This window comes from Typopeltis vanoorti, chromosome 11 (assembly GCF_054136105.1).
Source record: "Typopeltis vanoorti isolate ZY-2024b chromosome 11, IOZ_Tvanoo_1.0, whole genome shotgun sequence".
NCBI lineage: Eukaryota > Metazoa > Arthropoda > Arachnida > Uropygi > Thelyphonidae > Typopeltis > Typopeltis vanoorti.
Window position 1 is genome coordinate 79,751,750 of NC_143559.1, and position 1,153,433 is coordinate 80,905,182.

The 1,153,433-nt window shown below is 36.3% G+C and overlaps 4 protein-coding genes and 4 non-coding genes across 12 annotated transcripts in view; 4 read left to right on the forward strand and 4 right to left on the reverse strand.

Annotated features, from left to right (window-relative positions):
• The window catches only part of tctn (tectonic), a 367,511-nt gene extending 352,341 nt beyond the window's left edge, over window positions 1–15,170 (forward strand). For both annotated transcript variants that reach the window (XM_090400596.1, XM_090400595.1), the window contains exons 11-14: window positions 3,831–3,935; window positions 5,886–6,074; window positions 14,165–14,302; window positions 14,958–15,170. In XM_090400596.1, the coding sequence (XP_090256722.1) occupies window positions 3,831–3,935; window positions 5,886–6,074; window positions 14,165–14,302; window positions 14,958–15,132 (607 nt within the window). In that variant the 3' untranslated portion in view covers window positions 15,133–15,170. The remainder of the gene's footprint in view (window positions 1–3,830; window positions 3,936–5,885; window positions 6,075–14,164; window positions 14,303–14,957) is intronic.
• Window positions 15,171–187,978: 172,808 nt separating this feature from the next.
• Window positions 187,979–188,052, reverse strand: TRNAI-AAU (transfer RNA isoleucine (anticodon AAU)). Its single transcript has one exon. It is a non-coding gene; the product is annotated as a tRNA-Ile (tRNA).
• Window positions 188,053–195,887: 7,835 nt separating this feature from the next.
• On the forward strand, window positions 195,888–772,324 carry LOC150101779 (dipeptidyl peptidase 4-like). Of its 2 annotated transcripts, none has more exons than XM_090400235.1 (21): window positions 195,888–196,132; window positions 431,425–431,539; window positions 485,419–485,517; window positions 501,580–501,674; window positions 525,274–525,348; window positions 538,138–538,190; window positions 548,591–548,669; window positions 553,843–553,969; window positions 558,732–558,901; window positions 581,562–581,659; window positions 585,150–585,276; window positions 609,961–610,110; window positions 633,719–633,798; window positions 664,485–664,711; window positions 671,441–671,539; window positions 679,393–679,468; window positions 717,074–717,268; window positions 718,207–718,364; window positions 749,524–749,661; window positions 761,205–761,278; window positions 770,584–772,324. In XM_090400235.1, exons 1-21 carry the CDS (start codon window positions 196,016–196,018, stop codon window positions 770,734–770,736), a joined length of 2,505 nt encoding a protein of 834 aa, XP_090256361.1. In that variant the 5' UTR covers window positions 195,888–196,015; the 3' UTR covers window positions 770,737–772,324. The 2 variants fall into 2 exon arrangements, with proteins under 2 accessions (XP_090256361.1, XP_090256362.1); XM_090400236.1 differs by lacking the exon at window positions 195,888–196,132 and adding an exon at window positions 356,025–356,162.
• Window positions 772,325–828,795: 56,471 nt separating this feature from the next.
• Window positions 828,796–828,869, forward strand: TRNAN-GUU (transfer RNA asparagine (anticodon GUU)). Its single transcript has one exon. It is a non-coding gene; the product is annotated as a tRNA-Asn (tRNA).
• Window positions 828,870–869,609: 40,740 nt separating this feature from the next.
• TRNAN-GUU (transfer RNA asparagine (anticodon GUU)) lies at window positions 869,610–869,683 on the reverse strand. The gene has a single exon. It is a non-coding gene; the product is annotated as a tRNA-Asn (tRNA).
• Window positions 869,684–907,903: 38,220 nt separating this feature from the next.
• Window positions 907,904–1,032,630, forward strand: LOC150101782 (rhomboid-related protein 2-like). The gene is made up of 7 exons (XM_090399907.1): window positions 907,904–907,981; window positions 908,468–908,656; window positions 970,822–970,992; window positions 979,192–979,334; window positions 994,500–994,612; window positions 1,000,954–1,001,054; window positions 1,032,196–1,032,630. Exons 1-7 carry the CDS (start codon window positions 907,904–907,906, stop codon window positions 1,032,505–1,032,507), a joined length of 1,107 nt encoding a protein of 368 aa, XP_090256033.1. The 3' UTR covers window positions 1,032,508–1,032,630.
• A 43,301-nt stretch (window positions 1,032,631–1,075,931) lies between these two features.
• LOC150101783 (uncharacterized) lies at window positions 1,075,932–1,130,043 on the reverse strand. 3 transcript variants are annotated; one of them, XM_090400283.1, is made up of 3 exons: window positions 1,129,844–1,130,043; window positions 1,126,702–1,126,782; window positions 1,075,932–1,079,320 (listed from the first exon to the last, which is right to left on the reverse strand). In XM_090400283.1, exons 1-3 carry the CDS (start codon window positions 1,129,857–1,129,859, stop codon window positions 1,078,257–1,078,259), a joined length of 1,161 nt encoding a protein of 386 aa, XP_090256409.1. In that variant the 5' UTR covers window positions 1,129,860–1,130,043; the 3' UTR covers window positions 1,075,932–1,078,256. The 3 variants fall into 3 exon arrangements, with proteins under 3 accessions (XP_090256409.1, XP_090256411.1, XP_090256412.1); XM_090400285.1 differs by lacking the exons at window positions 1,126,702–1,126,782; window positions 1,129,844–1,130,043 and adding an exon at window positions 1,119,893–1,120,263; XM_090400286.1 differs by lacking the exons at window positions 1,126,702–1,126,782; window positions 1,129,844–1,130,043 and adding an exon at window positions 1,093,703–1,093,815.
• Window positions 1,130,044–1,143,226: 13,183 nt separating this feature from the next.
• On the reverse strand, window positions 1,143,227–1,143,300 carry TRNAT-AGU (transfer RNA threonine (anticodon AGU)). Its single transcript has one exon. It is a non-coding gene; the product is annotated as a tRNA-Thr (tRNA).
• Between the last annotated feature and the right edge of the window lie 10,133 nt (window positions 1,143,301–1,153,433).

Here is a 1,153,433-nt window from a genome sequence, read left to right on the forward strand (position 1 = left end):
ACTTGCATTTATATGAAATTTGTTATCTATCAATGCAATGATGTAACCAGGCATTGCATATGGAAGGTGGGTGTTATAAAAGTAGTTATTCTGACGCTTTGTGTGTGTGTGTGTGTGCGCGCGCGCGCTTGACAAGACATTGTTGCTGAATGTTGAATTAATTAAAAATGATGAAAAAATTAAATTAAATTAGCGATTTATGGATCGTTGTGAATTAACATTGGAGCTATTACTGTTTTTTTTTTTTTTCCGGTACCACTCATGGCACCAAAAATTCGTTCGATCCATCAGGTACGCTTTTATTGAAATTTTCATGTAGTCTCAGCATTGTTAAATGACCATAAAGCTTAGAATGGCCCGAACTCTTCTGAACTTCCTGAAAAGAAAAGACGTCTTCTAATATATTTTTAACGGATCGAATCCATAATATTAAACCGAGAAATATGGTTTTCGTCACTAGCACGCCAGTCTGGTGATTTATCAGAATGATAATTTGGCATTCTAGTTGATAACAATTGATTCGTTTTTTTCTCTCGTTTTTTTCTTCTTTTCATTTCTTCTGTGTATAATTATGAAGGAAAGAAATATAAAAAGCAGTTTCCATTACGTTCACTTAAATATTCAACTGAAAGTATTGGGAAAATTAACTGTGCTCATTAAGTTTGGAGATTCCTTCTTTATATTCGTCTGTGCTTTTAATCGCTTTGCTTATTGCCCAGTCATGTTTTCTTCAAGTCATTCCATATTTCAAAGTCTGATATATTGACTTAATTTAGTTATGTTTTTGTTCCCTCGAGTTCCCGACATTTTCAATTTTCTGTTTAATCCTACCTTCGAGAGACTTATTCGTTTACTGCCAGTTCTTCGGTCTTATTCTTTCGGTACAAACATTGGGAAATATTGAAGTAATGGCCAATTATTTAAAGGAGAGGTTGTATATCTTTCTAAATTAGTTGTGACAGTTTATAGGTTGGTAGTACATTCTCCGCTTTTAACAGCTCCTTTGGGGGACGAGAGTATTACCAGTAAATACACGCGCGACTTTACTTGTAGAAAGACAGATGGAGCCATGAGTAAATGAACTTTGGGATGCGATAAAAATTCGACGTAAATTCAATAAAATATTGACCTTATTTTGTTAGAGAGGATGATGAATGTTGTTTGGAGATATTTCTCATGTTTATAGCAAGAACGTGGCGAATGTGTATGCGCGCGCGCACATTGCTTCCCTTATAAAGTCAGGAGTACACTGTGTTTGATAAACCTTCGCGATTCTAGACCGTCCAAGTTTTATCATTATATTTCGATGGGATTTGTCTTTTGGGACTTCACTTCGAACTAGCCTTTTACTGCGCCACGGCGTTTGTGTATATGTATGTGTTTCTTTTCTCCGAGGGATGTCACGTTTCTTTGCCTTAACTTTGACCTTTTGGTTTGCTGTAAAATGGCTCGGAAACGCCTACCTCAAAGGATAACTTTAAAAAAAAAAAGCTTTATTATGAATTTATTATTGGATGGATAGAAAAGTGAGAGTTCCACATCATCAATTTTTCTAGCAGAGTCAGAGGACCAAAAAGTAAATTTGAGCAATTTTATTATTCAGTTTTATGACATAAAGAATTTATAATTAGGATGTTACCTACGTTTTTAAGATTAAAAAATAATAATAAAAGTAAAACGCGAGGTTGTTCTCGGATAATTTAGTGCTGATGTCTACGTGCAGATGGGATTATGAGACTGGAAAACTATAACCTTTTTTTCTTGTAGAATATAATAAGAAGAATTCGCGTGCTTTGTTATTGTTGTTGTTTTAATTTTTAATGATCAACCTCTAACAAGGGAGGCTGCATAACCCAGAACCCATCATCATTATCTGTAGGCAAGAGGTTCAGGAAAAAGTAAAAACCCGTTGATGTGTGTCTCTTGAACAACTGAGGTTGTAGTCTTTGCGGAACCACTTCTAGAAGGCGGTTCCAAATAGCAGAGGTCAAGGGAATGGAAGAAGAGAAGTTAGTTCGGTGTTTGAAGCTGGACAGTAAATGAACATTGGCTAGCAGCTGATGGTGTTCTTGCAGGTTTAAAAGAATGTGGAGGAATAATGATGGCTGCTATTGGAAAAAAACACTTTTTGTGGAGACTTAGAAGACTACGTTTGTTCCAAAAAAGCCAGCTTAAGGAGAAAAATCGGATTTTCTCTTGAGAGCTGGTTATTATCAGAGACAAGGATTAGTAAAATGAGTCTAGAGAAATAAGAGAACTACATTTTAGTAGGTTGCATCAAAAATGAGTAGCAGGAGGAGGAGGAAGAACTTAGATGAAAGTACAGAATCTTGGAGTACTCTGGCCTTGGTGATGAAACTAACTATATAGTCTCACAAAGAGCTAAGGCCATACCATAAGATGATAGTTTGATTTAGTAGGTTTATGGTAGTTAGCGATAAAGATGACCAAGTCCTTATTAAAGGTTCGCATCCTATGCGGAATTTGAACCTAGATCTTTCCAACCAGTAGTCTTCGCCGATACATGCCCACCAAGGAGCGGAGATGGAATTATTATTTGGCTAAAAATCCTCTTGAAGTTGTTGGGAAAATATATGCTGGATTAGCTTGATCATTTAATGTTGACGATTGGTATATTTTTGAAGTTTGGTGTGGTCCACATTTTGATTTTTATTCATGTATACTTATGAAATCACACGTATACCATAGTAAAAATTATTTATTATACAAATATTTCGTCTTATTTACTTAAAGATATCATCAGTGCAAGTGAAAAACAACAGTAATGAAATCTGAGCAAAAGAAACAATAGAGCGCATGCGTTAGTTTAGAATCCCCCTATGCGTGCAAGCGCCTGTTAGGATAAAAACGCTGCTGAGCTATTCAAAAATAAAAACAGTATAAAGATAATAAATAAAATATAAAGATAATAAATAAAAGGAAAATAAAAATAAAATAACAAAATATATATATTTTATACAGTTCAGGATAATGTCACAAACTTGAGATATAGATAGGCAATCATGATGATTAAGATCGGTCGAAGTAGAGGTTCTGCACTTTCCATGAAAGTGTGGTGGATGGTGAGCATGTGCATTGCATCTGCTCACCATCCATCTCAAAAGTATAACGTTGTAAAATCTTTAGCGTCTAGAGCGCACCAAATTTGTACCTCCGAAGGTTTCTCTCCAACAAGAACTGGAAACTGTGATTCAAGCAGCTCTATTCATTCGAGCAAAATTTATTTTAACTTATTTAAATCATTGATTAATATGAACACTATACTCACATTTGTTCTGAATTTGTATAATACCTACAAGTACTCACTGTTCTCTTCTCGGTGCGTATTGTTAAAAATAAAAAATAAAATAAAAATGTTGCAAAGACAATGTAACATTTTTCCTTTGTTCGGAAAAACTCTACCATCTAGAATTCTACGAGCCATTCGGCTGAAGCTGAATTAGCCAGAGAACACTCAGTTAATAAACATAATATGCTGGCAATGTGGACTCAATTACCTCTTTCATAAACTAGCATTAATCTTGCTATTCTCTCTCTCTCTCTCTCTCTCTCTCTATATATATATATATATATATATATATGGATTTATGATCGGATTTATGATCGTAAATCGTCGATCATAAATCGTCGAAATGGATTTATGATCGTAGAGCCTCCTTCTGTAGCTGTTGTTTACCACAAAGGCAGTGGATTCGAATCTTGCTTAAGACATGGATATTTGTAAAAGCCTACTGTGGAGTTTGTATAGCTTTCTTTTCTTTTTTTTTTTTTTTTTTGTCTTATTTTATAATCTTTTTCTCTCATTTCAGATCCCAGACTTGGTCGCTGTTATCATCTTTGGTATCGGTTAATTATGTAAGTGTGGGAGGAGACCCAGATCCACTGAATTTGGATGATTTCGTTCCTATACTGAGGTAAAAAATAAATAACTTTTTTTGTGCAGTTATCATTATTTTATGTACGGATTTAAATCAATATTTTTGTTGCTTTTATTAAGAACAAAAAAGATTTCCTTTTCATATATGTTGTATTTTGTTTTAGCAATTTGCTCATATTTTATAACAATGTTACGGCCGAGTTGTATAAAGGGAATGGATAGACTACGATAATGATGGATTTTTCTAAGGCATTTGATAGGATGCCACACGAAAGGCTGTTGCATAAACTGGAGAATATGGGGCTGGAATGTAAACTCTTGACTTTGATCAGGGAATGGTTGACAGACAGATATCAAAAATTGGTATACAGTGAGTGTGAATATGCCAGATTTAAGGTGACCAGTGGTGTGTGTCTCAGGGATCTGTCCTTGGGCCATTGTTGTTTGATCTATACATTAATGACATCGGTTAGGGTCTATCTAACATCAGATGTGCAATTGTTCGCCAATGATGCTAAGATAGGCAGGGCAATCAGGGATGCTACTGATATTCAGCAATTACAAAATGATTTGAATAGACTGGAAATTTGGTTAAACGAAAATTACTCTCAGTTTAATGTTAGTAAGTATAAAGCTATGCACTTTGGCGTGTTGAGATTTCCAGTGACATAGTATATTAGCGGGGTTATGCTACAAGAAACTGATCAGGCTAGAGATTTTGGCATAAGGTAGACAGGAATTTGAAGTTCAAATTTCCATAGCAAAAGTTGAAATGCAACTCAGAGGATAATGACAATGGTGAAACGAACCTTAACATATAAGGATAAGGAAGTGATTTTGCCTCTATAAGACTGATAAGACCACACCTGGATTATTGTGCACAGATTTGGTCTCCCAGGTTCCAAAGGGATAAAGAAGCTGTGGAAAGGGTGCAAAGAAGGGTCACGAAGATTATGTCCGGATTATGCGACTTAGATTATGAGGACAGATTGCGAGTTTGTGGATTACAGACTCTAGTTAACAGGAGAAAGAGGGGTGATATGAGAGAAGTCTATAAAATTTTGAATGGGTGTTATAGGATTTCAACTGATGAAATTTTTCGTTATATGGAAGGTGGGGAAAGAACACTGGAGGCATCAATGAAGTTGAGTTTGTTCTTCGCAGTCAAGAAATGGATGAGAGCTAGGTTTTTCTCCCAGAGAGCAGTGAGTGAGTGGAATAATTTACCCTTACGCGTAGTGAGTGCATCTAGTGTGAATGAATTCAACGGTAGGTATGATAACTGGATTGGGTAGTTTATGCCTCCCTCGATGAGTCCTTGACTCCCTGGAGGTCTCAGATAATAATAATAATAATACAATGCTTATTATAACCGACTTCGAAAATATTATGCAAAATAACATTTGGATTGTCAATAGAATTTAAAATCTACTGTCGCAATTAGCAAAATGCAACTAAAGTTATTCCGAGACTAACTGGATGAAGTTTACTCAAATTTGATATTTGGAACGCTTATAAAAATTTGAATTTCAAATTTTGTTTCAGTCAAATCATTTACAGGAACACGAACAGGAAAAATGGGTCGAAAGTATATATCCCAATAGTTCTCATTCTGCCTTTAATGAAATTTGGGATTTACGATATATACGCCAGAATATACTCATGTGATGCAATTTTGATTTCAGTGGGCTCATTTTATTTGCGAAAAAATTCAAAGTGATATTAATAATGCATTCGACTAGTGGTAAATTGAAGGAAATTTGGAATTTTATGTCTAGAAATATAAGTGGAAAGCCGGTTGACGGGTGTCTCATAAAGGTGCTATCCCTATTAAAATTCATCTGTTCATTTCAGTTGGATTATTGTAATAATGGTAAAGTGTGTGTGTGTGTGTGTGTGTGTGTGTGCGTGTGCGTGTGCGTGCGTGCGTGCGTGCGTGCGTGTCAAGCATTACCACATTAAATTGTTTTTATATTGCTGTTTCCAGGGACGATCTCGACTCCGTCAATTTCACTGATGACGCGAGTGATGCAACATTACCATGGAAACAGCGGCCGGAGCGCTTCGTACTGAAATGTACAAAGGTTCCTCATCACCTTCAGATTTCTATAATGTATACGGAAAACGGACGAATTGGGGATCACTCTGTGCTTACTGTAATTGGAGCAGAAGTAAGGTAGGGCTTTAGAATTAGTTCTTTTCGTCTCATATCTGTGCACGCACCATTTTGGTTTTATTGTCCGAACGGTAATCGTACTTATAAAAGAAAAAAATAAATAAAATATTTCTCTTTTGCCCAAACTTAAATTATTTTAAGATAAACTTTAAAAATTGAAAAAAAAAAAAATAATTAGGAACGCCAATAGTTCGTGTTTGAAAAAAAAAAAAAAAAAGCTTTCTTACAAGGAATAGATGAAAAATCTTATCAAACTCGGCAGACTCCATTGTATGGTATGGTATGAATAATAATGATAAGAATTCTGACGAAACTTAAGTGGAGTTAATTTCTTACGTACGTATTTGCACTTTTCATACTTGTGTTCCACTGGTGTGTGTATTATAAATGAGCACCTTGGCGCCCCTTATTGATTATAAATTTAATTTGAGTTTCGTATGAATCTTATATGAATAATCAACCGTTTCTCTGTATCTAATATTTCACTAATATTTACTTTTATAAAAAAAAATTACAGATATGCTTAGCACTTTTTGTGCTCTTACAATTAGTCGTAAGGAACTATTCTTCACAATATAATTTAACACTAAGGCAAACCCTTATATATTTTGAAGCAATTTAATATCTCCTGATGAAGGAATTAATTTTAAAATGCTTTCATAATGGATGCATAATTTTAAACATTTTAAAACTGTATTAAAATTAAAGTCATTTTTTCTCTATGGAATACTTTCTCAAAAAACTATCCCTGGCTAATCCGAATTCGGTTTCGAAACAAAGTTATGACAGACGTAAGATATGATGCTTTATATTTCATCAGTTTTTTGCTTCTCTACTGTGGTTTTACACTCGCATTTTATTTCATCCCTTTTATCTATTCGCAAATACTGTGAAATACCTCTTACATATGTTACCACCCTGTTTATAAACGTCGGCAACAATGGTAAGAAGTATATGAAGACCACCCTCCAAGTCTCTTTCTTTGCGTCTTAGGTCAGTTTTGTGGAGCGGACAAATAACTTAGTTTGTATAAATCTAATTATATGCCGTGAAGATCGCGTGTCTTCAGTCACTTAAAGTCCGATTTTCAAGAGGAAAAATTCCAAGATCCCAGCTGAAGAATGCTGCTGTTATAGTATGAAACCAAATAAGTCATCTTCAGTTCAAAAAAACACTTGTAATTATTTTTGCGTCCCCAGAATTCGAATCCAGGTCTTTTTCGATGTCATATATCTGAGTCAGTGTAGTGTCGTTTGTATATAAATACACAGTATATGCATTATTCACACCGCTGTTCTAAATTAACTCTCAGTTCCACACCAGAGGCGTAAAAGTCCGCTTCAAGGCTCCATTGTCGGAGGCCAAAATTCGGAAAACCCGCGACGAAACAGTATTTCACTTTATAAATATTTCATTGTAATAAATTTGTTTCCATTGCTATAGTTGTACATTTTCGATTCGAAAATTTCGAATGAAGGAATAACAGGAAAAATGTATGAATTATGGAACAGATACAAAATTAAACAATTCTAGAATCCTGTTAGAAGACAACACATAATTTTTTTATTTTATTTTTAATGTCATTTCAGGCCTTAAGCATAGTGTAGAATGGAGCGATGTTCAGGATGAAAGTATAAAATGCTTGAAAACTTTAGTAATACGAATTTACGTGTTCTTGGATATTGTCTATCTATCCTTCATTTAGAAACGAGGGTTGTTTAAGTGTGGTTATCCGAATGGTAGCCAGTCTGAACACGATCAATAAATGAAATGATGACTAAAGTATGCCTCTTATGTGGAAGAACGAAAGCCATACAGCGGATTTATAAGATTTTTTTTTTTGAATATTTATAAAATTATTTTCAAGGCGTAAACGAATTTCCAAAGAACCATTGGTTGACTTTATATTCTCGTAAGGAACACGTTCCACGCAAAAATAAAAACAGAACGAAAACTTTATTTATTATTTTTTTGAATTGTGCAACACATTTTAATAGTTTGGGATAAGAATGAAGAACTTTTTACACAGCGAGTGTCTAAACACAAAGTTCTTAGTTTGCGTGGCGCTAGTTTGACGTATTTCTAACAACAACAACAAAACAACAAAAAAAATCTTTCCATCAAATATTTGAAGTAGAAGTAGAATATTTATACTGTATATATATTAATTATAATATCGGGTGATCACTCTTTCTTCTTTTTTTTACCTGTTTGGTTAACGATAGAATTAATTTTCACAAGCCAACAATTTCTTTTCTTTTTTTAAAATTTTGTTCCTGTCATCTGGAATGCACGCAAATACCACAGATTCACCATTCCTTGTCTATAATGATGAAAAATATTTCACGTGAAGTCGCGAGAGCGAGGTGGGAACACTGAGTAGATTTTCCAGTCGAAAATAAAACATAATATTTGACTAAAACAAGAATTAAATGGATAAATACGATATTTATCACTTTCATATATCCAAAACAGTTTTCGTTTGCTGTGGAGCGTTTTTCTTTGATATTTTTGTTTTCAAACCAGTAATTTTAATTTTTACTTGTTAATGTCTCATTTTTTTGTCCGTAAATCTAATTGACAGAATTTGCTATGAAATGGCAATTTTGATTTGATACAATTATTGTTAATTTCATTCTTAATTGAAAAAAAAAAAAAAGATAAATGATTTTTTTTTCTCTTGTAATATTATGGCTTTTTCGTCTGCTATTCTCTGGGAAAGAGATTAAAAAATACCGTCCTGTCATTCGACTTAGATAAACAGACTTAGAATGAATTAGAATGCGTTATTTGAACAGCTCTGACAGCTTCTTTCATACAATCTAGACAGCGATCGAATACATATTCCCAACACTTAATTACAATTTTTAGTTCGCTTTACTTTCAAAGGTTTCGATTTAAATAATCGGAGTTTAGCATGCGTTCACTATTGACAGTCTCTAGTGTTGAATATTTTACTCTGCCTAGCTTTTTTCATGCGATCGACGCCTACATTATTTTTGTTTAATTCAAAATAGACAACTTATTTAATGAAAAATCTCCATTACACACCACACATGACGGCTGCTTGCAAAATAAATACGAAGAAAAGTCTTAGTCTTATGTTATATTAATGAAGATAGAAAGATAGTACTAAAATCAGCGGTTTCTGCGGTACTTTTCTTTGATCTTTGGGGGGTGTTTTTGTTGCGTGCTTACGGAGATTTGACTTCTTAAGTTGTGTTTACAATAAATTAGCTACTGGATCTATTTGCATTGTATATCAGGCCTTATGGGATTAAAGGGATTATTGCATTTCGTCAGCCTTATCGCTGTTTTTACACGCGGATCACCCATCACGGGTTTACTGTTTATCGTCTGTTGCTTGCTACAACTAAAAATTTTTTTTTTTTTTTCTGAAATTGTTTTTAATGTTGGGAAAAGTTTCTTTTAATCTTGCTGTGTCACGTCTTCTTCCAGCTTATAGTATTATCTTAATGTACTTTTTTTCCCTCTCCCTATAGCTTTCCGATTTTTTATTTTCTTTCGTGCTTATCTGGCTTAACTCCTGCCTTGGCCTTCTATTCGTAGGAGCTCAATGGGAGATTATTTCGCTGTTTTCAGTTTTTTTCCCTATTTTTAATTCTTTTTTTAAACTTAGCATTTTATGTGATTCGGTTTATCCTAGCTGTAAAACGCTGCCAGAGTTATTCTCTCTTTTCGTCTCTAACTATTGAATATTTAATAACCCCAACTAATGCCATGAAACGTGCTGTAGCACCACATTTTCTTATTTATGAGCATTTCTGAAATAAAGAAATTTTCGAATTTTCTTATTTTTCTACCTCTAACCTTTTCTACGGCAGATCAGAGGATTGTCCAGAAGTGTTGACGCATATAATTTGTGGTTTGGATATACTGTAACGGACATAAAAAAATTAAAAACACTTTATGGATTTTAGTTTGTATATAAACGCATTCGCTGTATGCCTCTCCACTTAAAAATAGGATGCTTGTCGAGTTGCATATGTTCGACAAAACTTCCACATTCTCCCGCATAATGCATTTTCTGTTCATTTTATTTCGTGTTTTTTTTTTTAATGAATTGCACATTTTCTTCATAATGAGTTTCTCTAATTTGCATTTGTTATAATTGTCATGAAAAATCCAACTGAAATGATTCCTTTAGATCTCTGGTAAGAACGCTGGTGTGAGTCTCAGTACTCACACCAGTGTTCTCTTGTAAACGAACTTCACTTTTTTTTTTCTTAAAAAAATAAATGTGCATTTAATATGAGTTCGACTCTGCCAGCTGTAACGTAACGAACTTTGTCACTAGTTTCAAATCTAGGCTTTCAGGCCTGTATCTCAAATTGATAGTCTATAATAATAATAAGCTAACGCCTTTTATTCCATTATAGGGAGTAGCCGAGGTCTTTTAACTCTGTCTAGCTTTTTGGAGACTGAGGGGGCAGTTCAATCTCCACTGATATGATCAGAAATAGCTAGCCCATGACTATCATTAATTATTGGCGGCAACCGATGAAAAGACAACAAGAAAAGAAGTGCTGCCATCTCTTGGTACCTAATCCTAACAGGATATGCTACTCTCCGAAATAATGTAGGTTCTACGGTCGATTTTATTGAGTTTACAGGGCGAAAAAAAGTTTCCAGCAGAAAAAAACCCGCTTCCCAGTGCGAGAGATTGCCTAACTCGAGAATTGGTCGAAGAAAGGCTTAGAAAAAATATTCCTCTAGTCAGCAACTAGACATGAACTATAGGTCTATATTCGGGTGTCCTAGCGCAGAGGATGCAAGCACCATTTCCACTGAGCTACACAAGCCTATTCATAGTTTAAATACTGCATATCAGTAAATTAATATTATTAGTCTAAATCGGTATATTCTGATAGCAAGTAAAATTTGAGAAATACAATGAAATACAAGATGTAATTGCAATAAATAGAGAGAGACAAATACTGACATATACTTAAATGTTCTTTGAAATGCATTAAATATAGGAAAGTTATAGGGCATATGTCGCCACCTGTATGGCTTAAAAATCACACGAGGTTTCTTAAAAACAAATCCAAAAATATTGCTGCTTTAATGTAAAAAAAAAAAAAAAATAGTAGTAATTATTTTTAAGGAATTAAAAATAATTCCAAGAAAATGAAGATATCATAATAGCATCATCAGGATGAACTTGTAATTTTGATTAATTTGATTCTACTTTTCCAGCATGCGATTTTCATCGGGTGACTATTTAATCACTGTATGGACAGATTAATGTTTTAAAAGCCTAAATATATTAAAATAAAACACTAATATTAATTATATTATATAAAAAATATTGGTACAAATGATGTCCTTTGGTTGGAAAGACCTGGATTCAAATTTCATCTAGGTCGAAGAACTTTATTTTTCAACTGAGGGTTGGTTTTCCTCTGAAGATAGGAGTTAGCCGGTCTCATACGAAGGGGGCAGGATTTTTTTCATCTCCGCAAACCGGCCAAAAAAATAATATCTGTCTAAATCTAGTTCCTTAAAATCAGCCTTTTTTGTGAAACGTGTATGCTGTCAGATGAGAGTGCCTATTTTTAGGTACTTTTTGTTATTTATGACACGACAGAATGAAGGATTCAAAGCGTTGAGTTTTGGCTTTCTTTAATGGACTTTCTCCTCCTGCTTTATATATCAGCCTTTCTCTCGTCGATATCTTATGTTAGTTGTAATTATTTAGATTACTATCGAGCAGCTAAAACTGTGAGGTATCTGCCTGTATCCAGGAGCTAGTTTGTCTTCGAGAATAAATAATAATAATTCGCGAGTAGTATGACCTTATCTCTGTCTAATATCGCATATTTATCAATTAATTTTTATTTATTTTATGATATTTGGTTTGCAGGTATCGCTACATTAGTTTGCCGCTATCGTGGATTTTTTTTTTTTTAATCAGAAACGGACATTTTTTTATAAATCAGTTTTAGTTCCTTAAAAATGTAATTGATTTGAAGGGAAAAAAATAAAACTGTGATAAATAACAAATAAATTTATTAGTTACGTCAGGTAAGTAATCAGCTATCGTTACTTTGCCATATCCTGATTTTTAGTGAATTTCTTTCATTTTTCACAGCCGTTCCTGTGAGTGAGGTGGCGCTTTCATCGTTTGCTAACAACCAAACGATTTGCGATTTATTATTTGACCAAATTTTCTCTTATGGGTTAAGTTGTTCGGTAAATGATTTCAGTTGAATTATAAAGATCTCTAATAAGTGTCGTAACGCAGTCCGAAATTCTAGCTTACCGATTTTTGTGTCATAAAAAAAATATTCAGACCTAAGTTATTTCTATGCGAAATGAAATATAGTTTAGATTAAAAAATATATAATTAATACTATAATTTTCTTTTAACAAAAGAAACAATTCGTTATACTTATGAGGATTATGTTTTTGTTAACTGGGGTATATTAAAATACAATTTTCCAACCCACTTTGCTAATATTTCTTGTGAATCCCACCCACAAAATATTGTAAATCTTTTATGGACGAGATTCACATAAAACAATAATAAATAAATGACTTGGCCACTCCTATAATTATTCAAAATATAATCGCATTCATATCTTACAAGTATTTAAAATGCTAAGGGGCACCATACATTGACACTGTTGTTCACTGAGGGACAGTCTGAATTAGGAAATTTGCGATTCATTTCATGCCAGCTGTAATGAAATTTCACTTTCTCAGAATTATTTCTGTACAACTTCTGTAAACTCCGTTAGTAGCACGCTACAGTGTCCCACGTGACACTTTTGCTATCATAATTCTAAGTGCACAACTGTTTATTCCAAAACTCGTTAGATACATTACATATAACACAGTTAATATGCATATATGAAAATTTTAATATGTAATGATATCCCCATTATATTTACGTAAACGATTTAGATGTAGTTATGCATATACGGAAAGCTATTTGCATATATTGTGTTGAAATAAAATTTAAAAAAATTGCTAATATTTATTTCAACGTGGTGTTGAAATAAGTATTAACAAATTTTTCATTCCCCAAAAAAGAAGTAGACGGTGCCCTTTTATCCCAAACTTAAAAGAAAGAAAATAAAAAATGCAGCTAATTTCCACCTTTCATCATCATCTGCAGCTGAGTGTGTGCATCTGTGGGCAGATGAAAAGTGACGTTCCCGATTGAAGTAGCGTATATTGCACATGCTTCCTGTGTTCGTCCGTTGTATTGAGTTGCGGGATTAAAAAACAATTTTGTAGTGAGAAAAACCCTGCCTACCGTATCAAAGATAAGTTAATTCTAGAATCGATGAACAAGATCACAGGTTCTTTTATTCTCTCACGCGGAATGCACATATTCTACCTTCTTGTACATTTAATATGCATAGCTTGGTACAAATTTGGGTATGTTTATAGAGTAGAACTTGGTCTGTTTTCTCTTGGTTAATTATGAACTTATTTGCAAAAAATAAACTAACAGAGACATGGCTTTGTCATTTTGTTTAGTTCCGATAATTATTTTCTGCTTCAGTAAGATCTTCGTTAATGAAATTAAGTAAAGAATTGCGTATTTTATTTATTTGTTTTGTTTTGTTTACCTCTACTTTACCAGTAGTTGGTAGCAATTTCGTGGCATTATGATGTTACCCTTAAGCAAATGTTTGATCTAAGGTGATGACAATAAATTTTCGGTATACTCTAGCATAACGTGAATCATTGTATTTTTTTTTTCTACGTGTACAAGATTATAAACAGTATTTAGGTGAAACACCTAAATAGTGTTTATAGTCTTGTACACGTAAAAATTGTATCTTCACTAATTTAAAATATAAAGTAAACTTTTCCCAATGATTGTGGATTTGAGTCGAAGTTTATCTTTCTTGAATAATGAGAACGAAATATTTTGCATTATAAATCATGCTACTAGGAAAGACGTGTGCTGCAATGTCCCACTGTTGCCATCAATTTATCTGACTTTCTCAGGATACGAAAGGGTCTGGAGGTTAGCCTCTTATAACTTACTTTCAATATTTTAGTATTTATTTTAATAGTAGTGTTATTAATATATTGATTTGTTTCATTAGCTACAAGACCACCACTTGGCTTCCTCAAGGTAGGACCGAATATCAGGAGGGTCGTGACAACATTAGCCACACATTTTCCTTGACTGCTGGAGTGAATTACATCTATGTTTCGAGCGAACCACAAGAAATACTCAGCAGGTGAGTACATAATATGGAATTGAGAGAGAGAGAGGGGGGGGGTTTAAATAATCTTTTCGTGTCACTCAATCCTCCAGTAGCAAGCTGGCGATGTCTCAAATGATCTCAGCATCAGGGTTTAAAAATATTAAAATGATATACCTGAAACTACGTTTAACTGAGGTTTTCTTCATATAGCCTTTTTTCCCTTTAATAAATTTCTGCGGTTATCCAGTTAACTATTTATTTAAATCTTCATTTTAGATGTTGAGCTGCCCAACTGCAATGCGATAAGTGATTTTGTTAACAAAATCACACCACTTTCACAACAATGACTGGAAGTTGTTCTTTTGTAGCAGACGAACACTCGTGTGGCAGACGATAGTCATACGTTTTAAAAGATTCATTTAAATAACTCATAAAAGTAGGGCAACCTTCAACTTTCTTGGATATTCTGGTGATAAATCAGCGGATCTAACGGAAATTACTATCGATCCGTGAAACGAACGATTTTATTTAGAGAAATGTCTGAAGTTCGTATACTGGCGTGACAATACAAACAAAAAGAGCTTTTCCAACTGCGTCTCCTGACAGTCACATCTATTAGAATTTATCAATGTAATAAAGGTTAAAAATGTGATTTTTGTTTATTTGAGTATTTTCATTTTATTTGTAGGTACTGGAGTCAAGAGAAATTTCGCTACTGCACAGGAGAAGCTTGCTGGAGTCAAATGCTGTATCCACTGACCTCGGCATTTCAAGAAGATCCCTTACCACAACTTCTAGCTTGGACTCTGATGTTCGTGCTGTTTCTTGTCCCATTTTTATGGTTTTCAAGACGGTCTTTGTGAAATAGCATGAATTTTAATAACAGTGAAATATATCGTAATATTTTCTAAAAATAATTCTTTTTTTTTTTATTATTTATTGATTACCGTCCTCGAATTAAAAATTCTTCAGACAACAAAAATTATTTTTCTATTTAGTTGTCTTTGAAAAATGCTGTCGTTCTACTGAACATATGAAATGAAACCACGGGCACATACAAAAGGTAGGATAATCAACATATCAAGAGAACTCCTAAAAGTGCGGTTGGGATTACAAATAATGTGTAACAATCAGTTTTCTCATTGCAAGTAATGAATAAGAAAAAGTGCGGTTAAACAGTTCCAAATCCGAAATCGAACCCCACTTAGATTCTCGAATTATGTTATCCAAGACGTTGAACAACGAGTCTGTAATGTTGGCTCTAAAATTACTGGCTGTAGTAGCATCGTATGTCCTGAAGTGTAGTTGGGACTTGTCATTTCGTGACTTTTTCGCAAAGTGCTATTCCACAGTGAAAGAGAACTTGGAATTTCCGAAAACATTTTATTCAACATACCAAACGTCCAATACTAAGTATACTGCTGTTGCAATTATTTAAAATGTAATTTATGTAATCTTGTTTTGAGGTTTTGGTAAATCTTTCTTACTTATAAACCTGATTACGATGACAACCTGGGTATAAATGCTATTTAGTTCCCCCTAGGCTTCTGTAAGAATGTATTATCACTCTTACAAAACCAGATTTAATATATATATATATATATATTTCTGAATGTTTCCAATACGGTTTTTTTTTAAAATTTCAATCTATCTCTGATTCAAGCCCAGGGATTTCTGTGATAAATCGAATTACTTTATTTGCATTGTTGATCGAGTATTACAGCTGAAGCAACTAAGTAAAACGAAGAAATAAAACGTAATCTATGAGTAATTTCATTATGTTAAAAGTGCGTGCTCTGGTGGCTTTGCCTCTTTTGTAGGAGTGAAAACTCCGATTTCGGAGAGAAGAACTCTACCACTTCCGTATAAGCCCATTAATTCAATTGAAAATCTCCTAAAAATGTACCTCCGGCCAAGATGGTATTGGAATCCGTGTCTTTCCAACTGAAAGACAAATGTAGCAAGTGAACTAGACGCTCCAGTTACATCATACACTGCTATTAGACCGAGTTTATTAGCATGTTGGGTCCCGTTTTATATTACTTCGAACGTCTCATGCCATTTTTAAAGATTTGAGAGAGTGCATAAGCACCTATTACAGTTCTGGAAGTGCTTATTTCATCCTACAGGAATAGTGCAGCTGAAGTTTAATGACTGTTATCATCCCCTTTCAATATAGATTCCAGTCCTTCCTCGCAACGAACTCAGAAATACGGGTTTAATATTGAGACCGAAATAAGTGACTCGACAATGGAGCACACAATCCTTAATGTTATCCAAACGGCCTTGTTAATGAAGAGGTAGACCTACTATTTTCGAATGTGTGTCGAAATCTTCAACCATCAACAATAATTCCAACTTTCTTTTGTAAATATTTTTGTGCGAACCACAGCCTCCGAAACAGAATGCTTTCTAAAAGCAAACGCTACTTAACTATTCTTACAGATGAAGCCACAAAATTAGCATTAAAAGAGCAAACAAAAATGACAAAATGCATAAATATACGTTTTTAGAAATGCTAATATTTTTAAAAAAACAAAGTATTTGCGACAGAAAGCGGCAAAAACTTGCTGAAGTAGCCGAAGATCTTTGATCCATTAAGGGACGTCGCAGTAATCACTCTTAAGGGAAACAGGGACTTAATGTCATGTTTGCAACGAGCATCAAAATCAAAAGCCAATAAAAGCAAAAATATTTTAAAATCTCAGTCTTTTAAAGAGCTGTCAACTACCATAACACGATCGATAAACCAAATTCGATTAGTTTCTCAGCGTTGTATAACTTGTATGAGAAGTGGAATAAGGGACCAAGCTCGGTCACCATAATAATGTTGTCCGTCTGATTGCTTAATCTTACAAAAATATTGCAAAATTTCACCGAAGAAATAAAACATAATCTATAAGTGATTTTAGGCTATGAAAGTATCCAAAAAAGATTTGACATCGCATCTCCATATATGTGAATATGAATGAAATAACAAAAAAGTCGTTTTCGTCTCTGGAGAAATTCACAAATTACCATGTTCAAGGTAAAATTGAAAAACAGAAGCGTTTCCGATTCGGCAAACCATTCTTTTTTGTGATAAATCCCACCTGAATAAATATTGTATTTGTCATTTAAAAAAAAAATTGTCATGAAGTGTTTGTGCTGTGACAAATCTGAATTTATAGAATTTGAATACCAGGGAAATACACTGCTCAAAACAATTAGGGGATATTTTAGTTTCTGTCGGATAATTATAAATTTATGCAAATAATTATAACTATTGATTACTTTATACATGAATAAATATTTCTTACTTATGAACAGGGTGTAATTCATGAGATATTTAAATAATCGATATTTATTACAAATTTAAAAAATTGTACATTTTAGCGTGAAATAATTTTAACTAGCCAAAAACGCTTTTGTTAATTTTTAATAGGGCGTATAGTCTCCATTAACAGCCAAAACAGCAATACATCTTGATTGCATGGACCGGATAAGATGATCAAACAGTTCTTGTGGGGTATTTCCCCGCTCTTCTGTGAGAGCAATTCCGAGCTCTTGAAGCGATCATGGTGGCACCAGGCGACCAGAAACGCGCCTACCTAAAGCTTCCCAGGCATGTTCTTCTGGCAAGTAATGACAAATAATGATCGTTTCTTGGAGTTGTTGAAGGGCGACCTTGACATTGTCTTCGGCAAACATTTTCTGTCTCCAGAAAGCGATTCCAAAGTCGCGAAATTACTATTTGAGATACCCGACACGTTTGAGCGACAACTTACTGCGTTTATCCAGCTTCTAATCGACCAGTGGGTCTCCAAACCATGGATTCCGGGATATCATGTTGCTCTGCCACTTTTAACAAAATAATGGATGGTAGATGACACAGGTTTACAATTGAAGTGATTCATTCATTCATTTCCTATGCTGATTCAACGGCCGTGAGCCCCTTTTACGGGGAGGTGCGGCACCACCTCAATTCCCCCTATTTTTATCCGGGCTCGGGACCGGCATAGCTGACAATTCAGACCTGTGGCTGGAGAGATTGTCTTAAGTATTCCTGACTGTATCCGTGTGTGTTCACGGGGCCGGTTTGCCTGTTTGCGTGATTTAAAACCCCATATAAACTTGGGGGAAATCCGTGCTGTCCACGCCCAAGACCGGCTAACTTGGCTATGGCTGAGGAAGATTCATAAGCTCCTCACGTCGTAGACGGGAATCGAACCTAAGACACTCCTTCCCCAGGCATATGGTTGCGAAGCTCATAGCCACTAGGCTACTGAATAAGTAAAGCCATCTCTAAAAATTAGGCGATTCCCCGGAGCACTCCCTACGAGTGACCGAAAGGCCGTCCAATTCAGCGTTGGTTCCACTCAGTGACGGGCACCCTCACCACTGAGCAGAACCGCTCATATTCCAGGGAAAAGCATCCACCGACAGGGCCCCCTCACGGGCCGCGCCGGAGAACACCCTCCCCAGAGACTCAAAATGCTCTATCAGAGCACCCCCCCCGAAATCTAAGCCCTCCCCCCCCCCTTCACTAGGAGCAAAATTTCGGAAGAAACCTAAGAGAGCGAAACTCTACGTCCCGGGGTAACGGCAATAGCCGAGCCTCAGTTAAAAGTTCATTGGCTACAGCATCGCCATCCGTTACCCTGGATCAGATTAAGCTAATCGCGCGGATATTGAAGTGATAATTATGCACTGTGGAAATGAGTGCAACAAGCCACGCTTTTATACCTCATACTCAAAGGCGCGCCGGCCATATGTGCAATGTGTTCGACGCACACAGGCGTCAAAGAGGAGGAAATACTTTAAAAAAAAAAAAGTTTTTTTTAAAGTGATTTTTTATTGCAGGGGGGAATAGGGGCACCAACTAAAGTTTTTCACGCAGGTGCCGGACACTACTGGCGCGTCCCTGCACATACTAATACGGCTAAGACACGTTTCGACAACTCTTAACATGCTTTTGTACGCAGTTGCGTGTTCTACACTATTGTGTATTAAGAATATTTTAAAATAAATGTGCTACATTTGTAAATTATTTTTATAACTTTATAATTTACAAGAAAACCAAAATATTCCCTAATTGTTTTGAGCAGTATGTTGTACTTGTTCTAGCTGATTAACCTCTTCTGCAGGATGAAAAAAACTCAAGTTTTCGTGAGGAAACCTTTCCATCATCACAATATAACACGGAAGCTGTTTTTTAGTTCATTCGGTATCGAAGATGCTCTTTGGTTCAAAAAAAAAAAAAAACACTTGGGCTCGACTCACTTCGGCCATAATTCCAAACAACCGATGACCATCCAACTGTCATCTTCAATTAAAAAGCCCTTAGAAAGGTTTCTGTTGACCCGTGGTATTCGAACCAGGGTCTGTTCAGCTGAAGGATAAATGTCGTGATTGTCGGTGGAAGTACTGGGAGAGGGCGTGATACTGGTTTCCAAAGTAATTATTCCACTATGATTGCTCTTCGCCCAAAAGAGATTTTATCGAAATAAAAAAATAATAATAATTTGAAGTCTACTTTATTTTCATAAACTGTCTCAACATAATCTCCTTTGCTTTCAATACCTTTTCTCCACCTCGGGACATTTTTTTTTTTTAAACAGTTCTACTAAAATTCATCAGGCCGTTTGCGGAACTATTTTCTCACTTCAGCCGTTCGTCATTTTCAAAACGAATGCCTTTGAGATGTGGGTTCAATTTAAGAAATAACCGGAAGTCCGATGAAGCCAAATCCTGGCTGTAGGGAGGATGTTCCGCAACTTCAACTCCGATATCTTCGATAGCTGTTAAAATGAACGAAGCTGTGAGTGTAACGGCTATCGAAGAAAAAAAGAAGAGAAACTTAAATCTTCAATTGAAAATAAAAACATATTTTATTCACTTTAAAAAAAATGTTATTTTTATAAAAGCAACGTTGTTAAATATAGTGAAAATTTCTATTCAGATATACCTGCGGATTTCATTAAACAGTTTGATTAGAATTTCTCTTTATTGAATGTGCATCATCAGGGTTCAACTAATACACTTAGTTGAACACAAGCTAAAAATGAAGGATCGAAACATAATATTTTAATTGTAGGAAAAAAAAACTTATACGTTATGTATACAACAAATCAAAATTTTAAAAAAGTGATTTTAAGTGCATATTAAAAAAATTTAAAACTTCCTGCGGTAAAATGCGATTAAAATAATTTTAAAACAGTGTTTAATTCATATTCAGAAAGGCTTTCCACTGAATAATTAATGTATGAGTATTAAATTTACCTTCTTCGAGCATCTGTTTTTTGTCAACTGCAGAGTCATTTATCATTATTAATTTGCTTCAAGGCTGTGTGTTACGTCATGAAGAAAAATAAATGATGAATATTGTTTACTCGTCAATTCAGAGACCTGTGCTCAGAGTATTATAAGGGTGAAAGGATTAAAAAGAAAAAAATCTGAAAAATGGTTAGTTTGAAAACTAATATCGATTATTATCGATATATTTTTTCCGTGGAATTTTTGTCGAAATTTAAAATGTCAGAGACATCTCCAAAAATAATTTATTTCTTGTGTTTGTTACTATTTATTTAGACATATTTGAGTTGTATAATGAGTGAAATAACCATGCTATAAAATTTAAAAAAAATTTATGAGGCTTAATTTAATATCACAAATTAGCAGAAGAAACACAACTAGTCAGCAGGACTATTCTCTGCATTAAATGTAGAGAATTAGCATTGAATAATCACATATAACGCCTTCACTTGCTATTGTCTAAGCCATAGGTTCCCAAAGTGGGCGGTACCTCCCACCCCCTCCCCAGTGGGCGCTCAAGCCTTCTAGGGGGGGGGGGAGGCTATAGTGGAATCAGAAGCATTTGGGGGCGTTCAGGCGGTTTAGGGGTCGGTGGCTCTTTATAGAAGAAATTAATAATATATATTTAAAAATTAATTATTTTCGTGATTTTGCGATTAGATAATCATTTAAAATATAAATATTGCATTTTAATTCATCTTATGTCCGTCTCACACGATCAATTTTCTATTTCAATTATTTAATCATTTGAAAATTTACCATGTCAGATAGAAATAGATGCAATTTTCTATGTCAATGAGAAAATTGAACGTGTCCTACAGGATATTTTAACTTCTATTTTTTATATACTTAAAAAATTTATTCATTTTTTGCTATTGTAAAAATTGATCGTGCTATACAGGCTTTAGTCTATCCACGGCAGACGAATTTTAACTAGTAGGATGTCGGTCAACTGTTACGTAGGTAATTCACTCAATTCAGCATGTTTTGACAGGAATACGGGTGCTTGCAGTGACTTGTTCAAAGCACGAGTACGATGGTATTGCAAACAAGTCAATGCATGCAAAGTCGATTCGGGCTAGATTTCAAATCTATAAATACCAGTGGTTTAGGAATAAGCTTCATTATTTTTTGTGCTTTGCCAACAATCATCAGTCGAAAGTGTGACAGATAAGTGGAGTCATACGAAGTGTAAATTAAATCTTTTATTTTGTGAATATTTTTGCAAATTTTATTACTTCATTATGTCTGAATATAAGAAGAAATGTCGACAGTACAGTATTGAGTATTTGAAATATGGTTTTATTCAGTCTCAAATATTTGAAATATGGTTTAATTCAAACTGTTATAATGGGGGGGGGCGTTACAAAATTTATGTCTTGCAAAGTGGGCGGTGGCCCGAAAAAGTTTGGCAACCTATGGTCTAAGCTTACAGTAACAAAAAACGTACTGACTCAACTAGATATGCACAGTACTTCGATGACTTTCTTTGCGGACATAAAGCTGGTTGCTTTTAAGTGATATATTAATTAATTCGATCCATTCAGACATATCTTAAATATTTTTTTCGCAATGCATTTTATTGTTTCCAAATATCAAATTTCATCAAAATCTGATAATTTAACTCCTACTCTATTAGCATTTAGACTTTTTTTTCTTGTAATTACTTCGTAAACAACCGCAAAGTTGTTCAAATTCGTATAGTTTTACTGATGCATATTCCATCTATGATTTAAACAGATCGGGTTATCGGTGTTTCTTTACTTTTCAGTTTATATCGTAAAGGTATTGAAAATTGATAGCACTTTTTCATAATAAATTTTTAGAAAGGATGTTTATAGTAGGGGAAACATCCATCTTTCGAGTATATACTCAAGATATATATAGAATTATTCAATTTCAACGTTGCTAAAGAGACTGTATACACCACACCATTGGAGATTAGTATTCCCTAAAGATAATTTACTGCAAAAAGATTTTTTTTTTTCTTTCCTGCATTCCATTGGTGAATATCCTAACACAGTCCTGGACGAAAAAAGCTTCCTGCCCATCTCGATGCATTATGAATCCTGCTATTTCCATTTACACGGCAAGCACTATCTCCTACCTGCTCTACTTGTTTTCCTTTTCAGGAGAAAAGAGTGCAAACAGAATTTTTAGCAGCTTTCCGCGTCTCCCTCATTCCCCTACCTGCTGACAAGAATCTCGAATGGAAAAGTGATGTGAGATTAGAATTTAAAATATGCGAAAAACCGAAGAGCCCCAAGCAAATCTTGCGGGGTTTTTTTACTCTGAAAAATAGGCTTTCCGAGATTTTTTTTGTGTGTGATCTCATATAATAATGCAACTTTGGTTTTCCGGTCTTTTGTAATGAGTGACAGATTTATTTCACGTGTTTCAGTTTGTTTGTTTCACTTTTCTAATAGAGTTTTTTTCTTCCTTTCCCAAACTTTATAATCTCTTTTTTGCCTATATATACTATTCTTCCTATTTTCATTTATCTTCAAACTAACAGCGCATTTTATATTTTATTAATAATTCATCATTTCGAGTGCTTTAAAGTATTTTCTAAAATATGTAAATATACCTTTTTTAAAAGTTCCTTTTCAAATATTAAAATTTATCTTTATTATTTCATAATATGGCTTTATTATGAAAAAGAGCGATTATGCCCTGATGAAGGATTAAGTACCTTTTATTGTTGCTTCGTGTAAGTGATGCGTAGTTTTGAGAGTCTCAAGTTGCACCTCTCATCATTAGAGGGAATAAAAAATGAAGGTCTTTCTTATTAAAGATCATTAAACCACTTTTGATTTTGCTTAACTATAATGGATAAAGTAGTTTCAAGTTACATATCATTATATATTGGCTAGTGGGGTCTTCTCCATGAAAGCCAACAGCTGGCCTACGGCTGTATCATCTTCCCAAGACCGATTGCAGGTATAGATTGCCAATTCCGAATGAGAAAAATCCACAACCACACTCGCAAATAAATAGAGGAAGAAGGGGTGTAATAAAATAACATTAACGCCGTCACAACGTTAAACACATCTTTCAACAACAACAACAACGCTGCCCAACCATGTACTATGTCCTAATGCTTATTATTATACTTCTGGCACCGATCTTACCTGAAGCTTCCCTGAAAAAGGATCTGCGTTCATTTTAATATTCGGAGTCCAGTCTACTAGAGGCTTATTTTACGCCCTTCTGTTAAAATACAGTGACCCCTGACCATCATTCCTTACACCACCTCAATCTGAGTTGATGTTTATCTAGATGAATCCAAACCTTCCGATATACAATGACTTTAACAGGTTTTTTTCCTACATTAAAGTAGGCTAAATCAACCAAGAAGGCTACCATCGTGTGACGCCTGTTAATTTCATGTGTTCTGTTGAAAAAACCCACGATCTGAGAGCGAAAATCCGGTTACCTCTGTATGAGACCGACTAACTTAACTTTACCAATGTATAATTTTGATCTTTCTGCAATTGCAGTGTCGATGGCACACAGCTACTGTATGCCATCAGTGACATTTTTCCTGTACGAAGTTTGGGTTAAATCCCTTCTTCTTGTCCACAAATGTTCAGCGAAAGAAAGAACTGTTCCATTGAATTGGACAGCCAAGGAATTCAACATTTCCAGTTTACGTTGGCCTCTGTCTAGTTTTTTATTATTTTTTCCAGTTCCATTGCTGCACAATACGTATAGGCAACTGCTTTCGGCGTCAAATGCCTTCAAATAGTGTATAATTTTTAAATGTAAATATAATTTATATTTAATATGATAAATTTTGAAATCTATAAGCATTTTAATGATTATGCTATACAATTGAGCCATCCATAGCCCAGTCGGTATAGATGAAGCCCTTTAGTCAGAAAGACCTGAGTTCGATTTCCGTCAGTGACGTGAAGAACCTTAATCTGGTATCTTTCGGCGGGAGGTGAGTTAGTCATACATCCCACCCATATGCCGGTCCCGAGCCCTGATAAAATTGGGAGGGATGGGGAAATCAATGGTGAACTACCCTGTAAAAATTTCACCAAGAACACCTAGAGTCAGAAACGACTGAAAGGGAACCACCACCACCACCCACTGTACAATTAGCTAATGCCAAAATAATAAATTTTATTTAATATTGCATTTCTTTGTGCGACGAACCCACTAAATCATGCGAACCTATGATTATTTCCATAGTTAGGCTAAAGGTTAGATAGTCCGGAAAGACTGCTCTAAAGACCAAATCCGCTGTTTTAAATCCCTTTAGACCTACGTTAGGGGGATAGTGTATGAAAATCTTATAAAAACTAACATTCACAAATTCCATGCAAATACTGTACATTCACAAAATAACTATCCCCTTGGTTAACCAGGCCTACAAAAGGTGTACGGAACATCAGCGTCTGAGAAGCGCAAAAAATAAAAAAAGTTCTAGTGATTAGTCGATTTCATTTTATGATATGAATGATGCATCTTATTTTTTTATTTTAAAATTCTCATCGTGGTTCAGATTTTGTGCTTTCAGTGAAGTCTAGCTAAAACACAATCTCATAGCAAGTTAGAGACTTCTTTGGTATTGGTATTGCTTGGATTGATTGCTCTTAACCATTTTGAGAAAGAAAGAGGGACCACACTCAAGATTTGTAATATTCAAATGAATACGTTGTTTTAATTTGAGAGCAAGTGGTAAGACAACAGCAGTTTTACGAAGTCGTAAGTAGCGATTGTCAGACAAGTCTACATTTCAACCAAAATGATTACAGCCGTTCGAATGCTTGAGTTTATTCGATGAATAATAATATTTCAAGACATAACTCACAGGTCATAATTTTGCATTATTATGAGCACATAGCAATAAGATTTTATTACCTACAAAAATAAATAAATCCACGTACTTTTTAAGCCCAAAACTTGGCACCTTCTCCGCAAGAACTAGCATTCAGCATAGAATTGCATCTCAGATTTTATGAACGTAAGAGGTGAAAAGTTATTACATTCGTTCATAAAATTGATTTATTGCAGTTTCTAGATTTATGGAAGTTTACTTTAGAAAACGACTAAGTACTTATGATGGAAATTTTCTTGAGAATTCATTCCACAAGAATTTTATTTGACGAATCAGATTAATAACAAAAAATAGACATTATTATAGTATAGCACTTGCTCCTAAATTTACTTCATACTTTGTGTTGATTACAAACTTCAACTGAAAATAACAAATCTTTGTGACTACCTGCACATTTCCTTTTTAACAAAAATAAAAGTTTAACAAAAATCACATTAAAACAAACTTCGTTTGAAATCTATTTGGGAATTTCAGGCAACTTATTTCTTTGAAATTTCTACTTAATTTCGTGTTTTAATTAGCATATGCCATTCACCTTAGTGTTGGATATTATTCCTCATGGAAATGCAAGTAATTGATTTTCGTTGTCTCTCAAGTTATGTTCTTTTTTTTATCTTTCTTTCCTTCGCTTTATCTTCTTTTCACTAATTAAAACATTCATTGAAGAATGGGCATTCAACGGTGTCTACTTATATCTGATAGTTTGGTTTTCTTAATTTGTTTGCGGGCTCTAAGAGCATCTAGAGGTCCATCACTTCAGTCTCAAGGCAATTATTTTTCCAAACTTAACCTCACCTTCTGTAATATTCTTTTCTTTATCAGAACAAAGAACTGATGCACCGATCCATTTTGTGTTTTGCTGAGATAATTACTTCGGGTTTTCAGACGTGTTATGAATGCATCAGTTATTAAAGTTATCGCCCAAACAATCTATGGTAGATTCTGCAGTTGTTTGCTGGAAATACCATAAAGTAATGTCTTCAATTGATTAAAATGTACTCTCGAAATCCCATTTGACACATCTGCTGTATTCATTTTTATTCCATTGATTCATTTTGAATCGAAATTTTTACGTACCTAAACCTATTTGTTTAGACAAAAAAAAAGGAATTGATGTGAAAAACGGAAACATACTCTTTCTTTGAACCAAAATAGATGCTTAATTTATTAAAAATAAGGGGGAAATCGAATGTTTTGTGAGTATCTTTTTTCTTTTTAATTTCAGATAGAGAAATAAATAAATGTTAACAAGTAAAGTATACATGTTACTGTAAAATTCCGAAAATTGTTAAATCCTAAGATTTACTGCTAAATCCTAGCATTTACCATAGTGAGGTGATAAAAGTCTGAAAAAGGCTTGTAAACGCTTTCATTTCAGGCTTTTGCCAAACTATTTCGGTAAATGCCAGGATTTACCAACATTGGTAAAAGCCAGTTTTGTTTACATTATAATAATTTACCTTTGTTAATTTAAATTTGAAACATGATGTCCAGAATAACATTAAACATAACTGCTTTATTATTTTATTTTTATTTTTTTATTTTATTGTAATTAATTAATGTATTATAAGAAGATGTTCATGAAATAAAAAAAATTCACAGTTTACTTCAACATCATCAAATCATAATTAAATTTATTTGTTACAGCAAGAATGACTGTTGTGACATTTGGAGTTACAAAGTAAATTGGCTGATTTGCACAAACACATCTTCGTGGTACAATTCTTTGAACAGTTGCATTTTTGGAATCCTTGTCCACCAACTAAAGAAAGCTTTTTTTTTACCACTTCACGTACACTTATTTCTTCCTTTCCGACTTCTTCGATGCTTAAAATTTTCTTTGCACAAGGTAAATTGGTTAGGTTAGGTTAGGCTAGGTTTCTAACCTAACCTAACCTAACCTTCCGATTCATCGTGTCTTCATTTTTATGAAAGAAATAAAAAAAAAAACGTAAAATATATTAGCAAAAAAACAAACTGATTCTAAATCGTAGCCACTCATACCCGTCTATACTTGCACTATACTCGGGCTTTTACCAATTAGTGTAAATAAATGCCAGCATTTACCGAAATGATTTGGTAAAAGCCCGAAATGGAAGCGTTTACAAGTACTTTTTGACTTTTTACCACCTCACTATGGTAAATGTTATGATTTACCAATTTTCGGGCTTTTACAGTAACATATATAACTGTAGCAACGCAAAATACAAAACATAGAATGGAAAGCAGTGAAATCCTTAAACTATTTATCAACGTAATCCCCAGGATTTGTTGAGATATTTGTCCCATCGTTCGGCAAGGTTTTTTATGGCAATGTCTAGAGTGTCACTGCTTGTAAATGTTGGCCAGCAAGATCAACATAACTGATCCTTCTGTGGGCGAAACTTTCAGCAGGCAAAAATAGATGGAAGTCTCTCTTGGAGCTAAGTCAAGACTAAAGAGAGTAGAAAAGAATATTAAGGTGAAGGAAAGACCAATTAAGATCTGCAACTAGAGGTGGGTAGATAGTACGTTATAGAAGATAGCATAGCTTTATTTAAGGTAGGTCTTGCTTTAGCATTCTGCTCGCGTTTTATAATACTTGAGCGCTTGCAGAAATGGATATAGCCGCAATACTTATGGATTTTGCTAAGACATTTGACAGGTTTCCATAGAAAGGTTGGTATTCAAACTCAAGAATGGGTATGCAAAATAGATTATCACTACATGTGCCTGCTCATGGAAAAGGAGAGTAACTAATGGAATGCCACAGGGTTCTCTAGGCTATTATTGCTTAACTTAATTAATGGCATTAAGGATGGTCTATAAGAAGGTAATATCGAGTTATTTGCTGATAATGAAAAGTTGGAAAGAGTCATAAGCGACATTTCCGATACAGAATCTTTGCAGGGTGATCTGAACAAATTGGTTCTTATGAGTAAATCACAATGAATATCAGTTCGATATTGATAAGTGCAAGTTTATGCATTCAGGATTGAAGACATTTGCAAGCGAAAGTGTTTTGTTAATGGTAATTTGATATAAGTGGTCGTTGATGCTAGAAACCTGGGGAAGATGGTAGAGAGTTGAAGTTTAGGAACTAGCCACTTTGCTAAATTGCTTAAATCATCACATTGGATAACCGTAATTGTGAAGAGAGCACTGACTTGTTGGAATAAGGAAAATACTGTTCGACCACAGATGAGAGAACTCTCGACATTTCTGCGCATGTCAGAAGAAGGCAAATCCATTCCGATAATAGGGTAATCAATCCGTCTTGTGGGATGAGTTTGTTTATTATTACACGTCGTAAAATTAGCTTTTCTTTTATGAACATTATAGTTTTTTAAAGTGATAAACACATGAAAGCACGTGATGGATTTTGCGTGTTATGACGAATTCATACATCCCTTATTCCTTTCTCCCCTTCAACATAAATTGACTCTTCTTGGTACTCTGCCAGATGCGGTTCTCTCAACTGTGCTTACACTATATTTTCTCCCTGTATAAGGTTTTGCTAAGACTATATATTGACTAATAGGTTCAGCGGATATGAAGACACAACTGAAAAGATCCAACGGCAGGTAACCGAGATGATATCGGACCAATGAAATTGTGCATATAAGGTTAGACTGAGTGAACGTGCCATTCAAAGTTTGAGTAATGGACAAAAGTAAGAAGATATGATAGAAACATACAGTAGCGAACAAATTAATCAGAACACTCACATTTTAAATACAAATTTTAATTTCGCAAGAAAATAAATACAAAAATTAAACTCCAACTTTACTTAATAATTTATATGTGCTGCTCTGTTCCAAATAAGTTCATTATTTGGAACAGATTCAATTAAGCATGGACTTTACCAACATAGAACACATTTTTCTTATTTCTGCATCTCGAAACCATACTTTTACAATAGATTGTATTAAGTTATCCTTTCTATTACAATTTAATTTTCATAGTCTCTTTTTCACTATGGCCCGTGAATTTTCTCTTGGGTTAATGTCACACTGAAGCAATTGGATGTTGTGATTTTTTAAGAACTCTTTCACTTTTTTTAGTGTGGTATGGAGCGAGATCCTGTTGAAAAATGAGTTCTTTGTCTTTCTGGATCTGTGGGACCACTCTCTTCTCCAATATTTTGATGCATTGCTCACTTTTCATCATACCGTCAACATGCACAAGCTGGACAATTCTGGATTACACATCCTGGACCATCATGTGTAAAACATCCCAAAACATCTTTTTAGTTGGATGCTTAGGAGCTTGTTGAAGGTGGATGGGAGAGGTCTTCTCACCCACTGATTTGCGTGGACAAAGAAATGGCTCTAATCTGAGATTATGACCTTCCCTTTCTCAAAGTCCAATCTTTGTACACTTTTGTCCACTAGAACCTCTTTTTCTGCATCGCCTTCGTCAACTGTTGTTTCTGTGGACAGCCCTCCCTACTTCCAACAATCTTCGACGGGCTGTCAAAAACATTAATCTCACCAGCTATCAAGTCTCTATTTACGTATACACTAGGCAATCTTGGATTCATTTTGCTTTTCCTAACTGGTAAGTGTTGTTTTCTCTTTTCGTCCACATTTTCCTTCTATCAGGAGAAAAGGTGCCTGACTCCCTAAACCTCTTTAAAATTGCATTAGCAGAACCAGAACGAACTCCACACTCATTGGCAATTTGTCTTTGAGTCATGGATGTGTGCTGAGAAAGAGTACATATTTTTGAATACTTTCTTGGAGATGTATCCATTTCACAGGGGAAAAAATGAATAAAACACTACAAATGTCAGCACTACTAAAATTGCACAACACTATTAATAAACATCATAGAGACAGTTAAATCACGCAGCAATCAACCAAAATAATGAAATAAAACCCGAAACCAGAACTGAAACAAAAACTTGACGAAAATTCGGCTTGTTCGGATTAATTTATTCGCTACTGTAGTCAATAAGGAGACATCTTGTAGTATAGACAGAAGTGATATATATCAGCTCATTCCAGGTTGGGGAGAGCTTCAGGTCAGCCCTGAAAGATGTGGGTGTGGTCAGGATCTTCTCATGATTTGGAAAGTGAATCCCGTGAAATGGGCTGTCTGTGGATGTTGTATTTTCAGAGAATTTCATCATCAAAAAGAGATATGATAAGAATTTAAACATGTGCAATCCGAAGGAGGCCCTCTACTCCTTGGAACACCTGCATAATAATAATAATATCATCGGCAGAGATCGAGGTATTTTCAAACCGCATGAATTGCGTAGGATTCGGTCTTGTTACGAAACAAGAATACCGCGTTATAATGACCATAGAGTACTATAGATTTCGTCAACCGAAACTTTCCGTTATATGACTTCAGTCTGTTCTTGCTTAAACTACTCGAACCACCACAATATCGTCCGCGTCACAAACATTCCTCAGTATACACAAGTCGCTCGCTGATAAATGTTCCTTGTAGCATTCTGGGCACAAAAACCCTTTATTGTTCGTCAGGTGTGTGTGTGGGGGGGGGGGTGCGTGCGTGTAAATATATATATATACAGAGAAGATGTTTGCAATGCTGTCACTTTAGTGTTGCTACCTTCCGTGGAAAAAATAATGAACCAGACATTATCGATTAATCCCTTATTTGTATATTCCGAGTTCATTACAGTACAGTATTGCACATAAAAATCTCAGTTTAATGTTGTATACTATTATATTGATTGGATTAAATTTCATCATACAGAAAACATTTTTGATAATCTTGCTTAATTATCTGATTTATATTGGGCATTAGTGGAATCTACCCATTTATTATATCTAAACAATAAAAATATGGCAACAGATTTTCTTCATATCTGCACTGTATTTCAAAAGCGAAGTCAACGCAATCAGATTGCATTTGCATATTATTATCGAAAAACAGTTCCGTATTACAATAAGAAAATGACATAATGTTTTTCAAATGAAAAATCTAATGATTTTCAGAAGACTATTATATCTTTTTAATTAGAACGAGTACGAATAAATAGTTTTATTTTCCTTTACTTTAGAATGTCTAAAATCCATAGAAATAAGAAGGATATCTGGATAACACTACAAATAAATGTAATCAACTTAACTTAGTTTTTAATATCGTCTGTACTGGCCATTATTCTTTGTTCTTAAATATCTTTTCTTTTTTAAGTGTTAATTTAAATATTCAAAGTTCACATAGGAGTTTTTCGTTAACATCTAGTTTCAATTTTACGTCCGTATTTTGTCTTGGAATTAAATGGAATTATCAATTGGTTTGTTTTTCTTTCTTTTTTTATGAGATTCTTGAGAATAAAAATTTCCAAACGTCATTATTTGCCCGTAATTTCAAATATTAATTGCCAGAGTTCATTTTATAACTTTTATGCTAATTATTCCTTTAATGATGTAAATAAACTAGTATTAATAAACATGGTCTCTTACTTTCTTTTTATGCAGTCCATAGTCAATGTAGCCAATATATCGTCTGCTCCTGAGCGTACTTAGCGCCCTCTCAGGATTGTTATCTTTTTTATGAGAAAAATTATGTAACTTTCTTCTGTTAATACCGAACTGGTTTAAATAATATTGTGCGTAATATATATTTTTAATAAACTTGTCGTTGATACTGTTAACGGCACTATTACAAGTAATAATTTTTCTCGAAACATTGATAACTATTATAATTATTAATCTTTCGAGAAAAATTATTCTATCTAATAGCTATTCTAATTATTAAAGTATTTTGTAGTTTCTTTCTTTTTTCATTCTTCGTGTTTTTTTTTTTACTTTTCGAAGCTTGAGATTATAATTAAAATTATTAAAATAAAAAAATGCAGATAAAAATGCACTAATTTTAACCACGATTGCTTATAATGCACTGTAAAATTTCTACAAACACCAATAGGCATTATACTGTATTTTTTATGCGTGTTTTTTTTAATATAATATGCCGACAGAGCGTTGCTAACAGAATTATCGAAAAGTCTGGTGCTGTGCTAACCTTTAGCCTTTTCAGCTTCGCTATAAAACCATGGAGTTGAATAAGACCGTGGAGTGGTACTCTATGACAGCATGCTCGGCACTAACGTTACATTAAGATAATGAGAGGCTAAGAAGAATGGGCACTTTACCGCGTTCTTCGAACTAATCTTATTAAATCACTACTACAGGGTAGCTATACTTTCCGAAAGTCGATAAAGCCTCGCTTCCAACATTTATTGTTTATTATCTCGATAGAGAACTGCTAACTGGTGCATCCTTAGGTGATTGAATAAAATAGACATAATGATTATAACTTCTCCTACGTGTCAGCTTTTTTTTAGCGTTCTTTCTATCTCATTTTTTTCGTTTTTTTTTTTTTTTTTTTTTACATTTTTATGAAAATTCTAAATTTAATTGAGTGGCTTGAATTTCTTTTTTTTTTTTTTTTGTAATTTGCGGTGGTTTGTAAGTACTGTAGGTGGAGCTAGTGAAGCATAAGACCCTATTAAATTAAACCATACCTTTCGCTAAATTCGAGTGATTATTTTGGTCGGTAGTTTAAGATTAAATACTCCGAGAAAAGTGTATTTTGAATGCATTTTCCATTTGCGTCGGTAATAGTTTTGATAAGAAGACTTTTTCAATAAAGTACAAGACAGCTTGCGTCATTAATAAATGGAAATGAATACAAAAGGATTTTTGAAGTTGATTTTGAGGCCGATTCATTTTCTTTTTATCTCAATTATTAGACCACGAAGAAGCAAATAACCAGAGATAAAGTTTAGAAAAAGTAGAATGTGGGAATCTGCGTTGCTCTGCTTCAAAAATTTTATTTGCTTGCTGTTATAAAAACTTCTAAGATATTACCTGAAATCCCATAAGAAAAGCATCCCCGTCCCTTTATATATTACGATTTAAACATGTGCTTCAAATCTAACTAAATGCTTCAATGGACATCGCATTAATATGCAACATTAACTGGTGCGCATATCGCGCTAAAATCCTCAGCATGTGTAGCTTATTCTTGATGATCAAATTTATTTTTAAAAAAATTTAATTATCAGTGATATTATTCAGGGGATTGCGGAAGCATGCACTGATTACTATGCGCATACAGAACTCTCTGTTACCATAGTAACATGACTGGCGTGATTTATCAGTAAATTTAATAGTAATTGATATATTTTAATAATTTTTAATTGGTTGAGTTATAAAACCTTTTTTCATCCATTTAAAAATGTCTAAACTACATGCTCACTGAGCTCAACTAATGCTATATTAAACTGGAGAGTGCTATCCTGATCAGTCAATTAGTTAAGTTGTATTTGGTTTAAATAAAAAGAATAGCAAAGTAGATTGGTTGCATTAATACAGATACAATTAATTGATTAATTATTAAATTAATTAATACATTGCAATTAATACTTTCATATATATATATATCTGGGCTCCCACGGAGTACCGAGCGCGTCCCCTAGGTGGCAGATGGGGTAAACCCTGACTACCATTCGTTGGATATCAGAGCAGCTCTGAATGTATTGAATAAAGACCGTGGACCAGTGGTTTTGGGACTGGCGATCCCATGTGAAAATATTGCCATTCACCAATCCCCACTTGGCCAGCGTGGTGAATTTATGGCCTAACCTTCCAACATGAATCCGACAGAAATGAAATGGCCTCATTCCCTGGAGGACGGATTGTTACCACCTATGGCAGCAGGCAATTAAACATGAAGACATAGGGTGCTAAGAATCCCCGGGTAACCAGATCAGACCTTGGAACATTAAACTGTAGGACACTGAGCAGTGAAGCAGGGCTAACTGAACTAACTGAAGAGCTAAAGCGACTAAAATAGAACATTCTTGGACTATGCGAAGTTAGATGTAATGATGAAGAAATTCTTCGATAAAAAATGGAGACATTATATTATATTATATTACATTATATTATAGAGGCCAAAATAAGGAAAGAATCAGTAAAGTTGGATTCTTGATAATCAAAAAACTGAAGAACAACATAAGAGAATTTGACAGTATATCCGATCGAATAGTAAGTATTGTTGTTCAAATCTCGAAAAAATACACTCTTAAGATCATCCAAGTCTATGCACCAACAATAAGTCATACTGACGAAGAATTTGAAGCCTTCTATCATGATGTATCCTAACTCTACAATAAAGGAAAACATCATTCCAGAATTGTAATGGGAGACTTTAATGCTAGAATTGGTATTCAACATTCAGATGAAAGCTCAATAGGAAATTTTGGATATGGCATGAGAAACGATAGAGGAGCAAGGTTAATAGAATTTGCAGAAAAAGAAAACCTGTATATCATGAATTCCTTTTTCAAGAAAAAAACACATAGAAAGGTGCATGGAAAAGTCCAAATGGAGGAACTATTGAAATTGACTTTATCCTCAGCAATAAGAAAAACATCTTTCAAGACTGCTCTGTTATAAACACCTTCAATGTTGGAAGCGACCATCGTATGGTACGCAGTAAAATCCAAATAAACTGCCAAAAAGAAAGAAGAAAAATGTTTCTGTGATCAAAGCAAAACATAGATGTACACGAACTCAACACTAAAAAAGATATATTCCAACACGAACTAAACAATAAATTTAAAAATCTTATTATAGATGACAATGCTGATCTATCAGAAAGTAATGACATTATTACCCGAAACCTTTTACAATGCTCACTTGAAATAGCTGGTACCACAGAACAGAAAGAAGACATCTCGGAAGAAACAAAACAGCTTTTGAAGAAACGAAGAGAAATGAAACAATAATTAACCTACAGAATAAGATTGAATACACTGAATTGTACAAAACGATCAGAAAACGTATCATAGAAGAAATAAGAAAATTCAATTGTAAATTCATATAACAAACAATTTTAAACAACGGTAATCTCAAAAAAGCCAAACAGTAATTGATGAACAGCAACAAACAAATGGTTGCAGTCAAACTACAAGGCGGGACCATCACCGGAGACAGATATGCTATAGCACAAAGAGTTGAATAATTCTACTCAATATTATATCAGAATGATGAATTAAATGAAGAAGACAACTACGACAGCTGAAGTACAACAGATTCTACCAGAAGAAGTTATGTGGAGCATCCAAAGCTTCCAAAATGGGAAAGTTGCAGGTGAAGATGGAGTTAAAGCTGAAATTCTAAAAACAGGTAGAGAAATAATCTACAAACTCTTAGCAAAACTATTTACTTTATGCCTGAAGAAAAAAATGATGTACCAAGAACATGGAAGAAGGCTACCCTAATTCTGATACATAAAACAAGGTGAGATAGAAGACTTGACGAACTACCGACCTATCAGTCTACTATCAGCAGGTTACAAAGTGTTTACAAAAGTCTTAGCTCATAGGCTTTGTGCGACTCTAGACCTAGCACAACCAAAAGAACAGGCAGGCTTTCGAAGGGGGCTTTAGTTCAATGGACCATATTCAAGTTGTACAGCGGATTATTGAACAGTGTAATGAATAACAGTTACCACAATATTGATTATGAGAAAGCCTTTGATTCAGTAAAACATTGTGCAATACTTAAAGCATTACGAAATCAACAAGTGGAGGAGCCATACGTCAGAACCACCAAATCAGCATACACCAATTCCACAGCAGCAATTCATTTCAATGGAAACATCTCTACTGTAGGAATACAGAAGTTCCTAGAAGAAATATTCAAACTTCTTGATTGGGAAGGGAAAGGTCTGAAGATAAATGGAAGATAGTTAAGCCATTTATTCTTTTCAGATGACATAGTTATCTGCACTTCAACTGTGCGTGAGTTACAGACTCGTATCCATGAGCTCCAAATTGGTAGCAAAACAGTTGGCCTAAAGATAAACCTAAAGAAGACCAAGTTATGTTCAATAGCTATATCCAACCAGAAATAATAAAAATCAATAATGATGAAATTAAACGAGTACATCATTACATATACTTAGGACAACAGATATCACTGGAATAAAATATCATGGACAAAATTAAAAGGCGCACGATTACTGGGTGGAAAGCACTTGGAAAATTACATTCAATATTCAAAAGCCAACTACCATTATGTCTGAAGAGAAAAGTTTTAAACCAGTGTATTCTTCCTATATTGACGGATGGCCGTGAAATATGGACACTGAATGCAAAGGAAATTTAAAAATTAAGAACAACAGAATTTAGTATGAAGAAGTATGCTTGGTATCGCAAGACTGGATCACAAAAGGAATATATGAATAAGAAATCAAACCAAAGTCTCTAACATCTAAGGAAAAGTGAAATATCTGAAGTGGCAATGGGCTGGGCATATTGCTCGAAGGCAAGATCAACAATGGATAAAAGAAATACTGGATTGGATTCCACGAGAGGAAAAACAACCACGACGCCGACCTAAATCACGGTGGAATGATGATATCATCAGAGTTAAAGGAGTGACATGGAAAAGGAGAGCCATGAACAGACAGTTTTGGAGTATGATGCAACAGATTTATTCATATTAGCTATAGCTATACATATCCTTAGCTATAACATATCTGATTGTCACCCTTTAACTATTCAGCTTTGACGTTTACGTGATCATGTCCACATGAACGTTCCCAACAATACTAGGGACCCAGAACGCCTTCAAATGTCAGCAATACGTTCGCAAGTTAATTTATAGCTGCCTCTTGTAATGTATATATATATATATATATATATATATATATATATATATGTATATATATATATATATTTGTATTTCTTTTTTCATGTTGTGCACCCAATTACGTCTTCAAAGAAGACAAAACTAGTTTTGCGATGAAATAATGAATAGTATTTTTCTACTTATTTATTACGCCGTGGAAATCCACTGAACATGGACCATAATGAGATATAAAAACTAATTGTCTCTCGATTTCCAAAACTTTTGTACTAAAACAACACTGCCTACTCCTAAGGAATGAAAGGCATGGTTGATTTATTTTATTTATTTTAACACATCGCATAGAATAATTAATCTAGCAACCCAACTGAGAGGAATATCTTCATATGCTCTTTTTTCAATCGAAGGTGAGTTAGCCGATCTCATACGGTGGCAGCAGGGTTTTTTTTCTTCCTGAAACTGATTTTTCATCCGGCATACAGGCAAATCAGCTATGAGAACACACGCAATTTACAGACAAATTATACTATTGGTGGTGAGCAGTAGTCCTTGGACCCATCATGGGTCCAAGGAATCCTTGAAGGGTCACGTAATAGTAATAATAATATTGATAAGAGTATGAATTATCAGGATATTTCAAATAGTCTTAAAACGCATGTACCGGAACTCATATTATGATTACTGAAGATGTTATTTTCGTGTATGTTTTCAAATAGAAGTTTGACAAAGAGTTGGAGAGAAGGCTGATATCGAGGAGGTGCGGTGCGTATGTTTCTTCTCTCTCTGTTGTAAACCTCACTTTGAATTTTTACCTTGTCATCATTAGCATAAAAATAAATGTATTTAATGAGGTTATAGAGCTAGCAACAGAATTGAATACCCACACTTGCATCTAAAAACATATGCTAATAACAGAGAAATATCCATATTACAGTTACGAGCATGATTCACAAAACCTTTCTGGAGTTTATAATTAAATTTTTATTGTCATTACTATTCATATTCATATTCAATTCGTATTGATACAATTTTATAACTTTCAATTTACGAATTGAAATTGCGAAATTTCCAATATTGAAACAACTTTTAAATTTCGCTAAAGTTGGAAATTGCGAGATTTTAAACTGTACATGAAAAGATGACCCACCACAACAACAGTTATAATTCTGCCCTTTAACAATCAAGCTATAAGATTTTATCAATGCAAATAGAGTTGCACTGACCAAAAACCAACAGTCTAAAAGGAAGAATAATGATATTTTAATCGCTACAATTATTCCTCTCTTAGTTACTGTGTGTTCGTACATTTCATTTTTATCCTCCTCAGGTTTATTTAAACTTTAGATTACACCCAACATTTTTATATCAGGTCGAGAAGTTGGGCAATTCATAGCATTCTTGTATCGTGTACAGACAACAGGTAAGAGAGAAGAAATCTGTTGCTTGCATTTTAACAGGCCCAGGAAAATGAAAAGGAATGAGAAGCGTCTATTCAGTCAAGCAGCATCAGCGCATATAAGGTAATCCTCATTCCATCAAGAATGTCATGAAGATTTCTATTTAAGGCACTGGCGGAGAAGTTCCTGATACTCGAGGTATGTTTGGATATTGAAAGATTTGTAAATTAAGTAGGAAAATTCAACGTATCATTAGCAAAACTATACTTGTGATTATTGATCAGTGAGAGAAGATCATTGATATATAAAAAAGAGAGCAGATGATTGCACAAAACCGTAGGATGCTTTCAATTGATGAGGAAGAGAGCAGCCATCCACTACGAAACTGTTTCCCAAACTTTTAGTACCGCGTACTCCTTTTAAAGTAACATTGACGTATTCCCTTTCAGGCAAAGACAGTTTGGGAGAAGTTATAATAATATTTCATTCAAAACCCAATAAAGGTATTTATTAAATAAATATTTTAATATTAATTATTATTGGACTGACCTTCAAGATTTATTAATATCTAACAGCATAACAACTAAACAAAGTAAGAATATCATCCGCGTGTGTATAACACGATTCAATCTTTATTATTAAAATATTTTATAAAACTGTTACAATTTAAAATACGAATGGTTTAGACAGCGTAGTTCGAACGACTTGCATTTAAACTTTTAACACAAACATTTCGAACCATGCGGTTGGAACCCGATCGTGACGTCAACTACACGATGCCCTAACGGAGGTCAGTTGCTACTTGCCAAGAGACACGTTTGTTTAAAGTATTTTTCATATTTTTAGTTATTGAAAAATTAAAGATGGATCTGGACTTATCTACAACAATATGACGACAAAATATAAGAGTAAAGAAAAAAGTAATCAAAATAAAAGAAAGTGCCGCATACTCCTTGAAGACCTGTCATGTATCCCTGGTGTTCCACAATTTGGTAACTCCGCGATTGGCCAAAAAGAGATATCACAGGTTACGCTAAACCTTTCCATACATGCGTCCAAAATAGACGATATTGCTACAAGATCCTATGTGAAACAATAGTGGCATTACTCATACTGGTGGACATTGCATTAATTTTTAAGCCTTGGTTGATGATCTCTATTATTTTAGAGAGGATACTGAAGTGAGAGCAATTACTTAATGTTTGTTTTCCTTTTTTTTTTCTTTGAGAAAAGCCAATATCGGAGTCATTAGTTCAGAAGCACAACTGTTAGGTACTGTTAGTGAGATATCATCAGGACTTGAAACGTTTTAGCATCCAAGTTATTTAATATGTTTCTGATGTTTTTCTAAAGAATGATTACTAAAAGCTTAGTTTGACTCGGTCGTTTATACAGAAATCAGAGAAAAAGAACGGTACAAGAAGCGGAGGATTCAGTTTAGTAGAGGTTGTGTCCGATGGCCTTTGCAAGGGATCTGAAAGCATGAGTGCCATTTGTTTACACAGGAGGCGATTTTGTTACACTTCGTCCTTTTCAGAGTCGGAATGTAATTCAACGATGGTTGTTTTGCATGTATGAAACTGGAATTCGTTTCCTATTCTAATTGCAGAATGCTGAATTTTTCTCTTGTACTACCTTGTCACAACTTTTATTAAGTGATGGTTTGGAAACAGCACACAGATATTGGGAATAAAGTGGAGAATGAAGTCCCTCACTACAATGAGGATAATGGAAGTAACTCGCCAAGAGCAGTGTCTGTATTAGGAGAGTGGAAGCAGCAGTCAGATCATAGAAAGAAAGAATAAAAGTCCCGGAAATCATCTTACTTGGTTCTGATGCAGAGTCAAAAGACGTATGGTGGAAAATGACGCAATGAAAATCGTTCTGTCGAAAACTTGCATAAGATTACGGTGTGAGTTGAAAGGAGAGGTGACATCTACGGTGTATTTGGAAAGAAAACCAGTTTGGATAAGATAAGAGGTATTAGGAAAGCATAGAGGGTTATTCTGAATTCTGATTGGTAATGACAATTTCAGGGTGTCTTTAAGAATTAGGAGAGAGCAGGCAATTCGATCGCGCAGACACAAGCGCAGTTCTTGCGGCATTGGGGGTCGTATACAAAGTGTAGTTGGGTCAATTGAAATGTAAAGCAGTAATTTAGACTGATGTTTTGTAACTTAACCAGCCAGAAACAGGAGGTCAGGTATGAAGAGACCTAAATGATGATGTACATCATTTAATCCCCCCCACACACACACGCATGCACAAATGGTGTAGATGTGAAAATGAATTTTTGATAGGATTTTTTGCTTTCTTGTAACTTTTTTTGACTTTATATTTTGAGGGAGATTTTTAACCACAGACATGCTATGGGATCGTTATTTTGTTCATTTTGATGAATATTTGAAAAAAGTACAGGGAATACTCTTCAAAAAAAAAAAAAAAATATATATATATATATATATATAGTACTGGGGGGTTTCTCTCCCCCCCCCCGAGTTCCGGATTGGTAGGCCGGTTCTCAGGGTAGTCCCTGAGTTTCAAAACATTTCAAAAAACGTGACATACAAATGTGACATACAAACGTGGCATAAAAAGGCTTTTCATTTTATATATATAGGGTAGGTATATGAAAAAAATCTGAAGAGAGTGGACGAAAAACAATAGGAATTAAAATAAGAAAAAGAATTAACCACCCTTTTGTATGCTGACGATCACTGAAAATGAAGACCAATTACAGAAAAACGTATTGAACAAAACCATAGAACAGTGTGACATGAAAATCTCAATAAATAAAACGAAATGAATAGCATTTCAAGGTAAAGAAATTAAAAGATGCAAACTAGTCATTCACAACAAACTAATAGAAGAAGTGAACAAATTTAAATATCTAGGAAATTGCTTAAGCCCCAATGGAGAAATTGACTTTGCATGTAAAAAGCAAAAATTCTTAGCGTCCATTGGAACTTTGAATTAACACTTCAATAAACAGATGTCTAGAACAACCTAAATAAAACCATATAAAATATTAATCAAACAATTCTGAAATATGGCAATGAAACATGGACTTGGGGAGAACAAGATAATAGACAAGTGGAAGCTGCAGAAATGACGTTCCTATAACCGCCGCAGGCTATAAAAGAATAGACAAGATAAGAAATAAAGAAATAAGAAAATTATCCATAATTAACATAACAGAAGACATCACAAACTATAGAAATAACTTGATACGTAGAAAGAATGAACGAGGACAGATGGCCAATTATTGCTTGGAAATATTAACCAAAGGACACCGATCAGGAGGAGGACCAAGAGGATATAGGCAAAACACTTTTTAAACCCTTGTAAATATTACAGGCAAACAATTGCCTAATATGCGAAGCCAAGAAGAAGAAGAAGAAGATCATGTAACCCATACAGAGAACAACTTTACCTTCTTGGAACATCATTGGTTTGACATTGCTGCCAATATATCAGTACGCGGACCTTCCAAGCACGATCTGGAAGAATAAGTGATAACAGATTTATACACCGGTTGGTTTATAACAGATGTTTATATACACCTGATGAGTTACCACCTGATTTGGTGTCATGTATGATGCATCCGGTGGCCTGCTTGCGGAACCACTTTGCTGCAATACCCGCTAATGGAGGAAGTTTGGGGTTTCCACAGTATATTTTGGCATTCTCTTGAATAATATCACTCTCATGGCATGAAAAAGGGAGAGGGGGGGATAGAAACAAGATCTATGTTCTGCTAATCAAACGTGTATCAGCTATTTCAGATTTCGAAGTAGGTTTTTCTAATGAAGATCATCGCCCACGTGATAATTCTCTTTTACCGTTTACAGCATCTGTTCTCGCTGCACTGAGAGTTCCTTTCGTGGAAATTAATCACATCAAGAGAAGGTGGGTTTGATAATTGACAGATGAAGAGATTTTTCCTTTCGCTTATCCATTAGTGGGCATAACTGGAAAGCTTAATTACAGTTTCCTCAAGTTATTATGATTGTGCACGAGAAAATATGTCATTAAAATGCATGATCAGAATGACTATCCGCGAAGTCCTTTTTTTAAAGTATTTTAATCATGTTTTCATCATCACCAAGTATTTCAAGGAGTTAGGCCTATTATGGCCTCAGAAGACACAGTAAGTTTCTTGAAAGGACCATCTGGTCTTCTATTTCGCCTGATAATTTATAATAAACAACTTGTTTGGGTAGTCTCTGTTTGCGTTCTTTTAACGTGCTCCATCCAAATGCATTTATGTTTATTTTATTTTCTCTAGGTCTGCGCGGTTAGCCTAGTGGCTTTGCGCAACCATATGCTTGGGGAAGGCGTGTCCTATGTTCGATTCCCGTCGACGACGTGAGGAGCTTAAGGATTTTCCTCAACCATAGCCAGGCTAGCCGGTCTTGGGCGTGGACAGCAGGGTTTTTACCCCGGTTTATCCTGGGGCTTTTCATCCCGCAAGCAGGCAAACCGAACCCGTGAACACACACGGATACCGTCATGAATGTCGTCCTTAAGGGATGCAACAGAGAAGTGGCGAACCGGCCGCATTAATACACCAGCAATTCCTCATTAGGAGGGGACTCAACCCGTCCTAGAGGGATAGGATATTTTCTCTATTACTTGTTTCTGGTTTAACTATTTCACTGTTTCTTCATTTCTTTTATGATCGAATAGGGGTACGTTTTGCTGTTTTCCTCATAAATTTCATTTCGGCTGCTATTAATCTTTGCTTTCGTTTTATCGTACAAGTTTCTCTTTCTTATAACAGCGATAGTAAAGCTAGTGTAGTATAAACTGTTAGCCAAGTCTGTCTCTTTTTGTACCAGGTTAGGTTGAACACAGAATTGATTAAATTTGTTGTAATTTTCATGCTTATGTCCTTTTCATCTTCACATGAAATCACTCATCCTTACCTGTCTTTTTATGGAAAATAAATTTTATAATGCATTTATAACGTAAAATGTGAGCGTTTAAAGCAAAACGATGGAGACTGGTTTCCCAAAGAGTGGGCAGCCAATCGCTATCCATCATCCTTCATTCACAGCGAAAGTGAGCTCAAGCTATCAATGAGCCAAAGCTTTTGACGAGAGAGAGAGAGAGAGAGAGAGAGAATAGTACGACAGATAACTGCCACTTTCTCGTTGCATTATCTGAAATAGCATGAGTTTGACAATCGATTATTAGTTGTTGTTGTTGTTTTTTTTGGGGGAGGGGGTCAGAAATTTTTTCTTTGTTAAAAAACTGAATTTCCTGGAGGAAAATTCCTACGTGTCCTTTCCTAATATCGATTAACTCTGCAACCTACCGAAAAAAAGGCTTAGGAAAAGTTTCTCTACTGAAACTTTTTCCTAAGCCTTAAAGACCATTATTAGAATTGCTAATAATAGTCTTTCTTTAGACAGCCTAGCACTATGGTAGCAAACGCCATTGCAATAGGACTACACAAGCACCCTTCTTCTTTCTGTTCAATATTTATGAAGCGATAATTCCAAGCACATCTCGTGCTCTTTTAATGATCTCTGAAAAATGCTGATAATTATTATATTTGAAGTCTTCACAAGGTCGTTCAATTTCATATCGTGCTGCCCTCTATTAGTGTTCTGTGTTACCCACTGGCTTGAAACCGGCAAAGGATGCTGTATGAAGATTATTGGAGAGGAAAAAATAATCATTATTATGTATCACCATTTAATTTTTTTTAATTTATTCGTTTCCCCTCCCCCCGATCCTCAACTGTCCCTTTGGACTGGTTGAGCCCTCATAGTGAAGGATTAAATATGTATTTATGACTGTAAATCCGTGTGTGTATGTTCACGTGGCCATTTTCCTCTTCTGACCGGCTAACTCACCTTTAGTCGAAAGAGACCAGATAAAGGTTCCTCACCTCATGGACGGGAATCGAACCCTCCGACTGAGCTATGGAGGCTCTATCATCATCTAATGACGGGGTTATCAATTAAAGAGAGCATTTGTGTATTCATTTAATTTTAGTATTGAATGCTAATTCATTAATGGTTCCTTACTTTCACTGTGTTAGGAGTTACACGTCGTGGTGCTTGGAGAAATAACTTTATAACCCTGAGATTACCGAAGCAAGTAGTATGAGGATTTTCTATCCGAACGTGTGTTAATGACAACAAGAAAATATTCGCCGGACTTTCTCGTTAATGTGGAACTCACGTAAACACTTAACCTAATTCTTAGCAAGCGGCAAAGACTTGGAAAAGAGTTTGCGAGGAGGATTTGTCCAACAGAAAAAAGATCTCGTGGAAGGTAAAAGATTTGACCACTTCTATTCTACAATACGCGGGATCAATCTTTCCATTCGCACATAGAAATAACCCATAAAATATTTCTTTTTCTCATCCATCCGTTGAAGCCTTAGCAGTGAGCTTCACTTAGCAAATCTTCATGATGCAATTGCCTTACGAATTAAAGCTTTTCTAATCCAGATATCTCGTTTTCAGAGCACGTTTAAATGTAAATTTGATGCTAAGCCTACTTTAATGCAAACAGAAATTACCTGTGATTTTATTAAGCTATTTGTTTGCTTTTGTACGCAGCCGCAGTAAATATGCGCACTTCAACTAATCTGATAACTTGAATGAAAACAATTCATTATGTTGGTAAAACAAATAGAGCCAGATTTCTTTTTATAGGACTCATATATTACAAACTATTTGGATTCATGTAAAAAATAATCTCATAAAGCATTTCATGAAAAAGAGGAGCCAAATATTGAAAAATAAAGCAGAAATTTGGTTTTAATGTAAAAGTAGATACTTATTATTTGTATTATTATTGCGTTGGTTATGGTATTGTTCGATTTGCATTATTAACAGTTAAAACAATAACGTTAGCCAAAATGACATGGTTTTTTTTTTGTGATTTATTCTTAAATTGCACATCCTTCAGCAGTGTATAGGCTATTTTGGGATGACATTGGTGTCTAGAGAAAGATTTCGAGATTTTTTAATCCTCTCATCCACGCCACTAATAACCTGTAAGGTTTCGTGTGTGGTATTCGCATTAAAAAATAGAACGCATAACAAATATACCTCTCAATGAATTACAACTTTTTTTTTTGTAACTGAAATTAATTGAGATGATTCCAACGTATCATACTTTGGGATGTTAAATTCCAATCTGCAGTCCAAAAATAAAAAAATAAAAATAAATAAATAAATAAAAAATTAGCTCGTATAGAATTTTTTTACAGATGGATACGCTTTTCATAGATGTTTGCCATATTATATTATGAATGAGTCATTCATAATATTACAATTTTAAATTATTATCACTACATTTGTAGCTCTAAAACCACAGAACAGTAGTTAGAAAAATGTCGGCATATTTTATATATTACTCAATCTGAAGTTATTCATTCTGAAGTTACTCAATGGATTCAGAGAACACAACCTAATCTATGATTTTTTGAATTGCTAATGATTTGGAGAGAACCAAAAGATCACTTAAATGAACGAACATTTGATATCATTATCCAATTTCACAATCTTCCATAAGACCAGCGTTTGACTCTTTATTACCGTCCATTATTGGATCCGCTATTTGCAGAACATTGTGCTACTAACGTTTCGTGAATGGTTTCGTCAACGAGACGTCATCAACAATTAATGAAGATTCTAATCGTAGTTCATCTGATTGATCAAAAAAGAATTAAGCGATATTTTTTTATTCGTTTGAATTCAAATGAAACAACGATGTGATCTCCATGAAGGAAAATTTCTGTGTTTAGAAATAGACACAAAATTCTACTTTTTATTATGAGACAAAGAATGGAATTGGTTAATGGCACGTCATAATGGGATTTTTATACAAATGAATGAAGTTCGTGAACCCAATGACTGGCATACTTGTTTGCTGATCCAAAATAAGCTTAAAATAGAATGTTTTTCTTCATTGCATAATAGTATTGAGAATCTTTTTCATTACTCTCATAGCAATAAATATAAAGGAGAATTTTTAAAATACACTGCTTGGAAAGAAGTCAACGTACACCTCCGTGAGTAAGGTGCATCATGCCATGTAATGAGTGACGTGTTTGTAGCCGGTATAAATTGGAAGAATACGATGCTCTCAAGTGCATGCAACGGTGGTCGGGCGTTGTGATAGGATGCCATGTTGCAAGCCTATCTGTTCGGCAAATTGTTGACAAATTGAGCCATCCCTGGTCAACACCACAGGTAACAAGCGCCACAGTAGGGTGCTACGAAGTAAAATATGTAAAAACCATCATTCGTCAGCCGACACGTTGAACACGGAGTAGACCTGAACACGAATATGCACGAAAACGTTCAGAACCGAGGCTCACAACATGGGTTTCCATGGTAGGACCGCAAAAATGCAAGCTCCACATTATCCGAACCAACATGCAGCGTCGTCTTCAGTGGTGCAAAGAGCGTGTACGGTGAGACGTGGAAGCCTGGAAGCAGTGGCGGCTTGTGCATAAGTATTGCCACACTGCAGCTAAAAAGGATAAAAAAACGAAAAAAATAATTTTGTTTGTGTTTATAAATAATAGCAATGCTTACAACGTTATATAAATGCAATACAGCATGTTAAAGGTCACAACTTATGTTTCGACATTGATTGAATAGTTAATAATTGGAATTGTTCGATTAACGCTTTAGATTACGAAACAAACGCACTGTGATCAAACGCAGTGTCACAATTATCACGTTCGGTCAGTTGCGGCTAGACTCGCGGATATTCGTTTGCACTTGTCACTGTATTCAGGTAACAAGTGAATCCGACACTGCTCGTTGAGCAGTGTCGCTACAGATAAATTGTATGCTTACGCGCAAAAATATTATTAAAATGTTATTAATATTAAATTTAATACATAATATTAAAATATTAAAAATATTATTTTCAAATAATATTTTTAATAAAGCAATTTTTTAAGATGTAAATTTACTTATTAATAAATTGATTAGTGATTAGGAAAAAAATGAATTATTTTTCTTATTTTGTATATGCCTCTCAGGGGACCCTGAAACCCATAGAGAGCGCGTCCCCTGGGTGGCGGATAGGGGAGCCCACCATGTGTGTGTGTGTGTACATGCACGTGCGTGTGTGTATATATATATATATATATATATATATATATATATATATATATATATATATATATATGGTGTGGTGGTCCGAATATACTGAATAAGGACTCGTGGACCAACAGGGCCATAAGGGGCAATCATCTTGATTGTAAGGTAAGCGGCACTCCCATGGACCCTTAGCTGGATCTATCCTCTCCTTCTACTTTGAGGAAGATCCACTTACTTTAATCTTTCCTATAAGGCCTTATCAGCCAACTCTTCTTACTTCATGACCCTTATGCTATTAGAGTACTCGAGGGCCAGGTCTTTTCATTTCTGGCCTTACAACTATGCCCTCTCTATAGACCTTACTATATTTCTTCTATAATCAAGTCTTTCCCCTTCAATATACCCTATTCCTCCTATGGGTTTCAATTCGGAAGAAGGCTAGTTCAGAAGCCTTAAGGTAGCAGCCCTACCACTGAACTATTCCATCGTCAGGCTAGTCCTCTGACATGGAGAACATAATCCTACTTATAAGCTGACAGAAAAAGATAATCGGATTGAATCTATGGGAAACGACCCTGGAATGGAAAAGGGAAAACGAAAATGGAAACGACAAAATATAATACACATAGCAAACTGGAATGTAAGAGGAATAGCATATAAAGAAATAGAATTAGACCAGTTATTAAATGAAAGAAATTTTAAAATAGCAGTAATCACTGAAACAAAAAAGAAATTAAAAGGAACTCTGAGAACTGAAAATTTTAATGTGATATACAGTGGAGTCAACAGAGACCAAAGAGCACAAGCAGGAGTCATGATTTGGATTCATAACTCCCTTTCAAAACAGTTAAAACATTATAAATTATGGAATGAAAGAGTAATAGAAGCTAGAATAAAAATAGATAGAGGCTATTTAACAATAATTGGTTTATATGCTCCAGAAGAAGGAAGAGAACAGGATAATATTGATTTTTATAATCAGCTACAAAACATATATAATAAAATAAATAAAAATGATTACATAATTTTAGCAGGAGACTTAAATGCAAGAATTGGAAACACGAAAATTAATAATAATATAGGAATACATGGAGAACACACTCTAAACAGAAATGGTAAAAAATTGATTGACTTTGTAGTTTATAATAACCTAAAAATAATGAATTCCTTCTATAAACATAAAGACATACATAAATATACTTGGGCAGCAAGAGGATGGAAATCAATATTAGATTACTTCATATTAAATGAAAAGACATCACAATTTTCACTAGATGTTAGAGTTCACAGAGGATATGAAATAAGCAGTGACCACTTCCTTGTTAAAATAAAATTAAGATTACCACCTAAATGGCTACAAGTAACAAGAACAGAAAGAAAAATTGAAACATTTGCTTATAAAACTAGACTATTGAATGACACAAATGTACAATGGCTATATGAACAAAGAATTAACCAATATCTAGATAAAATAAAACAAAATGAAGAAATGGAAATAGAATGGCTTAATATAAAAACGATACTAAACGCAGCAGCAAATGAAAGCTTCGAAAAGACCAAAAAATTCAATAAAACAAAAAAAAACTGAAGATCTGGGATGATACAATCAAAGAAATAATCAAAAAGAAAAAAGAAGCCTATCACAAATGGTTAAGCAGTAAAAGATTAGAAGATGAAATAGAATATAAAAGAATAAGAGCCATAGCTAAAAGAGAAGTCAGAAAAAGACATAGAGAATCATGGAACAAATTTGTTTCTAATTTAGAACATGATTTATATGAAATAAGACCCAATGTATATAAGATTTTGAAACACTTAAATGCAGATACAAAAGAAAACATAAAATTAAACACCGAATTGAAATTAGAAGAATTTCTAAATTACTACACAGAACTGTGGACAGACAAATATTTTAAAAAAGACAACTGGCAAACAGTTAACGAAAATGAAAATGAAATAACTGAAGAAGAATTAGAAATCAGCCTGAAAGAAACAAGAAACGGAAAATCACCTGGAGAAGATAAGCTAGGTTCAGAACTATATAAATACGCAGGAACAAGATTCAAAAAAAGAATCTGGTTATTTTTAAATAAAATTTACTCAACTGGTATCCCCCAATAGAATGGAAAAAAGCAATTGTGATTCCTATCTTTAAGAAAGGTAATAGAGATGACCCTAAAAACTATAGAGGTATCAGTATACTAAATTCCTGTTACAAAATATATAGCAGAATCTTAAATAACAAACTAATGAAATATTCCGAAAACTTTATTCTAGAGGTACAGAATGGATTTAGAAAAGGACGATCATGTATAGACCCAGCCTTTTGCCTAAAATTAATAATAGAGAAAAGAAGAGAATTCAATTCAGAAACACATATTGCATTTATTGACTTTGAAAAAGCATTTGAAAGTTAAAAGAAACATATTATTTAACATATTAAAAGAAAGACAAATACCAAATAATATCCTAAAAGCTATTACAAGTATATATGAAAATAATCAAATACAAATAAGATTAAATCACGAGCTATCATATACGAGAAAGATAAACCAAGGGGTCCGACAGGGATGTCCCCTCTCAGCAACTCTTTTTAATATCTACTGAAATGAAATAAATAATAAAATGGAGTAAAAATTTACATCAAGGAATTAAACTTTCATCTACAGTTAACTTAAACACTCTCATCTTTGCAGACGACCAAATAATAATTACAAATTCTGAAGATGACTTACAGAAAGCTATTTTAAATCTAAATGAGATATCCAAAGATTATGGTATGATAATATCAACGGAAAAATCAAAAACTATGGCCTTTAAAGGACAAGAACTAAAATAGTAAAGATAACAAGATCTTAGAACAGGTGAATTCATTTAACTACTTAGGATGTATGATCACATATGAAAATGAAAAAGATATAAAAGTAAAAATTGCAAAATATTTAAAAATAACAGGTATAATTAACTCTATATTTAATCCAAACCTAGTTCAAAAACAAACCAGGCTAAAAGTATACAATACATTAGCCCTACCGGTCTTAATGTATGGAAGCGAAATCTGGACAATAAAACAAAAAGACAAACAAAGATTAACAACAGCAGAAATGAAGTTTATGAGAAAAACTGCAAAGTATACCCTATTTGATCACAAAAGAAACGAAGATATTATGAAAGAATTAAACCAAGAACCAGTAATAGAAAAAATTAAAAAATATAAACATAGATGGATGGAACACGTTCAAAGAATGAAAACAGAAAGATTACCAAAACAAGCCTTAAAGTACAAGCCATTACGAAAAAGAAAACCAGGACATCCTCTTAAACGATTCAAATGACTTCTAAGGCCGGAACAGGCCACTAGGCCTAAATCCTTGATACGTATGATGATGATAATGATTTTGTATATGCAGCACCCCTAGTTAAAATTTTCGCCGGCCGCCGCTGTCTGGAAGGTTCTGTAATTGAACGACGAATCATGATACACCCTCTACCGAGACGACTGGTGTGTGGGGGGAAGGGGGGCGGATTCCCCATAAACGTCATTTACCAGAGTGCGTGAACCCAACTATGAAATTTGTAGGTGGCGGTGTGATAGTATGGACCTGTTTTTCCTCGGATCATCTCTACCTGTGGTGCCACAAATATTAAACTCCGAGAGGTATCTGAATATTCTGGACAATGCGATGCTTCCTACTTTGTGGCGTTTCTATGGAAGTCATTGTCTCTTTCAGCACAACAATGCACTTTGTTATAAGGCTGTTGCTGTAACTAAATGGTTTGTGGACACGAATGTGATCACACTCGACTGGACTCCGTCAAGGAACATCACCCCATAACAGTCCAGGATCTCATTATATGCCTACAGGAAGACGTACTCTTCTGGAAAGTATGCCCCTTAGGATTGCTGCAGTCATCGCAGAAAAGGTGGTCCTACATCTTATTAAGGTGGGTGCCATGGCTGTTTGTTCCCCACATTATGGTGTCCGTTGACTTCTTTCCAAGTTGCAGAAATGTTGGCCTCATCAGCCGTATCTTCACTATATTATGTTCGTAATTAGTGCTAGTCTTGGGTCAGCTATGTCTGATGCTACCGGGAGACTGAATTCCCCCCCCCCCCACACACACACACGTCTCCAAATGTTTAGATAGTGCTAAAACGGCCTTGCCCACTCCCTATAAAAAGAGGAATAAAAAGCGTTAGTGGATTTATCTATTTATTATAACATTTGTTTAAAATATTTTTATGAGACTGCCACCCATGAAAGATTATAAAACTGTAATACCATGTAAAACCTTAGATGGTGTGAACTTTTTTATAATTTCATGTTTTTTATATTTCCTTTATTTTTTATATAATCCGCAAATCCTACAGCAGAGAACCAAATACGGAATTTTTCAGGCCACTACAGGCTGGACTTAGGTGGCTGTCTCACATTTTGAGGGACGAAAAACCCGAATTTCCAGTTGAAAAGCCCTCTACCTCGTATGAGCCTGGCTAACTGAGTCGAAAGAGACCAGATAAAGGTCCTTCACGTCAGGAATCGAGCCTAGGTCTTTCCAATCAAAGAGCTTCGTGGATACCAACCATACAGGAAAACCTCGCTTAACGGGAATTCGATATAAGCGACAATCAGTTAGCACGATTGAGTGGAATGATACTATTTCCCGCTTAAAGCGAGTGATTAATCAGTTAACGAGATTTTTTTACGTTATGTGAAATTTTAAGTCTCCAATCTGCAGCGAGCGGAAAAGCTTTAAGTCATTAAGAGACATGAAAGTAGTGCCAGTAATACAATGATTTCTAGACCTGGGATACAGCAAGTTTACAGTTCAGACTATATTAAATAAGAGCAAAGAATACAAAGAACAAGGAAAGGTTGCTAGTGCTTCTTTAACCATGCAGATCACCCGAAATAGAAGCCATTTAATGATCGATATGGAGCGTCTTCCATCACTCTGGCTCAGGGGTCGGGAACGGGCGATTCCGGAACCGCATGATGCTCTTGGCTGAACAAAGTGCGGCTCTTTTATATCGAATTAAAAGATACATAATTAATACAAACAACTAAATATTGTTTTTTGATACGGTCTGGTCGTGGCGCTAGATAGTATACATGTGACGTGTGTTACACATGCCTAAGGTAACTAGCGCCACGGTGAAAATTTGAACTAATTGATCATCTGTCCTGTCAAACACCACAGTTTTTAGATACATACGGATTTTAACTGTCAAAATAAATATTCTGTTAGTTAACTTATTTATTGTGGTACTAAACTGGCGTTTAATTTAGGTAATGTCAGGTAATGTTATGCACAAATTAATTTTTAATATGCTATTATGTTGAATTTGTGTTTTAACTTGCAGGTAAATTTGTGATAATAACCCTTTTAATATGAGTTCAAGAAAAAGAAAAATAATCGAAGAAAACAGAGGATTCAATAAAATGTGGATCGAAATATTTGCATTTATAGAAGTAAATGGAAATCCGCAATGTTTGATTTGCCATCTACGACTTCAAAATAACAAATCAAGTAACGTCGAACGACATTTTCGAGGAAAACATTTAGACTCCAGTAAAAAATATCCTGAGGGTGATAATAGAAAAAAGCTATTGAAGAATTACAAAAGAAAACATTGCTTCAGCAAAGAAATTTGTCAACTTGGACGAAATCTTCATCCTAGATGAGTCTTTGACTCCATGAGGTCTTGTTTAATAATAATAATAATACTACTGAAGCAAGTTTTTTGCTATCCCTTGAAATAGCAAAAGCGGGAAAACCTTTTACCGATGGTGAATTTCTAAAAAATTGCATGTATAATGTCTCTGAAATTCTATTAAAGATATGAAAAATAAGGAAACGATACGTAAATAAATTAAAGATTTACCTCTTTCGGCTAGAACTGTCAAGGAACGGATTGTAACAATTTCTAAAGAAGTTTCAAATATGCAAATTATGGATATTAATTCTGCCCATTTTATATCTATTGCGGTTGATGAATCAAATGATATTTCCGATAGGGCACAATACTGCGTGATGGTTAAATATATCACATCTTCCGGTATTCGAGAAGAATTTCTTGATCTGCTAACACTTAAATGACACACTACAGGTCAAGATATTTCAGAAAACCTTCTAACAGTACGGAGTACGGAGGCTTTAGTACAAATAGTAATAATAAGCAAAGTAGAATTCAATAATACTCAATTTTAGCTGTTTATATTCACTTTATAAAGTACGTATTTTTTTCTCATTGACAAAGGTTTCTTTAATATTTTATCATCGAACAATACTTGATCAAGTTTAATATTTGTCACACTTGTAACAAAGAATCCAGTTGTGCTTAACAAAAAATTTCCAATCTTAAAATGCTCTGGACATTTTAAAAATATTATTTAAATAATAAATAATTTTGATATCCTTTCTTCTAAATTCGCTAGCAATTCACTGTGCTAAAGTACTATAACTTCAATCTTTTTTTTTTTAATTTCGATTGGTTATTATATAAAACTGTAATCTCTCTATATATACAATTTTGCTTATTCTAAAATATTTCAGCGAAAGTAACGTTTTGTTAGAAAGTAACGTAATGGTGAACTGGACAAGTGCAGGAAATTGTTGCATTTCCTATTTATAAAGAAAATTCTCAACAGCACTTAATTGCGCCATAATTTTTTAATAATAAAAAACCTTGTTATTGTGCCTTCTATTAGAGAGGGTAAAAATCCTCAATTTTCTGAATACGTTCTATCCTTAAACACTTTCAGGTATTTAAGGATAAAATGTTCGCTCTTGGCTATTAATTTTTTTCCTGGCCTTTATAGTTATATTTTTACTTTCTTAATTAGAGATTTTTTAAGACTAATAATTTTTTTTCACCCAGGGAAATAAGTTGCTTTCTTTATTTGTAATACTTAATAATTCCTCATTATTTAGATCGTAATAGATTATTTATTAAACATACATTAAGCAATTTGCTTTCGAATATGATATTTAAATCACAAAATATAACGCGTAACACTGTAAATTATTTTACATAAATAGCGAATTTATTGAACGTAATTGTTCCTAGTGTTTTGTTTTTAAAGTAATGCTGCGAGGGCGCTAGTGCGGGCAATACTGTTGCCAGTGGCAACAAAAAAGTACCTATGCGATATGAGTAATTTAACAGCATTTTATAATTATGTAAATTACAAAAGAAAGGAACATTAAGTAACAGTACCTTTAAATATATATATATTTATTTATTTAATTTTAGTTTCTATTTATTTAACTGCTACAGCTATAAAATAATCTAATGCAAATTGTCGTTTCATTATTTAATTTTGGATATCTGCTAAATTACATCATAATTGAAATAAAATCTCCGTGGTGAATAGGTAATCCGATTAATGATTTATTTCAGAAATTTATTTATTATTTTTATTTATTTGTTACTTTTTATTTCTTTATAATTTTTCGCATTTGACTATTTTATGCACTTATTTATCATTATTATTATCATTATTATTTAATTATTTTTACATATTTGATCATAGTAAATAGGTTTTTCATCCTTATTATTATTTTTTTTTTATTAGCGAACACTTTCTTTTTTTTTTTTTTTTAAATTGGAATATTCAAAATTGTCCATTATACTTGCGCAGGCTTTTGGCAATCCTGTATAATTAAGATCAGCACGTAATTAAAAGTAGTTCAGAGAAAGTTACAAGTTTTAATTAACGTTCATCTTAATAAGGGCAAGAGAGCTTCTCGGGGTTAATGACCAACGCTGGCGATGTTCACACTCTTTTTGTTTCAACGCCACAATGAATTGGGTTTGAAAATTTACTGGCATAGCAAAAAGAAAAGATGAAAAAAAAAAAAAAAACTACGTTGTTGTGGTCTACATCCGAGCATTATTAAACTATGAAATTCTTATGAAAGCCAGAAGTAGAATATAATTGCACATCGTAATTCTTCCTAAAGCCTTTGTGACTTTTACACTGTTGAAGGGGCTAATAATTTAAATTGCCTTAATTCAGGGATAATAATTTAAAGGAGATAATGTACGAGATGCAGTTGCGAGTCATAATTTAAAGAAAATATCTGTGTAGCTTTTCATTTGAGGTCATGCTAAGTTGTATGAAAGTCAACCCATTCTCAACGAGTATTCTCGACATCATTGCGGTGGATTTCGTCAATTATTTCATGAATTAAGGAATTGATAAACGTATAAAAATAGTCTTAAAAATTTTTAACACTATCTTGTCCAGGACAGGCTTAGCACTAAAGATCCTGAGCCTCAAAAAAAAAAAAAAGTCTATAATAATCTATTATCATCATATAATCTATTACCATCACTCCTTCTAATTACCTGGGTAACTGATAAAGTTTGTGAACTTGAATTAAGCAGAATGCTATAGAATTGCTGCACTGTTTATTACTGTTATACAGGGTGCAAGACTGTACAACTACTATGATAACTAATTATGCCACTATATGATTGCTCTTGCGTTGTTATCCAATAAACTGCGACCAGATATTGCAAGGTGTGATACTAGACTATGAGTCTTCTACATGTTATCTCTGTTCTTTGTCAGTTTTGTGGTTTCCATTCAGGCCTTTAAAGTTTAGCTTTAGTGACTAGGCTATGGCATATTAACTGGTGTGAGACCTAACACAGAGAGTCAGAGAGAAACAAAATTATAAAGGGAGGAGTGAATGTGAGAGTGTAAGAGCGAAAATATATAATTGCGTTAATGATGGGAATGGGATTTGTCATGGGAATGTTGACGAGGTGAGAACGATTTCTGGTTTGTGTTCATCCAGTTCGGACCAATCATATGTGGGCAAAGATGTCTAGATGTGTGAAGCATTAGAGAAGAAAAGAGATCTGCAAGTTGTCCAATTGAGTCAGGCAGACTGCAAACAAGAGTATACAAAAGAACATGCAGGTAGATTATTATGTCTGTACACGAACGAATGCTAGGAGTATCAGAAACAAAGGGGTAGAGTTTGTTGCCTTAGTCAACATGTTGCGACCTCAGATTGTAGGAATTAGTGAGACCTGGCTCACTCATTCAGAATCAGACAGATTAACTGGTATCGAGTGTCAAGGGTACAGTATTTTTAGGAAGGATAGAGCGGATAGGAGAGGAGGGGCGTGCTGCTTTCACGTGGCAGTGAGTTTGAAGTCATCTGGTGTGAGGTGGAATCTAATAAGACAAATTACACAGTGGGGTGTGGTTACAGACCTGGTGGATCGGTTGCTGGTGAAGAAGAAACGCATCACCAAATAGAAAAGGTAAGCGCGAAAAGAGTAATCATAATGGGAGACTTTAATTATACAAATATTGATGGGTAGCAGTAGAATCTCATGAGAAGAATGAAAATGCATTTATTGAGCTATTGCGGGACAACTTCCTCACGCAGCATGTGACAGAAGGAACTCGAGGTCAAAGAGTGCTAGATTTCATTATAGTGTCAGAGGGTATTTCAGTTAAAGATGTAACTATTCTGCCTCCAGAATTGGTGACAGTGATCATGCGGTATTCACTTGGGAAGTGACTAAGTTTATGAATGTTCCATTCAGAAAAGGTTACATGTTGAACTACAAAGCAAGAAATTATAACCAACTGAGGAGTATACTGAGTTCAGTGGAATGGGATCGGTTTCTGGACGGAAAGAATGTCGACAGTGCATGGGAAGCATTTAAACAATATTGAAATGATGCGATATCAGAATGTGTCCCAAGACTTCGAAGAATAAATAGAGTAGGAGTCAAATGGATGTGTAATCTTATTAAGCAAGAGATTCGTAAGAAAAGGGCGATGTGGAAGGAATACCGTTTGCATAAGGATGACGTCCGTTATGAATGTTATGAGCAGCAGGTTGGAATAGTCACAACTGTTGTACGGAAAGCAAAGTCTGATCATGAAAAGAAACTGGCTCTGCGTGCGAAACATAACCCACAATAATTCTATCGATATGCTGCAAGTAAAAGAAAGAATGAATATGAAAGCATAACCCTTTTAAATCCAGATGGAGTGAGGGTTACTGATGCAGAAGAGGTTGTTCAGTTAATGAGTGCCCATTTCGTTAAAAGCTATCAACCTAGTGAACGCAACATTGAGCTCACTGTTACCGTTTCACTAGATAATGAAACGCAGGTGTGTGAGGCCGAGGTATTAGAGCTGTTGCACAAACTGAATAAGAATTCAGCAATAGGGACTGATGGAATATCAGCATGTGTGCTAAAAGAGTGTTCAGCTGAATTGATCATTCCTTTGACCTGGATGTTTAATATGAGTCTCAGAACAGGGAAGATTCCGCAGGAATGGAAGGAATGTATGGTAATTCCATTGCACGAGGGTGGTGGTGCAAAGACCGATGTATCCAACTATCGACCAATTAGTATCTCAGGAGTGGTGGTGGTGAAGATTTTGGAAAAATTGGTTAGGTCCCGCATTCAGAAATGGGTTGACAGTGAATCTCTACTTTGCAATGAACAACATGGGTTTTCTAAGGGAAGGTCATGTTTTAGTAACTTGCTCACATTCTATGGCAATGCTACCGTTGAACTAGACAAGGGGAATGGACACTCCATGATACTTTTGGATTTTGCTGACTTTTGTCAGAATACAACATGACAGACTGCTGCATAAATTGGAGAAAACGGGTTTGAGTTATACAACGTTAGCATGGATAAGAGGATGGCTGACTGACAGATATCAAAATGTGATATACGGGGATCTGAGTCTGCAGGGTTTAAGGTAACAAGTGATGTACCACAAGGATCAGTGCTTAGTCCACTGTTATGACATCTGCACATTAATGATATTGGGAAGGATTTGACAAGCGACATATAGTTATTTGCTAATGATGCAAAGATAGGCAGGGTAATTATGAATGCTGCTGATATACAGTCCTTGCAGAATGATTTCAATAAGCTGGAATTGTGGGCATGGGAAAATGGGTGTCAGTTCAATGTCAGAAAATGTAAAGTAATTCACTTCGGCATGATTACCTATCCAATGTCGTATTATATTGGTGGGTTTAGGCTAGAAGAAACTGATGAGGTTAGGGATCTTGGAGTGTTAATAGATAGGAAGTTGAAGTTCATGGGCCATGTGGCAAAGATTGCAAATACAACTCAAAAGATAATTACAATGCTCAAACGAACGTTCACATGTAAAGATAAGGATGTTATTTTGATTCTTTACAGATCCTTGATAATACCTCACTTGGACTATTGTTCGTAGGTCTGGTCTTCTGGTTTCCGATGTGATTCTGATATATTGGAGAGAGGACAAAGGAGAGTGTTAAAAATGATATCAGGATTGTGGAATACTGATTATGAAGACAGGTTAAGAATTTGTGGATTGCAGACACTAGCAAATAGGAGAAAGAGGGGATGATATCATTGAGACTTATAAACTGCTGAAAGGGTCATACAAGATTTCAATTGATGGGATGATTTTTCACTTTATGGAGGATGTTGAAATGACGAGAGGACATCCTTGGAAGCTGAGAATGAAGGCTGCCAAGAAGGGTGTAGGGGCCAGATTTTTCTCTTAGAGGGTGGTGCGTGATTGGAATGGATTGCCATTGGATGTTGTGAGTGCAAGCAGTGTGAATGAATTCAAGAATAAGTATGATAGCTGGTGTGTGTAGTATGTGGCCTCCCACGATGAGTCTCTGACTCCCTGGAGGTCTCTCTCTTAATAATAATAATAATAATAATTATTATAATATATATATATATATATATTTTTTTTTTTTAACATTTTTATTATTTCTCAGATAAATTACATACATTATATGAACACAATCATGCATAATAAATACTTTCTCGTACATAAAGTTTTTAAAATAATAATAATAACAATAACTGTTCACAACGTATATTATTATAATATTCATAATGATGATTATTACAGATGTTTCTTTGAATTTTACACTCTATATATACAATATCAATGGATATAATCACTCTATATTGCATAATTTTGTTACAGTTATTACATACATACATTATATACATTTGATTACATATAATACATACATGACATACATTGGTTTACATGTGATACATCTTGGATGAGAACTAATTTCTCTGCTTTCATCCTCGAAGCTTATATGTAAGTTTATCTGAGAATGACACCAGTTGGTTATTATTTATTGTTTTTTTGCTGTGTTGGGAAGCTACGAAATCTATGATTGAGAAGTTCGCACGCACGCACGCACGCACGCACACGCACACACACACACACACACACACACACACACACACACACACACACACACACACACACACACACACACACACACACACACACACACACACACACACACACACACACACACACACACACACACACACACACACACACACACACACACACACACACACACACACACACACACACACAATAACTTGGAATGTATTGATGCGTCGCTGAATTGGAAGCCTGAACGAATATATTGTTTCATTAAGTTTGTATGGTATTTTGGGTGCGTGTTTCTTGTTCATAGTATGTCCTTAGAGCTCTTTTCAGGCTATTGTAGTTTGTAAGGTTTCTGTATTCAAAAGGTAATTTGTTTATCATGTCTGGGATGTAGAAGTTTCGCGTGACCTTGCCGTAGTGATTATTGTATTTATATGTGATATAAGGAGTTGTCTGGGGTTCTTGTTATACGCTATGTATTTCTGACTGTCCTGTAGTTGGCATGGAAATAATGTTTTAGCAAAGCTGCATAATGACATAAATGTTTTGCTGTCAGTATTTTGTGTTCTGACATTGCAATGTATATAAGGTCGTTATTTTTTCTTTGTTCATAAAATATCAGTTTTATCATTTTGTACTGTAGCGACATTAATCTATTTAATTTGTAGGGTGCACAGAAAGCATACTTTGTTATAGCGTATCTTAGTATATTTTGCATAGTGCTTTGTATATTAGTATTTTTAGGCGTATGGGAACTATATCTTTTAACGTGTAGAGTTTGCCACTTATTGTTCGGAGTTTGTTGTGTAGATATTATGTGGCTATTCCACATAAACTATTATGTGGAATAGCCACATAATAGTTTATGTGGCTATTCCAGTTCATATCTGCATCGAAGTAAATTCCAAGGTATCGTATTGTTTCAACCTGAGTAGTTGTAGTGGTTTTGCTGTTCTGTGTGTTTTTTATGTTGGAAAGTGGATATTGGATGGTTACGTATTTGTTATCAACTGGTCGAGTCAGTGGATTTCTGAATATCATTAATTTTGTCTTTTCTGAGTTTAGGTGTATGGAATTTTTCGTGAGCCAGTCTATGATCAGATTTATGTCAAGTTGCATATATGTTTGGGCTATGCTTGCGTTATTGTGGATGGATATTATTGCTGTATCGTCTGCGTATTGGAATATCTCACCTTTGAGTGGTAGCTGATTAATATCGTGCGTGTAAATGTTGAATAGAGTTGGTGAGAGTACAGCTCCCTGTGGTACTCCACAGGTTACTGGTAGCTCTCTGCTTCGGTTTGATCCGATACGTGTGATATGTTTTCTATTTTGAAAGTAGTTTGTAAACCACCTGTGAAGAGGCCCGTCTATTCCAACATGCCTCAGCTTTTCTAACAAGGTTTGATGTGTGAGTGTATCGAATGCTTCAGTTAGATCAATAAAGACTACCATGGCAATTTTGTTTTTGTCTAAGGCGGTATTAATTACGTCTGTAAAGTCTTCCAAGAGAGATGTTGTTCCCTTATTTTTCTGAAAACCATATTGTGTTTTGGAGGTAATATGAAAGGTCTTTGTGTATGCTGTGAGTTTCTTCAGTATGATCCGTTCCATAATTTGATTGATAATTGGTAATGTTGCTATGGGTCTGTAATTGCTGATTAAATTTCTTTTTCCATGTTTGTATATGGGTGTGATTATGGCGGTATTTAGCATACTTGGTATCTGTCCTGTTTTAAATATTTTATTTATTAATTTTAGTAGGATAGGACTTAAACTAGTTGCAAATTGCTTTATATCTTTAGGTCTTATACCATCAATTTCTGGGCCTTTTTTTGGTTTGATTTGATGTATTGCAGAGAGAAGTTCTGCTTCTTTTATGGTTGGGAACCATAATGTCTGTTTTGATTGTGGTCCAAGTGGATGGTCACGTTTTATGATTGGGGGAATATTTCTGTGCAATTCTTGGATGGAGTCTGCAAAGTATTGGTTAAAGTCATTTGCTAGTTGTTGGATAGCTTTTGCGTCTTTCATGAAGCTGTGTTCTATGGTTTCGGAGGTGGTGGTGTTGCTAACACAATCTAGCATCTCATTGACCAGATGGCAGGTTTGTTTCATGTTGTTTTGTGCAGAGGTTATTTTGTCTCTGTAGTAACTTCTTTTTGCATTTCTGATTTGTGTTGTAAGACGATTCTTGTTATCTTATATTAAGTTTTTAAAGCTGTGTTATTTGGATATCGCTTTAATTCTTTCCATAAAGCGTCCTTTCTGTGTATTTCTAGCATTAAGTTTTGTGTTATCCAAGGATTTTGTGTTGTTTTTGAACGAATTCTGACTTTCTTTGTAGCTTTCTTATATATTTCCTCCAGTGTGAGTTTAATGTTGTTGTATAAGATATCTGCTGAATCTGATGCCAGGTGTTCCCAGTCTGTTTTTTCTTATTTCGTGGTTGACTATTTCTTCGTCTATTATTGTTTTCTGTGGCTTTTCTTCTGTGGGACATTGCATGGATATTGTCTTGGTGTGCAGGTTTAGAGTGGTGAAGTAATGGTCTGCTACTTTTCACTTTATGACTGATGCAGTGTAACTGTTTGGTGGTGCTCGGACATTTATATGTTCTAGACAGGAGGCAGTGATAGTATTTCCGAATATTTCTTCTCTAGTACATGATGTTATTGTTAGTATTAGATTATACATGGATAGCATGTCTAGATATTGTACAGTGTTGTTCTGGTTTTCGTTTGCAATATTTATGTTTACATCGCCAATTATCATTAGCTATTCGGTTGAGCATATTTCTTGGCGTGAAAGAGCAATTGAGTTCGTGCAAGAATTTTATCATGTTTAGGTTTCGTGGCCTGTAAATAGCATTTAGTATTTTGGGGTGCTGTCTATTGGTGGTATTAGTGATTTCGAGGCAAAGGGTTTCAGCTTGCTCAAACTGATAGGCGGTTTCTTTTGCTATTAATTTTTGTTTGATAAATATTAATATTCCACCCCCTCTTTTTGTTTGGCGGCATGATCTACGTTGTTGGAAGCCTGGAATTTGGAAAGCAGTCGCTTCGTCATTTGTTATGGATACTTCTGTTAGAATTAATATATCAATAATATCAGTGTAATTCCTCAGATAAGCCTGTAACAATAACCAGTGTTTTCGGATGCTTCTGATGTTAATATGCAAGATTGAGAGACCTCTCGCTTGTACTGTGTGTTGTTTCCATGCATCAAGCGATTCGAAAGTACAATTACTGATGTATTCTGGTGTAATTACATCTATCTGATGGTTCACATTCATTTTTGTTGTGTTGAGATCTTCTTATTGAACTAAGTTGGAGTCTTTTGTTTCACGCTGGCAACCTATGTATATCTTCCGAGTTTTTTATTTGTATAGACTTTGAAGTCTGTGACTTTCTCAAGAATATTTTGCCGTCTTTGATCCATAAAAATTGATACTTTTTTCCTGTTTTTTTAATTTCTTGTTTGGTTCAAAAGATTCTGATTGAAAGGTGTTAAATACTCAGAGAGAAAGATTGGCGTATTGTCTTACGATGCATTTAAATCCTTGACAACTGTCTTTTTTTCAGTCTGCTGGCTTTTACGAGATTGTCTCTTGTAGCCTTGCTTGTCAGACGAGCTATGACTGGTGCGGGTCGTGTTTTTTGTTCTTCCTGGGAATCCGATTTATGGTCTAAATATCATTTATGCATGCTGTAGGGGGATGTCAGTTGCATGGCCTAACTTTAAAACTGAATCTCTGAGATTTTCTGTGGATTCAGTTTCTGGAAGACCGTTTATGACAAGGTCTTCTTTATGTTGTTGTGTTGGTTTAAAACTTCGTATTATAGTTTCAGGAATTAAATTCTTGACGGAGTTCTGATGTGTCTTTTATCAATTTGTGCTGCCTGTCAGTTAGTGCATTAATGCTGGTTTTAATGTCTTTTACCGTTTGTAAGACTTCTTCGACTTTTGAATTATTAAATTTAACAAACTCTTCATATTCGCTAATTTTTTTGGTTATTTGTTTCTTCTGTTTATCAAATAGTTCTTGGACAAGATCTACCAAGCTGGCTTTTATATTTTCCAAACCTTTTTCTAGTAATAAATTTCGGAACTCAAATTATAAGACTCACTGGTATTTTTTTTGTCTGTTCAGTTCATCGTCCGATTCTGCCTCCGACGTAATCAGTTGCATCGTTGGTGGCGGCGTTTCTTTGTTCCCTCTGCAGTATAGGCATTTCCATTCCTCTCGCTTGGCATTGGATTTGCGTTGTGAGGTTCCGGAACATGTAAAGTGAAGATTCCTAAGGCATTTCCTGCAGGTTATATGACTTCCATCGGACGATAATTCCTTCAGGCACTTATTGCACTTCATGGCTCACCTTTCTTCCCTTGGACAACTGTAAAGATGGCGACGTCCTTTGTTCTATGCTCGTTAGTGACCACGGTGAACTCTGCTCAACCCTCAGCACACTCAAAATTTGGGTTTAACTTGTCCGATTTCGATGATTTATATATCACTGTCTTCAGCGTGACAAGAAGAGTCACTTTGTGACACTTTTAAATTAACAACAGGAGTTTGAACGACATTAAAGTATAAAAACTGGACAGCGATACAACCATGCAACCGTTCGTATGCCTACACAGCGCCCTCCTGTTTAGGGCGCTATGTATTTATTAATCATCATCATCATCATCATCATCATCATCATGCGTATCAAGGATTTAGGCCTAGCATGGCCTGTTGCGGCCTTAGAAGTCATCGTTGAATCGTTTAAGAGGACGTCCTGGTTTTCTTTTTCCTAATGGCTTGTACTTTAAGGCTTGTTTTGGTAATCTTTCTGTTTTCATTCTTTGAACGTGTTCCATCCATTTATGTTTATATTTTTTATTTTAATTTTTTCTATTACTGGTTCTTGATTTAATTCTTTCATAATTTTCTTCGTTTCTTTTGTGATCAAATAGGGTATACTTTGCAGTTTTTCTCATAAACTTCATTTCTGCTGTTGTTAATCTTTGTTTGTCCTTTTGTTTTATTGTCCAGATTTCGCTTCCATAGATTAAGACTGGTAGGGCTAATGTATTGTATACTTTTAGCCTGGTTTGTTTTTGAACTAGGTTTGGTTTAAATATAGAGTTAATTACACCTGTTATTTTTAAATCTTTTGCAATTTTTACGTTTATATCTTTTTCATTTTCACATGTGATACATCCTAGGTAGTTAAATGAATAACAAGATACTAAGATCTTGTTATCTATTACTGTTTTAGTTCTTGCTGGATCTTGTCCATTAAAGGCCATAGTTTTTGATTTTTCTGTTGACATTATCACACCATAATCTTTGGATATCTCATTTAGATCTAAAATAGCTTTCTGTAAGTTATCTTCAGAATTTGTAATTATTATTTGGTCGTCGGCAAAGAGGAGACTGTTTAAATTTACTATAGGAGAAAGTTTAATTCCTGGATGTAAGTTTTTATTCCATTTTATTATTATTTAATTTAAGTAGATATTAAAAAGAGTTGCTGAGAGGGGACATCCCTGTCGGACCCCTTGGTTTATCTCTCTCGTATATGATAGCTCGTGATTTAATCTTATTTGTATTTGATTATTTTCATATATACTTGTGATAGCTTTTAGGATATTATTTGGTATTTGTCTTTCTTTTAATATGTTAAATAATATGTTTCTTTTAACTTTGTCAAATGTTTTTTCAAAGTCAATAAATGCAATATGTGTTTCTAAATTATATTCTCTTCTTTTCTCTATTATTAATTTTAGGCAGAAGGCTGGGTCTATACATGATCGTCCTTTTCTAAATCCATTCTGTACTTCTAAAATAAAGTTTTCGGAATATTTCATTAGTTTGCTATTTAAGATTCTGCATATTTTGTAACAGGAATTTAGTATACTGATAGCTCTATAGTTTTTAGGGTCTTCTCTATCACCTTTTTTTAAAGATTGGAATCACAATTGCTTTTTTCCATTCTATTGGGGGGATACCAGTTGAGTAAATTTTATTTAAAAATAATAAGAGTCTTTCTTTGAATCTTGTTCCTGCGTATTTATATGGTTCTGAACTTAGCTTATCTTCTCCAGGTAATAATAATAATAATAATAATAATAATAATAATAATAATAATAATAATAATAATAATAATAATAATAATAATAATAATAATAATATTCATGAAGACCAAAAACAGAATTAACATCCCCCATCATACGTATTTCTTTTATAATTTCTGCTTATCATTCATATACTTTTAAATAAAAATGAATTTTTCAAACACCTTTGCAGTATTTGAATACTGAAGACAGCTGCCGCCATCTCCCTTTCCTATTCCTAACAAATTTTATATATTTTATTTTATATAATATATCGAGTGTGTTCTATAATCGTTATTTCTGTGATTAATTTGTTCCACATTTGCTTACATTAAAACTTTGCGAACAGCATCTTTTTTAATTTGTTAACTGTGAAGAACTTCCCACTCTCCTCACCTCCTGTCACACTGACAATGATTCTTTTATGTAGTTGATGAATTTTTGATAGCATAAGATAATGGAATTTGGGACCATTTTTCCTGCAAAATATGTCCCAACTGTACCAATGATGTTGCCGGCGGAAAATGTGCTCGACCCTTGGAGAACCGATTGGAGACAACGCCTTGTCCTTGCCCAACAGTCACAGAGACAACATCATCCGCGATGTGCCGGTGTAGTATGATATCGGCTATCACACAGCAGGGTCATAGTCGATGTCGAATTAGCTGTTGTGCATTTAGTGGGCACAATGTCAGACCTCAGTGACCTCACAAAAAAGTATGATCATTGGAGTGCGGCTTGCAGGAACTGTCGTAACCAACCTGGCAGAAATCGTAGGCGTGTCACGAGCCACAGTATCGAAGATTGTGACAAGGTATAGAAAAGGGGGAGGCATTGCTTCCAATTGCTTCCACAAATTCCATTATCTGATGTACGTGACTTGTATCAGTCTATTCCACGTCGAATTCATGGTGTTCTAAAGCCCGAGGTGGGCTTACAGCTTATTTACAAGGGAAGATTAAGCCAGATGGGGTGGAGGCCTTGTGGTAAAATTTACGGGGCCCCAAAAAGCATTCTACATTTGAAAAAGTTGATCTTTCTCTTACCTGGTATACTCGTGTGGTGTGGCAGTATTGAATTTGAAAACAGTAAAAACTGTTCCAATTCATCATTAAAATGCATAATATCTATATCGTTCTTGTAGATGATCTCTTTTAATTTCTTTTTTTCACATGGCTTGGGTCCCTGGTGGCTGCTATGTCACTTGATCTGCCTTATTAATAAAAAAAATTCTCCAAAAATTGTAGATGTTTCCATTATTTTTTGATAACCCCGTGTAGAAAGAGCTTAAAAATACATTTCATTTCCGGGGTCTGTAAATAAGGGCCCTATGGAAATAACGTCGCCAACCTTTTGTCGCATTACTTATATTGTAGTCACGGTAATGATTATTTTTTGTAACTTGATACAACTCACCTCATTAGGAACACTACACCACTAGCGTAGGTTGCAGTATTCCTAACTATAAATAAATTTCAATTTTCTTTTCCCTAGAATGGATATATTAGTTCTTATAATGAATTGTGGTGGTCAAATTTAATGACTTAAATCGGTCACTTTTACCTAGTGAACAACTGCCATCTATCGGAGAAAATAAGAAGTTTTCTTGCATAATAAAATTTTCCTAAAAAATGGAACAAGTTTTAGGAAAAGGTATGTATTCCACTTTTTCTTTGGAAGAAGTGGAATCTATCCTGTTTACACGTGGAAAATATTTTCTCAGGCATAAAGGGATGATCTCATCGAGGGAGGCTGTAAATTATCCAATCCAGCTATCATACCTACCCTTGAATTCATTCACACTAGATGCACTCACACCCGTAAGGGTAAATTATTCCACTCACTCACTGCTCTCTGGGAGAAAAACCTAGCTCTTATCCCTTTCTTGACTGAGAACAACTTTAACTTCCATGGATGCCCCCGTGTTCTCTCCCAACCTTCCACATAACGAAAAATTTCATCATTTGAAATGCTATAGCACCTATTCAAAGTTTATAGACCTCTATCATATCAGCCCTCTTTCTCCTGTTAACCAGATTCTGTAATCCACATACTCGCAATCTGTTCTCATAATCTAAATCCCCTAATCCGGATATAATCTTTGTAACTCTTCTTTGCACCCTTTCCACAACTTCTTTATCCCCTTGGAACCCGGAAGACCAAATCTGCGCACAGTAATCCAAGTTTGGTCTTATCAAAGCCTTATAAAGAAGCAAAATTACTTCCTTATCCTTACATGTCAAGGTTCGCTTCGAAATAGCAATTATCCTATGAGTTGTATTTGCAACGTTTGCTATGTGACCTTTGAATTTTAAATTCTTATCCACCAATACACCAAGATCCCTTGCCTCTTCAGTTTCTTGTAGCATAACCCCGCTAATATAATATGCCGCTGGATCTCTAATCATGCCAAAGTGCATAACTTTACACTTACTAACATTAAACTGACAGCCATTTTCGTTTGCCCAGATTTCCAGTCTATTCAAATCATTTTGTAATTGCTGAATATTAGTAGCATCCCTGATTGCCCTGCCTATCTTCGCATCATCAGCAAACAATTGCAAATCTGATGCTAGACCCTGCTTGATGTCATTAAGGTATAGATTGAACAATAATGGCCCAAGGACTGAACTCTGAGAGTTCAGTCCTTAGGCCATTATTGTTCAATCTATACCACTGGTTACCTTAAATCTGGCAGATTCACACCCACTGTATACCACTTTTTGATATCTGTCTGTCATCCATCCCCTGATCCAAGTCAATAGATTATGTTCTAATCCCATATTCTCCAGTTTACACAACAGCCAATCGTGTGGTATCCTAACAAATGCCTTGGAAAAATCCAACATTGTGTATCCATTCCCTTTATCCAAATCGGCCGTAACATTGTTATAAAATATGAGCAAATTGCTAAAACATGACCTTCCTTTAGTAAACCCGTGCTGTTCCCTGCAGAGTATAGAATGTTTGTGTACCCATTTCTGTATGCGAATTCTTACCAACTTCTCTAAAATCTTCACTACCACACCAGAGATGTTAATAGGTCGGTAGTTAGACACATCAGTGTTTGCACCACCCTTGTGCAATGGAACTAACATACATTCCTTCCATTCCTGTGGTATGATTCCTTAGCTGAGACTCAAGTTATACAAATGCATGAGAGGCCTAGCCAATTCAGCTGAACATTCCTTTAACAAACGGGCAGATATTCCATCTGTCCCTATAGACAAATTCTTATCCAGGTTATGCAAGAGCTCTTCAACCTCATTTTCATGCACCTCTAAACTCTTCATCCAAATGTAGCAGTAGCACTGTGCACCATGTTATATACACCTGTTGATACATCTTAGCAAAGTGAGCACTTAGTAACTGAACAATCTCCTTAGCTTCCGACACTCGTGTACCATCTGCATTCAATAAAGTTATTCTTCCACATTCATTCTTTCTTTTGCTTGCGGCATAACGATAAAATTATTTTGGATTGCCTTTAGCTTGCATGGCCAATTTGTTTTTATATTCCGTTTTAGCTTTCCTCACAATACTCGTTACTTTTCTGGCCTGAGCTTTATATACTTCATAACTCCTCTCACTCTTATTCTCATGATATTCTTTCCACATCATCTTCTTCTTGTGGATCTCTAGCTTAATAAAGCTGCACATCCATTTCACTCCCAACCTATGTATTCTTCGAACACTAGGTATACATTCAGATACCGGGCTCATTCAAGCACTTTTTCAAAGAATCCCATACATTGCTGACATGTTTTTCATTCAGTAACTGATCCCATGGGACCAAAGATAGTATTCTTCTAAGTTGATCATAATTTCCAGCTTTGTTATTCATCATGTAGCCTGATTTAATCGGAGCTTCGATACAAGTAGATACTTCCCAAGAAAAAACAGCATGATCACTGTCACCAATTGGTGGTAAAATAGCCATATTCTTGACAAAGATCACTTCTGATGCTATGAGCAAATCCAACACTCTTTGACCTCGAGTTCCTTCTTTCACATGCTGCTTGAGAAAGTTATCTCGCAACAATTCAATAAATTCCTGTTCTTTCAGAACATGAGATTTCTCTTCTACGCAATCAATGTTTGGAAAATTAAAGTCACCCATAATGATCATTCGATTGGTACCCATAAGGCTAAATTGACGATGCATTTCTTGATCCCCTGCAACTGAACCACCAGGTCTGTAGCAACACCCCACCATATATTTCATTCTGTTAACCTCCACTTCACACCAAATAGACTCATTTTATACTGATTTAATTATGAAATAATATTTTATCTGAACTAAATCAGCAGATGATTACTAATCGTTTTTGGGTTATTAGAATGGAATATGCATACATAAATATTCGTAAATTAGCTCGCTTTGTCCAAATATAAGAGATGTTTGTTCTTTTTTATGAATACTTTAAAAATAAGCGCGAATACTTCATCTTCTTCCTTTCACGATATTAGGCATGCTGTCCTGTTTCCGAGCTCACACTCTGTCTTTGGGGGTGTTTCTTTGTTTCTCTTTTCCCTTTTTCGTTTATACTTTAGTATTCTTATTGGTATTCGGTCACATTCTGTTCGCATGTTGAATCTATTTATTCCTATAATTCTGTATTGTTGGTAACACGTAGGTGATTGTGGTAGTTCTTTTAAATGTGTAATTTTTAAAATTTCTTTTTAATTTATCTATTTTCGTGTGACTGGATGTTCATAAAAATTTTATTCTTGCTAATGTTATTCTTCGTTGATCCACTTTTTCATTGTCCATCGTTCACTTCCATATAATGTAACTGATTTAGTTAAAACAATGAATAATCTTAATCTTGTATTTCTCCGCACTAAATCTAGTTTAAAGATATTATTAATCATGACTGTCATTTTGAATTTATTACTTTTATATTTCGGAATTGTTTCTTCAATATAGCTTATATTACAGCCAAGAGATTTAAAATTAATGAGTTATTTAAATGGTTTGTTATTTAGAACAATTTTGTTTCTCATTGGTTCTCTTCCTTTAAATGAGGATTACTGAAGTGCAAAATAAAGCGTCTCCCAACCAAATGTCAACCCCACCTGCACGTGGTATATCCAGCTTTAAAATCAGCCTCAGTTGAATGGCTGATGCAGTCTTCGGACGAACTGAGTATTGCTCAACTGTCCGGCGAATTTCATTAATTTGTAATCTAAACACGTTTTATATTAACTCTGACATTATATTTAAAGTTCTTAATCCTACAAATTCTCATTGATGTACGCTCTTAAATTGTAATATTTCGTCATTTCCTGTCAGTATAATCTTACAAGTAAATTTCTATGTTGGTTTTAAGGGATGTTATATTTATTTTCGACACTTGATGGCAGCACAGTTCTGTACATGTAGAAACATCGTTTACAGAAATTCAATGGTTATCTGTCTATGTTATCAAGAAAGCGAATTTTTTTTTTTTAAATATATGTTTAATATAATTATTTGTTATTCAGTTAAATCGTGTATGGTTAACAACGCTGTAAATATTAGTATACAGCGTTATTTACTTAATACGGAGTGGAAAGCTAACCTCTAGTAAACCGACTTTCAATTTCATTTTATTATTTAGATATCGAAAGGTTAATCCGTTAAAAAAAAAAAGGAATTAATAATGCATGTCTAACAATTTAGATAATGAGTGTCTTGACCAAAACAAATTTTCATTCAGCCTAACACGCAATTTAAAGAACAAAACATATTCGCCTTCACAGATTTAGTTACTTCAGCCATAATTCCAAACAACAGCCGAAGCAAAAGGTGATTTTTCTTATCACTGAGGACAAATTTCTACGCCAAGGTGTCGCCATCTGTTGTAGCTAAATACAATCAACGACAATTGATGTTTATTTAACCACCCACCACTTATATTACAATACAATCAATTTATTATTATTATTATTATTAAAAACATGTGTAGGTAAATATTATTAATTCACATTTCGAGGCCTCCATGAATACGAAATCCATATTAATGTAATTGGATCTGTCATTATTGTCAATAACAAACTTTTGTGTTGTTTTCAACTCATAACTCGTAATCATATTTTTTTGAAATGTCAAAGATAATCTGCTAAATATTTTTTAATCGGAAAACACAAGCGATAATTTGCAGAAAACTAATACTGCATACTAGTAATGTGCAAAACGGGAATGTATTGCTACAGTTTCATCAGTTTTTATGTTTTGTTTTGTAGAAAATGAACAAACATTTCTGGACCATGAGCTATTCTTCACATTCTCGTGGTGCTCCTCTTGGTTATTAGATATCCACCTGGGTACTAAACGGAAAAATAGGGCTTAGCTATTTGGAACTTAGCCAACCAAACTGAATTCTACATTCACCATGCCAGCTGGAAGAGAACATTTTTACCAGAAATTTGGAAAACTTTTATCAGATCATTAAACATCAAAGAAATGAACTTTCATAACAATTACGTCATGAGTCATCACGAATAAATCACGTTAACGAGACACGCACATTGTCACACACAATACCAATTTTTTGTATGATTTAGAACCATCGGTTATAACCTAGTCTGTAACCTTCATTTTGTGCTTACTGATTTGTATTCCCTGAGGATGCCAATAGAAACAGATTGGCGAAACATGTAGGAGGATAAAAATAAAGCTACTTGATAAAGATTTTATAAAAAAGTGTAATAGTCTTATGAATAATTGTCAAGAAAAAATTCAACATAACAACATATAGAAATGTTCTGGGAAAATTTAGAGAAAATAAAAGTTAATAATAATTAAAAGTACCTGCTGGATTTTTGTTTAGGAAAGGGACTGGTTATTACTATTACCATGTTCTAACAGAAAGATATATGTAAATTCACACGGAGAGAAGATGCAAGAAATAAGAAAAGTCTCATTGACTATGTTACAGTTGATAGTGATATTTTCTCACTGGTTCAGGACAAAAGAGTATACAGAGAATTTTAAATTGGATCACCATCTAGTCTTGAGCAGGATAAAATTGAATTTCATATTGAAAAGAAAACTGCGTTTGAAAGTTTTAAAAAATTAGACTCGAGCTCAAGCTTAAGTGATAGACTGAAATATAAATATATGATTTCCAGAGGGAAGGAGGGAAATGGAAGAGTTTTGAAATTAAGAAGCAAACGTTGGAGACTGAGTGTAAACATGTGAATTAAACATTGGTGGATTAATTTCAGAGCTGGAGTTCTAAGGGGAAGTTGACTGCAAAGATAAAAAAAATCAGAACATTGATTCAAAGAGAAGAGATAAAGAGAAAGGAGTTACACCGATAGTCGTGACGTTCTTCGCGAGAGAAAAATGTTAGATAGCTAATTTGCATGTAAAAGTAGCTAAATGCAGCTCACCGGAGACTTTCGTAATCACACAGAAGAAACATTTAGAAGATAAACATCACCACGGCGATAAAATGTTGCTGACTCTCTTCAAAAAGTTTAGGGAAGAATTCTGTTAAAAGAATTAGAGATGACTGGGATACAAAAAGTGACGGTGAGGATATTGTCGATGTCTAGAAAAATTACTTTACAAGATTTATTTAAAGAAATCAAAAGTCGCTGAACAGTGGTACGAATTATATTCCATAAGGGTGCAGTAAAGAGTACATATCGATACTTGAGGTGGTTAAAAACCGTCAACAACCTGAAATATGAAAGGACAGCTTTCCACATTTCTCTTTTATTTCCCGTTTTGTAGATGGGAACTGTGAAAGTTCAATGATCCGAAATTGAATCCTCCGACTAGGTCCTCTGAATGATGCTCTGTAAAACTTTTACACCTCCATATTTGAATATTTCTGGGTATGACAATTACAGAGGAATTTCCCTGCTGTTTGAGTTTAAGGCAAGATTCATGCAAGTATACTTGAGAAGATGCCAAGAAAAAATATAGTCGAGAAGCCTGAAGAACAATCTGCATTCGCAATAGAAGTTGTGAGGATCACGTTTTCGTTTTAAGACAAATAGTTGGGAAATAAGCACTTAAGTTCTGTAGATCTGGAAAAGGCATATGATAAGAGAAAACTTATTCAAACCTCCTTCAATTATTTGGTGTAAATGGGACATTTAGAATTGGACGTTGGAATTGAATGAGATACAGGAAAATGATTTCTGACTTAAAATCAGGTATAAAAGGAAGGCGAATCCTATCTCTACTGTTATTCACTATCTGTATGGATCACGTTATGAAGAGAAGTGGTGTTAATTCTTCATGTTAGCTGTTCAATTTATTCAAATGATGTTAAATGGATCCAGCAGAAGTCTTCAGGACTCCTTTACTAAACGGAATAATTACTGTGTAGCAAATCTGGTATGAAATTTAGCAATAAAAAAACGAAATCTGCAAAAGTGGACTGACACTGAAATGGAGAACATGAACTGCAAATTCAATATAAATCTTAATAGAACCAGGGAAAAAAATTCAGCTATTTTGGTGAAATTTTAACAAAGATAGCAATTAAAGATGAACGTAGAATAAGTAATGCTAGTATGGTTGAATAAATATATTAAATCCGAGAAAAATTAGTCTAAATGCTAAATTCACGGAATGCAAGACATATTCAAACCAATTTTAAGTTATGTTTAATCAGAGAGGTGATTTAGAAGTAAAGCACTTCATCATGTATATATATATATATATATCCTACTCACAGTACTAATGTAATATGAGTTTACAACTTTTCATGGATGGAAGATATACGTCTGTGGTCTCCAGTCAAAGGACTGGAGATCACAGATGATGGCATCGATGGCAGAAGAATCGTTTTAAAATGAAGATATCTTTAAGGAACTTGGTGTCATTAGAGTTTAGGAATATGTGAGCAGAGGTAGGTAGTCTAAGGTGGTAGGTCAATTTGATATATACATAATCACCTCACAGACAAAAGGTCACATGTCCTATGACAAAACAGTACGGTGTGGGAGTTTGTGGTTAAGGCTTGAAAATATTAACAAGTTTCTTAGCTAGAAGTCATGTAATGAATATACCTTCCTCATACTGAGGTGGAAATATACGGAAAGGACTGTTCCAAAGAGCAGAAGTAGATGGAATGATAGAAAAAGATTAGAAGTTGGATCGATACGTTTAGAGTTGAATTGTTTAAGGATTGACCAGTGGCTGCCCATGTACTTACGTGATAAAAAGGGGAGGAATTATAATAGCCACTTCGGTAACCACTGCCTATGAAATGACCTATAAAAAAGGCGTAATGCTGAAACAGGCTGTAAGAAAGTGAGTAGTAGGAGGCCGAGACAGAGAGAGAGAAAGAGATTTATTAAACAGTTTTCTCTCTTCTATATACCGTCAGTAGTCCCAACGGAGGATTTAGGTGCATCATACATCCTTAAATGTGGGAGCAATATTGTTAAATTTTGGGTTTTATAAAGTGCTCGAAGTTGAGCAGAAAGAAGCAACGTTTTGAACTAAAAACAAATTGTTTTTTAAGGCTGAGATAGCTATATTTGTGATGTGTCCACCAATAATCTCGATGTGAATTTCAATCCAAAAAGGGAAAACTGATCATTACTTGAAATTGGAAAATTATCAAAAGTAAGTGGAAGTGCAGTGAGACTTTTCTTTCGAAAAATTAGGCATGATTGTGTTTTGGTAGGATCGAAATTCACTAGATTATCTTTACCTCACTTGAGAGTAGTGAGTAGATCAGTTTTAAGACATTGTTTATGGAAAACGTTTGAAGTCTGAATCGTTCTTGAGTAGTACTATAGGAGTTTTCTGGAATGAAGAAGAAGAATGGAGAGTACTGGCATCGACAAAACTAAGAATAGATTTAAAGTTAGTGAAAGAGAGAGAGAGAGAGAAGGCCATTGATATATATATATATATATATATATATATATATATATATATATATATATATATATATATATATATATATATATATATATATATATATATATATATATATATATATATATATATATATATATATATATATATGACGAAGAGCGTTGGTGAGTGTATAAACCCCTAGGTCATTTCAGCGCTGATAAAAAAAATATTGATTAGATGAAGCTATCCACCATGACAAGCAATGAATAACCAGAGAGGAAGCTGGCCAATTACCAAGGGAATGAGGGTGACTATTAGATGGTACGTTTGAGAAGGTCTCGATGCCAGACATGAGGAAATATCTTTTATATATTAAGAGCAATCACGTGAATGTCTTCAATTCTTTCCATGGGAAAAATATTTTCGCTGAGAAGGCTTCGATGTCAGATACAATCCAACACCTTGAAAATATCAACAGTCACCACATGAGCGGAAGCAATGTGATGATAGCGATGACTGACTTTTATCTCTCTCTTGTGTTAGCGATGGCTAGATAAGATCTACTTCCATGCTATTGAATACACGTCAAATGAATATGACAAGTTATACAGGATGAGTGCTAATTCTGGAGCACAAGTTTTAACCACAACTGAAGGCATACCATCTATATCAGCATATTATTAATATCCAAGCTATTGAGTAATTTTAATACACCCTTCTCTCGAAAGAATAGAGGAGATGTGAGTAGTACATGGTAGTGTAAGAAACTTCCTACGCTACCTTAGAGATCTGCCTTATCTTTCATGATGTTACCATAATATCATAAGGATGATATTATGGAGAAAGGTGAACAAGCAGGGAGCAGAACGTTTGCCTGACAGCCTTGAAAACCGACCAGAAGACTCGATTGTCGGTTGATCAGGAGAGAGAAGCTTATTGCACTTGGCATTTATGAAATCTGATTTGAATTTGTTGGTGATCTTCTTACACTTGTTTCTGGTTTAGTGTAGACTGCGTGAAAAGGTGAAGGTTTCAACTCTAGCTTTTTATTACTGACCGCAAAGGCACATTTTGGAGAACCATGCTTGGATAGAGGTCGGGATTTGCTGTGGAGTGGGGAAGGAAGACCCCCCAATTCGAATAAGGAATAAAAACCTTTCAGAGCAGATGTTTGGATGGGACGAATGGAAATAATCAAAAACATAGAAAAAAGAAGTAGAAATCAATCGCGAAAATCATCCCATTTGGCACTTTCCTGGTATCATGGCGAATGACGCTGAGATAGGTTGGAATAGATCGATCTATAGAAAAGGAGATATGAATAAGGTTATGGTCAGAGTTACCCAGAGGAGGGCAAATATCCATTGTATTATTTGGTGATGAGGACTGTCTGTTGTGTTCGGGTTGGTAGATTAACTATTTGTGTTAAATCATGACTGAGAGTAAATGAAGCGGCTTCCATTTGGTTTCTTCTTTGAAGTTAGAGAAGAGGTGTCAATTTAATATGAATTAGGAAAATTAAATTTTCTAAGGAAGATAATCTTACACTTTGGACAATTCGATTGTTTATAATCAATCTGTGGAGAAACGCGGCCAAAGAGAACTGTCTGAATGAGGAGGGCAATAAAAACAAAAATGAAAGCTATAAAGTAAGGTAAGGAAATCTTGGCTGGCTTCACAAAAGCGCATGTTCCTCCCTTCTCACGGAAGGCCTCATCCAAGTAGTTTGGGTAGCCGACTCGGGGATGCCATTTGGATTTCTGTTAATAATTGCAGGTCGGGTTTACAGAAAGCGGCGATGTATTTCATCAGTGATATTACCACCATTGGTGAAAAAGAGGCGAATTGGTAAAATACACGTAGAAGTGCTTTTGGTGGATGAGATTTTGATGTTATTTTGTCTATTGAAATATATATATTTTTCCAATTTTTATTATGTTTTTCATAATAGACGAAGAGAAAGGCTATCAAAAGAGGGCGATTCCTACTTGGTTGGCAGGAAATAGACCCAAAGGATGACTGAGATTTATGCAGATTGATGCCGTTCGTGATATTGCCTTAGAAGAGACGAATATTAGATCTTGATGAATAACAGATTCATTTGAAATAAAATTATCGATAGGAGCAATTAATATTGTAAACTTACTTAATCAATTCAAACAATTATAATATTCTGCAAACTTCTTGAGGATTCATATCAGTAATTGTTGATGATCACGATGATGGATCTTATTTTATAGAAAACACAGTGTTGTTACAATATTCCACAGGCTATGAGGGTATGAATTTCCTACATTCCTCACAGATAATCGCGGAAGGCAAGGCTAGATCGATAGAAGACTTTCACTTCGTAAGCTTCTTACTGAAACATGTAACGATCTACGGTCTAAGCACAATGGTGACAGCCAACGTAACTGATATTACCTCATTAACTGAAGTCAGTTCGGAATCTGCTTTAGAATATAACGAGTCTATTTTGAAGCGAAGCTTTATTATTCTCTTTTGTGTTCGTTTTAAAAAAAAAGTGGGAAGTCATAAGAGAATTATTGCTTGATAATTGACTGAAAACAGATGGGAAGTTTTTTCCGGTATTTCAAATTGAATAATTTTTTTTTTAGAGCGGAAAAGATTATTTTTATTTCTATTTCGTATGCGTCTGAATTGTGATTGGTCGTTAGTAATTCGAGTGGCATTGAAAAACAACTTTCGTTATGCTAACCCCAATATTTGTTACTAAATTAGTGTGTAATCACTTCCGTTAATGATATTATTATTATTATTATTATTATTATTATTATTATTATTATTTGACACCTCCAGGGAGTCCAAAGACTCATCGAGGGAGGGTACCTACTCTAAAACTCTCTCCACCACTCAGTCTACCAACCACAACGAACTGCAACCACACCAACGCCATCTACTGCCCACCACTAATATTTTCACAGACAATCCATGCCCACGGCGGGATTCGAACCTGCAGTCTTTTGGCTGGAGAGCGGATACGCTGACCACTCGGCCAACCAGGACGGATAAATATGTATGAATTTCATCCGACGCAGGGAATCGAACCCGGGTCTCCTGGGTGAGAGCCAGGTATCCTCAAATAAGTTTAACCAAAATAAAAATGCTGTTTATAGAGAATTTCTTTGGAAAAAAATTCCATATTTCAGTTATTTGTCGTGGTGTTTTTAATTTTTTTTTCACTTGTTTCATGCATCTACCAGCTGATCTTCACTCATCAAACCAGAAATATGAATAATAGTTCAGTTCCTGATTCATAAATGGCGTGTTTACTTTTATCTGGAGCAATTTACCTCATTTTTTATTCACATAAGAATAAAAATGTTTAGGAAAATGTTTAGTAGTTTGCCTCCTGATTTATAGATGGCGTTGTAGTTCTGGTGTTTATCCGAAGTGATTGATCGTTTAATTATAGAGAAAAGTAAAGGATAGTTTTGCTCCGTAGAGTAGTTAATTATTTTTTAAAAAAAAGCACATTGCTTTTACCTTTTTTTTATTTTGGGATCATAGTGATGGTCTCTGAAATATTTCTGATGCATGTACTTGTTGGCAATAGAATCAATTTTTTTTTTTTTTCCATTTCAAATCCGGTTACCTCTTTCCATTCAAAGACTTGAATGAAATCTGAAATATCTTCGGTTGCAATGAAGAGAATAAAAAAAGAGATAACAGCTTTTCATTCGGTGAAAAATTCACACAGAACAGCTAGATGTTTGTCCAACATCTAAAAGGAAAAAAAAAAGAATACGATTTGAATCATCATACATTTCAATGAAATGATGTAAGGCAGATAACAATGACACCCGATCGTGTTGTACTAGCTTCGAGAAATCGTTTTTCCACTGGATTTCAGAAAGTCGCCAAACTTTTTCCGGATATTGACTGAATGTCAATAGAAAATCTATCCTCAGTAGCCGCACTGCATAATATACACCACCAGACAAACACCGATTATCTTTCTTTTAAACTTTTCTTAAAGAAGTTTTGTCGAAGCGTTATTTCTGCCTTTCCGAAGCGAGTATTGGTGTTGTCAGCAAAATAGTTTATTTTATTCACAAGATTGGGGTTTCTCTTGACAAGTATAAAGCTGCCAAAGAACGAAGTTTAGTCTGAAATATTGACAACTTCAAAAATAGGAATACTGAACACTTTTATATGAACTAGGATATCACAGTTAAGAAATATATTTTAGTCGATGTAAGTTCTGCGTTTTATCTATTTATTATTAGTAGTATTATTTTAATTCTATATGTGCTACCAGTCGGCCAGGTTGGCCGAATGATTAGTGTACCGGCTCTTCAACCAACAGGCTACAGGTTTGAATCCCACCGTGGGCATTGATATTTGCGACTGTTTTCAAACGAAATCAAATTCATCGCCCTGTTTGAGACCACCGCCACGCTTATTGAACTCCTTAAGTGGTCAAACAGTTCAAGTGATCCAAACAGTCCAATGGACAACTGCTTTTCAGTGAAGTCCAACAAATGACTTTGTTTGTCAGACTTCATTAAAATTCGTAAATGTTTACGCAGTGCAATCATTTCCATTAAAATTACGAACTGTATACAATTCTATTTCATTTTATTTATGTCTTGTCACTCATAAAACTCCGAAGCATGCAATGCGATAGTGAGTACTCAGCAGTTCCTAGCAAACAGTGATGTTGGGACATTTGAAAACGACCAACAAAACTAAAGTTGTCTTCCTGGGAAACGGGACAGACATGATGACTTGCACCAACTGATGTTTGAATATAAAAAAAAAAAAAGAGAGTTAAATCCGTCATACTATTCCATGAACAAAATCAAGAACAATATGAAGGACTCGATTCATAAGCGTGTTTTTAAAAAGGAATCGATGATTACGAACTGGTTTTGGAGCGCTCACAAAAAATGAAGCATTGAAGCATTAATATCACAGAGTTACGAATAGTGAATAACTCGTAGGACCAACTTAGTGCAGAGCATTCGGAATTTTTTCATCAAGGAGATGCACGCCTCTTATTCCAACTCACGATACGCTAGAAAATGCCACCCTTTTCTGATGGAAATCTCCATGAGGTGGTCTGAACTAAGTGATGTTATTTTAAAAGCCTTTCTTTCGAATCTAACAAATATTTGTAAGACATTATGTTGCTGTCAGTCACGATGGCTTCAACTTTGTACAGAACTGTTAACACGATTGCAACTAAAACAAAACAGCCAGAGAGATATAATTTACATTTAGGCCTATATTTAAGAGAAAATATTTTACCTTAGACGTTTTGTTTTAGAACTTGGTAAGTTGCGCGCATCGTTTGTTGAGAGAATTTTAGAATCTTAAGAGATACTGCAAGCAAATAGTATTTGAAAAATTTCGTAAGCGATTCTTCATTAAAAGAAAAGTTTTGGAATTCTTCCGATGTATGCGAATTCATAAATATGCGACAGACTAGTAATTAGTGTGCGCTTGTATCAGAACAAAGTTAGTTTAGAGTGTTGCCAAAAAGATTTTTTCGTATTTAACGACTGGTTAGGTAGATCTAAAAGAGGTCATCTTGTTATCGAAGTGCTTTTCGGAGCTCTTCCGTAAAAAGATGTGTCGAAACTGTACATTTTTCAACGCTACCCATGAACGTAGACCATTTTATATACAATCCCATAAAAAATTTGAAATAACTGCAGTGGATGTGCTAGTCCCGTATGATAATATGAACCTTTCTGTTCTTTCGATGGAAGTTTTAAGCAAGGATGTTATCATTGATCGTATTACTAGCTGTTTAAAATGGAAATTGCTTTAATTAGATTGTTCGAACTGCAAGTTTCTTTTGCTCTATCTAAGATTTCGTCTTCCGAAAATCCTCACTTAAATCCTTCACATTCTGCACAAGCCAAGGTAAGTCTTACAGAGGATAAAGTGAACCTTCTTAAAGTAATGGCGTACTGCTGATCTCTTCGCATAGTTAGAGGTTTGAAAAGTAGGCCAAGTGATTACATCACTTCGCACTAGGGAGAAAAAAAAAGAAGAGGAGATTGCTAAATCAAAATGATGCGTGACGTTTGATTCGGTCGTTGTGCGAAAAGAAAATTATAAGTGCTTTTCAGTCAAAGGTGAATTAGCCAGGTGTAAGGAGGCCGACGGATTATTCCTCAAATAAACCCAATTTCTTCCCCCCATCTCTAACGAAACAAACAAATCACCCAGAGAAATGTAATTAGTGGAGACCTAACACGTAATTCATGGACTTGGTGATCTTGTTTAAAATAAAGCAATCACACGCAGTCACTGGAAAATGTTTGAGAGTCCAAAAGATGTTCATACATCATTAGTATTAACGGTAGTAGCTCTTAAGCTAAGCTGTAAAATATTAATGTTACTGACTATTCTTTATATAATAATCAATCATTAGGGCAAGGATTTAACCATCTGTAACTGCGGTTCTAAGTTGAATATTGTTGGACCTCCAAGATAATAATTCAATGCTGGTATTCAACAGAATACTACCTGCGATTGAAATGTGGAGTCCTACTAACGAAATAAGAACCTTGAAAATGGAGAATTTGCCTCAAAAATTCTCCTTCTCTTCTTCCACGTCGTTTCAACCTTCAACAAAATTCGAAATATATTTGTATCTTACACTGCTGAAGATCTCTTGACAGTTGCGTAATAACAGAAAAGAAACAGCGATTGTAATACAGGGAAGAATGTTTTTGGCAAATCTAAATTCTGCTTTTACTTTCCTACGCTGCTAATATGAGGTTTTAAAATTTGGGAAGTGAAGATAGGATGCCGAGTATGCAATTGGTAGGAATATCTTGAGCAAGTGGTGGAGATGAGGAATCTGAAAGTGATTGTAGACAAGAATCTTAAATTTCAGGGACACGATGATAGAATTGTGAGGACATCACAGCGGATAATGGGAATGATGCGGAGGGCACTGACTTGTAGAAGTAAGGATGTTACTGTTGCCTTATAAGGTTTGGATCAGGCCACATATGGACTATTGTGCACAGATTTGGATACCTGGTTTGCAAAAAGATGAAGATGTACTGGAAAAGGTCTAGACACGACTGATTAAGGTGGTTTCTGATCTCCGAAATGTTGAGTATGAAGACAGATTGAGGAAATGCAATTTGCAGAAATTGGTGGATAGAAGGAGGACAAGGGATATGATCGAGATATGTAAGCTGTTAAGAGATTATTACCAGATTAATGAGAGGGAGGTTTTGCTTAGAATGGAGAAGAACAAAGGGAAAAACAAGAGGTCATTCGTTCTCCCACCCCTCCTTATTATTATATAAGGAGAGTGGGAGCACGTTAATGATTAGCCGGATTTTTGCATGGAGAGTGGTGGGTGATTGGGATGATATGACGAGCTGTGTGTGTGTGCAGGGCCGGCGGAAGGGGGCATTCAGAGCATGCGGTGCATGCTCTGACAGTAGCGCAGTACGCACTGCGCTACTGTCAGTCTACTGACAGTAGCGCAGTGCGTACTATTATTTCATCTCTGTGTCGTGTTGTTTAATAATTTCTTGTGGGTATAAAATAGAAATGGAATCAAAAATTTAAAAATAGTTATCCGGTGCACAAAATCGTAAGCGTCATGCTGCGAAAGAAGCAGATGTTAAGAAACAAACTGGGGCTCTTAATAAATTTGTTAAAATATTAAAATATTCTGATGCAAATTGTAACCAACTCGATACATCAGAAATTAGAGTTGAAGAACCGTGCACATCATCCAGTTTTCATGAAATTACTATTGCAACTATTTGAACAAGATAACAAGACGCTTGATTTAAGTGAAAAACAGTTGGAAGAAGATTTAGTTGTAGTTGACCACGAAACTAACACATTGTTAGTCTCTGTAAATTTAGAAGATCCAGGTGAATGGGGAAATATCGATGAAAAATTACGAGTTGTTTTAATTGAAATGGGGCCTGTTCGAAAGAAAAATATAATATATCCCAGAGATACATATGGTCATAAATTTGGCGACACGTATTATAATAGAAAAATGAAAAACAGGGAGCTCGTGCCAAGAACATGGCTCGTTTATCCCGGAACTTCAAATTCTGTTTTTTGCTTTTGTTGCAAACTTTTCGCACCTACTGAATCAAGTAGTCTTGTAGAAGGTTATAACGATTGGAGAAATGTAAGTACAACTTTGCATAGACATGAGACTAGTTTAACTCACATAAAAAATTTCTTAAAATGGAAGGAACTTGATAAAAATTTAATAATCAAAACTACTATTGATTGCCAGACTCAAAGCATGTATGAAATGGAAAATGAACATTGGATGAGTGTTTTAGAATGCTTGATTAAAATTATAAAATTCCTTGGTAGCCAAAATTTAGCTTTTCGCGGATCATCTGATAAATTATATGAAAGGAATAACGGCAATTTTTTAAAATTAGTCGATTACAATAAAGTACACTATTTGAGTAAAGACAGTCAAAATGAAATATTGGAAACTGTAAGTAACTCAATCAGGGATACAATTTTATTATCAATTCGAAAATGTAAATATTATTCCATAATTTTAGACTGCACACCTGATGCAAGTAAAACAGAACAAATGACCATTATAATTCGCTTTGTTTCCTGTGACAATGGAATTGTCAAGATCAGGGAAAACGTTTTAGGTTTTGCAGATATATCAGATTCCATAGGACGTGGTTTATGTGCAACAATAATGGAAAACTGGAAAAATGGAACATTCCCATTGAAGACATGCCAGGTCAAGGGTATGACAATGGGGCAAATATGAAAGGGAAAAAATATGGGCTTCAAAATTGGCTTTTGAACAAAACTCCTAGAGCTTTTTACTTGCCATGTGCTGCTCATACTCTAAATTTAATCATTAACTATGCAGCCAAAGTGAATGCAGATACAATTAGTTTCTTTGCAATTATTCAAGAAATATACAATTTCTTTTCATTCTCTCACAAACGTTGGGCAATCCTTTTAAAGTTCGTAAAAAATTTGACATTGAAACAGCCATCAGAAACGCGATGAGAAAGTAAAATTAATGCAATCCACCCTCTACGATATCAGTTAGGATAAATTTACGATGCACTTTTTGAAATTTTAAATAATGAAAGTTTTAATGAAGAAACTCAGCATGAAGCACAAACATTATGTGCTAATATAAAGGACTACAAATTTATTTGCTCTCTTATAACTGGGCATGATTTACTTAACAGAATAAACCCTGTGAGTAAAATGCTTCAAGACAAAAATATGAACATTACACTTGCTTTAGAATCTATCGAAAACTTAAAAATATTCTTACAAGAGTATCGATCTGATACAAATTTTAAAGAAGTTCTAAAAACGGCAAAAGAACTGAGTGAAGAGGTGGATAGAGAACAAGAATTTAAAACTCGTACGGAAGTTCGATCACGAAAGTAGACACAACAATTTGACTACGAGCATCATGACGAAACGCCACAATCGCCAGAAGATAAATTTATAGTGAATGTGTTTTATACACTTCTAGACGCTGCAATGTGTTCGCTAATAGAACGTTTTGAACAACTAAAAACATATTATGATAATTTCAATTTCTTGTATAGATTGCTACAATTTAATAACGAAGATTTACGAAAAAATTGTGACGATTTAGAGATTCTCTTGAAGGACGGCGACAGCAAAGACGTAAATGCAATAGAACTATATGACGAGTTACGTGCTTTCCGGGATATTTTTCGGAAGGATAATTTAAATATTCACAATCCCTTTCGATATTCGTAATTTTATTGTGTCCAATAATTTATCTTTCCCTAACTTTTCAATTGCTTTAAGAATACTATTAACCTTACCTGTTAGTGTAGCGAGCGGTGAACGTTCCTTTTCCAAGTTGAAATTGATTAAAACCTACTTAAGAACAAGTATGTCACAAAAAAGTTTGTTAGTTTGGGTTAATAGCTATTGAAAATGATATATGTGCAGAATTAGACGTTAAGACTATTATTTCTAATTCTGTGAATATGAAATCAAGAACCCTAAAATTTTAATTTAAAAAATTCCAAGTATATTTATGTAATTTAATTTATTTTCTGTTAATTCTGTAAAGATTGTATTTTTTTAATACTTATATTAAATGTTCTAATTATTTCTAAATTCTTTTCTTATTTTCTCATCTATCTTGAGTTTCTTTTATTTTCCTAAAAGATAGTTCCACTTATAATAAAAATTATTAAGAAATTTTTACAAGTTACTAAATTCTTAGTAACTTGTAAAATGCAAGAATTTTTTAAACTTTAGTTCGAATAAATTTTAATTTTATTTATTAGCGATTCGGGTCGGTGAGAAGGCTATAATCCCTGTATCATTATTCAACGAATATTCAACGATTAAAGTGAAGTGGCTTTATCAAAATGTGCTTTAACTTTTGAGAATTTTTTGAATATTCGGGTTTTTAACGATTATCCTGCCCTAGTCAATACCCCCGGTTCGTTACATTTAGCGAACCAACGTGTGGCTGTTCTGTCAAAATTTATTTAAGAAATTTCAAGTAATTTAAATTTTTATTGTCGTAAAAGAACCACACACGCCCGGGTCGTTACAGGGGCGCTTAGATAGAAATGACAAAGACCCTAGCGTCGGCACTGCGCGTACGTGTGTGTGTGTGTGTGTGTGTGTGTGTGTGTGTGTGTGCCGCGATGAGTCTTTGGACTCCACGGAGGTCTGATAATAAAAAGTGATTTTGTTCACGTTCAGCGAGTTTATTTTTTAAATTGATTTTGTTCACGTTCAGCGAGTTTATTTTTTAGTGCCTATAATTCATTTTCCATGCATCTCAGCCAGGGAGAAAATTCCTTCCCCTTGTGTGCTAAATATTGACCATTTATATTCTACTCCGGCAAACACTTCATTTGCTAAACCAAATTCCACACTTTCCAGAAATTTCCCAATTTAGTCCATCAAAATATTACTAAGAAATAAGATATTAAAACATCATTATAAAATTAATGGTATTCATTAAGATATCCAGAGCAGTATTATATTGCATGCGCTGTATTATTCTAGATATTCTATTGTCTTCATTTAAGCAGCAAATTATTATAATCCTTCCAAGAAAGAGAGTCCCCTAAGTAGATGTTTTAGGCAATTTAATGATGCAGACAGCTTGCCATTCTCTCTCTCTCTCTCTCTCTCTGCTACATTCCCTTTAAGGGTATTTTATATCCGTAGATATGTCTGCAGTCATGGGACCGGAGGGCCTGTTTTGGGGATGAAAAACCCGAGTGTCCTGGAGAAAAACCCTGCCACCACCGTATGAGACCGGCTACCTTGGGAGGTGGGGGATTTAGGTTTTTTCCAACCAAAGGACTTCGGTATAGACGATTGAGCTGCTGAAACTGAAATTATTATATAAATGATGACTAATCATCGGATATATACGATCTTTAACTGCACATTAATACTTTTATTTTTATTGTGGAATGTTGTTACAAGCTGTCATCGAAATGTATTTAAAAAAAATTACGTGTATTTTGTCATCTGCTGCTACTCTTGAATCACAATAATTCCATGGACTTCCGAGCACGCTTTCTACCTTCATGACCTCTTTCAAACTTTTTTAAAATATTTCTTTATTTGCAGTGAATTATATTTCGTCTTCTTTTAAGGCTGTCATATTCTTTCATTCTCTTTAACTTGGTCTCTCTCTCTCTCTCTCTCTCTCTCTCATTTGTTTTCGATGAGTGGCAGAAAACAAATCGTTTCTCTTTTATCTAAAAACAAAAAAGAAATAACTATGTTTGTTTAGATCGTTTCGCTGTGGACGTCTCTACCTGAGTGATATTTATGCTTGGCGATCGCAGCGCCATCATTTTTCGCCGACAGATTCTCCAAGTTCCATTCGAAGTTCTTCCTGTCTTTTTTGAAACGCCACTAACAGCTGTCTCTGTGAGCGTGTGCCGGAAGCGTTGTCAGCATTTCACTGCCTATCCACCCACGAAATGAGCTGCTATGATGACGTCATATTTTAAAAGAAAAACGACGTGTCACACTACACTTCTCAGCTAATGATGCATCGCTATACAAATAAACCAACACCGTAGCTCCGCTTTTAGAACTTTGAAGTTTACCCTAACTCAGTGGTCTCTAATTGGGTCAGTTTGAAATGTATGTAAACAGAAAAGTTTTGATTAATTTGAATAATGAAAACATTATTCAAAGTTTTGAATAATGTTTCAATAGTTGGCTTAATGAAACGAAGGAAGCAAAAGAAGAAAGCAGAATAAAGCATAAGCAGGGCAGATTAGAGTTTAAAATGACGGATTGTGCAGTGAATGGGCTCAATTTCAATACGCTGCGGGCCTGCATCAATAATTAAACTGTTAACAAGAAGGTGATAAAAATAATGGCGTGGGGGAGAAAGAAAAATGTTCCAAATATTCTTAAGACGCGTCAAGAATTAGTTTTCAAACAGCCTCTAGTAAAGCCGCTTCTAACACACACGCTCTCTCTTTTCAACTTTTAAGACACGCCGATAGAGGGGGTGACATTTTTAAATCGAGACCTCCTTAATGAGAAACAATCATCAGAAAAGGTTAGCAAATGTAACTATGTGTTTAGATAAGTTCGATGGCCTGCGTATCACGTGATAGATAATGCTGTGGTCTTGTTTCAAGATTGTATCAATGACCTAATATGGAAGCCGTAATTGAAAAAATATATATATTAAAAGTTTTATAATGGCTTCATAATCCATGTTACATTTATGAAATGTGATCAAAAATTTTCAGAACCGGCCACGATATAATACTGTTGTAGTTAGTACAAACATCCTTCGCTAGGTGTCGATAGAATCGAATCTGCTGCATCTTTTGTCGTTCATTTCAGTGTTGTAGCATACGAGATTGGACGTAATACTTTTATGAGCTGTGATTTATTAACTTGATACGTTTTCCCTTCGTTTATTGTTTGCTAATTTCTACTCGATCAGAAAATAAGAGAACTTAGACCAGTGCATTAACTTCCGCTTCAAATGGAAAGAAATGTTGTTTCATAGTTGCTATCGAGCGTAAAACGTGGTGGGAAATGAAATTTTTGATTGCATTTTTAATTTCAACGTTGAGTGACGTCTTTTAGCGATGTTGAACATCGAGGATGTTCATCGTAAGTAAAAGGTAAAAATGTGACACGCCAACCAATCTATCCACGAAAACAGACCCTTCATAATAGTCTGTGAACAAGCTAATCAGATGGAATCTGATTTGGACCACGCCAAAGCGTTTGGCCACAACAACTGAACACACATAATGCTGCGTAGAACGTGCTCCTTGCAATGTTTGTGAGAATCAACACAGGACGAGTGACGTTGTTTGTTGTTGTATTTTACTTCCTCAGCCTGTTTTCACGTAACTGTATGGCGCAAGATGTTCAACTCAGAGCTTCCGACATTTAAACATAAAACTATTAATTAATTAAAAACTAATCTACATTAGTTATTTTATTTAATTAATCGCCTTAATCTTAATTGTATGTCATTTTCCTAGAATACTTGGGGACATCGCAAAAAAAATAAGTTCAGTTTGATCAGACACCACTGGAAAAATAAATAAATAAAAATCAAAATACGTAGTCCCTCCTATCCGAAAATATTAAATAGAAAAACAGTAATGAATAACTAATTTATAATTACAGAGGCAAAGTGGATATTAGATCCAACATTATTTCAAAGCCGAATGTTTGTAGAAATTATAAAAGTTTCGTAAGTTGACCTGAGAGCTTACGAGAATACAATCCTCAGCATCCCCGAATTGCCTTAGCTACTAAGTCAAGTAGTGCAAGCTTAGGCAACTCGCGATACTGAGGATTGTATTATAGTAAGCTCTCAGGTCAACTAAAGAAACTTTTATAGTTTCTACAAACATTCGGCTTTGAAATAATGTTGGATCTAATATGTACTTTGCTTATGTAATTTCACATCGCAGGAATGAAGCCTAATTTATAAATTAAACTTCATCATAGATATATATGTATAGGAAAAAGCATACTATATACGGGGTTCGGTATACACAGTTTCAGTTATCTACGAGGTATCTTGGAACGTATATCCCTCGGATAAGGGGGGGGGGGCTACTGTATGACAGAAAACAAACAAAAGAAAAGTTATGACAATTGCTAGGAGACCTGTAAGATGTAAATTAGAAATCAAATGAAAAATAAAGAGAAAATGTTAATAAGGTAAACAAATATGCAGAAATAGAAAACAATAAACACAGTCAATCATCGACTTATGATAGAGTTCCGTTCCGACGATCCCGTCAGAAGTCGGAAATCACTATATGGAGCATAAGGATAGATTAGCAATTAACATGTCCGAATCTAAAAGGTGTAGTTTTGTTTGTTATATTTTTTAATTCATTTTGCTCTTTCTATTAGAGTGAAATAATACGATGTACAAATTAGAACATAAAATTTCAGTGTACAGTACTGTACTGCTGTAATAAATAATGAAGCATGAGTGTACAGTACTTCTGTGCACTTACTGGTAAATTAATCAACTGGAAAGCAAAGAGGGATCCTTCAAAGCTGCTGCTTTATTAATTGGACAGTTCATCAGAAGAGGGGACTTATTAATCAATAACAAATTCTTCGAAGTCAACAGTGATCTGAGCAGTGGCGCACCCAGAGGGGGTGGGTGGGAAGGGGACCCTGCACTCAAAGAAAAAGGGAAAAAAAACTAGAAAATTTTCCAAAAATCTTTTCTTAATTAAATTTCATTTTTTTAAATTTATGTTGTGTAGTGTGTCTTCTATTTCTATACTACTTATGAATTAGCGATCATTGGAGATGCTCAGTCATAGGTCGTATGCGATGCGTAGTGTGTATTCTCAAATCGTCTACTCAACTCATCCCCCCCACCCACCCAAAGATTAATTTCTGAGTGCGCTACTGAATCTGAGGATGATTCGACAGATGCAAAACTAGCGGAAGGTGTAGGCTGCTCATTTCATAGGTTGACGTGATAGCAAGAGCGGGCTTCTTTAAAAATGTATCCATGATGATTCTGCAAAGGCTTGATTTTTTTTCTACATTTTCTTTACATCATTCTTTTAATCTGCTAAATCTCTCTCTGCGTTGAGGTCTATTCCTTCAAGCAGCCAAACTGTATTAACAGAAGTAAGCAGCTGCCACTTTCTTCACTGTAATTTTTTTTGAGGGGGGAGGCGGGGGTGGGAGAAGAAGTTGGAATTAGGTTCTTCATTTTTTCTGCTTTTTTTCTATCTTCTTCTGTAACCTTATGTGCTTTTAAATTTATGAAGTCTTTGTCAATTTCTAACATTGATTATTTTTCTAGCAACATTATTTCGTGACCCGTCTCTTGTAAGGGTTGTCATTGTCGAATCCTGGGAATGTATGAATATATATGTTCAGTAGTTTCTTCCAAACACCATTCATACACTCTGCTGTCACCTCACTCCATGCTGCATCTGTAAGATATTATATTACTTTCAAAAATCTCTACATGCTTTCTCACCTTCAGTAGCAGTGATAGCCAAAGCAATACGATTTCCTAAATAATACTTTGAAAATGGGCGACATGTTGAAGAGTCTATTTTCTTCCACTGCATGTTCCTCTTTTCATTTTCTCATTTTGTAACATTAAACACTACTTATTTAGTCATCCTTTCATTAAACATGAACGTACGCTCAAATAAGTAGTGTCTGCAGTTCGAAAAAATAAAACTAAACTAAAAAATAAACTTATCTCTAAAATTCCAACAAAAAATTTAAACTCAAAAATCACACAAAAATATTTTATATTCACTTTACCAACATCAGTGGAATCAACAGTAACTTAAATAGCTTGCATCGTCTTCAATAATTCAAACGTGATGGTCTGTTTATGACTGAACTTAAAAATGTCCACTAAAGCAACCAGCCCGTCTTAACTGTCCAATTACCTCTTGTGTAATTCCTTTCGCCATAAAGGAGATGCTTGTGCCGTTATGCGTTCTGATATTTCTTACCAAATTTTTAACCTAGAATCTTACCTTTTTGCCCTCCTGTGGCTAATTTGTCTCATTCATCTGCTTCCTTCACCGTTCTCCCAATTCTGAAAATCATTTTGACTTCTTATTTTCAAAACTCAATTTCATTCAGTCAAAATTTCCAAACAGTGAAGTCATCCTTCTTAGTAATTTTGATGTCCATAATTCTAACTGGCTCCCTTTTTTCGAATTTTATTCAAACGTGCTGGATGAGAGGCAGGGATTTTTTCTGTAAGCTATGACTTAAATCAGGTCATGCATCTACCTACCAGAATTACCGACAACCCTCTTCACTCACCAAACACTTTGGATCTCTTCTTAACTAGTTCTCCTTACATGTACTCTGTTCAGGTGACTGCTCCTCTTGGTAACTCAGACCGCAATCTCAACCCAGTTTCGTGTTAGATGAACGTCCTTCAGCCATTCAAAAGTATCGTGTTCTGCCATTGTAACAATGCCAAGTGGGAGGATTTACGTGACTTTTACTCCTCCTTTCCCTGGTCAGACTATTGTTTTCATTCTTCCAATTCAGATACCTGTTATTATCTTGTTACAGAAATAATCCATGATGGAATGGAACTTTAATTCCTCACTCTGTTTAAATTCCCAAAAAATATTTAAACCACGGTTCTCCAAAAAAATGTGTCAGGGCTGTTCAAAAAAAGCAATCAACCTTTCACAAGTGAATTAAGACAAAAACGCTTGAACAATCATCATCAAAAGGCAAAGTCTACATTCAACAAGGATAAATACAGAAAACTAGCTGTTTATGCCTTCTGGTCCCTCGCCAAAGCTGTTGGGCACAACTTTTGTCCATCTGTGAACCCTCAACTGTCATCCTAACAGTAGACATGAAGCCAGGAATGAAGCCAAGGCTGATGTCTTGGCTTCATTCTTCTCTACCAACTCCTGCATAAATGACTATGGCAAATTACCACCTTGTTTTCCTAGAACATTGCATTTCGTGCCTCCTGTGACTTTTTTACAGAAAGACACTAGAGAAATATTGAATAACTTACATACTATAAAGGCAGCTGGTCCTGATGGAATTCCATTTATTGTGCTCAAAAGATTTGCTTCTGAACTAACACCTGTTTTCTATCATCTATTCACTAAATTGTATACTTTGGAATCCATCCTTCAAGCATGGAAGACAGCTCATATACAACCAATTCCCAAAAAAGAAAATAAATGTTTGCCACCACACTGTGGTCCTATTTCTTTCAATCTGCCTAAAGTGATAGATAAGGTTATCAACAGTCAACTTCTTCAACAACACCTTGAAAACTTCTGTCTAGTTAGTGACCACCAGTATGGATTTCGCTAATATAGATCCACAGGAGATCTCCTGGCCTACATCACTCACTTTTTAACCCATTCTATGGAAGGGTTTTGAGAACCTGTGTCGCTGCTCTTGACATCTATAAGACTTTTAATAGGGTCTGGCATCGAGGACTTTTCAACAAGTTACCATCATTTGGACTGCCCTTGTCCTTGTAAATGGATCGCCAGTTTTCTCTCAGATCGATCCCAATGTAATACCAATGCCGGTGTCCCTGAGGGCTCTGTCATTTCTCCCACCTCTTCCTTATTTATATAAAAGAACTGCTGTCATTCACTACAAACCCTATTCATAGTTTTGCTGATGATAGCACACTCCACTCGTCCTACTCATATGACAAGCCTTGTAGTGCTTAAACATCACAGGTGTTCTTGATTGGGATGAAAGCAACCTAGTCAACTTCAATGCTTCCAAAAAACACAGTTTTGTTTGTTTTTCCGTAAAAAAGACTTCGGATCTTCTACGCTTATTTTTGATAATTCTGAGCTCAACAGTCAAGACCAAATCTCTTTTTTCGGACTAACTCTTACTCCAAACCTTTCCTGGCACAATCATAATCACTTCCAGCAACACCATTCTTCCAAAAATCTTGGCATTCTTTTTCGCTCAAGGCGGTACTTCTCTGCCAAACGGTTATTGACTCTGTATAAATCATAAATCTGACCAAAAAAGAATACTGCTCTCATGTATGGGGTAGTGCACTACATGGGACTTCCCTAAAAATTCTTGACTGTTCAGAAAAGGGCAGTCCGGCTGATAAATAACACTTCACTTACAGACTCACTTCAACCACTTTCCGATAAAAGATCAGTTTCTGCATTGTGTGCCTCCTCTACAGATATTTCCAGGGCCATCGTTCAGCAAAACTAGCATCCATTTTGTCTCCCGTTTCTACAAGGAAGTCGTGCTACAGCTGCTCATCATCCTTTTACTCACCGCATACTCGAACTGCATTATTCGCCAAACCTGCTACCCCCAGTCATTTTTCATTCCTTCAACCTGAATTCTGTGGAACAATCTTCCTCATGAAGCATTTCCAAAGGATAGCAATCACCAAGAGTTCGCGAAGAATATTACCGGCATCTGGCTGGGCCGTATTCATGATTGTAATCCATGTGTGTTCACGGGGCCGGTTTGTCTGTTCTGGGGGACAAAAAACCCGAGTTTCCTGGAGAAAAAACCTTTACCTCCGAAAGGGGTTTTTCGACCAGCTAACTCACCTTTAGTCGAAAGAGACCAGATAAAAGTTCCTCACGTCACGGACGGGAGTCGAACGCATGTCTTTCCGACTAAATCCCTTCGTCTATACTGACTGAGCTACGGAGCTCTAATGATTAGATAAATAACTTTAAAATGTCTGTTCTTGGAATAGTGTACTATAGCATTCTATTTCCTACAGTATTACCCATCATACTGAATATATTTTCTTCTTCTGGCATCTCTTCAACAAAAGACTATTTTCATAGAGTTTGAACTTTCCCCATCACTAACGGATCTCGTAGAGATTGCAAAATCTATCACTCTTTTCAGAATGTCTGGGAGAGGACGAAATGCTTACACAGTCGTGGAAATAAATCACAGTAGACAAGGATGTTTTGATCGTCTGTTTTCAGAAAAAAAAAGTTAACGTTCATAACACCCGTGAGTCAATCAGCGTTATCTGCAAACAATGTTTCCACCCCTCTAGTCTATGGATGATTCTAGTTAAGGAAATAAAGAGTAGCCGCTTGATGAGATCGCATAAGTTAAAATTTGTGTTTACAAATCGAAAATTTAAATAACAAATACATATTTTAATGTCTCTTCTTAGTTTATGTTCTTTTGGATGATAAAAACCTTGGTTCCTGAAAAAGAATATTAGTTTATTATGTCTGAAACATATATTATAATCTTAATAGATTCTAAGAGATTTCCTACAGCGTATCATCCAAAAAGTAATATCCACGAATAAATTCCACTTACCCTTAGAAACTATATCAGTATGCATTGGAGTTGATTGCGGTACAGTAAATTATGCATTCTGGACACCACACGACTCACAACACTTCCTGATTAGTCTAGGGTAGTTTAGACGTTGGATTACTTTGGTTTAAGCAAACGAACGACTTAACAACTTGGGAATTTTATTCAATTTCTACTACAATACATTTCTACCAAGGTAAGACAATTATTTATTGCTTTATTTACTGAATAAAATAATAAATAAAGGTTCCCATAAGAGCTATTTGGCACCTAGAATTGTCTTGCTTCAAAACATATATGAAGACTATATATCACATGTCTTTTATACAGGATGTAAAGGAGTATCATGGAATGGAAGTAAATAGAATTGATAGACAGGTGAGAAGCTCGATGGAAAAGTTCCAACAAAAAATAATAATAAATATATTAAATAAAAAAGAAATTAAATACTATTTTATAGTGACATTCATATTTATAAATATTAACATTTATATATTTAAAAGGAAAAAAATTCTGATTTCTGGAATGATTTTTTGTTAAAACATTGCCTATTTTGTTTCTGTGCAGTTCTGTGTATAGTTCGCCCACCGATAAGAGATCCTTCGACACTTCTGCGCATCTCAGAAAAAGGAGACTCCATTCCGATAATAGGGTAATCATTCCGTATAGTGGGATGAGTTGTTTATTATTACCGGTCGGAAAATTAACTTCTCTTTTATGATTATTGTAGTTAACTATGTTGCTTGTATAACAGTTGGAAAAATTTACCTAAAAAGCACGTGATTTCGCGTGTTGGCGACCAATTCGGACGTCCTTCATTTCTTTCTCCCCTTCAGCATGAATCGACTATTCTTGGAAAGACGCGAGGCAGGGACCTACAAACGGTGGGCGAAGTATAATGACAGTAAACATATGACGTCATATTGTCACGTGTACGCTTTAACTATCTTTCTCGATGCGAGATTAGTTATACTTCTATTATAAAACTGTTTTTCGTTTCTGTTTGTCTAAATCTTACTGCATCGTTCTTAATCCCGTTGGGATACAAATCCCTTAATCTGTAAGTAAGTTTCATTTCACTATTCTTAGATGCAGTCTTAGAGATAAACACATCGATCTGTAAAATCAACTCACGTCTTGTGACGGCTTTATTTTATTTTTATTTTTCGATCAACTATGTTTACGTATTTTAGAAAGCTCTAGTATGGTATTATTTCTCGATAGGGGGCAGCACCAGCAAATTGTAACAGCAACAAGTAGTCACTGAAAATGTGCATACTTCCACACAGAATTCTTTTCGTTCGGATCTCACGCAAGTAATTTTTACTCTTAAAGCACTTCCTTGGTAGGGGTGAAGAAACTAAACATGTACTGTTTACTGTTTACAACACTATTCGTTATCGTCAGTATTTAATTTGATTTACTTTTTTTAAATAAAAAAATATCCTACTCATTAGTTGATTATATTCACTGTATTTATAATTTATTTCTCGCATATATTACGAGAGTAGAACATTACTGTAATGCACTTACTTAATATATATTTCAATGGATAGCACATAAATATTCTAACAATGGGCGGAACATTGGAACAATTATTACAACGCTCGCGATGTACTTGCAAATATTCCAAGTATTGAATTCAAATATAATTTGTAAATCACTTAAAAAATGCAAAAACAGGAACTATTAGAATTAAATGATATTGGAAAAATGGAAGATAAATAATTAGAAAAATAAAAATAAATTCAGTTGAGAACGTCTAGTAATGACTTCTTCAATTAGTATTCTACCTAATAAGATAAGTTGTGTAGTGGACAAACAAATACTAATTTTGGTCTAAAAATAGGTAAACGTTAGTAAATATTCATAACAAACTGAATGTTGCTAGGAGCTGATCGCCTAATGCATATATTTTATTTAAATGTGTGCCTTATTTTTGTTTTAATCATTTGAAACGACTTTTGTTTTAGTCTGTTGATGTCTGAAGTATGAAATATAATTTTGGAGAATACAAAATATTGTAGGTTATTTTTATGAGATTGTATTTCAAAGAAAACAAAGTTTGCGCGTATTTATTATTATTTGATATACAATAAAAGAAACATAAATCAGCAAAATAAATAAAATAAATGCCTGCTTATTTCTGATATGAAATCATGTCATTGCCAATTAATTTGGTTTCTTAGCAACCTGATTACTACTTATTATAGGGTCAGTTAATCGTATCAGTATTGTTTGATACGCATGTAAATCATATATATTTTTCTGGCCGATTTTCGGGATGAAAATTACGCTACCGTCGTATGAGACCAACTAACCACCATCAGTTGAAAATCTCTGATAAAAGCTCTTCGCATTATAGAGAGGATTCGGAACTGAGTCTTTGCATCCAAAGGGTTTCGGCTATGCTGGCTGAGCTACGGAGGTGCTTATGAAATTATTAGCTTAAATAATTGAATCGCAGTTCCTCCTGGTCACTTCTAGAAATTATTTTGTGTCTTCTCATTTCGAAGGTTATTGTCTTGTATTTGGGGGTTGGGGAGGATTATTTACTGATAGTTTAAAGAAATAAAAATCTGCTGTGAACTTTCAAAAGCGCGACAGATGAATAAGGAAGATATTAGCAATAACCTTCGAATTGGTAGGAAGGCCACAAACTTCCCTTTCCTATTCCGAAGCTGTTTAATCTTCTTGTAGGAAAAAAAGGGAATGTTCCGAACGTGATTAAACGCACGGTCTATTTTTAAAAGCCCATGAAATTTCACCGTTCACTTTGAATAGGTCCCTCATGTCGAGATAGCCCACTGCAAATCTCCCTCCCCCCCCCTTTTTTTTTTTGAATTACAGCGAAAGTCAGATTAAACCATCCGCGTAGTCCCTCCCTCTCTTCAGATCCTTCCAATCGTCAACAGTTTCTCAGGGGGCATTCTTAGAAAACCAGATTTAACCTCTTCCCACCATTTCCCCCCCCTTCCCCCACCCGCCGGCCTCGCTCTTATCATCATCAGTCAGCAAACGGCCGTCCGTCTCCGACCGCATCTTTTACATCTCCTCGCCTTGGCAGTAATTAGATTTATCTCCGTCGGCGTTCATCATATTTTACCCGACCATCACCACGACAACCGGATCACGTGGAGAACGCCTGCAGCACGTGCGCGCTAAACCGACCTGGAGGGTCGCTCTCGGAACACAGGGCCTGTCACTTAAGGTTACCGACAAGGGAAGTGCTCCGATGTGATGCGGCTTCAAAGTGATTTGCTCGCCCAGTGAGAAACGACACGTTCACGAGGGGGCGTGAAGGCGGAGTTCGGTTAAAGGGGGTGATAGTTTCATCGATGTGCCCGGCGCGTGTTGACACAGCATCCCGAGACATGCGTGTGCTGAACAATCGTTCGATGACATCACCTATCACCAATTATTGAATGGATGACAGCACCTCGGGTGAGAGTGACAAGACTGGAGGTGAGTTCGTGACAATTTCTCACCAAATTTTGCTCCTCTCTCTATTCGTTCTCTTTGTATATGTAGTGATCATTATTTTCGTGCTTTTTTCCTTTTCTCAGAAAGTTGATTGAATATTTGTTAGTGTAAAAGAGAAATAACTGAAATATACTTAGTTTAATTAATGATAAAACAATCTAGAAAGATTTAACTTAAAAGAATAACATAAAAGTTCTTCTTATAAAGTATGAAAAATGTACATACTTTTGCTATTCTGTGCCTGTGTCCTTATAAGGACTAGCTTTAAGGGGTGAAGCAAGAATGCTTTTTATCTTCCCCGTTAGCCTCAGTGTAGGGATAAGGTGTTATTGAGCAATTAAAGCTCTGATCATGGCAGGAGGGTAACAGCAATAGCCGAGCCTCAGTTACAACTTCATTAGCTACAGCATTGACATCCATTACCCTCCAAGGGTATTGGATTGAATGAATCAATCACCGCATCTCACGGTCGATTGATCACCTGCTTCAATCTTGTCTCTGTACCTGTCCTTATAGTCCTTATAAGGACTGGCTTAAAGGGGCGAAGCAAAAATGCGTTTTATCTTCCTCGTTATCTGTAGAAGACAGTGTAGGGATAAGGTGTTATTGAGCTATTAAAGCTCTGATCATGGCAGGAGGGTAACAGCAATTGCCGAGCCTCAGTTAGAACTTCATTGACTACAGCATTGCTATACATTACCCTCCAAGGGTATTCATAAATCTCCACCAGTCCTCTGTACCTGTGACAATTGACAATTGACATTTATGTCTTTAGGGGTGAAGCAAGATGCTTTTCATATTCTCCGCTGTCTGTTGTGGTTACAGTGAGGGTAAAATTTATGAGCAGTTTGCTTGCCCTGAGTGGGCATGGAGATTATGCATCGCTATGGGATGCTAATATAGCTTTTGGTCTTCTATATTTGAATATGTCCGTTGCCTCGTATGCTGCAGCTTGCTGAACCAAATCGTTGGGGTGTGTGGACGTCTTTAGGAAAACCTTGGATGCTAAGGATTGTAGATAAGAGAGAATATAGGGAATATTTGTGTCTCTGTGGAGTTGGCTGTTTCTAACATACCACGGGGCGTTCAAAATCATTCTCAAGCACTTGTTCTGCACTCGCTGTCTCTTGATAATGCTAGTATTAGAGGTGTGGCTCCAGGCTGGAGAGGCATAGGTGATTATAGGACGAATCGTCATCTGGTATAGCTGCAATTTGATTCTGTTGCTGAGCTTGCTATTTCTATTAATTAGCGGGTAGATCTGTGCTATGGCTTTAGATGCCTTTGTGCATGCAGACTTGGTGTGCTGATTGAAAGATAGTTTTTTGTCGAGAATTACACCCAGGTATTTTGTTTCTGTCTGCCAGGGAATTTTAGTATTGAATAGTAACACATCTCCTACAGGAGACATTGGCCTTTTTGAGAAAAAAAACGGCTGAGCTTTTCTGGGAGTTGTCTTCCAATCTCCACTTGGAGAACCAACCCTCCAGCTTTAGGATGTTTTCTTGACGCTTTCTGGTAATGAAATGGGATCTGAGAGATCTGGTTGGTATTGCCGTATCGTCCATATACAGGGACAAAATGGAAGTCATTGGATTGTGCGAAATGTCTGACATGTATACAGAGAACAGCAATGGAGCCAGTAGAGATCCCTGTGGCACTCCAGCAAAGATGTGGCGCTGGGAGGATGTAGAACCGTTGATTTTTCCTTGCATTGATCTATTCTGAAGATATGAATGGATTAAATGAAGCATTTTAGTGAGGTGCCGGCTGAGATAAGTTTGTGTAGGAGTCCAAAATGCCAGATTTTATCAAGTCCTTTGGATAAGTCTAGGAAAACAGCTCCTGTGTACTGGCGCCAGTTGTAGCTAGTGGTGATGTATTCGACAATTCTGTGGATTTGCTGGGTAGGACTATGGTGTTGCCTAAAACCAAACTGCTCTTTAGGGAGGATGTTTAGGTCATTTACTGAGGTTTGGAGTCGTGAGAGGATGACCTTCTCTGCAACCTTACCCAGATTGGAGATGAGACTGATTGGACGATAATTTTGCGGTAGGTGTGGGTGTTTGCCTAGCTTATGTATAGGAATTACGCCAGCCAGTTTCCAGGTGGAAGGAAAATAGTGAAATCTTAAAATTGCATTTATTATATTGGTCAGGTGCGCTACTGCTTTTCGGGGCAGAAGTTTGATCACCCGATTAGTAATGCCGTCTGGCCCAAAAGCTTTTTTGTTCTTTAATTTTTTTAATAATGTATATATCTCAGCAGGTGATGTTGGTGCAATATGGTCAGTGCTGGTGATCGGAAGTTTGAGTGAGTGTCTGACCTTGCTGTGAATTATATATGTGGTCAAAGTCATGGTTTCCATACGAAGGCCTGCATTGCTCCTCTAAATTGTATGCTATAACTTCAGTTTTGGCTATAACACAGATTTGTCTACATCTGTGTGAGCAAGGTCCTGGTCAGAGAATATTGGGGAAGGGATCTGTCTTTGTTTTTGATATTTTTCAGTAGTCCCCAGATGGAGTGATCAGTAGGTGAAATGGAGGATAACTTTTCATCCCATACTTGGTCTCTATGAGCTTTGAGTGCATCTCTTACTGCCCCATTTAATCTGTTTAGATTTATTTTATCTTGTGGTGCACACGGAATCTTTTCCTAGCTCTGTTTTTGTCTCTGATCAAGTTCATGATTTCATCAGGCAAACGATCTGGCTTGCGGACAGATTTGTAGGAGGAAGCTACCTTTATAGGAGAATTAATTTGTTGTGTGAGATTTTTAACTGCAGTTTCTACTTCTTCGTTTGTGCGTATGTGAGGAGCAGGTCCAATATAATCCTTCAGTGCTGTTGACAGTCTTTCCCATGCTATGTAGGAGTGAGAAGGAGGATACAGGCATTCTTGTTTTCCCAGCTGTAGTAGAATTGGGTTGTGATCGGATGATAGTTCATCCATGGATATAATGCTGTATTGAAGTTTGATATCCTGCAGGATAGCTATATCCAGGATGTCAATAGTGCCAAACGTACTGAGATGAGTTGGTTCGGTGGGGCCTGCACAACAGCACTGCTTGATCCTATGTAATTGGAAAGGATGCAACCATTCTTGTTGGTGGTTGAGCAATTCCATGCAGAGTGCTTGGAGTTCAGATTCCCGGCTATAATGGTCGGCTCTCTGACGTATAAGATGGCATTTAGGTCAGAGTGAAGTAGAGATTTTTGGGGAGGGTTGTAAGCTGAGTAGATTTTTAGTTTGCAGTGGAGCTGGTGACTACTTCCACGCCAGTGATCTCAAGGTTAGTTGTTGAAGGGTTGCTCACAGAGTGGCGCTTAATGTAGTTTTTAATGAAGATGGCAGTGTCGCCGCCTCTGTAGAGTAATCTGTCATTTCTGTATAGGCGATAACCCCTTATTTTAGGATTGTCTGAGGGTCTTAAATGAGTTTCACTAATTAATATAACAGCTGGTTGATATCTATATGTGAAATCTCGGAGTTCCAGAATTTTATTTTTGAGGCCATTTGCATTCCAAGCAACTATCTGAAAAGATGCTGGAGTGAGTTTGTTACTGTTCATTTATGAGAGCTGTGAGGATGACCTGCGTTTCACGAAGAAATCTTTTAGTGGAGGTTTCAGTAGGGTTTGATAGGCTGAAATTTTGTAGCATGTTTGCTAGTGAGGCCGTAATAACAGCTGTTAGGTTTTTAGGTGCTGTTGGTTGATTTTGTTCTGGAATTGGTCTAATTGTACGGGTCACATCGGCATAACTTCTTGTTTGCTTTCGGGTGTCTCTATTATTGGAGGTCTCCGACTGTGGCCGCTGAGTCTCCGGTTTTGATGCCTAAGCTTCTGGTGTTCTTGTACTGTAGGAGGAGGGCTGATTGACTGCCTCCATCCGTCTGTTCTTTGGGTACTGAGTACATCCTTTGTAGTTCGCAGGATGAGGGCCACTGCAGTTGGTACATTTGGCCGAGGTGGTCCTCGGCTTTGTGCAGGTATTGGTTGGGTGACTGTCTCCACATTTTAAACATCTATATTCCACTCTGCATAGATTCTGGGCATGGCCAAACTTCTGGCACCTGAGGCACTGCACAGAAGATGATCTTTTCCGGAGTGGTTCTGGTGTGATGATGAGACCACAGACTGTTTTTAAGTTGTAGATATCCTTGTATATTTTATGAATCTCAACAAGGACTAATGGCATGGGAGTCTTGTCTGCTTTGTACATTCTGCTAGCCTTGACTGGAGGCAGATCCTGATAATTTAGGTCAGCAGCTATTTCTGCTGTGTCAATGTCTTCACAGACACCATGAAGGACCACTTTTAAGTTTTTTTTTCGGAGCTGAGTGCAAAGGTATGATACTGGATGCCTCTGTCGTCCAGTTCTTTGGTCAACCTTCTATAGTCTGTCACTGTTGCCTAGCTGAATATTTATGCCTTCATCCATGTTTTTGGCCTTAATGAAGCCAATATGCAGATTGGACATTGTGGATCTTAAAGCTTCCCACGTCTGCTTTTCTCTAAGGATGATCGGAGGCACATTTTCTTTGGTCAACCTTCAGAAATAGCGGCGTCCGAACCCTGTTCCATTTCAGTATTGTCATTGTGCAATTCTTCTGTTGTTCTTCGCCTTTTGCGTGCGCGCACTTCTACAAAGTCTGAAGGCGTAGAAGGCACTGAATCTAAATGATCTTCAGCGACAACGTCTGAGACACATTCGGGGGGAAACGTGCCATACAATTTCACTTTTCCCGGCCAATTATCACTCAGCAGCTTTCCTAGTCTGAGGAATTCCATGTATACTTCCTCGAATTTGTTCTCATTCAGAAGTTTTGCCAGTTCAATAATTTAAAATGTGTTAAGACACAGATGGAGAAAGAGTTGAGATTTCTCAGGTGTCCCGAGCAAGTAAAGATAATCCTGTGGACTTTTGAGGGTCCACTAGCAAATTCCGTAGACACTCTTAGGTGTCTACCAGCAGTAAAATGTCATATAAGAAACAATGGCGATACTAGCGGCAGTAGGCCTAGCGTATCGCCCTTGTAATTACAAATGACTTATCTGGATAAAGCACTATGGGAAATAAAGTGACTGTTTATGGTAGCAAGCAATTAACTACTATTACTAAGAATTCTTTTCATCTTCCCCGTTATCTGTAGAGATAAGGTGTTATTGAGCTATTAAAGCTCTGATCATGGCAGGAGGGTAACAGCAATAGCCGAGCCTCAGTTAGAACTTCATTGGCTACAGCATTGCCATCCATTACCCTCCAAGGGTTTTAATTACCGCATCTCACGGTCGATTTTCCATATCTCTGTACCTGTTCTTAAAAGAACTGGGCGATGGACTGTGTCCTTGACTCTTTATCCCGTCATCTGAATGAAGAAAATCTGTGTGAAAAGGGTGTTATTGAGATAAAAGCTCTAGTCATGGTAACGGCAATAGCAGAGCCTCAGTTAAAACTTCATTGGCTAAAGCATTGCCATTTGTTACCCTGGAAGTCCTGAAAATGACTTAGTTTTCCCATACCTGTCCTTATATAAGGACTGGCTTAAAGGGGCGAAGCAAGAATGCTTTTCATCTTCCCCGTTATCTGTAGAGGACAGTGTAGGGATAAGGTGTTATTGAGCTATTAAATTAAGGCTCTGATCATGGCAGAAGGGTAACAGCAATAGCCGAGCCTCAGTTGGGACGTCATTGGTTACAGCATAGCCATTCATTACCCTCCAAGGGTATTAATCACCGCATCTCACGGTCAATCCATAATATTTCATCCTAATCCCATACCTGTTCTAAAGTTCTAAAAAGAACTGGGTGATGGATTGAGTCCTTGACTCTTTATCCCGTCATCTGAATGAATAAAATCTGTGTGGATGGGATGTTATTGAGCTAAGCTCTAGTCATGGCTGAGTAGTGGCATTAGCCGAGCCTCAGTTAAAGCTTCATTGGCTACAGCATTGCTATTCGCTACCCTGAAAGTCCTAAAAAGAACTGAGATGTACTTCATCATCCTCTCTTTGTCCTTATCCTTATAAGGACTGGCTTAAAGGGGCGAAGCAAGAATGCTTTTAATCTTCCCCGTTATCTGTAGAGGACAGTGTAGGGATAAGGTGTTATTGAGCTATTAAAGCTCTGATCATGGCAGGAGGGTAACAGCAATAGCCGAGCCTCAGTTAGAACTTCATTGGCTACAGCATTGCCATCCATTACCCTCCAAGGGTATTTGATTGAATGAATCAATCACCGTATGTGTAAGTAAAGGTGATAATCTCAAAAATATCGGACGATCTCTAGGCCACTCATTTGTGGGCGAAAGACCGTCCAAATCTCAGCGTTGGTTCTACTCAGTGAAACTCGAGTACCGAGCAGAACCGCTCATTCCGAAGAAAATAATTCACCGGCACGTACCCCTCAGCGGGCCGTGCCGGAGAACACTTTCCCCGGTAACTCAATTGCTCCCTTAGGGCAAAACCTAAGAGAGCGAACTCATTTACCCAGGATAACAGCAACAGCCGAACCTCAGTTAAACTTCATTGGTTCAGCATTGCCATCCGTTACCCTATATGGGCATCTCATATAAAATCAATCACCGTAATGTGTAAGTAAAGGTGATATCTCAAAAATATCGGACGATCTCTAGGCCACTCATTCGTGGGCGAAAGACCGTCCAAATCTCAGCGTTGGTTCTACTCAGTGAAACTCGAGTACCGAGCAGAACCGCTCATTCCGAAGAAAATAATTCACCGGCACGTACCCCTCAGCGGGCCGCGACGGAGAACACTTTCCCCGGTAACTCAATTGCTCCCTTAGGGCAAAACCTAAGAGAGCGAACTCATTTACCCAGGATAACAGCAGCAGCCGAACCTCAGTTAAACTTCATTGGTTCAGCATTGCCATCCGTTACCCTATATGGGCATCTCATATAAAATCAATCACCGTAATGTGTAAGTAAAGGTGATATCTCAAAAATATCGAACGATCTCTAGGCCACTCATTCGTGGGCGAAAGACCGTCCAAATCTCAGCGTTGGTTCTACTCAGTGAAACTCGAGTACCGAGCAGAACCGCTCATTCCGAAGAAAATAATTCACCGGCACGTACCCCTCAGCGGGCCGCGACGGAGAACACTTTCCCCGGTAACTCAAAGTGCTCCCTTAGGTCAAAACCTAAGAGAGTGAACTCATTTACCCAGGATAACAGCAACAGCCGAACCTCAGTTAAACTTCATTGGTTCAGCATTGCCATCCGTTACCCTATATGGGCATCTCATATAAAATCAATCACCGTAATGTGTAAGTAAAGGTGATATCTCAAAAATATCGGACGATCTCTAGGCCACTCATTCGTGGGCGAAAGACCGTCCAAATCTCAGCGTTGGTTCTACTCAGTGACACTCGAGTACCGAGCAGAACCGCTCATTCCGAAGAAAATAATTCACTGGCAAGTACCCCTCAGCGGGCCGTGCCGGAGAACACTTTCCCCGGTAACTCAAAGTGCTCCCTTAGGGCAAAACCTAAGAGAGCGAACTCATTAACCCAGGATAACAGCAACAGCCGAACCTCAGTTAAACTTCATTGGTTCAGCATTGCCATCCGTTACCCTATATGGGCATCTCATATAAAATCAATCGACTATGTAAGTAAAGGTGATATCTCAAAAATATCGGACGATCTCTAGGCCACTCATTCGTGGGCGAAAGACCGTCCAAATCTCAGCGTTGGTTCTACTCAGTGAAACTCGATTACCGAGCAGAACCGCTCAAATTCCGAGGAAAATAATTCACCGACAAAGCCCCTCAGCGGGCCGTGCCGGAGAACACCTTCCCCGGAGACTCAAATTGCTCCCTTAAGGCAAAAACCTTAAGAGAGCGAACTCAAAAACTCATCGCCCAAGGGGGTAACAGCAACAGCCGAACCTCAGTTAAACTTCATTGGTACAGCTTTGCGTTGCTATCCATCACCCCCAAGGGCATTAATGAACCAATCGACTATGTAAGTAAAGGTTCAATCTCAAAAATATGGACGATCTCTAGGCCACTCATTCGTGGGCGAAAGACCGTCCAAATCTCCGCGTTGGTTCTACTCAGTGAAACTCGAGTACCGAGCAGAACCGCTCATATTCCGAGGAAAAGATAATTCACCGACAAAGCCCCTCAGCGGGCCGTGCCAGAGAACACTTTCCCCGGAGACTCAAAGTGCTCCCTTAAGGCAAAAACCCCAAGAGAGCGAACTCAAAAACTCATCGCCCAAGTGGGTAACAGCAACAGCCGAACCTCAGTTAAACTTCATTGGTACAGCTTTGCGTTGCTATCCATCACCCCCAAGGGCATTAATGAACCAATCGACTATGTAAGTAAAGGTTCGATCTCAAAAATATCGGACGATCTCTAGGCCACTCATTCGTGGGCGAAAGACCGTCCAAATCTCAGCGTTGGTTCTACTCAGTGAAACTCGATTACCGAGCAGAACCGCTCAAATTCCGAGGAAAATAATTCACCGACAAAGCCCCTCAGCGGGCCGTGCCGGAGAACACCTTCCCCGGAGACTCAAAGTGCTCCCTTAAGGCAAAAACCTTAAGAGAGCGAACTCAAAAACTCGTCGCCCAAGGGGATAAGAGCAACAGCCGAACCTCAGTTAAACTTCATTGGTACAGCTTTGCGTTGCTATCCATCACCCCCAAGGGCATTAATGAACCAATCGACCGCATCTCACGGTCGATTGATCTTGCCAATCCCATCCTCTCTTTGAAAAATACAAACATTTTATATATTTATTATAACTACAATATTAATTGGTGTTTAAATTTTAATTAAAAGAAAAAAAGAAAAAATTTCATTTCATTCGATTAGAAAATAAATTTCTAATGATAATAAAATATTATACTTTTTTATATTAAATATTTAAACATTTCAATAATAATAGTTTAATTAATAGCGAATGTGTTGGAAATAAGTGTACAATATTTATACATTTAAATAAGAGTTACTTGCCCAGGTTATTAATCAACTTGTTGGATTACTTGTGTATTTCGTGTCTCATTCATTTCTAAATAACTAAATTACGTGAAGAAAAGTTAGGATAAACCGGATATTCAGACACATAACACACCCGTTTGGTGGGTATTGCTGAAGATAATAATTTATTTACAAGTTTATGGAAAATAAGAACTCAACATTAATTTTCCCACAGTTGGAATTAACAATCACGAGTTAACTAAATTGTGGGAGGGACAGATGCACGTTGATTGGATGCGAGAATGCAATCATTCTCGCATCCATAAAAGTTATTAGAAAAGTCAAACTTTATAAAAGTGAACATTTTATTTATTCCGAGATTCAAATATTTATTAAAATAGTGACATACAGAACCAGTTTGCGTTATATTAGCATTTTGTTTTAGATTTTTTTTTATCAAGTGCGATTCAACGACATATTTTGTAAGTGTATTTTAATTTCCTACAAAACTATCTGTCGTGTTTTATTATATCGACAAAGTGGATACTAGATCCAACATTATTTGAAAGCCGAATGTTTGTAGAAACTATGAAAGAACATTCGGGTTTCAAATAATGTTGGATCTAGTATCCACTTTGCCTATGTAATTTTACATCGCAGAAATAAAGTCTTTTGGCTCTTTCTTTAGTAATATCATGTTTTATTTTAAAATTCTTTTTAATTTTTTCCTCCCTCTATCCCAACTTCGATGCCTACTGTTTAGTTCAACGTCATACTCAACTATATGCAAGTCGTGTTTCAACTTTTGCAATGCCTTCATATCCATGCAAGAAATAGAAGAAAGTATCCTTAAACCTTCGTCAATGTTGTTGATGTATTTGCATAAAATGCACAACAGGCGACGGATTAGCTTTCTTATTCTAAATTTCTTATCTTTTCAATACAGAGTTTATACGAACTGTATTTTGATATATGAACCATTCAGACGAAACTTTGAAAACAATATGATAAACTGCACTGATTACAAAACACAGTCCTGTCTTATTTATCATACAAAATTACGAAATGATGGAAAATCCCTCATTCAAACCTGTGGGTGTGTGATGATGGAGAAAGAATGAACTAGTTGAACAGCTGGAGGTGCCTCCTAGAGGTTTTTCCATGAAGGACATTCCAAAGAACAGGAAGATGTAATGGAAGAGGAGAAAGAGAAATTAGTTCGGTTGTTTGAAGCTGAACAGGGAATGTATGCTGACCAGTAAATGCTTGTGTTCTTCTATTATTAGAACAATATGTATGAATGTGGTGATCAGTTGGGTGCAACAACGCCTATGACAGTACCTATAACAAAAGGCAATGCAGAAACGTAGTGTCTTCGAGGAAGCGATTGGAAAGAGTCATCTATTAAATGGACTTACTTTTCTGAAAGAACATCAAGCATTCTAAAGGAGGCTTTCGGTGCACAACCGCAATGGCAGAACAGCAGCCGTTTAGAGCGAAAAAGGTATACGGTAAGTTTCTGGAGACTGGAGAGGTTCTGGATGGGATGTGGCTGTAGCAGAAAAAGGCTAAGGTTAAAGTGTAAGTCAATCCAACAAGAAACATATGGTCATCTCTGAAAATCTGGATATTACGAGTATTTGAAATGAGATCTTTCCTATGAGACATTCATAAATTTCGTTTTATGGAAAAAACGAAGCATGTATCGTTACAGCAATACCACCAGGAGCGAATGCTGGTCTTGAAATTCATGCTTGCTCTCGTTATCATTCAGGGAGTGAGAGGTGTGATTGAAGTCTGATTAGCGGAATAATGAATTACTGACCATTTAAAACTATATATTTAGAAATTTATGTACATTTAATCATACGAATACAACATTTATTTTACAAATGATATTCTATCTTTTTACATTTAGCTACTTGAATACAAATTCTACTCTACGGTTCTTCTTTATGAATGGCCAATAACATCGTCATAAAAAGTTGGTTGTAACTTAATTTTGCAACACACTTGTAAAGGCTGCTGAAGCTCACTGGCTAGAGCTACTTTGACTGTGTATGGCCTTTGTGTTGAAGACGACGTGAAGGGAGCGCAAATGGCTATGCGCTCGCATGAAATCACAGTGCTGCTGCGAGAACCCGGAAGCTCCGACAATCGAGCAAGCCAAGGTAGCTTTGACTAGATGAGCAAGCATTGGCCTTCGATACACAACGCAAAGCTCAATTGTTGCCGCGCAAGTTTGAGACGTCTTCTGTCTACAAAAATAAAAGCCTAAATGAAATGCTTATAAATGCATGCATTTATTAACAAATAAATATTACTTCTTTCTCAATTAATGAGCTTGCGCAGCAAGCATAGCAAGCATGGAGAATTCTCCCCTGAATATCACGTTTCTTGAATGAAGAAAAGGGACTTACTGTGCATCATCCTGCAAAACTATAGATAGGATTTGAGATTCGTAAGAGGAAGAAAGTGAGTGAAAAAACAGACGGCTGAAGTACCTCATCACTGATAGGGAATCCGAAGAGAGGAAATCACCCACCATGGCACATAATTAGAACAAACATGAAGAAGTTGGTAACCCACATGCACAGAGCGGCAGGCAAATCCTCCAGACTCGATCGAAGTTCTGGAAACACACATCTTTGTTGCTTGCTACATCAACATACTTGAAAGGAAACATATCCTAAACGTGTCTTCTATGTGCATTAAATAATACAAGTAATATTCTGAATGCTTGTATGTCAGATTCTCGTATGTGATTCTTCAGAAATGGAAATGAACAAAATGTTGGAATTGTCAGATTCTCTTAGCAAAACTAAGAGAATCTGACGATGAAAATACAACAGACATCGTGTTTCCAAAATCACATGTGTGGTTTATTGTTAAGATGGTTCACATATCGTAAAGGTCTTCTAAGAGAGGACCATATGTTCAGAATAAGACTACGATTCATTTACCTCCTGCTGGCCACCGAATCATCACCAAGGCTTTAACATGACTTTAACTTAAATGTGTTGCACATTTTTGTTTACTGTCAAACAACTTCATGTTCTTCACTTATGAAAGGTCAGACCCAACTTGTATGTGCTCATTTTTCCTCACGTCCTTTAAGTGTTGATTTAAATTCTATCATGCAGATCTCCCTTCTGTGGCCTTCTTGTTCTACATTAACAAATAGGATATTCTTATCCTGCACGAACAGAAAATGCTACAGACACCTGTTTCCTATGTGTGTTGTTTCACGAGCCTTTAGAATATCTTACTTGATCGCCATTACTATGATTGATGATATCGTAAATTCTAAAACTACGATATTATTATTATTATTATTATTAAGAGAGACCTCCACGGAGTCAGGGATAGGGGAGGCCACACACTACATCGACAAGCTATCATACTTATTCTTGAATTCATTCACACTGCTTGCACTCACAACATCCAATGGCAATCCATTCCAATTACGCATCACCCTATGAGAGAAAAATCTAGCCCTCCCCCCTTCTTAGCGGCCTTCATTCTCATATTCCAAGGATGCCCTCTTCTCCTTTCCCCACACTCCATAAATTGAAAACTTCCATCAACTGAAATTCTGTATGACTCTTTCTGAAGTTTGGATGTCTCAATCATTTTAACCTTCTTTCTGCTGTTTGCTGGTGTCTGCAGTCTACAAATTCTCATTCTGTCTTCATAATCAGTATTGCACAATCCTGATATCATTTTTAACACTCTCCTTTGCAATCTCTCTCTCTCTCTCTCTCTCTCTCTCTCGCTCCACAGTATCAGAATCATCAAGTAAAACCAGGAGACCTAACCTTCTCACAGTAGTCCAAGTGAAGTCTTATCAAGCCCTTGTAAAGAGGCAAAATAACATCCTTATCTTCTTTACATGTGAACGTTCATTTCAGCATTGCAATTATCTTTTGAGTTGTATTTGCAATCTTTGCTATGTGGCCCTGAACTTCAACTTCCTTTCTACTAACACTCCAAGATCTCTAGCCTGATCAGTTTCTTCTAGTATAATCTCATCAATATAATACGACATTGGATATCATTTCATGTCAAAGTGCATGACCTTACATGTATTAACATTGAACTGATTTTAACCGCGATTTTAGCATGTCTAAAATTCCAGCCTATTCAAATCATTCTGCAAGTACTAAATACCAGCAGCATTCCTGATTACCCTACCTATCTTTGCATCATCAGCAAATAGCTGTATCTCGTCTGTCAAATCCTTCCCAACATTATTAATTTACATATCGAATAACAGTGGACCAAGCACTGATTCTTGTGGTACACCACCGGTTACATTAAATCTTGCAGACTTACATCCCCTGTATGCCACTTTTTGATATCTGTCAGTCAGCTATCCTCTTATTCACGCTAATATTGAATAACCCAAACCCATTTTCTCCACTTTATGCAACAGTCTATCATTCTGTATTCTGTCAAAAGCTTTAGCAAAATCCAAATGTGTCATGGTGTATCCATTCCCCTTATCTAGTTCAATGGTAACATTGTTATAGAATGTGAGAAAGTTGCTAAAACATGACTTTCCCTTAATAAACCCATGCTGTTCATTGCAAAGTAGATATTCATTGTCAACCCATTTCTGAATGCGGGTCCTAACCAATTTTTTCAAAATCTTCACCACCAATCCTGAGATACTGATTGGTCGATAGTTCAATACATCGGTCTTTGCACCACTCTTATGCAATGGAATTACCATGCATTCTTTCCTCTCCAGTGGAATCTTTGTTCTAAGACTCAAATTATATATCGGTTAAAGAATTAAAGGATTAGCCAGTTCAGCTGAGCATTCTTTTAGCACACGTGTTGATATCCCATCAGTCCCTATTGCTGAATTCTTATTCAGTTTGTGCAACTGCTCTAATACCTCCTCCTCATACACTTGAGCTTCTTCATCCAGTGAAGAGGTAGCAGTGAGCTCAATGTCGCGTACACAAGGTTGATAACTTTTAACAAAATGGGCAATCATTAGTTGAACAACCGCTTCTGCATCTGTAATCCTCATGCCATCTGCATTTAGAATTTAGAAAGTTATTCTTTCATATCCAAATGTGCTAAAGACAACCCACGAGAATTCTATCGATATGCTGCAAGTAAAAGATAGAATTCTCGTGGGTTGTCTTCAGCACGCAGAGCTTCTAACACTATAATCAAATCTAACACAAAGTCTTTGACCTTGAGTTCCTTCTGTCACATGCTGCTTGAGGAAGTTGTCCCGGAACAGCTCAGTTAATGCATTTTCATTCTTCTCATGGAGATTTTACTGCTACCAATCAATATTTGGATAACTAAAGTCTCCCATTATGATTACTCTTTTCGCGCCAATCGTCTCTATTCAGTAATACATTTCTTCATCAGTAGCAACTGATCCACCAGGTACGTTGTTACAGATCTGGTGGATCGGTTATATATAAGGGATTTCCTCCTGCATATGTTCTAAGAGATTCAAATCCAACAAATTCCGGGGCAATAGTAACAACGCAAAGTCACCGTGTTTGTCGTGTGTGTCAAATCCCTCTGGAATGATACTAGAAAGGGGGCAAATTGTTTTATCATGCTGGAACCTGCACATACCATGTGGGAAGATTCCATTAATTAATAGATGTAGCTGTCCAGGCACAGTGGGGAGTACCTCATAGTATTCATAGTACTCTCTACGATTTTCAGGAGATTCTCAGAAAAATAAAATATTAGTAAATGGAATGTTTTTAGTTATCCAATAACGTCTCCTCAGAAAACTGTAAGCTTAGTCGTCGACGATTAAGTGTAATCGTAGACACTTGACTGTTGGCCTACTTTGGAGAGTCATTCGGTAGACGGAGTGGGTTAGATTATCGTCTGAGAATCACTGCCATTCGTCCCCTGATGGTAATGGTAACTTCCATGATCAGCTATTAAACACAGTTTTTTTTTTTGTCTACGGGCTTGCATAAGGTGGGATATCCTGCATTCAGCATGAACTCAGATGAGGAGTGGACGCCCACTATTGGCCAGCAACTGCTGTTTTGTCCACTGTCCTTCCCCTATTGAAACACCTTCACCACATCATCTTCGAAAGCTTATAATACATTAACCAATGCACTGCTGCTCTTCAGTCCGGTACTCTGCAATCATACCATTTTCGTAGTTCGTAAGATCATGTCCCTTGCCCACCTCGATCAGCGACTTTGATTGAACTATACGAATATCATCTGGTCAGATAGAAAACGGTTTTCTGAAATAACAGTGGTGATCATAATGTTTCGACTGTACTGTGTATGTCTTCTTTATTGTTATTAGACTGGCAGTTTTCTTATGGAAAATTCAATTTTTGTGTATAAAATCCCATAACTGGGTAGAGAATTATATTCTGAGCCAAAGGGATTCTGCTTGTTTTCCGACTCGAGCGAACATTTTGAAACAGCTGCCAGAACAGTGAAACAGTTTTTTTTTTAAAAAAAAGGTGAATATACTAGTTCTTGGGTGGCTTGGTTACATAACAAAAAGAGAAACCAAATGCTATCGATGAATAACACTTAATGCTTTTAAATATTAAAGCACGTGATTACTGAAATGAAAGAATCCTTGCATTTATAAACCGTGATGTTAGATCGAAAAGCATTTTAAGATTATTCCACAGATCTCTGTTGCCAGAATGTAATAGATCAGCACTTTAATAATGTGAGATATTTTACAGATGGCTCTGACGTTAAAAAAATCGAAACTGTAAAAGACGAAATGTCTATTACATACTCCATCGCATTCACCAAGATGATGATTTAAAAAAAAAATTCAGTAATTTAATTTTTTCCGATAGCGGCGTTCCTTGTTGCATTCCAAGAATCTCGTTTACTATATGAATAACCTGTATTAGGACGATTGGACTAAAGATGAGTTAACTGGCTTCATACCAAGATGGTTGGGTTTTCCCCTCTCGGAAACTTGTGTTTTTCATTGCAAAATGGGTAAACACACTAACAGACAGTGGATTTGCAGGAAAAGAGTCGCACTCTCCTAGATATCCTTATTGATGACGGACGCATCCAATAGCCTGAAAAATGAACTGTTTTTAACAAACATGTATTTCTCCACGGTAAGAGGAGCAATTATAAACGAAATTGTAATATGGAAAAGGTCGACAATTGCTGATCTCAGAAGAGGGGAGAGGTTGCTTTGGTTGATTAGTAAAAATATCGAGGCAACGAAAGGAGTACGCCATCATGTCTGCCTTTGCATCTTTCCATGGATTGAAAAACTTTGAAAAACGTTAAGAAAATGCTCATCATCCGTCTTTCTAATCAAAGGACTCGTGTCGTTCTTCCAACCAGATCATGGAAGTATCGGTCTGGATCGAATCGAGTCAGGTGTGTTCTGCGAAAAACAAATAATTGCTGAAAGATAAAATAATAATAAATAGAGTAATAGAAAGATAGCCGCAATAAGGGCACAAATTGAAAGAGAGAGAGAGAGAGAGAGAGAGAGAGAGAGAGAAATAATGGACTTCCATATAAGCAACAAAAACTAAAAAAAAAAAAACAAGATAAAACAGAGAGGAAGAAGAGGAAGACGTAAATCGTAGAATTCAGATTTAGCAAGATGAAGAGGAAGAGAAAGACACACGCCCAAGACTATATCTGAGCAAGGCGATCTGTTAGCCTTAATCTCTTGTAACCTCAAAGTGTGGTACACGACGTAGAACTACAGCTTAAATAAATAAAAACAAAAGTTGCATCACTGGCCTGTCTTCAAGTACAACATCAAGAGGTACCCGGATCACGGGTGAATGACGTCATTCTATCCACGTAGTCGTGTGGATTTGCAACCCGTATTTTTAATAATCACCATTCTCTTAATCAACTACGACAATTTCTACCAAGAATATGCAGCTCCTCTAAAATGCTTTGTAAACTTTTAGAAGGTTTTTTTTTAAATTCTAGTTCTCCTTTCCTCGCTGTTTTGGAAAAATAAAACCGGAATGATTAAACTGCATACCTCTTTACCATATCCTTTCATAATTCCTTGCATGAGCTGAAGAGTAACCATAGAAACTAGGATTAAACTCTTGTGTAGTGGGAGTGAAAGAAGACGTTCATGTAAGACTTGTGATGGTATACAGCTGTGGCAAAAGACACGTTCGGACACAAAAATTCTCGATATTTTTGTAACGTGTGAAAGATTATTATTGAAAATGGTGGATTCTAAGAGTGTTCTTAAGGAAAAAACAAGACAGTCATAGCACTTAACACACTGAGAAAAGACTTAATTGTGATCTCTCTCTCTCTCTCTCTCTCTCCTATGTGTGTGTGTGTGTGTTTCAGAGGGAAGTGTAGGAATAATCAGAATTCCGTTTCTGCAGCAAATTCTTCGATTTTACCGTATAAAAAGTAACCATAGAAACTAAGATTGAACTTCGTTCTTAGAAAATCGTCCTCACCGAGATTACTTTTTTTGAGCTCAGCAGCTGTGGAAGTGTATTTCGGTCAGACTGAAGTGGAATCCTCCCGCAAAAAACGAACACTTTAGAAATTTTAAAGCTTAAGAAATTTCTAGACTTTTATTAACCCTCAGCAGAAATATGTTATTGAAAGAGAGAAAAAAAAAGTCGGTTGTTCATTAAAGAAACGTAAATAAAAAATACACAATTTTTATTCGTATATTTGAATTTTTTCTAAAAATTTCCAGAAATGTTTAAGTGTATATATGTGTGTGTGTGTGTGTGTGTGTGTGTGTGTGTGCGCGCGCGCGCGTGAGGGGCGGGCGAGCAGGCGTTTAATTGCTTCTTATTAATTGGTTCGCTTAAATATCCTTCATTCATCATAAGAAAAATGTAAGAACTACGATTCATCTACTTAATTTCGTTTTAAAACTAATTATTCATAATAATTAATAAATTAATATTAAATTAATAAATAATGACACCAAAACAGGTACATGAATATTATTCTCTAAAGACAGTTTGTTACAACTAAGAATTACGTGGTGATTCAGAAGAAGAGTCCTTTTTAGGACTTCAGGGTAACGAATGGCAATGCTGTAGCCAATGAAGTTTTAACTGAGGCTCAGCAGTAGTAGAGATGGAACTTTGAACCGGATCAAGATAAGATAAGGAATCGTGACGTCATTGGTTGATAAGAAAATGACGTCATTGTGTGTGACGTCACGTGTTTGGAATGTTTGGAATTTCCCTGGGGGAATATGTGTCAGTGACGTGAGTTCTTGTGTCTTGGTTCGCGCATGGAATTATGGGTGATGGTAGAGATAAGGATTCGTATTGTGGTTGGTGGTGCACTTTTAACCAGATCAAGATCAAGATAAGATAAGATAAGGAATCGTATCGTGTGTTGTTTTCAGATGTAAATAAGTGACGTCATTTGTTGTTGTCAATAAGTGACGTTATTGTTTTGTATGGAAAGGGAGATATATTAGTAGATAAGGAATCGTGTCGTGATTGGTGGGACACTTTGAACCAGATCAAGATCAAGATAAGATAAGAAATCGTGACGTGAATGTTTGTTGTTATCAGATGTAGATAAATGACGTCATCTGTTACTTGTAAATAAGTGACGTTGTTGTTTTGAATGGAAAGGGAGATATATTAGTGGATAAGGAATCATGTCGTGATTGGTGGAACACTTTTAACTAGATCAAGATAAAATAAGGAATCGTGACGTGGATGTGTGCGTATTGTTATAGAGTTTGGAATGTTTGGAATTTTGCTGGGCCCTCGTCTGTCAGGGACATCACGTGGTGTATTTGGTTCACTTAATGTATTGTGGGGGAATTTTAGAAATAAGAATCGTGACGTGGATGTGTGTTGTTATAGAGTTTGGAATTTCGCTGGGGTCCTCGTCTATCTGGGACATCATGTGGTGTGTTTGGTTCTTTTGTTGCCTTGTGGGTGATATTTAGAGATAAGAATCGTGACGTTATGTGTTTGGAAATTTCTGGGGAACATATGTCTCTCTGTGTTATCACATGGTGTTTTGGTTTGGCTATGGAATTGTGGGCGATGTTTTTGAGATAAGATATCTTGGAATTTATCCAGGATGACACACAGCTGTCATTTACGTCATGTTTTGTCTTTGGTTGTCTATTGATGGCTGTACTAATTTTCCAATACATTTTGGGGTATTTCTTTCCTGTTAAAGGTGGGAATTCTTAAAGTAGGTCGTGATGGCCGCAGTGTTTCGAGCTTTTCTGAATAATTTAATTATATGCTGATGTCACTCAAAAATACACTTTTTTCCCCATACCTCATCCGTATTTTCTTCTATATTCATATTCTAAATCATATTTTATTCATAACTCATCCGAATATATTGATTTGTCTAAATTTAAGATCTTAAAATTCATTAAATAAATAAATTGTGTGTGAATTCACTGTGATTTCAAAAGTGATCTTAAACATATATACATAACACATCAACGACACTGTTTGTTCTTTTAAGTTTACATATTTATTTCATGGATATTATTTACAATGCAATATGCAGAAATAGGAATTTACAGATATCACCACTGTCTGTGGTGTTTTTGTTGTCGTAACATTTCTTTGATGAGGCATGTTTGATTGCCTGATTTTGATACTGCTTCCCAGATGATTATGGCAATTTCCACGTACACTAATATTAGCAGTACTGCTATAAAAGCAAGTATCTGCCACTTTTGCAATGGTTCTTGATTTTCACCTGCAAAGAAAAAACTTATTGTTGGTAATAGAAAAGTTAGCAGATTGCTATAATCCTAATACAGTAGTTAGTTTAGTTAATTTTGTAAGTATCAAAGCTTTACAGAAACATACAAATTTGCCACATGAAACCGAGAAAAGTTGGTTACCAACACAGCCTACTTATGTGAGACTATATAAACCCATTAGAAGAAAGTTTAAAAGCAATCAAATTAAAGTCCCGACACTTTTACACACTTTTCAATGTGATTTGGCAGATATGTCATCCCATGCAAAAGAGAATGGGTGTGTGTGTTTCCTTCTTTTATGCATTGATTGTTTTTTCCGATTTGCGTGGGTTCGAACACTGAAGAAGAAATCAGCAGAGGATGTTGTTAATGCTTTCGAGTCTATTTTTAAAGAGGAAATGCCATGTTATATAAACACTGATCAAGGAAAAGAGTTTTCCAATAAGAAAGTTCGTGCATTGTTTAAAAACCATAATATTCATTTCTACACGACCAGGAGCAAAATGAAACCACTCATTGCAGAAATATTTATCCGAACATTGAAAACAAAGATCTACAAATGGATGACGTATACTAAAAGTAAAAGTTATACGAAAGTGTTGCCGACCCTTGTACATACTTATAACCTCACACCGCACCGCACTATCGGTATGGCTCCTTCGGAAGTTAACCTACACAACAAGGATCGTGTTTGGAAATATTTGTACGGAACCCAAGAGGAGGCTACCAAACCAAAATTTCAAGAAGGTGATAGTGTGGTTTTAAGTGATGATACCCATAAATTTAGAAAAGGGTATTGGGGTAACTGGACACGATAATTGTTCACTATTGCTCAGGTTATTAATAGAAACTCTGTAGTATATAGAGTTCGCAGTCGGGACGGAGAGATAGTGGAGGGAACTTTCTATGAACCTCAACTGCAAAAGGCTGATATACCCAATGAACTTCCGGAAGACGTGTATCTAATCGAACAAGTACTTAAGCAGCGCAAACAGAAAGGAAAGCTTCAGTATTTTGTTAAGTGGCTCGGTTATCCCTCATCGTATAATCCTTGGGTTCGTAGCGAAGATGTTTTACTTAACCCTTCCCAGTAACGCCAGTATGAAAATGTTTCCTACAAACACGCAAACGAAATTTCAAGTGGAATTACCACACGAGATCAGACTTAAAGGTAAATTGGAAGTTGCTCTTGCCGAAATTCATCTTCCGGGAGAATTTAATAACATCGATTCCGGTTACGACGAGTTTCATATGATACGTGCAGTTGGAGGAGGAGTCAACACTATCGACAACAAAAACAACATCACAGGAAATAAAGTTTTCGAAAAGTCTAAAGAAGGATTTTACAAAGTGTACAAGATTCCCCATGGGAGTTACAATTTACCCTCTGAACTTCTTCAAGCAGTGTTTGATGTGAGTTCTGTGATTACTGGAAAAAAGAACCCAAACAACACCATTTCTCTGACAGTCCCAAAAGATTATAACCTGTTGTTTCCCAAGAAGGCCTCGGGTTTGGGCCTTCTACTGGGTTTTAATCATATTGGTGTTAAACTGAAAGGTACAATCACAGGGAAATATCCAGTTGATATAAAGAGGGGTGTAGCCGCATATTTTGTTTATTCCGATTTAATCCAAGAACGGATAGTTGGTGATGCATGTGCACCATTGTTACGATTTGTTCAGTGCAGCACCAAGTGTTCCTTTGTTTTCTCAACTTGATTATTATCCGTTACGAAAACAAACATTTCAGTCAAGTAGCATTGAAATTCGTTCTAACAGCTGCGAGTTGTACCAATTTCGTGGGGGCAAGACAATAGTTAAATTACAGTTCCGACAAGTGAAGGATAACTGATTATCTCAGATATTACACAATGCAGGCAGGTGGGGTTCAAATGTTTACATGGTCCCCAATACAGCGTGGGTACGGATTAGGTAGCATTTTCAGAAGTGCCTTCTCCTTTCTATGTCCACTTTTAAAACCTGCAGCTCAATTTGTCGGTCGTCAAGCCTTAAAAGCCGGTAGCATATGATAGGAGATGTATTGGAAGGGGTACCTGTACGTCGATCCTTTTTAAACAGAGCATCAGAAGCTGGGAAAACCATTGCTGAAAAGGCTCAGAGCCGATTACTTCAGAGAGGTCAAGGAAGCAAGAAGAACAAAACGAATACTAAAAAGCGCAAATGAGATTACATCTTTTGCTGAGGATATGATGTCAGAGCTAGATCTTTTTTCCCACCCTCGTATCAACGTGTGTGTAGAAAGAAGTTCTTATGTCACCTACCAACCAATATCCAGTACTGACAGTGGAGATCCTGTGGAGTTTTGCATACCAGGTACATCTGAAGAATATTTAGATTTGGGGAAATCATATCTACGTGTTCGTGTGCGCATCACTGACAATGATAATAAACCTATCGAAGATTCTTCAGTTGGTGTTGTGAATAATTTTTTCCATTCCCTGTTCAGTCAAATTGACTTTTTTCTCCAAGATAAACTAGTGAATGTGGCATGAGATACGTATCCTTATAGGGCTTATATTGAAAACCTAGTAAATTATAACAGAGATGCTAAAAACAGTCAGCTGACAAATGAACTATTTATTAAAGATGATGTGGTTAATGTTAGTGATATGTTTACCAAAAGTGAATGTGGGATGCGTAGACGACAAGCTCGAATTAACCAATCGAAAAGTGTCGAGATGCTTGGGCGAATACACGCTGACATCATGCATCAAGACCGGTACTTGATCAACAACGTTACTGTTCGTGTTCGTATGGTTCGCAGTTCTCCCGAATTTTGTTTACTGACTGCAAATGCTGATTCTAAGGCTAAAGTGCAAATTGAAGAGGCTACACGTTTTGCCCTCAAAGTCAAAATAAATCCAAAGATTAAGCTTGCTCACCTGTCTGTGTTAGACAAGTCAAACATGGTATATCCCATCGATCGTGTGCAAGTGTCTTATTTTTCGATTCCCAAGGATATGTCAGATGCCACACGAGACAATCTGTATATCTAGGTGAAATACCATCTAGATTAATTATTGCACTGGTCGCTAGTGATGGATTTAATGGCACTTTCAACAGAAATCCATTTAATTTTCATCATTTCAATCTGAATTTTCTTGTGGTGACAGCTGACGGCATTCAGTATCCCTCACAACCTTTGACTCCGAACTTCAAAGAAAGGCATTACTGCAAATGTTATATGTCACTGTTCACATCACTAGGCAAGTGGAACAGAGACTGTGGTAATGACATTTCTTATGATAGAATACGTAAAGGGAAACGTTCTCTATGGATTTGACTTATCGCCAGATCAAAATGTCGTTGCCCCCCCCCCATGTCAGCCTGTTAAGAAGAGGAAGTGTGCGACTCGAAGTTAAATTTGCTCAACCTCTTCCTGAAAACATCACAGTGGTTCTTTATGCAGAATTTGATTGTACGTTATCCGTAACAAAGGATCGTTCTGTGTTACTGGACAATGAACACCGAACAATTAGTAAGCATACTAGAGTTAGAACCCACCACGAGAAAAGTGGGTTTAGGAGTTTGTGCTCGTGATGAATTGCCACAACATCCGATCAGAAAACAACAGTCGATGTTCGTCGTGAACACAAATCCGACCTGGTTGCCAGGACAACATTGGCAAGCTATCTATTAAAGACAAACATGGTGATTTTTTCGATAGCTTCGGTCGTCCACCCGAAAACGATATTGTTAACTTTCTGAATATCAACACTAATAAATGACATTATAATTCTGTAGCTGTACAAGTTAAGGAATCTGTCGCGTGTGGTTTGCACTGTGTATATTTTTTAATATTGAGATGTCGTCGTCTTTCTATGCAAAATATTATTACCAAATATATTCTAAGGATTTGTGGTTAAATGATATTGTAGTAACTTATGCTGTTACAGATCATTTACTGAAAATAAAAAATAATTAAAAAAAAATTTTAACCATTTTTTCCACATCAGTTTCTTATTCCCACGCAGCTTTCGGGGAGATAAAGAGATGAATTTGGCACTCCTTCTTCGAGCTCTCTTGCAGGCAGGGATTGGAGTGGAAGCAATTTCCTCACTGGGACTGGCTGACGTTGATGGTAATGGTTCTGGGTATTCAGTTTGTTCAGTGAAGGTTCTGGATGTGGCAGTCTATGTTCCTGTTGCTCTCCTTCTGTGTGAGCCAATTGGGTTTTCAAACCTAAATACTTTTGCAGAACATTTAAATATGCTTTTACTATTTCATCTGCATGTTTATTTCTTATTTTTGAAATGGCACGCATTTCATCATCTAATGTGTACAGTTCACGCTCCTCTGGTGAATGGAGTAGCGTAAATTTTTTAAACACATGATTCATTTCCTAATAAGTGAAGTCAATAAAGGAACAATGATACTGCCTAATAATGGGAACAGTGCTCCCCCGTGCTGTAAAACCAGTTTTCTTCTAGTAATGAAGGGAAGCGATTTGTTATTTAGTGCTCTTATAATTTTTTTCCGTTTCATAGGTGTTACTTCTGGTTGTTTTTTAGTGGAATATTTCCACATAAAACATTTTTGCAGATTTCACAGAGTGTGGTGATTTGGCTGGAAGTGCAGTGTTTTAAAGCATCGTTCGCTTGTTTGGGAGAGGAATGAGATAAGTACTTGATGAGATATTCATAGCGTTTGAGTCTATCAGCCAGTACAGAAACAGTATTTAATGAAATACTGTTTCAGAAACCCAATACAGTGTTTATCAGGGATAAACACTGTATTGGGTTCTTCTCCTGGCAAAATCCGTGACCTTAAGCGTAAATATCAGGTGTTTCCTGTCTAAAGTCTAAAACTAAATATGAGTGGGGTTCGCGTGTTGCATCTTTATAAATCTGAACTAACACGTTCGTTTGTCCTGGAAATACTTGGGAAGCTAAATGAGAAAACTGTAAAGAGTCTCGGGGATTTTTAAAAGCAATAACATAATGACTATTGAGAGAAATTGTACGAAAATGTGTACCTTTACAGAATAAATTTTGTGTCAGTAGAATGACACTGAGGTTACGGTGATGTGAACCTTTTATGAAAACATCAGCTATTTCCGTGCTGTCCTTAGCCCTGTGAACCAAATCATCGATTATGAGTAAATTTCTCACATTAGAATCAAACTCAGTAACTTCAAACCATTCACGAATTCTATATTGGTAAATTTTTTAAATTTATCTTTATTTTCACTGTAACAGTCAACGATTCGCTCCGGTGGTGGTTTGATTAGTTGATTACAATGTTCTATGAGAGACAACACGAATGTTGTTTTTCCTGACTGAGTAGCTCCCGAAATAATGCATTTAAATGGATGTATGAACATATCGAAAATGATAACATAATTAGACTGTGATTATTTTTATATAATCAGAGATCATGTAAAAACAAATAGATACTTGTTTTTAATATCAAAAAATCTCCCCATCAAGGATTTTTTTTTATCACAGTCACCACGTAATGATGCCAAGACGAATTTTTTCTTTTTAAATTCTAAGAAAGAAAAAAAAGCTACCGTGGAATAATAGTAACAATAACAGTGATGTGAAAACTGTGCAAGAGAAGGGCGACACTGCAAATTATCGTGTTGGGAAACAACCATGGATTTTTAACCTACCAGGTAGAATGTTGTTTAGTTTTCTGTCCCATGGATGGCATCTTTTGCTTATGGGGTATGTGAGTGTAAGGAATTATCCTTTAAAATACCCATAGGGAAAAGTGGATGTGTCTGTTGACACCAAGTGCTTCGCAAAAGTGTATCCAAATCTTTTTCCTTACGGAGGTCGTTTTGAGTTGACAGCTCCATTTGTCTTTATGGACAGAAAATGGTACAGGAATTTGGATGTTTTGTGGCTCACCCCTTACTGCTGCTATCATAGATTCCAGATTAATCTCAGTGGCCGCGCGAGAATTTAAAGTAATGCTTTTGCATTTGGTCACAATCTTACCCCCCCCCGCATTCTGTAGGAATAAGATTTGGGGCCTGTGGTAACAAACTCAACTATAAAGTCATCATCGAGTTCATCGCCCTAGCTCCCCAAGGTGGGCGCCTATCTCACCAGTGGGCGCCTATCTCACCAGTGGGCGGTGAGTAATCACCCGGTTTTTCACTGAAAATGACAGAATCAGTATCTGTGTATAAAAGCCGTCTTTGCAAAGGTTCTATGACCTCATATAACTTTATCCTACCGTAGGCAGCTACAAATGAGGAGATGACAGCATTTCCTTTTTAATTTTCAGGCTCAGTGCCTTAAATGGGAGAGTAGGCAACCATCATCTGCTCTTCTGAAACTAACCTGGCATCTTTGATAACTTTACTGTTATCTGAAAAAAGTTCTATGAGGTCTTCATAAGAGGAAATCACCTGGGTCTGAGTTCTTAACATTCTCATGCCAAGCCTTCCCCATAGAATATTCAAACAAAGCTTAGCAACGTTTACCAGGGTTTTTACTAATGCGTTCACTAGAAATACAATTTTATTAATACAGACCAGTTTACAATAAAAACATTTATTAAAACCTACCAGTTTCTCCAGCAAGCTGTCTGGCTTTTTCAAGGGGCGTTACGGAGATATGAAAGCTAGTAAATGCAAATTAAAAGGAACATAAAAAACGTTGTAAACCAAACTAGTAGCTATGGTTACACGTTTCGCGTGACAGAGATGACTTATTGTTCTTATTCACTATCACGCATGCGTGTTTGTTGTAGACTTGTAATGTGATTACTGGCTAGCTGTAGTTCAGATTGATTGAGAGAGAGGATCAAGTTTTTCCACGAACTATTTAGAATTGCACCCTGATTTCTGTTGAGGTTTCCGCCGGTTATTAATACTATTGTGGCTTCCTTAAATACACGATGCCTGTAGTCGTCATCGAGATATGGCATGGAGCTGTTTTGCCAATCTATCGTGTGGTTAGACGTGCATAAATGATGTGCTAAGCCAGAAGAGATGCTTCTGTTGGTTTACATCACCAGTATGTTCTTTTTGTCTAATTTCTAAACTTCGTGAAGTTTGTCCGATGTAGGCAAGACCACAGGAGCAGGGAATGTAATATACTCCTGGATATTTGTAGAACGGAACTTTATCTTTTGGAGATCCTAAAACTTGTCTGATGTTGGTGGTTGGTTTGAAGACCACTCTGATGTTGTGGGCTCTTATTATTCTTACTATTTGAAAAGAAATTGACTTGATGAAAGGTATCACTACTGTAGAAATGTGCTGACAGTGGGATTCTTCTTGTCGGGGGTTGTCATTGTATAGATATTTTTTGATGATGTTTTGAGGATATCCATTTTGTGATAATGTGTTGGCTATTAGTGAGAGTTCATTCTGTGTATTTTGTTATTTACAATCTAATCGCACTTGTCTGTATGTTTGGGCATCATCAATTTGTGCAGAAACATCTAGAACAAGTGCTCGAGCTATGCAAAGATTGTCTTTGTTAGAAATTTCCACAATAGGTTTTTTATTTTCACAAATTCATCCAGGCTAAGCAACGTTCTTCTTTTAACATTGCTTCTTCCATCACCATTGCGAATTATATTGATAAGTATGACATCTATAGAAAGATCATTTGCCAAAAGAAACTCACATTTCGATTGGGCGACAGCATAAAATGCATCAACTATCCTTTGGATAGTTAGTTCAGAAAGCAACTTGAATGGGAGATTAATATTGCTTTCCAAACTGGATGCATTAACGCCCAGCCGAACGTGATAAAAAGTTCCTAAACTCAATAAACGCTGAATGATCTCATTAAGCATATCTGGAAACATTTGAAAAAAACACTCTGGTGGGTGGAGTTCAAGATCACGAAATCTAACTTGGTACTCCATTTGATGAGTTTGATATTTTAGAGAAAACCGTGACCGGCCCACCGAAATAGTATAAAAATCCCTGTAGAGTGAGGGGTCAATAGTAGAAGTAGAGACTTTAGTTTGACATCCAGAAACTGAATGTAAATTATATAAATTTTGGGTGGGGGTCGCGACTTCCTCCAGCTACACCATCGATTGTTACATGAGGATTAACACAATGTCCTGTGCTTTGTTCATTTTCTCCAGCATTTTCTCCTGTCAAATCAACCTCTTCAAAAATGGGATGATGATTATAAATATTCCCATCACCATCAACAAAACGAATAATGGATGATCGCTATTAAAAAAAAAATTACTTTCTAGATTTCAGAAATATCGATTAGAAATAAAAATCTTAAGGTGATGACTTTGCAATTTCGACTCTACATCATGATGATTTTACTAATACTATTTTACTAAACATTAGCCCTCAGTATCTTTCCCTCATCACTAACAGGCAAAACAAAAAAAAAAATTAAAATAATTTTAAGTCCATTGCAAAACCACTTACAAACTTCTATTATAAACATAGAACTTAAAATTACTTTCTAGATTTCAGATAAATGTTACTCAGCATAATGTGATTTGCAATTGCAATACTATGTAATCTTTTCACTAACACAGTTTTAGTAAACATCAGCCCTCAAAAATTTTTCCACACAAACCCTAACAAGCAAAAAATAAATAAAAAATAAAAAATACCTTATGGACATTTCACAAAACACAAAACGGTTTGGAGTATTTTCATGAAATGTTACTTATCATAATGTGCTTTGCAATTTCGCCACTAGGCGATGGTTTCCCTAACACAATATTACTAAATAACTACACTCAATATATTTTCCCAATCAAAAAAAAAAAAAAAAAAAATATATATATATATATTATATTAATTAATTTTATATAATAAATTAATTTATTATATAAAATTTTATATAAATTAATTAATATAAATTCTTTTAAATTAATTAATATAATTAATTTCGTATATATATTTATGTATATATATATTTATATTTTTTTATTTCTTTTTTTATTTAAAAAAGTATATATATTATATATATATATATATATATATATATATATTTTTTTTTTATTGCGAAAATATATTCAGTGTGGTTATTTAGTAATATTGTGTTAGTGAAACCATCGCATAGCGGCGAAATTGCAAAACACATTATGATGAGTAACATTTATCTGAAATCTAGAAAGTAATGTTTATAATAGAAGTTTGTAAGTGGTTTTGCAATGGACTTAAAATTATTTTAATTTTATTTTTTTGTTTTGCTTGTTAGTGATGAGGGAAAAATATTGAGGGCTAATGTTTAGTAAAATAGTATTAGTAAAATCATCATGATGTAGAGTCGAAATTGCAAAGTCATCACCTTAAGATTTTTATTTCTAATCGATATTTCTGAAATCTAGAAAGTAATTTTTTTTTTAATAGCGATCATCCATTATTCGTTTTGTTGATGGTGATGGGAATATTTATAATCATCATCCCATTTTTGAAGAGGTTGATTTGACAGGAGAAAATGCTGGAGAAAATGAACAAAGCACAGGACATTGTGTTAATCCTCATGTAACAATCGATGGTGTAGCTGGAGGAAGTTTCAATCCCCCCAAAATTTATATAATTTAGATTCAGTTTCTGGATGTGAAACTAAAGTCTCTACTTCTACTATTGACCCCTCACTCTACAGGGATTTTTATACTATTTCGGTGGGCCGGTCACGGTTTTCTCTAAAATATCAAACTCATCAAATGGAGTACCAAGTTAGATTTCGTGATCTTGAACTCCACCCACCAGAGTGTATTTTTCAAATGTTTCCAGATATATGGGATTTCACTTAACACAAAACAGATCGAAAATCATGAACATGATTTTTAATTTTCCATTGCAAAAACCACCTTATAACTTTATAGACAAAAATTCGCTAATGTAGCCACTAAAAATTCAACTAATGTTAAGTTTTCAAATGACATTGCTATAAAAATGACATAAAATTAACTTAATTTTCTCCCAGAAAAAGTAATTTTGGAACAATTAATCTTCTGAATGCATACAAATATTGCCATTACTAGAAAGACAAATGGAAGCAGCGAGCCCATTAGTCTATTTATAAAAAATCAGAACCAATGGAAAACCAATAACAACAACATGTGACATTGAATAACTTCGTTCTCATCGATCACACAAGGTCAAATTTCAAACCATTGCTACCCAACAGTAATCAATTCCTGTATTGATTACTGTTGGGTAATCAATACAGGAATTAACAATGAACACATCGAAACAATTAGTCACAACAGAAAGCTTGAGTAATACATAATCCTGGGAAAATTTTCCTTTGAAGAAACCGCAATACGTCTATGAAAGGAAGTGAGTCGAATAACTTAGTTCTCATCATCACATGAGGTCAATTGCAAATCTTTGCTACCCAAAACTAGTGTAAACATTTAGTACAACAGAAAGTTTGAGTAATACATAATCCTGGGAAATTTACCTTTGAAGAAACCGTGATGATAATTTATTTGACAAACGTTTACCTAATATATATATATATATATATATATATATATATATATATATTTCAAAATGCTAGAATGAATTTGTAGATAAGCCAGTTCAGAAATTCTGAATAATTAATTTATCTTCAAGAGCGGCGCTATTAGTATGAGACCTAAAAGGTAATGAGAAAGAATTTTCTGCTCCGGAGAATTCCTTTCTTAATCCTGCTCCCCCCTCCCCCATGAACTTCTTTTTCTTTTGCTGGGTAAAAGAAAAATTCGCTTTTATCATTAAAGCAGTGCGAACTACGAGGACAAAGTTATGTGTGTGTGGGGGGGGGGGGGGGGGAAGCAGTCGCCGAAACAAAACTCCGAGCATGAAGTTTAATAAAAGGAAGAAAAAAAAATATCCTGAGAACTCGTCTAAGTTTGTTGAAGGGACAACTTTATCGATTCTGTAAGATGGAAAAGAAAGTAGAGAAATAGAAAAATTTTAATATACCTCCTAAGTGGGGTATTTCAACGATATTATAATGAAATTAATTCCTGATTTAGATTACCGCCAGGGATGCAGATATCATGTGGCATGGCGTATTGGACGTAAAAAATAGTTAATTCAACTGTGTTCTTTTTCTCGTTTATTTGTAGACTGACACCGTACCATGGAAGCATTCGAAACTAGATCCAACAGAATAGGTGTGGTGTGGCTGGAGGAAGGAATTACGTATGTCACATAGGTACTTCTGGCAGTTTTTGCCTGTTTTCATGGGAGAAAAACCCTAACCGCCTCTGCCTGTGATTGGCCAATCCACCTTCAGATGCAAACCCCGAAAAGTTCTTCGTGTCATATAGGATTCAAACCTAGAACTTGCTAACCGAAGGGAATCGATCGTAGAAATCAACTGAGCGATGAATTTTTTGCATATAAAAATAAATTTCATTTAGGATGATAATGTTTATTGCTCAGTGTGACACCACAATGCGTCTTCTTGGTGACTTTGAAACCTTAGCTCACCATCTGTGTTAATGCGTGACAGACACGTAATTTCTCTCTCTCTCTCTGTCTCTCTCCCTCCCTCCAAGAGACTGATTTAACGTCTTAGGCAACGGTAAGGTCAATTTTTCGCATTCGTAATCCTATTTTTTTCCGTCACGTCAAAACACTCCTTACACATGTATTCTAAGCGTAATAAATGTCCTTTATTGCTTGAATACTAGTAAAAAATAATCCCCTACAGTTTTACGATCAGTGGATCATCTTCCAAATTTCAAAATTCCATTAAAATCATTAAACTTCGCATCAATGCATTCTCTACTAATCCCACAATCAAAGATGCAATAGATCCTGATGACGTCACGGAATAGTTTCAAGACAGTTGATTTGCAGAAATGGTCTTCTGGCACAAACGAAAGTCAGGAAGAAGAAAATCCTGCATAGAATGACAGAATGCATCATTCTTGAGTACGTGCAGAGACCTTGGCTTAGAACCATTGGAACTTATCACCTTTACTCGTCCTTGAAGAGATTAACTCTGTTTAAGGGGATCGCCGCTAAAATGAAATTCGCGTTTCTATCTGAAAGTGAAAAAAAAAGGGGGAAGGAATAGGGGTGGTTAGAAGAAGAAGCGTAAATCGTGACCTTGACGATGACCTGCATCTTCACAAACCCACAAAAGGAAACGGCCAAGAATTTCTCTCAAAGAGAGATAAACTATTCGAGCCCTTGACGACTGACGGCAGGATGTTGACATATCGTGTTAAACGTAAAGGTTACCAAGGAGACCGGACTTCGTTGTGATGGATCGGCAAGTATATCTCCTTTTGCTACTCTCACGACTTTTCTTTACCTTACGAGAAAGCACTTGGGAAGCAGCGACTACTCTTTTAATCCCCAATGCGAGGGGGTTTGGGATGGTTTTGCGAGGGGGGAGAGGAAGTCACTCAAGGAAAGTTGAAGGGAATTATTTTCAGTGTTGATCGGCAAACGACCAAGGTTATACGGTAATGACGGAGCCCTTAGTCTAGCTTAACCGCATGGCCACTTCTAATGATAGTCATGTGACTCGAGTCTATCCTGTGCTCTAGCGTGCAAAAGCAGCACAATATTACTGATGCGGGTTTGTCTGTCAGTCTCCATGACCTCGTTAGGGCCTGTTGGAGACGTCACTAAGCTTCAAATAATCTCCGTGACTTGTAGAGATCTCCTAGCAACACGCTCGCTCATGAACCAATACCCATACACGCAATAACGACCCGTGCCGAACATTTTATACGGAATAGTTATTTGAATTTGTTGCGCCTTAATAATATTGGGGGGGGGGGATTGTCACCAGAGAATGCAAGTGAGATAGGGAATATGTGGTTCGTATATTCACGAACAGCCCAAAATAATATGATTCTTATTTCGTAAGCGTTCAAGCATCCCTATGTGGATCTCTGCTTTCTTTCTCCCCTATTGGCCGGGCCTAACACACGTTTGGCTGTCCTAATGATCAAAAAAGTAATCTGAACTCCTCAACATATTATATTTCCCTCTATAATAATACTCATGCTTGTTGTTTGCCGAGTAAGAGAAGACCTGAAGTGATGCTGTCAAGTTTCCATGGCAACAACAGGTTCTAGTGACCTGGCAAAGTAGTTTGTGTGTGTTGCTCGGATGTTGGAACACCGTCGAAAGATGAGAGCTGTTGCATTCAAATGTTCTGCGTTTAACTCTAATTACTCCAATATTGTTATTAAATAAGTGTAATTCTGTAAGTTTACATCATTTAGAGAATAGGTATAAAATTTCTTCACCCATCAGAATGGGCTCATCAAAGTGCAAAGAATTCCATACGATCTGTTCCATCAAACTTCTCAGAGTGAATTATTATGAATATTTCAACTTATTTGAACTATTTATGTAACTTCCCTTTGGGTATAGTCTGGGATTTCAACCATCACTGTTCCTATTGGTTATCGAGAAAAGACGTATTCTCTGATTATGAAAACAACTGTATTGCAACAATCAAAAGTGACCAAAAAAGACAGGGATTAAATAGTGTGTGACAGAGAAGTCGTATTCATTGTTTAAATGAAATATCTTTTAGTTTAATGGTGAATTTCGTAAGGTAATGTTGATAATTTCAATCATCATATTACCTTTTATAAAAGCCAGTTATCCCTCAAAGAATCTTACCCTTTAGTCAGTAAATACGTTATAAGAACAACATAGTGCACGGGTCAACATTTGAAAAAATGTAAGTATCCTATGCATTCTAATCTCCATTTATTTATTCTGTATATCGCTCAACTGAAAATCTGTTTTGTTAGGCATCGTATTTGTATGCACTGGAGCTATCGTCTGAATTTCCCTTAAATATTCCAACAGGTTTTTGAAAACACTCAGAAATCCACAAGGGTATTCAAATAATGGGTAGATTACTGAGATTATTACAGTGTAAAGCAATTCGTTTTAGCTTTTACGAAACCTTCATCTTAATAGTGTCTTCATTATGTGAATCTCTATGGAATACATTTTCCATTTAGGCATCGCTTGGATCCAAGGATGTTATTAATGGTGTACAATAATACATTTGTACTCGCGGATTACGGCGAAGGTGTTTTCGTATTCCGAATGCAAATATAATAATGAGGAAATAGGAACATAACATTAAGAGGAGTTGTAGATCTTCGACGGTCTGACTTCAATGGGTAGGGGAACAGTTTCTCCCACTTTTGAGGGTTGGTGAATTAATCCCAACCTCATTGTTTTTACACGTCAGTTATACTTTGTACTGTTTTGTTGTAGATTAAAACGTGTGCGTTGGTTGAGACATTTTATTACCAATTCCGCTTTTCTAAACCCCCCCCCCCCCGAAAGAACTTTTCAAGTAATGTAGAAAGGGAAAAAAAGCTGAAAAAGCAACTATTCTAACAGTTTGCTGACACCACAATAACCGCTAGTTTTAATATCGACAGAAAAACTAAACTAGAAAAAAAAAAGTACCGGACTGTGCCTAAAGAATGGAAGATGCGCAGTAATTAAAAAAAAAAAAGCAAATATATTCAGGAATATTAATATGAAGTGTCCTTGCTGCCACCTATCGGCAAAAGGGAAAACTACAATCGATTGATTTAAATTTTATAAGTAGGTTGTGATTGCTAAAAATACAAATGAAATAATGGTCTAACCGCATGATACGTGTGCTGTTCTTGGCAGGTTATAGGGTGTCAATTCCAGATGTTCCTCTTAAAACTGTCGTGTCTAAGATTAATTTCGTCCTAAACTTCACCTTTATCTTACTCCTCAATAGTCGCACATGCTTTGATCACGCCGCAATGAGTTCCACTAAGATCGTTTAAATCCCTTTTGTCGGAGACAAATTACCGAGAACGCTCGAGACAAAACTCATCATTTACAAGATCCGCGGTGCATTCAGGACGCATTGAAAACATCGGATGGAATTTAATTGCTCGGTTTTACTATTCTTCGATAGGTTGGATGCAATCTGCAGTTTAACTCACCGTCAACAATCCGTTGATTATATTTTTAAGTAAACTAACGAATGAAACGATAGGTTAAGCTGGAAACACAACGATTCTAAACTCGCTAAGTAAATAGCGAACATGTCTGTTCGTACTAGATGTGATCAATGAATTTCTCGATTCTAAGATTACGGCATTTATATGCTATTGTAGGTTGTCTGAAGTGGTTTTCGTTCCATGGGATACTACTGCGAACTGCCCCCCCCCCCTTCTCTCATTTGCACTATTATTCAAAACATATATTAAATCAGTAGCTCCTCGGAACCAGAAAAAGAAAAGAACTAAAAGCTATAAAATCTGTTAACTAATACACATTGAATGTATTAAACTGGTATAGAAAAAGAAAGAGCCTTCTTGAGATAAATATTCCAGGAGTCCTAGGTAGTCCTAGTCTGATATTCGTCTTCTTCTTCAAGTGTCATCCCCTAGAAGGAGGAGGTTGGCAACCATGTCACGGAACTTTTTTCTTTCTCTTGCTGCTCTGGAACATTTATGGTAATTCAAGCCAGTCCAATCTGTAATGTCTTCAAACCACATTTTCCTGGGTCTATCTCTCCCTCTTTTTCCATCCAATTTTCCTTCTAATATTAATTTCTGAATGCCTTCTTGTCTAGTCAGATTCCAGAATATTTAAGTTTTCGTCCTTTAATTATTTTCGTTAATGTTCTTTTCATTTTTGCTTTCTTTAAAACATCTTCGTTTTCATTTTCTCTGTCCATGATATTTTCAATATTCTTCTGATGATCCTCATTTCGAAAGCTTCTAATTTTTTCTCTTCTTCTTTATTTAGAGTCCATGTTTCACTGTTGTAGAGAAGGCTTAACCAGATATAGCATTTTATTAATCTTTTTCTTGTGTCTATTTTAATGTCTGGATGTTAGAACAGTTTTCATATCAATAAAGGCTTTTCTTGCTATCTCTATTCTTCTTTTTATTTCTTTAAGGAATTTCCTCCGTCTGTAAACATTTGTCCCAAATATATAAAAGACTGAACCTATTCAATTTTCTTTTGTTAACAGTTATGTTTAATTTCTTATTTATTGGTTCTTTTGATATAATCATGCACTTTGTTTTCTTTAGTTTAATAATTAATCCCATGTCTAAGGTGTAAATTTCCGTGACTACGTTTTGAAGATCATCTTCAGATTCAGCTATAAGGACTGTGTCATCTGCATACCGGAAGTTGTTGAAGTTCCTGCCCCCCGCCTTTTACACCCTTCAGTTCTGAAATATCTTTAAAACTTGCTCACTATATATATTATACAGTAAGGTGATAAGACACATCCTTGTCTTACCCCTTTTTTGATTTCAAAGTTGTCAGAATACGCATTTTTATATTCTTATTGAGGCCATTTGATTCCAGTATATATTTGTAATTATACTTAGGTCTTTTCCTTTTAACCCATTATTCTGTAGGATATGTATTAATTTCTTGTGATCTATTGAATCAAATGCTTTGGCGTAATCAATAAAACAAAGCCATGCTTTTCTGGTTATCGAGGCTTCTTTCACATAATGTTTTCAAATTGAAAATTCCTTCTCTTGTACCTTTATCTTTTTGAAAACCTGATTGAATATCTTTTATTTCTATTGACAAAGTGCCTTTTATTTTTTCTAGGATAATTCCAATAGTAATTTTGTGACATGGCTTGTTAAACTTATTAGTCTATATTCTGAACATTCAAACGTTCTTGGAAGTTTCGGAATAGTGACAAAGATGTATTTCTTTAGATCATCAGGGTTGTATCCAGTATCATAAATGTTATTAAAATTACCTTTAGGTCATTAATTGTGTTTTCATTTAATTTCTTTAACAATTCGATAAGGATCTGATCAGGGCCGAGTGTTTTACCTGTTTTTATTTGACTTAGAGCGTATTATATTTCTTCATACGTAATGTCTGATATTCCATGAATAATATTTGAAGACCCTTCATCTAGTGTGTGTGTGTGTGTGTGTGTGTGTGTGTGTGTGTGTGTGTGTGTGTGTAATTAACACAAAAGCAAAACGTTATTGAATGTGGTTGTCGTACCGTTCTGAGTTACAGAAATGGGAAGAAATAAGACAAAAGAAAAGATTACCGGGAAGTAGAGATTGTCCGACAGCGAGCAGATCTGATAATAAATCTTAAGAATTTTGCATCCTAATTAAGGATTTTTACCTTAAAACTAAAGTGCTCTTGCAATTTAAAAAAGAATTATTATATTTATTCTGAAAAAAATTTTCTTACCGGGTAATTGTTCTCTAACATAATCCTAACATAAAAGGAATAATGAGGGAGCTGTTGTCTTCATAGCTTTTGTAAAAACAAATATATTAGGACCCAGAGTGTAATCCCTAATTACAGTTCTTCAATTCATGCAGAAAAAATAATAATCATTACGTGCATTCGTGTTCTAGATACTGCAGCGACATCTATGAACGGTAAACTTTTGCCTGAAATATTTGGAATCTAATCTAATCGAAAAGCTAAAATATAAAAATGTAGGAAAGATGGAAGAAAACAAGGTGGACCAGCAGGGATTAGCATATTGGATTAGCATGTTGGAATTGGAATAACTCTTTGAGAGTGCTCATTATATAACCAGTAAGATCTTTAAGCCTTACTTCGTACCGCACAAATATGAATAAAATGAGCATAGACGGTGGGGACCTCTACTGGTATATTATCGCAACTGTACGTATAATGAAGAGAGCCGTAGCCGATAGCAGAAAAGCCAAAAAAGTTGCTTTTTGGTTTTAAGTGCTCATCATATTCTGCCTATCATATTAAGGAAAGTAAGAAGACCGAAAATTGATGACATCACACTAAATTTTACAACATTTATCCTAAATATTAGAGAACATTTGTCATTGACATAGGTGGGAATAGAGGATAGTTCGGGTACGGTTATTACACAATCTCCGACTATTCAACTCGATAAATGCATCTATCCCGTGCTGGAAGAACACGTTACCATAGCAACTGAATACAAAACGAATCGGCGTGATAACAAAGCCGTGCTTGAGGAAACTTACCAAAATGCGGTAACCATAGAAACAACTGTACAAGAGGTTAAAAAAAAATAATAACAAAAAAAAAAAAGTATCATTGCTATAGCAACCGAAAGACGAAAGCTAACAATGCAACTGGACTTAAAGGTTGCAACGAGGTTACCAAAAAGACACGCAAAAGGAAATATGACAAAGTCAGACGATATTCGAGAAAGAAAGCGTGCAATATTTATGTATGTCCGTTTATATTTAGTTCCTGTACAATAGCAGGAAACAACACGATGTTTGTGTGTGCGTGCGCGCGCGCACCAGCGATCAAATAGCTATCCGCATTCTGCGATAAATAATGTGGATCGAATGGGTTAGAAAGAGGAGCAATAGGATCATATAAGGAGTCGATTAAGTAGAAAAGTTACGAGGCTTTTATCTGTGGACCCCAATTGCTTACGATCCGGTCAAACGATGTTTAGAGTGGCAATTTGGGTGTAAATAGACGAAAGCCCTGCCTTCTAAACGTACGGTTTCCGACTTGAGTGGCTAATATTTCGTGAAAACTCAGTGTTCGATGGCAGTGTGCATTCGCTACGTCTAGACTAGCCGAGCAATAAAAACTTCAGACAATATAAGCGTTCTCGTAAGCACACACACACACACACACACACACGCGCACATCTAATGCATCAAGAATCTTGCTAAGAAAGGAGAAGAGAAGATCGTCGAAGAAGGATGAAAGCAAACTTCGTTTCCATGGCGATTAACGCATCTTTTAATCTCGAACTCATAAGGCATGACAATCTTAATACTCTCCCGAGTGGACATCTGTTTATAGAAATTTCATTTTTGTTTTGAAAGAAGTTGTGGAAGTTTTCTAAGAGCGCTTCTGGAACTATTAACTGTTCTTTATGTTGTAAATTAAGAAATTCAAACTAAGGATTTGATGTGCGACCTTTGACCTTGCGTTTCGCTCTGCTCATTTCAATTCACGCTAAGATTATTGTGTGTGTGTGTGTGTGTGTGTGTGTGTGATAAGTGGTTAGAAAGATTTTAATAAGCGATAGGTCGTTGACTGTAATTTCAAATGAACGCCCACCATCGTCTCCTATAATTAACCTTTCCATAAGCGAAGTTCCCTCTGTGGAAAGCAATAAAGTCAATGCGGCTTTTAGCTCAGTTCTCATATTTATAACGCCGAAAGGGACTAAATGATGTTACATAGAAGCTTGCAACTGCTTAATAATATGAGCCTTTTATTAGATATCAAGTTGTTTTTTCTCCTGTAGAGGTCGCTACTGTGCTCTTGTTGATTATCATTATGTAGGCATTGTTATACATCACACGTAGCGCCCGGGACATGCAGCTTCTTAAATAATACATTTGTCGAAGCGAAAAGACATTTTATCGAAATTTGCAGAATGATCATTAACTGACAATTAAAATGTCCATTAGAAGTACTGGCTACCATTTCCGTTTAATATATTAAGTGTGTATACTTACAAGTATTCTTTCTGTTTTATTCTTTTCGTTTGTTCATCCTGCGGTGAGAATGCCGTTTTTTTTGAATCCCTCGAATAGGATAGATGTAAGTTGTCCATAATACACATCGACTTTTATTTTTCATTTTTTTAAAATGAACGAATTATAATTCCTTTGTAATATGAAAGGACCATATTATAAGGATTATTTAAACTAAAGTTGGTTTTGCCACTTTCATAAGGAAGTCGAAGGGATATTTCTTCTCGCATAACATACAGATGATCTAGAGAACACGCGCTATTTACTGACCTAACACCCTCCTGTCATAGTTCTTGTTCTTTTGGTGGAACCTAACCAAACAACAGAATGACATTATACTGTTACGTGCAGTCTATTATTGGTATAGATTTATCTCCGATCGATGTGAATACTCGTCTGAATGGACTTGCTTAGTTTATAATAGTTGGGATAAGGAATCACTATGGCTTCATAAACGAAGATAATAATGACTAGTATTTTCCTGATCATATAAGTAATAATAGTCTTACTTCCGCTTTCAAATTAGTCTTTGATTATTGATGAAAATAACATTTAAATTATTAGTGATAATTATTAATAAAAAAATATTATAACCGAATACGGTCATTGAGTGCATACAGCAAGCTTGAATTGTTTGTTTCTTCTCTCATGTTTGTTTTCACTTTCTTTACGATCCTTAAATGAAATAGAAAAAAAACAAACTAAGAATTACTCAATGAAAATTAATAGAATTAATGAAAATAAAAAGAACTAATAAAATAAATGAAAGAATTGCACTAACTATTAATTAAATCTAACTAAAGATAACTGAAAAGATCTATGATAAGCAACTGAAATATTTTCTAACGATATCTAAATAATAATATTGAAAGTCTTCAAATAGCAAGCAACAACGGCAAAAGTTAAAAATAATAATGCAACTTAAAAGAATTATCATTTACTAACTTTTCTATTAATTCGTTTATGTTCTTTAGGCTAAATAGTTACAGTTTTAGCAAGCAACAATAATTAGTTACAGTTTAAAAAAAAAAATAAGGTTTCAAGTATGTCATCTTTAATTCGGAAGGGCTGACCAGAGGGAAGTCAGCCGCTTCATGGAATCTGTAGACAAAAGTTTTGCGTATATAGAAATCTTTTTTTATACACGATTTATCACTGAAAAATTAACGATCAATAGAATTTACATGCCACAAAACAAAGGATGGATTATTTGAAAAAAAAAAAAAAACATTGAGACCGAAGAAAATGTTGGAAATTCTGAAAACAAAAAGTATAATTGCTTTTTCAGTGGAACCATTCATACATTTATAATTTTTATATATATTTGATGATCAGAATGCATCGTAATTGATCCTTCTATCTCTTATTGTAAATACTAAAAATAATGCTCAACAGTAACGACGGGATCTATTTATGCAGTTCATAATTGTCGAATGATGTTGACTTCAAACAGTTCCCAGCTTGTGAATAAGTCTAAATTTCGTTATTCAGTATTGTTTCGAAGCCCTGCCGGAAGATGCCGCTATAAGAAACAATATGGATGAATGGATGAACTTCTATGATGCAATGAAAGAAAAATACTTCGAGAAGCATGCTTTGTTTTAACAGATAAGAACGATACCAAGGGAGAAACTTCGAACCAGTTGATCTCATTCTCAGATAAGTTATCGTTGTCATTATTATTTATTCATCCCGCTTTGAGAATTGTCTATAAATATATTCGGATCACTTCAGACTCATTCAAATTCACTTCTGCTTTGTTGTAAGTTAGGAAGAGGGATGGCTACCCCCCCCCCCCCCCACCAAAACTGTCACAAATGCAACATCTCAAATTTTTCTTTCGTTTGGATGTTTGTGTTCGGTGGTTACTTAAAGGAATTCCGCTTGTTCGAAGCACTAATTAGTTTGCACAAGCTCAGGTGTCCATCCCGTAAAACCTGTCTCCAGACAGCCTTTAATTACTGCAATTTCAATACTGACAGCACATAAACATCGCATCACTTCCTACGAACTTGGGAAGATGAGCTAGATTACGGCATCATTAAACATTACAAAATCTTGTGCGGATGACTTAATGTGTGGAGATGTTTCTGATTAAGTTAGCTCGTTATTAGAGGATTAATTATGCAGCGTTTCATTACACGGCATTGATTGACTTGGGTTAGTTCAGTGGAATATTGGGACAGATGGCATTACGTATGAAATCAATAATAGGAAGAGTGCGCTGAGATCTTTGTTTAAGAAGCATCACGATATATTTTGTCCAAATAGCCCATTAAGAATGAATTTTGGTTTCCTATAAATTCATAAATAACATTATTTTTTAAATTAAAAACAATTTATTCGAATAGTTTTTCTAGTAAAATTGTTTTTCGAAATCTTTCTAAAATATAAGATTTTTCGAATGAAAAAATAAGATTTTTCTATTATTTCAAGTTAAAAACTAAGTCATAACTGAATTTTTTATCATTTTCATCCATTACGTGCTTTTCTTTTTCCAGTTTTATCAACTTCACTGCTGGTTATCTGAGTCGTTCAAAGTCACATTCTTTGCTCAGAATGTTTGATCTTTTTTCCCAGTGAAATCCAAGAATGGTGTTTCAAGATACGCTTTTCTGCTTTTCTTGTCTTACATTCATGTGCAGGCACGCACAACGTCTTGTTCTTTCTTCAAAAAATGCGTCTGGAATCGACAGAACACTATTAGACAGTGTATGAACTTTCCGTCGTGTAAGATGTGTGTCCCAGGCCTGTCATCCCCCTATCGCTTTCATCCAGTGAAAAACTGTCCAAGTGAAAGTGACTGATGTTGGTCACCCTCTCTGCTATTCTAGATGATAAACGACGGTTTCATGTGTGAAAAGGACTCGACATAATGTCACTTATGGTGAGATTGCGAACGTCCTAGTTTATCTCAAAGCAAGCTTCAAAGAAATTGAAGTTCGAAGGAATGTTTAGAAAGTAGTTTGCACCAAGTGACGCTTAAAAACATTCTTCTTTGTTATTAGGAATTATGCTGAAGATTAAATCACAATCCACTGTACAACATGTGTATCAATGTGAGATTCCAAAATACTTATTTTATTCACCATTAGAGAATTAGTAGACCATGATTAGGAATGAAAATAAATATCTATTTTGCTGGGATAGAACTATTTCTAGAAGCATATCCTAAACAACAGAAGACAAACTGCTTAGTGTGCCTTCTGATGCTCAGGAGCATCTTGAAGTACTTTGATTTCTGATGCTCAGAAGTATCAGAGGGTAAGGTACTTCGAGATGCTCCTAAGCATCAGAAGGCAAAGGTCTTGGAGTTGCTCCTGTGCATCAGAAGACAAAGTGCTTTTGTTGGCTAAGATAGTTACTCATTATTTTTAGAGAGTTCTCCTGGGAATCTGAACCCAACGTTCTTCGTTTTGCCAAGATAATAACCATTCATTATTTCTAAGAACATTCTTCTGAGTACAAGAAATAATTTGATTTGCGGTGGGCATTATAAAGCACATCTGTTAGATTTGATGTAGCGTTCTTAATCGATCCAATTATTTTAAAAGTACATTTATATTCCCACAATTCCCTTTCTTAATTCGTATTCTGAGCTACGAGTTGCTAAGTTTCCTAGACGCATGATTAAGTCGTTGTAAGTAATAAAGTCTTCTGTTGCTTCATTGAGGGAATTCTTCGCAGAGGGGGATTTGAGCAAGATAAACAGGACTCTTTGCTCATCAAACGTACTTAAAGGATATTGAGTTTGAAGTGCATGAAGACCATTAAAGTCAGAGTTTGTCACTTACAGTCCTAACTATAATTTAATTAAAGAGTTAGTGGGATGTTTATTGTTTTTCTCTTTCTCTCGGGGAGAAGACACCTCGAGAATGCTTTCATCTTTTAAACAATTCTGCTAACCTTTAGTAGGCAGCATTTATAAAACGCAGTTGAAGTTTTCGGAATAAACACTGAACAAATGTTTAGGTCTCCATCGACAGAAATGTAATTGAGAAAGTAGAAGATGTGGATTAATGTCTATGAAAGCTTTATCCAATCACTCACTGGGATATTTCGCAAATAATTGAATTTGACAGATCCACGGAGTTGATTTGTTACTCAGAAGAAAGAAAAAGAAGTAATAGCACATATTTTACTAGAGTTTCGTCAATTTTCATTGATATTCAGAATTTTGATAAAAATTAATTTTGGAACACAATCGTTAACTCAATCCGAGAGATTAAATTTAGTCAGCACTTCATATCCCGTGCGAATTGCATAGGTCAAATGAAAAAACGGAGCTAAATACCCACCCATTAAAGTGTGATTCAATGAATTACTCATTAAGGGTGGGGTGTGGCTAAAGTAACCATGAGAAGCGCAATAAGCTGATGAAGTCCTCTGTACAGGCCTTCTATAAATAGATCGACTATTACTATACACTAGCAAGACGAAAAGGAATAAAAAAAAACTAGACTAGCGCTTACAAGACTGGCGTTCATAACAAATACTTCATCCTAACATGTATCTCATGCAGGACTTTTAGCAGCCAGTGGAGGATCCGGTGGTTCTCTTTAATTATTTCAATCCTTCCTTGTAATAAACGCCATTCAAGTTTCAATCGGAAATTCCAAAAACCAAAATTCAGGAGATGAAGATCCCAAGAAGATAAACTACATCTTGAAACGGACGATTTCATCTTTGTACCATTTCATTTTCTTTAAATATGCATCTTCAGCACTCTCGCTTTGACAACAGTTATTATTAAACGTCAGCTCCGAAGGAGAGAATAGAAGCGTCTCCTCCTAAGTCCATCAATGGCAGTATTCCATACCGCGAGTTAAGAATGAATGATATACGTTGCTAAGCAACCGTCTAGTTCCAACAATCAGTTTCATTTAGAGAAACACCAGCCTTCACTGCTGCTATTTTAATTAGTTCTTTGGCAGTAATTGGGATACCTTTGTCTTGGCAACGGAAATTTCTTAATTATTATGTAGAAATATAAGACGGTTTTGCGTTATGAATGGGAACGTGACTTAAAATGACAGTTAATAAAGAATGAAAGAAAGAAAAGTAAGGTTCAGTAAATAAAGTGCCGAGACAGATTTCTTTTTTTTATAATCCAGTGTTTTTGTAATGGGTTCATTTGTACAGCAGTGAGAGTCGCTTGAAGTTTACGTAGTGATTTAGTCTCTGGTGAGCTTCAGGTTGGTATAGAGGGACAGCTATGAATAGTACAAGTAAAATTCTCGTACTTTTCCAATTCAGCAAACTTGGCAAGGAAGTTAATGAAGCAGTGTGATTGCTGTTAAGAGTTGATTCAAACTCTTTCCGTAAGTATTCTAAAGTGCAAAGTGTGGGATTTTGCCATCGTTACAAAGAAATCACTTTTGCGAAGAAGGCACGGATATCTTTAAAAGCCACCATTACCAAGGCCAAAGTAGTCTCATCTATCACCATAGCAACGTTCATTATTCTTTCCTTAATGGTTCTTAGAAACTTTTTGCGCTATCTCATAGAGTCGTGTTTATCATGGGTAAAAATGCCAACCATATTCATTTTTATTACGGGAGGGTTAGCTGAGGAACGCGTTTTTTTTCCCAACCGCCGCCATTTCATCTCCCTCCCCCATCCTACTGAACGCTTCGGTAAGCAATCGGCAACCACGTGAGACAATACAACGTAGTTAACATTTACGACACCATTTAGGTCATGGGAGCACTCCGAAGACAACATAATCCCGTGGCTGGAAGATACAACATTAGGGGGTGAGGGGAGTCAATCCGAAACCCCTCAGTATGACAACTTCCACCGACAAAGGAACACGTCATGGCTAACACAGCGAACCGTCTTCGCAGCAAATCAGCCGCAATCTCCGTTACCATGGAAACCGGACGGGAAAGAAGACGAACAGAAAGAGAAGAGGATGGGGGAAGGGGAGAAATGGCGAGTTACCAGGTAGTTGATCCGAAACCTTTCCCGCCCCGTCGGCCTTAGTCAGGGGCAATTTCCAAGTGTTCATTCCGCTACCGAACGAAGCGTGCGTGTGTGTGTGTGTGTGTGTGTGTGTGTCTACAGTGCGCGCGCGAGCGTAGATAAGTAAAGATGCAGTCCGCTAGTTACGTCACCGACACGTGTTGCTTCGTGGAAAGCGTGCTTCAAGTACACACAAACGGACTCTGAAAGCAGCACTCGCACACTGTCGCAAAGGTCTGATGTGCGGAGGAACAACAGGCACGCACCGACGTTCTTTGTGAATGTAGCTCGCGCTTTTCAGACGACCGCTTGCCTCCATTGGTTGTTTACACTGCGAACGAGGTAGGTCCTGTGGTTGTTGTCGCTAAGGCCGATTCGTCGGAAACCGCCGTAGACTGCGATGTGTTTAGTGTGTCGTATTTGTGATGTAAAGCTCTGTGTGCTTCTAGGAACAGTTCTGTGACTTGTGATGTCGTTCTGTGTAGTGGCTCTTGTGTGGGTCTCATCATATAAACAAATGTTTTTAACTGTTTAGTTCTTAATGGCTTGGCGACCCACTTGCTTCTGTAGTATTTGTAGAAGTGCTCTGTGAGGGATAACGCGAAAGTTACAACTTGTTGCGCCTATTTGTGCTTTTTTTTTGTTTTGTTTCTCCTTTAATGTATTAAATACGTAATCGAAAATAAAACTTTCGAAAAGCTGCAACTAAGAATTTAATTGTAAAAAATTAATAGCAATAATGCAATTCTCATATTTTGTAAGCAATAAGATGTCACTTTAATTCTTTACTAACTTAACACTTGTGGATTTTAATGGTTGTTGATTATAATGCTGAAATTAATTCTCGTTATTTCCATTTTTGTCATTTTAATTGTTATTCAATTGCAAAGTGCATCCTGAAGTACTAGAAATGATTTTGGTAAATATTAGCGCATTTTGGGCAAACATGATGCTGTAGGTAACAAGTTAGCTAGAGATTTATTGCTAGAAACGACATCTCAGCCAAATAATCATTTACCAAAAGCTTTTTAGCACTATTTCTTGGAAATGATTCGTTGGCAATTTTGTGAGTAGTCTTTGCCAAAACTTGATTACCAAAACTCTTTGGAAATTAATCTTTGTAAACATATTATCGTTCGACTACTAATCGTCACTTTATCTTGGCAACAAAGATCCTTAGAATTACTGACATTATTGTATGTATGGCAAAAAAAAGATAAACTCTTTGACTGTGCTTAATCATATAAACGTGTCAGTTGGCATTAGGAAAAAGGGAAGCATACAGATGACCACAAGATTTGTTTTTACAAACGTTTTGTTAAAACAATGAATTTTGAAATCAATCTAGGCAACAGTTAAACTAGAAAAATGAGAATGCTCGTATTATAATCCTACCTTCCTTGAAATTATAGATTTCGTGGCTAAGTGATTAAAGATTAGATCATCTCGAAACTTCCCGTACCGACCACACTGAACTTTCTTCAAGTCGCTTCAGACCACCAAACAATCGGAGTTGTACTCATTCAACCAACAGTGTTACAATCTGTTCTTATCATCAAGCGCCTGTTTTATTCATCTCCATTTTGAATCGAATTTTGTGTTTATTATTTTTCATAAAGATGATCCACTTGTCCATATTTCTAATCCAGTCAAATTCCACTTTAACTTGTGGATCCTAATTTCCTTCTGATACTCACTTATCCTGCTCTAATATTGCCTAGCGATTCTTGTAACCATCACTAAACGTTTTTCTGTTTATTGACATATTATGAAGGGTTTCGCATAAGATCCCGTAACTCCTAACACGAGCATCACACGTCTAATAGAGTTTATAGAACAAACAAACTCACACAGCGTCTAATACTTTCGAAAAAAAAGAGAAAGTGAACGAAAAAAAAGCTTAGTTTGTAATTAAAGTGAGTAAAATGGATTAATTAGTAAATCAATAAAACATTCGATGCATGAAGAAACATCTGTGTTATAGGGGCAAACGGTGTTTCTCACTTGCATGCACATCTGCTTGATTAGCTGAGCACGCTCGCGCGCGGACACGCACACATACTCACACAATTATTGGTGGAAACGTTCATTCAATAAACAAGAGGAAAAAATCGGCAATGCAACGTTGCCTATAAATTATATTAATTAATTAGCATTCTCCCAGATAATTTCTATTAAATCAGCAATTCCCTTGTCTGAATAGCAATCCAATTATTCACTAGATTCGTTTGTTTTTTAAATCTAATTTGAACCTTTCAACTAAAAAAAGGTTTCTCGTTGAAGCTGAAAATAGAACCGTCTGTATAAGCCTAAATAGTTCTCATTAAGCGTATGGATTTTGTTAAATATTTTTATAAAAAAGATTCTGCTATTGAGGACACAATTGAATGGAAATTAGTGGAAATTCCATTTCTCAGTAATCTCAGCACATAAACAACTGGGTGACAGTAAGAGATTACACTTCAGAGAACTACAACGCTGCAATAATATTGGAATAATTTGTACTAATATTGCCGTATTCTGTTTCGATAGGTTTTGGGACCAATCTCTTGCAGTATGTTACACAACACATATGTTCCGTATATTGTAGGAATAATCTGTTCGGTATTACAATGATCTCGTTACGTTGTAGTTCGCTAGCGAGAGATACAAGAAAATAGCAAAATAAATTTTATTTTAAATATTCATCATCATTTCAAACCCTATTCTGAAGGTTAATGTGTTATAGGTTTCCAATCTTTCTGCTGTCATTAGCATAAAGATGGGGAAATCTATGATAATAAGACTCTTGATTAAAAGAACTGGAGATTTTATGGTTTGGAAAAATTCGAAGAAAGAGGGATTGTAAACAATTGAGGTTGAAGGACTCAGGAAGAAAGAAAAATCAAGCGATGGGATTGTAACTGGATTTTTTATGGTAGTCCCATCCACGAGAGTGTACTTTAGTAGCGTGGATGCGCAGAAAGATGAGAAGAGAGAAGAAATTTGTTAACGCTGGATTTGAAGACCTGCAGGGTGTACTCTTTTGAGAAATATGTAAAACTGGGGAGCGTTACTAAAGACAGCAGTAGACGAAATCGAAAGAAGACAAAGAAAATTTGTTTCGGAAAGTTTAGTGGTGAAGGGATGTTGAATAATTGCTGCACATGATTTAACAGATTTAAAATAGAAAGAAGAAATTAGTGATTCTAATATGTAGAAAATAAAATCAGCAGAAAGTCAACGTCTGTGTGAAATATATCGCAGAGATGTTTAATAAGATGGTTCATTAATCTACTTGATTCTTCTCTTCTACACCGATTCAAGTATTTTTAAGGTTCTCGTAGAGGATAGCACTCCTAACGTAAGGAAAACTTCAACATTTGCATGCATCTATAATTTATACCAAATGAATATCTGAACAGAGATATAGTTACGCTTTCAGTGAAGAAAAATCCTGATTGTTATATTCGTAATATGTTTATGCGAAATAAGATTTCAGGTTAAAGTACTCCCAAAAGGAAAAATTTCATCCTGTCTACAGATGCGAGTGTTGTCAAAAGTAAGACAGAATAAATGGTTCTTATTTGCAAAAAATAATTGGATTTTACTCGCATTGAGTTAAACCGAAGATTATCAGAACTCCATTGAATAAATGTTTCAGAGGAGATCTGAATTCAATATTGTATAAGTTGATATTCTGGAAGTTTTAATGATTTGTATGGTACAAGGCTAATCTCCAAGATATTATAAAAGGAAGATAGATGAATGAACGGAGCCTGGTAGGAACATTAGCATCAACTGCCATTTGAAGATCCATCGTCTATCGCATTTAATATGTCTAGAGAGAAAGCTGTTAATCGGTTGGAATCAGAAGATAAGCGACATAATGGAATATTACGTTATAGGGTCTCTTGACCAAAACTCTTAGAGATATCAAGAGCAGTCACTTGAAATTTCCCAAACTTTTCCATGTCATTTGATCGAAGGGGAGTGACATCAGCAAGAAGATCTTTTAAATCGATACCTGTGAGCATTTGTTTAATGTTTAATCGAATTAATAGAATTTGAGTGGCGAAGATTTTCTCCATTAATTTAGAATTACTTAAGTGATTGAAATCGAATTGAAAAATTTCAAGCTATTCTTTCGATTGGGTAGAACATCAGTTAATTTTCGGGTTGTATGATAGATATCGCTCGAGTAAGAAAGAATAAATAGGCAACAAAAAAGAGTGGACTGTGGAGCATAAATCCATCAGAGAAATGCTAATTACAGTAATGCTATCAGGATCAAGAGGCGTTTTTGATATCCAGTTTGGATATCAAATAAAGGATTCTTCTGATCTCTTTCTGGAGAAAAATGGAAGGGAAAATTGAATGTTCAGGCCTGAAATGTTATGATATTTACTAAGATCGCCTATGCAATAATGAGAAAACGTAAGGAGCTAGGAGATTGGTTTTTTTTGTGTGGGTAATGATGCAGTGGAAATATTTAATGTAAAAGAGATGATACACTGTTGAAAAGGTTACAGGAATAAGAATTGCTTCAATGTAAATTTTTGGATCAGAAGACTGATAACAATATTGAAACTAAGGACATGAGGCACAGAATCACAAAGACCAGCCTGCTTCATTTTCATTTTACATTAGACAACAAGTAGATGAGATAACTATTGCTCCATAAGAAAAGAAATCAACATGCGTGAACTTCCCAGAGAACAGACAGCTTTTATCTATAGCATCCTACTCAGAAGAAGTAGAAGAAGGTTGGCGCATGGGGAGGGTGATATAGATAATAAATGAATCGGAGAGAACGAACCTGAGAGATTTTATTACCTAGATCAAGAATTATCAAATATATTTACGAAGTATATTTATGAAGTATATTTATGTGATTTACGAAGAGTCTGTATGTTCACCTTTCATTAGTTCAATTTAGGTTTTCAGGTTTAGGAGAAGAGCGTGAAATTACTCCCAAATGTCTTCAGTTGTGAGTTACATACGCAACAATATCCATCATTTTGAACTAAGAGTGAAGTGATAGAATTCATATTAGTAAGCATTGTGTGTATGCGAAGTGTCAACTGGGCTAAGAAGTTTATTGTTAGTGGATTTTTACTTTATTTTGTAAAAATTGGTAGAAGAGGCATTAAGGGGGGACAGTAATTGGTAAATATTTCTCTTCCCTTGGCAGATTTAATAATTGATGACTTTCAAGATGCAAGGTGTGACACTAAACATAAAATAGGATTGTAAATGCGACACAAAATGAATGCTTAAACATTTTTGCACAGTTGGAGAAATATCAAAAAATAAAAAAATATATAAAAATATTAATCAATATTTTCTTCTGATCTTCTGCTGTTCTACTTCTTCTTCCTTTTTTTTTGAAAGAATCAAATATTGTCACTAAATATGGCAAATATTTTTTCATTTGTTCGCAAAATATAGAAGTTGGAGAAGACGTAACTTGCTAGTCCTCTGCCCCCCCGTTACCGATAGCCACCACTGCAGTATATCCACCTGCCTAGGTGTTCAGAAATCTGTAAAATACATTAGATATAGGTTGTCACTAGTGGCGTCCGTAATATATTAAGAGATTATGACATTTTTCCAGTACTAACATTCTCATATTCAGATTTATATTTTGTTGCAAATCTGCTTGCAGAAGTTTCACCTGTTGGTAAGAACACGCCCAGCCTTGAGAACCAGGAAACTCAAATCTTGTATGGAGTAAATATACAAAGTCTGTTGGAAATTAGAAATGGCCATGAGCAAGAAATATAAAACACAAGCAAGAAGGATAACCAATATGGTAAGGAAGGCTAAATCAGATTTTAAGATCAGATTAGCTAAGCAGGCCAAAGTAAACCCAAAATAGTGTTTTCTTTGCTATGTAGCAAGTAAGAGAGAAAATGATTACGGAAAGATAACTTTACTCAGTACTAATTGTAGGAAAGTGAAGAAATAGTTCAGTTACTAAGTGATCAGTTTCCAAAGGTATTCATCCAGGTGGTGACTTTGCAGTTACTCAGTGACAGACACTGATGTGAATATTGAAATGGGTGAACTGGTGGTACGCAGTATATTAAAAAATCACCGTGATTACAGCAGTGGGCCCGGGCGGTATGTTAACTCGTGTGCTACGAGAATGTGTAAGGGAATTGGCAGGGCCTCTCACGAAGGTGATTCATCTAAGTCTTACCTCTGGCACGGTTACAAGGGTGGTTCCATTAGATGAAGGTGGCTCCAAGACAGAAGTAGCAAATTACAGACCAGTTACTATCTTTGGAGTGATGGTTAAAGTATTGCAAACATTGGACAAAAATAAAATTCAGGAATGGGTGGATAGGAATATGATACTTTATAGGGGCAACAGGCTTTGTAAAAGGGAAGTCCTGCCTCAATAATTTATTCACATTTTATAAAAAGGTGACAGCAGAATTGGATAAAAGAAATGGCTACACCAGGAGGAGGAGAGGTGATATGATAGAAACTTATAAGTTACTATGAAGGGATTCAATAAGATTGACACAGAAGACAGTTTTCAATATTTGCTGGACTTTGCAAAGGCATTTGACAGAATACCACACGAAAAACTATTACATAAGTTGGAGCAAATGGCAAGGAATGTGCGGCTGGTGGCATGGATGGGGGATGGCTGACAGACATCAGAGGAATGGTGTATGGCGCAGTGGAATCAAATGAGGGTGACTGGTGCATTGTCCCAGGGCTCTGTACGTTTAGCTACATTATTTGTACATCTTTTATTTGTACACTAATGATATAGAAGAATATTTGAAGGGGGGAGACATTCAGTTATTTGCATATGATGAAAACTAGAGAAGGCTATATTTAATAAAGGTGATGTAGATTTCTTACAAGATGATTTAAATAAATTGGTAGTGTTGGTAAAGGACGGTGGTTGTCCTTTGCCCAGTGTGGACAAAATGTAAGGTAATGTTGGGTAACCTGAGGTAATTCAATGTTGTAAAATGTAAGGTAATGCACTTCAGGATGAAAAGAGTACACACTTTGTATCATATTGATGGCATGAGGGTAGGGATCTGGGGGTGATGGGGATATTGCAAGAGTTGACAAAATAGCTCAGAGGATTACTTGGATGCTGAAGAATACATTGACAAGTAAAGATAGGGAAGTTATTTATAAGGCTATGATTCGACATTCGATCACCTGTTGACTACTGGGCATACATGTGGTCATATGCGTTTCTAATAAAGCCGGATTGGCCGAGAGGAACTCAAAGAGACGGGGGAATAAGTTCATGACAGATCTCTGTGGAATATTCTCTGTGAGGATAGGTGCGTGCGTGTGTGTGTGTGTGTGTGTGTGTGTGTGTGTGTGTGTGTGTGTGTGTGTGTGTGTGTGTGTGTGTGTGTGTGTGTGTGTGTGTGTGTGTGTGTGTGTGTGTGTGTGTGTGTGTGTGTGTTGCAGAGTTTAGATGACAGGAGGAGGAGAGGTGATATGATAGAAACTTATAAGTTACTATGAAGGGATTCAATAAGATTGACACAGAAGACAGTTTTCAATATATGGGGAGTAGGGAAAAAACAACGGGATCACATTAGGAAATTGTCTAAAAGTGTGGTGAGTAAGGGCATACGGACTACGTTCTTTAATTGGAGAGCAATAAATCGGTGGAATCGATGGCCAGAGGTGGCTGTGAGTGCCCCAACAGTGAATAGGTTTAAGGATATGTATGATAGGTATTGCATTAATGGGTGATGCGGATTTCTGCAATGAGTCTCTTGACCCATTGCAGAAATGGGTCAAGAGAGTACCCATATAAATAATAATAATAATAATAATTCTGGTGTTTGCTGATGTTAAGTGTTTTCGAATCACTAGTAGGTTTCCGTAGGATACTAAAAATTGAGCCGGTTTAAGTTACAAATATTAAAGTCAAGAAGAAGAACATTTTGATTTTGAGAAAGATAAATTCAAAAGACGAATCCAATGAATTTGAACACAAGACTCAATATAGGAATTTAGAAGTACAGAAAGTAGCTGACAGAAATATCATATTATGCATATTATTTATTTTTCTTACATGAGATATCCGGGATGTGCGCTTTACTTTTGAGATGAAAATAATCTTCTAGAGATTAATCTAGCAAATGATAATCGAGTTCAAAAGTTGGGACATTTAGAAGTGGAAGTGCTGACCACTCTTATAAATTCGAAATGAGCATTAACTCTCAGGTAGTAGAGTCGAAAAATGCCTTATTATTTCAATAAAAGATTGAACATAAAAGTGATGGTCGCTTTTAGCATCTGGAGATGGAAAGTGGGAGAAAGTGGTTATCAAGACATGAAGCTAATAACACATGATTTGTAACCCAAATGGAGAAACAAATAAATTTCAGAAAAGTGGCATTTATTATAAAACTCTAATCTGATAAGAATCGAAAAATGTACGATAGTTAGCATTAAGGCCTCTCTATGCAAGTTATTCAGTATAAATTTTTATTGAAAAAATCTTGGTTAGATTGCAAGGTTCTCATCCCGGAGTAGAAATAAACCCCTTTCATTACAATTAATAAACATTTCCATTCAGCGTTAGGCAGAATACAGAAGAAAACGGTTGGCCAAAAGAAGATTTCTGTGATGACCTTTGTGTATCATGAAAACGACTTTGCTACGATAAACATGAATCAACATCCACACTCATGAAGAAAAATCCGTATGTATGATACGCGCCCTCAATTCAACGTAATTCTGGTTCCCAAAATCAGTCACACCACGAATGCAATCTCAGTTCCATAATTGGAAGCTCCATGTTTATGACAATTAGAGAACGTATTATTGTAATGTCCAATTGTTCAAATTTAGTGCTTGAAAGAAGTGGAAAGTGAAATGGTTTTGGGAAGGAATGCTGACGTTTCCATTCGAAGGAAAAGCTGCTTTCACCATTCTTTTGTGCTGTCGGATAGGCCTTGATCAAGATTGAGAAAACTCAGCATAATTGATTAGGATGCGAATCAGCTTATACGAACAAAAAAAGATAAACATTATTATCCTATAAATGTAATATTTAACAATGTAACCTCATTATGTTAAACAAAGACAACAATCCATTATATCATAATCATTGTTGTTAATCTGTTGGTTTGTTAGTTCGTGAAGAATGATTTGGTTGCGTAATGGCTACACGCGGTGAAGGCTACCTTACAAAAAGACAAAACACAATATAGGAAGCATTCCAACGATTTTGTTTTATTGGTCAACGCCCAAAAAGGTGCAATGAGGAAATTCCCAGTTTGTCCCCCAAAGGGAGAAAGAAGAGAGTGTAGATCGTGAAACGTTTATTTAAAAGATCATTTTTCATGAAGATCAGGAATAGTAACAACACTTAACCTCCAAAAAGTCGATAAGCCTTTAAACGCGAATGTAATGGAAACGTAAAACACGCCGACTTGATATCCAATCGCTTAATCACGAACCTTTCCCTTTGGAGTTGATATTAGAAAAACTAAATGTCTTATAAAAGAAATAACCCCAATGCATCGATCCTCTCGGTTTGATGTAAGAGGACGAGATAATATAAGAAAGAAATGATTCAAATACGCATAAAAAAACTTTGTTCAATTCGTCATGGCATGCAAGTTAGTATTCGGTTTGTCGAAGCTACTTAGACAAAGAAATTATAAATATGGAAGCCGATCTCTGAAGCGTGTGTTCCCTCTCTTATCTACGACAGGCTTTTGATTTCGCAACAAAAGATGCAAAATTATTATTCAGTCTGAAACGGCGACTTAAGTTCATTGTATAATTTATTGTAGAATTAATTTAGAACCATTCTGAAATTCCCATAACTCTATTTTATTGTTAACGAAGTGATCCACTGCTGAATGTCTACTACTTTGGGTTACACCTGTTTGTAATATTGCTGCAACAATATATTTTCTTTTTATGAGAGGTGCTTCAAATGATTAAGGAGATGTGTTCCTTCTACCTTTGTTTTCAATATTAGAAAGTTATAAATCATCGATGTGTCTGAGAACAAACAGAATCCTCAAGAGAAAACATCCTTGATGGTTACACCAATTATTCTAAATTATTCTTCTCCAAATATTTGTTCAAGCCATTCTTAGCTTAGAAGTCTTACCGGAAATTTATTCATTACTGGCTGAAAGAATATTTCTTAAGTATAACTCATAGAGACCCCTTCATTAGTCGCTCTTCTCCTATAATCTTCTCCCAAGAAGGTCTCTCTCTCTCTCTCTCTCTCTCTCTCTCTCTCTCTCTCTCCTATCAATGTTGTTCACACAAATTAATTAAAGAATCTCATTTACTGTTCTAGCTAAGCTATTACAGTTTTTAAATTATTTCCGTATTACTGTTACAATCGTTTCATTCTCTATATTTATCTAAATAAAGTTTTCTTTGGATTTTTGCAATTCATATGAGAAATTTTATATGCTGTTGAACCTTGCCATTCTCCATATAATAAAATATCCTATGTGATCCGCCTGACCCAACGATCCCTGTTCATCAATGATCAGTACTTTCCACTCTACGCGGTAGTTTGACTTTCCACCACAAACTCTGCTAATTTCCCATTCTCTATAGTGAAAGAAAATTTTTGGGAGAAAATTTTGCATTTCCAGTAAGCACGATGTCACTTGACTCTAACGAGACTCGAATTATCTCAATATTAAATCTACCACTTTGACCACTTACTTCTCTAGCTTCCTGAGTCTGCTGAAATGCAGTTCTATTTATATGATACACAGATTGCAATCTCTTAAATCCAAAAATTGACACTGTGGCAGCATTAAACAGGTATTCGTTCTTCTTTGTAGATATTTATTGTACCACTTTTTAATACGAGAGGAGGAGGAGCTGAAAAGTTCTGATAAACACCTAGAAGAAAAATGATACTCAAGCAACTGATATAACCACAGAAAGAACATATCTTAAAACCCTTTAACTCCCATATTTCAACAAATTGTAATCATTTCTTCTTTTTATTTTAGGATATATATAAGAAGACATGTCAGAGGTTTTGGATAAATTCGAAGACACAGAGGTGAGGACCGTCGTCACGTTTTCGTGCTGCAAGAAACTCTGCAATTGAGATTTACTAAACTCACGCTAAGATACGCTAACTACTCGGCCAGCCTGGCTGGCCGAATGGTTACGTATCCGCTCTCCAGCCAAAAGGTTGCGGTTTTGAATCCCGCCGTGGGCATGGATGTTTGTGATTGTCTTTGTAAATACTAGTGATGGTGGTGGTCGGTGGTAGATGGTGTTGGGGTAGTTGTGGTCAGTTGGTAGATTGAGTGGCGGTGACAGAGTTGTAGAGCAGGTGTCCTCCCTCGATGAGTCCTTGAACTCCCTGGAGGTGTCTAATAATAATAATAATAATAATAATAATAATAATAATAATAAAACTTTGTGTGAAACTTTAGGGGTGCCCAAGTTTAAAACTGGGCATCCTGAGCCAACAGATCCCCCCCGAGGTCAGAAAGACCTTCCACCGGGTTCACAGCGCAAAACATCGATGCAGTGCATGCCATGATCCTTGATGACAGACGAATACCAACCAAAAACATTGCAAATACTCTGGAGATATCCAAGGAACGAACTGGGATTATTATCCATCAACATCTGGACGTGCAGATGTTCTCAGCGAAGTGGGTTCCCAAATGTTTGAATGCCGACCAAAAAAGAAAACGTGTGCTGTCATCTCAAGGGAGTTTGGATTTTTCGAGAAATCAGATGCAAATTTTTGGCTCGTGTTTTGACTGCTGATGAAACATGGCTTCATCAATAGTTATTACTATGATCCAGAGACCAAACAATAGTCAGTGTAGTGGAGAAACAAATATACTCTACTGCCAAAGAAGTTCCGAACCCAAAAGTCTGCAGGGAAGGTTCTTGCCATTGTGTTTTGGGGAAATGGATGGTCCTTACCAACTACCTCAAAAAAGGTGAAACTGTTACAGCAGACGTTTATTCAACAGCTCTGAAGGAATTGAAGGAGTACCTCGTTCAAAAGGAAGAACAGCGTTGGAAACTGAGAAGAGGCGTGTTGCTTTGCTGGACAACGCATCTGCTCACACTGCTCATGAAACCCAACAGACAATACACAACTTGGGCTTTCAATGTCTGCCTCAGCCATCCTATTCGCCAAACCTAGCCCTATCTGACTATTTCCTATTCCCAAATTAAAGGAAACACTTGAAAGAAACAAACTTTGGCACAGATGATGAAGTCATATCTGCAGCTGAGGATGAAACAAGGGAGTGATTTTTTTCTCAGAGGATTGCAAATGATGCAGCAGTGTTATAACAAGTGTATGACACTTCATGAGGAACATGTAGAATAAGTTATATGGTTTACCTCAATTCCTTCATGGTATTTATCACACGTTTTCAGCACACACCCTGTATATATACTGAAAACGAATCGCAATATTTAATAAGCAAATTAATTAGAAGTAGTACAAGAACAAAGTCCCGTATCACTTTCATTCTGTTCCCTATACACTACTCTTTGTTACATCGGCTAGCTATGTTCTTATCCATACTACCAGCTAGCTTATTATCCATTCCCAATAATCCTAATTTATTTAACAAAATATCATTTCGGTATTCTGTCAAGGTCCAATTATAATAATATCACACCTTTATCCAAACCAAATATGAACATATTCCTCATAATATTCCTGATACGGACCTCGATGGAATGTACAGCATCATATGATAGGACTGCATTATTGCCTTATTACTAGCTTCTTCTCAGCAATTAACTTTCAAATTAATCTGTTATTTGTCAAGACTCCAGTATTGCCAGATCCTGTATTTTTGTCTTCTAAGGCATTTACTGTATCAATCCACCTACATCTTACCTTCTTCTGAATCATTTCCGAATCCTGGCATCAAATACCGTTCTTTCCTATCATGTTTTTAAGTGCCAACGCCACTTTCCATGCTCATGCCATTGATGCCATCTGTTCACTCCCCTAAATACTGCCTTGTCTATGATTTTTAGTTATCAACCATATTATCAACCATCTAACCAAGTCTCCTATCCAAAACTAAGGACTTGGTGCAAAACTGTTATCTACACCAGTCGTTCAGTGTTTTGGCTAATTTCTTATTTTGGTTTACTTTATCTTTTCCAAATTTAGTTTGCTATCTTCGCTAGTTGTTTTTTATATATTACTTGTCCAGGAAAGGAGAATCTACAGCATTAGCTCTGTGAGTGGGCAAAACCGCACCTCAATAGCTGAAGCAGTTTATTTGTTCTGTAGGTTTCTATTGAGAATGAATTCAATGTTTTCCAGTTTTTTTTTTCCTTTTTTATTGCTGAGTTTCAAGCCAGATTTGTTACAGGAGTTATTAACTGTAGTTAAGGAATCCCAAAGACTCGTACTGGAATGATTTGATAGTGCAATATGATCAACATAAATTTCATTGCCGAGATTAACATCTGCCGTTTTTGATATCAAGTTTGATGTTGCTAAGCATTATTTTATATCAAATCCAGTTCCTGCATCTCTTTCAATTGTAACAGCAGACTTACAACTTAAGTACACTCTCCATGTATAGCACTATATCATAACCGATTCTTAGGATATATATCTTATCCTTATCTACAAACTTAACGGCAGATCCTTATTATATTCCCATAATTTCTCCCTTGTTTATCTTAAAGTGAAAAATCTAATCTTGACAACATCTATTTGGCCCAAACCCATCTTGGTCTTCTCCAAGTTTCCTCTCACAATTTTTCTTCTTTTCAAGTATGAGTATGCTTGCATAAATCTTACTTAGGACAGTCATCATCATTATCACGTTTTTCAAGGATTTAGGCCTAGAGTCTTGTTTGTTTTATTGTCCAAATATCACTTTCATACAATAGGACTGGTATACAGGCATACAATAGGGGCTAATGTATTGTATACTTTTAGTCTGGTTTGTTTTAGATTTTAGATTTAAATATAAAGTTAATTACACGTGTTATTTTTAAATATTTCGCAATTTTTACGTTTATATCTTTTTCATTTTCATATGTGATCGTACATCCTAGGTAGTTAAATGAATTCACCTGTTCTAAGATCTTGTTCTCTATTACTATTTTAGTTCTTGCTGGATCTTGTCTTTTAAAGGCCATCGTTTTTTATTTTTCTGTTGATATTATCATTCTATCTTTGACTATTTCGTTTAAATTTAAAATAACTTTCTGTAAGTTATCTTCAGAATTTGTAATTATTATTTGGTCGTCAGCAAAAAGGAGAGTGTTTAAGTTAACTGTAGGAGAAAGTTTAATACCTTGATGGAAATTTTTATTCTATTTTATTATTATTTCGTTTAGATATATATTAAAAAGAGTTGCTGAAAGGGACATCCCTGTCGGACTCCTTGGTTTATCTTTTTCGGATATGATACTTCATAATTTAATCTTATTTGTATTTCATGATTTTCATATATACTTATGATAGCTTTTGAAATATTATTTGGTATTTGTGTTTCTTTTAATATGTTAAATAAAATACGTCTTTTAACTTCATAAAAAGTTTTTTCAAAGTCAATAAATGTAATATGTGTTTCTAAATTACATTCTTTTCTTTTCCTTATTATTAATTTTAGACAAAAGGCCAGGTCTATACATGATTGTCCTTTTCTAAACCCATTTTGTACTTCTAAGATAAAGACTTCAGGATATTTTATTAATTTGTTATTTAAAATTCTTCTATATATTTTATAACAACAATTTAGAATACTATTACTCTATAATAGTATTCTAATTACTCTATAATTTTTAGGATCATATCTACTACATTTTTAAAGATAAGGATCACAGTTTCTTCTTTCCATTCTATTGGTGGATTACTTGTTGAACAGATTTCATTTATAAACAATAGGAGGCTTTCTTTAAATCTTATTCCTGCATATTTATATAGTTCTGAACCTAGCTTATCTTCTCCAGCTGATTTTCCGTTTCTTGTTTCTTTCAGGCTGATCTCTAATTCTTCTTTAATTATTTCCTTTTCATTTTCATGAAATGTTTGCCAGTTATCTTTTTTAAAATATTTATCTGTCCATAATTTCGTATAGAAATTTAGAAATTCCTCTAATAATTTTATGTTATTTTGACCATCGGAACGTAAGAAAAATTGACATAAACTGGGTTTTATATTGACCGAAGGATTTTAATTGATACAAATAAGAAACACCAACACATTTCGCCAACTTAGCTGTTTGGCTTCTTCAGGGTGAATTAAAGAGATTCAAAACAACTTAAACACTTAACCTGTTCATGAAAGAATGAACCGATTACAATTGTATTTTTTTACAAATACAGAAGAACGCGTACATAAAAGAAAATTGGATGACTGCTATGGCTGCTTTTATGTATTGGGAAAGGAAATCTTCCTCTAAAAGGAATGAAGAAATGAAGGACTAACCCATTCGGGCTAGCCCTTCATTACTCGAGGACAAACCGTAAAAGCTCCAGCCCTATTTAGAGGAAGATTTCCATTTTCGATACATAAAAGAAGCCATAACAGTGATCCGTTCTAAATACAACCTCAATAGATACCAAGGATTAATTCTAGCTGATATTTGGAAAACCCTCATACGATCATTAAGCACTCCAGAGTTAAATTTCGCTGCTAATTATAAAACGTTTCTGCATAACAACAGTTGACATCAGCTCCATGCGTTTGGTGTATGCGTTCTTCTGTATGTGTAAAAAAATACAATTGTAATCGGTTCATTCTTTCATGAACAATTTAAGTGTTTGAGTTGTTTTGAATCTCTTTTATTCACCCTGAAGAAGCCAAACAGCTAAGTTGGCGAAACGTGTTGGTATTTCTTACTTAGAACCTTTTACTGCTTAACCAATAATTATATACTTTTTTTTTTCGTTACGATTATTTCTTTGATTGTATCGTCCCATATCTTCAGTTTTATGCTCATAGGGGAGCAGCGAGAGCCTTTAGGGCACTCTCACCTCTTCCCAACCCAAGACAATGGATGTCAGATAGCCGAATTCCCTACGAAAAAGCTCACATGCGTAGGTGCACGGGTGGGATGGCAATTCCCCACGTTAAGAGCAGCACTTAGGGCATACTCCTTCAGGGCTTCTCTGTGAGGCCAGCCGGACCTGAATTATTTAGTCTTTTCTAAGCTTTCATTTGCTGTTACATTCAGTATCGTTTTTATATTATAAAAAGTTTTTATATTATACAAAGCAGGAAATTATGACCAACTGAGGGATATACTGAGTTCAGTGGAATGGGATTCGGTTGCTGGATGGGAAGAATATCGACAGTGCATGGGAAGCATTTAAACAATATTAAAGGATGCGATATCAGAATGTGTTCCGAGAGTTCGAATAATAAATAGAGTAGGAGTCAAATGGAAGTGTAATCTTATTAAGCAAGAGATTCGTTAGAAAAGGACGATGTGAAAGGAATACCGTGTGCATAAGAATGACGTCCGTTATGAACGTTACAAACAGCAGGCTGGGATAGTCACAACTGTTGTACGGAAAGCAAAGTCTGATTATGAAAAGAAACTGGCTCTGCATGCTAAAGACAACCCACAAGAATTCTATCGATATGCTGCAAGTAAAAGAAAGAATGAATATGAATGAATAACTCTTGTAAATCCAGATGGCGTGAGGGCTAAAGATGCAGAAGAGGTTGTTCAGTTAATGAATATCCATTTCGTTAAATGCTATCAACCTAGTGAATGCGACGAGCTCACTGTTACCGTTTCACTAGATAAAGAAACGCAGGTGTGTGAGGCCGAGGTATTAGAGCTGTTGCACTAACTAAATAAGAATTCAGAAAATAGGGACTGATGGAATATCGGCATGTGTGCTAAAGGAGTGTTCAGCTGAATTGGCCATTCCTTTGATCAGGGTATTTAATATGAGTATCAGAACAGTGAAGATTCTGCAGGAATGGAAGTAATGTATGGTAATTCCATTGCACAAAGGTGGTGATGGTGCAAAGACCGATGTATCCAACTATCGACCAATTGGTATCTCAGGAGTGGTGGTGAAGATTTTGGAAAAATTGGTTAGGTTCCGCATTCAGAAATGGGTTGACTGTGAATCTCTACTTTGCAATGAACAACATGAGTTTACGAAGGGAAGGTCATGTTTTAGTAATTTGCTCACATTCTATAACAATGTTACAATTGAACTAGACAAGGGAAATGGATTCATCGTGACACATGTGGATTTTGCTAAGGCTTTTCACAGAATACAGCATGGTAGACTGTTGCATAAAGTGGAGAAAATGGGTTTAGGTTATACAATATTAGCATGGATAAGAGGATGGCTGACTGACAGATATCAAAACATGGTATACCCGGGATCTGAGTCTGCAAGGTTTAACGTTACACCACTTGTTACCTTAAACCTTGCAGACTCAGATCCCCCGTATACCACTTTTTGATATCTGTCAGTCAGCCATCCTCTTATCCATGCTAATATTGTATAAACTAAACCCATTTTCTCCACTTTATGTCGATCACAAAGTCAATCATAACAAGGATCAGTGCTTGGTCCACTGTTATGCAGTCTGTCCATTAATGATATTGGGGATGATTTGACAAGCGCCATACAGTTATTTGCTGATGATGCAAAGATAGGTAGGGTAATCAGGAGTATTCATGTGCAGTACTTGCAGATTGATTTGTATAGGCTGGAATTGTGGGCATGGGAAAATGGGTATCAATGTCAGTAAATGTAAAGTCATTCACTTCGGCAGGATTAGCTATCCGATGTCGTATTGTATTGGTGGGATTATGCTAGAAGAAACTGATGAGGCTAGGGATCTTGGAGTGTTAATAGATAGGAAGTTGAAGTTTAGGGGCCGTGTGGCCAAGATTGCAAATACAACTCAAAAGATAATTGCAATGCTGAACCGAAACTTCACATGTAAAGATAAGGATGTTATTTTGCCTCTTTACAAGGCCTTGATAAGACCTCACGTGGACTATTTTGCGAAAGGTTTGGTCTCCTGGTTTCCGTTGTGATTCTGATATATTGGAGAGAGTACAGAGGAGAGTGTTAAAATTTAAAATGATATCAGGATTGTGGAATACTTATCAGTATTCCACAATCCTGATATCATTTCAAGGCTTCTCAGCTTTCATTCTCAGCTTTTCAAGGATATCCTTGAAAGCTGAGAATGAATGCCGCCAAGTAGGGTGTGAGGGTTAGATTGTTCTCTCAGAGGGTGGTGCATGAATGGAATGGATTGCCATTGGTTGTTGTGAGTGTAAGCATTGTGAATGAATTGAAGAGTAAGTATGATAGCTGGTGTGTGTGTGTGTGTGTGTGTGTGTGTGTAGTATGTGCCACTCCCCTAGATGAGTCTCTGACTCCCTTAATACTCCTCCTCCTCCTCCTCCTCCTCCTACTACTACTACTACTAATAATAATAATATTATTAAGCTATTCGATTTCTATTTCGTCATTTCGTTTTTCTGCTTATTATTCCTTCCCTCCTCTTTTACCTTGCGGTGTCGAGGATGTTTCTACATTTAACCACTACATCCAGGATAAGGTGTTTAGCCTTATGCCTCTCATTTCGTTTTATGTTTTTATAAATATTAGTTAATTCTTTGTTCATATAGCCATTGTATATTTGTGTCATTAATAGTAGTCTAATTTTATAAACAAATATTATAAATTTTCTTTCTGTTCTTGTTATTTGTAGTCATTTAGGTGGAAGTGTTCACTACTTATTTCATTTCCTCTGTGAACTCTAACATCTAGTGAAAAATTTTGATGTCTTTTCATTTAATATGAAGTAATCTAATATTGATTTCCATCCTCTTGCTGCCCAAGTATATTTATGTATGTCTTTATGTTTATAAAAAAATTCATTATTTTAAGGTTATTATAAACTACAAAGTCGATCAGTGTTTTATCATTCCTGTTTAGAGTATGTTCTCTATATTATGATTAATTTTCATGTTTCCAATTCTTGCATTTAAGTCTCCTGATACTTGGGACAGTAAGTAAAGAAATTCCTCTGTAATTCTCACATACATCATTATTTCGCTTTTTTATAGATGGGATGATAAGAGAGGTGATACAGCTTGGCGGGATACTTTCCAAATCCAGACCATCTTCTATCGTTCTTCTTCGTCTTCAACCTTTTGGTTCTGTCCACTGCTGGACGAAGGTCTCTCCCAATGATTTTCCAGACCACTCGGTTTTCTATCTCTCTCATCCATCTCACTCCTGCAATTTGTTCCAGTTCATCCCTTCACCTTCTTCTCGGTCTTCCTCTTTGTCTTGCTACGTAAATTCATCTCCACTCTGTTGTTTTTCTAGTTCATCGCCCGTCACTGCATATGGCAATATGGCCAACCTATCTCCACTTAGCCTGTTTAATGTATTTTATAATATCCATGACACCTGTTTGACATCTTATCTAGATATTTGTCTTCCTATCTCTTAATGTTATTTTTAGCATACTTCTTTTCATGCGATGTTGTGTTGTTCTCAGCTTTTTATTTGGGGCTTCTATTAAAGTCCATGTTTCTCCTCCGTATGTTAGGACAGGAAGTATGCACTGGTCGAAAGCTTTCCTTTTTAGACTCATAGGGATGTCACTTCTGAATTGTCTCTCATTTTCCCATAAGTCATCCATCCAAGGTGAATTCAATCTCTTTTCTTTGGAAATCCTCAAAGGATTGCCAAAGAATTGGCCCAAATATACACATAGAGTAACTTGTTCCATTTAATGGTTTTCAACTTTGACAGTTCTATGGTTTATGTATTTCTTCATCGTTATTTTTATTTTTTTCTCTATTTATTTTTAATCCAATTACTATGAAGGCTTCATTTAGCTGATTTAATTTTTCTTTCAGATCTTCAAGGGAACGATTGGAACAGATGTTGCGGTCTGTTCTTGATATTCTTTTTGACCTTCGTGGGAGTGCTTCTTCCAATATCTAGCTTTGACACTCTATCGATCCTATCCAAACTAATTTTAACTTGATCACAAAATATATGAATACATTACTACGACAGGAGCCTTTAACCAAATCACGAGTCCAAAATAGTTCATATCATGATATATTCACTCCTGAATTGTGATATCAACCAACTTGCTGAAGACTTTAACAACCACTCTGGAAATATTAACTTCTCAGTAATGTTCTTCCTATCCATTTGGCATACCCCCCCCTTCCTGTTCAAATCTTATGTTCTTTACACTTTTCTACATTCTTTAGGCCCTGTGTTCGAGTTAAAACTTAAATAACTGCATCAAGGTGACTTCCAATATTTCTTTAACGAATGCATCACAAATTTATCCAATTCCATTGCTTTTTTCTTTACATCGAAATTTTTTAATATTTTCGATTTCCGTTCTCAAGTCACTCATCTTTATTCTTTTACTTTTCTCCTCTGAAATGGATATTGAATAATTCCACTACTTTTCTGCTGCAATAATTCTTGTGTCATCTTCCTAAAATTATTTTCTCATTATAATTTTCCTTTTAAGTATCACATAACGGTAAAGGAAAGTCAAACAACGTCTTTTAGTTTTGTTTCATAATTCCTCACGTTTTGAAGGCTTTGGGTCGAGAGCCGACTGCCGTTATATATAGTTCCTAAGCTCTAACTAAATATCACATTTTGTTCTTTTCCGATATCCTTTGCTTCCACTACTTCTTAATGCATGATATTGCTTATTTTCTGAACTAGATATTCCATATTTAAACGTTCTGAGACACCTCTGGAAAGTCCTGAACATGTAACAAGCACTCTCTCTCTCTCTCTCTCTGTCTATCAACTTGTAGGTAGAATGGCACTTCGTTTACAGTCACAACCTCTGATATTAATTCCAGATTCTAGCTTTTGATCCCAGAGTTTCCTCTTTCTCATCCCATATAATACAATTATGCCTAAACGACTCAGTAAACTTTATTTTTCTTTCCTCTCATATGATCGTTTATTCCATTATATATCCTCATTAAACCCTCCCACCATAACTGCCCTTTGTTGACTAGCGTAGAAGACACATTTCGTGTTTATTTTCCCTAGAACTCTCTATCTCTCTCTCTCTCTCTCTGTCTATTTTTCTGAAATTAAATCATCCTCTATCATCGGTGATAATACTTCGTCAATATCGATAATAATATACGCAACATAACGTATTTTAGTTCAGCACTTCAGTACCTCTTTCAACTCATAGTTTCTCTTGTACCAATTTCGTTAAGTTAACCACAATTCTCAAAGAAGGCAACGGAAACCACCTTGCTCATAATCATTTCCCTGGTATGGTAGCATATAGCTACCCCCCCCCAGCCGTATGGAAAGCAACAAGAAATGCAAATGGCTTATTTTAAAATGATAAACTACAAATTATTAAACAATAAATGAACATCACATCCTAGGAATGAGTGGCGTTACGTAAACAGGATCCAAAGAGATAAAGGCAAGTTAGACTTTAGTTTATTCAGGTGAAATATTGCATGAAAGCGAAACAGGAATTGTAATGGATAGTTGCACTTCAAAATATTTAAATGGTTCTGGCTCATCTCGGATAGAATTATTATGATTAAGCTGAAAACCCCAAGAATCAATTTATGCATGCTAAACGTAACAAGTAAAAACATATAAGTTCTTGATAGAAATTATCTGTTCTATGCGAAACTACGGTATGAAATTTAGGAGAAAGAAATGACCTAGGTGAAAATCTTAGTTTTCTTTTTTTTAAGGAAAATGACTTAATAACTACTAATATGTGGTGATTATTAAAATGATTATTAAACTTAATGGTATTCAATGAGTAAAACAAGTTTAGACAGTAAGACAGTAAACTCAGTAAGACAATAGAAATGAAACTAAAAAAGTTAACAGAAACTGAAGACTAAATTCGAGTGATGAATAGGTTTCAGATAAATATGCAAAAGAAACAGACAATCATTTTAAATAATTATTTCTTAGCGGAAATGAAGAATTTGAAAACAAAGGCAGTAAAATCGGAGATGCAATAATGAAGACTTGGAATGATTTCAAGGAAATAATTCTCAAAACATCAGCACTGATACTCGCAGTGAAAAAGGAAAAATGAATGACTGATGCTATTACTTTAAAAAAAAGAGGGTAAGGTTATGATCTAAGTAATTATAGGAAATTAAATAAAGAAATAATTCAGAAATGTAAGGAGACAACGGAAATATGAGTGAATGACAAATGTCAAGAAATTGAAAATGCCATGGAGGCAGATAGCCTAGAGCATTGAAAGAAATATATTAAAGATCTATATCCAGATACTAGTGAAGATATAAATGAAGGATTAAGAAAAGTACTTAAAATTAAAAGAAAATAAACATCGGATCCAGATTTAGTTACAAATGAAATGCTAAAAAACTTTAAAAGATGAAGATATCATCCAGTCAACAATTGTTGATGATACGTTTATCTTCTAATTGATGTGTTGATTGCAGAACTAATAGCTTAGTGGATAATACCTTGAAATTATTTTTAGAATAATGCTGGTACAGAGAGATGTCAAAATGGGAAAATAAGTAATGGCTGAAGAACGATATGGATTCAGAATTAGGAAAAGTACAAGCGATGCTATATTAATCCTCGGAATGAGATGCGCAAAATATCAACTGCTGTACAGAAACAGGTCTACCGCTGCTTCATAGTGTTTGAAAACGCATTATCAAACACTATTACACAAGATAAACGTATAGCATTCATAGAAAACATTGGTCTGGACTCAAAAGATTTAAGGATGATAATTAAAATATATACTATAATCAACAATCTTCAATAAAAAATAACACGATTTCACAATAAATATAAAAAAGGAGTGTCATACAAGAGAGAGTGTATTATCACAATTGTTTTTTTTGGGGGGGATATTCAGAGAAAAGCGATGCAAGAAATCGGCATCCAAAGAGACATCTCAATTGGTGGAAAGAACATGAATAACTTCAGATGAAAAAGATGCAATACTAAGCATTGAGAACGATGAGGATCTTACAATGTATAGTTAATAAACAAACAGAAAACTAAAAAAAAGATCACAGATCAAGTGATGGATAAAACCCTAAGCTTAAAAGGCTACTCCCATAGAAGTAGACATATTTTTATATCTGAGAATTACTGATGATAGAAAATGTGAACAAGAAATAAAACGGACACAATCAGCCAAAGGCTTCTTATGTTAGTGTTTGTTTCTTGACATAAATACAAATCATTACTAACAGAAAATAACAATGTAAATAGAAGAATGCAACGGATGACCTCATATGTATGTTTCACATTAATGTGCAATTCAGAAACACGAACTACTAGAAAAGAAACGGGAAAAAATGAAGACTGATTGATCTGGAGATGTGGTTACTAACGATGCGAATTAGCTGGATAGGAAATGTTACAACTACTTGAAAGAGCAAACCAAAAAGAAGATTACTGAATGACATCAGAAAAAGGAATCTGAAATTCTTGAGACATGTGCTAGGAGAAGTGTGTGTGTGGGGGGGGGGGGGACTGACCAAAGTGATCATTACAGGAATACTGCAGGGAACGTAGAAGAAGAGCCTAACAGTCAAAAGGTATTATAAAATTCTTCATAGATGCATATGACAGGAATAAGTGGAAAGCTATTGCCCCCCCCCCAACCTCTGGATGGGCGATCCTTGAAGACTCCTCATGAATATCTAACTCACGTAATATTCGGTTCTTTTTCGGTTAAGTATTTTAAGTGTTTCTTTAGACCTTCGTAATTACCCAAGAAAAGGAAAATTCTTTAACTCTTTTTGTATACACGTAGTTTCATAACTCAACATTTCACAGTACAAAGCTAAGATCATCACTTCAAGTAGTTTGGTAACCTAACAGTTACTGGTATAAGAAAGTTCCTTAGTGAATATCAGGTTCATTTTAATCACGTCTCTTAGAGGCTACGTAGCTCAGTCAGTATAGACGAAGCCCTTTGATGGGAAACACCTGGGTTCGATTCCCATCCATGACATGAGGAACCTTTATCTGGTCTCTTTCGACCAAAGGTGAGTTAGTCAGTCTTATACGGAGGTAGCGGTTTTTTCTCCCGGAAACATGAGTATTTTCGTCCCTCAGAAGAGGCAAAGGGGTCCCGTAAACACATGCTGCGATAGTCAAAAATACATTTTCCTCCCCAGCAGCAGGCCTGGCGACAGGCCGGTTGGGGGGAATAAAATATTGGATTAAAAAGGTGTTAATATTTCACATTGTACAGATCTTTTCAATAACTGGATAGGAATTATAACCAAACGATTGTGTCGGCATGGATTTAGCCATAGTAGTAACATAGCTGCATTATCCTATCCTACCACATTCAGATTCAGAATTCTAATAATCAAAATCAACCATGTCTCTGTCAGGTCAACGATACTCAGATTCTTACTTCTTATCAAAGTGTGTGTGTGTGTGTGTGTGTGCGCGCGCGCGCGCCTCATATTTAAAACTATAAATAAATCTTAACTAGTCTAACTACTTAAACGAAGTAGTGTTTAATTACATTTTAATTTTTTTTAATTTATTTTATTAATCAAGGTTCACTGTTTTATTCTACAGAATGTCAGCATTAATTAGTCCTCTGACTGCAATTTTTGTTATTATAAAGCTTGCAGTGAGAAACTAGTAGTTCGATTCAAGAACTGAGTTTAAAATACTGCGTACTGCAAATTAAACGAATCAAAAATTTTGAATTAATTTTTGTTTTATATCATATAGAATGACAGATTTAAGTTAAAAAGAACCAGAAGTATCTCACGATATTAGTTTCTTTTAACAATTAAATGATGCCTAATATTGAATTCAAGTATATTCTCCATCAAGATTAGTAACAGCAGGCAGGCTAGAAAAGCGCAACTCTTTAATAATTTCTTTGTTAAACTTCAAGAAAAGTTCCCGCATTCGCCAACTTTGCCGCAGATCAAAGGCTGGCTCACTCTATTACGCTACAATGGCAGAGTTGGTTTCAGCGTTGAAACTCAATATTCTACGGCCGAGATATTTTCGCTGGGGAAATGAAACCAGCATTACTTCTGAGGATCTCATTTAGTCTTTTAAGAAATCCGTCAAAGTTCTGTAGCATTGTTACATTGAAGAAAATTCACCTTGTGATAAAGTTTTCAGTCGTGTAATGACAAAGGCAAAAGATACGTTATATTGTAACCGATAAATAAAACTAGAAAAATATAACCTTTGGAGAGTTACACATTGCACAGGTGATATACAGTGAAAAGGGTTTTACAGGGGACAATGTAAAAAAAAATGGGAATTCAATATTTAATATGGAGATTTGGTATTACGAATGCAACAGTATAGGCATTTTGAAATAAACTAGTATGTTGTAAATAGCTCATTTCTTATAGTCTAAATTCACAATCTGCACAATATGAAGAAAGCAAAATTCATTTTCTTATATAACAAGTCTATGTTTACTTGCTCCATCTTCCTCACTATTGAAATTCCAAATATAACACGCTCTTAGCGAGCATATTTGAAATTTAAATATTGTAAAACAGGTTTCTTAAGATTTTTTTTTGCCTCAAAAGAAATGGATATTATTTGCCGATTTTGATAGAAATCTTACGATATATAAACAGTGCATCAATGATTAATAATGTAAATCAACATCTGTGAACAGCGTCGACAGTGAATTATAATTACTGTATTTCCAGGGTGACGTGTGTAGTTTAGAATTGTGCACACTGGTTCCGGTAAAACAAAGAAATCATTTTTATTTTTGATTAATTTAGTGTATATTTAAAGGACGAAGTAGTTGAATGTCGGTTGAGGAAGGCATCAAAATGCTACCCTTTATTATTATTATCATCATTATTGTTGTTGTTGATGATGATGATATTTCAGACTGGTTATCTTTATCTTATCCACACCCAGAGAAGATCATCTCAACAAGGCTCTACTTGTTCTTGTACAGAAAGTAAAAGAAGAAGAGTGGAGAGCCCTAACTCTGTCCATCTGGTTCGAGTGTTCCCCTTCAAGCTCTAACTCGCCTGTCAGTTATCTGCCATACACTCCCTCCGAGACAAACTGAAATCCACAGCGCAGTTGACTGACCGAAACACACTACCGTTCTACTGTCGTGCCTAGTACTCCATTTCTCTTCCACTCCCTCAGGTATTGCCCTAAATTGTTTTCTTGTTCGGCTAATTTCTCTTTCTCGCTTCCATGCCATATCTTTTAAGCACCTTGGGGAGATTTCTGGAAGTGGAACGATTGTAGTTTTGAGAGACACTGAGAGGAGTATACTCGGTTCACAGCTTCAGCTTTTTATATAAATTATAACCGATCTTCTATCTTGCGGTGAAGAGCGTTTTGTTTTTAGAAGATTGTTCATCACTTTGAATGTTTTTAACAAATCCAAGTTCATTCCCAGAAGACGTACACGGTTCTAGCGGGCATTCAATTGCTTTTGGTTCACTTGTTAATAACGTAGATAAAAAATGTTCGAAACATGAATCCGTATTTGACAATGAAATATGTATTATTATAAAGTGAATTGCATTTTTATATTCCATTGTTTCTTGTTATTCTTCCCAATCAATATTCTTCTTCAACCCTATTCTTGTTAACCAATATTTGAAGTCTTAGAAAGAAGACGTGATGCAACAACGCTATTAAATTCCTTTGCTAAGATCGTAATTATCCTAAATTATCGTAATTATCCTAAAATTATCCTAACCTAACCTAACCAATATTTAACTTTTATGCTTACTAACCCCCAATTCTTGTTAACCATTATTGTTATTGATTAATATTGTTATTCAATTCTATTATTAACCAACAATTTTTAAGTTCTATTCTTGTTAAACAATATTTCTGTTAGCTTCTATTATTAATAATTTATTCTTGTTAACCAACATTCTTATTAACCTTTATGTTTACCAATCGGAATCCTTGTCAGCCTCTGTTTTGTTGACCAATATTCTTATTCAATTCTACTCTTGTTAACCAATAATCTTGTAAATTTCTATTATTAATAATCTGTTCGTTATCATCTATTTTGGTTAACCAATATTCTTTAATATTTCATTCCTCTTGCCAATATTCTTAAATTATTAATTTTTATTAAATCATGTCGAGGTTCTTCTCAAGAACATAGGTTCTTGACAACAAAATTTATTAATGAGAATCAGTTTAGCATTGAACAAGTTCAAGCATGCACTTGTTAGGGTTCCACGCTCCAAAAAGCAAAGTACACATAAATAAGTGAAGACATTTTTATAAAGATGCAAAGTACTTTATAAATCGCTTGCTACTGCTTTTAATTTAATCACACCTTAATCAACATCTCTCTCTCTCTCTCTTTCTCTTTCTCTCTCTCTCTCTTAACTCCGTCAGTGGTCGATGCAAAAGATGGCTTTAAATTTCTCATCTACTAAGGCAACCCAACTGAAATAATAATTTACGATCTTAGCAAAGGAATTTAATAGCGTTGTTGCTTCACGTCTTCTTACTAAGACTTCATCGATTTTCTCACAGGAATACCCTCGTTAACATACACTGCAATTATTAAGATGCCCTAGTCGTTCTTGGAAAGTTAGATATCTTCCATGCAACCCTAGATTGAATAGTATACGTAGGCCGTCTCTTATGGGTTTACTTACCACACTATACGCACGTCGTCTTACATAATGTACCTTAATGCTTCAACCCCAAGCATAGCATATTCGATAGTCGCTTGTCCTGCAGATGGCAGCACAGTAGAAGGGCATACGTATAAACAGCAGCACAAGATCAGACAGTCTGAAGCAAGATTAATTAAGATTAATTAATTTTGCTTCAAGTAATACAGTATTACGTATTATAATCTGTAATATTAATATCGCGATGTTAATATTACACCACGCATCTCCGTGGCAACCGCTAGTGTTTGCTGTTTGAGCATTATCGTGATAATTAAGGTACAGCAGAATTTATTCCTGTGTACGCGACAACGCCCCCTTCTCTTGTCCTGCTGTTCGGTGTATGGTTTTGGAATAATATCCTTTGGCCTATTTAGACCCTGATTTGAATTCTGCTCCGTGCATTTGGGCTATTTTGCAATGATGAAACAAATCCTTACCGACAAAATCGGTCTGAGAGTAATTGTGTCAGATTTTTTTCTTTCTTTGGCGGGGTGGGGGGAAGCAGTTTCTTCATCCTACAGAATGGTTGCAGTTATTAAATTAGGAACAAGGGAATAAGGCGCCTCTGTGGTGCGATTGCAACAGACAGAGGCAATTTGCTTTTCGTTTGGAAAGATTTCAATTCGAATGCAGTATAGGACTCGAATAACCTTTATAAGGAATATTAATTTATGGCTATTTAGCCTATTTTTGTTTAGGAATGCCCCTTTTTATAATGACATTGACTCTTTACTCAGTTTAGGGCAGCACTGAAGTTTTACACAGATAAATATATGAAGAATATAAGTGGAAAAATTCGGACATACCTTTGTGGGATGTTGCTGGCGGTCTTTTTATTCAGCGGCATCCTGGCGTGTGGCCATATACGTTCATCTGATGTTTGACGGGAGTATGATTAAAAGTAAGAGGATTTTGGAAAAGGTGGGGTTAGAGCAATGGGAAAGTTATCGGTGAGGCAAGTGGATTGTGAATCTTCGTGAAAAAACAGGTTTTATATATATATATATATATATATATATATTATTATTATTATTAAGGGTGGGCAGGGAATACTTTGTGGGAATTGAAAATAGAACATTTTTTGGAGAAGGGGAAGAATATAATGGGATAAGTTCAGGGATGGGAGTAACGGGGTGTGAGCCGTTTCGACAGTGCGTCCTCTTCGGAGGTCGTGGGAATTTTCCAAGAAATAAAACCTTTATAAGGACTTTACAACTGAGTTAACCGGCCTCACATAGAAACAAAAAAGTTTCTAATACCGAACATTCGGATTTCATCCAGCAGAACAGAGACACCTACCGAGAAACACACTCAATCAACAGGCATAATACATTAGCATCTTACCTTTAGTTACTTCGTCACTATTTGCAGCCATCTCCCTCCAACTCAGAAGCCAATCACGAACAGAAATGAAGCCCAAATCTCTTTTGCAAGGAAAACTATATGAGCAAAAAAAAACAAAATCATTACATATGTTCAGAGACCCTATATGTCATAGATGGCACTCTACGTACATTATTTACATTTCTATGGAATGTCGTATTTATTTAGCCGTTATGTTAGCTAAATAAATAGTGTCAATGGAAGAAATAGTGTCAATCTTCTGATTACTCTTCCCATAGCATCTAGTAATAAGGCTCGTGAAAACCTTCTCGTCACTAACATTCTTACATGATATCATGAATATATTTGATCTTGACGAGAATAGTGAGTACAATGCTTAAACATTAGGGACCTTCACAGACTCATATTACCTTTACTTGTGGAATGCATTTCGAATCCGTCGATGAAGGTGACCTGCCGCATTTACTAAAATATATTTACGATTTGTCCAAAGATGTAGAAATGCATCAGCAAGATGGATTGTATACGTCGTCAACATCGAGTTTCTCACTGAAAAATACTGAATATTTTACGAACCCGTGACTTATTTTAGTGTCCACAGCACCAAATCCTCCTTGGTTTTAAATTTCTGGTCGCAACTTATATACGCACATTTTTCTTAAGTCTCTTTTTAGGGATGTGTTTCTTCATTGGCGGTATACGTTTGTATACTTCCTGGATGAGAGCATTTATGATCCCCAAGTTGAAGTGCACTAAAATATAGCCTAAAGGTCGACTTTCGTAGGGAGGAAAGAGAAGCGAAGCATATTTGTTGTAGTGATAACACACGACACACTTTTCTTAGGTATATAACGTAAGAGCAAATGGAGTAGCTGCATTACAAGCAAGTGCACGTTCAAAAATTCTACTATAAATATGGAAAAAAGACATAAAATGCTTATGTTGTTTTATTTTTTTCAGTTTTGTTTAGTTGTGCCTCTTTTTAATGCTCCTCTGTTAGAAGAATGGATGCGCAAAAAGCATACTGAAAATTTGAAAAAACAAAATATTTTTCTAAAAATAATATGAAACTTGATTCATCTTCAACTTATAAACAAACAAATCTGAAATAAACACCTTCTTAGCGGAGAACAAATGTTCATTGATTACAAAGATCTAAGTTCAAATATTGTCATGGAGGCGAGGAATTTTCTAGGGGCATTTTAACTGAAGGCGAGTTAGTGAGTCTCATACGAAAGCGGTAGGTTTAATCGCAGAAATTTCAGCTTTATCACTCGAAACTGTATTCCAACCAATACGTCTCTAATATAGAAATATAATCGAAACAACGTATATTTTGTTTTCTTGCTAATAAAATTAGCAAAAAAAAAGCAATCAAACAAATTTAAAAAATAAGCGAAATGTTTTTCGATTTTAAGGTCAATAATTGACCGATTGCTTCATCTCAAGCGTTTACATTCTTTTTTCCCCTTTAACTTCGTATATCATCTCTTATTTCCTACACAAACTTCATCTCCCGCGATGTTTACTTAGAGTCTGGAGTCTGTTTTTCTTTCAGCGATGAGATTACATCGTTATAGGCACTCAGCCGATATTATTTATCCTAAGAAACGTTACCTCAATTTATTCTAAATTAGAAATGACAAAAACCTTCTCTTACTCACAAAACAACCCAGAAAACTCATTCGCAATTAGAAAATTCCACCTCCCCTCCCCTTCCGATGTTTCCCCTACTACATGACAACCCGAATGAAAGTTTGAGATAAACATCACTGACTTCACTTCTGCTTTATACATAATTCAGAAAAAGAAGATAATTGGTCAACAACCACACACACACATCGAATGACCTCTCGGTTTCCCAAGCGTGCCCTTTCAACTCGTGTCGCTTTAAACCCCGTCACGTGCAACCTCCGGAAACACTTTACCTCCGTAAAGACGACAGCACCTCCACAACACTTTGTTCTCCGGATTGATTGTCTTGTTTACATGGTGCGCTGGTGAGAGTGCGCGCGCGACTGCTCATCCCCTTTTCTTTTTCCTCAAGCCCGATAGAGGTTACTAATGAATCCGTAGCTCAGTGTGTCATTTTGCGCTACTGCTGTCTTCTAGGCTGGGTGGCGTCCGCTCAAGACGTAAATAACTAATTTTAGATCTGTGCACGGTCTCAGTTTTATGATAACGGCCTCGTAAAAGGAGCCCATTCATCTTTATGGTTCTTCCGGCAACTAGCCACTTGTTTACCGTCATCTTCCTGCAAAAACAATCAGGCCTATGGAGTACTGAAACAGTCTTGTATTGTCAACACCGAACTCTACACCAGAATGCTTTTCATAAATAACTCTTTTTACTTCCTTTTATCGCAGAATCATTAATTGTATTTAATAAAACCATTAGAAAACTAGCAGGGTTAAATATTAATGTATTTTATTTAGAAATCAAATGAACGAGTAATATTTCTGATATTATATATCGTATCTATCATATTTTATTTTTGAATTTGACTTCATTATATATTCCATCCGTATTTAATATTAACGTTTCCTTCTCATTATTTTTACTTCTATTCAAAATCATTATAATCTCAGCTTATTGTATTCTGTTCATTATACGAAAAAAAAAAAATAAGCAGAAGACAGATTTGATTGTTAACTTTTATAACAACGGATTTTTAACGAATGATATTAACAATCATTAATGCAGCAACAATTTCCTTGATATAACAATATACTTTCGTAATAGTAATTCATTCAAATAGTTGTTTTTCTTTTTCTGTTTTTTTTTTTTTTTGCTTAATTTATTTTTTTTATTGTTCCATTTTTTCATTCAGTTTACTTTCTACGCTTAGTAGACATTCTTAGAATTTAGTGCTTACGAAATTGCATCGACGTTACAAATACAGTACGGCAATGCGGTGTTCGTGGTAAGGGCACATCATTTTCTTCACTATTGGGAAACTAATGAAAAATTCTGACAATAAAAAGGAAAGAAATAAACCGAATTATTGCATTGAACAAAGACCAGAAACTAGACTTACATAATCATGTCTATAAAGACTTGTTACTAGGCATTTTTTTTTATTCTTCTCTTTCCTTAACGGTTGCTGTAAGAACTTGAAGTACGATTTTCAATAGCTTTTAGCAGTAGATTCGTGCTCTGCATTTTAATACACTCGTTGTGCAACCCTTTATCCGAAAAGATTTCAGCGAAAATACTGAATCGTACTTGCGGAATCTGTTTTGCCAACAACAATTGGCAGACAACTGATTGTTAGCGAACTTTGGATTGTTGCGTCACTAACAATACAACATTTATTTCAATTGTTGCATGTGTTCCATGTAACATTTTCATAGGTTAGACGTGCTGTTTACAAATTGTAAACTTCATCAATTTTCTATCTATTCCTGTCGTTCTATTATTCATTTTATTTTTTCTGAATGAAGAAGCAAATATTCTTTATTTGTCTTCTCATAGATGTTTTTCTAATTTGGATTCGTTAGTGTGGTATTGCTGATATGAGAGTGCTATGTAAATTGAGGCAAAGTTTGTTTCAGTCTCAGATGCCATAACGTGGCCGACATACCATTCTACCTGAATCCATTCCTGGCACAATCTGGAAAAGTAATTGGGAGAAGTCATATGTGGTTGGAAAACCAAGATGATCGATGGGGTCCTTCTTTTAGAACTTGGATATTTCGTAACTAAATAACCAATACTTTAATCTGTGAATCTTTTCCAGGCACTGGGCTGTTTACTTGACACTTCTTTCTCTAGAGAGAGAGAGAGAGAGAGAGAGACGTTTCTTTGATTTGTGAAGGGAAATGTTGGTTTAGAGAAAGTTTCCAAACAGATTCAAATATTTACATATTTCTGGGTCCGCGCGTTTATCCCGGTGCCTATGCCTGGGAAAGGAGTGTCCTAGTTTCGATTCCCGTCGCCGACGTGAGTAGTTTAAGGATCTTTCTCAGACATAACCAAGTTTGCCGGTCTTGGGCGTGAACAGCAGAGTTTCCCCCTCCAGTTTATCTGGGATTTTTCCTCCCGGAAGCAAGCAAACCGGCCTCGTGAACACACACGCAGCTACAGCCATAGAATATACCGGGAGGCATAGGGCTTGTCACGTTATCCTTGGGACGGGTACGACTTAGAAGGGCTTAAGTTACCTGTGTAACAGGCCAGTAGGCCTAACACGTAGAAGGGAGAAGAAGAAAAAGAAGACATATTTCTTGAAAATTCTGAACAAAAATTTGCGGTAATATCTTGGTGATAGTTTGTCTAGTGTATACCTTACCCTTGTACGAGTAAAACTATTATATATTACCTGATATTATTTTCCTTATATTTTGAACGCATAATTAAATATTATAATATGATATAATATTATAATGATTTCTTTGTTTCATGTAAACATCACAGAAAAGATAGGAATGAAATTTTAGACAATACGGACTTCTTAAGAAAGTGATCCTAAGTTGTCCTCCGGGTTCTCTGGTCTTTTTTATGCACCTGAACAAAAAAAAAAACATGTGCATGTTATGCATATATTGTTTTTGTTCCCAAGACTTGTGTCGACCCTACGAAATATTATCGTTTCGGAATTTCGTTGACAGCTTCAAAGGGAAAAAAAAATACTTTTGGTTAAAAAACGAATATATGAATAAAGAACGAGAATAAATAGACTGGCGTTAAATCAAAAAGAACAAAATAATCTGAGGGAATATTCCGAACTCCGTATGTCATTTTAACATCGCTGTTTTAAGAGCGCAGGGCACAGCATGATTGAATTCAAGATAAACACAATTTTTCGTTTACTCAAAGGAAAGACAAACAGTAGAATGGAAAAGATGCAGATATTTTTGTGTTGGAGTTATGTGCGTGAAGAAATAATCTTTTCTTCTCTCTCTCTCTCTCTCTCTCTCTGTTTCTCTTATACTTTACATTTGCGATACGATAATAATCAAAATTTTGTTCCCTTTTCTAGACAGTTTTAACTTTTTTGCCTAAAATAAGAAACAAAACTTTTAAAAACCTATTCAAAACAACCTACTCGAGTGTCTGAAGCTATTTCGTAACTCGTAAAGAAGTAACACTCCCGAGAATCATAAAAGAAAGTGATTTTTGGAATTGCATTCTTATACCATGAAAATATTTCAATTGTTTCCACAATTGAACCAAGAACCGATTTGGACGATGTGTGATGGAGGTCTAATATTTTGTTTTCTCGTCTAATTTTGTCACTAAAATAGTCCAACCAAAAACTAAAATTAAGAAATGAGTTGACAAATTTTAGGAATAATCCAAAAAAAAGGACATATTACTTCGCATTCTATAGATATATGAATGTTTTCTAACAAAATAAACGATAGAACTGAAGTTATTTTGTGCCTCTAAAATCTGCGCACGCAGAGCGAAGTTGATATATGCGCACTGATGATGAAAATGGATAATATTTGCGCATTTATGAAACTCTAAAATTGACAAGCTTAAACAAAAATGAAGAGGAATAAGTTACAAAATTACAAGCGTGTTGTATTCTGTGACATGTTGGTTTATGAATAACTGTTAGATGAATAGTGCATTTATTAATGAAGAACATAAAATAAATAACTCTTCTTAAATTTTCTAGTACCGGAAGCATATTAAATTAGGTATAATTATGTGAAAAAATATTTAAAAAAATAACAACTCTCTATAGTCTTTATTCTGTTTAAATAGTATATGGTTGCCTAATACCATCTTTAGCGCTCAAAGACTTACATTTTAAATCCTGATACCAACCATGGAACCTTTTCAAGCCACAAACATTCACAGTTAAATATGAAGCCCAGAGACATTGTCCACTCGGCCAATGAGATATCCTTATATTTCGTAAGGGAAAGTAAAAAGCGAATTTCTAGTCATTTCTAGAATTTCTTGTTTTATTTCAGTCTTTCTGCCTGCCTGATAGACAATCATCATCTTGTTATCGCTCTAAGATTTATTTTTACAGTTTTTTTTTTTCAATTATTATTTATTTCTCTCCCTTTAGTAATTTAGTTTTTCGGCAGTGATTAGGAAATTAATATTTTAGAGCACATTTATTAAAAAAAAAAAAAAAAAAACATCACTTAATGCATCATTAATTCAACGAAAGAGCGAAAGAAAGCGCTGGTTGCTATGGCAACACGTCGACACTGCTTCTTTTAAGTGACGTGCGCATTCGCAGATTTGGGAAGTTCATTACGCTTCCACTTGGTTTTGTTCGGCACGCGCACATCCCTTCCCTCCCCTACACAAATGAGAAACATTAATTCAATTATTTTCGTGTAGTTTAAATGAGATACTGCGGTATGAAAAACACTAGACTTGAATGACAAAAAAAATGGCTAACGACTACGCAATATAAATGTACGCTTTCCTTCTTCTTTACTGAGTCTTCCATTCTAATCCTGTATGTGGTCAGGTTGTTCATGTTTCGGCGAATGGAGTCAGAGACAGCTGGCTGATAGGAGTCCCCACATATCTTTTTGGAGCATCCAGAATTAAGGCGACTAAAGATTTCTACACAAAGAGGGCCGCCCAGATAATTGGATGTTCTGTATATTGCACATATTAGCGTATCAATAGAGAAGGGCTTTTAATATCGCTGCTAACGTCACGAGGAAAATGAACATGCCGTTTTTTTATCTCCTTCTTCTTCAACCCAATTCAAGTTTTAACTATGCAATAACGAGACTGCCTGACAACATGGTACTGCCCAATGATTAATTTTTTAATGAATTTTTTTAGCTACGTTTCTCATCGTTGTGATAGTCAACTGACGTTGCTGTATGCAGAAATCAGAAGAATTATATATTATGAGTTCCATGCAGTTAGTTTTATTGGAACATACTTGCTGAAATAATTTATTTGCAGATAAAAAATAATTTATTTTTTTATCACTATAAAGCATACAGCAAGGCGTCGCTAGCGATGAGGATGAGTTGTTTTCTTTCTTTTGAAGTAACCAAAATCGCTGTTATCTCCTCTATAAGCAAATTGGGAAATATTATTAATCGAATTACTAAGGAAAATGTTGTTTTTTTTTTTTCTAAAATGCCTTATAGTCCTTATAAGGATAAGGACTGACTTAAAGGGGCGAAGCAAGAATTCTTTTCATATTCCCCGTTATCTGTAAAGGACAGTGTAGGGATAGGGTGTTATTGGGCAATTAAAGCTCTGATCATGGCAGGAGGATACCAGCAATATCCGAGCCTCAGTTAGAACTTCTTTGGCTACAGCATTGCATCCATTACCCTCCAAGGATATTGGATTGAATGAATTAATCATCGCCCTGTCGACTAGCGTACATTTCTTTTGTAATATCAATTTACTAATTTGCAAAAGGTGTTGGAATTAGTTTACTAAATATCTAAATTTATATTCAAAATATGATTAATTCTTATTTATTTCTCTATATATTTCTAGATTACATAGAATTTTATACAATAAATTGAATTTTATTAAATGTTTATACAACTGTTGGAATTATACTGATCGTGGTCAATAATGGGAAAATATCCTTGATCATAAATCAACATATAAACCATATCATGTTTTTCAAATTAAGTTCAGAAAAAAATACCTCTAGAGAAGTATAAGCGAGAAGTATAGTAGAGTTCGGATTTGTTTGGAATTAGAGAACGTACTTGGTTTAGCTATTATTGCGGTCGACGCAACTAAAAACCGTGAAAACTTGTCCCCAAAATTTTATTATTATTTTATTAATTTAGTTGAAATGGAATAATCGTGATGTGAAATGTCTTCTGGCATATCCTTTTACTTTTGACTGTTAATTATAAATGTGGGACTTAAATTTCTACACTACTACAGAAAAGCAATTGTCCTATTTCTTCGATTCAATGATGGACATGTTTCCACATTTAACGTCTCTGAAGACAGGATGCTTTATAATCGATGTTGTCTTACAGCTGCTGTCACTGGGGTGAGAAAATCAGAGTCGCTATGATGGTCGTGAGTTATCTCATATATAGTTTTAAACCAGTAAATGATTCTCAAGAATGGGATCTTGGATTTATTTCCGTAAAGATGTTCTTATAATACGTGCACAAAAAAGACGCAGATGACAGCTGAGCAAATGGACGATTAGCTAAATGTCGTGTGGAATAGACGTCCTGAACTAATCCTTAATACATTAGTTGTTGATGCGTTTTGTGGATATTTATTCGAGTAGTTCGCCAAAAAATGGTTGTTATTCCTGGTTGGAAGACTAATCAACTGTAACTATCGATGTTTCGGTCGAGAAACCAACTTGGATCATTTGACGAGACATATAAATACTAGTTGTTGAACAACATTCCTTTGGCATCTAAGACAAAGAAACCATGATATTAAAGAAAAACTGGTGGATCTAACAAATAATGACATCTTAGTGTTCGAAGAAATATGATATCCAATGTCTCTACAATATCAAATACCAGTCTTTAAAAGTACAAATTATTACGAGTAAGTAATGTAAGATTTCGTGTAAGTATGAAGCGATAAATGATATCATCAGTGATGATCTAGATGGGGGAGAAATGCTTTCTTTTTCTTGTTGATGATTTTGTTTTGTATCCTACACATACCGATCACTGAAGTAGAAACTTTTATTCATGAGTGGTTTCCGTATAGGCACGCGACTGCTTACACCAATCCTCTTCAATTCTTTGCCCATATTTCGGTGAGATGTGGATCGGGAACAGCTTTCATTAAATGCTTTGGCCAATTGCTGCACGTAGGAAGTTCTGTTTGTCCGTACAAGCCATCTCAGACGATGGTGATCTCGTTCCTGATAGACTGTTTTAAGACCCCAATTACGCCTCTTAGACAAGCAATGCGTATTATTTTTCTACTGATTAAACACCTGGAATATTTCACTTTTTGAGAAAACAATCAGTTCTGATGTTTTCAAAATCGTGGCTCTCTAACTCTTTGTAGATAAATCTTTCAGATCTTTCAGAATTCGATAAAGGACTTTATCGAATTCTGAAAGATCCTTTGTCTTTCCCATTGTGATCAAGGCTATTGACGATTACCGAGCAGCAACATTCTTAAATACATGTCCAGAACACTTGGTGACGCACGTGACCAAGTATTTTGCACATACGCTGCGTAAATCATGTTTAGGTACATCTACATAAAACGTTTTAATTCAATGACCGGAATATTCACAAATATTTTATGATTTTTTACGCAGTCTTTTACTCCTTTATACTTTTTCGAAAAGACTCAAATTGATTAGTTAAATTGTAAGCAAAGATGGCAAGTTCTTATATTTCTTTCATTTTTCTCAGTCTTATAGAAACTGATTCGTGGCGATCATTGTTTAGGGAATAAGGAAAAATAATACGGAGATTTCAAAGTCAAACGACGCGTCATCCTTAGATCTCCCTAACACTTCATCCATCATTGATTGCTGGGGTCAAAATTATCAATCAATAAAGACTTTCAGGAGATACATTACAGCAGACAAGTGCTGCCATCTCATGGTCCTAAATAATAATACGTATACATATTATACGTGTTAGGAAATAGTGTGAGTTCAACAGTCATTTTCAGCTCTGCAGTTGAAAACCTAAAGAAAGGCAACAGTGCTTGTGTATGTGTGTCAAAGACAGACCAACTCACGGATCTATAACAGTTTTACTTCAATCGGTTTAGCATTACGAATCAAACCTGTTTTCACAGGTTATGCAGGCACTATTATTATTATTATTATTATTATTATTATTATTATTATTATTATTATTATTATTATTATTATTATTATTATTATTATTAAGAGCGAAGCATCATAGGTTATTTTTCATTCGCCGACGACTTGAACTTCTTCCATAATCTCTTCTTTTTTAAGCCAATTTCAATCACTCGAAAGCACATAACAGACGAGGGGGTTCTTCATCCGGAAGAAGATTTAATTTTTTAACTCACAATTTAGAAACATCGATACATATCATTAGTTGAGAGTACGAACATGAGATGGAAGCAGTTGCCTATCTCATCTCTTTCTGTTTATCCGCATCTACGCTGGTTATTTCATCAGGGTTACCTCTAACCGTATTTCTAGCCAGCATGGACGAGGATAACAGTCGTCAAATGACATCCGAAAGTGGGACTCTCTAGAGTACCGCCTACTGCCTTTTGGGAATGAAAATTCATTAGAGAAATATTATTATTTTGTTGTTGTTCTAGTCATTTATGATTTATAAATTACCTAGCTATTAATTCTTTGTATAATTACCTTTAATTACTTATGTTTTCATTATGATTGTAAATAATTTATTTTTACAGGTTGTTGCTACCTAACATTTCCAGGAAGTCAAGAATTTTTATAACAGAAGTGCGTCTTAATTTTTTTTTTCTGATCGAATTGCATTACTCTTGTGACTCATGTGGGAAAGCAACAACTGAACAACAACTTCTCTTGCACGGTTATTAGAAAATGGCATAGCAGGATGAGTGTGTGATCCGGAGAGGTCCATCAATCCTCCAGACATGACATTGCGATGATCGGGTTCCATGTGTAGCCTCATATGCTTATGAAGCGCGGAGCCAATGGTGTACGTGAAAACAGTGCGCAATCAAGCAGAGGATGCTCAACCACAACCACAAGGCGAGATGGATGCACTTCTTCTTGGTAGAACTAGGGTAAGTGCAATTATTCAAAAAAAAAAAAAAAGAGTAAATAAATAACATATTGATAAGCTTAACAGATGGCTGAAACTCCTAGAGATACGCATATAAAAAGGCATTGTTGTTATAGTTACACAATACTCATATTTAGCTGCTAAATAAGAATACTATGTTTCAAGCAGCTGTTCTACAATGCTTCTCAAGATTAGGGAATAAATACACACAATTCATACACTAAAATACAATACCGTACATATAATAAACAAATCCCATTTTAAAAAATAAATAAATAAACTGTTCTTGATTAATCAATAAAAGTATTGGAGTTCTCTCTCATAAACGCATGTCTACGTCAATCTTTCTTTTCTGTTTGCTAAATTCCTTTTGTTTTTTTGTTTTTTTTTAATTTTCGTTTAATTTGTGTTTATGACGAACAGATAAAGGCTGCAATAAATCTAGTCGCACTGACTCAAATACTGCAAGAGAGAGAGAGAGAGAGAGTTTGATATCATCAATCACCAAAGTTGCAGATATGTGTGGAATGAAGTGGGATTGGAGTGACCTGGCTCGCACGAGATTAAACTACCGTCTGCAGATATAAACGGCGAAACGTAATTAATTGCGATCGGCACAGTTGGTTGGTCGGAAGTCCGTAATCCTTCTGTCTGAAGACAGAACTCTTGCATCTGGAACAAGGGATTATTTGACACCTTCACCAATCTGTGAGGAAGTGGGGTTGCTTTCCACGTGGATTACTTCAATGTTTTTCTTTGCTTTTTTTTTCTCCGTGAAAGGGGGGGGGAGGAGTACCTCAGTGTTACTTTGACACTGATTGAATTCGGATTGTCTGCTTCGAATAACCGCTGCATAAATAAATGAAGGTGTTTTCTGAAGAATGAAAGAAAGAGAAAAACTGCTTGGGGAAGAATCTTCATTTACGAAGCAGTTTTGTTCAGTCGTGCTATGAAGTATTTCTTATATTTCTCCTTCCCAAGAACCGTCTCTCTCTTTTTTTTTTTCTTGGTCTCTTTCTCTATCCTTTTTCTGTCTTTCTCACTATATTTCTACCAGTTGGTTCGTTCACTTTCATATTATTTATTTTTAATTTCAAGTCTCTCTCTCTCTCTCTAATGTTGTCTTTCCTTTCGGTTTTTTCTGGCCACATCCATTTTTTCCCCATCTCTCTTTCTGTCTCTCTTATTGTTTCTTTTTTTTTCTTCTGTTCTGTATGTATCCTTTGTGTTCCTTTGGTTTTTCCATGCCCATAGCACTAGATCGCCGAAGGAAGAGCTTCGTAAGTTGCCGAATGCAGGAACTTTTGCTATGCCTTTTTTTTTACAACAGGTTCTCAAGGTAGTCAATCTCTGGCACGGGAAACCATTTTTTTTTTATCCTGGAAACCCGGGTTTTTCGTCACGTAAACTCAAGAAAATCGTCCTTAGAACCCCACAATGTTTTCAGAGAGTAAAACTAGTGTTAGGACTAGGGAACACGAGATGGCGGCACTTGTCAGCCTCATCTCTTCACCGGCGCCGTGTATAATGAATGATAGTCTTGTGCCAGCTATCTCTGATTGGCTACCAGTTGAGAATAAACTTTCCCCTCAGTCTCCAAAAGTTAGAAAGGGCGAAAACAGCCTTAGCTACTCTCTATACGGGAATAAAAAGCGTTAGCTGATTTCTTTATTTCTTTTTATCCTTTTCAATCTTGCTGCTCATCTTTTCACACTGCTATCTGCTACAGACCAATCTCTGTTAAGTATCATAATCCCTCCCCCCTCCCAGCGATTCTCAAAGCACAGACGAAACGCTATCTGTTCAACCATCCGCTCGAGAAAGACGTGTATCATGAACGGAGAGCGAGAGAGAGAGAGAGAGAGGGAGACAGAGAAAGAGAGAGAGGGAGACAGAGAAAGAGAGAGAGTTGTCACTTTCTGAGTTTTTCAAATGAAGTGAGTTTGCCAACTAAACTTTTTTTCTAGGCCTTGTTTTTTACTTCGTTTCCGAGTTAGTGGTTTGAACCAGACAAGTATAATAATCCCCGAAACTTGGCTTTTAACCCTTCTACTCAAAAAGATCAACCGCGGCACTTACGTATTTCAGACAATACGAGCGTTAGGATTTAGTAATACAACATGGCGGCAGTCATCTTCTGTAATCTCTTTCCGATGCCTCCAAAATCATCATTAGCCATAAGATCAGCTACTAATGACTAAGGGTGGAAATTTGACTCCTTACCGATTGCCAGAGGACAGTTAGGACTAAAAGAGCTAAAAGAGGCATTAGACAATCTGATCTGCTTTCCTCTATTCTTTCTTTCTCGTTTTATTTCCTTGAATTTCCTTCTCTTTTTATTTACGAAATAGTTTTTTCTTTCGATTCCTCTTTCTGTTCCTTTCCTTTTTCTTTCTATTTATTCTCTTCTTTCCGTTATTATTGTCTATTTTTTGTTTGTTCAAAAATAAACGAGTTAATAAAAAAAACGACTTTAGAATTCAAATAAAGGAAATAGAAACGAGTTAATTCAAGATTCCAACCGAAGTTGATTGAAAATTTCCACAAACGCTTTTATCATCCATAAAATTCCCACGAGATACGCGAACATGAAAAGCAATTCGACGATGCACGAGTGGAAAAATATTCTTTCAGTGCCGGAAGTGCGAAGCTCGACGTTATTATTTATCCTTTAGCGGCCGGAAAAGTGCCGAAATTTTCCACTAATGATGTCTTCGAGACATTTTTATGGTTTGTTATTCTCCGAAACATCTTCCTTGCTCCCCCCCCCCACCACCGCCCCACGTCCTCCTCCTCCTTTCCATTTGCTCTGTTTTCCAGACTCTTCAAACGAAGATCAAATTCCTCAAATGCCTTTTAGGCCTAGCAATCGGCAAATGCTGCAAGTAGTTGCCCATAGCAACAGTGAGCTCGAGATTAAGCTTTGAAGGTAGTGTAAGCTGATACATGCACATCGTTCTGATGTTCGAAGTGACGCCGTGGTTGCGTCATCCTGTTCGTCTTCGTAATGATGGAAGAGGCAGAAGCAGTGCATGAAGTACGCTCGTGTTTAATGACGGCATATGCTTCACTATTCATACTGCGACAACTTTATTTCAGAAAAACATCAAATGCTTTCAAATGAACAGAACTCGAATGTCTGTAACAAAAGGACTTCTGCTACATACAATTTTCCAACTAAAGCTTACAAGAGTTTGTTTACAAGGAAAATCATGCATTGTTTTTTATTTGTCCTTCTTTATCTCTGAGATAAAAGCACTTTCTTTTAAAGATGAGTAAATACTTTGTAAGAAAATATATAAATACTTCCCATCTAATGTATAAAAAAAGTTAGTTGATATATTATTCTAGATGAAAGTGACATAATGCATGCAATTTTTATCTGTCATTTTATAATTATAACTTAATTTTCTTATAAATAATAATGTAACTTATATTATAAATCAATTCTATTGTTTATTATTTTAATTAAAACAAAATTCTTTCTAAAATTATAAATTATGAAATAAACCTTTAAATATTTCATATCCAAATTTTAGAATTAAAATTTGTTTATTGTTTGATTTTATGAAATTTTCTGCATTCTATCTATGGAACGTTGAAGTCAATAAGTAATATTATGAGATTTAGGGATCTTGTAAATCACTCAGAGTTTTTGCAAAAGCAAGAGTTTACTTTCAGAAAAAATTCAGCTACCAAAGCTAGTTTTTAGGTAAAATGTTTTTTTCACTTCGTTGTATAGTAAATAAGCATTTTAACTTTTCAGAAAAACATCAGACACCATTACATAAGCACACGGTAATGAAGAAGTCAATATGATTTGCCCGAGTTCGTGCAGTATCATTAGTTGATTGTTCTTACTCGAAACTGAGTTGTTTATTCTTCGTCAATAACTCGTTAAAAAAAAAAAAAAAAAAAAAAAACTCAGACAAATACGTCCGAATGCTTATTGTTTTTCTTCGACGAGATCACAAATGGCAATGAGAAATCAAATAATCATTAAACGAATATCTTAAACCTGTTGTCTTATTAAGTAGTGACCTTTGCCCTTTAAACTTCTGTGAACTTCAAAAACTCTCTCTCTCTTCTAATTTTCTGCTAATTACACCCTGACTGCTTCAGCCTCTTGACTGTCTTCGGTAACAACTGCCTCCAATTACTTCCGCAGGCTCTTAGGAGGGTATCTTATCCCTCCCAACCTTTTGTTTCCTAGCTGCAGGCAGAACTCTTCTATTGTCATCATTGCTAAGACGATTTTTTTTCTCTTTGTCACTCTCTCTCTCTCCCTGCTACATCTTGCTACCTATTACTAAAGGTTTAAGATGCGTAAGTCTTTGCCAGTCTCATTTACCAGACAATCGACAATAGTGTTCTGCATGTAAGGGGATTACTTTTGCCTTTGTCATCCATTGTTTATCTCTGATAAGTACTCTCGTCTCGTATATATCTGACAGATGTGTCTATTTAAGAATCGTTTATCGGTGAAATGATGGATGTTTGAGTATCCTAAGAAAATTTATATTAATTTGAAATTTACATATACCATGAGATTAGTATTCACCGTATGGAAGGTTTTATAGTTCCAACTGTGCATTTACTTCTACACCAATAGGATTAGTTATCATAATATCTACATCTACATTGCGGAATTTTTTTAAGCTTAAAATAGACTTCTAGCACAATAAATATATATATCGGCAATCGGAATTCTACACATTAATTCATACTTTTACTTATGATTGAAGTATAACAAAAATATTAAGGTGTATTACGATACAATATTAATATGACAAACAAAAATTAACGTAAGGGATAAAATACAATAAAAATAGGTTGGCCCGTGGGGGGATCGAACCCACGACCTTCGCGTTATTAGCACGACGCTCTAACCAACTGAGCTAACGGGCCACTGATCGATATTTCGTAAAAATGCTTTACAGGATATTCCTTGAATAACCTTCTTTTTTGAGAGTGATAAGCTGAAATGTTTTGAATATTTTAGAATTATTTTAAAATAAACGTAATGCCAATCAGATGACCAAATGGTCTCAATAACTGCCTCTTAATCTATTAATATAAATATTATTTACATTTACGAAGAAACTATTTTGTCGGTAGTTGTCAAGGTCGTTTGGTACTAGCTGAGTAAATATGTCGACTTATTTATACTAGATGGCGCCACTAAGCAGGCTATTTACTATTCTAGTTTTTGTGTTGCGGAAAGCAACAGAACACGAACTAAGTTTTCAGTGATTTTGTCAATATTTTAATAACATTAGTAAATATTAAGGAAAAACGTAATTAATTAATTTAGTTTTGGAAACAGTTATTTGATTAACTGAGTTGAATGTTTAGCACCATCTATAGTTATACACTGCACATCTATTTAAAAGGTTGCTTCGAAAATTCATCATTTTTCTATAACGAGCTTATCTATTTGACTACCAGATGGCGATACTTGAAATTTTTGGTTATGCTAAGGATTCAATATTTAATATTTAATGTACGATAAGTGGTAAACTAGATGAGGAAGAGTTCATCTAATGTTTTATTTATATGAAAATAAATAATAAATGGATCAATCTTATGTACCATTTCGCGGTCCGCGGGGATTATTGTAATTCGAATACATGGATAATGATGATGTACTTCCAGATATTTATGACATGGAATTGTACATAAAAATAATTAAATCGAATTAGCTTTCTGAATAACGATGACGTCACGTGATTTATAACATCTGTAAGATACTCACATGTCCATCTTGAACGATTTGGATTAATAAATCTGTCGAATATGTTTTTTTTTTCATCAACATGTGTTTAACTAGAGAAATTTTGATGAAATTTGAGATTTAGAATCTTTAATAAAATTTGGGGAATGGGGATCGAATCCAGTCTATGACGTGAGAAGCTTTTAATAAAATGACAGGTTATCCGGTATCGTACAGAGGTAGAGGTGCCTTTCTTCCGGAAACTAGGCGTTAGGGGTTTTCACCCTTCAAAACAGGCAACAAACCATCCTCGTGACAACACAGATCTACAGACGTTAAATACTTGCCCTTAAGGGATGCAGCAGAGGAGTGACATCGGCTGCATTAATACGGCATGATCTTTAATCAATGGACGCTAATCGTCCTAAGGGATGGACGGGCTGAAGAAGAAGATTTATGCGATGCGCGGCATTATATTATTTTCTGTTGTTAATGACAACAGATTGCATTTCGATAGATTGAAGGGTTAACATGTTCAATTTCCTGGCCGATAATCTGAATAGATTGCTTATATGGGGATAAATCTGTCAAATAATTTGGCATGGAAAAAGAGGTTGAAGGAGGGGGGGGGGGAACACACAGATTGTTATGAACGTCATTGTTAGATATTATCATCTCCAGAAATTCTTGCTGCTGGAACAATCTTATTCTGTATGTGTACGCGGGCTTGCAGTACGAGGCTTCTGGTGGCTGTTTTGATTTTGATGATTTTTGTTTGGGGGGGGGGGTATTTTTCCATTTGGGCATTGGTAACTTCATTTGTCTTATGGCAAGAAGAAGAAGCCCCATTATAAGTCATCACTGTAACTGTAGACACAAATATCGTACGAACATATATACAAAAAAAAAATAATAAAAATCATAAGAGATTCGTTTTGTTTATAATTCTGAGTTAAAGTTATAAATGGAAATGCCATTCAATCTTCGTTAGTCATTCTACAAACCGTGTTCATTTGCATTTTCCTTCGTAAGCTATTAAACGGTGCAACAGCTTTCCGTTTAGCGACTTAAGTATTAATTTGCTGACATTGCAAAGCTAAAATCTAACAACCATAAAAATGATTTTAGAGAATCTTCTGATTCTGGATTAAACTTTCCAGTTTTATTTACGATTGAAATCTGGAATTAAAGTTGAGTGAAATGCCCAATGTAGAACTGATACAGCATCGGATCTGTGATGGGTTGAGAATTTTCCTTCCTCTTAAACAGTACACGTAAATTGATTAACTCCGATAACGAAGGATACATTCTCAAAATCTCTCTAGTAAATCTCGAAGCGGTTTAAATATCTTTTCCATTTGGTTATAAAATATTGATGGATCTGTGATATCCTCGATATCAAATTTAATTTTCAAAAAATGTTACTTTGATAATCGATTATTTGATTTTCAAAGCCTTTCCGTTGCTTTTGTGTTGCGAGGAAGATTTCTACAGATTAGCTTGAACCTAATGGACAGTTTCGTTTACATTGGCGCCAGTCATTCCAGCTTAAGAAAAGATTTTTGACAGAGCAGAATGAAAATATCAGTTTGAAGTTGCTCTTATAAGAAATACTTTGAACTAACACGGATGACATCACTTCAAATTGCAAAAGATCGACTTCATCTTTTGTCATGAAAATAAAGTTAAGAAACGAGATTGGAACTATGAGAGAGAAAAAAAACACATCACAATAAACGCACATCTTCCTGTCATAAGTTCACACGTTCCTGATGACTTAAGAGAATCACTTTCTTTCAAATTTCTTAAGACACCGCAGTCGAACCCCTACACCACCTCACTACATCACTTGTAAGCCAGAGAGAGAGAGAGAGAGAGAGAGAATAGGCATACAGTTCCTTCCTTTCAGTTTTTCGCTTGTGCGTAGACTCACGCCGTACCATGCAACCAGATCAGAGGGAATATGATGGTTAGTCCTTATTCCTGTAGTCTAAGTCTGTATATTGCGTATGTTCTTCTGACCGGTTTGCCTGTTTTGTAGAAAAAATTTAAAAAATCCGGGTAGAAAAAAAACAACCTCCGCATAAGACCCATCAACTCACCTTCAGGTGAAAAGTCCTTATAAAGGTTATTTGCGCCCTAGACAGGACTCGAGCCCAGGTCTTTCCAATTGAAATAATTCTTTGAAATAATTACATCGTATTTTGTGAATATATTAAGAAGTGGCTTTCCATCTCTGATGTATTCAATGGGTGCAATTAAGATTCATTCATGACTTTACCGGAAACAACCCGAATAACCTCTTACTCTAGGAAGAGAGAGGTTTCTTTTATGGATACATTTGAATGAAATCTTTGTTCATCATCATCATCACGAACCATGGTCTCACTGCCCGTTGATGTCTGATGCCTATTTGACTATCTTCTTCCACCTTTCTTTGTCCAGTGCAGAGTGTCGCAGTTTTTGTACACCTATTCCACACCAGTCTTTTATATCGTCTATCCATTCTCTGTATGGTCTACCGCTTCTGTTTAAACCATCCAAAATACCAAACATAAATGTCTTTATCTTCCGGTCCTCACTCATTCTACAGATGTGTCCAAATAATTGCAGCTTCCGTTTTATAATCTTCTGCATTAGATTCTGTTTTGGTTCTATCTTCTGATAGAGCTCTTCACTGGTGATTTTCTGTACCCATCCTATTCTTAGAATCTTCCTGTAACAAGTTCTTTCAAATGACAAAATTCTTTTTCTTGATTCCTTATTTATTACTCACGTTTCAGATCCATACAGTACACCACTAAAGATGCATGTTTCCAATACTCTTAGTTTTGTTTACAGGCTGATCGCTTTACTTTTCCAGATGTTATCCATGGCCTTTAGATTTGTTCTTCCCTTTGCAATCCTGATCTTTATTTCTTTTTTACAGTCCAAGTCATATGTCAGTTTACTTCCCAAATATGTGAATTGTTCGCAGAATATTCATTGTATTTGCTTGGTTTCCGGTCCTAGGAAGAAACGGGCTACTTTTGGTGATCGCTGAGTCATCTCCTACTATTGAGCTAATGTTTGTTTAATATTTCCTGATTGATTACAATCAGTGCAGAACAGCAGTAAGCACACATTACTTTCTTGTTGTACTGGCAGACACCGAATAAAGTAGTAAAGAAAGGCTTTGCAGTTCAATGAAGTCGAACTCATTTAAGAAGTCTTCAATGCTAACGACAGTTTTGGCAAAAGAAGTCCAGAATCGTATCACAGCAGATTCATCTTCCATCCATCAGATATTAGGTCGGTAAAACGAAGATAATAAAGACTGAGAAGATCCATAAAGAGCTTGCTATTCGTCTATCCAAGAATAAGAAACACAATTTCTTTATGCGACAGTGTCTTGTGATTTAAGTCTCTTGGGTGTCGCGAAGAAATCCATCCACCTAACTTTTATGACACAGATTTTGATGAAGTTGGCATCCCCCCCCCCTTACCCAAGTGAGGTAACAGACGAACAGTTACAGCCTCCTGTTACACTCTTTCCTTATCACCGAGATATATTGCTTCTTTCATCCCACTTTTGACCTCCGTGTATCGCCAAAGAAGCTCACCCGTTTTCTACGGATCATTTCTCATCCATTTTTATAGCTTCCGTATAAATCATCTTGTAGAGGTACACGCGCTACTAGAACTCTCTCTCTCTCTCTCTCTCTCTCTCTCTCTCTCTCTCTCTCTCTCTCTCTCTCTCTATAGTATACTCAAATGAATGCATATTCCGTCATCTTAATTTCTTTCTTTGTTCCGTTCCCCAACCTGATTCTAAAAGAAACATGACGTCAGCATATTTCATATTTATCTAAAACTTTGGGTCGGAATCCCTCGGAGGGATTACCGGCATGAAGTGTTGATTCAAGGCGTTCGAAGAAACAGAACATCAGAACAAAGAAATGCTGAAGCAGATGTGATTAAAATTTAAAAGTTCTCAGATTTGTCAATAAAAGGTGCCCCCCCCCACACACACGCGCCAACACTTTCTGTCTGTTCAAGTGTTGGATGTTAGAGATTTGTCAGCATAGAAATCTCCAATAGAAATCCATCGATTTTTGAATGTGTGGCTGACTTAAATGTAAATTTAGATCGTCGATGTTTTTCTCTCTATCGGTTGCTCAACATGTACTTTCTTTCTATCTTTCATAATATTTTTTCCTTCCTTCTGATTTTCATTCTCTTTATCATGTTTGTTCTCTATCTTAGTCGTCTGTCTTTTTGTGTATGTTCATTAACTTCCTTCTTTGTATTTACTTTTATTTCTTTTTTCTGTCTCTTTATTCTTTAATTTTCTGTGTTTTTTTTTTTCTTGAGTGGTTTGCATTTTTTTTTCGTTATATGAATATTTTTGCGTTCTGTTGTTTTTCTGTTAATATATTTGTCTCCCTTCAGGTATATTTTTTATTCTTTAACTCAATAATAAACATAGGGTGTAAATCACGAGGAATGCATCAATTTCATTTGTCAAAATCATTCAGAAAAACATCTATTGTTACGTTTGCAAATCACGAGATTTTAAATTGTTGGAGCAAACAATGAAAAAAATCAAGTTCTTTTGGAAACTTTCGTCTGCTAAAAATTATTCAGAAAAATAAGACTTTTTTTAGCTTACTAAACTTTGTAATTTTATTTATAATTTCTCAGAAAAAATTACATAATAATAAATGAAAATATTATAAAAAAAACAAAAAAAAACAGCTCTTTCTTTACTAATGCCTTCTTTCTGTACCACTTCTTCAGAGATGAGCACATTCTCATTTAAAGTGGGCAGACTTGTTTTAATGGGATAGAAGAGAGCAGACGGGTACAGTTTCGACTCATTTAATCGTGAAAGTTATTTTTCCTCTTTAAGAAAGACTCGACAATTAAGATAATATTGCGTTACAATATATAAAAGGGTATAGTCTGCTTTTACGTAAATTGGGTGGTTGAGAGTAAGCACTAATGATGGCTGAAACCCCCCACGATGATAAGTTTTTACCACAAGCCAAAACTATGTATTGAAGAATAGAATTAAAAGTTGGTGAAAAGTACTTGATCCTATTTATCTTCTAAGAAAAGGGGACAGTGAGTCAGTGAAATTCTCAAGAACGGTAATTTACACGAATCAAGACAGTTTTATTGATTTTATTCAGAAAAAACGTAACGAAAAGAAGAAACAGTTCTGTCAACAACTACTAGAAGTCTAGTTTTATAGCTAATAAAGCCATACAAAGTCTAAACTCGAAATTGCTGTGGGGATGTCATAGAAGTAAGTGAACATCGTGTAGTCGTTCCTTTTTGGTACCATTTATGCTATCATTGCAGACTAGCTGGCTGTAAACACATAACGTGTTTCTGAAGTTTATGTTGCTTTGGTTACAATTGTTTTACTGGGCTTTCTTTTCTATTTTTTTTTCTTTCGAAGTAATTTCGTATTCCAGTCGTGTAGTTAGTACAATTGCATCTGCAAACACGCAAACTTTAGCTCCATCAAGTGTGTGTGTGTGTGTGTGTGTGTGTGTGTGTGTGTGTGTGTGTGTGTGTGTGTGTGTGTGTGTGTGTGTGTGTGTGTGTGTGTGTGTGTGTGTGTGTGTGTGTGTGCAATGGAGACCCAAATATAAATCAAATATATAGCTCGCTCAATGCCACACGAAACATTTCGACACACGTGGATTTGCTTTTTTATGTCGTTTTCATTTCCGGTGGTGCTACACCAAAAAGCAACACGGATTGTTAAAATTGGCTGACCTTTGTTAATTGAATTGAAGACCGCCAGGGGTCTCTGGAAAAAGGCATTGCAAGGTCGCAACACACACACACACACACACACACATACAAGCACGCAAGGCGCAAGGATTATCATATTGAGCAGTTTTTTTTTATTAATCTTTAAATTGTTTCCTTGAGACGAAGAGGGAATTTTTTTTAATTTGATCTTTCTATTTGTTATTAGACGTTCCTTTGACATTTTACTGATGTGGGAACCGATTCGAATTAGTTGTATTTTTAAATTCTTTAACTTAAGACAGAAAGTTTATTTACAATTTCAACATTCACTTCACTCTAATCCATTGAAAATAAGGGATTTCGGTGGACCCTAAAAACTTCGCATCTCAGAAGATAACCGTTCCCGTTAGGTGGGAAGATCTGCCATCGAATCTTGTCTACCGAGTGAGAAACAATAATAAAGAATTGTCATTTAAGCATGAGTTAACCAGTCTCAGACGGGGATGGTAAGATTGATCTTCCTTCCTTGCTTGCAACTCCGAGAAGCAGTTGTCAAGCTGCCTCATAGCCTGGAATGATGCGTTCACGTAACAACTTTCTCTTTTCTCTCTATCTGCCTATTATTCCTTTCGCTACTGATTACAGATCTTTCTCTTCATATCCATGCATCTCGCTTCCTATTCTTACCATCTCTCTCTCTTTCTCTCGCTCGCTTTATCTCTGTGTGTGCCTCTCTTTCTATCTCTCTGAGTGTGTATTCTTGGCTCTCTGTCTTTCTCTCACTTTCTGTCTCTCTCTCATGTATTTCACTCTAATTTCCTCTCTGTTTCTGTCTCTGTCAATCACGTCCTCTTTCGTTTTACTCTCCCTTTCTGTCATTCTATATTCTTTCTTTTTTTACCTAAAGTTCTCTCTCTCTCTCTCTCTCTCTCTCAAACACATGCGACAGAAAAAAATATTTTCGGGATGAATATGACATTGTAATATGTTGGTGAAAGTAGAGGATAGTCGGAAGCTGCGGGCCAATCACGGACTTCGTCAGCTGAGCCGTACTTGTGTGGCGAAGTGGAGCCATAACTTTTCAGAAGGGATCGTTAACTTTGTTGTTTTCGTGGGACACTGGGGCGCCACGGTGCAGCAGGATGCGGTACTGCAGCCAGCGACACGCTTCTCCCCAGGAAAAGTCCATCTACGAACACCTCGTGAGGCTTGCCGGCGCGCGCGTCGCATGAACGTGTGTATGTATGAGAAAGAGAGAGAGAGAGAGTGCTTGGTTGTCGCGTGGAAACGCTGACTGGCAAAGAGGAACCACCAAAGTGACGGAAGGTCGGTAGCTTCGTTTTTCGGAGGCTATTATTTTTTCTTTCGTTCTATGCCCACTCTCCCTCATCTGCCTGTTAGTGAGACAACATGAATTACTCCACCGGAGGAACAACCACCGCAGTTAACAGGGCTCCCAGCAGAGGGTCAAGCGGAGGAAAATGTCATAAAGGAGGTCAAAGTCCCACCTTCGGAGACCAAATAGCGGTAAGTGACATTTTGCTCAAAAGATAGAGTGATAGACAGAGAGACGCATGTAAACAAAGATCAACACCCAAAGAAGCAAATGTGTGGTTTGATAAAAAAAGAGACACGAAGACAGATTGAGTGAGAAATGGAAGAAAGAAAGAACGAAGTAGATAATCTTATATTGGTTTCATTTATATAGTGTTGAAGCCTTAATTTAGCGATAAGATGCCTTGTTTTGATATCCTTCATGAGTTTAGCGCCTTCTCTTTCCTTTCCCAACTGTCCCAACACATCTTGGCTCTTTAATGTTCCCACACTCAACATGGTGGTTACCGGTTACACTGAACTATTGTAAAACCTAAATGTAACAAGCTGCAATCCTCTAACAGTGTCCTATAACAATACAAAGTGTGCAGCAGTGGCATCCGATTGTTGTCCATATCTTCTGCTAGATTCATTGTAGTCAAGTTATGTTATCTTTCTTATCTGTCAAATCTCTTAAAATCCAAAGCTCTTTCATAATTTCCCTACCACAAATATTTGTCTGCGTACTACTTGATATAATCGTGATTATTGAAATGTACTAAGTACCAACTACATCCATAGTTAAGCTGTTGCATAGCATTCAATACCCGGTATTTTTTTTTATGTTCTTTAATTATTGCACAAGATCATTTTAAACATGTTAATGAGTAACAGTCTGCTTCTTAAGCAATTAAATTTACAAACACTGCCACGGAAGCCATATTCAGAAAGTAACTGTACGATGAAATAAGAGCATTACGTTATTTTTTCTATTCTTCAAAGAAGTTTGCAGTTTTTCTTCCCATGCATTTTCTTTGTGAAACAAAAGGTCGAAAACCGGATAACTGCTTCCCTGAGCCGGGCTTAGAGGCAATTTCACCTGAGGCAGGAGGATGAATTCCCCCCCCCCTCCCATGTATATAGCTTTTTATTTCTACTAAGTATTAAAAATAAATAAATAAATAAATAAATAAATGCCTTTGGGAACAAAATAAATTTATTAATTATTAAATAAAAAAGTCACAGAACGCAATAATAGTACAATAGTAGTAGGAACATAAAATTACACATATTAAAAATAAAATCACACCAACCTTAACAAAAGAAAAACAAAATAAGTATTACACACGAGATGAATTACAATATTACAATTTTTCAGTAATTTAGTTTAATAATAGAGACAAAATAATACTAATAATACTTATATAAATAAATACCCAATATAAAATCTTTTTTTTTTTTTTTTAAGTTTTACTTTTCTTGCTTTTAGTGAAGCCAATTCATCAATTATTTTATCAAAATTAATTTGTTTTGTAAATTCCTGTTCGATTGATAAAATTTCCATTTTTGACAATTTTTCCTGAGTAAGTGACTATCTTAAATATGTTTTGATAATTTTTAGTTTACTGGAGTCTCTTTCACCAGAAGCTACAGTAACAGGTAGTGTTAGGACTCTTCTCAATGCAACTTCTAAATTTGGATAGGACTGAACTAAACTATATTCATGAATCGTTTTTAAAAGATCTAAACTTGTAGCTGCTTTAAGGTCTGGAATTAACGTCATCGCCTGATTTTTGAAACTGATTATTTCTGATAATAATTCTACAGAATTTATATCGTTTGGATATTTAAGGAATAAATCACAAGCTGCTTTTTTAAAATTTTCTGTATCCATCGACTGTAATTTTTCACCCGTTAAAAATTCGAAGTCAGACGAAATCCCGTATAGTTTCATATCTCCATGTAAGTTGTGTTATTAAAATATCTCTTACGCCTTTCATTTCTACTATAAATAAATATTTATCATTATAAGGAACTGATTGCGGAGATTTATCATCTCATTTAATAATTTGGCTTCTTTTGTTTTCAAAATCTGTAGAAAATTCCATTTCTGAAGCCAACTTTTCACTCTTAGAAAAAATATTTTCCCATATGGTGTCTTTCATTTGCTGCAAGGAATTGGATAATCCTTCTATTAAACGTGAAGCTTTAAGTATAGTTATCGTTTTTGATTGCAAAGCTTTGTTTATTTTATCAACTTCTTGCAATATTAAATTCCATGTAGATAACGTACATAAGGATTTAAAATTTATTTGTTTCAATATGCTTTTCATTTTTAATTTCAGCGCATTGCAATGATTGCTCATTTTTCAAATCAATTAACATCTTATATACCTGGGGTATTTGTTGGTGCAATTCCTTGATGGCATTTTCTCTTGAGACCCATCGTGTGTCTGTACGACCTTTTAAAGTTGTTTTTAATACAGTCATTAGTTTATCCCATCTAGCCGTCGAAATCACAAAACAAATGTTAGCATTTGAAGAAGCAGCATTTTTACGAACCAAATTAAGGCTGTGAGCCGCACAAGGAATGTAAATAGCTTGTTCATTTTTTTGAGAAATTATAGCGTGTACTCCATTATAAACACCCGCCATGTTCTCCCCATTGTCATATCCTTGACCTCTAACTTTTAGAATATCGAATAGTCCAGCTTTTTTCTAATTTATTGAAAATTTCATAAGCTAAACCGGTACCAGTTTTTTTCTTTTATCGCTATAAAATCTATAAAGCTTTCTTCAATCGTAATAGATCGTTCCTAATGACTACATATCGAATAATTTGGCACATTTGTTCGTGATGCGATACATCAGGTGTACAGTCAAACATCAAGGAAAAGTATTTCGATTCTTTAATTCTAGAAAGAATTTCAGTTCGAACACGGTTCCCTAAGAGTAAAAGAAATTCGTCTTGAATCTTATTAGATAAGTATGAAACAGACCCCTTCTTATCATTAGCAACATGTTCTGCAATGGCCATATTGTATCGGCTTATTCATTCAATCAAGTTTAGAAAAATTCCTGCATTCGGATTATCAATAATTTCTGGCGTACCTCTAAGAGGTAAATTATTCTTTCCACAAAATAAAATTACATCCAAAACAACCCGTAAAATATTTCGCCATCTTTCCTTTTCTGTCTGTATTGCTTTTTGCAACAAATCGTCTATAAAACCACCAGTTTTAAGTTTATTTTCAAAGTATTTCCAATGGAGATACACGTCGCGATGAAATACAGAATTGCGATTTAGATTTTTCCAATCTTTAAATCCTCGGCTTTGATTGCAGATGAAAGAATCCGTTTTACCTCCTTTACCAAATAGGATACATGGAAAACAAAATATCGACATAGATATGTTTGAAAAAATGAGCCAGTTACGATGGACTCGCTCTCCATTGGAACATTTTTTAAAAAACCATTCCTTTGAAAATCTGCTGCCATCCTCTGAAGCAGATTCCCTAAAATCTGCGTCTTCTCCTTGTTTTGGTCCATGTTCCATTAGAACCCATCTGATTTTATCCGTAATAGGCGGCCATGAAGGAGGATCGTTGAAATTAATAGAATTAAATACCTCTTTTTCTTGTTCTGTCGAATTTTCTCGTATTTCAATTTCTTCTTCTTCAACTTCCCTTCCTTTTTCTTGATCTTCAATGGTAGTGTTTTCTTCAAATTCAATCGTCTTTGCTTGAGCCACGACTGGTATTGTCTCGAGTGAACTGCTTGTATTCGAAGTACTCGGTTTTTCTAGCCAATGTTGAAACTGGATTACACTCTGTTGATTTGTTTCTTTTCTCAATTTTCTTCTTTTCCTGTATTCAGCACCATTGGGTTTTCTTGACGCCATTAGTTCATCTGAAAAAGAAAAATTATATATTTGCAATGTGATCGCTTTTGATTACGTTACAAATAAAAATGGAAAATAATATTGCACTCGTAATATAATGTAACATACATCGAAACGTTTTTACAAATTTATATAAGAGAAAACTTACCTTAAGTTTAACGTATTTAAAATAATATCTTCTGCTCGCTGTCATACTGCACAAATAATGCACATTAATGTACAGCGAACATGCCCACACTCGCGTACCATACCGCTTACTAGGGCGATATCATACGAGGAAACGAATGTATCGAGCGAGAGCGTCCGACGCAGATCGTTATTTTCCTTAAAGTATTTGACGAACATTGCAAGATACATTTGGCTTTTTATTATTTTTTTTATTTTGCAAGTTATTAATTTTCATTTTTCACCAATTTGCTGCCCTTTCCCTTTGTTCACTGGAGTTTTCCTCACCCTTGTCCCGGCTCTGCAGTGCTTCCACTGACATTGTTGTTGAATGTGACAATTCTGGGTTTTCTTACCATAAGATACTACCCGTTACTTTGTACAACTATAATTGCAATTGTTGGATGTAAAATGCTCCATTTGTAAAAAAAAAAAAAAAAAAAAAAATTCCTCATTGTTGGCTGACTCAGCTCAACTATAGGTGACGCTATCAGCCAATGGAAATGAAAGGGTATTCCCTCTTCAGTCAAGAAAATACATCAAAAAGTTGTTCAAAAGATTGGCCCAAATTCTTCAACAATCCGATGCGGCAAATATCATCTGTGGTGGGTAGGGGTGGGGATTGTAGTAGTAAGACACTGCATAAAGTGCACAACGTTTGCTAAAGGAAACTTCTCTAAAAGACAAACATCAACTATGGCGAACAACAGCGAAGAATACATTGGTGTAAAAACCTTTGTGACTGGTTTAAAGAGTGTTGAAAGGCTTTGATGTCGAGCCGTAAATCACAATATACTGTTTACAAACTAGATGGAGAATTGTTCTTTATTATCTATCTATCTGTCTATCTATCTATCTATGTATCTCTAGTAAATTATCAAAAAAAAAAACAGTAGAAATTAGAAGACTACAGTTTGATAGCAAACGTCTTAATTATTTATCTTTATATGTTAAGAATTGTACAGTGCTGAGTTTGGAATTGTGTGTAAGATGCACTTCTGTAGGACGCATTGAATGTGTGCATAAGTGGAATATCGAAAGAAAAATCACCACTTGTCCCTGACATATGTCCTATCTATACATGAATATAATATAAACATTCGTGTCTTCGTTTGTTTGAATTAAAACACAACGACATGTTGACAACAGGAGAGTGATTGTCTTTCTCTCGGATAAGCAAATAACCGTAAAAGGTTTATCGCTTTAAGAAAATTTCGATCGAATATCACACAAGGTTTGTCCAATGAAAAACGTCCATTGATCAATGAGTTGGGATATTTACCTCTTCGTGGCAGCAATTTATAAGGAACGGCACGAGTTTGTTTCAATTCTGAACATTAAAGAACATTAAAGAAGGAGCAACTTAAATTAAAATTTAAATTATTTTTGAGATAAAAGGAATTAAATCGGATATTACACCTCCGAATCAAAACATTAGAATAATCAAAGAAAATGCGTTGAATGATTTTCAATTCTAATTTATTGCACGGAAAATAATTATTACCAAATATGAATTGGCATCATCTAAATCTACGTATTTTGTAGATTTAGAGATTAAAAATATAAACTGTTATTTGAAAATATTCGCAGAATAATTAGAATAATTTAACGTGGTTCAAAATATTAGAATAATGCGAAAATAAATGCACAAAAAGCACAGTCAAAGGGAAAGAACATGATAATTAGTACTTTGCTGCATCCCCTCCCCCTTAGCTTTTATGACCGTTCGTAAACAGTTGGGCATATTATTCACTAGCGGTTCAGTCTTTTATTGGTTTATTTTTTTTATCAAAACATGCCCATGTGATCTGCACGCTAGAAACAAGTTCATTTTTGTCTCTTGGAGCAACTTCTTGAAGACATTTCTTCATAATTCCCCACAAATTCTCAAAGGGGTTTAAATCTGGTGAGTTTGGGGACAAAGGAATTAGATTGATTTGCCTTTCTTTGAGCCATCTAGTAGTGGTCTTAGAAGAAAAAGGAAATGACCATCACATAAATCTTCCGATGGAGGTATTATAAAATGCTCAAGAACTCCTTCGTACACTTTGGAATCGACTCTTTCGTACACAATACCCAGTCCACCTGGATCCTCTGCGGCTTACAAGCCCGTACCATGACAAAGGTTGCAAATTTCACCGAACGTTTCAAACATTCTTTATCAAATTCTTCTCGCTTAAGACGCCAAACACGTGTCCCTTAATGACCATGGCATAAAAAAAAACATACTTCCATCTCCAAAAAAGTACCTTTTCCCAATCCCCCTGACCTCCACAATAATCTTTGCTTACACCATCGCACTCCAGCTACCTTTTTCTTGGAGGTCATAAGTGGCTTCGTCTTAGGCACACGTGATTTAAAACTCAATTTTCTTGAATTTTACAATATTCAAGAAATTCACAATTTTCTTGAATCTCCTCTCAGTTCTTGATGTAGTTATCACCTTTCGACCGCTATTGCAACGATTATTTTGAAACCTCCGGCTGTTAGAATACTGCTTGAATACTCTACTCACACTTCCTTGAGAACGTTTCAATTTCTTAGCTATAAACGTTTGAGTTTGGCCTGCTTTGTGTAGAAACTTCTTAGCTTCCGATATATCACTCGTTCGACCCATGTTTAGCAAATGATTAACTGAAATCCACACGCAAACGTGGATTTCAGTTAATCGGTGATTTTCAATTAATCATTTTAAACGTCAGTCCCGCAGCGACTGAAATGTATGCTGTTTCTATGCTCTCCTTAAAACTAGTCTGAAATATTTGCAGTATTCTAATATTCCAAATATTTCAGACTGGTTTTATCATACGATAAAACCAGTCTGAACCAGTCGAATAACACATCGAAAGATGTGTTATCATAGGATGCCTGTGAGGCATCCTATGATAACACATCTTTCGAAGTCGTTTTCTTCTTGATAACCATGCCGTATGGTTATCAAGAAGAAACTCAAATTTAGAAGAAGAAAGGTTGGTCTCCTTTGGAAGAAATTTTAACATGCAGAGTTACCGTAAAAATGGCCCGAAAAATTCGTATGAATCGTTCGATTTGGAAGCCGTAAAGAGAGGATACGAGAACACTAATAGCATTAAAACAGTTGGATACTTTCATTGTTCAACAATCATTGTTGCAAAAGTCAAATCAACAAAGGGTTTTGAAAAATGACAATATTGTATACGTCCAAGGTCTGTTTAGAACGTAACAGACCTTGGAAGAGAGTCCGTCACAATATTTAATGAAAGGCCTGTTGGTTGCCTCATTGCATTCAACTACATCTTGCAATGTCTAGTAGTTTCATGGTTAAACACTCGATAAATTAGTTTCTCCGTTCTTGATGTAATCTTTATAGCCTTACGCTAGTGTTCGCAACTGTGGATTTAAAAGATTGGTAAGTAACAATAAAATTAAGGAAAGAGTTGTTAATAATCATAAAAAGGTAGGTTTCTTAATAGCATGCTTTAGTGATATCATGCACTTTATTGAACCTTTTTGGTTTCTACTCTACTCTACTGTACTTATTTTACTGACTGTCATTTATCAGAGTGGCCTTATAAATGGATCGATTTATCATCAAAGCTAAAATCAGTAGACAAAAGTTTCGTAGCGATTCCAAATTTCGTTAAAATTCGTCAATCGGAGCTGACATTTTATGCGCGTACGGATAGGCAACACTTATTTTTTTTGTATGTTTCCAAATGTCATCCATATTGACATTGATAATATCAATGTCAATATGGATGACATTGATATCTTGATCCTTGATATCCTAAGAAGTTACGCGTGCTTTCTGCTCATCGTTTATATAAATATAAACGATGAGCATATATATATATATATATATATACCACACTACAAAATGTCATGTGACACACTCCCAACACATGACACTGTCCCATCTGTTGACAATGCGTACAGAATATCCTTGAATTTTCATGGAAGAGATGACGAACTGAAGTCTTTAACATCAACCAATAGATTGTGTGTGTGTGCGTGCGTGCGTGTGCGCACGCACGCACGCACGCTCTTTGGAAATCGATATTGTAGAACACTAAACTATACTACGTTATCTTCCAATCAGATTGCTTTTGGTGAGCGCAGAAAATGCTTTTTTCACCGATTTTGTTGACTCAGTGATGATACAGTTTAGATGTTGCAGTGTAATCGAATAGGCGTGCTTTTTTGTAGTATGAATTTTGGCCCACCAGTCGTAGTTCATGAATTGTGATCGATAGGTCCTACTTCAAGTTATAGAGAATTATGCATGTCCTAAGTTGTGTTCATTTTATGTTATCGACACTCTCACCTGCCAACAGGATAATACTCCGTGTCACAAAACAAAGATGATTAGCACGACGTTTTTTTAAAGGGAACAGGATGGAAATATGCTGTAGTTGCCATCAGATGTAAACCTCCAAATTGCATCTCTCGGATGAAGTGGAACCAGAATTAGCAAGACGGTTCTCTGCATTAGCCGAATTCAATACCTATTTATGGGTTGGAGATAAGTTAAGTTCAAAAGTGAATCGGCAACCACAATATGGATGTCACTACTCACGATGCACAGCGGACCTTCGGGTTATGGTCTGGAAATGCTTGGTAAAATCTATGTAGTCACGTGTCATTTCTATTGCATTGATTGGGTCTGGATCGTTTCTGCACGTTTTCTACGACCACTGAAAGGACAGTATCTATTTCCACAAACAGCTTAAATTATTTCTTCTTTTTTTTTACTTTGATTATTCCCTACTGAAAACAAAAGGGAAAATAATCAACCTCAGTGCCAAATTATTTTCGTTATATAAGCCAAACGGCATAAGGGTGAATCATCTACCAAATCACAGGAGATCAAAAAAGGTTTTATACAGAATTTGTAGATTAAGGTCCAAGTTTTACAGGCTTTAAGATGGTGTTATAGTTAAGGAGAACCATTTTCAACTGCAATATCACCATCCCATTATATCTGTGGACCATCAAAATCAAATCTCCTCCTTGGTTGAACGAACAGCGATGCACAAATGTCTATGTAGATTTCGGTAATTTTTACTGCAATCTTAGTAACCGAGAGATGACGAAACGACAGCCTATGATGATTCTAAGCCTCTTTCCATTTCCAGTATCGTACATTACTGCAGTCTTTTTAGCACGCATCTTCTCTGACGTTATACCTTGCTATGCACATCGCTTAACAATGATACATAAAATTCAAGTGAAAAAGTTTTCGTATAGTTTTAATGAAATTCTATGTCCTAATTTAAAGAAGATGGTCATTATCATTCTCCCATCAACTCACTAGTTAGTATTGGGGTCCAATCCTCCACGTGATATCGAATTTTGGTCTACAATGACGTTGTCACCGATGTCTTAGGTCTAATACTAGTTTAGTTGTGAATGGGTTGGGAGAAATTTAATGGCACAGAGACGTGTCATTAAAAAGGTGTGTGTGTGTGTGTGTGTGATGTAGAGAACGTATTTACAGGAATGCATGTTTTGAGTGCTGAAGTAACATCTTATCTAAAACGAAAAAAAAAGAGATAGTACACTTCTTAGTGATTGGATAAAAGATACTACGTCAATAGAACGTCACTTCCGGTAGGTAAAAGAGCAGATTGCAATTTCGCCAATTCATCAATTGTTAAGAAATGTTAAAGCACTGTTGAGAGAACTTTAGCGTCGTTTTGTTATTAGAAATAGCGCAAAATAAGCTTCCCCACCAGGTGGCGCTCATATGTTTCCGATTATAGAATCTGATAGTTGTTATTTGCGAAGAACACATATTAAGTAAGGTGTAAACTAAATTCCAACTGGTAATATTTTTGGTGAAAGACTCATCTTATTTTATTTTACTCAGTTCTATTTTGAAAGCATTCTGATTCATTCCCAAATAGCTCAAAGTATTCATTGGAAAGAAGTTGTTATTTTTAGTGTCTTTTGTTTGTGCTTAATCTAATCGACTGGTCGGTCCAAAAAGAAAAAAAGAGAAGCATGCAACGCTACCGGACATCATCATTATCCCAATAGAAATCTTTGCGTCAGCTCTTTAGGCTGCACTTCCGTTAAGAGAAATGATGTTACCTCTTCTCTCTTTCGGTTTGCTTAGTCTGAAATTACCGAAAGGCGATGGAAGTCTTTGTAACGCGCGCTGGTCCATTCTAGAACATACCACAAGTCTCCATTTGAGGATCGAAGGAAACCCAAACATTGCTGGCGGCGAGTGGTGTGCTTTTCAAAGCTTTTTTTTTGTTGGAGTAAATGTCAAGAGAAATAATATTCTACCTCATTTTGAAATATCGCAAATAAACTGAGAAAAGGATGTGTGTGTGTGTGTGTGTGTGTGTGTGTGTGTGTGTGTGTGTGTGTGTGTGTGTGTGTGTGTGTGTGTGTGTGTGTGTGTGTGTGTGTGTGTGTGTGTGTGTGAGCTGTAGAGAACGTATTTTCAGCAGTGTATGTTTTGAGTGCTGTCGTAACTCTTACGTACGTAAAAGGAAGACAGTAAACAGATGAAGTAAAAATATGTTCAACCATCTGTAGGAGATTTATATATGTGATCGTAATATTGGCGATACTAGGGAAGTTAATTCCGATATTCATAACTTAACGCATCTCTTGGGTGTGTGTTTTCTGGTAGATTTTTCTGTTTTTAGGAAGCTCCAGAGAACTTAAGTAGAAATATTCCCCTTGTATTACGATTGGATTTTCACTCAGACCTTCATAACACAGGGACATTCTTTCTTCCCTCTGCACTATCAAGACATTGAAATCAGGATGATGTAATGGAAAAACGTATACAAGAAGAAACAATTATCAGCAATCCAAAAAACAAGCATCATCTTAGAAATTATTACGGATGAAATCAGAATCGAAAGTGGGAAGCAAAGATATTTAGTCCCTCTGCGATTATTTTTAGTTGGACGTGAAGAAATATTTTTATTTAAAAATCTAGACGTCTGATGATTAACTTGGATACCAGGTGGCGTTGAACACTACCGATACTAATTGATTCTTATTAAAATAGCATTGTCAAAACAAAGACATTTTTAGCATTTTTAGTGAAGAGGAGAGAGAGAGGGAGAGATACAGAGAGAAGAAAAGAATGAGGAAATGACAGGCATATGGAAGAAGACCAAAATAGCAAGTTGTTTAGTAGATGGATAGCAGTAATCAGTAGAAATTCTCTCTCTCTCTCTCTTCCCATCCCCATAAAACGTATGGGTTGTATGTAATCCTCGTTCCCGTTCTGTGTCAGCTAAATCCGACCTACATTACCTCCCGATGTCGAGGCAGGATCAATACCCAACAGATCACAGAGGCACAATAGATGCTCTGTCGGAAATAATGGCCCCAGGAAGATCAGTCTCTGTAGGGATGTCGTGGCAGCATCTCCGACTTTTACATCCCAACTTATCGACCGATCCACCATCCTAAGACTATTTTTATACTTATTTGCATGACTTTCCTCCCCCTACTTCCTTTTTTCCTACCGAATGAGGCACCTAAGAACCCCCGGAGTAAGGTAATCCCAGTTTCATGCATGGGTGGAGTTCCTCACTTTCCCCAAGTATGAAGTCCTCTTCGCATCATGTGAACTCCAGGTCGGAAGTTAAAATTCGGTTCTAACCCTAGAGGTCAGTTTAGAAAAGGTTGCACATAAATCTCTTAACCCTCCCGTCCTCCTTCACTACCATGTTGGAATCTGGTTGTTTTCCTTCCGTTTTGTGCTTCCAGTTGCCATGGTAATACACTAATGTAAATTTCACCTTATTACAAGTGTAATTATACCGCATAATCTAGGTGCAGTGCAGTGAAGGTGCCCTTTCAGGATGCTAGAAGGAGTGTACAAACTAAAAGAGCTATTAATGAGGATCTTAAATCCTAAACGTAATTGAAATGCACCAAACTCAGTGAAGGTAATCCTGACATCTCACCTTTTACACCTTTTATGTATTTTTAAACGTAGTTGACGAATATCCAGGCAATCTAAGGGTATTAAAGTTCAACGAAGCAGACGCTGAATAAGTAACAGCTAACGAGACTTTCCTATACACAGATGGTCCTTCGAACAATAATAAGGGGAAAAAAACGTTTATATAGGTGTATCTGTAAGACTAATAATACATTAGATAAAAGTATATTTTCAAGGTAAACGCAAATACATAGATACAGACACTGTCATCAATCAATAGATGTTTTTGTACGTGCGTGATCTCTGCAAACCATCACGCAAACAAACAAACCTTTGCGATATCCCCCCTTTTCGTATGTGTTACAATTCAATAAACACGTGATATTATTGCGCAAAATGAATTGGAGTCTTACTTATGCAGGCGAGATATGAAAACAATCGAACAACTGACACTTGTACAAAAAAGCATACCAACAAACACAAGCGGACCATAACTAGTTATAGACGGTGGATAAAAGAAAAATAAATTGAATAAAGGCTTAAATATCACTATTATCCTAATAAGAAAAATCAAACTATAGATAAATAGCAACTAAAGTGAATAAGAAGTTAAATATTACTACTAACATTATAATTTTAAAAGAGAGCTAAATGACAGGTGAATAAGAATTTAATTGTCACTGTTACGATTATTATTTTAGTATGTTCCTATTAGCGGGAATACATGTAGACAGATAATTACGCAGTAGGGTAGACAATTCGAAAATATCAATTAGTAAAAGAATTTTATCAGTTTATCTTGCACTAAAGATAAATGCCAACCGAACAAGTAAAGTGAGAGAGGGGAAAGAGAGAATAAAAGTGGAATATCATTACAGATTTGAATACAACAGATGATGAAAAATTAGACTTCTCATCCAATATTATCATTTTGTATTTTATCATCTAGACATATTACATAGTTCTCTGTATCGCAGCCATTTTGTTGTATTTTTCACAGTGGATTTAGTAAGACAATGGAAATAATGCATGCAAATTCCATCCCAACTTTCAATACGGAGTTCCTGTTTATTTGATAAGCATTTTTTTGTTTTCCTCTTGCCCTCTTTATCTTTTTCTTGGCGAATATGTATCAGCGATATTTGCAAGGATTTCGTTGTGGCACCGTCACCACCAGTGGAGAATAAATATTTAGTGAATACATTACCAGCATATTTATCAGAGTGTGTCGGTGTTCAGGGTGAATTAGACACACTGAAATACAGATGATATTATTCTGTGGAGTTTCTATTAGAAACCTGTGACGTCATTGAGAGTTGTGTATTGTAGCAACGTGCCTTAGTGGGACTGTAGCTAAGTTGGGGATCACGTGACACGCACACACACACACACAAAAATTGATACAGATGCCGCGTTTGTGACCTACTTATATTTCCTTTTACGCAGTACAACCCGCTGGACGCGTTAAGTTTTCGTATATATTTCATGTGAAGCTGAAATCTATTCTTCCCTGCCTCGCAAGCATCTACATTTTTACTATCACGTGGTTTGGCAAGGGACGTGTAATGCAATCCTAACGTCAGTGGTTGCCACTCGTTCTGTTTGAACATACGACCCTCTTGTCAGCGCTTTCATTCCTACTTGGTGAGCGACTCGTGTTGCTTTTTTTCAAATCACACTTCTCCACTTTTCTCCTGAGTCTATGGAGAAACAGACATTTCTCCATTGGTGTGTAGCAGCACAGTAAAAAGTATGACCATTGTTTCTTCCAAATGATCTTGAGCGCCATCTACGGTAGTATCTATTTATTCGTATCGGTTCCCCACTTTCTCCTCCTTCCCTATGGGGGGGGGGGGCGGTTGAACCCTCGTAATGAGGGATTAAGTATATGTATTTTATGACTAAGTCAATGTATGTGTGTTCGCTTCCTCCATTTCATTATTTTTTCTCTCTTTCACTCCCTCTGTATTCTTCTGATTTCATCAATTCTTCTCTTTTTCTGTACTCACCTATCTAATTATCTACTCCGTTGATTTATTTCTTTTATCTTTTCTGCTAATATTATCACTCCGCGCTGATCTTTTTTTTTTTTGGTTTTTCCTTCTTGCTGATAAGCAAAGAGTAAAGACAACGCGTATCTTATCACTTAGCACTTATCAGCAACACACATAAACCAGAGTTGATGAACCTGCTAATTAAATCAAAGGGGGAAAAAAAGATCTACGCATGCGCAGACATTCTCAATTTCTTAAATGCAAAACTAATGAACTGTCAATCAGACAAACACGAACCCATTCTAGCTTATCTTGGAAAACTCGGTTCATATCTTCTGTTTAACAAATTATCTGATAGTGATGGGAGTGCTTGTGAGAGAAAGTACAACACCAGTTATTGTCTTAACAAACCCTCAGAAACAATTCCTATTCCTTATAATTGACACACCCATCCCCTCCGCGTATGGAAACTGACACTAAATGAGTGATTTGATAGCGAAACAAACTTCGGAAAGTTCTTTCACCTCCACTAGAGGATCGTAGTTAGGTTCAGAAACGTGTTGAGAAATTGGATCCTATCAATTATAACCGCACGTGCTAACACCCGTTACCCTACGATGTGATTATCGTTTTCTGTAACAAGCCCGCCCGAATTGCGCCTCAAATTACTGCGCGGCAAAGAGACAGAGAATGAGAGATGAAGGCATTGAGGGAAAGTGGGAGGTATTTAACCAAGGAAAGTGGGTCATTCTAGCGTCAGTTAAATCTCGTTGGCATCCCATACACCCTAAAGATGCACTGGGGTTTTCTTTATTCGTAGAAATGATTTTTATATCCACAGAATTATCTGAAGTAATACATGGTTGGCTAAAAACTAAGAAAGAAAACTTGGACGGGGTGTTCGGAAGGTTATATAAGTGCACGTGTTTCATACGACAATGAACAACACTAAAGCTCATTATAATTCAGATTACAATGGGAGATAAGAGACAAAAGAGAGCTTAATGCCATTCTTATAGAACACTGAAAGGGTAGGTACAATCCTCGTCCCCATCCGGGAGTTCTTTCACATCAGATTTAGTGCCTATGAGGTAGTGCCCCCCACCCCCCCCCCCCCCCACCCCCCCCCCCCCCCACCCCCCCCCCCCCCCACCCCCCCCCCCCCCCACCCCCCCCCCCCCCCACCCCCCCCCCCCCCCACCCCCCCCCCCCCCCACCCCCCCCCCCCCCCACCCCCCCCCCCCCCCACCCCCCCCCCCCCCCACCCCCCCCCCCCCCCACCCCCCCCCCCCCCCACCCCCCCCCCCCCCCACCCCCCCCCCCCCCCACCCCCCCCCCCCCCCACCCCCCCCCCCCCCCACCCCCCCCCCCCCCCACCCCCCCCCCCCCCCACCCCCCCCCCCCCCCACCCCCCCCCCCCCCCACCCCCCCCCCCCCCCACCCCCCCCCCCCCCCACCCCCCCCCCCCCCCACCCCCCCCCCCCCCCACCCCCCCCCCCCCCCACCCCCCCCCCCCCCCACCCCCCCCCCCCCCCACCCCCCCCCCCCCCCACCCCCCCCCCCCCCCACCCCCCCCCCCCCCCACCCCCCCCCCCCCAGACAGAACTTCGTGCCGGCTGAGGTGTCGCCAGGTTAAACAAGGTCTCCATTGTCTTCTCCAACGGAGGCCTTGTTTAACCAACAGAACCAGGGCAAACAGCGAAAAGTGAGCTACTGGAAAATCTGAAAACCCACCCCAACTCAACATCACCAGAGGTAAAGATCGGTACTATCAACATAAGAAGCCTGAATGGCAAAGAAATGGAGCTAGCTGAGGAATTATATTAGTACCAGATCGACATAATAGGGGTGACTGAAACAAAAAAGATAAAAACTGGTGAGATCTTTCTGAGCAACAAATACAAAATGTTATATTCAGGAAATTACAATCACGGAAAAGAAGGAGTAGCCACAGTATTCAACGCAAAATACGAGGCTAATCTTCTTGAATGGTAGGCCGTCTCAAGTAGAGTAATGTGGGCAAATATCAGAATGGGGAACTGGACAATGAGACTTATTTCTGCCTATGGTCCCACAGAGGGTTCTACTAAGGTAGAAGTGGAGGAATGTTTTGATGCTGTAGAAAAAGCAACTGACACAATGAAAAAGGAAAAGTTGGTCCTTGTCGGGGATCTAAATAGCAGAGTAGGAAATGATTGTGAGACATACAAAAATATTTTGGGAAAATTTGCAGAAAAGAGCAAAGCTGATAAAAATGGCAAATATCTGTTGGATTTCTGCTCAGGACATGGACTGGTTATTACTAACACCATGTTCCAACATACAACTGTGCACAAATTCACATGGAGAGAAGAGGCATGGAATAAGAAAAGTCTCATTGACTATGATAGTGTTGATAGTGAAGTTTTCTTCCTGGTGCAGGACACCAGAGTGTACAGAGGATTTGAAATTGGAAGTGATCCCTATTTAGTCTTGAGCAAGCAGGATAAAATTGAATTTCATATTGAAAATAATGATGCCATGTAAGAAATTTTTAAAACAAATAAAAGTTGAGCAGCTCTCAGATGTGAACTGTAGACTAAAATACACAAAGATTATTGAAGAAAAAATAAAAGAGTTTGAGAACAGGAACCAAACCTTGGAGATTCAGTGGCAAGCCTTGAAGAAAATCCTGATTGATTCAGCCAGAGACGCATGTGGTGAGGTTATCTGCAAGGATAGAAAAAGAAGTTCTGAAGCCACAGGAAGTTAAAGAGGCAGTGAAGGAAAACAAGAAAGCATATCAAAAGTTCCTGGCAAATCAGTCAGCTTGTGCTCTTAGAAAATACAGAGACAAATGTAAGAAAGCTAAACACTGTTTAAAACAAGCTAAACAAACGTCATCGGAAGACCTTTTTAAGAACATAGAAAATAAATATCAAGAAGGTGGTAAGATATTCTGGAGGTTGTTGAAGAAGTTTACAAATGGAGGCACGAGTGCTGTAAAAGGAGTTATAGATGATAACGATGAACATGAAAAAGGGAGAAAAAGTTATCCTTGAAGTATGGAGTAATTACTTTGAAAAATTGCTAAATGAAACAAGCAGTGATAGCACAGTGGTAAAAAAAAACACTCAACAGGCATACAGTCAGGAATACATATCCATACTTGAAGTAGAAAAAGCTATCAAAGGCTTGAAATGGGGAAAGGCAGCAGGAGTTGATGATATTCGACCAGAAATGCTGAAGTATGGTGGTACAAAAGTCTTGCAGTGGTTGCACTGCATAGTTCAGAAAGCCTGGATAGAGGAACGAATTCCCCGATGATTGGAGTAGAGCTCTAATAACACCCATATATAAAATGGAAAATAAAACAGAATGTGAGAATTACAGAGGTATTTCCCCGCTGAGTGTTCCTGGCAAGATCTATGCAAGTATACTTGAGAAACGCTTGAGAAGGATTGTGGAAGAGAAGCTTGGTGAAGAACAATCTGGATTCAGGCCAGATAGAGGCTGTGGATCAGATCTTCACTTTACAACAAATAGTTGAAAAAGCATGGGAATATAACAAAGATCTGTATTTAAGTTTTGTCGATTTGGAAAAGGCATATGACAAGGTGCCAAGAGAGAAGCTATTCAATATGCTACAGTTATATGATGTCAATGGGGCATTATATCAAGCAATACTTAGTCTTTATTTGAGTTGTAAGTCAGCAGTTTGCATTGAAGGAAGTACAGGAAGATGGTTTAATGTAAAATCTGGTGTGTGACAAGGATGTACATTATCCCCTCTGTTATTAATTATCTATATGGATCATTATGAAGGAAAGTAGTATTAAACCTGATATCAAAATAGCAGGTGTGTTAATCTCAGCTCTTTGCTTTATGCGGATGATATTATACTTCTAAATAAATCCGCTACAAGTCTGCAAGATTCTCTGACTAAATTGAATAGCTGTTGTAATAGATATGGTATGAAGGTCAGCATTAAAAAGACAAAGACATTGAAAATAGGCAGAATCATTGAAAATATCAACTGTGTTGTGAATGGAGAACCTGTGGAACAAGTGAAACATTTCAGCTACTTAGTCACGATTTTAAGTGAAGATGGTAAATTAAATATAGAAATACATAACAGAATCAACAAAGCTGGTAAGGTAGGAAGTCAATTGAATAAATTCATATGGAATAAGAGAGAAATTAGTCGGAATACTTAAATTAGCTGTATACAAGACAGTGTTCAAACCAGTTTTAACTTATGGATCTGAGAGCTGGGTCAGAAGTAAAACACTTGACCAAAGACTAGAAAGCTTAGATATGAGAGTCCTCTGAAAAAGATTAGGGGTGTGAACAGATGGCATCAATGGCAACATCATATTAAAAACGAGGATATTAGGAGAGAGGTTGACATTGTCAGCATCCAGGAATGCGTTAGCAGAGCTAATCTCAGATGGTATGGTCACTTAAACAGAATGGGCGAGGAAAGATTAGCAAAACAAGTGTTCTCTGCCAGGGTGGCAGCAAAACGACCCAGAGGAAGACCAAGATATAGGTGGATTGATAAGGTACAAAGTGCCTTAGACGATAGAAATATAAGATCTGATAATGTTGGAGTGTTGACAAGTAACAGACTGATTTGGAAGAAAATTGTAGATAGGAAGTTAGTAATGATGTAAATTTTTCATGTGGTGCTATCATATCCTGTACACTCCTTGTGGGTACATGACAGGAATTTGATGGTGATGATGATGACGAGATAAAGACTAGTTTTATATTTCCAATAATATTTTAGAAGAAACATTTCATGTTTATTCGGTTAATACATAATTTGCATATAAATATCACATTTTATCAGAATATAAATCGTCCCTTCATCAGTAATTCGCAACGCCTGAAAAGAAACATGCAATAAAATTCAATTGTTAAGGTCAACAATGCGAACAGTAACAATGTACATATTGTAGAAAATGCACTAAGAATGTAAAAAGCGATTACGTTTCAGCAATTGATGATATAATGTTAACGTCACAATGAAACTCTTCTATAAATTCCTTCAAACCGATTACATTTCAAGTTCTCTTTAAGACTGAAGTTTACAAATCAAGATGAATTTCGAGCAGGTGAGGTGAGGAGAGGTGCTTCAAAACGAAAATTCATATCACTTTCATATCTCGGATTAGATCAATTCGATGCCATATTTATGCTTTGTCAAACGCTGTGTGCATGTCTTTTAATTTTTCGACTGGCGTGATGGTGTAATTTGTTTCCATCTTGTCAGGAGATTCACTAATTCTAATAGGGTGACGTCGCAGATGAGCATGCGATGCCACTCGTAGTTCAGTGTATCATGATGAATTGGCCACAACTGCGAATGGCAATGGAAAGTCTCTAAGGATAGCTTTTTGCGTTTTGTTTCAAGGAGAGGATGAGGTGAGGGTAACGACAGTGTGGCGCTCATCCATGCTGCAAATGTGGGTAGAGGAGTCTTGGGATAGAGTAGTAAGTTTAAAAAAGTTAAATAAAGCGTGAATGAATTTTAATCATTTATCGTTTTTTTTTGCGGTCTTCAATAAGCAAACTTATTGTAGACACCATTTTGCACAATAATACTATTTGAATTAGGAACATCATTCCCATTTAGTACACTTTGGGAATTCACTCACACTCAATGAGAATGGTCAGAACGGGAAAGTAAGCGATTCTTCCCCCTCGGTTTCTTACATCTGCGTAAGAAACCGAGAGGAATTAAGCCAATGCCATAATTATAAAACAACCGGAAATAGTGAGGGCTATTTCAGAATTTATTCTTTCAACCGGCGAATAATTTGGTTTAAAAAACCTTGAATGGTTTATATGTCGAGCGTACGTCCGTGTACAATAAATTGCGCAGGCACATGACAGTGATATTTTTCTGGTTCTGACCTTCGGCTTACAAAATTGCTTAACTTACATGTGCATGAAATCAATGCATGACATTATTCAGTATCTGGCTAGTAAACGACGTGCATATAATTTAATACTTATAATAATAATTTTATCTTGCCATGTGATGTAGATAACATCACATCACAAGATAAAAATCTGTTTGAAATATTATCAAAATAATGGACATATTGAATACCCTTCTTTGGTGACTCAATGCAGTAGATTTACTTCCATCGTTAGTCTCCCACCGGCCAATGAAAATCATCTCCCAGACCTTCACAAGCATCCATCCTCCCTAGTATAATTGATCTCGCTTTGCGTGATGGTTTAAGAACGGATGCATGTTATCCTGGGCGAACCAGGTCGGTTATAATGAACTTTCCAAAGCCTGTCTGAAGCAGGTTGAAAAGGAGGAGGGATTTCTAGTGTAACATCATAACAATTGAAGCATTTTTCATATTAGAAAGTCATCCATGGAAGCGTTTAGAATTTAGCCCTCTCTGTCCTTCATTTTAGTAGATAATTGTAGGGAACGTTTCTTAATTCCTAGAATTTATGGAACGAAATTCCTGGTCAAAGGGAGAACGACGAAACTTATTCTGATAAGAAACTGGCGTAGTGCAACGACAAAGAATAAACAAACAAAATACTTAATAATGTGAAACGCAAAATGATGGTAAGTTTTTGTTACTTTTTTGGTTGTTTGTAGGAAAATCAAGAACTGAAATATAAAAGCTTAAGTAGCTCCAGTAGTAAATAAAGATCGAGGATTCACGTTAAAGACAGGAAGTTCAAGGATGATCATTTAATGAAGGTTATTATAACAGGAAAAGCAATATATTACATTATAATGGGCTAATTGAGTGTGAACACTTAAAGGGTGCGGATATATTCTTTGAACGATACAGAAATACATTTCTGATTGCTTGTATATCTCACTTAGAGGTACACAGCGGTTGCCTTTAGAAATACAGACATAAATTCACTTCTCAATTCACGGTGTTTATGCTTTCGTACAAACAAACACATTTTATATATCCAACAAGTCGTCATCAGAGACAGTGAAATTATCCAAATATAGGCTATTCGAGCGCCAGTTTGTCTCTGATGACATAATATATATATATATATATATATATATATATATATATATATATATATATATATATATATATATATATATATATATATATATATATATATACAAGGTGGCCATAAAATAACTTTCCCTCTTTGAAGTCATCTGTAGCTAAAACTAATAAACGGAATGAGACCAAATTTTATATTGAGAACTTTGAAGGCATGGGGAGATACTTTTCCCCGAAAAAAAAAGGTTTTGTGCCAAAAGTCACCGATAGGGGAAAGTTTGGCGCTGGCGGAGTCGAAAACAAGCGGGTAATTACATTAAAGGCAGATAAAATGGAATAATAACATTTCGACAGCGTAAGCAACAGCCGGTTCACTCATTCCATCTGGATATGTGACGCGTTACAATGATAATAAGAATAAGAATAATTAAACAAAAACAACTTGCGAGAGACACAGAAATTAATGTAGTGATTGAACTCATAGGAAATAATGTTTTATTCATCAGAATCGGAGTTCCCTGGACCACATACATGATTTTCAATGTGCTGACCTTTTCTTGTGTACAAAAAATTGCATCCGGTGTGCGACATGCTCTACAGCTGAGCGTAAGGAGTCGGATTGGATGTTCATAACAGCCCATTTTATGTTCTCTTTCAAGACATGCAAGTTGGGAACGCCACCAACATACACAATGGATTTCAAATACCCCCCCACAGCGAAATGTCACATGGAGTGATGTCCGGGGATCGACGCAGCCATGCCATCAGAAAGAACTGACTGATAACCCTCTCATTACTGAAATTCTGGTATAAAAGGCGCTGTACTGAACGTTCAGTGTGTAGCCGTGCTCCATCCCATCCTGCATAAATATTATGAAGTCCAAACATTGTCTTTGCTGCAATGCAGGAATGACAAAATTTTCCAGCATTCGTCGATAAATCTCTCCGTAATAAAGCAGGTTACAGGACGTGTAGGGGTAATTCGCTCCAAAAAAGTATAGTAAACTATTATGAAATGGGCTGCGAAGCCACACCACACGGTTACTTTTGGAGAATGTAGTGGTACTTGCTGGATCGCTTGGAGATGTTCAGTTTCAATTCCTCATCAGTCTTCGAAACATTGGTTTTAAATGGCATCGCATATTCCTTTTGAGGAACAAAAGGCATAGCATATTTATTTATTTTGTAGTTTGTTTCACAAATCGCATTTCAGTGATTTGCAGTTTGTTGAATTCTTTTGGTTAATGGCCATCAATCACAGCTGTAAAGGAATATTCAAATATTCGTTGCACATTAAAGTGGAATTTGTATTTTCCTTGTGGATTCTTCTTGGCTTAAAAAATTCGTAAATAGCACAATGTACAATCGTGCTGCTTATGCGATTCTACTGCCAAGTTCCTGTGAGAATTATACTTTTTAAAAGACAACTGACGTGAAATATTTAGAAGAGAATAAGGTTCTACAGTGTTATCCTCTGGTTCACGTTTTGTCCATTCCGTGCAATAAACAAGGCTTTTGCCTTAATACGCGTTATCGTATTCATTTTTCTAATTTCTTCATTCCGAATTATTTAAATTATTTTTAAAGCATCCTTCGAATTTTGTTAATAATGCCATCTTCGGTAGAAATTAGTGAAGAAAATTAAATACGTTTTAAGAGCCAGTTTTCTTTTTTGAAATAGTTTCGCTTTTGTTCTGTGATGTACACAATAGCGGATTGAAAGTGAATCCCTTTCGTATCCTGTCACTGGTGTCTCAAGTTTCTCTGATTTATTTTTGTCAGTTCTTACATACTTTGGACAGTTTTGATTTTAGGTTTGAAGTCCTTAATTAAACTTTCTTCCAACTCTTTTACACTTTCCTCAGTTCAGTCCACAAGCATCCTATCCAAATCTTTTCCCAGATGTTCAAAAAATTATTTAAAAAAAAACTGAGATTTTTCCCATAGTTTGGCATTTAATTTTGTTTTAAATTAAAAGTTTTAATTGTCCCTCACTATCACTTTTCTATGTCCTTCAAAAATAATCTAAAACTCTTGAAATTTACACTTTGGTCTGCTTTTAAAATTTTCATGCTTTGTAGGAAAGTTTTCTGTTCTTGAGAACTAACAATCCTTCTCTTCTTTTTGTATTCTTCAAAGCTACATAAAATATTTACTAATTATGCTAATTATGTCGTTAGTAAAATATTTCCTAACGACACTACGTTATCCCTCCAAAATCTTCTCGTGATATTTGCTTGAGAGATAAAATTCATTTTTACACTTTTATTCTTTGGTGTTTCAAAGAATGTTGATGAGCCCGTTTTCGTTGTCCGAGTCAGTTTACTGTTAATTATATTAATTATTTTGACCCACTTATTTATTGTTGCTTCTCCTTTGACCATTTTTGACAATTCCTTTATATTTTTGGCCTACTTACCTGAATTGAAATCGTCTATCAAAATGATAGCTCCTTCAAATTCATCAAGAAATTTTTACCGTATTTGTTCAAATTATACATCCTCAGCCTTTCAGATGGCCTAGTGACATAAAATATCCCTTCTCTGTTTATACTAACCGTTTTTAATTGCTAATCCATTAACTCCCAGTCTATAACCTGTCCGCTCGCTCTTTATGTACTAATCGAGCTACTCCAGCATTTACTTTTTCTCTTGTTAATATTCCAACAATCACCCACAAAAACAACAAATTCAACCCCTTATTTAGCGCTTCACATCATTCTATGTTTTGTTTGTTCGTTGTCATTTCTCCTCGTCTTTAGGTGCAAGAAGAATTTCTTTGCCGGATGGAAGGCTACGAACTGCTTACCAATGGCCAACGAACTACATTCAGTCACATAAGCTCAGTGTTGCATGTTTCTATTATTATGGTAATGATTTTAAACTGATTTTTATCTCGCCTATAAATTACTCACCTAAATTTAAAGAGGTAATTTGTTGGCAAGATAATCTTCACAGAATTACCAAATAAATACATAACAGATTTCAAGGTTTATTAACATTGATTATTCGACGATCAAAACGGTAAATATATTAACTTCTCAAAGTAACCCATTTAGTAATTGCAAAGATAGAAATACGAGGATGGTCTGAAACGTTCTCGGCCTCGACCATAGATGGCAACACTATCGGCAAGTGACTTTTTTTCGAAGTTCGTACATCTGTGATAAGCATCCGTGTGAAATTTTAAGCCATTCTATCGAGTAGTTTGTTTTATACAGCTGTCTGAAGCAAAAGTGTTATCTGCATCCCTTGAAATGGATAAAATTGAGTATCGTGCGGTTATGTAAAAGAAGTTTAACGCGAAAAGAAATGCATTCGAGGTTCATAAAAGTTCATGGGCACTCTTCTCCTTCGTTTTCGACAATTAAGAAAAATTAAGAACTGTCGATAATTAAGAAATTTAAAAACATCATTTAAACGTGGCCGTACCAACCTTGAAGGTGATCCACGTGAAGGACGTCCAAATATAGTGTAACAACACCAGAAATCATTGATCAAATGCACGATATGGTATTGGATGACCAGAGAGTCAAAGGGCGTGAAATTTCTGAGACTATAGTCATTTCAAAAGAACGTGTAGGATATATTTTTCATAAATAATTGCAAATGAAAAAACTTTGCGCATGATGGGTAAAATCAGGACAATGCTCCTGAACACAAATGTGATTCGGCAATGAGAAAATTAAGGGATCTACAAACTCAATCCAAATTTATTGCAACTATGAATTGTTGGAATATCCCCCCCCCCCCCCCATTACCTAGATTTGGCTCCTTCTGACTTCTATCTCTTCCCAAAACTAAAACTCTTCCTCGCTGGTCAGCGTTTTTCTTCGAATCAAGAGGTGATTGCAGCAGTAGAGGGGTATTTTTGAGATCTTACTGAGAACCACTACAGGGATGGGATAATGGCGCTGGAGCATCGCTGGAATAAATATATTAGTCTTAAGGGAGATTATGTTGAAAAATTAAAATTTTGAAATTATAAATTCGTTTTTTCATTGTTAGGCCTAGAACGTTTCAGACCACACTCGTAATTGTCAATATTTCTGGTTGATGTAAAACGTATGTTGTTCTCTTACATTTGGACAGACATAAAAAAAACATAAATGGATGTACGTGTCTACGTTTATTTGTTCATTAATAGAAGAAAGAAAACCGAGGGAAAGAATTGCTTACTTTCCAGTTCTGGCCAATCTCACTGAGTTTGGATTCCCAAAGTGTACTAAATGAGAATTATTATTATTATTATTATTATTATTATTATTATTATTATTATTATTATTATTATTATTATTATTATTACGGGCGACTCCAGGGAGTCAGACTCATCGAGGGAGGCCCTAAACATCATGTCCACACAACTATTCGACATTCTCACAGTATCTATCATACCTTGCCTTGAACTCACTCACCGTCATAAAGCACCCACAACAGACTCTGGCAGCTTATTCCACTCATTTACCACTCTAAAAGTAAAGAACCCAACTCTAACACCCCTGCTAACTACACTCTTTCCCAGCCTCCATAGGTGTCCCCTAGTTCTCCCGCCACCAGTCCTGATCTCAAAAATATCCTCTGAATTAATCCTATAGAAACCCTTCAGCAATTTCAATGTCTCAATCATATCTCCCCTTTTCCGCCTATCAACCAATTTCTGCAACCCACAAATCTTCAACCTGTTCTCATATGGTTCATATCATAGATCTGCTATCATCTTAGTCATTCGCCTCTGGATCCTCTCCACCTCCTCCCCATCAAGAAGAAACCTCGGTGACCAAATCTGGTCAGTAGTCGAGATGAGGACTTATTATGGCTGGGTACAGAGGTACAATAACTTGCTTGTCTCTGCTCGTCAAGGTATTTTTCAACAACCAAGTGAGTCGACGAGCTGATTTAGCTACTTTTGCAATGTGCCCCCTAAAATTCATCTCCCTATCCACCAACACTCTCAAGTCCCTGGCCTCATCAATCTCCTGGAGTACAGTTCCACCAATGTGGTATATTGCTGCTAATATTTTCACCCCAAAATGCATAACCTTACATTTTGTCACATTAAATTGACATCCATTCTCCTTAGCCCAGAACTCCAATCTATCCAAGTCGTCCTGCAAGACTGATGTTCTTTATTCAACTGGTATTATTATTCGAAATCACGTGTAAACTCTATTGTGAATTATTTCAGTAATTCAATGTTTAATACCTGATTTTCTTCAAAAAGAAGTAGAAGGGGTATCCTTCTGAATCAAACATCGATTAATATTGTGGAATTGTTTGTAAAAGAGTCTCCGTTAACACCTTCAGCAGAAGGACGACCTTGAGAGTAATCAGTTGTATTATTAGAAATACACCAGGCGTTTGAACTTTATTCACCTGGTTTTCCGAGTGGTTACCGTATCCGCTTTCCAACGAAAACGCCGAAGGTTCGAATCCCGTCTGGGCTTGTATGCTTGTGATTGTCTTTACGTGGTAGATGAAATTCATCGACCGGTGAACCATGTTTAGTCTCTACGAAGTATGCAAAAATAAATAAATAAAGAATGCCAAAAATATATAAAACTGATTAAAATGGGGGAAAAACAACCCTTAGCCCACCTAAAGTACAATCGTGCTGTAAGTTTGCTGAAGACCTTCTGTGGGTGGGGACCACATTAACATATATGTTAATGTGATAATAAGATTAACATATATCTTGATATCTAAAATAAAGTATTTTCTGGCATTTATATTATATTCATAGAAGATAACCTGCGGTCTTTGAAAAAAAAAAGTTGTCTTTTAATGAAAATAATCAGAAACACTCCAGGGAGTTTTATAGGGTTTTAATCGAATATAACATTCCCGTCTCATGCGTAAAGGGAAGAAGTTGCTTTCCTTAAAAAAAACTTTTTACAACGGAATATAGTAAGAACATCCATACAATCTCCTCCTCTCACTGGATTCCTCGTTATTTTTATTAAATGGACGTTTTTCAATTCAGTGATCCCAGCTCTTCCATTGAATACGACAATAATCAAATTCGTCCTTCAAAGTTCGCCTTAAAACTGCTCTGCAATAAAGTAAAGGGATTCGAAGGTGAAACGAGGCAGGATAAATATGATTCTCATTCGTATAATATAAATTGCATTCATATTCCTCCCATGCATATTCCAATAATACTTTTTGTTTGTCCACTAACACAAATGCGTGTCATGATTTTCTGTTTCCATTTCAACAATAAAAAATAATAAATACTAAAAAAATACTAGAAAAAAATAATAATAAAATTAATCACTAAATTATTGCTGGTGTAATGAGATTCAAAAATAACGCATTTTACTGCCATCAGTATTATAACTTATTTAATAAGATCGTTAGCACACCATCCAATAAAAAAAGAACATATCTAAAATCTGTTTTCAGATAAGCATTTTGCATGATTTAATGCACCTATTTCTGTATAAAATCAGGTCAGAATGCACCAGTGAGACGATCGTAACTAAATAAAGTCTCTAATCTGATGTCTCTTCATCTTTAAAGCCAGTGTAATCTGCTTTATTTTTTGTAGAGATTACTGCATTCCCACGGCATGCTAGTTAAAAATCCATGTTCCTAACTCTAACTAGTATTACTGAGTAAATACAACGCGATCCACAATGATTAAATGATGAAACGCTGTGAATCCTCAGAATATCCGAGTTTCCATATAGCTTGCCGATAAAACCACTACCACGTTTCATCTCCTTGCGCACAGTTCAGTGAGATGCGGATCGAGAGTATCCGTCATTAAATGCTTCAGTGAATTGTCGCATAATTCACTGAAGTATTGTTTGTCCAAACTAGTCTTCTTAGACGACTGAGTTTTTGTTCCTGATAGACTGTTTTAAAACCACAGTTCGCCTCTTAGACAAACAGTGATGGTTATTTTTCCACTGATTCAATATCCTGGATATTTCACCTTTGGAGAAACCAGTTAGCTCTGCTGTTTTGCATAGCGTAACACCACGAAACGGGTACCCACATTAAGCCGTTTATCGAAGCTACAAGATCCTTTGTTTTTATCATTTCTGACAACAATATTGAAGATTACTTACCAATAGCATGCGTACATACAGGATGGGCTTAAAGAGGAGATGTCAGAGCCTTGTAGCGAAAAATGTCTTGGACCAAATCCAATCGAACGTGTTGTAAGAACACTCATCAATATGGGGTTATCTTATTTGCAGAAGATAAAAATAGTATAAAATTCTGCCACCTGGGTACATTTAGGGCTATATGCTCGTGGTTGTTTGGGATTACTTGAACAGTGAGATCTGAAAGCGACACCATCAATTTTCGTGTTCGTATAACTTACAGATATGGGCTCAATATGACCTTCTTTCAGATGTTCTAAGAACAGCTTCTGGGAATGTCATTTTCTACAGCGGATAGAAACTCAACAGATCTCAGTCGATTCGTCTCATATTGTGCGTTATTCTGTTTGTCAAAGTTGCTAATTTAGGAACGCGTTTCAGGTCGCCCCACAACGAAAGATCACAGTAGTTGAGACAGTGCCGGATTAAGGGATGGGCTGATCTGGAACGAGCCGAAGGACGCCAAACTAGGGGGAATAAAAACTACAGTTATCTAAACTAAATTAATTATCTTCTTTTTTTGTCAAAGGCCAATGGTTCTTATTTAAAATAGTAGTGACATTGGCGGGAAGGAACTCTTTGAAGAAATTACATCTCTGAACAGTTTACTTCCGGAAAACATCATCGCCGTTAGAAATTTTACAATTTTTAAAATCGAGTAATTTGCAGAATATAGTTCTAAATACGTGGGTCGCATGGAGAATTCTGATGACGATTCCTATAACGGTAGCAACAGCTGAGAGAAGTTTCAGCAAATTGAAACTTATCAAAACATATTTGCAATCGACAATGGGGAGTGAGAGATTAAATTCTTCGGCCTTACTATCTATTGAAAATGCAGTTGTTCAGAAAATAGACATTAGTGAAAGAATAAAAACTTTCGCAGATTTAAAATCAAGAAAAATATATATCTAATTGATTAAATTAAAAAAAGGGTGCAAAATCAATAATTTTTCTTTGCAATCATTTTTATTTGTTTCTATTTTATGGAATATATCTGAGTGAATAAAAATGATAAGTAGAAATAATGAAGTTATGAAATAATTTGAAAAAATGCTTATATTTACAATTAGAAAGTACTTAGGTATAAAAAAAAAAATTAGAGATATCACACCCGTAATCTGCCCGGAGCGCGAAATTATCTTGGTCCAGCGCTGGGTTGATATCAGTCGAACGAGCTGGCTCTCCTGTGAGAAAGGCACGTCTAATGGCTCTGTGTTCTGTGAAGTGTTTTCGTAACATTCTCTGTACCGGCAATCGAATGCGAGATGGTGCTCCATCCTGCATGAGTAAAGCAGAGTCAAGGCATCTCCTTTGTTTCATTGGCGGAACAGCAAAGTTGCGCAGCATCTCTCGATACCGAACAGCAGAGACGGTACAAGTCACTGATCACGTCGGGCGAAATTCTTCAAAAAATTACGGACAGATAATAAATAATGCACTGAGACCACATCCCCACTGTGACTTTCGGTGAGTGTAAAGAGGTATGATGGAACAGGTGAGGTTATTCCCAGCGCAAATGTGGGAAGTGCGTGCGAGTTAACACTACCGTGTTGAGATAAATATACGTCTCGCTTCTCTACAAGATCTTCTCTACAAGGTCCATCAACTAGTTGAGGAATAATCCTTTTTCGCAGCCATCCTGACCTCACTACTAAACATTTGCTATTTTCAAATCGAAAAATCAATTTTCTAAGATTTCTTTATTGTCGTTGGACCTCTTCTACCATTCTTTAAACACCAGAATTCTTGAAGCACGGTATTAGCGTTACCGCCTTCTTGATAGTAAAGCTTGACTAGCAACGCACGTTCCGGTAACGTGAGATCTTCAGTCTTATCAGAGTGACCATAATCCGTTTCGGCTTACCTTATATCCACAGTGAAATTATGCAAATATCAGGCGAATCGAGCGCCAATTGTCCGCTGTTGGCAGAATTTTCTACTTCTTTTTTTTTAAATTAAAAGATGATGTTCAAGAGTGAACTTGCGCCACGTTTGATTGAATTTCGTCCAATATATTTTTATGAGTAGGACTCTGAACACCTCATCTTTAATTATGGTTATCCTGTATTATAAAATCTCTAATACACACACACACACACACACACACACACACACACACACACACACACACACACACACACACACACACACACACACACACACACACACACACACACACACACATATACAGTATATATATATATATATATATATATATCATCGTTACATGGCTCTCCTTTTCCATGGCACTCCTACAAATCTGATGATACCACCAATCCACCATGATTTAGGTCGGCGTCGTGGTCATTTTCCCTCTCGTGGAATCCAGTTCAATACTTCTTTTGTCCATCGTTGATCTTGTTTTCGAGCAATATGCCCAGCCCTTTGCCATTTCAGATGTTTCACTTTTCCTATGATGTCAGGGACTTTGATTTGGTTACTTATCCAGGTGTTTCTTTTGTGATCCAGTCTTGTGATCGCAAGCACACTTCTTTCCATACTGAATTGTGCTGTTCTTGATATTTGAATTTCCTTTGCATTCAGTGTCCATGTTTCACAGCCATATGTCAGTATAGGAAGAATACATTGGTTAACAACTTTTCTCTTCAGGCATTATGGTAATTGGCTTTTGAATATTGAATATAATTTTCCAAGTGCTTTCCAACCAACTATCGTACGTCTTTTAATGTCGTTCATGATATTTTGTTCCATTGATATCTGTTGTACTAAGTATATTAATTTTTTACTTGTTTAATGTCGTCATTATTGATTTTTATTATTTCTTTTTGGAACAGAAATAATCCAGGTCTTTTTCTAGCAATTTGGAGTTCATGAATACGAGTCTGTAATTCATGCGCAGTTGAAATAAAGATAACTATGTCATCTGCAAAGGGGAAATGGCTTAAATATATTCCATTTATCTTCAGACCTTTCCTTTCCCTAAAAACTTGAATATTTCTTCTGGGCACGTTGTGAATAATTTTGGAAGTATTGTGTCACCCTTCTTATACCTCTCTGTATTCCCACAGTAGAGATGTTTCCATTGAAATGAATTGTTGGTATTACATTGGTGTATGCTGATCAGATGGTCCTGACATACGGCTCCGCCACTTGTTGTTTTCGTAATGCTTTAAGTATTGCACAAGGTTTTACTGAATTAAAGTCTTTCTCATAATCAATAAAACCAAAACATAGTGGTAATTGATATTCATTACACCGTTCAATAATCTGCTGTACAACTTGAATATGGTCCATTGTACTAAAGATTGTCATTGTACGAAGAGCGTGTGACTGTTCGTTTGGTTGTGCTAGGTCTAGAGTCGTGCAAAGTCTATGATCTGATTACTCGGGGAATCTTACCACCCTGTGCCTTTATGTTTTAATACCTGCTGTCGTAGGTAGTAACAATCTGGCTTCCGGAGAATGAGTCCATTTTATTTCTGTCGGATTCATCTTGGAAGGTTAGGCCATAAATTCACCACTCTGGCCAAGTGCGAGTTGGTCAATGGCAATATTTCCACAAATGGATCACCCATCCGAAAACCACCGGTCCATGGCTCTTTATTCAATATATTCAGACTGCCTGATATACAATGGGTGATAGTCAGGATTTCCGCGCATCCGCCACCTAGGGAACGCGCTCGGTAGCCCGTGGAAGCCCCGAACTTATATATATATAGACATGGCCTTTGCTGCCGTAAAGATTATCCGCCATGGAACTTCTCTTACGTCCTGTTTTTTTTTTTTTCTTGCTGTAACAAGGGCAAGTAGACAAATTTTCTCTCGAAAACTCAAGTTTAACCTTTCAACTCCAGAAAATCGAAACTCTAGTAATCACAATATATCAGACACTAATATACTGGATTACAGACCACCAGAGGACACCAGTTCTCTGCTTTGTTACCCTCCCCGAATGTCTATGAAAACCATTCATAGCTTTGGGCCAGCTATCTTTGAGAGATAATCGTGGAGTTTGGTTTCCTCATCAGTTTTCGAAAAATTGGTTTTAAGGCATCTGATATTCCTTATTAGGAAAAAAAAAAACCTAATAGTATATTTATTTATTTTGTGGTTTCTTTCAGAAATAATATGTCAGTGATATGAAGTAGGTTGAAATGTTTTGTCGTTCATGGCTTTAAATCACAACTATGAAGGAACGTTCAGATATTCATTGGGCTGTAAAGTGGAAATTTTATTTTCCTGATAGATTCTTATTGGCTTAAAATTTTCCTTCATAGCACGGGGTTCAATCGTGCTGCTAATGCGATTCTACTGCCGATTTCCTGTGAGGTTTATACCTTTTGAACGACAACTGATCTCAAGTACTTAAAACAAAGAAAAAAGGTTCTACAAGCTTATCCTCTTGTCCAGTTGCATATTTTCTTCCATTCTGAGCAATAAACGCGGCTTTTGCCTTACTATGCATTATCGTATTCCTTTTTCGCAGTTCTTCGTTCCGAGTTATTTAAATTATTTAAAAATGCTTCCTTCTGATTTTTTTAATAATACAGTTTTCGGTAGAAATTAAATAACAAAATTCCATACTTTTAAGAGCCAATCTTCTTTTTTGATATAGATTGGCTTTTCTTCTGTTAAGTAAAAAGAGAGCGGATTAAAATTGAATCAATCTGATTTGTTATGGTCAGTTCTTGCATAGCTTCCAAAGGTTTGATTTTTGCTTCGACTCCCTCAATCAAACTTTCCTCCATCGCTCTTTCAATTTGCACTTTCGTCAGTTCACTCCAGAGGCATCCCATCGAAACCTTTTCACTGATGTTTAGAAAAATAAAAAAGAAACACTAACTGATATTCATTCCCAAATATTGAATGTATTAAACTGTTATGCCCCATCAGTTTTCTTGTTCCTGAAAAATAATCTGAAAATTATACTTTCGTATGGTTCTATATCTTTCTTCGTTTGTCGGAAAGTTTTCCGTTATTCTTGAAGAGCAATCCTTCTCTTTTATCCTTACATTCTTCAAGGTTCCATAAACTATTTCCTGATTATGCTTGCTACTACACACCATTATAACTCCAAACTCTTCTCCTGATATCTGCTTGGCTGATAAAATGCAATTTATCACTTTTTTCTCTGGAATTTCAAAGAGTCATGATGAACCCGTTTTCTTTGTCCAAGTCAGTTGACTTTAATTATATATTAATTATTTTTGGCCCACTTATGTATTTCCGCTTCTCTTTTCACCATTTTTGGCAATTTCTTTTCCCTATATTTTTTGTCTGCTTTTACCACTCTGGAATTGAAATCCTCAATCGAAATTTTCGCTAGGAATGCGTCAGGAAATGTTTTCTGTACTTGTTGAAGGAATACAACCTCATTCGATTTGTTTTCTGATAGCCATGGAACATAATATATTCCTTCTCCGTTTCTACTAACCGTCATTAAATGCTAATCGATTATCTCATAGTCTTTAACCTAACCCCTGGACCTTTATGTACTAATCGAGCTACTGCATCTTTTAATTTATCTCTTGTTATTATTCCTGCAAACAACCGCAAAATCAAACAATATCTATCCGTTATTTACTGGTCATGTCGTTGTCTGTTTTGTTTGTTTTTTCTTTATCATTTCTCCAAGCTAGTTTGTTAACGGAGTAAGCATCTTGTTGCTGAACTTCGTTCACTAGATTAGCTAGATAAATTAAGAAATGCAGGAAGTTTGCGTGCAATTAACTAAGAGAGGGAAAGTGAGGGGTTGATTTCTAAAGAGATTCCTATGGCCATAGTCCCATAATTCTTGAACGTTAGACTAGAAACATTTAGTGGTTTCAACTGGGCTGAAAAAAACAGGACTATTACGTGATTCTTTAGACGGAACTAATTCTCCCAGTAAAGATTGTTTCCGGTTCTCACCCAACAAACTATGCGGGTTCGATTCCCAATGACGCAATGGATGTTCGTGACTGTCTCTAGGTGTGAGATGAATTTCATTGGACCATAGGAGATTATCGATCTGCTTACTAATAGCCTACCAGCTGCAATGAGTCACACAAACTCAGTGTTGTATGTTCCTATTATTTTGAAAATGTTCTCAACATGTTTTATCTCGCCTCTACATTAAATTAAATACATAAACATTATGCGCGTTATTTACTGGCAAGATCCCCTTCAAAATTATTAAAATAAATACATAACAATCAAATTTCAAATTTGTTTTAACACTGATTATTCTACGGCTGAAACTATAAATATATTAACTGCTCAAAACAACCCATTTAGTATTTGCGAAGTTTGAAATAATTATCAGTAATAAGGGATGGTACAAAACGATCGTTATTCCCTTCCATTTGGGCAGCCTTACACATATAAATAGATGTACTCGTCTACGTTTATCCGTTCATCAACAGAAGTAAGAAACCGATTGGAAGATTCGCTTACCTTCCAGTTCTGCTCATTCTCATTGAAATTGAGTGAATTCCGAAAATGCATTAAAATGGGAAGGATGTTCGTAATTCAAATAGAATTATGATGCGAAATCGTGTGTAAACTCTTTTATCAATGATTTCGGGAATTCAAGGTTTAAAACTCGAATTTCTTCACGAAGACGTAGAAGGGGGATCCTTCTACGTCAGGCAGCGATTAATATTCGGGAATTAGCTGAAAACAAGTCTCCGTAGCACTGTCCGCAGAGGAAAGACCTTGTTCATTCAGTACTACGTATTTATCTGACTACAGGAAATGGAATTGGCGTTTTAACCTTAGTAACCTTGTTTTCCGAGTGGTTAGCGTATTCTGTTCCCAACGAATACGTCCAAGGTTTGAATTCCGCCGGCGCTTAGATGCTAGTGCCATTCCCTGCCATTCAGACCGAACATTTCATGTTTGGACTCTACGGCAAGGTTTTCCCAACTATGTAAAAATAAAGAAAGAATGCCAAATATATATAAAATTAAAGAAGTGGAAAACAAGCCTTAGTCCAACTAGGATACAAATGTACTATAAGTTTACTACCAGACTTTCGTGGGTAGGAACCACATTAAACAGAGATTGGACAATTATGTTTTATAACATTCGTGATGTTCTAAAAAACGAAAGTTATTTTCTTTGAGAGGTATAAAGACCGTTTCTGTTCTTATATTTTAACAAAATATTGCATTAATGTTTCATGCATTAGTTTTTTGCCGGAGAAAATTTTTATAACTGGAAATAGTAACAACCTGGAGATAGACACCACCCCATTCATTGGCTTCCTTGTTAATTTTTATTAAATGGACGTTTTTTAAATTTTATTTTTTATTAAATTGAGTGGTCCTAGTAGTTCCATTGAATGCGACAATAATCAAATTCATCGCCTTAAGAGTGCTCTGGAATAGCGTAAAGGGAATCGAAGGTGAAACAGCGGGATAAAAATGATTCTCATTCGTCTAAAATGAATAGTATTCATATACATCCCATGCTCCTTCCAATAATATCACAGAAAATCATGAGTGCGTGTCAAGATTGTCTGTTTCCATTTCATTAAGAGATACCGCAAAAAAATAATTTTTAAAATTGATTACTAAATTATCACGGGTGTAATTCGATTCATAAAAGTAACACTGCTTAGTGCCATCTGTTGATGAAATTTAAACTATACATTTTTCTATACCATGAAAAAATTCCGAACACGAAGTTTGCCAACACAATCATTAACTTCATCTGTTGGCGAAATGGTGAAATTTCAAACAAGTGTGCTTATCGAAAACTGCAATACATGATAAATGATTATAACTCATTCAGCCTTTATTTAACATATTAGACTTACTGGTCCATCTCTTATTTCCCAACCACCACTCCTCTACTCTCTTATTCCAGAATGGATGATCTCCATACTGCCGTTTCCCTCGCCATCACCTCACCTTATAACACAACGAAAACCGGACTTCACTTACTTTCACTTTTGCCATTCACAGTTGTGGCGCATTCATCTTCATTCACCGAACTCAGAATGACATCGCAAAATCATCTGCGGTCGTCACCCTAGCAGAACAGGTGAATCTACTGACAAGATGGAAACGAATTACATCGTACAACATCACATCTTGCGATAAATAAGAAGACAAACCACAGAGCGTTTGACAGAGCTTAATCATTGCATTGGATGCATCAAACCCGGCAATAAAAAAAAGTTGCAGCAAAACATCCCGTTTTTCGTTTTGAAACTCCTCGCCTCTCCTCTCCTCGTCGAAATTTATCTTGATTTGTAAAATTCAGTCTCAAAGAGAACTTAAAATGTAATCGCATTGAAGGTATTTATAGAAGAGTGTCATTGTGACGTTACAATGACATCATTACTTGCTGAAACGAATTCCCTTTTTACATTTTGAGCGCATGTTCTAGAATATGTACATTGTTACTATTGCCATTGTTCACTTTAACAATTGAAATTGATCTCGTCTTTCGTTTCAGATGTGAATTGTTGATGTAGCGACGCTTTCCATTCTGATTTTCTCTGATATTAGTTTGAAAAGTAACTAATTGCAATTTATGTCTAAATACTAAATTATACATAACAAAAAACGTTTAATTGCAGTAAAATACAAACCAAATCCTAAAAGAAAGTTAATGAGATTCAGAATCTCATGATACTACTCCGAAACTGAGAATCATACAAAGAAACAATCCATCTTTTTAATAACTCTGAAGTTATTAAACCCTCAGTAATCTTACACACGCACGTAACATTCTACCTTAGACTTCCTCTCATTTCTAATTGAAATACGATCAGTTATATAAAGTACACTATGGATGGTAACAAGGAACGATGTAGTTTAATTCCTAGCTCCTTCATGAATAAAACGATAATCTATAAGGCTAAAGACAGCATGAACTATAACGTAATTCATCCTACATGAATATGGTAGAATCGAGTCATCTTCTCTGCTGCAGTTGCAGAACGACGCAGTTGTACAGCAACTCTCGATACCTAGCAGCAGCAGAGGACACAAATCAAGTGACTGTCGGACAAATACTTCGAAAAATTACGACCGATAATACGCGATGCAGTGAGATCATACTTGAAAGTGATTTTCGGTGAGTGTTAAGGGTTCTGATGGAACATGTGAGTTTATTTGTAGCCAAAATGTTAACAGAATCCTTTTGCTCCATCGTCCTGACCTCACTGCTAAAGATTAGCTATTTTCTAATCTAAAATCATTTTTCTGAGATTTGTATCGTCATTGGACCTTTTCTGCGATTCTTTAAATACCAGAATTCTTGAAGTAGCCATACGTATTACAGCATTCTTGAGAGTAAAGCTTGACTATTTCTGATAAGCTGCTCATCAATTGCTGTTTACAGTAATTGATGAACAGCAATAAGCAGATGGTTGCAGTCAAACTACAAGATAGGACCATAATCAGAGATAGATATGCTATTGCAAAAAAGTTGAAAGATTTTCCTCAATATTATGCGAGGATTATGAATTAAATGAATAAAAAGAAGAAAACTACGAAACAGCTGAAGTACCGCACATTCTACTAGACGAAGCTAGGTGTAGCATCCAAAGCTTTCAAAATGGAAAAGCTGCAGGTGAGGATGGAGTTAAAGCTGAACTTCTAAAAACAGATGGAGAAATAATCTACAAACTCTTAGCAAAACTGTTTACTGTATACCAGAAGAAAAAATTATGTACCAACAACATGGAAGAAGGCTACCCTAATTCTGATACATAAAACAAGGTGAGATAGAAGACTTGACGAACTACCGACCTATCAGTCTACTATCAGCAGGTTACAAAGTGTTTACAAAAGTCTTAGTTCATAGGCTTTGTACAACTCTAGACCTAGCACAACCAAAAGAACAGGCAGGCTTTCGAAGGGGCTTTAGTTCAATGGACCATATTCAAGTTGTACAGCAGATTATTGAACAGCGTAATGAATACCAGTTATCATTATGTCTTGGTTTTATTGACTAGGAGAAAGCCTTTGATTCACTTAAAACTTGTGCAATACTTAAAGCAGTAAAACCAACAAGTGGAGGAGCCACACATCAGAACCACCAAATCAGCATACATCAATGCCACAGCAGCAATTCATTTCAATACAAAATATCTCTACTGTGGAAATACAGAGAGGGTATAAGACAGGGTAGCACAAAATTATCCACAACGTGCCTATAAGAAATATTCAAATTTCTTAATTAAGAAGGGAAAGTCTGAACACAAATGGAAGATATTTAAGCCATTTATTCTTTTCAGATGACAAAGTTTTCTTTACTTTAACTGCACATGAATTACGGACTCGTACCCATGAGCTCCAAATTGCTAGCAAAACAGCTGGCCTAAAGAAGATCCAAATCATGTTCAATAGCTATGTCCAACCAGAAATAATAAAAATCAATAATGAGGAAATGAAACAAGTAGATCATTACATATACTTAGAGCAACATATATCAATGGAACAAAATATCATGGACGAAATTAAAAGGCGCACGATTATTGGGTGGAAAGCATTTGAAATATTACATTGAATATTCAAAAACCAACTACCATTAGGTCTGAAGAGAAAAGTTTTAAACCAGTGTATTCTTCCTATACTGACATATGGCCGTGGAACATGGACACTGAATTCAAAGGAAATTCAAAAATTAAGAACAACAGAATTTAGTATGAAAGAAGCATGCTTGCTATCACTTGCTATCATCTAACATCTTACGAAAAGTGAAACATCTGAAGTGGCAATGGGCTGGGCATATTACTCGAAGACAAGATCAGTGATGGACAAAAGAAGTACTGGACTGCATTCCACGAGCGGAAAAACGACCACCAGGCCGATTTAAATCTTGGTGGATTGATGATATCATCATATTTGCAAGAGTGAAAGTTTTGGAAGTAATCTTAGAAAGGCCTCCATCCAGCAGTGGATTAACATGGCGGATAATCATTAAAATGAAACCGCAGAAATGGCCTTTGCCATTAGAAAAATTATCCGGCTTTCGATTCAAGTTACCGCTAGTGGAACTTCTCTTACGTCTTTTTTTTTCAACTAATTTCGTAGGTTGTCGAGCTGTAACAAGGACAAGTAAGCATATTTTCTCTCGAAAACTCGGCTTTATCCCTACAACTGCAGTAAATCAAATGTACTCACGCAACATCAGACATGATATATAGGATTACAAAACTACCAGATATCATCAGTTCTCTTCCCTGTTGCTCTCCCCGCCAGAATGTCTTCAGAATTTTCCCTTCCCAATCAAGAAATTTGAATATATCTTCTAGACACGCTGTGAATAATGTTGGAGGTATTGTGTCACCCTGTCTTATACCTCTCTGTATTCCCACAGAAGAGATGTTTCCATTGAAATGAATTGTATGACATTGCTGTATGCTGATCAGATGGTCCAGACGTATGACTCCGCCACTTGTTGTTTTCGTAATGCTTTAAGTATTGCACAAGGTTTTACTGAATTAAAGTCTTTCTCATAGTCAATAAAACCAAGACATAGTGGTAATTGATATTCATTACACCGTTCAATATTCTGCCGTACAACTTAGATATGGTTAATTCTACTCGAGCCCCTTCGAAACCTGCCTGTTCGTTTGGTTGTGCAAGGTCTAGAGTTCGCCCAAAGCCTATGAGCTACGATGTTTGTAAACACTTTGTTAACCACCAATAGTAGACCGATAAGTCAGTAGTTCATCAAGTGTTCTTTCTCATCTTTTTAATGTATTCCATGTTGTTGGTACATCAATTTTCGTCAGAAATACAGTAAACAGTTTTGCTAAAAAGTTGGTAGATCATTTCTCCATCTGTTTTTAGAAGTTCAGCTATAACTCCATATCCATCGTTAATGGCCATCAATCACCACTATAAAAAAATATAAAAATGACAACTCTAAAAAACTTTCTTTGCTTAAAAATTTCCTAAAGAGCACGGTGTTCAATCGTGCTGCTAATGCGATTCTACTGCCGATTTTCTGTGAGGTGTTTACTTTTTGAACGACAACTGATCTGACATACTTAAAAGAAACAAAAAGGTTCTACAAACTTATCCTCTTCTTCACTTGCATTTATACTTCCGCTCCGAACTATAAACACAGTTTTCCTTTATGAGGGGTTATTTTCGTATTCCTTTTTAGCATTTCTTCATTCCTAGTTGTTGAATTTTTTGTAACTTCCATCGCATATTGTTAACAATGCCGCGCCTTCGGTGAGAACCAATGATTAGAATTCCATAGGTTTTAAGAGCCAATTTTCTTTGCTGAATTAATTTCGCCTTCCTTCTTCCAAATTCTCATATTCATTATTCGCATTTCACATAGAACTCTTTGTCACTTTTGATTTTGGCTTTGAATCCCTTTAATCAAACTTTCTTCCACCTCTCTTTCAATTTGCACTTTCCTCAGGTCCCTCCAGAAGGATCCCATCGAAACCTTTTCGAGATGTTTAAAAATAAAAATACAATCCTTAACTGAGATTCATTCCCATATTTTTTCATTTAATGTTTTTTAAAATTTAATGTTTTGAAGTGTCTTCACCATCATTTCTCTGTGTTTATGAGAAGTAATCTCCCAATTTTGAAAATTACACTTTCGTCTGGTTCTAACATTTTCTTCCCAAGGAGTAAAGTTTCCTATATTTCTTGCTTTATATTTTGCAAGGTTTTATGAATTATGTCTTGATTATGTTTGCTACTACAAGACATTATTCCTTCAAACTCTTCTTGTAATATTTGCTTGAGTGATAAAATTCAGTTTTTTAACTTTTATTATTTGGAGTTTAAGAATTGTGTTCAGCACGTTTTTCATTGTCTAAATCAGTTGACATTAATTATGTTAATTATTTTTGGACAGCTTATTTACATCTCCTTTGCTTTTCACCATTTCTCGTAATTACACTCCCTTTCATTTTTTGGCTGTTTACGACTCTTGAATTGAAATCTCGTGCGGAAATGATCGCTTGGAATTGTTCACCAGATATTTTCTCTATTCGTTCAAAAAATACATTCTCAGTCTTTACGTTTTCAGATGGCCATACAATGCAAAATATTTCTTCTTCGTTCATACTAACCGTCATTAAATGACGGTTAGTATAAAACTAATCGATAAACTCCTAGTCTTTAAAATGACCCCTCCATCTTCATGTACTAGTCGAGCGACTGCAACGTTTATTTAGTCCCTTCTTAATATTCCTACAAACAACCACAAAAACAAACAACATCAGTTCGTTATTTAGCGGTTCACATCATTGTCAGTATTGTTGTTCTTTTCCATTCCTCCACACCAGTTTGTTAACGTCATAGGATTCCACTTACTGAAGTTCATTCCCTAGTTCATCTAGATAAATCAAGAATGCACTTAACAGAGGAAAATTGGGGGGAGGGGAGAGTTGCTTTCTAAAGACTTCCACGCATGTGTTTTGTGTATGAAAAGACTTCTACGGTCATAGTCCCGTACTTCCCTACTTATTGAGAGTTAGAGTACAAATGTTCGAGTACAAATCCCTCCTGATTTTCAACTGGTCTTATTACAGGCTTAGGAGACTTCTTTATAACCGAACTAGTTCTCCCAGTATACAGCGTTCTCATCCAATAAACTATGCGGGTTCGATTTCCAATGGGGAAATAGAGGTTTGTGACTGTCTTTAGGTGCAAGATGAATTTCATTGCTTAATGGGGGACTATCGATCTGCTTACTAGTGGCCAATCAGCTACGTTGAGTCACAAAGCTCAGTGTTGTATATTTCTATTATTTTGATAATGATTTTAGACGGATTTTATGTCGCCTATAAATTAAATGCCTAAATATGTTCCACGCCATACATAACAGATTTCAAGTTTTTCTTAACACTGATTATTCGACGATTGAAACCAAAAATTTATTAACAGCTCAAAACAACCGATTTAGTTATTGAGGAGATTGAAACCGTCGGCAATAATTCGGGATTGCGAAAAACGTATGTCATTCGCTTCCGTTTTGGACAGCTTTAAACATATAAATATATATATATACCCGTCTACGTTTATTCGTTCATCAACAGAAGTAAGAAACTCAGGGAAAGAATCGCTTACTTTCCAATTCTTCCCATTCTCACTGAGTTTGGATTCCCAAAGTGTTCGAAATGAGAATAATTTTTTCAGGAATTCAAGGTTTAAAACTACGACTTTCTTCATTCCTTCTGCGTCAAGCAGCGATTAATATTCCGGAAATGGCTGAAAAAGAGACTCCGTAGCAACTTCGACAGAGGGAAGTGTGCATTCAGTGGTATGCATCTGACCACGAAAAATATAATTGGCGTTTTAACCTTAATTACCTGATTTTCCGAGTGGTTAGCGTATCCGCTTTTCAACGAACACGTAGAAGGTTCAAATCCATCAGGGGCTTGTGATTATCATCAGATGAGAGGTGAATTTCATCGACAGGATATTCAATGTTTGGTCGCTACAGCTGGGTTTGGAACTAAGTAAAAATAAAGAAAGAACGAATGCTAAAAACATAAAAAATAGATTAAAATTGAGGAAAACAAACCTTAGCCCACCTAAGTTACAAATGTACTATACGTTTACTACCAGCCTTTCTTGAGTGGGAACCACATTAAATAGAAACTGGAGAGTTATAATTAATAATCATGATATCTAAAATAAAGTATATTCTGGCATTTATAATTTCATACAAGATAACCTTCGGTCTTTGAAAAAAAAAAAAGCAGAAACGCTCCACGACGGTTTAGAGGATTTTTAACCGAATATTGCATTTGTATCTCATGCGTAAAAGGAAGAAGTTGTTTTCCTTAAAAAAAAAAATAAATGAATAACTTTTTATGACTGAAAATAGTAAGAACCTCGATATATACGCTCTTTCACTCACTGGATTCTTCGTTATTTTCATTTAATGGACGTTTTTCAATTGAGTGGTCCTAGTGCTTCCATTGGATGTGATAATAATGAAATTCATCATTCAAAGCTCACCTTTAAACTGCGCTGCAATAGGCTAAAGGGTTTCGATTTAGTATATAATAAAATAATATATAAAAAAGTATATAATAATAATAAAATTGATTACTGAATTATCGCTGGTGTAATACGATTGAAAACATCAACAGTTCTTAGTACCATCTGATGTGAAATTGTAAACTATACATTTTTCTATGGAATGGAATGAGATCCTTTCATCCATATGGATGGTAGGGGCGGCTATGCTACCATACTAGGGAAGTGACTATGAGCAAGGTCGTTTCCCGTAGCCTTTCTTGCCGTACTATATCCTATGACTATAGATCCGTGTGTCTTCACGGGTCCTGTTTGTGGGATGAAGAACCCCAGGATAAACTGGGAAAAAAAAACCTACTATTCACGCCCAAGACTGGGTAACTTGGCTATAGCAGATCCTTAAGCAGCTCCTCACGTCGTCGACGGAAATCGAACCTAGGACACTCCTTCCCCAGGTATATGGTTGCGAAGCGCACAGCCACTAGGCTAACGGCGAGGACACATTTTGCTATAACATAAGAAAATTCTAAACACAAAGCGTCCTCAAACATAATCGTTAGGGTTATCTATTGGCCAAATGGTATAATTTCATACAAGAGACTGACTGCAAAAAATGATAAATGATTATAACTTATTCCAGCTTTATTTAGCATTTTCTATAATCATCTGTAAGACTAAAGACATCATAAAAAATAACGTGTTCTTTACGTGCGAAAAAAATCGAAGGTGTCACAATCATTGCAACATAAAAAAAGTGTTTGTATAAACAATATTTAAGGTAACAAACTAGGTTAAACTGAAATACTTTTCTGAAAAGGATAAATAGATTTATGTTTATGCATAAATTACTTCACTCCTAATCACCGAATAAAGATGAAATGTTTCTTTTAAATTATTACTGCAAGTACAAAACTGGTATTGATGTACTACTTGTTATTAATGTATTTGAAACATGTTTAATCAGATCACTCGCACATCATCCAATAACAAAAAGAAAATATACGAAAGAGCCTTCAATTGAATTCTGCGTTAAAATAAGCATATTGCATGAAGGTATGCAAATACACCATTTCTGTATAAAATCAGGTCAGAATGGGCCAGTGAGATGGTCGTAAATAAAAACAAAATTCTCTAATCTGATCTATTCATTCCTTAATGCCAGTTTAGTCTGATTTATTTTTTGTAGAGATCACTGTGTTCCCACCGCATGCCAGTTAACATATGATGTACTTAACTGAGTAAATACAACGCGATACACATTTCTTAATGGTGAAACGCTGTGAATCTACAGAATAACTGAATTTCCGCATAGAATGTCGATATAGGCAGGATCGATCCTTTTCAATCACCCGCTCACATTTTGGTGAGAAATGAGTCAGGAAAAAAGCTTTCGTTAAATGGTTCAATCAGTTGCTGAACAAAACACAAGACGTTTTGTTTGTCCATACAAGTCTTCGTAGACAGATGCGTTCTCTTTCCTGATAGACTGTTTTAAAGCACACTTCGCTTTAAATCCTGGATTTAAAGCGAATATTTATCCTGGATGTTACTCTTATTGAACATCCAGAATATTTTTCATGTCAAGAAACTAGTTAGTTCTGCGGTTTTTCAAATCATATCATCACTAGATGGGCACCCACAATAATCCCTTTATTGAAGTGAATGATCCTTTGTTTTTATAATTTCGATCAACACTATTCACGATTACTGACCAGCATCATTCGTATACAACGGGGTCTTAAAGAAGAGCTGTTCAGAGCTCTGTAACGAAAAATCTATTGGGCAAAATTCAGCCAAACTTGTTTTAAGAACATCGGTTTCTATTTGCAGAAGATTAAAATAGCATGTAGCTCCAAATGCCCCCTGCCACCAACCTGGTTGCAGGAGACATTTGGGGTTATTATTTGGGGTTTTTATATGGGGTTTTTATTTGCATAAGATTAAAAAATAGTATAAAATTCTGCCACCAGAGGACATTTGGAGCCGGTGGTTTGGGATCAACTGCACAATAATAGCTAGAAGAGACATAACCAATCAATTTTCGTGTGTGTGTGTGTGTGTGTGTGTAACTTCCAAATGTGGTTCTATACGTCCTCCACTCAAATGTCCTAAGAACAATATTCTTTGAATGGCAATTTCTACAATCGAACGCAACAGATCTTCATTGATTTGCCTCACATGCTGCGTTATTTTCTTTCAAGGTTGCTAAATCAGAAACATGTCCTTCATACACCACGTGTTTCAGATGGCCCACAAAGGAAAGTAACAGGGGTTGAGATCAGCGAACAAGGTCCTGTGGGAAATGCACAATTAATTACTCTGTGTTCTGTGAAGTGTTTTCGTATCATTCGCTGTACCGGCAATCCAATGTGAGGTGGTGCTCCATCCTGCATGGATATGGTACAGTCAAGGCATCTTCGCTGCTGCAGTTGTGGAGCAACAAAGTTCAGCAGCCTCTCTCGATACCTAACAGCAGAGAGAGAGGGGGAGAGAGAGAGAGAGAGAGAGAGAGAGAGAGTAAACGTCACTAGTCCTGTCGGGCGAAAACGTACGGACCGATAATAAACGATGCAGTGAAACCACACCACACTGTGATTTCGGTGGGTGTAAACCGGTCTGATGGGACACCTGAGGTTTATTCGCAGTCAAAATGTTGCATTTGTGTGATTTAACACTACCGTTCAGATAAAAATGTGCCTCGTCACTCAACAAGATCTTCCACTGCCATTCATCATCCACCTCCATTTGAACTAAAAAAGTCAGGCAAACTGCAGTCGAGTTTCCTCATCATCATCATGAAGCAACATTTGAGTACGAGATATTGTAGGGAAAAATTTCAATATTTGAGGCATGATTTTCCCCACATTTCAGTATGACATGTCCAGTTGCTTTGACATTTATACGTTTATATTTGTTTCTTTTATACTCTATTTCTGCTTCTATTGTTTTAGAATTTAGCCATTTCTGGTAACTGTCCTTTTTTTTGATTTTATTATATTTTCTATTTCTTTTTTCCAGTCTCGTAATCTTTTTCTAATCCTTTTGCGCTTTTTTTCTTTTTTCCTAAGTTTTCTGTTGCTGCTTTTGTGAGGATTTGTTTCAGATTTTCCCATTCATCTTCTGTGTCACTTGATTCATGTGTGATTTCTGTTTTTAAGTTTGTGCATTTTTGATATTGTTGTCTAACCTGGGGATCCTGTAATGAAGAAATTTTGTAACACGGTTGATAATAAGAATTTTCAGTTTTATATATTTTTAGCCACTTTGGTTTAAATCGAATTTTTGCTAACACCATATAATGATCGGAGTTTACTTCAAAGCCTCGATATGCTCTTACGTCTAAAATTAACTTCGCTCATTTAAATTTTGTGATAACTAGTACTCAATTACTGATTTGCATCCTTTGGAAGACCAACTATATTTATGTATTTCCTTATGTTTAAGCACTGAATTTATTATTCTCATACTATAAATGACAAACTCTCGCAGTCTGTGACCATTTTGATTGCATGTATCTTCGCCAAATTTGCCTATGTTTGTTTTGTATTTTTTTTTTGTTTCCTATTCTGGCATTTAAATCTCCTGCTGGTAGTAAATATTCAGTTTTGTTTGTTTTATCGATGGCATTACCCTCTTCTGGTGCATATGCCCCAATTATTGTTATGTGGCCTCTTAATATCTTGAGTCGAAATTAGTCTTTGGTTCAAACAGTTATAAAATACAACATTGTTCTTTAGAGATTTATGTAGCATAATCATTATAACTGCTTTTGCTCTTTCTTCATTTTTTACCCCACTGTAGACTTGTATATAGTGGTTTGTTTCTTTTGTACCCTTTTTTTTATTTGTTTCTGTTTCTATACATATCTTTATGTTAGCACGGTTTACTTGTTTATCACGTTCCTCTTCTTTTTACGAAATGCTTCACACATTCCATGTTGCAATCTACATTGTGTATTCCTTTTTCCAATTTCGTTTATCTTTTACTGAATTGTGGTCTTTTCCCTGATAATCTGTCCGGAGTTTTCTTTGGATGAGAATTGAAAGTGTATTGAATTTCCCCAGCAGATTACTCGCCTGATGCTGGGCAAGTCTAGTGGCAGGGATAACTACCTAACCCCTGTGGAGAGGCAGATCTGGTTATACAAACGGATCTGCCTCTCCTACCTGGTCTTTAACCTGACCCCTTAATCTTCACGTATTATTCGGTTTCAACTTTTACTTTTTCTCTTATGAATATTCCTACATACAACCACAAAAACAACAAAATCGATCCGTTATTTAGTATCTAATATCATTCTCTGTTTCGTTTGTTTGTTCGTTATTCTTTCTCTCCGCACTTTTGTCAACATAAGCTTCGGTTACTGAACTTCGTTCTTCCCTAGTTCGGCTAGATAAATTCAAGAATGCAGATTATTGGCGTGGAATTACTTAAACAGAATTAAAAGTGAGGGTTGCATTCTAAAGACTTCCCTGCATGTCATTTTTTTTAAAAAGAAAGAGACTGCTATATGTTCATAGCCCTGCACTTCTTGAGTCGGAAAAGTTAGATTAGAAACCTCTAGTGGTTTTCAAAACAGCGCTATGAATTTCGTGAGTTCATTACAACCGAACTGGTTCTCCCAGTAGACAGTGTTTCCTGTTCTCACCCAACAAACTATGCGGGTTCAATTGCCAAAGGGGAAATGAATGTTTGTGACTGTCTTTAGGTGCGAGATGAATTTCATTGGATGGGACACTATCGATCTCCTTACTAATGGCCAATCAACTGAATTGAGTCACTAAAGCTCAGTGTTGTATGTTTCTATTATTTTGGTAATGATTTTTAACATGTTTTATCTCGTCTATAAATTAAACGCCTAAATATTATACTCGTCATTTACTGGCAAGAGATAGCCTTCAAAAATTATCAAAATAAATACGTAACAGTCAGTTTTCAAGGATGTTAATACTGATTATTCTACAGCTGAAACTATAAATTTTTTAACTGCTCAAAGCCACCCATTTAGTAATTGCGAAGTTTGAAATAATCGGGATAGGGTAAAACGTATGTTATCCGCTTCCATTTGGGCAGCTTTACACATATAAATAAATTTACTTTTAAGTGTATTCGTTCACAACAGAAGTAAGAAATCGATTAGAAGATTCGCTTACCTTCCAGTTCTGCTCATTCTCATTGAAATTGAGTGAATTCCCAAAATGTATTAAAATGGGAAGGATGTTTCTACTTCAACTGGTATTATTAGGCGAAACGGTGTGTACACTCAATTGTGAATTTTTTCAGGAATTCAAGGTTTACAACTAGAATTCTTTCAAGTGGAAGGGTGGCCCTCTGCATTAAACAACGATTAATAGGAATTGGCTCAAAACGAGTCTCCGTAGCAACTTCGACAAAGCAAAGAGCTTGTGTATTCAGTACTATTCATCTGACTACAAGAAATATAATTGGCGTTTTTGCCTTATTCAACTAGTTTTCCTGGTGGTTCGCATATCCGCTTTCTAACTCACACGCCGAAAATATACATTGTTACTATTTGCATTGTTGACCTTAACAATTGAGTTTGTGAACTTTCTTTTCAGGAGATGGGGAATTACTGATGTAGAGACGATTTCTATTCTGATAATCTTTGTTATTTAAAAAAAAGAACTAAGTGAAATGTATGGATAAATACTAATTTGGACGTAAGAAAACTTATTAATTGCAGTAAATTACAAAACAAATCCTAAATGAAAGTTCAGAGGATTCAAAGTCTCATGAAGCTACTCCAAAACGGAGCATCGCACAATGAAACAATCGCTATTCATTCTTGTCTCTGAAGTTATTAAACCTTCAGTAATCTTGAACAGTAATGCAACACTGAACCTTAGACTTCTCTCATTGCTGATTCAAATATGAATAATTCTAGGCTAAAGACACCACGAACTATAACGTATTCGTCCCGTGCTCTAAAAATCAAAGTATTTGTCTAAACAATATTAAAAGTCTAAACTGAAATACTCTTCAGAAAGCTTTTTAAAGAAAGAAAATAGATTTTATTGATATATTTAAATTACTTCCGTCTCATGAACCGACTAAACATCAGATATTTCTTCTCAAATATTAGTGCAAGTGTCAAACTATTATTTATATAATACTTGTTATTTAATATATTTATTTTACATATTTAATAAGATTAGTCGCACACCATCCAATAACGATAAAAAAGTATGTGAAACACCCTGTTATTGATTTCTGGGTAAAACAGTTTACAGATAAGCTTATTGCATGAAGATATGCAGGTACACCAATTTCTAAATAAGATAGGTCAGAAAGTGGCAGTGAGACGGTTATAAATAAATTAATCCTCTAACCTGATGACTCTTCATTCCTTAAAGCCAGGGTACTCTGCTTTGTTTTTGTAGACACTATTGCATTCCCACGGCATGCTAGTTGACAATCGGCTTTCCTAACCCTAACTAGTATTACTTACTAAACACCAAGCGATTTACAATGCTTAAATGATGAATCGCTGTGAATCGACAGAATATCTGAATTTCCATACAGCTTGCCGATATACCCAGAACCGACCCTTTTCTATTCCATGCGCATAGTTCGGTGAGACATGAGTCGGGAACAGCCTTCATTAAATGCTTCAGTCAACCGCCGCACACAGGAAGTTTTGTTTTTCCATACAAGTCTTATTACACGACGGTTCTCATTCCTAATAGACTGTTTTAGGAGCGCAGTTCGCCTATTAGACCTGCAATGAGAAAAGATTTCCACTGATTAAACCTCCAAGATATTTCACCTTTGCAGAAACCAGTTAGCTCTACTGTCTTGCAAATCATAGCACCGCCAGACTGGCACCCACCATAAGCCCTTTATCGAAACTTAAAAATTCTTTGTTCTTAGCATTTCGATCTACACTATTCACGATCACTGACCAGCTTCATTCGTACATATACGGTGGCCTTAAAGAAGAGATGTCAGAGGCTTGTAGCTAAATAGGTATTGGACGAAATTCAACCAAACTTGTTGTGAGAACACTCTAAAATATGCGGTTTTTATTTGCAGAAGATAGAGAATAGTATTACATTTTGACACCAGGGGACATTTCGCGCTGTAAGCCCGTGGTTTGGGATTAATTAAACAGTAATGGCTAGAAGACACACAGCAAATCAATTTTTATGTGCGTACAAATTACAGATGAAATTCAATATGTCCTCCTTTCAGATGTTCTAAGAACTGCATTCTGGGAACGACATTTTCCACAGCGGCAGGCATCAGATCTCCATTGATTGGCCTCACATGCCGTGTTTTTTTCTGCATTTCAAAGTTACTAAACAAAGATCCCGTCCTTCAAACACTACGCATTTCAGACGGCCCAACAAGGAAAAGTCACAGGAGTTTATATCAGGCAAAACAGGAGCCATGCTGAGGGAAACGCACAATTAATCACTCTCTGTTCTCTGAAGTGTTTTCGTAACATTCGCTGTACCGGCAATACAATGTGAGGTGGTGCTCCATCTTGCATGAAAAAAGTAGAGTCAAAGCATCTCCCTTGTTGCAGTTGCGGAACAACAAAGTTGAACACCATCTCTCAATATCTCACAGCAGACACGGTAAACGTTTTTGGTGCTATCGAGCGAAATCCTTTCAAAAAATTACGGACCGATAATGAACGATGCTCTGAGACCAACACCTGATTGTGACTTTCGGTGAGTGTAAAGCGGTCTGATGGAACTTGTGAGGCTATTTCGCTACCAAAATACGCATATAATCCTTTTTCACCCTCGTCATGCCGACACTACTAAAGATTTGCTATTTTCAAATCGGAAAAACGGCATTAATATTACCGCATTATTCATAGTAAAGCTTGACTAGCACGCTCGTCCCGATAAGGTGAAATCCATAGCAATTCTGTCTTATCAGAATGACGCGGATCCGTTTCGGTCTTCCTTACCAACTCATCAGCAGAAACTATGAAATTATGATAACAGCAGGCGATTAGACTACCAGTTGTTTGCTGGTGCAGAATTTTCTTTATTTTTTTTTTGTTCTGTAAATTAAAACCCCGCGTTCAATAGTGTACTCAGGCCACGTTTGGTTATATTTCGTTGAACACACACCACCCAACCGGCCAAGCCGTATATATACGTCCAGGTTACCATGGATGCGAAGTGCATATTAAAATTGTAATACCATTGATATAACATTGAAACTTATGATGGATACCAAGTGTAGATGAGTGATGTATACCCATATAGTAATTGCGAAGTTTAAAATAATCGTCTATATTTCGAGATTGTGTAAAACTTATGTTATACGCTTCCATGGACAGCATTAAACATATAAATAGATGTACTCTTCTACGTTTAACGTTCAGTAACACAAGTAAGAATCCCATGGGACGATTCGCTTACTTTCTAGTTCTGACCATTCTCATTGAAATTGAGTGAATTCCCAAAGTGTACTAAATGGAAAAGATGTTCCTACTTCAACTGGTATTATTATGCAAACTCGTTTGTAAATTCCATTGTCAATTTTTTTTAGGAATTCAAGGTTTAAAACTCGAATTTCTTTAAAAAGAGGAAAAATTGTATCCCTCTGAGGGTTACAGAAAAATTCATCGAAAGGCGAATTCATCGAAAGGCAATTCGTCGAAAATGCAATTCATCGAAACTCAATTCACAGAAATTTTTAAATTTTCGATAAGGTTAAGATAAAAGTGATCCATTTGGAACAAAAACTTAACCATGCAAACAGCTTCTTGTACCAACAACTTCTACTAAGTCATTTAAGTCAGAGAGTTTTTTTTAATACAGTACATAATTTGGACACTTTTTATTTCTTTGTCGCCCCGAATATAGCTGAACTGAAAAGTGGAAGGGTTCGACATTTTCTTGTAAAAGTTTCAAATAGCGAATCTGAGTAAAATTCATCCCATAATAATTGCTGTATTGAAGTCGCATATTACTACTGGCAACAACAATAATAATGAAGCCCGCATAGTTCAGTCGGTAAAAACGAAGCCGTTTAGTTAGAAAGACCTGGGTAGTTGGAACCCATTTACGCATAATTTTTATCAGTCCTGTTCTGCTAAAGGTAAGTTAGCAGGCATAATATAGATACGGCTGGGCTTTTCTTCCGGAAACAAGAAATCAGTCCCATGAACAGACATGAAACTGTTATCGGACAAGAAAGACAATAAGAAACCATATTGTTCTATAATTTTTCCCTATGAAAGTAGCATTGTAATCTCCTTATTGACGGTTCAGGTTTTGTTCTAAATGGATCAATTTTCTCATAACATTTTCGAAAATTTTAAATTTTCGGTGAACCGTTTTTTCGATGAATTGCATTTGCGACGAATTGTCGTTCGATGAATTGCTTTTTCGATGAATTGCCTTTTCAATGAACTCTCCAGATACCCCCTCTGGGTCAGGCAGAGTTTAATATTCGGGAATTGGCTCAAAAATAGTCTCCGTAGCGACTTCGACAGAGGAAACACCTTGTACATTCAGTATAATCCATCGGACTACAACCACACACAGGAGCGTTTCCTGAGTGTCTATATTTGTTTTCTTATTTGTTCTCTTAGACGATTTTGTTCTTTCCTGATAGACTAATTTAAGTCGACAGTTCCCCTCTTAGACAACAAATAAGAGTTATGTTTCCACTGATTAAACATCCAGGATATTTCACCTTTGGAGACACCAGTTAACTATGCTGTTGCAAATCATAGCAACAAAAGACTGGCACCCACAATAAGCCACAAGGGCTCATTGTGGGTGCCCATCTGGTGGTGCTAAAACTTTATCGAAACCGAAAGATCCTTTGTTCTTACCATTTCGATCTACACTGTTGACGATTACTCATTAGCTGCATTCGTACATACAGGTTGGCCTTAAAAAAAGAGGTGTCAGAGCCCTCTGGCGAAAAATGTATTCTACGAAATTGAACCAAACGTGTTGTGAGAACACTCTGGAACATGAGTTTTTTACTTAAATATAAAGAGCCAATAGGCTTCATGAAATTCTCGGCATGAAACTCTCTGATTCCAATCTTTGAGTTTCTTATTCGGTTTTAAAACAATGTGGGATTAATATCCCCTTAATTTAAATAATGGGTTTTTTATTTGCAGAAGATAGAGAATAGTATAAAATTCTGCCACCAAGTGACATTTGGCGCTATATGCCGTGGTTTGAGATTAACAGTAAAGGTTAGAAGAGACACATCAGATCAGTTTTCGTATAACTTACAGATGGGGTTCAATATGTCCTCCTTTCAGATGTTCTAAGAATTGCATTCTGCGAATGACATCTTCTACAGCGGAACGCAAACAGATCATTGATTTGCCTCACGCGCTGCGTTATTCTGTATTTCAAGGTTACTAAATAAGGATCCTCGTCCTAGCTCACTACTAAAGATTTGCTATTTTCAAATCGTAAAATCATTTTCTGAGATTGTTTTGTAGTCAATGGACCTTCTCTGCTTTCCTTCAAACACCATAATTCTTGAAGCACGGCATTGGGATTACAGCATTGTTAATAGTAAACGACTAGCAACACACATTCTGATAACGTGATACCCATAGCCCTTCAGAGTTATCAGAATGACGGGAATCCGTTTCGGTCTTCCTTTAAACCACCTACTCGTTAGCAGAAACAAAAAAAGTATGGAAATATCAGGCGATTCGAACGACTATTGACCGTTGGTGTGAGAATTTTCTTTTTTTTTTTCTTTCTGTAAATCAAAACCCCATTTGTAACAGTGTACTTACGCCACATTTGGTTGAATTTCGTCCAACACATTTTCCGGTGCAAGACTTTGAAAATCCCATTTTTGATTATGCTCAAACCTGTATATAAAATATCGAATTGCCATTTCTATTTTTCAACCAATTCTGTTTGTTGACGAGCTACAAAAAAGTGCAAGTATGCATGTTTTCTCTACAAAACTCGGGTTTCATCCCCAACTCCAGAACATCGAAAGTAGCACTCATACTCTGTATCAGACATGATATATATAGGATTACAGACCACCAGATGGCATCAATTCTCTTCCCCTTTTGCCTTCCCCGAATGTGTAAGAAAACCATGCATCGTTTGGGGCTAGGTTTGAGAGATAATGGTGGAGTTTGGATTCCTTATCAGTCTTCGAAAAATTGGATTTAAATGGCATCGCCTAATCCTTTTGAGGAACAAAAGGCATTGCATATTTATTTATTTATTTTGTGGTTTCTTTCAGAAATCGTATTTCAGTGGTTTGAAGTTGGTTGGAATGCTTTGTCGTTAATGGTCATCAATCACAACTATAAAGAATCATTCAGATATCCTTTGGACTGTAAAGTGGTAATTTTATTCTCCTAATGGATTCTTTTTGGGTTAACAATTCACAAATAGTACAGTCTACAATTGTTCTACTGATGCGATTCTACTGCCGACTTACTGCGAGGATTATTTTGAACGACAATTGATCAGAAATACTCGAAAGAAAGAAAAAGGTTCGACAAACTTATCCCGTTGTTCACTTGCATGAGTTCTTCCATTCAGCGCAATAAACTCGATTTTTACCTTAGTGTACGTTATCGTATCCCTTTTTAGCATTTTTTCATTCTGAGTTATTTAAATTATTTTTAAAACATCCTTCAGATTTTGGTAACAATGCCCTCTCGTTAAAAGTTAATGAAGAAAATTAAATACTATTTATGAGCTAAATTCTTTTTGAAATGATTTGGCCTTTGTTTTGGGAAGTAAACATTAGCGAATTGAAAGTGAATCCCTTTCATATCCTGTCATTTGTGTCGCCTGATTCATTCTTTTCAGTTCTCAGATTCCTTCGACAGTTTTGATTTTGGCTTTGATTCCCTTAATCACACTTTCCTCCAACTCTCTTTCGCTTTGCACTTTCCTCAGTTAACTGGTCACAAGCATCCTATCCAAATCATTTTCTAAATGTTTATAAAAATTTTGAAAAAACAGATTTTTTTTTCCTATATTTTCGCATTTAACTTTTTAAATATGAAATATTTTAATCTGTTCTTCACCGTCTCTTTTCTGTGTTTCTGAAAATTAATCTAAAATTTCTGAATATTACACTTTCCTCTGTTACTAAACTTTTCTTCCTTTGTTGAAAAGTTTCCTGTTCTTCTTCAAGAACAATCTTTCTCTTCTTTCCTGACATTCTTCAAGGTTTATAAAATATTTTCTAGTTATACTTTGTACATTACATGATTCCTCCAAAGGCTTCTCCTGATATTTGCTTTGGGGATAAAATTCGGTTTTTCACTTTTATTCATTTGGAGTTTCAATTATTCGTGGTGAGCTCGTTTTTACTTTGTCCAAGTCAGTTGCCTCTTGTTATATTAATTAGTTTTAGCCTACTTATTTATATTTGCTTCTCTTTTCACCAGATTTGGCAATTACATTCTCTTACATTTTTTGTCTGCTTAATCCCCTTGAATTTAAATCCTTTATCAAAATGATCGCTTGGAATGTGTAAAGAAATGTTTTCTGTATTTCTTCAAAAACATGCCTCAGCCTTGATATTTTCTGATGGCTTAGTAATATCAAATATTACTTCTCTGTTGTAATTTAATGACCGTTAATACTTACTGACAGTCATTAAATGATAATCGATTAACTCCTAGACTAACCCCTCGATATTTGTGTACTATTCGAGCTACTGTATTTTTTTACTTTTTTTTCTCTTGTTAATATTCCTACAAACAACCACAAAAAAAAAAATCCGTTATTTAGCGGTTCACATCATTTTCTGTTTCTCTTGATTGTTTTCGTTGTAATTTCTCCTCGCCAGTTTGTAAACGGCTTCCGGTTAGTTCAGCTAGATAAATTCAAGAATGGGGAGATTGGCGTCCAATTACCTAACAGGGATAAAGTTGAGGATTGCATTCGAAAGACTTCCATGAGGTCGTTTTGCTACGAAAGAGACTCCTGTGATCGTAGTCTGGTAATTTTTGAAACGGGAAGGTTAGAATAAATATCCTTCCTGATTTCCAACTCGGGTTAGCACAAGCTTTGGAAAGGTCATTGTAACCGAACTAGTGTTCTCCCAGTAAACAGTGTTTCCGGTTCTCTCCTAACGAACTACGCGGGTTCGATTCCCGCGTAGTTCGTTATCATGTGAGATGAATTTCATTTGTCGATAGAAGACTATCGATCTGCTTTCTAATTGTCAGTTCACTGCATTGCATCACAAAAGCTCAGTGTTGTATGAGGGTGTTCAGAAAAGTTCTTGGCCTCGACCATAGATGGCAACAATACCGGCAAGGTAAGATTTATTTCTACGTTCGTACATCTCTCTTAAGCATCCAAGTGAAATTGCAAGTCATTCTATCAAGTCGTTTGCTTTATACAACTGTCGGAAGCAAAAGCGTTGTCTGTATCCCTTGAAATGGATAAATTGAATATCGTGCGGTTATAAAATTATTTGTAAAAGAAGGCTTAATATTAAACGAAATACATTCGAAGTTGATAAACATTTATGAGAACTCTTCTCATTCATTTTCAACAATTAACAAATGGGCTACCGAGTTTAAGCGTGGCCGTACCAGCCTTGAACATGATTGCACGATATGGTATTGGATGACCAGCGAGTCAAAGTGCGTGAAATTGCTGAGACTATAGACATTTCAAAAGAAAGTGTAGGACATATGTTGGTGAAGAATTGCATATGAAAAAGCTTTGCGCAAGATGGGTGCGTACTTGCTCACAGCAGATCAAAAACGTACTCGAATGAAAATCTCTGAACAGTGCTTAGAGCGTTTTAACAAGATTAAAAATGATTTTGTGCGTCAATTTATTACTATGGATGAGACTTAGATTCACTATTACACACCACAATCCAAACAGCAGTCAAAACAGTGGATGGACAGAAGCCGGTTGTTCAGCTCCAAAGAAGACAAAATCGGTTCCATTAGCAGGAAAGGTCATGACATCGGTGTTCTGGGATGCTAAAGAAATTTAGTTTATTAATTATTTTGAAAACTGTAAAACAATAACAGGGGAATATTATCCCGATCTTTTACCCAGACTAGACGAAAAACGTCTTGAGAAAAGACCCGGTTTGCAGAATAAAAAATCATCTTTCATCAGGACAATGCACATGCCCACAAAAGTGTTTTGGCAATGGGAAAATTAAGGGATCTGCTATTAATTTTTGGAACATCTATCCTATTCCCCAGATTTCGCTCCCACTGAATTCTGTCTCTTTCCAAATCTAAACCTCTTCCTCGCTAGTCAGCGTTTTAATTCGAATCAAGAGGTGATTGCAGTTGTAGAGATGGTATTTTGCAGATCTTACTGAGAACCACTACAGGGACGAGCTAATGGCACTGGAGCATCGCTGGAATAAATGTATTAGTCTTAAGGGAGATTAGGTGGAAAAAATAAAATTAATTTTGAAATTATAAATTCGCTTTTTCATTGTTAGGCGAAGAACTTTTCAGACCACCCATGAATATATTATTATTATTATTATTATTATTATTATTATTATTATTATTATTATTACCGTAGAGATAGAGTTTGCCTCTTGAAAAGGTTATCCGCCATTTGCTTTTATGTTCCCACTTCTACAATATCTCGATTACGTCCTCTTTTTTTTCAACTGATTCCGTAGGTTTTCGAACTGTAACAAGGCATATTTTCTCGTGAAAAACTCAGGTTTAACCCCGTAACTCCAGAAAATCAAATGTAGTTCTCACACACACACACTATATCAGTCATGAAATATAGGATTACAGACCACCAGATGGCATCAATTCTCTTCCCTGTTTCCCTCACCGAATATCTATGAAAACCATTCATAGCTTTGGTCCAGCCATCTTTGAGAGAAAATTGTGGTGTTTGGATTCCTCATCAGCCTTCGAAAAATTCGTTTTAAACGGCATCGTGTATTCCTTTTGAGTAAAAAAGGCAATAGCATATTTATTTATTTTGTGATTTCTTTCAGAAATCTCACTTTAGTGATTTGCAGTTTGTTAAAAGTGCTTAATGACCTTAAATCGCGAAGATAAAGCAACATTCAGATATTCATTGGGCTGCAAAGTGGAAATTTTATTTTCCTGTGGGATTCTTCTTTCCATAAAATATTCCTAAATAATTCCAGATTCACAACGAACGCTGTGCATTTAATACTTTCATAAAATCCTATAAAAATAAATATTAAATAAACATGATCCTTTAGCCATCTACCAGCGCAAAGCGGTACTTAATTACCAGTACGAACGTCGCAAGTAGATGGCTGAAGCAGTAGTTCGTTTAAGTGCGCTGTCTAGTGCCTTCTAAGAAGTTAACAACTGAGAAGGCAATTCCGGTTTAGCTCTCCATTTTTCTAATACCAATCACAACTTCCCCGGTGTGTTCCTTTTGTCTTATCGTAAAACTTCTAGAAGTTTGTCTGTGTAATTTATACAGACAAACTACTATGCCGTACTTAGACTTTCATAACCGCAACATCAAAGAAGCAGCAGTAGTGATCCGTTCAAGAGGCAGTCTTAACAAAAACCAAGAGAGGATCGTTGGGCGATCACTCAACACATCGGAGTTCAACTTTGCAGTCAATTACAGAACGCACCTGTATAACAACGACTGCTAACATACACGCTCCGCGCGTTCGGTGTAATTTTGATAATACGTAGCATTCGTTAGTTAGCATGTTCTACCCTGACACTTTAGCTTGTTTCTCTTCTGTTTTAAGCTGTTTTGTTCCTATTTTGTGTGCCCAGACGAAGCCAACAGTGAAGTCGGCGAAATTAGTAACCTATATCCCTGTACCAATGAAAACCCAGTTTCGTATGTTTCTTTGTATAGTTTTCTGTATTTGTTCAGAGAACGCACCCCCGGCGTTAACATTTTCTGATGACCTAGTAATATAGAATATTCCATCTCCATTTATACTATCCGTGATTATCAGCTCATCGATTAACTCCTAGTCTTGAACCTGACCCATGGATATTTATGCCCTAGTCGAGAATTTCTTCAAGAAGAAGTAGGAGTCACACAGCGATTATAATATGGGAATTGGCTCAAAAAAGATTCTCCATAGCAACATTGACAAGAACAGACCTTGCGCTTTCGGTTGTATTAATCTGACTACGGGAAATGTAAATGGCGTTTAAACTTTAACCTGGTTTTCCGGATGGTTCGCGTATCCACTTTTCAACGAGCACGTCGAAGATTCGAATCCCACCGGCGATTGGATGCTGTTGATTACCCTGCTTTAGAGAATAAACATGAAATCTTTGGTCTCTACGTCAACGTTTCCGAACTATGGAAAAATAAAAAATGCCAAATATATATAAAATTGGGGAAAATGGGGAAAACAAACCTTAACCCACCTCAGGTACGAATGTACTGTAAGTCTATTAAGAGTCTTTCGAGGGTGAAACCACATTAAACAGAAATTGGAGACTAATCATTTATAATATTCGTGATGTACTAAAATCTTTTTTTTTTGAAAAACCGAAGGTTATATTTCATGAGAATGAAAATTCCGTTTATATTCTTATAGAGATTTATATTCTAATAAGGTTTTAACAAAATGTTCCTGTCTCATGTCTAAAAGGAAAAGGTTCTTTTCCTTAAAATAATTTTATAACCGGAAATAGTAAGAACCTCGAGATAGAATCTTCACCTCACTCGATTCCTCGTCATTTTTATTAATTGGATGTTTTTCAATTCAGTGATCCCAGCGCTTCCATTCAATGTAACAATCAAATTTGTCATTTAAAAATCACTTCTAAACTGCTCCGGAATAGCAAAAAGGGTTTCGGAAGTGAAACGAGTTGTCAGGATTCTCATTCGTCTAAAATGAAAGGCATTCATAACTTAAATTCCAAACACGAAGTTTGCCAACATAATCATTAGCTCCATCTCTTGGCCAAATGGTGATATTTTACACAAGTTTGCTTATTGAAGACTGAAAAAATAAAAAGAAAAAGAAAAGACAAATGATTATAACTCATTCAGGCTCTATTTAACATTTTAAACTTACTGGTCCATCTCTTATTTCCCAACCACCACTCCTCTACTCTCTTATTCCAGAATGGATGATCTCCATGCTGTCGTTTCCCTCTCCTTCTCCTCACCTTACAACGAAAAGCGGACTTCTCACTTCAACTTTCACTTCGCCATTCACTTTGTGGACCAATCATCTTCATTCACCATACTCAGAATGACATCGCATAATCATTTGCATAATCATCGTCACTCTAGGAGAAGTAGAAGAAGTTGTGAATTGCTCGACAAGATGGAAACGAATCACATCGTAAAACATCACGTCTTGCGATAAATAAGAAGACAACCACAAAGCGCTTGACAGAGCTTAATTACAGACAGAGCACCAATAAAAAAAAGTTCCAGCAGAACATCCAGGTTTTCGCTTGCAACACCTCTCCTCCCCTCTCCTGGTCAAAATTCATCTTGATTTGTAAACTTGAGTCTCAAAGAGAACTTGAAATGAAACCGGATTGAAGGTATTTATAGAAGAGTTTCATTGTGACGTTTCATCACTTGCTGAAACGTAATCGCTTTTCACATTCTGTGTGCATGCTCTAGAATATGCACATTGTTAATATTTGTATTGTTGATCTTAACAATTGAAATTGATCGGATCTTTCTTTTTCAAGAAATGGGAATTACTGATGTAGCGACAATTTCTATTTTTACAATCCTTGTTATTTAGAAATCCATATTCATTCATGACGAAGAAGTTATTAAACTCTCAATAATCTTGCACAGTAATGTAACACGGTACCTTAGATTTCCTCTCACTGATGAACTGAAATATGAATAATTCTATAAAATAAACTCGGCATACCAACAAGGAACGGTATACGTTAATTATTAGATCCTTCCTGAATAAAACGACAATCTATAAGGCTAAAGACATCAAGAAATATAACTTATTCGTCCTCCGTGAGACAAAAATATCTGAATAAACATCAGATATTTCTTCTGAAATATCACTGCAAGCTCAAAACTAGTATTTATATAATAATTGTTATTTATTATATTTATCTTACTTATTTAATAATATCACTCACACGCCATCCAATAACAAAAAGTAAATGTATGAAAGACCATCATATTTATTTCTCGGCAAAAACAGGTTCAGATAAGCATCTTTCGAAATGCCTATAGACTCAGACTCATTAATTTCACGCGCATTGACCCGCCGGTCATCCAATACCATATCGTGCATTGATCAATGATTTCTGGTGTTGTTACACTTTTGGGACGTCCTTCAAGTGAATCATCGTCAAGGCTAGTACGGCCAAGTTTAAACTCGGCAGCCCATAATTGTCGAAAACGAAGGAGAAGAGTACCCATAAACTTTTATGAACTTCTAAATTGGGATGCGAATAACCTCACATATTCTATCCGACCCCTTTACACTCGCCGAAAGTCACAGTTGGGTGTGGCTTCACTGCATCGTGCATTATCGGTCCGATGAATTTTTCGATGAAACGCTATGAATCTACAGATATTCTGTAGATTCATAGCGTTTCATCATTTAAACATGGTGAATCGCGTGGTCTTTACGCAGTAGTACTAGTTAGAGTTAGGAACATCGATTGTTAACTGACATTCCGTGCGAATGCAGTAATTACTACAACATATAAAGAGGACAGCTTTAAGGAATGAAGAGACATCAGATCAGTGGATCAATTTATTTACGACCGACTCACTCCTTCTGGCCTGAATTTATACAGAAATTGGTGTATCTGCATATTTTCATGCAATATGCTTATCTGAACCTGTTTTTGCCGAGAAATAAATATGATGGTCTTTCATACATTTACTTTTTTTTATTGGATGGCGTGCGAGTGATGTTATTAAATAAGTAAGATAAATATTCTAAATAACAATTATTATATAAATACTAGTTTTGAGCTTGCAGTGATATTTCAGAAGAAATATCTGATGTTTATTCAGATATTTTTGTCTCACGGAGGACGAATAAGTTATATTTCTTGATGTCTTTAACCTTATAGATTGTCGTTTTATTCAGGAAGGATCTAATAATTAACGTATACCGTTCCTTGTTGGTATGCCGAGTTTATTTTATAGAATTTTTCATATTTCAGTTCATCAGTGAGAGGAAATCTAAGGTACCGTATTACATTACTGTGCAAGATTATTGAGAGTTTAATAACTTCTTCGTCATGAATGAATATGGATTTCGAAATAACAAGAATTGTAAAAATAGAAATCGTCGCTACATCAGTAATTCCCATTTCTTGAAAAAGAATGATCCGATCAATTTCAATTGTTAAGATCAACAATACAAATATTAACAATGTGCATATTCTAGAGCATGCACACAGAATGTGAAAAGCGATCACATTTCAGCAAGTGATGAAACGTCACAATGAAACTCTTGTATAAATACCTTCAATCCGGTTTCATTTCAAGTTCTCTTTGAGACTCAAGTTTACAAATCAAGATGAATTTTGACCAGGAGAGGCGAGGAGAGGTGTTGCAAGCGAAAACCTGGATGTTCTGCTGGAACTTTTTTTTATTGGTGCTCTGTCTATAATTAAGCTCTGTCAAGCGCTTTGTGGTTGTCTTCTTATTTATCGCAAGACGTGATGTTTTACGATGTGATTCGTTTCCATCTTGTCGAGCAATTCACAACTTCTTCTACTTCTCCTAGAGTGACGATGATTATGCAAATGATTATGCGATGTCATTCTGAGTATGGTGAATGAAGATGATTGGTCCACAATGTGAATGGCAAAGTGAAAGTTGAAGTGACAAGTCCGCTTTTCGTTGTAAGGTGAGGAGAAGTAGAGGGAAACGACAGCATGGAGATCATCCATTCTGGAATAAGCGAGTAGAGGTGTGGTGGTTGGGAAATAAGAGATGGACCAGTAAGTTTAAAATGAAAATATAACCTTCATGAAATATAACCTCATGAACCTTCGGTTTTTCAAAAAAAAAAAGATTTTAGTACATCACGAATATTATAAATGATTAGTCTCCAATTTCTGTTTAATGTGGTTTCACCCTCGAAAGCCTCTTAACAGACTTACAGTACATTCGTACCTGAGGTGGGTTAAGGTTTGTTTTCCCCATTTTCCCCAATTTTATATATATTTGGCATTCTTTATTTTTCCATAGTTCGGAAACGGTGACGTAGAGACCAAAGATTTCATGTTTATTCTCTAAAGCAGGGTAATCAACAGCATCCAATCGGCGGTGGGATTCGAATCTTCGTCGTGCTCGTTGAAAAGTGGATACGCGAACCATCCGGAAAACCAGGTTAATAAAGTTTAAACGCCATTTACATTTCCCGTAGTCAGATTAATACAACCGAAAGCGCAAGGTCTGTTCTATGTCAATGTTGCTATGGAGACTCTTTTTTGAGCCATTTCCCGTATTATAATTCGTTTGTGACTCCTACTTCTTCTTGAAGAATTTCTCGGCTAGTGCATAAATATCCAGGGGTCGGGTTAATCGATGAGCTGATAATCACGGATAGTATAAATGGAGATGGAATATTCTATATTACTAGGTCATCAGAAAATGTTAACGCCGGGGGTGCGTTCTCTGAACAAATACAGAAAACTATACAAAGAAACATACGAAACTGGGTTTTCATTGGTACAGGGATATAGGTTACTAATTTCGCCGACTTCACTGTTGGCTTCGTCTGGGCACACAAAATAGGAACAAAACAGCTTAAAACAGAAGAGAAACAAGCTAAAGTGTCAGGGTAGAACATGCTAACTAACGAATGCTACGTATTATCAAAATTACACCGAACGCGCGGAGCGTGTATGTTAGCAGTCGTTGTTATACAGGTGCGTTCTGTAATTGACTGCAAAGTTGAACTCCGATGTGTTGAGTGATCGCCCAACGATCCTCTCTTGGTTTTTGTTAAGACTGCCTCTTGAACGGATCACTACTGCTGCTTCTTTGATGTTGCGGTTATGAAAGTCTAAGTACGGCATAGTAGTTTGTCTGTATAAATTACACAGACAAACTTCTAGAAGTTTTACGATAAGACAAAAGGAACACACCGGGGAAGTTGTGATTGGTATTAGAAAAATGGAGAGCTAAACCGGAATTGCCTTCTCAGTTGTTAACTTCTTAGAAGGCACTAGACAGCGCACTTAAACGAACTACTGCTTCAGCCATCTACTTGCGACGTTCGTACTGGTAATTAAGTACCGCTTTGCGCTGGTAGATGGCTAAAGGATCATGTTTATTTAATATTTATTTTTATAGGATTTTATGAAAGTATTAAATGCACAGCGTTCGTTGTGAATCTGGAATTATTTAGGAATATTTTATGGAAAGAAGAATCCCACAGGAAAATAAAATTTCCACTTTGCAGCCCAATGAATATCTGAATGTTGCTTTATCTTCGCGATTTAAGGTCATTAAGCACTTTTAACAAACTGCAAATCACTAAAGTGAGATTTCTGAAAGAAATCACAAAATAAATAAATATGCTATTGCCTTTTTTACTCAAAAGGAATACACGATGCCGTTTAAAACGAATTTTTCGAAGGCTGATGAGGAATCCAAACACCACAATTTTCTCTCAAAGATGGCTGGACCAAAGCTATGAATGGTTTTCATAGATATTCGGTGAGGGAAACAGGGAAGAGAATTGATGCCATCTGGTGGTCTGTAATCCTATATTTCATGACTGATATAGTGTGTGTGTGTGAGAACTACATTTGATTTTCTGGAGTTACGGGGTTAAACCTGAGTTTTTCACGAGAAAATATGCCTTGTTACAGTTCGAAAACCTACGGAATCAGTTGAAAAAAAAGAGGACGTAATCGAGATATTGTAGAAGTGGGAACATAAAAGCAAATGGCGGATAACCTTTTCAAGAGGCAAACTCTATCTCTACGGTAATAATAATAATAATAATAATAATAATAATAATAATAATAATAATAATATATTCATGGGTGGTCTGAAAAGTTCTTCGCCTAACAATGAAAAAGCGAATTTATAATTTCAAAATTAATTTTATTTTTTCCACCTAATCTCCCTTAAGACTAATACATTTATTCCAGCGATGCTCCAGTGCCATTAGCTCGTCCCTGTAGTGGTTCTCAGTAAGATCTGCAAAATACCATCTCTACAACTGCAATCACCTCTTGATTCGAATTAAAACGCTGACTAGCGAGGAAGAGGTTTAGATTTGGAAAGAGACAGAATTCAGAGGGATCAAAATCTGAGGAATAGGATAGATGTTCCAAAAATTAATAGCAGATCCCTTAATTTTCCCATTGCCAAAACACTTTTGTGGGCATGTGCATTGTCCTGATGAAAGATGATTTTTTATTCTGCAAACCGGGTCTTTTCTCAAGACGTTTTTCGTCTAGTCTGGGTAAAAGATCGGGATAATATTCCCCTGTTATTGATTTACAGTTTACAATATAATTAATAAACTAAATTTCTTTAGCATCCCAAAACAACGATGCCATGACCTTTCCTGCTAATGGAACCAAGTTTGTCTTCTTTGGAGCTGAAGAACCGGCTTCTGTCCATCCACTGTTTTGACTGCTGTTTGGATTCAAAATTTTACTTAATATCATGTTGGATGTCCTCTAGCCAGAATTATAGCACGCATGCGGTTTGGCATAGATTCCGCAAGGTATTGGATTGCATCAACGTGGACAGCATACCAGACATTCACCAGACAATCCTTTAACTGGCTCAGATTTCAAGGAAGAGAACGTTGCTTCCGGAAGTGTAGGTCATCAATGCAGGGCTTTGTGGTGGCCAGGGAAATGAGGGAAAATCGCTTCTTCAATGAAGCAGCCTTCACCTTCTGGATAAAAATTTAACATTACGGGATGGGTTTGATCAGCAACAATGTTCGGAAAATACTTGGAGGACACCCATCCTTCTAGCAATATCAGAGAACCTGTTCCGTACTAGCATAATATGCCCCGCACCATGACACCACTTCCAGAACCTAGTGTTGTGTCTCTAAAGCTGGATTCACTGTTTCATAGGGCTGCCGCCAATCTCTCCACGTGACTTTTTTTTTTCTAGTCTAGGAGTGTCCAGTCACGATGTTCCTGACACCACTGTAGACGACCTTCACGCTTTTTCACAGAAATAAATGATTTCTGTATGGGCATTGAACTGCCAATCATGTTCAATTCCCTGCGCATACTGTAGTGAAGGATGAGTTAGGAACGACCTTCATTAAATGCTTCGGCCAATGGCCGCACACAAGAAGTTCTGTTTGTCCGTACAAGCCATCTCAGATGACGGCGATCTCGTTCCTGACAGACTGTTTTAAGACTAGAGTTACACCTCTTAGACAAGTAATGTGGGTGATTTTTCCACTGATTAAACACAATGGAAATCTCACGTTTTGAGAAGCCAGCGAGCTCTGCTGTTTTTAAAACCGTGGATGCAGCCGAAAGCGTATCCTCAATAAGCCCTTTATCGAACTCAGAAATATTTTTCGTTTTTTTTTCCTTGTGATCAATATTATTGACGTTTACTGTGTGTACAGCATCATTCTTAAATAATTGCATACAATACTTAATAAAGCATATGATGTGAACAAGTATATTGCATATAAGTTGCAGAAGTCACTTTTACGCACATCTGCATAAAGGTTTCTAGTTCAGCACTTGGTATGTGTAGGTTCGATATATTTAACTCTTTTTGTGTATGTATGATAAAATTATCACACAATGCTTAAAAAGCATCACTTGTTTTCTTGCCTATCTTGTCTCTTCTAGTTTTTCCTTCCATGTTCGATGAGAACTTGTGTATCTGTTTAGCCCTGTGTGATGGAGTTTACTTCCCCAAGGCTAAACCGCTAATTGATTTTATGTCTCCACTAGAACTTCTTTTAGATTCTTTCTTTACCGGTTCCTTAGTTAGTGGAACTCTAACTGAGATAAATAGTTTATTCATTTTTATAAACCACAAACTCGGGTTTAATAGCACATATCCAGAATATCGACAGTATTACTCACACTATATTTCAGAACTATAGGTTGCGTGGCCACGAGATAGTAGCGGTTGCCTTTCTCGGTCCCCTCTCCTCCCCGAATCCCCATGAAAATCATTCATAGCTTTGGGCCAGCTATCTTTGAGAGATAATGGTGGAGTTTGAATTCCTCATCAGTCTTCGAAAAATTAGTTATTTTTAAATGGCATTGCATACTCTTGTGAAGAATAGAAGGCTTTAGCGTATTTATTTATTTTGTACTTTGTTCCAGAAATCATTTTCCTGGGATTTACAGTTGGTGCAAACGTTTTCTCATTAAGGTCACAATTATAAACAAACAGTGGGAAATTCTTCGGGTTGTAACCTGACAAATTTCTAACCCTAGTGGTTTCTTTTTTTCCGTAATAAATTCCTAACAAGCGAGATGTGCAACGGTCCTACTGATGCGATTCTATACTGCCAATTCATTCTAAGACTTTTACTTTTTTTGAATGAAAAAATATTTAAGGGAAAGAAAAAGGTTCTACATTCGTGTCCTGTAGTGCACTTGCATGTATTCTTCCGCTCCGAACTATAAACACAGTCATCGCCTTAATTTGCGTTATTCTCGTATTCCTTTTTAGCATTTCTTCATTCCGAATTATTTAAATTATCTTAAAGGCATCCTACAGAATTTGCTAAAAATGTCCCATCATTTGTGAAAACCAATGATGAGAATTCCACACGGTTCGAAATTCAGTTTTCTTTTTGGAATGGTTTGGCTTTTCCTGTGTGAAGTAAAAAAAAAAAAAATAGCGGATTGAAAGTGAATCCTTTTCTTATCCTGTCGCTATTGTTACAAATTTCTATAAATTACTAATTTTACTTCTTACAAGGCTTGGACAGTTACCATGGAGGCTTTGATTCCTTAGCACTTTCCACAGTTCAATGCATAGCATCCTACTGATTCCATTATTTTTATTTAAAAAAAAAAACAAAACAAGAAAGATAGAAAGAAAGAAAAGACATTCAGATTCTTTTCCATACTTTGGCCCTTCTCTTCCTGCGACTTCCATAATCTGGAAGTTCTGCGCTGTCTTTCATCATCTTTCCTTTTTCTTTGTTTCTGAATATTCTGATAATGATACTTTCTGTCTATAAAGAGAAATTCTTTCTTTGTCAGAATGTTTTCTCTGTTCTCCTTGTATAACTTTGATGAGCAATCCTTCTCTCCTTTCTTCATGTTCTACAAAGGCGAGATGAAACGTTTTTTTATTTATTTATTTTTATTTTTAAATTATCTTCCCTACTACAACGATTCCCCCAAAGTCTTCCCGAGATTTTTGCTTGACTGTTAAATCTGCGTTTCTCACTTTTTCCTTCCAGCTTGTAAGAATGCTACTCCGCCTTTCGTTTTGACGTTAATTATTTTCAATTATTTTTGTCAAAAATATTTATTTATGCTTCTCTACAAGTGAATGTCATGCTTTTCTGTTTCTATAGCAATAAAATACACTAAAAAATAAATAAATAAAAATAATTTCATTAATTATCGTTTGTTCGTATAATACAATACAAAAAAGTAAAAGTTTGATAGCGTCATCTGTTGTTGAAACGATAAGCTATACTGTTTTTCTATATCGTAAGAAAATTCCAAACACGTAGCGTGTGCAAACCTAATCCTCAACGCCATCTAGTGGGCAAATCGAATAAGTATAGACGTTCGTCACTAACATTGAACCTAAGCATTCACTAACATTGAACTTAAACATCATACAAACCAACGATCCATCTTCGTTGATAACACTCGAGTTATTAAACACTCACCTATCATACAAACTAATGTAACACGGTAGCTTGGATGTTATCTCGGTGCTGACTGAAATCTGAATATTCCTATAAAATAAACTCTGGATACCAACGTAGAAGGATATAGATTAAAAGGCTTAGCTACTGAATCTGTAAAACTGGAAATCTACAAGAATGAAATAAAAATATGATGAAATATTATATATTAGTTATACGTAAATTTAAAAAAAATCGAAGACATCATAATCGTTGAATGTAAAAATAAAGAAATAAATAAAGCAAAATAAAAGATTTTGTGTGAACAATGTTTAACGTAAAAATCACATTAAATTGAAATACCCTTCTGAATAAATTAGATGTAAAAATATGATTACATTATTAATTTACTTCACTTATATTTATAAAAGTAAAAGATTTTATCTAAAATCATATTGATAATATAACTATACTTTTGATTTATTAATTATTCTTAAAAATAATAAAGATATTTTGTAAATTTAGAAAAATAATTCGTACACCATTTATTTATAAATATAAAATCCCTTAAATTCTTTTATAATATATAATCTAGTGACTGAAGTTATCACATTACAGTATATGTTTTGTGATTATGTGAGTAATAGAATGATGATAATTAACAACAAACGTCGTTCCTGATTTTAACTAGCATTATGGAGTAAAAACAATGTCATCCATGTTGTATGTTGTATTTGAGATGAATCGCTGTGAATTTGCAGAATATCCGTGATCTTCTTGCACCATTTTTGATGGATGAAGACCAAATCTAGTATAGCAATCATATCTTGATCTGATTGGGAATTTTTAAACATTTTCGATGATTTGGCGAAAACATTGTAATCGATGTACACTGCCATAGTATGTGAAGAATCTTTTGTGTTGTATGTTCCGCCAACTACCCTGATTTATGCATTCTTTCTTTCCTAGTTGAGTGTACTATAATGCACACGAGACTAGTAAAGTTGAAATTAAATTTGGTCAAGTAGTGTCCGTGTGAATGATTATATTCTGGACATTAACGTTTGCCATGTTACTCTTGATGTCATTTAATAGGAATGAATTTGAAAAGTTGCAATCAAGAAAAAAAAAATTAATTATAAATCATTTATTGTCTAAATCAGCCATGAAATGTAGAGATCATGATGTGATTACTTATTTTTAAGATTCAAATAAAAATAAATTTAACTTCAGACAAGCACGTTAGCACATCAATTATGTACTAGCATTTACATAATTTATTATATAAATGCTAGTACATAATTGATGTGCTAGGTTATGTAATAATTTACATAATTTATTATGTAAATAATTTATTTATTACGAATTATCCCAAACCTAAGAAGGCTTCCTCTCTCTCTTGCCACATAGATTCCATCCCCTAACATAGAGTATGTGTGTGTGTTAACGGGACTGGTTCCGGTTTAGGAACGAAATCCCTTTATCCTCTTATGAGACCAGCTCACTCACGTTTGATTAACAAGCCCCGATAAAGGGTCATCGCTTCATAAATATGATCGAACTCAGGTCTCTCCTCAGCTGCTACAAAGGTTCCTAATACGAGTTAGGTTAAAAAAAAAAAAAAACTTCTGAATATTCTTGTCTCAGAACAAATACTGCGTAAAATGTACAAAATGATGACCTTAACTTCTTGTCCAAAAGTTTCAGGTTTCAACCTTACTTTATCGTGCACCTAACATTCAGAAGGCTTATATCATTGCCAATTTCCAGACAATTTTCATTAGTTAAAAGCCGTAGCAACAGAATCATTGCACTCTCTACTATTAACCACTGGTAATGAAATCGTTAAGCAAGTGGTAATTATCTTACAACAGTATGCTGATCAACATACGCTGAATGACCTAACATTGAACTATTCTTCGAATATTGTGGAACCGGACATGGGAAATACAACTTTCTTGACATTATCACTAGAAAACGAACAGGAACAAAGGTGCTTTAGTTATGGAGGACTTCGAGTTCTTCCTCATTATGTACTGCTTTGAGGGGAAGTGTGCTTTATTCGGTGTATGCCTGTTTCCAAGAGGAAACAATTCCAACTATTCGCGAACTGTTGCGCATTCAGCCATTGTGAAAGGAACCTCCTGCAATTGGCATCATCGCTTGCAGACACGCGCCATTAAGGAAACTAGGTCGAATGTATTCAACTCGAGTAAGGAACTAACTCGCCATAACGAGATCTTCAAGGGGAACAATAAAACGCGCGTGACTTAAGTTCGATGCAGTTTGTTAAAAGCTGGTTGCTATGGATGAAGTTAACTAAGCTTAGGTTAAAGTCTATATGTGACATGACCACTCTTGTTGGCGTGTATTTTATTTTATTAGTTCTTTTATTTTTATTTTTTTTTTCATTTTTTCACTAAAACAAGCCCTTTAACTTTTTTTTTGGTTTTAACAAGACGTCGAATATCTTTGATTTTCTGTTCACAGGAAGCGTTGTGGTTAGTAGTGCCATCTAGTAGCAATAGCAAGCACTACACCTATTTTTCTGCAAATATATTTAATAATATCTGAGTACTTTAGGGTAGAAAATGAAAATAGACATGAAACACGTTTCTGTAAGTAGGTTTCATTTTCAATTTTATTTATGAGATGAGAGAATAATTTCATTTTTCAATGTAAAAAATGGCAAGGAAAAAATATAAAAACAGAAAATATCTTCCGAAGGTAGGATCAACAGTTATATAGCAAAATTATAAATAATATTATATAATAATTTACTGGTTGTTTTGATAGATATATATACCATAGATATTCATGAAAAAAATCAATTTCAATTTTTTTTGAGGGTTTTGTAGTTTTATAACTAATTTTGTTACTAAATCCAGCTCGGTAAAAAACGTTTTAATTATTCCCTATTCCCGATTGGGATATATTAGTAAAGTTAAAAGAGACTTTTTATATAAAGAGCGATGTGTAAAGGTATAAGGATGATAAAAAATGCTGCGCGTTTCAGGCTTCACCAAACATCCATTAGAGACTTGGATGTTTTCTTTCATCTCTGCTCTTTGTGACCAGAAACGGAAATGTCATCCGCCCTCGGGTCAAAGTTGAGGGGCAAAAAAGACTCCAAATTGCTAGTTACGTGCCCTTGGGATTTTTCTTTGCTTTTTTCCCTTGTAGCTAGGGAAATGGACAATGGCCATTCGTCTGTTTCTTGATAAATCGACAGAAAACAGGTTTAACCTCGAAAAGCAAAAAAAAAAAAAAAAAACTTCACTTTTAGAAGAAGTAAAAGAGATGGAAATTGATATTGAATAGTTTAGCAATTGGAAAAAAAACAGTATTTAATGGCATATTAAGTTTATATTTGTATTTAATGGGATATTAAATGATATATATATATATATATATATATATATATATATATATATAATATATATATATATATATAATATTTCTATTAGAAATAATGGTGTAACTTATATTTTATTTAAAACGTATTAATTAATCTGTAAGTTACGCAAAATTCATCTAATTTTTTCAAAATATATTATACACCTTTATGTATTTATTATCGTTAGTTTTAATTAATGTCCGAGAAATTTTCATCATGAACTTGAGCTTCAGTTGGTTCATATCGTAATTTGTTGCAATTGCAATGTTGTTTATTGATCTAACGTTTACCAGTCGGTTTATCACTACGTTTTTAATCTTACTTTGATAATATGATTTATATGGAAAGAAAATTATCCTATTCGCACACTTTTTAACTAATAACATACTTTACTGATCGTGTAGATAAAAAGCTGTTACATAGTTCGAGAATAACTTAATTTTCAGGAATTCGGATTTTTAAGACCTTCTTCCATAACAAATATCTATTATATAGACTTTCTATTCTCCAAGTTATCTCCTCCCTACTAAAAAAAAAAAAAAATAATAATTCTTTTGAATTGAGACTTGATTTGTCTTCATGAAATTCTCAATGCATTGGGATTATTACAATGGGAGTTGGATTTTTCAAACTTGGCCGATAGATGGAGCCATCAACACCGGCGCTCGAAAATACGAACACCTGCTGGTCGGGTAAAGATTTCAAACGGGAAAATTCCCGAGCTCACTCCAATCGTGTGACATCCTTCCTATCAGCCGTGCGTCGTATGGTGTCTCGTTTGACAAGCAAAGTAATCCAGCAAGGATACAAGCGGCTGGAGATGACCGAGCAGTATCCAAGCTTCAATGAAGAGGTAAAGAAATTTTTTTTTTTTTTTAAAGTTTGAGTTTGTTTTTTGAGGGGCGAAAAACCTCCGCTTAGCGTTACGACATTGTCGGAGTAATATTCGCTTACGTATAGATACGGAAGCGAGTTAGCGTATACCGCTGACGCATGCAAAGTAACAACTAGCTGTTGTTTGCTATGTGAGACTGGAATAAGTAATCGATTAGAACTGGAGTGGATTCCTAAGATGAATTGGATGCCTTTACGATCTGCTACTGTCGGCTTTTGGATCAGCGTTGCGATGACTGACATCTCATTCGCTGTCTACAAACAGTGACGACGAATTCTCTGATATCGTAGGATCAGATAAGTTTCCTGTTTTCTTCATCTTTCCTTTGTCTCCTTCATCATCACTCGCGAGTGATGATGACGATCATGAAGCAGACACATCCTCAGTAAGGATATCTCGCTTCAACCATCCCACTTTCGATTGGATTCATCAACTGTAAGATACGTGGATTATTATTTCCAAGAAATTATTCTTACTTTTTTTTTTTAACTGATACCACGGTAGTGATTTGTTTTTATTAGCTTTCACAATCCCTGTACTTTTCATTTGGGATCAGCAGATTTCCAAGAATTCTGAATAATAAAAAAATGTCCCATCCAAAAGCTTTTAAAGCATCCCTTTAAAATTAAGCCAATAACGGTATTATTTTCAAAATTAACTGAAATTTCGTAATGCTGTAGAAAGATGTTATTCCCAAGATTTTATTATTTTATTGCATCTTCGTCTATGTACTGTGTTACCTAGTGCTAGCTAAAAAAACAAACAAACATGAGAATCCCTTAATTTAACAAATTTTGTCAAACAGGAGAGGATTTTGGATGTACTCCTCTCTCTCTCTCTCTCTCTCTCTCTCCAGAGATTTACAAATTCCGATTTCTTTTTTTAATATTTTTTTATGCTCATTGGAACAAGTGTTGACAATCGTGGGAAATATAATTCGTACTATACAAATAAAAGTATATTTTCCTAGATGAAGTCACTCCGGAAGTATATTTCAGAAAACGTTTTTTCTCCACTTTTGCTTTCCTACGATGTACCAAAAAGGCAGTGGCGTTACGTTGGAAAAAAATAAATTGTAAAAAAAAAAAAAAAAAATTCGATTTGATACTAATTTTATATCCTGATAGCATGATCTGCGTTTCTATGACGACCAAGGAAAACAATCAAAAAAAAGTGCAGATAACAGTATGGTGTGACGGCCCTTGCAACATATCCAAGTATGTATTAATAGACTAGGTACGTGTGGGAGGTGGGAAAGCGAATATAGTTTTACCTGCTCGATTGATGCATACAATGATCGGGGATTTGTAAATACTCTAGTTGTATAATAAGGGTGACTAAGATTACCCATAATAGTCAGAATATGTCTAAAAATGCTTGTAGTCCAATTATGCATAAACCGGATGTGTCACTTGACCTTGTCCAATTAAAATTGCAATGTGAAATTGCAGACATTACTAATATAGAATGATAATCATTTCAAAAAATTAAGGAATTGATAAAAAAGATGGCAAAACTGTCACAATCATAACTTTATGATGAGTCTCTCATGATCTAGTATAACAATGTTTCAGTGCCTCCTAGTGACCGTGTAATCTCGCAACCATCTTTCATCAGAATAGACAACCTAGGATTGTAATACAATATCACAATTAACGGTCATTCAACAAGACAATTGAACCCCTTCTTGAACAGTAAAAATTCTTCTGATAATATTTTACTCAAAACATCCTATGAAAACAGTCGAAAGCTGAACATGCTTTTTAGTGCATTAATGAAAAAAAAAATTAAAATACAAGTTCTTGAAAGAACTGGGCGATGGACTGAGTCCTTGACTCTTTATCCCGTCATCTGAATGAAGAAAATCTGTGTGGATGAGATGTTATTGAGCTAAAAAGCTCTAGTCATGGCTGGGTAACGGCAATAGCCGAGCCTCATTAAAACTTCATTGGCTACAGCATTGCCATTTGTTACCCTGGAAGTCCTAAAAAGGACTCATTATCGGGAGTAGTTTTTCGTATTCTTCATCCAAAAATTGAAATACAATGGTAACAAGCAATATTTTTAATTACGGCTATCTTTTTTAATGAATGGTGTATTATGGCACCTAAAAAATTAGATGTAAAATATAATCTCTCTAAAATAATATTTGGATATTTGTTTAATAATAATACATTATTAATTTTTATATACCAATAGTATTGAAATTTTTAATAATTATCGAATCCTTTGTCTTTATATAATATTTCTGTGGAAGTATATTAAGTACTGACTACTATTTGAATTAAGTTTTAAAATTGTGATATTTAAAAAAAAAATGATAAAAGAATAATACGATAAAAAATAAGCATTATAATAACCTTAAAACGTAATATTCAGAGGCAGTTAAATAGTTATAAATGGTTAGGCTCAACGCGAGGTGTAACGGCTCGGTGCTGGTTAGTATATGTCCGGAAAAATCATAACAATTTATGTATGGATATCTAAAAATGTTATTGCAGTATTTTTTTAATATTTAACACTAAATTGCGGATAAAAATGTTTCGAAAAAATATAATAATAAACAATAAAAATTAGAATTTTATTAAAAGAGTGTTTGAGAAACTCTTGAGCGTGTCCATCCATCTATTCATTGGACATCAGATGCCATATGGTTACTCTTTTCCTTTGTGATGTGCCACACCAGTCCTCGCCAGATAGTCCTGTTATATGCCTTTCTGGAGCTTCAGCTCTCTGAAGATCAGTCACTCCATCAATCCATCTCATTGACGGTCTGCCCGCTACTCTTTTTCTAAGAACTTCACCTTCTATGACTGTTCTGAGAAGCCCTCCTTCCAAGGCATTTCAGCTTTTATCTCTCGATATCTTTAAGAAATCTTAAAGTTCTACCATCGTTTTTTAGTCCCATCCATTGGTTCGCCTTTCAGTATATGATCTAACCTAATAATTAGCTTACCATTCCGCTTTCGAAGTGACCTTCTCCATTCCACCTGGTCTCTACGATTCCAGGAACGTTAATTTTATACCTCTTCATTTCTTTATAGGTAATATCAAGAGTAAGCATCTGTAGATCAGGTTCATTCCATGTGCCAATATAAAATTCACCTCTGAGGTTAATCCCATACTTTCAATTAGTTTGCATAATGGTGTTCCTCCGAACAAGCTCAGAGGAACACAATTAGTGCATCAATAAATAATGTCATTTCTTTGATATAGGTTAAGAATTCTATATAGTTGCGCATATACATACTATTTTGACCATTTTTGCCTAGATTTAATTATTTTATCTATATAAATAATTAAATATTTATTTATAATAATAATTAAACTTATAAACGAACTTAAATAATTAAAAATATTTGTAAATAATTTTAATATTTTTCTATATTTTTAAAAGAATATAAAACACCTTTAAATATTTCATATAATCGAAATACAGGAGCATTTAATGACAAAAACTTCAGATTGATAATATAATTAGATAATATATTATATTGCATTGATGTAACAACTGTTATTTTTTAATTAGAAAAAATTGTGTTATGGTTTGATTTACGAAAGTAATTAAAAATGTCGCAGGAATTCCATAGCAGTTGAAAGGATCATTCCTCTCGGAACCGATTCCGATGCTTTTCTTAAAAAAAAAAAAAAGTGAACTACACTTTCTTAATCCTCTCCTATTTTCGTTAGCTTCAGAACCATTCCTTAGAAAGACGAATCTGCCTACTAGGAATGTGATTAGCCTTATTTCTAGATAGAGTGACTTGCATGTGTAGATACACTGACGTAGTTAGACCCCTTCGAGATCCGGATTCCATCTACATCTTCAGCATATTGCAATACTCCATAATTGTCGGAGGTATCCATATGAACCCATAAAATACAAAAATGGGCATTTTTAGACACTTCACTACAAGATATCTTTTGTATGGTCTCAGTGGATCCTCTTCAACTGAGAGGTTCCACTAACAATATTGGGTACACCTTTCCTCGCGAGTCTGTTCTGCCCATTAGAAAAACTAAAACCTTTCAAAGCCAACTGTTACGTCAAAGTAATATTAATAAAAAAGATTATATCAGAGGTCCATGGAACCGTAAAACACGGAATGAGTACGCTCAACTTAAACCTACCCCAAGTATGAGGTATTCCGTGTTCCAACTCGAAAATACCATACGAAGAGGCTTAGTCTCAACCGACACAGTGCGTTTGTCGCTTAAATATTTTGGGATGATTTTCTTCCCTATTTTGGGATCGCTGACCATGCTGGTCCTGTCGCGAGGGGAGGAGGGAATGCAATCTCATAAGAGTTTTCAGCAAAAATGGAATCTGAGTTATGCGATTAACTTCAAAATAATTAAACTGGTAATTCTACGAATGTTTTGGATCCGACACTACGTACTAACTTAGAAGGGCTCTATCAATATAAAGAACAGATGGGACTTCATATCATTGTAACCGTGGTCCTTTTTTTTCTATTTCTATTTCCCTCCCAAGTTGCGTATGGGGTGCAGATTTAGTATTAAGGATTCAAATACTGAGCTTCGGGAAATTTGTGTTGTCATAGTCATCACACTCCATCGGGAAAAATCACATCTGGAAAGTTTTTAAAAATGTGTCGGGTATGAACAAAATAGAATACGAGTGTATATTTTAAATCACATCGGGGGGGTGGGGGGGCACACTTTGTAATTTCGTTTTCTGTGGGAGGGTACGAAGAGGAGGATCTGAAGACCGACATCAAGCCTGTTCCAAGCTCACTAATGACGGATCATCCGAGTCAGTCTTCCTCCATTTTGTACGTTGATTCCCTTCTATTTTAAAACTGTGTGTGGTCATGTTCTTTTATATTCAGTCACTGCGTTTTAGTTTATACTATAAAGACCAATCACCAGTTCCTAATTAGAACTCCACAGCCTCCGTAGTTCAGTCGATATAGACGAAGCCCTTTGATCGGAAAGGCGGTGGGTTTGATTCCCGTCTATGACGCGAAAGAGACCTTTATCTGGTCTCTTTCACCCAGAACAGGCAAACCGGCCACGTGAACACACACACACACAGACTTACAGTCTTATAGATATACTTAATCTTTCATCAGGATTGCTCAACCCGCTCCCCAGAAAGGGACGGGGAAGAAAGGGGTAAATCCCATACGAATTTTATTATTAATTAGAACACTTTTAGTTTGATTTGATATGCGATTAAAAACATTTAAGTGCTCCGAGAATCTAATTGACAGGACAGAAGTTCCCTCGCATAGTGTTACTGAACATTGCATTCAAAGAGATTAATTCTTTATTGATATAATTAACCATAATCCGTTTAAAGAAAGGCCGAAGAGAGCTTTGTTATCTTGGTGGGAATTGCAATTGCATCCTTTGTGCAAGCCCGCTTGTATAAGACCTGCAAATTTAGAATAACATTACTATGGGAACCATTCCAAGCCATACCCCACTCTACAATAGAGCTGGAAAATGGGAATATCAGTAGCTGCAGTGGATATCACCCTAACTACATTTTCGTCATTCCCTTCATAAAAAAAAAGAAAATGCCAGTTTAGTTTGGTTTTCACAGTCGATGTCATGTATGCCATTACAATATAGGGCCCAGTTGCTGAGTGGATAGTGTGCTCACTCTCCAATCAATAGGTTGCGTGTTTGAATTCTGCCGTAGACATCGATATTCGGTTAGTCTTTAACTGGGAGATTAATTTTGTTGTGTTAGGCTTCCAATATTTTGTGAGCTGGAATCAGATGTGTGTGTGTGTGTGTGTGTGTGTGTGTGTGTGTGTGTGTGTGTGTGTGTGTGTGTGTGTTCACTAGTATTTCTTTGTGTGACCCTCAGATAATTTAAATGGCGATAGTGTTTAAGATATCAATTTTTTTTTGCCATGATATAAAAAACGTCATTCTGATAATTGTCCGTACTAATCTTGAGCCGATATCCACCATAATATTACTCCAAAATTGTAGGTGTCTGTACTACCTTCAATGTGGTTACGAAGTTTGTAACCTTTGTATCCAAAATCCATAGCCTTGCTTCCACATTAAACCGATATCTATTCTTCTTTGCGCAGACTGTCTGTCTGTCCAAGTCACCCCCAGGAAACTTTCAGAAATTTTCTGAATAAAAAAATAAATAAATATATATATATATATATATATATATGTTAAAGATACCGAGCTATTTTAAATATAAATAAACCTGGTTTTACTCCATTTCCCAAGTAAGCAAACAGACAAGTCAGTCAAGTTTGCACCTGCAAGTAGGGGTGACCGCATACGTAGTACAAGTCTAGGTAACTCGTGGTAAAGGTGGAATAAGCCTAGACTTGTACTACGTACGGGGTCACCCCTACTTGCAGGTGCAAACTTGACTGACTTGTCTGTTTGCTTACTTGGGAAATGGATTAAAACCAGGTTTATATTTAAAATAGCTTGGTATCTTTAACGTATATTATACCCAAGGTAAAAATCTTTCTACATATATCTCTCATCCTGAGATTTTTATTTAATAAGGTTAAAACACCTTATGGTAACTTGTTCTAGTAAGATACTTATAAGCTTTGTATTACTTAAATCTTAGTATTGCTGTATTGCCTGGCTCCCACTGCCTGGCTCTCTGTATTCTTCTTCTGATGAGGAAGAAACCTCATCAGAAGAAGAAGACAGAGAGCAAGGAAACAATCCAGAAACTACGGAAGGAACAAACTCGGTTAAAAGCAATACTCCAAACGGCTCTGTCATTTTGAAGAACTTTAAGGGATCTCCAAAAACGGCAGGAAAACTATTTCAGATAATGACCACAAAAGGAGAGCCAACTTTCTTGCTCTTTAAAAGGAGCAATAGACTCATATGGAGAGAACTCTATGTAAAGGATATAACCAAGGTCGAGCCCCAGCAACTGGACGGTCACCTGGACTTAACAGAGGAGGAAAAACAACACTTATGCGACACATTGAAGTCGCTGACACGAGTAGATCTGAAAAAGAGATACCCAGGGATAATGAAGGAATTTGAAAAAAGAACTTTACCAGTAGATACAAACACCGGTTCTTCTCACGCCATTACAAAACCGGTAAAAAGAAAAGAACTCCGATATGAATATTCGAATGTAACAGAACGAATCCTATTCTATCTTAGGAATAAACCCGAGATAAAAAACAAAGTCCACACAGCTATACAGGAAAAGGGAGACGTGGCTTTGCAATGTGAAGGTGAGCTAGAGAGTCTTAGAATATGGCTCAAGTTTGGGAAAGTCACTTACGACCGAGCGGAATGGAATGAATGCTTGAAGAGAATATGGCAACTTAATGATGAAGAGTGAGTACACGTACTCACAGTGATGGAAAACGTGGTAAAAGACTATGAGGAAGCGGTAAGAGATAGCAGGGCAAATATGACTTAAAAAAAAAAAAAAAAAAGCCCCTTCTAAGTTTCTTGGTTCTGTTTCTGTATGTTCACGCTTAATCCACATAGGAGGGGGCAGACCTGAGAACCCGAGCGGCGAAGGCTTACAGCGAGGCGGTGCAGCTCCTTGCGGGCTGTATCACTCGGGCCAGGCTCTTCCCCCGTTCTTGCAGTACTTTTCTGTTAATTCACCGACTTTTGTTGTTTCTGTTTATGTGTGTCCTAGTTCTTTTGATTTTCAATTTGTGTGCCTTCCTGCATTTGTTTTTTTCACTTCTTTCATCGGCCAGACATCTGAAGAGGTGGCTGGCCGGAGAACGCGGAGGAGAACGGATGGAGGGAGATAATGTCGGAGATCTGCTTGGTGTTGGCATTTAAGTCAGGCCAAGTAGATCGACTGAGGCCTCCTTTAACTATCTACTACTATCCACTCTATCTTTCCTCTCCTCTCTCACTATCAAGCTGACTCTCAGCACAACTTTTTTTTTAAATCTAAAGAGGCCAGTGATGAAAGGCATGAACTCCCATTCTACCTCAATAAAGGTCGAAACCGGTCTGGGTAGTGGCCCCTTGCCTTTAATACATAGCATCATACATCTCCTCCAGGAGATGTGCTTTGCATTATGGGTAAATATTAAGAATAGCGATCAGAGCTTATTCCACCTTTACCACGAGCTGCCTAGACTTGCACTACGTACGATGTCACCCCTACTTGCAGGCGCAAACTTGACTGACTTGTATGTTTGCTTACTTGGGAAATGGAGTAAAACCAGTTTTATTTATATTTAAAATAGTTTGGTGTCTTTAACGAATATCATACCCAAGGTAAAAAATTTTCTATATATATATAGAAATTTTTTTACCTTGGGTATGATAGAAAATTATATATATATTTTTTTTTTTTCATCGTATGGTACGACATCTTCCTTAAAAAGACATTCGGTAAACTATTGGATTTTGAAGTAAGTTTGCAAATTTCAAATGAAAATTGCTATCATCCCATTAAAAGGCGAAAAATGAAGACATTCACATTTGGCATATTAGCACCGTCGAATGGAATAATCTTACCTTTAATTCTGCAATTTTAATTTTAATCCTGTTATTTACAGCTCCACTTTCTTTCCTACCTGAATTCAAGCTTGCGTTAGGTGCAATCAATCCCACCTTCCTTTCTTGTTAGACTCAATGACTTTGCTGTCACAGCCACGTGATAACTTGCCTTCTTAGAAAGCTACTTAAGCCTTATGATAGTGAGGTTACTCCTACCTCCATTACTTGCTATGTCTATAAATTGCGTGTGTTCTTCGGACCGATTTGACTGTGTTGTGGGATGAAAAACCGGAGTTTCCCGAAGGAAAGCCCTTTCATCTCTGTATGAGACCGGCTTACTCACCTTCAGATGAAAAGTCCTGGTAAGGGTTTCTTCGCCTCCCAGACGGAATTTGAACCCACGTCTTTTCAAATCAAAGGACCTCGTCGATACCGACTGAACTATAGAGGATCCTTTAGTTGTAAACAGTTCATCAACGAATCTAAATTAAGGAAGCGGTAAAAGATGTAAACTTGCTTCCTGCTCAGAAAAGTTACGATTTCATCTTGAAGACTCAGCTTCTATCCAATTATCCTTCTCCATCTGTTATATTCAATGAACGTTTAAAATATTATTTTCTTAAATAAATAAATAAATTACTGGCTTATGCCTGATGATTTAGGAAAGCATCCTCCAACCACACCACCCATATCATTCTGAATCCCCCCCCCCCAAAAAAAAATCAGAACGATCTTCATCATCCTTTTCATCCTTGATCGTGCCTTTAAGTATCTGGCATGGTCAAGATGAAGATTATTCTAATCTCTGGGTAGATAGCAGCACTGAATACGGTGACAGATACTACCTAAATGTCAACAATCATTATTCCTAAGAATTAGGATTAGATTTTCTTTTTTGTTTAATTTTTTTTTTTTTCTGATCGCGTCGCTAAATCATTTTGCTCAGAATAAAATAGCCCCTGAGGATCTTTTTATGCTTCGTGTTTCACTCATATTTATTGTACAGCACGGAAAATGACTATTTTTAAAGGGGATTAAAAGCGCTTTCCACTAGTCATCGTCTCATTTTCAACCCTTTGTGTAAAAAAAGGAATAAATTTATTTAAAACGTCTCCTCTGTAAATAAAATATTTACAGAGGAGACGTTTCTTCGGCGTTTAACGCAAATTGCATCTATTTGCTCATAGCAAGTATTTCTCCCTCCCTGTTGGGTCGACAATTATTCGCTTGTTGCATTAATATTTTACTGAATTAATGCAAACAAAAATTTGCACTTCATGACTGCGATACATCAAGTTGCTCTTCGCTTCCCATAATACACAGCAGCCTTCAGAAGGAGCGTACAATTGCTGCAACTAAAATTTACAAATAAAAAATAGAGTAAGGCAGTTAAGAATGGCATTAAGTTGAACATTAAAATCTTATTACAAGACGAAGTTTTAATGGACTTTAAAGGAAAGGCTGAAGGTAAATATAAGTCTAAGAAGAGAAGTATAATCTTGTCAGAAGTTGTGAGTATTATCAATTTCAATATAAACATTGATATGCCGACGAAAAAGTGCATCAGAACCCTGGGGGGTTCTCCAGGAATCGCTTCTAGTAATCGCCTGCCTTCTAACTCCTATATTAGAAAACGAATTAATAAATGACAAGAAGACATCTGGTTCTCAATTGCAAATGGTGAAAGGCAGGCCATTGGACAGCAATTTCTTCGGTGCACCCCCTATTGCCAGATCCAATCGAATGGTCTGGATGGGTCGAGAGTGACCACATAAGTCTTCAAACATTCCGTGGCACAAATCCAGGCTGGGGAAATCTTCTGTGGGTTTGGAAGAACTCGTACTTATTCATTAAGTGATAAGCCACCAGGTCGTAAGGAAATTGAGTGTTAGTACCTCCATGATTTTAGAGAGAAGTTTTCTTTCTTTTTTTTTTTTTTGTCGATCCGTAATGAATCCTCTTGTATACATTGCTCTCTTTCCAAATGAAATACAGATCAGTGGAATTTGACTTGTTCAAACAATGACGTAACAATAGGTGCCCTCCTACAACAATGGAAATGATGCAGTTTATTATTACGACATACTTCGCAATAGTGAAAGAATTGACACCTTTAATGTATTCCATAAAGAACATTTAGGCTTAGATTCTTAAGCCTAAATAATGTTCTTTATGTCTGTACGCTTACTCCATTCTTCATAAATATTCTCTCTCTCTCTCTCGTATATTCAGTGCGTATAGACAGATAGTTGCTTCTTAATTTTCTTCGCGTATAATTCCGTGCAAGGCACAGTTTCATAGATATTGTGTTCAATATTTATAGTCACGTTCACCTTGACCACTGTTGCTATAGCTACATATCGGCATGCGCATGCGTACATCGTTCCTTTTGTGGTTCTTAATATAGCTGTGGGTCTTTGATCAACGAGCCGTAATAAATGTCATATTTCGAGATGATGCACACTCACGGGCAACAAATATTTGCACGTGTTTATCGGCTGTCATCGTCTTGACACGCGCTGATGTGTCCTCAATACAGCGAGCGTCAACCTCTTATTTTCTGCTGACGGACTGCGGCTGGACATTTGCCGAGGGCATCAAAGATGCGCCTCGGCTTGATTTATCTGAGTATCTCTCTCTCTCTGTCTTTAAGTTTCTCTCTGTGAATTTCGTCATTCCCTTTCTTTCTTTCTTTCTTTCTTTCTTCCTTTCTTTCCTTCTGTCTATCTCTTCGTGTTTTTTTTTTTTTTTTAACCTCGCGATGCGTTTCTCACCAAATGCAATAAACTCATCTCTCCTAACAAAAAAAAAAAAAAAAAAAAAACACACATACGTATTGAATAAAAGCCAAAATCAGCGTCAAATTAGCTAATCGACTTACTTAATTAACTATTAAGTACATCGCGATTATTCATGGCTGTCAACTTATGTTGCACGCACATAAGTAAGTAGCGTGCATGCAACAGGGTTCGTAAACGATACCCGAAATAATGAACCGTAGAAGGTTCCACTTGCTTAGAATTGCAAAAGAGGAACAAGCAAAAGGCAATGAAGCAATCCCTTTGTGATTCGCTGTTTATATTTGGTTTTTCTTTGCGTTTCGGTGCCATTCACTTCATTTAGTTTCCGTCCCATATATTCATTGGAGCTTACAATAGTGTTTACAAAAACATCCTCGATTTCCAGCGATCGCTGACTTATCCTGTTGACCCTTATTATTAAAATCATGCTCCAGTAGTGCTAAAAGAAAGTAAACACAAACAGAATACTCTCGTGAACATCAATTCTCACCGTAATATTATAATAATATGAATAATAATAACAATATGGTTTTTTTTTTTTACCAGAAGAAATCATTGATCATTGAATAGGTAAAGTCTTCAGCTATCATTTGTACTGATACTAAATGACTAGATCACAATACATAATTATTATGTATTGTTATAGACAAGCGCCCTCTCTCGGTCAAACGTTAAAAATTTCTAGTTTCCTATATATAATTTAATTGTTAATGAAAATAAGGTTTTCAACGGTTGACAGTTTATAACTTCGTATCTATAATTTAGTTGTTATGAAAAAAGCGCCCTCTCTCTTCTCTCGATCAAATGTTTATAGTCTTGTATCCAGGGATGTAGTCGGGCCAGGGCGACGCCCTGGTACTTTTTTAAAACTATCAAAAATTCTAAATTCATTATAATAAATGATAATAATGAGACATAATGCATTTCCAGCTTTCGAAAGGTCAAAAAATAACAGCTTGCCGCACTTGTCGTTTTCCCTTCGGAAAACAAGGCGATCTCTCTGTCATATGGCCGTCTCAATAATAATAATAATAATAATAATAATAATAATAATAATAATAATAATAATAATGCCGCACTTCGTGTTCTGGATTTTTGTTTCCAAGATAGAGATATCTAAAGATATCTAAAATAAAGGATATCGAAGTTTAACTCTTTGATTGCATAAATACAAACTGAAACATGTCGGCATATTGTAAAAGACCGTGTTGTTATCATGGTTTACTGCGGTGTTGTTGACATCCTATCTGTTAACAACAAATAATAGCTCACTCCATTTTTTGTAAATACACATATTGCTGACGCATAATTATACATAAAATATAAGTTGATGTTTTTTTTTCATTTAAAATTGTAAATTTAAATATTAAAGACTAATTATTTATAATTATTTATTTAGTTAAATAAATTAACGTATTTGTGTTGCTATTGATTGTACAATAATTAGTATCAAAATAATTTACTTCATAGGTTATGTTTTATAACCCGTTTTGTTGTAAAAACAGAACGTGTTACGATTGTATTTGTCTTCCCATTTGTGCTCTTCGGCACATCCAGGTCGTGTCTTTCACGTAGTTAATACCGAGGCGACTCGTAACAAAGGTGAAACTTTAATGTCTACTATTTGCTAGATTTTATACATGATCTGTGGCTGTACTCGTTGAAATACCAAAGTAGTATTTCGTATTCAGTGTATCAAGTATGACTTTGTAATGTTCCGAAGATTATTTTTTGTAACTCCAGGGATATCCTTAAGTGAATCCACTCTCTTCATGGCAAGGTCTATGGAGGCACTCAGCAGACGAATGCCCTGGTAATAGTCTTTCTCTTCTTTTCTATTCCCAAATCCTCTTAGTGAGGTTGCAATACCGATTGTTTCTATTCCTTGTAATCTTTTTTTTTTTTTAATATTTTTCTTAAAACCACTTTACAATATAGATGCGCTCAGAAGCGGTTCACATTCAACAGATCCCTGTTTCTCTTGCAGATACATTCCGGAATAAAATTCTATTTTTTATATAATCACAATGCTGGAAAGAAGATCCATATTTTTCCAATCATATTTCATAGTCTTCTATGCATATTCATAGAATTTTACACGCACACACACTCTGTTATTCTTCTATGGTTTGAAACTATGCTTGTGAATTCAATCTAAGTTTCGGAATTTTTTTTTTTTTTTTTTTTTTTTATGTTTCCATCTACAAAAACAACAATAAACATTTCATTTCTGTGTTCCATTCAAACTACACTCTTTCCTTTTTCCTTTGTAGACACTTCGATTCTATCATCAAAAAACAAGCTACGCTGTTGTCATCAGACCAAACTGCTCTCCCTAAGGTGTTGGCGAAGATGGGGGGGGGGGTAACTAAACAAACATGGCGTAAGTAAAAAATAAAAGAGAGAAAGTTATAAGCAAAGCGTGATGTATCCATAGCGGTCAATGGAACACACCGGGAACGTCTCCAACCATTTTTTGATCAATACTTCTCAATTGGAAGGGTTCGAAGAGTGACCTTTAACCTTTGGCAACGTGCCAAAGTGGGTAGTTGGACACCACAAGCCGACAAAATAAGTGTATGTGTGCTTGTGTGTGTGTGTATATACGCGAACTAGAGAGGTGGATAAAGAATCACGAGTGGCTTCTCTTACACGTGGTTACAAGAGTCTGACGTCATCAAGCGATCAGATAAAGACGGATGGTAGGGTTAATTTAGAGGAAGGAAAAACTTCATCCATCTCTCCATTTCTTTGCACCCTCGGCTATCTTTCTTAATTGCCTGCTGATCATGCAGGGACGAGTTGAAGTTATCGATGGCGTAAAAGGATCATTTATCACATACAAAGGCGTAATAAAAGTTTTTTTTTTTTTTTTTGAATTTTAAACTAACACCGACACCTCATCAGAATGATTATCACCCATTTTCTGATAGCTCTCACGTCGTTAGAAAATATATTTCGATGACGTTCCTGAATTATGAAGATAAAAATGTGTTCAAGACCTTTGAAGAAGATTCTAGGATAATACTCGAAACGTCTCTCCTGGTGGAAAGAAAGTTTCTCGGAAAACGGAGATTAATGTGGGATTTTGCGTCGAATAATACGCCGTGTGGTGGGTTTGAAGTGAAGTAAATTGTTTTCGTAATTAGTATAAGAATGTTGCCGCCTGATGAGCTAAATGATATTAGCTAGAAAGAGAAGACTTTCTCTGTAATTAACTAAAATCTAATTAGCTCGAGTCTAATCTTGGGTTTCTGTGAATTTCTTCGTGGAAATGAGAGAGAAGATTCTCTTGCATTTGTTATAGATAATATCTGAAACTTTGTTAGCAATTAGTAGATCCGTTTCTCGTCTCAACCACCAGCAAATCATTTTAATGGATCTTCTGGTCGCTTGCAAAAGTGGGTTTTATATTTTATGTTTTATAATTGTTAATGTAATTTGCGGTAGCTGATGAGATCGCGCATGCGTAATAAGTGCCAACATTGTCAACTATTATAAGCGGTTTGGTGTGCATGCAATAATTGATTTATGCATTATATCGATTGAACTTAATTTGAATAACACCAGATTCTTATCTTATGAGGCAGTCACTGTAGAAAATTAAAAAAAAAAAAAAAGCATTATGCTAATACTTTGTATCAGCTAAGGAAAATTCCCAAAATTGACTTTTTTATATCTTCATTAATATCTTTAAAAAAAAAAACATTCAAGACTTTCTCGTCTATAAGATCGAAGGCTTAATTTAGAAGTATAAGAAATGGTGATTAAGTTATTAATAACTTAAGAATGCTGGTGAAATATGCAAAGAACTTTTTTTCTACCTTCAGTCTTTTTTTCCTCGTTCAATTACAAGTTAATTAAGTAACCAAAGGGTAATGGGGCTATTTGAGAGATGTTATATACGAGGAACTACTTAGGAGCAAATTCTCCCACTTGACAACAATTATTAGAGCTTGGATAAGTTGCTGTGTTTCTTTCAACCATCCTTTCTTGTTACCAAAAGATCTAAATTGATCCCTTAACACGCAGCGGGTGGAAAGTCGTATAAATTAAGTGCGCCGTTAAGTTCCAGCTTGACAACAAAACTCCCTGTGTGGTCATTTCACTAACAATAAATTTAACGCATTTAAAGGTAAAGCAGGGGTTGGGGGAAAACTGTTCAATGGTGATCCTACGGGATTTGGTTTAATGTGAAGATATCGTCCCGTTATTAATATTAATATCCCAAAGGCGATATTAAAAAATAAGATACAAGAGAAGTAACTTAAGGATGTAAACCGAAGCGCGTGACAATAAATGAAAAGAATAAATAAAAGGGGGGAAAAACACAGGAGAAAAATTGAATATTTAGTGATGGCATGAAAGTGTGTGTGTGTGTGTGTGTGTGTGTGTGTGTGTGTGTGTGTGTGTGTGTGTGTGTGTGTGTTAACGTCTGTACGATTCTTTTTCAATAATCCACCATTCTAACTAAAAGCGTGTTCGACAGATAATCTTCGGTCTTATTTGTCTTCGTGAAGATTTAATCCTACTTCAATTATGTCCATAGAAATTAAACCTTAAGACTGCATCTTAAGACCTTCTAACGCAAATCTTTTAAGTATTAAATCTTGTAAGATCTTGTCCGCTAGTATTAACCTTTATGAGATCCTAGTAGGGCTTTGTTCATGAATGAACTCTTTGTAAGTTTGTGCCACAAATATTAACTCCCGGATATTAAATTGATTTCAGTGTACAGAGAAGGGATTGGAAAATCTCACAGAACGTCGCGGTTAGACGAAAAGTGGCAACGATGGCTCTGCAATTAATCAAGGAGATCCATAAAAGAAAAATAATGAGAAATTCATTTCAGTAGTTTTCAGTGGAATCAGTAGCGTGGTTCTTGAATAGATGGAGGTAGTGGTCTGTTTAAGGAGGAGAAGGTAAGAGCAGCTCTTCAAAAGAATAGGGATAGCGGAATGAAGAAAGAGGAAGAACAGAGGTTGGATGAGGATGCCTGAAGCTGGGGAGTGAGGCGATGTCGACCAATAGCTGCTTGTGGGGTTAAAGTCTTGGAATAAAGCGAAAATCCAGTTGAAGAAAAACCTAGAGATGAGAAATGAGGCATCTATGACAGTGATTGGAGTGAATCTAAGGGAGGGGATGGGGTCCTTCATTTAACCTCACTGTCCTCTACAGGATAGCATCAAAGGAATTTTTGGAAGGTGTTTGATGCATCGTCGTTTATATGAGAAGAATATTCTAAGCCTCAGTGATTCCCAAACTTTCAGTGCCCCCCCCCCTCAGGCAAAGACCGTTTGAGAGAAATGATAATATTTCATTCAAACAAGAAGAATCATAATGGAATTTATTTTTGACATTTTGCCTTATAGAAGTGGGTTTGTGAACTCGCAGCTCTAATGATGATATGTCGATACATTGTAAGAGATACATTTTTTTTAAATAAAAAAAACTTTAGATTTTTTAGCTATTGAAAAATTAATTATAGAATAGGCCTGCACTTATCTGCGACAATACGGTGATAAAAATATAAAAGTAAAAAAAAAAATGCCTCGTTCCTCTTAAAGCTCTGTCGCTTACTACTACACTTTGAGAAAAAACACTTCTCAAGGACGGAAAAGATGAATTTTTTTTTTTTTTTTCGCTGATGAAGAGACTATGAATATAATGTATTTGTGGCAAGACAGATTATAAGAATACGTCAGACTAAGAAAAGAAATCTCATCCTTATTGACGTTTTGTCCAGCAAAGGGAAGAAAATAAGTTCTTATTACGGGAAAAATATAGGATTGAAGTTGATAGTATTGCAACTTCATGAGGCGTTCCAATATAAAATAATGGCAAGAAAAATAGTTATTTAAACCACTGGTTACGGAAGATCTTGAAATGCTGGATCGTTTGAGCACAAGGTTTGTTTATGCGAAGAAGGAAAACAAACAAGGTCATTTATGCACAGAAGGAAGTGAGTATATGAAAGTGGGCAGGGCTATTGGGGGTATAGTCTATCCCCTTACTAATGATACTCCTGTATCGGTTAGGAAATCTGAGACGCTATCTACTGGATGCTTTGAGCAACCACAAAGGAAATTGGCGACACAATTGCAAGGAATAGAAAGTTTGCAGTTGATTAATAGGCTTCTGCCTATTAATCTCTGCCTATTAGACTCGATCAGATTCCACCTTTGAGTCCCAAGGTGGGTGGTAATGGTGATAGGAGATCTGCTGTTGAGATAGCGAACTCCGCATTGCTAGTCACAACCTCCATATGATAAAGTTAACTAATGATGACCTCCATGATATTCGGGGAGAATAAAGTGAGCAGCAAGATGAAGGTTCAACGATTGATTTTTATCTCTTTTTGTAGGAGCAAGCTAGATAAAGGTGCTAGTGATTACGACAGATTGTTGCAAAAACAACCCATGATAGCCGTTAATTCGATTTAAATAACAACTGGTTTGACACTATCATGACTAGAAGACATTAGTTTCTAAGGGATTAAAAAATCTTCCGATGTCATTCTGATAAAAGACCAGTGAAAGTATGCACGAGGTGTAGTGAGACGTGATTGCCTAGGTTGTCCCATAGTTAGAAGAAATTGCTGATGCCAGGAGACCAGCGTTATCCATCGTAATCGTATAGTGTGGATGTAACTGATGGAAGGGTAGAAGTTGGGGCCCTTTAGCTCTAACGCTGGACCAGAAGGCTCGACTATCGTTTGAATACGAGAAGAGTTTCAGTATTTGGTAGTGTGTGTTTAAAGTGGAATTGGGATTATTTTTATTTATTTATTTTATTTTTTGAAACTGTGGCGATCCGCAGTGTTGATTGAGCTGAAGTATTCGACTTGAGCCACTTGAGATAAGTCAGTTTTTTTTTTTATCTCTCGGGCACACTTATACGAAAGTTTAGACAATGGTGGTGGAGTCTGATGGAATAGAACCAAAGTCATTTATTCCAGTTTAGATTTATTTCTATTAGTGCATTGTACAAGTGTTTGGATCAAGAGGTGTTTAGTTGATTAGGGGAAAAGAAAGAATAATCAGACCGTCTAAAGTAGGTGATGATTAAGTTACCCTTCGAAATCAGGCAAATTTTGGGAAAGAAAAAATTTAATCATTTGTTGTGCTGTTTCTTTTAATTTCGAGTCAGTTGTCTATTTTTCGTTGTGTTCTACTTAAATAGAACAAAGAGAGAGAGAGAGATGAGATGACAAACATCTGTCAGGGATTGCCAAATCATTAGCAACAACCACGAACTGCTCGTCCTTGCCATTAACAACCACCACAACTGAGACAATTCTGGGGATTAAAATTAATGCCAGAAAATTACAAAGACCACCGAAGAATTGTAAAGAACCAATTCCACTTTCTCTTTCGAAAATAAATCCCACAAGAGAAATCTGCCTCGAAACACCTCCGACAGTTAAAGTCATTCAGACGGCTTACGGAGTTCGTCCTAATGGCAGAACTCCGCACACACCGAAGAAGATCCTTTTGATAACTGAGTGTTTCTGGGTGGGCAAACACTCACCAGAGCTCACATTTTATGGCTCGCGTTTATCCTAAATTCTTTCTGACGTCACAATCGATAATTTTTTTAGCTTTACTACCATCCTTTCTTTTCGGCTACAAATTGCTTGCCAATATTAGCCAAGGCATTGATCTCACTCAACCAACCATAAACGAAAGAATCGAGAAAATAAATGGATTCTGTATTTTTCTTGGCAGTATATAAATACTATTCCACTTATATAGACATTCCGGTGGTCTGGACTTGCGCACACGTGTGACTGTGGTGCCATCTAGTAGTGATTAATGTTATGCTATTTTGGCCGATTAAATTCCTTCATGTTCGGTGTATTATGTTTTCGGAAAAATTATTAGTCTGAGCATTACCCCTTCTCCCAGCTTCACTATTAAAAGGGATCCTGTCTGCTCATGCCTAAAGACGTCGCTTTTATTACACAAAATTAATTTTGGCAGATCACAAAACGTTTCTTTGGCTTTTAGTTCGTGGAGGAGTGCTTGCAAAAAAAAAAAAAAAAAAAAAGGCGAAATACAAGTAAAAGATCGATAATGCCTCGGCATAAATGATCACATGTTAAAAGACGATGAGTAGGAATAAAAGCTCGAAGGTGAACTATTGGAGAACGATAAAAATAACAAAATTAAAGGATGTTGGCTAAGGATAAAATATTGTAAGTTGTTGTTTGATGAGTAGGTGAGGGATCGTGGATTACATGATGGGGGATGATGATACAATATTGTAAGTTAAAGGATGAAGGTAGGAATCAAAGACTGTGGGTTAAAGGATTTTGGATGAGGAGTGATGAATAGAAATAAAAGATTATGGATTATAGGATGCTAAATTGGGATAAACGAATCATCGATTATGAATACGATCGCAGGTTAAAGATGCTTAATAGGGATAAAAAAAAAATAATGAGTAAAAAAAAAGATGACAAGATGAGAAAATCATAACTTAAAAGATGATGCTGGATGAGGATGATAAATCAGTGATTTAATGATAATGGATAGGAATAAAAGATAACTGGATAAGATAAAAATCGTGGATTAAAAGATAAGGATAAAATATCAGAGATTAAAAAATTATGAATGATAAAAGATAACGGATTAGTTGATGTTAGATAAAGATCAAATATCATCGATTAAAATATGATAATAAAGATCACGGGGTGCTTGATAAGGATTAAAGAGCATCGTGCAAAAGATGATGAACACGTGTTAAAGAATGCTGGAGATGGGTAAGAAATCAGAGATTAAAAGATGATGAATATGGATAAAGATCACGGGTAAGAGGATGCTGGATGAGGATTAAGAATCACCGCTGATGAACATGGATTAAAGAATGCTGGCGATGGATAAAAGATCGTGGATCAAAGAATGATGACTGTAGTAAATTATAGGTAGATGGGGTAATAAGAACAATATGTCAAAGGTCAGTTAAAGACGTTAGAAATTCTATTTACCTCTAGTGGGCGTTAGTTGTTCGATGCAAATCAATAATTCATTTTCCTGCTGGCATCTGGAATGTTTCAGCTAACGTATTTGTGGTGATATTTTAAAGAATTGATCCCAGATGAAATACGGCCTGCACCACGTCGGTCGAAACGCCCATAGGGAATTCTGTAAGAGCGTGTATAATTCAATAGAACATCGGTGACTTAAACAGCTTGCATTAACATTTCATAGGTAACGTACGTACTTGAAGAACATTCCCAATGTGCTGCTAATTAATTATATCCTGTTAGATCACTGAGAAAGCGTCTCCTTCTCCGTTTGGTCTTTTATTTATTCATGGGTGTACGCCATCTAAGAATTGCGATCGTGAGAGCTGACACAAGGAAACTATTAGAAAGGGATGTAGTTTGTTGACGCTTTGTTTAGCAGGTCTTCGACTTTTGAGTTTAGATTACATTCATATAATGCAAGATTTTCATGGGATCCCCAATCATTCCATGGTTGAAGTCTTTATCGTTTGGCTAATGTCACTAAATATTATAATAAACGGTGGGTCATGAATATGTTGTACTGTATTTTTTTACATTCTAGAACACGGAAAGCAGTTCCGTGTGTGTGTGTGTGTGTGTGTGTTAAATCTAGTGTAGAAAGGCAGTGTACACATAAAAACCAGAAAAAAATCATGCATTTGTCGGAGAATTAAGTGCCGTCAGATTAGCGATCCGTACATTGAGGGGGGGGGGGGGAACGAACGTTAGATCATCATCAGTAAGAAAACTCTCACGCGCAATGAACGCTCTACTTAATCTTCGTAAATTAGCGACCGTTTTTCTCTTGGCAAGCAGTGATTATCTGCTGTGAAAAGACAGCATTAGCCAGTAACAACAATAAAAAAAAACCCTTTAAAATGCTACCTCACTAACTTCTTTTTCTTCATGCACTGACGGGAGGATGGCTATTGGAAAACAGTAGGTGGCATTCGATTCTTCACTGCCCTTTTTCGATCTGTCCAGACACCTGCCAGTTTCCCTTTGTTGTCCTCCATGCTTATTTCTTTCAGTTTTTATTTTTATTTTGTCTCTCTCTCTCTCTCTCTCTCTCTTAACCTGTGTGTGTGTGTACAATTTTTTTCTTTTTTTTAAATTATATTTCCCTTATTTTCTCTCCCACGTGCACTTTATATTTATCTTATTTTGTCTCTTTCATCTTTTCTTATTTTTCTATCTATCTACATGTATAGCTTCTTCTCTTTTTCGATCACTCATGTTCCATCGTTTGTTTTTTTTTTTGTTTGTTTTTCTCCGTTTCTCAATCCCTAAGGATTTCTCTCTCTCTCTCTGATTCTTTCATCCGTTTTCTGCGAGTATATTTTTCTTTTTCGTTTCTTTTTTTTTTTTTTTAAGTGCCTTACCGATCACATGACATGTTTCACTTTCATCGCGTTCGTAATCTGTCGCACAATACAACGTAGCCTAGTGGAGAAAAAGAAAGCGACATTTCGCTATGTACATGATAGAATATGAAATGATAGAACGAATAGATTTAAATTAAAGAAAAGCACTGTTTGCTTTATTAGCGATGGGTACAAAAAAAAAAAAGAAAGATTTTTTGCTACATGTGTTTATTATTCCTACGAGAACACGAAAGCTGCGCATCTCATCAACCCATCCCCATCCTTGCATCCCATTAAAACGAATTTGAGACAGTAAAGAAGAGGATAAATTGGAGGAGTAAGGGTTGATTAACGTCTTTACAATTCGATTGCAAATTTTACTTTTGCGAGCAATTTCGTCATAAAAAAAAGGCTTGCGGGGGGGGGTAAAATATTCTTAATTTTCATAAGTTCCTTATGAAAATTAAGAATATTTTTATGGTCCTTTATGTTTGAAGGAATAGTGGAAAATTTTCTCGAGGAAGTAGTGTGTATGAATAAATGCATTAAGCTGTTTTTCGTGTCTCTGATAATCTTCCCTTCTACATCGTTCGTGTCGATATATTTATCCGTTTCTATGAGTCCGCGGATTGCGTGTGACAACCACGAGGATTGTGTCAAACTGTGCCAGTGTGTATAATAGCGGTGACAAGAAGATAGCAATACAACAGACTATAGTTCCTGTATGACCTACTTTCATTTTTTTTTTTTTTTCGATTTTACGTCAATATTCAGGACAAATACGTGGTTGTGTCCGTAGCGTACCAGGTATATATATTTACAACAAAATGAGAGAATGGAGCTTAATACTATTAGAGTAAATTACGACTGGTGCGTGGTGTTGTGTACGTCCTTCTTCATAATATCCGCATCATTAATAGGTGTGTTCACATATCAAATATACAACCAGATGTCGCCTATATCGTTATGTCTCTTGATAAACCTGAATTTAATGATTAACATTTCTGACATAAAGGGTGAAGCAAAATGCTTTTCATACTCCCACTATCTGATTGGGAAACAGTGAGTGGAAAAAGTTATGAGCCAATTGCTCGCCCTGAGCGGGCTTGGAGATTAAACATTACAATTGGAGTTTAAGATGGCTTTTGGTCTTTTATGTTTGAAGTAATCCATTGCTTCGTAATTTGCAGCTAGTTGAACCAGTTTTGGGGGTGTACAGATACTTTTGAAAAGAACTTTATTGCTATAGTTTGCAGAAAAGTATAAATATAGGGGACATTTGTGTCCCGATGGAGATGCACATTTCTGACGAACCATCGAGCGTTTAGAATTATTCGTAGACACTTATTTTGCACTCGTTGTAATTTGAGAAAAACCTGAATAACAATGAATAACATTTCTGGCTAGATGGGTGAAGCAAAATTGCTTTTCATATTCCCCTTTGTCTGTAATGGAAGAACTTTGAATGGAGTGTTCGTGAGCTATATGCTCGCCCAGTGAGGGCAGTGAAGTTAGCTGTGTTCAGCTGAACTTAAGATTGACTTTGGTCTTTTATATTTGTAACTTTCCGCTTCATTATATTTCAAAGCTTCCTTGATTAATTAGTTTGGATGGTTGCTTGTCTTGGTAAAAAAACTTTAGAATCATCCTCAGACACTTATTCTATAATCTCTGTAGTTTTAGAATATTTACGGTGTGGCTCCATGCGGAGGATGCATAAGTGAAGACCGGTCGTTTTACCATCTTGTAAATTGTTAATTTTTTTGTGTATTCAGTTTACTTTCTGTTGATCATAGGGTAGAGCTGTGCTACGACTTTGGATGTCGTCGAGGTAATGTATCTTATATGATTGCTCAATAGGAGTTTTCTATCAAGAATCACTCCGAGATATTTGACTTCAGTCTGCCATAAGATAACTCCCAAAAGATAAATGTCCTCCATACTATGGATTTTCTTTCTTGTAAACAATATGGCTGAGCTCTTCAACCTGAATTTAAGTTCTTAAAAGAACTGGGAGATGGACTGAGTCCTTGACTCTTTATCCCGTCATCTGAATGAAGAAACTCTGTTATGGGGTGTTATTGAGCTAAAAGCTCTAGTCATGGCTGGGTAACGGCAACAGCCAAGCCTCAGTTAAAACTTTATTGGCTACAGCATTGCCATTCGTTACCCTGGTCAGTAAGTAAAGGGTAAAATCTCAAAAAATCAGACGATCTCTAGGCCACTCATTCGTGAGCGAAAGACCGTCCAAATCTCAGCGTTGGTTCTACTCAGTGAAACTCGACCACTGAGCAGAACCGCTCAAATTCCGAAGAAAATAATTCACCGGCAAGAACCCCTCAGCGGGCCGTGCCGGAGAACACTTTCTCCGGAGACTCAAATTGCTCCCTTAGGTCAAAAACCCTAAGAGAGCGAACTCAAAAACTCATCACCCAGGATAACAGCAACAGCCGAACCTCAGTTAACTTCCTTGGTTCAGCATTGCCATTTGTTACCCTGGAAGTCCTAAAAAGGACTGTTATCTTCCATTTAACCTGAATTTAGAGCGGTTTCTGTCCCAGATGTTTGTTTCACATCCTTTTGATAAAGTGGTGTATTTTGAAATCGACTAAGATCTTTATAATAAACTCTGTTTTCAACATTTGAGGGTAACTATTCAAGTCCTTTATATGTTTGCGATAAAATTCATTATGAGAAAGTCTGGAAGCTTTTAGTGATACTAAAAAAAAAGTCAGCAAAACTTTCGAAGCTGAAAGTGGGCCATAAAAAGATATCCGAGCCTCTCATGAATGTTTAGTGCTGTGAAGTAACACTGGAGAGGCGTCGACGTAGTCCATACAAATCCTCTAATGCTTCAGTGTTCGCTATTTGGGCTTCGCTAGCACATCATCTTAGTGAGAAAATATTTTCCAACATCAGTGACTTGGAAATCCATCAGGTAGCACATAGTTTCGTAATGGTTTAAAAAAATGTTCTTGTTACAATAGAGTTAACACGAAAATAGCTTTTCGGTATCTTTCAGGTAATAGGAAATTCCTTGTAGTTGAAAAATACTTTAAAAAGTTGCTCACCAAGCAAGCAGTTTATCTTCGTTAGAAGTTTAAGAGAAATTCGCTAATACGAGGGAATAGCTTTGAGTCAGCAAGCTATTGATCACACACACACACACATACACAATTTTTGAACTTTGTATTCATTGCAGCTAGAAAATAAATAAATAAAAATACACAATAAAAAAAAACTACTGAATACATGAATAAAGAGATCGGAAATGGATTGGCCGTCCTTAATTATAAACAACTGTCCAAAAGGAGACCACCAGTATGTAATATTCAGCTACCTCTAAAGTGCTCTGCACACGATTTAAAGCACGCACGCACACACACACACACACAATTATTTTAAAGCCATGCGAGCGGGTCACCGGTGTAACTATGGCAACCAATCCCTAGAAATTATGCAACGAAGAAGTAAATGAAGATGCAAACTCTGATGTTCTCTCACTCTTTCTGATAACTAATTCGAAAATCAATTCTGGATATAATCCAGTATGTCTGCTGGCGCGTGCGTTCTCCACCTGTATGAGTCGAACGTCATCGCCAAGATAGATCACAGCGCGCGTATTAATTTACACGCAATGACTTCGTCATTCCAATGTATATTTGCATAATGAACTCAAAAGGAAAATGTCTTTACTTCATTGATTTAAAACAAGTGATAATCCTATGCTTTTATTATTGCTTGAGATTTTTTTTTCTGAAAATTTGTTTAATTTTGTACTTCGTTAATCAAATTCTTGAAGTCGTAAAAAATAATAAAGATAATAAATAAGCAAGAATGGTAATCAATTTTGTATCAAAAACATGAGAACTGCTTTTTTTTAATCTGCATAACATTTCAGGCATATGCCAAAGGCATTTGGATTTTTTTTAACACGTTTTGTCAACACCTTCTGGTGATAAAATGCCATTTGTAGGCGTTGTAAATTAATACTTGTGTAAACAGAACAAAAGGATGTCAACAATACTGTTAACTGTTCGCTAACGCAACAATAAGGAATTGGTTGTCATGACAACAAATGTATTACCATGACAATGAATGACATAGAGAAAACATGTGCTCAGAAACTACAGCCGAAAATATCTTCCTATCTGACAATTGTATCCCTGATTTGATTTTCTGTGTATGTCAAAGAGACCATCGGCTTTATCAAAGCTAATTAATTCTATTTAAAAGGAGTTGCTCATAAGTTTCTCAGCAATGACACCTTGTGCGGTAAGTTAATTAAAATTTCTCAGCGTCGAACGAAGTAAATCTGTTCTTTTATTTTCAACAATTGCCAACAGTTCCGTGACGATGCGATATATGAGCGAATTACAATCGTGATTCTTGAAGTTTAATGTAGACGTCGATCGCAGCGTCCTCTAGTGGTTATCATCAGTTTTTATGTTTATAGGAGTGTGATGAGTTGATGTTAAGAGAACGGATTTGGTTTTCCAAGCGATGACAGAAGTCTTCGGTATTTTTTTTTTTTTTAGCGTTATTGCTTAAAGTGGCTACTGACTTGAGTCAAACTTCAATTCATTGCTCCCAAAGGCTTTTTATAAGGGTGGGAGAAAGCGGTGGGATGATTCTAAGCCATTTGACTTACAGCGGAATATTAAACACAGATTTAATCTATCGTCTCATAGCCTTAGTTCCTTCGTCAGTAATTCCAAATGGTTTCTGAGAGTTTATTCGTGTTCCATTTGAACCCTAGTTCACTGTGATTCTTTGTTCGTTTCCGCTGCACTGTTGGTCTTCACCAGGGGCGAATGCTGGTCTTGAAATTCACGCTCGCTCTTGTTATTAAACAAGAGCAAGCTGCTCTTGTTACCTCATTCTCTGAATGATAGGTTGATTGAAGTCTGCTTAGCGGAATAATGAATTACTGACCATTTAAAATTATGTACAGGTAACCCTCGTATAACGCGGATGTTAGGTTCCGCAGAAATGATGCGTTATATAAATCGCGTTATGCGAGTTTCAGATCACATAGAAAAAGTAGGGTTATGTTCGGAAAGCGTTTTTTTTTTTTAATTATATAAACAACAATGATATCGAACAAAAATATTTTTTTATTTAATTTAGGTAATTCGTGTAAGTTAAGAAAACGTATAAACTATGACACAAATACATAGTATGAAAGTATAAAAATTACAAATTGTAATTTTTATACTTTAAAATAAATAAATAAATAAATGCATAAATGTTTTAGGCAAAATAAAAATAAGTTCATATTTTAATTTTTCATAGCACGAGGATTTGAGGATTGGTTAATAAACACTGGTTTTGTCATGTAATCACCTGATGCATTACCACAAAACAGTAGAGTAATTCTCTCTTTGGAAACTTTGAATCCAGGAGCTGATCTTTCATTTTTTCGAAATATAGGTACGTTTTTGCACTTTTTTCCAATATAACCCGGATTCATCCGCATTGAACACCTGGTCTGCATTATAAATGTTTATAAACTTTTTTTTTTAATAAGATTTCCATCCATAGGAATTTTCTTTTGAGGTGCAATCTTCTATCGAAATCATTAGAGATTTCTCCATTTTTCCATTAGAATATCGCGTACACGAGCAACGCGCTTTGCACTTATCGTTGACCCAGCAAATAAATACTTTTCTCGGATTTTATGTTCATTTTGTTTGATTGTTCGAATTGTTGATTCATTTAAATTCAAAGTCCCTGCAAAAACTCCTGGTTTTTTTCCAAATTTCAACCGATCAAGATTTTGAATATTTTTCTTCGAGAGAAATTAATTTTGTTTTCAATGTTGGTTTTTCTCTTTCGTTGCAGTTTGTGGCGCCATTGCTATAAAAAAAATTTTTTTAGACAAAAAAGCAAGCATTACATATTCTATGTAACTCACTAGAAAATAAAGTGCTCAGCTTGATGAACACATGATTTTTAATGCACTTTCCTGGCAGAAACGAGGACAATTATCAACAATAAACGTTTTATATGGTAAACAATTGAGGTACATGCGTGCTAAAGGGTATTTCCACTAATATAAATTCGCTACTTATAATTACACGCGGGATACAGGCCACACATAAATTTAACGATGATAAAATTTTATTTTTACGTCGCGCGGTGAAAAACATGAAAAGATAAAGGGTTACTACAATTTGTAGCCCGTGTTTTTATCGGGACGGTGTTGTATAAGTACCATATTCAACAAGGGTTACTACCATTTTAGACCGCGTTATATCGAAACAGCATTGTAGAAGTACCGCATTATACGAGGGTTACCTGTATTTAGAAATTTATGTACATTTAATCATACAAATACAACATTTATTTTACAAATGATATCCCATCTTTTTCAATTTAGCTACTTGAATACAAATTCTACCCTACGGTTCTTCTTTATGACCTGGTCAATAACATCGTCATAAAAAGTTGGTTTAAGTTAATTTTCCCAAGCAACACGCACACTTGTAAAGGCTGGCTGAAGAAGCTCACTGGCTAGAGCTACTTTGACTGCGTATAACCCGTGTTTAAGCAACAGGGTGAGATGACGTGGAGGGAGCGGAAATGGCTATGCGCGCGCATGAAATCACAGTGCTGAAGCGAGGAGCCAAGGTAGCTTGACTAGCGTCGGCCTTCGATACACAACGCTAAGCTCAATTATTGCCGCGCAAGCTTAAGACGTCTTCTGTCTACAAAAATAAAAGCCTAAATGGAATGCTTATAAATGCATGCATTTATTAACAAATAAATATTACTTCTTTCTCAATTAATGTGCTTGCGCAGCAAGCACATTAATCGAGCAAGCATGGATGGATTCTCCAAGCAAGCATGGAGAATTCGCCACTGGTCTTTAACTATTAAATTCACAAGACAGTTTGAATAAAACGAAATTACAATGTGAGATTGCCAGAGTTGATAACATTCGTGATCTTGCATCTAGGAGTGATATCAGTGCCGTAACGAGGGCATGGCGAAAGAGGCGCCCACCAAAACGTAAAACTTTTTTTGCGTAAAAATTTTTTTACGCAAAACGTAAAAAAATGTAAAACATAAAAATAAATAAATATAAAAGTATTTTTTAATTTCGGCAATACGCCGCTTTAGACACACAAATTCTGTTAGGTATTTAACATATTGCATTTAGTAAAATTTAACTTCTTACATTTAAATTTTTCAAAATCTTTGTCATTTTTGGGTTAGGGGGAGCCCAAGTTAGACACTTGCCATAGACGCTTCATACCCTCGTTACTGTACTAGGTGATATTTTAGTGGGAAGGAGGGAATTGACGTTGAGATCGTCAGCTAAATAATGAAACTGATATTTCCAGGTGTTTTTCAAAGTCTAGAAATAAAACTTAAAAGCACAATTTTACTGTTAGGAATACCTTCAAAAAATGACGCTTTTTTTTTTGAATGTATAAAACACAGTACCAGGCCTGTGTAGCTCAGTGGAAGTGGCGCTTGCGTCCTCTGCGCTTGGTCGCTTGAAGTCAGACTTAAGTTCAAGTCTAGTCGCCGACTGGAGGAATTTTTTCTAAGCCTTTATTCGGCCGATTCCCGAGTTAGTCGATCTTTGGCACGGGCAAGCGGGTTTTTCCTCCCGGAAACTCGGGTTTTTTATCCCGTTAACTCAAGAAAATCGACCGTAGTACCCACATTATTTCAGACAGTAAAATATCTTATTAGGGTTAGGTATCAAGAGATGGCAGCACTTGTTTGCCAGCCTCTTCATCGGCGGCTGCTATAATTAGTGATAGACATGGGCCAGCTATCTCTGATTGGCTACCGGTGGAGATTGAACTGGCCACTCAGTCTCCAAAAGTTAGATAGGGTATAAAGGCCTCGCCTACTCCCTGTAAAGGGAATAAAAGGCGTGAGCTGATTTTTTTTTTTTATGTATAAAACATCCCACGAACTTTCGTAGCTCAATCCGTGTAGACGAAACCCTTTGGTCGGAAACACCTGGGTTCGATTCCTGTCCATCGACACAAGGAATCTGGTCTCTTTCGACTAAAGGTGAGTTAGCCGGTCTCATACGGAGGTAGGGGGATTTCTCCCGGAAACTCGGGTTTCTCGTCCCCCCCCAGAACAGGCAAACCGTCTTGTGAACACACACACACGGATAGCCATTAATACTTACGACAAGATGTGGAAGAAATAGGGTCCTCACCACTTGTACGCCCGTAGTTAACCACGAGTCTCATCATAGTAGTCACCTCCTAGGTAGGAGACTGCACACGAATGGAATTGGAAAACATCCCACAGTGGAATCCAACTTTTCAATGACCTATCTAGGCCAACGAACTTTGAATAATCTGAAATAGGTTTATTGCAGATTAATCCCCCTCTCTCTCTCTCTCTCTCTCTCTCTCTCTCTCTCTCTCTCTCTCCCAGAAAATCAGGCTTTTTCCTTATAAAAAATAGACAAATTAGCCACAACACCCACTTCATAGTAGTCTATGTATATGGATAAGATTAATCGACCTGTTCTTGTGTCAATTAGGTTTAAAAAACAAAGCCAAGTTACTTGGTCGTGATAGACCACTAACATTAAAAGGGGAAATATAAGATGAGATGCTTCGTTAAAATATATTGGTAGTCTTTGACTTTATGTGATTACTTTTGGCAATCAGGAAGTAGGTTACAATTTTGACAATTACAACTCAGGGAAAAAAAAAAACATATATTTCTTCTGGAACACCGATTTTTCTGATCAATTGATCAGAAACAGATGTAACTCAAAAAATTAGTTAGTATATTACCGATATTGACCTCCAAAGAAAGCAACCTGCTCATATTTAACATGATAAATATCCCCCTTCAGTCGAAAAAACATCAGGAGAATATCATCTGCGGTGCTGAGTTATTACTCACTCTGAATTTCCAGTAGCCATACATCCTTGCTTTATATTCACGTGCGTTTGCATTTATCTCAATTTTGTTCTTGCGTTGACCTTTAACTTTTATACGGTGTTGTTTTAACCTTTAATTAAATATACATTGCTCAAGCAAAAGACGTCATAAAAAAAGTTTATTTTCGTTTCTCATTTATTATGCTTTGATGTTATCAATTCGATGTACGTATCCTGTTTTTATTTCTTAAGGCTTTTCAAGTCATGTGTCAACCAAAAGCCAATTAATAAAAGATGCCATAAACAAAATCCCAATCTCTCTTTCTCTCTCTGTGTGTGTGTGTGTGTGTGTGTGTGTGTGTGTGTGTGTGTGTGTGTGTGTGTGTGTGTGTGTGTGTGTGTGTGTGTGTGTGTGTGTGTGTGTGTGTGTGTGTGTGTGTGTGTGTGTTACTTATAGCTCGCTTTGCAACAACATCATAAATATTCAAAAACTCTTCCGAACGGAAATACAAGACTTTAACGACTTCTGAAACAACGTCGCTACCTGATTTTCTTCACGAGATTACGACAGATGCGCTGATAAAGAGAAATGTAGAATAAGTAAGTGGAAAACAGATGCAACTGAAGAAACAGTCCAAAGCGATAACAGATGCCGACAAAATATCATAAACAAACAAATATATCAACAATGTAATAAATAATGAGTCAATAATGAAACAGTAATGAAATTGTCACTTATTTTGTCTCATTGTTGATATTTTCAATTATCCAATTGTTGAATATAAACTTTGTTGTATTGAATTTGAGTATATTGTTGAGTTTGAGTATATTGTTGAGTCCAAAGTAAATTTTATATGTAGAATTGAATTTCGATTGTTGAAGTTCCGGTCGTTGTTTTTCTCCATTTGGAGCATAACTCTTTTCAAATTTTATATATTACCATAAAAGCTTTTAACAAGTTAAAAAAAAAAAAAAATGCCTCTTAAGTTTATCACTACGATGAATAATTTTATTATTTTTAGTTCTGGTCTCTTGAGAGAAGATAAATGTATAATATGAAACCTAAATGCGATTGTAGCAGATAATAAATGACTCATCTACCCAGTCGAAGCGAGTGATGGTACCATCTTACATTAAAAATAAATAAATAAATAAAATTTTGTGAGTGAGATATTTTGTTGTCATGTACTAATTAATGAATTTAGAGTAGAATGTAAAGGGTAAATTAAAAACTCCATTAGCACGAAATGCTCGTAATATCTCTGGGACCCAGTGGCTTTAGAGCCAGCTGTTAGAGACACCATTTGGGATTATGATCATGAAGTAAGTCCTGGTTAGGTATACTGAACCCCCCCCCCCCCACACACACAACAGAGAGAGAGAGGAACAATTACAATTTGTCCCATGAGGAAGTTGGTCCATTAGACGATATGTCGACAATGCTTGTTGGAGTACTTGGCAAACTGCCAACTACTCCAACGATCTCCTGTCGACAGTACAATTTTGGGGGATTTTTTTAATGAAAAATGAAAATCCTTTCTTTTTTTTATCCAAAAAAAAAAAAAACGAACGACTGATGATTTTCAAAAAAATTGGGGTTTTTTCTTTGGAGGTGCCTTCATTTTATTTTTCATTTCTACTGATAGGACAGAATAATCATTACTTTTTTTCGGTTAATAATAATAATTTTCTGAACCCCCCAAATTCTTCCTTGTTTTGAGGTAATGGTCATTATGATTATTTCAAAACAAGCTATAAAAGGTGAAGATCATCATATTAAGTACTTTCGTTTAAGCATGAAATATCCACATTTTCGTCAACATTGTAATGAAGGACTTGAACAGCGCAAAATTGTTCTCCATTAAACTGTAATCAGTCAACAAACAGTGACGAGAACTGTTGACATTACGAAAGGTGTTGCGTTGAAACTATTCAGGAAATAACCCACGAGAAATACTACTATAAATTGGTAAATTCTTCCCTCCCTATTTTGTTTGGGTACAGAGCTTAAAAATAAATAAATAAATAAATAAAAACTTTGCAACCGCTAGATGGCGCACTACGAGCTTATCAAATAAAAATCGCGGTAACAAGATCCATTGTAATAATCGTAGTAGCGATGATTAATACCATGAATTTCTTTATAGATGGCGTTAATGTTTCTGCAGTCAAAAGAAATATTTTCAATTGCATCTGAAATGCACTTATGTACAAGTTACTTAAAGTTGCTGTTTACTTATTAATATAATGTAACATTAGGTGGCGCTAGTGAAGTAGTTCACAAACGTTTGCTGACACATATCAGTAAGATTAACAATGTCGTGCCGCCATGGATGAAACGAACCAGTTATTAACGTCATAACCTAACCGGAATAAGGAGAAAGAAGATTAATTATGCCGTAGAATGACAGAAGTGGGTCCTTCCGATTCAAACTAAGGCACTTTGGAAGTCGATATTAATCTTAAGAGTTGTCTGTCTTTAAGTGTTGCATTCTTAATAACCTTAGAAACGGAGATATACATTCATGATGGTTAAAAAAAAAATAAAAGAAAAAGTGAACGTGATCTAAAGACTGTTACATCACAGATGTATTTCGATTCTTATTTAGATATTTTTTATATTTAAAAAAATAAGAATATAATTTTTGTAAACTATAATATATTATTGGTTTTCTTTAAATAATACTATTTGAATCAGAAATTTCAAACTTTAATTAGAATATTTTAATACACTACTTTATTTTTTCCAAATATTATATATAAAATCAGGATTGATAATGATAAATATATATATATATATATATATATATATATAAGTGGAGGAATCAATCGACCGTGAGATGCGGTCGATTGGTTCAATATGAGATGCCCATATAAGGTAACGGATGGCAATGCTGAACCAATGAAGTTTAACTGAGGTTCGGCTGTTGCTGTTATCCTGGGTTAATGAGTTCGCTCTCTTAGGTTTTGCCCTAAGGGAGCACTTTGAGTCTCCGGGGAAAGTGTTCTCCGGCACGGCCCGCTGAGGGGTACTTGCCGGTGAATTATTTTCCTCGGAATATGAGCGGTTCTGCTCAGTGGTCGGGGAGCCCGTAACTGAGTGGAACCAACGCTGAGATTAGGACGGTCTTTCGCCCACTATCGAGTGGCCTAGAGATCGTCCGTATTTTTGAGATTTCACCTTTACTTACATAGTCGGTGATTGATTCATTCAGTCCAATACCCTTGGAGGGTAATGGATGGCAATGCTGTAGCTAATGAAGTTCTAACTGAGGCTCGGGTATTGCTGTTACCCTCCAGCCATGATCAGAGCTTTAATAGCTCAATAACACCTTATCCCCACACTATCCTCTACAGATAACGGGGAAGATGAAAAGCATTCTTGCTTCGCCCCTTTAAGCCAGTCCTTATAAGGACTATAAATATAATATAATATTGATATATAAATATAAGTATATAAATAAATGTAATTTATTTTTCTTGTTCTTCTGGGAATGAAGATTTTGGAGAATCGACCGTGAGATGCGGTGATTAATACCCTTGGAGGGTAATGAATGGCAATGCTGTAGCCAATGAAGTTTTAACTGAGGCTCGGCTATTGCTGTTATCCTCCTGCCATGATCAGAGCTTTATATTTATACAGCTCAATAACACCTTATCCTTACACTCTCCTCTACAGATAACCGGGAATATGAAAGCATTCTTGCTTCGCCCCTTTAAGCCAGTCCTTATAAGGATTTTAAGTCTTGTTCTTTTGGTCTCTAGTAACAATTTATTTTTCGCATACATATGTAATATCTAAAAGTCAATTAGAATTTACAATGTTTAAATTTCAAAAACAGAACAGATATTAATTTTAACTTTCCTCTGAATTATAAATGACCTTGCATAGTAACGTTCTCTATTGACGTCACCCTTTTAACTGTCCATTATATCATATTACTTAAAGAAACTGAAAGGCGATGTACGTACATTGTAAATATCATCTGGCTCGGGTTGCTAATATTAAACCCTTGTTTAACAAATGCTATTCTCCAAAGGTTTTGCACACGAATTTCTATTAAAAACCTAATATTCTCTCTCTCTCTTTCTCTTCAGTTATTCCTGATTGTAAGATGATTAAAAATAATCTTTAAAAGGGCATAGATAGAAATAATAAATACAGCGTAGCAGAATACCAAACAAAGATTTTTGCTGATGAAGATGCCGGTATAGTCGATACGCGCGCGCGCGCGCGCGCGCACACACACACATACACACACAAGAAATACTTCTTTCAGAGTATTTCTTCTAGACTGCTACCTGTTAACAAATCAAAGAGGGTTTTTTATTTATTTTTTTAATAACGTCAGTCGTATTATCATGATATTTACAGCAAACACAATACCGCTCTTAGAAATGTGGTTGGTGTACAGAGAAATCTCTTTAATCACGATAGACTAATGAGATTCTGCCGATGTCATGAAAAGTGACGGGGCAATCAATACTTGAGACGCGAGAATCAATAAGGCGTCCCCTGGTGGTATTTTTCTTCTTCTTCTTCTTCCATTCTTTGCATTTATTATTTGCCGCTGCTTCTCTCTCTCTCTCTCTCTTTCTCTTCAGTTATTACTGATTGTAAGATGGTTAAAAATAATCTTTAAAAGGGCATAGATAGAAATAATCAATACAGCGTAGCAGAATACCAAACAAAGATTTTTGCTGATGAAGATGCCGGTAATGCATTGTATCCGAGGCCTCTCGTTACGTCAAAATTGCTTAGATAGAGGGGGGGGGGGAATACGCACATAAGAAGAAGAAAACCGGATTTCAACCTAGAGACAGGAGATAAAAAAAAAATGACAAAAGAGAAAGAATGTCAAAATCTGTTTGAAATGTCTATTCATATACATCAATAAGACAGTAGAAAAAATAAATCAACGAACAGACGATTGACAGCAGAATTTAGTATCAAAAGAAGAGTGGGAAGAGACAAGATATCATGTAACATTGCGTGACTTCTAACAGGGCAAAGGTCATCCGACGGACCAATTATTTCCTGGCCGTGACTATCGAACACGCTGATACGATAGGATTTGCTCAGAGGACATGACACGACCAGCCCACTCAGTGATACTACAAGACAAACGGCAGGAATCGATGTATTGTCAACGTTGCCTGCAGGGTTGATCGCTAAGCAATCAACGACAGTAGCTATAAATAGATGCTGTTCCGTAGGTTACATTACTTGCTGTCTATCTAGGCGGAAAGGTAAACCTTTCCCCTTGTTCGATGTTCTGTAATTGAACTCTTACAACTGTAATGTAACCCTGAAAGCGATATATGGAAGATACTCTAAGGAAAAGTGTAGCATTTCGACTCAGAAATTTCTTTGGGAAGTCAGGAAAAAAAATAAGAAAAACTAATTTTAGCCCTGAGACTACCTCAAAGATTAGTTTTCCTAATATTTTGCCCGCTTACTATATATGAGAGTCTACATATCTGTAAACTGTCATATTTTAAATGCTTTTTGAATCTGAATTGTGGTTAATACCTTGCATTCTCGCCAGGGGGCGCACGTGACTGGGACACTTCTATAGGATCGGATGGCACAAGAGAAATCGAAGAAATTCTTGTGAATCAGGATTAGTACCTGAGAGTCACTCCAGGGGGCGCACATGACCCGGCTACGCCCGTAGACCGAATGCATTGAGAGAGAAAAGAGAGCTGAATGCCGTAAGTTTGTGCCAGCATTTAGGAAATGTTTAAACCAAGGTGGGTGCATACAATTACAATATTAAGATGGATCATCGCTTAACTGTTACCTATTGGTGAATGACTAAGCTACAATTAATCAAGCGGTCACATAGAGATGATGAAGATAATGGGCACCAGGGGAAAGCAATTGAACTTAGAGAGAAGATAGGTAACCAAGTGATACATTGACGTCATAAATCACATGTCCATTTAGCTGTAAAATCCATTTAGAATTAGCAAGTAGCTCAGTGAATTCGTTGAAATGGGAATTCTGGGCAACCGTTGGAATATTTCCCTAGTGGTGACTTTTCATTCAACTATTTCTATGAGGGACTGTTGACAGCAGTTTAAACCGAGTATCATTTATCACATGTCGTAGTTTCAGAGGCTTCTCTCATTTTTCTGGCTGACTATAAAAAAAAAAAAAAAAGAAGAAGAAGAGAAGAATATATCATCGCTTCACACTCTCATCAAGATGACTTGCCTGATGAAACCACTTGTGATTATTTCATTTTTTGCCATCGGACTAAAAGCGTTTTTGGATATTTCGTTATCATGCTAAAAACGATATATAAAAATTTTGCAACTATAAAAAAAAATTGAAATATCAATATTTTTAATATTGTTTTTTGTGCATAACAATAAAATAAAGGCAGACATTTAAATACCGTGTGAAAAAATGCTTTTAAAAAGTAAATAGAGATTATTGTAGATTGTAAAAGGCAGAGGAGGAAGATGGATGAAACCCTGGGAGGGTAATGGATGGCCATGCTGTAGCCAATGAAGTTCTAACTGAGGCTCGGCTATTGCTGTTACCCTCCTGCCATGATCAGAGCTTTAATAGCTCAATAACACCTTATCCCTACACTGTCCTCTACAGATAACGGGGAAGATGAAAAGCATTCTTGCTTCGCCCCTTCAAGACAGTCCTTATAAGGACTAAAAGGCAGAGAACGAATGGCAATGCTGTAGCTAATGAAGTTTTAACGGAGGCTCGGCTATTTCCGTTACACAGCCATAACTACAGCTTTTAGCTCAATAACACCTCATCCACACAGATTTTCTTCAATCAGATGAAGGGATAAAGAGTCAAGGATTCACTCCATCTCCCCACCACCACCACCACCACAAAAAAAAATGAATAAGGCAAAGAACTTACTGCTAAATGATCCAGCTGGTTTCTACACCATTAAACATGTTTATGTTCTGTGAAATTGGAGTTGATGAATAAAAGGAAATATCTCTGATTTGGAACCTGTTCTATCACTCCACAAACTAGTGAGTCTTAAATGTATTACTTTCTTGACTTTGGAAATGTTCGCAACCATGCAATAAATCGGAATCCATTTTCTCTCTCCAGAAGGACTACTTCGTTATTTTAATTAAATTTCTAGATAATATTATTACCTTAATATTCATATTTAATAGATTTGAGAAGATGTTATAAATATTAAGAATTCATATATCAAAATAGAGTGAAAAAAAACTGCTATCTACATCACAAAATCGTCACTTAGGTTCCTCCTATTTCATGAGCAAGTAGGGGAAAGGAAAACATGTATAGATTAATGCTATCTGGTGGCATTCAAAGAAATGCTTAGGTAATTGTGTCAACATGGATAACTTTCCGATACTTTAGTTTTCTTTTCTTTTTTTAACTCTAACAACCAACAAATGAATATTATTCATTTGTTGGTTGTTCGATTCATTTATATTTCTTATATAATAGAATAATACGTACTTATCACATATACCGGTTAATGTCCTCTTCTACGTCCAATGTATGGCTGCTCAGGATCATCTCGGGCGAGCGTGCAACAGTAGTCAGCCAACATGGAAATGGACCACTTTCCCTGGTATCCTTTCTCCATCGCTGCAACTTCCTGGCGAAAACGTTCACCGTGCTCATCACTAATATGCCGCACTTATCGAGGAATAAATCCAAGTGGGAAGGGAGCAGGTGTATTTTTAAGGACATGCTGCAGCCAAGTTCGATACAGAGACAAGTCCTTTACCAGTTCCTTTTAGTTTTCTGCCTTGAACATTTCCGAAGAAGTTGGTTGACACCAGACGAAACGAGTCCCAATCTTTTTTCTCACCACCCTGTAGCAGGTTTTCGAACACATCTCGTAAATTAAGAGCTCTCGGATTTGAGGACCACACAAAAACTCTCTCTTTACGTGATTTTTGCTTCGCTGAGTCCTGGGAATTTGTCAGCCAGGTACTTGAAAGCTGATGCAGTCCGGTCCATGGTTTTTCACGAAGTTTTTTTTACCAGAGAGAGTTTGATGTCTTGGGGAGGTAGCAGAATTGCACATTCTTATCTCCGACCTTCAGATATTTCTTCGCAGGCCAGTCTCTCTTTACATAGTGCAAAATCCTTGCTCGGCTGTCCAATTCACACAACAAAACAGCAGTACCTCGTATATCCCAGCTGTAGACCCATCCACACTGACCCATGTTACCACAGAGATGCCAGCCGTACTTGCTGTATTGAAGTGTCCAACAGCTCTTTTAGGTTGTCGTATGTTTCTTTCGTGTTGAGAACGTTTCAGACTGGAACGGATGGATGGAAGCTAGTTTCCATTATGCAACAACACCTTCTTGAGACTCAATTTCGACGAATCTATGAATAGTCGACATTCGTGTGGGTCATGTTTGATTTAAAGATCATCAGGCCATCTGCATCGTAGCAAAACACAAGGTCATCTTCGTTTCGGAAGTAAAGTGCAAATTGCTCGTGACGAGTGCGAAACGAAGTCACTCCTTGAGAAGATTCCATTATAGAAGTCCTGATCCAAGTAACTCAGCTTTGGCATTGGACAGCTCCAGATCGCGAACAAGCTCGTTCAGTTCTTGTGCGAGAATCAGGGGCGAATGCTGGTCTTCAAATTCACACTTGTTCTTTTATCATTCAGGGAGTTAGAGGGGTGATTGAAGTCTGATTAGCGGAATAATGAATTACTGACCATTTAAAACTATATATTTAGAAATTTATGTTCATTTAATACAAATACAACATTTATTTTACAAATGATATTCTATCTTTTTCAATTTAGCTACTTGAATACAAATTCTACTCTACGGTTCTTCTTTATGAACTGGTCAATAACATCGTCATAAAAAGTTGGTTGTAACTTAATTTTCCCAAGCATCACGCACGCTTGTAAAGGCTGGCTGAAGCTCACTGGCTAGAGCTACTTTGACTGCGTATGTCCTGGGCTTAAGACGACGTGAAGGGAGCGTAAATGGCTATGCGCGCGCATGAAATCACAGTGCTGCAGCGAGGACCTAGAAGCTCACACAACCGAGCAAGCCAAGGTAGCTTTGACTAGACGAGCAAGCATCGGCCTTCGATACTCAACGCAAAGCTCAATTATTGCTGTGCAAGCTTAAGACGTCTTCTGTCTACAAAAATGAAAGCCTAAATGAAATGCTTATAAACGCATGCATTTATTAACAAATAAATATTACTTCTTTCTCAAGTAATGAGCTTGCCCAGCAAGCATGGACAATTCGTCCCTGGTGAGAATGTGTGGCGCATATGACGCAAATGTGTTACAGTCAGGAGATTGAAATACAGCGTTGCCAAATGACACAATTCGGACTGAGTCTCTCCTAAACAAGAGCCAATCGACAGCTTTTATTCTCATTTTCGTGTTCAGCACATCGAAATTAGTAAAGAATCGTAGGAAAGAGAAAAAATTGAAATACAGCAGACACGGCAACAGTCGATTCTGGAATGTTTTACCTACTTCATAATAAAAATAATAAAATAAATAATAAAAAATCGTCCCATGTGTAAAAAAGCGAGTAATTTACTAGATAAAAGTAGAACGGTGACTGCAATTTTGAAGCGGCTACTTGGATGACATTATGATTTTATCTGTCGAGAGTGTAAATCCGTTTGGAAATTACAGCGATATCATAGCAAAAACAACAACGATAATAAAAATGATCACTTCTTTTTTGCTGAATATTTGGCTCGTTTTTTAACGCATCAGATTTAATTCATTGGATTTGCAACCGTTATGTGTACTGCAACTATATTTCTCTTATAATATAAAAATAAAAAAAAAAAAAGTTCTCTGAACACATGCATGACGCTATTGGCTTAGAGACCAACCTCACAGCTGATATTTCATATTTCTGTTCGTATTCACCGAACAAAGGAACAGAATAAAAGAGCAGACGGACAGCTGTGCTTTGGTATATAAATAACTTAAACAATGTGTGCAGGAGTAGCTGTTGTGGGAGGAGCACGCGTTTCTGAAGGAATAATCCTCGTGAAAGTAAAGGTGAGGGGAGGTTCACTGAAGATGAGAAATGGAAAAGATGCTCTCCGAATACACAAAGAACTCTAACAGTATCTTTCGGATGGTTCTTTTCAAGGAACTGTTCTTCATATATTTCTTTCGGTGTAGCGTCCATCGCTTCCATTCTTTCGTTTGCTGCGTGTTATCTGATAAAGGAGCCGTTTTAACCTTTTTTTCCAACGCCACGAAGTTTTTCCTCGGGCTACAACAAAACTTTCTGTTTTTTTGAATGCTACCGAAGTTCTTTACTCGCTAATCCTAAATTCTTGGACACTGTAAAAATCAAAATCTGTTTATATGCAAATATGTACATCCTTGTTGAGCATCAGTTAAAATTACTTCTTTCTCTCTCTCTCTCTCTCTCCTTCCCATGCAATGCCAAAGAACTGTCCTTTTGAGAATAGTGTAGTATATCTATTGATACATCGGCAATCGATCCACACGAATCCGAGTACATGCAGAAAGAAAAGAAAAGAAATTGCGCAAGCTACTTACTTATCTCGTTTAGAAATACATCAGGGAACACGTATATATCATAAGAATGTAAACATACCGTGATAAATGCTGTTTTTAGGGAAAAAAGTTATAATAAATAGATAAAAATATATAATAATTACTTATAATAAATAGATTAAAATATATAATAATTTAGTTATAATAAATAGATAAAAATATATGTTACAATAGAATGAAAAATATTATGTTAAATAGGCAAATAACTTGATCACAACAAACGTAAGTCCTTATAAGGACTGGCTTACAGGGGCGAAGCAAGAATGCTTTTCATCTTCCCCGTTATCTGTAGAGGACAATGTATGGATAAGGTGTTATTGAGCTAGTAAAGCTTTGATCATGGCAGGAGAGTAACAGCAATAGCTGAGCCTCATTGGCTACAGCATTGCCATCCATTACCCTCCAAGGGTATTGGATTGAATAAATCAATCCAATTTCCAACAAACGTAAGCATTGCATTGCCTTAATTATAATACTATGATATGAAATATATTAAGGTGTATTATTATATTTGTTTGGAATTTTTGAAATATTTAAAAAAAATAAAATATAAAATTTAAATTAAATATAAGTTAATTTACTATTTCTAAATATATATTTTTTTTTTTTTTAAAAGAGAAGATAAATAAATAATATTCTTGTGACTGTTTGCAGTTTGTATACTAACATTGTAGGAGTACGATGATGTTTGATTCTGAAAAAGGCGTATATTGCTAAACACATTCCTCTCTTCCGGACAAGAAAGAGGAAATGTAGCAGATCTCATATTTCACTAATAAGATTATTTCGAAAATAAAATTAATAATAGTGTTGTAAAGTTCAAACGGACTAGTTGGTACCATAGGGATACCCAAGTTGGACTTAATCACGAGGATCATACTTCGTACGCATTATCCTTTTGATACCGGAATAAATTCTAATAATTTAAGATATATAAAAAAATGTCAAAGACAATTCTTACGGAAAATTTTATTTTTCTGTTACTGACCTTTGGACCTTTCCGTTTACAAGATCGACAATGTATTCTTCATCTTTTTCTTAATTAGGGTCAGTGTGTTATCATGTGCATTAGAACCTCCGTAGTTCAGTCAGTATAAACGAAACCCTTTAGTCGGAAAGACCTGGGTTCGATTCCCGTCCATAACACACGGAACCTTTATTTGGTCTCTTTCGACTGAGCGTAAGCTTGCCGGTCTCATACGAAGACAGAGGGTTTTTCCACCCGGGAACTCGGGTTTTTCGTCCCTCAGAACACACATCGATTACAAACAAAAATACTTTTTCAACCCCTCTCCAACGTCAGGCTCTACGGCAAATCGTTTGGGATTTACTCGTAAGGTCACATCATGTATAAATAGAATATTAATGACGGAAAAACTCACGTAAAAAGATTATTTAATAGATAATTTTCGCCTGTGTGTCACAGGCATCTTCAGTATAAATTAAACGATAACTGTCAATTCCAAAAAGCGCCACCTAAGTAGTAGTTAGTGTAAGATAACTAAAAATATCATCAAATTTCCTAACCAAAAAATAAAATAAAAATTATATATACAATAAAATGTTAGGAAAGATTAGCTGATATATAAAGTACTATCGCCCATAAAGGGGATAGACATTTTATTGTATATATATATATATATATATATATATATATATATATTTTTTTTTTTTTTTTTTTTTTTTTGGTTAGGAAATTTGATGATATTTTTAGTTATCTTACACTAGCTACTTAGGTGGCGCTTTTTGGAATTGACAGTTATCGTTTAATTTATACTGAAGATGCCTGTGACACACAGGCGAAAATTATCTATTAAATAATCTTTTTACGTGAGTTTTTCCGTCATTAATATTCTATTTATATGTCTGCTCAAGGTATTCGTTTATTAAAACTTATTGTCACATTATGTAAAAGGCCGCCTCGAAATAGAATTGGGAAAAGGCTCAAGAAGAAGAAGAAGTGTTAACATGTGCGTTATTCAGGTGTACTCTCTCGCTTGGCTGAGCAGCATGGATTATGTCCATTGGGTGTTCAAGTAGCTCCCTTGCCTGCTTGAGGGAGGAAAAAGCCAATTTTCAGAGAGGGGGTGGGGACATTCTCATTTCCATTTTAGATCAGCTAACTCGCCTTCACTTGGAAAGCTCTTATAAATATTTCAATGGCCAGGAAACGAAAAGAGGGCCTGGCTCTTTCTCTCTCTCGCTGAGGTTATACTTTCATATATTCTTAAGTCTCTCTATTATCTGTTATTATGACCTTCTTAATATTAACGAGGATTCAAGTTTGTTTCTGTTTATTCACTTTATTTAATAAAGTGAATAAGCCTAGTTTCTAGGTTTCCAGTTTAATTATTATTTTTTTTTAAGGAAAGAAACTATATCAAGGGGAGAGAAGAATCATGGATGACACCAACCTACTTCAGCATACTAGGTGCTATCCAAATGTTCGAGGAATTTGACTATTAAAAAAAAAATTACTTATCCTAACTCCTACTTTCCATCGTGTCCTTCGAAGTAGTTCCCTGGGGATGTATGCACGATCCCGGCGGTTTTTCCATGATTCCATGCATTCCTTGAAGTCTTCAAGCGTGACCTGTCGAGAACCTCCTACGACGTTCCTTGGATTTCCTCAATCGTGTCAAACAATGCCCTTTCAGCCGGAACTTCATTTCGGGAAAAAGGAAGAATCGCAGGGGACGTTATCAGGTGAATAGAGGTGCGCGGGGGGGAGGGGGTGACTGTTGTGTTTTTGGAAACCAGGAACGGTCGAACAAAAAATCATGGTGGAGAACTCAGTCTTTCTTTTTCCACCTGTCTCGACAAATGCGCCGAATGCTCTCCCTTAACTGCTTTAAAACCTCACAGTAGGACTTGCCGTTCACAGTTTGACCAGGGAGGAGGAGGAGGAGGAAGAGGAGGAATTCCATGTGGACAATGCCTTAGATGTTAAACAAAAGATCACCATTGACTTGACATTGCTGCGAACTTTAGAGCTCTTTTTTTTTCTGCTGCGGAGAATTTGCCGACTTTCAAACGCTTCCTTAAACATTCGGTAGATTTCTGAACAATTTTTTATTTTTATTATTTTTTTTTTTGATCGAAGCAAAATTTGATTCAGATTCTTTTCTCCTGAAAATCCTCGATTTTATTTAGAGAAGAAAATCTCCAAAATACTAAACCGACGTTACAAACAAGCACGTAACCCAAGAACGCATCCTCTCAGGAAGCTGACTGTTGGTATACTGATTCACAAAGGATACTGCTCGACTCTTACAGCGACCGTATTACAACCGGTTCGCGCGAGTTATTAAAATTCCCCAAACTTTTGGGTAGCACCTCGTACTCTGCTTTCAAGTTTCGTAAGTTGAAATCTTAAATAATAAAACAATGAAGAAAGTGCACTGTTGAGTGCTTCCTACACCCCTTAATTTCACGTCTTTAAAAAACTACTTCACTCCTGATATTCCAAACACGTAGCTAGATTTTCTTTTCCACCGCATCAGCGAAATAATAACTGTCGAAAAAAAAACAATGATTTGCTTTGATTACACTACATTTTGCTGATCAGTCAATGTTCAGAATTTTTCCGCATATATTAGCCGTAATCGGCATTGTTTCAATAATAGTAGTAGTAATAGAAAAATGCGATCTGTTGATTTGATTACGTCACATGTTTTCATCATACCAATCCACTTGAGTAGGCTGTTCTCATGAAAAATACAAGGAAGAATTACTCTGCAAATCATCCTTTATTATATTACATATTTATTTATTGTTTATAAGCAGAGAATACAATGAGAATGTTTAAAAAAAAACGCACTAAATGTTATAAAATATAATGAGCGAAGAAAGAACCATTTAGTCGCTCTAAAGCCCAATGTAGTTTCTAAAAGACATTTATCGAACAATTATACACTTTTAGTCTACGTTCCACTATAATACAGCTGATAATTTGATGTAGAAAGCCACAATCACATGATGGTCACTCAGAATAGCCCCGTTTGTATATCGATTCAGCACATCTTCAATGACCAAACCCATGATTTATTCTGTATGATTAACGCTGATTGTTGGAGGATCTTTCACTCCATTCACCATGCTAAGTTGGTTCTATAATTACTGGAGGATAAATTTATGGTGATTGTCATGGAAGGGAAGTGGGGGGCTAAGACTTTTTAATATTTGTCGAACTGAGTTTACGATATTCTCATGTGTTGATAGATTTTGATTTAACATAATTTTGTTCTGTGTAAGAACACTGTTACATAGGACTGATAGCAATGGGCAAGTGTTAATTTAATAGTTCCTGTTATAAGTACTATTGATATATTTAGCTGTCTATCGACCGCCCTTATTACATATAGGCTATTTCAGCCATACTGGACCACAAATATTCTACCACTGAATACACTAGGTATAAAGGTATTCTGGAAACGCTTCCCAAGTTTTTGCACTTATATTGCTCATAAACATCTGGAATAGTTTGCGACCATTTCACTTATACTTCGAACTGTATTCTTGCAGGGAATTATTCTCAACACCTTTTTGATAAGTTCTTGTTTTAAAATTACGATGAACGTCCTCTGCGTTATGAGTTGTCAGATCAAGTACTTGGTGTAGGTATGATGATATCAACCCCCTATCTTTCCCACTGCAGGGTGACGGCCTCTCCCATTGCAAGAGGGTTGGGTCTACTTCTCTCATGGTATGAATGAATGAATGTATGAAGGAGAAAGACAATCACAAACATCTATGTTCTAGACGGGAATCGAACCTGCTTTTAGCTGGAGAACCAATACGCTAACCACTCGGCCAATTAGGTCACTGTGAGACATATTTGGCATTTTTTCATAGTTCCTCTGAAATTATGAATATATGCTATCGAAACCAGTCACTTTACCAGATTTAACTATTCGGAGGTTCCCACCATTATGCTCAAATGATGGCATGTTGAAATTCGGTTGTAACCTGCTTCTTTAGGCTAATTAGTGACCGTCAATTATTTTTTGTACGAGCTTTATCTCTTGTTATGTTTACGATATGATTCGCAATCACGTCTGCAAGTGATGCTCTTTCTTCCACCCAATTTTCTAAAAAGCTTCATGCTTTTATACTTGAACGTTTAAAATCTGTATTACGTATAGTTTCTATCCATTATATGTTATTACTTGCTGTATCGCGTGAGCATGTGCTTCGTCAGCAAGCTTGGATCGCCACTTCTTTCGAATTGTTCATATATTAGATATTATATTAGATTAGTATGTGCCAGAGAGTTAACAACAGCTTTTGCATATCTTTTCAACATGAGTCTCTCACTGAGTCAATTTCCAAAAGAGTGGAAAGAGGGTAAAATTGTTCCAATTCATAAGGGAAGTGATAACAGTAAGGCCTTGAATTATAGACCAGTCTGTGTGTCTGGAGTTGTGGGTTAAGGTATTAGAGAAGTTAGTTAGGACTAAAATTCAGAATTGGTTGACAACAGAAAAATACTCTTTGGCGGTCAGCATGGATTTACTAAAGGAAGATCGTGCTTTAGCAATCTGCTTACTTTTTATAATAAAGTGACAAGTGCGTTGGATAAGGATGTTACATATACAGTGGTATATTTAGATTTTGCAAAGGCGTTTGATAAATTGCCACACGACAAGGTGGTAATTAAACTGGAAAGGATGGGGATGAACAGTAGATTAGTTCGCTGGATTGGAGACTGGCTGTCTCTGAAACGTATCAGCGAGTTGTCTATGGAGAGGCGATATCCCAGAAGAGGAAAGTTACTAGTAGTGTACCCAAAGAGTCTGTTTTGGGTCCATTGCTGTTTAATTTGTATGTAAATGATATTTAGAGAGTTCTGAATGGTGATATGCAGTTGTTTGCAGATTACGCAAAGTTGGGGAGAGCTATCAGGATTAGAGCAGATGCTGTAGTTTTGCAAGAGGACTTGAATACACTGGCTGAATGGGTATATGAGTGGGGATGTCAATTCAATGTTTCAAAGTGTAAGGTTTTGAAATTTGGGAAGCAGAGATGGGATGTAGAATACACAATTGGTGGAAATATCTTGGAAGTGATAGAAGAGATGAGAGATCTGGAAGTGATTGTAGACAAGGACCTAAAATTTCGGGGACATGTTACTAAAATTGTGAAGACAACACAGCAGATAATGGGAATGAGACGGTGGGCACTGACTTGTAGAAGTAAAGATGTTATGGTTCTTTTGTATAAGGCTTTGATCAGGCCACATATGGATTGCTGTGCACAGATCTGGTCACCTGGTTTTCAAAAAGATGAAGATGCGTTGGAAAAAGTTCAGAGACGATTGACTAAGGTGGTTCTGGAATGTAGAGTATGAAGACAGGTTGACAAAATGCAATTTGCAGAAATTGATGGATAGAAGGAGGAGGTGAGATATGATCGAGATATATTAAGAGTTTATTACCAGATTAATGTAGGGAAGGTTTTGCACAGAATGGGTGAAGATAGAAAGACAACAAGAGGTCATCCCTGGAAGCTGTATAAGGAGAGTGTGAGCAAGGGAGTGAGGAGCAGGTTTTTTGCACGGAGAGAGTGGTGAGTGATTGGAATGCATTGCCCGAGAGCGTGGTGAGCGCAGAGACAGTGAATATATTTAAGGCGCGGTATGGTAAACTGTGTGTATAACAGTGGACCTCCCACGATGAGTCTTTGACTCATGAAGATTTTAATAATAATAATAATAATAATAATAATAATAATAATAATAATAATAATAATAATAATAATTCGAGTTTTGTAGATGATAGTTGTCTAGTACATTTCAGCAAAACTCTCAATTTGCATTATGAGAGAACATACTATTTCTCAACTTCTTAAAAGAACTGGGCGATGGACTGAGTCCTTGACTCTTTATCCCGTCATCTAAATGAAGGAAATCTGTGTGGATGGGATGTTATTGAGCTAAAAGCTCTGGTCATGGCTGGGTAACGGCAATAGCCGAGCCTCAGTTAAAACTTCATTGGCGACAGCATTGCCATTTATTACCCTGGAAGTCCTAAAAAGGACTTTAGATTGTGAAGAGTCTTCGAAACCAACCAGAACATACTATTCCTTATAGTCCTTATAAGGACTGGCTTAAAGGGACAAGGCAAGAATGCTTTTCATCTTCCCCGTTATCTGTAGAGAACAGTGTAGGGATAAGGTGTTATTGAGCTATTAAAGCTCTGATCATGGCAGGAGGGTAACAGCAATAGCCGAGCCTCAGTGCAGTTATTAACTATGGTTGATACAAAAAGTTTAAAGGTGTCGTATATATATATATATTTTTTTTAATTTTAAAAAAAAATTAAGCTAATTAAAATAGTGAATTTTATTTTACAAATACATTATTATTTCTAAGAGAAATAAGATTTTTGGGAAACTTTAAAAAAGTGTGTATAATACATCTTTATCCATTTCACTTTTCAAATAAAACAAATTACATACTCATACTTCAAGATGATGTCATTTATTCATTCTCGGTGAGAAAAAGATGTTATTTCTTGCCTCACAAAAGTTTTATTTTATTGTATTTTTAATTTTTTTATATGTTCTCGTGTTCTATGAGTTTCGGTAAGATAATGTGGCTGTAACTAATTAATTACTGAAATACTAAAAAAATTTAATTGGAATTACATATCAATGTAATTCCAATGCCGAAGAGTTGAATTCTTTTAAGCTCTCTGGTAAATTTTCGAAACGTAAATTTCTATATTTACCTATAAAATATAGTTAGATCCATAATATCCATCGTTCTAATATACGATGAAATTAATCCAGAAAAAACAACATGTTCTAGGAAATACTTGAAAAAGATTATACTTGTAGTTATAGAAATAATGTAAATTATTATTCTCACAGTGAAATGAATTCCAGATTGTTTATAAATATCAAACTACATTGAACTATATCTAACTACATTGGGGCTATTCCCCCAATGTAGCTCATGCATGTCGTACGAGACGACTAAAATGGGTACCCTGGAAGGGTAATGGATGGCAGTGATGTAGCCAATGAAGTTTAACTGGGGTTTGGCTGTTGTTGTTATCCCCTGGGGCGCAGATATTCGAGAGTTTGAGTACGCTCTCTTAAGGTTTTTGCCTTAAGGGAGCAAATAGAGTCTCCGGGGAAAGTGTTCTCCGGCAAGGCCCGCTGAGGGGCTTTGTCGGTGAATGCTTTTCTTCGGAATATGAGCGGTTCTGCTTCGTGGTGGCGTGTGGGTGGAAGGCCATCACTGAGTGGAGCCAACGCTGAGATGGACGGTCTTTCGCCCACGATTGAGTGGCCAAGGGATCGTCCGAATTTTTAGAGACGGCTTTAACCTTTAAATATGGCAATGCTGTGGCCAATGAAGATCTAACTGAGGCTCAGCTATTGCTGTTATCCTCCTGCCATGATCAGAGCTCATAACTCAATATAACACTTTATCCTTACACTGTCCTCTACAGATAACGGGGAAGATGAAAAGCATTCTTGCTTCGCCCGTTTAAGCCAGTCCTGATAAGGACTAAGAAAGTTTTTATTTGAATTCCTACAATCCCTTGTAGGGATTCCTCAAAGCATAGAGACAATTATAATTTGTATTAGATGAAGCTTAGAAAAAAAAAAAAAAAAATAGACGGCGCTTCAGTTTTTATTGATGGCGTAGCCTAAACAAATATTATTAATCGCAGAAATGAAAAGCAAATGTAGCCGAATACAGAAAGCACACATTGCATAATACGCGGGAAATATTAAGTGCTGAATTGAATCAGGTGCTAACAACAGCTGAGAAAATAGAAAATTTTATGAAACTCGACTCTTAATTCAACATTGTGTGCGATATTATGTGACCTTATGCGATTCTTCAAAAACATAGACTAGAACATGAAACTACGTCATCTCGCAGTTATATTTCAACTTTTGAACAAATTTAATCTATCACTTCATTAAAAACAGAAACGGTTCCATTTGTTTTCCGAGAAGAAGAAAAATTATTGGAATGCGAATTATATTTTTATTATTTTTATTATTTGTATTATATATTTTAATTGGAATGTTATTTTTAATCCAATATAAATCTTTTTTATTGAATAATATATATATATATATATATATATATATATATATATATATATATAACTTCAAGAAAGAATTCGTTCCGTTCAAAAATTACAGATCTTTTTTTCTCGTGAATGATTTAGCAGAATTACTGATCATAGAGGGCGCTATTGCTGAAATGCTAATTGTAATGGCGAATGTAATGATTTGTAGAGACAAATAAGGATTTTTTTTGTATCGTCACTTAATCAATTGTTTGTATTCAACAAAGTTAAATATTATTAGCCTACACATTAATAATTTAAAATATAGGAAACTCCTCTTGTATTGACTCTGGGGGACGTCTATAATAATAATAATAGTAATAATAATAATAATAATAATAATAATAATAATAATAATAATAATAATAATAACAACAAAATTAATCTCATTTTAACTCGAGAGACACTTATAACGCAATAACCACTGAAAATATAAGGAACAAGGAAACAATCTAATCACCGAACAGCACCTGCAGGGACAACTCATTTCTCAAATTTCTCCTTCTAACTTTCTTCGAAAAAAGAGACGAAACACTCTTGGCAGTAGTCCAAAGTGCTGTATCATAAACACGTAATGAGATTCCAGCGACGTCGATGCGTGCTCGGTCATCAATATATATCCATGGGATGGTCTGTGGTGTTGATTGTGGTGGTAGCCGAGTGTTTGTCTCTCCTTTGCCAGACGAAGACCATCAATCTTGCCACATTTTCCTGTCACTCAAGCGCCATTTGACGCCTTCGTTCGTTCTGCAGTTTCCAAAAGTTTGCTTGAAATCAACTTGAAAAGTTTCTGGTAACTTTGAAAGCCTTAGTTAAAACTATGAATAATAATCCCTCCCTCTCTAAAAATAAAAAAGGGGTCTACGAATGAAAAAAATTTCCTCATGTCTCCTTTCCATCTCTCCAGAGAGAGAGAGAAAGATGGGAACAAAAATTCTTGGAATTTAGTTATTACCAGTAGATAGGTTAATGACCATAGCAAAAGTTTGTATGCTATTCACGACACTAAATTTGGAACATCCTTGCTAATTTACACCTCTTCTTGGAACTTAAAACAATAATGTATGAAAATTTCATGTATTAGTTATATTCAATGTTTTCTAAAAAAATTATAAAAAATAAATCTGGAATAAATGATTTTCACCAATGATTTGAGAATATACCTTTTTATTTCTTATATATACTAACTATTAATCTGATCTAAATTATTTCACATAAGATTTAAATTACGATGCAATACCCTTGGAGGGTAACGGATGGCAATGCTGTAGCCAATGAAGTTCTAACTGAGGCTCGGCTAATGCTGTTACCCTCCTGCCATGATCAGAGCTTTAATAGCTTAATAACACCTTATCCCTACACTGTCCTCTACAGATAACGGGGAAGATGAAAAGCATTATTGTTTCGCCCCTTTAAGCCAGTCCTTATAAGGACTATAAGGACTCACATAAGATTTCCACTTACTTCGCTGATCTTCCAAATTGCCTCGCGTGTCATGTGCAAATTGAGGAAACTAAATACTATTTTTATCCCATGTTTTCATCCCGTTTAAGAATGTCTTCTCCTCTGGAAATGATTTACCTTCATCAGTACATCAGTATATATATATATATATATATATATATATATATATATATAGGTTTCATGACAACATAAAAAACTTTTACGTAGGATGAAAAGATATTCAGTACCTTACAATCCATATAGATGGATGGTTCCGAATCAATCGACCGTGAGATGCGGTGATTGATTCATTCAATCCAATACCCTTGGAGGGTAATGGATGGCAATGCTGTAGCTAATGAAGTTCTCACTGAGGCTCGGATATTGCTTTTACCCTCCTGCCATGATCAGAGCCTTAATAGCTCAATAACACCTTATCCCTACACTGTCCTCTACAGATAACGGGGATTTTGAAAAGCGTTCTTGCTTCGCCCCTTTAAGCCAGATCTTATACGGACTTTATAAGGACAATCCATATAGATTGGGGACGAGGAATCAATCGACCGTGAGATGCGGTGATTGATTCATTAATGCCCTTGGGGGTAACGGATGGCAACAATGCAATGCTGTACCAATGAAGTTTAACTGAGGTTCAGCTGTTGCTGTTACCCCCTTGGGCGATGAGTTTTTGAGTTCGCTCTCTTAAGGTTTTTGCCTTAAGGGAGCACTTTGAGTCTCCGGGGAGGGTGTTCTCCGGCACGGTCCGCTGAGGGGCTTTGTCGGTGAATTATTTTCCTTGGAATTTGAGCGGGTCTGCTCAGTGGTAGGGGCGCCCGTCACTGAGTGGAACCAACGCTGAGATTAGGACGGTCTTTCGCCCACTATGGAGTGGCCTAGAGATTGTCCGTATTTTTGAGATTTCACCTTTACTTACATAGTCGGTGATTGATTCATTCAATCCAATACCGTTGGTGGGTAAAATGGATGGCAATGCTGTAGCCAATGAAGTTCTAACTGAGGCTCGGCTATTGCTGTTACCCTCCTGCCATGATCAGAGCTTTAATTGCTCAATAACACCTTATCCCTACACTGTCCTCTACAGATAACGGGGAAGATGAAAAGCATTCTTGCTTCGCCCTTTTAAGCCAGTCCTTATAAGGATTATAACAATCCATATAGATCTATTCATATACTGGATTTAATTAATTACGGAGCGTTTCATTGTGCAACAAATCCATAGACTGAATTTAATTCATAATGGAGCGTTTTATCGTGCTACATTTGGTGACCGCGTGATAGGAAGTATTTTCCAATATTATTGTTATATATTTATTTCCATTATTTTATTTGTATTTTTTTTCAATTCCATAATAGAAATAATAAATAAGTTACAAGTAAAACAATAACAGGAAATGTATAGGTTTATTATTTGTAAACTCATCAAAGAACCTATTTACGTTTATATTTTTATTTAATTTTAATATTAGAATATTAGTAAACGAACTCAAATAAAAAATATTGATTTAGGACTGTACTGATATTTAGAACATATAATAACGTCTCTGTTGAATAAAAAAAAAATATTAATAATGATTTTCGTCATTCATATATCTGTATTTGGAGGAACCTCGATATTGTATTAGCGGCAGATGGATTTTTTCTCTATCCTGTTGTTTAACACATGCAGGATGGTATGTAGCAATGCCATCTCGTGTTGAGTTTTTGAACTTATCGTTTTTCGTATGTTTACTTTTATAATGAGAAAGAGACTCTGTAATCATTTCGTGTAATATGAGTTGAATGGCATTCATTGCCTATGTTTATACACTCCATAATTAGACGTGCTGAAAAGTAATACTTCCTTTTTTTGTGATTAGGAGGAAGATAACAGAAGTATATCTTTCCTTGAAAAAAAAAAAAACTTCCAATATTACGAAATAATCTTTCAAGATTATTTCGTAATATGCGCACGTGATTTTCACCAATCGTTTGTGAACACACCCATTTATTTCTTATATAAACTTACTATTAATATTATCTAAATTCCTTATTCTTCACGTGGTTGCCCACTCAGGGCGAGCTAAAATAGCTCACAAATCTCTCCCATCACTGCCTCCGAAACAGACAACAGGGAATATGAAAAGCGTCAAGCTTCACCCTTTGCGCCATACATATGCGTCCTGCGTCTTCACGTGGACTTTGGAAGGGTTCAATCGACCATGAGATGCGGTGATTAATACCCTTGGAGGGTAATGAATGGCAATGCCGTAGCCTACGAAGTTCTAACTGAGGCTCGGCTATTGCTGTTACCTTCCTGCAATTCAATGATCAGCTTTAATAGCTCAATAACACCTTATTCCTACACTGTCCTCTACAGATAACGGGGAAGATGAAAAGCATTCTTGCTTCGCCCCTTTAAGCTAGTCCTTATAAGGACTATTCTTCACGTTGAGCGAGGGTAATGGATGGCAATGCTGTAGCCAGTGAAGTTCTAACTGAGGTTTGGCTATTGCTGTTACCCTCCTGCCATGATCAGAGCTTTAATAGCTCAATAGCACCTTATCCCTACACCGTCCTCTACAAATAACGGGGAAGATGAAAAGCATTCTTGCTTCGCTCCTTTAAGCCAGTCCTTATCCTTATAAGGATAAGGACTGGCTTAAAGGAGCGAAGCAAGAATGCTTTTCAAGAAGGATACCCTTATCCTTATAAGGATAAGGATATCCTTCGCTCCTTTAAGCCAGTCCTTATCCTTATAGGGATAAGGATATCCTTCGCTCCTTTAAGCCAGTCCTTATCCTTATAAGGATAAGGACTGGATTAATAAGAATGCTTTTCATCTTCCCCGTTATGAAAAACATAAGAATGCTTTTCATCTTCCCCGTTATCTGTAGAGGACGGTGTAGGGATAAGGTGTTATTGAGCTATTAAAGCTCTGTACACGTTTCCCTCAGCTATTGAGCTGTTAAAGCTCTGTACATTCTTCACGTTTCCCTCAGCCTTCCAGGAAAACCTTGGTCCAATACCGTATGTAATATTCCCGAAGATCTAGAAAAAGCAGTGAAGACTCTTGAAAAACAACTGCTGACAGCTATAACACAGGTAACAAATATAACCAAATGTACAGCATCAAATAAACTCCCAGAGGATATAAAACGTCTTATCCAAGAGATAAACAGTTTAAGAAGACAATATCAGAGAACAATGGACCCAGCGGATAAACAAGCAGTGAATAGAGCAACAAACCAGGTTCGATATGCCCTACTGGACCACCGTAACCAACTCTGGAATAACAAAATTCACCAATTAAACACAGAGGATCAATCAATACCGAAAATGATGAAATCACTCCGTTAAAAGCGTTTTACATTTCCTCCAATCCAAGGTGAATCTAATGTTGTCTACAACGACGAGGAAAAAGCTGAAGCATTTGCTGACAGTTTAGAAAAACAATGCAGCCCCAATTATATAAATACAGATATATTTCATAAGTAAAATTCACACCCAAGTGCGTAAAATAACTCAAAATGCCTCAATCCAATCCAATAACAAATCCGTGTCACCAACAGAAGTATATGAGATTTTAAGAAAACTAAATAACAAAAAGGCTCCGGGTCCAGATGGAATAACAAACAAGGTACTTAAGTTACTTCCCCACAAAGGGGGTTATGCATCTAGTAGCCATCATTAATGCCATCCTCCGGCTAAATTCTTTCCCACAGCGATGGAAAATTGCCGACGTTTTCCTAATTCCCAAACCTGGAAAAAATACACAGTTTCCTGAAAATTACAGACCAATCAGCCTTCTTTCATGCATAGGTAAGATAGCCGAACGTGCTATTCTCACACGGGTTCAAAAGGCAACAGATATCAACCATATAATTCAAGATGAACAATTCGGCTTTAGGAAATATCACTCCTCAACGCTACAAATGTACAGAGTTATCGAACATATAACCCAAGGGTATGAATGGCACCAACACACTGGCGCAGTTTTTCTAGACATCACTCAGGCATTGGATAGAGTGTGGCATCATGGACTAATTTTTAAACTACACGAAGTTGGTATTCCATTGCCACTAGTTCTACTTATCAAATCATATCCAAATAACAGAAAATTTAAAATAAAACTCAACGGTATCAGATCCACAGAGAGGAAAATCACGGCGGGAGTCCCTCAAGGCTCTCTGCTATCTCCCATACTCTTCTCCATATACATGGCAGATCTCCCCAAACTGTCTCCAGCTATCACCGCTCTGTATGCCGACGACACAATCATTATAGCCAGATCTCTCCGTCCACACCTGGCCACAATCAAGCTGCAGAGAGCAGTCAATGAATTGGAGGATTGGTACACCAAGTGGCGTATCGCAATAAATCCAAACAAAAGCTCTGCAGTACTTTTCACCAGACGTAAAGCAGAACCGAATACAAGCATACAAATGTTTGGTAAAATCATCCCTTGGCGCAATTCTACCAAATATCTGGGAGTTCATCTTGATAGACGTCTAAACTTCAAGTCACATATGGATAGTGTTGCCACTAAGGCAAGTCAGACTATAGCACAGCTATATCCACTTTTGAACAGGAACAGCTTCCTAAGCATAAGCAACAAAATCCTCCTTTTCAAATCGGTAATCAGACCGCAACTAACTTACGCATCTCCAACCTGGGAGATGCGTAAGTTAGTTGCGCATCTCCAACCTGGGATCACACGACTAAAAGCAACATCAACAGACTTTAGATAATACAGAATAAATGCCTAAGAATGGCATTTAATGCCCCATGGTTCATCAGAAACATCCAGTTAGATCAAGAAGCCAATCTTCCAGATATTAAGACCTACATGACAAGCATTGCGGAGAAATTCTTCACAATCCCGGATAATCACCCAAATCAGCTAGTTCGACAGGCAGCGGACTACAAGCCCTCAATCGTTTCAAACATAAAAAACCGAAATCCTCCATCGCAAGAGAAAGCTGATACAGCCTCAATGCTCACAATGAGCGGGTAAATTACCACAATAATCTCATCACCCACAATCTAAAATCCAGATGAAGGGATAAACAGTCAAGGACTCAGTCCATCAACCAATTAAGTTCAATTCTTCACCTTGAGACATCGGTATGAATCGACCGTGAGATGCGGTGATTAATACTCTTGGAGGGTAATAGATGGTAATGCTGTAGCCAATGAAGTTCTAACTGAGGCTCGGCTATTGCTGTTACCCTTCTGCCATGATCAGAGCTTTAATAGCTGAATAACACCTTATCCCAACACTGTCCTCTACAGATAACGGGGAAGATGAAAAGCATTTTTGCTTCGCCCCTTTAAGGCAGTCGTTATAAGGACTATTCTTCACCTGTCCCCGTGTGGTTGCCGGGATAAGAATAGCTCCACCGCAAACCCATGCGTGTCGAAAGAGGCGACTAAATGGACTCAGAGTTTCGAGAGTCTTGCTCTCTCAGGTTTCTTCAGGAATTTCACTCCCGGTGAGGGGGAGGGGGCTTAGATTTCGGAAGGTTTTGCCTGGGAGTGCATCATACATATTTTGAGTCTCTGGGGAAGGTGTCCTCCGGCACGGCCCGCTGAGGGGCTTTGTCGGTGGATGCTTTTCCCTGGAATATGAGCGGTTCTGCTGGAGCCAACGCTGAATTGGACGGTCTTTCGGCCGCTATGAAGTGGTCTAGAGATCGTCTTAATTTTTAGAGATTGGCTTTACTTAAGTATCACCAAGCATGTCGTAAGAGGCGACTAAATGGACGCTGAGATTCGAGAGTTTGAGTTCGGTTTTTGCCATAAGGGAGCAATTTGAGTCTCCTGGGAAGGTGTTTTCCGGTGAAGGGTTTTGTCGGTGAATGCTTTTCTTCGGAATTTGAGCGGTTCTGATCGGTGGTGGTGGTGGGTGGAAGGCCATCATTGAGTGAAGCCAACGCTGAGATGGACGGTCTTTCGGCCACTACTGAGTGGTCTAGGGATCTTCTTAATTCTTAGGGATTGGCTTTACTTAAGTATCACCAATGTAGCTAATGCATGTCGTACGAGGCGACTAAAATGGGTACCCAGAGAGGGTAATGGATGGCAATGCTGTAGCCAATGAAGTTCTAACTGAGGCTCGGCTATTGCTGTTACCCTCTTGCCATGATCAGAGCTTTATAGCTCAATAACACCTTATCCATACACTCTCCTCTACAGACAACGGGGAATATGAAAAGCATTCTTGCTTCGCCCCTTTAAGCCAGTCCTTATAAAAACTATTCTTCACCTGAAGTCGACGTTGAGGAAAATGAAGACTCTACTCAAATGGAGATAAAACTCAATCTAGTTGTCTCTACCTCTAATCCTTCTGATCAAGAAGAAATCCACGCACGTAAGAAGAGAAAAACTCTTGCTGCTGAGTCAAAAAATGATGTTGGTATGGACGAGGATGTTCTCATTTCAGATCCCTCTGCCTCCTCCAATGAAAAGGTACCACCGATTATCCTAAGGGAAAAGCAGAGATGGACAACACTATGCACGATCATGGCTAACTTACAAATAAGTTATAGATCTGCTAAAAATGTAGACGAAGGCATAAAAATTCAGCCCACCACGGGGGCTGATTATAGAAATCTTACAAAGGAACTGGACGCAAGAGGAACTCAATATCACACATTTTCACTTGCCTCCGAAAAAAATCTGAAAGTGGTCCTACGAGGAGTCTCCGAGGATATTGACACGGATGAAATAGTTGCTGACCTTAACTTACAGGATCTACCTCCCATAAAGGTCACTAGAATGTTTAGATTAAATAAGACACCTATGCCTTTAGTCTTAGTAGAAATTCATAACATTTACAAAGACATCTAAAATCAATCTGTGGATTCAAAATCACCCCAGAACCGTTGAGAAAGAAAGTATCTTCTGGGTAATGCCACAGATGCCAAAAATTTGTCCATTGCCCAGAAGCTATGCAAAGCTCGGTTCAGATGCCTAAAATGTGGTGAGAATCACCCCACAAACACCTGCACCAAGCCAAAATCCACCCCGGCTAAGCGAGCTAATTGTGGGGGTCTTCACCCTGCTAATTATAGAGGGTGTATACATCACCCCAAAAACAGATGGAACAATCCAAATCATCAATCTCCCTCGTCATCTAGTGCGAGAGTTCCTGAAGCTCAGTCCTCCAAGAGTGAGATCATGACAACAGGTGCTCGTCCATCATTAACTGAGCCCCTTAAGAAAATGAATCTTCAACATCAAGCGAGAACATATGCTGATGTGGCCGGCTCCAAACAGATAGTACAAACCCAGAACCTGAATAATCCACATTCAAATCTATCAGCTATTATAATCTCTTCTCTTGCAAACATGCTGCAAGATTTCAGCAACTCAAATTCATCACTAAGCTTTACAAAAAGATTCTTACAGCAAACCCAATCCATATTATCTGCACTCTCTGATGCATAGGAAAAAAATCGCCCCAGATTCTCTTGGGATTATTGCTTGGAATGCCAACAGTATCAAAAATAAACTGTTAGAAATCCAGGAATTCAATAATAGATACAACCCAGATATATTTCTAATCAATGAAACTCACCTGAGGCCTGCTGACACCCTAAAAATCAGAGGGTATCAATTTACAGAAACGACCGACTTGGGTATAGAGGTGGAGGGACAGCCACCCTTATCAAAAACTATATCAGCCATCATTCAATAACCAACCCTACAACCACCAACCTCGAAATCACAGGAATTAATGTCCTCACAAACTCAATTGGAAACCTTAAACTTTTTTCTGCTTACAACCCTCCATTAAAGACATTATTGACCTCAGATTTGGATGCCATCCTTGGAGTAAAAGGACCGGCCGTCATTGCTGGAGACTTCAATGCAAAACATCCTGCCTGGAACAGTAAATCCACCAATAAAAATGGTCGCATCCTTTCTGGCTTCACAGGATCAAACTATGCTGTTGTGGCTGGACCTACCGAACCAACTCATCTCAGTACGTCTGGCACTGCTGACATCCTGATTATATAGCTATCCTGCAAGACATTAAACTACAGTATAGTCTTAAATCACTAAACGAGCTGTTGTCGGATCACAACCCAATTCTACTGCAATTGGGAGAACAAGAATGCCTGTCCCCTCCCTCTCATTCAGGCATATCGTGGTAAAGATTTTCTAAAGCACTTAGGGATCAAATTGGACCCGTCCCTTACATATGCACACCAGAAGATGTGGAATCTGCAGTGACTAGCCTCACCCAACAGATTAAGTCGCTTCCACAACCTTCCACAAACCTGTTCCCAAGCCTGATCGTTTGCCTGAGGATATTATGGACCTGATCAGAGAGATGAACAGAGCTAGGAAGTGATTTCGTAACACTCGCGCTCCTCAGGACAAGACTTAATAGCTTGAATGGAGCAGTAAGAGATGCACTTAAAACTCATACAAACAGTTTGGGATAAAAAGTTGGCCTCTATCTCATGTATTGATCACTCTATCTGGGGGTTACTGAGAAACATCAAAAACAAAAAATAGATCCCCCATAATCTCAAACCAGGGCTTAGTCCACACAGATGCAGATAAGGCAGAAACCATATTAAAGAATCTTGAGTAGCAGTGCAAACCTTCTTATAACAACTTAGATGTCAATCACTTGTACAAAATCCACAGACAGGTCAGGCATGCATTAAATCTCCCAGATACCAGTGCTCACCATATTGCATCCGCATCACCTGTTGAATTATATGATATTATTAAAAAACTTAAGAACAGTAAAGCTCCTGGACCAGACGGCATCTCAAACAGGGTGATCAAGCTGCTACCTCTAAAAGCTATAGTGCACCTGACCAGTATAATAAATGCAATCTTAAGATTTCATTATTTTCCTTCCTCCTGGAAACTGACTGATGTAATTCCCATACATAAGCCAGGCAAAGACCCACACCTACCGCAAAATTATCGTCCAATCAGTCTCATCCCCAATCTGGGTAAGGTTGCGGAGAAGGTCATCATCTCACGACTCCAAACCTCAGTAAATGACCTAAACATTCTCCCTAAAGAACAGTTTGGTTTTAGGTAACACCAAAGTACTACCCGGCAAATCGACAGCATTGTCGAATACATCACCACCAGTTACAACTAGCGCCAGTGCCCAGGAGCTGTTTTCCTAGACCTATCCAAGGCATTTGACAAAATCTGGCATTTTGGACTCCTGCACAAACTTATCTCGGCCGGTACCTCACTACAAATGGTTCGTCTAATCCATTCATATCTTCAGAATAGATCAATGCAAGTTACAATCAACGTTTCTACATCATCCCAGCGCCATATCTTTGCTGGAGTGCCGCAAGGATCTCTACTGGCTCCATTGCTGTTTTCTGTATACATGTCAGACATCCCACACAATCTGATGACTTCCATTTTGGCCCTGTATGCGGACGATACGGCAATACTAACCAGATCTCTCAGACCCCATTTCATTACCAGAAAGCTTCAAGAAAACATTCTAAAGCTGGAGGGTTGGTTCTCTAAGTGGAGATTGGAAGACAACCCCCAGAAATGCTCAGCCGTTTTTTTTTTCTCAAAAAGGCAAATGTCTCCTGTAGGAGATGTGTTACTATTCAATACTAAAATTCCCTGGCAGAGAGAAACAAAATACCTGGGTGTAATTCTCGACAAAAAACTCTTTCAATCAGCACACCAAGTCTGCGTGCACAAAGGCATCTAAAGCCATAGCTCAGATCTATCCGCTAATTAATAGAAATAGCAAGCTCAGCAACAGAATCAAATTGCAACTATACCAGATGACGATTCGTCCTATAATCACCTGTACCTCTCCCGGCCTGGAGCCACACCTCTAATACTAACATTATCAAGATACAACGAGCGCAGAACAAGTGCTTGAGAATGATTCTGAACGCCCCGTGGTATGTTAGAAACAATCAACTTCATAGAGACACAAATATTCTCTATATTTTCTCTTTTCTACAATCCTTAGCAACCAAGTTTTTCCTAAAGACGTGCACACACCCAACGATTTGGTTCAGCAAGCTGCAGCATACGATCCAACGGACATATTCAAATATAGAAGACCAAAAGCTATATTAGCCTCGTATAGCGATGCATAATCTCCATGCCCGTTCAGGGCGAGCAAACTGCTCGTAAATTTTACCCTCACTGTAACCACAACAGATAGCGGGGAATATGAAAAGCATCTTGCTTCACCCCTAAAGACATAAATGCCAATTGCCAATTGCAAGTATTGAATCCATAGACTGGATTTAATACGAAACGGGAGCTGGTAACGGGAGTGCAATATCACAAACTTTTTTTTTTAGGGAGTGGGGAATATGGCATTTATTTAATACGTATTTTTGTTTTCTTCACATTTCCCCGAACTTCCAAGCAAAAGCAGGAATTCATCATTACGATAGAATCAAGCGTCTTTTTTTTTGAAGGAACCAAATCTTTACACGTGTCTGAACTTCGTCATCTGATGCGAAGTAATGTTCGATCAAATGTTGTTTTGGTTTCAGAAAAAGATGGAACATTAGACAAAGCCAAGATTGAGATGTAAGCCTAGTTTTGCGTAACCACAAATGCTGCCGAGCATCCACACACATTTGTCCTTCACAGAAACCACTTTCATCCCATTTAGGTAAGTCACTACCCTTTTCTGTAGTCAAGAAACTGAATCAATTCACTTTTAATCTACACTGATATCTCTGCTATTTTAACCGCTATAATCAGAGACCTCTAGCGATAAACTTGTGAACATTAAAGTGTGGGGGAACGTAATAAATGAAAGCAGTTTAACTTTTACTTCTACACGGATTTAAAAAAAAAAAAAACTTATACAATCATTCCATCCACACTTATCTTTATTTATCCAGCTTTCATGTACTCTATTATTAGATGTATTACACACCCTTTAGGAAATTCTTTTGTGTTCTTCACCGCTGTCGGTTATCCTTTCTTCGGTCAAGGAGGTCAACTTCTTAAGATGATCGCACGAAGTGAAGATGTAGCGAAGATGCTTTGCCGTTCTCGCTGACTTGGCAAAAACTTCAAAAAAAGTGATGAAAAGCAACTTTTCAGACACGCGGAAACAGCAGTCTATCCCCCCCCCACCTTTCCCCTACCCTGTACGTGTTGCGAAGTATATCTTACAAAGCGGGAATCCCCCTCTTGTTCAGTTCTGCTAACTCGCTGGTGCGATGAACAAGCTTTTATTCTCGGCACACCCCGCATTCCCCTGCGGCTATTTTATGTTTATCTTGGTCTGGTAATCCCCGTGGGTGAGTTTCCCGTTAACAAAGAATTCGTAGTCAGAAAACTCGAAACGTTCGTTGAAAGAAATCGCTTCAAGTTTCTTATGTCCTCTTGTCTTTTGAATTAAGGAAACTGTCTCGAAACCACACACTTTATAAAGAAAAATCCTTGAAGTTCTTCTACGTAAAAGAAACACGCCTTCGTACAAATCGACATCGTCATTATCCGCTTGTAACAAACTACACAAACACGCCTTGCAAAAGCAGGGTTAAAGAATGCCCATCTTTCACCAATTCTATTGTGTTTTTAGCAGGAAGTACTCGGTACTGTTTAAATTGTTGCTAACAAATTACTGCCCAAGCAGATAAGGGTCGGATGTTCACTGCAGTTAATAGCAGCTTGCACAGTCCTATTAGGTTTAATGGAAAAACATTGTGTTCCTTAAAACTATGATCATTTGTAATGCAGGTTCCTAATCTCCCGGAGGTATTTACCTTAGATTGCTTTCTACTGTAGATATATTCATTGGGGGAAGAGTGATGAAAAAAAAAACTTAATTTGCTTTCAGATAAACAAAGTAGTTTAACCATAGTGATTTTCTTGGTAAACATAACTGCGAATAGCCATTGGTTTAATGGCAGTAAATAAAGAAACATTATTGGAGGGTTATAATATTTAATCTTGAACATAAAATGTATTAAATTAAATAATCTGTTTAAGTAAATATATTTATTTTGAAATAAATAAAACAAAAATACTAAAATAAATAAAAAATCTTTAGAAATTATTCAGATAAAAGATTTAAACTTAAGACACCATTTTAGATTAACAATAATAATTTTAGAATAACAATAACCATGTTAAATCTGTAATAAGAATTAAAATAGAAGGAATCAGATCCACCGAAAGAAAAATAACGGCCGGTGTTCCCCAAGGCTCCCTACTATCTCCTCTGCTCTTCTCCATATACATGGCAGGCCTCCCCAACCTATCACCAACCATCACTGCACTCTCTGCCGATGACACATTCATCATAGCTAGATCCCTCAGACCAAAACTCGCAACTAAGAAACTTCAAATTGCAGCCAACACCCTAGAAAGCTGGTACAGCAAATGGCGAATTGCAAATTAATCCAACAAAAAGTACTGCAGTATTATTCAGCAGAAGGAAAATAAAACCCGAAGACAACATTCAAATGTTTGGAAGAATAATCCCCTGGCAGGAGACAGCAAAATACCTCGGAGTACACCTGGACAAGAAACTAAACTTAAAGATGCACACCGATTACGTCATCACAAAGGCCAACCAGACCATAGCACAGCTGTACCCACTTCTAAACCAAAACAACAAAATCCTCTTATACAAGACAGTAATAAGACCCCCAATTAATCTACGCCTCACCAGCCTGGGGACACACGACAGAAAGAAACATTAAAAAACTGCAAACAACTCAGAACAAGTGCCTCAGAATGGCACTAAACGCACCCTGGTTTGTCAGAAACGCTCAACTTCATCGCGATACTAAACTACCAAGCATCAAGACACTTATGAAAAACGTTGCAGAAATATTCTTCGCAATAACAGAAAACCCCCAGAACCAATTACTAAGACAGGCATCAAACTACAGACCACTTCAAACACAGAAGAACAAAAAACATCTTAAAATAAAAACTAATCGAAAAGCTCACAAAGAGCGGGCATAATACCCACCCAGCTACCTCAACCTCAAGTAAAATAGCGATAAAGGGATAAACAGCCAAGGGCTGACTCCATCTACCACAGAAGTTAAATCTGTAATAAGAGGTGAATTATCAGTCCTTTTTTAGGACTTCCAGGGTAACTAATGGCAATGCTGTAACCAATGAAGTTTTATCTGAGGCTTGGCTATTGCCGTTACCCAGCCATGACTAGAGCTTTTAGCTCAATAACACCCCATCCACACAGATTCTCTTCATTCAGATGACGGGATCAAGAGTCAAGGACTCAGTCCATCGCCCAGTTCTTTTTAGAACTTTTTTTAGATCTGTAATAATAAATCCCCGTGTGGTGGCTGGGATAAGAATAGCACCAATGCAAATCCAAGCATGTCGTAAGAGGCGACTAAATGGACGCAGAGTTTCGAGTTTTGCTCTCTCAGGTTTCTTCCGGAATTTCTCTCCCGGTGAGAGGGGGAGGGGGCTTAGATTTCTGGAGGTTTGCCTGAGAGTGCATATTGAGTCTCCGGGGAGGGTGTTGTCCGGCACGGCCCGCTGAGGGAGCTTTGTCGGTGGATGCCTTTCCCTGGAATATGAGCGGTTCTGCTCAGTGGTGGGGGAGCCCGTCAGTGAGTGGAGCCAACGCTGAGTTGGACGGTCTTTCTGTCACTGTGGAGTGGTCTAGGGATCATCCCAACTAATTTTTTTAGTTGGCTTTGCTTAATTATCGCCGCAATATAGCTCATGCATGTCGTACGAGGCGACTAAAATGGGTATCCTGGGAGGGTAATGGATGGCAATGTCGTAGCCAATGAAGTTCTAAGTGAGGCTCGGCTATTGCTGTTACCCTCCTGTCATGATCAGAGTTTTATTTATATAGCTCAATAACACCCTATCCTTCACTGTCCTCTTTAGATAACGGGGAATATGAAAAGCATTCTTGCTTCGCCCATCTAGTCAGTCCTTTTAAGGACGTAAGGATCTGTAATAATCCTGGTCCAGATGGTATCACCAACACGAGAAGCCATAGTACATACAGTTAATATAACTAACACAATAATGTCATTCCAGCACTTTCCTATAGCCTGGAAAACTGCTCATATCATTCTAATAAAAAAGCCAGGAAAGAATCCCCAACTCCCTCAAAATTACAGGTCCATCAGTCTACTATCCAACCTTGGTAAAATAACTCAAAAAGTCATCCTCTCAAGACTACAAGAATCAACAGAAAAACTAGGAATCATTCCAAATGAACAATTTGGCTTTCGTCGTGAACACAGTACAACAAATCCACCGGCTAGTAGAACACATCACACATGGATTTAACTGAACCTGCACAGTGTCGCAGTGATTTTGGATGTTGCAAAGGCCTTCGATAAGGTCTGGCTGGCATCAAGGCCTTCTCTACAATCTCATAAGGCTAATCAATGCATACCTCAACGAAAGAACTATGCAGGTGAAAGTCAATGGAATTATCTCATTAAGACGCAAAATCCTAGTAGGAGTTCTGCAGGGCTTTTTACTGGCCCCCCTTACTATTCTCAATCTATGTAGCGGAACATCCCACAAAACCATCACAGCCCTATTTAGCAATCTCAGTCCTATCTAGCAATCCGGCTACTCCAGGACAGTATCACTACACTGGAGAAATGGCTTTCGGATTGGAGGATTCAAGTAAACCTGCACAAAAGATCAGCCATGCTATTCTCCAGAAGAAAAGTCTCCATCAAAGATGACATCCAACTTGTTTGAGAAAAGATTCCTTGGCAGTCAGAAACCAAATATCTCGGAGTACAACTCGACAAAAAACTCCGATTTAACAGCCATATCAAACTCATTGGTACTAAGGCATCCGTAGCCATAGCTCAACTTTACCCCATGATCAACCGCAGCAATAAACTAGACATACAAATACAAGTTGCTAATATACCTGATGGTGATATACCCTATAATTACTTACGCCTCCCCAGCGTGGAGCCACACCTCAAAATCAAATATTCTAAAACTGCAACGAATTCAAAACAAGTGCCTGGAGATGATTCTGGACGCTCCATTGTTCATTAGAAACATTCAAATTCAACCGAGAGACCAGAATCCCATACATCTCTTCCCTTCTTCATGAATTAGCAGAAAAGTTCTTCACCAAGACAAGCGCGCACCTAAATCCGCTGATCAAACAAGCCTCCAACTGCAACGAAGCCATCTACTGCAAACACAAATGACTCAAATCAATTTTACTCCCAGATGAACACAACTAACCCCACAGCCCACAAAGGGCGAGTGTAAAGCTCAAAACCATCCCATCACCAAACTCTTTATGCAGACAAAGAGGAATATGAAAAGCATGTTTGCTTCACCCATCTAGTCAGTAACATTGTTGTTGATGATCGGTAATAAACTGGCAATTAGAGGTGTCGTTAGTTAGAGGTTAAAATTAATGCAGTGCTCAAAATCGAATCAGAAAACTTATATCATTGTCCTGCCCTGCGTGCATGCGCTTGCAATATCGTATAAAGCATTTGAAGATACAAGCTAGGTGAACATCTCATCGGTCTAGACACCGAAAGAGAGAATTTGTTATTATTTTGCCACAAAAAGAACACCAAGACCGGACGTTGTTTTCCATTATGTACAAATAGCGTGGATGAAAGGACGTATACAAAAGAAGGTCATTCTTAAATGTGTTTCATTAAAAGATGAAGAAATACTATCTGAACTGGACAATGTCTTACCAAAAGTTTTAAAAATGGTTCCCATCTTCTGCCAAAAACTCATAAACATTAAACAGGATAAGTACTTTAGCCTACGAGATTTTTCTCTGCATTTCAAGACACCGAAAACATCAATAGGAGGATTATTGATGAATAAATGACTGAACTATTGCCTTGGTTTGAATGGTATCTCAGTAGCCAAGAAATAGCAAATCATGACCGGTACTGCAATGGGAACAGTGTTCCAATTATTCCTATGAAGTAGAAATGTCTACAAAAATGATGGCTGGTTGATCGAGCAGCTTAGCATTCACTCTCCAACCAACATCTGTGGGTTTGAACCTTGCACGAAGGGATTCATCAATCCCTCTGCTTACTTTTGGCCTCTGACCTGACTAATAAAGAGGTTCATTTTTGGTCTTTAGATTGCAACTCCCAGTTATCTAACCTTTGCCCACCTACGGTATTTACACTAATGTCCTTTACACCTTTTCTTATTCCAAAGAGCGTAGGCAGAAATAGGAAGCCACCCTTCGTCGCATCGATATTTGACTTTATTTCTAACGGGTGATGAGAGCACAGCAAAACATCTGCCGCCATTTCGTGTTCCTAATCCCAACTGGTATTATTGTTGTCAACTGGAAGATCTAATCATCAATTTTTTCTGCGATTCAAGAGTTTTTTTTTTTTTTTAAAAATCAATTCCCAGGAGGAAAATCCCAACCTGTCTGTGGAAAACTTTGAAATCAACTGAATAACAACAACAACAAAAAAAAAAAAACCTAGAGAAATTTAATAATTTCTTTAAAATGATTAAATTTGCATTACTGTTAATTAAATTATATATAATAAAAAGTAAAAAAATAATAATTAAAATTAAATAAAAAATCAAACTTTTTTTTTACCATTATTTGCCAGTGTTCCTAAGCAGATTGTATTCTAGCTTTTGGAGTCACCATCGCCGTTGTGTTAGTTTTTTTTTATATCTTTGTTTCTTCAGTAGCACGTGTACTAATACCCCCTGGAGGTAACCACTCATTTTCATAGTCTCAGCACGTATCCACCATTGTACGCTCAGTTAAATAGCCTACGTTTACTGTTTCCCAAAAGGCCTTTAATTCAGACTTCGGACACTGTTCTTCTCGCCATAAATTTCTACCGACTTTCTTAACATTTCTTCACAGGTATTAACAATCATATGAAATACTCCGTTAGATTCTTTTCAAAGTTATTTCGCTATCTTTTATAGCCTTGAATTGAGTTTTGGTGCTTCGAACAATGGAGAAGCAAGTAGCAGACGAAATTGTTAAGCCTAACGTGCAGTTATACATTACGATTATATCGTTAAACCTAACGCAATGGTCTATGGGTAATTAAGAGTACTATAAATTGCTAAATCGAATGTTATACCAAGGAAAAACCAAATAGAGACACCGTTTGGGGGATTGCCATAGTATTTATATTGGTAGGCAATGCGAATGCGAAGGTCACGGAACGTATAACAAAGGCAAAGTAATATACAATAGTTATTGACAATAACTCAGCCCATAACGACTTCTAAAATAGCCCTCTTTAGTATTAAAAGTGAAATAAGTAGCAATTTTATCAGAAACACCGTATTATTTTTCTCCTTAATCGTATAGGATTTTTAGTTGCAGTAAAAGAGTTTCATAAAAGACTAATGCTCGAGAATATTGGTAATAAACAATAAAATTGTCCTTATCGAGTGATCTTCCTGTCGTATAGCGCCATGGATATTCAAACAATAAAATAATTTCTGGTCACGGAATCGAATACTGTCTAAGAGTCCAGTAGATGGCACTGGCTACTATGCTGATAAATGATGAAGGTTGAAATAATAATTCACTCATAAATTACGAATGTTTTCAGTTTTTTCTATATTTGACTATAAAATATAGATGGATCTATAATATCTTTCACTTTTTAGCTTACTTTTATGAAATTTACACATTTCAGATCTATATTTTAGTATTTAATAATTTACTAACGCCAAATACTGTACGTGAATCAGTTGAAACCATAAGCTTTTAAAGACATGCGCAGTTCTACCACTAGACTCAGTTAACTGCTGTATACATCAGAAACAAAAACTCTATGCCTTGGAAACTTGGACTTGTAAATAATATTTGGGTGCCAACACATAACCCTATTTTCTCGTGCTTTTAGACAAAAGCTTCATATGTTTATGCAAATTAGTAAATCTTCTCCATATCTACCAATACTCCCATAAGACTGCCAAGGCTTGGACGTTAATTGAGCAAACAAATCCCTTCTTGGAGCCTATCAACTTCTCCACGAGCTCTGAGATATGGCAGAGATACCCCGAGAAAGTCTCCCTTAATCAAAACGGAAAATCAATCGATGAACGGCTCTGTTTGCCGTGTGTGTGTGTGTGTGTGTGTGCGTGCGTGCGTCTACTAGACACGAGCGCACTCCATTAAGTTAAATAAATGGAAGACGGAAGTATTTTGGACAGTGTAGAAGAGGGTTAAGCGATTCCCTTGTAATGAGACTGCAGGTGAAAGTGCCCAAATGGAGGATGAAATAGATGATTCTGGTCTCTGCTCCATTCTCTTTGTGGAGAGCATATTCAACATTCAACGTCGTATTATCCGCTCTTGAGGAACGGATAATACGACGACCATCTTCCGTTAAAATTAAACTCTACGTATCACGTACCTAAACTCTTTATTTCAATCATATCCAGGGACAATATTCTATTATCTTTTTTTCAACCTGCACAACATACAAATTATGAAATTCTTTATAACGACAATACGCCTTCAGCACGCTACGTTTAGATTTCATTTCGTTCACACTCATCATAACATTCAATGGGACAAGAGCTCTGTGCCTTGCAATAAAGGACGACTTCGTTGCCACAACCTAAAAGATTCCACTGTGGTCATCCGCTCAAGGCACACTCAATTAAAAGCAAGGGAGAATCTTATATGATATTTGGAAATCCCTTATTAGATCTTTTCGCACGCCTAACTTTTTTTCAGCTAACTGTTTTGCACGCAGTACTGAACAATGGCTAACCCGTACCAGCTCGCACGCGATTTCCGTTTCAATTTAAATTATAACGGTTCTTGCACGTTATGTATTTTAGTGATATTATAGTTCATAGCGCTATATGCTCTGATCATGGCAGGAGGGTAACAGCAAGAGTCGAGCCGCAGTTAAAACTTCATTGGTTACAGCATTGCCATCCATTACTTTCCCTGGATAGTCCCATTTTAGTCGCCTCGTACGACATGCATGGGCTACAGTGCGGAGATTTTTAAGTAAAGCCCTTTCTAAAAATTTAGACGAACCCCTGGACCACTCTCTACGAGTAGCTGAAAGACCGTCCAACTCAAAGTTGGTTCCACTCAGTGACGGGAACCCCCACCACTGAGAAGAACCGCTCATATTCCAGGGAAAAGTATCCACTGGCAAGGCTCCCTCACGGGCCACGCCGGAGAACACCCTCCCCAGAGACTCAAAATGCTCTATCAGGGCAAACCCCCGAAATCTAAGCCCTCCCCCCCCCCCTCACAGGAAGCAAAATTCTGGAAGAAGACTAAGAGAGCGAAACTCTCGAAACTCAGCGTCTATTTTAGTCGCCCTCTTATGTTACGTTGCATAGGTTGCGTTCCTGCTATTCTTATTCCGGCCACCACACGGGGAGGGTCAAGGTATACATCTTCATCAAGATAATTGTAGTATTATAATATAGAATGCTTAAAGGTGTATGAAAAAGATACATTATTAATTATTAATTTATTTGTAAGAAAAATAAAAATAAAAAATAAAAAAAATTATTTGTGAGAAAAATTTTTTTTAAAAAAAAATTTTGTAAGAAAAATTTTTTTCTATAAGAAAAAAAATTTTTTTTTTCTTACAGAGCATTGGCAAGAAATTTCTTGCCAATGCTCTGTAAGAAAAAAAAAATTGTTCAAAAGATAACATTTAACAAAAAATAAATACCTTTTGTATAAAGAAAATGAACACCATGGTCTGTGAATACAAAGCCATATTCATCAGTCTGACTCTTTTACTTTTCTTTTTTTTTAATATTATCAGAATTCTTCAAGCATCCCTTCTGTAGATGTTCCCATTATCCATCCATCCCATCCTTCTCATGAAACTGAAGCAACAATCAATAACATTTTTTAACTTGATTCACCGTACTAGCTACTTAGCCTTTTCACTCATCTCCTGCAAAATAAGCGCCCTCTATAACATTTTCAAGTAACTACAATACTGAACTGTTAACAAAGCAACGTATATATCTCTTTCTGTCTTGTGTCCACTTACAATACTAGTACGTCATAGGTGTTTGAATTTGTAGCTGTTAACTGCACGGAGATGTATATCCTATCCACCGCTAAAGACAATGTCAACAGATTGCTTTCACGCTATAATCACTGCGAGGAACTAGATCGTTGGAATTTTCGAGTGATGTCGTATTTCTTACCGAATATTTGACTTAGAGATTATGCACGTAATTGTCATTTGTGACTGGAGCTTCCGTTTAACACAGCGGTCCTAATCTCCGGACTAATTTAGCCTCAAAGTGATGATTGGTCAACCCTAATCCATTCGAAGTCATCCACTTAGCACTATGAAAATATAATATAGACACACACACAGATCCTGTTAAACATAGACGTTTCATTCTCACAATTTCTTGAGTACCTGTCTTAAAATGAAAATCTGGTGCTGAAACTCCTATTTCGTCTAAACCCAGATTCTTTTTTCAAACGTTTTTCCTTCACAGATCCTGTTAGCTTCTCACGTATACTTGCATAAATCTTAATCTGTAAGTTAAGATTTATCCAGAAGGGGAAATGCCTTAGTAGGAATGTTTGCATTTTATTTCTCATTTTATAGATGGGTTATGGACGAGGCCCTCTGCATAATGTAGTGCAGTTACTGTAAAACTTTTAGACCGTCATATTTTAGCATTTCTGGTCGAACATCATCTATTCCCCCTGCTTTTCTGTTCAAAAACTAGCCAGAACGTAATGTGAATAACTCTTTATATACAGAATAAAAAAAGAAAGCTGATAATTCCCTTTGTTGGATCTCCAAAATCAATAATATACCAGAACGTAACTAGAACCTTTTTGACAGTTCTAGGAAAATGCCGAGTGTGCTGGTCCTGTTAAACGAACTCGAGTTAATTAATCCAAGTATATGAATTGGAAAAGCAACAGTGTCATATCGCTATATTCCTAGAGTCGCCTCGCGTGCCAGCAACCCATTTCTTTTACTCCCATCTTAATTTGATATTCCGTGCTTATTTTTCTTCGTTAATGCGAGGGATGCTTTCGCAGAATTCGAAATGTTTGACTCTCAGAAAAATTATTTGCCTGTAGATACTATATTTCTGTTCGTAATGAAATTAGCTATGTTCAGTATGCTTCTGGAGATAATATTTCAGCAGTTACAGATTTAGATTCATCGTAGTCTTATTGCTGCGGTCCTGCCACAACTGATAACAGACATGATGACGTTAAACTGTTGTGGAAAAAAGCAATGAATATTCTGTTATAAATATCACCCGAGACTCTGGTATTTCTCGAATTTTTTATTTAAAAAAATAAAATCTAATTTTAGCGCTGTTGATTTTATTTTGAAAGATAACTTCGTCTAACATTGGATATAACGAAATTCTGACAGAGCCTCCTCCAATCCCTCCCCACCCCAAGCGCTTCTCTATAACTGGATGCGTGAAATTTTTTTTTAAATTCTGTTTGAGTTTTAAATTTTTAAATTTCAAACCAGTAGATTCATTATAACCAATCAGAATCGGTTTCATATTTATATGAATTTTTTTATTATTTTATTTAATTTATTTTTTTATTCTCTAGAACATCTTTTGATCGGAAAGACCTGGGAGGTCTTTCCGACCAAAGATCTGTGAGGTGAGGAACCTTTATCTGGTCTCTTTCGACGAAAGGTGAGTTAGCCTGTCTCATACGGGGGTAGGAGGTTTTTTCACCCGGAAACGCGAGTTTTTCGTGCCTTAGAACAGACAAACCGACCAGTACAACACACGCAATTTACAGACACGAATACTTGGAGGAATAGAAGGGCGGGGTAACCGCCTTATCCTATGGGTGCTTAAGTGCCTGTTAAAGCCATTGATGGATGGATGGAAACAAAAATAGAAATATCTGAAAGAATCACAAAAAATAAATAAAAAAACCTCTCCAGCACAGTTAGCGAATAATTATTTTTGTAGTTATATGTTGCCTGACATCTTATAGACATGATCCAAAATACCAAAGGCTATCAAGCAATACAAACTGGAATATGACATTCGACAAGCGATACCAATGGATGTTGCTGTTGTTGTTAGCGTATGGGAGAATCCAGTACCAGTATATTGGCATTTGGATCCGAGATGAGGTTCTAGTCAGTAGTTCCATTTAGGAAAGTTTGCAGTACACTATTCTGCAGAGTACTGCGAGTATTCCTCTCATCTGAGAGCAGCGACACCATTCGCTACTATTTGAGTCACAGAAGTTAGAATTTCTAGTGGACATTCTTAGATAAAGTATAAATGTGTAATTTCTTCGTTGTGTTACGGTAGACACAAATTAGAGTAATTATGAAGATGTAAACGAACAAAAAATGATATTGCAAACAAATATCTTGGCTTTTTAGTGCTTCTTCTTCTCAATAGCTTTAGGTTCTTCAACTACAAGGAATCTTTCTTTAAATTGTAACCCATTTGGGGCAGAAGAAGAATGGGTGAGTCTGGGAAAGCTATAATCTCAGTAAAAGAAACAAACAAATTCATCCCAGTTTCGGGGGTAATTCAAAACTCTTCAAAGAAGCAGCAGTTACAAGCAAGCGTCTCAAAGTCGTTTCTGAGTAGCATCGGAAAAAGTTGCAAACAAACTTTTTTTCGAGGAAGGCAATACAAAAATGGTTCACAGATTCTCTTAGAGTTTTTTGGTTAGCTTTCTAGTTAAATTTTGTAGTTCAACAGATATCCACTGGATGGCGCCACGATTGACTGCATCTAAATCATCATCGAGCAATAAACTCTCACTAAAATAAAGAGAAACGGTGTTTAATTAGCCAAAAAAAAAAAAAAAAAGCAAAAAGGTCCTCTTGGTTTCCTTTCCAACTTTCATCTCATTGGCGGTCCATTCTAAATAGACTAGAAAAGCTCAAACTAAAAACACAAACCGGAAAAAAGTCCCTCAAATTCTGAGAGGTTAATTAAGGTCTTAAGATCTTAATTAAAGAATATAATTATCCGTTTCTTCTTACTTTAATTAAATCATCTTTGAGACTAATTACAGCCATTTAATTACTTTCAGTGTATCGCCGATGTGATTCTGCTCACGGCCTAATCCCTCCCCCCCCTTCCTCGACCTCACGTGCTAAGAAAACATAAAGTGATTTCTCTCTTAATGAGTCCGTATTCAATGGCGCCGGTTGCCTACGAGATGAAAGCATTCTTTGCAAAGCGAGCCACGACCTTTGACCTAACCTTCCGTCACTTGCAAAACAAAGTGGATATAGGTTCGTCAGTGCAAAGATGATATGTGAAAAAAGTTATCTTTGTACCTTTCCGGTGAAACACGGGCTTGAATAAATGCAGCGTCTTCATGCGACAACAACCAAATGATTCCATAACATTCTTGCAATAATCTTTACGAGTGCATTCCCTTGACTAATTTGTAGTTTATTTATTAAGCAGGGATGATGATCATTCTGTTGCTCCGTACTCTTCTACCAGTTGACGATAAAACGGATCATAGTACGCATATCTACGCATAACAATGACGTAACAATCTCCAGTCGTTCTACCGTCTTACAATTGGTGCCATCTAGTGGCCACATTAGGAAACAGACGATACAAAGGCTCGTTTCACTTATTCAACTCGGTACACTCCACACATTTCTTTTTTAACATGCATTTTTTGTCTTCTTTTTTAATAAAACACCATCGTATATGAACAACACATTTCTATTACATACGTAGGAACAAAAATATCGGTTAACGTTCGATGAGATTCAAATCAACTTCCGATCAAAGTTGTTCTAAATGGGATTTCTATCAATCAGAACAAAAACACTCATTCACATCGTTCTGATGTTACCATTCGTATCTAAGCTCGACTTTTTTTTAAACAAAAATCCTTCAAGATCCCTTTTTGTAACCTCGCATTCAGTTCCATCATCCATCCATCCATCGACATCTCATTTTTCCTTCTGTTCTTTCTCTTAACACCGGATGATGAAGAAGAAGAAGTAGAAGAAAAAAAAAAGAATCCGTGTCTGGGAGCAGTAATAATATCGACCGTAAGGAAGGTCGCGGAACGTGCTTTCGCAAGGTCACGAAAAGTATAATCTGCGTCGTATTGATTCCCCCGTTGCTTAACGAACTGAGAGAGAAAGAAGGTAAGAAAAATATTAATTCCGTCGCGTTGAACTTCTTTTCGAGAAGGGAAGATAACTTTTTCGTTTCTTTCGAGGAATTTCAGTCGGTTGGCTAAATATGGAAACTCGGTTTGCTTCGTGCCGAGCGTAATCTTCTCTTCGATTTCGCCATCTTCCAGTCACTTGTAGTAGCGTTAATGCCGACCTCTAGGGTTTTTATTGAACAATAAAATGAATAGTTGCTCGTTGGAAAGAGAGAATTAAACATTTGAAGCACTGAAAGTCGCATTTGGGAGGTTGACGTGACGACAATTTCAATGAGCAAAGCGAAAAACGACTCAGCGCTGATTATTATCAACCTACTGCGTTTACTTACTTACTTCTTGTCTTTTATTAAAGTATTGGCGAAGAGAAAATGATTGAACAATCGGAAACTCGATGCAAAATTTTTCATACCCTCAATCAGAGAGAGAGAGAGAGAGAGAGAAAGAGAGAGAGGTCGCGAAATTCGGAAATTTATTATTTTATATATGTAACTGTAATTGAGCCTCGATGCTATGTAATTGAAAGTACGTGGGTTCGAATCCCGCGTAGGAAGCGAAAACCCGTCATCGGGACTTTTCAACTAAAGACTGAGTTATCGGGTCTCATACGGAGTTGGCACGAATTTTCTTTCCAAAACTCGGGTTTTTTTTTCATCTCGCAAACAGACAACTTGCCATAAGAACACACGCAGTTTACAGACGCAACCATCCTGTTCTCTCGGATCTGGTTTTGAAAGCCTGCATGGTCTACTCATGAGAGTAAGGAACTGTAATTACGTGTTTTTTTTTTTTTTTTTTTCCCTGCTTGCAGGAGTAAAAATCCTTCTGCCACTAAATGAGACCGGCTAATTCACCCTCGATCGAATAGCACTTTTAAAAATTCTCCGAGAAAGTCTAAGATTGAATTCGAACCCAAGTATTTTTAACCCAGTGTCACCATTACTTTCCCCAACCCCCCCAGTTTTATCTGGACTCGGGACCGGCATATGGGTGGGATGTATTCGTGACTGTAATCCATGTGTGTTCACGAAGCCGGTTTGCCTGTTCTAGGGGATGAAAAACCCGAGTTTCCGGGTGAAAAAAAAAACCCACCTTCTTATGAGAGGTTCCTCACGTCACTGACGGGAATCGAACCCAGATCTTTCCGACGCAAGGACTTAGTCTATATTCATTGAGCTACGGAGGCTCTCACCCAATAGTAACATCAATATTGACTGAAGTATGGAGGCTATAAAGAAAGAAAACTATAATTGCTATTCAAGAAGGGAATTTTGAATTAACAATCAACTTGAGGCGAATTTTAAATTTTTTTTTCTCCTCTTCTTTTAATGTTTCTTCTATGTGTGCGGGGGGGGGGGATTCACATATTAAAAAAAAAAAAGAAAAGAAAAGAAAAAAAACTTAAGTTTTACATGAAGTACCTGAAAATATTAAAAATTTCACGGAAAGATCGAAGTATAGTTAACTGGAAAATTTATATCAACGAAAAAGAAGCCGCTTTATTAAGCACACTGTCTCAGAAAGAAAAAAAATAAACCAAAGAAGAAAATATGAATTAAGAAGAATCGATCTCTCGATAAACAACTCCTGGAAAAAATTAATTTAAAAAAATCTTATTATAGAGGACGCTTCGATTTAAAGAAGAAAAATATGGCTTACGGAATCTGCTGGAACAACAAACTCCGATGGATTCTGAATAGCAAACTGATCAATAAGTCCATCTCTTTTCTTCTACATGTCTACTGCATCGTAGATGCGTCTGCGTCCACATTCTATTCTCAACCCCGTTTTGCCACCTTCACTTAAGACGATTGCAAGAATAACGATATTACTTTATTTTTACCGCTTCTGATGTCATAACTGATCTCGCAAGCAGCTCACGTACGACCGTTTGTTCTCGTCCCCATCTTATCCCCCCCCCTTACTCCCCATCCCTAAACGGGTAATTTCGTTTCTTCCCGTTACTCCACGTGATTTAGCAAAGCGGTAAAAAGTTAAAGAGACAAAAACGCCATTCACCTCTAAAACGTCTTTTCTTTTTTTTTATTATTTCACGTAGCTATAGCAACGATGAGTAACTATGCGGAAATTCCACGAGATGTGGCATGGAAACCCACATTTTTTATAAATTCGAATTATTCGTAAATCGGTCGTCTGCATTCATGTTATCATAAAACTCGCGAGATAGGTTACCAAATGCTGAACGCTAGATGTCGCCACCGTAGGATGTCATGCGATTAACTTTGATGTGACGTGTTAGTGTCGTAGTTAGGTAGAAGAGCGTGGACTTTAATTTAGATGCCTATCAGGGATTTTAGCTTGTTTCACTTACCGGGTGCTAGTAATTTAATGAAGTTAGAGGGGACCTCGGAGTGGTAGGTTATTAAATGACCAGCTACCAGGAACGCATCGGTGACTACAAAGTGAGCTAGAAAGAACGCCCAAGGTTGTTAAATGGAAATCATGAAATTCTACAAGAGTTCTCCGATGACGACATTTTAAAAAGCAATAAAATCTTCACGCCTTCTCGACAAGTGTTCATTAAGTTACCCACTTCTTATATTGAGCGTCCTTACACTTCAATGAAATAACCACTATTCTATTTTGGATTAAAATCAGAACGGCCAGCAAATGTAGGCGACACCAAAATCAATAAATTGTTAAGATAATAAATAAATAAATAAATAAAAGTTGTAGTGTACCTATCAGTCAATAGATGGCGCCAGGATTCCATCGCGAAAAAATGTGAGAAAAGCAGTTTATAAAAGTAATTCTGTCGACAATAAGAATGCTACTGTCATTTCATTCTAGTAGCCCGTGTCCCACTGTAACCATAGTATCAGTAACAGTGGTTGCACACATCCATTTGGATGATAGAGCTTTAGCTTTTGCTACCGGAGAGCTCTCGCTTTGTGAAAATGGAATAGGTATTTGCAGTTTTGCAGCAGGCCCACATCTGTTCCGATAACTGATAAGTGGTTTGTTTGATGAAAACCTCGCTCATGCTGTCTCTATTCCTGAAGACTAGCATCGGAAAGAGAGTAATAACTTCCGTTTCTGCAGATATCTGAATCCCTTCTATACTTACGAACTAAAGTGGCAGCATATTCTGATGGCTACTAAAACTCCCTCAAATCGATAGCTTGCTCTTCCACATGATTGCCTGAGTTCTTTTCCAATACACGAAGTTTTTTTCGCCCTTTCAGAAGAAACCCATTTTCAGACGAAAAAAAAAACATGAAAGAACAGCATTAAAAAATAACTACAAATATATTTTATTTAAAAATAAACAAAAATATTTATCATTTACAATCAGACGTCTTCTGTAAAATATGCATATGTAAATATCATTGCTAAACTTCGATCTCTTGATGTTCCGCACACGCCATCTCTCGACGAGAAATGGAAACCTTCTGAAGATATCGATTTCGTCTGTTAAATTACTTCATTTACTAAAATGGCTAGGCAATTATATGGCTAACGAATTATCATCAAAAAATTAAATATTCCGTTTGGTACTAACTTAAAGCGTGGCAATAAATTCACGGGAAATTCATAGCTGATGAAAATTAACGATAATAATAATGTAGTCTCATTAACAGCTAGCTTAATGTTTAGGAAAAGAGAATAGAATTTATGAAAAGACAAATATTGCGCTTATATATAACCTATAAATAAATAAATAAACAAATTATTTTCTTGAATTGAAACAACGCAGAAATTAAATTGGCCTTTTTCGTGAAATTAATTAAATATATTACTCAATAATTTAGCTTCATTTATTTTTCTTTTGATATGAAAGATTATTAATATTCACATAACGTAATTCACATTAAGAGCATGTTACTTACGATAATAAAAATACTGTATTAGCATTTCCTTATTATGTAGCCCTCCTTCGGCCGTATTAAATTTCTGAATTGTCAGATTTTCGGTAGCAGCAGAGCATAAATTTAAAATCTTGAATAAAATGCTAATATGTATTATAGGCAAAATTAACTCGTCCATTTTTCTGACGCATTTTATTTCTTTGAAACAAAACGAACGAACAAAGGAAGAAACACCAATATTTTTTTTTAATAAGATTACAATAAATAATGACAACACATTCTATTGTCATAGCAGGGAGGGTTGCCAATCCAATACCCTTGGAGGGTAATGGATGGCAATGCTGTAGCCAGTGAAGTTCTAACTGAGGCTCGGCTATTGCTGTTACCCTCCTGCCATGATTAGAGCTTTAATAGCTCAATACCACCTTATTCCTACACTGTCCTCTACAGATAACGGGGAAGATGAAAAGCATTCTTGCTTCGCCCCTTTAAGCCAGTCCTTATAAGGACTATTGTCATAGCAGGACCCACAGACCCCACCCATCACAACCCAACTGGAAGTTCAGACGTACTTGACATTGTCATCTCCAGAAACATTGGATACTAATATCAATTGGAAACATTAAACAAACTCTCTTCCGACCACAACCCCATTCTGCTTAAACTCGGTACACAAAAGCAATTCTCTCCTCCGCACACTTTCATATCTTGGGACAAGCTCTCCAGAATTCTCCCAGAGCACATTGGTCCAGTCCCTATTATTCGCAATAAAGAGGAGATTGACCTTGCTGTAAACAACCTAACCAGTGAAATTTAAAAAAGCAATAACATCGGTCGTGAAAACCACAGTCTTTCACCCTAGCGGTCGGATCGCTGAAGAAATCATGGACCTAATCAGGTTACAAAACAAAGCCAGAAAGAGGTACCATTGATACAAGAGCTCCTCAAGACAAATCAACTCTGAATAATTTAAACAAACAAGTTCGTGAAGCCCTGCAAAAAAATCGAAAAAACCATGATTGGGAAACTAAGCTGTCGAACTTAAACCCAGAGGACAGATCCATCTGGAAATTCTTGAAAGCCCTCCGCACCAATAAAGGCAAATTATACCTCCAATTCAGACTAATAAGGGAGTAGCCCACACTGATAGTGAAAAAGCAGAAGCTCTAGAGGGCAACCAGGAAATTCAATGTAATCCCTCTTACGAAAACCTGAATATCAATCTGATTCACCGCCGAGTCAAGCAGGAGTTACAACAACGACAAAAGGATAACTCATAACTCATCACACCCACCTCTCCAGCAGAAGTTATAAACATCCTAACCCATCTGAACAAAACAAGGCCCCAGGCCCAGATGACATCTCGAACAGAATAATCAAACTACTCCCCAGTAAAGCCATTGTCCAGCTAGTCAACAAAATCAATGCCATCCTCAGACTCAAGCATTTTCCTATAAGTTGGAAAACGGCAGACATCCTGCCAATCAAAAAGATTGGAAAGAACTCTCAACTCCCCGAAAGCTACAGACCTATCAGCCTACTGTCCAGCCTAGGTAAGGTTGCGGAAAAAGTCGTCCTTACAAGGATTCAGGAAAAAGCACAGTACTACTCAACAAATACACCGACTGGTGGAACACATTACAAAAGGTTTCAGCTGGAACCTCCTCACAGCTGCAGTCTTTATAGATACTGCAAAGGCTTTCGACGAGCTATGGCATCAGGGGCTTCTCTACAAACTCATCAAATTCAATGTACCAATTAACCTTGTAAAAATAATTAACTCTTATCTGAAACATAGATTCATACAAGCTAAAATAAATGAAACTCTTTCAACCAGACGCAAGATCTTGGCAGGGGTGCCACAGGGCTCACTTCTGGCCCCCTTGCTATTTTCTATCTACAGCTGATATCCCTAAAAACTCTAATTCAACAATCACTGCGTTGTATGCTGATGATACTGCTTTATGAGCAAGATCTCGCAGCCCCAAACTAGCTATCAGTAGACTTCAAAACAATATCTATATATTGGAGAAATGGCTGATGGACTGGAGGATCCAAGCAAACCCACTGAAGAGTTCAGCCATACTGTTCTCTAGGAAGAAATTTCGGACCAGTGAAGACATACACTTGGATATACGCTAGGAGTCAAGATTCCATGGTAGAGCGAAGTAAAATATCTCGGTGTGATGTTTGACAAAAAAACTTCAGTTCACCAATCACATAAAACACGTTAGTTCCAAGACATCGAAAGTAATCGCACAACTCTATCTCATGATCAACAGAAGAAGCAAACTGGATACCCTGAACAAACCACTCATATACAAGATGGTAATACGCCCAGTCATCACTTACGCATCTCCTGCATGGAGTCATACCTCAAACACAAATATTCAAAAGCTGCAGAGAATACAGAATAAATGCCTGAGAATGAACCTGGACGTCCCATGGTTCATTAGAAACTCTCAGCTTCACGGAGAAGTCAACATTCCCTACATCGCATCCTTCCTTCATGACCTAGCAGAAAAGTTCTTCGCCAAGACAAGCAATCATCCAAACCCCCTGATCAGGCAAGCTTCAGATTACAATGAAGCAGAATTCTGCAAATACAAAAGACCCAAGTCAATTCTATGCTCAGCTGAACACAGCTATATCTCACTGCCCTCTCAAAGAACTTCCCTCTCAGACAAAGGAGAATATGTAAAGCATTTATGCTTCACTCATCAAACCAATAACGTTCTGCGTGGTGCCATCTCAAGGAATAAATTTCAATTAACCATGTTGCATGTAACCAATAAGCCTTGATACAACGTTTAACATTATTATTGATTTTCAAAGTAGCAAACGAATCTTCGCAAAACCAAAGGCTAACTAGCCATATTCGGAATTTTATTGTATTTAAACGAGATTTTATTTAGAGCAGTTAATTCTAATTTAATTCAAATTTGTTTAATATTATTTATTTATGTTTATAGAAGTGAATTATTTGATAAGGTCTGTGTAGCTCAGTGGAAGTGGCGCTTGCGTCCTCTGCTCTTGGTTGCTCGAAGTTTGACTTAAGTCCAAGGCTAGTTGCCGACTGGAGGAACTTTATCTAAGCCTTTCTTCAACCGGTTCCCGAATTAGTCGATCTCTGGCACGGGCAAGCAGGTTTTTGCATCCCGTAAACTCAAAAAAAATCGATCATAGTACCCACGTTATTTCAGACAGTGAAATATCTTGTTAGAGTGAGCTACCAAGAGATGGCAGCACTTGTTTGCCAGCCTCTTCAACGGTGGCTGCTATAATTAGTGATAGACATGGGCCAGCTCTCTCTGATTGGCTACCGGTGGAGAATGAACTGCCCACTCAGTCTCCAAAAGCTAGATAGAGTACATAGGCCTCACCTACTCCCTGTATAAGGGAATAAAAGGCGTTAGCTGATTCATTATTTTATTTAATTATTTCATTAAACATTTATTTAATCAAAATTTAATTTCAAATAAAATTATTCTTGCTAATCTTAACCACGTTATTTTAGTATATAATACATTAGAGCTATGCATGGATCGAAGATAGAGAAGAAAGAAGTACTTTTTTATTATTAGATTTAAAATCAACAATTGCAGTTTTCTTTCTTTCTTAAAAAGAGGGGGAAGGGAGAAAAAGAGTGAATTTTTTAAGAGGAATTCTGTTTTGTAGTGAAAATTTTTCTCAAATGAAAAAGAGGAATGTAGCGTGCTGTCATCAGCAAAACTATGTATTGGACTTGCCGTCAATTGGAACACATCTTTGAGGCTGCATAGTATATACCAGTTGAACAGGAGAGAATGAAAATGCAACATAGAACAACAATTAAGTGTCGTACAGACAGACCTTCAGCACAAATGGAATAATGTTATCAGGACTAATAGAATTTTGGTATCCAGTTTGAACACGATTCTCATGCTCTCCTTCTGACACACACACACACACACACACACACAGCATCTGGAGCCCACAGGAAGAGGATTGTTGGTGAGAGAGTTGGCGCTATAGAGAGATTGTGAGATTGAGAAAAAAAGGCAAAACAGCTTTAATATTTGGATTAAATTAGTTATTTCATAAAAATATAAAGAAAAGTTTTCGATTAAATGCATTGGTTATACATTATTTAAAATATTTTCAAAAATTCGAATTAAATAACAATTTTGTTAGTACACCTTTTATTTATTAATATAACTTTTATAGCTTATTATTGGAGGATAAGCACGTACTTCCAGGTTCCCGTGTGGTTGCCGTGATAAGAATAGCACCAATGCAAATCCAAGCATGTCGTAAGAGGCAACTAATTGGACGCTGAGATTCGAGAGTTTGAGTTCGCTCTCCTAAGGTTTTTGCCTTAAGGGAGCAATTTGAGTATCCGGGGAAAGTGTTCTCCGGCACGGCCCGCTGAGGGGCTTTGTCGGTGAATGCTTTTCTTCGGAATATGAGCGATTCTACTCGGTGGTGGCGTGTGAGTGGAAGGCCATCACTGAGTGGAGCCAACGCTGAGATGGACGGTCTTTCGCCCACGATTGAGTGTTCTAGGGATCGTCCGAATTTTTAGAGATTGACTTTACTTACGTATCACCAATGTAGCTAATGCATGTCGTACGAGGCGACTAAAATTGGTACCTATGGAGGGTAATGGATGGCAATGCTGGAGCCAATAAAGTTCTAATTGAGGCTCGGCTATTGCTGTTACCCTCTTGCCATGATCAGAGCTTTATACCTTAATAACACCTTATCCGTACACTGTCCTCTACAGACAACGGGGAATATGAAAAGCAATCATGCTTCGCCCCTTTAAGCCAGTCCTTATAAGCACGTACTTCCAGGGTAACGGATAGCAATGCTGTAGCCAATGAAGTTTTTACTGAGGCTCGGCTATTGCCATTACCCAGTCATGACTAGTGCTTTTAGCTCAATAACACTCCATCCACACAGATTTTCTTCATTCAGATGACGGGATAAAGAGTCAAGGACTCAGTCCATCTCCCAGTCCTTTTAAGGACGTAAGTGATGAAGACCCTCGGAGGATAATAAATGGTAATGCTGTAGCCAAAGAAGTTCTAACTGAGGCTCGGCTATTGCTGTTACGCTCTTGCCATGATTAGAGTTTTAATAGCTCAATAACACCTCATCTCTACACTGTCCTCTACAGATAACCGGGAATATGAAAAGCATTCTTGCTTCGCCCTTTTAAGCCAGTCCTTTTAAGTACACGTAAGTGATGTGTAAATTAGTTACAGTATTGTAATATATTATTAATAATAAGTTGACATTAATTGAGATCGTGAGCTTTTTCTGTGTTTATAAGGAATACATTTGATTTGCAGTCTATTTTGAATGGAAGTATAAAAAGGAATTGCTAGCAAAACAAAAGAAGTGTTGGATGGCAGATAAAACAACCCGAGAAAGCCAAGATCTAAGTGGATTGATGCACTTAATAGTACTGTATTTTGTAAAATTGTTAAATTTGGCCATATTTGGAGACAGACCTGACATTAATTTGGAAGAAAAATTGCTATGAGTTAGTAATAATGTAAACTTCATCATGCAATACTATAATAGTATCCTGTACATTTCTTGACGATATTTATTAGAAATTTGAGAATGATGATAGATCAGATTAAATACAAGTTTTTCTTTTGTGCCATTTACATGATTGGTTTACAAATATCACTGTAATTTGATTTATATATTCGATCAGTGACATCTGCAGTTTCTGAGTCTCACTACCCGACAAGTTGATATCTATCCACGCTCGTGCCTTGCCAAATGGAGAAGTTGTCTTTTATTTTCTATATAGAATTTAAAAGAAAATAAGTAAATAAATATTATATTTTTAAAATAATTTAATGATTACGAATTTTATTAAAAATAAAACGAATTTTATAAGAACACCTTTTATTTATTAATATAGATGCGTTAATATATCCTTCACGGAAAAAATTCTGCTATGAATATGAATACTTATCATCATGCGATATCATGATTTAGTTATAACGTGGCGGTATGCAAATACAGATTCAATAAGTGTAATGCGCCATTTATTCCTTGTATTGTATATTGAATATATTGAATATTTAATATAGTATTTAGAAGCTTAAATATACCTTGAATTGCTGCCGAAACAACATGGATTTGATTGGCAGAGCAGATGTATGGCCAAAACTGACGCGCAGACATAAACGCCTTTGAGGAGGAAAACATTGTCGTTGAATGGTAACAGTTTGGACGCACCACTTCCGGTTGTTTTCAGAAGTATTTGCGAATGGGCGTCTCGGTAATGCTGTCGGCTAGGAATCTGGTTTACGAAACGAATTCCTGATGTCTAACTTCACAATTAAATAAACCATTCGTTATGCTTATTAATGCTTGACCCTACTTGGCGTTTTTTGAATGCGGTGATAGTGATGGATTTCTCCTGATGCAGACTAGAATTGATTTGTAAAATGAATTAAACACAATAAACACCAAGCAAAAACTCTGTAATTTATAATAATGATATCACGGCCAGTCATGTGTCCCCCCCCCCTATAGGTGGTAGATGATAAAAATGACTACCACTTAAGAACAGTCATAACTGTCCATGTCTACGGTGGAAGTTTCAAATATATGATCTTCTGTGTCCAGGCTGTATCTATTAAGCGACCATGAGAGGGGAAAAAATCCCCCCTCTCTCTCCTCCAACTCTCTGAGGTTTAACTGACTTCGCTTTGCTGGCTTACTGAACGAGTAGTCATAAAAAAAAAAAATAAATAAATAAATAAAAAAAAAGATAAAATAAATGAATTTTAAATTAAATTTAACTATATTTAAGTATATATATAAAAAAGGGTAAAATAAATGAATTTGAAATTAAATTTAAGTATATTAAGTATACATTTAAGTTTATTTAAATGTATATATTTAAATAAACACACAAACACAGAAAAAAAAAATGCGCTGTTTTAAACCAGTGAGAAACTAAGCCTTATCTAGAAAAAGATATTGGCTATTTGCACCTAAACTTGCGATAAATTATATTATTATATATTAAGATGAACTCGAGTGCATAATTTTTGAGAACTACATTATAAAATTGCTGTACATCTTTCTGTATAATTACTGTACTATTTTATATAATAATAATAATAAATCTAATTCATATATATTTTAAGCATACGTTTATTAAAATTTAATAAATTTAATAATCTTCATTCTTTAAAAAGTAAGGCATCAAATATTAATAAAATATCTTTGTCTTATGCGCTATTGCCTGTTTGATGCATTATGATTTTTTTCCCCTTGCAAATGAAATCCGTTACTTTCTGCTCCCCTTGAAATAAAAGTGTATTCTGCCAAATGCGTATAATGCAAGATATATTGTCGCCTTTTAACTTGTTTACTCGTCAGCAATCACGTGTTTTCATATCACTGGCTTCATTTGAAACGTCAAATTGCATACCCATTTACTCATACAGCGCGCAGGTGTACTTGATAATAAAAGCAGTGCTTAATACAGGATGTGTAACCAATCACACCGGCATCCGGCAACTTTCTTTATGCCTCAAGGACGTGAATGTCTTAAGCTATTGCAGCTGTTAATACCAGATTACTAAAATATTGCTAATTTATAGCGCGATAACTGCTGACCGGAAATTTACGACTGGAGTAATGACAAAGACTGGCGAAAAGCAGGTAGGATTAGTGATATTGAGTTTAAAAGAAAGTAATTAAGTGTAACTTCACAGTTTTCGGCATAAGCAAACTATGTATAAACACACGTAGGATTACAGTAATTGAATAATACGAACTATAAAATTAGTATTTGTAATACAGAATGCTGTTAGATCGTGACACGTGTTTGTAATGTAAACACGAGCGCTGACGTCATCGGCTGTACCAAAAAGGAGAAATAAAATTGTCAGTGGCGTTTTGTAAATATGTTTTAAATCTGCTGCTACACAAGCGCAAAAATAATAAATCGGTATTTAATATTGTCACTAACAGCTTTATCTAGTTGTAATGGCCTTAGGTTTTAAAATAATTTATTGGATATCTTCATCTGAATTGACCATTGTGCTTGTTATAACAGCATAAACAGCTGTACCAGGGCAAAACAAAAACATTAGCTAAATTAGGAAAATACCAATTCTCATTCGTAAGTGAGGGCCAAACCATGAACAGATTCATGCCCATTTATAGCTATTATCTTGACTGAGTTAAAATATTTAATATTTTGTTGGAAACTTCGTCTCCATGGCAACTCGTGGCACGTGATGTTTACTTAGATTTCTTCACAACTTTTTTGGTCTTCCTTTCAACTGATAATTATTTGGAAGCGTACTTTTTTTTTCTGAACTTTTTTTTTTTTTTCAAACTGCGTAACACAAATAGCAACGGGCTACTTTGTGAGTGTGTTGGCTGATATTTTTGTATTCTTCCAACGCCTTTTAAGTAAAGCCAGTTTTTGATTTGTTTCTACCATTTCTTTAGTGACATTTTTTCTTTCCACTAGCTTGTTGATTTAGTCTTCATTTTTTCATTCCTTTTTAACTTATGTTGAAAGCTTTCTTTTTCTCTAGAATCCGTTCACACCAAGTTTTGCCTGTCAGCTCTTTGAAGTCTCTCTCTCGCCCACTTTCTCTTTCTTATTCTCTCTTTCATCTACGTGGGACATGTCATTTTCTCCTTGTGATATGCCACCGTCTTTCAACCACCTGGGAGTTTCTTTTGTCCGTTACTTTTATATAGAGAGAGAGAAGGGTACCGTATTATATTTTATGCACGCCTTGTCATTTCCTTTTTGATCTCTTTAGTGCAAATGTATGTTTTCTTTCATGTACTCAGGTTCTTTAATTCGCTTGCAGCATTGTAGATAGCCTCGAACCATGGATAATAATAATAAAAACTACATAACAGGAGACAGGATGGAACTGCTGCTATTGAGCAGTGAAGATACTGCTAAGACTTCGTAACACTCACATACACAAAGAATAAATAAATAAATAAAATCCTCTGACGCCTTTTCATACTTCCTTTTAATCCGCACTGTATTCTTTTAGTCTTAACTTTTTTTTTTTTTTTTAAAAAAGAGTAGGTCTAACAACTTTCTCGTTGTACCGTTAACTGGTCTTGAATGTAATCGAGTTAATACGGGCGATTTTTTTTTAATTGAGGAAATAAAAATATAGTTATTTTCCTGGAGGATAAATAAAAAAAACTTTGCTTTGAATTACTGAAGAATTATTTAATAAAAGATGATATAATTAAAAATCGCAATTATAAACCTTCTATTATATCGGATCTCATTAAATATAATGATTTTTGTTGTAAAAATGCAGTAACCCCGTGTGTTGTGGCCGGGATAAGAATAGCGCCATCGCAACCTATGCATGTCGTAAGAGGCAACTAAAATGGACGCTGAGTTTCTAGTTTCACTCTCTCTCAGGTTTCTTCCGGAATTTTGCTCCCGGTGAGGGGGGGAGGGGGCTTGCCCTGGAGAGCATTTTGAGTCTCTGGGGAGGATGTTCTCCGGCGTGGCCCGTGATGGGCCTTGTCGGTGAATGCTTCTCCCTGGAATATGAACGGTTCTACTCAGTAGTGTGTGTGTGGGGGGGGGGGAGTGTCACTAAGTGGAACCAACGCTGAGTTGTACGGGCTTTCGGCCACTATGGAGTGGTCTAGGGATCGTCCTAATTTTTAGAGTCGGCTTTACTTTAATAAAAGCCCATGCATGTCGTACAAGGCGACTAAAATGGGTACGCAAGGAGGGTAATGGATGGCATTGCTGTAGCCAATGAAGTTTTAACTGAGGCTCGGCTGTTGCTGTTACCCTCCTGCCATGATCAGAGCCTATTACCCTATCCATACATTTTCTTTACAGATAACGGGGAGTATGAAAAGCATTTTTGCTTCACCCATCTAGCCAAAAAAAAAAAAAAAAGTCGCAGTAATATCTGAACTCAGTTTCACAATAAATATTTGTTTCATTTTAAAATATTTTGCTTTGGAAAATTCTAGAGAAAGACAATAAAAACATGACTTAAATGAATAAATATTTATCGAAAATTATAAGATTACAGAAAAAAATTAAAAAAATGCTCAACCGAAATACATAATGAAATCTCCACACCTCATTTTGGCTTATATATCGTCTGAAAAAATGGCACAATGTGCATAATAATTATATATATATATATATATATATATATATATATATATAAATTTGAGTGGATATACATTAAAATAGCAGGATATGGATAATAATAATTATAATTATGCATATTAGACATGAAAATACACATAGCTCGAACTATGAATTACAATTATTCTTGAAGCTAACCATATCACGATGTTATATCATTATATTTAGTTGGGATCTGTTTGTTGTCCTGCGCATTGCATAGTAACTATGGATTTGTTTAATTTGCATTATGTTATCCTACTAATTGCTTACTGAGGCTCGTTTGCAGAGATAACTGAATTAAAGAATCTTTGGACTTGCTCAGTGTCAACTGGCGTATTGTTTACCTCATTGGACTGCAAACAGACGATTAGGAGTGAATAGTTTGCACGAATGTTTTCGTTGAATGTCTAAAGGAGAGGGGGTGCAATGGTGTCGTTTTTAGAAAGAGGAAATGAGGATACTGAAATGCAGCGTGTGATGAGGAACAAAAAATAAAATAAAATAAAAATGGACGCTGCTAATACTCGAATAAATAGACAGTTAAGGAATTAAATTGCATTCCGATTAAAGCGTTGCTTAATCAAGGATAACAAATGAATACATAAGGAAGTAAAAAAGCAAAAGCGGGCAGAAAAAAAAAACGAGGAATGACTGCTGATTGTGTGTGTGATCACAAGTCGTTTCTGAGGAAGACTTCTTCTTTTTTTTTTTTCTTTTTAATACTTTTTTTTTTTTCAACAAAGGAAATAAATTGAATGTCAGAAAAAATTGTTGATTCCAGGAAAACCTCTTTGAAGTCTATCGAAAAATGTACTAAGAAATAAAAATGTCTACAGCTGTTACTTCACATTTGAAGGCTCTCTTGCGAATTCCCAAAATAGGGAATTCGCAAGAAGTTTTTTTTTGTGTGTGTGGTCATGTGATCCGCCAAAAAGGAAGCGGCTTGAAGATGTCGCAGGATTAAGAAAACATTTTTCTGTAGATAGCAATTTTAATCCGATAGCGTCGGGAAGTTAGAACTTATTGAGCAAACGAATAATTCTTAGTTTCTAAGATACATGGTTGAGAGGGGGGGGAGGGGTGACCGTACATTGCTTTAGAAAGGAAAGTACTGGCCTTTATATTCACAGAACACGCACCAAAATAAAAAAAGAAAAGAAATCTCTCAATTCTGCAATATAAGTATTACATAAAACAAAGATGATGGTAGACTTATTGAAGAATAAACAGTTTTAGGAAAGGATAATCAACGACTGCCGAATGATAACGAATATTGAATGCATACATCCTAGGCTTGTATATCCTTCCAAATTTTATTATCTCAAGTAATTAATGTTCTAGCACGCTGTTTAAAATAATTTTAGAAATCCTCCGATTGACACCTTTCGTTCGCAGGAAGAACTCCATTAAGATCATCGGCAGTCTAATCTTCAAGCTTTAGTAATCATTGATAGTGAGCTAAAAGCAATTAATCAAACGGGGATTTTAGGGGAACGATTTTGTTCCATCTGAAGTTTATGCTTGTCATTTTGATTGAAACTGCTTTTTAGAATTTTTAGTGAGGTCTGCACTTCGAAGTTTACTCTCCCACCTGAGAAAAGTAATACATAATAATAATATATTACGATGCAAAGCCATATCGTAGTTAGACGGAACTGTCTCCATTCAGTTAGATTTTCCCAAACGTTGATGTGAAATTTCATATTTCTGCCACTAGAGGTCTCTGAAGTATAGCAGCATAAATGACGCAGCTGAGAAGGCAGTGGCAATGCTAGTTGCAGAAAATGTATGTTAAATGAATCATTTATCAGTATTACGAATTGTTTTAAAGGCCTCGTAAACGGGTGTTTGCATCTGTTTAATTAAGTTAATATTTAATTTTGAAAGGAAAAAAAAAAGTGCATCCAAAAGATGTTGCTTTAAAATGCCTGATCTTTCTGATACCGCAGAAAAATCTTCTTATACGTTTATACGAAGACCAGACAGAGTTGAAAGGAAAGCCGTAAATTAGATTTCGTATTTTTACATATTTAGCCAGAATTTTAAGTTAAAAGTCCAGCTTATCCTGTGAAAACGAAGCAGGAGAATATTTCAAAAGTTAAAAATCCAGTGTAGAAGATGCTGACTCACTAATACCATGCCAACCGCTAAATGAAACGAAAATAATGTTTGGAGAATTTAAGGATAAACTCTGTTGGTTAGTAACAAACCAGGATTTAATCAGGCGAATTTTAATTCCGCTCTTGCTTCAGATTGGTCAAAACTGCAGACGGAAATCCCTTCGCTTCACGGTAGGATTTACCTCCCGACGTTTGGGTTTTCTTTTTGCCGTGGTGCATGTATACAATTGTCGATATATACATTCTAAGAAGATTATCTTAAAGTATCAAGACGTAGGCGAGAATTCACAACAATAAACTTGACTTTTCTATATTATTATGAACTTTACATCTCCATGGAGTCCGCAAAGTCATCGCTCGAAATCTACGCTAGCCATCAATACCTATCGCACCACCTTAAACTCATTCTCATTCACAACCACCTCTGCCAATTCATTTCAATCATTCGCCGTCCTCGAAGAAAAAAAAAATTCTACTTTCACTCAAATTCCGACGGTGACCCCTCCTGTTCTCTCCCTTCCCGTATGCATTGAAAAATTTAACCCTCACTTCCATAGACCCCCTTCCAGCCCACAGCAACTAATACTCGTTTCTGTCATGTCCCCTCTCCTGCACTATCAACTGACTTTTGGGATCCACAAACTCTCAATCTATCCTGATAAGAAATATTCTCAGATCTTCTGAATCACCCCCCCCCCCCAACCACTTTCTCATCCCCAGGAATCGAGGCGATCAAATCTAAGCAGAGTAGTCCAGATGTGGATATCAAAGTCTTAGTAAACTAGAATAATAAATTTCTTGTCCTTATGTCGGTGTATTTTAACGCCAAGTTTTTATTTATTCGTGTGGGGTTCCCCCTCTGTTCCTCGACTTCCCCTTAGGACTGGTTGAGCTCTCCTAATGAGGGATTAAGTAATATATCCTATGACTGTAGCTTGTGTGTTCACGGGGCCGTTTTGCCTGCTTACGGGATGGAAAAACCCCAGGATAAACTGGGTAGAAAAACCCTGCTCTCCACGCCCAAGACCGACTAACTTGGCTATGACTGAGGAAGATCCTTAAGCTCTTCTCGTCGCTGACGGGAATCGAACCTAGGACACTCCTTCCCCAGACATATAGTTGCGAAGCGCATAGCCAACGGCTAACCGTGCAGACAACGGCAAGTGATATGTGCCATTTTTACCACTTATGCAAAGTTCTCTGAGCTTCAACCCCTCGTCCACTGTCACTTCCAGTTCCCTTTCTCATCATTCTCTAGCAATACAACTCCATTTATAGCTTGAAATCTTTCCAGTCCAACTCTACACCTGCCACACCAAACGGCCAACCAACTATCATTCCTTGCCAACAATGATATCTTTTTCAAGTGTTCCTTCAAAACGTCTGTATCCCTTTTATTTACTATTGTCCTCTCCAACTTAGCATCACGTAAATAGCTGGAACATTATTACTCATCAAATCATCCCAATTTCACGTGTACAAATCAATCACCAGAGGCCCAAAAACGGAGTCCCTGTGGCATATCACTCGTCACCCGACTTGTGATTCCACACCATCATACACCATTCCCCCGATGTCTGTCTAACTACCAGCATATCACAAGCTCATCTCCATCTAGTTTACCATGCGGTATCCCGTCAAGTGCTCTTGTAAACTCCAATACCCAATATTGTACACCCATTTCCCGTACACAACTTCACTGTATCTAGACGCACAGTAAATTGTGACAGGACCCCCCCTTACAAACCCACAGTGCCCCCCCAGAGAGGATCATATTTCTGTCCATTGATTCCAGAATTATAGCTTTCACCAACTTTTACAAACCCTCCCATCACTGTTGAGATACTACCATGTCAGTAACCCGCTACCTCAGTTTGAATCCATCAGAACACGATCAAGTATTCCACCCTCCCTCCCTTCGTCCACCCTGCTAGTGCTGAGATCCAAATTAAAAATCCTGTTCAAAGGCAGAGTGTCAATGTCTTACGCATTGTTGTAACACATTGGATGAGCTATCATGAAATCCCATAGCGACTATCGCTATGGAAATTGTGTAATATCAGAAGCACTTTCAGTTCATCCACCCCAATTCTGATATTGATTTCTGTCACATCGATCACTGCATTGTTTCCACTTGGATAATAGATCCTCGCAAAATGGTCACTCACTAAGTCAACCGGTTCCTCTGTTCTGTCATTCCCATCTTTCTATTAATAATAATTCCTTCTTTTATTCGCCACATAGCTAAAGAACTCTTCCGGATCTCCCTGGCTCGCTTTGCGAAACTCTTCTTACAGTTCTGATTTAGCCCTTCTCACGAAGTTTGAGTTTTTGAAAGTTATATGTAAAACATGAATCACTTTATTTTATAATAACGAAGAAAGTTTCGTAGGTAACTAAGTATGTTTCTTATACTCGAATTCACAAAAATAAAAAAAAATCTTGCCTACTGCCTTCTTTTTTTTCCTTCTTTACTTTGAACAGTAAGCTCAATGTAAATATGCATTTAGGACCGAAATATTACACGTTAAATTACAAAGTATAGTCCTTTATATATTAAGGACAGCTATGGACTTGAAAGAAAAGGAAATGTAACCTTTTGTTCTTCGTTTTCTAAGACTGTTTTTACCAGTGTATTTGATTTTGTTTGTTTATTTTGGACGATACCTAAATTCCCTTGCTAAACTCCAAATATGAGCACCAGATGGCAGCACAGTAGTATTCGAAAATCGTAATGCATTTAATTTCAACAATCTTTTAAGTGACTTAAAAGTGCGCAATTATTAATAATTAAAATGTTTAATTATTCTTCCCTCTCGAGTTGAATTACCTTCTAAGGATGTTAAGTCCTTTTTTTTCCTAAGAAAACTTATCGAACTTTTCTAAAGTGATGCGTATGTTACAGAAAGGGAAGAAAAAATTTGTAGGTTCGCAATCCATTTGATGCAATTGCAGAAACAAAATTAATTAACTTAGCTGATTAAGTGGCATCTGCAGGCATTTTTGTATTTATCTTCTGTTAAAGTATTTTTGGAATTTTTTATATTTGAAATATTTGAAAAGTTTCCAAATGATTTAATTCCAGTCTCCTTAAAATGCGAATAAATTAGTTTAAAAAAGGAAAAAGAACCACCATATCTTCTGCTATTGCTCATAGATATAAATAATTTATTGAAAAAATAACTGGTGTATTAAGCGGAAGTTGTTATAATTAAAATTAAATGTTATTTAGTTAAAAAAAAGTTTAAACTATATGAGCTAGCATACTATATACAATTTTTTTTTATAAAAATTCCAAAAGAAACCGAAACTTTTGCAAAGAAAACTTCACTTTTATGACATAGTAATTCCATTGATTATTATAGTACAGTGTAAGTTATATTTGGACTCTAAACCTATTGCAAATTGGTAAACTTTTTATTTCATTTTCTTTACATGCTGTGCATTGAATTTTTTCAAATAAACATTGAAATAAATCTGTGACAGTAATGATATGGGGAAAATATATGGCAGAGAACCTACAAGCTTTTTTTTTTTTTTTTGGAAAATAAAATTCCTCCTCTTTCTACAGGAGTTAAGTGCCGTCTTCATGTAACCGCAAGCTAATGGAATAACATTAAAATGGCATGATTTTTGAAATAAAATAATGCAATTTATATAAAATAACAAATAAACTAATATATGAAATATAAAATAATTAAGTTTTAGGTTTTTATGATATAATTAATTAATTTTAGAGTAATACACCTCTTGCTTTTATTAATGTGTTCTTATTTAGTGCAGATCTACAGGATTGGGATCAGTAAAAATGAGAGACCTTTTTAGGACTTCCAGGGTAACGAATGGCAATGCTGAACCAAGGAAGTTAAGTGAAGTTCGGCTGTTGTTGTTATCCTGGGTGATGAGTTTTTGAGTTCGCTCTCTTAAGGTTTTTGCCTTAAGGGAGCACTTTGAGTCTCCGGGGAAGGTGTTCTCCGGCACGGCCCGCTGAGGGGTTCTTGCCGGTGGATTATTTTCCTTGGAATTTGAGCAATTCTGCTCAGTGGTCGGGGAGCCCGTCACTGAGTGGAACCAACGCTGAGATATGGACGTCTTTCGCCCACTATGGAGTGGCCTAGAGATCGTCCGAATTTTTGAGATTTTACCCTTTACTTACTAATCAGGGTAACGAATGGCAAATGTTGTAGCCAATGAAGTTTAACTGAGGTTCGGCTGTTGCTGTTATCCCCCAGGGGTGCTGAGATTCGAAAGTTTTGAGTTCGCTCTCTTAAGGTTCTTGCCTTAAGGGAGCAATTTGAGTCTCCGGGGAAAGTGTTCTCCAGCACGGCCCGCTGAGGGGCTTTGTCGGTGAATGCTTTTCTTCCGAATTTGAGCGGTTCTGCTCGGTGGTGGCGTGTGGGTGGAAGGCCATCACTGAGTGGAGCCAACGCTGAGATGGACGGTCTTTCGCCCACGAATGAGTGGCCTAGGGATTGTCCGAATTTTTAGGGACGGCTTTACCTTTAAATTTAAATATGGCAAATGCTGTAGCCAATGAAGTTTCAACTGAAGTTCGGCTATTGCTCGTTACCCAGTCATGACTAGAGCTTTTAGCTCAACAACACCCCATCCATGCAGATTTTCTTCATTCAGATGACGGGATAAAGACTCAAGGACTCAGTTCTTTTAAGAGGGATTAGTAGATCCCTTATATCTACTCCTTCCCACAGTCTGCAGCAGTAAAGCACTTCTCAAAATCGTCCTCGCATCCAAATGAACTAGATCAACAAGCAGTAAATTATGATGAATCGGAATTATGCAAATATAGAATAGAAGACCTGAGGCCATCCTAGTTACCTTTAAGGATCTATAACTTGCTCAACTCGAGCAGAGCACGTATCTCATAAATTTTTCCCTACACAGTAACCTTATCAGGGATTATAAAAGCATTATGCTTCACCCTTATAGACAGTAATGTTCTGTTCTGTAGGGATTAGTAGATTTTTACTATTTACTGTAGAATATATCTGATATTGTATTCTAATGAAAGCGCACTATATTAATTGATATGCTAATATTAATAAGAAAAATGTACAGTGCAAGTTATATTTCTACAATAATTTATAACCACATTATAGTTTCAGTAATAATTTCAGTGCTAATTTAATGTTGATTCATGTGAATATTCATAGATTGTTTTAAATTGGTCTACCACAGAAATAATTAAAATCAGAATGCATCGTGATAGTTGCACGTTTATTTATTTACTTATCATAAATAAGAAATAAATAAATACGCAAGTTATGTAACTAAGAATTCACTCAAATGATTATGATTAATTTTTGGAAGTCCTTTTACAATTACTGCAATTTCAAGATAACGATTTTTATTTCTGAATAAGCTACTTAGTTTTTTTTTTTTTTAATTATTTTTGAAATTCTGTCTATAACATTTATTAAATCAGAATTTGTATCGTCGTGTCTTATTCTAATAACGTTGAAACTTTTTTTCCCCACTTCGTATCTTTAACACAGGATGTTTCAACTGATGTTCCGCGAGATGTCGCTAGGGTTCCGCTATCTCGGGAAAACCCGTAAAAAATTATGTGCGCGTATGTAAGATATAATACATTTTTTATGAAGAGAACGTTAAGAAAGAAAAATTGTGAAAAGCTGCTCTGAAATATAAGATTTCTGCTGATTTCTGTTTATTCAGAATTTTAAGTTTGTATTGTGAGCAAAATAAATTATAAAAATTAGCCAAACGTTGAATCAAAAATTGGCCTAATCGTGATGTTAGTATCGCTCTTGTCCGCGCAGTTAGCCTAGTGGCTATGCTTCGCAACCATATGCCTGGGGAAGGGGTGTCCTGGGTTCGATTCCCGTCGCCGACGTGAGGAGCTTAAGGATCTGCCATAGCCAAGTTAGCCGGTCTTGGGCGCGGACAGCAGGGTCCCCCCCCCCCCACACACACACACCACCGCCACCCAATTTATATGGGGGGTTTTCATCCCGTAAGCAGGCAAACCGGCCCCGTGAAGACACGGATCTACAGCCATAAATACTTAACCCCCCCATACCCCCATGAGGGGACTCCCCGCTCCCCAATAGGAACGGGGGGAGGAATCTCCATACGAATAAATAAATAAAAGTATCGCTCTTGAAAAAATGAAATAAGCTTAGACGATGTCAGCAAGGTCGGGCTAAGAGCGGAATCAAGGCGGTTATACTAAGCTAGTATACAATAAGAAACTGACTAATCTTATTATGGAAGCCTCCGTAGCTCAATCAATAGGGACGATGTTCTTTCGTTGGAAAGATCAGGGATTGAATGTCGTTTATGACGAAACGAAGTCGCATTCAACTTATTGAGTTAAATTTGGAGTGAAGTTGCTTTTTCTGCGTCATTTAAAATCCGATTCGGATTTTGCTCTATTGACCAAAATGGAAAGAAAAGTTGTCAAGGATGGAGAAGAAAGTGAAATACAGCCAACATACCTACACCTTGTCATTATTCAACCGATTTCGTCCACTTCTTTGTTGAACATTTATTTATTTTCCTATTTCATCTAAAAATCAATTGTTTTAAATTACAACCTTGGCTGAAAGCTAAAGCTTGGCTAATATTGTGTGGTTTTAATTGTCGAGAATGGGACCTTCTCTTTGCAATGGTGTTTCCGGGAAATGTTTCCATCAGGAGATAAAACATTTGCAGAAATTCCAGAAGTACTGTTGTTTCTTTGCAGACATAACAATCTTTATTAGCGTATTATGAGATTAGTTTATAGTGGGAAAGCATGTTAGTCATCAGTACTATGTTAGGGCTAAGGGCTATAACTCGGTCTAGAGATCAATCATGGAACTTTTTCAAGCCACCTTAGATCTCCATTAAATAAGGTCATGATCTTATAACCGGTGGCGTAAAAAAATTTTTTAATAAATTTTAAAAATGGACATAGAAAATGAGCTACTGTAACTCAGTTGATTTAGACGAGCCTTTGGTTTGGAAAGACCCGGGTTCGAATTGCATCTGTGGCATTAGAAATCTTTATCGGGTGCTTTCAATAAATGGTAAGTAGTTGGTTTCATACGAAAATGGAACGTCTTTCGATCCTCAAAACAGAAAACTGGCCAGAAGAACACACGCAATATATTGGAAACTACCGGAATAAGGATTAATCGCCCTATTCGTAGGATTTCGTTTCGAAATATTGCATAAAGTGACTCTAGCGTAAGTGTAAATCAGGAAGGAGAGCATAGAAAACAATATAAAGTGCATCTTGCATGGCCTCTAAATCTATCCTCGTCACACAGACCTTGTATACACCACTTTGCTTACAATAAAAGGCACAAGTGTAAGTAAGTCTTTCTTAAGTAAATTACTTTTATTTTATATCTAACTCAGATTCATACTCGTGTGGTTTTAACACTTTCTTGGGGTCGCTTATGAGTCAAAGGTTTATGAGAGAAGACCTCCACGTAACCTTTTAAGAAATGTGGAGAACCAAGAAGGGCTTCTAACCTAATGCCCGCTCCTCATCTTGTTGTGATGCACCCTGTTAGGTGCATCCAGGATAGATACTGAACGAACGAGGATGGGCCGGCAATTTAAAATTTAGCCAACCATTCTTATTGGCTCAAACCAAAATTTATATCTGATTTATATTTATTTGTTTTGGAGAGGAGGTTTAGTTGGTGACCCATCGTTTCAAGTAATGTCAACAGACTGCGCATTACAGCATGCAAAGAATAATCTTCTCTCTTCCATCATCTATGTGGATGATGATGAGGCCGAATGAACTCTTTCCACTTCTGTCTGTCCCTGGAGAGTCCGAAAAATTCTGTCCAGTTTGGTGTCGCTTGTTGTGATTTGGTTTTCAGGTCCTCTTTTATTTTATCTATCAGTCTAATATTCTGGGCCACTCTTTGGATCTTTTACCTTCCATCGTTGTATTCAGGGCTTTAGTTAGTAACCTTTCCGTTTCCATTCTGGTCACATGGCCAAACCATCGTAGTCTTCTTTCTTGTCTATTATTGTTATTTCTTGTTTTACTCGTTTCCTTATGTCTTCGTTTCTTAGTCGATCCAGCAGAGATACTCCAAGTAATCTTCTTCTTCTTAGCCAATCCATTTCAGTAGTTAATAATTTTTTCTCTTCGCTTTTTTTGAGATTCCAGCATCCATTTCCATAGAGAAGTATTGGCAGGACCATTGTCTCGTAGATGCTTAGTTTCATTACTTGTTTGATGTCCCTTGACTTCCATATTTTATTTAGTCGTCCAAAAGTTCGGGATACTTTAATACTCTATTACAGACTTAATAAAAGAATTAAACCACTAAATTCAAAAATTAAGTATCGATTCTATAATTAAGTATATATTATGTTTAAAAAAATCAAAGAAAAACAATTACAATGGTAGGGACACGAGTACAGAATGCCTACTTGAAAGGCTTCTAAAAGTTTCAAAAATAGCAGTAGAGTAGTTATTCCTGGAATAAATGGATAGAAAATGTAAAAACGATAGCCGGACTGAATTCTATCGACCGTATATAACTTCGTTTAAGATGGACTGGAACTGTTGCGTATAGCAGGATTCACCCGCTTTTGACGGGTATGACTATTCCAGTGATGTTTATAGTTTTGGTAAAATGTACATCATTAATAATAATAGTAACAATAAGCGAAGTAGGTAAGGGAACTAGCTAAACAGATCGATGATTCGTAGCCCTGCCAAAAGAAAGCTTTCCTGTTAAGGTCTTGTTCTAACACATCCACTTCGCGCTGAACCCACCAAACCTAATGATGCATAGGTATAAAAAGTATTCTAAGTATTGTATATGCCGGCATTATTGTTTACGAAATTATACTTGGAATAAAACCGAGGTGGAACGTGAGATCGGGCCCATTTCTGGCAGACTCCTTTATATTATTATTATTATTATTACTGGTAAGCTTGTTAATTATAAAGTCTGTGTAAGAGGAGATGTCTTTCGTTGTTTTGCCTCTAACCCAATGATTTGTGTTTTTGAAAACAAATGGAATTGTAATTACTTTGCTTGCAATTGAATTATAACTAACTAACATTAAGTTAAACGTAATTCATCCTTACAGGGTTCTCTAAGAAAATGACTTCGTGTCCGCAATAGAGATTATATGCTAAAGATTTGGTTGGAAGTGAACCGAATCGTTGACAAGCACATCATTGCCTAACCTAATTGCTGTTTTCTGCTCTGAGTCAAGAATTTTAAGCAGCTCTTAAGAGGAAATTAACTTCAAATGTGAGAATAGTTTCCGGTGGTTGGACAGATTTGTAATTTGCAACCCCGCTAATTAGTTCTTCAGAGGTGAAGTAATGTCTTGAGCGAAAGGGGAAAAAAGAAACTATCTTGAATGGTCAGACGTAGCTATGGAAATTCCACTTCCGGTTTCAGCAATAGTACTTCCGCTTGGAGTAGTTCAAGTTATTTGCAATTAGCATAGAAATAACTTATTTTTCATTGCGTAAATTCTAAAAAAAAAAAAAACCATTTTTCCCGATGATAAACGGAATGAATTTTCCACTAATAAAATATAACTAATAATATTATTATTATTTTATTTGCGCTCATAATAATTGATTATTGTAGTTTCTATTGTTGCAATCAGATAACCAGAAAACAGTAGTTTGGCAAGTGCTGCCACCTATTGCCGCGTATACAAAACATTAAGCAGAGTACTGTATTTATAATATTAAAATACGATTATCGCATTCTTATTCCATTTACGATCGTCGCTGTTTGATATATTTGTTTTAACAACCTAAAACACGTGAGAAATGTACTCCTAGCGAAGATGTGTTAGTAATAACAGTCTAGTTTGTTTCTGAGATCAGTCGGTGAATGTGAAATTAGTAGTGATATTATTTCCTTTTGTTGGAATGTACCGAGCGAACTATTACTGATTTTAGTTTCTGATATCGAGTTAACCATGACAACATCTATAATTGAACTGCTGTGGACACCTGGTGGTGAGACTGATAGACTAAATACTTTATCCATGCGAGGCTCTAAGAAACAGAATCAATACGTAGTTTGTGTACAAAAATTGCTAGCGAAAGCTGCCGTTGCTTTGGTGACGTGCGTGATAACAGCGTGAATATAGTTTTGAACACGAAATAACTTCTGTAAACATTAAAATCATTACTTTGCTCTGAGTTTATGCAGTGACACCAAGTAATAAATTGGTAGCTAGCAAAAATATTTTAATTCAGTTTTTTTTTTTATAATTTCCGTCTTTTTTTATTATGAACTAAATGAATATTCTTAATCATACCAAAATTAACATATTTTAGACTTTTCTATCCTTTTCTCGCATCATTTTGATATTTATTTCTTTATTTTTTGCATACGTTTGTATGCGTTTACGTCCTCAAATTGACCCTGATTGAGCCATGTGCAACAAACTCTTGCTATCTATCCATCGTACTCCTTGAACTAACCTATAAAGGTTAATTAAATCTCCGCCTCCCCCGTATGCTTTTGCATTCATCATATTACAATATGGAAAACAGATGAGTTTCACCGCACGGTGTGACACCACCACTACTCTGCTAATTTCTTCTCTGTAGGTTTTCTGAAGTAGCTTGAATAAGCCCTGTTTCTGCAGAGTTCACAGATCACACAATTTCTTGTTGGAGTTGTAGCCATGCAAATAAGGCTACGAGGCAAGCGGATTATTATGTATAAATTGCGTGTGTTCTTTTGACCAGTTTGTCCTCTTGTGTGGGATGAGAGGGAAAAAAAAAAGATGCTTAAGTTCTTAATATTAATATTAAGATAATATTATCTTAATATTAACTTAATATATTCTTAATAATATTAAGAATATATTAAGTTTTTAATATATTCTTAATATAATTTTTCGATTGCGTATATCTAGAAATATAATTTGATAGCAGTTTTATTGTTTAATTATGGCTGAATATTAACGTGATTGTACTTTGAAAATCTTGTGTGACATTGATTTTTTTTTTTTCTCGTCTCTGTAAATTGAGACAGCGTATGATGAGTCTTTTGCCTTTAGCGTATTCCTAAAGTTAATTAAATCCAAGAGAGTCTATTCTAGAGCACTTTTAGAAAGAAGTTCGACCCCTCTGTATGATCAACTGCTTATCATCTGAGCAATGAATTACAAAAAAAAAAAAAAAGGAAAAAAATAAATTTATTGGGAAAGTTGTGCAAAATCAGAACCTTCTTGGGTGCGCTATATTGAGATGTTTTGGAATTGAACCCATTTCTTGGCGAACTCCGCATTTTCTTCCGACACTTGATTGCTTATAACCGACAACACCTTTCAACGCATTTTCTTGACTATCCAAAGAATTTCCACTAATGGCTCGATATTTTCCAACTATTTCCTAATCCCTTTCTTGGTCTATTTTCCTCTCTTCCATTCCATCCTTCCAATAAACCTCTTCGTCACCATACACCGACCGCAAATATCTTCTTCAAATAGCGTTTGCTTCCATCGTATATATCCCCCTTCATCCTGCTCTTTTTCCCAACTACAACAAAAATTCTACAGCAAACAGGTTTTGTGTTCGGCACAAGTAGCGCCTCCATGCGGCTACCGGGTGAAACTAAGCTGAGGACGCAGCATTAGACGAATGATTCGGTGTGTTTAGACGTGACTATTGGAAACTAGTAGTCGAGGCTTTTGACCGTGAGCGGATTTTCATTTTAAGAATAAATAAATAAATAAAAGAAGACTACGAGGGAACGGAAGAAAAAATTATCCCCGCCATTCACGCTAAACCGGAGAAACGGTTGAAAAGTCGGAATACAAACGACAACCAGTTCCGTCGATGTGGCATTAGAATTTCGGAGGAGGTCGCATCCACTGTACAGGAATTTTCATTCCCTCGCTCTCCTGGTTTGTGGTAGTGCCTACGTCTAGCGCCAGCGTGTCTCCATAGCTACACCGACACACTCCGTAGCATGACGGCAGAGAGGAAGGCGTCGTCGGCGACACCCCAGCCAAGCTCCGATGCACCGGTATGAATTGTTTATATTTCGTTCACCTTCCTTTTTCCCTTTAATACGGGGTGTGTGTGTGTGGGGGGGGTTCTGTGGATGGTGATCGCCTCGAAGATTTACTCTTTCGCTCTATCCGTCTGTGAGTTTGGACTCATTCTGTTTTGTCAACCACCACCTTCATTGAATCTCTCCTGTCTAGTGTGGTTTGTTTAAACGTGATGTATGTGGCTCGAGTGATGATCTCGCAGTTGTTTCTATACTGGAAAGACATCTTTTAATGACTGTCCAATCATGATTATTAAGAACTGATTGAGACATAATTCTTGTTAATTTTACTAAAATATAACTGAAAAGTTAATTATAGATGTAATTCAGTGAAGTTTAGTTAGAATTTTTTTAAAAAATAATAGAAAATTTGAGAGTTTAATTTAAACACCTTAATTAATTTAGATATCAATTATTATAAATAGATTATTGGATAATTAATTAGATTATAGGAGGTGAGATGCGGTGATTGATTCATTCAATCCAATACCCTTGGAGGGTAATGGATGGCAATGCTGTAGCCAGTGAAGTTTTAACTGAGGCTCGGTTATTGCTGTTACCCTCCTGCTATGATCAGAGCTTTCATAGCTCAATAACACCTTATCCCTACACAGTCCTCTACAGATAACGGGGAAGATGAAAAGCATTCTTGCTTCGCCCCTTTAAGCCAGTCCTTATAAGGACTATAATTAGATTATATAGATGAGGAATGTTCTCAATCCAATATCCTTGGAGGGTAATGGATGGCAATGCTGTAGCCAGTGAAGTTCTAACTGAGGCTCGGCTATTGCTTGTTACCCTCCTGCCATGATCAGAGCTTTAATTGCTCAATACCACCTTATCCCTACACTGTCCTCTACAGATAACGGGGAATATGAAAAGCATTCTTGCTTCGCCCCTTTAAGCCAGTCCTTATAAGGACTATAAGAATTAGATTATATATATATATGTATGTGTGTGTATATATATATAGTAATGAAATTGATGAAAAAAAAATTTTCTTTTTTAAACTTGTTATTACTGTTCCACGTAGGTTTGAAAAAAAAAAATATATATAGTAATGAAATTGATGAAAAAAAAAGTATTTTTCAAACCTACGTGGAACAGTAATAACAAGTTTAAAAAAGAAAATGAAATTTTATAAAATAATGGCCACACCTCCATGAATATATGAATTCTAAACAAACAAAAGATTTTATTAAAATACCAACTACACAAATGAAATTCCTCAAGATCGGTGAAAAGTTCTATAAGATTAGATCATATCAAAATGAAGATATTAGAAATTTGAATATTTATCCCTAAATGATAAAATAGCAGATTACAGAGAAAGATTATCAACAGAAATTCTATGCTGGCAACTTAGATGAAAGCGAGATAAGGGATGTGAAATCACTTTTGAATCCATGAATGAAGAAGGGATTATACGTAAAATTATGTATAAAACATTAAGAAAGCTGAATTAGCTTACCAGTGATGTTATAAATTATATTTTTATATTCTAAATTATATAGAGACGAGGGAAAAGCTGATCTCCAAGCTTCTACTCTTCTGTCTCATCCAACTGTTCTCCACACTTCCTGTGATCTCATCGCTCCAAATTTTAGTCTATATCTTTTGCTTTCTCTGGGCATCCCCATTCTACGAAGGGTTGTCCATGGGTCGTCTTTGGATCCTGGTTACGTGGCCAGTTCAGTTCCACTTTAATTTGTGAACTGATAGACTCTATTGGCTTCCTTTTAAGAAAGATGGGTGAATCACCCTTCATCCATCGGCTCAATCCTTAATCTTCAGTGATCATTCCATGTTTTGGACTGTATTTCCGTGTCTTATCTATTGCTGAAGGATATTATTTATCTCTCAGATAGATAATCCCTGGAACGATGGATGCCATTCAACGACACAAGCATTTTTGTAAAATTCATTTCGAGTCCCACCAATTTTCTTTAGTCTTTCAGTTAATTTATCATCTTCATCAATTCAGTGAGATTAGTTAGTTAGCATATAATGATACAACTGCTGCGAGGTCCATACGACATTATCTTACGAAACCAATATCAACTTGTTTGGTTGTTTATAATAAATTTAGTTTAATCCTTTTGTTGGTTGTTTGTAATGTATTTTGTCTGTCAGTTGTGTATGTTCTTCCAACCGTTTTGCCTAGTGGTTGCAAGACAAAAAAAAACAAAAAAAAAAAACGAGTTTCTGTGAAGAGAAGCCCCTCCGTATGTAACCAGTTAACTCACCTTTTAGTTGAAAATTCCTGATAATGGTACAAGTGGTCTACTCTAACAGTTGGCCGGAGTTGTTGCATACCCACACAGTTATATGGAGATATGTTTATCAATGGCTGTTCTAATCGATCGTTTCTTGCTACATGAACGAGATAATCTAAATAAGAATAGTTTGGTAGCGGTACTTGAACTATATTTATAAAAATACTCATCTTGTTCATCATGAAATGAAGTATCATAGATATTCCCTGGGGTTGAGAGTATCTTTGATAGCCAATAATATAACAGTTCTCTTCTATTGTTGTTTACTAATGCTGCTGTCCGGTATCCATGGTAACTGTGTAACGAACATTAACAATTAAAGCACCTATTATTAATGAGCACACATTTTTTTTTTTTTCTGTAAACGACGTGTCCACAATTAATGAGTTATGTTTTTAATAAGTCGCTTGTTAGTTAAAAATTAAAAATATTATGGTTGCGTATGAGTGTCGCTTCCTATTTCTTACACTTCGTTGAGCGACTAATAAGTTTTTTTTTTTTTTTTTTTTTTTTTTCAGAATGCCGAATAAATGACTAATTACAACTGACAAGATTTAAAAAAAAAAAAAAAAAAGCGGAGACAAATTACATTTCTGTTTTATAATCTTTTAGAGATTTATTTTTAGATACTTTTTCTTTCGTTATCAATCTGTGTTGTTCGCATGGCTTGTGTACTTCCTGTTTTAAGTGTGGAAAATCTCTGTTACTTAGTTTGTTCAGAAAATTTTACTTTCCAACATTATCAATTCTCGTAAATGGCACTTACTTGAGAGCAATTATTTAATTGAATAGGAGCCGGGGGGGGGGATAGAGATGATGCGATTCCTTTTGTTTGATGGAGAATAATAGCTAATTGAAATGGTGTTGCGAATGCTCTATTGGGTCTACCGCATGGCAACGCATTCATTTCAAACAGAATTGGTAGGGGACAATTGGCGCTCGGAACAAAAATACTAATTTTGCATTTCTCAATTCGATAAAAGCAATTGCACTTATTAGTGTACTAAGGGTATTTCTTTGCATAATAAAATATAGACCATATTATCTTTGATTATGTTGTAAATCTTTTAATGCTTTATTATTTTCTTAACGGAAATAGGGAAGAAATGTTTTTGGACATCGGCAGACAGCCGGTCCAAACCTCTGATCATATCGTTAAATAATCCCGTCCTTGAGGCTGCACATTTCTAACCTTCCATATTTTTAGACAGTCCTATTGATGGGTGAGACGACCTAAAATGAATTCCTTCTCATCCTACCCTCCTACCTTCCCATCAAAAATATCTCTTATTTATGCACGATATTTCATCCTCCTTGAGGTAAACAAGTTGACGAGAAAAGCCTCTACTGAAAGACGCCAGTGGGCAGAATAAATAGTTCCATTGCTAGAAAGCTTTGAAGAATTTATCATAACTAGGAGGGGGGGGAAAGAGTAGGGGGTATCGGCACTTGGAAGTTTTCCTCTGTGCTTTTTCTAATATAACTTTACAAGACCTTCAAACGACTGTAATTAATGGGAGGATGATCACAATGGAATTACTTTGAAATAGGCCTAACTAATAGCATTGTAAAACAACAAAATATATATGCATATTCATAAAATATTTGACGTTAAAATCAAATATTTTATGTTTAATTTATATAAATAATAATGAAATGTATTTTTACTTCTAATTTTTAATCAAAGTTTGAAATATTTTTAACTAATTTTTTAAATTCTAAAAATACAGTACACACCTTTTTATATTTTTCATATCGTAATATTACAATTTGATTATGATAAAGTTCATTTTATTGAGTATGTACTCATTATCGCATTTGTATTGTATATTAATATTAATACATTAGTTTTATTATGTATTATTTAAGTAGAATATGAATTTTATCGCAAGTGTGAAACCATTTCCTCGACTATTGAGGGCCTAGAGTTGTTTGAAATAGTTTTGCTTGATCTCTAGACTATGTAATAATAATAATAATAATAAATAAAAGTAAAAAATAAATTATTCAAAACAATCCTCAGCCACCCAGCTGTAAACTTATAGTACTGTACTGGGTAGGAAACGCATCAAATTAAGTCACACAAATTATAATACAAAATGATTGTTGTTGTTGTCGATTAGTGTGTGGTACCTAAACCTAATGTGGTGTCAGCTTCTCAGTATTGAAATAAAATATAGGATATTTTTAAAACAAATTTTTGAATGTCTTTCAGTAACTACTGGCTTTAAAAAAAAAAATAAGCAAGCTATGCGAACTATTTTTTGACTGTTCTTTATCATATGGCATATTATTTTTCAGTAGGTTTTAATGCTGTCAATAAACACAATCTATTTTCTCCATTTTGACATTATTGTATAATAAACTTTATGTAAATCTGATTTTTTAAAATTAATATTTCATATTTTTCTCAGACATTTTGTGTTTGAGGACGCTTTCATTGTTTCTTGAAAACCAAACGATTTGCGATTTATAAATTGAATGTTTTTTCTTGTGAATAAAGCCAAACGATGAAATTTTGAAGTAATCATGTATTAGGTAAAGATCGTGAAATAATTCTAGCTCAAATAAAGTTTGTTTCATAATAATAATACAGCTCGGAATTACTGGCCACGTAGCAGGTTACTAATAAAAACAGAATTAATTCTATTTCTGCTCGACTTAATTCTATAATTTTCTCTAACAAAACAATTTTGTGATTATATTCTAAAACTTTCGAGTCTTTGCATGATTTTTAGAATGTAATTTTATACAATAATGAAGAAATTTTTCACTGGGTACTGTTGATTTCTGAGAAACACTCTGAATAGAAAATTTACTAATCGGAGAGAAGATTCTTTTTTAAAAAAAAAAAATATTGTATTAAATACGATTTAGAATAAAATTTTAGTTTTGGAGATTTGGCTGATGTAAGCTGTTCGGCTTGCAGTGTGAGGGGGGAGAGAGATTTTAGTAAAACCTCAGTAAGCTTTTGCATGCCGAGTTGGGCACGAGGTTATTACTTAAAGATGCAATTAATGACTAATCACGCATCTCGAGCACGGTACGATGACCTCCACGACACTATAGATGAAGTTTAAAAGTATTAATGCATAACTGTATATCATTAATTCTGGATAAGTATATATATTAAATAAAATATAAGACCAGTATATATTTGATTAAAATTAATCCTTATAAGGACTGGCTTAAAGGGACGAAGCAAGAATGCTTTTCATCTTCCCCGTTATCTGTAGACGACAGTGTAGGGATAATGTTATTGAGCTATTAAATTAAAGCTCTGATCATGGCAGGAGGGTAACAGCAATATCCGAGCCTCAGTTAGAACTTCATTGGCTATAGCATTGCCATCCATTACTCTCCCAGGGTTAAGGGCCTCATCAACCTAAAATTAATCCTCATAGTCCTTATAAGGACTGGCTTACAGGGGCGAAGCAAGAATGCTTTTCATCTTCCCCGTTATCTATAGAGGACAATGTAGGGATAAGGTGTTATCAGAGCTATTAAAGCTCTGATCACGGCAAGAGGGCAACAGCAATAGCCGAGCCTCAGTTAGAACTTCATTGGCTACAGCAATGCCATCCATTACCCACCAAGGGTATTAATCACCGCATCTCATCGATTCTCATTATTCCTTAAAATTGAACGCAGAACGATACTGACTTGATGGGTGAAGCATAAATGCTTTTCATATTCCCCTCCATCTGAAAAGGAAAGTTCTTTGGGTGGAGAATTATTGAGCTTTAAGCTCCCCTTGAAAGGGCAGTGAGATTAACTGTGTTCTGCTGAGCATAGAATTGATTTGGGTCTCTTGTATTTGCAGAAATCTGCTTCATTATAGTCTGAAGCTTGCTTGATCAGTGGGTTCGGATGATAAATTGTCTTGATGAAGAACTTTTAAGCTAGGTCGTGAAGGAGCAATGTGATGTAGGGAATGTTGACTTCTCTGTGAATTTGGAAGTTTCTGATAAACCACAGGGCATCCAAACTCATTCTCAGACATTTGTTCTGTATTCTCTGCAGCTTTTGAATATTTGTGTTTGAGGTATGACTCCATGCAGGAGATGCGTAAGTGATGACTGGGCGTATTACCATCTTGTATATGAATAGTTTGTTCTGAGTATCGAATTTACTTTTTCTGTTGATCATGGGGTAGAGCTGCGCTATTACTTTGGATGTCTTTGAACTTATGTGTTTTATATGATTAGTGAATTGTAGTTTTTTATGGAGAATTACGCAGAGATATTTGACTGTATTCTGCCATGGGATTTTAACTCCTAGTAAATGTATATCTTTCTTGATTGAAGGTTTTTTATAGTGAACAGTATGGCTGAACTCTTCTGTGGGTTGGCTTGGATTCTCCAGTCCATCAACCATTTCTCTTGTGTATGAATACTGCTTTGGAGTCTTTTGATAGCTAGTTTGGGGCTGAGAGATCTTGCTAATAATGCAGTATCATCTGCATATAATGCTGTGATTGTTGAGCTTGGGTTTTGAGGGATATCCGCCAGAACCTTGCGTCTGGTTGATACAGTTTCATTTATTTTGACTTGCATATATCTGTCTCTGAGGTAAGAGTGAATTATTTTAACTAGATTAGTAGGCATATTGAATGTGATGAGCTTGTAGAGAAGACCCTGATGCCACACCTTATCAAAAGTCTTTGCAGCATCTAAAAAGACTGCAGCTGTATGAAGGTTCCGGTTGAATTTCCTCGGGGATCCGGCCACTTGGGTGAAAGACTGTAGTTTGGGTAATTGACTTTATTGCATTTTTGATTTGACTCGTAAGGTTGTTTGCAGCCAATTCTATCTCCTCTTTAGTATGAATAGCAGGGACTGGGCCAATGTGATCAGGTAGGATTCTGGAGAGTTTGTCCCAAGATATGAAAGAATGGGGAGGGGAGAATTGTTCTTGTGTACCGAGTTGAAGCAGAATAGGGTTGTGATCGGACAAAAGTTCATTTATTGTTTCCAGCTGATATTGGTAACTGATGTTTTTGAGGATGAATTTGTCAAGTGCATATGACCTTCCAGCTGAGCTGTGATGGGTGGGCTCCGTGGGTCCGGTTACAACAATAGAATGTTGCGTTGAATAATGGTTTAGAGTTCGATCTTTGTCGTTGATTGTGGAGCTATGCCAGGCTGTATGTTTGGCGTTAAAGTCACATCCAGTAATGGAATGCTGAGTGAATCATATACAGCATAGATTTTGATGCTGCCAGCATTGTTGGCATGAACTTCAATGCCTGTTATCTCTAGGTTCTTGGTTTGTGGATTGGTCAGAACATTGTGGCTTAGGTAGTTTTTAATGTACAGTATATGGCTGTTCCTCCGTTGCTGGTGAGTCTATATGTTTTGTACATAATAGTTTCCCAATTTGGGTTATTAGCTGGCCTGAGATGTGTTTCATTTACTAGTATTATGTCAGGATTGTGTCTGTGAGTGAACTCTTGTAGTTCTAGGATTTTGTTATTCAGTCCATTGGCGTTCCATGCAGTGATCGTGAGAGAGTTGGGATGGAATTTTCTTTTATTCATTATTGAGGGCTGTCAGAATTGAGTGGGTACCTTGTAGGAATCTTTTCGTGGAGGATGGCGAAGGATTTGTCATACTGAATTCTTGTAACATGGTAGCTAGTGAGGCAGTTAGTACTGATGTTAGATTTTGAGCTTGTTTGATCATGATATGGAGCAGCCTTTGTTCGTGCTGCCTCTGCATAAGTTTTGGGCATTTGTTTCTTTTCCTGAGTTGTCAAGCTGGAGATAATTTGGACCGGGGTACGACCTGCAAGGCTGTCTTGAGCATCGCTGAAATGTGTTGGAAGGATAGTTTTTGCTGACCCTCGGTTATTTAGGTGTGTAATGAATCCCTTGTAGTTGGTGGAGGTGAGGTCTTCCACAGTTGGCGCATTTAGCAGGTGTGGATATTGGCTTTGTACACATGACGGTCTGGTGGCCCTCGCCGCATTTTAAACACCTGTAATTTGCCTTGCAAAGTTTTTGGGCATGGCCAGATCTTTGGCACCTATGGCACTGCTCAGCTTACGACTTTTTCCTTAGTGGTTCAGTAGAAATTCTGAGGCCACAGATCGTTGTCAGTTCAAATATCTCTTTCTGTGTCTTATCAATTTCTATGAGTACCAGTGGCATTGGCCGTTTATCTGCCCTGAGCATCCTGCTCACTTTCACTGGTGTTAGGCTCCGACTCATAAGGTCTGCAGTGATTTCTTCACAGGTGGCACCTTCGGTTACCCCCCCCCCCCACGAAGTACTATTTTGAGATTCTTTTCACTGGGTAAAGCAAAAGTGTGATATGGTAGACTTCTGTTTATCCATTAATCTTGTCAGCTGTCTGTAGTCAGTGACTGAGGCTGGTTGGATTTTGACTCCTTCATCTTGGTTTTTAGCCCAGGAATATGAGATTTTATGTTCCCTAAGGGCTGATGAGACAGTGGTCCATTTGTCCTTGTCCCTTAGTATAACAGGTGGAACTTTTCGGTGTTCCTCGGGACATCTGATGTTGGTATGTCTTCATCCATCTGGTCTTCTATAGTTCTTGTTAGAGTGCTCTCCCTGAGAGTTGTTTTGACGGGGGGATTTTGGTGACAGAGCAGCAATGAGTTCATCTTGTGAAATCTCATTCTCCTCCTCCTCCTCTCCATCCTGATCATTAGAGTGAATGTATTGTTTTATAAATCCTGGCCAGTCAGATTCTAGCTTGCCTATTATGAGTTTCAGTACCTCTAGGGACTGCTCCTTGTTAAGGATCTGTTCTTTGATGTTTTCCATGTCAAAGTGGCCCTTTCCTGCCAGCAGAAATTGGTTGATAGCAGTATAAATAATTCCGCAGGGCTAGGGGCCTACCAGCAAAGTATCCTGTAGACCTAGATGGACTACTAGCAGTATATAATCCCGCAGGGCTTGAAGCCTGCCAGCAAGTGTCCTGTAGACTGAGTTGGTCTACTAGCAAATTAAGTCTTGTTGCAACCCACTAATTGGGGAAAAGGAGTATCAATATCTCACTTGGTCACAGTTTAGAAACCTACCTCCCTATAAAACCTTAAATCCACCACTGGTCCTCATTGTGGGTGGGGCCTGCCAGCCATTTGGCCGCTTGCACGTTTCGTGTAGAGGGGGAGACAGTAGGAATCACACTGTGTTAGCACCAGTGCAATGTGAGATTACTGAGAAACCTTGTATGCAATGTAATCAGGCTCAGTCTAAAATAATACGTCCGTTCTCATCAAAATCGCGGTCAATCTCCCATATATATATATCTATCTAAAATTAATCCTTATAAGGACACTAGCTTAAAGGGGCGAAGGAATAATGCTTTTCATCTTCTCCGTTATCTGTAGAGGACAGTGTAGGGATAAGGTGTTATTGAGCTGTTAAAGCTCTGATCATGGCAGGAGGGTAACAGCAATAGCCGAGCCTTGGTTAGAACTTCATTGGCTACAGCATTGCCATCCATTACCCTCCAAGGGTATTAATCACCGCTTCTCACGGTCGATTAATCCTGTCTAAAATTAATCAAAATATGATAAGCATGATAATAATAAAATATATTATCATTATTTAGGTATATTATAATACATTAAACTAACGTATTATATAACAGAAGTCAAGGATTATAACAAAAGAAAATAAGCTCATTTTTAAAGTAAACAAATGTTTTAAGAACTTTTTATTTATTTTTGAGAGATTATAATCTAATTGATTCCTAAACTACGATATCCACTTATCTCCGTTTTATTTGGTTTTTCTCAGCTCCCTCTGGTGACGAATGATTTAACTAAAATTCCAACAGATATATAGCCTCGTGGTGTTTTGAAACCATTAAGAATTGCCTTCCCTGATGGTATGAAACTCGTTAAATGACCAAGCAGTACACACAAGCTACGATTAAGAGCCATTTTCAAAATTAGCCAACTTCCTTAATAGATTTTTGCCTTATTTCATACCGTGGACGCTTGACGCACATTTAGCCCACAAAAGAACGTCTACTGGAGTCTCTAATTGAAGGAGTTTATTTCATTAATGAAGTGTATCAGTAAGAGGGTAATTTAGCTGTGGGCCGGAATTGCACATTTAGGATGAAAGCGAACAGTGGAAAATTGATGGCTTCTAACTAATTGGAACCTCGGAATTACTGCATGCGTTAATTGTCTCCACTTTCAACATCGCCGTTGATTTTTTTTTTTTTTTAAAAATCACCTGGCTAAAGATGTAGGGAAGCTTGGAAGTAGGTCTTCTCTTACATTACTTACTGGAGCGAATTTGTGTGTTCTTTCCCAAAGAAAACAAGAAAGAAAGGTGTACTCCATAAAGGGAATACACAGCGCTATCAAATGCAGTCATTCAAGATGTTTATGAAATACAGTTTGAATGACCTAAACAGTTGTTTGTAATCGAATTAAAAATACTGTAACCATGTTAACGAGCTCGAATGACTATGTTCGATCTTTATAACATTTTAAGGGAAAACGAATAAAATCCAAATTCAACATACAAATAAAAGCAGACGAATTTACCAACTGCTGCTCATTGGAATCTTTAGCGCGAGACGCGCGCTCGCATAATTTTCTTGGCTCGCACGCACACAGTCAACAATAGACATTTGTAGCATTCCATAAATGGATCTTTTGGCGTATAAACTTTTTAAACGCAGATCAAATTTTGTACTGGGAAATTGATCCTTTGAATTTTGGGATTATATTTTAGTAAGGTTACCCTGGGAAATTTCCTCGCAATCAGTCATGCGGGTTTAAGAGATGAAAGACGCGACGAAATTGTCCATAACGAAAAGATGGAAATATCAGCAATCCCGAGAAAGAAATAGATTCATCCAAGACAGGATATCCTCACAATTCCATTCTTCTGAGATCGATTCTTTTGAAGGAGCTGAATTACTTTCAACATCTAACCGCCTTTCTTGGACGCTTACTAAATATGGGTCATGAGTGTAATAAAGTGCCTGTGTGTACAGAGCAGCACACCACGAATTGTATAATGCGAGAAGGTAATAAAATCAGTTGATTCCTAGATTTTTACTGAATTCTTCTTAGAAGTCTTAAAACCATTTATGAGTTTAGCAGGAAAGGAGAGGAAAAAACTACGGGGAATGATGTACTGTCTTAATAGAATCCATAATTATCTGCATGATCGAATTCTCTTTATATCTGTCTGCTTAATTTACTCAGTCTTTCTGCTCATGTGGTTCTAACGATTACAAACATAGTTGGAAACCATAAAAGTCAACAGCCATCTGTGCAGCAGATTCATACAAAGTCGCCACTCTAGTAAATAATGAATTTCGACATAAAAATCTCGCGCATGCGCGAGATTTTTAACTGAAAGTAGTCAGCTTTTTCTTCGAACACGTATTTGACTTATGAGAGAAGTGTGAACTCCTTTATCACCGTAATTAAATTCCCAACTAATCCCGTGAGTGGGGAGGGATCTTCAAGTCATCCTATTTATTATGTTATCCATGTCCTTCTTCCAAAGAACCCTTCCTACCCCCTCTCTACCTACATGTATTCTTCCATTTTTAGAGATTGAATCTCGTTCTTATTCAGATATGTGCCATTCCCAACCTCCTTATAGCGGAAATATTCAAATTTGATTCATTTGAACAGCCCCCGAAGGTCTGTTTAGCTTTAGGGGTTTAAAGGAGGCGAGGGAAAGTATAATAAAACATCAGACATTCGTATTATCCTGGCTATGAAGAGTTGTTTGCAAACAGCTGGTGCTAACAGGAAAACAGGTCATTGTATTCGCGCGCGCGCACACACACACACACCTTTGCAATTTAAACTGTAATTAGGTCGCAATTCTACTTCATTAAAAGACAAGCCCCACCCTCATCTATTTTCCCAATCTACCTGTTGAAAATTCTTATAGGTTCAATGATAATAATAAAATATAAGTATAGTTTGGATTCTAATGATAAATTCCAAGCAAACAATAAACGTATTTTAAACTCTATGAACCTACGTATGTCCATTTGTATGTATAGTTTATGTAAAATCGGCCAAAACAAAATTATATTTCATTTTAGTTAGCTTTACGACTGACAATCTTAGCAGTTAGATGTCAAGGTAAATATGAATTGCAGACTTAATCCTAATAATACTTCGATTTGTCTGGGATCGGAGTAGTGCCACAACACAACATCGAAAAGGTCAAAGGTTACGTTTCAACCACACTCAAACAAAAATGATATAATATTGGCCATATTTATATGGCCAATATTATATCATAGCATGTCATTGTATGTTATAACGATGGATGCTAACCAGTAATATACGCGCATGCGCACACTTGTCTGGCTTCGTAATTCAAGATAATAGTACGTATAATTAGCTGAGTTAGGCCTATAGATGATGCGCTCTAGCGATAAAGTTCTATTATAATCAGAGTCGCTACGAATAGGGAAAGAACCTCTTGGAAATCCCCTTCCACACTTTTTTTTTTTTTTTTTTTTTTTTAATCATTTAGCAGCGTGTAGGTGTAGTGAAGAAGAAAGATACGAATTTCTCAATCTGGGTTTATAGACTTATCTTTACGATTCAGTGATGTGAAAAGCTGTTTAGAATTCTACAAGCATTTTGCAGTCTCCTTTAATGATAAAAAGAACAAAAAAAAAATGCCGTTATTGGAGTGTTGCAGAGTTGACTTTGAAGCCATTATTTGCTAAATAGAGCAAGGAAAACAAAGTTCACGAATCCGCGTGATACCAGATTAGAATTGGATTAAATATTTATCTTTGGAAATCTAATTTGATCATCTCGCTCATCCGTGAAGTATTAGATTTTATTTTATCTTAATGCCCGTGTTTTGTTGAATAGTCAGCGGTTTTTTTTTTTTTGTTTTGTTTATATATATATATATATATATATATATATATATATATATAGTCATCGTTATGGTCAGAAATACTCATCGGTCTGTTGCGTGTTTGTTAGGGATGCGTGATATTTCAGGGTGAGAAACTCTATTTTGTAAGAAAAATCACGTGATCTTGTTAAGATGCATGTAGTGAGTGCCCTTGGGTCTCAAAGGAGAAACGTTTTCGATCGATGGTTCAGTGGCGATATTCTGAAAGATATTTCGCGTTTATAGGAAGTGAACAAGCTCATCTTGCTGAAATGAAGTCGACTGACACGAACTTTAACATGGAATCTTGTATATCTTTAAGATTCTAAGGAAATGAGATCCAACAGAACTTGGTCCTTCCTTCTAGGCTTTTTTTTTCAAGAACGAAAAAAAAAAGTAAATAAGAAAACAAATTGATAAAACATCTGTAAAGAAAAAAACGTGAAGATATAGGTTATAATAATTAATAATAAAATATTTTCACATTTTGAGTCCTCTCATAATTGTCAAGTCACTGAATTTGTTGGTTAATGCAAACCGTCCTTGCTATCCACTGATTCGAAAGTTTCACTTTCAATGTGTAGTTGTTCTAAGCCAGGCCGTTTTGAAGTAATGATAAACAAAACATACATAAATAATAATAATAATAAAAAGGTTTGGTCAGTTGACAATAAAAATAATACAGTAATTAATAATATATATAAATAAATATAAAAATAGAAATAATTAAATCAGATCTGGTTATTATTTTAATTTCACTGCAAAAGTGAAATAATGTTCGAAAAAAACAATAAACATCTACTTCTCAGCAAACATATATACACATTTTAGTCCTTATAAGGACCGGTTTAAAGGGCCGAAGCAAGAATGCTTTTCTCTTCCCCATTATCTGTAGAGGACAGTGTAGGGATAAGGTGTTATTGAGCTATTAAAGCTCTGATCATGGCAGGAGTGTAACAGCAATAGCCGAGTCTCAGTTAGAACTTCATTGGCTACAGCATTGCCATCCATTACCCTCCAAAGGTATTAATCACCGCATCTCACGGTCGATTCCATTCATATATATATATATATATATATATTGACAATTCATGTTAACTCGGTTGGAATATTATAAAATAAGTTTAATGACTATTACCGAGAGAAAAGATGGCAAGATATATTTAACAAGATACTACTAGTTTACTAGTTTCGTTACAAGAACATCATCAGGTATCATACTCAAAGAAGTATATAAAAAACTACAGAGACTTAACATTGTACTAACAGAACAAGTGAAAAACAGTAGCATGTTTGAAAAAATGCAAGAATGAGTTCCATACAAACGAATATTACGCGCTGTCGCGAGTGCGCCAGTACTGAACAGAAGCAACGTGTGCGTCCGAGAGATTGTAACTTAGGCTGTTGTTGATATGAGAGGAATCTAGAGAAATTTCTCTTGATTCAACAATCTTTCTTTCCAGTTCATCGTAGCACACATGGATATTAGCAGTTTGAGTCCAGTTTACAATGTGCTGGCGGCCTTCGTCTGAGTTAGCAGAAAAGAGAACGTGGCTAGAGAGAGCGCTAGCTCTAGTCCTGTTATAGGAGATATCTCTACGGTGTTCATCCAAATGTAGAAGGATGGATTTAGCAGTCTGTCCATAATATGGCTTTCCGCAATCACATAAAATCTTGTAGACTCCTGGAAACTGAGTAGGAAGATGTTTCTGTTTATATTTGCAAAGTAATGAACGAAGTTTTGGAAGCGTAGTGTAGCACGTTTTGAAGTTAAATTTCTTGAGAATCTTTGCCAGTTTTGGTGAAAGAGAGCTGATGTAAGGCAAGGAGATGAAGGCTCTTGGGGGAGGGGGATCTTCAGCAGTAGTTGAGTGCCTGGGGGAAAGAAATTTGTCAATCTTCTTTGGAGAGTAGCCATTGTTGATAAACGTTTTTTTAAGAAAACTGAGTTCATTTATAATTTCTGTTTCTTCTGTAAGTAATGATTTGGCTCGGTGGGCTAAAGTGGAAATAATACCACATTTTTGTGGGTATTAAAAAATGTGGTATTATTTCCACTTTAGCCCACCGAGCCAAATCATTACTTACAGAAGAAACAGAAATTATAAATGAACTCAGTTTTCTTAAAAAAACGTTTATCAACAATGGCTACTCTCCAAAGAAGATTGACAAATTTCTTTCCCCCAGGCACTCAACTACTGCTGAAGATCCCCCTCCCCCAAGAGCCTTCATCTCCTTGCCTTACATCAGCTCTCTTTCACCAAAACTGGCAAAGATTCTCAAGAAATTTAACTTCAAAACGTGCTACACTACGCTTCCAAAACTTCGTTCATTACTTTGCAAATATAAACAGAAACATCTTCCTACTCAGTTTCCAGGAGTCTACAAGATTTTATGTGATTGCGGAAAGCCATATTATGGACAGACTGCTAAATCCATCCTTCTACATTTGGATGAACACCGTAGAGATATCTCCTATAACAGGACTAGAGCTAGCGCTCTCTCTAGCCACGTTCTCTTTTCTGCTAACTCAGACGAAGGCCGCCAGCACATTGTAAACTGGACTCAAACTGCTAATATCCATGTGTGCTACGATGAACTGGAAAGAAAGATTGTTGAATCAAGAGAAATTTCTCTAGATTCCTCTCATATCAACAACAGCCTAAGTTACAATCTCTCGGACGCACACGTTGCTTCTGTTCAGTACTGGCGCACTCGCGACAGCGCGTAATATTCGTTTGTATGGAACTCATTCTTGCATTTTTTCAAACATGCTACTGTTTTTCACTTGTTCTGTTAGTACAATGTTAAGTCTCTGTAGTTTTTTATATACTTCTTTGAGTATGATACCTGATGATGTTCTTGTAACGAAACTAGTAAACTAGTAGTATCTTGTTAAATATATCTCGCCATCTTTTCTCTCGGTAATAGTCATTAAACTTGTATGTATATGTATGTATGTATATGTATATATGTATGTATATGTATATATGTATGTATATGTGTATATATATATATATATATATATATACATTTTATTTTAATTCCCATGAAAAACTTAAATAATTCTTTAATTCAAAATTTAAAAAGGTGTTTTAATATCTCCTTAATAAACTCTATAATAAAATTAGTTATGGATTTCAGTGGTATATTATAATTTATAAAAAATTATAATAGAAAAATTAATCTTTTTTAATTTTTATGAAGTTTTGTAAAATATTTTTGTAGTCAATGTAAGATCGTCATCAATAATTAGCTGTAAACTTTTCAAAGAATGCTTCTAGTGCAATTTATTTGCACCAAGCTGACATGTACTAAGAGTGTTTTTTTTCCTTTATTTTTTATTTATATATTTTGCTGGTCATACATAAAACCGTGCTTCAGTGAGATGATAGTCAAATAGCGTTTCTTGTAGTCACCTTCGTGGACATCGCAGTCTCGTTAGCTTCTGTTCCCCTTTTCTCTCGCTGTTCGCAGTCCTGTCTTCCCATATTTGCTTTCCTCTATGATGACAGTTTTATATTCCTCAGATGTGATTCCTTTAGATCTTCAAAAACACTTAATGGCCTCTATTTGTGACGTCATGATGTTGGGTTACGTTTGAGCATACGTCGATTGATGGTGGCTAATGATCGGAGGAAACTTGAGGATACACGAAAATCATTGTGGAAGGAATTGCCGAGTCAGAGAGAGAATTGACTTTAGTTTAAGATTATTTTAAACTTCATTTCCGATGCAGCATGTCAGAGTTGTATGTTAATGTTAAAAGTAGTTTTTTTTTTTAGTTTATTTTTTTCCATAATTTAAATTTCAGTCATTCACTGCGTAGTTAAACAATTGAATGCCATACGATGTTAGTGTGACGTAACAATGCATAGTCGTTTAGCAAATTGGATTCTTAAAATATGTTAAAATATGCATCAATTTAATGAAGTTGGACACGACTGTGCTTTTTTTTTATTTATAGAATGTTTTTTTAATATAATAAACCTGAAAGATATTGGACAGTGACCTTATTAACCAAGGGACGAAGAACTTAATGGAGAATGCACCACAAAATATATATCTTGTCAAAAAATGATGTGAAGCCTCTTTATATACCTCAACTTTTCTCATATTTGAGAGTGTACTTTTTTTTTTTTTTTTTTCATTGTCTAATAGTTTGGCTGAACTTCTACTTCCGGCCACATAATTATTGATCTTCTCCTTACTGAGTAATTTATAGCCATCAGCTTACCTCATTACACGAATTTATTAAATCCTACAGAGTGCAGGATACCTCATTCTGCATTCACCATTTTCGTCAATGCAGATATTGAGCAAATATCTACACTACCTCACCAAAAATTACGGAACGCGTATGAAGACTTTAAAAAAAAAAAATGGACGATTAACAGTAATCTACAATTTTTAACGGACTGTCATTGGTCGCTTTCATTCCCTTTCGTCTAATTCTCATCGCTCATTTCAGTCAGCATACATTACCTCACGGAACACGAGTGTTAATAATCAAACGACTGCTTCGTTCTTGGATTTCCGCCCGTTTTTCTTGTGTTGATGACCTCGTCAATGAGCGATGCCATTGACCATGGATGGCGTTCAGCGTCCCGCCTGTTGACCTAGATTTTTTGGCCCGTTGCCGGTTAACTTGATTGGATTTCGATTTCTCGAGTGTGTGTGTGTGTGTGTACGTGTGTCTGTCTGTCTTCGAGCAGTTCACTCGACTGCCGGTATCTTGTGCGGAAACGTTGTGCGATCAGACACTTTCTTTGCTGTTCTGGCACCTCAAGGGGTTAGTTCTGCACTTTGTCTTCGCTGACCTGTATGCAATCAAGCACACCTGCTGCTATCACTTACGGAGAAGACAATTAGTGTTTTTTTTTTGGGGGGGGGAGTAATTGATTACGATTAACGGAGCAGTAAATGAAAGAAGAGTGATTAGATCCCTTTCCCAATGTTCAGCTTACTACTGTAATTGTGTAGTTTATTTGAATAGAATTAAACTTTGTTACAAAGCAGTAGTTACATTCTCAACAGATCTCATTAAAGTTAAGAATGAAATCAATGTAATCAGCCTCGTAATCAATGAAACAGTTAGCGGTTAAAAACAGTCGTGAGAAATAATGAATTCAGAACGCTTTGCCATATTAAATAGCAGCTTTCATAGCTGCAAAAAAATTCCCAGTCAACACAATAAAAGAACAAGCCACTATTCAGTAGCTAAAATGATATTTCAAGCACGAGCTTGCATAACACAATTGAATTGTTGATCTGGTTGCCTCGCGCTGTCTCTGCATTGTTAGTCAGATATTGCAATATAATAACATAGAAAACAGACCGTCCAATAATTATAACAGAATAATTCACTATAAACTGACTTCAGTTTTGTACAAATGTTTTTTTTTTTATATTTTTTATTTGCCATGAATATAACAATGATGATGTTTATAATGGACATATTTACCGATTGTAACGAGCGCTATTGTATTTTTTTTCCCCCAATAAGACTTCATTTGATTATTTTCTACAATCGCTTGAATATAGGTCTGCCAATGGTGAGACGGCTCCTATATCATTAATAGCGAAGTACCTCAATATCATCGGCAAATACTCAACTAACAGTGATTTAAGTTTCTAATGTAATTGAGAAATATTATATAAGAGAAATGAATCCTAAATTACGACTGCTTATTGTTTAAATACATTTATACAGTGACTTATAGGAATAGGGAGGATAAACTGGCAATTTGTCTTTAAAGAATCGGAATATTTTAGACGTTTTTCTGAAGTGGAGGGATTGACAAGTTGTTTCACGTGAATTGCTGATTTGTTTCAATTTCTTTAATTGCTGTTTATCATTCGAGTTCCATACATCGATGAGTTTATATTAGCGATTATTCATTCCGTTTCATTCTTTTCATTTGTTCATCCTCTATCCTTATAATGGATTTTATTTTCCATTGGTATAACTGAACGATGTTCAAAGCATCCATAAAGCTGTCTTAGTACAAAATCGAAAAATAAATTATAGTTTCAAAAAAAAAAGAAAAAAAAAAAAGACGTTTCTACGATCTTTTTCTGACAGCTCAAATTGTCTTTAAAAAATTATTCCAACCGTTCGTTTTAAAAGACATCTCAAACACGGAATAGCAAATAAATACAATTTCTTTTGAAGTATTTTATATTAAACGTCTGCGTGCGTTGAGGTGATTTGAACTCGGCATGAATACAAAGATAACGATTTATTTCTAGAGATAGAATAATGATATTACATCTCGCTGTGTTTTAGATGATTACTGTAAATTATCTGCGAAAACGAAAAGAACTTCCCTTGAAAAAAAAAAAAAAAAAAAAAGAAATAATACTCTTGTACTGTAAGCAACTTTTTTAAAAAGATATTTACGCATTTCTACTTAAAACTAACAAAATAAAAGCTATGTAAACAACCGATTTGAGCTGTCAATTTGGTTTCAATCCGATCACTTTTATGTGGAAAAAAATGATTAAAACCATGCAACAATACACGCACAAGTCAGAAACGTCTGTGGGCTCAATTGTTGTTTTGATAACAAATAACGTACCAGTACAACAATGTTATTGTGAAAGGCATTCAATCCCCCCCCCCCCCGACAAACGTTCATCGTTTAATCGGTCCATTGTTCTTACGTTACACGTTTATAATTATTTCGCGGATTCCTTTTTTTTTTTTTTTTAGGTCAGAACTTGCTCCTGTCACGCTGAGCAAGGTCGGTCATGCATTACTATTAAAATAATTACCTTTTAACCATCACAAAGAAAAAACATCAATCCAGGAAGACAAGCACACTTGTTTCATTTGATGAAAACACAGTAATGATATAACGGAAGTCATGCACCCGTAACTAATACAGGCTTAGAGATAATATCCATTAAGCCTAATACCTTTCATCTGTACTCGTGATGAAAGAGGGAAAAAAAAAATTCTAATTAGACCGTATAAAGAAGTATTTCATAATTGATAAATGGCGTCGTTCTTGAAACATGTAAACTACAAATTAATACCGATAACCTGTCAGAAAGTTCACTTTTGCGTGGATGATCGATTAAAATCAGGAAGCAAAACGACTGCATGAAAGTGTTCTCCCTCTATCGGTAATGTTCGGAACTTTACTTTTAAAGGATGAATTTTACCCTCCGCAGTCCGTAGAAGTTATTACCTCCCCCTTACCTTCCTTCTCCATCCCTTTCCCGGCCTTGCAGCTCTTATTTCGTTTGCCATTGCTCTCTTGTAGCAAGCGAATCAATCGATCATTACTTCCACCATTTAAAACGGTTTGGTTTGCTGATGCGAACACCACTAATGAAAGTGAAGGCTATTTTCTCAGCCATAATTATTTAAATCAGCTTATACTCATGTTTATAAGGATGGTGAATAATCTTTAAGGACGCGCATGCATACTAACTACACCGCCTTTGAATATTTTTCGACACATCCTCCTGAATTTTGAAATGTCTGATGATATGCACCACCCTGTCAAAAGTAAGTACCAGAAAAAACTATCGTTTCCATAACTTCTGAATGTCAGTTGTCATGGAAACGATTGGTTGATTCGTTTCTATGACAACTATGTGAAAGACCGTTAGTACTTTATACAAGACTGCATTAGTAGTAATCCGATTATAAGCTAAAAGTTGAATAACCACCTGTCTAGATTTTTTTTTTTTTTTTTTTTTGATTACTGAGAACAGATACTACACCTAACCTCGTCCAAAAGGGTATATTTAACCAAATATATTTAGTGTAGTATCTATTGTTTTAGTATTCCTTTAATAAACCTTTTATGCAAATTAACTCGAATTACAGTTATAAAATATACTACGGCAAGGAAGGCAACGGGAAACCACCTTGCTCATAATCATCTCCATAAATGCTACCATGCTATTCCAGGGGATAGGATATATGTAATAATATTTGTTTTCAGCTCAAAGTCCTTATAAGGACTGACTTAAAGGGGTGAAGCAAGAATGCTTTTCATCTTCCCCGTTATCTGTAGAGGACAGTGTATGGATAAGGTGTTATTGAGCTATTAAAGCTCTGATCATGGCAGGAGGGTAACAGCAATAGCCGAGCCTCAGTTAGAACTTCATTGGCTACAGCATTGCCATCCATTACCCTCCAAGGGTATTGGATTGAATGAATCAATCACCGCATCTCACGGTCGATTGAACAATCAATTCTTCTCCCTTCCACTCAGTTCAATTGTATTCGTTATAAATCATTTCAATAAAAATATTTATTTATGAAAAGGGTATCTGAAAGACTTTGTAGATATTTCCAATTCTTTTTTAAGATTAAAAATATTTTAAAGAAATTGCATTTAGTATATAAGTTTATTTTCTATTTTATATGAAATATTTAATTTGGTTGCAGAGTTTAGTGGTAGTCTTACTTTTTTATATGAATTTGACGAAATCAATTTCTGCGTCATCTTACGCCTAATATAACAGAATGCTAGATTTGATTCTGAAAATGTAATCATTTTCAGAATCAAAGTATCTACAGTACCTTTTTAAAAGGTGTCGTTTTGGTATGTGATGAAGCAACTTATATTCATCTGAAAAATAATGGAAATTTTTTTACAAAAAAATTCCCTAGCCCTCTCACAGTAGTGATGTACTATAGGCTCAACCTTTTGTTTGCGGGAGACACATTAAATTAACAGTTGGTAAAGCTTTCACCATTGTTCATTATAATCAGATAAATTTTGTTTTGTTTTTTTACATGTTCAGTCTCTTCAAATATCTAATATTCCACTATTTCCGATATTTAAATATCTCGGCCTTTCCTGGCAACTTGCCAATGAATGCTGTGGCGCCATCTGTTGATGAAGTATTTAAGCACCCTACCCTATCGTTATACTGTATTTGTAATAACAGCACTTTATTGGATCTCTTGAAAGTAGAAAATTGCTAAATAACTGAATCGCTTGCGGAATTTTGGGTAGACCCACCCACCAACTTAGTGTTGGTGGGTGGGTCCATCTCGTTTGATTATCAAGATCCGGAAAGGCTGGTGTATCAGTCTTACTGTAGAATATCGATCAACACTAGCATTTGTTTCGGCTGAACGACTAACGTGATGTTTCTACCTGCGATAATAGCAAAGAAGAGCAAGGGCCAGGGTTCGGTGATGTGGTTTACTCTGGGGAAATCTTCCCTCGGCTTAAAACGGTGGCGGTCACTGGTTCTGTTGCAGCACACTACATCAAAATCACGAGCGGTGTTTTCGCTTCTTCGTTGCTTATGCCAGCTGCAACGAATCTTCTGGCAAACTACGATTGATCACGTGACGTACTGCGATTCGAGCGACCAGTTTTCTCTATTTTAACTGGGAGCGCATGCTATAACACGATCTGTGCGCATTATCGTTTGAATAAACTTTTCATGAGTTCATATCAGGTGGGCACGTAATAGCATGCTCCGGAGTTTCTCGTGAATAGTTGGGAACATCATTGTTCAGTCTGGAATTCCCCCCCCCACACACACACACCTTAGGGCACTCACCTGAATGTAACATTATTTCTGAACTAGCTGCTGGATTGTATGAAATAAACAATGCAGTGGAAATCGATGGTTTAGAGGGCGTGGCTTTTTTTTTATATATATATTTCAAACGATTTCATTGGCTAGCTTCCAGTGTGACATTTTTTAAACCAGCAATACTCAATGAAAACTTGCCTAGTGGAAATGGATAGTATGCAGGGGTGGGGCTTTTTTGCTCTTACTTAATTTCGGTGCTTTGGGGATGTGTCATGTTTGCTGTGGGATTATTAAGTGTGAATATTATTATGTACCTAGCGTATTGACGAAAAAATTAAAAAATAAAAAGATTAATTATATTTTTCCAGCCGTTTACATAAACGTGAACTGGAAAATATGATTCCATTCTATAAATAAAAAAAAGCATCGTATTGGAATATTCAGAAACTGAAAATTAAATGCATCTTTAAAAAGATAAATCCATAGAAAATAGCAATTAATTTTCCAAAATACATTTTTCAGCCATTTATAAAAATAGAAACCTTGCGTAAAGAACGAATAGCGTAGCATATGAAGATTAGGTCAAGTCTTTAAATGTTTGAGGTTTCCGTCTGTTTCATCTGAACAGCTGTATATTATTTTCTAATGTGTGGCTGCTTTGTTTCTTGAAGTTGTTTTCCTTGATCTTAATAACCTCTCGGGTATACTCTGCAACTGCTGTGTGAAGGAGGCGGAAAATGGGACAGGGTTGTGGAAGACGTTCTAACCATTAAAAAGAGGAAGCGAAACTTTCCAAAAATAAAAAAAATGCTTAAGAAACTAGTAATCCCCTAATGTCTTTTCATTCCCCAAAGAGAGTAGGTGGCCTCTAGTCCAAACATTTCTGAAACCGGTAGGCTGGGGAAACCCTTGCATACGCCTAAGATCGATTAACTCCGGAATCAGGTTTAAAAAAAAAGTCTAGAAAAAATTCTAGTCAGTAACCGAAATGTTATGAAGTACTGATCTCTTACTCCACTTTGATATGCGGACTAGCTAACTCACCTTCACTTAAAAAGAACCTTATAAATGTTCTTCGCATCTTAGACAAGATTCAAATCTCCTTTTCCAACCACAGGGCCTCGTCGTTACCGAACTGAGCCACGGAGACTCAAACTGCAATTTCATTTACTTTATTTGTATATTTTCATCCTGTTCGAAAGTATATAAAAGCTACATAAAAAAAAAGTGCTCTTCCAAAACTCGTTTTATTCCAAACTCCTTATTTTTTATAAGCATATATCCCAAAACTTGATCATTATTGGTAGATATACATTTATATTGTCAAAAACTCGCTTTGTTATTGCTTTTTTATTTTATTTTATGGTTAGATGGGCGAAGCAAAAAAATGCTTTTCGTATTCTCCGTTATCTGTAAAGAAAATGTATGGATAGGGTAATATAGAGCTGCAAGCTCTGATCATGGCAGGAGGGTAACAGCAACAGTCGAACCTCAGTTAAAACTTCATTGGCTACAGCATTACCCTCCCTAGGTGCCCATTTTAGTCGCCTCGTACGACATGCTTGAGCTACAGTAGCGATTTTTAAGTAAAGCCCTTTCTAAAAATTAAGACTCTACCCCGGACTACTCCCTACGAGAAGCCGAAAGACAGTAACTCAGCATTGGTTCCACTCAGTGACGGCCGCTCTCCCACTGAGCAGGAACCGCTCATATTCCAGGGAAAAGCAAGAACAAAATTCCGGAAGAAACCTCCTGTTTAGAACTAAATGATATTAATAAATAAAAGGTATATTTCCAAAAATTCTTTTTATAATTCAAAATTATATTTTTATAAAAAATATTTTAAATTATAGAATTTAATATAATATATAACTTCATATTCTATATGAGAATTATAATTTGGCTGCTTGAATTGACTACTCCTTTACAAAGTAATCATAGTGGCTTTTCACTATGACTTGTCAACACACAACTAATTAATTTTCGTCATTAATTTTTTTTTAATCCATTTTTTTTATTTGTAGTAACTTTCAACGATTACAAATTAGATTCCTTTTATAGGAATGTCATTCATTCCGCAGTTTACAGAAATACACGTACAGTATATTTAAAAATAAAAGTAATCAATAACTACATTTCATTGATTTATTCAATGACTGAGGTGTTCAACACGAATTCCTTGTTTACTCGAGTTACTTTTGTGCTTTAATTTTAAAAATTAAATGCTACTAATTAACGCAGCAAATATTTAAGATTTAAAAATGATAAAGGATAAAAAATAATTTTATTTTAAATTCTATATTAGAATACACCATTTTGAAAATCATATGTATATGTATCTTAAGAACAATAGTTCATCCGAGTTACAAAATTTCTATTGTAACTTACAAGCAGCTAGTGATGTGTCGTTATGGTTTTGAAACGAAATAAAACAAAGAGTAATTAAATAGTACTAGATGAATTTTACCCCTAAAACCAGATATTCTTCATTTCTGTAGGGAAAATAAAGTTTATTTGCGTAAGTTTCTTTTCTTTTGATGAAGGTACGGTAGCGAATATTTTGGGGCTAAATAAGTATTATGTTTATGCATTGCTTCTTTATTTGATTTGGAAACTATATTTTATGCCTTGTTGTCTTTTAAAGAAAACATTAGTTTAATATGTACGTGTTCAGTATATCGTTTAGGAATAGTAGTAGCCTATATAAATGAATAACTAAAAGATAATATGTTAGCATGGTGTATTTATTGCACATTGCAATATCCTTATTTGTTTTCAGTTAAAGTTCTGAATTACTTTATTTTAATTCAAAGTAGAACTTTCACTCCAGTAGGATAGATTCCTCCCCAGCTTAGAATTCCATACTGTCTTTGAATCCAAGTAGGATATATTTTAAATTTAAAAATCTATTCAAATAATGAAGACTGTTTAATCTAGTACGTACTCTGTTTACAACATCAGTGATGTGCGGTTTCCAACTTAAATTACAGTCAATTTTTAATCCTAAATCACAATAAGTTCTTTTTTCCCCCTATTTCCATACAATTGGAATTTTAATTTTCTCCACTATTCCAATGATGTAAGAATAACTGCATGAATATATTTATCTTAAAATATTGCATTTCTCAAGTTAAGAATCATATCTTTTATTTCGAGCCATTTAATCTAAGTTTAATTGAATGGAACCAGTTTGCATCTACCAGCATTTCTTAATATGTTGGAAGAAAAAATTTCTAATTAAATTAAGAAATTTAATGAACTTAATAGTTATTTTGTTATGTGACTTCCATCCACAAAACGTTGTAAACCTGAAGTAAACCAGCACTGCTGGTGGAGTAGGACATTATTTTTTATTTAATTTTTTGTTATTTTTTTACACAAACCGGAAATCTTAATTGAGGCCAATCATAGGACTTTTTCAAGCCACTTCTGGCTTCTACTATGCAGGATGGTGGTCTGGCACTAGACAATAAAATTCATCTACTACTTAAAGACAGTCACAAAACATCCGCGCCAACAGCGGGATTCGAACCCGTATCCTATTGGTTAGAGATCGCGTATATGCTAACCACTAGCTCAACCAGCCTGCCAATTGCCCTTAATAGCTTAAAATATGTTTTTGGAATTATCTTTACTAATTATTCTGTTCATAGTTTCTTCTTATCGTCCTTTCTTTTGTACATCTGAATTCTGATTAAAGCAGATCTGTTTTGTCCAGGGGCGAATTTTCCATGCTTGCTGCGCAAGCTCATTAATTGAGAAAGAAATAATATTTATTTCTTAATAAACGCATGCATTTATAAGCATTCCATTTAGGCTTTTATTTTTGTAGACAGAAGACTTCTTAAGCTAGCGCGACAATAACTGAGCTTTGCGTTGTGTATCGAAGGCCGATGCTTGCTCGGTTGTGTGAGCTTCCAGGTCCTCGCTGCAGCACTGTGATTTCATGCTCGCGCATAGCCATTTCCGCTCCCTTCACGTCGTCTTAAACACAGGCCATACGCAGCCAAAGTAGTTCTAGCCAGTGAGCTTCAGCCAGCCTTTACAAGTGTGCGTGTTGCTTGGGAAAATTAAGTTACAACCAACTTTTTATGACGATGTTATTGACCATTCATAAAGAAGAACCGTAGGGTAGAATTTGCATTCAAGTAGCTAAATTGAAAAAGATAGAATATCGTTTGTAAAATAAATGTTGTATTTGTATGATTAAATGTACATAAATTTCTAAATATATAGTTTTAAATGGTCAGTAATTCATTATTCCGCTAATCAGACTTCAATCACACCTCTCACTCCCTGAATGATAACAAGAGCAAGCGTGAATTTCATGACCAGCATTCGCCCTTTATTTTGTCGGAATTCGCTTTCGAACCCCCTGTACATAAATATTGCTTTATCGCATTCCGGTATTGTTTTCTGGTTGGCTCATACTAAAAGATGGTCAGTGCCGTACTTTTATCGCAATAGAATACGTTCCTAAATCCGCCTGTGATTTTTTTTTTCTTTTATTTTCTCTGAACCTTTTCTAAGAGCAGCGATGCTCCTGTCTTCCATGCTAACGGCACACGGGATTTGCGAGAAAGGAGAACAACAAGAAGGAATAAGTGATGTGGGTTGCTAAGCAACCCGATTACACACACACACACACACACACACACACGCACACACACACACAGGAGGATAGCTGCAAGTGAACAATAGTCTTGTAGCACACCGTAACTATGAAAGCAAATATTATTGACCCCAGGAATTCTATTGCAACTATCTGTGAAAATTATTTACTTTGCGTGGGAGTAAACCCAACTGGACTAGCACAAATAAATCTGTACTTCTGCCACATCTATTCAAGTGAATCAGCGTCATAAACATTTTACGTTGTTCGTGTTTTTATTATTTATTTATTTTGTTCAAGTTTATTTTTACATATTGCTGCGAGCATAGTTTATGAAACGCTATCCAACAGGTGAGTTCTCGAAACGGAATGCCATTTGGCATTTTTATTGTAGCAAACCAGCGCGCGCGATGCCCAATGTTACCGAAGGGAATTTTGGAATGGAGAATTTTATGCAGCAAAACTAAAATCTCTCACGCTAAAGTGCAAAAATGGGAACTAATGGGGAAGTGCGCGATGAAGAATTGGATTGAGAAATCTTCTGGCCAATGAAGTGTAATGGGGATGGCTAAAGCCAATATTTCAACATTTTTTTCGCGGCTGGCATTTGTGGTTATTGTCAGAAGACCTTATATAATCCTTTTGGTCTTTCTTTTTTATTTTCTTTTTTCTTTTATCCAGCTCTTCGGTAGTGTGTGTGTGTGTGTGTGTGAGAGAGAGAGAGAGAATTATATAGCCTGGTTATCTTTATGGTAAACCTTCATGATGCTAGATTGATAGAAGGAAAAAAAAAACAACTTCAATTCTTGTTACCGATTATACGAATTTTTATTTATTTTCTTTCTTCATTTTTTTAAAAATCTTTGGCTCAGGCAAGTAGTGTTTCCCTTCTAGAAGAAATTCGTTTTTTTTTTTTTTTTTTAATCCCACAGTCCAGCAAAATCGATAGTAAAATATACACGACTGCATATGCAAATAAACACTCATTAGGGTTAGGAACATTATCTCTTATTTATTATTATCATTATTAAAATTGCAGTCTTATGTACAAGAAGATTAAACAGCCATTAATTTTCAGAGATTTCTCTGCATTCAGACAGAGTTTACATATACTGTATATTAATTGGTGTAGTACAATAGTCACAAGCCTAATGAAAAATCTATCATGTCGTGTGGATATATATTCGATTAATCCCGTGACGACGAATGTCCAAAAACTGCCTAAACACCAATTTCCAAAAGTTAGATTTAGCAGACGATGTAGTTTCGTTCAGTATGAAGGATTGTTTATTACATTATAATCAGGGGCAGCTGTGTATAAGCACTGCGGAACTGCAGCATCCCCAATTTTTCTCGATATATAAATATATTTATTTATATTTGCTTGTAATATTTAATTTTATCATCAACAATCCTATACAATTCTCTTATTTTGTATAAAAAAATAATAAAAATCCATCTTGTAGCACTTACGAGGGCGAAGGACGCTAGCAGCACTGTGTTTACCACAGTGTCATATTGCTACGCGCGCAAGCATATGCACGTCATAGTGAGATGCGAGCTATTAGCGTAACGCGGCACTGTCCGTCTCTCAGTTCCGCAAATTGTTTATATGCAGTTGGCGCCAGTAGTAGAGCGTTCGTAGTGCTTATCGTGTTTACTCCGTCTCTTTAAATATTTGGACATTACAATTAAAGGATTTAATTGTAATGTCCAAAAATTGTAAATCCACTTTTATAAGTAATTTTATTTTTAAGTAATTTTGAATTATACGAAACTGTATAATTTTATCGATAATAAACAATATTTTTTCATGTTTAATTTTTACCATAATTTTGATATTTTATCCAAACACGTGTACACTGTACTTACAGTGTGTATGTATATTTCGAAAATTGCAGCACACCCACGATTTCAAGCCACGCGCCGCCACTGGTTATAATTATATTATGAATAACGTTTCTTCCCACTATCTGAATTCTCTTGGGTTTCGATGAGAAACTAAAACTATGCTATATTTATAAAATAAATAAATAAATAATAAATTTGATTAGATTATTAGTAGTGCGGAAAACAAGGCTAAAATAAATTTAAGCGAAAAATAAATTAAAAACAGAATATTTATAAATTATATAATGGATGATTCAGTGGAAATCCCCCCCCCCCAAAAAAAGGACTGTTATAGGAGTTAAAGTGAGCCTGATAGTCACCATTGAGATATGCATCTTATTGATTTAAAATAACTTATTGTCATGTTAAAAGAACTCTTTAGACTACTAATTATAATGAAGAGCCAAAGGCTTCAATTCGGCGACACGAACTTGTTTAAGTTAAGGGATATTATATCCCATATATTGAAGCCTTTGGCTCTTCATTATAATTAGTAATTTAATAGGACACCTCTTGGCAATTCTCATAGAAGGGATGTAAGTTCTGTTCGCTACAAACTTGATATTAACTAGGTCTGCCTACTCGCTGATGAGACCTCAAAAAAGGTCGAAACAGGTCTGGGTAGTGACCTTCTCTCATAATGTAGAACAGTAATACAGCTCCTAGGAGCTAAGTTCACATTATGGGTAAATATCAAGAATAGTGATCGGAGCTTGCTCCACCCTTTACATGAGTTGCCTCAGTTTGCACTACCTTCAAGGGTCAGGTGCTGCACTATCCAGGTATTTGCTTACGCTTGGAATCGCCGAACTTTATATTGTTTCTATATTCGGCATGAAATTCTTTGAGTTTCTTATTCGGCTATGGGATATAATATCCCTTAACTCTTTAGACTGTTGGTTCAACGAATCGCATACTACTCGACTCGATGCACTGTCCAAGCGGTATATATATATATTCCTCTTAGTGCTTGTTTCAGAGCGCCGAAGTACGGAAGTAGCAAGAAGTACATCCTTGAAATACGCGAAACACGTATGTTGAGACCATTTCTGTAGTATTCGACACGATTTTCTGATAACTTCCTGAAAGACAAACAAGTTAGACATGTAGTTGAGGAACCAAAATCGCCTGTTGAGAAAGTAATTGTTTATTTTTAATCACCAGGAGTCCCATGAATTTTTAAGGATGCTGTGGTTTCCATCGGCTCCGTGAAGTCCTAGTGGAAACCTGGAACCAGGGCCGTCGCCAGATTAGATCGCGCCCTGAGGCAAACAATTAAATATCGCCCCCTGATGGATTATAAGACAAAAATATAAGAAAATCCCCAATTGCTATTTTGTTTTTATTACAAGAGAAACATTAATGCAAAACGATTACATAATAATATTAATTGAAATGTTTGGGAGGTGATATCGCACAATAAAACTGTTTATAAGCTCTTCTAAATTCAAATTATAAGCTTCTCCGCCTCTATCGATATAGTTGCTAGAGCAACCAATCTTTCTTGGGTCATTGCTGTTCGCAAATAATTTTTAATCCGTTTAAGCTTGGAAAAACTTCTTTCCGCACTTGCTACGCCTACGGGAATGTTAACGTAGCGATGGCGCCTACCTCAATTTGGCTGAACGAGCGCCTTTATTAAGCCGCGCCGTGAGGCAGGCTGCCTCTATGCTACACCCTGTTGACGGTACTGCCTGGAATGTCTGCGTAAATGCAGCATCAAGCATAAATACTCAAAAAAAAAAAAAAGTTGATAATCATTCATCTCTATGACAACGCATCATTTTTTTAATCGACATATTTTATTCTTCTGTTCTTAAATAGTGTCCAAAGAGCTGCATTTCACTGATACTTGACTCAATGCGTATGATCACCTTTGCTAATGCTTAAATAAGAATTAATTTTTAAAAAAATTAAATAACCTCTTATTTATTCAATGTTATTTATAAATATTTGTAAATTATAATAAATATATTTGCGAACAAAGCAAAAAAGCACTTCTTTTTTTTTTAATTTTCCATAAAAAATCAGTTGTAAACAAATCAATCAACAAATATCTACTAAAAATTGACAAGCCAGCCAATATATTTTTTTTTTTATTCTTTGTGAAATAAAGTTCCATTTTTCAATTCAGAAATTCAAAAAGTCTGTGTGAAATCCTGGTAATACGTGCATTATATTAACTGACCCATTCTTGGAAGCTTTGGCGATGACAGCTGTGCATGCACCACGCGATTCATGTGACATCGCGTACAAATACAGTGGAAGAAAGGAGGAAAAAACCGTTTAATTCTCGCTGCTTGCGTTAAGGTGATACTCGCATACAGGATTTACAGATTCGGTGTTACTTGTATAGACTGCAATATACACTGGCATCCTACCTCCCTTTCTCCACTCCTTACTATATATATATATATATATATATATATATTTTTTTTTTTTTTATTTTTTTTATGAAGAATTAAATTACTAGAACCGAGATTTAAATCTCGGTTCTAGTCATTTAATTCTTCATAAAACTATGTATGTTAACCGAGTCAATGATCATTCTGTCATATATATATATATATATATATATATATATATATATATATATATATATATATATATATATATATATATATATAAACGCTGAAGTTCCAATACTCTCTTGGCTTTCTATAAATCTCACTGTTTCCTGGCCTAAACGCAAACTTTGTTTTTTGTTGTTAACAACTGACAATTCTGCGGATAGGAGGAGCTGCTGGTTGCTAAGCAACACAATTATATAAAGTGACGTAACTTATACGTCTGCTCACTATCGGTTAGGCAGCAACTGGCGTTGGCTAGCAATAAGTCGTTTTTATTCAACACAATACGCAGACATTGTTTGGTTACTGCGGCTTGTTGGCAAACTAGTTTCACTTTATCAAGGATGGTGCAGATATTTTTGTCCTTCAATCTTATTATCCTTAAAAAGATTCTCCCCCCCCCTCTCTTAATCTGCACAGTATCTGTTTGGCTTAATATCATGGTGGTTAAATATGCAATTCTTAATTAATTCAGTATTCTGCAAGATTGCACTGTATGCCTCCGGGATTTTTTTTTTTTTTTTTTTAATCTGCAAGTGTACGGAGCTTAAGCCTACAAGTAATAGGGCAAATGTTACATACCAATCGCTGCGAATTATTATTTTTTTTTGTTTTGTTTTGTTTCTTATCTTTCTCCTGCATTTCCAAAACAAAAGACATTAAACACGCATGAACTATTCGTTCCTCGTAAGAAAAATTCGAAAGCCTCTTTTCTCTTTGTAAGAAGATTATTTTATAAGCAACAAGCTTTCTGATCGTTTGGGGAAGAAGGACTGTACCCAATGTTCAGCTGCTTATTGGTTGAAAGACTCGCTAGCCGATATGATTACACTGGAGCTTGTGTGCTACATGACCAATAATCCTCTGAGGCTGTTTGTTCCTTTATAGTATTACAAGGCACGTTGTCACGAGATTCTTAAGTCTTAAAGAGAAGATACTCGCTTGGGAATTTTGCAGTCCTGTTTTCACGTTTCTTTTGTTTATTCCACTCAACTCTTTCGGAAATTTATTTACGTCTGTCAAACTTGGACTTTTCTGATAAAGTTGAACAAATAATTTACAAAATAATTTACAATTTATCCCTTATGAACGGGGGGGGAAACGCTTTTGAATTAATAAGCATAAAGGAAATAAAAAAAGTTAAAACTCGAGACATTGCTGTATCTCAATAATTAACTGTAGCAAATCTTAAGGTATTCGATATATATTCAAAAATTAGGTGTACTTTTAAAACTATTTTTATAATTGAAAATTTAATTTTTTTTTTTAAATTTTTGGAAAAATCTCATTTAGTATTTGGATTTCACATTTTATTTATAAAAATTACTCATTTTATGCATTAGTTTGTTGTTGTTTTCCCAATACTCCTCCTTGTATCTCATTGAGAGCATCTATCGTTCTGGTTAACCGAGTAGGTTCTTAGTAGGTTAGGCAACTATTGAGAAGACAAGAGGTTGGCTGAAATGTAGAACACTACTTATCAGTTTTAATGATTACGTATATTGTTATTGCTATTCTTATTGTATTATATTGCGAGAAACATTAAACTCAGACAAGTAACTGCTTCTAAATTGCAACCATTCTTTCTTAGTACTCACTTTTTTTTTTACTTGATTTTTTATGAGATACTGTACGCCCACAGATGCGAGACCCTTCGACACTTCTGCACGTGTCAGAAGGAGAATCCATTCTGCAATCCGTCTTGCGGGACGAGTTGTTTATTATTACACTTCGGAAAATTAACTTTTCTTTTATGAACATTGTAGTTTTTAAAGTGGTAACTTGCTTATACAACAGATGGAAAATTTTACGTATAAAGCACGTGATTTCGCGTGTTGGTGACCAATTTGTACATCCTTTCTTCTCCTGATGAATTGACTATTCTTGGCAATCTGCCTGACCGTGTTCCATGAACTGTGGGTGTACAATATCAGTTACGTTTTTCTAGATGAAGTAGGTAAAACAGTCCAGGGATGAATTGGAAATCGGTTGAATGATGCGACTTGTCTACGATTGACGTGATTTTTTTTCCTCCACTGCCGCCTCTTAAAGATCCTTTCACTTTAGTTCGATTGCGCTGAATTTTTCAGACGATGTAGAAACAGCCACATGAGAAATTTGGTCGAAATGGTTGAATAATATAAATTGAAGAGGTATCGAGAGAAGAAAGAGAAAAATAACGATATAAATAAAGAAATATATCTATTTTAAATATCTTATTTCTCTACTAGAGATGTGTCGTTTTGCTTGATTGTACTACGTGGTGGTCAGTGTGGATTTTCACGTTAAACGAGCATATTAAGTTATCAACGACAAAATACTCGAGCCACCCGCACATGAGGGGAGAAGATATTCGCCACTACCGTTAAAAGTTCCCATCTAACTTACCACGATTTGTAGACGATGATTTTAATCAGAGTACGCTGGACTGTTGGGCAGATTGCTTCAAAATCACGTGAATTACATTTCTGACCATTCTTCTGTGAATTAATTTATTTATATTTATCATGTAAGTTCAGATTTCTTCTAGTTATTCGTAAGAAGACTGATTTCTTTCCCCCACCCCGTTTTCCGTAGTACCATGCGAGTTTATTTAAACATCAGATTGACCCGAAACAATATACCAACCCGGAAGTAACACGCACACACTATATCGACATCCCCATCCCTTGTGAGTAGAACAAAAGATGAATAATTTATTATTATTATTATTATTATTGTTATTATTATTACACGACATGTTAATCTCCGGGACTCATCGCGAAAGGTCACTAAACTGAATAATCGACCCAACAAAACCATTTTTATCTGTTTATCTCCCTTCATACGACAATCGAACCCAGACTTAGCCAATCGAAGGATGCTTTTTCTTTCAACTGTGTTACGAGGATGCTTAGTGAAATACAATAATAATATAATAAACATTTACTTAAAAATGAAATAGTCAATGAATTGAAACATTTTTAAAAATATATCCTATGCAATTTTCAGATTACTTTTGAATGTGCTAAGTTTGACATAAACCGACTTATTACTTCAGAATTCGATGTTATGAGTTGAAGAAATTGTAAAAAGAAATTTTTGGAAGACCAAAACACATCTTGAGAACTTCCACTCTGAAAGGTAAACATGTTCCGTATGTCCTTCACAAAAAAGGAAAGATGTAACCATCCGCTGCATCAAGTGCAGCCATGTATTCGTACTGCGAGGCACGCGAGCAGATGTATGCGGAATGTGAAAAATATTAAGTTAAAAAAAAAAAAAAAAAAACTATGATAGTCGTTTTTTTTTTTTTTTTTACAAAATATAAGACAGGCAGCAACCTAAACAGAAATCAAGGGGGCCATACTGAACGATACTTGGAAAAATCTAATTAATTCTCTCAGTTCAACAAGAACTACAGTACGCGAATAATCATATTACGCGTTTGCATGTAACGTGTGTTCATGATACTGAGTAGAAATGTCACGCGAACGTGTTACCTTAGCTACCTAAACAGATACTAACGTTTTTTGTATTCTTAAACCTTTTTTGCATTCACCATTTTTTTGTACTGTGCAAGCCTTGAGAAAGCTAGTCAGTTACTAGCGAAACCGATAGGCAATATTGTACGAACATACGTACGAATTAAAAATCTATGGTCAGTTTAACAATAAGTCTTATATTTTGTATAATTTAAATAGTCGTTTTTTTTTAGCGTGCCGAGTTGTGATGTAGGAGCTTTTTGTTTATTTTATCGTGCTTCCCCCCCCATTATTTATTTACGTCTTAATTTTTGGTGTTAATCTCACCCAAGAAAGGTCATTAGCCAGTAGAATACCCTTTGTTCAAGCCCACAGATGAAAAACTGTGGAAGAGCTGTGGAATTTAACCATGAAAGCAAATGCGTAAATCATGTCTTCAATGCTTCTCGGCATTCAACTTCAAAAGTCTTGAGTCTCGTGCTCGATCCACTGCGCAGCTGCTCATGCGCGCATTCTAGAGGGAACATGATTGTGTATATACTTCATGGTACTGAGTTCTTGTATATTCAATATTAGGATGATGGTCATAATATGAGACGAGTCAAAATGATAACATTTCGTTTTTATATGATCGCGCATATCGAATTCGCTTAACGCGAATTCGACATGCACGATCATAGTTAGCGTGGTTGAATGAAAACGATACTATTTCCCGCTTTAAGCGAGTGATTCATCAGTTAACGCTGTTTTTTTACGTTCTGCGAAAGTTTTTGTCGCCAATCTGCAACGAGCAGAAAAGTTGGAAGTCATTAAGAGACTTTTCTGCTCGTTGCAGATTGGCGACAAAAACTTTCGCATAACGTAAAAAAACAATGAAAGTAGCGAGTCTACAGTTCGGACTATAAGAGCAAATGAATATAAAGAACAAGGAAAAGTTGATACTGCTTTTTTAAGCATGCAGATCACCCGAAATAGAAGCCATTTAATGATCGAAATGGAACGTCTTCCATCACTGAATTGAGGATTATAACAAAAAAAATAAAAATAAAAAAAAAACGCCCTCTTAGTACAGGGAATTCAGGCAAAAGTTCTCAATATTTTTACCTCATTGAAAGAGACCAAATTCAAGAGGAATGTGAAAGCCTTACTGCGAGTTTAAGATGTTTTCACCGTTTTAAAAATGGAGCTGGACTGCATAATGTAAGAATAACTGGGGAATCTGCTAGTGGTGATAAAGATTCTGTGGCCAAGTTTCCTGAAGAACTGCAAAGGACAATTCAAGAGGGTGATTATGACGATCGGCAGATATTCAACGTCGACTAAATTGGTCTATTTTAGAAGCGTATCCCAACAAAAACTTTCCTAGCTAAAATTGAAGCATCTCAGCTAGGATACAAAGTATCTAAAGATCGTCCTGCGCTTTTATTAGGAGGCAATGCAGAAGGCGACTTTAAACTCAAGCCTATGTTAGTTGATCGTGCACAAAATCCAAGATCTAACATTATTGAAGAAATCAGCATAATTTGAAAAAAAAAAAAAACTTGCATTTAATGAACCGGATAATGAAGATGTGGGAAACTTGCTCGAATCCCATTCAGAAAAGTTAAGCGAGGATGATCTCCTTCAACTAGAAGAACAGCGTGCATAATGAAGAAGATGATGATAAGAAGCGCGAACAAGAAGAGAATGTTACGACTAAGAAGTTAACTGCAAAAGAACTTGAACGAGTTTTCAATCACATTGATTATGCTAACGAAATTTTTGTTTGATGCTATCCTGATATGGAACGAAGCTTCGAAGTCCGCCGAAATCTTGATAAAGCGATCGCCAGCTGTCGCAAATTGCATGACAAGATGAAAAAGTCGAGCACGATTCAAACATCTTTACTTAATTTTTTTGTAAAAAAAAAAAAAAAAAAAAAAAAGCTCCAAAACTTTGGAGAAGGGAAGGTTAGCTGTGACTATTTTGATGATTTTAGCCTATAACAGGGGTCTCAAACTCAAACGCAACAAAGAGACAGTCAATTAGTGTATATCTGACACGGGCAGTATTCAGTATTATTCTATGAACCAAAACATAAACTAAAAAAAGAAAGACTTTAACAAAAGCCCTTTCGTTGCCGGGTCTTTACGACTTACGTAAACAGTTACACCACCATTTAAATTTATAATCATTTTTATTTAAAAATTTTAAAAATATAACAAGTTAAGAAAATATAAGCTCAATTACATTTTATTCATACTTCAAGAAAATTATTTAAATACATAATTTTGACTTACAAAAATAAAGATTTCCATCTACGAATTCTTTTTTTAATTTGATTTTGATCCTGAGACCCGACATCTTTTCCTCTGTACTACCATGTCAATATCTGCTTTTTCGTTTCATGTGTGCATTTAATCTAGAATCTTTTATCCATGAGGAACTTTGACTTATTAAGTTTCATAATCGAAAATAATTGCTCACATACATAGGTGCTTCCAAAGATTGACAACAGTTTTGCACAAGAAATTTTATTTGGGATATTTACTACCGAGGTATTTATAAAAATTCGGTATGCCAACTTCGTTATATTTATTTTTTAGTTCAGTATTGCACTGGAGTTCAATTACTTCCATTTGTAATTCTTCGCCAACATCTTCAATATTATTTAAAAAATGTGAACTGAATACTAATAATTCATTTTCAAACTGGTTGTAATCAAAAATCTTTTTTTCAAATTCAATTTTCAATTCTTCAGTTTGAGGAATGTACTTTTCAGCATCATTATTATTTCGAGAAATCGATTTAAGTGTAGAAAAGTGGGCTAAATTATTCTTTGCCAACTGGGTTTGCCAAAGATAGAGTTTTGCCAGAAATGACTTAATTTAATCATACATATGAACTGTTCACGGCCTTGCAGAGCAGTATTTAGTGGCTTTTTATCTGAACTAAAAAGGCCAAGTCTTTGCACCAACCTTCATCGGTGAGCGGAGGAATCAATTTTCCTTTGGATGAAGTAAACATGTCGATTTCTTTTAGGAGTTCAAAATCTTTTTAAAACGACGCCACGACTAAGTCACCTAACCTCCGTATAATATAGCAAACTGCTGTATTTTGTTGGATGAATTGGATTCATCCAACAAATCATTGAATTTTCGATGATTCAAGGCGTGAGAGCGTATCCAGTTTACTGTTTTAATTACTACACTTATGACGTGTTCCATTTTTTTTTTTTAAAGCACAAAGTGACTCCTGGTGTATTATTCAATGAAACGATTCAAGTTTGTCCTTTGCACAACATTTTCTTTTTCATTTGAAGTTTTGTAACAAGTCTGACGTTAACACCAACTATAGCAGGAGCCCCATCTGTAGTCGCTTACTAATTTTGACCAGTCCTGGTGAGCATTTTCAAGACTTTTCTCAATACGCAATTATAAGTCATTTCCTGTCGTTGGTCCTGACATAGGCATTATATCCAATAGTTCTTCAGTCGCATTCATATCATCATCAAAGCCACGAATAAATATTGTTAACTGGGAAATATTAATAATGTCTGATTCTTCAATTCTTGAAAAGTTCTGCCTTCTTGATCTATTTTTCTTTTTTTAACTTTAAATTCAGACACTGTTATGGGGGGAAAAAAAAAAATCGGGTGTGGCTGTGTCGGAACACCGCCGAAGGGGTTTTACGTGGATACACCAGCGGATTATATATGTGTTGGGAAGTGCAAATCAATGAAAACAAGTTTAATAATCGATTGTAATTTTATTTATGATAGGTCTATGGTAAGAGAAGTAAGATACAAACGGTAGACAAGATACATCCAAGTTTCTGGTGAAAGTGAAATCAATACAAGTGTTACCTAGCGTGGTCGCCGTGGTCTGAACGTAAGTGAGATTAAACTCGCGTTCCATAAAGTCCTGTAGTGATCGGCTTTTGTGACACATCGACATTGAAGTCACCGGTGATGATGATGGGCGTGTGCAGGTTTGGATCGATACTGGGGATTATTTTCTTTATGTTTTCGAGTATTGCAGCAGGGATCGATAGATACAACTTTCTATCGCTGATGATGAAGCATTCGGATGAATGTACACAGCTTCAAGGACAAATTTAGATACACCGTTGATCGTTACGTCGTCCAGGCATATATCTCCCACTGATGGTTCTTCGACTCTAAGCTTACGACTGACATCAATGGTAACGATACGCTGACAATCGGTGGAGCTGTTGAGGTTCCTGTATATGGCCACTCCACCGGCGGTGCGTTTGGATGATGGCAACGAAGTTGACAGTTGATTGCGTCGCCTTTCTATGGATGTATTCTTACATGCTTTAAGTTCGAAACCAGATAAATTCACAGGTGCGGCATCATCCATCCAGGTTTCACTGATGACGTAGTCAGACCTGTTCATAATGGACTCAGTTTCGATGTCTTCCGCGTCTGTACCAAACTCTGTGCGTTGATCGCAGAGACAAGCTCCCTGCTGTGAGTTTTCGCCGTTGTCGTGATCATTATCCACGTTTAATATCTGGACCTCCTCTGTGATCGCAGCAGTCGACGATCGTCGACCACAGAAACTATCAACTCGCTTAACCAGCGTTGGCAAGTGGTGTTTCTTCATTCTCTCGTATTCATCGCGTATCTCCATTACAGTGGGTGCTGAATTTCCGTAACCGTGATAAAATTTATAATCGTCTCTCTCGTTAGTCAAATACAGCCCGTCGATAGAAGTGACTCTGCTCAGTACAACGTACACCAGTTGATTTTGTTGAGGCTGAAAGACGACTCGATCGAAAGTGCCTCCTTGCGATTTGTGAAATTGTTATGGCACAAGCGGGCTCGCCGACCTCCATTGCTTTTCCATTGTTACCGATCTTCCGAAATCCACATCCATTTCGTTCAATCCATCTTCCGAAGCGGTGACATAGTCGCTTACGTCATTTACATCCATGGATTCGTGCGCCGCCGCTGCCGCCGAAGTGCTGGCGCCTTCAGCTGCGCCGCTCCCAATTTCTTTCGTTCCCGATACGTCCTTATTCGTTCCGACCCAGACATTGGGATATTATTGGAAAGCTGACGAGCTGCTCTTTCGCGTCGTATACGTTCGTATTTCTGGCTGGCTTTCTGGCGAGTTTAGGCGGACATTGTGAAATTTCTAAAATTTTCAATTTCAATCCACATTTTCTTCACCAACACCGGATTGAAATTTAAGAATTATGCTTTAAATCGATAGATCTCGACGAGAGCAGTTGATTGACACTAAAACGAGCGTGGTACCACGACAGAGTGAGACGTTATACTGAGTGGAAGTTTCCTAGGCGCGGCAGATCGTACACAAAATGGCGGAGCCCCCACTGCCACCGGCGGGGTGCTATCTGAAGGTCACCGACGAATCTTTATTCCCTCAGTTATCGAATGATATAAGTTTGGTTTGGCAACCTTTAATACTTTAGAAATTATTAAGCCAAACCTTATTGAATGATTTCGTTACATTCAACTTTTCGTCTCCCCCCCCCCCAGTACTGTTCTGAATTTAAAGACGTATTCATGTCAAAATTATAAGTTATTGAGGTAACTTTTTATTAACACGCTATCATGTTACAATGATAACCTGTAACTTATTGACATTGTATCACGTGGCTTAAAATGGCAGCGTGACAACCTTTCTTCCATTCAGTGTTGCCTTCCATTCAATGCTAGAAACAGGGTACGAAGAATTGTGGTAATAAGTTTTACTTTTGTTTAAACATTTAAAAGTTTGAATTTTTTTCGGGTTAATCCCTGCAGGATGTTAGAAACATTGAATTTTAGAAAACAAATCAAGATCGCGGACCGGATACGAAGCCTTTGCGGGCCGTATCCGGCCCCTGTGTGACCCCTAGCCTATAGACTCGTTATATTTGGTTGGAAAGTTACTACTAGCTAGACTATGTAACTTTAAGCTTTGGTATGATTATGGAATAACGATCTGAAATGATTCCTATAATAGGATAGCATTAATCTTCATTAAAATTATTTGTTTTAATTAAAAGTAAAACGAATTGCTTTAATAACCGTTAACGTTGTAATTTAGTTATCAAATTAACTGTAAGGGATGTTGCGTTGGCGATATATTTCGGTCAGAATCTGTGGCAATTGTGTCGTTGGAAGCCATCGAGGCTGTAGCTGACCATTGCATGGCGAATGTGGGCAGCGCTCTGTTGACCATGAGGAATACGTGCTGTGTCAAGGGTCCGGTAATTGTGCGCACAATATGTCACAGTGATTCTCTCGCGCTGTGCCTGCTAAAGAGAGGAGTGTGTGCAATGTCGGAGAAGGAAACCTATTATTTCTCCTTAAATTATTGAACAAAAGGTAGCGCGTGGTCCGATAGCGTTATCTGCTGAGCCTGAAGTTCGTATCTTCAGAGAGTTCGAGGGGGTTTGTCAACATCGAGTCGATACAGCCGTGCAGATAACGCAAAGCCAGCAATTTATGGCCCAGATGGACATTTAAGATAGGCGTCTTACAGATAACAAGATTTATGAAGGAACTGATGGCAAAAAAAGCGAGATGTAGTAAAGTCTGGTTTTACACGCCAGACAACTCCTTTTACATGTTTAGAGGACGCGATGTTAGAACAGTATATCAACTGTCTCCGCTTAACTCCCTTTAAACATGAGTCATTTATCTTTAAGGTTGCCCTTAAATATGCAGCCACTGAGTTACGTAAGTAGTAGCCGAGATTAAGTTGTTTGTAAGTATTAGGTTGTTGTACAGTGAACAATTTTATTAGGAATATGAGCACAGAATGCGATCAAAGCCAACTTGATCGTTAGGAATCTCTGATTACCATAGTTATTAAAGGCTGTCAGAACTTGCTCTAAGGCTTCCATTTTTTTTTTTTAATATGTATAATCAACAATACAGTTAGATCCGGATACTTCAAAATAAAACGTGCCTTTTTTTTTTTTTTTTACACTTAACGAAGTCTCTAGGATGGAAGGGAGGGAGACTAAACTATCATGCATACAAAGAATAAATATGTAATATAATTTACTCTAATTTTTGTTCTCCTTCAGCTTTTATAGGTTATACTCATAATCAACCCTGACTGAGAATCAGGAAATGTTAACTGTTAACTTCTTTGGGTGATGGACTGAGTCCTTGATTCTTCATCCGTTTATCTGAGTTCTTGTTTGTGGGTGCTTTATCAGCTCTTTGTGAGCATTTTGTTGTTTCAGCTTTCTTTTGCGATGAAGACTTTCGTCTTCTATGTTTGAAGCGGTCTGAGGGCTTGTAGTCAGCTGCCTGTCGAATTAGCTGATTTGGGTGATTGTCTGTGACTGTGAAGAATTTTTGTGCAATGCTTATCCCGTGGGTCTTGATATCTGGCAGGTTAGCTTCTCGATGTAGCTGGAGGTTTCTGATGAACCAGGGAGCATTTAGTGTGTACCATTCTTAGGCATTTGTTCTGGATCGTTTGTAGTCTTTGAATGTTTCTTTTAGTTGTGTGTCCCCAGGTTGGTGAGGCGTAAGTTAGTTGAGGTCGTATCACTGATTTATAGAGGAGAATTTTATTGTTTATGTTTAGGAGTGGATATAGCTGTGCTATGGTGTGGTTGGCCTTAGTGGAGGCACTATTTATGTGTGTTCTGCAGTACTAGTCACCGTCTGGTCAATAGTACTGTAGAGCTTTTTTTCTTGGTTGATTGAGATGCGACATTTGCTGTAACAATTCTCTAGTTCGTTGACTGCTACTTGCCTTCTGTTTATGGCCAATTGTGGTCGGAGGGATGTGGCTATGATGATCGTGTCATCGGATTAGAGGACGGTGATAGATGGGGACAACTTGGGTAGTTCGGCCATGTATATGGAGAAGAGTAGGGAGCCTTGGGGGACTCCAGCTGTGATTCTTCTTTCAGTGAATCTAACTCAATTTATTATTATTATTATTCTAAATTTTCTGTTTCTCAGATATGACTTGATAAGTGGGACTAGTGGTATTGAGATTCCTACTTGCTGTAACTTGTAAAGTACTTCATAGTGCCAGATTTTGTCGAATGCCTGAGCTATGTCCAGGAAGATTGCGCCAGAGTACTGGTGCCATTCGTATCCTTGGGTCATATATATTCTATGATTCTATAGATTTGTTGAGTTGTGGAATACTCTTTTCTAAAGCCGAATTGTTCGTCTGGTATGACGTGGTTGTTTTCCTCTTGAATCCGTGCAAGTATTACACGTTTTATTACACGGCTATCTTGCCTACGCAATGATAGTTGGCTGATCGGGCGATAGTTCTGTGGGAACTGTGTGCTTTTCCCTGGTTTTGGAATTAGGAAGACGTCTGTGAGTCTGGGGCCTTTTGGCATTGAGCTTTTTTAGAATTTGGTATATTTCTGATGGTGATATGGGTTTGTTGTTGGATTGGGGCTTGGCGTTCTGAGTTATTTTGAGCACTTGGGTGTGAATTTTTCTCATGAAGTTTACGTCTACTTGGGCACAGTTGGGCATTGTTTTCCCAAGTTATCTGCAAATGGTTCCGCTTTTTCTTAATCTTTATAGACTATTCCGTATTAACCTTTGATTGGAGGGAGTGTATTGTGCTTTGAGCGACGCGGCCTCATAACTTTCAATATTGACTGGTCCTCTGTGTTTAGGCGATGTATCTTATTGTTCCAAAGTTGGTTTCGGTGGTCTTTTAGTGCGTACCGAACCTGGTTCGTTGTTATGTTAACTGCTTGTTTACCTGCGGGATCCATTGTTCTATGATATTGTCTTCGTTGTCTGCTCTTTTGTTGGATAAGTGGTTTTATTTCCTCTGGGAGTCTGTTTGGCGGAGCATGTGTGGTTGTTTTTCAAAGGTTGCCACTGCATTTCTATTTCTTCAGTAGATGTTATGTGTGGTACTGGGCCTATGGTTACCTGGAAACCTGAGTGGACTTGGTTCCAGTTGAAAAAGGTGTTATTGTCTTCAATTAGGTCGTGTGTGGTGCCTGGTTGCAGTATGATGGGGTTTTGGTCCGAGCTCATATCGTTGATCGCCTGTATTTGCTAGCCGTGTATTTGCTAGTCTCTAGTATACGTCTGGTCGGTCGATGGCTCCGTAGAATGTGGGCTCTGCGGGTCCTATTATTGCTATATTTCTTGTAGTAGCATATAAGTTGAGTGTTCTGTCGTTGTTCTTTGCATTTCTACTGTTCCAAGTTGGGTGTTTAGCGTTAAGATCGCCGTTACTGCTCTACCTGCGTTCAGTAGTTCTTCCAGGTCTGCTTCTAGGAGTTTTTATTTGGGGGGGGGGGATTTGTAGGCCGTTTGTCTTTTCCATATGGACTTCGATTCCTGTTGTTTCAATATGTTCTGTTTGGAGCTTAGCGATTTCATTGTTTTATTCCTCCTCTTGTGTAGGATCTGTCTGTACGATAGGTGATATAGTTGTTGATTTTTGGTTTGTCTCTTGGGCGTAGATGTATTTCGTTGATGAGGATAATATCGGCTTGGGTCTCTGCAGCAAATTCCAGTAGTTCTGCGATCTTCTTTGTCAGTCCATTCGCGTTCCAGCTGACAATCTGTGTAGAGTTGGGAGTTGTATTGTGTTTATCCATTGAGGATTGCTGAGAATGTCGGAGTTCTGATAGCCATATTTCGATGCAGCTTGTCAAATTTGACAGGTCAGGTTTATTGGAATTTTTGGATGTAGGTTGATCGTGGTATGGGATCTTGGGGGTAAGTTGGTCTTGGTATAGCTACCTCTGCATAAGATTTTCTGCTTGTTGTGGAGGTCGTGGTTTGTATGGTGGTGCTATGTTCATGTGGAGGTTTATTTATTTGGAGTTGAGTTTTTTGATTCTGTGGGAATGCTGCACGGTGAGCCTCCGCAGTTTTCCCACTTTGCTAGTTGTGTGCGTGGTTTTTGGAATTCTGTCGTTGCATGTTTGTCACCACATTTGACGCATCGGTATTCTGCTTTATAACAGAATACCGATGCGTGTTTAACCACTCGCAACACTGTTGCGAGTGGCTAAACTTTTGGTAACGATAATATTGCGTCGTTGTTGACTTTTGTTTCAGTGATTCAAACTTTAAAACTAAATTTTTCATTTCGCCAGCCTGGCTGGCCGAGCGGTTAGCGAATCCGCTCTCCAGCTAAAATACACGGGATTCGTACCCGGCTGCTGGTACGAATCCCGCGGGGTATGAATGTTTGTGATTGTCTGTGAAAATACTAGTGGTGGTGGGAAGTAGATGGCGTTGGTGTAGATGATGCGGTGGAGACGTAGATTTGTAGAGTAGGTGCCCTCCCTCGATGAGTCTTTGGACTCCCTGGAGGTATTACGTAATTATACAAATAATAATAATAAAATCACAGATAGTTTGCAGATCATAGATGTGTTTTTGGTCCTTTTGCTGCATCCTCAGGTGACTGGTCTGAGCTCTGTTGTTTAGTGCTGTCATGTTCTCGTGGTTTGGGTCTTCGAGATGGTCTTCTATGGCGATTATGGAGGGAGATGTCTCAGAGTTTTATTCTGGCTGGCCAATTATTAAGTAATTTTCCTAGTCCTTTGGTCCTTGCTACTCCGTCCGCTGTTTTGTAGCGGTATTCAGTAGTGTGTTCTTTTGTATAAAATAATTATTTCTCAAATCACAAACTGAATCTCTTTTTATCCTTTTCTTAGCACTTGTTTTTTCGAATACAATTCACAATTCAATATGCTAAGGGTTCTCCTTGCTAAATCTTCCCATATCAACCAAAAAATAACCTCTCCTATTAAATACTTTAATTCATCATAAGTGAACGCTTAGTTAGTGCATAATCAAATACTAAAATATAGAACCAAAAGACAATAAGTTGGCATTTAAATTAAATGTTTACTCTTGTATATCCTTTCCCAAGGGCTTTAACAGGCCTTTAAGACCCATAACCTTCCAAGCATGATTGGATTTCGTAACCGAAATACTAGGATAAGAAGGTCAGCCCAATGCCTCTAAGTCTTCCTGAGTGTATCCCTGTGTGTTCACGGGGCTGGTTTGCCTACTTGCGGAATGAACCCCCCCCCCCCCAGGATAAACTGGGGAGAAAAGCCCTGCTGTCCACGCCTAAGACCGACTAACTTGGCTGTGGATGATCCTTAAGCCCCTCACGGACGGGAATCGAATCCAGGACACTCTTTCCCCTAGGCATATGGTTGCGAGGCGCAAATCCACTAGGCTAACCGCGCGGACTATATTTTATATGCCAAGTTATTTTATTCAAATTAAAATCTTTTGACTGTGTAATTTTGTATAATTCAATATTTTGTTAGTACCATATCTTGGCCTATTTTATTTTTTTTCATGTATGCATTCAAAATACCAGTTGTTTTGGGAAAAATTCTGCAGTTTATCACTGCGTACTGGTATCACTTTGTATTCCTTTTCACATTATATTTATGATTACAGAAATAATGGAGGAGGATTGTAGAAGGAAAGAGGCCACGAAGCAGACCAAGAATTCCATATATAAATAACATAATGATGCTAAGAGTTATGAGATCACAGGACAGAATGTTGTGATGTGCTGCTATAATTACCAATCTTCGGGTTGATGCACCGAAGAAAAAGAAGATTATATTTATATCCCATTTAAAACCTGCGAACTTAGAAAAATTTCAATCATAAAATATAAATTCATACAGAAATCTTATTACGAACAGTAATTCACGGGGCACTTGACATTTTACTCTTGGTTTTTGTATACTGATTTTTAAAATATTATAGCCAAAGTGTAAATCATAAAATATACGTAATGCAGTTTAAGTTATTATTATTGCTAGTAGTAAATGCACAGTAATGTTCTCTTCCTAATGATCATTCGAATACATTTAAGTAAAGAAAATAATGAGGATTATTTCCCCCCCCCCCCACCTCCTGTATTCAGGAAAAGAAGTTCGGGTGTACCATACAGTACAAATAGCTTTTGAGATCTTTTGATTTGCAGAAAAGAACATCGATAATAGAAGTCGCCCTGAAAAAGACATGCTATTGAAATTTTTTTTTTTTTCCTCCGAATACTCTAATGAAAAGGCAGGGTAATTACCCGACTGCTCTTCTGTCGTATGGTCCGCCGGCAAAGAAATAATCTTATTTTAATTGCGTATCGATTGCTACTTCGCTTGCTTCCACTCAAATTAAACTCCGATCATCGATAAAGTCAGCTAATATCTATCTCCTGTGTAAAGGAAATGGAGTCGATATTTCAAGAAATATAAATCATGTCCCCCCTTTCCAATAACAGTCGTCTATAGGGAAAATAAAGAAACTCAAGAAAAATGCCATATTGACTTGCTCTTCATCTTCTGTGAGAGGCGTAGCACTTCTGATAACGTAACATACATCAAGCTCTCTTGATAGAAGATAGCTCTGAAAGCTTTTCTGGCAGCTTGAATACCTTAGAAAAACAGAATATATATATATATATATATATATATATATATATAAATTCTCCTAAACTTTGCATCTGGTTTTTAAAATAACCATTGAAGCCTTTAATAAATCTTTGATATTAATATTTTTCGAACTATTTTGTCCTTATATTCCACTTCATACTATAATTGCATTCTTATGTGAAATATTAAAAGGTGTATGCTTTCTTTTTAGAATTTTAAAAAATGGCTTTGATATAAAGTTTCGAAACTTTTAAATTTCTATTTTTTATTATAAAATATGGATGAATTCCTAATATTTTCCATTGCAATAGTCTAAATCTATTTCAAATTTAAATTTCACGAACTCACCAAACGCTGTCTCACAAACCTTTTATGTTTTCTTCTGTATGCCTTTTCTGTAGATTTTCATGGATGCTGTTCCATTGAAATGGCATCCATCATTCTTCAACCCCCTTCATCGAAGCCTTCAGTAACCCGAGTAGCTGCTTAACATCCATATACTGCTCAAGTGCTAACCCAACGAATCTGCTTGCTTCCTCATGAAGCATTTCCCAAGAACTACAACCTCTAGTCGTTCAAAAAAGAACAATAACAGAGTCCTGTCTTAACCTCTGCCCGCACATCGCACTAGTTTATGTATCTGGAATCTCCCCGTACAAGGGGGGAGCTAATGTATATGTAAAAGGTTATAAATAACATAAAAGTGCATTATTATTTTGGAGAGAAGTAAATTTTACAGGTAAACTGTGTCAAAGTAAATGACGTCACAATCACCCCAAACTCTTCCTCGTTCAAACACACACGCACATATGTGAGAGAGAAATGCTTGCCATGTAGACTTCTACCAAACGGACTCTCACCCAACAATAGAATGCATAATGAGCCTCTACAACCGCAATATTCTGTTATTCATGGAGGTAATGCATATGAAACTAGTGTAGAACTTCGTACAACTAGTAAATTACTCTCTAGGCAACGAGCTTCAGTAGCTGACTTGGTACTTATAAAGATTCATCCCTTCTAAGACGTTTCAATTGAAGGCGAATTATCTGTTCTTATACGGGGGAAGGTGTTCTTCCTTTCCATCCGGAAACTGGAGTTTTGCTTGTCGCAAAATAGATCAACTGAACATGCATTTAACGATAAATTTACATTGACCTTATAGCCCCTTAGGTCAATGTAAACTTATGGAGGGTTGATATGTTACTTTTATATTAACCCTCCGGAGCTCGCAGTTGATCTGACAGATACCGGCAAAATGTTTAATATAAATATTCTTATACAATTCAGTGTATAGCTTTGGAGGTCATGAGTAGCTGTGCATTCATATGTTACGAGTGATATTCCGCACTGTTTTTTTGCTGTCAGTTTGGTTTAACACACGTTATATAAAGGTTTGTGATATTTGACAGTAAACTGTATCTGAGAGATACCGCGACCTCCGATGTCAGTATGGTTTAGTTTTTTTTTTTTTTTAATTCTTTGTTCAATAATTTCTAGATTGTAACTGAAAATAAACCATCATGTATTATAGGCTTATTTATCATACATGTCCTCTAGGAGATGTGCTTTACATTATGGAAAATACTAAGGAAAGTGATCTGGAGCTTACTCCACTTCTACTACGAGTTGCCCATAAGGTTGCTTATGCTTGCATCCGCCGAAACTTTTAGTTTCTATATATTCGGCACGAAATTCTTGTAGTTTCTATATTGGGCTATGAAATAATGTTGGATTCAATATCCACTTAATTTTACCATCATGTATTATATTTGCAGTGTTTTTTCTTTGTTTTATTGCATTTTAGCACATACTAGTAATGAACGTATCTCTAGGATATACCACGCTCTCCGGAGGGTTAACTTTGTGCAGTTTGTATGAATAACTTGAAGTTTTTTTTCGCTTTTTCCATTAACTGCATTCCTTTTGTTAGGACTCGATAGGCAAGTATCTGGCAAAATACCTAATGAGAATTGGTAAAATGGCACTTTATGCGCTGGAAACATTAACCAGGCCTAGTGTAACTGTGGCTTATAAAGCTACACAACACAGAGTTAGAAAGAAAGATATCTGAAGTTGCACTAATCCACTTAGATCTTGTGCTTCTTTTTTCGTAATGTATGCGCCTTTATTTAGCAGCATACAGAACTAAGTTCATCTTGACTTGGCCATGGTTTACTTTCATTATCGACCACACACCAAAAGGTTTGCTGGAGAATTTTTCATGTCCAAGGTTGACTGGTATTGTAACATTCCGAAATTTTAGAATACGTTGTGTTTTATCACAGTTGAATTCTGTCAACTGTAGTAAAATGAATACATCGGAAGCGGCACTGATGATTGGAATCGTTGCGCCATCTATCGAAGGTTTAAAAAATTCGGAAATCGTCTAATGTTCAAAATTTATAGAAATAAAAAAAAGCGTTTGTATCTAATTAGGATATCTGTTTACGATATTTGCTACACTGAAGCGATAGAAACTACTAAAATATGCAGTATTGACAATTCAAGTAATAAAAGATTAAAAAAAAAAAACTATAACATTCTCAAACTGTTTACAGTTTGAACTCAAGATTTGTAATTATCCCGTCAAGAATTCTACAAAAAAGACTCGAGCTACCTACCAGATTAACAACATCCATTCAATTAGTTATAATATTGTATTAGAGAACTGTAAACACGACCACCCTAGAATAAAAAATAGTCATTAATTACATTTCCTTGCTAATTAAACTAATGCTGATTTCATCGTCTCTTATTTCTCCGATAAGCAGTTTAAATCTTATTTACAAAAATTATAAAATATCTCATTAAGTGGAGTTTAAAATTCTTTTCACTCATTTGAAAATCATTTAGCGTTTCTCAAAGGAGATTAAAAATTTTGGTGCTAAATAACTAAAGGACTTATATCTATATTATAGAAAATGAACATATCAGAGCAATCGATCCAATAGTAAGCTATGGTATAATTAATTATAACTAAATATCTTTTGAAGTTCTGAGTGTAAGTTGTTTGTTTTTTATTCACCCACAAAAGGTTATAATCTGCAGCATATCAAGAAGTACTGAGTATGGTTGGACGAAGAGTTAAATAATCTGGAATCCTTCTTTACATCTAGGTACTTTTTCGAAATGGTTCAAGTTCTGCATTATGTAGGATAGTGGTTTCTCACCGATTCAGGAAAATCACGAAAAACCATCAAAATATGTATATTCAACCATGACACGGTGAGATACGAACTCACCTGTTGATTTTTAGAACAAATGCCCTATCCCCTTTATCCAGCCAAACAATCCTAGCGGATAGCATCTTATAAGACGCTTCACAAAACACTGAATATCAAAACTTTCTGTTTTTGTTTTGTTTTGCTATATCAATAGTTTTCAATTGTCCCATCATGACTTATCCCTGGTCTGTGACATGACACATGTTTCTTCTGATCAGTTGCAATTTTTAAATCAGGACCACCAAATCCCCGTACTACTCAGATCACAGGTGACCCTGGTTTGGAAAAAGTTCTATATCTGTTAGTATTTGTCACAGCTTATATTATGAGATTATAATATTTTCAAAAGTCTAAAATATGTGATTGTCTGTGAAAATACTAGTGGTGGTGGTCGGCGGTAGATGGCGTTGGTGTAGTTGCGGTTCGTTGTAGTTGGTGGATTGAGTGGTGGAGACAGAGTTGTAGAGTAATCCCTCCCTCGATGAGTCTTTGGACTCCCTGGAGGTGTCATGTAATAATAATAATATCTCGATGGTAGAAACTTGAATGCTTCCAGACAGTTGGAAATTTATATATTTCGTTTAATTTTAAAGGATTTTTTTTTTTTTTTTAAATATGGAATCGAAACGCGTTTAAGGTGACAAAAAGTCATTGTAAACAACAAATACTGTATCTACTTGATGAAAATTTGATTACATGCAGTTATGTTTTATTTAAGACATGTAAGAAAAGATATTACTTATGAATTGATATTTTTTATTATTATTATTATTAAAGACATCTGTGGAGTTCAATAAACTGGATTTCATGATTTAAGTTTGGTATGTCTTCTAATACAGAAAAACCACCGAAATCATCAGAAGACCTGATTTTGATTTCGGTTTTTAAATTCATTAAATATTTTCATTTTTCAAGCCACTAAGTAGGCCGGTCATTCACAATCATCATTGAGTACGGGGGGGGGGGATTCGAACCCGCGGCCTGTTGATTAGAGAGTGGATACACTAACAACCCGGTTCACCAAGCTGGCGACTTTATAATTTGATAATAAGTTCAGTGTCATTATTATTATATCGCTTTGTATGCTTTTTTGTGCATTATTTCATGTCTAATGATCATAAAATAATATGCAAAAATCATTAATTTTTGGGAAATAATTTTAAATATATATATTTGAAATATTTTCTGTTTAGGAAGAGAGAGAGATGTAAGCTTTTTAGCTAAACATAAGTTAGCAGGCATTATATTCATAGGCGACCACAATTTTCATCCGACAATCTCGAGTTTTACTTTGCATATAATATGCAAGCCGCTTAGCCAATTTATTTATTTGAAGATAATTTATTAATCCAAACGATCTTGAAGTTTATGCAAAATATAATATATATATTATATATAATATATTATGAGATTATATATATATATATATTTAATCAATTAATTAATTTTTATTTTTGCCCTAGTTATCACAAAGATATAAAAGGGTCTTCACTGCACGTTTTGTTAGCAATTCATCAATTTCTTTATTAAAATATTTAAAAAAATGCTCCTCTTCATCAACTGTCTGTCACGTTTTAGTAACTAAATTCATATTTCTTTTAATAGTTTTTATATAAATTTTACTCGGAATAATAATTTTTCTTTAATTTATGATAAATAATTAAAAGGAGCTTTAAATTAAACTAAATTGTGTTTCAGACACTCTTTCATATTTCACATAAGAAATATACAACAAACTGGAAATTAGTTTCAAAATTTTAAAAACCAAGGAAGAAATAGACATGGTAATAAAGAACCTCACTAATCAAATCAATAAAGACATAATAGCAGCCACAGTATCCACGATTGCCAACAAACAAAACCGTCTCCCGGAAGAAATCATGAACTTAATAAGGAAAAAAAAAACAGACAAAGAAAAAGATACCACAACACGCGTGCTTCCCAGGACAAAACAGCCCTCAACAGACTAAACAAATATGTCCGAGAAGCTCTCCAAAACCACAGGAATCAACAATGGGACAACAAGCTCACCTCCATCTCCACAGCAGATCATTCCATATAGAAATTCCTAAACAACCTCAGGAACAAGCGCAAATCCCTTCCCCCTCTCCAAGCAGAACAGCACCTTGCATACACAGATGCTGACAAAGCTGAAGCCATAGCAAGAAACCTAGAGAAACAATGCAGTCCTGCATATGAGAACCTAAACATCAGCCATGTATATAAGATTCATCGTAAAGTTAGGTTCACAGTAAATCGTCCCGATGACAATCCAAGCCTTTAATGCCTACCGAAATAATCGGCATCATCAACCACCTCAACATCAAAAAAGCCCCAGGTCCCGACGGCATCACTAACAAAGTCATCAAGCCACTACCACGCAAAGCCATAGTACATCTGGCAAACATCATAAAAAATCCATCCTCAAATGGCAGCACTTCCATCAGTCATGGAAAATAGCTGACATCATCCCAATTCACAAACCAGGCAAAGACCCACGCCTACCTGAAAATTACCGTCCCTCACCAGACTCCAAGATCATGTCAACTAACTAAATATCATTCCACAAGAAAAATTTGGCTTCCGTCAAAATCACAGCACCACCCAACAGATCCATAGACTGGTAGAATACATCACCACAGGATTTAATTGGAATCAGCACACAGGAGCCGTCTTCCTAGACATCTCAAACGCCTTCGATAAGATCTGGCACCAAGGCCTCCTCTACAAACTTACCTCCTCTATATCGCAAACCTTCCACTAAATATGATACACCTGATAAAATTATACCTCTCAAACAGGAGGATGCAAATCAAATCAGTGAAACAGTCTCAACCCAACGGAAAATCCTCGCTGGAGTTCCTCAAGGATCACTGTTAACCCCAATCCTGTTCAACATCTATATGGCAGACATCCCTCAAAATCCTCTCACATCCACCATCGCCCTTTATGCAGATGACACGGCTATACTAGCCAGCTCCCGCTAACCACATCTCGTAACCAAAAAACTACAAGACACCATCCTGAATCTAGAAAAATGGTTTAACAGACTGGCGACTACAATTAAACCCCCAGAAAAGCACAACGATACTCTTCACAAGAAGACGAGCATCCCCCAAAGGAGACATCACCTGTTCAACTCTAAAATTCCCTGGAAAACTGAAACAAAATATCTCGGAATACTTCTCGACAAACGATTATGCTTCAACAGCCACATCAAGAGCACATGCACCAAAGCTTCAAAAGTTATCACCCAGCTGTACCCCTTGATCAACAGACACAGCAAACTAAACACAAGAAACAAAATTCTACTGTACAAGACAGTAATCCGTCCCACAATTATATACGCCTCCCCAGCCTGGAGCCATACCTCCAAGACAAACATCCTCAAGCTACAAAGACTACAGAACAAGTGCCTGCGAATGATACTGGACGCCCCGTGGTTCATCAGGAACGCCCAGATCCACGGGGACATAAATATCCCATACATCTCTCCACTACTATGCTCCCTAACAGAAAAATTCTTTATGAAGATATCTACGCATCCAAACCAACTAATACAACAAGCCGGAAACTATGACGGTAATGACCACTGGAAACATAAAAGACCGAAAGCCATCCTAACACTCAACGACGTGTAACCACTTCTGCCCACTGAGGGCGAGCTAAAATATCTCACAAATCTCTCCCATCACTGCTCCCGAAACAGACATCAGGGAATATAACAAGCGTCAAGCTTCACCCTCTGCGCTATATATGTCCTGCGTCAAAATTTTGGAAATAGAAAACAATAATTGTAGGCAAGTCTATAATTATCTATAAATGATTTCTTCGTTTATTTGTTTTTTTTTTTCAATGAAATTTGAAATGAATTAATCTTTATTAAATTCAATGTGGATAGGTTATTGATTTAATGTGATTAAAAAAAGGTTGTCGGTGGCAGAAAGAACAACAACAAACGTGAGATCTGGAATTAATTTGCAAATAATATTACTTATTTCATATTATGTATGTTGAAAGTAAAATTCATATTAAAGCCATTCTCTAAATATAAATTTCGATTATTCAATGTATGGTTCGTTCTTTAATCTGCTTTCTCCTGTTACCCTCTGATATTTCATGCCCTGAAACTCCTCCGACCAGTACATTTTCTCCATCAAATGGAGTGTTAATATTTGCTCCATTAGACCATTTCTCAGTTTAACCCAGTTGTACATTAGCTTTCGTGTTGATAAAGGCGAGTCATTTCTTGTCATATAAGTGAAATTATTGGAAGAATGGGATGAAGTTAGCATCATTTTCCATTTCATCAACTCCATAAGCTAAGGCAGAATCAGCACTGACCTCTTTATCCATGCGAAGCGCTACGGAAATTGACGTGGAAAATCGATACTGCTATTTGTAAAAGACCCCACACGACATAACAAAAGTATTTCCATCTGGAATCCAATTTTCTTCTCCTGCACGCTTCACTAGAACTGATTTTATTCGTATAACTTTAGTTAATTGCTTGCTATTGTGAATGTCGCCAGCTTCATTGTAAACATCGTAAGAATTCAAAATTTCGTCACGAAATTATACATTTTGGAATATATATATATATATATATATATATATATATTTAAAAAAATAAATAAAAAATACGTAATTCACCGAAAGCACTAAATGAATAAGTAATTTTTTTCGGTGGTCAAACTTTGTTCTTTTTATTAGTTTTTTTTTTTTTTTTTTAATTCTTTCTGGCAGTGTTTATTTTCATGATTGATGGATATAATAACGTAATAAGTACTTTATAGCAATTTGTTCAAATTCCTGTAATTTCTTCAAGCATTCTGGGTCAAGAGCTGAAATTGAACAGAATATGAAGTAATCAACTCGTGCATCACGCCATTTGCTTTTGCACGCTTTGGCAATTTGCCAGACAAATCGACAAAAATGAATGGCATTCTAGCGCTAAATAAAGATCAAAACACAAATAGTTCGGTGTTACCAATAAATAAGAAAAAAGTATAAATAGACACTCGCTTCCCACACCTTTTTAATTCTGAAATATGTCTACTATTTATTACAAGCGAGTATATCACCTGCATGGATGGATGGCAATGCTGTAGCTAATGAAGTTCTAACTGAGGCTCGGCTATTGCTGTTACCCTCCTGCCACGATCAGAGCTTTAATAGCTCAATAACACCTTATCCCTACACTGTCCTCTACAGATAACGGGGAAGATGAAAAGCATTCTTGCTTCGCCCCTTTAAGCCAGTCCTTATAAAGACTATAAGGACCTGCAAGAATTGGATGGTTTCTGATTGATTCATTCCATTCAATCCAATACCCTTGGAGGGTAATGGATGGCAATGCTGTAGCCAGTGAAGTTCTAACTGAGGCTCCGGTTATTGCTGTTACCCTCCTGCCATGATCAGAGCTTTAATTGCTCAATAACACCTTATCCCTACACTGTCCTCTACAGATAACGGGGAAGATGAAAAGCATTCTTGCTTCGCCCCTTTAAGCCAGTCCTTATAAGGACTATATAAGGACCTGCAAGAATCAGAAGGGGGGAATCAATCGACCATGAGATGTGGTGATTGATTTTATATGAGATGCCCATATAGGGTAACGGATGGCAATGCTGAACCAATGAAGTTTAACTGAGGTTCGGCTGTTGCTGTTATCCTGGGTTAATGAGTTCGCTCTCTTAGGTTTTGCCCTAAGGGAGCAATTGAGTCTCCGGGGAAAGTGTTCTCCGGCACGGCCCGCTGAGGGGTACTTGCCGGTGAATTATTTTCCTCGGAATATGAGCGGTTCTGCTCAGTGGTCGGGGAGCCCGTCACTGAGTGGAACCAACGCTGAGATTAGGACGGTCTTTCGTCCACTATGGAGTGGCCTAGAGATCGTCCGTATTTTTGAGATTTCACCTTTACTTACATAGTCGGTGATTGATTTTATATGAGATGCCCATATAGGGTAACGGATGGCAATGCTGAACCAATGAAGTAACTGAGGTTCGGCTGTTGCTGTTATCCTGGGTAATGAGTTCGCTCTCTTAGGTTTTGCCATAAGGGAGCAATTGAGTCTCCGGGGAAGGTGTTCTCCGGCACGGCCCGCTGAGGGGTACTTGCCGGTGAATTATTTTCTTCGGAATGAGCGGTTCTGCTCGGTGGTCGAGTTTCACTGAGTAGAACCAACGCGGAGATTTAGACGGTCTTTCGCCCACGAATGAGTGGCCTAGAGATCGTCCGATATTTTTGAGATATCACCTTTACTTAAACATTCGGTGATTGATTCATTTAATCCAATACCCTTGGAGGGTAATGGATGGCAATTCTGTAGCCAATGAAGTTCTAACTGAGGCTCGGCTATTGCTGTTACCCTCTTTCCATGATCAGAGCTTTAATAGCTCAATAACACCTTATCCCTACACTGTTCTCTACAGATAACGGGGAAGATGAAAAGCATTCTTGCTTAGCCCCTTTTAGCCAGTCCTTATAACGAGCAAGAAGGAGTAAATAGAGAAGATAAGGGAAAAAAAAGTCCTTTTTAGGACTTCCAGGGTAACAAATGGCAATGCTGTAGCCAATGAAGTTTTAACTGAGGCTCGGCTATTGCCCGTTATCCAGCCATGACTGGAGCTTTTAGCTTGATAACACTCCATCCACACAGATTCTCAGATGACGGGATAAAGAGTCAAGGACTCAGTCCATCGCCCAGTTCTTTTAAGAACGTCCAAGAAGATTCCCTGTGTGGTTGCCGGGATAAGAATAGCATCAATGCAAATCCAAGCATGTCCTAAGAGGCGACTAAATGGACGCTGAGATTCGAGAGGTTGAGTTCGCTCTCTTAAGGTTTTTGCCTTAAGATAGCAATTTGAGTCTCCGGGGAAGGTGTTTTCTGGCACTGCCCGGTGAGGGGCTTTGTCGGTGAATGCTTTTCCTCGGAATATGAGCGGTTCTGCTGCTCGGTGGTAGTGGGTGGAAGGCCATCATTGAGTGGAGCCAACGCTGAGACGGACGGTCTTTCGGCCACTATGGAGTGGTCTAGAAATCGTCTTAATTTTTAGAGATTGGCTTTACCTAAGTATCACCAATGTAGCTAATGCATGTCGTACGAGGCGACTAAAATTGGTACCCAGGGAGGGTAATGGATGGCAATGCTGTATCCAATGAAGTTCTAACTGAGGTTTGGCTATTGCTGTTACCCTCTTGCCATGATCAAAAGCTTTATAGCTCAATAACCGCTATCCTTCACTGTCCTCTTCAGACAACGGGGAATATGAAAAGCATTCTTGCTTCGCCCTTTACTCCAGTCCTTATAAGGACTATTAAGGACGTGCAAGAAGGAACTGGAGTGATGTCAACCTTAAGATCGACCGTGAGATGCGGTGATTAATACTCTGGGAGGGTAATGGATGGCAATGCTGTAGCCAATGAAGTTCTAACTGAGGCTCGGCTATGCTGTTACCCTCTTGCCATGATCAGAGCTTTATAGCTCAATAACACCTTATCCATACACTGTCCTCTACAGGTAACGGGGAAGATGAAAAGCATTCTTGCTTCGCCCCTTTAAGCCAGTCCTTATAAGGACGTGCAAGAACAGAGATAGATGGGAAGATGAAAAGTAGAGAGGGGGGGAAAAATCATAAATTTTGATATACATGTATATTTATTTCTTTTTGATTTTGATATCCATTTATATTTTACCTATTTTGTTGCTAAACTAGATACGCGCTGTATATTCTCCGTATGTGTAGAACGAAAATTAAAAACTAAAATTCTCCATTTTCAGGAGCTGGTGGCTGCTGGTCCTGATCAAAAGAACTGGCGAGGAATTGGAATAGCTCTTCTTGTCATCGTAGCCGTTTGTGCTCTGATCGTAACAGCCGTAATATTTCTCACACCAGGTATGTTTTCCTATTTATTTCTCACCCATGATTTTTAATGAATGAATTTCATTAACATAAACTCACGCGTTTAGGATTTATGAATAGCAAATTATGAACCGGGACTTTTAAACTTTCAGATGTATTTTAATGATTTTTAAGATTATATAATGATTTTTAGTTTCTGTTTATGGAACTCTAAAATTAGCCAAGTTTAGAATCTTTTTTAATTGATAATAAATCTTCCTAAATATAAAACAGGTATGAATATTTAAAAATGAATGAATAGTATTAGAAAAGAATATGTAATTCACGTTTCATGACACCATCTTATTACGTAACTTTTAAGTTTGAGGGGGATGCCTGTAAACCATTAACAGATCTTCTGAAATGTTTCCCAAGTGGCCAACGGTGTTTAGTGGATGTTATAAATCATTGTAATCTCTTGAAACATCCAAGCATTCGTTTCTCAAGGGTCAACACACTGTCATTTCCTTAACACCAGCAATGAAAGATATTCATTAGTTGGATCTGTCGATCTTTTGTGCAGCAAACTTCAGCCTGAGCAGGCTTAGTTGCACAGTGCATATCCAGCTGGTCAAATATCACCGTTTGTGGAAGCTGTGAGATGATCAGTTTATGCAGTAGGTGTTATAAACTGTATTATTTCCATCATTTGGATTCGCCACTGTAAAACAAAGAGAAAAATTATACCTTAAGACCGATTGAAAAGACATGTTTTTATCAAGCTTAAATTAGCCAGTATCAGAAAATGCAAGCTCTTTTTCTCTCTGAGATTATTTTCTCTTCCCCTATTGCAGTCAAAAACTCGAAGATATGCAGTTGATATTCAAAAAGCATTTGCTGTAAGTTTTCGTTGCCTTGTTATTAATCTAATATTAATATCACAACCATTTTTGGAGACCTAAAAGGGGCTTGTGAAGTTTTGTTTTTAAGAGAAGGATTATCCAACCCATAGCTCAACCACGGTGCCAATGTATGATGCATTTACAATCTTTCATGGATGGAATAATCATTAGTGTTTTTAACTTGTTCCCACTAACAAAATTTATAGAATTTTTAAAATTATAAACAGAAATTTTATTACCCATAAATTACATCCTATAATATTAATAAAGCAGTTTTAAGTTTTTAAACATTTTTTGTAAAAACTAAAATTTTAAATTAAAAGTGAAAAATTGTTTTGCAGGAAATTATATAACAGTGCAGAAATGAAAAACGGGAAATTTTAAGATCTATATTTAACTGAAATATTACAAGTGAAATTACAATTGAAACTTAATTTTGCTCCATACACAAAATATAAACAATTATTACAAGATTCTTTATAAAATATTGTAAATGCTCCAAATTATATAAAAGTAATGAAGAATATAATACAAATTTCTAGAAATATTTACATCTTATTAAATTTATTTTAAAATATGCTAATAAATATTATATAAATTTATAAAATATTTATTTCGTTAAATTAATGAATTAAATGATAGTTTCCATCATTGGACGTTGCTCCGACTAAACATATCTGTGATAAATCGAGATCACTTTCTGCCCCTTTAATGTTCTTTTTTTTTTTTATTGCATTGTCGCTGTACATAATGGACGTTTTCCTTTTGAGTGTTTCAGCTTCCTGTAATAACTTCTCATAACTGTTTCATTTCTGTCGCGTGATTATGCGAAGATCTTTTTTTTTTTTTTTTTTTTTTGTCCCAGATACAAGTTCCATAATGCTATCGTTCCTGTGACGTCATCAATCAAAATAATGACATTTTGATATTTTTCTTAATTTTCTTAATATTACATCCATCGAAATTTGTCCGTAAGATGGCGCTCTACATGCCTGACCATTTCTATCTTTAAACACAAACCGGTTTAAAAGATCTAAAGAATTAAAATAATGCAATAACGTAAATATGTGCGGTAAATATGTTTGGCAATACTGAGTCTCTCAGTGATAACACACGCTGTTCTGTACAACATGCTGCAAATAATCTACGTAATACAATATTCCACACAAAGCTCTGCCAATATCACTTTTTAAGTAAAGAAACCGGTTTTGTTGGCATAGCAACATGAATGGCTATTCTGTCTAGCGAGAACACCCATGGTTCATTTAATGTCCATTGTTAGGATACGCTTATATTATGATTTAGCAACAACACTCTTTGTGTTGGTTCAAGCATGAAAATATCCTCTTGTCAAAGCTTAAAATTATATAAAGGAGTCTTTTGTGTTTTCCCTCTTTGCTTAAACAGTTGTGCAAACATTGTCACAAATCTATATAATGTTCTACATAAGAAAAGACTTAAGAGTTCGTGATGTTTTGTATAACTCATTCACAGTATCATTTATATGAAAAGTTAGGGTATTAATGCCTACAAAATGCACGCTCTAGATAAATGAAATGTTCAGTTTTTTTAGGTCTGTTTGCATTTATAATTTAGGTGCTGCTTTGCACATTATAATTGTAAAATGAGCCCTGGATTCATTTCTTTTGTTGCTTTGAAAGTGTCCATTCTCTTGGTATTCAGTTTGTCAATAAAATGTTTATTCTTCTTTGAAAATTTGATACTCTTATTCACTTTTATTTTGTCAAATTCTCGTTCTTTCCATTTAAAGTCTAGTTGATAAGTGCAGGTGGGAAGGTGTCAGGTAATCATGTTTCAAAAGTCTAGTGAGAACTCGAAACCTGAACTTCAAACGTATAAACTGAGAATGCAACTGACTTATGTAGAATTGTAATACTTTCGTTTACGATGGCTTTTCTATCTAAGCTGTTTTTGCTAATCGGTTGTGTTTCATGTATTCTATTGAACTTGAAGAGTTTTCTTTGTAAACGTAAGAATTTCCATTTTTAATTCTGTTTGTACTCTTTTTTTTTTTTGTATTTTAGTAGATTTGAAGTTTTATTGACATAATGTGGATTTTTTTTTTTTAAATGTGTATGTTTTATGACTTAGTTTTGTTATATTAAACATTTGGATTTTTTTTAAAGTATGAATTATTTTTTTAAATACTGCTTTGTCACTTTTTTATACGCCTTTTTCAAAGTATATAATCAGTTTTTTAGATCGGTTTTTGTTTGTCATGTCCGTCCGTCCGTACGCACGTAAGTTATTCAGGACTCTGGCTGAATTATTGTATTCAGATTTTGTATTAGGAATCCTTGCAAATCTTTATCGATTCACTTCAATTTTAGTTGCAATTGAATCATTAATTACAGGGGCCAAATGTGTCGTAATTATACTTGACAATAAACTTTGCTTTGGTTGGATGGAATAATTGAATACATTTTGGAATTTAGAATGTTTAATAAGAAATCTGTGTAGTTTCTTTATGGATTTTAGGCAAAATGATTTAAACTAATATTGATGGCTCTCGTATGGCTAGATAGAGTTTAATGAAATGCGTCATTTAAGTTCTTTATTAAAATTTTGTTGTGGCGTTTTATTTGGATCATTTTAATAGAAAAATTAGGGGCGGGAGGTCGGGCAAAAATGCCACTACGAAACACATCTTTTGATGATTGTATACAGTCTTTTTTTTTCCTCTCTCTTTTTCTTTACTTGTTTTAATATGCTAGACCTGCAGTTTTTTGGTCACGTGGATGTGCCTATTGCTGTAAGAAATTTACGGCTTTTGTTCAGCCATCATTACTAGGACAGCTTTTAGCGTTTGTGTTCCCGAATCGATCGTGGCCTTCAGATGTCACCTGTAGCTCTCTCTCGTACTCAGGCATTTTACAGTGCGAGCTCTCTACTCGAGAATTACGCAGTATATTTTGTTGTTGTCATCAACAAGTCCACAGACTGCTATCATAGTTGGAGAGAAGGGTATAGCGATCATCATGTGTGTGTGGGGTTATAAAATATCAACATATTCCTTTGTAAACTATTAGTGAATCAATACATATTTGTTAGATGTCTACCATAAATTATTTTGATCTCGGACTCCCCTTAATAGAATAAGTTTTGAACATTGTTTAACCGTCTTCTCTCTCTCTCTCTCTCTCTCTTTCTTTCAAACATTGTTGAAAAGATTTGAGTTCAATTCTCGTCATGATGCGAATAATTTTATTTCTTCTGACAGTGACTAAGCAGGTACAGGTTAGACATAGGTTGTTTGGAGTTAGGGCCGAAACAATGACTGTTATGAGACTACTTGTAAAATGTCTGTTAATTGCGTGTTATTCTAGCCCAGTGTTTCTCAAACTTCAGATATACGCGTACCCCTTCTTAAATTTTCATTATTATCAAGTACCCCTAATTAATTAATTAAAGAATAAATGTATTAATTAATTAAAGAATAAATGTATTAATTAATTAAAAATAAAGTCATTAATTAATTTAAAAAATTAATTTATTAATTTAAAATATTAATTGAAATTAAATATCTATTTTATTTGAATTAATATTCATGTAAACAAAAAATATGATTTATTTTTAAATTTTGGTTCTCTAGGGATGTCAGACAACACGACACACGCTTATCAATTTCATTTGATACAGATGCAATATCAACGTTTTTTTGTTGCTCACAGCTACTTGTATTTGCTAAATTGCTCTCTTTTGGGGGTTTTATAAATCCAGTCTTTAACCAATGATCCATACGTAAGAATTTGAAAGCTAAAAAAAAAAAATACTGTATTCACTCGAATATAACTCTAACTTTTTTCCCCAAAATTAAAGCTAAAAAATCGTGTTGCGAGATATGTGCGGGAATTTTCGGAAACTAAAGTTTTCCGAAAAAAACTGAAAATGGTGCGACTTACCAAGAAGCTCCTACATCGAGAACAGTTTCTTTGTGTGCATCGTCAACGTCATCTACCCAAATAGCGTCTTCTTCTTTCCCATTATTTCAAGCAACCATTACCAGTAATTTATAAGACTTGAGATACGTAGAGCAGCTATGAAGAACTGCATATGATTGGTGCGGTATTAACAAAAGATCCCGCGCGAACTAAAGACAAATTAGCATTTCAACAGTTCAGTTGAAATGTTAATTCCCTTCAACCGAATTTCATAATATCGGAAACACATTCACTATATATTTCTTACGCAGTATATTAGTTTTAACACGTTAACGACGCGGGTGGTGTCAAGCAAAACCATATGTTCCACCGGCAACATATGGTTTGTTTGGTCTATACAGCAGTTTCTGTTGGAGGAAGGATGTGATTCATTAGTTAGTGCCGTTTTATCCCGGTTGTCTCTAATTCACTGTTTGTTGAGAAATATAACGACTCCTTTAATTATGCATAGCCGAAAATTGCCACGTACCCCCTAACGACCTTTCGCGTATCCCCGGGGGTATGCGTACCACACTTTGAGAAACACTGTTCTAGCCTGTTGATTAGAACCAACAGGCTAGAATAACACACTTAATTTTCCGTTTATTTTGCGAGACGAAAAGCCCAGTTTCCTAGAGAGGGGAATCCCTTCACACAGTTGGTGATGTGTGTGTGTTAAAGATACCAAGAAATTTTATACTTGGTTTTAATTCTTTTCCCAAGTAAAGAAAACAAAATTTTGCACGTGAAATATATTCACGTCAGAGCTACTTGTATATGTTACGCTCAGATTATGAAATCGCACAATTCACAGAATGCGCAACATTTTTGCCCATTCCATGAACTGTGTAACGCGCTTGTACAGTTCGTGGAATGTGTAGACTTTTGCGCAATTTATGAAATGAGCATTACGTTTTCTGCTCATTTCATGAATTGGGTGCAGCGGTGCATGATGTGCGGAAACTCGTGATAAACTGGTGAAGAGCATTTCTTATTGGTTGTTGCTGTGTTTTTTTAGAAGATTTTTTGTAATAGTATTAGTCAAGTGTTACAGTAAATTTGTACTACATTACATCAGAATTCCTTTCGTCGTATGTAGTAAGGTTAGTTTCATTGGCGTGAGTTGCAGGACCCGCGGCTTACATAACATGTGACAATTCACCACTATTACCTTAATAAAGTGATATTTTAGGATTCCACGAACTGTTCAAGTGCGTTATACAGTTCATGGAATGAGCAAAAAATGTTGCGCATTCCTTGAATTGTGTGATTTCATAATCTGCATGTAACTTATATAGAAGCGCTAATGACTTCATATCACTTGTCTTAGTATGCATCCCATAATGCAAAGCACACCCCCTTTCAGGCGTGTAATGGGAAGGGCCACTACCCAGACCGCTTTCCCTGTTATAGTGTGGGGTTACCTCTCCAAAAACTCGTGAGATCCCCCAACAATGAACAACCCGCAGGATCAATACTCAGCGTTGTTCCCCTCAGTAACAGGCTCACCCTTCCGCTGAGAAGAACTCTCAGCATTGGCTCAACCTCGTGGCAGGCTCACCCCACCACCGAGCAGAGCCACTCATATTTCATCTGGGGTTTAACAACAACAGCCGTGCTTCAGTTAACTTCATGGCTACAACATTGCCATTCATCACCCAAGCTTCCAACCGGTTTCGACCTTTATTGAGTGTTTAAGTACAGGTCAATCTCCAAAAACTCGTGCGATCCCCCAGGTCGCGCAACAATGAGCAACCAGAAGGATCAAAAACTCAGCGTTATTCCCCTCAGTAACAGACTCACCCCGTCACCGAGAAGAACTCTCAGCGTTGGCTCTACCCAGTGGGAGGCTCACCCCACCACTGAGCAGAGCCGCTCGGATTTCATCTGAGGGGGTAACAGCAACAGCCGTGCCTCAGTTGACTTCATGAGCATTGCCATTCATTATCCCCCCCCCCCTGGGTAGCAGCAACAGCTGTGCCTCAGTAAACTTCATTGGCTACAGATTGCTATCCACCACCCAGGCGTCCAACCGGTTTCGACCTAGAGGTGCTGTTTAAGTAAATACAATTCTAAAAATTAGGCGGTCCCTCAGACCATTCCCTACGAGTGACTATCCAACTCAACGTTGTTTCACGCGATAACAGGCTCACCCCGTCACCGAGAAGAACTTCTCAACGTTGGTTCTATCTATCCAGTGGTAGGCTCACCCCCACCACCAGACAGAGCCATAAACTCAGCAGTGGCCCCCACTCAGAGACAGGCAAAAATCTATCCCTAAGCAGAGCCTCTCATATCTCAAGGAAAGGGACCACTTCTGCTCAATGTATAGTGAAGCAGTCTGAAAATTAGACGATCCTCCAGACACTCAAAACGCGAGTGACCGAAAGACCGCCCAACTTGGCGTTGCTCCACTTAATGACAAGCTCACTCCGTCACCGAGATGAACGTCTCAGCGTTGACTCTACCCAGTGGCAGGCTCACCCCCCACCACCACCAAGCAGAGCCATGATCTCAACGGTGGCCCCACTCAGAGACAGGCAAAAACCTACCCCAAGCAGAGCCTCTCATACATAAAGGAAAACGAACCACTTCTGCGCAAAAGCACATCAGCGGGAGCCAAACCCGGGAGAGATACCAAGTCCTTATAAGGACTGGCTTAAAGGGGCGAAGTAAGAATGCTTTTCATCTTCCCCGTTATCTGTAGAGGAGAGTGTAGTGATAAGGTGTTATTGAGCTATTATTAAAGCTCTGATCATGGCAGGAGGGTAACAGCAATGGCCAAGCCTCAGTTAGAACTTCATTGGCTACAGCATTCCCTCCAAGGGTATTAATCACTGCATCGCACGGCCGATTCTCCATTTCTGCATCCCCTACAGAACTTCCTTATAAGGACTGGCTTAAAGGGGCGAAGCAAGAATGCTTTTCATATTCCCCGTTATCTGTAGATGACAGTGTATGGATAAGGTGTTATTGAGCTATTAAAGCTCTGATCATGGCAGGAGGGTAACAGCAATAGCCGAGCCTCAGTTAGAGCTTCATTAGCTACAGCATTGCCATCCATTACCCTCCAAGGGTATTGGATTGAATGAATCAATCGACTGCATTTCACGGTCGATTGATGCATCCCCCTACAGTCCTTATAAGGACTGGCTTAAAGGGGCGAAGCAAGAATGCTTTTCATATTCCCCGTTATCTGTAGCGGACAGTGTAGGGATAAGGTTATTGAGCTATTATTAAAGCTCTGATCATGGCAGGAGGGTAACAGCAATAGCCGAGCCTCAGTTAGAGCTTCATTAGCTACAGCATTGCTATCCATTACCCTCCAAGGGTATTGGATTCACATCCCCCTACAGGTTGAAGTAATGCAGATCATATATATCTCATATACAAGTAAATAAAAGGTGCGTGACCTTCATAATAAAAATCTGTGGATAAGAGAAAAATGTAGAAAGTTTTTTTACCTTGATGTATAATATATTAAAGATACCAAGAAATTTTATACTTGGTTTTAATCCTTTTCCCAAGTAAGCAAAACAACACACGTTTGTGTGTGTGTGTATTTATTTATTATTATTAAGAGAGACCTCCAGGGAGTCAGGGACTCATTCAGGGAAACCACATACTACACACACCAGTTACCATCACATGATTCACACAGACACCATTCATTCCCATGATGCTGTGTGCACAGAATTCTCGATTTTGCTTTCAAATTCTTAAATCCATTTCTATAGAAAAGTAAGGAAAGAGAGAGAGAGGGCACCTGTTGATGTGTGTTCCTTGAGCAGCTAACAGTTGTGGCCCATATGGAAGTTACTACAGAGAAGATTGTTTCAGAAGACGGTGGCAGATGAAATGAATACGGATCGGCTTGTTAGGCGTTGGTGGAGCAGATCACATGAATCTATCTATAGAAAAGTCATTTTGAAAAAACGGAGCTTCTGCGAGGACGACGTGATTGATTGGAGTGAGGGAAGATCATTTGCTGAGCGACTACTCTCTTCTGGACTGCATCAAAAGAGAAGTTTCTGATACACTAGCCCAAATGTGAGAGCACTATTCTAAAATTGGTCGGATTTGAGATTTGTATAGTGTTACGAGTTTTTTGGGTGAGAAGTAATGTATTGAGCGGAAAATAATACGTTTTTTTTTTTTTTTTTTTTCAAGCTCAGGAGGCTATGGATGTGATGATTATGCTAAAAAAGGCTAGCGGATATGTCAGCTTAAGAAGCGAAATTCTCGACTGCATTTCTAAGTATTATGCATGGTAAGGGAACTAGTTAGATCTTCCTCATGAGAAATAAAACAGGACAGTGTTTGGTAACGCTGAGGTTGTCTTCCTTTCCTTCGAAAGACAGCAGAAGATGACACTGCAATTTATGTTGGCTTCATGTGACAATTTCCAGCAAGTTTCAGCAAAGGTTGTGCTACATCTGCTTAACAGAGGAGCAACGAAGAAGAAAATACGCATTCCTTTATGAATGGCTTGACAATGCTTTTTTTTTTTTTAGGGTGACTATACAGAAGTTAAACAAGAGCAGTCACAATGGGATTCTCTCGCACTCGTTTAAAAAAAAATCAATACGTTTATATGAAGCTGTTAGAAAGAATAGTCTAGAAAGTGGATGCCTCATCATGATAATATGCCTCCTCAACGCATCCGACTTGTTTTAGTCAAACCCTCCAAGTATACACAGATTTCCATTTTTGGTTGCATGCTATTTAGCTGAATTCAAATATGGAGATCTCTATACTCGTGGTGTTTTCGTTCGTTTTTGGCTAATAGTTTTCCTCATTTCACAGGTTTAGACATCATAATGGTTTGGGAAAGGATTGGAGAAAAATACCCACTTTAAAGAAAACTAAATTTTGAATCCCGTAAATATAGTTTAAGTAGAGTTTAATAAACATGGTGTAATAGAGAGGTTGTAATCTCTAAAATTGGGTTATATGTGGTTTTCTGCGTAATATTACAGGTACGTATTTACTTTCATACTTCAGCAAACCTAAAATAAGTCTAGTCATGTATCATTAGTATCCCGATGCCTTCTACCAAGGTCACACTATTCATTTTCTTAATACGATGCAGATGTACGACACAGAAACCTGCTAACCAACTTTCTCCTCAAAGGAAAACTACAGTTGCCTTTCTTTAGTAAAAAGAAACAAAACTCATAATTGAGTTTCAATGGTTAGCTCCAAAAGCTTGGATTGAGCAGAATAATTGTCCTTCGTAAAATGTTCTTGTGTTGTTTCTAATGGTGGCAGGCAGTGTAGGCAATCTAAATGACATTAAACTAAATTAAAGATAATTAAAAATTAAAATTATCGATTTAAATATTAGTTTCTTTGAAACCTTTTAGGGGAATTTCCTTCCCCCCCTCCTGAGAACCATTCTTAAATGAATATTAACTAGAATAAACGAACGAATATACTAAACGCATTTGTGTTAGTTATGTTAAAAGCCGCTTTTAGAAAAATGTGTTCTAAAAGCTATTCTCTTGACAAAATACCCATTCCCATATTGAAGCCACAGCATCATCATCATCGCGGAGATTGCAAAAGAAAACAAAAAAACGTTTGTACGCAGTTTATTTTATCAAAAGTTTATCAAAAGTTTATCAAAAGTTTATTTTTGATAAACCTTAGTTTATCAAAAGCAAAAACAATTGCGGCCGATTCGGCTTTTCAACCTTCAAGTCACTTTTCCCAAGAAAGTAGAAAACAAATGGCCAATCGTTGTAGTGAGGAGCTTTTAGTTGAAAATCGTGCTGTGTCTTATTTGCATTAAGGTCCCGATGGTACACTTTGAGCCGTTGTCATTGGTCTTACCATGATCTCGCAATGGTTACTTTTTATTTGTTTCTTCTTTAAAACTAATGACCTACTGAAACCATTCGCCAAAAACGGTTATTTTGTCACAGAGAACGTTCTTTAAATGAATCCATTAGGACTTAAGACTAGTACGAGGGATGGGACATGCTTTTATGTTATTTTTCATGCATTTACAGCTTACATCTCCTTAATCAGAATCACCGACCATCCATATATTTCCAACATTTGATCGTCTAAACATTCCATTATTGCAGCAGTGTTTTTGAATATCCTTAAGGGATAGTCAGTGGGGAGTATTATTTTATTTTTTCTTCCGACATGTTGTGTTAACGAAGAGGTCTAAATCACTTGACTATGTCAGAGGATAGCTTTTTACTTTGTTTATAATTTCGTCAAATAAACTGAAAATATGAAGAGAGTGTCTCCCATCTTGTTAGTCGCTCACATTCTCCTACTGCGGAGCACACACTCATACAAACAACCGAGTTTCAAAGAGTGAAAACTTTGATTCATTGAATTATGGCTAAAAAGTTCTTATGAATATTGCTCTCATTCTAGAAGGTATTCAAACCCAAGTGTCTTTCCAACCAAAGGACACACAAATATTCTTCTGAGAGCACAATAAAGGCTCAAGAGGTGGAGATAATTGTTTCTTTTGTTTCCAGCAATTCAAATCAGAAGTGTTTGGTAGATTCAGCGTCATGTTAACCATCAACCAACATTTTATATGATGCCATTTCAACTCCGTTGACATTGTATAAACCACCGAGTATTTTAAGAAATATGCTGCAAAATGCTGTATATTGAAGATTTCTATTCTTCACTTAAACGGCATATTTATCACGGTGATAAATGTTGCACAATATGACTGATGCAGATCTTAGTGCTACTATCCTCCACACACACACACACACACACACACACACACACACACACACACACACACACACACACACACACACACACACACACACACACACACACACACACACACACACACACACACACACACAAATTATTGATGCTGTGATTTAAGTGCATACTCTTACCATTTTCTTTTTCTTTTAAATGTTCGCCTGTTATATAGATGTACAGCTTTTATGCAAACTACGATTACAATTTGCAATTCTATTTTGCTATTTTGTATTTGAGTAATAATTTAATGCATGCGAAATTTAATCAAAATCCAGCAGTCGGTTTAAGAAATCCAAGGACGCATCATTATTATATCCAACAAATGCACCAGATGCGATCCGTTACTGCCATCTTCTCTGGTGAAAACCTATTCGGTCCAAAATATGACTTTTCTCATCCGCCAGCTAAGTTCAGGAATTTCTTTATTTGCTGATTTCTGATGCATCATTCCAAGTAATGAGATGTGTATACAAAGCTTGACAGATAATAAAAAGGGTTTTATTTTTCGAATTATTTACGAATGTTATCTTTTAACTTCCAGATGAAGAATCGATCGATAAAGATAAATTTTACAGCGACCGAAAGTATCCTCGCTGCTTTTTCTCTTATGAAATAAAACGTGAATCCGAATACGACGAGAACATAGTTTGCAATAAGAAAGTGAAGCTTTCACATCTACTCCCGCATTTACTTTAGCTTACTCACATTTCCCTCTGCACGTGTTCTCGTATATGCTTGTAGGCTTAAATTTTTTATGAAATATGTTCTCCTGAAATATCATTGTATATCGGATTTTAAATTATGTTGTTACCACGAGTCCAACAGCAATACGTTGCCAGAGGGCACCACGTGTGGTGATTAAGGTGTAATTTCACGTACGTCTGAAATTCGATTGCAGCGCTAAGCTAGAAGGGATTGGTTGTCGGAAATGCAAAAGTTTTCAATTTACGCAAAGATGACAATAATTATTGATTTGCGCTATTGTAATACAATTTAGGTTTACCAATTTATTAAAAATTAGTTCACTTCTGTGAAAACAATGTGAAATTTAAACTGCAGGTGATCAACGGCAGCATGAACAATCTATAGTTTGAATTTATCAAGTAACTAACATTTGTCTTAAACTTGAGTAGCTATGTGGTGACTTAGACGCTGGTTTAAAGGAAAAGATAGAAAGGGAAAGAAAAGAACTAACGTGTTCGATTTTAGTCAATAACCATAATGACTTTTTGTCTGTTGATTCCTAGGTTAGCAGTCCCGTAAAACACACGATTCCTTGTCATAATATTCCTTACAATTATAAACGCTAAATGTCAGTAGTGGTCATTTGTATTCTCGTCGCGTAGCACTCCACTTCTAAAAGCCACAATGAGCTTACCCTCACTGCAGTTACGTTACGTTAAGACTATTTTATTTACAAATGTGTATACTTCTCTCTATGAAACTCATCATCCGTTGAGAGTAATAACGTTATGCTAAGCTGCTCTCCTCTGCATGCACTGTAAAATCACCAAAAAAAAAAAAAAAAGTCAAAGTCCCCAATTTTTTCGAATTAGCACAACATCCCTTCAGAAGTAATTTTAAGCTCCCTTCGCTAATTATAAAATATTTATAATTAAGTATTATAATTCGTATTTTCATCATCATCAAATTCATGATTTGTGCCTTTTGGAGGTGTACAGGATATCATGATTGTACTACATGAAAAATTTACACCATTACTAACTTCTGATCGACAATTTTCCTCCAAATTAATCTGTTATCTGTAAAGACTCCAACATTATCAGATCTTATATTTTTGTCTTCTAAAGAAGATGGCTAAGTGGATTGATAAATCCACTTAGCCACTGGTCTTTCTCTGGGTATTTTTCCTGGCATCCTGGCGAAAACACACTTGTTAAGCTAGCCTTTCCTCTCCAATTCTGATTAAGTGACAATACCACCTGAGATTAGCTCTGCTAACTCATTCTGAATGCTAACAATATAAAGTTCTTGCCTAATATCTTCACTGCCGTTGATGCCATCTGTTCACTTCCCTAATCGTTCTCAGAACTCTCATATCTGTGGTGCAGAGGCGTATCAAGGGAGGAGAGGAGGGGGAGATTCGCCCCAGGCGGCATTTTGATCCTTTTTGAACTTTTGCAGTTAATTCTAAAATACAGTCTCGAGAACTCATTTGCAAATATTGTAATACCGATACGAATTCTCCTCACAATTGCTGTAAGTGTTGCTAGTTGTGAGAGGAGTTTTCCTAAATAAAATTGATTAAGAATTACCTACATTACTATGAAATAGATTTCGCCAATGTCATCGATGATTTTGCTAACAGAAAAGCAAGAAAAATAACATTTTAGAATGTTGAAATTAAAGTTTTACTTCAAAAATAAACAGTGTTTTAATTTATTTCCCTATACGTCGTTTTGACTTTTTGTAATATTTTTGGTGTGTATTGAGAGGGGCGGCAAAAGCTCTAGCTACACCACTGCTTTGGTGTCCAGTGTTTGATCAGGAATTTTATTTCTAACACAGTTCTCATATCCCGAAGTTAAAATTGATTTGAACACCATCCTGCATACAGCTAGTTTAGTGTTTTGACTTCTTTCTTATTTCATATAAATTTATTCAGCTAACTTCCTACCACACCAACTTTATTAATTTTGTTATCTATTTTCATATTTATTTTGTCATCTTCATCGAAAATTGGGCTTAAATAGCTGAAATGATTTACTTGTTTTATAGGACCTCCATTCAGAATGCAGCTGAGGTTTTCAATGTTCCTGTCTATTTTCATAGGTTTTTTTTTTTTTTAATTTTTTTATTGCTGATTTTCATGCCAAATTTGTTCAGCTATTATTCAGTTTAGTTAGAGAATTCTATAGACTTGCACTGGATGTGCTTAGGAATACAACATCAAGCAAAGAGCTAAGTACGATATCCCCAATTCTAATATCAGGTTTAATGCTACTTTCGTTCATAATATGATCCACATAAATAAAGAATAACAGTGGAGATAACGTACACCCTTGTTACACATCTGACTTAATATCAAACCATCTTCCTTTATCTCCATCTATTGTAATTGATGATTTACAACTCAAATTGAGACTAAGTATTGCTTGATATAATAGCCCATTGACATATAACTTCTCTCTTGGCACATTGTCATATGCCTTTTCCAGATCTACGAAACTTAAATACAACCATTATTATATTCCCAAGATTTCTCAATTATTTCACTTAAAATGAAAATATGATCCAGAAACCTCTGTTTGGCCTGAATCCTACTCGTTCTTCACCACGCTTTCCTTCTACACTTTTTCATACCTTTTTCTCAAGTATACTTTTATAAATTTACCAGTTTTAAAAGACTCGGTGGAGAAATTCCCTTGTAATTCTCACATTCAGTTTTATTCCCCCCCCCCCACTTTTAATGCAGAACATAACAGAATTTAATATTTTCATTCGACTGTTAAATATAATTTTTTATATAATAATTTTGTATTTATATAATGTTTATATAATGCTAGAACTTTAGATAAAACTGCATAGAAATATCCCTTTGAGGATAACGTTTTTTTTTTCACAAGTTCCACAATTTCATCTTCTCTCTAGAAAAATTTATATGCTGTGTCTTTAATTTCGAAATGCTTATTGTGCATATCAAATTTTCGATTGTTGGGTCTCATGCTATCACTTTCTGATACGTCAAGGTGTATTACACAACAAGGCCTTTCCTCATCACCAATCACTATAACTAACGAAACCAAAAAAAAAAAAAAAGTGCGATTCATTATATTTCTTAATTTTATTCGTTCCTTAACTTTACAGCTGTTTAGCTTTAAATGATATAAGAAATAAGCCACATCTATCACTGTTTTGTATAATAAAAACAAATATTAAATAAAAGTAGTAAATTTTCGGAAACAATCATAAAAAGATGATCAGAAAGTGTGATACTTTGAAAGGGGAAGAATACTTACGATCTCAACAAACAGCAATATCACTTACTGTGGCATACGTAATCTAATGCTAGCTCACTGATGTTTTCCTGCAAGCAGCGTACACATCCGTATTGATTGTTTGTGGGGCAGGAAGAAAACGTCTTTTAGGCAAACCTAAATCAAAATACTGGACACTTGTGTTAGCTTAACTGATAAAATTTTACTGATACTTCCTTCCCTTAATCATCTTCGAAACATTTTGTACCATGGAAACACCAACAAAGCATTGTAGTTAGTTGATCAGTGCACTTTCTTAGCCATAGCTTTTAATGCGGAAGATATGGAGTCACATGCCTAGTTTTATACGGTTTATTATTATTATTACACATCTTCTGGATTCAAAGAATCATCGAGGAAAAGTTTTATAACAAATTATTACAACTATTTCCTTGATGGACTCCATATATTCACCAGGGAAGGTCTGCTTATCCACCAAACACATCTACCATACTGAATCCTAAACTGATTCATGCTTCTGGCACAACATATTTCTTGAAAATTCTATACCATATCCATCCTTTATAAATACCTCTGAACAGTTTAAACTTCTGAATCGTATCACCCCCATCATCTTCATTCTACCAAACTGTGCAGATTATGTCTTCCATTTATTGCCATATCACAGTTTACACTCCTGAAATTATTTTTATCGCATATTTCTGTATCCTCTTCAATGTTTCTTCATGTCCCAAATCCTGGTGTGAACAGGTTTGAAAATAGTAATCCGGATAGCGTCTAAATAGAGCCTTACACAGTGGAACTACTATTGATTATCTCTGCTGATCAATGTCTTTCTTAATACGAGCAGTCCTCCGGATGTCTTTTGCAAATATGTATCTTGAATTTCAAATTTTTATTCATTATCACTTCCAGAATCCTTTGTCCCCTGCACTTTCTTCGGTGTAGTTCCATTAATAAAGCATGCAGCCTCCCATTTGTGAATTCCAACGTGCAAGGCTTTAACACGCAGTGACGTTAAACTGGCATCTCCAGTTAATGCGACCTGCTGACTTAGTCTCATTCTTCTGAATAGAATACGAGATTGACACTATAACTAATAACCCTACCTAAATTCACAAAATCTGCAAACAACTGAATGGTTCCCCTGATGTTCAGTGACAATAAACGATGGAGAGTAATGGTCCCAGTATTGAGCCTCAAAGAACCCAAAAAATAACCCACTTGTAACCTTTTTTCTTCCTCCTGATTATTCTTTTCCATATACAACTCTGATATCTGGCAGACAGTCAGTTGTCACATTTGATTTCTAGATCCATGCTTTGCACTTGTCATGTGAGAATCTGTTAAATGCTTTTGCAAAATCCGGAAAAATCATAGTGGCTGCACTTCTCAACAACTTCTCTTATTAATTTGATAAAAGGCAACTGGATTACTAAAATAAGAGCGCCCATTAAATAAGGGGCGCTCTTGTTTTAGTAATCCAGTTGCCTTTTATCAGCAGGCTTCTTATCCCTGCTGACCTCCCCCCCCCACAAAAAATACACGTGTTCTATAAATTAAAACAAAAAGAAAAATCACGATAACTCAAAAACTGTATGATTAATTGTTATGCAATTCGGTGAAAAGATGAGATGTTGAAAGAGACACCCATCGAAATTATAAATAGTTTAATTCGGTAACAAATAGTTGCAAAGACAATGGTCAAAAACAAGAGGTAAAAATGAGATTGCCAAAGTGTCTTAGTAAGGAATTGGTCACCAATACAGCGCTCATGACGACGTTTCATACTGTTTAGAATAGTGTCAAGGACATCAGTTGGTAACAACAACCATTGCTCCTGCTAAAGCTCTCCTAAGTCCCTCAGGGTTTTAACAAGGGGGGGGGGGGGTTAAGAGCAGCAAGAAATCCACCTATGACATCACTTATATGCTCAAAAGGATTACGGTAATGAAACTTAGCTGGAGAGTCCATAAGGTGATGGTATCTTCTTGAAAATATTGGTCCACGAGCTTCGCACTCGATGAGAACAAGTATTATCGTCTTGTAGGATAAATGTCTTCCCTATCTCATCTCCATACGGACGAACATAGCAGTCCAGGACCTCGTTTCTATAAGTTGTAGCATTCATGGTTCCACTGGAAGCATAAACATCCACTCAACGAGATGTCTCCTGAAACGATCACACTACCTCGACCATAAGTGTCCCTTTCACTGATATTACAAGGATGATAACATGTCCTTGGTTCTCTCCAGATCAAAGCACGTGTGGTATCGCTTTGTAGAGCAAAGTCGGACTCGTTATATAAAACAGTACTGACTCCCATTGGTCTTGGATCTAGTTGACGTGGAGGCTGGCCCATTTCAAATATTCTCTCCTGTGCCCTGGGGAATAGGAGCGCTCAGACTACCAGTCGCGTAGCATATACACCACCTTTGTGAAGCCTTCTATGCACAGTGGAAGCAGATACCAATGTTCCTCTAGCCGACCCGAGGTGAGATCGCAGCTGATTTGCAGAGGCACTTCAGTTTCAACAAACAGATAACCAAAGATGTCAGTCACTCACTGCGGGAGCTGTGGCCTTCCTTCACTGTATCTATGAGATGTTGTTTGTGACTGTTGGAATTGGTTCTACAGTCGATGAACCACAGAACGACTCGCATGCAACTATCTGGCTACCTCCGCCTGACTTTGACCTGCCTCTAGTCTTAGGATCACTCGCCACCTGAATTCATTGGTTAAATGATATATTGTAGTCACATCCAAGTATTTTGTTCTCAGGAAATGTCTTGTTCTCACTCCAGACAAACGGATTACCACTCAAAAATGATCGCTCTTATGCCCTGGCTCATTTGCATATACCGCTGAAAGTGCCACTCATTTGTACACGATAACCAAACTCAGCATCACTTTTTACATATATACGTGACTTTATAAGTTGTTTTCTCCCCCGCCCCTAAGTTATCGCAATGTTTCTCTTTGTTCCTTAATTTATGGAAGCCAGTGTATTACCCCAAATCTTCCTGTCTGTATACGAGCTTTTTCTGAACCCTTGGCAACCACTTTAGAAACACGAATGTTCTGATACTCCCATTTTGCCACCACCCTTATGCAGTGGCACTTGTGTTACCTTCCCTACTTTTGCTTCTCATTGGATTTTCCAGCTGTAAACTTTCATTAAACAAGCAGATCAATGGCACTGTTAATACCTTTAGCACATTCTCTTAAAAGACGTCACGAAATCCTTTCTGACATCCAATATTACTTAATATTCTGAATACATCCACTTCACTCAGCACTTATTTTTCAACTCTGCACATCCCCGTCAAAGAGTAAAACCTACTTTGCCAGAATGAACATTAAATTCATTAAACAGCTCTACTATGTTATGTCCGTTTTGGTCACTTGACTACCTTGGATATAGCAAGGCCTATCATCCACAGTCGTTTCTTTTCCTGCTGACACATAACGAAAGATTTCATTCGAATTTTCTTTGACGTTTATTTTATGAATGATTACAATTTGAGTTTGACAATGTAGTTTATTCTCTGAAATTATATATAATTCTCTTAGAAATAATAATGAAAATTATATTTAACATTATAATTTATTATTTATCATATAAATCTTTTACAAAATTTATAACGTTCTAAAAATATTAAGAACACCTATTAATGTTTCATATTGCAAAATTTTATTAATGATTTTAGTGGAAGTAATGATTGGCGGTTCTGATTTAGAGAGGAAGCAAAAGTTCTTCTTAGGACTTCCAGGGTAACGAATGACAATGCTGTAGCCAACGAAGTTTTAACTGAGGCTCGGCTATTGCAGTTATCCAGCCATGACTAGAGCTTTTAGCTCAATAACATCCCATCCACACAGATAGATTTTCTTCATTCAGATGACGGGATAAAGAGTCAAGGACTCAGTCCATCTCCCAGTTCTTTTAAGAACTTATGATTGGCGTATTTCACCGTCTCGAATGTGAAAGTTACAATAAATTTCGATCTTCTTATCCGAGTTTAATTTCTTCAAATTAAGTGGATATTGAATCCAGCATTATTTCAAAGCCGAATAAAGAAACTACAAGAGTTTCGTGTCGAATATAGAAACTATAAAAGTTTCTGCGGATCCAAGAGTAAGCAACCTTTCAGGACAGGGGCAACTCGTGGTAAAGGTGGAGTAAGCTCTGATCATTATCCTTAGTATTTTCCATAATGTAAAGAAGCACATCTCCTTGTGAACATGTATGATGCTCTACATTATGGGGGGAGTCACTTCCCAGACAGGTTTCGACCTTTGTTGAGGTCTCATCAGTGGATAAGTAGACCCAGATGTAAATACTCAGGTTGAAGTGATGTAGAAGTTATACTTTACCATACGAGTTGCCAACGGGTGTCACATCACAAAAGGCACCAAGAACCTGTTGTCAACTAGATGAAATAGGTAAAATAAATCAAAGAATAAATTGTTAACATCTGTTACATGATGCAACCCGCAGAGGTGTCTGCAACATTTTATTTTCTTTGTCCTCGTTACAACACTGGTTTCCATTTTGATCTGTTGTGCAGAAATTATCCAGTTGTGGGGATATTAATTATGTCACAAATTTGGTCGAAATCGGTTTGAGGAGTAAGAAAGAAGAAAACGACGCGTTTAGCTTGTTTTCACTATCTTCAATTTATTATTATTATTATCGTTAATTTACACATAATGATCAGGTTGTATACCTCTGCTTAATAAATGTAATAGACCAGTGATATTCAACTTATGGAGTCGTCATCAGTATGAATTCTGATCCTACTCCTACTGATTCTTGTAATCAGCGACTCTCTACGGTCCAGTATTTGGCTTAAGAATTACTTTCATGATCGTTTATCTGAAATAATCGTAGATGCTGAAAGCAATCAAAATCTAATATTCGTCTTGTAATACTAGAGCTCTCAGCATTGAAATCATTCAATGTGAAATCACGATCCGCGTAAAAAACTAATATTCCTTAACTTTTATAACTATTGTGACAGTACCGGGATGGTTTGCGATTCTCCAAAAGATAGTACAATGGCTTTTGGTTATTATTGAAAAAGGGCGAAGAACCGGTATGGCATCTTGCCTTACTTATTTAAGTAATGCAGAAATAATGAATGGTCACTTTATTAGAGATACCCACTTAATGTATTGAATCGCCACGTGTCTCCAGAACAATCTTATGTCGTGGAGTATCGATTCTATTAAATTCCAGAAACATCTACAGCATCAATGTCGGATGGACGTGAATCCCTGCAATCCCATCAGATTTGCTGGCTGGTCGCGAAGATATCATCTCAAATATATCAGTGGGACTGAAATCTGATGGCTTTGGAAAGAGAGAATTTATTAAGGTAAAAACCACTGTCATCTTTCATAACCTATTCTGAACATCGCATGTCCTGTACACATGGCGCGTTATCCTGTTGGAAGTGTCCATCACCTGAAGGGCAAATGGTCAACATACATCGATGTAGCATAGATGTAATGGATGTATTTGGATTGCAAAGATGCTCAGACAGTACTATTCAGCTCATTTTAATGATCTAAGAGGTGCCATCATTATACTGCCGCCACCTTGCATTGTTGTAACCAAGCGTGATTCTTCTATCTTCGTGTTGGCTTCACGTTGTTGCTATTTCGTTTACACTAAATAACAGGAAGCGAGACGCATCTCTCTCTCTCTCTCTCTAAATTACCTTTCTCTAGTCTGATGTTCCTTCTCCCACATTATCTGTACGTATCTGTTTTTGTTGTACGGATATTCTCCTCGGTCGTCTTCTGTTATGGTTCAATCATGAGCATAATAACAGCAGACACTGTTGATACGAGATAAACGACATTGATTCGATGCTTTGTTTTATGGCCTTATTTTCGTATATACGCGAGACTGTTGCTGAGATGATTACGACCAGTGCAAGATCAGCGGGAACTAGAAATAGACTAGTAATAGGATCTCATACCAGCTTGTCTTGCTCCGGTTATCACCTCCCATTCCAAGCCGTTCAGTTCACGACCTTTCGCTCATCGTCATCATGCATATCAGGGCTGTCCAACCTTTGGTAATCCGAGAACAGCATTTAAAAAAAAAAAAAAAAAAAAGATTTACCCGAGGGCCACCTAATAATATGTATCTAGTAATTTGGTGAACAGCAGCGGCGCAACCTCGATAGCTGAACAAACGAACAACAACACTAATCGCGCGCTCACGTTCCCCGTGAGAGGTCAGAGCATGCGCGTTTGAACAAAACACTATAAGAACGCGAACGCTTCTTTGACACATCTAATACTTGAAAAACACGTGAGTATATAGGGATGTAAACACACCATATAAAATTAACAGCATCGCGATTATCGATTAGTGATAGAATTAAAATATCTAGTACGCATTTAATTCAAATTGTTATTTTATTTTTTTCGCTCGTGAAAATCAAAACCCACAGGCGGGCCGCATGCGGCCCACGGGCAGTGCTTTGGACAGCCCTGGTGTATATAATATCACCTGGAAGAGGAATCTACTGCCTATTTATATCCACTTCCGGTTATATGTCTTTAGTAGTAGAACTGGTAGAGCCCATTTAGTATGGGGATGTTTCTGATATTTGTCAATCCGTTTATCTTGGAAAACGTTTTATTTTCTTTATCAAGAATGTAGGTTGTTTGTTGTTTTCACTCTAAATTACATCTTCAATGTTTGAAGGTTATCTTTAGTATGGTTTTTGGCAATGAGATATGTTTATCTAGGTACTCATTTAAAAACTAAAATGTGAAGCTACAATAGAAAGAGAAAGGAATCAACCACAAAATGTGTTATAACTAATGCACCAAATGGTAACTGGATCTATGTATTTGTAATTAAGCTGATATCTTCATGCCAACTCATACCACTGCATCTCCTTCCATGACTGAAGTCATAAGTATCCTCGTGGTGAAAGAGAACTGAAATAATGTTCTCGAACTCAGACAGTCCAAAGTCATTCTACCAGGAGGTACAATACACGAGGCGATGAAGCAGCTGCATCAGGGTGGAGATTTATATAAATACTGGCGCCTTTTGTACACATTCAGCCGCTTATCTTGCCAAAATCTTGTTACCATGTCTATACGAAGTATTCGGTGACAAATATAGACAACATTTTTCAAAACACCTGTCGGATCATACCTTGGCTCAATGGAGAAATGAGAACGAAGAACAGGAATGATTCATTTCACACACCAGCTATAAATGCTCTAAATGCTATAACATGGAAGAGGATAGCTTACAAAATTATTAGTCATCTGGCACTAATCCAATAGCATGGAAGCAAGCTCATTTCAAAAAAGTAACGATAAAAATAAAAAGTAAAGATAAAATTAAGCCATGAAACTATCACTCCTTTGTCCTTGTCTCAATTCTCTCAAAAACAACCAAGGTCGCTAAGCAAATATCGTCACTTTCAAGTGATGATCATCACTTTGGATTCCGCCAATCTAGTTCCACAGCATATATCCTAAAAATTCACGATTGGAAAACCGTATTTCTAAGAAAGATCCGAAGAAATTCATGTGCTCACTCTCGCCATTCCACTATATTCGATCTGATTTAGCATAGAAACTCCTTACTAAGCTATCCTTTTATGGATCACAAGGCTATGGCGTGATTTATCGCCTCATACCACGGAACTCTAAACTAGTCACGATGTTCTCCACACCAGTTTATTCTGTGTTCGTTTAATTCTAGCTTGTGTGCACCTGACATTACTTAGAAACTGACAGTGCGCAGTCCTTTATGTAGTTTTCTTCTTCTAATCTTATTCCTTCTAGGCTCTTTGGGCTTTGGGTTGCTAGTTGGCACATCGAGATGCCAAATCACTTAGATCTTTCAGAGCGTAGTGAGGTGAAATTCTCGCATTTCTATCAGGTCATAATGTTACCTAGCTTTAAGCGTGATAGTCGCTTACCAGTGGTCAGCATATGGACAACTAATATTCTGTAATAACATTATACGCAGTCCTCGAGTTCTTCTAGTTACCATTAACGGCATACAGATGTACAGTGGATTATAGAACTGTACTGTTTGTCTTATACAGCAGTAGTGATCACATTGACGACAGAAATATTATATTATAGCATATTAGTACTGCAGGTGAATTAATGATTAGGTATATAGGCCACAAACTTTGTTCTATTCGCTAAGTATGGTACGTTTTTTTCGCGCCTAAGTGCCTTTAAAAATTAAACGAAATCATCTTTTGGATAAGTATTCCAAGGATTGATTGCTTGATAGCTGCACTGTCGTATTAATCACATGCTTTCATGGAAACATACGGTTAATAAGTGGCGCCCTCTTGCAAAAGAGGGCGCCACTTATTAACCATATTTCTTATATTTAATATTTGATAATATAAGAAATTATCAAATAGCCTCTTCTATAATTATATAGAAAGAAGTGAACATCACCAGTCTACATGAACCAACTCTGAATAAACTGTAATCATTCTTCCTTTGATTGGATGTTGAAAAAAAAAAAAAACATTGCGAGTCATGACAGATTTCATTAACAAGTGAAAATTGATTTTCAAGGTGTGTTTGTTCGTGTTATACACTGTAGCTAGCTCCCTGTAAAGTCTTTTTACCCCGTTTTTGAGCGGATATGACAAATGTGTGTCTAAATAATAACAGAAAAGCAATTGCACACATAAGCATTCATCTGTATTTCAGATCTACGATACAGAATATGTGGACGCTAATTTAAGATCTGAATTTTTGTCGCGATTTGATTCTGTTACCTGCTGTTTAATTGCAGCCTAGGGATGACCTTAACATACTTATCTTTACAGCCCCTTCAGACAGGATCAATTTACCTTCTGTGAAGTAATGTCTGTCCTTTTGCAAGCATCCTCGAACACATTTTCTATAAACGATGAAATTATATTTCTGTCTCTTCATACGCAACACGTCTATCAGGTAGAAGTTCCCAAGGCATCCAAACTGGAGGCGGTGGATGTTGTGGATATTTAGCTTCCGTGGATGATTTTTTCGTAAAGTCCTGTGAGGTAATGTCTGTCCTTTTACAAGCATCTTCTAATACATTTTCTAAATATGGTGGGAATTCTGTCTCTTCATCCGTAACATTCCTATCAGGAAGAAGTTTCCAAGGCGTCCAAACTGCAGGCGGTGGATGTTGTTCCATGAGTAATTTTTTCATAATTGTAGGATTATCATCGTGAGTACCATCGCTGTTCTTCATCATTCCTGTCTCAGCTTTATGCAAAACACTTCCATCAGGCAGAAGCTTCCAAGGCGTCCAAACTAGAGGCGGTGGATGTTGTTCCGTGAGCGATTTTTTCCTAATTGTAGGATGATCGTCGTGAGTACCATCGCTGATCCTCATCATTCCTGTGTCGGCTTTATCCGAAACACTTCCATCAGGCGGAAGCTTCCAAGACGTCCGAGCAGATGGTTGATGTTGTTCCGTGAGTGATTTTGTCGTAATTGTAGGATGATCGTCGTGAGTACCATCGCTGATCCTCATAATACCTCTCTCAGCTTTATCCGAAACACTCCCATCAGGCAGAGGTTTCCAAGGCCTACAAACTGCAGGCGATGGATGTTGTTCCGTGAGTGATTTTGTCGTAATTGTAGGATGATCGTCGTGAGTACCATCGCTGATCCTCATAATACCTCTCTCAGCTTTATCTGAAACACTCCCATCAGGCAGAGGTTTCCAAGGCCTACAAACTGCAGGCGATGGATGTTGTTCCGTGAGTGATTTTGTCGTAATTGTAGGATGATCATCGTGAGTACCATCACTGATTCTCCCAATTCCTGTCTCAGCTTTATCCGAAACACTCCCATCAGGCAGAAGTTTCCAAGGCCTACAAACTGTAGGCGATGGATATTGTTCCGTGAGTGGTTTCTGCCTAATTGCAGGATGATCGTCGTGAGTATCCTCGTTGTTCATCATAATTACTGTCGGAGCTTCATCCAGACCGTTATTCGACATGCACGAAATCTGTCTGCACGATTGGACAAATTCCGAGGACTCTGGAGCATGCGGAACATTCTCACTAAATTCCATTTCTTTGGACTGTGTGTTATGCGAATTTCCTTGGGGATTTTTAAGCACGGAGGGAACTTGAAATTCCTTGGAGGTTTGTGTTTCTAAGATCACTGAAGAAGACGTTTGTTGACTCGTGGTTGGCTCTGCCGAGAAATGCGAAGAAGAATACTCAGCCTTCTGGCACGGTCTAGAAACTGAGGTTAAGTTACCGTGAATATCACTACAACGTTCACAGACTTGATGATTGCAACGATTAACATTGGATGTAGCTTTTGTTCTACTCAGCAAGGAATCTGGAATGCCACTAGGGTGCTTACTGGTTAACCTTGAGAAAAAAATTTCTTTGAATTCATTCCATATCTCTTTAAAAGTTATTCCTTTATCTAGAATTATTTTTCCCTTCCTTCTTCCTCGGCCAAAATAACGTGTTTCACTCAAGTGTCTATAAACCCAAACCAGTACTGCGCAAACCACTATTACAAACACTGTTAATACAAGGAGGACAAAGGTGAAAAGATTTGCGATACCATCGTTTTTATCATTATCCTCAAATGCCGGCAAAACTTTCTCATTTTTTGTTTCTTTAATATGCAAATTCATCTTCGGTTTCGGCTGTATTATTGAGGACCTTACGTCGGGTGCTTTTTTTAACTTGTTGTTAAATGGAGCATGTGCGATCTCACTGAATTTGTCGTGGTCCACAACTTGAAATTTCTCTGGAACGTCTGATTCAACAATTGAACCGGATTTTGCCCATTTGTTCCCGTGATTTAAATCAGTAGCCTGTAAATTAAATGGAACATGTTCGATCTCATTGAATCTGTCCTGGTCCACAACTTGAAATTTCTCTGGAACGTCTGATTCAACAATTGAACCGGATTTTGGCCATTTGTTCCCGTGATTTAAATCAGTAGCCTGTAAATCAGGTTCCAACTCGGAGCCATACGAAAGTATATCGGGGAAATAAACTGGAGGTGATAAGGGGCTACCGAAACCCGGCTCAGCAAAGAACGAAGGGTTATTCATTGGCATTGGACTTTGGTCAAGAACATGCAAAGCACCGTTCTTCAGTAATGTTGCAGTTTTTGTTTCCACCGATTCTTTTGGATTTACGTACGTCGGAATTATATAAGGATTCCCTATATCCCGTGGAGCGTTTATAAATTTCCACAAGAAATCATATGGAATCCACACATTCCGCCGTGTCCGATGCCTTGCACTTGTATAAATTCTATTCGTCGATTTAATTCCATCAGCATCCAAATCGCGTTTGGGGATTGTGTTTTTCTCCTTGGTTTTCACACTATTATTAGGCTGTCGTCTATAAAGATCTTGTAGATAATTCGCTGGCTTTCTTTTGACTCGAACTCGATTTACATAGTTCCTGATGTCTGATGTGAAGTTCTGCGTCACAGTAAAGCGATGCGAAAGATTTCCTGCGAATTCGGGAACTGGTAAGCTTGGAAGACGATTGTTGGAACGTAAATGTTGAAGGTTTGGTTTGAAGGTTTCGTTCCAATCACCGTTGCTGTCATTTACCGAACCACTTCCATGTGAAATAGTGGTGACCTCGCTGTCCACAATAGAACAGAAACTGCATTTTAATACGAAAAGCACCAGTAAATTGAATGGCATATTATTGACGTTTAACTTGTGTTATAAACGTAATACACCTCATTTCACTGGTGCTTAAAAGTTCAGTTTGTTGACATTTTCTAGCGTTTCATAATAACCAACATGACTGTATGTAACAATGAATAGTGACCTAAAAACAACGCCGTTGGATCAGAGTAAGCATTGTTTCTTTATAAAACCCTTAATGATCATTGTTATATATTTGTTAATACAATGTAAGCATTAATTTTATTAACACAAGTTTGCTATTACTTAAAAGGCTTCGCACCATCCTCATATATAACCATCAATGTACGAGTAATGTGATAAATATTAGAGAATGCCAGTTTCCGCTACGAACTTGGATAACTAGAATAATGAATTAGACAAATGGAGACCGAAAATTGTCTTGTTGTTAATCAGAAAGGCAATATAAGTGGAATAATAAGATGAATTACATGGGTCTTGCCAAAGCGGTAACGTCAGCAACAACTTCTGTTCAGTTATTTTCCCTTTCCACACATAAAGCATTAAATTAATAGTTGATAAATTATTTTAAGCGTGTCGCATTAGCTACAAAGCACCAGATAGTGCAGTTTTGCTTTCAATTATTTTATTATCCAGTAGATGCTAACGTTAACTTGCAATGCACGTGGTTTCCGGATGACAAGGAACTACTTATAAATATTTTTATAACATGATCCGGCAATGGTATTTTAGAAATATACCACCGTATTCTTCCTCTATGAATGTAAAGTTTTACGTTTGAAAACTATAACCCGTTTTTTAAAAGTCAGAAAAAATATAATTTAAAATAAAATTATTTTATTATTAAATTTTAACGAAAGTTTGATTTTAAATCTTGACTGCCTTTAAATAATTTTAAACAAATTATTTAATGTAATCAAGAATGTGTGTGATAGGTTGACTGAGTGCAAGTGGTGTGAATGAATTCGAGAAAAGGTATAAGGTAAAAAAAAAAAAAAGGTTTGCAACTAGTGCGGGTAACGTGCCTCCTTTGTGAGTTCCTGACTCCCTGGTGATATCTCTTTAATAATAATACAAACAAAAATAGTAGTGGTTATTATGTGGTACTAATGTTTCTGTTCGCATATTCCTTTATACAAAAAATGTACAAATGAAGAAATTTGTAATGTGTATTTTAAAGGAAAAAGAAAACAAAAGCCCTTTCTGCATTAGTTAACGTAAATTCAAGAATTATGTATGGCTTTTTTTTTTTTTTTTTTTGCTTGTGCACAAAATAAAAATTAAAAAGTCATTAAATAAATATTAAATAAAAAATTCGTTTTTTCCAGTTAAGGCCTTAATTTCATTTCTTATTTTTAAGTTAAACTTTACGCTGAACCTTTGGTAGTAACTCGTATTACAGCTCTATGAAAAAAAGCAGCATTGGTTGTCATGGAAACATTACGTCATATCTGTCTGTAGAAAACGAAATTTTATTATATTATGTAGAGAAATATGTATAGCAAAGTATGAATAATTAGGACTTGTGTGATATGAAATGTGCATGAACAGGTTTTAGGAGCGATAGAGGAACTACAAACCACATAGAATACATAAATTGGGTTATGAAAGAATAGCAGGAATATCAAAAGGAAGTATTTAACTCTTATAATGGTAATGAAAAAAAAAATCATTCGAATCTGTTAATCATAACAGGGTTTGGAATGGAACGAGAATAATATTATATTTCAATATCTAACTCTCCTAGTTAGAGAGCTGTAAGAAGCTATTTTTACGGAATTTTTTTGCGAAAGTATAGTGTCAGAGTGAAGAAAGGGATAATGCTGTATACACTGCTTGGAAAGAAGTCAACGGAAACCTTCATGGCCAAGGTGCATCGTGCCATGTAACGAGTCACGTGTTTGCAGCCAGTATGAATTGGAGGAATAGGATGCTTCCAAGTCAGTGCAACTGTATCCAGGTGAAATGGCTACGAGAAGGGAACTGACGGAGTTTGAAAGGGTGTTCTTGCAGGCCTATCTGTTCGACAGACTGTTGAGAAATTGGGCCATCCCATGTCAACAACAGTGATAATATACTGAGATGGAAGAGCAGGGAGTCAACTGCAAGTGCTACCCGCAGTGCACGACTCACGGAACGTGGCTGCAGTAGGGTGTTACTAAGGATAATATGCAAAAATCACCATTCGTAGGACGACACGTTGAATGCGGTGTTGCCGGGCATCGACTGGAACACGAATCTCCACAAAAACATTCAGAATCAAGGCTCACAACATGGGTTTCCATGATAGGACCGCAATATGCAAGCTTCACATTACCCGAACCAACGTGCAGTGTCGTCTTCAGTAGTACAAAGAGCATGAATGGTGGGACGTGGAAGCTTGGAAAACTGTGTTATGGAGCGACAAATCATACTATACCCTCTACTGAGCAGATCGACAAGTGTGGCGGATGCCAGGTGAACGTCTATTACCTCAACAGTGAAATTCGGTGGTGGAGGCGTGATGATCTGTTTCTGGTTTGGCCTCAGACCTCTATTTGTGGTGCAACGAAGACTGAACTCCGAGAGATATCTTAACATTCTGAACAATGCAATGCCTCCTTCTTTGTGGCGTTTCTATGGAAATGACCATTGTCTCTTTCAGCAAGACAATGCACCATGCCATTGCTGCTTGTGTGGGTTGTGGACATGAACATCACCACATTTGACTTCCCCCCCAAAGAGCCGTGATCTCAATCCTATTGAACACCTGTGGGATGAACTTGGAGGGTCAGGTGAAGTTAGGGGACGTCCGCCTTACAACAGTTCAGAACCTCATTGGACCATTCTGGCTGTAAGCATGCAATGACTACAGCGGTATATACTGTTTCCCTGTATTTCTAACATTTATAGCTAATACATTATGAGAACAGCTAGTTATATAAGGGCGGCAGAAAATTACAGATATATATAAAACATATGAAGACAGCACAGCCCTAATTGTAGAAACACTAAAGATCTGGAGTGATTAATTTGTTAATTAACAGGAGGGTAGAAAGTCGTTCTTAATTTAAAATATAATAAGACAAAAGTAATGATAACCTAGTGAGGAAATTACAATATAAAAAGATAAAATGGAGGTGGTTGAATTTATGATTTAGCTAACTGAAATCAAGAAGCAAACACGATAAGATGATATTAAGAGGTCACTAGAGAGAGAGAAAAGAGAACTTTATAAAAATGGGCAAAAACTATGAAATATAGAGATGTCAGTAATGATAATGCTACAGTTAGACTCTGTAAAGCATTGATCTTCCCGCTGGTTATGCATGAATGTAAAAACTGGACCATTAAGGAGAATGCGCATTGATTGCTTTCAATTATGGATTTGGAGGAGATTACTAAGAATCCCACAGATAGCTAAAATGACTAAAGAGGAAGTTGTAGAGAACCAAATCAAAATGTTCCTTAGAAGGATTAATTGCTTAATAAAAGTAAATATAGTTTTCATATTATGGGAATAGATGAATCTCTAGAAAAGACAAGCTGTTAGCGAAATTAATGGTATAAGAAGGAGAGAAACAGCGGAAGAGTTGAACGGACAATATAAAGGAAATACATATTATGAAATTACAACTGTTGAAGGATCAGCAGAGATGGAATGAGTCAAAAAATGAACTGATGTTTGAGATTTAAGAGCGACTAGTGCACTAAGCTCATTTCACCTACAAGTCCTCACTAAAAGTCTCAGAAATTTGTTGCCGATCTAGTTGAATTAGTGAATAGCTTGTCGTCTCGAAATCCATAATCTGAGGGCTGGAATGTCCCACTGCTGGCACGAATGCTTGTGGTTGTCTTTTAATGATAGGTGAATTTCATCAACCTACTTATTGTACGCATAAAATGCCTTGGAAAAAAAAATACCATATTTTGATTTTTTGCAGGAGTTTCCAGATTATCTAATCCGAACCAACCATGACACTTAACATGTGCTGATGTTACAACCTCTTGTGAATAGGAGTGTCGTTAAAAACTACAGTTTATCCAATAAGACCACACAGCATTTTATTTAAGCAACAAAGGGGGCTGCCTCCATATCTCATTAAAAAAAGTATGATGCATTTAAAAATGCATCATACTTTTTAAGACTTTTTTAGTTAAAGCTGATCTAGTCGGTGTTATACGAGACTGGAATTTTTTTATCTTCCCGAAAACTCGAGTTCTTATTACTCACAAAAGAGAGCAACCGGACAAAGAACACATACAACTTACGTGGCTTTTAGGCCTTTCTGTAAAACTAGCAGTCAGTTTTCACAATGCCTTTTGGTTCGAAAAACCTGGGTTCAAATACTATCTACGATTGAAGACCTTTATGAGGGCTTTTAAACTAAAGGTGAGTTCGTCGGTCTCATACATTGATAGCAGATTTTTCCTTCCAGAGACTCACTGTTTTCGAACAAACCGGTCCCTGAAGAGCATACGCAGTTGACAGACAGTATACTGGTCTCATAGCCTTAATTGTTTCAACCCTAATTACAATCACTGGCAATACCAACGGGCTATTTGTCAGTAAGTGATGAATCAGGTATAAGGAGGAGATAAATTCAGTCTTGCATCTGTTCCAAGATACATGGAATAGATGTACAAGTATATTTGCATTTTATGCTTGCATTTTACAATTTGTTTTTATTTCAGATTTAATCTGGCTACACATTAGATTCTTTTTTTGAATGTTATCGAACCATTAAGTTGTCTGTACCATATTGAATTCAGAGCCAATATCTGAGCCAATGATAAAAAGAGAAGGAGAGAACTTGATTTTGAAATATAACAAACCTTGTTACGTTTCGGAAATATGTGCCCGGATGTAAACTTTATTTTACTTTAGCGATTATAGTAAGGCTGCAATTACCTAAAACGTTGCCCGCAGAGGATCTTAGGCTAGATTTGAATCCACTACTACGTTACGAAGGAAAGGATAAAGCAAATTTTAAATAAAAAAAAAATATATATATATATATTGAAAAATAGACACGAAACAAAAAGAAGTCTCTTGTGTGGTTTGTAGACCAGGGTTACCCACAGTAGTAAATGTGCTACAGGTTGATAAACCTTTCGTAGTTCACGTGAAATTAATATAAAAGATATATTTCCAAGAGTAACGTCTGCCTGGATCATGCTACTCAACAAAATTTTGTATCGATTTGTAGAGATGATACGTATCATAATAATAAATAAAACATAAAGGCAATTAACGAAAAAATTAGAAACGCCTGACATTTCTTGGTGTTTTTTGCAATTACTGAAATGCATTTCGTTTCTTGTTTATGCAGTGAATCGCAGCAGTGTCAGTCATTTGCATAATTAAATATTCTCATGCATTGTATATTGAAAAATGTTTTTTTTTTTTCCCTTTCGAGCAAGCATCTCTCTCTTTTTGTATAATAAAATAGTTGCCCTACATGGCACGATCAAGAGACGTATGTAAAGAAACTCTGTTATCGCTAGTAATATGTAATTAAAAAAAAATACTTTATCCTAAAATATTCATTTTATATCTCTGGAGAATACTGACAACCTAGATGAAATTGTGAGACATCCATTTTCTGAGAAATAAAACTTCATTTCTAATTTTCCTCTCCTCGGTTTTCGGGGGAGGGGGGAGAGATTGTTTTGCACTACCTCTTTCAAAAAAATTCGAAAAAGTCACTCTTCCAGCGAAGAGTGACTTATTCTTGGGAGAGTAAATGGAGGATTTTTCAGGTGTAATCTGATTATTTAAGGAACATTATTACATTTCTTGTGTAAAGAGACAGAATTTGTTGTTGGCAGTTAATGCATAAAGAGAGATCTGCTGCTACATTCCGTCTAAAAGGGTTTGTGAGGTGTGATTAGTAACTTATTATTATTTTTTTATTTTTTTTTGAGCTGAAATAAATTTAAATTTGCTAGTTACAAAACTATCGCAAAGTTCGGATAATTTCATAGCTTAACGAACGTGTTTTGATCTTTCTAATTAACTTGTTAAAAGAGAGAGAGAAGAAATATGTTTTCAAATAATGGGAAAGATATAAACTATTATAATCGCTAATGAAAAGCGAAGAGTAGCGAATAATATGAAAATAAATAAATTCCCTAAAAAAAGTTTTAATTACTAAAGAGGAGAATCAGGAATAGCTGGCCCAAGACTATTAATGATTTTCATAGACACAGGTAGAAGGGATCACGGCAAACAAGTGCCGCCATCTCATGGTCCTAACACTGTATATATTGTCTGAAATAGTGCCAGTTGTACGGTCGATTAATAATATCTTAATGTACTACTGTAATGACTGTAAGATAAACGTGTGCATCCACGATATCTCAATATTAGGCGTACCGAATTGTTTGTAATATTTAATTCCTAAAAATGATTGACGAATGCCATTTACCATAGCAGAATCTACAAACGTTGGCACTGAGTCCAGAGGGGCAATACAACACTAAGTTTAATATTTCGTTTAGCGGTGTAAGTGATATATTTTAAGCAGTTTAGATTCATTACTAAATTCTGGAAATACTTTAAATCAGTGTTTCCCAATGTGGGGCGTACGCCCCACAGGGGGGGTTGAATATTTTGGGGAGCAATTAGAAAATGACGCTGTATTCGTCACCTCATCACCGATATACTCAAAAAAAAAAAAAAAAAAACTCACCATTGTCGGCGATAAATTATCGATGTTGCAACCCTGACTTTCCGAGAAAAAAAGCTGACATCACTAGTACAGCAGTCAACATAAATACAGTATCAGGAAGAACTCCCAGAAAAGCAAAATGATCAGTCTATTATAAATTTATTTAGCATAAAAGGAACAATGGCATGGCTTTCTGACGAGACAGAAACGAAATACCGAAATTCAACTAATTTTGCAAAAAAAAAAAAAAAAATACTGTTGCCCTTCCCGTCGTCATATTTAGTTGAATGTGGGTTTAGTGCTGTAAATGACTTGCTACTGAAAAAAGAAATCATCTGGATATCACAAACTATGTGGATTTGAGATTGAAAATGAGTACCTCAAATAAAAACTCTTTGCAGCAGACATCAAGCTCAAGGATTATATTAAATTGGATTTTATTTTCCGGAGTGTAATGCAAAGTGTAATATAAAATTTATATTCATTGAAGAAAGTCAAATTAAAAACAGTTTTACATATGTTCCTTTTTTATTTAAAGTACATATTTATATTATACTTTTTCAGAACTTGGCTGACTATTATGCTAGAATGGGGGGACATCAAAATCTTTGAGGCGTTTAGGTGGGACATGATCCAAAAAACGTTGGGAAACACTGCTTTAGATCAACCCAGCCAATAACCAACATTCGTTAGCAATATAAGATACTTTATATAGATCATATAAACGCGATATTTCGTTATGAATTAGCTATAATGCTTGCGAATCGAGTTTTCAAAGATAGTGGACCTCGAATATAGTCGGTTGTGTATTATTATTCCATGAATGTCTACTAAAGAATTCTCCTTCCAGAGTCCGATCATTTAATTAGAACACCCTCGCTTTAAAGTCGATCGCAATAAAACTCATAACAAGACAAACTTCAGTGACAAAGCAAGATGGATTTTCAAGCACAAAATCGAGAAGGATTTTTTATAAGACAGAATAAGGTAATGATATAAATTCCCTCCAATCCTGATGTAGCACGTTTCGATTGTTGTACACTGAATGTGTTGAGACATTGGCACACAGACGACAGCTGAATTATATATTGCTCGTAAATTATCATTGTGTGGAGAGTGTATTTGTTTTGGAAGATTCTCTGTATTGATATTTGCTCCCTTTGCCTTGGAGGACCCCCGCATTAGCTCAGTGAACGTTGAGCTATTGGCTTATCATTTGGAAAGATCTGGGTTCTAATCCCGTCTAGGATACGATACGAAAAACCTTTAATAAGACTTTTTCAGCCAATGAGTTAGCTCGTTTCGTACAAGTACTAGCCTAAATAGAAGTGAATACTAGCCTTAGTTGCATTGGTTGTAATGCAACCCAACATCCCCCCCCCCCCGTTGGATTCATCACTGATAATAGCCACTGCAATATCAAATGTTATGACGCAACCTATCGCGAAACAGAAAGCTATTAACAACATAAAATCATGTAACTTTGGCCATCTGGTAAATACGAAACTCATCTCAAGTACATTAGATGAATGAGATTTAATAAAAGGTTCCATTCTTACATTCTGGTTCGTTGATAATGGTCGCTTTCAATTATGTTCAGCGGACATGCACTCTTAGTAACCCAGGCTGTGTTGTGTGTTTGTGTTCCACGTTAATACACTTCAAGGCCATGTTTGTTCACATTTAATTTTGAATCTTTCTTCAAATTAAATAAACAAAAGGTTTCTTTGATTTTTACAACTTATTTTGGATCCGTTTTCATATATAAAAAAATAAGCCCACTATTTTTATTCACTTACGAAAGATTATTTTCGCATTAAACGATGATATTATCTGAAAGGGTGAGTAAACAAATGTGGTCATTTGGTATTTAATTTCAGCCTGATCCAAGATGTCGTCTGTTACTCTTTCATCGTACTTCGGGGTTTCATTTTTCACAGTTGAAGCAGTTTCATTTCTAACTTTTGCGTGTCTTTTAGCAGCAACGCCATCTTCTTATTTCCGCTCATTCCAGCGAAGAAGGGTTTTAGTTTTGGGAAGAGATAGAAGTCAGAAGGAGCCAAATCTGGGGAATAGGATGGATGTTCCAACAATTCACAGGGCAAATTCCTTAATTTTCCCATTGCCAAAACACATTTGTGGGCAAGTGCATTGTCCTGATGAAAGATGATTTTTTTTCTTGTGCAAACTGGGTCTTTTCTCACGAATTTTTTCGTCTAGTCTGGTGAAAAGATCAGAATAATATTCCCCAGTTATTGTTTTAACCTTTCCAAGATAATTAATAAACAAAATGCCTTTAGCATCCCAATACACCGATGCCATGACCTTTCCTGCTGATGGAACTGTTATATCGATGTTGTTATATGATTTATGTTTAATTCACTTACTTTAATCTTATTCTTATCTCTAGGATTGTTTCCTCTTCGGGTACTGGCGAATTTATATTTTGCTGCGCCAGCCAGTATCCTATAGTAGAAAAGATCCTTACTCAGGGAGACAATACTAGATTCTTGGCTTTGTTACACAATATCTTATTTAAACTGCCGTATAGATTCAGATTATTGCAGTCGTGACCTAAATCTATTATTATATTCACTCTCTAAATCCTTCCCGCCAAAATAGGTTCTATTTTATAAGTGGTCAGTTGGAATCGTAATCAGGCATGACTCAGGTTCAGATATATATGACATGTTTATTGGAATATCTAAAACACAATACAAAATTCATACACTCAATACTAAATAAAACTCGAACTAAGGGATTAACACATTCTAATCTAATTAAATCTTATAAGGCATGCTAAACACAGTAACTGCACATTGAATATAGATAGCAAATGATATGAAGTTAAGCTAAATTCATTTCAGTAGTATTACTCGCAAGAGAAAACTAACAGCCATTCTAATGTTACTGAGAAACTAAATTCTACTGTTCTTATCGCATCAAATTAATCCTATCACATACAAAAGATCTCTTCCAAACAATTCTTCTTACTCTCAAAGGAGGTTAACTTTCTAAATAGAGATTGTCCATAGAGATCTTTAGAATACAGTACTTAATTTCACATTTCGTAAACAATCTTCTCTCTTCTAATGAACTTGCACACAAAATTAGAGTAATTGCATGTTACCGAGCTTTTACTGCATCGTTCTGCACCACGTGTATGTCTGGATACTTCTCATCTATTGGCTGTCCATACGCCAACGTAGGGATTACGCTATCTTCATTCCTTCTGCCGAAAACGGACTCAAATCTTTGCGTTTCAGGAACAACTCGATGGGACTTTTCAGTGACGGCTTGATTCTACTAGAACTGGAATTTTTACCTTCAGCTTTGCATAGAATCCTACTCCATTTTAAGAATGCTCGCAGTCCGACATCTTATCACAGACTTCACTCCCCCCACCCCTTTCGCGAAACTGCCCGCTAACTTCCGAACCACCAAAACAGGAAAACGTTACAACCAGAGAGAGTCTTCCGATACTGGCTCAACCCCTTATATTCTTCTATAGAGCGCCCTCTTTTCTCAGTCCCCGTTTTGCACACAGCCCTTATCTTTTTACCCCTTTGAGTTCATCCTTCACTTTTACGACGCTGTTATACTTGGATTCACAGAATACATGGCAATGTAATTTTCCGAGTAAGCTATAGCTGCTAGCGTTACACTGTACACGTGTAGCTTTATGCCTTCCAGGAATTATTACTTAACTTTTAAGATGACTCACAGTAAATTTTACATAGCTTAAGTGAGGCTTAAATTTAAATCAGATTATCTCTCTTTTTAGACATACTTTAAAATGAAATCTTAATATAATCACAACAGGTTACATATAAGGTACTTGAGATAAAAAAAATACAAATTTAACATAAAGTGAAGAAGTTTCACTTTTAATTACAGCTGATGTGCAGGTATTTCTCTTTGTCAGCAAGTTTTATATGTTAGATTCCAAATGAATCCAAGATTCCTTCATTTAGGATCTAACAGAACCGACTTTGTCTTCGTTAGCGCTGAACAACCGGCTTCTGTCCACTGTTTTGACTACTGTTTGGATTCTCGTGTGTACTGGTGAATCTAAGTCTCATCAATAGTTATAAATCAACGCACAAAATCAGTTTTATTCTTGTTAAAACGCTCCAAGCACTGTTCAGAGATTTTCATGCGAGTGCGTTTTTGATCTGCTGTGAGCAAGCATGTCACCCATCTTGCGCAAAGCTTTTTCATTTGCAATTTTTCATGCAAAAGATATCCTACACGTTCTTTTGGAAATGCCTATAGTCTCAGCAATTTCACGCACTTCGATTCGTCGGTCATCCAGTACCTATCGTGCACTGATCAATAATTTCTGATGTTACAATTTTTGGACGTCTTTCACGTGGGTCATCTTCAAGGCCGGTACGGCCACGTTTAAACATGGCAGCCCATTTCTTAATTGTCGAAAACGAAGGAGAAGAGTGCCCATAAACTTTTATGAACTTCGAATGAATTTCTTTTAGCGTTAAACGTTCATTTACCAAGAATTTTATAAACGCACGATACTCAATTTTTTTCATTTCAAGGGATACAGACAACATCTTTGCTTCAGACAGTTGTATAAAACAAACTACTTGATAGAATGACTTGTAATTTCACATGGATGCTTATAACAGATGTACTAACTTAGAAAAAAAAATCGTGTTGATAGTGTTGCCATCTATGGTCGAGGCCGAGATTCAGACCACCTTCGTATGTGCATAAGTTTCCACATATTTCTTTATTATTCATATTACAAATCCCTCGATGAGTTGTTCACTTCAGAATGTAGGTAATTAAAGATGGAAACAATCCAGTTGATACAATATCTACTGTGTGCGCACCCCAGATCATTCAACCACACATTCTACTCACCTATCACTCTTCATACACAAATTTATGCCATGTCTTTATATTGTGTAATTTTCGGGACTTATTGCTTTCATTCCTTCTCGTACCCTTTAAGAAATATTCCGGATATCTGACTTGTGAACTTTTATCAGCGATTTATGCCTCGCTCAAACATTCCTACTTCTTTTCCTGCAAATTAATGTTCCTCGACGTATCCTCCTGTTCAGCATTCCACGGACTCAATACTGACTTTGTTATCTATCTTGCTTGTATGTTCGAGTTACAATAATAGATAGTTCGCCATTATCTTGGTATCATAACCTTACTTACCCCGGCCGTAATTTCAACTCCCACTCATCATTACTCTTTCTTGCTTCCTCTACCCCATTACGGAGATCAGATTTTTCTCTCGAAAACTGTTTTTTTTCATCCGATACACTATTAACAGACATAATGCGCTGGCCTCAGCCTTCAGTTGTTCTGCTTTAATTCCAAATAACAACAGCAAAAAACAAAACCAACTTCTGCAGAAGCAACATCGCCAACATAGTACTTTTGTGCATGTGTGAACTGCTGTTTAATGATTGCACATTTATGAATATTGATGAAAGTGAATGATTAATGAAAGTTAATTTATTACAAACTCCGAACCTAATGGAAACATGGAATTTCATTAATAACATATGCACGACCTCAGTTATGCGTTTGATACGTGAACTGAATAACGGGATGGTTTTAAAGCTCTGGTTAAGGAAGTGTTGGGAATACAAAATTGTTAGATGAAGTATAATACTGTGCATTCTAATCATAGGCCTCCACAGAGTATATATGTGATTTATTATTATCACCGACCCGCCATGGATTCAAAAGACTCAAAAAGGGAAGATCGACCTATCTTCGGACCCATACAAGAGTTTGGTGTAACGTTTCAAGCTTTTTTGCCCGACATTGGAGTGTCTTTCGTAATCTATGTATGATACTCCTTGGCAGGGGCGAATGCTGGTCTTGAAATACACACTTGCTCTTGTTATCATTCAGGGAGTGGGAGGTGTGATTGAAGTCTGATTAGCGGAATAATGAATTACTGACCATTTAAAACTATATATTTAGAAATTTATGTACATTTAATCATACAAATACAACATTTATTTTACAAATGATATTTTATCTTTTTCAATTTAGCTACTTGAATACAAATTCTACTCTACGGTTCTTCGTTATGAACTGGTCAATAACATCGTCATAAAAAGTTGGTTGTAACTTAATTTTCCCAAGCAACACGCACACTTGTAAAGGCTGGCTGAAGCTCACTGGCTAGAGCTACTTTGACTGCGTATGGCCTGTGTTTAAGACGACGTGAAGGGAGCGGAAATGACTATGCGTGCGCATGAAATCACAGTGCTGCTGCGAGGACCCGGAAGCTCCGACAACCGAGCAAACCAAGGTAGCTTTGACTAGACGAGCAAGTATCGGCCTTCGATATACAACGCAAAGCTCAATTGTTGCCGCGCAAGCTTAAGACGTCTTCTGTCTACAAAAATAAAAGCCTAAATGGAATGCTTATAAATGCATGCATTTATTAACAAATAAATATTACTTTCTCAATTAATGAGCTTGCGCAGCAAGCATAGCAGACATGGAGAATTCACTCCTGCTCCTTGGTTTACAGATGGTATGAAGTCTGTTGTTTTCACTCTATGGGTTGCCGCTCTTTTTCTAAATGCAAGAGCTGATTTCAGCCCTTTATAATAAAGATAGTGAAAATAAAGATAGTTAAACCAAATAGTTTCGCCACATATGCTAATGGCTTCTTCTGGGTTAGGAAGAACAACAACAAAATACAATAAGTAGTAGACATGAACCATTACATAACTAAAACTGAACATGTAAGAACCGTTACACAAAAGTAAAAAAAAAAAAAAAAAAAACGTGGAGTGTGGAAGCTGGCACGGGTCAGTCATTGCTCAGAAGTTGGCAGAAAAGATAAAGTTTGACTGTGGAAGCATTGAATAAGTGACTACCAAATATTACAAAATTCTTGGTTTCTGTTGAGTGTGCCTTTTGAGTGGATAACCATCGTAGACTCTTTGATGCTGCGGGCATTGAAGTTGTCTTCTATGTACAGCATGGAGTTCTTGTCTCTTCAGTATTGTGGTGAGTGTGGGAGAAGTGGAAAGCTACTTCGATTTTAGTTATGCAATGGTTCATATCTACCGCTTATTTTATTTTATTTATTTTTTGTTCTTCCTAATCCAGAAGAAGCCGCTAGCATATGGTAAAAATAATCGCTTTAACTATCTATATTATCACGACCTATTAAACCCTGTGTCAGTTATCATTTGTCACAGAGTACATATAAATTAATATCAGTTGGGAATATTATTCTTATATAGCAAATTGTGCAACTGCACTCAACCTCGGGGGATTGTCACAAGTGAAGACAGCTGCCTACCGATTTTCAAATGAAAGTTAGGAATAAAGGGATGCTCTCCGACTTACTTCTTTTAGGGAATGAAAAGGGAGGCATTAGATAATTTTTCATAATGATGTAAAATTCTGGTGAAACTGTAATCATGTTATAAATGTAAACCTACCGTATTTAAAATGATTATGAATTAAATTCATATATTCATAAAGGAAAACCTATTTGGCGTGTGTAGTGGCTTATATTTTCTATACGCAAATATGCACTGTCCCAGATCAGTCTGATGAGTCATGACGTCATCAGACTGTTCTTAATATTCTCTCACTCTTTCTCTCTCTCTTTCCTTTAGTTGAAACTGTTTCACATTCAACAACCAATTTACAGTATTTACTGTATTCTGAAATGCTGTAGCGATTATATCCTTTCCTTATTTCTTACAGTTTGAGTAATTCATCCTCCATTTATTTTAGAAATATTTCGTTGGCTTTCTTCTCTTCCACTACTTCTCTTCTTTCCATTAATTCCCTAGTTCTTAAGAAAACCCCTAAGACCGTTGTTTAATTCAGCTTTTCAACTACGACGATTTGGGATAGGTAGAGAGCGTCTTCGCTCGCCAATCAGTAGGTTGTGTTTCGAACTGCACTACGGGCATTGATATTTGTTGTCTTCAATTAGGAGATGCACGTCATCTATTGCAGACCTGAAATGGCTTGAAAGTTCCATGTTTGGTATCCAGAGCAAAGTTTCCGGATTATGTGACCCTTAGCCCACGCATATTGCTAATGTATGATAGCTTTACAACTTTTATGTGAGATTCACATAAAAAAAATAAAATAAAAGAAGAGACAGAGCAGATTGCGGAATCAAAGGCTAACCATCTTATTCAATATTTGGGTTTCGAAATCCCTAATAGCACAAGTTAAGCGCAGTTGTAAAAGTATGATGATACTAAGCAGTATTCTTTATCACATGGAATTGTTACCTCGATTTTCTGTTTCGTGTTGTTTAATTACTGGAATAAGAAAGACATGTCGAACTGCCCTTTGGAATAAACTAATCTCAAAGGGCAGTTCGACATGTTTTTCTTACCACACTTCAAACCAATTAGCAATAAAACAATGCCAAAGATTTAAAGTAGTTTTTTCAAATGAAATAAAAGTAAGAAAATAAATATTTACAAAAAAAATTGACTAAAAAATCAATAATGTTCTTTACTTAAAACTCGTTCCCCGTTTTTGTTAGCAGTCCTCGTCTTGAATGTTTTATAAAGTTTTTTTTTTTTTTTTTTTTTTTTTACTTTATAAAACAGTAGTTTCTTATTCATGATTCTTTCTGAATGAGAGCTGAATCTGACTCATGACTCTGAGTAGAATTCGATGTTCTTTTCCAAACTGTCTTTTTTTATGGTGTTCGTTTTAGTATCTCAAGTTCAACTGAGTGTACTTTTCTTGTTTGGAACAGTTCCAAAAAAAAATTCTCATTTATGTGTTTCCGCGTTTGAAAATTGCAGCGTTCACGATAATATCCCTCTCCCCCTTTTCCCCCACTGGGGTCAATGTTACTTCATGTTTCCTCTGATCAAGCATCTTGTCTTCGACATCAATTTGAAGAGATGATGCGAAAATACGACTTCAGTAGTCAATGGATGCAGGAAGATAAAAAGTAAATAAAGTGATATGAGGTGTGGCTTCACAATAGTTTAAATGAATACAAAATAAGGTATTCGTAACGATGCGTTCTTCAACAAAATAAAATCCTTTGTAGTGATAATTACGTTGGTTATTCTCATATAGTTAAGAACTTTATTGACTCGCCGACCAAAGTAACGTTGCTTTATTTTTATAACAAACAAATATGCTAGTTCAAAAAGATGAAATAGGATATTAAAATCTGTATTAGATAGACTGATCCATTCCTCGTGTATATCTCAAACTGAATCAAACGTTAGTAGAACTGTTATTTTTTTTTTAAACATTTGAATCTCCCTCTCACTGTTCTAATCCTATTTCTGACTGTATTTCAGTTGCGCCGCAAAAGCAGAGCAGAATACATCAAATGATGGCACGGCTGCAGTGTATATCAGAAGGTGAAATAGTCTTTGGACTGTAGTTACGAGCGACATGATCTATGCAGTAAACGCAACTAGTCGTATAGCTTATTATCTGAAGGTAAACTGTATAGAAGGATAATGAGAATGCATATGTGATAAATTCAAACGAGTAACTTTTCCCTATTGTCTGAGCCATTCTTCAAATGGTGAAAAGAGATAAGTCAAGGGGGGAGGTCGTTGAAAAATCTTCCTTTAAAACTTCCGCAGGTTAACTTTTTTACCCTTAAGCGAAACGGCTAAAAATAAAGGGCTTGATTCTCTGAAGGGCTAATATGTTAAGCGTATTGACATTATATATAATTATTTTTTTTATTATTATGTACGCCTCCGTGGAGTTCAAGGACTCATCGAGGGACGACATCTTTCACTACATAACGTAATGATGTACTATCTACACATTGCACAATCATCCTGACACACATTTCACCATTTACCGTCCAGTAAAATTATTTCTGACTGTTAACTGCATGTATTCTCTGAACTATTTGCCTGTATGCGGGATGAAAAACCTAATATTTCATACTGAGTTAACAAAAGAATTCTTTGAATATTGCTAAGTATTTGCATTCTTTGCTCTTCAAAAAGAATGTTTTTTTTTTTTTTTTTTGACAGCTCAATTCATATCAATTTAATTTTTTTTTTATGCATTAAATGAAGCATGCCTATTTGTCGCATTTAGTAATATGAATGAGGATTTATTTATTAAAACTCGCAATAATGAGTGATGTCGTCCGTATCACCGCACAGTAGCTGCACTTCTTAGCATTTCGCATCAGCCATTTTCTGTCCGCTGCTGAATGAAGACCCCCCCCCCCCAAAGTCCTCTATTCAATCCTATCTTGAGCTTTTCTATGCCACTGAATTCCAGCCAGCTCTTTAATCTCATCCTTCCACCTCTGGTTTTCCTGTAGCTCTCTTTCAATCTTTGGATATCAACTTTGTCCATTTTTGTGTATTAATTCTTGCAAGATGACCTGTCCATTGTTATTTATATCTTTTAATGGCTGTTATGAGACCATCTCACCGTGATCTGAGGCCTGACCAAGTACTGTGCTTTCTATCTTGAATGGTATTATCGAGCAGTGATCTTTCCATTTTCTTCTAGGTAGTCCTCAATTTGCTAGTCAATGTTTTAGCCAAAGTCTACGTCTCACTTTCATATATCAGGACCAGACATAATTGAACAACTGAAGAATATTTTTCTTTTAAGCCAGATTAGGATATATTCTTTGAGTACCTCACAGTGTTTTCCAAAAGATACCTAACCGAATTGAATTCTACGCATAATTTCTTCTTCACAGCCTTACTCCACTGTGCTCCTTTGGTCCAGGTAAACACATCATAACATAACAGGTTTCGATATCAATTTCCCGGCGTTCCATATGTACTGGATTTTTAGTTATGCATTTATTATACATTATTTTTGTTTTGGGTTTCTTTATATTTAATCTCTTCTTTTTACTTTATGGATTAAATTCATTGATCGTTTGTTAAAGTTCTGCAGAGTTTCCTGCAAATCGTAGGTTATTTATTTCTTTTCCATATCACAGTGCATCGTCAAAGGATAAAATAGCGAGCAGTGAAATGGGAACAGGTACTGTTTTGTTATCTTCTGCCGATTCATCTTCTTGGAGAAGTTTCATCAATATATGTTCAAAATGTCAGGTTCCAATGAGAAGGTCCATTATCCTGCGTAACGAGAATTCATCTTGGATACCTAAATTATTCGGCTCTGGTACAAAGTTCCCGAAATGATTTGTTGTTGTTATTTGGGATTACGGTAGAAGCATCCAAGGCTATGAACCATTATATTATGTCTCTTAATTGCGTATGTTCTTCTAGCAGGTTTGTCTGTACTGCGGTATGAAGGGTCTCAGTGTTCGTGAGAAAAAGCTTTTTCAACACTGTATGAGACCGACTAACACACCTTCAACTGAAAAGTCCTGATAGACGTTCTAATTATCGACTGAAATTCGGAGGCTGTACTTCCCGATAGAATCTTTCAAGTGCATCACACTATTATCCGAATGATATGGAGAGATTGCCCTAGATTTATTGAAAGAAGTATGGATTTTCTTTATCGTATCGGTCATTTTATAAATATAAATACACATCTATGAAATGATTAATGAGATAAATTACATACGCATCTGTGACGAAAACTACTGCACGAAAGCAGTGTGCAGAATATCTGAAGCAAATTTTGATAAGCTTACTTCCTCTCCACGTCTTGATGAGATAGTTAATTTAAACTTGAAATAGTAGGGATGATAGCGGCAAATCTTTCCCGCAAATGAAAGTTTGGATTTGATATTTCCAGTTTGGCAGAACCTTTGCTTATTGATTTTGGAGGTAATCGGTCAGGTGGTGTAAGAATTGAATTAGTGATTTTGTTTCTTGTTTGAGGGTCTTCTCGGATGTGAGAATCCTTTATGTTGCCTTCGAAATCACTTCTTTTCCATCCTCGGGCTTCCTTTTGCTGGAAGTCTTATGAAAATGCTTAAAGCAACTATTAATCTGATGGCATTTGTAAAATGACTTTGTTCCTCTATGCTGTTTACCTGAAATGAAATCAAACATACCACGAGTGTACACGCGTATGGATATAGGGAATAAAAAATCTCTGGACAGATCGTACATAAAGTAAACAAATTTGTATTCTTATAACTGTTCTCTGAAACAAGTATTAGCGCTAATTCATTATATGCTTTTCACGTCGTATTAAATATTAAGATACGTAATATCCTATTTGTGATGATAGAGGGAGCGCATTCATACTGACTCTTGAAACGTTAATTTCGTTAATAAGTTATTCGCAGCGTTACGAAACTGTTTAGCGAGACCTGTCTAAGAGGAAGACAGGTAAGAAATCTGTAAATGTGTTTGATGTGGTTTACAATCGACAGGCTTACTGTTCAAATGAAGAAATTCACGTGCAGCAATACCTTGAATGTTTTTAGTAATTGGACACTGCAAATATTTTATTACACATTTTTAGCTGCTTAAAGCATTATTTTTAAAAGTAACTATTTGCTTTCAGTGGTCTTTTAAGGCAGACTTCTTGGCATGGTTTAATCTCGACCAAGCAGAATATGTTTGCCCCATTTTCTAGTATAATTGCAACGGAATCTTAGTCGAGTTGTTTAATACGTATTTCCAGTTTGGCAGAACTGGAAATACGTATATATGAACTTTGCAAAAGTGCACCATCTTGGTTGTGATATTGCAGTGCCGAATGTAGAGTCTAGACTAGAGATAGAAGAAACAGACGTGCTTAGTATATTACAGAACCTTAATGCTAACACTGCCATAGGGTTAGATGGCATATCGGCCTATGTGTTACAAGAATGTGCAAGAGAATTAGCACCTCTAACCAGGCCGTTTAGTTTAAGCCTCAGTTCTGGTCAAGTTCCAGTAATGCGGAAAGAGAGGGAAATAATTCCACTGCATAAGGGTGGCTAAAATACAGAAGTGGCATTTTTTAAATTTATTTTATTTTTTTATGTTGAGCTTATACACGAGAAATTGGATGCTTTTAAATTATTGTCGGGTGTGGCCTATAATTTTCCAACCGGAAACAAAATAATAAAACTGCTTAAGAATATGAAAGTATAACTCAAAAAGGTTTATTTGGCAACGCTGTACTCACGGCATTGATGTCTGCGAGATTATATGATCGGGGCTGCCGCCAGATTAGATTGCGACCTGAGGCAAACAATTAAATATCGCCCCTGATGGATTATAAGACAAAAATATAAGAAAATCTCTAATTGCTATTTTTTTTATTAAAAGACAAACATTAATGCAAAACAATTATATTATAATATTAATGAAATGTTTGCTCTTCGGGGATACTACACAATAAAACTGTTTACAAGCTCTTCTAAATTTAAATTATGAGCTATGTCCGTCTCTTGGTCTAGCAACTATATCGATATATATCGATAGATATAGTTGCTAGACCTATATCGATATTGTCCAGCAAATATATCGATATATATATAGTTGCTAGAGCAACCAATCTTTCTTGGGTTATTGCTGTTCGAAAATAATTTTTAATGAGTTTTAAGCTTGGAAAAACTTCTTTCTGCACTTGCTACGTTAACAGGAATTTAATATAATAAATTTAGTTTAATCCTTTATCCAAGTGTGAGCAAACAAAGTTTGCGCCTGAAAGTATTGTCAGGACTGGGGTAAAGTGGTACACCATCTTACCCCAGTCCTGGAAAAAAAAAAAGCTAACAGGAATTGTTAACAATATCCTTAGTGCCGTGGTTACGTTGGGATAAATTTCTACACGATTTTGGTTTTATATATATATATATATATATATGTATATATATATATGTATGTATGTATGTATGTATGTATGTATGTAGAAAGTCTCCCACTGATGAGACCTCAATAAAGGTCAAAACCAGTCTGGGTAGTGGCCCCTTGCCTTTAATACAAAGCATTGTACATCTCCTACAGGAGATGTGCTTTGCATTATGGGTAAATATTAAGATTAGTGATCAGAGCTTATTCTACTTTTACCATGAGTTACCTTGGTTTTGCACTACCTGCAGGGTCAGCTAGACTTGCATTACGTGCAGGTGCAAACTTGACTTATATTTGTCTGTTTGCTTACTTGGGAAATGGAGTAAAACCAGGTTTAAAATAGCTTGGTATCTTTAATATATATATATAAAAAATAAAATTTGATGAGGACCACTTTTTCTTGTATTATTTTTGAGAGAATTTTTACTTCAAATAAATCTATTGCATCTACATCAGGACCACTTTTTCTTGTATTATTTTTGAGAGAATTTTTACTTCAAATAAATCTATTGCATCTACATCAGATGTTTTGTCACTGCTCAAAGCAATTTCCAAGTCTTTACAATGTTTTAATATTTCGTCCGAACTCCAGTTATGTAAATAATTTATCTACCCTATATATATATATATAAAATGATAAGCCTTTTTATGTCACGTTTTTTGAAACGTTTTGAAACTCAGGGGCTACCCTGAGTGTCGAGTCTTCAAAATTCGAGTCATCAGAATTCAAGGAGAACCCGCCTACCAGTCCGGAACGTGGGGGTTGGGATCCAGGGGGGAGCCCCCTTTTGAAGACTCGACACTCAGAGTAGCCCCTGAATGTCAAGTCATCAGAATTCAAGGAGAACCAGTCCGAAACACGGGGGGGGGCGTAGGCAGCAGATTCCCCCCCCTAGTATTATATAAAAATCCAAATAGATCATTGTGTGATCTCAGCTGTTCAAATCTATTTGTAAAATAGATTTGAACAGCTGACATTATCAATTAAGATGTTAAAAACATTAACTTCAAAAGGTTTTTCTGGGATCGCTTGCAGCTCATCATGACTCTCATAGGAAAACATTTTTCTTTTTCTTATTATTCTTACATGAGGAAATTCCAGTGGTACATCAAGTTTTTTTGCAATTTCGGCTGCAGTTGTTTTCATTTGTTGAAATCCGTTTTTCCTATAATCAGTTAAAAATTTCAGGATGGTGTCAAACTGCTCTAAGGCATGACCAATATTTAAATTTATGCTTTGCAATATTTTACTCAGTGGGTTTATTAATGATAGAATGTCATAGCAAATAATTATGCTGCAAATAAATTAAAATGAAGTGATTTTTTTCAACAAGGGCATGAGCAGTACATTTTGTTTCATTTCCGGTTGAACCTGTCAATTGAGGATTTTTATATTTCCATGAGTGCATCATGAATTTCGCAGAATTGAAATCGAATTGGTTTAATTGCTGCAATTCGAGCTTTCCATCGAGTATCAGATACACCTTTTATTGTCATGTTTGGTAGGTGTTTCAAAAGAACCTCCCACTTGTTTGTCGATCCAGAAAAAAAGTTGAATAGTTGTTGAATTATTCCAAAAAATGATACAGTGTCTATCATGCTTTTAGCTGCATCATTAACAACAAGATTGAGAGAATGAGCACTACATGGGACGTAAAATGTGTGGGGATTTATATTTAAAATGCAAGTTTTGTACACCTTTCTCTTGTCCTTCCATGTTAGTGCCATTATCGTAACTCTGTCCATGCAATATTTAATTGTTGTAATCCTTTTATAATTTTATCAGTCAACCCATGACCTGTTTTATCATGAATTTCCAAAAAAACCATGAATTTTTCACATATTTTCCCTTTTTCTGAGTAAACATATCTTATTATAACAGTTATTTGTTCAGTATGACTAACATCTGGTGTGCAGTCTATAATAATGTAATGGTATTTGGCTTTTTTAATATCACTTATTATTTTACTTCTTATTTTCTCTGTCATAATTTGAATTATTGTAATTGATTTTGTATTTCAGTACCCAAATAATGAACTTGACAATGTTTTTTTTTTTGTTTTTGGTTATAGTATCAAGATGTTGCTTCATAACTGCATCGAACAATGCAAAAAGTTCTATAATTTTTAGAAAATTTCTGCTGTTAAGAGTATAAATTGTATGGGACGATCCCCGAAGCGCAAGATTTTGTGCCATTATGCAATGGATTATTGCTAATAATTGTATTAAAACTGCTTTCCAGCATTGTGTTTCATCCAAAATTCTTTATCGGTCTGCATCAATCGTTTCAAATTTAACTGGATTGTCAATTCCTTGTTTGCACCTGAAGTACTTTCAGGACTGGGGCAACTCATGGTAAAGGTGTTATAAGTTCTCATCACTTGCCTTAGTATCTCCCATAATGCAAAGCACATCTCCTCGTATAGGTAAATATGCCTTCTCCATTACTTCCACCTTAGTATCACCACCTCTGTGTCTAGCTCCCACTGATGAGACCTCAATAAAGGTTGAAACTGGTCTGGGTAATGGCCCTTCCCTTAATGCATAGCATTATACATGTCTGCAAGGAGATGTGCTTTGCATTATGGGAGATACTAAGGCAAGTGATGAGAACTTATACCATCTTTACCATGAGTTGCCACAGTCCTGAAAGTACTTCAGGTGCAAACTTTGTTTGCTAACACTTGGATAAAGCCCAATATATAATTAGTAGTATAGCCAAGTGAAAAAACTTCCATAAACTTATCTCTAATCCAGAGAATTTTAATAATAGGGTGTGATGATGCCCTTTGGCAACTCGTATAGGTAAATATGACTTCTCCATTACTTCCACCTTAGTATCACCACCTCTGGGTCTTGCTCTCACTGATGTGCTTTTGAGTAGAAGTGGTTGCTTTCCTTGAGATGCGAGAGGTTCTGCTTGGTGGTAGGTTTTTGCCTGTCTCTGAGTGGGGGCCACTGCTAAGATTATGGCTCTGCTTGGTGGTGGGGTGAGCCTGTCACTGAGTGGAACCACTGCTGATCTGGACAGTCCTTCAGTCACTCGTAGGGAATGGTCTGGGGCCGGGGTCGGCAACCTTTTGAGTCGGAAGAGTCAAAAATTACAATTTACAAAATTTCAAAGTTTTTAAAGAGCCACAAAATTTTAAAAAGTTTTTAAAGAGCCACAAGATCTTATTGTCTTCAAGGCATTTTTGCACGGCATTCGCTATATCTTCCCCTCTAGTTTGTCCCGAGAGCGGTAGCAATCCTAGAAGTTCTTCTTTTGGACCTTGGGAAGACATATACCTGACAAAAAGGGCAACTTGTGCCGTGTCTTTTATGTCGCAAGACTCATGTATAGCAAGTGATAAGGCAGAAGAAGGTTGAATATCTTCCACCTGCAAATATGTTACATTTGAAGACATTTTAGCTATTCTATCTTGTACTGTTTTAGCGGATACGAGAAGCTGGGCATAATGAAATATAATTTATCAAAAAACATTTTACAACGATATTTCCCAATTAAAAATACCTACCTAAATAAAATAAATAATTCTCTAATAATTTAATTATTAAAATAAATAATTTAGACACGAAACACTGTTTGTCTCACTCTCTCACGTACTGATTAACTATAAGTACATAGTTTCGTCGCATCTGTGGTCGCCTCCCGTGTGCGGTGATCGCCGACTGGCACGAACGGACTTGTCAGAACGTGTTTATCACGGCGCAGTCTGCACATTTTAGTGTTTTTTTTTAATTTTGGCAAATATTAGATACTTAGTTTACGAGTAAAGGTGTCATGCCCAGCTATGCCGAAATCAATGAAAATTGCCAAACATATAAACTTCCGAGAGCTTCCGACGGACTGACGACAGTGACGATGCGTGTCACGGGGGAGGGGTGCGGTGAAAAGCGAGTACAAGTGGCTGAGAGATAGAATCGGTGCCTAATCCTCGTTAATCGATTCAGAACGATTTTTAAATTTTTTTTTGATAAAATAAATAATATTCGCGTATGGAACTAAAGAGCCGCAGCTTCACATCCAAAGAGCCGCATGTGGCTCGCGAGCCGCAGGTTGCCGACCCCTGGTCTGGGGGACTGCCTAATTTTTAAAGAGGTCTTTACTTAAATAGCACCTCAATAAAGGTTGAAACCGGTCTGGGTTGTGGCTCTTCCCTTAATGCATAGCATTATACATGTCTTCAAGGAGATGTATAATGTTGAGCTGTTGTAGATATGCTTTGCATTATGGGAGATACTAAGGCAAGCGATGAGAACTTATACCACCTTTACCACAAGTTGCCCCAGTCTTGAAAGTACTTCAGGTGCAAACTTTGGATATAGGATAAAACCTAATATATAATTAATTAAATCTGTTTTAGTTAAGATAGTAGTCTATGTTGTAATTTCCTTAAACATGCATCTATGAACAGTCAGCTTATAAGCCTTATCACCAGACTTATATAGGGAAACTCTCAATTGCTACTAGTTATTCTCTATAGTCCTGTTATTTATAAATGCTGCTTATTTTCCATCAACCATTGGTTGTAAATTGATTTATATTGTCCTGGTTTTTTGTGTTTGAAGGTTTTCAGAGTTCAGTCTTTGTTGTTCTTTTTAATGCTGTATGTTGGTAGACTGGCCTCCCAGACTCTTGGAACTGTTAGACCATCATTTCTGTTAAATTAGGATTATGAATTAGCATCTCACAAGCTTCTTTCAATTTTCTTTCATGTGCCTTTCCATTCATTTATGTAGCACATTTGACAAGCATGATCAGAAAGGTCTGATTTTCCATAATTAAGAAATTTAATGTGTCATTTATCTTAACGGGATTGTATACTCTGTTTCTCCTATTGTAGGATAAATTACAGTTGCACTAGATTTTGTGCTCAAAAACTATACTAAATCCTCTACAGAATTGAGTATAGTTTTTAATTTTGTGGGTGATTTTAATGTTGTCTTGATATTGTATTTTTGGAGAGTTCTGTCTATTTTTCTCGGTTATTATCCTAATATAAGGAATGGCTTATATTAGGATAAAAACAAACAATTTTTATGAAGAATTGTTTGTTTGTTTAACTGTTGTAGCTGTTTTCTAAATGTTTTGTTTATTATTTGAAACTTATCTTTCAGATCCTGCTCATTAGAGCATATTGTTAGAGCTCTATTTTTTTAGAATTGTTTTTATTTTGGACCTCTAGTTTTTATTTTGGATGGTGATATGAGTCTTTGTTTATGTATTGGCCTATATATGAAGGTTGACAGTAGACTGAAAGAAAGACCGCCTGATGTGTATCCATTGAGATCGAAAATAATAACTCTTCCTTTTCGGAACACGGTTGACATGCTTTGGACAAACAAGCAGAACAACTAATTGATTGAATCTGTTTGAATGAACATAGGAATTATGTTCACCATCTAAACTGCATCTGTTCTGGAGTGGCAGACTATGCCATCAACATGGATCACTGGATTCAATGGGAAAAAACCTCCCCATAATAGAGAAGCAAATACAAATCTGATAAATGATTCCTCAAATCTGCCACAGCACTACAGTATTCTTCAAATTTGAATAAATGTGGCTGCCTCACTTTACCCAAAATTCAGGAGAGATCAGCTTGATACCTTCAGAAGAACTAGCAAGATTGATTACCATGCCCATAGAGGTTACCAGCTAGAACTTGAGAATCCCACCTTCACACTTTGTTTGCTTACCTGTTAGTGTGTCTGCGTGTATATGTTCATATCTTTGTGCTCATGAAGGTGTCCTGTTACCAAGATGAAATATTGGCCTAATGATTTAACAACTAAGCAAAGTTTGTTCATCATTATCTCTAGATGTGGGTTTTCTTCTCTAGCCAACATGATTGATAACCATCCATTCCAGATTTGAGCTCTAAATAATACCTTTCTTATCTATCTGATCCTCATTCTCTTTCATGTACTTCATTTGTTAGCATTCATTCATATCACTGCTACCAAGTCTCTTACTCTCATGCAGATTTACTTTTACACCAAGCTTCCTATTCATGTTCTCTGTTGTTTCACACACTCTCTCTCTCTCTCTACTGCACATTCATTAAAATGTTCACATTTCCTAACTCTTCTGTATAGCTGCACAGGAGAGCAGCTCAAGCTGTCCAGCATCTTAGCTGTGGTGTCATGCATACATAACAAACCAGTGTAATTAAATATAAATTATAGAATTATTAAACTACTCATTAAAACATATCTAATCATCCAGAAACTATCTGAATGTGATGGTTATGCTAAATTGACTTTAAAATTTGAAATTTAGTGATTTTTATTTATTTATATTCTTTATTTATTAATATACTATATTGTTTTAGGTGACAAAGGACCAAAATTAAAAACAGGAAGGTTTAATTTAGAAGATGTTGTGAATGGTCATTTCAGTCCTAAAAGATTCAATGGAACTTGGATATCAGGTAATGAAATAAACTGAAGTTTTATTGTTTTTTTTAATATCATGTGTTGTGCACATGCTACCATCATTATTATGTACTCTCAAGAAGTGTGCGCAAGATTCTGTGATAGTACTACATGACCAAGTTTCATTATTACTGTCTGTTGACAATTTTCCTGAAAAATAAGTGTTATTTGTCAAGACTCCAGGATTGTTAAATTTTATTTTTATTTATCAACACCTGATATCCATGGAGTCAAGAGTTGTTGTGAGAGAGGTGTATAAACACACGTGCGCGCACACACACACACACACAGTTGCACATACAAAGCTCATCAAACCATGCTTTAAACTCATACAGTATGTCCACATTCAACACACTCTCAGGCAAAGCATTCCACTCTCCAAGCAAAGAGTCTGTTCTTGTTGTACCTATGTCTACCATTCTATGAAATTTTTTTTTCTAGATTTACCTAGAAACAACTCCTACACATGCCTCAATCATCCCCTATCCTCCTTATTCACAGGGCTTTTCAGATTGCATTCATTTTATCTGTCTTCATACCTACAGTCCAGTGACCAGATATCACCTTTAGTCAATCTTCTCTGGAACCTCTCTAATATATCCTCATCCCCCCATGAAAACTAGGTGACCAAACTGCACACAGTAATCCATATAACACATAATCAAGATCTTATTCAATAGAAGAACTAGAACCTCTGTATTTCTATATATCAGCGTTTCCTTTTCATCATTGCCATAATCCTATGTGAGGACTTCATAGCTTGTGCATTATTATTATCTAACCTCCATGGAGTTCAAGGATTCATTGTGGGAGCTGTATATTCTCTTGTGTAAAAAAAAAAAAAAAAAAAGATCATCAAGCTGTTCCTTAAACCCATTCACAGTTTCTCACTCACCATTTTCAGGCAATGCATTCCACTCATCAGTTGCTCTCCATGAAGAATCTGCTTTTCATCCCAGATGGCCTCTAGTTCTACCCATGCCTCCCTCTACTACTATGAAAAATCTCCTGTACATTAATTTGGTAATAACCCCCTTGCCAGCTTATATGTCTCAATCATATCCCCTCTTCTGTTTCTATTCACAAGGAACTGTAAATTGCATTCCCTCAATCTCTCCTAGTATCCAACATTCCATAGACCTGACACTAAGTTAACAAACCTCTGGACCCTTTCCAATACTCATTTTCATCCTCATGAAAACTAAGTGACCAAATCAGTAGTCCATATGTGGTGTGATCAAAGCCTTATACAAGGGAACATAGCCCTTTGCTTCTGCATGTCAATGTCCTCCTCATTATTATTATTATTATTACTAAGAGAGACCTCCAGGGATTCATCGAGGGAGTGCTATATAACTACATGCACAAGCTATCACACTTGTTCTTGAATTCATTCATACTGCTTGTACACCCACACAACATCCAATGGACATCCATTCTAACTCAATTTCCATTGCAATGGAAATCCATTCTGCACTCCACTCTACGAGAGAAAAAGCTAGAAAAATCTCATGCCCTTTTTGGTGGCATTCATTCTCAACTTCCAAGGATGCCCTCTTGTTCTTTCCCCACCCTCCATAAAATGAAAAATTGCATTAACTGCAATTCTGTTTGACCCTTTCAGAAGTTTGTAAGTCTCAATCATATCACTCCTCTTTCTCCTATTTACTTCCTATTTATTTTTATTCCTATTTACTACAGACATGTTGTCTGTAGTCTATAAATTCTCAATCTGTCTTCATAATCTGTATTCCACAATCCTCATATCATTTTTATCATTCTCCTTTGTGTACTTTCTCTCTCTCTCTCCACTGTATCAGAATCACAACATAAACCAGGAGACCTGTGCATAATAGTCCAAGTGAGGCCTTATCAAGGCCTTGTAAAAAAGGCAAAATGACATTGTTATCTTTACATGTCAAAGTTTGTTTCATCATTGCAATTAGCTTTTGAGTTCTATTTGCTATCTTTGCTACATGGCTTCTGAACTTCAGCTTCCTATCTACTAAGATTCCAAGATCCCTGGCCTGATCAGTTTCTTCTGGCATCCCATCAATATAATATGACCTTGGATATTTAATCATGCCAAAGTGCATGATTTTACATTTTCTGACATCCATTTTCCCATGTCCGCATTTCCAACCTATTCAAATCATTCTGCTGGTATTGCAGCCACATTCCTGATCACTCTACCTATCTTTGCATCATCAGCAAATAGTTGTGTCACCTGTCAAATCCTTCCCAATGTCGTTAATGTACAGATTGAATAACAGTGGACAAAGGATTGATCCTTGTGGTATAACTACTGGTGACCTTAAATCTTAAAGACTCAAGAGTACCACTTTTTGTTATCTGTCAGTCAGCCATCCTCTAATCCAGGGTTTCTCAAACTGTGTTCCGCAGAAGGTGAATAGGTGTTCCGCGAGAAGTTCTGGAATTTGTCATTTTAGTTTTCTAAGCATTTTTCATGAATAAATATTTTATAGTAAAAATATTCTGAGGAGAATAATATTCGTGAATATGTCGAAAAGCTCAGACCCAGAACACCTAATAACATCTGTGTATCGTCAATTTTCACACATCGAAACCTTTCAACATTTGGGAGAGGGAATGCTGCTGTTTATGACGGGTCATAAAAATTGCCTGTAAGCCCATTACAACAATTGGTGTCATATCTTCTGTTCTCAAAACTGAAGGAAATGACATCTGTGTAGCAAATATCAGTGACCAAGCAGCATATTTTTAAACATGGAAGTATTCATGAATTATCGTTAATTTTCACACATTGAAATCCTCAACAATCGGGAAAGAGAATACCACCATTTATGACCGATCATAAAAATTGCCTGCAAGCCGATTACAACAATGGGCGGCGTGTTCTCAAAACTGAACGAAATAACATCTGCGTTGCAAATATCAGTGACCAATCAGCAAGGAAGTATAAAGAAAATTTTTCCACTGAAATTGAAGATCAAGGTAGTCTGTATCCGGTTCTCAAATCTATTACTATTGAACTCTTTCTTCGCAAGTTCATATTGCAGTGTGTAAGTGCTTGTTCTGAAACCGGAGTGCCGTGATTTTTTTAAAAGTAATAGGAATACAGAGGTAAAATGTGATATGAATAAGAGACAAGGCACTTTGTTTAATTTTGGTATTAAGAAATCGCTTATTGAAGGTGTTTGTGACAGAACAGATAGTGAGTCATCCACCTGAAGCCTACAAAGATCTCCAGGATGTACAAAAGGAGGGGGAAACTACCAGCACACAGGAGAAAAGTCTGCATTCACTCGTAAGTACTTATAATAATATTATAAATATATTTCGTGATCAGAATGGGATATGTAAATGAAAATCAGCACAAATTAATTTAATGATGTTGCCTGAATAAACTACGACATGCTACAACATTTCATTAGTCCAGTGATTGATAACTAATTTAAATGTAATTTATATTTGTTAACATGCCACACCATATACATAAGTGTACTAATACTCTTTATGATTATGCCATAATTAATTATTAATACTAATGTTAATGTATGAACTTTAAAAAAATTTGGAAAGGTATTTACGAGTAAATTGTTGGGACCGGGCCCTCGAAAAAAAAAATCAGCTAACGCCTTTTTATTCCCGTATATAAGGAGTAGGCGAGGTGACTTCTAAAAAAAAGAATTCTTCTTACTCTTTTCTCGTAGACAGGCTTATACGTTGGTTATGCATTATTAAAACACTTAAGGAATTGAACAACGTAGTTAAGGATATAAATTAAATTAAACTTTAATAAATATTTTCCGATATTTCGGCAACGTCGCGTTGCCATCTTCTAAAGGAACTTACAAAAAAAGTTACGTGCATGTAGGCACTACAACACAGAAACTGGGAATGAAGAGATGAAGCTATTGTTCTCCTAACAGTCCTGATGGTGTCCTCTAGCGGGCTAAGTAGGTGTTCTTGGCCGTTGGGCTGAAGGTCTGCTGATGTAGGCCTCCCAAATTTGGGGCAGTTGCATACAACCAAATTTGTTGAGGTTTGGAGAATTTCTTAGGGCTGAGGCTGATTCCATTCGATTTTACATGACGTCTCATGTACCGCTGCCGAAAAAGAATTTAAAAAAATACGAGCCGACAGATGAAAAAGTTCGAAAAATTAAAGAAGAACTCTACTGTCTTTCCAAAACCTGCTACCAACATGGTAATCAACCTTTCTTCAGTCACCCTGAAGCCTGAAGCACTCAACGCACTGTGACATGGACACAACTTCGCCATTGCTCCCAATAAAATACCTAGTGAGGATATTATGATTCAGATCGAACGTGGAATCCGCCACCTTCCACATCAAGTTGCCAACAGTGTAAGACTGGATGTAGCCTGTGTCCTTTCCAAAGCAAGACCACCAAAAACCAACATATCCAACAAGGAATATAAAGCTCTACAGGAAATGAAGAATATTAAAGAATTAGTTATCACCAAAGCGGATAAGGGAAATGCAACTGTAGTACTTAACCAAAAGGACTACACAGGTAAGCTGAATGCTCTTCTATTAGATCGGGCCACTTACCTCCCTATCAATTACAGTCCCACCAACTCTCAAATTAGAAAACTTCACAGGCTCCTTAAGAGAGTCACTTCTTGGCCTGTAGAAGTTACCAACAGATTAAAGCCGTTTAACTCTATACCCTCCGTATTTACGGACTCCCAAAAATACACAAAGAAAATGTGCCATTACATCCCATAGTGGATGGCATTGATTCCCCCATATACAAATTAGCTAAACATTTGGCCAAAGAGCTCACACACTATACTGGCAACACACCATCACACATAAAAAACTCAGCCCACTTCAAAGCCAGCATAGAAAACCTTACACTCCAACATACTGACATAATAGTCGGTTTTGACGTCTTCTCCTTATTCACAAATGTCCCACTCAAGGAAACTTTAGAGCTAATCCAAGCTAAATTTTCTCCCGATATCTCAGCCTTATTTCAGTTCACAATGAACTCGGGCTATTTCGTTTGGCAGGGAAAATTCTACAAACAAATAGAGGGGACAGCCATGGGTTCACCACTCTCCCCACCCTTGGCCAATTTCTTTATGGAGACCTTTGAAGAAAAAGCCTTAGCCTCTGCCCCACAAAAACCAACCATATGGCTTCGCTACGTTGATGATGTGTTCGCTATTTGGCCACATGGCTCTGAAACACTTCTCTCCTTCTTAACACACTTAAACAACCAACACCCCAGAATCATATTCACTCTGGAAAAACAGGAAAACAACAGCCTCCCTTTCCTAGACACACTAGTCACCCGCCAGCCTAATGGAACCTTGGTTTTCTCAGTTTACAGAAAACCCACCCATACAGGCAGATACATTCACCAAACCCACCCCCCCTCACAACAATATGGAGTAGCGAAAACACTATACAACAGGACTAAACTAATCTGTTCAAATGACTTGGCCCTAAACACTGAACTAAATCACATCCTCAACACTTTCTCAGCCAATGGCTACCCCCCAAAAAAATTCCAAAAAATATTAGAACCTACAAACCACAGATTCTCTCCCCCCCTCCACAACAAGGATTACTCTAAATCCATCACCATTCCCTACATCCGAGGCACCTCGGAAAAGATTACCAAAATCTTAAAAAAACATGACCTGACCTCCTGTTACAAACCTTACAGAAAATTGGCATCCCTTATCCGCTCCACTAAAGACCAACCACTTCCCCTAGACCTACCTGGTGTATACCAGGTCCCATGCAGTTGTAAACTGTCTTACTTTGGCCAAACAGGCAGGACAGCGAATATCAGAATTTCGGAACACAAGGACTACATCCGTTTTCACAAATACAGTCATTCTGTGCTTGCAGACCATGCTCTGGATACACGCCACAGAATACGGTGGAAGAAAGCTACAGTGATACACCGTAGCAAATACAAATTTGAAAGACTCTTTATGGAATCAGCCTCAGCCCTAAGAAATTCTCCAAACCTCAACAAATTTGGTTGTATGCGACTGCCCCAAATTTGGGAGGCCTACATCAGCAGACCTTCAGCCCAACGGCCAAGAACACCTACTTAACCTGCTAGAGGGCACCATCAAGACTGTTAGGAGAACAATAGCTTCATCTCTTCATTCCCAGTTTCTGTGTTGTAGTGCCTACGTGCACGTAACTTTTTTTGTAAGTTCCTTTAGAAGATGGCAACGTGATGTCGCCTAAATATCGGAAAATATTTATTAAAGTTTAATTTAATTTATATCCTTAACTACGTTGTTCAATTCCTTAAGTGTTTTAATAATTCTTACTCTTTTAACTAATTTTATAATTAATATCTGATTTATTTTGAACTGTTTAATTTTTGTTATTGAGCATTTTATCAAATCATTCTTGTTACAATTGCTTTTACATTATTTGATACGGTTTAGTACTTTTCTTACAAGTATTGTTACAATTCATATTTACTTTTGTGTGTTGCAGTCTTTTTTTACTATTTTGCATTATTCATTTACTTTTATATTATTCGATATTTCTTATTCATAATCTTATTGTTTTTCATACTAAAGTTACCTTGACAACACAATTCTATTTTTTATTATAGCTCTGACAAATATTGGAATTTGAATATTATTGAAAAAATACCCATGGAATCTTGTTTAAAGACAGGAACTTTAACACAAGGAGGAGCAAGTACTTCTGCTGACACATCTACTCATACAATTGGAGAAGATATGGAATTGCAGACTGTGGTTTCTTCAAAAGCTAATATTAAAGAATAAGAGTCATCTAAGAACAGACCAAAACGGAAGTACCATGAAAGTTATTGAAATTATGGATTTACGTGTATTGACAATACACATGCTCCTGAGGCAATGTGTGTTTTATGTAATAAAATACTAGTGAACAGTTCTTTGGCTCCAGCTAAACTTCGTAGGCACTTCGAAATGAAACACACTGATTACAAAGGAAAAAGATATACTTTTTTTAAGAGACGACGTGACTCACTAGAAAAATCTAAACTTCAAATGGCTACAATTGCTACAACTGAAAATGCAACAGAGTTACCGCATTGCACTTCATGGTGAAGCTCATACAATTGGTGAGACACTCATTAAGCCTTGTGTGAAAGACATTGTATCATGCATGTTAAACGAGCAGGTTGCTAAAAAAAATAGATGCAGTACAATTATCAAATGATATTGTTTCACGCTGCAATGAAGATCTTTCTGCTGACATAGAAAAAGAGCTAATTCATCGACTTAGACTTTGCAGTGAATATTCATTGCAAATGGATGAATCTACAGATGTCGCAGGACTCGCTGTATTACTAGTGTTTGTTCGTTACGTATTTGATAAAAGTATTGAAGAAGATTTACTCATGTGCAAATATCTACAAAAAAAAACTACCGGAGAAGATATATTCAACTGTATTAATAATTATATTACAAAACAGGAAATCGGTTGGGAGAAGTGTATTGATATTTGTACAGATGGCGCTCAAGCAATGGTAGGGAAGATGAAGGGAGTTGTAACACGTATCCTGCAAGTAGCTACAAGAGCCACCAAAAGGCATTGTGTTTTGCATAGACAAGCACTAGTAACAAAAATAATTCCTACATATTTAAAAACTATTTTGGATGAAGCCATAAAAATGATCAACTATGTAAAATCTCGACCACTTCAATCCAGATTATTTAAAATTTTGTGCGATGAAATGGCTATTGCACATAACGCACTTTTATTACATACTGAAGTGATATGGCTATCCAGAGGAAAAGCATTATTGAGGCTTTTTGAACTTCGTAGTGAGTTAATGGTCTTCTTGATGTCACATAATTTAGGACAAAATTTTATTGAATTATTAAGAAATTCTTCATGGTTGATGAGTCTTCCGTATCTGGCAGATATTTTTACAAAGTGCAATGAAATTAACTTATCATTACAAGGAAAGAATATTACAATTTTTAACACAAGAGATAAAATTGCATCTTTTGATAGGAAGTTGCAATTCTGGATTTCTACAGTTGAACAGAATAATTTTGATTGTTTTCCCACCTTGCATGAATTTTTGACTGAAATAAATTCTAAAATAAATGAAGAAGTATCTAACGTAATTTTAGAACACTTTCATGATTTGCAATCAACCCTTTTGCAATATTTTCCAAAATCCAGTGAGGACAATTCCTGGGTTCTGAATCCATTTACAGTGACAGTTAAGCCAGCAGGCTTCAGCACAAGTGACTATGAAAATCTAATTGACTTAATTAGTGACTCTGATTTAAAACAAAAATACAAGGAACTGCCAATAAATGATTTCTGGACAAATTTAACAGAAGAGTACCCCAGCGTGTCAAAACTAGCTATTCTTGTTTTACTTCCTTTTACAATGACATATTTAAGTGAGGCAGGATTTTCATATTATGCTGCAACCAAATCAAAGCCCAGGAACAGACTCGACGCTACACCAAATATGAGAATTCAACTTTCTAATATTGTGCCTGATATCAAAAGAATTTGTAATTCCAAGACCCAAAAACATCGGAGTGTCATTAAGAACTTAATTTGCAATATACGTTTTACTATTTTTATGTTTTGTTTTTACTAATTAACATTTGACAAAAAATGATTGTTTTTTCTTAACGCTTAGATTTATTCATTTATTTTATTTATATTTACCTACCATACAAAATCAGCACACAGGAGAAAAAGTCTGCATTCACTCGTAAGTACTTATAATAATAATATAAATTTTTGGCGATCAGAATGGGATATGTCAATGAAAAGCAGCACAAATTAATTTAATGATGGTTTAATTGATGTTTAATTATCAATCATTAATAATTAATTATTAGTTAACAATAAAATAAGCTAAATTACCAATTAATTATGAATTAATACATTACAAAATAACTAAGGTGTTCCGTGAACATTTCAGGATTTGTGAAGTGTTTCGTAGTAGAAAAAAGTTTGAGAAACCCTGCTCTAATCCATGCTAGTATTTTATAATCCAATACCATATTCTCCAGTTAATGGAAGTTTTCCATTTTGTATTATGTCAAAAGCCTTAGCAACGTCCAAAAGTATCACAGTGTATCCATTTCCCTTGTCTAGCTCAATGGCATCATTACAGAGTGTGAGCAAGTTGCTAAAACATGACCTACCCTTAGTAAACCCATACTCTTCATTACAAAGTGGAGATTCTCTGTCATCCCATTTCTGAATGCGAGCCCTAACTAATTTTCCCAAAATCTTCACCATTACTCCTGAGATACTGGTTGTTCGATAGTTGGATATATCAGTCTTTGCACTGCCATTGTGCAATGGAATTATCATACATTCTATCCAATACTGCAAAATCATCCCTGTTCCAAGACTCAAATTATATAGCTGGTGAAAGGAATAGCTAGTTCAGCTGAACACTCTTTTAGCATCCGTTCTGATATCACATCTGCCCCCTATTGCTGAATTATTATTCAGTTTGTGCAACAGCTCTAATACCTCCTCTTCATACATCGGAGTTTATTTATTCAGTGAAGAGGTAACAGTGAGCTTAATGTTGCATACACCAGGTTGATAGCTTTTAGCAAAATGGGCACTCATTAATTGAACAACCTCTTCTGCATTTGTCACCATCACACCACCTGCATTCAGTAGAGTTATTCTTTCACAATCATTCTTTTTTCACTTGCAGCATAATGATAGAATTCTTTGGGTTGTCATTAGCTTGCAGAGTCAGTTTTCTTTTCATACTCAGACTTAGCTTTTCATACAATGGTTGTGACTCTTCTGACCTGATGCTTATAATTTTCATAATGGACGTCATCCTTATGCACCTGATATTCCTTCCTCATAATTCTTTTCTTACGAATCTCTTGCTTAATAAGATTACACATCCATTTGACTCCTACCCTATTTATTCTTTGTACTCTCAGGACACATTCTAATATTACAACATTTAAGTATTTTTTTTTAAATGCTTCCCATGCACTGTTCTGTTGATATTCTTTTCATCCAGCAACCAATACCATTGCACTGAACCCAATATCTTCCTCAGTTGGTCATAATTTCCTATTTTGTAGTTCAGCATGTAATCTTTCCTGAAGGGAACATTCATAAACTTAGCCACTTTCCAAATGAGTACTGAGTGATCTCTGTCACCAGTTGGAGGTAGACTAGTTACATCTTGAACTGAAATACAAGTCGTTAGCTGAAACACCCTCTGACACTATAATCAAATCTAACACTCTTTGACCATGAGTTCCTTCTGTCACATGCTGCTTGAGGAAGTTGTCTCGCAACGACTCAATAAATTCAGTTTCATTCTTCTCATGAGATTTTATTGCTACTCAATCAATGTTGGGATAGTTAAAGTCTCCCATTATGATTGCTCTTTTCATGCTCATCGTCTTTATTTAATGATGCATTTCTTTGTCACTAGCAACCGATCTACCAGCTCTGTAACAACACCCCACTAAGTATTTGATCTTTTAAGATTCTACTTCACAACAGATTGCTTCAAACTCACTCTCACATGAAAAACTATTACTAGTATTATAATCATAGGTCTTAATTATTGCAATAATCACTGTGATTTTTTTTTGCAATTTTACCTATATTATCCCTAAACTTTACCACTACCATGCCCAGATCTCTCATCTCCTATATCTCCTTCAATATTTCTCCATTAATTGTGTGCACTGCATCCTAACCGTGCCTACCAAATTTCAAGACTTGGCACTTTGCAAAGTCTTGCAAAGTGCACTTTGCAACATTAAACTGATAGCTCCACTCATTTCCCCACTCACGTAGTCTATTCAGATTTTCCTGCAAAGCTATTATGCTTGCCCTACGTCTCACAGCTCTTTCCAACTTTACATCATTGGCAAATAACTGCACATCTCCAGTTAAGCAAGTCCCAATGTCATTAATGTACAAGTTAAATAAAAATGATTCCAAAACAGATCCTTGTGGCATTCCTCTAGTGACCTTCCTCTTTTGAGATACCACTCCTCCACATATAACCTGCTTTATATTACCTAGCTGACAGCCAATCAGCTATCCAGCTCACTAGTCTGTTATCTAATCCCATCTGTTTCAATTTAGCTACTAGCTTGTCATGTGGAAATCTATCAAAGGACTTTGAAAAATCCAAGTACGCCACCGTATATCCATCTTTTTTATCGAGTGAATTCACCTTACTGTAATACATAATCAGATTGCTGAAACATGACCTTCCACTAACAAACTATGCTGACCATCATAAAGAACACTGCTTTTATCAGCCCATGTCTGAATGTTATTTCTCACCATCTCTAACATCTTAATAACAATCCCATATACAGATTGGCCTATAATTTTGAGCATCAGTCCCAGGGTTGTCACTAGATTAGATCACACCCTGAGGCAAACAATTAAATATCGCTCCTGATGTATTATAAGACAAAAATATAAGAAAATCTCAAATTGCTATTTTATTTTTATTACAAGAGAAAAATGAATGCAAAATGATTACATAATAATATTAATTAAATGTTTGCTCTACAGGGAAATCACACAAAACTGTTTATAAGCTCTTCTAAATTTAAATTATAAGCTATGTCTGCCTCTATCGATATAGTTGCTAGACCAACCAATCTTTCTTGGGTCATTGCTATTCGTAAATAATTTTTGATCAGTTTAAGCTTGGAAAAACTTCTATCCACTTGCTACGCTACCAATTCCTGTTATTTCAATTCCCACAATATGGCTGAATGAGCACCCTGTCGACGGTACTGATCAGTCCTTGTCTACCCTTTGTGGGCAGTGGAACAATTTTTCCTGTCTTCCATTCCTTTAGAACTCATCCTGTTGCAAGACAGGATGAGTTCTAAAGGAATGGAAGGAATGAGTTCTATGCAGGTGTGCCCAAGGCCTGCCATTAATTCCATAGAGCATTCTCTCAAGATATGTGACAATATATTTTCAAGTCCTATTGCCTTATTAACATCAAGTTTACTGAATTCCTCATATACTCCTCGTCATTCACCATCAGTCCCACCACCATACCCCTCTACACTCTAGCTTCTTCTGATGTTGCCTTCACAAGAATGGAATACACTGATAAACTGATCATTGAATACTTCAGCTACACTATCTACCAATAATTGTCTGGACATCCCTGTTATTTGAAGTTAAGAAACATTTCCAGATTTGTTAACATAAAAACAGTGTACAGATAGTAGGAAGCAGTATTTCATTGTAGCTGTTGAATATAGGTAGTATTGAACACGACATGAACTCAGTGATTTTGAGAGAGGTGTCATCATGGGCTGTCACATTGGTGGCATGTCCATATGTGGCATTGTGACGTTTTGGCATCACTAGTGCAAGAAAACACCCAGGGCAGCTGTCGAAAATGACTGACAGGGACAGGAAGGTGTTAAAATGGATGGCATGCAAAATCCGGCTACAATCAGCACAGACCATCTGTGATGAATGCCAGTAACATCATAGTGAGTACTAATACTGTACAAAAAGAACTCCATTTACTGGATTTCTATGGTAGAGCAGCGGCACACAAGCCAAGCATCATAACAGTGAACAAGACAGCTCATCTGGCCTGGTGAAAAGAGCATGTAAACTGGACAATTGACCAGTGGAAAATGGTACTCTGGAGCAATGAATCAAGGTTCACCAGTTTCCAGTCTGATAGCAGGGTGTGGAGGCACTAGTGAACACTTGTTACCACAGTAAAGTTTGGTGGTGGAGGAGTGGGGTGCGGTGCATGTGGGGTGTGGGGTGCATTCAGCTGATCAGGTGCTACCTACACTGTTGAGTTTTTATGGAACGAACCCATGTTACTATCAAGACGACAATGCCCATGCCACAAAGCTGGCTGTTATGGAATGGTATGAAGAGATGAGTGTTAAATGACTGCCCTGGTCTGCACAAATCCTGACCTCAACCCCCATTGAACACTTTGCAGGACGAACTGGAGTGGCAATTGAGGTCCAGAGCAGCTGCCCTTGATCTGTCACTGAACTCAGTGCTGCTTTGATGGAGGAATGGGGACAAATTCCACCTGATGTCTGCCGTACATTGGTGGAAAGTCTCCCTCAAAGGGTGCAGGAGGTGATCAAAGCCAAAGATGGACATACCTGATATTAGGGTTTGTCTGCTGTATCAATTGTAAAATTGCTAAAGTGTCTGGACAATTATTGGTAGATAGTGTATATCCTCTACATTGGTTATCAGTCAGTGTCATCAACTAACATCATTCTCCCATAATCATTTTTTTCTTCTACTTGACACATATTGAAAGAACTAACTGGCATGTTTCTTGGCTTGGTTGGCTAATTTCTTCTTATACTGCACTTTTGTAGTCTCTACCAGCTGAGTTACCTTCATAGAGCTGATCATCACCAACATTCATCTTACCTATATATATATATATATATATATATATATATATATATAGGTAAGTTGAATGTTGGTGATGATCAGCTCTATGAAGAGTACAAAGAGCAGGCTAGGAAGGTAACTCAGCTGGTAGAGGTGCAGTATGAGAAGATTTGATAGAGAGAGAGAGAGATTTGATACAGAAAAATACCCAACAATTGAGAGGATTTCTGTAATGTAGATTAAACTAATAATATAATAATGACTAGCTTCTGATCATCTGTTATCATGATTTACATGCAAATTTCTTATAACTTTAGAGAACAGAAAATGTAAAAAGAATGACATTCATTAGACAAAAAATAATAACCAATAATAAACAGTTTCTGTATATATTTGGAGCAAAGTATGTGATAAGGTGAGGAGTAAATCCATCTGGTCATATAATATTGCATGCCATAGGATTACTCATCTGATCATGGTATAATAAGTGAAATGCAATGTGTGCAAAGCATCTAGTTTGTAAGCCCCATCCCCACCAAGGATCCCATGAAAATCATTACTGATCTTTCTTTTTTATCTTGTTTTTGGAAATCACTTTCATCAAAAAGATGAAAATGAGTAACTCTGTATTCAACATTGGCTTATAAAAACATGAGTTCTGCAATAATAGTCTGTTTTTTCTTGCTACATTTCAAGATCATAGTCTTGTTCTGCATACATGAATATCTTCATCAGGCAAAAATCCATCTGATTCCAATAATTAATATTTTAAAAATTAGTTTTTAATGACTTGACTTATTTGTAATTACATTACTTTTCTGACAGTTTCTATAAAAAATAAATAAATTCCGTGTGATGATACTGCATTCCCCCCCCCCTTTTTTTTTATGGGAGTTCATGGTACCATCTAGTCCCCCAAATTTTATCCGGGCTCTGAAACCGGCATAGGCTGACGAATCAGACCTATGGCTGGGTCAGTATTCCTGACTGTAATCCATGTGTCCTGAGGCTGGTTTGGCTGCTTGCGGGATGAAAAACACCAGATAAAGTGGCGGAAAAAACCCTGCTGTCCATGCCCAAGACCGGCTAACTTGGCTATGGCTGAGGAAGATCCTTCAGCTCCTCATGTCGTTGACGGGAATCGAACCTAGGACACTCCTTCCCCAGGCATATGGTTGCAAAGCGCAAAGCCACTAGGTTAACTGCATGGACCACAGTTTTCTATGAAAGTATATTATAAAGATAGTTCAAAAGGATTCATTTTACATGAAAATTTTATCGAAAAAATAATTGAAAGTGACATCCTGTAAATGTAGACAAATTTGAAAATGAACTTGCCCATTTCAGTATGACAAAATATACTGTCAGGCAAGTTCCTACCTGATGTGAAATATATATGATGCATAATCTGATATCTTATTAAAACAGCAGAGTAACTAATTGCTCCTTTTTTAATAACTTGGTACCCTCTCTGCTAATAGTTACCAGGGCACAGGAAATACAACTCTATGGTGGATAGGGAGATGAAGTTTAGGGAGCACATTGCAAAAGTGGCTAAATCAGCTCATCAAATCACTTGATTGCTGAAGAATACTTTGACGAGCAGACAAGCAAATTATTGTTCCTTTGTACCGAGCCTTGATAAGACCTCATCTCGACTACTATGCCCAGATTTGGTCACCTAGGTTTCTTCTTGATGGGGAGGAGGTTGAGAGGATCCAAGTGAGTGACCAAGATGATAGCAGGTCTATGGAATGAACTTTATGAGAACAGGTTGAAGATATGTGGGTTGCAGAAATGGTTGATAGGTGGAAAAGAGGAGATATGATTGAGACGTCCAAATTGCTGAAGGGTTTCTATAGGATTAATTCATTCAGAGGATATTTTTGAGATTAGGACTGGTGGTGGGAGAACTAGGGGACATATATGGAAGCTGGGCAAGAGTGTGGTTAGCAAGGGTGTCAGAGCTGGGTTCTTTACTTTTAGAGTGGTAAATGAGTGGAATAAGCTGCCAGAGTCTGTTGTGGGTGCTATGACAGTGAATGAGTTCAAGGCAAGGTATGATAGATACTGTGAGAATGTTGAATAGTTGTGTGGACATGATGTTTAGGGCCTCCCTCGATGAGGCTAAGGACTCCTTGGAGTCACCCGTAATAATAATGCCTTCAGGTTTCATTTATTCCTATGTCTGATGATGCTCTGTAAAACAAATAGATGTAGTCCATTTTAGCCCCTCAAGTTTTAACCTAAATTCTTTCCATATATATATATATATATATATCTTTTTCTTTTTCTCTGTCTATCCCTTCAAAACTATTTTTCAAAATTTCTCTCTCTAATGTATAATCCATCTCTTACCTAGTTCCACTTTGCTCAGCCAGCATTAGGCAATTAAAGTCAAGATGTGCCCTAGTCTTAATGCTCTGAAGTAATAGCCACTACTTATTTTCAAAATAATACATTCAGAACATTTTAGCATACCTTTCATTCACTAGTGGTAACTGTAAATGCTACAGACAATTGAAGAACTTTTGAACGTTTGCTAACATATGGATTCATCAAATGGTAGGGACATTTGTTTCCGACTGCAGTAAGATAATATTACAGATTTATGAAAAATTTTCCTAAATGTTTGTAACATTAATTTGTTCAAAATATTTTCCATTTTCATTATTTAGATAAAGAGTATGTCTTTCGGGACGCAGTCGGGTCACTTGTTTTGTATGATGCAGAAAAAAGAAACACAACACTCCTTATGTCAAATACTACTTTTGTAAGTGAATGTTATTGATCTAATTTTAAAATTGAACAAATTTTGCATAAATTGTAAATACTGCAACATTAGATTTGAGTAGGCTTAGATTAGATTTGGTGATATAAATTTGCAAACTTGGTATACATCTAGTTATTGTGAACAGATTTAGTACTTTGGGTTTCAGGATTATATATATTGCAAATACTGCAATATATCTAATCCTGAAATATTGCAAATATTGCTAATTATGAAATATTGCAAATACTGCAATATCAAATACTGCAGATAAATATGGATAAACACTGTAGTAATTTATGCTGCAGTGCTCAGTGTGAAGGGAGGAGATATGATTGTGATAACACCTTCATAGTACTTCATTAAGCAGAACACATGTTCTTTGTTTGAAAAGACTTGAATTTCAATCCTGCCTAGGAGATATTAGGAACTATTTATAAAGCATTTTCATATGAAGAAGGGTTTGCCACCTACAAATAAAACAAACTGGCTAAATAACACATACTGTTATTGGATATAATGGACAATAGAGATTGAATTAACTGCCCTATCTGAGTAAATTTTAGTTAAAGGAAAACAAAGTTACTTGCCCATATATATAAATAGATGGGATGGGATGAGATGATTATGATATAAATTTGTGAGTGACCCAAATCAACTGTTACGAGATAGATGAAGAGGGGAAGGAGAAAAATAAAAAATCTATTTTTGAAGTATTAAGTGAAGGTCAATTCTTTCTGTGGAGATTGCTAGTTTGATGCAATGCATTGCTGAGAAAGTGGTTGTGCTGTGCTCTATACTTCCCAAGCCTTTTAGGTTTAAGGCACAGCACTACCACCCTCATTTGTCAACAAAAGGTTTGAGAGGTATGACAAGAATGTTTTTTTTTCTCCCTATCAACTTTACACACAAGAGGTCTGGAGACTTGCAACATACAAATACAACATGTGAGCAAGTGATTAGAGAGAGGAAAGGAATCAAATCTTTTAATATATTTCTTGAAGAGTTGGAGATTGTATGTGTTGGGGAAAACAGCAAAGAGAAAACTGTTGTAAAGAACAGAGATATATGAAGTGAAGGAAGAGGATAAGTAGTTGGTGTAGTGAGTCTGGAGCTAAATGGTATATGAATGTTGACCAGCAGCTTCCTATGTTCAAACATGGTTAGAGGGAAGTGGAGGAATAGTGGTAGCCATTTCAGTGGAGCAGCATTGATGGAAATACTTATAGAATAGACATAATGCAGAAACAATGTCTGTAGGAAAGGAAGGGTCATCTGTTAGTGAATATCTTTCTTCTGGATATAATCTAATACTCTGAGGGAGATTTTCGAGGCACCACCCAGATATGCAAGCAATATTTTAAGGTTGAGAAGGGATTCAGGATTTATAGTGTACTATCCGACCACAGATCCAAGACCCTAGTCTGGTAATGTGCCAAAAAGAGTCAATTCATGCTGAAGGGGAGAAAGCAATAAAGGATGTACAAATTGGTCCAACATGCGAAATCATGTGCTTTATACATAAAATTTTCCAACTGTTATACAAGTAAAATAGTTACCACTTAAAAAATTACAATGTTCATAAAAGAAAAGTTAATTTTCCAACATGTAATAATAAACAACTCATCCCACAAGATGGATTGATTACCCTATTATCGGAATGGATTCTCCTTCTTCTGACATGCGCAGAAGTGTCAAAGGGTCTCGCATCTGTGGGTGTATAGTTATTAGCAGTTTGAAAAGAAGAGAAGTCATATTTAGAACAAAAAAAAATAAAAAAGGCTTTCGGAGGCTGAAGAGACTATGGACATGTTGTGGTTATGCCACAACAGACTAGATGTAAAAGTCCACCCAAGAAGAGAAAACCTGATCTTGGTTGTTATCAGAAGTGAAGGAGAGTGAGGTATAATCTTTTTTTACAGGAAATTAGGCAAGATTGTGTTCTGGAAGCATTAAAATTTGCTACATTATCTTCAGACCTACTTGAGAATGGTTGGACAATCAGTGTTTAAGGCATTAGCTATAGATCTTGCAGCTTGATCCATCTGAGTACTACAAGGTTTTGTGAATGATGAAGAGGAATGGAGTGAATGTGACAATATTGTTGTTACTGTCATATATTATTTCAGATAAATGTGAATAATTTCAGAAACAGTTTTAATTCAATTGTTTGTCTGTTACTTGCCAAAATGTTATTATTTAATGCACACCCGTTTGCATCCATATCCATCTAGGAATTAAAACCAATTTTAATGGAGTGCCAGAAGGATACATTCTATTATTGTTATTATTATTCGTGACACCACCAAGGAGTCCGAAGACTTATCACGGGAGGACACCTACTGTACAACTCTCCGTCTCCACCGCTACGCATGTTTCTTACTTTTTAAATTTAAAAAATACCTTTTAAATAACTGAAGGTGTGATGCTCATTAGTGATGTTAGATGCATGTAAAAAAAGTAATTATTCTAAAAACAACACAAAAAAACTAAATAATAATTTTCATATGAAAGAAACCTGCTGTTACCAAAATTTTGATAGGATAGCACATGGGAAACTTCATTATAAACTGAAGAAACTGTAACTAGATGGAAAGTTAAATGAATCCAGTGCTTTCTGGTCATCAGGAAAATGCTCTTTCTCCTTTGCTTTTTTATTTTGTATATGAACAACATATTTGATCTTTAATCTATTCATCTATTTCCTTCTCAGTCTCATTTGTAAAAATTTTTAGGTAAGGATTTCCTATTTTTCACTAGTAGAATAAATAAATAATTTCAAATGTAAAATTCATAATGAAATGAACTAGAAGTTTTCAGATTAGTATATTTTTCTGCCTTCTTTCTTTCTTATAAATTTTTAGTATTTCATGTTTCTATTTTGATTAGTGATTTTTGATTATTTGATACTAGATTTAGTGTGTTAGATTGGAGATTGGCTGTCTGATGGGTATCAACAAGTTGTGTATAGGGGGGGGGGGATATTCCAGAAGAGGAAAGTCACTAGTAACTTTCCTCTTCTGGGATATCACTTGTTCCAGGAGTCTGTTTTGGGGCCATTGTTAATTTCTATGTAAATAACATTGGAAAGGGCTTAAATAGTGATATATATTTGTTTGCAGATGATGCAGAGTTATCAGAAGTAGAGCAGATATAGCTTTGAAAGAGGACCTAAATAGACTGTCTGAATTTGTGAATGTGTGGGGATGGTTTAGGGTTACAAAGTAAGGTTTTAAAATTTGGGAAGCAAAGATGGGATTCGGAGTATAGGATTGTTGAGGATATTTTAGCGGAGGTGGAGGAGATGAAGGATTTGGGGTTTGTGGTGAACAGAGACTTGAAATTTTGTGAACATTTTGTTCAAATTGTAAGGATGACACAGCAGATTATGGGAATGATGCAGAGAACACTGACGTGTAGAAGTAAAAATGTTTTGATTCCATTGTACAAGACTTTGATCAGGCCATATATGGATTACTGTGCACAGGTTTGGTTGCCAGGCTTTCAAAAGGATGATGAGATGTTGGAGAGATTCCAGAAATGATTGACTGAGTTGGTTTCTGGCCTCTGGCCTCTGGAATGTGCAATATGAGGATAGATTGAGAGAATGCAAATTACAGAGTCTAGTGGATAGAAGGAAGAGAGAAGACATGATTGAGACTTGTAAGGGGTAATTACCAGATTAACATGGATGAGATTTTTCATAGAATATCAGAAGACGGGGAGAATGAGAGGCCATCCTTGAAGCTGTATAAGGTAGGTATGAGCAAGGGAATGAGGAGTAAATATTTTGCATGGAGAGGCAGTGAATTGGAATTCATTGCCTGAGTGTGGCGAGTGCAGGGACAGTGAAGGCATTTAAGTCGAGGTACGGAGAGCTGTGCATGTGAGAGTGGGATCTCCCACGATCAGTCTCTTGATTGAATGAAGGTCTGTTGATGATGATAATAATTTTGTTTCTTCATTTGCTTCATCATCTTCTTCTTCATCTTCTTCAGCTTCATCTGCTCTGCAACCAACAGGCAGCAGGTTTAAATCCTTCAATTGGCATGGATGTTCTAATTGACTTTATGTGAGAGTGTAAATTTTCACATATATGTCAGGATTAATATGTTCGTTTTTACAAGTTTTGTTTGAGAATTTATTGTTTATATCAGGGATATTCTCAACCTATGGTTCATACACCACTGGTGGTACGTGAGCCACTGCTGAGTGGTACGAAAACAGAGTATAAAATAAAAGGGTAAATTGACATATTTTTTTACTTACAACATGAGTTGAGAATTAAAAATGTATGCACAAATATTTAACAGTTCTACTTTAAATATTTCATGCAACTAAATGAAAACAATTAGATTTTACATTATCATTAAAAACTTTTGTATAATAATATACAAAAATAATACAGAAGTTCAATTTGAATTTAATAAATATTAATCAAATAACAATTTGACAGACAGTAACTCTAATATATTTGATCAGACAACAATGGGAAACGGTTGGTCCGTTGTCGTTATTTAGCCACAGTTACAGTTAAGAAAAGTAGTGGTGATAGATTATTGTCTTTGAATGTGAGATTTTATTTGTGAAATTGTCATATTTATATGTAGTTTGTGCTAGAAGATAGAAATCGGAACATAAATAAGTGGTTAACAAGCAGGTCCTCAAAAAGATTGAAAGGAGAAATGAGTGTAAGCAGGGGATAACAATTCTTCTCTGCCAGAAGCCACTACTTCGAATCCTAACCAATCGACAGAGGACATCATTGTACAAGAATGCAACAAAAAGCCCCATACAGCACAACGTAAATATAATCTTAGTTATTTATCATATGATTTCACATATATTGGAGAAGAAACTGCACCTGTTCCCCAGTATATGATTTATTATGAAATGCTATCAAAACATTCGATGAAGACTTCTCTTCTTAAATGTCATTTTGAAACCAAGCATGATGATTTAGAACACAAACCTTTGGAATATTTCCAGAGAAAACTGTTTGATTTGTTAGCAAGGAAAAAACAAATATTCTCCTTTTCAGGATTTAACACGAAGGCTCTGGAGGCATCTTATGAAGTCAGTTTAAGAATAGCTAAGGCAGGAAAATCTCATATGGTTGGAGAGTCATTAATGTTACCAGCAGCTACAGATATGGTTAGAATAATTTTGGGGGAAAAGGCAGCAAAACAACTTGAAGTGATTCCATTATCCAATGACACCGTATCACGAAGAATTTCAGATTTGTTTTCAAATGTTAAGGAACAGCTAATAGAAAAAGTTCAGGCTAGTAAATATTTTTCCATACAATTGGATGAAACTACTGACATTACTAGCATGGCCCATCTTCTTATGTATATAAGATTTATAGATGGGAAAACAGTGAAGGAAGAGTTCTTGGTTTGTGAACCACTGCCTGCTCGAGCAACCTCAAATGAAATATTTTCAAAATTAGACCAATTTATGAAAATGAATGATATAGAATGGAATAAATGTGTTGGTATTTGTTCTGATGGAGCACGTGCAATGGTTGGGAAACACAATGGTGCTGTTGCAAAAATTAAAGAAGTAGCTCCACAAGCAAAATTTGTACATTGTAGCATTCATCGCGAGGCTTTAGCCACAAGAAATATGCTGTTGCTCTGAAAATAGTTTTGAATGAATATGTGAGAATTGTTAACTTCATTAAGTTCAGAGCCATGAATTCATGACTATTTTCCATTTTTTGCAATGAAATGGTTGCTGAACATGATTCTCTTTTACTTCACACCTTTGAAGGTGTGAAGTAAAAGAGAATCAGCATGTATTGAACCACCTGTTTGAATTTCGTTCAGAAGTGCAGATTTTTCTCTCTGACAAATCATCAGACTCAGACTTTAATTACTTCACTGATGAACTGTGACTTGCCTGGTTGGCTTACCTGGCAGATTTATTTTGCCACCTCAACCAGCTGAACACGGGCTTGCAGGGTGCGCATACTTATTCTTTGTACAGGATAAAATTGCGGCTCTTAGGAAAAAACTTGGCTTCATCATTAAAGAAACTGATACTGGAAACACATGTTCCTTTCCATTGTTGGATGCTTTCTTAACTGAGAATGAAATTCTTCTTCATAATGAACTGGCAGTGAATATAAAGAAGCATCTTTGGAGTCTAATCACAGATTTCAAGGAATACTTCTCTGAAAAAAACCTGGCTTCAGAATTTTGGATTAGAGAGCCATTTTTTTATTGATGACACTTTACCTCCTTCCAAGAAAGATGAACTGATCGAGCTCTCCTGCGATGGAAGTCTCAGTCAAATAATCAAGAGGATGGATTTAACAGACGTCTGGCTGGCAAGAAGAAATGAATATCCAATGATCTCAGAGAAAGCTGTAAATTTTCTGTTGGTGTTTGCAACTATTTACCTTTGTGAATGTGGGTTTTCTTCTCTCATTTATATCAAAAACAAGTACAGGAATAAGTTGAATGTTGGACCCGATTTAAGTCTCAAATTAATTATTATTATTATTATTATTCAGCCCTCCATGGAGTCAAATGACTCGTTGCAGGAGGTCCTTCCTACGAAACACCAAGTCTATCAAGACTCATCGTGGGAGGTCACTCTTAGGAAATACAAAGTCTATCATACCACTCCTTAAACTCATTGACCATTCTCGCTCTCACCACTCTATCAGGCAATGCATTCCATGGTTCAACCACCCTCCATGCAAAGAAACCACTCCTCACCCTCTTGCTCACATTTTCCTTTCCTAACGTCCCTTTTCATCACTCCTTCATGCTGTTCAACCAAGCGAAAGAACTCCCCAGTGTCAACCCTGTAACCACCTCTCAACAGCTTAAAAGTCTCAATCATATCACCTCTCCTTCTATCCACCAAACTCTGCAGTCCACATTCCCTCAGCCAATCCTCATAACTAACATTATATAGTCCTGAAACCATCTTTGTTATCTGCCTTTGTACCCTTTCCACAGTTAATTTATCCCCTTCAAATTCTGGGGGCCAAATCTGTGAACAGTAGTCTAAGTGTGCTCTGATCAGAGTCTTATACAATGGAATGATAACTCTTTTATCTCTGCTGATCATTGTCCTTCTCATTATTGCAACAATCCTCTGTGTTACCTTCACCACATTTGTAGTATGTCCCCTAAATTTCAGCTTTCTATCAATCATCAACCCCAGATCTCTTGTCTCCCCTACTTCCTCCAGTATAACTCCTCCCATAGAGTATGCAATGTCCCATTGATGTTTCCCAAACCTCAAGACCTTACATTTTGGTGCATTAAACTGACACCCCCATTCATTTTCCCATCTGTCTAGCTTATTCAAATCCTCTTGCAGGGCTACCACATCTGCACTATTACTAATAACCCTTTCCAGCTTCACATCATCTGCAAACAACCGACTGTCCCCTTGCAATCCACTGACAATGTCATTGATATAAAGGTTAAACAGTATAGGTCCCAGCACTGAGCCCTGTGGGATCCCACTTGTAACCTTCTGCCTCCTTGAAACTGCCCCACCATACACAACTCTGGTACCTATCAGACAACCAATCCTGAATCCAGTTGACCAACCTGACATCCAGACCCATGTGCTGCAACTTTAATATCAGCTTATCATGTGGCACCCTGTCAAATGCCTTCGCTTAATCCAAGAAAATGGCAGTATGTGCCTTTCCCTCATCTACTGCTCTTGTAACTTTATTATAAAAGGCTAGCATATTACTAAAACAAAAGCATCCCTTCACAAATTCATGTTAACTCTCACAGATAACATTACCCTCATCTGTCCAGTGCTGTATACGGTCCCTCACTAATTATTCCAACATCTTAACAACTACTGATGACACACAAATTGGCCTACAATTAGACACTTCCAGTTTGCTACCACCCTTATGCAATGGCACTATCTTACCTTCCTTCCATTCCCTGGGCACCTTTCCCATAGCCAGACTTTCATTGAAAAGCCAGGTCAAAGGAGGTGTCAGTTCTTTAGCACATTCTCTTAAAACTCATGGTGAAATACCATCCAGTCCCACAGCTTTACTGACATCCAGAGCACTCAACATCTGAAACACATTCTCCTCCTGCACCTCTAAACCTCGAACCTGCCCTATCTGTCTAGTATTAAAATTTACTCCTCCAGGATGAAATACCCCAATAAAGTTTTCATTGAACAATTCTACTATATCCTCTGCATAAGTCACTCCATTTCCATTTTTATCCCACAATGTCAATCTTCCACAGTCATTTCTCCTCCTACTGGCCACATAGCTAAAAAATTCCCTAGGATTGCAATTAAGTCAATTGAAACCAGACATTAAGAAGCTGTGTTTAGCTAAACAAGCACAACCTTCACACTGAAACAAGAATATGAGTTCTGTAATTAAAAATATGTTACATTTATAGCTTGTACTGATTGTAAGTTTATTTGAGAACTGGAGCACCATTATCAGGAATATGTGTTTGTCAAAATTTGTTTCTGTATTCACTCATTATTATTTTAATTTTCAAAAATTGCACATTTCACAGAACAATCCATTGAATAAATTCAAAGAGTATATGTTTCTCCAATAAAATATCTGAATAAAATAATAAATAACTGAATAAAACACTAGTATTGTAGAGAAATGCTTATTTTACCCCTGGGACCAACAAATCATGCTTTTCCAGAATAAATTTGCTTACTGGTACATCTAATATTCTCAATTAAATATAGTAGTACACAACTGAAAAAGGTTGAGAACCCTGGTTTATATGAATTACTTCTCTGTTATGTAAAATATTATTCAGTATGATAATTACTTTGCATTATTCAAATTATCTTCTGACACAAGAATTGTAATAATGGCAGATATGTGTGATGTGGAGTCCTCACTGTGAATCTTGGAATCAAGCATGCACATAGGTTGTAAAACATTTGTATTGGATTGCCTTTTGTAAGACGAAGGGTCATCGTTGTAAATAAGAAAAAGGAGAGATGGCAGGCGAAAGAGAGCAGTCATCATAGTTCATCATCATTGTTGAAAAGACACAAGCCGGCAGCAAAGTAAAGAAGTTAGTGAGAAAGTATAAAAGCTGTCATTGACAAGACGAAGAGAATCAGCGGGAAGAGTAAAAGAATGTCGGAGAACTTTCTTGAATCACTTTCCAAGGATAAGAATCTGTACAGCAAATATATGCTGAATTGATGCATGGATTATTATTATTATTACAATTGAGCATCCATGCAGTCAAAAGACTCATCATGGGAGGTCCTTCCTAGAAAACACAAATCTATCATACCACTCCTTGAACTCATTGACCATTTTTGCTCTCAACACTCTATCAATCCATGCATTCCATGGTTCAACCACCCTCCATGCAAAGAAACTACTCCTCACCCTCTTGCTCACAGCTTCCTTTCATAACTTCCAGGGATGCCACTTGTCCTTGTTCATTCCCCCTGTTCCACCAAGTGAAAGAACTCCCTAATGTCAACCCTGTAACTAGCTCTCAACAGTTTAAAAGTCTCAATCATATCACTTCTCCTTTTGTTTACCAAACTCTGCAGTCCACATTCTCTTAACCTGTCTTCATAACAAACATTGTACAGTACTAATGCCATGTTTGTTATCTGCTTCTGCATCCTTTCCACAGTTAATTTATCCCCTTCAAATCCTGGGAACCAAATTTGAGACCAATAGTCCAAGTGTGGTCTGATCAGAGCTTTATACAATGGAATGACAACTCTTTTATCTCTGCAGGTCAGCTTCCTTCTCAGAATTGCAGCAACCCTTTGAGTTACCTTCATCACCTTTGCAATATGTTTTTCAGGTTTCTATTGATCATCACACTGATATGTCTCCTCTACTTGCTCCAGTACAGCACCTCCAACTGAATATGCAGCCTCCCATCAATATATATCCCAAACTTCAAGACTTCACATTTTGCTGCATAAAACTAACACCCCATTCATATGCCTATCTGTCCAGTTTATTCAAATCTTCTTACAGGGCTGCCACATCTGCAATATTAATAATAATCCTTCCTAGCTTCACATCATCTGCAAACAACTGAATATCCCCCTGAAATCCACTGACAATGTCATTGATATAAAGGTTAAACAATACGTGTCCCAGTACTGAGCCCTGTGGGACCCCACTTATAACCTTTTGATTCCTTGATATTGTCCCACCATGCACAACTCTCTAATACCTATAGCTAGTCAATCCTCAATCCAGTTGACTAACCTGACATTTAAACCCATGTGCTGCAACTTAAATATCAGCTTAGCATGTGGCACCCTGTCAAATGCCTTTGCAAAATCCAAAAGGTTGGCAGTATGTGCCTTTCCCTCATCAACTGCTCTTGTCATGTTATTGTTGAAGGCAATCATATTACTAAAGCAAGAGCACCCATTAACAAATGCATATTGGCTCTCACAGATAACATTACCCTCATCTGTCCAACACTGTATATGGTCCCTCACTAATTTCTCCCAGATCTTAATAACTACAGATGAAACATAAACTGATCTATAATTTGAACTTCAAGTTTACTACTGCCTTTATACAATGCACTATCTTACCTTCCATCCATTCCTTAGATACCTTTCCCATAGCAAGACTTTCATTGAAAAGCCAGGTCAATGGAATTAGTTTTTTGCACATTTTCTCAAACCTGTGGCAAAATTCCATCCAATCCGACAGCTTTGTTGACATCCAGATTACTCAGTATTGGAAACACATTCTCCTCTTACACCTCTAAACCTGAAACCTGCCCTATCCCTCTAGTATTAAAACCTACTTCTCTAGGATGAAATACTCCAATGTTGGGCTTTTCAATGACATTGAAAAAGTCCAACAATGTCATTCTTCCACAATAATTTCTCTTCCTACTGGCCACATAGCTAAAAAAAATTCCATAGGATTTTCTTTGGACATTAGGGCCAATCTCTTCTCGTATTCCAGTTTTGTCTTCCTTACCATATTGGTCACTTTCCTGGCCTGAGTCTTATATTCTTCATGCATCTGCTCTCCACTCCTCTTTTTATCTCTTTCATAACCTCTTTTTCACCTGAAGTTCCTGTTTGATATTGTTTGTCATCCACTTTACACCAAATTGTGTCCTCTTCTTCACTCTGGAATACAGCTTATATTGCTGCTAACAAATATTTCTTTATAATTTCCTAAGTGCTGATGATATCTCACCCTTCCAATTTCTCCCTCCATGGAACTGCCCCAAGTTGATATCTATGATGATTATAATCACCACCTTGTAATTCCACATATATTCTCTTCTCTTTGATACTCCTACATGTCTATTCATCTTTCAAATCAAAACCACATGATCACTCTCTCTCCAACTGGAGGAAGAGATGCCACCTCAGTTATAATCAGCTCTTCTGATGCTATGACCAAATCCAAAACTCTTGAACCTTCTATTACAGGTTTCCTAAGACATATGTCCCTCGGGAATTCTAGAAATTCCATTCCCTTATTACTACATGCATTTTCCTCTTCCCAGCTTATACTGTTGTAGTTAAAATCTCCCATAACAGTCATTCTTCTTTCACTTCCCAAGATTAATCTAAATATCTCCTGCTCCCGACCCTCTGTGCTCCTTGGCTTGTAGCAACACCCCATTAAATATCCTGTCTTGCCCACCTCTACCTCACACCATATGCTTTCAAGACCATTAGTGTCACTGCCCTCCAAAACCTCCACTCTGAGAGGACATAAGTCATCACTTATCATAAGCAGTACTCCACCACTGCATTTTCCCTTTCTATCCTTTCGAAAAATGCTGTACCCTGCTACTTCTATGCTTGTTATTATATCATCTTCTGTCAACCATTTCTTAGAGATCCCAATAATCTTCCAACAGGCTGATGCTATCAGCGCCACCAATTTGTCTCCTTTATTCCGGATACTCCTGGCATTAGTATAAAGCATAAAATTGTCACTGTTTCTATATCTGTTCTTATCTCCCTCCTGACTCCAATGGACTCAGCATTATCCAATGTATTCCTCCTTTTCCCAAGCACCTATTCCCATAAGAGGCCAACCCTGCTACCATCCACTCTATTACTTCTAGTTTCCATGCATTGACACACCAACTCGTTCAGAGAACAGCAATCTCTTCAGATGCCTACATCCTTCCTCATTCAAATACAAATGGTCTCTTGCATACAGTTCCTTTCTGTCCTCAAATGCCCTCTACTTAAATGCATCTATGTATTCCAAGCCTCTCTCCTGACACATTCTGGCTATCATGCTATCCATTATTAATGCTCTTCTACTCAGTTCATCATTATTATACCTAGGCCATACACACACTATCTTCCCTCGCTGAGTTTTTTTCTGTACAACCTCAAGCATGAATCTCAGATCTCTTTCCACCTGATTTACACTGCCTCTCAAGTCATTCGTGCCCATCATCACAATTATCTCATCCACCCTTTCACCCCACTTAATTGCCATAGCCACACTTTCTATCGTTCCCCAGGCAAACGCACCTCTGGCATCCTATCTTGCACACCCTGGATCATCAAGTCTCCATACATCACACCTCTTACCACTCTGTTCCTTGATTGATTGCTCATCTGCATCCCTCACTCTCTCTCCTCTAACACTTATTCTCCACATTCCTTTACTTACCTGCTGTCTTGGCATCTCTCTCTATCCCTGGTTACAGCATCTCCCCCTTGCATTCTTCTCAATCCCTCTCTCCTATTGTTTCTATTCTCTCCTCTTCTATAATTCACATAACTCTCTCTCATTCCCTCTCTTCTACTGTTTCTATTCTCTCTCCTCTTCTATCATTCCCATAACTCTCTCACTCCTACTCTTATTCACCTTGCATTCATCTCTTCCATTCACTTAATGTCATCTTTCACACTTCTCAACTCATTCCTGAGACATTCGGCTTCCTCTTTCAGTTCACCCCCCTCTCTCTCTCTCTCTCTCTCTCTCTCTCTCTCTGCAAGCTACCCACGCTTGCTCGCCATTCATCCTCCCAATTAAGACTATCTCTGAAAACTTCACAATTATTTAAACTTTCCACACGCCCCACTCTTACCTTTTCATTTATAATTTGCTCATTATTCTCTCCTCTATCAAACTACGCATCTCTCTAGGTCGATATTCTCCTGCCTCTGATGCAACGCTGCTGAGGTCACTTATGGTAATCTCTAACTCGCAAAGTTCTTCCCATTTCCTGCATTTTTCACATATATATACTTCCCGATCTCTCACCTGCCACATACCCAACTGCCAGGATGCGTACATACCACAAGCACTGCATAATGCAAAATCCCGTAGTATGCTACGCAAAATGTATTCCTTAAATGGGGGAAGACTTGGTGACACACACCATTCGTAATTTGAGCTGTGGCTGCCACCATCATTTGCATTAAGTAGTGCAAAGTACTAGGAATTATTATAACTATATACTAAACGCTCTACTATCAGCTATACTTAACCAATGCTATACGTATAACTATACTTAACTATAAACTATACTATACAAAATAACGAAAATATACTAAATCACAAAAAACTTATCTTTTTCTTCTCTTCTATCACAAAACATGTCCGACTCTGACCTCGCCCTCTCGGTAAGAATAAGCCAAAAATAATAGCAAGTTTATGGTGGGGCTTAATCCTTAACCCTTATCTGTTCTACCAAAGATGAGCTTCCTCCTCTCTCTCAGTGCTTGGAGTATATAAAGTATGCTGTTCCTGCAAGCTGGCTTACTTCGGACAGACAGATAGATCAGCACCATCTGTTTAGAAGAACACAAATCATGCATCTGCAATCACGACCATGGTCAATCTGGCCTTGCAGACCATGTTTTGGATATAAACTACCATGCTCCACCATAATAAATTCAAAAAAGAAAGACTGTTTTTAGAATCTGCAAAGACACTCAGAAATTAACTGAATTTAAATAAATACAGTTGCCTAAAACTTCCCAAAATTTGGGAAACATTAATTATCAGAGGTCCCACTTTACATCCTAGGCCACCTACAAACACCCATAGCGGGCGCACCTCCTAGATAGAACTTTAGAGTCACCCATGTGTTTTACTTAGTATTGTGTTGTATTTGAGTGTGTGTTACAAGAGTTATTTGTAATCCCTGAAGATGTCTCAGTGACTGAGATGAAATATTGGAAGCATTAAAATTAGTTTTTAATCCTTTCCAAGTGCTGTAAATATTCCATTAAACCTCCAAAATGATGTCCTCCCAGCACTTAAGACTCAACAGAAATACTAGTAAAATGGATAAAGGAAGTAAATAAGAAAAAAACGAGAAATAGAACAAGTATACAAAGTTTATCTATTACAAGAAGAAAGCATTTGAATGTTATATTAATCGCAATTAACAGATTACCGAAAAGAAGTCCAAATCAGTGAAGATATAGAAGAAGAACGGAAAGATTTAATAAATATAATCCATAAAGCAGCCTCTGAAGTACTCAGAAAGAAAAGTAAAATATTCAAAAGAAAAACATTAAAAATCTGGAACACAGATATAGAAAATACAATAAAAGAAAAGCAAATGTCATACAAATTACTCCTTCAAAAACAAAGGAAGCAGAACAACCATACAAAAACAAAAGAAATATAGCTAAAACCATATTACAGAAAGCTAAGATTCTTGGGACAGATTTAGTAATGAAATTGAAGAAGACATACATGGAAGACAAGACATAACATACATAATCTTAAAGAAATTAAACAACAAAGAAAGAGATTCAGCACAAATCAACATAATACAAAAGAAACAATGGATAGAATATAAGAATTTATGGTATGATCCAAATTTAATTACAGAAAATAATAATGAAGAAATCAGTGCTGATATAGAACCAATAAAATTGGAAGAACTAAAAGAAGTAATAAAGGTAACAAAAAATAGAAAATCAACTGGATTAGATGGCATAAGTACAGAGTTTGAAAATATGACAGAGAATTTACTACTACTAATAATTATTATTATTATTCAGACCTCCATGGAGTCGAGAGACTCATCATGGGAGGTCCTTCCTAAGAAACACAAATACTATCATACCATTCCTTGAACTCATTGACTGTTCTTGCTCTCAACACTCTATTAGGCAATGCATTGCATGGTTTAACCATCCTCCATGCAAAGAAACTACTCTTCACCCTCTTGCTCACAGCCTCCTTTCACAACATAAAGGGATGGTCCCTTGTCATCATTCCTTCCCTCTGTTTCCAAGCAAAAGAACTCCCCTGTAACTGCCTCTCAACAGTGTAAAATTTTCAATCATATCACCTCTCCTTCTATCCACCAAACTCTGCAGTCCACATCACTTCAGTCGATCCTCATAACTAACATTGTACAGTCCTGAAACCATCTTTGTTATCTACCTCTGTACCCTTACCAGTTAATTTATCCCTTTCAAATCCTGGAGACCAAATCTGAGAACAGTAGTCAAAGTGTGGTCTGATCAGGGTCTTATACAACGGAATGATAACTCTGTTATCTCTGCAGGTCAGCATTCTTCTCATTATCGCAGCAATCCTCGGATGCTTTCCCCACCTTTGCAATATGCTCCCTGAATTTCAGTTTTAGATCAATCATCAACCCCCACCCCCAGATCTCTTGTCTCCACTACTTCCTTCAGTACAGCTCCTCCAATTGAGTAGGCAGCCTCCCATCGATGTATTCCAAACTTCAAGACTTTAAATTCTGCTGCATTAAACTGATATCCCCATTCATTTGCCCATCGGTCTAGTTTATTCAAATCTTCTTGCAGGGCTGCCACATCTGCACTATTACTAATAACTCTTCCCAACTTCACATCATCTGCAAACAACTGAATATCCCCTTACAATCCATTAACAATGTCATGGATATACAGGTTAAACAATACAGGTCCCAGTACTCAGTCCTGTGGAACCGCACTTGTAACCTTTTGCTTCCTTGAAACTGCCCCACCATACACAACTCTGATACCTATCAGACAGCCAATCCTGAATCCAGTTGACCAACCTGACATCCAGACCCATGTGCTGCAACTTAAATATCAGCTTATCATGTGGCACCCTGTCAAACACCTTTGCAAAATTCAAAAACATGGCAGTATATGCCTTTCCCACATCAACTGCTCTTGTCACTTTATTATAAAAGTCAATCATATTACTGAAGCAAGAGTACCCCTTAACAAATCCATGTTGATTCTCACAGATAACATTACCCTCATCTGTCCAATGCTGTATATAATCCCTCACTAATTTCTCCAAGACTTTAACAACTACTCATGATTGGCCTATAATTAGACACTTCCAGTCTGCTACCGCTCTTATGCAATGATAAATTTAGTTTGATCCTTTATCCAAGCGTGAGCAAACAAAGTTTGCACCTGAAAGTATCTTCAGGACTAGGGGTAAGGTGGTACAACACCAGGGAAATTCCTTGCAAAGATGGAGCAAGCTACCAACATTCCTATCTCAGTATCTCCCATAATGCAAAACACATCTCCTTGCGGATATGTCTAATGTTACGCATTAAGGGAAGGGCCACTACCCAGACTAGTTTCGACCTTTATTGAGGTCTCTTCAGTGGGAGCCAGGCCAAAGTGGAGATACCAGGCAGAAGCATTAGCAAGGTCATCTCTACCTATAGGAGTTGCCAAATGGTGTGCCACCCTTTTTTTAATAAATTACTCTGGATTTAGAGAAAGATGTTGAAAGTTTATTTTTCACTTGGTTAGAGTATAATAAATTTAGTTTAATCCTTTATCCAAGTGTGAGCAAACAAAGTTTGCGCCTGAAAGTATCTTCAGGACTGGGGTAAGGTGGTACACTTTCAGGCGCAAACTTTGTTTGCTCACACTTGGATAAAGGATTAAACTAAATTTATTATACTCTAACCAAGTGAAAAATAAACTTTCAACATCCTTCTCTAAATCCAGAGTAATTTATTAAAAAAAAGGGTGGCACACCACAACTCCACTTGGGCCTGGCTCCCACTGAAGAGACCTCAATAAAGATCGAAACTAGTCTGGGTAGTGGTCCTTCCCTTAATGCATAACATTAGACATATCTGCAAGGAGATGTGTTTTGCATTATGGGAGATACTGAGATAGGAGTGTTGGTAGCTTGCTCCACCTTTGCAAGGAGTTGCCTGGTGTTGTACCACTTTAACCCAGTCCTGAAGATGCTTTCAGGCACAAACTTTGTTTGCTCACACTTGGATAAAGGATTAAACTAAATTTATTATACTCTAACCAAGTGAAAAATAAACTTTCAACATCTTATGCAATGGTACTATCTTACCTTCCTTCCGTTTCCTTGGATACAATGGAACTGTCAGTTCTTTAGCACATTCTCTCAAAACCCATGGTAAAATACCATCCAGTCCCACAGCTTTATTGACTGATGTCAATAAAGCTGTGCGACTGGATGGTGTGTTCCAAACTCAGTATTTGGAACGCTCTTGCTCTTCTAAATCCCGAACCTTTCCTATCCCTCTAGTATTAAAACCTACTTCTCCAGGATGAAATACTCCAATAAAGTGTTCATTGAACAACTCCACTCTGTCCTCTGCATCAGTCACTCTATTCCCATTTTTATCCAACAGTGTCATTCTTCCACAATCATTTCTCCTCCTACTGGCCACATAACTAAAAAATTCCATAGGATTTTCTTTTGATCTAAGTGCTAATCTCTTCTAATATTCCAGTTTTGCCTTCCTTACCATACTAGTCACTCTCCTGATCTGAGTCTTATATTCTTCATGCATCTGCTGTCCACTCCTTTCCTTATATATCTTCCATAATCTTTTTTTCACTTACCGTTCTTGTTTGATATTGTTTGTCATCCACTTTACACCAAATTGTGTCTGCTTCTTCACTCGTGGAATACAGCTTACTATCTGCTAACAAATATTCCTTCACAATTTCCCAAGCACTAACAATATCCTGGCCTTCCAGTTCTGCTTCCATGGAACTGTCCCAAGCTGATATCTAAGACTATTACAATCACCCGCCTTATAATTCCACGTATGTTCCCTTTTCTTTGATACTCTTGCATATCCATTCACTGTCCAAGTCCATACCACATGATCCCTCTCTCTCTAACTTGGGGGAGAGATGTCATGTCAGTTATTATCAGCTCTTCTGATGCTATGACCAAATACAAAACTCTTGAACTTCTTGTTCCCTTTAGTACATGTTACCTAAGACATTTGTCCCTCGAAAATTCTGGAAATTCCATTCCCTTATTACTACATGCATTTTCTTCTTCCCAGTTTATACTGCTGTAGTTAAAATCTCCCATAACGATATATTTTGAAAAATTATGGAGACAACTACTGTGTTAGATCTAACACGGTAGTTGTCTCCATAATTTTTCAAAATGTATTCTGATCATCTTGTAAACATGAAGAAAGGACTCCCATAACAATAATCATTCTTCTTGCACTTGCCAAGCTCAACTGCCTAAACATCTCCTGCTCCCCACCCTCTGTGCTCCTTGGCTTGTAGCAGCATCCCACTAAATATGCTGTCTTGCCGACCTCTACCTCACACCATATGCTTTCAAAACCATCAGTGTTGCTGCCTTCCAAATCTCCTCTTAGCAGGCATAAGTCATCACTTATCATAAGCAGTACTCCACCACCATGTTTTCCCTTTTCCTGCCGAAAAATGCTGTACCCTGCTACTTCTATTCCTGTATATCATCTTCTATCAACCACGTCTCAGAGATCCCAGTAATCTTTGGCCTGATGCTATCAGTGCCACCAATTCATCTCCTTTATTCTGGACACTCCTGGCATTAGTATAAAGCATAAAAATGTCACTGCTTCTATACCTATAATCCCCTTCAGACCCTACTGGACTCAGTGTTACCTGATATTGTCCCCATTCCCACAAGAGTCCACCCCTGCTACTTCCACCCTGGGATTTCTAGTTTCCCTGCATTGACAGACCAACTCATTCAGAAAACAGCAATCTTTCCAGATGCCTATGTCCTTCCTCATTCAAATGCAAGTGGTCTCTCGCATACAGTTCCTTTCTGTCCTCAAATGCCCTCCAAGCATCCATATATTCCAATCCTGTCTTCTGACACATTCTGGCTATTATGCTATTCATTATTACTGCTCTTCTGTTCAGCTTGTCACCATCACATCTGGGCAACACACACACGCGCACGCACACACACTCTCTCTCTCTCTTTCCTGTCTGTGTTTTCTTTTGTACAACCACAAATAAGAATCTCAGATCTGTTCCTCTCAAGTCATTCGTGCCAACCATCAAAATCATTTCATTCACGCCACTTAATTGCCATAGCCACACTCTCTATCATTCCCCCAGGCAAACACTGCTTTGGCATCCTATGTTGCACACCATGGATCATTGAGTCTCCATACATCACAACTCTTACCAATCTTTTCCTTGATTGCTCACCTGCATCCCTCACTCTCTTGCTGGCTTTTCACTAAGCAGCACTCTAGCACCCTGCATGCATGTTTACATTTTCTCTTACTTTTGGAATGGAATATTTCCCTCAGCCATATGGCTGGTGGGGGTAGCTATATGCTGCCATACTAGGGAAATGATTATGAGCAAGGTGGTTTCCCATTGCCTTCCTTGCTGTACTATATCCTATGAATGTAGCCTGTATGTTCATGGGGTCAGTTTGCCTGCTTGCAGGATGAAAAACCCCAGATAAACTGGTGGGAAAAACCTTGCTGTCCATGCTCAAGACCGGCTAACCTGGCTATGGCTGAGGAAGATCCTTAAGCTCTTCACGTCATCAACGGGAATCGAACCTAGAACCCCAGGCATATATGGTTGCAAAGCGCATAGCCACTAGGCTAACCGCGCGAACCCCTTACTTTTATCCTGCTTAAATTTAGTACCACTTCTAACTTGAAACTAATAACATGTTTTCCTGATTAGTTACAGAGGTCTTTTCTTGGTATACTGTTTAGCTTACATGTTAATCATTTAAAAGTTGGGGATTTTGCGGCTGCTGGTGTGATAGAGATGCATATCAAAATTGAGGTACATGAACATGGAGTGTTCAGAGTATTGAAAACTATCAATGTGAATACAACAGTGGGACTGGATGGCATATCTGCCTGTGTACTACATGAATGTGCAAGAGAACTGTCATTACTTCTGATGAAGTGGTTCATTCTAAGTCACAACTCTAGCAAGATTTCAGGGGAGTGGAGAAAGGTAAGATAATCTCATTGCATAAAGGTGGCTTTATGCAAAGTTAATGAAGATCGAGAGGATAAATTGAGTAAGGATTAACTAGATGAGTAGCAATATGAAGCAGGAGCTGCAAAAAAAGAAAACATTACATAAGGAATATAAACAACAAGGTGATCAGCATTCCCATGAGCAATAATGCTGGCCTGGTTGACTGAGTGGTTAGTGCATCTGCTCTCCAGCCAAATGGTCGTGGGTTCAAATCCCACTGTGGGCATGGATGTTTGTGATTGCCAACATACTAGTGGTGATATTGGGTGGCAGATGACGTTGGTGTAGTTGTGATTCATAGTCGTTAGTGGATTGAGTGGTGGAGACAGAGCTGTAGGATAGGTGTCCCCCCCCCCTGATGAGTTTTTGGACTCCTTGGAGGTGTCATGCAATAATAATAATAATATAAAACACAAGCAAGAAGGGTAACTAGTATGGTAAAGAAAGATATATCAGATTTTGAGAAAAAAATTAGTTAAGAGACTAAAGTAAATCCAAAAGAGTTGTTTTTTGCTCTGTAGCAATTAAGAGAAAGAATGATTATAGAAAGATAACATTACTCACTGCTGATGATAGGAAAGTGACAGAAGAAGAAGAAATAGTTCATTTACCAAGTGATCACTTTGCAAAGGTATATCATCCAAGTGGTGACTTTGCAGTTACTGAGGTGACAGAGACTGATGTGAAAAATATCAATGTGAATACAGCAATGGACCTGGCCAGTATGTCAGCTCGTGTGATATAAGAATGTGTAAGAAACTGGCAGTGCCTCTGACGAAGATGTTTAATCTAAATCTCGGCTCTGGCAAGGGTTCAAGGGAGTGGAAAGAGGGTAAGATAGTTCCATTACATAAAGGTGGTTCCAAGACAGAAAGCAGAAGTAAATTACAGACCAGTTAATATCTTTGGAGTAGTGGTTAAATTATTGGAAAAGTTGTTTAAAAGTAAAATTCAGAGGGTAGCATTGCTTTGTAAAAGGTAGATCCTGCCTTTTACATTTATTCAAGAAGGTGATAGCATTTATTCATTTATAAAAGAAGGTGAAAGTAGAATTGGATAAAGGAAATGGCTACACCATGATACTGCTGGACTTTGCAAAGGCATTTGACAGAATACCACATAGGAAACTTTTACATAAGTTGGAGCAAATGGGAATGGATACGAGACTGATGGCATAGATGGGGGAGGGTGGCTGATTGGCAGACTTCAGAAGTTGTATGGTGGAGTGGAATCAAGGTGAATGAAGGCGGCTAGTGGAGTGCCCCAGAGTTTGGTACTAGGACCGCTACTCTCTTTAATTTTTACGTTGATGATACAGTGGAAGATTGAAGGGTAATATTCAATTGATTGCTGATGATGCAAAACTAGGAAGGCAATAGTTGATAAAGGTGATGTAGATATCTTACAGGATGATTTAAATAAATTGGTAGTGTAGGCAAAGGACAATGGTTATCAATTCAGTGTTGTAAAATGTAAGGTAATGCACTTCAGGATGAAAAGATTATATACTTAAAATTACATAAACACCTTGGTAGCATAATTGGAAGAACGACGGTACGTTGTACCCTTCAATCAGAAAAGGCCCAAGTTTGATTCCCATCATGACATGAGAAATCTTTATATGGACTTTTTCAATTGAAGATAAGTTAGCCAACCTCATATGGAAGTAGCATGGTTTTTCTCTTGGAAACTCAGGTTTTTCATCCTGCATATAGACAAATTGGCCCTTCAGAACACACACAATTTGCAGACAAAAAATACTAGTTGTGATGGTGGGCAGTAGATGGCATTGATGTATATGATTAGTAGTAGAGGTTAGGTGTAGTGGTAGAGATGGAGTGTTGTACAGTAGGTTTACTCCAGTAATGAGTCTTCGGACTCCTTGGAGGTGTCACGAATAATAATAATAATACTTCATATCATACTGATGGTACTAATTTATGGGAAATTGATGAAGTTAGGGATCTAAGGGTGATGGTGGATAGAGATTTGAAATTCAGAGGACATATTGCAAGAGTTGGCAGATTACTTGGATGCTGAAGAATACATTAACAAGTATATATAAAGAGGAAAAGAGGGATAATAAACTCTATAAGGCTATGATTTGACCATATGTTGACTGCTGTGCACAGATTTGATCACCTGTATTTCTTGAGGATCAGGAAATGTTGGAGAGAATTCATAGACAAGTGACCAAGCTGGTGACAGGTCTGTGGAATGTCCCCTATGAGGATAGATTTTGAGTATGTGTGTGTGTGGTGGGGAGTTTGCAGAGTTCAGCTTACAGGCAGAGGAGAGGCAATATGATAGAGACTTATGTTACTGAAGGGAGTCTATAAGATTCACACAAAAGAAATATTTCAATACATGGGGGAGTAGGGGGAAAACAAGGGGTCACACTTGGAAGTTGTCTAAGAGTGATTAGTAAGGATGTGCAGACCATGTTCTTTACTTTGAGAGTGGTGAATGAGTGGAATAAATTGCCTGAGGTGGTTGTGAGTGCCCCAGCAGTGAATAGGTTTAAGATGAATGATTGGTATTGTAATAATGAACAGAGTGGGTCTCCCACAATGAATCTTTTGACTCCATGGAGTGCCCATATAAATAATAATAATATTCTTTAGTAGGACACATGAAGAACACACTAAATGAACAGAGTAAACTAACTAACTTATTCATTATTCTTTAGAACAACTTCTTTTAGAATTTTGGATTTTGGTATAATTCAAGGGGAGGGGGGGAATACTGTTAATGTTTTGTTTTAGATCTCATTTTTCACATTGCACATTTTTTATTGTCAATCTCAGATGATTGGCAGAAAAATTGCATAGACTGATTAAAATACTTTTTTTATATTTTTTTATTCATATTAAAAACATGTCAGTGTATATTATGTCATTCCTTATGAAACAACTGAAACTCTGAATATAGCATTTTTTTAAAAAAATATTTTATTGTAGATCTTTACTTTTACCTTCATCTTAATGTGTTAGATTTAACATCCTGTCTTGACCGAATAAATTGGCTTTGTATAAACTTTATTTTTCCTCCAATAGGACAGTTACTTCTAGTTGGATAGTTTTTATGTCAATAGAAATCATTATCAGTTGCATTTATTCTCTGGCCAGTTTGTCTATGGATGAAAAATCCAAGTTCCAGGGAGGAGAAAAACCCTGTCATCTTAATATATGATTAGCTGCTTATCTTCAATGAAAGCTTTTAAATTCATTTTAAAATCTGATTTTAAAGTGAATTTTAGTCTACTTAATTTTTTTGTCGCATTTTGTCACACGCACATAATTGCCTTATTTTTATGTATTGAAATTGTTTATCTATTTGTGTTATAGTAATTCTTTTTTATTTTATTTAGCGACAGCACAATGTTCAAAGCTATACTTTGTCGTCGGATCGCAAGTATGTGCTCTTAGTCCAAGAAATTGAGAAGGTCGGCAAATGCATTTTTCCTATTTATAATTTATGTATATTTATTTATATATACATATTTATATATATATTTATTTATGTAAAACTGTTATTTCCTATTCTTGCTAACGTTTACTTGGAGGATTTTGAAACTAAAGCTATATTATCCTTCTCATTTAAACTAAAACTTTGGAAACGTTATGTAGATGACATTTTTATTACTTGGAGTCACAGCCATAAATCTCTCATGGATTTTCTTAATCATCTCAATAAACAGCATCCTAATATAAAATTCACAGTCGAACTTGAATATGACAATTCCCTACCATTCCTGAATATAAAACTTTTACGCTGCTCTGGAAAATTTAGAATCTCCATGTATAGAAAACCTACGCAAACTAATAGATATCTTCACAGTCAGTCCCATCATTTTCCTCCACAAAAACTTGGAACTATTTCTACCTTGGGACATAGAGCACGCTCTCTTTTGAATGACCCAGATTAACATCAAAAAGAAATTAATTACCTCTCTCATGTCTTTAGACAAAATGGAATTCTGATAAAACCATTAAAAAATTTCTTCTAAATCCACCTAGCCACCCCACTGAAGAAATAACTAACTTTAAGAGTAACATCTCCATCCCATACATCAGCTCAGTTTCCAAAAAATTAGCTAAAGTTCTTAAAAAGTATAACTTCAGGACCTTATTCACTACACTTCCAAAAATCCACTCACTAGTAAGCCATCCAAAGCCTTGTCATCATAATCTGAAGTATCCTGGCGTATATAAAATATGGTGTGATTGTAATATCCCTTATTTTGGTCAAACAAATAAATCTATTGAATTACATATGGAGGAACACAAGAGAGACATCTCTTACAAAAGAACACATGCCAGTGCCTTGTCTAGTCATGTTCTTTTCTCGAACAATCCTGATGATGAACACCAGGGTCATTCAGTCTGCTGAGATAAATCCAAAAACATCTTTCGTTGCCATGATGAGTTTGAGAGAAAAATTGTGGAATCCAGAGAAATCATCCTTAATTGTGAACATTTAAATAACAATTTGAGCTACAACATCCCTGATAGTTACTCTGCTGTTGTTCAGTACTGGCGTTTGCGAGAGTCTATGAGAGATAGAGAGAGAGAGAGAGAGGTATAGTCTATTAAGCAGCCTTGAGCATCTTAGGGAAGTTTGGGGTGCAGGAGAGAAGTAGTGTGTTTAATGAAAAAAAGCCAACATTTTTGATGGCTGAGGAAACCTCTATTTAATCTTTAAAGGAGTGCAATAGACCAACCAAGTCTAACTAAAACACGAATGCGCTCGCAGTTTGGGATTTAGCTGGCCAAATTATATTCTTATTGGTTTAAACCAATTTAAAATGCCGGTACAACATGACAGGATTTCATGCTGAGTGGTCATTGCCTGGTTAAATAAAACTCTCAGCTACTTTTGTGAGGGATGAGGGAAAACAGCGAAAAGTCAGTTACTGGAACAAACTCCATCCCAACATCAACATATTTGAAGATTGGCTCCATCAACATAAGAAATATTAATTGGAAAGATATGGAACTAGCAGAAGAACTGGATAAGTACCAGATCAACTGAAACAAAGAAGGCAAAAAAGGATAAGCTTCTTGTAAGCAACAAATACAAGATGTTATGCTCAAGCAATAATAATAATTATTATTATTACCATCATCATTATCATACCACTCTATCATAAAGTCTATCATACCACTCCATACATTAAACTCATCCAGTGTTTTTATCACCACTCTATCAGGCAATGTGTTCCATATCAGGTTTTCACCACCCTATCAGACAATGTGTTCCATACTCCTAACACACTCCATGCAAAACACATACTTCTTACTCTTTTACTCACTACTTTCTTTTCTGACTTCCAGGGATGGCCTCTTGGCTTCGTTCTTATCCCTCATTTTACTGCATGAAAAATCTCCCCACTGCCAATCCAATAATAGCCCTTCAACAGCTTGAGTGTCTATCACATCCCTTCCTTTGTCTTTTACCCACCAAATTCTGCAAGCTGAATGCTCTGTCTTATCATCATAACCAACATTGTGTAGTATATAATTTTCATTATGAATCTCTGCACCTTTTCCAAAATTACGTCATTTCCTTAAAATCCCTTACTGGGATTTTAAGGAAAATTCTTTTATCTCTTGGTCAATGCCCCTCTCAATATTGTAGCAGTTCTCTGAGATGTCTTCACAACCTTTGCAATATATCTTATGAAACTTCAAATTTCTATCTTGAATCATATCAAGATCTCTTGCTTTCTCAGTATAACCAAGTAAGTATGCCTCATCCCATCTATGGATCACAAATTTCAAAACTTAAGGTTTTGAAATTTGTGATCCAAAGCTTCCTTCATATAGTGTGTGTGTGTGTCAGGTGTTGTGCTTAAGTTGTTGGAAAACCTGGTCAGAACTAGGATCCAGAATTGGGTTGACAACAATGATATTATTTTTGATGGATCGCATGGATTTGCTAAAGGGAGGTCATGTTTTAATAATCTGCTTACTTATTACCAGTGGTGCACTCAGGATTTAATCTTGGAGGGGGCCGAGCGCTCAGGATTTAACCTTTGGGGGGGGGTGAGTTGAGTAGACGTTTTACGAATACTCACTACACATCGCATACGACCTATAACTGAGCATCTGCAGTGATCGTTAATTCATAAGTAGCACACAACATAAATAAAAAAAAATGAATTTTAATTAGGAAAAGATTTTTGGAAATTTTTCTAGTGTTTTTTTCCTTTTCTTTGGAGGGTGCCCGGGCCCCTTAGCCCCCCCCCCTCTGGGTGCGCCACTGCTTATTACAATAAGGTGATGACTTCCTTGGACAGAGGAGAAGGATACACAGTAGTATACTTAGATTTTACAAAGGCTTTTGATAGATTACCACATGATAAGTTGAGTCAAAGTAGAACAGATGGGATTGGATATTAGATTAGTGCATTGGATTGGAGACTGGCTATCTGATAGGTATCAGCAAGTTGTGTATGGAGGAGCAATATCCCAGAAGAGAAAAGTCACTAGTGGTGTGCCTCAGGGATCTGTTTTAGGGCCATTGCTGTTCAACCTGTATGTTAATGATATTGGTGAAGACTGAATGGGGATATTCAGTTGTCTGCAGATGATACAAAGTTGGGACGAACTATGAAGTGTAGAGATGTTGTAGCCTTACAAGACTTGAATAAATTGAGTGAATGGGCACAGGAATGGGGATGAGAGTTCAATATTGCAAATGTAAGGTTTGAAATTTGGGAAACAAAGATGGGATGTAGAATTTATGCTTGGTGGGGACATTTTTGGAGGTGGAAGAAATAAGAGATCTTGGGGTCATAGTGGATAAGGATCTGAAATTTAGGGGATGCATTGCCAAAATTGTGAGGACAACACAAAGAATTCTGGGAATGATGTGGACCACACTGACTTGTAAAAGTAAGGAGATTCTTGTTCCATTATATAGCTTTGATTAGGCCACACCTGAATTATTGTGCACAGATTTGGTCACTTGGTTTTCAAAAGGATGAAGAGATGTTGAAAGGGTCCAGAGGTGACTGACTAAGGTGGTTTCTGATCTCTAGATGTCAAATATGAGGAAAGGTTGAGAAGATGTAGTTTACAGAGACTAGTAGATAAGAGGAAGAGGGGTGACATGATAGAGATCTACAAGTTAGTAAGGGGTGTTGTTATAGGATCGATGTTTGAGAGGTTTACGGAAAACGGTGGGAGATCAGGGGAGAACCAGAGGTCATCCCTGGAAACTGTATAAGGAAGGTGTGAACAGGGGAGTGAGAAGCAGGTTTTTTGCATGCAGAGTTGTGAATGATTGAAATGCCTTGCCTGAGAGTGTGGTGTTGGTTTGAGTTTTTGAGTGTGTTTAAGGTGTGGTATGATGAGCTGTGTGTATGACAAAAGGATTTCCTAGATGAGCCTTTGACTCCATGGGATCTTGAGATGATAATAATAAAATAATAATCTCAAACAGCTGACTATCTCCCTGTAGTTCTGTTAATATCATTGATGTAAAGATTTAACAGTAGCATTCCCATTACTGAAACTTGTGGAACTACAGCTCATCATACCACACCTTAAACAAACACTCAAATTCTCTGCCGACATGCATAGAATTTCCATTCCCTAACTGTCCAACTCCCTGATACTACTCTCCCATATCCAACTCTCAAATATCTAGCAGAAAGCAAGTTTCCAGTCCACTAACTCGTGTTGTTGTTATTATTATTATTAAGAGAGACCTCCAGGGAGTCAGTGACTCATCAAGGAAGGCCACAACTACATGCACCAGCTATCATACTTGTTCTTGAATTCATTGACTCTGCTTGCACACACACACGCAAACAACATCCAATGGCAATCCATTCCAATCATGCACCACTCTGTGAGAGAATAATTTATCCCTAACCTCCATCTTGACAGCATTCAAGATATCCATTTTCCCATGCCTGCAATTCCAGCCTATTCAGTTCATTCTTCGAGTACTCTGTCAGCCATATTCCTGATTACCCTATCTATCTTTGCATCATCATCAAATCACATGTCAAATCCTTCCCAATATCGTTAATGTACAGATTAAATAACAGTGGACAAAGGACTGATCCTTGTAGTACACCACTGGTTACCTTAAAAACACGTGCTGTTATCCAGATGTTGCAACTTAAATACCAAGTGGTCATCCACCCTTAAAATGCCTTCACGAAATCCAAAAAATGACAGTGTAAGCCTCACCCTCATCCACTGCTCTCATTACTCTATTGTAAAAGTAGCCAGATTACTAAGAGTGTCCCTTTACAAATCCTTGCTGGCCTGCATAAATAATATTGCCCTCATCTGTCTAATTCTGTATATAAGTTCTTACCATTTTCTCCAAATCTTAACAATTACAGAAGAAATACAAACAAAACTATAGTTTGATATCTCCATTCTACTACAACCTTTATACAATGGCACTATCTTAACCTCCTTCCACTATCTTTAAATAGCCTCCTCTTCTACTTTCATTAAACAGCCAAGTTAATGTCATGGTCAGTTCTATGCATTCCCTTAAAACACGTGACAAAATTCCATCTAGTCCACTTTCTCCCGGCCTTACTGACATTTGACATACTCAGTATTCAGAATACATAAAAATAAAAATTTCCATCAACTGAAATCATGTATGATCCTTTCAGAAGTTTGTAAGTCTCAATCATATCACTCCTTCTGTACTTCATTCACTTCTAACTTCACCACTCCTTATTCCTCTAGGTATAAAGCCTGCTGTACAAAGATGGAACACTCTAATAAAATGATCATTAAACAGCTCAGTTGTGTCATCTACATTGGTCACCAGAATCCTGTATTCATTCATCAAGGTAATCCCTCTGCAATTATTTTTCCTCTTACTGCTCATATTCTAATTTTACTTTCCTTACTATACTAGGCACCTTCTTAGCCTTAGCCTTATATTCCTCAAGCAACTGTTCTCCACCTCTCTTTATGTGTCTTCATACCAAGTTGTCTACTATTTCAATTTAAGTTACTTTATCTTCTTCACTTTCTTCTTAATTTCTTAAGTATCTCTCATGCACTACTGATCTCTCTTCCTTCAAATTCTTTATTCATTGTACTGCCGCAAGCTGGTTTCTAAGTCTATGATGGTTGCTCACCTTATAATTCTATTATAATTCCTTATAATTTCTTCTTCTTTGATACTGCTATATGCCTGTTCATCCTCCAAGTTATGACTAGTCACTCTCATCAATGGGGGGGGAGAGTATGTATCTCAGTCAGTCAGATCCTCTGATGCTATGACCAAATCCAGAACTCTTGATCCTCGTGTTCCCTCCACTACATGCTGCCTAAGACAATTGTCTCTCTATAAATCCAAAAATTCAGTTCCCTTATTACTACATGCTGTGTCCTATTCCCAGTTTATATTGCTATAGTTGAAATACCAAATGATGATTACTCGCTTTGCACTTGCCAAGCTAATTTGCCTAAACATTTCACTGTCTATATTTCCTAGTCTATAGCAATATGCCACTAAATATTTTTTCTTATAAACTTCTGTCTCACACCGTATACTCTCAAAGGCATTAGCATCATTTCCACTCTGATTCTCCACCATGATATCTATCTCCATTCAAACGAATGGAGAAAACACAGTTTATCTCTCATCATGAGTCATGCTCCACTATTGCATTTAGCTTTCCTATCCTGCCAAAATATGATATACCTTTCAATTTTTATCCCTGTTAGAACCAAATTAACCAAATTTCATTGATGCCAACAGTCTTTGGAGAGACTAAGTCAAACAGTGCCACAGACTCATTCCCTTTATTCCTAATGTTCCTAGTATTTGTATACAGAAAGTCATTTCTCAAGCCACTATCTCCATGAGGCTATCCCTATTATGTTCCTCCCTTGAAATTCCAGTTCCTAGCATACCAACTTCTCTAGAAAACAACAGTCTCTTCAATTGCCTGCACCCCAGGGCCGTACTTACACTTTTCCCGAGGCAGGTGGGATCCGAGACGCCAAAGTTCTACCAGGCAAGCACTCCTCTTGCCTTCTACTCTGCACCCCCCTTCCCTGAATCATCAAATATCAAATAAACATGACACTTCAAACAGATTCATTCATTCTTCTCTCACTCATCCCTGACGCTTTCTGCTTCCAATCTCTTTTGCAGTTGCCCTTCTTCTTCTTCTTCTCATCTGTCTATCCCTTGCTCCTGTGCTCTCTCTCTCTCTCTGTCTTGACTTTTTCAATTTCCTCTCTTCCCTTATCTCTCTGTCTCTTGCCTTCTCTTCCTTATCTCTCTATCACTTGTCTTCTCTTCCTTACTCTTTCATTCCCTTCTCTTATGCTTACCCTCATTCTCCTCACTGTTCAACCTCTCCAGACTCTGGATCTCTTCTTTCACTCTCCTCAGTTCAATCTTCATGCCTTCCATCTCCTTTTTCAGCAGTTATTTCTCTCTCCACATATTCTGCTTTCAACTGACACACACACACAAGGTCTTTGGATTGTGTTACTTGAAAATTGTGCTCTGTTTATAATGCTTTAAAAGTGATTTCACTTAACTATCTGCCTCAAAAAGAAAGTTTAGCAATAAGTCTTGAAGGACTGAAGGTTGCTAAACCAACCGTAAGTATTCTACTCATTTCAAAAAAAAAAAAAAAAGTTTCCTGTACTTTAATATTTACCATATCAGGCATTAGCAGCCAACATATAGCCTTCATACTCCATGTCTGCAGTATGAAGCAAAGATGGTGGCAACAAAACAGAGTGACAACAAAGTGCTATGAGTCTCATTACTAGATAGACCTCTTGAAACTTTAAAATGCCAAAGCTGAAAGCTAGACAAGTGATTTTTGTTGCCAGTGGACTCATGTCAATTGTGCCAAAATTTTCTATGCCTCCCCAGTGTTAAATAGTTCCTAAACCTTGACAAGCTCATGTATAGCTGGAACAGCACCTTATCATGCTCAATGAAACCTTCTCGTGGAAGGTTTCATTCAGAAGTTCAATCTTCATGCCTTCCATCTCAACTTTCAACCACCCTGACACAATTAAAAAAAAAAAAAGCTCAAAGCATTCCATGAACGGCATTTCAAAATTAACATGTCTAGTGAAAATAATGCCAGCAAGCTTCATGATCTCACTGCTTTATCAGTCCAAGACACGATTGAGGCAGAAAATGAAAAAAAAAAAAAAGTACAATGTCGTCATCTTAAATTTCCATTCAGAAACTAATGCAACGCTAAATGATGATATTTTCAGGCTCTCTGAGCAATGCAAGTTTGACCCCAAGAAAATTGTCAGGTGTTACTGCTTTGGTCCCATGATTACATGGAGAGATGGAACAAACATCCTGTGCTTAATAACAGTTTAATAATACCCAACAAGCAGATCAGCATTCATATTGGCCATAAACAGCAAGTCAGAGGGCACCAGCCATGCATCACATGTATGAGCCTGGCCAGATCTGATGTATGCACAGTGTAAAGAAAGGAGACAATTACAAAAAGAACTGGAAGAGAAACATCAAAGTAGAGACAAAACAAAGCATGGACAATTGATGATGATGTAAAGGACTGGTGTGAAAAGAATTTGATTTCAGTCATCTGGCAATGGACAAATGGCAAAGAATGCTGAAACAAGCATCAGACTTGGATCCATGTGCACTGATGATGATGATGTATAGAAATGGGTAGATGAGGTGTGATTCTTTGAAGAGACCTTTGGATTTGTTGAAGGGTAATCTTGTTTTATTAGTCTGGTCACCTTTTATAATAAGGTAACAAGAGTAGTTGATGAGGATAATACCTATATGGTGGTATTTCTGGGTTTTCAAAGATATTTGAGAGATTGTTACATGATGAACTGATATTTAAGTCAGAATGAATAATAACTTTGGATAATCATCAGACTGGATAGTTAATTAGACTCTCCATCAGACCTAAAAGAGTTTTATATGGAGGAAGAGAAAGGTTACATACAGGATTTTACAGCACTCAGTAGGTAGTGAGGTCATCATTATATATTTTGTTATGTTTGATGTTGTGAATGGATTCTAGAGGAAGATTATTATTATTCAGGCCTCCATGGAGTCAAAAGACTCATCGTGGGAGGCCCTTCCTAGGAAACAAAGTCTATCATACCACTCCTTGAACTCATTGACCATTCTTGCTCTCACCACTCTATCAGGCAATGCATTCATGGTTCAACTACCTTCCATGAAAAGAAACCACTCCTCACCCTCTTGCTCACAGCTTCCTTTCACAACTTCCAGGGATGGTCCCTTGTCATCGTTCCTTCCTGCTTTTCCACCAAGCAAAAGAACTCCCCCAGGTGTGAACTTAAGAAGGATTATTAGAAAAAGTGCTGATGTACTATTCAGGAAAAAAGTAGACAAAATAGTAGGGATGACCATTTGATGTGATTAAGTGTAATAAGAAGGAAACTGGAAGGGACAAAGTGATTGTACAGGACAGATAACAAAACTGAATGCTGTTGACTTGACTTATATGCAGATATTCTACAGCAGAGGTGGGCAACCCCATGGGCATTGGCCTCATGTGGCCATTGGACAACTTAGTTTTGGCCAACAGTGTGTTTGGAAAAAGTTAAAATTAAATTGATTATTTTATTTTATTTGTATTATAAAATTATTTTTTGTACATTTTAATTGGTAAAATCTTATTTTCTTAATTTGCGAGTTTAGAAATTAATTTTTTCCGACATTTATTTTTTTATTGTAAATTTGGTAATATGCTGCAACTGCACTGCCTCGAGCAATCGTTTTCATACATGACTCAGTACATTTTGTGGCAGTAGGTTGGCTTAGTTGTTTTTCAGCAGGTGTAGGTAGGTAATTGTGTATACCTTTTGCATGCTCTTGCAACAGTGATGAATTGAAAAACATGATGTACAGTGTTGTAAAACTGTGAATTATATTAGATGTGGACGCTATCTCATTCATTGATAGTTTGTTTAGTCTTTGAAGAAAAGCAGCAGCTGCATTTTTGATGATCTTACTGATTTTACAAATGTTAAGATGGTTAAGTAGAATAAAAGTCTTGGTACGATTTACTTACCTTCTCTGTCACTATCAGCGTGGGTTTCTTAAAGGGAGGTTGGTTTATCGATTTAATTATGTACTATAACAAGGTGACAAATGTAACTGACAAGGGATAGGCACATACAATGTGATATACTTAGATTTTGCAATGGTTTTTGCAGAACAAATTGGTAACTAAATTGTAACAGATAGGATTGGATGTTAAATTAGTAAATTATTTCATAGGTGATTAGCTGTCAGATAGATATCAGCCAGTTGTATATGAAGGATGCAGTATTCCAAAAGAGGAAAGTCACTAGTGCTGTGCTGCTGTTTTGGGGCCATTGTTGTTTAACTTGTATATTACTTATATTGGGATCAGTTTGATTGTAGATATACAATTGTTTGCTGATTATCCCAAAATTGTGAAGTACAATGAGGAATCAAGTAGAATGAAGACTGAATAGATTGTATGAGTGGCCAAGTGAGTGGAACTTCAATTCACTGTTGCAAAGTATAAGGTTCAGAAATTTGGTAGGCAATAATGGTAAGCAAAGTATATTCTTGGTGTGGAATTTTGCAGGAGATTGAGGAGATAAGAGACATAGGAAGATAAGAGAAGTTCGAGGTTCACATTGCACAAGCTATGAAGTCATCATATCAAATTATGATGTGATGACTTCACATTAAGATCTTTTTGTACAGAGAGGAAAAAGTTTTGGTTCCATTGTGTAAGGCCTTTATCAGGCTTCGTATGGAATACTGTGCACAAATTTGGTCCCCTGGTTTCCATGATGATGAGAGTATATTAGAAAGGATTCAGAGAAGACTAAGTGGTAACGTGGGATTATTTTGAAGATAGATTGAGGGAATGCAGTTGCAAGGCATTGTGAATAAGAGGTAGAGAGGAGGATGTGATTGAGACATTTATGTTGGTAAGGTGTTAATGTGGAAGAAATTTTTCATAGATTAGGAGGGAAGGGGGAGTGGAACAAGAGGCCATCCCCTGGAAACTATAAGAAGGATGTGAACAAGGGGGGGGGGGGTGTAAGGAGCAGGTTCTTTGCATGAAGAGTAGTTAAGTGGAGTGCATTATCTGACAGTGTTATGATTGCAGATACATTGAATGAGTTTACAGTACAGTTTGATAAGTTTTATGTGTAACACTGTGTATCTCTGACAACTAATCTTTGACTCTATGGAAGACGGATGTTAATAATAATAACAATAATAATAACAAACTACCAGAAATGTTGGATATCAAATATTGTTATTTTTCATATCAGACACAAATATCATATTTAATGCCAAATGAAATTACTATTTAATTAGTATCAAGAATTTAAATGAATTGTTAAATAATGCATTGCAAATTTGATAATTGGCATGATTATCTTATTATTTTTAATAAGAATAATCATGTCTACAAAACATTTAAAAATGAGAGGAATCCAATTATCAGCTTTTTAAAACACTGATCAACCCAAAACAAAAGATCTCTGGTGACTAACTGAAGATTTCAATGCTTTTGAACAGATCCTGCCAGGATCTGTTCAAAAATGAAAACTTGGATTTTCATTTTTGGATATTTTGTGAGTACAGGTAGTCCTCGACTTACGACAGGGTTACATTCCAATCATAATTCCATCTTACGTACTTACGTATCTTCGTAAGTCGATTCTGACATAAGTTGAGGACTTTTGTTAATTCTTGATTTGTTTGATTTCTGTTATAATATTTTCATAAATTAGGTTTCTAATTAACTTAAAATGGTTAAAAATGTATAAACTTATATAAACATTTATAAATTATTTATTAGCACATACACATATAAATACAAAATTAAGAAAGAAAAATTTAAGAAAAAAATAAAAAAAATACATAAACACATCAAAAATCACCATTTTTTTTTTTTTTTTTTTTTTTTTTTCCTCCTTAACAATTTTGGCAGTTTCAAAATCGGAACTAGCAGCTTCTCCCGTTATTCATATGCTATGTAAGTTAAATCAGCTTTTGAAGCGATAAAACCAACCTGGAAAAAAAAAAAAAAAAAGTAGGTTCGCTGTATTTATCTTCTTGTTGTTTCCTTAAATTGTCAAATAGGCTGCGTGCTTTTATTTGAATCGTAAACAAACTCAGAGGAATATTCTTGTTGATTTGATCATCTATCCATATCATTAAAAGCTTCTCCATTTCAGGAATTAGTCCTCTTTTTTTCGTTAAAATTGTACATTTCGTATTAACTGCCTCAATTATTCTAGATTTATCTTTTATAATTGTTGAAACAGTTGATTGCGGTAGTTTTTCTTCTTGTGCTATTTCACCAACTTTCTTTCCTTTGTCTTATGCTTTAATCACCTTCATTTTAACATCTAAACTTAAAGCTTTCATCGCCTTCTTTTTTATGTTGGAATTTTCATTATTAGTATTACTTCTCTTACTGAACAGGATAGGGTTACAACGAGATACAAAAATTGCAACGAGAGAAACGAACACTTCGACTGCTGATTAGCAACTAACCTGCCAAAGGCTGTGAAGTTAAAAGTGGGTGAATCATAGCAGTGGCTATTGCGTATTATTGATAGACTGTGCTTGGCGACACTGCAATGCATATGCAAAAGTAATGCAATATATGTATGGCGGCAAAGTAAAATTAGAGTATTTTTAATAATTTTTGGCCGTCGTATGTCGAATCGTCATAAGTCGAGGACTACCTGTATTTGAGAAGTAAGCAGTTCAAATCATTCATTTGGAATTCAGTGTATGTTCAGTGACTTGACTTCTCATTAAGCTATCTTCCCCCACCTTTTTTTATTTGTGAAATTTAACTGTCTTGTCTACTTAGAATTTAGAATTGCATATCTTCAGCATGAGAGCGTTTGGAAGAAATATAAATAATGACCCAAATCCATTTTCTCTAATTTCATTAGTTAACTAGAAGTCATGTTTTTTGTTTATCCCCAAATTGTGATATGAATATTTGATAATGAGTAGTTATACTGTTTGACACACTATTATTAGTCTATGTCTTTAACCATATTATGTCACAATGACATGTTAATCTCCATGTTCTTAATAGTGAGTAATTTATGACTTTCAACCACCCTGAAAAAATCCTAATAATTGAATAAATCTAGATTAATTATTTTCTAAAGAAAATAATACTAGGAATATTCTTTTTTTTTTTATTTATCTTTTTTCTTTTCAGGTGTATAGGCACACATTTCTAGCAAAATACAAAATTTACAATATCAGCAACGAGTAAGTGTATTTAATTACTGTCTTTCTAAAAGTTTAAATGTAATTCAAAATATAATAAAATTATACTGCACTACGTAGAACCTATTATAGTAATAATGTAAATTATTTAAATCATTAAATTTTATAAATAACACACACACACACACACACACACACACACACACACACACACACACACACACACACACACACACACACACACACACACACACACACATTTATATATAAAAGAATCTCATTCACAGAAAGGTTGCAAACCTATAGTGAATGAGAATTTATGCAGTAATAGTGTTGTGAGCAAGCTAAGGATTAGATAACTTGAAGCCTTGCTCTAAAGACTGAATGTGGAACTTTTTTTTTCAAGCTACTTCAAGCCTTCCAATTTATTGTTGCAAAGTGGTGCTCTCATACCAGATGATGAACTTTATCGATCACCTATCATAAACATCCATGCTCACAGTGGATTTAAGCACACAGCCTGTTTGGAGAGTAGGTATGTTACCTATTCAATCAACCAGGCTGACAGCACTCCCTCTCCATACACAAGCACTCTTTCAATTTCTCCTACCCTACTCTTCCCCATATCACCTCACACTTCCTCAAATCTCCTATTCAGCACAATCATCACTCTCCTTTTCAGCAGGCCCCCTGTAGCTCACTTGGTTTCAGTGATGCCCTTTGGTTGAAAAGACCTGGGTTCAAATCATCCCATCTAGGATGTGAAAAACCTTTATCAGGTCTTTCAACTGAAAGTGAATTAGCTGGTTTCATATGGGGGGGGGATTTTTCCTCCTGGAAACCTGTAAAATAGGATCCAGCTATTAGAACACATGGAATTACCAGACAAATACACTGACCTCATAGCCTGAGTTGCTTTGACTATAAATTCAAATCAACCAATTCTCCCTTCTAGCAACAGTCTCTCCAATTGGCTCACACCAAAAGCATTTAAATGCAGTCTGTCTCTCTTATAGTTCCATCCATCTCTCAAACTCATTCTACACATTCACAAACTGCACTCTTTTCTCTTCATACACCTTTGTTAACATAGTATTCATGATCTCAGTATGTCTCAATTTATCACTGTTTTACCAAGCAACATACTGACTACCTGTCCTTGCATGCTGATCTTTTACTCTCCTCATAACATCCATTCTCCCATACTTTTGGTTTCTAATCACTTTATTTGATACCACTACTAACAATCTCTCTCTCTTATTTACATTCATTTTCTCAATCTCTCTGTTAATTCTGCTTACAAGAAAACAAACTTCTCATTCAATACTTCTAATAATCTGCATGATGCTGTATGGAGCATCACTTTCTAATCATTCATTACCTCTTTCATATGGCTATCTTTCTTTTTGTTCATCCTCACCCTTCTGTGCACATCCAGTTCTCTTATTTTTCTTCCTACATGTGCTCTATCCCTTGCCTCATCTTCACCAATTTCACCTTTAAATCTCAAATCACTAATATACTAACAATCACACACTGTTTCTTTTACTAGTCTTGCCAACTTTCTTATGTATCAGTCGCATTTTCTTTCTCCATAAGCTTCCATATCTACACACTCAGTCTCGCATTCTCCTTTCTGTCCACCACCACTACTTTACTCACAATCCTATATACTCTGCATCACTTTTTAGTCTAACATTGCTTATCCATATTCTTTAATAAATTTAGTTTAATCCTTTATCTAAGTGTGAGCAAAAAAAGTTTGCACCTGAAAGTATCTTCAGGACTGGAGTGAGGTAGTACAACATCGGGCAACTCGTTGCAAAGGTGGAGCAAGCTAACATCACTCCTATCTCAGTATCTCCCATAATGCAAAACACATCTCCTAGCAGATATGTATAATGTTATGCATTAAGGGAAGGGCCACTACTCAGACTAGTTTCGCCCTTTATTGAGGTCTCTTCAGTGGGAGCCAGGCCCAAGTGGAGATACCAGGCAGAAGCATTAGCAAGGTCATCTCTACCTATAGGAGTTGCCAAATGCTGTGCCACCTTTTTATTAAATTACTCTGGATGGTCACCCTTCCCTTAATGCATAACATTATACATATCCGCAAGGAGATGTGTTTTGCATTATGGGAGATACTGAGATAGGAGTGATGTTAGCTTGCTCCACCTTTGCAAAGAGTTGCCCGATGTTGTACTACCTTACCCCAGTCCTGAAGATACTTTCAGGCGCAAACTTTGTTGCTCACACTTGGATAAAGGATTAAACTAAATTTATTATAGTCTAACCAAGTGAAAAATAAACTTTCAATATCCATATTCTTATCTATCTTTCTTTCATGGCAGCATATACCATTCTTGAAAAATCCATGATTCTCATGTTACTCATCTTTATTGACATCATCTGGTGTGATGACTTCACTCTCACCACCATTTTGTCTCAGACTGACGAATAAAGAAACACACACACACAATATTGACTTAAAATTCACCAAACACCATGTATTACTCTCAGCTATCACAAAAGAAATTTAGTTTGAATCTACAAGATATTACATAATAAATAATAAAATTAAACAAATGTTATTGCTGCTCATACAACCACAGTCTTCTTACACTTGCCTCCTATAATGGGTAAACTTAGTGGAATTGATTCTCAGTATTTATTGCAACTGTTGAGGACTGTCAGAATTTGTATAGAGTAAAAAGAATATTATTGGAATAAATTAGGCGAAGCAAGGGATCTGGGGGTGATGATTGACAGAAACCTGAAATTCAGGGAACATATTGCAAAGGTGGCAAAGGTAACCAAGAGGATTGCTGCAATATTGAGAAGGACGATGACCTTCAGAGATAAGAGTTGTTAAGAGCTGTGGTCTGATCAGAGCTTTATACAGCTCTGATCGGACCACTTGGACTATTGTTCTCCATTTGGTCCCCCATGATTTGAAGGGGATAAATTAACTGCAGAATGGGTGCAGAGGTGGATAACAAAGATGGTATAAGTACTGCACAATGTTAGTTATGAAGAGAGGCTGAGGAAATATAGATTGCAGAGTTTGGTAGATAGGAGAGGTCATGTGATTGAGACTTTTAAACTGTTGAGAGGTAGTTACAGGGTTAACACTGGAGAGTTCTTTCGCTGGGTGGAACAGGAAGAAGGGGGCCATCCCTGGAAGTTACGAAAGGAGGTCTGTAAGCAAGAGGGTGAGGAATGGTTTCTTTGCATGGAGGGTGGTTGAACTGTGGAATGCATTGACTGATAGTGGTGAGAGCATGAACAGACAATGAATTCAAGGAGCAGAATATAGACGTATTTTCTAGAATTTGGCCTCCTGCGATGAGTCTTTTGACTCCATGGAGACCTGAATAATAATAATAATAAAGAAATACAAAAAAGCAATTTAAAAATTAAATTATTACTATTTATAATTGTTTTACACATGAATTGGAACCTTCATACTACTACTAATAATAATACTTTGTGGTTCCATAAAAATTCACCATTCACCAAAAACAGTTAACTGAACAGCAATTTATTGAACAACAATTTAATGAATGGCAATTTTATCAAATAAATAATTTGTTGAACCACTGTTTATCACACATCAGTTCATCACAAATGCAATTGATTGAAAAAACAATTCAACAAAAATTTTTTCAATGAATTCTTTCACAATTCATCGAAAGATTAATTTTCTTATGAACTATTGTTTAAAAATGTTCAGTAACAATAGCTAACGTTACTCAAGATACAGACAACATATGCAAGTAGTCATTGAGATGTAATAATTATTTTGTTGCATTTTAGAACTAGTTTTCTGAAAGTATATATACTGTTTCATTGTGTTCGTAGTGATTTATCTCTAGACAACAAATTTCGTTCTACCTAATTTTGTCACAACAATGGACAGATTAAAATCAAAACTGACAAATTTTAATATAGATCTTAATTATAAAATTTCATTAAATTTCATCCAGCCAGAGTGGAATTACTAATATCATCTCAAAAATTCTTTACAAAAATGCAATAAAAGTGATCCAGTTGGAACTAAAACTGAACTACGTAGATCACTTCTTGTACAGACAACTTCTTCGAACTCCACTAAACCAGAAAGTTATTGTGATATATAATTTCGACATGTTGTTCCTTTGTTTCCCCCGAATATAGTTGAACTGAAGACTGGAATGGTTCAACAAATTTTTGTAAAAATTTCAAATACCAGTTCTGAGTAAAATTCATCCCATATAACTGGTGTGTGTATGGAATTCACATACTAATATAATAGTAATAATAATGGAGCCTCTGTACTTCAGTCAGTATAAACGAAGCCCTTTAGCTGAAAGACTTGAGTTCAAATCCTGTCTATGACATGTATAATTATTATCAGTCCTCTTCAACTGAAGGCCTCACATAGAGATGACAGTGTTTTCCTTCTGGAAACAGCAAACCAGCCCCACAAACACATATTTACAGACAGGAAACACTTATTGGACAAGAAAGACAATAGGAAACTATGTTGTTCCATAATTATTCCCTAGTAATGTAGCATTGCTATCCCACCAACCATTAGGTGGATGAGAGAGGATGATGGGGGGGGGATAATAATAATAACCATTGTTATTGCTACTACAAGCAATAATAATAATGCACCTATTATTAACAATAATAATTAGTAGTAATAGATGCCTTTAATTAGGAATGCAAAGTTTTCATGTGATAAAGTATCGATGTTGATATAAAGATTCTTTACATAATCTTTTCCAGATTGTGCAAAATGCATAAAATACACGAAACACATATATAGTAGTCTTTCCCTTATCAGCAGACGATATGTTCCAGGTACCCTCAGTGGATACCTGAAACTGCGGATAGTACCGAACCCTATATATACTATGCTTTTTCCTATACATACATACCTATGATAAAGTTTAATTTATAAATTAGTCACAGCAAGAGATTAACAACAATAACTAATAATAAAATAGAACAATTATAACAGTATACTGTATGAAAAGTTATGTGAATGGCATCTTAGCAATCTCAGCATGTGATTTTTTTCTTTCCTTACGAAGTCGAGCACTTTCACCTTTTCACTTGAAAGAAGCACTTTATGGCTTCTTTTAGACACATCCGAATTGCCAGCATCACTACTCTTGTGCTTTGGGACCATTATTTAGTAAAAAAAAAAAAAAAAAAGGGGTTACTTAAGCAAGCACTGTGATACTGTGACAGTCAATCTAATAACCAAGATACCTACTAAGTGACTAACGGGCAAGTAGTATATACAGTACAGTGTGGATATGCTGAACAAAGGGATGATTCACATCTTGAGCAGGACAAAGCAGGTTGGTGCAAGATTTCATCATGCTACTCAGAATGGCGCACAATTTAAAACTTATGAATTATTATTTCTGGAATTTTCCATTTAATATTTTTGGACCGGAGTTGACCGCGGGTAACTGAAACCATGGAAAGCAAACCCGCTGATGGGGGGGACTTCGGTACTGATTGAAAGGAATACCCCCACCCACCCAAAAAAAAAAAAAAAAGAAAAAAGAAAAATTACCACACATCTAATATACATGGTGGTTCAAAATTCCATGTACAAACTTTGAGGGGAGGTAAAGAACATCAAAATCAACCATATTCACATAGGAAAGCATGTCATGCCACCCAAAAGTGATAGGTGGCGCTGTTCGCCAGTGCTCCAGGTTAGCAATTGGGCTTTCGACGAAGAACATGCAGCATTTTACGAATGCTGAGATGGCAGACATGCAACACATTATTTTGGTTGCGCATTTGCATCATAATTTGTGTGACTATGGATCATTCAAGGATTGCAGGCATGATAGTGGGTGTCCACGATCAACGTGAAATCTGCCATGGAAGAGGAGGTGTTGCATGCGATGGACAAGAATCCAGAGACAAGCACACATGCCATTGCCTCTGCTATTGATCCAGTGTATTGAGCATTTTGCACTCTGAGTCCTTACATCCATTTCATCTGCAACGGGTCCAGTTCCTGATGGCCGAAGATTATCCTCGATGTGTGGAATTTGCACAGAGGTTTCTGCAGAAAAGTGCCATAGACCCGAATTTTCCAACTTGTGTTTTGTTCACGGATGAAGCTTCGTTTACTTGCGAATGGGTCTTCAATCACCACAATGCTCATGTGGGCCCATGAGAACCCACATGCTGTGCAATCATATGTTGCACAACAATGCTTTGCCATTAATTATGTGCAGGTATCGTTGCTGACTGTTTAGTCGGCCCATACCTGTTACCACCCCGACTGGACTCCCAGATGTATTGGACCTTTCTGGAAGAAGTTCTGCCGGATTTACTGAATAATGTTCCAATGACTATGCATCAGCAGATATGGTTCCAACACGACGTGGCTCCAGCCCATTTTGGCATTTCTGTGCATCAGTATTTGGATAGATCCTTTGGGGCTCAATGGATTGGGCATAGTGGACCCATAGCATGGCCCCCTACGCTCACCTGATTTATCGAGCATTGATTTCTTTCTGTGGGGGACCCTTAAAGCCATGGTGTGCAAAATGCCCGTTGCCTCTGACATGGACCTCGTGGCAAGAATCGCCATCGCTGCTGCTAATATCCAGGAAACTCCAGATATTTTTGAAAATGTACGGCAATCAATGCGTCGTCAGTGTCAGACATGCAGCACTGCTAATGGTTGTGACTTTGAACACCTGATGTGAAACCATATCATGTATCCAACTACTATTGGACTGTTCAGTTACACCTAATAAAGTTTTTTACACTACTTACTGCCTTATGTTATTTCTTTATCTTTGTGTCCCCCTGTTAATACCTTCTGGTGGCATTTCCAGTCATGCTTTCCTATGTGAATATGTTGATTTTGATGTTCTCTACCTCCCCTCAAAATTTGTACGTGGAATTTTGAACCACCTTGTTAATCCAATAAAAACTGCGGTTCTTTCTGATAAATGCACTTCACATGTCTTATAATTCATTTTTCAATGAACTGATCATTTGATGATTTGTAGTTTCAGCGAATTGTGACTTTTTGGTGAATTGTTGGTTTTTGATGAATTGGTTCTTCAAGAAATTGCCTTTCAATTAATTGCTTTTTCAGTAAATGTATTTCAATGAACTGTCTTTCAGTTTGTGCATTATTTGATTAATTGTTTTTTCAATAAATTGTTTTCAGTGAATTTTCTGGATACCATGCTTCATAGGTAAACGAGAATTGATCTGAATATCAAAGTGATACTTAATTAAAAAGATATTTTTTGTCATGTTCTGATTTTTAGAATACTTTCATTTTCAGTAGTGTTATTTGGAAATGTTGAATTAAAACTTTTATGGCTTCAGAACTTTTTTTTTTATTCATTTTAGTAAGCTGTATTCCACAAGTGAAGAAGAGGACACAATTTGGTGTCAAGTGGATGACAAAAAATATCAAACAGGAACTGCAGGTGAAAAATAGATTATGGAAGATATTTAAGGAGAGGGGGATGGAGAGCAGATGCATGAAGAATATAAGACTCAGGCCTGGAGAGTGACTAATATGGTGAGGAAGCCAAAACTGGAATATGAGAAGAGATTGGCACTAAGATCCAAAGAAAATCCTATGGAATTTTTTAGTTATGTGGCTAGTAGGAGGAGAAATGATTGTGGAAGAATGACATTGTGGGATAAAATTGGGAATAGAGAAATACTACTTTAATTAATACTAGAGGGATAGGGCAGGTTCACAGTTCAGAGGTACAAGAGGAGAGTGTGTTCCAAATACTGAGCACTCTGGATGTCATGAAAGCTGTGAGACTGGATGGTATTTCACCACGGGTATTGAGAGAATGTGCTAAAGCACTGACAGCTCTATTGACCTGGCTTTTCAGTGAAAGTCTGGCTACGGGAAAGGTACCCAAGAAATGGAAGGAAGGTAAGATAGTGCCATTGCATAAGGATGGTAGCAGACTGGAAGTGTCTAATTATAGGCTAGTTTGTGTGTCATCAGTAGTTGTAAAGGTCTTGGAGAAATTAGTGAGGGACCATATACAGGCGTTGGGCAGATGAGGGTAATGTTATCTGGGAGAATCAACATGGATTTGTTAAAGGACACTCATCTTGAGTAATATGATTGCATTTTATGAGGGTGATGTGAAAAGTTCTTGGATTAACAATGAAAAAACGAATTTATAATTTCTAAATTATTTTTATTTTTCAACATAATCTCCCTTAAGACGATGCTCAGGTGCCATTATCCTATCCCTGTAGTGGTTCTCAGTAAGATCTGCAAAATACCCCTCTACAGCTGCAATCACCTCTTGATTCAAAGAAAAATGCTGACCAGTGAGGAAGAGTTTTAGTTTTGGGAAGAGATAGAAGTCAGAGGGAACCAAATCTGGGGAATAGGGTGGATATTCCAACAATTCATAGTGCAGATCCCTTAATTTTCCCATTGCCAAAACACCTTTGTTGCCAGGTGCATTGTCCTGATAAAAGATGATTTTTTTCTTCTGCAAACTGAGTCTTTTCTCATGAATTCTTTCATCTAGTCTGGTTAAAAGATCAGAATAATATTCTCTGGTTGTTGATTTACCCTTTTCAAGATAATTAATAAAAAATGCCTTTAGCATCCCAAAACACCGATGCCATGAAGGAGAAGAGTGCCCATAAACTTTTATGAACTTTGAATGAATTTCTGTTGGCATTAACCTTCTTTTAAATTAATTTTATAACCACACAATACTCAATTTTATCCATTTCAAGGGACACAGACAACACTTTTTCTTCAGACAGCTGTATAAAACAAACTACTTGATAGAATGACTTGCAATTTCACATGGATGCTTATGACAGATGTACCGACTTAGAAAAAAAAATCTTGCCGATAGTGTTGCCATCTCTGATCGAGGCCGAGAACTTTTCAGACAACTCACATATAATAAAGTGACAAGAGCAGTTGATGAGAGAAAGGCATATATACTGCCATTTTTTCGGATTTTGCAAAGGCATTTGGCAAGGTGCCACGATAAGCTGATATTTAAGTTGTAGCACATGGGTTTAAATGTCGGATTGGCTATCTGATAGGTATCATGAGTGTTGTGTATGGTGGGGAAATATCATGGAGGCAGAAGGTTACAAGTGGATGTTCCACAGAGCTCAGTACTGGGACCTGTATTATTTAACCTTTATATCAATAACATTGTCAATGGATTGCAAGGGGATATTCAGTTGTTTGCAGATGATGTGAAGCTAGGAAGAGTTATTAGTAATAGTACAGATGAGACAGCCCTGCAAGAGGATTTGAATAAAAGACAGATGGGTAAATCTGTATTGGGGTATCAATTTAATGCAGCAAAATGTAAAGTCTTGAAGTTTGGGATACATTGATGGGAGGTTGCATACTCGAGTGGAAGAGCTATACTGGAGGAAGTAGGGGAGATAAGAGATCTGGGGTGATGATTGATAGAAACCTGAAATTTAGGGGGCATATTGCAAAGGTGGTGAAGGTAACCCAGAGGATTGCTGCAATACTGAGAAAGAGGCTGACCTGCACAGATAAGAGTTATCATTCCATTGTATAAGACCCTGATCAGACCACACTTAGGCTATTGTTCTCCAATTTGGTCCCCAGGATTTGAAGGGGATAAATTAACTGTGGAAAGGGTACAGAGGCAGACAACAAAGATGGTTTCAGGACTGTGCAATGTTATAAGGATCTGCTGAGGGAATTTGGATTGCAGAGTTTGGTGAATAGAAGGAAAGGTGATATGATCGAGACTTTTAGAATGTTGAGAGGCAGTTACAGGGTTGACACTGGGAGTTTTCTTTCACTTGGTGGAATGGCATGAAGGAGCGATGACAAGGAGCCATCCCTGGAAGTTACGAAAGGAAGCTGTGAGCAAGAGGGTGAGGAGTGGTTTCTTTACATGTAGCGTGGTCGAACCATGGAATGCATTGCCTGATAGAGTGGTGAGAGCAAGAACGATCAATTAGTTCAAGGAGTGGTATGATAGACTTTGGGTTTCCTAGTAAGATCCTCCCACAATGAGTCTCTTGATTCCATGGAGTCCTGAATAATAATAATAATTTTAGTGCTATATCTTTTGTATTTATGTGGTCAGCAGCTATAGTTCTCCAGTTTATCTGTCTTGTGTTTCTCTTAAGATTTGAAGTTACTTTGTCTGTCTGCTCTGTCATTTATGTAATGTTGACTTACACTGGTCAATCCTCTTAGCATATATCTTCTTTCTAATCTTCTCTTTCATTAAACTGTTTTTTTTTTTAATTTTGTTAAAATAATTTTAAAAACAATGCTTTGATTTCTGTTTAAATTTATGCTAAAGATGAGTAAATGCTTAAGTCTGAATTGTTAACTATATAAGTATATAGGGATTTGCTGATTAAATTTTTTTCTGACTAGTCTTCCTTTTTTCCAGATATATCTCTTCTCTGTTGCCTAATTCATCTGATGCTCAATTTCAATATGTTACATGGGGTCCAAAAGGAAACCAAATAGTAAGCATTAAAATTTCTTTCTAGTTAAGATTTTCTTTTGTAATATAGTGATAAATTATTATTAATATTTTTATTATGTATAAATGCCTTTGAGTCCACTTACTTTTCATGTTGTTCATAAAACGTTCATTGATGTGACCAATTTTTGTCCTTCCCTCAACACATTTTTACTGCTGACCCACTTGACCACTATCAGAAATAAAGAGAGCATTAGGCGGATTTATTTAAAGTTTTTGTAGCATCCCTTCCTGTGGGAGCTTTCATTGGAATCGTTAAACTTTTCATTCTTCTTTACTTTGTGCTTTTTTTTTGTTGAGCTAGGCCACTGAAGTTAAAATCTGAAATTGAAATAACTTGTATAATATATATATATATATATTTATATATATTATACAAGTTAAACATATGTCCAGTCAGTTGAGCATAAAAGGAAACTGAAGATATTTCTTGAGATAGCCAAGATAGAATGCACGATTTCAGTGGCTAATGCTAAATCTCAGAAATCTAAAGTGCCAGTGGAACTGATGTTCTTGGCCAACACAATGTATAATACACCCTCTGTCCAAAAAGAAACCACACTTTTGATAGAAAATAAAACACAGGCCAATTATATTTATTCAAATAATTTATTTCAATCAATATACTCTCCCCCAGCTTCGATACAGCATTTGGCACATTCTATTAATTCGTTAAATGAGTTTTTTATATTGGTTTTTGGGATACTGTTGAGGGTTGTGGTTACTGCTGCTTGAACATTTTCAGTGGTGTCATATCGCTTTCCTTTCATCGGCAAATGAAATCGGGGGCACTAAATCAGGTGAATACGGCTAGTGATCCAACACACAAACTTGGTTTTTGCTCAAAAACTGTCTCACAATGTTCAAATGATGAGATGGTGCATTATCGTGCAAAAGTGACCAGCTCCCTGCATCACGATATTCATGCCATATGAGATGGATTCTCTCTATCAATTGCTTCAAAACTTCAAGGTAAAACTCACCATTCACTGTTTGGCCAGGCAGAATGAATCCTTTGTGGATAATGCCCTTGAAATCGTAGAAATAAATCAGCATTGTCTTTACTTTTGACTTCTCCGAGCGACTTTTTTTTGGATGCCCCTCTTCTGGTGGTCTCCTCAGCATTCTGGCACTTTGTTTCAGGCTCATACTCAAAACACCACGTTTTGTCATTGGTAATGATCGTTTCAAGGACATTTGAGTCCTTACGAGGTGGTTTTACGAGGTACTTTTGGTATTCAATTCGATACATTTTTTGGTCATCGGTCAACTTGTGGGGAACAAATTGCGAATTCAATTTATGAAGGCCAAAACTCCCGGTCAAAATGTTGTGCACAGTTGATTTTGGAATCCCCAATTCATCTTCAATCAATTTCATGAACGATTTTGGGTTTTCTTTGATGAAATCATGCACATTTTGGATGTTAACTTCGCTCAGTCCAGTTTTTTGATGGCCCGGTTTTTCGTCGTCCTCAAACGTCTCACGCCCACTTTGAAATCGCTTAAACCACTTGTAAACTTGAGTACTAGATAAGCATTCATCACCATATGCTTTTTGAAGCATTTGATACGTTTCGGTAAAACTTTTACCAAGTTTAGGACAAAGTCATTCGCAGTTCTCTGTTTGAAACTCATTTTCTGACTGTTTGTCAAAATACAATATCACTCTTGGCACTATAACTCAGCTTCTAATGAAACAGATGTCATAAACAGTTGACACAACACTAATGAAGTTTGCCACTTTCAACAACAAAAAGATACAACAGGTAGCACCACTAGTTTCTTCTGTTTTCGAAAAGTTTGATTTCTTTTTGGGCAGAAGGTGTATATCATACTTTGGTGAAATGAGTTTGTAGCAACCAAATCCCCTGCCTACTTTCGCAATGGTAGTAACCTTGCATATATCCCATCTGTTGTTAATGCCTATTGACTGGATTAAACTGTCTAGAAGGAAACTAATCCACATTCTTCAGAAGAAAGGCAAAACTTCTCAAGTACTAGGCACCACTAAGTGGCAGATCCATTTTGCCCAGTGTAGCTTAATGGAAGATTGTAGTTGCCAAAAACATGTTGAACTGTATTGTAAAAAGAGTGGATTTACTTTTCCTCCATTTCTTTCAGTAGTCATGTGGGTAATGCAACATCAAATTCTCTCCATGACAGACATCGCAGAAAGAATCTGACATTCAACCAGTTTACCATCTAGCAGCTGCTACATAGTATACTGGATTGAGTCTAATATCAATGATTCACAAGGCATCCACGTTGCTAGCAAATAATCTTGCCCACTATTTTCTTAAATGAGTCTGGAAGGAGTCTGAGTATTGGTATATTAAGAGGAGCATTGCATTGTCACTGTTTGAGCTGTTTTTCTTCCCAGCTTTGGAACATTTGTAGTATTGATAAGAATATTAGACATTTGTCTGTCTTGTGAATACTGTATAAGGCAGTACTTTGTGATACATAAGACCTTGTGATACATAGCAGTGGCATAAGACATAACAATTTTCATAAGACCTTGTGATACATAGCAGTGGCTTTAAACATTACTGCAGCATGCAGTTGATTGTGTTTTTAATTTCTTGACATTTTTCATTATTGTGTTATATATCATTTCAGACTTCAGCAAAGCCTTAGGAAGCTAAAGCCACTAGTAGAAATTTTATTTACTCTTATTTTTTGAATCTTTAAATTTAAATTCCCATCCCATCTTCCCATGCATGTTAGGCTCAATGGCTTGACCTTTATATATATGAAGGTAAATATAAACTTTTGTTTGCTTACATTTGGATAACCTGGCTTCTTGGTAGCCTAATTAATGCTTTGATGGGACAATTAATCCTGTCTCCAGACAGGATTAATTCAAAACTGGCCAACCAGTCAGAAGAATATATGCATTGTATTATGGCTATCAATTGCTTGTATTCTTCTGGCTGGGTGGCCAGTTTTGAAGGATGAAAAACTTGAGTTTCTGGAAGGGTAAACCCTGCCACTTCCATATGAGACTGGTTAATTCACCTTTAAATTAAAAATGCCAAGAAATTATATTTTTATTTAATCCTTTATTCAAGTATAAGAAAACAAAGTCTGCATGTAAAGTTTCTTCATGACTTGGTTACTCATATATCGAAGTTAATGACTTCACATTAATTGCCTTAGTATTTCATAATGCGAAGCACACATCATTTCAGATATGTATAATGCTATGCATTATACACATTATACAGGTGTACTTAGATTTTGCAAAGGCTTTTGATAGACTGCTACATGACAAGCTCTTAAATAAATTGAAACAGATGGGATTGGATAACAGACTTCTGAGTTGGATCAGTGACTGGCTATTGGATAGGGATCAGAAAATTGTATATTGGGGAGGGGGGTATCCCAAAAAAGAAAGGTCACTAGTGGTGCGCCACAGGAGTCAGTTTTGGGACCATTGTTGTTCAATTTGTTTGAACAACAATGATGCAGATGATGCAAAACTGGGGAGAGCAATGCAGAGTCAAGCAGATGTTATGGCCTTACAAGAGGACCTGAATAAATTGCATGAATGGGCAGATAAGTGGAACTATCAGTTCAATGTTGCAAAGTGTAAGGTTTTGAGATTTGGTAAGCAACGATGGGGTGCAAAGTACACACTTGTGGGGAAACTTTAACGGAAGTAGAAGAGATGAGCGAGAGATCTAGGAGTGATGGTGGACAAGGACCTGAAATTCAGGGGCCCACATTGGATAATGGCAATGATAAGGAGTACCCTGACATGCAAAAATAGAGAGATTATGATTCCATTCTATATATGGCCTTGATCAGGCATGATTAATTATTTGGATTATTGTGCACAGATTTGGTTGTGATGAGGAGATGTTGGAAAGGATCCAGATAAGATTCACAATGGTGGTCTTTGGAATGTGGAGTATAAGGACAGATTGAGAGAATGTAAGTTGTAGAGCCTCTGAATAGGAGGAAGATGGGGTGGGGATATGATTGAGACATATAAGCTAGTTGTTAGCTTATATGTCTTAAGCAGGAGTTGTTATTGATTCGACATGGAAGAGATTTTTCATAGAATGGGATGGGGGATAGAACAAGAGGCCATCTCTGGAAACTGTATAAGGAGGGTGTGAGGAGTAGGTTCTTTGCATGGAGAGTGGTTCATGAGTGGAATGTATTGCCTGGGTGTGTTGTGAATGTAGACAACTGAATCAGCTTAAGGCATGGTTGGATGAGCACTGTGTGCAATAGTGAGTACCTCCCACAATGAGTCTCTGACTCCATAGAGGAGGTCAAATGTTAATAATAATAATTATCATTATGGGAAGGGCCACGGCCCAGACCAGTTTCAACCTTTAATGAGTACTGTTAAAGTGCAGGGATACTTCAAAATCTCTGAGTGATCTATAAGATCACCCTAAATCTCACTGAGTGACCCAAAAGGATCACTCCTAAACTGAAAAAACTATCTTTGGTGGATCTGCTTAATGGCAAGTAAAAACCTACCAAGCAGAACTGCTCTACTCCCCAGGAAGCAAGCAAAGCTTAACGATGAACATTATTAAATGTTAGTTGGAGCCAGACCCAGAAGAGATAGCAAGGTTGAAGTAATGCAGAAGTCGTATATGTCCCATATACAAGTAGTGAAACACCTTATTATTAAAATACTCTGGATTAGAGCAAATTGTAGAAAGTTTTTTCACTTTTTTATAAATTAAATTAAAAATGCCAAGAAATTATATTCTTGTTTAATCCTTTATCCAAGTGTAAGCTGCATGTGAAGTTTCTTCACTACTAGTAGGCTACTTGTATATAGAAGTTAATGACTTCACATTAATTGACTTAGAATTCATTAGCTTCTATATAGAAGTAGCCTTGCATGAAGAAACTTACATGCAAACTTTGTTTGCTTATGCAATTAAACAAGAATATGTCTTGGCATTTTTAATTTAATTTATGACCAGGTAGAAACACTTTCTATAACTCGCCTTCTGTTGAAAAGCCCTGATAAATGTAATTCGCATTCTTTATGGATTTACACCCAGTCTTTCCTGCTGAAGAGCATCGAAACTGACTGATCTCTGAAGGCTCTTCATTACATTTTATTTTATTTATTTAAATATATTACTGTTTCATTCAGTAAATAAATCTTCATTTCCTTTTAGGTATACGTGCGTGACAATAATATCTATTATATACCCGAAGTCACTCTAACCCCAAATCCAATATCTTTAGTGTCAAATGGCAAAAAAGGAATAATATTTAATGGCATTCCAGACTGGGTATATGAAGGTAAATATAGTTCAATTTGATTTATTTCTAGAATTTATTCTAACTTACAGATAGAGTAATTTGTATTTTTTACTTCATTTGGCATTAAAGGAATTTATTAGTGTTAAAGCTTCTCTTTTAATATTCACCTTCTTTTTTACTTTGATAAAAACATTATATTCTTGTTTAATAGTGTAAGCAAACAAAGTTTGCATGTGAAGTTTCTTCACGACAAAGCTACTTGTATGTAGAAACTAATGACTTCTAAGGCAATTAATGTGAAGTCATTAGCTTCTATATACAAGTAGCCAGTAGTCAATTTTTACAATTGTGAGACCTGTTTTGTTGAGTCAATAGTGGAAATGTTATGTGATAGCTGAATAGATAAGTTGCTACATAAATTTTATACACTTCAGAATCAAACATATTTTTTTTAAACACATCAGAAGCCAGAGGCTTTCTAATATCCTTAGACGAAATTAGGAGGCCGTGAACTCTCTAAATATGTTTTAGAAATTGAGTTTCAATTTTAGTATTTTACTTATAGTTTAGTAATCTACTTACATTTTATTATTATTACCATCATCACAGATCTGATATCAGTATATAAGTTAACCTCAACTGTACAGTTATACACAAGGGAAAAATAGTTGAATATGCAATAGTTTCCTTCCTGCATAGACCACATAAATATACAGCCACCTCCAAATGGCTATACTGCAACTTTTGTAATGTGCAAACCAGCAGATGATTTATTTATTTATTAAGTTCTACAGCTGTGCTCTAAACCAGAAACCTTAAAATGTACTGCTCTACAAGACAGCATATTAGCATCATAACTTTGATGAGATATCAAACTTTGATATCTCATCAAAGTTTGTTATCAGATGGCATCAAACTTTGCTGATACACTATGTAGTAATCTTAAACATGTGCTTAATAAAATATATAGCAAAAAGTAATGAAAATGAAAATACCTACTCAGACCAGAGTCCATGGATAACACAAAAAATACTAATAACAACAGAAACTGGACATCTGATCAATGAGATGCTAAATAACATACATAAAGCTGCTACCCTTCTGAAACAGTAAAGCACCTATTGCTTGTGCATCTAAATCCTCCAAACAGTTCATAAGCAATTTTAAATAGCACTTTATGAATTCCATCCAAAAACAGCAGGAAACAATCTACTTCCACACAGAGTAATATTCTCTACCAGACCAAGACTATGTGCAAACCACACAATGTAGTTTCTAGTAGTAGCAAAGAAAAAACTTTCTCTCACAATTCATCAGAGGACCAGGTGTAGATATATACATAATCAGACCCAAAGATATGAAAAGACACTCAACTAGTAATATTCCATTACTCTAAAACTGTTACATAAAATCTTCCAATTGGGATGTATATTTGACACACTAAACACTGCATTATCACTCCCATACTTTATCTTGAAAAAAAGAAATATAAGTAACTATGGGCCCATTGCTACTTTATCTGTGATCAACCATTTTGGGCATCGTACATCATAAACCTGCATATATAGAAAAATTGTACATCATTCCAAAAATGCAATAAGGTTTTCAAAAGAATAAAGGAATAACAACATGCATGGAAGATTTTATAGACATAATAAACTCTGCACCAGATAAAAACAGAATAGTATTAGTTTTTTAATTGACTTATCACAAAATCATGCTGGACAAGCTAAGCCCACCAGAATTGGTGCACCTCTACTCTCTATTTATCATATACATTTAAAAAAAAAAGCACATCACATACATAGAATCATCCCACAGTAGATGTTGAAAGTTTTTCCACTTGGTTATACTACAAATTAAAGATGCCAAGAAATTATATTCTTGGATTAATCATTTATCCAAGTGTAATTTGTGCATGAAGTAACTTCACGACTGGGTAACCTGTATATAGAGGTTAATGACTTCACATCAATTGCTTTAATATCCCATAATGCTATGCATTATGGGAAGGATCACTACCCAGACCAGTTTCAACCTTTATTGAGGTCTCATCAGTGGGAGCCATATGCAGAAGTAATGGCAAGGTTGAAGTAATGCAGAAGTCATATTTCCATATACAAGTAGCCAAAAGGTGTCACATCTTATTACTAAAATACTTTGGATTAGAGATAGATGTTGAAAGCAAACAAAGACTTCTGGGTCTGGCTCCCAGACCTGGTGAGACCTCAATAAAGGTCAAAACCAGTCTGGGTACTGACCCTTCCCATAATGCATAGCATTATACATGTCTGTAAGGATATGTGCTTTGCATTATGAGATACTAAGGCAAGTGATGTGAAGTCATTAACCTCTGTATATGAGTTGCCCAGTCACGAAGTTACTTCACTTGCCTCAAATTGCCTATAATTTCTTGGCTGGCTTGCCTAGAGGCAGAATGAAAAACTCTATAATAAATCTAATTTAAAACTCTAGGCAAGCCAGACAAGAAACCAAATCATTTTACAGTAAAAATTTACAGGTTGAAACCAAAAATAGCTCATGTGGATATGTTATCTGTGTCCTGAATCCTAACTTTTATTAAATGCCATCCAGCCAGAGACAAATTATTGTAATATATCATTTCAACACACTCTTTCTTGTAAAGGTTTTCAAAAACCAAATTTTAGAAAAATCTCTTCAGCTACACCCTGAAAATGTACCATTTTGTGGCATTGGTGCATTGGATGCATTATTACACGGTATTGTATGTATCATACTCCAAATTACTTCTGAAAAAGTGTTTTTCAGAACTTAGATATATTACAAAAAAAACAAGATAAAAATCACAAAAAAATATGAAAAATAGATCAAAAATACACAAAAATCTTTAAAATAACAATTTTTCACCTAAAAATCCTTTCACATTCACCTCACAAGTATTCATGGTTTCAGTGTAATCGTTAATGACATATACCACTAATTATGTACATCAAAATTAGAGCTGATATTTCTGACACTAGAATAATATAGTAGTATAACCTCAAGTAGCATTCTCAGCAACTACTGTTGACCTCATCATCATTGCCCAATAATCAATGCCTGTTATTGGTGTGTGTGATGAAGTTTTCATGGTTTTCTGACATTCCCTTTTGTCCATTGCCAGGTGTTTGACACTTGCAAACTCTCCACACCACTCCTTTACATCATCTACCTGCTCTTGCCTGTTCTCTTCTCTTTATGCCATTCATTCTTCTGAACATCAAGGTTTCATTTTTCTGCTGCCATCAATCCTGTGATATGTTTCCTTCTAATTATTTTCTGCATTAGATTTATTTTCAAATGCCACAATATTCACCTCACAGAGACTTTGACCATTACCCATGTCTCACATTCATTGCATTAAGGCTCACTGCTATATTTTTTTATATCTTATTCATTGCCTGTAGGTTTATTTTCACTTTTGTTATTCAAGATGGCCAGCCTGACTGGCCAAGTGGTTAGCATATCTGCTCTCCAGTCAAAAGACTGTGGGTTCGAATTCCACAGTGGGCATGGATGTTTGTGATTGTCTTTGGAAATACTAGTGGTGGTGGTCGGCGGTAGATGGCTTTGGTATAGTTGCAGTCAGTTGGTGGATTGAGTGGTGAAGACAGAGTTGTAGAGCAGGTGTCCTCCCTCGATGAGTCTTCGGACTCCCTGGAGGTGTCTAATAATAATAATAAAGATTTTATCTCCTTTTAATTGTCTAAATCATGAGGCGAAGCTCCTAACCTCTTCTAGCTCACATTCATTGACCCCTGCAATCCATTGACATTGTCAATAGATTGCAGGGGGGGGGGGTATTCAGTTGTTTTCAGATGATGGAAGCTGGGAAGGATTATTAGTAATAAATGTAAAGTCTTGATGTTTGGGATACATTATTGGGAGGCTGCATACTGTTGGAGGAACTGTACTGGAGGAAAAGAGGTGTGGAGATAACGATTGATAGAGACTTGAAATCCAGAGAACATATTGCAAATGTGGTGAAGGTAACCTAAAGGATTGCTGCAGTACCGGACAAAAAAAATGCTAATTTCATTGTGTAAAGCCCTGATCAGACCATATCTCAAGTTTTTTTCACTTTATAAATTAAATTAAAACTCCAAGAAATTACATTTTTGCTTAATCCTTTATCAAATGTGTAAGTAAACAAAGTTTGCACATGAAGATTCTTAACAACTAGGCTACTTGTATATAGAAGCTAATGACTTCATATTAATTGCCTTAGTAGCCTATATGTATTTTGCATTATGGAATACTAAGGCAATTGGTATCAAGCCATAAGCTTCTCCATACAAGTACTTGTTAAGAAACTTCATGTGCAAACTTTGTTGACTTACATTTTGTATAAAGGATTACACAAGAGTATAATTTATTGGTATTTTTTATTTAAAGAGATAGCTAATTCTCAGGGAGAAGTAGCTGTTTCCTTACTTTCCTGCATCTGCCATTATTAGTATATGTCTGTTAACCTCTGTTTGTATCCCTCGTGTTCCAAACCAGTCCAGATCGTCAACTTCTATATGAAGAATTTTGATGGACTACATTATCTCTCTGAAATCCTGCTTTTTTCTTTCTTAACAGCACATTGGTCTCACAGAAAATAAAGCTAAAACTTCACTCATCTTATATAGTATATCTGTTCTTCATTACTATATTTATAATATAAAACCTGAATTAAAAATAGTGATCCTAATATGGATGCTAAAATTAAAAATGCTGAAATTAGGAATTTATGGTTAAATGAATTTGGTTAACATTAATAATTGCTTTATTTCAGAGGAAATACTCTCTACTAATAATGCCATCTGGTGGTCCAAAGATGGGAACAAACTGTGTTATGGGTCATTCAATGATAGTGAAGTTGATATCATGTCGTTTCCTTGGTATGGCTCCTATGTGGATACTTCAAATGTTTATCCAAAAATAATTAACTTGAGATATCCAAAGGTATAAACACAGATGCATAGATTTTAGGGAATAATGATTATTATAATATGTTATAGGTTTCCAATATATATATATATATATTAATGTTTTTTCTGTGGTTAGTCTGTATTTTTAATAATTATGCATTTTTATACTTTCAAGAGGTAATTTACACTCTATATCCCAATGTTATTAGTATCTTCAATAGGTGTTATATAAGTTAGAGGCTTAAAACTTAATCATACTGCATATGTGCACAGTGAAGGATGTAGTTGAGATGGTTAATGAGCAGTTCATAAAGGTCTTTCATCCTTGAGATTGTAATGTCATGGAGAGGTGGATGATGAGGAGGAGAGACTGACTATGAGTGAGGAAGAGGTGTATGGGGAATTAAGAAAAATTGATATTAATAAGGAATGTGCCAGGGAGTTGACATCTTCCTTGGCATATTTATTTATTATATATAAGTCTTAAAGTGGGTCAAATTCCAAAGGAGTGGAAAGAAGGCAAGATTGAACTGCTCCATAAAGGAGGTGACAGAATTTAAGCATCAAATTATAGGTCAATCTGTATGTCAAGTGTCATAGTTAGTGTTGGAAAGACTGGTGAGAATCAGAATCCAGAATTGGATTCAATTCTGGATCAATGGTATATTTTTCATGAACATCATGGATTTGCTAAAGGGAGATCATGTTTTAGTAATCTACTTATTACAATAAAGTGACAGCTGCATTGGATGAGAAAGAGAGAGAGAGAGAGAGATGAATACACAGTAATAAACTTAGACTTTGCAGAGTCTTTTGATAGATTACCATGTGATAAGTTGATAGTCAAACTAGAGCAGATAGGATTGGATATTAGACTAGTGCATTGTATTGGAGATTGGCTGTCTGATAGGTACCGACAAGTTTTGTATGGGTAGCAGTATCTCAGAAGAGGTAGTCACTATTGGTGTGACTCGGGGGGGGGGGTCTGTTTGAGGGCCATTGCTGTTTAAACTGTATATTAATGATATTGGGGAAGTTTTGAATGGGGAATACAGCTCTTTGCAGATGATGCAAAGTTGGGATGAACTATGAGGAGTAGAGCAGATGATTTGGCCTTACAAGAAGATTTGAATAGACTGAATGAATGGAATGGGCATAGGAGTGGGGATGCCAGTTCAATGTTTACTCTTGGCAGGGATATATTGTTGGAGGAAATAGATCTTTGGGTGATGGTGGATAAGGATCTAAAATTTAGAGAACATATTGCCAAAATTGTGAGGTCAACACAACAAATTCTGGCAATGATGCGATATACACTGACTTATAGAAGTAAGGAGATTCTGGTTCCATTGTATAAGGCGCTGATTAGGCCATATATGGACTATTATGTACAGATTTGGTCACCTGGCTTTCAAAAGGATAGAGCTGTTCGAGAGGGTGTAGGATGATTGACCATAAAAGTTTCTGATCTCTGGAATGTTGAATATAATGAAAGTTGAGACAATGCAATTTGCAGAGTCTAGTGGAAAGAAGGAAGAGGTGTGATATGATAGAGACATACAAGTTGGTAAAGGGTTGTTATAGGATTAACAGTGAAGAGGTTTTTCATAAAAAAAAATGATCTGAGATTGGGGGGGAGAAGAAGAGATCATATAAGGAGGGTGTCAACAAGGGAGTGAGAAGCACTTTTTTTGCATAGAGTGTTGTGAATGATTGGAATGCATTGCCTGAGAGCATGGTGTCTGCAGACAATTTGAATGTGTTGAAGGCATGGTATGATGAGCTGTGTGTATGACAAAAGGGACCTCCTAGATGAGTTTGTGATCCCATGTCTTAGGATAATAATCATGTTGGAGGCTTAATGGATTGTATACAGCACTCGGAAAGGATTAAAACAGAATTTAATACTTCCTATATTTCGTCTCAGTCACTGAGACAAAATATAGGGATTACAAAAAAACTAATGTAACATATACACAAATACCACACAATATTAAGCACAACTACATGGGTGACTCTAAAGTCCTATCTAGGTAGAGTGCCCTCTGAGGGCAGTTATAGGTGGCCTGGAATGTAAGGTGGGATCTCTGATAAGTGTTTCCCAAATTTTAGGAAGCTTAATGCAACCATATTTATTAAGATTTGGTTGATTTCTGAGAGCTGCTGCTGATTCTAAAAGTAGTCTCTTTTTTTTTAATTTGCTGTGGTGGAGCATGTTGGTTTTTTTCCATGAGATCCTGTGTGTTGTATCCAAGACATGGTCAGCCAGGCGTGACTGACCATAGTCATGATTGCAGATGTATGACTTGTGTTCCTCCAGATGGATGGTTGCTGATCTGCCTGTCTGTCCAAAGTACGCCAGCTTACAGGAACAGGGTACTTTATAAACTCCAGGTACTGAGAGAGGAGGGAGCTGATCTTTTATGGAATGGATAAGGGTAGCAAGTTTGCGGTGGGACTTAAATGCTGTGTATAGGTTGTACTTTTTTAAAATCTTGACTATTTTTTCCGATGTGCCATGGATGTAGGGTATAGTGATGGCATTTCTAAACTCTTTCTGAAGAGAAGACCCAGGAATGGGGAGAGGGAACTGATTATTTTTGTAATACTGGTCTTCTTTTCAGAAAGAGTTTAGAAATGCCATCACTATACCCTACATCCATGGCACATCGGGAAAAATAGCCAAGATTTTAAAAAAGTACAACCTACACACAGCTTTTAAGCCCCACCGCAAACTTGCTACCCTTATCCATTCTACAAAAGATCAGCTCCCTCCTCTCTCAGTGCCTGAAGTTTATAAAGTAGCCTGTTCCTGTAAGCTGGCGTACTTTGGACAGATCAGCAATCATCCACCTGGAGGAACACAAGTCATACATGAAACAAAAATCCAATCCATGGCCTGGCTGACCATGTCTTGGATACAACCCACAGGATCTCATGGGAAAAAAACACCATGCTTAACCACAGCAAATTCAAAAAAGAGAGACTATTTTTAGAATTCAGCAGCAGCTCTCCGAAATCAACCAAATCTTAATAAATATGGTTGCATTAAACCTCCTAAGATTTGGTAACATTTATCATCAGAGATCCCACCTTACATTCCAGGCCACCTACAATCGCCCTTAGAGGATGCTCTACCTAGATAGGACTTTAGAGTCACCTGGTTTGGCTTAGTATTGTGTGGTATTTGTGTATATATTACATTAGTTTTTGTGTAATCTGTGAAGCTGTCTCAGTGACTGAGACGAAATATAGGAAGTATTAAATTCTGTTTTTAATCCTTTCTGAGTGCTGTATACAATGCATTAAGCCTCTACACAAGGATAATAATAATAACAATAATATATTGATTATTTAAATTATGGGGATATTTAATCCCACATTATTTCAAAGCTGAATAAGAAACTCTAAGATAGAAATCAAAGAGTTTCATGCCGAATATAGCAAACTATAAAGGTTCGGCGAGTCCAAGCGTAAGCAAATACCTGGGATTATGCTTGGACTCACCAAATTTTTATAGTTTGCTATATTCGGCATGAAACACTTTGATTTCTATCTTAGAGTTTCTTATTCGGCTTTGAAATAATGTGGGATTAAATATCCCCTTAATTTAAATAATTTTTACATTGCTGAAGTGAAGCCTTTTGGCTCTTTATTTCATTAATAATATATTGATCCCACAAACAAGAGGTTGATGAACCTATAAGTACATCAGTGCCATGTGTAGGGTGCAGATGAGGATTCAGAATGAAGAAGTTTATTGACATTTTTCTTGAAGAGTTGCTGGTTGCATTTGTTATGGAATGCTTCATATGGAAGGTTGTTCCACAGGACAGAGAGAATAAAAGAGGAAGAAGAGAGGTGAGTGTATTGCAGTTGCATTGATAAAGGATGCTATTCAGCTGCTGCTCTTGTTTTAACAACAAACCCCAGAAGAAAAAGTTAACGAACAATGACTGCTAGCTTGATGAAGCAACTGCCATGGAAGTACCCATAGGACAGACACAGAACTGAAGCAATGCATCTGTGAGATAGAGGGCAAAATGAGTCTGTAAGGGAATGATCATCTGTGAGTTGAATTGATCTCCTACAAAATGCACATTATTAGGGAGGTTTTAGGTGCACCATCTCTAACATTACAGCAACCACAATACTCAAGAAAGGGGTAGATTCGGGATTGGCATTTTTTGATATCTGGCCGTCGAACTTCCTATCTACAAAATACCAGCATTCCTAGCTATCAGTTTTTTCTGGCATAATCCACCCAATATAATATGCCAATGGATATCTCATTACACCAAAGTGCTTAACTTTATGCTTTACTAATATTGAACTGACAATCCTCTCACATGCCCAGAATTCAAACTATTCAAATCATTCTGCAAGTGTTGCATGTTGGTCATATTACTGATTAACCTGCTTATCTTTGCATCATCAGCAAACAGTTGTATGTCATCAGTTAAATTCTTCTCATTGTCATTAATGTAAAAGATTAAACTGAAAGAAAATGAGATTGAGTTTGCAAGATTCAAGGTGACTGCTAATCATCTTAAATGGTCACTTTCCCTGATTGGAAGCAGAATGTCTACCCTGCTTATGGATACATCTTCTGATACTAATTCCATACTGGTACTCTCTAACCCCTAGCTCCTCCATGACATGCTGTTTCAGGTGCAAGAGAACTGGATTTACTACCTTCATCAGAGGCATTCCTTTGACAAAGTTGTTTAATCTAAATCTCAGCCCTGACAAGGTTCCAAAACAAGGTAAGATAAACCATATTTCTTCTTCTTGTTAAATTCTTCTCCATTTCTGTTGGACATTGTTTTCATATTTCTTTATTTCTCTCTGTGTACAAAACAAGGCACGAGATATACCACAGAATCACACACTGTGTATTTTCTGTAAGAAAACTAAAGGCAGGGGACAATAAGTTCCACGTTATTATTATTATTAACGTCTGACCACCATCAAGTCAGAGACTCTTCGTGGGTAGTATACACTATCACACATAAATCTCATCCAACCATGCCTTAAACTAATTCAATGTGTCTACACTCCATAACAATCCCTTCTCCATGCAAAGAGCCTTCTCCTCACTCCTTTGCTTATATCCTCCTTATACAATTTCCAGGAATGGCCTTTTTGTCCTACCTTCTCTCCCATTCTCTGAAAAATTTCTTCCATGTCAACCTCATAGCAACCCCCTGACTAACTTATGTCTCAATCATATTCCCTTTCCCCTCCTCATCCTGTTCATGAAGCTTTGCAATTTACATTCTTTCTGGCTTCAATCCCACATTCCAAAGACCACTGACTACCTTTGTGAATCTTCTATTTAATCCTTCCTAACATATCCTTGTCATCATGAAAACCTGAAGACTAAATCTATGCATAATAATCCATACACGACCTTATACAATGGAATCATAACCTCTTTATTTCTGCATGTCCAGGTCCTCCACATCATTACCATTATCCAATGTGATGACTTCACACAACTTGTGCAGTGTGGTCCTTGAATTTCAGGTCTTTGTCCACCACCACTACTGGTAGATCTGTCATCTCTTGTACATCCTTTAAAGTTTCCCCACGAAGTGTATACTTTGCATCCCATCGAGGCTTACTACATTTCAAAATCTTACAGTTTGCAAACTTGAACTGACAGTTTTATACTCTTGCCCACTCATAAAATCTATTGAAGTTTACCTGTAAGGTCACAACATCTTTCTGGCTCTGAATTGCTCTCCCCAGTTTTGCATCATCTGAAAACAGTTGCATATCACCAGTTAAATTAATCCCAATGATTAATATACAAACTGAATTGCACCAATACAGATCCCTGCAGCACACTGCTAGTGGATTTCCTCTTTCAGGATACTGAGCCCCCCATATACAAATTTCTAATACCTATATGACAGCCAGTCACAGATCCAACTCACTAGTCTATTATCCAATCCCATTTCTTAATTTTATATGCATCTTCCTTGTCCAATACATTTGTCACCTTGTTCTAGTGCATAAGTAAGTCAGTAAAACATGATCTCCCTTTAACAAATCTATGCTGACAATCACAGAAAATGCTATTTTCACCAACCCATTTCTGTATCCTGGTTCTCACTAATCTCTAAAATACCTTAAGCACAATCAGGATATACAGATTGACCTATGATTTGTAGCCACAACCTTATCAAAACCTTTATGCAGCAGAACAATTTTACCTTCTTTCCACTCTCTTAGGACCTGTTCTGTTCTAAGACTACTATTAACCTCCCAACCGGCTAGGATGTCTATAGGCAGGCAGCTAAATTTGGATCCGATTAGATCACTGTTAAAAGAACATGGATAAGAAGTGCAATTTGGCCATCATGTCCTTTAGAAGGAATGATAATCCCTCACGCTGAAGAGAGCAACACTTAATTTGATTATCTCATGTTCATACCTGCATCTCAGTTGCCTATATGTAACAAGAAACGCCTTTTCTTGTTCTATGCTGAGTAACTGGATCTTAGTTATATTGGATAGACTAAAAATATAGAAATTATTTTTATTTTTGTTTTCTCTTTTTATTGTACAATACAATTTTAATGCCTGGATAAAATAAAGATCCTTGCATAGTTTCTTCGCTTAAATATTGCCTTACCTTGGAGGACCAATTTTATTTTTAACTTTTTTGCACTAATTTTACTCAACAAAACATTTTCTTTGTTCTCAAAGAAATTAATTCATGATAATTATTTGAAATATTATTTAAAAAAAAAACTGCTGCCGATTTTACAGATTATGTTATTTTTGTTCAAAATCATATTTCGAAGAATACTTCACAGATTTCCCGAAGAACACGTTTGGACGACTTTGCTTTATAAGGAATAACATGAAATTCTTTAATCATATGTGTAGTATGTGTAGCTCAGGAAAAGTGGCATTTACACTCCTCAGCGATGAACAGTCCGAAGAAAGAGCCTTACGAGTTCAATTCTAGTCGCCGACTAGAGGAATTTTTTTTTGCCGGCCTGGTTGGCCGAGTGGATAGTGTATCCACTCTCCACCCAAAAGGCTGTGGGTTCGTATCCTGCTGTGGGCATGGATGTTTGTGATTGTCTGTGAAAATAGTGGTGGTGGTCGTCGGCGGTAGATGGCATTGGTGTAGATGATGAAAGTAGTTGCAGTTAGTGGAGTGGTGAAGACAGAGAATTGTAGAGTAGGTGCCCTCCCTCGATGAGTCTTTGGACTCCCTGGAGGTGTTATATAATAATATCACTACATTTTTTTCTTTCCATCATAATCTACTGTTCTTTGCACTTTCAACTTCTTGGTTTCCCTGTATAATTGGTGATTACAAAATGAAATTAACAATTATGGTTTAAATTGATATGTATATATTTTCTGCTAGTTTAGATATTATGCTCCAATTTTAAAGTAAGTGATACTTTTGCTTATATTCTATTATTCAAAATAAGTAAATGCACATGCATCAAATGTGAAATTTAATTTCCATATTTTTACAGTAGAATCGAACTTTATTTTGCCTTTTATAGTTTAACCTGCCCACCTCCTGCTGAATCACTATCACACACCCGAAAATTGTTATATAATGTCGTGATGTTCTCTTTTTCAATGTTCGAATCCGCCATCTTGTTATAAGTCACTTTCATAAAAAAAGAAACAACTAATTGTGAATTGGTCACCAATCCAAGGTAGAGAACTTTCTATTATACTGCGCCACTCTATCCTTAGATTAGTCTATATAAAATAGCAGGATCAATTCACAGATAGTTAGTTAGCAGTCTCCTCATTCATTCTGGGCGAAGTATTTGTTTTCCACTTGGGATTCCCACAAGATTCGAATTTTTATGAACGGTGCAATAAAAAGGAATTCAGGCAAACACAATACCTAGATTAACAAAATAAAACATTTAATATAAGCTATATAATACATACATAAATTCTACTTCTAGTTTCAAACAATAGGATCAAGTTAAACATTAGGTCAAGTCAATCACATTAGTTGAATCTTCCAAACCTTCACATACACTTTCTCAGTTTCTGAGTCACAAAGTTCCTACACTTAATTAATTATAATAGAACTTCCTATCTAAGTGGTCATACACACAATTCTCAGCTATGCTATACGCTTAAAGAACACTGCAGGCACTAATTGCTGTAAATATCTTTCAAACAATTTTTATTTTCAGTTCTCAATCTCAAAGAATTTCCACAGTTAAAGTTAGGTTAAGCGTAGCATAACTAACATTCAATTCTTCATGCATTGAAATAAATGAATACGACAGTCCTTACCAGAAACAGTTCCTAGTACATCAATTATGTTGTGAATTACTTTCAAATATATCTATTATACTTAAGAACACATTTATAAGACTTCTCCACAGTTATAACTAAAGCACTTCACAACTCTAGATATCATCTGTAGGGTACTTTAATTATCCTTGTTACCATTCATTAGACAATTAAACAATGTGCAGTTCTCCTTAGGGCGATTTAGAATTAAGTCGCAATTCTAGACTAACTTGATTTAATCAGAATTCTTCACTGAATGTCCAGTTTCTTTATATCATCCGATTGCGGCATTAAATTCCTTTTATTATTACTGCTGACTTCACCTTCAGCTAACTATAAGATTCACTTCATCTTTGCTCGCTTATAAATATTATTCCTTTTAACTTCTGCCCTTGAGAACTGTTCATTTACTTCCACCTCTCTAGTTTATACCCTTGCTTCCTTTCACTTCAAAATTTCCGTTCCAACTCTCTTTTCGTTACCTCTATATTTTTTCTTTATTATCCTTCTCCTAGCTCACGCTCTGTTCCACTTGTGCTCGCTTACTTCATGCGTTTCCATGACAACAAATAAACGTAAACATTTTCGTTAATGTTACACAAGGTTATACCACTACATTGAGTTAATAAAAACACAATAAATAGAATATTAGAGCTACTTAATTAACTCTTTCATTTCGTATACAGATAACCATAATAATATTTATGTTATAATATATATATATATATGTTACAATAATTTATACACATTATTGTTTAATTAATTAATAGCTGACTGAATTCAGAATAAATACTTAAATAATAATTCTTAAATAAGGATTAATAAGTAACTTTTATACAAGTGATGATTAATATATAACAAACAATGTTAAATGTGAATGAAAAGAAAACAAAATACACAACATAGTTTCATTCACAGTTTAACAATAACATAGGTGCAGTTTTTATTTAATTTGTTATTTTTCTGTAGCAATTGTTCCACATAACTTTAATTTTTCGATACAGAAACTAAGTGATGATTATTATAAATTAGCAAATTAGAAATTAGAAAAAAAAAATTATTTAATCAGGCCAATATTGAACACTTTAATTCAACGGCATTTAGTAAAAAAAAAAAAAAAAAAGCTGCAACCCTTTGCAGTTGTCTACCCAAGCTTAGTTGTCTCAATCAGAAAAATGACTGAATAGAAAGGTTGCGTTTTGTTTTTGATTGGAATTATGGCAGAAGCAACTATGAGGCAAATATATTGTGTGTTTATTTTCCAGTGCTTTGCCTATTTGTTGCAAAACGTGACTTCCTGGCAGGGAAAAAACATCATCTCAGTATGTGACTGTATAACTTTCAGCTGAAAAGACCTGATCAAGGTTCTCATAATACTACATCAATTTCAAATCCAGGTTTTTCTAACCAAAGAAAATTGTTGCAATCTCCAGACATCTGCTTCGGAGTCATATACTATGGACAACATATCTAATACCTGGGAAACCCATGTTTGCTGGCTGATTTGTTTGTTTTACATGGGGAAGAACTTTAATTTCTAAAACAGAATGAAACTGGGATAATTTTCTATTGTTTCAGAAATCTAATGATGACAGTTTTCACAGAGCAAAGTTTTTCTGGATGAGCTATGAAAGTCTCAAAAAACAAGAAATATGGCTACTTTTGGAATACAGAATAAAGAAAATATCATTATAATTATTATTAGTAGTAGTAAATATTTTACAAAATGTGGGATAAAGGGACTTTAATGTATGTATCAATTTATATCAGAAAACGTATTGTGTTATCAAAATGTAAACTCAATTCCATAATAATGATAATAAGAATAGTTACACAACAATAATATTATATTATATTATTCTCATTCACTCAGGAAGAATGAGATTAATTACTGTTATTACCAAATTTTTATTTCTAATAGGAAAGAAAGAAAAACAGTTACTATTAGAACATACAATTTTCCGAATACCTACAGAGTAATCATCAACAGAATATGCTCATGTTATCTCATAATACTCAAATTCTGTTTTCCATGAAATATCAATTTTTATCAATCAGAAAAACATGCTACAATTGAAACATAAACTATTTCACCAAAAAATAGGTATCAGAGAGTTGTGTATGGTGGAGCAATATCAAAGAGGGCAGAAAGTTACAAGTGGGGTTCCACAGGGCTCTCAGTACTGGGACCTATATTGTTTAACCTGTATATCAATGACATTGTCCGTGGATGGCAAGGGGATATCCGGTTGTTTGCGGATGATGCGGAGCTGAGAAGGGTTATTAGTAATAGTGCAGATGTGGTAGCCCTGCAAGAGAATTTGAATAAGCTAGATAGATGGGCAAATGAATAGGGGTGTCAGTTTAATGCAGCAAAATGTAAGGTCTTGAGGTTTGGGACACTGCATATACTCTATGGGAGGAGTTAAACTGGAGGAAGTAGGGGAGACAAGAGATCTGGGGTTGATGATTGATAGAAACCTGAAATTTAGGGGACATATTGCAAAAGTAGTGAAGGTAACACAGGGAATTGCTGCAATAATGGGAAGGACACTGACCTGCAGAGATAAAATGGTTATCATTCTGTTGTATAAGACTCTGATCAGACCACACTTAGACAGGATAAATAAGGGGATAAATTAACTGTGGAAAGGTACAAAGGCGGATAACAAAGATGGTGTCGGGGCTGTACAATGTTAGTTATGAGGATTGACTGAGGGAGTGTGGACTGCAGAGTTTGGTGGATAGAAGAAGGAGAAGTGATATGATTGAGACTTTTAAACTGTTGAGAGGTGTTTACAGAGTTGACACTAGGGAGTTCTTTCGCTTGGTTGAACAGCAGGAAGGAGTCATGACAAGGGGCCATCCCTGGAAGTTAGGAAAGGAAACTGTGAGAAAGATGGTGAGGAGTGGTTTCTTTTCATGGAGGCTGATTGAACCATGGAATGCATTGCCTGATAGAGTGGTGAGAGCAAGAACGGTCAATGCATTTAAGGAGTGGTATGATAGACTTTGTGTTCCCTAGGAGGGGACCTCCCTCGATGAGTCTTGATATACTTGTGTTTCTTAGGAAAGACCTCCCACAATGAGTCTTTTGACTCCATGGAGGCCTGAATAATAATAAAATAAAATATACAAATAATAACGTGAATATTTTTCACCTTGCCAACACACAGCATTGATGTGCTGTGTGTTGTCAAGGTGAAAATGTTCACCAAATTTCTTGTGTGGGAGATATATAATATATATATATATATATATGTGTGTGTGTGTGTGTGTGTGTATGTATGTGTGTGTGTGTATATATATATATATATATATATAAAAATGTTTAACAATTTTAATGACTTAAAACACTGAGATAATTAAGAATAAAAGTTTAATAAGGACACAACTAGTTTCGTTTGTAAGCCAACTTCGTCAGGTGTCAAAGCACACAGGTATATACAAAAAGATTGACAGAAACATTACACACTCACAACAACATCAACAGAGTTATCAAAAACTGTAGTTAAGTTTGTCTCGGAGTCCGTGCTTCAGTTCTGGCTACATTTATACACGTGTGTATGATCTTGCGAGAATGCCAGTACTGAATAGCAGAGCTATGTAAGTCTGGTAAATTGTAGCTAAGGTTGCTATTCACGTGGGTAGAATCGAGGGTGATTTCTTTTGACTCCAGGATACGTCTTTCAAGTTCATCGTAACATTTGTGAATATTAGAAGTTTGATTTCAGTCTATTTATTGTTGGCAGCCTTCATCAGAGTTTACAGAGAATGAGACATGGCTGGCGAGGGTGCTGGCTCAGATTCTATTATAAGAGATGTCTCTTTTGTGCTCTTCAAGACAGAGAAAGATTGATTTATCAGTTTGTCCGTAATAAGGTTTAACATAACTACAAATAATTCTGCATACACCTGGGAACTGAAGATGATATTTTTCTTTAGGCTGACTAAGGATAGATTGGAGTTTTGGTAAAGTAGAGAAGCATGTTTTGATGTTGAACTTTTTTTTTAAATTCTTGCCAATTTGGGGGAGAGGGAACTAATGTAAAATAAGGAGATGTAAGCTTTGGGGGTAGTAGAATCTTCATTAATTTGTTGACGACGGTGAAATAGGATTTTCTCAATACTTTTTTGGAGAGAAACCATTATTGATAAAGGTCCTTTTGGGGAAATTAAGTTCATTTTGCAATTCTACATCATCTGATAATAAGGATCTGGTCTGATGCTCAAGAGTAGATATAATTCCATATTTCTGTGAAGGGTAGTGGTGAGAGGACATGTGAAGGTATCTATCTGTATGTCTTGGTTTCCTGAAGATTGAAATTTTAATATTATCAGTACTCCTGGTTAGCTTTATATCTAAAAAATAAAGACAGTTGTTAACTTCTAACTCAGACGTGAATTTGATGTTGTGATGAAAGTTATTTAAATGATCCAAGAAAACTTTGAGGTTATCTGGGCCTTGTTCCCATATAACAAAAAAACATCAATATAACGTCTTGTTTTCTGTAAACTCTGATGAAGGCCCCAACACCAAATAGACTGGAATCAAACTTCTAATATTCACAAATTTACGATGAACTTGAAAGACGTATCCTGGAGTCAAAAGAAATCGCCCTGTATTCTACCCACATGGATAGCAACCTTAGTTACAATTTATCAGATTCGTATAGCTCTGCTATTCAGTACTGGCATTCTCACGATATTACATGCACATGTATAAATGTAGCTAGAACTGAAGCACAGACTCCAATTGAAACTTAACTACAATTTTTGATAGCTCTGTTTGTTGTTGCGAGTGTGTAATGTTTCTGTCAGTCTTTTTGTGTATACCTTTGTGCTTTGACACCTGATGAAGTTGGCTTACCAACGAAACTAGTTGTGTTATTAAACTTTTATTCTTAATTATCTCAGTGTTTTAAGTCATTAAAATTATTGAACATGTTCATAAACCGTGTCAATCTGCATACAAATAAATAAATATATATATATATATATAAGTTTTGTAATAAAAATTTCCATTACAAGAAAGTTCGACAGAATCAACAATATTATTTTCTTATATCTTTTACTTGTGTAGGAGAAAAGCAGTAAAATGTCACTCTTATATATCAGATGTTATAATGGCAAAAATAGTAAGAAAAAATCATTTGCACTTTCCTTTCAAAACACAAAGAAAGATGTATATTCACCCAGTGAAAAAGAAAATACCACATATTTTTCTTCTGTTATCTGATTTTTATTTTCTTGTGGTACAAAGAAGAAATCACTGCATATAACATGGGAGAATGCAAGAGGGCAAAAATCTGTAAATTGATTACATTATAACTAATAGAGAAATCATGTCAAAAAAATTATTTATGTAAGAGTTCTAACATCAGCAGATATAATGACATTTTCTTCTAGTTTAGATATGTGGCATTGTTGAAGTAGCTAAACCTTTGCTACTATTTTACTAAAATGAATGGGCATGTTCCCCAAGTGATTTACGTTTGTAACAGTTGTCTTGCGAATGGTTTATAAAATAAATTCTCTGAAATATCTGCTGAATGAATAGGTCCATAACCCTCACCCCCTTGCCAAAAAAAAAAAAAAAAAAGATTATGTAACGCATATGCTCATTTTCTTTTATAATAATTCGAATCCTCTTTTTCAAGATAATTGTATCAAACAATTTATAATTTTCGATAATAAAAGTGAAACCGATCACTATAAATTAAGAGAGATTATTTTGGCATAAATACTGTATCAGCATGTAAAAGAAATGTCAGTGTTCTGGTGTTAGGATGTCTGCTAATCAACAAGACATTCTTGATGTATTCTGCACTACAGCTTGAGGCACTTTAGTGTGACTAATGGAGGTTTTCCCTCTTTTCTTTCTCAATAGCAGTGAGAGTAATCTTTTAGATTTTCCTCCAGCTAAGAGGATTATTATCAAGTATTTCTAAGACGTATATTATTTCAGAAATAGCAACCAGCAGCAGCAGTACAAGTAGTAGTATTTAGATTTTTTTGAGAAAAAGAAACAAAAATAATACTACTGAACTTTCTTTTGTGTGGTATGCATATAAACAGTTTTACATGAAAATATAGAATATAGTGTTTCTAAAATTTCAAATAATTTCATCAGACAGTAGAACAGCTGATTTTAGATTGCAAAGAAATAGTACAGAATGAGAAGCTTCATGGTACAACAATATTATTGCCTTATTTCTTTTGTCAAAATGGTAAAATGAAGTAATATATTTTGAATACTGTCTGGAAGCGCTTTCAAACCAGTAGAAATTTAGAGTAGTTATGTAATTGTGTTCCATGAGAGGATAAGGGGGGGGGGGACAGGAGGAAGCCTTAGAAAATCTTCAAAATGAGCATAAAATTTGAATCATTCCGTATATGATATCTTTCATATTATATTTTCAACATATCTACAGTGGTTATGCACTGGATATTATCGTAATGTGTATCCTACAATAAAAAAAAAGACAAAGGCAAAGAGTCCCTGCTAAAATATCATTGGATATAAATTTTTGATATTAAAAATTTTATAATCACAATCTCACAATCAGAAACTGAGTAATGCAATTTAACATCATTTGTTATTCATAAAAACAAAACAAAAAAAAAAATTCGTTTCTAAAACTGAAATATAATAATCCATGTAATGGTATTTTGCTACAAAAGAAAGCAAAAGTCATCATATTTATTTAAATAAATGTTATTTAAAAATATGAATATTTGACATATTTTCAATGTAAACAAACATTTGAAAACCTGCAAAAAAAAAATGCTTCTGTATTGTCAGTAAAGTGAAGAAACATAAAGTTGTCTTGTTCTGTTGCATTGATTTGAAGAATAAAAAACAGCAAATTTACTATTACTAGAGTCATTGCATAGGCTGATCGGTGGTCATTTCAGGAATGATTACTTTCGCACATGTGAAATTCGTTTCAATTTTTGGGAAGAGACACAATAAATCAATTATGAGGCTCAAATATCTTAGGACAGTAAAGGAAATTCCAAGTAACACAATGCTCTTAAAGACAGGTGACACAAAGGTCGCTAACCAACAGTTAATTCACTAATGGCTCTAAAATAGCCGTAAAGGGATTAACAGCGGAGGGAGGTAATGGCATGATAAAAGGTAGAATGCCAATGAAGTTATGATCCATGAAAAAAGCTTGGGTGGTCTGGCTATTTCATCCACCTCAGCCGGTTGGAGGGTTAAACAGGAATGTGAGTGGTACTGCCAGCTCTGTTGAATATTCCTTTAAGATACATGGTGATATCTCATCACATCCTATTGCTTATTGATATCAATAAGCTTATTTATTTTCTCATATACCTCCTGCTCGCTCACAATTAAGCCATCCTATATCCTCCACACTTGAGTTTGTCATGATTTCACCTTGATGAGGATGAAACACCCTTATAAATTGTTCACTGTATATCTCAACAATGTCTTGTATAGCAGCTACCATTCTACCATTTTCATCCTTTAACATCCTTACCATAATCATTCTTCCTTCTACTTACCATATATCACAGAAACTCTCTTGTGATTTTCTTTGCCTAATTTTCTAATTTCTGCTCATACTGTAGATTTGCTGTTGCCAGCCTGGTTGGCCGAATGGTTAGCATAGCTGCTCTCCAGCCAAGAGGCTGTGTGTTTGAATTCTGCCTAGGCATGAATGGTTGTGATTGTCTTTCATCTTTATCCAGACAAATATGTATACACTCTCCCAAGATGGAATGGATCACTATGTGAGAAACAGACCCATTGGAAGTAATAAAGAAATAGTGAACCCTTCACCATGCAGGACACAATGCTGGTAGATTTGCTGTTCTTACCAACTGAAGCACATTCCTGGCCCGGCCTTTATACTCCTCATACAATTGATTGCTGCTATTATTCATCATGGTAGTATTCCCCTTCTTTCACAATTCATGCTTAATCCCTTCATTCATTCATTTGACACCAATTTTATTAAATCTTTTGACTTTTGGAACACGCTCAAGCATTAATGTTGTTGAATATTTTTTGGTTAGTTCTCATGCAGCATTTATTTTCCTCCCACTTAATATTTCATTCCATGCTATAGCTCTCAAAGGTCTAAGCTTTCATGATCACCTGCCTTGTAATTCCACATATGTCACTTCCTCTGATGAAATTATCAGATGTAAAACTCTCGATCTTCATGTGCCCTCCTTTACTTACTGCCTGAGATAGTTGTCTGTCAAGAACTCTTCATTCCAATCTACAATGCCATAATTAAAATAACCCATAATGATCATCCTTCCTTGTTCACTAACCCAAGTTGCTTATACAGTTCTTCATCCTCACCCTCTACATTCTTGGGCCTATAGCAGCATATGGCTACGTATCTCTTCCTGTCAACTTCTACATTGCACCATACTGACTCAAAACCACTGCAGCTATTTACATCTTGCATCTCCACTCTGTGTGAAGATAATTCACTTGTTATCATTAACATCATCCCCTCCCTTCTTGTCTTTTCTATTCTCTTGAAAAACATCCTACTTTCCATTTCATTTCCCATCAGGATATCCTTATCCAACCATGTTTCACTTATTCCAAGAATTTTTTGGCAAATAAACTCAATCAACAAAACCATTTCATCTCCCTTATTTCAAATGCTCCTAGCATTTGTAAATAAACCCAGCAATTCATTTTGCGGTCTATAGGCAGTCCTGCCCATGCCACTTGTAGGCTGTAATTTCCCCACACCTAACTATTCCAATTTGCCTTTATAATCACTTATCCTATTAATCTCTTCACATTCAACACATCCCAAGTCAACTCATTCCCATACTGACCACTCACTCACTCACACACACACACACACACACACACACACTACTTCCAACATCCACTCTTTATACTGTCTATGACACAGTATACACTTATCCCACCAGTTTCTCTGTTCATGTTGCATTCTCATTCTGTCATTATCACTCACAGCTGCTATTCTCATATACAATAACTTCAGTTTTACTAGTTTCTCTCTTCTGATCTTTTGCTTCACTTCACCTCTTACTTCCTCTGCTCACTTCACACATTGCTCCTCCTTGTAGCAACAGCCTATCTAACTTGCACCAAACCATTTAAATGCAACTGATCATTTTTGTACATTTCCATCCTTCCCTCAAATATATTGCACACATTTACAAACTCCATTCCCTTCTTCTCACACAGCTTTGCCAACATACCATTCATAATCCCTGCTCTCTGCCTCAACTTGTCATACCTTGGCAACACACTGACTTACTTTCCAACTACATTGTTATCTTTCACTCTTCTCAACACCATCCTAATATCCATCTACACATTTTCTTTATCTCCAATCAAGTCATTTTTTCCAATAACCATCACCACCAGCTCACTTGCTTATCTGCTTCTCATATATGATACATCAATTATCCTGCTAATTCTCCCTCTTGGAAAACATACCTTATGGAATCTCTCATTTATGACACCTTTAATAATTGAATATCTATACATAACTATTCTCAATTCATTTGTCATGTCTCTTTGTACTGGTTTTCCTTATCCTAACCTTTTCATCCCACTAAGCATATTTTTCATTTCATTTCTCATTCTGATAACCCATTTTCAAATCTTGCATCTTGGCAATTGCACTGTCAGTCTGTCATTGCTTCTTTTGTTTTGTCATTCTGACTTTTCTTCACTTTCACAGTGCCACTTGTATTCATTTCTATAAGCTATACTTTCTTTTGCTTCCATTTCATGATTTATACAATCATTTGCTCCCACAATTACACACTCTTTGATTCCACCAATTTGCACTTACTGATAACTTTTAGATATCACACTTTTGACATATCCATACCCTTTCTTGTCTCCTGTTCAGCATCTTCACAAAGACACTCTTCACGTTCTACCACATGTACATGTTGCATTCATTACAACAAACTATTCTCAAAGTCCACGCCATTAATTACATTTGATATTTACACTGCAAAACACTCCAATCTTGTTCATTCCATCATTTTGTCACTGTTCTCCATAAGCTCCAAAAATAGTAAAAATGAACGTCTATTTCAAACACACAAAACTGAAAAATAAACAAAACGACATGAAAACGGAAATCCAAATCACTACTTTACTACAAAAATAAAACTTATCTTCTGAACATCAACTTTCAGTGGCATTTTGCCACCTGGAACTCCAGTGCCCTCTAGCCAGATTGGTTATATTATTAAATTTTTACATGGTACACCTAAAATAAAGGGAAAAATATTGAAAAGCACTAGTATTAAGTCTTGTTGTTGGATGCTATAGATGAGTTGACATATGATTATTCATCCGCTCTGTTAAGTTCTGCATTTACTGACTAAATTGGTAACCCATTTAATTTAATTAGTAACTTTTTTTATTCTCTTATTTGCTATTAAGAAATTTGAAATAATGGAAACAGTATGATCATTTTATACATTTTGGTTGAAAATTTAAGCTGACAAAACAATATATATATAGAGAGAGAGAGAGAAAAGATGAGCACGAAAAGACTTTAATTATCCAAACATTGATTGGGTAGTAGTAGAATCTTGTGAGAAGAATGAAATTGCATTTATTGAGCTGTTATGGAACAACTTCCTCCAGCAGCATGTGATAGAAGGAACTTGAGGACAAAGAGTGTTAGATTTGATTATAGTGTCAGAGGGTGTTTCAGTTAAAGAGGCAACTATTCTGCCTCTGATTGGTGACAGTGATCATGCGGTACTCACTTCAGAAGTGACTAAGTTTATGAATGTTCCATTCAGAAAAGGTTACATGCTGAACGACAAAGCAGGAAATTATGACCAACTGAGGAGTATACTGAGTTCAGTGGAATGGGATTGATTGATGGATAGAAAGAATATCAACAGTGCATGGGAAGCATTTAAACAATACTGAAATGATGTGATATCAGAATGTTTCTCGAGAGTTCGAAGAATAAATAGAGTATGAGTTAAATGGATGTGTAATCTTATTAAGCAAGAGATTCGTATGAAAAGAATGTCATCCATGTGCATAAGGATGACATCCATTATGAATGTTATAAGCAGCAGGCTAGAATAGTCACAACTGTTGTACAGAAAGCAAAGTCTGAGTATGAAAAGAAACTGGCTCTGGATGCTAAAGAAGGACTCACAAGAATTCTATCGATATGCTGCAAGTAAAAGAAAGAATGAATATGAAAGAATAACTCTTCGCTAGATGAAGAAATGAGGTGTATGAGGATGAGGTATTAGAGCTGTTGCACAAATTGAATAAGAATTCAGCAATAGGGACTGATGGGATATTAGCACGTGTGCTAAAAGCGTGTTCAGCTAAACTAACCATTCCTTTGACAGGCTGTTTAATATGAGTCTCAGAACATGAAAGATTCTGCAGGAATGGAAGGAATGTATAGTAATTCCATTGGACAAGGGTGGTGCAAAGACCGACGTATCCAAGTATCGACCAATTAGTATCTCAGGAGTGGTGGTGAAGATTTGAAAAATTGGTTAGGACTCACATTCAGAAATGGGTTGACAGTAAATCTCTATTTTGCAATGAACAACATGGGTTTACTAAGGAAAGGTCATGTTTTAACAACTTGCTTACATTCTACAGCAATGTTACCATTGAACTAGGCAATGGGAATGGATACACCATGATACTTTTTGATTTTGCTAAGGCTTTTGACAGAATACAGCATGGTAGACTGTTGCATAAATTGGAGAAAATGGGTTTGAGTTATAGAATATTAGCATGGATAAGAGGATGGCTAACTGACAGATATCAAAAAGTGGCATACATACAGGGGATGTGAGTCTGCAAAATTTAAGGTAACAAGTGGTGTACCCCAAGGATCAGTGCTTGGTCCACTGTTATTCAATATGTACATTAATGATATTGGGAAGGATTTGACAAGCGACATACAGCTATTTGCTGATGTAAAGATAGGTAGGGTAATCAGGAATGCTACTAATATGCAGTACTTGTAGAAAGATTTGAATACGTTGGAATTGTGGGTATGGGAAAATGGGTGTCAGTTCAGTGTCAGTAAATGTAAAGTAATTCACTTTGGCATGATTAGATATCCAATGTCTTATTATTATATTGGTGGAATTAGGCTAGAAGAAACTGATGAGGCTAGAGATCTTGGAGTGTTAATAGATAAGAAGTTGAAGTTCAGGGGCAATGTGGCAAAGATTGCAAATACAACTCAAAAGATAATTGCATTGCTGAAACGAACTTTGATATGTAAAGATAAGGATCTCGTTTTACCATGATAAGACTTTACTCGGACTATTGTGTGCAGGTCTGATCTCCTGGTTTCAATTGTGATTCTGTTATATTGGAGAGAGTACAAAGGAGGTTGTTAAAAATGATATCAGGATTGTGGAATACTGATTATAAAGATACTGAGAAATTTAAGACCTTACTTAAACTATTGTGTGCTGGTCCGTTGTGATTTTCATATATATTGGATATAGTACAAAGGAGAGTGTTAAAAATGATATCAGGCTTGTGCGATACTGATTATGAAGACAGATTGAGAATTTATAGACAGCAGACACTAGCAAAAAGGAGAAAGAGGGGATGATATGATTGAGACTTACAAACTTCTGAAAGGGTCATACAGGATTTCAGTTGATGGAATTTTTCAGTTTATGGAGGGTGGGGAAGGGATGAGAGGGCATCCTTGGAAGCTGGGAATGAAGGCCGCTGAGAAAGGGGATGGGGGGTGAGGGCTCAATTTTTCTCTCAGAGGGTGGTGCGTGATTGGAATGGATTATACTCACAACATTTGATGTGAGTGTAATCCATTGGGTGTGAATGAATTCAACAATAAGTATGATAGTTGGTGTGTGTAGTATGTGGCCTCCCTCAATGAGTCTGTGACTCCCTGGAGGTCTCTCTTAATAATAATAATAATAAAAATTATATATATTGTGAATCACAAAATTCCCAAAAAATACGAGGGCGGTTTGAAAAGCTCTCGGCCTAACAATGAAAAAATGAATTTATAATTTCAAAATGATTTTTATTTTTCAACATAATCTCCGTTAAGACTAATACATTTATTCTAGCTATGCTCCACCATTATCTCGTCCCTGTAGTGGTTCTCAGTAAGATCTGCAAAATACCCCTCTACAGCTGCAATCACCTCTTGATTTGAAGAAAAATGCTGACCAGCGAGGAAGAGTTTTAGTTTTGGGAAGAGATAGAAGTCAGAGGGAGCCAAATCTAGGGAATAGGATGGATGTTCCAACAATTCATAGTGCAGATCCCTTAATTTTCCCATTGCCAAAACACCTTTGTTGCCAGGTGCATTATCCTGATGAAAGATGATTTTTTTCTTCTGCAAACTGGGTGTTTTTTCATGAATTTTTTCGTCTAGTCTGGTTAAAAGATTGGAATATTATTCCCTGGCTATTGTTTTACCCTTTTCAAGATAATTAATAAACAAAATGCATTTAGCATTCCAAAACACCGATGCGATGACCTTTCCTGCTGAGAGAACAGACTTTGTCTTCTTTGCGCTGAACAACCAACTTTTGTCCACTGTTTGGATTCTGGTGTGTAATGGTGAATCCTAGTCTCATCCATAGTAATAAATCAATGCACAAAATCGGTTTTATTCTTGTTAAAATGCTCCAAGCACTGTTCAGAGATTTTCAGGTGAGTGAGTTTTTGATCTGCTGTGAGCAAGTGCAACACCCGTCTTGTGTAAAGCTTTTTCATTTGCAATTCTTCATGCAAAATATATGCTATACATTCTTTTGAAATGCCTATAGTCTCAGCAATTTCACACACTTTGACTTGCCGATCATCCAATACCCTATTGTGCACGTGATCAATGATTTCTGGTGGGTGTTACACTTTTTGGACATCCTTTACGTGGATTATCTTCAAGGCTGGTACGACCACATTTAAACTCGGCAGCCCATTTCTTAATTGTCGAAAATGAAGGAGAAGAGTACCCATAAACTTTGTGAACTTTGAATGAATTTCTTTTGGCATTAAACCTTCTTTTACAAAAAATTTTATAACCACACTATACTCAATTTTATCCATTTCAAGGAATACAGACAAACTTTTGCTTCAGACAGCTATAAAACAAACTACTTGATAGAATGACTTGCAATTTCATATGGATGCTTATGACAGATGTACCAACTTAGAAATAAAAAATCATGCCGATAGTCTTCCCATCTATGGTTGAGGCTGAGAACTTTTCAGACCACTCTCATGTATAATTGCAAAATTTGTCAAATTTTTATTATTACTATTTATTTAAATAGTAATATTTATATGTTTGCTATTATTCTTGGCTTTATTTTATACATTTAAATAAAAAAAAGTTTTATGTATTTCTTAGCCTGGGAAACCAAATCCTTCTGTTTCGCTGTGGGTAGTGGATTTGATGACTCAAAATCCTCCCGAAAGAGTCAACCCACCAAAAGAATATGAAGATTTGTAAGTTTCTTCAATAAGAATTCAAATATAGTGTGTATTGCTTCTGTTAAAAGTGATAACACAAGCAAAATGACAAATAATACCATTCTTGTTATCCGTATACTGTATCTGTCTTATGACTTTTAGAATATTCATTTCTTTTGGAATTTTTTGGAATATTTTGTCTCAGTCACAGAGACATTTTCAAGGAGTGCAAATGAATAGTTGTAACACACACACACACACACACACACACACACACACACACACACACACACACACACACACACACACACACACACACACAGAATACTAAATGAGACTAGAGTTGTATCTAGGTGGAGCACCCTCTGTGGGCATCTGTAAGAAGCCTCAGTTGTAAACCCTACCTGAAACTAGCTATCATTCCCACAAAGGATCAGCTGCCTCCTCTCTCTGTTCCGGTGTATATAAAGTTCCCTGTTCCAGCAAGTTGACACAGTTTGGACAGACAGGTAGATCAGCCACCATCCACATAGATGAACACAGAAAATACATCTGTAATCATGACTATGGTGATGCGGACTATTCATAGGATTAACCGAAAGAAAAAACCACCATGCTCCATCAAGCAAATTTAGAAAAGAATGACTGTTTTTTGAATCTGCAACTGCCCTCAGAAATGAGCCTAATTTAAATAAATATGGATGCAAGAAATTTCTCAGAATATGAGAAACATTAATCTTGAGAGATCCCAAGACCTACAGATGTCCACAGTGGGTTCCCCACCTAGATAGGACTTTAGTCTTATATCCACATGTTTAATTTAGTAGTGTGTGTGTGTGTGTGTGTGTGTGTGTGTGTGTGTGTTACAAATGTTAATAATCCCCTGAAGATGTCTCTGTGACTGGGATAAAATATTGAAAGAATTAAATAGTTTTTAATTCTTTTGAACAAGTTTCAGGTCATCATATCCTCACACACACACTCTGTAAATGAAATTCGGAACTTAAAAAACACTACTAATAGACCATTAATTCATAATTTCATTATGAAATATTGAATATTCCTTAAATTTTGTATGCCTTCCCCCTCCCGTTTCCTGCTATCTATCTGCCTAAGTCTTTTGAATCAAATGCTTAAAATATATTTGTCAAGGGTTTTCAAATATTTATTTCTTTGTCAAATATTTGCTTCAACATTTACTGTTCTCACAATTCAAATGTCTTGAACAATTTTATATGGGTCCAAAAGATGTGAAATGCAGAATTGAACCTCTTTATTAACAGTAGATGCACAGATACCAAAACGTAGTATATAGAGTACATAATCCAGGAGAAGGCGAGTGACTAGTGGTGTATGCCACAGGACTCGTGGACCACTTCTGTTTAATATGTCCATAAATGATACAGAAAATAATTTGAAGTGAGGTATTCAGTTCATGCAAAGTTGGGTAGGATAATAGGTAATCAAGGTGATGTAGAGAGTTTGCAGTATGATTTGAATAGGCTGACACAAAACATAATGGATGTCTATTTAATGTGGAGAAGTGTCACATTATGCATTTTTGGGATACAAAGATTGCTAAAGTAGCCAGGGTAGCTCATAGGATTACTTGGTTATTGAAGAACACACTAATAAGGGAATTATCATTCCTCTTTATAAAGCATTAATATGACCACATCTGGATTACTGTGCTCAGGTCTGGTCCTCTGGGTTTCTTCGGGATGAGAAAGTGGTGGTGAAGATTCAGAAGCAAGTGACCAAGATGGTGAGTGGTCTGTGTGTGGAATGTTCCCTGTGAGTATAGATTGAAGGTGTGAGGATTGCAGATAGCTGAAAAAAAAAAAAGTGGGGGGGGGGGTATGATAAAAACATTTAAGTTACTTAAAGAGTTTTATAGGAATGCAGAGGGAAATGTTTCAGCACTTGGCTAGAGAGAGCAAAACAAGTGGTATTTCCTGACAGTTGGGTACGTATGTGGTTAGGAGAGGCATGAGGACCAAACTTTTCTCTTGGAGAGTAATGAATGGACATGTGTTGCTTGAGTAAGTTGTGAGTACTTTGTTAATGGTTTCAAGAAGAGGTATGATATATATATTGTGTTGATAGTTGGTCTCCCATGATGAGTCTTAGGATCCTATGGAAGTTCACGTGCAATAATAATAATAAAATACTGATAACATTGGCTTTAAAGCCAATGCTATCAGTATTTTATTATTATTATTATTAAGCCTGGAATAGTTATTCAAAGGCAAAACAATCTTGCAACCAGATTTGGCATAATCTTAAGTGAAATAATCCTTTCAATGATTATCTCAAAACTCCATATTTGCTACAAAATAAATTGTACCTCGTGTTCTCATCAAATAGTCAATATTTATATTATTATTTTGAGACTTTTGAGAATTCCCTATACCACTCACGAAACCAGTGAAAATTTCAAAAACTGATTGATTCAATAAATGGGAGAAAAAGAGAAAATATTCTGACAGTCATCAGAAGAAGACAGGTGAAATGGTTCGGACATGTGGAGAGGGCTAATGGCATTCCAAAGCAAGCACTAGAAGGAATCGTTCTGGGATCAAGGGTTAGGGGCCTACCTCCTCAATTAAAATGGACTGATAACATCAAAAAATGGACTAATTCCTCCCTTTCTCAACTGACATCAAGAACAAGAGACCGAGATGATTGGAGGAGGCTAACAAAGAATATAACCTACCAGCCATGAGTGACCCAATGGTCCATTTAGGACTACTGGAGAGAAAGAAAATATTATTATTATTATGTGACACCTCCAGGGAGTCCAAAGACTCATCGAGGGAATGCACCTACTCTTGTCTCCACCAACTACAATGAATCGCAACTACAGCACCACTAGTATTTTCAAAGACAATACAAACATCCATGCCCACGGCAAGATTCAAACCCGCATCCTTTTGGTTGGAAAGCGGATATGTTAACGACTCGGCCATCCATGCTGGCTATATATTTTATATAGCTTTGCTATATGTTTTATAGCAAGTCATAGTATTTAAAGCCTGAAATCAATTACTTGTGTAACAGTTCATATCAACAGTGTGGATCATTATCTTTATCATCATGGATGGGAGCAGTATACAGTATATGGTTTTTTGTATGATAATAAGCACTGAAAAACATAAATTTGACAACAAAATTAACAAAAAAAAAATAATAATATGTGATGAAATGTCCAACACTATAACATCTATTTTACATTCACATCACTTAATTATTGAAAACAGAACCAGCGATAATGAATCTCTGTATCTGAAGAGCATGTACTAGAGAAGAGGGAGAAGTGAGTAGGGAACTGAATCCCTGAAATGTCTAAATATACTCACTTGTATATTTAGACATTTTTAGACAATTTGTTCTGTTTAGACAATAAAATGGCTATCATTAATGATCATGTAAAATGTAACTGAAAAAAAAAAAGTACTATATTATTATTCAGAACAGATATTTAATAAAAATCTCTGTTTTATGTTTTATACCTTTTGTTTCATAGAGAGTATTACTTCACAGCCGTGAAATGGATTGACAGCAACAGTTTATCTGTTGTGTGGCTCAAAAGGGTACAGAATTCTTCTATTATTTCTATTTGCAAGAGTTCAAATAAATGGGGTTGTGTAAAAGTAAGTAAATATATCCCATTTGATTCTTTAAGAAAGAGAGAGAGAGAGAGAACCTGTTTGTCAAATTTGTAATTTTGAAGCTACAAGTATCATTAATGTTATAATTTTTAGCACAATATCAACTAGTTCCACTAATTCATTGTAATGCTACATGTGTGCATAAGTTTTAATACGTTTTATTTTCCACTATTCAACTCTTGCAAAAAAAAAAAACTCTTCCCCATCATACACATAGCTGATCATACCATGCCTTAAAAATATTCACATTTTCTGGAAACACCACACTCTCAGGTAATGCATTACAATCATTCACTATTCTACAGGATGGCCCATAAGTCATGGAACATGCTGTAGAAACGGCCCCATCTTTGTGAAGCAACTGCATAAGTTTTTTAACATCGAGTCTTGTTATTAGTTATGAAAACCACATCACATAACTGCCTTTTATTTTCGGCTTCACTAAGATGAACCCTGTCTACAGAATATTCCATGACTTATGGGCCATCCCGTATAAGCAAAAATTTTCTTACTTTTGCTCACACTCTCCTTATTCAACTTCTAGGGATGATCTCTTATTCTTCATCTCATCTCTCACCATTCTCTCAATGACTTTTTTAACATTAATCCAATAAGAACCCTTTACCAACTTATATATTTCTATCATATCACTTCTCATCCCATCCACTAGACTCTATAAATTATATATCCTCAACTTGTATTCATACTTAACATTCCAAAGACCCCCCCCCCCCCCAGTCAGTTGCCTCTGAACCCTTTTCATCTCTTCATCCTTTTGAAAACCAGGTGACCAGGCCTGTCCAGAAAGTAAGGTCTGGTCAAGAATTTAAAACAAAAAAACTGGTAGAGAAGAAGAAAAGTTTTTTTTTTTTTTAATGCACTAAAATACCTACATATACACTTTATTTTTCTAGATAGTTGCCATAGATTTCCAGCCATTTTTGATATCGTGCACCAGCATCTTCATACCATGTCAAAAAAGTCTTCTGCCAGTAAGTTCAACCACTGAGTCATGTAGTTCTTCAGTCCCTCATCTTCAAAGTACTGAGATGGGAGCTACTGCTTCATACGAAGGAACAAGAGGTGGTCACTGGGTGTGAGGTCGTAGCTCTAGGGTGGGTGGTCAAAAAGTTCCCACCTAAACTTCTGAATTTTCTGAACAGTTCGCACTGCAGTTTGAACTCATGCATTGACATATAAAAGTACGACCCCCTGACAACAGCATTACTTGTCTTTTGTTCTGAATTGCTCATCTGGATTTCTTAAGCATTTCACAGTATGCATTAATTGTGGTTACTCGCTGAAGGAAATCGACAAGAAGATCCCTTTTCGGTTCCAGAAGACAGTGCCCATCATTTTTTTGACTGATGGTGCCTGTTTGAATTTACCATAAGCTTTACACAGTTGTTAATGAATTTCTGCAACACTACTATTGCTTTGTACCAACAAAAACTGTATCACACCATGAACTTTGCATCTGGCAGGATTTTTTCACAGCACTCATGAATTATCCATAGGAGATAAGTAATAATGCACCAAAATTAAAATGGTTAACAGCTAGTTAATGAGTCACTCTATGCTACCATGCATGCACAGCCCCTCTTCCATCTTATTTGGCAGTAAATTCTGAAAACAGATCTTACTCTCTGGATGTGCCTTGTATAACAGAACCATAATTTTCTTATTTCTATAAGCGAGTGTTCCTCTGCATCATTGCCATAATTCATTGTGCTATCCTCACAATTTTAGCAGTGTGTCCTCTAAATTTTAGATCTCAATCATCCACAGATTTCTTATTTCCTCTACCTCCTCCAATATATCCCCACCAAGTATATGCTTTACATCCCATTTCTGTTTCCTAAATTTTAAACCTTACACTTTGCAACATTGAACTGGCTTCTCCTCTCTCCTTATGTTGATTCACTCAGTCTATTGAAATCCTCTTGCAAAGTCCATAAAAGAGAATGCCATTGTTGTCAATCCAACGGTGGATCTTTGTTCTCACTAACCTCTCCAACACTTTACCCACAATACCTGACGACAGATTGGCCTGTAATTTGAAGCTTGAGTTCTGTCACCTCTCTTATGAAGTGTTACATTCTTGCCTTCCCTCCATTCCTTTGGAACTTGACCCAATGTAAGACTTATTAAACAAGTAAGCTAAGGCAGATGTGAACTCCCTGGCCCATTCCTCCAAAACATGTGGTGATATATTATCAAGTTCCATGGTCTTATTAACATAGAGTTTTCTCAGTTCTCCATATACTTTTTGTTCACTCATAGTCAGTCTCTCCTTCTCCCCTTCCACTGCTTTCAGACTCTTCATAATATCTCATTCACAAGGATGAAATGTTTACAAGCCTCTGCATATCCTTACTTTTGTTGTTACATGGGGATCAGCATTCATTATGGTAAAATAATGGGACTACTGTTGTGTTAAAGTAGTAACATTAATTTAATATAAATCATGATAATTAGCTCATGTTTTCATCTTCATATTAAGATTATCATCTGGAGTACACACACATAAAGAGAAATGCTATGCGACAGCCACACTGTATTGCAAAACATCACTAATTTGGTCAACTGTTAATGTTATTAGCCTGATCTGTGATGGATGGCGGGTGGGTGGGAAAAACACCACATCAAAGCTAGTCTTGTTTTTATGTGGCTAGAGACCAATTTCAGTCATATTTTCCTCTATTTAAAAATGCTACTAAATGCTAACAGCATAAGTAGGGTCTAATCAGTGGCATATCTAGCGGAGGGGGGGGGGCGGTCTGTCCCGGGCATCACTTTGAACCTTTTTGAATTTTGCAGTTTATTCTAAAATACAGTCTCGAGAACTCCATTCCAAATATTGTAATACTACTACGAATTTTCCTCACAATTGCTGTAAGTGTTGCTAGTTGTGAGAGGAGTTTGGCATCACTTTGAACCTTTTTGAATTTTGCAGTTTATTCTAAAATACAGTCTCGAGAACTCCATTCCAAATATTGTAATACTACTACGAATTTTCCTCACAATTGCTGTAAGTGTTGCTAGTTGTGAGAGGAGTTTTTCTAAATTAAAATTGATTAAGAATTACCTACATTGCTATGAAATAGATTTTGCCAATGTCATTGATGATTTTGTTAACAGAAAAGCAAGAAAAATAACATTTTAGAATGTTGGAATTAAAGTTTTACTTCAAAAACAAACATAGCATTTTGATTTATTTCCCTATATGTCGTTTTGACTTTTTTTAGTATTTTTGGTGTGTATTGAGAGGGGTAGCGAACTCAGGGACTTCTCCAGGGAGCAAAAGCTCTAGCTATGCCACTAGGTCTAATCAATATCTGGAATAAGGGATCAAGTTGTCAAATTATTATTCCTGATACCTCCAAGGAGTCCGAAGACTCATCGTGGGAGGACATCTACAATTCTCTCTACACCTAACCTCTACTACGAATCATCTCCGAGTCCAGGAGTAGGGGATTACTGGAGACCTACAGTTCTAATTTGTGACTTTTTTGATATAGAGATGAGTTGAATGCGATGTGTAGCATCCATTATTCCTTGATATTAAGGAATAATTGGTGGTTGATTAGAATTTCTCAGGCTTCTTGAAATTCGCGTTCTTACCAAGTTTTGGTATGATTATAAGGAACAAATACCTTTGTAATAATTTATGTCTAGAATATTGAGGGCACAATCAGAATTACCTGATTTTTCATAATTATTAAATTTGATATGTTGTTTGTGTTCATTTTTTCTGGATTGGAATTTTGCATGGTGGGGGGGGGGAAATCCTTGCAAGAGTATGTTAAGTTCGTTAATTTTGTAATGGGTCTAGAGGTGGAACTGAAGACATACTTATTAGTATTCTGTTTATTTTTTTTTCTGATATCCCTTTAGAGTACTGCCATTGGCTCATCACTATCCTCTCCTATTGCCAACTTTTACATGGAAGCTTTTGAGTGATATGCTCTTGATTTTAAAGTAGGTTTCAACCCAAAATTGGGCTCAAAATGCTTCAACCAAGCAACAAACATATCTAGTTAACTGCTAAACTTTAAACACCTTCCTTAACTACATGAACTTGCAACATAAATGCATACAATTTTCAACATAGAAATTGAAAACCAGAACCTTTCATTTCTGAATGCACATGTTGCACATCTTTCCTTGGGCAGTCTGTTCTTCACTGTTTACCACAAACTTACACATATTGGCCAATACTCTCTCACCACCTAATATGAAAACTTGGCATCATTACCACTGTTAAAAACAGCACAACAATAATTTGCTCCAATGAGTAGCTCTTAACCATGGAAAGGCCCCCTTTCCGTAACACATATTATACATACCCATAAGGATATGTGCTTTACAGTATGGGATACTAAGGCAAGTGATGTGAAGTCATTAGCCTCTGTATACGAGTTGCCCTAGTCCTGATTATATTTCAGGTGCAAACTTTGTTTGCTTACACTTGGAAAAGGATTAAACCAAGTATATAATTTCTTTGTATCTTTAATTTACTGATTGAAATAAGTAGATTACTAAAACATGACCTCCCTTTAGCAAATTCGTGCTGTTCATCAAAAATAATACTGTTGTTATCAACCCAATTCTGAATCATGATTCTCACCAGCCTTTCCAATGATTTAACCACAATTCCTCACATACGGATTGGCTAATAATTTGGTTCTCGAATTCTGTCACCTCCTTTATGAAGTGGTTCAATCTCGCCTTCCTTCCATTCCTTTGGAATTTGACTGAATGGTAAGACTCATATTAAACAAATATGTCAGTTAATTCTCTAGCACATTCCTTCAAAATATGCAGTGATATATCATCAAGTCCCACAGCCCTGTTAATATCATGTTTGCTTACTTCTCCATATACTTCTTTCTCACTCACAGTCAGTCAGACAGTCCTCTTCCTCATCATCCACTGATCTCAAACTCTCCATGATATCACATTCGCAAGAATGAAAGACCTTTATTAACTGCTCATTAAATATCTCAACTATATCCTCCATAGTAGTTGTCCTTATACCATTTTCTCCAGTCAGTGCCATTCTACCATAATCATTATTATTTTTGCAGGCAACAGTGAAAAGAACTCCTAGGATTTTTTGGCTTCATTAGCTAATTGCTACTCATACTGAACTTTTGCTATCCTTACCAACCGAGTAAGTTCCTGTTCTTTTATTCTTCATGGAATTGATTATTGTCACTCGTCTTATGTTACCTCCATAATGCCTTTTTTTCCTCTGTATTGCATGTGTAACTCTTCATTCATCCATTTAACACCTACCTTATTTAATCTTTTGACTCTTGGAATACTTTAGACATTGATTCTACTAGATAGTTCTTGAATACACAAGCAATATTGATCTTCTTTCCACCAAACTCCTCATTCCATGCTACAGTTGCAAACTGTCTCCTGAGTTTCATATAACCACCAATATTGTAGCTCCACATATACCCTTTCCTCACAGAAGTGCTCACATGGTTGGCAACCACCCAGGTAATAACTTCATGGTCACTCTCACCAACTGCTGGGAGACTTGACACCTCGTTTATGACATCCTCTAATGAGATAATCAAATCCAAGAACCTCAATTCTCATTTGCCCTCTGTTATGTACTCCCTGAGGGTAGTTGTCCCTCAAAAACTCAAGAAACTCATTTTCTTTACTTCTGGTTTGTATCTCGTCATCCCAATCTATATTGCCATAATTATAATCACCTATGATTACACAGTCCAACACAATTTTTGCTGACTTTATATGAGACTTGTTTTTTACTGATTTGGGTACACTGATTTCAAATATCAAACCCATTTTTCTCTATCACATCAGGTTTTTCCTCTATGGCATTTTCTTTTTGCTAATTTGTAAGTTTTTGATAGTTTTAAGGAGGCAGTACTATTTAGAGGATCAAAAATCGATTTTTTAATATTATTTTCTGAAAGTATGTACTTTTAAAAATCTGTTCCTAACTTTTTATCAAGAAATTCAAAAAATTCCCGAAGATATAGCCTATTATTCAAAGCGGTGCGCAGATCAGAATCGGAGCGCTCACCACTCTAGCTTGTTAGTAAACGAATAAATGCGTAAGAACCTGCAACGGCACATACTGATGCTTTGAATGTGAGAGAGGCTGATAATTAGATACATAACTACTTAACAATATTCATTAAAAATTACAAGAATATTTATAAAAAAAATAACAATTTTACTTACACATGAGTTTCAGGGAATAAATTTTTGTTTGTAGCAATTTCTGCTGTGTGTTCTGTTTTGGCAATTCCTTTGAATACTCCAACAGTAGTCGGCCATCATGTGAGAATCCCATCTTCCTTGGTACCGATCTTCCATAGTTTTTAAGTCTTGATGAAATCTTTCGCCTTGTTCATCGCTTACAGCACCTAAATTCTCAGGAAATCTATCAAGATGATTGTATAGGAAATGAAGCTTTATGCTCATGTTGCAACCTAGGCGCTGGAAATTTTCAAGCATTGTTTCCACTAGATCTTTGTAATTGCATGCTTTTTTGTTTCCAAGAAAATTATTCGCAACTTCCATCGTAAATGAAGTCCAGGCCTCTTTCTCAATTTCGTTCATAGAGTTGATGAAATTTGGGTCTCTCATTAAAGTTCTAATTTGCGGTCCATCAAATACACCGGCTTTAATTTTTTCATAACTAAGTCGTGGAAATTTTTCACATATGTATTGGAAACAGTCACCTTGTAAATCTAAAGCTTTAACATACTGCTTCATAAGACCTAGTTTGATGTGTAGAGGTGGAAAAATGATTTTTTCTCTGTCGATTAAAGGTTGATTTATAACATTCTGTTTTCCAACATTTAAGGATATTCTAAGAAGCCAATGTTTCTCACTCCAGTGTTGGTTTCTAGCTCGACTATCCCAGAAACATAGAAAACACGGAAACTTTGTATATCCTCTTTGAAAGCCAAGTAAAGAATTCACCATTTTAAGATCTACACAGATGATCCAATTATGGTCTGTATATTTTAATAACTTCAGAACCTTTTTAATGTCCTCATATGTTTCCTTTAAGTGGACTGAATAGCCAATAGGAATTGAGCCATATACATTCCCATTGTGAAGTAAGACACACTTGAGACTTCTGCTTGAACTGTCGATAAATAAACGCCACTCATTTGGATGATATTGTACAACACTCATTTCAGTTAGTAAACCTGACACATTGTTACAGTAAACAAACCCACACTCGTGTTTAAAATATTGTACAAGATTACTTTCCCTGCTACGATAAAAAGTTATCTTCGTATCTTGCTCCAGTAAGTTTTTTCATTTAATCTTGAAGCTAACAATTCTGATGATTCCTTTGATAGGCCCAAATCTCTTACTAAGTCATTCAATTCCGCTTGAGTAAAACGTTGTGGTCCAGAACTAGAAATTAAATTTTCATTGTCTAAATCAACATCCGGGTCTTGCTCCTCAAGAACATCTGGCATATCCCAATCAAGCTCGTTCTCAAGTAAAGGAAGTCCTTTATAAATTGGCACGGCTATTTCATTGGAATGAGCAACTGGCCAAATTGCTGAGTCGAGATTTGGATACACAATTTTTTTCTTATTCTTCTTATTATAAACAGAAGTCTGAACTAAACAAAAATAGCAATCATCTATGTGATTTTTCAGTTCACACCAAATCATTGGAATGCCAAAAGCTAATTTTTGGTGTTTTCCCTTGCTCTTCTACACATGACTTACACACTTTATTTGGAGCCCATGAATTGTCCTGATCTGCAAGTTTTATGTCAAAGTATGCAAAGTACACTTTCTTAACGAAATCAGTGATATTTGTCCTTTTACTGGGAACAGTAAAGCTGCCACAAATGTAGCAGAAGGAATCTACACTATTGACACATTTTCGAGTAGTAGAATGTATTTTCTTCACTGCCAACTAACATGCAATTAACAAGACAAAAAAAACCAGAGACTTTATCGAAATGTTATAAGCGCTCATCATACTTTCACGATCGATTAACGATTGACTGATTTCGATCGTTCTTTGTCCGCTATGATGCATATAGCATTCATTTGTTTTAGGCAGTTGTCATCGCCTACTTTTCATCACCTAAATGTATTAGATCGGTTATCGGCCTCTCTTGCATTCAAAGAGCCAGTACATGCCATTGCAGGTTCTTATGCATTTATTCGTTTACTAACGAGCGGTGAGCGCTCCGATTCTAATCTGCGCACTGCTTTGAATAATAGGCTATATCTTCGGAAAGTTTTCGAATTTCTTGATAAAACGTTAGGAACAGATTTTTAAAAGTACATACTTTCAGAAAATAATATTAAAAAATCGATTTTTTTGATCCTCTAAATAGTACTGCCTCCTTAAAACTATCAAAAACTTACAAATTAGCAAAAAGAAAATGCCATAGAGGAAAAACCTGACGTGATAGAGAAAAATGGGTTTGATATTTGAAATCAGCGCACCCAAATTAGTAAAAAACAAGTGTCAGATCATAATCAGCAGAAAAAAATTTTTTTTTTTGTTGGCCAGTGTTATCACCCTTTTCTCATTTGCTTGGCTAATTTTCTTATACACTTGCTGGTCACAACCCTCCACATCATCAGATCTGTAGCAACATCCAACAAAGTGTTTCATTGTATTCACCTCTATCTCACACCACACTGCAGCAAAACCACTATCCCTATTTTACCCTTGCATCTCTACCTTGTATGGATATAACTCTTTTTCTATCATCAATAGCACTTCATCTCCTTATTTTACCCTTTCCATCTTCACAAAACACATCATACCCTTCCATATCTATTTCTGTTAGGATGTCATCTTTACCCAACCATCTCACACTTATTCCAACAATTTTAGAGTGAACAAACTCAACCAATGCAACCATTTTATTTCCCTTGTTTCTGATACTTCTAGCATTCATATAGAAACATAACAGCTCATTCCTGGATCTATAACAAGTTTCATTGATACCACTTATTAGATATGACTTCTCCATTTTCCTCAAGCCATTTCTGTTTCTCCTTATTTGTCCCAGAACCTTCTTCAAATCCAACTGTTTTCCCTACATTCCAAGTCATCTCCCTTCCCTTTTTGTCTACACACAATCACATCCTCTTGGAGTATCATCCCTTCTCATGCTGTGTTCCCCTGCTGTCCACCCTGAGTCTCCCTGTTTTCCTGCTTATCTTTAACACTTGTTCTCTCATTCTCTACACTCATGCTGCCCACTTCTTCATTCATAAGCACCACTTCAGTCTCTCCTTTGTTACTCTCCTGCTCTTTCATATCGCTTCTTACTTACTTAAATTCATTCTCTGGACTCATTACTCTCCCATCTGGCAACAGTCTCTCCAAATGACTTACAATAAAACCATTCAAATGCAGTCCCATCACTCTTATTCAGTTCTTCCTTGAAAATCATTCCACACATTGACAAACTGTACTCCTTTATCTTCACGCAGTTCTAAAATATTATTTATAATTCTTGCTCTCCGCTTCATCTCATCACTGTCGTACCTGGGCAACACACTGACTACCTTTTCTATCACACTATTATCTTTTATCCTTCTCAACGACCTCCTGATATCCAATCTTACATTCTCCTTGTTCCTAATTCAAGTTATTTGTCTCTACTACCACTGCCAACTCCTTTGCCCTCTTACTCCTCATATCTAACTCCACAGTTACTCTATTCATTTTACCTCCTGGAAAACAAACCTTTTCTTGTTTACCACACTTCTAATAATCTAATTGCCATACAACACCGCTCACTGGTCTTTTCTGAACTTTTTCATACTGACATCATTTGTTTTTATCTTCTTCCCTCTTCCATTCATATCTCCAATTTTCTTAATTTAACTCTGCATCCACCTCATCTCTTGCTTCATCTTCACCAACTCAACTTTCAAATCTTGCATTTTTTTTCACTATCATTTAATCTCACTATGTTACCACCAGTCGCACATGCTTGTTCGCTGTCAACCGCACTTGCCATTAAGTGCACTCTGTTTTTCAATGTCATTATTGCCTGCTTTATCATCAACTTTTTTTTTCTTCAGATAAAAAGTTTGATAATTCATGACATGGCATGAATTAATGCCATGTCAATTACAACGGCATGTTCCCCACTCATATTTAAGCAAGCCTTATGGTCCATCAGAACATTGCCTTTCCTACATACCCACATCCGTTCTTTTCTCTTCTTCAGCCTCTTTATATAAATATCCACGACATCTTCCCACTCATATATATACTACAAAATTCTTCACAAGAATATACTCTTAAAAATAAAAAGAATTTGGATTGCAGAAAAACCATACCCATTCTATTAAGATGGTTGATATGATTGAATATATGAGTGTATAATTGTTTAACTTTTACTTTAATGGCATTGGAACAGACTTAACTGGATGTGAAGCTGTTTGCCATTGGCACGAAGTTCAGAACAGCTATGAGAGGTAAAGCATATGTTGTGGGCTTGCAGAAGGATCTGAATGAACTATGCGAGTTAGCAAATAAGTGAAGCTTTCAGTTTAATGTTGCAATGTGCAAGGTCTTGAAATTTCATGTGCAAGGATGGGATACAGAATATACAATTAATGGAGAAATTTTGAAGGAGGTGGAGGAGATCAGAGTTCTAGGTGTACAGAGACTCGGAGTTTGAGGATCATCATAATCAAATTTTTGATGTCTACCCTTAGGGGGATATACAGGTTATTATGATATTACATGAAAAAGTTACATCATTACTAACTTCCGATTGAAAATTTTCGTCCAAATTAACCTGTTATCTGTCAGAACTCCATATCTATCCTGGCAAAGAATACTTGTTTTTATAATCTTTCATCTCCCATTCTGTTTAAGTGATAATACCATCTGAGATTAGCTCTGCTCACATCTTCTTGGATGCTAATAATGTCAAATTCATAATATCCTCATTTTTAATATCACACTGCTATTAATGCCATCTGTTCACTCTCCTCATTTTTCACAGAACTCTCATATCTGTGGTCTCCAGTCTTTGAAGTGTTTTATTTCTAATCCAGCTCTCAAATCCATAAACACTGTCTTGTATACAGTTAATTTAGTGTTTAGACTAATTTCTTTCTTTCTTAGTCTGTATAAATTTATTCAACTGACTTCCTACCGTGTACTAGCTTTACTAATTCTGTTGTCTATTTCCATATTTAATTCAATAAAAATTGTGCCTAAAATAGCTGAAATGTTTTACTTATTCTATAGGTTCCCCATTCAGGATAATACAGGTGATGTTTTCAGTGTTTCTGCATATCTTCATTGTCTTTGTCTTTTTATTGCTGATTTTCATACCAAATTTATTACAACAATTATTCAATTTAGTCAGGGAATCTTGCAGACCTTTACTGGATTTATTTAGAAGTATAACATCATCTGCATAAAGTAAAAAGGTGAAACTAATTTCTCTAATTTTAATATCAAGGTTAATACCACTTTCCTTCATAATGTGAACAATATGGATAATGAATAACACTGGACATAATGTACACCCTTGTCACACACCTGATTTAACATCAAGCCATCTTTCTGTACCACCTTTAATTCTAACTGATGACTTACAGCTCAAATAGAGACTATGTATTTCTTGATATTCTGTCTTATTTGCACCATATAACTGTAGTATTTTGAACAGCTTTCCTATTGGGACCTTGTCATAGGTGTTTTCCAAATATACAAAACTTAAATACAAATTCTTCTGATATTCCAAAGATTTCTCAGTTATTTGTCTTAAAGTGAAAATCTGATTCTGACAACCTCTATTTGGCCTGAATCCAGCTTATTCTTCAACAAGTTTCCCTGCCACAATTTTTCTTAGCCATTTCTCAAATGTACTTGCAGAAATCTTATCAGGAACATTCAGTAGGGAATTACATCTGTAATTCTCACCCACAATTTTATTTCCTTTTCTATAAATGAGTACTATGAGAGCGCTAGTCCAATCATTTGGAATTCAACCCTCTGATCATGCCTTCTGAATTATGCAATGCTGCTTTTATACCTGCATATATTTGAGCATTTCTGGTCGAATATGAGCAAGTTGTGTTGGGAGCAAACAAATGAAGTGACTGATATCATTAGACACCTCCAGGGAGTCCAAGGACTCATCGAGGGAGGCACATGCTCTACAACTCTGTCTCCACCAACTGACCGCAACTGCACCAATGCCATCTACTGCCGACCACCACCACCACCACTAGTATTTCCACAGATAATCACAAACATCCATGCCCACGGCAGGATTTGAACCCACAGCCTTTTGGCTGGAGAACGGATACGCTAACCACTTGGCCAACCAGGCCAGCAATTATGAATAATGAATATAAGAATATTTTTATATAGTGAAACCTGTGGGGGTATCCATAACTATAGAATAACATGTATGCCACAGTAAGTAATTTTTTTATGTAAATTTTTGATGCATACTATAAATCGCGTTTGCAGTACCATAGTTTTGTGTCGCTTTTATTATTATTATCATCATCATCTGACCTCCATGGAGTCAACTCATCATGGGAGGCACACTATTGCACACAATGCACATCCAACCATGCCTTAAACTGATTCGATGTGTCTACATTCACAACACACTTAGGTAATACAGTCTCACATCCCTTGTTCAATTTCCAGAGATGGGTCTTGTTCTATCCCCCCTCTCCGATTCTATGAAAAATCTCTTCCATGCCAATCTGATAACAACCCTTCACTAGCTTATATGTCTCAATCATATTCCCCATTATTATTATTATTATTATCATCTGACCTCCATGGAGTCGACTCATCAACTCCTATTCACAAGACTTTGCAATTTACATTATCTCAATCTGTCCTCGTACTCCACATTCCAAAGACCACTGATCACTTTTGTGAATCCTTTCTAGGTCTTTTCCAACATATCCTCATCACAATTAAAACCCAGTGATCGAATCTGTGCACAATAATCCATACAATGCCTGATCAAGACCTTACAATGACATCATAACTCTATATTTCTGCATGTCAGGATCCTCTGCATCATTGCCATTATAGTCTTCAAAAACTTGCACAATGTGGCCCCTGAATTTCAGGTCCTTGTCCACCATCACTCTTAGATCTCTTATCTCTACTTCTCTATTATATATCTATCTAGATCATTACTTCCTTCAATGTTTCCCCTCTAAGTGCAATGTTTCCTTACATCGTTACTTACCAAATCTCAAAACCTGACACTCTTCAACATTCCATTTACCTGCCCATTCATGCAATCTGTTCAAGCCCTCCTGTAAGGCCATGACAACTTCTTCACTCTGCATTGCTCTCCACAATTGTGCATCATCTGCAAACAGATGCATATCGCTAGTTAAATCCATCCCAATATCATTAACATACAAATTGAACAACAATGGTCCCAAAAGTGTCCCCTATAGTACACCATTAGTGATCTTCCTCTTTTGGGATACTGCACCCCCATATACAACTTTCTGTTACCTATCTGACAGCCAGTCACTGATGCAACTCAGAAGTCTGTTGTCCAATCCCATCTGTTTCAATATATTTAATAGCTTGCCGTATGGCAGTCTATCAAAAGCTTTTGTAAATCCAAGTACACCACTGGATATGCATCTCCCCTGTCCAAGGTATTTGTCACTTTGTTATAGTACATAAGTAAGTTAGTAAAACATGATCATCCTTTAACAAACCCATGCAGATAACCACAGAGAATACTGCTGTTATCAATCCATTTCTGTATCATGCTTCTCATCAATCTCTCCAGTACCCTCACCACAGTCCACACCAGAGATACAGATTGGCCTATAATTTGAAGCTACAGCCTTATCACCACCCTTCCATTCCCTTGGAAGGAGGATAAAAACCTGTGTTATTGTAAGACTTATTAGCATGCCAGTGCTACTGCCAATTCCGTGGAACATTCCCTAAATATGCATTGTGATATGTCATCAAATCCTATCGCCTTATTGACATCAAGGTTATTTATTTCCTCAAATACCTCCTGCTCACTCACAATTAAGCTGTCCTTTCCTATGTCCTCTACACTTAAGTTGCTCATGATCCCATCCTGATGAAATGAAACACTGTTATAAATTGAACACTGAATACCTCAGCAATGTCTTCTGCAGCTGTTAACGTTCTACCTTTTTCATCCATTAACATCTCACCATGATCATTCTACGTGCCACATATCTAAAAAAAAACTCCCTAGGGTTTTTCTTTGCCTGATTTGTCAATTTCTGTTCATACTGCATGTTTGTTTTCCTTACTGAGTCACTCTCCTGGCTTGTTCTTTATACTCAGAGCCGGCACTAGGGTCTTTGCCGCCCGCATGCAATGTCTATCTAAGTGCCCCTGTAATGATCAAGGCTTGTGTGGTTCTTTTATGATAATAAAAATTTAAATTATTTGAAATTTCTTAAATAAATTTTGACAGAACAGCCACATGTTGGTTCGCTAAATGTTACGAACTGCAGTATTGACTAAGCAGGATAATCGTTAAAAACCCGAATATTCAAAAAATTCTCAAAAGTTAAAGCAAATTTTGATAAAGCCACTTCACTTTAATCGTTGAATATAATGATACAGGGATTATAGCCTTCTCGCCGACCCGATCGCTAACAAAATTAAAATGAATTTTAATTAAAGTTAAAATTCTTTCATTTTACAAGTTACTAAATTCTTCATAACTTATAAAAAATTTTTAATAATTTTTATAAGTGGAACTATCTTTTAGGAAAATAAAAGAAACTCAAGATAGATGAGAAAATAAGAAAAGAATTCTGAAATAATTAGAACATTTAATATAAGTATTCAAAAAATAACATCTTTACAGAATAACAGAAAATAAATTAAATTACATAAATATACTTAAAATTTTTTTAAATTAAAATTTTAGGATTTTTGATTGCATATTCATAAAATTAGAAATAATGGTCTTAATGTCTAATTCCACACATATATCATTTTCAATAGATATTAATGCCAAACTAACAAGCCTTTTTTGTGACATACTTGTTCTTAAGTAGGTTTTAAATTAAAACCTACTTTTAATCAATTTCAACTTGGAAAAGGAATGTACATTGCTCGCTACACTAACAGGTAAGGTTAATAGTATTCTTAAAGCAATTGAAAAGTTAGAGAAAGATAAATTATTGGACAAAATAAAATTAAGAATATCGAAAGGGTTTTGAATATTTAAATTATCCTTCCGAAAGATATCCCGGAATGTACATAACTCGTCATATAGTTCTATTGCATTTACGTCTTTATTGTCACCATCCTTCAAGAGAATCTCTAAATCGTCATAATTTTTTCGTAAATCTTCGTTATTAATTTGTAGTTATCTATACAAGAAATTGAAATTATAATAATATGTTTTTAGTTGTTCAAAATGTTCTATTAACAAACACATTGCAATGTCTAGATGTGTATAAAACACATTCACTGTAAATTTATCTTCTGGCGATTGTGGCATTTCGTCATGATGCTTGTAGTCAAATTGCCGTGTCTTCTTTCGTCGTCGGACTTCCGTACCAGTTTTAAATTCTTGTTCTCTATCCACCTCTTCACTCAGTTCTTTTGCCGTTTTAGAACTTCTTTAAAATTTGTATCTGATCAATACTCTTGTAAGAATATTTTTAAGTTTTCGATAGATTCTAAAGCAAGTGTAATGTTCATATTTTTGTCTTGAAGCATTTTACTCACAGGATTTATTCTGTTAAGTAAATCATGCCCAGTTATAAGAGAGCAAATAAATTTGTAGTCCTTTATTTTAGCACATAATGTTTGTGCTTCATGCTGAGTTTATTTATTAAAATCTTCATTATTTAAAATTTCAAAAAGTGCATCGTAAATTTCTCATAACTGATATCGTAGAGGGCGGATTGCATTAATTTTACTTTCCCATCACGTATCTGATGGTTGTTTCAATGTTAATTTTTTTATGACCTTTAAAAGGATTGCTCAATGTTTGTAAGAGAATGAAAAGAAATTGTATATTTCTTGAATAATTGCAAAGAAACTAATTGTATCTGCATTCACTTTGGCTGAATCGTTAATGATTAAATTTAGAGTATGAGCTGCACATGGCACGTAAAAAGTTTGAGGATTTTTTTTAAAAGCAAATTTTGGAGCCCATATTTTTTCCCTTTCATATTTGCCCCATTGTCATACCCTTGACCTCGCATGTCTTCAATGGGAATGTTCCATTTTTCCAGTTGTTCCATTATTGTTGTGCATAAATCACTTCCTGTGGAATCTGATATATCTGCAAAACCTAAAAAGTTTTCCCTGATCTTAACAATTCCATTGTCACAGGAAACAAAGCGAATAATAATGGTCATTTGTTCTGTTTTACTTACATCAGGTGTGCAGTCTAAAATTATGGAATAATATTTAGATTTTCGAATTGATAATAAAATTGTATCCGATTGCGTTACTTAAAGTTTCCAACATTTCATTTTGACTGTCTTTACTCAAATAGTGTACTCTATTGTTTCATTGTATGGTCCTTTCAACATGATTTTCTATAATGGGATCAAACTTTGTAAACAGTTCAACTAATTTTAAAAAATTGTCATTATTCCTTTCATATAATTTATCAGATGATCTGCGAAAAGTTAAATTTTGGCTACCAAGGAATTTTATAATTTCAATCAAGCGTTCTAAAACACTCGTCCAATGTTTCTTTTCCATTGAGTCTCTCAATCAATAGTAGTTTTGTTTTTTAAATTTTTATCAACTTCCTTCCATTTTAAGAAATTTTTCATGTGAGTTAAACTAGTCTCATGTATATGCAAAGTTGTACTTACATATTTCTCCAGTCGTTATAGCCTTCTACAAGACTACTTGATTCGGTTGGTACGAAAGGTTTGCAACAAAAGCAAAAAACAGAATTTAAAGTTTCGGAATAAATGAGCCATGTTCTTACCACGAGGTCACCGTTTTCCATTTTTCAATTATAATACGTGTCGCCAAATTTATGACCATATGTATCTCTGGGATATATTATATTTTTCTTTTGAACAGGCCCCATTTCAATTAAAACAACTCGCAATTTTTCATCAATATTTCCCCATTCACCTGGATCTTCTAAATTTACAGAGACTAACAATGTGTTAGTTTTGTGGTCAACTACAACTAAATCTTCTCCTAACTATTTTTCACTTAAATCATGCATCTTGTTATCTTGTTCAATAGTTGTAATAGTACTTTCATGAAACTGGATGATGTACACGGTTCTTCAACTCTAATTTCTGATGTATCGAGTTGGTTATAATCTACATCAGAATATTTTAATATTTTAACAAATTTATTAAGAGCCCCAGTTTGTTTCTTAACATCTGCTTCTTTCACAGCATGGCACTTACGATTTTGTGCACTGGATAACTTTTTTTTAATTTTTGATTCAATTTCTATTTTATACCCACAAGAAATTATTACACAACACGACACAGAGACGAAATAATAGTCCGCACTGCACTACTGTCAGTAGCCTACTGAGATGCGTACCATATGACTGGTTAACTAGCAACAAATGTTTTGTATGAAAATTCATTTCTGCACATAAAAACTGTTCACCATTTCACTTTAGATAGACTGCAGTAGACACAACATTCTTTAGGCAAGCATTTAGCCTCCTCTCACTGCAAAATTGTAAACAGCCGGCTGATCAAAGAGGCGGCAATATACAATTTTTTTAATTTTTATTCAGTGTATCCAGCCAATATTTATTTTAATATTGATCATTCTAAGATTTTTTTGTTTTCATGATAAAAATTTTGTTTCTTAAAAATGAACTTATGAACGGTGTCCCGGCGGCGGCGCCCCCTTCATAGTGGCACCCACATGCTCTGCATGCCCGCTTCTGCCGGGCCTGTTTATACTCTTCATGTAACTGATTATTACCATTATTCATCTTGTACTGTCTGTACTGCCCAAAGTACCTTGTTCTTCCAGATTTCATGCTTAAGCTCTTCATTCATTGATTCATCCATTTTACACCCACCTTATTCAGCTTTTTGACCTTTGGAATACATTCACACATTGATGCTGTTATATATTTCTTTGGGCAGTACAGACAGTACTGCCCAGTACAGATAGTTATTTCCTTATCACTCAACTCCTCATTTCATGCTATAGCTACGCGCTATCTCCTAAGCTTGACATAATCAAATATGTTTTAAACATGCTTTTTCTAATAAATATGAGTTTCATCTTCTTCATTCACCAGAGTTTTCCAGCCCGATATAACTGATTATTACCATTATTCATCTTGTACTGTCTGTACTGCCCAAAGTACCTTGTTCTTCCAGATTTCATGCTTAAGCTCTTCATTCATTCATTCATCCATTTTACACCCACCTTATTCAGCTTTTTGACCTTTGGAATACATTCACACATTGATGCTGTTATATATTTCTTTGTTAGTTTTAAAGCAATAGTTATTTCCTTATCACTCAACTCCTCATTTCATGCTATAGCTATGCGCTATCTCCTAAGCTTGACATAATCAAATATGTTTTAAACATGCTTTTTCTAATAAATATGAGTTTCATCTTCTTCATTCACCAGAGTTTTCCAGCCCGATATAACAGCAGCCAAGTTATTTAAATTACTGTAATAAGAGTTCAGACCACCACTTATACTGTTATGTTTCTGTCCATTTCTGTCTGGATCTTTCTAGTGGTATCTTTATTTCTACTCTTCCATCTTGGAGAATTTGAGGAAACCTTTTAGTGTGCATTCTGTGCATGTTCAGGACTTGATAAAGCATGCAAATGCTATCCACCATGCAAAAAATGTACTTGCCTAAGTCCCCCATTTTTTTCAAAGTTAAAAGATTTTGCTTAAGAAGTTCTTTTTTATTAAATAAAAAATATTCTCTTTTGTTCAATCTGCAGCTTCTCTCAGCTGGCAAAATCTACTCACCATGGACAAGTGTATTTGTTGAGCCCTGCACATTTCCATACCACTGTAGCGGTTTTTTCTTTGATTTTTGTTATTATTGAAAAAATATTGTATTGTAACCCTTCTTTGATCTCCTGATTGGTTTTCATATCAGTCCATGATTTTTTTTATTTATTTGCTTCAAACATTTGTTTTCAAAACCTGTCAATCTTTGTTTTTCCTTCTGTTTGATAACTGAAGTCTCTGCACCATGAAGAGTCATGGGAAGAACCATTGACCTATATACTTTGATTTTAAGTTTTTTGGAGATTTGTGTATTTTTCCATATAGTTGTAAGTTTGGGCATAGTAAACCACCCTAGATTTATTCTGTGTTTAATAGTTTCTTCATAATTTAGCATGTGTGAGGAATGTACTTAGAAATTGAATTTTTCTTAACCTGTTCCAGTTTATTTCCTTCCACTTTGAAGTTAAGTTTTTCTCCATATCATCATGTAGGCTTCTTTTGATTGAGAGAAGGCATATTAGAAATATTTTTGTGACTGTTATTCCATGGGAAAGGAATAAGTTTTGTGAAAATTCTTCTGTTTCATATCATCAGGAGAAATAGGTAATAAATCTAATAAACAGATTATAATGGGTAATGTACATAATGAAATATTTGAAAAACAGGAATAACATTGGAAAAATATTTGTTTATTTGCTGTGAAGTTGTTTACTAGTTGGTGGTCTGCAGCAAACTGCTGGTAACCACATGCATGTCGTGTTGAATTAGAGAAGACCAGACTTGATGTAAAATCATTCCTTGTTTTTTGTTGCACTATTGCAGATGTTTGATCATTGTCTAGTAGAGTAGTCAATAATTTATTTTATCTCATCTGCTTCTTTCATGTTGAGAGATAAACCACCAAGTTCTCCATTTCTACCTATTATCATTGTTTTAGTTTTACTAAAATTTATCTGCATTGCATAGTTTTTATTGTTTTATATAGGTTTACAGTCATGTACTTTTATTATTCCTTATTATCTGTAAATAAAATTGTATCATCTGCATATTTTATATGATGTAAATTTTGTCCATTCACAGTTATTTCCATTTTCTGGAATAGCCTGTTTTACTAGTTCTTCCAGGCATAACTTAAACAAATATAGTGAAAGCAGACATCCATGCATGACACCTCTTTCAACTGGTATTTCAGAAGTTTCAGCTGCTCCAAATTTTATCCTTACCATAGTATTTTTATAGTACTGGAGAATGATATTGAGTATTTTTTCTCTTAATTATTGTTCTAAAATTTCAATTTATTTCTGTTTATTGAGTCAAAAGTCTATAAAACTGTTGTAAAGGTTTCTATTTTCTCCTACATCAATTCAGTTTTTATTACATTTATTAAATCAATTAAATATTCTCTGTACTCATGATTCATGTTAAGAATTTGAGTATTGTTTGGATATTATTATTTATTATTATTATTATTATGGGCAACTCCAGGGAGTCCTTAGACTCATCGAGGGAGGCCCCAAATCATGTTCATCACAACTATTCAACATTCATACAGTATCTATCATACCTCGCCTTAAACTCATTCACTGTCACAGCATCCACCACAGACTCTGGCAGCCCATTCCACTCATTCACCACTCTAAAAGTAAAGAACTCAGCTCTAACACCCTTACTAACCACGCTTTTGTCCAGTTTCCATGGTTGTCCCCTAGTCCTCCCACAACCAGCCCTTTCTCAAAAATATCTTCTGAATTAATTTTATAGAAACCCTTCAGTAATTTGAATGTCTCAATCGTATCTCCCCTTCTCCACCTATCAACCAATTTTTGCAACCCACAAATCCTCAAGCTGTTCTCATAAGGTTCATTCCACAGACCTACTATCATCGTGGTCACTCGCCTCTGGATTCTCTCAACCTCCTCCCCATCAAGAAGAAACCTAGGTGACCAAATCTGGGCACAGTAGTCGAGATGGGATCTTATCAAGGCTTGATACAGAGGAACAATAACCTGCTTGTCAATGTATTCTTCAGCAACCAAGTGATTTGATGAGCTGATCTGGCCACTTTTGCAATGTGCCCCCTAAACTTCAACTTCTTATCCACCAACACTCCTAAATCTCGTGCCTCATCAATTTCCTGGAGTACAGCTCTGCCAATGTAGTAAACTGCTGCTAATCTTTTCACCCCAAAATGTATAACCTTACATTTTGCCACATAAATTGACATCCATTCTCCTTAGCCAGACCTCCAATCTATCCAAATCATCCTGCAAAATTTTGACATCATCTGCATTCACTATTGTCCTACCTAACTTTGCATCATCTGCAAACAAATGAACTGTTCCTCTCAGATCCTTTCCTATATCATTAATGAACAAATTAAACAGCAGTGGTCCAAGAACAGATCCTTGTGGCACACCACTAGTCACAGGCCATCTTGTGGACTCTACTCCTGAATAAACCATTCTCTGATATCTCTCCGTCAACCACCCTCCTGTCCATCTCACCAACCCTATATCCATCCCCATATGCTGCAATTTACTGATTAGAATTCCATGTGGTATCCTGTCAAAGGCCTAAGCAAGGTCCAGTAGAATCACTGTAAACCCATTACCCTTATCCAGTTCAGCCGTCACTGTGTTATAATACGTGAGCAAGTTACTGAGGCATGACCTACCCTTCACAAAACCATGCTGTCCCCGATACAGTATCCCATTTTCATCTATCCAATCTTGTATTTTCCTCTTGGCTATTTTCTCCAAGACCTTGATAATGATTCCTGTTATGCTGATTGGCCGGTAATTTTCAACAGCAGCCTTGGAACCACCTTTATGCAGTGGAACTATTTTCCCCTCTTTCCACCCCCTTGGGACTGACCCAGACTTGAGGCTGAAATTAAACAAAATGGTCTAGGGCACTAACAATTCTTTAGCCACTTCACGTACAACACGAGCTGGTATACCATCTAATCCCACAGATGTATTGACATTGAGGTTCAGTAATAGACTATTTACCTCTACTTCATTCATCTCAGTTCCAGTATAAGCTGTTGGTTCTTCCATTCCTGAAATGTCACCCCCCTGGATGATATACTCTTGCAAAGTGCTCACTCAGTAATTCCACTATATTGACTGATTTTTGGTTACCTCCCTACCCTCAGCATTTTTTTAAAATCATTCTGCCATGAACATTTTTCCTTTTACTTGCAACATATTGATAAAACTGTTTGGGATTCTCTTTAGCCTGCATGGCCAATTTTCTTTCGTAATCCGCTTTTGCTTTTCTTACCACCCTTGTTACCATCCTGGCCTCAGCTTTATACTGTTCCTGAGCCTGATGGTCACCTTTCTCCTTAAATTCCCTCCACAATTGTATCTTTTTTTGCAGCTCAAGCTTAATAGTGTTATTCATCCATTTAACCCCTACTTGATTTATTATTCGGACTTTTGGTATACAGTCAACCATTGCCTCCTGCAAACACTTCTTAACCACCTCCCATGCACTATCAACATCCAGCCCTTGCAGTTTTACATGCCATGGCACTGAGACAAGCATACTCCTAAGTTTGTCATACTTACCAGCCTGGTGATTCCACATGTACCCTGTCTTAATTGTAAATTCTACTCCTTTAGCCACCTCCCAAGTCATGACCTTATGATCACTCTCACCAATTGGTGGCAACATGGTCATGTTCGTTACAGCCACATTCTCAGATGCAATTACTAGGTCAAGCACTCTCTGCCCCCTAGTATTTTCCACTACATGCTGTCACAGATAGTTGTCCCTTAATAACCGCATAAAATCCAATTCCTTCCTCCCATGTGCCCTCTCCTCTTTCTAGTTAATGTTACCATAATTGATATCACCCATAATAATTACCCTCCTTTCACTCATTTCTTCTATTTGCCTATGCATACTATCCCCACCATCTATTCCATCACCTGGTCTATAGCAGCACCCAATTGTATATTTTGTTCTGCTAGATTCTATCTCACACCAAACAGTCTCAAATGTGCTCTTTACTGTATCCTGCAGTTCAACTTCTATACTCCTTGGCTGCAACTCATCAACTATCATCAATAACACTCCCCCACCTTTTAATTCTCCCTGTCACTCCTGAACACGCTATACCCATCACATTTAATCCCACTAGCTTTATCATCTTCTGTCAGCCATGTTTCACTAATACCAACAGCCTGTGGCCTGGAAGTGCCAACCAAGGCCAAAAACTCCTCCTTCCTGTTCCTAATACTCCTGGCATCAGTGTACATGAATTGCAGGAAATTTTCAAGCCTCTGTACACCAAATCCATTCAAACGTAACCCATCCATCTTATATAAATCCTTTCGTCCATCGAACTCACTCCACACATCCACAAATTCCACACCACTCTTCATGCATAACCCACGCATAAAGTCATTGGCAATTATGGCCCTCCTTCTAAACACTTCACTGTCATACTGTGGTAAAATACTCGCCATCCTAACTCTCTCACTCTTCTCTTTTGCTACCTCAAGTAATTCTCTCACATCCTCTATCATTTCCATTTTGTCTTCTTTCAAATCATTTCTTCCTGCCACAATTATCATCTCTTTCATTATCTGTTTTTGCACTCGAATAGATTCGCTAATGTCCTTTATGTTCGCACTCTGCTGGTACGATTTCGTCAAACTCTCAACTATCGCACTTCTTAATAGCGAATCTCCATACAGCACTTGCTCCTTTGTTTTATTTATGTTTATGAACATTCTATTATTTTTTGTAGCAGACTTTTGCCGTTTATTAGTCGGTATGTGCAGCACACATTTTTCCATACGCTCCAGTTGCCGTTTTGCTCTGTGCATCGCTCTGCTCAACCGAGCGATTTCACTACTTGCGTCTATCTCACCATTTTCATTATCAGTTAAATCATCCATTCGTTCTATATTTCTACCTTCATTTACACTTTCAATGATGCTCTCACACCTATCTGGTACTACCTCGCAATTCCTTATCACATCGCTAATTTCTATATTCTGACTATCTTTAACGATATCACTCTCGCCACCCGAAACACGCTCGAGATCCTCATTCTCCTTACACTTTCTGCACAAATTAACTCTACTATCACCATCTAACCAGACTCCCACCGCTCTTTGCAAAGCATACATCTCACAGTTTAAGAGTTTTTATATCAAAACTCTTAAACAAACATGGCGACCTGGCTACCATTTTTTTTTTTATCGGTGCCATATGTACGTTATCTTATCTTAAAAGTAATAATTAAAATAACACAGAAAACACACAAAAATCGCACAGACACACCAAGAAACAAAAAGTAAACAATACTACGTCAAATTCTAGTAAAATTGCCAATGATAACATAAAATACTACTAATCTTTTCAGGAGCTCTCGACAAGCCGACGATCATATCAGTGCGACACCTACCATTCAATACGTTTCATACAAGCATATGAAATATGCTTGTATGATACTTAGTATTTTTAATAGTAAACATTAATTAACATATCAGATTTTAATCTCAGATATTGAATATTTGCCAATTTGCTGACTAAACAAATGTAATGTATATGTCAGATCACATTTTCAGAAATAAGTTTTGAAAATAATACTGCATTATTTTTTATTTATTTTTTTTTTTTTGCAAAATTACTAGTATCTAATAGGAATTAGTGTTGCTATCAGTAAATATCTTTCCTTTTCAGAATATTGAAGAAAACAGCAATGGACATGGTTGGGTAGATATATACAGTCCTCCTCTTTTTACTACAAACAATAATCAGTATTTTTTAAAACTGCCTTCATATCAAGGAGAAAATGGTAATTTTCGCCATGTTGCACTTATAGATGTCAATGTGAGTATTCTTTTTATTTCATTCTTTATTCATGATTAAATCAAAAGACTCATTGTAAAAGGCCTTTATTATCAGACACATCTATCAAACTTATCCTAATCTCTTTTATCATTTCTGTACTCACCACATTCGCAGGCAGTTCATTCTACTCACTCACTCCTCTCCAAGCAAAAAAAAAAAAAATACTCATTCTCTGGCACATAAACACACACACACACCTTATACACCTAACAGGAATGGCCTGTTGTTCTACCTGTCTCCTTTCACTCTCTGAAAGGTCTTCTCTGTATTTATCTGATGCAAAATTCTTCATCTACTCAAAACATTAATCAAATATGTGCACAGAATTTAAAATGTGACTGATCAAGGCCTTATACAGTTCATTAAACTTAATGTTCTCCTCAATCTTGCATTTCATTACACTGAATTATCATCCCACTCCTCTACCTAACACATATTATATTGAAATCCTCCAGAAAAACCACAACATTGGTTTTGCAACACTCATCAGCTTTTCATAATTTGCAGACAACTACATACCCCATTTAAATCTTTTGCAATGTCAGAAGTTTCTAAATCCAGAGTAATTTAATAATAAGGTGGTACACCTTTTGGCAACTCGTATAGGTAAATATGACCTCTCCACTGCTTCTGCCTTAGTATCACCACTTCTGGGTATGGCTCCCACTGACGAGACCTCAATAAATGTCAAAACTGGTCTGGGTAGTGGGCGTTCCCTTAATGCATAGCATTACATGTCCGCAAGGAGATGTACTTTGCATTATGGGAGATATTTAGACAAGGAGTGATGAGAGCTTGGTTTGCCTTTACCACGAGTTGCCTTAGTCCTGAAGATGATACTTCAAGTGCAAACTTTGTTTGCTTACACTTGGATAAACGATTAAACTAAATTTATTATACTTTTGCAATGTCATTACCATGGAAGTTAAAACCTTTCCTCTTGTAGTATACTGCCACCACCCCCTCCCACACATAAGACTAGAAGGCATAAGGTGTGTAGTGTTGGAAAAGAGCTTCATAAAAGATAAGTGCTATTTTGAGTAATAATTGCCCATATTTCATGAATTTTAGTGTTGTACTATTTATTTTTGATAACAAAGTGTGTCTGCATGATTTTTGACATGATTTATTAGTTGAGATAGCCTTCTTTAAATAGAACACAATGATACTCACAAGGTTTAAATGACAGCAGTATTCTCTGTGGTTATCAGCATGGATCTGTTAAAGAGAGATCGTGTTTTACTAACTCACTTATGTACTACAACAAGGTGACAAATACCTTAGACAGAGAGATGCATATACAGTCTTGTACTGGGATTTTGCAAAAGCTTTTGATACAATGTTACACGACAAGCTCTTAAATCAGTTGAAACAGATGGGACTGAATAACAGAGTTCTAAGTTGAATCAGTGACTGGCTGTCAGATAGGTATCAGAAAGTTGTATATGGGGGGGAGGGGGTGCAGTATCCTGAAAGAAGAAGGTCACTAGTGGTGTACTATAGGGCTCAGTTTTGGGACCATTGTTGTTCAATTTGTATGTTAATGATATTGGGATGGGTTTATCTGGTGATATGCAGCTGTTTACAGATGATGCAAAATTGTGGAGAGTGATGCAGAGTCCAGCAGATGTTCAGACCTTACAGGAGGACTTGAATAGATTGCATGAATGGGCAGGTAAGTGGAATGTTGCAAAGTTTAAGGTTTTGAGATTAGGTAAGCAGTGATGGGACATAAAGTATACACTTGGTGGCAAAACTTTAAAGAGGAGATGAGAGATCTGGGTGTGGTAGTGAACAACGACCTGAAATTCAGGGACCACATTGCACAAGTTGTGAAGACATCACATCACATAATGGCAATGATTTGGAAGATCCTGAAATGCAGAAATAAAAAATGTTACAATGTCATTGTATAACGCTTTGATCAGGTGTCATATGGATTATTGTGCACAGATTTGGTTGCCAGGTTTTCATTGTAATGAGGATATGTTGGAAAGGATCCAGAGAGAATTCATAAAAGTGGTCTTTGGAATGTGGAGTACCAAGAAATTGAAAATTCTCGTGAAGAAGAGGAACAAGTGGGGATGGGGGGATATGACTGAGATATATAAGCTAGTCAGGGGTTGTTGTCAGTGACACGGAAGAGATTTTTCATAGAATGGGAGAGGAGAGGGTATGTAAGAGTTGATGAAAGTTATTCAAAATGAAATGAGGAATATGCAGAATGATATTTATTTGTTTCCACTAAACATCTAGTGCAAAAGAATATAATGAAAGAAAAACAGGTAGTATACAGAGATTCCACTGTTAGAAGACTGGTTAATGAGAGAGTCCATAAGGTCTGCTGTCCAGGAGGGAGAATGAGCAAGATAATTCATGCTTTGGACATGAGGAGAAAACGTGCAAGAAAATTATTGGTAGATGAGGGAGAAAATGATTTAAGTGGACATAAGGAGAATGTAATGAAATGAGGAATGTGCGGAGTGATATTAGACATTTAGTGGAAACAAATGTAAGAGCTCAGAAGAATAGAATGAAGGAAAACAGAAAAGAGATGAGGAATGATTTCAGAATAGCAGCATATGAAGATTCTACTGCTAGAGGATTGGTTAATGAGAGATTCCTTAGCTTGTTGGTCTTTAGAGCAGGAATACTATCCACTCAGTCCTAAATTTGCTCACAACTATGAAAATCATGGTGGTTAAACATATCCAGGAAAGAACTTTTCATGGGAGAATTAAAGCATATAGTTTTATGATATCCTACACAGTGCATTCCTAAAGCATGCAGAGATTTTGGCAATCCTTCCATTGTTTAGTGGTCTCTTTATAGATCTGATTGTTTGAGTGGATGTAGTGAATGTTTGTAAGTGATTGTAAATGTCTTTAGGTGATTTTTAAAATTCAGTATGAGATCATATCCTACTTATTAGAGGCCTGAAGTAATGACTTAAATAATTCCATGTTTTGTGTCTGAAAAGGGTTCCTGTGGTACCTAACCTTTATTCCATCCACAGTACTAATAATATGCAATGGATCTTTTGTGGATGAGACATATAAACCTGTTATGGAAGGTCCTGCAGCCACCATATCATATTTATTTGTTTATCCATATTTTGAAATTGTCTCTCCTATGGTGTGGTTCAGCAGCAAGGGGAAAGGTAATAATTTCATGATTATGACTAGTGAACAATGCAGGTGGAAAACCACAGAGATACCTTGTTTTCTTGTTTGAAATATTTCTGCATTCTAAGTGGGATATCTGGCTGTGCATTATTATGCTGTAAAACGGCTGGTGCCAGAAGACCATTTGTACGAGAGGTCCCATCTAATGAACTGCGTCTCTAAGGTGCTGGAGACAGTCTGATTCATAGAGGTAAAAATATGCTTGCACTTTAATTAGCTCATTCACACTCTATCATATTCTTTTTTAGTAGATAGCATCATGAGATGCATGGTGTAGAATTTATGGAGACAAAAATACACATTGTCAAAGAAATGACTTTACTTACAATTAAGAAAATAACACTCAACGTTTCAACCTCTATATTGAGATCATCATCAGGAATACATACATATATATATATATGAACAAGACACAAGCTACATGACACTACACATAAGTATGCTAAAGTAACTGTGCACTTGTGTGTGTAGTGTCATGTAAATTGTGTCTTGTTCATATATGTTGCATTCTTGATGATGACCTTGATATAGAGGTTGGAATGTATTATTTTCTTAATGATATTAATTTATTATTTTATTAAATATTATTAATAATAATAATTGTAAGTAAAGTAATTGCTTTATCATTTGTTTTTGTCTTCATAAATTCTATACAGTGAATGCTGACTACCATGTAACCTTAAAAGAAAGAAGCATCATGAGATGTTTCTAAATGTCCTAAATGGCTGCTACTCCAAAAAGTTCACTCCAAAACTGTTCATAGTTTTCATACTAAAAATGTTGTCAAAGATAGTTTTGATCAGTCCTCGTATGACACTAACAGCCTCAGTCATTAAATGGTTTAAAAAATAAGATTACTCAGAACTGTAAATCCAGAAGTTCTGTTTTTGAAAAAAAGGATGATTTACTGTCAAAAGATCTGTCTCATCTATATGAAGCATTAAATTCAGAGTGGTTCCTTCGGAACTGCTAAAACTTCTGAAGTAACTTTTAGTTCAGGTGCAGATGCTGTGGAATGTATTTTATTATTATTATTATTCAGTGGTGGCTTGTAAGAATTTGTAGTGGTGGGGCTGTAGCAATAAAAGAAAAAAAAATCAATATGGGTTAAAAAAATTATATCATTAATAAAACTAAAATATAACAGAATTTTTCTCTTTGTTCATTTCTACAAAGATATAAATTAAATGCTAGAATTAAATAGAAAACAGAAAAACAGCACAATATTTACCTACGATAACGACAACAATGTTAATTTGTGTTGTTTGTGCTCATGTAGTAGCAATGTATCTTGGGCTGCAATGCTCTCAGCCCAAACTGCATGTAAATAACACATTACCCCCACTAGGTAGTGGGTTGATGTTGTCTGCATTGAATGCAGCTCCAGTGTTGAGTACCAGCCAGTACTGACACTAGCCCTAGCCCACACAGCACATTAACTATTGCAAAATACAACTGTTGCTACGAAATGAATTATATAAAATACTATTGAGCTGTATTATATTACAAACAAGAAAATAATGGTTTTTAGATAAATATATAAAAATTTAAGAATGGCGATAAAAAAAAACAGGAACTTTCATTTTATACTGGAGGGGCTGTAGCCCTGCAGCCCTTATGGATGAGAAACCACTGTTGTTATTATGATTCGGGCATGGAGTCACAAGACTCATTATGGGAGGCCCACCCTAGAAAACACAGTCTATCATACCACTCCTTGACTCCATTGATTGAAATGTGGAATGCATTGCCTGATAGAGTGGAAAGACCATGTATCAGGCAATGCATTCCACATTTCAACCACCCACCATGCATTCCACAAGAAACCACTCCTTACCCAATTGCTCACAACTTCCTTTCATAACTTCCAGGGATGGCTCCTTTCCCTGTTTTACCAAACAAAAGAACTCCCAGTGTGAACCCTGTTACTATCTGTCAGTAGTTTAAAAGTCTCAATCATATCACCTCTTCCTCTATTAACCAAACTCTGTAGTCCACATTCCCTCAGCCTATCCTCATGATGGACCAGATATCATCTTTGTTATCCACCTCTGCACTCTTTCCATGGTTAATTTATCCCCTTCAAATCATGGGGACCAAATTTGAGCTCAATAGTCCAGGTGTGGTCTGAACAGGGCTTTATACAATGGAATGCCAATTCTTTTATTTCTGCAGTATCTTTCTAAGTATTGCAATAATCTCCTGGGTTACCTTCAACACCTTTGCGATATGTTCCCTGAATTTCAGATTTCTATCAATCATTCTCCACCTCCCTTGTCTACACCACTTCCTCCAACTGAGTATGCAGCCTCTCTTTGATGTATTCCACCCAACTTCAAGACTTTACATTTAGCCAAATGAAAAGTCTTTAAAACGATGCTCAGGTGCCATTATCCCGTCCCTGTAGTGGTTCTCAGTAAGATCTGCAAAATACCCCTCTACAGCGATCCCCTTGATTCGAGAAAAATGCTGACCAGCGAGGAAGAGTTTTAGTTTTGGGAAGAAATAGAAGTCAGAGGGAGCCAAATCTTGGGAATAGGGTTCCAACAATTCATAGTGCAGCTCCCTTAATTTTCCCATTGCCAAAACACCTTTGTGGCCAGGTGCATCGTCCTGATGAAAGTTGATTTTTTTCTTCTGCAGACCGGGTCTTTTATCACAAATTTTTTCATCTAGTCTAGTTAAACAAACAGAATAATATCCCTGGTTATTGATTTACCCTTTTCAAGATAATTAATAAAAAATGCCTTTAGCATCCCAAAACACCGACCATGATCTTTCTTGCTGATGGAAGTGCCAGAAGAAGACCTGAAGTTCAGTGCCAAAGAAGACAAAGTCTTCTTTGGCACTGAACAACAGGCTTCTGTGTCCACTGTTTTGACTGCAGTTTGGATTCTGGTGTGTGATGGTGAATCCAAGTCTCATCCATAGTAATAAATCGATGCACAAAATCAGTTTTATTCTTGTTAAAACTCTCCAAGCACTGTTCAGAGATTTTCATGAGAGTGCTTTTTTGATCTGTTATGAGCAAGTGCAGCACCCATCTTGCACAAAGCTTTTTCTTTTGAAATGCCTATGGTCTGATCAATTTCACGCACTTTTACTCGCCAGTCATCCAATGCCATATTGTGCACTTGATAAATCGAAGCACAAATTCAGTTTTATTCTTGTTAAAACTCTCCAAGCACTGTTCAGAGATTTTCATGAGAGTGCCTTTTTGATCTGTTGTGAGCAAGTGCAGCACCCATCTTGCGCAAAGCTTTTTCATTTGCAATTCTTCATGCAAAATGTATCCTACACGTTCTTTTGAAATGCCTATGGTCTCAGCAATTTCATGCACTTTTACTCGCCAGTCATCTGATGCCATATTGTGCACTTGATCAATGATTTCTGGTGGTGTTACACTTTTTGGACGTCCTTCACATGGATCATCTTCAAGGCTGGTACGGCCATGTTTAAACTCAGCAGTCCATTCCTTAATTGTCAAAAATGAAGGAGAAGAGATAGAGGCTATTTAACAATAATTGGTTTATATGCCCCAGAAGAAGGAAGAGAACAGGATAATATTGATTTTTATAATCAGCTACAAAACATATATAATAAAATAAATAAAAATTATTACATATTTTAGCAGGAGACTTAAATGCAAGAATTGGAAACACGAAAATTAATAATAATATAGGAATACATGGAGAACACACTCTAAACAGAAATGGTAAAAAATTGATTGACTTTGTAGTTTATAATAACCTAAAAATAATGAATTCCTTCTATAAACATAAAGACATACATAAATATACTTGGACAGCAAGAGGATGGAAATCAATATTAGATTACTTCATATTAAATGAAAAGACATCAAAATTTTCACTAGATGTTAGAGTTCACAGAGGATATGAAATAAGCAGTGACCACTTCCTTGTTAAAATAAAATTAAGATTACCACCTAAATGGCTACAAGTAACAAGAACAGAAAGAAAAATTGAAACATTTGTTTATAAAACTAGACTATTGAATGACACAAATGTACAATGACTATATGAACAAAGAATTAACCAGTATCTAGATAAAATAAAACAAAATGAAGAAATAGAAATAGAATGGCTTAATATAAAAACGATACTAAATGCAGCAGCAAATGAAAGCTTAGGAAAGACCAAAAAATTCAATAAAAGAAAAAAACTGAAGATCTGGGATGATACAATCAAAGAAATAATCAAAAAGAAAAAAGAAGCCTATCACAAATGGTTAAGCAGTAAAAGATTAGAAGATGAAATAGAATATAAAAGAATAAGAGCCATAGCTAAAAGAGAAGTCAGAAAAAGACATAGAGAATCATGGAATAAATTTGTTTCTAATTTAGAACATGATTTATATAAAATAAGACCCAATGTATATAAGATTTTGAAACACCTAAATGCAGATACCAAAGAAAACATAAAATTAAACACTGAATTGAAATTAGAAGAATTTCTAAATTACTACACAGAACTGTGGACAGACAAATATTTTAAAAAAGACAACTGGCAAACAATTAATGAAAAGGAAATAACTGAAGAAGAATTAGAAATCAGCCTGAAAGAAACAAGAAACGGAAAATCACCTGGAGAAGATAAGCTAGGTTCAGAACTATATAAATACGCAGGAACAAGATTCAAAGGAAGACTCTTATTATTTTTAAATAAAATTTACTCAACTGGTATCCCCCCAATAGAATGGAAAAAAGCAATTGTGATTCCTATCTTTAAGAAAGGTAATAGAGATGACCCTAAAAACTATAGAGGTATCAGTATACTAAATTCATGTTACAAAATATACAGCAGAATCTTAAATAACAAACTAATGAAATATTCCGAAAACTTTATTCTAGAGGTACAAAATGGATTTAGAAAAGGACGATCATGTGTAGACCCAGCCTTCTGCCTAAAATTAATAATAGAGAAAAGAAGAGAACATAATTTCGAAACACATATCATATTGCATTTATCGACTTTGAAAAAGCATTTGACAAAGTTAAAAGAAACATATTATTTAACATATTAAAAGAAAGACAAATACCAAATAATATCCTAAAAGCTGTCACAAGTATATATGAAAATAATCAAATACAAATAAGATTAAATCACGAGCTATCATATACAAGAGAGATAAACCAAGGGGTCTGACAGGGATGTCCCCTCTCAGCAACTCTTTTTAATATCTACTTAAATGAAATAATAATAAAATGGAGTAAAAATTTACATCAGGGAATTAAACTTTCACCTACAGTTAACTTAAACACTCTCCTCTTTGCAGACGACAAAATAATAATTACAAATTCTGAAGATAACTTACAGAAAGCTATTTTAAATCTAAATGAGATATCCAAAGATTATGGTATGATAATATCAACGGAAAAATCAAAAACTATGGCCTTTAAAGAACAAGATCCAGCAAGAACTAAAATAGTATTAGATAACAAGATCTTAGAGCAGGTGAATTCATTTAACTACCTAGGATGTATGATCACTTATGAAAATGAAAAAGATATAAACATAAAAATTGCAAAATATTTAAAAATAACAGGAGTAATTAACTCTATATTTAGTTCAAAAACAAACCAGGCTAAAAGTATACAATACATTAGCCCTACCAGTCTTAATGTATGGAAGCGAAATCTGGACAATAAAACAAAAAGACAAACAAATATTAACAACAGCAGAAATGAAGTTTTTGAGAAAAACTGCAAAGTATACCCTATTTGATTACAAAAGAAACGAAGATATTATGAAAGAATTAAACCAAGAACCAGTAATTGAAAAAATTAAAAAATATAAACATAGATGGATGGAACGCGTTCAAAGAATGAAAACAGAAAGATTACCAAAACAAGCCTTAAAGTACAAGCCATTAGGAAAAAGAAAACCAGGACGTCCTCTTAAACGATTCAACGATGACTTCTAATGCCCGAACAGGCCATACTAGGCCTAAATCCTTGATACGTATGATGATGAAGGAGAAGAGTGCCCATAAACTTTTATGAACTTCAAATGAATTTCTTTTAGCCTTAAACCTTCTTTTACAAAGAATTTTATAACCACATGATACTCAATTTTATCCATTTCAAGGGATACAGACAACCCTTTGCTTCAGACAGCTTAACACACACACACACACACACTCTCTCTCTCTCTCTTTCTTCATCAATTTCCTTCCACATATCCTTTAATTTTCTTGATAGAACAAACTACTTAATAGAATGACTTTCAATTTCACATGGATGCTTATGACAGATGTACCAACTTAGGAAAAAAAAAATCTCGCCAATACTGTTGCCATATATGTCGAGGCCGAGAACTTTTCAGACCATCCACGTCATGAAAGAATTCCCTAGGATTTTCTTTAAATCTCAGGGTCAGTCTCTTCTCATATTCCAGTTTTGCCTTCCTTTCTATACTAGTCACTCTCCTGACCTGTCTTATATTCTTCATGCATCTGCTCTCCACCCCCTCTTCTTATCTCTTCCATAGCCTCTTTTTCACCTGCAGTTCCCACTTGATATTGTTTCTCATCCACTCTACACCAAATTCTGTTCACTTTTTCACTTGCCATTGCTTGATAATAAATATTCTTTCAGCAATTAGTTCCCAAGCGCTGATGATATCTAGCCCTGCCAATTCCTTCATCCATGGAACTTCCCCAATTTGATTTCTTAGATTATAATAATCACCTGCCTAAGTTCCACATACGTTCCTTTCTTTTTGATACTCCAGCATGTCTATTCATCTTCTAAGTCAAATCCACATGGTCATTCTCTCTCTCTCTCCCTCCCTCCCTCCCTCCAACCAAGGGCAGAGATGCCATGAAATGTGTTTGTAGAGTGGATTTATTGCTGCTGAAGGATAAGTAACTTTTTCGTATTTTAGTTGAAAATATTAGGTTAAGTTATTGTACTTTTTTGTTTTAAATGACCATGTGATTGAATGAGCTATTTAGTTTGTGAGTAAACCTAGTATGTTTTTGTTTAAATATGATATTCAGAATGGCGGCAATGCATGATAGAGCAATGGCAGCAAAGACCATGTTGTCAGGCAGTTTGAATTGTGGGATTTTGTGCAGTGCAATATGTGTGTGAAATGTATTAGTAGAGAAAATTAAAGGATATGTGGAAGGAAATTGAAACTAGAGAGAGAGAGAGAGAGAGAGAGATTGTGTGTGTGTGTGTGTGTGTGTGTGTGTGTGTGTGTGTGTGTGTGTGTGTGTGTGTGTGTGTGTGTGTGTGTGTGTATTAAATGTTTCAAAAGTTAGTGCCTATTAGGTGATGAGAATGTAGCAAATGTTAGTAGAGTGGACAGTACTGACAGTAGGATAAAAAACGATGTTATTAATGCCAAACATTCAGCCCTGAAAATAGAGGAGAAAGAAATGGACATTAATAAAGAAATAGTGTGCTTGAATGATATCCTACACAGGACAAAAGCATGAAACTGAAATATTGCAAAACGGGCAAGAGATAAGCAGAGATAAAACGAGAAGGAAGCAGCTGGTCTGAAGTAACAACACCGAGCAAGCAAAAAACAAGAAAAACAAGTTAAGGAGAAAATTTATATACAGAAACTCAATGACCAGGGGAGTACTTAATGAAAGTGCTACAAAATCATGTTTCCTGTTGAAAAATTCATAATATTAGTCACACCATCCAGATGTGAAAAGGTAAGTCAAAGGAAATGATTGTCTTGATTTGTATTGAATAGAATACAATAGCTTATTAAATAACTTAAGGAATTCACAACATACAAAGGATATAAATTAAATTAAACTTTAATCTATATTTCCAATATTTCGGCAACGTCATGTTGCCATCTTCGCAGGAACTTGAAATAAAGACATGTGCATGCAGGCACTATACACAGTAATGTCAAGTCATGTTTTTTTAAGATTTTGGTAATTTTTTTTGAGGTGCCTCAGATGTAGGGAATGGTGATGGATTTAGAGTAATCCTTGTTGCAAAGGGGGGTGGAAGGTTGTGGTTTCAATATGTTTTGGAGGGGATAGCAATTGGTTGAGAAAATGTTGAGGATGTGGTTACGGCATTGTCATTTGAACAGATAAGCTTAGCCCTGTTGTGTAGTGTCTTAATGACTCCATATTGTTGTGAGTTGGGAAGGGAAAATGACTAGTGTGTCTAAGAAAGGGAGGCTGTTTTTTCCCTCTTTTTCCAGGGTGAACTTGATTCTGGGGTGTTGGTTGTTTAAGTGTATTAGGAAGGAGAGGAGTGTATCAGAGCCATGTGGCCAAATAGCGAACGTATCATCAACATAGCGAAGCCATATGGTTGGTTTTTGTGGGGCAGAGTTTAAGGCTTTCTCTTCAAAAGTCTCCATAAAGAAGTTGGCCAAGGGTGGGGAGAGTGGTGAACCCATGACTGTCCCCTCTATTTGTTTGTAGAATTTTCCTTGCCAAACGAAATAACCTGAGTTCATTGTGAACTGAAATAAGGCTGAGATATCAGGAGGAAATTTAGCTTGGATTAGCTCTAAAATTTCCTTGAGTGGGACATTTGTGAATAAGAAGAAGACGTCAAAACCGACTATTATGTCAGTATGTTGGAGTGTAAGGTTTTCTATGCTGGCTTTGAAGTGGGCTGAGTTTTTTATGTGTGATGGCGTGTTGCCAGTATAGTGTGTGAGCGCTTTGGCCAAATGTTTAGCTAATTTGTATGTGGAGGAATCAATGCCATCCACTATGGGACATAATGGCATATTTTCTTTATGTATTTTTGGGAGTCCATGTATACGGGGGGGGATATGGAGTTAAACAGTTTTAATTTGTTAGTGACCTTCTTAAGGAGCCTGTGGAGTTTTCTAATTTGTGGGATTGTATTCAATAGGGAGGTAAGTAGCCCAATCTAATAATAGAGCATTAAGCTTACCTGTGTAAACCATTTGGTTAAGTACTACTGTCACGTTACCTTTATCCGCTTTGGTGATTACTATTTCTTTGTTTTTCTTCATTTCCAACAGAGCTTTATGTTCCTTATTGGATGTGTTGGTTTTTGGTGGTCTTGCTTTGGTGAGAACATAAGCTACATCCAGTCTAATGTTGTTGGTGATGTAGTTTGGAAGGTGGCGGATCCCATGTTCAATTTGGATCATTATATCCTCGGCTGGTATTTTTTTGGGAGCATTCGCAAAGTTGTGACCACGTGAGAGAGCATTGAGTGTTTCTGGCTTCATATTAACTGCAGAAAGGTAGACTACAGTGTCAGTGGGAAGTTTTGGTTCTGAGGTCGAGTTCTTTTTTAATTTCTCAAATTTCTTGATATGTCGACCTTGTATTTTTTAAATTCTTTATCTGCAGCAGTGCACGAGATGTCATACAAAATTGACCAAAGCTCATGGTTTAAAGTGCTGGAAAACTCTTCTTCGAGCTCCCAAATAGCTTAGTTTGCATCAGCTAGGAGAGTGTGAATGGCAGCAATTTGTTCTCGTAGCAGAGCTTGGCTAGCACAGTTATAAATTCGGAGAGCCTTTTGTGAAATGAAACAGTGCTTGAATTGAACATAATTTGGGATTACCTGATTATCCCAGCAGTGTTTTAGGAAGGTCAGATGATTCAGTTGTCTTGATAGCTTCAACATCATTTTAAAGTAATGGTGAGCCTTGCATGCAATGGAATCTCCATTGATGATGGTAATTCTCATAGAAAGGCTTAGATATTGGTTACACATGCTTAATAATAACTTAAGGAATTCACAACATACAAAGGATATAAATTTAATTAAACTTTAATCTATATTTCCAATATTTCGGCAATGTCATGTTGCCATCTTCGCAGGAACTTGAAATAAAGACATGTGCACGCAGGCACTACACACAGTAAATGAGGACAAAGCAGGAAGCTATTGTTTCTCCTAAAAGTCCTGATGGTGCCCGCTAGCAGGCTGAGTAGGTATTCTTGGCCATTGGGCTGAAGGTCTTCTGATGTAAATCTCCCAAATTTGGGGCAGTCTCATGCAACCAAATTTGTTGAGGGTTGGCATGTTTCTTAGGACAAGGCTGATTCCATGAATAGCCTCTGAAATTTGAATTTACTACAGTGTATTACCGTGGCTTTCTTCCACTGTATTCTGTGGCTTGCAGACCATGTATCCAGAGCATGATCTGCAAGACCAGAGTGGCTGTACTGGTGAAACCAGATAAAGTCCTTGTCTGATATTCGCTGTCCTGCCTGTTTGGCCATAGTAGTACAGCTTAAATTAAATTTAATTAAATTAAAACCATTTAACTCCATACCCAACTGTATATATGGTCTCCCAAAAACACATAAAGAAAATGTGCCATTACGTCCCATAGTGGATGGCATTGATTCCCCCACATACAAATTAGCTAAACATTTGGCCAAAGCACTCGCACACTATACTGGCAACACACTATCACACTTAAAAAGCTCAGCCCATTTCAAGCCAGCATAAAAACCTTACACTCTAACATACTGACATAATGGTCAGTTTTTAAGTCTCCTCCTTATTCACAAATGTCCCACTCAAAGAAACCTTAGAACTAATCCAAGCTAAATTTTCGCCCGATATCTTTGGATTGTAGTCTCGTAATCTGGAGTCGCCGCTAGAGGGATTTGTAGTGTGTGTAGTATTCGTGAAAGCTCCTGATAAGATAAGTTTTATTTTCAGTTATCGTTGATAAATTTACTTTAATATTACATAGTTTTGTTTGTCTTGCATATCTTAGTGCGCCTGTTTGTGTGTTTTTGGTGTTTTATAATTTATAATTTGATAAAATACGTTACAAGTAAGTATGGCTCCAGTACGAAGGAAAATGGCGGCCAGTAATGATGGTTCGCCATCTTCTTTCAAGAACGGTAATATAAAGGAGATGATTCAGAGTACTATCTGTGAAATGTACGCTTTGCAGAGTGCGGTCGGAGTGTGGTTAGATGATAATAAAGGAGTGAATGTGTGTAGAAAATGTAGGGAGAACGAGGAATTGAAGTGTATTTCGGATCGTGAGTGTGATATTTTTGTCAAACTTCAGAATGAAGAAAATAGGGATATGACAAGAAACGGCGAGGTTGTACCAGAGAATTGTGAGAGTATGAATGATAGTGTTAATGGTTTTACAGAGAATAAAAAAGATGAGATAGATGCAATGAGTGAGATCGCGTTGTTGAATGGTGCGATACAAAGGGCAAAACAGCAGCTAGAGCGTATGAGCAAAAGTCAACTGAATGAACCAGCCAATAATAAAAAGTATGACAGGAAAAATAGGCATATGAGTGTGAACATGAACAAAATGAAGGATAGAGTGCTGTATGGAGACTCATTAGTACGAGGTGTGTTAGTAGAGGATTTGACAAAATCGTACCAACCTGGTGCGACCATAAAGGATGTAACTGAGTCTATTAGAGAGCAAAAGTAAAGGGTGAAAGAAATGATTGTTGTGGCAGGTACGAATGATTTGAAAGGAGATAAAATGGAAATGATAGAAGACCTGAATGAATTGTTTGAGGTAGCAAAAGAAAAGAGTGAGAGAGTTAGAATGATTAGTCTTTTGCCACGGTATGACAGTGAAATGTTTAAAAGGAGGGCCATAATTGCGAATGACTTTATGCGTGGGTTATGTATGACGAGTGGTGTGGAATTTGTGGACGTGTGGAGTGAGTTCGATGGGTGAAAGGATCTATATAAGATGGATGGCTTGCATTTGAATGGTTACAGTGTAAGGAGACTTGAGAAAGTGTTGCTGAATGTAGTGGATGTGCAAATTCAGGGAAACTAGATTTATTAAGGGGGGAGAGTAGATATACAGTCCTTAGGGAGGCAGTTGAATGTATGAATGAATATAATATGCCCGAGCGAATAAGGACAACAAATCAGAGTGGGATAGTTAATATAAGGTAAGGTTGAGACTAATGGGGGTCTTAAATTCATGTACACTAATGCTAGGAGTATTAGGAACAAGAAGGAAGAGTTTTTGGCTATGGTTGGCACTTCCAGACCACAGGTTATTGGTATTAGTGAATCATGGCTGACTGTAGATGATATAGCTAGTGGGATTGAATGTGATGGGTATAGTGTGTTCAGGAATGACAGGGAGAATAAAATGGGGGGGAAGAGTATTGTTGATGATAGCTGATGAGCTGCAGCCAAGGAGAATAGAAGTTGACTTGCAGGATAGAGAAAAGAGCACATTTGAGGCCATTTGGTGTGAGATTGTGGCTAGCAGAACTAAATATACAATTGGGTGCTGCTATAGACCAGGAGACGGAAAAGATGGTGGTGACAGTATGCACAAGCAAATAGAAGAAATGAGTGGAAGGAGGGTAATTATTATGGGAGATTTCAACTATGGTCGCATTGATTGGAGTGAGGAGAGGACACACGGGAGGAAGGAATTGGATTTTATGCAGTTTATTAAGGCTATCTGCGACAGCATGTAATGGAAAATACTAGGGGTCAGAGAGTGCTTGACCTAGTAATTACATCTGAGGATTTGGGTGTAACAAATATGACCACATTGCCACTAATTGGTGAGAGTGATCATAGGGTCTTGACTTGGGAGGTGGCTAAAGGTGTGGAATTTTCAATTAAGACAGGGTACATGTGGAATTATTGGGCTGGAAAGTATGACAAGCTTAGGAGTTTGATTGGTTCAGTGCCATGGCATGTACAACTGCAAGGACTAGAAGTTGATAGTGCGTGGGAAGCAATTAAGAAGTGTTTGCATCAAGCAGTGGCTGACTGTATACCTAGAGTCCGAATAATAAATCACGTAGGGTTTAAATGGATGAATAACACCATTAGGCTTGCGGTGCAAAAAAAAAAATAACTATGGAGAGAATTTAAGGAGAAAGGTGACCGGCAGGCACATGAACGGTATAAAGCGCAGGCCAGAAGGGTAACGAGTGTGGTAAGAAAAGCAAAAAAGGATTACGAAAGAACATTGGCCATGCAGGCTAAAGAGAATCCTAAACAGTTTTTTAGATATGTAGCAAGTAAAAGGAAAATTGTACATGGCAGAATGATTTTAAAGAATGCCAATGGTAGGGAGATAACTGAATCAGTTGATATAGTTGAGTTACTGAGTGAGCACTTTGCAAGAATATATCATTCAGGTGGTGACATTGCAGAAACGAATAAACCAGTAGATTATACGGGAATTATGGTGAATGAAGTGGAGGTGAGTAGTCTATTGCATAACCTCAATGTCAATACATCTGTGGGATTGGATGGTATACCAGCTCGTGTGTACAAGAAGCAGCTAAAGAATTGTCAGTACCCTTGACCATTTTGTTTGAGTCTGGTCTGGGTTAGTCCCGAGGGGGTGGAAAGAGGGGAAAATAGTTCCACTGCATAAAGGTGGTTCCAAGACTGCTGTTGTAAATTACCGACCGATTAGCATATCAGGAATCATTGTCAAGGTCTTAGAGAAATTAGTCAAGAAAAGAATACAGGATTGGATAGATGAAAATGGGATATTGTATGGGGACAACATGGTTTTGTGAAGGGTAGATCATGCCTCAGTAACTTGCTCACGTTTTATAACACAGTGACGGCTGAACTGGATAGGGGTAATGGGTTTACAGTGATACTACTGGACCTTGCCAAGGCCTTTGACAGGATACCACATGGAACCCTAATCAGTAAACTGGAGCAGATGGGGATAGATATAGGGTTGGTGAGATGGATAGAAGGGTGGTTGAAGGAGAGGTACCAGAGAATGGTTTATTCAGGAGTGGAGTCTAAAAGACGGCTTGTAACTAGTGGTGTGCCGCAGGGCTCTGTTCTTGGACCACTGCTTTTCAGTTTGTTCATCAATGATATAGGAAAGGATTTGAGAGGAAGTGTTCACTTGTTTGCTGATGATGCAAAGTTGGGTAGAGCAATTGTGAGTGCACAGGATGTCAAAATTTTATAGGATGATTTGGATAGTTTGGAGGACTGGGCTAGGAAAAATGGATTTCAATTTAACGTGGCAAAGTGTAAGATTATGCACTTTGGGGTGAAAAGAATAGCAGCAGTATATTGCACTGGTGGAACCGTACTCCAGGAGATTGATGAGGCCAGGGATTTGGAAGTGTTGGTGGATAGGGAATTGAAGTTTAGGGGGAACATTGCAAAAGTGACTAAATCAGCTCATCAAATCACTTGGCTTCTGAAAAATACTTTAACATGCAGAGACAAACAAGTTGTTGTTCCTCTGTATCGAGCCTTGATAAGACCCCATCTGGACTACTGCGTCCAGTTATGGGCACCAGGGTTTCTTCGTGATGGGGAGGAAGTGGAGAGGATCCAGAGACGAGTGGCCAAGATGATAGCAGGTCTGTGGAATGAACCTTATAAGAGGCAAAGTGTAAGATTATGCACTTTGGGGTGAAAAGAATAGCAGCAGTATATTGCACTGGTGGAACCGTACTCCAGGAGATTGATGAGGCCAGGGATTTGGAAGTGTTGGTGGATAGGGAATTGAAGTTTAGGGGGCACATTGCAAAAGTGACTAAATCAGCTCATCAAATCACTTGGCTTCTGAAAAATACTTTAACATGCAGAGACAAACAAGTTGTTGTTCCTCTGTATCGAGCCTTGATAAGACCCCATCTGGACTACTGCGTCCAGTTATGGGCACCAGGGTTTCTTCGTGATGGGGAGGAAGTGGAGAGGATCCAGAGACGAGTGGCCAAGATGATAGCAGGTCTGTGGAATGAACCTTATAAGAATAGGTTGAAGATTTGTGGGTTGCAGAAATTGGTCGATAGGCGAAGGAGGGGGTGATATGATTGAGACATTCAAATTACTGAAGGGTTTCTATAAGATTGATCCAGAAGATATTTTTGAAAATATGAATGGTGGTGGGAGGACTAGGGGCCCATGCATGGAAGCTGGGCAAGAGCATGGTTGACAAGGGTGTTAAAGCTAGGTTTTTTACTTGGAGAGTGGTGAATGAGTGGAATAAGCTTCCAGAGTCTGTTGTGGGTGCTACGACCATGAATGAGTTCAAGGCAAGGTATGATAGATACTGTGTCAATGTCGAATAGTTTTTCTTGACATGATGTTAGGGCTTCCCTCAATGAGTCTGTCGACTCCTTGGAGTTGCCCGGAACAATAATAATAATAATAATAATCTCAGCCCTATTTCAGTTCACAATGAACTCAGGCTATTTCGTTTGGCAGGGAAAATTCTACAAACAAATAGAGAGGACAGCCATGGGTTCACCACTCTCCCCACCCTTGGCCAATTTCTTTATGGAGACATTTGAAGAAAAAGCCTTAGCCTCTGCCCCACAAAAACCAACCATATGGCTTCGCTACATTGATGATGTGTTCGCTCTTTGGCCACATGACTCTGATACACTCCTCTCTTTCCTAACACACTTAAACAACCAACACTCCAGAATCAAGTTCGCCCTGGAAAAAGAGGAAAACAACAGCCTCCCTTTCTTAGACACACTAATTACCTGCCAGCCTGATGGAACCTTGGTTTTCTCAGTTTATAGAAAACCCACCCATACAGGCAGATACATTCACAAACAATCTCCCCCCACCTCAAACAATATAGAGTCATTAAGACACTACACAATAGGGCTAAACTTATCTGTTCAAATGACAGTGCCCTAACAACAGAACTAAACCACATTCTCAACACTTTGTCGGCCAATGGCTACCCCATCCAAAAAATATTGAAACCAGTAAACCACAACCTCCCTCCCCCTTCACAACAAGAATTACTCTAAATCCATCACCATTCCCTACATCCGAGGCACCTCGTAAAAAATTACCAAAATCTTAAAAAAAAAATTACTTGACCTTTTGTAACAGACCATATAAAAAATTGGTGTCCCTTATCTGCTACACTAAAGCCCAACCACTTCCACAAGACCATCAAAGATTCTGATGCCCCCCCCCAGCATAATAATCAGTCAAGTTCTGAAAAAGTATAATATAAATATGTATAAATATGTGCATGTACATTTTCTAATTGCTCCCCTGTGGGACGTACGCCCCACGTTGAGAAACAACGCCCTAGACCTACCTGGTGTATACCAGGTCCCTTGAAACTGTAAGCTGCCCTACTTTGGCCAAACAGGCTGGTCAGCGAATATCAGGATTTCAGAACACAAGGACTACATCTGGTTTCTCCAGTACAGCCACTTTGGTCTTGCAGGCCATACTCTGGATACATGCCACAGAATACGATGGAAGAAAGCCACGATAATACACCGTAGTAAATTCAAATTTGAGAGGCTGTTCATGGAATCAACCTCAGCCCTAAGAAACATGCCAAACCTCAACAAATTTGGTTGCATGAGACTACCCCAAATTTGGGAGACTTACATCAGAAGACCTTCAGCCCAATGGCCAAGAATACCTACTTTGCCCACTAGGGGGTACCATCAGGACTATTAGGAGAAACAATAGCTTCCTGCTTCGTCCTCATTTACTGTGTGTAGTGCCTGCGTGTGCATGTCTTTATTTTAAGTTCCTGTGAAGATGGCAACAACATGACGTTTCTGAAATATTAGAGATATAGATTAAAGTTTAATTTAATTTATATCCTTTGTACGTTGTGAATTCCTTAAGTTATTTAATAAGCACGTGTAACCAATGTTTAAGCCTTTCTACGAGAAGAATACTTCTTGTTTCATAGAGGCAAGAAGTATTCTGTGAGAGAGGAGTAAAGGAGTTGTTAGAGGAGGGGGAAAGCTGAAGAGCAAGAAGGTAAAGATTATAAGTATCCGAACACTATGATAGAGGCAAACTGAGGAGGACATTGCTAGCTTATGAATCTGTATGTAGGTGTGCAGAAGGAATGATTTAGTATTTATTGATCTGTGGTCTGTGTTTGATGGAAAAAAAGCTTTTGTACAATGCTGATGGACTGTATCTAAATAGTTAAATTAGACTGCATCTAAATTATGATGGAAGCAGGTAAGTTTGTGAAGCCACCCACGAGGCAAGTGAGTGTGAGAATGATCCAAGTACGTAATCTAGTTTCTCAAGCAAAAATATTGAATAGGGTAGTCATTTCAGGAAGTAAAGGTGGGTGGGGGCCTAAAGGGATGCTGCAGTTTCTATATACTAATGACAGAAGTAGCAGGAATAAGAGGGAGGAGTTTTTGGCATTGCTTAATGCAACTTCACCAAAAGTTATAGGCATTAGTGAAACTTAGCTAACAGCAAATGATGTAGTTACAGAGATAGAAGGCGAAGGGTTTAGTACTTTCAGGTAATATAGACAAGATAGAATGGGGGAGGGGGTACTGATGATAGCTGATGAATTGCTGCCAAAAATAATAGGAGATAGGTGGCTGTTCATTTGAAGCAGTCTGGTGTGAGATTAAGGCCAGGAAGACAAAAATAGGGAGTTCCATGGATGATCTGGAAGACATGTATTGCCAAAGTAGCACAATGAATATAGGTCAAGTGATTATTATTACATTATTGTTAGTATTATTATTATTATTCCAACCCCATGGAGTCAAAGACTCATCTAGGAGGTCCTTTTGTTAATACACAGCTCATACCATGCCTTAAACATACTCAAATTCTCTACAGACACCACACTCTCAGGCAAGGCATTCCAATCATTCACAACTCTGCATGCAAAAAACCTGCTTCTCACACACTCCTTATACAGCTTCCAAGGATGGCCCCTAGTTCTCCTGTGATCTCCCAACATTTGCTATAAAACCTCTCCAACATTGAACCAATAACAACTGTCATACTAACTTGTAGGTCTCTATCATATCTCCCCTCTTCCTCCTATCTAAGACTCTGTAAATTGCACCTACTCAATCTTTCCTCATATTCAACATTTGAGGTCAGAAACTACCTTAGTCAGTCGCCTCTGGACCCTTTCCAACATCTCTTCGTCCTTCTGAAAATCAAGTGACCAAATCTGGGCATAGTAGTCCATGTGTGGCCTAATCGAACCTTATACAATGAAACAAGAATCTCCCTACTTCTACAAGTCATTGTCCTCTGCATCATTCCCAGAAGTCTTTGTACTGTCTTCACAATTTTGGCGATGTGCCCCCTAAATTTCAGATCCTTATCCACTCTTGCCCCAAGATCTCTTAGTTCCACCACTTCTAACAATATATTCTCACCAAGCATAAATTCTACATCCCATCTTTGTTTCCCAAATTTTAAAACCTTACATTTGCAACATTGAACTCTGATCCTCATTCCTGTGCCCATTCACTCAATTTATTCAAGTCTTCTTGTAAGGCCACAATATCTTCTCTACTCTTCATAGTTCACCCCAACTTTGTATCATCTGCAAACAACTGAATATCCCCATCCAATCTTCACCAATATCATTAACATACAGGTTGAAGCAATGGCCCTAAAACAGACCCCTGAGGCACAACACTAGTGACGTTCCTCTTCCTGAATATTGCCTCCCCATACACAACTTGCTGATGCCTATCAGATAGCTAGTCTCCGATCCAATGCACCAATCTGATATCCAATCCCCATCTGCTCTAGTTTGACTATCAACTTATCATGCGGTAATCTATCAAAAGCCTTTGCAAAATCTAAGTACAGTCATCCCTTGACTTACGTCCGTTTGAGTTACGTCCTTTCGAAGATACGTCCGTGATCCCATAAGGGAATAAATAACATTTTCGGCTATATATATGGAGGACCTGAACCAAAAGCGCATATCCCTTAGCACTGTGACTATAACTGCTAAGGCACTAAGTCTCTTCAACATCTTGAAGGAGAAAGCAGAACCCGATTATGACTATGAATTCAACACTTCTTCCGGTTGGTTCATGAGATTCAAGCAGTGGTTTGTGCTGCATAATGTGAAAATGTATGGGAATCTGCAAGTGCTAAGAAGGCTGTGAAGGAGTTTGTGGAAAAATTGGATAAAATTATTATGGAGGAAAATTATTTGCCACAGCAATTATTTAACATGGATGAGACGCCCTTGTTTCGGAAAAAAAATGCCCGAGCGGACATTAATCCATAAAAAGCTGAAATTTATACCTAGTTTCAAAGCTCTTGATGCCCGTATTACAATTCTGTTACAGGTAATGTGGCTAGATATAAACTGAAACCATTTATGATATGGCACACTGTGAGAATCCATGAGTCTTCAAAAACATTAAGAAGCATACTCATTATCGGAGCAATAAGAAGCATGGATGACTCAAAAATTGTTTAGGGATACCTCAATCAACTGTTATGCGAGTGAAATAAAAAGCTATTGTGTGAAAGAAAATGTAGAATTTAAAATTTTATTAATTCTAGATAACGCTCCAGGTTATCCATCTTGTAAGTCTTATTACAGTGATCTTCACCAAGTTCAAGGTCATGTTTCTCCCTCCAAACTCTTCTTCATTGATCGAACCAATGGATCAGGGAGTTCTTGCAGTGTTTAAGGCTTGTTATCTACAGAGAATTTTTTCACAAGCCATTTCTGCTACTAAAGGAAATGACCAGATCCTCATGCAATTCTGGAAAACATTCAATATTTATCATGCTATTAAAAATATTGCTGTGGCTTGGAATGAAGTGACCTCTCAATATATGAGTGGCATATGGAAAAAGACATTAAAAAGGTTTGTGTATGATTTTGGAAGTTTATAATAGTGGGCCTAGCAAATAATCTGCATCTCGAAGTAAATGATGACGATATGATTCAACTTATAGAAAGTTCCCCTGAAGAGTTGACCGACGAAGAATTGGTAGAATTGGAGGAACAACTGTTGCAGAAGAGGAAAAATGAGAAAAGGAAGAGGGAAAAGAGAAACAGGAAGAGGCAGTTAAACAATTTACAATGAAGGGTCCTGCAGAAATTCTTTGCAGTTAGCAATGTTCTCAAAATGGCTGAAGACATGGACCCCAATGTTGAACTCCACTTAATAATAAAAGTGAAAGTACATGATATGTTTGCTTGCTGTGAACAAATTTATGATGAAAAGAAGAAGAGGAATAAAAGCAAAGAATCAAAGCACATTGGACATTTTCATCAAAAAAAACAATGACTACACCAGAAGAGCCACAGCCTGATCGTTCACACAGGGAAGGTAATGAAGATGGGATTGTGGAGGAAGATTGGGTGATTATTCTCCTGTTTTGTAGTGACAGTAACGCACAGTACAGTTTTTATCTTTGGATGTACTGACTCGATTAATGCTACAAAATTCTTCTGACCTTCAGCAAAATTAATTTAAAAAATGATTAATGATCTGTAGTGTCATTCTCCCAATCATTAACTAATTGAAACTCTTCAACTATGAGCTTTCTAAAACTAGTGAAAATTTGATATTATAAATGTAATATTTTCTAGTTTCATTAAAAAAAAAATCAGTAACAGACTGTTGAAACTTTCATATATTTGGTGTAGGATGTGCATTTCTCAAATAGTTTGATATTATATCTGCATTATTTTCAGACTACGGCGAAAACGTTTATTACATCTGGAGAATATGATATAATAAAAATACTAGCATATCGTAGTGATATAAATGGAATGTAAGTACTTTTATATATTTCGTATTTAAGTGAAATATTCAAATATCATGTTTGTTAAAATTTATAGCTGTTCTTAATATCCTTGCTTTAAAAAATAGCAAAATATAATGACAGTGTCTGAGGTGAGCTTAAAACCTCAGACATTGCTGTTATGTATATCTTCAACCATCATTCAGATATTAAGACCCCCCCCCCCCCTTAATAACTAAATGATGGTTTAAGATATCAGTGAGAAGGGAAAAGTTGAATCTAAGGCATTATTGAAGAAGGAAGAAAATAAAATAAAAATTTAAATAATAAAATATTCTTCTTCTTCTTCTTCATGTAGCTAGCTCAGTGAGAGGGTGCAGCACCATGTCCTTCCAGTTCTCTTTGTTGGTGGCTTTCCTTTTTGTTTCTGCATAGCCATGTGATCCTGTCCATGATCTTATATCTTCAAGTCATCATGTCCTACGTTTTTTTACCTCTTAATCCTTTTCCCATAATTTTTCCTTCTAAAACTGTTAGTATCCTCTGTCCTGCTGAACCTCTCAGTACATGTCCTGCCAATCTCATCTTTCTCTGGATCATTTCCTGTAATAAAGATCTCTGTGTTCTCATTCTCTGTAGGACATCTGTATTTGTCACATGTTCTGTCCATGGGATTTTCAGAGCTCTCCTATAGCACCACATTTCCAAGGCCATGATCTGTTGCCTTACTCTCTTCTTGAATATCCAGGTCTCACTTCCATATGTGAAAATTGGCCACGCTAATGTTCTTATCATTCTTTTCTTTGTCTTGATACTCGCAGAACTTCTGAGCAGATCTTTATTTTTCCAGAAGGCATCTTTAGCTATGGCTGTTCTTATTTTTATTTCTTTATCTTGCTTTCTATCTGCAGTAAAGTAGGTGCCTAAATATTTGTATTCTGTTGTATGTTCAATTTTCATATTGTTTATGAATATTTCTGGCCCAGATCTGCTTTCTTTTGAGATTTTCATAAATTTGTTTTTTTTGCATTAATATCTAATCATTAATATTAAATTTAATTAATTTTAATATGTAATAAAATATTACATATTAAAAATATAAATAAATACACACACACACACACACACACACACACACATATATATACATATATATATATATATATATATATATATATATCACAATAAAGTACGCTCACACTTGGATAAAGGATTAAACTAAATTTATTAGTACCTTCATTCTTTGTCTATTTTTCTGAATGGGTAACTTCATTAGCATAGTTTATAACTTTGAACCACACTAAGGGAGTTAGTTCTATGCATAGCCTGAGAGAGTATTATGATTTAAGAAATATGAAAAAACATTTTTCCCTGAAAGTTTTTTTGCTTTTGAATATTTTTAGTAGAAATATTCTTCATTCAGAGAAATTTATTTTTGGAATAAAAACTTTGTACCATGCCATACTGTGATTCTTTGTCTCTCTTTTCTTGAGTTTTTTTTTTGTCATCAGTTTGTTCATAATTAGTATTATTAATATCATGAATGATTGGAATGCCTGGCGTGAGAGTGTGGTGTCTGTAGAGAATTTGAGTGTGTTTAAGGTGTGGTATGATGAGCTGTGTATATCACAAAAGGCCTCCTAGACGAGTCTTTGACTCATTGGGGTCATGAAATAATAATAATAATAATTAACATCTGATCTCCACAGAGTTGTAGACTCATTATGGGAGGTATGCACTATTGCACACAATGCTCATCCAACTGTGCTTTAAATTGATTCAATGTGTCTACACCCACTACACACTCAGGCAATGCATTCCACTCACACCAACCACTCTCCATGCAAAGAACCTACTCCTCTGTTCACACCCTACTTATACAATTTCACCTAGTGGCCTCCTGTTCTACCCCCCCCCCATTCTGTGAAAAATCTCTTCCACATCAACCCAATAACAACCCCTGACTAGCTTATATGTCTCAATCTGCGACCAAATCTGTGCACAATAATGCATATGAGGCCTGATCAAGGCCACTATATAAGGCCACTATACATAACCTCTCCATTTCTGCATGTTAGGGTCTTCTGCATCATTGCCATTATCCAATGTAGCATCTTCACAACTTCTGCAATGTGGTCGCTGAATTTTAGGTCCTTGTCCACCATCACTCCTAGATCTCTCATCTCATCTACTTCCTTTAAAGTTTCCCTACAAACTGTATACTTTGCATCCCATTGTTGCTTACCAAATCTCAAAACCTTACACTTTGCAACATTATGCCCATTCATGCAATCTATTCAAGTCATCTTGCAGGACCATAAGATCTTCTTGACTCTGCATTGCTCTCCCCAGTTTTGCACCATCTGCAAACAGCTGCATATCACTAGTTAAACCCATCTAATATCATTAACATACAAATTGAACAACAATGATCCCAAAACTGACCCCTGCGACACACCACTAGTGACTTTCTCTTTTGGGATACCGAACCCACCAATATACAACTTTCTGACACCTATCTGACAGCCAGTCACTGATCTAACTCAGAAATCTGTTTTCTAATCCCCTGTTTTAATTTATTTAAGAGTTTGTTGTGTGAAATCTATCAAAAATCTAAGCTACAGTCTTGCATCTCTCCTGTATTTGTCACCTTGTTATAGTACATAAGTAATTCTTGTAGACAGGCTTATATGTTCGCTATGCATTACTAAATCACTTAAGGAATTGACAATGTAGATACGATTATAAATTAAATTACGCTTTAATATTTCCGATATTTCGGCAATATCAAGTTGCCATCTTCACGAGGAACTTACAAAAAAGGCATGTGCACGTACGCACTACAACACAGTAACTGAGAATGAAGTGATGAAGCTATTGTTCTCTTAAAAGTCCTGATCGTGCCCCCGTAGCAGGCTAAGTAGGTGTTCTTGGCTGTTGGGCTGAAGGTCTGCTGATGTAAGCCTCCCAAATTTCGGGCAGTCTTATACAACCAAATTTGTTGAGGCTTGGAGTTTCTTAGGGCTGAGGATGATTCCATAAATAGTCTTTCGAATTTGTATTTGCTACGGTGTATTACTGTAGCTTTCTTCCACTGTATTATGTGGCGTATATCCAGATCATGGTCTGCAAGACCAGAATGGCTGTACTTGTGAAAACGGATGTCATCCTTGTGTTCTAAAATTCTGATATTCGCTGTCCTGCCTGTTTGGCCAAAGTAAGACGGTTTACAGCTGCAAGGGACCTGGTGTACACCAGGTAGGTCTAGGGGAAGTGGTTGGTCTTTAGTGGAGCAGATAAGGGATGCCGATTTTCTGTATGGTCTGTACAGGAGGTCAAGTCATGTTTTTTTAAGATTTTGGTAATTTTTTCAAGGTGCCTCGGATGTAGGGAATGGTGATTGATTTAGAGTAATCCTTGTTGTGGAGGGGGGGGGGTTGTGGTATGTAGGTTTCAATATTTTTTGGATTTTTTTGGGGGGGGATAGCCATTGGCCGAGAGAGTATTGAGGATGTGATTTAGTTCAGTGTTTAAGGCTATGTTGTTAGAACAGATTAGTTTAGCCCAGTTGTATAGTATTTTCACCACTCCATATTGTTGTGTGTATGGGGGGGGGGATTTGTTGGTGAATGTACCTGCCTGTATGGGTGTGTTTTCTATAAACTAAGAAAACCAAGGTTCCATCAGGCTGGCGGGTGACTACTGTGTCTAGGAAAGGGAGGCTGTTGTTTTCCTCTTTTTCCAGGGTGAACTTGATTCTGGAGTGTTGGTTGTTTAAGTGTGTTAAGAAGGAGAGGAGTGTATCAGAGCCATGTGGCCAAATAGCAAACACATCATCAATGTAGCAAAGCCATATGGTTTGTTTTTGTGGGGCAGAGGCTAAGACTTTTTCTTCAAATGTCTCCATAAAGAAATTGGCCAAGGGTAGGGAGAGTGGTGAACCCATGGCTGTCCCCTCTATTTGTTTGTAGAATTTTCCCTGCCAAATGAAATAGCCCGAGTTCATTGTGAACTGAAATAGGGCTGAGATATCGGGAGAAAATTTAGCTTGGATTAGCTCTAAGGTTTCTTTGAGTGGGACGTTTGTGAATAAGGAGAAGACTTAAAAACTGATCATTATTTCAGTATGTTGGAGTGTAAGGTTTTCTATGGTGGGCTGAGTTTTTTATGTGTGATGGTGTGTTGCCAGTATAGTGTGTGGGTGCTTTGGCCAAATGTTTAGGTAATTTGTATGTGAGGGGAATCAATTCCATCCACTATGGGACATAACGGCACATTTTCTTTATGTATTTTTGGGAGCCCATAAATACAGGGGGGGGATATAGAGTTAAACGTCTTGAATATGTTGGTAACTTCTACAGGCCAAGAAGTGACTTTCTTAAGGAGCCAGTGAAGTTTTCTGATTTGTGAGTTGGTGGGATTGTATTCGACAAGGAGGTTAGTAGCCCAATCTAATAGAAGAGCATTAAGCTTACCTGTGTAGTCCTTTTGGTTAAGTACTACAGTTGCATTTCCCTTATCCGCTTTGGTGATAACTATTTCTTTATTATTCGTCATTTCCTGCAGAGCTTTATATTCCCTGTTGGATATGTTGGTTTTTGGTGGTCTTGCTTTGGAGAGGACACAAGCTACATCCAGTCTTACACTGTTGGCGATTTGATTTGGAAGGTGGCAGATTCTGCATTCGATCTGGAACATAATATCCTCACTAGGTATTTTTCTGGGAGCAATGGCAAGTTGTGACCACGTGAAAGCGTCGAGTACTTCAGGGTGACTGAAGAAAGGTTGATTACGGTGTTGGTAGGAAGTTTTGGATTGATGGGCAAGTTCTTTTTTAATTCGAATTTTTTTATCTGTCAATCTCGTATTTTTTCAAATTCTTTATCTGCAGTCGGTACACTAGACGTCAATTAAAATTGACCAAAGCTCATGATTTAAAGTGCACGAAAGCTCTTCTTCAAAAGCACGAATAGCTTTGTTAATGTCTGCTAAGAGAAACTGCGTGGTGGCGATTTGTCCCGAAGCAAAGCGTAGCTGGCATGGTTATAGATACGGAGAGCTTTTTGTGAAACAAAACGGTGCTTGAATTTTACACAATTCAGGATTGCCTGATTATCCCAGCAGTGTTTTAGGAAAGTTAGATGATTTAATTGTCTAGGCAACTTCATTTTACTGTATTGATGGGCCTTCCGTGCGATCGCATCTCTGTGGATGAATGAGAATGAAATGATTAATTAAATTAAGTGATTTAGTAATGCATAACCAACGTATAAGCCTGTCTACGAAAATTACCATCATCCACGGAGATGCGATCGCACAGAAGGCCCGCCAATACAGTAAAATGAAGTTGAAGTTGTCTAGACAATTAAATCGCCTAACTTTCCTAAAACGCTGCCAGGATAATCAGGTATTACCGAATTGTGTAAAATTCATGCACCATTTTGATTCACAAAAAGCTCTCCGTATCTATAACCAAGCCAGCTACGCTTTGCTTCGGGAACAAATCGCCGCCACGTGGTTTCTCTTAGCGGACATTAACAAAGGTATTCGTGCTTTTGAAGATGAGCTTTCGTGCACTTTAAATCACGAGCTTTGGTCAATTTTAATTGACTTCTAGTGTACCGCTGCAGACAATGAATTTAAAAAAATACGAGGTCGACAGATGAAAAAATTCAAATTAAAAAAGAACTCGACCGTCAATCCAAAACTTCCTACCAACACCGTAATCAACCTTTCTTCAGTCACCCTGAAGCACTCAATGTGCTTTCACGTGGCCACAACTTGCCATTTCTCCCAGAAAATTACCTAGTGAGGATATTATGATCCAGATCGAATGTTGTATCCACCACCTTCCAAATCAAATTGCCAACAGTGTAAGACTGGATGTAGCTTGTGTCCTCTTTAAAGCAAGACCACCAAAAACCAACATATCCAACAAGGAATATAAAGCTCTGTAAGAAATGAGGAATAATAAAGAAATAGTTATCACCAAAGCAGATAAGGGAAATGCAACTATAGTACTACACAGGTAAGCTTAATGCTCTTCTATTAGATCGGGCTACTTACCTCCCTATCGAATACAAACTCACAAATCAGAAAACTTCACGGACTCCTTAAGAAAGTCACTTCTTGGCCTGTTGAAGTTACCAACAGATTAAAGCCGTTTAACTCTATACACCCCCCCCCCCCGTATTTATGGACTCCCAAAATCCCAAAAATACATAAAAAAAAAATGTGCCATTACGTCCCATAGTGGATGGCATTGATTCCCCCACATACAAATTAGCTAAACATTTGGCCAAAATGCTCACACACTATACTGGCAACACACCATCACACATAAAAAAAAACTCAGCCCACTTCAAAGCCAGCATAGAAAACCTTACACTCCAACATACTGACATAATGGTCAGCTTTGATGTCTCCTCCTTATTCACCAATGTCCCACTCAAGGAAACTTTAGAGCTAATCCAAGCTAAATTTTCTCCAATGAACTCGAGCTATTTTGTTTGGCAGGGAAAATTCTACAAACAAATAGAGGGGACAGCCACGGGTTCACCACTCTCCCCACCCTTGGCCAATTTCTTTATGGAGACCTTTGAAGAAAATGCCTTAGCCTCTGCCCCACAAAACCAACCACATGGCTTTGCTACATTGATGATGTGTTCGCTATTTGGCCACATGGTTCTGATACACTCCTCTCCTTCTTAACACACTTAAACAACCAACACCCCAGAATCAAGTTCACCCTGGAAAAACAGGAAAACAACAGCCTCCCTTTCCTAGACACAGTAGTCACCTGCCAGCCTGATGGAACCTTGGTTTTCTCAGTTTATAGAAAACCCACCCATACAGGAAGGTACATTCAACAACAATCCCCCCCCCCCACACACACACACACAACAATATGGAGTGGTGAAAACACTATACAACTGGGCTAAACTGATCTGTTCTATCGACATAGCCCTAAACACTGAACTAAATCACATCCCGAACACTTTCTCAGCCAATGGCTATCCCCCCCCCCAAAAAATCCAAAAAATATTGCAACCTACATACCACAACCCCCCCTCCCCACCTCCACAACAAGGATTACTCTAAATCCATCACCATTCATTACATCCGAGGCACCTTGAAAAAATTACCAAAATCTTAAAAAAACATGACTTGACCTCCTGTTACAGACCATACAGAAAATTGGCATCCCTTATCCACTCCACTAAAAACCAACCACTTCCCCTAGACCTACCTGGTGTATACCAGGTCCCTTGCAGCTGTAAACTGTCTTACTTTGGCCAAACAGGCAGGACAGCGAATATCAGAATTTCGGAACACAAGGACCACATCCGTTTTCACAAGTACAGCCATTCTGGTCTTGCAGACCATGCTCTGTATACACGCCACAGAACATGGTGGAAGAAAGCTACAGTAATACACCGTAGCAAATACATATTCGAAAGACTATTTATGGAATCATCCTCAGTCCTAAGAAAATCTCCAAACTTCAAGAAATTTGGTTGTCTGAGACTGCCCCAAATTTGGGAGGCTTACATCAGCAGACCTTCAACCCAATGATCAAGAACACCTACTTAACCCGCTAGGGGGGCACGATCAGGACTTTTAGGAGAACAATAGCTTCATCACTTCATTCTCAGTTACTCTGTTGTAGTGACTACGTGCACGTGCCTTTTTTTGTAAGTTCCTTTTGAAGATGGCAACGTAACATTGCTGAAATATCAGAAATATTTATTAAAGTGTAATTTAATTTATATTCATGTCTACGTTGTCAATTCCTTAAGTGATTTAGTAGTACATTAAGTAAGTTATTCTCTATGGTTATCAGCATGGCTGATAACCATAGAGAATACTTTATTAAACCCATTTCTGTATCCTACTTCTCACCAATCTCTCCAGTACCTTCACCACATATATATATATATATATATATATATATATATATATATATATATGTGTGTGTGGTGAAGTACCTTTATGCAATGGAACAATTTTACCCTCCTTTCACTCCCTCGGAACGTGTGCTGTTGCAAGACTTTTATTAAACTTTTATTATTATTATTAATATCTGACCTCCATGAAGTCAGAGACTCATCATGGGAAGTATACACTATTGCACACAATGCTCATCCAACTGTGCCTTAAACGGATTCAACGTGTCTACATTCACAACAAACTCAGGCAATGCATTCCACTCACCAACCATTCTTCATGCAAAGAATTTGCTACTCACTCCCTCCTTATATCGTTTCCAGCCTTTAGGCCTCTTGTTCTACTCTCCCATTCTATGAAAGATCTCTTCCTGATAACAACCTCTGAGTAGCATATATGTCTCTATCATATCACCTGTCTTCCTCCTATTCATGCGGCTTTGCAATTTATATTCTCACAATCTATTCTCATATTCTACCAAAGACCTTTTGACCTCCTTTGTGAATCTTTTCTGGATTCTTTCTAACATATCTTTGTCACTATGAAAACCAAGTTACCAAATCTGTTCAAATCTGATTATGCTGAATAATATTTCTGCTGTGACGGATTTCTGTATGTGTATGTGTGTGTGTATATATATATATATATATATATATATATATATATATATATGCATACAGCTTCAATAGTTGGGTTCAGTGTTATGTATCAAATTCCCCTATTCAAGGTTAGCTAAACAGAATGAAATATTCTACCTTATTATGATAAGTTTTTAGTAGCTTTTATGTGTATATTTTTAAATTATTTTCATTTCTAATTAATTTTAATTGCTTTCATCATAGTCTTATTTTCAACTCTTTTCACCCATTTTAATGATACATGAAATCATCATCTCAGTTATTGAGGGGTTCCTTATAATAAAATTCAGACTTTGCCATTAGTTTCAGATTTTCCAATATTGCTTTAGCTGACTATTATACAGTTTTTGAATTTGCTGAAACTTTAGGTAATATTGTCAGACTATAGCTTCAGCATACATTGTGCTAAAATATCATGATGGCATAAGATAATTTATTAACAATGTACTGCTAACTTCAGAAACAAATGCTGACTATGGTTTGCCACCTTTGTTTGTGTGTGTGTTCCTTCCCATTATTAATTTTTTTTTCTTCCCAGAAACGTTTCCTTTTCATCCTGCAAAACAGACCAGAAGAACGAGCACTACTGACAGTCACAATACACTATGCACATAGGATTAACCGCCCTGTCAGAGTATTAATAATGTTTCAACGAAGTCAAGTTACTTAGACAAAATAGGCCATTCATCCTAAAATGCAAAGGAAAATGGAAATGGGATTATTGTTATATGCTTATCTTCATGGAATCTGCAACTCATTGAGGGAGGCTCTAAACATTTCACCAAGCACTGCTAAACTGACATATGGTGGTTGCCAACCATTTGAGGAAAGAGTACATGTGGAACTACAAGGTTGGTGATTATGATGAGCTCAGGAGACATCTTGCAGCTATAATGCACAATGAAGAGTTGGGTGGAAAGAATATCCATGCTGCTTTGGCGAGATTGGACAATACAGAGAAAAAAAGACATCGCACAGGTAACATAAGAGGAGTAGTAATAATCAATTCCCATGAGGAATACAAAGAACAGGCAAGAAGGGTGACTCAGTTGGTAAGGGTAGCAAAAGTTCAGTATAAGCAGCAGTTAGGTAGAGGATATAGTTGAGATATTTAATGAGTATCCATAAAAGTCTTTCACCATTGTGAATGTGACATTATAAAGAGTTCTAGAGCAGTGGATGATGATAATGATGAGAGGAGACTGACTGTGAGTGAGAAATAGGTATGTGAGAAATTAAGCAAACTTGTAATTAATAAGGCTGTTGGACTTGATGATATATCATTGCATGTTTTGAAGGAATCTTACATTGGGTCAAGTTCCAAAGAAATGGAAGGAAGGCAAGATTATACTGCTTCATAAAGGAAGTGACAGAATTCAAGCATCAAATTATAGATCAGTCTGCATGCTGTGGTTAAAGTGTTAGAAAGGCTGGTAAGAAGCAGGATCAAGAATTGGGTTGACAATCAAGAATCAGTATTGGGTTGACAATCAAGAATCAGTATTGGGTTGACAACAGTGGATCTTTGATGGACAGCATGGATTTGCTAAAGAGAGGTCATGTTTTAGAAATCTACTTACTTATCGCAGTAAGTAGATTACTGTATTACTGTAGGAAATGGATACACAGTAGTATACTTTGACTTTGCAAAGGCTTTTGATAGAATATTACAGTTGATAGTCAAACTAGACCAGATTGTATTGGATATTAGACTAGTGCATTGAATTTGGAAATTGGCTGTCTAATAGGTATCAGCAAGTTGTATATGGGAGGGCAATATCCCAGAAGAGGAAAATCACTAAAGGTGTGTCTCAGGCATCTGTTTTAGGGCCACTGACGTTTGACATATATGTTAAGGTTATTGTGGAAGATTTGAATGGGGATATACAGCTGTTTCTAGATGATGCAAAGTTGGGATGAACTATGAGGTGTAGAGCAGATGTTGTTGCTTTACAAGAAGATTTGAATAGACCGATGAAATGGAGATGCCAATTCAATGTTGTGAAACATAAGGTTTTAAAATTTGGAAAACAAAGATAGGATGTAGAAGTTACTCTGGATGGGGATATATTGTTGGAGGCACAGGAAATAAGAGATCTTGGTTGGTTTAATGGTGGATAGGGATCTAAAATTTAATGGACATATTGCCAAAATTGTGAGGACAACACTAATGAATTCTGGGAATGATGCGGAGGACACTGACTTGTAGAAGTAAGAAGATTCTGGTTCCACTGTACAAGGCTCTAATTAGGCTACACATGGACTACTGCGCACAGATTTGGTCTCCTGGTTTTTAAAAGGGTAGATGTTGGAAATGGTCCAGAGGCAATTGATCAAAATAGTTTCTGATCTGTGTAATGTTGAATATGAAGAAAGTTGAGACAATGCAATTTGCAGATTCTAGTGGATAAGAGGAAGAGGGGTTATATGATAGAGACAAGTTGATAAGGATTTGTTATAGGATTAACATTGAAGAAGTTTTTCATAAAATGGTGGGAGATTAGGAGAGAACAAGAGGTCATCCCTGGAAACTGTATAAGGAGGATGTAAGCAAGGGATTGAGAAGCAGGTATTTTGCATGGGGAGTTGTGAATGCATTGCCTGAGTGCATGGTGTCTGCAGACAATTTGAATATATTTAAGGCGCAGTATGATGAGCTGTGTGTGTATGACAAAAGGGACATCTTACGAGTAGATGAGTCTGTAACTTTGTGATGTCTTAGGATAATAATAATAATTTCAATTATATCTATCATACTTTGTTTTTCTGAGCCCATTCACTGACAGAACACTTATAACTGCCTCTGCAACTCATTCCAAGTAGAGTATCTAGTCCTCACACCCTTATTTAATCATACTTGGTTGATAGGCGGAGGAGGGGAGATATGATTGAGACATTCAAATTACTGAAGGGTTTCTATAAAATTAATTCAGAAGATATTTTTGAGAACAGGGCTGGTTGTGGGAGGACTAGGGGACATCCATGGAAACTGGGCAAAAGTGTGGTTAGTAAAGGTGTTAGAGCTGGGTTCTTTACTTTTAGAGTAGTGAATGAGTGGAATGCGCTCCCTGAGTCTGTAGTGGATGCTGTGACAGTGAATGAGTTTAAGGCGAGGTATGATAGATACTGTATGAATGTCAAATAGTTGTGATGAATATGATTTGGGCCTCCCTCGATGAGTCTAATGAGAGTTCTTCTCCCGTTAGTCATGTATCGAAAAATTTCCTCTATATCAATCCTGCAGTTACCTTTAAATAATTTATATTGTCTCTCTCCCATATCTTCTTTCTTTTCTGCCAATTTCTATAACCCACAAATTTTCAATATATTTATCTTTATATGGAGCATTCCATTGCCCACCACCATCCTGATAACTCACCTCTGGTTAGTCCTCTCTTCCTCAAGAAACCCAGGTGACCAGATCTGTGCACAAATAGTTCATATCATAGTCTTGTAAAGAGATATAATAAGCTCCTTACCTCTGCTTGTCAGTGTATTCTTCATTAACAGATAATCCTGTGAGCCATTTTAGCTACTTTTGCAATAAGTCCTGAACTTTAACCTACAATTCATCAGCATCATATCATTAGGGGAGAACAAGAGGTCATCCCTGGAAACTGTATAAGGAGGATGTAAGCAAGGGATTGAGAAGCATTTTTCCTGCAACCCATTTCCACCAGTGCAGTAAACTTCGTAATCTTTTATCTCAAAATGAATAACTTCATACTTTGCCACATTAAACTGGTAGTCATTCTCCTTTGCCTATATTATCAGTCTATTTAAATCATCCTGCAAGATTTCTACAGTTTTGTAGAAATCTTGCAAGTAATAGTTTTGCTGAGATCATACAGTAGTCACGGGCTTTCTCCTGTGTTCTTCCCTTCCATAAATTACTCTCTAATGTATATTCCATCATTTTTGCACCTCCTGCTTAATGATGCTATTTATCCATTGAATTCCCACTTGATTTATTCTGGCTTTAGGTATGTCACTTGCATCTACTTCCTTCAAATTCCTTTACCATTTCCGATGCACTCTGAACATCGAACCATTGCAGTTTCTTCTGCCAAGGCACTGTTATCAAGCATTTCAAGCAGCGTTATGAGCTTGCTGTAATTAATATAGTTAATTAAGAGATTTGTAATAATTAATTAATACAGCTGACACTTTATTCCCACTCTTTGCACTTGACACACATCTGGCCCTCACTTTTAAAACATTTCCTGCACACTCTCTTATCACTCTTGCTCTTAAACCAGAGTCCTCTCACTCTCAATAAAGAACAATTTCACAGACATGTATGAAGTATCAAGTTGAACTTTTTGAACAAAAAGAATTTGGACTCTATTGCTCTAGTTTGCATTATCTAAGACTAAAAACTAAATTATATAAATTACATGTAACAAATTATAAGCAATATTGCTAGTTTTTTGTTTGTTTTTTAAACAAAAAATTTTCCAGAGCACACTTTCTCCCAGATCTACAGAACCTCCAGAAACAGCTGCTCGACATCCCTTTACAGTTGAACTGTATTCTCACTAAACTTACTACTTTCAGTCATCTTTCATCCTTTCCACCTCAATTCCTTTTGTTCTCAGTTCTGTGGAACAGCCTTCCCCATGAAGTATTCCAAAAGAATTACAATCTCCAACAGTTCAAGAAGATTATCAACAGATTTCTCTACTCCTGACCCTGCCCACACACAGTATTTGTTTTCTATAGGCTCTTCTGCCTTTCATGTGTGGGAGAAATATATATATATTATTATTATTATACAGGTATCTCAGTGGAGTCAGAAAACTCATCATGAGAGATCCATTTATTCTCACACCAGCTATCATTCACACAATACCTATCATACTTCTCCTTAAACTGGTTCACTGATGACGCATCTACAACCACCTCTAGCAACCCATTCCACACATTCACCACCCTCCAAGAAAATAAAAGCTATTCCTAACACCCTTGATAACCACACTCTTATACAACTTCCACAGATGACCCTTTGTTCTCTTCCTTCTTGCCATGTACTGAAAAAAGTCTTCAGTATCAATTTTATAAAACACCTTTAATAACTTAAATGCTTCTATCATGTCACCTCTTTTTTCTCTATCAGCTAATTTTTGAAGTCTACAGACCATCAATCTACTCTCATAGGGAGCATTCCACAAACCTGCCACATTTGTTACTCCCCTTTAGATCCTCTCCATAACTTCATCACCACGGAATCTGGGAGTCCAGATGTGACCTTATTAAAACCTTATATAGGAAAACAATAATCTCTCTATTCCTACTTGTTAGTGTATTCCTCAACAACCACATAATCTGATGTGCTGTTTGGGTTATCTTCACAATATGCCCTCTAAACTTCAACTCCACACAGCTTCTGATATCTTCCCAGACTACTACCTTACACTTGGCCATGTTAATGGCAGCCATTTACCTTTGCCCATACTACTAGTCTATTTAAGTCTTCCTTCAGGATCTCTGCATCACATGCATTTACCATTGCTCTTTCAAGTTTAGCATCATCAGCGAACAACTAAATATTTCCTGTCAAATCATTTCTTATATGATTGATATACAAATTAAATAACAGAGGACCAAGTACTGAGCCCTGTGGTGCACCATTGATCACCTGCTTTCTCCTGGATCCAACTTTTCCATAAATCACTCTTTGATATTTGTCCATCAGCAAACCTGTAATTCAAATCATTTCTATACTCATTCCAATTTATGCAATAGAGTTCTATGTGAAATCTTGTCAAATTTCTGATTAGGAGCGTCTCATAATTCTAAATTTTGAATTGGTGTATTGTTGTTAACTTGACAGTGCATTAATGTATTGTCTTACCCTATTTTTCTATTACAAAGTTTGAAGAAGTATCAAAAATATAAGTTGTTGTGAATGCAATTTTTTAGTTATGCAACCTGCTATGAATTTGATAGATATTGTTATTTAATAGTCAATCAATCGTGTCTAAATTAGTGAATGCTTGCCTAACAATCCTCATTTGACCATTGTTGGGTTAAATGTATTAACCTTAAACGTGTAGTACTTCATGCATTGATATCATTGGGCTCTTTTCCTTTTGCTATCCATTCCAGTTATTTCTCTTGGAAGAACAAAATCTATAAACAGATAGAGGGTACCTCTATGGGGGTCTCCCCTCTCCCCCTTGCTATTTTTTTATGGAAGATTTTGAAAAATAAGATTTTGACTCAGCCCCTCTCAAACCTTCTATCTGGTTGAGATATGTAGATGATGTCTTTTCTATTTGGTTTCATGACCCAGACACATTAGATACTTTTCTTTGTCACCTCAACAGCCTTCGCCCTAGAATACAATTTACTGTGGAAAAGAAAACTAATACTAGTGTGGCCTTTCTTAGATACCTTGGTCACCCTCCAACCTAATGGTAACCTGTCCTTTTCAGTGTATAGGAAACCAACTCACACAAGCAGATACATTCACAAACTATCCCATCACCCCCCCCCACATACACACACATAAAAACACTAACCCATAGAGCTAACAATTCTCTAACAAACCTTTGTTCCATTGAGACCTCTCTTGCAACAGAACTCAGTCATATACACCATACTTTTCTATCTAATGGCTACAGTTCCCATAATATCAAAAAAATAATAAATCAATCATTTCCCAAATCCACGACCTTCTCTTCAGAAATATTTTTGTAATGCTATCACCATCCTCTATGTCCAAGGCACATCAGAAATAATATCCAGAATCTTAAAGAAATACAATCTTTACATCACTTTCAAGCCCCCACTTTAAACTAGCTACCCTTATCCTCTCCACTAAAGACAAATTCTCTCCCCTCTCAGGTTCTGGTTGTAAATAAAATTTCTTGTTCCTGCAAGTTGGCCTATTATGGACAGACCGGAAGATCAGCTATCATTTGAATTGAAGAACATAAAAAATACATCTGCAGTCATGATTATGGTCAGTCTGCCCTTGCAGACCATACTTTGGATACAGCTCACAGAAACAATTGGAAAAACACCATCATGCTCTATCATAGTAAATTTAGAAGAGAAAGACTGTTTTTATAATCTGCTGCTGCTCTTAAAAATCAGCTTAATTTAAATAAATGTGGTTGCATAAAACTTCCCAAAATGGGAAACACTAATACTTTGAGATCCCAGTTTACATCCTAGGCTGCCGATCTCTCTCTCTTCCACGTGTTTCAGTTAGTTTTGTACTGCTTGTGTGTGCGTGTGTGTTACTAGTCTCATTTTGTACTCTCCGACGATGTCTCTAACTGAGATGAAATATTGGAAGCATTAAATACTTCTTTTAATCATTTCCTATTGCTTTTTCAATCCATTCAAATTTTATCATGAGAAAATGCATAAGCATTTATAACAGTTTTCTTTCTATCCATATACAAGTTATTTTGGAACCCCAGTTGGACAGATTTCATTCCTATTTTGAGTTTTTATAAAAATTGTGAATCAGACTACTTGCAAGGCCACAGGATAAAATGTATTGAGAAACTTTTATATTGCAGTACTCACTGGTAGGATGGAATTGAATAAAATTTTGGGTTTGGGATACAGACATGACATTCATATTTCTGGTACAATTTTCTGGTATGAAAATTAATAATATTAGTAATGCTGTCAGGAGAGCCTCTGTAGCTCAGACAAGCCCTTTGGTTGGAAAAAACCTGGGTTTGATTCTTGTCAGTGACATGAGGAACTTTTGACTTGTCTCTTTTGATGAAAGGTGAGTTAGTCAGTCTCATACGGAGGTAATGGGTTTTTTTCATCCGGAAACTCGTGGATTTTTCATCCCCCCCAAGAACAGGCAAACCAGCCCTGTGAACACATGTGAATTACAGTCATGAATATGTCCCAGCCATATGCTGGCTGGGACATTTTTTTTTGGGGTCAATGGTGGAACTACCCTGTAAAAATCTCACCAGGAACACTTTGTAGGCAATGCTTACAAAACCTAGGATCGGAAATGACTGAAAGGGGAAACCAACCAAACCAATGCAGTCAGGATGCAGAAAGAGAAGGTGAAATAATTAATTGTTTTGGCTGGAAACAATGACTTGAGAGGTGAGAAGTATTGTATTAGGGAGGATATGAAAAAGTTGTTGTAAGAAGAAAGTGAAAAAGAAGAGTGAGATGGAGAAGTCTGTAAGTCTGCTGCCATGCTATGATAGAAGCAAACTGAGAAGGAGAACAATGATAGTTAATGAATCAAAACACAAGTTGTGCAGAAGGAATGACGTAGAGTGTGTGGACCTATGGCCCGAGTTTGGTGGACAGAAAGATTTGTACAAGGCTGATAGACTGCACACTTAATGGATTTGGAGTTAGGTATCTGAAGAGAGCTTTGCTCACAGAGAGTGTGAAAGCACAGAGTCAGGAAAACTAAATCAATTAGGGCTGATCTAGATGAGCATATGTGAAGGCACCACATCCATGAAGCGAATGAGTGTATGAATGACCAAAAAATGTGGAATCTAGTCTCTCAGGCAACAATATTGAATGAGGTAATCAATTCTGGATGTAAATGTGGTGGAGACCTAGGAGAATGCTGCAGTTTCTACATACTAATGCTAGAAGCATGACAAATAAGAGGGGAAAGTTTTTGATATTGGTTAGTTCAATCTTGCCAAAAGTTATAGACATCAGAGAGACTTGGCTAGCACAGATGACATAGTTATATGGACAGAATGGGATGGATTTAGTATTTTCCAGGAGGTTAGACTAGACAGGATAGGTGTTTGGAGCACTGCTGATGATAGCAGATGAACTGCAGCCAACAAGATTAGGAGTCAGTCTGGAAGATGGTAGTTTTTTTGAGTTAATCTGGTGTGAGATGATGTGGAAGACATGCAGATTACTATAATGAGTGCAAGTCAAGTAATTATTATGATTGACTTCAACATTGGAAGCATAAATTGGAAGGAGGAAAGATTGCACGGCAGGAATGAAATGGAATTTATTGACTTAATGAAAGATAATTACTAGAAGCAGAATATGATAGAGGGAATCAAGGTATGAGAGGGTTGGATGTTGTTACAGGGTCAGAAGACCTGTCTCTTGAAAGAGTGAAGAATCATTTTGATTGTATACTAATGTACACAGTATCAGAAATAAAGGAGCTGAGTTTGTAGCATTGATCAAATCAGTATGCTCAAAGATAATTGGCATAAGGGAAACTTGGTTGATTCAGGATGATATATTGTCAGGACTTGAATGGTAGAATATAGAATTTTCTGAAAGGATAGGAGGCAAAACAAGGAGAGAGAGAGTATTGTTAATGATAGCAGAGGAATTATGTCCTTCAAGAATGGAACTGGAAAACAGAATTACTTGGGAAGATTTTCAAGTATTAGGTGTGAAACTGAGATCAATAGAATAGTATATCTAATAGGATGTTGTTATAGGCCAGGGAATGTGAAGTGCGCTGATTTTGAAATGTTTAGACAAATTAGTTGAACAAGTAAAAGGAAAATAATCCTAATGAGAGATTTTAATTATAGTAATGTGGATTAGAAAGAAGAGAGCGTATGGTAATATGGAAAGTGAATTTGTTGAGTTTCTGTGGGATAACTATCCATCACACATGCTGCTTGATGGAAGCAATATGAGATTTATTGGTGTTAGATTTGGTGATTGATATCCTCACAGGATGTGGTGAATGAGGTAGCCGCCCTTCTCAATACAAAACTGCCTAAATACTACGCCAAAAATACTACAAAAAAAGTCAAAAAGACATATAGAGAAATATATTGGAACACTATAATATAAGCTCTATAATACTATAATATAAACACTATAATACTATACTTACTATAATTCAGGCACAAACTTTGTTTGCTTACACTTGGATAAAGGATTAAACCAAACATATATTATTGGTAACATAGCCAAGTGAAAAAACTTCCATTAAAACACTGTTTATTTTTGAAGTAAAAACTTAAATTCCAACATTCTACAATGTTATTTTTATAGACATCAACGATGTCATCAACGATTTTCTGTTAGCAAAATCGTTGATGACATTGTTGAAGTTTATTTCATCACTCAGTTGCTATTCTATAGACAGTATGGCAAGATTTCTTAACCTCAAAGTACTCATTGTAGATCTTAGGTAATTCTTAATCAGTTTTAATTTAGAAAAACTCCTCTCACAACTAGCAACACTTACAGCAATTGTGAGGAAAATTCGCAGTAGTATTGCAATATTTGGAACTGAGTTTTCAAGACTGTATTTTAGAATAAACTGCAAAAGTTCAAGGGGACCATCCTTCCACGTCTCTGTTTCGTCTTACGTAGCAGCAACAGAAATAAAACTCTGAAGTCTTTTTCTCTTAATGAGGAACTCCTCTTTATTAACGTCATTGTGATCATGATTTAGTTGATATTCGTATTTATCGTTCAAAAGATTCGATGGAGTAAGGAAGGCATATTTTTCAGCAAGAACATGAAGCTGTTGAAATCTCGTGGTGATTTCTTGGATCACTCCCCAGTGAAGAAAAAAACTTCTCTCTTCAATTCAGTTTCATATGACAATTCAGCATCTCGTGATTCTTCACCTGCCATCAGTTACTTCTTTCTACACCGACGATCCATGACTATTCCCAGATCATCACAAATTTCTTTGGCATAAGTTACTGAATTGTTAACTAATTGTCCCTATTTTCATCCAGTTAAAAATGCTTTTGAAGCCCCAGGTTTTATGTCACATTGTTGTATATTCAATTCTTTGGTTTGGAGGTAGACCTGTGTATTGTTAATTTCTAGAAGGACAGATTCCCACAGGCCAAGAAAGCACAGAAAGGAGAACAATTGTAACGCAACAAGCAGCATGCCAGCATCTGACCTAGTAACTCTATTTTCTTCTTCACCAGTTAAATGTTCTACAGCACTTAAGATTTTCGAATAATTTTTTTTTTACAACATTCACAGCATCTCCCCATGCACTCCACTGAATTTCTACTACATGCTTGACACTTTGACCAGTGACTAAAAGTCAGAATATCCCAGTGATGGGTTGAGGAAGATAAAAACATGAACAAATGCTCCACAGTTCCAAAAAAGGTAACAGAATTCACAGCAACAGAAGCTGCATGTACACCCACCAAATTCAGCGAGTGATTTGTACATGCAACAAATTCTGCTTTTCTGTTAATTTCCTTGATGTATTTCTGAACGCCAGTATGGTGACCAGTCATCACAGCAGCATTATCATATGCTTTTCCTCTACAATTTTGAATACCAATTCTGTCGTTTTCTAATTTTTGCAAAATCATAGTTGAAATATTCTTGGCGGTTTTACCTTTTGTTTCAATGAAATCAACAAATCATTCCACAACCTTCACTTTATTTCCATCGATCATAACGTAGTGTAAAACTTGGCTCATTTGATCCTTATGAAAAATATCAGGGGTGCTGTTGAATATCATTGCAAAATACTTTGCTTCTTTTACTTGCTCGATAACTTTTCTTCTTACTTTTTCTCTCAAAATTTCTATAAACTCGTTCTGAACAGTAGGCAACATATAGGATTTAGCAAACGTTTTTCTCAGCTTGATTCTTAGAATATGTTCACGTAACACTGGATTGTATTTCTCCAACAAATGAACTAATTCCAAAACATTTCCTCTATTTCCCATTGATTCAGGTTCATCATCAGTCTCGTAATAAATTCCTTCTCAGTGATCCCGTAAAGCTAAATTTTGTTTTAGGAATTTAATGATATTCAACAATCTTGAAAATATCTTCCTCCACTTCTTCACTTCATTTTCAACTTGTTCTTGTTCCTTTTTATCAATTGTTGCATTATGTCGGATTCTAATTTCCAGCTCCTTTTATTGTGTGAAAGATCGAACATGGGCCACACTAGATTCATGGTTGAATATTTTGGGATTAAGTTTCCACCACATGTTGAATCCATCTGTAGAATCAAAATTTGAATGACTTCTGTCTGCAAATAGTCTGCAACAAAAGCAGTGAAGAGCTTTCTTGGAAGGAGAGTACACCAACCACAACCTCAACATTTTTTCATTATTTGGCAGAGTTCGAAAAAGCCACTCACGAGGGCTGGTAATATGGCAAGCTTAGGAGATTGCTTGGATCAGTGCTATAGCATGTGAAACTGCAAGGGCTGGATGTTGATTAGTGCACGGGAAGTATTAAAGGAGTGTTTGAGGGAAGTAATGAGAGACTGCATACTTAGTCAGGAGAGTAAATGAAGTGGAAGTTACATGAATAAATATCATCATCGTCATTAAGCTGAATCTACAAAAAAATAATAAAAATTGTGGCGTGAATTCAAGGAGAAAGGTGACCAGCAAGGCACACAAACATTAGAAAGCACAGGCCAGAAGGGTAACTAATGTGGTGCAGGCCAAAGATAATCCCAACCTTTCGATATGTTGCAAGTAAAAGGAAGAATGTTTATGGTAGAATGATTTTAATGAATGCCAATGGTAGGGAGGTAACTGAATCAGTTGAAATAGTAGAATTACTAAGTGAACACTTTGCAGGAGTATATCATCCAGATGGGAATGTTGCAATAACGAGAGAGAGAGAGGCAAAGAACTTATATGGGAACTGAGGTAAATGAAATAGAGGTGCATGGGATTGTGAGTAGATGGTATACTAGCTCAAGTTTTACATGAAGGGTGCCTTTGACCATATTGTTTAATCTAAGTCTCAGCTCTGGGTTAGTCCCAAGGGGTGGAAAGAGGTAAAAATAGTTCTATTGCATAAAGAAGGCGCCAAGACCGATGTAGCAAATTACTAATCAATCAGCATATCTGGAGTTGTTGTCAATGTACTGGAGAATTGGTCAAGAGCAAAATACAGGAACAGATAGAAATGGAATACTGTATGGTGGACAACATGGTTTGTGAAGGATAGGTTGTGCCTCAGTAACTTTCTCAAGTTTTATAATACAGTGACAGGCTGATTTGAATAAAGATAATAGGTTTACAGTGATACTGCTGGACTATGCAAAAGACTTTGACAGGATACCACATGGAATTCTGATCGATAAACTACAGCACATGTGGATGGATATAAGGTTGGTAAAGTGGATAAGAGGGTGGTTGATGGAAAGATATGCCCTCCCTCAATGAGTCTTTGGACTCCCTGGAGATGTCACATAATAGTAAGAATAGTAAGAGAGTAGTTTATTCAGGAGTAGAGTCCAAAAGGAGGTCTGTGACTAGTGGCATGCACTGGACTGTTTTTGGGCTGCTACTATTTAATTTGTACATTAATGATATAGGAAAGGATTTGAGAGGAACTGTTAAGTTGTGTGCCAGTGATTCAAAATTGGCTAGAGCAATAGTTAATACAGATTATGTTAAAATTTTGCACGGTGATTTGGATAGACTGGCAGCCTGGACAAAGGATAATGGGTGTCAGTTTAATGTGGCACAGTATAAGCATTTGGGGTGAAAATATTACCAGCTGTATACCACATTGATGGAACTTTACTCCAGGAAATTAATGATGTCAGAAATTTGGGAGTGATAGTGGCTAGAGAGTTAAAGTTTATTGGGCACATAGCAAAAGTGACTAAAGCAGCTCATCGGATTACTTGGTTACTGAAGAATACTTTGATGACCAGAGACAAGTAAGTTATTATTCCTTTATCAAGCCTTGATAAGACCACATCTTCACTAATGCATATAGATCTGGTCAACTGTGTTTCTTGGTGATGAGTAAGAAGTGGAGAGGATCCAGAAGTGAGTGAATATTCATTCCATAGACCTGCTACCAAGATGGTAGCAGGTCTATGGAATGAACTTACGAGAACAGGTTTAAGATTTGTGGGCTACAGAAATTGGTTAACAGGTGGAAGAGGGGTGATATGATGAAGATATACATCATATCACCCCTTATCATATTACATGAAGGGTTTTTACAAGATTAATACAGAGGAAATATTTCAGAACAGGTCTGATGGTATGAGAATTAGGACCATCCTTGGAAACTGAGCAAGATTGTAGTTAACAAGGGCATCAGAACTAGATTTTTTGCTTAGAGTGTGGTGAATAAGTGGAATAGGTTGCCAGAGTCTGTTGTGGATGCTGACAGCAAATGAGTGAAAGCAAAGTATTATGATAGATGCTGCACAAATGTTGGATAGTTCTTGGTATGATGTTTAGAGTCTCCCTTGATATGAGTCTAAGGACTCCATGGAGTGAGTGGCCTGTAATAATAATAATAATAATAAGATATTGTTATGACAGAGGTGACAGGGACTGTCACCTCCGTCATGTGAGAACAGAGATTGATGAACTGGAGATACTTAGGATATTACAGATTCTGAATGCAAATACAGCTTTGGGATTGGATGGGATATCGGCTTGCATTTTAAGAGAACGTGCAGTGGAACTGGCGATACCTTTGACACTATGTTGAAAGTTTATTTTTCACTTGGTTAGAGTATAATAAATTTAGTTTAATCCTTTATCCAAGTGTGAGCAAACAAAGTTTGCGCCTGAAAATATCTTCAGGACTGACTGGGGTAAGGTGGTACAACACCAGGGCACTCCTTGAAAAGGTGGAGCAAGCTACCAACAATCCTATCTCAGTATCTCCCATAATGCAAAACACATCTCCTTGCGGATATGTCTAATGTTATGCATTAAGGGAAGGGCCACAACCCAGACTAGTTTCGACCTTTATTGAGGTCTCTTCAGTGGGAGCCAGGCCCAAGTGGAGATACCAGGCAGAAGCATTAGCAGGTCATCTCTACCTATAGGAGTTGCCAAATTAAATAAACTTTCAACATCTTTCTCTAAATCCAGAGTAATTTATTAAAAAAGGGTGGCACACCATTTGGCAACTCCTATAGGTAGAGATGACCTGCTAATGCTTCTGCCTGCTCCACTTGGGCCTGACTCCCACTGAAGAGACCTCAATAAAGGTCGAAACTAGTCTGGGTTGTGGCCCTTCCCTTAATGCATAACATTAGACATATCTGCAAGGAGATGTGTTTTGCATTATGAGAGATACTGAGATAGGAGTGTTGGTAGCTTGCTCCACCTTTGCAAGGAGTGCCCTAGTGTTGTACCACCTTACCCCAGTCCTGAAGATACTTTCAGGCACAAACTTTGTTTGCTCACACCTTTGACACTAGTTTGTTTTATTTCAGTATTATCTCTGGCAAGGTCCCAAGGAAGTGGAAGGAGGGCAAAATAATACCTTTGCATAAAGGAGGATCTAAGTCTTTGATAGCAAATTTATAGACCAATCAGGATCTCAAGAGTGGTAGTAAAAGTTGGTCAAAAAGAGAATTCAGGAATGAGTAGATGATATAAGGGGCAACATGGCTTTGTGAAGGGTAGTTCATGCCTTAGTAATTTCTATTAACTTTTTTATAATAAGGTGACAGTTGACTTGGATAAAGGGAATGGCTACATGATGCTGAATTGCAAAATTTAGCAGTATCATCATGTAGCCATTCTGACAGGTATCCTGTCAAAGGCTTTTGACAGAATACCACATGGAACACTATTATGCAAACTGCAACAAATGGGGATGGATATCAAACTGGTGATATGGATAAAAGGGTGTCTGATGGATAGATATGAAAATGTGGTATCTGGAGGAGTAGAATTCAGGAGGAGGCAGATAACTAGTGTGTCACAAGGCTCTCTGCTTGAACCGCTGCTGTTTAATTTGTACATAAATGATATAGGAAATAAATTGAAGGGAGATATTCAGTTGTTTGCTGATGATACAAAGTTGAATAGCATAATTGTTAATCAAGATGATGTAGAGAACTTGCAGGATGATTTGAACAGGCTGACAGTATGGACAAAACATAATGGATGTTGATTTAATGTGGAAAAATGTAAAGTTATGCATTTTGGGATACAAAGATTACAAGCTGTGTACCACATTGAGGGAACTATACTCCAGGAAACTGGTGAAACCAGAGATTTTGGGAGGGTAGTGGTGGTAGATAAAGAGTTGAAGTTTAGAGGACATATTACTAAATTAGCTAGGATAGCCAGAGGATTACTTGGCTATTGAAGAACACACTAACGAGCACAGATAAGAGAGTTATTATTCCTCTTTATAAAGCATTAATATGACCACATCCGAATTACTGTGCTCAGGTCTAATCTGCTAGGTTTCGTGGAGATGAGGAAGTGGTGGAGAGGATCCATATGCGAGTGCTTTGTGGAATATTCCCTATGAGAATAGATTGAGGATTTGTAGATTGCAAAAGTTGGTTGATAGGTGATAAAGGGAGGATATGATAGAAACAGTTAAGTTATTTAAAGGATTTTATAGGATTGATGCAAGTGAGTGTGTCAGCACTTGGCTAGAGGGAGAACAAGAGGTCATCCCTGGAAGTTGGGTAAGAGTATGGTTAGCAAGGGCGTGAGGACTAGATTTTTCACTTGGAGAGTAGTGAATGATTGGAATGGGTTGCCTGAATCAGTTGTAAGTGATTTGTCTGTTAATGGTTTCAAGGAGAGGTATGATAGATATTGTGTTGATAGTTTGGGTCTCCCATGATGTGTCTTAGGACTCCATGAATGTACTTGAACAGCCTACTTTTTCTACCCACTGCAGGGTGAAGGCCTCTCCCATTGAGGGAGGTTTAGGTATACTACTCCCATGGTGACCCAGTCCATATTGGGAGAGTGTATCTATACTTGGGTAAATGAATGTATTAAGCCAGACGACAATCACAAAGATCCATGCCTACGCAGGATTTGAACCTGCAGCCTTTTGGCTGGAGAGCTAACCACTCAGCCAACCAGGTTGGCTGAATGTACTTATGCAGTAATAATATTATTCAGTTTTGGTTTGAATAAATGCATTTTTTTTTTCAAAAAAGTTCTGTATACTAATATTAATAATTATGATAGAATTGAAAGAAATTTAGTATTTAGGATCACTATTAAAATACATTAAGTCATTTGGATTTGATTCCTATCAGACATTTATTGTGGCAAAATTAGGCAAAAGAAAATTATATATCTACAGTACATAATCCAAAATACAGGTCAAAGAAAATGCAGTTTAACTTTCAGCATACTTGTTGGATTTTTAGAAAGTACCACAACTCAGAAAGATCTCTGAATAATGTAATTCTTTATTTATTTATTTTTTTCAATTTACTTGCAGTAGAAAGCTTTACCAATCACTGAGTAGATATTAGTAGCCTCTAGTGTCACCACAGTGAGTTGAAGCAGTTAGCCAGCAATGGCAATGATGGCAAAAACAAGAGTCATACTTATGCACTGATCGAGGAACATTGTCATCTTGAAACTCATGAATTATGCAGTGCAGTCAGTATTGGATAAACAGTGGCAATTGACCATCATTAACAACCACAGCTATAAGATGGTGAGGAGAAGAATTTCCTGTGATGCATAGTCACAGGTGATAAAAATGAGCTCATAAGAGGTGAGAGAGGTTTAAGGGTGGATGAGATGATTGTCATGGTAGGAACAAGTGACTTTAGTGGTAATGTAACTCGGGCAGCGAGAGATATGAGATTTTTGCTTGAGGCTGTATGGAAGAAGACAGAGAGAGGAAAGGTAGTGTGCATGTTGCCTAGGTATGATAATGATGAGCTGAGCAGAAGAGCGGTAATATTGAAGGACATAATAGCTAGAATGTGTGACAAGAGAGGACTGGAATATGTGGAAGCTTGGAGTGCATTTGAGGACAGAGAGGAATTGTATGCGAGAGACTGCTTATATTTGAATGAGGAAGGAAATAGGCATCTGGAGAGATTGCTGTTCTGAACGAGTCAGTATGTCCCAGGAAGGATGGTAGCAGGGGTGGCCTTTTGTGGGAGTGTGTACTTGGGAGAAGGCGAGACGACATCAGATAACACTGAGCTCAGTGGAGTCTAGAGGGGGATAATGCTGGGTATAGAAACAACGGAATTTATATGCTTTATACTAAAGCCAGGAGTATCTGGAATAAGGGAGAGGAAATGGTGGCACTCATAGCATCAGCCTGGCCAAAAATTATTGGGATCACTGAGACGTGGTTGACAGAAGAGGATATAATAACAGGAATAGAAGTCGCTGGGTACAGCATTTTTCAGCAGGATAGGAAGGGAAAGCATGGTGGTGGAGTACTGCTTATGATAAGTGACGACCTATGTCACAGCCTTCCAAAGCCTCCTCTAAGAGTGGAGGCTTTGGAAGGCTGTGACACTAATGATTTTGAAAGCATATGATGTGAGGTGGAGGTGGGCAAGACAGGATATCTAGTGGGGTGTTGCTACAGGCCCAGGAGCACAGAGGGTGGGAACCAGGAGATGTTTAGACAGTTGAGTTTGGCAAGTGCAAGAAGAATTATTGTTATGGGAGATTTTAACTACAGCAGTACAGATTGGGGAGAGGAAGATGCATGCAGCAATAAGGGAATGGAATTTCTAGAATTCTTGAGGGACAAATGTCTTGGGCAACATGTAATAGAGGGAACAAGAGGTTCAAGAGTTTTGGATTTGTTATAGCATCAGAAGGGTTGATAATAACTGAGATGACAACTCTCCCACCAGTTGGAGAGAGTGACCATATGGTTTTGACTTGGAAAATGAATAGACTGCAGGAGTATCAAAGGACGGGAACGTATGTGGAATTATAAAGCAGGTGATTATAATAGTCTTAGACGTCAACTTGGGGAAGTTTCGTGGAGGGAGGAATTGGAAGGGCAGGATATCATTAGTGCGTGGGAAATTGTGAAAGAATATTTGTTAGCAGCAATGGTAAGTTGTATACCACGAGTGAAGAAGAGGACACAATTTGGAGTAAAGTGGATGACAAACAATATTAAGCAGGAATTGCATGCACAGGCCAGAAAAGTGACTAGTATGGTAAGGAAGGCAAAACTGGAATATGAGAGGAGATTTGCCCTCAGATCCAAAAAAATCCTAGGGAATTTTTTAGCTATGTGGCCAGTAGGAGGAGAAATGACTGTGGAAGAATGATATTGCAGGATAAAAATGGGAATAGAGTGACTGATGCAGAGGACATAGTGGAATTGTTCAATGAACACTTTATTGGAGTATTTCATCCTGGAGGAGGCAGTTTTAATATTAGAGGGATAGGGCAGGTTCAAGGTTTAGAGGTACAGGAGAAGAGTGTGTTTCAAATACCGAGTGCTCTGGATGTCAGTAAAGCTGTGGGACTGGATGGTATTCCACCACGAGTTCTGAGAGAATGTGCTAGGGAACTGACAGTGCCTTTGACCTGGCTTTTCAATGAAAGTCTGGCTGTGGGAAAGGTTCCCATGGAATGGAAGGAAGGTAAGATAGTGCCATTGCATAAGGGTGGTAGCAGACCAGAAGTGTCTAATTATAGGCCAGTTTGTGTGTCATCAGTAGTTAAGATCTTGGAGAAAGTAGTGAGGGACCGTATACAGCACTGGGAAGATGAGGGTGGTGTTATCCGTGAGAGTCAACATGGATTTGTGAAAGGGCACTCTTGTTTTAGCAATATGCTAGTCTTTTATAATAAAGTTACAAGAGCATTAGATGAGGGAAAGGCATATACTGCCATTTTCTTAGACTTAGCGAAAGCATTTGACAGGGTGCCACATGATAAGCTGATATTTAAGTTGCAGCACATGGGTCTGGATGTCAGATTGGTTAACTGGATTCAGGATTGGCTGTCCGATAGGTATCAGAGAGTTGTGTATGGTGGGACAGTTTCAAGGAGGCAGAGGGTTACAAGTTGGGTCCCATGAGGCTTAGTACTGGGACCTATATTGTTTAACCTTTATATCAATGACATTGTCAGTGGATTGCAAGGGGATATTCAGCTGTTTGCAGATGATGCAAAGCTGGAAAAGATTATTAGTAATAGTGCAGATGTGGTAGCCCTGCAAGAGGATTTGAATAAGCTAGATAGATGGGCAAATGAATGGGGGTGTCATTTTAATGCAGCAAAATGTAAGGTCTTGAGGTTTGGGAAACATCGATGGGACACTGCATACTCTATGGGAGGAGTTATACTGGAGGAAGTAGAGTGGATTAGAGATCTGGGGTCGATGATTGATAGATACCTGAAATTTAGGGGACATATTGCAAGGGTGGTGAAGGTAACACAAAGGATTGCTGCAATTATGAGAAGGACACTGACCTGCAGAGATAAAAGGGTTATCATTCCGTTATATAATCTCTGATCAGACCACACTTAGACTATTGTTCTCAGATTTGGTCCCCGGGATTTGAAGGGGATAAATTAACTGTGGAAAAGGTACAAAGGTGGATAACAAAGATGGTTTCAGGACTGTACCATGTTAGTTATGAGGATCGGCTGAAGGAATGTGGACTGCAGAGTTTGGTGGATAGAAGAAGGAGAGGTGATATGATTGAGACTTTTAAACTGTTGAGAGGTGGTTACAGGTTTGACACAGAATTTCAAAACTTGGTTGAACTTGGGAGTGCTTTTGCTTGGTTGAACAGCGGGAAGGAATGATGACAAGAGGCCATCCCTGGAAGTTACAAAAGGAAACTGTTTGCAAGATGGTGAGGAGTGGTTTCTTTTGCATGGAGGGTGATTGAACCATGGAATGCATTGCCTGATGGAGTGGCGAGAGTGAGAACGGTTAATGAGTTTAAGGAGTGGTGTGATAGACTTTGTGTTTCTTAGGAAGGACCTCCCATGATGAGTCTTTTGACTCCATGGAGGCCTGAATAATAATAATGGAATTGGATAATCTCAGTTCATCATTACTTTCAAAAGATAGTCTTCTATAAGAAAAGTCATGACAACTGTTTTTTTTTTTTTTGAATGAAAACAGGGTCTTGCTTGTAGGTGTTTTGGAAAAATACATTATGATCAATTTAGAACAGTATATATGGAGATTTTGCAGAAATTGAAAAAACAAATTCATAGAATTTGGTCTACCAGAAACATGAGTGAAGTCATCCTTCTTCATGGCAGTGCCTAATCTCACACCAATTTGTGCAGAAGGGATGCACTCACAATTGTTGGACTATTTTTCCTCAACTCCCGCCTAAAGCCTATTTCTGGCATTCTCTGACTTCAGAGAGCTAAGCACTCTGAAGCACTTTGTCTGGCCCTCTGAAGGATGTGCTCTGAGGACACCATGTTGAGGAGCTGAAATAAGCCATTCATATGCCATCGCATATGAATAGCTTATTTCAGCTGTTTGCTGAGCTGAGCAAAGCACTGTTCAACATCCTGTGCAGTGATAACATAAGCATATAGAAAATAAAGAGTTTGTTGAAAAATGAAATGAAACATTTCATTTTTCAATTAAATGAAAGAGCAATCCATGTAAAAGTCATTGTTAAATAAATTATTATATTTTCTGAGAGTCATTACTGCTCTCACAGGAACAAAGGAAATAATGACAAATGAAAATTCTACTCTGAATAATTTTGACCTGTATAAAGTGCATGTATGGTAAATTTACAAACTTGTGTGGGTGGAATTCAAAAAAAGTATGGGACTGCCCAATGAAAGATTTTTATCGATCAAATATTTTGAAATTATAGTATTTTTTTTTTTCTTGTTTCATTATAGTTGTAAGTTTTTATTTATTTTTATTAGAAAAATAATTTAAATTTTTCATCTTTATTTTATTGCTATAATTGGGCTTATTTTTATTCACAAATGATTCCAAATATAATAATTAAGTATGCTTTAGTGAAGTAATTTAAAACATTGTTAAACAGTTTTTTTCTATGTTCAAAACTAATTGAAAAATTCCTTTATTTGTTTATTTTGCTATATTTGGATTGTTTTTAGTGGCAAAACAGTTTGAAACCATAGCAACAATTCCTCCCTAGCTTAATAAAATTTAATGACATTGGGTATTTAGGACTGTTATTAAAATTATTTGATTTATTGTGTTATTTCATTTGGACCATTTTAATAGCAGAATTCATTAAAACAAATTTCTACTTGCACATGCCAAAAACTACTCTAGGTTTAATTGTTATGATAATGAATGAATGTTGTCACTATACAAGAATCAAATTAAGAAATGCCCCATATCATAATTCCCACTGATCATTTCCTTACTTGTTAACAGTAGCATACATTAATAGTGGCATATTCCATAATTATTATTATTACCATACACTGATTTAATGAAAACCGTCTTTTTTTCTAGTTATTACTTAAGTACTTTGGAAGGAAAACCAGGAGAACAGCACTTATTTGTTGTTAAAAATGCATCCTCAAAACCTATGACACCAGAGTGCCTAACTTGTAATATGGGAGAGGAGTGTTTGTATAATAATGCCATTTTTAGTCCAGGAGCAAAATATTATGTATTAGAATGTCTTGGTCCTGATATACCAAAGATTGAATTGTACACAACATTTGATAATACATTAGGTAAGTTGATTTTCATTAAGATTGCATGTTTATGGATTCTACATTTTATAAGCACAATGGCATAATTGATAATCAAACAAAGTAGAATTCTTTTCATTTACAAGTCACTGAATATAAAAATGAACTTTTCTGTTAATTATGAGGAAAGGTTGAGAAAATGCAATTTACAGAGTCTAGTTGTGCCAACACTCTCTGTTGGCAGAACTAGACGTGTAACAAAATTCGAACTCTGTGTTACAGAGTTAAGTTGTGCTGCTTCATAAGGGAAGTGATAGAACTCAGGCATCAAATTATATGCCTATCTGTGTGTCAGGGGTTGTGGTTAAGTTGTTGGAGAAGCTGGTGAAAAAACAAGGATCCAGAAGTGGGTTGATACCATTGTTGTCAACCCACTTCTGGATCCTTGTTGGACAGCATGGATTTGCTAAAGAGAGTTCATGTTTTATTAATCTGCTTACTTATTACAATAAGATGATGGCTTCCTTGAACAGAGGAGAGGGATACAGCATAGTATACTTAGATTTTGCAAAGGCTTTGATAGATTACCACATGATAAGTTAGTTCAAACTAGAGTGGATGGGGTTGTTGGATATTAAATTAGTGTATTAGATCACAGACTGGCTACCTGACAGGTATCAGCAAGTTGTGTATGGGGGGGGGGGCAATATCCAGGAAGAGAAAAGTTACTAGTGGTGTGCCTCACAGGTTATTTTAGGACCATTGCTTATTTAACTTATATATTAATAATATTGGTGAAGATTTAGATGGGGAATATTCAGTTGTTTGCAGATGATGCAAAGCTGTAACGAATTATGAAGAGTAGAGAAAATGTTGAGTCTTTACAAGAAGACTTGAATAAATTAAGTGAATAGGCACATAAATGGGGATGAAAGTTCAGTGTTGCAAAATATAAGGTTTTAAATTATATAAATCAAGTAGATATTAAATCCAGCATTATTTCAAAGCTGAATGCAGAAACTATGAAAGTTTCATAAGAAATTTGACCAGAGAGCTTACAGGAATACACCCGCCAGCATTTACAAGTTGCCCTAGCACGGACCTTATAGGAGACATGATTGCTTGCCCGAGCATCCGTATATTCGCCCTCTATTGGTCCATTTTGATAAGGTTTCACTGGCCTGACAGATGCTTCAAACTGGTTGGTTCTCCTCAGAGACCAGGCAAACCGAGGAAATTTAAGTTACCTTAGCTGCTTCAGTCAAGTAATGCAAGCCAAGGCAACTTGGGGGGATGCCGAGGATTGTATTCTCGTAAGTTCTCAGGTCAACTTACGAAACTTCATAGTTTCTACAAACATTCAGCTTTGAAATAATGTTGAGCTAATATCCACTTTGCCGATGTAATTTTGCATCGCCGAAATGAAGCTGTATTGCTCTTTCTTTTAGTCATAAACAATTCCTAAGTTTTAAATTGTGCGCCATTCTGAATAGTTTTTGGTTATCAGATCAACTGCCACAGTATCGCAGTGCTTGTGTTCAAGTAACCCTTATTTTACTTAATAATGGTCCCAAAGTACAAGAGCAGTGATGCTGGCAATTCGGATATGCCAAAGAGAAGTCGTCAAGTGCTTCCTTTTAAGTGAAAAGGTGAAAGGTGAAAGTATTATTTCTTTATAAAATAATAAAGAAATAATAATAATAAAAATGTATGCTGAGGTTGCCAAGATTCTATTCACATGCAGATAACTTTTATTCCAGTATGTTGTTAGAATTGTTCTATTTTATTATTAGTTATTGTTAATATCTTACTTTGCCTAACTTATAAATTAAACTTTATCATATGTATGTATAGGAAAAAACATATTATATATAGGGTTTGGTACTATCTGTGGTTTTCAGGTATCCACAGGGTGTCTTGGAATGTATCCTCATGGATGGCAGTGGGGGGGGGAATACTACTGTACTCAAAATATGGACAAGTTAATATCTGAATGGTATCCTAGAGATGGTTGTTTAAGAGATACCTGTGCTATGAGAGATTTCTTCAATTAAACGCAAAAAACACAATAAATAAATAGTATTATTTATCACTGTTTCTTCATGTTAATTGAAGAAATCCCAGAGATGGAAAGAGTTGTATAAAGACCAAAGAGATGGTAGGAGAATGAGATTAAAGAGATAGCTAGACTAGATTCAGATATAGGACAGAATGGAAGAATTTGGGAAGGCCTTCATCCAGCAGTGGACAGAAAATGGATGATGATACTTTCTTTCACAGTTTCCAGAAAACTAACATGCATAGAAGATAGATTCGTAAATTTCCTTACCTTTTCAACAATATGATATTATAAAAACTAGTTAACAGAGTCACTGACCTCTATTCCAACCCATCTTTCCTTGCAGTTGTACTTAACTGTATTTGTCGCACATTCTTATCTAATTATTAAAATTCTAACAAAATACTTGTTATCCCTTCCATCCCTCAGTTCTCTCAACTTATAAATTACAATAAAGCTATTACTATTCTCTGTATTTGGACATCTTAAAAAAAAAAAAAAAAAAAAAAACTTTTGAACAAACATAATTTCTGCACTGCTTTCAAACCTGATATCAAGCTGGTTGCCCTAAAGATCACTCACCTTCTCTCAATTCCAAATGTATATAAAGTTTCTTTTACTTGCAACTTGACTTATTACATATAAAAGTGGATCTGTTAATGTCCATCTGAATGAATATAAGAAATATATTTGTTTTTCTTAGAAATTGGAAGAACAGCAGGACATTGTGCCCTTCAATTGGAAAAGATCTGGGTTTGATTCTCGTCACGATGAAGGGAATCCTTATATGTGCTTTTCAATTGAAGGTGAGTTAGCCGATCTCACACAGAGGTAGCATGGTTTTTTCTCTCAGAAACTCGGGTTTTCATCCCACATACAGATAAATCGGCCTTAAAAACACACAATTCACAGACAAAAAATGCTGTTGTTGATGATGGCGATGGTAGTAGGAGAAGTAAGTAGTAGTGGAGAGTGTGAGATGTATTTATTGAAGTAGAATAGAGTGCCCTTACATGATGAGTCCTTGGAGTCCCTGGTAATAATAATAATAATAATAAATACAGTTATGATCAGTTAGATCTAGAAGATCGTGCTGTGTACATCCTACCCAGAATTAAATAGAAAAACTATCCTTTGCTATAGTAAGTACAAACGTGAGATACTTTTTTTTTTTTTTTTGAATAAGCATCTTAAAAACCAATCCAACTTTAATAAATATGGTTGTGTGAAATTTTCCAAGATATTCTTAGACCTCTAACCCAACAACCATAGATGTTGCTTCTGGGATTTCAGGCTTTTGATCCAGTCACTTACTACTTGATTTTGTGTTGCCTCTGTGCAAGTTACAGTTGTAATATTATATCTCCAATGATGACATTGTGACAGAGACAAAATATTGGTGTCATTGAGTTTGTGGTGGTGTCCCCCCCCTCCCACCACCACCACCACCAATAAAGGATGTTCTAAATTTGTGGTACAGAAATCTTGGCTGGCTGATGTGGAAACAACTGCCTGAAGTTCAAAGATTTGATAAGGATCAGTCAAATCATTTTCATTCCATGGAGAATGTCTTACATCCAAGTGTATCCAAAAACTATAAAGTTTTGGTGGCAGAAGTGTTAATGGTATGGAACTGTTTCTCCTGTATGGATTCAGACTTTTGTATGTAGCAAACAATGAATAAAAATTGATAGGCAATATTGTCTGGATAAAGCAATTTTTCCAACATTGTGGATTTTGAAATATGAAATATGAAAGTGTCAAAAATTTGCCTGTTGACTACTATTCTAGTGCAAATGCTTGGATGACTAATGCCATTTTTAAAAATTGGTTAAGTGGGATCTTAAATAAAAGTCGAAAATTGTCTTGTTAGTAGACAACTGCACTGCACACACAAACAATTTATCATTAAAGAACATCAAAGTAATTTTCTTGCCTTCGAACACTACATCCTTAATCCAACCATGTGACCAAGACATCATACTAGCTTTTAAAGTTATTATCGAAGGGAAGTTCATGCAAGAATTATAGCTGAACTTGATATAAAAGACCAATCTGATGCTAGTGCAATTGCAAAAAAAGATTTCCCTTCTTGATGCATTGCATTTGTTAGCAATGTCATGGAAGCAAGTCTCAGAGAAGACTATTGAAAACTGCTTCTAAAAAGGTGGATTTTTTAAAACTAACTCTGAAACTCCTTCTTCCAAAGAATTTGAATATCTTACAAATGAAATTTTTGATAAAATCCCAGATGGTATGTCAAAAGAAGAATTTGACAATTGGTTGGATATTGATAACAACGTTGAAGTGGTGGCTACAATGACACACAGTACAATGACACAGTTAAGATCTTGGAGAAAGTAGTGAGGGACCGTGTACAGCATTGGGCAGATGAGGGTAATGTTATCTGTGAGAATCAACATGGATTTGTGAAAGGACGCTCTTGTTTTAGCAATATGCTAGCCTTTTATAATAAAGTTACAAGAGCATTAGATGAGGGAAAGGCATATACTGCAATTTTCTTAGACTTGGCGAAGGCATTTGACAGGGTGCCACATGATAAGCTGATATTTAAGTTGCAGCACATGGGTCTGGATGTCAGATTGGTCAACTGGATTCAGGATTGGCTGTCTGATAGGTATCAGAGAGTTGTGTATGGTGGAGCAGTTTCCAGGAGGCAGAGGGTTACAAGTGGGGTCCCACAGGGCTCAGTACTAGGACCTATATTGTTTAACCTTTATATCAATGACATAGCCAGTGGATTGCAGGGGGATATTCAGTTGTTTGCAGATGATGCGAAGCTTGGAAGGATTATTAGTAATAGTGCAGATGTGGTAGCCCTGCAAGAGGATTTAAATAAGCTAGATAGATGGGCAAATGAATGGGGGTGTCATTTTAATGCAGCAAAATGTAAGGTCTTGAGGTTTGGGAAACATCGATGGGATGCTGCATACTCTATGGGAGGAGTTATACTGGAGGAAGTAGGGTGGATTAGAGATCTGGGGTTGATGATTGATAGAAACCTGAAGTTTAGGGGACATATTGCAAAGGTGGTGAAGGTAACACAGAGGATTGCTGCTATTATGAGAAGGACACTGACCTGCAGAGATAAGAGGGTTATCATTCCGTTGTATAAGTCTCTGATCAGACCACACTTGGACTATTGTTCTCAGATTTGGTCCCCAGGATTTGAAGGGGATAAATTAACTGTGGAAAGGATACAAAGACGGATGACAAAGATGGTTTCAGGACTGTACAAGGATAGTTATGAGGATCGGCTGAGAGAATGTGGACTGCAGAGTTTGGTGGATAGAAGAAGGAGAGGTGATATGATTGAGACTTTTAAACTGTTGAGAGGTGGTTACAGGGTTGACACTGGGGAGTTCTTTCGCTTGGTTGATCAGCGGGAAGGAGTGATGACAAGAGGCCATCCCTGGAAGTTACGAAAGGAAACTGTGAGCAAGAGGGTAAGGAGTGGTTTCTTTGTGTGGAGGGTGGTTGAGCCGTGGAATGCATTGCCTGATGGAGTGGTGGGAGCGAGAACGGTCAGTGGGTTTAAGGAGTGGTATGATAAACTTTGTGTTTCTCAGGGGGGGGGGGGGAGACCTCCCCTCGATGAGTCTTGACAGACTTTATGTCTTAGAAAGGACCTCCCTCGATGAGTCTTTTGACTCCTTGGAGGCCTGAATAATAATAATAATAATAATAATGACACTGTCGGAAATATGTCAGGTTGGTTCCAATGAGAACGTTAAATTAGGAGAAGAAACTGAACCTAATACAAGTATAGAAGAACAAATTTTAGAAGCTCCTCTAACCAATGCAAGAAGCTACGAATACTTCGTCGTGGTGTGCAACATAAAGCAACTAACTTCAAAAGGCATTATGAGTATGAGCAATTTATTCGTGAACTATTATACTCAAACACATGACACTAGATAAGGTTTTAAAATGAATTTTATGTTGTTGCTATTAAAAGTTATTAATGTCTTCAGCAATGTCATGGAAGCCAGTTATTGTTATTGAAAAGTGACTGTCCCAAAGTGATCAAAATAAGTTGCGTCTACTGTATGTATATATATATATATATATATATATATATATATATATATATATATATATATATATATATATATATATATATATATAATTAATTTTTTAACTTGGGAATATTGTATATTAGGGTTACCAAGTAATTTTATAAGCTTGGTTATTTAACTCCTAATCCCAAGTATGCAAACAATTAAGTTTGTGCCTGAAACATAGTTCAAGTCTAAAGATGGTACAACAGCAGGGCAACTCATTGTAAAGGTGGGTAAAGCTCTGATCACTATTCTTAGTATTTTACCCACCTTTACAATGAGTTGCCCTGGTGTTGTACCATCTTTAGACTTGAACTATGTTTCAGGTGCAAACTTAATTGTTTGCATACTTGGGATTAGGAGTTAAATAACCAAGCTTATAAAATTACTTGGTTAACTCTCACTATAACTGACATAGGAACAGCAATAAGTTATAATGTATTTACTTATGACAAATTACCAAAAGTCCCAGCAAAAACTCCATAGCATAATTGCCATGCTAAATGAAATTAACTAGCATATTCACTATAATGAACTATTCCTGTGAGTTCACTCTAGTAGAGCTAACTGTATGTGCTATTAAAAATTGCACTAATACATTTTTTAACCACTTTTCTTTCTTTTACCAAGTGACTCTTTTGGAATCAAATGATGAGTTAAGGAAACAAGTTGATAAACGAGCATTGCCACAAGTCCGTACATTCCAAGTGCCTATCAATGGAGGTTACCGTAAGTTGATTTATTTCTGTTAAACTGTAATGTTAAGAAAAGTAAACTCTGATTTTAGCAGGCTTGATTTCTTTTTTACTGAGATAATTTTTATAATCATGAACAGATTCCTGAAATGTACCCTCATGGAGTGTATATGATATTTTGATAGCAATATTTGAAAAAGTTACATCATTACTAACTTAATGACAACAAATTTCCTCCAAATTAATCTGTTATCTCTTGAGACTCCAATATTATCAGATCTCATATTTCTGTCTTCTAAGGCACTTCTTACTGTATTAATCCACCTAGATCTTGATCTTCCTCTGGTTCTTTTTCTCGCCATACTGACAAAGGACACTTGTTTTGTTAACCTTCCCTTTCCCATTCTGTTCTGTTTAAGTGCGACCATACCACCTTAGATTAGCTCTCATGCATGCTTGAATGCTAACAATGTCAAGTTCATTCATAATATCTGCATTTTAATATGATGCCACCTTTTCAGTCCCCTAATATTTCCCAGGATTCTTATATTAGTAGTTTCCAGTCTTTGATCAACTGCTTTATTTTTAAACCAGCTCTCAGATCCATAAGTTAAAATTGATTTGAACACTGCCTTGTACAAGTTTAGTGTTTTGGGTTGATTTCTCTCGCATTCCATACTAATTCACACCTATTCATTCTATAGGTCCTCAGTTGATGTTTTCAATATTTTATCTATTTTCCATGTTTGGAGTGTTCTATGTTTCTTCTCTAGAGCAGGGTTTCTGGAATATGTAAAAAATAAATAAAAAATATCAAAAAATGTATAAAATTAATTTAAAAAATAGAAAAAATCCTTAGTCCACCCACAGTACAAATATCCTATGGATTTACAGAAAAATCTTTCATGAGTGAGAGCTGCATAAAAAATAAAATACAAATAACCCTGTAGAGTTTAGATCATGATACCTGACACATTTCCACATTTTTAATTTTTTTTCTTGGCAGAACTAGTCCTGCCTTTCCCATTGTCATCCCCTAGAGTCTAGACCAGGGATCTCCAAACTACGGCCCACGGGTCAGATGCAGCCCGTGATATGATTTTATCCGGCCCACCAATTGGACTAATTTTTCAATAAGAATCCGCAAAAAAAAAAAAACAGGGTATTGATAGATTTCAAATGCATTAATTAAAATTGCATTCAAAATATATTCCCCAATAGCAAAAAGTAACCGTAATCCAAGTTATGGTCTTTCTAACTGTAAAAGGTCAGTTAAAATGGACTAACGAAGAAAAAAAATTTAAAAGAATTCAAAACGAAATAAAAAGTTATATCCAAATAAACTTTTTTATCAACAAAAAAAATGTATGTCGCACGAAATAAGAACACTTAAAAAAGTCGGTAAAAACACGGTTAAAATGAACTAACGAGCAAAAAACAAAATTTAAAAAAAATTTCCTGATCTGTATTCATTGACAAAAAACTAAGTTATACGAAATTAAAAAAAAAGTTGCATGTAAATTTTCGGTGTATATTCAGTTGAAAAACTAACAACTAGCAAAAATTTGTAATTAGCACTTCAAAATTTGAACCTGAGTTTAATAAGATTTTAAAAACACAAACACAGTTACATCATTCACATTAATGGTTTTATTATAATTTGTGATAAAAATATGAGGATTTGCTGATAGTATTTGTTGTCATTAATATACGATAATTTAATCTCACATACTATGTAATCAGTTTTTATCTGCTTTCAATAAAACTCATATATCTAGTTCTAGAGTTTTTTATTACTACGGCCCTCTGAACAGTGCTGAAGTACCCAATGTAGCCCTCACGGCGAAAAGTTTGGAGACCACTGGTCCAGACCACCTCCAGTATCATTAATATATTGGGATGGCTCAAGTCTTAGAAGCCCTTCTGGCCTCTGAACTTCCATACATCACTTTTTGATAACTTTCAGTCATCTACTATGCTGTCAATTTCACAAATTGATTTTGATGCCTATCCTTTTGAATAACAACCTTGCATACGAAATCATTTCAAATGCTTTGGGAAAATCCAGAAGTGTCATGATATATCTATTCACATTATACAGTTCTGCTGTCACCTTATTATAAAATGTGAGAAAGCCTGCCTTTTAAGAAAACCATGCTATCTCCTGTATAGAGGACCCCAGTGCTGTCTATTCAGTTTTAAATGCAGTTCCAAACCAGCCCTCCCAATACCTTGATGACCACACAAGGGATACCAATTGGTCTTTATGCAGCATCAGTCCTAGCTCCACGCTTGTGTAATGGAATTATCTTGCACTCTTTCCATTCATCAGGAATCATGCACGTGACAGTATTTAAGATAAATAACAGCTTTTCAGTTAAATAATAAATTACACTATAACCACAGTAATTAAGGCCAAAACATCTGCTTGACTCTGCATTGCTTTCCCTAATTTTGCATCATCTGCAAACAGCTGCATATCACCAGTTAAACTCATCCCAATATCATTAATATACAAATTGAACAACAGTGATCCCAAAACTGACTCCTGTGGCAAACACTAGTGACCTTGTTCTATCAGGATAGTGCACCCATATACAACTTTCTGACACCTATCTGACAGCCAGTCACTGATCCAACTTGTAAGTTGGATCATTGACTGGTTGTCCAATCCCATTCATTTCAATTTATTTAAGAGCTTGTTATGTGGTAGTCTATCAAAAGCTTTTGAAACATCCAAGTGCACCACTGTATATGCATCTCCCCTGTCCAAGGTATTTGTCACCTTGTTATAGTACATAAGTAAGATAGTAAAACACGATCTCCCTTTAACAAACCCATGCTAACAACCACAGAGAATAATGCTGTTATCTATCCATTTCTGTATCTCTCTCTAGTCCCTTCACCACAACTCCAAAAATAGATATTGGCCTATAATTTGAGCCACAGCCTTATCACTACCTTTATGCAGTGGAACAGTTTTACCTTCTTTCCACTCTCTTGGTACCTGTGCTGTTGTAAGACTCTTATTAAACAGGCATGCTACTGCCAATTCCCTGGAACATTCCATTAAGACACATGGTGATACGTGATCATACTCTGTTGCCTTATTGACATCAAGTTTATTTATTTCCTCACCTTGTGACCTCCTGCTCACTTACAATTGAGCCATGCTCTCCTATGTCTTTTACACTTGAGTTTCTCATGCTTTTACCCTGATGAAGATAAAAAAACATCCTTATAAATTGATTACTGAATATCTCAACAATACCTTTGGCAGCAGCTACCATTTTCATCCTTTAACATCATCTTACCATAATCATTCTTCCTTCTACTTGCCACATATCAAAAATACTTTCTAGAGTTTTTCTTTGTCTGATTTGCTAATTTCTGCTCTTATCTCTCTCATACTGCACTTTTGAGTCTCCTATTTTAATCCCCTCATTCATCCATATTATGCCTGCCTTATTCAGCCTTTTGATCTTCGAAATACATTCACACATCACTTCTCACCAACTGGAGGAAAGTGTAAAACTCCACTCACAATTACATCATTATAATAAATTTAGTTTATTCCTTTATCCAAGTGTAAGCAAACAAAGTTTGTGCCTGAAGTATCTTCAGGACTGAGGCAACTCGTGGTAAAGGTGGACCAAGCTCTCATCACTCCGTGTATTAGTATCTCCCATAATGCAAAGCACATCTCCTTGCGGACATGTATACTGCTATGCATTAAGGGAAGGACCACTACCCAGACTGGTTTCGACCTTTATTGAGGTCTCATCAGTGGGAGCCAGACCCAGAGGTTGTGATACCAAGGTGGAAGCAATACGAGTTACCGATATGAGTTGCCAAAAGGTCTCACCTTATTATTAAATTATTCTGGATTTAGAGTAGTGGCCCTTCCCTTAATGCATAGCAGTATACATGTCTGCAAGGAGATGTGCTTTGCATTATGGGAGATACTAAGACAAGAAGTGATGAGAGCTTGGTCCACTTTTACATGAGTTGCCTCAGTCCTGAAGATACTTCAGGCACAAGCTTTGTTTGCTTACACTTGGATAAAGGATTAAACTAAATTTATTATAGTCTAACCAAGTGGGAAAAAACTTCCAAAATCACAATTACATCTTCTGATGAAATGATCGGATCTAAAACTCTCAATCCTTGCGTCTCCTTCTTTACTTCTTTTCATTCCAATCTAACTGCCATAAGTAAAATCACTCGTAATAATCGCCCTTCCTTTGTTCACTAATATATTTCTTCATCACCATCTTCCACATTCCCTTGCCTATAGCAACATCCAACTAAATATATTTTGAGTCTCCTATTTTAATCCCCTCATTCATCCATATTATGTCTGCCTTATTCAGCCTTTTGACCTTCGAAATACATTCACACATCACTTCTCATCAACTGGAGGAAAGTGTAAAACTCCACTCACAATTACATCATTATAATAAATTTAGTTTAATCCTTTATCCGAGTGTAAGCAAACAAAGTTTGTGCCTGAAGTATCTTCAGGCATAAACTTTGCACAAGTTTGTACAAACTTTGTACTCTTTCCTTTATTTCTTACTTATGTGGACATAAGTTTCCTGATATAGTCAGTAGCACTCCCCCCTTCCTTCTTGCCCTTTCTATCCTTGTGAAAAACACTGTACCCTTCCATTTCTATTCCTCTTAGGATATTGTCTTCATTCAACCATGTTTCACTCAAATATCATCTACGCCAGCTGCCTTTCTGCATTTCAGGTTTTTGATGCTTTTTCTAACCCAAGTATTGCTAAGTACTCCTAATTGCATTCATTTTAAAAGTATGCTATCACTATACTCTCACTTCTTGTATTATTTATCATTCTTTATCAAAGTAATTACTCCAGACATCTAGAATATCTTCAGTTTTCATGTCACCTTTATCATCTCTGATTCTTTTATTATACTCTTTTCTTTATTTCTAAGCTTTTCGATAGCCTCCAGAATATTTTGCCAACTTCCTGATATTTATTTTCTTTTCTTACCCAAAGTCTTCCCATGACTTGTTTAGCTAGTTTTACTCAGTCCTTAGATTACTTGCATTTTTCTCTGTATTCTCCAAGAGTATAAGCTGACTTACTTGACAGGAAGTTTTAATATGCATTCTTCTTTTCCTTGACTGCCTTTTTGCCTTTCTGAGTCAACCATGAAGTTCTAATTTTTCTATCCTTACACACAACCTCACCACATGCCTCTCTGGTTGAATCAATAGACTGTCACTTTCTTGGTGACCAAGACAATGACAGTCTATTGAATGTTCCTTAGGGGGATATATCAAAGATTTGTAGGTTACAAAAATTGGTTGCTAAACAGAAAAGTGGAGATATATCATGACAGATAAGTTACTTAAAGGCTTTTATAGGATTGATACAAGGAAATTTTTCAATATGTGACTAATATGTTAGGAACTAGTGGTCGTTTCTTGAAATTGATCAAGAATGTGGTTAGCAAAGATGTGAAGACTACATTTTTTTTTCTTTCTTGGAGAGTAGTGAAGGAATGGAATGGGTTGCCTGAGTCTGTTTTGAGTACATTCCTAGTCAGTGCACTCAAAGCAAAGTATGGCAGATGGTGTACAAATGTTGGTAATGCTGTAACTTATTTGGTGTAACACTGGACAGGAATGACATTCACAGGCTTTTAAAAAAAATCACAATCAAAGTCCATTCTGAACATCGTCATTAACAAACAAGCTAGCATGTCATTAATATTACAGTATAAAACATAACAGCTGCATTATCTCTGTGAATACTGTACTTCATTGTGGTACATTAAAGATAATGTGCATTCATGCCAGGACATGTTTCATGCTGCGCTAGTGCAACATAAAGTAGAACATCCTTTCTTTTAGTGTTACACAGTGATCAGCATTCATTTTTGAAATTATGGATTCTACAACCGTGTTAGAATAACTCTTTTTATTATCCTGACGTTTCGATTTTCATATCAAGATCATCATCTCGAGCATACATAAATATACAAGACAAACTGTGTTACATTTCAAACCGTAAGCTAAAAAAACAATGATTTGATCACATGCTACTCACTGGCATGACCTCTAGTTAAAAAAAAAAAAAAAAATTACATCAAGCTAATTTAATTTTTGATTACATGAATAAATATTCTTGCTTGCAGATGGTTTTCCTTCCAGTAACAGTGATGTCCTATTTCTATTATTACAATTGTTATTTTTGATTTAAAAAAATTTTTTTTTTTAAATTATTTATAAATTACAACATGAATAAACTTTCTTATAGATTCCCCCCCCCCTTAACAGTGATGTCCTATTTTTCAGTATTAAAGTTGTTATTATGGATTTAGGATCCTGGATTTTCTAGAGTCCTTTTTATAGTTGTTCGTAGAGAGGAAAGATTCATGGGATGAATATATGTCTTCCATATGTATGGGATTTTTAGACCATCATTATTGTTTAGATTGGGGTGGTTGATAATGATCTCGCAAGCTTCCTTAAATTTGCGTTCATACCACGTTTACCATGTTTTGGTATGAACACATATTTAAGGAAGCTTGCGAGATCATTATCAACCACCCCAATCTAAACAATAATGATGGTCTAAAAATCCCATACATATGGAAGACATATATTTGTCCCATGAATCCTTCCTCTCTAAGAACAACTATAAACAGGACTCTAGAAAATCCAGGATCCTAAATGAATCCGTAATAACAACTTTAATACTGAAAAATAGGACATCACTGTTAAGGGGGAAAAAAAAAAAATCTATAAGAAAGTTTATTCATGTTGTAATTTATAAAAATTTTTTTTTTAATCAAAAATAACAATTGTAATAATAGAAATAGGACATCACTGTTACTGGAAGGAAAACCATCTGTAAGCAAGAATATTAATTCATGTAATCAAAAATTAAATTAGCTTGATGTAATTTTTTCACTAGAGGTCATTCCAGTGAGTAGCATGCGATCAAATCATTGTTTCTCTAGCTTACGGTTTGAAATGTAACGCATCTTGTCTTTTATATTTATGTATGCTCCAGATGATGATCTTGATATGAAGATTGAAACATCGGGATAATTAAAAGAGTTATTCTAACATGGTTGTAGAATCCATAATTTCAAAAAATGAATAAAGTAGAACACACACACAGTCTAAAATGAGCATGTTAATCATTTAGAAAATTAACAATTATGAGAATTGAACACACAATTTATGGAGAAAACATACTGTTGGTGATGATGGGTGGTAGATGGCATCGATGGTAATTATGTGTAGTAGGAGAATTAAGTAGTAGGGGAGACGGTGAGATGTGTGCAGTGGAGTAAAGTGCCCTCCTGCAATGAGTCCTTGAACTCTTTGGAGAAGCCTCATAATAATAATTAATCCTTTGATAATGGATATGTTGTACCCATCATCAAAGTACCTCAATCAGAACTATGCAGCTAGAACTCCCTTAATGAGCTGTAACTTACATCAGGCTGTCTCAAAACATTCTATGGCACCTGTGCATATGTACCCTGTAAATTAGAAAATAAGACTCCGTTCATACCCTCTCCAACAACAAAGCACACTAAAAAGAAATTGTGCTCTCCTGCAATTTCTGGGTGATGAGACTATATGAATTGCAAGATTATCATAAATTTTCTTTTAATCTGTGATTCATGATTGCTTATGATATTGTATTGTAGTGTATATGTAGTCTATAATTAATAATGATGTTAATGCAATTATGTTTTAACCACTTCCATTTGCTGTACCATATAATTAAAATAAAATGTTTAAGAAAATATGAAAACATTTTTGAATATTTTAGGGGAAAAAAGTTAATAATTTAGTAAGCATTTAGTAACAAAAACTTGTGTTCTGTATTTCAGAAGCTAAAGTTCAGCTCTTTCTGCCACCAACACTCAAAGATGATGAAATCACAAAATATCCTATGCTCGTAAATGTGCAAGTATTAAATTTTAATTCTTCTGTTATTTATTTATATTGATGTTTTAATTAAAATCTTTGAAGTGGAATGCAATGGAGTTCTGTTATTTTTGCAGAAAACGTTTCAAATAGACTTCTTAGATACCAGTTTCAATCTTTAACTAGAACTTTTTAGCGAGCAACTATGAATAAGACACCAGATGTGAAAATATAGTCATCCAGATGAAGAAAGAAAAAAAAATTCATTGTGAAGAATGCACATATTACAGGCAATGTGATTATAAGACTGGAAGTTCTGAAAATGGTGATGATGTGAACAGACTTGAGCAAGTAGGATCACATCATCACCATTCTTCATCATTTGCTCAGATCCGTTCTCTGCATTCATTACCCTCCCTTCCAGCAACAACCTCTTCATGTGACCTATACCAAAACCATTCAAATGCAATCCATCACTCTTATACTCATCTATTCATCCCTCAAATTCATCCTGCACATTCACAAACTGCAGTCTTTTCTCTTCACATATTTTTGCTAACATACCATTTGCATTATTTATTCTTCACTCAAGTTCATCACTATCTATCTTGGCAAAAAACTTTGGGAAAACAAATCTTGTGCATCCTCTCATTCACTGCATCTAATAATCAAATCTCCATACAATGCCCCTTGTGAGTCATTTGTTATCTCTTTCATATGGCGATCATTCATTCATTCATTCATTCCAGTGTTCTTCATTCTTCCATATATAATTACAGTTCTCTTCATGTCATCCCACATATGCTTCATCTCTTATCTTATCTAAACCAACTCTACTTTCAAATTCTGCATCACTGTTTCACTTTCACTCACCCTCATTATCGTATCAGTTGCATACATTTTTTTGCTGTCTGTCCTGCTCATTATCTTACTATTAATTGCACACTGGTTTCTCCATCAGTCTTCCATGCTTTTCTTATTTTCACTCTTTTCTTCGCATGCTTCTCTTTCTCACCATCTGTTTTGCTCATTACTCTATGTTCCCTAATGTGATTCAAAAAATCCTCATAGTCCATCCATTGGGCATCCACAATCTCCTTCATATATACGTATTACACTCACAGCACCATACCATTCTTAAAAAATTGCACCACTCGTTCTGTTCATTTTCTCGCCAACCTACACATCTTTCTTCTTCATTTTGTCTCCTTTCCGTTTTGTCTCAGAATGGAGAACAAAAAACAGAATTTATAATAATATTCAATCTAAAAAAATTTAACTAAATACTATGTATCCAGTTAATAAGTTGACCTTTACAACAATAACCAGACTGCTGCAGTTAGAATTAATTACATGTTATGATTGGTTCTGTTTATAAAAAGGAGTAAGGCAAGGTTGTATACTCTTTCTTGAACTTCAACCTCTATGTTGAGGAAATCGTCAAAGATCTCGATGACTGGAATATAGACATTGTTAGGTAGCTCAAGAATCAATAACTTAAGATATGCAATAACAGAAAATGATGAGCTCCTTGGAAGAATAGAATGGCATAGTTTCATACGGACTCAATATTAACATCAGTAAAACAAAGCTGATGATCCTAGACAGGAATCAGGAAGTACTTCAAGACTGCTTACCAATATAGATAAAATTGATCAATTTATCTATCCTGGCCAATTGCTCTCTGCCAATGATAGTCATATGGAGATAGATTACAATGGGAAGATCTGCATTAACTCAGCGAACCAAGATATAGAAAAACAGAAAAACTCTATCAACACCAAAGATCAGAGTGTTCAGGTTGTTAGTCTTTTCTGTGGTTCTTTATGGCTTAGAGTCTTGGACACTGAGCAAGTTGATTAAGAAGATCAACACTTTTGAAATGAGGACCTGTAGAAGGATGCTTTGAGTTCCTTGAAAAGAAAAAAAAGAACCAGCCTGAACATCGTGGACCAATGAAATCTTGAAACGAGTCTCTGCTATAATGGAGAAAATAATTCTTAGATATTTTGGACACATTTCAAGAAGAAAGGAAGAGAACATTGCAAAATTCTTCATGCAGGGCAAGATGCCAGGAGCAAGAAGAAGAGGCAGGTCCCATGGGTGATGGGTAGATCAAGTTTCTGGTATTGCTGGACTAAGGTTGGGGATGCACTAAGAGTGACAGAAGACAGAGACAAATGAGTACACTGTGCCACAAGTTTTAACCTTCCAAACGGCCAGGACATCTAAAGACGTCCAACTAAATCTGGATTTGATTCGGCCCACCTGTTTAAAGAACCAGGATAAGAAGTGCAATTTGACCATCCTGTCCATTAGAAGGTGTGATAAACCCTCACGCTGAAGAGAACGGTTAATTGGATTATCTCATGTTTGTAGCTACCTCTCAGTTGCCTATAACAAGAAACCACATCCTTGTTCTATGCTGGTCAACTGGATTTTAGTTATATAGGATAGACTAAAAATAGAGAAATTATTTATATTTTTGTTTTCTCTTTTTATTGTACAATACAATTTTAATTTCTGGACAAAATAAAGGTCTTGCATAATTTCTTCACTTAAATATTGCCTTACCTTGGAGAACCAATTTCATTTTTTATTTTTTTCTAATCACTTTCTAGACAAAACATTATTCTTTGTTCTCGAAGAAATTAATTCATGATAATTATTTGAAATATTCTTTTAAAAAAAGAAAAGAAAACCGGCTGGCGACGTTCTAGATTATATTATTTTTGTACAAAACCATCGAAATCGAATAATACTTCACAGATTTCCTTTAGGACATGCTGGAGCAACTTTGCTTTATAGAGAATAACATGAAATTCTTTAATCATATCACTAAATTTTTTCTTTATATTATATAGTAATCTGGTGTTCTTTGTACTTTCACTTTCTTGTTTTCCCTGTATAATTGGTCATTACAAAATGAAATTAACAGTTATAGATATTTACTGCATAATTCAGATATTTTATTCTCCAATTTTTAAAGTAAGTGATACATTTGCTTATTTTTATCATTCAAAATATGTATATCGAACGCATCAAATGTGAAATTTCATTTCCTTTCACAATACAAATGAACTTTATTTCGACTTTGATAGCATCACCCCCCCCCCCTCCCGTTGCAACATTACCAGACACCCGAAAGCTGTTATGAAACATAGGTACAGTTTTTATTTCATTCATGATTTTTTCATAATAATTGTTCAACATAACGTTTAATTTTTTCGACACAGAAACTAAGTTTTGATTATTATAAATTTGCAAATTATAAATAAGAATATATACATATTATTTCCCTATTATTATAAATCAGGAAGTTATGCGACGTTGGCTAATAGGGTAAATTAATATTTAAAAACACTGTCATCCTACAAATGCAATATCAGAATATGCTTCGAATGTCTGCTAATCAATCAGAAAGATGGAAAAACAGAACAAGGAATTTCTGCCTGTAAAATATTCAGTTATTGCATGAGGTACTTTAGTGTGCTGTCTTCTGGGCATGTTCTTTTGATCTGGTTCCCAGTGGTTGGGAGGGAGGGAGGGAGTTGGTAATCTCCATTAGTCTACAACTTGTTACTGGGCAGAAAGGAATATTAGAAAGTATATATACCCAATATACAATTCATTTGTGAGATGGCAAGCAAGAACAGCAATAGCAGTAATTTTTTTCAAGATTATTATCAAATAATTTAGAATTTTTTGATAATAAAAGTGAAACTGATCACTATAAATAAAGAAATCATTTTTGGCATAAATACTTCATCAGCCTGTAAAAGCAATGTCAGTTTTACTGTATTAGGGTATCTGAACAACAGAAAATGAAACAAGACATTCTTGCTTGAGGCAATTTAGTGTGACTTCTAGGAAACTTTCTGTCTTGTGTTTCTCAAAATAGTAATCTAAGACTTTTAGCTTTTCCTCTAGGTAAGAGGATTATTGTCCAGCATTTCTAAGACGTATTTCAGAAATAGCAATCAGCAGAAATAGAAGTAGTAATATTTAGATTTTTTTTAAAAAAAAAAAAAAGAAACAGAAATAACACAATTGAAATTTCTTTGTGTGGGTTTTACATGTTGAAAATACAGCATAGTATTTCTAAATATTAGAATAATTTCAGCAGACCGCTGATTTCAGATTCAAAGAAAGAGTACAGAATTAGAAGCTTCGATATACAACAATATTATTGCTCTATTTCTTTTGTCAAAACGGTAAACTGAAATAAGAGATTTTGAATACAGTCTGAAAGCTTTCAAAGCTATAGAAATTTAAAGTAGTTATGCAACTCAGTTCCAGGAGGGGATGGGGTGCTGTATAAAATCCTAAAAATGAGCATAAATTTTAAATCATTCCATACAGGATATCCTTCCTATTATATTTTCAACATGTCTACAGTGGTTAAGCACTGGATATTATAGTAATGTGCATCCTACAAAAAAAAAAAAAAAAAAAACCTCTGTTGCAATTTTCAGCAAAAGAAGGCGAAGAGACTCTGATAAAATACCATTAGGTATAAATTTTTGATACTAAAAAAATATACTAAAAAGATACAATATCGGAAACCAAGTAATGCAGTTTATAATCGTTTGTTGTTCATAAAAAAAAAAAAAAAAAAAAAACAATCGTTCTGGAAATTGAAATGTCATAATCCATATAAAGGTATTTTGCAAAGAAAGAAAGCGAAATGTCATATTTATTTCACTAAATGTTATTTAAAAATATAAATATTTGACAAAATATTTTAAACGTAAACAAACATTTGCAAATTCACGAAAAAGAATCTATACTGTCAGTAAGGTAGAGGAAATTAACTATTACTAAAGTATATTCATTGCAAAGGCTGATCTATGGTTATTTCAGGATTGATTATTTATTTTATTTTGGCAGCGTGAGCTTCTATTTTTGGAAAGAGACACAAGAAATAAATTGTTCAGTAAAAAAAAAAAAAAAAAAAAAAAACGATCAAATATCCAGAAATTCGAAGTAACAGAGCACATGTAAAGACAAGTGACACAAAAGTCGCTCGACCGCAGTTAATCCGCTAATGGTTCTCAAATCACCGTTAAGGGATTAACAGCGGAGGAGGGTAAATACTTGATAAAAAGATAGAATGCCGATGAAGTTTTGATCCATGAAAAAGTCTGGGGTAGTCTTGCTATTTCATCCACCTTGGCCGGTAGGAGGGTTAAGCCAAGGGGAGCTTGACTAAGAGCAAGACCATGTACTAATCACAGCAACAATCAGTTTAAAACTACATAATACCATCAGATAGTAAATATAAAATTAACTTATCTTGCTGCAGCCCTTACAACTACAATCTTTATTCAATTAATCACAGCTATCACATTGTGATCTATTCAGTTAATTGAATGTGATTCATTCAATTAATCACAGCTATCACAGAGCAACACCCAGTTTAAAACTACATAATACCATCGGATAGTAAATATAAAATTAACTTATCTTGCTGCAGCCCTTACAACTACAATCTTTATTCAATTAATCTCAATTCCATATGTTATTGATATTAAGGAAGGTTTGAGTGGGAATATCCAGTTGTTTGCAGACAATGCAAAGTTGGAAAGAGCTGTGAGGTAGACTCTACTACTCTAGGTAGTAGAGCAGATGTTGTGGCTTAGCAGAAGAGTGGGATTATCAGTTCAGTGTTGCAAAATGTAATGTTTTAAAATTTGGGAAACAAAGATAGGATGTAAGGTTACAGTTGGTTGGAATATATTGGAAGAGGTGAAGGAAATAACAGATCTGGAGTGATGGTGGATGAGAACCCAATATTTAGAGGACACCTTGTTAAAATTAATAGCGTTTTGGAACATGTGCACTAGACATATGACAGTAAGTTTCACAGCTTACACATGTAACAAAAATTATATAGAATGCATCCAAAAATTCCAATATATTTCATCGAATGTTATGTGGGCATCATCAGGGAGACAGACCATTAACTACATTCAAAAGAAAGATGAATCAAAATAATGAGTCATAAATCATGGGTGTATTAGCTCATGTCTCTGTTGCACTGAAGTATATGGTGTTACACTATTAGAGTTCAAAAGAACATTTGTAATAAGTTGCACAGATAAAACAAAAAAAAAAAATTATTAATTAATTTTTTTAAAAAAGGATCAATTAATAGTGATTACTTTCCATAACTTGGATGTTGGCATACAGTCTGATCGGTTCAGGTTTGGGTGATTTCTTAATGTTTCACGTGTTTCAAGGAAGAGATGATCAAATTTGAACTTGCTAGAGTGAAGAAGTTTTATCTGACTCCAAAGAACTCTTTACCTAGTGTTGATAGCATGAGAAGCACAGCTTGTCAGAGTACAAGAATGTAATATAGCCTTGTTGAATTGTTCTTCAATTCCAATCAAGGCAGAATGGCCAGTCTGTCCAAAATGTAAAGATGACATGAGCAGGGTACTTGATAGACACCTGGATAGAGGTGATAATGTATCCTTTGTTGATGGTAGGAAGGAAGAAATTTTCTGAGCTGGTTTGAAGGAAGGACATAGATTGAATTTATGAAGAATCCTTGCTATTTTGAGGTTCCCTGAAGGTAGGATATTTAAATTCTTTTCACATCAGGTAGTCTGGTAGAAGGATGATAATTATCAGTATTTTGAATAGTAGTTTTGTTGTATCCATTACATAGAGACAAGGCAGAGAAGCATGATGAATTCGTAACTTCTTGACAGTAGCAGCATCCCACGATTGTACATTGTCTAATAATGTATTTAATTTATTGATTTGATTTTTTGTTGGAACCCTGCTGATAACACTGTAGATTGATCTATCTCTTAATAAGATATTAATTTTGTGATTACATTCAGTGGTATTTATGACAATAGTGGCATTACCTTTATCAGTCTTCATGATAACAAAATTGGTGTTCCTGGCATATGGAGCAAATAGCTTGTATTTCTGACAAAGGTATATTTAAAGGAGGTAATTTTGCTTTGTATAAAATTAGAGCAATATCAAAACATAATTTATTCTCTTAATTCTCTGCTGATACTTTTTTCTACATTTACCATGATTTGTAACTGAGGTACATGTCAAGAAGACATGGAAAAATCAGGACCTTTAGACAGAACATTTAATTCATCATTTGTTAGTGGTCTGTTGGTTAAATTTATAACACATCTGTTGTGGTTAGATGCAGTTATTGGTTGAGTATTGTGGCAGTTCTTTCCTTCTAATATTTCAAGCTTACATATTAATCTACATTTATGGATGAAATGTGCTCTGTTGGTCGAGGATAGCAAAATGCAAGAAATTAACTCAAAATGATCTTGATTTAAAATATCTTTTAGAGTGCTTTCACATTTCAGAAGTTGGGCATTATTTAAATAAAAATGTTTCTTAGTTTCATGTATTTGATTTAATAATAATGCCATAATATTCCATCAATGCTACAATTGTTCCTTTGAACTCTAAGGGCATAATATCATATACTTCAGCTGACTGAGACACAAGCTAATATATATGCATATTGATTTAGGACTCATTATTTTTATTCATCTTTAGAATGTAGTTAATGGTCTATCTGCCTGATAACAACCACATAATGTTGGATGAAATGTACTGGAGTTTTTGAATAAATTCTATATAATTTTTGTTGCATGTGTGAGCTGTGAAACTTATTTCAACATTGTTAAAATTGTGAGGATGGCACAATGGTTTCTGGCAATGATGCCAGACTGCTGTGCACAGTTTTAGTCATCTGATTTTCAAAAGGATGAAGAGATATTGGAAAGGATCTAGAAGTGATTGACTAAGGTGGTCTCTGTTGTTTGAGTATGAAGAAAAATTTTAAAATATATAATTTGCAGAGTCTGGCAGATAGGAAGGGGGTTTATCAAAACCGATAAACACCCCTTACCTTATTAAATTAAAAATGCCAAGAAATTAAATTCTTGTTTAATCCTTTATCCAAGTGTAAGCAACCAAAGTTTGTGTGTGAAGTATCCCCATCACCATGCTGCTTGTGCATAGAAGCTAATGACGTCATATATAATTAATAGCATTATATATAATGCTAAGCATTATACACACCCCAAATGTGAAGTCATTAGCTTCTGTACATGAAGATAGTTCATGCACAAACTTTGGTTGCTTGCACTTGGATAAAAGATTAACTAACAATATAATTTCTTGGAAGCTTCAATTTAATTTATAACCAAGTGAAAAAAAACTTTCTACCCCATATTAATGTACCCACAGAAGAAGTATTAGTTCTTTTACAAGATAAATTATCTAAAAAATCTTGACACTCTTCAGTCATTGTACAAATTCAGGTTACTTCATTTTTAGAAACACAATCTTACAAACAAAATTTTAGGTTAGCCCTGGACAACCCCCTGTCACCTGTACTAGCAAATATATACTTAGAAGCCTTCAAGGAAAAAAGTAATAAACTCCTTTCCACTGAGACCAAGAATACTGAAAACATATATAGATGATGTTTTCCTGATTTGGAGCCATGTTCTTGAACCATCTTAACAACCAACATCCTAGGATAAAATTTAGAGTGCAACTAAAAGTTAACATTACCCTCCTTTTCTTGATGTAAAATGTATTCGTTCATTTTAAAAATTGAAGATCAATAGAAAATCTACAGATATTTTCATACTCGTTCCCATCATTATCTACCTTAAAAGTTTGGCATTATTTCTATTTTGGGAACCCATGTACTCTCATCATGATGAAGAAGAGATTGCTAAAGAATTAAAGTTGCTTTTATCAGTTTTTCAGGAGAATGGTTATCAAAAACAGTCGATTTCACTCGTTTAATTCTCCTTTATACTATGTTGAAGTGAGTAATGATGTGAAAAGCTATATCACTATTCTGTATATCAGCTCTCTTTATAACAAATTGCAAAAATCCTCAAGAAATGTAAGATTCATACCTTATTCACTTCCCTTAACAAAGCTTCGATCCTGGCTTCACTTGGCAAAACCAAAATACGACAACTTGAAGTATCCAGATGTGTACCGTCTTTGGTGTGTGGCTGTAATTCCTCATATTATAAACAAACACAGAAATCAATTGAGCTTCATATCAAAGAAAATCTCAGAGATATCTTATGCTAGATAAGCCACAGCCTTATTTAGACATGTTCTTAATTCTCAATTCACTATATGCTCAATAAACTGCAATCAATCTAAAATCATATATAAATGCTATGATGAACTTGAAAGAAAAATCTTGGAATCAACAGAAAATTGCACTAAATCCTCTTCACCTTAATGTCAACCTGAGCCACAACCTTTCCAATTGTTATTCCTTTCTATTCAGCTATGGCGGTCATGAGACCACATCCTCATGTACAAGAACAATAACGCAGCTAATCCAAGAATTCATTCAAATATGAACAGTCATTGATAATTTAAAACTTTGGTGGATGTACTCAAGTAATGTTTATTGTGTATTTCTGTTTTATTCACTTCTGTGTAATGTACCCGATGAAGTCTTTTAGAAAGACAAAACTAGTAGTGCCTTTAGAAATAAATTAGTTATTTTCTATTTTATCATTCAGCTATATAGTTGTTTTTAAGTTATTTTTAATATATATACACAGTAAGGGGTGTTTATCAGATTAACATTAAGAGGTTTTTCATAGAATAGTGGCAAGTGGAGGAGAATGTGGTCATCTCTAGAAGTTGTATAAGAAGAGTGTGAGCAAGGGAGTAAGAAGAGCTTTTTTGTTTGTTTTTTTTTTGCATGAATAGTAGTAAATTATTCAAATACATTGCCTGAGAGTGTGGTGAATGCAGAGAATGTGAGTGCATTTAAGTGACTTATTTACTAAGAGCGCACAGGGTTCATATGAAATTAGTACCACTCAGAGTCAGATAGAAGCAAGTTGTGGAAGGATTGGAACAGGATGGATACAAAGGTGAGGAAGTGATTATAGCAGAGCAAAGTGATCCATTGCAAAATGGTGGGGATGATAAGAATGTAAATGAAAATCAGAGTCAGGGAAATGGTCAGAATGAAGAGATAAGCGCACTATAGCAGAGAGAGAGTAAAGAGTGATTGTGTTGATGGGATGGCCTCAAAGAGTGCAGAATTGTTATGCTTGTATACTAATGTATGGAGTATCAGAAATAAAGAGGCTGAGTTTGTAGAATTGATCGAATCAGTATATATGATAGCATGCTGTTATAGGTTAATGAATGTGGAGAGTATCGATTGTGAAATGTTTAGTTAGACAAGTAATAGAAATATAATCCTAATTTGAGATTTTAATTATAGGAATGTGAATTGGAAAAGGATAGTGAATAATAACAAGGAGGGTGACTTTGTTAAGTTTCTGCAGGATAACTATCTAAAGCAGGATGTGATGGAAGCAACACGAGGTTTATCAGTGTTAGATTTGGTGATATCCTCATAGGATGTCATTGTGAATGAAATATCAATGCCTGTTGGTAAAAGTGATCATGAGGTATTGGTTTGGAAGGTAGTCAAACAGGAAAAAATTGTTATCAAGAAGGTCTATATATGGAACAATAAGGTGGATGATTATAAGAAGCTCTGTAGTCAACTGGCATCAATACATTGGGTTGATAAATTGTGTAGTGTATGATTGAGCCGTGTCTCAGAAAAGGAACATGACCAGTGGCGTGTCTCAGGGTTCTGTACTTGGGCCCCTACTGTTTAATTATTTGTTAATGATATTTCATGTGGATTGACTGGGGCAAATGTTTGCCAATGATGTAAAGTTCGATAGAATTATCAGAAGTAGTGCTGATGTTAATTCTCTATAGGAAGATTTGAATAGTCTTTTAGCTTGTACAGATGAGTGGGGTTGCAGTTTTAGTATTAATAAATGCAAGGTTCTACATTTCGGAATACAGAGATGTAAGGCTATGTACTGTATTGGTGGAGCTGTACAGGAAGAGGATAAGATTCGGGATCTTGGAGTGATGGTAGACAGTGGACTGAAGTTCCAAGGCCACATTGCATATGTTGCAAAGACTGCACGTCATATTACTGCTATGATAAAAAGTACATTTACATGTAGGGATAAGGTGGTGGTGGTGCCTCTATATAAGGCACTGTCAGATCATATATGCTCAGATTTGCTAACCTAGTTTTCACTGTGATGTGGAAACACTGGAGAGGGTCCAAAGACAAATAATGAAAGTGATATCAGGACTCTGGAGTGTTGGTTATGAAGAGCGTTTGAGAGAATGTGGATTACAGAAGTTAGTGGATATGAGGAAAAGAGGATATATGATAGAGACCTTCAAGTTAGTTAAGGGATTCTATCAAATTAATAGAGAAGACATAAAAAGAGTGTATGTTAAGATGGAAAGAACAAGAGGCCATTCCCAGAAGTTGTATAAAGATGTGGTGAAGACGTGTGTGATTAGTAAATTTTTTACATGAAAAGTTGTTAGAGAGTGGAATGCATCACTAGAGTGCATTGTGAGTGCAGGTAGTGTAAATAATTCAAAGCTCATTATGATAGACACATTGCTGATTGAGTGAGCCTCTCAAGATGAGTCTGTTCCTTGGAAGTTACTAAAATAATAATAATAATAAAGGCATGGTATGATGAGGTGTGTGTGTGTGTGTAGGAGACAGCGGGACCTCCCACATGAGTCTTTCTCTCCATGGGTGTGTGATGATGATGATGATAATAATAAGTATCTTTTGGGTGGATAGGAACCTCTGTTGTTATGAGAAGGGGAAAAAAATATGTTTCATCATGTTTTATGATGTTTTATCCATGAGGATTAGTGAAGTGGGAAGAGGGAGTAGCAATGAGTTTGAAGGCTTAGAGATATTAAATGCAAGAACATTGGCTGATAACAAGAAGCAAAATATTGGTGGATATGACTGTCTATTAATATACTAGTTTCATAGCCCTTAGTTGCTTTTGCCTTAATTCAGAACAATTGCAATCCATGATCAAGTCCAGTGTAGGAAATGGGTTGGTATATAGAAATTTCAGAAAATAATTGGAGTTACAGATAGAGAATTATTACACTTCAAATGCAAAGTGGAAGAAAACATGATCAGGTGTATGAAAGTGAGTTCAAGAACATTAAAAAAAAAAAAAAAATGGTATGAAATTTCATTACCATAATTCAAGGCACCTGTGTGTGTGTGTGTGTGTCATGTGTGTGTGGAATAGAAGTAAAATAGGATATTACGTAGAAAACTTTGAGAAGAAAAGCGATGAATAAATGCAGAAGCAGTACAGTGCAGATTACATGAGTAACAAATATAGTAAGGAAAGGAAACTTTGAATATGAAAAGAAATTAAGATTTGAAAGCCAATAAAAAAAAAAAATAGAGAGGTCTTTTGTTATATAGCAGTAGAAGAAAATAAATAACACTATTGAATGGAGATGTTAGGAGAGAGAGAGACTTAAGAAAAAGAAATACTTCGATGGTTATTTTCTCCCCTCTTTACTCAAGTATATCATGTAGGTGAAATGGCTTCAACTTATGTGATAATTAGATATGGAAGGAATTCACTATTATTATTATTTCAGGCGACTCCAGGGAGTCTTTAGACTCGTCGAGGGAGGCCCTAAACATCATGTCTACACAACTATACGACATTCTCACAGTATCTATCATACCTTGCCTTGAACTCGCTCACCGTCATAGCACCCACAACAGACTCTGGCAGCTTATTTCACTCATTTACCACTCTAAAAGTAAAGAACCTAGCGCTAACACCCCTGCTAACCATATGTTGTCGTTTACGGATTAGAATTTCATGTGGTATCCTGTCAAACGCCTTTGCCAGGTCCAGCAGTATCACTCTAAACCCATTTCCCTTATCCAGTTCAGCCGGCACCTTGTTATAAAACTTGAGCAAGTTACTGAGTCATGATCCACCCTTCACAAAGCCATGCTGTCCCCTGTACAGTATCTCATTTTCATCAATCCATTCCTGTATTTTTCCCTTGACTACTTTCTTCAAGACCTTGACAACAACTCCTGATATGCTGATTGGTCAGTAATTTGCAACCGTAGTCTTGGATCCTCCTTTATGCAGTGAGACTATTTTCCCCTCTTTCAACACCTTCGGGACTAAACCAGACCCGAGACTCAGATTAAACAACATGGTCAAGGGCACTGATAATTCCTTAGCCGCTTCACACAAGCCCCATGCTGGTATACCATCCAATCCCACAGATGTATTCACATTAAGGTTCTGTAATAGACTATTCACCTCCACTTCATTCATCACAATTCCTGTATAAACTAATAGTTCCTTCATTTTTTCAATGTCACCACCTGGATGATATACTTTTGCAAATTGTGCGCTCAGTAACTCCACTATATCAACTGATTCAATTACCTCTTTACCATCGTCATTCCTTAAAATCATTTTGCCTTGTACAGTTTTTTTCTTGCTTACAGCATATTGAAAGAACTGTTTGGGATTCTCTTTTGCTTGCATAGCTAGTTTCCTTTCATAATCCGCTTTTGCTTTTTTTACCACACTCGTTACCCTTCTGGCCTGCACTTTATACCGTTCGTGTGCCTGCAGGTCACCCCTTTCTTTAAATTCCCTCCACAGTTGTTTCTTTTTTTGCAGCTCAAGCTTAATGGTGTTATTCATCCATTTAACCCCTACTTGTTTTACTATTCGGACCCTAGGTATACAATCAGCCATAACTTCCTGTAAATGATCCTTGACCACTTCCCATGCTCTATCGACGTCCTGCCCTTGCAGTTGTACATGCATTGGCACCGATCCAAGCAATCTCCTAAGCTTGTCATACTTGCCAGCACGGTAATTCCACATATACTCTGTCTTAATCGAAAATTCCACACCTTTAGCCACCTCCCAGGTCAAGACCTTATGATCACTCTCACCAATAGGTGGCAACATGGTCATATTCATTACAGTGAAATTCTGAGATGCTATTACCAGGTCAAGCACTCTCACACCCCTAGTATTTTCAATTACATGCTGTCTCAGATAGTTATCCCTTAATAATTGAATAAAATCCATTTCCTTCCTCACATGTGTCCTCTCCTCCTTCCAATCAATGTTACCATAGTTGAAATTCCCCATAATAATTACCCTTCTTCCACTCATTTCATAAATTTGTTTATGCATGCTATCTCCACCATCTATTCCATCACCTGGTCTATAGCAGCACCCAACTATATATTTTATTCTGCCAGTCTCAATCTCACACCAAATAGCCTCAAATGAGCTCCTTTCACTATCCTGCAATACAACTTCAATTTTCCTTGGCTGCAGTTCATCAGCTATCATCAATAACACCTCTCCCCCCATTTTATTCTCTCTGTCCCTCCTAAACACACTATAACCTACACATTCTATCCCACTAACTATATCATCTTCCATCAGCCATGTTTCACTAATGCCAATAACGTGTGGCCAGAAAGAGCCAATCAAGGCCAAAAATTCTTCCTTCTTGTTCCTAATACTCCTGGCATTAGTGTACATGAAATGCAGTGATCCCTTTGTCCCCCCCCCATCTTGATGCGTTATTCTAAATGTCCCATTCCCATTTTTTGTCCTTAGTGCTGGCTCGGGTACATTATATACATTCTTACACTCAACTGTCTCACTGATGTCCGCATATCCCCCCCCCCTCCTTGGTAGTTCTAGTTTCCCTCGTTCTGCACATCCATTTTCACTTCATTCAGCAACACTTTTTCCAGTCCCCGCACACCAAGTCCATTCAAATGCAGGCCATCCATCTTGTATAAGTCCTTTTGCCCATCAAACTCATTCCACACGTCCACGAATTCCACACCACATCATCTGCATAACCTGTGCATAATATCATTTGCGATTATGGCCCTCCTTCTAAACTCCTCTCTGTCATACCACGGCAACAAACTCGCCATTCTAACTCTGTCACGCTTTTCTTTCGCTACCTTTAACAATACTTTCAAGTCCTCTCTCATAAAAAATGTATTACCTTTCAATTCGTTCGTACCCGCCACAATTATTAATTCCTTCACCTCTGTTTTTGCACTCTAATACTCTCACTTACATCTTTAAATTTTGCACACGGTAAGTACGATTTAGTTACACTCCCATCTATCACTCCTCTTAATAACGAGTCGCCATACAACACTCTTTCCTTCATTTCAGAAACTCTCCCACTCTTATGCTGTTTATTTATATTAGCTGAATCACTCTGGAAAGAGTTTTGCAGGTGCTCTAATTGTCGCTGCGCATTTTGTATCACTGCGCGCAACCTAGCGATCTCACTTCCTACAAATAATTCCTCATTTTTTTTATCATTCAAACCATTTTCTCTCTCTGTGTAGTTGCTTTCACTCTTTCTTTGATCACCGCTCTCATTGCCATCTTGTACATCGCAATTCCCTATCAAGCCACTATTTTCACTCACATTCTGGCTTTCTTCAACCATAACTATCTCACAACCTGACACATACTTCAACTCCTCACTTTGCTTACACTTTCTGCACATTCTCCCACCACTATCACTTTCAATCCAAACTCCAGCCTCATTCGGGAATGGCGTCGTATTTTTGGACGCCATTATCTTGCGTCACATTGGCACCATATTCAAATCTATGAAATGTATCATTAAATTCTAAATTAAATAATGGAATTCACACCAAAATCACACAGACACAACAAGCTACCAAAATTAGACAATATTACGTTATGATTTTAACCTAATTTCTAATTTTCACTCAAAATTATACTTAGCTTTCGGGAGCTCTCTGAAAACACGCCCCTATGTGGGTGTTATCCCTTAAACTCCTGTCCCCCCCCCCCATATACTTCTTTTTTTCTTAGTGCTATGTTTCTCTTTTTAAGATAATTCAGTAAACTAGTTACAGCTGAAATTCGAAATGAGCAGAAACAACAAAAGAAATACATCAAGAGAGATATTAGGATACTTGAAAGGCTAAGTAATGTGAGGCATACAAGGATAGAAGTGAGAGAAAATTATAGGAATGAAAGAAAGAGAGCCAGGGAAGGGGGGGGGGAATTAGAAGTCAAGAGAGCACAGGAGCAAGGGATGGAGAGATGAAAGAAAGGCAGATGAGTGAAAGCACATGGAGAGAGAGAGTGTGTCAGAGAAAGAGAGCAATGTAAGTGGGTGGGAATGAATTGAGCTGTGAGGAGTGTAATGTATGGAGATTTGATGATTTGCATTTTGCCTAGAAGAGAATATTAGAGGAGTATCTTCCTGCAGAAATAATAATGAGTGTAATGGAAATGAAGTGAGGTGAAGTTAAATGAATTTATAGTAATGGTTAGTGCAAATGACTGGAAGAGTAGTGTGATCATTAGGTGGCAAGAGATTTGAGGATAGTTTGAGATTGTGCTGTAGAAGAGTGTTAGGGAAAATACTGAGTGTATTGCTCTGATTAATAATACGGAGCTGAGGAGACAGACAGCAATAATGAATGATATGAATTTTCTTAAAGAGATGTCTGGAGTATGATGAATACTTGTAGTGTATTTGTTAATAGAAAAGAGCAAAAAAGTAGGCATGAAATGTGTTGCATCTGAACATGGATCATTGTAAGCTTATGGACAGATTATTATGGTCTAAGCAGAATACCGATGATGCACTAACATTTCTCTATATAAATGCCTGGAATATTAGGAATAAAGGTAGTAATGAAATGGCGACACTGATATCCTCAGTTTGTCAGAAGATTATTGGAATCAGAAGTGATGTCATGTCCTGAAGGAATAGAGGCAGAAGAATATAACATATTTTGGCAGGAAGAAGGATAAACAGGAATAATGGAATGTTGCTTATGATAGATGACGAGCTGTGTCCTCTCAGAGTAAAGAATTTGGAAGGAAATAGTACTGATAATTTTGGAGGTTATGATGTGATGTAAAGGTGGGTAGGACAGGATATATAGGGGGCTATATATCCTTGCTATAGGCCAGGGAAGAACAACATAAAGGATGAAGAATAGGAAATGTTTAGGTAAATTAGTTTGGCAAGTGCAAAGCAAAGGATTGTTATGGGTGATTTTAGCTATAGCAGCAACAAATCAAGATTTATGGATTTAGTCCTACCATCAGAAGATTGAATTGTAACTGAAATGTCATCCTTACCCAAGGTTAGTGAGAATGGCCTTGTAGTCTTAGAAAAATAATAGACATAAAGAGTACAGTAATATCTTGGATAGCATGTTAATAGGTGCCAAAATGTTCCATGCTGCACTGTATAAAACATTATTATAATGTGTTACAAACAATTATGGTATTGGTGGGGGGGGGAGCTCACCAGAAACACTAATTAATGCACATAGAAAAATTAAAACAGGATTAAAATAAAATGAAAAAATAGTAAAGTTTTTATTGTTATTAATTGAAACAAGTTTTTATTTGGAAAAAATGTATTTAAACAATGTAATCTGCATAGGATTTTTTTTTTTTTCATTTTCTCTGTATGCATATTCTTTTTAATTTCGAATAGCAGGTTGCAACACTTTCCACACTTTAAATGCTTTGTTCAATGTTAGGATCAGTGTCTATAAGAAAATCGGAAGCACCATCTAGTTTTCCGATAAAACTCAAAAGTTCATTTAATGGAAATTCTTTTTGTAGGCACTTAAGCAACAGTTTCATCTCATTGGTCTTCCTCATCTTGATATAAATGTTGTTGATCCATCTTCATGAGGGTTTCAACATCTAGTCATATGAATGTGTCAGTACATTCGTACCCATTGTCAAAATCCAAAGTTTCAAATCCACGATCTTTCCCAATCTGCGCAGTGTCTTCAGAAACAGTTTACTGATGACACTTTCATTTCCACAATGTAGCAAAACATTTTGCCACACAGGCAATATGTTTAACTTCAAATCATAATTCTCCAGTGCTTTCAACAGCATTTCTGATATTCAAAGTTATGATTCCATCTCCTATTGGGCCTTTTATGGATTGAGAAAAAAGTTCATCTCGAGTAATAGATGTTAAATGTAGCAATTACACTCTAATCAACTGGCTGCAATAACAGTGTGTTGGGTGGCAGAAAGATGATTTTAGCAGTTTCATGCAAGTCAAATTAGTGGTAGGATGACTTACTGAAAAAAAAAAAAAACTTAATCACATCATTATCTTTATAGCAACACTTGACTGAGGAATAAAATTAAGTTGTAAACCATTTTTCAACATTTGTCTTTATCTCCATTTTCTTTGCTGTTTTCTTTTACTGTTTTATAGAGACGTGTTGCTTTAGCTTGAATTATCATCTAACTTAATGGAATTTTTTAGTGGTTGCAGTCATCAATCCATATTATCCATTACTTACTGATAACTTTTGTCATATAAGATGATGTGGCTATTCCATCTTTTTTTTTTATTTGATCTTTCATCTTAATTAGAGTTCATACTGATGACTCCTTCATCCCATGCTATTCTAGTGCTCCTCCTTCATGATGATTTATAATTTCAAGTTTTTGTTCTAGGGTTAACCATTTACGTTTCTTAGGTTCACAAGCTTTGTTGTTTCCTCTTCCCACTCATAACTGCATATAAAAGGGTACTCATATGTAATTAAAAAATAATGTAGAGTGACTAAGACTTTGCTGCACCAAAACTGAAATAATACTAAAGTGTCTGCCAATACAGCTGTTACTGTGGTATGTTAAATCACTACAGAACTGTATATAACTGAAAATGTACATATCATTTTCATCATTTGGCCCGTCTCCACCAAGCAGCTAGAAGAATTTATTATTATTATTACTATTATTATTATTCAGGCCTCCATGGAGTCAAAAGAATCATCGTGGTAGGTCCTTCCTAGGAAACACAGTCTATCATACCATTCCTTAAATGCATTGACCATTCTCGCTCTCACTACTCCATCAGACAATGCATTCCATGGTTCAACCACCATCCATGCAAAGAAACCCCTCCTCACCCTCTTTCTCACAGTTTCCTTTTGTAACTTCCAGGAATGGCCCCCTTGTCATGACTTCTTCCCACTGTTCAACCAAGCGAAAGAACTCCCCAGTGTCAACACTGTAACCACTTCTCAACAGTTTAAAAGTCTCAATCATATCACCCCTCCTTTTTCTATCCACCAAACTCTACAATCCACACTCTGTCAGCTGATCCTCATAACTAACATTGAACAGTCCTGAAACCATCTTTGTTATCCGCTCTGTACCCTTTCCACAGTAAATTTATCCCCTTCAAATCCTGGGGACCAGATCTGAGAACGATAGTCTAAGTGTGGTCTGATCAGAGTCTTATACAATGGAATAATAACCATTTTATCTCTGCAGGTCAGTGTCCTTCTCATTATTGTAGCAATCCTCGTTACATTCACTACCTTTGCAATATGTCCCCTAAATTTCAGGTTTCTATCAATCATCAAATCCAGATCTCTTGTCTCTCCTACTTTCTCAAGTTTAACTCCTCCCATAGAGTATGCAGTGTCCCATCGATGTGTCCCAAACCTCAAGACCTTATATTTTGTTGCATTAAACTGACACCCCAATTCATTTGCCCATCTATCTAGCTTATTCAAATCCTCTTGCAAGGCTACCATATCTGCACTATTACTAATAACCCTTCCAAGCTTCGTATCATCTGCAAACAACCGAATATCCCTTTGCAATCCACTGACGTCATTGATATAAAGGTTAAACAATATAGGTCCGAGTACTGATCCCTGTGGAACCCCACTTGTAACCTTCTGCCTCTTTGATATTGCTCCACCATACACAACTCTCTGATACCTATCGGACATCCAATCCTGAATTCAATTGATCAATCTGACATCCAGATCCATGTGCTGCAACTTGAATATCAGCTTATCATGTGGCACCCTGTCAAATGTCTTCGCTAAGTCTAAGAAAATGGCAGTATATGCCTTTCCCTCATTTAAGCCTCTTGTAACTTTATCATAAAAGGCTAGCATATTGCTAAAACAAGAGCACCCCTTCACAAATCCATGCTGACTCTCACTGATAAAATTACCCTCATCTGCCCAATGCTGTAAATGGTCCCTCACTAGTTTCTCCAAGATTTTATTAACTACTGATGACACACAAATTGGCCTATAATTAGACACTTCCAGTCTGCTACCACCCTTATGCAATGGCACTATCTTACCTTCGTCCATTTCATGGGCACCTTTCCTGCAGCCAGACTTTCATTGAAAAGCCAGGTCAAAGGCACTGTCAGTTCCCTAGCACATTCTCTCAGAACTCATGGTGAAATACCATCCAGTCCCACAGCTTTACTGACATCCAGAGCACTCAGTATTTGAAAAACACACTCTCCTCCTGTACCTTGAACCTGCTCTATCCCTCTAGTATTGAAATTGACTCTTCAGGATGAAATACTTCAATTAAGTGTTCATTGAACAATTCCACTATGTCCTCTGCATCAGTCACTCTATTCTCATTTTTATCCCACAATATCATTCTTCCACAGTCATTTCTCCTCCTATTGGCCACATAGCTAAAAAAATTCTGTAGGATTTTCCTTGTATCTAAGGGCAATATTTTCTCATATAACAGTTTCACCTTCCTTACCATACTGGTCACTCTTCTAGCCTGTGTCTTGTATTCTTCATGCATCTTCTCTTCACCTGTCTCGTTATATCTCTTCCATAGCCTCTTTTTCGCATGTAGCTCCTGTTTAATATTGTTTGTCATCCACTTTACTCCAAATTGTGTCCTCCTCTTCACTCGTGGAATACAGCTTACCATTGCTGCTAACAAATATTCCTTCACAATTTCCCAAGCACTAATGATATCCCGGCCTTCCAATTCCTCCCTCCATGAAACTTCCCCAAGTTAACATCTAAGACTATTATAATCACCTGCTTTTATAATTCCACATATGTTCCCGTCTCTTTGATACTCCTGCAGTATATTCATTTTCTAAGTCAAAACCATATGGTCACTCTCTCCAACTGGTGGGAGAGATGTCATCTCAGTTATTATCAGCTCTTCTGATGCTATAACCAAATCCAAAACTCTCGAACCTCTTGTTCTCTCTGTTACATGTTGCCTAAGACATTTGTCCCTCAAGAATTCTAGAAATTCCATTCCCTTATTGTTACATGCATCTTTCTTTCCCCAATCTGTACTGCTGTAGTTAAAATCTCCCATAACAATAATTCTTCTTGCACTTGCCACGCTCAACTGTCTCAACATCTCCTGGTCCCCACCCTCTGTACTCCTTGGACTGTAGCAACACCCAACTAAACATCCTGTCTTGTCCTCCTCCACCTCACACCATATGCTTTCAAAATCATTAGTGTCACAGCCTTCCAAAGCCTCCACTCTTAGAGGACATAGGTCATCACTTATCATCAGCAGTACTCCACCACCACGCTTTCCCTTCCTATCCTGCCGAAAAATGCTGTACCCAGCGACTTCTATTCCTGTTATTATATCCTCTTCTGTCAACCACGTCTCTGTGATCCCAATAATCTTTGGCGAGGCAGATGCTATGAGTGCCACCATTTCCTCTCCCTTATTCCAGATACTCCTGGCATTAGTATAAAGCATATAAATTCCATTGTTTCTATACCCAGCATTATCCCCCTCTAGACTCCACTGAGCTCAGTGTTACCTGATGTCGTCGTCCCCCTTCTCCCAAGTACCCATTCCCACAAGAGGCCACCCCTGCTACCATCCTTCCTGCGACACACTGACTCGTTCAGAACAGCAATCTCTCCAAATGCCTATTTCCTTCCTCATTTAAATATAAGAAGTCTCTCGCATACAATTTCTCTCTGTCCTCAAATGCACTCCAAGCATCCACATATTCCAGTCCTCTCTTGTCACACATTCTAGCTATTATGTCCTTCAATATTGCTGCTCTGCTCAGCTTGACATTATCATACCTAGGCAACACATACACACTATCTTTCCTCTCTGTGTCTTCTTTCGTACAACCTCGAGCAAGAATCTCATATCTCTCACTGCCCTATTTACACCACCACTCAAGTCATATGTTCCCACCATCACAGTCATCTCATCCACCCTTTCACCTCTCTTAATTGCCATAGCCACACTTTCTATCGTTCCTCCTGGCAAACACTCCTCATGCATCCTATCTTGAACACCATGGATCATTGAGTCCCCACACATTGCACCTCTTACCACCATATTCCTCGATTGTTCACATGCATCCCTCACTCTCTCTCTTGTAACAGTTTCTCTCTGTATCATAATAATAGTCACCCTCAAATGAAATTCACTTTTGAGTTGGAAATCAATAGGTCTTGGATATGCTCATAGGGGTGTCCTAGCAGAACAAATTCAGTTGCTTGATTTACAGGAAACTTACCTACACTATTCCTTTCAGAACCCCAACTGACAACCTCAACAGTCACTGTACACCACTTTCACTCACAAGAGTGGCAGTTGTGCATTCATGAGAAGTGACGTACGATGCCAGAGACCGTAAATCCTTGAATCCCCACTATTTGATCTGCTTTGGTTCAAAATTTCTCTACCAAATCAACCTGCCCTTTTCATATGCATCCTCTATCACTCACCAAACTCCATCAACTACTCTGACCTCTTCAACTTTCTCTCTCTCTCTCTAAAGCTCGACTTTCTGCAGTCTGAGTACCCAATAGTGAGGTCATCCTTCTTAGGGACTTCAATGTCCATAATTCATAATGGCTCCCCCTTCTCCAGTTTCACCAATCAAGCAAGCAGGGATGTTAAGGTGTTTGCCATCAGCAATGACCTATCTCAGATCATCAATCTTTCCACCAGAATACCAGACAGCCTCCTCCAGTTTGCCAACACACTTGACATCTTTCTCACAAGCTCCCCCTTCCTGGTATACTGTGGTTGTTAGCTCTCCTCTTGGAAACTTGGACCAACCTCATAAAAGTCTATTTTACTTCAGAACAACCTATACCCACCAGTTCACAGTCCTGTGCCCTTGGTACTACTTTGGAACTTCTGCCCACCCAGTTTTCCACCACTCTTACATTTAGATGGTACTGTAGTCACCTCACCAAAAGACAAGGCCAACTTACTTGCATCACTCTTCTCTTCCAATTCCTGCATTGATGCCCTGGACAAAGTTCCCTCCACTCCACAAAGAATGGCTCCCTTCATGTCTACCATAATCTTTTGACAAAAAGAAATATCCAAAGAGTCTTTAACAAGCTGTACACAAAGCATTTGGTTCTGATTGTATCCTACCTATTATGTTAAAAAATTGTGCTTCAGAACTAACACCTATCCTGTATCGTCTCTTCAATCTATCCTATTCAACTGGCATCTACTTGACAACATGGAAACAGGTCCACATCCAGCCCATCCCAAAGAAAGGTGATAAAAGTCAACCAACAAACTACTGTCAAATTGCTGTCACTTCTGTTCTCTCAAAAATTATGGAGAAGGTCAACAACAACCAACTTGAACCATCTAGAGACCCTAACTAATCAGTGACCATCAGTATGGATTCTACTACCTGCATATCTACAACTGATTTTCTTGCTTTCACCACTCACCTATGGACTCAGTCCATGGAGAAATTTGAAGAAAATCACATGGTTCCCCTGGACATTTTAAAGGCATCTGTTTGGCACAGGCCTACTCACCAAACTGCCATCCTATGGTATGCTTTCTCCACTCTGCAACTGGATTGCCAACTTTCTCACTGGTCATTCACTAAGTGTCATCATGGATGGTTTACTCTCCTCAGATTTCCTCACCAATGCAGGGGGTCCTTCAGGGTTCTGTTCTGTTCTTTCACCCACTCTCTTCCTCCTGTACATAAACGACCTGCTCTCACAGACTTCCAATCCTATCCATAGCTTTGCTGATGACAGTACACTCCATTCTTCCTTTTCATTCACCAAAGCTGTTAGTGCTCAAGTATTAGAATCCCCAAGATCTATCTACCTGGTTGTGGTAGATCTCAGATCTCCTAGCTATATTTCCAGTGGGGCAAGGACAACCTTGTAAATTTCAATGCTACCAAAACTCGGTTTTGTCTTATCTCTTGCAAGAAAGAGCATACATTCCTCTCCCTTACCTTCAGTAATACTGAGATATCCAAACATGATCAGATTTCTTTTCTTGGACTGACTTGCATCTCTGATCTTTCCTGGCACAACTATTTCAACTATAGCTTCTGCAGCTGCCAAAAAACTTTGTGTATTTTTTTACACAAGACACTACCACTTCACAGCTGCTAACTCTATACAAAGCCCAAATCCGCCCAGCCATGGAATATTGCTTCCATATTTGGGATGGTTCCAAAATCCTAATTAATGATTAATCCCATCCATTATAATCCTATAATGATTAATTAATAAAAAATTAATCCTAATCAGCTAATTAATGATCTCTCTCTCACACACAGATTCACTTCAATCCCTCTCTCATAGACATTCAATTTCTGCCTTGTGCCTCTTCTACAGATACTTTCATGGACAGTGCTCTGCTGAATTGGCCACTATTATTCCTCCAATTTCCTCTAAAATCATTAAAACAAGAGCCACTGTTAGCCAGCACCTTTTACAGTTCATCTCAAAACTCACCAAACTGGCTTCACTACCTCCTCTTTTATTCCATCTACTTCTGTCCTTTGGAACAGTCTTCCCCAAAGATTACAATCCTCAGCTGTTCAAGCAAAATGTGAATAGACTCCTCCTCTCTTTTATTCCTCTTACTCACACACAGCACTAAGTTAGCATGCTATAGATCTTGTGGCCTTTCGTGTATGGACCAGATATTAAAAAAATTAAAAAAAAGGATGATTGCATGCCAAATCTCATCACTACTCAGTATAAAAAACTGGTATATACAAGCCCTGAGACAGGGCATACAAAAGATCCATAAATATAAACAAAAGAGACTAAAAACTAGACTATCTCAGTTTCATCTTTCCAAAAAACGTCTATAACAGATCATTAATCAATAAAATCCTACATCAACCCTCTAGATAGCCAGATGAACATGAAAAACAAGATTTCAGAGCTCAGTAACTCTTCCACATATATGGTCAATCACATACAAGATTTCAAAATTACTATGGCAACAAAGTATAAAGGTTGCCTTCCATCCCCTCAACAAGATTGCCAATCTCCACAGGTCTCCAAAGCCTTCCTATCCACTACTTAAGAAGCCTGGCACCTATAAGATAAACTGTGCCCATGTGTTGTATTACATAGAACAGCCAGGCAGGTCAGGTGAGACATGCATGTCTGAACATTTTAAGAATGTGAAGCACAAGAAAAGCATAAATCCAGATTGACAGTATATACAAGGGATACCAAACATCAAGTAATGTGGCAACAAACTGAGATGATCACATAAATTACCATTTCTACTCATGAGCATTCAAAGAGTTGGCTGAAATGATGAAACATCCTCAAGCAATGCAATAAGAAAAGCTATGATTTTACATAGTCTGGACCTCACTCATTAAGCTACCAAAGCACGCAGATACCAGTAGCATTAAAATGCCAGCAACCATCAAATGTCCACATAGTGCATAAAAGCATTCCATTGTCCATTGGAATGTGGCCGCATTCCAATGGACAATTGAATATTCCCATAATGCAACATAAATGTACTGATCACAGATTACTGTGATCAGCACATTTATTCACTTCTTATCTCCTGATGATGTGACACATAGGAATGTCATGAAACTAGTTGAGTGTCTGTCTTAATAAATAAATTTGGTACCAATTGTTTCATCTGGTGAAAATACCAACAACACAGTTGAATTATATACACTTCATATAGAAGTTTAACATACTAAAAGTGATACACTAATTGAGGAAGATTGTCGATATGAGATTAGCAATGTAAACTTATTCATGTAGTACTGTCAATGTATCCTGTACATACACTTCTTGAGAGTACATATCAAGAAATTGATTTTTACAATGATGATAATGATCCTTGGTCTTAAAACAAGAAAAAAAAATGGGCCAGAGATTGCAAATAGTCAACAGATGCAGTCAGCAAACATCATATGTATGACTCATATTCTTAATTGCTCACTCATAATACTTAATGACCACAGTCACTTTGAAGTCCTGTCAGCCAACTAGTTTGCTACCTATTTCAATCATTCCACTAGCCAATGCATCTATTCCCATTTCCTTCTGAAAGGAACTTTATCGCATGTATTATTGTTATGCAGGCCCTCCATGGAGTCACAAAACTCCAGCAGACCATCTTAGACAACATAGTCTATGGAAGTTGGTTTCCACTTGATTAGGCTACGAATTATATATTTGGTTTAATCCTTTGTCCAGGTGTAAGCAAACAAAGTTCACACCTGAAGTAATTTCATGACTTGGGCAACTCGTGGCAAAGGTGGTATGATTTGACATCACTTGCCTTATTATGCCATAATGCAAACATGCATAATGCTATGCATTAAGGGAAGGGTCACTACCCAGACAGGTTTCGACCTTTATTGAAGTCTCATCAGTGGGAGCCAGACCCAGAGGTGATGATACCAAGGTGGAAGTAATGCAGAAGTCATATTTCCATATACGAGTTGCCAAAAGGAGGTGTCACATCTTATTATTAAAATTCTCTGGATTAGAGATAGTTGATGGAAATTGTTTTCCACTTGGTTATGCTACAAATTATATATTTGGTTTAATCCCAGTCCTGAAATTACTTCAGGTGCAAACTTCGTTTGCTTACACTTGGATAAAGGATTAAACCAAATATATAGATGTTTGGTTTGCTTACACTTGGATAAAGGATTAAACCAAATATATATGATTTGCATTAGGTCATTACTTATAGCAAATACTTCTGCTTTTCATCCTGCCTGTTCAGTAGCATTGGAAAAGGGAAGCCATTTGGAATTGTGGACATTGAGGTTGTCCAGGAAGATGAACTCCCTATTTGAATAGCTGGATTAAAGATGGTCAAGTTTCATGGAGAGGAATAAAGTGGTCCGATTGGTTATCAGAGTTTGGAGACTGATAAATGTAGCAAATGAATGTTACTAAATGGACAGGGAAAATTTGAGCGAGATAAGGTCAAAAGCAGAGGATTCTAAATTAACCTCTATCTGATATGCAATGTATGATCTTACAAGGCACAAGTGTCACCCTCGTGTTGAAAGAAATCGCGAGGTGTGTAGTTTGGGCATTGGAAGTGGACACCAGTGGATGCAGCTGCATTCTGGGTTTCTGTCAAGAGTAAGATATCTGGTCTGGAAGACTGCAATTGATGTTGAACATCATTTATGCTGCCCACAGATATTAGTAAAGTTGATATGAAAGTGAGTCTTTATTCATGAGATTCTAGCATGGTTTGTATATTGTGATGTGCCTTTTTTTGTTGGGATTAGTTTATGAGGAAGATTAATTAATTTTTGTCACAACTATCATTGTTTATAAGATTCGTCATAAGTTTATTCATGGTCAGACAGAAGGATACAGTGGGGGAGATGCAATGATAGGAAATGCTCTTCATCATGACATACATGCAGAGAGTGACTAGTTTCCATGCCATAACTTGGCCTTGACAGTGCCTCCCACATACCACTATTTGGACTCCCTCTCCAAGCACCTTGCAGAATATGTGACAGCAGGATGATGTGCCAGTTTGTCGGGAAACCTCCTGGCTAATTAGTGACACTTTCGGGCTTATCCACTAACTGGTGGCCTGCCTGTGATACCACCGTTCTAACTGATATGCCCTTAAAATGGAGGAGGTTGTAGGTCTCTAAATATGTTTGACAAGAACTTGAAGGGTATCATTCACACTGCATTGGAGAAGAAATGGGAGGAACAGAAACCAGAATCCCTACTCTCTGAAGACCAACCATTTCAGATCTGAAGATCTGAAATGGCATTTGCCATTTCAGATCTTCAGTAAGCTAAGTGGTGGAATTTCACTGGGATGATGAAGGTCATCTACCACCTAGTGGGTCTAGTTGGCATTTCTTCCTCCTCTTCCGACATCAGATTGTAGGTATTAGTGAGACCTGGCTATCAGAATCAGACATACTAACTGGTATCAAGTGTAAAGGGTACAGTATTTTCAGGAAGGATAAAGAAGAGGAGAGGAATGCTGCTAATGATATCGGATTACTTGAATTCAGTTAGAGTTGAGACCTATGATTGTGGTACTATCTATCTATCTCTCCCTTCCATCTGATTCAGATGGGTTGGGTCTCCTCCTAATGAGGAGTCACAGCAAAATAATGCAGCTGGCACACCACTCCTCTGCTGCATCCCTATTGGAGGTATTCATGACTGTAGTCTGTGTGTGTTCACGGGGCCGGTTTGCCTGCTTGTGGGATAAAAACACCCCAGCTAAACTGGGGAAAAACCCTACTGCTTGCACCCAAGATCGGCTAACTTAGCTATGGCTGAGGAAGGTCCTTGAGCTCCTCACGTCACCGATGGGAATCAAACCTAGGACACTCCTTCCCCAGGCATATGGTTGCAAAGCGCACAGCCACTGGGCTAACCGCGTGGACGATTGTAGTACTAGTAATGGTATTTCATGTGGCAGTGAGTTGAAGCCATCTGGTGTGAGGTGGAATCTAACAAGATCAATTACATAGTGGGGTGGATTGGTTGCTGGTGATGAATAGATGCATTGACAAATAGAAAAGATGAGCACAAAGAATAATCATAATGGGAGACTAATTATCCAAATATTGATTGGGTAGCAGTAGAATCTCATGAGAAGAATGAAAATGCATTTGTTGAGTTGTTGCAGGACAACTTCCTCAAGCAGCATGTGACAGAAGGAACTCAAGGTCAAAGAGTGTTAAATTTGATTATAGTGTCAGAGGGCGTTTGGTTAAAGATGTAACTATTCTGCTTCCCGTTGGTGACAGTGTTTATTCGGTACTCACTTGGGAAGTGACTAAGTTTATGAATGTTTCATTCAAAAAAGTTAAACGATGAACTACAAACCAGGAATTTATGACCAACTGAGGAGTATACTGAGTTCAGTGGAATGGAATCAGTTGCTGGATGGGAAGCATTTAAACAATACTTAAATAATGCGATATCAGAATGTGTCCCAAGAGTTCGAAGAATGAATAGGTTAAGAGTCAAATGGATGTGTAATTTTATTAAGCAAAAGATTCGTAAGAAAAGGATGATGTGGAAGGAATACCGTGTGCATAAGGATGATGTCCGTTATGAAAATTATAAGCAGGCCACTTCAGATCTTCAGTAATCTGGGTGGTGGGATTTCACTGGGGTGATGGTCATCTACCACCTAGACCCACTAGATGGCCTTGTTGGCATTATTATTATTACCTAAGACCCCCATGGAGTCAAAGACTCATCTGGGAGGTCCTTTTATCATACACACAGTTCATCATACCGTGCTTTCTTCTTCCTCTTCTTTCATTTCATATGCTTCTGATCTTTGAAACAGTCCATCCTCCTCTCTGTTTTCTCCAAAGAAACAGATCAAAAGATTCTTTCTGTCTCTTGAATAGTCACAACTACTGTACAGAAAGCAAAGTCTGAGTATGAAAAGAAACTGGCTCTGCATGCTAAAGACAACCCACAAGAATTCTATTGATATGCTGCAAGTAAAAGAAACAATGAATATGAAAGAATAACTCTTCTAAATGCAGATGGCATGAGAGTAACATGCAAAAGAGGTTGTTCAACTAATGAGTGCCCATTTTGTTAAAAGCTATCAACCTGGTGTATGCAACATTGAGTTCACTGCTACCTCTTCAGTGGATGAAGAAACTCAGGTGTATGAAGACAGGTGTATTAGAGCTGTTTCACAAATTGAATAAGAATTCAGCAATAGGGACTGATGGAATATCAGCATGTGTGCTAAAAGAGTGTTCAGCTGAACTGGCTATTCCTTTGACCAGGCTTTTTAATATGAGTCTCAGAATAGAGAAGATTCTGCAGGAATGGAAAGAATGCGTGGTAATTCCATTGCATAAGGGTGGTGCAAAGACTATCTATCCAACTATTGACCAATTATATCTCAGGAGTGGTGGTGAAGATTTTGGAAAACTTGGTTAGGGGCTCACATTCAGAAATGGGTTGACAGTGAATCTCTATTTTGCAATGATGAGCAACATGAGTTTACTAAGGGAGGGTCATGTTTTAGGAACTTGCTCACATTCTGTAACAATGTTATCATTGAACTAAACAAGAGGAATGGATACACTATGATACTTTTGGATTTTGCTGAGGCTTTTGACAGATTACAGCATGGTAGACTGTTGCATAAATTGGAGAATATGGGTTTGGATTATAGGATATTAGCATGGATAAGAGGATGGCTGACTGAAAATATCAAAAAGTGGTATACAGAGGATGTGAATCCACAAGATTTAAAGTAACTAGTGGTGTACCTCAAGGATCAGTGTTTGGTACACTGTTATTCAATCTATACATTAATGATATTGGGAAGGATTTGACAAGTGACATACAGCTATTTGCTGATGATGTAAAGATAGGTAGAGTAACAAGAATGCTGCTGATATGCATTACTTGCAGAATAATTTGAATAGGTTGGAATTGTGGGCATGGAAAAATGGATGTCAGTAAATGTAAAGTCATTACTTTGGAGAAACTGATGTGGCTACGGATCTTGGCGTATTAGTAGATAGGAAATTGAAGTTCAGGGACCATGTAGCAAAGATTGCAAATATGTCTAATCTTTAAAGGTACCTGTGGCATGACTATATCCTGTCCTGTCTATCAGTGGTCCTAACAGGCACTTAAGCACCCATGATCTTTCGGACTTTGCTGCATCTGTAACTCGAGAATAAAGTGGTTAGCCATATGCCTCCTGGTGTGTCCTACGTCTGTAGATGTGTGTTCACACAGCCAGTTTGCCTGTGCTTGGGGGATGAAAAACCCAAGTTCCCAGGTGAAACCCCCCAACCTCTGTATGAGACCAGCTAATTCACCTTTTGTCGAAAGAGACCAGATAATAATAAAAATAATAATAATTATTATTATTATTAAGAGAGACCTCCAGAGAGTCAGACTCGTCGAAGGAGGCCACATACTACACACACACCAGCTATCATACTTATTCTTGAATTCATTCACACTGCTTGCACTCGCAACATCCAATGGCAATCCATTCCAATCACACACCACCCCCTGAGAGAAAAATCTAGCCCTCACACCCTTCTTGGCAGCCTTCATTCTCAGCTTCCAAGGATGCCCTCTCGTCCTTTCCCCACCCTCCATAAATTGAAAAATTCCATCAATTGAAATCCTATATGACCCTTTCAGAAGTTTGTAAGTCTCATTCATATCACCCCTCTTTCTCCTGTTTGCTGGTGTCTGCAGTCTACAAATTCTCATTCTGTCTTCATAATCAGTATTCCACAATCCTGATATCATTTTTAACACTCTCCTTTGTACTCTCTCCAATATATCAGCATCACAATGAAAACCAGGAGACCATGTAGCAAACAATATATATAAACAATAAATTACATGATAACCACAGTAATTAACTTTAATGAAATGAAAGTACAGATATTTCGCGATGAAAATAACATACATCATCAGTGCATGGAAACAAGCAAATCAAAGAAACGGGAATACAAGGTACATACAGCAGTCGGTGGTTTACCAATTAAAAACTGTTTGCTGTGTGCTAGAAATTAATATTAATAAATGATAATATTAAAAATATTATTAAAAACTATTTTTAATGGTTACATAAGATAAGAATCTCTCAAACTTTTGGGGGGGAGAGAGAGAGAGACAATTGTTCCGATTCACATTTGGCCAATGTAAAAAGGCTTTGCAACTTTCTTTGAAAAGGAGTTCATAGTTAAACCTTCTTCTATAGAGAAGACGAGCTTCATCCCACTGGATGCTGTATTTAGCGTGAATACTATGTTGAAGAACATAGTATATCTGTCTGCAGTCTGTTCTTCAATAGACTACAGGGTTCCAATCCTTTATATTTCTGGCATCTCTGAACTGATTGGTAAAATTTTGAAGAAATATCATCTCATTCCCATATATTTTCCTATCATCAAAATTTCTCATCTTGCCATCTACAAAAGACAAACTGTCATCTCAACTGTATCATTAGTTGGTGTTTACCAGATACCTTGCGAATATAATCTAACATACTTTGGACAGACAGGCCGTTCTCTGGAAAAAAGAATTGATGAACATCAGTATTATATTGAATACATGAAACCTCAAAAGTCTGGTCTGGCACAACATAGTATTGACTCTAAACACAGTATCCAGTGGGATGAAGCTCATCTTCTCCATAGAAGCAGGTTTAAATATGAATGCCTTTCCAAAGAAAGTTGCGAAGCCTTTTTACGTTGGCCAAATGTGAATCAAAATGATTGTCTCTCTCTCTCCCAAAAGTTTGGGAGAATTTTATTTTATGTAACCATCAAAAACAGTTTTAAATAATATTTTTAATAATATTATTTATTAATATTAATTTCTAGTTTTTAATTGGTTAACCACTGACTGCTGTATGTATCTTGTATTCCAGTTTCTTTGATTTGCTTGTTTCTACACACTGATGATGTACTGTTATTTTCAGTACAAAATATCTGTACTTTCATTTTATTAAAGTTAATTATTGTGGTTATTGTGTAATTTATATGGCTTTTCTAACATCTCAATGGCTCTATTGCATCATTCCCCACAGAAAAAGCTAATCTCCTGGTTTCACACTTTGTATCCAATGCATGCATAACTGACAATGGCAAATCCCCCTTCCCCAGTCATCCCAATTACCTAACATACAATGCCCCCTATATCCTTTTAACACAAAAAAGTCTCCTGGCCCTGATGGCATTCCTCCAATTATCTTGAAAGTCTGCACACCAGAACTGATTCCTATCCTATACTGCCTGTACATATTCTCTTACTCCACTGGGATATATCCCAAAGCATGGAAATTGGCCTATATTTTCAACCCATTCGTAAGAAGGGTGACAAATCACTGCCATCTGACTACCACCTCAGTCCTATCCAGGGGCATGCCAGTAGCGTCTGGCGCCTGCGTGCAAAACTTTAGTTGGTGCCCCTATACCCTTCCCCCCAATAAAAAAACACTTTATAAAAATGTAATTTTAATATTTGATGCCAATAAAGTGACTATTTCATTTTGAATTTTATCTCCTAAATAGAAGGGCATATTTTTAAAGTCAGGATCATTAGATACACGTCACATGTTCCGATATAAAAGGATCAAACTTTTCTAACATCTCAATGCATTTTAAAAAATTGCCATTGTTTATTACTTTTACCATGAAGAGCTAGATTTTGTTTGCCTAAAAACTGTACTACAAAAATTATTCTTTTTATAACTTCATACCAACGTTTCCTTTCATTATCTAAAACTGTTTGTTGCAAATGATCAATTCTATTTTTTAAGGATGTAATTAATTCTGTCCATTTTTTTTATTGTTCAAATGATTTAAATTTTTCTCATGACGATTCAGGTACATTGCAAGATGTTGTCTATATTCTGCTGATAGCAGCAGAATATAGAATAAAGTTAAAAACTGCAGCAGATTTTCTTATATATGTTTAGAGCAAATGCGAGTGTGAACAAGATTAAACAAATTCAAACGCACGTCATGCTATAAACAGTAAACTCACTCAAGTTCAAGTTTTTACTTGTTTATGCTAAATTCCTTGTTAGAACTAGACTCAGAATAAAATAAGATCTTAAGGAATAATAACAAATAAGTGATTATAAGTAATTTGTTTAAGACAAATCTATAAAATATAATTAAAATTTAAACAAAAATGTAATTTATTTTGATATAATTAATGAATAATATTTTTTTTAAGTATTTCCTCCTTGCCTGAAATCTTTGGTGCCTTTACTATCCTGGTGCCTGGGTGCGTTGCACACATTGTTGGCATGCCCCTGGTCCTATCTAAAGTAATGGAGAAAACCATCAATTCTCATCTCCTACACTACCTTGAGGTCACCCAGCTATTAAGCGACCACCAGTACGGATTCCATCACTGCCGATCAACAGGAGATCTACTCTCATATATCACTCCCATCTCTGGACAAATGCCATGGAGAAATTTGGTGAATCTTAAGTGGTTGCACTTGATTTCTCCAAAGCTTTTGACCAAATCTGGCACAAAGACTTACTAAGCAAACTCCTATCATATGGACTGTCTCAGGACTTCTGCAGTTGGATTGCCAGGTTTCTGTCTGGATGCACGCTATGTGTGATAGTAGACAGTTCCCTATCCTCTCACCATCCAACTAATGCTGGGGATTCCACGAGGTTCTGTTCTCTCACCAACCCTCTTCCTTCTGTATATCATTGACCTACTTCATTTGACTTTCAACCCAGTACACAGTTGTGCAGATAACAGTACACTGCATTCTTTCCTTTCATTTGACAAACCTTACTCTACACAACTCACTTCAACCTACAGAACATCCACCACCACCACTGTCCTCAATTCTGATCTCCAAACCATCCTCCAATGGGGCTCAGATAACCTCGTCAACTTCAATGGTAAAACTCAGTTCTGTCTTATTATAATTATTATTATTTGACACCTCCAGGGAGTCCAAGGACTCATCGAGGGAGGGCACCTACTCTACAACTCTGTCTCCACCATTCAATCACCAACTGACTGCACCAATGGCATCTGCTGCTGACCACCACTGGTATTTCCACAGACAGTCACAACCATCCATGCCCACGGCGGGATTCGAACCCGCAGCCTTTTGACTGGAGAGCGGATATGCTATCTACTCGACCAACCAGGCTGGCAATCTCACAAAAAAGAACCATTTTCCCCCAGTATTATTTTTATAACATTCAAATTTCCAGACAAGATGAGCTTTCTGTTCTTGGAATTACCCTGACATCAGGCCTCTCCTGGCATAAACACATCACAGCCATTGCATCTTCAGATTCCAAAAAACTAGGATTTCTCTTTTGTTCAAGACTTTACTTCACCTCCCAAAGAGCTGTTAACCTTATACAAATCACAAATCAACCCAGCTATCAAATACTGTTCTCACATTTGGAGTGAGGCTCCTAAAAGCTCCCTCAAAATGCTTGACTCAATACAGAGGAGAGCAGTTAGGTTGACAAATGACTTATCGCTTACCAACTCGCTCACCTGACTTTCACATAGATGTCTGGTCTCTGCAATTTTCCATGGCAAATGTTCATCTGAAATAGTATCAATAATTCCCCCATTCAGTACTAAGCCCATTGGAACACATACAGCTGCCATCCAACATCCTTTCATGGCATACCTTGAAACCCACAGAACAAGTTTCTTTTCCTCCTCCTTCATTCCTGCTACTGTTGTACTGTGGAATAGTCTTCCCCTGATGTATTTCCCAAGGAATACAATATATAGACTTTTAAATCAAATGTAAACAAGTTTCTCCTTTCCCAACCCACTACCCATATATAGTAATAATGTACTATAGGTTGATCAACCAACCACTCATGTATGGCCCCCCCCCCACAAAAAAATTTTTAAAAAAAAGATAATTATAATGCTGAAACAAAAAATTCACATGGTAAAGATAAGGATATCTCATTTTGCCTCTTTACAAGGCCTTGATAAGACCTCACTTGGGCTATTGTGTGCAGGTCTGGTCTTGTGGTTTCCATTGTGATTCTGATATAGTGGAAAGAGTGTAAAGTAGAGTGTTAAAAATGATATAAGAATTGTGGAAAACTGATTATGAAGACAGATTGAAAATTTGTAAACTCTAGTTACTAACAAACAGGAGAAAGAGGGGTGATATGATTGAGACTTACAAACTTCTGAAATGGTCACGCACAGGATTTCAGTTGATGAAATTTTTCAATTTATGAAGGGTGAGAAAAGGATGAGAGGACATCCTTGGAAGCTGAAAATGAATGCTGCTAAGAAGGGGGTGAGGCCTTGATTTTTCTCTCATAGGGTGGTGTCTGATTGGAATGGATTGGATGTTGTGAGTGCAAGCAGTGTGAATGAATTCAAGGATAAGTATGATAGCTGGTGTGTGTGTGTGTAGTATGTGGCCTTCCTCAATGAGTCCCTGACTCTCTGGAGGTCTCTCTTATCAATAATAATAATAACATATAATAAACTGACAACCCAGTAGGTACATATTCCACAGTATATATTAAAAAATAAAAAAAATTCCTTATCTGGATAAAGGTTTCCACATTATAGTTTCTCAGTATCTTGCTCCCCCCCCCATAATTCATAACTACAGTATTAGGATTGTTTTACCACAGTAAATTTTATCCTTATTATACAGAGTGTCCCTTAATTCTTAGTGCAGTCTTAGACCTATTATTTTAAACTTTAATAGGTCCAATATTATCTGTAACTATAAGTTACAGATTTATAGTCTATAATAGACTAAAGAGTATGTAATTAAGGTTTATCTAGAATGTTTCTTATTTGTGCTCAACATGACTGCCATCTTGTGCAATGCATGTAACTAGGCGATTTTCGAAGTTCTGAAAACTTTTAGTAGTTGCTGAGCAGCGACTGTATTGATTGCGCTTATAATTTTAGTCTTAATGTCATCAAAAGAAGCAGGTTTTGAAGCATACATGACTGTTTTGATGTGATCTCATAAGAAAAAGTCTGACCGAGGCAGCCTCGCAAGAGCACCTCCTCTACTGCTCCACCTGTCTGTGAAAGTGTCATCCAGAAGAAACTTGCCTACCTGTGTCACATAATGACAGGATGCCCAATCCTGTTGGAAAATGGCTTTATTCATAAGGTTTAATCTCTTTAATTCAGGAATAAAAAAATTCTGAAGCATTCCTAAATAAGATTCATCCTTGACGGTGGCTCATCGAAAATCCGAGAATGCAACACCTCCTAACCACACATTAACTTTTGGTAAGTCTCTTTTGTGTTACACATCCTGAGTTTATTCTGTACCCTAAATGTGGCAATTGTGACAGTTAACTTTCCCACTTATGTGGAATGTTGCTTCATCTGAAAAAGTCAACATGTCAATAACAATCTGTGTCATTTTCCATTTGTGTCTTCGTTGGGTTGACAGAAATCCAACCTGGCATTTGAACAGTTGTAATTTTGTAAGCATGTTTATGGAGTTGTCTGGTTAGAATTCTGTGCAGTGTGGTTTTTGGTACATTTAACTCAGCAGCAGCACATTGCGCTGATTTCTTGGGACTCTTATCAAATGCCTTTTTGATTTCAATCACATTTGCTTCCCTTGATGAACGCTTTCCTGATATGGGTTTGTCATGAACTGACCCAGTTTCTTTGAATTTTTTCATCCAGTTATTAAATTTCTGTTGGAAGCCTCCTTGTTATAATGGGCAAAGAATTTTCTTCTTACTATGGACTTGAGTTCAGCAAGCCACAAGATGCAATTGACTTTTTCTTCAACATTTACCATCTTCAATCACACCAGTTTAAAAAAATAATAAGAAAAATGTAATGAAATAATAATATTCATGTATCAAAAATTCTAATAGTTATACTTTCAAATGATATTTATTGCAACTCTGTAACTGTGATACTTTTGAAGCAGTTAAAGATCAAAACTGCACTAAGAATTATGGAACATCCTGTACATTGCATATGTTGTATTTCTGACAAACCAGGCAATTTTTTTAATATTCATATCTACTTCATTTTAATATATTGTATAAGATTTTGTAGAGTAATGTAAATTTTATGATTTATTTCTGAATTTTTAGATATGGAGGACCAAGTAGCCAAATGATTACAGAGAAATTTCAGATACACTGGGGAACTTATCTGGCCAGTACAAAAAATTACATATATGCTTGGATAGATGGAAGAGGGAGTAGTAACCGTGGCGATAAAATTCTTTTTGAGCTTTATCGTCAGCTTGGAAATGTTGAAGTTGATGATCAGATTGTAGTTACAAGGTAAGTTGCATGTGTTCTGTTTTTAACTTCGTGATTGTTATTAATTTGCTTTGTCTCTATTAAGAAACTTCTTTTCAGTGTGAAACAAGAACTTTCTTGTCAGTAAAACTATTATTATTCTCATCTGTGCATAATTTCTCCAGTTACTGTATTTATTTAAAAATTCTTCTGATATATACTGTCAGTTTAACTCTCCTGTTGAATTTGTTCATTATATCTCATGCAAATTTGAACAGCTTAGCTGACATCACTAACTGACGACTAGATGTTATGAAGAAGAATACATAGTAGACATATTAATTGAGATATTTACAAATCGTAATGCAAGCAGAATTAATACATGATTTCATTAATTAATTTTGATAATGTTAAATACTTCATAAAAATGCCTCACAAAGGTGGTTTTTTTTTTTTTTTTTTTTTAAATTGCAGATTCCAGCTATTGAAACATTCTTTATATTAAAACGTTCAGCTTTGGCATTGTTTTGAGGAAGTGGGAAAGACAGCTCCATTACTTACAGGAGACTCTAAGATAGAAGTAGCATATTACCCTATGGTGAACAGCATCTTTTTGAGAGTGTGGTCAGTAAGTGTGTGAGAACTAGAGTTTTCAATTGGAGATTATTAAATAACTAGAATGGGTTGCCAGAAGTGGTAGTGAGTGCTCTGACAATGATTGAGTTTAAGGGTAGGTGTGATAGGTATTGTGTGAATGATGGTTAGGGTGGGTCTCCTATGACGAGTTTTCTGATCCTATGGAGATGCTCATGTAATAATAATAATTGCTAAGTGAAAGTTTGCTTGGCATTACCAAATGGTTTATGGTTTAAACTAGCCAAATAAGAGATGATACAGATTACAAATATATTGATTAAAATAAATTTAAACATTTTGGATAATATAATTACAACAAAATGTTATTGTTGTTTTTTCCCCAGATACCTGAAAAATGACCTTCCATTTATTGATGGTACACACATTGGCATTTGGGGATGGTCTTATGGTGGTTATGTTACTGCAATGGCCTTAGCAACAGACAACGAAGTATTCAACTGTGGTATATCTGTTGCTCCAGTAACTAACTGGTTGTATTATGGTAAGCAACCAAAACATGTTTTTTCATAGTTTATGTTAGATATAAATTAATAATCAATATCTGTCTATCCATCTATTGGCAACATTTATTTTTACAGCAAATAAAAATTTGAAATAGTTATCCATCCAGTCACCCTCTTGTTTTCATGTGAATCCCACTTACAAATGATTGTAGTTCTTTCATACATTAGTATACTGTTGATGAGGTGAGGATTAAATAATCCAAAAGTCCTGCTTGATATGAAATTTACTTCTTCAATCCACAAACTGGGCACTGAAATTCAGTAACTGCCATTAACTCTTTTGGCAGTAAAGCAGTATATATATACACGTCACCATTTCCCCAAAACAGTATCAATGTATATAATACAGTATATGTTCTTCAAATTTTAACTACAGTAGTAAAGCCTTCATTTTAAGTTTTTGTAGGGAAGTGTTGCAATCTCTTCAACCTTCCCAAATTTTTTCATATTTTTATAATCTATATTCTATAGAGAGCCTCTGTAGCTCAGTTAGTTTAGGCAAGCCCTTTGGTTAGAAAGATCTAGGTTCGAGTCCCATTTGTGACATAAGGAACCTTTATCAATCAATTTTTCAATCAAATGGTGAGTTAGCTGTCTCATACGGAGATGAAGAATTTTTTTCTCCCAGAAACTCGGGTTTTTCGTCCCACAAAACAAGCAAACTGGCCCCATGAATACATACGTCTACAGACATAAAGACATTCCTGGAATAAGAATTAACCAACCTATTCTGTAGGATTTTGTTTCGAATGCCTGCACGGTGAACTGTGGATCTACACATGAGCATAAATCAGGATAGGATATGCTATAGAAGGTGAGCTATATATTTTTAGCTAACTGCTCAAAGAGTTCAGACATATTCAGAAACATCTATGCTCATAATGGAATGATTTGAACCTATGGCCTATTGATGGTTTAATCAAATAGATTAGATCATTGGTTTGTATTTGATAAAGTCCAGTTAACCAATGATTTTTTTTCCAGCCCGATTGGCTGGGTAGATAGTGCTTCCAACTCTATCAGACACAAACCAAGTCTTATGACCTGACTTGTTTTAGACTCATCATGGGAGATTCATTATTCACACAATACATATTATATCTCTCCTTAAACTCATTTACTGATGAAGTACTCACAGCCCATTCCACCCATTCACCACCCTGCAATCAAAAAATCTAATCCTAACACCCTTGCTAACAACACTCTTAAACAGTTCCCATGAGTGATCCCTCATTCTCTCTCTTCTTGCCATGCACCGAAAAAGTCTTCAGTATTAGGCCCTATAAAATCTCCTTAATAACTTATATGTTTTTATCATGTCTCCTCTTTTTCACCTATCACTTTTGAATCTTACAGATCATCAATCTATTCTGATATGAAGCGTTCCATAGATCTACCGCAATCTTTGTCACATACCTCTTGATCTTCTCCATCACTTCTTCATCCTCATGGAATCTGGGCATCCAGAACTGTGTGAAGTAGGCCAGATGTAGCCTTATTAAAGCTATATATATATTCTCTGTTCCAGCTTGTTAGCGTGTTCTTCAACAGCCATGCAATCTGAGTGCTGTTTTGGCTATCTTTGCAATATTCAACTTCCTGTCCACAATCATAACTAAGTCCCTGGCCTCATTATTTTCCTGCAGTTCAATTCCATCGATATAGTGCAAAGCTTTTTATTTATTATTATTATTATTATTATTATTCAGGCCTCCATGGAGTCAAAAGACTCATCGAGGGGAGGTCCCCCCCCCTAAGAAACGCAAAGTCTATCATACCACTCTTTAAACCCATTGACAGTTATCACTCCCACCACTCCATCAGGCATTGCATTCCACGGTTCAACCACCCTCCACGCAAAGAAACCACTCCTTACTCTCTTGCTCACAGTTTCCTTTCGTAACTTCCAGGGATGGCCTATTGTCATCACTCTTCCCACTGTTCAACCAAGCGAAAGAACTCCCCAGTGTCAACCCTGTAACCACCTCTCAACAGTTTAAAAGTCTCAATCATATCACCTCTCCTTCTTCTATCCACCAAACTCTGCAGTCCACATTCCCTCAGCCAATCCTCATAACTATGTTTGTACAGTCCTGAAAACATCTTTGTCATCTGTCTTTGTATCCTTTCCACAGTTAATTTATCCCCTTCAAATCCTGGGGACCAAATCTGAGAATAATAGTCCAAGTGTGGTCTGATCAGAGACTTATACAACGGAATGATAACCCTCTTATCTCTGCAGGTCAGTGTCCTTCTCATAATTGCAGCAATCCTCTGTGTTACCTTCACCACCTTTGCAATATGTCCCCTAAACTTCAAGTTTCTATCAATCATCAACCCCAGATCTCTTGTCTCCCCTACTTCCTCCAGTATAACTCCTCCCATAGAGTATGCAGCATCCCATCGATGTTTCCCAAACCTCAAGACTTACATTTTGCTGCATTAAACTGACACCCCATTCATTTATCCATCTGTCTAGCTTATTCAAATCCTCTTGCAGGGCTTCCACATCTACACTATTACTAATAATCCTTCCCAGCTTCGCATCATCTTCAAACAACTGAATATCCCCTTGCAATGTCATTGATATAAAGGTTAAACAATATAGGTCCTAGTACTGAGCCCTGTGGGACCCCACTTGTAACCCTCTGCTTCCTTGAAACTGCCCCACCATACACAACTCTCTGATACCTATCGGACAGCCAATCCTGAATCCAGTTGACCAATCTGACATCCAGACCCATCAGCTGCAACTTAAATATCAGCTTATCATGTGGCACCCTGTCAAATGCCTTCGCTAAGTCTAAGAAAATTGCAGTATATGCCTTTCCCTCATCTAATGTTCTTGTAACTTTATTATAAAAGGCTAGCATATTGCTAAAACAAGAGCATCCTTTCACAAATCCATGTTGACTCTCACAGATAACATTACCCTCATCTGCCCAATGCTGTATACGGTCCCTCACTACTTTCTCCAAGATCTTAACAACTACTGATGACACACAGACTGGGCTATAATTAGACACTTCCAGTCTGTTACCACCCTTATGCAATGGCACTATCTTAACTTCCTTCCATTCTCTGGGCACCTTTGCCGAAGCCAGACTTTCATTGAAAAGCCAGGTTTTGCGATCTCTTCTTTCCAAAGTGCATAACCTAACACTTGGCCACATTAAACTGGTAGCCATTTACTTTAGCCCATATTTCTAGTCTGTTTAAGTCTTCCTGCAGGATCTGTACTACCTCACCTTCATTTACTATTACTCTTTCAAGTTTTGTATCATCAGCAAACAACCAAATGTTTTCCAGCAAATAATTTCCTATATCATTGATGTTCAAAATAAACAACAGAGACTGAGTACTGTGGTACAACACTGGTCATCTGTCTTCTCATGAACTCAAATCCTCCATATCCCACTCTTTAATATTTCTCCATCAGCCATCCTCTAATCCAAATTATCAGATTCATATCCATCTCCATTTGTTCCAATTTATATAATAGAGTTCTATGTGGAATCCTGTCAAATGGCTTTGCATAGGCTATCAATATCACTGAGTAGCCATTTCCCTTATTTATTATAAAAAGTACGCAAATACTAAGTAGACCTATCCTTCACAAAACCATGTTGTCCCTTGTGGCAAGTAAGTCTTGCCACACATACAGTCCAAATTCTAGTAGGTATATCCTTGCTCGAAGTTTCTCATATGCTACAGAGTTTGAATCTGAGAGAGAAGTAATCCTTACAGTTTGTCTCAACTTGGCAGTGCTCTTCCATAATTTGTTCTTTAAGGTTAAGAAATAATCCATTTTGATTGCATTGCATCCTGTGTCTAATAAGATGTCACACTTAGAGCCCAGGATATCTCCTCTAATTCTCATCATTCTTTCATTAGATGCTTGATACTTCAGAATTCTGTTATTTCTTCTGTGGGTTACATATCCAACTTTTGAGCTCCATCTGCTGTTATAGTAGTTTTCCTTGTTATGGAAACAATTCCTGGCATAATGTCCAACTTTGTTGCAATTATAACACTTAAGAGGATTTCTTTGTTTTGTCTCTGTTTTAGATTGAGGAATAACAGACAACTGTTGTCTAACGTTATCTAGTCCTTGAATTACTTTACTTAGACTAGTTAAAATAGGTTGACTTTGTTTTTCCACTTCCTGTTTAATCATCTCATTAATTTTACTAGTAGTAGGGTTTTGATTTTCTTGAGACTTCAAGGAATTAGCTGATAATTGTTTCACAACTTCATTAAGACTATCTATTATTGGCTGATTCAATTTATTCACTTCCTGGTGAATCAAGGTTTTTACTTCTGTCATCAGTTTCTTGTCAAATTGCTCCTTACCTTCAGTTAAGCAGTTAATATTACTTGAGTTTTCTCCAATATCCTTTGCTTTTCCTTTTTCAACCTTATTTCTCTTTTCTATTTCTGATTGGTTGAAGGAACAATCAGTCTTATTCACAAGACTTACATTGGTTGAGGGATAAAGGTCTCCTAATATTTGTTCTTTTTCCTTAACACTTTTGAGACACTCTTCTAAAGTAGAAATTTTCTTCTTATATGTTGTTTCTCTCAATTCTTGCCTAAGACCTTGCCGGAACTGTTGGAATACAGCCCAATCTAAGTGAGGTTTATCTTCATTAGTAACATTCAAACTGTTAGCTAGTGTCAATAAACGATTGTGAAAATCAGTAATAGTCTCCTTATCCTTTTGGACGACTCTCTGTAACTTCCATAAATTAGGGCCTACACTTTTAAGTTTACAAAATTGAGACAAAGTTTCTTTAAATTTAGAATACTCAAACGTTTCCCGAAGTATCGGAGAAGAATGTAAGAATGTTTTTGCTTTACCTATCAATTTACTTCTGATTAAAATTAGTAGTTGAAAATCAGTCCAGTTTGCTATTTCTCTAAGTTTTTCAGCATAGGTAAAAAAAAATAATAGTACATCATCTGATTCTTCACCTGAAAATTGGGGAAAGACCTGTTGTGGGTTCACCGTACGAAAGAATTCACTATCATTCATTTCAGAACTTGATGTAACAGCCATAGTGATTAATGAATTACTAATTTAAATAATACAATCTTTCTATTTTAAAACAAACTTTTATCTTTGCCTGATTCCAGATTATAACCAGCTCATTGTGATTTATTTAATTTACTTTCTAAAATTTTCAAGGAGTAATTCCACGATTATTATTACAAAGCTAAATTCAATCTCTTAACTTATAGTTGTTAAATTACTTCTTATCGATTAAATCACATCCTGTCGACTGCGCCATTTGTCGTGACGTTCTCTTTTTCAACGTTCGAATCTGCCATCTTGTTATAAGTCACTTTCATAAAAAAAAAAACTAATTGTGAATTGGTCACCAATCCAAGGTAGAGAAATTTCTATTATACTGCGCCACTCTATCCCTAGATTAGTCTATATAAAATAGCAGGATCAACTCACAGATAATTAGTTAGCAGTCTCCTCATTCATTCTGGCCGAAGTATTTGTTTTCCACTTGGGATTCCCGCAAGATTCGAATTTTTATGAACGGTGCAATAAAAAGGAATTCAGGCAAACACAGTAATTAGATTAACAAAATAAAACATTTAATATAAGCTATATAATACATACATAAATTCTACTTCTAATTTCAAACAATAGGATCAAGTTAAACATTAAGTCAAGTCAATCACATTAGTTCAATCTTCCAAACCTTCACATACACTTTCTCAGTTTCTGAGTTACCAAGTTGCTACACTTAATTGAATATAATAGAACTTCCTATCTAAATGGTTTCCACACAATTCTCAGCTATGCTATACGCTTAAAGAACACTGCAGGCACTAATTGCTGTAAATACTTCTCAAACAATTTTTAATTTTCAGTTCTCAATCTCAAAGAATTTCCACAGTTAAAGTTAGGTTAAGCGTAGCGTAACTAACATTCAATTCTTCATGCATTGAAATAAATGAATGCGACAATCCTTACCAGAAACAGTTCCTAGTACATCAATTACGTTGTGAATTACTTTCAAATATATCTATTATACTTAAGAACACATTTATAAGACTTCTCCACAGTTATAACTAAAACACTATTAATCACGCTTCACAACTCTAGATATCAACTGTAGGGTACTTTAATTATCCTTGTTACCACTCATTAGACAATTAAACATTGTGCAGTTCTCCTTAGGGCAATTTAGAATTAAGTTGCAATTCTAGACTAACTGGATTTAATCAGAATTCTTCACTGAACGTCCAGTTTCTTTATATTATCCGATTGTGGCATTAAATTCCTTTTATTATTACTGCTGACTTCACCTTCAGCTAACTATAAGATTCACTTCGTCTTTGCTCGCTTATAAATATTATCCCTTTTAACTTCTGCCCTTGAGAACTGTTCATTTACTTCCACCTCTCTAGTTTATACCCTTACTTCCTTTCACTTCAAAATTTCCGTTCCAACTCCCTTTTTGTTACCTTCCTATTTTTTTTATTATCCTTCTCCCAGCTCACGCTCTGTTCCACTCGCGCTCGCTTACTTCATGCGTTTCCATGACAACAAATAAACGTAAAAATTTTCGTTAATGTTACATAAGGCTATACCACTACATTGAGTTAATAAAAACACAATAAATAGAATATTAGAGCTACTTAATTAACTCTTTCATTTCGTATACAGATAACCATAATAATATTCACGTTACAATATATATATATATATATATATATATATATATATATATATATATATATATATATATATATATATATATATATATATAAGTTACAATAAATTATACACATATTATTGTTTAATTAATTAATAGCTGATTAAATTCAGAATAAATACTTAAATAATAATTCTTAAATAAGGATTAATGAGTAACTTTTATACAAGTCATGATTAATATATAACAAACAATGTTAAATGTGAATGAAAAAAAAAACAAAATACACAACATAGTTTCAATCACAGTTTAACAATAGCCAGGTGGGCGACAGAAACTTGCAAATTTTTGCATGCTTAGCAGGCATACAATTTGGCAGATTTTTTTGTAAATATTGGTAAAATATATATAAATATAAATATGGTTAAGACTTATGAGGTATGAGTTATTTCCGCATAACTGAAAAAAAAACTAAAAATAATCCAGACCTAGACTGACCTAAGCTTACCTGCGTGAATTTGCATCCGATATTCTAATTTTTGATAAATTAAAAAATTTTATTTTTTCGAAAATTATATCATGTTTCAAAATTTGTAGGATCATTTAAGAGAGTTAAAAAGAGTGTTCTGAAAATGATTTAAAAATGAAAAGATATAATTGCACAATATTAAAATAAAGAAAAAATACAGTTTTTTAATTAATTTATTAATATTATTTTGGAATTAACAAACATATTTACACATGTTACATATATACATTAAAACAAAAAAGCTTATGAAATTCAAAACAAAATTTTTATTTTAAATTTATTAATTCATATTATAGTTATATGTAATACCATGCAAATATTCTATTATATTTTCCCTTGTAATTTATAACTTTTTTCATAATTCTTTGGTCAACTGCATCATAATGTTTACATTTGTGCTGATGTTGATAGCCTGCTACTGCTCTTCATAATCAACATTATATGTTTTTTTAATTTTTTCTAGTCCATTTATAAAAATCCATAAATTTGGATGACTTGTGCTGCTGCCAAAGCTCAACTGCAATTTTTGATGATAGGCTTCCGCAAAATTATTTGTCCTATTGCTTCCATTTATTGTTCTTTGGTACACAGACCAAACGTTTGAGGGAAAAATCGGTGGAGCCCTGGTTCTATTATTCCTTAGATGACCTATGCATGTGTTGGTAAACCATTCTAAAATTGGTTCAAATTCATTGGATAAATGATTCTCAAGTTCAGAAATAGCGTAAATAGTATCTTGTTCTGGAACGAAAGCAAGTGAAGTGATCATTTTTGAATTTAAATGAATTGGACATCAGAATTGTATCTAGTTAAAAGTTTGCATGAAGCTAAATGCTTACGAAGATTTTGTACGAGATGGAAAAAGCAACCATTTATGTTAGCTTGCAGAACTACTATACATTAAGCTTGATGAATGGCAATTTTATAATCAACATTTATATTTCCAGGATCTAGTAATAGCGACATTTCATGTATCATATAAAATAATTTTGTGTATGTTTCAAGGGTCTTATTGGGTACTAAACAATACAAAATAGGGAAAATAGGACCTCCATCCCTTCTAGCCAAAATAACAAAAATTTGAGCAAAAAGAGGGGGAGAAAGTAAAAATGTGCCATTCACAAATAATTCATTCATGCTTTGGCTCCACATTGCATGACTTTCATGATCAAAAATTAATATTCTCATTATTATATAAACGAAAATATTTATTAACTAGCCAACTCATTTTTTGCATGGGAAATTTCAATATAACGCCTACAAATTTCGTAATTCTGCACAAAAAAATAAACTTAATAATAGTGAGATTTTTCAAATTTTATGTTTATATAGTTTTTTTAACTCGTTTCTCAAAAAAATATTATTTAAATTTACCGGGTAGTAGATGAATAGAATAGCTTTGCATATTTGATCTATTATTTTGTCACTCAGATGTCTGTCGTGTAGTTGACCATATCCTAATATTTTGTACCACACAGCTGACAAAAACATACAGGCAAAAGATGTCACATATAATAAAACTCCATGGACTTAATTTCTTGTTTTGCCCATTAAATTTAGTTCTAAGAGGTCTTCCAATGCTAATTTAATGCCAGGTAAGTGAACTGCAAAAGACTTTACATATTCAACACGATCTGACCATCTTGTTTTAGACATACTATGAAGAGAACAATGAATATGGTTTTATAGTAATTTCCACTGCTTAGAACTGGAACTAAACAAGTGGTACACAGTTTGAATTGTTTTGAAAAAGATTATTGCTTCATCAGCAGCACCATTTCCACATACGATGAGTGTGTGTCAACTGCAAGGTGAAAGAATTGCTGTTGAGCATTATTATTTTATTTTTGCTTCTGCAGCATTGTATTTTCTGACCGTATTTGCCCCATTATAAGCTTGAGATCTACAATCACTGAGAGGAATAGCATGTTCTTTCAGTTTCAGTGTATCATTTATCAGCTAAGCAATTTCTTCCCCTCATTTGTTGTTACAATCTGTAAACTGGAGTAATCTTTCTTGAATCTCCTACTGCATTGCTTTTAAAAATACATATCTGAAAAGAAATTTTGTTTGTTCAATATAAGAAAGAATCAGGTGTGGAATCTACTATTACTACAAAGTACTTTGCAGTAATAGTAGATTTAATTTATTATTATTATTATTATTATTCAGGCCTCCATGGAGTCAAAAGACTCATCTTGGGAAGTCCTTCCTAAGAACATAAAGTCTGTCAAGACTCATCGAGGGGAGGTCCCCCCCCCCAAGAAACACTAAGTCTATCATAAATTTAGTTTAATCCTTTATCCAAGTGTGAGCAAACAAAGTTTGCACCTGAAAGTATCTTCAGGACTGGGGTAAGGTGGTACAACACCAGGACACTCCTTGCAAAGGTGGAGCAAGCTACCAACAATCCTATCTCAGTATCTCCCATAATGCAATACACATCTCCTTGCAGATATGTCTAATGTTATGCATTTAGGGAAGGGCCACAACCCAGACTGGTTTCAACCTTATTTGAGGTCTCTTCAGTGGGAGCCAGGCCCAAGTGGATATACCAGGCAGAAGCATTAGCAGGTCATCTCTACCTATAGGAGTTGCCAAATGGCGTGCCACCCTTTTTTTAATAAATTACTCTGGATTTAGAGGAAGATGTTTACAGTTTATTTTTCACTTGGTTAGAGTATAATAAATTTAGTTTAATCCTTTATCCAAGTGTGAGCAACCAAAGTTTGCGCCTGAAAGTATATTCAGGACTGAGGTATAAACTTTCAACACTAAGTCTATCATACCACTCCTTAAACTCATTGACCGTTCTCACCCTCACCAATCCATCAGGCAATACATTCCACAGCTCAACCACCCTCCACGCAAAGAAACCACTCCTCACCCTCTTGCTCACAGTTTCCTTTAGTAACTTCCAGGGATGGCCTCTTGTCATGACTCCTTCCTGCTGTTCAACCAAGTGAAAGAACTCCCCAGTGTCAACCCTGTAATCACCTCTCAACAGTTTAAAAGTCTCAATCATATCACCTCTCCTTCTTCTATCCACCAAACTCTGCAGTCCATATTGCATCAGCCGATCCTCATAACTATCCTCGTACAGTCCTGAAACCATCTTTGTATCCTTTCCACAGTTAATTTATCCCCTGCAAATCCTGGGGACCAAATCTGAGAATAATAGTCCAAGTGTGGTATGATCAGAGACTTATACAACGGAATGATAACCCTCTTATCTCTGCAGGTCAGTGTTCTTCTCATAATTGCAGCAATCCTCTGTGTTACCTTCACCACCTTTGCAATATGTCCCCTAAACTTCAGGTTTCTATCAATCATCAACCCCAGATCTCATGTCTCCCCTACTTCCTCCAGTATAACTCCTCCCATAGAGTATGCAGCATCCCATCGATGTTTCCCAAACCTCAAGACTTACATTTTGCTGCATTAAACTGACACCCCATTCATTTATCCATCTGTCTAGCTTATTCAAATCCTCTTGCAGGGCTTCCACATCTACACTATTACTAATAATCCTTCCCAGCTTCGCATCATCCACAAACAACTGAATATTCCCTTGCAATCCACTGATAATGTCATTGATATAAAGGTTAAACAATATAGGTCCTAGTACTGAGCCCTGTGGGACCCCACTTGTAACCCTCTGCTTCCTTGAAACTGCCCCACCATACACAACTCTCTGATACCTATCGGACAGCCAATCCTGAATCCAGTTGACCAATCTGACATCCAGACCCATCAGCTGCAACTTAAATATCAGCTTATCATGTGGCACCCTGTCAAATGCCTTCGCTAAGTCTAAGAAAATTGCAGTATATGCCTTTCCCTCATCTAATGTTCTTGTAACTTTATTATAAAAGGCTAGCATATTGCTAAAACAAGAGCGCCCTTTCACAAATTCATGTTGACTCTCACAGATAACATTACCCTCATCTGCCCAATGCTGTATACGGTCCCTCACTACTTTCTCCAAAATCTTAACAACTACTGATGACACACAGACTGGCCTATAATTAGACACTTCCAGTCTGTTACCACCCTTATGCAATGACACTATCTTACCTTCCTTCCATTCCCTGGGCACCTTTGCCGAAGCCAGACTTTCATTGCAAAGCCAGGTTAAAGGCACTGTCAGTTCCCTAGCACATTCTCTCAAAACTCGTGGTGAAATACCATCCAGTCCCAAAGCTTTACTGACATCCAGAGTACTCAGTATCTGAAACACACTCTGCTCCTGTACCTCTAAACCTCCAGCCCTATCCCTCTAGCATTAAAACTGACTCATCTATTATGAAATACTCCAATAAAGTGTTCATTGAACAATTCTACTATGTCCTCTGCATCAGTCACTCTATTCTTATTTTTATCCCACAATATCATTCTTCCACAGTCATTTCTCCTCCTACTGGCCACATAGCTAAAAAATTCCCTAGGATTTTCTTTGGATCTTAGGGCCAGTCTCCTCTCATATTCCAGTTTCGCTTTCCCTACCACACTAGTCACTCTTCTGGCCTGTGTCTTATATTCTTCATGCATCCTCTCTCTTCACCTGTCTCCTTATATCTCTTCCATAGCCTCTTTTTCACATGCAATTCCTGTTTAATATTGTTTGTCATCCCATTTACTCCAAATTGTGTCCTCTTCACTCATGGTATACAACTTACCATTGCTGCTAACAAATATTCTTTCACAATTTCTCATGCACTAATGATATCTCGGCCTTTCAATTCCTCCCTCCATGAAACTTCCCGAAGTCGACATCTAAGACTATTATAATCACTTGCTTTATAATTCCACATAAGTTCCCATCTCTTTGATATTCCTGCATGTCTATTTATTTTCCAAGTCAAAACCATATGGTCACTCTCTCCAGCTGGTGGGAGAGATGTCAACTCATTTATTATCAACTCTTCTGATGCTATAACCAAATCCAAAACTCTTGAACCTCTTGTTCCCTCTGTTACATGTTGCCTAAGACATTTGTCCCTCAAGAATTCTAGAAATTCCATTCCCCTATTGCTACATGCATCTTCCTCTCTCCAATTTATACTACTGTAGTTAAAATCTCCCATAACAATCATTCTTCTTGCGCTTGCCTCTAAAGCCAAATGGGTTGTTTCACAAATTTGAGCATTCTGCAATAAATTCATTTTGTGATTCAGGGGACAGATAATGAACATGAAGCTGCTCCCTCCTTTTCTGTGACTCCTCTACACTTAACACAAAATCCTGAAGAATGGGGTTCCATCTGGAGAGTAGTTCAATGAGTCTTAAAAAAAAAGTTTCCATTGTTTGAATCACATCACCAGTTCTATGGGATGAACCACTAAATGCTAGAAGATTACAACATTGATGATGTGCTTTAAAAGGTTGTACCATTTCACAGCTTCAATTTTGATTAATGCTTCTAAAATGATGTCAACTCCTGTCCCAGAAGCAGCCACCTTTCTAGTTCTCGCCAAACTAGGTAACATTCTCTGTCACTATTGCCTTTTTCATGTTTTGGGATCCTGTAGGAAAGTTTCTGCCACTTCCCATTAGATTCCCAGCCTTCAGCAGATATAATACAGACTTAAACACAGAAGTGCTAGTTTTTGACTGTCTTGTGCCAAAATAATCAACATGGAAAGCAATATAAAGCTTTTTCTGTTGACTCTAGACAAGCAAGTCTTATATGTAGCTTTTCATTAGTGCTTTGAAATTTCATTATATTTTTTGGGAAAACTTAATTGCAGGTGTCATTTGGGAATGTTTTAGGCAGAAGAATGTGACCATTTGTAACATACTTTTCTATTTCTTTTTCAGAAATAGAAATTGATACATCCAGTGTCAAGAACTACATTATGATTACTCCTCGTCTTCCAAATTCACTTCCACATGCATCTGTGTCTGTTTCTTTCTGTTTTTCATTCTCTTTCCCATTGCTTATAGGTGGTGGGTACTGCAAAAAAATAACCTGTTCTGTTGAAAGTAATGGAATGCCCAACACATTACTTAATCTGTTCCAAATACGCAGGACAAGAGTGCAGCTGTAGAATGCATGTTCTACTGTTTCCAATCGGTAACAAATGTCACAGATTGGATCTCTCACATTAAAGTGCTTCCATTTGATGGTATTGACTGGAAGGCAGCCATATGCAATTCTCCAAGCAAGATTCCTCCTGTTAGGTATCCTTGGAACTTCAATAAGTTATGAAACAAAGTATCATTGTCAGTACCCAACTGTGGAAGTTTAAAAGAGATTAAATGCAAAGAATGCCAATGCCAGAGTGTTGTAGAAGTATTAGAGTTAAGCACAGATTGTTCTCTGCAGACACCACCCTCTCAGGCAAGGCATCCCAGTCATTCACAACTCTGCATGCAAAGAACCTGCTTCTCACTCACCTGCTTACACCCTCATTGTACAGCTTCCAGGGAAAAATCGTTTGGCCCATGGGAGATCAAGCCCATGACCTTCATATTATTAGCACAATGCTATGACCAACAGGATGCTTAAGGGTCAAAGCTATATAACTGAGAGGAGATCTCCATAGCTTTCAAAGGAATGTGGAGAACTGACCAGGGCTTCTGACCTAATGTCCAATACTCACCTTCTCATGATGCACCCTGTTAGGTATCTACCTGGATGCTGAGTGGACAAGGATGGGCTGGCAATTTGGTATTTAGACAACCAAATTGTATTCTTATTTGCATAAACCAAAATACAAAATGATGGTACAATATGACAAAATTTCATGCCGGCTGGGGTGTCGCCTGGTTAAACAAGGCCCCCATTGTTTTCGCCAGGGAACTAAGGCAAACAGCAAAAAGTCAGCTACTGGAACAAATCTGAAAACACACCCAGCTCAACATCACCAGAGTTAAAGATCAGTACTATCAACATACGAAGCCTGAATGACAAAGAAATGGAGCTAGCTGAGGAATTGGATAAGTGCCAGATCGATATAATAGGGGAGACTGAAACAAAAAAGACAAAAACTGGTGAGATCTTTCTGAGCAATAAATACAAAATGTTATATTCAAGAAATGACAATCAAGGAAAAGAAGGAGCAGCCATAGTATTCAACACTAAATACAAGACTAATCTTCTTGAATGGTAGGCAGTCTCAAGTAGAGTGATGTGGGCAAATATGAGAATGGGGAACTGGACAATGAGACTTATTTGTGCCTATGGTCCCACAGAAGGTTCTATTCTACTAAGGTAGAAGTGGAAGAATTTTTTGAGGCTTTAGAGAAAGAAACTGACACAATGAAAAAAGGAAAAGTTGATCCTTGTTGGGGATCTAAATAGCAGAGTAGGAAATGATTGTCAAACAATCATTTCCTATGATTGTCAGACATACAAAAATATTTTGGGAAAATTTGGAGAAAAGAGCAAAGCTAATAATAATGGCAAATACCTGTTGGATTTCTGCTCAGGACATGGACTGGTTATTACTAACACCATGTTCCAACATAAAAATGTGCACAAATTTATATGGAGAGAAGAGGCAATAAGAAAAGTCTTAATGACTATGTTATTGTCCATAGTGATGTTTTCTCCCTGCTGCAGTGCAGAACACCAGAGTGTACAGAGGATTTGAAATTGGAAATAATCACTATTTAGTTCTTGAGCAGGATAAAATTGAATTTCATTTTGAAAAGAAAAACATGTAAGAAAGTTTTGAAGCGAATAAAAGCTATCAGATGTGAACTGTAGACTGAAATACACAAAGATTATTGAAGAAAAAATGAAAGAGTTTGAGAGCAGGAACCAAACCTTGCAGATTCAGTGGCAAGCCCTGAAGAAAACACCGATTGATTCAGCCAGAGAGGCATGTGGTGAGGTTGTCTGTAAGGATAGAAAAATTAGAACTCCATGGTGGACACAGGAAGTTAAAGAGGCAGTGAAGGAAAAGAAGAAAGCATATCAAAAGTTCCTGGCAAATAAGTCAGCTTGTGCTCTTGGAGAATACAGAAACAAATGTAAGAAAGATAAACACTATGTAAAACTGGCTAAACAAAAGTCTTCAGAGGACTTGATTTTGGCAAGAACATAGAAAATAAATATCAAGAAGATGGCAAGATATTCTGGAGGCTGTTGAAGAAGCTCAGAAATGGAGGAAAGAGTGCTGTAAAAGGAATTAGAGATGATAAATGTGACATGAAAACAGGAGAAAAAGCTATCCTTGAGTATGGAGTAATTACTTTGAAAAACGGCTGAATGAAACAAGCAGTGATTATAGCACAGTGGTAAAAAAAACACTGACCAGGCATGCAGTCAGGAATACATATCCATACTTGAAGTAGAAAAAGCCATCAAAAGCCTGAAATGTGGAAATGCAGCAGGAGGGAGTAGATGATATTCAACCAGAAATGCTTGAGTATGGAAGTATAAAAGTCATACAGTGGCTGCACTGCATAGTTCAGAAGACCTGGACAGAGGAACGAATTTCAGATGATTGGAGTAGAGCTCTCATAGTACCCATATATAAAAAGGAATTACAGAGGCATTTCATTACTGAGTGTTCCTGGTAAGATATAAGCAAGTATCCTTGAGAAACGGTTGAGAAGGATTGTAGAAGAGAACCTTGGTGAAGAACAAGCTTGATTCAGGCCAAATAGAGCCTTTCAGGATGTGAGTGAGAAATCATGGGAATATAAAGATCTGTATTTAAGTTTTATAGATCTGGAAAAAGCATATGACAAGGTGCCAAGAGAAAAGCTATTCAAAACACTACAGTTGTATGGTGTCAATGGGTCATTATATCAAGCAATACTTAGTGTTTATTTGAGTTGTAAGTCAGCAGTTAGAATTGAAGTACAGGAAGATATCTTGGTTTAATGTTAAATCTGGTGTCAGACATTATGTACATTATCCCCTCTCTTATTGTAATCTATATATTATCTATATAGATTACATTATGAAGGAAAGTGGTATTAAACCTGATATCAAAATAGCAGGTGTTAATCTCAGATCTTTACTTTATGCAGATGATGTTATACTTCTAAATAAATCTGCTACAACCCTGCAAAATTCCCTGACTAAATTGAATAACTATTGTAATAGATATAGTATGAAGGTCAGCATTAAAAAGACAAAGACATTGAAAATATCAACTGCATTGTGAATGGAGAACCTATAGAACAAGTAAAACATTTCAGCCACTTAGGCACGATTTTTAGTGAAGACGGTAAATTAATATGGAAATAGACAACAGCATCAACAAAGCTCGTATGGTAGGAAGTCAACTGAATAAATTTATATGGAATAAAAGAGAAATTAGCCAAAACCCTAAATTAGATGTATACAAGACAGTATTCAAACCAATTTTAACTTATGAATCTGAGAGCTGGGTTAGAAGTAAAACATTTGACCAAAGACTAGACACTGCAGATACGAGTCCTGAGAAAATTAAGGCAATATCATATCATCAATGGCAATATCATATTAAAAATGTGGATATTAGGAAAGAACTTGATATTGTCAGCATCCAGGAATGCATTAGCAGAGCTAATCTCAGGTGGTATGATCACTTAAAGGTCATTCCCCCTCCTATATCAAAAACACAACACTTCATAAACATAATCAGAGACATTACATTAGAAAAAGATGATTTATTAGTCAGTTTTGACGTCTCTGCCCTCTTTACGAATGTCCCAATCAATAACACAATTCTTCTTTTACAGGACTATTCCTAAAGTATGGGAAATTATCATACGAAATTGTGTTAAATAATTAACTTTTTTTTTTTTTTGTACTCTTTAGCACGTTATGCACGTTTCATGAGATTCTATTGTAATCATGCACCCCTAATTGTATGTTATTCCTATATTGGTTTAAATACTGTACTGATGATGTCCTAAGATACTTAGGATGAAATATTTACAATTAAATAATTTTCACTGTGGTTTATACGTGTTTCTTCTAATTCTAAATATATATAGGGTCCGCGCGGTTAGCCTAGTGGCTATGCGCTTCGCAACCATATGCCTGGGGAAGGAGTGTCCTAGGTTCAATTCCCATCGGTGACGTGAGGAGCTGAAGGATCTTCCTCAGCCATAGCCAAGTTAGCCAGTCTTGGGCGTGGACAGCAGAGTTTTTCCCCCAGTTTATTCTGGGGTTTTTCATCCCACAAAGCAGGCAAACTGGCCTTGAGAACTCAACACTACAGGCCATAGGATACACCAGGGCATAAGGCTGACCACCTTATCCTGTAAACGGAGTGAGGTCCGATGATCAATGGACCCTCGACACTGCAAGGTAAAAGAGGGTATAAGGAAGTTGAGATGAGATATATATATATATATTCAAACATACACATAAACTCCTACCACCACCCAACACAAAAACTAGGTGTCATTATAATAAATTTAGTTTAATCCTTTATCCAAGTGTGAGCAAACAAAGTTTGCGCCTGAAAGTATCTTCAGGACTGGGTTAAGGTGGTACAACACCAGGGCAACTCGTTGCAAAGGTGGAGCAAGCTACCAACACTCCTATCTCAGTATCTCCTATAATGCAAAACACATCTCCTTGTGGATATGTCTATTGTTATGCATTAAGGGAAGGGCCACTACCCAGACTAGTTTTGACCTTTATTGAGGTCGAATGGGAGTTCATGCCTTTCATCACTGGCTTCTTTAAATTTAAAAAAAAAGTTGTGCTGAGAGTCAGCTTGATAGTGAGAAAGGAGGAGAAAAGATAGAGTGGATAGTAGTAGATAGTTAAAAGAGGCCTCAGTCGATCTACTTGGCCTGACTTAAATGTCAGCACCAAACAGATCTCCGACATTATCTCCCTCCATCCATTCTTTACAGCTTTCCCCGGTCAGTCACCTCTTCAGGTGTCTGCCCGAGGAAAGTGGGGAAAAACAAATGAAAGAAGCACCACATGAAAAAGAGGAACTAGTAAATAACATTAAAAATTACATATAACAATTTGTAAGAAACTAGGTAAATTCTGAAATTTCAACCTGAATGACCAGTTTAATACTGAGAAGAGCGGGGGCAGAGCCTGGCCTGGGTGATGCAGCCCACAAGGAGCTGCACTGCCTCGGTGTAAGCCTTCGCAGCCCAGGTTCTCAGGATACCTCCTTCTGTGTGGAATAGACATAGACCTTTTTTACAACAAAAATTCTAATCTGAAAGAGGACAAAAAGAAGAAAAAACAAACCAGAATTTTTTTTTTTTTTTTCCCCTCTGGCAGATCGATACTAGGAGTCGACTGACTTGTTAGGCGAGGTTTAAATCCTCCTGCTGTCTATTGTTGTGGGTTTTAATGATGAGATCTGCTAATTTGTCTCCACGGACGTGGTTTAGCATGTAGAGGCCTCTGTGCAGTGCTAGTCCCACGTCGTCCTCTGCATCGATAAGACCAATGATCTTTTCAGGAGTGATTTCATCTATATTATCGACAAACACGTCGTTCCATTCTGCACTGACGACTCTTGGCCCGTTTTGTCCTGTGAGTATCAGTTGAATGTCTCCGAATGTTTCTATTGCTTTTCGTAGTCTCGCCGCCGCCTCGGGGAAATCTTTTAAGAGATGCAATATAGGTGCATTGGCCTTTGCGTGAGGGAACTTTGTGGGTTCTGAAGTTGACTTTATATTTCCAACTTGTGCTGGACTTCCTTGTTTCGATTTTTTAATATTTACTTCTTCAGGGCTGGCTGGCCTCTTTTGTGTGGTTTCTGCATTGTTGATTTCCATATCTACTGCCTCCGTGTCCTCGTCTATTGTGACTGCAGTGATAGTTCCGTTTTGTTGGTGCTGCTGGTTATTTTCGGTTGCTATGTCTGTAGTGGCGGTTTGATCGGTGGCCAGTTCCTCCTGCCCTTCATCTCTCCCGGTTTCAGGCTTCTCCACTGGTGTACTTGGCAGTGTTTCAGAGGTGGTGGCATGATTCTTTGTTGTTCCCTCATGCGCGGCCTTCAGGGTGGGGAAATCATTCGGTTCTGCGCCAATAACATTTTGGGCTGTTGTTTCCGTGTTGGGCGTAATACTGCCTCCCAATTTTTCGGCCAGATTTCTGTCCGGACAGGTGTCTATTTTATGGCCGTTAATGCCGCATTTTAGGCATGCCGATTGGCACTGTGCTAGTGTATGACCCGCTGTTAGGCAGTTCTTACACTTTAACTTCGGGCACTGGGCCCGGAGATGAGTCAGGGCTCCACATTTAAAACATTGCCTCTTTAACCCCGGGTAACTGACCATTACCCTGGCTGATCCGATCATTACAAAATTCGGAACTTCTGTTTTCATCGTTAACAAGAACGTGACTTCCCCCGACATCCATTCAGGGTAGTCGGCGTCTTTGCCTACTTGGATATCTCGTATGGTTCCCCATTTCGAAAAGACTTGATTAATTATGTCGTAGCCTCCATCTAGGTATTCCAGAGGGAATCGCTCTATTCTCATCTTTTTAGAGATGCTCCCAACGACAAAAGGATGGCAAAGTTTCCCTTCACACTCAACCCCTTTGAGTAGTTTCTCCCTTGTTGTATTTTTACAAACTACTTGATATCTGCCACCCCCATAGGGGGTAAAGCCAGAAATATTATCTGCCCCTACGCAGTCAATTAGCGCTTTCGCAAACGTCCTCTTGTGTACACTTGCGTTGATTTCTAACCCGAGGGTTCTTACTCTCGGTAGAGCCGAAGACATACTTCAAAAAAAAAAAAGGGAAGAGTAGACCCTTGTACGGCCAAGTCCACAAAAAGACAGACCTGTAGAAAAGGCCAAGCTTTCCCTGTTTGCAGATAAGAAAAACCTGTTAAACTTAGGTACAGGGGGAACACAAAGAACCAAAGAAGAAAAAAAAAAAGACAAAGGGTTCTTACCAAGGCAGCAGGACTGTAATAGGAGCTCTCTCTCAGGGTCTGGAAACTGGAATCCAAGGCTGGAATACTTTCACTGCAGAGCTGGAACATGGGGCTTTCTCTTGGGGCCGCTAAATCTGGGATCTGGGACTTGTCTCATCAGTGGGAGCTAGGCCCAAGTGGAGATATCAGGCAGAAGCATTAGCAGGTCATCTCCACCTATAGGAATTGCCAATTGGTGTGCCACCCTTTTTTAATAATTTACTCTGGATTTAGAGAAAGATGTTGAAAGTTTATTTTTCACTTGGTTAGAGTATAATAAATTTAGTTTAATCCTTTATCCAAGTGTGAGCAAACAAAGTTTGCACCTAAAAGTATCTTCAGGACTGGGTTATGGTGGTACAACACCAGGGCAACTTGTTGCAAAGGTGGAGCAAGCAACCAACACTCCTATCTCAGTATCTCCTATAATGCAAAACACATCTCCTTGCGGATATGTCTATTGTTATGCATTAAGGGAAGGGCCACTACCCAGACTAGTTTCGACCTTTATTGAGGTAGAATGGGAGTTCATGTCTCTCATCATAGGCCTTTGGAGAATAAAGCATGCTGAGGGTCAGCAAACAGTAAGAGAGGAGAATAATGAAAGATAGAGTAGGATAGTAGGAGGTAAAAGAGACCTTAGTCAACCTGTTTAGCCTTATTTGGCTAATTGGTCTGTGATACATATTCTCTATTTATCTGTTCAAAAAAAAAAAAGAAAATTTAACCATAAAAATTTTGACTAAAGTTCACTTATAAATTTATCCTTAATAATTTTGTCAGTTATCTATGATGGAGGCCCGTTGACCCTGTTTTGAAAACGGTATTTTCAGTTAGAACTTTTTTTTTTTTTTTTAAATACATAAAAATTAAAGGACTTAAGGTCCGGTTAGTTGAACTGAATGGGAACAAAATAAGCAACTTACAGACCTGGTACCACTGGAACTTAGAATGGGGTAGAAGACTGGCCCGGGAGATGCCGCTCACAAGGAGCAGCACCGCCTCGCAGTAAGCCTTCGCAGCCTGGGTTCTCAGATCTACCCCCCTTATTTGGAGTAAAGGAAACCGTGCCAGCGAAAGCTTTGTGGCGAGGAAGAACAGAGTGGTTGTTACTTTTCCTAGGGAGAGTTAGATGGAGTTTTGGAGATACTAAAGAAATATACAGGGCTTGATGGGTCCCTGTATTAGAAAGCATGTTTTCGGTGGTTTGCAGTATTTGTTCACAAATTTAAAGTCGCCTAGTAGATGTCTCTCTCTTGCGCAAGAAATTTAGGAAGATAAAAAAAGAAACCTTTCCTTATTCTTGCGTACATTAAATTTGCATCCCATAGCTGGGATTTTTTCCGTACCTTCCAGATGGGATACTTTAAGACGTTAATTAAAAAAATGGCGAATTTTTGGGTCTTGTTGACTGGTGGCGGGAATTGCAGGTGTATGACCTCTTCTAGTGATAGCATCGGGATTCCCAGTGCTGTGCTCAGTCTTTGCCAGACGCGTTGGACTGGTGGGCAAAAATAAAAGAAATGCTCCACCATTTCCACGCCCCGGCAGACATCACAAAAGGGATCGCACGGACTGGGTACGTATCTATATTTAACCTATTTCACCGGGAGCTGCCCATAAGCTATTCGCCAGGCCAGATCCCGATGAAAAGGCTGTACCCAGCTATTCTTGATGTTTTTAAAGAGAATTTCATTGTTGGTCCTGAGGTTTGGTGTATCACGCCTGGAGAGTTGGAAGAAATCCCAGTATTCTGCTTTGGGTTTGTGTGTGAGGATTTCTGTTCCTTTGTCTCTAAGTACTGTGAGTGGTTTTACTAGTGTGCGGTACCACTTGGGCACAACCCTTGCACGGGGTCCAGCATAGTCCGTGGTTCCAAAGAGGGGGAGGAAAAGTCCTATAAAATATCTAATTAGGAGGCCTGAAATATGGTTTGAGTTTAAGGCCTTCCGTACGGTTTTGAATGTATTTGCATAAAGCAAGCTTTTGAAGTCAGGCAGAGCGTACCCCCCTTCTTCATGTTTTAGTTGCAGGTATTGTTTTTTAACCTCATGTTTTTTTTCATTCCAGAAGAAGTCTATGAGTTTTTTGGATAATTGGTTTTCTTGTAGCAGTGTGATGCCTGTGATATTGACTGTGTGCATCAGCACTGGGGTAATGATTGTTTTTATCACTGTGGCTCTGCCATAAAAGGAGAAAAAGGTCGGTTTGAACAGACTTATCCTTTCCGTACTTATTTCCTGTAGTTTTTTAACTGGTAAAGCTAGCAACTCAGAAAAGGGAACTCCTAGTATTGTTAGTGGCTGCGTATGCAGCGTTAAACCGTAGGGAAGTCCGGTGTTATGGAAATTTCCGAAATTTTTGATTTTGATTTTTTGTGCATTAACTCGGAGACCACTGACTATGCTGAATTTTTGCAGTATGTCAAGATAGTTGCAGATAGACTCAGAGTCTCTGAGTGTGGCCACTACAGCATCTGCATATGCTATTATTTTGCACTGTCTGGAGACTTGGGGCAGTGGAATACCATTAATTGCAGGGGTGTTCTCTAGTCTTTTGATGAGGGGTTCTAATGCTAGGGAGAAGAGAAGGGGGCTTAGTGGGCAGCCTTGCCTAACCCCTCTCTTTATACGGATTGGTTCTGTCAGAAACCAATTAATAGACAGTTGTGTCGAGGCCTCCGCGTACATATGTTTAATTGTACGCCGGAATCTCGGGCCTATACCTACTTTTTTTAGGGTGTCCTGTAAGTACATGTGGCTGACGCTGCCAAACGCTCTTTCCAGGTCGGTGGAGAGAAGTGCCAGGGGGTATTTTTTTCCCTTGGCCAGTCTGACTAGGTCTCTTAGCAGGAAGAGATTAAATTCCATAGATCTACCTGGGATTCCATAGACCTGTGAACTTGTTATTATGTTTTCTATTCCTCCCTTAATGCGTGTAAAGATAATTTTTACGAAAAGTTTATAGTCTAGGTTAGTTAAGGAGAAGGACCAGTTATTTGACAAGGTCCGATCTCGGTCTTTTTTGGAGATAAAAATTGTATAGCTCTTAGCAAATTCCTCGGGGATGTTTCCCGAAGTGAGGAATTCGTTAAAGATCTTCACTAGTGCTGGCAGTACAAAGTCTCAGATAGATCTATAGAATTCTATCCCCAGTCCGTCTGGCCCTGGGGTCTTTTTTGTCTTCATTGTTTTGCACGTAGTTTTTATTTCAGCTGCAGTTATTGGATTGTCATGCAGGGCGCTAAGATGCTCGGGAAAACGTTTGACGTCCCACTCACTGAAGTCATCCGTGCCCTGCTGGTCAGCGAAGATGCCGAGATACTGCTGGTGAAAATGACGGAGTATTTCATGGGTTGAATTTAGAATCTGGCCTTTCTCCTCAATCTGGTAAATCGTTCTTTCATCGTTTGCTGCCACCCGTTGTTGATTGTAAAATGCGGCGGAGGGTGTTTCCAAATTTCTGAGATAGAGTCTCGTGCGAAAGTCGAGGTCATCGACTCTACTCTGCCGCTCTTGCTGCAGCTCTATTTCTACCTGTCTGATAAGATGTCTGCAGGGAACTCCGCTCCGTTCGCTTGACCGGTACCAACCGAGTTCCCTGTAGAGATCCCTCAGCCGTTTACATTGTTGGTAGACCCTTTCGCGCCCACATTTTTGAAACAGTTCCTTAGCCTGCCATTTAAAGTGCAGCCAGTTTTCCCAGTGCCAGTTGGTGTTTGTCCATTCATCACAGAGTTTCTGTAGCTGGTCACTAAAAAGACTGGGAAAGGTAGGAGGAAGCCTCCAAGGACCTCTGGCTGTTTCCATAACCTCTGGGAATGTAATTTTTAAAATGACCAATTTGTAGTCTGTTGACATGTTGTGTGCTGTGGTGTGACGTGTCCTTTGAACATACTGTTCCAAGTTTTGGGACACGTACACCCTATCTAGTCTCGTCGATATCTGGCTGCGGCACCACGTTGTTTCTACCTTCGATGGGTTATTCCTCCTCCAGACATCGATGAGATCAAAATTTACACAGCATCTTTTTAGAGCGGCGGTTCCGCCGGTTCCGGAGTTTGCGTTCCCGCCTACTTTGTCCAAACATGTGTCTTCCACACAATTCTAGTCCCCGGCTACTATTAGGTATTCTGCTCCCAAGAGGTAGTTTCCAAGGGCAGAGAAGAAACCGCTTCTGTGGTGTGGGCTGTTCGGGGCGTATACTGCAGCAAGCCGGATGGTACGGCCACCGTACTTCCAGTCAGCCGTTATTAGACGTCCCATGGCGTCCTTCTGGACGTTGAAGAACCCCCCCCGCGATTGGGGGGGGCGAATTAGTATCTCCACCCCTCGCGAGTGAGCATCCCCAAAGCACCAGTAGCTGGTGACCGGGTAGCTTCTTGAGAAGTTCTCCACGTCCCAATGCATATAAAAATGGGTTTCTTGAATCAAGAGGATATTAATTTTGTACCTTAACATTAGCTTCCAGACAGTGCTTTGTGCAAAGGGGTTACGTAAACCTCTGGTGTTTAAAGTGGCAATTTTAATATCCATGTTGGTGTTTGGAAGGTGGGGGGGTGTTGTCTGTTTGTTGCTCTCAGGTTTACCGAGGGGTATAACCCTGATCGGTATTATGGTCCCTCCAACTGCTTCTGAGAGTGTTCTGTGCGAGCACATGTCCACTTTATGGGTCAAGTCCCCACATTTAAGACAAGCTTCTGTGCAGTTTGCTATTTTGTGCTTTGTTGATTTGCAATTTCTGCATTGTAGTTTTGGGCATTCTGCCCCTAGGTCACCCTCAGAGTCACATCGGAAACATAATCTTTTAACACCCGGGTAGTTGACCATGACCCTTGTTTGGCCCACTAAAATGAAGTTGGGAACTTCCTTTTTCATATCCATCTGTACTTCAACATCGCCTGTTTTCCAGCCTTTGTAATCTGGATGTTCAAATGCTTTGATATTAATAATATCGCCCCATTGGCTAAAAAATTTCTTGACATTGTCTTCGTTCTCCAGGTATTCCAAGGGAAATCTAGTTATTCTTAACGTTTTTCGTAAACTACCTATTAAATAAGGTTTAATCATTTGTCCTGCACAGGGAAAACCCTCTAATAATTTGCTTCTTGTTTGGTCATTTTTGACTACAATTTGGAATCTTTCTTTTGAGTAAGATGTGAAACCGTATATGTTTTCTGCCCCTACTGTATCAATCAGAGCTTTCACTAACGTCTGCTCATCTGGGAGCCACTTGACCTTGATGCCAAGCGTCCTAGTTCTGGGTGAAAAGAACAGCATTGTTGGGGAAAACCTAACTACTGGCTGTAGAAGGGGTGGAGGCAAAGGGGACGAATTCGGGGAAACGCCCAGTGTCCCTCACAACAAGCGAAGAGACACCAGAAGGAATGGGTAAAAGAGCCAATAATAAGAGAAAAGGTCTTACCAACGCCGAGGTACTTCTGTAGAAGGTGAGCCTGGAGCTCTCTCATACGTTCGCGTGATCTGAATCCGAGCTGTAATATCAGCCACACGAAGAGGTTCTGGGTGGCAGGAATAAAGCTCTCTCTTTGGTTCATCTAATCTGCTACTGGAATCCAGTTATTGAGATCTCTTCAGTGGGAGCCAGGCCCAAGTGGAGACAAGTGGAGATATCAGGCAGAAGCATTAGCAGGTCATCTCCACCTATAGGAATTGCCAATTGGTGTGCCACCCTTTTTTAATAATTTACTCTGGATTTAGAGAAAGATGTTGAAAGTTTATTTTTCACTTGGTTAGAGTATAATAAATTTAGTTTAATCTGTGTCTAGATAGTGGCCCTTCCCTTAATGCATAACAATAGACATATCCGCAAAGAGATGAGTTTTGCATTATAGGAGATACTGAGATAAGAGTGTTGGTAGCTTTCTCCACCTTTGCAACGAGTTGCCCTGGTGTTGTACCACCTTAACCCAGTCCTGAAGATACTTTCAGGTGCAAACTTTGTTTGCTCACACTTGGATAAAGGATTAAACTAAATTTATTATACTCTAACCAAGTGAAAAATAAACTTGCAACATCTTTCTCTAAATCCAGAGTAAATTATTAAAAAAGGGTGGCACACTAATTGGCAATTCCTATAGGTGGAGATGACCTGCTAATGCTTCTGCCTGATATCTCCACTTGTCTCCACTTGGGCCTGGCTCCCACTGAAGAGACTTCAATAAGACTGAGCACAGCACTGGGAATCCCGATGCTATCACTAGAAGAGGTCATACACCTGCAATTCCCGCCACCAGTCAACAAGACCCAAAAATTCGCCATTTTTTTAATTAACGTCTTAAAGTATCCCATCTGGAAGGTACGGAAAAAATCCCAGCTATGGGATGCAAATTTAATGTACGCAAGAATAAGGAAAGGTTTCTTTTTTTATCTTCCTAAATTTCTTGCGCAAGAGAGAGACATCTACTAGGCGACTTTAAATTTGTGAACAAATACTGCAAACCACCGAAAACATGCTTTCTAATACAGGGACCCATCAAGCCCTGTATATTTCTTTAGTATCTCCAAAACTCCACCTAACTCTCCCTAGGAAAAGTAACAACCACTCTGTTCTTCCTCGCCACAAAGCTTTCGCTGGCACGGTTTCCTTTACTCCAAATAAGGGGGGTAGATCTGAGAACCCGGGCTGCGAAGGCTTACTGCGAGGCGGTGCTGCTCCTTGTGAGTGGCATCTCCCGGGCCAGTCTTCTACCCCATTCTAAGTTCCAGTGGTTCCAGGTCTGTAAGTTCCTTATTTTGTTCCCATTCAGTTCAACTAACCGGACCTTAAGTCCTTTAATTTTTATGTATTAAAAAAAAAAAGTTCTAACTGAAAATACTGTTTTCAAAACAACCTCCGTCATAGATAACTGACAAAATTATTAAGGATAAATTTATAAGTGAACTTTAGTCAAAATTTTTATGGTTAAATTTTCTTTTCTTTTTTTTTTTTTGAATAGAAATTGAGAGTATGTGTCACAGACCAATTAGCCAAATAAGGCTAAACAGGTTGACTGAGGCCTCTTTTACCTCCTACTATCTTACTGTATCTTTCATTATTCTCCTCTCTTACTGTTTGCTGACCCTCAGCATGCTTTATTCTCCAAAGGCCTATGATGAGAGACATGAACTCCCATTCTACCTCAATAAAGGTCGAAACTAGTCTGGGTAGTGGCCCTTCCCTTAATGCATAACAATAGACATATCTGCAAGGAGATGTGTTTTGCATTATAGGAGATACTGAGATAGCAGTGTTGGTAGCTTGCTCCACCTTTGCAACGAGTTGCCCTGGTGTTGTACCACCTTAACCCAGTCCTGAAGATACTTTCAGGCGCAAACTTTGTTTGCTCACACTTGGATAAAGGATTAAACTAAATTTATTATACTCTAACCAAGTGAAAAATAAACTTTCAAAATAGGTGTCATTAATTCTCTGAAAAACAGGGCTTTGAAGATTTGCTCCAATGAACAAGCAGTTAAAGATGAATTTAAAGTTATCAGCAATACTTTCCTAAAAAATGGTTACAGCCAAAACACTATTAACAAAATTCTCTACAAGACCTCAATAAAAAATAAAGATAAACCAGACTGCAATAAAACTATAACCATTCCTTACATTAAAGGAACATAAAAAAAAAAACGAACAGCATACGACAGAAATACAACCTGAACCACCTTTCAACCTCCTGCAAAATTAAAAAGCTTACTCAACTCATCCAAAGACCCACTCCCTCTGCTGGCCCACCCTGGAGTATACTGTATTTATTGCACCTGTAATCTACCATACACAGGGGAAACAGGACGCACAATTCCCATCAGACAAAAAGAATATAAATGACACATTAAATATAATAACTATGGCGAAGCTGGCCCTTCTGATCATGCCCTGAACACTTTACATAGAATTGACTGTAAAAGCACCAGTTGTTTACATCACACCAAGACATGGTATGAACGTAAATTTAAGGAAGCCTGTGAGATTCTTATCAACCACCCTAATTTGAACAATGATGATGGTCTAAAAGTCCCAAGCATATGGAAGGCACATATTCCACCCATGGAACCTTTCTCCCTAAGAGTTAACTATAAACAGGACTGCAGATAATCCAGAATCCTAAATCTAATATAACAATTGTCATGTTAAATTAGGACTTCTGTAAGAAAACTATCTATAAGAAAGAATGTTTCTCTTATGTTATCTTAAATAGAATTTAGCTTTAATGTAGTTCTAAATAGTTAATTTTAACTGTTTTTTTTTTGTTGTATATATAAAAAATTATATATACTGTATTTGCCGCCATATAAGACACTTTTTTTCTTTGAAAATAGGTCTGAAAAACAGGGTGCGTCTTATACGCTGTTACTTAGTTTTTTATTATTTTCATTTCTGGAAATTTTCTCTGTTCTGAGTTACGCAATTTCTTTATTGCTTCCTTGCAGTGTGTGAGAGCATTCCAGCAGTGTTTCTCAAACTTCAGACATCCACGTTCATATGATTGGTGCAGTATTAACAAAAGATCGTGCTACTAAATGACAAAGACAAGCCGACAGTTGAGTTGAAATGCTAATTCTCTTCAACCGAATTCCTTATATAATATCAGAAACACATTCGCTATATATTTCTTCATTTTAACATGTTCACTCAAACAAACCATATGTTGCACCAGCAACATATGATTTTGCTCGAGTCATACGGCATTTTCTGTGGGAGGGGGGGATATGCGATTCATAGTTAGTGCCGTTTTTATCCCATTTGTCTCTAATTGCACTGTTTCTTGAGAAACATATTGCACAGCCTGCAGATGTCTCTGTACCTTATTCAGTGATACAATAGGAATGTTTTACGATCTCAAACTTCACGGATACATTGAATTTATTCTATGCGTTAATAATGCATAGCCGAAAATTGCCATGGACCCCCCTGAAGACCTTTCACGTACCCCCCCCCCGGGGTATGCGTACCACACTTTGAGAAACTGACGTAGAGTTCAGTGGATGCGCATGCACTGTCATCGACAGTCACAGCTGTGTCCTGTTTGTTTAAACTTTCCAATTGTTGTGGCAGTTGTGACCAGTGATAAATTTCTGCCGTTAAATTTTCTATAAATTTCTTGGCAAATTATGGCTGAAAAACGTCAGCATTGTTACAATATTGCATACAAGCTATGTGTGATTGTGTATGCTAAAGAACATGGAAACAGGCATTTTGGACCACCCCAACTGAGAAAATGATAAGAACTTGGCAGAATCAGGAAGAGGATTTAAAAAAAAGCGACTCACAGTAAACATAACCTATGAAGTGGAACTGCAAAAGGGCCAGAACTTGAGGCAGAACTGAATACTTGGATTTTTGACCACAGAAAAGCAGGAGTTTCAGTGTCTACAAAAATGATTATTCATCAAGCGAAAGCGATAGCCACTAACAGAGGAGTCGCCAACTTTACTGGATCAACATCATGGTGTTCAAGATTCATGAAGAGAAACCAGCTATGTATGCGGATTAAAACAAAAATATCACAAAAGATGCCAGCTGAATATGAAGAAAAAAATGATTGAATTTCATCGATTCGATTAACGCAAGGAAATGGGAACATTTTGAACTTGCGCAAATAGGAAACACAGATGAGGTTCCGATGACTTTTGATGTGCCCTCAAACAAAACTGTAGGTTCCAAAGGCACTAAAAGTGTTACTATTAAAACTTTGGGGCAAGAAAAAACTCACTACACGGTTGTTTTATCCTGCTGTGCTGATAGGACAAAATTGCCGCCACTATTGATTTTTAAAAGGAAGATGCTACCCAAAGAAAAACTGCTTAAAGGAGTGTTTGTACATGTTCATGCAAAAGGCTGGATGGATGGAGGATGAATGAAGTTATGGATAGATAAAATTTGGTCTAGGCGCCCTGGTGGACTGTTGAAGAAGCCTGCCATGCTAGTATGGGATCAGTTTCGTTCTCATAGAACAGACGATGTTACAAATAAACTCAAGGAATTGAAAACTCAGTTAGCTGTAATTCCAGGTGGTCTAACTAGTCAGCTTCAGCCTTTAAATGTCTGTATTAATAAACCATTTAAGGGATTTATGAAGGAGAAGTGGAACAGCTGGATGCAGTCTTCAGATTTTGAGGTTACGCCATCAGGAAGAAGGAAGAGGCCTAGCATTTCGCAAGTTTGTGAGTGGGTCAGAGCTTCACGAGATGCTGTGAAAACTGAGACAGTGGTTAAATCATTTAAGAAGTGTGGAATTAGTAATGCACTGGATGGTACAGAGGACAATTTGTTGTATGATGACTCAGATTCTGATTTAGAAGAGGTTTCAAGTGTCTCTTCATTTAGCTCTGGAGATGAATTTCTGGGTTTTGACAATTAAAAGGTGGGTACCCTTTCCTAGTTAGATTAGATATTTGTTGAAAGTAGACCTTCTTATTACTTTATATTTGAAATACTCTAAATTCATTATAATATTCAGTGATAAAGTTTTTTTCCTAAAAAATGTATACAAAAAAGGGGGTGAGTCCTATACGACGGTGCATTTTATATGCCGGCAAATACGGTACATATAATTTTTTTTTAATATATTATATTTTCACTAGAGGTCATGCCAGTAGAATAACTGTTAATCAAATCATTGTCTCTTTAGCATACTGTGTGAAATGTAACTCAGCTTGTCCTTGTATATTTGTATATACTCCAGATGATGACCTTATTATGAAGGTCAAAATGTCGAGGAAATTAAAATAGTTATTTATAACACGATTATAAAATCCATAATTTCTAAAATGAATACTGAAGTACCCTGCTTCCTATCTCTCTTGAAAGGTAAAAAAACTTTTGTTTTGCTGTTTCTGATAAAGTTGTGTGTGCAGTATTTCATGTGATGAAACAACTGGATCTGCAGTTAATGTGTGCATTGATAAACAGTGTACTGAACTTAAAAGATATTACAAATGCTCACATGTCGTATTAAGCATTTAATCTTTTATAAACATACTGAAATCAGAAACGTTTTTTTAAATCACTTTGTATTGTAGTATTCTGTTACAAGTTTATAAACACCAATGTTGTTAAATTACAGATTCTGTATATACAGAAAGATACATGCAGTCACCCGCACATGAAGTGAATCTTATTGGATATGAAAAGTCAGATGTGATGAGGAAAGCAGAAAACTTTAAAGGCAAAAAGTACTTAGTGGTTCATGGCACAGCAGATGGTAAGGATAAACATAATTATTTTTCCACTTTTTTTTTTTTCAATGAAAATTTAACTGTTAACACGTTTGATTGAAAACCTGTTATGTGTTTCCAAATAGATTTCTTATCCATGTATTTTTGATAATTTTAAAAACAATTTTTAATACAAAGTAAATACTAGTCTCAGGTAACTGTAGCAGTTGATAGTAACTGTCCACTGACTTTTTTTATTTCTTGGTAATCCCATAGTACATAGATTACTATAGCAGAAAGGTGAAGAGAAATTTGTTAATATTGATATATGTATAGATACAGGCTTAGGTGTTAATAGTTATTAATAACCAGTGTTCCGTGGTATAAACACCAGAAGAAAATACTTATATTTTGCTGGATTTCTAACCAGCATCTCCAGACAACAAATTACACCTGTGTTAAAATACACATCACTCAATTAGATTGCCTCTAGACTGGATAAAAATTAAGTTAATTCCGAGAAGTGAGGCTAAATGTGACTTTGCTTTTATCCAACAAAATTAATTCAAAGTGTTTGTTGGGAGAACATTTGTTCCTTTTCAGTTACAGTTTGAAGTCTTTCTACATCAATCTTTTTTAATACCAGCCCCACAAATGAAAGGTCCCAAGACCTATGACATAGCAGTGCCATGTGTGGGCAAGGGTTAGAAAGGAATTTGTTAACATGTTCCTTGAAGACTGAAGGTTGTAATCATTTAGGGAAACAGTATAGGGAAGACTGTTCCAAAGAGCAAAGGTTTAGGAAATGAAGAGAGGGGAAGAGAAGTTAGTTCAATGTGTTTGGAGTCAAACTGTGTATGGGTGTTGACTAGCAGCTTCTCATATTTGTACATGATTACAGATATGAAACCTGAATATTTACGACGGGGGTAGAGAATTTGATTTTAGTTTTTGAAAGGAAAATCCTTTCAAAAACTAAAATCTCATTTGGTTGGCTTGTGATCATTACTTCTAAATATTTAAATTGTTCCACTTTTTCTATTTCAAGGTTCCCAATTTTCACACTTGTATCAGTTAACCTGATATTAATCTTTGTTTTGGTTTTTGTTGATTAATTTTTAATCAACAAAAAACCAAATATGGGATTAGGTATATATATATATATATATATATATACCTAATCCCATATTTTAGAATACATTAGCACCTCCCTATAAAATACGAAGTATATCCAGAAAGTAAGATCCGGTCAAGAATTAATCATCGATATAGACAAAGCCCTTTGGTCGGAAAGACCCTGGTTTGATTCCCATCTATGATGTGAGGAACCTTTATCTGATCTCTTTCAACTGAAAGGTGAGTTAGCCAGTCTCATATGGAGGTAGAGGGGTTTTTCTCCTGAAAACTTGGGTTTTTCAAACCGGCCCCACAAACACACACACAGATTTACAGTCATAAAATATATATATACCTAATCCCTGATTAGGAGGATGCAACTTACCCACCAAAGGGATTAGGGAGAAAATGGGAAACCCCATACAAATAAATAATTAAAATTATAAGCTAAAATGCCTACATATATACTTTATTTTTTCAAATAGTCTCAATTGATTTCCAGGCATTTCTGATATCATGGCACAAGCTTCTTCATACCTGCATCAAAAAAGTCTTCCACCAGTGAGTTCAACTACTGAGTGATGCAGTTCTTCAGTTTCTCATCTTTTTCAGGGCACTGAGATGGGAGCCAGTGCTTCATAAGAAAAAACAAGAGGTTGTCACTGGGTAGTACAGATTGTGGCTGTGAATTTGTCATGCAAAGGCATGATTCTTGACAACAGCATAACTTGTCTTGTGTTTCAAACTGCTCATCTGGGCTTCTTCAGTGTTTCAAAATATGCATCACTATTAATTGTGCTTCTTTGCTGAAGAAAATCAATGAGGAAGATTCATTTTCTGTCCCAGAAAACAGTGGCCATCATTTATTTGACCGATGGTGTCTGTTTGAATTTTTTGCTTTCAGAGATGATGAATGCGCCACATGATGCCAGATGATGAATGGTGCATTGATTGTTGTTTTGACTCAGTGTTTGTCTACAAAATTCACATTCCATCACTAGTTATAATATGAAAAAAAAAAGTTCATCTTCGTTTTCATAACACTAAAGATTGAGCTGATTCCACCTGTTGCTGTTTATGAACATTGGTCAGTACACTTTTAGGATTCATCTGGCACACAATTTCTTATTTTCAGCCTTTATATCACAATAATAATTTATTATTATTATCCCAAGACCCCATGGAATAACAGACTAATTTGGAGGTCCCTTTTGTCATAAACACAGCTCATCATATACTTTTCTTAAACACCTTCAAATTCTCTGCAAGCACCATGCTCTCAGACAATGCATTCCAAACATTCACAATTCTCCATGCCATAGACCTGCTTCGCATTCCCCTTCTCTCACACTCTCCTTATATAGCTTCCGGGGATGACTCTTAGTTTAATCCTTTATCCAAGTATAAGCAAACAAAGTTTTGCCTGAAGTATCTTCAGGATTGGGGAAACTTGTGGTAAAGGTGATAAAAGTTCTCATCACTTGCCTTAGTATCTCCCATAATGCAAAGCACATCTCCTTATACTTCAGGTGCAAACTTTGTTTGCTTACACTTGGATAAAGGATTAAACTAAATATATCATTTATAAAGTGAAAAATTTACTAAATGAAAAAACTTCCAACAGGGATAACTCATGTTATTCCCCCATTTTATGAAAAACCTCTTCAACATTAATCCTATAACAACTCCTTACTAACTTGTATGTCTCTATCATATCATCCATCTTCCTCTATCCATCAGACTCTACAAATTGTATTGTCTCACCCATATTCAACATTCCAGAGATCAGAAACTATTTTGGTCAATCATCTATGGACCCTTTTACCAATTTACAACAGGTGGCATTTTGCTCAAATTTTTGACTAATTAATTGTAAACAAGTGTGCTTTTATGTGTAAGAGTTGGGATAGAAGTTATGCACTTGTTTGTTAGCAAAGTATGCAAAGTTTAGTTTTAAATTAAGTACATGTACAAAATCGTTAAATTCAGCACACTGATACAACATAGTGGTGAAACGCAATTCACCACTATGTAGATCTGTGCAAAAGGCAAATAAGGTGGTTAGATTTCTATTTCCATGTGTAAATATGGTTAGGAGATTGCACAATGATCTGACTGCTAGTTGCTCTAGCTCTTTAGTTTGACCCAGGGTGCACCCCATTAGTAGATTTCTAAAAGATGGTACAGTGCCATGAGTGTAGAAAGTATATGTGTGGAGATGTCACAGATGTTTATGTGGAGAGGCTGAATAGAGAAAAGAATGAGTTTGGTATGTAGGAAGTGCAATATTCTGATAGACCATGAGGCTTGCTTAAATATGAATTTAAATACAAATAGGGAACATAGCATTGTAACTGACACAGCAGTTGAAGATTATGAGAAAGTTTAGACAGTGTGTGGAAACGATAGCACGAAAAAAAGTTTGATTGACGATAAAGCAGGTAATAATTTATCCAACATTAAAAACAGAGTGAAATAAATGATAAAGTGGACAATAATGACATCGAAAAACATGAGTGAGATTGACAGTGAACAAGTGTGTGTGACTGACGATTAAATAGTGAGTGTGAATGATAGTGAAAAAAGGATGCAAGATTTGAAAGCTGAGGACTGAAATGAAGAGAACTGTAGATATATATGGAGCAGTGAAGAAGACAAAAACAAAGGATGTGAGTATGAAAAAGGTAAAAAAAAAATCCACAAATGGCTTTATATGGGGATTCAATTATTAGAGTTGGTAAAGGAGAAGATGCACAAGGTTTGTTTTCCTGGAGGTGAAAAATAGTGATTGTGGCATTGGATATGAGGAGTAAAGGAGTTGGTAGTAGGGACAAGGAGAATGTAAGATTCAATATCAGAAGGTTGTTGAGAAGGATAAAAGATAATAGTGTGGTAGAAAAGGTAGTCAGTGTGTTGCCCAAGTATGACAGTGAAGAGATGAGGTGGAGAGCAAAAATTATGAATGATATGTTAGCAGAAATGTGTGAAGAGAAAGGAGTGCAGTTTGTTAATGTGTGGTATGAGTTTGAAGGAAGAATTGAGCTGTATAAGAGTGATGACTGTATGTGGTACGAGTTTGAAGGAAGAATTGAGCTGTATAAGAGTGATGACTGTATATGAATGGTTTTGATGTGAGTCATTTGTGAGACTGCAGCTGGAAGGGAGCGTAATGAGAATGAATCTGAACAAGTAAGAAGCAATGTTAAAGAGCAGGAGAGTAAGGAAGGAGATATTGAAGTAATACTTATGAATGAAGACGTGGATAGAATGATGAGTGTAAGGAATGAGAAAACAAGCGTGCAAGACAAACAGGGGAAACGTGGAGACTCAGCATAGACAGGGAAGCATAGTGTGAGAAAGGTTGATTGTCCAAGAGGATGTGAATGGATGTGTAGACAAAAAGGGAAGGGTATGACCTGGGATGTAGGGAAAACAGTTAGATTTGAAAAGGGTTCTGGGATGAGTAAGAAGAAAAAGAAAGGCTCAAGGAAAATATAGAGAAGTCACATCTAATAATTAGTATCAGTGAAACTTGTTATAAATCCAAAAATGAGCTGCTATGTTTGTATACAAATGCTGGAAGTATCATAAACAAGCGAAATGAATCGGTTACATTGATTGAGTTTCTTCAGCCAAAAATAGTTGGAATAAGAAAGACATGGTTGTGTGAGGAAGACATCCTGACAGGAATAGAGATGTAAGGGTATGATGTTTTTCGTGAAGATGGAAAGAGTAAAAAGGGAGGTGGAGTTCAACTATACAAGGTAGAAATGCAGAGGGAGAAATAATGACAGTGGTTTTGAGGCAGTATGGTGCGAGTTTTGAATTTTTTGAATTCCGGGAATTCAAAAGAAAATTCCGTAATTGTGAAACGACAATTCTCACAAATTTTCGTGTTCACTTTTTCTACAAAATCATCTGTCACCACACTTGGCTGGCCATTGCACTCTTCATCATCAGTGAATTTCTGCAGCACTGTTATTTTCTGCCAACAAAAACTATTATACTACAAACCTTAAAACGCAGGATTTTTTTTATCACAGCATTCATTATTAATTATTCTTAGAAGACAAAGTATGATAATGTGGCAAAAGTAAAATGGTCAACAGCTAACTAATGAATCATTCTATGCTATCATGCATGTGTGACCCCTCTCCCATATCTAATTTGGTAGTAAATTCTGAATGAACCTTACTTTCTGAATGCACCTCGTATCAGCCATTTCTGTCTCAAAGCATTGTCTTAATTTTATTTCGGAGTGCACAGAGTATCCAGCTGTTATGATATTCCATATTTAGGACACACTATTAAAACAGTCTCTATTAGAATTAAAGAACTTAAATCTTATATGAAATTCCTGTAATAAGAAATCATACTTGCAGAGTATGCTATCCTTGATAATCACAAGTAAGTTGGAAGAAGAGTAAAGTTGACCCAATCTCTATGTCCGAGAAGCTTGTGAAAGAATCTGGAAGTTATGATAAACATTCCTAATTTAAACTGCAGTGACTCAGTCAAATTAACACGATCTTAACAATAACCCACTAAAGATATGCGATGACAACTCAGTTTGGTTACATTATACTTATCTGTTACCTGTGCATTGCTTTATTATTATGAAATAATAATAAAAATTATTATTATTATTATTATTATAATACAGCGGGATGATACAATGAAAGAAATAATCAAAAAGAAAAAAGAAGCCTATCACAAATGGTTAAGCAGTAAAAGATTAGAAGATGAAATAGAATATAAAAGCATAAGAGCCATAGCTAAAAGAGAAGTCAGAAAAAGACATAGAGAATCATCGAACAAATTTGTTTCTAATTTAGAACATGATTTATATAAAAGAGGGAGAGGGAGAGGAATGCCTTGCCTGAGAGTGTGGTGTCTGCAAGGAGTTTGAATGTGTTTAAGACCCGGTATGATGAGATGTGTGTGAGATAAAAGGACCTCCTAGATGAGTCTTTGACTCCATGAGGTCTTGTTTAATAATAATAATAATAAGACCCAATGTATATAAAATTTTGAAACACTTAAATGCAGATACCAAAGAAAACATAAAATTAAACACTGAATTGAAATTAGAAGAATTACTAAATTACTACACAGAATTGTGGACAGACAAATATTTTAAAAACAACAACTGGCAAACAATTAACAAAAATGAAAAGGAAATAACTAAAGAAGAATTAGACAGCCTGAAAGAAACAAGAAACGGAAAATCACCTAGAGAAGATAAGCTAGTTTCAGAACTGTATAAATACGCAGGAACAAGATTCAAAGAAAGACTCTTATTATTTTTAAATAAAATTTATTCAACTGGTATCCCCCCCCCCCCCAATAGAATGGAAAAAAGCAATTGTGATTCCTATCTTTAAAAAAGGTAATAGAGATGACCCTAAAAACTATAGAGGTATCAGTATACTAAATTCATGTTACAAAATATATAGCAGAATCTTAAATAACAAACTAATGAAATATTCCAGAAACTTTATTTTAGAAGTACAGAATGGATTTAGAAAAGGATGATCATGTATAGACCCAGCCTTTTGCCTAAAATTAATAATAGAGAAAAGAAGAGAATACAATTTAGAAACATATATTGCATTTATTGACTTTGAAAAAGCATTTGACAAAGTTAAAAGAAACATATTATTTAACATATTAAAAGAAAGACAAATACCAAATAATATCCTAAAAGCTATCATAAGTATATATGAAAATAATCAAATACAAATAAGATAAAATAACGAGCTATCATATACGAGTGAGATAAACCAAGGGGTCCGACAGGGATGTCCCCTCTCAGCAGCTCTTTTTAATATCTACTTAAATGAAATAATAATATAATGGAATAAAAATTTACATCAAGGAATTAAATTTACAATAAGGAATTAAACGCTCTCCCCTTTGCCGATGACCAAATAATAATTACAAATTTTGAAGATAAACTACAGAATGCTATTTTAGATCTAAATGAGATATCCAAAGATTATGGTGTGATAATATCAACAGAAAAATCAAAAACTATGGCCTAAATTTAAAGGACAAGATCCAGCAAGAACAAAAATAGTAATAGATAACAAGATCTTAGAACAGGTGAATTCATTTAATTACCTAGGATGTATGATCACATATGAAAAAGATATAAATGTAAAAATTGCAAAATATTTAAAAATAACAGGTGTAATTAACTCTATATTTAAACCAAACCTAGTTCAAAAACAAACCAGACTAAAAGTATACAAGACATTAGCCCTACCAGTCTTAATGTATGGAAGTGAAATCTGGACAATAAAACAAAAAGACAAACAAAGATTAACAACAGCAGAAATGAAGTTTATGAGAAAAACTGCAAAGTGTACCCTATTTGATCACAAAAGAAACGAAGAAATTACGAAAGAATTAAACCAAGAACCACTAATAGAAAAAATTAAAAAATATAAACATAAATGGATGAAACACATTCAAAGAATGAAAACAGAAAGATTACCAAAACAAGCCTTAAAGTACAAGCCATTAGGAAAAAGAAAACCAGGACGTCCTCTTAAACGATGACTTCTAAGGCCGGAACAGGCCATGCTAGCCTAAATCCTAGATATGCATGATGATGATGATTATAATACAGTATCTCCATGGAGTCTGGGGACTCATCATGGGAGCCCCACACTAGCATTTATACAGGCCTCCCTCCCCCCACCCCAAAGTCCTCCATTCATTCTTATATTAAGCCTTTCTGTGCAACTGACTTCCTGTAACTCTCTTTCCATCTCTGAGATATCATTCTGGTATCAACTTTGTCCATTTTTGAGTGTTATCTTGCAATATGACCTGACCATTGCCATTGGAACAAATCTGAAAACACCCCAACTCAACATCACCAGAGTTAAAGATTGGTACTATCAACATAAGAAGCCTGAATGGCAAAGAAATGGAGCTAGCTGAGGAATGAGATAAGTACCAGATCAATGTAATAGGGGTGACTGAAACAAAAAAAGTCAAAAACTGGTTGAGATCTTTCTGAACAATAAATACAAAATGTCAAGGAAAAGAAGGAGTAGCCATAGTATTCAACACGAAATACGAGGCTAATCTGCTTGAATGGTAGGCAGTCTCAAGTAGAGTAATGTGGACAAATATGAGAATGGGGGAACTGGACAATGAGACTTATTTGTGCCTATGGTCCCACAGAAGGTTCTACTAAGGTAGAAGTGGAGGAATTTTTTGAGGCTTTAGAGAAAGCAACTGACACAATAAAAAAGAAAAAGTTGGTCTCCTTGTTGGGGATCTAAATAGCAGAGTAGGAAATGATTGTCAGACATACAAAAATATTTTGGGAAAATTTGGAGAAAAGAGCAAAGCTAATAATAATGGCAAATACCTGTTGGATTTCTGCTCAGGACATGGACTGGTTATTACTAACACCATGTTCCAACATAAAAATGCACACAAATTCACATGGGGAGAAGAAGCAAGGAATAAGAAAAGTCTCATTGACTATGTTATTGTCGATAGTGATGTTTTCTCCCTGGTGCAGGACACCAGGGTGTACAGAGGATTTGAAATTGGAAGTGATCACTATTTAGTCTTGAGCAGGATAAAATTGAATTTCATATTGAAAAGAATAATATGTAAGAAAGTTTTAAAGCGAATAAAAGTTGAGCAGCTCTCAGATGTGAACTGTAGACAAAAATATACAAATATTATTGAAGGAAAAATGAAAGAGTTTTCTTTATGTTTTCTTTCTGAATTTTCGGTAGCCCGTAAATTCTCAGGGGACGAGCGTAGAGTGGAAATAGTTTTTGACCGTATCTTTGGGCCATGTGTGGTAATTGACTTAAGTAGATTCTCTGTTTTCTTTTTTATTCTATTAGTTTGGTTATAGTTAACTAATTCATATTTACGAATTTAGGGACACAAAACACACGTGTTGAAAAGATTATTTTACTGATTAATAATAATATAATAACTAATACAGGGGTCGAAACGTCTTTCGACGTTTCAACCCATGTATTGAGGTCATCATCAGAAGGATATATGTGTATAAGAACCAAGCTACATGCTGTTGCACTCTATACAGGTAAATTACATCTGCGTTGTTAACTAATCTTTTTTCTTAGCCTGCCCTCTGGTGATAAAAAAAAAAAACCCAATAAAAACTACAATAAACTCTGCTAAAGTCCTCACGTACTAGGATTCTTCTGGAATTATACAGTTTATATTGTTATACTACAATTATCTTCTGGATTTGTACAGTACAGGTTGCTATTGAATGTTCAGGGGAAAAAAAAGAAAAACACTTCACCAAGTCTTCTTGTATTGAGATTTTTCTTCGTGGTTGCCATGAAGGTTGCAGATGGGTCCTCCCATCTGCAACCCTCATGGCAACCTCAAAGTTTGTTTAAGTTGCTGCTTAATTGTTTGGTTGAATTTAGTAAACAGGCAGTTTCCATCCGTATTTTGTCAGCTAAACTGGTGGGGAGGGATCTTAAACCTCTCGATATGATATATTATATCTAGTTTATTTACTGACCTCGGAGCAATGGCGTAATTTAAACCTTTCTCCAGTAGCGAGAGTTCACCTTGGGTGAGGTTGTAATCTGATTGGTTGATAACTAGACAATGGTCTGACGGTGGTTGGTTGGTTGCTCCTAACTGCATTTGTGGGTGATTGGCTGCTCCTTTTGTTATGGCATCATAATTGTTTTGTGCTTTCCTGTAGTTTTAATGCTTGAAACTTTGTTATTAATTGTTCTTTGTTTTTGAGTAATAGGTGCTTGGCTGAGTCGCCTGTGATCTTGTCTAGAATATTCCAAATTTCCGGATTAATATAACTGAATAGCTCAAATTTTAGTTGTAACACTTTGGCTTGGGTAGAAAAGCGTTGTTAAAAGAACAGATCCACGAGGCACGAAAGAACTTAGCATCTACCCAAGCCAAAGTGTTACAACTAAAATTTGAACTATCCAGTTACATTAATCCGGAAATTTGGAATATTCTAGACAAGATCACAGGCGACTCAGCCAAGCACCTATTACTCAAAAACAAAGAACAATTAATAACAAAGTTTCAAGCATTAAAACTACAGAAAAGCACAAGACAATTACAATGCCTTAACGAAAGGAGCAGCCAATCACCCACAAACATAGTTAGGAGCAACCAACCATCATCGGACCACTGTCTGGTTATCAGCCAATCGGATTACAACCTCATCCAAGATGAACTCTCGCTACTGGAGAAAGGTTTAAATTACGCCATTGCTCCGAGGCACCAAAACTTGGTTCGAGTGGAAATTCGAGGAAGCATGTGAAATGCTCAAACATGATCCGAATCTGAATAAAAATGATGGTCTAACCATTCCAAGAATGTGGAGGACCCATCTGCAACCTTCATAGCAACCACGAAGAAAAATCTCAATACAAGAAGACTTGGTGAAGTGTTATTTACAAATCCAGAAGATAATCGTAGTATAACAATATAAACTGTATAATTCCAGAAGAATCCTAGTACATGAGGACTTTAGCAGAGTTTATTGTAGTTTTTATTGGTAATTTTTTTTTATCACTAGAGGGCAGGCTAAGAAAAAAGATAAGTTAACAATGTAGATGTAATTTACCTGTATAGAGTGCAACAGCATGTAGCTTGGTTCTTATACACATGTATCCTTCTGATGATGACCTCAATACAGGGGTTGAAATGTCAAGTTATTATTTTATTATTAATCAGTAAAATGATCTTTTCAACATGTGTGTTTTGTGTCCCTAAATTCATAAATATGAATGGTGATCACTGTGTAACCTTAAAAGAAATAGTTAACTAATTGGTATGTGTTATTGTCCGAGACCAGCAGATTCATTTTTTCCACATAAGTGGTTCGGTTTAAGATAACAGTGGCACTTCCTTTATCTGCTCTGGTTATTACGATGTTCGGATATGACTTTAGCGATTTTATCGCTGTTAATTTGTGTTTAGTTAGGTTGCTTGTTATTGTTTTGTTATGATTTAAATATTTAGTATAAAAATAATAATGCATGGGTGCCACAGATGCCAACAGATAAATATGCAACAGGAGACCACAGATACGAGAGTTTTGAGAAAATAAAAACATGCCAATTGCTTTTTTCATAATAATTGACAACCTAAATGACATTTATCAAGATTTTTTTTTTTCCTGTGTTAACTTTATGGCAACTTTCTTGCTACCCACAAACTTTTAAATAAAGCTCCAAGTTAATTTACTAACTGAAATTTTTTTTACTAATTACCAATTAAAATTTGTTTTAATTAGAATATGTACTCCAGTCGAAAAAATAAATTACTTTGTTATTAATCTAAAAAATAGTAATAATTAATAAACTGCCTTATGTCTGTCATCTTTATTGTGCACAACATTTAAGTTATTTCAACTTGTATGCATACACAAATATTTACAGCATTAGGTTTACAAAATGTCTTTCCTTCTTTTCAGATAATGTTCACTTACAGCAGTCTATGATGCTAATAAAAGCCCTGACAAGAAGTGGTGTTACATTTCGTACACAGGTAACAAAACAAAAGTTCACATTTCCATTATGCTTGTTTAGATTTTGCATAAAACGCATACTGTTTTATTATAACCTTCATATCTGTTCTCTTTCCAGGAGAAATATCTGATTTTTTTTCCTTTTTAACATTATCTGTAGAAAACTTTCATTATAATATCCATCCTAACTTCCCTTTTCAAAATGTTTTCATTGAATTTCTATTTCTTCTATCCTGATATTCTTATTATTATCTGAGACTTCTAGGAAGTCGAGGACTCATTATGGGAGGCCATACATCACCCATACCAGCTGTCATACTCTCTCTTAAACATATTCACACTGGATGCACCCACCACTTCAACAGGCAAACTCTGTTTCGCTCACTCACACACTGCTCTGTGAGAGAAAAATCTAGTTCTTACCACTTTCTTAACCATACACAAACTTAACTTCCATGGGTGTCCCCATGTTCTCTCCTCCACCTTCCACAAAGCATGGTAATTTGTTATGTCTACATAGATGTCAGGAGCATCAGGAACAAAGAGGTTAAGTTCATTGCTTTAATGAACACAATATGGCCTAAGATTGTTGGCATTAGTGGCACCTGGCTATCAGAGTCAGATGTAACTAGGATTGAGTGTGAAGGGTATGGTATTTTAAGGAAGAGCAGAACAAATATGCAGGGGGGGGGTATTATTAATGATATCTTGTGTAAAATGGGGGCTAACATTAGGATGTTGCTACAGATCTGGCAGTTCAGCTGCTGGAGACAATGAAATGCATTACCAAATTATCCTGATGGGTGCTAAATGACTAATCATTATAGGTGACTTAAATTATCCAAACATTAATTGTATAGAAAAGAAATTTCATGATAAGAATGAAGGCGAATTTATTTAGCTGTTGCAATACAGCTTCCTCAAACAGCATATGAAAGAAAGAACTTGAGATCAAAGAGTCTTAGATTTGATTGCAGAATCAGAAGGGGTCTTCATGAAGAATCTTACTCTTTTACTACTAGTTGGTGACAATGATCATGCTGTACTGTCCTGGGAAGTAGCTAACTATATGCATGTTCCAATTAGGACTGGTGACATGCTCAGCTGCAAAGCTGGAAATTATTTCCAGCTTTGCAGCTGAGCATGTCACCTCAGGAGAATATTATCTTTGGTCACATGATATCAGTCATTTAATGAGAAAAATATCAGCAATGCATAGGGAGCTTTGAAAAAGTGCTTAAATTATGATATATGTGAATGTGCTCCTAGAGTTCAAATAACAAATAGGGTAGGAGTATAATAGACGTGCAACTCCATAAGAAGAGGATTATGTGGCAGGAATATCATGAGAATAAGAGTGAGAGGAGTTATGAACTATATATAAAGCACAGGCCAGAAAACTTATGAGTATTATGCAGAAAGCTTAATTGGATGACTATGCAGCCTAAAGGCAATCCAAAAGAAGTTCATTGTTCTGTTGCAAGTAAAAGAAAGAATGAATGTGAAAGAATAACTTCACTGAATGCAGATGGTACCCTAGTCAGAAGCTGATGAGATGGCTCAAATGATAAGTGCTCACATTGCTAAGATCTGTCAATTAGATGTAAGATGATGCACGGTACTACTACTACATTGAATGAAAATATAAAGATGCATGAGAAAAGGGTTCTAGAGCAGTAGCATAACCTAGATAAGAATTCTGTGATAAGAAACATATGGTATATTGCTTGTATGCTAAAGGAATGATACTTAATACTTAAGGAATTGATAGCATATACTAGAAATATAAATTAAATCAACTTTAATATATACTTTCCGATATTTTGGCAATGTCACGTTGCCATCTTCATGGAAACTTAAGATAAAGACACGTGCATGCAAGTACTACATAACAGCAAATGAGAAACAAAGCGAGGAAGCTACCGTTTTCTTAAAGTCCTGATTGTGCCCCTTGGCAGGCTATATTAGGTGTCCTTGGCCTTTGGGCTGAAGTTCTTCTGATGTATGTTTCCCAAATTTGGGGCAGTCTTATGCATCCAAATTTGTTGAGATTTGGCATGTTCCTAAGGGCTGAGGCTGATTCCATGAATAGTCTTTCATATTTGAACTTGCTGCAGTGTATTACTGTGGCGAGTATCCAGAGCATGGTCTGCAAGCCCAGATTGGTGTACTAGTGAAATCAGATGTAGTTCTTGCATTCTGAGATTCAGGCAGATACATTCACCAACAATCCCACCACTCCCACTCACAACAATATGGAATTATTAAGACACTATTCAACAGGGGCTAAATTAATCTGTTCAAATGACCAAGCCCTAACCACTGAACTAAATCACATCCTTAACACTTTCCTCAGCCTACCCCCCCCCCCCAAAAAAATCCAAAAAATACTAAAACCAGATATCCACAACCCCCCTTCCTTCCACCCCTTCACAAAAAAGATTACTCTAAATCCATCGCCATTCCCTATCCGAGGCACCTCGGAAAAAATCAACAAAATCCTAAAAAAACATGACGTGACCACTTGTTACAGACCATATAGAAAATTGGCATCCCTTATCTGCTCCACTAAAGAGCAACCACTTCCTCTAGCCCTACCTGGTGTATACCAGGTCCCTTGCAGCTGAAAATTGTCCTGCTTTGGCCAAACAGGCAGGACAGCAAATATCTGTATCTCAGAACACAAGGACTACATCCGATTTCACCAGTACAGCTACTCTGGGCTTGCAGGCCATGCTCTGGATACTCGCCACAGAATAAGGTGGAAGAAAGCCACAGTAATACACTGCAGCAAGTTCAGATATAAAAGACTATTCATGGAATCAACCTCAGCCCTTAGGAACATGCCAAACCTCGACAAATTTGATTGCATGAGACTGCCCCAAATTTGGGAAACATACATCAGAAGAACTTCAACCCAAAGGTCAAGAACACCTAATATAGTCTGCCAGGGGCACATCAGGACTTTAGGAAAACAGTAGCTTCCTCGCTTCGTTTCTCATTTGCTGTTATGTAGTACTTGCATGCACGTGTCTTTATCTTAAGTTCCCATGAAGATGGCAATGTGACGTTGCCGAAATATCGGAAAGTATATATTAAAGTTGATTTCATTTATATTTCTAGTGTACGCTGTCAATTCCTTAAGTATTAATTATCATGTTTAACTCAGTATAAGCCTTTCTACAAGAAATGCTAAAGGAATGTTGAGTCAAATTGACTATGGATAATAGTTCCATTGCACAAGAGTGGTATAAAAACTAATGTGTCTAACTACTGACCTATCAATATCTCTGGAGTGGTCATGAAAACTTTAGAGAAGATGGTAAGAATTTACATATAGAAATGGGCTTTAAGGTAAGCTATACTCTGCAAGGAACAGCTAGGGTTTACTAAAGGAAAGTCATATTTTAGCAGTTTGCTCATAGTTTATAACAAAATTACAACTGAGTTGGATACAGGGAATGGATGCAGTTAGATATTGTTGGACTTTGCTAAGGCATTTGATCCTAAAGAATCTAGAATCCCAAAGTATCCAGAAAATGTTGTAAATGAACTGTCACATCATCCTCCAGTTGGTGAAAGTGACCATGAAGTGATTACTTGGGTGGTGGTGGCCAGTTATATCAGGACTTTTGTGAGAAAAAGTTATATGTGAAACTATTAGTGGGTGAGTATGGCAAATTCAGGAGGAAGCTTGCAGTGAGAAATTGCACAGGAAGGAAATCAGTGCTACTTGGTCTCTACTCAGGAATTATCTGGCAGAGGCAATGACTGAGTGTATTCCAAAGGTCAGGAAATTAAATAAGGTAGGTGTAAAATGGATGACTGAATCAGTGAAGCAATCCAGAAGAAAAAGGCATTGTTGAGGTGGCACAACATGAGTGAAGATAATCAGTTACATGAGAAGTATAAAAAGTGAGCAAGGAAGGTGACTCACTTGGCAAAAGTATAGTATTGATCAGTTAGCAAATGAGGATAAAAGAAATCCTAGGGAGTTTTTTCAGTATGTGGCCAGTAGAAGGAAGAATGATTATGGGAGGATGATGTTGGACAGTGATAATAGGATAATGGTAAACACTGAGAAGGATATAGTACAGGTGTTAAATGAGCAGTTCATTAAAGTATTCCATCCTTGTGATTGTACCATAATGCAAAACTTGAGAGTAGTGGGAGTGGGAGAAGAGCCACTGATCATGAGTAAAAAGGAGATATGAGGAATTGAGTAAACTTGACAATGAGGCCATGCCATGGGACATGATGGTATATCACCACATGCCTCAAGGGAATATTCCATGAAGTTAGCAATCCCCTTTAACATACATTTTCAACATGAGTCTTAGATTAGCCCAGGTCCCAAAGGAATGGAAATATGGCAAAATTGTTCCACTTCATAAAAGGGTGATAAGACTAAAGTTTCGAATTATAGGCCAATCTGCTTGTCTAGAGTTGTAGTCAAGGAGAAGCTAGTGAGGACAAAGATTCAGAACTGGGTAGACAACAGTAGAATTCTCTATAATGGACATTCTGAGTTTGCTAAAGGAAGATCATGTTTTAGCAGTCTGCTTAGTGACTCTAACAAGGTGACGAATACATTGGACAAGGGAATACATATACAGTAGTATATTTAGATTTTGAAAAGGCATTTGATAGATTACCACATGACAAACTAATAGTTAAATTGGAATAGATGGAGTTGAATAGTAGATTGGCTTCTCATAAGTATCAACAGGTTGTGTAGGAGTGATATCCCAGAAGGGGAAAGTCACTAGTAAGGTAATAATAAATTTAGTTTAATCCTTTATCCAAGTATGTGCAAACAAAGATTGCTCCTGAAAGTATCTTCAGGACTGGGGTAAAGTGGTACAACACCGGGCGACTCCTTGCAAAGGTGGAGTAAGCTACCAACACTCCTATCTCAGTATCTCCCATAATGCAAAACACATCTCCTTTCGGATATGTATAATGCTATGCATTAAGGGAAGGGCCACTATCCAAACTAGTTTAGACCTTTATTGAGGTGTCTTCAGTGGGAGCCAGGCCCAAGCGGAGATACCAAGTTAGCAGAAGCATTAGCAAGGTCATCTCCTCCTATAGGAGCTGCCAAACAGTGTGCCACCTTTTTATTAAATTACTCTGGATTTAGAGAAAGATGTTGAAAGTTTATTTTTCACTTGGTCAGACTATAATAAATTTAGTTTAATCCTTTATCCAAGTATGTGCAAACAAAGTTTGGCAGCTCCTATAGGAGGAGATGACCTTGCTAATGCTTCTGCCTTGGTATCTCCACTTGGGCCTGGCTCCCACTGAAGAGACCTCAATAAAGGTTGAAACTAGTTTGGGTAGTGGCCTTTCCCTTAATGCATAACATTATACATATCTGCAAGGAGATGTGTTTTGCATTATGGGAGATACTGAGATAGGAGTTTCGGTAGCTTGCTCCACCTTTGCAAGGAGTCGCCCGGTGTTGTACCACTTTACCCCAGTCCTGAAGATACTTTCAGGCGCAAACTTTGTTTGCACATACTTGGATAAAGGATTAAACTAAATTTATTATAGTCTGACCAAGTGAAAAATAAACTTTCTTCACTAGTAAGGTGCTGCAGGGGAACTGTTTTATTATTATTATTATTATGTGACACCTCCAAGGAGTTCAAAGACTAATCGAGGGAGGACACCTATTCTACAACTCTCCATCTCCACCACTCAATCTACCAGCTACAGCGAACCGCATCATCTACACCAACGCCATCTACTTCCTGCCACCACCACTAGTATTTTCACAGACAATCACAAACATCCATGCCCACAGTGGGATTCGAACCCACAACCTTTCGGCTGGAGAGCAGATACACTAACCATGCAGCCAACCAGGCTGGCATTTGTATGTAATTTGTAAGTAAATGACATTGGAAAAGGCTTAAATGGTGATATACAGTTGTTTGCAGATGATGCAAAGTTGGGGAGAGTTATGAGAAATAGAGCAGAGCAGATGTTGTAGCTTTGTAAGAGGACCTAAATAGAATGCCTGAATAGGCCAGTGTGTGTGTGGGGGGGGGGATATCAGTTTATGGGGATATGTTGCAAAGCGTAAGGTTTTAAAATTTGGGAAGCAAAGATGGGATGTAGAGTATAAGATTAGTGGGGATATTTTGAAGGAGGTGGAGGAGATGAAGGATTTGGGGATTGTGGTGGATAGAAACTTGAAATTTTGTGGACATTTTGCTAAAATTGCGAGGACAACACAGCAGATTGTGGGAATAATGTAGAGAAGACTGACATGTAGAAGTAAGGACGTTTGATTCTGTTGTACAAGACTTTTGATCAGGCTGCATATAGATTACTGTGTACAGTTTTGATCTCCGGATTTTCAAAAGGATAATGAGATGTTGGAGAGGGTCCAGAGATGATTGACTAAGTTGGTTTCTGGTCTCTGGAATGTGGAATATGAGGACAGATTGAGAGAATGCAAATTACAGAGCCTAGTGGATAGGAAGAGAGAGAGAGGGGACATGATCAAGATGTATAAGTTGGTTGACAGAAAAAGAGTTATGTCCATACAAGGTAGAGATGCGAGGAGGAAATAGTGATAGTTGTTTTGAGGAAGTATGGTGTGAGATAGAGATGAATAAAATGAAATATTTTGTTGGATGTTGAATTGACCTGGTAATGTAGAGTAGTGACCAGGAAATATATAAGCAAATTAGCCAAAATTTGCTTCATTAGCCAAAATCATTATGAGCAATTTTAATTATGACAATATAGAATGAGATGATGAGATAGCAAATGGAAGTAAAGAAAATGAGTTTTTTGAGTTTTTGATACACTAACTTTTGAGGGACAACTACCTCAGACAGCATGTAACAGAGGTCACACAAGGATTCGGGTCTTGGATTTGATCATCTCATCAAAAGATGTTATTATAAATGAGATGTCAAATCTCCCTCCAGTTGGTGAGCGCGACCCTGAAGTGATTATCTGGGTGGTCACAAACCATGTAAGGACTACCATGAGGAAAGGGTACTTTAAACTACAAGACTAGTGATTATGAGAACCTCAGGAGATAGCTTGCAGCTGTAGCATGAAATGAGGAGTTGGGTGGAAAGGAGATCAATGCTGGTTGGGTGATATTCAAGAACTATCTAGTAGAAGCCATGTCTAAATGCATTTCAAAGGTCAGAAGGTTAAATAAGGTAGGTGTGAAATGGATGAATTAGATTAAGATTGCAATACAGAGAAAAAAAGCATTATGGAGGTAACATAAGTGGAGTGGCTATAATCAATTCCATGAGACAGGCAAAGAGGGTGACTTGGTTGTAGTATGATGGCACTGATTGGAGAAAATGGTATAAGGACAACTGCTGTGGGAGGATACAGTTGATATATTTAATGAATAGTTCATAAAGATCTTTCATCCTTGTGAGTGTGACATCATGGAGAGTTTGAGAGTAATAGGTAATGAGGAAGAGAGGCTGACTATGAGTGAGGAAGAAGTAGGGGAATTAAGCAAATTTGTAATTAATAAGGCTGTTGGACTTGATGATATATCATTGAATGTTTTGAAGGAATGTGTCAGGGAGTTGACATCTGCCTTCATATATATTTGTTTGATATGAGTCTTACATTGGGTCAAGTTCCAAAGGAGTGGAAGGATGAAGGCAAGATTATACAGCTTAATAAAGGAGGTGATAGAATTCAAACATCAAATTAAAGGCCAATCTGTGTTTCAAGTGGTGTGGTTAAAGTGTTGGAAAGGCTGGCGAGAATCAGGATCCAGAATTGGGTTGTCAACAATGGTATTATCTTTGATGGACAGCACAGGTTTGCTAAAGGAAGGTCATGCTTTAGTAATCTACTTATTTATTGCAATAATGTGACAGCAGTATTGGATGTGGGAGATGGATACAGTAGTATACTTTGACGTTGCAAAGGCTTTTGATAGATTAACACATGATAAGTTGATATGAGTCTTACATATCAACTTATTAGGACGACTGGGAGTTGGATATTAGACTGGTGCATTGGATTGGAGATTGGCTGTCTGATAGATATCAACTAGTTGTGTTTGGAGGAGCAATACACCCAGAAGAGGAAAGTCAATAGTGGTGTGCTTCAGGGGTCTGTTTTAGGGCCATTGCTGTTTAACCTATATGTTATTGATATCGGGAAAGATTTGAATGGGGTTATACAGTGGTTTGCAGATGATGCAAAGTTAGGATGAACTATGAGGAGTAGAGCAGATGTTGAACTGATAGATATCAACTAGTCTGTTTTAGGGCCATTGCTGTTTAACCTATATGTTATTGATATCGGGAAAGATTTGAATGGGGTCATACAGTGGTTTGCAGATGATGCAAAGTTAGGATGAACTATGAGGAGTAGAGCAGATGTTGAACTATGAGGAGTAGAGCATAAGAAGACGAATAGACTGAGTGAATGGACATGGGAGTGGGACTGCCAGTGGGATATATTGTTGGAGGTGGAGGAAATAAGAGATCTTGGGGTGGATAAGAATCTAAAATTTAAAGGACATATTGCTAACATTTTGAGGACAGTACAATGAATTCTGGCAATGATGCAGAGGACACTGACCTGTAGAAGTAAGGAGATTCTGGTTGCATTGTATAAGGCTCTGATTAGGCCACATATGGACTACTGTGCAAAGATTTCACCATCTGGTTTTCAAAAGGATAAAGAGATGCTGGAGACACTCCAGAGGGATTGACCAAAATAGTTTCTGATCTCAGGAATGTTGAATATGAAGAAAGGTTGAGACAATACAATTTGCAGAATCTAGTGGATAGGAGGAAGATGGGTGATATAATAGAGATGTACAAGTTGGTAAGGGATTGTTATAGGATTAATGTTGAAGAGGTTTTTCATAAATTGGTTAGAGATTGGGGGAAGAAGAAGAGGTCAGCCCCGGAAGCTGTATATGGAAAGTGACCAAGGAAGTGAGAAGCAGATTTTTTGCATGGAGTGTTGTGACTGAATAGAATGCATTGTCTGAGAGCATGGTATCTGCAGAGAATTTGAATTTTTAAGGCACTGTATGATGAGCTGTGTGTATGCCAAAAGGCACCGCCTAGGTGAATTTATATTTGGCAAGTTATTCGTTTAATATTGTTAATTATGTCATTATCTTACATTTCTGTTCATTCATTCATGTAAATTTCAGTATCCAAATAGTAATAAATTAAATAAACATTATTATACTTTCTGATTTTGTGCATCAGTAACAATAACATATCACATTTTTGATTATAATGTGATGTGTTATTGTTTATACTTCTTTTAAAACTGCTAAATAATGTTTTCCTTTACATAGGTATATACAGATGAAAACCATGGTCTATCTCATGTAAAGCTACATCTGTATCAGACAATGGAAGATTTTCTTGACTATTGTTTCAGTTCTGAAGATAATGACAAACAGCTAGAGTATAAACCTAATTTACCTTCACTGAACAAAGAGAGATAGTTTTTACAATAGTGTACAGCTTTATAAAATATGGGATTTATTTTGAAAACAAAATACTTCTGAGGACAATTTTCATATGCATCCAGATCATGTGGATAAACTTTACTTTTCACATGCCTAGAAGATGAAAAAGGCCGGGAGAAGGAAAATAAACATATTAGTTCAGCTCCTATGAGGGATGCTTTCAAATAGGAATTTGTATTCAGTATGAATGCAAGCACTATTTTCTGGTACTCTGTCATTAACTCAATTGAAACTGAGTGCAATACTGTCGACTAATCATTTTAGCTGAGGCAATATTTAATGTGTGTGTAAATAGACACGAACACAGTGACAGACATACGCAATTTCTATCCTTATTTTATATTCATATTCCCTGCTTCAGATCATATGTTATTTTTTTTAACAATTTGGAATCCAGATTTGATTTACACAAATGTAAGTAGAAACATATCAATTCCTGCCCTTGTTTGCTTTCATTTAATGATTTTAGAATAACTTTTCACGATGCATAATAACATTATAAAATGAGTAGTGACCCCTTCCCATAATGCATAACATTGCAGACATGCATCATACATGTCTGCAAGGAGATGTGTTTTGCATCATGGAGAATACTAAGGAAAGTGATTAGAACTTACTCCACCTTTGCCACAAGTTGCCCCTGTCCTGAAAGATTGTTTGCGCTTGGATCCTCTGAAATTTCTATAGTTTCTATATTTGGCACGAAACTCTTGTAGTTTCTATATATTCGGCTTTGAAATAATGTTGGATTCAATATCCACTTAATTTGTATAACACTATAAAATATTTTCTTCAAGTATTGTGAAATTTACAACCTCTTTTTTCTTGTTGTTGTAGTAATGTAATTTTCCTCTGCAAAAAAAAGAAAGACAAAAAGGGAAAAAATTGATGCATGAAATTAGTCTGACACATAATTAATTATTATCTAAGTAAAAAAAAGTGTTACGAGATACTTTGTTATTATCATTCATAGCTAGATAACCATTTTCAACTAATTTGGTGTCATATTTTTTCCTAAAGGTAAAAGGGGAATACACATTAAGAAATCTTGGCAGAATCTTGATAGACTGTTTAATAGAAAATCTAACAATGATTGTATATTATTAGCATTATAATCTAAATCCAAGAGAGTATCAAGTTAAAGGGGACTTAGATTTGTGCACTTCAAATATTCTTACAGATAAAAATTTAAATAATAATAATAATCATTAAATCCAAGACAAATTTAAATTTTCCAAAATTTAAATTTGTCTTGGAATACCAGATTCCAGTAGTTGTTTATTCTCAGGTGAAAATAAATTATTTACTCATCTTTGCATATTGGAGAATATCGTATGTTTTTAAAATCTTTTTTTTTATTATTATTATTAACCTCCCTACCAGCAAGGTGGATGAAATAGTGAGACCAAATTGCACATCTTATCCATGTTATCCAATGGGGTTACAAAATCGTATCCATATTTAGCTTGACATCTATAGACGTCATGGCCAGTTGGGAGGCTTAATTTTGGCTTCAAAATTTTAGTCAAATGTGGCTTAATATAAAAATTACTTGTGAAATAAAACTTTTTTAAGATACCACAATGGATGTAACTAAATTTATTTTGTTTACCAATATTTAAAAGATCTACAAATATTTCATATTCAATTTTGATGTGAAGATAAATAGTTGGATTTAAAATACAAGAGAATGTGAAACTCAAATAACAACACACTGTATTGCAAAGCCAATCTGAGTACCACAATGATTGTACTATTAGGATCCTTTCAAAATATCTAAAACAAAAGTTATATGCAAATTTGAGGCTTATGGAAGACTTCTTCTCACCAGATATCACAAGACCTCAAGCACTGCTGTAAGTCAAGTATTTTTATTTTATTTTTTTAATGAACAAATTGTTTTTATAAACAACTTTTTTGTCCTGGCTGTGGGAAGCCCCACCCCCTTATCTCTCCCTTCTCCAGATTTATTTGTGGAGAACTTTGAGAAAAAGTTTTTCTGTGGCAATCTCAAACATTTGGTGTGAATATGTTTATGATATTTTTATTATATGGAAACATTTCACATTTTAATAACTTTCTAAATTCTCTCAATCTTTTCATCCAAAAATTCAGTTCATACTATTTCCTTTCTTTTAGGCTTACACGGTGATCTGAATGCATTTTTGAAAATTATGGAGACAACTACCGTGTTTGAATAAAAACTTTAGTTTAATATAACTAAAATCTACATTCGACGTTTCGACCTTTATGTCAAGGTCATCTTCTGGAGCATACAAATATACACAGGAAACAAGCTATACTACGATCAAACTGGTTCGTTAAAGACACTGACCAACCGCTACCACAATTGTTGGCCTGACCTCTGGTGAAAAAAAAAATAAATAAATAAAATAAAATAAATAAATAAAATAAAATAAAAATAAAAAATTATACATAAACACCAGAGTCTATTATTAGTGTTGTCTAATATATATATATATATTAACGTCATTCCAGCCAGTTGGTATGGAATGGTTTCTAATACTAGTTACGGATTGGCTAGAGTCCTGACTTATGCTGGATCTTTCATATTAGTTAGGCTGAATGTGTGTCATCCAGATCCTTGGAATTTTCATGCCATCTTTGTTATTGATATTTGGGTGGTTTATCAGGATTTCGCAGGATTCCTTAAATTTTCTTTCGTACCAGGTTTTTGTGCGGTGTAAGGAGCAGGTGCTTTTCCAGTTGATTTGGTGTAAGGTGTTGAGTGCGTGGTCTGAGAGGCCTGCTTCACCATAATGGTTATATTTAATGTGTCTAATGTGTTCTTTCTTGCTTATAGGGATTGTCCGTCCTGTTTCACCAATGTATGGTAAGTTACAGGTGCAGCGGATGCAATAGACTCCAGGATGTGCTAATGGGAGGAGAGGAGCTGAATATGGTTTTAAGTTTAGTGGGGTGGTTTAAAGGTGGCATTGAGGTTATAATGTTGTAGGATTCTGTTGATTTTTTCTGATAACCCTTTAATGTAGGATGGCTATGGTTTTACTGTAATCTAGATTCGTTTTTGTTGTAGTTTTATAAAGTATTTTATTAACAGTATTTTTGTTATAGCCATTATTTATGAATGTGTCACTAATGATTTTTAGTTCTTGTTTCAGGGCTTGCTGGTTAAAGCAAATAGTTGTGGCTCTGTTTTTAAGGGTGTTAATGACTCCATACTTTTGTGATGGGTGGTGGTATGAATTCGCATGTATGTATTGGCCAGTGTGTGTCGGTTTTCGGTAGACCGTGAAGGATAGACTGCCTGAAGGAAGACGTGTAACTAGTGTGTCTAGGAAAGGGAGCGAATTTTGGTTTTCGATTTCGATGGTAAATTGTATGTGTTTGTGTTGTTTGTTCAGGTGGCTGAGGAATGTGTTTAGTGTTTGTCGCCCGTGCGGCCAGATCGCGAACACGTCAATGTATCTGAGCCAGACTGTCGGTCGTAGCATGGTGGAATCAAGAGCCCTTTGCTCAAAGGTTTCCATGTAGAAGTTAGCGACGGGGGGGGGGGGAGATAGTGGTGAGCCCATGGCTGTACCTTCTTTTTGTAGGTAGAATTTGTTTTGCCACACGAAGTAACCGGACTTTAGTACGTGGGCAAAGAGGGCCGTAATGTCGGGGGGAAATTTGTTCTGTAGTAGGAGAATTGTGTCATTGATGGGGACATTAGTGAAAAGGGCAGAAACGTCAAAACTGACTAATAAGTCGTCTTTGTCGAGTGTTATGTTTTTGATTTTGTTTATAAAGTGTTGTGTGTTTTTTATGTAGGAGGGGGAATGACCTACCAACTCCTTGAGTGTTGCCGCTAATTTTTTGGCTAGGTGGTAATTGGGGCTGTCTATTCCTTCCACGATTGGTCGAAGGGGCACATTTTGTTTGTGTATTTTCGGAACCCCATATAATCTGGGGGGGGGGGGCGTAGTGGGGTTTGAGTTTTTTAACCGTGTCTGGTGGCCAAGAAGTGACAGACTTGGGTAGTTTTTCTGTTTTATCCTTTATCCTTTTTGTTGGGTTATAATTTACCATTTTATATGTGTTGTTATCAGCTACTAGTTGGTTCATTTGAAGTATGTATGTTGACCTGTCAAGGACAACAGTGGCACTGCCTTTATCTGCTTTCGTTATTATTATGTTTTGTTTGGCTTTTAATGATTTAATTGCTGCTAATTCTGTTTTAGTCAGGTTGTTCTGTATGGTTTTCTTAGTATTTAGGACATTACTGGTTTCTAGTCGTATTTTATCTGCTATATTGTTCGGTAGGGATCTGATGCCTCTTTCAATGTGGTAGATAAAATCCAATTTGTTTGCCTTTTTTGGTGCTATTGCATAGTTCAGTCCTTTATTCAGTAGCATAAGTTTGCCGTTGTTCAGGGTGTGGCTTGATAGGTTAATCACATGGTTCTTGCTTGTCAGTGGTTGGTCACTCCTTGTCTCCCTTGTTTGTTGTTCATTGTTGTTCTTTATCGGGGAGGAAGTCCTCTGATTGGATGGATTCCTGTGATTGGCTGCCATATTTTGCTGTTGTTTCAAAATATATATATATATATATATATATTTTTTTTTTTAAATTTTATTTTATTTTATTTATATATATATATATATATATATATATATGTGTGTGTGTGTGTGTGTGTGTGTGTTTTCACCAGAGGTCAGGCCAACAATTGTGGTAGTAGTTGGTCAGTGTCTTTAACGAACCAGTTTGATTGTAGTATAGCTTGTTTCCTGTGTATGTTTGTATGCTCCAGAAGATGATCTTGACATAAAGGTCGAAACATCGAATGTAGATTTTAGTTATATTAAACTAAAGTTTTTATTCAAACACGGTAGTTGTTTTTTCAGTTCATACTAGAGAACATAGGAGTCCCTACTACCTTTTCTTGGATATTTTGATCTTAAAAAAAACATTTTCATTGGACATTTACTAAAAGCCCCCCCACACACACACTGGATGCTATCTTCATGCCTCATTATTATTATTATTATTATTATTATTATTATATTTACACTGAATTTAAGTATTGTTTATTATTATTATTATTATTATTTGACACCTCCAGGGAGTCCAAAGACTCATTGAGGGAGAGTGTGCCAACAGCATCGAACGATTGTTCCCCTTCCAACTACTAACTGCACTCAAACTTACTTAACTGAGCCATTAGTAGCAGAGGCTCTACCAATCGACCAACCTTTGCCGGCCTATTTAAACATTGTTTATAATATTCAATGTTTCAACATCTACATAAAGTCTTACAACTTAAAAGTCTGTAAGAAGTGGAAAGGAGCAAGATAATGGCATTGGGTAAGGTTATGTTATGATGTGTACTTTAAACTGTAGGCAGTTTGTATTTCCTCTCTGGTTTTAAGGTTTTGGAAATTAGTAACAGTTCATATACAGAAATCGATAGATGAGGATATTATTTATGAAGGTCAGCAGAGATTAGTGAAGTGGCACTCTTGTTTCAATAATCTGGTTGCCTTTTAGAATAAAGTAATTAGAACATTTGATGAGGGAAAGGCACAAGCTGCATTTTTCTGGCATTTGACAGTGCCACATGACTGACAGCTCTGTTGACCCGGCTTTTCAATGAAAGTTGAAAGGCCAGGTCGGATAGGTATCAGAGAGTTGTGTATGATGGGCTAATATCAAGGAGACAGAAGGTTACGAGTGGGGGTCCCACAGGGCTCAGTACTGGGACCTGTATTGTTTAACCTTTATATCAATGACATTGTCAATGGACTGCAGAGGGATGTTCAATTGTTTGCAGATGATGTGAAGCTGGGAAGGGTTATTAGTAATAGTGCAGATGTGGCAGCCCTGCAAGAGGATTTGAATTAACTAGACAGATGGGCATATGAATAGGGGGAGATGTCAATTTAATGCAGCAAAATGTAAAGTCTTGAAGTTTGGGATACATTGATGGAAGGCTACATACTCATTTAGAGGAGCTGTGCTGGAGGAAGTAGGGGAAGACATATCTCTGGGTGATGATTGATAGAAACCTGAAATTCAGGGAACATATTGCAAAGGTGGTGAAGGTAATCCAGAGGATTGCTGCAATACTGGGAAAGGTGCTGACCTGCAGAGATAAGAGTTATCATTCCATTGTATAAGACCCTGATCAGACCACACTTAGACTATTGTTCTCAAATTTGGTCCCCACGATTTGAAGGGGTAAATTAACTGTGGAAAGGATACAGAGGTGGATAACAAAGATGATTCCAGGACTGTATAATGTTAGTTATGAGGATCAGCTGAGGGAATGTTGACTGCAGAGTTTGGTAGATAGAAGAAGAGGTGATATGATTGAGACTTTTAAACTATTGAGAGGTAGTTACAGGGTTGATACTGGGGAGTTCTTTTGCTTGGTTGCAATATGTAGGTTTAGGATATCAGGTTAGCAGATTGGTTTGGAAATTGGTTGTCCAATAGACCATAACAATATATATATATATATATATATATATATATATATATATACATATATATATATATATATATTGTATAGGTTCGAATCCCGCCATGTGCATGGATGTTTGTGATTGTGTGTGAAAATACTAGTGGTGGTGGGGAAGGGCGGTAGATGGCGTTGGTGTAGTTGCAGTTCATTGTAGTTGGTGGGTTGAGTCGTGGAGACAGAAAGTTGTAGAGCAAGTGCCCTCCCTCGATGAATCTATTATGGACTCCCTCCTGGAGGTGTCACATAATAATAATAATACACACACACACACACACACACACACCATATATATATATATATATATATATATATAGTGTATGTGTGTGCATGCACGCACACAACTATCTGTGGAAACTCTCTCTCTTTCTTCAATAGTTATGGCTCTGGTTACCTTATCTTGCATCTTGATTCTAAGTAAGTTCTTCAAAATTTTAATCATCAGTCCAGAAATAACTCTTTTGCATATATAATAACTATTATTAGCAATATTGGTATCATGTTTTCATAGTGAAAGTATAGTATACTAAGACAGATTGAGTACAAGTGAACCAGTGATGCAAAGAACACTGACATGCTGAAGTAAGGATGTTTGGATTCCATTTTACAAGGCTTTGATCAAGACGTATGCGAATTACTGTGCACAGATTTGGTTCCCAGGTTTTTCAAAAGGATGATGAGATGTTGGAGAGGATTTAGAGATGATTGACTAAGTTGGTTTCTGGAATGTGTATGAGGACAGATTGACGGAATGCAAATTACAGGGCCTAGTGGATAGAAAGAAGAGAGGGGACATGATCAAGATGTATAAGTTGGTAAGGGGTAATTATCAGATTAATGTGGATGAGATTTTTCATAGAATATCTGGAGATGGGGAGGGTGAGGCCTTCCTTGGAAGCTATATAAGGTGTATGTGAGGAAGGGGTAGAAGGTGAGGAGTAGATTTTTTGCATTAAGAGTGTTGGGTAATTGGAATGCATTGCCTGAGAGAGAGTGGTGAGTGCAGGAATAGTGAATGCATTTAAGCTAGGTATGATGATGTAAGAGTGGGACCTCCTGCAATGAGTCTCTTGACTCCATGGAGGGCTATTGATAATAATAATAAAGAAGGTGCGGTTTATTTTTTGTGAATCTCACCCATGAAAGGTTGGTATTCTATAGCACATTAATTGTGGGTGGGCTAATGATAGATAATGCAGGAATCCTACATTAGAGACAAAATATTGTACTTTTTCAAGCCACTTTAGTTCTCCTATAAACAGGGTGGTAGTTTCATACCAGGAAATGAAAATTACTCATCACCTAAAGTCTTTCATAAACCTCTGTATTACAGCATTTGATTCAAACTCCACAGGCTTTTGATAGCAGACATGCTGTCCCGTCAAAAACCAGGCTACTTGAATGATTTAAGTGGACAGTCAATTTAAGAATGATGAAACCTACAACAGGGTGTTTTCAGTGTGTGCAACTTACCCTTTATTACAATGAATGGGCCACAATAAGTTTGTTTGTCTGTTTGTTTTTTCTGCAGCTGGACTAACAAATATCATGGCTTGCTGATGCATGTATGCACACATCCAAATCTTTCATTTAGATTATATGGTAATTTTCCTTTTTTTTATTGTCATTTATCTTTAAAAAATATTATTGATAGTGTAATAGTGCTAAGCATGCCAAAAATTAGTGAGAGAATTTACTGCATTTTTATTTTAAAATATCAGTATCTTCGCAGCAATCCATAATGAAAGAGGTTCTATGTTAAAAATTGGGAAATATATCGCCAGAAACAGTTTGAAGTATTTATCAGAAGAATGAATAAATAGTTAATTAAAAAATCAGAAAAAAAAATTGTTACACAATTTGATGAAATTAATTTAGTCCAGAAAAAATATACAGTGTGAGTAATGAACTTAGAAAAGAAGAAAATAAAAAAGGAATGTGTTTATATTTATACAATATCATTATGGTATATTTAAAATGTTCCACATCCTCCCCCCCCCCCCAAAAAAAAATATTTATATATAATTTTAGAATGTAAATTTCTTTCTTATTTATATCCATTATTTCTTTAACATGTTCATCCTGAGAGGATGTGTAAGCAGGACACATGCTTCAAGTGCAGCAAAGTTTGGGTTAAACATATATATATAAATACTGCATAGAATATAATTATTATTATTATTATTCAGAACCTTTATGAGCATCATGAGCTTAATGGTCCTCTTTTAGGGTTAAACAACTTATGCCCTTCCATATTTCTGCTTCTCTCTCTCTCTCTCATATAGACATCCAGATAGTACCACCACCCAAAAATAACATCATAGAATTACATTTCTCCTCCTACTCCTGCATATATGACCATGGCAAACTAGCATTTTTTGATATCTATATGTGTTAATGTTTAATTAATGTAGTCTATTTTAAGAAAAATGCTCTAAAAGAAATTTATAAACTAAGGATCATTCTTTTGAAGGCTGGAGACATGAAGAGAAAAATTTAAAGAGAATGCATAATTAGTATTTTGTCCTGGGCACAAAAGTATCTAGTTGCAGTGCTGCACACTGGTGTAGATATATGCCAAGCAACCTGCCACTGAATATATATATAATTATTATTATCTGACCCCCCCCCCCCATGGAGTCAAAGAATTCACATGGGAGGTCTATTCTCTCTCATGCCAAAAGGTCATCAAACCATGATGACCTTTTGGAAACCATTGAGAATTTTCACACTCACCACACTTTCAGGCAATGCCTTCTATCACAAATCACTCTCCATGCAAAGAACTGCTTCTCACTCCTGTGCTCACACTCTCCTTATACCGTTTCCATTGATAGCCTCTAGTTCTAACTTTGCTGCCTCCACTTTATGAAATATTTTCTCTACATTCATCTGGCAACAACCCCTCACCAACTTATATGTCTCAATCATATCCCCTCTTCTTCTTCTTCCATTCACAAGGATCTGAAGTTGCATTCCCTCAATCTCTCCTTATATCTGACAATCCATAGACCAGACACTAACTTATTAAACCTGCCTCCATTAAAACTTCATCCCACTGAAAACCAGGCAACCAAATCTGTGCATGGCATATGTGGTCTGATGAAAACTTTATACAGGAGAACCATAACCTCTTTGCTTCTGCATATCAATGTCTTTCTCATGTTTGCCATAATTCATTGGAATGTTCTTTAATTTTAGTAATGTGATACCTAAACTATACCTGGAAGTCAACTGAATAAATTTTTATGGAATAAGAGAGAAATTAGTCAAAACACTAAATTAGCTGTATACAAGACAATGGTGAAACCAATTTTAACTTATGGATCTGAGAGCTTGGTCAGAAGTAAAACACTTGACCAAAGACTAGAGACAGCAGTTATGAGAGTCCTGAGAAAGATTAGGAGCATGAACAGATGACATCAATGGCAGTATCATATTAAAAACGAGGATATTAGGAAAGAACTTGACATTGTCAGCATCCAGGAATGCATTAGCAGAGCTAATCTCAGGTGGTATGGTCACTTAAACAGAATGGGAGAGGAAAGATTAGCAAAACAAGTGTTCTCTGCCAGGTTGGCAGGAAAAAGACCCAGAGGAAGACCAAGATATAGGTGGATTGATATAGTAAAAAGTGCCTTAGAAGACAGAAATATAAGATTGATAATATTGGAGTCTTGACAGGTAACAGACTGATTTGGAGGAAAATTGTAGATAGGAAGTTAGCATTGATGTAAATTTTTCATGTAATACTATCATATCCTGTACACTCCTTGAGGATATATATCAGGAATTTGATGATGATACCTAAACTTCAAGTCTCTGTCCACCATCACTCCCAAATCTTTCATTTCCTCCACCTCCTTCAAAATTTCTCTGTTAAGTGTATATTCTGCATCCCAACCTTGCCTACGAAATTTCAAGACCCTTCCCAACTTTGCATCATCAGCAAACAGCTGCACATATTATTACTATTATCATCACCCAAGACCCCCCATGGAGTCAAAGACTCATCTAGGAGGTCCTATTATCATACACACAGCTCATCATACCGCACTTTAAACACACTCAAATTCTCTGCGGACACCATACTCTCAGGCAAGGCATTCCAATCATTCACAACTCTGCATGCAAAAAAACGTGTTTCTCACTCCCCTGTTCACATCCTCCTTATACAGCTTCCAGGGATGACCTTTGGTTCTCCCCTGATCTCCCACTGTTTTCTGTAGAACCTCTGCAGCATTGATCCTATAACAACCCCTTATTGACTTGTAGGTTTCTATCATATCTCCCCTCTTCCTCCTATCTACCAGACTCTGTAAATTCTATCTTCTCAATCTTTCCTCATATTCAACATTCCAGAGGTCAGAAACTATCTTAGTCGGTTGCCTCTGAACCCTTTCCAACATCTCTTTGTCCTTCTGAAAATCAGGTGACTAAATCTGTAGTCCACGTATTAGGCCACGCATGGCACAGTAGTCCATGCATGGCCTAATCGAAGCCTTATACAATGGAACAAGAATCTCCCTACTTTTACAAGTCAGTGTCCTCTGCATCATTCCCAGAAGTCTTTCTGCTGTCTTCACAATTTTGGCAATGTGTCCCCTATATTTCAGATCCTTATCCATTATCACCCCAAGATTTCTTATTTCCTCCACCTCCGACAGTATATCCTCACCAAGCATAAATTCTGAATTCCATCTTTGTTTTTCAAATTTTAAAACCTTACATTTTGCAACATTGAACTCTCATTCTCATTCCCGTGTCCACTCACTCAATTTATAGTCTTCTTGTAAAGCCACGACATCTCTACTCTTCATGGTTCGCCCCAACTTTGCATCATCTGCAAACAACTGAATATTCCGAATCTTCGCCAATATCATTAATATACAAGTTAAACAGTAATGGCCCTAAAACATACCCCTGAGGCACACTGTTAGTGACTTTCCTTTTCCTGGATGTTGCTCCCCCATACACAACTTGCTGATACTTATCAGAGAGCCAGTCTCCAATCCAATGCACTAATCTAATATCTGACCCCCATCCGCTTTAGTTTGACTATTAACTTATCATGCGGTAATCTATCAAAAGCCTTTACAAAATCTAAGCATATTACTGCGTATCCCTCTCCTCTGTCCAAAGAAGCAGTCACCTTATTGTAATAAGTAAGTAGATTACTAAAACATGACCTCCCTTTAGCAAATCCATCTGTCCATCAAAGATAATACCATTGTTGTCAACTCAATTCTGGATCCTAGTTCTCACAAGCTTCTCCAATAACTTAACCACAACACCTGACACACAGATAGGCCTATAATTTGATGCTTGAGTTCTATCACCTCCCTTATGAAGTGGAACAATCTTTCCCTCCTTCCACTCCTTAGGAACTTGACGCAATGCAAGATTTATATTAAAAAAATATATCAAGGCGGGTGTCAACTCCCCGGCACATTCCTTCAGAATACATGGTGATATTATTATCAAGTCTCACAGCCTTATTTTCATCCAGTTTGTGCAACTCCCCATACACCTCTTGCTCACTTACAGTCAGTCTCTCCACCCCATCATCACTGTTCTCAATCTCTCCATGAAGTCACATTCACAAGATTGAAAGACCACCTTTATGAACTGCTCATTAAGTATCTCCACTACATCTTCTGCAACAGCTGTCTTTATACCATTTTCTCCAATCAGTGTAATCCTTCCATAATCATTCTTTTTGTTTTTGCTGGCTACATATTGAAAGAACTCCTTAGGATTTTTTTTGGCTTCATTAGCTAACTGCTGTTCATACCCTACTTTTAGGGTCTTTGTAATCCTCTGCGCATATCCAGTTAAGCCAGTCCCAATATCATTAACAAGTTAAACAATAATAGTACCAAAACAGATCCCTATGGCACTCTTCTAATGACCTTCCCCCTTTGGGATACCATTCCTCCATATTACCCTGCTGATACCTGTCTGACAGCCAATCTATCCAACTTACTAGTCTGTTATCTGATTCCATCTGTTTCAGTTTCTATATCAGCTTGTTGCATGGCAGTCTCTCTCTCCAAGACCTTTAAAAAATCCTAGTATACCACCATGTATACATCTCCTTTATCAAGTGAATTTGCCACCTTGTTGTAATATGTAAGCAGGTTGCTAAAACATGACCTCCCCCCCCCCCCAACAAAACCATGCTGTGACCATCATGAAGAATACTGCTATTATCAACCCACTTCTGAATCCAAGTCCTCACCAACTTCTCTAATACTGTAACAACAACCCTAGACACACAGATTGGTATATAATTTGTAGCCTTAGTCTTATTCCCACCCCTCCTTTGTGAAGTGGAATAATTTCTCCAACTTTCCATCCCTTTGGGGCTCACCCTGTTGCAAGCCTCATGCTAAATAGTTGCACCAGAGCTTCCATTAATATCATAGAGCATTCGCTCAAGACATGTGGTGATACACTGTCAAATATACTACCTTATTAACATCAAGTTTACTTAATCCCTCATATACTTCCTGCTCATTAACCATCAGTCTCTCCTCTACCATACATTCTGCACTCCAGCTTTTCCTGATGTTTATTTCATGAGAATGAAATAGAGTGATAAACTGATCATTGAATAATTCAGCTATATCCTCCACATTGGTTACAAATCTGCGAGTGTCGTCAACTAGCATCATCCACCCATAGTAATTTTCCTTTTACTTGCCACATACTGAAAGAACTCACTAGGATTTTTCTTAGCTCGATTGGTTGATTTCTTCTCATATTCTACTTTTTCTGCCCTTACCAACCCAGTACCTTCCTCGCCTGCCCCTTGCACTCCTCACAACTGATCATCACCAACATTCATCTTGTGTTGCCTCCACAATGCCTTCTTTAAAGATTTCATGTTTAATCTCTTCATTCATCCATTTTACTCTACCTTGTTTATCCTATTCACCTTTGGAATATACTCAGACACTGCTGCTGCTGTTAAATGGCTCTTGATCAATGTCCACGCTATATCTATATCATTCCCACTCAAACTCCTCTTTTCACACTATAGCTCCCAGTTGTCTCCCAAGCTTTCCACAATCACCAGCCTTAGTTCCATATACAGGTAACCCTCGTATAACGCAGTACTTATACAACGCAGTTTCGATATAACGCGGCCTACAAATTGTAGTAACCCTTGTTCAATGCAGTACTTATACAGCACGGTTTTGATATAACATGGTCTACAAATTGTAGTAACCCTTTATCTTTTTATATATTTTTTACTGCACGACTTAAAAATCAAATTTTATCTTCATTAAATTTGCATCTGCTCATATTGCACATATAGTTATAAGTAGCGTATTTATATTAGGGGAAGGTACCCTTTAGCACGCATGTACATGAGTTGTTTACCTTATAAAGTGTTTATTGTTGAAAATTGTCTTTGTTTTCTGCCAGGAAAGCGAATTAAAAATCATAAGTGTGTTAATCTCAAGCTGAGCACTTTATTTTCTGGTGAGTTACATACAATATATAATGCTTTTTTTATGTAAAAAATTTATTTTTATAGTAATGGCCACTTAGAGGCTTTTGTGATGGTTGAAAACGAAATTAGTGAATTAATTGATGGGGGAATAGATTTAAATGAGGAGGAACTGGTACAATTAATAGATGACGGCGATCCAAATGGCGGGGAAAGTTCTGCCGAAGATTCCGATTATGATGAATCCGTTAAAGAATTCAGTTTAAAGAAATTAGCAGAAGGATTGGACCTGGCAAGAAAGTTAAGAAGTTATTTTACGGATAATGATACCTCAATGGAGGGCTCCAGAAAATTCATGAGACAATTGGAACATAGTGGTAAGCAAGGTCTTATTACTGACTTCTTGATAACTAATCCAGCCAAAGTATGCAATGAGAATTATACAAATGATGTCCAAGAGATTTCAAGTGATGACGTCCGGCCACTTGTAAATAAAGAACAGCTACGAAATGTTATTTTTGAAGACAGTGATGACGATTAAAATATGCACTTTATTTTATTTTGCTTAACATGTTCGCTGCCAACTACGAGTATACTCGTATGACGGCTTACCGCCGGCAACAAGATTACCGTACTGACCTTGAAGAAGTGAAAATGCTTGGCTTGTGGAGCTAGCATCAAAACTGTGTATTCTCATAGATGGTATATGCTCTGCACAAGCCAACTACGAGTATACTCGTATGACGCTGACCGCCGGCAACGAGAATACCGTACTGACCTTGAAGAAGTGAAATTGCTCGGCTTACGGGAACAGACTATGCCGAAGTAACATGGCAGCGAACGTGTTAAAACATTTATGCATTATGTGCAATAAAGTTTGCATAGAATTTGTAATTTTTATACGTTTATACTATATATTTGTTTCATAGTTTATGTTTTTTTAACTTGCATGAATTACCTGAATTAAATAAAAATATTTTTTGTTTGATATGTCGTTGTTTATATAATTTAAAAAAAAAACGATTTTGGAACATAACCCTACTTTTTCTATGTGATCTGAGTCTCGCATAACGCTATTTATATAACGCGGCATTTCTATGGAACCTAACATCTGCATTATACAAGGGTTAGCTGTATATATATATATATATATATATATATATATCAGTTCCATAAGTTCTCATGTGACTGGCTGCAATCCATGTGATTACTTCATGGTCTCTCTCTCCAACTGGGGGAAGATTAGACACTCCATTCACAATCACATCCTCTGATACTGCCTAGGTTGTTGTCCCTTAAGAACTCAAAATAATTTATTCTCCTTATTCATTCATTCATTTCAATCAATATTGCAGTAGTTGAAATCACCCATAATGATCATTCCTTGCTTGCTCACTAAGCCAAGTTACCTATACATTTCTTTGTCTCCACCTTCTACATTCCTTGGTCTGTAGCAGCACCCCCACCAGATATCTCACTCTATCAACCTTCACTTCACACCATACTGCTTATAAAACCACTGTCCCTTTTTTTCTTCTTATATCTCAACAGTGTACGGACATGATTTCCCTGCTATCTCTGATAGCACTCCCCCTTCCCTTCTTGTCTTTCCTATCTTCACAAAAAACATCATATCTCTCCATTTCTATTCCCATCGTGATGTCTGTTTCGTCCAACCATGTTTCCCTTATTCCAACTGTTTTTCAGGCACACAAATTCAATTAATGCAACAATTTCATTATTTCTGATACTACCTGGCATTCATAAATAAACATAATTCATTTCTTGGTCTATAAACAGTCCTACTCATGCTGCTCCTCATCTGTGACTTCTCCCCAGTGCTCCTGTCTGCTCATCTTCTGCTCCACATAGCTCCCAGACCCAACCTCCCCATGTATTCCTGACCATTCCATTCTTATGCTGACTACATACATGCATTGATTACCACTCTCAAAATCCACTCTCCTTACACTGTTTTTTCTTGACCTCCCTGATCCACCCCATTTCCATGTCCAACTTGCTTTCCTATTGTCACATTCTCTTCTCCATTCACAACCACATCAGTCTCACTTAATCCACTCTTCTGCTCATTTAAATCATCTTTGACTTCCTTTTGTTTGCATCACTCATTACACTTCCCTCCACAGCAACCTTCTCAAATGACTCACCCCAAAACCATTCAAATGCAGTCCATCATTCTTATATAGCTCCATTTGTCCTTCAAACTCATCTCACATGTTCACAAACTGCACTCCTTTCTCTTCACACATTTCCACTAACATTCCATTCAAGATCTTTGCTCTCTGCTGTAACTCAATATTGTTATACCTAGGCAACACACAAATTGCCCTTCCTACCACACTGGTGTCTTTCACCTCAATAATCTGCTGATATCCAGTCTCATGTTCTTCCTATACCTAACTACACCCACTAACTCCCTTGCACACTTACTTCTCATATCTAGTGCCTCAATCACCCTGTTATTCTCCCTCCTGGAAAACATGCATTTTGCACTTCTCGTCCACCACATTATTACCATAATACCTACAAACATTGGTAAACCTGTCACTCACTTGTAATATAGGTGGGTTAGGCATCGGATAATCCAGAAATTCTGCTTCAGAAACCAAATGAGTACTTTTTCAATTACTTTCCCACTAAATTCCTACAATAAGCAGAGTGGTGGTCTCATATTTGAAAATGGAGAAGTAATTTGTATTTCATTACTTTTCTTTCTCCCATCTCCCTGCTATCTCTTCATAACTGCACTTCATAATTTCAATCACAACACAGACAAGTTGTGATTAAAATTATGAAGTGTAGTTATGAAGAGAATATGCATCATTCCAATACATGGGGAATTATAACAATAGTAGACTAGTCTTCTGAATGGTTAATGGTTGGGAAAAGTAAGGAACAAAATGAAATTCAAGATATTTTAAAATTTTATTTCATTCAAGAAACAAGGTAGTTTCTCTGATGATTTACTGTGAACTGAAATTCAAAAATTAAAAATGAATAAATAAAATTAGTCTGTTTTAGTATTGGAATAATTTCTTAAAAATAGGCCCCCTTCCTTCTCCTCAAAGATTAGACAACTAGATATAGAATATCTAATACTGTGGCTGAGTGTGTTAAGTTATAGTTATATTTTGTTAAAACTTCTGCTGCCACTTTTCATTCATGTTATGATTAAACTTGGGAGTGTACTCAAACAAGGGCAGTAATTTAACGTGTTTCATTGAACTTGATATATTATCACAATTTCTTAAAATAGCACACCAAAATGGTAAAATAAATGATCTCTGATATCTAACCAAATCAACAGAAATTACAAAAAAAATATTTCCATATTATTACCATCAAGTGCTGTTCTCATTCTTTACTCTCCTCTCCCATTCTTGCAAAATGATATATACAGTGTTATTTGTTATTACATACATTGTTATATACTGTTTTCTATGATAAATGCTGGTTACTGTGCAATGCAGACCCTGTGTGTGTGTTTGTGTCAGACAACCATATTGACAATTCATTTAAGAGAAAGAGAAAAAAAATTTTTTTACAAAGTTAGCAATTAGATTAGCCTGTTGTTATGCTTACACCAGAAGTTACTAATATTGAAGTGAAAGTTCTACAGAGAAAACATTTCAAAATTTGACAGGGATTTTTCAGCAAAGTATTCACCAAAGACTCTGCTTTGATCTTTGACTTAGGATTGATGCTAGATGCCCTTAGAGAACTAGATGATTCAGTATTACCCAACTGAATATTTATATAATCAAATTTCTAATCTGAAAAATTTTCCAGAGCACTGAAAGTGATGTAATTTTATAAGCATTAGAATGTACAGTAGTCCTTTTGCAGAAAATTCTGTATAAACAAATATCAATAAGCCTAATAGTGTTCATTATTATATCAAAAACTACCTAGTATATAGCTAAATATTTAAAACAATGAACATATTTGGCTGACCACACTCTCTCTTAATAAAGTATTCACATTAGTGTGAAAAAACAACAACAAAGAATTTAATAAGCTGGAATACATGTATATATATCTATATATCCAGTGTGTGTGAAGGATTATGAATTAACTGAGTCTTTTCTACCACAATAAAATATTTGTGTAAAAATGTAAATATCAGTGTTTATAAAATACCAAGGTTGTACTTAATATCAGGTAAAGTGTGTATTCCTTATTATAGTATGCCAATGACAATTAGTGTCATGGCAATCTTAATTTAGATAACAGTTTTCAAAAAATAATAATTTGTTTTATTAGGAATCTCAATCGCAAACAAACACAACTATTTGAATATCTAATCTAAAATTTGTATGCAAAACAATTAAATTAAATTGTTGCTGCCTTCAAGAGCCTTCTAAAATGGAACACAAGTAATCACAATTATTCTTACTACAATTCATTTTTGAAATTATGGATTCTACAACTGTGTTAAAATAACTCTTTTTTATTATCTCGACGTGTCTATCTTCATATCAAGATCATCATCTGGAGCATACATAAATATACAAGACAAGCTGCGTTACATTTCAAACCGTAAGCTAGAGAAACAACGATTTGATAACATGCTACTCACTGGCAAGACCTCTAGTGAGGAAAAAAAAAAAAATTACATCAAGCTAGATTTGATTTATGATTACATGAATAAACATTCTTGCTTATAGATAGTTTTCCTTCCTGTAACAGTGATGTCCTATTTCTATTATGACAATTGTTATTTTTGATTTTAAAAAAATTATTTATAAATTACAACATGAATAAACATTCTTTCTTACAGATTTTTTCCTTTAACAGTGATGTCCTATTTTTTAGTATTAAAGTTATTTTAGATTTAGGATCCTGGATTTTCTACAGTCCTGTTTATAGTTGTTCTTAGAGAGGAAGGATTCGTGGGACGAATATATGCCTTCCATATGTATGGGATTTTTAGACCATAAATAAATAATGGTTTAATATCCCATGTAAATGTTATGCATTTCCCTTCCCTTAATGCATAACATTATACATACCTGCAAGGAGATGTGTTTGCATTATGGGAGATACTGAGATAGGAGTGATGTAAGCTTGCTCTACCTTTGCAACGAGTTGCCTGGTGTTGTACTACCTTACCCCAGTCCTGAATATACTTTCAGGTGCAAACTTTGTTTGCTCACACTTGGATAAAGGATTAAACTAAATTTATTATAGTCTAACCAAGTGAAAAATAAACTTTCATCAGCTTCTGGGAATGAAGTGGAGGACACTGATGTGTAGAAGTAGGGAGATTCTTGTTCCGTTGTATAAGGCTTTGATTAGGCCACGCACAGACTATTGTGCTCAGATTTGGTCACCTGGTTTTCAGAAGGATGAAGAGATGTTGGAGAAGGATGAAGGGTCCAAAGGCGACTGACTAAGATAGTTTCTGACCTCTGGAATGTCAAGTATGAGGAAAGATTAAGGAGATGCAATTTGCAGAGTCTGGTGGACAGGAGGAAGAGGGGAGATATGATACAGACCTACAAGGTGGTAAGGGGTTGTTATAGGATCAATTCTGGAGAAGTTCTACAGAAAATAGTGGGAGATCGGGGGAGAACCAGAGATCATCCCTGGAAACTGTATAAAGAAGGTGTGAGTAGGGGAGTGAGAGGCAGGTTTTTTTTGTGCAGAGTTGTAAATGATTGGAATGCCTTGCCTGAGAGTGTGGTGTCTGCAGGGTGTTCAAAGCGCAGTATGATGAGCTGTGTGTGTGATAAAAGGACCTCCCAGATGAGTCTTTGACTCCATGAGGTCTTGGGTAGTAGTAATAATAATAATAATCTCCCTTTAAGCATTTCCTATATCATTTATATACAAATTAAACATGTTGAGGAGATCTTCTCAACCTATGAGGAAAGGTTGAGAATATGCAATTTACAGAGTCTAGTGGATAGGAGGAAGAGGGGGAGGGATATTGATAGAGGCCTATAAGTTAGTAAGGGGTTGCTATAGGATCAATATTGAAGAGGTTTTACAGAAAATAGTGGGAGATCAGGGGAGAACCAGAGGTTCTCCCTGGAAACTGTATAAAGAGGGTGTGAGCAGGCGAGTGAGAAGCAGGTTTTTTGCATGCAGAGTTATGAATGATTGGAATGCCTTGCCTGAGAGTGTAGTGTCTGCAGAGAATTTGAGTGTGTTTAAAGCATGGTATTATGAGCTGTGTGTATAATAAAAGGACTTCCTAAATGAGTCTTTGACTCCATGGGCAATAATAATAATATCTTGTTATCTCCTCATCCCATCTTACTAGTCTGCCTGGTTTCCAATAACCAGTTCTTGATGTCCACCATTCTGTTGTTCTCTTTGTCCATCTGTTGTCAGACATTCTCATCACATGTCCAGCCCAGCACCATTTGTTGCTTTATTACTAATGCTATGTCCATTACCTTTGTTTGCTTGTTTATTCAAGTATTATTCTTTTTATCTAACCAGGTTATTCCCAAAATGGCTCTTTCCATGTTTGTTTGTGGTGTTTTTAGTCAGACTTAGGTTTCTTTACTTTCTTTATCATCGGTTATTTAGGAGTATACACTAGTTGTAGATCATTCTTTTTAGGAAGTTTGGTAAATTGCTAAGCTAGCTATATGGACAAATGAATGGGGGTGTCGGTTTAATGCAGCAAAAATGTAAGGTCTTGAGGTTTGGGACACATCGACGGGACGCTGCATACTCTATGGGAGGAGTTAAACTGGAGGAAGTAGGGGAGACAAGAGATCTGGGATTGATGATTGATAAAAACCTGAAATTTAGGGGACATATTGCAAAGGTAGTGAAGGGAACACAGAGGATTGCTGCAATAATGAAATATTGCAGATATCTTATCTTATAATGAGATATCTTATCACTGACCTGCAGAGATAAGAGGGTTATCATTCCGTTGTATAAGTCTCTGATCAGACCACGCTTGGACTATTGTTCTCAGATTTGGTCCCCAGGATTTGAAGGGGATAAATTAACTGTGGAAAGGATACAAAGACGGATGACAAAGATGGTGTCAGGACTGTACAAGGATAGTTATGAGGATCGGCTGAGGGAGTGTGGGCTGCAGAGTTTGGTGGACAGAAGAAGGAGTGGTGATATGATTGAGACTTTTAAACTGTTGAGAGGTGGTTACAAGGTTGACACTGGGGAGTTCTTTCGCTTGGTTGAATAGCAGGAAGGAGTCATGACAAAGGGCCATCCCTGGAAGTTATGAAAGGAAACTGTGAGAAAGAGGGTGAGGAGTGGTTTCTTTGCATGGAGGGTGGTTGAACCATGGAATGCATTGCCTGATGGAGTGGTGGGAGCGAGAACAGTAAATGCGTTTAAGGAGTGGTATGATAGACTTTGTGTTTCCTAGGAGCCACCTCCCTCGATGAGTCTTGATAGATTTGTGTTTTTTTAGAGGGGACCTCCCGCAATGAGTCTTTTGACTTCATGGAGGCCTGAATAATAATAATAATTTTAAATATCTCTCTATAATGGTTATAAACTTTCCATATTGCTGTTATTCTAGCTGAAATTTCATTATCAAGTTTTTAGTTGTTTGTAATGATTTGTCCTAGATAATTGTATAAATCCACTATTTCAATCTACCTTTGGTTTATTTCAGTTTGTTTTTGTTTTGAAGTATTTCCACTATACATTATTTTTGATTTATCCATATTGATTTTTAGGCCTATATCAAGACTTACTTCATTTAATTAAATAATCATGTAATCTAGTTCATTTGGTGATGGTGCTATTAGAATGATATCATCAGTAAATCGCATATTGCTTAAGTATTCGCCATCAATATTCAGTCTTCTTTTTAGTTTTCTCATAGCATATTCAAGGACTGTAGCAAACAATTTTGGTGAGATAGTCTCCCTGTCTGTCTCCTCTTTTTATTTCCATTTCTCTTTCTGTTTCATTTCAAGTTATTACTGATGAACCCTCATATATATGAGTTAACATGTTAATATAAATATCATCTATTCCTATGTTTTTAAGCTTCAAGCATTTTGCACAGGGCTGTTGAGTTGAAGTCTTTTTCATAATCTATGAAAGCCAAAGAAATTGGTATAGTATATTCTTTTGTTTTCTACATTAGTTGATTTAATAAGATTTGTAAATGATTAAGTTGAGAAGAATATTCTTCTCAACTTAATCAACTTCTCAACTAAAGTTGAGAAGAATATTCTGAAACCTGCTTGTTCATTTGGTTTATGAAAACTTAATAATATATTGTTTATTCTGCCATCTGTAATTTTTGTAATAGATTATGAAGGACTGGTAGAAGGGTTAAAGGTCAATAATTTCTTATGTCAGTATTCCAAGTTCCTATGTTCTTCCTTGAACACTCAGTATACAATTCTGCTAGTTTTATGTGCAAGAGATTGTCTCCATTTTTTTAACATTTTTATTAGTATTTCATTAAGTCCTCGTGCTTTTCATTTTTGTAAGAGCATGTTTTACTTCATCATCTTTGACCATATATTCTTTATAGTTTTCAGTATCATTTTCTCTGTTATTGTTCTCTGTTACTTTCCCTTTATTTGTATATAATTCTTGATAAAATTTAGCTATAATCTTAAACATGATGTTGACAGTTTATTTTTCACTTGGTTAGACTATAATAAATTTAGTTTAATCCTTTATATAAGTGTGAGCAAACAAAGTTTGTGCCTGAAAGTATCTTCAGTACTGGGGTAAGGTGGTACAACACCGGGAAACTCGTTGCAAGGGTGGAGCAAGCTAACATCACTCCTATCTCAGTATCTCCCATAATGCAAAACACATCTCCTTGCGGATATGTCTAATGTTATGCATTAAGGGAAAGGCCACTACCCAGACTAGTTTCGACCTTTATTAAAGTCTCTTCAGTGGGAGCCAGGCCCAAGATAGGAGTGATGTTAGCTTGCTCCACCTTTGCAACGAGTTGCCCGGTGTTGTACCACCTTACCCGAGTCCTGAAGATACTTTCAGGTGCAAACTTTGTTTGTTCACACTTGGATAAAGGATTAAACTAAATTTATTATAGTCTAACCAAGTGAAAAATAAACTTTCAACGTCTTTCTCTAAATCCATAGTAATTTATTTAAAAGGTGGCACACCGTTTGGCAACTCCTATAGGTAGAGATGACCTTGCTAATGCTTCTGCTTGGTATCTCCACTTGGGCCTGGCTCCCACTGATGAGACCTCAATAAAGGTCAAAACTAGTCTGGGTAGTGACTTTTCCCTTAATGCATAATGCAAAACACATCTGCAAGGAGATGTGTTTTGCATTATGGGAGATACTGAGATAGGTGTGATGTTAGCTTGCTCCACCTTTGCAACGAGTTGCCCAGTGTTGTACCACCTTACCCCAGTCCTGAAGATACTTTCAGGTGCAAACTTTGTTTGCTCACACTTGGATAAATGATTAAACTAAATTTATTATAATCTTAAACATGTTTGTTCTGTTTGTAATCAGTATTCCATTTTCCTCTTTTACACCTGTCATATAAAGATTACCTGCATTCTCAAGATGTTTTCTTTATACTGTTGTGATTTTCTATTCCTGTTCTTATCATTTTTGTATCGAAATGTCTTATATCCTCTCCTACTTTTTTCCTGGTTGTTTTGCAAAGTTCAGTATATTCTATGTTTTTTACACCATGTGCATCTTGTTTCATGTTTCTTCTTTTTTCTATTAAGTAGATATATTTAATGAATATAAATTTATATTTTTCTATTTAGTTGATATATTTAATGAGCAGTTCATAAAGGTCTGAAAAGTATCAGCAAGTTGTGTATGGGGGGAGCAATATCTCAGAAGACGAAAGTCATTAGTAGTGTGCCTCAGGGGCCTGTTTTAGGGCCACTGATGTTTAACCTGTATGGTAATGATATTGGGGAAGATTTGAATGAGGATAGTCAGTTGTTTGCAGATGATGCAAAGTTGGGAAGAACTATGAGGAGTAGATCAGATGCTGTGGTCTGATGCCCATCCACTCAGTCTATTATAAAAATAATAGACTGAGTGGATGGGCGTGGGAGTGCGGTGCCAGTTCCATGTTGCGAAATTGTAAGGTTTTAAAATTTAGGAAAAAAAAGATGGGATGTAGAATTTACTCTTGATGGGGATATATTGTTGGAGATGGAGGAAATATGAGTTATTTAAACACTTGATTAAAATTCTGAAGACCATAAGGATGGGTTGATGGTGGATAAGGATCTAAAATTTAGAGGACACATTGCCAAAATTGCGAGGACAAATGCAACAAATTCTGGCAATGATGCAAAGGACACTGACTTTTTAGAAGAAAGTTCTAGTTCCATTGTATAAGGTCTTGATTAAGCTGCATATAGACACTTTGCACAGATTTGGCCACCTAGTTATCAAAAATATGAAGAGATATTAGAAAGGGAATGTTGAATATGAAGACAGGTTGAGAAGATGCAATTTGCAGAGTCCAGTGCATAAGAAGAAGATGATGTGATAGAGATGTAGGATTAACGTTAAGAAGTTTTTCTTAAAATGGTGGGAGATGGGGGGGACAAGAAATCATCCCTGGAAGCTGTATTAGGAAGGTGTAAACAAGAGAATAAGAAACAGGTTTTTTGCATGGAGAGTTGTGAATGAATGGAATGCATTGCCTGAGACTGTGGTGTCCACAGAGAATTTGAATGTATTTAAGGTACAGTATGATGAGCTGTGTGTATAACAAAGGGGCTTTCTGCGATGAGTCTTTCACTCCATGGGGGGGGGGGTATTCAAATAATAAACTGAAGATAAAGATATTCTTCATGTCTGGAGTAATTACTTTGAAAGATTGCTAACTAAATGAATGCAGTGAGAGCAAAATAGTGGAAAACATTAAAGAGGAATGCAATCTGAAGATCATTTAATACTTCTAGAAAAGCAGTCAAAAATCTGAAATGTAGAAAAGCAGAAATAATAATAATCTGAAATTCAACACTGACTAGGCCGTTTAAATTATGCAGTGTAGCCTCAGCCAAACTTTTTTACCTCCATATTTGAACCCTTCTGGTTGACTATCATCTCTCTCTCTGCAATAGATGATAGTCAGTCAGAAGGGTTCAAATATGGAGGTATAAAAGTTTGGTTGAGGTTACACTGCATAATTTAGATCGCCTAGTCAGTGTCAAATTTCAGATTATTATTTTCCTGACAACCATGGAGTCACAAGATGCATTGTGGGAGACAACACAGGGTTTATCACCACTCCTTAAACTCATCCACAGTCTGCATGTTCACTATCCTCTCAAGCAATGCATTCCATGCTCCTTCTACTATCCATGCAAAAAACTTACTTATTACCCTTTTACTCACCACCTCCTTTTGTAGGAGGTGGTGAGTAAAAGTAATAACCTCCTTTCAACAGCTTAAATGTCTCGATCATATCCCCACCCCCTTGCCTTCTATCCACCAAACTCTGTGGTCTGCATGCCCTCAGTTTATCCTCATAATCAATGTTGTACTGTCCTGACATCATTTAGTTATCCATCTCTGCACCCTCTCCAAGGTTGCTTTATACAATGGGACCAGCACACTTTTATCTCTCATGGTCAATGTTCTCTTCAACATTGCTACAATTCTCTGAGATGTCTTCACAACATTTGCAATATGACCTTGGAACTTTAAATCTCTATCCACAATCACCTCAAGATCCCTTATAATATAATATAATAATAGAGACATTAATGATATGAGAGCTCAGTTAGAAGACCATAGATATAAAAGTACTGAGAAAGGTTAGCTGAACGAACAGATGGTCAATGGCAATATCATATTAAAAACGAGGATATTAGGAAAGAACCTGACATTGTCAACATTCAGGAATGTGTTAGTAGAGCTAATCTCAGGTGGTATAGTCACTTAAACAGAATGGGAAAGGAAAGATTAGCAAAATAAGTGTTTTCTGCCAGGTTGGCAGGAAAAAGACCCAGAGGAAGACCAAAATATAGGTGGATTGATACAGTAAAAAATACCTCAGAAGACAGAAATATAAAATCTGATAATGTTAGAGTCTTGATATGTAACAGATTGATTTAGAGGAAAATTGTAGATAGGATGTTAGTGGTGATATAAGTTATTCATGTATCATATCCTGTACATCCCTTGAGGGTAGATGTCAGGAATTTTGATGATTGTGTAAAATAGCTACCTCATATCAAATAAGTTAATTATTATCAATAATTATCACTTATTAACAATAATCAGGTAATATGAATACTTAAATAGAATGGGAGAGTAAAGGTTAACAAAACAAGTGTTTAGCCAGGATGGCAGGAAAAAGACAGAGGAAGACCAGGATGCGAATGGATTAACACAGTAAGAAATGCCTTACAAGACCTTAACAAGATTTTTTGCTTGGAGAGTTGTGAATGAATGGAATGGGTTGCCAGAGTCAGTTGCTAGCACTTTGTCTGTTAATGGATTCAAGAAGAGGTATGATATATTGTGTGGATAGTTTTGATCTCCTGCAGTGAGTCTTTGGACTCAATGGAGGTGTCCATACAATAATAATAATAATTATTATTATTATCCCCTTAACTTAATTTACGTCGCCGGAAAAAATAGCCTCTTGGCTCTTTATTGTAATAATAATAATATTGGAAAATTGTTGATAGGAAGGTAGTAAGGATGTAAACTTTTCATGTAGCACTATCATAATATCCTATGAACCTATTGAGGGTACATATCTGGAATTCAATGATAATGTATCTGTAAATTAACAATTCACATTGGTATGCAAATGCATCAAATTTCAACTGAACAGATTTTGTCTTGCATGTTGTGTAAGTGCAGTCACTGACAGATATTAAATAAAACCAGTCTCACTGAATGGTTAATACACCAAAGTTCCATTTTGGTGCATTAACCATTTTGGTGAATTATGGAAATTTCAAATTTTTAGTTCTCATCAGGATTTTATTAACAAGTTTCTTTTCTTTCACTCCAGAGGTATCAAGTAATATAATAATAATAATAATTACAGTAAAGGAATTTCAGCAAAAGGTGGAGGCATTATAAAGCAGTCATTTCTGGTGCTTTAGTTTTTTATTGATAATGCATTTCTTCAGAGAAAATAGAATCTTTCACTGGTAATTTTTCATTTTTTTAGGATTATAAACAGCTGTCTATCACACACATAAACTCTCCTTTTTATTATTATTATTATTATTCAAAATGTTTATATGTATGAAAAGATGCGAAACTGAATCCTCAAACAATTAACAGGCATACTTATTCTTATGAATATTCTTATTCATAAATTGCATGATTTACAACATAAGTGCTGGATTTTCTTTTATTATTATTTTTGTTGAGTGATTGAAATTATTGAATTTTTGCAAGTCATTGCTTATCAATCTTTGAACCAAAAAGTATTTGTATTTTGAGCATAAAATGAGTATGAAAAGCCAGCCCAACCAGTTCAATAAAGGCTGTATATTTTTTTTTAATTTTAAGAATGTGTAATCTCTAAAAACACAAATATGTGGTAGATGTAGATAAATCTTATGTTTTTTATACATACTGATAACAGCCATTTCTTCTGGAAAATATTAGTAAAATAGTTGAGAAGATGGAAAGTCATTGTTATTTGAATAAAAGCAGTATAAGCACTCAAAAAGCAGCATTCAAATGTAATACTTTCCATATAAATACAGAGTCATCCTTAATGGTTAATAAAAATTACAAAATTTCCACTTTTCAGTATTTACAGTTAAAAATTCTTATTTTGCTTCTTATTTTGGTGTAGGTAGTACTTAAAATATAAAAAAAAAAAAAAGATACTGTATTTTTTTCCCTTTCTTTAATACTTACATGATGTTCAGGATTCATAATAATAAAATTATGGAGACAGTTACTATGTTTGAGTAATAACTAAGCCCATATAATCACCCAGTGTTTTGACCTTCATATGAAGATCACCTGTGCAGGTGATGTGAAGCTTGGGAGGATTATTAGTAATAGTCATGATATTTTGGCTCTTCAAGAGGATAAGCTGGAAAGGTGAGCAAATAAATGGGAATATCAGTTTAATGTAAACAAATGTAAGGTTTTAAAATTTGAGATCCAACAGAGAGGATGCTTCACACTCATTTGGTGGAGTTATACTGGAAGAAGTAGAGAAAGCAAGGGATCTTGGGGTGAATTATGGATAGAGATTTAAAGTTCTGAGGTCATATTGCAAAGTTATGAAGACATCTCAGAGAATTGCAGCAATGTTGAAGAGAACACTGACCACAAGAGATAAAAGTGTGCTTGTCCCACACAGAAATCCAGAACATCTGGATTTCTGTGCTCAGATCTGGTCACCGGAATTTGAAGGGGGGGGGGGAATAACCTTGGAGAGGGTGCAGACTGCAGAGTTTGGTGGATAAAAAGCAAAGGGGTAAAGATATGATCGAGACCTTTAAGCTGTTGAAGGGTTATTACTGTATTAACACTTAGGAGATTTTTCATATGGTAGAATGAGAGAAAGAACAAAGACAAGAGGCCATCCCTGAAGGTTGCAAAAGGAGGTGGTGAGTTAAAGCAGTGCTTCCCAAAACTTATGGATGTGAAGACCCCCTTAATTTCATGGCCCCCCCAATGGGGGCCATGAAATTAAAATATTTCATGGCCCCCATGGAAAAATAAATCGTAATACAGACATATATTATTATAATATTTATTGTATTTATATTCGATACAAAACATACGCGGCGAATATCGCACAAATCAAATGCAAATATTACATTTTTAACAGCTTACATATTTGACATGCCACACTTAGTCTTAAAACATTTCAAATTTGTTTTCATTATTTCATGCCCCCCCCTCAACAAAACTAACGGCCCCAAGGGGGCTGCGGCCCACAGTTTGGGAAGCACTGAGTTAAACGATAATAAATAAGTTTTCTGCATTGCCTGAGAGGATGGTGAAAGTGCAGACTGTAGATGATTTTAAGGAGTGATGTGATAGACTGAGTTCACTAGTTAACCTCCTGGGATGAGGCTTATGACTCCATGGTGGTCAGGAAAATAATAATATATGTTTTGGGAGAATGATATGGCATATCAGCACCTTTATTAACAGTAACACTGGGACATACAGATGTATTGGTTTATTCAAATTTTCTTGCTAGCAAAGAATGCATACTGGCACCTACTGTTTTCCAAAAATGCAACAGTATTATTAGCGATGACCAATATATGAAATAAGAGCTGAAATTGTTGCCAACATAATTAAATGAAGGTTTACTAGAAAACTTGAAACAGAAGTAAGCTGAATGTGTGCCATCGATTTTCTTGAGATTTTTTGGCCACCATTATCGTTTTGAGTAGTGTAAAGAAGAAACAGCCATGGTACCCACCTTAATAAGATGTAGGGCATCCTTTTGTTGTGATGACTGCAACAATCCTATTGAGCATACTTTCCAAAATATAGCCATCAATGGGAATTTTGGACCATTCTTCCTGTAGGCATGTGCTGATGTCCTGAACTGTTGTGGGGGGAGGACATCCCCTGACCTCATGTGAATTTCATGTGGTGCTCCAGTTCATCCCATAGATGTTCAGTAGGGTTAAAATCAGGGCTGTGTGGACCAGTCAAGTGTGGTGACCTTCATGTCCATAAACCTCACAGTTACAGCAGCAGCCTTATGATACAGCATTATCTTGCTGAAAGAGAACTGACAATGGTCAGTTCCCTAGAAACACCACAAAATAGGAAGCATTGCATTGTCCAAAATGGTCAGATACCTCTCAGAGTTCAATGTTCATGGCACCACAGAGGTCCAAGACCAAACCAGGAAAAACCAGACATCGTACTGCCACCTCCAAATTTCATAGTTGGGGTTACTCACTCTGGTAAGAGACATTCACTGGGCATCTGTCATACCCACATTCATCCATCTGCTTGGTAGAGAGTGTAGAATGATTTATCACTCCATAACCCAGCTCTCCAAGCCTCCACATTCAACTGTGCATGATCTTGCACCACTGGAGACGATGCTGTGTGTTGGTTCAGGTAATGTAGGACTTCTATATTGTGGTCCTACCATGGGAACCCATGTTATGAGCTTCAATTCTGAATGTTTTTGTGCAGATTCATGTTCCAGTTGATGCCTGGAATTCTTCATTCAGCACGTTGGCTGATGAATGCCACTTATTACATATTATCTGTCATAGCACCTTATGGTCACATTCAGTGAGTGCAATGGGTCATCCATTGTGGGTAGCACTTGCAGTTGACTCCCTGCACTTCCATCTCAGTATGGTATTATTGATTGTTGACCTGGGATGACCAATTTGTCAACAATTTGGCAAACAGGTAGGCCTGCAACATGGCATCTTATCACAATGCCTCTTTCAAACTCCGTCAGTTCCCTTCTCACAGCCATTTCACCGGTCACAGTTGCACTTACTTGAGAGCATCACATTCCTTCAATTTATACTGGTGACAAACATATGACTCACTACCTTCCATGATGCACCTTGCCCATGGGGGTGTCTCTTGACTTCTTTCCAAGCAGTGTATAAGTCCTTTCGTCCATCAAATTCACTGCATACATCTCTAAACTGCACATCATTCCTCCTGCACAATCTTCTCATTGACTCGTTAGCAATTATGGCCCTTCTTCTTAACTCTATACTATCATACTGAGGCAAGCAGACTTACAATCTTTAATTCCTTGGTCTTCATTTTCACTTCTTTCAACAAGTCTTTCATATCTTTTATCACTGCATATTTCTTCCCTTTCAAATCATTTCTTCCTGCCATAACAATCATCTCTTTTACTTCTCCCTTCTGCAAACTAACAGCATCACTAACATCCTTGATCTCCACAGCTGGGAAACATGCTTTTGTCACTTGAAAAAGTGACAAAAGCATGTTTCTCGCACTTTCATACTTTTCCCATTTAGTTTTTCTTTTATTTTCCTGCATTCTGTTACCATACGACAATCATTTCTCCAGTCATTCTATCTCCTATTTTGTCCTTTGAAGGATGCCACATAAGAACACTATTTCACTCCTTACAGTCATTTCATCACCTACGTTACTTTCAGTCATTTTTTCATTCTCATATTCCGTGAACTTGCATTACTTCCACGTTTGCCAGAACACCTTTGTTTATCTTTCCTTACAACATTAATATTTGTCGCTTCATTTTCCTGCTTTCTACATAACTCATTTTTTGCACTTGCACACAAAACATTTACACCAAATTCTCTCCATTCTTGCTTTCATACTATAACCTGCTCACTCTTGGCAACGAATACAACATATACTACATTACAAAATCCCTCATGTTAAACTTGGTGAACAAGGAAACCTTGGCTGCTATGAATAAAAACACTTTCTAAACAATATCCTGTATTAAATTTCACAAAGACACACACCCACACACAACATTACCGTCTAAAATAAGTAGGATATTACCAAAAATAATTACTAATTACTTAAATTAAGGGGATATTAATCAGATCGCTAAGAATAGCGATCTGAACTTCCCCCACCTTTGCAACGAGTTGCCCGGTATTGTACTACGTACTAGGATCACTTGCATTGGCTAACGCTAGTATCGCCGATACTTTATAGTTTACTATATTCGGCAAGAAACTCTCTGATTCCAATCTTTGAGTTTCTTTTTCAGTTTTAAAACTATGTGGGATTTAATATCCCCTTAATTTAAGTAATGTTTTCATTGCCGAAATGAAGCTTATTAGCTCTTTATACTTAAATAATTACTAATATTCACTAAAATAAAAAATTTATCTGTAGGACATGTGCAACAAACCTTGTGATATGCGCTATACTAGTGTCTTCCTATTATAATTGTCAAATAAAAAGCAACATATCCCTGCCTTTTTTTTTTTTTTTTTTTGTATTCTCCTGGATTCTCTGAATAAAATAAACTTAGCTATTCAGTGTGCAGAAAATGTATGCCAATATACTGAGTATATTCAACAGATGAAAAGACTAAATAAGGTAGCGTAAAATGAATGAATCAAGAGATTAAGCATTCACTCTGGAAAAGAAGATTTTGTGGAGGTAGCACAAGATGAAGGATAATAATCAGTTACATGAGGCATACAAAGAGTAGGCAAGGAAAGTGACTCAGTGGTAAGAACAGAAAAGTGGTGCAGTGTGAGCAGAAATTAGTCAGTTAGGCCAAAAAAATAATATCTTAAGTTCTTTTAATATGTGGCAAGTAGAAGAAAGAAAGATTATGAGAGAATGATGTTAGTGGATGATGATGGTAGATTGGTAATAACTCCTGCTGAGGATACACTTAAAGTATTCAGTGATCAATTTATCAAGGTATTTCATCCTCATGAACAGGAATCATGAAGAGCTTAAGTGTGGATGGTATAGTGGAGGAGGGACTGATAGTGAGTGTGCAAGAGGTATATCAGAAATTATGTAAACTTAATAAGGCAGTCAGACTTGACAACATATTTCTGCATGTATTGAAGGAATGTTCCAGGGACATATTGGTCTGCTGATTATATAAGAGGTATCTCTTAACTGAATAGTAAATAGTGAAGTGACTGTTCAAGACTTCAGAAATGACACAGTTTGTTAACAATAATAATTTGATATAAACGAAACAATACTAATTGATACAAGTGCTACACTAAGTCAGTAAACAATAACTTATAATTTATTAATCACAGTCTTGCCATAAATAGTGTTATAAATTCTGCGCTGCCCACAGAATTGCACAAGCCTGGTTCCATTAGCAGCACTGTGCGCAGCCAACATTCATGTATTTATCAGTAGAGAGAGAGAGCATTGTCTAGCTATATGGGTTAACATTCAGTGGAGGGAGGGGGGGGGGATTATGAGAAAGAGCATGATCTTTCTTCCTGGAAATGAAACAGATTGTGTTTTGGTGGCATTAAAATTCACGTGGCTTTCCTCACCCTACTTAAGAATGGCAAAGAGATCAGTGTTTAAGATATTGGTTTAAAGATCTTGAACCATGAATTACCTGAGCACTACAAGGTACTGAAAATGAAAAAGAGGAATGGAGCAATGTCATCAGCAAATCTATTAATAGGATTGGATGTCAGAGAGAGAAGATCATTGATGGATAGAAGGAAGAGTGTAGGTGACAGCACTCAACCCTGGAGAACACCACCATTAATTGAAAAATCTGATGAAAGGAAATCATCTACCATGAACAACCAGAGAGGAAGATGATATCCATTCACAAAAGGAAGATGGAATACAATAAGATGGTAGCTTGGTAAGGCAAATATGATGCCAAAAGTGATCAAAGCATTGAAAATATAAACAGCAATCACTTGTTTTCTTTTAACTCAAATCTCTGAGATGCATATACAGTGATTACTTGGATTGCTCAAAGACCTTTGATAGATTGCCACACAACAAGCTGGTTTGCCACAAGTTGTCACACAACAACAGATGAGATTGGATAATAGACTAATGAGTTGGATAGGTGATTGGCTGTCAAATAGGTATCAGCAAATTGTGTATGGGGGAAGTAGCATCTCATAAGAAGAAGAGCATTAGCAGTGTGCCACAAGGGTTTTGGAACCATTATTGTTTAACTTGTATGTTAATAATATTGAGACAGACTTAACTGGACATATGTAACTGTTTGCAGATGATGCAAAGTGGGGAAGAACTAGAGGAGCCCAGAAAATGTTGTAGCCTTATAGAATGATCTGAATAGACTGTGTGAGTGGCAAGAGAGTGGAGATATAAGTTTAATGCTGGAAAGTGTAAGGTGTTGAAATTTGGTAAGCTAGGATGGGATGTGGAGAGAGTTAAATGGGGAATTTTGAAGGACATGGAGGAGATGAAAGATCTCAGAGTGGTGGTGCACAAGGATCTGACATTAGGGTCAGGTTGATCAAGTTGTGAAATCATCACATCAGATTATGGCAATGACTAGGACCTTGACATGCAGAAGTAAAGAAGTTATGGATCCATTTTATAAGACCTCAATCAGTCATCATATAGATCAGCGTTTCCCAAATGTGGGTCACGACCCAGCACCGGGTCATGAAAGCTAAATGCCGGGTCGCCTAAAAAAAAAACTCTCGAAAACCTAAGTGTTTCTTTTTTTCACAAAACTCAAAAATACAAGTAAATGGCATTTAATCAGGACTAATGAATAAATAATTTAATTAATAGAGACGAAAAACGCGCTCCGTCCACGTTGGCATTGCACAGTCTCTTTGTTCATGGTAAAGTAGCTTTAATTTTAGTAAATGCTTCTTTATTATAATAATAAATGAAAACTCTATGAACATTCGAATCTGTTTTATTTTACCTATTGGCCATAAAAATTTTAGTGGGTCACAAAGATGAAGTATTAAAATAACCAGGTCACGGAAAAAAAAATTTGGGAAACCTTGATATAGACTACATTGCACAGATTTGGTCACCTGGGTTTTTCTCATGAGGACGAGGACAGCTTAGAAAAGGCAGAGAAAAGATTCACTGAGTTAGTTTTGGATCTCTGGAATGTGGGATATGAAGACAGATTGAAGGAATGCAATTTTCAAAGCCTTGTGAACAGAAAAAGAAAGGATATGACTGAGACATATAAGCTGGTGAGGATTGTTACCAGATGTGAAGGAGACTTTTAATAGAACAAAGGAGACAAGGGTAGAACAAGAAGCCATTCGTGGAATGGCTTCTTGTTCTACTCTATCATTTGTTCTTCTTGTTCTACTATATCAGGAGAGCATGAGCAACGGAGTGAGGAGAAGGCACTTTGCGTGGAGAGTTATTGTTAGTGAGTGGAATGCATTGCATGAGGGTATGGTGAGTGCAGAAACTCTGAATGGGTTTAAGGTGCAGTTTGGCAATCTTTTTTTTGTGAGTGGGGACCTTCCATGATAAGGCTTTTAGTTTTTGCAGAGGTCTGATGTTAATAATAATAATACAGAAAACCAATGCATACAGGAAAATACCTTCATGCTACATTCCACCACTGATCATCACAAAAATTGGTATTATAAAAACCTTACAAGACAGGTATGTGATATTTCCAATATGGAGAAAAGAAAGAACTCAACTCAGTCTTATCCTTCCAAAAAATGGTAGAGAACATCCTAAATGAGCCCCATAGACATAGATGTGCAGAAAAAAACAAGAATAAATGGGGAGCGTGTCACACCCTCGCGTAAAATCTCATATGACAAAATTTCAAAGATAACTACCTCAAGAAGGAATAAAAGAGGCTTTCTCCTTACTAAGCAAGTTTCTATCCTCCAAACCTCACATTCAGCACTCAAAAAACTGAGAGTATATGCAAAAATCAGTTGCTCATGTGGAATTTTCTGTGTATAGGACAAACAGGCAAGTCAGGAGAGGGAGATATGTCAGAGCACATCAAGAACATAGAGGAAAAAAAACAAAACATAAATCAGGACTAGCAACACATTCAACAGAAATAAATCAACTATTATGGAATTGCATAGAAATGGCCTACGTCGATTACAGTTTGTTTATTAAACATTCAAACTATCATCAGAAATGCTAAAAAATTATGGAAAGCTTAGGAAACAACTGGGAGCTGTAGCATGGAAATCAGACAGATGCTGCTTGGGCATTAATCAAGAACTATTTAACAGCAGCAATGTCTGAGTGTATTCCAAAGGTAAAAAAGCTAAATAAGGTAGGAATAAAAAAGATGAATGAAGAGATTAAGTATGAAATCTAAAAGAAGAAGAATTGTGTTGCATTGTGGAGGCAACACAAGATAAATGTTGGTGATAATCAGTTGTTGCATGAAGAGAACCAAGAGCAGGCCAAAAAAGGTGACTTGTTGGTAAAGACAGCAAAAGTGTAGTATGAGAAGAAATTAGTCAATCAAGCTAAGGAAAATGCTAGTGAGTTCTTATATGGAACAGCAGAAAAAAATGACTATAGAAGAATGATGCTGGCAGATTGGTAACCAATGCAGAGGATATAGGTGAAGTATTCAGTGAGCAGTTTATCAGTGCATTTCATTCTCATGAAGCAACATCATGAGAAGTTATAGTGTAGAGGTATGGTGAAGGAGAGACTGATGGTGAATGAGCAAGAGGTATATGAGGAAGTACGTAAACAATTTTCATAATGCCATAGGACTTGACAATAAATTGTCATGCTCCTTCAGGGAATGCTGTAGGGTATTAATAGTAGCTTTGGCACAACTGTTTACATTGAGTCTCATGACAGGGAGTTCCAAAGGAATGTAAGGTATAAAAATTTGTTCTACAATACCTCACAAAGGAGGGGGGGGGGGGAACAAGACTGAGGCTAAAAATTATAGACCAATCTGTGCATTTAGAGTTAAGTTGTATTAGAGAAGATGGTGAGGATTAGGATTCAGAAATGGATTGATAATAGCAATATTCTTTACAATGGTCAGCATAGGCTTGTTAGGGGCAGCCATGCTTTAGCAATCTGCTTATGTATTCCAATAAGTTTGAATTTTATTTGGAATATTTGGATTTTTCTAAGGCCTTTGATAGACTGCCACTTGACAAGCTGATAGCTAAATTAAAACAGAATGGGATAATAATAGACTAATGAGCTGAATAGCTGACTGGCCATCAGACTGATATCCGCAAACTGTGTATGGAGAAGTGGTATTTCAACGGATGAAGGTCACCAGTGAAGTGACACAGGGATCTGATTTAGGAATTATTGTTTAGCTTGTACATTAATGACACTGGCTTATCTAGAGATGTGCAAAGTTGGGAAGAACTATGAGAAGCAGAGCAGAAGTGGCCTTGCAGGAGGATCTCAATAGAACATGTGAGTGGAGCTATCAGTCTAATGTTACAATGTGCAAGGTCTTCAAATTTTTTACACAAGGTTGGGATGCAGGGTACACAATTAATGGGGAAATTTTGAAGGAGGTGGAAGAGATGAGAGATCTGGGAGTGATAGTGGGCAGAGACTTGAAGTTGAAGAGTCACATTGCTAAAATTGTAAGAACATCACAGTGGATTATGGCAATAATCAGGAGGATATTGATATGCAGAAGCAAAGAAGTTATGGTTCCCTTGTATAAGGCTTTGATAAGTCCACATAAGGACTACCATGCACAGATTTGGTCACCTGATTTTCAAGGGGGGGGGGGGGTATTGGAGAAGGTTTACTAAATCGGTGCAGGTCTGTGGAGTATCAGATATGAGGATAGATTGAAAGAATGTAAGTTGTACAGCCTTGTAAAAAGAGGAAAGAGGATACAACTGAGACATAAGTTGGTGAGGGGTTACCAGATTAATATCGAATGGAAGAGATTTTTCATACAGACAAGGGTAGACAAGAGGTCATCCCTAGAAGCAGTATAAGGAGGGTGTGAGCAGGAGATTGAGATGCAGGTTCTTTGCATGGAGAATAACTGGTGAGTGGAATGCATGGCCTGAGAGTGTGGTAACTGCAAAAACTGTGAATAGGTTTAAGGCATGGTTCAATGATCTTGTTGCATGAGAGAATATGGACCTGCTGCAACAAGTCCTTTGACTTCATGGATGTCAGATAATAATAATAATAATAATAATAATAAATCCCTAATCAATTAAAAAAAAAAAAAAACATTCTGCTCTGGAGATTTCTTTGGGTCGGAAAGATGTTAATTTTTTTCCTGGTGGACATAAATTTTCAATATGGAAACTGTTGATATCATTTCTGTTTAATAATAGCATTAATTTGCTTGTTTCAAAACTTGTTAATGTAATATTGATAATTTAGTTTTTATTTTCCAAACATTCACAACTCTGCATGCAAAAAAACCTGCTTCTTACTCTGTTGTTCACACTCTCCTTATACAGCTTCAAGAGATGACATCTTGTTCTTCCCTGATCTCGCACCATTTTATAAAAAACCTCTTCAACATTGACCCTATAACAACCCCTTACCAACTTATATGTTTCTATTGTATCACCCTTCTTCCTTCCATCCACTAGACTCTGTAAATTGCATCTTTTCAACCTTTCCTAATATTAAATATTCCAGAGATCAGAAACTATCTTAGTCAGTATCCTCTGGACACTTTCCAACATCTCTTCATCCTTTTGAAAAACAGGTGACCAAATCTGTACACAGTAGTCCATGCATGGTCTAATCAGAGCCCTACTATTATTATTATTAACACCTCGCCTCCATGAAGTCAGACTTATCATGGGAGGTACACATTATTGCACACAATGCTCATCCAACCATGCCTTAAACTGATTCAATGTGTCTACATTCACAATACACTAAGGCAGTGTATTGGACTCACCAACTACTCTCCATGCAAGGAACCTTCTCCTCACACCATCCTTTAACAGTTTCCAGCGATGGCTTCTTGTTCTAATCCCCTCTCCCATTCTATGAAAAATCTCTTCCATGTCAACCTGATAACAAACCCTGACTAGCTTATATATCACAACCATATCCACCCCCTCTTCCTCCTATTCATGAGTCTCTGCAATTTATATTCTCTAAATCTGTCCTCTTACTCCACATTCCGAAGACTACTGACCACCTTTGTGAATCTTCTCCAAACCCTTTCCAACATATCTTCGTTACCATGAAAACCCGACAACCAAATCTGTGCACAATAATCCATATGAAGCCTGCTCTGATCAAGGCCTTTATGCAATGGCATCATAACCTCTTTATTTCTGCATGTCAGTGTCATCTGCATCATTGCCATTATTTGATGTGACATCTTCACAACTTGTGCAATGTGTCCCCTGAATTTCAGATCCATGTCCACCACTTTTCCCAGATCTCTCATCTCTACTTCTTTAAAGTTTTCCCACCAGGTATATATTTTGCATGCCATCATTGTTTACCAAATCTCAAAACCTTACACTTTGCAACATTGAACTGACAGTTCCACTTACCTCTATCCTCTTGTAAGGTCATAACATCAGCTTCACTCTACATTGCTCTCCCCAGTTTTGCATCATCTGCAAACAGCTTGATTCTTCATGACAAGAGGAATCTCTTTGTGAACATTTTTAGCTGAAGGTAAGTTAGCCAATCTCATCAGATTTTTTACTCCAGAGAACTTGGGTTTTTCATCTTGCAACAAATAACCTGGCCAAAGAATACACGCATACACAGTTGACAGACAAAAAAAAATACTATTACTGAGCAGTAGATGATGGATAGTGACATAGTGATAGATAGAGAGCGAGTACTGTAGACGGTGGGTTGTGTGGAACAGTGTCCTCTTACAGTGAATCCATGAACTCTTCAGAGGTGTCACATAAGAATTATTTCCTAGGCTTACAAAGTGGGAGGTTTTTGCACACTGTTTAGGACTGCCAAGATTTTGAACTGCAGAAAGTTCTTGCCTCCATTTAGGTGCCAAAGTCTCCATGTTGGAGGTTTAATGGAATATTATCAGTGCACCGAGAAAGGATTGAAACTAATTTTAATGCTTCCAATATTTCATCTCAGTCACAGAGACACCTTTAGGGATTACAAATAACTTTTTGTAACAACACACACAAATACAATACAATGATAAGTAAAATGTGAGTGAAACTAAAGTCTTATCTAGGTGGTGCGCCCTCCTATGGGCATTTGCAGGTGGCCTAGGATGTAAAGAGGGATCTCTGATAATTGATGTGTTCCCAAATTTTGGGAAGTTTTATGCAATCATATTTGTTTAAATTAGTTTGATTCCTGAGTGCAGATGCAGATTCAAAAAAGAGTCTTTCTTTTTTGAATTTATTATTATTATTTGACACCTCCAGGGAGTTCAAAGACTCATTGAGACAGGGCACCTGCTCTACAGCTCTGTCTCCACCAATGCCATCTACTGTCAACCACCACCACTAGTTTTTCCACAGACAATCGCAAACATCCATGCCCACAGCAGGATTCGAACCCACAGCCTTTTGGTTGGGGAGCAGATATGCTAACCACTCGACCAGCCAGGCTGGCAAATTATTATGGTGAGCATGGTAGTTTTTCCCCCCAGGAGATCCTGTGGATTGTATCCAAAACATGGTCTGCAAGGCCAGATTGACCATAATCGTGATTGCAAATGTATGACTTGTGTTCAGCAACTATCTGGTTAGAACCGGATGGTTGCTGATCTTCCTGTCTATCTGAAGTAAGAAAGCTTACAGGAACAAGGTACTCTATATACTCCAGGCACTGAGTATCGGGACGGACAAGCAGAGCAGTAACCATCCGGTCAGAAGAACACAAGTCATACATCTGCAATCACGATTATGGTCAATCTGGACTTGCAGACCATGTTTTGGCTACAACCCACAGGATCTCCTGGGGAAAAAACCACCATGTTTCATCATAATAAATTCAAAAAAGAAAGACTGTTTTTTGAATCTGCATCTGCACTCAGGAATCAACCTAATTTAAACAAATACAGTTGCATAAAACTTCCCAAAATTTGGGAACACATTAATTATCAGAGATCCCTCTTTACATCCTAGGCCACCTGCAAACACCTATAGAGGGCACACCACCTAGATAGAACTTTAGTTTCACTCACTTGTTTTACTTATCATTGTATTGTATTTGTGTGCATGTTGTTGCAAAAAGTTATTTGTATCCCTGAAGATGTCTCTGTGAGTGAGACAAAATACTGGAAGCATTAAAATTAGTTTTAATCCTTTCTCAGTGCTGATAATATTCCATTAAACCTCCAACATGAATTCTTCACAGCACTTAAGCCTCAGCACACGGTGCCAAAGTCTACCTGTTGCTTACTAGTCTTGATTCAGCATGATGTAGCCTAGCAGTAGAACCAGAAGAGAGAGAGAGACGTCTTGTGATCTATCACAGAATATGGAGTTCTGTTAAACTCTAGTACTTTATAGCCAAGGTTGAGTTTGAACAAAGTAATTATTATTATTACTATTATTACTATTATTATGGGCAACTCCAGGGAGTCATTAGACTCATCGAGGGAGGCCCCAAATCATATTCATCACAACTATTTGACATTCATACAGTATCTATCATACCTCGCCTTAAACTCATTCACTGTCACAGCATCCACCACAGACTCAGGGAGCGCATTCCACTCAATCACTACTCTAAAAGTAAAGAACCCAGCTCTAACACCTTTACTAACCACACTTTTGCCCAGTTTCCATGGATGTCCCCTAGTCCTCCCACAACCAGCCCTGTTCTCAAAAATATCTTCTGAATTAATTTTATAGAAACCCTTCAGTAATTTGAATGTCTCAATCATATCTCCCCTCCTCCGCCTATCAACCAATTTTTGCAACCCACAAATCCTCAACCTGTTCTCATACGGTTCATTCCACAGACCTGCTATCATCTTGGTCACTCGCCTCTGGATCCTCTCCACCTCCTCCCCATCAAGAAGAAACCTAGGTGACCAAATCTGAGCACAGTAGTCTAGATGGGGTCTTATCAAGGCTCGATACAGAGGAACAATAACCTGCTTGTCTCTGCTTGTCAATGTATTCTTCAGCAACCAAGTGATTTGATGAGCTGATTTGGCCACTTTTGCAATGTGTCCCCTAAATTTCAATTTCTTATCTACCAACACTCCTAATCTGACCTCTATGGAGTCAGGCTCATCGTGAGAGGTACATGCTATCATACACAATGTTCATCCAATCGTGCCTTAAAATTAATCAATGTGTCTACATTCACAACACACACTCTCGGACAATGCATTTCACTCACCAACCACTCTCCATGCAAAGAACCTATTTCTCACTCCTCTGCTCACACCCTCTTTATACAGTTTCCAGCGATTACCTCAATAAATGTTAAAACTGGTCTGGGTAGTAAACCTTCCCAAAATGATAGTAATATACACACACAATAGAAAGTGTGCTCTTCATTATGAGATATTAGAGCAATTTAATGCAAAATCATCTGCCTCCATATACAAGTAGCCTAATCATGAAGATACTTCATGTGCAAACTTTGACTGCTCACACTTGGGTAAAGGATTAAAACAAGAATATAATTTCTTGTCTAGTATTAAAAAAAAATCCTCAAGGCTATTCTGAAGACTTACTCTGATCCAACATGGTATTAGGTAAATTCTCTGAACAGTGTTGTCAGTTGCATATTTTACTAGTTGCAAGTGGGCATAAAGCAGGGGGCTTTTATATAAGGATATATACATATACTATAAATATCGTACTTCAGCAACATATTTTGGGGACTACATTTAAGGTATGCAATTGTAAGGTTTGGGATGCATATCCTTGTACCCAAGGTTACTTACTTACTGACTGAGTGAGATCCCAGTGCACAACCAAGAATAAAACATTCTAATTATTATGAATGATTTCTGATAAATGAATCAACATGGTTTATTTTTTTCTCCAGTGAGTGAGATTTACATCACAAAATATTACAACAGTTCATTTTAAAAACCTGTCACTGGAAGTTGCTGCACCTGAATCACTTCACAGTTAAAATGAACTGTTAAAATTTACTTCACTTTTCATTTAATGTCAGTTTAGTTTAAAATTATTTACAGAGAAGTACATGCCCTCAAAAATGTCTGGGAAGAGGAAAAGTGAATTTGATAATATAAAGAAGCAAAAATCATTAGCATAAGAACAAGAAGCACGAAATGTTTAGCCTTCAGGAATCTGGAAATTGATGAAACTTGCTCTAAGTTTCAGTTGTCCCATTCTAAAAAAAGTTTATCTTATATTATACAGTTCAAACTATTTTCAGGAACGTAAATCCCAATTTGTGACATACAGCCTATGGTGAAATCAGGGTTTGAATATTGTAGAATTCTGATGGTAAAGAGTTGTTGCAGTTACACATCTGATTCTTACAGGACCAAGAGAAATAGACACCAAATGGTTAGGATAGCCAGCCTGGTTGGCGAGTGGTTAGCATATCCACTCTCCAGCCAAAAGGCTGCGGCGGCCAGCCATACATGTGTGCAATGCACACAGGCACCAGGATTGTAAAGGCACCAAAGAGGAGGAAATACTTAAAAAAAAAAAAAAAACGTTTTTTTAAACAATTTTTTTATTGGAGGGGGAGATAGGGGCACCAACTAAAGTTTTGCACACAGGCATCGGATGCTACTGGCGCGCTCCTGAGCTGCGGGTTTGAATCCCGCTGTGGGCAGGGATGTTTGTGATTGTCTGTGGAAATACCAGTGGTGGTGGTTAGTGGTAGATGGCGTTGGTGTAGTTGCAATTAGTTAAAGTTGGTGGATTGAAACTGGTGGTGACGGAGAGTTATGGAGTGGGTTCCCTCCCTTAATGAGTCTTTGGACTCCCTGGAGGTGTCATAATAATAATAATAATATGGCTATTGCTAATCATGCATGTTTAGTACTATAAGTTCATTAGCCATTCTTCTTGGATAAGTTTTCACTTTCACTTGAGTCTTCTCGCCAGGAATCCACATATCTAAAGCTCGTGTCAGATTTAATTAGGAAGCATTGATTCCTAAATTATTATTTCATGTTGTACAAATCATTTTTTTTTCAACAATGTAAAACTCGATTGAATAACTGCTGTAATAAATGTGGTATGAATATAAGCATCAAAAAGACAAAGACAATGAAAATAGATAGAAACATTGAAAACATCAACTGCATCCTGAATGGAGAACTTATAGAACTAGTAAAGTATTTCAGCTATTTTGGCATAAATTTTAGTGAAGATGAGAAATTAGATTTGGAAATATTATTTTATTATTTCATGACAAAGGAGTCCAAAGACTCATTGAAGGAGGGCACCAACTAGAGTGAACCACAACTATCATCTACACCACGAGTATTTTCACAGACAATCACAAACATCCATGCCCATGGTGGGATTCAAACCCACAGCCTTTTGGCTGTAGAGCAGATACGCTAACCACTCAGCCAACCAGGCCTTTTTGTTGTACAAACAGGAGCATATTGAATGTACGTTGCAAGGTATCACAATGCATTGTTCTCTAGAGGGGAATAGATCCGACTAAAGCCAAGTGAAAGGAAAAACTAGTCACGTTCAAACAAGGAAATTCGCAAATATAGTGACAATTATAAGATTGACAGAATGGAAAATTTTCAATATATGACATAAAATTAGAGTCAACCCTGGAAGCTGTGTAAGAGTGTGGTTAGTAAGGCTGTGTGTTCCCTGACAGTGAATGAGTTTAAGGAGAGATAAGTATTGTGTGTATAACGTTAGTGTGGATCTTCCACGATCAGTCTTCTGACTCATAATAAATATTTGGATCAGAAGATTTGACAATCCAGCCAAGGAAATGAAATGTGAAGAGCATGATGTGATCATCTCACCTACTTTTTTATAATGCTTAGATGACAGCTTCTGCATGAATTATGTTGCTTAGCAGGAGACAGACTAGATTGTCTGTCTGAATTGTCTAGGGCAGCTGTTCCCAATCTGTGGGGATCTGCCGTAACATCTGAGAGAGTCCTCAATAAATTAATTTTTGAGAACAAACGCTATGCTATGAACAGCCTTGATATACTACCATGAACTGTACAGACCGTCAATGCATGGTAGCACCTCGATGTACGTTCATTGTGTATGTCACATGTTGGTGTATCTTTGCCTTTTATAACTTTTTTCATTGTACAAACAGGGGCATATTGAACGTACATTATGAGGTGCCACAATGCATTGTTCTCTAGAGGGGGGAACAGATCTGACTAAACCCAAGTCAAAGGAAACATCACAGTCACCACGGCCCTTGACCGCATGAAGGAAGACTTGATTTCTGAGTCTAGTCGGTGACTAGAGCAAATTTTTCTAAGCCTTTTTTCTATCAGTTCCCGAGTTAGTCGATCTCTGGCATGGGTAAGTGGGTTTTTTCATCCCATGAACTCAAGAAAATCAACCGTAGAACCCACATTATTTCAGACATTAAATACCAGTGTTAGGGTTAGGGACCACGAGATGGCGGCACTTGTTGAGCTGTCACTCTTCACTGCATGCTGCTTAATTAGTGATAGCCTTTGGCCAGCTATCTCTGATTGGGTACCAGTGGAGATTGAACTGCCCACTCATTCTCCATAATAAGTTTAGTTTAATCCTTTATCCAAGTTTGAGCAAACAAAGTTTGCGCCTGAAAGTATCTTCAGGACTGGGGTAAGGTAGTGCAACTCGTTGCAAAAGTGGAGAACCTTTGTAACGTTCTCCACCTTTGCAACGAGTTGCCTGGTGTTGCACTACCCTACCTCAGTCCTGAAGATACTTTCAGGTGCAAACTTTGTTTGCTCACACTTGGATAAAGGATTAAACTAAACTTATTATAGTCTAACCAAGTGAAAAATAAACTCCCCATTCAGTCTCCAAAAAGTTGGCACTAAAAACGACCTCGCCTACTCCCTATATATATGGGAATGAAAAGGCGTTAGCTGATTTTTTTTTTTTTTTTTTTGTTGGAATCACTCATAGCCCAGCAATAGAGGGAAAAAAATTACCTGGAACAAGGAATAAAATAATTTAAAAAATATATTTGACAAGAAATTACATCCTTAAGAATATAATAATTTTGTTTGCCGACACTTCGATAAGAACGTAATTTCTTTTCAAAAATAATTTATTTATTTCGTAAATTATTATTTGGGGGGTTGTATGATCCACGTATTTAAAATATATTGAAGTAACCTACACAGAAAAAAAAAGTCACGTAGTACTCAACTCGAACTTATTTAATTAATGATGACTGCAAAAAAGTAGGTAGGGGTGAACCAAAATTTGTTTAAAATAGAAGAATTTTGCCGACTTATTATGAGACAACGTCCCGTTTATTTGGAGGTCTGAAGTGGCCTTGGAAAAGTTTTGTGTTTGCAACCTTTTTTGGGGGGGGGTGATTTTTTTTTTTTTTTTTTTTTTTTTTTTTTTTTTTTTTTTTTTTTGTGATTCCTGACCTAGGAATCATAAAAAGAGAAAATTAATTTTGTTACAATTTCTGCTGCTTGCGTAGCTTCCAAGAACAGTCTGCGAAGATTTGTGAACTATGATATGACTGATATAAGAAATTACACATACCAGCCACTGAATTAGAAACTTTTATTTAATACTGTGCTGGGTCTCCTTTAGTCCGAATTACAGTACATGCAGTTTGGCATAGATTCAACAAGGTGTTGGAACGAATCTACAATATACCAAGCGTTCACCGGACACTCCTTTACTGACTCAGATCTGTTTTTCTAACATATCCCATGCATTCTCAAAGGGATTCAGATCTGCGCTTTGTGGTGGCCAAGAAAGATGGTGGAATCGCTGTCATGATTGCTGAACAATTCTTGCGCGATGGACAGTAGCTTTATCGTCCATGAAACAACTGTCATCTGCTAGATAAAAAAAAAAAAAAAAAAAAAAGAAAGTGAACATTGCAGGATCAGCAACAATGTTCAGCTATTCCTTGGAGGACACCTGACCTAACAATATCAAGGATCTCTTCCATATCACCATGAGACACCACCTCTAAAACCTTCAGTTGTATTTACAAGACTAGTTGGATTTATTGTTTCATGGGGTACCAAAAAATCTACCTACTGTCGGTACAGAACAAAGTGTACCATGACTCGTCGGACCACATGACTTTTTTTTACCAGTGTCCAGTCGCGCTGTTCCTGCACCACTGTAGACGAACTCTCCTGCTCTTTTCAGAAATCAGTGGTTTCAGTACAGGCATGCGACTGCCAGTACCGATCCTCTTCAGTTCCCTGCGCATAGTTCGATGAGATATGGGTCGGGAACAATCTTCATTAAATGCGTCGGTCAATTGCTGCACACCGAAAATTCTGTTTATCCGTTACACGCCTTCTCAGACGACGGCGATTTCGTTCCTGACAGACTCTCTTAGGATCACAGTTACGCCTCTTAAATAAACAATGTGGCTATTTTTCAACTGATTTAAACATCCGGAATATCTCAAAAGATGAGATATATCCTGGGTGTTAACCCAGCTGTTTTCAAAATCATGGCCAGACGGGCACTCACAATAAGCCCTTTATCGAACTCTGAAAAAATCCTTTTTTTTTTTCTCTCATTGTGATCAACATTATTGATGACCAACATCATTCTTAAATAGATGCCTAGAAAACGTCGTGACTCACGTTTTGCACATAAGCTGCGTAAGTGACGTTTACGTAGTCTGCATAAAGGTTTCTAATTCAGTGGCTCTCTCTCTCTATTTGTGTGTGTGTGTGTTTATATTGGACTGAAAAATATTCCTTACAAAGAGCGCAGCTTCAGTTCTTCCTTACTAATACTAAAACTGTACTAAGAAGGAAGGGAAGATGTCTCTAAATGTATTTTACACAAAAGCATTAATGCAAAATCACTATTTTAGAGGAATCCGTAGTTCTGTTACATGAATTTTTGCATTACTGAATTTAGATAAAATAAATCCTCTGGTTTCTTTACTTCTCTAAAAGAAGCAGGCGAAACTCTAATCTTAATTTACATCAAGGCTAATCAGCTGACTAGCCTTAATGTAATAGGGCCTTAATGTGACTGTCTTTAATAGTAGGGATCCCAGACGTCTCGTAAAATACGGAATCGTCCCGTTTTTGATTAATGCGTCCCGTTGTCCCAAGAAAACTCTTCGGGACAGCTTTTTGTCCTGTATTTTATGGTTCAAGACTGAATAACAAAACCGATGAGTTACAATTTCTATTCTATTACGAACATCGCTCTCCGTCATTACAGGGAACTGTAGACGCGTTGTTATTTTCTCAAGGCGAGTGATTGCAACAATGGTAAGTTCCTTAGAACAGTGCGCAGGTGCATTGACATTTTGGCATGTGCCGTGATATTATCTCAGCTTTAAATAGCACGGAACGGTCCGCTTGGCCCACGCCATTTTAGAAGCTTGCTCCAATATAAGTGTCCCGTATTTTTTCCAATGTATCTGGGATCCAGTGGCGTAGCTAGAGCTTTTGCCACCCGAGGCAGTCCCTGAGTTTGCCGCTCCCCTCAATACACACAAAAATATTACAAAAAGTCAAAACGACGTAGGGAAAGAAATTAAAACACTATGTTTATGTTTATTTTAATTGTAAGTATAGTTGTTGAAACTAATTAAGTAATAAAATCACTTAATTGCCGGGGAGGATCTCCCCCTCCGCACCTCCCCCCTAGCTACGCCACTGCTGGGATCCCTACTTAATAGGGCCTGACGAGCCTTAAGGTGACTCCATCCACAGTCCACACTGTTAATGGAGTCAAGGTTATAGGTTCAATTCTGGTCGCCTGGATATGGCATAGGTACGGCAAGTTTTTTTTTTTTCTCGGAAACTCTTGCATGCAGGTAACCAGAATTGAACTTAGAACAGTCCATAAGTCCTTATAACAGTCCATTTTGCATTATGAACACAAAAACACTTATATTCGCTTTATCAAATGAGGTGTCCAGTTTTTCTCAAGCTAATTGTGCAATATGTCGATCGTTGACACTTACAAGCATAGTTTGCTCTTTCAGAAAAAAACTCATCGGCTTCTCCTCCTCCCCCTCCCCCCATCTTGGCAAAAGTACCTATTAGGAATAAGAATATTCTTTCATCAGAATATAATAATAATAAAGTGGGAGATAAATCAGTGTAGAGTGGATAGTGCCTACTTCTTTTGGGGATTGAAAAACAGTACGATTATTTGCTATCGATGTGGTTTCCACACTCTTTCTTCAGAAATAAATTCAAGGCAGTATTATCACTATCATAGCAAGTAGAAAATTCTCCCCGGGCACCAAATGAAAATTGCGAAATCCTTGATTCCCAAAATGTGCATAAAAACATTCTCAGAATTATTTTTCCCAACACACCAAAACACAAAATCTAACTCCATCTCTAGCTGCGTCATAAATTCCTATATTGCCTTTCTGATTAAGAAGACAATTTTCAGTCTCCATTTGTCTAATTCATTATTCTAGTTATCCAAGTTCGTAGCGGAAACTGGCATTCTCTAATATTTATCACATTACTCGTACATTGATGGTAATATATGAGGATGGTGCGAAGCCTTTTAAGTAATAGCAAACTTGTGTTAATAAAATTAATGCTTACATTGTATTAACAAATATATAACAATGATCATTAAGGGTTTTATAAAGAAACAATGCTTACTCTGATCCAACAGCGTGGTTTTTAGGTCACTATTCATTGTTACATATGCAGTCATGTTGAATATTATTAAAGGCTGAACTTCTAATCATCAGTGAAATGAGTGTAATATCAATGTAATACTCGGGTATTACGTCTATAGTTAAAAGTCAATGATATGTCATTCAATTTTACTGGTGCTTTTGGCGTTAGGAAGCAGTTCTTGTTCTGTTGCGGACAGCGAGGCCACCACTATTTTACGTGATTCGGTAAACGGCAGCAACGGTGATCGGAACGAAACCTTAAAGCCTTCAAACCTTCAACATTTACGTTCCAACAATCGTCTTCCAAGCTTACCATTTCCCGAATTCGCAGGAAATCTTTCGCATCGCTTTACTGTGATGCAGAACTTCACATCGGACATCAGGAACTATGTAAATCGAGTTCGAGTCAAAAGAAAGCCAGCGAATTATCTACAAGATCTTTATAGACGACAGCCTAATAATAGTGTGAAAACCAAGGAGAAAAACACAATCCCCAAACGCGATTTGGAAGCTGATGGAATTAAATCGACGAATAGAATTTATACAAGTGCAAGGCATCGGACACGGCGGAATGTGTGGAATCCATATGATTTCTTGTGGAAATTTATAAACACTCCACGGGATATAGGGAATCCTTATATAATCCCGACGTACGTAAATCCAAAAGAATCGGTGGAAACAGAAACTGCAACATTACTGAAGAACGGTGCTTTGCATGTTCTTGACCAAAGTCCAATGCCAATGAATAACCCTTCGTTCTTTGCTGAGCCGGGTTTCGGCAGCCCCTCATCACCTCCAGTTTATTTCTCCGATATACTTTCGTATGGCTCTGAGGTGGAACCTGATTTGCAGTCTATTGATTTAAATCACGGGGACAAATGGACAAATTCCGGTTCTGATTCAATTGTTGAATCAGACGTTCCAAAGAAATTTCAAGTTGTGAACCAGGACAGATTCAGTGAGATCGAACATGTTCCATTTAACGACAAGTTAAAAAAAGCACCCGACATAAGGTCTTCGAGAGCACAGCCGAAACGTAGGATGAATTTGCATATTAAAGAAAAGAAAAATGAGAACGTCTTGTCGAGATTTGAGGATAACGATAAAAACGAGAGTACCACAAATCTTTTCACCTTTGTCCTCGTTGCATTAACAGTGTTTGTAATAGTGGTTTGCGCAGTACTGGTTTTGGTTTACAGACACTTGAGTGAAACACGTTATTTTGGCCGAGGAAGAAGGAAGGGAAAAATAATTCTAGATAAAGGAATATCTTTTAAAGAGATATGGAATGAATTCAAAGAAAACGTTTTCCCAAGGTTAACCAGTAAGCACCCTAGTGGCATTCCAGATTCCTTACTGAGTAGAACAAAAGCTACATCCAATGTTAATCGTTGCGATCATCTCTGTGAATGCTGTAGTGATATTCACGGTACCTTAAGCTCAGCTTCTAGGCCGTGCCAGAAGGCTGAGTATTCTTCTTCGCATTTCTCGATAGAACCAACCATAAGACAGCAAACGTCTTCTGCAATGACCTCCTTAGAAAAACAAATCTCCAGGGAATTCCAAATTCGCCCGGTGCTTAAAAATCCTCAAAGAAATTCGCATAAAAAACAGTCCAAAAAAATCGATTTTAGTGAGGTTGTTCTTCATGCTCCAGAGTCATCGGAATTTGTCCAATCATGTAAACAGATTTCGTACATGTCGAATAACGGTCTGGATGAGGCTTCGACAGTAATTATGAAAAACAGCGATGATACTCATGACGATCATTCTACACGGAAAAAATCACTCACGGAACAACACCCACCGCCTGCAGTTTGGACGTCTTGGAAACTTCTGCTAGATAGACTTGTTTCAGATAAAGTTGAGACAGGAATTATGAGGAACAGCGATAATATTCACGACGATCATCCTACAATTAGGAAAAAATCACTCATGGAACAACATCCACCGCCAGAAGTTTGGACGCCTTGGAAATTTCTCCCCGATGAAAGTGTTTCGGATAAAACTGAGACAGGAATTATGAGGAACAGGAATAATACTCACAACGATCATCCTACAATCAGGAAAAAATCATCCGCGGAACAACATCCAACGCCTGCAGTTTGGACGCCTTGGGAACTTTTATCTGATAGACATGTTTCAGGTGAAGAGACAGAAGTACAATGCACACCATTTCTAGAAAATGTGTTAGAGGATGCTTGTAAAAGGATAGACATTACTTCACAGATCTTTACGAAAAAATCACCTATGGAAGCTAAATGTCCAAAAAATCCACCGTCTCCAGTTTGGATGCCTTGGGAACTTCCAACTGATGGAGGTGTTTCAGATAAAGCTAAGACAGGAATTATGAGGAACAGGGATGATACTCACGACGATCATCCTACAATTAGGAAAAAATCACTCACGGAACAACCTCCACAGCCTGCCGTTTGGACGCCTTGGGAACTTCTATCTGATAGACATGTTTCAGGTGAAGAGACAGAATTCCCACCATTTATGGAAAATGTGTCAGAGGATGCTTGTAAAAGGACAGACACTACTTCACAGAACTTTACGAAAAAATCATCCACGGAAGCTAAATGTCCAAAATATCCACTACCTCCAGTTTGGACATCTTGGGAATTTCTACCTGATAGACATATTTCGGATAAAGCTGAGACGGGAATTATGAGGAACAAGGATGATACTCACGATGATCATCCTACAGGAAAAAATCAGGAAAAAAATAGGAAAAAATCACTCACGGAACAACATGCATCGCCTGCAGTTTGGACGCCTTGGAAACTTCTGCCTCATAGATATGTTTCGGAAATACAATTAACACCATTTATAGAAAATGTGTTAGAGGATGCTTGTAAAAGGACAGACATTACTTCACAGGATTTTACGAAAACATCACCCACGGAAGCTAAATATCCAAAAAATCCACCCTCTTGTAGTTTGAATGCCTTGGGAACTTCTACCTGATAGACGTGTTCGTTATGAAGATACAGAAATATAATTTCACTGTTTATAGAAAACGTGTTCGAGGATGCTTGTAAAAGGACAGACATTACTTCACAGAAGGTTACGATTGATCCTGTCTGAAGGGCTGTAAAGATCAGTATGTTAAAGTCATTCTAGGCTACAATTAAACAGCAGGTAGCAGTGCTTAAAAATGTGTGCAATTGCATTTCTGTTATTATTTACACATACATTTGTCATATCCGCTCACAAAGGGGGTAAAAAAGAAAAAGACTTTACAGGGAGCTAGCTACAGTGTATAACTTAATATCTGAATTCTCTAGTTTTATATGACGTTCATGAAAAACAACATACTTATTCTTTTTTTTTTTATTATTATAATAAGCATTACACTAATATTTCCGTAATTGTACCTGTTTTGCAGATGAAAAACCCAAGCTTGTGGGAGAGCTGTTACTATGGTATTAGTTCAGGACTTTTTGTTGTTGTTGTTGTTGTTGTTGTAGAAACCCTATCTGTGACTTTGTGTAGCATAGAGAACTGCATAATTATATTACTCCTAGTTATACAAATTCGTCTTTCAGTTTATTAAACTAGTCCGTGTTCATAATAATTTCTTTCTTCTGAATTGTTTTCAAAAGATTACCTATGTAGCTGGTGATAACATTTCCATAGCTCTAAATCACTGGAAGGAAGACTGTTATAAGTTTGATTCTAATCACGAACTTATGGAAAAGGAAATTTTTCTATGCTTTTTTTTTTTCAGATGATTTTCGAGTTTGTTGATCTTTGTTGCAAACAAATCGGTTTTTTTCTTTCCAGAAACTCGAATTTTTAATTCTGCAATTTAAAAATTCAACCAGAGAATTCACACTATTCAATACATTAATACTAGTTAGGGTTTAGAATCACAAAATGGCAGCAATTGTTGAGGTATTCTATCACGTGTAAGTCTTTCATCATTGCTAAGCATTGAAATCGACTACCCATTATGAACTAAAGCTGGTGACTTACTGCCTACCGACTGGAGAGTGACTGAATCGTGAATTCATTTTTTCTGGAGAAGTTTTCTAATGTATTGGAGACTTCTGAAAGAGCATAAATAACTAAGTGCGTGCTCTGTTATTACTAGCTCAGTACACAAAGAATACTCAGATAGATTAAACATCAAACTAACCAAAAGCATTGTATCTTTCATTTCATTTATTTCCTTTTTTGCATTTACATGAACTTCATCGATCGGTGTGAGACCACAACCTCGCTTGCTGAAGGATCGAATGACTTGAAAAGTTATCTGTTTTTGGCCTCGCGAGCAGAGAAAGCGTGTTATTTGGTCCATTTAAGGTACTTACATACTAGAGGATACCACGTATAAAAATGCATTGCCTCTTTAGTCGAACGATGTTAAAAATAAAAAAAAAAATTTCCTCTGATGAAGCGACAAGTATTAGCTAATAAACACAGCTGTAGCATGGTGCATGTGAACTTGCTTCGGCTGTAATTCCTAATAAATCAACCAACTTACATTTTAATAAACGTGCTTATTTAATAACTAATAATCTATTACTCTGACCAGTTTCAACCTGATTCTTGTGAATTTCCGTCTATGAAATTCCTTCAGCATAAAAATATATACTTTTGTTGTTTTTATAATCTACATTATATTTAATCGGAAAGACAAACTTTTCACTGCAATAATCCAAAACGACAGTGAAAGGGTATCTCGTAAAACATTTTCTCAAGTTTAAATCACACATTGCCAGTACAGTTTGGTCGGGGCTGCTTATATCTGAATGGCATCCCGCACTTTCAAAAAAAAAAAAAAAAAAAAATTAATCAGCCAAGTTATAAATCATAACAGTTCATGTTTTGCCAGTCATAATTTTTAACCACTGACCATAAGGGAGATATCCGGAAACTTCTTCGTAGTAGTGGATATGGCTACACCATCTCAACCACGGCTCGTTCAGGTATAAAAGGCACCGTCTTGCAATGTCCATCGACAAACAATAACAGTAAAACGGGCTGCACTGAAGAAATCAGTGACTTTCGACGTGGCGCTATCATAGGATGCCAACTTCGCAACAACTCTGATCTTTGTGAAGTGGTTTTCACTTCATAATAACGGTACAGTCGCTACCTGGTAGGCCAAGTAAAATCGCAAAGCCAGAATCGCCAAGTGCTGAGAAACGAGTTTCCTGAAAAAAAAAGCACCTATTCTCATATGAAACACTCGCTACCGAGTACCGAATTGGCTCTGCAAGCAACGCCAGCACTACAACCGTTCGTCATGAGCTGAAGAACATTGATTTCCATGGCCGCACAGCTGCACGCAAGCCTAACGTCAGCAAATGCAACGCCAAGCGTCGGATCCAGTGGTGTAAAGCTCACCGTTTTGGACTCTGGAGCAGTGGAAATATGATATCTAAGATGACTTCACCATCTGGCATTCCAACGGACTAGTCTGGGTTTGGTGGATGCAAGGAGAACGCTGCCAGCCCGAATGTGTTGCACCAACTGCAAAGTTTGATCAAAGAGGCATAATGGTTTCAGTGACATGAAATCTCAACCTATGGTGCATATTTAATGATATTCTAGACAATCCTGTGCTTCCACTTAATGGCAACAATTTAGTGAGGTCCATTCCTGTTTTAACAGGACAATACCCTTCATCCACAAAGCGAGATCTGTGCAAGAATGGTTTGAGATCAGAGCTGTATGCATTAGCCTGCATACAGCTCTGATGTCATCCCTATCGAACTCTCTGGGATAAATTGGAATGACAATTGCGAGCCCAACCCAAATTGCCAAACATTAGTGACTGATTTCACTCATGCTCTTCTGTAAGAATGAAAGGGAATTACCGTAAATAGCCTTCAATCTGTTCAAAGCTGTTATAGAAAAAAAAAGGTGAATCAACTCCATATTAATGCCTTTCATATTAGAGTGAAAGTTGGAATGAATAGATGTCAGGATATTTTTGATTAGATAGTGTACAGTCGTATACTCTATAGGTAGTTAAATATGCGACCCTCCCCTCCCCCAATCCCTGCAGAGTTATTGACCAAAGGCGTTTACTCTCAAAGTGAAGCTCGGTTGACTCTGCTCCTTTGTTATTCAACCTTTAGTATCCACTGTATGTTAAAACACACAGTTAACAATCGGTGATGACCATTGAGCAGTAATCTTTGGTTTTTGTGAACCGATCGGAATGCAATTGTCGTTTGTTGCATTCCATGGTTAGGAAATTATAGCCAATGATTACAGTGATCAGATTATGGAGTCACAACTGTACAAAGGCAAACAGCTTTTTTTTTAAAATTAAAACAAGTTAGACATTAAGTCGGATTACATTAAGTTATTTGGAATTAATGCTAAAGCAACTAATGCTATAATGCGACTATTATATATCTGTTGCTTGTTGATTCAGGCAGGTTTATGTGTGGTGTCTCTTTTACCTCTATATGAGACTAGCTTGAAAAAAATACACACACACACACACACTATGTTGACAAAAGTATTTGGACATATAATTGTGGTAAAGAAAATGAGTTTTGATTTCTAGTACCGAATGGGACCACCGGAAGATTAGTTGCTCAATAACAGTAACTACTCTTCAGGGTATGCTTTCAACCAATTTCTGATACGTCGCATCAGAAATATTCTCCCATTACTCTCGCAAAACTATCCCCATTGCTGATGACGGCGCTGCTGTGGTGTGGAGCGAATTCGGTATTCTAATTTGTCCCAAAAATTTTCGATGGAGTTGAAGTCTAGACTCTGAGCTGGCCAGTTCAACACTTCAACGTTGTTTTGTGGACACAAGTCTCGGACACGTAGTGCAATACGGCATGGAGCATTGTCATGGTAAAACATACAAGGGTTATTGCTGAAGTACTTCCACAGCGTCGGAAGCATGCAATTGTCCATAATGTCCTGGTAGCCATCAGACGTCATGATTTTGGGAATGTCCACCAAACCAAGTCCCCATCCAACTAGAAAAAAATAACAAAAAAAAAACTTGACTGTTGGAATGACGCAGTCCTGCCAAAACCGTTTCTTGGATAATCTCCAGATCCAAACACGATCAGAGCGAAACATTTAGAAGCGTGATTCGTCGCTCCACATAACTCTTTTTCAATCACCTACGGTCTAGCAATGGTGTGAAAGACAGCAGTCCAACGGTCATTTGAAGTTGGACTAGTGTCTTTCACAGACAGTTCTAGTGCTGACATGTCCCTGCAGCATTTTCCAGGTCCGTCGCTAATGAATGCTCGAACATTCCCAGACAGAGCTCGTCGATCTCGATCAATGAGTGTCGGTGGTCTCACAGGGCGTTTTCCTGCTGTGGTAGCACCATAAACTTTCCATCTACGAATGACGTAAGCAATGGTGGATTTCGGTATACTGAGACAGGTAGCAATGTCACGCGCAGAAAGACCACTAATGTGACCCCCAACTAACATTCCACATTGGAAGTCTGTCAGTTCAGCTGAACGTGGCATCTTGACATCGAGTACAGTACAAAACATGCAGCACATCCCACCTTATTACCAGACTTATGCAGACACTCCCAGAATATTTGCATGTGGTAGGATCCGAAATTTGCGTGGCACGTAAGGTGTCCACATACTTTTGTCAATATAGTGTATATGGTAAATCTATGTCACTTAAAGTTTACATTTCCAAGGCACTTATTTTTATATGAACTGTCTATTATTCGCAAAAGGCTTTCATTATTATTATTATTATTATTATTATTATTATTATTATTATTATTATTATTATTATTAATTATTATTATTATTACGCGACACCTCCTTATGCTATATTAGTATATCTGGCCGCTGATACACTCGGATGGTTTAAATTTTGAAATCTCGCCCTTTATGTTAGTTAGTTATGGAAAAAATTAAAAATAAAATGAATAAAAAAATAACTAAAACTTGTTTTTGCCATGTGCGGCCTTCAGTCCGTTTATTCTCTATAATTTTCACTTTTCCGTTCTAATTTCTAGCTATCTTGTCAATATAAACAATTAACGAATATCACACCGCTAAAAGTTAGCAGAGTAATAATTAGTTCCTGCGATAATTTCAGAAACTAAAACAAACATATTAAATTCACCTTTTAAATAAATCAAAAAGTCGGAGTCTTGGACAAGGAAGTGGTTCTCATTTCTAATTTTCGTCTACTATAACGGTCTTCAAGATTATACAAGATTACAACTTTGAACCTTGCGTTGAAAAATAAATATCAAAATTTATAACCAAGTAATTACTAGAAGGAAAAATGTGATAAACATATAAAATCGTGAAAGCAAAATAGAAAGAAAATAAAACATGAAAAATGCTAGCAAAGATAATTTTATATATAAAAAAGTGTAAAAGGTTTTCGTTTGATCCTAAATAATTAAAATAACATTAATTATTTTATTCTTCTTAAACTGAAGTTCAAACTTGTTCAAACACCTTGTTAGTTTGGGCATAGCACATAACTGTTATAAATTGAACTGTTTTTGTTTCCACAAGCATTCTTGTAAAGGAAATAGTTAGCCTGCATTTTTTTTAATTAGTTATATATCATGCGTACATGGTGGAAAATCGTTATTAATCCTTTAAATAGCGTTTGCTGATGATGCAAAACTGGGGAGAGTAATAGTTATAATAAAGAATAACAAAGGTGATGTAGATATCCTGCAGAATGATTTAAGTGGCGTTTATCTATGATTCATTACAATATAAAGAATACATTACCTAGTTGTGCTTTCCCCACTTATTATTAGTCGCCATACAAACCAGGAAATTAATGTAGAGTACAGCTCATGAAGTTATAATCGATATATTAAAACAAATTATTTAAATAGGAAACAAAGTAACTGTAACTTCTAGGCTTAGTGATTTATGCGATTACATTTGGACGAAATTTTCCAGTAGTGAATGATATTGCTGCTAGATGGCAGTTCTGAGGGATAATCTCTTCTTATCGATGGATTGAATATCTACGACTAAATTAAAAAAAAATGGAAAACAGAATTCAAATTGACGTGAGTGCTTCCGTGGCGCAATTGGTTAGCGCGTTCGGCTGTTAACCGAAAGGTTGGTGGTTCAAGCCCACCCGGGAGCGTAATACTTTCATATTTTTCATTTTCTTTTGTCAGTTACGAGTCTCATTTACATCAGATAGCAAGCCAGGAGAGCCTTTCGGTTTCATTGAAATATCTGGAGAGTTCAAACATCTACAGTTTTTAAAAAATGTCATTTTTTTTTGTTATTTACTGGAAGTGGTTGAATATGTGCTAATGCTTTTCCGTAGAACATGATGTGCATTTTTTATTAACTAAGAAAGCACGCATTTGAATACAAAAAATAAAAATAAAAATAAATAAATAAGACCGATACACATAACATTATAGGCTCGTCCCAATGCTAAGATAATTTGCTTAACAACTCTTACGTAATTTACGTGCTTTGTTGAGTTTCAGAAGGCATTTGATAGCAACGACCAGAAAGTTAGCAGTGCTAGAATCATATGGAATTGAAAGCAAACTAATAGCTATATTAAAAGATGTGTATAAGAATGCAGTTACAGCAGTTAGAATAGTTGATGATTTGGGGAAATGGTTTAAAACAAGCAGAGGTACTAGACAGGGGAACCCAATATCACCAAGCATTTTCATCGCACATTTAGAAAGAGCAATGGATAAAATGAAGAAAGATGCAAAAGGAATATCAGTGCAAGGGATGAGAATTAACAATCTGAGATTTGCAGATGACATTCTTATTATTGAAGAAGATGAAAGAGAACTACAAAAAACATTGAAACTGTTAAATGAGGAAGGGAAAAGATTTGGACTTGTTATGAACTTGGAAAAAAAAGACAATGGTATTTGGTGAGAAGAACATGAAACAAAAGATACAAGTAAATGGAATCGATACGAACAATTCCCATATTTGGGAAGTAAAATGACATATGGCTTGGACTGTAAAAAAAGAAATAAAGATCAGGATTACAAAGGGAAGAACAAATCTGAAGGCCATGGAATCTGGAAAAGCAAAGTGATCAGCCTGCAAACAAAACTAAGAGTACTGAAAACATTCATCTTTAGCGGTGTATGGATCTGAGACATGGGTAATAAATAAGAGTAATCGGGGTGGCACTTTGAACCAGATCAAGATCAAGATAAGATAAGAAATCGTGACATCATTGGTTGATAAGAAGATGATGTCATTGTGTGTGACGTCATGTGTTTAGAATGTTTGGAATTTCCCTGGGAGCATATGTGTCAGTGATGTCAGTTCTTGTGTTTTGGTTCGCGTATGGAATTGTGGATAATGGTAAAGATAAGGACTCGTGTTGTGATTGGTGGGGCACTTTTAACCAGATAAAGATCAAGATAAGATAAGGAATCGTGTCTCCTGTGTGTGTGTGTTGTTTTCAGATGTAGATAAGTGACGTTATTGTTTTGACTGGAAAAAGGAAGATATTAGTGGATAAGGAATCGTGTCGTGATTGGTGGGACACTTCTGACCAGATCAAGATCAAGATAGGGTAAGGAATCGTGACGTGGATGTGTTGTTATCAGATGAATATAAGTGACGTAATTTGTTAGTTTTAAATAAGTGACGTTATTTGTTAGTTGTAAATAAGTGACGTAATTGTTTTAAATGGAAAAAGGAAGATATTAGTGGATAAGCATTCGTGTCGTGATTGGTGGGATACTATGAAGCAAATAGGGGTAGGGTGAAAGGGGAAGGGATGTCAGCGTCCTGGATGTGTGTTGTTATGAGTTGTAGATAAGTAAATGGTTTGCGTATGGTATTATGGGTGATGGATAGTGATAAGATATAGTTTGAAATTTCGCTGGGGCCCTTATCCATCAGGGATATCAGGTGGTGTGTTTGGTACACTTATTGCATATTGGGTGATATTTAGAGATGAGCAATCGTGACGTTATGTGTTTGGAAATTTCTGGGGAACATATGTCTCTCTGTGATATCACATTGTGTTTTGGTTTGTCAATGGAATTGTGGGCGATGTTTTTGAGATAAGATATCTTGGAATTTTCCCAGGGTGACACACATTCGTCATTGTCGCCATGTTTTGTGTTTGGTTGTCTATATATGGCTGTACTAATTTTCCAATACATTTTGGGGTATTTCTTTCCTGTTAAAGGGTGGGAATTCTTAGAGTAGAGTCGTGATGGCGGCTGTGATTAGGTTTTTCTGAATAATTTAATTATATACTGGTGTCCCTCAAACACACTTTTCCCCCCATAGCTCATCCGTATTTTATTCTATATTCATATTCTAATTCAAATTAATATATTTTTTCATAATTCATCCGAATATTTTGATTTGTCTAAAATTAAGATCTTAAAGTTCAATAAATAAATAAATAAACAAATCGTGTGTGAATTCACGGTAATTTCAAAAGTGATCTTACTTAAACATACATAACACATCAACGACACCGTTTGTTCTTTTAAGTTTACATATTTATTTCACAGATATTATTTGCAATGCAATATGCAGAAATAGGAATTTACAGATATCACCAATGCATATGGCGTTTTTCTTGTCGTAACATTTCTTTGATGATTGCTTGATTTTGATACTGCTTCCCAGATGATTATGGCAATTTCCATGTACACTAATATTAGCAGTACTGCTATAAAAGCAAGTATCTGCCACTTTTGCGATGGTTCTTGATTTTCACCTGCAAAGAAAAAAACTTATTGTTAGTAATGGAAAAGTTAACAGATTACTATAATCCTAATACAGTAGTTAGTTTTGGAAGTATCAAAGCTTTAGAGAAACATATAAATTTGCCACATGAAACTGTGAAAAGTTGGTTAGCAACACAGCCTACTTATGTGAGACATAAACCCATTAGAAGAAAGTTTAAACGCAATCAAATCAAAGTCCCTACACTTTTACACACTTTTCAATGTGATTTGGCAGATATGTCATCCCATGCAAAAGAGAATGGGGTGTGTGTTTCCTTCTTGTATGCATTGATTGTTTTTCCCGATTTGCGTGGGTTCGAACACTGATGAAGAAATCAGCAGACGCTGCTGTTAATGCTTTCGAGTCTATTTTTAAAGTGGAAGTGCCATGTTACATAAACACTGATCAAGGAAAAGAATTTTGCAACAAGAAAGTTCGTGCATTGTTTAAGAACCATAATATTTATTTCTAAACGACCAGGAGCGAAATGAAAGCACTCATTGCAGAAAGATTCATCAGAACATCGAAAACAAAGATCTACAAGTGGATGACGTATACTAAAAGTAAAAGTTATACGAACATTTTGTCGACCCTTGTACATACTTATAACCTCACACCACACCGCACTATCGGTATGGCTCCTTCGCAAGTTAACCTTCACAACGTGGATCGTGTTTGGAAATATTTGTATGGAACTCAAGAGGAGCCTACCAAACCAAAATTTCAAGTAGGTGATAGTGTGGTTAGTGTGGTTTTAAGTGATGATACCCATAAATTTAGAGAAGGGTATTTGGGGGAAATGGACACGAGAATTGTTCACTATTGCTCAGGTTATTAATAGAAACCCTCTAGTATATAGAGTTCGCAGTCAGGACGGAAAGATAGTGGAGAGAACGTTCCATGAACCTCAACTGCAAAAGGCTGATATACCCAATGAACTTCCTGAAGATGTGTATCTAATGGAACAAGTACTTTAAACACCGCAAACAGAAAGGAAAGCTTCAGTATTTTGTTAAGTGGCTCGGTTATCCCTCATCGTATAATTCTTGGGTTCGTAGCGAAGATGTTTTACTTAACCCTTCCCAGTAACGCCAGTATGAAAATGTTTCCTACAAACACGCAAACGAAATTTCAAGTGGAATTACCACACGAGATCAGATTTAAAGGTAAATAGGAAGTTGCTCTTGCCGAAATTCATCTTCCGGGAGAATATAATAACATCAATTCCAGTTACGATGAGTTTCATATGATACGTGCAGTTGGAGGAGGAGTCAACACTATCGAGAACAACAACATCACAGGAAATAAAGTTTTCGAAAAGTCTAAAGAAGGGTTTTACAAAGCGTACAAGATTCCCCATGGGAGTTACAATTCACCCTCTGAACTTCTTCAAGCAGTGTTTGATGTGAGTTCTGTGATTACTGGAAAAAAGAACCCAAACAACACCATTTCTCTGACAGTCCCAAAAGATTACAACTTGTTTCTCAAGGAGGCCTCGGGTTTGGGCCTTCTACCGGGTTTTAATCAGATTGGTGTTAAACTGAAAGGTACAATCACAGGGAAATATCCAGTTGATAAGACGGGTGTAGCCGCATATTTTGTTTATTCTGATTTAATCCAAGAACAGATAGTTGGTGATACATGTGCACCATTGTTACGAGTTGTTCAGTGCAGCACCAAGTGTTCCTTCGTTTTTGCTCAACCTGATTATTATCCGTTACGACAACCAACATTTCAGTCAATTAGCATTGAAATTTGTTCTGACAGCGGCGAGTTGTTCCACTTTCGTGACGGCAAGACAATAGTTAAATTACAGTTCCGACAAGTAAAGGATGACTGATTATCTCAGATATTACACAATGCAGGCAGGTGGGGCTCAAATGTGTACGGGGGCCCCAATACAGCGTGGGTACGGATTAGGTAGTATTTTCAGAAGTGCCTTCTCCTTTCTAAGTCCACTTTTAAAACCTGCAGCTCAATTTGTCGGTCTTCAAGCCTTAAAAGCCGGTCAGTATATGATAGGAGATGTATTGGAAGGGGTACCTGTACGTCGAACCTTTATAAACAGAGCATCAGAAGCTGGGAAAACCATTGCTGAAAAGGCTCAGAGCCGATTATTTCAGTGAGGTCAAGGAAGCAAGAAAAAAGAAGAAAAAAAACGAATACTAAAAAGCGCAAGCGAGATTACATCTCTTGCTGAGGATATGATGTCAGAATTAGATATTTTTTTCCACCCTCGTGTCAACATGTGTGTGGAAAGAAGTTCTTATGTCACCTACCAACCAATATCCAGTACTAACAATGGAGGTCCTGTGGAGTTTTGCATACCAGGTACATCTGAAGAATACTTGGATTTGGGAAAATCATACCTACGCGTTTGTCTGTGCATCACTGACAATGATAATGAACCTATCGAAGATTCTTCAGTTGGTGTTTTTCCATTCCCTGTTCAGTCAAACTGACTTTTTTCTCCAAGATAAGCTAGTGAATGTGGCATCAGACACGTATCCTTATAGGGCTTATATTGAAAACCTACTAAATTATTACAGAGATGCTAAAAACAATCAACTGACAAATGAACTATTTGTTAAAGATGATGTGGCTAATGTTAGTGATATGTTTACCAAAAGTGAATGTGGGATGCTTAGACAACAAGCTCGAATTAACCAATCGAAAAGTGCCGAGATGCTTGGGCGAATACATGCTGACATCATGCATCAAGACCGGTATTTGATCAACATGGTTCGCAGTTCTCCCGAATTTTGTTTACTGATTCTAAGGCTAAAGTGCAAATTGAAGAGGCTACACTTTTTGTCCTCAAAGTCAAAATAAATCCAAAGATTCAGCTTGCTCACCTGTCTGTGTTAGACAAGTCAAACATGGTATATCAAACATCAATCGTGTGCAAGTGTCTTAGTGTTCGATTCCCAAGGGTAATGCCACACGAGACAAACTATATCTAGGTGAAATACCATCTAGATTAATTATTGCACTGGTCGCTAGTGATGGATTTAATGGCACTTTCAACAGAAATCCATTTAATTTTCATCATTTTAATCTGAATTTTCTTGTGGTGACAGCTGACGGTATTCAGTATCCCTCACAACCTTTGACTCCGAACTTCAAAGAAAGGCATTACAGCAGATGTTACGTCACTGTTCACATCACTAGGTAAATGGAACAGAGACTGTGGTAATGACATTTCTTATAAGGAATACGTAAAGGGAAACGTTCTCTATGGATTTGACTTATTGCCAGATCAAAATGTCGTTGTCCCCCCCCCATGTCAGCCTGTTAAGAAGAGGAAGTGTGCGACTCGAAGTTAAATTTGCTCAACCTCTTCCTGAAAACATCACAGTGGTTCTTTATGCAGAATTTGAGTGTATGTTATCCGTAACAAAGGATCGTTCTGTGTTACTGGACTATGAACACCGAACAATTAGTAAGCATACTAGAGATAGAACCCACTACAAGAAAAGTGGGTTTAGGAGTTTGTGCTCGTGATGAATTGCCACAACATCCGATCAGAAAACAACAGTCGATGTTCGTCGTGAACACAGATCCGACCTGGTTGCCAGGACAACATTGGCAAGCTATCTATAGTAAAGACAAACACGGCGATTTTTTCGATAGCGTCGGTCGTCCACCCGAAAACGATATTGTTAACTTTCTGAATATCAACACTAATAAATGGCATTATAATTATGTAGCTGTACAAGCTAAGGAATCTGTCGCGTGTGGTTTGCACATTGTATATTTTTTAATATTGAGATATCGTGGTCTTTCTATGCAAAATATTATTAGCAGATGTTATTCTAAGGATTTGTGGTTAAATGATATTGTAGTAACTTATGCTGTTACAGATCATTTACTGAAAATAAAAAATAATTTAAAATTGTTATTTTTCACTTACCATTTTTTCCACACCAGTTTCGTATCCCCACGAAGCTTTCGGGGAGATAAAAAGACGAATTTGGTACTCCTTCTTCGAGCTCTCTTGCGGGCAGGGATTGGAGTGGAAGCATTTTCCTCACTGGGACTGGCTGACGTTGATGGTAATGGTTCTGGGTATTTGGTTTGTTCAGTGAAGGTTCCGGATGTGGCAGTCTATGTTCCTGTTGCTCTCCTTCTGTGTGAGCCAATTGGTTTTTTAAACCTAAATACTTTTGCGGAACATTTAAATATGCTTTTACTTTTTCATCTGCGTGTTTATTTCTTATTTTTAAAATGGCACGCATTTCATCATCTAATGTGTACAGTTCACGCTCCTCTGGTGATTGGAGTAGCATAATTTTTTTAAACATATTCATTTTCTAATAAGTGAACTCAATAAAGGAACAATGATACTGCCTAATAATGGGAACAGTGCTCCCCCCCGTGCCAGTTTTCTTTTAGTAATGAAGGGAAGCGATTTGTTACTTAGTGCTCTTATAATTTTTTTTTTCCTTCGTAGGCGTAACTTCTGATTATGCTTTAGTGGAATATTTTCATATAAAACATTTTTGCAGATTTCACAGAGTGTGGTGATTTGGCTGGAAGTGCAGTGTTTTAAAGCATCATTTGTTTGTTTGGGAGAGGAATGAGATAAGTACTTGATGAGATATTCATAGCGTTTGAGTCTATCAGCCATTCAGGGATAAACACTGTATTGAGGTCTTCTCCTGGCAAAATCCGTAACCTTAAGTGTAAAATATCAGGTGTTTCCTGTCTAAAGTCTAAAACTAAATATGAGTGGGGTTCACGTGTTGCATCTTTATAAATCTGAACTAACACGTTCGTTTGTCCTGGAAATACTTGGGAGGCTAAATGAGAAAACTGTAAAGAGTCTCGGGAATTTTAAAAGCGATAACATAATGGCTATTGAGAGAAATTGTACGAAAATGTGTACCTTTACAGAATAAATTTTGTATCAGTAGAATGACACTGAGGTTACGGTGATGTGAACCTTTTATGAAAACATCAGATATTTCCGTGCTGTCCTTAGCCTGATGAACCAAATCATCGATTATGAGTAAATTTCTCACATTAGAATCAAATTCAGGTAACTTCAAACCATTCACAATTCTATGTTGGTAAATTTTTTTAATTTATCTTGATTTTCAATGTAACAGTAAACGATTCGCTCCAGTGGTCGTTTGATTAGTTTATTACAATGTTCTATGAGAGACAACACGAATGTTGTTTTTCCTGACTGAGTAGCTCCCGAAATAATGCATGTAAATGGATGTATGAACATATCGAAAATGATAACATAATTAGACTGTGATTATTTTTATATAATCAGAGATCATGTAAAAACAAATAGATACTTGTTTTTTTTAATATCAAAAAATCTCCCCATCAAGTTTTTTTTTTATCATAGTCACCACGTAATCATGCCAAGACGAATTTTTTTCTTTTTAAATTCTAAGAAAGAAAAAAAGCTATTGTGGAATAATAGTAAGAATAACAGTGATGTGAAAACTGTACAAGAGAAGGGCAACACTGCAAATTATAGTGTTGGGAAACAATCGTGGATTTTTACCTACCAGGTAGAATGTTGTTTAGTTTTCTGTCCCATAGGTGGCATCTTTTGCTTATGGGGTATGTGAGTGTAAGGAATTATCCTTTAAAATACCCATAGGGTAAAGTGCATTTGTCTATTTACACTTGCGCTTCGCAAAAGTGTTTCCGAATCTTTTTGTTACAGAGGTCGTTTTGAGTTGACAGCTCCATTTATCTGTATGGACAGAAAATGTTACAGGAATTTGGATGTTTTGTGGCTCACCCCTTACTACTGCTATCATAGATTCTAGATCAATATCAGTGGCCGCGCGAGAATTTAAAGAAATGCCTTTGCATTTGGTCACAATCTTACCTCCCCCCCCCTGCGTTCTGTAGGAATAAGATTCGGGGCCTGTGGTAACAAACTCAACTATAAAGTCACCGTCGAGTTCGTCGCCTAGCTCCCCAAAGAGCTAGGCGACGAACTCGACGAGCTAGGCGATTACTCACTGCCCACCAGTGGACAGTGAGTAATTGCCCAGTTTTTCACTGAAAATGGCAGAATTAGTATCTGTTTATAAAAGCCATCTTTGCAAAGGTTTCATGACCTCATATAACTTTATCCTACCATAGGCAGCTACAAATGAGGAGATGACAACATTCTCTTCCCTATTTTCAGGCTCAGTGCCTTCAGTAGGAGAGTAGGCAACCATCATCTGCTCTTCTAAAACTAACCTGGCATCTTGGATAACTTTACTGTTATCTAAAAAAAGTTCTACGAGGTCTTCATAAGAGGAAATCACCTGGGTCTGAGTTCTTAACATTCTCATACCACGCCTTCCCCATAGAGAATTTAAACAAAGCTTAGCAAGTGAATGGTTACCAGGATTTTTACTAATATGTTCACTATTTAACATAACACCTTCCCTGAGCAAAAACTTATCCAGATAAGATTGTCAGTTTTGACCTTCAGGCCATCCAGATGCTTCCTGTTTCAGCTTCAGAAAGGTGTCAATGTAGTGAGCAAAGAAGTTTTCTTCATCTTCAAATTTTTGAGAAAAATGCCACACCTAGTAAAATTCTATAACTTTATAACCGTGAACACGTGCTAAATCTAATTCTGGAGTGCACCAATAACCTGCAAAAGATTGGTCTGTATGAAAGCATAATGGGGCTATTTCAGAAGCACACTTTCCACACAGGGGGAAGATTAATTTTTCGTTAATTGTGATGGGCAAAACCGGTAAAAAGAGATCGGTAGGTGCTTCCACTTTTGCATGGCAAATACCAAAGTATATCCCAGGAGAATAGTCGAAATTATCGAGAATAACTTTGGGATGCCCCATAGGAAATACCTGGTATTTCATTACCCATGGATAAAGGCTATTGAAGTCCAAATAGCGAATAACTTCTCCTTCTGACTGAATTTTGTGATACATTCAGTTAACCAACTGACTGCTACAAAATGTGATTCATTTTGTAGCAGTCGGTTCTACCACCATGCAGAGTACTACAAGGTAAAATGGGATCTGGAATATTAAGAGCAGCAATAAATTTTTCAAGGCTGTGTTTTCAGAAATTTCTGTATTAAATTGGCATTCCCAAATTGAGATTACGTCGGATCCTTTGCTACAAAAATAGTTTTCGTGATCCTTCGTTTGCTCAAAAAGGGAAATCATGTGTGTGTTTCTGTATGGTTGGAATGTACTTGGTCTGTAGCATTTTTGACACCGATGGAAGAAGCAACTGTAATATTCATATAATAAGCTTCCACATTTCCCATTGACAAAATAAGGTCCGATATGGACTCCCCCCCCCGCACAGAACATGCATGTTGTATGGTTATGTTGTTCTTGCCATTTGAGCCAAGCCAAAGCCTTTCAACTTTGCATGTTTGCCCCTATGTAACCTCGAGCAGGAAGTATGGCCAAAGTGTTAGGTTTCAAAAAGTTTTGGAGAAATACTCTCAAACATACTCCTGCAATTATAATGTCATGGAGAAAGGGATCAATCTGGGTGAGCTGTATGAAAAGAGTGCAAAAAAGTGTTGCACCTGTCATGCAAAATACGCACATGATCTTTCTTATAAGCTAAAAGTTCCGCTTTCAGACAGTATTCAGTGTCTAGCCAATTTTCGTTCCAAGTCTCGAACTCTGTACGAGTTTCTTTGTTCATAAATTCCGGCTGGAAATATGATTTTTCGGGGATGACTCCACGATAATCCAGAGAATCGGATGTGTGAAACTTATGAGGAAAGAAACCCTTATGAACTTCTGGGAGATCGACATGGCTGGGAGTTTCCCAAGAGCGACACTAATGTAGGGAAAACTATCAAGAAATATGATGTTTAAAGGGTCATAATAGATAGCAAGTATCTTTGATCCATCAAACACTACACTGGGGTTGGAAATTTTTTGAAAAAAGATATTCCAAAATAAAATACCCATCAAAACCACGAAAATTGTGTGCAATCACATGAACATTTTCGTATTTTGGATTGAGAGTCCGAAGGATCCTATCATCTTGTCCCCTTTTCATGATATTCTTGACAGAAAACAACTCGTCTAGGAATTGACCCACACAGTTTTCACCCCAGAACTCAGCTATACATAATACTGGAACATGACCATGAGTTTTTGCAATAGTTTCTGTGTCACAAAAAATCATAGAAACTTGTTTATTTGAGACCTCCGATTTTTGAACAAAACACATCTGTTTCGGGTGAACTAATTTGCAGTGGCTGCAGAAATTTTCAGGTGGACAGACGTGGCTTTTATCTGTAGAGAAAGTAGTCAAACACTGTCTGCAATGATGAAATTTTGAACAAATATTATTTTGTATGTGCAAATTCAGACATTCGTTGCTGTAGAAAAATCTATTTCATGACACACACAAAAGAAGGTTCTGCACACTATGAATGGCGTTTGTTTAACAGCAGATGCATACATTTTTACATCTATGCACTTGCAATTTGATAGAAGTGCTGTATGGTTTCATGCAACTGGGGCAATAATAGCTATTCCCAAACAAAGCTGTCACACTATGCACAAAATCATAATGAGATATGCTGTATAAGACAGATCTGTTTACTTGCATTTGTCCCCTAAAATACCACAGAAAAATCAACATCTGCCGAAAAAAATTACAATTTGGTATTCTGGAGTCAAATGCTTTTGAAAAAAGAGCTGCCTCTTGAACACCGCAAGAAATGAGCGGAACCTCTGCAGTTTTGTGGAGAGTTAAAGCCCTCTTTGTTTGTATCTGTTTACGATCTAACCACACTTGTCTGTATGTTGCAACATCATGAGTGTTTGCAGAAACACCCAGAACAAGTGGTCAGGCCATGCAAAGATTGTTGTTAGAAATTTCCACAATAGCTTTTTTATTTTCACAAATTCATCCAGGTTAAGCAACGTTCTTTTTACATTGGTTCTTCCACCACCATTTTGACTTATATTAATAAGTATGACATCTCTAGAAAGATCATTTGCCAAAAGAAACATGTTTCGATTGGGTGACAGCATAAAATGCATCAACTATCCTTTGGATAGTTAGTTCAGAAAGCAACTTGAATGGTAGATTAATATTGCTTTCCAAACTGGATGCACTAACACCCAACCAAACCTGAGAAAAAGTTCCTAAATGTGTTTGTGTTCTGTGCTGTGAATATATAAGTTAAAAATCAACAATTTGGAATATTCAGCAAACATAGATAGTACCAAGATGTTCCCATTATGGAAAGAAATGTAAGTTAATTTTTTTAGCTTAAACATAATAATTGATAATTGTAATTTCAATAATCACTTGTGTGTTTAGGCAACTGTAATTCTAATACTGAACAGTTTTTTTTTCATAAGAATAATCATAGGGTACATATTAAAGTGCCAACATGGATACATTAGTGACTTTTAATATCTAATGTGTATGTGTGTGTGTGTGTGTGTGTTTGAGGGACACCAGTATATAATTAAATCATTCAGAAAAACCTAATCACAGCCGCCATCACGACTCTACTCTAAGAATTCCCACCCTTTAACAAGATAGAAATATCCCAAAATGTATTGGAAAATTAGTACAGCCATCTATAGACAAAACATGATGACAATGATGGATGTGTGTCACCCTGGGAAAATTCCAAGATATCTTATCTCAAAAACATCGCTTACAATTCCATAGGCAAACCAAGACACCATGCGATATCACAGAGAGACATATGTTCCCCAGAAATTTCCAAACACATAACGTCACTATTCTTATCTCTAAATATCACCCAATATGCAATAAGCGAACCAAACACACCACGTGATATCCCTGACGGATGAGGGCCCCCAGCGAAATTCCAAACCATATACGAGCCTGTGTAGCTCAGCGGATGTGGCGTTTGCACACCGCCGCGCTTGGCCACACGAAGGAAGTCTTGGTTTCGAGTCTAGTCGGCGACTAGAGGAAATTTTTCTAAGCCTTTTTTCGACCGGTTCCCGAGTTAGTCGATCTCTGGCACGGGCAAGCAGGTTTTTCCTCCCGGAAACTCGGGTTTTTCGTCCTGTAAACTCAAGAAAATCGACCGTAGAACCCACATTATTTCAGACATTAAATATATTGTGTTAGGGTTAGAGACCACGAGATGGCGGCACATTTGAGCCGTCTCTCTTCACTGCGTACTGCTTAATTAGTGATAGCCTTGGGCCATCTGTCTCTGATTGGGTACCAGTGGAGATTGAACTGCCCACTCAGTCTCCATAAGTTAGATAGGGCTAAATGGCCTCGCCTACTCCCGTATACGGGAATAAAATGGCGTTAGCTGATTTTTTCTGATCTTATTACTATCCATCACCCATAATACCATATGCAATCCATTTACTTATCTACAACTCATAACAACACACATCCAGGACACTGACATCCCTTCCCCTTTCACCCTACCCCTATTTGCTTCATAGTATCCTACCAATCATGACACGAATGCTTATCCACTAATATCTTCTTTTTTCCATTCAAAAACAATTACGTCACTTATTTTCAACTAACAAATAACGTCACTTATATTCATCTGATAACAGCACATCTGCATTCTGATTCCTTATCTTATCTTGATCTTGATCTGGTTAGAAGTGTCCCACCAATCACATCACGATTCCTTATCCACTAATATATCTTCCTTTTCCAGTCAAAACAATAACGTCACTTATTTACAACTAACAAATTACGTCACTTATTGACAACAACAAATGACGTCACTTATCTACATCTGAAAACAACACACACACACACACACGACACGATTCCTTCTCTTATCTTGATCTTGATCTGGTTGAAAGTGCCCCACCAATCACAACACGAATCCTTATCTTTACCATCATCCACAATTCCATACGCGAATCAAAACACAAGAACTGATGTCACTGACACATATTCCCCCAGGTAAATTCCAAATAGTCCAAACACATGACGTCACACACAATGACGTCATCTTCTTATCAACCACTGATGTCATGATTCCTTATCTTATCTTGATCTTGATCTGGTTCAAAGTGCCACCCCTAATACTAATAAGGAATGAAGAAAAAGAATTTTGGCATTTGAAAGAACTTGTTACAGGAAGATTCTAAGAATAGGATGGGTACAGAAAGTCACAAAGGAAGAGATCTATTGGAAGATACAACCAAAGGAGAATCTAATGCAGAAGATTATAAAATGGAAGCTGCAATTATTTGCACACATCTGCAGAATGAGTGAGGACTGGAAGATAAAGACATTTATTCATGTTGGAGGTTTAATGGAATAATTATCAGCACTGAGAAAGGATTAAAAATAATTTTAATACTTCCAGTGTATCGCCTCTGTCACATAGACATCTTCAGGGATTACAAAAAACGTTTTGTAACAACACACACAAACACACACAAAAGCAATACAGTAGTGAGTAAAACTAAAGTCCTATCTAGGTGGTGCGCCCTCTATGGGCATTTGCAGGTGGCCTACAATGTAAAGAGGGATCTCTAATAATTAATGTTTCCCAAATTTTGGGAAGTTTTATGCAACCATATTTGTTTAAATTAGGTTGATTCCTGAGTGCTGATGCAGATTCCTAAAACAGTCTTTCTCTTTTGAATTTACTATGGTGGAGCTCCACCAGAGTAAATTCACTTATTGTGATTGTTCATTTTTACTCGGTGGAAAATATCATAAATTAGTTTAAATGACTGATACCGAGAGATAAAGAGGTGACATGGTTTATTTAAAAAGATACTACTACTTTACTAGTTTTGTTGAATGGATCAACTTCTTCAGGTATCACAATCAAAGAAATATTCAAAAAATAACAGAGACTTAAAAATTGCATTAACAGTACTAATACAAAATATAGTAGTACATTTTGAAAACAGTAATGCGAGCTTGAGTTCCAAATAAAAGTTGATTACGTGCTGTCACGAGTGCGCCGTATGCGTCAGAGAGATTGAAACTTAGGCTGTTGTTGATATGGGAAGAATCTAAGGTAATTTCTCTGGATTCGACAATCTTTCTTTCAAGTTCATCATAGCACACATGGATGTTAGAAGTTTGTGTCCAGTCCACGATGTGTTGGCGGCCTTCATCAGAATTAACAGAAAAAAAAAAAAAAAGAACATGGCTAGAGAGAGTGCTGGCTCTCTCTAGCCACGTTATATATATAATAAAAGTGAGAACTGAAAGATTGAAAAATAAAGCATTGCATGGAAAATACCTTCACAGCATAGAGCACAGCGCTGACAGCAACTTGACCTGGCAATGGTTGAGAAATGGAGCACTAAATAAAGAAACAGAATCGGTAATTTTTGCAGCACAAGAACAGGCCATTAAAACCAACGTTATGAAGGCAAAAAATACAAAAAATTCAAGAAGACAGTAAATGTAGATTGTGCAAAGAAAAGGAAGAAACGGTAGACCATATTATAAGTGGATGCAGCAAAATAGCACAAATTGAGTACCGTAAAAGGCATGGCTTAGTAATAGCTAAGATAATCCATTGGCATTTATGTAAAAAGTATGGGTTTAAAGTATCTAAAGACTATTGGAAGCATAAAGTTCACCAGAAAGTGGTTGAGAATGAAAAAGCTAAAATACTCTGGGTATTTTAGCCCTAGGCGCAAAATAACCTGGCAACGGTTATTTTGCGCTCTAGGCAAAGTTTACAAGTGGGCCCCTTATTTCACAAGTTGGATATTTTTTAAAATGAAATTTTAAATATAAAAAATAAAAATTATTTTGGCATGCTTTATTAATAATATACAAAGTAATATATAATATGTACAATATATGAAAATCAAATTTTAATTTTTCTTGCCTTCAATTTCGCAAAATTTTCTACCATTTCCTTTAAATCTAGTGTAGAAGCTAGCTCGTGTTCGATTGAAATTGTTGCCAAATCTGTTAACCTGTTTTGGGACATTATTGAGTGCAAGTATGTTTTAACAAGTTTTAATTTTGAGAAACTACGTTCTTCACTTGCTACTGAAACTGGAAGTGTCAGGAGAAGTCTTAGTGCAACAGAAACGTTGGGTATGCATTCGACAAGTTTTTGCTGAACTATAGTACAGCTATTCTTTATAAAGAATAGTACTTCTTGTGGTGGCATGGATTTTGGAAGTCTTCAAGCTATTGCTTGAAGTTCACTGCAGAGATCCTCAGCATCAATGTCTTTATTAGCGTTATGAGTCAAAACATTTTCAAGACTTTTGCAATCGTTTAGTAAATCATTTCTTTATATATAGCATAAAGAAATCCAAAGAGAACATTATGCTGCTGTAGTTGTTGGAACCTCTCTTCAATTGACTGTATAGCCATATCCAAGACACAATAGTAAAATTCTATTTTGAACTGCTGCTGAGGATCTTGCAAAGCCTCATCTTGACATTCATATTCGAACTGCCGTCTTTGTCTTCTCTTTCTATTTCAAAATTCGATTGAATCTCCAGTTATTTTGCAATTTCAACAGCATCAGTCAAAGTTTTTTCAAAACCCTTATCGGTTCTACATTCTAGAAGGTATTCTTTGGTTACTTGTAGTTGCTTCGTAACTGAATTTAAATCAGCCTCTTTTCTCTGTATCATTTTGCTTGAAATATTTACCTCATAAAGGATGTTGTACCACGCGACATACCATACTATGAACTTAAATTTACAAATGGAATCAGCAAGGGCTTTTGCTTCATGTCGGGTAATATTTCCAGTTGAATTATTTAATCTTGGGTCATCAAATATTTGCATGCGTGCATCATATATATACTGACAAGATGATACCTTAGTGGTTTTAAAGCGTCGATACGGCTCTCCCATCTTGTTGTGTTACTCAACGGTTTAATAGTCAAGTCCGAGATACAAGTAGAAAGAATTCGCCAACGACGAGTAGATGCAGAGAAATAGTTATAAATCTGTTGAACTAAAGTAAAGAAGCTGGTTGCATCTGAACAACACCTGGAAGCGTCATTGACCACTAAATTTAAAGAGTGTGTACTACAAGGAATAAAGAAGGGCTTAGGATTTATATCTAGAACTCTCCATTATCATATCCTTGACCACGGAGATTCTCGATCGGTAATTAATGCCCTAAAAAATGCTCTCTTACTATTACCTCAGGTTTGGACATCCTTCTATCTGATGGAATGACAATATCAACAAAACGTACAATCATTGTCAGCTGTTCAATATGGCTAACGTTTGAAGTGCAATCTAAGATGACTGGATAATATTTCGCCGATTTTACAAGGGATAAGATATTATTTTTGATAACTTTTGCCAAGATTTGTATAAGCTCATTTTGAATACCTTTTCCTAAATAATGGATCATTATTTCTTGACTTTTGACTCTACGTACATGTTATTATTATTATTATTATTACTATTATTACGGGAAACTCCAGGGAGTCATTAGACTCATCGAGGGAGGCCCCAAATCATATTCATCACAACTATTTGACATTCATACAGTATCTATCATACCTCGCCTTAAACTCATTCACTGTCACAGCATCCACCACAGACTCAGGGAGCGCATTCCACTCATTCGCTACTCTAACAGTAAAGAACCCAGCTCTAACACCTTTACTAACCACACTTTTGCCCAGTTTCCATGGATGTCCCCTAGTCCTCCCACAACCAGCCCTGTTCTCAAAAATATCTTCTGAATTAATTTTATAGAAACCCTTCAGTAATTTGAATGTCTCAATCATATCTCCCCTCCTCCACCTATCAACCAATTTTTGCAACCCACAAATCCTGAACCTGTTCTCATACGGTTCATTCCACAGACCTGTTATCATCTTGGTCACTCGCCTCTGGATCCTCTCCACCTCCTCCCCATCAAGAAGAAACCTAGGTGACCAAATCTGAGCACAGTAGTCTAGATGGGGTCTTATCAAGGCTCGATACAGAGGAACAATAACCTGCTTGTCTCTGCTTGTCAACGTATTCTTCAGCAACCAAGTGATTTGATGAGCTGTTTTGGTCACTTTTGCAATGTGTCCCCTAAATTTCAATTCCTTATCTACCAACACTCCTAAATCTCGTGCCTCATCAATTTCCTGGAGCAGGGTTCCACCAATGCAGTAAACTGCCGCCAATCTTTTCACCCCAAAATGCATAACCTTACATTTTGCCACATTAAACTGTCATCCATTCTCCTTAGCCCAGACCTCCAATCTATCCAAATCATCCTGCAAAATGTTGACGTCATCTGCATTCACTATTGCCCTACCCAACTTCGCATCATCCGCAAACAAATGAACTGTTCCTCTCAGATCATTTCCTATATCATTTATGAACAAATTAAACAGCAGTGGTCCAAGAACAGATCCTTGTGGCACACCACTAGTCACAGGCCGTCTTGTGGACTCTACTCCCGAGTAAACCACTCTCTGATATCTCTCCGTCAACCACCCTCCTATCCATCTCACCAACCCTATGTCCATTCCCATATGCTGCAATTTACTGATTAGAATTCCATGTGGAATCCTGTCAAAGGCCTTGGCAAGGTCCAGTAGAATCACCGTAAACCCATTACCCTTATCCAGTTCAGCCGTCACTGTGTTATAATACGTGAGCAAGTTACTGAGGCATGACCTACCCTTCACAAAACCATGCTGTCCCCGATACAGTATCCCATTTTCTTCTATCCAATCTTGTATTTTCCTCTTGACTATTTTCTCTAAGACCTTGACAATGATTCCTGATATGCTAATCGGTCGGTAATTTACAACAGCAGTCTTGGAACCACCTTTATGCAGTGGAACTATTTTCCCCTCTTTCCACCCGCTCGGGACTAACCCAGACCCGAGACTCAAATTAAACAAAATGGTCAAGGGTACTGACAATTCTTTAGCTGCTTCTCGTACAACACGAGCTGGTATACCATCCAATCCCACAGATGTATTGACATTGAGGTTATGCAATAGACTACTCACCTCCACTTCATTAACCACAATTCCCGTATAATCTACTGGTTTATTCGTTTCTGCAATGTCACCACCTGGATGATATACTTTTGCAAAGTGCTCACTCAGTAACTCAACTATCTCAACTGATTCAGTTACCTCCCTACCATCGGCATTCTTTAAAATCAATCTGCCATGTACATTTTTCCTTTTACTTGCTACATATCTAAAAAACTGTTTAGGATTCTCTTTAGCCTGCATGGCCAATGTTCATTCGTAATCCTTTTTTGCTTTTCTTACCACACTGGTTACCCTTCTGGCCTGCGCTTTATACCGTTCATGTGCCTGCCGGTCACCTTTCTCCTTAAACTCCCCATAGTTATTTCTTTTTTTTGTACCTCAAGCCTAATGGTGTTATTCATCCATTTAACCCCTACGTGATTTATTATTCGGACTCTAGGTATACAGTCAGCCACTGCTTGATGCAAACACTTCTTAATTGCTTCCCACGCACTATCAACTTCTAGTCCTTGCAGTTGTACATGCCATGGCACTGAACCAATCAAACTCCTAAGCTTGTCATACTTTCCAGCCCGATAATTCCACATGTACCCTGTCTTAATTGAAAATTCTACACCTTTAGCCACCTCCCAAGTTAAGACCCTATGATCACTCTCACCGATTGGTGGCAATGTGGTCATATTTGTTACAGCCAAATCCTCAGATGTAATTACTAGGTCAAGCACTCTCTGACCCCTAGTATTTTCCATTACATGCTGTCGCAGATAGTTATTCCTTAATAACCGCATAAAATCCAGTTCCTTCCTCCCGTGTGTCCTCTCCTCACTCCAATCAATGCAACCATAGTTGAAATCTCCCATAATAATCACCCTCCTTCCCCCCATTTCTTCTATTTGCTTGTGCATACTGTCACCGCCATCTTTTCCATCACCTGGTCTATAGCAGCACCCAATTGTATATTTAGTTCTGCTAGCCACAATCTCACACCAAATGGCCTCAAATGTGCTCTTTTCTCTATCCTGCAATTCAACTTCTATTCTCCTTGGCTGTAACTCATCAGCTATCATCAACAATACTCCTCCCCCCATTTTATTCTCTCTGTCATTCCAGAACACACTATACCCATCACATTCAATCCCACTAGTTATATCATCTACAGTCAGCCATGTTTCACTAATACCTATAACCTGTGGTCTGGAAGTGCCAACCATGGCCAAAAACTCTTCCTTCTTGTTCCTAATACTCCTAGTATCAGTGTACATGAATGTAAGACCCCCATCAGCCCCAACCCTACCTTGATGCCTTATATTAACTATCCCACTCAGATTTGTTGTTCTTATTTGCTCTGGCATATTATATTCATTCTTACATTCAACTGCCTCCATAAGGACTGTATCTCTACTCCCCCCCCCCTAACAAATCTAGTTTCCCTGAATTTGCACATCCACTACATTCAGCAACACTTTCTCAAGTCTTCTTACACCGTAACCATTCAAATGCAAGCCATCCATCTTATATAGATCCTTTCGCCCATCAAACTCACTCCACACATCCACAAATTCCACACCACTCATCATACATAACCCACGCATAAAGTCATTTGCAATTATAGCCCTCCTTTTAAACATTTCACTGTCATACCGTGGCAAAAGACTAATCATTCTAACTCTCTCACTCTTTTCTTTTGCTACCTCAAACAATTCATTCAGGTCTTCTATCATTTCCATTTTATCTCCTTTCAAATCATTCGTACCTGCCACAACAATCATTTCTTTCACCCTTTCCTTTTGCTCTCTAATAGACGCAGTTACGTCCTTTATGGTTGCACCAGGTTGGTACGATTTTGTCAAATCCTCTACTAACACACCTCGTACTAACGAGTCTCCATACAGCACTTTATCCTTCATTTTGTTCATGTTCACATTCATACGTCTATTTTTCCTGTCATACCTTTTATTATTGGTTGGTTCATTCAGTCTACTTTTGTTCATGCACTCTAGCTGCTGTTTTGCTCTTTCTATCGCACTATTCAACAACGCGTAATGTTCTTTCATTACAGGATCAAAGAGAGCTAAATATTCAACATACTTCAAAAAATTACCGCTACTACCGCGAAAAGCAAGATTTTGTGTGCCAAGTACTCTAACTAACACAATCAAACGTTCCAATATTTGACGCCAGTATTGTTCTTCTTCTCTGATTGTTCTAAAAAAAAAAAAAATCAGCTAACGCCTTTTTATTCCCGTATACGGGGAGTAGGCGAGGCCATTTAGCCCTATCTAACTTTTGGAGACTGAGTGGGTAATTCAATCTCCACTGGTACCAATCAGAGATAGATGGCCTAAGGCTATCACTAATTAAGCGGTACTCAGTGAAGAGAGACGGCTCAAATGTGCCGCCATCTCGTGGTCCCTAACCCTAACACAATACATTTAATGTCTGAAATAATGTGGGTTCTACGGTCGATTTTCTTGAGTTTACAGGACGAAAAACCCGAGTTTCCGGGAGGAAAAACAAGATTTGTCGCTTGCCCGTGCCAGAGATCGACTAACTCGGGAACCGGTCGAAAAAAGGCTTAGAAAAATTTCCTCTAGTCGCCGACTAGACTCGAAACCAAGTCTTCCTTCGTTCGGCCAAGCGCCGTGGTATGCAAACGCCACATCCACAGCTACACAGGCTTTCTGCGATTAATCGTAATTTAAGTTCTTTTCAAGTTTGATAGTTTTTCTAAATGAGAAGTACTCCTCTCATCTGAAGAAAGGATTACTCCAATATTTTTCCAGTCTTTGACTCCTGATTTTTGTAGAGTTGATGTAGTTGCTTTACTGAATATTTTACAGCAAAATCAAAAAACTGCATCCTTTGATTCTGAATATATTAACTATTGACGGTACACTACTTCATTGTTCGGTAGTATCCTCTTGTAGTATAAAGAGGAAAATCTTCTTTTTTGTGAATCTTTGGGGAAATCGTATGACACAATCTGTTGTGGTCCATTTTGTACCAAGATTTGTCGAAAATTATCGTTAAAATGAGAAGGTCAATCAATGGGACCATTGTAATTTAATACAGAAATAGTAGTATCTTCTTTTGGTTTGTCTTTGGTATCTTCGTTTTCTTTATTTTGCACATCTGTTCTTGGATCGTTATCGTTAATAAGAGTAACACAACATTCATCTTTCTTATCTTCGGCAAAAGAATTATCATGTTCATCTTTATTAGTTGTTTCTCTTGTGTAGAGATATTTCAATATATCTCTACTGATACTGAGCTCCTGATGGTCGTTTTTTATCAGCCATAGTTAACTAAAAAATTATACTTTTATAAATAAACTTTCTTATAAAAATAAAAGTATTTTTAAAAAAGTCACAGACTTATTATTAATTACTCACACGTCATTATTAATTAATTTATCGTTAATTCATTTTAGACACTAAAGTTAACTCGAAAAATTAATAAATGTTTTTTAAATTATTTTTGACAAATTAATTTTTAATAATTGATTATTGAAAATAAAATGAACTCACCTGATTCACTCGCTTGATACTTGGAACAACTTATGGAGATATTGAAACACGTTACACGTTCGTCTTTCACAAATATTCTGAACAGATTATTTTTCAAAGATATTTGAAACAAAAGATATTTTTTATTTATTATGTTTTTGTTCCAGGCGCCCACTAGAGTAGACCTACTATCACTGTGCCAGCCATGACGTCACACGACTCGTCAAAGTTCAGGTCGCAGGGCTTCTTTACCGAAAATCCCCACTGAATCCCCACATAAACTAAAACGTTTCTAATTGACATTAAACAAAATAAAATTGTCTTTCAGGTTAAATTAATTTTAAATTAATAGGGCTTTTTTTTTTTTCATTTTCTTCTTTCATTAATTTGAAAATTCTCTGTTATAATTCATTTACAAAAAAAAAAAAAAAAAAAGTTATAAAACACCAAAATTTAATATTTTAAAATGTTAACGTTTTAAAATATTTATCTTAACTGAATTTTAGATAGCGGTAAGTTCAAATCATTTAGGTAAGGAACAAAAAAGAACCAAGAGTTAAATAGTAAAATAGTGTGATGTGTGAGGGAAAAGGAAAAAGAATCGATACCTAAATCTTATATCACTATTTAATTTTGATATTTTAGTAAAGTATGAATAAAGCATAGCTTGAAGTTTTGCGCCCCTTCATGGCTTGCGCCCTAGGCGGTTGTCTAGTTTGCTTAAATGGTAATGCCAGCCCTGGTACCAGGAGATAGTCGGATTGACAACAAAGAAAATGAAAAAATTACAAAATATCGCGATTTGCAAATCGAAGTTGAACGAATTTGGCAAAAGAAAACGAAAGTTGTTCCCATAATAATAGGTGCTTTAGGCGCCATCCCTAAAACATTGAAAAAACATTTAGAAGCACTCGAGTTAGATGGATTAAAAATTGGGCAGCTGCAATAGGCCACTTTGTTCTGCACAGCATTAATTTTCAGAAAGTATTTCCACAACTCATAGGCTCTTGGGTAGGGCTCGATTTAGTAGAATATAACCAGTCTTTTTAACTTTATATATATATATATATATATATATATATATATATATATATATATATATATTGTATGTGTGTATGTGTGTGTGTGTGCGACTAGGAAGTTACTACTGTGGAAGCACAAAGGCATTGCTATCACTTTCTATTTTCATAATTGTGCTCTTCTTTTTACTTATTTTCAGTCTTTTTTTAAAACCAGAAAACAACAAACAAAAAATTTCAGGCTAATAAAAGCAGAATGTTATGGACAAGATGACAAACTCTACTCCATTTGTCCATTCTACCGTAATGCTGCGAGTGGAAATTGACAAACACGTGCACGAGGTTTATTCATCAAATATTTTAGAAAGATTAGATATTTTAGAAACGATAATCAACCGATTCCAATCGGTTGATTATCGTTTGTAACAGTTTTTTACTTTTTATGCCTTACATCAGTTATGTACCCTGAAGATGCCAACAGCCTTAGTTGGTGAAACTAGTTGGTATAACTTAGTTGTTTATTATATGCACTTGATCAATATTAATCCCATTAAAAGTCTTTCTCTAAGAGATTTCTTTGATGATATTTGTTAAATTTAACTTTATGTTAATTTATAGTTCAGTAAATTCTTAATAATTTTTTTCAGTAGAATTTCTATCGTGTGAGGATATGAGTTCATCAGTTGTGCGTTTTAACACCGCATGAGCACAACAATACACCAATTTAGTTTAAATTTGATAATCTTCCCTAGAATTCTATAAGATTAAAGCATTCTTGTCAACTGAGTACAGTTGACAAGAATGAAAACTGAAGTAATTAATCGCTGAGCAGATTAGCGTGTCTACTCTCTTAACTGGTTGTCGCAGTTGTTTAAACCGCATTTTTTTTTCTTTTCCAAAAGCGGGTGCCATTCCTCTACTCTAGTTTTGTTTTATAAATCTTTCAAGGGCAAGGGAAGATCGTAACTTCTTTTATTCTTAAATGTATAATTTTCATAACAATTTGGCATTTGCAACATTCACGTTATTGCCATTATACGTATATATAAATTAAAATTAAAATTAAAGTCCTTAAATTTAAATGATAATTAGATTCGACTTCGTATTATTTTCCTTCAAAGTTCAATCCAGCTTGTCCGGAAAAGAAATTTTGTTGTTGTTGTTGTGGTTTTGCACGTTATTTTTTATTTTTTCTCTCTCGATGTTTATGAAAATATGCCCCTGTCGTCTCGACGTACAGCTACACACATTATTTATTTGTATGTAAAATGACAAAAAATATGCTGAGTGATTATTTATATTATGCAGATGTCTACTGCAGATTGCAATGACTAAGCAAACTTTTCGGTTGATCACATTTCCGTTTGTTATTTTTAGATGCCATTGCTTGTGTTTCACTGTTTATGTAAGCAGATTGACTGGAATATAAGTTTGCATTATGAGTTTCTTTGAACTCAAAACGAACGATATTGTATTTCAATAGTCAATATTTTTGGTTATTTTTAATTGTAGCTTAATCTTTGGCATGTTCAGAGTGAGGGTAGAAAAATTGTATACAGAGAAGTCTCACAGCTGTAATAGATCTTTCGAGTTGCGCAGAAGTTTTACATACGCCAGATGCGAATTGAACTTTATCATTGTACAATAATATTAATGTAAATACGCAGTAATTATCGATCTAAAATCATATTTTTCCGACGGTTACTGTGAAATATTTTTGTTATGCTTCGTAATTCCAGCTGTTCGCTGCATATATGTATATACACTCAAGTAATGGATATCCGATTATTTTTGGTTTACTTTCAGAAAATCTAGACGTACTTGAATATAGATTTTATTTTTATAAAACTGTTCAAAAATCATTGTTTTGCATGAACATAGCCTTTGTTCGAAGTAAAATTGCTAAACGATGCGAGGACAGACAAACAAAAAGGGCATCAATTGCAAAAGAATAGTTTCAGCTTGTGTAGCTCACTAGAGGTTGCGTTTGCACTCAACGGCGCTTGATCGCACGAAGAAAGACTTAGGTTCAAATCTAGTCGCCGACCAGAAGAACATTTTCTAAGCCTTTTCTCGACCGGTTCCCGAGTTAGTCGATCTCTGGCACGAGCAAGAGGGTGTTTTTTCTCCCGGAAACTCGTAGTTTTCGTCATGTAAACTCCAGAAAATCGACCGTCGAACCCACACTATTTCCAGACAAAAAAAAAAAAAAAAAAATCTTAGGGTTAGAGACCGCGAGATGGCGGCATTAATTAGCTGTCTCTTCACTGCGTCGCGATTAACTTAGTGATAGCATTGGTGACAACCAGCTATCTCTGATTTATGTAAGCATGGCTGCCAGTAGAGATTGAACTGCCCACTCAGTCTCCAAAAGTTAGATAGGGCTAAAACGGCTTCACTTACTCCCTAAACGGGAATAAAAAGCGTTAGCTGATTTTTGATTTAGTTTCAGAAGAATAGTTTTGAGGTACAGAAAAAAAGCTGGCTGATGATGAAATAAAAGTACACATTTCAGTCACTTGAGAAGGAAAAAAAATAACTTTCTCGCAAAATTCAGTTTCAGATAACAAACAAACAAACAAAAAAAACTGACGGAGGGAAAATTCGATTGTGCTTGATGTCGACAATATACTGTAAGTGCACATATTAATAACACACACACATACACACACACACACACACAAAGGCTAAGAAACACTTCTTACCAATTTTTATTTATTTATTTAGTTTGGTTGGCAATGTTTTGATTTTTTTTTATACTTCATATTCCCAAGCACAGCGGATTCAAACCGCTTATGACTTTTTCTTTTTATCTAAATACAACTGACGTTATGAAAAGTATCAGTAAAAGAATTAAATTCATCAAATGAGTCCTTCTTCTAGGTAATTAAAATTGCAGAGTTTATTATTAACAAGCCGTTTCCAATTCTCATATAATGTTAATCACTGTTAAAAAAAAACGAAATTCTCTAATTTTTTAAATATTTTTTATATTTAAAACCAAGAAATCAAATTTAAACTCGAGAAATCAAAGAACCGATAAGCACATCGGTGCTGTGTGCGAATTGAGAATGAATCACGAGAGATAAGCAGACGAGAATAATTCTTTTATTCTTCGAAGGGAGTAGATGGAGCTATTTTAGCCCTAACCGACTTTTGGAAATCGGTTGGCAGCCAGTTTGGCCGTTAGCTGTCAATGATAACTGAGCTCATGGCTACCAATGGTTTCTGAAGTTGGAAAGAAAATGTATGATAGAAAACTAAGCTGCCATCTCGTATTGCTAAACCTTAATTATTTTATTGCATGAAATAGTACGAGTTCAAAAGTCGATTTTTTAACTCTGAAAAAAAAAGCACACTCATGTGCACCAGAGCGTGACTACCCTAGGAAACTATTGAAAAATAAATAAATAAAAGTTCTATAACAAGTTCCTTCAGTGACTAGAATGGAACCTATAAGTTCTTCTGGGAGTCTAGCATTATGGAACCAGAAACGTGGAGACAGGGCGGTATAGGCACACGTCCATTGTACTTTATAAGTACTAATTTACATCATGCATTTCTCTCAATTTTATATGTATCCTGGGAAGATAAAAGCGCATCTGCGGGAAATGAATACGAATATTGAACTTCGAATTTGCATTCATTTTATGATTACGACTGCAATCAGCAAAGAGCAGCCCCAGATTTACGCATAAGCTAGGCAAGCTACAGCATAGGATGGACTTAATTGTAAAATCTCCTATGATGAAATAAAGACAATTTTTTCACCTATATCGATTTTACATGGGTCATAAAATATATAAAATTAGGAGTGTATATAACCTGCTTTAATGTATTAAACTGTGTTTACATTATGAAAATAACTGAATGTAGAACTACAAGTATATGTAACTAAAAGGATTAGAGAGGATTATGCTAGTGAGCTGGAGGTGAACAATAACCTCTAAGGTCACTAAAATATAGGAGTTTTGCCGCCAAGACCTAAAGTAAGCGTAGGTGATGTCAGGGCGCTTCCGGAAAATCCGAGAAGTTTGGACAGTAAGACAAAGGACATCGAATGATATAAAAGGCGGTGATTGGTTGGCGAGTGGGGGGGGATTTTTCCGAATTATTGTGGAGTCTTGGGAGGAGAAGAGTAGGGAAAATTCTACTTGCTCGTGTGCCAGAGATCAAACTAACTGCGGAAACCCAGCACTAAGAATGCATAATAACACATCTATATTTTATTTGAAAAAAAATCGTTCTTCAGACATTAAAATTAGGAAAGAGTAAATTGATTCACTCGTCACCATTTTTGGAATGACCCCCCCCCACCCCGTCAATCGTAACCGGAAAAACGAAACAAGCGAAAATAATAACATAAATACCGATGGAAATGGTGACTAAAAGCGCTAAATAATCAAATCCTTGAACAAAATAACTGTCACAGAAACGCAATCAGTGATCAATATACAGTGCACCTTTCCATCTCATACACGTGGTCTCTTGATCCTGGTGTTACCAATCTTTTCACTACTCTCCGAGACGTAACTTCCAGTAATCGAAACAATTACCGCTCGTTAGGTAATAAGGAGCAATGTTTTTGCTATTTATCTCCACACTGTTCCTTATCATTTTATACTCATCAGGATGAGTGTGGTGATTCTTGATGTTTAAGATGAGAAGAATGGGGGGAAAAAAAATCCTGTTCTACTTCAATAGAGATCGCCCACATTGCATCATGTTAGCAATATAGAATATATAGAATGAGTTTTTTGTTCTTATACTAACCACTCAATTTCACGCAAAGGAGCTAATTTTAGAGTGCTTCGAAAGTTGTTTCCTTTGCTATAAGAAGAGCAGCATACTCCAGCTAATCTCGAATGCTTTTAGTTAAATTAGATACGCATACTTTCTCAGGTTTTATCTCCCCACGGCAAGAAATTCTCATCTCCCCTTTAGATGGCACACCGATTTATCGTTTTAGTGAATATCACACACACAAATATGAACCTTCCTCCAAACATCTAATGTTTTCTTTATGAATGCCATTTTTAGACTGCAGATATTTAGTCTGATAAGGTCGTTATGGCAGAGGAGTTTTCCCTCCAGGAACTTTTCATCCTGGTAAAACAAGCAAGCTGGTGTAGAAGAACACAATTTTTCTGTCTTTTTCATGCTATCAACACTATACCATGCAGGCTTTCGAAACCATATCGAACGGAATATGCGGTCAATACTTATTCTCATATTGTCCTGTGTCTATATATTGCGTGTGTTCTTCTGACCGGTTTGCCAGTTTTGCAAGTCAAGTGGCTTCTTATAAATCGAGTGAGCTGCGGAGGCTCCCTATTGAAGACCATACGCAATTAAAATATGAAATACATGATCCACCTAGATTTTAGTCTTCGTCTGTCTTTCTTCTGTTATTTGAATATCAATTCCTCACTCCCACACGCACGAATCCTCGTTTTTTCACATGATTTTTCATTCATATCTGCTGATATCGCTCCTCCTTTCGTCAAGCTGTTATATCTGCGTTTTTAGTCTATGATCGTTTTTAGTGTTTTATTTCTAAAATTTAATTTGTAATTTTAAACTTTAATTCATAATTTTAAATAATTTAAAACTGGTTTGAAAGTGTCTTATACACCATTCTTGTACTGCTTTAGCTAATTTCTCTCTTATTCCGCACAAATTTATTCAACTAACGTCCCCACAGTATCAACCCTACTTATGAGGACTGATACAAGAAGTATCTTCATATTTCGTGTTAAATAAGTCCTCCCTTCTTTCTCTCTAAAAAAAAAAAAAATCTTATAACTTTAGTGTATAAAGCTTAAAAGGTTTCATACTATAATTAATATTTATTGTCTGCATTCCATATATATGTTCTTTGGTCTTCTAATTATTTACCTTCGACTCGTAAGCAATCCCTATTCATACTTTTTTTTTTTTTTTCATCTCCGAACGTGTTCTGATGATCGAGAATGTAAATTTCTTGGAACTAGGAGTATGACGGAGTAGAACTGTAATATACTGAATAAGTACTTCACTTCATTCTTAAAACGTCTACTGACCATCAAAGGGTATGACACCTATGACGTACTTCAAAAACAATCATGATGTAAATGAACAAAAAACACTCAGAGTTATATTTTGTAATTTAGTGATCTTGTTTAATACACAGATTTGACAACCGTAAATTTACCAAATACTTCTGATTATTCCAGCAGTTGTCTTACTGGCTGTTAAGCAGCACAGATGAACCCGAAAGATGGCGTGGGTGAGGTTTTGGAGACTCATCTTTGCTACAGTTCTTTCTTTTAAGTGATCTGATGATACGCTAGCCATGAAGTCCCAAATCTGCGCCGATCGTGGATCTCATCTGGCCTCAGTTCTTATCGTAACATATGATCGTAGGATTACGGGAAAGATCAGAATGAGATGTGCCGCATGAAATTCGTTACGGACCTTTAAGAGTAGGAATTATGGGTAATGAAGGCGTATTTGTGCTTTTTCTTATTTTCCATGCTGGTTTTCAAGACTTTTTTTTTGGACTCTCATGTTGTTCATCAGACCTGATTTTATCTTGTTGGTTTCTCCATTGCTTCCTCGGCAATTTCAGTAGTCCTGCGGCCTTTAACTAAGCGCCTTATGTTGTCAAAACACCCTGTTGTTGTCTTGGAATCACCCTCAAAGACTGGTATATTCCGTATATCGTGTAATGTCCTGAGAGCCTTGGATTCCCTGCTGGAACGAGGGGAGCCCCTGGCGTTCGGTTCTGAACGGGTAGCCACCGGTACGCAATCCGTATCAAATTTGGTATCACTACGGCGAGTTCCCGTATGGGAAGTGAGTAGGTCATCGTTAGTACGGCTTGGTCCGCTGCTTTTGTCTGACGTCATACCACATTGCATTATTTTGATTTTTGGTAAACGGGCTTTGACAAACGCTTTGCATTCCCGTGCCTGTTGTACCACTTTCTTCGTTAATAGATTACATTTCTCTATAACAGTCTCTTTCTTTGTTTTCCCTCCTTGCGTATAGCCCAGTAGCTCGTCAACATATGTTTTTATAAACCAACACAAAATGAAATAAAAGGTTAGTACGAACACCATACAAGATATGAGGGCGCCAATCAAAACACCAGGAACTTCTTTTTCGTGGATTTCAACCTCGCCATTATCTACCTGCACCAAGAATCCATCCTTCTTTTTTCTACCTGGTAGCTTCGATTTCTTTTTCTTTGTTTTTCGTACTTTCTTCTTTTTCGAAATGCCTTTATTTGCAAAGGAAGAAGGTTTAGCTCCTAATTTCCTCTGCCTCCCGTGATTGATTTGTTTGCCTCTAATGTGAAATTGTCTCCCAATATTCGATTTGTTGCTGGAGGCAAATGTAGATGCAACCAAACCTGAGTCATAAATTAAGAAAGGAGACCTCGTCAACACTGGCTTTTTGACTAGCAGACTCATTGCATCGTTTAATAAAAACGTTGTGGGATTTTTTTCTCGTGAATGTCTAATTTGAGCCAAGAGTTCAGGATCGAAAAGTGTCTCATTGTCCCTTACATTATTTTTTAGCTCGAGCGAGGAAGGCTTGCCCTTAGCAACTGGAACCTGAAGTGTTGCTAGAGGTCGTGTTGGATGCTTTGCACATTTTGTGTGATACTTCTTGGAGGACCGAACTCGATCCACAATCATCTCGTGAATTCCGGAGGAGTTTTCTTGTTCATCCTTTTTTATGGTGTTGTTATTATAGTCTAGCGTGCTTGGTAACCGGTTCAGACGACTGTTAATCCTTTTTATTTTATCCGTTAGTCTGTTGCGTTTTATATAATACTTTTTAATTCTTGTTATTAGATTCTCTGCCAAGGCAAAACGACGCATAAGATTCATGGCAAGCGTTGTACTTGGTAAACTCGGAATATGATTATTAGTACTTACATTTGTAGAAGATGTTTCAAAAGCTAATTTCCGATTAGCTGTATTATCGTTCACCATGCCCCGAGTTCCGTGTAAAACAACCACGGGTTTGCTATACACAACAGAACTATAACTAAACGCGAAAAGTACGAAGAAATGAACCGACATACTTCGGAATTTTAATCCTAATATAAACGTCATACAACTCAATATGTCCTAACATTTCGCTAATTATTGACATCTCTCAAGCTTAAAAAAAAAATGCTTTGAAACGTAACAATATACACCAAACAATAGGAAGAATAATCGGCCTTTGAGCATGTATTATTAAAAAGTAGATAATCCGACAAATGGTTTTCGTATACTAGTTTTTTTCATAGTTTCTAACATGAACATTTTTAATTTTTTGCAAATTGTAGTGGATTGCTAGTTTTATGCAGCTTTGATACTATTAGCAACAATCTCAAATTATTTGATGACCATTTTGGTATATTTTGCATTCCAACGATGTCGATGAACACGGATATCAGACATGCTTTAACAACATGTCGCCTTATGTTTTGATACTAAAAGAACATATCGCTAAGCTTTAAAACCACTTTCTAATTGTAATAGCCTTATTTTATTTAAGAATGAACTATTATTATTATTATTGTTGTTGTTATTATTATTATTATCATCACCATCATCATAAAAAATCAGCTAACTCCATTTATTTCTCTTCCCTCTCCCATGATTGGGCCTACTCTAACTCCAGTTAGAGTAGGCCCAATCTAACAGGTAGAGATCGAACTGCCCACATTAAGTGGGCAGTTCGATCTCTACCTGCGGCCAGTCCGATATAGCTGGTCCAAGGCTATCACTAGTTCACATAGCATCCGGAGAAAAGAGGCGGCTGACAAGTGTCGCATCTCATGGTCCCCAATCCCAACAGTGTGTTGACTGTCTGAAAATAGTATGTGTTCTACGGTTGATTTTCTTGAGTTTATGGGACGAAAAACAGAGTTTCCAGAAGAGAAAAAAAACCCGTTTGCCTGTGCCAGAGATCGACTAACTCAGGAACTGGTCGAAGATAGACTTAGAAAAAGTTCCTCTAGTCGGCGACTAGAATTTAACTTACGACTCCATTATTATTATTATTATTATTATTATTATTATTATTATTAACGACGCCGCCATCTTTACAGTGGCGCTACAGTTGCTCAAGGGAAGAAAGGTGAGTCATGAAGTGCAACAAGTGCCTGAAGGATCTATCGTTCGACGAAAATCATATGACCTGTAGGAAATGCCTTAGGGATCTTCATTTTACATGTTCAGGCATGAGGATTTTGTTAAATATAATAATTCAACAGTCGAAGAAGGCTTCCAAATGGTAAAAGACATTAAAATCAGCATTAACGTACTAACTGACAGGCAACATAATTTGATGAAAGAGACATCCGAACTCCATCAAGAACTTGATTCCCTAAAACTACAATACGAACGTTTAAATCAGCAACAACATAAAGAAGATCTTGTCATAAACGGTCTTGCTGAAAATGAACCTACAGAAAATCTCAGAGACGTAGTTTTAAAGTTAGCCATGCAGTTGAAATCCCCCTACAGCATAACGACATTCAGACCGTAAATCGGATTCCCAGGAAGAGCAAAAAAACAAGCCCTGCCACGACCCGTACCAGCCATAGTTCGTCTTACAAGCAAATCCACAAAGACAATCTCATAAAAGTCAGCAGACTGAAAAAACCAGTTGCCTAGGACTTGAACGCATCTAAAGGCAATACACCAATCTTCCTATCAGAGTATTCAACCAGAATATGTTGTACCAAGCAAGAAAAGCAAAACCAAAAAAAAAAAAAAACTACCTGTTTTTGTGAATCAGAAATGCTAAGATATTCTTGAGGAAGTCACAAACTTCAAAGTCGATACAAATCAAAAGCTCGGAAGAGATAGATAGTGAAAACAAAAGAGACTCCTAATTAGAACAAAAAGAAGACCTCACCACAACAACAACAACAAAAAAAAAGAATGTGAACCATCAGACAAATGTAATAATACCAGAATAGATCAGCAATTGTACTTTTTACTCACTCGATGCATGGAAACAACACGCAGTACAAACGAGAGGACTCTCCATCCTGCATATTAACATCAGAAGCATTCGAAAACATTGGTTAATGTTACAGGCTTATCTGAAGAATTACACCGGCGTAATTGATATATTGGTCCTAACAGAAGTATCCGTTACTAATGATGAAGCAACTGCCCTTCAAAACTCCAGGCTTTCAACAACATACATCCTGGCGCCAAACAAAAAGAGGGGAGGAGTGGAATATTAATATTTATCGAACATACATTTATATCAGAAGAAACTGTTTATCAGTTTGAGCATGCTGAAACCCTTTGCCTCGAAATCACTAATACCGTCAATAGACAGCATCCCATAATACTAAATGCTATTTACAGGCCACCAAACAAGATAAAATTTTTGCACGAACTCAGTTGCTGGCTTTCACGCCAAGAAATATGCTCAAACGAATACCTAATGCTAATTGGCGACATAAACATAAATATTTCAAACGAAAACCAGAACAACACTGTACAATACCTAGACACGCTATCCATGTACAATCTAATACCAACAGTAACATCATGTACTAGAGAAGAAATATTCGGAAATACTGTCACTGCCTCCTGTCTAGATCATATAAACGTCCCAGTACCACCAAATAGTTACACTGCATCAGTCATAAAACGTAAAGTATCAGACCATTACCGCACAGCTCTAAACCTGCACACCAAGACACTACTACAGAAACAAATTAACTTCTGCAGAAAATAACATGAAACAAACCTGGCATCTGATCAACAAGATGCTGGATTGTGCTCCCAATACCACCGCCTCCGAAACCATAAAACACAGCTTCATGAAAGACGCAAAATCTATCTAACAACTAGCAAATGGCTTTAACCAATACTCTGTAGACTCCATCCAAAAACCACAGAGAAATATCCCTCCAATCACAAAACGTGATCCTCCACTTGGACCACAAGTAAAACAGACATTATGGTTCCCAACCATAAAAGAAACAGAACTTCTCTCTGTAATACAACTAATCAAACCAAAAAAGGCCCAGGAACCGATGGTATAAAATCTAAGAATATCAAGCAACTAGCCTAGGCTCTATCCTACTAAAATTAATAAATAAAATATGTAAAACCGGACAAATACCAGGTATGTTAAAGACGGTCATAATCACACCCATATACAAACATGGAAAAGGAAATTTAATTAATAATTACAGACTCATAGCAACACTACCTATTATCAATCAAATTATGGAGCGGATCGTGCTAAAGAAACTCGCAACACACACAGAGAACTTTCATATTATCCCCAAAGCACAATACTGGTTTCATCTCTCTTGGGATATTTTACGGACATAATGAATACCGCCTTAGATAAAATCAAAATTATCATGGCAGTCTTTATCGATTTGACTAAAGCATTTGACACCCAGCAGAAAAAATGTGATACAGCTATAATATCCACCCATAATAATGCAAGCATAGCCCAAACAAATATGCAGCATGACATAAATTTGCTCGTTGACTGGCTTACCAAAAACTCCATATATCTACCCTATATATATAAAATGATAAGCTTTTTATGTCACGTTTTTTGAAATGTTTTGAAACTCAGGGGCTACCCTGAGTGTCGAGTCTTCAAAATTCGAGTCATCAGAATTCAAGGAGAACCGGTCTACCAGTCCGGCACTTGGGGGGCATAGCCCCCCCCCTAGAATATATATATATATATATATATATTCTAGGGGGGGTAGTAGTTTTACTATATATATATATATATAGTAAAACTACTACCATCACTCAGGTTGAAACAATACGATACCTTGGAATTTACTTCGATGCAGATATGAACTGGAATAGCCACATAAACCATCTATACAACAAACTCCGAACAATAAGTGGCAAACTCTACAGGTTAAAAGACATAGTTCCCATACGCCTAAAAACACTAATATACAAAGCACTATGCCAAAATATACTAGGATACGCTATAACAACGTATGCTTTCGGTGCATGATACAGATTAAATAGATTAAAGTCATTAAGGTACAAAATGATAAAACATTATTTGGGAACAAAGAAACAATACTGGCTTTATATACACTGCAATGTCGGAACACAAAATACCGACAGCAAAACATTTATGTCACTATGCAGCTTTGCTAAAACATTATTTCAATGCCAACTACTGGACAGCCAAATATACATCAGAACTAATACTGAATACTGTGTAATAATACTGTGTAATACAGAACTAAATACTGTGTAATAATCACTACGGAATGGCCAGTAGAAGCTTTCACATCCCAGGCATGCTAAATGAACTATCCTTTGAATACAGGAACCTTACAAACTACAATAGCCTGAAAAGAGCCTTAAGGACATACTATGAACAAGAAATATCCACCCTACACACCTTATAAACTTAAAGGGAGCACAATCTATTAGTTCAGGCTTTCTAGTTCAAGTGACGCGTCATGACATTCCAAAGTATCGAATGTGTGTGTCCGTGTGTCTATGTGAGCATGTGTGCGTTCGTGTGCGTGTGAATGAATTTCCTATCCTATGACTATAGTGAATATCAGATCTATCAAACATCAGCCTACTTCCAACAACATGGCAGTCAAACCAATAAACAATAACTAACCGGTGTCATCCTCAGATAAGCTTACTAAAAAGCTTGAGGTTGCAAGCCGAGACATTACATCACAACCAAGATCAGCACAAAGAAAAAAATCCATTTATTATATTTAAGTGCTGTAGTTACGCCAAAAACTGTAAATATATATAATTTATTGTTATTGAATAAATACTATAAAAATGTAATCTTATTCAACTGCAACTATAAATTATCAACTCCAGTAACTATTATTAATATATTATACAAACAAATGAAAATTTGTATGAATTTCATCGTTAAAAAAATAGAACAATATGTTTTGTAAATGCATAATATATAATGATGATTTTAATAACAAATATTATTAAATTTTTTATTGAAATCTAATGTGGAAAATGAACCATAATCTGCAGCATTTAGCTGTACTTGTAAAATAACATGTTGGAATAACACTTAATGCAATATATGCATATATATGTAATATATATATACTCTTATGCAACTTCCACGGATGGCCCCTAGTTCTCTATTTGTCATATATTGAAAAATTTCACTTGCATCAATTTTATCAAACCCTTTTAATATCTTATATATATATATATATGTAAATATTTCGGGCTAAAAAATTATTTATGTTTATTTTTATTTTGGGAGCTCGTGTAGCTCAGGAGCCTGTGTAGCTCAGTGGAAGTGGTGTTTGCACTCCTCAGTGCTAAACTACCAGAAGAGAGACTTCCACATTTCAAGTCGAGTCGCTGACTAGATGAACATTTATTAAGTTTTTTTTCGACCGGTTTCCGAGTTAGTCGAACTCTGGCATGGGCAAGCGAGTTTTTTCTCCCGTAAACTTAAGAAAATCGACCGTAGAACCCACACTATTTCAGACATTAAAATATTGTGTTAGGATCAGGGACCACGAGATGGCGACACTTGTTGAGCCGTGTCTTCACTGTGAGCTGCTTAATTAGTGATAGCCTTGGGCCTGCTATCTCTGATTGAGTACCAGTGGAGATTGAACTGCCCACTCAATCTCCAAAAGTTAGATAGGGCTAAAAACTTTGCCTACTCCCTACACGGGAACAAAAAGGTATTCGCTTATTTATTTATTTATTTATGTTGCAGCATCTCTATGGAGTCTGGAGACACATCGCGAGAGACCTAAATCAACCAGCATACACATTATCATACCTCTCCTTGAATCCATTCACTGTCAGGGAATTCACTTACCACTCTCCATGCAAAAAAAAAAAAAAAAAATCTGGTGTGCACACTCTACTAATCACACTCTTATGCAACTTCCACGGATGGCCCCTAGTTCTCTATTTGCCATATATTGAAAAATTTCACTTGCATCAATTTTATCAAACCCCTTTAATATATTAAAAGTTTTTATCATGTTTCCCCTTTTCCGCCTATCAACTGAACTTTGTAACCCACAAACTTTCAACCTATCCTCGTATAGAGTATTCCACAGACCTCTCACCAGTTTAGTCACTCATCTATGAATCTTCTTTACCACCTTCTGGTCCCCAAGAAACCCAGATGACAAAATCTGTGCACAGTAGTCAAGATATGGTCGAATCATAGCCTTATAAAGAGACATAATAACTTCCTTATCTTTACTCGTTAGCATGTTTTTCAACATCCAAGTAATGTTTTGAGCAGTTTTACCAAGTTTTGCAATATGATCTCTGAACTTCAATTTTTTGTCCACCATTATCTCCAATTCCCTGGCTTCAATTTCCTGCAATCCAATACTATCGATATGATACACTGTAATCAACCTTTTCAACCATTCATAACCTTACATTTTGCAACGTTAAATTAATCATTATTCTTTGCCAACAACGCCAATGTATTTAAACAATCACAACGGCCTGTTAAGAGAGTAGACGCTACCCACTCACGATTCATTAGTTTAGTGTTCATTCTTGTAAACTGAGTACAATTTACAAATAGACAACATTACAACAGAACTCCCAAACCTTCCATTTTTAAATTGATGAACTTGGAATTCCGACAAACATCGTTCTTAAGAGATATTGTATGTTTCCATGAATTACAGTAATGAACCACATTCCAAAATCCTGTATATAAATAAAGAATTATAATTCATGTTTCTTTACGCAAAGATCCAGGACTTGGTTTTGCAAACGGAATTTTGTTTACAGACCCAAATATTTACATTTGCTCAGTTTCATTTTGACAAACTTATTTCCATAGCTGAATATCATGCTTTGGAACTTAATGATAAGAAAACTAAAACAATGACAAAACCATTCTGAAGGAAATATATCTTCATCATCGTCAATCTCACAGCGTCCATCATCCACTCAGTCTCTAAATGACCACAAGAAAACAGAAACAAAAAGCTTTCTTTTTTTTTTTTCAACCGTCTAAAAACGATGTGAAATTTCAGCTGATTAGATTGAATCGAATTATAGGCCAGGATAGTTTCCTCTGCAGAGCACAGACCTGGAGATTATGCCGACTGGAGAAATTGAGAATCATCGGCAATTCTGGAAGAAAGCGAACAGAAACCAAAAAGACTTAAGATGACTTGGTCATCACTTTAAACCTAACCTAACCCACTGATTAGTCTTGCAGAGTCAAGCTTTAGTCTTATAGAATTCTAGGGAGGATAAAAATAAGAAGAGGTAACAAATAAGAAGAGGGGGGGGGATAAGAATGGACTTTTTTTCTCCACCGTTCTTTAACTAATAAATTTACCTTTTCAGGATAATTTTAGAACTCTAAATGGATTAATTTTCATCAGTTAATGACATAACAGTTTCACTTTTTTGTTGTTGTTTTTGTTAATTTCGTCATGTTAGTTTTCTCCTGGTTAAATAGCGAAACGAGCAAAGTAAAGAATTAGTTGGATAAATAAAAAAAATTCAATTTTGAAAATTTTTCTTTCTTTCTTTTTTGATAATTTCATGGGGTGGGGGATATTCAAATATTGCACATGACGAATTCCTATTGTGAGGAAGCGCATTATTCAAGAACTACCCTGCTGTTGTGTGTGTGTGTGTGTGTGTGTGTGTGTGTGTGTGTGTGTGTGTGTGTGTGTGTGTGTGTGTGTGTGTGTGTAAACCTGGTGCACGTGTTTATCAATTCCCACTCGCAGTCTTATGGTCGGATGGATAAATGGAGTAGAGTTTGTCATCTTGTCCATGACATTCGTGCTTGTATTACCCCGCAATTTTAATACCCTTTTTATTACCAACAGCACAGGGAGCAACACCTGAACAGTTCCAATAAAAGCTCTCTGGGGTTTCTATGAAAATTGTCAAGGAGCCCATTGAAAACGTATTTTAGGGAGAAAAAATAACCAAGATAAGCCAAATTTCATGGATAGAGAGATCAGTGCAGAACTCTGATTAAATAATAATGATGATGAAAAACTTTTATGAACGATTAAAAAAAAAAATCAGCTTTTTAATCAGTTTACAATTCTTTTTTGTTTGTTGTTTTTTGGTTAAAAAAACACCCCAAATAGCGAAAAAAAAGCAGCTTTACTAAACTAGAAACTGACAACGGTGTATATATATATATATATATATATATATATATATATATATATATATATATATATATATATATATAATATTCATCAAAGCTTGATTTGCTTCCTCAGTTCTAAGTAAAAAGCTGGTTATATTGCACTAATTCGAGCCCTACCCAAGGGCCTATGAGTTGTGGAGATACTTTCTGAAAATGAAAGCTGTGCCGAACAAAGCGGCCTTTTGCAGCTGCCCAATTTTTAATCCATCTAACTCGAGTGCTTCTAAATGTTTTTTCAATGTTTTAGGAATGGCGCCTAAAGCACCTATTATTATGGGAACAACTTTCGTTTTCTTTTGTGTGTATACATATATATATATATATATATAGAGAGAGAGAGAGAGAGAAAAAAAATTTTTTTACCTTGGGTGTATTATACACCCAAGGTAAAAGATACCAAGAAATTTTATACTTGGTTTTAATAATTTTCCCAAGTGAGCAAAACAAAGTTTTGCAGGTGAAATATATTCATGTCTGAGTTAATTTTATACAGAGGCTAATGACTTCATATCATTTGCCCTAGTATGTATCCCGTAATTCAAAGCACCCCCGCCCTTGCGAGCGTGTATAATGCAATCCATAATGAGAAGGGCCACTACCCAGACCGGTTTCGACCTTTATTGAGGTCTCATCAGTGGGAGCCAGACATAAAGAGCCATACTGCTTCATTTCGGTGATGTAAATTATATAATATATCCACTATTTCTATACATTAATAATAATAATAATAATAATAATAATAATAATAATAATAATAGCTCTAGTCGTTGCCTATAGATGGCGCTTACGTTTTCTTAAAAATGTAATGGGAATAGGAGAAAAAGTTCTTGTAAATCATGTGTTTCGTATCTGGAGTGTTGGAATTTTATTTATGGAATGAACAGTAATAATGTTACAGCATGGAAATATTTTAGCGTGAAAGATTTTCGTTTCTGGAGATAATAAACACGAAATTTACAATCCCCTCTTTGTATTTTTCATATTTTAGCGAGTAACAGAACTGTATTGTGGTCTCAGAGCTACGAAGCTACGTCCGATGCTCTAGGCCAAATATTTATTTGAAAATTTTCATTTTTAAGTGTGTTCTTATTTCCCATTTATTAAATTCGTTACATTTACATGTCTTCGTAATCTTATGAAGCCCAACTTGAGTACAGATAAACCTCTTGTTTATTACGTAACTTCTGAAACAAATTATCTTAGTATTGGAACGAGCCTACAATGTTACACGTATCGGTCTTATTTTTTTTATATTCAAATATGCGCTTTCTTAGCTAATACAAAATGTCCATCATCACGTTCTATGAAAAAGTATTACCACACATTCTTAATAAAGTAAAAACTTCCAGCAAATAACAAAAAAAAAGCATTTTTTATAAACTGTATGTATTTGAGACCTCCTTTAAGAGATCCTACTACCCAGATATTTCAATGAAAATCAAAACGGTCTCGGGATTTGCTATCGCTGATGTAAGTCAGACTCGTAGCTGACAAAAGAAAAAAAAAAGGAAAGAACCACACGCTCCCGGGTGGGCTTGAACCACCAACCTTTCGGTTAACAGCCGAACGCGCTAACCGATTGCGCCACGGAAGCACCTACGTCACTTCGACTGTGGTTTTCGCTTTTTTCCTGTAAAGGTAATGCAAAAGGTAACATAAGTAAACAATGCCATTATATTTATTCATAGATATGAAACATGGGTTTCATATCTATGAAATATAGGTTTCGTCAATAAAAATGATATTACTGCTATATCTTAAATTTTTGCGATAAATATTTGCATTTAAAATGGCATCATTGTTTGTGAGAACACCATCCAAGTTGTGTGTTTTATTTTGCAAGTAGAAAAGACCTTCACAGAATGAAATAATTGTATTAGAATACGCTCACTGATGATCGACTATGTTACCTTTCGTCTCTCCAAAATTTCGTCCAAATGTGATCACATAAATCACCAAGTCTACACGTTACAGTCACTTTGTTTCCACTTGAAATAGTTTGTTTTAATATAACGATGATAACTTCATGAGCTGTACCCTGTATTCAGTGGCGGTTCTTGCATAGGCACTGCGGAACTGCAGCAACCCCCCCCTACACACACACAATTTTTCTCGATATATAAATATATTTATTAATTGATCTATATTTGCTTCTAATATTTAATTTTATCATCAATAATCCTATACAATTCTCTTATTTTGTATTAAAAATAATAAAAATCCATCTTGTAGCACTTAGGAGGGCGAAGGACGCTAGCAGCACTGTGTTTACCACAGTGTCATATTGCTACGCGCACAAGCATATGCACGTCATAGTGAGATGCGAGCTATTAGCGTAATGCGGCACTGTCCGTCGCGCAGTTCCACTGTTGTTTATATGCAGTTTGCGCCAGTGGTAGAGTGTTCGTAGTGCTTATCTTGTGTACTCCGTCTCTTTAAATATTTGGACATTACAATTAAAGACATAACATTTGTTATACTTTTTATTTTAGAACGTTATTGGTGTTATGATAATGGATTTTATTTTGAATTATACCAAACTGTATAATTCTATCGATAATAAACAATATTTTTTCATTAAATTAAGGGGATATTAAATCCCACATTGTTTTAAAACCGAATAAGGAACTCAAAGATTGCAATCAGAGAGTTTCATGCCGAATATAGTATAGTAAACTATAAAAGTATCGGCGACTACTAGCGTGAGCTAATGCACGTAGTCCACGTACGTAGTACAAACTCGGGCAACCCGTAGCAAAGGTGGTAAAGTTCTGATCGCTATTCTTGGTATTTTCCAAAATGTAAAACACATTTCCTAGGAAATGTATGCTGTTATCACATTATGGTGGGAGGTCACTTCCCAGATCGATTTCAGCCTTTATTGAGGCTTCATCAGTGAGTAGCTAGACCAAATTAATACCAAAGGGTATAGCGAAAAGAACTTATATACTCTGCTATACGCGTTGTCAAAAAAGGTGCACCCATTAAGTTACTTAAATATAAAGAGCCAATCGACTTCATTTCGGCGATATAAACATTATAATGTTTATATCGCCGAAATGAAGCCTATTGGCTCTTTATATTTAAGTCATATTTTTTCATGTTTAATTTTTTTTTAATTATACCATAATTTTGATATTTTATCCAAACACGTATACGCTGTACTTACAGTGTGTATGTACTGTATATTTTGAAAGTTTCAGCAACCCCCCCCCCCCGCCCATTATTTCAAGCCATGAGCCGCAACTACCTGCATTAATTTCCTGGTTTAATAATAAGTGGAGAAAGCACAACTCGGTAATGCATTCTTTATATGGTAATGAATCATAGATAAACGTCACTTAATAGCCAGCACCTTGCTTTTCAGGAAGGGGGGGGGGTGCTTTGAGTAACAGTCGGGAAAGAGAGAAATTCTCGCATGAGAAGCCGTGTAGTCTAAAACCAGTTCTCGTAACAGGATAAAAAAATTAAAATATCCCATAATTTTCAAGAATGCAAGAATTTAATAACTATATATTTCCTTCTAACATATACAATGTGCAATAATAAAAATGTAGAAATTAATTTTTCAAACAACAACATTCTCATGAAATATGCAGAAAAACAACTGAATTAATACCGACTGCATTACATGTATGAAGTATGAAGTACTGGGGGGGGGGGGGAGAAAAAGAGAGAAAAAGAAATTAAAACTGGGATTTTTTTAGAAGACAGTACTGTGTGTGTATGTGTTTTATATTTTGCGTGTATTCTTCTGACGATTTTCCTGTTTTACAGCCTGAAAAAGTCAGGGAAGATAAAAATCCTATCACTTCCGCATGAGAACGGCTAGCCAACTTCCTCTTAAGAAAGTCTTCTAAATGTTCTTCGAGTCCAGGTGGAATTCGTTCTCTGGTCGCATCCAAGTGAAAGGCAAACGTAGCAATGTGCTATTTCACTAAGAGACTAAAGCAAAGACATAAAGAGAAACGGAGTATCAATGAAAAAGTGAATGACTAACAAATTTCAGGAAGTTTTTTCGGAGCCCCAACTCTGATGTGAGAATTGCCTTCTAAAGTTGGACTTTGATGTTCAGTTCTGTGCATATGAGAAATAATGTCTCGAATACCGAAAAGGAACACCAAGTTTTTTATTTATTTATGTATTTTATTTTTATTTTTATTTATTAATCTGACCGTGTCTGGAGATGTGGACATTAGCAAAGATAAAAGGAAGTCAGCTCTTTTTTTGCAAGAAAGAAAGAAAGAAGAAAAGACTGTTTTGGTACTATTGAAGCTCTCCTCTGGAGAACAAGGAAATCAGCGCTGAAGACGTTTGTTTTGGGGAAAAACCTTGAAGGCCAAATCATTTTCAGCACAAAACCTGTCAGACGAAGAAAAGGAATGGTTTACTGTCATCACCACTTTGAACAGGATTTTTGGTCAGTCACAGGGTCGTACTTATGCACAGGATGCTCTAGCTAGGGGACCCCGGAGCACTCTAGCGTGTCGTACCCTGCCAACTTCGAGAAAAGTGTACGTACAGCCCTGGACTCAGTCAGAGATGGTAATTTACGTGTAGAACGAATAGGGCAGGCGAAAGCACAGTGCCCTCGCATATTCTGGCATTGGTAAGGAAGTAGACCAACTCAGACACCATAATATATTGTGAGCGACCAGAGAGGAAAGTGTCGCCTCAGCTACAAAGAGCAGGAGGCAAATCATAAGTAGTGCTTTGCTAAGCAGATCTCAATGCCCTATGTCGTCTATTTTATGAATTTGTAGTTCGAAATGGTGCTACCAGTGTCGCTGAATAGCAGCGACAGAATTCTGAAAATTCACTGAAAGTGTTCTTAGCAGGTTTTCATAAATTGTGAAAGTATTGGATTTTTCCTAGCGTTCGTATTTCATCTGAGCGTCTATTTGAACAGAATGTGGCTAAATACGAGGAAACATAACTGCTGCGGTACAGGAAAATCCTCACGTAAATAGGAAATATGAAACGAGTTTTTATACGTCTTCGAATCATCCAAGGATGTTGCACGAAAAGACTGCTAATCAGTACTACATACAGCGTATTCAACCCCATGAATCCTAGTAAGCAGCATGACTGACGGCTGGAATTTTGTACGGGTCAATGAACTCGCCAACTGCAGCGATATGTTTTTGTATGAAAGTCGGTCATTGTCGATCCAGGAACCTTCATAGTTCATATGTGTGATGCCGTATCCTTTATAATGACTTCCTTTGTTTATTTATTTTTTTTTCCGCTCAGATCATCTTACAGGCGACATGCACCTATGATTTCTACAAACTAATTGTAACTAATGTTAGATGATGTACCTTGGACTTGGTTGAAATCTTTGGCCGCATTGAATTTTTCCCATACAATGAAAACGCATCTTCTTTGCCGTTTTTTGCTGACTGATAGTCCATGAATTTGGTCGTAAAATCCTTTAGATTGCTTCATTTATTTTTTAATGATTCCCATCCATAAAAAATGATGATCCATAACTTGTATAATACCATCAGTAGACTTAGGGTTAGATAATCTGGAACCTGTTCTGCATTCCAATCAATTGCTGGGGCTTATCTGCTACATACTGCCTGAGGACAAAGATCGTCATATTTGAAATTTCTATACATTTATAAAAAAGTGTCCAATTTTTACCATTTTTAAACTTTCTACATATCAGATTACAGTACTAATATCAACATTGCCTAGTGAACAGCATGTCAGCTCATAACAAAATTTCCCTTCTAGTGCCTCCTGTACATAAATAATGGCTTAAATAGTCTGTCTTAATCCATAGTCATAATCAGTAGTTGAGTTCATTTCTACCGACGATTTGCTCATGCAGGAATACGGCAGACAATTGCCAGTACCCAGTGTTTTCTTAATCCTAACCTGCTTAATATCAATGCTAAATACCTATAGCATGTTAGTGCCAGGAACCTCGGTAGCTTACTCAATAACGACGATGCTTTTCCGTTTGAAAAGACTGGATTTGAATCCCACATAAAACGAAGAACATTTATAAGGATTTTTTTTTTAAAAGTCTGAAAGTATGTAAGTTACACAGTCTTATAAAGAGGTGGAGCGATTTTTCATCTCGGAAATTTGGGTTTTTCATCCCATAAAACAGACAAACTAGCCAGAAGAATACACGCAATTAATGCTTAATACATGGGTCACATAGTTGCTTCTGCAGTCATTTTAAAACACCGACAATATCATCGCTGTGATATGTGACGAAGAAATATAGAGCAAAGTATGGATCTCTTCGTGTGTTTCTTGAACTATGGATACTGTACTCTTTGTAGAAGGCACCCCTAGAGGAAGCTGGCGTTCCTAGAGACTATACTGTTATATATCACAACTACTACATAGTATTCTGTGAGTACTACTGTCGATTTCCTTAAGTTTGGGATTGAAAACTGATCCCCCCCCCAGTTCATTAGTGCTAAAGATTTACTACATCAGGAACATGTTGAATAAAGCTGTAATGCAAGTTCGTCTAGTCGGCGAATAAACGAATCTGTAACTCTCATTCTGATATAATAGCAATATACATACATATAAACATACATACACAAAGGTGTATCCGTTCTGACGCCGTTTCCCAAGTAACTACTATCAGGGATATCGTAATAACCCACTAAACACTAAAGCGCTGCTTAGAAACGGCAAGTTTGGAAGGCGACAAAAACTGTATCTCAACAAAAAAAATACCAGTTTGGGTTTTCCATTTTACGTATTTTCTTGAATTTAGGGGCTGCAAAATAGTGTTTGCCTAGGGGCTACACCCTCTAACTCTTCATGTAAAATGTCAAAATATTTCTTCATTCGCAATCCCTCCTCCACGCCACTCCACCAATACACTGATATGGTATAGATTTTTCTATCTCTTGTGTATGGGATCGATAATAATAATAATAATAATAATAATAATAATAATAATAATAATAATAATAATAATAATAATAATAATAATAATAATCTTCCCGAAGGAACACGGTCTTGCGTGCTCCAGTGATGTTGAGAGCTATTCTGGAGGTAGTATAGCTGCCGGCAGGGCCACCGTTGCCAGAGAAGTCTCAACTGAGGAGCCAGACTAACAGTGTTCCATCCCACCATCTTAATGGTGAAAAGTTTTATTTAGTTAGTTTTATTTATTTTTACTTCATATTTCACTGCGCAACTTTATTGAACTCATTATGTTGTCATGGTAATTTAAAAGCGAATTTATGTTTGCGAGGGGAACTACGTCAAAAACAGCTGACGTAACAGTTTTGTGTTGCTAACGGCTGTTTATTTACTGCTAAAAATAGCAAAACTGCTTTATCGATTCGTCTTAGTAACAAGGCGAATTAGGGTTAGTAACTACATAACCAGCATAAATGAGAAAGAATGACACCATTAAGACTGGTTCGTCACTGTTAATATACTATCAAAAGAAACTTCAAAGCATAAGGCAATAATGTGTACAGGAAGCCATTAAATGCACCCCACTCAAGATAACTGCTTTCGGTATCAGACGGTATCACACATCCGGCGATACGAGGCAATCACAGAAATACAAATATTGGTTACATCACCCATAGCCGACAACAAACTTGGCTTAAATCGTCTTGTTTTAAATAATATCAACGTTTTGAATGATCTCATCTCATTAACGCAATGTTTTCGATTGTGTCTTCATATTGCCTTTACAATGAGTTTGCGCAATGTGTGTGTGTGTGGGGGGGGGTGAGTGTGTGTGTGTGTGTGAGAGAGAGAGAGAGAGAGAGAGAGAAGTAGAATGAAAGAGAGAGAGAGAAAGATAACGAGACAGTGGTAGAGAGGAAGTGACAGAATGAAAGGAAAAAAACTATGCATACTGTACTCTTTATATATATATATTTGAAGAAATCTTCAGGGATGTGTTACTATCACTTAACTATCTGTGTTCTAAATGAACAGCTGAAGATTTGTCTAAACACAGGATGACCACCATCATGTGTTTGGATTCCCCATTACACTACACAATCTCTCATGTACACATAGTGTACACGATGAGTTGTGTAATTGTGTATAGTGTCGCAAACCTAACATTGTGCATTATTGTCTGAAATAGTGTGAGTATTTCCTTAAGTGGAGAAGACCAAACTTAGTAACGGCTGCAGAGATTTGACTAGATGGACGTAGAAGATACAGCAATTAGAATGCACAAGTACTGCACTGTAAGGAGATAATTTTCAGTTTTAATCTTTTCTTAATTATATTACAATTTGGTGTTAAGCCTCGCATATATTATGAGTTTCAGAATTACCAAGGGTAGCTACAGATTGAGATTTTAAGAAATGGTAGTGGGTTTCATTTTTAATATAAATTGCTTTTGGGCAATTGAGATTTGGATAAGGGACTATATTTAATAGTTCAAGGGAACTAAGTAAATAGGCCAACCTAAGGAAATAGGAAAGCAATAGTTCATCCAATGAGCAACTTCTTTTAATGTAAAGCACCACTTGGAACTAAAAGCGATGTTTTGAAAACATTTTACTACGATGAACTAGATGACAAGCATTTCTGCCATTTGTAGTATCATAAAATTGCATAATCAGTCCATTTTGAGAATTCAACTGCTCGCATGCTTAGACGATAATGGTTGTAATTCAATAGTCCAAACTTAGCTTCAGAAACAGGCTGAAGTTAGTAGGCTTCTGAAGATTTCAAAAAATATTACTTCTTTTAAAAAGCTCCCTTTCTTTCGGTGTTTTCTTCTCTTTAGGTTTGATTCTAATCACTGATTGAATAATTTTATACTCCAGTATAATAATTTTGTATACTCTAGCATGACTTTGAGCAGTTTTAAATAAAATTAAAAATAGAAATATTGGATATATGTATGGGGAACATATGCATATTTTTATGTTACTATCATATTATTCATATTACAGTATAGTTTTCGCCCACTGGATGCCTGAATGACTTCCAGCGATCGAAAAGAGCAGCGGGTAATTTATGAACTGTTTATTGCAGAAATAAATTGTTCAAGCATGATTATTGCAATTGCGATCGTGTATTCCTGCTTAATGATGTTTATTTCTGCAAGAAACCAACAAATATAGAATAAAAGGTAGTGTATAATAATTTCAATAGGTCTATAATAAATATTTAATTTACTCGCGTTATTAATATTTGCTGCATCCCCCCCCCCAGAAAATCTCTTTTTCGAAAACTACAGAAATAGCATGAAAACCGCTGAACTAAGTGATGAAAGTCTATGAAAGAGAAACAAAAGTAAGTTACAAATAAACATTAGAACTTGTTTCACTACATTTCCAAAACTTCGCTCCATATTAAGTAGACCTAAAGTGAAACATCTTCCTATTCAGTATCCAGGAATCTACAAGATTTTGTGTGAATGTGGCAAACCATATTACGGCCAGACAGCTAAATCTATCCTTTTACGTATGGAAGAACACGAAAGAGCATATCTTACAATAGGGCCAGGGTCAGCGCTCTCTCTAACCACCTTCTCTTCTCTATTAACTCGGATGAAGGCCGCCAACACCTCGTAGACTGGGCCCAAACTTCTAATATCCGTGTGTGTTATGATGAACTCGAAAGAAAGATTATCGATTCTAGAGAAATATCTCTCGATTCATCCCATATTAACAACAGCCTTAGCTACAATCTTTCTGACGCACACATTGCCACTATCCAGTATTGGCGTACTCGTGACAGCTCACGCACGTAGTCAACTTCAATTGGAACTCCAGCACGCATTTCTGTTTTAAAATGTACTATTGTCTTTTATACTAGATCTGTTGATGTACTTTTATCATGTCTCTGTTATTTTATATAATTCTTTGCTTGTGATACCTGAAGAAGTTGATTTATTCAACGAAAAAACTAGTAGTATCTTAACATTAAACCTTAATCTTTTTCATTATATATATATATATATATATATATATATATATATCGATGTACGTCCTCATGCACGAGAAAAACAACGCAGCTAGTCCGCGAATTCATTCTAATGTTAGCAATCCATTTAATAATTTAGAATTTTGGTGATTTACCAAAGTAATGTTTTTTATGTATCTCTTTTTTCTTCTATGTATTATGCACCCAATGATTTCATCTAGTAAGAGGAAACCAGTAGTTTCTTTCAAAATAAATTAGTCGTGTTCTATTTTAACATTCGGGTATATAGTCGTATATTTTTTAAGACAATAGCCGTGAAAACCTAATATATGACATACATTAGGTTTTATTATTATTATGATTACTTGACACCTCCAGATTATGTGATTAGGAATTCTTTAACTAGGTCTACCTACTCACTGATGAGACCTCAAAAAAGGTCGAAACTGGTCTGGATAGTGAACTTCTCTCATAATGTTGAACAATAATACAGCTCCTAGGAGTTAAGTTCACATTATGGGTAAATACCAAGAATAGTGATCGGAGCCTTGCTCCACCCTTACTATGAGTTGCCTCAGTTCACACTACCAAATGGGTCAGGTGTTGCACTATCCAGGTAGTTTCACTCCGAACTTTATATAGTTTCTATACTCGGCATGAAACTCTTTGAGTTTGTTATTCGGCTAAGAAACAATATGGGATGTAATATCCCTTAACTTAAATATCGTCATAGTTATTTTTCAGGCATGTGTGAAAGCAAAAAAAGTGATGTTTAATAATGATTGCTTACGAATAAATCTTGAAACTCGATAGAACTGACCTTCATATTTTTACAAATAAGTATATGCGAAAATTTATTGAATTCAGAAGGCTTGCAGTAACAAAATCCTTTGCCACATTTTGCTCAATTGATTGGCAGTGTTAGTCTTGGTGGTGGGGTGTTAAGTGTTTTTCATATCCTTACAGTGGGCATTAGCGCAAAAGAGCGGACAAAGCTATCAACGATAAAATAACCTAATCCAGAATCAAGGAGTGTGGCACAAACCTCGATTCTGAATAAAACTTACACAACACACACAAAACCCAAAGAGAAAGCAACAAGTCCTAATTGTGCAAGGGATATGAAATTATCTTTGATCTGTTAGCAGCTCTAATAGCACTATTACTTATAACAGTTAGTAATGGTAGAAATATAAGATAGGTTAACTGAACAAACATCCAACATACGATATGTGTAACGGCTTCGAAAATATGTTGGACATCATGGAGAGGCCCAAAATTTCTCATTTTTGACGGTTAAGCTTTAATAACATTATGATAAAGAGTGACCACTAAACAGTGTATTGGACAAACCTAATGGCATGTTAATGATTTAGAAAAGTTCAGTTTTAGTGTTCTCTCACAAGTTCTTGGAAGGACTCCTAGTGAAGGATTAAGAATAATGCTATCCAGGCTTGTTTTGCAGAGAAGAAGGATGAATCTCTCCATATATGAGGCTTAGCAATGAATTAATACTATACACGTGTTGTCCTTCCCGGTTTCAACACTTCATTTGGCTGATGAACAAATAATAAATACAAATTCTGAAGATCACTTATAGAAAGCTATTTTAAATTTAATGAGATAGCCAAGATTATGGAACGATAACATTAATTAACAGAAAAATCAAAAACGATGTTTAGGCGACAAGATCCATAAAGAACTAATATTGTAAGAGATATCAAAATTTTAGAACAGGTGAATTCATTTAACTTTCTAGGATGTATGATTACCTATGAAAATGAAAAAGGTATAAACCTAAACATTGCGAAATATTAAAAAAAAGGGTATATTTAACCTAATATTTAATCCTGACTTCAAGAAGAAACTCGATTATAAGCATACAATATTTTAGCGCTACTAGTGGCTATTATATGAAAGTGAAATCTGGACATAAAACAAATAGATAACCAAATTAAAAATAGCTGAAATAAAGTTTATGAGAAAAACTGCACAGTAGTCTCTATTCGAACCCAAAAGAAATGAAGAAATTATGAAATAAATAAACCAGGAATCAGTAATAGAAAAAATTACCAAACATAAACATAAATGAACGGAGCGCTTTGAAACAATGAAAACAGAAAGATTACTAAAGGAAGCATAAATAACAAACCATTAAAAAAATGAAAATCAAGATGTCCTCTTAAGCGATTCAAAGATGACTTTTAAGGCTGGAACAGGTCTCTCTCTAGGCATCAATCCTTGACAAGAATGCTAATGGTTATAGTGGCAAAGCCAAAACAAGACCATACGTGGACTACTGAGTGCAAGTATGTCACTTGGTTTTCGTAGTGATTCTAATGCAGTGGACAGAGTGAAGAAATGATATCATGGTTGTGTAATACAGATCATGAAGACACCTTGAGAATTTGTAGGCTGCAAACACTAACAAACAATAGAAAGCGGAGTGATATGATTGAGATTTGATACTTCTGAGAGGATCATACAGAATTTCGGTAGACTGAAATTGTCATGTGGATTATTGCGTACACATGTGTTCCCTGTGTTTGCGTTATTCCTACATAGAGGAGAGAGGGCAAAGCAGATTGTCAAGGATGATACTACGGTTGTGCAATAGTGATTATTTAAGATGGATTAAAAATATATACCTTGAAAATTCTAACAATCAGGAGAAAGAACAGTGACATGATTCCAAATTTAAGCACTGATATGGCCATACAGAATTTCAGCACAAACAATATTTCATGATGGGGTAAGATCATGGAGGTATACATGCAAGTTGACAATGAATATTAACACGGGAGGGTAGGTTCATATTTTCTCTCATAAAGTAGTACTTGTTTAGAAAGGATTGCTGTTGGATATTGTGTGAGCATTGTGTAGCTCAGTGGATGTGGCTTTTGCACACCACGACGCTTGGCCGCACGAAGGAAGACTTGGTTTCGCGTCTAGTCAGCGATTAGAGGAAATTTTTCTAAGCCTTTTTTCGACCGGTTTCCGAGTTAGTCGATCTCTGGCACGCGCAAGCAGGTTTTTCCTCCCGGAAACACGGGTTTTTTGTCCTGTAAACTGAAGAAAATCGACCGTAGAACACACATTATTTCAGACAGTAAATATATTGTGTTAGGGTTAGGGACCACCAGATGGCGGCACATTTGAGCCGTCTCTCTTCACTGCGTACCCCTTTAGTAGTGATAGCCTTGGACCATCTATCTCTGATTGGGTACCAGTGGAGATTGAACTGCCCACTCAGTCTCCAAATGTTAGATAGGGCTAAATGGCCTCGCCAACTCCCGTATACGGGAATAAAAAAGGCGTTAGCTGATTTTTTTTTTATTTAGCATGAATGAATTTAAAATCGCTTATGACAGCTGGTGGGAATAGTGTGACCTCTCTCGATGAGTCATAATCCCTGAAGATCTCTCTTAATAATATCAATAAACGTTTTTTCGTTTTTTCTAATTGCTATTGTTTTCCCTTCTTGACCATACAATCAAGTACACACAAGAAAATTAAATGCTGATTGAGATTATCATGTAAACTACTCAATATCGTTTTCTTTTAAGCAAACTATAATGCATAATTCGCTGCAGTTTATTTATCTTCTGGTCCAAGAAATAAAATCGTAATATAGGAATATATATATATATATATATATTCCTATATATATATATTCCTATATATATATATATATATATATATATATATATATATATATATATAGGAATATATATATATATATTGGCCACTATTCATGGATTCTTGCTCTGCTTTAACACTTCTACCGTCTGTCGTATTTCAGGTGTGAAAAAAGACATGGGAAAATAACTTCCACCGACCTCCCTCTCCACAACCTTCAAATATATACACTGTGTTCTAACCATTACCACAACACCACAGATACGACTAAGGATACCTCCACGCACTCCACTCCAACCTCCAATTAAGCAATCGCGAAATCTTTAACTGATGGCATCTCAAGGCCACCGAGCTAATCTCATATGGTGTTCACGTCTCAGGTTCACAACCATACGAGACCAACTCCTTGGAACGCATATGCTTCAGGTTTCACGACATCATACTGAATGTCATCACCATCATCATCACTGCGACCTCCCTCCAACCCCAACCTGATCTCGCTTAATCTACAAGAGTAGCTTCGCGATTTACTGCTACTTGCACTGCAGTCTTAGCCCAAATCCACCCCTAACTCCAAGTCTAGAACACAGAGTGATGTAATACTCGGCACTGCATTATGACATCACCAAACATACGAACAATGCACGAAACACCTCCACCGACCTCTTTTCCACCCCACATGAACAGTTTTAAAATACATGTGTCCTGCATATACTCGTATATATATACACTGGAAAGTGCATTCGTAACAATATAAAGTGTGGGCGTCACATTAAAACAATCGACGCAAAAGCCAGTTAAACAATCTGAACCAAATAATGAGAGTGGAAAAGATGAAATTAAATAATGGGCTTGATTATTGATAATCAATACCATACACACAAACACACATACACACACATGCGCATACACATTCCTACAGGAAGTACCTGGATTGACCTCTTATGAAATGCTGAAATAACGGTCGAGAATCATCTCATATGATAGAGTTGACTTATCTTCCGTCCTACTTCCTTCCCTTGTTCAAAGAAGGTTGAGTCACAGTGCTCTTAAAACACGCCAATTTGAGAAAGAAAGAGAAACGATTTATTGGAAATACACATAATTGACTGTAACACCATGAAGCCCATGTGATCTCAGCGGACTCATCCACAGAACCCCTACCTTTGAATAGCGAAGTTTTATTCGAAAACACTAGAAGAGAAGAAATCTTACTAATATGACGTTTCAGAGATTGATTTGTAAAAATAGTATTTAAAAACGTTTTACGATTCTAAATCTTATATTGTTTTTATTGATTTCTTCAGTGTTTAACCAATAACAGGATTTCCTCAAACATTTGCAGGGCTAGTGCAGGAGGAAATATGGAAATAGCAAATGCGTAAAAATCCTAGTTTGTTAGAAGCGGAGGATGTAATGGTTGTGATGTGTTTATGCGAGGAGGGTCACGTCAGGGTAATTCCAAGAAAACAAATCTCATCTTGTCTAGAAATTGAACTGTTGTCAAAAATAGGACTGTTAAAAAATGGTTCTTTTCTTTGAGAAATTATAATTGTGGATTTGCAAAATTATTATTGAAAATATGAAGCCTATAGAAAATCTAATTGAATTTTAAAGATTTATCACAAGTTTCATAATTAGATTAAATCTGTAATAATGTGATGATTCCGGATAACTCCAGTGGCATTCTACTCACACGTATCTCTCGTCGAACCAATCCCCCCCCCCCACCTTGATATAAATTTAGCAACTGTTTCGCTAATTCTATAACAATTAACATACGGTATCCACTGGCCTCTTAGTCTTAGTTATTTTGGCTTTAACTCGAACCAACAAAGAAATTTCTCCTTAGCACCCCTGTTCACTTTTGTATGAATTTGAAGGAATTTATCAGGGAAGAATTCATTTGATTCATGTTTTATATCACACTCTCAATAGCATCAGTTTGAGCAACCAGTGAACTATTAACACGAAGAAATAAACGCGCTTCAAGTTCAAGCCATGTTGAATACGAGTGTCGAAGTAGTAGAAATTGCAGGTTCATGTACTGCATCCAAATTGCGCCACAAATTGGATGTAGTGCATGAACCTACATTAAATTTGTGGAGAATAAGCCCAAGTGTTTTCGTAGGAAACGATTAGTTCTTTGAAAAGTGTAGACGCAGTGTCAGGGGACAGGATTACCTCAATTTTCGGTTTGTCTTCGGTGTCTACAGCATTTTGTCCGACTGCAATTGCAACTAGATTCATAGAACATCAGGAAATGGTAACTGAGTTGAACTCTTCTGCATTCCAATTGTAGGGGGTTAGCCCTGCCGTGTGTGTCTTTTCTCCACATGCACATCGAAAATTAGTAATCCCTGACAAATTTTGTGTACACATTAATTCATCAAGTTGATACAATAAACACAAACAAAAAAGAATTATCAACTCACAGATTTCAAAATAAGAGTAATTTTTTCTAATTCTCGCTCCAGAATTCAAGACGTTACAGACTTTGAATTCTGGAGCGAGATACCATGCGCACAAATCACATCCAGATGCAGATATTAAAAGGATTATTGGCAATAAATAAAAATGACCGCCGTCCAAACACGCTCGACAATCTTCCATGTAAAATGCGATTTCCTGCTATCAACTGGATTCAACAATGCGAATAATGAAAGAGTGTATATATTTAATTTTGATTTGAAGAGAGAAAGAGAGAGAGAGATCACTGGTGCGAACCAGGAAATGCATAGGTCAGAGCATTCATATATACGTCTGTTATACGTTCCATTCTAGTTACTGACTGAGATCTTTTTCTAGGCTTTTCAGCTGGTTGCCAAATAATCACTTATTAGCACAGGTATACTGAATTTCTTCCTCCTAACTACGAAAAGACGACTGCCAAAGAACACAGACAAGTAAAGAGGCGAGGTGGATAGAGCTGGATAGATGTCTGCTTCGAAGTCATTGGTTGTTAATTAAAATGACGTTGATGATTAAGGAGGATAAGTGCCTACCGTAAACACGTACACATATAATAAAAGAAATATGCTTAACGCCTTTTCATCCCCAAATGGAAGTAGATCTGGCCTTTTAGCGCTATCTAACGTTTGGTTACTGGGTGAGCAGTCAATTTTAGCGTTACCCATTTTGTAACGTTACTCAATTTGTAGCGTTACATTTGTAGTGCAGGTAATTCCTTTGCACAAGGGTGGTGCAAAGACCAATGTATCGAACTATCAACCAATTAATATATCGGGAGTGGTGGTGAAGATTTTGGAAAAATTGGTCAGGGCACGCATTCAGGAAATGAGTTGAGAGTGAATCTCTTCTTTGCAATGAAAAACATGGGTTTACTAAAGGAAGGTGATGACTTAGCAACTTGCTCACATTCTATAACAATGTTCCCATTGAACTAGACAAGGGGAGTGGATACACCATGATACGTTTGGATTTTGCTAAGGCGTTTGACAGAATACAGCATGGTAAGGACTGTTATTTGAATTTGAGAAAATAGGTCTGGATGACACAATATTAGCATGGATAAGAGGAACGTTAACTGACAGATATCAAAAAGTGGTATACGGGGGATTTGAGTCTACACGAATTAAGGTAACAAGTGGTGTACCACTAGGATCACTGTTTGGTCCACTGTTATTCAATCCGTACATCAATGATATTAGGAAGGATTTGGCAAGTGACATACAGCTATTTGCTGATGATGCAAAGATAGGTAGGGTAATCAGGAATGCTGCTGATATGAAATACTTATAGAATGATTTGAATAGGCTCGAATTGTGGGCATGTGAACATAGGTATCAGTTCAACGTGAATAAATGTAAAGTCATAAACTTCGGCATGATTAGATTTCCAATGTCGTATTGTATTGGTGGGATTAGGCTAGGAGAAACTGATGAGGCTAGGATTCTTGGAGTGTTAATAAATAGGAAATTGAAATTTAACGGGCATGTGGCAAAGATTGCATATACAGCTCGAAAGATAATTGCAATGCAGAAACGAACTTTCATATGTAAAGATAAGGATGTTATTTTGTCTCAATACAAGGCCTTCGTAAGACCTCACTTAATCTATTTGTGCGCTGGTCCGTTGTGATTTTCATATATATTGGATATAGTACAAAGGAGAGTATTAAAAATGATATCATTCTTGTGTGATACTGATTATGAAGACAGATTGAGAATTTGTAGACAGCAGACACTAGTAAACAAAAGAAAGAGGGGTGATATGATTGAGACACGAAATTCTGAAAGGTTCGCACAAGATTTCAATTGATGGAATTTTTCAACTTATGTAGGTTGGGTAAAGAACGGGAGGGCATCCTTTGAAGTTGAGAATGAACTTCGAAGCTGAGAATGAATGCCGCCAAGTAGGGTGTGAGGGCTAGATTGTTCTCTCAGAGGTGGTGCGTCAATGGAATGGATTGCCGTTGGATGTTGTGAGTGCAAGCATTGTGAATGAATTCACGAGTAAGTATAATTGCGGGTGCGTGTGTATTATGTGGCCTCCCTCAATGAGTCTCTCACCTCCTGAAGGTCTCTCTTAATAATAATAATAATAACAATAATTACCCAATCAGTGACAACACCTGGCCCAAAATTTCAATGATGATTAGGAGCATTCGGTGAAGTGAGTTCGACAGATGGCTGCCGCCCATTCGGTTCTTTGAATGCTGATGTATTATATTTCCTGAAACAATGTGAGTTCTAATAAATCGATCATAAAGCGATTTTCGTTTCCCAAAACAAGAAAGCGACAGTTGTTCAAGAGTTCTCAAAATAATAGTTTGGAATAAAATCATTTTGAGTAATTTTATGGCGAATGCCAATGGAACAGTTCTTCCGTTATTATGGAGTTTCAAGGGAGAAGCATTTATGCCACGTCTCACGTTGTTGAAAGCTGAAAACTTGTTCTTTCTACACCACCACCTAAGGAGGTCGTTTTAACGTAAAGGCAGTTCAGCGAGTTATCAACGATCATTCGGCATTTGTGTTTTACTTTATGCTTTGTTTATTCTGGTGATGACTATTGGAACTTCTTATGATCTAAAAGTGACGAGATATGGCATAGATTGCAGTTTTTTATAAAATGAAGTATGTGAGATTGAAGTGCACACATTGCAGCGCTACTGACGGTGCAACACTCGCATTTTCACGGCGTGACATGTTCTTTGGGGCAGCAAAATTGGTCTAAACTATACGAAAAATAAATCTTAAAATATTCATTTATTCCTTCCTTCTCTGTTGAAACAAGACTTCAGGATGTCGTTAGTTAAATATTTATATAATAAAACTTCTTTGTATTGTATATTTTTTAAATCATAATCATTTAATATAATGTAGTATTATGTCGCGTTTAATATTGCACTCTCAGTGTTAATATCAGAGAAGGTGAAATTAGCAGAACGTCTTCTATCTTGTTTTTATTTCCAATTTATTTTTTTTGGCCGTAATAGACACCTGAGGTTAAAATACATCCATATTTATCAAAATTGCTTAATGAAATTACAGTAACATATTCTTAGTGAACATAGAATTACAAAATTAGATTATATACAAAATTTCAAAATGACTTTGTTAATTTGAAATTTTGTACGACGTGATAATGGTCGTTATTCTGTCTTCCATGTGCGATTTCCGTGTTTTTTATTTCCTAACGAGAGTCCGACCAGTCGCAGTGCAGTGGTAACGTTGATGTGATGACTGTTTCTTTTCGTGTTTTACATTGGCGCGAGCCCAGGGAATGAGCCGGGCCTCAAGTAATCTTCGACGATGCTTTAAATGCGAACGACGTCTTTTCCGAGCGGCAAGCAAAGTCATTCAAAACTAAAACTTTTAAAACTTATTTACGGATCTACATTGGTAGAAAGTCGATTGGAAGAACTTGTCATGATTTCGATTGAACATGGATTCGGTCACAAATTGGGCCTTATTTGTGACGTTTTAAACAGTAAGTTTACATTTTAATTGTGAATTAACTTATGTTAAGACCCAACACGTGTTTTAAAATATGAAAAAAAAAAATATTTATGTATTTACCACAGTTACCATTGTTTTTGTGATTTAGCATTACTTACATTTAAGCTAAGAGTAATATATTATTTTCTTTCTTTCTTTCAACCATTTAACGGTGTTCGATGAGCCTGTCATTTTGAAGAAACGAACACTTTGGGGTAATAATAATAATAATGATGATGATAATAATAATAATAATAATAATAATAATAATAATAATAATTTTTTTTTTTATAATGAAAATGATAAGGTTTACTATCACACAGAGTATCTGCACACACACAATGAAAAACATATTATCTTTTCTGTACAGTACGAAAATTCGATATACAAAATGCAGAGTACATTTTATAAACATGAATATACATTTTTTTAAACTAGCTAAATATGGATTGGCACCAATGTGCACACAATTCCTGATACAATGCAGTAATGCAACATACACACACAATTCAATAATAATAATAATAATTTTTTTTTTTTACATTTTATTATGTCTCAGTATAAGTTACGTACAATAATAATATTTACAGTATTTACAATAAGGATTACACAGAATTTTTTTTTTTTTTTTGCAGAAAGCAGTCGCAAGCACGATTCTTCGATGCTCCCATATTTTAAGTTGCAAAGTAGATCTTTTCTTGTGAATTGAAATTTAAAGTACATCAGTGAACTCCGTTCTTCAAGACGAACATATAGATGTAAAAACTGTAAGTATCTGTTTAGTAATAAGTAATATATAAGTATTCAAAGTTCGAAGTATACGTTGGTCAACTACGCAAAAAGAGAACAAAGGGGGACGCCATATTAGAAAATACAGCAAGATCGTCAAACAAGAAATATGAAGTGCTACAAATGCGAAGAAGACCTAACGGGGGAAGAAAACCACCTAACATGTAGGAACTGCCAAAGAAACATGCATTTTTTATGTTCAGGATTGTCCGAGACTACTTGGCAGCGAAAATCAAACAAGAATCGTGACGAGTGGAAGTGTCCCCATTGCAGAGATAAAAAAGGAACGTCGCCTTCGACCGCAGCCGGAAAACAGCCAAACGCAGAAAACAACCGCAGGCAGTAAACAGCTATCAACAACAGAGGGAATTAAAAACAAAGAAAACAACAACGGAAACCCAGGTGAGCCATCTTTAAATGCATTACTTGAAAATAGATTACAAAACCTAAAAGACTGTTTAATCGATTTTGTTGGAGAACTATTTAAAAACATACCGCACAAATTACAGAAAAATTTAACCAATACGAGGCATTTATTAAATTTAATAATAACTCGATAGAAGATATGTTACAGACCGTTAGAGAAATTAAAAACTGCGTCAAAGAGCTAACTGAAAGACAGCATAATTTAATTAAAGAGACAACGGACCTACGGCAAGAACTAAACTCTCTAAAGCAACAGTACGAGCTCTCAAACCAACAGCAGCACAAAAATGACCTCCTCATAAATGGTCTCCCAGAAATAGCTACGGAACCTCTAAGAGACACTGTAATACAACTACGCCAAAAAATCGGCTCCCCCATTGAACCAAGAGACATCCAGTCAGTGCATCGGTTACCACAAAAAAGGAAAAGAGAAAATAATACCCGTCCTTCTCCCATCGTAGTGCGACTCACCAACAGCCTAACAAAAACTACACTTATAAAAGCTAGCAGGATTAAAAATCCAGTAGTAAAGGATCTGAAAGGAGACCACGACAACACCCCAATATACTTTTCTGAATACCTTACTCCACACTATCAGAAAATATTCTACCAAGCAAGGAAAGTAAAAACAGAAAACAATTACCAGTTTATATGGATAAGAGACAGCAAAATATTCCTTAGAAAGACACAAGACTCAAAACCAATCGAAATAAAATCCGTAGATGACCTCAACAGGCTGTCACATTGAAAGGAATATTGACAACTCGTAAAGAAGGACCAGCACCCCAACCAACATGAATGCACACCATCAAGCAGACGTAATCACCCCGGAACATGATAATTGCCACATTCTGAAATCAATATCAGAATGGAAACAACTGACAATCCCCAAAAAAGGACTATCTATTCTCCACATCAACATCAGAAGCATTCAAAAATACTGGCTGACCCTGCAAGCTTATATGAAGGAAGATATAGACGAAATAGACATTTTAATACTGACTGAAGTATCTACGACAAACGTAGAGGCATCCTCCTACCAAATGCCACACTTCCAACAACACAAACACTGCAGACAAACAAAACGAGGCGGTGGTATAATAATATTTACCAAACATAAACTAGAAGTAACAGAAATAAACTATAAATTAGAATACGCAGAAAACATATGCATCGAAATTAAAAACATCAAACAAGAAAACTCCCTGATATTAAACGCAATATACAGACCACCCAACTTAAGCACCACAAAATTCCTAGAAGAACTAAACAGATGGCTTTCAGCCACGAAAGTAGGCACCTCAAAATACTTGATAATAATAGGAGACATTAATATAGACTTTAGGAACATAAATAACAACACAGAACAATACCTAGACCTATTATCGGCATATAACATAACCCCATCCATACAGTCGTATACACGAGAAGAGATAGTCGGAAACACAACAACCTCAACCTGCATTGATCATATAAATATAAGGGCCCCTCCAAACAGCCACACAGCAGCCGTCATAACATGCAAACTAGCAGACCATTATTTCACAGCATTGCAGTTACACAATGAACCAGAACCCATAAAAATCACTGAGACTACAAAACAGTATCATAGCATCGTAAACGAAGCAATAGTGAACGATGAAATCAGAAAAACAGACTGGATGCAGATAGCATCTTTAGACTCTGTTGAAGCTGTATATAATAATCTTAAACTTGCATTTAACAAAATATACAACAAAGCATTAACAAAAATAAAAATACGCCCCCAAACGAAACAAAATCCATGGATAACAGACAACATACTAACAGACATACAAAGAAAAGATGCCCTATGAAAACAACTTGAGAAGTCACCGAACAATATCGCTTTAAAAGCTGAATACAAAAGAAAACGGAATCTCCTAACAACCCAGATTCGAACGGCAAAAAGAAACTATTACAGCAACAAATTAACAACAGCACAGAATGACATAAAGGAAACCTGGCACCTGATTAATGAAATGCTGGACAATATACACAGAACCACTGCCACAGAAACAATAAAACACAGCTTTGCCTGCGACCCCAAATCCCTCAAACAGTTGGCAAACAACTTTAATCAGCACTTCGTGAACTCTGTCCAAAAGCTATAAGAAACAACCTTTCCTCACACATACGAACATTCTCCACTAGGTCCACGAGCAACCCAGTCGATGTGGTTCCCCACAGTAACAAAAGAAGAACTATCACTGGCAATTCAACAAATTATTCCTAACAAAGGACCGGGGATAGACGAAATCAGACCAAAAGACATCAAGAAACACTCAACCGACCTACTTCCAGTTATACAAAAACTGTTAAATAAAATCTTCGAAACGGGACACATACCTGAAACACTGAAGACTGCATTAATCACACCCATACACAAACAGGGAAAAAGAAACATTATAAGTAATTACAGACCTATCGCCATGCTGCCTGTAATCAACCAAATCATGGAGCGCATTGTACATCAGAAACTCTCCACAGACGTTGAAAAATTTCAAATCATACCCAAAACACAATATGGCTTTCAAAAAAATAAAGGAACAGCAACACTCCTGGAAGATTTCACAGATCTAATAAATGCTGCATTGGATAAAAACAGAATAATATTTGTGGTATTCATTGACCTAACGAAAGCATTTGACACACTAACACATAAAACCTTGTTAACGAAACTTACACATATCGGAATTGGAGGTCGTCTACTCCAGCGGTTTAAAGCATACATGAAAAACAGAAAGCACATCACACGTATAGAATCAGCACATAGCAAAGAGGTACATGTAACCTGTGGAGTACCGCAAGGATCTGTCCTATCTCACATTCTATTTAACATATACACACACGACATAAGCCAACTCCCCCTAAAAAGTAAAATCTTCCAGTATGCAGACGACACTACCATAGTATCCATTCACAACACTGCAAAAATCGTTTACAAAAATATGCAACACAACATCAATCAAATCACTAACTGGTTAACTGAAAACGGCATATATATAAACCCTGGAAAAACAAAGCTAATGATATTCAAAAACCCCCAAACCCTGCCCATAGAAACTAAATATCTCACTATCAAACATTCATCCTCCTATACACAAAGTGCAGAACATAAAATCACAACCATCACACAGGTGGAAACAACACGCTAGCTTGGACTTCACTTCGATGCAGAACAAAGTTGGAATAGCCATACAAACTACCTACATACCAAGCTTAGGATAATAGCAAGCAAACTATACAGATTAAAAGACATTGCCCCAACCCACATAAAAATACTAATCTATAAAGCATTATGTGGAAACATTTTAAGATATGCAATCACATCATACGCATTCTGCGCAGACTACAGACTTAACAGGCTACAATGGTTGCATGATAAAATGATAAAACTGATATTCTGGGAACAAGCCACTCTTATGCAGGAAGCATGGACAAAACACAAAATATTTAAGGTGAAACACTTACGCCACTACACAGTCATGTTAAAACACTACTACAGCCCAACATATAGAGTAACCAGAACAACATATCAAATAACAAGACCACAGTCAACAAACTACATAACATATAAGTACAACAATCAGCACGACAAAGCCACCCGAAACTTCTACGTACCTGACATGATAAACAAACTGCCGTTCGACAACAGAAACCTAGGAACATACAGAGAGCTGAAACAGGCACTATATAAATATTATAGCGAGAATGAAAATTAGAGCAATTCATGTTTCTCTCTCCCCCACCACACAAACACACACACACAAACCTACGACAACCCCCCCTCTCAAAAAACTATCACTACAAGAACACAAAGAAACAAACACACCATGTCTAAATCCAACCCTATTTGCACAAAAAAAAAAGTTAAACTGTAAAAGCAGTCGAAGTCTTTCAAGCACGTACCAACAAACAGTAAAATCAACACCTGGCTTGTGACCACTATAGGAACACAACCATGAAACCACCACCCTCTGTCATCTATTATCTTCCTCAGATAAGCTCTGCTAAGCTTCGAGGAAGAAAATTACTAACTAGCAAGTATCTGTTATACACACTTGTAATGCGTTATAAATATTATATACATATAATTACTACAGCAACTAGGTATGCAATTCATCTGAGACAAATAAAAAAAAAATTATTATTATTATTATTATTATTACCCCAAAGTGTTCGTTTCTTCAAAATGACACACTCGTCGAACACCGTTAAAAGGTTGAAAGAAAGAAAGAAAATAATATATTACTCTTAGCTTAAATGTAAGTAATGCTAAATCACAAAAACAATGGTAACTGTGGTAAATACATAAATATATATATTTTTTTTATATTTTAAAAAACGTGTTAGGCCTTGACATAAGTTAATTCACATTTTCCCTGTTAAGATGTAAACTTACTGTTTAAAACGAAACGTTTCTTACTTTCATACTCGCAAAATCACAAATAAGGCCAATATAGACTAATTTGTGACCGAATCCATATTCAATCGAAATCATGGCAAGTTCTTCCAATCGACTTTCTACCAATGTAGATCCGCAAATAAGTTTTAAATGTTTTAGTTTTGACTGACAATGCTTGCCGCTTAGAAAAGACGGCGTTCGCATTTAAAGCATCGTTGAAGATTACTTGAGGCCCGGCTCATTCCCTGGGCTCGCGCCAATGTAAAACACGAAAAGAATCAGTCATCACATCAACGTTACCACTGCACTGCGACAGGTCGGACTCTCGTTAGCGTTTCCAAATAAGAAACAACGGAAATAGCACATGGAAGACAGAATAACGACCATTATCACATCGTAAAAATTTTCAAATTAACAAAGTCATTTTGAAATTTTGTATATAATCTAATTTTGTAATTCTATGTTCACTAAGAATATGTTACTGTAATTTCATTAAGCAATTTTGATAAATATGGATGTGTTTTAACCTCAGGTGTCTACTTACGGCCAAAAAAAAAATCGGAAATAAAAACAAGATAGAAGACGTTCTGCTAATTTCACCTTCTCTGATATTAACACTGAGAGTGCAATATTAAACGCGACATAATACTACATTATATTAAATGATTATGATTTAAAAAATATACACTACATAATCAGGCCGAAGTTTATGACTTTACATTTATTCACGTTGAACTGATAATTATGTTCACATGCCCACAATTCGAGCCTATTCAAATCATTCTATAAGCATTTCATATCAGCAGCATTCCTGATTACCCTACCTATCTTTGCATCATCAGCAAATAGCTGTATGTCGCTTGTCAAATCGTTCCTAATATCATTGATGTACGGATTGAATAACAGTGGAGCAAGCAGTGATCCTTGTGGTACACCACTGGTTACCTTAAACCTTGCAGACTTAGATCCCCCGTATAGCACTTTTTGATATCTGTCAGTCAACGGTCCTCTTATCCATGCTAATATTGTGTCATCCAAACCCATTTTCTCCAATTCAAATAACAGTCCTGACGATGCTGTATTCTGTCAAACGCCTTAGCAAAATCGTTTTACATCCTATACCACATCCTATAACAATATCAACATAGTTCAATGGTGATATTGTTATAGGATGTGAGCAAGTTGCTAAGTCATCACCTTCCCTTAGTAAACCCATGTTTTTCATTGCAAAGAAGAGATTCACTCTCAACCCACTTCCTGAATGCGTGCCCTCACCAATTTTTCCAAAATCTTCACCACCACTCCCGATATATTAATTGGTTAATAGGTGGATACATTAGTCTTTGCACCACCCTTGTGCAAAGGAATTACCTCACACTACAAATATAACGCTACAAATTCAGTAACGTTACAAAATGGGTAACGCTAAAATTGACTGCTCACCCAGTAACCAAACGTTAGATAGCGCTAAAAGGCCAGATCTACTTCCATTTGGGGATGAAAAGGCGTTAAGCATATTTCTTTTATTATATGTGTACATGTTTACGGTAGGCACTTATCCTCCTTAATCATCAACGTCATTTTAATTAACAACCAATGAGTTCGAAGACTTCGAATCAGACATCTATCCAGCTCTATCCACCTCCCCTCTTTACTTGTCTGAGTTCTTTGGCAGTCGTCGTTTCGTAGTTAGGAGGAAGAAATTCAGTATACCTGTGCTAATAAGTGATTATTTGGCAACCAGCTGAAAGGCCTAGAAAAAGATCTTAGTCAGTAACCAGAATGGAACGTATAACAGACGTACTGTATATATGAATGCTCTGATCCATGCATTTCCTGGTTCGCACCAGTGATCTTTCTCTCTCTTTCTCTCTTCAAATCAAAATTAAATATATACACTGTTTCATTATTCGCATTGTTGAATCCAGCTGATAGCAGGAAATCGCATTTTACATGGAAGATTGTCGAGCGTGTTTTGACGGCGGTCATTTTCATTTATTGCCAATAATCCTTTTAATATCTGCATCTGGATGTGATTTGTGCGTTGATAATTCTTTTTTGTTTGTGTTTATTGTATCAACTTGATGAATTAATAATGTACACAAAATTTGTCAGGGATTACTAATTTTCGATGTGCATGTGGACAAAAGACACAAACGGCAGGGCTAACTCCCTACAATTGGAATGCAGAAGAGTTCAACTCAGTTACCATTTCCTGATGTTCTATGAAAATAGTTGTAATTGCAGTCGGATGAAATGCTGTAGAAACCGAAGACAAACCGAAAGTTGAGGAAATCCTGTCCACTGACACATGAGTCTACACTTTTCAAAGAACTAATCGTTTCCTACGAAAACACTTGAGCTTATTCTCCACAAATTCGAAGCACATTCATCCACTACATCCAATTTGTGGAGCTATTTGAATGCAGAGCATGAAGCTGCAATTTCTACTACTTCGACACTCGTATTCAACATGGCTTGAAGTTTACATGATATTCTCAATCAGCATTTAATTTTCTTGTGTGTACTTGATTGTATGGTTAAGAAGGGCAAACATAGCAATTAGAAAAAACGAAAAAACGTTTATTAGACATTATTAAGAGAAATCTTCAGGGATTAAGACGAATCGAGAGAGGTCACACTATTCGCAACAGCTGTCATAAGCGATTTTAAATTCATTCAAGCTCAATGCTCACACAATATCCAACAGCAATCCTTTCTAAACAAGCACTACTTTATGAGAGAAAATATGAACCTACCTTCCCGTGTTAATATTCATTGTCAACTTGCATGTATACCTCCATGATCTTACCCCACCATGAAATATTGTATGTACTGAAATTCTGTATGGCCATATCAGTTCTTACAGTCGGAATCATGTCACTGTTCTTTCTCCTGTTTGTTAGAATTTTCAAGTTATAAATTTTTAATCCATCTTAAATAATCACTATTGCACAACCGTAGTATCATCCTTGACAATCTGCTTTGCCCTCTATCCTCTACGTAGGAATAACGCAAACACGGAGACCAGATGTTTACGCAATAATCCACATGACAATTTCTGTCAACTGAAATTCTATATGATCCTCTCAGAAGCATCAAATCTCAATCCTATCACTCCGCTTTCTATTGTTTGTTAGTGTTTGCAGCCTACAAATTCTCAAGGTGTCTTCATGATCTGTATTACACAACCATGATATCATTTCTTCACTCTGTCCACTGCATTAGAATCACCACGAAAACCAAGTGACATACTTGCACTCAGTAGTCCACGTATGGTCTTGTCATGGCATTGCCACTATAACCATTAGCATTCTTGTCAAGAATTTACGCCTAGAGAGACCTGTTCCAGACTTGGAAGCCATCTCTGAATTGCTTAAGAGGACATCTTGATTTTCATTTTTTTAATGGTTTGTTATTTATGCTTCCTTTAGTAATCTTTCTGTTTTCATTGTTTCAAAGTGCTCCGTTCATTTATGTGTATGTTTGGTAATTTTTTCTATTACTGATTCCTGGTTTAATTCTTTCATAATTTCTTCATTTCTTTTGGGTTCGAATAGAGAATACTGTGAAGTTTATCTCATAAACTTCATTTCAGCTATTTTTAATTTGGTTATCTATTTGTTTTATGTCCAGATTTCACTTTCATATAATAGCCACTAGTAGCGCTAAAAATTGTATGCTTGTAATCGGGTTTCTTTTTGAAGTGAGGATTAAATATTAAGTTAAATAAACCCTTTTTTTAATATTTCGCAATGTTGAGGTTTATACCTTTTTCATTTTCATAGGTAATCATACATCCTAGAAAGTGAAATGAATTCACCTGTTCTAACATTTTCATATCTCTTACAATATTAGTTTTTTTTGGATCTTGCCGCCTAAACATCGTTTTTGATTTTTCTGTTAATTAATGTTATCGTTCCATAATCTTGGTTATCTCATTTAAATTTAAAATATCTTTCTATAAGTCATCTTCAGAATTTGTAATTATTATTTGGTCATCAGCTAAATGAAGCGTTGAAACCGGGAAGGACAACACGTGTATAGTATTAATTCATTGCTAAGCCTCATATATGGAAAGATTCATCCTTCTTCTCTGCAAAACAAGCCTGGATAGCATTATTCTTAATCCTTCACTAGGAGTCCTTCCATGAACTTGTGATAGAACACTAAACCTGCACTTTTCTAAATCATTAACATGCCATTAGGTTTGTCCAATACACTGTTTAGTGGTCACTCTTTATCATAATGTTATTAAAGCTTAACCATCATAAATGAGAAATTTTGGGCCTCTCCATGATGTCCAACATATTTTCGAAGCCGTTACACATATCGTATGTTGGATGTTTGATCAGTTAACCTATCTTATATTTCTACCATTACTAACTGTTATATGTAATAGTGCTATTAGAGCTGCTAACAGGTCAAAGATAATTTCATATCCCTTGCACATTTGGGACTTGTTGCTTTCTCTTTGGGATTTGTGTTGTGTTGTGTAAGTTTTACTCAGAATCGAGGTTTGTGCAACACTCCTTGATTCTGGATTAGGTTATTTCATTATTGATAGCTTTGTCCGCTCTGTTGCGCTAATGCCCACTGTAAGGATATGAAAAAATTTAACACCCCACCACGAACACCAACACCAACACCGCCAATCAACTAAGCAAAATGTGGCAAACGATTTTGTTACTGCAAGCCTTCTGAATTTCAGTACATTTTCGCATATACTTATTTGTATAAATATGTAGGTCAGTTCTATCGAGTTTCAAGATTTATTCGTAAGCAATCATTATTAAACATCGCTTGTTTTGCTTTCAGACATGCCTGAAAAATAACTATGATGATATTTATGTTAACGGATATTACATCTCATATTGTTTCTTAGCCGAATAAGAAATTCAAAGAGTTCCATGCCGAATATAGAAACTATATAAAATTTGGCGATTCCAAGCAAAAGACAATATATATATTATATATATATATATATATTTATATATATATAATGAAAATGAATAAGGTTTAATGTTAATATACTACTAGTTTCGTTGAATAAATCAACATCTTCAGGTATCACAAGCAAAGAATTAAATAAAATAACAGAGAAGAGAACGTGGCTAGAGAGAGCGCTGACCCTATTGTAACATATGTTCTTTGGTATTCTTCCATACGTAAAAGGATGGCTTTAGCGGTGTCTCCGTAATATGGTTTGCCACATTCACACAAAATCTTTTACACTCCAGGATGCTGATAGGAAGATGTTTCATTTTAGGGCTACTTAGTATGGAGCGAAGTTTTTGAAACGTAGTGAAACAAGTTCTAATGATGAATTTTTAAGAATTCTTGCCCGTTTAAGGGAGAAAGATCTGATGTATGGCAACGATATAAAAGCTCTTGTGGGGAGAAGAATCTTCAATAGCAGTTGAGCGATGGAAAGAGAAAAATTTATCAATCTTTTGAAGAGAGAAACCATTGTTGACAGAGAGCATTTAAAAAAAATTAATTAATAAAAAAAATATCCTTCCTTAGCCTACCCACGGGGTTGGGCTGCAAGATACTAATGTATTGTGGGTTAGTCAATGTTTTTAAACTAATTCAGATACCAAACATTATTTTAATGCAACACAGAGAAATGAATGTTATTTGTAACTTACTTTTGTTTCTCCTTCATAGACTTTCATCACTTAGTTCAGCGGTTCTCTTGCTGTACTATAGGTTTCGAAAAAGAGATTTTCTGCAGCAAACATTAATTACGCCAGTATATTAAATATTTATTATAGACCTATTAAAATCATTATAAACTACCTTTTATTCTATATTTGTTGGTTTATTGCAGAAATAAACATCAGCAAGCAGGAATACACGAATGCAATTGCAATAATCATGCTTGATCAAGTTATTTCTGCAATAAACAGTTTATTATTTACTCGCTGCTCTTTTCGATCGCTGGAAGACATTCAGGCATCCAGTGGCCGAAAACTATACTGTAATATGAATAATGTGATAGTAATATAAAAATATGCATTATTCCCCATAAATATATCAAATATTTCTATTTTTAATTTTATTTAAAACTACTAAAAGACATGCTAGAGTATACAAAATTATTATACTGGAGTATAAAATTATTCAGTCAGTGACTAGAATCGAACCTAAAGAGAAGAAAACACCGAAAGAAAGGGAGCTTTTTAAAAGAAGTAATATTTTTTGAAATCTTCAGAAGCCTACTAACTTCAGCCTATTTCTGAAGTTAAGTTTGGACTATTGCATTACAACCATTATCATCTAAGCATGCGAGCAGTTGAATTCTCAAAATGGACTGATTAAGCAATTTTATTATACTAGAAATGGCAGAAATGCTTGTCATCTAGTTCATCCTAGGAAATTGTTTTCAAAACATCGCTTTTAGTTCCAAGTGGAGCATTACATTAAAAGCAGTAGTCCATTGGTTGAACTATTACTTTCCTATTATATTAGGTTGGCCAATTTACTTAGTTCCCTTGAACTATTAAATATAGTCCCTTATCCAAATCTCAATTGTCTCATGTAAAAAAAAAAACGAAAAAACGTTTATTACATATTATTATTTTTTTTTTCGTTTATTTTACAATTATATTCGTATAGGATATTCGGATTGATCAGAAAAAAAATTAAAAAATTACAAAATATCGCGATTTGCAAATCGAAGTTGAACGAATCTGGCAAAAGAAAACGAAAGTTATTCCCATAATAATAGGTGCTTTAGGCGCCATTCCTAATACATTGAAATAACATCTAGAAGCACTCGAGTTAGATGGATTAAAAATTGGGCAGCTGCAAAAGGCCGCTTTGTTCTGCACAGCTTTCATTTTCAGAAAGTATTTCCACAAATCCTAGGCTCTTGGCTAGGTCTCGAATTAATCGAATATAACCAGCCTTTTCTTAAGACTGAAGAACCAAATCAAAGTTTGATGAATATTTTATATATATATATATGTATATATATATATATATATATATGTATATATATATATATATATATATATATATATGTATATATATATATATATATATATATATATGTATGTGAATGTATATATGTATATGCTTATATTATGCGTATATATATTTGAAGCAATCTTCAGGAATGTGTTTCTATCACTTAACTGTCTGTGTTCTCAATGAACAGCTGAAGATTAGTCTAAACACAGGATGACCACCATCATGTGTTTGGATTCCCCATTACACTACACAATCTCTCATGTACACATAGTGTACACGATGAGTTGTGTAATTTTTTATAGTGTCGCAAACCTAACATTGTGCATTATTGTCTGAAATAGTGTGATTTCTATGGTATTTCCTTAAGTGGAGAAGACCAAACTTAGTAACTGCTGCAGAGATTTAACTAGATGGACGTAGAAGATACAGCAATTAGAAGGCACAAATACTGCACTGTAAGGAGATAATTTTCAGTTTTAATCGTTTCTTAATTATATTACAATTTGGTGTTAAGCCTCGCATATATTATGAGTTTCAGAATTACCAAGGGAAGCTACAGAGTGAGATTTTAAGAAATTGTAGTGTGTTTCATTTTTCATATAAATTGCTTTTGGACAATTGAGATTTGGATAAGGGACTATATTTAATAGTTCAAGGGAACTAAGTAAATAGGCCAAACTAAGTAAATAGGAAAGCAATAGGTCAACCAATGGATTACTGCTTTTAATGTAAAACTAAAAGCAATGTTTTGAAAACATTTTACTAAGATGAACAAGATGACAAGCATTTCTGCCATTTGTAGTATCATAAAATTGCATAATCAGTCTATTTTGAGAATTCAACTGCTCGCATGCTTAGACGATAATGGTTTTAATCCAATCGTCCAAACTTAGCTTCAGAAATAGGCTGAAGTTAGTAGGCTTTTGAAGATTTCAAAAAATATTACTTCTTTTAAAGAGCTCCCTTTCTTTCGGGGTTTTCTTCTCTTTAGATTCGATTCTAATCACTGACTGAATAATTTTATACTCCAGTATAATAATTTTGTATACTCTAGCATGTCTTTGAGCAGTTTTAAATAAAATTAAAAATAGAAATATTGGATATATTTATAGGGAATATATGCATATTTTTATATTACTATCATATTATTCATATTACAGTATAGTTTTCGCCCACTGGATGCCTGAATGACTTCCATCGATCAAAAGGTGCAGCGGGTAATTTATGAACTGTTTATTGCAGAAATAACTTGATCAAGTATGATTATTGCAAATGCGTTCGTGTATTCCTGCTTGATGATGTTTATTTCTGCAACAAACCAACAAATATAGAATAAGAGGTAGTGTATAATAATTTTAATAGGTCTATAATAAATATTCAATATACTGGCGTAATTAATGTTTGCTGCAGAAAATCTCTTTTTCGCAACCTACAGTACAGCAAGAGAACCGCTGAACTAAGTGATGAAAGTCTATGAAAGAGAAACAAAAGTAAGTTACAAATAACATACATTTCTCTGGGTTGCATTAAAGTAATGTTTGATATCTGAATTAGTTAAAAACCTTGACTAACCCACAATACATTAATATCTTGCAGCTCAACCCCGTGGGTAGGCTAAGGAAGGATATTTTTTTATTAATTGATTTTTTTAAAAAGCTCTCTGTCAACAATGGTTTCTCTCTTCAAAAGATTGATAAATTTTTCTCGTTCCATTGCTCAACTGCTATTGAAGATTCTTCTCCCCCAAGAGCTTTTATATCGTTGCCATACATCTGCTCTTTCTCTCCCCTAAACGGGCAAGAATTCTTAAGAAATTCATCATTAGAACTTGTTTCACTACATTTCCAAAACTTCGCTCCATACTAAGTAGACCTAAAATGAAACATCTTCCTATCAGTATCCAGGAGTGCACAAGATTTTGTGTGAATGTGGCAAACGATATTACGGACAGACAGCTAAATCCATCCTTTTAGGTACGGAAGTACACCAAAGAACGTATGTTACAATAGGGTCAGTGCTCTCTCTAGCCACGTTCTCTTCTCTGTTAACTAGGATGAAGGCCGCCAACACCTCGTAGACTTGGCCCAAACTTCTAATATCCAATGTGTGTGTTATGATGAACTAGAAAGAAAGATTATCGATTCTAGAGAAATATCTCTCGATTCATCCCATATTAACAACAGCCTTAGCTACAATCTTTCTGATGCACACATTGCCACTGTCCAGTATTGGCGCACTCTTGACAGCTCACGCACGTAGTCAACTTCAATTGGAACTCCAGCACGCATTTCTGTTTTAAAATGTACTATTGTCTTTTATACTAGATCTGTTGATGTACTTTTATCATGTCTCTGTTATTTTATATAACTCTTTGCTTGTGATACCAGAAGAAGTTGATTTATTCAACGAAACTAGTAGTGTCTTAACATTAAACCTTATTCTTTTTCATTCTATATATATATATATATATATATATATATATATATATATATATATATATATATATATCGGTATCAGTCATTAAAGCTTTTTCATAATATTCCAACCGAGTAAAAACAAGTCCCAATATGCACATTTGGGACTTGTTGCTTTCTCTCATAAAGTAGAACAGTAATACATCTCCTAGGAGCTAGGTTCACATTATGGGTAAATACCAAGAATAGCGATCGGAACTTGCTCCACCCTTTCTATGAGTTGCCTCAGTTCGCACTACCAAATGGGTCAGGTGTCGCACTGTCCAGGTATTTGCTTATGCTTGGAATCGCCGAACTTTATATAGTTTCTATATTCGGCATGGAACTCTTTGAGTTTCTTATTCGGCTTAGAAACAATATGGGATGTAATATCCCTTTACTTAAATATCCCTTAACTTAAATTCAGAAGGCTTGCAGTAACAAAATCGTTTTCCACATTTTGCTCAATTGATTGGCGGTGTAGGTGTTGGTGGTGGGATGTTAAGAGTTTTTCATAACCTTACAGTGAGCATTAGCGCAACACAGCGGACAAATCTATCAACGATAAAATAACCTAATCCAGAATCAAGGAGTGTGGCACAAACCTCGATTCTGAATAAAACTTACACAACACAACACAAAACCCAAAGAGAAAGCAACAAGTTACAGTTGTGCAAGGGATATGAAATTATCTTTGACCTTGTAGCAGCTCTAATAGCACTATTACATATAACAGTAAGTAATGGTAGAAATATAAGATAGGTTAACTGATCAAACATCCAACATACGATATGTGTAACGGCTTCGAAAATATGTTGGACATCATGGAGAGGCCCAAAATTTCTCATTTTGGATGGTTAGGCTTTAATAACATCATGATAAAGAGTGACCACTTAACAGTGTATTGGAGAAACCTAATGGCATGTTAATGATTTAGAAAAGTGCAGGTTTAGTGTTCTATCACACGTTCTTGGAAAGACTCCTAGTGAAGGATTCAGAATAATGCTATCCAGGCTTGTTTTGCAGAGAAGAGGGATGAATCTCTCCATATATGAGGCTTAGCAAAGAATTAATATTATACACGTGTTGTCCTTCCCGTTTTCAACTCTTCATTTGGCTGATGACCAAATAATAATTACAAATTCTGAAGATGACTTATAGAAAGATATTTTAAATTTAAATGAGATAGCCAAGATTATGGAACGATAACATTAATTAACAGAAAAATCAAAAACGATGTTTAGGCGACAAAATCCAAAAAGAACTAATATTGTAAGAGATATCAAAATTTAAAACAAGTGAATTCATTCAACTTTCTAGGATGTCTGATTACCTATGAAAATGAAAAAGGTATAAACCTAAACATTGCGAAATATTAAAAAAAAGGGTTTATTTAATCCTGACTTGAAAAAGAAACCCGATTATAAGCGTACAATATTTTAGCACTACTAGTGCTATTATATGAAAGTGAAATCTGGACACAAAACAAAAAGATAACCAAATTAAAAAAAGCTGAAATGAATTATTAGATATGTGAAGAGCCAAAGGCTTCAATTCGGCGACATATAACTTGTTTAAGTTAAGGGATATTACATTACATCCCATATAGTTTCTTAGCCGAATAAGAAACTCAAAGAGTTTCATGCCGAATATAGTAAAAACTATATAAAGTTCGGCGATTCCAAGCGCAAGCAAATACCTGGATACTGCAGCACTCATCCCAAAGGGTAGTGCAAGCTGGGGCAACTTGTGGTAGAGGTGGAGCGAGCTCCGATCACTATTCTTGGTATTTGCCCATAATGTGAACTTAGCTCCTAGGAACTGTATTTTTGTTCACATTATGAGAGAAGGTCACTAGCCAGACCGGTTTGCCCCAGCTTGCACTATCCTTTGGGATCAGTGCTGCAGTATCCAGGTATTTGCTAACGCTTGGAATCGCCGAACTGAGTTTCTTATTCGGCTAAGAAACTATATGGGATGTAATATCCCTTAACTTAAACATAGCTGAAATGAAGTTTATGAGAAAAACTGCACAGTATTTTCTATTCGAACCCAAAAGAAATGAAGAAATTATGAAAGAATTAAACCAGGAATCAGTAATAGTAAAAATTACCAAACATAAACATAAATGAACGGAGCGCTTTGAAACAATGAAAACAGAAAGGTTACTAAAGGAAGCATAAATAACAAACCATTAAAAAAATGAAAATCAAGATGTCCTCTTAAGCGATTCAGAGATGACTTCTAAGGCTGGAACAGGTCTCTCTAGGGGTAAATCCTTGACAAGAATGCTAATGGTTATAGTGGCAAAGCCATGACAAGAACATACGTGGAGTACTGAGTGCAAGTATGTCACTTGGTTTTCGTGGTGATTCTAATGCAGTGGACAGTGTGAAAAGTCAGAAATGATATCATGGTTGTGGAATACAGATCCTGAAGACACCTTGAGAATTTGTAGGCTGCAAACACTAACAAACAATAGAAAGCGGAGTGATATGATTGAGATTTGATACTTCTGAGAGGATCGTACAGAATTTCAGTAGACAGAAATTGTCATGTGGATTATTGGGTAGACATCTGGTCTCCGTGTTTGCGTTATTCCTACATAGAGGAGAGAGGGCAAAGCAGATTGTCAAGGATGATACTACGGTTGTGCAATAGTGATTATTTAAGATGGATTAAAAATTTATAGCTTGAAAATTCTAACAATCAGGAGATAGAACAGTGACATGATTCCTACTTTAAGCACTGATATGGCCATACAGAATTTCAGTACATACAATATTTCATGGGGGGTAAGATCATGGAGGTATACATGCAAGTTGACAATGAATATTAACACGGGAGGGTAGGTTCATATTTTCGCTCATAAAGTAGTGCTTGTTTAGAAAGGATTGCTGTTGGATATTGTGTGAGCATTGTGTAGCTCAGTGGATGTATCGTTTGGATCGCACGGCGCTTGGCCGCACGAAGGAAGACTTGGTTTCGAGTCTAATCGGCGACTAGAGGAAATTTTTCTAAGCCTTTTTTCGACCGGTTCCCGAGTTAGTCGATCTCTGGGAGGGGCAAGCAGGTTTTTCCTCCCGGAAACTGGGGCTTTTCGTCCTGTACACTCAAGAAAATCGACCGTAGAACACACATTATTTCAGACAGTAAATATATTGTGTTAGGGTTAGGGACGACCAGATGGCGGCACATTTCAGCAGTCTCTCTTCACTGCGTACCGCTTAATTATTGATAGCCTTGAACCATCTATCTCTGATTGGGTACCAGTGGAGATTGAACTGCCCACTCAGTCTCCAAAAGTTAGATAGGGCTAAATGGCCTCGCCTACTCCCGTATACGGGAATAAAAAAGGCATTAGCTGATTTTTTTTTATTGAGCATGAATGAATTTAAAATCGCTTATGACAGCTGGTGCGAATAGTGTGACCTCTCTCGATGAGTCTTAATCCCTGAAGATCTCTCTTAATAATATCTAATAAACGATATTATTATATATCTAATAATCGCCCTTCTTAACCATACAATCAAGTACACACAAGAAAATTAAATGCTGATTGAGATTATCATGTAAACTACTCAATATCGTTTTCTTTTAAGCAAACTATAATTCATAATTCGCTGCAGTTTATTTATCTTCTGGTCCAAGAAATAAAATCGTAAGTTATGTTTGTTCCTTTATATTCCTACTTAACTTTGAATCCGTTGATTTTGTTTGTAGTATATATATATATAAGAATATATATATATATATATATATATGTGTGTGTGTGTGTGTGTGTGTGTGTGTGTGTGTGTGTGTGTGTGTGTGTGTGTGTGTGCGCGTGTGTTTGTATGTATATATATAGCCGTATGCAATGGAACGATACATTAATGAAATCTCATAATCTATCACTCCAACTTCAACAGCATCTTTTTCTGCTATTTCAACTGGTGAAGGAGAGATATTGAACACCATTCACGGATTCTTCGCTCCGCTTTAACAGTTCTACCGTCTGTCGTATTTCACGTGTGAAAAAAGACATGGGAAAATAACTTCCACCGACCTCCATCTCCAACTCCACCTTCAAATATATACACTGTGCTCTAACCATTACCACAACACCACAGATACGACTAAGGATACCTCCACGCACTCCACTCCAACCTCCAATTAATCAATCGCGAAATCTTTAACTGATGGCATCTCAAGGCCACCGAGCTAATCTCATATGGTGTTCACGTTTCAGGTTGACAACCATACACAGGACAACCATACGAGACCAACTCCTTGGAACGCATATGATTCAGGTTTCACGACATCATACTGAATGTCACCACCATCATCATCACTGCGACCTCCCTCCAACCCCGACCTGATCTCTCATAATCTACAAGAGTAGCTTCGCGATGTTACTGCTACTCGCACTGCAGTCTTAGCCCAAATCCACCCCTAACTCCAAGTCTAGAACACAGAGTGATGTAATACTCAGCACTGCATTATGACATCACCAAACATACGAGCAATGCACGAAACACCTCCACCGACCTCTTTTCCACCCCACATGAACAGTTTTAAATTACATGTTTCCTGCATATACTCGTGTATATATATACACACTGGAAAGTGCATTCGTAACAATATAAAGTGTGGACGTCACTAAAACAATCGACGCAAAACCCAGTTAAACAATCTGAACCAAATAATGAGAGTGGAAAAGATGAAATTAAATAATGGGCTTGATTATTGATAATCAATACCATACACACAAACACACATACACACACATGCGCATACACATTCCTACAGGAAGTACCTGGATTGACCTCTTATGAAATGCTGAAATAACGGTCGAGAATCATCTCATATGATAGAGTTGACTTATCTTCCGTCCTACTTCCTTCCCTTGTTCAAAGAAGGTTGAGTCACAGTGCTCTTAAAACACGCCAATTTGAGAACGAAAGAGAAACGAATTATTGGAAATACACATAATTGACTGTAACACCATGAAGCCCATGTGATCTCAGCGTACTCATCCACAGAACCCCTACCTTTGAATAGCGAAGTTTTATTCGAAAACACTAGAAGAGAAGAAATCTTACTAATATGACGTTTCAGAGATTGATTTGTAAAAATAGTATTTAAAAACGTTTTACGATTCCAAATCTTATCTTGTTTTTATTGATTTCTTCAGTGTTTAACCAATAACAGGATTTCCTCAAACATTTGCAGGGCTAGTGCAGGAGGAAATATGGAAATAGCAAATGCGTAAAAATCCTAGTTTGTTAGAAGCTGAGGATGCAATGGTTGTGATGTGTTTATGCGAGGAGGGTCACGTCAGGGTAATTCCAAGAAAACAAATCTCATCTTGTCTAGAAATTGGACTGTTGTCAAAAATAGGACTGTTAAAAAATGGTTCTTTTCTTTGGGAAATAATAACTGTGGATTTGCAAAATTATTGTAGAAAATATAAAGCCTATAGAAAATCTAATTGGATATAAAAGATTTCTCACAAGTTTTAAAATTAGATTAAATCTGTAATAATTTCATGATTCCGGATAACTCCAGTGGCATTCTACTCACACGTATCTCTCGTGGAACCAATCTCCCCCCCCTCCCAACTTGATATAGATTTAGCAACTGTTTCGCTAAATCTATAACAATTAACATACGGTATCCACTGGCCTTTTAGTCTTAGTTATTTTGGCTTTAACTCCAACCAACAAAGAAATTTCTCTTTAGAACCCCTGTTCACTTTTGTATGAATTTGAAGGAATTTATCACGGAAGAATTCATTTCATTCACGTTTTATATCACGCTCTCAATAGCATCAGTTTGAGCAACCAGTGAACTATTATCACGAAGAAATAAACGGGCTTCAAGTTCAAGCCATGTTGAATACGAGTGTCGAAGTAGTAGAAATTGCAGGTTCATGCACTGCATCTAAATTGCTCCACAAATTGGATGCAGTGCATGAACCTGCATCGAATTTGAGGAGAATAAGCTCAAGTGTTTTCGTAAGAAACGATTAGTTCTTTGAAAAGTGTAGACTCAGTGTCAGTGGACAGGTTTTCCTCTATTTTCCGTTTGTCTTCGGTTTCTACAGCATTTCGTCCGACTGCAATTACAACTAGTTTCATAGAACATCAGGAAATGGTAACTGAGTTGAACTCTCCTGCATTCCAATTTTAGGGGGTTAGCCCTGCCGTGTGTGTCTTTTGTCCACATGCACATCGAAAATTAGTAATTCCTGAGAAATTGATACAATAAACGCAAACAAAAAAGAATTATCAACACACAGATGTCAAAATAAGAGTAATTTTTTCTAATTCTCGCTCCAGAATTCAAGACGTTAAATCTTAAAATATTCATTTATTCCTTCCTTCTCTGTTGAAACAAGACTTCAGGATATCGTTAGTTAAATATTTATATAATAAAACTTCTTTGTAGTGTATATTTTTTAAATCATAATCATTTAATATAATGTAGTATTATTAAGATGAAAAGCCAAACGGCTATTTTTTTCTGGCGAGGTTGATATACGTTAAGGGGATAAAAATCCCTATTGTTTTTCAGCCAGTAAGCGAAACTAAGATCGAAAACTACGATCTGTAACGTTTCATGCCGACGAACTGTCAGCGTATCCAAGCGTAAGTGACCACTTGGTAGTGCCACACCAGGGCAACTCGTTGCAAAGTTGGAGCAAGCTCCCTCACTGTTCTTGATATTTTCTCATAATGTAAAACACACAGCTCTTAAGAGATGTAGTACTGTTTTACATTATGAGGAGAGGTCACTACCCAGACCGGTTTCAACCTTTTTTGAGGTCTCATCAGTGAGTAGAATGGGAGTTCATGCCTTTCATCACTGGCCTCTTTAGATTTAAAAAAAAGTTGTGCTGAGAGTCAGCTTGATAGTGAGAGAGAAGGAGAAAAGATAGAGTGGATAGTAGTAGATACTTAAAAGAAGCCTCAGTCGATCTACTTGGCCTGACTTAAATGTCAGCACCAAGCAGATCTCCGACATTATCTTCCCTCCATCCGTTCTTTTCAGCTTTCCCCGGTCAGTCACCTCTTCAGGTGTCTGCCCGAGGAAAGTGGGGAAAAACAAATGAAAGAAGCACCACATGAAAAAGAGGAACTAGTAAATAACATTAAAAATTACATATAACAATTTGTAAGAAACTAGGTAAATTCTGAAATTTCAACCTGAATGACCAGTTTAATACTGAAAAGAGCTTGGGCAGAGCCTGGCATGGGTGATGCAGCCCACAAGGAGCTGCACCGCCTCGGTGTAAGCCTTCGCAGCCCAGGTTCTCAGGATACCCCCTCCTGTGTGGAATAGACATAGACCTTTTTTACAACAAAAATTCTAATCTGAAAGAGGACAAAAAGAAGAAAAAACAAACCAGATTTTTTTTTTTTTCGCTCTGACAGATCGATACTAGGAATCGACTGACTTGTTAGACGAGGTTTAAATCCTCCTGCTGTCTATTGTTGTGGGTTTTAATGATGAGATCTGCTAATTTGTCTCCACGGACGTGGTTTAGCATGTAGAGGCCTCTGTGCAGTGCTAGTCCCACGTCGTCCTCTGCATCGATAAGACCAATGATCTTTTCAGGAGTGATTTCATCTATATTATCGACAAACACGTCGTCCCATTCTGCACTGACGACTCTTGGCCCGTTTTGTCCTGTGAGTATCAGTTGGATGTCTCCGAATGTTTCTATTGCTTTTCGTAGTCTCACTGCCTCCTCGGGGAAATCTTTTAAAAGATGCAATATAGGTGCATTGGCCTTTGCATGAGGGAACTTTGTGGGTTCTGAAGTTGACTTTATATTTCCAACTTGTGCTGGACTTCCTTGTTTCGATTTTTTAATATTTACTTCTTCAGGGCTGGCTGGCCTCCTTTGTGTGGTTTCTGCATTGTTGATTTCCATATCTACTGCCTCCGTGTCCTCGTCTATTGTGACTGCAGTGATAGTTCCGTTTTGTTGGTGCTGCTGGTTATTTTCGGTTGCTACGTCTGTAGTGGCGGTTTGATCGGTGGCCAGTTCCTCCTGCCCTTCATCTCTCCTGGTTGCAGGCTTCTCCACTGGTGTACTTGGCAGTGTTTCGGAGGTGGCGGCATGATTCTTTGTTGTTCCCTCATGCACGGCCTTCAGGGTGGGGAACTCATTCGGTTCTGCGCCAATAACATTTTGGGCTGTTTTTCCGTGTTGGGCATAATAGTGCCTCCCAATTTTTCGGCCAGATTTCTGTCCGGACAGGTGTCTATTTTATGGCTCTTAATGCCGCATTTTAGGCATGCCGATTGGCACTGTGCTAGTGTATGACCCGCTGTTAGGCAGTTCTTACACTTTAACTTCGGGCACTGGGCCCCGAGATGAGTCAGGGCTCTACATTTAAAACATTGCCTCTTCGCTCCCGGGTAACTCACCATTACCCTGGCCGATCCGATCATTACAAAATTCGGAACTTCTGTTTTCATCGTTAACGAGAACGTGACTTCCCCCGACATCCATTCAGGGTAGTCAGCGTCTTTACCTACTTGGACATCTCGTACGGTTCCCCATTTCGAAAAGACTTGATTAATTATGTCGTTGCCTCCTTCTAGGTATTCCAGAGGGAATTGCTCTATTCTCATCTTTTTAGAGATGCTACCAACGACAAAAGGATGGCAAAGTTTCCCTTGACACTCAAACCCTTTGAGTAGTTTCTCCCTTGTTGTTGTATTTTTACAAACTACTTGATATCTGCCACCTCCACAGGGGGCAAAGCCAGAAATATTATCTGCCCCTAAGCAGTCAATTAGCGCTTTCGCAAAAGTCCTCTTGTGTACACTTGCGTCGATTTCGAACCCGAGGGTTCTTTCTCTCGGTAGAGCCGAAGACATACTTCAAAAAAAAGGGAAGAGTAGACCCTTGTACGATCCAAGTCCACAAAAGGACAGACCTGTAGAAAAGGCCAAGCTTTCCCTGTTTGCAGATAAGAAAAACCTGTTAAACTTAGGTACATGGGGAACACAAAGAACCAAAGAAGAAAAAAAAGCAAAGGGTTCTTACCAAGGCAGCAGGACTGTAATAGGAGCTCTCTCTCTCGGGGTCTGGAAACTGGAATCCAAGGCTGGGATACTTTCACTGCAGAGCTGGAACATGGAGCTTTCTCTCGGGGCCGCTAAATCAGGTCTCATCAGTGAGTAGCTAGACCTAGAATATCAGAGTTTAAGTGAAGCAAACTTACATACTTTTGCTATACGACTGCCCGAAAGGTGTGTCACTATATTCTATTATAATATAGTATAACTACTTACTGGCTGAAAAACAATAGGGATTTTTATTCCCTCAACGTATATCAACCTCGCCAGAAAAAAATCGCAGTTTGGCTTTTCATCTTAGTTATACTATGTTATAATAGAATATAGTGACACACCTTTCGGGCAATCGTATAGCAAAAGTATGTAAGTTTTCTTCACTTAAACTCTGATATTCTAGAATGGGTCCTTTTTTAGGACTTCCAGGACTACAGCATTGCCATTAACAAATGGCAATGCTGTAGCCAATGAAGTTTTAACTGAGGCTCGGCTATTGCTGTTACCCAGCCATGACTAGAGCTTTTTAGTTCAATAACACTCCATCCACACAGATTTACTTCATTCAGATGAAGGGATAAAGAGTCAAGAACTCAGTCCATAGCCCAGTTCTTATAAGAACTATAAGAACTCTGATATTCTAGGTCTAGCTACTCACTGATGAGACCTCAAAAAAGGTTGAAACCGGTCTGGGTAGTGACCTCTCCTCATAATGTAAAACAGTACTACATCTCTTAAGAGCTTTGGGTTTTACATTATGAGAAAATATCAAGAACAGTGAGGGATCTTGCTCCACCTTTGCAACGAGTTGCCGTGGTGTGGCACTACCAAGTGGTCACTTACGCTTGGATACGCTGACAGTTCGTCGGCATGAAACGTTACAGATCATAGTTTTCGATCTTAGTTTCGCTTACTGGCTGAAAAACAATAGGGATTTTTATCCCCTTAACGTAGAATGTAGTATTATGTTGCGTTTAATATTGCACTCTCAGTGTTAATATCAGAGAAGGTGAAATTAGCAGAACATCTTCTATCTTGTTTTTATTTCCGATTTTGTTTGGCCGTAAGTAGACACCTGAGGTTAAAATACATCCATATTTATCAAAATTGCTTAATGAAAATACAGTAACATATTCTTAGTGAACATAGAATTACAAAATTAGATTATATACAAAATTTCAAAATGACTTCGTTAATTTGAAATTTTGTACGACGTGATAATGGTCGTTATTCTGTCTTCCATGTGCGATTTCCGTGTTTCTTATTTCCTAACGAGAGTCCGACCAGTCGCAGTGCAGTGGTAGCGTTGATGTGATGACTGATGCTTTTCGTGTTTTACATTGGCGTGAGCCCAGGGAATGAGTCGGGGCTGAAGTAATCTTCAACGATGCTTTAAATGCGAACGCCGTCTTTTCAAAGCGGCAAGCATAGTCATTCAAAACTAAAACTTTTAAAACTTATTTACGGATCTACATTGGTAGAAAGTCGATTGGAAGAACTTGCCATGATTTCGATTGAACATGGATTCGGTCACAAATTAGACAATATGGGCCTTATTTGTGATTTTGCGAGAATGAAAGTAAGAAACGTTTCGTTTTAAACGGTAAGTTTACATTTTAACAGGGAAAATGTGATTTAACTTATGTTAAGGCCTAACACGTTTTTTAAAATATGAAAAATATATATATTTATGTATTTACCACAGTTACCATTGTTTTTGTGATTTAGCAGTTCTCCATTCTACATGACCTGATGAGCATTACTTACATTTAAGCTAAGAGTAATATATTATTTTCTTTCTTTCTTTCAATCTTTTAACGGTGTTCGACGAGTCTGTCATTTTGAATATATATATATCTGTCATACTGATATATATATATATATATATATATACAGGGTGTTCGGGATAAATTTGACAGTTTCGTAAGGAAAAAGAAAATCTTCTTTGTATCTATTAAATTTAATGAATTGACAAAAAAACATTACAGGCAGAGTTAATTACAATACTATCAACAAGATTTACTCAAAATAACCACTATTAGCATCGATCACAGCTTCAATTCTGCTTCGGAACCTCGAACAAGCTGATGCTACAGTCTCCCTGGGAAGGGCCGCAAAAACTGTTTTAATTTTATCCATTAACTGGGCTTTTGTATTACTGGAAGTGCGATTGGTGTCTTTTTCAACTGCGCCCCATACAAAATAATCTATGGGGTTAAGGTCTGGGGAGTTTGGAGGCCAAACATTTGGACTGGTGAAGTCGTAGAAATTTTCAGACAACCATTTTTGACTTTTCCCAGAGGTGTGGCAAGGGGCCGAATCCTGCTGCCATACATACGGCCTACCATTGGCTACCCTTGTTATCCAGGGCTTGACTACAGTTAGCAACTCCACGAACAAAGCCCGAATTCCAATGCCAGGGTTCTTCAACACCTGTTCCTGCAGATTTGCGAGGAATTCTGCTGTACGAACGCAATCAGATCGTCTGCTAGGGATCTTTCTTCTTGCTACATCCTCGTAGTCACCATTGCAAGTCTCTAGTTCACGCCTGATTGTTTTTACTGTATTCAGGGAGCATTGGGCAGCAGTCGTAATATCCTTATTTTGATGGCGGGCACGAATCATCATGATACAAGTTATTCTCTTCCATGATTCAGGTGGGTTCCAGCTATCCATCCTTTCTGACATCTTGTATATGAATGAAGAAGGGTCCAAACTTTTAAATGAAGAGAAGTGTGTGTTAATACATGTAACTTACGGAAAAATATAATTAATTATAAATATGTCAAATTTATCCCGAACACCCTGTATATATATATATATATATATATATATATATATATCAGTACTAGGAGATAGCCGGAATGACGACAACAAAAATGAAAAAATTACAAAATATCGCAATTCGCAAATCGAAATTGAACGAATCTGGCAAAAGAAAACGAAAGTTGTTTCCATAATAATAGGTGCTTTAGGCGCCATCCCTAAAACATTGAAAAAACATCTAGAAGTACTCGAGTTAGATGGATTAACAATTGGGCAGCTGCAAAAGGCTGCTTTGTTCGGCAAAGCGTTCATTTTCAGAAAGTATTTCCACAACTCATAGGCAACTGGGTAGGGCTCGAATTAGTGGAATATAACAAGCCTTTTACATAAGACTGAGGACGCAAATCAAGCTTTGATGTATAATACACACACACACACACACACACACACACACACACACACACACACACACACACACACACACACACATTATATATATATATACATATATATATATATATATATATATATAATGTTGTTCATATATTGTCTATGTTGTTCATAGTCTTTTAACCCTCAATGTTTAGTGTTTTTTCTTTTATAATGTCACCTGAAGAAGGCTGTTACAGGCCGAAACTAGTTGTGTGTTTATATTAAAACCTTTTTAATTAATTCTTGGTTCTAGTCATTCAATTTTTTCCCTATATATATATATATATATATATATATATATATATACATATATATATATATATATATATATATATATATATATATATATATATATATATATATATATATATATATATATATATACATATATATATATATATACATATATATATATATATATATATATATATATATATATATATATATATATATATATATATATATATATATATATCAATGGCAATATCATATTAAAAACGAGGATATTAGGAAAGAACTTGACATTGTCAGCATCCAGGAATGTGTTAGTAGAGCTAATCTCAGGTGGTATGGTCACTTAAACAGAATGGGTGAGGAAAGATTAGCAAAACAAGTTTTCTCTGCCAGGTTGGCAGCAAAACGACCCAGAGGAAGACCAAGATATAGGTGGATTGATACGGTACAAAGTGCCTTAGACGATAGAAATATAAGATCTGATAATGTTGGAGTCTTGACAAGTAACAGACTGATTTGGAGGAAAATTGTAGATAGGAAGTTAGTAATAATGTAAATTTTTCATGTAGTACTATCATATCCTGTACACCCCTTGAGGCTACATGTCAGGAATTTGATAATGTTGATGAAGATGATGATAATATATATATATATATGTATATATGTATATTTCTTTTGTTATTATAAAGGAATGAAATGAACAATGATCATTAGATTCATAGGTAAAATATTGATCTAATGAACAATGTTGTATACGAAGCAAATAAAATAATAATGCACGCAATTCAAATAATTTCTTGTGAGATCTGTGGAAACGGGCCTAATTTTCCCCAGAATATAATGAAAACTCTAAGAAAAATTTAAGAAAGATCGCGCGCAACGCACTTCTAATTTTTGGTGTTTCTATGCAATAGATAATATAACGCTTTTATATTATATTATATGAAATAAGGCATGGGTCTATTTCAGGTGCCTCTAATTTGCCGTGCCAGTCCTCACAAAAGGAGCCCTCGTGGACTCAATCATCTTATATAAGAACAAATTTATATAAATGCTAGTTTTTAATTGCGACTATTTAGTCAAGGACGGGCATGTCGGTAAATCAGTTTGCTTGATGGAATTCAACAGTGTGGATTTCACAATGTACCCTGTGAAGTAATAATATTACAGCCCAATCGAAGACAGGTTTCCTGTTATTGCAGAACGGAAGTGGTTTTAATTAGAACAAGAAAAAAAAAAAAGAAATGATTCCCAAATAAAGAAATAATGTTGATAATAATTCTTCCTTATGAGGACGTATAACAGATGAATATGCGAGTTTTGTGCTCTGACCCATGCCCTTCCTTATTCGCCCCAATAATTCTCTCCTCTGCCTCTGATCGAAGGGGAGAATCGAAATGCGATGTACAGATAGAAGAACTTCAAGCTTAAACGCTTGAAATTATGGTGTGAAGAAGGCAAGGAAGGCACCAGTCATGGTGTCCTAACGGATACATGAGGATCATTAAGTGAGCTAAATTCAGAGATTTGTAAGTTTCGAATATAGCATAGATATATTTCTTTGAGTATTTTCATTCACTATCCATTTTTTTCGAATTATACTCCCGATTTCGGTAATTTCTAACAAATGCATGGTATCTTTACAATGGTAAGTTAGATATAATGTACCATGCTGTCGATCCCCATTATAAAGCGGTGATTTTACGAAAGACACTATGTCCTTCATAAGAACTGAGAAGCACCGCTATCGAGAATACGCATCACTTTTGTAAAATTTAAAACAACCAAAATTTCTATGTGAAATAAAATTTTCATGCGAATAAAATCGGAGAATTTATTCTTGTTTCCAAAACTCGCTTGATGTAGTTCTTTTGCATTGTTTCATATTTGTAATATGTGTGTGTGTGTTTGGGGGGATGGTTCTGCAAAAGATATCATGACATTATATTAACATATGAGTACTTGATTAATATATGAAGACAAGTTCAACAGTACGGATAATTTTTTTTTTACATCAATGTAATGTCAAATATTTTCTACCATTATTTTCTCCCTTACTTTTCAAAACATTTGAATGGATGATCACAATTTCTATTGCAATTGAACGTCTTCGGTTGTTCCTTCAACCGGGTTTGCATTTCTTTGATTTCATAACGATGTGTAAAATAGCTTCTTTTATTAAGAGGACCAGAAAATTGCCAGTTTTGTATGGTCAAAGTCAAGAAATTCAAATTTAAGTACTTACACTGTTTCAATAGTCGAATTGTTAAATTCAGCTGATGGCGAGAAATGACACATTGTACATGAACGCATGTCGAGCTTGTTTCGATAACGGTCTCATTAATTGTCAATAATCCTTTCCCCAACTCTTTTCAACAATTTTATATTCATATATAATCCTTTAAAAATCTGTAATTTATCCCTTAGTTCACAGTGGTATTTGATTACAAAATTTATCAATTTGATTTCACTTTCTTAAGACACCATGCAAACCGGTCTTGGTGCCACGCCACCTGCTTTTTATATCTTCCCCAGATTGAAAGAATATTTGAAATGGAGATGATCTGGTTTCAACCCCATGAAGATCACTTCTATCATGAGACTCATGTAGTTCTTTGTATACCCGGAAAAGTGTGGGGGACCATAGAAGTAGTCATGTTTTGAAAGAATTATGTAAAATTGGGGAAGACATTTCACGAAAATTATTCTTTCTTTTTTTCTTTTTTTTTATTAATAAAATCAAATCTCATAAATACCATTCTCTCTCCCATCAGGGCCACGCCGTACGGTTGTGCAGATTGTGCGCCGCACGAGGGCGCTTGAAGATAGGGGCGTCATTTCACCACGGGAAATAATTAAAAATATATATACATTTTCTTATTCTTGAATTATAATATCGTACTATATAAATTACACAATTACAAATTATAGTTAATGCAATAAAAATGAAATTTTAAATCACTCAAATTATCATGAATTCTTAATAATCTAACAATATTTTTAATTTGATACATCACCAGTTTTATTATAATTTGTTTAAAGTGAAACGTTATCAATATTACCACCGATTTTATTTCACAGAGTAAGCATCGACTCAGTGAAAATTTTAGAAATATTCTCGATTGTTTATTATATTTTTAGTGGAAATTGTTAGTTTAAGACAGACCGTGAATTCATTCTTACGCTGTACTTTGCCCAGTACCGTCGACAGGATGTAGCATAGAGGCAGCCTGCCTCACGGCACTGCTTAATAAGGGCGCTTGTTCAGCCGTATTATGGCAACAAGATATTTTACAAAAATACAGCGTTTAGTTTACCAAATAAAAAGGCGCTATTTCCCATTGACAGTTAAATATGTGCTTATTATATTTTATTAATAAAAAAATTATAGTCATACATACTAAAACTAAACATTTTAGAACCCACTTATTAGATACTGAAGGAAACAACCCATAAAGTATCATACGATGTAAATTTCATAAACTTTTACAGTCTATATATGTACACTATATATATATATTAAATTATATTATACATGAATTCTCCTACTCAAATTAAGAGTCTCTATCACCCCGAATTTCACATTGGAGCGATAACTCGCTCCCTGCAGTAAACAATACGCCATCCCCAACAGCCATAATACTGCAGAAACAGGAAAACCAATTAGTTTTATCATGTCACTGGATAAGATTCACAGACATTTGTAGACTGTGTACTATATTTCTCAACAAATAGTGCAATTACAGACAACTGAGAATATAAACACTAACTAATGAATCACATCTTCCCTCCAACAGAAACTGCTATATACACTCAAGCAAACCACATGTTGCAGGTGCAACATATGGTTCTGCTTGAAACTACCCCTTCATGAACGTGTTAAAACTAACAAATATATAGTGAATGCATTTCAGATATTATGGAAGTCGGTTTAAGAGAATTAGCATTTCAATTCAATTGTCAATTTGTTTAGTTTGGGTCGCGCGATCTTTTGTTAATACCCCACCAATCACATGCACTTCTTAATAGTTGCTTTTTCTCTATTGGCCTACAACCGCGCACATCTTTCACTTCTCATTAGTAATTTGTCAAGGATTGTTCATTACGTATCTCAAGTCTTAAATTACTGGTAATTTTTGCTTGATATAATGGGAAAGAAGATGACTCTACAGTATTTGGGTAGATAACTTTGCACACAAGGAAACCGCTCTAGAGGATAGAAGAAGTGATGGAGAATAGAAGCTTCTAGGTAAATCATACCCATTTTCAGTTGTTTTTTTTCTGAAAACTTTAGTTTCCGAAAATCCCCGCATATATCTCGCAGCACGATTTTTTAGCTTTAATTTTGAGAAAAAAGTGCGAATTATAGTCAAGTAAATACGGTAATATTTTAGCTTTCAAATTGCTAAGTATGAATCATTAGTTAAAGACTGGCTTTATAAAACGCACAAAAGAGAGCAGATATAGAAATAAGCAATTTCACTCCTCTCATTGATGATAAATTATTTATATTAAGTAAAAATGTGTAGTATCTTTATAAATTTTGTTCTATTAAAAATAAATCATATTTTTTCATTTAAATGTACATCTAAATTCAACAATAATAAAACAGACATTTACAATGAAATATATTTTTATTTATTATTATTATTATTTCGATAAGGGTATTTTGAAAAGGTACTTGGTAATAATGAAAATTAAAGAAATTACACGAATATCTGAAGTTTCAGAAACACTGATCTATACAAAAATATTCGGTCTGAAACATAGGTGTACATTACGATGTTCGTTTTCTTAAATTCCACTTCGAATTTAGATAGATGAAATAGGGTCTATCCAATGAACTAAGATATTAAAATATTTTTGTTAACAAGATACTTGTGGTTCATAGAAGAGGAGATTAGTTTATTACATACAATTTTTTTTTGGAAGGGGTTGGGGGTCATAATTTGTGATAGCCTTCCCCCACCTTTTATACGTTTATCCGCAAGGAAGGACTTAATTTTTTATATAGGTATATTCTCCAAGCTGAGAGCTATCTACTGTTCTTCTCCTAGTGTACGAGTTCTTATACATCTTCAATTTTGACGCCATAATTCCTTCTCCGACATCTGCACCCTTCACCTGAGGCTATAGCTGGCGAAGGATTACCCGCCATGTCAACTGCATATTCATGTACTACCAAGGATTTATCAATTCAAAGACCCCTTGCGACTTCGGACCCGGAAGGAAGAGCAAAGTTCACCGGAGCTATGTACATGGAAAACAGGTCAGTCAATTCAAAATCTTATGCTAATGTTGTATATAATGGAAATATCCTATCGTCTCCCAAAACACTGATCTCACACATGAATGCCACATCAGCGCAGTAAAGCGATTAACGCAAAAATAACTATCACTGTTACCAACGTCATTTCCCGAGAAAATGGAATTGTTATTTTCACCACCAAAGAAAACATCCCATTAGAAGATTATCTGACGGCGATCGCCAAAATTGTAATTTTGGCGGTTGCCGTCAGATAATCCAAAAATATTACTGACGCTTCCCGCGTAGTTGGAACTGTGCAGGTATATTTTAGCCATATCTCATGGGCACAAACAGTACTGCAAAAAGGCGTCGATATCTGCGATTATCACTTCGAAGCATCCTCAATAGCACTGGCCCCGAGAAAAGTAACAGTATCAAATGTTCTCCCTGAAATTCCTCATCAACTCATCAGATATACGTTATCAAGATACGGTTCTGTCACAGGAAAAACACGCACATTGTCAGCAGACACGAAGAAGCCCGAATTTGCCCATGTCAAAAGCTTTCGAAGACAAGCATTAATGCACTTTCCAAACAACGACGCACTACACGACCTTCCGAAATTAATCAACATGGACATAAATGGAATAACCTACACTTTCTACGTATCTTCCTCATCACAGTGCTTCTTCTGTCATGAAGATAGTCACATTAGGAAACAATGTCCTTATATTACCAACAGTTCATCAACAAACATCCCAGCCCAGAATAGCAAACCAGTTGAACAGAATAACATCGTACATGAAGAAAATCAAAGCATAGGAAAAAAGTAAACCAAAAATTCTCTCCCCATCACGAACTTCAGAGGAAAGAAAATCCCGAACTGGAAAAGACAGCACTCATGTCGCTCTTGAACGCCTGCCAAGTAATGAGATCCAAGGCTCTGATAACGAAGTCTCACAGCACGAAAACACGGATCCTCCCAACAGAGATGACAAGGACGAACTAATTAAAAGCAATCCCCAGACCCAGCAACCAGAATCACCAACCCAGCCTCCCACTAATTCAAAACCTCACCCTATAGAAGAAACTACTCAAAATGGCCTTTCATCACCTGCAGCCAGCCAAGGAGGAACAGAGTTCCCAGACGACGAGGAAACTGTATTTCCACATGACGACCTAGAAGAAGAGGAAGCTGAGGGCGAACTTACACACACTGAGGGTCCCCTAACCATGAAGCAGCTGTCGTCCTTCATACAGAAAGTGCGAGGCTCCCCTCACAAACTAACTATAGCCCTTAAATACACCACAAGAATCCCGGAACTAATATCTCAACTTCAGGACCTACACTCGAAACTGAAATGTAAAAACAGCAGAGCAGAGGTTAACAGGAGTAAACGAATTTACTACCTAATTAATGGGCTACAAACACAGTACCAGGACCAATATTAGATTAAACTTATAATCAAACTTTCATAAATCATAATATCTATAAACCTTTTCTTTCTCAATGCAAGAGGATGTGCCTCTGCTCTATGCAACAGAATAGTCCTCGACCAGGTACAAAAATATCATATAGACCTAATACTTCTGCAAGAAACAAACATCAACTCCTCATCCAATTTATCCAGAAGATGGGCAGAGTGGCCGTGACTTACAGCACTCTGCAAGCCAACAACATCATGGAACAGGAGTTAGCTTAGGTGTACACATAGATCTCCTTACAAACTAAATTGATTGCTGATATACCAGGATATGCCTTGTATGCTCACATAATAGCACCTAACCATAATACCCTGCATGTCTCCAACATCTATATACCACAGCAGGATGCTCTGGCATCACAAATCCTGGATTTCGTTCAAAACCATCTTTCTAATATAGACCAAGAACATATCATAATAGCTGGAGACTTTAATTGCACTCTTGACCAAGAAAAAGACAGACTTCAGTGTGCTGAATATCGTAGCCAATTAATAAACCAACTTCAAACACTGGTAAACGATAATGAACTCATCGACGTCTTTCGGCATCAACATCCTGATAAGAAATCCTACACATGGAGGTCAGCAATCACAGCGACAAATAGGCCACTCTACAAAGCACGACTGGACATATACTACATTTCCAAACACACCTTGCCTCTAGTTAGAAATATCTCACACATCCCTTCCTACATTTAAGATCATTGCTTCGTCAAGCTGTAACTTTCATTATCTTTGGAAGCATCCAAATCAGGAAGTGCCTATTGGATCTTCAACAATACTCTCCTGAAAATCAGGCTTTAACCTCACTCACTCGAAAGTGGATACTGAATTAATGAAAACATGGTGGCCCCACTTAAAATCACGAATAAAATCCTTTACGCAGATCTACAGTCACCAGAAAAATCAACAGAATAACATTAGAATCCGACAACTTGAAGAACAGCTCAAGTATCTCCCAGAAGAAAGCGCTGAACATTATTCTGCCTTCCAAGCTATGCAAAGATAGGCAGAATTATTGGCAAAAGGTTCTCCACTTAGATCGCGGCATACACAAATAAATCTTTCAGACGCCCCCACAAAATATTTTTTCTCTTTGGAAAAAAATGCCAGGCAGCAAATTCCATCTCTGCTATCAGACTTCAAGATGACAGCATCACAGAAGATCCAAGTAAAATCACCTCTGAAATCCTACAATACTACAAGAATGCATACAGCACTGCAGGAACACCCCATCACGCAATTCACGAAATACTGAAAGAAACAAAAAAAAAAAAATCCTGCAACAGATCGGAACCACTTAGAAAACAAAATCACGCTAGGTGAACTGAAAACTGCATGCACATCTTTGCCAAAGAACAAATCTCCTGGCCTTGATGGTCTCACGTCAGAGTTTTTCCAAGTCTTCGGGAATCAACTCGGACCACTTCTCCTCAAAACACTGCAAGAAGCCTACATCAATGGCCTCCCACAATCCGTCACGACCTCAGTAGCGCGACTGATACCAAAAGAAGGGAAACCACACGGATATCCGAAACTTGCGTCCAATCTCCATAATTAATACCGATCGCTAAATCATTTCCAAAGTTATAGCAAACCGAATAAAGCCAACACTGCCTGAAATTGTTGGCCAACATCAAACGTACTCTGTCCCAGGAAGATCAATACATGATAACCTCCATTTAATAAGAGATCTAATCCACATCGCAAACAGCCAACATGAAAACCTAGCACTCCTCAGCCTTAATCAGGAGAAGGCTTTCGACAGGGTAGAGCACGAGTACTTTTATGAAGTTCTAAAGGCATTTGGCTATGGTCCTCTCATCATTGAAACAGTGCAATTGCTTTACAGAGATGCACACTTCTGTTTAAAAATCAACAACAGGCTCACTCGCACTTTGTCATACTCTCGAGGGATCAAACAAGGATGTCCCATCTCTGGTCAATTATACACACTGACCATAGAACCCTTCTTAAAAAGAGTTCACGACACCATCATCTCCAAACGAACCAGCATAATAGAGCCACATCAAAAAATTACCCTATCAGCATATGCTGATGACTTCACTGTAAGAGTCCGAAATGAAGAAGAAATGACAGTAACCGAGGAAGCACACAGACTATATGCACAAGCCTCAGGGGCCAAATTAAATTCTGCAAAAACCACGGGCTTGTGGTCAGGGATGACCACACAGATGGAAGTCTGGAAATGATTCTCCGATCGAATGTACCTGGCCAAGCGAAGGACAGAGATACTTAGGTGTGCACCTTGGCAACACCAAAATATACAACACACTGAACTGGACACAGCTGCACAACCGTTTTAAACAGGTGCTAGGTAAATGGAACAGCGTTCGTTCCATGTTTTCACTTAGAGGAAGAGTACTAATAGTTAACCAGATGGCTGCGAGTGTCTTATGGCATACCCTCAAAGTACTCACACCTACTGAAGAATTTCTCTACCAGATTCAAAAGGAAATCAAACGTTTCCTCTGGAACAAAACTCACTGGACAGCAACCCTACACTCTGCAAGCCACTCATCAAGGGAGGTCAAGGCCTGATTTCCCTTGAAAACATGATTAGATCCTTCAGGATAATCCTCCTCCTAAAGACACCTTAATGCAATCACACTTAATGTAACCACCTTCGATTACATCACGAAATCATCCACCAGAGGACTTACACTTTCCACAATCCTCCGAATGGCCAGTCCAGCACCATCTCCTCCTAAACTACCTCATTTTTACAAAGATGCTCTACAGCGGTGGAAAAACACAGGACTTCATCACACACTTACAGGATCAACAGAGTCAGCTGTACTTACAGAACCACTATTTTCGAACAGAAACATAACAAGTCTCACAACTGGCCAGCCTTTTCTTTTCCCTACATGGAACTGGGCAGGAACAAGAGTCATAGGGGACCTCCTAACCCAGACCCTACAGTGGAAAGCATTCACAAGCCTACCAATGAAGAACCCAAAAACTGAAAAGCAATATCAACAGCTGCAAGCCTCCATTATAAAAGCCTATCCGGATATCGCTACACCTCAGGAAATCCGTATTCCTCCTAGAAACTGCTCGGGGCCGATATTTCATCTTGTACAATCTGAAGCCTCACTTCCAATTCTTCCCTCCAACTACAAGAAAATGTACCACTTCCTTATGTCAGTGTCTCCATCCTCGCCCTTCTTATATCCATCCTTAACTCTCTCATCTACAAGGTTGCATATGCCACTCAGTTTTCAGTGGGATCTGCCATATAAATCAAATGGTGCCAAACCAGATTCCGACATACAGTGGAGACTATGGCATAACGTCTTGCCAACTCCTTCTAATCTCTACAAATTTCAGCTAAGAGAAACGGATCTGTGTCTATTCTGTGACGTTTCAGGTACCTTGGAACACACATATCTAACCTATCCCGCAAACAAAGTGATAATCACCTATGCCCTGAATACCGCCTCTAACACCTGTAACTACGCACACAGCCAAGAAGACTACTGGAATTTAGTCCACACAGAAGAAAACAGATACAGAATATGCAATTTCCTCTTTATCTGCGCTAAGGCCGTCATCTACAGCTTCTACCTAAAACAGACAAGAAATAACCAGCACTCATCCATCACTGAAACTGCACAAACCCTCATGTATATCCTCCGTCGGAAACTAAAAAGCAGGCTTTTATTGGAACTTGAATACTTCAAAGAAACAAGAACTGTCGCGAAATTCAGAGGAGTGGAATCGAACTGTTACCCTCTTCTGGGTTGACGACGACAATACGCTTCATCTGAAAGATAACTCAGACTGAAACTGAACTGTAAATTTTGAATTCATTTATTGCATTCTCTATTGTATACCCGAAATGAAAATGTTTCTTTCTCTGTAATATATATACTTATATACTTATAATATGTAAATAGTCCTTGTTACCTATCGTCTAATGTATATTTTAACAAGTTAAATAAAAAAAAATTTTAATTTTTAAAAAATTTAAAAAGTATCCAAATATGCACTTCTTAAATTTTTTTCAGCGTCATTTCAATTTTGAATGTGAAACATTGAGTGTATTGTGTATTCTGTGTTTAAGGTTTAAGTGACTGTGGATAATTTTTGACTTTGATTTTAATTGTGTACTTGTTTTTGGATTTTTGATAGACAAATAAAATTTTAAAGATAATAGTTTATAAATTATAAACGTATTAATCAGCTGAGGGACCATAGCTAAAAATCCCGTATATATGCGAGGTAGACTATCGGCGCGTCAGGCTGACGTGGCTCGAATTAAATTAATAAACATAGGTTATTTATGAGCTATAAAACTCTTTAGATGGTCTAAGTTTGTTTACGCATACTGCAATTGTCCCTTTCTTGATACTTTTTTGGTGTATATTCTTGCATCATTTCATTGTGTGCGTTACAGTAACAGTGTTACTACGCAAATCCCACCAACACACAAAAGAATAAGGCACGAAAATTATTAAAAAAAGTCACTTCCTGGCCCAAAGACACAGTTAACAAACTCAAACCCTTCCATGTTAAAACACCGAGGATCTATGGATCACCAAAAATTCACAAACCAGGCACACCCCTACGCCCAATTGTGGACAGTATAAATAGTCCCACATACAAACTGGCTAGACATTTAGCGAAGCTACTAGCCACCCTCACTAACAATTCTCCCTCCTTTATCAAAAATTCAGCACACCTAAAAAGCATCTTACAACACCTCACCCTAAAAAGCTCAGACTTAATAGTAAGCTTTGACATCACTTCACTATTCACAAATGTACCACTAATAGAAACCCTCAATCTACTGAAGTCACACTTCCCCCCTGATATATTTGAACTATTCAAATTCACAATACATGCAGGATATTTCACATGGAAAGGGAAAATATACAAACAAATTGATGAAACAGCCATGGGCTCCCCCCTTTCTCCCCCCCTAGCCAACTTTTACATAGAACACCTGGAAAAACAAGCAATCGATACAGCCACTCTCAAACCAACACTTTGGCTACGCTATGTTGATGATGTGCTTGCTATTTGGCCACATGGCCCTGAGACATTGAAAACATTCTTAGCACATTTAAATAGCCAACTTCCAAAAATCCACTTTACTATGGAACTGGAAGCCAACAACTGTCTGCCCTTCCTGGATACACTCATCACACGGCTCCCAGATGGTTCCTTATCATTTTCAGTTTTCAGAAAACCCACACATACAGGCAGATACTTACACAAACAATCACACCATCATCCTTCTCAACAATATGGCATATAAAAAACGCTAACCCATAGAGCGAGAGCAATCTGTTCAAATGACAAGGCTCTCACTGCTGAACTGACTCACTTACGCCACACCTTCTTGGCCAACGGCTACAATCCACAAAAAATAAACAAAATACTAAACACTCCTAAGAAACCCCTCCCACCATCCACCACAGAGAACTACAACAAAACAGTCACCATCCCATACATTAAAGGTACATCCGAAAAGATCTCAAGAATTCTCAATAAACATAAACTACGCACTACATTCAGACCATGTAGCAAATTAGCCACCCTCATCCGCTCACCCAAGGACAGCATTCCTCCTTTATCACATCCAGGAGTCTACCAAGTACCCTGCTCATGCAATCAAGCCTACTACGGTCAAACAGGAAGAACGGTGAATATCCGCATCAGAGAACATAAACGATACGTCCGGAAATATCATTATGGGAAGTCGGGCCTAGTAGACCATGCTCTGGATACCCCTGCACACAGGATCAACTGGAAAAACACAAAAGTACTACACAGAAACCCATATAAATCAGAGAGATTGTTCTTAGAGGCGACAGAAGCCCTAAAACACACTCCAAATCTCAACAAATATGGCTGTATCAACTTGCCAAAGATCTGGGAGACAGTCATATTAAGAAAAAACTAGCACTTGTCTAGGACTCTAGTAATATATGATAGCGTTTTTTTTTTTCCAGATAGAGGGCGCCAAAATCAGGACTCTAGTCTTTGTGTTGCTGCTACAATTTTGTTGAAATACACCATGTTGTTTTAGTCTCGCGTATTGTGACAAACAGTGTTTTTGTGCTCTGAAGATGCTGGTTATAATACCAGCGAAATATCAGCATCAAGTTAATAAATTAATTATTTACTTAGTTTCTGTGTTCTATTATACCGTTAAAATAATAAACAACATGTTCGACGAACACATAAGTCTGTCCACACGTTTAAGTGTTACTACGCAGTTGCCTTTTGTTTTATAAGATATATTTATTGTTGTTTAGTAAATTTTTTGTGAATTTGGATTATTATTCACGTAAAGTAAGTACATCTATTATATATTAAAGATACCAAGCAATTTTATAAGCTAGGTTTTAATCCTTTTTCCCAAGTAAGCAAACAGACAAGTATGTCAAGTTTGCACCTGCACGTAGTGCAAGAGACTGAGGCAACTCCTGCGAGTACTTTCTACATCTATTATATTTTTGCTAAGTTTGAAATTCAGTTAAATTGTTTCATTTTAGTTAATTATCTTATTTTGAAAACAAAAGATTTTTATGTTAAGTTGGGTAGACGTCTAGAAAATAAATATTTTTCAATAAGAGATTTATTTATATATTTGTTCTTGTTCTGGTTGGAAGACATTGGGGTTGGAGTCCTTTTACTAATTTCTTTAATAAATAATTTTAATATTCTAGAACTTTCTTAATTATTAAACAATTACCAGAATGCAAAAAATATTAAATAAATATCACTGAGAAATCAATCAGTGGCTAATATCTCTACATGTTAATTTTCAAAAAAATACCTAAAATGTAAGCATGCTTATTATTCAAAACATCTGAAAAATCATCTTCATCATCATCATGATTATCAAGGATTTAGGCCTAGCATTGCCTGTTCCGGTCTTAGAAGTCATCATTGAATCGTTTAAGAGGTCCTGGTTTTCTTTTTCCTAATGGCTTGTACTTTAAGGCTTGTAAGGCTTGTTTTGGTAATCTTTCTATTTTCATTCTTTGAATGTGTTCCATCCATTTATGTTTATATTTTTTAATTTTTTCTATTACTGGTTCTTGGTTTAATTTTTTCATAATTTCTTCGTTTCTTTTGTGATCAAATAGGGTATACTTTGCAGTTTTTCTCATAAACTTCATTTCTGCTGTTGTTAATCTTTGTTTGTCTTTTTGTTTTATTGTCCAGATTTCGCTTCCATACATTAAGACCGGTAGGGCTAATGTATTGTATACTTTTAGTCTGGTTTGTTTTTGAACTAGGTTTGGTTTAAATATAGAGTTAATTACTCCTGTTATTTTTAAATATTTTGCAATTTTTATGTTTATATCTTTTTCATTTTCATATGTGATCCTAGGTATCCTAGGTAGTTAAATGAATTCACCTGTTCTAAGATCTTGTTATCTATTACTATTTTAGTAATAGATAACAAGATAACTGGATATTGTCCTTTAAAGGCCATAGTTTTGGATTTTTTCTGTTGATATTATCATACCATAATCTTTGGATATCTGATTTAGATCTAAAATAGCTTTCTGTAAGTTATCTTCAGAATTTGTAATTATTATTTGGTCGTCAGCAATGAGGAGAGTGTTTAGTTTACTGTAGGAGAAAGTTTAATTCATTGATGTAAATTTTTATTCCATTTAAGTAGATATTAAAAAGAGTTGCTGAGAGGGGACATCCCTGTCGGACCCCTTGATTTATCTCTCTCGTATATGATAGCTCGTGATTTAATCTTATTTGTATTTGATTATGTTCATATATACTTGTGATAGCTTTTAGGATATTATTTGGTATTTGTCTTTCTTTTAATATGTTAAATAATATGTTTCTTTTAACTTTTTCAAAAGTCTATAAATGCAATATGTGTTTCTAAATTGAATTCTCTTCTTTTCTCTATTATTAATTTTAGGCAAAAGGCCGGGTCTATACATGATCGTCCTTTTCTAAATCCATTCTGTACTTCTAAAATAAAGTTTTCGGAATATTTCATTAGTTTGTTATTTAAGATTCTGCTATATATTTTGTAACAGGAATTTAGCATAGTGATACCTCTATAGTTTTTAGGGTCATCTCTATTACCTTTTTTAAAGATAGGAATCACAATTGCTTTTTTCCATTCTATTGGGGGGGGGGGGATACCAGTTGAATAAATTTTATTTAAAAATAATAAGAGTCTTTCTTTGAATCTTGTTCCTGCGTATTTATACAGTTCTGAAACTAGCTTATCTTCTCTAGGTAATTTTCCGTTTCTTGTTTATTTCAGGCTGTCTAATTCTTCTTTAGTTATTTCCTTTTCATTTTTGTTAATTGTTTGCCAGTTGTCGTTTTTAAAATATTTGTCTGTTCACAATTCTGTGTAGAAATTTAGAAATTCTTCTAATTTCAATTCGATGTTTAATTTTATGTTTTCTTTGGTATCAGCATTTAAGTGTTTCAAAATCTTATATACATTGGGTCTTATTTTATATAAATTATGTTCTAAATTAGAAACAAATTTGTTCCATGATTCTCTGTCTTTTTCTGACTTCTCTTTTAGCTATGGCTCTTATTCTTTTATATTCTATTTCATCTTCTAATCATTTACTGCTTAACCATTTGTGATAGGATTCTTTTTTCTTTTTGATTATTTTTGAAAAATCAAATTCTGTAATAATAAAAAAATAGTCAGTCTTGGGCCAGTCACCTTAAAAATAATAGTCGGTTAAGGGATTAAAAAAAGGGATTAAGTTTAAGAGAAAATTTCAGAAATTATTATTTATTTTGGTGGACAACTTTTAACGCTCTTCTTATTTTAAAGTCTAACCAATGTGTTAACAAGTGTGTTAACCCCTAGATGTCGGGGAAAAAAAAAGCCAAAGACGTTATCTGGTGCAGAAAATAGGAAAAGACAATTGCAACGAGTACAACTGGAACATAAATTGGCTGGATTGCTGAATAAATTTTTAACTTCAGGACCACATAAAAAACGAATAACAGAAAATTCTGACGAAGCAAGTACTCCGTGTAGCTCTACTACAGAAAAAGAGAGGACACAAGATAACTATGAAGAAACAAATGCTACATGCGAAAATGAAACTGGCCTCACTGGACTGTCTACAGAAGTTGCAGCTGAAGAAATATTGAATTCCGATTCAGCGAAACACTAAACTTCAAATTTTACTTTAAATTTTAATGTTAATGATCCAGGTACTTGGCCGAATCATATAAGTACCAAAGTTAGAGATTATTTAGTTGAGCATTGCCCGTGTCTAGCAATTAATAAAGAATTTCCCAAAGATGAATCTGGCCGCAAGTTTTCCGATTACTATTATCGAACCTTAACAAATGGAGAAAAACGTTTAAGAACTTATTTAGTTTATTCAGAATCGCGAAATTCGGTTTTTTGTTATTATTGCAAAATATTTGGTAGTAAAATTCCTAACTTGCTAACGAATACGGTTGTAACGATTGCCAACATTCGAGTCATATACTAAAAATACACGAGACAAGTTCCGAGCACATTAAAAACTGTTCAAAATACAGCGAACTTAAAATGACATTGATTAAGAAAATGCATTATTGATTGCACACAACAAAGATTATACGAAGCTGAGAAAAAATATTGGCAATCTGTGATAGAACGGTTAATCTACATAATACAATATTTATCAAGATCAGTGTATAGCTTTTAGAGGTTCTTGACAAAAACTTTTTGAAAATGATAACGGCAATTTTTTAAAGTTAGTAGAAACTGTCTCTAAATTTGATTCGATAATGGCAGAACACTTGCATCGCATCCAAACATCATAAAAAATGAACATTGCTCATTATTTAGGTGATAAAATACAAAATGAAATCATTCATATAATTTCTGAAGCTCTAAAATAAAAAATTTTAGAAATGGTTAAAGAGGCCAAAATATTAAACATACAAACTATTGTTTTAATAGTTTGAGGCGAAATATTATTCATTAATTCTTGATACTACTCCGGATATAAGCCACACAGAACGATTATCTATTGTTATTAGATTTGTTAATCAAAATAAAGATACAAATATAGCAGAAATTCATGAACATTTTTGGGGTTTTCAATCTGTAGAAGATATCACTGGGCAAGGACCATTTCAATTTATAAAAAGTTATTTAAAATTATTGAATATTAACATTTTGGATTTACGCGGCCAAGCTTATGAAACGGTTCAAATATGCGAGGCAAACATAATGGACTGCAGAAAAAAATCATTGAAATAAATTCAAGGGCTTTTTTTATTCCGTGTGTTGCTCATTCATTAAATTTGGTAGTTAATGATGCAGCTAAGATATCCTGTGAAACTGTAAATTTTTTGGGGTAATACAGGAATTATATAATTATTTTACAATATCTATGAAGCGTTGGGCTATATTAAAAAACATATTCGTGTTTTAAATTTGAAACCACTTTCTGCTACTAGGTGGGAAAGTAGAGTAGAAGCAATAAAGCCACTTAAAAATAATATCAAGGAAATTTACCAGGCTCTTTTTGATATTACGGAAGATGAAACTAAAGATATCGATTCTAGAATTCAGGCAGACAACTTAATTTCAAAGATTTATTCGTTTAAATTTATTTGCTCTGTTTATGTTTGCTACGAAATCTTAAGTCTCGTAAATGTTGCAAGCAAAATAATGCAGAATCCGACATTTGATATAGGAAAAATTACAGAAAATCTTGATTATGTTATACAAGAAATTAAATAATCGCCGAAACCAATATTTTGAAAATATTATTAAAACTGCAAAAGAAGTATTAAACGATCTTAATATTGATCCTATTTTTCAAGACATTCGCAAAAGGAACAAAAACAAAAATGTTTGGTTACGAAGCATCAGATGAGACAACGCATGATCCTAAACAAAATTTTAAATTAAATTTTTTCTTCGCGATTTTAGACACGACAATAACTTTAGTCATGGAAAGTTTCATACTCTTAAAACAACATAACGAGTACTTTAAAGTTCTAAAAGACATTAGCAAATTAAAAGATTGGAGCGATGAAGATTTGATGAAACATTGTAAAGATTTGCACTTAAAACTGAGCGACAATCAAGATTCCGACAATCGCGATATTGATGGGATGACTTTATTTGAGGAATTAAAAACTTTGCAATGTTTTATTAAAAAAAGAGTCGGCTCCTCAGGATGTTTTAAATTATATATACGAAAATAAATTAACCGACACGTTTCCGAATACTGCGATTGTGGTGAGTATTATTTAATATTACCAATATCTGTAGCATCAGGGGAAAGAAGTTTATCAAAACTGAAACTAATAAAAAATTATTTTTTATTTGTTTATTTGCGGTTTGGAAAGCGTCTGATGAATTTATCAATTATATCAATTGAAAATAATATTATGGATTCATTAGACATTAAAGATATTATTAAGAATTTTGTGGCGGCTAAAGCAAGACGGATAAATATGTAAAATAAATCTACATTTATACTAATTGTTATATAGATAAAAGCATATCTCCAAATTATCTTTAATGTAATAATTCTTTTTTATATTACAATAAAAGTAATTTATATATATATATATATATATATATATATATATATATATATATATATATATATATATATATATATATATATATATATTCTGTTGTATTTATATATTAAGGAAATTTTTATTATTAAAAATTCCTTATTAATGAATTTCAGTGATTACAATGTTCTACTACTGTTAAATAACATTTATTTTTATGTATGCGTATAAACTGTTTTGTACTTTTAACAAAGTAAAATTTTTCGCAAAAATGTTTCATGGAAACTTATTTTATGGGCGCGCTGAAAAAGGTTTTGCTACCCACGGCGCGGCACTGTCTCCCGTTTATGTAAAAATAATCCAAGTAATGAAATCACGAGAAGATAAGGAAGGAAATTGACTGCAATCTGCAAGTAGCTACTTGGATGATATTTTTTGCATTAAAGCTGATTCTGGATTGCATCGTGACCAAGAGTAAAAAGCAAGGCGCGTATAGAACAGTCAGAATCTTTCTTATCTCAGAAGTTCTATATTGATTAACACTTTTACGGTGATTCTTGATATTTACTCCCAACACTGGAAAAAAAAAAAAAAAAAAAAAAAAGGTTGGGCTATTCTATTTAACATGTCCCAGTGATTTTTGCATATATTACAAAATTTAGAGTGAAAGAAAATATCTGGAAATTTTGAGTCCCATTTTATGCGTTATTTACGAGGGAGGTGTTATTATTACGTTATTATTATGCGTTAATTATTATTACAATGCTGCCGCATCATTTGCAGTCCTCTGAGAAAATATCTCCTCAGAAAATATCATTTTCTGAGGAGATATTTCCCCCCCCCCCCCATTTCTTCACTTGAAATTACGTTCAACGATTTGCTAATTATAACTGGCGATAGTCATAGAAGAGTACAATTTTCAAAACTTCTTCAGAAACCGAAAAAACTTCAAATGCTAACGACAATGATATTAACTTTGGAATTGAACGTTCATATGATGAATATAATCAAAATGAGAATTTCATTCTTGTAATAATGATAGAAGTAAAGAATCGAGGTTGGTTAATATGACAATAGATAACACAAAGCACAAAACACGCATTTCCCAGAGGGCAATGACATCAACGATGTGCTCACCAAAATGAACAACCAGTTTACAAACTATGGTAGTTGTGATTAGAAAGTACAAAGTACGTGAATCACCTTCCATGGATTTAGAATTCCATGTATCTGCACTCATTAAACGAAGATGAGGTAAAGAGTAGTAATCGGATTAAAAAAGGGAAAATAATGGGAAGTGACAATATAAATGTCAAAAACTAAACATTATCATTAAACACAAATTACAGTTCTTTACAAATATCATTAATAAATTCTTTGAACACGGAAAATTTATAGAAAACTTAAAGCCTGCTTCAATTGTACCTCTTTATAAAAGAAGTAAGAGAAATTAAAGCAAAAATTACAGACCAATATGTCTACTATCCACAATATCAAAGGTTATTGAAATTCTAAAAAAAAAAAAAAAAAACGCTTAAATAGCTATTTAAATACCATATCCCTTTATGCAATTAATCTATATGGGTTTAGATCTGAATAGATACAATACCGAAAAAGCGCTATTGGAGTTTCATAAAACGGTCTGTAGTGGAATAAATAAAGGAATGCACACAGCAGCCATTTTTCTTGATATATCTAAGGCGTCGGGGACCGCTGAGTTCATCATGATCTATGGCCAGGGTCACCGAGAGAAATTTTCGGGCCCGTGACAAGTCTGTGGTCTGGGCCCCACTTTTAAGCGGGGCCTAGACCACAAGTTTCTCCTTTTGATTTTGATTTCCAGATTTATGATGATACATTTCTGTTGGTCAAATTTTTATTATTAAAAATATAATTTTAACAATTAAAAAAATCAAATTAATAAGAATACTTACTTTTATTTTTTAGTGCACGGCCTACACTATACAATTGCATACTTTACAAACAATCACAAAACCTTCGTCTATCAAAATACTAACAAGAACGAAGAGTTCTAGCAGGGAACATTACTATGAATGCAATTACTAGCTAGCACTAGCACAGCCGACTGCAACAACCTTGCACGAACACCTATTGACGTCATCACCCGCTATAACTAAAGCGATCCGCGCCAAGAGAATCAGTGTCTTCCAGATACTCACGACGAGTTAAAGAGCATAGCTGTCTGTCTAAAACAAAACACAGTATCATTCTCGATATGCCATTATCCTTTATCATTCTTGTATTATTACGAGAATTAAAGCCATGCATTATAAACACAGGTATGTGACAAGTCGAGGACCGACGGTAGGGCCCTTTTCGATGCCGGGCCCGTGACAAAGGTTCTCAGATGTCATCCCCCTCTCGGTGGCCCTGCCTATTGCTACTAAAAATGTCCAAATACGGCATCAGAGGAATTACTAATGACTGGTTCAGATGGTATCTGAATAATAGTAAACAATATACCAGCTCTGGTACATTCAATAGCGCAACAAAAATAAGACAATAATAAAAATAAAATACGAAGTCCTGCAAGGATCTGTACTAGGACCCATTCTATTTTTAATATATGTTAATGATTTATGTAGATACAAACTGTTTTGCGAAATGATATCCTTTGCCGATAACCCGATATTAATATACACCGAAACAACCCTTGAAGATCTAAAAAATCGGATTAATAGTGTTAGGTTAAAACTAAGTAAATGGTTTATATAGCAATAAAGGACTTAACAACCGATAAAACGAGATATATGTACTTCACGTTAACAGATAAGCTAGACCACGATTTACCATAAAATGGCATGAAAGGAAATGTAATGACATCCAAAATTATAACTGTAGCTTAAAATACTGGTTCAGTTTTTTTAAAAAAATAAGCTACTTTAATGATAACTACAAAATAAGAGAACAGCATTCACCCCCCCCACCCCCCCCCCCCCCCACCCCCCCCCCCCCCCACCCCCCCCCCCCCCCACCCCCCCCCCCCCCCACCCCCCCCCCCCCCCACCCCCCCCCCCCCCCACCCCCCCCCCCCCCCACCCCCCCCCCCCCCCACCCCCCCCCCCCCCCACCCCCCCCCCCCCCCACCCCCCCCCCCCCCCACCCCCCCCCCCCCCCACCCCCCCCCCCCCCCACCCCCCCCCCCCCCCACCCCCCCCCCCCCCCACCCCCCCCCCCCCCCACCCCCCCCCCCCCCCACCCCCCCCCCCCCCCACCCCCCCCCCCCCCCACCCCCCCCCCCCCCCACCCCCCCCCCCCCCCACCCCCCCCCCCCCCCACCCCCCCCCCCCCCCACCCCCCCCCCCCCCCACCCCCCCCCCCCCCCACCCCCCCCCCCCCCCACCCCCCCCCCCCCCCACCCCCCCCCCCCCCCACCCCCCCCCCCCCCCACCCCCCCCCCCCCCCACCCCCCCCCCCCAATTATAGCTAGCTAACCAGCCTTGGCTGTTGGGTGGGAGATCTGAGAATTAATGTCTCTCAAATCTTGGGAAGTTTAAAACAAACATATTTATTTAGAGTAGGTTGTTTTTTTAATATGCTGCTGATCCCAAAAAGAGTCTTAAGTTTTAATTTTGTGCAAGGTGAATTTTATGTGACCTGAATGACCATAGTTGTGGCAGCAGATGTATTCATGTTCTTCAAGACAGATTTTGACAAATCTCTAAATCTGTTCCATAATATAACAATTTGCAAGATGAAGGGACCTTGCACATGCACGCACGCACGCACACACACACACTTGGAACCATTTGGCTACTTTAAAGGATGGGAAATCAGTAGCATGTACTATAGGATGGAGAGGATGCAGAGTTTATGAATTTTAGGTAAATCACAGGGGGTGCTAAAGTGTCAAAGCTGTATAACTGAGAGGAGACCTCCACATAGCCTTTAAAGGAATGCGGAGAACCGACCAGGGCTTCTGACCTAATGTCCAATCCTCATCTTCTTGTGGCGCACCTTGTTGGGTATCTACCTGGATACTGAACGAATGAGGATGGGCTGGCAATTTGGGATTTAGCTGACCAAATTGTATTCCTATTGGTTAAACCAAAATACAAAATGATGGTACAACATGACAAAATTTCATGCCAGCTGGGGCGTCGCCCAGTTAAACAAGGCCCCCATTGTTTTCGCCAGGGGCGAACAGCGAAAAGTCAGCTACTGGAACAAATCTGAAAACACACCCTAACTCAACATCACCAGAGTTAAAGATCAGTACTATCAACATAAGAAGCCTGAATGGCAAACAAATGGAGCTAGCAGAGGAATTAGATAAGTACCAGATCAACGTAATAGAGGTGACAGAAACAAAAAAGACAAAAACTGGTGAGATCTTTCTGAGCAATAAATACAAAATGTTATATTCAGGCAAGGTTCAATTCCCGTCAGAGACATGAGGAGCTGAAGGATCTTCCTCAGCCATAGCCAAGTTAGCCGGTCTTGGGCGCGGGCAGTAGGGTTTTTCTGCCAGTTTATCTGGGGTTTTTCATCCCGCAAGCAGGCAAACCGGCCTCGTGAACACACAGGAATACAGCCAAGAATACCTCGAGGCATAGGAGTGACAATTCTATCCTCGTATTTCGGTTACGAAATCCAATAAATACAAAGGTTGTGGGCCTTAAAAAGGCCTGTTAAAGCCATTGGGATAGGATATATTCAGGCAATGACAATCAAGGAAAAGAAGGAGTAGCCATAGTATTCAACACGAAATACAAGGCTAATCTTCTTGAATGGTAGGCAGTCTCAAGTAGAGTAATGTGGACAAATATGAGAATGGGGGAACAGGACAATGAGACTTATTTGTGCCTATGGTTCCACAGAAGGTTCTACTAAGGTAGAAGTGGAGGAATTTTTTGAGGCTTTAGAGAAAGCAACTGACACAATGAAAAAGGAAAAGTTGCTCTCCTTGTTGGGGATCTAAATAGCAGAGTAGGAAATGATTGTCAGACATACAAAAATATTTTGGGAAAATTTGGAGAAAAGAGCAAAGCTAATAATAATGGCAAATACCTGTTGGATTTCTGCTCAGGACATGGACTGGTTATTACTAACACCATGTTCCAACATAATGTGCACAAATTCACATGGGAAGAAGAGGCAAGGAATAAGAAAAGTCTCATTGACTATGTTATTGTCGATAGTGATGTTTTCTCCCTGGTGCAGGACACCAGAATGTACAGAGGATTTGAAATTGGAAGTGATCACTATTTAGTCTTAAGCAGGATAAAATTATTATTACGGGTATCTCCATGGAGTCAGTAGACTCATCGCGGAAGACCCAAACTAGCAAAACAATATCTGTCATATCTCTTCTCTAATTCATTTACAGACAAAGAGCTCACAACTAAGTCAGGCAATGAATTCCACTCATTCACCACCTTCCAGGCAAAAATCCTTGTTCTGACACCTTTGTTAACCACACTCTTCTTTAATTTCCAGAGATGACCTTTTGTTCTTCCATCACTATCACACAGCTGAAACATTTCCCCTGCATCAATCCTATAAAACCTTTCAGTAATTTGAATGTTTCTATCATATCCCCTCTTCTTCGCCTATCAACCAATCTCTGCAATCCACAAGCTCTCAATCTATCAATGTAGGGAGCATTTTTTTATATCACTTACCAACTTGGTCACTCTTCTCTGAACCCTCTCCACAGCCTCCTCATCTCCAAGGAATCCAGGTGACCAGACCTGAGCACAGTAATCCAAATGTGGAAGTATCAATGCTTTATAAAGGGGAATAATAACCTCTTTATCTCTGGATGTCAGCGTGTTCCTCAACAACTAAGTAATCCTATGTGCAATCTTGGACACCTTAGCAAAGTGTCCTCTGAACTTCATCTCCCTATCTACCAATACCCCTAAGTCCCTAGCCTCATCAATCTCTTGGAGTACCTTTCCATCGATGTAGTACACAGCTGGTAATCTTTCAATCCCAAAATGCATGATTTTACACTTTTCCACATTGAACTGATATCCATTTTCTTTTGCCCATTTTACGAGCTTATTTAAATCCTCCTGCAAACTTTCAATATCAGCTTGATTTTTTATTGCACTATACAACTTTGCATCATCAGCAAACACCTGAATATCTCTCTTTAAGCCATTTCCTATATCATTTATATACAAATTAAACAACATTGGCCCAAGCACAGAGCCCTGAGGCACACCACTGGCCACCTGCCTCATTCTGGACTCGGCTCCTCCATACACCACCTTATGGTATCTCTCCCTGAGCCATTCTCTTATCCATATCACCAATTTAATATCCATTCCCATCTGCTCCAATTTGCGTAACAGTGTTCTATTTGAATTGAATTTCATATTGAAAAGAATGACATGTAAGAAAGCTTTAAAGCAAATAAAAGTTGAGCAGCTCTCAGATGTGAACTGTAGACTAAAATACACAAAGATTATTGAAGGAAAAATGAAAGAGTTTGAGAACAGGAACCAAACCTTGGAGATTCAGTGGCAAGCCTTGAAGAAAACCCTGATTGACTCAGCTAGAGAGGCATGTGGTGAAGTTGTCTGCAAGGATAGAAAAATTAGAACTCTCTGGTGGACATAGGAAGTTAAAGAGGCAGTGACGAAAAAGAAGAAAGCATATCAAAAGTTCCACAAATAAGTCAGCTTGTGCTCTTAGAGAATACAGAAACAAATGTAAGAAAGCTAAACAGTGTGTAAAACTAGCTAAACAAAAGTCATGGGAGGACTTTGGCAAGAACATAGAAAATAAATATCAAGAAGGTGGCAAAATATTCTGGAGGTTTTTGAAAAAACTTAGGAATCAAGGAAAGAGTGCTGTAAAAGCATTAGAGATGAGAAAGGTGACATGAAAATGGGAGAAAAAGATATCCTTGAAGTATGGAGTAATTACTTTGAAAATTTGCTAAATGAAACAAGCAGTGATGACAGCATAGTGATAAAAAACACTGACCAGGCATGCAGTCAGGAACATATATCCATACTTGAAGTAGAAAGAGCCATCAAAGGCTTGAAATGTGGAAAGGCAGCAGGAGTAGATGATATTCGAACACAAATGCTGAAGTATGGTGGTATAAAAGTCTTTCAGTAGGTGCACTGCATAGTTCGGAATGCCTGGACAGAGGGAAGAATTCCCAATGATTGGAACAGAGCTCTTATAGTACCCATATATAAAAAGGGAAATAAAACTGAATGTAAGAATTACAGAGGTATATCCCTACTGAGTGTTCCTGGTAAGATATATACAAGTATACTTGAGAAACGGTTGAGAAGAATTGTGGAAGAAAAGCTTGGTGAAGAACAAGCTGGATTCAGGTCAAATAGAGGCTGTCAGGATTAGATCTTCACTTTACAACAAATAGTGGAGAAATCATGGGAATATAACAAAGATCTGTATTTAAGATTCGTCGATTTGGAAAAAGCATATGATAAGGCGCCAAGAGAGAAGCTATTCAATACACTACAGTTATATGGTGTCAAAGGGGCATTATATTGAGCAATACTTAGTCTTTATTTGAGTTGTAAGTCAGCAGTTAGAACTGAAGGAAGTACAGGAAGATGGTTTAATGTTAAATCTAGTGTGACACAAGGATGTACATTATCCTCTCTCTTATTCATTATCTATATGGATCACATCATGAAGGAAAGTGGTATTAAACATGATATCAAAATTGGAGATGTTAATGTCAGCTCTTTGCTTTATGCAGACGATGTTATACTACTAAATAAATCTGCTACAAGTCTGCAAGATTCTCTGACTAAATTGAATAACTGTTGTAATAGATATGGTATGAAGGTCAGCAATAAAAAGACAAAGAATGAAAATAGGCAGAATCACTGAAAATGTCAACTGTGTTGTGAATGGAGAACCTGTGGAACAAGTAAAACATTTCAGCTGCTTTGGCATGATTTTTACTGAAGATGGTAAATTAAATATGGAAATAGACAATAGAATCAAGAAAGCTGGTATGGTAGGAAGTCAATTGAATAAATTCATATGGAATAAGAGAGAAATTAGTTGGAACACTAAATTAGCTGTATACAAGACAGTGTTCAAACCAGTTTTAACTTATGGATCTGAGAGCTGGGTTAGAAGTAAAACACTTGACCAAAGACTAGAGACCGCAGATATGAGAGTCCTGAGAAAGATTAGCGGCGTGAACAGATGGCATCAATGGCAATATCATATTAAAAATGAGAATATTAGGAAAGAACTTGACATTGTCAGCATCCAGGAATGCGTTAGTAGAGCTAATCTAAGGTGGTATGGTCACTTAAACAGAATGGGAGATGAAAGATTAGCAAAACAAGTGTTCTCTGCCAAGTTGGCAGGAAAACGACCCAGAGGAAGACCAAGATATAGGTGGATTGATACGGTGCAAAATGCCTTAGGCGATAGAAATATAAGATCTGGTAATGTTGGAGTCTTGATAAGTAACAGACTGATTTAGAGAAAAAGTGTAGATAAGAAGTTAGTAATGATGTAAATTTTTCATGTAGTACTATCATATCCTGTACACCCCCCCTTGAGGGTACATGGCAGGAATTTGATGATGATGATGAGGTAAATCACATATTTATTATTATTATGACACCTCCAGGGAGTCCAAAGGCTCTTGGAGGGAGACCACCTACTCTAGAACTCTCTGTCTACCAACTACAACGAACTGCAACCACACCAACGTCATCTACTGCCCACCACCACTAGTATTTTCACAGACAATCACAAGCATCAAGCCCATAACCAGATTCAAACCCACAGCCTTTTGGCTGGTGAGCAGATATGCTAACCACTCGACCAACCAGACCGGCTGATTGATTGGTTTGACTCATTATCTCCTTTCCCCATGGATATGGGGAAGGAAGAGAGAGAGAGAGAGTATAAAATTTGAATTGAACTAATTCAGTAGACAAAAATCAGCTATCAGTCAATCAGTCATTAGCCTGGGCTGAAATTTTACAGTAGTGTCTTGTCAGGTTCCAATATTAGGCATGTTGCATACAGAGTACTGCATCCAATCTGCCTCCAGATACTGTCAACATCAGGCTTGAACAATATTGCTAACATTCTTGCAGAAGCTTCACTGCCTAAAAGAAATCTCTCCAACAGTCATAAATATCAAACAATAACAGTGACACTGCGACAAAAGCAAATCTCACTCATAAACTAATCCCATCAAAATAGTTACATCACAACCAGCCACCAACCATACTAGCATCTCTTCACTAAAAACTCACTTTCACATCCCCTTTACTAGCATGCCTGGTATTAACAAAAATAAATGACATACACCATCACTTGCAGTCTTCCAGACCAAACATGTTATTTCTAACAGAAATCCAAATCACAACTACATCTACTGTTCACCTCCAAGTGTCCAAATATATTCACAATTCTTTTCACCACAAAAGCGGCACCTGTGCCTTTGTGAAATCTGACATAACTTGCCAGAGGATAGCCAATTTAGAATCTCCTGCTTTTGACCTTCTCTGGTTCAAAGCTTCCTTACCTCATTTAGTAACTTTCATTTGTTGCATTGATTGGTCTCCACACACTAATAACCACTGGATCTCTTTGCATTCCTTTCCATGAAACTTGACTGCCTGCAATCCAGCTATCCAAATGTAAGATCATCTTCCTAGGTGACCTCAATGTCCACAATTCCAACTCCCCCCCCCCCACTCCAATACTACCAACCAAGTAGGATGAGAAGTAGAAGTCTTTGCAATAAACAATGACCTAACACAAATGGTACATCTACCCACTAGAATCCCTGATAACCCTCTTCACTCTCCAAATACTCTGGATCTCTTTATGACTAGTTCTCCTCCCAGATACAACATAGAGGTCACCTATCTGCTTGGAAACTCAGACCACAATCCATTGGCATTACAAAGGAGCCAATTGGGATGACCTCTGGAATTTCTATCCCTCCTTTCCTTGGTCTGATTATTGTTTCCACTCACCTGACTCTAACACCTGCTGTGAACAAGTCAGAAATTATTCTCACTGGTATGATGGCCTTCATCCCGCATTTAATCCACATTCCAAGCACTGGTTCAACCGAATAATGTGTCAAAGCAATCAAAGGAAAAAATTCAGCTTACTGCATGTGGCTTGCATAAAACACTCCAGCTTCATACTCTGCTATACCAAAGCACGCAACATATGCAAATCAGTAAATCAGTCATCAGTAGATCCAAATTTGATTTCATAAAGGCTGTCAGCAGAAAAATCTCCTCCCATCCAAATGGAAGCCATGTTTTCTGGTCACTTGCTAAGGCCACTGGATGCAACTTCTGCTCTCCTGCACTTCTACCTTTGTCTCATCTTGATGGCACCACCTGTTACCTTCCCCAAAGATAAAGCTGATCTCCTGGCATCACTCTTTTCCTCAAACTCCTGCACAAATGACCAAGGAAAATCATCTCCTACCATACCAGAATCCAAGCACTGTATGCCTCCTATAGTTTTTCGACAAAAAGTCATCAGAAAACTACTAAGTCTTCTGGTCTTGATCAAATCTCACTAAATGTTCTCAAACATTGTGCTCCAGAGCTAACACCAAATCCTGCATTGTCTCTATAATTTATTATACATATCTGGTACTTATTCTAATGCATGGAAGCAATCTCATATCCATCCTATTCAAAAAAAAAAAGGGTGATAGAAGTCTGTCAAACTACTGAACAATTGCCATCGCATTGGTCTTCTCTAAAATAATGGAAAAGTCATCAACCGTCAACTCCTCCACTATTTAGAATCTCACAAATTAAATTAAAGACCACCAGTATACATTCTGCCACTCAAGATCCACAGCTGACCCTGTAGCTTACATCACTATCACTGGACACATACTACAGAAAGGTTTGGAGAATTTAGTGCAGTCACTCTGGATACTTCTGAAGTTTGTGACTGTGTGTAGCATTGAGACCTACTAAACAAATTGCCATCCTTCAGTCTCCCTGCCATTCTATTTTGTTCAAGAGCTTATTTTATAAGCTGTAACCCGTTTTATATATATATATATATATATATATATGTAGAAAGTATTTTACCTTGGGTATAATAAATGTTAAAGATACCAAGCAATTTTAAACCTGGTTTTACTCCATTTCTCAAGTAAGCAAACAGACAAACAAGTCAAGTTTGCGCCTGCAAGTGTTGCAAGTCTAGCTGATCCTACAGGTAGTGCAAGACCAAGGCAACTCATGGTAAAAGTAGAATAAGCTCTGATCACTAATCTTAATATTTACCCTTAATGCCAAAACACATCTCCCAGAGGAGATGTATGATGTTTTGTATTAAAGGCAAGGAGGCCAACTACACAGACCGGTTTCGACCTTTATTGAGGTGTATTTAAGTAAAGACCTCTCTAAAAATTAGGACGATCCCTAGACCACTCAATAGTGGATGAAAGACCGTCCAACTCAGCATTGTTCCACTCAGTGACAGACTCACTCCGTCACCAAGAAGAACTTCTCAGCATTGGCTCTACCCAGTGGCAGGCTCATCCCACCACTAGCTAGAGCCATAATCTCAGTGGTGGCCCTACTCAGAGACAGGCAAAAACCTATCCCCAAGCAGAGCCTCTCAAGTCCAACCCCCATCAGTGGGAGCTAGGCTAGAAATACCAAGATTTTAGTAATACAGAGCTTATAAGTATTTTACCAGAACAAGTTACCATAAGGTGTTTTAACCTTATTAAATAAAAATCTCAGGAGGAGATATAAATGTAGAAAGTATTTTATGTTGGGTATAATAAATGTTAAAGATACCAAGCAATTTTAAAACCTGGTTTTACTCCATTTCCCAAGTAAGCAAACAGACAAACAAGTCAAGTTTGCACCTGCAAGTGTTGCAAGTCTAGCTGATCCTACAGGTAGTGCAAGACCAAGGCAACTCATGGTAAAAGTAGAAAAAGCTCTGATCACTAATCTTAATATTTACCCTTAATGCCAAAACACATCTCCCAGAGGAGATGTATGATGTTTTGTATTAAAGGCAAGGGGGCCACTACCCAAACCGGTTTCGACCTTTATTGAGGTCTCATCAGTGGGAGCCAGGCTAGAAATACCAAGATTTTAGTAATACAGAGCTTATAAGTATTTTACCAGAACAAGTTACCATAAGGTGTTTTAACCTTATTAAATAAAAATCTCAGGAGGAGATATAAATGTAGAAAGTATTTTACCTTGGGTATAATAACCTGGTTATTATACCCAAGGTAAAATGGCTCCCACTGATGAGACCTCAATAAAGGTCGAAACTGGTCTGGGTAGTGGCCCCCTTGCCTTTAATACAAAACATCATACATCTCCTCTGGGAGATGTGTTTTGGCATTAAGGGTAAATATTAAGATTAGTGATCAGAGCTTTTTCTACTTTTACCATGAGTTGCCTTGGTCTTGCACTACCTGTAGGATCAGCTAGACTTGCAACACTTGCAAGTGTTGCAAGTCTAGTACTAATTGACACCTCTAAGGAGTCCAAAGCCTCATCAAGGGAGGGCACCTACTCTACAACTCTCCATCTCCACCACTTAATCCACCAACTACAGCGAACTGCATTGTAAAATCTTGTATAGACAGAAATTTTTGATTAGATTCTGAAGGTTCCTGATGATCTCCACCTGTGGAAGTGCCCTCGTCAATATCGGAAACCGGAGCCCATGTGTGTGTGTAAGCAATATCAGAAGGAAGAAGATGATAATGATCTCAAGAGTCTATTGATGTGGACTAGATGACTAAATACCAAGTAAGGTCTATTATATGTGATTTAACTAGAGGCAGAAATTGTAGCAGAGAGTGTGCTATCTGTTTTTTTTTGTTAGTATTACTTCAGGACTGAAGGCAATTAGATAACCATTGAGAAACAACTTGCTTAGTTGTGTGAAATAAGATAATGTTGTTACAAGGTGAAAGTTAATGTGCGTAATGTTATTTATTGTGTAAGCTTGCCTGTGGTATAGTATGTGTAGGTCTGTTATGTTGTATGACTTAATAGGCACAAATATTACCTTAGTCTGTTTACTTAAAGGAGAATTGTTAAACTAAATTGGATAATTTAATATCTAAGTTAATATTGCTGAGAAGTATAGAGTCAGGAAAAAGGATTGTGTGCTTAGTGTTAACTTTGTTGTACTCTAATTAGCATGAATAAATTGTTTTATTTGTCAAATAACTTGTCTGATTCCTATTACTGTTATATCTTCGTCTTTTGTGTTTGTGTCTTATTCTTAAACCTTCTTTAGCTTTATCTTTTGTTATTATTATTATTAATTCTTGTCTTTTACTTATTATCAGTTAATTCGCTTGCCGACAAATTTGTATTATTTAATAACTGCGCCAGCCGGCAACTAATTCTGATACACTATCCAAGATTACTTAGAAAGAAAATGCAGGGATCATGACGTATGCAGTCGTGGTCCCGTTTCTTATATTATTAGTGGATTCCCCTTTTATGCACAGTTCGTAATTTTCCAAGTGGTAATTCAATCCACAGAAAGCATGACAAACTCATTTGATTACACATAAAGAAATAAGTTTATTTTAGCACAAAACATAAAGATACGTGTTAGTTAAACCTTTAACAAAAATAGAGTCTGGATTCCCTCCCTCTTCTAAATTTTACACATCCAAAATTTCTACACTGTAATCCTTTATACTGACACAAAATCCTTCACTATTATATATATAACTATCCTCAGACTCTGACCACATATACTAGATTACCTATTTACTATTACACATGCAAATTACATATATTTACAAATCAATTCAGTAACTCTGACATAGATTTCTTGAGGCAATGCTCTTTCTTATATTTTAGACTTAATCCTCCCCCAAATTTTTAGTTAGCATTCAATTAGGTCTTAACAGTACAACAGTATTATTCTTTAGACACAAACAGTTCGTAGCCTCGGTCTCCTACTTGGCTCAAGCCTAAAATGCCTTTTCCTTAGATATAGACAAAATGTCCAAACTGCAGACAGTTCTTGTAACACTTCACGAAAATGGGCTGTGTTCTTAAAGATCAGTTCTCCTTACTCCATAGTTACTCTGATATTAATATAAAAAGATTTCTGCTTACCGTTCTTGCTTTATCTGGATATTCGGATCTACTTACTGTACTTTCATTAATGGCGGCTTCACCATTCCTTTGTTCCACACGAAACGAAACACTCTTACACTGATTAATACACTGACGTTATTTCATCAGTGGCCCTTTCTTCTTAGGAATCTGGACGCACTATAGCTGCAGCTTTGATCCACGTAGCACACATAGCAAGGGGAGATTCTTGCTACGCATGGCGGCAAGCTTTTTACAACTATACAGCCTTCTGCACAGGAAACCAGGTACCGACGAAATGAGAAGAAAAGAGAACAATTCAAATCCCCGCCGAAACCTATATACTCCAAAACAGTGCCCTCACTCGGTTGTGTCATCATACGTACGGCGGCTGCCGAATGGATACCGTGGCCACGAACTATCTTTGACATGGCCTAAAACTATTATTAGCTTGTACACATCCTTTTAGAATTTATACATGATTTTCTACCTTAATAAATTTAACAAACCTTCTCTATTTAGTTTATGGGATACTTTAACATTACTTAGAATTTACTAATCTGGATATACACATGTTTTTTGGGTCATTAATGAGCACATTTTCTGTTTGGAGGCATAAGTAAGTCCTTATCCACTCCTTCTGAGGTGATCTTATGTTGGGTCGGAAAAGGGGATGACTCATCACATTTTCTCGACACAACAATACCAATGCACTTCTCATAAAAAGACCGAACCTGTGTGACCTAGGAAGATAAGTAGTCACGACTGAGGAATAGAGCATTGCGTTGCTTGATATAGTAATAAGTGTAAGAGATATTTCTGTGCCTTGCTGAGTGTTTTTTTTTATGGAAGGATATTTAAGTCTTATCTGCAATTTCTGATGGTGCAGTCGTAATAAATAAATAAATTTTTCAGAAATTAATATAGAAAAACTCTTATTGTTTAGACAAAGGGATTGACTCCAGCCAGAGGCAATTCCTATGTTTTAGAATTTCATGCACGTGATTAAGCTTATTACGACATTGTGAATAGAGGGGGATCTAATTGAAAGAAAGGATTAACTGTAGTAGACTAAATCAAGCAATGGATTAAGAACGATGGAGTCACAACTGTTAAGTATAATAAGTTAAGTAAGTTGAAATAAACAAGATAAATAAGTATATATTTCGAACAAAGTATAAAATCAAAACCTAAAGGAAAATAAGTATCATATATATTACAAAGGCGCAGACGACAAGTGATTTTACAGCATCATCTACCAACGGCATCTATTACCCACCATCACTACTATTTTCACAGACAATCACAAATATCCATGTCCACAGCAGGATTCGAACCTGCAGCCTTTTGGCTGGAGAGTGGATACGCTAACCACTCAGCCAACCAGGCCAGCATTTCATTGGACTGCTGCTCATATTGCACTTTTACTACCTGTAGTCAACCTTGCCTGGTCTTTGTACTCTTCATGAACTCCTTATTACCACTCATCTTATGCTGCCTCCATAATGCCTTCTACTTCCAGACTGCATGCTTAATCTCTTCATTCATGCATTTCACAACTACCATTTTAACTTTCTCAGTCACATGAATAGGAGGGACATATGATTTAGACATAAGTTAGTCAGGAGTTGTTATCAAGTTAACATGGAAGAGATTTTTCATAGGATGGGAGAGGGGGATAGTACAAGAGGCCATTCCTGGAAACTGCATAAGGAGAGTGTGAGCAGAGGAGTGAGGAAAAGGTTCTTTTGAATGGAGAGTGGAATGCATTGCCTGACTACATCATGAACGTAGATACATTGAATCAGTTTAAGGCACAGTTAGATGAGCACTGAGTATGATAGTATGTACCTATCATGATGAGTCTCTGACTCCATGTGGGTCAGATATTAATAATAGTAATAATAATAATAACTGCTTCTGCTAGATAGTTCTTGAATAGCACTCAAGCAACAATTCCCACTTTTCACCTAGGAAAGTGGGATTCGTTGCTCAACTCCTCATTTCATGATACAGCTCCAAGCTGTCTCCTGAGCTTTTTATAATCCCCAGCTTTGTAGTTCCACATATCCTTTCGTCAGATGGCCACCACCTTGGTAATCACTTCTTTGTCACTCTCTCCAACCAGTGGGCGATTCAACACCTCATTTATGACATTCTCTGATGAGATGATAAAATCCATGACTCTCAATCTTTGCACTCCCTCTGTTACATGCTGACTAAGGTAGTTATGCCTGAAAAACTTGAGAAATTCATTTTCTTTACTTCCAGATTCTATCTTTCATCTCAATCTATATTATCATAATTAAAATCACTCATAATGATCACACTTTTCTCATTTGGTTGGCTAAAATGCTTATGCATTTCATTGTCGCCGTCCTCCACATTACCAGATCTATAGCAACATTATCAAATATTTCACTCCATCCACCTCACACCATACTGCCTCAAAACCACTCCTACTATTTCTCCCCTGAAAGGGCACAACTCCTTTTGTATCATCCACAGCACTCCACCTCCAACTATGCCTTCACAAACAACATTATACACTTCCATCTCTATTCCTGTCAGGATGTCATCATCATCCAAAACATGTCTCGCTTATTCCAACAATATTTGTGTGATTAAATTCAATCAATGTAACAATTTTGTTCCTCTTATTTCTGACACTTCTAGTATTGGCATATAAACATAACAGTTCATTTCTGAGTCTATAACATTCAACTGATACAACTTCTTATATGCCACTTCTCCATGTCTTCCCTCAGCAATTCCTCTCTCATTATCCTTCCCAGAACCAAACATGCTTCCCCCCCCCCCCAATATCCCAAGTCATCCTATTTTTGTTTACTCTCAACATTCACTTCCTCTTCCAGGAGCCATCATCTTTCTCCTGTTATGTCTGCCTGGCCACCCCAACTCCCACCAGTATCCCCATCTTGCACTTCTATTCTCTCATTCTCTTCACTCATGCTACTCACTTATCCATTCACAAGCACTCCATCAATTCCTCCTTTCTTACTCTGCTGTTCTTCCACATTGTTTTTACTTGCTCAGATCCATTCTCTGCAGTCATTCTCCCTTCCAAATTTCCAGCAGTCTCTACAAATAACGTGTACAATAATCATTCAAATGTAGTTCAACTTATACAGTTCCATTCATCCTTCAAACTTATCCCACACATTCCTAAAGTGCACTGAATTCTGTACGTGTTTCTGCTAACATCCCATTCATGATATTTGCTGTCCCACTCCCTCAACTCATCACAGTCATATTTGGGCAACATTAACTATCTTTCCTACTACACTATCTTCTATTCTCCTCATCAACTTCATGATACTGCAAACTCTTTTGCTCACTTACTCTACATATTCAATGCTTCAATAGCTGTGTTCATTCTAGCTCCATGAAAACAAATCTTGTATATCCTCTCATTCATCAGACCAGACCTTTAATAATCAAATCTCCATACAACACCAATCATAAGTCATCCATTACCTCTTTCATATGGTCATTATTCATTTCAGTCTTTTGCACTCTTCCAAACATATCTACAATTCTCTTCATTTTACTCTGCATAAGTTTCATCTCTTGCCTCATCTTCATAAAATCTGCTGTCAAATCTTGCATAACTTTTGCTATCGTTCACTCTCATACAGGGGCGGCTCGTGCATAGGCACTGCAGCACCCCCAATTTTTTCTCGATATATAAATATATTTATTAATTTATTTATATCTGTTTGTAATATTTAATTTTATCATCAAAGATCCTATACAATTCCAGCTTGTAGCACTTAGGAGGGCGAAGGAGCTAGCAGCACTGTGTTTACCACAGTGTCATATTGCTAAGCGCACAAGCATATGTCATAGTGAGATGCAAACTATTAGCATAATGGGCACTGTCTGTCATGCAGTTCCACTGTTGTTTATATGTAGTTTGTGCCAGTAGTAGAATGTTCATAGTGCTTATCTTGTTTACTCTGTCTCTTTAAATATTTGGACATTACAATTAAAGATATAACATTTGTTATAGTTTTTACTTTAGAACATTATTGGGATTATGATAATGAATTTTATTTTTAAGTAATTTTGAATTATACTAAACTGTATAATTTTATCAATAATAAACAATATTTTTTCATGAAACAAAACAAGAATATATTTTATTTTTAAGTAATTTTGAATTATACCAAACTGTATAATTTTACCGATAATAAACAATATTTTTTCTTGAAACAAAACAAGAATATATTATATTTTTAAGTAATTTTGAATTATACCAAACTGTATAATTTTATCAATAATAAACAATATTTTTTCATGTTTAATTATTTTAAAAATGTTTACCATAATTCTGATATTTTATTCAAACACGTATATACTTTACTTATAATGTGTATGTATATTTCGAAAGTTGCAGCACCCCCACAATTTCAAGCCACGAGCCGCCAATACTCTCATACTATGAGTCACACACTTTTTTTTGCCATCAGCCCTACTCAATCTTCTTAAGTGAAACTGTTTTTCACCATCAGATTTGAATGCTTTTTATCATCCAACATACTCTTTTCTTTGAACATCGGTTTTAAGTTGCACACTTTTTCTAACCATCCGTGTCATTTACTATGCCATGTTCCTTACTCTGATTCAAACAAGCCTCATGGGCCATCAGCATGTCACACTTCCTGTACTCACACTCACTCATCTCTCTTAATCAATCCCTTCACATAAACATGATTTTCATAACTTGCTGTCATCTTTACTATAATAATTACATGCACTTTAAAGAGGACCAGTACAAAACAGAAAAGCATTAATATTAACAACCATAATAACAGAACCATACAAGACTAGCTTATGTTTGTAAGTGATCTTCATTAATGCAAATTTATCAGTGGCAATTTTGCTATTAAATTATGTTACAACATATTGCTACACAGTTTCAAACCACAACATGATCAGATTGAATGGCATTCAGACAAATGCATATCATGCATGTTATCATACCGACAATATTATAATCAGCTGTACGATTCATATATACTTAAACAAACAACACTGTGATTACAATATTATTTCAAGGAGAAGAAAAATCTTACCTTTTCAAAAACTGGCCTCCAGTTCTACAAGGGAGAGAAAAAAAAAATTAATATTTTAACTAATATATTATGAAACTCTGAAAAATAATGAATATGAACATTTCAATAACAAATGTTATTACTTTCTTTAATAAAATCAAACCATATTTACATTGACATAACACAGAATTATGGCTGCCCTCATCCAGAGTGCATGCCTAGTCTAATGTCATAAAAGTTATATGTAATTATCTTATGCTAGCAGATTATACTTGGTATATGGCTGTGAAAATCAGGGCATTAAAGTTAGTCATAAAAATGATATCATGGAGTTTGAGAGAGGCATAATCTCAGGAATTTGAGCATCAGATATCTCCATCTCTAATACCTTGTTGGTTGCTCACAAACTATTTCTGACTAGCAAAACTGTAAAGGAGAATAGATGATGGATGGTTGTTGTAAATGAAGAATATAATGCCTTGTATGTGCTAATTCACAGTGGCAATTTTAGGTGATGTGATACATTCTTGCATATTAAGAGTTCCAGACATATAAGCTCAGGAAGCTCACAGGATACTTTCTCCTCACCATAGATCATCACAGAAAGTAGCTTCAAGCATTTCAGGTGGACACCAGAAGGGGGGGGGGTGCTAGCCTGATTAGCAGTTCCTGCTACACCACACAGATTATTATTATTATTATTACGGGTATCTCCATGGAGTCAGTAGATTCATCGTGGGAGACCCAAACTAGCAAAACAATATCTGTCATATCTCTTCTTGAATTCATTTACAGACGAAGAGCTCACAACTAAGTCAGGCAATGAATTCCACTCATTCACCACCCTCCAGGCAAAAAACCTTGTTCTGACACCTTTGTTAACCGCACTCTTCTTTAATTTCCAGAGATGACCTCTTGTTCTTCCATCACTATCACACAGCTGAAACATTTCCCCTGCATCAATCCTATAAAAACCTTTCAGTAATTTGAATGTTTCTATCATATCCCCTCTTCTTCGCCTATCAACCAATCTCTGCAATCCACAAGCTCTCAATCTATCAACGTAGGGAGCATTTTTTATATCACTTACCAACTTGGTCACTCTTCTCTGAACCCTCTCCACAGCCTCCTCATCTCCAAGGAATCCAGGTGACCAGACCTGAGCACAGTAATCCAAATGTGGAAGTATCAATGTTTTATAAAGGGGAATAATAACCTCTTTATCTCTGGATGTCAGTGTGTTCCTCAACAACTAAGTAATCCTATGTGCAATCTTGGACACCTTAGCAATGTGTCCTCTGAACTTCATCTCCCTATCTACCAATACCCCTAAGTCCCTAGCCTCATCAATCTCTTGGAGTACCTTTCCATCGATGTAGTACACAGCTGGTAATCTTTCAATCCCAAAATGCATGATTTTACACTTTTCCACATTGAACTGATATCCATTTTCTTTTGCCCATTTTACCAGCTTATTTAAATCCTCCTGCAAACTTTCAACATCAGCTTGATTTTTTATTGCACTACACAACTTTGCATCATCAGCAAACAACTGAATATCTCCCTTTAAGCCGTTTCCTATATCATTTATATACAAATTAAACAACATTGGTCCAAGCACAGAGCCCTGAGGCACACCACTGGTCACCTGCCTCATTCTGGACTCGGCTCCTCCATACACCACCTTATGGTATCTCTCCCTGAGCCATTCTCCTATCCATATCACCAATTTAATATCCATTCCCATCTGCTCCAATTTGCGTAACAGTGTTCTATGGGGTATCCTGTCAAAAGCCTTAGCAAAATCCAGAAGTACCACTGTGTAGTCAGTTCCTTTGTCCAACTCAGATGTTATTCTATTATGAATAGTTAATAGATTGCTAAGGCAGGATCTACCTTTAACAAAACCATGTTGGCCTCTATAGAGTATCATATCCTGATCCACCCATTCTTGAATTTTGTCTTTAACCAACTTTTCCAATACTTTTACCACTACTCCTGAGATGGTGATTGGTCTGTAATTTAATACTGCAGTTTTAGAGCCACCCTTATGCAAAGGAACCACTTTGCCTAACTTCCACTCCCTAGGGACCATACCAGAGTTCAAACTTAAATTAAATATCCAAGTAAGAGGGGTTGACAATTCATTTGCACATTCATGCAACACCCGAGCTGATATTCCATCTAGGCCTACCGCAGTGTTTGCATTTAAGTTTTGCAATATATTTAATACCTCTGATTCTTTAGCTTCAATTCTCACATTAGGTATTGCTACAGGTATAGAGATATCCTCACTTGGGTGATAGACTTTTGAAAAGTGATCACTCAGTAACTCGACTATTACATCTGATTTTGTCACCTCAATACATCAGCACCCACTAAGGTTATCCTTCCGAAGTCATTCTTCCTCTTACTTGCCACATAGCGGAAGAATTCTTTCCCCCCCACCCCCCCCCCCCCCCACCCCCCCCCCCCCCCACCCCCCCCCCCCCCCACCCCCCCCCCCCCCCACCCCCCCCCCCCCCCACCCCCCCCCCCCCCCACCCCCCCCCCCCCCCACCCCCCCCCCCCCCCACCCCCCCCCCCCCCCACCCCCCCCCCCCCCCACCCCCCCCCCCCCCCACCCCCCCCCCCCCCCACCCCCCCCCCCCCCCACCCCCCCCCCCCCCCACCCCCCCCCCCCCCCACCCCCCCCCCCCCCCACCCCCCCCCCCCCCCACCCCCCCCCCCCCCCACCCCCCCCCCCCCCCACCCCCCCCCCCCCCCACCCCCCCCCCCCCCCACCCCCCCCCCCCCCCACCCCCCCCCCCCCCCACCCCCCCCCCCCCCCACCCCCCCCCCCCCCCACCCCCCCCCCCCCCCACCCCCCCCCCCCCCCACCCCCCCCCCCCCCCACCCCCCCCCCCCCCCACCCCCCCCCCCCCCCACCCCCCCCCCCAATTATGGAGCAGCGCCAAAGTGGGCGCTGCTCCATAATCCAAATTACAAATGATCATTTGGATGATTGTCTGCAATTGGCCACTTCTTCATATCAACTTGACTATGAAAATATTGCAAGGTCAAAAAACAATGCCAAATTTCAAATTAACTTTTTTTTTAATTTTTTTTAATCAACCACCATTTCCTGTAACTTGTGAGTTTGTAATCGATCTGTTGTTTTTTCTAACTTTGGTTTTCCAAAATAGAGAAATAAATATTTTATTTCAATATATTTGTTTTTTTTTGTTGTATTAAAATATTTGTTGTATTAAAATAATTAAAAGTCGTAAATAAATTTTTAGATACACAAAGTTTTTAATTGTGTATTTTTTTTAGTTGTTTATTTGTGTGTAATCAGATATCAGGTTGGGAGAATGTGATCTACATAAGAGAGTAGATCACCGAATAACTTGTTATAGAAAAGTAGCTTGCGTAGTAAAAAAAAGGTTGAACACCACTGGTACGCTATATGAACTAAGCTTCACACGTCAGGTGCTAAATTGTTTTTATATCGCTACAGGGTATGTGATATAACCTAGTTTGGAACTGTTCATTTCGTATTCTTGCATTCTCGTATTAATTGTCAGTATTGTATTTTTTTAAATTAATAAACACGTGTGTAGAGGCTTAAGTGCTGTGAGGACATCATGTTGGAGGCTTAATGGATTTTTTTACAACACTCAAATAGAATTAAAATAGAATTTAATACTTCCTATATTTCGTCCTAGTCACTAGGACATCTACGGGGATTACAAAAACAATTAATGTAACATATACACAAATAACAAACAATACTAAGCCCAACCACATGGGTGACAGTCCTATCTAGGTAGAGCGCCCTCTAAGGGCAGTAACAGGTGGCCTGGAATGCAAGGTGGGACCTCTGGTGATGAGCGTTTCCCAAATCTTCAGAAGTTTAATGCAACCATATTTATTGAGATTTGGTTGGTTTTTGAGAGCTGCTGCTAAGAAAAGTCTCTCTTTCTTGAATTTGCGGTGGTGGAGCATGGTGGTTTTCTTCCATGATACTCTGTGGGTGGTGTCCAAAACATGGTCAGCCAAGCCTGAATGGCCATAGTTGTGTTTAAAGATGTAAGACTTGTGTTCCTCTAGACGGATGGATGCTGATCTGCCTGTCTGTCCAAAGTACGCCAGCTTACAGGAACAGGGTACTTTGTAAACTCCAGGCAGAGAGAGAGGAGGGAGCTGATCTTTTGTAGAACGGATAAGGGCAGCAAGTTTGTGGTGGGGCTTATATGCTGTGTGTAGGGTGTACTGTTTTAGTATCTTGGCTATTTTTTCAGATGTGCCACGGATGTAGGGTATGGTGATGGCATTTTTAAATTCTTTTTGACGAGAAGGACAGGGAATGGGGGAGGAGTTGATTATTTTTTTGATACTGTGATCGCTGTAGCCATTGAAGAGGAAAGTGCTAGAACACGACCCCACAAAAACACAAGTTAAGAAACTGAAAATCTTACTCAAGAAAGTATCTTCCTGGTCCCCTTACATCACGAAAAAACTTAAACCTTTCCGCTCCCGTCCCCCCCCCCCGAATATATGGTGTACCAAAAATCCACAAACCCAATTCCCCACTCAGGCCTATAGTAGATGCCATCAATGCACCTTGCTATAGACTATCTAAACAGCTGGCCAACTCTCTGATCCCCCTCACCGGAAGGTCCCATTCCTATATAAAAAACTCGACCCACTTTAAAGCCCTCACAGAAAATTTAACCTTGAATAAGACAGACATTTGGTAAGCTTTGATATCTCCTCTTTGTTTACCAATATTTCCTTAATTGACACCTTATCTCTCTTAGAAAACGTTTTTCCCTCTGACATCTTAGATCTCTTTTCCTTTGCCATTAACTCTGGGTATTTCTCTTGGAACAACAAAATCTACAAGCAGATAGAGGGAACTGCCATGGGTCCCCCCCCCTCTCACCCCCCCCTGCCAATTTCTATATGGAAGATTTCGAAAAACGAGCCATAGACTCAGCCCCACTCAAACCTTCTATCTGGCTAAGATATGTAGATGATGTGTTCTCTATTTGGCCTCATGGCCCAGACACATTAGACTCCTTCCTCAGTCATCTCAATAGTCTACATCCAAGAATCCAGTTCACTATGGAAAAGGAAAAGAACAATACCCTTCCTAGACACCTTAGTCACACGCCTGCCTAATGATACACTTACCTTCACCGTATACAGAAAACCCACACAAACAGGCAGATACATTCACAAACTCCCCCACTACCACCACCCCTCTCAACAATATGGCATTATTAAAACTCTTACCAAGAGAGCCCACAGAACCGCCCTCACTACTGAGCTTAACCACGTACACAGCACTTTCCTCTCCAGTGGCTACAGCGATCACAGTATCAAAAAAAATAATCAACTCCTCCCCCATTCCCCGTCCTTCTCGTCAACAAGAATTTAAAAATGCCATCACCATACCCTACATCCGTGGCACATCCGAAAAAATAGCCAAGATACTAAAACAGTACAACCTACACACAGCATATGAGCCCCACCACAAACTTGCTACCCTTATCCGTTCTACAAAAGATCAGCTCCCTCCTCTCTCTCTCTGCCTGGAGTTTACAAAGTACCCTGTTCCTGTAAGCTGGCGTACTTTGGACAGACAGGCAGATCAGCATCCATCCATCTAGAGGAACACAAGTCTTACATCTTCAAACACAACTATGGCCATTCAGGCTTGGCTGACCATGTTTTGGACACCACCCACAGAGTATCATGGAAGAAAACCACCATGCTCCACCACAGCAAATTCAAGAAAGAGAGACTTTTCTTAGAAGCAGCAGCAGCAGCAGCAGCTCTCAAAAACCAACCAAATCTCAATAAATACAGTTGCATTAAACTTCTGAAGATTTGGGAAATGCTCATCACCAGAGGTCCCACCTTGCATTCCAGGCCACCTATTACTGCCCTTAGAGGGCGCTCTACCTAGATAGGACTGTCACCCATGTGGTTGGGCTTAGTATTGTTTGTTATTTGTGTATATGTTACATTAATTGTTTTTGTAATCCCCGTAGATGTCCTAGTGACTAGGACGAAATATAGGAAGTATTAAATTCTATTTTAATTCTATTTGAGTGTTGTAAAAAAAAATCCATTAAGCCTCCAACATGATGTCCTCACAGCACTTAAGCCTCTACACACGTGTTTATTAATTTAAAAAATACAATACTGACAATTAATACGAGAATGCAAGAATACGAAATGAACAGTTCCAAACTAGGTTATATCACATACCCTGTAGCGATATAAAAACAATTTAGCACCTGACGTGTGAAGCTTAGTTCATATAGCGTAACAGTGGTGTTCAACCTTTTTTTTACTACGCGAGCTACTTTTCTATAACAAGTTATTCGGTGATCTACTCTCTTATGTAGATCACATTCTCCCAACCTGATATCTGATTACACACAAATAAACAACTAAAAAAAAATACACAATTAAAAACTTTGTGTATCTAAAAATTTATTTATGACTTTTAATTATTTTAATACAACAAAAAAAAAACAAATATATTGAAATAAAATATTTATTTCTCTATTTTGGAAAACCAAAGTTAGAAAAAACAACAGATCGATTACAAACTCACAAGTTACAGGAAATGGTGGTTGATTAAAAAAAATTAAAAAAAAAGTTAATTTGAAATTTGGCATTGTTTTTTGACCTTGCAATATTTTCATAGTCAAGTTGATATGAAGAAGTGGCCAATTGCAGACAATCATCCAAATGATCATTTGTAATTTGGTTTCTTAATTGATTTTTTATGACAGTCATATTTGAAAAAGCGGCTTCTGACAAGTATGTCGATCCGAAACACGACAGATATTTTCGTGCAATATGAGTTAATATTGGGAATTTTTCATGTGCATACTTCCGAATGACTTCATTGTTTATTGATTTTAAATGTAAACTATTCTGAATGTTTATTATCTCAAGTTCTACTTCAGCTTGGTTTATATCAAACAGCCCACTAATTTTATTTGAAATTTCTGTTATGTTCAAGTTTTCTTGAAATGGATTATTGATAAAAGATGCAATGATTTCAGTTTTATTAAAATCTTTAAATCTTGAATTTATTTCTTCTCAACTAATTCTATTTCACGAATAAATTCTTTTAAATCATAGCGAAGCATTTCTTGATTTTGTTCAAAAAATTTTAATACATATGGGAGATGTCTAAATTCGCAGTCATTTCTATTTTTCTTTAATGAAAGTAAGTATTGTTGGAAAGTTTTTATTGAACTTAACACGTCAATTAAATTTTTATCTCTACCTTGTAACTCTAAATTTAAATTGCTTAATTTTGTACATAAAGCTACTAAAAATGATAAGTGTAACAACCATCTTTTATCACTCAATTGTGGATATCTCCTTTTTCATCAAGAAAATTTTTTATATTGTTAATTAATACAAGAAATCTTTCTAAAAATTGACTTCTCCTGAGCTAGCAAACATTATTGTACAACAGAAGTTCCCTATCATCATCTGCCTGTAATTTAAATAACTGCCATTGCAGGGCTTTTCTTCAAACAGAATTTACAATTTTAAATGTAATATCCAAAACATCTTTTGTGTTTAATCTTTTACTACACAGTACTTGTTGGTGAATAATATTGGTACGTTAAAAAATCTGGATATTTGTCATCATTTTTACATAATGAAATGAAGTCTGATTTATTATCTATCTTTGCAGGAGCACCATCAGTAGTAATAGACACAAGTTTAAAAAGCGGAAGTTTGTGTTGTTTCACAAATTCATCAAATGCTGAAAAAATGTCTTCTCTCCTAGTCCTTCCCAATAATGGTATAATTTTCAAAAGTTCATCTTTACTTGAATAATCTTGAAATACCATTTGAATAAATACCATTAACTGAGCAATATTAGTGAAGTCGTTTAATTCATCAAATTGTAATGAAAACGCAACACACTGGTGAATGTCTGACATTAACCTGGCCTGGAAACTTCTCCAGCAATTGGAACTCTTCCTTTCGGCAATTTGAAACCTCGTCTGCGGTCTAGAAGTAGTCTCTCTCTCTAGCAACGTCTCGAACCGAAAAGCTCCTTTCTGGAAGCGGCAAACTCCACTGTCAAGCATTGTGGATTCGACAGTCTCTCTGACGGTGACTCTGGACTAGGCGGTCTCCTCTCTGACAGCAATTCTGGAACAGGGACCCCTTCTGCTTGCTTCAGTCCCTTTTTATTAGGCCTCCTCTGAGACATCGCATGAAGTTTGGCAACCCCAAAAGAATCTGTATGAGTCTTTCATCTTAAGTTTCAAGTTCAGCATGCCTTTTGTTCTCCTCTGCTTTCTTTTGATTGCAAGTTGCCGGCTATCGGAAAGTTGTTTGAACTCTTTCTGAGTGACTTCGGAGATGTTTACACTTAGAGCCTGCAAGCCTTTCTCATACATACAAGTTTCAATAACAAGCTTTCTAATGTCACCATGTACAGCATCGGCGACAAAAACATTGCCTTTGTTTTTAACACTCTAACATATTCTTATTACAGCAGTGTGTATATATATATATATATATATATATATATATATACAGTTAGCTTCAAAAGAGTTATTTACAAAAACATCTAATACAAAATATACCGAGACAAACAAAGTTCATTTTTTACAATATTCACATGGGACTTAACCTAAGTAAAAAATCGATGTAATGTGCTTTGGAATATTTTATATTTAAGCTACAATCAAGTTTTTACACTTTGCTTATAATCACATTCACTCGGTGTGCTGTTTGACTTCCACTGATCCAAATTAATTCATATACCTGGACTTATAAGAAAATTACTGATTTGACAATTTTAATGAAAAATAAATAAACAATAGCAATACACTTAAAAACGAATTAAAAATAATACAAAATAATGATAAATAAAATATTATGTTTTCAGTTTTAATTAAATTTGTAAGGAAGAATACACAAGAGATCGACCAAAAATCACTCCCCAGTCGATTGCTATCAACGGGTTGAACACCCCTGTGTATGATATCCAACAGTCCGAAATATTTCTTGTTGGCTGAAAGAGAATGAACTATCGTGGCATGTTAATATTCAAAAACATGTTGACCAATGAGAAACATTTCAGACATCATACGCTATGCGAACTAAGCTTGAGACAAAAGATTGCTAAAAATTTACGGCTGACCAGGCGAACAAAATAGATGCCGTGGTTGCGATTAGTTGAACATACAGTTGGGGCCACCATCTCCCTCATTCTGACATTATTTTCTCCGGCTGAATGAACTTTTAGTTATGGAACTAAATGGTTTTCCCAAAATTCTAACATTCTGGTAATTCACCAAACTACAAAATAAATATGTCTCTGCTTTTTGTTTTGTAAACATACATTTTTAAAAGCACCCAAAAATATTACGACTTGTACTTATTCTTATTAGAAATGCTAATATTTTTATATTCTAAAAAATCTGGGACATTTAGCATCCAAACATAAACTAAACATATCGGGACACCGGGACAGAAGTAATAAAACTGGGACGTATGGGAACCCTAGATATGTGTGTCAACCAAGCTTATTCAATATGAGGCCAAAAAGGTTAGCAAGAGAAATGAACATTGTTGATTTCACAGAAAAGTCAAAATGGTGCTTCAACTTCATGAAAAGAGAAAGGTTGGCCATGAGAACACAAACCAGGTTAGCCCAGAAAATGCATCTTAGTATGTATCTTAAAAATATTAAATAATTACTAAATATACTTTGAATATTTAAAAAAATATCAAATGTGTTCTGATTTATGTTTAAAATATTGATTCCTTAATTTGGGGTTCGTCTTATACATGAAAAAATATGATATATACTTGGTTTAATCCTTTATCCAAGTGTAAGCAAAGAAAGGCTAGAACAACTCATATATAGAAGGTAATGACTTCACATCACTTGCCTTAGTATCCCATAATGCAAAGCACATATCCTTATGGGTATGTATAATATACATACAGGTGTATAATATACATATGTATTCCTGAGCTTCTACCTCGGTTGTTAGATAGAACAGCTTGAAAAATACAACGTTTTTGTGTCAATTATGTATTGCATTTTTTGCCTGTAATTCTTAGTTTTTTGTAACTTCAATTTTTATTACTGTGTTCTACTTTAGTGGATACCTGAAGAAAGCAGTAAAAGTCTGAAACTAGTTGTATCATTTTCATTAAAACTTCATATTTTATCTCGGTTTAAGTCATTAAATATTTATTCTTTAAAAAAATATATATATATATATATAAGTGTATAATATATAATTCCCCCGAAACTGTAATCATCAAGCAAAAATTGTCATACTTCGGACATATTATGCGAGCAAATGACAGTCTGGAGAAAATGATGATGCTTGCTAAAGTTGGGAAGCAGGAGAAGAGGAAGACCAAGAATTAGATGGGTGGATGGAGTTAAAGAAGCTACTGGAATGCGCTTCGAAATTCTGAAAGATATGGCCAGCGACAGATCTGAATGGAGAATATATGTTCATAGAAACACCAGGAGTCGAAAACAACTCGATGGAACATAACAACAATAATATACACCTTTTAGCAACTCGTATATGAAAATATGACTTCTGTATTACTTAAACCTTAGTATTACCTCTGGGTTTGCTCCACTGACGAGACCTCAATAAAGGTCGAAACCGGTCTGGGTAGTGACCCTTCCCATAATGCATAGTATTAGACATACCCGTAAGGATATGTCCTTTGCATTATGAGATACCAAGGCAAGTGATGTGACGTCATTAGCTTCTATATACGAGTTGCCGTAGTCCTGATTATATTTCAGGTGCAAACTTTGTTTGCTTACACTTGGATAAAGGATTAAACCAAGTATATAATTTCTTGATATGAAAATGAATTCTAATGGGATATATTGATCAAGTATTTTTTATTTTTTAAAACAAGTATGTTATACCAACTAGTTTCACTAACTGATGCTGTTGGCATCTTCAGGGTACATAACTGATATAAGGCACTTAAAGCTAAAAACGGTTAACTATAAATCAACTGATTCCAATTATATTTGACAAAACAGAATGCATACAATACATGCATAGCGTATGTATGATCTCACTTGTTGTTATTTAGGAATGTTCCATAATTGGCACTATAATTTAGTTCTTGTATGTTTAGAGATCTAATAAGGGTCTTCCAGATCTCGAGCAAGATTAATCCTTGGTTCCTGTTAAGATTTTGTACAGAACAGGCAACTATTGTGGCTTCTTTAATAATTCGGGAACGGAAATCCTCCTCTATGTAAGGAACAGAGCTTTTATCCCACTCTATGATATGGTTAGTTCTTGATAATTGAAAGGATAAACCCAATTTTTCTTCTCTATTGTTATTAATGTCTCCAATGTGCTCCCTTTTTCTAATCTCAAGGCTTCTTGAAGTCTAGCCGATGTAATTTAAACCACAGGAGCAGGATATGTTGTAAACTCCAGCATATTTGAAGAAAGGATGGCAATCTTTTGGAGATCTTAAGATTTGCCTAATCGTTTCTTTAGGTTTAAAAGTCACTCTTATTCTTGGAAGTTTATTTTGCACTTGGTTAGACTATAATAAATTTAGTTTAATCCTTTATCCAAGTGTAAGCAAACAAAGTTTGTGCCTGACAATATCTTCAGGACTGAGGTAAGGTGGTGCAACTCCAAGCAAAGGTGGACCAACTCTAATCAATCCTTGACTCAGTATCTCCCTTGGATTACACTTGGATAAAGGATTAAACTAAATTTATTATATTCACTCTTATTCTATAGGGTTTTAGGAGTCTTGCAACCTTATTAGAAACTGTCCCCATGTATGGAATGATGATTGTAGAAATATACTGTATGTTGTCTCGTTGTCTTTGTGGGGGGGGCAGAGAAAAGTATCTTGTGGACAAGTCTCTGAGGGCAGCCATTCATGGTGAGGTTGATAGATATTAGTGATAATTCATCTTGGAGATCTTGTTGATCTGTTGTAATACAGAAAGTTCGCTTTTTTAGCATGTGTACAATGCTAAGTTTCTGAGAAATGTGGTGGGAGGAGCTAAAGTGCAAATAACATCCTGCATTTGTGTGTTTTGGGTAAACTAAGAGGCTGAGAAGACTATTCGTTTGCTTCTTAATTAGGGTGTCCAGAAATGATAATTGGTTATCTTTTTGTAGAGTGAATTTGATGTTATGGTGTAATGAGTTGATCTTGTTTAGAAAATGAAACAGGTCATTTTTTGTGTGGTTCCAAACAATGAAAATATCGTTCTACGTATCTCCACCATACTGTGGGTTTAGGGTCTACCTGAGTTAAAATTTTACTTTCAAGATCCTCCATTAAAAGATCAGCACAAGATGGTGAGAGAGGGCTACCCATTCCAAGGCCAGTGAATTGCTGATATGTATGGTTTTATTCCATAAGAAAAAGTTTTACTAGAATGGATACAACACACTACATTTCTATTAAGCAAAATAGATTTACAATGTTATCAGTTTTTGAAGATATCTCTAGTACTTTAGACCAAGATATATGGTCACTTCAAGACAGAAAGATCAATATTAGCTATGAGAAAGCCTTTATAACAAGCAAACGGAACCAAATCAAAAAATTCAATGATCTTTATGCAAAATGTTTTAAACCTTCTCTGCCAGACAACAAAGTTATTTTTAATCTATCAGATCACTTATTAACAAAACCAGAGATCTCTATATCCAAGAAAGGTTTTAACTTTGCCATAACACCTGATCATATTCCTAAAGTGGATATCATTTCTAATATAGAAAAGGCAGTCTCGTTGTTACCGGAACCCACAGCTAATGATCTTAGATTAAAAAGTAGTATCATCCTCTCATCTTCAAGAACTCCTCACACAAACATCACCCCTCTGATAAAAAGAACAATGTATAGAACATAGTTTAAAGGAAAAGAAAGATATCATTATATTAAAAGCAGATAAGGTTTTAAACACCAGGGATTACGAAGATAAAATTAGCAACTTACTATCAGATAGGTCCATTTACCGTGTCCTGATCACAGATCCAACATTAAAGAATCGCAATGATACAAACGATTTATTGCGTTGCATGATAAACTGGCCTACCGATTTAAAACGAAGACTGAAGTATATGCATTCACTAACACCAAGACTATATGGCGCTCCAAAAGTACACAAAGATGGAATACCATTGCGCCCTATTGTAGACGGTATCAACTCGCCCACCTATCTGTTATCTAAACACCTTGCAGGCCTTCTCAAACAACACATCCATAATTCGGATGCTTACATACGAAATTCGCAACATTTTGTAGAGAAATTGAACAACATCTCCAATACGGACCTACTCGCAAGCCTGGATGTTACATCTCTATTCACTCACATTCCTGTGGAAGAAGTTATCAACATTTTAGGAAGCTAGTTACTGCAAGATATCACTTCCCTGTTCTGTCATTGTTTAACATCAAACTTTTTCTTATGGAATAAAACCATAAATCAGTAATTGACTGGCCTTGCAATGGATAGCCCTCTCTCACCATCTTGTGCTGATCTTTTTATGGAGGATCTTGAAGGTAAAATTTTATCTCAAGTAGACCCTAAACCCACAGTATGGTGGAGATACGGAGACGATATTTTCATTTTTTGGAACCACACAAAAAAAGACCTGTTTGATTTTCTAAACAAGATCAACTCATTACACTATACAATCAAATTCACTCTAGATCTTGAAAAAGATAACCAATTATCATTTCTGGACACCCTAATTAAGAAGCAAATGAATGGTCATCTCAGCCTCTCAGTTTACCCAAAACCCACAGATACAGGACGTTATTTGCACTTTAGCTTCTCCCACCACATTTCTCAGAAACTTAGTATTGTACACATGCTAAAAAAGCAAGCTTTCCGCATTACAACAGATCAACAAGTTCTCCAAGATGAATTATCACTAATATCTAACAACCTCACCATGAATGGCTGCCCTGGGAGACTCGTCTACAAGATATTTTCTTTAACCCCCACAAAGACAACGAGACGACACACAGTATATTTCTACAATCGTCATTCCATATGTGGGGACAGTTTCTAATAAGGTTGCAAGACTCCTAAAACCCCATAGAATAAGAGTGACTTTTAAATCTACAGAAATGATTAGGCAACTCTTAAGATCTGCAAAAGATTGCCATCCTTTCTTCAAATATGCTGGAGTTTACAACTTATCCTGCTCCTATGGTTTAAATTACATCGCCCAGACTTCAAGTTTGAGATTAGGCAAAAGGGAGCACATTGGAGACGTAAATAGCAATAGAGAAGAAAAATCGGGTTTAGCCTTTAATTTCTCAAGGTCTAACCATATCATAGACTGGGATAAAAGCTCCATTTCCTTAAGTAGAGGAGGATTTCCGCTCCCGAATTATTAAAGCAGCCACAACAGTTGCCCGTTCTGTACAAAACTTTAATAGGAACCAAGGATTAATCTTGCCTGAGATCTGGAAGACCCTTATTAGATCTCTAAACATATAGGAACTGAATTATAGTGCCAATTATAGAACATTCCTAAATAACAAGTGAGATCATATACGCGCTATGCATGTATTGTACACGTTCTGTTTTGTCAAATATAATTGGAATCGGTTAATTTATAGTCTGTAACAGTTTTTAGCTTTAAGTGCCTTATATCAGTTATGTACCCTGAGGATGCCGAAAGCCTCAGTTGGTATAACGTAGTTGTTCTAAAAAAAAATACTTGATCAATAAATCCCAATAGATGTCATTTCCATAGTTTTCGTGGTCAAGAAAATAACGTTTTAACATGAATTTCTTGATATGTTTAATTTATAGTATAACCAAGTGGAAAAACTTCCAATACATATTGCAATTTAAATATAGGATTTTTGATGAGAGTTTGGAGTCATGAATTTAGGCATTTTAGACTGTTATTCTGATTTAAGGTTGGTTTCAAAGAGCCTTATAACTTTCTTTGAAGAATCTCTTGAATTTGGAAGAAAGTTGAAGAATTTTTGTGTAGTTCCATAGGATTATTATTATTATTGCATGGCACCTCCATGGAGTCCTAAGACTCATCACAGGAGACCCAAACTATCAACACAATATCTGTCTTACCCCTCCTTGAAACAATTAACAGAAAAGCACTCACAATTGACTTGAGCAATCCCTTCTATTCATTCACCACTCTTTGAGTAAAAAATCTAGTCCTCACACTCTTGCTAACCACATTCTTACCTAACTCTCTTGTTCTGTCCCCCCCCCCTCTCCACTAGCCAAGTACAGAAACATTTTCTCTTCATCAATCCTATAAAATCCTTTAAGTAACTTAAAGGTTTCTACCATATTCCTCCTTTTTTGCCTATCAACCAAATTTGAAATCCCTCAATCTATCCTCAGCAGCATTCCAAAGATCACCCACCATCTTGGTCCCTCACTGAAAATACTTCATCCATCATATTCTACCCTGTAACTATGTTATCTGCCAAAAGTTATAGGCAAGGTTGCACTAACCAATGCCAAAACTCTTCCCTCATATTCCGAATGCTTCTTGATGTTTCTGGCATTGGTATATCAAAACTATAGCATATCCTTAGGCCCCAACCATCTTTACATCCTGAATTATTATTATTATACAGGAGCCTCCATGAAGTCTGAAGACTCTTCGTTGGAGACCCAATCTGTCCACACAATCTATCATACCTCTCCTTAAATCCATTAACAGACAAAGCACTCACAGCTAACTCTGGCAACCCATTCCACTCATTCACCACTCTGTAAACAACAAATCTAGTCTTCACACCCATAATAACCACACCTTTATTCAACTTCCCAGGATGACCCCCTTGTTCTAGTCCCTCTAGCCAAGTGCAGAAACATTTACTGTGCATCTATCCTATAAAACCCTTTAAGCAACTTAAATGTTTCAATCATATCCCTTCTTTTTCTCCTATGAACCAACTACTGCAATCCACACACCTTCAATCTATCCTCATATGGAACATTCCACATGCCACCCACCATCTTGGTCACTGGCCTCTAAATCCTCTCCACCGCTTCTTCATCCCAAGAAACCCAGGGGACCAGACTTGATCACAGTAATCCAGATGTTCAGTGTATCAAGACTTTATAAAGAGGAATAACAACTTCCTTATCTCTACTTGTCAATGTGTTATTCAATAGCCAAGTAATCTTATGGGCTATCTTAGCAACATTAGCAATATGTCATCTGAACTTTAACTCTATGTCTACCATTACTCCTAAATCTCTAGCTTTAGGAGCAGCCTATTAAATCATGTTGCAAGCTCTCCAAATTGACTTGATTAACTATTACTCTACCTAATTTCGCATCATCAGCAAACAACTGAATATTTCCTTTCAAGTTATCTCCTATATCATTTATGTATGAATTAAACAACAATTGTCCCAGCACTAAACCTTCTGGCACACCACTAGGCACCTGTTTTTGCCTCGATTCTGTCCCTCCACATACCACGTTTTTATATCTATCTAGCAGCCACCCTCTTATCCACTTAACCAGTGTTATATCCATCCCCATTTGTTGTGATTTGCATAACAGACTTCCATATGGTATATTCTGTCAAATTGATAATCAATTCTGTCGATTGTTGCCTGAGAAACTAGATTCCACATTTTTTTGTTCATTCATACATGCTCGTTTGCTTCATGGGTGCCTACACACACACACACACACTCATCTGCTGCTCTAATTGCTTTATTGCTTTAGCTTTTCTGACTTTGCACTTCCACGCTCTCAGTGAATAAAGCTCTCTCCAGACACATAACTTAAAGTCCGAATCCATTTAAGTGCAGCCCATCAGCATTCTGCAAATCTTTCCATCCATCAAACTCAGGTCATAGGTCCACAAACTCTACATCATTCCTTCTGCATGATCTACATGTTGATTCATTAACTATCATCCTCCTTATTTCACTTTTATCATAGTGTGGCAGCAGACTCACAAACCTCACTCTGTTGCTCTTCTTTTTCACTTCCTCCAACAACTCTTTGACACCCTCCCTCATACAATATTTTTCACCTCTTAGGTCATTGGTTCCAACCAAAACAATTAATTCTTTCACCTTCCCTTTCTGCATTCTGACAGCATTATTAATATTATTGATTTTTGCACCAGGGAAACAAGATTATGTAGTGCTTTCATTAACTCCCCTTATCATAGAATTGCCATAAATAATTATTTGCTTATGTTTATTCTCTCAATTATTCTTACAATTTTCTTTTTGGCTTCAGACCTCTTGCTTTTTTCTGTTCTCAGTTTGATTATTCTCTTGCTGTTTTTTCATCCTTTCAGTCTCATTCTTTGCCCTGAGAAGGACTACATGTGCAATTTCTTTACTTAGGTCTTCAACATTCTATGATCTTACATTCACATAGGATCATCTGGATTTCTAAATTCTAGGAAATAGTGATGCTAAGCTCTCCAATAATCCCACATTAATTCTAATATGTATCTGCAATATATATATTTTTTGGGGGGGGGAGAACTGTTTGTATATTGTTTGTATTTTGGATTACATATATTCAAATCCCCTTTTTTGTTTATAGATATGTACTCCTTGGATGATTCATTGGCATGTCATAAGTCTATTCACCATACATGAATAATAATCTTTCTTGTATGTATCTCTGTGGGCAATTTGGGTGCAAATATCTTAATTTAACATTAGTGATGCATTTAGTAATTTTCTTGTGCAATACACTTTTACATCTCGTAACAACTTTACTCTCTTCCATCCTTTTAGACTATGTTTGTTTACAGTTGTTAATACCTATGTTCTCGGTTACCACAGGTTCCTAATAGTACCATGTTACTGGCCAGACAGCAGTAGAACAGAAGCATTTTGTAACTTTTGTTCAGTTCTTTCTTGCTTCATGTAGCTTTAGTTCTCATTGTGTTTTCACTCCGATGTGATGTGATGAGATACTCATCATGAAATATTAGTGGTTTACATTAAATTATTTATTTTGTTATGTAATTTTTACCTGTATAATCATTTAGTTATGTCTAACAATTGCAGTACAATTGTTAGACATAACAATTGTACTGCAATTGTAGTACATTAATTACAAAGTCAGTTGATCAGTTATAAGAACTGAAATCAGATCTAAACATTTTTTTCAAAAAAAAAAAAAAACTGCAATTTCACAATCATAATAACCACTGTTTCATTTTCTTTAAACACAGATCCATGCTAGTGATCTTGGTGCCTCTAAACCTAAATTTCAGCAACTAATACGGTTTGCTGCACTAGCAGTTGTTCCAAAATCCCAGACAGCAACCACTGTTAGACGATACTTTGATGAATACAGTTGTTGTCCTCCACCCATATTTTTGCTTCTCATCACCTTAATTGAGGTAGGTGTTTTATGGTGTGTTACATTACTCTATTAATAAAAGTAAAATTAGAAAATATCATGCAGTTATGCTGATAATACAGGGTGGCCATAAAATAACTTTCCCTCTTTGGAGGCATCTGTAGCTAAAACCAATAAACAGAATGAGACCAAATTTTATATTGAGACTTTTGAAGGCATGGGGAGATGATTTCTGTGGAAAAAAAAAAGATTTAATACTAAAAATCGCCAATAGGGGAAATTTTGGTGCTGGTGGAGCCAAAAACAAGCAGATAATTACATTAAAGGCAGATTAAATGGAATAATAACATTTCGACAGTGTAAGCGACAACCGCATCACTCATTCCAGCTGGATATGTGGTGCGCTACAGTGATAATAAGAATAATAATAATTAAACTAAAACAACAACTTCGAGAGACAGAAATTAATGTAGTGATTGAACTCACAGGAAATAATGTTTGATTCATCAGAGTCAGGGTCCCCTGGACCACATACACGATTTTCAATGGGCTGACCTTTCTTGTGTACAACAAATTGCATCCAATGTGCAACATGCTCTACAGCTGAGCATAAGGAGTCAGACGGGATGTTCATAACAGCCCATTTTATGATCTCTTTCAGGACATGCAAGTTGGGAACGTCACCGACATACACAATGGATTTCAAATACCCCACAGCCAAATGTCACATGGAGTGATGTCCGGGGATCGAGGTAGCCATGCTGTCAGAAAGAACTGACTGATAACCCTCTCATTACTGAAATTCTGGCGTAAAAGGTGCTGTATTGAACGTTAAATGTGTGGCCGTGCTCCATCCTGCATAAAATTATGGAGTCCAAACATTGTCTTTGCTGCAATGCAGGAATGACAATATTTTCCAGCATTCGTCGATAAATCTCTCCAGTAATGGAGCAGGTTACAGGACCTGTAGGGATAATACGCTCAAAAAAGAATGGTTCTATTATGAAATCGGCTGTGAAGCCACACCACAAGGTTACTTTTGGAGAATGCAGTGGTACTTACTGGATCGCTTGGAGATGTTCAGATGCCCAAATTCTGCAGTTGTGAGTGTTGACCGACCCATTCAGATAAAAATGAGCCTCATCACCCCACAATATTCTCCAAGGCCAGTCATTGTCGACCTCCATTCAGGCAAGAAACGTTCGTGCAAAGGTCATGATCTCTTATCATAATCTGCAGTAGTTAGTGCTTGCACACGACTGAACTTATACGGATAGAAGTGAAGCATTTTACGTAAGATTTTCCAGACTCTACCATAAGCCATATCAAGTTGGCGAGCTATGGCATGAGCTCTTGAACAGTACTGGTCCCTGTGTCGTCAAACACTGCAGTAGCAATGTCTGTAACCGTCTCTTCTTGCACTGCTTTCCATCCTCTTCCAGGTCTAACTCCTAGTGATCCAGTTTCTTCAAATTTCTTAATCATAGCTCTCAGTGCTACAGCTGGCATAGGACCAGTACGCAGGTTATGAAGCCTTCTGAATTCCCGAAGGACCCCTACGGCATTGTACTGTTTAAGGTAAAACAACTTGACAAGTAAAGCACGTTGAGGCAAGGTAGGATGCATATTGAGCACAATTCATCAGTCATTCAAATAACTGCTTGAACATTCCCAAATCCCTTTTACCTGCGTTTATTGCAAATATTTGACTGCTTTCGGCTCTGTCAGGTCCAAAATTTCCCCTATTGGTGACTTTTGGTACTAAATCTTTTTTGTTCGCAGAATTCATCTCCCCATGCCTTCGAAACTCTCAATATAAAATGTGGTCTCATTCCATGTATTAGTTTTAGCTACAAATACCTCCAAAGAGGGAAAGTTAATTTATGGCCACCCTGTATTTTAATAATGAATTGTATGCAAGTGCCACACATGAGCAAGATTCTGATATTAATGCTCTTCTTTAGTTAGATTATAATGTGCTAATACTCCATTAATCTGTCACCATTCTCATTTGAGAATAATAGGTTGGAATCTTGGAGAAGCCTATTTTTAATGGATGTCTAGATGTTAGAGACAAGTGTTTATTAGTAGAGTGGATAAGATCTCTGATTCGCAGCCTGTATAGGTTGTAGACAAGAGGATATTTGCACCTCACTAACAGTGTACTGGAACTGTTCAAACCTCAACACAGATGTTGGTAAATATTTTCTGTGCACAATGATTTTAATCATTCAGTGTGAGACCACTGTTCTTGTTGGACTTTAGGTGCTTGAAAGAAAAAAAAGTTCTGTGTTTAGAACAGGGTTTTTCAGACCATCTAATATTTAGCCTAATGATTTTTAAATACTATTAGTCTGCAACCTTTTGTGAGTGAGATTGTCAGTACATTTATATTAAATCATAATTTACTGCCAAATGCACTGATCTGTATACCAATCAGAACAGTAACTTCAATTTTATGGTAATTGAAAAATATTTCCTTGAATGTGGTTGTACAAGATTTACAATTAACTTAAAATAGTTTTTAAATAATTTTTGTCCCCAAAACAGGGCTATAAATATTCCTCTTGAAATAGCCAAGGTGTGCATGACGTGCTGCACCCAAGTAGGATAAATCTTGAAAGCCTAACACTCTGTAGCTGATGTTAAAGCTATCACAGTTTAGAGTATATGCTGAGCTTTAGTAAATCTAGTAGGTTGGTCTGCAGCATACAAATATTTTACCTTCACATTATTTAGGAGTGAACCAATGCAAACAGGGATCAAGGCATGGCATTCCCATCTTATTTCCTCCTAGTAATAGGCACTATTAGGCAGTAAACAAATATACTAACAATTTGCCTATTAGAAACAAAGTAGTGGTATTATCTTGAGGAACCAAAAAACCATGTTTTGATTACTAACCAAAGTCTTGGCGTACTTGTTCTCGATTTCTTCCAGCTTTCCATATGCATGATGTTCTCAAAGTTGTTGTACATTATGGGATGATCCAATATCTACAACCTAAAGTCTTGTGAGGATACAAACTGTATCCCCAAAAGCAAATTCTGCAGCTTGACCACACATAAAGTACTATATAAAACCTAATGGTAATGATTTAGAAGCCTCCAGATCAGTTAACACACCTTGATGGGATAAACCATTTCATTTTATACTTGACTTTGGGGGTGTGGCCACATTCCTTCAACATCTCTCCATAGCCAACATTCTAGAGTCCTGATATTGTCTTAGTCACCTGTCTCTGGACCCTCTCCAATGTTTCCACATCAGTGAAAACCAGATGACCAAATCTGTGCACAATTGTTGTGGTCTGAGTGCTTTATACAGTGACACAACTACCTGCTTCTGTGTGTTGGGGCTTAAGTGCTTGGAGAACAACATGTTGGACGTTTAATGGCATATTTACAGTACTGAGAAAGGATTAAAAACTAATTTTAATGCTTCCAATATTTTGTCTGTCACTGAGACATCTTCAAGGATTACAAATAACTCTTGTAACACACACTCAGATATAATACAATACTAAGTGAAACACATGAATGACTCTGAAGTCCTATCTAGGTGGTGTGCCCTCTATGGATGTTTGATATGAAATTTAATGCTATATATCATATCCTTTAATATGATATATAGATCAGTGGTTTCCCAGTCCGTGTAGCATCTGAGGGGATTCACAAGATTACTTTTTGAGAAGAAATATTTTATGTTATGGTACAGCCTTGATGCACTATCACAGACTGTACAGACAAATGATAATGCATTGTGACACTTTTATGTACATTCAATGTATATGCAACATTGGTGTATCTTTATTGCTCAAATGCATTTTATATGTTTTTTGTTGTACAGATGGGAGCATGTTGAACATGCGTAGTGAGGTGCCACAATGCATTGTTGGTCTGTAGAAGGGAAATAGATCTGACTAAAGTTGAGGCAAAGAAGACAAAACACATTTACAGATAAACAAGAAAATTCTTAAATATAGCAACAATTATTTGTCTCTTAGTTTTACTTACACTGGCTTTGTTGATAATCAAAACCCACAGTGTGTTCTTTGACAATACAGTCAATCAGTCAAAGAATTCTAGAAATGGCACAAAATATGAAACACTTAATTCATCATGAAGGTTGTTTTCTTGATCATAAATAGTAAATAATAATATTTGGTTAACCGATCAAGTGTTGATCAATATTTTATTAATTAACTGGACCAACTAGTTTTGCCACACTTATCTGTTGGCTTCTTCAGGGCACTAACATATAGGTTTAAACACTCTCACAATTATGCGTAACTGCAAAACTGACAAGAATAAAAACTGACTAGAATAATTACAAATGAAATAGTATCGAACGTGAGTGAAACACGTATCGTGTGTACAAGATCAGCTAGCTGTTGCTGAGGAACCTTCTGTAGTTTGTATTAAAGTTCATTTCTTCCGTTTTTAAGGCTCTGATTGGGGTTTTCCATATCTCTGGCAGTATTAGGCCTTGATTTCTGTAAGTGGCATCTCCAACAAGCTCGCCAATCTCCTCAAACAACACAAAATAAGAGTAGCATTTCAACCTATAGATACTATTCGTAAACTACTAAGATCTCCAAAAGACAACCATCCTTTCTACAAATATGCTGGAGTCTATAATATTCCATGCTCATGTGGCTCTAATTACATCGGACAGACTTCGAGAAGCCTCGAAATCAGGCAAAAGGAGCACATTGGCTATGTCAAAAACAACAGACAGGACATTTCTGGGCTATCGTCTCATTTCTCCACAACTAACCATGTCATCGAGTGGGACAAAAGCTGTTCCCCCTACTTAGAGGAAGATTACCATTCAAGAATGTTCAAAGAAGCAGCCACAGTCGCCCGTTCTACTGTGAACCTTAACAGAAATCAAGGCCTAATACTGCCAGAGATATGGAAAACCCTAATCAGAGCCTTAAAAACGGAAGAAATGAACTTTAATACAAACTACAGAAGGTTCCTCAGCAACAGCTAGCTGATCTTGTACACGCGATACGTGTTTCACTCACGTTCGATACTATTTCATTTGTAATTATTCTAGTCAGTTTTTATTCTTGTTAGTTTTGCAGTTACGCATAATTGTGAGAGTGTTTAAACCTATATGTTAGTGCCCTGAAGAAGCCAACAGATAAGTGTGGCGAAACTAGTTGGTCCAGTTAATTAATAAAATATTGATCAACACTTGATCGGTTAACCAAATATTATTAGAAACACTTAATTATCACAGTATGTAATAGTCACTATTATTCTCGACAATTGGATGAACATAGATTTGGGAACTGCATCATTTCCATAATTTAAGATAAAATTAGTCAACTCCAATCTCCTCCGCAGTGGTCTGCCATATTTTTCAAATTAAAATAGAGGTCCTCCCCTTTCAAAAGGTTGAGGTTAATATAGATAATGAATAACAGCAGAGATAATGTGTGCCCATTTCTGCCTGATTATTGCTCAATATAATTGAGCAATAATAGCCCCAGGTGCAGATGGAATCCCAACAGAGTTAATTAAAGCCACAGGGGGATTGAGGGATAAGAGTATTTCATACATTGATTACAGGGATATGGGAGACAGGATCATGGCCTAGAAACTAGAAGTCTGTTTTCATACCACTATATAAGAAGGACGATATGAAGGATTGCAAGAACTATAGAACTTAGTTTAATCTCTCATGCAAGCAAGATTTTATTGAAGATCATGCTAAGTAGGATTGTGGCCAAATTTGAGGCAGAGATGCCTGAGGAACAAGTAGGTTTTAGGAAAGGTAAGGGCATCAGAGATCAGATCCTTTGCCTTAGACAGATCATAAAAAAGTATGAAGATTGACCATATGGCATCTGTGGATGTCCAATGAACAGAAGAAGAATTATAACATTTCGAACAGCTTTTATCTTGGCACCTTATCAGCTAGTTTCTATACCTTTTTCTGGATCTACAAAACCTAAACACAGAAGATCCTTCTTATATTCCCTTGATTTCTCAACTGTTTATCTTATAGTGAAAATCAGATACTGACAACCTGTATTCTGCATGAACCATGCTTATGCTTCTCCAAGTTTTTCCTTCACAATTTTTCTTAGCCTTTTCTCAAGTATACTTGTGTAAATCTTACCAGGAACAGTAGGGAAATTCCTCTGTAATTGTAACACTCAGTTTTATTTCCCTTTTTATAGGTGGATACCGTGAGACCACTACTCATTCCATTCTCTGGAATTCAATTCTTATCTGGCCTTCTGAATTATTCAGTGTAGCCAATGTTAACTTTTATACTTCTATATTTGAGTTGAATATCATCTACTCCAGCAGCCTTTCCACATTTCAGGTTTTTGATGTTTTTTCTCACTCAAATATATGCACTCCTGATTGTGTTCCTCTTGAATGTTTTCTAAAACTATGCTCTCACTATTTGTTTCATTTATCAAAGTAATTATTCTAGGCATCTAAAATATCTTCACTTTTTTTATATCACCTTTTTCATCTCATCTCTGATTACTTTTACTTTACTGTACTCTTTCCTCCATTTCTAAGCTTTTCAACAGCCTCCAGAATATTTTGCCACTTTCTTTATATTTATTGTCTCTGTTCTAACCAGTCTTCCCATGACTTTTATTTAGTTAGTTTTATGCAGTGCTTAGCTTTCTCACATTTTTCTCCATATTCTCTAAGAGCATGAGTTAACCTACTTGCCAGGTACTTTTGATATACTTTCTTCTTTTCCTTAACTGCCTCTGTAACTTTGAGTCCACCACAGTTATGTTTTATTTATTTTTATTTTTTTTGTAACCTTGCAGATAACTTCATCACATTCCTCTCTGACTAAATCAATGTTTTCTCCTGAATTTTCCACACAATCTCTAAGATTTGGTTCTTATTTTCAGTCTCTTTCATTTTTTCTTGAATAATATTTGTGCATTTGAGTCTACATTTTACTTCTGAAAGCTGTTTAATTCTGATTAAAACTTTCTTATACCCTTTTCTTTTCAATATGATATTCAATTTTATCCTGCTCAAAACTAAATGGTGATAGTTTTTTATTTCAAATCCACTGTATACTGTTGTGTCCTGAACCAGTATGAAGATATCACTATGAACAATGACATAATCAGTGAGACTTTTCTTATTTCTTGTATTTTCCCTCCCTGTGAATTTATGCATATGTTTATGTTGGAACATGCTGAAAGTAATGACTATTTATGCCCTTAACAGAAGATGCTTACAATTATCAGCTTTTCTCCACCTGTTTTTTCCCTTTTTTTTTTCTTTGCTGTTTTCTCCACCCAAAACATTTCTGTATGTATAGTAATTATTTCTTACTCTTTCATTTAGATCTCCAACAAGGACCAACTGTTCATTTTTTCTTTGTCAGCTTCCCTCTCTAATGTCTTGAAAAAACTCCTCCATAAAAGAATCTTCTTTAGCACCATAGGCATAAATAAGTCTCATTGTCCAGTTCTCCATTCTGATATCCACTCACATCACTTGTTATTGCTTGGCATTCAAGATCATCCTCATATTTAGTATTAAATACAATGGCTACTCCTCTTTTTCTCTGATTATTATTATCTGAATATAATATCTTGTATTTGTTGCTTAGAAGAATCTCATCTGTTTTTGTCTTCTTGTTTCGATAATACCCATTATACAAGCTGATACTTATCCAGTTCTGCTAGTTCTATTTCTTTTCCATTGATTATGCTTAGGTTAGTGCTGTTAATCTTGAAGTGTGAGTTGGAATTTATTCTTTACTGTATGTTAGAAAACTTGTTTATAGAATGACATTTGATGATATGACATGGAATAGAAAATAAAGTTGACTTTCACTGTAGAAAACTTACAGACACAAATAGACTAGTTTGTAATAACAAAGTTTTCTATAGTGAATTTCCCTTATAATAATATTATAAGGGAGTGTAATATCATAGTTTGTAATAATGACTGAGTTTTAGTGAACAAGTTTATTATATAACTATACTTTTGTAATCTTCTGGGATTGAAATTTTGTATTTAACTGGATTTCTGTAGCAACTTTATAGGCTTAATTTCTTTCTTCCATTTCAAATACTGGCCTTACACTTGTATATAAACTTCAGTTGCATATATTAATTTCATGAGGTCTGTTTGTATATCACACACCTAGCACTTAGCTGATAAGTTTGACAGGTTGCATAAATAAGGAATATCATGAAACATGCATGAATGTTGAATTTCTGTTTCAGGTTGGAGTTTTTATCTACTACTGTGTTGTATGCAATGAAATAAGTGCCACAGGTCCTGTTCCAATGATGAGTCCTTTAATATATAATCCATATCGCCGGTATGAAGCCTGGAGATACGTTTCATATATGCTCATTCATGCAGGGTAGGTTGATAATCATTGTCTGACATTTATCAGATAGCTGTAGTTTCAAATATAATTATGATTATTATAATTATATAACATGATATATTTTTTACTCCTATTTCAAACATGATTCATTCAACTGTAACACAGTCAGGTGATGTTGGTTTTTGCTTTTTTTTTTATATGAATCCTACTTATCAAAAGTAAACTGATAGTACATTGGTGCCATAGCTGGACTAAGGGTTAAATGATCCAGAAATCTTACTCTTTTTCTAGAGGTAAAACAGAGCAATTTCAAGTCATTACAGTTCTCCAATAAGCAGGATGGTGGTCTCATACCAGATGGTGAGTTATCTGCTACCTACACACATTCACAGGCATTCCATATCAACAGTGGGATTTGAATCCACAACCTGCTGGTTGGATACAGCCCACCAAAAAAAAAAAATAATAATAATAATCTCCAATTGTTTTGATATAAATATGAGTAGTACCTCAGCATCCAAGGAATTAAGTTCTCTTTTGCTTGTGGCATTACTTTACCTCTGAACAACTTAACTACAAATCATGCTCATTCACCCAGGAAATAATGTCTCTGAAAACTTCCTAAAAACTCTAACTCAGAAGAGAAGAGAGCAATTACATTAATTAATAACTTGTCTTACTAATTAAACATGGTTGTTTGGTGATGATGTAATGTCGAGAATAGAAATGGAAGAATATACAATTTTTCAGAAGATAGGAAGGTGAAAAGAGGAGAAGGGGTACTGTTAATGATTGCAGAGGAATTGTGTCAAAAATTGTGGAAGTTGATACTACATGTGCAGATTTTGAATCTGTGTGGTGTGAAATTGACATTAACAGGCTAGTATATCTGATAGGAATCTGTTATTGGTCAGCAGAGTAAAGAATATTAATGATTGTGAAATGTTTAGACAAATTGGTTGGGCATGTAAAAAGAAGGTGATCTTGATGGGAGACTTTAGTTACAGGAATATAGAATGGAAGAAGGGGATAGTGTATAGGAACAAGGAGAGTGAGTTTGTCGAATTTCTGAGGGATAAATTTAGTGTTTTGGATTTGGTGATAATTTGACATGATGCAGTTGTTAATGAGGTATTAACATTGCTGCCAGTTAGTGAGAGTGATCATGAGGTACTTGTGTGGGAAGTAGTGAAACAAGAAAAGGCTACTGCCAAAAAATTATACATGTGGAATTATAACAATGATCATAGGAATATCTGTAGTCAACTAAGCATCAATATGTTGCACAGATGAGCTGTGCAAAAAAGATGTTGACAGTGCATGGAAATTCATGAAGCACTATCAAACACAAGCAATGTATAACTGCATTCCAAGGGTTAGGTGAGTAAATAGAGTAGGAGTGAAATGGATGAACAGTGAATAGGCTTTTGACTTGGACAAAGAAGTGAGGGTTGTGGTTTTAATATTAATAAGTGCAAGGTTTTGCATTTTGGAGTGCAGAAATATAAGGCTGTGTACTATATTAAAGGTGCTGTACTGCAAAAAGTGGATTAGATTTGAGAATAATGGCTGATAGGTAGACTGAGGTGTAGAGGGCATATTGTTGCAAGCGTTGCAAAGACTGCACATCACAGTACAACTGTGATAAAAAGTGTGCTGACACGTAGGGATAAGCAGGTAGTTGTGCTGCTGTATAAAGCACTGGTCAGAGCATGCTTGGACTATTGTGCTCAGATTTGGTCACCTGGTGGAAGCTAATGTGGAAACATTAGAGAGGATCCAGAGACAAATGACTAAGACAATATCAGGACTCTGGAATGTCGGCTATGGAGAAAGGTTTAAAGGAATATGATTGCAGAGTTTGTTGGATATGTGGAAAAAAGGGATGATATGATAGAGACATTTAAGTTAGTGAGGGGATTTTATCACTTTAATCCAGAAGGGATTATAAAAAAAGAGTAGAAGATGAGAGGGGAAGAATGAGAGGACATCTCTAGAAGTTATGTAAGAGTATAGTGAAGGGTGTGAAGAGTAGATTTTTTTTACATGGAGAATTGTGAGTGAATGGAATGCATTACCAGAATATGTTGCTAATGTAAGGACTGTTAAGGATTTTAAGATTCAGTATGATAAAAATGTCAGTTGAATGAACTTCCCACAATAAGTCTGCCGACTCCATGGAGAGTGTAATAATAATAATAATATAATTTTAATTCACTATACGCTCTTAACAGACATTTGATTGTTGCTCTCTGCATTTTCTAGATATTTTCACAGTCACTATTCACCAGAAATAGTATCTAATTCCTTCACTCTCCATGAAATCTGTCTGTTAAAACTTGCACAGTAGTTACACAACCTCTTCACAGCAGTTCCATTCCAAATCCAAAGAAATTTTTCTTCCTTTTCATTTATTCATGTTACTGGTGTCTTTTGGAACAACTTCTTTTATAAGTTTAAAAGTTTGTCTTCTGCAGGTGTTCTAAATGTTGACAGGTTCTTGTTTTCTTCAAGGTAGTGAGGAAACAGAAAAACATTAAGAAAAATCTTTAAATTTTACTTCATTCGAGATATTCTTTCACTGTATTTAGAAGATTAGGAATTAAATGCTATTCTCTCAGCTTGGTAAGTTTGTTAAGCAGACAGTATATGAGTGACACGTTATTCAGTTTTCAAACCAACATGCTGTGGATTTGAATTAGATAGCAGAACAACTAAGTAGTAGATAGTTACCTTCAAGTGTGAGACTACTGCCATGTGTACTAGAACAGTGCTTCCCAAACTTCTGGATGTCAGGGCCCCCTTTGCAAAAATTAAAATATTTCACGTCCCCCCCCCCTAAAAAAAAAATCGTAATAGAGAGATATATTATAATAATATTTATTGTATTTATATTCAATACAAAACATACACAGCGAGTATGGCAAAAATCAAATGCATATATTACATTTTTTGCTTCTTACCGTTTGGTTCTGAAGACGATGCTGGCTGTTCTGGTAAAATATGAAATACTGTCCTTTTTTTGAGTCTGTTTCTGCTTCTTCTGATTGTTCGTGGGGATTTTTTTTTTATTTTTTATCAGCCACTTATCCATCTCAGGATTAAAATTTTTAACGTAGAATAGATCAAATAATATCACCACTTACCGATACTGGCACACCACAGACTGATAACATGAAATTAGTGAATATTACCTGAATAAGGGATCCCCGGACCAGGAACATTTTTCTCTTTTGTGACTTTTCTCCCTTTACGGTAATTAAGCCTAATGCGAAACAGACAGCAAAGGCAAGTTATTAAAACTGCATATGATTGGTGCGGTATTAACAAAAGATCGCGCAAACGAAAGATAAAAGCATAGCTGACAATTGAGTTGAAATGCTAACTCTCTTCAACCGAATTCCATATGTGAAACTACCATAACATTCATTATATATATATATATATATTACTTAGTTTTAACACTTTTACGAATTTTAACACGTTCGGTTGAATTTTATTGCTGCCTTGGGAAATCAAACTCGCACACACATCTAATTAATAACAATAGTTTTTAGTTAGATACTGTGTTTGCCCATGCAACATATGGTTTTGTTTCAGTCTATACAGCATAGTTTCTTTATGAGGGGACATGTGATTCATTAATTAGTGTGTTTTTATCCCAGTTGTCTCTAATTCCACTATTTCTTGAGAAATATATTGCACAGACTCCTCATACCTTATTCACTGGCATAATAAAAGTACCTGTTTTTATTGCCTCTGCAGTATAGTGGCTGTTAGGGAGGGTGTTGTTTACCACTGCAAGCAAATTACTATCTCCCCACATGAACTTGTTTAAGCTTTTTTTCATGTGTGAAGTATATGCGAAACTTTTATTGGTAACAGAAAACTAGCTCGGATGACAGTGATAATATAAAACAAGTTTTGATATGTCATCATCATCATCATCATCATCATCAAATTCCTGCCATGTACCCTCAAGGGGTGTACAGGATATGACAGTACTACGTGAAAAATTTACATCATTACTAACTTCCTATCTACAATTTTCCTCCAAATCAGTCTGTTACTTGTCAAGACTCCAACATTATCAGATCTTATATTTCTATCCTCTAAGGCACTTTGTACCATATCAATCCACCTATATCTTGGTCTTCCTCTGGGTCGTTTTCCTGCCAACCTGGCAGAGAACACTTGTTTTGCTAATCTTTCCTCTCCCATTCTATTTAAGTGACCATACCACCTGAGATTAGCTCTGCTAATGCATTCCTGGATGCTGACAATGTCAAGTTCTTTCCTAATATCCCCATTTTTAATATGATATTGCCATTGATGCCATCTGTTCACGCCTCTAATCTTTCTCAGGACTCTCATATCTGCAGTCTCTAGTCTTTAGTCAAGTGTTTTACTTCTGACCCAGCTCTCAGATCCATAAGTTAAAACTGGTTTGAATACTGTCTTGTATACAGCTAATTTAGTGTTCCGACTAATTTCTCTCTTATTCCATATGAATTTATTCAATTGGCTTCCCACCATACCAGCTTTGCTGATTCTGTTGTCTATTTCTATATTTAATTTACCATCTTCAGTAAAAATCATGCCAAAGTAGCTGAAATGTTTCACTTGTTCCACAGGTTCTCCATTCACAACACAGTTGACATTTTCAATGATTCTACCTATTTTCATTGTCTTTGTCTTTTTATTGCTGACCTTCATACCATGTTTATTACAACAGCTATTCAATTTAGTCAGAGAATCTTGCAGACTTGTAGCAGATTTATTTAGAAGTATAACATCATCCGCATAAAGCAAAGAGCTGACATTAACATCTCCAATTTTGATATCAGTTTTTGATATGTATATAAAGTCAATATCAACAGTCCCTGATTACGAACGCATGATGAAAGGGACAGGAAGATTTGGAGCTTCCCTGGAGAGCATTCGAAGTAAATACAATTAACCACTGCTTTGAAATGAAACATATGAATAAGCAATATTTACTAATATTCGTTAAGCGCCGAAATACGCAGGAAGCAAAGTTTGTGAACCAACACCAATGTATGAATTTTTCCATTAAAATATAAAAAATAACAAAAAAGAAATAATAAATAATAAAAGTTAAATACATTTCTTTTAAAATAAAAAAAAAATCTACTTAATCTTAAAACATTTTAAATTTGTTTTCATTATTTCACGGCCCCCCTCAACAAAACCTACGGCCCCCAGTTTGGGAAGCGCTGTACTAGAAGACTGAAAGATTCATAGTATTGTACCATATTCAGCTCAGAATAAGATATTTCATTAAAACTATGGCAACATGACTGAACAGAACTAGCTGTTGATTTATCAAACAATTAAAACTAATGAGTATATGTAAGTCAGCTTATCATACTATACCATTACTTATTGCTTTTATCTCATCTTCTTTTTTCCCTCTTTTACCTTGCGGTGTCGAGGGTTTATTAATCATTAAACCTTAAACCGTTCACAGGATAAGGCGGTCATCCCTATGCCTTGGTGTATCCTATGTCCATAGTGTTGAGTTCTCAAGGCTGGTTTGCCTGCTTTGCAGAATGAAAAACCCCAGGATAAACTTGGGGAAAACCCTACTGTCCATGCCCAAGACTGGCTAACTTGGCTATGGCTGAGGAAAATCCTTCAGCTCCTCACGGCATTGACAACAATTGAACCTAGGACACTCCTTTCCCAGGCATATGGTTGCGAAGCACACAGCCACTAGGCTAACCGTGCAGACTTATCTCATATATACACACATTATCTATGATATAAGGTATTTAGAACATGTAATACCTAAAAATAAATTTATTTTTATAGAATTACCAAAAAACAGTACAGATCTTGTCCTATATAGAACACACCACTGCCAGAAAATGAGAAACCCTATCTCCTACAGATTAAAATGAGGAAATTATACAAATGTGAATTAAACAAATCCCAAGAAGAAAAATCTTTGGTCTCAAATTTTGAGTAATTTGTTAAAACTGAAACTGGGTTTTCTTTTGTAAGAACTAATGCAGGATTACATTTTGCAAATAGTGCTTGCATTTTTGTTAGATAATGGAACTTGTTCTCTCACATACTCTCATATGTGGTATTCATTAGTTGCAAATTTGAAAATAAAATCCATCCACCATCATGTACAACATGATTAGAGAGAAAGTTTGAAACCCAGTTGCAGAAAACATGCTGTAAGATAAAATCTTGCGTAAATAGGCCTATGAACCAAACCCATTCATACCTTAAATGCAGTAAAGTGCATTTCTCAAAACTTTTTATGGTATTGAAATTGTTTTTATCCAAAAGTGGATAAAATAAGCAAGAAAGTTCTATTTTGATCAGTTATTGGCAGAATCTTTGCTGACAGTTAGTTGAAATTTTAAGACAGCATTAGCAGTTGACTCTCAGAACATCTGACAGTAATTTGATGATAAATTTGTTGTCCTTAGGATTAGGTTAAGATGAGCCAATTCCTTATTGCACTGGTATTTATCCTGCAGGATAAATACCAGTGGAATCTTTGTAATAGTTGAATGAATATCATCAAGATCATGTGTTATATTGAGTTTTTTTCATCAAAAGAGGTGTTGAATCTTGTGAATTTGGAATGGCAACAAGACATTTATTGAGATCGTTAGTGCAAGTGGAGGAAAAATGAAAAGCTAGAAGATTGGCTAGAAGAAGTGTTGGTAACAATCCAATAGAACCATTAGAGGACCAAAGGAAGTTGAAGCAATAATGGAAAAAGGTTACAGCTAATATTTTCAGCAAGGAACCAAAGAACATAACTTTCTTTATACGCGATTTTTTTTTTTTTTTTTTGGCAAAAGGTTTAGCTAAAGGATGAAAATTTAAAGGGAAACAAGGAATGTTTTTTTACCCGATAAGAATTATTTCAGTGAATTCAGTGCAGATATTTGGATCAGAAGATTAGAAACAGTAATCCAGTTGGGGAAATAAAGTAAAGAAATTTTGTTCCTCTCACTTGGCATTCTTATAATGCCAGATAATATATGGTTGTGTGATATTGCTTCATGGAAGAAGAAATGAACAAAGGTTGTAATATGAATTGCCAAGAGGACAGACAATGTCTACAGTATACTGGTGAGGAAGAGATCAAATATCTTTGCAGGCTTGTTAGAATTGTGGCCTTAATTTCACCCACTGTGTTAGTGGAACTGGGGAGATTTAAAAAAAAAAATTACTAAATGACATACTATTTGGAAAGTAGGACAAGCTAAAATTAATATTTAATGAAATCAAAAACTTCAATTGTGCATTACAGTATTAGACAACAAAACAAAAAGTGAATTTGACAAAAAATAAATAGTTATCCAAAGGTCTTCAAAAAAAAAAAGATTCTAAATTATCTAACACTTTTAGAAAGTGAAACTTCAAGTGTTTAACTGGTGGAACTGATGATACAATCCTGCACAGAATTTGGCACACCATGTCCTCAATCAGCATTAACCAGAACTTACTGCTGATTACAAAGAGTGCTGCTAATGTTGTGCTCCATGCATTTTATTCTTAATCTTTGTTGAATGTGTGTCTTTAAGTGCCTTGGATGAATGCTAGCCTGAGATACTGAAATGTCAACATGTAAGTAATTAATTTAGTTAGTAAATTATCTTCATTCCTGTTCCATATAGTTTTTGTTTCAGAAACTTCATTATGAAGCACTGCAACAGCTATGGAAATATAACATTATAAAATGCGATCAAGTTACTTAAACATAATATTTCCTTAGTAAATCCATCCTGTTTTTAATTCTGTCAACCCATTTCTGTATGTGAGCTCTTGCCAACTCTTCTAAAATCTTCAGACCACCACTCCAGAGATACTAATAGGTTACCAGTTAGACACATCAGTCTCTCTGTCATCCTTGTACAATGTGATTATCATGCTTCCTTTCTCCTTCCTGTGGAATCACCTCCTGTGCTGAGACTCATATTATACAGCCAGTTCAGCTGAACACTTAGCATCCATGCTGAAATATCATCAGCCCCTCTATTGCCAAATTCTTATTTTATACAACAACTTTAATTCCTCCTCATACACTTGGGTTTCTTTGTCTAGTGTAGATAGCATTGAGCTCCATGTTTGCATACACTAGGTTGATGGCTCTTAGCAAAATAGACACTCCTGAACAGTCTTTTGCATCTGCTGCTCACATACCATAATGAAAGACTTAATTTTGATTGTCTTTACTTGCAAAGCCAATTTCTTTTCATACTCAGGTGTAGCTTTCTGTACCTAAGCCTTTCTATGTATAGAAAGGCTTAATGTGGCAACACCAAAAGAGGCAAAAATAAGTTAATTTATTGAACTTACTAATATTTCACTGGCTTTCTATCCAATTATAACTGTGACAAGTACACAGGCTCTCTTGGTGTTTATACTGTAAAGTTCTATTATGAATTTTTATACAATGCTTGTACCTTCACCTTATAATTTTCATAACTGACATCCTTATGCACCACCCTGTATTCCTTCAACATAATCTTATTCTTAGGAATCTCTTGCTTAATAAGATTGTGCATCCATTTCACTCCTATTCTGTTTATTTTTCAAATTCCAGATCCACATTCCACATGCAGTTAAGTTTGTTTTTTAATGTATTCCATGTGCCAATATTATTCCCAATATTATTAGCAACCAATACCTCGATACCAGACTCAGTACTCTTTTTCAGTTGGTCGCAATCAGGTCAAACACTCTTTGACCTAGTTTCTTTTTCTGTCACATGTTCTTTGAGGAAGTTGTCTCACAATAGTTGTCTCACATTCTTCTGATGAGATTTTGCTGTTAATCAATAAGTGGTTGAATAATTAGTCAACCATGATTATTCATAGTTTCCATTGGGTTGATTTGGTGATGCATTTCATTGTCACCATAACTGACTCACTAGGTCTGTAACAGCACCCCACCATGCATTTGATCTGGTTAGATCAAATGCATGGTGGGAAGCTTTAAACTCACTGCTACATAGAAAATTTTTACTAATATTGTGTTCATAGCTTTCTTTCCTGACTGGGCTCCAATCAACCATTCATTTTATTTATTTATTTTACATAATCCAGAAACCCTGCTCTAGACCAAACATGGACCTTTTTCATATCACTTCAGGCATCCAGTAAGTGAGACAGTAGTCTGACACCAAGCAATGAAATTATCTCCTGCCTAAAGACGTTCACAAACATCCATGTCCACACTGGAATTTAAACTCTGTCTATTGCTGGGATAGTGGGTATGCTAACTACCTGGCCAATGAGGTTAACAAAAACTATTTGAACTATCCATTCCAACTTCTGATTATTTCAAACAGTTCATTCTCCAGAACTAGATCAGATTAACTCACTGTATACAGATGTTTTTTGCATTCTTTTTTTCAACTTATCCTTTCACATTCCTTTATGAGAGAGAGTGCAAGTAAACTGCAGATTTGTCATTTTCCAGGTTCGTTAATAAGTGTGAATATGCAGGTAAGAATTTTGTTGGAGAGAATGTATTCATGTTTTTGATTAAATCAGTACCAAAGAAATGTATATGAAATCTTGGTAGTGGTTATGTTTTAAACCAGTGCTTCCCAAACTTCTGAATGTCAGGGCCCCCTTTGGAAAAATTAAAATATTTCATGGCCCCCTTCAAAAAAAAAAATCGTAATATACACATATATTATTATAATATTTATTGTATTTATATTCAATACAAAACATACACAGCGAATATCGCAAAAATCAAATGCAAATATTACATTTTTTGCATCTTACATATGCATTTGACATGGCACATTATCTCATATTTTTATATAGATAGATATATTGTTATTGTACATTTGCAGTACAAGCACATGAAACATAAAACGATTAGTAATAAAGAAAGAATTAAAAACATAAAAGAAGTTTAATAACAATTTAATGTGATGGATGTGTTTCAATACTGCTACACCAATATCAGGTGAAATATTTGAAACTGCAATTCTTAGATTTCTGCTTTGAAATGAAACTTATGTGAATAACCATATATTTACTAATATTCATTAAGCGCCGAAACGCAGGAAGCAAAATTTGTGAACCAAAATGTGCGATTTTTTTTTTCCATTAAAATATAAAAAATAACAAAAAAGGAATAATAAATAATAAAAATTAAATATGTTTCTTTTAAGATAAAAAAAAAATCTACTTAGTCTTAAAACATTTTCAATTTGTTTTCGTTATTTCACGGCCCCCCCCTCAACAAAATCTACGGGCTTCAAAACTGTGAAATCTACGGATTTCACAGTTTGGGAAGCGCTGTTTTAAACAGTGCAATATAGAGGTAACTTAGAAAAAATTTGCAATTTCCTAAGTCAATTTCAATTATATCAAAGCAAAAAAACTTGATTTGCCTACTTGTTATAATAAAATTTATTATTTCTGATGGTACAGGAAATGTAAATTTGTCTCTACTCATACACTTTCAAATTCCAGTATCACTATCAGTTTTGCATTGTATAGAACAGATTTCCTAAGCCACAAAACAACCCTGACCAATCTCTTTCAGCTATCTGTCCAGGCATTAAGATATCTAACCTCAGAACCACTCATTGGTTTAGATGTTTTGTCTAACACACACTTGCAACATATTGCAATAGTAACTGCAATTTGCTTAAAGATAAAATGTGGGTGGATAATAAATGGCTTGACTTATTGGTCTCTACACCTATAAGATGCATGAGGCCACAAGTTTAGCATGCCATCCTCTACAGTCCAGTGCTGCTTCTCTTGCTCTCCCCCAGCTCGACCATCCTAGTTTGTTTCATTCTTTGATTACTATCCGATGCCATGTCATTTTGGGTCTTCCCCCTTCTTCCTTTTACCATCAGGTGCCCATGTCAATGCTATTGTGTGTTCTGATGTTGGCATTCTCAATACATGGCCTATCCATGTCCATCTGTGTTTCTTTAACTCTATTGTAATGGGTTTGTTTTTGGTTTTGTTGTAAATTTCAATATTTGAGATTTTATTTGGTCAGTAAATTTTGAGAATTCTGTGAAGACATTTTGTTTGGAAGGTATCTATTTTATTTTCTTATTGTTTGGTTAATTTCCATGATTCACTTCCATAAAGTAATACAGATTTAACAGTTGACTTAAAAATTTGCACCTTTAAGTTTGTTTTTATATTGAATGATTTCCAAATTTTCTGTAAAGTTTTAAATGCATAGCAAGATTTATTTATTCTTATTGCAATGTCTTCGTTGGTACCACCTTCCGTGTTGACAGTTGCTCCGAGGTAATTAAAAGGGTTTGTCACTTCTACTCGATTTCCATTTAGAAAGATTGGGTCATTCTTTGTACTGCTGATTTTTAATATTTTGGTTTTCTTCTCATTGATGTGTAAGCCTATTTGTTTAGCAGTTTCCTCTCACTTTGCTGTCTTAATTTTCATGTCTTCAAATCTACTGTAGATGATAGTAGTACAATGCCATCAGCATAGTCCAAATCTTCTAATGTGGTATCAGTGTTCCATCTTATTCCAGTTTTCAGGGTATGCCGCATTATCCAATCTATGACAATGGTGAAAAGTGTTCTAGACATGACACAACCTTGCTTAACACCAGCTTTGATGTAAAAACTTTCGGAAACTGTTCCATTTAATAGAATTTGACCTTTACTTCCATCATACAAATCTTTTATAATATTTATTATTTTGCCAGGAAATCCATAAATTTTCAGGATTTTCCATAGACATTCTCTATGCTGTCGAAAGCTTTGGCAAAATCAATAAAATTGAGATACATAGTTGAATTTAGTTCAACACTCTGTTCAATTATGTTTCTAAGAATAAAAATTTGATTCATTGTGCTTCTTCCATTTCTAAAGCCTGCTTGTTCTATTCTCAGAATTTTCTCAGTGCTATTTTTTATTCTATTTATTATGATTCTAGTGAAGATCTTTGATGGTACTGACAATAGACTGATTCCTCTCCAATTGGTGCATTCTGTAAGATCACCTTTTTTTTGGAATTTTGACTGTTTGTGATTCTTTCCAGGTACTCGGAAAACCTTCTCAGATGCCCAGATGATATTAAACAGTTTATACAGTATAGTTGCTGATGTTTTTAGGTCAGCTTTGAACAGTTCAGCACTAATGTTATCATTTCCACTTACTTTTCTATTCTTCTGCCTGTGATTGCTTCCATGATTTCTTTCACTGTGATCTTTCCCATGTTTACATGAAATTTGAATTGATTTGGTATCTCTTTGAAAGGGGATTCGATACTTGGATTTATAGAATCATGTTTAACATTTTAATAATTCTTCAAAGTACTCTTTCATCTTTGTTGGACTTCTTGCTCTTGAGTTAGTAGCTTATCTTTAACCCTGCATTCATTCATCTGATAGGTTCCTCCGAGGAACCTATCAGTTTATAATTTTATAAACTTCTCCAAGATTTCCGGTATCATTTGCTCTCTGAGCATCCTCAGCCAGCAGTTGATAGTAGTTTCTCTTGTCATTTCTGGAGAGCGCTTTATCATCTTATGTACTTCTTGATATTTCTTCTGATATTCTCCATGTAATCTTTCTGATTTGCAGTTGTTTATTTTCTCTTTTATCTTCTTTCTTCAATTAGTTTTAATGCATTTCCTGTAATCCATTCTTTGTGTGACTTCCCACTTGTCACTCCTAAAATATCTTCTGCAGTTTTATTGAAAGCTTCTTTACACTTTTCCCAGTTGGCTTCAATCTTATTTTCCTCATCATTTTCATTTGATTCTCCAAAAACTGAGAATCTGTCCTTCAGTTCATTGGTAAATTTCTCTTTATTTTCTTGTCCTTCAGTTTATCAATGTTATATATGTAATTTTCTTATTCTTTCTTAGTTTGAATTTCTTGCTAGTTTTAATTTAACTATTGTGGTTAGCAGAATGATCTGAAGCTGCATGAGCTCCTCTTTTAACCCTTACATCTTGTAATGTCCTCTTGAAAGTATTACATATAGCAATGTGATCAAGCTGGTTTTTTGTTTTCCGTCAGGGGGGGGGGAGATCCATGTTATTTTGTGAATTTTCTTATGTTTGAAGATACTACTTCCTATGATGAGGTTATTTAATTCACAGAAGGATGTAAAAAGTTCTCCATTTTCATTTTGTTCACCACTCACTTCGTTTCCTATAGCACGTTCATCTTCAGTCTTTCTTTTCCCTACTTTAGCATTCATGTCTTCCATCAAAATTAACAAGTCTTGTTTTAGGGACTTTATCAATCACTTTTTGGAGTTGATCATAGAATTGCTTTCTCCATTTCTTCGGCATCATTTGTGGGCATATACTTGTATGATGGTCAATTTCACGAATCTGGAGAAAAATCTAGCTTTAATTATTTGGTTATTTATTGGGTTCCATTTCATCAGACTTTTCCTTGCTTTCTCACTTACAATCATTGCAACTCTTTTCTCATGTCTTTTCATCATCTCTTGAATACATATGCAATATTTGTCGGTTGTTCTTATCTCACCAAAATCTGTCCATCTTGTTTCAGCAATTCCTAAGATATCAAGACCATATTTACTCATCTCGTTGACTATCTGCCTAGTTTTTCCAATTTGGTACATTTTGTGAATGTTCCATATTCCGATTTTAAGTTTAATTTTAGGGTGAGTGATTGACTTCATCCGCAAGTGAGGTTCCATAAGGCTTGGCTCCACCTGCATCATAGATGTTGGCTCCTCTCTAAAGTCCTGTAAATATTCATCTGTTGGGAGACCACAGGTCGTAGCACTCTGCCCCAAGGGATTTCTTGCTTCACTCATGGTTTCTGTAATCATGGGTGATTAGCCTGTCACTCAACCTTCCTCTTTTAACCGGGCTTAGGACCGGCATAGGGATGAGCATAAGCTCCACCTATGGCAGAGTTTGATACCCATCATTTACTTAAATATAAAGAGCCAACAGGCTTCATTTCAGCGATATAAACATTAATTAAATTAGGGGGACCATGTTATAGACAAAAATTTATGCATTGGAACATTAAAAGATTCAAATGTGATCAAAAGCTTATGACATAAATTCTGCCTAAATATAAATTGCTTTTGGTTAGAGTTCTATTCTGACACTACTTGAATTGCTGATTTTCATCAAGGAACTGAACTATTGCAATAGCTGATGTTTAAAAGTTATATATATATTTTTGTAGTGAACTTTTGATTAGTGTATAAATGTAATGAACATATAAAAGTAATTAAAGTTTCAATAAAAGGCAAATCTTTTTTTGTTTTGTTTTGTTTTGTTTTCTATTAGCTGGCAGAGTTTATACATCTTAATCATCATAATATCAAGCCAACCATAGACAAGGTTTATAATTTCATAAATAAGTGGTCACATTCAAAATGTTTAAGTTTTAATGTGCAAACATCGTATGCATACTTGATGATAATAGATATTTATTCCTCTCTCTTTTTTTTTAACAAGGGAAAGTAAGTAGCAAACAAAAGCAGAACAAATGAATGACAAGTAAAAATGGTTTTCAGTATGCATCACTAGGCTGTAGCACAATCTAGGATAATGATGATGATAGTACATATAATAGACAAGCATGTTTCATAGCTATGAAATAGCTACAAAAGCCATGCTCAAGGAGTGTACAGCTGTCAAACAGCATGCTGTTGTATTTCTCGTGAACAAGAGAATTTGCAAAGGACATTCATAAAGAAATGTATCCTATTTATAATGAGAAGTGTTTATGTGCAGCAGACAACTGGATTCAAAACTGAATTCATGACATTTCAGGGTGACCAGATCACTCTTTTCACCTTGTTGAGACTGCAACAGAAGCCACTGTGAAACAGGTAGAAGAACAAAAGAATTCTACACTACTGGTTTTGAAAGAATGATAAAGTGATGGAACAAGCACATAAATATTAAAGGGGATTATGTAGAGAAATAAATGTTTTTCCAAGGTTAGTATCTCACTTGTTTTATTTTTTATGACTATTTGTGACTGACTTACTGATTTTCCCTCGTAATAAGATCCATTTGCCAAGTCTGTTCCTTTCTTTATTAATTGTCATGCATATTTTAAGCAAACATTCTAAAAATTAAGTTTTGAATAATTTTATTGCTTTATTTTTTTCTTATTTCATATATTTTTCATTAATAATACATTAATTTTGTTTTTTTTTTTATATATACTTTCTAGAGCTGTCCACATTTTCTTCAATCTCTTAGTGCAATTAATTTTGGGAATTCCTTTGGAGTTGGTTCACAAATGGTGGAGAGTTGGACTTGTTTATATATTAGGTGTCTTAGCAGGTAAATACAAGAAAAATTTATTTCAGAGGCATACACTTAAAGGTCTATAAAATAATGTATTCACGTGATAATTTCTTTAACATTTTAAAATAAGCACCTGTCCTTTATTCAATCATTTTCATCAAAATTGTTGCCCACAGAGGTACTTCAGATTCTGAGATATTCCTGTAGAGATATTTGGAGACTAGCATGTGAAATGTTGAACATTTCATATGTATCTGCTTGGAACTGATATTAATCTAGCTTACATTCCAGTTGGATTTGTTCAATTAAGAAATGTACTTTCCATTATTATTATTACGGGCGACTCCAGGGAGTCCTTAGACTCATCGAGGGAGGCCCTAAACATCATGTCCACTCAACTATTCGACATTCTCACAGTATCTATTATACCTTGCCTTGAACTCATTCACTGTCATAGCACCCACAACAGACTCTGGCAGCTTATTCCACTCATTTACCACTCTAAAAGTAAAGAACCCAGCTCTAACTCCCTTGCTAACCACACTCTTGCCCAGCTTCCATAGATATCCCCTAGTTCTCCCACCTCCAGTCCTGATTTCAAAAATATCTTCTGAATTAATCCTATAGAAACCTTTTAGCAATTTGAATGTCTCAATCATATCTCTCCTTTTCCGCTTATCAACTAATTTCTGCAACCCACAAATCTTCAACCTGTTCTTATAAGGTTCATTCCATGGACCTGCTATCATCTTGGTCACTCGCCTCTGGATCCTCTCCACCTCCTTCCCATTAAGAAGAAACCTCGGTGACCAAATCTGGGCACAGTAGTCGAGATGAGGTCTTATCAAGGCTCAGTAAAAAGGTACAATAACTTGCTTGTCTCTGCTTGTCAAAGTATTTTTCAACAACCAAGTGAGTTGATGAGCTGATTTAGCTACTTTTGCAATGTGCCCCCCAAACTTCATCTCCCTATCCACCAACACTCCCAAGTCCCTGGCCTCATAAATCTCCTGGAGTACAGTTCCACCAATGTGGTATACTGTTGCTAATCTTTTCAACCCAAAATGCATGACCTTATATTTTGTCACATTAAATTGACATCCATTCTCCTTAGCCCAGAATTCCAATCTATCCAAGTCTTCCTGCAAGATTTTGACATCTTCTGCATTCACTATTGCCCTACCTAACTTTGCATCATCAGCGAACAAATGAACTGTTCCTCTTAGATCCTTCCCTATGTTGTTAATGAACAAATTAAACAGCAATGGTCCAAGAACAGAACCCTGTGGCACACCACTAGTCACAGGCCATCTTTTGGACTCTACTCCTGAATAAACTACTCTCTGATATCTCTCCATCAACCACCCACCTATCCATCTCACCAACCCTATATCCATTCCCATATGTTGTAGTTTACGGATTAGAATTCCATGTGGTATCCTGTCAGATGCCTTAGCCAGATCCAGCAGTATCACTGTAAACCCATTACCCTTATCCAGTTCAGCCGTCACTGTGTTATAAAACTTGAGCAGGTTACTGAGGCATGATCTACCCTTCACAAAGCCATGCTGTACCCCGTACAATATTTCATTATCATCAATCCATTCCTGTTTTTTTCCCTTGACTACTTTCTCCAAGACCTTGACAACAACTTCTGCTATGCTGATTGGTCGGTAATTTGCAACAGTAGTCTTGGATCCTCCTTTATGCAGTGGAACTATTTTCCCCTCTTTCCACACCTTCGGGACTAAACCAGACCCAAGACTTAGATTAAATAACGTGGTCAAGGGCACAGATAATTCTTTAGCCACTTCACGTAAGACCTGTGCCGGTATACCATCCAATCCCACAGATGTATTCACATTAAGGTTCTGTAATAGACTATTCACCTCTACTTCATTCATCACAATTCCTGTATAAACTAATGGTTCCTTCATTTTTTCAATGTCACCACCTAAATGATATATTCTTGCAAAGTGCTTGCTCAGTAGTTCCACTATATTGACTGATTCAGTGACCTCCGCACCATCGTCATTCCTTAAAATCATTCTGGCGTGTACAGTTTTTTTTTTTTGCGTGCAGCATATTGAAAGAACTGTTTGGGATTCTCTTTAGCTTGCATAGCTAGTTTCCTTTCATAATCCGCTTTTGCTTTTTTTTTACCACACTCATTACCCTTCTGGCCTGCGCTTTATACCGTTTGTGTGCCTGCAGGTCACCTTAAATTCCCTCCACAGTTGTTTCTTTTTTTTGCAGCTCAAGCTTAATGGTGTTATTCATCTATTTAATCCCTACTTGTTTTATTATTTGCACCCTAGGTATCAATCAACCATAACTTCCTGTAACAATCAGCCATAACCTCCTGTAAATTCTCCTTGACCACTTTCCATGCTCTATCAACATCCAGCCTTTGCAGTTTTACATGCCATGGCACTGATCCAAGCAATCTCCTAAGCGTGTCATACTTGCCAGCATGGTAATTCCGCCTATACCCTGTCTTAATCGAAAATTCCACACTTTTAGCCACCTCCCAGGTCAAGACCTTATGATCACTCTCACCAATAGGCGGCAACATGGTCATATTCATTACAGTCAAATTCTCAGATGCTATTACCAGGTCAAGCACTCTCATACCTCTAGTATTTTCACTTAGATGCTGTCTTAGATAGTTATCCCTTAATAATTGAATAAAATCCATTTCCTTCCTCACATGTGTCCTCTTCTCCTTCCAATTAATGTTACCATAGTTGAAATCCCCCATAATAATTACCGTCCTTCCACTCATTTCTTCTATTTGCTTATGCATACTATCTCCACCATCTTTTCCCATCACCTGGTCTATAGCAGCACCCAATTGTATATTTTGTTCTGCTAGCCTCAATCTCACACCAAATGGCCTCAAATGTGCTCTTTTCTCTATCCTGCAATTCAACTTCTATTCTCCTTGGCTGCAGCTCCACATCTATCATCAATAACACTCCTCTCCCCCTCCATTTTATTCTCTCTGTCCCTCCTAAACACACTATAACCTGCACATTCTATCCTACTAACTATATCATCTTCTGTCAGCCATGTTTCACTAATGCTAATAACCCGTGGCCAGGAAGAGCCTATCAAGGCCAAAAATTCTTCCTTCTTGTTCCTAATACTCCTGGCATTAGTATACATGAAATGCAGCGGTCCCTTTGTCCCACCCCTATCTTGATGCGTTATTCTAACTATCCCATTCAGATTTCTTGTCCTTAGTACTGGCTCGGGTACATTATATACATTCTTACACTCAACTGTCTCACTGATGTCTGCATATCCACCCCCCCCTCCTTGGTAGTTCTAGTTTCCCTGGTTCTGCACATCCATTTTCACTTCATTCAGCAACACTTTTTCCAGTCTCCGCACACCAAATCCGTTCAAATGCAGGCCATCCATCTTGTATAAATCCTTTCACCCATCAAACTCATTCCACACATCCACGAATTCCACACCACACTGTCTACATAACCTACGCATAAAGTCATTTGCGATTATGGCCCTCCTTCTAAACTCCTCTCTGTCATACCGTGGCAACAGACTTACCATCCTAACTCTGCCACTCTTTTCTTTCGCTACCTTTAACAATACTTTAAAGTCCTCTCTCATAAAACATTTATCTCCTTTCAATTCATTCGTACCTGCCACAACTATCAATTCTTTCACCCTCTGTTTTTGCGCTCTAATACTCTCACTTACATCCTTAAATTTCGCACCCGATAAGTACAATTTAGTTAAACTCCCATCTATCACTCCTCTTAATAACGAGTCACCATACAACATTAATATGATAGAAAAAATAAAAATGGTGACATCCTCAAATGGACAAAGAAGAATGAATAGAAAGTGAGTATTCCTAGGATAAATAGCTTGAGAAAAAAATAACAAAAGGAGAGTAGGAAGAAAGTGGTATAATGATATTTGCTATAGTGAGTCATCTATCACCAAATGAATTTTAACTCATCTAAGAATTTACAGAACTATCATGAGATTCAACCAATTCATCTGTTTGGCTGTGAATACATTATAATTCCTTCCCATAATTTGACAATTAAGTCCTGCCTATTTCATCAATAGAAGTGGTCAAATGCACTTAAGTTTTCAGCAGTATGAGTAATCAGAGCATTAAACTCAAGGATGCTTCTGATCAGATAATCTGATTTTTTAAACTTTGTTTGAATTTGAAAAGCCAAACGGCTTTTTTTTTTTTTTTTTTGCGAGGTTGATATATATAACTTTTCCCCATTTCCTAACATGTAAATTCTCTTTCCCTATATGAAAATTTTATCCCCTTAACTTTGTTTGAATTTTTCGTCAGTACCATAGCTACAATAAAAGGAAACAACGTAAATGATAGTGACAATCAAAAAGAGATCTTAGAAATTTTAGCAATGAATTGAAATTAGTAATTAAAAGTATGGATAGCTGCAAAAATAACAAACATCATCAAATTCCTGAATATGTTCTCATGCAGTAACTTTTCCCCATTTCCTAACATGTAAATTCTCTTTCCCTATATGAATAATAATTCCAATTAATTAAGCCAAAAAAAAAAAAAATTTAAGGTGATTCATGTACAGTGGAATATTATATATGTAATTTTATTTTATAAAGTAACATGGATTTCCAGGCGATATGATACTAATGCTTGAATAGTGATAATAACCCTTGAAGTTTCAGAATTTATATCAAACTGGTGTAAGGTTTAAAATAATTAAAATAATAACGTCCTTATCCTTGGAAGTCTTAGCTATATAAAGCTTGAGGCTGTCTAGTTGATGTGCAACTGCAACTGAAGTTGGAGATCATGCAGTATTATTGTTTAGTGATTTGATTGTACATTTAACACTCGCTATAGCAAACAAACTACCAAAATCCCATAGGTACGTTGCTGTTCAAAAAGAAATTCACTGTAAATAAGTTAGCATAGAGGATTTGTGAGATTAAGGATACACAGAATATTTCAGCTGGAAAAAAAACTGTTGATCTCATAGGAAGTGCAGAACATTGGATTGTAATAGACTGCATTAACATTTGGAAATACTTTATTCAATCATACCTTACTTTACATTTCAAAATTATTGAATGACCATGTCGTCAGACTTATGAAAAATGCCAACAGCATTTATGTATATTTTTATATATAATCAGTTTCATTTCTCTTAATATATATTCTGTAGCTGTGCAAGCTTCATATGTTAAAAATGCAGTGCCATAACTAGTTTTCTAACGTTCTCTCTCTGCAACAAAATTTACATCCTTTTAAAGAAGTCTAGCTTTTGTAGTGCTCATCAGCACTTTTATCAAACACACTAAGCTTTTCCCCTCCCCAGTATGGTGATGCTAGTGCAAATGAGCTTTACCAATGGTTTTGCATTGCTTGCCAACCTCTGATACCTTGTAGATCAAAAAAGGAATGGCTACATGCATGGAGTGTTGACTGAACAATATAGATATAATTATTACTCTTACTGTGAAAAAGAAATTGAATTATTAAATTACACATAAAAGAAGAATGAGAAAAAATGAGAGATATTGTGGCAAAAGGAATAGTGAGCGAAAAATCAATAAAGAAAAGTAATGTTACTGCATAGGTTGATCATAGAAACATTTGTAATTAGTTCATTTTTCTAAAATGCCTGAAATTTTGAGACCTGGCTAGTTAGTGTAAAGTATGCAGTTTTGAAGAAATCTTCCTCTTTCGTTGTGTTCTTGTTTTAAAGTAACCTACCAGCTTGCAGTGGTTTGGTATTGTCTTTGATATTTTCTAGCATAAGCACAATACCTCAAAAAGTCAGCAACTTGCAAGTATCAGTGATAGTCATTCTCTGTCTGGAGTTATGAATACACTTAAAAAGTTTCATCATTGTTCTACCTGCTCAGCAGTCATATTTTCAGTATTTCTTTTTGAGTATTGATGCTATCATTTTTGAAAAGTTTAATTGTATTGTTTTGTTCTTCCATTATTTTAAGTTGAATGAAATTTATAAATACACTAATACTAGATTAGTGTATTTATAAAGTAGTTATTCTAAAATTGCAATTCAGTGTGCATATGATGTTTAATCATAACACCATAGTAACACTACTGTGATAGGGAAGAACCCATTCCATTGCTCCATGATTAAATGTAAGTTTCTCAAGTTATCTGACATATGATAGTAGTAATGTAATAGCACAGAGAGATAATGATGATGGTATTAAAAAAACCTCACTTCTTTGAAAGCACTCAATGTTGTTGCATAAAGATCCTGTTTTACCAAATAAATTTAGTAAAGTTTTGTTTTGCAAAATAGGAACTTTATGTAATGATTTAACCAGAAAGTAATTATTTTTGTTATTCCTCTTAGGATCATTAGGGTCATCGCTCTCTGATCCTGGAACTTTTTTGGCTGGAGCTTCTGGTGGAGTCTATGCTCTGATTGCAGCTCACTTAGCTAATGTGATCATTGTAAGTAATACAATTTAATAGTTTTGGTCATGCTATTGGAATAAAAAAAAAAGTGTAAAAACTTTAAATGTGTTCATTTAATGACCTAAGTATATATTAATTTTTTTTTTATTATTCATATGGGGTTTTCCTGTTCCTCCACCATCCCTTAGAACTGGTTGAGTCCTCCTACTGAGGGATTAAGTATGTGTATTTTATGACTGTAGACCCATGTCGGTGTGTGTGTGTGTGTGTGTGTGAGAGAGAGAGAGAGAGAGAGAGAGAGAGCTGGTTTGCCTGTTCTGAGGGATGAAAAACCAGAGTTTCTGGGTGAAAAAATCCTCTGTCTGTTTCAGACCTGCTAACTCACCTTTAGTTGAAAGAGACCAGTAAAGGTTCCTCCTCGTGTCATGAACGAGAATCGAATCCAGGTCTTTCCAACCAAAGAGCTTCATCTATTACCAACTGAGCTACAGAGGCTCATAGTAAAAAGTTGAAATAAAGTTAAGCTTTTCTATATATACAAACCAATATTTTGATAACTTTATAGCATTTTTGTTTTTAGAGGTTCTTCAAGGATATTTATCAGTACCATTTTCCACTGGTCAATTGTTCAGTTAACATTCTCTTTGCACCAGGCTAGATGAGCTGTCTTGTTTATTGTTATAATGTTTGGCTTGTGTGCTGCTCTTCCATTGAAACCCAGTAAATGGAGTTCTTTTCATACAGTATCAATGCTCACCATGGTGTTACTGGCATTCTGGAACTTATCATGGATGGTCTGTGCTGATTGTATCCGGTTTTTGCGTGCCACCCATTTTAACACCCTCCTGTCCCTCAGTCATTTTTGGCGACTGCCCTTGGTGTTTTCCTGCACTAGTGATGCCAGAACATCTCCATTTGTTGATCACATTGCCAAACTTTGATTTTGGATGCTCCAGTTGAGTGACTATGGCACATATGGACATGGCACCAATGTGACAGCCCATGATGACACCTCTTGAAGTCACTGAGTTCACGTTGTGTTGCCATACCACCTGTATTCAATGCTACAATGAAATACTGCTTCTTACTATCTGTACGCCAGTTTTTGTTATTAACAAACCTGGAATGTTCCATAACTTCAAATAACAGGGGCTTCCAGACAATTATTGGTAGATAGTGTATATGTTTTTTTTATGTCTAAGTTTGCATTATTGCAGCTGAGAAACATTCATAAAAAAATCTCTTTTTGCATTAAATGATTTACTGATGAGCTTTGTTCATCATTAAATCACTGTTCATCACCCTGATGTATCCTCAAGTGATGTGCATAATACATTGACGGTACTACACGAAAAGTTTACATTCTTACACTTCTGTCAACAATTTTTCTCCATATCTATGAAAACTTCAATATTGTCAGATCTTATATTTGTGGTACTTCTGAGTGAATCACTTCACCTAAATATGTCTTCCTGTGGGTCTTTCCTAGCACCAAAACACCTGCTTTGCTAACTTTTCCCTTCCATCCTGTTAAGTAACCATATCATATGAGGTTAGATCTGCTTACACATTACTCAATGCAAACAATGTCCTTCCTAATATTTTCATTTTTAATGATTTTGCCATCAACACCATCTGTTCTCACCTTTACATTTTTTTTTCTTAGAACTCTATTTGTGGTCTCTAGTCTTTGATCAGCTGTTTTGTTTATAATCCAGTTCTCAAATCCATATTATGGTAAAGCTGCCTGATATTCAATATTTAGTCTTGAATACTATAGCCTACTTGTGCCTTTTCCTAATCATTATTGCCTGAATATAACATCTTGTAGTTGTTATTTAGAAGGCTGTTACATGCTTTTGTCTTGTTTCAAAATACCAATCATCTGACTGACTTTTGACGGTTCAGGTTCCCTACCCAAAAAAAAAAAAAAAAAAGGGGTCTTGTTTAATCAGGCAATGCCCAACCCAGCATAACATTCTATCTTGTTATATTGTTGTCTTTTCGCATAAGCCAATAAAGAATACAAAATGTTCATCATCTAGGTAGATACCTACTAATGGGATACACAGTGAAGTAAGATTGGATTAGGTTTAACACCCCCAGCTATCTAGCTTTGATTCTTAAGCTACCCTATGAATGGGCCTCTATACATTAATTTGTATAATGACACTGAAGCAAATTTCAAACATTGATTTTAATTAATGTTTAAAATTTTAATGAATAAGTGGCTTACAGTGGCTGCACTGCATAGTTCAGAAAGCCTGGACAGAGGGACGAATTCCCGATGATTGGAGTAGAGCTCTCATAGTACCCATATATAAAAAGGGAAATAAAACAGAATGTGAGAATTACAGAGGTATTTCCCTACTGAGTGTTCCTGGCAAGATCTATGCAAGTATACTTGAGAAACGGTTGAGAAGAATTGTGGAAGAAAAGCTTGGTGAAGAACAAGCTGGATTCAGGCCAAATGGAGGCTGTCAGGATCAGATCTTCACTTTACGACAAATAGTCGAGAAAGCATGGGAATATAACAAAGATCTGTATTTAAGTTTTGTCGATTTGGAAAAGGCATATGACAAGGTGCCAAGAGAGAAGCTATTCAATACGCTGCAGTTATATGGTGTCAATGGGGCATTATATCAAGCAATACTTAGTCTTTATTTAAGTTGTGAGTCAGCAGTTAGAATTGAAGGAAGTACAGGGAGATGGTTTAATGTTAAATCTGGTGTGAGACAAGGATGTACATTATCCCCTCTGTTATTCATTATCTATATGGATCACATTATGAAGGAATGTGGTATTAAACCTGATATCAAAATTGGAGATGTTAATGTCAGATCTTTGCTTTATGCGGATGATGTTATACTTCTAAATAAATCCGCTACAAGTCTGCAAGATTCTCTGACTAAATTGAATAGCTGTTGTAATAGATATGGTATGAAGGTCAGCAATAAAAAGACAAAGACAATGAAAATAGGCAGAATCATTGAAAATGTCAACTGTGTTGTGAATGGAGAACCTGTGGAACAAGTAAAACATTTCAGCTACTTAGGCACAATTTTTACTAAAGATTAGCAAAACAAGTGTTCTCTGCCAGGTTGGCAGGAAAACGACCCAGAGGAAGACCAAGATATAGGTGGATTGATGCAGTACAAAGTGCCTTAGACGATAGAAATATAAGATCTGATAATGTTGGAGTCTTGACAAGTAACAGACTGATTTGGAGGAAAATTGTAGATAGGAAGTTAGTAATGATGTAATTTTTTCATGTAGTACTGTCATATCCTGTATACCCCCTTTAGGGTACATGGCAGGAATTTGATGATGATGATGATGATTTTAATGAATGACTGCTACATATGTTGATCTTAATTTGTGGAATTCTGAAATTAAAAAAAAATGTGCCAGATATCACATTGACAGTAAGCAATAGTATATTTTTAAAGTTTTAAATTTTTTTTTCTCTTCACTAATTGATGTTGCAACTACAGTTTAACTTACCTTTATGCCCATATAGTGATATTTAATATTTTATCATATAGCAGAGATGTCTGAATGAGCAAAACGTAGGATACTATTCTAGGCGCTATGGATGCTATGGGATGATTTTTATCTGCTAATAGTAGCACAATGATTAGAAATATATACACGTTAGCACAAGAATAATGTTTAATTTGCCAAATATTTCGGTCTGAATATTACAGACCACCTTCAGTGGCTACATAGAAATAGTTTTTAAAAAACAAAGTGGAATACGAACAGTTGATCATTCATACATAGAACGAGCCACATGATGTCATATCGCTAAGTATTAGAAGAGTAAACATTTTTAAAACATAATTAAAGTTATTAATTCAGAAATTCATATAATGATCTTAATTAACATTAGACTGATTAAAAAAAAAAAAAATTTAATATGTTATCCTGATTAAACTTTCCCAAATTTTTGATATAGATATACAGTCATTACGATTCAAGTTAGGACGTTGAAGTAAGGCCTCTACACCTTCTTTAAATAAACATTCAAATTTGTAGTGACCTCTGTGTAGGAGGAGAGTCTTGGACCAAAGGATGTTGTCGTTTGTTTCTAATCCATGCTGAGCTAAACCAGATTTCTCAGGTTTGTTGTGTTGAATTGATGACTGATGCTCTTGAATTCTTTTTTCTATGGAACGTCCAGTTTGTCCAAAGTAAGAAAGATTACAATTACAAGGAACTTGATACACACCAGGGAGAGACAAAGTTGAGCATTTATCTTTAGATGAAGGAAAATGGTTCGATAATTTGTTAATAGGTGTATAAGTGGCTGTTAGATCATATTTCTTTAGAATTCTCGAAATGGGTTCTGAAATCCCGGAAATGTAAGGAATTGGAACTCGACGTATTGAATCTTGGTTGTTCTGTGTTGGTCTGTAAGAATCGAAAAGATGTTGTGTACTCTTTACGGAGAAGCCATTTAGTTTCATGTGATGTTTGATAGTCGAAAGTTCCTTCTGTAATAAATGAGAAGTTGAACGGTTAGTTTTGACTCATCGGATTAAACATTTTGTGACTCCAATAATGAAGGATATATCATTTTGTGACTCCTGTTTTTTGACAAGGGTGATGAGCAGATTCTTTGAGAATATAACGACCCGTGAAAGTTGGTTTTCTGTAAACTGTTGTTGTAAGAATACCAGAAGGTGAATGGATGAGAAGGGCATCTAAAAAGGATAACTTGTCGTCTTTTTCAATTTCCATGGTAAACTTTATACAAGGATGTAAGGAATTGATACTGCTTAAAAAGGAAGGTAAGGAGTCTCTGTTATGAGGCCATACAGCAAAGATGTCATCTATATATCTAACCCAAAAGGATGGTTGAGGGAATATAGATGAGAACAGGACTTCTTCTAGATGTTCTAAAATAAAAGTTTGCAAGAGCAGGAGAGAGTGGACTTCCCATAGCTGTTCCTTCCACTTGGTTGTAAAATTTATTTTGACATAAGAAATATCCAGAGTGCATTACAAAATCAAATAGTTTTATAATATCTTGTGGGAAGATGTCAGCTAGTAATTCCAAAGTCTCTTTGAGAGGTACATTCGTATATAAAGATTCTATATCAAAGTCAACCATAATATATTTGGCAAATTAAACATTATTCTTGTGCTAATGTGTATATATTTCTAATAGTAGCACCATCTCTTGGCCTCCTCTATGATTGTTACTTTGTATTTTAGAATCTCCCCTCTGCAGTCACCTAACAATGTCATCTGCAAATCTCAGATTGTTAATTCTCATTCTGTGTACAGATATTCCTTTGGCATCTTCCTTCAATTTGTCCATTGCTCTTTCTAAATGTGTGATGAAAATGCTTGGTGATATTGGGTCTCCCTGTCTATTACCTCTGCTTGTTTTAAACAATTTCCACAAATCATCACCTATTCTAACTGCTGCAACTGCATTCTGATAAACATCTTTTAATATAGCTATTAGTTTTTTATCAATTCCATAGGATTCCAAAACTGCTAATGTCACTTTCTGGTCAATACTGTCAAATGCTTTCTGAAAATCAATAAAACAAGTATATATGTTTTTGTTTTTTTCTGCTAGCTTGCTCTGCTATTAACCTCATTGTCAAAATCTGTTGAATTGTAGTTCTATCCTTCCTAAATCCTGCTTGCTCATCTGCAATGTATGCTTCCAATTGTGTTCTCAATCATTCTGTCAATATGATCATCATCACTTTACCAAGGTGACTTATCAAGGCAATTGTTCTATAATTTATAAAGCAAACCACTCGTTTAAGATTATTTGCATTGGATTGAGAAGGACAAAGAAGGTAGCCTGAATATCTAACATTTATTTAATCAATAAAATAGTTAACTCTCCCTCTAAGAACCCCGTAAGGATCACAAAACAGTTTCACTTTCTTTTAGAATATTATTGTTTATATAGCTTTGGCCAGAACTTTACAGCAGTTTTTAGTGAGTAAGTTTGTTATGTTTGCTATAGCAAGTTACCTGTATAAGATTAGTGATCAGATTCATGAATTGGATATTACAGCGAATTTGAATGTTGGAGAGAATTATGTCCCTGAGATGTATCACACAAATTTTCTGTTATCAGAAATCCCAATTTGCTGAAGATTTCAGACAGAACATCATTTACTGTACACCTAAATAAAATTCAAACTTTCAAAGCATAAGAGTTGGAAGTTTTATTTGAAAGCTTTTGCAGTGACACATATAGTCCAGACTCTATATGTTCTTTACTTTTCCTGCTTTACCTTTTCTATTATCCATCCTATTTTTTACTTCTTTTTATTCCAAACTTAATAACTTCATATTTCCCCTTTCCACATGTGAGGCCCTAGGAAACAAAAAAATCATATTGAAGATGATAAATATCACAAGAATTGCTTAAGAGTCAAAGTTTGATAACTAGGAATCCTCTACAAAGCCTTTTAAAGGATGTGGAGAAGACCACATTCTGACCAGAACTCCATTATATTTGCTTTATACTGAATGAATTGAGATGGGGGATGGGCTAGCAATTTGAGATTTAGCTGATAAAATTATATGGCTTAAACAAAAAAACCATATGATGGAATAACACGAAGTTTCATGCTGGCTCATGTATGACCTGGCTAAACAAGTCCACTGCTGTTTTTGTCAGGGAACCACGGTGAATAGTGAAAAGTCAGCAACTGAAATAAACACAATGTCAAAAGAATTGAAGGTAGAAACCATCAACATAAGAAGTATCATTGGAAAAGAAATCAAACCTGCAAAAGAAGAGAAACACCAGGTGTACATAATTGGTATTAGTATTACTGAGAACAATGAAGACTAAAACAGTTAAGATACTGCTAAATAATAAATATAGGATGTTATCTTTGGGCAGTAGTGATCAGGAAAAGGAAGTAGTAACAGTAGCATTCAACACTAAACACAAGAATAATCTTCTTGAATGGCAGACAGCATCAGGGTAACATAAAAATGGGATTTTTTGATGTTTGTTTATGCCTATGTTCCACAGAAAGCTCTAAGGATAAAGTGGAAGAATTTGAATTATTAAACAAGGCAGCTGATATAAAGGACAAGGGTAAAAAATTGGTACTTGCAGGAGATCTAAACAGCAGAGTATGAAATGAATACCAGACATACAGAAATTTTGGAGAAAAGAGCAAAACACGTTCTTTCCCTGCAGCATTTTATTATTTACATTAATATTAGTATTTAATATTTTTTTATTATTTAAGTATGAGTGAAAAGAGACAAAACAAAGAAGACACTGTTGGAGTAACAAAAAAACGCAAGTGGTTGACATTAGAGAAGAAACTTGAAATTATAAAATGTCACGAGAATGGTGCTTCGTTTGCTAAAATAGCACGTGAGAATTCAATGAATGAGTCATCTGTATGAACAATTATTCAGAGCAAAGAAAAGATTAAACAACATGGAATGAGCACTGCTTCTTATATGTCAAAAGTGATCACGAGAAATCGATCTTCTACAATGGAAAATATGGAACGCCTTCTAATGATCTGGATTGAAGTCAGATAAAGATTCCTTTTGAGTCAAATGATAATCCAGGCAAAAGCAACAAGTCTATATGACAAAATAAAAGAAAATGAAAGCGAAAATGAAGGAGGTACAACCAGTGAAACTTTTATAGCAAGTCGCAGGTGGTTCTACAATTTCAAAAAGTGTATGGGACTCCATAACGTAAGAATCCAAGATGAAAGCACAAGTGCTGACACTAAAACTACAGAATTATTTCCCAATGAATTGAAGGAGCTTATTGAGAAGGAAGGCTACACAGATGATCAAATTTTTAATGCTGATGAAACTGGCTTGTTCTGGAAAAGAATGCCATCATGCACATTTCTAGCAGAGAAGGAAAAAACACAAGCTGGGTATAAAGTGTCAAAAGACCGATTGACGCTTTTACTGGGAGGTAATGCATCAGGTGATTTAAAATTGAAGCCACTGTTAGTATACAGAGCGGAAAGCCCGAGAGCTGTTAAGGGCTTTACAAAGAACAATTTACCTGTTCATTGGTGTTCAAATAAAAAAGCGTGGGTGACTCATTCAATTTTCAAAGACTGGTTTAAAACTTGTTTTTGCTCTGAAATTAAAAGCTATTGTAAAAAGAATGATATTCCTTTCAAAATTTTACTTTTATTAGACAATGCGCCAGGCCATCCAACTCTATTGACCGACTTAGATGAAAATGTCAAGATTCATTTTTTTTCCTCCAGACACAACATCAATTCTGCAGCCGATGGATCAAGGCGTTATCTCCACTTTCAAGGCTTACTATTTAAGACTAACTTTTGCTGAAGCTATTAAAAAGCTGCAGCAAAAGAAGATTCTTGGACTTTGAGTGAATTTTGGAAGAAATTTAACATAAAAGATGCCATTCAAAATATTTATGAATCTTGGCAAGAGCAAACTCAAAGCAACATGAGAGCCGTATGGCATAATATCTTGCTGCATTGTTCAAAGGACTTTGTTGCCTTTGCAACACAGAAAGAAGAAATCTCAACAGAAATTATGCAGATGGGCAAAGATCTTGGTTTTACAAGTTTAGATTGTAACAGTGTGAACGAATGTATTGATTCTCATTCAAATGATCTGGATGATGAAATCCTTTTGGAGTTGGAACAACAACGAGCCTATGAAGAAGACGAAGATGACCCCACTGATGTCATGGTTAAAGAATTTTCCTTTGCTGACCTTTCAACTTTTGTGAGAAAAATCGACAAAGCTTCTGACTTTCTCATAAATGCCAACCCGAATTTGGAAAGAAGCATCAAAGTGAAACAAAGTCTCAATAATGCCATCAAATGCTACAGATTTTTGAAGAGACAAAGAAGACAAGGATGGTTCAACGAACACTGAAAGACTACTTTAGTAAAAAGTAAATTACTGTATGCTAAAATTGAAGCAATATTTGTTTTGTTTTCTACAACTTTTATATAAGTTTAAAAGGATTTTATTTGTTATTTAGTTAATAATAATTTTTTTTTTTTCATTTTTAAACATTTTTATTATCCTAAATTTTTTTAATAAACAAATTAAATTGAAAACCTTTATAAATAGACCTCGAACAATACGGTTTTGCATAGCGTGGACACTTCTTGGAACCAATTAACCGCGCTATACAAGGAATGCCTGTAATATCTTTATGCTGGTTCAGGGCACAAAATATATAGGAGGTTTGAGATAGGAAGTGATCACCTTTTTAGTTTTCGGTAGGATAATGTTGAATATCATATTGAAAAATGCATAAAAAGAGTTTTTATAAAAAACTCTTGTTATACATTAAATGCATAAAAAGAATTGATGCATTTTATGCACTAAGTTTAAACAGCTTTCAGTGAACTGTAAGCCCAGATATTCAACAAAAAAGAGTGAGTTTGAAAACAAGAATCAAACCTTGGAAATACCGTGGCACACTGAAGTAAACATTGAATCAGAGGCATGTGGTCAAAGTGTCTTACAAGAATAAAAAAAAAATCTGAACTCCATGGTGTAATCAGGCATTTAGAGGTAGTATACTTTCAAAAGAAGAAAGTACAGGCAGCCCTCGGTTTATGCCGATTCACAATAACACCAGTTGCCGGCATGTGCTTTCTTACTGTAGTGTGGTTGACTGAGAAACGACACTAGCAGGCACTCTACTGTTTGACTGTTTACCGAGCTACTATGACATATATGTATCAAACCTAGTTTTAATGTTGAATCTACCTAATTGTTGTATTTAATTTTTTTTACGTACATATGTATTTAAATTGATAAAGTATGTAATTACATACCATGTCTGATAATAGAAGTGCAGAAAAATTAGCAGAACTTGATGTTAAGAAGGTGCGGAAATCAATCACACTTGAAAAGAAGATGGAGGTGATTCGAAGAATAGAAGATGGGCAGACACATCTAATGTCTGTAGAAGTATGAACTTGCCTCCATCGACTGTTACTACAATTGTGAAAAATGCAGATAGAATAAAACAGTCTGCACAACAATCTACAGCAGTACTAAATGCAAAATGTAAGTTATAGCAGGGGTAAACTTCATGAAAAAATGGAAAAATTATTATCATTATGGGTGGATGACTTGTATCAGAAAAACATTCCTCTGACGCAGGCTGTTATAACTGAGAAAGCAAAAACAATTTTTGAGGATCTTAAAAAGACAGATGGAGGCGAAAAAACATTTTTAGGAAGCAAAGGTTGGTTCATGAGATTTAAGTCTCAAAGTGCCATAGTGTCAAATTATGTGGTGAGGCGTGAAGTGCAGATGTTGCGGCAGCTGCTGCTTTTCCTAAAGAATTTCAAGACTGTGTAGAACAAGGAAGTTATCCTCCTGATCTCATTTTAAATGTTGAAGAGACTGGGCTCTACTATTTCCTGTGAAGAACGTTCTGCTCCAGGTTTTAAAGCTGCAAAAGATAGACTTATGCTTTTGTTGGGTGCAAATGTCTCTGGAACTTTGAAGCTTAAACCAATGTTGGTGTACCATTCATAGACACCACATGCCTTCGAGGGTCTAAAAGCCATGCTTCCAGTCTATTGGAAATGGAACAAGAAGCTTGGGTACACAAGACATTTTTATAGATTGGTACACAAATTATTTTTGTCCTACCATGCTTCGCTTCTGTAAAGAAAATGATTTGCCAGCCAAGGTATTGCTTCTCTTGGATAATGCTCCTGGACATCCTCAGAACCTTGCTGAAGTAAGAACACCATTGAATGTCAAGGTTGTTTACATGCCCCCAAACACAACATCGCTTTTGCAACCGATGGATCAGGGGATTATATCAATCTTCAAAGCCTATTGCCTCCGTATAACATTTATAGAAATGGTAAGAGTCTTGGATACTTCAGGAAAAACTATTAAAGACTATTGGTGGTCATTCGATATTTTGAAGGGCATTAAGAACATCGAGGCATTTTGGAACGACGTGTCAGCAAAGTGTTTAAAAGGAGCATGCTGAAAATTTCTTCCAGCATGACTTCAAGGAATTAGAGCAAGAGAAGAATGTTATTGAAGATGTTACCAAGCTTGTGTGAGAGGTGGGATTGTACGATATTACAGCTGAAGATGTGACAGAAGTCTTAGAGAACCATCATAAATTGCTTTCCAATGAAGACTTAAAAGAATTATCCGAACAATTAAGTCAACATCCAAAGGAGGAGAAAGAAAACGAAGAAGGTCCTCTGAGAGATATGAAATGGCTGATTTAAGCATATCCTTGCAAGCATAAAGACATTGACTGATGAACTCTGCGAAATGGACCACGATTGGGAACGGAGTGCGAATGTAAACAGGAGTGTAATTGCATCTATTCGACCTTACACTGAACTCCTTAAAGAAAGAAAAAGAAAATCTAGGCAGTTAACACTGGTTACTTTTTTTAAAAAAAATGCAGGTGATCTGAAACCAGGAACTTCAACATAGAAATGTGTAATATCTTTTCAAAGTTTCATATTTTTTGTATATAATTTTGTTTTGTTTTCGTTGTTAATAATTTTATTTTAACAAATATATATGTATGTATTATCAGAGCTTTAAATATACTAATGTTACACATACTTCATGTGCATATTTTTTGACTGTGCAGAACATAACTTCATACCACCCATTAAAATTGCATTCATTTTATGCCGATTCAGTTTACGCCTTTTTTCAGGAACGGAACTGAGGCCTAAACCGAGGGCTGCTGCCTGTATATTGAAAGTTCCTATCGAGTAAGTCAGCAGAAGCATGTAGAAAGCAGAGTGCTATGTAAACGTAGCTAAACTAATCATGGGAAGACTTTGATAAGAATTTAGCAGAAAAATATAAAAAAAAGGCATTGGAAGAAAGAATATTATAAAAGAAATTGAAAGAGGTAGTATATAAACCAAAAAGAATCCTAGATATTTGGAGTAACTACTTTGAAGTCTTGTTAAATAAGAAGTAACAGAATAGTTGTAGGAAAGATTCAAGAGAAATGCAGTCAGGAATACATATCAGTACTCGAGGTAGCAAAAGCTATCAAAATCCTGAAATGTGGAAAGGCATATGGAGTAGATGATATTTGACCAGAAATGCTCAAATATAATTAAAGAAGTTTTCAGTAGCCTTATTGTATAATTCAGAAAGCCAGGTCAGAGGGTCAAATTCCATTGGAATAGACTCTCATAGTACATCAATAGAAAGGGAAATAAAGCTGGATATGAAAATTACATTTCCCTGTTAAGTAAGATCTATGCATGCATATTGAGATTGTGGAAGGAAAACTTTGAGAAGAATGACCTGGGTCAGATCAAGTAGCAGCTATCAGAATCAGATTTTCACTTTAAACATATAGTTGAGAAATAATAGAAATATAATAAGAATCTGCTTTTCAGTTTTGTAGATCTGGAAAAGGTATATGGAAAGGTGCAAAAAGAAATGCTGTTCAAAATGCTACAGTTATATGGAGTAAATAAGACATGGTGAGCAATATATAGTATATTTGAGTTGTAAATCAGCAGTTAGAATTGTGGTTTGTATACACATCATTTCCAACATTGTTCATCGTTTGTATTAACAATAGGCAAATTTTCTGATCCATGGGCTAGGTTTTATGCCCAAAAGTGGTCATGGAAGATGATTTTATTTTTTATAAAAACTAGTGGCACGCATCAAACTAGAAAGCGATTCTACAAGCTTTTATAGAATTACTTTCTACTTTCACATATTAAAGTATAACAATTTTTAAAGGCAAGTAATTGTATATGCACATATTATTCACAAAATGCACAAAACATGTTTGCTTCAAACATAATTGCACTTTTGTACAATCCAAGCTGAATTGGTAATATGGGGCATGCCAAGCACACACTGCACAGATGATCACGAATCATCTGTGTAGCTTGTATCCTTCTCTAGCTTAGTATGGTGATTATAAGGATTTTAATTTTTTTAATATAAAAATACTTCTATTGTAACTACATATTATTAATGCACATATATTCATAATATGCTCTTTTCTGTTAATTTTTATGTTTAAAAAAAAAATCAAATCAATGGAATTTCTCTTTATAAACCTCTTTGTGGACATCTAGTTGATGACTAATCTATATGGATCACATTATAAAGAATAGTGGCATTAAATCTGATATCGAAATTGGAGATAATAATCTGAGCTCTTTACTTTACGCGATGTTATATTAAAATAAATCCAGTACAAGTCTGCAGGATTCCTTAACTAAATTGAATAACTATCACAAATTGGGTGTGCAATTGAGCAATAAGAAGAACAGACTATATGCACAGGAAGAAACATTGAAAATATCAGCTGCATTCCGAGTGGGAAACCTCTAGAACAAGTAAAACATTTTAACTGCTTTAAGGCACTATTTTAGTTAAGATGGGAGATTAAGTATAGAAATGTACAATAGAATTAGCAAAGCTGGTATGATAGGGAGTTTAACTGAATAAATTTATATGAAATAAGAGAGAAATCAAATACTAAAGTAACTGCATATAAGATAATGCTCAAATCAGTTTTAACTTGTGGATCAGAGAGCTAAATTAGAAATAAAACAGTTGATCAAAGAATTTGAGACTGCAGATATGAGAGTCCTGATAAAAATGAGGAAAGTAGAGATGACATCAATGGCAGAATCATTAAAAATGAAAATATTAAGAAGCAACATAAACATTGTTAGTATTCAGGAATGTGTAAGAACAGCTAATCTTAAGTAGCACAATCCATTATATGGGAGAGGAAAGGATAGTGAAACAGATGTTTAATGGCAAGAAAAGACCTAGAGGAGGACACCAAGATTTAAGTGGATTGATGTAATAAGCAGTGCATTAGAAGACCAAAATATAAGATCCGACTGACAATATTGGATAAGTAATTTGGAGGAAAATTGTTGATAGGAAGCTAATAATAATGTAAACTTTCATGTTATAGTATCATGGTATCCTGTATATCCCTTGAGGATAGATATCAGGAATTTGATAACAAATATCACAAAAGAAGCGAAATGTTCTGGGGCTGTTGAAAAATCTTAGAACTGAGAAAAGAGTACTATAAAATGAATTAGATGATTCAAGTGAGATACAGACTGAAAATAAGGATATTATGGATGTCTGAAGTAAATGCTTTAAAAAAATATTTAAAAAAATTGCTAAATTGAATAAGTAGTAACAGAAGGGTGATACGAAATGCACAGGAAGGCAACTGGAGTAGATATTTGATCAAAGTTGTTCAAATATGAAGGTATAAATTTTATAGTTGCTGTGTTGCATAATTCAGGTCAAATTTTTGATGATTCGTATAAAATTGGAAGTAAAAGTGATTGTAAAAATTTGAGAAGTCTTCCTGCTTAGAGTGCTAAGTGAAGTTTATGTAAGCATACTTAAAGTTAAGAAAAACTGTGAAAGAGAAACTTAGAAGTTAATGATGCTTTAGAGCAGGGGTCGCCCAACTTCTTTGACCATTGACCCCTTCAAGAGTTTCTTGACTTTTTTATCGACCCCCTCTAATTTACTATTACGTAATTATAATAGGACAAGCAAAAAAAGGCGCTTATGTGAGTTTTTAGATTGTTTATTTTATAGTTACAGTGTTTATTGTATGTATAATATAGTATATATTATTATATTGGCTTAACGTCAAAGGGATACGTTTTTGTTTTTGACGTCCTTCTTAACATTACATATTCGATAGGAGGGATAAATAATATATAAAATATAAAATTTAATTTAGATAAAACAAAATAACAATAATACAATCTTCCTTACATATATGAAAATAAGACTTTTATTAACTTGGTATACAATTTACTAACGTTGTCAATGTGAAGGGTGTGCTTCGTTGCCGGGCGGGAACCATCGACATCCGTTTATTGGTAAATACGTTATTTTGACGTACTTGATTGGCTTCTGTAACTATTTTCATGACCTTTCTCCATCTTACAGGTCCTATTCATGTCACTGTTCCCACGATTCACTCTTAATTGTGTTGTCATTCAGGATGGAGGTAATCCAAGTTAACCGAATTAAATATTACCCGTAGATTTATGTCTTTTATTTTTCTATCGACCCCTGAGCCTGAATCGACCCCTAACAATGTTATATCGACCCCTGGGGGTCGATATTGACCACTTTGGCGACCACTGCTTTAGAGAATCAATGTAAACTCTGTCAATATTGGGGGGGGGGATGTTGATTTGGGAGAAAATCATGAACAACAAGCTACTAATAATATATGCTTAATTTTGGGCTACTATCATAGTATCCTGTATATCCCTTCTGAATTGTACCTGATTTTGTTTCTTCAACAATTTTTAAAAATTGACAGTAGAGTAATAAATTGTCAAAATCATGTAAAAATGCAATCATACATTAGTGTTATGGTATTTTTGGCTCAGTTGTGCAGAAATTGCAAAGGGTCCTTAACATTAGAAATAGTTGTATGGTGCAACCTGTAGAAGTGTCTGAAAAGGAATTGATTCCCCATCCTACATCCCCTCCTGAACTCTTTGGACTGAGTTTCTAAGAGCTGAGAAATGTATGAAACAATTTCAAAAACATAAGAACTGTATTCTAAATTTGATTGAAATCATTTGAATGATGTGACCTTCGGAAGTATATGTGGAAGAGAAGAAAAAGATGCTTTCAGGAATTTTTTGTTTGTTTTCAAAGTGCTTTTGTTGTTTCGATTGGATTTAACTTTTCAAATATGGCAGGCTGTTGTGTTCTGTTGAATACCTCTTTCGATTAAAAGTGGTAGACTGGTAATAAACTTACAATAAGAGTTGCGACCAATTGATTGGTTCTAATGATTATAAGAGGAGTAGTCAATGGCTCACACTTGGCTAACACTGCAACTCACCTTTTTTGCTGCAATGTCTGGTTCTGTTGTAACAGTTTTTAAAATTGGCTTCTTTCAGCTTACTCTCATTTGTGTTGCATATTAGGTGTACATACACACTGTATGTGTGTGGGGGGGGGGAGATACTGACAGGGAAGCTCATGAGAAACAAGTGTACCTTAATGGAAAAAGAATTGAAGTCAGCAAGTTTGAGTACTTGGGATCCATTATCAGTGTGAAGAATTGCTGTTGAGAAGATTAGGAATAGCTGAAACAACAGTCAGAGACTTGTCTAAAATCTGGAAGGATGGATCTATCTCCACAAGAACAAAGTTGAGGATTTTAGATGCAGTTGTTTTTCCAACAGTGACTTATGGATGTGAGACCTGGAACCTAAAGAAGTCAGATAAGAAAACAATAGCTGCTTTTGAGATGTGATGTCAGAAGGCTGTTGATGATCTCATGTACTGAAATGCATACAAATGAATGAGTTAAAAAGGATCAGTAAAACTTTAAGGGTACTTAAAGATATTGACAGAAGATTGAAAGTATAGAAGGTAAAGTTCCTGGAAAAAGAGGAAGGGGTAGACCATCAATGAAATCAATGGATGGTGTGTGTGTGTGTGGAGTGACTGATCTTCAAAATTGAAGCCTCCAGAAAAGCATACAACAGTCAGAGGCAAGGACTGGTGTGGTTTTTACTACATGGCAAGGACTGGTGTGGCACATCACTGACCATACAGCATCTGTGGATGAACAATATGTATGTATGTATATATATATATGAAGAAGATATAAATATATACAAACACACACTCCTGATTACTTTTCTGAAATGGCAGTGTTTATTTATCCTTTAGGTTTTAATGATGGATTCTCTCAAGGAAATCTGCTACACATCTTATGACTTACTAACCAACTAAGTAACTTCAGTAACAGATTAGGTATGCAAATCAGCAATAATGTTTTTATCCGGAATAACTCAGTGGATGTGGCATTTGCACACCACAGCACTTGACTGCATGAAGGAAGACTTGCTTTCGAATCTAGTCAGCGACTAGAGGAAATTTTTCTAAGCCTTTTTTAGACTGGTTCCTGAATTAGTCAATCTCTGGCATGGACAAGCAAGTTTTTTCTCCCGGAAACTCTGGTTTATCATCCCGTAAACTCAAGAAACCCACATTATTTCAGACATTAAATATATTGTGTTAGGGACCACGAGGTGGTGGCACTTGTTGAACTGTCTCTCTTCACTGCATGCTGCTTAATTAGTGATAGACTTGGGCCAGCTATCTCTGATTGGGTACCAGTGGAGATTGAACTGCCCATCACTCAGTCTCCAAAAATTAGATAGGGCTAAAACGGCCTATACGGGAATAAAAAGGGATTAACTGATTGATTGATTATTGATTACTATTTTACTACTTGTCTTGGGGGGAGGGGTCCCACGTTGATTTAACCATAATGTCCAGCTTCCACTGATGAGACCTCAATGATTATCAAAACCATTGCTTTTTAATATTATTTCCTGTTAAGTATAACATACTTTGTAACATGGGAAAAACTTTCTTAGATTTGACACCATAATTGTAAAAAAGTGGATACTACAGGATTCTGCACTTGGGTCATTGTTTAACTTGTATATTATAATGATATTAGGATTGGTCTGGATAATAATATACCAGGATTTCTCAAACTTTTCCTATGACGGAACACTTCATAAATCCTGGAATTTTAACGGAACACCTTGGTTATAGTCAAGTATCATTGGTCTCATATTCAATGTAAAGCTAAGTGCACACTATCACTGCAGCAGGCTGTATTGCATCACAAAAATGTGACAGCGCACACTGCAGGCATGCCGGGCCGCTTACATCGCACGTTTCCTAAAATAGATACCTCCATACTGCACTTGCACTCGGAGGTGTCGACAACCACGGGCAGCTGAGTCAAGGCCAGCATGTGCTGGCCTTAATAGCATAATCCACACGCAAACTGAGGTGTGCTTGATTTTCAAACATGTTTGAACTTGTCACATCATTTAAAACCATTCCAGGCTCATATTAATTTTGATAATTTTTCACAAAACACTTATTCACTTTCCGTGGAACATAGTTTGGGAAATGCTGTAATATACTATTATTTGACAATGAAGAAAAGTTAGAGGTAAAAAAAAAAAAGATTTCCAATACAAAATCCTTGCAAGCTGATATAGACAAATTAGTTATCTGGGCAGATTACAGTGGATATCAGTTCAGTGTTGCTAAGTATCAAGTTATGCATTTTGGACTGAAGATATTGCAAGCAGAGTATTATATTAATGGAGAAGAGTATTACAAGAGTTCAGAGACCACATTGCTAAGGTGGTTAAGTCATCGTATTGAATAACTTCAATGTTGAAAAGAAATTAATTTGTAGCAATAAGGAAGTTATTCTTATACTTTGCAAGGCTTTGATGGAACTACATGATCGCTTGAGTTCAAAGGAAAGAATCAAGATATGATCTAGCAGAAGTAACCAAGATGACTGTCTTATGGAATTGTATGAGGACATCAGGGAGGGTCATTAATGGTTGAGTAATAAACAGAGGAGATAACACCAACTATAGACTAGTTGTGAAGATAAGGGAGATCTTCCAGTATAGACTAGGATGATCAACCATCCTAGTTTGCCTGGGACAGTCCCTGAATTCTTCTTTATTGTCCCTAGAACACATTTGAATTTCCAGATTTAATGAACAAGACATTATAATATTTTCAAAAAAAAATAATTAAGAAAAATTAATTTTGTGAAGTAGGACCTGCAATAAAGCTATGAATAAAGTATATTACTGATGTGAGTCATTGTTGTGACTCAGATTTCCAGTTGTTACATTTCAGCAGTGGCCAGATGAAAGCGATTCGTTGAGATGAATAGGTTTCTATTTATCTTCACAGTTTTGGAGATGAATTATAATTATTAATAGTTTACATTTTTATTGATACATAATGCTGTATATAATATACATTTTATTTAGTTATATAATACACATGACAAAAGAAATTAAGGAAAGAACTGTGTGTGTGTGCATGAGAGAGAGAGAGAGACGTCTGTTGTCATTATTGAATGACAAACATTTCAAGTGAGATTAAGCTGAATAGCTATGCAGCCCTGTGTGCTTTCATGTGGTGGGTATGTGGAACTGCAGTGGATGTTGCGAGTGCATTTTCATGCCTTAAAGAAATTGACATCCATGACATCCTATTTAATGATAATAATGTATTTAGACTATAATTTAAAAATTCAAGAAACACTTGTAAATTTTTGACATAGATAGCACTTCAAGCTATTATATGACAAATAATAGCATATATTTTAAGAATTAAAATTAAATGGCAAATAGTCATTAACTTTGAAACACACGTTCTTTATAGCCATTTTACTAATTTGTCTGCATTATACTTGGTGCAATCCTAAACACTATCAATCTAAATGTATAGGTTACAATAACTTTTCATTTGATGTGATAATGAATTGCTTCATTGTATGAATAGTACTCTATACATATATGAAGCTTGGTGAGGGGGTTTAATTGGAAATTTACACTTGAGGAATAAGGAACTTATTCTTCCTTATTAGAGAATTAAAAATAAATGAGAGGATGCACTAATTTATCACTCAGTTTGCATATTTACTGAATTTTTGTTACCAATTGGTAGTGTATTAGTAGATAACAGGGCCGCCCCTAGGAATTTTGCTGCCCCGTGCAGTAGCATATTTTGCCACCCCTTTTCCCTTATTTTTCATATAGTTTATGCCAACTTTGCCGCTCCAAAAAAACTTGCTGCCCCGTGCAAATGCACTTCTTGCACCATCGGTAGAGCCGGCCCTGGTAGATAATGATGCAATACCTCTTCTGCTGGGAAAATTGAATTCTGTTGATCACCTTGACACACACACACTCCTACTTTGCTTTGTTGCAAAACTTATTACAGAGGATTTCCATTTGTGAAAGAACATGTCATCTTGGTTGGCCAAGTGGTTAACATATCTACTCTCTAGCCAAAAGGCTGCGTGTTCAAATCCTGCTGTGGGCATGGATGCTTGCGATTGTCTGTGAAAATACTAGTGGGTGGGCAGTGGATGGCTTTGATGTAGATGATGCAGTTCGCTGTAGTTGGTGGATTGAGTGGTGGAGACAGAGCTGTAGAGTAGGTGCCCTCTCTCTCAATGAGTCTTTGGACTCCTTGGAGGTGTCAAGTAATAATAATGACACTTAATGTCTCAGTGTCATTAGTACCTTATACTAATGTGTGGAGTATCAGAAATAAAGGGGCTGAGTTTGTAGCATAGATCAAGTCGGTATGTCCAAAGATAACTGGTATAATTGAAACTTGGTTGCCTAAGGATGATATACTGTCAGGACTACAAATGATAGGATATAGAATTTTCTGAAAAGATAGGAAAGTGAAGAGAGAAGGGGAGTACTGTTAATGATAGCAGAGGAATTGGTGTCCTTCAAAAGTGGAAGTGGAAAATAGTGATGCATGTGAAGTGTTGAAGCTATTTTGTGTGAAGTTGAGATCACTAGAATACACTGGTGTCCAAAAGCTAATGACAAACTACATTTTTTACATACATTTATTTCCACCATACTAATGATTATTACACAAAAAATGTGTTATAAATTTCATACAAATTAAATTGCAATGCTTACAGAAAACTATGCAGAGAGACATTTCAGTATGGAATATATCCACCCCCAAACTGCAAAACAGCTCTCACAATATGGTACCATGCTTAGCACCAAGTGATTCAGTGGTTCTTGAGGCAAACTGGCCCACTCCTCCTTCAGATCCTAAGACCTTGTTTGTTTTCTGAAGGGAAATTTCAAGCAGCACTGCATCTCCCTGTTGCATCCCAGACATGTTCTACGGGGTTGAGATCTGGGAGATCATGCTGGCTGCTCGATTCGATTAATATCATTGGTCTCCAGAAGTATATCCACTGCTCATATGAGATGTGGTGTGGCATTGTTATATATAAAAATGAATTCTTTGCCTAGAATGAAACATGAATTCTTTGGAACAATCGAACATAACGTTGAACTTTGTTGCAATATCATTCACCAGTCATAGTCCTTTTTCCAGTACTTGTAGCTTGGTGCCCATTAAGCATAATGCCTCCCCACACCATGACACCAGCACACCAATGTATCTTTCCCTTTCAAGAACATTCTTGCAATTGTAAGCAGTATCACTTTTGCTTCAGATAAAGTGTCATCTCAAATCAGAGGAAAGACTAAAACAACTCTCATCCGTAAAGTGTACATTAGCCCATTGGTGTCTTGTCCAATTTTTATGGATGCAACACAACTGAAAACGTGATCTATGGTGAGCTGTGAATAAAGGGATGCCAGGCATATAGACTACTTGTCTTAAACTGTGGCATGACATTTGCAACATCTGCATACCTGTGCTTGAATGGAGCCAACTTGCAAGCTGACCTACTGTAGTGCATTGATTATGTTTTGCTGTTATAACCAAAATTCTGTCTTCATGCTCCATGGTAGAGTGAGGGTAACCTCTTAACAAACGTCTGGAACACATTCCATCAGTTTGAAATGCTGTCCAGAGCCTGGATACAATGCTATGTGAGATTTCAAACTCTGGCAATATCAGTAATTCTGCAGCCTTCTTCAAGCTTTCCAATAATTCTTCCATGCATTGTTGTCATCTAAATGATGTCTTTGAGACATTATAAGACATCCAAGTGTGCAACTTTATTCCTTTACAAAAAGAGCTTCCTTAAAACACAATTTGATTAATGCAGCCTTTAGCCTTTTATCCTGTTTATTATTATTATTATTCAGGCCTCCATGGAGTCAAAAGATTCATTGTGGGAGGTCCTTCCTAAGAAACACAAAGTCTATCAGGACTCATCGAGGGGAGGTCCCCCCCCTGAGAAACACAAAGTCCATCATACCACTCCTTAAACTTATTGACCGTTCTCACTCTCATCACTCCATCAGGCAATGCATTCCATGGTTCAACCACCCTCCATGCAAAGAAACCACTCCTCACCCTCTTGCAAACACTTATATTCAATTAGTATGTTTTTGATTAATGCGCCTGTTTTAAAGAACGCATTAACTGAGTTGGATATGTGAATTAGGGGCAAATTATGACATGATATATCATTGTTTTAGGTGTTTGTTAAATGGCACATTTTCCCAGGTGATTTGCTTTTTTGTCCAAGAAGAAAATCAGTTTCTGGTAGGAATAAACCCTGTCATTCCCATCTTAGAAATGAAAGAGTTAGGAATAATTAATAATTTATAAGTTATTATAATGTCAGCTAATTAGCATCAGACAGGACATTTTGACAAAAGGGAACAGTATCATAAGGATGATCTGATTTGTACATCATTATTTTAACACTTTATAAAATTGTAGTTAAAAACCATTCAGTGGACAAAGGCTAGGTCTCTTAAAACAGTAGTCTGGTATGTCTTTGCAGGATCACTCACTTTCGATTTACTGTACAACTCATACAGAACAACGTGAACTGACAATACCTCTTCAGAATGGATGTCAGCATTCATGGCACATTTCGAGCACCTTTGTAGAGTATTGGAAAACCCTCGGTTCAAATCCAATCTGAAACATGAGACTTTCATAACAGCTTTTCAGCCAAAAGTGAGTTAGCCACTCGAATGGAGGCAGCAGAATTTTCATCCTGTAAGAGGCAAATAGCTGGAGAATACACACAACAGATAGAATTCACTGGCCTAATAGTTTTAGTGTAGCCATAATTCAAACCAATTTCAGTCTAACATTTTTTTTTTTGCAATCGGTTTAAAATGGAGTATCATCTTCTAAATGCTACTGAATGCCCTTTACCCTTGAAACCAGCCTTTTATTGAGACCAAGTGCTGCTTCTTTTTTAGGTAATTCGCTACAAAGCATGTCGAGAAAATACATCTAGTATTAATTTAAACTTTTTTTAAAAAAAACTTAGAGTTAAAATCTGGTTATTTATTATTCAAGTGCTGCTTAATCTGAACAAATCTATTGATTTTGTATTATTGAAAGACACTGTTCTTCACAGGTAACATTTGATGAAACACTTTTCCTGAGGAGTGACAAGTAGTTAATTATAAACAATCAGCTCAATGCTTAGTGTGTTCTGTGAGGTTCATAGGAAACGTTTCAATAAGGAGGTGGCAGGATTTCCTTCTCATAGTCAGACTACTGCTTCCACTGTGATTTAAACACCTGCCTTGAGTGGGTTACTGAAATTATCCTTTCTGACACGAAGGCTTCATTCCTTACTTTATTCATAATTCCCACCTGCTTTCCAAGCCATTTAACAACAGGTTTGCCAAGAAAAAAATTCAGCATACTGCAAGTGACTTAAGAATTCTGACTTCATCTTCAGTCCACTGACGCATGCAAAACAGCTATCAACAAATCCACATCTGACTTTTTAATTCAAAATAATTAATTAATCTACAGGTGAGCTTGGTTGGCTGAGTGATTAAGTTATCCACTCTTCAGCCAGCAGGCTTTGGGTTCGAATCCTGCCATATGGGTGAATGTTTGTGATTATCTTTAGGTAGTAGATGAATTTCACTACTGTCATGCTTATTGGAGGTTTGAAATTGCTGAAAGAGTTCCGTGTTTGGTTTCTAAAGCAAGGTTTCTGGACCAGTTAAAAACTGAATTTAAGAAAAAATAAATAAATTACAAACATTAATTTTTTTTAAAAAAATCCCTATCTCACTGACAGTACTAATGTATATGCTTACAACCTTTTGCTGGTGGGAGTCAACATAAAAATTGCCAAATGCAGAAAATTCTTCTCCTTTATGATGGCAGTCATGCGTTTTGGTTCCATGCCAAAGTCATTGGTTGCAGCATATGTTCATTTGTGACTTTGCCTCTTTCTCACTCAAATCGGAATGAGAAAGGTGGGAGATGAATTTAATCGTCCAATGTAAGACCACCTCCCTACTTATTGGAGGCTGGAAAAAAAAGTTCCATGTTTAGTCTCTAGAGCAGGGTTTTCTGGATTGTGTAAAAATGAATAAAAAAAATATATAAAAAATAAAGATGGCATCACTGAAAAAGTTTTACACTTACATACTTCCTTACATTGTTCTTCTCCTCCAACCTCATCATAAATAATCATCCTATGGTATTTTAGCAGGAAAAACACCAGATAAAAGAAATATAGATACAAAAAAAAAAAAAAAAGTTCTGTTCTGTGCTGATGGTATCTCCTCATTTGTATTAAAAAGTAATTGGATAGCTAGTTTCTCTCTGATCTACTACTACTACGTCATAGTTGATGGTTATCCACAATGCAAAGGTGCCTCAGAGTCCTGTTCTGTCTCCTACTTTCTTTTTTCTTTATACATAAATGACCTTTTGTAACTAAACATTAACTATCCACAGTTTTGTTTTGCTGATGATTAGTACAATTCAATCTTCATACCTATTTCACAAACCTCACAGTGCACATACATCTCAAACTCCTGCCATTCTTTGATGTGATGAGGATAACCTTAGTCATCTTCACTGGAACCAAAACAGTGCTTTTTTCTTGCAAAAAGATCTCGGTGCACCTTCCTTACCATTTTGATAATAAATCACTAGATAGGACCAGATCTCTATTCTCGGATTGATGTTTACCTTTAGCTTTGCCTAGCATAAACATGTCCCATCAGTAGTTTCTTCAGCCTTAAAAGAACTTGCTGCCTTTCACCATCCAGCTAGTACCTCCATACAAATTTTAAATCTCTCCAAATTTAGAATGCTGTTTTCATCTTGGGGAGCAGTGCTATAAAGGAGATCAGTTCATTTGATATCAGTAACCCCTCTTTCACTGATCACCTTCAACAATATCTGTTTCAGCCTTAAGTTTCTACTACACATACTTCCAGGGCTGCTGCACCTCGGCTTTCACTGAGCCTGCTAAAACACAAGTAGCAGCTGCACAATGTTCGTTTTCAGTCTGACTGCAAACATTGATTCTTTCATTCCATTTGCTTATATTCTCTGGAACAGTCTTTCCCTCAGTGTTCACTAATAATTATAACCTCCAGCTTTTTAAGAAAAATATGTTCCTTATCCCTTACATACAGCATCAGTGTGCTATAGTACATTGGTGCTGTATGGAGTTAAGTTCTGCAACTTCTCTTGTGTGAGATTGATATAATAAAATTAAAACATAATATAAAGAATTTAGTTTGTAATTGTTTTGTTCTATATTACTGGAAAAAGGAATGTTGGAAATGTTCATAAATGGTTATTAACAATGGCTGAAATGGGAGTATTATTTCCCTTTAAGATTCACATCAATAATGTTTGAGTGCTGGATTTATTTGCTAATAGATCTATGGACTTTTTTCCTTCTCTTAATAAAATCAATCAGACATAAGATGCCTTTTATTATAATTGTCGGAGTGTGTAATACTTTTTTCTTTTGTTGTTGTTGATTCATTAATAAATTTAGCATAGCATTCATAATATTTTTGTTTTTGTTGGAAAATCACATGGTTTATAAAGCATGATTCCTGGATTACTTTCAGTTTATCTTCAGTAAAATTTTCACAGAAACCTAAAAAATAATTCAGATAGTACACTGGTTTTGAGCTTTTGCCATATTTCTTCATTACTTTATTTTATTTTATTTTTTTACTTTCCTATTTCTAAATATGTAGTTGGCAGTAGTATTTATAATGTATTTTAGTCTATTTTACACCAGAGTATCATTTATAATGTGAATCTTCCAGTTTCCTTTCTACTTATGCTTATTAATAGCACAGTGGCAGTACAAAAATACTTTAAAACACTGGAAAGGAGAATGGTGCCAACAGTCCATGATCACTCTTAGTAATGGACAGTTTCCAAGAATTAAAGGTTACATATTTTACTGAAATTATTAAAATTATACTGCAGTAATAGCCATGACTTACAAGATTTAAATAGAAAATTACTTGAAGAGAAAGAAAGAAAAGGAATTATATCATGGAAACTAAATTTAAAAACAAGCCATTGAAACACATACTGCTCAAACAAGCAAACAACCCAACACAGATCAGAGTCTGAATGTTCCACATGAGTTAGATATATAGTACTTTCAAGTATGCTACTCTTTAAAAAATTCTAGAAAGCTTAGTTAATTTTAATTAATCTTCTTAATTATCACTGATTTAATGGCAGATATCATTTGTTTTTCACAATAGACAAAATATTCTAGTCCAGCTGTTACCAACCTTTTATCTGCAGTTAAGTTCAGCTCATTTATAAATTCATATCCTAGATTAGCCTAATTTGGATTTTTCTGTATGTGGCAATTTCAAGTTATTTTATCTTGTATAACTAATTACAAATAATTAGCTGTACAAGTCATTTCAATTTATAAAATAAAGTGGTGGTGCTTCATATGTGAGGTAAATAAAATGTTGTGCTGAAATTGGTTGTTTATTATTATTATTATTAACATTTGACCTCCATGGAGTCAGAGAATCATCGTGGAAGGTACACACTATTGCACACAATGCTCATTCAACTGTGCTTTAAACTGATTCAATGTGTCTATACCCACAACACATTTGCAATGCATTCCTCTCACCAGCCACTCCTCTCTATGCAAAGAACCTGCTCCTTACACCCTCCTTATATAGTTTCCAGTGATAGCCTTGTTCTCACCCCCTCCAATTCTATGAAAAATCTCTTCCATGTCGACACGATAACTCCTGATTAGCTTATATGTCTTAATCATATTCCTCCTATTCACGAGACTCTGCAACTTATATTCTCCCAATCTGTCCTCGTACTCCACATTCCAAAGACCACTAACCATCTTTGTGAATCTTCTCTAGACCCTTTCCAACATATCCTCGTCACCATGAAAACCAGATGACCAAATCTGTGCGCAGTAATCTGTATGAAGCCTGATCAAGGCCTTCTACAATGGCATCATAACCTCTCTATTTCTGCATGTCAGGGTCCTCTGTATTATTGCCTTTATCCAATGTGACGTCTTCACAACTTGTGCAATGTGGCCCCTGAATTTCAGGTTCTTCTCCACCATCACTCCTAGATCTCTCATATCCTCTATTTCCATTAAAGTTTCCCCACCAAGTGTATACTTTGCATCCGATCGTTGCTTACCAAATCTCAAAACCTTATACTTTGCAACATTGAGCTGACAGTTCCACTTACCTCTATCCTCTTGTAAGGCCATAACAACAGCTTGACTCTGCATTGCTCTCCCCAGTTTTGCATCATCTGCAAACAGCTGAATATCACTAGTTAAACCCATCCCAATATCATTAACATATAAATTGAACAATAATGGCTCCAAAATTGATCTCTGTGGCACTATTGACCATTCTCTTTCGGGATATTGCACCTCCCATATATACAACTTTCTGACAGCCAGTCATCGAACTCAGAAGTCTGTTATCCAGCCATCTGTTTCAATTTATTTAAGAGCTTGTCATGTGGTGGTCTATCAAAAGCCTTTGCAAAATATAAGCAGACCACTGTATATGCATCTCTCCTGTCCAGGGTATCTGTCACCTTGGTATGGTATATAAATAAGTTAGTAAAACATGATCTCCCCTTAACAAACCCATGCTGATAACCACAGAGAATACTGCTGTTATCAACATTTCTTTATCCTACTTCACACCATCCTCTCCAGTGCCTTCACCACAACTCTAGATATATAGACTGGCTTATAATTTGAAGTTATAGCCTTATCACCACCTTTATGCAGCAGTGGAACAATTTTACTCTCCTTCCACTTCCTTGGAACCTGTGCTGTTGTAAAACTTTTATTAAACAGGCATGCCAATTCCGTGGAACATTCCCTTAAGATACATGGTGATATATCATCAAATCCTATCGCCTTATTGACATCAAGGTTATTTATTTCCTCAAATACTTCCTGCTCACTCACAATTAAGCCACCCCCCCTTCTATGTCCCCTACACTTAAGTTTCTCATGATTTTTTCCTGATGAGGATGAAACACTCTTATAAATTGATCACTGAATACAATGTCTTCTGCAGTAGTCACCATTCTACCACTTTCATCCATTAACTTTGTCTTACATTGATCACTCTTCCTTCTACTTGCCACATATATAAAAAAAAAAAAACTACTTGCCACATATATATAAAAAAAAAAAAACTCTGGGGTTTTTCTTTGCCTGATTTGCCAATTTCTGCTCACACTCTACTTTTGTTTTTCTTACTAAGTCGCTCTCCTGGATTGTTCTTTATACTCTTCATGTGACTGATTATTACCATTATTCATCTTGTACTTCCTCCAAAGTACTTTCTTTTTCCAGATTTCACGATTAAGCTCCACATTCATCCATTTTACACTTACCTTATTTAGCCTTTTGGCCGCCTTTGGAATACATTCACACATTGATGCTGTTATGTATTTCTTTGTCAGTTCCGATGCAGCATTTACTTCCTTCCTGCTCAACTTCTCATTCCATGTTATAGCTCCAAGCTGTCACCTAAGCTTATAATTCCACATATATCATTTCCTCACAAAAGTCTGCATATGACTAACCACAACACAGGTGATTACTTTCACTAACTGAAGGAAAGTGTGAAACCATTCTTACAATTACATCCTCTGATGAAATGATCAGATCTAGAACTCTTGATCCTCGTGTGCCCTCCTTTACGTGCTGCCTGAGATGGTTATCTCTCAAGAACTTGAGAAATTCATTTTGCTTATTCTCAAATGCTATCTCTTCATTCCAGTCTATACCACCATAGTTAAAATCACCCATAATAATTACCCCTCCTTTGTTCACTAATCCAAGTTGTTTATACATTTCTTCATCACCACTCTCCACATTCTCAGACCTATAACAACATCCAACTAAATGTCTTCCTCTTTACCTCCACGTTACACACACTGCCTCAAAACCATTGCCACTATTTCTGTGGACTTGCTATTATCAGCAGCAACACTCCCCTCCCATCTTGCAGGGAAAAATACTGTATCCTTTCATTTCTATTCCCATTAAGATATCATCTTCATTCAACCATGTGTTACTTATTCCAATGATTTGGGAGCGAATAAACTCAATCACTGAAACCATTTCATGCCCCCTTATTTCTGATACTTCTGGCATTTGTAAAAATTAACTCTCTGTTCATTTTTAGGTCTATAGCCAGTCCTATCCAAGCCATGTGTTAGTTGTGATTTCCCCACCACACCTGCTCAATCACCTTTATCGCCGCTTACCACATATATCTGCTCAGTCCCCACTTCCCCATCCATATCACAATATACTCACTACCACTTTCAACATCCACTCTCCCTATACCATATCTCCCTGTCCATCAACCCCCCCCCCACCCTGTTTCCCTGTTCCTCCTGCATTCCTGTTCTCTTTTCATCTCTCACACTGCTGCTGTTACCACTGCAAAGCACTTCTGTCTCTTCAGTACCACTCTCCTGATTTTTCCCTTCATCTCTTGCATGCATCACAAACTGTACTTTCATCCAGCAACACTTTCTCCAGTATACTCACTCCAAAGCCATTTAAATACAACCCATCACATCTATATATTTTTTTATTTTTTTTTATTTTTCTCTCAAACACATGCCATATATCCACAAACTTCACTCCCTTCTCCTTGCCCAGGTCTGCTAGCATACCATTCATGATTTTGGCTCTCTGCTGCAATTCATCATCATCATACCTAGGCAACACACTGACAACCTTTCCTACTACGCTGTTATCTTTCACTCTTCTCAATAGTCTCCTGATATTCATTCTCACATCCTTCTTATGTCTGCTTAGATCATTCATCCCTACAATCACAACTAACTTTCTTGCCCGTTTCTTCCTCGTGTGTCCAGTGCCTTAATTATCCTACTCTTTCTCCCACCTGGATAGCAGACCTTATGGACTCTCTCAGTAACTATCCCTCTAATTATGGAGTCTCCATATACTGTTATCCTGAATCATTTGTCACCTCTTTTACTCTTTTTTCTTTCATTCTGTTCTCTTGCACACTTTCATTACTTTCCACCAGACGTCTAACATCACTCCACATATTGCTCATTTCATTTTTTGTTTCCAATAACTGTTTCATTAAATCTTGCATTCCAACAATTTCATTCTATCACTCTTGCAATCTTGCTACTTCTCATTCTGCTGCACCTTACTTCCATTTCCTCATTCATATTTTCTTCCACTCTCCTTATCACTTTCACTTCTATATCTTTGCATTCTTTTACTACCTCAGTTTCGATAGCTTTTGTTTCATTTCCGTTTTTCATAATTTTACTGTATCTTTTGCTTCTGTATCTTTGCATTCTTTCACTCTCATATTAATTTAATCTCAATACACTGCTCTGATAAGTCATATTTTTAGTTATGGTAATTTATGAAAGTAAAAAAATATTAATCATTTTTTTTTTTTTTTTTTTTTTGCTTTTATGAATAATCAAGTGTATTGAACCTTCCACTTACTGACTATTGCAAATACCACTTTGAAACCAACAGGTTGTTGGAATGAATCCTGTTGCAGCATTAGAGTTTGCAGGTGGTGGTGGATGCTTTTCATCATCCAATATGCAAACTACTCCCTGCTTATTGGAGGCATCTAGTACTTTGAAAAAGTACTGTGTTCAGTCTCTAGAGCAGCATTCTTGGGTTGTCTTACCCCTATTCATGGGTGATAACATACTATGTATATAGGTTTCCAACCTTTCATAGGTAGTATAATAATTTAAAAAAAAAAAAAAGCATGATGATATTCTCTAAAGTACCTAAAGTATTATCTGCTGCTGTTATGCCTTTCACATTTATGTACATGAACTTTCACACTAGCATCATTAGGTATATTTAATTTAACTCCTCTGATACAGTTGGAGAATAGCTATCTTGTGGTTGGAAAGACCTGGGTTTCATTAGAGACAAGGAACATTTTCTAATACTTTAATTGCAGTTTTTACTTTTTACTGCTATTAAATATATACACTGACTTTTAGTCGCCTCAGATTGATATTAAACAACCTAGCTCAATTGCATACTACTATCAGCCATGAAGAGAAGTGTTTTTTGTATTTTAAAAAAAATGCATTGAAAACTTTAGAAACTTACTCCTTTCAATCATATCATATTCTGTTTTTGAAATATTTAATCTAGACTCTGGAATTTCTTGGAATGAAAGAAAAACAGCCCTTAAGTCATTGCTACCATATAGATATAGCTTCAGAGTTGAATATATTGAATATTTGTTAATATGTTAATTTTTTTTTTTTTTTTTTTTTTTTTTTTTTTTTTTTTTTTCAGAATTTCAAAGAGATGACCTTTGCTTGGCTACGACTTATTTTCCTGGGGCTCTTTGCTGGTTTAGATGTAGGAGTAGCTATTTATTCCCGATATGCTGATGATAATAAAAATCGTACTAGTTATTCAGCTCACTTTGCTGGTTCCCTAGCTGGTTTGCTTCTTGGAATTAATATCCTAAGAAATCTCAGAGTCCATAAGTGGGAAAAAATCTTAGGATGGATCATGCTGGTTATATACATCATCCTTATGCTTATGGCTATCTTCTGGAATGCTTTTTACACTTCATATTTTCCTGAATCAGACCATCAGTGAAGCAATGACTACAACATACCTGCTTTGGGGCCTTATGCTTCTTTTTTTTACAGAAATAGAAATATATGAAGAATTAATGTGAAGTTCTTTTGCATCTTCTGAAATACAGTGTCAATATTTTTGTACTCCACAAATTATATTTTGTAGTTTTTTGTTGTTTTGTTCAATTTTTATTTATCATGAAATTTTAGTATTCCAAAAGAAATGGAAATCTATCTAGCATTACTTTTTAAATTAATTTCATAATAATAGTTAAATATAGTAATTATATATTTTATATGAGCATAATATAAGAAACCAGTATCGTTTTCAGAAGAGCTTAAGTTCTTTCTTTCATTTTTGTGATTTATTTTGCAGAAATTGCATTGAAATAGTTAATAGTTGCCTTTTGCTATTTTCAGTTAAAATCATGTGCGTGAGTGTGAGCAATTGAGTGATGAAAAGATTATTGATCATATTATAAGCACCCTTTTACAGTGATCTCTAGTTATCTGACTATCAGATAGCCAAAGCCTCATTTAACTGATACTTTAATTGTTAGCTTGTCAGTTGACTCCCATTTTTCTAGGAAATGATAGTTAACTGTGCCTGTTAACTGACCAGTAAATTGATTTCTGATGCAGTTGGATAATTGGAAGATTACTGTATATTTATTGTCATTACTTTTTGATATATTTTTTATATAGTGTGAAAATATTTATTTCTCTGCAAGTATTAAAGTTTGTCAGTGAAAAAATATGTAAACCATAATTAATTTATTGGGCATATCACTGTATGGAAATTGTGGCAATAGAAGTGGTGTTATTACAAATACACCAACTTAATTTTCTAGTCTGTCACTTGTATTAGTACAAGGTTTAAGGAATAGAAAGATTATTGTTGGGACCATGATTTTCTTGTACTAACATATGCAAAAAAATTACACTGATATTTAAAAATTCCACTACGTCAGTCTTCCAGAAAAGGAAAGGAAGGAGGCAAGCACCAGTTATCTGTTTAAGAAATGTAATCCTTTAAAGACTGCCTTCTCAGATTAGTGAAAGATTTTTATTCCTTGGATGACTGAGTATTTCTAATATTTTAGACAGAGGTGAGAAAATTTAAACACTGGATATAAAATTGGCAGCATTTTTGATTAATATGTTGTTACAAAGAAATTGTTAATTTTAGCTCATTATCTGGAAATTCCCAGAACTTTTATGTTAAAAAAAAAAAAAAAAAGAAGAGAGAGAACCTTGGTTTAAGCTTTGTGCATATACAACTACAGAGTTGTATGTGTGGGGATGGGACCACTATTGATTGAGATTGTTTCACTGTAGTATTACTTTTTTTTTTTTTTGCTTACTTTTAACATCATATATTAATCGTGTGTGTTAATATATGAAAGATTATTTAAGCCTTAGCTTCATTTTTAAGTTTTTACAGTTTAAATGAAAACATTAGTATATTAGAGTACAATATCTGTATAGTTTAGATTATCCTTATACACTGCCCTGTAGGTTTATTTGAATACCTTAAATAGAAAATAGCACACTTTAGTTTTAATGTGATATTCTCTCCTAAATATATGCACACTTTCATATAAAACTTATGAGATTAGCACAGTGCATAATAATGAAGATACTCAGCAATGAGTTGATTATGCTCTGGTGATTGCTTTCTTTAACATATTATATGATATTATTTTATTAACCTAAGTTCAGGTACTCTTATTGATCTTTGAGGTACACAATTAGTCATTAAAATTTGTTATAAAATTATTAACATTCTTGTACCTTAATAATAGAATATATTGTACATGTTCCTTCCCCTCAATCAAATATGAAGAGGGCTTTTTATTTATTTATTAATTGGTGATTAGGGAGTGAAGTTTGCTAATAACGATTAATGGAGGTGATTGGGAAATAATTGAAAGTTCGTTATTGAAGATATATTTTTACTGTTTGCACTGATTATATTGAATTGGTTTGTTAATGCCAAAAAATAATAGGAAGTATTTATAAAACACACACAAAATAGTATACAGAGATAGTGTTTTGTGAAAAATATATTGTGCATGAAGTACATAATGATTGTATTGCTACCAAGTAGATTAGATATTTGGACTATCTTGAAAATTGTTTAAACATTATTTAGTTACATAATGAATTATATATTTTGAAATCTTTTACAGTTCATAATGTTCATAAATTCACGTAAAAGTTTTGCTGCAGCTTACAATGAAAGCAGTTTTTTAAAACTTACTATATTATTGGATTTCTTGTTAATCTAGCCATTAATAAGCAAAAATGAAATTATGATGTACTTGTTAAATGTTTACAACAGGGGAAGAGAAAAAAATTAATCAATTTGCGTTAACTTTCACAAAAACCGGTGATGAAATAATGGTTTTGTTTATGAATGGGCATCTCTCATATGATGCAAACGTTTGAATTTTGTAAATTTTTGAAAATTTTAACAATTTGTATATTAAAATATTACATAGTTAGTCATGAATGTCAAATTGCTAAATAATCTGTAATGTTTGTAATAACAATTTTTTTTTAATGTTGTGATAATATATCAGAGATTTATTCTGTTTGAGATTTTCATGATTGTCTTGGAAAATGAGTGAACAAGTAAAACTTCTAATATGCAACTAAATTCCACTTATCCAGACTAAATAACATAAAGTACAGTAATCTGGAAAAATTCAGTTAATAAAAAAACTGATGACAAATAAACTGCATATGAAATTTAAGGTACACTGCATCAAAAATCATTACTTTTCTTTTTCCTCATTGCTCTTTGAATGTGTAGGTAGTCCTACATTTAAAATTTGATGGCCAGCATTTGTGTTATACTATTAATCCATATGTGATCATTCTCTGCTATATCTCCATGCCATCTCAAACCATTAAAAATTTCAACAAAACAAACATACTAATACTGCCTTCATGACTCATCACATCTCAATACAATATTATATATTTTCTGGAGGCTATTATGTTCTTTCTATCTGTAGAACATTTAGCAGGGCTAGCCATGAAAGTTCCATCTGGGCTGTGTAGTTATACAAAATAATCCAAATGCTATACATATATATTCATGTAGAAAGATATTCATACATTATCCTCTTGATAATTGATGTATAGCAAAAACAACTTCTGTGTATGGAAGGAGGAAAACATTGGTGGCAGCCTTTCTTTGGTATGTCAGTTTATGAACACCAGTTTTTGCTAGACCATTGTCCTGATCACTGTTTGAATTAATGTCACATGCAAAACTAATTTGAATTTTGCATGTGACAAAAATATTGGTATATTATAATGCATAACTTTAAATTATTTAAATTGATTTGTTTTAAGATTTTCTGTTAAGTTATAATTGTCTTCAGTTTCAACATTTATACTGATGTAAGTTTTTTTCTGTGTTACTTTAGCATGTTCATGCCAGGCAGTAGGATGTAAAAAACTGTCTCATGCGTTCTGTTTGTATTTGAGCAGGTATGCCACAAATTGTGACATGCTTGCAATGAACACCAAAGTTGTGGGGGGGGGGGGTAATTGATTAGTTTTGAGATATATTACTAACCAAGAATAATTTCTACCTTTGGATGCTATGGTAAATTACTGAGGAGTGGAATGGGTTATATAAGAACCAGTAATCTCCAGTCAAGAATCATGGTGCACACAAATAGCTTTTTTTGGGGGGGAGGGGTGAAATAAAAATTATAGAGAAGAGCGATTTGACAAGTATAAATATTCAATAATTTTGATTTTCCATTTGGTAGATGGTGCAACAAAATATTATGAATTAGAAAAAGAACCTATAACCTACAGCCATGAATCATATGCATTTATTGATATGTTAAAGAGATTATGAACATAAGCTTGGTATATGCTACAGAGAAGAGAAAATCCGTCTCTTGGTGTGCAAGATAAAATTATTCATTTGGTCACAGCATAAATCATATTGCTGTTTGGGGGGGGGGGGGATTGCACAGGTGCAAAACATTAATTTGGAGTATTTCCTGGTAAAGCATTGCTAATGCTGTAATCTTGTTTTAGGATCTCATTTGCATAAAGTGAAAATAAGGAAGCATACTGCTTTATTCATGATCTGCATTTTGAAATCTGCTGTTATATTAGCAAATCTGAATTTGTAAATGAAACAGACAAACAAAAAAAAAATCCTTTAATGATTATTTAAGAAAGAAAGCATAGTAACAGTGGTTTATTATATTTCAGGAGGAGTAAACAGAATGTAGCAAAATAGCAGTCCTCAGTTTAACATTAGCATTCAACAATTTATATAAACATAATTGCTTGTTGCAAGGCTCATCTGTTTTCACCTATTGCATTCGAAAATTATATAGCAAATGTAAAATTGAGTCGTACTATGCATACATAAATATCTTCATTAAGTGACTCCAGAAATAAATATTTAAAAAATTAGGTTTTTTTTTAATTATCTGAAATCTTTGTAATTGTACAGTATATAGCCTGGTATGAACATGTTGATTTAATCTAAAAATGTGAATTTGCATTGCTCCTTGTCCTGTTTTTCTCTGTTCATTTATTAAGTAAGCCTATCCAAATATTTTAGCACTGATTTTATGGTCACAGACAATTAGCCACTCCAGGCATATCCAGTAAATTACATAACATCCAAACCAGATACAACCATTGCTATTATCTTTGTTTCATATTTGTACTTTTCAAGAAATGAGTAATAGTACCTCTTAATTTTTTTAACATGATTTCTTTTTAAACTTTTCTTTTCCCAGAAAGCTGTTGAAAATCTGTATATTTAGTATTGATAATTTAAAATAAATTACTTATATAAAACTTGCTAATATTGTATACATTTTTAAAATTCATTTCAGCCTTAAATTATTCATTGCTGTAATACTTTATTTTCAGTTGATGTGCGAGGTTGTTAAGGTCTGAAACCTGTCAAATTTTCATTACATGTGCAAGTGTCTTAACTTCAAGTCTCAAATCTATAAGAATGTGGTATTTTCATTTCCTTACATTTTCAGATTTTTTTATAGTATTATAATACCAGTAAGATCTCTAGTAAGCATGGTGGTGATCCCACACTGATGAAAAATTGTTTATTGCCTAATGTTTATGGATGTTTATTCTAGGAATAAATAATTAACATCAGTTGAACAATGCAGCCTCCTAGAAGCGTTTTACTTTCTTTTCTCTTCACCCCAAATCCTGTTCTCTGTTTAGGATCCCATTGTGGTGAAACTCATGAGATTTGAAACAACATGAAACCAGAGAAGCAGCATATGAAACAACTGTATTCCAAATTTGGAATGTCTCTCAAAATTGGTTTCACTTCGAAAATAACTGGCTTCTAAAATTACACAGTTAAGACATGCTTTACATGTGATTTTAGTATAATCCTAAACAAATACTCAGCAACCAGCTATCCCACAAATGCGGTTTTTTTTTATTACTTCATATGCAAATTATGCTTATTTAATTTTTCTAATGACATAAAGAGAACATAGCAAAATTCAACATGTACTTTCTGAATTGTTTCACAAAATATTGCTTTCTGATTTAATCAGTACAGTTAGAAGGGACAATTGACATAATCACACATCCCAAGAATGCGATCATTAAAAAGTGTGATATAATCAAATGCTAACATCTGCTGGATATTTCTGAAGTTGATGACTTTTTTTCCCTTATTTGTGCATTTCATATTTGAATTTATTTTCCTTTTATTCCCAACTGCTGAAGCATTGTAAAGTGATATGTAATTCCCACCAAGGGAATGAATCATGTATTATATAAGCACAGTATTAAGATTGCTTGTCTCCATTGCATTATTATGTACATTTTGATATATGTATACACTAAAGTTTAAGTGTGTGTGTGTGCATGCGTGCGTGCAGATAGTCTACTTCTAGTTGTAGTATTTTGGATTTATTATTTTACATACATGCACATTCATGTATTTGACAGATGTTAATAATGTGCAAAATGTACTTATTTACCTTTAACTGCCAGTGGATTATGAAAGTATAACTCAGTTGTTGATTTTAATTAATTAAAAAACTTTTCAAAATTCAAATGTTGTCAGCTATTTTTATCTTGATCTTTTATAACCATAATGAAATTTGAAGTTATGACTTCTATATATGCAATTTTTTCGTTTGATTTTCAAAGTAATTTTTTTTTTTTAAATAATTTCTTGAGAGGGAAAAAATTGGATTTATTAAAATGATTTAAATATTATAAGCTCACATTTTGTATGGTGCTTTGTTTGGTCTTGAGATGTCAGGTTCTCATTACTTCAGTAAATATCAAAATTTAGAAGTATCTTCAGCTGACATCAGTCATTATTCCTAAAAAGGTTTGATCATAGATGGAAAGGGATAAAAGAATTTTTAATGACAGATGAGAACCCCAAGATGCTTCTCAACTGGGAATTTGTTTTGTCTAAGACTGACTTTGACCCTGGAGTTTATATTGTTAGGGCTACACTAATTATTTGGATATTCATCCTTAATTCTATCCCTAGCAATATTGACTCTTCTTTTAATTTCATTCTCATAAATCATGCGAGATAATAATGTGGCATGCATAAGTTGTTTGTTCAATTAATTCAACTCTGTTCTTTTTATTTTAGTTGTTGCATGCCTTGGTTACGAAGTATGTACAAAATATAAATTAATCATAAATGATAATTTAGACTTCACTTTTCTCCAGGTGCTTTGGTTTTTCTTTTTACAAACTTAAAAATCAACTACATTTGGTAGTGGTTATACTGTAAGGGCATAAAGTATGAATTTACATAATTAATGAGTTCGTGCTGTTTTCATCACCAGATGGACTTAAGTCTCATGGTTGAAAGGCTGATCATAAAAATGCTTGAAATGGTTTCATCATTGAGAAAGTGAAAATGGCTCGTTAGATGTTATATCTTTCGGGAGAAATTTTCTTTGACTAAGCAAAGAAAGGAGCAAAAGAAAAACCACTCGGAGAATAGATTGTTTAAAAAAAATAATAATAATTTTAATATACAAAGGACAGATTCCATTGCAATTTTACTCATACAGAGTCTGACAAGTAATGGTTGCTTGGTTATTATGGAGATGAAGGAGGAGTCCAGAAATGGCTTTTGGTCTGCCCATTGGTTGGTTACCTTACCTCAGATTTTTATTCAGTCTCTAAAAAATTCAGTCTCTAATCTGGTTTCCCAGTTTTCTTTTCCTCCTAAACTAGGTATCTAATATCAATTCCTGATTCAGATCCTGCCCAGTCAACTTCCTCCCCAGCACAGAACAATAACTCCTGTTTCTTAATATACTCCCAACCAGTATCCTACATTCAGGACCATTTATTGCATGACCATTATATATCCTGGTGTTCTCATCTGATTTCAGTGTATGTTTTCAGACCATGTTTGTGGAAAAGAAAACCTTACCATCTCCATATGAGATTAGCTAATAGAAATGTTCCTCACATAGCAACAAGAATTAAGCCCAAATGTTTCTGCAACCAAACAGCATGTGTTACATCATCCTTCCAGTTGTACTATGGAGGGCCTGCATAATGCAACTGAAATTTCTAGTGCCTGTTCTTTTTTGATATCTGCTGGGTCTTCATTTTTATACCTTTCCAGATTATGGATCCTATCTAAACTTTAGGCCCTGTAATTTGTCCCATTTGTATTCATCTCTTAATGATCTTGCATATGAATGCTTATTTCGTATGGGTCCTTCCCTCATCCCTTAGGACAAGTTGAGCCCTTCTAAGGAGGGATTGAGTATGTATTTTATGACTGCATGACGTGCATATCAATTTCACAGGGCTGGTTTTGCCTGTTCCGAGGGACAAAAAACCCTCTACCTCCGTATGAGATTGGCTAACTCACCTTTAGTCGAAAGTGACCACTGACTGAGCTACGGAGGTTCTCATATGAATACTAAAGAAACTAGACATGAAAAAATATATATTTTTGCAAAATTCTTTTCAAGCCATATTTTCATGTATTTTTTATGTAACACATTATAATAACTAAGAGATGATGTCTTACATAAAGTTTTTGAACAGAAGGGCTACAGACCAGTTACCTTGATAATTACTTTTCAAAAAAATAAAATAATGAAATTTTTTTTGTTTCTCTTGGTCAATATTGATGATGATAATATTATCTGAGTAGAAGAATTTTTAACTATTTCAGTTTATGCTAACTTGTGGTTCAGTCTATAAAATGTTGGTTCAAAATAACCATTAGAAGAGAACCTGGAATTATATCTGAAAAAAAAGCTTTGATTTCAAGCTACTGCTTTAACATATAAATTGCTTATGTAAATATTAAATGCTCTTTGTGATATTTTAATTTTTATTCATTTACATGCATTTTGCTCAGTTCTTGCAGAAATACTGATGTTCATAGAAACTGCAACACCTGCCGGATAACCATGTTTTTTGTAATTAAATTTGAATGCCTATTTGAAAAGGGATAATAACACAATAATTGTCATAAATAATGAAGAAGATAATATAACACTTTTATGTTTGATTAATATTTGGCTCTTTTTAGTACAAGATGTGACATAATTAGGAAATGACAACAAACTTGACAAATATTTCAAAATGGAGTGGACAGTGATATTTTCACTGGAAAAATAAATACTGATATCAAAATTTAGTTCAATTACAGTTTTACTAACATTCAAAGCAAAAAATTCACTTTTCTGCTGTTTAGTACTTCGTGGGTCTTCCTCTTGCCTTTACAGCTAGGCATCAGCAGAGCATTGACAAAATCAATTTCCTGATGGATGCAACTGTCAATTCATGGTTCCATACCTTTATAATGGCTTCTTGGAGCTCCCGAAGTGTTTTCAGTTGCGTATTTCAGTTTCCATTTGGTATCACAAGTTCTCATTGGGGTTGAGATCTGGGCTGCTTCCTGGCTGCAACAGTCGCTAAATCGAGTGGTCATTGAGCCACTTATTAACCTGCAACAAAAACTAAAGCTTTTTTTAAGTACTAAATTAAATTTGTATATTTAAATTCGTATAATTAAATTAAATTAAAATCTCGATACTCAACTGCTGCTTCTCCGTGTTGAGAGATCACAGTTACGCTGGTACAGGCACCTGGTCAGAATGCCACAAGAGAGGCTCCCTCAGCAGGCCCTCTTTGCCAAGCCAGAGGGTGGGAGGCCAAGGACTCGCTGGATAGATTATATCCAAAACCTTGGGTGGACACGTTTGGGAATCCCACCAGAACACCTGAGCTTGGTGGCAGAGGATTGTGACCATTGGAAGTTCCTCTTGCAGCTGTTGCCCCCACAACCCAATTAGGAAGAGTGGGCCTTGAAGATGTATGTAATTAAATTCGTATGGTACATTTTAGGGTTATAATAGCATTATTTACACTTTTGCCCTTATAACAAGGGGCAGAGTCATCCTGAAAGATGCAGTTCATCATTATGGTGAAGTGGTCTCTGATGGAAGGCAGCAATTCTTCTAAAATTTTCTGGTACACTTGTGCATTTACTGAACCTTTTGGACTCTTAGATCATCTGAGAATTGGACTATTGACACCAGTCAGTTAGGAATGAATTTTTCTTCTGGTCATCTTCGAACTGTCTTGTCTGTCATTGGAGCCCTGCAGGTTAAACTTTTTCTGATGAGAAAAAGTTAAACCTCTTTGCATCAATTTAACTAAACCAATGTTTTTTTTTTTTGGTTAATAAGGGCTTCTTTTTAGGACATCTGGCTATCAGTCCCTGCTGAATGGGTTTTCTCCTGATGGTACAGAGCTTGCAAAAACTCTCATTCTTCCTCCAGTTTCAGTTCTCTGGGTGACGCGTGCTGATTTTTGAGGCAGAGCTACTTTAGAACTCAATCTTGGCAGGGTGTAGGCAGTGGCTTTCTTACTTCCAGTTGGCACCCATTTAGCTATTTCACAAGAAGAATAGCCTTCTCTATTCAAAGTTGAATCACTTTTCTGTGAGGTGTTAACTGCACATAACTAGCCATAGTGATCTCGGCATGAAAATAGGAAAACTTCCTCTTGCTGTCTATTTATAGCATGAACAGCAAAAATTCTGATGCAATAGCAATGTAATGAAATATCTAATGATGAACCAATGAAAATGACCATTCCACTACTAAAAACTATTTATGTAAGGGGATGTGGTTTCTATGAACATGAGTGTAGAATCTTTCTAGCTTAATCAGTAATGCATCTACATCCTGGAAAAATTGAGGGAATCGAAACAAGCCATCACTTGTAGCACATAATTATCAAGCCCTGAAATGACTATTCTGCAGGAAATTAACAGTTCTATCTTCTTGTTTTTAAATAGTTTTGTCACATAAGTTATTCAGATTAGTTATTTCTTAGATACTAAAATGTGTTTAATTTCCAATTTACATCATAACCTAACTAGTCTGTTACTGACGCCTATGTTCCTGCAAGTTATGTGATTTTCTTTTAGGAATTTACATATGACAATCATAAAAGTGATTGAAGACAGGTAATGCAATTGTATGTTTTCAGAAATTTCATTGTTTTCTCTCCTCTCAAGCCAAAATTTGCTTGGTGGCCTAGAATTGTTTCGATTCACTTGTAACTGTAGTTATTCTGGTTAATGGTGCAAAGGCAACTTGAACATAACACATCTGGTATTCTCTAATTTGCATGTTTTTTTGAGGTCAGTCTGTCTCCTTTGAAGAATGAGAAACCGAGTTTTCCAGTGGAGAGACTTGATTAGTCAACCACTAAAATTTTCCCTTCCCCAAACAGAAATTCTACAAAGACCACCGATCCTTTTCATTCAATGTCCTGTTAGTTATCAAGTTATAGGTTACAGGAATTTTCTGCTAGAAGAAAGATCTCATAAAAGAAATGACATTCGGAGCACATAATATACAAGATGTGCCATAACCTTAAGTGACCTTTATGATAATCTGAAATAGCCCAGCTTGCAAAAAAAAAAAAATTGCAGGTAATTTTGTCTCCTGAAATATCTTTGAAAATAGTTTGGAATTAAAAAAAAAAAAAAATTATATGCTGTCCAGTTTTTCTAATTAAAAACACTGCTAACATAATATTGTAAACCTGCTCAAAAATATTTTCTTTAGATAATTTTAAATCTTAGATTGCTTGGTCACTAAATGGCCATAAGATGCAGTTCATAATTATGTATCTTTCAGCTTTATTTGAGATATATAACAACAGGAATGATTTGTTGAATTTCTCCATTATCTGGAAATGCATATACTGTATGTGAAAATTTTTCTAATTGTTTTTGCTCAGTTGTATACTACCTCAGCATTTTGTGTTATATATGTAATTTAAGATTAATCAGTAATGTGTAATAATTTAAATAATTGAAATTATGGAGTTCACTTAAAATTTATTCATAATGTTAAATAATTTTATTTAGCACTATCACTGCTTTGTAATTTTTGTAGTTTCATTCATGCACTCATTTCCTTGTTATTTATTTCTTTAGTTTTAGACTGCTTGTGCAGTCTTTCTGTTACAGAATTTTGATTACATTAAACTTTTATATACATGCAAAATGTGAGTGGTTCTTTTTTTTTTTTTTTCTTTTTAATGTATATTGGGGGGGGGGGTAGTCTGGAAAGTTCTGGTAAACACCTAGAACAAAAATGATATTAAAGCAACTGATATAACCACAAGAACATACCTTAAAACTCTTTAACCTCTATGTTTCATCAAATTGTAATAATCTGTTCTTTTAGGATATATAAGAAGGTATAAAATTAATTTTTGTTCTAGGTGTTTATCAGAACTTTACAGACCCCCCCCCTCCCATATATACAGAGTATATATCAAAAGAAGTAATTAAATATAATTAAAACAAAGCATATAATCTGTGTAATGATTTCATTCTCTCTGAACTTAATATTGTGATGGGAATGAGTCTCATTCCCATCACTATTTCTTCCTCCCAGAATCCAGATTTCATCTCATGTGCAAACTGGCCAAAACAGTTGGCAAATATAATACACTTGTCTGTATAGCTTCATTTGCTTTGACACAATATAAATTAACTCTTGAAGAGCAACCAAGTTAAAAACATCTAGACTTTTTTCATAAGCTAAGACAAAAAGAATTTTCATTATGTAATCAAATATAATGGTAAAAATTATAAATTTGCCATTTATAATATATGTAGTACTGTCATACCCTGTACACCCCTTGAGGGCATGGCAGGAATTTGATGATGATGTAAAATATGACTTCATTATATGATCAAAGATTTGTGTGCCAGAACTGACTGCTGTCCTATATCACCTGTTAATGCTCTTGCTCTCTTACTCCATTGGCATCTATCTCCTTCCCCATAGCCTGGAAATTGGCCTATATTCAGCTCATCCCTAAGAAGGATGACAAATCACTACCATCGAACTATTCTCTCTCTTACACCCCAGTCCTCAATAATGGAGAAATGGAGAGAACCACCTTGAAGACACCTGACTAATAAATGACCACCAGTATTTGATTGCATTGCTACCAATCAACAGGAGTTTTTTTTTCACATATGTCACTCATATCTGGACAAATACCATGGAAAAATTTGAATCTCAGATGGTTGCACTCAATATCTTCAAAGCCTTATTTTTATGTTGCACCCATACATGAGGGGTTGGTTGGTCAACCTATAGTACATTACTGCCATGTGGGGGTTCTGACCAGATCTGGCACAAAAGCCTATAAGCAAGTTCCGTCATTTGGTCTGTCCCACTACTTCTGTAATTGGAATGCCAGCATTTCTGACTAAATGCATGCTCTGTATGACAGGATGGTCCCTATCCCCTCACTATTCAACTAATGATGGAGTACCCACAAGGGTATGTTCTCTCACCAATCCTCTTCCTTCTGTATACTGACTCACTCTAGCTGATTTGCCAACCCAATACGGTTTCATTGATTATAGCACTTTGCACTTTTCTCCCTTTCATTTAACAAACTGTGTACTATACAAACCACCTCAACTTACAGAGTGTCAACCTCCTCTTCCCTCAATTTTGATCTCCAAGCCATCTTCCAACAGGATTCAGATAATCTCATCATTCCAGCTTGGTTGGCCAAGTGGTTAGCATGTCCAGCCAAAAAGCTGCAGTCCGAGGCTTCCTGTGGGCATGGATGTTTGTGATTGTCTGTGAAAATACTAGTGGTGGTGGATTGTAGATGATGCTGTTTGTTGTAGTAGTTGGTGGAGATGGCAAATTGTAGAGTTGGTGCCCTCCCTCGATGAGTCTTTGGATGTGTCACATAATAATAATAAATTTCATTGCTAGTACAACACTGTTCTGCCTTATTTCTCCCAAAAGAACTGTTTTCTTCCAGTATTAACTTTGACAGTACTGAAATCTCAAAACGAGATGATATTTCTCTACCCTGGTATTATCCTGACATCAAGTCTCTCTTAGCATAAATGAATCACAACTATTGTCTCCTCAGCTTTCAAAAAAAAAAAAAAAAAAATTAGGATTTTTGTTTTGATCATGGTGCTACTTCACCTCTGAATAGTTGTTAACCTTATACAAATCACAAATCTGCCAAGCAATCAAGTATTGCTCTCACATTTGAGGTGGTGTCAAAATACTTGTCAAATATAGAAGGCAATCAGATTGATCAATGAGCCATCTCTTACCAATTCACTCCACCTACTTGCACACAGAAATTTGGTTTCTGCAAGATATATCTTCTATAAATATTTCCATGGTAATTGTTCATATGAATTAGCATCAATAGTTTCTCCACTCTCTTAAATCTAGAAGTATATGCAGCTGCCATCCAACATTCCCTTCACAGTTCAACTCCACACTAAGAGAATAAATTTCTTTACTTCCTCCCTCATCCATACTACTGTGGTACTTTGAAACGGTCTTCTCCTACATGGGTTTCCCAAGGAATACAGTATAAGGTTTCAAATTGAATGTAAATAAGTGTCTCCTTTCCTAACTCACCACCCATATGCAGTAATAGGTTGATCAACCAACCTTGTGGGTGGGTGCTTAACATAAGGAAAAAATAAATAAAATAAAATAAAAAATAGGATGTTTGCACATGTGGTTGTCAAATAGCTGAATTGGCACTTGGCCACAACACAACTGTCTAGAGAGGAGATTAACAAACAAAAAAAAAATTTATTTCCCTCCTCAAAAAACTTTTTCATAGTGTATATCATCTGTTTATAAAAGAATGCTAAACATTAACACAACATAAGTAAACATTTTTCACCAGACATATTCTATATGACAACTTTCTTGATGGTTTGTGAATTGCTGTATTATGGTCTGTATATACACAGTAAAATAAAGCTTTGAAATTGAAATATAATTCACATCAAAACAAATATTTATTTTGCTGGTTTCTGCCTGGCATCCTTGGAGCATAAACAGATGTAACAGTTATATCATACAAGATGCTGGGTAGAAAACTAACTAAATGCCTTTTTGTTTCTTTAGGTGTCATGAATTTATATCCAAAGCTTCAAATGAATACTGCCAACATCTGAGCTAATCTACGTGAGAAATAGATTTTTATGAGGAAACATCAGATTTACAACAACAGTAGGGATATGTTCCTACATGCTGGGATTATGTTCGGTATCATTAGTGCTATTTAAGATCATTTTTAATGCACTGAAAACATTAATTTTCATTGCAATCTAAATATAAAAGCATTTACCTTTTATAATGAACTAAATGCGAGAAAAAGTTTACACAAGAAATGATTCCAAAAAAATATTATGGATGAAAAAAAAGTTTGACAAAAAAAAAAATCTGTCTTAAAATATCTGTCATATATATATTTGCCTGCCATTCTAATTTCTGTATATATATATATATATATATATATATATAAAGCTACCTCAAGGGATTGTATTTTCATGCTATAGAAAATATCCAGAAAAGTACAACAGCCTTTTTATACAACTTGACAGATTTCCTTTTCATGATTGTTTTCAAAGCTTAAAATAAAAAATAAAAAAAAATAAAAAATTCATACATGGTTATAATTTTAAAGTTAAACACTACAGCTTTTTACTTTGTAAGGAGACTTTGTACAGTCAAAGAAACACATGTTTTACTTACAGCTGTTCAAGAAGGTCAGTAGGTTCCTTCTGTTTGCAACTTTAGCACAAACACAGTATTGATTTACTGTATGTACTTGCATGCATGTGATTATGATTAAAAAGAAAAGAGGGGGCATAACTGGGTTGGTTAGAATTGCAGCTGAAGCAACTAAGGCTGTGAGGTCAGTGTATTATGCCTCTTAATTGCATAATGATGTCCAGCTTGTTTGTCAGTTGTACAGGGAAACCATGCTGTCTTTATATGAAATCATCTTCAGTTAACTTTTTCTGACTTCCTGCTTCCCAGATGGTATCTGAACCCAGATCTTTCCAACAGAAAGATGAATGTTGCAAAAAGTGGACTACAGAGATCAACCATGAGCATAGCTATGATTTTATCATTATGTCCAGTATTTGAACAAGAAAGCCTTCACACCCAGTCCTATACAGGTGTAAAGGGGGAATACTTAATTTCAGCCTGTATCCAGTGCTATAAGGCCTTCCTGCACATGTGAAGAAATCACATCTGTACATACTTAGTTACAAAGCAGTTTATACATCTAATTGTCCATGCACTTCATTTCAAAATGGCTAATACATTAGGATTGATTACAGTCTACTGCCCAATATAGTAAGAGTGTAATTTATGCAGGATTTTTTTTCTGCCAGGCCAACCAAATATGGAGGCGGCCTGTGAGAGCAGCACATTGATTTTGTGCTAGTGATAGAAAGAACTATATGTGCAATGCACTTTTTTACCATTACAAATTGCTGTACTTTTCTGTCCTTCAATAATATACTTTAATCAGAACTTGTTGACAGTGGAAACTTGTGAGAATATGAGCAGGAAATGGGTGCATATGTGTTATAGATATTGTGTGTGTGTATATATATATATATTATAAAGAATTGAATGACTAGAACCGAGTAAAAAGGTTTAAGTAAAAAGGTTTTAATATAAAAACACGACTAATTTTGGCTTGTAACAGTCTTCATCAGGTGACATTATAAAAAAAAGAAAAAACACTGAAGCTTAAATAAACTATGAACATCATAGAGAGTCTCTATACATAATTGACACTAAATCGTTGTGGTTGTATTTAAAGGTGTTCTTTCGTTAGTTGTATTGTTGGGAAAGTGCGTGCTAGTAGCATCTCTCGAACGCCAGTACATGATTACAACTGAATGACAATCTGGGAGATTGTAGCTCAAGTTATTATTTAGATGAACAGGATTGAAGATGATTTCTCTAGATTCCACGATTTTTCTCTCTAGTTCATCATTGCAATGGAAGATGTTGGTAGATTTTTCCCAGCAGACTTTGTGACTTTGGTTTTCATCATTAGGATTAGCCGAGAAAAGGATATGACTTGACAATGCACTGGTGCGCTGTCTCTTGTAAGTAATGTCCCTCATGTGTTCTTCCATACGCAATTCAACAGATTTGTCTGTCTGCCCAAAATAAGGAATATCACAATCACACAACATTTTATATACACCAGGGTATTTGAGTTGATGATGACAAGGTTTTGGGTGGCTTATTAAGAAATGGGTCTTTGGAAGTGGAGTGAACAAGGTTCTGATATTCTATTTTCTTAGAACTTTTGCTAATTTATGTGAAACTGTACTTATGTAAGGAATAGATATATTGCCTTAGAATCTATTTGTTTCTTCTGAGTGATGTCTAGGAGGATTAAGAAGGAATTTTTCAATGATTCTCTTGGAATATCCATTAACTTCGAAAGAAGTTTTCAGATGGTTTATTTCTGTAAGAAGTTCATTTGGGCGATGATGAAATGATGAAAACCAAAGTCACAAAGTCTGCTGGAAAAATCTACCAACATCTTCCATTGCAATGATGAACTAGAGAGAAAAATCGTGGAATCTAGAGAAATAATCTTCAATCCTGTTCATCTAAATAATAACTTGAGCTACAACCTCCCAGATTGTCATTCAGCTGTAATCACGTACTGGCGTTCACGAGATGCTACTAGCATGCACTTTCCCAACAATACAATTAACGAAAGAACAGCTTTAAATACAACCACAACGATTTAGTGTCAATTATGTATAGAGACTCTATGATGTTCATAGTTTATTTAAGCTTCAGTGTTTTTTTTTTTTCTTTCTTTTATAATGTCACCTGATGAAGGCTGTTACAAGCTGAAACTAGTCATATTTTTATATTAAAACCTTTTTACTTAAATCTCGGTTCGGGATAAATTTGACAGTTTCGTAAGGAAAAAGAAAATCTTCTTTGTATCTATTAAATTTAACGAATTGACAAAAAAACATTACAGGCAGAGTTAATTACAATACTATCAACAAGATTTACTCAAAATAACCACCATTAGCATCGATCACAGCTTCAATTCTGCTTCGGAACCTCGAACAAGCTGATGCTACAGTCTCCCTGGGAAGGGCCGCAAAAACTGTTTTAATTTTATCCATTAACTGGGCTTTTGTATTACTGGAAGTGCGATTGGTGACTTTTTCAACTGCGCCCCATACAAAATAATCCATGGGGTTAAGGTCTGGGGAGTTTGGAGGCCAAACATTTGGACTGGTGAAGTCGTAGAAATTTTCAGACAACCATTTTTGACTTTTCCCAGAGGTGTGGCAAGGGGCCGAATCCTGCTGCCATACATACGGCCTACCATTGGCTACCCTTGTTATCCAGGGCTTGACTACAGTTAGCAACTCCACGAACAAAGCCCGAATTCCAATGCCAGGGTTCTTCAACACCTGTTCCTGCAGATTTGCGAGGAATTCTGCTGTACGAACGCAATCAGATCGTCTGCTAGGGATCTTTCTTCTTGCTACATCCTCGTAGTCACCATTGCAAGTCTCTAGTTCATGCCTGATTGTTTTTACTGTATTCAGGGAGCATTGGGCAGCAGTCGTAATATCCTTATTTTGATGGCGGACACGAATCATCATGATACAAGTTATTCTCTTCCATGATTCAGGTGGGTTCCAGCTATCCATCCTTTCTGACATCTTGTATATGAATGAAGAAGGGTCCAAACTTTTAAATGAAGAGAAGTATGTGTTAATACATGTAACTTACGGAAAAATATAATTAATTATAAATATGTCAAATTTATCCCGAACACCCTGTATATATATGCACAGCCCAGTTCATAAAGTATAATTCTCATCATCACTTGGTGTCAGCATTGTATGGTCATTCTAGCAGTGAAATGGAGGGGGACAGAATAGATTCATCTTTCTGTTGGAAAGATCTGGGTTCAGATACCATCTTGGAAGCAGGAAGTCAAAAAGTTAACTGAAGATGATTTCATATAAAGACAGCATGGTTTCCCTGTACAACTGACAAACAAGCTGGACATCATTATGCAATTAAGAGGCATAATACACTGACCTCACAGCCTTAGTTGCTTCAGCTGCAATTCTAACCAACCCAGTTATGCCCCCTCTTTTCTTTTTAATCATAATCACATGCATGCAAGTACATACAGTGTACACAACGATTTAGTGTCAATTATGTATAGAGACTCTATGATGTTCATAGTTTATTTAAGCTTCAGTGTTTTTTTTTTTTCTTTCTTTTATAATGTCACCTGATGAAGGCTGTTACAAGCTGAAACTAGTCATGTTTTTATATTAAAACCTTTTTACTTAAATCTCGGTTCTAGTCATTCAATTCTTTCATATATATATATATATATATATATATATATATGCACAGCCCAGTTCATAAAGTATAATTCTCATCATCACTTGGTGTCAGCATTGTATGGTCATTCTAGCAGTGAAATGGAGGGGGACAGAATAGATTGCATGCATGTGCATATTTCAATGCAATAAATAACCAAGAGCATAACCTAAGTGATTTTGACCACCATCTTATAGTTACTTCTAGAGTGTTGGTCAAGCATCGATGTCCACAGCACAGACTGATACTTGCTACAATTGGAACAATGAATCTACACTACACTGATGCTGGACACTTGAAAAGGGGAAAAAGATTCCTGGTTTGAATACTGATTCGAGATATTCCATGTTGAGGGCAGGAGCAGCATGAATCAATGGACTTATTGTTGAAGACTGATGGCACATTAGATTCCCTGATACCAGCTGATCACACAGTCTGCTTGAACATTATTGCCAGGTGCATTCCATTCATACTCTATCCATTTGGTAATAGCTACTTCCAGCAAGATAACATAATGGTATAGGCAAGGTTTCCCAAACTTTTTTTTCTGTGGCCTGGTTATTTAAATACTTCATCTTCGTGACCCACTAAAATTTTTACCGTGAACAAAGAGACTGTGAAATGGCGACGCAGATGGAGTGCATTTTTCGTCTCTATTAATCAAATTATTTATTCATTAGTCCCGATTAAACACTATTTACTTGTATTCTAGAGTTTCGTGAAAAAAAGAAAACCCAAAAAACGAAACACCTAGGTTTTCTAGAGTTTTTTTAGGTGACCCAGCATTTAGCTTTCGTGATCCACCATTTGGAAACTGGTATAGGCTATTCAAGAACTGGAAAATACATTAGTGATGTTTCAAGCTTTTAAACAAAATATTTGGTCATCATTGACTGGAAAAAAAAGGGCATACTGTTCACAAATGGTTCCAGGGGCCTGAGCACAATTTTACTACACTTCATTGGCGTCATCAGTCAACTGATGAGGCTAGTGACAAAATTCTAGTAATAACTTCAGGATGCAATCAAGTCTGCAGAGATTAGTATACCTGTTGGAATGCTTTTGTCATCTGCAATCCATAATGACCTAATGAAGTAGGGATGTTCTGAGGATTAATGGTTGCATTGCTCAACAGTAAATTAGCTTAAAAAATGGGTGCATGTGTATAGAACAACCCTTTCATATCAAACATAAATATAAATAGTGTACCCTGTCACCCTAAGAACTGTGCCCATCCAAACCTACTATTATTATTACATCACACCTCCAGGGAGTCCAAAGACTCATCGAGGGAGGGCATCTACTCTACAACTCTTCATCTCACTATTCCACCAACCCTCATCATCAACACCAACGGCATCTACTGCCGATTACCACCACTAGTACTTTCACAGACAATCACAACATTCATGCCCACGGTGGGATTCGAACCCACAGCCTTTTGGCTGGAGAGTGGATACGCTAACCACTCGGCCAGCCAGGCTGGCAAAGAAAAATTATTATCAGGTAACACCTCCAGGGAGTACAAAGACTCATCGAGGGAGGGCATCTACTCTACGAGTTTCTGTCTCCACCAACGCCTTCTACCCCAGACCACCATCACTAGTATTTTCACAGACAATCGCAAACATCCATGTCCATGGCAGGATTCAAACCCGTGGCCTTTTGGCTGGAGAGTGGATTCGCTAATCACTAGGCCAACCTATTTCTAACAAGACCATAACACAAGCACTTCAATTGCACAAATCGTGTGCAGCATAACTCATTACATCAATAAAAGTAGTACTTGTGCATTCTTGTGATCAACTCTAATTCCTTCTCAAAATTTTCTTGATTGATTCTGTCTCATTTATCCTAATTCTCCATTTTCTACAGTCCAACTACCCAAACAGTGAGGTCATCTTCCTTGAGTTTTCAGTATTCACAATTCCAACTGACCTCCTTTTCTGGTTCCACTGGTCATATTGGAAGAAATGGCAAAATATTTGTTATCAGCAGCAACCTGATACAAATCATTCACCTACTCACCAGAATACTGGATAATATTTTCATTCCTCCTAATGCCAGTAACCAGTTCTTTATCTAAGTGTCCCTCTCTATATAAAATCCTTTAATCTAGACCATAATAAATTTAGTTTAATCCTTTATCCAAGTGTAAGCAAACAAATTTTGCACCTGAAGTATCTTCAGGAATGAGGCAACTCATGGTAAAGGTGGACCAAGCTCTCATCACTCCTTGTCTTAGTATCTCCCATAATGCAAAGCACATCTCCTTGCAGACATGTATAATGCTATGCATTAAGGGAAGGGCCACTACCCAGACCGGTTTCGACATTTATTGAGGTCTCATCTGTGGGAGCCAGACCCAGAGGGGCTGAATGGAATTAGATTCAGAATCTCTATTATAAAAATTATTGATAAAAGAGATATAGAATAAAAAATCAATCACATGGTAAAGAACTTACTGATATATTTTTACAGAAAGCAGACAGAACTAGTACTATAGGTGAGGTGATGAGGCAATAATTTGCCTAATTGTTTAGTAACATGAATTGCTGCATTTTGTCCAGAAAACAAAACAGGTAATAACAAATGATAACAAATAAATCGTTATCATGGAAGGAACTTCATCATCCTGTGTGAAACCAACTGTCCCACTTAATGGAAGCCTGAAATGACTATTATATATATATAAAATAGTCATTATAAATATTATATATATATATATATATCGGGGTAAAATATTCCGTTTGTGCGGTGCTCATCCACTAAATATCAGTATCACTCATATTATATTTTTGCATTTATTCCCATTAAAGGCCCCCCAATTGTTTGCAGACTGCACGATTCTTAAAACTGAACACAATATACTGTCCTCTTCACGAGGGTAATAAAGCATTATTGCTTCATGAAGAGGACACTTTTCACTGCATATACACTGCATCACATTTGCCTTAATAGCCAGTATGTGCTTTCGAAATGCATACACCTTTGCGCCCTTTGAAAAGATGTAAAGAGGGTGCAGCGGGTCAAATTCTTAGCTTTCTAATATATTTAAACCACTGAGAAGGTGGGGCTGGGTGAGCTAAAATTTTGAGCTCACCTAGTGGCTGTGATTGGTTATTGTGTCAACCAATCCAATTGAACGTTGTCACTTGTCATGAGTTGAGCGATTACTATATCTGATGGCTTTATTACAAACAGCTGTTACACATGTTTTCTGGAACTGAAAATTTGAAAGTGGATGTTAGGAGAAAAAAATTAAATGTTTCCTCTTGCTATGCAGTATAGCATCTGTTGAGATTGCAAAGTTTTTTAACGGTATATAGACATTTTTATTCTAGTCTTCGGAAACAAACAGTAAAAAAATCTATTCCTGAATAAAAATGAATATTCTGTGTATTATAAGGAAGACGTTGATCTACAACAAAACACCAGCATATGCGAGATTGATAAGAAAGAAGAACCGCTGATACTAAAAGGAAAAAAAAACTGATGAATGTAGGATTCTCAAAAGTGTGGATAATTCTGATAATGATCAGATGTTATGGATGCTGAGTCTCAGTGAACAAAAGAAACTTCTTCGAAAACAGAGCAAAATATACACAAACCAGAGAAATACACATAACATGGGCAACAAATTTTACGAGATGATTTACTGCTCCATCAAACGATATTTATTCCTGCCATTCTCTGTCTCCTCGTAAGTTTTTTTTTAATTATGTCATCATAAATTCACTTATTCATATCAAGACTTTATAGGATCGTGCTATTTGCTCTACCCAGCAACTTATAGGATACACATATCACAAATGCTAATTATTAATAATTCGTTTACCATTAATGAAAGTATTTCTACTCACACTTATTCTTTCTTTTCGTTTCCTATTCTAACATGATGTTAGAATAGGAAATGAAAAGAAAGAATAAGTGTGAGTAGAAATACTTTCATTAATAAAATTAAAAATATGTGAACCATCATTTATAAGACATGTTAGTAACATATCTTATAAATGATGGTTCACATATTTTCATCTTTGAGTATTTCAAATATACCAACCAAATATAGCATTCTCCTTCATTGTTGTTTTCTAATAAATCCTAAAACAAACAGATTGTTTACCCCACTCTATGCAAAAGTATTCAAAGTTATCCTGCAATTAATTGCATTGGACCAATTAATATGAGCGCTGATGCGCTATGCACTCTCAAAACTTTCATACATCGATAAAAATGCAATCATATGGTCATGGGCGTCTGCAGAGGAAGGGGGCAAACAGGGATCCCCAAGGCGCGAGTAAAAAATTCCACAAATTATAATCGTAAAAGTGATTGAGATATGTAACCTTATGTCTTATAACCTTATATGTAAGCTTTGTCTGTCTTAAAATTTTATTGTGAGTTGTCCTGTTTCAGCCCATAATGGGGTAGCCATAGAATGTGTTTTATGAGGCTTAAATTAAACAGCCAAGTTAGAGGAGGTATTAATTCTCTTGCGCATTTCCTTAAAAGATGGGCCGATATGCCATTAAACCAATGGCAGTGTTAGCATTATGGTTCTGTAATATACTAAGCACCTCAAATTCTTCTATCACTAGACTCATCAGTCAATGACACGTCCGGCACTGCAGTATCACAATTCAGATGGTACACTGTTGCAAAATGATCACTAGGCAACTCAACTATTTGATTAGTTTCTGTAATTTCCTTACCCTCAACATTTTTTAAAGTCATCCTTCCAAAATTATTCTTCCTTTTACTTGCCACATAGCGAAATAACTCCTTAGGATTTGTTTTGGACTCATCAGCTAGTTTCCTCTCATAATTAGCTTGGCCTTCCTTACTATGCAGGTTACCCTTCTTGCCTGTATCTTGTACTGCTCATGGGAATGCTCATCACCTTTTTCTTTATACTTATACCACAACTTTCTCTTTATCTGCAACTCTCACTTAATAATATTATTCATCCATCTTACTCCTAACTGATTCCTCCTCCTGACTCTGGGAATACAGTCAGATACAGCTTTCTTTTTTAACTTGGGTATAATTATGTTAAAGATACCAAGCAATTTTAAACCTGGTTTTACTCCATTTTTCCCAAGTGAGCAAACAGACAAAATGTCAAGTTTGCGCCTGAATTGCAGGTGCAAACTTGACATTTTGTCTGTTTGCTCACTTGGGAAAAATGGAGTAAAACCAGGTTTAAAATTGCTTGGTATCTTTAACATTAAGATACAGCTTTCATTAAATACTCCTTGATAGTTATTCTCTCTCTTTATGTTTTACTTGTTTGACAGTTCTTGCTAGGCAAAACATTTGTTATTTGTTTTGGATATTAATGCCGACGTATGTTGTTTATAAGAGGGGAAAAACCCTGTCACTTTGAGGCATACTGAATGATCATAGAAGAAAGTAACAGTGATGATTGGTGCTGACAACACAACAGAAAGACATTCAGATGAACTTCATTTCATTGTGCAAGATGTCACATTTGAAATAACTGGAAATAATCACCACGTAAATAATCAATTTACAACAAGTAATGAAAAGTATACTCCATAAAAGAAATAATCAAACTTTGAAATTTTCTTTACTGCATTACATTATATGGGATATTTAACAATATTTTTCTGAGTATACCGCAGAATACAATTCTGTCATGACTCACATCAAGGGATTAACAGCCGAGAGACCATAGGAGGTTCTTGTAGATAAGTTATTTTCAGTTAAATACGAAAAGGGATGTACAATAATAAAGCTCCTCACCTTGTTACGTTGCGATCACAAATAGCACTCCTTACTCGAGTTACATCTGAATGCAGCGTAACTCCCAAAAAATCAATTGTTTTTGAAATACAACCGAAGTGAGGTTATGAAGCCGTATCTATTAACTGTGTATGTTCTTATAGCTGGGTTCGTGGTACGAAAAAAAGTGTTTCCATCGCGTGCCCATTTCAGTTGGGTGTGCTATCATGTAGGTTATACAAAACGCGCTACAAATTTCATATAAATTTGACCGTATGCATGGGCGTGCATCTGCAGAACATTTTCCAGGGGTGGGGGGAAGCTTGGAGACAAATAATTACATCAATAAATTTTTATAATTATTGATTTAATTAAATAATTAAATTTTTTGATGTAATTATTTATCGATGTAAATTACAGTACATATGATCTTTAATTCTTGGGGAAAAAACGTATTCGGAATGAATACAATTTTAGCATAATTTCATATATAAAAAAATTGACCAGCATATTTTATTAAAAATCAACTAATTAATTAATCCTCTTTCCACTCAATTGGTAAAGTCCCAATTGAGTGGAAAGAGGGGAAAATTAATCCACTACATAAGGGGGCTCCAGGACTGAGGTAGCAAATTATAGACAAATCATTGTATCGGGTGTAGTGGTTAAGGTTCTGGAGAAATTAATAAAAATTAGAATTCAGGACTGGGTGGACAGCAATCTGATGCTTTATAAGGGAAACATGGTTGTGTGAAAGGTAAATCTTGCCTTAGCAATTTGCTCACTTTCTATAATGAAGTAACAATGGAGTTGGATAAAGGAAATCCTTTTTCAGTGATCTTCTTGGACTTTGCAAAGGCATTTGACAAGATTCCGCATGGGACTCTGTTCCATAAATTAGAGAAAATGGGTATGGATCAGAGACTAGTGATTTGGATTAGAGAGAGTGGCTAGTGGATAGATATCAAAGAGTAGTTTTGGTGGAGCGGATTCCAGTAGAAGGCAGGTGATGAGTGGTATGCCTCAGGGCTTGGTCCTCTATTGTTTAATTTGTACATCAATGATATTGGGAATACTTTGAAAGGAGATATCCACCTGTTTGCTGATGATGCAAAATTGGGAAGAGCGATAGTTAATTCAGATGATGTGGATATCTTGCAAGATGACTTAAATAGGCTGATGGTATGGACTTAGGTAAATGGCTGCCAGTTTAACGTGGCCAAGTGGAAGGTGATGCATTTCGGAGGGATGAGATCACATGCTGCTTACTATATTGATGGAACTGAATTGCAAGAAGTTGATGAGGTTAGGGACTTGGGAGTTATTGTGGACAGAGAACTTAAGTTTCGAGGGCATATTGCAAAGGTTGCCAAAACTTCACATCAGATTACATGGTTATTGAGGAACACACTGACAAGCAGGGGATAAGGAAGTGATTGTCCCACTTTATAAAGCATTAATAAGACCTCAATTGAACTATTATGCACAGATCTGGTCACCTGGATTTTTTGGTGATGTGGAAATGGTGGAGAGGATTCAGAGGCGGGTTACGAAAATTGTTGCAGGCCTGTGGGATGTCTCGTACGAGGATAGATTGGAGGTCTGTGGGCTTCAAAAACTAGTTGATAGACGTATGAGAGGAGATATGATAGAGGCATGGAAATTATTAAATGGGTTTTATAGGATTGATACTGATAACCTTTTTAAGACCAGCGAAGGAAGGGAGAGAACGAGGGGTCATCCCTGGAGATTGTGTAAGAGTGTGGTTAACAAGGGTGTTAGGACTAGGTTTTTTGCTTGGAGGGGTTGTAAATGGACGGAACACGTTGCCAGAGGTGGTTGTGAATGCTTCATCTGTGAATGAGTTTAAGGGGAAGTATGGTAGGTATTGTGTGAATAACGGTTAGTATGTCAGTGTTGGGTCTCCCGCGATGAGTCTTTTGACTCCATAGAGGCACCTTGCATAATAATAATAATAATAACATAAACTGTTGACAATGGGCGACTTAAGTCAACTAAAGAGTTAATTTTCACTACTTTTGCAAGCACTAAAGGAATGTGATAGAGCAGATTTATCACGCTACCTAATCAGTCTGACAATAGTTTTATTCATCATCTTTCGAAATATGTACATTAAAAAAATAAATTATGAATTAAGTTTTGCGGTATATCTGACTTTTTTTTTGGTTGTGCTTTTTTTTTTTTATTTCAAGAAGATGGGTTTACGTGTAACGTACGAAGGCCGATCAAGAAGTTTGCAGCCTGATTTTTTATTTTTATTTTTTGGGGGGGAAGGGGGGGTGAAGAGCAGGGGCGCGCCAGCCATATGTGCAATGTGTGCGATGCACACAGGCGCCAAAGAGGAGGAAATACTTTAAAAAAACGTTTTTTTTTAAGTGATTTTTTTAGAGGGTGGGGGGGATATGAGCGTCAACTACAGTTTTGCACACAGGCGCCGGACACTACTGGCGTGCCCCTGGGGGAGAGGAACGAGAAGAAACGATTATATAAAATCATTCATCTCAGCGAGTGGTACAGTTTATCTTCAATATATAAGGGTCAAAGTTCTACACACCACGCATGCGCGGCTGGGTTTTTTTTTTTTTTTTTTTTTTTTTTGTAATTTAAGACTGAAGTAACTAAGGCTATGACACTGACACCAGCGTATTGTCTGTAAATTGTATGTGTTCTTCTGGCTGGTTTGCCTGTTTTGTGGAATGAGGGGGGGGGGACTTCCACCGCCGTATGAGACCGGTTAACTCACCTACAGATGAAAAAATAATAATTATAAGGGTTCTTCGCGTTCTAGACGGGATTCAAACCCAACTTTCTTTCCAACCGCAGGGCCTCGTCGATATCACAATGGATAATAAGTGTTTCCTCATCCATCGTAAGTCCTGACATGAGCCCATCGCGTTTTTCCTAACTACGTAGAAAACGCTTCGCTACCATTGATGAGGTTTCTTTCTGTTGAAGTAACCCGATTTATCAAGCATAAGAAAGTTTGTTGACAAGAATACAAGACTTACCGTAACGCTGGTCAATGGTGATAAGGCAGAAGGGAGATTATATGGAAGACCTGCAAATATGTTTTCTTAAATAAATGTTTTGATTACAAGCGATTTTGCAACCCTGGATGACATCCATCACATTTTGACCTCTTCTGCTATAACGAAAGTAGTTGAACCTTGGAGTGAAATTACAGTTTTTGGACAAAAGAAGAAAAAGGAAAAAATAAAAATAAGAAATCGCTGAAGAAAAAGTTATGTCGAATCTAGAGGGAACTGCAAACAGCCTCGTTTAACAAGGTAGGATGTTTACAAAGTACGAGGTTATTTTGCAATAGCCAGTAGTATAATATTCACAGCACTGGTCTCTTTAGACGAATTAAGTATCTTAAGACGTTCAAAACACGCTTTTTTTTTTTTTAAACATTCCAATGGCGACTGCCCAAATTGAACACAAAATGATACAATATGCTACTACATGAGGAAAGGCGTAAGTTAATAATAATAAGATATCTTAAATTATTTATTAACACTTTTCATCCATGCTTCATGAGTATGTTCACGATGATATAAATAGAACAAAATATTCAACAATGCAACATTAATGTTTTAGAATGGCAATACGGTCAATTATAACTAAAATCCAAATTTAAAAATAAAACATACATAGAGAGAGAGAGAGAGAGAAAGCGCGCTATTACCTTAATATTTGTTTTTATTTTATTATTCATTTTGAAAATTAATTTAATTAATCTTTTTTATTTTGTTTAGGGGCCTCTTAGAAGCCCCACTCCAAATGCGCGAACAATATTCAATGATTGGATAGATTTGTAATATGAATGGAGTTAATGGCTGTTCAGAAGTGAACTCCTAAAACGAAAACTTAATATATTTTTATATATTTATACATGTAATATATTTTTAAATATATATAAAATATATTTATATATAAATATATTTGTAATATACACCTATGTCTCTTTTTCTTTTGTCTCAAGACTTGAGTGTTGCAAGAAGGTAGGTATAAGGCTTTCAAACCAAAGACTGATTTACTATTCTCATGCGGAGGTGAAAAGGTTTTCCTCCAAGAAAAATCTGATTTTTTCATTCTTCAAAACAGACCAACCAGCTAGAACAGACGCGATTAACAGACATCGGCCTCACAGCTTTTGTTGCTTCAGTCATAATTCAAAATAACCCAAAACAGCTCTTATTACAACCCGTCAGTGTCCTTCCTAGCAAAGCAAGTACCCTTTTCATTATCTTTATCACTTTCGTAATATTCACTTCGATCCCTAACCTCTTCAATCTCCTGAAATGTATGCCTATCTATATGATGCATAATCTGCGATGTCTTTGATCAAAAAATGTACAATACGATGACATTAAACTGACATACATTTTCCTTTCTCTGCGCACTAGTCTCTTCAAGTCATTCTGAAGTCTCAGTACTCTGTCTCAGTTATTTATCACTGTTCCTTCTTACTATAATCTCATTTCAAACCATCCACAATATCGTTAGTATACAAATTAAATAGAAGTGGTACAAGGGCAGGGTAATTCCTGTGTCACTTCCATTCTCTTCTAGCTGTGTCTCTTACACTACTTTTTGATATGTCAGCTAGCTCCCCCTTCCTCTTATCTCTGACACCAGCTTATTACCACTCCCAACAACCTTAATTTAAGTAATAATCTACAATGCGGTATTTCGTCAAAAGTTCTTTGCAAAGTCTAGTAATATCACTGTGTAATCAATGCCGTTATCCAACTCGATTGTTACTTTATTATAAAATGTAAGTAGATTACTAAGACAAGATCTCCCCTTAACAAAGTCGTGTTGTCACTCTCCCCCCCCCATAAAATATCATATCATTATCTACCCACTCCTAAATTCTTATTTTAACCAACTTCATGAAGACTTTAACAACCACTCCAGAAATACTAACTGGCCTATAATTCGCCGCCTCCGTTTTGAAACCACCCTTGTGAAAAGAGCTTATCTTACCGCTTTCTACTCTCTTTGGCACTGTGCCAAAGTTAAGAGAAAGCAAAAGAGAATTTTATTTGTTTACTTATTTCTGAAACACGAAACACAATTTGTGTTACGTAGCATACTCCATATGGAGAGAGAGAGAAGGGTTCCCACTCAGGAACTCGAGTTTTTCTTCCTTACATAACAGGAAAACCGGCCAGAACACATTCAATCTGCAGACATAATATATTAAAATTAATTTTCTTATATATAAGTATCATTTAATTCCCTACACCTAGGATAAATACCCCCACATACCTACTGTACCGTCAGCGACTATTAAATCAACCAGCTCTGATTACAACTGATAACCGATGCATCAATAAATTCAAGGATTATTATACATGAGAAATATGGATTGATTAATCAGTTGGTCGAGGTCGTATGTCTTTTCTGAATCAGATTTTAATATACCGGTCTTCTGCCTACAACTTTATTGATGTGAGATTCAGTTTTATACGCTCCGTTTTAGTATGCAATTCTTGCATTTCCCTATTCAGAACCAGTACACGAACCGGTAGAATTGGTCACTTGCGTATGCTATGACAGTATCAGATAAAGTAAATCAATTAATAGTTTTAATTAATTCCGCTTACTCGGACAAAAACGAACGGAAATATAGCAAACGAACAAGAGTTCATTGTAAACCACTTTGATAAGTACTTCGAGCAGTTTTTTATTTATGTATTTGTATATGTTGTACAGTAAACTTTCAATAATACTACATTAAATTCTATCCCCCTAAAAAATACAAGGACATACAATCAAGTAATCAACGGAAATACCTCAGGCAGACATAGCAACAGATTGCAACAAATCACATTGGCAAGTAGGAATCACTTTATTAGCGATCTTCAATGAATTACACGAACGTTTGAGGGGATAGGGGGCGTGTTCAATCGCTTTGTTGAAAATCAAATTAATAAGGATAGCAAAATTCGTTGTAAACTTAAAACTACCTTGAAATCATCTGGACGATATTTTCATTATCTGGAAACGACTTCACAAATCTACAACTGTTTCTTCACTCTCTCAATTCACTTAAACCTAGGATTAATTTGACATTCGAACTAGAAAAAAGATGGTAAACTTCCCTTCCTGCATGTCTTCATCATAAAGAAACCTGACAGTGGCGTCACTATAGATTTATCCTTGTTTCGAATGTAGTTTTATCATTTCACAGCACACTCTTCCATATACTTGTAACAAGACCAGGAAAGTTTTAATGTCACTTACAAACAATTTTTCTACGATTCATGTATTTGGTCGACACATATTGTATCTGTTACCTAATAACGCAATTTACTGCTAAAATTAATGCCACGGTCCGTTTAAATACTAATGGAAAGATAAATACAAAAACACAACAAGAACTATAAATTCACTTACATTGGCAAAATCCACAATACAAAAATTATGTTGCCTTTCCATTTGTAACCTAATTTTTACTGCAATATATATATGCTTATAAACCTCCCTCCCTCAAATTAGAACAATCTAATAACCTTGAAATCTTGATCTTTCCTAAATGTCGTATACTTTTTTATATTCAAAAGTAAATAAAAGGAATAGAGCGCCAACCCAATTATACTCAGTTCGATACTTCAACTTTATTTTTTATTACTAGAAAATACTGGCTGATTGAAACTTTAATTTTTTCGCAGGCTTTTGAAATATTAAGAAAGAGAAATTGAAAATACATATTAGATCTTTTTCATACATCAGTTTTTTTCCCTTAACTTTCGAATATATATAAAAAAAGCCAGGCCTGTGTAGCCGTGTATCAATGTTTCTTGGTTCCACAATTATACCACCAGAATAAACGACGTTACGCAGTTGATTATGGTTACCAACTAGACAGCCGCTTTCCTAGACGTATTTTATTTTATTTATTTTATTTTTCAGCGTGTTTCTGAGTTAGTCAAATTTTAGAGCAGGAAAATCTCTCAATTCAGAAAAATAGAATGCAGAACTCACTACCTCTGACAATAATATACCAGTTAGGGTTCAAATTAAAAAATGACGGTAGTTGCCTGATGCCTTCAAAATCATCGTCGCTATGGGTTCAGCTATTAGTGGCGGCTAAGGGTGGATGCTGCCTACCCACCGATTTCCAAATTAGAACTAAAGGATCTCAAAATTTGTCAAACTACTCAAAACCGCAGCCAAAACCTCTATTCCTAGAGGCTACAGAAAACAATACATCCCATGCTGGAGGACTTTTAGCCAAATATGAAAAAACTTAAAACTCAACTATTGCTAAGGAGCTCATAGCAACGCTCGACAAAAACAGAAAGGAAAGATGGATTTCAACCATCCATGAACTTGACTTCACCAAATTTAGCTGGAAAAGCTGGTCACTTCTGAGAAAATCGGGGGGGGGGGGGGGGAACAACATACAGACCACCAGAAATGACTCCTGATCAAATGGCTAATCATTTACTGAAAATCTCCAAGATAAGCCCCAGCTCTACCAGGAAAATAACTGTGCAATCTTCCATCAGAAAAAATCTGAAGATGGCCTCCAAGCTTCCTTACAAGTACAAGTTCCCTGAACTTGTACAGCCAGTTTCTCTTGAAAAGGTACAGGAAGTCTTAAAACTCGCCAAGAATGGCAAGGCTGCAGGAGTGGATGGTATCCTCCCCGAGTTTCTAAAACATCTCGGCCAACGAGGTCAAACATGGCTGGCCGCCCTTTTCTCAAAAGTTATAACAACTGGAAAACTACCAAACTGTGGCAGGAAGCCAAAATAATTGCTATGCCCAAAACAGGGAAAGATCCAAATAATGTCAAAAATCTACGACTTATCTCCTTGCTTTGCTCCATCTTTAAGCTCTTTGAACGAATTCTCCTTAAAAGAATTTCACACTCATCGAAAGAGCACTCCCGATTGAACAAGCAAGCCGGGAAGAAGTTGCTGTGACCAGGTCCTGGCCCTGACAATAAAGACTGAAGCAAGCTTCCAGAAGAAACTTAAATCCGGAGTCACTTTCATTGCCATAACATCAGCTTATGACAGAGTCTGGATCAGGGGCCTCCTCCTAAAGCTAAGTATTATCATAAGGTGCAAAAGAACTTTCCAGCTTTCTGAATCCATTCTCTCCAACAGAAAGATCTAGGTTCATATTGTTGGGGGGGGGGGGGAGAGCAAGCCCAGATTCCTCCACAACGGTCTTCCACAGGGCTGTGTGTTATCCCCTTTACTATTTAACATATACATGTCTGACTTACCACATACCAGCTCAAGCAAACATAGATAGGCAGATGATCTGGCGTTCCTACAACAGTCTACCTTCTTTGCCAAAATGGAAACAACCTTGAACACAGACCCGAACATCCTGGAGGTGTACTTCAAGCAATAGCACTTGAAGCCAAATCCAACAAAAGCTGTGTCCAAAGCATTCCACTTGAACAATGTAGAGGCGAATCGACACCTCAACTTCTCTCTTTCTATGTCAAAATGGTAGAACATGAGCCTCACCTATAAAAGGCACATCACCAACCTGTCCAACAAAACTAAAACAAGAAATAATATCATCTCACGGCTTGTTGGAACAGCCTGGGGTTGTAGCGCTGATGTCTTAAGGTCGTCTGCACTAGCCCTCACATTCTCTGCAGTAGAATGCTGTGCCCCTGTCTGGGAAAGAAGTGCGCACACTAACATTATAAACACCCAGCTAAACTCTACCATTCACAAAATTAGTGGGACACTGAGAAGCACCCCTCTCCCCTGGCTGCCTGTCCTATCTAACATTGCTCCACCAAATATACGGAGAAGACAAGCTTAGATTAAAGTATTTAATAAAGTAATGAGCAACCCGTTCCTGCCCCTGCACCAGACTCTTATAAATCCACCTAGTCTTCGCCTAACATCAAGAAACCCTTCCTGTTCCATGGATGAACTCTCTTCAGCTGCCTTAACTTCAACACCTGACATGTGGAGAGAACACTGGTCCAACAATTTCCCAACAAATGGTTTCCTCGTTGAAGATCCCTGTGCTCCCACAGCCCGGTTTTGCCCTTCATAGGAAGATTTGGTCATCTATCAACAGGATCAGAACTAACCTGGGAAGATGCGGCTACCTACTGCATAAATGGATACTGTCAGACTGTCAGGATATCCACGAGATGACAGATGAGGCCCCGGATTGGCTTTCTGGTCTGGACATTGACCTGTAGCTGCTTTTGCCATGATAATAAATAAAAATAAATAAAACTTCTGGAAATCGGTATGGAGCCAGGTTTTCACCCTTAAGCTGAATTCGTGGATGCAGATGATTTTTTACATTTTTAGAAACATCACTGTTAATTGTTGTGAGAGAGAGCACAGCAGTAACCTGTAGTCATATTGTGTTCCTAAACCCTAATTGCTATTACTGTCTGAAACAGTGTGAGCTCTAAGTCGATTGTTCTGAGTTGCTGTCTAGGAGAAAAAAGCCTAGAAAACGTATACAGCTACTACTGCTGCCAGCAATAATAATAATAATGATAAAGTTGTTTGGATTACGTTATGTTTTTCGAGTAAAATGATTTAGATGTAAAAACCTGGACATGGAAGATATTCTGGCATTCGACTGCTTAAAAACGAAACGTATCTGTCAAAACAAATCTTTCATCAGTGGTTTCGGCAAAATATGTCTTCGTTGTGATAGCAGGAAAGCGGTCTCTGAAGTGAAGCAAAAAAATTAAAAAAAAAATTATCGCTGCTTTTGGATCTTTCCTTTATTACAAAGCGAAATTCCTATAATGTTTATTGAACTATAAAGTCTCAGCTGCGATTTCGTATACGAACTCTTCCTTACTCTGTCAAAAATGCAAACTGGATTGATGACCATCTGTTGTAGGCTGTTCGCTACCTAATGCTAAGTCAAATAACTTGAAAGATTCGTGTTGTAAGCAGTTCCCCGTCAAGATTTCATCTCCCCCCCCCTTTGAGAGAGAGAGAGGAAATATAATGGAAGTGGAAGTATATTGCAAACCTCAATTTTGAGGAGATTGTGAATATTTGATCAATTCATAGCGCGAGTGGACCAGAAACAGCGTTTGAATCATCACTATTACGTGATTAAGTCAGTCGTCATGTCAATCGAGTGTTTGTTGTGTTAAAAAAAAAAAAAAAAAAAAAGCAGATATTCAACATTTTGTTTAAAAGCAAATGTTAGAGAGCATTTAATTTGGATTACATTTGATATTTTATCCAAAGAGATTTCTTTGGATAAAAATAAAATTACCATTATATTCTTAAAGTACCAAGAATTTTCTCATAGTAATGGTATGAATATAGACAGCAATCTATATGCTTCCTTTAATTCATATACGATCCAGACTTTGGAAACAATATAACTAAAAACTCCAACTAAAACTATTTAAAATAACTGAGATAATAACATCTATATATTTTAATCATTAATCACAATATTAATATATTAAATTTAAACAAATTGCATTTCTGCCCTTCTGGTTTTCTAGGAGAGGGGGGGGGGATCTTCTTTCCATATAGCCATCTTTGTCAGCATCCAAGAGATGCTGACAAAGATGGCTATATGGAAAGAAGATTGACAAAGTACAAAGCCTGGTACAGCTACGCTAATGAAACCTCGATGGGGATTAAACTTTAATTAATGAAGAATATTTATACATTTCGGTTTAATCACTTCGACAATTAATTAGTCCTGGACTATGAAATCTCTCGAGATTTTATAATAAAGCGATGCTCATTTATTGTATCAAAACAATAAGGTGGAAAAAAAAAAAGAATTCTTAACAACCATTAACTTTTTTAAAACCTCGATTTCTTGATAACAAACTATTCTCTGCAGTTTAATGAACAAAAATCGATTGTTCAATTGTTTACACGTAAATGAGATCTTCTTTTTCGTGCGCACCCCTGCGGTAGTCTTTTGAAACACTTACAAAATATTTCTAAGAGATTTACTTTATAACTAACAAGTTGATGCTCTTGTTTACATTTGGGGATAAAGTTTAATTAGATTTAAGCCGTAAATATTGGATCGCTTAAAATATTGCATATGACGGAATAAATTTCGTTTTTTTTTTTTTTAAGAAGACTAAGAAAAAAACGAGTGGGAAGAAATAAGCTTTGATATTGGAGCCGTACACATATTAACATCGTCGAAGATAGTCGGTTTTATTATTATTATTATTATTATTATTATTATTATTATTATTATTATTATTATTATTATTATTATTATTTTCTTATTAACTAATTCAACAGAGAATTTATTCATTTAGATTTGGAAAATTACTGTGACTGAACTTAAGTTGAGGGACTGATGAAGATATAGGGCAGTATATAAAACGCACAGCATAAATATAATTCGTGATTTTTTTTATTTATTTCGCTAAATTAATTTTAAACTGTGAATTTTTAAGTTTATTTTTGGTGTTAATCTCATCAAGATTTGTCAATCTCATCAAGAATAACTTCAGGAGTAAATGTATATAGTTTAAATGGGAGAGTAAGAGAACACACACATCATGGATGAGGATTAATTTCCAATCTTCTTATAATTTTCTAAACCCGGGGTGGGAGATATGTTTTCCTGCTTTCTCACTGAAAACCTTTGCGACTCTAATAAAAGAATGTGGCCTGAGGACCGTCTATATACCACTGCTGCAGTACAAATGATCTTTTTTTTACTGTTTTTTTTTAAAATAATGATAATCACGTACTATCAGCTATCAAACAAAAAAAATTTCCGCTTAATTCATTTGAATTATTTTTAAAAAAAAAATGTGGAAAAGCTCTTTTCATTGCAAATTCATTGGCTTACCACTATATTTGAGACAAATCTCCCAAGAATCAAGTATAAAAACATCTAAAATGCACTATATAATTTGCCACGCACTACTAAGCGATTAGAGAAATTTCACAAGTGTGTGTAGGTTTGTTTCTTTCTTCCAGATTATACTGGTAGCAATCTTTTTTTGTTTCTTTCAAAGTCTTCAGTTCAACTGTCTAAGAATTACAGCTGCCAAATTATTCAAATATAACCCAAATATAAACAATCGGTGCAGTGACGAAATTTCTGTCTTATGGAAAAAAATTATATCGGTAACATTTTAAGATTTTTTTTTCTGCAACTCGAAGTGTTTATTTTTATTTTATTTTTTTTTAAGGAGCAACTAACGCTTCTGCATTAATAAGATTTCAATTTTCATAGAACTCTTCGTTATATTGTTTCGTTTTTCAATGCCGTCCGAGTATAATTTGCTTCTAAACATGCAATTAAATAGTAACTGAATGCGTATTTTATAGTTCCTTTTCCACCCTGGAGTGGAACGTTTGTTTAGTTGCTAAATATCATCAGTACTTGAAAATGTTAGCAAAACGCAATGATCTGTAAGAAAAGAAATGACCTACTCCCCCCTCCATGTCACTTATTATTATTTTATTATATATATATATATATATATATATATATATTTTTTTTTTTTTTTTTTTTTTTTTTTTTTTTTTTCCCTAAAATGATGTACTTGGCGTTTTTTTTTTTTTTTTTTTTTTTTTGTTCTTGAAGAAAATAAAGCACTCACGATCTGCATACAGGTAAGGAACTTTAGAAATGCTAGATCCGGAGCGATAAATTGAAGATATAGAAAACTAGCTTATAACACGACACCACTTGTGAAAGGCATAGATCTTCCTAAAGATGATCTATGCCTTTATATATTTCAGGCGACAAAATGTATAGCTGTGGCTGGCTCTATTATGTATTTATATTTTACTACACCTTGTATCCAAACTCTGCTTTATTCCGCAGGCAATACTTCAATATAATACTATGTAAATTGGAAGAATATCGTCCAATAACCTTTATATGTTATATGAGAAAGTGAGAGAGAAAAAAATTATATCAAATTAGCATATTGATCAAAGTTGCATTTTTCGCAACCTTAAAATCTAGATGCTATAGCTTAACACGATACCAGATGACGTCAGATGTGGTGACATGTTTATACGTAAACCAGAAAGATTTGATAAGTTATTTTTCCCAGTACATATTTATAAACAAGCTTTTTAATAGATCTGAAAGATTACTGCTTTATTTTATTTTATTTATAATTTTTTTTTGTTAAAAAAAAAGAAGAATATATCAAGATAATGGCGAAGTATTTCTAATTAACATGGAAGCGCTAACGTAGATTTTGTTATTCTTCAAATGTCTCTCTGCTGAATCTACATGTGATGAGTTAAATACCAAGGCTGTCTTCTGGCCATGGCGAAAAATGCGCATGCAATAACCTCGTCACCGCTACTTCTGAAGTCTTAAATGCATTTTTCAAAAATATTCCCTTGTTTGTATTCCTGTAAAACAAAACAAGGGAAAATTCTCAGCCACTTACACACTTCATATACTGATATAGCTGATCTTTAGTACTCTTTTCTTTGATTTGGCTAAGTCGATGTTTTTTTTAATAAATAATAATAATGATCTTGATAACTTTCTGACGTCACTGATACACGACAAACTGTGTCGTTTGTAGAAGATCAAGATTATTAAGCGGAAGTTTACTCAGCTCTGTTAAAGTTAAGAAAACAAAATAACAACAACAAAAAATCCTAGCCATTGTCCGTAAGTTCTTTATAACCGTGATTGTCTCGTGCCTGTCTATCGCTGACTTTTATGACGTGTGCTATTCACTTAATGTCTTCCTGGGCGTCCCAACATTCCATTCCTAAAAGAGCCTGTTGGCTGTGAGAGGCGCCTTGCATCGACGCCAAAACGAACGAAGAAAGAAGCCGTAGTAAAAGGGGGGGGGGGTCATTGTAGTGACAGGAGTTATCAGTTGTTAACCCCTGATAACTCCCTTGTAAGGAATGTATTATCGTTAAAGCTGGGTCTAGTGCAGGAAATTTAAGATGTAAACTGAACTAGTCTACGTTCATCCGCCTACATTTATTCCTGGCGCTGTAAACAGATATTGTAAATGTTGACCGTTGTTGTTTTTAATGGATTCTGATAAGTTGCTGCGTAACGGTAAAAATGCTGTCAATGATTGATATTTAACTTACTCATATGGCGATATTTTACAATTGGTGCGTCCTTTCATACGTAGAATTGATGAAAAACAAGAAATTTAAAAAAATAAATAAATAAATAATAATAAATAAAAATCTGTTGACATTTTATTAAATGCCAACATTATCTATTTTAGCGTTGTATACCGTAATAATATACTAATTACAAAATTTAACCACTTTTGAATGTCTATAAATTTATACATTTATATTTTTTTTATAATAATAATAATATACAAGTACTAAAAATTAACCATTACTTACCATGATAATTTTGAATTCCTGGCTTTAAAAAAAAAGCATTCGTAATTAAAATGCTGCACATAAACATTGCTTCCAAAATTACCATAAAAACAACTTCACACCTTAATACGTAACGGAGGTCTACCGATTATAATAACCTCAAACTCAAAAATTATTAAATTAAAAGTCGAAAATTAAAAGCATTAAAATTAAAAAGTTCAAACTCGGGTATTATTATTATTATTATTTAAAATTAATGTAATTGAAACGGAATCCACATTTTGAATATCGAGTGGTTACCGTACTCGTTCAAATAAAAGGCCGTGGATTCGAATCATGCTGTGAACATTGATGTTTATGAGTGTGTTTAAGCTGGAGGTCAATTTCCTCGCCTATTATGAAATCATTGCGCTACTTATTGGAGGCCTGAAGCGGCTTGAAAAAAAAATTCATATTTGGTCCTAGGATAGGATTTCGGACTATGTAAAAAATAAATTATTTACTTTTACATATATTTTTGTTAAAAAATAAATAAAAGAAAAGAAAACGAATCATTAAAAAATTCCTTGTTCTGCTCACGGTATTGATGTACTATAGGTTCACAACCTTTCGTGGAGACACATAAAAATATAAATAAACACATAAACACAAAGCAAAACTCTGGCAAATTGCCTCTCCAACCACCCACACACATGCAATGTTAATTACACATTCCATTATAACAGATGCTGTACAGAAGACTACCATTAATTTTTGTTGCTCAGAAAACTTGTGACTAGCAAGGAGGACATTCCTCATAACCAGGTCCTCCTTTACTTTTATGGAAGAAACATCTGCGATAAGCATCATATGCTGCAACGCCCAAGAGCAAAATAAATTGGTTGAATCTCCTGCTTCACTTATTTCTACATCAAACAAATTCTAGTGAATAAATTCGTGTTATTTCTTAATCCACTCTTTCTCCCATTCCGATTCTTCTTTTTGAATCCTATTAGTACTGAAACAACCAAAATAATATCTAGACATGTCTCTTTAGAATGATCCAAAATGACCATTAACCCTGACAATCATTATGACAGAGCATTTTATTTTATTGGTATAAAAGCTACCCCATCAGTGCTGTATTAATTGGACATTATTTCTGTAATTAATCTCCTTGGAACTCCTTAAATTGGTGTCGCAAGACTAATTCTAAATTTAAAGATTTAGAATGTAATAAACAGTAGATAGATATTCATATACATAGATATTCATATTGTAACGATTAGGAGCGCTACATTTTAGCCTACTTTTTTTCCACGAAAAATAACGATCAGATCATCACACCTCCCTATCTCTTCCTCCTTCATAATTTTTGAACTTGTAATCTATCTTTACAAATGTTCTTTATATCTGAACACCCTTTCAATGTCAGATTTCTAACATTCCCTTAAAGAAAAGCCAACATGGCTACTTCTCAAACTTATTAGGTAAGTTGTGGAAAAAAAAAACAGCATGAAGAATCGGTTTTCATAAGATAGTCATCTGTCTGGTTTATTTAAATAAACGATCAAATATGTAGGTCACTGTCGAACAGGGAACTAAGAAAAGCGACACCGTAACCATTAACTCCCTTTCATGACTGAGTCTATTTTGTGTGATAATAAAGTATTTTTTTTAAATTTAATAACTTATTTTAAAGGAAAATAAGACAGATATTTATTTTTCATAAATAATATAATTTATAAACCAATAACTTAGAGTTCCAAATTTCTCTGCATAGATCTGGAAAATCATTAGAGGCTAATTTAAAATATCCAAATTGGGTGAACAGAGAAGTATTCTGTTCAGTGCCGGATTTACGTATAAGCTAAAAAAGCTACAGCGTAGGGCCTCACAATCTGCGGGGGCCTCAAATAAAAAAAACAAAAAGACCAGCTGATGTAATTTAAAACAGTAGGGGGCCTCTGGGTTTTGTATAGCTTAGGGTCTCAGCAAGTCTAAATCCGGCCCTGATTCTGTTGTATCCTCTTTGGGTGACTGAAGCATACTTTAGGGAAAGACCAATATGAAATAAAATAATTTTAGTACAATTACTTGTATTATTTATTCCCCAAAATGAGGGCTGATCAAAGCAGTTTCCTTAAACTAGCCTTTAGAAGTTGAATATTTGCATTATTTCGTGTAACTTTGAGAAATCCAGAAATACATGCATATTGTGCATGTATTTCTGGATTTCATTCAAATCTGGAGATTTGAATCTTCAGAACCCAGAAAGGTGTTCATGGAAAAATAAATTATCACGTTTTCTTTCAGACAAGCGACTTTTTTGGCTACGCATCATGTCTATCATATAACATTATAAAACATTCGTAGAAAAACAATTTTTTTCACTACTGAGGACCAGCATGAATTGAAACAACCATCAGATTTGCCATTGGGGAAACGGATCATACGAAGTTTTAATACCAATGCATTATAGTCAACAACAGTTGGGCGTAAGTCATAAGTCCAAAGATTGTCTAATTCTGAAATAGTCTAGAAAAAGTTCTCTTGCTGGTAACTGAAGGAACCTTTTTATGGCGTCGTGGATGCTACTTCGACGCTATGCAGGCCTCTTGTTAAAAAATTGAAGATATTCATTTCTGCGAACACACAAACTGGCAAAAAATCCAACAGGAACTAATCACTGAATTTCGCAAACATTCTCTCAGACAGGCTACGATAACATTAATCCTAAGATGTTAATATGAGCATTTATTCTGAATAATAACATAGAATGGCTATTAAGCAAGCCTTACTACGTTATAATGAAGTTTAAATCCTAGCTAAACATCATGGTAACTGGAAAAGAATGGATTCTTTTGTGTATTTTTCCTTATATTTTTTCGAAATGCCCGGCACACGTAAATGGACTCCTCACATATGTGTGTATTTGGAATTGACTACACAGAATTGCTTTTTTCCTGATTACCAAATAAATCTAAAACATGAAATCCATCAGACGCTGGCCTACAACAACACTATAATTCATTACTCCCAAGGCCGTCTTCAAGGATAATTTCTACTTATAGTGCCGATCACATCATTATGCTAACATTTGCCTGTTCTACTGATAAAAACAGTTATCCTGCTGCACATTTAGCACTAAACAAGCAAAACAGAAAGAAATAGAGAGAGAAAATCTACACCTCATACCTTTACTCCATTAAATGAATAAAATCCCACCTTTTTACCTCCAGCTAAAAGCATGCATATTCATATAGACAATACTGTAGTTTAGCTAGTTATAAATTCTCTTCGATGTAGGTCACTGTCCAACACCGAATCAAGGTTAGCGACACCAAAACCATTAACTTTCTTCATTAGCTGGTCCAATTTTTTTTTATGATCAATATAATTCTTTTTTTTTCTCGCGTATGTCTATTATCCTTGTCCATGTATTTAAAAAACTCCGTTGTGCTATAATGTGATCTGATCCTATAAGTTACACATTAGTTTTCGAAGTGCTTAATAAGTTTTTAAAGATTTATATTAAGGTATGTCTTTTGAGGCTCTCTTTTTTGCTATTTTAGAAAGCCATGGTCCTTCTTTGTCGAGATTTGTTTGACTTTGGTGAGTAAATAAGTAAAGCTGTAGGATCATAGAAAATCTTTAGCTCATACATAGTTTTTCTACTTTCATATTCAAACGCAGTTACATATTTCCCATCATTCTATTGAAATGTTTTGTCCGTGGCTTCCTGCACTGTCACAATAGATGACAGTATGGTCATTCGATCATTTAAAAGTTGAAATAAAGAGGTTAAAAAAAAAAGTTTGATGCTAATCAAACTAATAATTGTGTAGCAGCTTCCTCGCTAAAAATTTTGTGATTATTATTCATGTTATTTATAGAGTTTATCTTCATCTGCGGGATAAAAATAACATAATTTATTTTCACATCTCTCAAGGACAGTAGAAAGTGCAGGGTGTGGTTACAAAGTTGGAGCAAAAATGACTTATCTTTAAGTTTTTCATCATTCAACTATTTCTGCAGAGGTAGAAAATCTATTCTTCCTATAGCCTTCTTGTAAAATTTTACTTATTCCATTTTTCGCGTAATTTTTATTGATCCCGTATTAGTATTGTACATAATAATAAGTATCAGAACTTATTCTTTGTATAATAATTTGCTGGAAGCCAGAATATGATCGATACTGTTCAGTATCGATCTCTTGTGAGAAAAATATTGGAATATCCCTTACCAGAATAACGTTAGGAAAGTCGTTGGTCGACATCATTAATTCTGATATGAAATTTTCATATTTTTGAAATTTTAAAAGAATTTGATTCTCACTCAGTGTGAAGCAATCGATCTAAACTTGTAGTATTTCCAAGGATTTACCATCGCCGTTGATGTCCCAGTAGCCCAGCCTGTTTCTGGGTAATTACGAAAATCGAGACGTGGACTAAAAATCAATAGTAATGACTGGATTTTAATGGAAAAAATATTTGAAGGTTAAAGTAATTTGTACTCGTTTATGTAACTGCAAAACGTGTACCACATGTTTACGTAATTTTGAAAAGTTTGTTGAAAAATGTGGGTTAATATTTTAAAGAATACACAGTCACTTAATAAGTCAATATTATATTCTTATCTAAAATAAGCAAATTACAGCTAATAATCTTTCTGTGAACAAAGAATTGAATTTTTCATAATTAAAATATATTTTTAATCTATCTCTTCTAACGTAACATTGTTTTATGAAACATGCTACAACTGTACAAAAGTTAAAATTGCTCCAAATATTACTTTATACAATCTAATGGAGCGACATCTTACGGCAAATTCATAAAAATACTTTCGCTCACGTACACAACGAGATATCTCTTACACAACATCAGAAGAAAGAATAAAATTTGTAGTCAGTTTAATATCTAATTTACAAGATTAAAAGTAATTATTTTATTACGTATAGACTTTATAACAATTATTGCAACTTTTGAATATTTTTATCCAATAAATAAATGCCCTTCATGCATCTGTGTAGTTTTACACGAAGCATGCAACAACAAATTACTGAAGACAAATGCCACACTGGGCAGTGTTCAATACAGTATAACACTATAATTTCCTACTGACAATGTTTAAGAACAGCCAATAGATACATAAAAACATTTTACATATTATTTTTTAAGCCTGTAGAACTACAAACAGTTATTTTTCTGAATGACAAAATTTTCTTCAATTATCTATAATATTCCATAAAGATCGGATATCTAACAGATTGCGCCACCTATACGTGTTGACCGAAGGGTTATAATTTGTAATTTGTTTCGGTGCCGCATTAAATGATAGCTGTTTAATTTAACATAATATTTAAAAGAGAGAAGGAAAGTTATGATAATGAAGTGATAATTTTTTATGTCAAAACTTGTGCTAAAAACAAATAATCGAAATAGCAAAAAGATTAATATGGTTTACTTAACATAAACAGTATCACCCTTTGATCAACACTATATAAGGAGGGGGTAACCCTACATACATACATACACAGACGAAAAGTGGTATATCGATTGTCAGTTATCTCAAGGACAAACAACAGTGGAAATATAACTCCCATGATCCTTTTTAAGTGAACCATTATAATCACATACGTATTTGTATATCCTTTAGCTATTTCAAAATATCAGCAGTAAATAATAGAGAGACTGTGATTATTATGTCTTTGAAGACTAAATAACTTGCTATAACTGGAAGTGCAAGTGAATCAATAAATTATAATTTATTTTCAGAAAAATATGCTTCTTTGAACAAATTTTTTTTTATTATTATTATTTTTAATGAGGACAATAAAACATTTCTAAAATTCCAAAAATATTTTATTTTCGTTATTTGAGTCTTAAACATTAATCTTCACGTTCGATGAAATTATTTCACTAAAAAAATATTAATACAATATTCACAAATGAGCTAATTTTTATCACGTATTTACAATTAACTGACATTTCGACAATTACTTATCAAAACTATCAGACGATTCAGCGGTAGTCCTAGAAACGGCACCTTCAATATTTAACGAAATATTAAAAGTATTTCGGTGCTAATTATTAAAATGTACTATTTTAATGAGGGGAAAAAAAATAAAAGTGAAAATTTAAAAAAAAAAAAAAAAGAAAATTTTTTTTATTATTTCGATGTTGATAATTAGGTTAAATCACTAATATATATATATATATATATATAATATATATAATTACATGTATATATTAAATTCTAAAATGATTCAATAAAATGAAAGAAATTTAAAGGAAACTGGCCGAATGGATAAAAATAACAGAATACTTTCATTTTAATGTTAGCTACCAATATAGGGGGGAAAAAAAAAAAAGTGTCGGATGAAGTCATATCATTACTTCCGCTTTTTACATCACTTTCTTTAGACAAAACCGAAGTCGTAAACGAGATATATATTGTGATGAGCATATAACAACGTAACAAAAACTTGGAAGTTATTTTCAACTGTACATAAATGATACAATTCATGTGAAAGGCGTATGTTTATAGAATAGTAAATGTATTTATACAATAAGCAGGTATATATACCCAAAGTTTTTACACTGGCCCCTATTTCAACAAAAAAAGCAAATAAAAGTAGAAACCAAATTTACAACGGTGGCGGCGTCTCTTCCATATATATATTTATATATACCTGTGTGAGGCAGTCTGAGTAAGGCACTCCATTTAGGGTTAGCGCCTATTACAACTCCGGCAACGCTTGGCGATCCCCAGTGTTTGCTATCGAGACTTCGGATACACACACACACTGCATTCACTCAATTTTCCGTCTTTAGCGGACTAGCACTTGCGAAAGACAGCAATACGATACTCCGGGATCGCTGACGTCAATCATATCTCTTACATGAGTACACAGGCAACGTAGGGGAGCGGTTCCATCACTGCAACACCGGTATTGATTTACTGGGAGTGGATGATATGAGAAAGGTGTCGAAAGGTGAGTAGGTATGTCCGAAATATGGGCTCAAGGGTGCTAAGCCAATGTGGGAAGGGAACTGGAAGTGAGTAGTCGTAGTGGTGGTGCCCGAAGTTGTATAATGAGGACTACTCATGAAAGGACTCCAAATAGTTGGTAATCCAGGAGTTTTCTGATGGAAGAAGGGACTTCTCAATGCCACCGTTGGAGTATGGAGTGGAGCCAAAGTGGCCGATGGTCTTGGAGTAGGGATAGGACTGCTTGGAAGAGATGGTATTGGTGGCGGTTTTGGCTTCGGTTTTGCAACAGATATACAAGAAGTAGGAGTTGACGGTGATGTTGAGCTGGATGGTGATGAGACAGCCTCATCTCGTGAAGGACTCAAATCATTCTCTTGGTCTCCTTTGGACCTTTTCGCTGGACTTGGAGAACTTGAACTGCTAGGAGCAGGACTGTTATCATCAAAATGTGAGTCCTCTGTTGAGGGGCGTTTATTTTCTTTAGAAGCAGGAGAGACGGAAATCCAATAAGTTTCTCGTTCTCTAGTGGAGGATTTCATGCTCATGTCTTCTGGTAAATCAGGTGAAGATGCTGGTAAAGGTATCTGTTGCTGCTGTTGTTGTTGTCCAGGAAACGCCGGCGAAAATGAAGGCCGTGGGGGTAAGTAAGAAGGTTTAGGACTAAGGGATACACTTGTGGTATTACTGATTGCTTCCATTTTGACATGGAAAGGAATTTTGTTCTCAGTTTTTACCGTCTCTGGGAAAGACACAAAACGGTACACAAATTTCTGTCCAAGAACTTTCTTGATGATATTCTTGTCATAATAATAACGTAGTGCTCGACTCAATTTATCATAGTTCATGTTATGTTTGTTCTTTCTTAAACCCCACAGTCGAGCTACCTCTTCGGCATTAACCAATTTAAATTCACCATCATTGTTAGTCCATGTGATGATGTTGTTATACTGATTGCTGAGCAACAACTCCAAAAGAAATTGCCACAGAGTGATGTTTGTGTCCATCCCTAGAAAAAAAAAGCGAACAATATTAGACTGCGAAATAAGAACAATATACTTAGTACAATTTGTTTAAAGCAATTTCTTTCTTGAAGTAAATAAGCAGAATCGAAAATGTTATTTATTCCTTAATGTTCATAATGGATTACAGTAACGTAAACAACACTATAAATAAATGAAAACTAAGTATATGCATATCTCTTTAACCCTGAAAAGCTAAAAGCTGTACCAGTACTATATCAAGTTTATCAGTACTATTTACATAAGGTGGCTTAGGCGACGAAATCCTTTAGTCGGAATGACATGCATTATTTATACATAACACGAAATTATTTTTGGAGTACTATTTGCACAATGCTTCCGCAGTTAGTGCTTATAAGAGACTGATACCTGAGATTACATTATATTTTTATCGTTTTCTTCGATATACCGTGTAAAAACGACAAGTACTTAGCCATTTAACAAGTTTTCAACCAAATAAGTGATTTAGACTTTTTTTGTGAAAGAAAAACTAAAATGATACTATACCTTAACTGTATTACGCAAGTCAAAATCTATTTAAGTTGGCATCATCGATTGTATCTAGGCGAATTCGGCTAGATACTACTAAATAAGATACAAGAAAATTACTTTAGGCTCATCGGAGGGGCTATACCACATAAAAAATAAAATAAAATAAAATAATAAATCTCCTTGAACATTAGTGGATCTAGATATTCAGTTTATTTCAGCACCTCCTTAACAATTGTCTCTTTCGTGTATTGTGGCCACATTTAGGGCAAGATCCGAGACTTAGAAATGGGACTATCATTACTAAATCACTTCAAGCGTGTGAAAGGGTTACTCGTTCTCTGTCCACTTTTCTAATGTATAAATGATTGGTCAGTATTGAATACATATAGTCTTGGATCATTAGAAAGCGCTACAACGCAAGCCAATATTGCAGACACATAACCATCAATAACTCAGTTGCATCCAATACTTAACCTCAAGAGCCTGAATTAATTCTGGGAATCATCTTAGTGGCTTTTAAAATATTAGTCTTTTGTAACAATTATTATTGCACACTGTTTTAACTCCATCCGTTTATTTTACAGTATACAATCTGAATGTTTAATTGGCGGAAATAGAAAATGTAGGGTATGACGAAATACAAACGTTATGAAAATACATTTTTTGGACTAAAGGACGAACTTGTAACCCAGAATTTAATTGCACACAGTCGTATTCCTATTGAACGAATTTCCCTTACTGAAGGAAAGGCTTAAAAAAACGGGGAGAAAGTATTCATTGAAACCGGAAGTTGATTACATATACCGGAAACAGCCGCTGCAAACCTACCGGATGCATCGACGCATCGGTGTGTTATAGCTACCTCACACATTAGTCTATTGTTGATTCGGTTAAAAGTTTCAGGGTCTTCCAAACACTGTTCCATATAGACAGAAACACATAACACAGATTTCTCCGGAAACGCTAGTATCATGATCATAATGCCCCTATTCTCTAGTCTCTGTGGAAACTTTACTTTTCAAATGCATGCCCACCGGAAATAGACAAAGTGTATCAGCTAACGTCCGTTTTAACCTTTAGCAATCCTCGATAGTTGTGGTTACATAAAAGGGGTGGAATCCTGTGCAAAGGATGCTAAATGAAGATGATCGGGTGGACAGGTGGGCAGAGACGGTAAAATTTCCCTAATCTCTCTCTCTCTCTCTCTCGTTCCGTGGGTTGCATTATCTCCCCTCCCCCTCACATTTCCCCAACACAAGTACTGATTACTATCTCGAGGACAAACGGGTGTGGATGTGATAGGAAACATCTATTTTCTGACGCCGCGTGGTCCGTGTTGTATCATCAGTGCTAACCGAAAAGGTCGTGAGGCGGGGGGGGGATAAACTGTAGGGGGAAGGGAGGCCTGGGGGATCGAGATCATTCGGGAACTGCAATTTGTATATAGTGAAATCTTAATCAGAACGCTCTCTTTTGCCTCAACCACGCGAATGAGTGCATCGAAAAGATGCGATAATTAGCTAAGACACGCTTCTTGGGCATACTCAGAAATTAGTAATAAGTCAAGTAAAATAACTATTACGTTAACAGTTTTTTTGTTTGCTTGTTTCAGAAATAGCGATGCGAACAATGATATATTCTACACGTCGAGGTATATATGGCATGACTTCAGGGGAATAGCGTAGACTGTACTGAATCTCCTCTCTCTTTTCAGATCAATGTAAACAATCCATGACACCCATTTTATGACCAACCCACTAAAATATGCCCAATGAGTTGCCCATTAATTAAGGATCACTTGTGAAAAACGTTCCGCCAAAATACGAGGATATCATAACAGTACCGGCCGTAGCAAACGCGGGATTCAGTTGAGATCACCAAGGCTCCTAATTTAAGATAATTTGGGAATATGCTATTAAACAATGTTAAAAATTAAACGCTATACATTTATTGATTATAAATTTACAAGAAAAAGGGAAGAAAGAAAAAGAAAGAAACTAATTATAAAGATCGTGAACAAAGCAGGTTATGCACTTCTGTTGCTATCTGCAATATCTACTAAACAGTTTAGTACTTTTTCGTTGTCATTAAATTGGAGTGTGCAGAATTAGCTTGTCTGCTTTGTCTACTTTTATTATGTATATTCGTTTTGTAATCCATGGGGGGGGGGGAGATACAAATATTCCAAGAGTATTCGAAATTTGCGAAAACCAGTAAAGCCTGGCAGATTTAGTATTTGTCTGCAACTATAGTGATAACGATATCTTCGTAGTATTCAATGATATTAGCTGGATTGTGGTTCGCTTACAGGTATCACAAATAACAGTATACGCATCAAACGATATGCATTTAAGTGTTGAATTATTAAACCAGACAAAGCTATTCCGATAAGCGTTACACGTATGAAAAAACAGAATTCTAGAATTTACTGATGCATAACTATAATTATTTGAAATATAACTAAGAAACAATTGCCATCCTATGATTCGTCAGTGAATAAATAAAAACTATTAAAATGCATAATAATACAAATAGCAACAATTTTAAATTGTTATTTTAAGATTACTCTGTTCAAATAAATAACTTATTTATTTTCCAAGATGTTTGTTGTAGTACTAACAAAAATGAAGGATATCATTAATTATTTTAATTGCATTTTCATCCATAAAAATACAAAAAAAATTATCTTACTAACTATATACCACTGAACTCGATAATAATTGTTTCGTCAAATTCATACCCGTGGCACATGTCACGTTCGCAGCAGATGTTGAATGTACAGTACATGTTTTTCACTCGATCATTTCCACAATTTGTTGACAACGGAAAGGAATATCATCGAGTACAAAGGTAGCAATCAGGTGATCAAATAATGACATAGCTAGATCTTAAAAACAAACATAGCGTAGGAAATGCTGGAATTTTCATGTGTGGTGAGACACACCAACCAAATTACGAATCCGATTACTGGAAATCAATATTGAATGTTTAAAAATAAGTCGCAAACTATATATTTGTTTTTATATATATAAATAATATAATTTTTAAAAGAAGGAAGAGTGTAAAAATTCGTTGTCTTTTTTTTTTTTATCTTATAACCGTCAGCGCTTGCACTATACTAGGATCACTGAATCCTATTCAGAATATACCACACTACTCCTTTAACAATTTTTTTTTTTTTTTTTAAAAAAGGTGTCTCTTCTCTCTCTCTCTCCTAGTCAAAATCCTCCTAAATATTCAGTGATACCGCCAGTTTCTCTTTTTTGCTCTGTTTGAATTTTCACAACTATAAGTGTAGAGTCAAAATTCAATGAGAGGAATCGATCGATTATGTTTAAATAACCATATATTTAAATTCTGTATAAACAAAGTTATTTGTAAGGAAATATCAATACAGTAGTCATGAGTGTTATAATGCCAACAAATTATTTTAACATGTAACACTAAAAACAGAAGAATGTTATACAACAGCAAGTTATCATCTGGTAGAATATGGTGTCCAAGTGACTTTTTAGCCTTAGTTATAACGAAAATATTGGACAGCGCACTATGACAATACATTCATTACTTTTTTTTAATTATTTTTATGCAGTTTTTCCAAAATATTCCTATTTCTTTCTGCTGTACTGCATGTGGTTTATTTTATTTTTAAAAATATAAATAAAATAGGGCTGAATGTCTCACTTTACTGGATCAACTTTAGTTAAAGAAACGAGTATTTTTAGATGTTTAAAAAAACTACATCATAGCGTAAAAACGAGAGAATTTTTTTTTAAAAAAAATGCTTATTTTCAGAACTACTTACTAAGATGAAAAACGCCACAGGTTAAGTAATTAGCTTAACATTTCTTAATGCTATTTTCAGTTGTAAAACATAAGACAGTAAAAGGCCACAAATTGTAATACCGTAGTAAGTTAACAGAATGTAATTGCGAATCTTAGGATCAGGTTATAATGCAGAACACAAAGTAATTAAAATTAAAATGAGATCTGATTTCTGCATTCAGAGTTGATTACTAACAGGAAGATACAACTCCCAAAGGGCAAAAGAATTCGAGAGAGCTTTGGCCATCAAGGAGCGGATAATTCGACATTTAAGAGGGCAGTTAAGAAAATGAGCATCAATAGAGGAGCATAGAGGCTTAAGATGAATACATTTATATATTCATGTAAATCTGAAGCTAACACTCTCTGATAATAATCTTCTCAACCTCAGCATTATCGTCAGAAAGTTTGCGAAGTGAACATTAAGACTAGTTATGAATGTTTTATTTTGAGCTTTGTTGGGCGGTGATATTTTGACTCATAGGGGAATATTATTCTGACAAATGACTGATTCCACGGTAGTAATTGGAAGCCGAGTATTGTCGCAAGAGGCTAACTGCTTTTCTAATAAAAATTACAAGTAACGAATTAATAATACTTAACTTAGAACTAAAATTCCAACAAAAATTCGGCTTGTTGGAATTCTAGTTCTAAGTTAAATATTATTAATTCGTTACTTTTATTCGGCAGAGGTATTCGCAAGAAGACAGAGTGTCAAATTAATGTCGTTTCTTCGTTTTTCCTCCTCTTCTGTAGGACGCATCATTTAACTCATTTTGACAGCTCATTCTTCGACTATTTTACCTTCTTCATTAGAAATAAAAGCGAGATTCTCATTAAAAAAAAAAAAACGTGAATATAAAAAAGTAATCCATTACTGAGAAAGCAGGAGGATGGCTGAAATTTAGAGGGGGGCTACTTGGTTATCATTCGTGGTTTAATCGTTGAGAATGTCAATTTCCCTCTGAATTCGTGCAATACTGACAGCAGTAACAATAATACCATTAAAAAAAAACAGTAAAGCAGTCAATGTTAAACTGCAATCAACCTCATGCTTTGCGTATTCAATACTTGGCTTACTTTTTTTCTTTTTTTTTTTAATGAGATGTCTTTTTATGAAATATCACATTACTTACATAAGTTGTTAATGAAATCATAATGTTATTTTGTGGGTTTACCACGGATTGCACGTATACGCAGATACCTTAAACTTGGAATGAAACTAGTAATCGCTAAATCGAGATTTTGTTATATGTGTAGGAGATGAGACATCAATGCTATTGAATAAGTCATTCCCACAACTCCAGCGAAGAGGGTGCATCGGATGAACACCTAAATTTTGGAAATGCAATGTTCAAAATAACTTCAAGCAAAACAAGTACAGAAATGCTTAGAAAATGATAATAATAACGAAAAATGAGAGCATTTTTTTACTATTTTTGAGCCTGAAACTGTTCCGATTAAAAAACAAAATTTTACACATTTTAATACTACAGCGGTGGAATATGGCACGTTTTTCACCCGTGTCATTTCAATAAGGAGAATGGTGGTCTCGCACCGAGCGATAAAATCGTCCACCTATACACATTCACAGTCACCGCGGTTAGCCTACTGGCTTTGCGCTTCGCAACCATATGCCTGGGGAAGGAGTGTCCTAGGTTCGATTCCCGTCGACGAACGTGAGGAGCTTAAGGATCTGCCATAGCCAAGTTAGCTGGTCTTGGGCGTGGACAGCAGGCTTTTCCCCTCCGGTTTATCTGGGGTTTTTCATCCCGCAAGCAGGCAAACCGACCCCGTGAACACACAGGGATACTTAGAGGCATAGGGCTGACCTTCTTATCCTCGTATTTCGGTTACGAAATCCAAACATGCTTGGAAGGTTATGGGCCTTAAAAGCCTGTTAAAGCCAGTGGGATAGGATAGGATATACACATTCACAAACATCCGTGTCAGCAGTGGGATTCGAACCCACAGCCTGATTTTTTTATTCATTATTATATAATGCTCCCACATATGAAAGGTGACAAGACTTATAACACAACAACGCCGTGTGGTAAGTGATTAAGGAGAAAGAAGTAATTTGTTAATACGTTTCTTGATTAGTTGGTTGGTTAGAGTGTATAGCTATACCCAGGCCGGCAAAGGACTTTCAAAATATTAAGAACATTCATCGCATTCATTTCCTCAATCTTAATGCTTAGAGTGAAATTAACTTAAAGATTAGGAATATAAATATGGATATTTCTCTGATAATGTTCTTAATCTTTGCTGTTAGGTTAATAACACTTAAAAAGAGGATATTGTGCTTGAATTCTCAATTCTCTTAGATATGGTCTATAACGCGTGCCAACACGCATTAGGAAAAATAAATAAAATAAAACACTTACGACAGTTGTTTATACTACACCCTATTCTACTGGCTTATTCGATCAGGAAAGTGCAATAAATAAATAAATAAATAAACTAATAATAATATGAATTTCGAGGTCAAACAGTTCCGTGTCGTACAGGTGATGTGGCAATTGGTTTGCAGCCTGCATTTATTCGAAACTTGCAGGAGCAACTCGCCAAAACGGACACCACGTTACCACAATGCTCATTGCGAAACTGTACTGCAGTGACGTCAAAGGTTGAGCGAGGAGCACGTGCCGCCTCTGAACCACGTCACCCTCCGAAGATTCAGTGGGAGGAGCCATCCGATTACCTTTTTCAAGGACAGAGGATGCAAATGATGACTAGATAAAGCTAAACGACCGCACTTATTAGAAGGTGCTACCTATTATCAAACCTTGAGTTCTGAAAGGGGGTGGGAAACGGTGGAAGAACAAGGGATCACAGTTCCCTGGGAAGAGAATCAATTTCTGCTTCCTTTCCCTTATTTTCTAGCGAATAAAGGTTATTTGGGCTTTTCATAAAGGTAATTTTGAGCCCCAGTGACGACCGATTCTCCCCTCATCGCTATACCCTTAGGTCGGTGCAAGCTGCAGTTACGAATTTCCCCTCCCCGAATCCTCCTTAAGGTTGTACTCTGCTTTTCTATAAAGAAGAAAAGATTTCACACTTTTTCAGTATATAAAGTAAATTCGACAATGCTTGATCATTTAAAAAAAAAAAAAGTAGTAACAATAGCAACTGTCCACAAGAACAGAAGCAATAGCGCTTGCTCTCCGAGTGAGTAATCTTGCTAAAGATGAGGCAATGCGTAGATTGTTAGCAAACTCACTAATACCGTACCGCCTAAACTATTAAACACGGGTGGGAGTGAAAAACTGGTTTTACTTCAGACACTTAAACTGTCTTTCTGAGAAAACGGCTTTGCTTAGAACATCGAGTTAAGCCTACAGGCCATGTACAAGAAAAGAATCATTGATCTGATGATGACTACCTGATCTAAAGAAATCCAACTCTCCTTTCCCCCGCAATGAAGGGATATGGTTCTTCGTAGAAAACTACTTCGTACAATGTTTTTTTTTTTTCTTCCCACTTAATCCCATTTCACAGTTCTCGCGTGCAAATACTTATAGAGGGAAAAATTATACGAATAAAGGATCCACCAATATCATTTTACTCCTTAGTGGATAATAATAGGAATAAAATCCAGCGTCTTTTTAAGCAGTTAATTAGTTTAAATTAATTATTTTGACCAGTTGCGTATTACTTGTAATCCTGGTTATTTTGTCAGCAAATATAAGACTTTAAAACAAAATATGAAGCATTATTATTTCCCTCCACCCACCCACCCCCACACACACACACACACACACAAAACGAAGTTTATTTTATTACTTGAAAAAACACAAGTTCATCTTATTCATTCAGCAACTTTCATATTTTGCCTCATATTATTAAACAACCAACTTTCATACAGCATAATCTAAGCCGGCAATTTCAGTCTGCCAATGAATTAAGAGGCAAAAGCAGACACGAGATAATTTATTGATGTTGCAGAAATTCTTGCGAGAAAGCCTAAAACATGCTTCCAGCACGACAGAGAGGTATTTCACTGTAGTGTGTGTGTGTGTGTGTGTGTGTGTGTGTCGCGCGCGGGGAATGTTTTGTTTCTTGGTTCAACACTGCTTGTAAGGTATGGTCATTTTCTTCCTTGTACACAGTTTAAAAAAAAAAAAAAAAAAAAAAAATCACAAATCAATGTATACTAACTGATTATTTTGAGAATTTATAAGTGGAAAACATAAAAATAAAGAAAAAACAAACATAACATAAAAATAAAGAAAACATAAAATACATTAAAATAAATTGCCTAAAACGCTTTTCGATTAATAAAATAGAGCAGATGGATCTTTTTTTAAGCGCGAACCCATGTTTTTTTTTTTTTTTTTTTTGGAAATCGGTAGGCAGTCGGCATTGTCTTCGACATTATCTCCGAGGTAGAGTGTATTCCCAGGGCAAGTTACATAAGAGACGATGTTTTTAATCATAACTAGTCTTTCTTTGAGAATAAAATCATCAGCAATCAGCTGAAAAAAAAGTTGAAAAGCTCCCTTAGTGGGTGACTAAAATAAAACTTAAAAATAGCTTTTTGTCCGCAGACTTAGTGTTATGGAAATTGCCAGAAGGCTACATAGGTCTAACTCTCTCTCTCTCTCTCTATATATATATATATATATTTTTTTTTTAATTACATTCAAGTAGACAACTGCATTTCAACACTCAACTCTAACCGTACTTTACTTTCGCATGTGCAGTGATTCTATATATCGTTATCGACAGATATGCATCCATCTGTATCGTAGAGTTGCTTGTAAATTAACAAAAATTCCCTAATTCACTTTTGACTGATATTTAGTTTTAGCGTTACAATGGAATCAAACAGTGACATTTATTTTATTCGCTTGCCTCCCACCCCTCTTCAAAAACCATTTTGAACTGTATAACACTGTACACAAATTCAGTATTGTTTGCTTGTCGTAACAATTTGGACATTCTCCCCCCCCCCCCCAATCGTTACATTAGGATAAATACTCAGGAAACAGTGCCATTTTATTTCTCCTAACCTAAAGGTTCAGGAGTCTTTAATTTGAAAATGTTGATTAGAATGACTTAGATCGTCTAAAATTTGTTGGAATTACATTTAAAAAAATAATAATAATTGATTAGAAGACGCCGTCCTTTGCTCGCTAATCTCAGTCTCCGGTGTTTCGAGTAAAAATTCAGTTCTTAAGGTTATGAATTTGATGCGTTGCAATACCAAGGTAAGAAGCGCTGGCAAAATCCATAAATCGGAAACAAAAAGATTTCCTAACGCAGAAATAAGTTTTACAGCATGTTTTTACAGGCAAGCTTTTAAAAGTTTAACGATTGATATTAATTCTTACACTTTTTTTTTTCAAGGTCTGTCCACTTCAGTGATAAGAGGTTGCACTAACAAAACTATACGCACCCTTTCATTTTTACAAAAATATTGAATGATATCAAACATTGTTAAGTATAAAATATATACTTTTATAAAGCCTAAAAAATGTATATTTTGAAAATAAGCAAAAGGGGAAAATGTTTTCAGGAGTTTGAGTCACCTTTGTCAGTATTTGCTTCAATAAGCATAGCTTCCGAAGTAGAGCATGTGCGTATACTCGTGACAAAAGTGGCGCAAGTCCTACTGAAATTTCTGCAATACTGTCTTTATCAGGAATATCTGTTTCCTGGCAGAAATATTGTTTTGCTTATCACTGCTTTCGAAAGGTGTACAAATATAGAATCATACAGCAAGCTATATTTGCTGAATAACGATTGTCAAAACTTTATGTAAAGGAAGAAAAAAAAAATTAAATATCCTAATGAGATTTCTAAATACACCTTTTTTAAATATATGTTTATCATATAATAAATTATGAGAAAAAAGTGTTTATGTGATACTGGTTCCAATGGCAAACATCGCTTGTCAAAAATTGGATGTTATCGGCAATTTATCAATAAATACTTAAGCAGGGCTTATCAACAAATTGGAAGAGCTGGGCTCGAGTTCTGTCTTAGTGGATCATTTTCAAGGAATCTATTATTATCGTTATCTACAGAAGAGTTTGGGGTTTTATACGAAGGTGGCAAGAGTCCGAAGAGCGTTATGGACTCGATTCTAGTTGACTAGAGGAACTTTTCCTGACCTTTCTTCGGTCAAACAGGGAAAGACAAGTTCTCTGTATGGAATAATATTATGTACACATATGGTTCAGTGCAGTGGAGCAGCAAAGGTAACTCCATTACCACTGTCCGTAATGCAAGACCAGGGATGTATAGCAGGTGTGTGTGTGTGTGCGTGCTCTCAAAGAAATCTGAAAACTCCATCTTAATACAGATAAAAATGACCTGACGCGTTACCCGATTATTATATTATATTCTCAACAGGGGAACATTCATGTTACAAACAAATGATTTAAAAAAAAAGAGTAAAAAGTCTTCTAAACTCCGATTCAGTACCATTATCTCTACAAGATGCATTTTCGTCAGAAATATTTGGTGAGGAGGGAAGACGTGAACATTCGATAACTGCCAATGTTTGTCTCGGGGCACGGACGATGGGGAAAAAAAAGATTTCCTTAGTCTTTGGCAGCATTACAAATATCTGAAGTAGATGAGAAACTAATAGCTCTCTCAAGCAAACATTAGGAAAGCCAGGATTCCTTGAAATAAGAGGGAAAAGCCCAAGATCAGTTTTAAAAGCTCGGCGATAAGTTAAACCAAAGTCCAAATCTGTAGGGTGTTGTCCAGATCCTAAAAATCCCTTAAGAAAAGAGACTGTTCGCAAAGATGATCATCAGATTCATCCAACAATTCCTTAGATGGAGTTAGAAAGTTAGCAAAGACATGTTGAAAAAAACAAGACGAAACAAGAAAAAAACAAAATACCCCCTCACACACCATTCCTTAACGAATGGTGTGTGTATGGGGGGGGGGGTATTTTGAAATACTCTGAAAGATAGAAGTCCCTTCGAGATCATCAAACTCTGAATAGTTCGATATCTCCATCTCCTGGCCGACTGCTGTATACTGTAATGTTTACTAAACCTCTTGTGGGGACAGCAGTCTCATGCAATATCCAGAACCAAAGGAGCGCTCATTAGGTGCAGCAGCCTCCTTCACTTCATGTTATTGTTTTTCAGTTATCATTGCTTTTTTTTTTTTTTTTTTTTTTGTATGTGTGCGTGTCTACGGTTATATTTCCCACTACTAATTCTGTAAATAGTTTTAAATGTAATCACTTGTATCTGTTTGCTTCTACCGAACTGTCACCATCTTTCTTACTCTAAAAATACAGCAGCTTCTCATCAATATTCTTCAGTTCAGTTTCTTCACCGGACTAACCCCTCCTCATTCAATCTGTCCATCTCTATTCTTCGGAAGAGCCTTCCTCTCAGTTTTATCCGAGGATTACAACCTCCAGCTGTTCAAGAAACGTATCAACAGGTTCTTGCTTTCTCTTTAATCACTTTCCTGCACAAGATACTGATGTGCTAATGGTTTACAACTTCTTGTGGAGACGCATTCAAATTTAATTAGCCAATTATTATATCTGACAGCTTCGGAACTCTCGTTTTACGTTAATGAGGGATTATGGGATGGTAACAAAGTAATAGAAAAACAAATGTCATTGCATCTATATAATAAGCAACAATATTCCTCTCTCTGGGTCGTGAAAGTCCTTGGTGTGTGTGTGTGTGTGTGTGTGTGTGTGTGTGTGTGTGTGTGTGGAAGTTGGAGGATCACCGCTCACCCGAGACTTAAGTTGCCTCCCACATGAAAATCTCCTTATTTATTTATCTAATAAATAAAATAAAACATATACATGCATGCACTATCAGCATTGATTCATTTATTTAATACCATTTTTAACTCTCTCTCTCTATATATATATATATATTAGGGTTACCAAGTAATTTTATAAGCTTGGTTATTTAACTCCTAATCCCAAGTATGCAACAATTAAGCTTGCGTCTGAAACATAGATGTATTGCAGTATACATCTTTTAGTGAAATGTGATTTACATTATGGGAAAATACTAAGAATAGTGATCAGAGCTTTACCCACCTTTACAATGAGTTGCCCTGGTGTTGTACCATCTTTAGACTTGAACTATGTTTCAGGCGCAAACTTAATTGTTTGCATACTTGGGATTAGGAGTTAAATAACCAAGCTTATAAAATTACTTGGTAACCCTAATATACAGTATCCCCAAGTTAAAAAAGTATATATATATATATATATATATATATATATATATATATATATATATATATATATATATATATATATATAATAACGAAAATCGGCAGTTTTTATTTCAATATTTTCTACAAATTGGTTCACAATTTGTAGAAAATATTGAAATAAAAACCATATATTGAAAATTGATAATATATGGAAATGTATTATATGGCTTCATGTAACACTACGATATGGTCATAAATACTGCATTTATAACGTATACAAATATAAACAGTGCTCTGTCATGTGAATAAATACAACTCTAGGAATAATGCAGGTGGTGGTAATTATGTTCTCATGCAGTGCAACTATCCCCGCTATCTGCGTGAGGAATCGAAGCAGGTGGGCCAACAAAGAGCAAGTGGGAGAAACAGGATGAAGGTTTTTCACAGAGCACCCTCCCCAGGTGAAGCCGCACACAATAAAGGTTTCGCCTAAAGCCTGTTACAGTTGCAGTAGCCAGCTTTCCCCTTAGTCATTTATTCACAGTGAGACAGCGGTGGTAATAAAAGACTCATGTTGCATACTGTTCCTCTGTTTGAATTAAAATTTGCATGACTACATGACTTGACCCATAAGTAGCATTAGCATTTAGAAAGTCATGTAAGTGATAATTTCGATCTTATTCAACGTTTAAAGTATGTTATCAATGTCAACCTTCTTTTCCCGGTATAAGCGCACCACGATTTAAAAAAAAAATAAAATAAAAATTACGCCTATGAAGGCCTAATATTTCTACGCCTTTTAGCTATAAATAATTAAAACCGATCTATTATGCAAGATCACTTAACATCTATTTTGAAGTTAAGTGATCTGCTTTGCTATTCAATCTTCATAATGACCTACATACCTTGGTTGAGAAGAAACAGAGAAATGTTTATCGAGGACAAAGTTCCACGAACACTAATTGAGTCACCTAGCGATATGTACACAACTCGGAGAAGCGCACCGCTTCCTCTGCCGAGAGAGACCATCCTTTAATAAACACAGATATCATGTTTACGCTATTACAGTGGCATGCTGTACAGATGTCTTATTACCCCGTCGCCATATCTTCTGAACCAAACCAAAACAAACAAAATAATCAACACTAGCTAAGCACATTCCTTACAATGTGTTATGCAGTCATGGGTTGAACAGGTTTACAAGTGCATAATATCTGGTATTCAGTATGACGACATTTGTTTCTACTTATTTATCATTACGGAGATTGTACTTTCAAGGAGAAGAGAGAGACGCAAGCAGTGTGCGTCCGGGTTATACGATTTGCCAAGCGAAACATCGGTATCTTTTTTTTTTTTAAATAATATTCTGTATTTATTTTATTAATAACTGGTATATTATACTGAGTTACTTCCAAATTCTTTCAAAGTCCATTAAAATAATTAATTAATCGCACAATAATTACAGAATAATATTTAAATATACTCCCAGCATTACATTACACTACAGCATAAAGCTTAAACGACATTAGCGACACCCTTAGTTATTAAAATCAACTTCGCAGCAGACGATTTGGTTAATTTCTACTAGAAATATTAACTGCCAATAGAAAGACAACGCATATTATTTACTTTTAAAGTTGATGTAAATTTATATTTATATAACATAAAAGTTCAGAAAAATGTCCTTCTATAAATTAAAAAAAAAAAAAATGAACGAAGAATGTATTATCTTATGAAATAGCCTTATATGTCTACATGTATTTACAATTCCACTTTGCTCTTCTGATTTCGTACATAAATGATTCGTTTCTGTAAAACAAATAATCGATACTAAACTTATCATACTATAAATTAAGTTTGTTTACAAATAAAACAAAGTGCATACTTACAGAATAACGCTACTTAATGAGCAAAATTAACAAGTTTCTTATTCCGCCCATGAAAAGAACGGACTTAACGCTACCATGCTAGGTTGAGAGGTAACACATACTGGTGTCTGTTTTCCTGATGAAGTTGCAAGACATGCGCATTACGTCATGTTTAAACGTCATCAAATACGCAATAGCTTTTAACGAGAAAACCATGTGCAACAATCTAGCAACTCGTTTGGGTAACATGATCGAATCGAATAATTAAGAACTAGGAGATGATTACTTTCTCGTTGGCTAAGTTTAATTTATTTCTTCCAACTGAATATGCAGTTTCATTAAAATTCGAGTTTTTTTTTTAATTCTGATTTTTTTTGTTAAAAAAATTCTGACAACTACAGTTATCCATCATACGTTTCAAAGTGCTTTTTCTCCTTTTATTCGGTTCATTTCACTGATTAAAAATGCTTGTTTTTATGACGTTTTCCTTGAAATGTGTTATTTAAAAATTGTCACGGTCAGCGGATCATCCACGCATTCTTTTTTTGTGTGCATATTTTTCAAGGAAAACAACTGTATATAAATTTGTGCGGCTGCTGTGCTGGAGATTTATAGAAGATTCAACTTTTCCATTTTTTTTCCTCTTAAAATTTAGGCAAAATATAGCCGAACGAGGACAATTTAGAAAATATAGTGTGATAACCTTGAGAGAAGCAATATATGGCAGGTGGTTGTAAGTCATCTCGGACACTTTTACAAGCTAAGGAAGTGTAGCCCTATTATGCTATTATCATGGCCTAGATACCACGCATCAAAACACTTAAAGAGCTGTAAGGTTTGGGTTAAATCAGCTTTACCTGAATATCTGTATACAATTCAGCAAAGCAGGATTTCGTGAAAAATTTAGAACTTTTCCATTACGCGATTTTTCGCTTTACACTAAAAACAAGCACATTATTTAGTGTCTAAGAAATCCTGCCGTATTAGTTATAAGTATTCTAAAATCAGTTACCCTATTATTCGCTAATGATGAAGTCATTTCTAGCCTAACTAGAAAACCTTGATTTGTATATAATTCTTAAAATTTCATTTTACCTAATACCATGCAGTATACGTTTAAAAAATAAATAACGATATAGGATATAAAAAGATTGCCAACTTCGTTAGCTGAATAAATAGAGCTCCTGCTGTTTAATGAACAGGTCCTGGGTTCGAACCCAACAGCCAGAATGGATGCCTGAGAAATGAAATAGTTCCATGTTTTGGTATTTTAAACAGGGTTTCCAGATTATCTAATCCTTAACTCATCCACGTCACTAATATGCGACAAATATATTCGTACAGCCTTTCGTAAGATTCATATAGAAACAAAACGCGATTATCCTGCGAACATATCTGAGACTGCTGTTTACAACAGACAAGACACGTGTTACTATAACATAACTATCACGCAAAAAGTTACTGTTTATAAGGGTGAAGCAAAATGCTTTTATAATCCCTGCTATCTGATAAGGTAACTGTGTAGGAGAAAGTTTATGAGCTAAGTGCTCTGCCCGAGTGGGTGCAAGTTATAGATCATTAGGAATTAGGATGGCCTTAGGCCTCCCATATTTGGAGAAATCTGATTCTCCAAATATAGGATCTCATAATTTTGCCTCATAATCTCATAATTTGCCGTTTGTTGTACTAACGGCAAATTATGATGAATCAGATTTCTGATTCATCACAATTGGATGTGAAAACGATGTTGAGAAGAACTTGACTGCTAAAGATTGCAGGAAAGAGTAGATATAAGGGACATTTGTGTCCCTATGAAGTTGAACATTTCTGATATAGCATGGCGCATTTAAAATCATGCATAGGCATTTGTTTTGTACTCTCAGCAGTTTGAGGATATTTGTGCTTGAAGTGTGGCTCCAGGCTGGGGATGCATAAGTAAAAACTGGACGAATCATCAACTGATAGAGGAGTAATTTGATTTTGGTATCCAGCTTACTATTCCTATTGATAAGAGGGTAAAGCTGTGCTATGACTTTTGATGCCTTTGCATGAGGCTTTTGTGTGTGGACTGAAGGTTAGTTTTCTGTCCAGCAGTACGCCGAGATATTTCGCTTCTACTCTCCAGGGAATCTTGATATTAAATAGGAAGATGTCTTCTTTAGGAGATATTGAGTTTTTAGTGAAAAGCATGGCGATGCTCTTCTGAGGGTTTACTTGCAATCTCCAATTGGAAAACCAGTGCTCTAGTTTCAGCAGGTTTTCTTGCAGTTTCTTGGTGACAAGAAGCGGTTTAATAGATCTGGCTAGTATAGCTGTGTCGTCAGCGTAGAGGGCAATGATAGACGACATTGGATTGTGCGGTATGTCCGCCATGTAAATCGAGAAAAGTATCGGTACCAGGAGGGACCCTTGAGGTTAGATAATACATCATTTAGTTTAACTTGCATTCCTCTGCACTAAGAAATTACTTTATAAGGTGGACTAGATCCGATGGAATGCCGGCTGAAATCAGCTTGTATAGTAGTCCAAAATAACATTACACTCCTTATAAGGACTGGCTTAAAGGGGCGAAGCAATAATGATTTTCATATTCCCCGTTATCTGTAGAGGACAGCGTAGGGATAAGGTGTTATTGAGCAATTAAAGCTCTGATCATGGCAGGAGGGTAACAGCAATAGCCGAGCCTCAGTTAGAACTTCATTGGCGACAGCATTGCCATCCAATTACCCTCCAAGGGTATTGGATTGAATGAATCAATCACCGCATCTCACGTCTCACGGTCGATTGATTCCCAATCCTTCTTCCTCCTCCGTCCAATAACAACGCACAGCATGCTGACAGATAAATTGAACTGAACATTATAAATATTAATATTGGTGTTCAATTAAATAGCTATTTTGTAAAACTTTTATGCAGAAATTTTTAGTTATTTTATTAAAATAATAAGCATTATTAAACTTTCGTAATAATTTTATTAAAAATTTAATATTATCTTGCGGTTATGAAATTTTTAAATTCTTTTTACGCGATCGTTTTTTTAACTTTTAAGCCGACTCGAATTTCTCTTCATATTTTTAAAAATAACGTTGCTTTAAGTTTATTTTTAAAAAATATCAATATATTTAAAATACATTTACAATATATTTGTTATAGTAAAATATAAATATTAAAAGAACTTCTCATTGGTCAAAATGTACGTAAACTTAATATTACCTCTATTCAACTAATGAAAGAATTTTTTTTTTTTAACGGTATTACACATAATTATTAATCAAGGCAGACACTTTTCAGCTACTTCCTCTTCCGTATTGAATTTGTTCTCCATTACAAATAAGTAATAGGCGAACATACGCATCCATCCTATCTACAGTAGCGGGCACTTGACTGGGATTCTCTGGCGACTGCAACGGGGTAACTTAAAAGCACGTCACGTAAACGAAGAAGTCGAATGCAGGCGTGCTTTTGCAAGATGAGTAGAGAACAAGGAACGCTAGTAGGGGCCCGTGTGTTCCTTTCGTTTACTTCTTTAAGGCATCTGGCATGCACTCCACGTATTGGTAATGTCTATACAGGTGTTTTAAAGTACCATTCTAAGAATATTTACACTCCTTTGCTTTCTTCTGCTCGTTTATAACATTTTCTTTATCAACAGGAAGAAAATGTACAAACATTTAACTCCCATTTCTTGGATCTACAATAAATCCAGGTGTTTATCTATTTCAGTGGTGGGTTAGGTCTATCGAACATTATCAGGTGTGTGTGTATGTGCAGGCGCGCATGTAAATTAGATACCCTTATCTTTGTTTCGAAATTTTCTAGGATTTGAATTGATATAAATTACAATAAATTAATTGACTGAAGTATCTTCTTAATTCTGTAGCTCAGCTGGTAACAATTAGCGGGTTCGAATCTGTCTCAAGGTATAGATGCTTTTTAATTAAAAAAAAAACGGGTTCGCAGTTCAATTACTGCGATAATACTATTACAAACAAACCGAACCTTTCTATATCCCTGTTTTTTTTATTGTTGTTTATTAAATGAATATGTCCTTAAAAAAAACAGTCTACAAGACAAATGTACAAACGCAAAGCATAAAATCTTGGACATTGCGCATGACGTAGTTTGCAGCTGATATGGCGCATGCGTACAATGAAATTTATTATCATAGTACAACATAAACTTAAAAAAAACTCATATTTTACAATTTATTAAAAGTGACAGCTAATCCGGGAAGCTAGTGCGACTTCGTCCGCAACTGGCAATGATTTTCTGACCCCAGGTTTGGAAACCACTGTTCTAATCGGATATTCCTGTACAGCAGCTGAATGTTCTTCCTCAGTTCACCTGTCGGATTCCTTAGCAGAAACACGCTCCCAGCCCTTTACTAAAAAGTCCCTGCTGGATGCAGTGCGATGAATGTATACGATTGAACCTTGTAACAGCTGCACTGCCTTGAGACTGTATCCAGTGATCGCCGAGAGTCACCCTCCAGCGAGTCCTAACAATTGGTGGGAATAAGGTATAACACACACACACATACAACAGATAAAGCCTTTCCACAGTCCTGGAAAGGCTTTACTACAGGCAGGAAATAAGGGAATGTAGAAGTTTTTTTATGTATTATACACGTAAAGATGATCTCTCAGTCTAATGAGTTGCAGTTAGGGAAAAACAGCTGTCGGTAGGTAGGTATGATTTCTCCTTAGCAGAAGGAGTAATGTGTTATACTGCTTATATGGTGTGTGGTTGCAGCAAGTCTGCTTCCAATGAAAAAATGGAAAAAAAAATGCAAATATTCTCATTACTGGTTAATCATGGTGTAGTTTTATGCATGCTATCTATCCAAAGTATTTGATAATCAAAAGTTTGTTCAACTCAGAAATCGAAATCCCTGAGCAAAATTTAAGTGATATCAAATCAGCAACATAATAAATGGTTGACTATGACAGCGTATTTTCCCAGAATAACAGCCAACATCATCTGAACTTTCTGCAAGCTAATTTATATATTGATAAAGTATGTATTCCTATAGAGGGTGTATTTGTACATCTGTTCATTTCACTTTACGATGACAAAATTATCATTAAAATAAACATAGAATTTTTTTCTTTTTTTCATGAATTAATAATTAATTATTATTTTTAATACGATTTTCCAAGAGATCAACTTTACTTAAAAGTCTCAATTACAATATGGATCTTCCTATCCAACGCACGCGTTGACCTTACAATCAACTTTATTATCTATACGAATAGTTTATTTATTTATTTATTTTTGTATAAAGATGAGTTATCAGCTTATTTAGCTAAATTGCTTATACTTTAAAAAAAGTAAAATTTAATTAAAAGAAGAAGATATGAGTTGACTTCTATATTTGGTAAGTTGCAACCTTAGATTATAAAAACAAACAGAGACATGCGCACTATTGAACACATCATCAAGAATCTGTTGATGCGAAAAAGTCTTCCACAAATGAACCTCAATAACGGTACATAACAACAATCTTGATTTATGGCAAAGATTGGAAATTTATTACAAGGTCTCTGGAAAGTTATGGCGTTCTAAAAGTTGCTTCTACTTTCCTCCACAGCTTGTGCTAAATAACAACAGCAGAAAAGAGTGATCTTTGATTTTTGATTACGTCATATTGACTTGCAGATCTAACTTTTATGCAAGAGCATAAAAGTTGGATCTGGGAGAATTGCTTCCAATTTTACCAGCGAACTTTACGCAATAAAAAGCACTCGAAGCTTACTTAAAATTATCATCATCTCAACAATCTGAGGGAATTATAATTTACAGTGACTCCAGATCAGCTATGGAGGCAATCAAAAATTGCAATACAAAGCTCACACAAGACACCCATAAACTCTTAAATCAACTAAAGTGTTTAGATAAAAGTTGCATTTTACAATGGCTTCCTGCTCATATAGGCATTGATTAGAATGAAGCAGCTGATAAATTAGCAAAAGAGGCCAGAGAACTCAACCAAGAAACTCACTTGATAACTCTTGCTGATGTTAACGCCCTAGCAAAAGCTAAACTAATTCCACTGAAATCAGTGATATATCAAATTCCTGAAATCAATGCTGACAGAAAGACCTCCACCACGATAGCAAGATTACGAACAGGACATTATAGAGGAATGAAGATTAATACAGATGATACGAGAACATATAGAAACTGCAACAACTGTCCCAATACTGAACTGACACCCACTCACATCTTTACCTGTCCAGCAATTACAGCAGCTTTGCAAGAAATAGATCCTAATCATTACCAACAGCTCTGTAAACAAAATCATCGACAAGCCAAAGCAGTACAAGGAGCACGCGGAAACATCTAAGACTCTTCAAAGGACAAGACAACAACAACAGCATGCAAGAACATGAAGTTTGTAAAAAAAAAAAAAAAAAAAAAGCTCATAATGTATGAAGTAATGTTTATCCAGTTTTTAATCCGTGATATTATCTGCATACGACAGACTGGCTACAGGGTCACGGTGCAAATAGCATAAAGGTTTACTTTGGTTGGGATAACGGAAAAGCAACTAAGGATAAGGCATGTTAACTGCGTGTGTTCTACGGCAAGTTTGTCTTTTGATTATTGAAAAACTATCATCGTCGTATGAAATCGGCTAACTTACATTCAGCTGAAAAGCTCTTATTAAAAGTTCCTTGTATTAGACGGAATCCGAACCGTCTATGCTAAGGGCATGGTCGCCACTGAGGTACGAAGTCGCGTTATCATTGACAGTGCGACAGTTAATTCAGTAACACCTTAGGAAATATTTTGTAGCCGCAGCTGAGGAGGGTAATAGGTCATCAATTATCAACAGAAGTGATGTCCTCGCAGTAAAACTGCACGCCATTCTCTTTGGATAGAAAATCGCTCATGTATGACCTATTAAATGGTCACACATTGTTAAGCTAGATAATCCTAATAATCTTCCCCAATATATGTTGACCAAAGGCTAGAACTTTTTTTTATAAAATTATATTGACAATCCATTCAAGGCTGGTATTTTATGAACATTGAAAGAATTTAACTGTTTGTAAATTTCTGGAGTTCCGACTATAGGAACTTCAGACAAACGGAAGATTCGATAAGGAGGTTGCTTACTTTTTGAAACCCAAATAACTCAATGCTATTGTTGTTCTTGATATTATAGATAAAGAGATCATTTTGTTGACTTTTTTCTGTTGTAGCTTTCTTGTAAACTTTTCTTAAGCACGATCTTCATGGTGTAGTTTATTTGAATGTAAATCAACGAATTCATGGTCTATTTCTTAAAATACGTTGCCTCGATTTCAAGATTTGTTGAATTTTGGTTACATTACTGACTTGATCTTTTGCAGACTTGGATATTTAGTCTACTCGATATCTATATAATTACTGCCAAATGATCAATGATAGAAATATAAAGTATTACTGTGTAAATTCTACGCAATGTTCTGGATAAACTACCGGAATTTGCTATCACTCTCAAAGAAAGCATGAAGCGAGTGAGGATTCTCTACTGTCCTCGCATAATCGCTTCCAAAACTCCAGTAGCATTAATAACACCATATTTTCCCACACTCTTTTTTTAAATTTGTTCTAATGTATGAGATCAGTTTTGTGGATAAAGATAATTTGAATATTAAAGGTCTTTATGAAGTTATCTAACGAAAGCTGTACATACAGTAGTGGTATGATATAGTTAGTATTATTGTTACTAATAATACTTTTATTGTGGATTAATTATAAAAAATATATATATGGCTTCCATCTAACTAAACCAAATCAGAATTCAAGCTGCTAACTAGCGTTAATATCTCAATCCCATCATCATTTCATCTTCTTTTTTACCCTCTTTTATGTTGCGGTGTCGAGGGTTTATTAACCTTTTAACGTACCAATTAAAAATCAGAAAGCGGTCGTTTTTCTACCAAGTTTTTGGGCGAGGGTGATTTGCTGGATCAAATTCATCATTATTTGAAAAATAATGATCAATTTGTGCAAACGCAAACGAAATAGCCGATGCACGCCATTGGCAACTTTTCTCGGCTGAAAGGAAATAGGCACAAGATTGTCTAGCGTCTATATTCGGTTTAAATATATGTGAAACCAAAATTCAAAATCAGTTTTGGTGCAATAAACAAAAGACGTGTCACAGACGTCTTTGTGTGTTAAGGGGTTAATCGTTGGACCTCAAGCCGTTCACAGGATAAGGTGGTCAGCCCTACGCCAGGGTGTATCCTATGTCTGTATTGTTGAGTTCTTAAGGCCGGTTTGCCTGCTTTGCGGGATGAAAAACCCCCAAGATAAACTGGGAAAAAACCCTACTGTCCACGCCCAAGACCGGCTAACTTGGTTATGGCTGAGGAAGATCCTTCAGCTCCTCACGTCACCGACGGGAATCGAACCTAGGACACTCCTTCCCCCAAGCATATGGTTGCGAAGCGCACTGCCACATCTCAATCTCTCATCTGCATACTAAATAACATCAAATGTTTTTAAAACGCCTGATTTTATTTTTAATTAAAATAAAACTGTACAGGATTTATATGTAACAAAACTACAAAGTTTATATCCGTATATGAAATTCAAAATTTATTGTTAATTAAAACAAGTCTACACTACGTTTCAAGTAAGATTAACTTTTTTTTTTTCAATATTTCACATCAAGGTAAATTACTAAATTAGAAATGTATTTTATTTTATTTTTAAATTAAGGCAAACCGTAATATATTTCTTTAGTAAAATTAAAAAATGCTTTTCTCTATTTACATTTAAAGCAAATGTTATAATTATATGTTTTAAATTAAATATATTTTAATTAAACTTATGTTAATTTAAAAAGATGCTTTAAGTATTTTTTTAATAAATAATTTACGAATTTTAAAAATCTAAAAAAAGTTAATAAATAATTAAAAATACAACCATTTTTAATAAAATTTGAAGAATTTTTTTCAAAAAATTTAACAACAGGAGAAATGAGTTTTAGGATATAGGTTTTAGTTTAGAAGCTTTTTTAGTTTACAAAGCTTGACACACACACACACACACACACACACACACACACACACACACACACACACACACACACACACACACCTTAAGAATTAAGAAATGAGTTCAGTGAAATTTCGCATTCGCATATAGAACAGTAATACTAGTTAGGAATACGGAACACGAGCCAGAGACAATTATCTCCATTACTCTCTCCCCAGAAATCTTCAAAATCTCAGTGGTCACGAAATCAACTATCGGTGAAGACTAAGAGTGGAAATAGACTGCGTGCCGATTTCCAAAAATTCTTTAGGGCTAAAATAGTTCGCCTACTCTCTTTGGTGAATAAAAGTCAGTAGATGATTTATTTATTTATTTATTAAATTTCTCACTGAAACTAAAGGCTAAAGACATCCAACGAACATTAAATATCAACCATGGTGGAATTTGTCGACATGCACGCACCTCCGCTGTTGTTGAAATAAACGATATTTGTCCTTTGGATGCACATGACTTGGGTGCGAATTCTGTCTAGAACGAGAGGAACCTTTAGCAGGACTTTTCCAATGAAGTTGAGTCAGCCCGTCTCATACGGTGGTATAAAGGTTTTTACCCTCTAGGAAACTGAGATTATTTTTTATTCTCTAAGCAAAAGAAATGCCGGACAAAATAAATATACTTGAATGCCCATAGCTACTTTCGCGCTAATTCTAAAAATAGCGAAATAAATAGCCCATCTGTTTGAAAAACCATGATGACAAAAACTACCCACTCAGAACCTGTAAAATATCGGCATTGAATAAGTAAGTTCATATTGATATTTTTATGTTAATTGGTAACATAAAAAAATTGGACTTTATTTTCATTCCGACAGTTTTTATCAGAATAAAATGTTTCTTTCATCTATATTTGAAAAGCTTTTTCTAATTGGAATCATTTCCTTGACGCTATCTTTCTATATATCTTTAAACATTCCACAACCTTCCAAGACCTACCTTCTCTATGTTTTAATTCCGTTTAAACGTGCTAGTCAATCAATTTGGACTTTAGTATTAATTATTAAAGATGATCTTTTATATAATCCTGATTATCGTTTTATTTTGAACTTTTTTTATATTATGATATGTTTTAGATTCTTTACTGTTTTTTTTTTTTTTTTCAATATATTGTTATTAACACCCTTTTACATCCTTCATATAGTTTAAATTAAATAGAACCTGTCCAAATACCAGTAGATGTGGATCCGAAGGTAGGCGGGGGAATGAACACCTGATTACCGGAAAAGTCCTTTTTAGGACTTCCAGGGTGACAAATGGCAATGCTATAGCCAATGAAGTTTTAACTGAGGCTCGGCTATTGTCGTTACCCATGACTAGAGCTTTTTAGCTCAATAACACTCTATCCATACAGATTTACCTCATTCAGATGACGGGATAAAGAGTCAAGGACTCAGTCCATCGCCCAGTTCTTTTAAGAACTTTAAGAACCAGTAGATGTGTAGTAGTAGCAAGAGACAATGATATTATAAGTCCTTTTTAGGACTTCCCGGGTAAGGTAACAAATGGCAATGCTTTAGCCAATGAAGTCTTAACTGAGGCTCGGTTATTGCCGTTACCCAGCCATGACTAGAGCTTTTTAGCTCAATAACACTCCATCCACACAGATATTCTTCATTCAGATGACGGGATAAAGAGTCAAGGACTCAGTCCATCGCCCAGTTCTTATAAGAACCAGTAGATGTGAGTTGGATGAAGGATTCATTCAATCCAATACCCTTGGAGGGTAATGGATGGCAATGCTGTACCAATGAAGTTTAACTGAGGTTCGGCTGTTGCTGTTATCCCCCAGGGGCGCTAAGATTAGAGTTATGAGTAAGCTCTCTTAAGGTGTTTGCCTTAAGGGAGCAATTTGAGTCTCCGGGGAAGGTGTTCTCCGGCACGGTCCGCTGAGGGGCTTTGTCGGTGAATGATTTTCTTCGGAATTTGAGCGGTTCTGCTCGGTGGTGGCGTGTGGGTGGAAGGCCATCACTGAGTGGAGCCAACGCTGAGATGGACGGTCTTTCGCCCACGAATGAGTGGCCTAGGGATCGTCCGAATTTTTAGAGACGGCTTTACCTTTACATATGGCAATGCTGTAGCCAATGAAGTTCTGAGGCTCGGCTATTGCTGTTACTCTCCTGCCATGATCAGAGCTTTAATAGCTCAATAACACCTTATCCCTACACTGTCCTCTACAGATAACGGGGAAGATGAAAGCATTCTTGCTTCGCCCCTTTAAGCCAGTCCTTATAAGGACCAATAGATGTGAAAAGAGTGAGAGTCCTTTTTAGGACTTCCAGGGTAGCAGATGGCAATGAAGCTTTAACTGAGGCTCAGCTATTGCCGTTACCCAGCCATGACTAGAGCTTTTAGCTCAATAACACTCCATCCACACAGATTCTCTTCATGCAGATGACGGGATAAAGAGTCAAGGACTCAGTCAATCGCCCAGTTCTTTTAAGAACCAATAGATGTCACTTCGATCTCTGTAAAAGAAAATTTGGAAAGTTGCGTTAATGAAATTAAAAACTGTTACAAAGTGCGTTGGAGAGAAAAGGATGAAATAACGAAGATTTATGGTAGAAGTTTTATTAGTTTTGTGGATAATGAGTTAAAATGAATAAAGCAACGAACATGCTTGGTGTGCGAAGAACAACGATACTACTACAGTAACCTTATTAGCAGAGGACCAATAAGGAAGTTGAGTTCTCATTTTTGAATGTTTGTAGTGATAATCCCAAGGATTTGCATTGCGATTAATGAATAGTGAGGTAAGGAAATTTCTGTCTTGCAATTCAAAGATTAGCGTGCTCGTGAAGAAGATGCTCAAAAGGAATAAAGAGCCAAATGATTAACTCTGATTGGTTATTTTTTTAGAAATTTTAAATCTTTACTTCCTTCCTATGGGTTAGAAAAAGTGCACTTGGATCCTATTTGTACCTGGTTTATAATTCTTCAGAAGGGTTCAAGTTAATATAAAAAAGTGGTGTTACACTTTCCAAAATACGATATAAAAGCAGTACAACAGAATTCGGCGTACAAGACAATATTTGAAGTTAAAAAAAAAAAAAAAAAGATAAAACTAGGGATCGTCCAGAGATCTTATACTCTGGATATAAAATCTGAACCTTTAAATTCGCTGATGGAAAAACATGCCAAAAGCCTATTACAGCTGTATTTAAATAAGCTTCTGACATGTTAATATGCATTAATGTATATTATCATATTAATACATTTTGTATGTAAAGATTTTTTTTTTCATTTAAATTCTAATGAGACCTTTAACTAGTGTTCACATGAATTACAATCTACGAAACTAAGGACTGATATAAAAGTAACCTGAGACGATTGCTATGCCTGTATTATATTGTATTCAAGTAAAAGTAATGTGTAAGAAGCTGTCAGCGGTAAGGGCAACGTTTGTGGTCGTCTTATAAGGCGATTATAGCACAAAATTTCTTTTAAACGGAAATTCTGGGGTCGTCTTATACGCCCAGTCACCTTGAACGCCAGCATATACGGTAATTCATTAAAATAGTAATTAATTCTTGAACTTTTAAAAGCGATTGGAAAGGTGTTATGAACCACATCTTGTTTCTGGTAAACAGTCAAAAGGAGGCCTTCAGTAAGTGCTCAAACAAAATAATTTTTAGTCATCGGTACAGAAGTTGGAGGAAACATGAATATACCAGTGGATGGAGTTTGTATTTAGATACCAGAGGAATGGAAGCAACGTCAGACAAAAATTTCGACCAGCAAGTCAGTAAAGGAACTAGAAAACGTGAATGTCGTTGGAGAATGAGGCAGGTTTTATACCCTTTTTTATGCCTTTAAAATCCATCTTGGATTATTGTTAACTTTATTGCGATCCTTAATTTCTATTTTACATGCATATTATATATGCAGTATATACGCAGTCCGCACAGCCAACCAAGCCTGCATAAAGTGATGGAACCACGTACACAATAAACGCTCATCAAGCCATAAGGGCATTTATTTGGGACTCTCCCGAAATTCTGGACTCCCTGAACTATAGGAATCCACCAATATTGCAGTTTCGCACTGAAAGTCTGATCCACACCAATGAGTTTATGTGCTTTGGTATTAATGACATCCCATCACCATACAACCTACAGGACTCGATATTAGATTTGTGTAATGTTTGAGCTTCCTTATATAACTTTTATTATTAGTAGTAGTAGTAAAAAAAGTGCGGTTGGAACACGAAGAAAAGCAACAGTGAACCTTCTCCTAATTATTATTATTATTATGAGCTAATTAAGTTAGTAATATTCTCTCTTTCGTAGATCAAAACTCAAATTGTACACTGCACTATAATCATTGAATATCTCGCCTTATTTGAAGATTTTTTAATATTAATATAATTTACTTTAAATTTTCACTAATAATATTAATTTACATTATGATTAAAAAGCATATACCGCACATTTCCCCCCCCCCCTCTCTTTTAAGTGCGTTTCACAAACTGAGTTATGTGACTGTTGACTCATTTCGTCTTTGTCCGTTCGTACGCAAGTAACAATATACAAATTGAAATTTCATATTTGGAATCTTCAAAACCATCGACCCATCTCAATATCCAGTCATTTGCGGAGACCAAATGTTACGAAATTATATAGAACTAGACAAAATTTAAATATCATGATAACCCCTTCCAATGACACTCTTTGTTTTGTGAGCATTTAAGTGAATTGGAATTTTATGCATTACAAAAGGGATTAAAACATCTTAGAATGATTTAAGATTTAAAATGATTTAAGAAAATATCGCCTATTTTGCTTATTTCTAAACGCATCATATCACCATGCAAGAAGTTTATTATTATTATTATATGTGGAGGGTCCGGACAGTTTTTAGAATATTTTTAAAACCAACTAGCAAAATATGTAGCGATATGGCACATACTGCCTTCCTTCGGAAATGGATATCTCCATTTTTACAAATGGCATTCTGTGCCACTGCACGGCGCCACCATGGAGTTCCCAGGACTCATCGCGGGCCACATATTATACTGATGTTATTCTATGTTTATTCCAAATAAAGAATAACATCAGACGATATGTCATTACCGAAATTAAAAAATTAAGCCGTATAACAAAACAGTACTTTCTCGCAATGTTATAATTAATGTATCAATGTTATACATTGATACATTAATTATTGATACGTAAAAATTACATATTTTATTAATGTACTTTCTTTAATTGTTAGAAATAATAGTGCAACTTATATTTTACTTAAAATAAATCATTAAATATTTTAAAATATTCTGAAAAATTCTAAGAAGGTAGCATAAACCTTTAAATATTCTATATCATTTTAGCACTTAATTATGTATTTATTCTCAATCCAACATACGAGGTGAGTGGTCTGGAAAAAGTCCTTTTTAGGACTTCCAGTGGTAACAATTAGCAATGCTGAACCAAGGAAGTAAACTGAGGTTCGGCTGTTGCTGTTATCCTGGGTGTGAGTTTTTGAGTTTGCTCCCTTAGGGTTTTTGCCTCAAGGGAGCACCTTGAGTCTCCGGGGAAGGTGTTCTCCGGCACGGCCCGCTGAGGGGTTCTTGTCGGTGAATTATTTTCCTCGGAATTTGAGCGGTTCTGCTCAGTAGTGGGGGAGCCCGTCGGGGTGCTAGGACGGGGCGGCCCACACTGAGTGGAACCAACGCTGAGCGGTTCTGCTTAAACGGGGAGCCCGTCGGGGTGCTAGGACGGGGCGGCCGTCAATGAGTGGAACCAACGCTGAGACATGGACGGTCTTTCGCCCACTATGGAGTGGCCTAGAGATCGTCCGATTTTTTGAGATTTTACCCTTTACTTACTAATCAGGACTTCCAGTGGTAACAAATGGCAATGCTGTAGCCAATGAAGTTTTAACTGAGGCTCGGCTATTGCCGTTACCCAGCCATGACTAGAGCTTTTTAGCTCAATAACCCTCCATCCACACAGATTTTCTTCATTCCATTCAGATGACGGGATAAAGAGTCAAGGACTCAGTCCATCGCCCAGTTCTTTTAAGAACTTAATCCAACATACGAGAGGCTGTATGTATATAACATAACAGTGCACCGTGTGGAAGCATTTTTGGGACGAATGTATATCTATTTAAATAAAAACCAACGACTAAATGTTTGGCTGCTATTAAATCTGAGATCATACTATCACTAAAAAACACACGTACTAACCACAGTGATAACTAATTTAATTCGTAAATATTTCATTCCAAGTATCTTGGGACATCATAAGTACAGTAGTTCAAACAATACTAGGAATAACATACAGTTAGGGCGCATGATTACATCTCAATATGCGTGCAGTAACGTGTTATAGAAGTAAATTAAATATAACTGGGGGAAAAAAAAGATTATTTTACACAATTTTTTATGACAATTTCCCATACTTTAGGAATAGTAAGAAGGTCGTTGCGGTATAAGTTTGGTCTGTGTAGTAATAATCTATATATATATATTATTATTTTTTTTTTTTCAGTTATATTTAATTTACTTGTATAACACGTTACTGCACGCATATTGAGATTCCATTGTAATCATGCGCCCTAACTGTATGTTATTCCTAGTATTGTTTGAACTACTGTACTGATGATGTCCTAAGATACTTAGGATGAAATATTTACAATTTAAATTAGTTATCACTGTGGTTAGAACGTGTGTTTTTTAATGATGAATTCACCACACGTTTCGTTATATAAAAATGAGATCATATTATTATAAAAACCAACGACTAAATGTTTGGCTGCTATTAAATCTGAGATCATATTATCATAACTCAGTCCAGAAATCAACTCGCTTTTAGGCCAGTAACTCACTCGCACATTTGTTGCTTTTCCGTAATGCTGTTGAGATATAACGTAATACGTCAATGTCCACTCATAGTAAAGTGGCAAGAGATTGAGCATCCCAATGCAGCGCCTTTTGGGATTTCTAGTTTACTGCAAGTGTATACACTAATGTTCTGAAAGCGCAGTTGCCATAGTAACTTGCTTTTCCGCACACTTGTTGGAAAGCAAACATAAACATGAAGAGGACTGCTTGTCAACAGCTGTATAAAAACAAGTGATTTTATACTTTTATTTTTTGTAATGCATCTATCGTAGTTCAGCTCTAAACGCCATGCAATATTCATCATTCTTATAGAACATCTATTATTTCTGACATTACTATCGATAAATATATTAATCACAATAATTTCGTCGCATTGTTATGCTTACTTTTTTGTGTGTGTGTGTGTGTGTGTGAAGGGTTTACATAATTACCAACCACCCTTATAGTCCTTATAAGGTCCGCGCGGTTAGCCTAGTGGCTTTTGCGCTTCGCAACCATATGACTGGGGAAGGAGTGTCCCAGGTTCCATTCCCGTCGAAGACGCGAGGAATTTGAGGATCTTCCTCAGCCATAGCCAAGCTAGCCGGTCTTGGGGGCGGGCAGTAGGGTTTTTTCCGCCAGTTTATCTGGCGTTTTTCATCCCGCAAACCGGCCCCGTGAACATACGCTGCTACAGTCAAAAAATATATACCCCCCCCCCCCTCCCAGCGGCAGGCTAGGCGACGGGTCGATTGGGAGTGGTATTAACAAAAAGTCGCATCTAAGTAACAGGAGGACCCTGCATAGGAAGCGGGAATAACGCGTAGTGAAAGATTAGTCCTTATAAAGACTGGCTTAAAGGGGCGAGCAAGAATGCTTTTCATCTTCCCCGTTATCTATAGGACAGTGTAGGGATAAGGTGTTATTGAGCTATTAAAGCTCTGATCATGGCAGGAGGGCAACAGCAATAGCCGAGTCTCAGTTAGAACCTCAATGGCTACAGTATTGCCATCCATTACCCTCCAAGGGTATTAATCACCACATCTAGGATTTTTCACCAACCACCTTAGTTCTTAAAAGAACTAGGCGATGGACTGAGCCCTTGACTCTTTATCCCGTCATCTGAATGAAGAAATGTGGATGGAGTGTTATTGAGCTAAAAAGCTCTAGTCATGGCTGGGTAACGGCAATAGCCGAGCCTCAGTTAAAACTTCATTGACTACAGCATTGCCATTTGTTACTGGAAGTCCTAAAAAGGACTTTTGGCTTGTCTTGGATCATCTTTTTTTTTTTTTTTTTTCACCAATCACCACACACGTTCATTAACTAAAAAGGCAACATTATCAATATTATAAAAGGGTGTAAAAAAACTTTTGATTTTTTAAAATAAATTTATAGCCTTTCATTCTTTTTATTTTTCGCAGTAAATCTCTAAATTAATTTAACATCTATTATAGACTCGATTTGCCTTTTTCATAATATATTCATCTAGCTATTTCGAGTTAATCACTAACTATGACTTCGGAAAACAAGACATTTTATGACGTCATGTGGAATATTTTCAGTCACGGCCTTTTAATGTAATCAATTGCTCAGGGTGGCCATTACAATGAAGGGAAGCATTTTTTTTTTTTTTTGAAGGGTAAATATTTTGCTAATATTAGTAGGATTACATTAGCTACTATACGCTATAACACTCTAATAATTGTATCATATCATAGACAAAAAAAAAAAAAAAGAACGTTCCATTACTATAACTACGAGATGTGCCCTTCTGTATACACCCTTTCATCAGCATATTTGCATCATTACTGTTGAAGCGCTCTGACACATCGAGCCGTATTTAGATCACCTAATTTACCAGACAGGATTCGTCGCTCTGAAAAAAAAAACTACCTTTCTACTCATCCAGAGTCCAACTTCGGCGAGGACAGCACCATTGTAAACAGTCCAGAATTTCTGCGATTATGGTTTAGTCCGCAGATTGCCTATGAAGTCATGGCTAAATGCAATGTCGCATACCGTACACCTTTGGGACTTGCCGTGTGCAGATCTATTTACACTTGTTCGTTTAATATGGAAAGCATATTAATTAGTAGTACTTAACTTGGTATTATAAGCTCATTACTTGATCAAGGTGAGAACTGTCCAGGTCACTTCGTACTTATAACGATTAACAGGTCATCATTTGTACAAGAATAATATATGCGTTGTAACAAAGACATTGTCAGAATAGAAGGTTTTTTAATCACTCCAGATATGATAGCTGAATTGCATGTCAGTATTTTTAAGATAATAAACCACAGCTCGTAGGGGTGGGGGGTAACTCCTCTCTCACCCTTCCTCTGAGATCAATTAACTCAGCTTTTGTCGAAAATATCCAATGAGCGGTATTCCAAATCCAGATCTCTCTATCCATCAAATTCACAGCAACCCTATGTACGATCTTGTAATATTTCTTAGCAATCAGCGAAGCATATTTGTATGTCTTACTCGTATCTTTAAATTTTGTTGGTAAACGGTTTGAAAAAAATCTAGCGTGGTACTATCCTTGATTATCTTATTGCATTTGACCACACGAACAATTGATACTTCCTCATGGCTGTTTTTGCCTGTAAGAGTACTCATCAGAAAAAAAAGTTCTTCCAATCAAGAAAGATCTATTACTGTTTCGCCCATAGTAGTTCTAATGAACTCTTAATTATAGAAAAGTGGACATTGACGTCAGTAACTTCAACAGTCGATGAGATTTAGTACTGAGGAAAACGGTGTGATGAATCTCCAGATGTTACATCACCTTCCCTAGAGGGCACCACTAGTATCTCTTGAATCAAATAGGAATTTCGAGTAGCGGTGACGTACTTATATTTGCTTGCATCAAGAGTGACACTCCGTACTACTAGTCGAGAGATCTCTTCCTGCCCCCCCCTATAGTCACGCTGACCGGAGAGAGTCACTTCACGCCAAGGAATGAAGAGACAAGTTCCCTCTTGTATCTCGTTGCGTGAGCATCGAATCCTGTTTGCCTTCCTTAATACCTGCAGGCAAATAGGAGTTCTTGAAGAAGTCATCTCTTTGTAGACACCTTTCAAGGCGTCAAAAATTGAAATTCTTCCAGCCTACAGATTAATTTTTTTTCCCCATCCAACTTAGATATCGAATCGAACAAAGTCTTTATAAAAGAAATTCTTTCCAGCCAAAATGCTATTTATTATTAGAAATATACCCAAAGCATTATTTATACACCAATACACACTTTGCATCTATTTAATGTTATATGTAAACATTTAAAAAAAAATCATTATCTATATTAAAAGCAGTAGGGTCATTTATTTTGTTTTTACATCAATTAAAAAAATAATAATGCAATTTATATATTACATAAAATATCTAAAAGTTACAAGTTATAACTTAAAACTGCTTTTATAATAGTAAAATTCTTCAATACACCTTTTACAGTCTTTCATATATTAATTTTTATAAAACTCAAAAAGTTCCGTATAAAATAAATTTTATTACAAAATAAAATTTATCTTGGTATTATATAAGCGTGGTATTATAAATTTTACTATTTTATTATAAAATAAAATTTATCATCTTTTTCACTCAAACCCCCTAATTGCTTTTTCATTTAATAAAAGGAGTTTTTGATCCCAGTGTTTCGTTTTTAATTTTAATAATTTATAAACTGATATACTCTGGTTAGTTAAGTAACATCGTGTCCTAAGGCCAATATTCTTTCATGTAATCTTAGCATAATATTCAACTAGAATTCAATTTCAAATATGTTACGCAAAATGCATAAACTCAATGCATACTGTCCACCTACACCAGAATAACAGACACACACACCTCGTTAACCTCCGGCCACTATTGACCCTTTCCTCACCAGTTTTGCTTCGAAATACATTCTGGATGGTAACTTTCCTCACCCTTGTGTAAATTTTTATGTCTACAGAACAGTTTCCTTAGTCACCCTTAGCGGAGGGGGGAGGGCTGAGAGGAACCCCTTAGTGCTATAACAATGTCAAATAGGGTGCTTCCATTCTTCCTTCCCAGGGTCTGATTGATTCTACTCTTCAGATCGAAACACCTGCTTTGCCATAAAAACGTTTTTCTGGATTCCGTTGATCAAAGAAGATCCAAAGCCCTTGATCCTCTTTTTCACTCAAACCCCCTAATCATTGTCAAAGCCTTGGTTTTCTAAGTGTGCTAAGAGAGTTTAATAAAAGATAAATAAATAAAAATTCGGCATCACAAGTGGCTGGAGACCAAAACTTACTTCTCAGTTATCACTACAAATCTACAACTACGCAAACCATCCACGAATTCAAATCCGGCTTTGAATAAAAAAAGAAAGAAAATAAGAAATAAACTTGCAAAAGAATCCCGAACATCAGGATAACAATGCCTTTTGATACTGATGGTATCTTCGCCCCCCCCCCCCTAAAGGTGCTCAAGAACTAAGCAACAGCTAGAGCTTCTTTACACCTCGAGAAATTAATGATCAGTAATACGCATTCTGCGGCTCGATGTACAACAAATCTACTAGCCAAGCCAACGAAATGTATTCTCTTATATTTATTTAAGAGAATATTTATCTTCAAGTTTTTCAATTATTTTACTTAATTTTTTTTAAAATTATGAAATACACTTTGAAAAAGTGCATATCATAATATTGCAATTGAATCATTACAAGACAATAAAAATGCAATGAAATATTAAAGAATACTCAAAATGGGTATTTCATCTTCGGAAAGGTCATGAAAAGGTTACTAAAAACTGATGTAATTATGTCTGACATTTCTAGAGGAGCGTGGTAAGGTTTTTCGCGCCCGGGAAAATTCTTAGCTAGCCCCCCCCCCTTTTTTTTTTAGCATGACAATTTCAATAATTGGTAAAATATCCTTCCACTGGCGCTTTGGCAACTGCCCTAATGCCATAGCGTTCCTAAGCCCACTGTCCAGAGCATTTGATCGGATCTGATATGGCAGATAGATCTCTATCATACTACTATTTTATGCTGTGCCTTCCACCTTTGAAGTGGAATCATCAATTTCCTAGGCTGGTCGTTCGCTGCGCATCATATTGTCAGTTTTACTGACTACAAATCCTATTCGTAGCTTATTGATGACAGTCCACTTCATTCCCTCTTCTTCTTCATAAGACCACCTTTGGAGTGCACAACCATTTCAATCTTTAAGATGTTGATTATTAAAAATGGTCAACTCTGACTGCTTATCATTCTGTATGGGGAAGGAGAGAATTAAGAAAACTTTATCAACTTCAATGCTATTAAAATACGGTTCTCTCTTACTTATCTTATTTCGCATAAGAAAAGCTCCCAGATCTCCGAAAGAAGAAAAATAAATAAATCTCTCTTTTAACTAACACCTCTCGCCATTTCTGACCCAAACCCGCACCTCATCCTTAGCCTTCTCAACTTCAAAATGCTGAAGTGTCATCCTTTTTTCAAGCTCTACATCGCCCGCACAGCTACCCTTTATAAATCTCAAATCTGTCCAACCTTAGAATGTTATTCTCCTATTCATGATGGTGCACCGAAAACCTCTCTAAAAAGAGTGATGCTAATTCAGAAGAGGACAATCCTCTTAACAGCCGAACCTTCTCTCCTGGCTCCCTCACTCCCTCCAATCATTTTCTCGTTTCTGCATTATATCTTGTCTATAGAGAATTTACACAGGCACTACTTCCGAACTAAACACAATTCCTCCACTTTCTTAAACATAAAAACATGAGAGCAAACTGTTAATCCATCCATGCACACTTCAGCTCTAACACAATATTTGACTTAGGATGAAAAGATCTAGGTTCGAATCCCGTAGCGAAGAGCTTTTCATCATCTGCCTTTCTCACATATATATTTGATGGTTTGAGACGTTATGCAAATTACTTTTACATGAATTTTTCAGGAAAGTTATGTATCATTTATAAGAAAAAATGTACTATCTTATATTTATTTTAAAAAAAACAATATTTATTTTCAAGTTTTTCAATAATTTTGCTAAAAATTTTGAAATTATGAAATACACCTTAAAAAAGTTCATATCATAATACTACAATTAAATCATTACAAGATAAGAAACGTGTGTGGTTGCCGGGATAAGAATAGCACCAATGTAGCTCATGCATGTCGTACGAGGCGACCAAAATGGGTACCTAGGGAAGGTAATGGATGGAAATGCTGTAGCCGATGAAGTTCTAACTGAGGCTCGGCTATTGCTGTTACCCTCTTGCCATGATGAGAGCTTTAATTTAATAGCTCAATAACACCTTATCCTTACACTGTCCTCTACAGACAACGGGGAATTTGAAAAGCATTCTTGCTTCGCCCCTTTAAGCCAGTCCTTATAAGGACTAAAAAATAAGAAATGTAATGACTTAGCTCAATCCACGGATTCCATAATTATAGCAGGAGACCTAAACTCCAAACATACGGCCTGCCTGGTTCAGTTCGTCAATCAACTCCAAAGGCCGTACCTTATTCAACTACACGTCACTCAACTCAATGATAGCAGCTGGACCCACTACAGCCCATCAGGAATTTCTGATTATTAGACATAGTTATCCTCAGAAATATCAATACCAGCTGTAGACATTAGAAGAGCTTAACTCAGATCATAATCCCACCTGCTCAGGCTAGGACTTCAAGATCAGCTCTCTCTCCCCATCATTCTTTCTTACCATGGGACAAGCTCTCAAGGTTCTCCCAGTCCACATCGGTCCACCCCCCCCGTCATTCGTAAAACAGAAGAAATAGACCAAGCTGTAAGCAATTTAACTAGGCAAATCAACACAGCAATAGCATCAGTCACTCACACCACTGCCTTCCACGCTCCCAATTGGATCCCAGAAGAGATAATGAACCTGATTAGGGCCAAAAATAAAGCCAGAAAGCGATATCACAACACTAGAGCCCCGCAGGACAAAACAACCTGAACAGACAGGTTCGAGAAGCCCTCCAGATGCACAGGAATTCCAAATGGGAATCACAAACTCATGGAAATCAACCCAGAAGATACTCCATGTGGAAATTTGTAAAATCTCTTCGTACTAAAAGACAACTCCTTTCCCCTTTGAAGACCAATCTTGGAATTGCACACTCAGATGAAGAAAAAGTAGAAGCCCTAATTGACAATCTGGAAAATCAATGCAGCCCATCTTACGTAAACTTAAATATCAATCTCATTTACAAAGTTCATCGTAAAGTTAGAAATGCATTAAGACAGCCTAAGGATGATTCAGAAACCATCACCCCCACATCTCCAACAGAAATAATAAATATTATTTCCCATCTGAAGAACAAAAAGGCTCCCGGCCCTGACGGCATTACCAATAGAATAATAAAGCTACTCCCACGGAAAGCCGTAATTCATCTAGTTAATATTACCAATTCCATTTTAAGATTCCAGTACTTTCCCACAGATTGGAAAATCGCTGACATCATACCTCTGAAAAAGCCTGATAATAACCCACAACTTCCCCAAAGCTACAGGCCCATCAGTCTTCTTTCCTGTCTTGGCAAAGTAACAGAAAAGGTCATCCTATCAAGACTACAATCAGCAGTGGACAAACAGAAAATAATCCCAAATGAGCAATTTGGGTTTCGCAAAGCTCACAACACAGTACAACAAATTCACCGACTAACAGAACATATCACTCATTGTTTTAACTGGCACCTTCACACTGTATTTTTGGATGTTGCCAAGGCCTTTGATAAGGTCTGGCATCAAGGCCTTATCTTCAAACTAATTGAAAACAATATCTCAATTAAACTAGTGAAACTCATATACTCATATATTAGTGAAAGATACATGCAAGTAAAACTCAACGGAATTGTGTCATCAAGGCGCAAAATTCTGGCGGGAGTACCTCAGGGTTCTCTTCTGGCCCCAGTACTTTTCACAACTTACATAGTAGATATTCCTCTCAATTCGAGAACAACTACTACGGCCCATTATGCCGACTACACTGCTATCCTAGCAAGATCGCTCAGCCCTCGCCAAGCAATCACCAGACTCCAAGGAAGTATCAATGAGCTAGCAAACTGGTTCACCAACTGGAGGATTCAAGTGAACCCCCCCCCCTCAAAAGCTCAGCCATGCTGTTTTCAAGAAGAAAGGTCTGCAATAAAGAAGACATCCTGCTCTCTGGTTATAAGATCCCATGGCAATCAGAGACTAAATATCTTGGGGTATTAATGGATAAGAAACTCCTTTTTAACAAGCACATCAATCTCATTGGCTCCAAATCTTCCAAAATAATAGCACAGCTCTATCCATTGATCAACCGCAAGAGCAAATTGAACCTACATAATAAATTGCTTCTTTACCGGATGGTAGTATGTCCAGTCATTACCTACGCCTCACCAGCATGGAGTCACACTTCAAGATCAAACATTTCGAAATTGCAGAGAATCCAAAACAAATGCCTTAGGATGATCCTGGATGCACCGTGGTTCATCAGAAATTCACAGATTCACCGAGAAACTGGCATTCCATACATTTCCTCCCTTCTTCGTGATCTAGCAGAAAAATTCTTCGCGAAGTCAAGTTCACATTCAAACCCACTGATCGTACAAGCTGTCAATTACAATGAGACTGATTACTACAAACACAGAAGACCGAAGGCTATTCATCTCTCAACTGATCATAGCTAACACAACTGCCCCCAGAGCCAAATCTCCCATTCCCAAACAACTCTCATTACAGATAAAGGGGAATATGAAAAGCACTAGTGCTTCACCCATCCTGTCAGTAACGTTAATGATTAATGGTAAAGAAATGTAATGAACGCCCCATCGTTCGCCAAAAACAATCAACTTCATCGAGATACAAATGTTCCTTATATTTTCTCTTTCCTATAGTCTTTAGCAGCAAAGAATCCATACGCCCTAACGATTTGGTTCGACAAGCTGTGACATACGAGACAACAGATATATTCAAATACAAAAGACCAAAAGCCATTTTAATTTCCTGTAGCGATGCATAATCTCCATGCCCATTCAGGGCGAGCATACTGCTCATAAAACTTTACTCTCACTGTAGCCGTAACAGATAGCGGGGAATACGAAAAGCGTATTGCTTCACCCCTAAAGTCATTAATGTCATTTGTCAGAAATGTAATGAAATATCAAAAAGAAATTAAAAAAAAAAAAAGAATAGGTATTTCATGATGTTTGGAACTCGAGATGAATACACTGAAGAAAAATTGGAGATTTTTATTAGTAATAATTGAATGTTGATTTCTGAAAATTAATCCCAGAAAAAAATACTTTTAGTTATCCAGAACTTTTAAAAAGTATAAAGTAAACGCACCTTTTACATATAATACATACAATAACCTATCGGGGAAAAAACTTGAGATTAACAATGAAATTTTCGCCGAATCTTTCAGAGTTCAGTACACATAGGATAGCATTGCTTGTTACGCTCAGGTCCTTCACTCTTCTCTCTCTCGCCTCCTTTATCCCATCTGGCACTGGTTTTATCAGATAAGACAACAAACGGAATATATGAATCAGAAACCAAAAAAAATCAAATACATATATTCTATAAGTTATAATAACCTGTAATTGGTATTCGGCTGATCACGTGATCAGAGTGAAAGATAACCGACGCACCAAGTTAGAAGAAAATGAACAAAGGCAGTTCAACGTGATTTCCAAGCTATTGGGAGTACAGATCTCAGTTTTTTTGGATCCCTTAAATAATTTATTTATTTCGAATAGCATTTAAATAGCTATTCTAGATTGGTATGAAATATCTTTATCTTAACGCAATGCCTACGAGAAGTAGTAATAATAATAATAAACAGGTTTCGTTTGCACAATCATCGGTTATTCATTTAAAATCACCGGTTATTTCCCTTATTAAGACGAAATGTTGCGTAGGTGTATATGGGTTACCCCCCCCCAGTATAAACAAAATTGAAAGACGATACCAAGAATCAGTCTCTTTTTTTGGGGGGGGGGGGCTAAATAGCAACAAAAAACGTTGCTATCGTTTTGAACATTGCAAATACGTTCCCAAATTCCAGAAAGTGGGCGTATTGCAGTGGATGGTCCCCAGTCTCAAAGAGGTTTCGTTGAAATAGGTGCACGAATCAACCGAGCATTATTTGCATGCAAAATTTTGCGAGTTTTGAAAGTTTAAAAGCACGTGCAACTTAAAAGTCACTCGCTCAATTACGACTTTTTTTTTTCTTGTATTCCCACCACATTCTCTCTCTCTCTCTCTCTCTCTCTCTCTCTCTCTCTCTCTCTCTCTATCACGCGCGCGCGCGCGCACACGCACACACAAACAAGCCGCCACCTACCTGTGGCACTGGAACAGCTCCTTCGTGGTATGCGTCCTGGTGGTAAGTTAACCGAGGGTCCGGGAGGCCCAGGCTGGAATCTACCAATCATTCGCTACCACTTCGTGCCTCGTGCTGAGCGAGATTATCAGTTCCGGCTTCTTGGAGGGTAGAGCATATTCAGCCGAACTACTGCCGCGTAAGGCGCACGCCAAGCGACGATCTTGCAAGACCGCCTGCCACTGAAGCACGCCAGAACACCCCTCACTAACGTTCTTCTTACGGGTGTGGGGGGAAAGGAGACTTTTGAGGGGAGGGAATAGTAAGACGCCGTTGCAGTACACTACATGTGCATTACCCAAAGCTCCGCCAACAGAGCGACATGGATCGCAAACCAGAGGAAACTACTTCGTGATTATCCACGGGGAAAAGCACCCTCTCGAAGGCTGTGACGGTGGCGACATCTGGTGTGTACAGTGTTGGCTGACTTTTTTTATTGTTATTGGTGTTGTTTTATTTCTCTTAATACTTCCGCCTTCGCAGTCGACGACAATTAGGCTTACGCCACCTTTTCGTCAGCACGCAGTCTGTTAAGTGAACACCTCCCCTTTCTCAAAAGCGGCTTCTCTCGTCTTTCTTCGTTGCCTTTCCATGGGCAATTCCTTGAACTTGATGCTTTCTTTTCACCTGAATTCTTCGGTCCGTGAAGTGCGATTCTCCCCCCCCCCTCCCTAACGGCAGAAAACAGAACTATGTCACTGTATGTCTCGGCTTAGCGAGCAAGAACGAAGTGATGGCGAGAGGGAAGGAGGAATTGAGGGGGGGGGTGAGGTGGGAGGGTGCTGTAAACGAGCGAGCGTGCAGAGCGAAGCACGACATGTTTACATACCTACGACTGCAGGCGAGAGCTGTTTCCGGAACTAGCCAACTTTGGAATGTTCCCGCTGTTGCACGGCGCCCGTAAATAAGAATCTGCAAACTTCGGCAAAGGGAAAATGAGGTCAGCTTTTACAGGTGCGGTGAAGACAACCTCCCTCCCCCCCCCTGTACAAAAAAACCACTAACACCCATCTTTTCAAGGTCCAGTGGCCAAGTTTCGCGGTCACCAACTTCGAAATCTTCTCGTGGTTGAAATCCGGGTCACTTTCATGGTAACGAACGCACAGTCAGCAGGAAAAACGCATCTCGAGACGCCATCTTGATCTACATTTGGACACTAGTCAGGATGGTATCTTACCCCGCCCTCATTGTCTCGACATTGACGCCATAAGAGGTTTTCGACCTTTTTAACAGATCCTTTACGCAACGGGAATTGGTCCACATCTTATTCTATGGGCACAGCAGCAGCAGCAGAAACATTTAACATCCTCACAGCCACTTATAAAGGAGAAGATTCGTGAAGAAGTAGGCTTAAGTAAAAATAGATCTATTTTTAAAAAAAAAAAGGCTTGTAGTCTGATTTTTTCTTTGGCAACACATTCTCATCTCGGGTTCGTGGTCAGTCTGGGTATATTTTCCATCTGCACTCGCATATTTCTTCCAATAAAAAGTTTGGAAACCTGGATCTACATTATGGTTTAAAAACAAAAACATTTTTTTATGAACATTGATAGCAAATGAATTCTTTCAATTTGGAAAATTCGCTGAGATAAAGTACTCGACGAGTTATCTCCAATGGGGAGAATTCAGTGAAACATAAAATAGTCAATTAGATCAGTAGAATCAGTGGCGCACCTAGGAGGGGGGGGGGCCTTCCCCCCCAAAAAAAATGAAAAATGAAAAAAGAACACTAGAAAATTTTTCAAAAGACTTTTCCTAATTAAAATTCATTTTTTTATTTATGTTGTGTCATGTCTTCTATTTCTATACTACTTATGAATTAGGGGTCACATAAGGTGGGAATACCCTAGAGCTCTCAGGAATCACAGCCGCTGTGAATGCAAGGCGAACAAGGTACTGCTCGGGCGGACCGATCACTACTTCGTTTGCCCGGGTCGGAACAGAGGAGATCACGGGTATCATGTATTGGCGATCACTGCAGATGCTCAGTCATAGATCGCATGTAATGCGTGGTGTCTATTCTCAAATCGTCTACTCAACTCGCCCCCCCCCTAAAAAATGAAACGTTGAATGCTCGGCCCTCCCCTGACTAGAATCGTTTAAAATTTAATGCAAGGCGACACAGTTGTTTCACGGTGGTCTTTCGATTATAGGGAAATACCGAGGCAACTCGTCGAAAAGTTATGTTTAGGATAATACAGGTAGGATTCCTTGGTTTTTCAGACACATCCTCTGATCTCGGTCTTATCTGATTAATATTATATATATCCGGCTAAAGCTTTGTCAGGTTATCAGTCATAGAGAGAAAGAATGGAATTGGGGAAAAAAAAGAAAAAAAAAGTGAAACAATAAAAAAAAAAGAAAAAAGAGAATTAAAAAGAAAAAGAAGAAAACAAAAAATAAAATAGAAAGAAAAATGAAACATAAGAAAGGACAGAAAAGAGGAAATAGAGAGAGAGATTTTATAAAAATGCATTTTTTTTTATTTCTTTCTTTTCGTGAAATCCTCAAGATGTGACGCAATTCGCAGCAGTGAAACTGGACACCTCCGTGTGGTCAAATCAGATGCCACCTAAGGGCTCGTGTTTCAAGCACGTGTTGCCTATTTCGGAAAAGCTTTTTGAGGATCCATCCCGAGTTTGAGGTTTTTTTTTTTTTTTTTTTTTTTTTTTAGCTTTTTTCCTTCCTCGCCATTTCGGGTCTCTGCGGATTTCGAGATTTCTGTCGATGGCAGTATCAGGCAGTTCGACCCTGAGAACAGGATGACAGTTTGGCGAGCCGTATTTTTTAGGACTTAAAAAGTCGTCACTCTCGTGTAAACGCCCTAAAAAGATCCGAATTCCCAAAACAGGAAAAAAATGTTTCGAAAGCGAGGAAATGTTCGACTTTAAAAAATCGCCTTATTTTAGACACGCTGCGAAGAATGCGGACAGGAAGCTTCGATTTCTCGTTTCCGGTTTATATCCCTAAGAAGCTAATTATATAATCGAAATCTAGTTTATCGCGAAAACAAAGGTATTAAACTTGCTTTTTTTATTTTTTATTCTTAGCTGAGTTTAGGTCAGGAGCCTCTCGTGCGCCTAATCCGTCCACTTATGCGTCTCCCACCTCCGGAGTGATAGCTGCGGGGGGGAAATTCGATGTGAATACACTTCGATGTGAATTTAGAGGAAGAAACGGCCAAAAAAAAAAAAAAAAAAAGATAGGGGGGGCAATGGAAGAGGGAGAGACAGAAATAACGGAAGAAAAAAAATATATAAATGAAAAACAAAAAAGAGAACCCTATTCTAAAAACAACAACACGGGACTTTTTTCAAAAACAGGGCGGTGAAATTACCCTCCACCCAACAGACAATCACACACACACCCATATCATGGCCGGATTCGAACCCAGAACTCAGCTTGGACAGTAGACGCGTTACCACTCGACTAACAAGCGGGAAAAATTGAAACATTGATGCACTTTGGAAAAATCCCATGCTGAAGTTAGAATAAGAAAATATTGAGCTAAAAAAATTGCTTCTTCTAGTATTATTTAAAATTATTTTATTCCCAAGATCCAGCGCTAACCCTCTTGCGTCTCATGGACAATTTCTGTTGTTCTTCCTAATTGCTGTAGAGCTGCAATTAGACGAGTCAGAAAATTAAGAAGACCTTATGAGAACAAATGCAACATGATCATCCGGAAACTTGCCTTCGGATAGTCGAAACAGTTAAAGATCGATTATCCGAAGGCTGAATATTCGATCCAATTAACTTCTATAATGAAGCTCGATTGCATTATGTTGTTTGTTGATTTTATTTATTTTTATCTCTCTTTTTTTGTTGTTGTTCATGTCCTACGGACTTACTATTTTTTTTTTTTTTTTTTTTTTTTTTTTTTTTTTTTTTTTAACCCGTACAGGATTTCATTTAGCGTGTGGTCGTTAGAGTAATCATGCCGTCAACATACTCGGTTGAATGTTCGGCGCTGGTCTAGCGGAAGGTCTTCTAAGGTCAAGGGATAGCCATCGGTGCTTGTCAACTCATTCCATATCCCCCCCCTCCTCCTCACCCCGTATGTACCACACACACAACCAACCCTTTCAAAGTAAGTAAAAGTAATTGTGCATGCTCGTGAAGAACACCGCAGGAATCCAGATAGGCAGGAACACCAGTGAGGAACAAGGGGGGGGGGGGGAGCGGGATAATAAGAAAAAAAAAAAAAAAAAACATGCCTATACGGCAAGTATACTTCAACCCTACTTTGCTAAGACCATTTCTTAAATCCATTTTCTCAAGACATTGGTAAGTCCGGCAGGTAAAAAAAAAAAAAAAACAGAACCAGTAGCATCATTACAAGACATTAGCAACACCACTTAAGTCTTCTACCGTGTTTGGGGACCGAGTCCTCCCGTGCATCTGTTCCCGCCCAGGCCATGACCCAATCCCGACAAGTTTGACAGTTGCTTCTAGGCACGAATTAACAAGCTTTTTCCTGGTGAACACCCCACCCCTCAATGGCCCCCGTAAGTCACTTTGTAAAGCTAAACTCGGCAAAGATGCTTCAAGACGACGTAATATTTGTTTCTACGATCATCGTCTTTTTTTTTTTTTTTTTTTTTTATTCTTTAACAAATAGGAAGAGAGGAAAGAATTTGTTACCTTAGGGGGGACTTCTTTGATTTATTTACTAAGGGGGAATTACTTGAAATTCGTAGCGATAAATCTAATGCAATTCCCCTTAGGCTTAACAAATCAGCTGTTTAGCTAGAGGTTGAGCTACGGAATGTAAGGCTTCTATCTGATACAACCACTAGATTTGTGGGGAGGGGATTGGGGGGTTAGAAACCGCTTATGGACAACCAGTTCAGCTAAGAAATTAAGAAGTTAACGTCTCTTCTAATAGGAGGGAGGGAATAATAGTCCGTTTTTTTGTAGGATAGTAATAAATTTTGACACCAGGTGGGAGTACGATCGCGATATGTTTAATGAGCGGCTGAATAATTAAAATTAATTGGAAAATGAGGGTAGTTTGTACTGCACACTGACCAGAAGGGAGGCGAGGCTGCTAATCACATGCACCCCGCCTAATTAATTTAGGCTTAGCAAGGGTTCGGACTTAAGGCATGCTGAACTCTGTTCCTCTCCATCAACACGTCTATATATTTTGATAGATGTGCACCGTTTAGCCACAGAAAATTATTAATACTTGCTAAACTAAGAGGACGCTTTTTTTAAAAAAAAATATCCATTTATTTTAATTTTTTGTAAAGCTATCCATGGAATTGCAATAATAGAGTAAGCATATGTTTAAGCACAGATACAGTCTGACATGGACGGTCGGCATATTTGCTACTCTGTGTTTGCAATTTTTTTGAATCCCCACCTCCTTGTGTGTTCTAAGGCTAGTTGGACTGTCAATTCTCGGTCCCACTGACCTTACGACATTAGCATGAAATTCATAGGTAGTCATAAAATCCATGTAACACAAGACACGACTATCAACAATAATAAATAAATAAAACAAATTTTAAAAATAATGTAACATCTGGGATGGTAACATTACTCAGGAGTACGTTTGACATTCTTCGATGATCAATACGGGTCTTTCTTCCAAGAAAAACGAGAAAGAGTATTACATACACTTTCTTGTTTATAGATGACCCATGACCTATATAAGCAATGAAAGTTCCGTTCATAATTTTTATGAACAGAACTTATGTGGCATATTCACACAACTATGCCACATAAAAAGTTATGTTAAGTAGCAATACCCATCATTAGTTTTATTGCAAACAATGTAGAAATCTGGTGCTATTTACCTATTGTTGCCTTTCTATAATGATTGTTTTTGCAACGAACATTAAAGATATTTCAGGACAACAATAATTGAAAAGTAACAATTGATAAATAGTTAAACAATGGACGTTGGTTGCGGTAATTCTGTTGACTGTTTCGTATCTATCATTGTTATTTTGAAACGAGTTTAATTTTACAATACAAGTTATTCTGTTTTAATTCGTAAGTAAAAAATAGCATCAACATATTTGAACACGTTGACCAGAATAGAGGACGTTTCCATTTTTCGTCCATTGCTTTGACTATCATTTTAAAATAAAGCTAATAACCACCTGATATCTTCTATTCAGGCTCTGACATCGTTTTTTGTCCTTTGAATCGTGTATTTTGGTAAGTCTGGGATATTTTGGTAAGTCTTTCATCAGAACAAAGTGCAAATGAATTATAAGAACAAACGTGGCAGGTACAACTCTAACCTTCGCTTTACCAACCGTAGGATGTGATTAATATACTGACGGACATATAAATGGACTTGGAATCCGGATTTGTCACTCGAGGGGATTGTTAGTGTGCAATTCAGAATCGATTCCTATCGAACCACGTGATAAAAACGGACGGAATTACTTAATAGGTGACATACGCAACGATAACTTATTATTCGGCCTCTATTGGCGACTTCTATCTGCGGTAAGCATTCTGCGGTCTTTCTAGCGGCCAATTCTTTTATCGTAGCCACATAATTAACAGTAATTAGCTTCGTGAGACGATCATGCCTAGTAATGATTGCTAAGTCGCCTGCTAGTGTTGAACTAACCCTCTGGACAAACCACTTTTATCGGTAAAAAGGGGTTGGGGGGGGGGGGAGTAGAAAAGGAGAGAGAAAGAAGAAGTAAACACAAAGCTTTGTTATATAGGGAAGCCTAAAGGTATCGGGAGTTGATAAGACATTTGGGGGGAGGGGGGGATTAGACGAAATACAAAACGCTTACCTCGTGTCGTCAGGTCGACAGGTTTGTGTTGTTCCTGGATGAGGTCTGGGGGCAATGCCGGGAGACAGTCGTCCGTCCTTTCTGAAAAAATAAATAACAAGAATAAATAGAATAAAACAATAATAATAAATAAAACAAAAATAATAATGAATAAACAGAAGAGCTAAACAGAACGGATAATGTCGGTCATTTACATCTAACCGGACAATAGTATCTTTGCCCATGGTGGGTTATAAATAGATGCGTACGTGAGCTTATCTAACCCATTTTGCACGCGGATTTGTTCCTACCCTGAAGCAAGTTGTAATTGGCTGCGTTTTAGGGTGAATTTGATATGCATGAGTAAAAGTCTGCTAATTAATTAACATACGGGAGGTCTGTCTGATCATAGGCATGGTTGACCAAGTGCAAATTAAAACACAGCTTAATCTTTCGCTCTCTCCGCTCCATCCACATTTGCCCATTTCTGATCTCTCTCTCTCTCTCTCTCTCTCTCTATATATATATATATATATATATATATAAATTGTTCACAGTCTTTACATTTCCGGCCTCGAATACCTTAACCCTAACTTTCACCCATCCCTTCAGGTACAGAGTCAAATGTAGGTCTTTAGGTCATCTCTTTCACTGTTTTTCTCGCAGTTGGGTTCCTAACGAAGGTCACAAGCATTTCGTTATCACTGATGCAATCTTTCGGTGAAGGTAAGGAAGTTTTGTTTTGTATGGGAAACTAAAATATCGTTTGATTACTCCAATATAGCGACGGTGTGCTATTTTTGTGATTTTTTTTTTTTAGTTTCGGAGGGGAGAAATATTCTAGTCGGTGAACGAAAAAAATTCGTCGAGCTGTCTGTCCTTGTCTTGATTGTTTAACAGACAATCCGGGATATATCCGGTTGTGTAGTTCTTAGAAATCGCGTCGGAAATTCCTTAAGTTGAGAGCGTGCTTACCTGAAGTCTTCGAATGCTTGGGTTTATACCCAAGCATTCCAAGTTAAACTGTTAAACTCTTCCCTCAAAATATCGTACTAAACATTTAATAAATGTGATCTATAAATAGACGAGGTTTAAAACCTCAATCATTTCAGATAATTATATTAAAATATCAGCACAGTGTTCAGATAAAAAATCGGTAGGAAAAAAACAAGTATTTTTATCATTTATCAGTAAAAAAAATAGACAATAAAAAAGACACTTTTGTTGTGAGTCAAGCACTTGTTATATTGTTTCTATGACAACATTTTGGTGAAGATAATACTATTCGATTGTTGTAGATTTCTCGAATGCTTAACAATTGTTTACCATTTTTTTAGCGTCTGTTAATAAAGTAAGCCACATTTTGAAATGTACAAATCAATTCAGAACTAGAATACTTGCTAATTGCTTATTGCACTATGACAACAATGCCACTATTAAATTATTGTATATTATTCGCGTACTTAGCAATTGTTAAACAATTTTTATCGTCTGCTAATAAATTAAGTCATAATTTGAAATGTACACCTAAATTGAAAACTAAAGTGTTTGCTAATTGTTTATTGCACTGTTTTGATGAAAATAACATAATAATTGATTAGCGATTAGCATATTTTGACGTCTGCTAATAAATTAACAATAATTAGTATTTTTTAAAGTCTGCTAAATAAACCAAACCTTCTGAAATGTACAATTAAATCCAGAACTAGAGGCTTGTTAATTGTTTCTGAAAGAATTTTACGTCTGCCTTAAATAAAGTAAATAACAAATGCAATTTCACTGTTAAAATATTCAAATATAAATAAAACGGAGGTAAAAAATCAATAAATAAAAAAGCATACATCATTTCTTTTGGATTATTTAGGACAGCACTAATACAGTGGCGTAGTTAATAATTATTTCATGCACAATGAAACGTTCTTTGATATATTTTTAAATCCATTTCCTAGTCTATTCTAAACTAATATGCTTAAAAACCGGACAAATTAACGAAATACAGAAAATAAAATAACCACGTACCAAGCAGTTTCCTTTAGTAGCTTTTCGCAAATAACTTCCTCCCTCCTACGTAATAGCTCAAAGAAAACTGAAATCGATGGTACTTAGCATTTTTATTGTTTTCTTTTTTTATCGCAAAAAGGAAAAAAAAAAAAACAATTGTCCAGACGGCTTTTGATGACATCCCTTTGACCTCTGCGGGGTTTCTATTTGTTTACATCTCCACGCACCATTACCCATTGTTAACCACAACCATCGTGCGCATTGTTATCAAAGTCTGTTATCAAACCATCTGGTAGAGTGTTCCCGTATTCGGAATGCTTGTCTGAATAGCTATCGGATGTGATAAAAAGCGAGCAAGTTTGCTGAAGCAAGTAATTATCTGAGTGAAGGAATCGTTGTGTAAACTTCAGGAGATGATTATAATGATAGGCCTAATCTTGGTCTAACTGCAGGTAAAAATAATGTTAACGAGTGTTAAACAGGCTAATCCACCTACTCACTAAGTATTGTGATCAAGTTCTGCAGTCAGAACAAAACGGTAAGTTGTCGGTAAGGTTATAAACAAGTAATCTCTTCCCTACTGGTTACAGTCAGTGTACATTTCCTTATTTTGTAAACATCTACTACGAAATTCACGTTTTATTTCATTGTTAAAGTTGTCGATTTCCATTGTTGAGAACTAGTAACAATTAAAAATGAAAACGACAGTTTTTCAACCTATAAACAGAAGCACGTTTCACTATTGTTGCTTCGTGAAAAGCAATAACAATACTGTGATGGCGCTACTAGTATTAAATGAATTAGCAGACGATACAATTTTTTCGAAGAACGTAAAATACCTCCAAATCGATATATACAAACAGAAGTTAGCTAAGCATTTATGAGTTTATTTAACGTAATAGATAATAAAAAAGAATATCAATACATATTATCGCGTCGTGTGAAACTAAATGAGTTAAACTATTAAAAATAACTATTTTTTATTATTATCGAAAGCAAGTAGGCCTAAACAAAGATGACAAATGCGGTGTCGCGTCAAATATCAATAACTGTAATCTAACCAAACATTAGGTGGCAATTCTCACATTTTCTTTCAACTAAGTAATCAAAATCAGTTCCAAAATCCTCTACAAATACGAGAAAGCATAAAACGGAAAGTTACCTTTCAGGGTGGTCATCTGGAGTTGGGTTTTCCAAGACGAACGTTTCCGGTAGACTTTGCACAACTAAGTAATCCACCAACTGTCTGGGGTGCTCCACTTTGAGCCACTACTTCGCGAGAAATACAGGTGGCCAGCGAACTAAACGAAAAGGAACTAAAAGTTCAGCAGCCGACTACTCGCTTCGCAGTTGCTTTTCGAGGCGGTGATTGGCGAAATCGACCCTCCCGTTTCGCGTCACCGCGTTTCATAAATTATTCATCTCCTCTCCGAGCTCCCCCCCCCTCCCCAAGGCTTTTTCCGGCTACACACTGCAAGAGAGAGAGAGAGCAAGCAGCGGTCGTTGTGGAAGCCGTCCCGGAGAACTTGCTGGGTGCCTCGGTGCACACCTGAGACAACAAGCGGGGAGTTCGCCGAAAGCATGCGACCTTGCGGCGGTCGCTACGAAACTACCCCAGAGGCCCAGGTAGCCGATTTCATGACCATGTATGACAATGTAAGGCGAGGATTCCCGGCCTTATCTCCCCCCCCCTCCTTCTTCTACTGGCCCTTCAACCAATCTTCGTCCTTCTTCTTTCTGATGTTGGTTTCGTGGTATTGTTGAGGTCCTTGCGCGTGCTTACAACACGCGACGACCGACACTGGACACAGCTTGGGAAGGTGTGTGTGTGGGGGGGGGGGGGGATTTTGTCCTTTTTTTTTGTTTTTATAAATGTAATAGTTTGCAATTAGCACACGTTTAGATTGGAAGCTATCGAAATCCTTAATCATTATCTGCTGCTTATATTTGTTCATTTCGATGTGTTAATACGTCACAATGAAAAGAAAGCAACAGTTAAGTGACTGCGTGTATGTTTCATTAGATTAATTACCAAAAGTGAACTAGCGTTTAAAACAAACAAACAGGAGTATTGTTACCGCTCGCAACAATGAACAAATGAAATCTTTACAGCGGTTGCTAAGCAACTACTCAATAATGATTGATATCTGCATAAGATATAAACGCACTTCATAAATTCTAGTTCATTTCAGCAGTTTTTCTTGGTGCATTGGGAAGGTTTTTTTTTTTATTTTTTTATTACGCGTTTATGTTTTAGCAGTAATAGTATTACGAAACAGATATAGAGTAGGAAGACCACAGAAAGTGTAGTTTGAATGCATGAGGATTAGTATCTGGTAATCGTCTAGAGATATTAGCAGATCCCAGAATCGTTTCGTCACTCTGAGGGAAGTCTGCATGGAACCCAGCAGGTTGCAACTAGTACGTAGAATTACGTCAAGCAGCATGTCATGCCTAATAATAAAGAAGAAGAAAAGTTGAATTCATTCCCAAGAACTCAATGCAAGTAATAAACAAGCATTGTAAACACAGACAATATTCCGACTCTTCCCTTCAATGGTTCCTGTTGTGAAGGACTTTTTTTTTTTTTTTTTTTCAATGATCAGATGTATAGCAGTCTTTATCATTACCAGTTAAGATTGACCGGTATTAAACTATTTTTTTTAAAATTATTTTTAAATCATAAAAATTAAAAATGAAGATTATAAATGATAAAAATTAATATATAAAAATAAAAGAATATAATATTTAAGTATAACAATAAAAATCATAAACGAATTTAAATATATATATATAATTTTAAAAAAGCATAATTCGTAAATAATTATATTTAAAACTTTAAAAAAATTACAAATTTAAAAAGGAACAACAATATCTATAATGTAATGACTAAAAAAAAACCTGTTTTTAAATTTTATTTTTATGGCTATTTAGCCTATTTTTAACTTAGCTTTTGTATTTAACATAATCTATGGACTTATGGTTAGATGATCTGGAAAGACAGCTGAAGATGCCAAATCTTCTTCGAGCCATTTCAAGCAATAAATTAAAAATAAATTCAACGGCTGCAAGTTCCAAGGCTGCTTAATAGTATTAACTTGCTCTCTGGCATCATCTGCTTATTAAAAATAGATAAATGGAAACAGCGCGTTTTATCGATTCAATTGCAACGGAATGGAATGGCATACAAGACAATTATAATTCTTCAAGGGTGCTTTTCATCAGCTGATGTTGTTATCTTGGTTTTCTTTGCGCAATCAGAATGAAGAACGACGACACACATCAGTTTAAATTTAACTTCCAGTAAAATTCGCTTATGCTGATATAAACAGACTGCAAATGAGGCTATTATAGACTCGAAATATGAAGGGATTTGCAAATAATCCTGAATGAATATTCTATCCTATCACTGTAAAACTTTGACACCTCCAAGTTTGAGCATTTTTGGTGTCGAATATCATCCACTCCAACTGTCTTTTCACATGATTTTGATGGCTTTTTCTATCTCACGTGTTGATATGTATTGAATATTTTCTACCACTGTCCTGTCATTTGTTTAATTTAGCAATCTTTCAAAGTACTTACTCCAGACATTTAGAATATCTTTCCCTTCAGTTTTTATTTCACCTTTATCATCTCTGATTCCTTTTGCAGTACTCTTCCCTCCATTCCCAAGCTTTCTCAATAGCCTCCCGAATCTTTTATCCTTCTTTGAGAAGATAAAATTCAATTTTATCCTGCTCAAAACGAAATAATGATCGCTTCCTATTTGAAATCCTCGGTACACTCTTGGATCCTAAACCAGTAGGAAAACACATCACCATCAATAATAACATTGTCATTTTCTTATTTCTTGCATTTTCTCTCCTTGAGAATTTCTGCACATTTTTACGTTGAAGCGTGGTATTAGTAATAACTAGTCGTGAACATCACTACGCTGCTCGACAAAATTCACAGGCGGGATTCGAGTGGACTCCACGCAAGGAGGTTAGTGGTTTGCATTCCATTAACTACAAACCACTGCAGAGCTCGTCGAAACTGGTGCCTTGAATCATGAGACTGGAAGCCCTGACAAATGGAGTAGAGTTTTGTTCTCTGGTGAGTCTCGTTTTAGCCTAGAAACGGATCCTAGATGTTGTCTGATCTGGAGAGAAAGGAACACTTACGGTGGAGGCAGTGTTGTCGGAACACAGTCTCCGGGACAACGGGATGTGGTTGACCCAAATTTTTCTTTTCATGCATGACATTGCCGTTATCCGTAGTGCTCGAATGATGGACGAGTATCTTGAAACAGAAGACATCCAACGACTGCCGTAGTTGGCATCGCAATGCGAGCTGACAATTATCGCCTCGGTCACTTGGTGACAGTGGCGGCCGGTGAAGATCTTAAGTGGGGGTGCTGCGTATACAAAATAAGAAAAATAATTCCTTTTTTCCTAATCAGTGACCAATTTATTAATAAATAAATTTACGTATTAAAAAAAGTTTGCTTTATTAAAACTATTATTTGAAAATAAAATCGTTTCTTCTATTTTTGCCTTGACAAAATTTTTCGATAAAAATATTTCACCCTCACTATGAACACACACACACACACACCAATAATAAAAGTTTCGTATCTCACAAAAATAACCCGCGCAAGCATACAATTTATCTGTAGCGATACTGTTCAACGAGCAGTGTCGGATTCACATGTTACGTGCAATGACAAGCGCAAACGAATATCGGCGAGTCTAGCCGTAACTGACCGAACGTGATAATTCCGGCACTGCGTTAGATCGCAGTGCATTTGTTTCGTAATCTAAAGCGTTAATCGAACAATTCCAATTATTAACTATTCAATCGATGTCAAATTGATTGAATAGTAACATTTTCAGTACAACATAACCTTTAACATGTTGTACTGCATTTATATAATGTTGTAAGCATTGTTATTATTTATAAACACAAACAAAATTTAATTTTTTCATTTTTTCCTTGGGGGTGTTGCAGTGTCGCAGTGCTTATGTACAAGCCGCCACTGCTTGATAAGCTAAAGTATGCTCTGATGGAAGATTTCTTACCACAGAATCTTATGGACCCTTATATCAAGCATGGACCACTGCTTTCAGTCCATTTCATATTTCGTATACTGTCCGACGTTTCTCGCTCTCTCTCCTCATTTCACTGTTATTCTATTGTACACCACTGTACTCTTAAAAAATGTGGTGTAACTGCACGCTACACCACATCGTCTAAGTGTTTTTGTCAGTTTTCTTGAGCAGTGTACGTCTGTTATATTCATTTCCTTCAATGTTGTTGAAATCTTCAACGAGAACCAGCTTTTCGTTTTCCTTGTGTCAGATACCTTCTTAAATGGCTCGTAAAATTCCTCCATGTCCCACCTTAGTAGAACCTTCTATAGGACTCCAGACGCAGCTCAATTTATCCAATGGCCCATTTTGAAATGTGTCCATATCCCAACACTCGCATTAACAAAACCACTCACAATGCTTTTTAACTCTGTGATGTCTCCCTTTGTCTATTTCGTCTACAAATAGACAAAGGGAGAGCATCATAGCATAAGATGTTGCTGAACTATTCCAATGTATTCCCTCTTCATTGTGACGCACTAACACATTTAATACAACAAAGCGCGTAGCGTTTCAATATCATTATCGTAAGAGATGACAATATCCAAACGTATTCCCACGGCTTCTTGGCCACTGTTGCCATAGCAACGATGAGTTTTCAGTGGTAACTATGGCAGCACACTTATCATTCTGTCCAGAATGGGCTAATTTGTAAACCAAAATGAAAATATGTCAACAGATTTTGTTAAAGTTTATAAAGATCAAACTTTTTGGTTTTAGTGGTTATACATATTTCCATAGATGGATATAAACGATGTTAAAATGCTTTCGCATTATTGAAAAACGAATATATGTACCAGAAAATCAATGGTTGATCTGGTTTTGGTAACTATAAACATGAACTAAAGAAGTAAATACAGTATTAAGATAGCTTTTAGTGGAATCACCATTCTCAACCATACTATTTTAGGTGAAACCAAATAGCACTACGTAAACAACACCAAAACACATTAAATAATGTTTATAAATAAAAACAGAATAATTCTTAGACTGCATAAACGAAAGTATTTCTCCACCCTCATGTAGCCAAGTGGACAGTCGAGTTTTCGATTTTGCAAGTGACAACTTATGGGTTCGTATCGTCATGGATATTTGTGAAGTACTCACTGAAGGCCTGAAATGCTTGAACATTTTATATTTGGTCTCTAAAAAAAAAACGAAAGCAAGATACCTTAGCCCAGAAGAAAATAGGGGTTGTAATCTTTCGTAGTTGCAAATACCAAAAAAAAAAAAAAAAAAAAAGTTCAAAACGGGGAAGGAGAAATTTCACATTGTAAAACGGAAAATCCATGCATCTAAATAAGAAATCCTGTTTATTATACGAATATTCATTCTCGCATCCATCGAAGGATTATAATACCTCTAAGTTAACCGGTCTTAGACGGTGAAGGAGGAATTATTTTTCTTTCTCTTCAGCCTCTAGTTTTGCTACTTGTAAAACAGTCAAACCTGTCAAAGAACACACAGAAACATAGACAATGCGACATTTGATGTCATGATCATACTAATATGGTCAGATGTTCTCTTATGATCGGTGCTTTGGGTCGGTGAAGGGTTCATTTATAATAATTCGAATAAAATATTCGAATGATATTTTATTCGTTTCAGAGAGTGTAAACCGTGCTGGTTTAAAAAGGAGATTAATTAATGAAGAAAATGTGACTGCGATACAAACTTTTGCTGTCACATCGGCACAGTTTAAGAGCAATCCACAGAAGATTTAAAATAACAATTTTTTTATTTTTTATATTTTTTACTAGCGTTGTTTATCTTTCTACTAAAGGGATGTTATTAAGCATAAATTGCTTGGTTGACAATAATAATATTAAAATAAAATCTTAGTGCTGCACTTTCCTTTAATGTTTTCAAGGAAATATTAAAGCATTGTCGTCAAACATTTTACAGGTGATGTGTTTCTCAAAGGAAGTTTACGTACGAGATTTCTTTCCTTGTGCAACGCCTTCTATTTATAATTTTAACATCACTCTTTCCTGGCCGAAGCATCTTAGGGAACGCTCACCGGTTTCCTTTTAAATATTCTCAAGCAAAATTTTTTTCTGTGATCAAATTGGACCTTAAAAATACTGAAATAAAGAAAACAGAAACAAGCAAACCAATAATAATCATTGATGACGTTTCGACTCATCCATATTGACTTCATCAGGTAAAGAAACGTGTAAATGACGTTTTCAGACAAATTTTAAACAATGTTTATTGTTGTAGAATATCTACGAAATGTACGAATTCACAGGAGATTCATTATTAGCTACTGGATCTACGAAATTGATAAATTAAAAATAAATAAATAAACTAAAACAAAATAATAAATAAATAAAAACAATATGACTAAAAATATAAATAAGTAAAAATTAGAGAAATAAAAATAAATTAAGAAAAACATCGCATATCGCTACTGTATAACTACTTCGTAGTATCAGGGGTCGTTTTATACGATACTTCGTTTCTGAACAAGTGTTTACTGTAAACAACAGCTTTATTTGTTCGAAATATTTAAAACGGGCGATGCAGTCTTCATTCACTGACATATCTATATGCTGATAACAACAATAGCATTATAAAGAGCGACAAGCTGTTTGTCAACACCATCGGGAGCCTTCGCTACAATGGACAAGTTAAAACCCAAATGCAAGTTTTAAAAGAAAACCTAAAGAACAAGAAGAGGAAAAAGATGTAACAGCGTTCCACTTTTCCTATTTCCGTCATGCGAACGCTTACACAATCACCTAATCTTTGACAAGCTACCTTCCTTTCTTTAACTGCTATTTTGCTACAGCGAAGTCACCCGTACATTGATAATTATGGCATGGAAAGTAAGTAACCTTGTACACGACTTTTCGTCACCTGGATCAAGTAGGAAAATTCTCATGTGTTTAACTTCCCGGTTGTATTCCAATATTGTTAACCTGTTATTAAGGCTTACGATAGAAGCTCTAATTTAATTTATTGGCCTTTTATTACAGGCTAAGAATGGATAATATAAACTAATAATCATTGGATTACCTTTCATATTAGCCAAAAGACAGAATGAAATTCAATATATCTGAATGTAATTGATTGGTTAATCATTCATGATTGGTAAATGAAAATAGCATGCTGCTCATGCGCAGAATTTTATTTTCAGAACAACATGTCTGCTTGGAAATCTACCATAAACTCACGTACAGAATTTATTTTTAAAATAACTCGTCTGAATTGAAATCTACCATAAGTATACGTATTGTTGGGTTGTTATAGTCTTTGTGAATTTCTTCATGCATAAAAATGATTCAAATAAATATTTGCCTGTGGGGGGGGGGGAAGCGTTGATTTGAGTGCTCTGAGCTTGGTTCTCTATTCCTTAACGTAGATCGTAATAAAAGATGCTGTTTGATGATTTTAGCATATCTGCTGCTGTTAGGTTGTGGAGCATCTATAAAGAGCATCTACTAGAATTTGGTGACAAACAGCCGCCTTTACTTTCATGTTTACCGATGCGGTCTAGGAGGTTAGCATTAGCTGCAAGCTACCTCGTTTCTGTAATAAAAAAAAAAAAATCGTAAAATCCTTCCCAGAACACACCTGTACCTGGAACACAGAAATTTTACAGCTTGTTAAGGCGGATATTTATACTTTGCACACAGACAATTTTATGTTTCAACGCCGAGTTCCCCACAGTGGGGGAGTTCGGATGGCTCTAACTAACCACACGCTACCGCAGATCAAAGGCGCGGGGGGGGGAACAAAGTAGCAACCTGCATCAGCAACATTTCCAACCCGAACTAATTCTGAGAGTCTCACTTATCAAGAAGACGCTTAATAGATCTTAAGATGTTGCCGATAGTGAGTTTCTTTAACATGGCCACCCGTCGAAAAAATCAGCCGTTTCCATGGCAACGTTCCCGGAAACAGCGCACAAGCAGGGTTTTTAAGGGCTATAAAAGAGGCGGTTGCAGTGATGCTAAGACCGTAGCTCAGAGTCGGACACCTTTTTTTTTTTTTAGCTCCCTCGACGACCCCTGATAGACGTGTCACTACAGGGGGCGTTGGAATATGTATGGAATCTCTTCACACCAACCTCCGTTGACGTTTATTTTTTTTATATATTTTTTTTTTTTGCTTCGCTCGAATCCGCTACAGTCACGAGAAATGCTAATGAGGCGAAAGGTCAAGGGCGAATACTCATAGAATTCCTTTGTTGGACAGAGGGTTAGTTATGAGGTCACCTGGATTGCGCCGCTTGCCCGTTTCTGTTTTTTTTTTTTTTTTTTTTTCCCGCTAAGGATGCATCCGTGAAGCGCCCTCTATGGATGCTGTTTTGTAATCGGGTTAGTTTAAATGTCGGGAAATTATGTGGACCATTGGGCTAGTGGGTCACTTATCACACTGAGTGGGTGGGGAAGGAGTTCTATATAAGGATCTATTTAAGGGACTTTGTAGAACACGTAATTTAAGCTAGTTTCTATGTCCGTCAGTCTTTTGAGAGGGTGAAATAAGGAACAGGGCACTTCCCTGCTGGAAGTGGAAATTTTGAACTGGCAAACGCTAAAGGTTAACGAACAATTCTTTATGCTTAGTTGGTAGACCAAAGGTCAATCTATCTATCTATTTTGCTCTTTCTTTACTCTGTCAGATTAATATGACACCATACTAACCAAATTACACTTCTTTTTTTTATTTTAATAACAATATACCAAATGTACAAAGCAAGATAAATTAAAATTCCTTTTATAAATACATAAAATCCAATAGAAGAGAATTATGAAAGAAAATCAGCCAAAATGACATGCACTGCTAGTTGCAAGTACTTAAAAATAATCTTTATAAGGACTGGCTTAAAGGGGCGAAGCAAGAATGCTTTTCATCTTCCCCGTTATCTGTAGAGGACAGCGTAGGGATAAGGTGTTATTGAGCTATTAAAGCTCTGATCATGGCAGGAGGATAACAGCAACAGCAACAGCCGACCCTCAGTTAGAACTTCATCGGCTACAGCATTGCCATCCATTGCCCTCCAAGAGTATGATGTCCCTCCATTATGCTTCATTGCATGCCATAATATGATTATAATATTATGATACGAAATACATAAAGGTGGTGTTTTATTCTTAATTTTTAGAAAACAGTTTAAATTGTTTGAAAATTTTTAATTAATAATATTAATCAAAATATAATTTACATTATTATTTCTAACAGAAATTAAAAAAAAATAATTGCGTTAACGAATTAAGTAAAGGTCCCTTAAATTATAACAAACCTTTTCACAGCTAGAAAAAGAGATATTGAAATAAAACTAAAAATTTGAAAGGAAATTCAACTAAATTTATAGTTCAAAACTGAATGAGAATACAAAAGTTACGCGATTTTAGGCACCGGTGGGATTCGGACCCACGATTTCCTGTTTACTGGACAGGCGCTTTAACCATCTAAGCCACGGGGCCCTCGCTAGTCTGGATATGTTAATATTACTGGCCCTTCTTGGATTAATAATAAACGACTTCTTGAAGATACGTATTTTTAACAGTGATAAAGGCGATATCTAATTATCATATTTCTTTGGAATTTTTAAGCGCCATTTCCTTTTATTTATTTCGGAGAAACTAACTACATTAATCTTGCTTCACTACTTGATTGCGTCTGTCTAACCCAGCAAAAAAAAAAAAAGGCACATTTTGCTCACGTCAAAACTGCACATAAATCGGTAAGCCGAAAACATAATGAAGTACTCAATCCCAATTAATACTTCATTAGTCTTACCGATTTCATTTTGGAGAAAATAATATATTCATATCATACTATCATACTAAAAAAAATCACTAAAACAGAATCGAACATCGGAAAGACAGACAAAGTAATTCGGTGATCCTAGGAGATGTTTATGTATTTTTATGAAGTTTGCCTAACAGTAATGAAATATATTTTAAAAGAAAAACATCAAAAAATCGAATGATTACTAAAGAATCACATGTCAGGTATCAGTTGAAAATAAACATGACTGTAAGCAGAGATATATTATATTTATGCCGGAATAAATATGGAATATAAAAAACAGGAGTATAAAATTTACAAAATAAGTTTTAAAATATTTCTCAAATGTTTAAAACTGACATTTTTTTTAAATGTAGAGTTTTAATTAATAAATTCTAATTAATAAGTAACTAATTCTAGTTGTAATTTTTGAATTTTTAAATGGAAAATTGTGTAATCGTTATTATTTTTAAAAAATGATTTTAATGGGAATTTTAAATGACAGAAATTGAAACTTGTTTGAAAATGTTTCAATAATTATTTTAAATTTCTTTAAATGTTTTAATTTTAAATAATTAAGTAGTTTAAATTTAAAAAAGTTTAAATATTTTTGAATGTAATTTTTAATTTATTTTTAAAATGTTTGAATTTAATTTTAGTTTACGTTTTAAAATTTTGAATTTAATTTTTAGTTTATTTTTGAAATTTTTGGATTTAATTTTTAGTTTATTTTTTAAATATTTGATTTTAATATTTTTAATTTTTTTAAAAAATTTTAAATTAAAAATTTTTTTAAAGTATTTTGGTTTGTACATGTTTAAATGTTTTTTCTGATTTCCAATTATTTCAATTTGATTCTGAATAACGACAATGAGGATGAATTCGGTTAACTAAAGATCTAATCCCACTCTGATGCACAAAATACAAACTGATTCAGTTTTTCCGATATATTTCAATATTTCCTTCCAGAATATCAATTTTGACCTATTATCAATTAAAATAACAAACTTAAAGCTAGTTTCGCTTCTTAGTCAACAAATACTTCCCGGGTTATGCAAATATTATCCTTGCGGGATGTTAAAATTCAAACGCCAAATAGTCCACTTTGTTTCTAGGAAAGAGCGAGAAGACTGGAAGAGACAAATTTAACCACTCTGTCATCCTAACGTGCGCCTTCAGCGGTTATCTTTACCATTAATGAGTTTACCTAAGCGTCCTTGTGTCGGCTGTTATAGCAAAGGCATTAGCAATCCCTCGGCTTTACCATCTCCGACACAAGTAATTTTAGTTCGGCACTGAAACCTAAGAACTTCCCCAGTGTTGATGTTTTAAGCTTTTAACTGTTTGTAGATATGACCTTTAAAATGTCGGGTAACTGAGAGAATTTTTATTCTGAAATCAAAGACAGACTGAAATACTAAAGCAGTCATGTGCTTTATGAAAACACCTGAAAATGTTTCCAAAAGGGAGCACAAACTTGACTAATTAGTACCCACGTGCAATAAATGATTATTTCTTCATGATGTCGTAACAATCAGGAGCGAATTGTCCATGCTTGCTGCGCACGCTCATTAATTGAGAAAGAAGTAATATTTATTTGTTAATAAATGCATGCATTTATAAGCATTCCATTTAGGCTTTTATTTTTGTAGACAGAAGACGTCTTAAGCTTGCGCGGTAATAATTGAGCTTTGCGTTGTGTATCGAAGGCCGATGCTTGCTCGTCTACTCAAAGCTACCTTGGCTTGCTCGGTTGTCGGAGCTTCCTGGTCCTCGCAGCAGCACTGTGATTTCATGCGCGCGCAGAGCCATTTCGCGTCGTCTCCCTCTGTTGCTTAAACACAGACCATACGCAGTCAACGTAGCTCTAGCCAGTAAGCTTCAGCCAGCCTTTTCAAGTGTGCGTGTTGCTTGGGAAAATTAAGTTACAACCAACTTTTTACGATGATGTTATTGACCAGTTCATAAAGAAGAACCGTAGGGTAGAATTTGTATTCAAGTAGCTAAATTGAAAAAAGATAGAATATCATTTGTAAAATAAATGTTGTATTTGTATGATTAAATGTACATAAATTTCTAAATATATAGTTTTAAATGGTCAGTAATTCATTATTCCGCTAATCAGATTTCAATCACCCCTCTCACTCTCTGACTGATAACAAGAGCAAGCGTGAATTTCAAGACCAGCATTCTCCCCTGGTAACAATAATGCTACGTCATCATGAAGCAATAATAGTTGGACACAGTAACATAATGAAATCCCTGTAGATGTGTTTTATTATATTCTTTATATAATAATAATTTAAAAACGGAGTATTATAATGATTATAATAATATTCAAACTTTTAATAAATAATAAATGATATTATGAAATTTAGCTTTAGTATATAACTGTATTATATTCTAGATGAAATATTTAATTTTAATGCTTATTTTTAAATATTATATTACCCTTGTGTATAATGCTTCCAAAAATGATCGTGGCGCCATCTTACGTCAGTTATGCTAATGCTGTCTTTTGTCAGTGGGGAAGTACCCTTAATATATATATACATGTTTCTTAATCGTCCTCAATAAACTTGCTGTGATTATCATTTGATTTATTTTTTTTACATAATTCACAAACCATGTTCCAGAGACCAAACATGGATCTTTTTGAAGCCACTTCAGGCCTCCAGTAATTACAGGAGTAGCCTTACAATGGGTGATGAAAGTCATCTTCCAATTAAGAGTTTATAGGGAACTGCGCATGTTTAATCTATTACTCGATACAAGGCAAACGTTTAGGACCCAAACCGCATGTGTTGAAGCAAATTAAAACCTAGAACAATCAGATAAGAGTATAAAAGAAAGGCTGGAAACGGGTCTGCAATGGGCCAGGCACGAAATGGGAGTCAGCAATGGGCCACACAGTGTTTGTAATTGTGTTGCAGCTAAGCTTACATCGTTAACGGGCGATTATAATTTTTTTCTTGCACCTTGACGTTCTTTGTTATTATTTATATGGCTAACGGCTGTCTGTGGTGATGATGTGTGGTCTTTTGCAAGGAGAAAAGACGTATTGCATTCTAAATAAGAGAAAAGACAACTGGCTTTTAGTTTGTGTGCGTGTGCGCGCCAGCTCCACACTATTTGCAGTAATTTGCTTACTTGTTGATTTTTAACTTGAAATTTTTAAATTCCAATTTGTAATGTTTTGACATTTAACTTGGAGATTTTAATATAAATATTATTTCTGGAGATTTTAATTTTCTTCAATGTTATTTTTATTTAATTAATTTAATTTAATTGTCTCACATACGATTTGCCTTCCGATGTGAGGAAGTGCTAAAATTATCTTCATAGAAGAATGAACATCAATCAATAAATAAGCAAAATATAAATAAATAAAAATAAACTGTAGATAAATCTTGTTTAAATTCAAATGAAACCATACAAAATAACTCATCTCTAGTAGCAATATCGCATGAAAATCACGTATAAAATGATGACATAAATTGTTTGATTTTAATGCAAAAAAAAAAAACGGAAAATTATTTAAATAAATTATGTTTACACATTTATTTGTTTTCATTTTAAAATAATTGCTCTACATGGATGGAGCAAAAGATACACAAACCGGTATTAACATTATAGAAAAAAAACTAATACAACGTAAAAAGTGCTAATGCAGGCACCGGTGGGATTCGAACCCACGATCTCCTGTTTACTAGACAGGCGCTTTAACCAACTAAGCCACGGCGCCCTGCGTCCATCGTCTTCTTAATGGTCAATTGGAAGTCAGATTTCAAAAATCTTGTAGCACGTCACATTTCTTTGGAACACATCCGTTTGTTTCAAGGACATTCAAGATGCTAACGAGTACAAAAAAAAAAAAAAGGAATTCACGTGTGCATCGCTTTTTTCTTATTATTTTAAATATGTATGTATATAAAAACTACAATTAACTTCTAGCATAAGCTCTATTTCTTTCTTTAAAAAAAAAAAAAAAAATGCATTGACGTCAAAGCGTTCCGAAAAAGGAAAAACAGTTTTAACTTCGTGAAACAGCTAATTGTTAAAAAGAGCCACCACAGCGGGCATAATCGCATCCATTATATAAAAGCGCCCATTAAAAAACAGACATCACTTTGTACTGTTAGTAAAGCTATTGTGACGTAGGAGAAATAACTGTCCACAGTCGAGAGAGAAAAGTTGTCCATTTCTACAGTCACGTGAATACGTGTAAGTAAACAATAAAAATAATGCCACGTGTGTGGCATATAATGTACATTACTGCATGCGCGCAGTCATTTTGGCTTCTATTGTTGCAATGAACGTGAAAATTCACTTCAAAACCTATTGAATTATAAAGTTATCTATTGATAAAAATAACGGATTTGATTGGGAAGTCTTTACGTTAAGACAGACGGCTCTTTTCAGGTTTTTATTATGATGAATTGCTACCGAGAAGGGTGGGGGGGGGAAGAGAGGGGGATAGACTTTACGACGAACCAGCTACAAGTTCCGAGTATCATTAGCTGTGTAATTGTCATTTAATAAGTACTGTTGGTGATCTACTGAATGCCATAATAGCTTTACCCGTTAAAGGCCTAATTAAACCATTGCGGTGATGTCCTTGCAAACTGTTAACTGCATACAACCTTAAATAAGGGGGAAATAATAAAAAAACTCAATTTTTATTATTTATTTATATTTTTAATACAGAGAGTCGGGCCTAACGAAATCCAGATTAGATGTAATCTACGCTTGACTCCTAAATCATACAATCGGACCCGTTTTTTTTTTATTTTTTTTTATTTTCCCTCTTCTTTCTATTCTAACAAAAAAATCTGCTAATGTACAACGCATTGTGAAAAGTATTCCCAGTTCCTGCAAACATTTGAAAAGAGAGGAAATCTTTTCTGCTTGTGGCATAATTTCATCTTGTAAGGCACCTGATGTTACGGCAACAATGATAAAGAAAAGGTGACCTAGAAAGAGAAGGACGAATGATATTTAACACTTCGAACGTATATACGGAGTTGCTTAGTTACAAAAGAAAACTAGGTTACACTGCTAGCAAATATTGATAACAGTTGGATGATGTATCCTGGTCAGTTCCTATTGCAATGTGTCACCTTCATGAACTGGCTTGTACATTTCCTCTATATCAAGCGCGCGATTCGCAACTCGTTTTTTAAAAAAAAGATTAGCACGGACTTGAGCGCGCTGATGTTGTTAGTTTCATCTTTTCATTATTGAAATCATGTATCGTCTGTTAAACAAAGTTGTGACTATTTTATCATCACATGTCGTTTTCATGTTTTTTTTTGTTTGTTTGTTTCTTCTTTTTCTTACGTATCAAGTTTTTTTTTTTTTTTATTCTATATTACTGTTACGGAATTTACTGAAAGGGATTTTAAGCTTTCTACCGGGTGCCATGACTATGAGATCGTTTTTTTTTTTTTTTTTTTTTTTTTTTTTTTTTTTTTTTTTTTTAAAGTATCTTCGTAGAAGGATCATTAACATTAGCTCATTTTTCGTCCGCGTGTGTCTATATTTAACTCGCTACTTACTTGGGGCTAGGCACAAGTGCTCGGTGTTCGAGTCTGCAAGTTTAACGCTACTTAAAGCCATCCCTGGTGTTTTAATTGTTCATAAACATTACCAAGAAGGACCCCGCTAAAAAAAAAAAAAAAAAATCATTCCCTACAGGTCATTTCTCTTCATGTCTAAAGGGGGAGAAGTAAAAAAAACCTCCTTAATTCCCACCCTTCCATTAGAATATCCCCCCCCCCCGCCTTCTACGCTCACATTCATTGCAAGAATAATTATCGTTTAACGTTGTTGAACTTAATTACTACGCAAATCATGAGTGGGGAAAGATACGTTGGTGGGGGATCCTTCTTAGAAGCGGTCTCCACACCAGCCATCACAAAGTGTGTTTCTGTTGGAACAGGTTAGCAGTAAATACAGGTAACAAAGAATGCATTTAATCTCCCAAACCAAGGGATCAATAGCTGGCTTTCAAGCGATTGTTATAGCAACTGCTTTTTATCTCTAAAAATTAGACCATATCATAAAAAAGAATTATTTGTCTATCGGACTCAGCTGGGTCTACGGATTCTCATACACCTTTGGTCCTGTCGCCATCAAATTTTATCATTTTCTTTCCTCGACCGTCCCTCAGGACTGGTTGAGCCTTCCTAATGAGAGATTAAGTATGCTTTTTATGACTGTAGATCCGTGTGTGTGTGTTCACGGGCCGGTTTGCCTGTTCTGAGAGATGAAAAATCCGAGTTTCGGGGTTAAAAAAAACCCTCCACCTCCTCATGAGACCGGTTAACTCACCTTTAGTTGAAAGAGACCAGATCAAGGTTCTTCATGTCACTGACGGGAATCGAACCCAGGCCTTTCCGACCAAAGGGCTTCGTCTATACCGACTATGCTATGAAGGCGCTCTATTTGACTGGAATGGCCGTAACGTTTCTGACGTAAACCGGCTTTTTTTTTTTTATTGTCTTTTTCTTATCATTTGTTGGATCTGTGTCTTTAGCACATTCCGCTAGTCTAGTTAAGCTGCTGTTCTGCCTAACAATCATAACCATCTGCTTTACGTAGTTTGACAAAGAATAGGTTTTAAGTACATTCGTAGTATTTATCAAAAATGACCCACTAGACAACAATCTCATCATAGGATCACTTGGTCTTACTGTATGGCAATACTGTTTGTCGTTTTTTAAAATCTTTTTTTCTCCCCCCCGTAAACCATTAACATTTCGGGGGGGGGGGGACTTTAAATTTCCGTGACATTCCTTCTTTAGCGATATTCACTCCAATTAATGCCACCAAAGAAAAGTCCCGGATTACGCTGTATTAGTAATTTAAATTTTAACAAGCCTTTCACCAAACTATCCATACTTCACTTGGAATACATTAGCCGTTTCGATGTTGACAATTAAGACAAAACTGTGGGGGTGGAGGATAAAGGGGGTTAACTGTGTGGCTATTATGATAATACCGTTCTTGTATTCATTCCGTAATTACTCTCGAATGTAACCTTTGACCTGCAATATAAGAAGAAGAAAGTGGGGGGGGGGCGGAACTAGCGAACGATGTCCTTGCTAGCTTGCAGCTGGTTCATTGGTATGGACACCATCTTTAAAAACCCTTATTTTTCCATCCCACCCCTACTCGACAAGGATGGTAATTGAAAGTAATGTTAGCAGCACCGGAAGTTGCTCATTTGTCCGTTATTATTGTCGGCGTCTAGCTCTCATTGTGCCGTATGGGGAAGTCAAACAGCGATGAAGGTTGACGAGTACTGTCTCTGAAACTCCGTCTGAGAGATTATGACGGTTAAAAAAAAAAAATGAGAGAGAGAAGTGGGGTTCACATAAGAAAAGTTTCTTTAAAAAAAAATCTATTTTCGTACTCACGGGAAAGGTATAAAAGTAATTGTGATGTTAGTATTGAAATGCACTACCAGGCGGCGCTGCAACACGTTACAATCAGAAACTGGGGAATGAAAATTGAACTTAGTAATGAAAGAAGGAAAAAATAAGCGGTTACAATTGCGGTGTGGCATGCTCATCTAGTGCGTTATGACCTATCCCCCCCCCCCCCTTGTGGTAGTAGAGAAATAATCGCTCAAGCGAAACCCGATGGTCGGAATTCCGCTTCGTGATTAGTGTTTCCGGAGGCAAGGTCAACATCTTTGGGCTTGGGTTACAAAATTAAGGTTCAAACCTTAGATGCCGTGACCAACAGCTGCTTTTATCCGGGCCGATTATAGTCGTTTGCACGCTGTCGGACGTGACAGATACACGAAGTCGACCCCCCCCCCCAGTACTCTTTCCATACGCGTATACAAAACTGGTATTAGAATAAAAATACAAAGAAAAAAAAAGATTGTGTGTATGCTAAAAAAAAATACTTCTAATAATTCTGATGTTTTATTATGACGTTTTTTTTTTTTTTGAAGGTAATAAAAAAAAACCAAATACTTTGGATGGCATGCTTTTCTTCAGTTTGTCATAAAAGAATTTTTTCTATTACTCATATTATTTTTTTTATAAAGCCACCTGCAATGTACAATTAAAATATCGCATCATAACCGTTCATGACTCATAGTCCAGCGCGTGACAGATGACGTCATACAGGAACCTTCAGTTCACATTTCACAACAATTGAAATATAACTTATGCTACACGAGCTACAAGTCGTCTGCTTTTATGATCCAGCAAATCAAACTGCACATTTCCTAGCAAGGATTCTGTCGCTAAACCCGCTAACGTGTTCATATATGATTTATTATTCTTAGAATATGCTAATATTGAAAGTCTTATCAGCTCTGCTTCTTCATAGTTGTTTTAAATCACATTTCCGAGGGCTCAAAACTGAAAAATAAATCAAACTCATTGAGAAGGAACGTAGGAAAAAAAAACAAAAAAACTTAACAGAACTAACTCTTAGATAAAATGGAGATATCTCATAAATAAATTAAGAATCTCATGTGCAAACTACCCCCAAATAGCTGAAATTAACCAAAGCGGGAAATAACAAAAAAAAGATTCCCGGGATTATGACGTATTTGTTACTATAGTAACGCGAACTTATGACGTTACTGATGCCCGGGCTTCATAAATTAAGTGGTCTACAAGTACACAAAAGGCTCAGGGAGAAGAGGAATTAGATGTAAACATCCGTATCTTCCTACCCCCCCCCCCTACCCACCAATCCTCTGCAGTTAAGAATGCGTATGTGCTTTAATTACTCAAGTAGTTTTGATTGCAAGAAATGCAAGGAAATAGTTCCTCATGTATCTAGGATTAGGTGTTTATCCAAACCTCATTGGCATTTACATCCACATTACATTGAAATTACGAGGTAATAAGAATAAGTAGTTAATAGAGGCCCGTTTTTCCCGGGAATTCCGCTGACCTGCTTTTAAAGCAGTGATGATATGGGAAAAATGTTAATTTCGTTTAATTGAAATGTTATTATGAAATATCTGTCAGATGTCGATTTCAGTTGATTTAAATTCAACAGTAGCAAACGATACACGCGTTAATGAGGTTAATTGTCGCTTTCACTTTTAACAGTGAAATCAACAATAGCAAACACGAGCTAATGTTAATTGTCACTTTCAATTTTTTTAACAATTGAGATTCATTGTCGAACGTGACGTCATCGCTATGGCAGAAAGATAGTTATTGCACGATTGGTGTGCGCAAAATGTTTTTTTTTTTTTTTTTTTACCCTACTAATCTTTAGTGGATCTGAGGAAAAACACACTCCAGATGGGTTTGTCCAAGTACTTGGTAGCTATCTATATGTAGATACCCGTTCTTGCTGTGGCCACACCTACTTTTCTAGGAAATGCGTAGTTGAAGGATGTGTCCGGATAGATGCTAACATACATACATAATACATGCGAAGTAAAATGCCTCGGAAAGCATGTGGGAAGTTAGAGGTCACGTTTGCCGTACAGACAGCGTGCATTTTGTACAAATGATGAGTTAATTTTTTTCTGGAATTGTGTTCCAAGATAATGAGGGTTAATTAAAAGGTTACAATGGCATTGTATATATACACAGACGTTTCGGCTAATTCTGCGTAAACCTCAGATAATAAAATTAAATTTAAAAAAAAAATCGGTCTTGACGTTTCGAGTGTTTCGTCATAACCTTCTTCATGAACAAGACATTGGAAAGTAATGATTTTCAGTGCGTTTACTACAGAGGATACTAGCATCAAGTTCACGGTGTTCGATAGCCTCCCTAAAGATCGGATGACTGGGGTTGAATAAACACCAGACGAAATAGCGTATTGCAAGCGGAAGCGCAAGCAATGGCGAAAATATTGACCCTCTTGACCTCTTCTCCGTCTGTAGATTACGTGACTTCCTTACTTCACGGATGTCAAGCAGTGGTGTAACCCTTTGGCTTTCTAAATCGTGACGATGTTATCTAGAAGCCTCTCAAAGCACTGGGGAGGGGGGGATAACCAAACCGACGATAAGTGGGAAAGCGATTATGGTGTGTGGGGTGCGAAAGGTGCTGTCTTTCTCATCGCTAAAGGTCACGTTCTATAAGAAGTACAGCTTTAATTGTATAAAATAGACCTACTTACATACCCATCCACCTTTTATCGCTGTGTGTCGTTTGCAACCATATTTTTATAGGAGAATCCTTCATCGAACGTGTTAAGCTGCATTAACAAGTGTCATCGGTAACACGTTTAGGCCTACCTGACATCGAATATATATTTTTTTTAACTTCGTTACATTGCTGTAGCTCATTATTTTTAATGAGTCCTTATGAGACTAGAATAGGTAATAAACTTGCTGATCATTGTTCGTATTCATCTGAGATTGCTTAATTGAAGAGTGAGTGTGCGTCCTACTTGAAATCAGATTTTCCTTAAATACTTCCTCATCAAACATGTTTAGGCCTAACCAACAAGTTCTGGATATCAGACATCATTCGACTAAGACTATGGAAATTATAATGAAAATAGGCTTAGCATACACACCTACATGCCTAACAACCAAATAAATGTACTATACTGGTAATGTTTAAGTATTGATCGAGTGAATACTTGCAGATTCCTTAACATATACAGGGTGTTCGGGATAAATTTGACAGTTTCGTAAGGAAAAAGAAAATCTTCTTTGTATCTATTAAATTTAATGAATTGACAAAAAAAACATTACAGGCAGAGTTAATTACAATACTATCAACAAGATTTACTCAAAATAACCACCATTAGCATCGATCACAGCTTCAATTCTGCTTCGGAACCTCGAACAAGCTGATACTACAGTCTCCCTGGGAAGGGCCGCAAAAACTGTTTTAATTTTATCCATTAACTGGGCTTTTGTATTACTGGAAGTGCGATTGGTGTCTTTTTCAACTGCGCCCCATACAAAATAATCCATGGGGTTAAGGTCTGGGGAGTTTGGAGGCCAAACATTTGGACTGGTGAAGTCGTAGAAATTTTCAGACAACCATTTTTGACTTTTCCCAGAGGTGTGGCAAGGGGTCGAATCCTGCTGCCATACATACGGCCTACCATTGGCTACCCTTGTTATCCAGGGCTTGACTACAGTTAGCAACTCCACGAACAAAGCCCGAATTCCAATGCCAGGGTTCTTCAACACCTGTTCCTGCAGATTTGCGAGGAATTCTGCTGTACGAACGCAATCAGATCGTCTGCTAGGGATCTTTCTTCTTGCTACATCCTCGTAGTCACCATTGCAAGTCTCTAGTTCATGCCTGATTGTTTTTACTGTATTCAGGGAGCATTGGGCAGCAGTCGTAATATCCTTATTTTGATGGCGGGCACGAATCATCATGATACAAGTTATTCTCTTCCATGATTCAGGTGGGTTCCAGCTATCCATCCTTTCTGACATCTTGTATATGAATGAAGAAGGGTCCAAACTTTTAAATGAAGAGAAGTGTATGTTAATACATGTAACTTACGGAAAAATATAATTAATTATAAATATGTCAAATTTATCCCGAACACCCTGTATATATAACCGGTTTTTTTTTCCTTCTTTTTTTCGTTCACTGACCGATAGAAACAAAAAGGTCATCTGAAAAAAAAAAAAACAACACAACTTTAGTGCAAGTTGAATCATCCAATCTTAGGGAGGGTCAGTGAATCACACGGTTAGCATATTAGGACAAGCAAGTTCGTTCCCATGTAACAAATCGAAGTCCGCCCATCTGCGATAGGAAATGCCACATCGTAATCTACCTACTCCACTTCCGGCTTTGCATTCCCAGCCCATGAACAAATCTCTTAAGCTGGCCAGCCTCTATGGTAACTTTGATTGATGGCTGGGAGAGAGAGAGAGAGAGAGAGAGAGAGAGAGAGAGAGAGAACAATATAAGACTTACGAAAAGTGTGTATCTTTGTAGAATAAGTAGAGTAAAATAGTCTCAATGAAGCAACTTCAAACGATGAATGATTGCTGGTCACACTGTGAAACCATAGCAACGTCATTATAGTTGGAGTAACATACGAATCTTCCATAAGTGTAGCATCCAATACTCTGCCGTCTCCATAAAAGACCAGCTAACTCACTTTCAGATGAAAACTCCTTCTACAGGTTTTTTGCATCTTAGATGGGCTTACAAAGGCTCTTATTTGGGTTATACACATTTCCTATCCAAATCTTTCTATCAGATGGTCTATGGCTCGTGAGCCTTATCTATCTATATATTCACTACTAGATCCGCTTAATACAACTGCTGCATCCGAATTGAAATATGTTGGCAGTATAAATTAATTGAATCTTCGGAACGAAAGGAGAATTTCTGCTTGTAGTTCCGAAGAGGTATATTTACCAACCCGTTTTAGGCATCCCATTCAATTTATTGAAAAGCGAACTACGAATAGCTTGTAGTTTCTCTGAAACTACAAAAGTTTCAGAGAAACTACAGGAGTTTCATGCCGAATAGAGAAACTATAAAAGTTTCGGCGGATCCAAGCGTAAGCAAACCTTTCATGACAGGGGAATCCTCGTAGTAAAGGTGGAGGAAGTTCCGATCACTATCCTCAGTATTTCCCATAATGTAAAAGACATCTCCTATGGGGGGGTTCACTCATGGATCATACATGAGTGAACCCCCCCCCCCCCCATAATGTATAACATCATACATGTCCGCTAGGAGATGTGTTTTACATTATGGGAAATATTAAGGATAATGATCGGAGCTTCCTCCATCTTTACTAAGAGCTTCCCCTGTCATGAAAGATTTGCTTACGCTCGGATCCGCTGAAACTTTTATAGTTTCTCTATTCGGCATGAAACTCCTGTAGTTTCTCTATTCGGCTTTCAAATAATGTTGGATTCGATATCCACTTTATTTGAATAATTGTGCATCGCCGAAGTGAAGCCTTTTGGCTCTCCTTTTTTCTGTAGAATTAAGTTTAAAGATTTGCGGGACTTCCTAACCCCCTCCCACCCAAACATAGTGTGTGGGGGGGGGAGGGGATGGTCAGAGTTCAGTTGAATGTCACATTACACGTAAACAAAAAGAAAAGGCCAAAGAAGTAAGACCCAGTGGACGTCACTGAAAGATTAAAGCAAGTGGGGGATGTTGAGATTCCGGCAGTTTGTTAACCCTGGATGTGGAGGAGGAAGAGTTCCATTCGCACTTTCATCCCTCAACTGGGGCATATGCTTACTTGCACTCGATTTATTTTTCCGGCAGTGGAGAGAGAAGAACGTTCCCCCCAGTTTTCACCGATTGTTGCGTCCGCTAAACAGCTGGCGGGCACAAACCAACATCGTCACGCGAAGGTTTTTTTTTTTTTTTTTTCTTTCGTGATTGGGTTAGTGTGCTGTAGCGGGCCATTGACACTGACACCCTCGGGATGCTGGATTTCGTTGGTTCCGCACCGTAGATTCCGTCTCTTATAATAAGGTTAATGTCTTTACCACCGTTAACTCGAGACTGAGGCGGCCGATAATGATGAGGTTCGCTTCTCGGCGACGTGTCACTGGCACCCCACCACGGACCTTAAAATAGCGACAACGGCGGGCGCGTGCCTACAGGAAAAACTATCTGTAACGAGCCCCAAGTAAAAACAACAGAAATAAGTTTCACATTTTTAGTGTTATCGGAAGACGAAAAGGGGGGTAAAGAGGGACCGAGGAGGGTTAATGTCGCTCTCCACGTGTCGTACGAAAAGGAACTGTTGGTAACGGTGTTCTGTTTACGATAAATTATTGGTGTTGTACGAGAGATACACAATAAAGGCGATACTAGCGACATCTGGAAAATGTTCTGCTAGCACGTAAGACTTGAAAGAAATTGAATCATTTATTTATTTTAAATGTTTTCTTTGAGATGCATATGAATCCTTTTACCTTTC

Coding starts and splice junctions, on each gene's coding strand:
- LOC150101783 (XM_090400283.1), bottom strand. Junction 1,079,321..1,126,701: donor TGTCGACCTGACGACACGAG/GTAAGCGTTTTG, acceptor TTTTTTTTCTAG/GGATGGACACAAACATCACT.
- LOC150101782 (XM_090399907.1), top strand. CDS start 907,904: ATGCGTAAAAATCCTAGTTTGTTAGAAGCTGAGGATGCAATGGTTGTG. Junction 908,657..970,821: donor GAATAAGCTCAAGTGTTTTC/GTAAGAAACGAT, acceptor CTTTAAACACAG/ATCCATGCTAGTGATCTTGG. Junction 970,993..979,191: donor TTCTCATCACCTTAATTGAG/GTAGGTGTTTTA, acceptor TTTCTGTTTCAG/GTTGGAGTTTTTATCTACTA.
- LOC150101779 (XM_090400235.1), top strand. CDS start 196,016: ATGAATTACTCCACCGGAGGAACAACCACCGCAGTTAACAGGGCTCCC. Junction 548,670..553,842: donor GTCCAAAAGGAAACCAAATA/GTAAGCATTAAA, acceptor ATTTCCTTTTAG/GTATACGTGCGTGACAATAA. Junction 664,712..671,440: donor AACATTTGATAATACATTAG/GTAAGTTGATTT, acceptor TCTTTTACCAAG/TGACTCTTTTGGAATCAAAT.